This window comes from Lissotriton helveticus, chromosome 6 (assembly GCF_964261635.1).
Source record: "Lissotriton helveticus chromosome 6, aLisHel1.1, whole genome shotgun sequence".
Classification (NCBI taxonomy): Eukaryota; Metazoa; Chordata; class Amphibia; order Caudata; family Salamandridae; genus Lissotriton; species Lissotriton helveticus.
This window is the reverse complement of record NC_136067.1, coordinates 902,126,866-903,280,298: the sequence shown is the minus strand read 5'-3', so window position 1 is coordinate 903,280,298 and position 1,153,433 is coordinate 902,126,866.

The window sequence follows — 1,153,433 nt, the reverse complement described above, 5'->3', positions numbered from 1 at the left end:
CCATTAGGAGGTGGTCTCAAGTGGTGGTCCAAATTAACTCTCTAAACATGGAATTTGGCCTTAGGGCTGTTAACGGAAGGACGAAGTCAGATCCTTCTGGATCCCATACCTATAATAGAGCCAACCATACGTCTAGGATAGACTATATTCTCCTGGACGTAAAGCTTTGGAGCTTCTTGCAGGATATTGAGGTACTCCCTTTAGTTGAGAGTGATCACAATCTCCTCTCTCTTGCCCTCCTTCCCTTGTGGATCGGGAAGCAGTGGGTGCACACGTCTCATTTAGCATCTATCCCACAGGAAGTTCATCCTTCCAACTGCGGCAGACGTTTGAAGTGAAGCAAGCTTAGTTTAGATGAAGAGAAAGTGCTAGCCAATGGGGTACTCTTAGACACAGCCCAGTCTAAATTGGATACGTTGACTCCTCTGTCTGGGGAAGTCACTGTGCTTTTTTGTGATACAACCAAGGCCTTGAGTGACCTTTTTATTCTCCCAAGCAAGGCCTCCCGACCTGGCAAAAGCAAGCAGCCGCCTAAACCGCTAGGCTGGTTTACTAAAAAATGCAGGGAGAAGAAAAATGCCCTGATAGGTGCAGTTAAAAGCAAATCCCAGGTTGCTATTAGGTTGGCTAGGAAAGAGTACTCCCAGACAACTATCGCAGCGAAGAGAGAATGGGAGGATGGGTTCTGGGCGGATCTTATGGAAGCTAGCACAGATAGGGACACTAGAGGCTTTTGGAACCTTAAAAGATCTAGGGACAGGCCAGATAGCACCCCGATGACGTGTAACATCCCAGCCCAGAACTGGTTCAACCATTTTTCGTCCCTCTATACCCCAACTGAGGTGGATTCCCACACCACCTTTTCTTTGGCTGACTGTTCAGGGGATACTGAAGGCGCTCCCTTCACTGCTAGAGAGGTGGAAGGTGTAATTGAAGCATTGGTGCCCCTAAAAGCTGCTGGCCCTGATGAGATACCGGGCGATTTGCTACGTGCAAATCCCAAGGAGTGGGGGAAGTTGATTTGGTCATTGCTTAATGCTATCAACAGCGGTGCGCCTGTACCCCATTCGTGGAAGGGGGCGGAGGTTGTCCCTATATTCAAAAAGGGGTGTCGGGATAACCCCGCCAATTATAGGCCAATAAGTCTTATCGACTCATCACAAAAAGTGGCAGGGAAGGTGATTTTGGGAAGGGTGCTCCAGTGGGTGGACGACAATAACATCTTGTCAGACTTCCAAGCTGGATTTCGCTCTGGAACTGGGACCATTGAGCAAGCCTTCAGATTGGCTCTTTTGTATTGGAAAGTGGTGGTGCTGGGCAAAGGCAGTCTGTATTTGGCCTTTATAGACCTTAAGACTGCCTTTGACCTGGTACCAAGGGAGGAGCTGTGGAAGGTTTTGTCAGAACTGGGGTTGCCTCCGTATATCCTATCCCTCCTCGTGAGACTACACGCTGGCAATTTTGCGCAGGTGCGATGGGGCACGTATGGTGAAAAAAACGATAGGATTCCTGTGGGAAGGGGCGTCCGTCAGGGATGTGTGCTAGCTCCCACTCTGTTCTCTCTTTATGTGAACGGAGTGGTTGAGCATTTGCTAAGAAAACCCTCGGACGCTCCCTCCCTGGCGGGCAAACGGATTCCAACACTGCTCTTTGCAGACGACACCCTTCTTATCTCAAAGACCCCCATGGGTCTCAAGAGCCTCCTGAATAGTTTTCAGGAGTTTTGCTCATTGAGGGGATTGGTAATCAATACTGACAAAACCAAGTATTTGATTATGAACCCGCCTAAAAAACCTGGGCATCCTCCGGCTTTGTATTCTGTCCCATTGGAGAGGGTATCCGAGTTTGACTATTTGGGTATCCGCCTTAACTTCCACTATTGCTACTGCCATGAGATTACTTTTTACACTTGCTACCTCGGATATCTGTTTTTTTACTGCAACTTTTAGTTTAAAATCAGTGTCCATTAGAAAAAGCCTGGAATTTGAACATTGTCTTTGTATAACTTGTTGCTGCTAGCCCCATAATTTTGTATCTACTCGAGTTGTCCTTATTGTCTGTTTCATACTGTAATTCTTTTAACTTGTTACAATTTTAATATGACCTTTTTTGATTCTGTGTGCTTTTATGATTGTTTATTGAATAATCGAATAAAGCTTATGAAACTAAACGAAACGACTCATTTAGCTGGAACCCACACATCCAAAAAATGCTCCTTAGTCATAAAAGGGTGGGTGGAGTATTACTTAAGGAACAACGCTCCTCCACAAGCAAACCTATTACCCCAGTTGTGGTGATATACAAAGCCAGAGGGGTTAGTGCTGCCTTGTACGGGGCGGAGTTGTGGGGTACATGCAACCTGGACGTACTAGCAAAATCGGAGAGCAAATTTCTAAAAGATCTGATGGCTCTCCCGTTGAGTACACCTACAGTCCCTGTGTTATTGGATCTAGGCTGCAGATTGATCAAAGACCAAGCACAACTCCGCCACCTGCTTCTTTGGGCTCGGTTGTGACGGGTGCCCGAATTAGCCTCCTATGCAGAGGCGCTATTAGAGGTCATGGCCATGGAAGGCTGGTCCAGGATCAAAAGGTTGAGGGACGTAAAAAGGCTATTAGTGGAGCTAGGGCTTGGTGACGCGTGGGCATCAAGAACTGCCCCACCTAAATCCATGATTAAGAAACTGTATTGTAATTGGGTCTCTTCCAAACTATCTTCAGACCCACGTCATTGTAATTCCACTGTAGCCTTTGTGAGGATTAAAGATGTGGTGGCTTATGAACCTTACTTAGATATGATCTCCATCCCTTTCGATCGGGCCCTGTATTTTAAATTCAGAGTGGGGACAACACCCTTAGGCGAACTAGTTACCCGATGGAAATCCTCCCACCAGTCCTCCACCTTTTGTGCTTGTTGCCCCACACGAGTAGAGTCGGTAGCCCACATTCTTTTTGAATGTCCGGATTACTGTGCACCTAGGAGCCGCTGGCTTAAACCCTTATGTAGACTCCTAGGCACCCGCCAGCATAAAGTAGCGCTACGTATTTTAATGTCTGACACATCCACATTGGTTGTTTGTGCTGTTTCAAAATTTTTAAAGTGGTCATGGTTGATTCGTGTAAAAAGGCTGTCTTTATCAATTTAATTCTTGTTTTAACTGTTTTTAAACATTTTCATTCTCGTTTTTCCCTTTTTGTGTAAATAGGAAGTGATTGCTATAAATGTTGTGTTTTATATGTGTTGTACAAGCTTTTATGATATTTTTATATCGAAATAAAGCTTATCAATCAATCAATCAACAAACTCTTAATCAGTTTTGTATATTCAAAATCAAGTTTTTCATATATGGCTGTCACAGATAAAAAACAAATGAGACATGACTGTACAGCAGTGTTACATATACAATACACTACAATAAATAGACAAAATATATAGATAACTGTCCTTTCATCAAATGGTTCAACATCCACCCTTAAGCAACCTTAGTTCAATTTCAGGATGGTTTGACCTAGAACATTTCAAGATATCATCTTCGTTTCGACCCTCGGTGTATGTGTTAATGTATTCACATCACACCTGGTCTTCCTCAAGACTGGTGAAAGTAAGGGGGATAGCCTAGCAGGCCCCTCTGTTTGCAGATAAACTCAAACGTATCCAGAAGCTTTTGAAGCCACATATGTTGGTTTTTTTTAGATCAGGAGTGAATCATCTGCAAACAGAAGGGCCAGTACACTGGCGTGAGCTTATCTTGGGGTATCATACTCACACTGTGGTAGGTGGATTACCAATTCATTGATGAATAAATAAATAAAGTCGGGATGAGCACATACCCTTTAGTACACCCCTTTTTATGGGAACGAGGTCTGTCAACTTGCCCTGAGACCCACATCTGACCTGTGCAGTTATTCATATGCAGTCTTGTAATGATGTCCAGGAGATACTTCGGGACCCCAATATCAGCTAATACTTTTCACGAGGTCTCCCTGAGAACTAAATCAAATGCAGACCAAAGGTCTTTGAATGTCACATAAAGATGACCTCCCCCCAGGGTAACATATTTCCAATAGAGCAGCTGAACACAGAACACCTGGTCCATGGTACTTGTGTATTCCCTGAAGCCAGCGTGTAATGGTGACCGTATTTCGGTATCAATTAACCATTCACAAAGCCTATCCAGGATAATTCTTCTGAATAATCTTTGGGTACTTTCAATAAGGGTAATGGGCCTATAGTTTGATGAAAGTGCCCCAGAGCCCTTTTTAAAGAGTGAAATGATCTCAGTCCCAGCCCATGTGGGGGACATGGGAGCTCCTCTCAATGTGACATTAAAGTAAAGGACATAGTATGGATACCTTTTTTTAATTCATTTTCTGCCCCAAATAAATCCCCAGGGATCATGATCAACTCTAGTGCTTTGCTTCGAGCGATCCAGTTTATGGCTTTTTCCAAACTCACAGTTGGAAATATAACTGAAAGCTTTGGCTTGATTAGATTGTACAATTATGCCAGATTGAAGATCTACTGACCCAATATTTCCTACACTGCAGCCAGGGTCTGTGTCCACTGGCTCACTGGGCTCACTCTGGAGAGGTTCTCACCCTTTGGAGGAGGAGTACATCTCAGAACAAGGGTTGAACCAATCAGCTTCAGAGATAATAATATTGATAGAGGAATAATCATCAGTACCAGCGTTGGCAAGAATACGCCAGAAGGAATGATAGTTTTTCTCCTTGGTGGTGCATAACATGGTGGCCCACTATGTATATTACCATTCTCTTTTGGCATGTAGTATTGTGGCTTTGTAGGACTGCCTAGCTTCCTTGATCAAGCTCTTATTACGGGCTTGTATGCCAAGGAAGGAGATCTACTTCCTGAATGAGTGAATCAATAACACTAATAGAGCAATTCATCACTTTACCACACACACCAGCTCTCTTCTTATTATTTCCCACAGGAAGCAGTTCATGTGCCTTACATTTCCCTATCAGGCCATTTTAAAATGTTCCTAAAGATACAAATAGAAAAAGGATGCCAAAATGTGAAGGGCACAAATCAATGAGATGCAGTCACCAATTTTGTGGATGCTGGCTCCAATAGAGGTGTAAACTGCCAGCAGGTCTAAGAGCGAAGATCACTATCCAGCGCCCAAAACCATTATGCGTTGTAAAGGTATTCGTTGTAAATACCGCGTTGTAAAGGCATGCGATGTAAAAGCATGCGTTGTAATGTCATACATCCTATCATAGGTTTTCTCCACACTTTGGTTAACTAAGCATTAGGAAATGGGGAGAGGATGTGACCCAACTGCTAGGGCAGGTGATCCCAAATCTCGGGAACGGGGTTCGAGTCTCTGCAATGACACTCAGCATCCTGTGATTCAGGGCAAATCACGTAATCTCCCTGTGCCTAAACAAAAGGAATGCGTTCTTGTGTAACGCAACTAGGGCTCATGTAAAGCGATCCGATACCTTTGGGTCAAGTTTACGCTATATAAAACTCCCCAAGAAAACTATGGTGAACAAATAATTAATTTGGATGATTCAAAGAAGTGTGCTGAATAATTTTAAAATGAATACCTTAATTACCGATTTTACTGCCATGCAAATTTCTATTTCTGATTACCCTTTCACTTGCACTGCCATTATTTCCCACCATGGAGAATCAACTGTTTCAAGATGCTGTACAATATATTTAAAAAGCTAGACAGGATACCAAAAAAATAGCAAAACTCTTACAAACTGATTCTAACTCCTGAATTCGATTTACAAGATAGCTACTTTCAACAAATGTACAACAGCTATACAACTGGTTATGTGATATAAACCAGTAGATATGTCATTATGAGGCCTTGAATGCTGGTTGGCCTCAAAAGAAATTTACAGATTTAGGTAAGAACATGTGGTGAATACAATGTATTATGATATTTGTGTTAGAGAAACAAACAGTTGAACAATCACAGCATTCATAGGGTTTTTTTTCACAAACCATCTGATGTTTGTTTTTACCCAGTGTTTCATGATGACTACAAACTATGCTCATCTTCACCTCATTATGTGCTAAGTGATGGGTCTGTGTCTTTATTGCTACTGCTGTCTAAGTAACTCTAAGGAAAATTAAGATAAATTGTTTAACATTTATGAAAATAGATGTTTACAGTAATATGGTATGAATTTGTTTGTCAATGTTTAGAACCATCCAACTCTTCAAGCATCTATAGAAAACACGTGTACATCCTCCTTCGTACCTCTGTTATAAAACTTACCTTGCACTTACCTGCCTATTGTATTCTCAGAATGTGTATATAGTAGCCCTTTCAGATTTTGTTTTGTATAGCAACCAGCACTTTAATGTTATGAATAAGGAGTTAGTTCTGAAAATAATTTTTTTTCTTCTTTTTTTAATTTTATATATTTTTCCTGTAAATGTTTTTTTACAGGTGGAGTGAACTTCCACAACATGCTGCTCTTGACCCACTGCAGACCCAGGTGGTGGGATGGACAGTGCAGTAGTGCCAGAAGATGACCCTGGTACAAGACAAACCAAGTCTGATGTTGACAGTCCAGCAGTTTTGCCAGGTGACTCTTTTGCTGTGGTGTTGCTCTGCCAACTTCAACTCTGGCTTCCTTTCCGCATGTGCCAACTGGGTGGAGCAAACTGTCTGCAGATATCTCCTTCTTAGAATGCCGGCACACAATGAAGCAAGTTATGCACTCTTGCTCCCAAACCACACCCAAACACAACAGAAATACCAAGAATAGCATTGCTCCTTCCCTTTTGTCAAATGGTAAAAGCATTGTAGCCAATCAGAATCTTTTTTACACTCGATGAGCACAGTGGTCCTACGAGGTAGGCCTGTGGTACAGACAATGTAATTTTTTTTTTTTTAAATCAACAAAACCAAAAAATCTAAGACTCCAGTTTTCCTATAGCCACCCATCCACACCTCCACATATGTTTTAGGAGTCATATTCATGCTTAAAAGTTAGCACATTAATATATCTATCATAACATTTCCATTTGGGCTATAATATCACAGCCCAATAATATCAAAATACAGCACAATATTTTTGTTCACACACATACGCACAACCAGAGGCATTGGTTGGGCCTTCTCCTACATTGCTCCTAAGCGTAGAAAATCTTGTTTTTTAAACATCAGAGTCTCCTCCTTGACTCTTGAGTTCCACAAGATGCTGAAGACCTAGCTTTTCGATTAGCCAAAGCCAGGCCTTCACGTGCTTAGTACTAAGTTACTCTCTCTAGTGATAGTGTGTTTTACAACATTACATAATTCAGTTTCCCTTCAATTACTTTCCTTGATTTATTATCTCATTATCTTGTCACTTAAATATCTCCGTTGTTAAGGATACATCATGTTTCCAACACAGTACTGTAAGAAAATAAATCACTTCCAAAAACATAAGTGGGACTTAAAATACAGATTCTTTGTGGAAAGTCATGGAATTGTTGCAGTGAAAACCTTCATAAGCAAAGTCAACAACAGATATCTCCTCACTGACTTACTTTGTGAGCAAAACTCACCTTCATAATAGGATGCCTCTGTCATATGATTGTCTAAAATCAGGCTTTAATATCTTATAACAGTTTTAATTATTTGTTGCGCATAAATGACTGTTTGAACTTAGCCTAACCTTAATATTTTAATATCTTTAATAATAAAAAGGCCATGTCCGCTGTACACCAGCTACCATATCAGAGCATGTTTCTAGTTAGGCCAATAGTTTGTCTTATCACCTTACCTATGGTCTGCTTCAAAGACCTGTACCCAATCCATGGTGCCATAACTGGAGGCGTGGATCCAGGAATATACCAACATAGGTCCATGAACATTGTCCCAGTTTTAAAGCTTGCTGGTGCTGTGGACTTCAGGGGAGGTCCACGGCACTAAGGGTTGATGCTGGGCACCACCACTGATCCCACAATGTTTTTTTAAACTACATGAGCCTAGAGGTAAGGGTCTACTTACCATGCAACCTTATGAGCCCTTTTACATGTACGTTTAGGATGCTGGAACTGAGTACCTCATACGGTTATGGAAGCTGATACATTTCCTGCACTGCCCTCACATGTCGCTGCCAGCCAGTCAGATTCTTCCTGTAGGGATGTAGTGCAAATCTGTCTTTAGATCTATGGTACCAAAATTGATGTTTTTCCTTGTTTTTGGAGCCATAGATGTCCATAGTGCCATGGTGCTCTAAAAATTAACTGTCCATAGAGTTCTCAAATGTACCCTCTCCCATATCTAACCAAGCACCTTCTTAAATGTCAATTCCTTGAAACTTAATGAATGAGGAAGGAAATTATAAGATTATATAATCATTTGTCCCCAAGCAGGGCCCTAATCGCTTCACAGATACCTACTGGATGTCTTTTGAGGTGGACAATATGATCTTAAAAGTCGCGGAGAATCAGTTTTCTGACATACTGCAGATATGACCCATTACATTGTAATTTTTTTTTTGTCTGAGCTTCCACATGCATAACAGAAAACTTGAAACCACAAACAATAGGTTGCTTAACGTTGCTTCTGAGAATCCTGAGTACTACTCTATAGTCCCTTATTCCTGAATTGTGACAGAATCTAATTCCTTCCATAGTATATTCATCTTTGAATTCAAGAAAAGAGGCTGTGAGGGTGCCTACCCTAGATTATCCGAAAAGGGAATCATGTAAGTACTGCAAGTATGTACCTTTTATCATTGCTTTGGATACCCCAATGGCTTTCGGGGGTGGTCTAAAGGTTCCCACATCCAATCGCAAAAAGGTGTTATTTGATAAAGGGCACCTATTTCACAATGAGAATAGACAATGAATGCAAGACAAAGAGGCCCCTAGAATACCACCCGTGAACCTACCTCCAGACTGTCAGCATTATGTTGCCATCCTTACTAATGTACCACCTCTCAAGGCTGACCAGCAAGAATCCTACCAAATGCTACAAAATAAAACCATGCATTGGTTAAGGACAAACAGGCCTCTCCCTAGGGAACTACATGGCCAGATCCTAGTTGTCAGAAGGGTAGGGTGGGTAGGCTACGGGCATAAGCATTTTGAGGGAGACTGTGTGGTGATACATTTTAAGGATGTTAGGGTTGCTCAAACAATCTGCAACCAGAACTTTGGGGATTGGTGGTACAGGTTTTGGTGTAGTAGATTTGACTTACTTTTACCCTAGATCAGTAGGAAACCAATACGGTACCAACTGGGGTGGCGGATGGAGGCACAATTCTAGCCCTCTAGAGAATTACTTCAACCCCTTGTCACACCAGCAAGCTCCATGGCCTGGGCATTACGGGAGGATACCAGGATACTGAAATGATATTTGTCCTGGGGTGGCCCCCATGCTCCCGGGCTCGGGACTTGTGTTAGAGTCTTATGTTCTAGGCCCTAGTAATGTTAGCCCACCATCTCCATCAGTTGCACGCAGCCCCTTAGGTCAGGATCCTAACCTGACTGTCGGGACTCAACAAGAAGATAGTGCACCATGGACATCACCTGAGAGGGAGGGGGTATCCAGCCCCGAACCCCGCAGGGAGCCTGCTGTGGCGGATCCAGATTTAAGGATTCTCAGCTGGAACGTTGCGGGTATTTCGAGGAAGCTGGCTCTACCCGATTGGAACACCCTTGTGGAAGGTTACTCTATTTGTATCTTCCAAGAAACCTGGAGCAGGGAGCCTTGTCACAAGGTAGGCTACTCATCCTTCTTTGTTCCAGCAGTGTCTCCTCTTTTGGGGAAGGGCCGCCCCTCAGGAGGCCTCCTTATTTGGGTTGCTATCTCGCTTGGTTGTCAAGTTACACAGCATGTGACAAATTCACCCAATTTACTGAGTATATAAATTAAGGGACCGCGGGGAGGGCTGACCCTGAATATTTTTAATATTTACGCCAGGGGCATGAAGGGAGGCTCGCAATCCCCATAGTATCAGGGTTGGAATCTTTGCTTAGGCAGTGTCCCAATAGATCTCATGTCCTGGTCGCGGGTGACTTAAACTGCATGTTTGAGCCCCTTGGGTTGGAGGATACTCTGGGAACTGCCGATGAAGATTCCAGGAGAGGGATACCAGTCCTAACTATTCCGCCCATTAGGAGGTGGTCTCAAGTGGTGGTCCAAATTAACTCTCTAAACATGGAATTTGGCCTTAGGGCTGTTAACGGAAGGACGAAGTCAGATCCTTCTGGAGCCCATACCTATAATAGAGCCAACCATACGTCTAGGATAGACTATATTCTCCTGGACGTAAAGCTTTGGAGCTTCTTGCAGGATATTGAGGTACTCCCTTTAGTTGAGAGTGATCACAATCTCCTCTCTCTTGCCCTCCTTCCCTTGTGGATCGGGAAGCAGGGGGTGCACACGTCTCATTTAGCATCTATCCCACAGGAAGTTCATCCTTCCAACTGCGGCAGATGTTTGAAGTGAAGCAAGCTTAGTTTAGATGAAGAGAAAGTGCTAGCCATTGGGGTACTCTTAGACACAGCCCAGTCTAAATTGGATACGTTGACTCCTCTGTCTGGGGAAGTCACTGTGCTTTTTTGTGATACAACCAAGGCCTTGAGTTACCTTTTTATTCTCCCAAGCAAGGCCTCCCGACCTGGCAAAAGCAAGCAGCCGCCTAAACCGCCAGGCTGGTTTACTAAAAAATGCAGGGAGAAGAAAAATGCCCTGATAGGTGCAGTTAAAAGCAAATCCCAGGTTGCTATTAGGTTGGCTAGGAAAGAGTACTCCCAGACAACTATCGCAGCGAAGAGAGAATGGGAGGATGGGTTCTGGGCGGATCTTATGGAAGCTAGCACAGATAGGGACGCTAGAGGCTTTTGGAACCTTATAAGATCTAGGGGCAGGCCAGATAGCACCCTGATGACGTGTAACATCCCAGCCCAGAACTGGTTCAACCATTTTTCGTCCCTCTATACCCCAACTGAGGTGGATTCCCACACCACCTTTTCTTTGGCTGAGTGTTCAGGGGATACTGAAGGCGCTCCCTTCACTGCTAGAGAGGTGGAAGGTGTAATTGAAGCATTGGTGCCCCTAAAAGCTGCTGGCCCCGATGGGATACCGGGCGATTTGCTACGTGCAAATCCCAAGGAGTGGGGGAAGTTGATTTCGTCATTGCTTAATGCTATCAACAGCGGTGCGCCTGTACCCCATTCGTGGAAGGGGGCGGAGGTTGTCCCGATATTCAAAAAGGGGTGTTGAGATAACCCCGCCAATTATAGGCCAATAAGTCTTATCGACTCATCACAAAAAGTGGCAGGGAAGGTGATTTTGGGAAGGGTGCTCCAGTGGGTGGACGACAATAACATCTTGTCGGACTTCCAAGCTGGATTTCGCTCTGGAACTGGGACCATTGAGCAGGCCTTCAGATTGGCTCTTTTGTATTGGAAAGTGGTGGTGCTGGGCAAAGGCAGTCTGTATTTGGCCTCTATAGACCCTTGTGGATCGGGAAGCAGGGGGTGCACACGTCTCATTTAGCATCTATCCCACAGGAAGTTCATCCTTCCAACTGCGGCAGATGTTTGAAGTGAAGCAAGCTTAGTTTAGATGAAGAGAAAGTGCTAGCCATTGGGGTACTCTTAGACACAGCCCAGTCTAAATTGGATACGTTGACTCCTCTGTCTGGGGAAGTCACTGTGCTTTTTTGTGATACAACCAAGGCCTTGAGTTACCTTTTTATTCTCCCAAGCAAGGCCTCCCGACCTGGCAAAAGCAAGCAGCCGCCTAAACCGCCAGGCTGGTTTACTAAAAAATGCAGGGAGAAGAAAAATGCCCTGATAGGTGCAGTTAAAAGCAAATCCCAGGTTGCTATTAGGTTGGCTAGGAAAGAGTACTCCCAGACAACTATCGCAGCGAAGAGAGAATGGGAGGATGGGTTCTGGGCGGATCTTATGGAAGCTAGCACAGATAGGGACGCTAGAGGCTTTTGGAACCTTATAAGATCTAGGGGCAGGCCAGATAGCACCCTGATGACGTGTAACATCCCAGCCCAGAACTGGTTCAACCATTTTTCGTCCCTCTATACCCCAACTGAGGTGGATTCCCACACCACCTTTTCTTTGGCTGACTGTTCAGGGGATACTGAAGGCGCTCCCTTCACTGCTAGAGAGGTGGAAGGTGTAATTGAAGCATTGGTGCCCCTAAAAGCTGCTGGCCCTGATGGGATACCGGGCGATTTGCTACGTGCAAATCCCAAGGAGTGGGGGAAGTTGATTTCGTCATTGCTTAATGCTATCAACAGCGGTGCGCCTGTACCCCATTCGTGGAAGGGGGCGGAGGTTGTCCCGATATTCAAAAAGGGGTGTTGAGATAACCCCGCCAATTATAGGCCAATAAGTCTTATCGACTCATCACAAAAAGTGGCAGGGAAGGTGATTTTGGGAAGGGTGCTCCAGTGGGTGGACGACAATAACATCTTGTCGGACTTCCAAGCTGGATTTCGCTCTGGAACTGGGACCATTGAGCAGGCCTTCAGATTGGCTCTTTTGTATTGGAAAGTGGTGGTGCTGGGCAAAGGCAGTCTGTATTTGGCCTTTATAGACCTTAAGACTGCCTTTGACCTGGTACCAAGGGAGGAGCTGTGGAAGGTTTTGTCAGAACTGGGGTTGCCTCCGTATATCCTATCCCTCCTCGTGAGACTACACGCTGACAATTTTGCGCAGGTGCGATGGGGCACGTATGGTGAAAAAAACGATAGGATTCCTGTGGGAAGGGGCGTCAGTCAGGGATGTGTGCTAGCTCCCACTCTGTTCTCTCTTTATGTGAACGGAGTGTTTGAGCATTTGCTAAGAAAACCCTCGGACGCTCCCTCCCTGGCGGGCAAACGGATTCCAACACTGCTCTTTGCAGACGACACCCTTCTTATCTCAAAGACCCCCATGGGTCTCCAGAGCCTCCTGAATAGTTTTCAGGAGTTTTGCTCATTGAGGGGATTGGTAATCAATACTGACAAAACCAAGTATTTGATTATGAACCGGCCTAAAAAATCTGGGCGTCCTCCGGCTTTGTATTCTGTCCCATTGGAGAGGGTATCCGAGTTTGACTATTTGGGTATCCGCCTTAACTTCCACTATTGCTACTGCCATGAGATTACTTTTTACACTTGCTACCTCGGATATCTGTTTTTTTACTGCAACTTTTATTTTAAAATCAGTGTCCATTAGAAAAAGCCTGGAATTTTAACATTGTCTTTGTATAACTTGTTGCTGCTAGCCCCATTATTTTGTATCTACTCGAGTTGTCCTTATTGTCTGTTTCATACTGAAATTCTTTTAACTTGTAACAATTTTAATATGACCTTTTTTGATTCTGTGTGCTTTTATGATTGTTTATTGAATAATCGAATAAAGCTTATGAAACGAAACAAAACGACTCATTTAGCTGGAACCCACACATCCAAAAAATGCTCCTTAGTCATAAAAGGGTGGGTGGAGTATTACTTAAGGAACAACGCTCCTCCAAAAGCAAACCTATTACCCCAGTTGTGGAGATATACAAAGCCAGAGGGGTTAGTGCTGCCTTGTACGGGGCGGAGTTGTGGGGTACATGCAACCTGGACGTACTAGCAAAATCGGAGAGCAAATTTCTAAAAGATCTAATGGCTCTCCCGTTGAGTACAACTACAGTCCCTGTGTTATTGGATCTAGGCTGCAGATTGATCAAAGATCAAGCACAACTCCGCCCCCTGCTTCTTTGGGCTCGGTTGTGGCGGGTGCCCGAATTAGCCTCCTATGCAGAGGCGCTATTAGAGGTCATGGCCATGGAAGGCTGGTCCAGGATCAAATGGTTGAGGGACGTAAAAAGGCTATTAGTGGAGCTAGGGCTTGGGGACGCGTGGGCATCAAGAACTGCCCCACCTAAATCCATGATTAAGAAACTGTATTGGAATTGGGTCTCTTCCAAACTATCTTCAGACCCACGTCGTTGTAATTCCACTGTAGCCTTTGTGAGGATTAAAGATGTGGTGGCTTATGAACCTTACTTAGATATGATCTCCATCCCTTTCGATCGGGCCCTGTATTTTGAATTCAGAGTGGGGACCCTACCCTTAGGCGAACTAGTTACCCGATGGAAATCCTCCCACCAGTCCTCCACCTTTTGTGCTTGTTGCCCCACACGAGTAGAGTCGGTAGCCCACATTCTTTTTGAATGTCCGGATTACTGTGCACCTAGGAGCCGCTGGCTTAAACCCTTATGTAGACTCCTAGGCACCCGCCAGCATAAAGTAGCGCTACGTATTTTAATGTCTGACACATCCACATTGGTTGTTTGTGCTGTTTCAAAATTTTTAAAGTGGTCATGGTTGATTCGTGTAAAAAGGCTGTCTTCATCAATTTAATTCTTGTTTTAACTGTTTTTAAACATTTTCATTCTCGTTTTTCCTTTTTTGTGTAAATAGGAAGTGATTGCTATAAATGTTGTGTTTTATATGTGTTGTACAAGCTTTTATGATATTTTTCTATCGAAATAAAGCTTATCAATCAATCAATCAACAAACTCTTAATCAGTTTTGTATATTCAAAATCACGTTTTTCATATATGGCTGTCACAGATAAAAAACAAATGAGACATGACTGTACAGCAGTGTTACATATACAATACACTACAATAAATAGACAAAATATATAGATAACTGTCCTTTCATCAAATGGTTCAACATCCACCCTTAAGCAACCTTAGTTCAATTTCAGGATGGTTTGACCTAGAACATTTCAAGATATCATCTTCGTTTCGACCCTCGGTGTATGTGTTAATGTATTCACATCACACCTGGTCTTCCTCAAGACTGGTGAAAGTAAGGGGGGTAGCCAAGCAGGCCCCTCCGTTTGCAGATAAACTCAAACTTATCCAGAAGCTTTTGAAGCCACATATGTTGGTTTTTTTAGATCAGGAGTGAATTATCTGCAAACAGAAGGGCCAGTACACTGGCGTGATCTTATCTTGGGGTATCGTACTCACACTGTGGTAGGTGGATTACCAATTCATTGATGAATAAATAAATAAAGTCGGGATGAGCACATACCCTTTAGTACACCCCTTTTTATGGGAACGAGGTCTGTCAACTTGCCCTGAGACCCACATCTGACCTGTGCAGTTATTCATATGCAGTCTTGTAATGATGTCCAGGAGATACTTCGGGACCCCAATATCAGCTAATACTTTTCACGAAGTCTCCCTGAGAACTAAATCAAATGCAGACCAAAGGTCTTTGAATGTCACATAAAGATGACCTCCCCCCAGGGTAACATATTTCCAATAGAGCAGCTGAACACAGAACACCTGGTCCATGGTACTTGTGTATTCCCTGAAGCCAGCGTGTAATGGTGACCGTATTTCGGTATCAATTAACCATTCACAAAGCCTATCCAGGATAATTCTTCTGAATAATCTTTGGGTACTTTCAATAAGGGTAATGGGCCTATAGTTTGATGAATGTGCCCCAGAGCCCTTCTTAAAGAGTGGAATGATCTCAGTCCTAGCCCATGTGGGGGACATGGGTGCTCCTCTCAACGTGACATTAAAGTAAAGGACATAGTATGGATACCTTTTTTTAATTCATTTTCTGCCCCAAATAAATCCCCAGGGATCAGGATCAACTCTGGTGCTTTGCTTCGAGCGATCCAGTTTATGGCTTTTTCCAAACTCACAGTTGGAAATATAACTGAAATCTTTGGCTTGATTAGATTGTACAATTATGCCAGATTGAAGATCTACTGACCCAATATTTCCTACACTGCAGCCAGGGTCTGTGTCCACTGGCTCACTGGGCTCAACCTGGAGAGGTTCTCACCCTTTGGATGAGGAGTACATCTCAGAACAAGGGTTGAACCAATCAGCTTCAGAGATAATAATATTGATAGAGGAATAATCATCAGTACCAGCGTTAGCAAGAATACGCCAGAAGGAATGATAGTTGTTCTCCTTGGTGGTGCATTACATGGTGGCCCACTATGTATATTACCATTCTCTTTTGGCATGTAGTATTGTGGCTTTGTAGGACTGCCTAGCTTCCTTGATCAAGCTCTTATTACGGGCTTGTATGCCCAGGAAGGAGATCTACTTCCTGAATGAGTGAATCAATAACACTAATAGAGCAATTCATCACTTTACCACACACACCAGCTCTCTTCTTATTATTTCCCACAGGAAGCAGTTCATGTGCCTTACATTTCCCTATCAGGCCATTTTAAAATGTCCCTAAAGATACAAATAGAAAAAGGATGCCAAAATGTGAAGGGCACAAATCAATGAGATGCAGTCACCAATTTTGTGGATGCTGGCTCCAATAGAGGTGTAAACTGCCAGCAGGTCTAAGAGCGAAGATCACTATCAAGCGCCCAAAAACATTATGCGTTGTAAAGGTATTCGTTGTAAATACCGCGTTGTAAAGGCATGCGATGTAAAAGCATGCGTTGTAATGTCATACATCCTATCATAGGTTTTCTCCACACTTTGGTTAACTAAGCTTTAGGAAATGGGGAGAGGATGTGACCCAACTGCTAGGGCAGGTGATCCCAAATCTCGGGAACCGGGTTCGAGTCTCTGCAATGACACTCAGCATCCTGTGATTCAGGGCAAATTACGTAATCGCCCTGTGCCTAAACAAAAGGAATGCGTCCTTGTGTAACGTAACTAGGGCTCATGTAAAGCGATCCGATACCTTTGGGTCAAGTTTACACTATATAAAACTCCCCAAGAAAACTATGGTGAACAAATAATTAATTTGGATGATTCAAAGAAGTGTGCTGAATAATTTTAAAATGAATACCTTAATTACCGATTTTACTGCCATGCAAATTTCTATTTCTGATTACCCTTTCACTTGCACTGCCATTATTTCCCACCATGGAGAATCAACTGTTTCAAGATGCTGTACAATATATTTAAAAAGCTAGACAGGATACCAACAAAATAGCAAAACTCTTACAAACTGATTCTAACTTCTAAATTCGATTTACAAGATAGCTACTTTCAACAAATGTACAACAGCTATACAACTGGTTATGTGATATAAATCAGTAGATATGTCATTATGAGGCCTTGAATGTTGGTTGGCCTCAAAAGAAATTTACAGATTTAGGTAAGAACATGTGGTGAATACAATGTATTATGATATTTGTGTTAGAGAAACAAACAGTTGAACAATCACAGCATTCATAGGGTTTTTTTTTCACAAACCATCTGATGTTTGTTTTTACCCAGTGTTTCATGATGACTACAAACTATGCTCATCTTCACCTCATTATGTGCTAAGTGATGACATGGGTCTGTGTCTTTATTGCTACTGCTGTCTAAGTAACTCTAAGGAAAATTAAGATAAATTGTTTAACATTTATGAAAATAGATGTTTACAGTAATATGGTATGAATTTGTTTGTCAATGTTTAGAACCATCCAACTCTTCAAGCATCTATAGAAAACACGTGTACATCCTCCTTCGTACCTCTGTTATAAAACTTACCTTGCACTTACCTGCCTATTGTATTCTCAGAATGTGTATATAGTAGCCCTTTCAGATTTTGTTTTGTATAGCAACCAGCACTTTAATGTTATGAATAAGGAGTTAGTTCTGAAAATAATTTTTTTTCTTCTTTTTTTAATTTTATATATTTTTCCTGTAAATGTTTTTTTACAGGTGGAGTGAACTTCCACAACATGCTGCTCTTGACCCACTGCAGACCCAGGTGGTGGGATGGACAGTGCAGTAGTGCCAGAAGATGACCCTGGTACAAGACAAACCAAGTCTGATGTTGACAGTCCAGCAGTTTTGCCAGGTGACTCTTTTGCTGTGGTGTTGCTCTGCCAACTTCAACTCTGGCTTCCTTTCCGCATGTGCCAACTGGGTGGAGCAAACTGTCTGCAGATATCTCCTTCTTAGAATGCCGGCACACAATGAAGCAAGTTATGCACTCTTGCTCCCAAACCACACCCAAACACAACAGAAATACCAAGAATAGCATTGCTCCTTCCCTTTTGTCAAATGGCAAAAGCATTGTAGCCAATCAGAATCTTTTTTACACTCGATGAGCACAGTGGTCCTACGAGGTAGGCCTGTGGTACAGACAATGTAAATTTATTTTTTTTTAAATCAACAAAACCAAAAAATCTAAGACTCCAGTTTTCCTATAGCCACCCATCCACACCTCCACATATGTTTTAGGAGTCATATTCATGCTTAAAAGTTAGCACATTAATATATCTATCATAACATTTCCATTTGGGCTATAATATCACAGCCCAATAATATCAAAATACAGCACAATATTTTTGTTCACACACATACGCACAACCAGAGGCATTGGTTGGGCCTTCTCCTACATTGCTCCTAAGCGTAGAAAATCTTGTTTTTTAAACATCAGAGTCTCCTCCTTGACTCTTGAGTTCCACAAGATGCTGAAGACCTAGCTTTTCGATTAGCCAAAGCCAGGCCTTCACGTGCTTAGTACTAAGTTACTCTCTCTAGTGATAGTGTGTTTTACAACATTACATAATTCAGTTTCCCTTCAATTACTTTCCTTGATTTATTATCTCATTATCTTGTCACTTAAATATCTCCGTTGTTAAGGATACATCATGTTTCCAACACAGTACTGTAAGAAAATAAATCACTTCCAAAAACATAAGTGGGACTTAAAATACAGATTCTTTGTGGAAAGTCATGGAATTGTTGCAGTGAAAACCTTCATAAGCAAAGTCAACAACAGATATCTCCTCACTGACTTACTTTGTGAGCAAAACTCACCTTCATAATAGGATGCCTCTGTCATATGATTGTCTAAAATCAGGCTTTAATATCTTATAACAGTTTTAATTATTTGTTGCGCATAAATGACTGTTTGAACTTAGCCTAACCTTAATATTTTAATATCTTTAATAATAAAAAGGCCATGTCCGCTGTACACCAGCTACCATATCAGAGCATGTTTCTAGTTAGGCCAATAGTTTGTCTTTTCACCTTACCTATGGTCTGCTTCAAAGACCTGTACCCAATCCATGGTGCCATAACTGGAGGCGTGGATCCAGGAATATACCAACATAGGTCCATGAACATTGTCCCAGTTTTAAAGCTTGCTGGTGCTGTGGACTTCAGGGGAGGTCCACGGCACTAAGGGTTGATGCTGGGCACCACCACTGATCCCACAATGTTTTTTTAAACTACATGAGCCTAGAGGTAAGGGTCTACTTACCATGCAACCTTATGAGCCCTTTTACATGTACGTTTAGGATGCTGGAACTGAGTACCTCATACGGTTATGGAAGCTGATACATTTCCTGCACTGCCCTCCCATGTCGCTGCCAGCCAGTCAGATTCTTCCTGTAGGGATGTAGTGCAAATCTGTCTTTAGATCTATGGTACCAAAATTGATGTTTTTCCTTGTTTTTGGAGCCATAGATGTCCATAGTGCCATGGTGCTCTGAAAATTAACTGTCCATAGAGTTCTCAAATGTACCCTCTCCCATATCTAACCAAGCACCTTCTTAAATGTCAATTCCTTGAAACTTAATGAATGAGGAAGGAAATTATAAGATGATATAATCATGTGTCCCCAAGCAGGGCCCTAATCGCTTCACAGATACCTACTGGATGTCTTTTGAGGTGGACAAAATGATCTTAAAAGTCACGGAGAATCAGTTTTCCCACATACTGCAGATATGACCCATTACATTGTAATTTTTTTTTGTCTGAGCTTCCACATGCATAACAGAAAACTTGAAACCACAAACAATAGGTTGCTTAACGTTGCTTCTGAGAATCCTGAGTACTACTCTATAGTCCCTTATTCCTGAATTGTGACAGAATCTAATTCCTTCCATAGTATATTCATCTTTGAATTCAAGAAAAGAGGCTGTGAGGGTGCCTACCCTAGATTATCCGAAAAGGGAATCATGTAAGTACTGCAAGTATGTACCTTTTATCATTGCTTTGGATACCCCAATGGCTTCCGGGGGTGGTCTAAAGGTTCCCACATCCAATCGCAAAAAGGTGTTATTTGATAAAGGGCACCTATTTCACAATGAGAATAGACAATGAATGTAAGACAAAGAGGCCCCTAGAATACCACCCGTGAACCTACCTCCAGACTGTCAGCCTTATGTTGCCATCCTTACTAATGTACCACCTCTCAAGGCTGACCAGCAAGAATCCTACCAAATGCTACAAAATAAAACCATGCATTGGTTAAGGACAAACAGGCCTCTCCCTAGGGAACTACATGGCCAGATCCTAGTTGTCAGAAGGGTAGGGTGGGTAGGCTACGGGCATAAGCATTTTGAGGGAGACTTTGTGGTGATAAATTTTAAGGATGTTAGGGTTGCTCAAACAATCTGCAACCAGAACTTTGGGGATTGGTGGTACAGGTATTGGTGTAGTAGATTTGACTTACTTTTACCCTAGATCAGTAGGAGACCAATACGGTACCAACTGGGGTGGCGGATGGAGGCACAATTCTAGCCCTCTAGAGATTCACTTCAACCCCTTGTCACACCAGCAAGCTCCATGGTCTGGGCATTACGGGAGGATACCAGGATACTGAAATGATATTTGTCCTGGGGTGGCCCCCATGCTCCCGGGCTCGGGACTTGTGTTAGAGTCTTATGTTCTAGGCCCTAGTAATGTTAGCCCACCATCTCCATCAGTTGCACGCAGCCCCTTAAGTCAGGATCCTAACCTGACTGTCGGGACTCAACAAGAAGATAGTGCACCATGGACATCACCTGAGAGGGATGGGGTATCCAGCCCCGAACCCCGCAGGGAGCCTGCTGTGGCGGATCCAGATTTAAGGATTCTCAGCTGGAACGTTGCGGGTATTTCGAGGAAGCTGGCTCTACCCGATTGGAACACCCTTGTGGAAGGTTACTCTATTTGTATCTTCCAAGAAACCTGGGCTACTCATCCTTCTTTGTTCCAGCAGTGTCTCCTCTTTTGGGGAAGGGCCGCCCCTCAGGAGGCCTCCCTATTTGGGTTGCTATCTCACTTGGTTGTCAAGTTACACAGCATGTGACAAATTCACCCGATTTACTGAGTATATCAATTAAGGGACCGCGGGGAGGGCTGACCCTGAATATTTGTAATATTTACGCCAGGGGCATGAAGGGAGGCTCGCAATCCCCATAGTATCAGGGTTGGAATCTTTGCTTAGGCAGTGTCCCAATAGATCTCATGTCCTGGTCGCGGGGGACTTAAACTGCATGTTTGAGCCCCTTGGGTTGGAGGATACTCTGGGAACTGCCGATGAAGATTCCAGGAGAGGGATACCAGTCCTAACTATTTCGCCCATTAGGAGGTCGTCTCAAGTGGTGGTCCAAATTAACTCTCTAAACATGGAATTTGGCCTTAGGGCTGTTAACGGAAGGACGAAGTCAGATCCTTCTGGAGCACATACATATAATAGAGCCAACCATACGTCTAGGATAGACTATATTCTCCTGGACGTAAAGCTTTGGAGCTTCTTGCAGGATATTGAGGTACTCCCTTTAGTTGAGAGTGATCACAATCTCCTCTCTCTTGCCCTCCTTCCCTTGTGGATCGGGAAGCAGGGGGTGCACACGTCTCATTTAGCATCTATCCCACAGTAAAGTTCATCCTTCCAACTGCGGCAGACGTTTGAAGTGAAGCAAGCTTAGTTTAGATGAAGAGAAAGTGCTAGCCATTGGGGTACTCTTAGACACAGCCCAGTCTAAATTGGATACGTTGACTCCTCTGTCTGGGGAAGTCACTGTGCTTTTTTGTGATACAACCAAGGCCTTGAGTGACCTTTTTATTCTCCCAAGCAAGGCCTCCCGACCTGGCAAAAGCAAGCAGCCGCCTAAACCGCCAGGCTGGTTTACTAAAAAATGCAGGGAGAAGAAAAATGCCCTGATAGGTGCAGTTAAAAGCAAATCCCAGGTTGCTATTAGGTTGGATAGGAAAGAGTACTCCCAGACAACTATCACAGCGAAGAGAGAATGGGAGGATGGGTTCTGGGCGGATCTTATGGAAGCTAGCACAGATAGGGACGCTAGACACTTTTGGAACCTTATAAGATCTAGGGACAGGCCAGATAGCACCCTGATGACGTGTAACATCCCAGCCCAGAACTGGTTCAACCATTTTTCGTCCATCTATACCCCAACACCACCTTTTCTTTGGCTGACTGTTCAGGGGATACTGAAGGCGCTCCCTTCACTGCTAGAGAGGTGGAAGGTGTAATTGAAGCATTGGTGCCCCTAAAAGCTGCTGGCCCTGATGGGATACCGGGCGATTTGCTACGTGCAAATCCCAAGGAGTGGGGGAAGTTGATTTCGTCATTGCTTAATGCTATCAACAGCGGCGCGCCTGTATCCCATTCGTGGAAGGGGGCGGAGGTTGTCCCGATATTCAAAAAGGGGTGTTGGGATAACCCTGCCAATTATAGGCCAATAAGTCTTATCGACTCATCACAAAAAGTGTCAGGGAAGGTGATTTTGGGAAGGGTGCTCCAGTGGGTGGACGACAATAACATCTTGTCGGACTTCCAAGCTGGATTTCGCTCTGGAACTGGGACCATTGAGCAGGCCTTCAGATTGGCTCTTTTGTATTGAAAAGTGGTGGTGCTGGGCAAAGGCAGTCTGTATTTGGCCTTTATAGACCTTAAGACTGCCTTTGATCTGGTACCAAGGGAGGAGCTGCGGAAGGTTTTGTCAGAACTGGGGTTGCCTCCGTATATCCTATCCCTCCTCGTGAGACTACACGCTGGCAATTTTGCGTAGGTGCGATGGGGCACGTATGGTGAAAAAAACGATAGGATTCCTGGGGGAAGGGGCGTCCGTCAGGGATGTGTGCTAGCTCCCACTCTGTTCTCTCTTTATGTGAACGGAGTGGTTGATCATTTGCTAAGAAAACCCTCGGACGCTCCCTCCCTGGCGGGCAAACGGATTCCAATACTGCTCTTTGCAGACGACACCCTTCTTATCTCACAGAACCCCATGGGTCTCCAGAGCCTCCTGAATAGCTTTCAGGAGTTTTGCTCATTGAGGGGATTGGTAATCAATACTGACAAAACCAAGTATTTGATTATGAACCCGCCTAAAAAACCTGGGCGTCCTCCGGCTTTGTATTCTGTCCCATTGGAGAGGGTATCCGAGTTTGACTATTTGGGTATCCGCCTTAACTTCCACTATTGCTACTGCCATGAGATTACTTTTTACACTTGCTACCTCGGATATCTGTTTTTTTACTGCAACTTTTATTTTAAAATCAGTGTCCATTAGAAAAAGCCTGGAATTTTAACATTGTCTTTGTATAACTTGTTGCTGCTAGCCCCATAATTTTGTATCTACTCGAGTTGTCCTTATTGTCTGTTTCATACTGTAATTCTTTTAACTTGTAACAATTTTAATATGACCTTTTTTGATTCTGTGTGCTTTTATGATTGTTTATTGAATAATCGAATAAAGCTTATGAAACGAAACGAAACGACTCATTTAGCTGGAACCCACACATCCAAAAAATGCTCCTTAGCCATAAAAGGGTGGGTGGAGTATTACTTAAGGAACAACGCTCCTCCACAAGCAAACCTATTACCCCAGTTGTGGAGATATACAAAGCCAGAGGGGTTAGTGCTGCCTTGTACGGGCGGAGTTGTGGGGTACATGCAACCTGGATGTACTAGCAAAATCGGAGAGCAAATTTCTAAAAGATCTGATGGCTCTCCGTTGAGTACACCTACAGTCCCTGTGTTATTGGATCTAGGCTGCAGATTGATCAAACACCAAGCACAACTCTGCCCCCTGCTTCTTTGGGCTCGGTTGTGGCGGGTGCCCGAATTAGCCTCCTATGCAGAGGCGCTATTAGAGGTCATGGCCATGGAAGGCTGGTCCAGGATCAAATGGTTGAGGGACGTAAAAAGGCTATTAGTGGAGCTAGGGCTTGGTGACGTGTGGGCATCAAGAACTGCCCCACCTAAATCCATGATTAAGAAACTGTATTGGAATTGGGTCTCTTCCAAACTATCTTCAGACCCACGTCATTGTAATTCCACTGTAGCCTTTGTGAGGATTAAAGATGTGGTGGCTTATGAACCTTACTTAGATATGATCTCCATCCCTTTCGATCGGGCCCTGTATTTTAAATTCAGAGTGGGGACCCTACCCTTAGGCGAACTAGTTACCCGATGGAAATCCTCCCACCAGTCCTCCACCTTTTGTGCTTGTTGCCCCACACGAGTAGAGTCGGTAGCCCACATTCTTTTTGAATGTCCGGATTACTGTGCACCTAGGAGCCGCTGGCTTAAACCCTTATGTAGACTCCTAGGCACCCGCCAGCATAAAGTAGCGCTACATATTTTAATGTCTGACACATCCACATTGGTTGTTTGTGCTGTTTCAAAATTTTTAAAGTGGTCATGGTTGATTCGTGTAAAAAGGCTGTCTTTATCAATTTAATTCTTGTTTTAACTGTTTTTAAACATTTTCATTCTCGTTTTTCCCTTTTTGTGTAAATAGGAAGTGATTGCTATAAATGTTGTGTTTATATGTGTTGTACAAGCTTTTATGATATTTTTATATCGAAATAAAGCTTATCAATCAATCAATCAACAAACTCTTAATCAGTTTTGTATATTCAAAATCACGTTTTTCATATATGGCTGTCACAGATAAAAAACAAATGAGACATGACTGTACAGCAGTGTTACATATACAATACACTACAATAAATAGACAAAATATATAGATAACTGTCCTTTCATCAAATGGTTCAACATCCACCCTTAAGCAACCTTAGTTCAATTTCAGGATGGTTTGACCTAGAACATTTCAAGATATCATCTTCGTTTCGACCCTCGGTGTATGTGTTAATGTATTCACATCACACCTGGTCTTCCTCAAGACTGGTGAAAGTAAGGGGGATAGCCAAGCAGGCCCCTCTGTTTGCAGATAAACTCAAACTTATCCAGAAGCTTTTGAAGCCACATATGTTGTTTTTTTTTAGATCAGGAGTGAATCATCTGCAAATAGAAGGGCCAGTACACTGGCGTGAGCTTATCTTGGGGTATCGTACTCACACTGTGGTATGTGGATTACCAATTCATTGATGAATAAATAAATAAAGTCGGGATGAGCACATACCCTTTAGTACACCCCTTTTTATGGGAACGAGGTCTGTCAACTTGCCCTGAGACCCACATCTGGCCTGTGCAGTTATTCATATGCAGTCTTGTAATGATGTCCAGGAGATACTTCGGGACCCCAATATCAGCTAATACTTTTCACAAGGTCTCCCTGAGAACTAAATCAAATGCAGACAAAAGGTCTTTGAATGTCACATAAAGATGACCTCCCCCCAGGGTAACATATTTCCAATAGAGCAGCTGAACACAGAACACCTGGTCCATGGTACTTGTGTATTCCCTGAAGCCAGCGTGTAATGGTGACCGTATTTCGGTATCAATTAACCATTCACAAAGCCTATCCAGGATAATTCTTCTGAATAATCCTTGGGTACTTTCAATAAGGGTAATGGGCCTATAGTTTGATGAAAGTGCCCCAAAGCCCTTCTTAAAGAGTGGAATGATCTCAGTCCCAGCCCATGTGGGGGACATGGGAGCTCCTCTCAATGTGACATTAAAGTAAAGGACATAGTATGGATACCTTTTTTTAATTCATTTTCTGCCCCAAATAATTCCCCAGGGATCATGATCAACTCTGGTGCTTTGCTTCGAGCGATCCAGTTTATGGCTTTTTCCAAACTCACAGTTGGAAATATAACTGAAAACTTTGGCTTGATTAGATTGTACAATTATGCCAGATTGAAGATCTACTGACCCAATATTTCCTACACTGCAGCCAGGGTCTGTGTCCACTGGCTCAATGGGCTCACTCTGGAGAGATTCTCACCCTTTGGATGAGGAGTACATCTCAGAACAAGGGTTGAACCAATCAGCTTCAGAGATAATAATATTGATAGAGGAATAATCATCAGTACCAGCGTTGGCAAGAATACGCCAGAAGGAATGATAGTTGTTCACCTTGGTGGTGCATAACATGGTGGCCCACTATGTATATTACCATTCTCTTTTGGCATGTAGTATTGTGGCTTTGTAGGACTGCCTAGCTTCCTTGATCAAGCTCTTATTACGGGCTTGTATGCCCAGGAAGGAGATCTACTTCCTGAATGAGTGAATCAATAACACTAATAGAGCAATTCATCACTTTACCACACACACCAGCTCTCTTCTTATTATTTCCCACAGGAAGCAGTTCATGTGCCTTACATTTCCCTATCAGGCCATTTTAAAATGTTCCTAAAGATACAAATAGAAAAAGGATGCCAAAATGTGATGGGCACAAATCAATGAGATGCAGTCACCAATTTTGTGGATGCTGGCTCCAATAGAGGTGTAAACTGCCAGCAGGTCTAAGAGCGAAGATCACTATCCAGCGCCCAAAACCATTATGCGTTGTAAAGGTATTCGTTGTAAATACCCCGTTGTAAAGGCATGCGATGTAAAAGCATGCGTTGTAATGTCATACATCCTATCATAGGTTTTCTCCACACTTTGGTTAACTAAGCATTAGGAAATGGGGAGAGGATGTGACCCAACTGCTAGAGCAGATGATCCCAAATCTCGGGAACCGGGTTCGAGTCTCTGCAATGACACTCAGCATCCTGTGATTCAGGGCAAATCACGTAATCTCCCTGTGCCTAAACAAAAGGAATGCGTCCTTGTGTAACGCAACTAGGGCTCATGTAAAGCGATCCGATACCTTTGGGTCAAGTTTACGCTATATAAAACTCCCCAAGAAAACTATGGTGAACAAATAATTAATTTGGATGATTCAAAGAAGTGTGCTGAATAATTTTAAAATGAATACCTTAATTACCGATTTTACTGCCATGCAAATTTCTATTTCTGATTACCCTTTCACTTGCACTGCCATTATTTCCCACCATGGAGAATCAACTGTTTCAAGATGCTGTACAATATATTTAAAAAGCTAGACAGGATACCAAAAAAATAGCAAAACTCTTACAAACTGATTCTAACTCCTAAATTCGATTTACAAGATAGCTACTTTCAACAAATGTACAACAGCTATACAACTGGTTATGTGATATAAATCAGTAGATATGTCATTATGAGGCCTTGAATGTTGGTTGGCCTCAAAAGAAATTTACAGATTTAGGTAAGAACATGTGGTGAATACAATGTATTATGATATTTGTGTTAGAGAAACAAACAGTTGAACAATCACAGCATTCATAGGGTTTTTTTTTCACAAACCATCTGATGTTTGTTTTTACCCAGTGTTTCATGATGACTACAAACTATGCTCATCTTCACCTCATTATGTGCTAAGTGATGACATGGGTCTGTGTCTTTATTGCTACTGCTGTCTAAGTAACTCTAAGGAAAATTAAGATAAATTGTTTAACATTTATGAAAATAGATGTTTACAGTAATATGGTATGAATTTGTTTGTCAATGTTTAGAACCATCCAACTCTTCAAGCATCTATAGAAAACACGTGTACATCCTCCTTCGTACCTTTGTTATAAAACTTACCTTGCACTTACCTGCCTATTGTATTCTCAGGATGTGTATATAGTAGCCCTTTCGGATTTTGTTTTGTATAGCAACCAGCACTTTAATGTTATGTATATGGAGTTAGTTCTGAAAATAATTTTTTTTCTTCTTTTTTTAATTTGATATATTTTCCCTGTAAATGTTTTTTTACAGGTGGAGTGAACTTCCACAACATGCTGCTCTTGACCCACTGCAGACCCAGGTGGTGGGATGGACAGTGCAGTAGTGCCAGAAGATGTCCCTGGTACAAGACAAACCAAGTCTGATGTTGACAGTCCAGCAGTTTTGCCAGGTGACTCTTTTGCTGTGGTGTTGCTCTGCCAACTTCAACTCTGGCTTCCTTTCCGCATGTGCCAACTGGGTGGAGCAAACTGTCTGCAGATATCTCCTTCTTAGAATACCGGCACACAATGAAGCAAGTTATGCACTCTTGCTCCCAAACCACACCCAAACACAACAGAAATACCAAGAATAGCATTGCTCCTTCCCTTTTGTCAAATGGTAAAAGCATTGTAGCCAATCAGAATCTTTTTTACACTCGATGAGCACAGTGGTCCTACGAGGTAGGCCTGTGGTACAGACAATGTAAATTTTTTTTTTTTAAATCAACAAAAACAAAAAATCTAAGACTACAGTTTTCCTACAGCCACCCATCCACACCTTCACATATGTTTTAGGAGTCATATTCATGCTTAAAAGTTAGCACATTAATATAGCTATCATAACATTTCCATTTGGGCTATAATATCACAGCCCAATAATATCAAAATACAGCACAATATTTTTGTTTACACACACATACGCACAACCAGAGGCATTGGTTGGGCCTTCTCCTACATTGCTCCTAAGCGTAGAAAATCTTGTTTTTTAAACATCAGAGTCTCCTCCTTGACTCTTGAGTTCCACAAGATGCTGAAGACCTAGCTTTTCGATTAGCCAAAGCCAGGCCTTCACATGCTTAGTACTAAGTTACTCTCTCTAGTGATAGTGTGTTTTACAACATTACATAATTCAGTTTCCCTTCAATTACTTTCCTTGATTTATTATCTCATTATCTTGTCACTTAAATATCTCCGTTGTTAAGGATACATCATGTTTCCAACACAGTACTGTAAGAAAATAAATCACTTCCAAAAACATAAGTGGGACTTAAAATACAGATTCTTTGTGGAAAGTCATGGAATTGTTGCAGTGAAAACCTTCATAAGCAAAGTCAACCACAGATATCTCCTCACTGACTTACTTTGTGAGCAGAACTCACCTTCATAATAGGATGCCTCTGTCATATGATTGTCTAAAATCAGGCTTTAATATCTTATAACAGTTTTAATTATTTGTTGCGCATAAATGACTGTTTGAACTTAGCCTAACCTTAATATTTTAATATCTTTAATAATAAAAAGGCCATGTCCGCTGTACACCAGCTACCATATCAGAGCATGTTTCTAGTTAGGCCAATAGTTTGTCTTATCACCTTACCTATGGTCTGCTTCAAAGACCTGTACCCAATCCATGGTGCCATAACTGGAGGCGTGGATCCAGGAATATACCAACATAGGTCCATGAACATTGTCCCAGTTTTAAAGCTTGCTGGTGCTGTGGACTTCAGGCGAGGTCCACGGCACTAAGGGTTGATGCTGGGCACCACCACTGATCCCACAATGTTTTTTTCAACTACATGAGCCTAGAGGTAAGGGTCTACTTACCATGCAACCTTATGAGCCCTTTTACATGTACGTTTAGGATGCTGGAACTGAGTACTCATACGGTTATGGAAGCTGATACATTTCCTGCACTGCCCTCCCATGTCGCTGCCAGCCAGTCAGATTCTTCCTGTAGGGATGTAGTGCAAATCTGTCTTTAGATCTATGGTACCAAAATTGATGTTTTTCCTTGTTTTTGGAGCCATAGATGTCCATAGTGCCATGGTGCTCTGAAAATTAACTGTCCATAGAGTTCTCAAATGTACCCTCTCCCATATCTAACCAAGCACCTTCTTAAATGTCAATTCCTTGAAACTTAATGAATGAGGCAGGAAATTATAAGATGATATAACCATTTGTCCACAAGCAGGGCCCTAATCGCTTCACAGATACCTACTGGATGTCTTTTGAGGTGGACAATATGATCTTAAAAGTCGCGGAGAATCAGTTTTCTGACATACTGCAGATATGACCCATTACATTATAATTTTTTTTTTGTCTGAGCTTCCACATGCATAACAGAAAACTTGAAACCACAAACAATAGGCTGCTTAACGTTGCTTCTGAGAATCCTGAGTACTACTCTATAGTCCCTTATTCCTGAATTGTGACAGAATCTAATTCCTTCCATAGTATATTCATCTTTGAATTCAAGAAAAGAGGCTGTGAGGGTGCCTACCCTAGATTATCCGAAAAGGGAATCATGTAAGTACTGCAAGTATGTACCTTTTATCATTGCTTTGGATACCCCAATGGCTTCCGGGGGTGGTCTAAAGGTTCCCACATCCAATCGCAAAAAGGTGTTATTTGATAAAGGGCACCTATTTCACAATGAGAATAGACAATGAATGCAAGACAAAGAGGCCCCTAGAATATCACCTGTGAACCTACCTCCAGACTGTCAGCCCTATGTTGCCATCCTTACTAATGTACCACCTCTCAAGGCTGACCAGTAAGAATCCTACCAAATGCTACAAAATAAAACCATGCATTGGTTAAGGACAAACAGGCCTCTCCCTAGGGAACTACATGGCCAGAGCCTAGTTGTCAGAAGGGTAGGGTGGGTAGGCTACGGGCATAAGCATTTTGAGGGAGACTGTGTGGTGATACATTTTAAGGATGTTAGGGTTGCTCAAACAATCTGCAACCAGAACTTTGGGGATTGGTGGTACAGGTATTGGTGTAGTAGATTTGACTTACTTTTACCCTAGATCAGTAGGAAACCAATACGGTACCAACTGGGGTGGCGGATGGAGGCACAATTCTAGCCCTTTAGAGAATCACTTCAACCCCTTGTCACACCAGCAAGCTCCATGGCCTGGGCATTACGGGAGGATACCAGGATACTGAAATGATATTTGTCCTGGGGTGGCCCCCATGCTCCCGGGCTCGGGACTTGTGTTAGAGTCTTATGTTCTAGGCCCTAGTAATGTTAGCCCACCATCTCCATCAGTTGCACGCAGCCCCTTAAGTCAGGATCCTAACCTGACTGTCGGGACTCAACAAGAAGATAGTGCACCATGGACATCACCTGAGAGGGAGGGGGTATCCAGCCCCGAACCCCGCAAGGAGCCTGCTGTGGCGGATCCAGATTTAAGGATTCTCAGCTGTAACGTTGCGGGTATTTCGAGGAAGCTGGCTCTACCCGATTGGAACACCCTTGTGGAAGGTTACTCTATTTGTATCTTCCAAGAAACCTGGAGCAGGGAGCCTTGTCACAAGGTAGGCTACTCATCCTTCTTTGTTGCAGCAGTGTCTCCTCTTTTGGGGAAGGGCCGCCCCTCAGGAGGCCTCCTTATTTGGGTTGCTATCTCGCTTGGTTGTCAAGTTACACAGCATGTGACAAATTCACCCGATTTACTGAGTACATCAATTAAGGGACCGCGGGGAGGGCTGACCCTGAATATTTTTAATATTTACGCCAGGGGCATGAAGGGAGGCTCGCAATCCCCATAGTATCAGGGTTGGAAACTTTGCTTAGGCAGTGTCCCAATAGATCTTATGTCCTGGTCGCGGGGGACTTAAACTGCATGTTTGAGCCCCTTGGGTTGGAGGATACTCTGGGAACTGCCGATGAAGATTCCAGGAGAGGGATACCAGTCCTAACTATTCCGCCCATTAGGAGGTGGTCTCAAGTGGTGGTCCAAATTAACTCTCTAAACATGGAATTTGGCCTTAGGGCTGTTAACGGAAGGACGAAGTCAGATCCTTCTGGAGCCCATACATATAATAGAGCCAACCATACGTCTAGGATAGACTATATTCTCCTGGACGTAAAGCTTTGGAGCTTCTTGCAGGATATTGAGGTACTCCCTTTAGTTGAGAGTGATCACAATCTCCTCTCTCTTGCCCTCCTTCCCTTGTGGATCGGGAAGCAGGGGGTGCACATGTCTCATTTAGCATCTATCCCACAGGAAGTTCATCCTTCCAACTGCGGCAGACATTTGAAGTGAAGCAAGCTTAGTTTAGATGAAGAGAAAGTGCTAGCCATTGGGGTACTCTTAGACACAGCCCAGTCTAAATTGGATACGTTAACTCCTCTGTCTGGGGAAGTCACTGTGCTTTTTTGTGATACAACCAAGGCCTTGAGTGACCTTTTTATTCTCCCAAGCAAGGCCTCCCGACCTGGCAAAAGCAAGCAGCCGCCTAAACCGCCAGGCTGGTTTACTAAAAAATGCAGGGAGAAGAAAAATGCCCTGATAGGTGCAGTTAAAAGCAAATCCCAGGTTGCTATTAGGTTGGCTAGGAAATAGTACTCCCAGACAACTATCGCAGCAAAGAGAGAATGGGAGGATGGGTTCTGGGCGGATCTTATGGAAGCTAGCACAGATAGGGACGCTAGAGACTTTTGGAACCTTATAAGATCTAGGGACAGGCCAGATAGCACCCTGATGACGTGTAACATCCCAGCCAGAACTGGTTCAACCATTTTTTGTCCCTCTATACCCCAACTGAGGTGGATTCCCACACCACCTTTTCTTTGGCTGACTGTTATGGGGATACTGAAGGCGCTCCCTTCACTGCTAGAGAGGTGGAAGGTGTAATTGAAGCATTGGTGCCCCTAAAAGCTGCTGGCCCTGATGGGATACCGGGCGATTTGCTACGTGCAAATCCCAAGGAGTGGGGGAAGTTGATTTCGTCATTGCTTAATGCTATCAACAGCGGTGCGCCTGTACCCCATTCGTGGAAGGGGGCGGAGGTTGTCCCGATATTCAAAAAGGGGTGTCGGGATAACCCCGCCAATTATAGGCCAATAAGTCTTATCGACTCATCACAAAAAGTGGCAGGGAAGGTGATTTTGGGAAGGGTGCTCCAGTGGGTGGACGACAATAACATCTTGTCGGACTTCCAAGCTAGTTTTCGCTCTGGAACTGGGACCATTGAGCAGACCTTCAGATTGGCTCTTCTGTATTGGAAAGTGGTGGTGCTGGGCAAAGGCAGTCTGTATTTGGCCTTTATAGACCTTAAGACTGCCTTTGACCTGGTACCAAGGGAGGAGCTGTGGAAGGTTTTGTCAGAACTGGGGTTGCCTCCGTATATCCTATCCCTCCTCGTGAGACTACACGCTGGCAATTTTGTGCAGGTGCGATGGGGCACGTATGGTGAAAAAAAAGAAAGGTTTCCTGTGGGAAGGGCCATCCGTCAGGGATGTGTGCTAGCTCCCACTCTGTTCTCTCTTTATGTGAACGGAATGGTTGAGCATTTGCTAAGAAAACCCTCGGACGCTCCCTCCCTGGCGGGCCAACGGATTCCAACACTGCTCTTTGCAGACGACACCCTTCTTATCTCAAAGACCCCCATGGGTCTCCAGAGCCTCCTGAATAGTTTTCAGGAGTTTTGCTCATTGAGGGGATTGGTAATCAATACTGACAAAACCAAGTATTTGATTATGAACCCGCCTAAAAAACCTGGGCGTCCTCCGGCTTTGTATTCTGTCCCATTGGAGAGGGTATCCGAGTTTGACTATTTGGGTATCCGCCTTAACTTCCACTATTGCTACTGCCATGAGATTACTTTTTACACTTGCTACCTCGGATATCTGTTTTTTTACTGCAACTTTTATTTTAAAATCAGTGTCCATTAGAAAAAGCCTGGAATTTTAACATTGTCTTTGTATAACTTGTTGCTGCTAGCCCCTTAATTTTGTATCTACTCGAGTTGTCCTTATTGTCTGTTTCATACTGTAATTCTTTTAACTTGTAACAATTTTAATATGACCTTTTTTGATTCTGTGTGCTTTTATGATTGTTTATTGAATAATCGATTAAAGCTTATGAAACGAAACGAAACGACTCATTTAGCTGGAACCCACACATCCAAAAAATGCTCCTTAGTCATAAAAGGGTGGGTGGAGTATTACTTAAGGAACAACGCTCCTCCACAAGCAAACCTATTACCCCAGTTGTGGAGCTATACAAAGCCAGAGGGGTTAGTGCTGCCTTGTACGGGGCGGAGTTGTGGGGTACATGCAACCTGGACGTACTAGCAAAATCGGAGAGCAAATTTCTGAAAGATCTGATGGCTCTCCCGTTGAGTACACCTACAGTCCCTGTGTTATTGGATCTAGGCTGCAGATTGATCAAAGACCAAGCACAACTCCGCCCCCTGCTTCTTTGGGCTCGGTTGTGGCGGGTGCCAGAATTAGCCTCCTATGCAGAGGCGCTATTAGAGGTCATGGCCATGGAAGGCTGGTCCAGGATCAAATGGTTGAGGGACGTAAAAAGGCTATTAGTGGAGCTAGGACTTGGTGACACGTGGGCATCAAGAACTGCCCCACCTAAATCCATGATTAAGAAACTGTATTGGAATTGGGTCTCTTCCAAACTATCTTCAGACCCACGTCATTGTAATTCCACTGTAGCCTTTGTGAGGATTAAAGATGTGGTGGCTTATGAACCTTACTTAGATATGATCTCCATCCCTTTCGATCGGGCCCTGTATTTTAAATTCAGAGTAGTGACCCTACCCTTAGGCGAACTAGTTACCCGATGGAAATCCTCCCACCAGTCCTCCACCTTTTGTGCTTGTTGCCCCACACGAGTAGAGTCGGTAGCCCACATTCTTTTTGAATGTCCGGATTACTGTGCACCTAGGAGCCGCTGGCTTAAACCCTTATGTAGACTCCTAGGCACCCGCCAGCATAAAGTAGCGCTACGTATTTTAATGTCTGACACATCCACATTGGTTGTTTGTGCTGTTTCAAAATTTTTAAAGTGGTCATGGTTGATTCGTGTAAAAAGGCTGTCTTTATCAATTTAATTCTTGTTTTAACTGTTTTTAAACATTTTCATTCTCGTTTTTCCCTTTTTGTGTAAATAGGAAGTGATTGCTATAAATGTTGTGTTTTATATGTGTTGTACAAGCTTTTATGATATTTTTATATCGAAATAAAGCTCATCAATCAATCAATCAACAAACTCTTAATCAGTTTTGTATATTCAAAATCACGTTTTTCATATATGGCTGTCACAGATAAAAAACAAATGAGACATGACTGTACAGCAGTGTTACATATACAATACACTACAATAAATAGACAAAATATATAGATAACTGTCCTTTCATCAAATGGTTCATCATCCACCCTTAAGCAACCTTAGTTCAATTTCAGGATGGTTTGACCTAGAACATTTCAAGATATCATCTTCGTTTCGATCCTCGGTGTATGTGTTAATGTATTCACATCACACCTGGTCTTCCTCAAGACTGGTGAAAGTAAGGGGGATAGCCAAGCAGGCCCCTCTGTTTGCAGATAAACTCAAACTTATCCAGAAGTTTTTGAAGGCACATATGTTGGCTTTTTTTAGATCAGGAGTGAATCATCTGCAAACAGAAGGGCCAGTACACTGGCGTGAGCTTATCTTGGGGTATTGTACTCACACTGTGGTAGGTGGATTACCAATTCATTGATGAATAAATAAATAAAGTCGGGATGAGCACATACCCTTTAGTACACCCCTTTTTATGGGAACGAGGTCTGTCAACTTGCCCTGAGACCCACATCTGGCCTGTGCAGTTATTCATATGCAGTCTTGTAATGATGTCCAGGAGATACTTCGGGACCCCAATATCAGCTAATACTTTTCACGAGGTCTCCCTGAGAACTAAATCAAATGCAGACCAAAGGTCTTTGAATGTCACATAAAGATGACCTCCCCCCAGGGTAACATATTTCCAATAGAGCAGCTGAACACAGAACACCTGGTCCATGGTACTTGTGTATTCCCTGAAGCCAGCGTTTAATGGTGCCCGTATTTCGGTATCAATGAACCATTCACAAAGCCTATCCAGGATAATTCTTCTGAATAATCTTTGGGTACTTTCAATAAGGGTAATGGGCCTATAGTTTGATGAAAGTGCCCCAGAGCCCTTCTTAAAGAGTGGAATGATCTCAGTCCCAGCCCATGTGGGGGACATGGGTGCTCCTCTCAACGTGACATTAAAGTAAAGGACATAGTATGGATACCTTTTTTAAATTCATTTTCTGCCCCAAATAAATCCCCAGGGATCATGATCAACCCTGGTGCTTTGCTTCGAGCGATCCAGTTTATGGCTTTTTCCAAATTCACAGTTGGAAATATAACTGAAAACTTTGGCTTGATTAGATTACAATTATGCCCGATTGAAGATCTACTGACCCAATATTTCCTACACTGCAGCCAGGGTCTGTGTCCACTGGCTCACTGGGCTCACTCTGGAGAGGTTCTCACCCTTTGGAGGAGGAGTACATCTGAGAACAATGGTTGAACCAATCAGCTTCAGAGATAATAATATTGATAGAGGAATAATCATCAGTACCAGCTTTGGCAAGAAAACGCCAGAAGGAATGATAGTTGTTCTCCTTGGTGGTGCATAACATGGTGGCCCACTATGTATATTACCATTCACTTTTGGCATGTAGTATTGTGGCTTTGTAGGACTGCCTAGCTTCCTTGATCAAGCTCTTATTCTGGGCTTGTATGCGCAGAAAGGAGATCTACCTGAATGAGTGAATCAATAACACTAATAGAGCAATTAATCACTTTACCACACACACCAGCTCTCTTCTTATTATTTCCCACAGGAAGCAGTTCATTTACCTTACATATCCCTATCAGGCCACTGGGAAGTTTAAAATGTTCTAAAAGATACAAATAGAAAAAGGATGCCAAAAATGTGAAGGGCACACATCAATGAGATGCAGTCACCAATCTTGTGGATGCTGGCTCCAATAGAGGTGTAAACTGCCAGCAGGTCTAAGAGTGATGATCTGTTGCCCAGCCCAGCCTCATACGGCCGCAGTTAGGCCCACTCTTGACCCAGTCTTCGCTCGGGCACACACCCTGTGCATCCCACTCAGCAGGATGCGTGCACGCTTATCAGTGCCTACTGGCCCCTCCTTGTAACAGGAACCTGCAGCGACCCGCTTCTGCTAGATTCCTGCGCACTTAGCAATGTGTGCTGGCCCCTCCTTAAGTCAGGGGCTGCTGGGGAAAGCAGTGTAACCCCAGCAAGAACAAAATGCCAGGTAAATCAGTGTGGGCAGGTAACAGGAACTTGCAGTGACCCGTTTCTCTGGGATGCTCACATACTTATCAGCGCATGCTGGCCTCTCCTTACCTCAGGTGTTGTTGGGGGATGTAGTCCCACCTCAGCGGGAAATGAAATACCAGGTAAGTCATTGCTGGCAGGGAACAGGAACTTGCAGAGTTCACACTTTTGTGTATGGATCTGCTGTTTATACTTCTGTCGGTTGCGTTTGAATTTTCCCAAAATGTAATTTGGTGGAAGAGACACCCTTTCATGTAGAGGAAAGCAGGACTGGGCGAAATGTAAATTACTTGGTGTAATTTATGTAATCTCAGAAATTTTGTGTTATGCTTGTTTCACAAATTTATTGAAATTAAACTATTATGCCATGTTGCAGAATACGAATAGAGTTCGCTTGTGCTACTTTTTTTAATGCTTTTTTTACTACTAAATGTTTCCTCACATCAAAAATTGACGCAAGGATGCCTTTTGAACTAAAATGTTGAGCTAAATGACGAATTTGCATTTTGATTAATTACGCGAACAGAAATTGAGTGAAGTTTGCACACCCTAGAGAAGCCCTCCTCCATTTTGTGAAGAGTCTTGATTCAGACATGACTGGTGATTTTTCACCGAGTGCAACACAGGTTCAGGTCCATCACAGCCACACAATCAGATACACACTCAGGGATATGAACACTCCGATGGAGTAAAAGGTTTTTACCTAAACTCAATCTGATACACACTTGGAGCTATACTCATGGATATGAACATTCTGATGGAGGCAAAGCTGCAGTGAGGCAGCGAGTGCCCAATGCAGGCACAAGTTTTCTCACCCCACCCCTCTGATGCACACTGAGGTTACATTCATGAATATGAATACTCTGATGGAGGCATAAATGCAGTGACCCAATGGGCGTCCAATGACAGTTTATACACACCTCTACTCACCTCGATATACTCTAGGGCTTTACTTGAGGATATCAACTCTCCAATGGAGGTAATGGTGCGGTGAGACAGTGGGCACCCAATGCTGAACCAAGTTGTTGCTAAGCTGAGATGGTGAACTTCAGGCTTAACGGAGTTCACCGTCCGGTTTGCGGAGTTTTCAGCACTCTGTGTTAAGCGGGGCTCTCTGAGATCCGAAAAACTCCACTCTGTGGAGTGGAGTTTTTTCCTCGCTTACGCTTGTCAACATCAAGTTGGCAAGTGCGAGTAAGGAAAATCCACCTCCCAGCGAGATTTTATCCTTATTCGCACTCATCAACGTCAAGTTGGCGAGCGCATTGAGGGAAATCAACCTCCTAGTGAGATTTCAGTTCATGGGCGGACGTATTTCTCAATGCGAGTGGGCGCATATACTTATAGCTGCTCACATTGAGAAACCATCTGTTCATGCTGAGAAAGCTGCGGCTTGAGTAGAAAATCTACTCGAGCGGCAGAAAGGAAGCAGCACCTGCTTGCGTTGTGCATGGTTCCATTCACAAACATTTCACAGCATTTTTCTAGCGCGCTCCGCCTCTTGCAGAGCTCCACATAGCACAGCAGAGTTTTTTTTCAGCACTTTGCAGAGTTTCACATAGTGGAACTCTGCAAACTCCGTTTTTATACACACCTACTCATGTTGATACATACCTGCAGCTGGATTCAGAGATATGAACACTCTGATGGAGTAAAAGGTGCAGTGAAGCAGTGGATATCAACAAAGGGATAAGTATTTTTTTTTACCTAAACTCAATCTGATACACACTTGGAGCTATACTCATGGATATGAACATTCTGATGGAGACAAAGCTGCAGTGAGGCAGCGAGTGCCCAATGCAGGCACTAGTTTTCTCACTCCACCACTCTGATGCACACTGAGGTTACATTCATGGATATGAATCCTCTGATGGAGGCATAAGTGCAGTGACTCAATGGGCGTCCAATGCAAGTTTACACACACCTCTACTCACTTCGATATACTTTAGAGCTTCACTTGAGGATATAAACTCTCCAATGGAGGTAATGGTGCAGTGAGACAGTGGGCACCCAATGCAGAACCAAGTTGTTGCTAAGCCTGGATGGTGAACTTCAGGCTTAACGGAGTTCACCGTCCGGTTTGCGGAGATTTCAGCACTCTGTGTTAAGCGGGGCTCTCTGAGATCCGAAAAACTCCACTCTGTGGAGTGGAGTTTTTTTCCTCGCTTACGCTTGTCAACATCAAGTTGGCGAGCGCGAGCAAGGAAAATCCACCTCCAAGCGATATTTTTCCTTATTCGCACTCATCAACGTCAAGTTGGCAAGAGCATCGAGGGAAATCTACCTCCCAGTGAGATTTCAGTTTGTGGGCGGACGTATTTCTCAATGCGAGTGGGCGCATATATACTTAGAGCTGCTCGGATTGAGAAACCATCTGTTTGTGCTGAGAAAGCTGCGGCACGAGTAGAAAATCTACTCGAGCGGCAGAAAGGAAGCAGCACCTGCTTGCGTTATGCATGGTTCCATCCACAAACATTTCACAGCATTTTTCTAGCGCGCTCAGCCGCTTCCAGAGCTCCTCATAGCACAGCAGAGTTTTGTTAGCACTTCGCACAATTCCACATAGTGGAACTCTGCAAACTCCGTTTTTGTACACCACTACTCATGCTGATACATACCTGCAGCTGCATTGAGAGATATGAACAATCTGAAGGAGGCAAAGGTGCAGTGAGGCAGTGGTTGCCAAACGCAGGCACAAGTTTAGGTAGCATGTCACTTGCTTCAAATCAAACTGGAACTACACTCACGGAAATGACCACTCCAATGGAGGCAACAGTACAGTGTACACTCACCACTACTTATTGCAATACATACTCAGGGCTACACTCAGGGATACAACCACTCTGATAGAGACCAAGGTAAAGTCAGGAGGGGTCTAACCCAGGCAAGCATTTGTGCGTGTAGCCACTTGCTTAGGCACACACTCAGGGCTACACTCAGGGATATAAACACTCTGATGGGGCAAAGGGACAGTAAGGCAGTTGTCATCCAGGTCTGACACAAGTTTAGGTACCCCATCACTTGTTCAGATATACAAATGGGGTTATACTCCGGAATATGAGCATTCCTGATGAAGGCAAAGATGGAGTGAGGCAGTGGGCTTCCAATGCAGGCACAAGTTTTGCAAACTGTCACTCCGATATACACTCTCAGCTACACTCAGGGGTATGAAAGGAAATTCTTCAGCAAATAATTGACTGGATTGTCAGTGACATGTCTGGGACTACCTCCTGTGACTATATTCAGAGAACTAAAAAGCGAAAACCATCAATGATCAAGATCACCAGAAACCTGCTGACAATTTCAATACAGAGATCTGGGTAGCTTACCTATAACTTTCATAGTACTTGAATAAGGAGTAGGAATATTTACCCCCCTTTATTACCCATAATACTCTAAAGCCTTCTTATGTTCTGCAATCTGTTCACTTTTAACTGTCCTATATTTCTAATAGATAAATCAAAACAAATTCTATGTGTAAGTAATATTCCTGACTAGACTTTGATTTAAATATGTGATTAAAGCGTATCACAACATCTACCAAGGCCAACTAGAGAAGTAAGGGTTGGGCAACTAATTAACCACTGGAGAATTAGGATTATAAAATGGGTACTTGGTCAACCAAATGGGAATAACATTATCTAAGGGTGCAAGCAGCAGGTCAATTCATTGAACTGTCCTCTTACCCCTAACCCCCCCCCCCCCCTCCCCAATCCCACCACCCCCTCCCCCGGTCAAGACGTAAGGACACACTCTGTCAGTAGAGGGTGGTCTTAATAGAATTAGTCCAATAGCTGGTGATTCAGGCCTTATTAAATGAGAGGGGAAAATTCTGTGATTGTGGTTTGATGGCAGCAGAAAACATTTGGCTCCGGTCTCTCAGACAAGGAAAGGTTATCTCTGCCCATTCTTGATACATTATATAGTGTCAATATTGACGCATCCACTCCATTGAATTATATGAAAACGCAAGTGGACATCAACACAGAGGTCAGAAAATCAGCTTAAAGGTGTCTTTATACCATGACACACATTGGGGCTATATAATCGCTTTTATTTTCAGGTCGGGCCTCGAGAAAGACATGACTTCACTGACGTGCCTAATGATCCCAATCAAATCAATGCAAAAGAGGAGGAACAGAGGCATGATGCAAACTATTGATGATCTGTGCCACAGATCTTTAAAATGCAAAACCAAATCACACGCATGTTAATTTGCATTAATCTGGGGTGATCAAACACAAAGTTTGCACTTAGTTCTACATTACACACTACGAAATGTAGATTAATACAGGAATTACATATTATTGTCCATTATGAAGCGTGCAACAGGGGCGGCTCTAGGCTCATGGCAGCCCTAGGCAGGGAGCGTAGGTAGGGGGCCCGGGAGGAACAGGTAAGGGCCCCCGGAGGAACGCAGGCGTGGAGGCCAGTGAAGAGGGGGGGTCAGGGTGTTTGGAAGTGGAACAGAGCCGGAGGCCGCCAAATCCCTGCCAGGGGCCGCCACGCAAATATGTATCCATCCTCAGAGGATTATTAAATTAAGGATATATATTGGCGTGGCGACCCCTGGGGCTTGGAGGCCCTGTGTAGGTGCACAGCTTGCACATGCCTAAGGCTGCCCCAGCGGGCAAGCTGCTCCTGCGATATGCACCCACAATGTAATTCCTTTGTGGCTGCACATCTCCAAAACTCAATTATAAGACTCATACCCATCGAATCTTTTGTGATAAGGTATTTCTAACATTCTGAGGAACAGCTTCCCAACTCCCAGCCCTAACAGTTCTAAGGCCATCCTACAGATATACTAAGGGCCAGATTTAGGAAGATGGCAGCAGTGGCAGCTGGTCGATCTCGAAAATGTTGGGGTGTAAGACCAATAAATGAATTATTGCAAGCGAGCCGGACATTTAGGAGGGGGCTAGGGGGTTACAATGTCATTGGTGAACTAAGGTGCAAGGCAGTAGTCATGTGAACCCTGTACGTGGCTCAGATTCGAATAAATAGAGCAACAGTATAGTCTAGTAAATAAAACACAATAGGTGTATGTGCAATAAGCATTCTGAATTCACGTATTCGAAGCTGCTTTCATATTCGATAGTGAAGAAAAATGAAGATTGATTAAATGAACTATTTGTCTAAGATCACACAATTTGGAATGGGGAAGCCACATTGAATCCAGTTTTTATGGATTTACTTTGTACAATTCAGCCACTAAATGGATATCTGTTTGCCTCTCATTGTTACCTTAATTGTTAACGTGTCCTCCTCTGTGCATGAGAGGGGTAGAGCGAGGGTGCAGGTGGCAGGCAGAGGAAGCCATATGAAAGCGTGGCTCTCCAGGCTTCATAGGGCAGAAAGAGCGAAAGAGAGGCAGAGAGATAATGCCCTGCACAGAACAGTGCTTAGGCTGCACGAATAAATAACTCCTCCCTTTCCCAACTCGTTACAAAGTTAGGTGGAGCCAGTTATGTTTGATGACTCAGTGACAACCACATAAAGGGATAGGGTGTACGTATTTTACGTAACAGCGTTAGAAACATCCAGCACCTGGAAGTACAGGGCTGATACTGTACCCACCCTGAGCTGCTTGAATACACGATGCTGCCTCACTTCATTGGTGGGCCGAGTCGAAGGACCCCTAAACATTGTATGACAGGGCTGACACCATGTGAGCCCGCATTCCCCAATCATCTCTATATCCGCGTGCAATAGCAGCACAACTATTCTATTTGATGGATGCACACTATGGCATGCATCACAGGAAACCTGCCTGACTGCCTGTCTGTCTGACTTCCGTTTCTGAGCATCATCATCCATCAGGCAGGCAGCAGCAGTCCGAATGGAAGCTGAGTGAGGGAACTTGCATCCCATTTCTTATAGAGCATTGCCACTGGTGTTACTTAGCATTCTAAAAGAAATGTCTGAGGATACATGCATAAAAAAAGGATGGGAGGCGCTCCAGCGCTCGCAAGAAGAAACCGCCACTGGATGCCAGACAACTCAGCGCTGTGTTGCATGACAAGGAGAGAGTAGGAGAGCGCCATATGTACGGAGATATGACATTATTCTCCCTTGCACCAGTGCACAATCAGGTGGCCGTGCACCATGCACACACTTTTGTACTTTTGTTCAAGGATGTTTGCGTGAAACGAGCATATATTTTGTACTAGAAGGGTGCCCTTCCAGTACAAAATTCTATGCCGATGTGGAAAAGTAAATTTTGCCATGTTCTGTGTCCCTACGCGTCATCCATCATATGTTATTTGTGCATGATTAATATGCATATGTATTCCCTATGTTCGATTAAAGACGCAATTACAGTTGTGTCCGCCTCTAGTATGCCAGTTTCCAGTTCTCGTGAATACTACGAATATCAGGCCCATGTGAAGTTACGTTGCCACGTTTCTCAGTGTGCACGTTATTCCATTGTAAAGTCCCCGTTTCTAGGCCTCAGAAGGGCCTGGACACCAGATTCAGCTCCTGTCTCCTGTCTCCTGAAGCCTCGCTGAGGAGCGATACAGCCCCCACCTGTATCCTCGACCCTTCACTTACTTCCTGCCTCGCAGTGCCCGGTTCAGCCTGGCTCTGCCTCTGAGTCTGCCAAGAGTATGTTATGATTCGAGTTATCAGTACAGCCCTCCTTCTCTGCATTCCTAAAGCTACTGAATCGCATCAATAGTTTCCGTCATTGTCTAGCCTCTACGTCTCCATGTAAGAGAAATACTGCATTTAATGATCATTTAATATTCTTCATCACGCACTACATGTAGAATAATGCATGCTCCAGTCTTAGAGTCTGTTCGCCTTTACCCCGATAACATTTGGATTCTATCAACATGTTCTCTAAACATCAGATACTAGATACTGCTAGGGTACATGTCGCCCTGACTCTCCAGACTTCAGTCTCTGCTCCTAGCACAGAGTTCGAAGCCCCCAGCTTCTCCTAGTAACACGTCATCGCCAGTTTGCGCGTACCATCAGGTTAGAGGTCCCGGCTCCTTAGGTAGCCCCCTCCATGGTTTCCACCCCATTCATGACATATTCTGTTACGTTTGCATCACATGTCTATGTATACGCCCTGTTACACCTCTTTTCACCCTTATCTTTCGCGACTGCTACGCGTCACGCCTATTGCGATGTAATGCTATGTGTTTGCGTTATGTATATATGCTCATGTACTGTTATTAAAAAGTTATCCTTCCTAGCCTTCTTGTCCAGATCCTGGCAGCGCTGCCAGGGCTTGCCATCCTATTCTTGTGCAGGTTGTCCTGTCCCTGTCTTTATGCTGTATTAAACCTGCAAAACTCCTACTACCTCGAATCTTGACTCTTATTCATTGAGCTATCTGTTATTCATTTATACATTCAAAAAGAGAGGTATTATTTATTTATTTACCACACCGAGACAAATTGATATATTTTCCTAATTAGTATGCATGCTGTACAGTGTAGCACACATGCAAAGTCGGTAAAGAAAGTACGAACAAAAGCATTTCTCCTTTTAACGCCTGCTTTCAAATGGCATAAATTTTTGGCTCAAAACCTATCAACTTTTATTAGTAGATAGGGGTTTGCGTAAAAAACAATGGGTGGTTGCACAGTAACGTCCATGTAGCACCCATGGAACGCCCACTTGACATAGAATAACGCACTCTTTTTTGTTGTTTTTTCTTACAAACCAATGCAAATACCAATTTGCTTTTGTTTGTAAATCCCCCCCAAAATTTAGCATCGTGCCTGCATCAAAAAAGTAACATAAATCCAACACAAAAGCCTGTAAATCCAGGCCTAAAGGCCAGATGTAGGTAATCCTAATTTACCAATTCTAAAATACCGAATTTTACCGATTTGGTATTTTAGAATCGCTAAATGCTATGTAGGAAATATTTCGGTAAGTATTACCGAATCGGTATGATTCGGTATTTACCAAATCGGTATTTACCGATTCGGTTATTCCCATTCATTTCTGTTGGCCTGGAAGGAGTATAATCAATCTTTGAAGCAGGCAAAACACGATTGGGACGAGGCACACTGCGGGGATCTAAAAGATGCATCCAATAGAAGGGACTCCACTTTCTTTTGGGCTCTAATTAAAAAGGGAGAAAGGAGAGACATCATTCCAATGCCGAATCATATTAGCAGCATGGTTTGGCAGGACCATTTTGCTCAATTGTATACGGAGGAAGATGATGGGCCCTCCATGATCCAATCACAGCAAATAAAGGTCCCGTTAGCTTTTGAAGCTACTAATCTCTTCCAACTGAAGGAGATTGAGAGCGCAATTAATTGTATTACTCCTGCAAAGGCAGCAGGACCAGATGACATCCCAGGTGATTTGATTATTTTAGAACCGCGTAAGTGGGCCCATTATATTCTACTTTTAATCAATGCTATATTAAAAGGAGCGTAAGTTCCCAAGTCTTGGAAAGAGGCAGAGGTTATACCTATATATAAAAAGGGAGACTGCCAGGACCCTGCTAACTATAGGCCTATTAGCCTAATCGATGTCATTCAGAAAGTGGTTGGTAGAGCCCTCTTAAACAGGATCCAGAACTGGATGGAGGAGGAGGGTATTATTTCCAACTACCAAGAGGGCTTTAGGAAAGCTATTAGCACAGTGGACCAGGTATTTAGACTACTTCTTTTTCACTGGAAGGTGGTCGTTATTGGTACGGGAAGCCTCTACCTTGCGTTCATCGACCTAAAGATCGCTTTTGATTTAGTCCCACGTGAAAAGCTATGGTCAGTTCTCCAAGAAATTTGTATACCCTCCTATATTTTAAATCTTTTAATACGTCTCCATGATGATAATTATGCCCGAATTAGATAGGGGGAACAGGGCCAAACCACAGAGAGGATACCGGTCTACAGGGGGTCCGCCAGAGTTGTGTGTTGGCTCCTACCCTCTTTTCACTTTATGCGAATGGAGTGGTTAGTTTTCTAAGAGAACATCCAGCAGATGCCCCAACTCTGGTGGGAGAAAAAATACCAACCCTCCTGTTTGCAGACCACACTCTCCTAATTTCAAAAACCCCGATAACACTCCAGAAACTTCTCACCCGCTTGCTTTTTTTTAAATTTTAGTTTTGAGACCAAGCATTGCCAATACAGATTCATTTTTGCACAGCAGAATTGGTTATTAATAAGAATTAATAAACAAAATATTTCGGTACATAGTCCTTCGGTGCTACAAAACATTCCTAGGGATTGAAAATATGAGAATCAAACATGAAAAAAATAAGCAAGAAAATAAGAAATTACAAAACAAAACAGTAATACGTAAGCGAATAGCTGTATTTCCTTTAACCGACCCATTCCATCACCGGCGCCCAAATCCTAGTTGCCAATTGTCGCCTCCTCCCCCCTTTAGACGAGAAAGCAGAAAATTCAAGCCAATGTATAGCTAACAATCTTGCTCGCCACTGCATAAAGGTTGGAGCTTCCGAGGAGAGCCACTGAGATGTTATGCAAAGGCGAACCTGCGACATGGCTATAAATATAAGGGCTGATTGACATAGAGAATTCCTGCCTGTTAAAGTATTACCGACATCAACCCCAAATATCACTAATGCCGGGGTCAATACCACACTAATCTTAAGTATAGAATTAATAAAGCGCTCAATGTCTTCTAAAAACCCGGCAAGGGATGGGCAGGAATGAAACATGTGTATTATATCAGCAGCCAACCGTCCACAACGAGCACAGGCATTGCCCTTTGTAACCCCCCACTTTGCATTCTTAGCGGGGGTGTAATATAAATCTAGCATTGCCATATAGCTTTGAGTCTTGAGTGAACCTGATATCATAACCTGACTGGCAAGTTCTAACACCGGGGTTAAATCAATACCTGTCCTTCCAAGTTTCAATTCCCACTTGACGCTTTGGGCGGTCAGATCGTCCGGCAGGGTGGATAATATATATTGATATAGCGTCCCTATTTTACTTTTTTTCTTAATCAGTTCAATGATTGGTACTTTATCCAGGATGCCTGGTGTTTTCTTCTGATATTTATAAATGTAGCTTTGAATCTGTAAATATTTGAAAAAATCACGTGGAGATAGCTTAAATTTATTCCTAATTTCACTATAGGGTAGAACTTGTCCATCCACCACTATATCGACCAGCCCATGAACACCCAGTCTTTGCCAACTAAACATTATATGATCTTGAAAAATACTAGGAAACACTCGAGAAGCTTTAAAAGACGTATACAGATTTAAGTTTGGAATGGACAGTTTCCTCTTGATTATCCGCCATATAGTAGATGCAGCAATCATAACTTTAAAACGAGTTCGCTTATAATAGCTAGGCTCCAAGACCTCAAGTAGAATGCCCTTTGCATCAGATCCCAGCCCTATCTCAAAAATAGTAGGACGATTACATAATGGTACATTCGCTTTATCACCACAAATCAGCACTCCCATTACTTGTAACAATGCTGCCCAGTAATACATGATCAGACTGGGAACCGACCAGCCCCCCCGATCTCGAGGAAGACACATCCATTTAGCTGCACGACGTGAGCGCCTGTATCCCCACAAAAACCTATAACACACCCTGTATGCCTTAGTGAGACTCTTTTGAGAAAATAAAAGACGGATAGTCCTAAATAAATATAGAAACTTGGGAAGAATTAACATTTTAATAACGTTGCAGCGTCCGTATAAAAATAGATGTAGACTATCAAGTCGCTCTAATTTAGTGTTCACTGCATCTATCGCAGGTAAGATGTTTAGATCCGGAATAGTATCCACTGCGGGGGTTATACGCACTCCTAAATACGTAGCTTCAGAAAAAACTGGGGCATAAGAAATTAACATACCAGGCGTCTGAACCACCTGAGTCTTTGAAACATTGAGCTTATAGCCCGATACTGCCCCAAAATGCCCAGCGAGCACCTTAAGTTCCCTAAATGCAGATAAGATGGCAGATGTTGTAACGACTATATCATCGGCATAGGCTAACAGATTATATGAAGTATTATCGGCACTATATTCTGATTAGCCTCAATTTTAGAAAGAAAGGGGTCAATATACAGGGCAAACAGCAGGGGTGAACAGGGACAGTCAGTCTGCTGTCCAGAGATACGTAGCTGTGCTCTTAGAGAGATATACATTGCACAGAGTGCCTGTACGAATTCAGCCGGGAATCCCTTCCATTTAAGTATGGCCCACAGAAACCCCCAGGAGACCCTGTCGAACGCCTTCTCGGCGTCCAACAGGATCAACCCAAGGGGAGAATTCGTAGCATGAGCCCAATCTAGTAATGCAATGGAGTGCCTGACATGATCCGCTGTATCCCGTCCCGGGATGAAGCCATGCTGATATATAGAAACCAACGGGATGATCACTTGCGCAAGTCTATTTGCCATTGTTTTTGAAAATATTTTCGAATCACTATTGATTAGCGAGATCGGCCTAAATGACGATGGTAATAACTCAGGTTTACCTTTTTTTTTAACAAAACTATAGTTGCATTTCGCCATGACTCAGGTACTATACCCTGCTGGGCGGCTCTTAATACCGCAAGAAAGAACTGTCCAATTTCAGCTAAAAAAACCTTATAAAATTCTAATGGGACTGCGTCTGGGCCACTAGCCTTACCGTTAGCCAAGAATTTTACAGCAAGCTCGACCTCCTCCCATTGAATGGGTGCGGCCAGTAACTCAGCCTGTTCATGAGAGATAGTAGCAGTCTCAATGCCTACTAAAAAGTCTTCCACAGCCCTATCTATATTTGACCTAGAAATATCTTCCCTATAAAGAGAAGAATAAAAATCCAAAAACACCTCGTTAACCTTCTCCTGGGTATCATTTATTATTCCTTGTTCATCTTGTATTTTTACAACCTGGCTCTGAATACTTCGCTGATGAAGTCTCTTAGCAAGGACCATGCCAGAGTTCTCCCCGAACTCATATAGCTCTGTACGGTACTGAAGATACATTAATGCTAGGTCCTGACCAAGAGACTCCAACAACCGGGCTTTCAAAGTTGCTACTTTTTGTTGACTGAGCTCTATGTCACGTCCAGCGATCCTAAAAAGCGGGCCCTGTTCTCTAAAATTGTTAACTCTAGGCGACTGGACATATTATGTATACAGGAGACACATGTACCGTGGGGGAAGCGGGAGAGTCTTAGGCTCTATGGGTGTGAGACTTTAGTCTGTTCTAAGCAGACCTCTATGATTAGAGGAGCAGCCATATTTATAAGGCGTGGTGTAGGCGTATGTAAAAGGACATTGGGGGATAGAATGGGTAGGTGGGCCATAGCTGCATTGTGTATCGGTGGCAAACCTTTAACGATCTGCAATGTCTATGGATCGAATTTAGATGATCCTGACGTGTTCAAATACTTGGATGTAGAGTTGGCAGCATGGCCTAGCCCACTTTTCTTCTGTGGAGACATGAATATTAATATCACAAGTGATTCTGATTTAGTCAGAGGTTATAACTATATCGGGAGAAAGCCAAAAGTATTTAAAGCTCTTCAGGCTCTTCTTCAGGAACATGGCCTTGAGGATTTATGGTTTTTACATAATAAAACGGAAGATGGATTCACGTTTTATTCTATACCTCATAAGAAAAATGTTAGATTAGATAATGTTTTTCTTTCTAAACTGGTGGCAGCTGCCTCTGCCATTTTTTGCCCACCATGGCTTCTTTCGGATCATAATCCTTTGATTGCTGAATGCCCTTGGCCTCGAATCAGGAAACCTCCCAGGGAATGGACGTTCGAAAGGAAGCTTTTATTTAAGGAGGAATATTGTCTACACATTAAAAAATGGGTCGTCCAATTTCTGAATATTAATAGGGGGACAGTAAAGTAATAAGGGGGCAATATTTATCATTTACCCAAGAAGCCAAGCTTAAGTTGTCAATTTTAAAAAGAAGGAGAGTTAGGCTTAAGGCCCGTTTAAAACGCAATAAGGAAGACTCTCTTTGGATACAACTGAGGGAAGCTTCTTATAACGGCCAAGCCAAGATTTTCTGGTCTTTAATTGGCAAGGGTTGTGGGACTAGAGCCAGTGCCACTCCTATTGCCATTGAGGAACAGATGTGGGTCCAATATATCGAGAATTTGTACAGTAACAATAATTCACAATTATACATGGTGGAATCTAATTATGTCTCACGTGTATTTGATTGTCCATCGGAAAAGGAAATTGAATTTGCTATTATGAACATGCGTTCCTCTGGTGCGATGGGTCCAGATAAAGTCCCCATCTCTGTATTAAAACAACAGAGTGAACTTTGGAGCAAAATCCTCTTTCCAGTGTTTAAATTTTGCTTCTCTAGTGGAACAGTCCCCCCCTCTTGGAAAGGAAGTATCATTGTTCCTTTATATAAAAAAGGGGCAAGAGATCTTCCCCAAAATTATCGTCAAATCGCTTTACTTGACGCCATTGGTAAGGTTTTCGCAAAATGTATTCTTACCTTAATGAACCAATGGGTAACTGAGTTTAAAATCCTGCCTATTGAACAAACAGGTTTTAGACAAAATCACGGAACTCTAGATAACTTGACGGCACTACAAGTTATCACGGAAAAATATGTGAAAGTCCGTGGTGGGCAGGTATACGGCGCTTTTATTGATTTCTCCACCGCATTCGATAAAGTGGATAGAATATTGCTGTGGAGAAAGTTATTTGATTTAGGTATGCCCCCCTTTCTTATTAAGTTAATTCGCGCTCTTTACTCAGATACCTGGTGCAGAGTTCTACTGGGAGGTGAACGTGGTTTATCTAAAATAATTTTTACCTCGAATGGGTTAAAGCAAGGTTGCCTTTTGGCTCCTTTGCTGTTTTCCCTTTATACAGTTGATTTACCTTTTGCCCTCTCAGCATGCGCTGGTATTGCCCCGTCTTTGGGTGGAGTTCCAATTGCATGCCTTATGTATGCAGATGATATCTTGATTTTGGATCTTACCCCGAAGGGCTTGAATAATCGCTTGCAAGCGCTTTCTGAATACGCTGAAAACCATTACCTATTGATAAACACGGCAAAAAGTAAAGTGATGTGTTTCTCCGGTAGGAAGAAACCTAAATTCCTTAACTTTCCTTGGGTTGTGGGGGATCAAAAATTGGAAATTGTGAAATCCTACACCTTCCTTGGCAAAATTGTCACAAATAATCTAAGTGACAAAGCACATATAGACAATAACTCCCGGAAGGCTATTTCACAGGGAAAGAGTTTAGTATCCTTGTATAAAGCCACAGGTAGAAGGCATTTTTCTATTCTTCTAGATGTATTTAGAGCGAAAGTTCCTGCCTCCCTGTTATACGGAATAGAGTTAATAGATCTAAAAAAGTGGAGTTTTTTAAACTCCGCGGAAGGAAAATTTTGCGTAGTTTATTATCTGTTAGTACAGCAAATTCGACTGCTTCCCTGAGACAGGAACTTGGTATACGTAGTAGCTGGGTTCAAGGTTTGGCCAGTATCATACGTTGGGTAGTAGGTATAGCAAAAAGTGAGTCTAACACCCTAAGACATCTTATAAAAAATGAATTGCTGGGAAACTTCAATGACTATTCCATGATCGTAAAAAACTTCAGATTTGCCGTGGTACAATTGAAACTGGATAAAGAGACTTTATTTTCTTTATCCTCTTACCAATTAAAAACCATCTTGAAGTCTACCACATGGGAACTGGGGTTTTGTCAGGATAGAGATTCCCGGCTGTTAAAAAAAGGTTGTACTCCTGTTATTGAGTCCTGTATTTTGCGGAAAGCTCAACCTTATATGTACTGGAACATCTCTCATGGCGTTCGACGCTTAGTGTACTTAATAAGACAAAATCTGCTTCCGTTGAAAGTTCTTTGTGCCAGATGGTATGGCCATTCAGCACTTTGTGATCTTTGTCAGATGTATGACCAGGACTTAAATCATGTTATTTTTGTTTGTCCTGCCCTGATGCCTTTCAGGCGTAGATGGTTACGACCAATTTGCCATCAACTCAACATTCTCTCAGCTTCGTCATTTCAGGCGGCCTTGATTAACCCACCTAATGAAATGTTTTGTTTTAAATTGTACAGTTTCTTTAAATGTTTTTTGGACCTGTATTAACATGTTAACTTTTATTTTGTTCTTAGTGTTGAAATGACATTTTATGTGCTTCTTGCTTTGTATGTATATTCTGGTTTTTATGTGGACCTCATAAAGAGTTCCTTTATCATAATAAATAAAACTTGAAACTTAATAGGGGGACAGCCACAGATCAAGTACTTTGGGATACCTTGAAAGCCGGATTACGGGGTGAGACTAAAAGTTTCTCCTCTTATAGGTGGGAGTCAGAGCAAGAACGCATGCGCAATGGCATGAAAGAGCTTAGGGAGGCTGAAATTGATCTTACTCTAAATATCACCCGCTTTCAATTGTTTTGCACATTAAGGGGCCTAACAATAAACATCTCAAAGACAAAGTTTATGGCTTTTAATCCAGGGAAACATTTTAGAAGCAAAATCACCCTCAACGGTTCTCCCTTAGAGAGAGTCCATTCGTTCGATTATCTGGGCATTAGGCTATCCGATAAAATGCAATGGGGGTCTCACCTGGACAAAATGTTACTTAACCATAAGCGGGTGGTGGGTGCTATTGGCAGAGACCAATGTTTATCTTCAACTAGACTGGTAGCCCCAGCCATAGCAGTTTATGAAGGAAAGGCTGTGAGTTCAGCAATGTACGGTGCAGAACTCTGGGGTTTTGAAAAAACTGAAGAGATTGGTAGATCAGAGAATACACTTTTTAGAGATCTGGTATCCCTCCCTATTAGCACACCACTTAAGCCTTTATTCTCTGACATGGGCAGATGCCCCTTTAGTGATACGGCTAGACTTTGTCCCCTTTTATTTTGGGTAAGATTAAGGCGCACCCCAGAACTTCACAACTATGTGATTGGTCTTTCCGAGCTTATTACCTTGGATACCAATAAAAGGGTCAATTGGCTCAGGGATCTAAGGGATATACTGACAAAATTGGGTTTAGATGAATCCTGGGCTACCCAGGTCCCTCCGACTAAGACCGAGATCAAAAAGATTAATTGGAGCTGGGATAACCAACAGAATTTACATAACCCAAAGCTCAGGAGAATAACCGATGAGTTTCTGCAGCACAAACTGGTTGGATCCTTTGAATTATACTTAGATCTTATCAGGACACCTAGAGACAGGGCATTGTACATGCAGTTTAGATTTGGGTCTCTAGTGCTAAACACCACACTGGCCAAATGGGATCCATCAAAACGCACTTTAGCTAACTGCCCTTGCTGCGATGCTCAGCAAGAAACTGTAGCCCATTTATTTTTTGTTTGCCCAGTCTATAAACATATTTACAACAAGGGGTGGTGATGGACAGAGTCTCTGAATTAAGCAGAATACTCTCACCCAGTCAAGAGATCAGGGCTAGATCCAACACCGTTTTTTAGCTCATTGCACCATCCCAGTTTCAGAACCTGGCTGTATGCAAATTAGTCTGTCCCTGGCCCAGTGCATCATGGGAACAGGGCAGACCAGACTACAAAAGCCAATTCTTACACTGGGAAGGAAACAAGCTTCCGGGGACCGGTTTCTGGCATTTCAGCCGTCTTCGGCCCGGCTTGCTTGAATCCTGATGGTGCAATGAGCAAGGGACTCACATCTGAGTATACCCTTCCTCGCTTAGGGTGGACAAAAATATTTACAACAAGGGGTGGTGATGGACAGAGTCTCTGAATTAAGCAGAATACTCTCACCCAGTCAAGAGATCAGGGCTAGATCCAACACCGTTTTTTAGCTCATTGCACCATCCCAGTTTCAGAACCTGGCTGTATGCAAATTAGTCTGTCCCTGGCCCAGTGCATCATGGGAACAGGGCAGACCAGACTACAAAAGCCAATTCTTACACTGGGAAGGAAACAAGCTTCCGGGGACCGGTTTCTGGCATTTCAGCCGTCTTCGGCCCGGCTTGCTTGAATCCTGATGGTGCAATGAGCAAGGGACTCACATCTGAGTATACCCTTCCACGCTTAGGGTGGACAAAAATATTTACAACAAGGGGTGGTGATGGACAGAGTCTCTGAATTAAGCAGAATACTCTCACCCAGTCAAGAGATCAGGGCTAGATCCAACACCGTTTTTTAGCTCATTGCACCATCCCAGTTTCAGAACCTGGCTGTATGCAAATTAGTCTGTCCCTGGCCCAGTGCATCATGGGAACAGGGCAGACCAGACTACAAAAGCCAATTCTTACACTGGGAAGGAAACAAGCTTCCGGGGACCGGTTTCTGGCATTTCAGCCGTCTTTGGCCCGGCTTGCTTGAATCCTGATGGTGCAATGAGCAAGGGACTCACATCTGAGTATACCCTTCCACGCTAGGGTGGACAAAAATATTTACAACAAGGGGAGGTATACTCAGACATGAGTCCCTTGCTCACTGCTCCATCAGGATTCAAGCAAGCCGGGCCGACGACGCCTGAAATGGCAGAAACCGGTCCCCGGAAGCTTGTCTCTTTTCTGGTGAAGAATTGGCTTGGTAGTTTGGTCTGCACTGTTCCCATGATGCACTGGGCCAGGGACAGACTAATTTGCATATAGCCAGGTTCTGAGCTGGGATGGGGCAGTGAGCTAAATAACGGTGATGGATCAAGCCCAGATCTTTGGACTGGGTAAGAGTGGTCTGCTTAATTCAGACACTCTGTTCATCACCACCCCCTTTTCTGAATCATTTTGTCCACCACAAGCGTGGAAGGGTATACTCAGACATGAGTCCCTTGCTCACTGCTCCATCAGGATTCAAGCAAGCCGGGCCGACGACGCCTGAAATGGCAAAAACCGGTCCCCGGAAGCTTGTCTCTTTTCTGGTGGAGAATTGGCTTGGTAGTTTGGTCTGCCCTGTTCCCATGATGCACTGGGCCAGGGACAGACTAATTTGCATATAGCCAGGTTCTGAGCTGGGATGGGGCAGTGAGCTAAATAACGGTGATGGATCAAGCCCAGATCTTTGGACTGGGTAAGAGTGGTCTGCTTAATTCAGACACTCTGTTCATCACCACCCCCTTTTCTGAATCATTTTGTCCACCACAAGCGTGGAAGGGTATACTCAGACATGAGTCCCTTGCTCACTGCTCCATCAGGATTCAAGCAAGCCGGGCCGACGACGCCTGAAATGGCAGAAACCGGTCCCCGGAAGCTTGTCTCTTTTCTGGTGAAGAATTGGCTTGGTAGTTTGGTCTGCCCTGTTCCCATGATGCACTGGGCCAGGGACAGACTAATTTGCATATAGCCAGGTTCTGAGCTGGGATGGGGCAGTGAGCTAAATAACGGTGATGGATCAAGCCCAGATCTTTGGACTGGGTAAGAGTGGTCTGCTTAATTCAGACACTCTGTTCATCACCACCCCCTTTTCTGAATCATTTTGTCCACCACAAGCGTGGAAGGGTATACTCAGACATGAGTCCCTTGCTCACTGCTCCATCAGGATTCAAGCAAGCCGGGCCGATGACGCCTGAAATGGCAGAAACCGGTCCCCGGAAGCTTGTCTCTTTTCTGGTGAAGAATTGGCTTGGTAGTTTGGTCTGCCCTGTTCCCATGATGCACTGGGCCAGGGACAGACTATTTTGCATATAGCCAGGTTCTGAGCTGGGATGGGGCAGTGAGCTAAATATCGGTGATGGATCAAGCCCAGATCTTTGGACTGGGTAAGAGTGGTCTGCTTAATTCAGACACTCTGTTCATCACCACCCCCTTTTCTGAATCAGTCTATAAACAGGCTAGGACCAAATGGCTCAAGCCTGTATGTACTCAACTGGGCCCTAGAAACCATCTTGTTGCTCTACGTATTCTGAGAATGGACTCATCTAGGTCTTTGTTTGTATGTGGTGTTGCCAAGTATCTGGGCTGTGCTTGCATTGTTTGCATAAAAGCACAAAACGAGAAAAAAAGTTTAAACAAGTAGCATCTAACTTAGGGCTAGCGGAGCAAGTTTAGATACAGGATTGAGTTGTAATGCATTGTTGACTAATTAATAAGCGCGAGCTATATGTATTAGCAACCATATATATTTCTAATTGTAATCTCTGTCTAGTAACTAGGAAATGATGTTTAACTTTAGAGTGGTTTGTATAGCAAGATTTTAAATGTTTTAACCATATGAAAATTGCAAATACATACCTTTTTTATTATACAATTGTAGAGTGCTTTTATGATACTTGCTATCGAATAAAGCCAATTTGAATTGGATTGAATTGAATTGAATTGGTGTTGGTTTGTAAATCCCTCCAAAAATGTAGCATTGTGCCTGCATTAAAAAAGTAATACAAATCCAACGCAAAAGCCTGTAAATCCGGGCCTAAGGGCCAGATGTAGGTAAACCTAATTTACCGATTCTAAAATACCGAATTATACCGATTCGGTATTTTAGAATCGGTAAATGCTATGTAGGAAATAATTCGGTAAGTATTACTGAATCGGTACGATTCGGTATTTACCAAATCGGGATTTACCGATTCGGTAAATCCCATTCCTTCCTGTGGGCCTGGAGGCCCATAGGAATGAATGGGATTTACCAAATCGAATACTGATTCCGTAATGGGGGAACACATTCAAGGGTGGCAGGGTGTCACATTGACACCCTGTTGCACCCCTGAATCGTGCATGTGTGCACATGTGGCACACATACATGCCCTATGGGCATGTAGGTCTGCCACATAGCCCTTTTGGAAATGTGCAAAAATGCTTTTCCAAAGGTTTTCGATATTTACCACCAACTTTTAGTTGGTGGTAAATACCGAATCCTTAACTATGCAATTCACTCATTTGAGTGCTCCCTACATTGCAGATTCGGTAATTTACCGATTCGGTATTTTAAGGAATCGGCAATTTACCGATTCCTTAAAATACCGATTCGGTAAATTACCGAATCTGTAAATTGGCCACCTACATCTCAAAAGCCTAATGCCGGTCGGTAACGGCTGAAATTCGGTAATTTCGGCTGTTACCGACCGGTATTAGGCTACCTACATCTGGCCCTTAGTCTTTTGACTTTCTGGGTCCTGGCAGTACCATTAATTAAGAGGTGACGCCCCCACTGAATAATAGGACTTTCCTACTCAGATTGAAAAATCAATGAAGATTAGCAAGCCATCCATTCTGGTTAAATTGTGTTTTTACTTTCTGAACTCACTGTGGTATATTTACTCTATTTTCTTTTTTGCTAATCAACGTTAGGTGCGATCACATTTCCTCAGGGTACATAGCTGCGACAATGATGTTACTCACATTTGGTTCTGATTACATAACCATCCTGTTGTCTATTTAAAACTGCACACGATGGCACCATTTACAAATCATTACGATTCTTCACACGTAAACAAACAAAAGTTGCCAGCACCAATGAAAATGATATGGTTGGAGCTACATATGAGCATTTGCTTCACTGAGCAGAGGCCTCTCTAAATGCATTGGTATGGTAATTAGCTCCCAGCTGTGCAGTTCTGGAACGCAATTAGGAAACTGACATAGAATATCAAATCTGTGATGATTAAAGCTACAATGAAAAAAATGAGAAAGCTCTTATTGCTATCCTTGCGGGAAAAATTTGAGAAAAAAAAATGTACACCTGTTTCCCATCCTAGGTACAGATTTACTATCATTTAAAAAAAAAAAGGATAGATTAACTTTCAAACAGAAAAGGTTGTTTGAGCCGGAAGTTGACATCGGCGCAGTGCTAAAATGCTTTGCGTTGTGTAGAAAGTGTCCGTAACTGGGTTGGAACAACGCAAACAGCCCAGGTGTCCAAGCAAAACCGGTTTACCTACAACCACACAAAGTAGTGTTACATGGCTTTTCGTGGAAAACTAGCACCAAATGAGAACTGGGGCAGTGCGCGGCGTATAGTGCGTGTTGCCCGCAGTGCATAAAGTGAGTTTATTTACCCCATATTTCCCCTTAGAGCTTCTTTTTTAGACAGTTAGCTCGGAAGCAGTGAGCAAGTTTGTATAGTGCACTAACTTAGATGACATCAAGTTAAATAACCGGCTTTACGCACTACAGGTGCACAAAACAGGTGCTCTACTCTGCGTCAGAACATATCCCGTCACAGCCCAAGGTGGGGGCCGATATTGCAGCACAGTGGCAAAATCAGCCCCCAGTAACAAAAACAGCCCCCCCCCTGCTGCAAAACTGCACCCCCACCCTTCCAGTCTCCTGGGGAAATGCCCGATGCCTGGTACGTCCAGTCCGGCCCTGTGTATATATCCGACCCTGTGCAAATTCTGGGCATCCACGCAAAGCAGCAGAATTTCCAAGTGTTTTGTGTAGCGAATATTGGCGGATCTGTATGATCACATGTATGATGTTGAGGTCCTGTGCATAGAAGCAGGCTGCTGACCGTTACATAGCAAAAAACACAGTTGATGGACAGAATGTAGAACAATGTCATGCATTCACTCCAGTACAAGGATCTGGGCCTAAATCCATCGTTTTTTTGCACTCCACACCACCCTGGGTTAGACACTGGCTATATGCAAATCAGCTCTGACCCTGTGCCTCATGGGAATAGTCCAGTCCGAACTACCAAGCCATGTCTTTCCCAGACCGGAATCAAGCATCCAAGGACCGGTTTCTGGCTATCAGCCTTCATCAGCCTGGATAGCTTGACTCCAGTGGTGTGGAGAGCCTGGGACTCACGTCTGAGCATACCCAGCCCACTCGGGGTGAAAATTGCAAAAAACACAGTTGATGGACAGAATGTAGAACAATGTCATACATTCACCCCAGTACAAGGATCTGGGCCTAAATCCATCGTTTTTTTAGCACTCCACACCACCCTTGGTTAGACACTGGCTATATGCAAATCAGCTCTGACCCTGTGCCTCATGGGAACAGTCCAGTCCGAACCACCAAGCCATGTCTTTCCCAGACCGGAATCAAGCATCCAAGGACCGGTTTCTGGCTATCAGCCTTCATCAGCCTGGATAGCTTAACTCCAGTGGTGTCGAGAGCCTGGGACTCACGTCTGAGCATACCCAGCCCACTCGGGGTGAAAATTGCAAAAAACACAGTTGATGGACAGAATGTAGAACAATGTCATACATTCACCCCAGTACAAGGATCTGGGCCTAAATCCATCGTTTTTTGCACTCCACACCACCCTGGGTTAGACACTGGCTATATGCAAATCAGCTCTAACCCTGTGTCTCATGGGAACAGTTCAGTCCGAACTATCAAGCCATGTCTTTCCCAGACCGGAATCAAGCATCCAAGGACCTGTTTCTGGCTATCAGCCTTCATCAGCCTGGATACCTTGACTCCAGTGGTGTGGAGAGCCTGGGACTCACGTCTGAGCATACCCAGCCCACTCGGGGTGAAAATTGCAAAAAACACAGTTGATGGACAGAATGTAGAACAATGTCATACATTCACCCCAGTACAAGGATCTGGGCCTAAATCCATCGTTTTTTTGCACTCCACACCACCCTGGGTTGGACACTGGCTATATGCAAATCAGCTCTGACCCTGTGCCTCATGGGAACAGTCCAGTCCGAACTACCAAGCCATGTCTTTCCCAGACCGGAATCAAGCATCCAAGGACCGGTTTCTGGCTATCAGCCTTCATCAGCCTGGATAGCTTAACTCCAGTGGTGTCGAGAGCCTGGGACTCACGACTGAGCATACCCAGCCCACTCGGGGTGAAAATTGCAAAAAACACGGTTGATGGACAGAATGTAGAACAATGTCATACATTCACCCCAGTACAAGGATCTGGGCCTAAATCCATCGTTTTTTAGCACTCCACACCACCCTGGGTTAGACACTGGCTATATGCAAATCTGCTCTGGCCCTGTGCCTCATGGGAACAGTCCAGTCCGAACTACCAAGCCATGTCTTTCCCAGACCGGAATCAAGCATCCAAGGACCGGTTTCTGGCTATCAGCCTTCATCAGCCTGGATAGCTTGACTCCAGTGGTGTGGAGAGCCTGGGACTCACGTCTGAGCATACCCAGCCCACTCGGGTTGAAAATTGCAAAAAACACAATTGATGGACAGAATGTAGAACAATGTCATACATTCACCCCAGTACAAGGATCTGGGCCTAAATCCATCGTTTTTTTGCACTCCACACCACCCTGGGTTAGACACTGGCTATATGCAAATCAGCTCTGACCCTGTGCCTCATGGGAACAGTCCAGTCCGAACTTCAAGCTATGTCTTTCCCAGACCGGAATTAAGCATCCAAGGACCGGTTTCTGGCTATCAGCCTTCATCAGCCTGGATAGCTTGACTCCAGTGGTGTGGAGAGCCTGGGACTCACGTCTGAGCATACCCAGCCCACTCGGGGTGAAAATTGCAAAAAACACAGTTGATGGACAGAATGTAGAACAATGTCATACATTCACCCCAGTACAAGGATCTGGGCCTAAATCCATCGTTTTTTTGCACTCCACACCACCCTGGGTTAGACACTGGCTATATGCAAATCAGCTCTGACCCTGTGCCTCATGGGAACAGTCCAGTCCGAACTACCAAGCCATGTCTTTCCCAGATCGGAATCAAGCATCCAAGGACCGGTTTCTGGCTATCAGCCTTCATCAGCCTGGATAGCTTGACTCCAGTGGTGTGGAGAGCCTGGGAGTCACGTCTGAGCATACCCAGCCCACTCGGGGTGAAAATTGCAAAAAACACAGTTGACGGAGAGAATGTAGAACAATGTCATACATTCACCCCAGTACAAGGATCTGGGCCTAAATCCATCGTTTTTTTGCACTCCACACCACCCTGGGTTAGACACTGGCTATATGCAAATCAGCTCTGACCCTGTGCCTCATGGGAACAATCCAGTCCGAACTACCAAGCCATGTCTTTCCCAGACCGGAATCAAACATCCAAGGACCGGTATCTGGCTATCAGCCTTCATCAGCCTGGATAGCTTGACTCCAGTGGTGTGGAGAGCCTGGGACTCACGTCTGAGCATACCCAGCCCACTCGGGGTGAAAATTGCAAAAAACACAGTTGATGGACAGAATGTAGAACAATGTCATACATTCACCCCAGTACAAGGATCTGGGCCTAAATCCATCATTTTTTTGCACTCCACACCACCCTGGGTTAGACACTGGCTATATGCAAATCAGCTCTGACCCTGTGCCTCAAGGGAACAGTCCAGTCCGAACTACCAAGCCATGTCTTTCCCAGACCGGAATCAAGCATCCAAGGACCAGTTTCTGGCTATCAGCCTTCATCAGCCTGGATAGCTTGACTCCAGTGGTGTGGACAGCCTGGGACTCACGTCTGAGCATACCCAGCCCACTCGGGGTGCAAATTGCAAAAAACACAGTTGATGGACAGAATGTAGAACAATGTCATACATTCACCCCAGTACAAGGATCTGGGCCTAAATCCATCGTTTTTTTGCACTCCATACCACCCTGGGTTAGACACTGGCTATATGCAAATCAGCTCTGACCCTGTGCCTCATGGGAACAGTCCAGTCCGAACTACCAAGCCATGTCTTTCCCAGACCGGAATCAAGCATCCAAGGACCGGTTTCTGGCTATCAGCCTTCATCAGCCTGGATAGCTTGACTCCAGTGGTGTGGAGAGCCTGGGACTCACGTCTGAGCATACCCAGCCCACTCGGGGTGAAAATTGCAAAAAACACAGTTGATGGACAGAATGTAGAACAATGTCATACATTCACCCCAGTACAAGGATCTGGGCCTAAATCCATCGTTTTTTTTAACTCCACACCACCCTGGGTTAGACACTGGCTATATGCAAATCAGCTCTGACCCTGTGCCTCATGGGAACAGTCCAGTCCGAACTACCAAGCCATGTTTTTCCCAGACCGGAATCAAGCATCCAAGGACCGGTTTCTGGCTATCAGCCTTCATCAGCCTGGATAGCTTGACTCCAGTGGTGTGGAGAGCCTGGGACTCACGTCTGAGCATACCCAGCCCACTCGGGGTGAAAATTGCAAAAAACACAGTTGATGGACAGAATGTAGAACAATGTCATACATTCACCCCAGTACAAGGATCTGGGCCTAAATCCATCATTTTTTTTGCACTCCACACCACCCTGGGTTAGACACTGGCTATATGCAAATCAGCTCTGACCCTGTGCCTCAAGGGAACAGTCCAGTCCGAACTACCAAGCCATGTCTTTCCCAGACCGGAATCAAGCATCCAAGCACCGGTTTCTGGCTATCAGCCTTCATCAGCCTGGATAGCTTGACTCCAGTGGTGTGGAGAGCCTGGGACTCACGTCTGAGCATACCCAGCCCACTCGGGGTGCAAATTGCAAAAAACACAGTTGATGGACAGAATGTAGAACAATGTCATACATTCACCCCAGTACAAGGATCTGGGCCTGAATCCATCGTTTTTTTGCACTCCACACCACCCTGGGTTAGACACTGGCTATATGCAAATCAGCTCTGACCCTGTGCCTCATGGGAACAGTCCAGTCCGAACTACCAAGCCATGTCTTTCCCAGACCGGAATCAAGCATCCAAGGACCAGTTTCTGGCTATCAGCCTTCATCAGCCTGGATAGCTTGACTCCAGTGGTGTGGACAGCCTGGGACTCACGTCTGAGCATACCCAGCCCACTCGGGGTGAAAATTGCAAAAAACACAGTTGATGGACAGAATGTAGAACAATGTCATACATTCACCCCAGTACAAGGATCTGGGCCTAAATCCATCGTTTTTTTGCACTCCATACCACCCTGGGTTAGACACTGGCTATATGCAAATCAGCTCTGACCCTGTGCCTCATGGGAACAGTCCAGTCCGAACTACCAAGCCATGTCTTTCCCAGACCGGAATCAAGCATCCAAGGACCGGTTTCTGGCTATCAGCCTTCATCAGCCTGGATAGCTTGACTCCAGTGGTGTGGAGAGCCTGGGACTCACGTCTGAGCATACCCAGCCCACTCGGGGTGAAAATTGCAAAAAACACAGTTGATGGACAGAATGTAGAACAATGTCATACATTCACCCCAGTACAAGGATCTGGGCCTAAATCCATCGTTTTTTTTAACTCCACACCACCCTGGGTTAGACACTGGCTATATGCAAATCAGCTCTGACCCTGTGCCTCATGGGAACAGTCCAGTCCGAACTACCAAGCCATGTTTTTCCCAGACCGGAATCAAGCATCCAAGGACCGGTTTCTGGCTATCAGCCTTCATCAGCCTGGATAGCTTGACTCCAGTGGTGTGGAGAGCCTGGGACTCACGTCTGAGCATACCCAGCCCACTCGGGGTGAAAATTGCAAAAAACACAGTTGATGGACAAAATGTAGAACAATGTCATACATTCACCCCAGTACAAGGATCTGGGCCTAAAACCATCGTTTTTTGCACTCCACACCACTCTGGGTTAGACACTGGCTATATGCAAATCAGCTCTGACCCTGTGCCTCATGGGAACAGTCCAGTCCGAACTACCAAGCCATGTCTTTCTCAGACCGGAATCAAGCATCCAAGGACCGGTTTCTGGCTATCAGCCTTCATCAGCCTGGATAGCTTGACTCCAGTGGTGTGGAGAGCCTGGGACTCACGTCTGAGCATACCCAGCCCACTCGGGGTGAAAATTGCAAAAAACACAGTTGACTGACAGAATGTAGAACAATGTCATACATTCACCCCAGTACAAGGATCTGGGCCTAAATCCATCGTTTTCTTGCACTCCACACCACCCCGGGTTAGACACTGGCTATATGCAAATCAGCTCTGACCCTGTGCCTCATGGGAACAGTCCAGTCCGAACTACCAAGCCATGTCTTTCCCAGACCGGAATCAAGCATCCAAGGACCGGTTTCTGGCTATCAGCCTTCATCAGCCTGGATTGCTTACCTCCAGTGGTGTGGAGAGCCTGGGACTCACGTCTGAGCATACCCAGCCCACTCGGGGTGAAAATTGCAAAAAACACAGTTGATGGACAGAATGTAGAACAATGTCATACATTCACCCCAGTACAAGGATCTGGGCCTAAATCCATCGTTTTTTTGCACTCCACACCACCCTGGGTTAGACACTGGCTATATGCAAATCAGCTCTGACCCTGTGCCTCATGGGAACAGTCCAGTCCGAACTACCAAGCCATGTCTTTCCCAGACCGGAATCAAGCATCCAAGGACCGGTAGCTGGCTATCAGCCTTCATCAGCCTGGATAGCTTGACTCCAGTGGTGTGGAGAGCCTGGGACTCACGTCTGAGCATACCCAGCCCACTCGGGGTGAAAATTGCAAAAAACACAGTTGATGGACAGAATGTAGAACAATGTCATACATTCACCCCAGTACAAGGATCTGGGCCTAAATCCATCGTTTTTTTGCACTCCACACCACCATGGGTTAGACACTGGCTATATGCAAATCAGCTCTGACTCTGTGCCTCATGGGAACAGTCCAGTCCGAACTACCAAGCCATGTCTTTCCCAGACCGGAATCAAGCATCCAAGGACCGGTATCTGGCTATCAGCCTTCATCAGCCTGGATAGCTTGACTCCAGTGGTGTGGAGAGCCTGGGACTCACGTCTGAGCATACCCAGCCCACTCTGGGTGAAAATTGCAAAAAACACAGTTGATGGACAGAATGTAGAACAATGTCATACATTCACCCCAGTACAAGGATCTGGGCCTAAATCCATCGTTTTTTTGCACTCCACACCACCCTGGGTTAGACACTGGCTATATGCAAATCAGCTCTGACCCTGTGCCTCATGGGAACAGTCCAGTCCGAACTACCAAGCCATGTCTTTTCCAGACCGGAATCAAGCATCCAAGGACCGGTTTCTGGCTATCAGCCTTCATCAGCCTGGATAGCTTGACTCCAGTGGTGTGGAGAGCCTGGGACTCAAGTCTGAGCATACACAGCCCACTCGGGTGAAAATTGCAAAAAACACAGTTGATGGACAGAATGTAGAACAATGTCATACATTCACCCCAGTACAAGGATCTGGGCCTAAATCCATCGTTTTTTTGCACTCCACACCACCCTGGGTTAGACACTGGCTATATGCAAATCAGCTCTGACCCTGTGCCTCATGGGAACAGTCCAGACCGAACTACCAAGCCATGTCTTTCCCAGACCGGAATCAAGCATCCAAGGACCGGTTTCTGGCTATCAGCCTTCATCAGCCTGGATAGCTTGACTCCAGTGGTGTGGGGAGCCTGGGAAATACGTCTGAGCATACCCAGCCCACTCGGGGTGAAAATTGCAAAAAACACAGTTGATGGGCAGAATGTAGAACAATGTCATACATTCACCCCAGTACAAAGATCCGGGCCTAAATCCATCATTTTTTTGCACTCCACACCACCCTGGGTTAGACACTGGCTATATGCAAATGAGCTCTGACCCTGTGCCTCATGGGAACAGTCCAGTCCGAACTACCAAGCCATGTCTTTCCCAGACCGGAATCAAGCATCCAAGGACCGGTATCTGGCTATCAGCCTTCATCAGCCTGGATAGCTTGACTCCAGTGGTGTGGAGAGCCTGGGACTCACGTCTGAGCATACCCAGCCCACTCTGGGTGAAAATTGCAAAAAACACAGTTGATGGACAGAATGTAGAACAATGTCATACATTCACCCCAGTACAAGGATCTGGGCCTAAATCCATCGTTTTTTTGCACTCCACACCACCCTGGGTTAGACACTGGCTATATGCAAATCAGCTCTGACCCTGTGCCTCATGGGAACAGTCCAGACCGAACTACCAAGCCATGTCTTTCCCAGACCGGAATCAAGCATCCAAGGACCGGTTTCTGGCTATCAGCCTTCATCAGCCTGGATAGCTTGACTCCAGTGGTGTGGGGAGCCTGGGAAATACGTCTGAGCATACCCAGCCCACTCGGGGTGAAAATTGCAAAAAACACAGTTGATGGGCAGAATGTAGAACAATGTCATACATTCACCCCAGTACAAAGATCTGGGCCTAAATCCATCATTTTTTTGCACTCCACACCACCCTGGGTTAGACACTGGCTATATGCAAATGAGCTCTGACCCTGTGCCTCATGGGAACAGTCCAGTCCGAACTACCAAGCCATGTCTTTCCCAGACCGGAATCAAGCATCCAAGGACCGGTATCTGGCTATCAGCCTTCATCAGCCTGGATAGCTTGACTCCAGTGGTGTGGAGAGCCTGGGACTCACGTCTGAGCATACCCAGCCCACTCTGGGTGAAAATTGCAAAAAACACAGTTGATGGACAGAATGTAGAACAATGTCATACATTCACCCCAGTACAAGGATCTGGGCCTAAATCCATCGTTTTTTTGCACTCCACACCACCCTGGGTTAGACACTGGCTATATGCAAATCAGCTCTGACCCTGTGCCTCATGGGAACAGTCCAGACCGAACTACCAAGCCATGTCTTTCCCAGACCGGAATCAAGCATCCAAGGACCGGTTTCTGGCTATCAGCCTTCATCAGCCTGGATAGCTTGACTCCAGTGGTGTGTAGAGCCTGGGACTTACATCTGAGCATACCCAGCCCACTCGGGGTGAAAATTGCAAAAAACACAGTTGATGGACAGAATGTAGAACAATGTCATACATTCACCCCAGTACAAGGATCTGGGCCTAAAACCATCGTTTTTTTGCACTCCACACCACCCTGGGTTAGACACTGGCTATATGTAAATCAGCTCTGACCCTGTGCCTCATGGGAACAGTCCAGTCCGAACTACCAAGCCATGTCTTTCCCAGACCGGAATCAAGCATCCAAGGACCGGTTTCTGGCTATCAGCCTTCATCAGCCTGGATAGCTTGACTCCAGTGGTGTGGGGAGCCTGGGAAATACGTCTGAGCATACCCAGCCCACTCGGGTGAAAATTGCAAAAAACACAGTTGATGGGCAGAATGTAGAACAATGTCATACATTCACCCCAGTACAAGGATCTGGGCCTAAATCCATCATTTTTTTGCACTCCACACCACCCTGGGTTAGACACTGGCTATATGCAAATGAGCTCTGACCCTGTGCCTCATGGGAACAGTCCAGTCCGAACTACCAAGCCATGTCTTTCCCAGACCGGAATCAAGCATCCAAGGACCGGTTTCTGGCTATCAGCCTTCATCAGCCTGGATAGCTTGACTCCAGTGGTGTGGAGAGCCTGGGACTCACGTCTGAGCATACCCAGCCCACTCGGGGTGAAAATTGCAAAAAACCCAGTTGATGGACAGAATGTAGAACAATGTCATACATTCACCCCAGTACAAGGATCTGGGCCTAAATCCATCGTTTTTTTGCACTCCACACCACCCTGGGTTAGACACTGTCTATATGTAAATCTGCTCTGACCCTGTGCCTCATGGGAACAGTCCAGTCCGAACTACCAAGCCATGTCTTTCCCAGACCGGAATCAGGCATCCAAGGACCGGTTTATGGCTATCAGCCTTCATCAGCCTGGATAGCTTGACTCCAGTGGTGTGGAGAGCCTGGGACTCACGTCTGAGCATACCCAGCCCACTTGGGGTGAAAATTGCAAAAAACACAGTTGACTGACAGAATGTAGAACAATGTCATACATTCACCCCAGTACAAGGATCTGGGCCTAAATCCATCGTTTTTTTGCATTCCACACCACCCTGGGTTAGACACTGGCTATATGCAAATCAGCTCTGACCCTGTGCCTCATGGGAACAGTCCAGTCCGAACTACCAAGCCATGTCTTTCCCAGACCGGAATCAAGCATCCAAGGACCGGTTTCTGGCTATCAGCCTTCATCAGCCTGGATAGCTTGACTCCAGTGGTGTGGAGAGCCTGGGACTCACGACTGAGCATACCCAGCCCACTCGGTGTGAAAATTGCAAAAAACACAGTTGATGGACAGAATGTAGAACAATGTCATACATTCACCCCAGTACAAGGATCTGGGCCTAAATCCGTCGTTTTTTTGCACTCCACACCACCCTGGGTTAGACACTGGCTATATGCAAATCAGCTCTGACCCTGTGCCTCATGGGAACAGTCCAGTCCGAACTACCAAGCCATGTCTTTCCCAGACCGGAATCAAGCATCCAAGGACCGGTGTCTGGCTATCAGCCTTCATCAGCCTGGATAGCTTGACTCCAGTGGTGTGGAGAGCCTAGGACTCACGTCTGAGCATACCCAGCCCACTCGGGGTGAAAATTGCAAAAAACACAGTTGACGGACAGAATGTAGAACAATGTCATACATTCACCCCAGTACAAGGATCCGGGCCTAAATCCATCGTTTTTTTGCACTCCACTCCACCCTGGGTTAGACACTGGCTATATGCAAATCAGCTCTGACCCTGTGCCTCATGGGAACAGTCCAGTCCGAACTACCAAGCCATGTCTTTCCCAGACCGGAATCAAGCATCCAAGGACCGGTTTCTGGCTATAAGCCTTCATCAGCCTGGATAGCTTGACTCCAGTGGTGTGGAGAGCCTGGGACTCATGTCTGAGCATACCCAGCCCACTCAGGGTGAAAATTGCAAAAAACACAGTTGATGGACAGAATGTAGAACAATGTCATACATTCACCCCAGTACAAGGATCTGGGCCTAAATCCATCGTTTTTTTGCACTCCACACCACCCTGGGTTAGACACTGGCTATATGCAAATCAGCTCTGACCCTGTGCCTCATGGGAACAGTCCAGTCCGAACTACCAAGCCATGTCTTTCCCAGACCGGAATCAAGCATCCAAGGACCGGTTTCTGGCTATCAGCCTTCATCAGCTTGGATAGCTTGACTCCAGTGGTGTGGGGAGCCTGGGACTCACGTCTGAGCATACCCAGCCCACTCGGGGTGAAAATTGCAAAAAACACAGTTGACGGACAGAATGTAGAACAATGTCATACATTCACCCCAGTACAAGGATCTGGGCCTAAATCCATCGTTTTTTTGCACTCTACACCACCCTGGGTTAGACACTGGCTATATGCAAATCAGCTCTGACCCTGTGCCTCATGGGAACAATCCAGTCCGAACTACCAAGCCATGTCTTTCCCAGACCGGAATCAAGCATCCAAGGACCGGTATCTGGCTATCAGCCTTCATCAGCCTGGATAGCTTGACTCCAGTGGTGTGGAGAGCCTGGGACTCACGTCTGAGCATACCCAGCCCACTCGGGGTGAAAATTGCAAAAAACACAGTTGATGGACAGAATGTAGAACAATGTCATACATTCACCCCAGTACAAGGATCTGGGCCTAAATCCATCGTTTTTTGCACTCCACACCACCCTGGGTTAGACACTGGCTATATGCAAATCTGCTCTGGCCCTGTGCCTCATGGGAACAGTCCAGTCCGAACTACCAAGCCATGTCTTTCCCAGACCGGAATCAAGCATCCAAGGACCGGTTTCTGGCTATCAGCCTTCATCAGCCTGGATAGCTTGACTCCAGTGGTGTGGAGAGCCTGGGACTCACGTCTGAGCATACCCAGCCCACTCGGGGTGAAAATTGCAAAAAACACAATTGATGGACAGAATGTAGAACAATGTCATACATTCACCCCAGTACAAAGATCTGGGCCTAAATCCATCGTTTTTTTGCACTCCACACCACCCTGGGTTAGACACTGGCTATATGCAAATCAGCTCTGACCCTGTGCCTCATGGGAACAGTCCAGTCCGAACTTCAAGCTATGTCTTTCCCAGACCGGAATTAAGCATCCAAGGACCGGTTTCTGGCTATCAGCCTTCATCAGCCTGGATAGCTTGACTCCAGTGGTGTGGAGAGCCTGGGACTCACGTCTGAGCATACCCAGCCCACTCGGGGTGAAAATTGCAAAAAACACAGTTGACGGAGAGAATGTAGAACAATGTCATACATTCACCCCAGTACAAGGATCTGGGCCTAAATCCATCGTTTTTTTGCACTCCACACCACCCTGGGTTAGACACTGGCTATATGCAAATCAGCTCTGACCCTGTGCCTCATGGGAACAATCCAGTCCGAACTACCAAGCCATGTCTTTCCCAGACCGGAATCAAACATCCAAGGACCGGTATCTGGCTATCAGCCTTCATCAGCCTGGATAGCTTGACTCCAGTGGTGTGGAGAGCCTGGGACTCACGTCTGAGCATACCCAGCCCACTCGGGGTGAAAATTGCAAAAAACACAGTTGATGGACAGAATGTAGAACAATGTCATACATTCACCCCAGTACAAGGATCTGGGCCTAAATCCATCATTTTTTTGCACTCCACACCACCCTGGGTTAGACACTGGCTATATGCAAATCAGCTCTGACCCTGTGCCTCAAGGGAACAGTCCAGTCCGAACTACCAAGCCATGTCTTTCCCAGACCGGAATCAAGCATCCAAGCACCGGTTTCTGGCTATCAGCCTTCATCAGCCTGGATAGCTTGACTCCAGTGGTGTGGAGAGCCTGGGACTCACGTCTGAGCATACCCAGCCCACTCGGGGTGCAAATTGCAAAAAACACAGTTGATGGACAGAATGTAGAACAATGTCATACATTCACCCCAGTACAAGGATCTGGGCCTGAATCCATCGTTTTTTTGCACTCCACACCACCCTGGGTTAGACACTGGCTATATGCAAATCAGCTCTGACCCTGTGCCTCATGGGAACAGTCCAGTCCGAACTACCAAGCCATGTCTTTCCCAGACCGGAATCAAGCATCCAAGGACCAGTTTCTGGCTATCAGCCTTCATCAGCCTGGATAGCTTGACTCCAGTGGTGTGGACAGCCTGGGACTCACGTCTGAGCATACCCAGCCCACTCGGGGTGAAAATTGCAAAAAACACAGTTGATGGACAGAATGTAGAACAATGTCATACATTCACCCCAGTACAAGGATCTGGGCCTAAATCCATCGTTTTTTTGCACTCCATACCACCCTGGGTTAGACACTGGCTATATGCAAATCAGCTCTGACCCTGTGCCTCATGGGAACAGTCCAGTCCGAACTACCAAGCCATGTCTTTCCCAGACCGGAATCAAGCATCCAAGGACCGGTTTCTGGCTATCAGCCTTCATCAGCCTGGATAGCTTGACTCCAGTGGTGTGGAGAGCCTGGGACTCACGTCTGAGCATACCCAGCCCACTCGGGGTGAAAATTGCAAAAAACACAGTTGATGGACAGAATGTAGAACAATGTCATACATTCACCCCAGTACAAGGATCTGGGCCTAAATCCATCGTTTTTTTGAACTCCACACCACCCTGGGTTAGACACTGGCTATATGCAAATCAGCTCTGACCCTGTGCCTCATGGGAACAGTCCAGTCCGAACTACCAAGTCATGTTTTTCCCAGACCGGAATCAAGCATCCAAGGACCGGTTTCTGGCTATCAGCCTTCATCAGCCTGGATAGCTTGACTCCAGTGGTGTGGAGAGCCTGGGACTCACGTCTGAGCATACCCAGCCCACTCGGGGTGAAAATTGCAAAAAACACAGTTGATGGACAAAATGTAGAACAATGTCATACATTCACCCCAGTACAAGGATCTGGGCCTAAAACCATCGTTTTTTGCACTCCACACCACTCTGGGTTAGACACTGGCTATATGCAAATCAGCTCTGACCCTGTGCCTCATGGGAACAGTCCAGTCCGAACTACCAAGCCATGTCTTTCCCAGACCGGAATCAAGCATCCAAGGACCGGTTTCTGGCTATCAGCCTTCATCAGCCTGGATAGCTTGACTCCAGTGGTGTGGAGAGCCTGGGACTCACGTCTGAGCATACCCAGCCCACTCGGGGTGAAAATTGCAAAAAACACAGTTGACTGACAGAATGTAGAACAATGTCATACATTCACCCCAGTACAAGGATCTGGGCCTAAATCCATCGTTTTCTTGCACTCCACACCACCCTGGGTTAGACACTGGCTATATGCAAATCAGCTCTGACCCTGTGCCTCATGGGAACAGTCCAGTCCGAACTACCAAGCCATGTCTTTCCCAGACCGGAATCAAGCATCCAAGGACCGGTTTCTGGCTATCAGCCTTCATCAGCCTGGATTGCTTACCTCCAGTGGAGTGGAGAGCCTGGGACTCACGTCTGAGCATACCCAGCCCACTCGGGGTGAAAATTGCAAAAAACACAGTTGATGGACAGAATGTAGAACAATGTCATACATTCACCCCAGTACAAGGATCTGGGCCTAAATCCATCGTTTTTTTGCACTCCACACCACCCTGGGTTAGACACTGGCTATATGCAAATCAGCTCTGACCCTGTGCCTCATGGGAACAGTCCAGTCCGAACTACCAAGCCATGTCTTTCCCAGACCGGAATCAAGCATCCAAGGACCGGTAGCTGGCTATCAGCCTTCATCAGCCTGGATAGCTTGACTCCAGTGGTGTGGAGAGCCTGGGACTCACGTCTGAGCATACCCAGCCCACTCGGGGTGAAAATTGCAAAAAACACAGTTGATGGACAGAATGTAGAACAATGTCATACATTCACCCCAGTACAAGGATCTGGGCCTAAATCCATCGTTTTTTTGCACTCCACACCACCATGGGTTAGACACTGGCTATATGCAAATCAGCTCTGACTCTGTGCCTCATGGGAACAGTCCAGTCCGAACTACCAAGCCATGTCTTTCCCAGACCGGAATCAAGCATCCAAGGACCGGTATCTGGCTATCAGCCTTCATCAGCCTGGATAGCTTGACTCCAGTGGTGTGGAGAGCCTGGGACTCACGTCTGAGCATACCCAGCCCACTCTGGGTGAAAATTGCAAAAAACACAGTTGATGGACAGAATGTAGAACAATGTCATACATTCACCCCAGTACAAGGATCTGGGCCTAAATCCATCGTTTTTTTGCACTCCACACCACCCTGGGTTAGACACTGGCTATATGCAAATCAGCTCTGACCCTGTGCCTCATGGGAACAGTCCAGTCCGAACTACCAAGCCATGTCTTTTCCAGACCGGAATCAAGCATCCAAGGACCGGTTTCTGGCTATCAGCCTTCATCAGCCTGGATAGCTTGACTCCAGTGGTGTGGAGAGCCTGGGACTCAAGTCTGAGCATACACAGCCCACTCGGGTGAAAATTGCAAAAAACACAGTTGATGGACAGAATGTAGAACAATGTCATACATTCACCCCAGTACAAGGATCTGGGCCTAAATCCATCGTTTTTTTGCACTCCACACCACCCTGGGTTAGACACTTGCTATATGCAAATCAGCTCTGACCCTGTGCCTCATGGGAACAGTCCAGTCCGAACTACCAAGCCATGTCTTTCCCAGACCGGAATCAAGCATCCAAGGACCGGTAGCTGGCTATCAGCCTTCATCAGCCTGGATAGCTAGACTCCAGTGGTGTGGAGAGCCTGGGACTCACGTCTGAGCATACCCAGCCCACTCGGGGTGAAAATTGCAAAAAACACAGTTGATGGACAGAATGTAGAACAATGTCATACATTCACCCCAGTACAAGGATCTGGGCCTAAATCCATCGTTTTTTTGCACTCCACACCACCATGGGTTAGACACTGGCTATATGCAAATCAGCTCTGACTCTGTGCCTCATGGGAACAGTCCAGTCCGAACTACCAAGCCATGTCTTTCCCAGACCGGAATCAAGCATCCAAGGACCGGTATCTGGCTATCAGCCTTCATCAGCCTGGATAGCTTGACTCCAGTGGTGTGGAGAGCCTGGGACTCACGTCTGAGCATACCCAGCCCACTCTGGGTGAAAATTGCAAAAAACACAGTTGATGGACAGAATGTAGAACAATGTCATACATTCACCCCAGTACAAGGATCTGGGCCTAAATCCATCGTTTTTTGCACTCCACACCACCCTGGGTTAGACACTGGCTATATGCAAATCAGCTCTGACCCTGTGCCTCATGGGAACAGTCCAGTCCGAACTACCAAGCCATGTCTTTTCCAGACCGGAATCAAGCATCCAAGGACCGGTTTCTGGCTATCAGCCTTCATCAGCCTGGATAGCTGGACTCCAGTGGTGTGGAGAGCCTGGGACTCAAGTCTGAGCATACACAGCCCACTCGGGTGAAAATTGCAAAAAACACAGTTGATGGACAGAATGTAGAACAATGTCATACATTCACCCCAGTACAAGGATCTGGGCCTAAATCCATCGTTTTTTTGCACTCCACACCACCCTGGGTTAGACACTGGCTATATGCAAATCAGCTCTGACCCTGTGCCTCATGGGAACAGTCCAGACCGAACTACCAAGCCATGTCTTTCCCAGACCGGAATCAAGCATCCAAGGACCGGTTTCTGGCTATCAGCCTTCATCAGCATGGATAGCTTGACTCCACTGGTGTGTAGAGCCTGGGACTTACATCTGAGCATACCCAGCCCACTCAGGGTGAAAATTGCAAAAAACACAGTTGATGGACAGAATGTAGAACAATGTCATACATTCACCCCAGTACAAGGATCTGGGCCTAAAACCATCGTTTTTTTGCACTCCACACCACCCTGGGTTAGACACTGGCTATATGTAAATCAGCTCTGACCCTGTGCCTCATGGGAACAGTCCAGTCTGAACTACCAAGCCATGTCTTTCCCAGACCGGAATCAAGCATCCAAGGACCGGTTTCTGGCTATCAGCCTTCATCAGCCTGGATAGCTTGACTCCAGTGGTGTGGGGAGCCTGGGAAATACGTCTGAGCATACCCAGCCCACTCGGGGTGAAAATTGCAAAAAACACAGTTGATGGGCACAATGTAGAACAATGTCATACATTCACCCCAGTACAAGGATCTGGGCCTAAATCCATCATTTTTTTGCACTCCACACCACCCTGGGTTAGACACTGGCTATATGCAAATGAGCTCTGACCCTGTGCCTCATGGGAACAGTCCAGTCCGAACTACCAAGCCATGTCTTTCCCAGACCGGAATCAAGCATCCAAGGACCGGTATCTGGCTATCAGCCTTCATCAGCCTGGATAGCTTGACTCCAGTGGTGTGGAGAGCCTGGGACTCACGTCTGAGCATACCCAGCCCACTCTGGGTGAAAATTGCAAAAAACACAGTTGATGGACAGAATGTAGAACAATGTCATACATTCACCCCAGTACAAGGATCTGGGCCTAAATCCATCGTTTTTTTGCACTCCACACCACCCTGGGGTAGACACTGGCTATATGCAAATCAGCTCTGACCCTGTGCCTCATGGGAACAGTCCAGACCGAACTACCAAGCCATGTCTTTCCCAGACCGGAATCAAGCATCCAAGGACCGGTTTCTGGCTATCAGCCTTCATCAGCCTGGATAGCTTGACTCCAGTGGTGTGTAGAGCCTGGGACTTACATCTGAGCATACCCAGCCCACTCGGGGTGAAAATTGCAAAAAACACAGTTGATGGACAGAATGTAGAACAATGTCATACATTCACCCCAGTACAAGGATCTGGGCCTAAAACCATCGTTTTTTTGCACTCCACACCACCCTGGGTTAGACACTGGCTATATGTAAATCAGCTCTGACCCTGTGCCTCATGGGAACAGTCCAGTCCGAACTACCAAGCCATGTCTTTCCCAGACCGGAATCAAGCATCCAAGGACCGGTTTCTGGCTATCAGCCTTCATCAGCCTGGATAGCTTGACTCCAGTGGTGTGGGGAGCCTGGGAAATACGTCTGAGCATACCCAGCCCACTCGGGTGAAAATTGCAAAAAACACAGTTGATGGGCAGAATGTAGAACAATGTCATACATTCACCCCAGTACAAGGATCTGGGCCTAAATCCATCATTTTTTTGCACTCCACACCACCCTGGGTTAGACACTGGCTATATGCAAATGAGCTCTGACCCTGTGCCTTATGGGAACAGTCCAGTCCGAACTACCAAGCCATGTCTTTCCCAGACCGGAATCAAGCATCCAAGGACCGGTTTCTGGCTATCAGCCTTCATCAGCCTGGATAGCTTGACTCCAGTGGTGTGGAGAGCCTGGGACTCACGTCTGAGCATACCCAGCCCACTCGGGGTGAAAATTGCAAAAAACCCAGTTGATGGACAGAATGTAGAACAATGTCATACATTCACCCCAGTACAAGGATCTGGGCCTAAATCCATCGTTTTTTTGCACTCCACACCACCCTGGGTTAGACACTGTCTATATGCAAATCTGCTCTGACCCTGTGCCTCATGGGAACAGTCCAGTCCGAACTACCAAGCCATGTCTTTCCCAGACCGGAATCAGGCATCCAAGGACCGGTTTATGGCTATCAGCCTTCATCAGCCTGGATAGCTTGACTCCAGTGGTGTGGAGAGCCTGGGACTCACGTCTGAGCATACCCAGCCCACTTGGGGTGAAAATTGCAAAAAACACAGTTGACTGACAGAATGTAGAACAATGTCATACATTCACCCCAGTACAAGGATCTGGGCCTAAATCCATCGTTTTTTTGCATTCCACACCACCCTGGGTTAGACACTGGCTATATGCAAATCAGCTCTGACCCTGTGCCTCATGGGAACATTCCAGTCCGAACTACCAAGCCATGTCTTTCCCAGACCGGAATCAAGCATCCAAGGACCGGTTTCTGGCTATCAGCCTTCATCAGCCTGGATAGCTTGACTCCAGTGGTGTGGAGAGCCTGGGACTCACGACTGAGCATACCCAGCCCACTCGGTGTGAAAATTGCAAAAAACACAGTTGATGGACAGAATGTAGAACAATGTCATACAGTCACCCCAGTACAAGGATCTGGGCCTAAATCCGTCGTTTTTTTGCACTCCACACCACCCTGGGTTAGACACTGGCTATATGCAAATCAGCTCTGACCCTGTGCCTCATGGGAACAGTCCAGTCCGAACTACCAAGCCATGTCTTTCCCAGACCGGAATCAAGCATCCAAGGACCGGTGTCTGGCTATCAGCCTTCATCAGCCTGGATAGCTTGACTCCAGTGGTGTGGAGAGCCTAGGACTCACGTCTGAGCATACCCAGCCCACTCGGGGTGAAAATTGCAAAAAACACAGTTGACGGACAGAATGTAGAACAATGTCATACATTCACCCCAGTACAAGGATCCGGGCCTAAATCCATCGTTTTTTTGCACTCCACTCCACCCTGGGTTAGACACTGGCTATATGCAAATCAGCTCTGACCCTGTGCCTCATGGGAACAATCCAGTCCGAACTACCAAGCCATTTCTTTCCCAGACTGGAATCAAGCATCCAAGGACCGGTATCTGTCTATCAGCCTTCATCAGCCTGGATAGCTTGACTCCAGTGTTGTGGAGAGCCTGGGACTCACGTCTGAGCATACCCAGCCCACTCGGGGTGAAAATTGCAAAAAACACAGTTGATGGACAGAATGTAGAACAATGTCATACATTCATCCCAGTACAAGGATCCGGGCCTAAATCCATCATTTTTTTGCACTCCACACCACCCTGGGTTAGACACTGGCTATATGCAAATCAGCTCTGACCCTGTGCCTCATGGGAACAGTCCAGTCCGAACTACCAAGCCATGTCTTTCCCAGACCGGAATCAAGCATCCAAGGACCGGTTTCTGGCTATCAGCCTTCATCAGCCTGGATAGCTTGACTCCAGTGGTGTGGAGAGCCTGGGACTCATGTCTGAGCATACCCAGCCCACTCGGGGTGAAAATTGCAAAAAACACAGTTGACGGACAGAATGTAGAACAATGTCATACATTCACCCCAGTACAAGGATCTGGGCCTAAATCCATCGTTTTTTTGCACTCTACACCACCCTGGGTTAGACACTGGCTATATGCAAATCAGCTCTGACCCTGTGCCTCATGGGAACAATCCAGTCTGAACTACCAAGCCATGTCTTTCCCAGACCGGAATCAAGCATCCAAGGACCGGTATCTGGCTATCAGCCTTCATCAGCCTGGATAGCTTGACTCCAGTGGTGTGGAGAGCCTGGGACTCACGTCTGAGCATACCCAGCCCACTCGGGGTGAAAATTGCAAAAAACACAGTTGATGGACAGAATGTAGAACAATGTCATACATTCACCCCAGTACAAGGATCTGGGCCTAAATCCATCGTTTTTTTGCACTCCACACCACCCTGGGTTAGACACTGGCCATATGCAAATCAGCTCTGACCCTGTGCCTCATGGGAACAGTCCAGTCCGAACTACCAAGCCATGTCCTTCCCAGACCGGAATCAAGCATCCAAGGACCGGTTTCTGGCTATCAGCCTTAACCAGCCTGGATAGCTTGACTCCAGTGGTGTGGAGAGCCTGGGACTCAAGTCTGAGCATACGCAGCCCTCTCGGGGTGAAAATTGCAAAAAACACAGTTGATGGACAGAATGTAGAACAATGTCATACATTCACCCCAGTACAAGGATCTGGGCCTAAATCCATCATTTTTTTGCACTCTACACCACCCTGGGTTAGACACTGGCTATATGCAAATCAGCTCTGACCCTGTGCCTCATGGGAACAATCCAGTCCGAACTACCAAGCCATGTCTTTCCCAGACCGGAATCAAGCATCCAAGGACCGGTTTCTGGCTATCAGCCTTCATCAGCCTGGATAGCTTGACTCCAGTGGTGTGGAGAGCCTGGGACTCATGTCTGAGCATACCCAGCCCACTCGGGGTGAAAATTGCAAAAAACACAGTTGACGGACAGAATGTAGAACAATGTCATACATTCACCCCAGTACAAGGATCTGGGCCTAAATCCATCGTTTTTTTGCACTCTACACCACCCTGGGTTAGACACTGGCTATATGCAAATCAGCTCTGACCCTGTGCCTCATGGGAACAATCCAGTCCGAACTACCAAGCCATGTCTTTCCCAGACCGGAATCAAGCATCCAAGGACCGGTATCTGGCTATCAGCCTTCATCAGCCTGGATAGCTTGACTCCAGTGGTGTGGAGAGCCTGGGACTCACGTCTGAGCATACCCAGCCCACTCGGGGTGAAAATTGCAAAAAACACAGTTGATGGACAGAATGTAGAACAATGTCATACATTCACCCCAGTACAAGGATCTGGGCCTAAATCCATCGTTTTTTTGCACTCCACACCACCCTGGGTTAGACACTGGCCATATGCAAATCAGCTCTGACCCTGTGCCTCATGGGAACAGTCCAGTCCGAACTACCAAGCCATGTCCTTCCCAGACCGGAATCAAGCATCCAAGGACCGGTTTCTGGCTATCAGCCTTAACCAGCCTGGATAGCTTGACTCCAGTGGTGTGGAGAGCCTGGGACTCAAGTCTGAGCATACGCAGCCCTCTCGGGGTGAAAATTGCAAAAAACACAGTTGATGGACAGAATGTAGAACAATGTCATACATTCACCCCAGTACAAGGATCTGGGCCTAAATCCATCATTTTTTTGCACTCCACACCACCCTGGGTTAGACACTGGCTATATGCAAATCAGCTCTGACCCTGTGCCTCATGGGAACAGTCCAGTCCGAACTACCAAGCCATGTCTTTCCCAGACCGGAATCAAGCATCCAAGGACCGGTGTCTGGCTATCAGCCTTCATCAGCCTGGATAGCTTGACTCCAGTGGTGTGGAGAGCCTAGGACTCACGTCTGAGCATACCCAGCCCACTCGGGGTGAAAATTGCAAAAAACACAGTTGACGGACAGAATGTAGAACAATGTCATACATTCACCCCAGTACAAGGATCCGGGCCTAAATCCATCGTTTTTTTGCACTCCACTCCACCCTGGGTTAGACACTGGCTATATGCAAATCAGCTCTGACCCTGTGCCTCATGGGAACAATCCAGTCCGAACTACCAAGCCATTTCTTTCCCAGACTGGAATCAAGCATCCAAGGACCGGTATCTGTCTATCAGCCTTCATCAGCCTGGATAGCTTGACTCCAGTGTTGTGGAGAGCCTGGGACTCACGTCTGAGCATACCCAGCCCACTCGGGGTGAAAATTGCAAAAAACACAGTTGATGGACAGAATGTAGAACAATGTCATACATTCATCCCAGTACAAGGATCCGGGCCTAAATCCATCATTTTTTTGCACTCCACACCACCCTGGGTTAGACACTGGCTATATGCAAATCAGCTCTGACCCTGTGCCTCATGGGAACAGTCCAGTCCGAACTACCAAGCCATGTCTTTCCCAGACCGGAATCAAGCATCCAAGGACCGGTTTCTGGCTATCAGCCTTCATCAGCCTGGATAGCTTGACTCCAGTGGTGTGGAGAGCCTGGGACTCATGTCTGAGCATACCCAGCCCACTCGGGGTGAAAATTGCAAAAAACACAGTTGACGGACAGAATGTAGAACAATGTCATACATTCACCCCAGTACAAGGATCTGGGCCTAAATCCATCGTTTTTTTGCACTCTACACCACCCTGGGTTAGACACTGGCTATATGCAAATCAGCTCTGACCCTGTGCCTCATGGGAACAATCCAGTCCGAACTACCAAGCCATGTCTTTCCCAGACCGGAATCAAGCATCCAAGGACCGGTATCTGGCTATCAGCCTTCATCAGCCTGGATAGCTTGACTCCAGTGGTGTGGAGAGCCTGGGACTCACGTCTGAGCATACCCAGCCCACTCGGGGTGAAAATTGCAAAAAACACAGTTGATGGACAGAATGTAGAACAATGTCATACATTCACCCCAGTACAAGGATCTGGGCCTAAATCCATCGTTTTTTTGCACTCCACACCACCCTGGGTTAGACACTGGCCATATGCAAATCAGCTCTGACCCTGTGCCTCATGGGAACAGTCCAGTCCGAACTACCAAGCCATGTCCTTCCCAGACCGGAATCAAGCATCCAAGGACCGGTTTCTGGCTATCAGCCTTAACCAGCCTGGATAGCTTGACTCCAGTGGTGTGGAGAGCCTGGGACTCAAGTCTGAGCATACGCAGCCCTCTCGGGGTGAAAATTGCAAAAAACACAGTTGATGGACAGAATGTAGAACAATGTCATACATTCACCCCAGTACAAGGATCTGGGCCTAAATCCATCATTTTTTTGCACTCCACACCACCCTGGGTTAGACACTGGCTATATGCAAATCTGCTCTGACCCTGTGCCTCATGGAAACAGTCCAGTCCGAACTACCAAGCCATGTCTTTCCCAGACCGGAATCAAGCATCCAAGGACCGGTTTCTGGCTATCAGCCTTCATCAGCCTGGATAGCTTGACTCCAGTGGTGTGGAGAGCCTGGGAAATACGTCTGAGCATACCCAGCCCACTCGGGGTGAAAATTGCAAAAAACACAGTTGACTGACAGAATGTAGAACAATGTCATACATTCACCCCAGTACAAGGATCTGGGCCTAAATCCATCGTTTTTTTGCACTCCACACCACCCTGGGTTAGACACTGGCTATATGCAAATCAGCTCTGACACTGTGCCTCATGGGAAGCCATCCTTCATCAGCCTGGATAGCTTGACTCCAGTGGTTTGGAGAGCCTGGGACTCACATCTGAGCATACCCAGCCCACTCGGGGTGAAAATTGCAAAAAACACAGTTGATGGACAGAATGTAGAACAATGTCATACATTCACCCCAGTACAAGGATCTGGGCCTAAATCCATCGTTTTTTTGCATTCCACACCACCCTGGGTTAGACACTGGCTATATGCAAATCAGCTTTGACCCTGTGCCTCATGGGAACAGTCCAGTCCGAACTACCAAGCCATGTCTTTCCCAGACCGAAATCAAGCATCCAAGGACCGGTTTCTGGCTATCAGCCTTCATCAGCCTGGATAGCTTGACTCCAGTGGTGTGGAGAGCCTGGGACTCACGTCTGAGCATACCCAGCCCACTCGGGGTGAAAATTGCAAAAAACACAGTTGATGGACAGAATGTAGAACAATGTCATACATTCATCCCAGTACAAGGATTTGGGCCTAAATCCATAGTTTTTTTGCACTCCACACCACCCTGGGTTAGACACTGTCTATATGCAAATCTGCTCTGACCCTGTGCCTCATGGGAACAGTCCAGTCCGAACTACCAAGCCATGTCTTTCCCAGACCGGAATCAAGCATCCAAGGACCGGTTTCTGGCTATCAGCCTTAATCAGCCTGGATAGCTTGACTCCAGTGGTGTGGAGAGCCTGGGACTCACGTCTGAGCATACCCAGCCCACTCGGGGTGAAAATTGCAAAAAACACAGTTGACTGACAGAATGTAGAACAATGTCATACATTCACCCCAGTACAAGGATCTGGGCCTAAATCCATTGTTTTTTTGCATTCCACACCACCCTGGGTTAGACACTGGCTATATGCAAATCAGCTCTGACCCTGTGCCTCATGGGAACAGTCCAGTCCGAACTACCAAGCCATGACTTTCCCAGACCGGAATCAAGCATCCAAGGACCGGTTTCTGGCTATCAGCCTTCATCAGCCTGGATAGCTTGACTCCAGTGGTGTGGAGAGCCTGGGACTCACGTCTGAGCATACCCAGCCCACTCGGGGTGAAAATTGCAAAAAACACAGTTGATGGACAGAATGTAGAACAATGTCATACATTCACCCCAGTATAAGGATCTGGGCCTAAATCCATTGTTTTTTTGCACTCCACACCACCCTGGGTTAGACACTGGCTATATGCAAATCAGCTCTGACCCTGTGCCTCATGGGAACAGTCCAGTCCGAACTACCAAGCCATGTCTTTCCCAGACCGGAATCAAGCATCCAAGGACCGGTTTCTGGCTATCAGCCTTCATCAGCCTGGTTAGCTTGACTCCAGTGGTGTGGAGAGCCTAGGACTCACGTCTGAGCATACCCAGCCCACTCGGGGTGAAAATTGCAAAAAACACAGTTGACGGACAGAATGTAGAACAATGTCATACATTCACCCCAGTACAAGGATCTGGGTCTAAATCCATAATTTTTTTGCACTCCACACCACCCTGGGTTAGACACTGGCTATATGCAAATCAGCTCTGACCCTGTGCCTCATGGGAACAATCCAGTCCGAACTACCAAGCCATGTCTTTCCCAGACCGGAATCAAGCATCCAAGGACCGGTTTCTGGCTATCAGCCTTCATCAGCCTGGATAGCTTGACTCCAGTGGTGTGGAGAGCCTGGGACTCAAGTCTGAGCATACACAGCCCACTCGGGGTGAAAATTGCAAAAAACACAGTTGATGGACAGAATGTAGAACAATGTCATTACATTCACCCCAGTACAAGGATCTGGGCCTAAATCCATCGTTTTTTTGCACTCCACACCACCCTGGGTTAGACACTGGCTATATGCAAATCAGCTCTGACCCTGTGCCTCATGGGAACAGTCCAGTCCGAACTACCAAGCCATGACTTTCCCAGACCGGAATCAAGCATCCAAGGACCGGTTTCTGGCTATCAGCCTTCATCAGCCTGGATAGCTTGACTCCAGTGGTGTGGAGAGCGATAGACTCACGTCTGAGCATACCCAGCCCACTCGGGGTGAAAATTGCAAAAAACACAGTTGATGGACAGAATGTAGAACAATGTCATACATTCACCCCAGTACAAGGATCTGGGCCTAAATCCATTGTTTTTTTGCACTCCACACCACCCTGGGTTAGACACTGGCTATATGCAAATCAGCTCTGACCCTGTGCCTCATGGGAACAGTCCAGTCCGTACTACCAAGCCATGTCTTTCCCAGACCGGAATCAAGCATCCAAGGACCGGTTTCTGGCAATCAGCCTTCATCAGCCTGGTTAGCTTGACTCCAGTGGTGTGGAGAGCCTAGGACTCACGTCTGAGCATACCCAGCCCACTCGGGGTGAAAATTGCAAAAAACACAGTTGACGGACAGAATGTAGAACAATGTCATACATTCACCCCAGTACAAGGATCTGGGTCTAAATCCATCATTTTTTTGCACTCCACACCACCCTGGGTTAGACACTGGCTATATGCAAATCAGCTCTGACCCTGTGCCTCATGGGAACAATCCAGTCCGAACTACCAAGCCATGTCTTTCCCAGACCGGAATCAAGCATCCAAGGACCGGTTTCTGGCTATCAGCCTTCATCAGCCTGGATAGCTTGACTCCAGTGGTGTGGAGAGCCTGGGACTCAAGTCTGAGCATACACAGCCCACTCGGGGTGAAAATTGCAAAAAACCCAGTTGATGGACAGAATGTAGAACAATGTCATTACATTCACCCCAGTACAAGGATCTGGGCCTAAATCCATCGTTTTTTTGCACTCCACACCACCCTGGGTTAGACACTGGCTATATGCAAATCAGCTCTGACCCTGTGCCTCATGGGAACAGTCCAGTCTGAACTACCAAGCCATGTCTTTCCCAGACCGGAATCAAGCATCCAAGGACCGGTTTCTGGCTATCAGCCTTCATCAGCCTGGATAGCTTGACTCCAGTGGTGTGGAGAGCCTGGGACTCACGTCTGAGCATACCCAGCCCACTCGGGGGGAAAATTGCAAAAAACACAGTTGATGGACAGAATGTAGAACAATGTCATACATTCACCCCAGTACAAGGATCTGGGCCTAAATCCATCGTTTTTTTACACTCCACACCACCCTGGGTTAGACACTGGCTATATGCAAATCAGCTCTGACCCTGTGCCTCATGGGAACAGTCCAGTCCGAACTACCAAGCCATGTCTTTCCCAGACCGGAATCAAGCATCCAAGGACCGGTTTTTGGCTGTCAGCCTTCATCAGCCTGGATAGCTTGACTCCAGTGGTGTGGAGAGCCTGGGACTCACATCTGAGCATACCCAGCCCACTCGGGGTGAAAATTGCAAAAAACACAGTTGATGGACAGAATGTATAACAATGTCATACATTCACCCCAGTACAAGGATCTGGGCCTAAATCCATCGTTTTTTTGCACTCCACACCACCCTGGGTTAGACACTGGCTATATGCAAATCAGCTCTGACCCTGTGCCTCATGGGAACAGTCCAGTCCGAACTACCAAGCCATGTCTTTCCCAGACCGGAATCAAGCATCCAAGGACCGGTTTCTGGCTATCAGCCTTCATCAGCCTGGATAGCTTGACTCCAGTGGTGTGGAGAGCCTGGGACTCACGTCTGAGCATACCCAGCCCACTCGGGGTGAAAATTGCAAAAAACACAGTTGACTGACAGAATGTAGAACAATGTCATACATTCACCCCAGTACAAGGATCTGGGCCTAAATCCATTGTTTCTTTGCATTCCACACCACCCTGGGTTAGACACTGGCTATATGCAAATCAGCTCTGACCCTGTGCCTCATGGGAACAGTCCAGTCCGAACTACCAAGCCATGACTTTCCCAGACCGGAATCAAGCATCCAAGGACCGGTTTCTGGCTATCAGCCTTCATCAGCCTGGATAGCTTGACTCCAGTGGTGTGGAGAGCCTGGGACTCACGTCTGAGCATACCCAGCCCACTCGGGGTGAAAATTGCAAAAAACACAGTTGATGGACAGAATGTAGAAGAATGTCATACATTCACCCCAGTACAAGGATCTGGGCCTAAATCCATTGTTTTTTTGCACTCCACACCACCCTGGGTTAGACACTGGCTATATGCAAATCAGCTCTGACCCTGTGCCTCATGGGAACAGTCCAGTCCGAACTACCAAGCCATGTCTTTCCCAGACCGGAATCAAGCATCCAAGGACCGGTTTCTGGCTATCAGCCTTCATCAGCCTGGTTAGCTTGACTCCAGTGGTGTGGAGAGCCTAGGACTCACGTCTGAGCATACCCAACCCACTCGGGGTGAAAATTGCAAAAAACACAGTTGACGGACAGAATGTAGAACAATGTCATACATTCACCCCAGTACAAGGATCTGGGTCTAAATCCATCATTTTTTTGCACTCCACACCACCCTGGGTTAGACACTGGCTATATGCAAATCAGCTCTGACCCTGTGCCTCATGGGAACAATCCAGTCCGAACTACCAAGCCATGTCTTTCCCAGACCGGAATCAAGCATCCAAGGACCGGTTTCTGGGTATCAGCCTTCATCAGCCTGGATAGCTTGACTCCAGTGGTGTGGAGAGCCTGGGACTCAAGTCTGAGCATACACAGCCCACTCGGGGTGAAAATTGCAAAAAACACAGTTGATGGACAGAATGTAGAACAATGTCATTACATTCACCCCAGTACAATGATCTGGGCCTAAATCCATCGTTTTTTTGCACTCCACACCACCCTGGGTTAGACACTGGCTATATGCAAATCAGCTCTGACCCTGTGCCTCATGGGAACAGTCCAGTCCGAACTACCAAGCCATGTCTTTCCCAGACCGGAATCAAGCATCCAAGGACCGGTTTCTGGCTATCAGCCTTAATCAGCCTGGATAGCTTGACTCCAGTGGTGTGGAGAGCCTGGGACTCACGTCTGAGCATACCCAGCCCACTCGGGTGAAAATTGCAAAAAACACAGTTGACTGACAGAATGTAGAACAATGTCATACATTCACCCCAGTACAAGGATCTGGGCCTAAATCCATTGTTTTTTTGCATTCCACACCACCCTGGGTTAGACACTGGCTATATGCAAATCAGCTCTGACCCTGTGCCTCATGGGAACAGTCCAGTCCGAACTACCAAGCCATGTCTTTCCCAGACCGGAATCAAGCATCCAAGGACCGGTAGCTGGCTATCAGCCTTCATCAGCCTGGATAGCTTGACTCCAGTGGTGTGGAGAGCCTGGGACTCACGTCTGAGCATACCCAGCCCACTCGGGGTGAAAATTGCAAAAAACACAGTTGATGGACAGAATGTAGAACAATGTCATACATTCACCCCAGTACAAGGATCTGGGCCTAAATCCATCGTTTTTTTGCACTCCACACCACCATGGGTTAGACACTGGCTATATGCAAATCAGCTCTGACTCTGTGCCTCATGGGAACAGTCCAGTCCGAACTACCAAGCCATGTCTTTCCCAGACCGGAATCAAGCATCCAAGGACCGGTATCTGGCTATCAGCCTTCATCAGCCTGGATAGCTTGACTCCAGTGGTGTGGAGAGCCTGGGACTCACGTCTGAGCATACCCAGCCCACTCTGGGTGAAAATTGCAAAAAACACAGTTGATGGACAGAATGTAGAACAATGTCATACATTCACCCCAGTACAAGGATCTGGGCCTAAATCCATCGTTTTTTTGCACTCCACACCACCCTGGGTTAGACACTGGCTATATGCAAATCAGCTCTGACCCTGTGCCTCATGGGAACAGTCCAGTCCGAACTACCAAGCCATGTCTTTTCCAGACCGGAATCAAGCATCCAAGGACCGGTTTCTGGCTATCAGCCTTCATCAGCCTGGATAGCTTGACTCCAGTGGTGTGGAGAGCCTGGGACTCAAGTCTGAGCATACACAGCCCACTCGGGTGAAAATTGCAAAAAACACAGTTGATGGACAGAATGTAGAACAATGTCATACATTCACCCCAGTACAAGGATCTGGGCCTAAATCCATCGTTTTTTTGCACTCCACACCACCCTGGGTTAGACACTGGCTATATGCAAATCAGCTCTGACCCTGTGCCTCATGGGAACAGTCCAGACCGAACTACCAAGCCATGTCTTTCCCAGACCGGAATCAAGCATCCAAGGACCGGTTTCTGGCTATCAGCCTTCATCAGCCTGGATAGCTTGACTCCAGTGGTGTGGGGAGCCTGGGAAATACGTCTGAGCATACCCAGCCCACTCGGGGTGAAAATTGCAAAAAACACAGTTGATGGGCAGAATGTAGAACAATGTCATACATTCACCCCAGTACAAAGATCCGGGCCTAAATCCATCATTTTTTTGCACTCCACACCACCCTGGGTTAGACACTGGCTATATGCAAATGAGCTCTGACCCTGTGCCTCATGGGAACAGTCCAGTCCGAACTACCAAGCCATGTCTTTCCCAGACCGGAATCAAGCATCCAAGGACCGGTATCTGGCTATCAGCCTTCATCAGCCTGGATAGCTTGACTCCAGTGGTGTGGAGAGCCTGGGACTCACGTCTGAGCATACCCAGCCCACTCTGGGTGAAAATTGCAAAAAACACAGTTGATGGACAGAATGTAGAACAATGTCATACATTCACCCCAGTACAAGGATCTGGGCCTAAATCCATCGTTTTTTTGCACTCCACACCACCCTGGGTTAGACACTGGCTATATGCAAATCAGCTCTGACCCTGTGCCTCATGGGAACAGTCCAGACCGAACTACCAAGCCATGTCTTTCCCAGACCGGAATCAAGCATCCAAGGACCGGTTTCTGGCTATCAGCCTTCATCAGCCTGGATAGCTTGACTCCAGTGGTGTGGGGAGCCTGGGAAATACGTCTGAGCATACCCAGCCCACTCGGGGTGAAAATTGCAAAAAACACAGTTGATGGGCAGAATGTAGAACAATGTCATACATTCACCCCAGTACAAAGATCTGGGCCTAAATCCATCATTTTGTTGCACTCCACACCACCCTGGGTTAGACACTGGCTATATGCAAATGAGCTCTGACCCTGTGCCTCATGGGAACAGTCCAGTCCGAACTACCAAGCCATGTCTTTCCCAGACCGGAATCAAGCATCCAAGGACCGGTATCTGGCTATCAGCCTTCATCAGCCTGGATAGCTTGACTCCAGTGGTGTGGAGAGCCTGGGACTCACGTCTGAGCATACCCAGCCCACTCTGGGTGAAAATTGCAAAAAACACAGTTGATGGACAGAATGTAGAACAATGTCATACATTCACCCCAGTACAAGGATCTGGGCCTAAATCCATCGTTTTTTTGCACTCCACACCACCCTGGGTTAGACACTGGCTATATGCAAATCAGCTCTGACCCTGTGCCTCATGGGAACAGTCCAGACCGAACTACCAAGCCATGTCTTTCCCAGACCGGAATCAAGCATCCAAGGACCGGTTTCTGGCTATCAGCCTTCATCAGCCTGGATAGCTTGACTCCAGTGGTGTGTAGAGCCTGGGACTTACATCTGAGCATACCCAGCCCACTCGGGGTGAAAATTGCAAAAAACACAGTTGATGGACAGAATGTAGAACAATGTCATACATTCACCCCAGTACAAGGATCTGGGCCTAAAACCATCGTTTTTTTGCACTCCACACCACCCTGGGTTAGACACTGGCTATATGTAAATCAGCTCTGACCCTGTGCCTCATGGGAACAGTCCAGTCCGAACTACCAAGCCATGTCTTTCCCAGACCGGAATCAAGCATCCAAGGACCGGTTTCTGGCTATCAGCCTTCATCAGCCTGGATAGCTTGACTCCAGTGGTGTGGGGAGCCTGGGAAATACGTCTGAGCATACCCAGCCCACTCGGGTGAAAATTGCAAAAAACACAGTTGATGGGCAGAATGTAGAACAATGTCATACATTCACCCCAGTACAAGGATCTGGGCCTAAATCCATCATTTTTTTGCACTCCACACCACCCTGGGTTAGACACTGGCTATATGCAAATGAGCTCTGACCCTGTGCCTCATGGGAACAGTCCAGTCCGAACTACCAAGCCATGTCTTTCCCAGACCGGAATCAAGCATCCAAGGACCGGTTTCTGGCTATCAGCCTTCATCAGCCTGGATAGCTTGACTCCAGTGGTGTGGAGAGCCTGGGACTCACGTCTGAGCATACCCAGCCCACTCGGGGTGAAAATTGCAAAAAACCCAGTTGATGGACAGAATGTAGAACAATGTCATACATTCACCCCAGTACAAGGATCTGGGCCTAAATCCATCGTTTTTTTGCACTCCACACCACCCTGGGTTAGACACTGTCTATATGCAAATCTGCTCTGACCCTGTGCCTCATGGGAACAGTCCAGTCCGAACTACCAAGCCATGTCTTTCCCAGACCGGAATCAGGCATCCAAGGACCGGTTTATGGCTATCAGCCTTCATCAGCCTGGATAGCTTGACTCCAGTGGTGTGGAGAGCCTGGGACTCACGTCTGAGCATACCCAGCCCACTTGGGGTGAAAATTGCAAAAAACACAGTTGACTGACAGAATGTAGAACAATGTCATACATTCACCCCAGTACAAGGATCTGGGCCTAAATCCATCGTTTTTTTGCATTCCACACCACCCTGGGTTAGACACTGGCTATATGCAAATCAGCTCTGACCCTGTGCCTCATGGGAACAGTCCAGTCCGAACTACCAAGCCATGTCTTTCCCAGACCGGAATCAAGCATCCAAGGACCGGTTTCTGGCTATCAGCCTTCATCAGCCTGGATAGCTTGACTCCAGTGGTGTGGAGAGCCTGGGACTCACGACTGAGCATACCCAGCCCACTCGGTGTGAAAATTGCAAAAAACACAGTTGATGGACAGAATGTAGAACAATGTCATACATTCACCCCAGTACAAGGATCTGGGCCTAAATCCGTCGTTTTTTTGCACTCCACACCACCCTGGGTTAGACACTGGCTATATGCAAATCAGCTCTGACCCTGTGCCTCATGGGAACAGTCCAGTCCGAACTACCAAGCCATGTCTTTCCCAGACCGGAATCAAGCATCCAAGGACCGGTGTCTGGCTATCAGCCTTCATCAGCCTGGATAGCTTGACTCCAGTGGTGTGGATAGCCTAGGACTCACGTCTGAGCATACCCAGCCCACTCGGGGTGAAAATTGCAAAAAACACAGTTGACGGACAGAATGTAGAACAATGTCATACATTCACCCCAGTACAAGGATCCGGGCCTAAATCCATCGTTTTTTTGCACTCCACTCCACCCTGGGTTAGACACTGGCTATATGCAAATCAGCTCTGACCCTGTGCCTCATGGGAACAGTCCAGTCCGAACTACCAAGCCATGTCTTTCCCAGACCGGAATCAAGCATCCAAGGACCGGTTTCTGGCTATAAGCCTTCATCAGCCTGGATAGCTTGACTCCAGTGGTGTGGAGAGCCTGGGACTCATGTCTGAGCATACCCAGCCCACTCAGGGTGAAAATTGCAAAAAACACAGTTGATGGACAGAATGTAGAACAATGTCATACATTCACCCCAGTACAAGGATCTGGGCCTAAATCCATCGTTTTTTTGCACTCCACACCACCCTGGGTTAGACACTGGCTATATGCAAATCAGCTCTGACCCTGTGCCTCATGGGAACAGTCCAGTCCGAACTACCAAGCCATGTCTTTCCCAGACCGGAATCAAGCATCCAAGGACCGGTTTCTGGCTATCAGCCTTCATCAGCTTGGATAGCTTGACTCCAGTGGTGTGGGGAGCCTGGGACTCACGTCTGAGCATACCCAGCCCACTCGGGGTGAAAATTGCAAAAAACACAGTTGACGGACAGAATGTAGAACAATGTCATACATTCACCCCAGTACAAGGATCTGGGCCTAAATCCATCGTTTTTTTGCACTCTACACCACCCTGGGTTAGACACTGGCTATATGCAAATCAGCTCTGACCCTGTGCCTCATGGGAACAATCCAGTCCGAACTACCAAGCCATGTCTTTCCCAGACCGGAATCAAGCATCCAAGGACCGGTATCTGGCTATCAGCCTTCATCAGCCTGGATAGCTTGACTCCAGTGGTGTGGAGAGCCTGGGACTCACGTCTGAGCATACCCAGCCCACTCGGGGTGAAAATTGCAAAAAACACAGTTGATGGACAGAATGTAGAACAATGTCATACATTCACCCCAGTACAAGGATCTGGGCCTAAATCCATCGTTTTTTGCACTCCACACCACCCTGGGTTAGACACTGGCTATATGCAAATCTGCTCTGGCCCTGTGCCTCATGGGAACAGTCCAGTCCGAACTACCAAGCCATGTCTTTCCCAGACCGGAATCAAGCATCCAAGGACCGGTTTCTGGCTATCAGCCTTCATCAGCCTGGATAGCTTGACTCCAGTGGTGTGGAGAGCCTGGGACTCACGTCTGAGCATACCCAGCCCACTCGGGGTGAAAATTGCAAAAAACACAATTGATGGACAGAATGTAGAACAATGTCATACATTCACCCCAGTACAAAGATCTGGGCCTAAATCCATCGTTTTTTTGCACTCCACACCACCCTGGGTTAGACACTGGCTATATGCAAATCAGCTCTGACCCTGTGCCTCATGGGAACAGTCCAGTCCGAACTTCAAGCTATGTCTTTCCCAGACCGGAATTAAGCATCCAAGGACCGGTTTCTGGCTATCAGCCTTCATCAGCCTGGATAGCTTGACTCCAGTGGTGTGGAGAGCCTGGGACTCACGTCTGAGCATACCCAGCCCACTCGGGGTGAAAATTGCAAAAAACACAGTTGACGGAGAGAATGTAGAACAATGTCATACATTCACCCCAGTACAAGGATCTGGGCCTAAATCCATCGTTTTTTTGCACTCCACACCACCCTGGGTTAGACACTGGCTATATGCAAATCAGCTCTGACCCTGTGCCTCATGGGAACAATCCAGTCCGAACTACCAAGCCATGTCTTTCCCAGACCGGAATCAAACATCCAAGGACCGGTATCTGGCTATCAGCCTTCATCAGCCTGGATAGCTTGACTCCAGTGGTGTGGAGAGCCTGGGACTCACGTCTGAGCATACCCAGCCCACTCGGGGTGAAAATTGCAAAAAACACAGTTGATGGACAGAATGTAGAACAATGTCATACATTCACCCCAGTACAAGGATCTGGGCCTAAATCCATCATTTTTTTGCACTCCACACCACCCTGGGTTAGACACTGGCTATATGCAAATCAGCTCTGACCCTGTGCCTCAAGGGAACAGTCCAGTCCGAACTACCAAGCCATGTCTTTCCCAGACCGGAATCAAGCATCCAAGCACCGGTTTCTGGCTATCAGCCTTCATCAGCCTGGATAGCTTGACTCCAGTGGTGTGGAGAGCCTGGGACTCACGTCTGAGCATACCCAGCCCACTCGGGGTGCAAATTGCAAAAAACACAGTTGATGGACAGAATGTAGAACAATGTCATACATTCACCCCAGTACAAGGATCTGGGCCTGAATCCATCGTTTTTTTGCACTCCACACCACCCTGGGTTAGACACTGGCTATATGCAAATCAGCTCTGACCCTGTGCCTCATGGGAACAGTCCAGTCCGAACTACCAAGCCATGTCTTTCCCAGACCGGAATCAAGCATCCAAGGACCAGTTTCTGGCTATCAGCCTTCATCAGCCTGGATAGCTTGACTCCAGTGGTGTGGACAGCCTGGGACTCACGTCTGAGCATACCCAGCCCACTCGGGGTGAAAATTGCAAAAAACACAGTTGATGGACAGAATGTAGAACAATGTCATACATTCACCCCAGTACAAGGATCTGGGCCTAAATCCATCGTTTTTTTGCACTCCATACCACCCTGGGTTAGACACTGGCTATATGCAAATCAGCTCTGACCCTGTGCCTCATGGGAACAGTCCAGTCCGAACTACCAAGCCATGTCTTTCCCAGACCGGAATCAAGCATCCAAGGACCGGTTTCTGGCTATCAGCCTTCATCAGCCTGGATAGCTTGACTCCAGTGGTGTGGAGAGCCTGGGACTCACGTCTGAGCATACCCAGCCCACTCGGGGTGAAAATTGCAAAAAACACAGTTGATGGACAGAATGTAGAACAATGTCATACATTCACCCCAGTACAAGGATCTGGGCCTAAATCCATCGTTTTTTTGAACTCCACACCACCCTGGGTTAGACACTGGCTATATGCAAATCAGCTCTGACCCTGTGCCTCATGGGAACAGTCCAGTCCGAACTACCAAGTCATGTTTTTCCCAGACCGGAATCAAGCATCCAAGGACCGGTTTCTGGCTATCAGCCTTCATCAGCCTGGATAGCTTGACTCCAGTGGTGTGGAGAGCCTGGGACTCACGTCTGAGCATACCCAGCCCACTCGGGGTGAAAATTGCAAAAAACACAGTTGATGGACAAAATGTAGAACAATGTCATACATTCACCCCAGTACAAGGATCTGGGCCTAAAACCATCGTTTTTTGCACTCCACACCACTCTGGGTTAGACACTGGCTATATGCAAATCAGCTCTGACCCTGTGCCTCATGGGAACAGTCCAGTCCGAACTACCAAGCCATGTCTTTCCCAGACCGGAATCAAGCATCCAAGGACCGGTTTCTGGCTATCAGCCTTCATCAGCCTGGATAGCTTGACTCCAGTGGTGTGGAGAGCCTGGGACTCACGTCTGAGCATACCCAGCCCACTCGGGGTGAAAATTGCAAAAAACACAGTTGACTGACAGAATGTAGAACAATGTCATACATTCACCCCAGTACAAGGATCTGGGCCTAAATCCATCGTTTTCTTGCACTCCACACCACCCTGGGTTAGACACTGGCTATATGCAAATCAGCTCTGACCCTGTGCCTCATGGGAACAGTCCAGTCCGAACTACCAAGCCATGTCTTTCCCAGACCGGAATCAAGCATCCAAGGACCGGTTTCTGGCTATCAGCCTTCATCAGCCTGGATTGCTTACCTCCAGTGGAGTGGAGAGCCTGGGACTCACGTCTGAGCATACCCAGCCCACTCGGGGTGAAAATTGCAAAAAACACAGTTGATGGACAGAATGTAGAACAATGTCATACATTCACCCCAGTACAAGGATCTGGGCCTAAATCCATCGTTTTTTTGCACTCCACACCACCCTGGGTTAGACACTGGCTATATGCAAATCAGCTCTGACCCTGTGCCTCATGGGAACAGTCCAGTCCGAACTACCAAGCCATGTCTTTCCCAGACCGGAATCAAGCATCCAAGGACCGGTAGCTGGCTATCAGCCTTCATCAGCCTGGATAGCTTGACTCCAGTGGTGTGGAGAGCCTGGGACTCACGTCTGAGCATACCCAGCCCACTCGGGGTGAAAATTGCAAAAAACACAGTTGATGGACAGAATGTAGAACAATGTCATACATTCACCCCAGTACAAGGATCTGGGCCTAAATCCATCGTTTTTTTGCACTCCACACCACCATGGGTTAGACACTGGCTATATGCAAATCAGCTCTGACTCTGTGCCTCATGGGAACAGTCCAGTCCGAACTACCAAGCCATGTCTTTCCCAGACCGGAATCAAGCATCCAAGGACCGGTATCTGGCTATCAGCCTTCATCAGCCTGGATAGCTTGACTCCAGTGGTGTGGAGAGCCTGGGACTCACGTCTGAGCATACCCAGCCCACTCTGGGTGAAAATTGCAAAAAACACAGTTGATGGACAGAATGTAGAACAATGTCATACATTCACCCCAGTACAAGGATCTGGGCCTAAATCCATCGTTTTTTTGCACTCCACACCACCCTGGGTTAGACACTGGCTATATGCAAATCAGCTCTGACCCTGTGCCTCATGGGAACAGTCCAGTCCGAACTACCAAGCCATGTCTTTTCCAGACCGGAATCAAGCATCCAAGGACCGGTTTCTGGCTATCAGCCTTCATCAGCCTGGATAGCTTGACTCCAGTGGTGTGGAGAGCCTGGGACTCAAGTCTGAGCATACACAGCCCACTCGGGTGAAAATTGCAAAAAACACAGTTGATGGACAGAATGTAGAACAATGTCATACATTCACCCCAGTACAAGGATCTGGGCCTAAATCCATCGGTTTTTTGCACTCCACACCACCCTGGGTTAGACACTTGCTATATGCAAATCAGCTCTGACCCTGTGCCTCATGGGAACAGTCCAGTCCGAACTACCAAGCCATGTCTTTCCCAGACCGGAATCAAGCATCCAAGGACCGGTAGCTGGCTATCAGCCTTCATCAGCCTGGATAGCTAGACTCCAGTGGTGTGGAGAGCCTGGGACTCACGTCTGAGCATACCCAGCCCACTCGGGGTGAAAATTGCAAAAAACACAGTTGATGGACAGAATGTAGAACAATGTCATACATTCACCCCAGTACAAGGATCTGGGCCTAAATCCATCGTTTTTTTGCACTCCACACCACCATGGGTTAGACACTGGCTATATGCAAATCAGCTCTGACTCTGTGCCTCATGGGAACAGTCCAGTCCGAACTACCAAGCCATGTCTTTCCCAGACCGGAATCAAGCATCCAAGGACCGGTATCTGGCTATCAGCCTTCATCAGCCTGGATAGCTTGACTCCAGTGGTGTGGAGAGCCTGGGACTCACGTCTGAGCATACCCAGCCCACTCTGGGTGAAAATTGCAAAAAACACAGTTGATGGACAGAATGTAGAACAATGTCATACATTCACCCCAGTACAAGGATCTGGGCCTAAATCCATCGTTTTTTGCACTCCACACCACCCTGGGTTAGACACTGGCTATATGCAAATCAGCTCTGACCCTGTGCCTCATGGGAACAGTCCAGTCCGAACTACCAAGCCATGTCTTTTCCAGACCGGAATCAAGCATCCAAGGACCGGTTTCTGGCTATCAGCCTTCATCAGCCTGGATAGCTGGACTCCAGTGGTGTGGAGAGCCTGGGACTCAAGTCTGAGCATACACAGCCCACTCGGGTGAAAATTGCAAAAAACACAGTTGATGGACAGAATGTAGAACAATGTCATACATTCACCCCAGTACAAGGATCTGGGCCTAAATCCATCGTTTTTTTGCACTCCACACCACCCTGGGTTAGACACTGGCTATATGCAAATCAGCTCTGACCCTGTGCCTCATGGGAACAGTCCAGACCGAACTACCAAGCCATGTCTTTCCCAGACCGGAATCAAGCATCCAAGGACCGGTTTCTGGCTATCAGCCTTCATCAGCATGGATAGCTTGACTCCAGTGGTGTGTAGAGCCTGGGACTTACATCTGAGCATACCCAGCCCACTCAGGGTGAAAATTGCAAAAAACACAGTTGATGGACAGAATGTAGAACAATGTCATACATTCACCCCAGTACAAGGATCTGGGCCTAAATCCATCGTTTTTTTGCACTCCACACCACCCTGGGTTAGACACTGGCTATATGCAAATCAGCTCTGACCCTGTGCCTCATGGGAACAGTCCAGTCCGAACTACCAAGCCATGTCTTTCCCAGACCGGAATCAAGCATCCAAGGACCGGTAGCTGGCTATCAGCCTTCATCAGCCTGGATAGCTTGACTCCAGTGGTGTGGAGAGCCTGGGACTCACGTCTGAGCATACCCAGCCCACTCGGGGTGAAAATTGCAAAAAACACAGTTGATGGACAGAATGTAGAACAATGTCATACATTCACCCCAGTACAAGGATCTGGGCCTAAATCCATCGTTTTTTTGCACTCCACACCACCATGGGTTAGACACTGGCTATATGCAAATCAGCTCTGACTCTGTGCCTCATGGGAACAGTCCAGTCCGAACTACCAAGCCATGTCTTTCCCAGACCGGAATCAAGCATCCAAGGACCGGTATCTGGCTATCAGCCTTCATCAGCCTGGATAGCTTGACTCCAGTGGTGTGGAGAGCCTGGGACTCACGTCTGAGCATACCCAGCCCACTCTGGGTGAAAATTGCAAAAAACACAGTTGATGGACAGAATGTAGAACAATGTCATACATTCACCCCAGTACAAGGATCTGGGCCTAAATCCATCGTTTTTTTGCACTCCACACCACCCTGGGTTAGACACTGGCTATATGCAAATCAGCTCTGACCCTGTGCCTCATGGGAACAGTCCAGTCCGAACTACCAAGCCATGTCTTTTCCAGACCGGAATCAAGCATCCAAGGACCGGTTTCTGGCTATCAGCCTTCATCAGCCTGGATAGCTTGACTCCAGTGGTGTGGAGAGCCTGGGACTCAAGTCTGAGCATACACAGCCCACTCGGGTGAAAATTGCAAAAAACACAGTTGATGGACAGAATGTAGAACAATGTCATACATTCACCCCAGTACAAGGATCTGGGCCTAAATCCATCGTTTTTTTGCACTCCACACCACCCTGGGTTAGACACTTGCTATATGCAAATCAGCTCTGACCCTGTGCCTCATGGGAACAGTCCAGTCCGAACTACCAAGCCATGTCTTTCCCAGACCGGAATCAAGCATCCAAGGACCGGTAGCTGGCTATCAGCCTTCATCAGCCTGGATAGCTAGACTCCAGTGGTGTGGAGAGCCTGGGACTCACGTCTGAGCATACCCAGCCCACTCGGGGTGAAAATTGCAAAAAACACAGTTGATGGACAGAATGTAGAACAATGTCATACATTCACCCCAGTACAAGGATCTGGGCCTAAATCCATCGTTTTTTTGCACTCCACACCACCATGGGTTAGACACTGGCTATATGCAAATCAGCTCTGACTCTGTGCCTCATGGGAACAGTCCAGTCCGAACTACCAAGCCATGTCTTTCCCAGACCGGAATCAAGCATCCAAGGACCGGTATCTGGCTATCAGCCTTCATCAGCCTGGATAGCTTGACTCCAGTGGTGTGGAGAGCCTGGGACTCACGTCTGAGCATACCCAGCCCACTCTGGGTGAAAATTGCAAAAAACACAGTTGATGGACAGAATGTAGAACAATGTCATACATTCACCCCAGTACAAGGATCTGGGCCTAAATCCATCGTTTTTTGCACTCCACACCACCCTGGGTTAGACACTGGCTATATGCAAATCAGCTCTGACCCTGTGCCTCATGGGAACAGTCCAGTCCGAACTACCAAGCCATGTCTTTTCCAGACCGGAATCAAGCATCCAAGGACCGGTTTCTGGCTATCAGCCTTCATCAGCCTGGATAGCTGGACTCCAGTGGTGTGGAGAGCCTGGGACTCAAGTCTGAGCATACACAGCCCACTCGGGTGAAAATTGCAAAAAACACAGTTGATGGACAGAATGTAGAACAATGTCATACATTCACCCCAGTACAAGGATCTGGGCCTAAATCCATCGTTTTTTTGCACTCCACACCACCCTGGGTTAGACACTGGCTATATGCAAATCAGCTCTGACCCTGTGCCTCATGGGAACAGTCCAGACCGAACTACCAAGCCATGTCTTTCCCAGACCGGAATCAAGCATCCAAGGACCGGTTTCTGGCTATCAGCCTTCATCAGCATGGATAGCTTGACTCCAGTGGTGTGTAGAGCCTGGGACTTACATCTGAGCATACCCAGCCCACTCAGGGTGAAAATTGCAAAAAACACAGTTGATGGACAGAATGTAGAACAATGTCATACATTCACCCCAGTACAAGGATCTGGGCCTAAAACCATCGTTTTTTTGCACTCCACACCACCCTGGGTTAGACACTGGCTATATGTAAATCAGCTCTGACCCTGTGCCTCATGGGAACAGTCCAGTCTGAACTACCAAGCCATGTCTTTCCCAGACCGGAATCAAGCATCCAAGGACCGGTTTCTGGCTATCAGCCTTCATCAGCCTGGATAGCTTGACTCCAGTGGTGTGGGGAGCCTGGGAAATACGTCTGAGCATACCCAGCCCACTCGGGGTGAAAATTGCAAAAAACACAGTTGATGGGCACAATGTAGAACAATGTCATACATTCACCCCAGTACAAGGATCTGGGCCTAAATCCATCATTTTTTTGCACTCCACACCACCCTGGGTTAGACACTGGCTATATGCAAATGAGCTCTGACCCTGTGCCTCATGGGAACAGTCCAGTCCGAACTACCAAGCCATGTCTTTCCCAGACCGGAATCAAGCATCCAAGGACCGGTATCTGGCTATCAGCCTTCATCAGCCTGGATAGCTTGACTCCAGTGGTGTGGAGAGCCTGGGACTCACGTCTGAGCATACCCAGCCCACTCTGGGTGAAAATTGCAAAAAACACAGTTGATGGACAGAATGTAGAACAATGTCATACATTCACCCCAGTACAAGGATCTGGGCCTAAATCCATCGTTTTTTTGCACTCCACACCACCCTGGGTTAGACACTGGCTATATGCAAATCAGCTCTGACCCTGTGCCTCATGGGAACAGTCCAGACCGAACTACCAAGCCATGTCTTTCCCAGACCGGAATCAAGCATCCAAGGACCGGTTTCTGGCTATCAGCCTTCATCAGCATGGATAGCTTGACTCCAGTGGTGTGTAGAGCCTGGGACTTACATCTGAGCATACCCAGCCCACTCAGGGTAAAAATTGCAAAAAACACAGTTGATGGACAGAATGTAGAACAATGTCATACATTCACCCCAGTACAAGGATCTGGGCCTAAAACCATCGTTTTTTTGCACTCCACACCACCCTGGGTTAGACACTGGCTATATGTAAATCAGCTCTGACCCTGTGCCTCATGGGAACAGTCCAGTCTGAACTACCAAGCCATGTCTTTCCCAGACCGGAATCAAGCATCCAAGGACCGGTTTCTGGCTATCAGCCTTCATCAGCCTGGATAGCTTGACTCCAGTGGTGTGGGGAGCCTGGGAAATACGTCTGAGCATACCCAGCCCACTCGGGGTGAAAATTGCAAAAAACACAGTTGATGGGCACAATGTAGAACAATGTCATACATTCACCCCAGTACAAGGATCTGGGCCTAAATCCATCATTTTTTTGCACTCCACACCACCCTGGGTTAGACACTGGCTATATGCAAATGAGCTCTGACCCTGTGCCTCATGGGAACAGTCCAGTCCGAACTACCAAGCCATGTCTTTCCCAGACCGGAATCAAGCATCCAAGGACCGGTATCTGGCTATCAGCCTTCATCAGCCTGGATAGCTTGACTCCAGTGGTGTGGAGAGCCTGGGACTCACGTCTGAGCATACCCAGCCCACTCTGGGTGAAAATTGCAAAAAACACAGTTGATGGACAGAATGTAGAACAATGTCATACATTCACCCCAGTACAAGGATCTGGGCCTAAATCCATCGTTTTTTTGCACTCCACACCACCCTGGGTTAGACACTGGCTATATGCAAATCAGCTCTGACCCTGTGCCTCATGGGAACAGTCCAGACCGAACTACCAAGCCATGTCTTTCCCAGACCGGAATCAAGCATCCAAGGACCGGTTTCTGGCTATCAGCCTTCATCAGCCTGGATAGCTTGACTCCAGTGGTGTGTAGAGCCTGGGACTTACATCTGAGCATACCCAGCCCACTCGGGGTGAAAATTGCAAAAAACACAGTTGATGGACAGAATGTAGAACAATGTCATACATTCACCCCAGTACAAGGATCTGGGCCTAAAACCATCGTTTTTTTGCACTCCACACCACCCTGGGTTAGACACTGGCTATATGTAAATCAGCTCTGACCCTGTGCCTCATGGGAACAGTCCAGTCCGAACTACCAAGCCATGTCTTTCCCAGACCGGAATCAAGCATCCAAGGACCGGTTTCTGGCTATCAGCCTTCATCAGCCTGGATAGCTTGACTCCAGTGGTGTGGGGAGCCTGGGAAATACGTCTGAGCATACCCAGCCCACTCGGGTGAAAATTGCAAAAAACACAGTTGATGGGCAGAATGTAGAACAATGTCATACATTCACCCCAGTACAAGGATCTGGGCCTAAATCCATCATTTTTTTGCACTCCACACCACCCTGGGTTAGACACTGGCTATATGCAAATGAGCTCTGACCCTGTGCCTCATGGGAACAGTCCAGTCCGAACTACCAAGCCATGTCTTTCCCAGACCGGAATCAAGCATCCAAGGACCGGTTTCTGGCTATCAGCCTTCATCAGCCTGGATAGCTTGACTCCAGTGGTGTGGAGAGCCTGGGACTCACGTCTGAGCATACCCAGCCCACTCGGGGTGAAAATTGCAAAAAACCCAGTTGATGGACAGAATGTAGAACAATGTCATACATTCACCCCAGTACAAGGATCTGGGCCTAAATCCATCGTTTTTTTGCACTCCACACCACCCTGGGTTAGACACTGTCTATATGCAAATCTGCTCTGACCCTGTGCCTCATGGGAACAGTCCAGTCCGAACTACCAAGCCATGTCTTTCCCAGACCGGAATCAAGCATCCAAGGACCGGTTTCTGGCTATCAGCCTTCATCAGCCTGGATAGCTTGACTCCAGTGGTGTGGAGAGCCTGGGACTCACGACTGAGCATACCCAGCCCACTCGGTGTGAAAATTGCAAAAAACACAGTTGATGGACAGAATGTAGAACAATGTCATACATTCACCCCAGTACAAGGATCTGGGCCTAAATCCGTCGTTTTTTTGCACTCCACACCACCCTGGGTTAGACACTGGCTATATGCAAATCAGCTCTGACCCTGTGCCTCATGGGAACAGTCCAGTCCGAACTACCAAGCCATGTCTTTCCCAGACCGGAATCAAGCATCCAAGGACCGGTGTCTGGCTATCAGCCTTCATCAGCCTGGATAGCTTGACTCCAGTGGTGTGGAGAGCCTAGGACTCACGTCTGAGCATACCCAGCCCACTCGGGGTGAAAATTGCAAAAAACACAGTTGACGGACAGAATGTAGAACAATGTCATACATTCACCCCAGTACAAGGATCCGGGCCTAAATCCATCGTTTTTTTGCACTCCACTCCACCCTGGGTTAGACACTGGCTATATGCAAATCAGCTCTGACCCTGTGCCTCATGGGAACAATCCAGTCCGAACTACCAAGCCATTTCTTTCCCAGACTGGAATCAAGCATCCAAGGACCGGTATCTGTCTATCAGCCTTCATCAGCCTGGATAGCTTGACTCCAGTGTTGTGGAGAGCCTGGGACTCACGTCTGAGCATACCCAGCCCACTCGGGGTGAAAATTGCAAAAAACACAGTTGATGGACAGAATGTAGAACAATGTCATACATTCATCCCAGTACAAGGATCCGGGCCTAAATCCATCATTTTTTTGCACTCCACACCACCCTGGGTTAGACACTGGCTATATGCAAATCAGCTCTGACCCTGTGCCTCATGGGAACAGTCCAGTCCGAACTACCAAGCCATGTCTTTCCCAGACCGGAATCAAGCATCCAAGGACCGGTTTCTGGCTATCAGCCTTCATCAGCCTGGATAGCTTGACTCCAGTGGTGTGGAGAGCCTGGGACTCATGTCTGAGCATACCCAGCCCACTCGGGGTGAAAATTGCAAAAAACACAGTTGACGGACAGAATGTAGAACAATGTCATACATTCACCCCAGTACAAGGATCTGGGCCTAAATCCATCGTTTTTTTGCACTCTACACCACCCTGGGTTAGACACTGGCTATATGCAAATCAGCTCTGACCCTGTGCCTCATGGGAACAATCCAGTCCGAACTACCAAGCCATGTCTTTCCCAGACCGGAATCAAGCATCCAAGGACCGGTATCTGGCTATCAGCCTTCATCAGCCTGGATAGCTTGACTCCAGTGGTGTGGAGAGCCTGGGACTCACGTCTGAGCATACCCAGCCCACTCGGGGTGAAAATTGCAAAAAACACAGTTGATGGACAGAATGTAGAACAATGTCATACATTCACCCCAGTACAAGGATCTGGGCCTAAATCCATCGTTTTTTTGCACTCCACACCACCCTGGGTTAGACACTGGCCATATGCAAATCAGCTCTGACCCTGTGCCTCATGGGAACAGTCCAGTCCGAACTACCAAGCCATGTCCTTCCCAGACCGGAATCAAGCATCCAAGGACCGGTTTCTGGCTATCAGCCTTAACCAGCCTGGATAGCTTGACTCCAGTGGTGTGGAGAGCCTGGGACTCAAGTCTGAGCATACGCAGCCCTCTCGGGGTGAAAATTGCAAAAAACACAGTTGATGGACAGAATGTAGAACAATGTCATACATTCACCCCAGTACAAGGATCTGGGCCTAAATCCATCATTTTTTTGCACTCCACACCACCCTGGGTTAGACACTGGCTATATGCAAATCAGCTCTGACCCTGTGCCTCATGGGAACAGTCCAGTCCGAACTACCAAGCCATGTCTTTCCCAGACCGGAATCAAGCATCCAAGGACCGGTGTCTGGCTATCAGCCTTCATCAGCCTGGATAGCTTGACTCCAGTGGTGTGGAGAGCCTAGGACTCACGTCTGAGCATACCCAGCCCACTCGGGGTGAAAATTGCAAAAAACACAGTTGACGGACAGAATGTAGAACAATGTCATACATTCACCCCAGTACAAGGATCCGGGCCTAAATCCATCGTTTTTTTGCACTCCACTCCACCCTGGGTTAGACACTGGCTATATGCAAATCAGCTCTGACCCTGTGCCTCATGGGAACAATCCAGTCCGAACTACCAAGCCATTTCTTTCCCAGACTGGAATCAAGCATCCAAGGACCGGTATCTGTCTATCAGCCTTCATCAGCCTGGATAGCTTGACTCCAGTGTTGTGGAGAGCCTGGGACTCACGTCTGAGCATACCCAGCCCACTCGGGGTGAAAATTGCAAAAAACACAGTTGATGGACAGAATGTAGAACAATGTCATACATTCATCCCAGTACAAGGATCCGGGCCTAAATCCATCATTTTTTTGCACTCCACACCACCCTGGGTTAGACACTGGCTATATGCAAATCAGCTCTGACCCTGTGCCTCATGGGAACAGTCCAGTCCGAACTACCAAGCCATGTCTTTCCCAGACCGGAATCAAGCATCCAAGGACCGGTTTCTGGCTATCAGCCTTCATCAGCCTGGATAGCTTGACTCCAGTGGTGTGGAGAGCCTGGGACTCATGTCTGAGCATACCCAGCCCACTCGGGGTGAAAATTGCAAAAAACACAGTTGACGGACAGAATGTAGAACAATGTCATACATTCACCCCAGTACAAGGATCTGGGCCTAAATCCATCGTTTTTTTGCACTCTACACCACCCTGGGTTAGACACTGGCTATATGCAAATCAGCTCTGACCCTGTGCCTCATGGGAACAATCCAGTCCGAACTACCAAGCCATGTCTTTCCCAGACCGGAATCAAGCATCCAAGGACCGGTATCTGGCTATCAGCCTTCATCAGCCTGGATAGCTTGACTCCAGTGGTGTGGAGAGCCTGGGACTCACGTCTGAGCATACCCAGCCCACTCGGGGTGAAAATTGCAAAAAACACAGTTGATGGACAGAATGTAGAACAATGTCATACATTCACCCCAGTACAAGGATCTGGGCCTAAATCCATCGTTTTTTTGCACTCCACACCACCCTGGGTTAGACACTGGCCATATGCAAATCAGCTCTGACCCTGTGCCTCATGGGAACAGTCCAGTCCGAACTACCAAGCCATGTCCTTCCCAGACCGGAATCAAGCATCCAAGGACCGGTTTCTGGCTATCAGCCTTAACCAGCCTGGATAGCTTGACTCCAGTGGTGTGGAGAGCCTGGGACTCAAGTCTGAGCATACGCAGCCCTCTCGGGGTGAAAATTGCAAAAAACACAGTTGATGGACAGAATGTAGAACAATGTCATACATTCACCCCAGTACAAGGATCTGGGCCTAAATCCATCATTTTTTTGCACTCCACACCACCCTGGGTTAGACACTGGCTATATGCAAATCTGCTCTGACCCTGTGCCTCATGGGAACAGTCCAGTCCGAACTACCAAGCCATGTCTTTCCCAGACCGGAATCAAGCATCCAAGGACCGGTTTCTGGCTATCAGCCTTCATCAGCCTGGATAGCTTGACTCCAGTGGTGTGGAGAGCCTGGGAAATACGTCTGAGCATACCCAGCCCACTCGGGGTGAAAATTGCAAAAAACACAGTTGACTGACAGAATGTAGAACAATGTCATACATTCACCCCAGTACAAGGATCTGGGCCTAAATCCATCGTTTTTTTGCACTCCACACCACCCTGGGTTAGACACTGGCTATATGCAAATCAGCTCTGACACTGTGCCTCATGGGAAGCCATCCTTCATCAGCCTGGATAGCTTGACTCCAGTGGTTTGGAGAGCCTGGGACTCACATCTGAGCATACCCAGCCCACTCGGGGTGAAAATTGCAAAAAACACAGTTGATGGACAGAATGTAGAACAATGTCATACATTCACCCCAGTACAAGGATCTGGGCCTAAATCCATCGTTTTTTTGCATTCCACACCACCCTGGGTTAGACACTGGCTATATGCAAATCAGCTTTGACCCTGTGCCTCATGGGAACAGTCCAGTCCGAACTACCAAGCCATGTCTTTCCCAGACCGGAATCAAGCATCCAAGGACCGGTTTCTGGCTATCAGCCTTCATCAGCCTGGATAGCTTGACTCCAGTGGTGTGGAGAGCCTGGGACTCACGTCTGAGCATACCCAGCCCACTCGGGGTGAAAATTGCAAAAAACACAGTTGATGGACAGAATGTAGAACAATGTCATACATTCATCCCAGTACAAGGATTTGGGCCTAAATCCATAGTTTTTTTGCACTCCACACCACCCTGGGTTAGACACTGTCTATATGCAAATCTGCTCTGACCCTGTGCCTCATGGGAACAGTCCAGTCCGAACTACCAAGCCATGTCTTTCCCAGACCGGAATCAAGCATCCAAGGACCGGTTTCTGGCTATCAGCCTTAATCAGCCTGGATAGCTTGACTCCAGTGGTGTGGAGAGCCTGGGACTCACGTCTGAGCATACCCAGCCCACTCGGGGTGAAAATTGCAAAAAACACAGTTGACTGACAGAATGTAGAACAATGTCATACATTCACCCCAGTACAAGGATCTGGGCCTAAATCCATTGTTTTTTTGCATTCCACACCACCCTGGGTTAGACACTGGCTATATGCAAATCAGCTCTGACCCTGTGCCTCATGGGAACAGTCCAGTCCGAACTACCAAGCCATGACTTTCCCAGACCGGAATCAAGCATCCAAGGACCGGTTTCTGGCTATCAGCCTTCATCAGCCTGGATAGCTTGACTCCAGTGGTGTGGAGAGCCTGGGACTCACGTCTGAGCATACCCAGCCCACTCGGGGTGAAAATTGCAAAAAACACAGTTGATGGACAGAATGTAGAACAATGTCATACATTCACCCCAGTATAAGGATCTGGGCCTAAATCCATTGTTTTTTTGCACTCCACACCACCCTGGGTTAGACACTGGCTATATGCAAATCAGCTCTGACCCTGTGCCTCATGGGAACAGTCCAGTCCGAACTACCAAGCCATGTCTTTCCCAGACCGGAATCAAGCATCCAAGGACCGGTTTTTGGCTATCAGCCTTCATCAGCCTGGTTAGCTTGACTCCAGTGGTGTGGAGAGCCTAGGACTCACGTCTGAGCATACCCAGCCCACTCGGGGTGAAAATTGCAAAAAACACAGTTGACGGACAGAATGTAGAACAATGTCATACATTCACCCCAGTACAAGGATCTGGGTCTAAATCCATAATTTGTTTGCACTCCACACCACCCTGGGTTAGACACTGGCTATATGCAAATCAGCTCTGACCCTGTGCCTCATGGGAACAATCCAGTCCGAACTACCAAGCCATGTCTTTCCCAGACCGGAATCAAGCATCCAAGGACCGGTTTCTGGCTATCAGCCTTCATCAGCCTGGATAGCTTGACTCCAGTGGTGTGGAGAGCCTGGGACTCAAGTCTGAGCATACACAGCCCACTCGGGGTGAAAATTTGCAAAAAACACAGTTGATGGACAGAATGTAGAACAATGTCATTACATTCACCCCAGTACAAGGATCTGGGCCTAAATCCATCGTTTTTTTGCACTCCACACCACCCTGGGTTAGACACTGGCTATATGCAAATCAGCTCTGACCCTGTGCCTCATGGGAACAGTCCAGTCCGAACTACCAAGCCATGACTTTCCCAGACCGGAATCAAGCATCCAAGGACCGGTTTCTGGCTATCAGCCTTCATCAGCCTGGATAGCTTGACTCCAGTGGTGTGGAGAGCGTGAGACTCACGTCTGAGCATACCCAGCCCACTCGGGGTGAAAATTGCAAAAAACACAGTTGATGGACAGAATGTAGAACAATGTCATACATTCACCCCAGTACAAGGATCTGGGCCTAAATCCATTGTTTTTTTGCACTCCACACCACCCTGGGTTAGACACTGGCTATATGCAAATCAGCTCTGACCCTGTGCCTCATGGGAACAGTCCAGTCCGTACTACCAAGCCATGTCTTTCCCAGACCGGAATCAAGCATCCAAGGACCGGTTTCTGGCAATCAGCCTTCATCAGCCTGGTTAGCTTGACTCCAGTGGTGTGGAGAGCCTAGGACTCACGTCTGAGCATACCCAGCCCACTCGGGGTGAAAATTGCAAAAAACACAGTTGACGGACAGAATGTAGAACAATGTCATACATTCACCCCAGTACAAGGATCTGGGTCTAAATCCATCATTTTTTTGCACTCCACACCACCCTGGGTTAGACACTGGCTATATGCAAATCAGCTCTGACCCTGTGCCTCATGGGAACAATCCAGTCCGAACTACCAAGCCATGTCTTTCCCAGACCGGAATCAAGCATCCAAGGACCGGTTTCTGGCTATCAGCCTTCATCAGCCTGGATAGCTTGACTCCAGTGGTGTGGAGAGCCTGGGACTCAAGTCTGAGCATACACAGCCCACTCGGGGTGAAAATTGCAAAAAACCCAGTTGATGGACAGAATGTAGAACAATGTCATTACATTCACCCCAGTACAAGGATCTGGGCCTAAATCCATCGTTTTTTTGCACTCCACACCACCCTGGGTTAGACACTGGCTATATGCAAATCAGCTCTGACCCTGTGCCTCATGGGAACAGTCCAGTCTGAACTACCAAGCCATGTCTTTCCCAGACCGGAATCAAGCATCCAAGGACCGGTTTCTGGCTATCAGCCTTCATCAGCCTGGATAGCTTGACTCCAGTGGTGTGGAGAGCCTGGGACTCACGTCTGAGCATACCCAGCCCACTCGGGGGGAAAATTGCAAAAAACACAGTTGATGGACAGAATGTAGAACAATGTCATACATTCACCCCAGTACAAGGATCTGGGCCTAAATCCATCGTTTTTTTACACTCCACACCACCCTGGGTTAGACACTGGCTATATGCAAATCAGCTCTGACCCTGTGCCTCATGGGAACAGTCCAGTCCGAACTACCAAGCCATGTCTTTCCCAGACCGGAATCAAGCATCCAAGGACCGGTTTTTGGCTGTCAGCCTTCATCAGCCTGGATAGCTTGACTCCAGTGGTGTGGAGAGCCTGGGACTCACATCTGAGCATACCCAGCCCACTCGGGGTGAAAATTGCAAAAAACACAGTTGATGGACAGAATGTATAACAATGTCATACATTCACCCCAGTACAAGGATCTGGGCCTAAATCCATCGTTTTTTTGCACTCCACACCACCCTGGGTTAGACACTGGCTATATGCAAATCAGCTCTGACCCTGTGCCTCATGGGAACAGTCCAGTCCGAACTACCAAGCCATGTCTTTCCCAGACCGGAATCAAGCATCCAAGGACCGGTTTCTGGCTATCAGCCTTCATCAGCCTGGATAGCTTGACTCCAGTGGTGTGGAGAGCCTGGGACTCACGTCTGAGCATACCCAGCCCACTCGGGGTGAAAATTGCAAAAAACACAGTTGACTGACAGAATGTAGAACAATGTCATACATTCACCCCAGTACAAGGATCTGGGCCTAAATCCATTGTTTCTTTGCATTCCACACCACCCTGGGTTAGACACTGGCTATATGCAAATCAGCTCTGACCCTGTGCCTCATGGGAACAGTCCAGTCCGAACTACCAAGCCATGACTTTCCCAGACCGGAATCAAGCATCCAAGGACCGGTTTCTGGCTATCAGCCTTCATCAGCCTGGATAGCTTGACTCCAGTGGTGTGGAGAGCCTGGGACTCACGTCTGAGCATACCCAGCCCACTCAGGGTGAAAATTGCAAAAAACACAGTTGATGGACAGAATGTAGAAGAATGTCATACATTCACCCCAGTACAAGGATCTGGGCCTAAATCCATTGTTTTTTTGCACTCCACACCACCCTGGGTTAGACACTGGCTATATGCAAATCAGCTCTGACCCTGTGCCTCATGGGAACAGTCCAGTCCGAACTACCAAGCCATGTCTTTCCCAGACCGGAATCAAGCATCCAAGGACCGGTTTCTGGCTATCAGCCTTCATCAGCCTGGTTAGCTTGACTCCAGTGGTGTGGAGAGCCTAGGACTCACGTCTGAGCATACCCAACCCACTCGGGGTGAAAATTGCAAAAAACACAGTTGACGGACAGAATGTAGAACAATGTCATACATTCACCCCAGTACAAGGATCTGGGTCTAAATCCATCATTTTTTTGCACTCCACACCACCCTGGGTTAGACACTGGCTATATGCAAATCAGCTCTGACCCTGTGCCTCATGGGAACAATCCAGTCCGAACTACCAAGCCATGTCTTTCCCAGACCGGAATCAAGCATCCAAGGACCGGTTTCTGGGTATCAGCCTTCATCAGCCTGGATAGCTTGACTCCAGTGGTGTGGAGAGCCTGGGACTCAAGTCTGAGCATACACAGCCCACTCGGGGTGAAAATTGCAAAAAACACAGTTGATGGACAGAATGTAGAACAATGTCATTACATTCACCCCAGTACAAGGATCTGGGCCTAAATCCATCGTTTTTTTGCACTCCACACCACCCTGGGTTAGACACTGGCTATATGCAAATCAGCTCTGACCCTGTGCCTCATGGGAACAGTCCAGTCCGAACTACCAAGCCATGTCTTTCCCAGACCGGAATCAAGCATCCAAGGACCGGTTTCTGGCTATCAGCCTTAATCAGCCTGGATAGCTTGACTCCAGTGGTGTGGAGAGCCTGGGACTCACGTCTGAGCATACCCAGCCCACTCGGGGTGAAAATTGCAAAAAACACAGTTGACTGACAGAATGTAGAACAATGTCATACATTCACCCCAGTACAAGTATCTGGGCCTAAATCCATTGTTTTTTTGCATTCCACACCACCCTGGGTTAGACACTGGCTATATGCAAATCAGCTCTGACCCTGTGCCTCATGGGAACAGTCCAGTCCGAACTACCAAGCCATGACTTTCCCAGACCGGAATCAAGCATCCAAGGACCGGTTTCTGGCTATCAGCCTTCATCAGCCTGGTTAGCTTGACTCCAGTGGTGTGGAGAGCCTAGGACTCACGTCTGAGCATACCCAGCCCACTCGGGGTGAAAATTGCAAAAAACACAGTTGACGGACAGAATGTAGAACAATGTCATACATTCACCCCAGTACAAGGATCTGGGTCTAAATCCATCATTTTTTTGCACTCCACACCACCCTGGGTTAGACACTGGCTATATGCAAATCAGCTCTGACCCTGTGCCTCATGGGAACAATCCAGTCCGAACTACCAAGCCATGTCTTTCCCAGACCGGAATCAAGCATCCAAGGACCGGTTTCTGGCTATCAGCCTTCATCAGCCTGGATAGCTTGACTCCAGTGGTGTGGAGAGCCTGGGACTCAAGTCTGAGCATACACAGCCCACTCGGGGTGAAAATTGCAAAAAACACAGTTGATGGACAGAATGTAGAACAATGTCATTACATTCACCCCAGTACAAGGATCTGGGCCTAAATCCATCGTTTTTTTTCCACTCCACACCACCCTGGGTTAGACACTGGCTATATGCAAATCAGCTCTGACCCTGTGCCTCATGGGAACAGTCCAGTCTGAACTACCAAGCCATGTCTTTCCCAGACCGGAATCAAGCATCCAAGGACCGGTTTCTGGCTATCAGCCTTCATCAGCCTGGATAGCTTGACTCCAGTGGTGTGGAGAGCCTGGGACTCACGTCTGAGCATACCCAGCCCACTCGGGGGGAAAATTGCAAAAAACACAGTTGATGGACAGAATGTAGAACAATGTCATACATTCACCCCAGTACAAGGATCTGGGCCTAAATCCATCGTTTTTTTACACTCCACACCACCCTGGGTTAGACACTGGCTATATGCAAATCAGCTCTGACCCTGTGCCTCATGGGAACAGTCAAGTCCGAACTACCAAGCCATGTCTTTCCCAGACCGGAATCAATCATCCAAGGACCGGTTTTTGGCTGTCAGCCTTCATCAGCCTGGATAGCTTGACTCCAGTGGTGTGGAGAGCCTGGGACTCACATCTGAGCATACCCAGCCCACTCGGGGTGAAAATTGCAAAAAACACAGTTGATGGACAGAATGTATAACAATGTCATACATTCACCCCAGTACAAGGATCTGGGCCTAAATCCATCATTTTTTTGCACTCCACACCACCCTGGGTTAGACACTGGCTATATGCAAATCAGCTCTGACCCTGTGCCTCATGGGAACAGTCCAGTCCGAACTACTAAGCCATGTCTTTCCCAGACCGGAATCAAGCATCCAAGGACCGGTTTCTGGCTATCAGCCTTCATCAGCCTGGATAGCTTGACTCCAGTGGTGTGGAGAGCCTGGGACTCACGTCTGAGCATACCCAGCCCACTCGGGGTGAAAATTGCAAAAAACACAGTTGATGGACAGAATGTAGAACAATGTCATACATTCACCCCAGTACAAGGATCTGGGCCTAAATCCATCGTTTTTTTGCACTCCACACCACCCTGGGTTAGACACTGGCTATATGCAAATCAGCTCTGACCCTGTGCCTCATGGGAACAGTCCAGACTGAACTACCAAGCCATGTCTTTCCCAGACCGGAATCAAGCATCCAAGGACCGGTTTCTGGCTATCAGCCTTCATCAGCCTGGATAGCTTGACTCCAGTGGTGTGGAGAGCCTGGGACTCACATCTGAGCATACCCAGCCCACTCGGGGTGAAAATTGCAAAAAACACAGTTGATGGACAGAATGTAGAACAATGTCATACATTCACCCCAGTACAAGGATCTGGGCCTAAATCTATCGTTTTTTTGCACTCCACACCACCCTGGGTTAGACACTGGCTATATGCAAATCAGCTCTGACCCTGTGCCTCATGGGAACAGTCCAGTCCGAACTACCAAGCCATGTCTTTCCCAGACCGGAATCAAGCATCCAAGGACCGGTATCTGGCTATCAGCCTTCATCAGCCTGGATAGCTTGACTCCAGTGGTGTGGAGAGCCTGGGACCACGTCTGAGCATACCCAGCCCACTCGGGGTGAAAATTGCAAAAAACACAGTTGATGGACAGAATGTAGAACAATGTCATACATTCACCCCAGTACAAGGATCTGGGCCTAAATCCATCGTTTTTTTGCACTCCACACCACCCTGGGTTAGACACTGGCTATATGCAAATCAGCTCTGACCCTGTGCCTCATGGGAACAGTCCAGTCCGAACTACCAAGCCATGTCTTTCCCAGACCGGAATCAAGCATCCAAGGACCGGTTTCTGGCTATCAGCCTTCATAAGCCTGGATAGCTTGACTCCAGTGGTGTGGAGAGCCTGGGACTCACATCTGAGCATACCCAGCCCACTCGGGGTGAAAATTGCAAAAAACACTGTTGATGGACAGAGTCTATAACAATGTCATACATTCACCCCAGTACAAGGATCTGGGCCTAAATCCATTGTTTTTTTGCACTCCACACCACCCTGGGTTAGACACTGGCTATATGCAAATCAGCTCTGACCCTGTGCCTCATGGGAACAGTCCAGTCCGAACTACCAAGCCATGTCTTTCCCAGACCGGAATCAAGCATCCAAGGACCGGTTTCTGGCTATCAGCCTTCATCAGCCTGGATAGCTTGACTCTAGTGGTGTGGAGAGCCTGGGACTCACGTCTGACCATACCCAGCCCACTCGGGGTGAAAATTGCAAAAAACACAGTTGATGGACAGAATGTAGAACAATGTCATACATTCACCCCAGTACAAGGATCTGGGCCTAAATCCATCGTTTTTTTGCACTCCACACCACCCTGGGTTAGACACTGGCTATATGCAAATCAGCTCTGACCCTGTGCCTCATGGGAACAGTCCAGACCGAACTACCAAGCCATGTCTTTCCCAGACCGGAATCAAGCATCCAAGGACCGGTTTCTGGCTATCAGCCTTCATCAGCCTGGATAGCTTGACTCCAGTGGTGTGGAGAGCCTGGGACTCACATCTGAGCATACCCAGCCCACTCGGGGTGCAAATTGCAAAAAACACAGTTGATGGACAGAATGTAGAACAATGTCATACATTCACCCCAGTACAAGGATCTGGGCCTAAATCCATCGTTTTTTTGCACTCCACACCACCCTGGGTTAGACTCTGGCTATATGTAAATCAGCTCTGACCCTGTGCCTCATGGGAACAGTCCAGTCCGAACTACCAAGCCATGTCTTTCTCAGACCGGAATCAAGCATCCAAGGACCGGTTTCTGGCTATCAGCCTTCATCAGCCTGGATAGCTTGACTCCAGTGGTGTGGAGAGCCTGGGACTCACGTCTGAGCATACCCAGCCCACTCGGGGTGAAAATTGCAAAAAAACACAGTTGACGGACAGAATGTAGAACAATGTCATACATTCACCCCAGTACAAGGATCTGGGCCTAAATCCATCGTTTTTTTGCACTCCACACCACCCTGGGTTAGACACTGGCTATATGCAAATCAGCTCTGACCCTGTGCCTCATGGGAACAGTCCAGTCCAAACTACCAAGCCATGTCTTTCCCAGACCGGAATCAAGCATCCAAGGACCGGTATCTGGCTATCAGCCTTCATCAGCCTGGATAGCTTGACTCCAGTGGTGTGGAGAGCCTGGGACTCACGTCTGAGCATACCCAGCCCACTCGGGGTGAAAATTGCAAAAAACACAGTTGATGGACAGAATGTAGAACAATGTCATACATTCACCCCAGTACAAGGATCTGGGCCTAAATCCATTGTTTTTTTGCACTCCACACCACCCTGGGTTAGACACTGGCTATATGCAAATCAGCTCTGACCCTGTGCCTCATGGGAACAGTCCAGACCGAACTACCAAGCCATGTCTTTCCCAGACCGGAATCAAGCATCCAAGGACCGGTTTCTGGCTATCAGCCTTCATCAGCCTGGATAGCTTGACTCCAGTGGTGTGGAGAGCCTGGGACTCACATCTGAGCATACCCAGCCCACTCGGGGTGAAAATTGCAAAAAACACAGTTGATGGACAGAATGTAGAACAATGTCATACATTCACCCCAGTACAAGGATCTGGGCCTAAATCCATCGTTTTTTTGCACTCCACACCACCCTGGGTTAGACACTGGCTATATGTAAATCAGCTCTGACCCTGTGCCTCATGGGAACAGTCCAGTCCGAACTACCAAGCCATGTCTTTCCCAGACCGGAATCAAGCATCCAAGGACCGGTTTCTGGCTATCAGCCTTCATCAGCCTGGATAGCTTGACTCCAGTGGTGTGGAGAGCCTGGGACTCACGTCTGAGCATACCCAGCCCACTCGGGGTGAAAATTGCAAAAAAACACAGTTGACGGACAGAATGTAGAACAATGTCATACATTCACCCCAGTACAAGGATCTGGGCCTAAATCCATCGTTTTTTTGCACTCCACACCACCCTGGGTTAGACACTGGCTATATGCAAATCAGCTCTGACCCTGTGCCTCATGGGAACAGTCCAGTCCAAACTACCAAGCCATGTCTTTCCCAGACCGGAATCAAGCATCCAAGGACCGGTATCTGGCTATCAGCCTTCATCAGCCTGGATAGCTTGACCCCAGTGGTGTGGAGAGCCTGGGACTCACGTCTGAGCATACCCAGCCCACTCGGGGTGAAAATTGCAAAAAACACAGTTGATGGACAGAATGTAGAACAATGTCATACATTCACCCCAGTACAAGGATCTGGGCCTAAATCCATTGTTTTTTTGCACTCCACACCACCCTGGGTTAGACACTGGCTATATGCAAATCAGCTCTGACCCTGTGCCTCATGGGAACAGTCCAGTCCGAACTACCAAGCCATGTCTTTCCCAGACCGGAATCAAGCATCCAAGGACCGGTTTCTGGCTATCAGCCTTCATCAGCCTGGATAGCTTGACTCTAGTGGTGTGGAGAGCCTGGGACTCACGTCTGAGCATACCCAGCCCACTCGGGGTGAAAATTGCAAAAAACACAGTTGATGGACAGAATGTAGAACAATGTCATACATTCACCCCAGTACAAGGATCTGGGCCTAAATCCATCGTTTTTTTGCACTCCACACCACCCTGGGTTAGACACTGGCTATATGCAAATCAGCTCTGACCCTGTGCCTCATGGGAACAGTCCAGTCCGAACTACCAAGCCATGTCTTTCCCAGACCGGAATCAAGCATCCAAGGACCGGTTTCTGGCTATCAGCCTTCATCAGCTTGGATAGCTTGACTCCAGTGGTGTGGAGAGCCTGGGACTCATAAGCAGAGAGGGGGAGGGTCATTGAACCCTCATTGGGGGAAAAATAAACAAGCACTGTCTTAGCCAACTGGGTTCACCAACTATTGGCTTTGTCAAAGTCTTTTAGTCATGTTGCACAGCAGCGCTGCTGGCAAGCAACAATATAGGACATTTAGAGTCAAACAATGGGATGCAGGGACAAGCAACATCACAGTGAAGGATGGGAGGGTGGGATGGAATAAGCAGCATCACCAAAGGGAGTGAACAAGCTGATAGTTAGGAGAAAAAAAACACCATGATGTGGCCAGCACTGCCAGCTCATGAATTGTTATATTATTAAGAATTCTTATGGAGTGCTGCAACTAAAAGAAAAAAAATAGCTCTGAAAAGGGGAGCAGTGGATGGACACTTGGCAAGCAAGCAGTACTTGGGTCATGCTATGCAAAGGAAGTAAACCCGTCCCATGATGCAGGCCAGAAGAGTAAGGCTGAGGCTGTAGCTGTGCCTTGAGATCCTGGATCTCAAGTGCATCGGGGACCTAGTAAAATACTACATCAGGAACCTGCGGGCCCCTGGGATACACTTAAAGCGCAGCGTAAAACTATCTTCGAAGAGGAAGTTCCCCAAGACACTTACAGCTCGCAATGGCAACCAGTTGCTTGAATATCAAAACCATCAACTTACACAATGAGGACCTACCGTTGTCAACCTGGAAAAACAGTGAATGGGCAGGTTATGAAAACCTCATTTGAATGGGATATCGGACGGCTCCACCACAGAACCATCTTTGCAGCATTGGATGCCTCTTCACCTTGGAGGAGGCTCAGCCATACCTCCTGCAAGCTCTCTCAGCCCAGGCACGAAGGAAAATCACTTTCTTGAGGCTTCTTGTCCTGACAATTGCAGACTGTCCCCCAGCCTGGGAGCAGCGGGAGGAAGCGACATCCTGCCACTATGCAATTACTGCAGAGAATCTTGGTTCCACCTGCTGTGCTGCTGCCCAAAACTTACCTGAGACCGACACTGTCTGTTAGTTCTTTTATGCGGGGCCAATGGTATTAGACAATACAGAGAAGTTTCGAACCTGTGTTTCTCCACCAACTCACCACAGACTCTTGCCACGTTAGGGAAGTTCACAGATGCTATCAGATCCACACTCTTCAATGTACATTCAGGGTGAGAATGGCCCAGACGCTGTAGAAAAGCACCGGATCAGTGCCTCTCTGCCAACTCACCTTAGATTCTTGCCAGGCTGAGGAAACTCACAGACATTATTTGATCCACAGTTCAATACAAGCACTTTGCATTTTCCGTCTATAATTAGTTTCTAGATGGCTTCGCTCAGAAGTAGCAAGGGCACATGAACAGAAGTGTCAGAGTTTACACTGTGTTTTAATATAAGGAATTTGTACGCTGTTTACCAATGCTGCTTCTCTTTTTTCTTTTTCTTTTTTTTACATTTTATGGATCATCATTTTTAATGCAACTTTAAACTCTTCCTCAATGGTGCATAGGAAATCGCTTTGCTCTCATGTTCACATGTAATGTTATTTTAGTAATCGATCATGAAAACAATTTATGTATTAACTTACTAATCTGTATGGAATTCTTATGAACTCTGATGGAGTGCTGCAACTAAAAGAAAAAAATAGCGCTAGAAAAAGGAGCAGTTGATGGACACTGGGCAAGCAAGCAGTACTTGGGTCATGCTCTAGAGGAGGGACAAACACATGCAAAAGAAGTAAACCTAGCACATGCTGACCAAACTGAAGCAAGGAAACAGGGTCGGACTGGGAACCATAACCGGCCCTGACAAAGTGCTCGGCTGGCCCACCAGGGGGTTGGGACGGCCGCCAAGCTGTTTGTCAGGGCCGGTTTTGTCCGATGTTGTCACAGGGGCCGATATTGCAGCTATGCTGCAAAAATGGTCCTGTAACAAAAACGGCCCCCCAGGGGCCCAAAACCGGCCTCACCATGGCAATCCACTGGGGAAATGCCCGGTGTCCGCTATGGCTAGCCTGGCCATGCAAGGAAATGAGAGTGACTATGAAACCAACTTATGGTAAACAAAGAATGGACTATAAGCAAAATATCTCACAAGTGACTGCACATGCTAAAAATGCCCTTTTGTTTCACCGTATGGCACTCTGTGCTGTTTACGCTCCAACCACAAGTTGACAATGTACAGACCTGGGGCGATATGATGAATAACGGGCACCTGTGTAAATATTGGTCGCCATACTTTCATTTGCCCATTTGCTGCAGAATTTCTGTCATACATATTACAAATCATGACTTGTGCATGCGCCCTCATTTGTGATTACGTTTTTCACTAGTTCGTTCACATTTTGTTACATTGCTGAATATCTTTTGGGGAACATTCTCAGTTAGGCTTGGCTTCCTTAAAATGTGTACTTATTGACAAAATAAATCAAGATACACATCATTACCAATCACAAAGAAGGGTGTTGCCCAACTTCATGATTAGGGGTAAAGAGCACATACATGCTGCTGCATCTGTGCCAAAAGCAGGTGAGTGCAGCAATATTTGTTTAGATGCACTGTAATGATTTGACCTCTACTTTTCCATTTCAAAAGTAGCACCTTGGTTGAATGATACTTGCTAGAGCTGAGCTGTGCCACAGCATGGGTGATCACTGCTTAATGATGTGCACTTATAATGCCTGATGCAGTTGAGTAAAACGTGTTTGCCCATTTTTATGCATCTTGTTTAACGAATGTTTTATGAAACGTATTGAGTTTAATAATGCAGTTTTGCAAGAGAAGACAGGCTTTGCTTCCTAGGGTCCACTCATGTCTCCTGGTTAGTAATACAGGTTAGGAAAATCAATGCATTATTATGATTTAGTGTATCAAACGTCAAAGTAACACAGGGCATGGTGCATGGGAAGCTTGCTCCAGAACTTACAGAGTCACAATTCATTGAGGCACATTGTCTGATGAGGATTGCCATGCGAAGGATAGAGGAAGTCCTGCCAAATAATCAATGTGAGTGTTAGAGAGCTCCCTGCAAAGCGTACAGTAGCGCAAGGCATGGAGGAATGCATGCATGAATGAATGAACAGTACCACTTTAAAGAGTACAGTTATAAGCTTGTCATCTTTCAGCGCTGGAGTGTTTTCTCCTAGAATAGTGAACGTAGGAGGTTAAAGATAAGAGAATTATGAAAATACAAGTTTTCTACAGTTATCAGAATTGCTGATACAATGTATCAAGCTACAAGGCATAAGGAGGTTGATTTCAAAGTCTGGGTGTCAAAGTGGAAAAAACTGTTGCCTTCTCCTGCTGGTAATGCGGAAATTCCATAGGCTAAAGAAGAGCTTTGTTGGATGATCTTAAAGATCTTCTAGTCAGTGGAACGCTAATGTTGGGCCGGATTTAGAAACTGATGGCTATGCCTAATCCAAAAATGCTGGTGGGTGTAATAGATCCATCACTGTTAGGATGATCGTTCGCCAAAGTCTAGCTGCCATGTTCTTTTGCTCGAGCTGTCTTAACACGTTTCTAGCAGTTAGGGAACTGTACATTACTACAGAATTCTACGTCAGACTCTTTGTTGTCGAGATACAGAAAGGCTGTTGATTTGTAACAGCTCTTGTGGATCAAACAAATGCACCTGAATGTTATTTCATCCTCCAGTACCAACCGTGAAATATTTGCCCGTCACCTGAGATTGACCTCTTAAGTGCAGGTGTCAGCCAATGGCTGACACCTTCACTCCCTCCCCAGTGCATCTGTCGGCCAATGGCTGGCACTGGGGATGGGTATGAACTGGGGAGGGGTAGAAAGGTCCCTCAGGTTCTTTGCACCAGAGGCATTCCTTTATTTTATTTTTAGCTCAGGCTGCTCAGGAAGAAATTTCCAAGCAGCCTGAGTCTTGTTTTCACCTTACTGCAGTGATGATCAGTAGGCATGGTGTGCTGACTTCATTGTAGTAAAGTGACAGTAAAACAAGCCGATGGGCTCGTTTTATTTTCCCTGCTTCAGTATTCGGGGTGGGGGCATATCTCAAGCCCTCAGCACTGATTGCTTTGCGAGAGGTATCATTGGAAAAGTGAGAATCCCTCCTTTCCAATGGTATCTCTACCCAGTGGTCACCAGCTTGGGGTTTGCCACAGGAGAGCAATCCCTAAGTAACCCCAGGATCATGGAAGCAGAGTGGGATGATTACCTACGATATCCCCCCGGGGGCAGAAAGCCCACTATACAGCAGGGAAAATTATGAATGGTTGGGTGCGGCCCACAATGGGTATGGTCATGCTCCCACCACACAAAATGCTGCAACAGTCTTTCTGCCCCCTGGAGGGCAGATGGGGTGATTACACCCAATTTGCCCTGCTAAGGGGGCAGAAAGCCCACTAGATACCAGGGGAATCTACCTAAAACATTGTAAAGGCAGGGGGTTGCTCACCATGGGCATGGCCATACCCCATCCCAAAAATGCAGCAAAGTCTTTATGCTTCCCCTGGAGGTAGAATGTTGATTACTCCCATGTTACCCACCTGGGGGTGTGGGGTGGGGGAAGCCTGATAGACACCAGGAAACATTTGCAACAGTATTTCTGCCCCCTGGTGGCATATGGGGTAAATTACTCCTGATCTGCCCCCAGCGGGGATAGAATGCGCACTAGACAGGGTATTTTCTAAAACAATATTTGGGTTGGAGCTGCCCATCATTCGCCTGTCCTATTCCAAATCTGCCTGTCCAGGAGAGGGCCAGAAAAGCATTTGAATACCAGGCAAACAATCTTTCTGCCCCCCAGGGGGTGGTTGGAGTAATTATCCTCCAATCTGCCCTCCTGGGTGAGCAGAAAGCCCACTGGACACAAGGGTAATTTATTTTTTAAAAACATGGAGGTGGGGGCTACCTACCAGGGGCATGGCCTTGCCCCCACCCCCATAAAAGACAAATTGTCTATTTGTCACCCTGGGGTGGGGGGGTGATGACCCCCATCTGCCCCCCCCCCCAGTTAGGGCTGAAAGCCCACTAGACAACAGGGAAAAACATAGGGGTGGGGGCTGCTGACCATGGGCATGGGCATGCCCCCACCTAAAAAGGGCACAGAAAGTCTTTCTGTAATTAGCCCCAGTTTGCTTCCTGTGAGTCAGGGACTGTATTTATGCTGTGTTTTTGGAGGGAGCACCCACTGGGCATGCGCATGTGCTCTCCCGCCTCTCCAAGGCCCAATGGACTTCCTGCCTTCCGTGTGTGGATATTCACCCCAATCTGCCCCCCCAGAGGTCAGAGAGCCCACTAAACTCCAGGGGTTTCAAAACAGAACCAAAACAACAAACAAAAGGAGAGGCGGCCTACTGTGGAATTGAGCCATACCTCCTGACCCAGAAGGGGCAATAGTGCTTTTCTACCCCTGAGGGTAGGTAGGAGGTTTGATTCAAAAGGGTAGGTTTCCCCAAATATGTCCCCCAGTATGGCAGTTACCCCTACTGCTTATTTATCAAAGTCGTGATTTATTGCCTTTTTGTGTCATGGTCTCCTGCCCACCTGCACAAGTGGGGTGCTGTTTTTATCAGTGGACATGTGGTAATTCAGGGTAGTATGAAATTTGTGGCTCGCTGCAGATTTCAGAACTTTCTGTCACAGAAATGTGGGTAAAATGTGTGTTCTTTTTACCACAGTTTGATGCTTGCAAGGACTTTTGGGTGCAATAACCTAGTGAGATCCACGTAAGTCATGCACCCCTGGGCTCCCCAAGTTATCTATTTTGTAGAAATGCCAGGTTAGCTAGGCTTTGCTAAGTGCTGGCTGAGTTAGGGCTCAAAATCCACACCTACCCACTTTGCAAAAAATGGGTCGTTTTGAGAGAAAAAATGACATGCATCCATGCTACATTTTGGGCGCTTTGCTGGCACGGGCACTAGGCCTACACAGAAAAACCTATGCCTACACACACAAGTGAAGTACCATTATTATCAAGATACTTTGGGTAATGCTAGGTGGAAGGAAGTTAGGGGCCTATTAGGATGGCGGGCGGACTTGCCAGTGTGGGACCGGCTGCCAGCGGTGCGGCGGTCCCACAACGGCAATTAGGATGCCACCACCACAGTGAGGGTGGCATCCCCCATCCACATCATTGTGGCGTGCGGTGCACACCGCCCACCACAATGCTGTGGCTGCACACTGTGCATTTGCATGCACAACGTGGCAGGCAATGCGCGGTGCCTGCGACATTGTGCATGCAAATGCAGGGGGGTACCATAGGTACCTCCCCATACTCCCCCCCACCCCTCCAACATCCTGGGGGCCTGCAACGGGCCCCCAACTGTGAAATCTGCATGCCTTTCCATGGCGGCAACGCCGCCACGGAAAGGCTGAATTCCGCATGCACAGTAATATGGATGGCGGTGTCTAGCAGACACCGCCACCATATTCAACCCTTTTCCACCTAAAAGACTCATGGACCGGGTGGAAAAGCAGCAGACCGTCTTCCGTCTGCCGCGGTACCCCCTGCCATCATAATATGGAAGGGGGGAGATGGGAGGCGGGCGGGAGTTAATCCGGCGGTGGCGATCCGCCCGACATCGTAATAGACCCCTTAGTGTCTCTCTGCAGATTCCAGAACTTTCCATCACAGAAATGTGAGGAAAGTGTGCTTTTAATAAAAGTTTGAGGGATTCAAAGGATTCTGGTAAAAAAAAAACCTGGTGATAGTCATGCAAGTCACCCCATATTGGATTCCTCCAGCTGTCTAGTTTTCAAAAATGCGCATTTTTAAAATCTTTTCTTCGTTGCCGGCTGAACTAGGGCCCAAAATCCACAGCTGCCCACTATGCAAAATAGGGGTTAGTTTTGAGTGGAAAATTGCTATGTATTCATATTGCGTCTTGGGCTGTTTCCTCCTGTGGGCACTAGGCCTACCCACATAAGAGAGGTACTATTTTTATCGGACAACTTGGAGGAATTTTTGGTTAAAGAATGTTTGTGGATTCCCAAAAATTCCATAAATTTCCATCACACAAATTATAAGAAATTGTGTTTTTTAGTCAAAGTTTGAAGTTTCAAAGGGATTCTGGGTAAACAAATTGTGTCGAGAGCTGAGCAAGTCATACCACCCTGGATTGCCCTAGGTATCTAGTTTTTTTTAATGTTCAGGTGTGCTAAGTTTTCCTAGGTGCTGCCTGAGCTAGGGCCCAAAGCCACAGCTGTCCACTTTGGAAAAAAAGTGTCAGTTTTCAGTAAAAAAATTTAATGCATCCATGTTGTGTTTTTGCCTGTTGGTTTCTTGTTGCGGACACTAAACCTACCAACACAAGTGGGGTACCATTATGTATCGGAAGACATGAGGAAGTGTAGAACATTTGTTATTACCAATTGGGTCTTACTGCATTTGTGCCTTCCATATGTAATCCAGTGTATAAGAAGGAAGACATATTGAGAGAAACACCACAAAATCATATGCAAGTACGGGTACTCGTAATTCATAGATGTACAAATAACATCTGCTCCTAAACTCCATATCTTGTGCACATTTCAGAAATACATAGGTTTTCTTGGTACTCATTTTTCACTCTACATATTTCACCACATGAATTGGTCTTTACTTGGTACACAATGAAAAAACATTGAACAGTGCACCTTTTTAGACATCTATAGCTTTCCCAGATCACCTATGATTTTCACACTGGTTTCCACCACAAACTGGAAGTAGGTTGAAAGTACAAAAAATAGGGTAAATGGGCTACGTCCCAGTAAAATGCCAAAACTGGGCTAAAAATAACGTTTTTTATTCAGCTCTGCATGTTCCTGAAATCTAGGAAGATGGTGACTTTAGAACAGCAAACAGTTTGCAGAGGCAATTTTTAGGGGCAAAAGATTGATACTTTTATCTGCAGCACTTTTTTGCTATTTTTCTCCCAAAACTCAAAATGTAGCTTAATTTTGTCTGTTTTATCCACTACAGGAGAATCCTTTATGTTACCCAGGATGTTAGGAACAAAGGACACAAACTTGGCGTGAATACCTTATGTGGAAAAAAAGTTATGGAGCCCACAGTGCCAACTACTCCAAATAGCCAAATAAGGGTTTAGCACTGCGGGAGAAAAGGCCCGGCAGCTAAGGGGATAACAATACGTCTTATCACTCAAGGTGGTTACCTGGAGTTTAAAGCTTCACTGTGTAACAGTTTCAGAATATTGCTGCTGGTGTACTTAAGCTGAAGGCAGTACATCACACAGGTTCAAGACTCAGGAGGTGATCCAAGCAGAGAGGACAGAGACACACGTTATAGAGACCTAAGTAATGAGAAGGAGCTCTCTGCAGTGCTTACAGTGATAAAAATCATTCAAGCACAAAGTGCAAAAGGGAGTTCTTTGCAGAGCCTGTTGTGACGTGCTCATGCAGGGATGAGCGGGAGCTTCTTACAGCTCGTACAGAGATGCAGGTTATGTAAGACACAGGGGGGTGAATCCGATCCGGGTTGGAAGGGCATCGAACGCGATCCAGCTGGAAAAACTATGAGCCCTACACGTGTTTTCCGGCCGACTCGTACAGCTGTACGAGCGAGCAAGTACGATGCGAGCTACATGAAAATCACCGAACGATTTGTTACCGGGTCGGACCGCTCCGTACGTCTCAGCCCTAAGCTAACCGTGGCGCGCAATGAATGTGATTTATGACTGAGCCAGTGCGATGCATGAGCCGGACAGCCGGTGCAAGGCGGAGTGTCCGGCTCACAAAAACGTCCGGGAAGTTTCCTTTGGGGGTCCGCGTCTGATCCCCTGTCGCCGGCAGCCCTACGACTCGGACACAGGGGGAGACCCAAAGGTCTCCCCAACAAAGTCCTTTACGGTGCAGGTGGCACCGACGCGTACCCACTGTAGGGGGCGCCCTTGTGCGAGAAGTACTCATTCAGTCAATGGGAGCGTCGTACAACCGGCTCCCATTGACTTCTATGGGAGTCCAACAGAACCGAATCCGGCAGCATATGGCCGCATCGTACTTGCTCGGTCGGACTGCAGGACTCCGGCTCGGTCGGAAAACACTCCGGATCCGGCTCGGTTGGAGTGCTTTCCGACCCAGATTCGGGCCCAGGGTGTGAAAAGGAAAAGTAACTGATACTCATCACCCAAGCACCAGTTGTAAACGGAAGCATCTTGCAGAACCCATGGTGACACGTTCTTGCACAGAAATAGGAGGGGGCTTCCCAAAGAGCATACACAGACCATCAACACATGGGCTGTAAAAAGCAAAAGGATCTGATAAGCATCACTCAAGCATGAGTTTGAATGGGAGCGCATTGAAGATCCTTTGCTAAAGCATGTTTGTGCAGGGATGAGAGGGAGCTTCCAACAGAGCTTATATAAAGTGCATAAAGGGTCTATGTGAGGCGCGCTGCAGAGCTTAAAGTATCACCTGATAATACAGGGGCTGCAAACATCAAGATGCCTGCAGCAAAACCTACAGCGGCACAGGTCACTCAAAGGCTGTAAATAGAAACCCTATGCAGATTATGTGGTAACAAGTGATTGTGCTGGGACGAAAGGGGGATTCTCATTAGGTTTATATCAAAACGTGTCATGCAGGATCTATAAGAGGCTCCCTTCAGAGCTTCTAGTAACATATATTACATGCTGTTATTGAAGCAAGCACTAGAGTGAAAGGGAGCTGCAAGTGGGTGGGAGGGATGTCATCGACAAGAGTGCAGAGTAAAATAAATCATGATGGAAACTGCACACTGGGTAACTCTGCCAAGAGCTGAAAGTGATTCAAACCATACAGAAACAAGGGATAGGTGGGTGGCAACCATGTTGTCATCTTACAGAACTCAAGACTTGCAAATCTGTGAAAATATAACAAGAACAGAGACAGTGAGAGGGAAGTTAGGGTAGAGCTCAGAGTTGTTAGAGTGATAAAAGTGAATGGTTTTAAACTGAAAGTGGCACATCCTCACTGACCTACCCAAGGAACTGGCCTATCTGAAAACTTATACAAAATCTGTGAGACCAGTCCACCACAGAACAATACAGCCCTACACCCCACCCCACCCCCCAACCCTCTGGCAACCCAGTCAAAGAGCCTTTTAATGATTAATTGGTTTTTTCTGCAAAGAGAGAGGCCACTAAGAGCATAAGCATGGTTTATGGATAGGCAGATGAGAGGGAGCTGCTATGCTGGAGATGGCCCAACAGTTTCCATCTCTGGGCCTCACAGACATCCCAAATACACAAAAGAGGGGGACTGGGAGCAAATTGGAAAGGGAGGTCCAGTACCCGTGCTCCCTAGAGTCTGCATATCAATCACTAGAGGGTAGCTGTTTCAAAAAGAAGAGTGGACCAGTCCAGTCGCAGGAGGGACTGGTGACCTGAAATCTGTCAAGAAATGTAGGTTTGAAAACTCTTAAAGGGGGAGAATTCCTCCTTGTTAATGAAGTACCCTCACACACCCATGCGGGTGTCATGCTTCATCATCAGGCGTTGCTCCTTGTGGGGGTGGCACGGCAGTCCCCCTGGGCCCGCAAGAGTGCTCTTTGTTGGAGATCTTTTTGAGGAACGCTGCAGTGATGACTGCGAGTGTGTGGGGGTAGTGCTAAGTGTCTTAAAAATATCACACTGGTACCCTGGAGAGACTTTATTCTGTGGTCTGTGTAATATGGTTAAAAACTCAAGAGAAGTACTCTTGACATGGTGGAGAGTAGGGAGTATTCTCCTTCTGCGTATTTGTAGTGCTAGTGGTGATCTAAAATAGTGGTATCAGGTTGACATGTTTCATTCCTCTCTTGGTCCCTAGTGGATCCAGTGGCATTTCTTCAGGACCGTGCAGCAAGTATATAAAGGAAAGAACAAAGGGACTGGGCGGCGACACCCAGTAACCCTCTAATGATACCTAGATTCGGGTGTGGTCAGGGTGACCCTGCACCCAATTGAATATGACCACTTTATTTTCAAAATCCAACCTACAAGGGACGATGGGAGAGAAAAAGACAGTGACAACACTTGTCCATCAGAGACGGAATATAGATCATGCGTCATTCAGATCATATTACGTTCGTGTTCAGGATAATCTAATGCTTAGCTGAGTAAGCTATCTCAGCGTGAGGGTGGTTGTAGTAGCAAGTTAAAAAAAGGTATACACAGTACACATGCCCAGAGCTGGTAGTGAAGTGAAACGGTCTGTTGCTCATCCCTGCCATCATAAGTGGCAAGCAGTCAAATTTGTAAATAACAGCATGTCCTCATACACGGGAAGCCTGCCCGGGTGTGGCGAACGAGTCAGTGGTCAAGATTTGTTAAAAAAGGCATGCGTACCGTAAGTGGGGAAAGTGGAACACATATAGGGGTGAGATCTGCATTTCCCCTACAGTGGAGCTGAGGAAGGAGAGACAAACACTGTGGGAGAAAGAGGGTGAGACGAGGGTAGACCCCACACTGGGTAGCTGAGGATAATGTGCTACAACGTATGGGCCAGTTGCTGGTTTTCATACAGTTTTGACCCAGATACATTGCTGCAACTATGAAGGTGGGCATTGCCTCTGAAGATTATGTTTTTATGTATTTCTGATCCTGAAAATGTTGTGAAGCATAGCTGAGATCTTTTGTAGCCTTACCAAAAAGATGTGTATAATGTCTTAAACTGCTGCATTTTGTTATCAATAAAAACAGTTAAAAAAAAGGCATGCCTGGCGAAGTGGGCCAATATCAGCTCAGGTTGACATATAATACTGGTGTAACGTACACTGTACATTGAACAGACAGACACACAAACATTAATAACCATATCCCACGAGTTGTCAAGGAAGGCTTCTTCTGCTAGGAGCGCGATTTTAGAGAAGTAAACCTACAACAGACAGAGCGTAAAATTTACCACGGTATGGTTGCGGGTTATTAGTATAAGATGGTAGAGGAAGCACCCATAAGGTGAAAGTAGCAGTAAAAGAATACTCACATTGACCTCCCGTAAAGCAAACTAGTTACCTGCCCTCAGATGCTCAATAGCCGGTAAGAGGGAGGAACCTAGCTGCCGTTTTAACCAGATGATTCACCTGCGCTTCCACTTCCTGAAGCAGAGTGAAGTGGGGGACTAGCGCATAACGTGGCATACGTGTATGGTCCGGATTGTGGCCATATTGTATGTAAAGCCCGACGCGCACGCAAGGATATCGCGCGAGTCATGGCTATTGTGTGGATAGAATTTAGCGGCCATGATGGAAGTATAGAGGGAAAACAGAGTGAGTGTGAGCGCTCGTTTGTAGGCATATTTGATGGCCATGTTGGGTAGGTAAGCCATATGGCATGGATTACGTTATTGTGTAAACCCAAATTGACAGTCATGTTGGGTGTGCACCAAAGGAGAATAAAGTCCTAATACTTAACATTGGGGGGTCATAAAGTGGTTTTACTCAGCAGAATAGTACAAAGCTGGTCAGAGAGGTACAGTGGTGTTCTTTATAGAAAAAGCCCCGACTTAGCAAAAAAAGGGCTAGTCAGAGTGATAGAAGAACCCAGACAGTAAGTTTAAAAAATGCCTGACAAGTCAGTACAGGTGGTGCCAAAGAAGAGAAATGTAAGTCTGGAATGGAGTGGCTCCTGAGCAAATTATAGAAAATATTACCACTGCCAATCTCTCCAGTGGGATGGAACAAGCCAAACATGTGTCCCTTGGTTGGGGAGAGTAGGTTATATAACAAGGCCTCTACCAACAGTGGCTAGTGGGGGTGGGGCCGGTCTGCCATCCGCACAGTAACGGCTGAAGCCTGGGCTAGTTTATAAATGCGGCCCATGGTATATCATTGGTCAGCATACTTCAGCAGGCATTTCCAGACCTTGCAGATTGGGACATAGACTTGCAGGTTCAGCGGGCACATCAATTACCTGCTTTTTTCACACAAGGGAATCAGGCTAGGTCAACTCAACCTCAACCAATACTGATTTTCTTAGGTAACTTATTGCTCCATCAAGCAACTTACTTTAAAGCCCGTTCCTCAGACCCTGTTAAACGGGACTCACTCACTATTTTTGTACGGTTGGATCTTTGTAAATCTACAATGCACAGATGGTGTAAGCTTTGCCAGCTAATTGACCCTTTCAAATACGTCTGCTCACAAGTCTCCCTGCGTTTCTCCAAAATAAGAACCCCAGAACGCCTGTTTTTTACGTCTTGCCAAAGATACATAAAGACCCCAAAGAGCCCCCTGGCCGTCCAATAATTTCAGGATGTGAGTCATTAACTGAACCAGTGTCAAAGTATATTGATTATTTTTTGAAACCTCTTGTTATTAATGTCCAAGCACACCTCAAGGATACAACAGCCTTCATCAATCAATTAACATCTATAGAATTTGATACAAATAAGCAACTAATGGTGACCATGGATGTCGTGTCATTATACACACAGATACCGCAAGAGCAGGCATTGGAAACTTTAGAATTCTTTTTGGACCAACGAGAACAACCCTGTCGAGTACCGACAGATTACATCATGCGATTGGCCAAATTCGCACTGCAAAAAAACGATTTTGAATTTGACCCGGAATTTTTCTCTCAAATCAAGGGGGTAGCCATGGGCTGCCCCTTTGCACCTGAGTTAGCTGTCTTATTCATGGGGCTATATGAAAACCGCTTCATTTATAACAACAATCCATACGCAGCGTATATCAAGAAATATATGCGATATATTGACGACGCATTTTTTTATATGGTCGGAGTCACAGGAAAAACTAAATGAATTTGTGACATGGCTCAATGTGAGAACAGAGGATATCAAATTCAGCCATGTTGCTTCCAATACAAGCATTAATTTTTTAGATGTCAAAGTATATGCAACTGATGGAACTCTGGGAACAACCCTATTCCAAAAACCAACGGATAGGAATAAAGCACTGCATTATTCAAGCCACCACCCAAGAAGCCTCAAACAGAATCTGCCCTTCGGGCAGTTTTTGAGAATAAGGAGGAATTGCTCCAATAAAGAGGAATATTTTTCACACGCAAATGCCCTTATGGAACGGCTGCTTGAAAGAGGCTACCCTAAAAAACTTTTAAAACATTCATTAAGAAGAGCCTGGTGGGTACCGAGAGAAACATTGTTGCAAAAGAAAACACGTCAAGACCAAAAAAGGATTGTCTGCGTCACCACTTTCAGTCCAAGTACGCATCAAATGCGCAAGATAGTAATGCAAAATTGGCATCTAGTCAGGGATCTACACTGCGACTTCCATGAACCCCCCCTTTTCGCATATAAAAAGGAGAAAAGTGTGGCAAACCACATTGTAAGGGCAGCTTTGCCCCGCGAACCAAAAGTGACACTAAGAGGCATGATGGGAATACCACCAGTAGTTGGGCACCACAAATGTGGAAATTGTATCTGCTGCTCTTCAACAGAGGAATGATCCCTGTTCAGTTTCGACAGAATACATTGGAAACATCTCACTTTCACTAATTGTCTGACGAAGAACGTAATATATGGGATTTGGTGCCCTTGCCCTAAGCTGTATATCGGCAAAACTACACAGGAAGCAAGACAGCGAATAACTCAACATAAATCCAGAATACGACGCCAGGTTCCCAATGCACCATTGGTCCAGCATTGGTTCTCAAATGAACATAAAGAAGAGGATCTACGGTGGACGATCATTTCAAAGATAGAACACGACCCACGTGGAGGAAACATGGATTTAAGATTGGCACAACGGGAGGCATTCCTTATAATGAAATTCAACACTGCCACCACGGGATTAAATGAGACCTCAGAAATTTTCAAAGGAAACCCGTGATTAAAAACCTATAGAGTCTCTTGTCAAAAAGCCATCACATAGTGCCAGTCCCCATATGACTATAGTGATTATTTAACTAGGAGTTATGAAAAGAAGAACCCCAGGTTGAATTATCCATCTAGTCGCTCTTAGATGTAATTTGGCACTACCGGCACCAGCATGCACTAGCTTTACGACTGATATCGCGATGGGGGTCAACCGATGTTCATTCATAATATTTCCCATAATGGACAATGAGAAATAGAGACAGTGAGCATAATGTTTCTTGGGAAATACACTGCCATGTATTGGCATTTTAAATATCAGCCCATTCGTGTTCGTCTCCTCAACGAATAAAGTTTCCACATTGAAAATGACACTCTTCCCCTTTAAGAACTGACAAGGTCACATGACCTAGCAAAAATCGTACAGAAGGAAGCATTCGACAAGAGCGTCCAGCGCTACACTGACAGCGTTTGTCTAGTAAGTTAGTTGGGCCAAGGAAAGAGTTTTACATGGCATTGAAAAGAAGAAACTACGTGTGTGGGATTTGGAAAACGGTGACTGAACAAGACGCAATTAATTAAATCCGCGGTCTTTTTCAGGAATCAACGTGCATGACGGGATGGCGGCACACTAAAACAATCGTCACGCCTCGAAAGCGAGCCCGGGGAAGCGACTCATATGACTATACCCGGTAAGTGAGCCAGGATATTAAGGGTTACACGCAATTGTTTTTTCAAGCCTGGTCATAAACATATTCCTACAATATATTCTCATCCCCCCCACAGGCACTCCAAGCAAAATAAAGACTTGCGAGGTGAGTGTAAATTTGTACACCTGGCCAAGGGTGGGAGCCTGCATAATGATAGGAACAGCTTGTCACACGTTTTTTTGTTTGTCTCTTTGTGTCCACAGCACTCATACAACAACACCCACACCAGTTCCGATTGATACCTTGCATAGGAGCCTTAAGGTATGGTGGTTTGAGCCGGCTGGCGGCTGGTAGGAAAAGTGATTATGTTCTGGATAAACTAGGGGTTCTAATTAGGTTAATCCATTTTTTTCTTGTAGAAATCGTTTTGATCCTGAGGAGAACACCGCAATTAGGGTGTTCGAAACGCGTCGATCTCTTTGGTCAATGGTCAACAATACAAATAGTCCTTAAAAAACACTGGTTTAGGACATGACATAATTATAATTACTCAGACTATCTGAATGAAAAAATTAGGATACATCATAATTTTTCCAACTTTATGTAAAATAAGTTCCTTTTTTGTTGACACTGACCTATACCTCAGAGGTATTGTGTTCCACTTATGTGTATGAATGTTTTGTGTATGATTGTAGTGAGAAAGGCTTGGTATGGATGTGTTGTTGAGAAAATCAAGACCGTTTTTGTAAATTTTGTATATATTTGTACATTATGTTGTATAGTTGTATATGCACAAGAAATGTTTTTTGAAAAAAAGTGAAAAATACTTCTTTGACATGAAAAAATGATTATAATAAACTAGTGACGTTAGTGATAATAGACTGCCATGTTTTATTCATAGCAGATTCTTGTTCAAAGAAAAAATCAAAGTAGTTCAGTATTGGCAGTTGTGTTGTTTTTCTAGCACAAGTCTCCCTGCAGCAGCCAGCTCGGCTGAAGATGCTCAAAGACGGAAGGTCCTACTTTTTAAATACTGAGAATGACGCTAAACAAGCTCTTTCTAGATGGCAGACTGACTCTACTTAGGGGCCTATTCCGCCAACATCGGGCAGGAGCTGTAACCGACAGACCTGCTGTCGTCGGTTACAGCCCTGCTAGTACGATGCAACCAACAGGATTCAGTCGCATTCGTATACCTTACAATGCAAGCATGGTTTCCGACCGGAAAGCATGCTTGCAATGTAGAAAGCAGGGGTGCAGTTCATCCCTGCACCCTGTGGCCGGCACCCCAAGGTGCCTGCCACTGGGTGCAGGGATCAATGGAGGGGCACCATAGGTGCCCCCAGGCCGCCATCCGGTGGCCTCACATCTATGGGGGCCCTGCTGAGGGCCCCCAGAGACAGCTTCCGAATTCCTTTTCATGACGGACAGACCGGCACAAAAAGGCAGTGAAAAGCTGCCATCGTACTCCCTCGGTTGTACAGAGGCGACCGGGGGAGTACTGGAGGATTTCCGGACTGCCGACAGGCTCCCCGAGCCTGTTGTCCGCAATCCAGAAATTCGAGTCGGATTCCTTTCCGACTGAGCCCATCAGAATGGCATGGTCAGAAAGGAATCTGGCCGGCAGTGACCGATTCGGTCGGAAGGGCTCCGAAAATGGTTAGGAGCCCTTCCGGCCGAAATCGGAATCGGCCCCTGCAAGAAGAATTTCCAAAACTTCATGAGTCGGGACTCAATCTGCTCTTGAATAACTTGTTTCAGTCTTTTTTCTTAAGCTCCCCGACCACCTTAAAAAAAAAGGGGGGAAAAAGAAAGGTTTAAAAAAACCATATATTGGTACACAGTGGCGGAGTGAGGGAGTTGGGGCTCAGGGGGTTGGGGGGTCTGGGAGGATGTCGTCTGCAAGCTGTCAGTTAGCAACAGCAGGGGAAGGGGTGATTCCTTTCTGTAGATATGGTGGGGTTGGTCAAGGAAGATCACAGTGGGGGTCAATATCGAGCGAGAATAGCTCTCCATTAATTCTCTGTTATGTCTGGGTGGGGGAGTAGGGATGGGAGGGTGTTAAGTAGCCAGACGATAGTCGGGAGCTCACATGTAGATGGAATTTTTCAGGATGGTAGAATAAAGGGGAAAATAGTGGGATCTAACTGGTGCAATGGCTGAGAGGAAATACATGTGTTGGAATGTTGCAGGGTTAAATCAAGCCAGAAAGCTGCAATTAATCTGTGAGGAACATCAGGCATCTACACCCCAGATACTAGGGCTAGCTGAGACCCACCTGGCTTATAAGGATAGATCTGCTATGAATCAGCTTGGGGTATGATATGTTAATTTGCACCTGTAAGACAGTTTCCATTCGGGGGTTGCTATATTAAAATCTAGAAATGTAATGGTTACTGTCCTCCGTAAGCTGGCTGACAGTAAAAGGACATGGGTGATAGACCAGCGGATGATTTCAGGCCATACAAATACGATATGCGTAGGGTACGACCCTAATTCTCACAACCCGGACATCTTTCATTATTTAAGCTCAGAATTATTGGGTTGGGACGGGTATCTGGTAATCATGGGGGATTTTACTTGTATTATTGATAAAAAGATCGATACTACAAATAGGAAAAAGCAGGCTAGGATGGTTAGGACCCGAGCACCTTTACTTGAACTTTTGCACATTTATCAGCTAGATGACGCCTGGAGGACACTGTGTATAACAATGCCAGGGTTCACATTCTATTCATCCCCGCATAAAGAATACTCACGTATCAAAATGATTTTTATAAAAGCATCACTCCTAGAAAATGCTCACATAGTCTCTCCTAAAATTACCTCTGATCATAATCCGGTGATGTTAACATTTCAGATACAGACAATAGCTAGGAACGCCCATCGTGCTTTTTCTTTCCCCCGATATCTACTCAACAATCTAGAGTACCGTGCTCATCTTAGATCAGCTATTGGGGAGTATTTAGATAATATCAAGGGCACCGCTCCAACCTCTGTGGTCTAGGATTGCATGAGAGCTTTTGTCAGGGGAACAACTCTTCAATGAAATCTAGCACAAAACAGAGGGATAGCTCAAAAAGCAGAACACAGCAGTACGGAGTACTTACATTTAGAACGTCAACACGCACAGGCAATCATTACGAGGGATTTAGCGGAACAGCTGATATTCTTGAAGCTCCAAGAAACCCGAGCTATCCTAAGTAGAATGCTAAAGGAGAAAGATGCTGCTAACTATCAAAGATACAAAACACTTCAGTATGAATATGGTGAGAGGGCAGTGCGGCTCTTGGCTGCCAAGATTGCAGATAAGAAGGCAAGATATAATATTAAATTTATTAAAGGGGAGGGTGGAGTGTCTTACTCTCGGCCGCAGGATATAGTTGATCAATTTGGTATATTCTATTCCAAAGTATATGGGAATAAACTTCTCAAAACAGCCACTTGCTTTCAGAATACTTACGAGAAAGTCATCTACCTCAGCTCAACGCTATCCAGTCAGCAATATTACAAAAAGATATAGGGGTCGATTCCGATCCGGTAAAAAAATCCGGCGTACGATTCGTATTCGTAGCCGATTCCGTACGAATGGGAAACTACCGTCCGACCAGCGAATTCCGATCCGTTACCGTTGATTTCCGTATGATTTGCTACGATCCGTACGAGTGACATTCGTATACCCGTACGAATAAGCCTCGGGCAGACCACCGTACGATTCGTAATCAGTCCGTACAAACTCACTATTCCGATTCTGAACGACATGCCTGAGCGAGATACGTACGGGCCAAATTATTTACGCTTCAACATTGAGTCGTATGGGACATTCGCCTCACTGCAAGCTCCACCAATACATACTACACGCACACCCCTCGGCCAAGCCTACGCGAACACCCCCACCCGCCAACGGCCCGTACCGCTCACTCGCACGCACAAGTACGACACGCACACCTCCCCAACAAGCCTACGCGAAAACCCCCACCCGCCAAGGGCCGTACCGCTCCCTCGCACGCACAAGTATGACACGCACACCCCTCGGCCAAGCCTACGCGAACACCCCCACCCGCCAACGGCCCGTACCGCTCACTCGCACGCACAAGTACGACACGCACACCCCCCCAACAAGCCTACGCGAACACCCCCACCCGCCAAGGGCCGTACCGCTCCCTCGCACGCACAAGTACGACACGCACACCCCTCGGCCAAGCCTACGCGAACACCCCCACCCGCCAACGGCCCGTACCGCTCACTCGCACGCACAAGTACGACACGCACACCCCCCCCAACAAGCCTACGCGAACACCCCCACCCGCCAAGGGCCGTACCGCTCCCTCGCACGCACAAGTACGACACGCACACCCCTCGGCCAAGCCTACGCGAACACCCCCACCCGCCAATGGCCCGTACCGCTCACTCGCACGCACAAGTACGACACGCACCCCCCCCAACAAGCCTACGCGAACACCCCCACCCGCCAAGGGCCGTACCGCTCCCTCGCACGCACAAGTACGACACGCACACCCCTCGGCCAAGCCTACGCGAACACCCCCACCCGCCAACGGCCCGTACCGCTCACTCGCACGCACAAGTACGACACGCACCCCCCCCCGAACAAGCCTACGCGAACACCCCCACCCGCCAAGGGCCGTACCGCTCCCTCGCACTCACAAGTACGACACGCACACCCCTCGGCCAAGCCTACGCGAACACCCCCACCCGCCAACGGCCCGTACTACTCACTCGCACGCACAAGTACGACACGCACCCCCCCAACAAGCCTACGCGAACACCCCCACCCGCCAACGGCCCATACCGCTCACTCGCACGCACAAGTACGACACGCACACCCCCCCCAACAAGCCTACGCGAACACCCCCACCCGCCAACGGCCCGTACCGCTCACTCGCACGCACAAGTACGACACGCACACCCCCCCCCCAACAAGCCTACGCGAACACCCCCACCCGCCAACGGCCCGTACCGCTCACTCGCACGCACAAGTACGACACGCACACCCCCCCAACAAGCCTACGCGAACACCCCCACCCGCCAACGGCCCGTACCGCTCACTCGCACGCACAAGTACGACACGCACACCCCCCCCAACAAGCCTACGCGAACACCCCCACCCGCCAACGGCCCGTACCGCTCACTCGCACGCACAAGTACGACACGCACACCCCCCCCAACAAGCCTACGCGAACACCCCCACCCGCCAACGGCCCGTACCGCTCACTCGCACGCACAAGTACGACACGCACACACCCCCCCAACAAGCCTACGCGAACACCCCCACCCGCCAACGGCCCGTACCGCTCACTCGCACGCACAAGTACGACACGCACACCCCTCGGCCAAGCCTACGCGAACACCCCCACCCGCCAACGGCCTGTACCGCTCACTCGCACGCACAAGTACGACACGCACACCCCCCCAACAAGCCTACGCTAACACCCCGACCCGCCAAGGGCCGTACCGCTCCCTCGCACGCACAAGTACGACACGCACACCCCTCGGCCAAGCCTACGCGAACACCCCCACCCGCCAACGGCCCGTACCGCTCACTCGCACGCACAAGTATGACACGCACACCCCCCCAACAAGCCTACGCGAACACCCCCACCCGCCAACGGCCCGTACCGCTCACTCGCACGCACAAGTACCGCAAGCACACATAACACCAACACCAAAACAACCACAAGGACCTTGCTAACAAGTCGCACTACCACACTGAACATGTCTCCTGTGTACACACCTTTGACAATCAATGTCCTGGTCACAGCCAAGCAGCCAAACAGAGGACAAAACCAACACCCACCCCATATAACACCCACACCAACAATTCAAATTAAGCCACACCCACCATTTGACCAATAAAAGGGACCACACATACAACCCATCATCCTTTGCAACATACCCATGCTTGCGAGGAAACAGAGAGCACACCAACAATTGCAGCCACATACCTTCACACATACACCCTAACACATCTACACCAACACCACCTCCTTTACTATCACAAACACACACCCTCATCCATACACACCATCACACCCTCAATCACATACACCCCACACCATGAACACACCCAAGAATCCAAAATTCACCAACCCGGAGATGGAGATACTTACTGATGAAGTCATCAGAGTCGACCCGCAGCTGTTTGGCGCATTGGTCAGACAGACCAGCATGGCAGAAAGAACACGCCTGTGGGAGAGGATTGTAGACCGGGTCAATGCTGTTGCATCCATCAGGCGCACCAGGGAAGAATGCCAGGCCAGGTGGTACGATCTGCGGAGGATGGTGAAGAAGAAGATGGCACAGGATTACGCCAATGCACACCACACTGGAGGCGGTGGTCCCCGCAGACCTCCTGTATACCAGCCCTGGGAGGAGAAGGTCATGGTCCTACTGCCAGCGGTGGGAGTACATGGAATAGAAGGAGCCATTGAGTCTGGTGAGTGTACAAAAAACACAACTTACATGGGTAGACTAACAACAGTGCCCAGCAGCATGGGGTGGGTGGCCATGACTCCAAGCAGTACACAACCAAATGGTGGTAGTTGCAAGGGGGGGCACATAGGGTGCAATGTGTAGGGTAAGAGGCTGCTCTCATGCCATATGTCCCAGGGACACACACAAGCATAATGCCCAATGCACAGGGATAGGTAAAGATCACACAAGATACTAGACCACAGCTGCTAAATATTAACATTTTGCTGACACACCTTTCAGAGATGCATCACTTTGTGACAAAGTAAGGCAGTGTAGCAAGAGAGCAAGCATAATCTACCTGTCTCCATCCCTGTCTCGCCCTCTGTCTCTGTCGCCCTCTCCCTCTGTCTCCCTCTGTCGCCCTCTCCCTCTGTCTCCCTCTCCCTCCCTCTCCCTCCCTCTCCCTCTCCCTCTGTCTCCCTCTCCCTCTGTCTCCCTCTGTCTCCCTCTCCCTCTGTCTCCCTCTGTCTCCCTCTGTCGCCCTCTCCCTCTGTCTCCATCAGTCAGTGTTTGTCCCTCGGTCACCTCAACGCACATCCCTGGGGCACACACACAGTTGCACACAAGCACTGCACAGGCCTCACAAACTGCATAGAGCAGAATGTTAAGGGATGTCTCACAAGTACCAGCAAGCATCTGCCATGTGCCTGTAAGACACCCACCATTTGCTGTCAACACTGTACTGTGTCAGGACACACATCTCAGAAAGCTCTATAGTACACAATGGGCACAGGTGTAGGCAGCACAAGTCCCTCCTGTGCTCATTGCCAACACAAACATCAGGACAAGGTCACACATCCTGTGCACCAACACAAATCCAACATAATGGCAGCATGCCACATGAGGGGACAGCCAAAACATGAACAATGGACGCTTGCAATTCGCAAAAAAAGTAATAGCATGGCCTGTTGTACACACCCCTTACAGAAACTCATCCCCGGGGGACAGGCGTTGTATTGCAACACTGTCCCAATTGCCATGTACCACAACAAAACACGTACTCATATGAATATGCATACAACTCTTACATGCACATAACAGAAGCTCCAGTCCATTGTGCCCCTCTAAAAAAGCTAGTGCCCCATCTCATTACCTTTGTGGATGTACATAAGTACCAACATGGACATGGGTATTGACAAGGTGATGCGTCTCAGAGAAGTGCCAAGTTCTAAAGCCATGATCTCCAAGTAGGTGTACAGGTCCAGCGGTGTTGGCATTGTTTGGCCAGCATGGAACAGCAAAAGACATCCAAAGTAGTCGCTGACATGCTAAATAATGATGCTCTGTCTCTTACATCAACATGCTGCATCTAAACTCTGTGCATGCTTGACGCACACATAAGATTTTTCACCACATCCAGGATGTTGCATGAAACTTACAAATGCTTTACACGTGTGGTGCCGGCAACACAAGACACAGCAATGGCTGTGTCAGTCATTGTCAAGAGATTGGAAGAATGTATATACCCCATCGTACTATTGTTTTTTCTACCACTAAATACACAACTGTACAATGTCAACTATGTATAGCTTGTGGAACAGTGATGCTGATAATGGATAACCAAACCACATGTCACTTGATATAGCCCTAACAGTGTCTCTCTCTCTCCCACACACAGGGCAACGTGCGGATCTCCCCCCCAGCCAGGGGGGCCAAGGATCCCAGTCCCAGGCTCAGCAGGACCCAGACCCCACCGCCAGCGCCGTCCCTCAACGCACTGTGGATGACCCCAACCAACCTGGCTCCTCTGGATCCCAAACCCCTGCAGCAACTATACCAGCTACATCTCTGCCAACCACCGGACCTATTCCCACCACATCCCAGCAGACAGGTCAGAGCCCTGCCCATGATTCACAATCGAGCCAGTCTGAAAATGAGGGACACCCTTTGTCGGGCGCCCCTGAGGTTGGTGACAACCTCCACCCTCCCAGCACTCGGGGGGCCCGTCGATCGGATGTGCCCACAAGCGCAGGCCGTGCTCATGTGGGTCAGGGTGGTGGGAATCTGGGCAGTCAGCTGCAGGGACCGGTATGGCTGAACTCGGTAACATCCTTGAGGCATACCGGCGGGACACCAGTGAGGTAAGCCAGCTTGCGGAGACCCTCAACCAGCTCAAAGAACAGCAGGCAGAGCAAATAGCCAGGCAAGACCTGCATTATGGACGGGTGGAGGCACACCAGGCTCAGCTCTTGATGGTGCATATGGACATTGTCCATGTGCTACGTCAGATGGCTGCCAACATGCAGCCCCCTCCCTGTGTCACAAGGCCAGCAACATCACGGCAAAGTGCAACACCAGCCACAGGGAGGGAGGAGAGGGAGGAGGATGAACCCTCTGACGTAGCGTCCCATGCACCGTCCATGCCTGCACATGAGGGTCCCCCAAGGAAGGTGGGTCGTCCACGCCGAAGACGTTGAGGGCCTGTGGCTCATGGACTTCTCCCAGGACACTGGACCTGGCATATAGCCCCTGGGTGCAACAGCATCCCCTATGAGACTCTCCCACATGGACTTGCTGGTCCCAGTCTGCCCAATGATGTCAGGCACTGTGGGCTGGACTCTGTTGACTGAAACAGTAAGGCATCTCATCTCCAGCAGTGAATTTTGGATTCCCCCCCTTTCTGTACAGCACCTATTCACGTTTCATGCACTAGAGCACCCAATAAATAATTTAACCATCATACGCATTTGGTGAGTAATCTTTGAAACAGCATACATGTATATGTGTCAGCAAATGTCATAAATGCAAGGTATACAACAAACAGCAGTCATCCACACACTTGGATCAGAATCTGAGTGAGGACACACATTGGTCAGAAATTTCCACAAACTACATACATGGATGGTAAGACACACCTGTGTGGGACAGTCAATGCTGGAGGGGGGATTGAATCCCAATACAGCTAGCACAGGCAGGCCCAGGAGAGTCACTTTGAGGAGTACATGTCAGTGTCACAAAAGTAGTAGTCCATGTAGGGAGTACCTACAACTGTGTCCTCAGGTATGTGAGCTACCGTCAGCATGATGCATTACTGTGTATGTGATTAATGCCGCACAGGATTACTGTGGCAGGACAGACTGTGGGCAATGGGCTGGAGCACTCTACACAAGCACACCTGATTAGGTGACCTACCCCTATGGAGCTACAAGTACTATACTACTGTAATGGGAGCAACGCATACAGAAAAACGACACACATCAGACAAATACCAACCCCGGAACGGCCAAATCACACCACACCCAAGAGACAGGGTCATGGTGTGTGTCCCATGTGCCAACTTGACTGACTGTGACAGGAATGTTGAAGTGGTGTGAGCATGTTGTGTTCTGGCACGTGACTGTAAGCTAACAGTTTTCGGATCTAGTGGTGTTGACAAGCTAACACTGTACAATATTGTGCCTATGTAAGGTTTGTGTGTGTTGGACACGCCACATGACCTGGTGGTACGTAGACCCAATGTCATGTGAATCTGCATAGTTGTGCCAGTATGTGTTGCACACACACGCATAGCAGCAGCTATGGCTGAGTACACAGCATTTTCATAGCACGAGGGTGAATGTCTGGTGTTGTCTGTGTGTAGGGTGGCCGGAGCATGCTCTATTAATGGATGGAAGGAGGGTCATCCTGTAGGTGTCTGTGTTCCTAGATAGTGTGCGCTGCATGTTGGCAGTGTATGCAGCTGCAGCAATGAGTGAATACATGACGGCAGGAGGGGTGTGACTAATTGCTAAACAAACACATAACACAAGGGCAGCCGAAATGCACAAAGTGACATGTGGATGTGAAGGCAGGAGTGTCAGCCTCACTCAGGATCACTGACAACTAAATGGCACAGTAAACACCACACATCACAGTCAGTGGATCAGGGCCCTTACGGTCAAGTGGGGCACAAGACACACAGCGTCTGCAGGTGTATACAAGAGCTAGTATGTTCAAAGGAAAACTGCACCGACAAAGACATGTACCTCACACACAACATAGTATTCTAGCCTTCACCCACCCCATGCGTGTGGTCAATATACAGTTACACACCTAACAAGCATGAGGTAACTAAGTTCAAAATAGTATATGTGCACATTAGACGGACATGTGTGTAGAGCCACAAGCAGGCACTATATTCTGTAGGAGTCAGACGTCATGCACAACATGATAATCTACATTGTGAGCCCATGGGGCTTTCACAATCATACATGTGCATTGTCAATAAGTCCAATTTACACTAATCATGATGTCACCTGTAATGCCGCTTTACGAATACCTACAAGGCTGTCAACGACTGGCCGTACCTTTCTTCATCAGACTGGTGTGATGCTCTAAGGGTTCCACCTCCAAATAGCCCATTGGTCTGAGTACAAACAACAGACACAAAAGGGTGATCAGGCGAGGGAAGGAGAGGATGGGAACTGCTGGGAGGGAGACCTGAAACAGAGGCAATTAAGCATTAGGACAACATTCTCATGTCACAGACACTTCAAAAACCTCATTAGCTACACTGTACCAGTCACACCTGTGAAGTGTACTGTCTGGTGACAAATAATGATGATTAATCATGCCATCACATCAGATTCGATGCTGTGACACAGACACATAAAAACTGGGACAGTCTGTCATCCATTAGAGTCATGTGTAACGCTCACAAGTGAGCACCCATGCAAAAAGATCTATGTAGTATAAACACATTCCCAGGCACAGATGAGGTAGACCTCAGTAACAAATGGAAACATATGGAAATCCAACTACCGCTAACTCTAATGTCTGTATGTGATATTGGTTAGCCATAAGGGCCCTGTAGGCTAACTTGAGCAAATCCACTACAGCTGTTAGTATCACATATGATGAGGAAGCTAATGATCGACATGCAATGAAGGCACTCTGTAGCCAGTCTTTTGGTGTGTCAAGTATGCATCACAATGCTAAACATGATATGCATGTACAAAAAATATTAAGTGCAAGTGATGTCCATCCAAGCTACATAATCAGACCCTACCATAGCACAGTCATGGTGCCGGCGACCAGAGATTCATGTGAATGACCGCACTCCACTGGTGCTACACAGAAATTCACATATGCATCTTTCACACTTTTTACTTTGTCATGCTAAACATACATGGCATCATGTGCATCTAAACATCACGGCTACTCACTGTGAAGGCTGGCGTAGCAGTATTCTCAACCTGCACTGAGGTAACGACATGACAGTGACATGATATACTGCTGCAAGGGGCAATGCATCCATGTTAACTGATTCACAGGACAGTTGTCTTAAGATGTGGAACATACACTGGGCAACACCAACACCACATGGTTTCATGGTAATCACACTGGACTGGCCCACAAGCTGGAGGTGAGGATCCAGTCACATTCTAATGCACACAGTGAGGCTGCAATCCCCCACAGAGTCCGTGGTTGTGACCTCTGACACAATGTCATGCCATGGTATGTGCAATGTTGCTGTGGCAATGTCTACACACATTGATGCATTCACCAGAGTATCAAAGTACAACAGATGACAGAAGGGGTGACTATCCTGTCATGGGAGTGGCCATACATGTCATGAGGTACATAATGGAGTAGCATGTATGCAAGATGACACCACATGCACATGAACATGTATCACACATTTCTACACATACCAATGCTAAACAGCCTCATATGAGTCCTTACCCAAATTGACTTCTCCACATGTTCAAGCATGCTCCGTTGATGTGGCTGACGTTGCAATCATAATGAGCAGTAGCAGGATGACCACGATGTACCCCAACGGACAACAGGCAGGGCGAGCTGTGGATGAGAGTGGCACACAAGGGGTCACGGTCGGTATAATGTCATTTTGTCAATGTCTGTTGAATAGCCAGATGTAGTATGACACCTGTACATTCCGAGTGCACTCATAGCACGTATGTGTGTAGCATTCCAACTGAACATGTGACACAGCACAACACACATCCAATTGATCTTGCTTACAGTCTGTTGCATACATAGCATGCTACCCATGCTACTCTATAGTCCATCTTTTACTGAAAAGATGAAAGGACTCACCATCATGAAAAGAAGTTGCGGATGAGGTGACCGCGGATATCATCTTCACCCTCCTCATCACTGGCATCCTGGCCAAGGCCTTCATCCTCAACGGGCGGATGTTCCAGCTCATCAGGATCCAGGTAGAGTGGCACAGCCTTCTCCACTGCCATGTTGTGTAGCATGCAGCACACGGTGAAGATGTCACACACCTTGCGTGGGCTGTTTTGGAGGGCTCCGCCTGTCTTGTCCAGGCACCTGAAGCGGCTCTTCAGGAGTCCAAAGGTCCGTTCGATCACCTGCCTGGTCTTCACATGTGCATTGTTGTAACGCTGGTCTGCAGCTGTCCTGGGGTTGCGTAGCGGAGTCATTAGCCACGGCATGTTTGGATATCCAGCGTCTCCTGCAATTTGACATCATGTACAAGAGTGAATCATATGATGCAGATCATGAAGTTGTGACATACTGACATACAGAGCTCACAGTGTATACTCACCAACTAGACATGCCCGGTGGTTGTGCAGCTGCAGCATCATCTGTGGTACCCTGCTACGCCTCATGATGAAAGCATTGTGGCACGATCCTGGATAACGTGCACAAACATGTGAGATAATCATGTTGGCAAGACACACCACCAGGGCATTTATCGAGTGGTAGTGTTTCCTGTTGCGATACGCTTGCTCCTGAGCCTGTGGTGGGACAAGAGTAACATGTGTACCATCAATTGCACCAATTACATGTGGCATACGGCCCAGGCCATAGAATTCCCCCTTCACATCTGTCAACTCTTCTGGAGTAGGGAATGTAATGAATTCATCAAGGTGGAGCAACATTGCTCCCAAAACATCACCCAATACCCGGCTAAACATGGTCTGAGACATCCCTCCCACATCAGCTATGGTAAATTGGAAGGTACCTGTGGCAAAGAAATGGAGGGCTGCCATCACCTTTACCTTGGGTGTCAGTGCACTTGGATACCTGTGGCGTGGTTGTAGGTGAGCCTCAAGCCTGCCCGTCAGGTCCTTGATCAACTGTCGGCCGAAGCGATATCGACGGATGCAGTTGCGCTCCCTCATGGCTTCCAAGTCAGGCAACGGCCTTTCCAGAGGGGGTGCCCTGCAAGACACAATTTTAAGGAAATGTCTACAACTGTCTGACTAAGACTATAACAATGTACATGGCACAAGCAACACTTCTTCAAATAATGTAGACAATTTGGAGTGTGGTGTGGGATACACACAAATGCCAGCTCCCACACACTCCTCCGTGGCGAAGGAAAATACCTGTAGTGTGTGGAATGGATGTGACATGCATACAAGCCTTCAGATGTAAAGGTCTAAGTGACCATGACAATGTATCATGTCAGTGAGACACGTCATGTCAATGTCAGTAGGAGGTTGTCTGCACACCCAGAGGGCAGACTGCAATACACACACACGCCACATGTGCAATCATTTGCACTGTTCAGCCTTAGTCATGTCGCGGTGTGTACTTTCAGTGACAACTACATGACCATCATCATACAGCATGATAATTACATTTGTCACTGACGGTCTGTGATGCCATCACACATGTGAACGGGTCATTAACACACGTGGCATGGTGTGTGTACATTAGTCACCCTGCCATCACAGCAAGGACACAACATAGATGCTCCTACAGCAGATGCACAGTACTTTCAAGGACTAGTTACTTACCTTTTGTAAACCAATATCTGTAAGGAACAGTAGGCAGTAGCAAAGTGTCACATTTCAATACATACATAGCTTAGGACTAATTAGCCTCCCTGGGTGTCATCGATCTGACCAGTGAGTGGTGGCTATCCAGGCCACACCGGAACAAAACAGTGTTGTTGATTGGCATCCGACAAGGGCGTGGCCACGTTTTGGCCGTACCTACAACGCATACACTGGCAGCTGTTACACAAACATATCCCACAGAGAGTGTGGGTAGCAGGCAAAGATGCATGTCAAGTAGCTAAACATCACTCCCAGAGTCAGGGAGGATGATGACATCTTTGCGTAGTGCCTGTACCTCTTGGATGCCCTCTACAGCGTAGGTAACGGGAATGTGTTCTGTGGTTTTGAGGGCTGCATGCAGATGCTTCCTGGGATGGGGTGGTAGGACAGGGAACATGGTCAGTCCGGGTAGGGCAGTGGGGGTCTGACAACGTGCCTATGTACAGACAAACATGCTGCGTGGCTGTGCATGCTTGCAAATATACATACAGTACTCTCATCAAGATAGGCCTGCAGCGGCTCAGCGTAGCGTTAGTGTAGTTGAAGGACCTCAGTGACAAGTTGGTCCTCACCGCAGCAACGGGGAGATGAAGGGCCATGGTTACAACCGCCCACATAAACACTACACTGAACGTTGCCCAATCATCCAAATACATCTTTTGAGTTGAGACATCACCTGTGTCTGGCTAGGTGTCCACAACACTCGCATCCCCCAGTCCACCTGTCCTGTGGTGTTGGGACTGACACTCACGTGCCAGTGGGTCTTCTTGACCCTCCCAATACTCATTTGCGCCAATTGTAATGAGGTGTGGCCAGCTCATTGATGTTTACATTCCCATGCAGCATTAAGAGCGGTGTTCTGCCACACAGTTACCACGGCGGAGCCATACAGTGTGTGTTATCGGGGCCAGCACCACCCCAGAATGGCGCCACGGCTGACACCTGGGGGAGATCTGGCAGTGAGGTTGTGAGTTGAACCAGCGGGGACCAGGATGAACATTCCGATCATGTCTGTCACAGCGGTTCTGGGACGTATGCACCGCCTGCGTCCGTCACTCAGCGAATGATGGCGTCAGGGGCATATCAACAGAGGCGCAACTGCCCCCTGACGGGTACGGTGGGCCAGAAGCTGATGCGGAGTCAGTGGGCGGGGTGAGGGACATCATGGACATGAGGAAGTGCACTTACTCCTCCTGTGTCACATGCAGGGCTGGGACCGTAGGTCGTGGTGCTGGCTACGATGGCTGCTATTCTGATGGAGCCGTGTGGTCGCCGTCACCCTAATCCCATGCAGCATTGCACTTGCATCGTGGTTATTTGTCAATGCAATTACACATCTCTGACTTTTGTTGTTTACCTGACGAGTTTGGCCTGGGGAATGATGTACTAATGAGGGGCTCACATGTCTCCACACCCACACACATGCACTGGTCCTACATCCCAACCATGAGCTATTGTGCTGCTGTGCCAACTGCTGGAGTCTAAGTGGCTTGTGGGACATATCACACCTGGATTCATATGTCAGCTCCCCGCAATTGGAGCAGCTCTTGTTGTTGTGCCTGACGTGAAAACCGTGGAGACACAGACGGTGAGGGTCACTCACCAACATGAGGCCTTTTCATTCCTCACAGGTTTTGTAAGTGACATCCCTATTGGCACGGTCTTGAGTATGACAATAAAAGGTAAATGTTCTGAAGTGTTAGTACAATGATTTAGGGTACAAAATGTGTAAGCTTTATCTTAGACCGGACCTGCGTTGGTGTTGAGAAACAAACAGAGGACCTGACGTGTGGACGCAGAGGTGACATATGACTACTCAGATAACGTCATCAGGGCAGACACAACCCCAAGGATACTTGCAGAGCCAGAGGACTCACACACCAACACACAAGTGTACGGTATTACGGAAATTGCCATGTCCAGGATGACATGTGGGGATATTCTGAGGTGAGTAATACTTTACTGACCTGTTCATGGCATATGCTAACAGCATGCACAATGTAGCACATGGCACACACATGACGTGGTCACACAGGGTCATGCTGTGCGGCTATGACACCTTTGTGACAGTGGGCATGTTCCTGTCATCATGTGCCAGTTCCCTGTACTGAATTGTGGCCCATTCGAGTGTTCATGTGCCTCGCTACATGTTGCAGACGTTAATCGTGTTGAAATTGTTGAATGCATGTGATGCACATGTGCATCATGAATGATGACATGTTGTGCAAGCTATTTACACATCAACTGAGGCACAGGGTCACAATCCCTGTGCTTCTTCAATGTCTGCCAAACCTGGCACATACTGATGTATGTGTGCCATGCTGATGTATGCATCCACATGGTTGACATGAGTGTAGACTACATCCCTGCTGTGTGATTTCCTAGTGTGACTCTGCCAATGGTGACATGAAGGTGGACAGGGACGCAGCCTACACAATCGTTCACTTGACCATGTCTGACACAATGTACCCCAATGGTACGTGCCTGTGTACGCATCGTTTCCCTATCGCCTTTAGGCTCTACGCGAGCTGAGCGTACCCCAATGGTACGTGCCTGTGTACGCATCGTTTCCCTATCGCCTTTAGGCTCTACGCGAGCTGAGCGTACCCCAATGGTACGTGCCTGTGTACGCATCGTTTCCCTATCGCCTTTAGGCTCTACGCGAGCTGAGCGTACCCCAATGGTACGTGCCTGTGTACGCATCGTTTCCCTATCGCCTTTAGGCTCTACGCGAGCTGAGCGTACCCCAATGGTACGTGCCTGTGTACGCATCGTTTCCCTATCGCCTTTAGGCTCAACGCGAGCTGAGCGTACCCCAATGGTACGTGCCTGTGTACGCATCGTTTCCCTATCGCCTTTAGGCTCTACGCGAGCTGAGCGTACCCCAATGGTACGTGCCAGTGTACGCATCGTTTCCCTATCGCCTTTAGGCTCAACGCGAGCTGAGCGTACCCCAATGGTACGTGCCTGTGTACGCATCGTTTCCCTATCGCCTTTAGGCTCTACGCGAGCTGAGCGTACCCCAATGGTACGTGCCTGTGTACGCATCGTTACACCATTCAATGTGTAGCATTGGCAATGGCAATGTCACCGTACTTGTGTGTGGATTTTAAAATATGCATAGGGAACAACTAGGGGAACAGTGTACTGTTCAAAATGCAACCAGGTTGTCATGGATACGGAGTTTTTTTACACTCCTACAGGTGTCCTGGAAGAATCAGTTAGGAAAAAGTATACAATGTTGCGAAAGTTGTTGTTCAGCTCTGGCTCTATTTTCAAACCATGCATATGTGTGTCATGGGCTTAGGTGTGATGTGATTGGATGGAACATAGGATGCAAATTATGGTGGCCTATCACACACTAATCCTTGGACTCACAGACCCTCTGCAGCACAGATATAAGGCAGCATGTGGCTGTGGGAGGGCACTTGCCTGCACAACATTGGTGTGCTAACCACAGCTGCTGTCTCTGAATCCTCTGGCCCTGATTAGCTGAACATGGAGAGGGCACCTGCATTCACTGATGGTGAGAACAAGGCCCTTCTGGATGCCCTCCTGCCAAACTTCAGCAAGCTGTATGGGAGACCAGAGGATCAGGTGAGTGATGTGTGCAATACCTTGGAGTGTGCACCTGTTGTGTGTGTGACATCATAGCCACTGTGTAGTAATAGTGGATAGATGCAATGTTGTTGTGAGTGAGTGCCAGGGTGCACAGTGTTGTTAGAAGAGAGTTATTTGTTGTAGTGTGGTGTGTGACAGCATGTCACGTGCTGCATTGCACCCAGATATAGCATATCTTGTTCAGTGAATGTCATGCTCAAAGAGTGTTTTACAGCCCTCATGTAATCTGTAGATTTACTATGTCATGCTAAGCAGTTGTGTTAGCACACAGGCCACATACTCCTGGACAATGATGCTAATGTGTGTGCCATACGTTGCCCTATTGTCATCATGTATTTTGTGGACATATGGGTGTCTTGGGAACATGCACCTGGTATACTGATGTTCTGTAACTTTACATTTGTGACAGGTATCTGCCTATGAGAAGGGTGAAATCTGGGTGGACATCGCCAGGGCTGTCCGGAGAGAGGGGGGCCTCGCAGGAGGCTTCGAAACATAAAGAAGAGGTGGCAGGACATCCGGTGCTGGAGCCGCCGCATCGCCCGAGTCCAGCTGAAGCTGGAAGCTCCACGCCGGCATGGCGGCAGCTGCCAACTCACCCCCAACATGCTCCGGGTCCTGGAAGTGGTGTTCCCAGACCTCCATAGGCAGTTGCAGGAGGGACAGCAGCACGAAGGGGGTAGGTACATGTCTGTTTGTAGTCATGTGTGTGAGAAATGGTACCTGAAGATCTCTAAGGCATGGTCACACTCCCATAGTTTGAGTGGTGTAGTCAGACAGGCAGTTCATGCATTGGAATTCGATTGTCCCTCTGTCAGCAGCTGCTTCTTTACATGCCTTGCCCTACTCCACAGTAGAGGTTTGCTTTGGCTAATGCTTGTTTTTGACATGTACTCCTATGGTGCAGTGTCTCAAGTTGCATCTTCCTTAGCACATCTTCATGTTGTAGGGGGGTATGTGACACCTGTTCGTACCTTAAATGTAGCACCACATGTGCACTATGTCTGCCCTTCTTCATATTGTGGCACTGTTCTTGAGTCTCAACAAGTGTTTTATGCACAAGTCAGCCTCAGTGGCCTTTGTCCATGGTACACTTTCTAATTATCTTGTGTTAGCTGCAGGTGCACAATGTACATGTGCTATATTTTGGACTTGTGCATACTCACACTGGGCAGTGCGTGTGTGCATATTCTCAACATCTGTGGCATGTTCTTTGTGCATAGTATTGATGGTTTGCCACACAATGTGACTTTGGATGTACAAAGCGGTGATGGCAGTGTGAGGTGATGGAAGACTTGTTTCAGGTCCAAGGATGGCATCACATGGCAGTTTGCCCAGGACTTTTCTAATGTGGCACAGAGTCAAAGCAAATCAAACATGACCAGGTCTTCATTTGGGTGGCAGGGTTGGCTAATGAACTGTTATGCATCATCAGCTATCCTGTTGTCAGGCAGTGGATCATGATTGTGTCTCTCATACAAGTATTTTCCTTGCCTATACCTTGTCTCCTACCTTACATTGAGCTTTGTGTCTCTGACATTTCTCCACAAGTAGAATTGTCATTATGAAGAGTAATGTGTCATGTGACTCATGATGCATGCCATGTTGACGAAAGAGGCCATATGATTTGCAGCTGATATGTCTGATGTGTACAGGTGACTGATATGTTTTCATTCTTCTCCTTGCTCACAGCATCATCATCTGAATCTGGAGGAGACAGAGGCGCGGACCAGGCGGAGGGACACACCGACAGTGCCACCTGCTGGGAGGTGTCAGAGGGAGGCAGTGGCACAGAGTGGGAGGAGAGTCTACAGGCCGCACGACATGTGACTGACACATCGTACCATGCCGACGAATCCGAGACAGACTCTCAGGAGGGGGGGGAATATGCAGCAATGGTCACTCATACATCTTTGGCTGCCCTCCCCTCCTCCAGTCCCATCTCCAACCTCCCACTCCTTGGTGTGCCTAGGGTCCGTGCTAGCCCCCGTGTCTCCTTTGTTCCCGGCACCGCAGCCCCTGCCCCTGTGTCCCCTGCTGCCCTCAGTGCTGAGACAGTGGACCTACTCCGGCAGATTACAGTAGGTCAGGCTTCCATGCTGTCTGTCCTCCATGGACATACACAACTGATTACACAGGTGGTGTCGTTCATGGAGGGCATGTCATCAGCCATGTCTGATCTGCGTCGGAGTGTGGCTGCCATTGAATCAACACTGACGGCAGCTATGTACACCCAGCAGCATCTGTCCCCCCCCATCCTTCGGAGCCATCCACCTCTGCCTCTCACATACCTACACAGCATACACGCACACGCCACAGGTCAGACACACCCAGCGCACACACACAGCATAAGAAGCTCAAAGCTCCACGCACACAGTCTCAAGGGCAAGTAGGCACACCCACAGGGAGAGGGGAGACACCTCACACAAGCATCCACACACCCAGTAGGACTGACTCACAGCCCTGTACCTCCACCCCCAATGTGTCCCCGGGTTCAGGTGGTAGTTTTTCCGCCCTGGCTGAGGTGTGCAGCCAGGTTTTTCAATCTACTTTCGGCGATGCCCCAACCAGTGTGGATGAATCCACTACACCTGCACCCACTCCACCTGTCCTTCCCTCTCCTGTCCATGCGGTGCCGGAGGATTCCACAGATGGTGCCCCCGTAGTCAGCACAGCTGATTAAACGCCATGTGCAGGCAGGTTTGGGTGAGATGACACCCATGGAGGCACAAGCTATTGCTGAGACTCTATTGGACTGGCCATTGGCCTTTAATGAGCGAGGACTCTCATTTGCTTTTCTTTTGTGATTCCGCTGAATAAAGCTAATTTTTGCTTTTCAGATTTGTAGTTTGTGTGATGATGTCTGTGACTGCTGGGTGCCTGGGAGCTGGTGTGATGTTCACATTTAGGTCTACTAAAATGTGTCTATCTCCTGAGGGTAATGAGGTTGACAATGGTATGTTCATGATGTACGAGCTGGGCAGTGGTGGGCACTCTGATGCTGGGCACTCTGATGCGGGGCACTCTGATGCGGGGCACTCTGATGCTGGGCAGTGGTGGGCACTCTGATGCAGGGCACTCTGATGCTGGGCAGTGGTGGGGACTCTGATGCTGGGCAGTGGTGGGCACTCTGATGCTGGGCACTCTGATGCGGGGCACTCTGATGCGGGGCACTCTGATGCTGGGCAGTGGTGGGCACTCTGATGCAGGGCACTCTGATGCTGGGCAGTGGTGGGGACTCTGATGCTGGGCAGTGGTGGGCACTCTGATGCAGGGCACTCTGATGCTGGGCAGTGGTGGGGACTCTGATGCTGGGCAGTGGTGGGCACTCTGATGCTGGGCACTCTGATGCGGGGCACTCTGATGCGGGGCACTCTGATGCTGGGCAGTGGTGGGCACTCTGATGCAGGGCACTCTGATGCTGGGCAGTGGTGGGGACTCTGATGCTGGGCAGTGGTGGGCACTCTGATGCGGGGCACTCTGATGCGGGGCACTCTGATGCTGGGCAGTGGTGGGCACTCTGATGCGGGGCACTCTGATGCTGGGCACTCTGATGCTGGGCACTCTGATGCGGGGCACTCTGATGCTGGGCAGTGGTGGGCACTCTGATGCAGGGCACTCTGATGCTGGGCAGTGGTGGGGACTCTGATGCTGGGCAGTGGTGGGCACTCTGATGCGGGGCACTCTGATGCGGGGCACTGTGATGCTGGGCAGTGGTGGGCACTCTGATGCTGGGCACTCTGATGCGGGGCACTCTGATGCGGGGCACTCTGATGCTGGGCAGTGGTGGGCACTCTGATGCAGGGCACTCTGATGCTGGGCAGTGGTGGGGACTCTGATGCTGGGCAGTGGTGGGCACTCTGATGCTGGGCACTCTGATGCGGGGCACTCTGATGCGGGGCACTCTGATGCTGGGCAGTGGTGGGCACTCTGATGCAGGGCACTCTGATGCTGGGCAGTGGTGGGGACTCTGATGCTGGGCAGTGGTGGGCACTCTGATGCGGGGCACTCTGATGCGGGGCACTCTGATGCTGGGCAGTGGTGGGCACTCTGATGCGGGGCACTCTGATGCTGGGCACTCTGATGCTGGGCACTCTGATGCGGGGCACTCTGATGCTGGGCAGTGGTGGGCACTCTGATGCAGGGCACTCTGATGCTGGGCAGTGGTGGGGACTCTGATGCTGGGCAGTGGTGGGCACTCTGATGCGGGGCACTCTGATGCGGGGCACTCTGATGCTGGGCACTCTGATGCAGGGCACTCTGATGCGGGGCACTCTGATGCTGGGCAGTGGTGGGCACTCTGATGCAGGGCACTCTGATGCTGGGCAGTGGTGGGGACTCTGATGCTGGGCAGTGGTGGGCACTCTGATGCTGGGCACTCTGATGCGGGGCACTCTGATGCGGGGCACTCTGATGCTGGGCAGTGGTGGGCACTCTGATGCAGGGCACTCTGATGCTGGGCAGTGGTGGGGACTCTGATGCTGGGCAGTGGTGGGCACTCTGATGCTGGGCAGTGGTGGGCACTCTGATGCGGGGCACTCTGATGCTGGGCACTCTGATGCTGGGCAGTGGTGGGGACTCTGATGCTGGGCAGTGGTGGGCACTCTGATGCAGGGCACTCTGATGCTGGGCAGTGGTGGGGACTCTGATGCTGGGCTGTGGTGGGCACTCTGATGCTGGGCAGTGGTGGGCAGTGGGGGGGGGGTTTAGCCATACACACACTCTGATGCTGGGCACAGGTGGCCAGGGGGGGGGGTCTCAGACACACACTCTCATACTTACACATACAATTACTTAGCAGACGTATGTCCCACACGTCTATTGCACTGGTGTTGTGCGGTGAGCTGGATGACGTACATCGAGCTCGATGACGTACATGCGGCACGTATGACACTGGTGTTGTACGGTGACGTACCGTACCCCGAGCTGGATGACGTACATGCGGCACGTATAACACTGGTGGAGTGCAGTGACGTACCGTACCCCGAAGTCGATGACGTAGGTGCGGTACCTCTCCGTATGACACTGGTGTTGTGCGGTGACGTACCGTACCCCGAGCTGGATGACGTACATGCGGCACGTATAACACTGGTGGAGTGCGGTGACGTTCCGTACCCCGAAGTCGATGACGTAGGTGCGGTACGTCTCCGTATTACACTGGTGTTGTGCGGTGACGTACCGTACCCCGGGCTGGATGACGTACATGCGGCACGTATAACACTGGTGGAGTGCGGTGACGTACCGTACCCCGAAGTCGATGACGTAGGTGCGGTACGTCTCCGTATTACACTGGTGTTGTGCGGTGACGTACCGTACCCCGAGCTGGATGACGTACATGCGGCACGTATGACACTGGTGGAGTGCGGTGACGTACCGTACCCCGAAGTCGATGACGTAGGTGCGGTACGTCTCCGTATTACACTGGTGTTGTGCGGTGACGTACCGTACCCCGGGCTGGATGACGTACATGCGGCACGTATAACACTGGTGGAGTGCGGTGACGTTCTGTACCCCGAAGTCGATGACGTAGGTGCGGTACGTCTCCGTATTACACTGGTGTTGTGCGGTGACGTACCGTACCCCGGGCTGGATGACGTACATGCGGCACGTATAACACTGGTGGAGTGCGGTGACGTCCCGTACCCCGAAGTCGATGACGTAGGTGCGGTACGTCTCCGTATTACACTGGTGTTGTGCGGTGACGTTCCGTACCCCGTGGTCGATGACGTAGGTGCGGTACGTCTCCGTATTACACTAGTGATGTGCGGTGACGTAACGTACCCCGTGGTCAATGACGTTGGTGCGGCCTCTATCCGTATTACACTAGTGATGTGCGGGAGTGTGTGGTGCAACGTACCCAGACATGACAGTCGTGCAATGGAGATGTGCCCGAGTGGCAACACGTACAGGTATGTTGGAGTTTGTTGTACTCACCTTCTGCGCCGTCGTCGGTTTCTATATACGAGGTGGTGGGCGTACAGGATAGGGATGACACGGACGATGGCGTTCATGTCTTGCTTGTCGTGTACCAGGTGCCGGGTTTGCCGGAGTGTGGGTTTACGGTAGTTTAGAGCTCTCTTAGCAAAAGAGCCGTACGGTGTGTGTTCGACACGGATCGTACTTCCTGGGTCGGAAGGCGCGGTCTATTTACGTACGGACGCTGCGTGGTGCGTCAGCCGACTGCAATTCGTATGGATTTTCGATTTGTACGGTGTTTTGTACGAGTCGTACGGAGTCACGCATTTATTTGTGATCGTACTTGCTGAATCGTACGGGGACGCCTACGGGTGCGATTCGTACGGGGAAAAACGCTCCGAACTGCAATTCGGAGCGCTTTTTACCAGATCGGAATCGACACCATAGAGATAATGGAGGTAACAGATGCAATTAAATCTCTGTCCTCGGGCAAGGTGGCAGGCGAGAATACTATCCCTCTTGAATTTTATAAAATCTTTCATGATAAATTGGTGCCTGAGTTTAAAGAATTACTTATATTACCAATGGGGGAAGCCCCGGAGTCTTGCGGTGTGATAAATATAGTGGTATTCCCCAAGAGGGGAAAACTACCCGAGGATAAAAGCTCTTACCGTCCGATATCTTTGATTAATGCTGACGCTAAAATCTTTTCTAAAATCTTGGCTGCACGCCTTGCCCCATTTATCCATTGGCTAGTCTCCAATCAACAGCATGGGTTTGTCCCTGGGAGAGCTACTTCAGCTCATATCAACACTGCAATAGCACCTTCGATGTAGCTGGAAAACTTAATAAACATATGGGGGATGATCATGTTAGACACCAAGAAGGTTTTCGACAGAGCAAAGTCATAGACACTCTGGTCAACTTAAAAAGCTTTCTGACTTTGGCACCCGGCTCATCTCTCTGGCGCAAAAGCTTTATAACAACCCGGTTGCTATGGTTAAATTGAACAGCATGTGGTCAACATCTTTCTCTATTCAAAGAGGCACGCGGCAGGGTTGCCCACTCTCTCCCCTGCTATTTGCCCTCTACATTGAGCCTTTTATCAGACCTTTGTTGCAGAATACAGGGATCTCTCTGGTATGTCTTAACGGTATAGAACTAAAGCTTACCACATATGCAGACGGTATTGCTGTGTTCTCGGCAGATCTGGATGTAGCCATAACTTGTAGAACAGATGCAGCAGAGTTATTTGGCTCATTGTCAGGATACAAGTAAAACTTGTCTAAGACCCAGACAATTCTGAATTACCAACCAGATTCTGTAGCAACGTCACATTTACAGCCACATATCTAGGCATCCGACTTTTTAGTCAGATAGAGGATGTGCTTGCTTTGAATTACGAGCCACTATTTAAACAAGTCATAGCCAAGTTGTGTAACTGGCAACAACTTCCTCTTAGCATTCTCTGTAGGTTTAAAGTAATAAAGATGTGCATCTTGCCTAAGTTCTTTTATCTGTATCGGTCAATCCCCTATGAGTTCCTAGGACTTTTTTCAAGCACCTGGAGAGCGCAATAGGTAGCTTCATTTGCGGGTATAGACGTGCTAGAAGGGCCTTAACCTACATTAAACTCTCTTATAAGCAAGAGCGCTTCAAGCACCCAGATTTCAAGTTGTACTATTGGGCCACATTTATCGGGTGGATCCAAACTCTATTAAACGGGCTTGAAGCGGGCCTGTCCTCAGTTGTGTATCAATTAGTTTGTGGACCATTGATCGGATTAACCCTGTATAAGACCTCTGACCCTAACTATTTTAAACAAGTTCGATTTAAGATTATCAAGGATATCACTAATATCTGACAAGAAATCTGTACGGAGTACTCTCGGCCGACACTACATCGATATACTCCTTTATGGAGTAACTCAACATTTCTGAAAAACTTCGGGGATGCTGCTGGTAGAGTATGGCGGTGGAAGGGTATTAACAACCTAGAACACTTTTATAACGGTCAGGGATTTTGCTTGTTTGCTGCATTAAATGAGGAGTTTGGGCTCTCGCATGGCTCCTTTTTTAAATACTTACAAGTAAGGGACTATATACTACATGGACAGGGATATATTTGCCTTCTGGGAAAGGCAATGTATCAGAAGTTTATTACAACAGCGTGTGATGACAGTCTACAGATTTCTACAAAATTATGCCGTCTTCTTAACATTCCTATAACTACAGAACAAATACAGGTAGTACAGGACACTTTAGATAAATCAGTTACTTTTGGTAATCTGAAATTGCAGCAACATAAGACAATATTTATGTTATATTATACGCCCAAGATCATCCCTAGGTGGGCAACCTTTGGATCTTCTACAAAAACATAATGTCCCAAATGTAAGTTGTTTGCGACTTAAAACATATGTGTGTTGATTGTCCAGGGCTGAATCTATTCTGGAATAAAGTATTCACAATGTTTACAGGGCACCTTGGCCACGAGTTTCAGGTCACAGATAAGGAAATTCTCCTTGGGTGAAAATACGGGGCTAACAGCCAAGAGAGTTCACTAAACTCTATCATCATTGTATGTTCTTGCTTGTGCATTGAAAGAGCCTGTATAGATCCTACTAGCCCAAACGCGAATGAAGTCTGGACATTGCTCAGACAGGTGTTCAAGTATGAACTACCTTTAGCTCAGGCCAGAGGCCCTCTCTCCTTGCTTAGATTGAAACCGATATGGGGTAGAATGTAATGGATTTAATCCCGCACCACTATCATTAATGTTTTTATTATTTTATTATTCTGTTTTATGGGCTGTATCAAGTTTGTGTATTAACCAAACACCACGTGCTCCATGTATCGTGTACATTTTTTTCTCATTGCTTTCTTACCCTCGATGTTTGTGGTGCTCTTCTGTACTGGCATTATATTATCATCTTGTCTTTTTTGTCTTTTTGTATTCTGTCAGAAAAATGGCTAATAAAAAAAAGACAACAATCGATAAATAATATAAAAATCCTAAAAATGAAATGTATATTTTAATTTGTTGTAAAAAAATGACAAATGTAGAAAAAATGTACAAAACATTGTAAAATATATATTACATATTATATTATCAAAAAATATATATTAAAATGTATATTTCTTTGATGTACTCACCTTCAACATATAAAATTACAATAAAACGATTGTAAAATATATGATACAAAAAATATATTTGTGAAAACAAATTATAAATTATGTAAAATATTAAAGATTCTTTTTTTTTAAATAATATTATTTAATATACTAAATAATAAATAGAAAATGTACAAACTATAACTTTGTAAACTACATATTATATAATTTTTCAAAAAAAATAAAATTATATAAAATTTATTAAAAATCATGTAACAACAAATGTACCAACATGTTTACTTCTTTTCATAAAAAATGATAAATAATTAAAATCAAAAGGTTTATAATCAAAACATTAAAAATATATTTACTTTATTATTACATGACTATACTTCCTAAAAATGTACGGTTTTTCAAAACTGTTTAAAGAAATACGTATGTTAAAATATATTTTTCATATTGCAAATGGTACATTAAACATATTTTAAAAATATATTATACTTTATAATGTATTCTGAGTAACAGCAACATTTGTGAATCATGTTTTTCAATATATTCAAAGATTGTATAACAAAACCAAATAAAACCAATTTAATTGTGAACGACAAAAATAAATACGTGTTTGCAAATAAAAAACATTAACAATAAAAACTGACATGCGTCTCCTTTCTTATTTTAATTTACATATAAACTCGAAGAAAATACTACATAATAAACCCTAAAAACTTACTATTCCCAACTCCAAAACCAACTAAATTCATGGAAAGTGCTGGATAATAAATCATAAAAAAATGACTATTCAAACTTTAAAACCAACTGAACTCAGTGAAAGTGCTGGATAATAAACCATAAAAAATTACTATTCCGACTCCAAAACCACCTAAACTTAGGGAAAGTGCTGAATAATAAACCATAAAAAAATTACTATCCCAACTCCAAAACCAACTAAACTCAGGGAAAGTGCTGGATAATAAACTTTAAAAAATTACTATTGCACATCCAAAACAAATACACTAAGGGAAAATGCTAAATAATGTATAATATTTAAATATGTAAAAATGTAACAAATTTCAAAACAATGAAAAGAATTCATACAAATATTTAAAAAAAATTCAAAATTTTAAATTTAGCACAAATATTATAAGAATTTGTCTAAAAATTCAAATAGAAAAAATAAATAAATAACATAAATTGCAATATTTAAAAAAAATCTAAATTGTTAATAAAATCTTGATGTACCCCTTCTTACAAAAATAAAAAAAATATATATATTACATTCTAAATTTCAATAACATTTTCAAATAATTTTAAATTCTAAATTTTCAAAGTAAAAGAAACATTTGTACTAATATTTAAAATATTTTAAAAACAAAAACAATAAAAAATAGTATATAAGTAAATATTTTAAAAAATCCTATCACATATTTATTTTACATTTTTTGAAATGTAAAAAAATAATTTGATATATTTATACAATTTAATTTAAAATATTTGCACTAAAAAAGTCAACATTTTTAAAACATTTACATTTCAAATTTTAAATTAATAAAAATTATTTAGATCTTTCAATATTTTTTTAATCAAATTTATTTTAAACCAACTTTCTTAAATTAATCATCACCCTTGTCCCTTATAAACCCAACATCCACCTCCTAAAATTATACATAAAATTAAAAAAATAAATAAAACATAAAATAAATATTTTTAAATTACTCCCCACCCTTATTCCCTATGAACCCAACATCCTAAAAATACATTAAAACACAATGAAAACAATCATTTCATCATTAAAAAATAAATGTAAACATATAAAGTAACTACTACCAAAATAATAAAAAAACACATCAAACAAAAGCAAAAAAATACAGTCAATATTATTTGCAACAATGTTTTTGCCACCAATATTTTCAAAATCGACATTTGTAAATTACACAAAATCGATATTTTTAACAACGAAAAAACATACCTCAACTAAACTCAAGACAGCAGGTTTACCACACCATTCTACCTACTGGAGGTGTCTACAGGAGGACTGCGATATACTACACATTTTATTCCAATGTCCAGTTTTGAAGGAATACTTGTATTCCATAACTGCCTCTCTACACAGAGCAATATATGTGTCCATTCCTTTAACGAAATAATTAGCTATGTTACATATGTTACTCATATTCCAAATCATACAAGACGATTGAAAGCTATCACACTCACTGTAGCAAAATGTGTATATTACGACATTGGAGAACACTATAATGCCCTATACATGAAGAATGGCATATTGAAATGTATAAAATGGCACATGAAAAATGTATTTACAGACTGCAGGATAATGTTGGAATTTTCATCTAAATTTGGAAACCCTTTCTAGCTAGTACACATTCTTTTTCTGGTCATACTTAAGATGTTGCCTCTTAATTAGGAAATAGAATAAGGGAGTGCCTTCCTTTTTGCCTCCTTCTCTGCTTATTAACTCATTATTATTTATCTTTCTGCTGTTATCATTAGGATTGTTGACGTGTTAACCATTAACGCTGTAATTTTAATTAGTACTTATTGTTCACCTTTCTGACATCATTGAATTGGCAGGAATATCTACATTTGAAATGTTATATTTGTGGATTTGTATGATATTATCTCTACTCTCTTCTAACTACTTATAATATATGGTGTAACACATGTTACATAATATCTACATCATCTCCTTCCTTGTCCACCTTCCCTATTTCTTTCTTCCCAGGTCTTTTTTCTAAGATCACAGGGGGTCATTATGGGGCGGCGGTGGCAGTCCTTCCGCCATCACAAAGCTCATTACCCACCGCCAAATTAGGATGGCGGTGGGTATCGCAGCGGACGAGACCATATTGAAGCCTTTTCTGCCTGGTTGACATGTCGACTGGGCGGTAAAACGGCGGGAGGTCTTTCCGTCCGCCGCGGTCCCCTCAGCCATTGTAATATGGCGGGGGGGTCATTTCTGCATGGATGGCGGGCGGATCGCCCCCTGCCGGGCCGGCGGTGACTACCGCCGGCCCGGCAAAGGGCAATCCGCCCGCGATCCTAATGGGGCCCTTAGTTTTTTGGGGGTATAACTCCATTTCCTCCTGGACACGCAGGCTGCTGTGGATTGCAGACACATTAGTATTATCCATCTTTTAATTGATATTTTATTTCCCCTAAACTATACTGCCTGCCATACTCAAAATTACCTACATTTTAAAAGGTTTAATATTTCATTTACTCATGCAGAACACTGAGTGCCACAGGTGTCTCCTTTATGGATGTAAACATCTGTCTATTATGTGTGCTATGCTGATGGGGATTTTCTGGAAACAAAGGTCCTAAGCCTAGAATAATTTTTCAAAACAATGTAATATAGACCACAATCGGACACTATATGCACTTATTCTTATACCCAGCCGGGCAAAGAATTTATTAAAAAAGATATCCAAATTATAATTTACAATTTTACAACAAACATTTGACGTTTGAAGTAGGGCACAAGCCTGTGCCGTACTTAGAGATAGAGGAAAGTTGTGAAAGAGGGTGCAGAGAAGGGGACAGTTTACGTCAGGCAAGGAGAAAGTTTGAGCGAAGCTGGATACTGCATTAGGATTCAGATTGGCAGTATTCCCCAGAGTAGTACATACATATATAGATGTTCATAAATCAACTGTATGTCTGCTAAACAAAGTCGACGGCGTTTCGATCCCGTGCTCAGAATTTATGGGATCATCATCAGGACTTAATAATTGCCTGGTATAACAAGAAAAATGCCCTCGGGGTGGACAATTCAAGGTTCCGTGTAAAATCGTTCCAAGGAGTAGAATCGTGGATGGCTGAATCGTGGCGGCAATTCCGAAATTAGATAATGGCGGAATAAGTAGCAGTGCGAAGCATGCCCTGTTTGGGTGCCCCGTCTGATTGATTTAGAACAGCGTTCGATACAATGTTCGATCCGCGTTTAACCGGAAGCTTGTCCGTGGGTGCGGTCGGTAAAATTACGCGATCCGCTTCAGAGAGGTGGTCGGACAGGGTGCCGATACACAGGAAGCAGCGTTACCTACGAGGAACCTGTGTATCGGCACCCCGTCCGACCACCTCTCTGAAGCGGATCGCGTAATTTTACCGACCGCACCCACGGACAAGCTTCCGGTTAAACGCGGATCGAACATTGGATCGAACGCTGTTCTAAATCAATCAGACGGGGCACCCAAACAGGGCATGCTTCGCACTGCTACTTATTCCGCCATTATGTAATTTCGGAATTGCCTCCACGATTCAGCCATCCACGATTCTACTCCTTGGAACGATTTTACACGGAACCTTGAATTGTCCACCCCGAGGGCATTTTTTCTTGTTATACCAGGCAATTATTAAGTCCTGATGATGATCCCATAAATTCTGAGCACGGGATCGAAACGCCGTCGACTTTGTTTAGCAGACATACAGTTGATTTATGAACATCTATATATGTATGTACTACTCTGGGGAATACTGCCAATCTGAATCCTAATGCAGTATCCAGCTTCGCTCAAACTTTCTCCTTGCCTGACGTAAACTGTCCCCTTCTCTGCACCCTCTTTCACAACTTTCCTCTATCTCTAAGTACGGCACAGGCTTGTGCCCTACTTCAAACGTCAAATGTTTGTTGTAAAATTGTAAATTATAATTTGGATATCTTTTTTAATAAATTATTTGCCCGGCTGGGTATAAGAATAAGTGCATATAGTGTCCGATAGTGGTCTATATTACATTGTTTTGAAAAATTATTCTAGGCTTAGGACCTTTGTTTCCAGAAAATAGCTGATACCCATGGTCCCGAGCCATTTAGTGGGTCCCCCTTGTTTTTTACAAATGCTGATGGGGATAACATTTTATGATATGGTGTCCTAGTTTGACTTTAAAGTGGTTATTATGTATTACCTAAGTAACCAACCACACTAATATTGCCTTTTCTGTACTAATTCAAACTGTAACAATGTCACGTTTCACTAAATGTTTTTCTTGCTTGTTTGCTTTTAGGTACACAAGAGAAGAGAAATCACCTGCAGTTCTGCCAAAGAGAAGTTCTTTACAGTGATGTAACACATTAGTCTTCAAATCTCTTTTTTATTTATTTATTTATTTGTAGGTTTATACCGCGCTGGAATCAAGTATCTCCGCGCCAGACAGCTGTAAGAAAGATAATAAGCAGGAGACAACAGCACTAATATTGAAACAACACTGTTTTTAGACTTTTCCTAAAAATAAGGTGATTGGTGCACTGTCTAAGGAAGAATGGAAGATTGTTCCACAATACAGGGCCCATTACAGAGAGGGCACGACCTCCTTGTCTGACCCTCTTGACTCAGGGAATCTGTAACAACAGCTGATTACTTGATCGAAGATTGCGTGTGGGGAGATGGGGACAAATCTTTCGGCCAAGTTTGAAGGACCTAGATCGTGCAAGCTTTTATGTACCACACAGCAGATTTTGAATTCAATTCGCTGTCGAATTGGTAACCAGTGTAGTATGTCGAGAAGAGGTCGGGATGGTGATCTGGAGGGGGCATTTAACACCAGTCTTGGGGCGGTGTTCTGCACTACCTGGAGCCTATTTAGGATGCCCTCATTTGCTGCTAGCAGTAAACCGTTGCAGTAGTCCAGGCGACTCAGTACAAGAGCCTGGACCAGCGTCTTCCTGGAACTGTCTGGCAAGAGTGGGAACACTTTCCGGAGTAAACTGATTACATGAAAACAGGACCCCACTATGGTGTTGGTATGATGTTGTAATGTGAGGTTCTGGTCCAGGGGTACCCCCAGATTTTTTACCATCTGTCTAGGGAGAGGAGCTACACCCAGACTGGCTGGCCACCAATCTAGGGTCCACGATATTTTGGCTTATCCAAACAGCATGACCTCGGACTTCCCCACATTACATTGGAGGATGTTTTTGGCCATCCAGTTGGAGACAGCTGTCATGCCATCCGAAAAGGCTTGTCTTACAGCTGGAGTAAAGGTTTTAAAAGTAAATAACAACTGAGTATCATCAGCGTAAGATATGGGTACAAAGCCGTAAGTTCTCATAATTCCGGCCAAAGGGGCAACATAAACGTTGAACAACGTGGGGCTGAGACAGGAGCCCTGAGGGACCCCTTTGGTGATTTTTGACGGAGCAGAGCGGAATGCCCCCATATTCACACACTGTGTACGATCCATCAGGAAGCTCGTAAACCAAGCTAGAGCTTAATTTTCCAGACCAATCTCCTCAAGCCTTTTGAGAAGGATGGCATGAGATATGGTGTCGAATGCTGCTGAGAAATCCAACAGCACCAACACCACAGACAGACCCTTATCTACGGACATACGAATATTATCCATGACAGATAATAGAGCGGTTTCGGTGCTGTATTTTGGCCTGAACCCTGATTGAGAATGGTCCAGGCACCCGGCACGCTCTATGAAGCTTGAGAGATGATAATTGACATGCTTCTCAGTTAATTTACCTAGGTAGGGTAGTAAAGATATGGGCCTTAGATTGGACATGTCTGACCAGGGAGCGGAAGAATTTTTCCTAATCGGCCTTACTAGAGCTTTCTTCCACTCTGATGGAACTGTACCCTCTGATAAAGAGAGATTAATCAAGGGCTGGATCGTCAGGCTGAGTGTGTCACCTATTGTGCGCATCACTCGGGCAGGGAATGAAGTCAGTCGGGCATCCTGACTTCACTGTGCTAATAAGGTTGTTAACCTTATCCACCGTGATCCCAGGTATGATGGACATTTTGATAGAACTAGTAACTGCGTTCTCCTGAGAAGTGCCCTGGGGCGGATCACTAATTTGGTCTGTATGTCTTGACTGAGCGATCTTAACATAGATCGAGTCAATTTTGTTGGAAAAGTATCCGGAGATGTCATCACAGAGTTGTTGGGACATAGTCTCTGGGCTTTCACAGGCTATTGGTTTAGTGAAAGTTTGGAGAATCTGATATAATATTTTTGGGTCCTTGCCTGCCACATCTAATTGAGAAGTAATATAATATTTCCGCGCTGCTCTAATATTTTTATGGTAACTTTTTAGGGCAGCATGATAGCGAGTCTTATCTGCTGTTAGATGGGAGGTTCTCCAGGTCTTCTCTAGTTTCCTGCAAACTTTTTTTTCAGACCGCAATTGATCAGAGTACCACAGTTCCTGACGGTGAGTAGACCGCCGATTGCACATTCTTATAGGGGCAATAGAGTTTACTGCGGCCTCTATAGCTGTGTTAAATTTAGAAAGTGCATTCCCAGTGTCATCTGATATAAGGATGCATGGAGGCTCAAAAGTATCTTTAAAGGCCTCCGAAGATACTTTATACCACTGTCTACGCCAGAGTGGTAGAGGAAAAGGTTGGGAACGTTCTTCCATCAGGATGGGTAGGACAAATTCATTCACTGAATGGTCTGTCCACTCTACCTGTTTGGGGGGGAGACATAGCAGAGTTTGGGAGTTAGACAGGATTAAGTCTAAGGTATGTCCGGCTCGGTGAGTGGGTCCTTTGTTACATTGCTTCAGGCCTAAAGTGGCCAAATCTGATAGTAGGGTTTGGGCCTCTACATTGTCTGTAAGTTCGCTATGGATATTAAAATCTCCAAGAAGCAAAAAATTGGTCCCAGCCCCAATATGCGGTGCCAAGGTCTCCAATAAGACCGTGGAAGTGATCGTACAGGGGCCAGGAGGGCGATAGACCAAAGCCCCTTTCCAACTGGACTCCCTAGAGTTACTTATTCTAAAAACCAATATTTCAATATCGTTGGTGCAGCTTTGATCTAAGATGTTAATCATAAAAGTATCCTTGTATACAATGGCCACCCCCCACCCGTCTTCAGGGGCCGATCTAACCTGATTATTTTATACCCCAATGGTATCCCAAGCGTAATAGCTGGGACCAGATGCGGTTTTAGCCATGTCTCAGTACAAAAACAGAAGTCTGGTTGGGCGGAATGAATCAGGTCCCAGACCTCGGTAATGATGTTTGGACAGTGACCTTACATTACAGTGGATGCTGTTACATTTAGGGAGGGGGATTACAGCATTCCCCAACAGTCGCTTATCCAGATACTCTTTACTGAAAAGTGACTGATATTTACAAATATTGCAGGAGAAAGGTCCTTCCGGGAGAGGCCAGGTATGTCCGAACAGCTCAAATGGGAGATGGGCTGTATGTTATATAAATCTTGGGCTGAATAGCTTACTCTCTTAAAAGGGTTAAGATCTTTCTCCGGAAATGAAGGGGTCATGGCCCCTGGTCCCGTCCGGTCGCAGACGGGCTCCTCTCTGGCTCGTCTCAGGTGCGTCCTGAGGCGCTCCGCTGCGCGCTCACTGTGACGAGGGGGCTAAATACCCCTCTGCTTGATGCAGCTAGAGCGCTAACCGCTCGATGTGGGCGGAAGTGACCTGGCTCTGCCTGTCCCGCCCTCCGCTCAACGGCACTGGTTGCCGAGTCGGACCGGGGCGGGCAGGTCGTGTGATCGAGCCCAGGCTTCCCAAAGCTTCCTAATACAGCAGTGAGCCTAAACGCCCCTGACTACACCTCCAGAGCAAGTGAGGCAGATAAAAATAAAATATATAAAAGCGGCGCAAATTAGGATTCAATATCAACAGTTGCTTTCAATTGAAATAAAACCAGCTATGTCCAGCAGCTTGCAACTTACGATTTACAGTGTCAGCGGGTCGGGGAGACACTGCCACCGTCCTCCCTACCGCAAACCGCCGCCTGCTCCTCGCTGCCCAAATACCCCTCTGCGTGATGCAGCTAGAGCGCTAACCGCTCGATGTGGGCGGAAGTGACCTGGCTCTGCCTGTCCCGCCCTCCGCTCAACGGCACTGGTTGCCGAGTCAGACCGGGGCGGGCAGGTCGTGTGATCGAGCCCAGGCTTCTCAAAGCTTCCTAATACAGCAGTGAGCCTAAACGCCCCTGACTACACCTCCAGAGCAAGTGAGGCAGATAAAAATAAAATATATAAAAGCGGCGCAAATTAGGATTCAATATCAACAGTTGCTTTCAATTGAAAATAAAACCAGCTATGTCCAGCATCTTGCAGCTTACGATTTACAGCGTCAGCGGGTCGGGGAGACACTGCCACCGTCCTCCCTACCGCAAACTGCTGCCTGCTCCTCGCTGCCTAAATACCCCTCTGCGTGATGCAGTTAGAGCGCTAACCGCTCGATGTGGGCGGAAGTGACCTGGCTCTGCCTGTCCCGCCCTCCGCTCAACGGCACTGGTTGCCGAGTCGGACCGGGGCGGGCAGGTCGTGTGATCGAGCCCAGGCTTCCCAAAGCTTCCTAATACAGCAGTGAGCCTAAACGCCCCTGACTACACCTCCAGAGCAAGTGAGGCAGATAAAAATAAAATATATAAAAGCGGCGCAAATTAGGATTCAATATCAACAGTTGCTTTCAATTGAAATTAAAACCAGCTATGTCCAGCAGCTTGCAGCTTACGATTTACAGCGTCAGTGGGTCGGGGAGACACTGCCACCATCCTCCCTACGCCTACTTTCACTTGTGCAGCTTAGCGCCACTGTCAACTGAGAGCTTTAAGATGGCCCCAGAGAAGGTTGCTCATAAGAAAGTGGTCGGTGAGAAGAATGAAATTTCCACCGGTGTTGTGTCGGACGAAACCACTTTTTTGGACGATCGATGGTATGTGGCTGCCGCACTAGTCTCTGGGGAGCAAACTTGGAGCAGCACTCCTACATCAACATCACCACCCCAACCTAAGCCCAAGACCATGTCTGTCATTGAGGCAGACACTGTCGTCAGGGAAACACCACCGAGCAGTGACGTTGAATTGGATTTAGCCCTTTCACAAAGTTGTACCCAATTGTTTCAGGAAACAGAACAAAGTGGACAGCAGACACAGCCATTATTAGTAGATGTTCCTGAAGTTGGAGCATAGAGGAGTTTGAGCTTCCTGCTGACCAAGAACCTACTCATTGGCTCCCAGATCTCCAACAGCGAAAAGAACGGCTACTACTCCACCATCTTCTCCAAGCACCACTTTGGATGCAATATTTGCCATGCAATATTTGTCTGGCTCACATTATGAAACTGGAGGCTAAACTACCCATATGAAAAAATATCACAAAATCAAGTGGGAAGAGCACCTTAAAACAATTGCTGAAGGTGGTGAGGGGAGCTGGGGAACATCAGATACAAGTCCAATCACGGGGGAGGTGATGATGAGGAAGAAGAGGGTGACACCATCATGCAAAGCAGCCCTGTCCCCTGTCGTGCACCAGCAGAATCACCCACCTCAGTGACTTCACAATGGCACAAGAAGACTCAGAGTGAGATGGAGACACTATGGCATGAAGTGACTGCCCGACCACGATGCACCACCTACTTTGTGAAAGTTGCCTGTACCAGTGGCCCATGAAAAGAAGAAAATCCAGGCTACTATTACGAGCATGTTTAGGCAGGAGGGGCCTTAAGAGCACACCAACAAAATGGCACTTTTATACAATGGGAAGCTGGCAAAAATGTTAGCGCTGAACCTCCTCCCTTTTGCCTTTTGTGGAAGAAGTGGGATTCTTAGAATTTGTGGCAGCCATCAGCCCAAAATGGAAGGTTCCAAGTCGAACCTATTGTGCCAGAGTTTCTGTTCCAGTGCGGCATCACGATTTGCGATACAAAAGGGGGATGATGGACGGAGCGTTTGAACAAATCAAACACTCACCCCCAGTCAACTGATCTGGGTTTAATCCATCACCATTCTTTAGTTCACTCAGCCACCCCAGTTCAGACATGGCTATATGCAAATCAGTCTGACCCTGTGCCTCATGGGAACAGTCCAGCCCGAACTGCCAAGCCATGTCTTCCCTGGACCGGAAACAAGCATCCTGGGACCGGTTTCGGATTCATAATCCTCATCAGCCAGGCTATCTTGAATCCAGTGGCCAAGTGAACCAGGGACTCACGTCTGAGCATTCCCTGCCACACTTAGGGCGAACAAAGCGATACAAAAGGGGGATGATGGACGGAGCGTTTGAACAAATCAAACACTCACCCCCAGTCAACTGATCTGGGTTTAATCCATCACCATTCTTTAGTTCACTCAGCCACCCCAGTTCAGACATGGCTATATGCAAATCAGTCTGACCCTGTGCCTCATGGGAACAGTCCAGCCCGAACTGCCAAGCCATGTCTTCCCTGGACCGGAAACAAGCATCCTGGGACCGGTTTCGGATTCATAATCCTCATCAGCCAGGCTATCTTGAATCCAGTGGCCAAGTGAACAAGGGACTCACGTCTGAGCATACCCTGCCACACTTAGGGCGAACAAAGCGATACAAAAGGGGGATGATGGACTGAGCGTTTGAACAAATCAAACACTCACCCCCAGTCAACTGATCTGGGTTTAATCCATCACCACTCTTTAGTTTGCTGCAATTGTTTGGACAAGCTTTGCAGCAAAGTACTATTTACATTATCCACCTGAGGACAGACATGTGGACCAGTTGTCAGGTGACGGGTTACATTTGAATCACTGCAAACTTGATCTCTTTTTCGGGGCTAAAGCAAAAGATATCTGCAGGTCTTGGCCCTGTAGAAAGTTTTAAGAGCGTTTGGTGGCATGCAACAGTGGCTATGTTCGCCATGGAGGAATCACATATAGCTGTAAACATCTTGGAGGAATTTAACAGCAAGGTGTATGAATGGCTGTGACCCACATGCCTCAGGATTGGATTTGTTGCCACGGAAAATGGCAGTAACGTAGTCAAGGCCATGTCAGACAGTAGTGTAGTTCCTATATTCCCAATAGGCTTCGCGCATTGGAATAATATATCCTATAGATTTGACGTCAGACTTATGTCGACTAGGTCTCTATCGAATATATTAGACTTAATTTTGAGTGCCAGCCAGCTCAGAGGTCACTAGAAACTTTCTCGAATAAACAAGAAGGGATTCGTTTCTGAAAACCGCATGAACATGACAACTTTGTTTCCCCAAGATAAAACTGATCTTCAGAGTTGTGGAAATAATAGATAGATATTTTACTCAGTCAATCGTGCATGCTTCGTTTCATCAGAGGTGCAGAGAAAATAGAGAGACAGGCGTTTTCAATAAAAAGTATTTATTGAACAGTCTTCTTTCTCTTGCAAGTAAAGTGAACTGCTACAATCGTAATACTGATTGTAAAGTATAATGCGTACAGCAAGAAGAGTATTATAAAATAATACTGTAAAAGCATGGTATGGTTTCTAAGCCATAAAATACATTCATCAATAAATAAAGACTAAAAGTACTGAACTGGTGCTTATAAAATACGCCTACCCCGATGTACCTAACCTAAGTCTAGTACGAGGGAAGAAGTAAGTAAGGTGTAGCATAAGTTTAGTATTCTTTGCCAAGAATCTATCCAAGATTTCTCTTAGGGTCTAATCAGCTCTGTACCTTGGTTTAGTATGAAGGAGGCCTGGTATCCCTCTGTCTCAGGACTCGATTTTCCAACACCCCACAAGGGGAGCTTGGAAACACTGGAGCTGGATTTCTCGGCAAGAGAAAAGACAGCGTCTTTCTCAGTGCGTCTGCTGGAGGGTCGGCTTCCTTCGGCACTTGCTGTAGCTAGATGCGTCGGGCAAGTAGATAGTCGAACTGCTCCAAAGCACAGTGTGTTTGCTAGGGCAAGTGTGGGCATATTTATACCTTGAAGGTGCCGAGTTTGACGTACAGTTGGACATAATAACGTCATCAAAGAGTGTCAGTTCTTTGAAAACTCCATGAGTTCTTGGACAAATCAATATTCAAGGAAGGGGAAGTCCCTAACTGCTGAAGCCGAGTTTTCCAAGAAATCTTTGTGGATTTTAGGAGCTAGAGGAAGTAGCCATGCCGTATTTGGACTGCATGAGCTATGTCTAAATATGGTTATGATTTCTATGCCTATATAAGGATAATGTGATTTATACCACTATAAGGGCATGAATCGTGAAAATTACACTAGGGTCCTAAAATACTATACAACACCCACTCCACTTCATTATGTTCAACATTACTAAATTCTAAGCATTTAAAACATATCTAAAGCATGTGTTTACAATCCCACCCAAAAATACATAAAATGCATTTGAAAATGGTTGTACACATAAAATGAGCATGTGTACAGTACGCATTTAAAAGCAATGATTTCATTGTAAGCATGTAATATGATATTGGCAATGCTAACCGTATGAATCACGAAAATTACATTTATGAAATGGCTCTTAGTTACAGAAGAAAAATTCGAGACCATTCCATAGCATAATATATAAACTGTTTTGGTTTGTGGATAAGGTCAATATTGTTTCTAGGAAGTACTCAAGGAATTTCTTGTTCTCTAAGAATAGTTCTACTTTAAGCAGATTACTTTGTGCCAAAGTTCATTTTAGGAAAAAAAGTCAACTCAAATCGTAGAAAAATAGAGTTAGAAAACTAGAAGTTTTAGTTTTGAAAAGTGAAGGTCGAATTCAGAGTTCACAGAACGCTGTGTGCTAATTTCAAAAGTTATTCTCGGTGTCAGGAGAAAACATTGAGGGCCAGATGTAGGTAATTTTTATTTACCGACCTCTTAAATACCGAGTCACACCGACTCGGTATTTAAGAGGTCGGAAAATAAAAATACCGAGATGTAGGTAATTGCAGATGTGCAATTACCGAATCGGAAACAGTCGGTAATTTCCGATGTGGTAAATACCGACCAGTTAATGCCCATGCATTCCTATGGGCTTTGAAGCCCATAGGATTGATTGGGCATATACCGGTCGGTATTTACCACATCGGAAAATACCGACTGTCACAAGGGTGCAGGGGGTGTCACTTTGACACCCTCTGGCACCCCCAAAAGAGGCTCGGGTGCCATGTGGCAGGCATACCTGCCCTAAGGGCAGGTCTGCCTGTCATATGGCATAGGTGTGCATGCACACATGTGCATGCACACCAGAAACGGTATTTTACCATCAAGTAGTATTTGATGGTAAAATACCGATGTGGTACTGCTTGTGGGACTCAGAAGAGTCCCACCTACATACCAATTGTCCGGAATCAGTAATGATACCGACTCGGTATTTTACATACTCGGTAAATTTACCTACCGGTAAATTTACCGAGTCTGTAAATTACAGGGACCTACATGTCAAATTGCTTTTACCGGGTGGTAACGGCCGAATTCGGCCGTTACCACCCGGTAAAAGCCTACCTACATCTGGCCCTAAATCTACTAAGCTGGCAAAGAAATCGTCTACCATAGTAGGTGAAAGTTGAACCACTTCATTAAGTAGATCAATCGTACACAGATGAGAATCATCGCCATCAGCCTCAGTCGCATTAGCAATGTTTGCAGTTGATGGTACCTGTGTGCCTGTTGGTCAACGTATCTCACCCTCAGCTGGAATTGATGGTGAGACCTAAATGAATGCCGTCATCAGGATTGGTAGCCATTGAGGGCAACAAAATGCATGAGCCGTTACTGAACCAAGCAGAGCGTCAACATCCGTTGGCAGTGCTGATCGAAGTGTCAGACAGATATCTAACACGCATTCCTCTCCAAAAATCAGGCATCATAGAACAGGTAAGATGCAATCTTGCCAGATTGGTCTGAACAAAAGGAACCATGTGGTATTCAGATCTCTCAAACGAGCCAAGCCAAGAATCTGTGTTATGCGCTCACGATACTGCATGGCCAGAAGAGTGTTCTCCATCGTAATCTGGGATTCGCTGGTGACTGGACTTGCCATAACGGAGCAGGAGGAATAAAAATAGTATCCCTGTTACGAGTCCCAAGATGAGAGGCAGGCCGCCGAACACAGAGTGCACGAAGTTTGTAAAAATGCCTAGGACTGCTTCAAAGGGTGCTATCAGTCCCAAAAAAATCATCTTAAATACATGTACAATATCACTGGTATCAGACATGTTTAAGGTACGACCTAACATTTCTGCGAAATGTATGGGGCAGTTTGTTGATAATAAGGCATGTATCTCCGCAGAGTATCTTGCAAATTGTAGATCATACGTCTCTCTGGACGAGGTCAGTGGCACCGTTTTTTGTAAAAGAATGGCTTTCATGTTGCTTAAAGTATCAATTCGTATAGAAGAGATGTTCAGTGAAGGCCACAGCGGCGACTCTCCGTTTGTCTTAGTTTTAGGAAACAATACTTGCATACAACAAGTGACCCTGGCTGACACACTAACGAGATAGACTATTCCTGGCATCATTACACAACAGCTGTGATCATTCAACATTATGTAGCTCCCATTAGAAAGCTTCCTAAAAAATTCGATCTATCACTGCTTCCGGGGCACCCTGCAGGTGGCATGATAAGTTGTTTGAAGAACCATCGCAGGCTCCATGCAAATTAATACCTTGACATAGAAGTGTACCGCTCAGTGTGGTTTTGCAATTTTTACCACTAAGAAATACCTCCTTTTCCCCACTCCAACATTTGTGTGTGTATGATAAAGCCCAGGTCGACTTTATGTACTCTTTACCCAACCTTTCATACAGGCCTGCTGGCATGTGTTTCAAGCAATACTGAAACTCTAAATTCATTACTGGTATCGTGATGGTGCCATGTATTATCCATTCAACAGCTGGTTTCCCAGAAACGGTTAATGGTAATCTTTCCAGTTTTTTTATGCTCAGCACCATATAGTCTGCTCCCCTCTGTGCCAAAGAGATTTGTTTATCTGTAAGGTTAAATCCAGTAAACAATGACATGGTGTTGATTAGACGCCAAGGCACATAGCCTGAAAGAAGGTTTTGTAACATCCAGCCTAGCAGCATTATAGAACGTAATTGGGACTGGCCATGTTGTAACATAAGCAAGTCCTCTTGCATTATGTCTATGGCAGAGGATACAATGCTGTCCAAAGAATAAATCCTGGATGACCGAGTTGTTAAACCATTGTCAACTACAGAGAGAGCTTTCTCTAAATTAATACAATCAATTTCTCGTATTAGTTCTGCAGTTTCCATTCGCGCGATTTTCCATGCTTCATTATAAGCAGTGTATATACCGGCGTATATGAAACGTTTATAACGTGGTTTACGAGGCCCTAGTGAGATGTCTCTCAAATCAACGCCATCTTTAAGTAAAGTTAAGTGTAGTTTTATATCTGGAAGCGTGGATTTCTGTAGCCACTCAAGGCATAGTTTTCCTACTCTGTAAGTTGTTATCATCCCTGGATGTTGTCGCTGGACATATCTTGGATCTGACCTTGTTATTGTAAACCCTTGTTTTTTGTTCAGGAATCTATCTTGACAGTTATTAGTGTCTGTGGACCAGATTAACCATTTTTCCAATCAGGATTAGTTCTGTTCTGTTGTAAAATATAGTTTATGTCTACCTCCTCATCTGTAGTTCCATTACTATCAGGTGTTGGCTTAGGTATGGACGGTTTGTTTAAATCCTTTATCTTAGCAAGGCCAAGACAAGATGTTGTTGAACAGTGTCATTTAAAAAAATCATTTGTTCTGGGATGATGCAGGCTCCGAATAAGGCTTCTAAACCTTGCACCTGCAAGTCTTTTGTGTCCCAGACAGTTTTTGTCTCAATGTTGTCTCTCCAGAAGTCAAAGCCTAATGAAGACAGCTGAGCATAAACGGCCTCAGAATAAATTTGCTTAGTATTAGTCAACATACTTTTCATTCCTGTCTTATTCAAATTTTAAAGTAAAATGTTTCTGGATTTGTGACATTAAAACCTGAGAAGTATGGACATTTTTCATTAAATGTTTTAGAGCTACCCTTTGGTGGTGTCGGACAATGTTCCCATTGATTATATGTAAAAACATTTCTAGGGTTTGCAGATTTGTGCAAAAAATGATAACCAAAATGATTAAAACAATACATTTCTTCATAATCTGATGAACCTTCATGTGTTTTAAATTTTGCTGACATTTCTAAGTCTGCCATCATGTTATTAACAGTCTCAAAGTCCCAATCATCAGAAAATGTGCTGGGTGAAACAAAGTCACTCAAGGAAACCTTAAATTGACATGGAATCTTCAACAGCTCGACCGGACCATAAATTTAATAATCAGGTCTGTCCCATGCTATACCATCAGGTATAGAAACGGCTGTGATGTTCACTGACAACAGGTCTCTTTGTTCACGATGAGATGATTTGTGTGGCTTTAGGAGCAAGTTGATGTTCTTACTTGCTGTGTCCATTTTACTATATTTTCCATATATCAGTCTTCCCAAGCTTAAAACGAGAATGAGCCATAGTAGGAGAAAAAGTACACCTAAAACAATCCAAAATTCAACCCATGGTGAAACCAGATATGTATTTGCAAGCTGGTGAAAAAGTTCTGTGACTTGGTCCTTAAAAGTTTTATTTGTTGGTGTTGTTTCGGGCTCACTGGGTTCCTCAGAAAACGTATCAAAGTTGATGAAATAGCCAGAGGCAGTTCTGTCAATTGTTGGTATTGCATCCGGATTATTTGAAATCGCTGGAGCTGCTTGGTCCCTTGACATATTATTATAGTCAGATGCAACATCATTGTAGACGGGATTTTCTTGACAACCCGTTATTTGGGTTTCAAGAGGCACAAGTTCCAGGGCTTTGTTGCATAGTCCTTCTTTTCCTACTGCAGATTCTTCAAAGGTGATGAGTCTCTCAGTTTGAACCTCTTGGATAGTAGCAAGATTAGGTCGTCTGCTACATCTTTGGAGTCCACTGGGCCTACTACTTATTATCGGCCACATGATGTGGTTTGACCAGGTCAATGGACACGGACCGGTTCTCCTTTCTTCCAGCAAAGGGCGGCAGTAACACTGTTCGTGATCCGTGGATTGCTAACATAGGTACTGGTTTTCTGCAAGAAGGCCCAAATTCCTTCTTATCTGCGATTTTTCTCTGACTAGATCCCCAATCTTTGGAATCCAGACAGATCTTGCTGGGACAGGTGGTTTTTCTTCAATGTGTTGCTTAGACTTCTTCGTGTTTCATTTAAGCCCTGCAAAACAGCCAAACAGTCTTTGATATCAAAGGGTTTTTGTTCTACCACTGAAGTATGACGATCGAGGTCTTCGACAATCATTCTAGTACCAAAAAGTATTTCATATGGACTGATTCCACCCAGAGAATTTCTTGGCAGATTGTTAAGACTATGTTGGACACTTATTAGATGTTTGACCCACCGTCACCCGAGCCTAATGCCATAGCTGTTATAGATTGCTTTGTGTCAGCGTTTTTTCTTTCCACTACAGAATTTCCCTCAGGATGAAATGGACTCGAAAACCGCAATGCAACGCCCAGACTGGCCATGGCCTCCTTGTAAGCTCGAGAGCTAAACGCAGGACCCTGGTCAGAGTGTAGCGTGCCGATTGCGTATGTGCCGATAAAGAATCGCAAATCTTTTATAACAGTTCGCGCGTCAGCCGAACGCTGAGGCCACATCCAAATGAATCTTGAGCATGAATCCACTGTGACCATGATATATTTATAGTTGCCATCCCTCTGTAAGGGACCACAGTGGTCCAGGTAAACGCACGCTAGTGGTTTATCTGAAATTAGATACCTTCATTTTCTGGCAGATTTCACATTCCAAAACATAGTTTCTGGTCTACTTCCTAATGCTCGGCCACCAGTATCTTTGTTTTAATAACGACACTGTGGCAAAAACACCTGCGTGTGCAGAGGCGAGTCTTTCATGTGCTGCTAAGATTAGTCCTAATCTATGTTCCATTTTTGGAACTACTCTATCCCCCACTCCAGGGATTCGAGCAAAAGGAACATTATCTGCATCAGTTATATATGAGTACTTGAGTGAAAAGCCTTTTGGAAGTGTTTTACCACTGTCTTTTACTGAGGCAGTGACAGCTTGCATTATTTCGCTGTCTATTTTTGTTTTGGAACGTGTGATTGCAGCTACGGAAGCCGTTTGCGCAGCTGCTTTAGCGGCTTCATCAGCCAATGAATTCCCTGCAACGTGAACGCCATCACGCTGATGACTCAGTGTATGGATCACGTGAGTCTTTTGTAGTTCTTTCTGTAATAGAACTACTTGTTCCCGAAGCAACGTATGCTTGATTGTGCCACCTTTTGCATCTTTGAAACCATTTTGAACCCAGTTCTGGACGCAGTAATACGAATCGCACACTGTGAGTGTGGGGAATTCACGATCGGTATGGTCCAGCGCCATCTTGTAAGACTGTAGTTCAGCTCGGTGAGCTGTACAGTCTCCTAGTGATTGAGTTTTTGTGACCATTGGTCTGAATTTACCATTGCACCAGCGACCTTTAACAATTGCGCACGCAGCACTATAGGCTTGTTTACCCACAATTGTGGGCTGTGCTGATTCGTCTGTATATATTATACATCCGTAATGTTCTAGAGGCAAAATCTCAGTGGGCAGAGGACATTCTTGTTTGTATTGTACAAATTCTTGTGTTTTCAACTACGGGTCAAAAACGTATTCAACGTCTGTTGCAGCAAGAGAGTTAACCCATTGTATCCATCTCGGATGTAAAGCTTTTGCATTCGGAATGCTCGCTTTTGTCACTGCCTCTAAGGCAGGTACAGGCGTAACGACCTTTATGCATTTTCCCTGCGCGAGGGCTCTCTCTTTTGCTACTGCAGTTTGAACCGCTGTCAACATTTTCTCTGTAGAAGTGAATTTCATTTCAGCTTGTGTGTACAAGTGTGATTTGTATGCTATTGGTACCTTTTCACCTTCCTTAAAGGTTAGGTATGTGAATCCGCATCTTTCTGGGATGATTTGGATTACAAGGTTTCATATACGTTTACGTGTGTCTGTAAATGTGTTGTTGCTAACATGTCTGTTTGCACTGATCGCAAAATTTCTGTGTGTTTTCGAGTCCAATTAGTTGATTTGAAATCAGGTTTGATTAGTTCGTAGAGAGGTTTAACCCTTTCTGCGTAGTTTAGAATGTAAGTTCTTCAGAAATTCAGGAAGCCTACAATTGACTGCAAGTTTTTCAGCGTTTTTGGAGGTTGGAGAAGCGCACATTTTTCTAAAAAGTTTGCTGCCAGGCTTTTGTCTTCACTTGATAACTCGTATCCCAAGAATAGGACTTTGAGGTGGGCAATTCTTGATTTCTTAAAATTCAATTTGTACCCTTCAGAGATGAAACCAAGTATTATTGTGTTCACCCTGTTCAAGTGCCTGTCCAAATCATCGTCTGTAAGATAGATGTCATCGACATAAGATAATGCCTCATCATCATAAGTCTGTTCTTGAATCCCTGGGAGAGACGACAGAAGTGATGCTGCGTCCCCATGATTGAGAAAGCGGTCAAATACCTGCTTTCAGGTGCGATATTTTGACAGAAGAAACCATTTGAAATATCTAATGTGGTTTTATATTTTTTGCGCACAATGTTATTCATCAGTGCTGCACTGTGTGCATTTTGTACTGCAAAGGTTTTGCAACAAGAGTTTAAATGTCTGTAATCCAAAACTAGACGATATGTATTGTCTGATTTGGAGACAGGAAATAAAGGATTGTGGGGCATATTATCAAGGGGGTTTATCTCCGCTTTTTGGCTTTAAAAGCCAAGAAAGCGGAGATAAAATTATCTCCCTATTACCAAGCTGTCGCTAACACCAGTTAGCGACAGCTAATAGGAGATAGCGACCATCTTGGGCCCCGCTTTGAATGTCAGTGATATTTATCACTAATGACATGCAAAGTGGGCGTGCCAAGATGTTAGCGACTGGAAACAGTCGCTAACATCGCTATCTCCTATTACCAACTTTTGGAGATATTCGCGCTAAGCGCGAATATCTCCAAAAGCTAACACCTGCCCTGAGCAGTTCTTAGCCATGTTATCCAATGGGAGGTGGATAACATGGCTAAGAGCATTTGCTCGATAATGCATGAATATCGCTGACTTTTCAGCGATATTCATGCATTGCGGGAGTTTTTTATCGCATTTGCGATAAACCTTGCTAGTAGCAAGGTTTATCTGCGATAAAAATCGCCGATGTGCGGCGATAATTTTTGTCTCTAAACAAGTTAGAGACAAAAATTATCGCTAGTTGTTGGTAATATACCCCTGTTTATTGACAAGGTGCATGTTTCAATCACCCCTTGGTATTCAAGTTGATCTAAGATCTCCCTGACCTGTTTTTTTAGCTTCTTGCTTAACTGGATACTGCCTCTTAGCAGTAGGTTGATTTTTTAACTGGATCTTATGGTGAGGAGAGTCCTCATCCCATCCCACATGATTTTTATATTGTGCTGGAGCCTGGGCGACAGCCCATTTTCTGACATAGGTGTATTTTTTATGAATAGGAATATGATTTGAGAAGGCTGGCATAATGATCTCTTCGCCATGACAAATTCAGGTGGCCAGTCTTTTTCAGCCAGAAGGATGTCATAACCCTTTGATAGTTTTTCCCAAAAGAGTGCTTTTATTTTTCTAGTTATGTCCCCCTCTATCCGGAGTGTTACTTCATATAACTTATGGGGTACGCTAACCCTGGTATCGGCAGTTTCCACGTGAATGGTCCACTGTCTCCAGATGATCCTTCAGGATCCTGCGAGCTATGGTAACTTCTGCTGCGCTGTCCAGCATTGTCTGGGCCCAATCCCCGTTCTTGAGTTGTGTCCTTAAGATCCTCTGCATATCTGATTTTAACCACATCCATGCTGGTGACAGAACCACTCCGTCACCAGCCACGGACGCGCTGTGCTGGTGACGGAAATGAAATGAAATGAAATGAATGAGAACATATATAGCGCTACTTAGCCCTGAGGCATCTAGGCACCTATCAAGAAAAAAATCACAAAAAAGGCAGGGAATGGTTCCGTCACGGCCCAGCCGCCGCGCCTGCGCGGCTTCAATTTCACGCCTGCGCGGTGCGTTCTATTAAGCGGGCGGGGCCGCGACGGAACCACTCCATCACAAGCACAGCGCGCCCATGCCTCGTGATGGAGTAGTTCCGTCACGAGCATGGTGGTCGACGCGCGGCCCCCCTCACCCCAGCGCCGTGGCGGAATTACCGCCGCGGCCAAGGTGTTAAGACTTGCTATCTTCTTTTTGGTGAATTGAGTTTTCTTATTTTTTGGAACTTGTTCATCGTCTTTGGACTACACGCGTTCTTCCTTGTGTTCTGATCGTCCTCTTCTTTTGGATTTCCGCGAGGAAGTCTGAAAGGTACGAGAGGAACGTGTATCAGTATATTGATATCTATCAGGTTTTCTCAAATTATCCCTATTTCTGAGGTTGTATCTCCTTTCAGAGTGCTCCTTTTGAGGAGACCTACCTCTGGATTGAGAACGCTTCTCTTTAGGAAGTGTCTGTCTAGTATTTTCCCACTTCTTTTTAGGAGTAGTGAGTGTGTTTTTGATAAAAACTTTTTCAGGATTTTCTGTCAGTTCAGGTTTTACTGGTTTCCCTCCCAAACTATCTCTACCTAGTTGTTCATAGGATTTTTCTATTATTCTGGCAAGGTCATACGGTTGCTCAGTTACATCAAGTTCTTTTAGTTTTTGGCGGATTGCCACTGATGCTGCTTCACCTTTAATATTAGCTAATATTATAGCTGAGACCTGTTTGAAATCCTTCAGTAACTTCATACCGAGATTTAAAGCAGGCTCTGCCCCGCATTCATTTTGAATCTGTTTCAGGACGTCTGGTATTACCGCCATGTACGGTACACCATTTGTTTTTGTGTAGATTGCAGCAAAGACTGTACCCCAAGTGTCACAGTCCTCCAGGTGTGGTGCGATCCCCATTGGTAAACCGATTGTTAGAATCCTGTGTTTCTCATGAGGTGTACTATCGGGAAATACTGCCTCTATCAGAGTAATTTTTTTAGCCAACCAGAATGGAATTTGTTCCCTTTTTGTGGGTAATTTACCAATGACTGATTGTATAGTCTGTGGTTTAATCTTGTTTGTGTTCCCCTGATGTGGGGTTTGCTGTGGAATTCTTGTAGCAGGTTGGACTGTTAGAGTCCGCATGACATATTGTACCAATTGTCTATGTATTTTAATTAATTGTTTTAGCTGAGCTAACAGTTCTGGACCTGTCATTTGTTCAATGGCAGGATGTGGTGTGTAGCTGGCTAGTGCCGGCCATGTTGCTCCTGGTCTACCTAATGGATCAAGCCTGGTAATGTGATTTTGATGTTGTAGGGTGCCTTTAAAACAGAGCTGATGCTCTTGGTAAGTTAGTGGAATTTCAATGTCCTCAAAAGGAGCGTATTCTGCTGGAGATTTCTCTATCTTGTAGAAGTGGAACACATGTGTTGTTGGATTTGCTTCTGGGAAGATAATCCACGAATAGAATACATCTGTCTGCCGATATTCATGTGCCTCTATGACAAATATAACCGTACCACCTCTTGGTGATAGGCTATTTTCTATAAGCTTTAAAGCTGTTGTTTTGCTTAAGTTTTCCTGGATGGTTATAGCATCTGGATAATTTTGTTGGAGACCTGTAACGTCTAAACCCGTTCGGGCTGTAATTCCTGCAGCTCCACCGTTCTCAGTGTTTTGGTATTCAACATTTTTGTTGAAAATCTTGCAGGGCAAGTTTCAAGGAAACAAAGATAAGGTGCACAATATTTTGGAACACTGTATCCTTCAAAGTTGAACAAACCAAAAACTAATACATAGGATTTTTTGTCCTACTCAGTTATCGCAAATTTTATTCTTTCACCCACTCCAGACGTCTATTGGAGTATTTTACGGGAAAAAACGGTCTTTGTGAAAAGCAAGACTTAGTTACTCTAGTATCTAGTGTTAAATTAGTGCCTTACCAAACGTTGGGCGCCATGTAGTGTAGTTCCTATATTCCCAATAGGCTCTGCGCATTGGAATAATATGTCCTATAGATTTGACGTAGGACTTATTATGACTAGGTCTCTATCGAATATATTAGACTTATTTGTGAGTGCCAGCTAGGTCAGAGGTCACTAGAAACTTTCTCGAATAAACAAGAAGGGATTCGTTTCTGACAACCGCATAAACATGACAACCTTGTTTCCCCCACTTTTCTAATTGTACAGTATGCCTGCTGCTTTTAAGGTAATCATGGAACATGTATTTTATGTGATGTTTTTGTGCGTTCGTTTCTTTGTATGACTTGAAAAAAAGTCGAATAAAGATATTCTGACTGACTGACTGACTGACTGTTTCCCCAAGATAAAACTGATCTTTAGAGTTGTGGAAACAATAGATAGCTATTTTACTCAGTCAATCATGCATGTTTCGTTTCATCAGAGGTGCAGAGAAAATAGAGAGACGCAATAAAAAGTATTTATTGAACAGTCTTCTTTCTCTTGCAAGTAAAGTGAACTGCTACAATCGTAATACTGGTTGCAAAGTATAATGCGCACAGCAAGAAGAGTATTATAAAATAATAATGTAAAAGCATGGTATGGTTTCTAAGCCATAAAATACATACATTAACAAATAAAGACTAAAAGTACTCAACTGGTGCTTCTAAAATACGCCTACCCTGATGTTCCTAACCTAAGTCTAGTACGAGGGAAGAAGTAAGTGAGGTGTAGCATAAGTTTAGTATTCTTTGCCAAGAATCTATCCAAGATTTCTCTTAGGGTCTAATCAGGTCCGCACCTTGGATTAGAATGAAGTAGGTCTGGTATCTCTCTGTCTCAGGGCTCGATTTCCCAACACCCCACAAGGGAAGTTGGAAACACTGGAGCTGGATTTCTCGGCAAGAGAAAAGACTGCGTCTTTCTCAGTGCGTCTGCTGGAGGGTCGGCTTCCTTTGGCACTTGCTCTAGCTGGATGCGTTGGGCAAGTTGATAGTCGAACTGCTCCAAACCACCGTGTGTTTGCTAGGGCAAGTGTGGGCATATTTATACCTTGAAGGTGCCGTGTTTGACGTACAGTTGTACATAATAACGTCATCAAAGAGTCTCAGTTCTTTGAAAACTCCATGAGTTCTTGGATAAATCAATATTCAAGCAAGGGGAAGTCCCTAACTGCTGAAGTCGAGTTTTCCAAGAAATCGTTGTGGATTTTCGGAACTAGTGGAAGTAGCCATGCCGTTTTTGGACTGCATGAGCTATGTCTAAATATGGTTATGATTTCAATGCCTATATAAGGATAAGGTGATTTATACCTATGTAAGGGCATGAATCTGGAAAATTACACTAGGGTCCTAAATGCTATAAAACAAGACAGAAGCTATTTCAGGGTCCTGTGTTTGGCCCATTACATCAACCTGGTGGTGCCATACATTCTCAAAATGAAGACACAGTAACATACTGACCACCTGCAGAAGAATGTGCACTCATTTCAGCCATTGTTTTAAAGCCGGGAAGCAGTTGTGGATTATTCTGTGTACTAATAGAGTACCAGTTAAAGCCCTGATATAGGAGGTGTCAACATGTTGAAACTTGACCATTTACATGTTGCAATGTCTGTTTGAGCCGTACAGATCAATGACTAAGTCATTGAAAGAGGATTGGATGCAGTTGGGAAAGCTATGACCATGGAAGTGGAGAAATGAGGCCTAATCAAATGCCTGGCACAGATGCTACTACCTGTTGAGGTTTTCACATGGGAAGTTAGCAATGAGGACCGTACGATGTAACCAAGCTACCCCATTGTTGCATCTGCTACAGGACAAGCTAAAGAAGGTGTCTGAAAGGTTCACTCCCAAAAGTCTGAATGAACACACAGAAGTGTATGCCTTGGTTGAGAGCTTACTCTTTCAATTGGCTTCCAATGCAAGGTTGAACGACAACATCATCTCGGTCAAACAGTACTTCTGTGCCACACTACTTGATCCACGGTACAAAGAAATTGTGCCCACTATCATTCCTTTTTCTGAAGGGGATGTTTCAAAATACAAGAGGTGGATTTCTGTATGAATCTGGATACCTGGCAGCACAATGGCTGGAGCCTCACCCTGCAGTTCTGTGGTACCACCTTCAACCTAGAGAGAGGATAGTCTTGTCTCACAGCATTCAGCAACAACACCATCAACCAGAACACCTGCAACTACAGCAACAGAAGGACCAGACCCAACCTCTGCATGTATTGGTTTCAATCAGCAGGGCTTAAGTCCAGTGCAGAGGTGATACAAAAAAGGTAGATCAAGGGGCAGCACCAATCCTTCCAGAGGATGTTCCAGGAGCATCTGATGATCCAAAAGTGGCCTATGTGCATCAAAACCCATTGATGTATTGGTATGGAAAGATGCACCAATGCCCAGAGCTCAGTAGGCTGTTATTGAATGATCTGTGTTGACTTTAGCCAGTGTGTCTGCTGAGCATGTGTTCAGTGCAGTTGGTGCAGTTGTTACAAAGAGAAGGACCAGCCTCTCACCTCAAAACATGGAGAGGCTGACTATGGTCAAAATGAACCAACATTTGACTATGGTCAAAATGAACCAACATTTCATACCACTCAATCACACCATTCCAAAAACAGCACAGGAGGAGGAGGATGATTGGTCAGAATCAAGTGTGTTACCAAACCAACTTCTGGGTGGACCACCTGAGTTTGATGATAAACTACTTCCCAGACTGAGTATGCCAGTGCCATCATGGAACTTTTTAATTATTTCTCGTTGAACTTCTTTCTTTTCAAAATGAACAAAAAGCTAGTGAAACATTATATTTGTGTCAGATTTATATGCAGCCTCACAATTTTTTAGTCACATATATTGCCAGATTGACATTGGACCAGTGTGCTTCCAAAATTCCTTTATGATATTGGAGACAATGCCTGCCTCCCTCGCATGCCTATCCTTTTTTGCATGACTTAGCATGACTGCCCCAGAAGATCATTGATTTACAAGAGTGCTGATACCAAATTCCAATGTGTTGCTTACGTCAAAGATGCAATGGTGTACATACTATCTAACATACCGATGCTTGGATTGAAAGAAGTAACTACATTTGCAACGGTGAGTAAGTGCGTGATTGTGAGTAATGATTGATGATTCATGTCGGGAGGGAGGGTGTTCAATTGTAGGTTCGGAACTTGCTTGAGATGATATACAATGTGTGGGGCCGAAATGATGGGTGATAAGTTTTTTTCCTGGAGGTGATTTGCCATTTCACACTTAGCAAGATTTACTTGCAGGTCCACTTATTTTTTTCCGGTTCTTCAGAGAGCAAAACAGTCACTTTAGTTAACAAACAAAAACCTATACAAAATACTGCAACTCTGTTTCTCTACTTGTTCTTCAACAACAATGCACTACATGTCTATCTTGCTCTGGTCATGACAGGGATGGAGTTACTCGAAGTCAGGAGGAGAATGGAAAAACTCAGGTTGGGGCTACCTCATCAACAGCTAGAAGCAAGAAGTTAACACTTCAAAGGGAAACTATGACTCTGAGGCCTAGTATTCAGCTATGTGGAATGGAGATTGGTGTCTTGATTTGTGAAATGCTACTGAGTGTGCGTGTGTTGCACTGGTGGTAAAAGTGAAACTCTCAGTCCTCTAGGTTTTTTTTTTTGCTCTGCCTCTGAGTCATCTTGGTACCCTCCTCTTGAAGCTTACCTTCCTTCTGTCCTTCTTGACTCTAAAAATACAATTTTCAGGCCTTCGGGTCTCCTGCACGAACAAAAGGCAAAAGCTGAACTCAACACTCCTGCTTACCTACTGGACCAGTCCAGACTGGCACCCAAGAATGATGGGCATTCCCAATGCACCACCTAATTTTACAATACAGTATAATTTCTCTTTTAATATGCATATTTGGAGAACTAGGTGGGTGGGTTCACCCCTCTACAATTTTATTTTTTCTAACCTAGAACTTTAGTTTTAATTAAATAGTAGTTCTTAACTGCTCAGAAGTTACTATTGCTATTTTTTATTTTAGCACTATCAGGAATTCTTTGTTGCGTCATGTAGTAGTCTGGTTTCAATTCTTTGAAAAGCTTTGATATAATTTATGACCCACTACCTCATTGTTTTTATATCTATTTAGTTGCCTGCGATGGATAATCCTTACGATTAATCCTACACTTGGCGCTCACCTGGATGGGAGTGGACCCTCGCCTGTGAAGGTGCAATGCCTTTCCTGTTATTGCTTCATCCATATTGAGGTAAGACAACTATGGAATAAAAAGTGAACTAGTTAAATTAGTAAGTAAGTAACTAGCTGCTACTGCAATTAATTGTTACAGAGGTATAACTAACTATACCTAAGCAGTACAAACTCCTACAAGCCGATAAACAGGCTTCGTAAAAACTAAAGGCAGCAGTGAAAAGTAAAAGTAAAACACACTAATCTAATTCAGGCATAAATTTTGAAGAAATATAATAATCTTCCCCTTTATTTTTTTAAAACAAAAACAAGAGGTCCTCCTCTATCTTCGAACAAATGACCCAACCACCAATGTCCAAAGATGTCCAACAAATAAAAACATCCGTTCCCAACTTCCTTTCCATCTTCTCCACTCCCAAGTCCCTCCTACCATAACTAAGAAATTCCAAAAAAGGACTTTAAGAGGACATTTTCCATTTGGGTCCGGAGCTGGTCCAGGCTCTGTTCCATGCTGATGTCCCAGCTCTCCATTGTATCCAGCCGCTGCAGGATGCGCCGCAGCAATGGCATGTCAGAGTGGGAGGGAGCATCAGCAGTTGTTGTTAGGGCCTCTGTCAACTGGCGGCGGCACCAACGACGGTATGGCTGGGAGGCTGGAGGCTGAAGGTGACCGGCTGCACTGGGGCCTGGCTGGGAGGGGGCTGTTCTGCCTCTTCTTCTTCCAGGATCACCAGCCACCAGTATTCTTGCTGGATAAGGTTCAGCCTCTGCCACCGCAGGCTGGCCGCTATCTCCTGCTTGGTGGATGGTACGGGTGGACCAGCAGGAGTAGCTATATTGGGAAAAAGAAAAAAGCAAGTTATAAAAAATGCTCTGTGCAAACTATTGTTTGAAATTAGTGGCTGGCACAGTAGAAGTACATTTCTGGTCACCTAGGGCCATTGGGATTTGATCTGAGTATAGGAGAGTCACAAGGCCAACTATATGTTTTACCCACACATACCTCACATTAAAAGCACTGACTTTGTGGCAGAAAAGTATTAAGGCAGAATAACACCGGATAAAAAAAAACTGTGATTTGAATTTTTTGCTTCTAAAGGCTGTTCAATTAACTAAACAGAAACTTGGAAAAATAAATTACCTTTCATTCATGAGTAAGGCATTGTGCACTATGGAGTACAAGTAGTGTGTTGTGCTAAATTAATGGAGGCATGCTCATTGTTAGCCAGCGTGTCAGCTAATTTTTACTATTGCCTATAGCTGGGGCAGCTGTAGTTGACAATTATCTATTTTTTAATCCAAATACCTTATTCTTTCTACCCTGACTCTAAAGAGGCAGATAAATAATAAATAAGTTACTACGTCACACACCTCTTGTATAAAATGCGCTTATTATCCTGTCTGCCATAAGTAGACATTGGGGAGAATGATGCACTGCACTACAGGGAAAGGAATGGGCTATATAGATTATATTTGACACGTTTGTCATATTGTATCCCATATGCCAAACTTGAAATCAAATAATGCACTTAGTCCCACTTTGCTCACGGGCCTCGCCCACCACCAGGAATTATTTCCAACAAATTCATCCCCTAGACAGTTAGGAAACAAAACTTGACTTATTCTACTGCACGGTAGGGTAGAGGGATTAGGCAGGCAGGGTAGCCTTTTTGATATAGAATAGGGGGGGTCACTCGTCACTATACTGAGCATCAATTTGTCTTGTGACTAATACGTTTTGCCTTTTTTAGTCGCTGTAGTTGAAGGAAGTTGATAGGGAAAAATCTGAACAGGCGTAAAATAAATCTGTTATTAGAAACCATGAAATATATTTTGGAACCACTTTACATGGCTATAAAATGTGGCACATGCCAAGAATGGATTATTTAAGTTTTTGGTAGGCTGGGACAGAAGAACTTAGAAAAGAGTAAAGGAGTGAAGTACTAAGAGCTGACTGAGTGTAGAAGGGAAACACACCTTGGAGCAGATTTGGAAGCCCCTTGCAACACTTTTGTGCCTCTGTTGAGTACCTTTTTGTGACTCAGCGGCAGCCTAAACAATGCACCATGTTTTGGCCCATTCACAATGTGACGCTTCTAGGGAGATGTGTCACCTTGTAAAGCCCTGCGCCACATTATACCTGCATCAGGTATAATGTATGCAGTGTGGGCGTTCCTGCCCTAGAAATCCCCATTGAAGTGCTGCAGAGAAATCTACAAGATTTCACTGAGCCACTTCTAGGACGCCACTGCGTCAAAACCCTACTCCTGCTTTAAGCAGGCTTAAGGAGTGGCTCAGTGTATTAAGAATAGGCCTCCCCATACATTGCTAGATTTGCTTCATGCTTGTGACATGACTCCAGCAATGCATGACTATTGCGCCGACAGATGTGTCAGAATTTCTGATGCATCAGTAAATCCTTTGCAGCCATGGTTGTGCAAGGGTTTCACACTCAGGCACATGGAAACTGACACATTTATGCTGATGCTACAGTTTCTTGTTAATAAGCCCCTTTGTGTGTTCAGTTTGAAATGCATTGCAAACTTTATAAATGCTGCATTAACTGAAGCAGACGCATATTGCACAGTCACAAATTGAACCATACTGCTCTTCAGTCATGGGTGGCAAAATGCCTGGGGAAGGAGAGGGGTGATGAATGATGATGGGTGGGATACATCTGCCTCACTGAACAAATACAGTGAGTCAAGGGAGTAGAACAAAAATAAACAAAATACCCTTCACTTTGAACCATAGCTTTGATAACCATGAAACAAAGTAAGCGAAGTAGGTGAGCAACCTGCCTCTCCCCAGGAGAAGAGCTGCCTTGCATATTCATCTAAGCAATCTAAATATTCATTCATCCTTTCATTCTAATTCACCCAATAGCCACGAAGATTTAAGCTCTACTTTTTTTCCTCCAGTCTTTCACCAAAATGTCCAATCCATTATCCTTCCATTCAATATCCACTGTTTCTTCTAACCATACTTTCACCCATCCATCTCTTTACCCACTGTATATGCCATTTCACTCATCCTTTCTGTTGACGCTCCATTCTTTCCCGTTTCCTTCAAGCCCTCATTTTTAGCACTCATTATGTGAGTTTTTGTTGGGTTGGAAGAACCATATTTCATCCACCGCTGCAGCTGGTAAAGCGCGGGGGGGTGTTCACGGTCATGAGTCCAGAGTCGACAGTGGCCTGGTAGCTAGTGAGCATTACAGTAATTGTCAATAAGCAAGCAATGTAACTTACTAGTGCCCATCCCTGCTGCCACTTCTCCCCCTCCAATGGACTCTTTCCTGTAGCGGCACTTCGAGCTGGCATCACTGGTGGTCTGTGTGGCTAGAATAAAACATGATACATTTTTTAGATGGAAGATATGCCTCCCCTTGATTTTTTCAATAAAAAGAAATGCAACCATAATACATACATCACTACAGTTTGGTTCGCACTGCAGTATCTTCTCGGAAAAATATCACTCTGGGCATTTTTATTTGTTGGTTGACAATGTTAGACAAGCCAGTTAGTGAAGACAGACAAAACTTTTTCATAATAGAGGGCAGAGCTATAACATATGATGATCATGAGGACTCAGAGTCACTGAAGCTCAATGAAGGGCTGCAATAATGGTCAATGAAAGATATATGGTGTTGGCTGGCAAATGCAATGGGACCTCACACTTTCCAGCCATGCTGCACTGTCATGAAAACTGCTGGAATAATGGTCAATGAAAGACATGTGGTGATGACTGGCAAATGTAATGGAACCTCATACTTTCCAGCCATGCTGCCCTGTCATGGAAACTGCTGGTATACCGTATAAATGAATTACCCAGCACAGAAATAGGGAGGGGAACATGACCATGGCCACTCTTTTGTTAACTGTTAGAGCATGAGCAAGAAAAAGAAAGCCTTCTCAACAAACATACATTGTGAATATTATTTATAATACTAGCTTACTTGGGCCTGCAATCTTCACCGTAGACAGTAGACAGTAGACAGTACAGTTTTCTTAGTCTTACAGTACCACAAGATAAATAGGGGAGAGGGAATGATTACCAGAAATGCAGAAGATAGGTGACCTAGGACTGGTAGAGACCAGAAAAAGTCAGCTACCAAAAACAAAACCACATGAAATAAGGAAATCACAAATGAAGGGATACAAGTAATGAAACTAAGATTGAATAGAGGAGTTTGAATTTTTTGTAAGTAACCTAGTGGGCAGAGGAAAAAGTGCTAATCCATTGTGCGTTGCACGCGTGGGTTCGTATCCTATCCTCGTCACCAGGCGAAAGGAAGATGACAGGTAAGGGTGTCTGAGCAACTTTATTTCTTTCCAGCAACGCCAGGCTCCAGGCAGTAACTCCCGTCCTGGAACCCAGCGCCAGCATTCCAATGCCCCAGATTCTATCCAAGCCCACAACTATCCTAAAACCCAACATTAGGGAAATGATAATAATAAATTACAGAACTTACTGGGATTAGCAAGCCTTTGGCAGCAGCACTGATGGTCGGCGCCTCCTCCTGAACAGCTACCCCCGGACCAGCCTCCGCAACTCCCCTCTCTTTGCACTTGGGTGCTAATGTAAGAAATGAAGAAGATAAAAAAATAGATTAGTGTTTCAGTTAATCTCCACAAAATTGTTATGACAGGCAAATGGAGTCACATTGTACTTATCTAAAACAGATCGCCTATAGCACTAGTTTTGAGTCTATCGACTATCGTTAAGTTGGTCATACTAATCCAATCCTAAAATCCCTATTCCAAATTTCATCAACAAAACCAACATTAGGAACTAATGCATTGCAATGAATGATCTTTGATTCTATTCTCATATCTTAAACCCCTTGATGGACCAACTCAGTCTCCCCGTTTTGCAATGCATATATGCATACGACATATTACTGTGAAATAGCTTGGAATAATATGAGCTACTTAAAGAAAGTCGCAGAGAATGCTAACTCACCGATATCACTGATTTACTATGGTGACAGGCGAACAAAAGAGTCTACACTGGCTTTTTAATTAATCAGCCAAAGTGAGCACCGATTATGAGTACGATTAGGTAGTACTGAGCACCTGCCTAGCTGAAACTGGATCACATAAAATATTCTTAAAATAAACTAAACATAACGTACCTCTGAATGTGAGAAACATGCTATTCTGGAAAAAAATGCATAAACACAACAAAAAATTCATAATAGTCACCAAGCCCTGGGATCTTGACACCGAGCAGGTCAAACAGGTCCTGCTCTCGATCAAGAATATCCACCTAGTGGTGCGTACCCTTTCCCAGCACAGCATATACTCCCGCAGGGGGTACAAACTGCCGGGCCTGCTGTCTGCTGCCAGCATGAATGGGAGGTGGAGCTGCACAAAAATACTAGTGCCGCCATCTCCTCCTCGCTGAAGATAGCCTGGGGCTGCACACCTGGGCGGTGGAGCTGCCTCAAAGGTAGGCAGCTGCTACTGACTGTTCGGGGGGACTAGGCACCAATGCTCCCCTAGCCGCCCTGCTCTGCAATAGCACTGGTAGGGGTAAAGAAAATAAACAAGAAAAGGGAGGAATTAAGGAAACTAGAAATAAGGAAGTAAAGGTAAAATAACATAAATACAAAAAGTCACAAAACACAAAAAAATAAAAAAATGTAAAATACACCGTCAAAAAGACACACACTAATACAACAAATAAAAATATGGGGTAGATTAATTAGGAGGGCAGTATTTACAAAGATTAACAAGGGTTTAAAAAACTGTCCCAGTGCCAATAAAAGACTAAGAAAATAAGATGACTGGGACCATGAGAACAGAGTGGTGCCATTCATGTGTGATTTGGAATGCTAGAATGTACTCCTCATTGTGTTTGATGGAAAACGCAACATAAACAGGCATAATGGGAAACCCTGCCCTCCCAGCAGAACTCTGAGTAGCACAATGTTTTTTTTTACCCTTCTGCAGAGTTCTGCGTAGGATGAATCTGCAAACTCTGCCCAGGTCGAGTCTTTTTGGGTCTGTGAGTGAGTGAGAGCAGAAGTGTCTGAGTGGTTGTGTGAGTGAATGCATCAGTGTCTAAGTAGGTCTGTGAATGAGTGCATGAGTTTCTGAGTGGGCCTGTGAGTGGGTGTATCAATGTCTGAGTGGGTCGGTGAGTGGATGTCTGAGTTTCTGACTGGGCCTGTGAGTGGGAGCATGAGTCGTTGAGTGGGTCTGTGAAGGAGTGTGTGAGCGGGTTTCTAAGGGGTGTATGAGTATCTCAGTGGGTCTTTCAGTGGGTTCATGAGTGTGTCATAGCATCTATGATTGGGAGCGTCAGTCTCAGAGTGGGTCTGTGAGTGACCGTGTGAGTCTCTAAGTGAGGCTGAGAGTGGGTGTATAAGCATATTTTTGGGAAAAAAAATCACAGATACTCGTGAATTTGTCGCAACATATATTCGCCAATTTGTCGCAATGTGACATGGTGGCCGCGCTGACAGTCGTGGTGAAATCATGAATATCGCAAGTAGAAAAAAAACCCTGTTCTTTGACATAATATACTCGAAAGGGGTTCCTCAAACACCCCTATATTCCTCTCATAGGGTCAGGGCACATCCAACCTGATCCCTTACATCACTTTCTGCCATTTGGTTTGAGCCCCGGGGACTGTTCCGATGAGGTAAAAGGGCCATCACTACTCTCTGGTTAGGTTGCGGGCAGCCAATTATGGTATTCCTGTTGGCGCGTGCATTCGGGATTAATTGCGAAATTGTTGCGAAGTAGCAGATATATAAAATGGGGTTTTATTACATTTCTCAATGACTACTGAATGGATTTTGACCAAATAACAAAAAGCACAATCTGCATAACCGAATCTACCTTTCTGCCAACTTCAGTGTAATTCCGTCCAGTGGTTCGGCCTGTAGTCGTATTCAAAATTCCTATGGGAATTAATATGGGAAATCACAGTTTTTTTTACCTCTTCTTTTTCTAGGCCCCTGCTTGACGGATCACCCTGAAACTCTACATGTGCAAGAAGAATCATGGGTGGAATTGAAAAAATAATTTTGGGTGAAGAGACCTCAATTGGCTCTAAAGTTATAGGAAAGTCATAAATGCTCTCCCTATGAAAAACACGGTCCTAACTATGACTACCTACTAGCGTCCGTCAGTAGGCAATACGCTATCTATCTATCTATCTATCTATCTATCTATCTATCTATCTATCTATCTATCTATCTATCTATCTATCTATCTATCTATCTATCTATCTATCTATCTATCTATCTATCTATCTGTCTGTCTGTCTGTCTGTCTGTCTGTCTGTCTGTCTGTCTGTCTGTCTGTCTGTCTGTCCAACTGTCTGTCTTTCTGTCTGTCTGTCTATCTATCTGTCTGTCTGTCTGTCTGTCTATCCATCTATATATATATGCATATAAATATACCGTCAGAACCACTGCTTTCGGAAACCGTCGACCAAAGGGAGGTGGACTATTCAAGTCCAGGGTGTCCTACCATTAGAGGGACACCTGCAGAGTTACTGAGAAATCAATCTTGCAGCAGGCGAGTGAGAAGGGCACAGAGGCAGCAAAATGATGATAAACAGGATATATAATTTTGAAAATGAATTGTGGGACATTGATGCCTTTCCTGTTATCTGTATACACCAATGGTTTTACAAAGTGGAACATTTAAAGACTACAAGCTGTGCTCAATTTGAAACTGATTTTAGATTCACTGAAGAAGGCAGATGCCGAAATGCATTTGCATATTAAATCACAGTAATGCTTCCGAGAGTGCTCCGAGTAATCCGTGTTCGTAGTTGTTGTGCTCCAAGAGGCGGATTCATCCCCCGCCTACGGAGACACCCACTCTGTGTTCGACAACCTGGGTGAAGCAAGAAAGTCAATATATAAATATATGTGTATATATATATATATATATATATATATATATATATATATATATATATATATATATATATATATATATATATATTTTATAGGAAATACATACTCTAATAAAGGAAATAGAAGGAAAAATAACATCCAAAAAAGAAAAAAATGACTCAGACAAGCTACGCAAGGAAATGGAAGATCGCCTAGAAAAATATGAGGATGAGATTCAACAGCGAAAACAGCGAAAATTCCTCAGGGACGAATTAGATTATAAAAATGGTCAAATTTTAACCTTTGCAAGGAGATTTGATGCTTTAAAAAGAAACTATGCAAAGGGACTGTCCCAACCTGAATCTGGCAGTGAATCAGATGTGAGTGTAATAGATGGTGATACTGGAAAAAGCCAAAAGGGAGGAACGCCATTTCCAACAGCGTCGTTTTCTTTTTTAGAGGAAATGCATCTGGTCAATTTGGACCAGAGCATGTCACGGAACCGGGGACAAAACAGGGGCAGAGGCAGAGGCAGAGGGTATGGAACAAACGCTACAAAATCTTCAGAAGCCACCGGAAAACCCGACGATCAAACCGCAAAAAGATTTTACCCTCTGAGAAACCGAACCAAGAGCACCTAATGGTGGAGGATCTGGTAATAAATCTATCAGACTATGTACTAACAACAATTGAACATCGAGTACTAAACAAAGGCCTCTCTTTCTGCCCACAAAAACATTTCAACTATGTGGATACCAAAATTGACATTTATAAATATGTTCGTAAATTAAAACATGCCAAAATATTTGCCAATCAAAACAACAATAAAAAAACACTGGCCCATTCTCAAACAGGATGCAGACATGGCCAAGCTGATGGGTCCAAATCCCCAGATCACATTCAGGAAAGCACCATCAATAAAAGACGCAGTAGTTCAAAGCCATTTCAGCCAAAAAAAGCAAAGTGATAAAAATCCGAATTGGCTAGAAAAACAACAGAGTGGCTTCATAAAATGCCATGTCTGTAAGGCATGTAAGATTGGTGTAAATAAAAAGAACATCAGAGATCCAGAGGGAAGACGAATTGTGATTCAGAAGAAGATCACGTGCATGACACAATTTGTGGTATATGCCATCCAATGTAATTGTGGTATGCTCTACATAGGCAGTACAACCTGCAATTTGAAAAAAACGAATCCTGGAGCACATCAGGGCAGTTAAGAACAAAGACATGGCATATGCCACAGCAAAACATCTTCTAACCTGTCAAGAGGGAGATTGGAGAAAAATGACCTATTTTGCAATTGACTCTGTGGAAGAACATGAGAGAATGGGGGATCGGAAAAGGAAACTCCGTCAGTTGGAATCGAAATACATTATAAGGCTAAGAACAAAAATCCCTAGAGGCATGAACTTCGATGAAGAACTTTATGTGCACTTGGAGTAGAGATCAGAGTCATAGGGCCCCAATGACAACTGTACCCGACAAAGAGAAGAAAACCCAATATGGAACTGTAAGATGAAAGAAAACCAGGAGAACATGGGTACTATACAATGAAATGGGACATAAACATTTAAAACAAACTACACAGAACTCTCTTTGTGCATAGCAAATTGTTTTATCTACATGTATAACAATGTGTAAATGTGAAATCGCAATACTCACCGGTAACACTGTAACACTAAGTCTTGAAAACATGTAGCGTCTTCAGACACACAAAAAACTTAAAAAATGCAATTAAGAAATATATGTGTGATAAAAACGTATCCCGAAAAGACTATGTGAACACTGTCTAACAAATAGTGAATTCTTGTATGTAAGTTAGAACTACATATCCCAGAAGTCTATGGGAATAGTAGAAAGCAAAGATGGTATAAACAGTTGCAAGAGAGTAATTTCACTTACCGTGAGCAAGGCCGTCAGGCTGAAATGCGTTGGTGTTAGACTGGGCACTGAAATAAATCTGTGAAAAGAAATTGCTGTGTGCGGCGTCCTTTGTACGAAAAATTACCTTTTGGCCATTGGTCTGGCCCAACGCCGGCACCCGCTGATGAGCGATCCTGTGACAAGACCACTTTGAGCAAAATATATATGTTATGTAGGCGCCTGCCACTGGGCGGCCCACATAAGGTATTAGCGCATGTGACTCACCTGGGGGAGGAGCATCTGAACACCTATCAGGAGGGGGCTGGGTATTCTAAACCCGTGATTTTGCACCTGCATCCTGATCACACTCTGGGCGCTGAAGAAGGCTACGACGCCGAAATGCATTCGCCATTCCGTGTGAACTGCGATTAAAGCTGGCTCCGAAACTTCCCCTGTGTGGCCTCTGCTCTTTCTTCGAGGGAGTTTGCTTTGACATTCATTCGCGCAGTTCCAGTGCTGCGCTCAAGAGGCTCTCGCAGCTTTAAGTGGCCCTGGTTTGCTGGACACTGCTTCGGCGTATCTTTGTTTCTTCCAGGTTACTGGTATTGCCAAGGCCCGCCTTCAGGCACGGGAAGACAGGTGGCGGTGTATGCGGTCATTGACTGCACCGTGGCAAGGTGTACCCACATACTTGCCCACGCTGAATTAATTCCTGATGTCTGGAGGTTGCTTCAGCGTGGGGACCAGAGGAGAAAGCTGAATGCGCACTAACACAGACTTTGGAGTTATGTGCTGAATTATGTTGCTGTTCCACCCTCGCAATACCCACCCGTTAATAACAAAGCATTATGGGATATGTAGGCGCCTGCCACTGGGCGGCCCACATAAGGTATTAGCGCATGTGACTCACCTGGGGGAGGAGCATCTGAACACCTATCAGGAGGGGGCTGGGTATTCTAAACCCGTGATTTTGCACCTGCATCCTGATCACACTCTGGGCGCTGAAGAAGGCTACGACGCCGAAATGCATTCGCCTTTCTGTGTGAACTGCGATTAAAGCTGGCTCCGAAACTTCCCCTGTGTGGCCTCTGCTCTTTCTTCAAGGGAGTTTGCTTTGACATATATATATATATATATATATATATATTCACTGAAAAAACCATAGGTTATAGACCATATATAGTTAGGAATTAGCATTTACAAAACCTTATTTTACTCACACAAAACCATTGAAATTCGCATATATAGTTAGTTGCACTAACTATATATCGCGCACCCGCAATCCACTGCTGATCATGTCACATATTACATCATTCATGACATGGTCAGTGACATCACTGATGACATCTCAAATGACATCACTGATGACATCACTGATGACATCTCAAATGACATCACTGATGACATCACTGATGACATCTCAAATGACATCACTGATGACATCACTGATGACATCACTGATGACATCACTGATGACATCTCAAATGACATCACTGATGACATCACTGATGACATCTCAAATGACATCACTGATGACATTACTGATGACATCTCATTTGACATTACTGATCACATCACTGATGACATCATTCATGTGATAATACGATGAACCTCTTCAGACTCTAATATAACCTTAGATACACTCAGTGTAAACAGACACTCACAGACTGTCACTCATCCATGGAGTTACTCACACACCTAGTCAGTCATGCAAAGAATCAATCACACCTCCATTTCCTCAACTATACAGTTATACACACCTTACTTATTCAAACATATACTAACACATATTTACTCTCTTATACAATCCCTGATACAAGTTCACAATGATCCATACAGCCACTCACACATTCACTGGCTCTTATGCACAGTTATTTATATATGTCAACTCTCACATGTACTGTGTTTTACATATGTACTTACTTTGACATGTAGCACTGAGATATCCATTCTGTGGAAAAGTAAATTTTGCCATGTTCTGTGTCCCTACGCCTCATCCATCATATGTTATGTGTGCATGACCAATATGCATATGTTATTCCCCATGTCCGATTAATGACGCAATTCCAGTTGTGTCCACCTCTGGTATGTCATTTTCCAGTCCTCGTGAATACTACGAATATCAGGCCTAGGTAAAGTTATGTTGCCACGTTTTCCAGTGTGCACGTTATTCCAGTATAAAGTCCCCGTTTCTAGGCCTCAAAAGGGCCCGGACCCTGGATTCAGCTCCTGTCTCCTGAAAGCCTCGTTGAGGAGCGGTACAGCCCCCACCTGTATCCTCGACCCTTCACTTACTTCCTGCCTCGCAGTGCCCGGTGCAGCTTGGCTCTGCCTCTGAGTCTGCCAAGAGTATGTTATGATTCCAGCTATCAGTTCAGTCCTTCTTCTCTGCATTCCTAAGCTACTGAACTGCATCAATAGTTTCCGTCATTGTCTAGCCTTCTCGTCTCCACGTTAGAGAAATACTGTATTAATGGTCATTTAATATTCTTCATCACGCACTACATGTAGAATAATGCATGGTCCAGTCTTAGAATCAAGTTAACTTTTCCCCTCATGACTTCTAGTTTATATCAACATGTTCCCTAAACATCAGATACTAGATAGGGTTTAGGTACGTGTCGCTCCGACCCTCCAGACTCTAGTCTCTGCTCCTAGCACAGAGTTCGTAGCCCCAGCTTCTCCTAGTAACACGTCATTGCCAATTTTCGCGCACCATTAGGTTAGAGGTCCCGGCTCCTTAGGTAGCCCCCTCCAATGTTTCCGCCCATTCATGACATATTCTGTTACGTTTGCACCACATGTCTATGTATACGCCCAGTTACACCTCTTTTTACTGTTATCTTTCGCGACTGCTACGCGTCACGCCTTCTGCTCCACCCACTGTTACGCCTACTGCAATGTAATGCCATGTGTTTGCGCTATGTATATAAGTCAATGTATTGTTATTAAAAGTTAGCGCGCTCATCCCAGACCTAGCCCCAGCAGCTGCTGGGCCTCTTTTCCCCTGCTGGGCCCCAGTTGTCCTGCTGGGCCCTGTCACTCTGTTCCCATGCAGGTTGTCCTGATCCTGTCCTTATGCTGTAATAAACCTGCAGAAACTCCTACTACCTCGAATCTTGACTCTTATTTATTGAGCTATCTGTTATACTATATGCTTAGTCAAAAATAGGGTATTATTTATTTATTTACCACATAATGGCGCCCGAATAGGGACTTGCCCTTTCCCCACGCGTCGGTGAAGCCACGCCGACCCCCTGACCCTCTGCAGCCGTGACGGAACCATACCGGCCACGTGCAGATATTTCTGCTTCAAGTATCCCTCAGGCCCACGGAGGAGACGGAGGAGGCGGTCCAGCATCCAAACGAGACGGTGGAGGAACGCGGCGAGTCCCGACCAGAGCCCAAGCCGAGAGTCCAAGGTCCGAGGTATCCGGAGGCCCACCCGTAACTGAAGTCCGAAGTCCGAAGTCCGTCGTCGTAGCAGTCCAGTCCCGTCCGAGGCTTTCCGTTCCGTGCTGCCCGGTGAGTACCATTGCTGGGGTAGTATCTAGACAGGACCAATCTAAATTGACTCCTGGTCCGTGGGTTGGTGGTGCCCAGACTCACAAACGAAGTGTTCACCTAGGTGGATACGGGTCTTGATGCGTCCCTTTATGGGACCGGTATGTTCCGTACTGTTACAGCAGTGCATCCAGTAATTCTAGTCTGTTCCGTTCTCGAGAAAATTCTTGTATTTCTGTTCTCAGTATTTTCAGGTAATATTCTGTTCGAACTGTTATGTTATGATATTGTTTAATGTATTTCCAATGTCGTGGTATGCCTGAATTGTTTTCCCAAATTGTTATTGTTCTTCGTGTATTGTATTGTGTTCCGATTCAAGTTTACAATGCCGCTCTTTTCAAGATTACGACAGTTAAAAACTAGAAAGGGTCTGTTAGAGGAAGCGGTTCCTGTCCCACCTAGGGACAGTCCAGGTCATTTTATGTATCAGAAACATGGCATAAGCGCCATACTGTATCTAGATTTATGGGTAGAGTATACCAAACAGTTAGAAGAAAAGTATAGATGGCCCGTATCGGGTACATGGGATGCCGAATGTATCATGCGAGTAGAAGAAGCATTATGGAAAAAGAAAGCCAGACAGTCACAGAAAGATGCCATCGAGTTATGGCGTAAAGAAGCGCATAGAAGAACCGAAAAGGAAGTCAGAAAGTCAGAGTTAAGTAGAGAATCCCAAGAACGAGCCCAAGAAAGAGAATTAATCGAGATAGGTGAACAAGTCAAAGCCGAACAGTCAGACAGACAGAGGCATGCCCTCATTAAGGGTATGTATCCTCTTCTTGCCGAGGGCTTGCCAAAAGCGACCCCAGAGGCATCCAGTAATTTCCCGCCACCATTAGTTCCGACCAAGCTACGTCACAAACCGACCGCAGCTGATATTTTTATTTCATCCTATTTGGACGACACAGTCCCCGAATATGCAAATCCTGTTCGCGCTCCGCCAGTCCCTGCAAATCAGGCACTTCCCGCTCCTCCAGACACCGGAGTACCTGTTACGGTACCCCCGGTCCAGCCTACAGTTCCATTTCCCACTCTGCCAGGACGTAGAGCCTCAGTAGACGACTCCAGTCTAGGGGCCGCAGGAGGAGCTACTCCTCAAACCCCGCCGCCACACAAGCGTTTATCAGCACTCGAATTACATGCTCAAGCATCACAGCGTACTCCTAAAAGTAATAAGTCTGTCACAGAAATCAGACAAGCCCTTAACGAATGTGTCTATGATCCAGTTCCAGGCGAATATAATATGGTTTTATATTCCTTACGTGTAAGGAGAGTGACCGAGTATCTAGTCACCTTACCGAATATGAAAGAAGATCTAGACAGAATATACCGTTTCATCCGTACAGGGGATGATCCAGAAAGTATTGGCGAGATTATGTCTCAAAGGAAAGCCGAGATCCAGCTCATGATATTAAAGTTCCTGATCAATTGTCTAATAAGAGAACAAGATTACCCGTCTAAAGATCCCGCCGAAATGAGAATCCTGACAAGGTGGAGTGATAATATAGCCGAGGGTAAGCACAAGACCGTTAGTGCCATGGAGAGTATGTACAAGAAAATCCGTAAAGAAATAATAAAGACACACGAACAACGTAAAGCAGCACAAGTAAGCGAGAAAGAAAGTATCTCTGATCCTGAAGAGGAAGACGAGAATTCCGACAGAATAGCGTATGTAGGAAAATCTAGATTTCCAGATCGCCATTTACGTCTAGAACACAAGTCTATTTTTCATCATCCAGCACCAGAACAAGGTTCTCTAGAGCAAGTATTTCAAGCTACCGATCACATTCTGAAATCACGAATCGGTTATAGCGAATTAAGTACTATGCATGAACAAGAACTAGCCCGATCAGCAGTCCGATGGATTACTGATTCTACCACTTTTCCAGACGAAATAGTGGCACAAATGTTTCTGAAACTGCCCCCAGCCGAGCAACGACTGGTGGGTATGTATATGATCCAGTACCTCATTACTCTGTATGAGGGTCAGCACTCTGATCCAGGCCCGTTACACGATGTCCTGAACGAGTTACTCCAGTATAGATGGAGAGGTCTAGGTACCGATTTAATCAGTATCATTCTAGAACAGCGCCACAAATATAGAACGTTCCTGAATCCGCATTTTGTTCATGTCTCACCCCCAGAAAATAAGCCATTCTACATAGACAGACAGAATCCGTTACGAGAAGTCCACCCAGTCCAAGGGGCGGGTGGCGGAATGCAACGAGTGTTCGTATACACTCCAATATCAAAGATGGAACTTCTTGAAATGAAGAAATTAATTCCCTGTCATGACAAAGATCCAGCAGGGTTCCATAGAGAATTAAAAGACATGCTCCGTATGGGAGAATACACTTACCCAGATATCATTAAAATGTTAAAGGTCCTGTTACCCGCAGGGGTGTATGAAAAGTTAAAGGAAAAAGAATGGGAGGTGGGAGAGAAAAAGATCGATTGGACAGCTCTAGAAGCTGAAGACAAGGCACGAGTACCAGGTACCGGTCTTGGAGATAAATGTAAAGAATTACCAGAATTATTGATTCAAGTTTTACCCAGATTATTGACAACGAGAAAAGAAGACTGGGATGCAATCTCAGCCTGTAAACAGAAACAAGATGAAGATATTAGTGATTATTATTCTAGATTTGAGAAATGTTTCAGTATCAATAGTGGTCTCAAGACAAGTAGTGAGTCATACCCTCACCTTTTCGTTACCAAATTAGTCGAGAATTCAAGTCCACAAATTAAAAACCGAGTTTTGAAAGTCGAAAGCACCTGGCAAGCAAATACTCCGTCCCAGATGCTCCAGATGCTCCAGTATCACCAGAATAGAATCAGGGAAGAGCAAGAACACGAAAGAAAACGTATGAAAGACACGAAAATGAAAGTGCTAGTTGCACAATCTGTTCCTCAAGACAGTCAGAAGAGGGGTCCGAATCAAGCCAGTCATCCTGCAGCTCCCGTTAAAGGGAACTGCAATTATTGTAAACAGCCAGGTCATTTTATAAATGAGTGTGCAGTTCTGAAACATAACATAGCTACTGGTAAGACTAAAGAAAGACCACGTCCGCCTAGACAAGAACAAGTTTCACAGATTCCTCAGTCGCAGAATGCACAACAGACAGTTACAGTACCGCAGCCTATTGCTGCAACACAGCACGTTACATCGCAGATGTACCAGTATGCACAGACAGAGTATCCAGAGTACCAGCCATATTCATGAAACAGCCTAGAGAGGGAGGTAGGCTTGCCTCTCATCGAGATACCTGTAGATCAAGAAGGTCCCTATGTTCACAGTCAAGTATTAGGGAAAGACAGAAAGTTTTTGATTGATACAGGGGCAAGTAGGACCACAATTAGTCACGCCGAAGTTCCAGGGGCTCCGCTCTCAGGCTCAAGAAATGTTTCCCTTGGATTTTCAGGAAAACCAATAGTTAACGAGATATCAAAGCCAGTTACTCTAGAAGTAGGTCCATTGTCCCGTACTACTGATCTGTTACTTACTAAGTCATGTCCAGAAAACCTGTTAGGCATTAAGACACTGAAAGAATTAGGTGCAGTTATTTGCTGTTCCCCAGAGGGAATACGTCTGTTCCTACGTGACTTTAAGGGTCACTATGTATTACGAGATTTTGATTCAAGATTGTCTAATGTTCCGCAGCACTTATGGGCGCAAGGTCCAACTGATGTAGGTTACATGCAAATCACACCCTATCGTGTGACTCTCAAGCCAGGTGTAGTGTTACCCCGAATCAGACAGTACAGATTGCCACCTGAGGCTGTAGCAGCCTTATCCAAAATTATTGACGAGCTCATGGCTCAAGGAGTAGTTGTAGAAACTGACTCCAATGTATGCAATTCTCCGATCATTCCAGTCATGAAACGTACTGATCCAAATGCACCCCCAGTATATCGATTAGTGATTGATTTACGAGAGCTTAATAAATGTATTATTCCTCAGTACCCAGTTGTCCCAGATATTTCTTCCCTGTTAACAGCTATTGATTACGAAGCCATGTTTTTCACTGTCATAGACCTTAAGAATGCATTTTTTAGTGTTCCAATTCATCCAGACAGCCAGTTTCTTTTCGGATTTTGTTCAAATGGAAGGAGCTATATGTTCACACGCGCTCCTCAAGGTTTCACAGAAAGTCCTAGTATTTATAGTCAAGCACTTAAGAGACAACTAGACAACATTCACATGCCAACTGACACTGCCCTGCTCCAGTATGTCGATGATCTACTGATCACAGCCCGTTCTGAACGTGCTTGCGAGCGAGCATCCCTTACAGTTCTGTATTTTCTAGCCGAGATGGGGCACAAGGTGTCACCTTCGAAGCTTCAATTCTGTGTCCAGCAAGTGGTATACTTAGGACACTTGCTGTCCAAGAGGGGTAGGCAGTTGACACCTGACCGTATCCAGTTAATAGCGAGTCTTCCCCAGCCCAGAACCCAGAAGGAGGTACGTGCCTTTATCGGCCTTACTTCTTATTGTAGACATTGGATTCCCCAGTATGCATTTCTAGCCAAGCCACTGATACAGTTAACGACACAGGAGGCAGCCGTATCGACTGTCCTCCCTTGGACATCTGAACATACACTTAGTTTCAACGAGTTAAAGAAAGCCCTATGTCAAGCTCCAGTTCTAGCTACACCGAACTACAGTAAGCCTTTTACACTTTTCGTTACTGAACGGGAAGGTACAGCATTATCTGTTCTCACACAAGATCAAGCAGGACAATACAAGCCCTGTGCTTATTTTTCGAGCACATTAGATCCAGTCGCCCAGGCGTTGCCTGCGTGCCTCAAGTCAGTTGCAGCTACAGCACTAGCTGTCAGACAAAGTGATTCCATAGTTTTAGGACATTCCCTGACAATACAAGTCCCACATTCAGTAGAAGTTCTTTTAAACCGAACACAAACTCAGCACTTGACAATTGCACGTTTAACGGGTTATGAATTGACACTGTTCCAGCCACACATAGAAATTAGACGCTGCAACGTCCTGAATCCTGCTACACTGTTACCATCAGTTAGTTCAAATTCTGACCCACATGACTGTGTGGAAGTAGTTAATATTACGACAAAGCCAAGACAAGACCTGACAGACATTCCGTTAGCAGATCCTGACCTGACACTTTATGTGGATGGTTCATGTATGAGAACTAGTACAGGAGAACTAGTCGCCGCGTATGCAGTGACTACTGACACTGAAGTTATTGAAACACACCGTATTGATACCCTGTCCGCTCAAGCAGCAGAGCTAGTTGCTCTGACACAAGCCTGTATACACGCCAAGAACCTGAAAGTTAATGTTTACACAGATTCACGTTACGCATTCGGAGTTGTACACGACTTCGGAGTGCTCTGGCAGGAGAGAGGTTTTATGACTTCTCATGGAACCAAGATTCAGCATGGTCTCCTTATTCAAGCCCTGTTAGATGCCATACATTTACCGGCATCCATCGCTATCATGAAATGCAAAGCACATACGAAAGTTACTGACATTATTTCTCAAGGTAATGATCTAGCAGACCGCACAGCCAAGCTTACAGCACAGACTCCAGACATTCCAGTTAATCAGACACATACTCCAGATCCGATTAAATGCATGACAGTTAAGGACCCTACACAAGATGTCATAGATATCCAGTTACATGCTACCCCCGATGAAATCAAGAAATGGTCTGAACAAGGAGGGGTCCAGACAGATCAAGGATGGTTAACGAAGGGTAGAGCCATATGGTTTCTCCCCGACTCTATGGTTCAAGTCATTATCAATACCGCACATAGTCCAGCACATTTAGGAGAAAAAGCTATGTTAGACAGTATCCAGAACATTTGGTTCAACAAGCATTTACGAGCTGCAGCCAAGCAGAAAGTCCGTACCTGTATGATATGTTGTCAGTTTAATCCAGGTAAAAGTGTCCCGGTGGAACAAGGTGGTTTCCAGCCCCCTGACCACCCTTTTGAGGTCCTCCAGATGGATTATATTCAGATGGAGCGATGTCGAGGTTTCAAGTATGTCCTTGTAGTTGTATGCGCTTTGTCCAGATGGACAGAAGCATATCCAGTCCCAGATTACACAGCCGCGACCACTGCCAAGCAGTTGGTTCGTGAATTTTTCCCTAGATACGGACTCCCTAGAGTCGTATATTCTGATAACGGTCAGCCATTCTCATCTGAACTCATGAAGCACGTTTCCCTGTTGTTAGGGTACCAGTGGAAGTTCCATTGTGTACGCCATCCTGAAGCAGCCGGTCTCGTAGAGAGACATAATCAGACTCTGAAAATCCGCATTGCAAAAGTCTGTAAAGAAAAAGGTGTGGACTGGCTAGTAGCTCTGCCAGTCGCTTTATTTTATATGCGCATGGTTGCACATTCCAGATCAGGTCTGTCCCCGTATGAGGTCGTATTCGGCCGCCCCCCTAACATGTGGGGTACTCCTAGACCCCGAAGTATTACCGATGTTTCATGTAATATGCTGACAGATTACCTAGCTTCCTTGATGTCTGCCCTCAACTCATGTCGTTCACAGGTTGCCGCCGCATTTCCAGACAATACCGAGGTGGCACCGCACGAGATCGTTCCAGGCTCCTTGGTGATGATCAGAAATTTTGACAGATCAAGTCCGCTGGAACCACGTTGGAAGGAGCCACGTCAGGTCCTCTTGACCACCCGTACTGCCGTCAAGTTGGAAGGCAGAAAAGGATGGGTCCATCTTTCTCATATTAAACTTTTCAATGGATTGAAACCCGTTTCCAAGAACATTTCCCAGGATTCCCAGGATTTTAGAAACTGTCAAGACATTGTTTTAAAGGACTGTCCCGCAAAAGACATTATTACAACCCCTCCCTTGTTAGAGAAAACTCCGCAACAGGAGTATAAGTTAAAGCTCAGGTCTAGAAAAATAAGTCAGTCAGTTTGATTGTATAAGTCCTCCCCTAGGTGAAACGGTTAGACTGTTTCTGACATGTATAAAATAGACCCCCATAGTGAGAGAGTCAGTCAAAATTCAATCAGATGTATCGTTTTTCTGAGTTTCGTATTATTCATCAGTATTATGATTTCCTGCACCAGCTATGCATTCTATCTGTATTTTCCAGTTCCTCATGTAAATATGTCTGCTAATGCTACAGTAGAGCACACGTTTAGTGATCTGCCTCCTCACGAATATTCTTACCGCCTTGCTATGCGCAACAATTCTTTCATCCGTATGTTACATTATTCACACCAGACCAGCAATGCCACTAATTGTTGGGTGTGTGGTCGACTCCCCCCTTTCCAGACACCGAAGGGAGTTCTGCCACTCTTTCCTTATCCTTTTTCACATAATGGTTCGTGTGGAGCATGGTCCACGTTAACGTCATCCTCAACAGATATGTCTTTTCTTAACAGTACATGTTTTCCAGACAAGCAAGGTTTCCCCCACAGAACAGGTTTAGATCTAGAAAACAAAGTATATAATTTAGGTAATTATTCGTCGAATTTCATGGTCCTGAATGTTCAGTCTGATACTACTCCAGACTTACCTGCTATTTCAGTATTACCTGTCAAAGGCGAATTATGTGTCCGTAGTTATGGTTCCATACATGTAGGTCATAGTGACTGTACTACTGTTATCAAGTATAGTAACAGTGGGAAATCTGTTTTCAAAGCTTCACGTCATTCTTATTTTATTTGTGGTCAAACTGCATATGTCCGTCTGCCCCTCGATTGGGAGGGAACCTGTTACATTGCTTTCCTACTGCCACCTGTTTTCCTAGCCCCATCTGATTATCACAGAAACACACATCTAGTACACATTAGACATAGAAGGGAGTCCCCAATTGTCGATTATACTGAAACTACTCTAGAACAGTATACAGATTTCAATAAAGGTTTCTTCTTCTTTGTAGGACCTGTCCAGAATAGTAAACTGATCCGTAGGTTAACAAGAACCCTTGAAGCTGTAGTAAATGAGACTGCCTCTGCTCTAGGTAACCTAACCGAAGAACAATCTGCTATGAGATTTGTCGTTTTGCAAAATCGTCTCGTCCTTGACGTCATACTGGCCGATAGGGGCGGGGCCTGTAGAGTCATCGGATCTAGTTGCTGCATTTTCATTCCAAATAACGCGCCGTCTGTTTATTCAGCTATAACCAGACTCCATAAAATTGCCCATCTGTTACACCAAGATCCAGGCACCTGGACATGGTCCGGTTGGTTCTGGAATATAATTTCCGCCTGGGGATGGAAAGTCCTGTCCTTTCTAAGTATAGCAGTAGCGATCATATTTAGCTGCTGCCTCTGTATACAATGTGGCCCTGCGATTTGCAGCATGTGTGCTACCTCTTGTATTCCTAGTCCCAAGCCCCGTTCTAAATCCCGTTCCAAGACAATTCGAGACGAGCAAATGGTACTGTATGAAATGATAGACGGTATCATGAATATTGATGTTTCCTGATGGAAACGTAGTGACAAGGAGGGAATGTGGAAAAGTAAATTTTGCCATGTTCTGTGTCCCTACGCCTCATCCATCATATGTTATGTGTGCATGACCAATATGCATATGTTATTCCCCATGTCCGATTAATGACGCAATTCCAGTTGTGTCCACCTCTGGTATGTCATTTTCCAGTCCTCGTGAATACTACGAATATCAGGCCTAGGTAAAGTTATGTTGCCACGTTTTCCAGTGTGCACGTTATTCCAGTATAAAGTCCCCGTTTCTAGGCCTCAAAAGGGCCCGGACCCTGGATTCAGCTCCTGTCTCCTGAAAGCCTCGTTGAGGAGCGGTACAGCCCCCACCTGTATCCTCGACCCTTCACTTACTTCCTGCCTCGCAGTGCCCGGTGCAGCTTGGCTCTGCCTCTGAGTCTGCCAAGAGTATGTTATGATTCCAGCTATCAGTTCAGTCCTTCTTCTCTGCATTCCTAAGCTACTGAACTGCATCAATAGTTTCCGTCATTGTCTAGCCTTCTCGTCTCCACGTTAGAGAAATACTGTATTAATGGTCATTTAATATTCTTCATCACGCACTACATGTAGAATAATGCATGGTCCAGTCTTAGAATCAAGTTAACTTTTCCCCTCATGACTTCTAGTTTATATCAACATGTTCCCTAAACATCAGATACTAGATAGGGTTTAGGTACGTGTCGCTCCGACCCTCCAGACTCTAGTCTCTGCTCCTAGCACAGAGTTCGTAGCCCCAGCTTCTCCTAGTAACACGTCATTGCCAATTTTCGCGCACCATTAGGTTAGAGGTCCCGGCTCCTTAGGTAGCCCCCTCCAATGTTTCCGCCCATTCATGACATATTCTGTTACGTTTGCACCACATGTCTATGTATACGCCCAGTTACACCTCTTTTTACTGTTATCTTTCGCGACTGCTACGCGTCACGCCTTCTGCTCCACCCACTGTTACGCCTACTGCAATGTAATGCCATGTGTTTGCGCTATGTATATAAGTCAATGTATTGTTATTAAAAGTTAGCGCGCTCATCCCAGACCTAGCCCCAGCAGCTGCTGGGCCTCTTTTCCCCTGCTGGGCCCCAGTTGTCCTGCTGGGCCCTGTCACTCTGTTCCCATGCAGGTTGTCCTGATCCTGTCCTTATGCTGTAATAAACCTGCAGAAACTCCTACTACCTCGAATCTTGACTCTTATTTATTGAGCTATCTGTTATACTATATGCTTAGTCAAAAATAGGGTATTATTTATTTATTTACCACATTTCACTCACCAATACACTCATGCACGCAGTCAACCGCCCATACAGCTGTTTCCACATGCACTTTTGAACCCATACATCTAGTGAATCAACTGCTCACACATCTATGCACAGAGTCATACACCTCCCAGCCACCCACACACACACTCAGTCTCCCATACAAATACTTGGGCAACCAATCAATAACCCATATAGTTACTCATATAGCTACTGATCAACACATGCAGCAGTTTACAGAACAACAGACATAATGATGCACAAATTAAGACAGTTTAGTCACTAACCCATGCACTCAGTGAGACACATTTAATCACTCACTCATACAGTCAGTCATGCACGTACTAAATCCTTCATCCAGACACTTATACATCCACTCATTCTTCAATATGTAAGACATATTTTAACTTTACAGAAACATACAGTCACTGGATGTTGTCATCAGTGATGTCATCAGTGATGTCATTTGAGATGTCATCAGTGATGTCATCAGTGATGTCACTGACCATGTCATGAATGATGTAATATGTGACATGATCAGCAGTGGATTGCGGGTGCGCGATATATAGTTAGTGCAACTAACTATATATGCGAATTTCAATGGTTTTGTGTGAGTAAAATAAGGTTTTGTAAATGCTAATTCCTAACTATATATGGTCTATAACCTATGGTTTTTCAGTGAATTTTCAAGGTTTTGTAAATGCTAATTCCTAACTATAAATGGTCTATAACCTATGTTTTTTTCAGTGAATTTCAATGGTTTTTTAATAGCAAATATCAAAAGCTGTAAAATGTATTCTTCTTTTAAAGGAAAAATATATTTTATATGTATTTAATATAATTTTTTTATGTATATACATTTTTTGAGGGAACGAATTTATCAACTATCATGCTGAAGAAGAGTGTGGGGAAAAAAACCAAAGAGGAGGACTAAGAGGAAAGAACAATCAGTTCAAAAATACAATTGCTTTAAAGCATGAAGTGCTTTTCCAAACATTTACATTTAAATAACCCATATTAGAACATACAAAATATCTACAGAGGAGACGGTGTACATTGAATTTTAGACTCTTCATTGGTACCTACATGTTGGTACTTACATCACCCACACAACACAACAACCGGGACGCTGTCACAGATATATATATTTTTTTGAACGTTAATTTCCCAAAATCCACTGGAGCACATATCTTGAGACCTAGCAAAGGCACATCGGGCAAACAGTCTCTACAATTTTTGCCAAGTTTCATAGAAATCCATTCAGCCGTTCGAGCTAAAAGTGAGTCCAACCGCCCTATGGAAAACTCAATGTTAAAAACACGTTTTGGGACCCCCCTTTTTTCTCAGCCCCCGCTTGACGAAACCCCCCCAAACTTTCAGGGGACGCTCAGAATCAAAATGTGCCATTTTCCTGAAAATTTCAGCCAATTCCGTCCATCAACGCCAAAGTTATTCAACATAGAATTTTCAGAAATCCCTATTCAAAAAAAATCCTAACTATATATACCTACTGGCGACCGCCAGTAGGTAATATATATATATATTACCTACTGGCGATAGCCAGTAGGTATATATAGTTAGGATTTTTTTCCTATGGGATTTTTGAAAATTCTATGTCGAATAACTTTGGCGTTTGAGGACAGAATTGGCTGACATTTTCAGGAAAATTGAACATTTTGTGTCTGAGCAGCCCCTGAAAATTTGGGGGGGTTTCGTCAAGGGGGGGCCGAGAAAAAAAGGGGGGTCCCAAAATGTGTTTTTCTCATGCAATTTTCCATAGGGCGGTTGGCCTCACTTTTAGCCTGAACGGCTGAATGGATTTACACCAAACTTGGCAAAATTGTAGGGACTGGTAGCCCAATGTGCCTTTGCTATGTCTCAAGATATAGGCTCCAGTGGTTTTTACGAAAATTAACTTTGAAAAATATATATTGGGCTACATTGGGCTATATATATGTTGGAGCCCAAATGTAGCCCAATGTAGCCCAATGTAGCCCAATGTAGCCCAATGTAGCCCAATGTAGCCCAAAGATGGCCACCAGAGACAAAAAAAACAAATGTAGCCCAAATATCAGCCAGATGTAGCCCAACTATAGCCCAATGACAGAATGTCCCAGAGTGTTCTAAAGAACAACTAGAGTGCTAACAGTCCTACTTATTACAAAGGTATGGCACACCTGAAGCCATCTTGATTGGAATAAAGTGGTAACTCTTAAAACATTTAGTTTAAAAAGGAACAAAATGAGGGGGTTCATTTTGCCATAGAAAGTATGATTAGCGAATATATGACGAAATCCCGCATACCATCAGTCCGCAAAAAAAATCCTGCATGTACTATTAGGCCGCAAATTAAAATAACGAAAACTTTTAGAACGAATATGCCTTAAGCATACACTAAACAACTAAACTACCCTAAACCCTAAAACACTACCCCCAGCATGACCCTACACTACGCAAACACTACAACACTACCCTAAACCCTAAAACACTACCCCCAGCATGACCCTACACTACACAAACACTACAACACGACCCTAAACCCTAAAACACTACCCCCAGCATGACCCTACACTACGCAAACACTACAACACTACCCTAAACCCTAAAACACTACCCCCAGCATGACCCTACACTACGCAAACACTACAACACTACCCAAAACCCTAAAACACTACACCCCAGCATGACCCTACACTACGCAAACACTACAACACTACCCTAAACCCTAAAACACTACCCCCAGCATGACCCTACGCTACGCAAACACTACAACACTACCCAAAACCCTAAAACACTACACCCCAGCATGACCCTACACTACGCAAACACTACAACACTACCCTAAACCCTAAAACCCTACCCCCAGCATGACCCTACACTACGCAAACACTACAACACTACCCTAAACCCTAAAACACTACCCCCAGCATGACCCTACACTACGCAAACACTACAACACTACCCTAAACCCTAAAACACTACCCCCAGCATGACCCTACACTACGCAAACACTACAACACTACCTTAAACCCTAAAACACTACCCCCAGCATGACCCTACACTACGCAAACACTACAACACTACCCAAAACCCTAAAACACTACCCCCAGCATGACCCTACACTACGCAAACACTACAACACTACCCAAAACCCTAAAACACTACCCCCCAGCATGACCCTACACTATGCAAACACTACAACACTACCCAAAACCCTAAAACACTACCCCCAGCATGACCCTACACTACGCAAACACTACAACACTACCCAAAACCCTAAAGCACTACCCCCAGCATGACCCTACACTACGCAAACACTACAACACTACCCAAAACCCTAAAACACTACACCCCAGCATGACCCTACACTACGCAAACACTACAACACTACCCAAAACCCTAAAACACTACACCCCAGCATGACCCTACACTACGCAAACACTACAACACTACCCAAAACCCTAAAACACTACCCCCAGCATGACCCTACACTACGCAAACACTACAACACTACCCAAAACCCTAAAACACTACCCCCAGCATGACCCTACACTACGCAAACACTACAACACTACCCTAAACCCTAAAATACTACACCCCAGCATGACCCTACACTACGCAAACACTACAACACTACCCAAAACCCTAAAACACTACCCCCAGCATGACCCTACACTACGCAAACACTACAACACTATCCTAAACCCTAAAACACTACGCCCAGCATGACCCTACACTACGCAAACACTACAACACTACCCTAAACCCTAAAACACTAGCCCCAGCATGACCCTACACTACGCAAACACTACAACACAACCCTAAACCCTAAAACACTACCCCCAGCATGACCCTACACTACGCAAACACTACAACACTACCCTAAACCCTAAAACACTACCCCCAGCATGACCCTACACTACGCAAACACTACAACACAACCCTAAACCCTAAAACACTACCCCCAGCATGACCCTACACTAAACAACCACCACAACTCTACACTACACTAACACAACATTACACTACACAACACTACACTACACTACACAATCACTAACCCACGAAAAAATTAACACAAACCCACTTACCTCTCTCGTCATCGTGGTTTTCACAACGCAAATGCATTTACCATACATGCCTTTAAAACATAATTCTTTGTAAAGGCATGCGCGATAAATGCACATGCGTTTTGAAAAAATGCGGGATAATGGTATGCGAAGTCAATGACCTTGCGGGATAATGGTATGCGGACTGAAAGTCTGCGGGATAAAAAATGCGGGAAAATGGCTGCAAACCATGATTAGCAGCAGACTTCCCTGGTGAGCACTAGCTTTACTACAGTGATCTAATGAGCAACTAGAGTGCTAACATTCAGAATTTATGGCAAATGTGTGACACATCTGAATGCCTTCTTGATAGAACCAAAGTAAACAAGCATTGAAAATGCAATAGATCTCGCCCTCGTTTAAGTTAAAGCCATTCTGTTTGTAATGAGGTGGCTTTTTAGCTTTGCTTTTATTAGTGTTTTTAAAACTTTCATGTAAATAACATGCATATGTATGCATATATGTATATGTATGCATGCATTTATATTTATATAGATATGCAGATTATATATGTTTATATATGTATATTACCTACTGGCGATAGCCAGTGGGTATATATAGTTAGGATTTTTTCTCTATGGGATTTCTGAAAATTCTATGTCTAATAACTTGTCATTTGAGATGTCATCAGTGATGTCATCAGTGATGTCATCAGTGATGTCATCAGTGATGTCACTGACCATGTCATGAATGATGTAATATGTGACATCATCAGCAGTGGATTGCGGGTGCGCGATATATAGTTAGTGCAACTAACTATATATGGAATTTCATTGGTTTTATGTCAATAAAATGTCCAGCTAACTATATATGGTCTCTAACCTATGGTTTTTTCAGTGAATATATATATATATATATATATATATGTCGCTCCAAGGGTGGTGTCCAAGAAATGAGCAGCACGCAAAGTAAGAAGCTTTAACCCCATCAGCCTTTATTGGTACGGTAGTGCGTAGGCAGAGTTAATCTTGAACACCTGACTTTAAAAAGTTCGACGCGTTTCGTTTACTCACTTCCTCATGAACTGTTCAAAGTCAGTAAGGTGCATGGTGGGGATGTTAGTTCCATAGTTTGGCATCAACCGATATGCAGAATTGCAAACACGTCGCCTTTAGGTTTTAACATGCCCTTTTAATCCTGTATGGATGCACCTTGATTTGCGTGTAAAAATTAACTCTGCCTACGCACTACCGTACCAATAAAAGCTGATGGGGTTAAAGCTTCTTACTTTGCGTGCTGCTCATTTCTTGGACACCACCCTTGGAGCGACATGTATAGGCGGCCGTCCTGCCGTCGAGCTGGCACCACCCCCAGGCGGGGGCCATCGAGCTCATTCCGAAGAAGAGCTCGTGAGATGGAGAGTAAGAATGGATTGAGGGCGTGCTGCAGCGGAGGGACTCATTCGGAGCCTTTTTTACACGCAAATCAAGGTGCATCCATACAGGATTAAAAGGGCATGTTAAAACCTAAAGGCGACGTGTTTGCAATTCTGCATATCGGTTGATGCCAAACTATGGAACTAACATCCCCACCATGCACCTTACTGACTTTGAACAGTTCATGAGGAAGTGAGTAAACGAAACGCGTCGAACTTTTTAAAGTCAGGTGTTCAAGATTAACTCTGCCTACGCACTACCGTACCAATAAAAGCTGATGGGGTTAAAGCTTCTTACTTTGCGTGCTGCTCATTTCTTGGACACCACCCTTGGAGCGACATGTATAGGCGGCCGTCCTGCCGTCGAGCTGGCACCACCCCCAGGCGGGGGCCATCGAGCTCATTCCGAAGAAGAGCTCGTGAGATGGAGAGTAAGAATGGATTGAGGGCGTGCTGCAGCGGAGGGGCTCATTCGGAGCCTTTTTTACACGCAAATCAAGGTGCATCCATACAGGATTAAAAGGGCATGTTAAAACCTAAAGGCGACGTGTTTGCAATTCTGCATATCGGTTGATGCCAAACTATGGAACTAACATCCCCACCATGCACCTTACTGACTTTGAACAGTTCATGAGGAAGTGAGTAAACGAAACGCGTCGAACTTTTTAAAGTCAGGTGTTCAAGATTAACTCTGCCTACGCACTACCGTACCAATAAAAGCTGATGGGGTTAAAGCTTCTTACTTTGCGTGCTGCTCATTTCTTGGACACCACCCTTGGAGCGACATATATATATATATATATATATATATATATATATATATATATATATATATATATATATATATATATATATATATATATATATATATATATATATATCTCTAACATTTCTATGGCAAAATGAAACCCCTCATTTTGTTCCTTTTCAAATTAAATGTATTAAGTGTTACCACTTTATTCCAATCAAGATGACTTCAGGTGTGCCATACTTTTGTCATAAATAAGACTGTTAGCGTTCTAGTTGTTCTTTAGAACACTCTGGGACATTCTGTCATTGGGCTATAGTTGGGCTACATCTGGCTGATATTTGGGCTACATTTGTTTTTTTGTCTCTGGTGGCCATCTTTGGGCTACATTGGGCTACATTGGGCTACATTGGGCTACATTGGGCTACATTTGGGCTCTAACATATATATAGCCCAATGTAGCCCAATATATATTTTTCAAAGTTAATTTTCGTAAAAACCACTGGAGCATATATCTTGAGACATAGCAAAGGCACATCGGGCTACCAGTCCCTACAATTTTGCCAAGTTTTGTGGAAATCCATTCAGCCGTTCGAGCTAAAAGTGAGTCCAACCGCCCTATGGAAAACTCAATGTTAAAAACACGTTTTGGGACCCCCCTTTTTTCTCGGCCCCTGCTTGACGAAACACCCCCAAACTTTCAGGGGACGCTCGGAAACAAAATGTGCCATTTTCCTGAAAATTTCAGCCAATTCCGTCCATCAACGCCAAAGTTATTCAACATAGAATTTTCAGAAATCCCTATTCAAAAAAATCCTAACTATATATACCTACGGCGACTGCCAGTAGGTAATATATATATATATATATATATATATATATATATATATATATATATATATATATATATATATATATATATATTACCTACTGGCGGTCGCCAGTAGGTATATATAGTTAGGATTTTTTCTCTATGGGACTTTTGAAAATTCTATGTCTAATAACTTTGGCGTTTGTGGACGGAATTGGCTGAAATTTTCAGGAAAATGGCACATTTTCTTTCAGAGCTGCCCCTGAAAATTTTGGGGGGGTTCGTCAAGGGGGGCCGAGAAAAAAGGGGGGTCCCAAAATGCGTTTTTCCCATGTTAATTTCCATAGGGCGGTTGGCCTCACTTTTAGCCCGAACGGCTGAATGGATTTGCACGAAACTTGGCAAAATTGTAGGGACTGGTAGCCCGATGTGCCTTTTGTAGGTCTCAATATATGTGCTGCAGTGGATTTTGAGAAATTAACGTTTAAAAAAAGATATATATCTGTAACAGCGGACTGGGCAGCGGCCCAGGACGCGGACTTTTCGCGCAACGGAGCTTTGTGAAGCGAAGCTGATTGGTTCTCCGGCGTCTGTCAACATTCCAAACAGTCCGTAGCGGCCGCCATCTTGTCTCTCGGTAGGATCGAGAGACAAGAGGAGGTCAAAACAAAGGGGGAAATAACTATAAGGGGGCATAGTAGATCCTCGCTGACCCTCTAGGTTTGATGTGGAGGTTTTAAAAGGGCCCCGCGGGGCAAAAAAAAATAATAATAATAATAATCGAACGGCTGAATGGATTTGCACGAAACTTGGCAAAATATTAGGGACTGGTAGCCCGATGTGCCTTTGCTAGGTCTCAATATATGTGCTCCAGTGGATTTTGAGAAATTAACGTTCAAAAAAAGATATATATCTGTAACAGCGCTCCGCTTCGCGTAACGGAGGTTTGCGAAGCTGATTGGTCATTCTGTCACTGGGCTATAGTTGGGCTACATCTGGCTGATATTTGGGCTACATTTGTTTTTTTGTGTGTCTGGCGGCCATCTTTGGGCTACATTGGGCTACATTGGGCTTCATTGGGCTACATTCGGCTAATTAGCAAATAGCTCATCGCAAACTAGGAATGGTAAAGAATCGCTATTTATTCCTTAAAGTTCGCTATTTAGGAAATGCAAAAAACTTTGATGATACATATGGCGGTTCATCTCTAACAAGATAAGAAGCATAGGGATACATTTATGATGACTGGCGCATCACCAGGGATGTGTTAGTCATTCTGTGCCGCTGTTCCGTCACCTATGGTGTGCTGCATTTACAATGCGGCGCATCATGGGGCAAAAACAGCACAGATGCGTGATGTATCTGTGCCGTAAAGGTGGCGCATTGCTGGAGTTGTATCGCAAGTGTGATGAAGCTCCAGCAAGGGTCGGGGGTGCCCCTGTCGCAGGGTTTCTGTTCTCACACAGAACTGTGGACAGAGGATTGGAACCTCGGCGAATGCATTGCTGGAGTTGTATCGCAAGTGTGATGAAGCTCCAGCAAGGGTCGGGGGTGCCCCTGTCGCAGGGTTTCTGTTCTCACACAGAACTGTGGACAGAGGATTGGAACCTCGGCGAATTAGGGTGTCCCAAAACTCACGTTAGTAATCAAAAACTCCTTAGCAAGCTAGGTACAGTGTCACATTGGATATAACAAACTCTCAATGTTTAGACAATCCAGAATATGAACTTATAGTACCTCAGGATACGTGGAACTCATGAACAGTCGGTCGTTATAGATTTCTTAGAAACCAGAACATGGAGTTAAGAAGAACAGATGTGTATTTGAAATGTTTATTTACTAATGCCGTCTTCTCAGGCGTAGTACCTTAGATAATAAAAGTACACATATTATCAGTAGCAAAATTACCAGCATAGTTACTAGTACATAAAAAGTGAATGGTGATAGTATGTTAACATGCTGTAAATGAATAAGAGTTAGTAACACTTATAAGCAGCCGCGGGCCGTGGAGGGAGTTACGGTGAGGCAGGGAGGCGGGGAGGGGGAGAAGCAGGGTGGAGAATACAAGTACACATATTATCAGTAGCAAAATTACCAGCATAGTTACTAGTACATAAAAAGCGAATGGTGACAGTATGTTAACATGCTGTAAATGAATAAGAGTTAGCAACACTTATAAGCAGCCGCGGGCCGTGGAGGGAGTTACGGTGGGGCAGGGAGGCGTGGAGGGGGAGGGGCAAGGTAGAGAGGGCTCCACCCTGCTTCTCCCCCTTCCCGCTTCCCTGCCCCATCGTAACTCCCTCCACGGCCCGCGGCTGCTTATATCTCACCCTCCCTAATACACATATTATATTATTTGCTAAGAAGGTCTCTTTGTGTTGGTTTAGGGCGTGCCCATACTTTAGTGTCTTAGATTTGAAGGAATCACATCAGCATACACCAGCTCTCTCTTCATGTGAACCGCATCAACTGTTGTGTATGTGTGTTCGGCAAAGCAATATAAAACCCGCCTCATGCCCAGAATTGGCAGAAGTTGCACTTATGTTATGAGTATGAAGTCGTGGAGATCAGACCTCATAACAATTCTGTATCGTGTTGTTCTTGAAACTTTAGCACTCGCCGTACAGATATAGTTTAACAAGTAAAGCAGATAGTAGACCAATAACATATTATTCTCATGTAAACCACGATGAACTACTAGGTGGAAAGCTAAAGCAACAACTAAGTGTCTTGTGCAGAAGTTGCAAAAAAGGAAAAATGGCGTTTAAACCGGTAATGAGCCCATGCTAACTTAACACGGTGTAAAGATATCCAGGACCTAGATGACACCTCCCCATGATCCGGAAACGAACTGAATAAGATAATAGAAGTGCCATCTCATGAGAGCAGATTGCAAGTTTATATGTGGACGGTCCGCAAGGTAAAGCATTAAAAACTAGGAAAATTTAATGCTAAAGAAAAATAAAACAGCCAAGTACTTTATCGAGTCTTAAGCCAATAGGCAAGGTAAATAATAAAAACTTGACAAATAAGTCAATGAATTGTCAATGAAATGCTAGTACTCAGCATATCAAACATGAAAAAGGTCTATGACATAACTGTGTATGCAAAATAAGCTGCAACAGCCTCCAATAGGAAGTCACCGTCTTCATCCGAAAACAGTTCAGCCATCCAATTTAAAAGCGGAAAAGAACATACGTGCTCTCCCAGCACCGGATCCTCTATCACCATCAGAGGACAGCTCGGTGGGTTTTCAAGAAAGCTCCGTTCCAAGAAAGACTGTGCTGCCGCCAGTAAATTCCAGGGACCAAGTAGTCCATGCATCAATGCCACAGCCATAATCCTTTCGCCAGGACAAACCAACTCGTGAGTAATGATAGGAGTCATCAGCTGATTAAAGTCGACGTCAGGAGAAACCGGTCCGCAGAGACACAAATCAATGGCCCAATCGAAATCACAGGTCAGGCAGTGAAATACAGGCTGGACACAGGTGAAGTAGGAGAATCGAAAAGATAATCCATATGCCGTGCTTAATATCGCCAACGGCATTGTGCCATAATATTCTAGCATGCGATTGCGGAACAGTGTCAGCAGCTGCAGGGTGGGAGGTTGCATAGGAGGGACATCCATATTTAAAAATGTAAAAAAGCACAAGAGCGTCCGCTGGTAATGCAAGTAAAAATGCCAATCCACGAACCAGAGTGGAGAAAATGGAATGAAAGGAAGCAGGGATGACTCCAAAGATTTTCTCAAATGAAGTCACGAGACCACTGGTAACAACTTTAAAAAAGTGCGCCAGAGACTTTGTGGAGGATGCGTTAAAGATAGTCGGAAACATGTTGCTGAAATTGAAAGGCAAATCTTAATTGAAAAGGGTGTGCACCTCTGTACGGGTGTTCGCTATGTGAAGTACGAAAGTTTCACGGGCCGAACTCAAGGCCACCTCTCTCTGAGACAAAAGAGCTCTTATTCTTGCCATGCCGTTGAAACGTGTCCCAAGGTTGGTATTTGTGGCCAGATCGAAAACTCCCTATGTTCATGTGTGGGAGGAAATAGAACATTTCTGCAGCAAATAACCCGTTCACTTACTGTTACGATAAAAGGAATACTTTTAATTAACTCAGAACAATCTTCATTATTGAGCATCAAATAACTACCATTTTCCAACAACTTGAACGTGGGGATGATAGCAGGAACTGGCGTGCCTTGCAACACGCAAGCCATATTTGGTCGGTGTTTGTTGCATGAACCGTGTAACTGTATGTGCCTACACATTAGTGAATGATCTGGCGTCTCAGTGCATTCCTCTCCATTCAGATAAACTTCTTGATCATCTTTGAAACATCTGTATGTGTATGGAAGCGACCAGACCTCATGAAGAAAAGCACTACCTAAAGGTTCATAACGACCTATTGGTATATATTTCATACAATTTGAAAACTTATATAAAGCAAAAGGCAGCGTTATTAAACCGTGGATAAGGCACGTTGCCAAAAAACCCGCAATCCTCTGCTGATGATGTCACTGAGCATGTCATGAATGATGTAATATGTGACATCATCAGCAGTGGATTACGGGTAATAGTATCTCTAGTTTACTCCCCTATAGCTGTCTTTCTTTTAACATAAGTGTCTGTTTCCTTCCCTTATACTTACTGTTTTTGGTTCACTTCCGGTTCCCGTACCGGCGAGCGAACTGGGAAGCGAACTAAGAGAAATAGAGGTTGGCACAGTTCCAAATATTGTACCAATTTTTTAATAACGGGGAGGTAGTTCTGAAAAGAACTTTTTTTTTTATTTTTCTGAACATTTTTTTACTGTTTTTGAATTTTTCTGAACAGTTTTATATTTTTTTGGGTTTTTCTTGGAGGGGGCAATGAAAACGATTCATTGTAAAGGGCTCAACAGGAGCAACAAAACAAAAAAAAGAAGTATTTATTATTTTGGGCGTTTCGTACAAACTTGCATATGATAGTCAATAGCTCTGTTGATCAGAGTGATGCTTTTTTCTCCGTAGGAAATGAATCCATCGCAAAATACGCAGATGTGTTTTACATCACCAAATCTCATTTGTATATTTGGCACCATCTCCCTGCCCTCTGGTCCCGTTACTTCCGGTACAACAGATCTTCTGGCCATAATAGGGAGATTATCTAGGTCGTTCCGAAACTGTGCAGCACTGTAGTTGTTAGGATGCCACCTAGTCATATGGCGATGCATTGTGTAGTTTCCGAAACTGTATTTTTTGTCGGTCCCTCTGGACAGTCTATCTTGACATATAAGGCAAGTTACGTATCTTGCATTTACTTTTTTCTGACCTTTGGGAATTTAAAAAAATTGCCAAATGAAGTTTTCTTTCCGGTGAGACGTCCTGGGCTGCTCAGGCAAAAACTGCCTCTCTTCGTGCTCGTCCTCCTGTTCCTCTTCTTCTTCTTCTTGTTGAATTATAACTTGAGCAGGTGGTCCACTCTTCCTTGGATGTGGTGGAGGTGGTGGGGAAGCACCAGCTGAAGCTACTAAAGAAGCCATTGCTCAGTGATCACAAAGGGTCTTTCTCTCACAATGATGAAAGTCAGAGTGAGGAAAGAAGGAGGGATTTTCATCATTTGGGAAAAACAAGAGTTCTCAACCAATCAAAAGTGTTCATTTTAGATTATATGACCTAGTCTTACATCATTAGGAAACCAAAAGTGAAATGAACCAATGAAAAGTGTTATTACCAAGTCACATGACTTGCTGTGTTTACGTTAAGCGCTTTGCAGGGCCTCCCGGTTTGCTTCCAGAAACCTGCGCTTTGCGACTCGCTTCGCGTACCAGTTCGCTAACGTAGTACGTCATATGACGTATCACGCGACAACGTGAAACGTCATGCGGACGGGAGGCGTCACGATGTTGTTTTGTAACGCGGCACTTGCGGTAAAGAAACGTTTACCGGCTCGCGGTCTATTTCGCGGCATCAAGGTCAGCTAACGGGAAGCTTCCCGATTTGCGAAGCGGGAACGAAGAAAAAAAAATATTTTAAAAAAAAATTATTCATAAACATATAAAATATATTTTTGGATTTAAAGAAGAATACATTTTACAGCTACAGATATTAGCTGTTAAAAAACCAATGAAATTCACAGAAAAAACCATAGGTTATGGACCATATATAGTTAGGAATTAGCATTTACAAAACCTTGAAAATTCACTGAAAAAACCATAGGTTATAGACCATATATAGTTAGGAATTAGCATTTACAAAACCTTGAAAATTCACGGAAAAAAACATAGGTTATAGACCATATATAGTTAGGAATTAGCATTTAAAAAACCTTATTTTACTCACACAAAACCATTGAAATTCCATATATAGTTAGTTGCACTAACTATATATCGCGCACCCGCAATCCACTGCTGATCATGTCACATATTACATCATTCATGACATGGTCAGTGACATCACTGATGACATCACTGATGACATCTCAAATGACATCACTGATGACATCACTGATGACATCTCAAAGGACATCACTGATGACATCACTGATGACATCTCAAATGACATCACTGATGACATCACTGATGACATCTCATTTGACATTACTGATCACATCACTGATGACATCATTCATGTGATAATACGATAAACCTCTTCAGACTCTAATATAACCTCAGATACACTCAGTGTAAACAGACACTCATAGACTGTCACTCATCCATGGAGTTACTCAGACACTTAGTCAGTCATGCAAAGAATCAATCACACCTCCATTTCCTCAACTATACAGTTATACACACCTTACTTATTCAAACATATACTAAAACATATTTACTCACTTATACAATCCTGGATACAAGTTCACAATGATCCATACAGCCACTCACACATTCACTGGCTCTTATGCACAGTTATTTATATATGGTAACTCTCACATGTACTGTGTTTTACATATGTACTTACTTTGACATGTAGCACTGAGATATCCATTCACTCACCAATACACTCATGCACACAGTCAACCGCCCATACAGCTGTTTCCACATGCACTTTTGAACCCATACATCCAGTCAATCAACTGCTCACACATCTATGCAGAGAGTCATACACCTCCCAGCCACCCACACACACACTCAGTCTCCCATACAAATGCTTGGGCAACCAATCAATAACCCATACAGTTAATCATATAGCTAATGATCAACACATGCAGCAGTTTACAGAACAACAGACATAATGATGCACAAATTAAGACAGTTTAGTCACTAACCCATGCACTCAGTGAGACACATTTAATCAGTCACTCATACAGTCAGCCATGCCCCTACTAAATCCTTCATCAAGACACTTATACATCCATTCATTCTTCAATATGTAAGACATATTTTAACTTTACAGAATTATACAGTCACTGGATGACGTCATCAGTGATGTCATCAGTGATGTCATTTGAGATGTCATCAGTGATGTCATCAGTGATGTCACTGACCATGTCATGAATGATGTAATATGTGACATGATCAGCAGTGGATTGCGGGTGCGCGATATATAGTTAGTGCAACTAACTATATATGGAATTTCAATGGTTTTGTGTGAGTAAAATAAGGTTTTTTAAATGCTAATTCCTAACTATATATGGTCTATAACCTATGGTTTTTTCAGTGAATATATATATATATACATATATATATCTATATATATATGAATAAAAGAAAACAGGTTGCCCAAGTGGAGTTGTCACACGTGGAAGGGAAACAGCACACGGCCCCCAGCAGTATCACCACAGCGTTCCCTAATCCATTTCATCTGCAAACTGCCATACGCGTTTCGAGCCCAGTTGGCTCTTGATCACTGGCTTGCATAATGATGAACGAAACAGCAGAGGTGCTATGTGGCCATTTTTATTTCGTCATTGTTACCGCCCATTTGGGCGTTACCCATAGCATGCTAGTTAATGTAGTCCACTTGATAACTGGACTCTAATACAAAACCTTGAATTAAGTGCTGCTGTCCCTCCTTCCCTCCCCCTGTCACACTCCTAATTCCTATATTTATTTTGCTCTTGGAACAAATGTAACTTATAACCTGTAACTCTGATCCTCATGTAAATACTGCTGGTACCTGCCTAAAATGGCGGCCGCAACAAACCCTCGTGCGTATCTTCTGACCTTATCTCCCTCTACCCTCTTTGCTCTACTCTTCTCCACTTTCCTGCTTCTGACCTTTGCCCTCAACTGTCCGGGCCCTTTAGTTCTATCTGTGAATTTTTCCCTCGTCATTTGAGATCTAGCTATTTTGTCCGACGCCCGATGGAGCTACCTGGTTTTGTCATAGGGGAGACAGGCCAGGAATCACTCCCTGGACGTCACCTACCCAGTCGGTCTTTTGACAGACTTCCTTTCATCTCTCTTGTCGTCTCCTCTCGCTTCCTCCCTCTTTTTATTTCTTTCCTTCTCTCCTCTCTCAATGTATTGAGACTGACCTATTCTGTCTGATGCCCAATGGAGCTACATGGTTTAGCTATAGGGGAGATGGGCCGTGGATTACCTCCTTTGGTCGTCACCTACCCAGTTGGTCTTTAGACAGACTTCCTCTCATCTCTACTGTTGTCTCTTCCCTTATCCTCGCTTTCTCACCCCCCTACCCCCACTACCTCTCTCTCTCCTTTCTCTCCTCTCCTATTGTTTTGCTGATTGTTTGATATAATGTGTAATTGTTGATCTTTTTCTGTTATATTGTTGAACCACATTGTTGCACTTCCTTTCGTCTCTCCTGTCGTCTCCTCCCACATCCTCCCTCTATTTATGTCTCTCCTTCTCTTTTCTCTCAATGTATTGAGACTAAACTATTCTGTCTGATGCCCGATGGAGCTACCTGGTTTAGCTATAGGGGAGATGGGCCGTGGATTCCCTCCTTTGGTCGTCACCTACCCAGTCGGGCTTTAAACAGACTTCCTTTCGTCTCTCCCTGTTGTCTCTTCCCTTATTCTATCTCTCTCTCCTCCCTCTATTTATGTCTCTCCTTCTCTTTTCTCTCAATGTATCGAGACTGAACTATCCTGTCTGATGCCCGATGGATCTACCTGGTTTAGCTATAGGGGAGATGGGCCGTGGATTCCCTCCTAGGTCGTCACCTACCCAGTCGGGCTTTAAACAGACTTCCTTTCGTCTCTCCCTGTTGTCTCTTCCCTTATTCTATCTCTCTCACCTCCCTCTATTTATGTCTCTCCTTCTCTTTTCTCTCAATGTATCGAGACTGAACTATTCTGTCTGATGCCCGATGGATCTACCTGGTTTAGCTATAGGGGAGATGGGCCGTGGATTCCCTCCTAGGTCGTCACCTACCCAGTCAGCCTTTAGACAGTCTTCCTTTCGTCTCTTCCCTTATCCTCCCTTCTCACCTCCCCTGCCCCCCTCCACCACTTTTATCTCTCCTTTCCCACCTCTCCTAATTGTATTGCCTATTTTTTGATGTATTGTGTAATTGCTGATCTTTTTCTATTACATTGTTGATTCTCTTGTAAAGCGCTCTGATACCTTCGGGTCTAGCCAGCGCTATATACAACTCTTTAAATAAATAAATAAAAATAAACACCTAATTAGCACATTTAATACACGTATACGTCCCTTGTGCAGTGGTATATCATATCCCCAGGGCCTCTAAATGAAATGCTGTTAGTGGGCCTGAAAGCAAAAGACACACAAGTGATGGACGGAATGCAGAACAAATCAAAACATTCACCCCCAGTCAAGAGATCGGGGTTAAATCCATCATTCTTTTGCTCACCATCCTACCCCAGTGTGGACCTGGCCATATGCAAATCAGTCTTTTTAAAAAAACAATTTTTATAAAGTTTTATTTACATTTTCATAAGAAAACAATGTCAAGAGACATATTCATCAATGATACATTGCAGAGTGCAGAGTACAGAGTTACACATTTGTTCATCCACAAGGTGGCATAGCATTTTACAGAAACATTTTTGCATAGAACATCAGTCACTTTATAGATACATCGTTAATTATGACATAAGCATACATGATACCATCAGTCAGGCGATTGAGCTATGACATATGCAGTAAACGGTCCCCAGATGTCCCTAGGTCTAGAGGCTCTTGGCAGTTCTTCCCAATAACACAAAAGCTGATCACGACAAAGGGCAACATCTTTCAGCCATTGCGGGAATCTGGGCGCAGGCCTTCCATCCTAGTGTAGCGAGACTCTGCGCTTGGCCAACAGTAGCGCCAAGGCTACCAGCCTGCAATTACACGCTTTAAGATGTAGTACATTGCCTAGAAGGCAGATAGGCATGGTACAAAGCACAGGTTCCCCCACCATAGCTGTTAATGCTTCAGTTACTTTTCCCCAGAACCCCGCTACCCCACCACAACTCCATGCCAGATGCTGAAAATCGGCTGCTTCTGCCCCACAACGTCTACAGCTGTCAGAATCCCTTATCCCATATTTAAAAAGTTGCGCCGGCGTATAATATATTTGATGAACGTATTTATTGTGAATCAGGAGTAAATTCCCGTTAGCAGTGAATTGCCCGGTTAGTTTACAACATGTGCCCCCTTTCATCTTCCGTCAGTGCTTGCAGCAAAATAGTGTTCCATTTATCCAACGGTCCCACACTCCCATCCACTTCGTCAGCTTGTGAGGCATTATATAGATGAGTGATCATTTTCGCCCTAGATTGTGCACCATCAATATGCTGCAGTGCCGTAAGAGTGGGGGGCTCAGCAGGATAGCCGGGATATAAGGCTTTAATCGCAGTCCTTAGTCTACTATATATAAAGGTGGCCATAGCCGATCCTGCCCCATCTCTCAAGGCCTGCAATCCAATGAACTCTACACCTGGAAACACATCCCCCATAGTGCACTTATCCACAGCCTGCAAAATTGTTAACGCCCCTGTTTCACATGTCACAGAAATCTGCCCATGGTGGAGCAGCGGCATAGCTGGCGCATACATTGGCAACCGCCCAGCCTGTCTCCCAAGTTCCCTCCATGCGTGTCTTGTGCAGTGTACCGTGTCGATCTCATCTTTCTCAAAGACCGTGGTGTCATTGACCACCATTGCTTTCAAAGGTATCGGTTGTACAGCACCCGCTTCAACCGACACATGTGGCGTGAATGGCGGCGCATTCTGCCAATATGACATATATTGAGCTTGCGCACACAGATAGCACAATTGCATGTCTGGCACACGGAAACCACCCTTTTCGTATGTTAGCGTCAGAACCTCCCACTTGACAGGCAGCTTTTTCCCTCCCCAGACCAAAGTGATCAATATCCCACGCAATGTATTAAAAAAATGCTGCCTCAAAATAATGGGTATGTTGACAAATAAATACAGGAATTTCGGGAGGACAACCATTTTTATCAGTGCCACCCTGTCTGCAAATGTCAATGGGAACTGTATCCACCTAGCAACTTTGTCTTCGAGTTTAACTATTGCAGTCCCATAGTTTTCACATACAACAGTCTGTGGATCTTTGTGCACCCAGACACCTAGGTATTTGACAGGTTCATCACTCCATATCACTGGGTATTCTAATTGCTCTTTTCGTACAATCCGTTAAAGCAAAAACTACTGACTTGTCCCAATTTATTCCGAACCCCGAGTACCATTCAAATCTAATGTATTCCCGTATCAGTTTCTTTAAGTGCACCTCAGGCTCACCGACATATAGAACCATATTGTCAACGTACATTGACACCGCCAAGGGCCGCTGCTGAAAACGGAGCGCCGATTGCACATGCCGTTGCCGCAGGATGCAAGCCAGGGGTTCCAAGATAAGGGCGAAAAGGAGCGGCGATTAAAGGCAGCCCTGCCTCGTCCCGCGCCCAATCAGGAAAGCATACGAGGTTCTACCATTTATGCAGACACGGGCCACCGGCGCCGTGTACAACAGCCTGATCGAATTAGTGAATATAAATGGCAACCCCATATGATGTAGCACCACCAGCATATACTGCCAGGATATGGAATCGAATGCTTTCGTGGTGTCCAGCAGGACTGCTGCTGCAGGCTGTGTGGGCTTCAAAAGGTGTATTACTGCAAAAAGCGTTTGTAAATTGTGCGCCGTGGAGCGGGTTGGGACAAAGCCCGACTGGTCTGGTAGGACCATCACAGGCAATAACAATTGCAATCTAGTAGCAAGGACCTTTGCAAGGATTTTAACATCCGTATTCAATAATGATAACGGCCGGTATGATTCGCACCGATCAGGATCCTTCCCTGGTTTATGGAGAGTCACAATTAGCGCTTCACGGAGCGTGGCACGCAACCTCTGTTGTTCATATGCCTCTTCAAACATAGCTTGAAGATGAGGCGACATTATATCCAAATATTACTTGTAAAACTCTGCAGGGAGTCCATCTGTGCCCGTTGCTTTGCCATTAGGCAGTGCGTTGACAGCATCATGTATCTCATTCAGGGTCAACGGATGCTTTAGAAAATCCTGCTGCCCCTTTGACAACCACACCAGGGCTACGTCAGCTAGATATTCTGCTATCTCAGGCTCCTCAGCAGTTTGCCTACATCTGTACATACCCTCATAGTAAGCGACAAAAGAGGCTAGGATGCCCTCACTGTCACAATGCCTGGTCCCATCCACACAAATTGAGTTGCCTGTATTGTTTTTAGCAGAGCGTTCAGTTATTTTTGCTGCCAACACTCTACCTGGCCGTCCTCCCTCCCCATAATATCTGGCCGACCAGTGTCTTGTCATATCCTTCACTTCCAGGTCCGCCAACTCGTTATACTCAGTGATCTTTGATCTAATGGTCGCTAATGTAGCAACATCTAACTCACTGTCATACTGTCTCTTGAGTTCAAGGAGCTCCATTTCAAGGGCCTTCATAGATCCCCGAAACGACTTAAGTTCCTCAGCCTGGAGTCCTATAGACACCCCGCGGATCGTCACTTTGAACGCCTCCCACAAAGTGTCTAGACCTTCTACCGTGCCTGAGTTGTGTTCAAAGTAGTGGGAGATAGCTTCCCTGACACCCTCACAAAACACCTGATCTTGCAGAGCTGAGGATTGCAAATGCCACTGAAACAGCGGTGGCGTGTACAGAGGTATGATCATAGTGAATAACGAAGGGGAGTGATCAGAAAGTGTCCTAGGGAAATGGGTATTGTTCGTAACCCTTGAGTTTATGTCACTAGTGGTCAGCCAATAGTCCAGGTGGGACCAAGACTGACGTGCATGAGAGTGGCAGGTACCCACCCGTGCCCCAGGGTGTCTCAACCTCCAAATGTCTATGAGGGACAAGTTATGCATCCCAGTCTGAACCGACTGCGTAGCATTCTTAACAGCTGGGTCAGAGTTAGTGTGCCTATCCAGATCCGAATTCAAGATCACAATAAATACACCACCACAGATAATAGCGGTCGGCTGTAGCCTATAGACCTTGTTCCATAACACATCATAAAAGGCAGAGTCATCTACGTTAGGGCCGTAAACATTAATAATGGTGACCATCATTCCACACAATTTCCCCTGCACTATTATGTACCGACCATCAGTATCAACCTCAACATGAGACGTTTCAAACACAAGATTTTTCTTAATTAAAATCATAACCACCCCTCGCATATGAGGAGTAAGACGACACAAATTTGACACCCGCCCATCTACTGGCAACTTTATCTGCCGCTTGTTTGTTTAAGTTAGTTTTCTGTAACAAAGCCACTTGCACATTGTGCCGATCCAAAAATGCAAGTAGCTGCCTGGTTGTCTTTGATTTGTTCAATCCCCTGACATTCCATGTTATGCATGTCACCTTACCACCCTCCAACAGCATCTGTGATGTTCAGAACCGTAATATTAGCTGTACCTTTTGCACCTGTGTCGCATATAATACAACCTACCCACTTCTGCACTCTGCTCTGCAAAAAGCAATCACAAATCAAATCCCCAACGATCCCCCCCACCCACTTAAGCATCCTAATCATGCAAGGTACCCCAATACCTAAAAATGCAGAAACAAAACCCCCCTCCCTACCCGTTGTGAGAAGCTAGTCCACTCACGACCTACACCCCTTCGAAAAAATAAGTGGGTTGTTCCCTTCTGGGGGACACCAGCCTCCCACCGACCCCATAGTGGTACCTAGGGGGTTGGGGCAAGTCTACATTCCCTCCCCAGCACATCCAACATTGATCATACCAACAATAATACACTAGACAGTGACGTGCACATCCACCTCCCTCCACAGATTAACAACAGAGTGCATCACTCAGCGGTCTCTCCCATGCGTGCTATAGGCCAGAGAGATGAGTATATGTCGCAAAATAGGCTTGTATATTAATGTAGAACTGATTGCCCCACCTCCCCCAACCACATCCAATGCCATACCGAACATACTGTAATTATACATAACGGCACGACCAACATCCCCATCAAGATAAAAACATCAGCCAAGCGTTGCATATACAGTTGCATCCCAGAAGGTCCAGTGGTGCCAACACCCCTTTACTCAGCGTTCTTGTCTCATTTTATAACAGTTCACATTCCAGCCCTCGACCATTGTCCCAATTAAGCATCATACTGACTGTGAAAAGAAATTGCATTAACAGCAATTATCAAATGTGCAATTATCCACATCTGTATTGTACAGGAGCAGCATATGACCTGCAATGACATGCTAATCTTAATTGTCCGTATCATCACCAGCCTGTCTGGTCGCAGCACGCTTCTCCAATTGCTTAATGTACTGCATAGCATCTTTCGGGGTCATGCAGATTCGAGGCTTGTTCCCATGCATTATCTTGAGTCGGGATACATCAAGGCATACAGTATTTCCATACCCTGCAACTTATTTTTGACTTGCTGAAACTCCCCCCGGGCCTGCTGCACCGCAAATGTAAAGTCTGGAAACAGGGCCACCTACAGCCCCTGATAGCTAGTGGTGCCCAGCTCTCTGGCACGTCCAAGAGCCACATCCCTGTTGCGTTAATTTAAAGGTCTTGTGATGATCGGACGTGGAGGCGCCCCCCGGACCGGACATGGTGCAAGAGACCCGGTGTGCCCTCTCCACCACCAGTAAATTGAAAAATGCTCTGCTCCCAGCATGGTTTTGGACATGTCCTCCACATAAAGCTCCAACTTGCCTGTGTTGGTGGATTCAGGCACTCCCGTGATGCGCAAGTTATTTCAGCACGATCTCACCTCTAAATCCTCGTTCTTGGCCCTTATGACCTCTAATATCTTTTCCACCTCAGTGCAAGACTTTGTGACACGCTCTACCTTGTCCTCAGCTGTGGAGATACGTTGTTCTGCCTCCGTCAGACGCACACCGTGTTTATCTAACTTCGCTGACCTTGTGTCCATACGCAAATTTAGGTTATCTACCTTGCTATCTATAGTTTGAAGACTCTGCTGTATTGCCAGTAGCATTTTTTCCAGTTTGGAGCTACTTCCAGATTCCATATCCGTTTCCGTGTCAGACGCCGCCTGTTTTTGCGTGTTCTTCAGGTGCTTAGATTCAAAGGAGAGTGTAGATTGCAGGTGTATGTCCAGCTTAACCATCTTGCCACCTGGACAGACCATCTGTATACTCTGCACTTCACCCGCCAACTGATCAGCAAGGCTACGCCGGTCTGCCACACCCCGTCAGGGCCACGCACCCCCCAAATCAGTCGCAATGGGTACAGGTATTCACACTCTATGGAGCAATTCCCAAACAGGCCGTAGATAACAACCCAGAAAAGGAACCTCTGCAGCTCCTGCTCAACACCGGTGCAGTAGTACTCCCACAATCCTCTCCTGAGCTGTTCTTAGCACCAAAAAGGCACAGGTCTAGAGGCAGAGTTGTCAGCCCACCGTCCAGCACCACAGCAGCACCACAGATGAATCCCTCAGCAGGTTTCACTCCAAGCAACTAGGCTCATTGATAGTCACCGTGCCAGCCACTGCCTTCAGCAGCAAAGGTGCACCACGAACCAGCCAACCACAGCGTTATCAGGCACCACCAACCTCCACACGGTTTTTAAAGTGGGTAGTTGAAAGTTCAATGATGGCTCCGCAATCGCTCCGACACAATAGGCGCTGCCATTAACATCAGCAAGAAAAAGGGACTGCCAGTTTCATTGTCAGCAGGGGTGCGCAGTAGCTCTTCAATACAGCCCACGCTGTCTCATGCACCACAGTCCACAGGCCGAATGCACTATGATGGCCCCCCAGTTCACAACATGCTCGCTATGCAGTCCTTGTTCCAGACGTGCTCAAATGCACAAATCTGTAGTCCGCCTTCTACAAGCTCTCCGCTCTGTACAGTCGATCAACTCACTACAGTGCCACTGATGTTGTGCCCGATTCCAGCCAGGGCCGCATTGACTACCCACAGACCCGAGTACCGGCCCCAGACAGAGCCGCCTCCAGTGCCCGCATTGTCAGCAGGACATTGAGCCTCTCTTCGGTACTGGGGCTCACTGTAGCAGCGGCGAGGCCGTGCCACAATGATCCGTCCGGCCTCCGCGCGCCTCCCCGCTGACAATCCACCGCTCACGCTCAGGCCTCCACAGTCGCAGACGCTCACCTTATACAAATTAGCTCCGTGCAGCGCCGTATCGGATCAGCACACCCCCGGTGTCTTTGTCAACTACCGCACCGCAGGCTTCACTCCGCAGATAGAAGAGGCTTCAGCACAGCTAGGCTTTCTCAGCACCCACCTCAGCTCCCAACTGCCGCCATTTTATAAGCCAACCACCAGAGGCTGTATATCAGCTTTTCGCAGAGGCAGCAGTTGCATAAACCACCGTATTCGATGCAGCAAGCAATGCAGATTCCAACGCGCTATCTCTCCAATGCAGATGGCTAGGAGAAGTAGAGGATAATGTACGGATTGTGGCCCGGTCCAGCAGAGATGCACTAATGTGCGGCCATCTTGCTTCGGGCTCACTAGCGCACCCCCATATGCAAATCAGTCTTGAAACTGTGCCTCATGGTCGGAACTGCCAAGCCAGGTCCTCCCTGGACCAGAAACAAGCATCCTACGACTGGTTTCGGGGCTTCACCCCTCATCAGCCAGGATAGCTTGAATCCAGTAGCACAGTGAGACGGGGCCTGAAGCACATATTTCGCCACCCACTTACTTGAATGGCCACTTAAAACTTGTCCCTAACCTGCCAATGCAGCCTGAATGCAGTTTAAAGAGCCAATTCGACTTGGCAAGAAAACCTCCTTGCTAAGCCTTAAAAAACCCTTTTATTGCATATTAGTCACTCCTAAGGTAGGTCCTAGGTAGCTCGTGGGGCAGGGTACCATGTAATTATTAGGTTTGGCAAGTACTTTTAAGTTTTACATGTTCTGGTTGTAAAAAACTCCCAAATTTGTTTTTCACTACTATGAGGCCTACCTGCCCCATAGGATAACATTGAGTTACCTTATTGCATTTAATAAGTGTTAACCTTTGATTGGGAACAGGTCAGCATTTCATGTTTGTTATCTATGAAATTGTAATTACAAATCCTCTTTAGTGTTAAAGGTGGATTTTAAATTACAATTTGAAAATGCTACTTTTAGAAAGTTGGCATTTTCCTACCATTTGCTATTTGGTGCCTACAGCCTGTCCTAGCTCAAATGACTAGTTGTAGTTGGCAGTTGGACTTTGGGAGTTCCTCCCAGATAGTCACACAATAGAGGGATTAGGTGTGCCTGAATGGGCTATCCACCGGTAGGATGGGGGCGGAGGTGGGCACAGCCCCACTTGCAACTGAATAAGATTTGCCTTGCTTTCACACAAAGGGCTTGTCACCAATGCATTGGTCATGCAACCAGCTTGGAGCAAGGGCAGAGGAAGAGGTACTAGATATGACAGTAGAACCCTAAGACCCATTCTTAAGTTCACTTTCAGGACACTGTGGAATGACTCTCAGAGAACTGATTGCTGCTGTGGCCTACCGTGTAATCTACAAGACTACCTTGCTGCCTGAACCCAAGATTAACAGAGTGACTTCAAGGGCAAGTTAGCTGGCTTCCTGCTCAGAGCCACAGGGACATAACATGCTGCCACCATCTTTCACCCCCACTTGCACCCAGCCTGAGTGGGTTCTAACCCCCCCAAGTGATGCTCCTTTAGTCTTGGACTGTTGCTGGTGGTGCCAAATGCGCCCAGTTATTCAAAATCCAAAACTTGGGACTTAGAATTTTTGGGGCTGAAAACTGCTCTGAGAACCAAGACTGTGACCAACTTTCTTGTTTATCCACTCAAGGTGCATCACCATTCACCGTGGCTTTGTAAAGCGGCTCCTCCATAGTGTTCCCTCCTTAAACATGTCCCGTAACCTTGCCCACTTAGCTTTTCCTTCTTAGTTCATTTTCTTCAAAATTTCTACTAAGCCGGAATAGAAAGTAACGACCGAGTCCAATTCACTTTTTGTATCTGTCCCGTGCTGCATTGGGGTAGGCAATATTTTTCGACTTTTACCTGGTCGCTTGCGACTATATATTCGCGGTTGGCACTTTGATTTTGTAGACACTAATTATTTCTAAAAACTTAAAAATTCATAACTTCGGTTCTACTGATTGGATTTTTGTCATTTCAGTGTCAAATAATTTAATAAAATGTACTCTATTTTTGTAAATTGATATGGGAATTTCTTGTGTTATGCTTTCACATTATTACAGTTTGTGTGCTGAATAAACACTTTACACTTTGAATCTAAGTTTTGGCTAACTGCTTTTTGTGCAAAGCTACCCAGGGTTAAGCACATGTTAATTTAGTGACTTTTTGCTGTTTCCACTGACAGGGATTGCAACTGTTGCTCGACAGGGTTAACACCCCAGTTAACCTACCCAATTTCCCACACTTCTGATAAGAAAGTCTTAGAAGAATTTGTTTCCAAATTAAGGAACCTATGGGCTGCATTACGAGTTTTGGCGGTCCTGGTGCTGGCGGCATACCATCACTTCGCTCCATGACTGCTGATACACACCACCGCCCGCCTTCCAGATTACAAGTAAACTCTGGTGAGTGGGCGGCATGGCAGTCCAGCGGTGGTGCTGTTTAGAGGCTCATTATGAGCCTTAAACAGCCCCTCTGCGGGTCCGCCAGTGCACGTTCCTGCATGGGAAGGAATGCACCATGTTGTGCATTCCTTACCGTGAAGGAACTGGGGGTGCAAAACTACAGGGGTGCCCCCTGCATGCACCCCATGCACAGAGGTACAAGGGGGCCGTGTAGGGGCCCCTTTGTTGCTTCAACACCACCCTTTTCATGTTGGTACGACAGCCATGAAAAGAGTGATAGCGAACCATTTTAAACATTTCTAAAGATCCTTTTTAAAAATTGAATTTTACTGTGATTTTGTATGTAGACCTACCTTATTGGGCACTTAAGCACTGCAACCTAGCACACACGCACAGCTGAATAATCGCTGCAGCGGGTGAGTGTTTGTTTGTTTCCGCCGCCATTCCACGACCCACCAGACACGCCCACTCGCGCTGGCCACGCCCCCTGAGCGAGGTTATTTAAACATTGCACTGACTACAAGCGCCAATTGACAGAATTCCCTCCTGAGGCGGAAGCCGGGAGTGGTGATAGCGAACCCTTTTAAGCAATTCTAAAGATCCTTTTTAAAAATTGAATTGTACTGTGATTTTGTATGTAGACCTACCTTATTGGGCACTTAAACACTGCAACCTAGCACACACGCACAGCCGAATAATCGCTGCAGTGGGTGAGTGTTTGTTTGTTTCCGCCGCCATTCCACGACCCACCAGACACGCCCACTCGTGCTGGCCACGCCCCCCCCTAACACCCTTCCTACTCCTATAAAATATGTGTCTCCAGCGGAAGCGCAGCGGACGAGTGCAGCGGGCGCGACGATTGCGTGCCGAAGACGCGCTTAAGACAAGCTCGTCTGCGCTCGTCCGCGCCGAGGCCGGGCCAAGGGCCCCCCCCTCCTGATCGTGGTTCATCTCACACCTTTCACCATTCTAATGATTTCAAATATACCTTTGACCAACTCAGGAAACTGAATACTCTAGCTGATTTGCCACACCCCCTACCGCTTCTGCTATACACGAACCCTATCATAGGCCCCTACAACTGCCCTACCTGTACTGCCCTCACCCTCTCTACTCCCTCCACCCCTCAGGTTTTAGCAGCACTTATTAATGTGCGCTCTGTCCCTAAGCATAAAACGGAAATCTCAGACTTCATTGAGTCACACAACCTAGACCTTCTATTCATCACGGAAACCTGGGGCGATGACTCCTCAGGTCCAGATTTCAAAGCAGCTACCCCAGACAATTATTGTGTATGCAGGCTGGACAGAACCAAAAGAAAGGGTGGGGGAATAGCCATCATTTCTAAGAACCATCTTAAAATCAAAGTTACAGATTCTAAACATAGTGACTGTAAAACTTTCTCCTTCACCATCAGCCTCTCTGGCAATCAATCATTCACAGGCATTCTACTCTACCGCCCCCCAGGATCTAGGTCCAAATTTCTCATAAACCTCAATAACCTAATCGAGGTCTCTGCAGGAGTTCCACATTTCACCATACTGGGAGACTTCAATTTCCATCTTGAAGCCTTATGTGACCCTGATACCGCGGCGCTAATCAACGATCTAGCAGCAGTTGGCCTACAGCAAATTGTTAATCAGTCCACTCACATAGCCGGACACACCCTAGATGGGTTATTTACCAGCAACCCACACATCTCGGTTACTAGGGTGATCCCCCTTATCTGGACTGATCACTCAGCAGTTTGTTTTTCTATAAAACTTAACTCCCTCCCATCCTCCTCCTCATCCTCGTCCTCCATCACTTTTAGAGACTGGAAAAATATTAACCCTCCCCACCTCACTGCTCTGCTGCTCGACAGCATTATCACCACCCAACAGGATCCCTCACTAGCTTCCATCAACTATCTTAACAGTCTAAATATGGTCTGCCATAAGCTAGCTCCCCTCAAAACCTCCCATCGCACTAGAAAACTTCCCCCGGCCCCTTGGTTCACGGAATCCCTTCGACTGCAGAGACAACATTGCAGAAATTTGGAAAGGCACTGGCGCCGTTATTATAACCCTACGGACAAAATTGTGTACAGAAGTGCCCTTTCCAAATACAAAGATCTTATTACTGCAGAAAAAACATCTTATTTCACTTGCCAAATCAACCAGGCAAAAAATTCATCAAGAGAATTGTTTCAGGTGGTCACTCACCTCTCCAACCCCCCTGCCCCTCGCTTTGACGGAACACAATCCCTCTGCGACTCTCTGGCCAATTTCTTCAAAGACAAAGTCACGGCAATTTTTTCAGCCTTCACGCATGCCCCCGTACTACCATATTGAATCCCTCACCTCACAACAATACTCCTAGTTTCGCGGCCTTCGAAGCTGTCACGGAGGAACAAGTCCATCGACTTGTCTCGTGCACTAAATCAGGATCACCTTCAGACCCTTGTCCTCCTGCTATTCTCAATCTTATCCCTGAGGCTATTTCCCCTGCTTTGACAACCATCTGTAATGCTATGTTTACAACGGGTATCTACCCTTCAGTCTGGAAGGAGGCTATCATTAAGCCTCTTCTAAAAAAATCGAATCTTGATCCCCTCCTTCCGGCCAGTTACCGTCCCCTTGCTTGTCTTTCTTTCCCAGCAAAAATTTTCCAGAAAACAATGAATATACAACTATCGAAATTCATTGATAACAACAACTTGCTGGATGATACCCAATTTGGGTTTAGACAGGGTCATGGAACGGAAACTGCGCTACTAAAATTAGCTGATGAAATAAGGATGACTATGGACAAGGGTGGAGCAGCGGTAATAATATTACTAGACCTCTCTGCAGCCTTCGACACGGTCGATCATGTCATCTTGATCGACCGTGTCTCAGCCTTAGGAATTCAAAATAAAGCGAAAGACCTTCTTGCATCCTTCTTAGCTGATCGTCCACAAACAGTAAAAATGGGTCATTACACCTCCCACACCTTCTCTCTCCCCTGTGGCGTCCCACAGGGCTCCTCGCTAAGTCCGACACTGTTTAACATTTATGTTTCGGACTTAGCGAGGGTAATAAAATCTTACGGAATTGCCCTAACAACTTACGCGGACGATACACAACTGGTGCTATCTGTACAGACTGATGGTACATCAGTTGCGGCAAATTTTAAAGAGGGAATGCGGGCTATCAGCTCCTGGATGTCATCAAACTGTCTTAAATTAAACTCTGATAAGACAGAGGTGATGACATTCGGGAAACTGGAGCCTACTTGGTCCCCTCAATGGTGGCCACCTGAGATGGGAGCTCCACCACAACCGGTCACTAAGGTTCGCAACCTTGGAGTTGTATTTGATGATAAAATGACCTTTCACCATCACGTCAACTCAGTGGTCTCCTCATCCTTTTTTGTCCTGAAAAGGATCAAGAAACTGCTGCCATACCTCCCCTCGTCAGCTGGCAAAACTCTAATTAGCACTTTTGTATTCTCCAAAACTGATTATTGCAATGCCCTTCTTTTGAATGCCCAGGAAAAAGTCATCAACCGATTGCAGCTAGTCCAGAACGCCTCGGCCATAATCCTTCTGGGCGTTCCTAAGTTCTCATCCATCTCCCTCACATCCGGCAACTGCACTGGCTCCCAGTCAGGAGCCGGACAAAATTTAAGGCACTATGCATTGCATATAAAGCAGTCAACAACATGGGCCCACAGTTCCTCAGAACGGCTCTTTGTCCGCTTGAGCACTCAAGAGTACTTCACTCCTCCTCTGCTCATTTGCTCAAAGTCCCGCGAACAAAAAGGGCCAACTGGGGTGACAGGTGTTTCACAATTTCCACAGCCAAACTCTGGAATACACTGCCCCTGCACATTAAAACTGCCCCCACTCTCATCAGTTTTAGAAAAAAACTAAAAAGATGGTTCTTCTCATCATAATTTTTCTGTCGCCGCTACGGGTCTGTATTCTGAGCGCCGAGACACCTCAGGGTATTTGCGCGCTATAAAAATTGCATAAACATAAACAGTGGGTGTGAGGCAACTCAAAATATGCTCAGGGGTATTGTTGCAGCACCACCAACATATTTTGGCCTCAAACCACAGCCAGACCTCCGCAGGATCCTTGATCCATGGCGAGCAGCGGTTCAGTGGCAGTCCGACCAACACACTTATAATAGTGTGGGCGGTCCCGCAGTGTGGCAGTGGTCGGACTGCCATTCGCCCACACAACATAGCAATTTTTGCAGCTTCTCAGAAGAGGGAATAAACAGGGAACATACACTCTCTCAGTAATAATGGCCCTGGTCGTTGGTTTCTACCGCTAAGTAAGCCATGATATCTGGTAAGGGACAATAAGCTAATTTAGAGGTGCATTTAGAGGGATCTGCACAGGACCATTTAATGTGACTACCATTTACTTGTGAAGCCTCCACATTTCCTAAACAATATGTAATTTTATTCACCCCCATTCTAGGCATTATTTGACTGTTTTAAGATTATGGTCACTTAAACATAAGGGAATTACTTTATAATCCTTTACAAAGGAAGTCAAATTATCCAAAAATAAAATAAAATCAACAATTCTTGTAAGCCGCCTGCCAGTAAATGTAGGTAAGAATCACAAGGTAGTCTGACATAAATTGTTGACAAAGAGCAAATTAAACCTTAGAAAGAGAGTGTTCACTGCTTCCCCATATGCCGTATGGACAAAGTGTTCCTCGCTATCCCTCCAATTATCCTCAAGGCCACAAACCTCCTTTGATGGAACAGTACATAATTGGCAGTTAAAATCACTCGCCCAAACACCATAGCAATTTTTGCAGCTTCTCAAAAGATGGCATAAACAGGGAAAGTACACCCTTTCAGTAATAATGGCCCTGGTTGTTGGTTTCTTCCGCTAAGTAAAACATGATATGTGGTAGGGAACAAGAAGCTTATTTAGAGGTACATTGAGAGGGATTTGCACCAGACCATTGAATGCGAACACCATTTAATTTTGAAGCCTCCACATTCCCTACACAATATGTAATTTTATTCATAACCAACCCCATGCATCATTTGACTGTAATAAGATTATAGTCACTTAAACATAAGGAAATTACTTTAGAATTCTTTATAAAAGAAGTCAAATTATCCAATACTAAAATAAAATCAATCAACAACACTTACAAACAGCCTGCCAGTAAATGCAGGTAAGAAAACATGAGGTAGTGTGACATAAATCGTTGACAAAGAGCAAATTAAACCTTAGAAAGAGAGTGTTCAGAGCTTTCTCGTATGCGGTATGGACAAAGTGTTCCTGGCTATCCCTCCAATTATCCTCAAGGCCGCAAATCTCCTTTGACGGAACAGTACATCCAAGGCAATTAAAATCACCCGCCCAAACAACATAGCATTTTTTTGTAACTTCTCAGAAGATGGTGTTCCAGATCACACTGGAATCCAATTTACTCTTCTGCCTGATGAGCACAAAAAAAGATTGTTACTAACCGATGATTGATAAATTTTGCATACTGTAAATACTGCATACGTTAAATAAATCAAGCGCTATTTAGCATATGTGTTCTTTAAGGCATGAGTTAATTAGCGCATGTGTATTTGAAAAAAACTGGTATCTTATACTCAGTTTCAAAAACATTTGGCAGCATATAGTAAAGTTTGTCGAAATTATTGGGGCATTTATTTAGCCACCTCAGGGCTGGCCCTCAAAACAGTAATATATTCTTCCATAGGCTTTCATAAGGAAAGAGTAATTTCCGCTTTTGCCTATTTCTTTTTTGTAAGAATCTCATTCAATCCATTGTCATTCAACACTTTCCCGACTGTGAATTCCCACATCCTTATATCACATCACGGTTGCCATTAGAATAAGAAGATTTAAAGTTTACTCACTCTGAATTAGAGGTTTTAACAGAAATGGTAGTAAAACACCATGGCCAGTTAATGGGTCATTTAATGATGAAACACCTCATAAAACTAGGAATCAACAGTGGGAAGAAAGATTTCATGACATGAAGCAGAAGGTGTGTGAAATAATTACTAAGAGCCACAAGGATTCTCTAGCTACAGGGGGTTCCTGCTCCACAATTGTGGTTGGAGGAGAAGGTATGGAGAATCCTGGACCTATTGGGTGTTGAGGGGATTTCGAGATGATTGGATTAAGGAAGAACCCGGGAGGAATCAGGTAAGTGCCCATATCCCAACCATTAATAAATCAGTCGTATGTAGTGCAATTTTTGATCTAACATGCTTGAAAATTAAAATGTATGTATAATATTCCTAGAAGTCATTTTACACAGCCTGCTTCATCCACTGTCTTTCAATAGTATCACTCACAATTCTTTGACTTATTACCTACAGTAAAGTGCCACCAGTACTGCCCCAATTTGAAAAGAATGAGTTTCAAATTTGTTAACCACCAACTCCAGCTTCGTGACTGCCTTCCTCAAGACTGCCAACAAATGAAAAGAAGTGGCCCGATCCCCTTGTTGGTGTTTGAAAACCACCACATCAAGACTCCCGCTTGTGTCCTGAGCTGCATGTCCCATGCCGCCAGGCAATCCCCTTCCTCTTGAACCTGCAAAAGTACTGTTGGTCCCTTTAACCGCTGGTCAGTCTTTTACCTAAGCAAGTGGATTTCAAGACCATTCTGCCCATTTCAAACCTTGCTCACCCGACCTCCCAATATCTCTGATACCCTAAAAAACCCCAAAACATCCATTTGAATAATGTGGAGGTGAACAATTTCAACCTGGGAAAACATACCTCTGGTAAACTATGAATCATGGTGCAAAAACCCTGACAAGAAAGAAGCATCTTTTATGACCCATCTTACCTTGTTACCTACCCCAATTTTCTAACTCTCTTTTGCCCAGTTCCCCCACTGATGGTGCATAATCCGACAATAATTATTTCATAAATGCAATGCCAATCAACTTCTCTGCAATTGTTACTCTGGATAAACCTTTTTCCATCAGCCCGTAAGATGAACTGCACCACAACCTCAACTCTGTCCCATTCATTCAAGCGGCGACAAGCTCTTGAACTCAGAAACTCGCCTCAAGCCTGGTAATATGCCTTATGCACATTCGCCACCAGGGATACAACTACCAACTGACACATCTTCTGTCTCCCAATGTCCATAACACCGGTAGCATCCGAGTTCTGTCACCGTCTCCCTCCGTGGCCAGCCCATGGAACCTTTCCCACTGAGAACAAAACAAATCATCTGCGATGTCATTGCCCACTCTTGATACATGCCTGGCTTTAAATTGGATGTCTTGTCACAAACATTCAAGCAAAAAAAACCTCAACATCTTGACCTGTGTTTCTTGTCAACTGCCTGTTAACTACCTGAACCATAGCCATGTTGTCTATTTTAAAGAGTACCTTCTTGTGCTGCAACCCTGTTCCCTACAGTATGACATCTACCACCAGTGGAAAAATTCAAGAAATGCTATGCTATGTACCTCCTGTTTCCAACAGTCTGGCTATTCCTCCACACACTAGTGTCCCTGCCAGTACAGTCTAAATCCTATACCACCTCATGCATCTGAAAAAATCCAGTTGCACTGCAATCAGAATGCCGTGATCATCAAAAAGTCATTATGATAGTGTATCACCTTCATGTGACCCCTTGCTTACGTGAAAAGGCATCGCGGGAAAGTGCTGAAGCGTTCAAAGTGCGCACATAAAATCAAGCATCTCATAGGGAGTGTTTTGTCCACAAACTATGCCCCCATTGAATACCCAGCAATTGAAAATCATCCTGGAGCACGGACAGTAACCAAAATGCTGATTTTATGTCGCATTTTGCCATATAAGCTGCCAGTCCTTCCTGCCCCACCATGGCCACAGCCACATCCATGGAGGAATAAGACACCAACACTAGATCTTCCCTAATAAGGTCATTGACCCATTGGCCTTCCGGCCATGACAGATTTTGAATGAGCATAGACTGTTCTGCCTCCTTCTTGGTCATCACCCCTATCAGGGGAATGATCAATTCTTCCAGTGGTCACCTGCCAAATGGCACTGCCATCCTTCCTTCCTGCACCTCTTTGCATAACTTGTCTCACACCACTTGTGAATGTATTTTAACTGACTTCAAAGGCATCAGAGCTTTTTCTCTGTGCTGTACTCCCCCGAAAACCTCCTGTGATAGCTGCACCTGCTAAACTCTATTGCCATTGTGAATTGTGTCCTCCTTGCTGGGTCCCTGACACCCCCGGCGTTTCCATAGCAGTTAACAAGGGGGTGCCTCCCCGAGCACTTGGAGCATTCGTGCCTGAATCTACAATACTCCTTCGTGCCCATCCCCTTGTACAAATTCCAACAAGCACTTGGTGCTCTTATTGGAATTTCCCATCCCATCCTGTGTGCGGCAGGACTGAATGAGGTAATATGATATGGGCAATCCACTTGCTTTATATACAGTCTCTCCAAATTTGGGTGAGCCCATTGTTTGCTTCCATGGTTCGATATCAAACTCCTCCCATTTTGCTTCAGGATCCCATGCCATATGCCCTCTAAACACCTTGACATACTTAGGCCAAGCATTACCTTCAAAGGAAATGCATGCCTTACGTATAATATCCTCATACTTAAAATAAAGCCACACTTCTCTATGTATATTTCTCACAGTAGATGCTGGCACATATATAATGAACGCCGCCGTCCAATTCTCAATGGTCATGGGTCAGCTCATATTCCTCCTCTTTTGAGTTTTCTTTTGCCCTAAGTTCTCTTTGAAGGATTTTAAACATCTCTACATACTCACCTTTCCAAATTTTTTCTTTAGTAGCACAACATCAAATGTGCCCCCAGCGGCTTAGTAACCCCCATTTATGAGGGTTTATGTATCTTGAGCTCTTACTCTTTCCCTTCTGCATCATCAACCTTCCTCTTTTCCCCTTGTTTGACTTCTTGCCCTAAGCCTGTAGCTGTATCCTTAGCCTTCGCTATGCTTGCGGGGGTCCCTTTATCCTTCTGTTCACCCTCTTGTCAACACCCAGCTTTTTCAGAGCCTCTGCCTTCACGTCTTCCATACCTACCACATTGTCACTAACATACCTCCTGTTCCCACTCATACCCCACATCTACCTCCATTGACAACAAGACCAGACTTGATACCTTAGACACATTTGAACTCTTACCTGGCCTTTAAGGTAGGTGCCCGCTCCGAAGCCTGCTGCCTTGCCAGTGTCTGTTGCTGCCATGCCCCTTGCGTAGCCATTGACTGCCCTTGCTCCCTGAGTGGAACCTGAAAAACAGCACTAGAGGCAGGATCCCCCTCCCACATGTTGCCCCATGTTCCTTTGGTGGCACTGAGAGGTCCTGTATCATTATGTGCACAATCTCTCCTTCTATGAGACTGTCATCTCCATAATCTAAAACCTCATCATGCCATATGAGCTCTTCAGGGCCACAACCCATCGCAGCTACACCTCATGGCTCCTGTTGCCCTACACTAGAGCTACCTGGCACCATCTCCTGAGGAGCTATACCATATTCTATCGGGAATTCCACAGATGTGGGCTGTCTTGACCCATGTTGGTCCAATGTGATAGATGCTCCATTCCGCTCCTGCGAACACCAAGGTAAAGCCTCCCAAGACCTTCTTGTTTTACAAACAGCTGGGTCCCAAGAAGCATGCCGGGTAACCATTCTGGGCCACCCCTTCTCTTCTCCCTGGGGCATGCAAGCTGCACTGTGCTCTCCCATATCTGGTACCTGAGGAAGTCTGGACACCTGCCATGAAGAAGAATGGCCAAGTGTGCAGTGCCCTGAAACATCTGCTGACTGATTCTGTTCTCTGCTCTCCCCGAAACTCTATCCTGGTCTATCTCTTTACTCACCCTTCTGAACCCATCTAGCCTGCCTGGCGTAAATTTTGTGGGGTTTCTGAGAACAGAGCCCCAACTCAAACTCTGCCTCCTCCCCATCACTCCACTCGATCATGGCTGCCACAATTGCTGATGCCATGCCGCATTATGCCGCCTGTGTGGCGTCAACATCCGCTGTTGGCCCCTGTTGGTCATTTTGCCTACCAGACCAACTATCCGTTGTATTGTTGTGAGCCATTGGCCAGCAACTCCACAACTTCTCTTCCGGGGCTTGCGCTACCCAATTCCCACCCCACCTGCATCCCCTGCCTGAGCGACCCCCAAGATATAGTCCTCAAAATCCAGGTCATGTCTAGTTCCACCTGATACTTCCACATGCCTTACTGTGCTCAAAAGTAACTCCTCTCCATTGCTTGCCTGCAACTGCCTCCTTAAGGGCAACACCAAGTTTACATAACATACAAAGTCCAGTTCCTACTGTAAATCCATGCCCCCAGCTTGTCCTGCCTCCCCCCTCCCTGTGACGGGCCTGCAATCTGATGCACACTAATCACTGTGCCCCCCTTCCCCTCCTGACCGAACTTCACAGGCAGGATTATACTTAATGCCTTGACCCCGGGGGGCCTTTAATAGCAGCTCTTGTGTGGCCTTCCCAGTCCCTGACATTTTCCAATGCTGCTCCTCCCCATGGCCTCTCTCTTGCTCCTCATATCACCAGGGCTGCTCCGCGTGTTCACATGCAGTGCCACACACTTATCTGGGACATGGCAGGGCCCCTAGGAGGCGAGGACACCAATATGGTGGCCTCCACCCCACTGGAGGCACTCCTCACAGGCCACTCAGTCTCCCGACAACTAGGAGATCCAAGCGCTCGGCATCTGTCAACAGCCAGAGAGCTTCCAAAACCCTTTGGAGAATAACTAGCCTCCAGGTTGGGTGAAGTGAACTTCGGTCTCTCGCGTGACAGGTGGGGATACTGACCACTATACTAACGAGTAAAGAAAATGACTTCGCTCCAGGGAACTATTTGTGTGTAACTACCAACAAAATGTTGGGTGGCAGCCCAAAATGGCACAATATATATATCTCTTGGGCTACATCCTTTACCGGATGTAGCCCAACAAGCCCTGTCATCTAGACTGGACCTGATTCCTTCAATACCCCTAGAGGACAGAACTCCCTTCGGTCAGCTGTCCCCCAAAGCCCTATTTTGAGCTTTAATTGTCAAGGTGAGTTAACTAATGAATCGCATATTGAAAACATCAAGCCAAACCTGCAAAAGCAGATATGAACTGAAGTGATAAGTTCAAGCGGTCGAGAGTGCACAAACATAGTGCTAATTAAATAAGGTGAGTAAAAGAAAAGTGAATCACATATTGAAAACACTGAACCAAACCTATATAGGCCAATGCGTAGCGGTGAGTATGAGCGGCCAGGGAGGAGGGGGGGCCAGCTACAGGCCTCCAAAGTCCTTTTCCACCTGCCTTTTCATGGTGGGTTAACCGCCATGAAAAGGCAGGCGGAAAGGGACATCATAATCCCAATAGTAGTGCCTAAAAGGCACCGCCACCATTGTAGGGATTGGATGTCCCTCCGGCGCACCGGCCAGCTCAAGGAGCCCATCGGATGTGTGACGGTCGGTCTTTCTAACCGCCAAGTATCCACCCGCCATGGTAATATGGCAGGCGGAATACATGTTCTGATGGCGGTGGGAGTGCCACCGACGGGTTGCCGGTGGCTGTCCCACCATCATCATAATCAGCCCCTATGTTTGTGCACCCTCGAAAACGTGGACTTACCGCTTCATAAATGCTTTCGGTAGGTTCCGCTAAGAGTTTTTATGCGATTCTTTTGTTAACTCACCTTGACGATTTGTTGTCAATGACAGATGCTGATAAATAGTTGCCTGTAAAAGATTAGGCATGTAACCATATGGTATTGTAGAGCTTAATGTATATGCATTTTTAAAGATCTTTCTGAAAACATCGTATTTCTTCGAATATAGGTGACATATATGTAGCGCTTTTGATATTCATCATTTCTTCGTTAGAATGGACTCTCTTTTAGTTATTTTGTTTGCAGTGGTGATGGTTGTATTGATTTGTGATTTTTTCCAGGAATTATCCTCTGATGAGGGGCCCACGGGTCGGAATTGCGTTGGGATTGATGAATCAATATGGGATATCACCGTATTTGATGAGATTGAAGCAACTAAAATAAATAAAATAAAATAAAGGTATCTAAAAATAATTCATGTGAAGCATATCAAATTTATTTTTTCCACATGATTGATTGCTTTAGTAGAAGCAGCAATGATGGTTTTAATTGGGTTTAATAGAATTTGAATTTGGATGAGTCCCTTTTGTGGGTGAAAGTGAGGAGATGACGAACAGTGCAGATGATGATTTAGTTCACACCTACGATCAGGAGATGATACCTTGCTGCACACTCAATTTTTGACAGAATTCAGACTATTTGCTTTAAGTCAGGAGTGCAATGGCATTCATGATAATTTTGTCCATCCTTAAAATGCCATGGTCTTGATGGGCAGCCCATCCAAGCAATAACAAACCAGGAAAAACACATAAAAGGCAATGGCTCAAGAGGGCTGACCCAAAGCCCTCTTTCTGTCTATAGCTCTTTATACTGTTTTGGTGTACTGATGACAAGAGCTCTCAAAACAGAAAGCTAGAGGTATTTGTAATTAAAACTAAAACGGTAGAGAGAAATTAGAAGCAGGTGGGATAAAAGGGGCAGAATAAAATAGATATAATAAACCATGAAAATCAATGCCACTAGTTTTTAAAAGTCCATTTTCCCAGCACAGCACACATGTGCACTGCTCCACAAGGTAAGTGGTAGCAGAGATGGCCTGACCCTTAACGTAAGAAGGCAAATGGACAGCTGGCTAGCTGAATCACCCTTTAGGGCTGCTCCAGGGCTACATCATTACACGGTTTCCCCAAACCTTGCTGTGGTCTCCCATTATGCCACAGGCCCCATCAGCAAACACAACATCTAATAACTCTTTCAACACTAGCATTTAAGTAAATGTAGTGTATAAACCAAGTTGCTAATTACCACTAATGTGCTGGAGGGTTCGCAAAGTCACCAGTGTCAGGAAATATCTGGTACACAGTGGTACAGGGGAATATTTTATCCATTTCACAATTTGTTTGCAACTGTATCCTCCTAAGACTGCTGATGTCATCTCTGTTTGCCCCTAGGTGTCAGTGATTATTCCGCAGAGTAGAGGTGGCATGTAAAGAGCCACTAAGACAAATAATAGCAATATGTGAGAAAGAGTCTTTCCCAAAACACCGGTCCTATACCAGTAGAGTTCTGCCAAGATTCTACAAATCAATCCTGGATGGTGGGCTCTAGGTGGAACTTCTATTGTGGTAAGGACTCTGTGGCACAAGTAGCAGACAAACTAGCAAGAAGCTCAGTTGATGCCGGCATGGCTAGTGGGTGGGCGGGGCGGGCGCGGGGGCAGGTGTCATGGGAGAGGGTCGCGGAGGGTCATAATAAAAAAAACATACCTTTAGGCCGGGTCCCGCATCTTCTCTGTTTCTGCTTTCCTGCTTCCGACAGGAACAGGAAGCAGACATCCAGGCTCCCTCCCCACATCGCTCAGCCGGGGGCTGGAGGGGTGGGCATGTCCTCTATGCAGGCTGCAATCAGCCTGCATGGAGAAGGGGATAGTGCGCATGAATGGTTTGGTCAGTCCAACAGGGCAGACCAAACAGTCATTGTGTACTCAGGAGTGGGCAAACCACACCTCCCCTGCCCTCCTCTGTAAGCAGAGCAGAGCAGCCCCATCCACCCGCCTGCAAAAGAACTATAAAATGATAATAACTAAAAGTTGCCCAATGTTTATCGAAGACAGCATAAAGTCAGTCAAACTCCCTTAGTATTGGATGTAGCTACACACCTCCAAGCAGTCAAACCACAGATTAACAGACAGACACAAACACAAAAGCAAGAAACGGATTCAGGACCTTTAGTGGATGGCAACATCTCTTGCCGACCAGCTAAATTACACCCCGTCTTCCTAAATGAATTCTACATTGATTTGCAATTTTGTGAAGATCATTGTAAAGTGGAAAAATGCCCTTTAAATACCTTGGCCTCACGTGCAGAATAAATGTTAACTATGTGATTACTCATCAAGTATCATCTCTGTTGTAAAACTATAAATTATTTCTTTTTAATGCCAGCAACTAAAATCTGTTTTACAATAGGAATGGGCTATTATGAATCAGAATACACATGCAGAGTGCAGCTGACATTTATTCTTTTCATGACCACTTAAGGTGAGCAATTTCAAAATGTTATGCTTCATGACTCATACAACACAAATCCCGAATCGAATCGTACATACATGCTGTGAAGTAAATATGTGTGGTTTTCCAATCTGTAAATATGAGTGAAAAAATAATTGTGGTGTTTGTTACTGTCTTAATTACTTACACTAGAGACATCCTAGCTGGTATAGTCAGCTTTACCCACACATTCACTGCTGTTAACTTAAATGTACAGAACCTCAGGTTTTAGATGCTTCTTCTGCAATAAAAATGTCCTCTATAAAGCGATTCACTGCTCTTAGGACCGCTTTTTGCCAGATAGCTAACACTTACAATAAATACAATTAAATAATCGGATGTGATTACATTTGCATTGAATAAGTGTTGGTTGGGTTTTACCTCAAAATATCACGTTTTTTAAATTGATCTTCCCTCTAGAGTATTAACTACATCATGTAAGTGCACATTAATAAGTATAAATGTATTATTCTTAACACATGTGTGAACCGTGACTATATATACATTCAAGGTAAGTTGACGTTGAGATCAGAAAAGTAAAGTGTAGCAAACCTGAATTTCTGTTAGATCACCCCAGACTTTTTGCCTTTTTCTGGACTCTATTTTTGCTTGCTTTAAGTGCAGTTTATTACTGCAGAATAGTGGCTAACTGCATTTGCTTCTGCTGTAAAACAAGTGTTGTGCTTTGCAAATCTCTACGTGCCCTATTTATCATCCCTAGACGTCCATTGTAAATGGTGCCTAAATTGCACCTGTACCATTAAATAAAGTGTGTTTGGGTCATTATAATCGAACGATGTTAGACCAGTCTAAAACACACAGGGTCAAAGCTTCGGGGTAGGGAGGCGTATTGGGTGTGACAGCCTCCAAATAAATGCAGTCTTGGTAGTTGGGTCTGGCCTACGTGAGGTCTGATCTCTCTTTCTGTAGGTTTTTCTCTCTGTGAGCCAAAAAGGAAAAATAAAACCGTGACCTTTGATGTAAATGGGAGAAAGATAAAGAGATACTCATCTAGTGGCTGGGTTTCAAAATGTGAAACCAGAGAACCTGTAACCAATACTGGCTTCTCTGCTTGTCCAAATTGTGTGGCCCTAAGCAAAATATTAATTCCTCAGAGACTCCTTTTTCATTACTATCATATATGAGTGCACTTTAAATATTTCCGTACCAAATGTGCGCTATAGAAGCACCTCTTATATCTGATTTAATAGACTGTAATGTTGCTCCATCTATACGCATAATCTAGGCCACATATAGAGTTTGCATGTATACTGACTTGCCTCCTAATGGTGTCTGGGGTGGGGCCTGCCATTTTCTAAAAACTATCAGTTTTAATAAATGTCTGTCTATGCAGTGATACAATCTAATGTACTATGGTGAAAAGAGTCCGCATATTGAAGAAATATACCTTTTTTGAATTTTGAAGAGGTTTTATCAGATTTTTACATTATTTTTACAAAATTTCCTTGAAATCCTCCTGCCTTATATTGATGGTTGTGTATCGGCCTCCTAGATCTATCCCGGACTTCAATGAACTTTTTCTGGAGCTTACTACTGATTCATGTTCCAGATATAAACGCCTCCTAGTAGTGGGGGATTTCAATTATCACTGGGACAAGACAATAAGAGAGCCCGTAGCGGGTCTATTTGAGACTGATATAATCTCAATGGATTTGCAGCAACTAGTTAACAGTCCTACCCACGTAAAAGGTCACACTTTAGACCTTATTTGGTCTTCACAACCGCGGGCACAGATAACTGATATCAGTCCCTGTGCCTGGTTGGATCATTCACTGTTAAGATGTTGGGTCCCAAGTGATAGTCCACTTTTGCAGCCCCCACCTTTGTGGAGGAAGGTTAGAATGTGGACAAATTTTGAGGCAGATCTTTTATTATCTACACTACACTCAATTCCTTCCCCTGAGGGGAGAGAGGACAATTTGGACCACAAAAATGAAGCCTTATCCTCTCGGCTACAGCAGGCCATTAACATAGTGGCACCAGAATGGAAAGAGAGGGTTGGAGGCAAAGGTAAGGGGGCTCCATGGTTTGATGATACATTAAGGGGAAAAAGCAACTCCTCCGCCAAGCCGAGAGGCGGTGGAGATATAACTATGAGCCAGCAGAGTTAAAAACCTATAAGGCCCTCTTAGCTACGTATAAATCTGCTATCCTAGTTAGGAAAGCAGCATTCTACGAAGAGAGGATTGCTTTGGCAGGAAATAAACAAAAAGAGACTTTTGCCATTCTGAAGGAGCTAAGTCAAAAAGGGGAAAAAAAGTCTGCAATCGCTTCTCCAAACTGCGATAGTTTCCAGGATTTCTTTCTTCAGAAAGTTATGGATATTATTTTGGAAATTACCACAACCCCCATTGACTCTAGTTCCCTGGATCAGATTAGCCCCCCTGTCCTAGCAGCCAGCTGTCTAAATTCCCAAGTTTCGATTCTGCCACTCTGGTTGCACTACCAAAGCAGATCAAATCAGGGTCTTGAATGGACCCTTGTCCTCCGAGGCTCATCCAAATGGCTCTGCCTGGATTGGAAAGGCAGGTCCTGGGATTACTTAATGAGTCTCTTGACCTGGGCTATCTACCAACTAATCTGAAGGAAGCAAGGGTCATCCCACCAATTGAAGAAACCAGGGGCGGATATTGCAGCCTTAAAAAACTATAGGCCTTTCTCGCAGCTCCCCTTTCTAGCAAAAATGTTGGCGCAACATGTTTTGAAAACTCTTGCACAATACTTAGAAGATCATCAATTGCTCCACACTAGACAGGCGGGCTTCAGAGCTCACCATAGTACAGAGCTAGTGATGGTGTCCGTTCTGGACGAGCTCAGAGCAAGAGCCGATAGTAAACAGCCGAGTGCTCTGATTTTATTAGATCTGTCAGCAGCATTCAACACGGTCAGCCATAACATTCTGCTGAACCGTTTGTCGAATCTGGGTATAAAGGGGCAAGCACATCAATGGCTAAGATCCTTCTTGTCTGATCGCACTCTGAGAGTTCAATTGGAAGAGCAGCTGTCGGACCTGGGCTTCCTGACCTGTGGAGTCCCCAGGGTTCTGCACTGTCTCCGCTCCTTTTTAATATCTATCTGCAGCCCTTGGTGGAGGCTCTGACACATAGGGACTGCCAGGTCTTTAACTACGCCGATGACACTCAACTTCTGGTCCGGCTTGACAAGTCTGGGCAGGCTCAGGAGTCAGTAAAAAATCTTCTTAGGTTTATTGTCAATTGGATGGCAGCCAACTCCTTGAAGATCAATCCGGACACAACCGAGGTGCTTATTATTCCAACTGAAAATAACCCTTGGTGTGATCTTTTTTGGCACCCAGAATTAGGAGTGATCCCAGTGGTAAAAAGCCTGGGACTGAAAATTGATTCAGAATTGTCAGGTTTCCTCGGTTGTGGGAATCTGTACGGGCTTACGCAGGCAGCTAAGGAGACTTGTTCCCCTCCTCTCCATATTTGCATTGCAATCAATTGTTTCCGTCACTGTCATCTCTCGGCTGGATTATGGGAACGCCCTTTATATGGGCCTTCCCCAGAAGCTCCTTGGGAGACTACAAGTTGTACAAAATGATGCGGCTAGGCTCATTTTCAGACTCCCCAGGGGAATACAAGCTACCACTTTGCTACATAAACTGCACTGGCTGTCCATTGCACAGCGTGTGCAATTCAAGAGTCTCTGCATAGCACATAAGGCTATTTATGGTGAGGCACCTAAATATATAAAAGATAGGATGAAGAAGTATGTTCTCGATCAGGTTCTACGATCATCCGAGGCCTGTATGCTAGCCTCATCCAGGTACAGCCTTAAAACCAAAGGGGGCAGAGCGTTCTCGGACCTCCTCCCACAGATCTGGAATGATCTACCAGAGAATCTACGAAAGGAACCGGTTTTGCTTACCTTTAGGAAGCTCTTAAAGACCTATCTTTTTAGAGAGGCATTGACATTGGCTTAGGCTTTGCTTCCGCTGTCGCTAGTTTTTCTACTCTAGCGACTTGTTCACTTTCTCTAGAAGCACTTAGAGACCAGTGGGTGATTTGCGCTGTATAAAAATAATATAACATAACATAACATAACATAACATGTTTGCTGGCCTATATGCATGCGAAATATTTTTATGGCTCAGGTCGTGCATGGACTCTTACAGCCAAGCCAGACCCATGGCTCATCTCTGGCTTGGACTGCTCTACTAATTTGCCTGCGCACCCTCATCTATTTGCGACTCGGGCTTAGTTCATGGGGCTTTCAGTCACTTGATAAAATAGTTTGTAAAAGGCGAGGACTAGAAACATGGAGCGCTCACCACATGCAGGGCTCCATGTTTCTAATTGTTGCAATAAGTTATCACAGAGCCGGGGCACCAGGCTGTTGTGTTGTTTTACCCTAGTTATGAGTTACCTTGAAGAAATGCCAAGAGCAGGATGGACAGGCATAGACGTAGCTTCAGCGGGGGTCTTTGGGGGTATGACACCTGCATGCATTCTTGATTTGGTAATTGGGTCAGGTGTCCATGAGTCAGGTCTGTTATGTCTGTGTGGGTTTTTCTCATCGTTCTCATTTCACTAAGAGTTTTTAACTTTTTCATTTGGATTGGAATCTTAAATATATCTTGTGACTGGTTTACTAGAAAAGTAGTAAATCTGCATCTATAGAAATACTACTTGAATCCGGCAAGTCGCACTGCTCATGCTGACTTTTAGCACCGAGAGCTTGTTCTGCGTGAACTGCATGCTGCTTCTTCAAGCTGCTTCAGTAGATTTTCTACTCAAGCAGCAGCTTTCTCAACGTGAACGGTTGTGATCTGACAAGATTGCCCACGTTGAGAAATCTCAACAGGGGACGATTTAGCATCTGAAAATCACGCTAGGGGATGCAAATTCCCCCTCAATAACTTAGAGTAATACAGTAATTGTAATAGTAACTGTACAAATCAAATGTCACTGTGTTTCAATTTTGCCAGATGGCTCTGTCAAACATGACAGAGCTGTACGTCAGTTAAATTTCTCTATTTTCAAAAAGAAAATCCCAAAGCGGGATGGCGAATGGGGCATTGAGCACTTTTCACTGATCCTTAAAGTCAATGTTTTCCTGGTTGTGACGGGTATTGGAAAACATCTATATGTCTACCCATCCAAATTAGGTGAGCTGGCATATAGCCAAACCTCTAACACCCCTTACTTAATGAGATTGATCACAGCAGAGATGGAGTAATCTCCGCTGTCAATAAACTATGGTCCACCAGAATTTATACTGGGCGGGCGGACCATAGTGTTGGCAGGAAGGTAATTACATCACTGTGGAGATGGAGTTCCCTCTCCATCAAGATATGAATAAGGCCCTTAGTTTCTAAGCCCTTCTGAGAAAGAGGTGGAATGCATCAGGAGTTCTGTTTCTCTTCCATTTTCTATCCTGTCTGTGGATGGAGCATTTATTGTCACTGCAATCACTAGGGTACCAGGGTTCTGAAGAGATAAGTAACACAATTCCAGCAAGTCAATCTACAGTTCTCACTCTTTAAACAATGTTAATCAGTTCCTGTACTGTGCTTTACCACAATAGCTATTAAGAGTCCAATCTTCCATAAAAAAATAAGATGTCAGAAATCTGAGCACTCCAGTATCTGCAGTCTGGTCAACTACCCTTACTAAAGATCAATGAAGCTCTCATGTGCCTTCCCTTCCCTACTGGAAATGGCTTCATCATTCTGAGAATGGACCAATTGATGAAGGTGACTAAGGGGGCTATTTAGAGTTTAGCATAGCAGAGACCCTGCCATAAATTGGTGGGAATCCTGCCCTGTCAAATCTGTGACTACCTTTCTAATTTACAAGTGAGCCAACAGGTGCCACCTCTGCTGACAGTGCTGGTGCACAGCCATTGGTTGTGGTTGCCAACTTTAGAGAATCAGGAGATTCTACATATTTACTTTGGCCCTCTTGGTGCACATCCAGAGAGGCAGATCTGGGCAGGAAAAATCAACAATACCCCCCTGCCCCCCCCCCCACCCACCCACGTGGAGAAATGGCCCTGGACAGCTGGGTTCTTTTCTTTTTTCTATTTCTGAAGTAAAACCCCATTTGGAGGAAATAGGAACAGATGCTGAGTGGTCCCCAAAATCAACATTGCTGCCCACCTGATATTCAATTTAGAGTCAATATGGCAAGTGAAGGACCCATTACGGTATTTAGAGATCCATGACTGCCTGACCGGGATCATTTTAACGATAGTGGTCAGCTGGTGCAGCTTTCGATAAAACTGAACAGGGCGGCTCCTCCATTAAGGCGGACGAGCGTCTCTCCACTAAAATGCTGCCCTCAGAGATGGAATAATAAAATCGTAATAAAGTTCATTTATTACCATTTTATTTTTCAAAACCCCATCCCGAGCCAAGTCTTTGGACGGAGGGTGAGGCTTTCTGATTTCTGCAGCTGCCAATCAGGCAGCAGCAGTAAGCAGTGATGTGCAGGGCAGTTTTAGTTTAAAGAGCACGCCTTTTTGGCCGGCCATCTTGTGACGGCCAGGCGACATGTGCATTTTAAACCTCTCTAACATAGCTGTCTCAGACAGCTGGGTTAGGAACAGCTTAGGGCTCCAATATTGTCATGAGCACCGAAGTAGGCCTCTCCCTCCAATCCTGGTGCTGCTTTCATGCTGCACGAAAGCAGCACCAGGATTGGTTACTGCAGTTTCCTGGGTCCCTCATTGGAGCCTGCCTGGCGAATACCGGAGCAAGGAGGACTTCAGCCAGGAAGGTAAGTGGAACTATTCTATTTAACTTATTTTAACTTTTATTTTTGTCCCCTCCTCGTCCCACTATCCTCCTTACATGCCAGCCACCACTGAAACTGAATGCAGGGTTTGCCACGTAAATACTTTTTGAAGTTATTAGTATTTACAAAAACGAAATAAGACCTAACATGTAGTAAACCCCGAAGCTGACAAAACCTAAATCGGTACTCCTGTGTCCAGTGTAAAGATTGATAACACAACTAGTAAGAAACATCTCATGAAGGCATTATAATGTGTTATATTTTATACATTTTACATCATACATCATATTGCTGCGGAGCAAAGGGCTAGAATAAAACACTCACACTTCTTTCACCTGTTTCCCTTTGTAGAATTGTCAGTTTTAATTAATAAACCAGTACTTAAGCTCAACTGATTCTCCTTTCACGGCGGATTAGAAAGAACAGGTGCCACCTCCCTCAATCTGAGGCCATCTAGAAGGCGGTATTTTTTAATTGCTTGGTAAAACTATACAGAGTGTTGAAGTAATTTATATTTAGTAACCCAGCAACCACCTCAAGTTAGCAGCTGTAACCATGAATTAACAGCAGGGTTTCATGAAGGTGGTGGCGAATGCCATACGGGTTCACAGGTTTAGCTTCAAGTTCAGAAAAGCGTTGACTTTTCAGAACACAGAGTCCCATATGAGAGTGTAAATAGTTTCCTTTAAGCTTCCTTCCCTTATTACCTACTGTACATCATGAATAGCTTTTTTCAACGGTCGCAATTCTTACTTACAATTTGTAGCACTATATGAACAGAGCTGTGCAAGCAGATTCTTGTATCCGTTGTATTATTCAGTAGCATATGCCAGGCCCTGGTTCTTCGTTTTTGTTCACTGGGCATTTCCCCAGTGGGCTGGGGCCTTTGGAGGCCGCTTTCCAGTGCAGGGGAGTGCTGCTGGCACCTCTGTTGCTTTCTCCAGCTTCCCCAGTTAATAACAGCAGGTGGAGGTGGTGATGGGGGGCTGAGAGAGAGAGAGGAAAGAGCAGGCCCCTCTCCAGGAATTTTTATTTGGGTGGGCCAAGGGTGCATTTGGGTGGGCCACTGCTGGATCGATTTGTCGCATATATGTCTGGGCAGGCCTGCTTCAGGGCCTTCCTTTATCTCTTCTTAGTCTTACAAGGCCCAGTAAAACACACTATTTTCAAAATCTCTTACTAAATATTATCACTCTCAAAAAGTGTTTTTTCCATGTAATGTTCCTTTGATGGGAAGAGGAGGTTTCTGAGGTGGGAGTATCAGGCAAGTGACACTTCTCGGCCTCCCTCTGTGCGAGCCTTCAGGGAGAATCCCTCTTCATTACTACTTCCACCTGACCCCAGACTCCGCAATGCACTCCCTTACAGGCTTGATTATCCACTTTTCTACCGCCTCTCTCCAGTGCACCTTATTTCACCGCTGACCTTGGGCCCCAGCCTCATATCAGGCACCATTGGGCTCCACTTTCATTTTTCCCAGTAAAAACATCAGTAAAACACCTTCCCCCACATGCATCAATCTAGGATTTTGCATTTCTTAAATAGTGAAAATTAAGGAATCGCTATTTAGGAAATGCAAAATCCTATGCATCAAGAAATCCTAAAAGTTTTTAGGATTTCTTAATTTTCGGAAATTGCGATTCCTTAATTGCGAATCGCAATTAAGGAATGGCATTACATTGATTCCTATGGGCCTAGAGGCCCATAGGAATCAATGCCGTTTTGCATTTTTTTTCTTTTTGCACTCGCAATTTTTTGATGCATTGCAAGGGTGCAGAGGGGGGTCCAAAGGACCCCCCCCTGCACCCCTGAAATGTATTTTCAAGTGCATGTTTCACACACACATGTCCTAAGGACATGTGTGTCTGTAACATGCAAGTTTAAGAAATGCATTTTTTTGCTTTTTTAAACATTTTCGCAAATTAACACGAGGGTCAACCTCGTGTTAATTTGCACTTCCAATTTCAAAATTCGCTATTTTTTTACAAATTGATGCATTGCATTTAAGGAATCGCACAAATGCGATTCCTTAATTGCATTTGCATTTTTAAGAAATGCAAAAAATAGCGAATTGTTTCATGCATCCCAAAAACGTATTTAGGAAGTGCAAACGGCCGAATTTACTGATTCGCACCGTTTGCACTTCCTAAATAGGTTGATGCATGGCGGGGCTTGAAACTTAAAACATTGAATCTAGCAGTAAATATAATTAGCACTTTAATGTATGTTCCACTGAAGCCCTTATGATCCTACTGCTAATTAAATAAACAAAAACAGAAAGGCCATGACAGGGTCGGCTTTAGCGCTGGTGAGAAAGTCCTTTTTGGCGCCCCACCACTGACCTCTTTCTCCATAAATACCTTTACTACCACCTTCCAACAGTGCCCCTCATCCCTCCATGGGCCCCCTATTGACCTCCTCCTCGGATTCCCTCACTGCCACCCTCCTCTCTCTGTATCCCCTCCCCCTCATGACCTCCTCCTCAGACTCCCTCACTACCACCCTCCACCAGTGCCCCTATCTCTCTGTAGCCCTTCCCCCTTATGACTTCCTCCTCAGACTCCCTCACTACCACCCTCCACAAGTGCCCCTCATGTCTCCCTAGCTCCCTCTCCACCCCATTACCTCTTCCTCAGATTCCCTCACTGCTACCCTCCAACAGTGCCCCTCATTGCTCCGCAGCCTCTCCCACTACCTCTGCCTCGGATTCCCTCACTGCCACCCTCCAACAGTGCCCCTCATCTTTACGTAGCCCTTCTCTCATATGCATTTCCTTTTTGTATAGCACTACTCATATCAGTGTAGTGTGTGTCAGTACTTTACACCACGCACACATTATACAGAGATAATTAATCATACAACTATGTAAATCAGTCTACAGGGAATGTCACATAAGCCAATGAGGATTACAAGGTGTAGGAATCACGTGTCATCCATACTGGTGGGCAGTATATTTTAAGAGGGTTTGGTCTGGGGAAACACAACCTAAGAGGAGTTGAGAGGAGTTGGCCTAACGGCTAGGGCGCTCGACCTCGGACCTGGGGATCTGGGTTCGAGTCTCGGTAACGACGCCAAAACCTCCTGTGATTCTGGGCAAATCACTTAATCTCCCCTTGCCTAAAATGAATGTATGTCCGTCCTCATGTAACGTAACTGGTGCTATGTAAAGCGCTCTGATACCTGATTTGGTTCGGGTCTAGTTTGCGCTATATAAAAAAAAAAATTCTACAACCTTAGGATTTAAAGAGTATTCCATGGGGGTCAGCTTTACTGATAAAAATGTATATATACCCAAACATACTCATTTTACCAATATTAGAATATTGAGAGACTGGGGAAATTCTAACTATATCACAAAACAAAAAAAGCGAAGTTCTAACTATACTATTTGTTTGTATGCAGCTCTTTGGTGAGAGTTCATTGGTCGCTGTCCTATGTTAGGATTGTAACTTCTGAACTGCAGGTGACACAAGGATCTCTGTGACAAAGGCAGTAACCCACTGAGCTTCCACATAACATACAGTTTATCTGCATTTAAAAACCACTAACAGACAAATGGTGCTCTCCAGCAGGATCATTAATCCCCAGCATTATCAGGGCACTTTGTTTTGTCTTATTGTTGTCCTGCATCAGCCATTTTATTTGAAAAGTTTTATATAGCGCTGGCTAAACCCGGAGGTATCAGAGCGCTTTACATGGGGAGGTACAAATGCATCAAAACATAGTTACATAATTACAACAGTTTCAGGTACGTAGTTACTGGAGATACAAGAGTTACAAAGGGATGGCTCAAGTATGAGGAGGGAAAGGCTGGCAGGGGAGAGAGATTCGGTGACAAGAGGGAGGGAATAGAAGAGGAAGATAAGGAGGGAGGGAGGACAGAGGAGAGGGCGGGAGTAGAAAAACACAAGGGGCGACAAGAGAAGGACCCGTGTCTGACGATCGGATGGGTAGGTGATGGCCAAGGGGGGAACCAGAGCCAACTCCTCAGTAGCTGCATAGGGCAACTCCACCGGTTATCAGCTCAAGGTTGCTCGGTCGCCGAAGTACATCAGAGAGTTGAGGTATCAGCTTAGAGGAGATTATCAAAAGGTTTCAAGGAGAGCGCCTTTCACGATGTGAGGTGCTGGGTTCCCAGCGATAATGGGAACATTCCCAAACCTTTGCTATGTGAAGAATCCCTTAACACTATGGACTCTCTCAGAGGGGTGTCTGAGACTCCAGGGCATGAATGCTAGGATCCCTCCCCAACAAGGGGAGAAGGAGTGCTTTGGTAAGGGGCACATTCAAGGAGGCCAATTAAGGCCTTTTTTAGCTTTGTGGGAAACTCTTAACACTGTGGAATCTCTCAGAGGGGAATCTGAGACTCCAGGGCAAAAATGCTGGATCCCTCCCCAACAAGGGGCGAGTGAGTGCTTTGGCAAGGGGCACAAACATGGAGGCTGTTTAGGGACAGTTGGGTGGTAGGGGAGGACTAATACAGCAGACGGGGAAATGAGAGTAGGTACACATGTACAGACGCCTTCTGCCCTAGATCAGCTAACGATGGAGGTAGAAGGGAAAAACCATGAAAATAAAACAAGTAGTCTGCCAAACTGAACGTAGCTTAATCAAAGTCAATAACCCTCCTGGTCTAAAATGGGAGGGCTAGCAGAAAGAAGTGAGTTAAGGGTGAAAGAGCTTAGGCAGAATAAGGAGATCGTAGAAACATTGCAAACAAATGATAGTAGAGGGGAAGGGAAGATGTGGCCCAGGGGGAAGTTTGGCCACCGTTTTAATGTCAAGCCGGTACTGGCAGTCTTTACAGGGATGGTCACCGGGGGTGCTGGAAAGACCTGGAGGATTTAGCGTGTTAACAAGGGAATTAGTAAGATACAAAGTTACAGAGAGTAAACAAAGGACAGATGCAGTGTTGCACATTACGTACCATGGTGTTAAAACAAGCGAATAAACGGGGATGTAGAATATGACATAAAAAGAGTGGGTGAACAGTGGTATCAGCAATATTCTTAGATGATGCCTGGATCAGTGGAGAGGAGAGAAGATCAAAGGTAGTCCATGTTAGAGTCTCAGGAACGTTCTGAGTCGATCTCAGTATCAGAAAGTGCCTGTGTGGGCCTGGGCGTGCGACGTGTATCGAATGGTAGTTTGGGCTGTTGTTTGTCAAGTTTGCCCATGTTGCTTGATGAGTCTATATTTTGCACCCTGGGGAGAATGAGTATGGGAGTTAATCTTTGTATATTGGGCTAATTAAGGGTCCCGATGAGTGCTGCCCTGGTGCCACCCTTCAGATCCAACCAGTCTGTTTTACAGGGGTTGCAGTGGTATAATGGGGGTAGTCATTAGCCATGCGTAGCAATGAGGAAATTACTGGGGGCTGGCTCCGTCTGTGAGATCTGGTCATTAGGTATTTTGTTTTTGGGCTCATATGGGTACTTTGCTTCTCCTCAGTGGTGCAGTGCCCTGATGTTTGCCCACGTATTGTGCAGGTATTATTCGTCTTTTCAGGCAGCCTCTTGGGATCATGGTTGTGCAGGTTGTGCATTGGAGCAGACGGCTGTTACGGTGGGGACTCAGTAGGATGCCACGAGGTATTAGCACTATTTCAAATAGATGCCACAGCAGCGCAGGTGTTCTGTGGGTGTGGTTGCGCATCGTCCCACGTATTTTTACAATATTGTGCCCCACTCTCAGTCTATGTGGTGTCCATAGCATGTCGCGGGGTATGGAAGTTATTGCCAATTCGCGGCAGCATACTCACGGCCCTGCAGGGGTTCAACGGCTCTCAGTGCGGCTGTGATGGGCAGCGTCTCAATAAAGTTTTACTTATCTCCGCACAGCCATTTGCTTTTGCCCGGGGTCGCGCCACAGGGGTACACACGATAATCGCAATGTGGCACAAAGGTGAATCACCGCAGTTATCTTTTGTGAAAGCTCTGCTTTCCTTGGTGCATATTCACTTCTCGCATAAATAGCAGTCAGGATCGTGCCTGCGAGTATAGATCCTGTTGGACAACTTGCTGGTCTAGAATTTGTACAGGCCTTGGAGTAGAGTTGAAATTGGCTCTGAGGCATTAATACTGAATGTCCTAATCGTCAATGGCAAACTAAGGTATTATCAATGTTCGTCAATCTTCATGGCAAAATGAAAAAAGGCATTTTGGCCATCTGCAGAACTAGAAAACACACGCCAAGCGTAACACTAAGTGATAGAAGTGACAGTCACAAATAATATAGGCAACATGGTGACCTACATTGAAACTAACAATCTTCTGCAAAGTGTTTTGTCAGTCTTCTTTGTGGAGAGAGTGCCGAGGTCCCTTCCCCCAAGCCAATCCCTGGGGTGCTCCTGTGGCAGATTATACCACATATCATGAACTATTGTGAGAGTGATATGTTGCGGAGACTGCCACATAAGATCGGAGAGGGAACATACGTTGTCCTTTTACTCTCATTTTTCCATTCAGGTGCAGGAGGCTAGATTCTCATTTCTACAGACCAAGAAAAACAACTACAAGTAATCAAAATACCCGATGCCATGCTATATCCAGTCAGGGTTCATGAAAAAGAGGAGCAATCTCCGAGGGGCAATTAGAGTACTGCACAAAATGAGCTAAGTGGCAATGACTGAACAAAGCTACTGTGAAGTGACTGGGGTTCATTATAACAACCTAAACTATCAGAGGAGTAGTAGTAAAATGTTACATGCTTTTGCATGAGAGTATAAATAGCTTGTAATATGTGGATGTTCATTCGTGAAAATATCATATTTAAGCTTTTCCAAGACAAGTTAAAGGAGGCCTCTATGTACCATCAAAATTGTAATGACAAACATGAGTATGCTGGGTTGGCCCCCTTGCACAGTTGGCATTTCTCGTACTTTGGTTGGTATTCGATTGTGCTGTGAGCGATTTTATTTTAGAGTGGATATGTTTAGATTATCAAGCAATGACACCTCTAGTGTAGAGGTCAGGAAAGGTGAATAGGAATAAACAAACTTCTTTTCTACTGCGCTGCAAAGAAATCTCCACACATCAGAACAGTAGGCAAAGGTTACCCTTAACAAAGAAAGGATTTGGCGCCTTTACTATGTGGAGATGAAGGGGTGAAAAAATAAACAAAGCTTCATTAACATGTTAATGGTCTTTTAAAGACGCGTGAAGTACTCGGGTGCGGCTGCGATAATCTCTAAAACTGTGTTTGTGTATTCACCCGGGAAGCTGTCTGGCCCGGGCAGGCGCACACGACCTGAGCGTTGCACGCCTGCCTTCAAGCCCTCACTGCGAGGGCCAAGGCTCCTGTTTGGCCCGCTAGAACCGGGCCTGGGAAAGAGACAAAAGAATTAGGAGGAAGGAGGGGGGCTGGTATGAACATTTTTGACCGGGCTGCTTTTGGTTCCCAGTCTCGCCTTGTTATCTGCACATATTCCAAGAACAAATGTAGGATGGCATTCTGCATGCATTTAGCGCGCATGCCTTCTGAACGATGTCATTTCCGGAAATGAGTCTTTAGCACGCATTCGTTCAGCACACAAGTCGTTATAACTTCTTATCCTAGGGGAGCTGGATTTTGGAATAGTTTAATTTACTATTCCAACTCCAGTCTGTGCAACAGTAGAGAAGGTGTTGGACTTTTAATCCAACAACATTATACCAATGTGCCCCCCTGGATCTAATCATTGTAACGACTTGCATGATGAACAAATGCGTCCTAAAGATGCGTTCGCTCTTTTGCCGGTGCTGTGACGGCACAGCATGATTCCGGCTTCATCCTAATAGACGTTTCCTGCCAGGGACATGCATTATCAGAATCACAATAGGCAAATGCAATGGAAGTAACCATTCTCCTAAAAAATCTCTTTTATGTTGTCAAAGTTCTTCGGCAAAGATATGGCAGGTTGTGTGACCATTCAGTTTGGTAGATGCATTCTCCATTATGGATCCTGGGCTCCCTGTTGTCCAAATTCACTTGTGGAGCAGCACAAAATTGGTCCGAACTGACATTACATACTTGATGCTGGGTCTCATTCTGTAACTTCCGTAACTTTGCTCAGTACCTTTAGAAATGATTAACCTTGAGGCACATGATGATATCATAAGGTGCCGTTCAGGCCATATTTAGAAGGGTTCTTGATGGGCTGTCTTCTTGCCTGATAATTTTTTTCAATTTGTGATGCATGTAAGTGATGTTTCAGGCTGTGATCCCAGGCATAATGGTGTGTTTTAGGGATCAGTCCTATCCCTAAGTTATTTAGTATATTCTATTGAGCCATTGTGTGGAGGTCTGATTATGGTCTTGTGCGACAATAGTGGCCTTTGTTGACCCTTATCTTCTGCATGTCTGCTTGCTGCAAGCCTGTGCGCCTCAAGCAGTTGTGGGTCATTAGCGAGCAATGAGTGCTGGAAGTTCAACTATTGATAGTTAAGACAAATGTTCCTTCGGCTGACGTGATATAAGATATCTTTTATATCACGTACTAGTGAATTGTTATGCTTGCAAACAAAATAGCATGTTTGATACCTGATGATCTTCTGAGCTTCACTGCAATATGTGATCACTGGTGATTAGGCAAATAGCACAAGGAAAGGATTTCAAGGCAGAGATCTAGAGAAAGGGTTCCAACTGTGACTTTTAGCGCCAGGCAGCCCAATCCTGATATAGGAACTGCAGCTAGAGGGGAGGTTTAGTCCTGTTGATAAGGAATGTTAGTCAGCAACCAAGCAATGTGGCTGCTCTCCAGAAGGCCATCACACAACACAATCAGGAGAATCTGGTTGTATGGGAGCAGTTAAATCGTAAAGAGCATATTCTAGCCCAGATTGTGCTGGAGTTAATTGAGCAGGGCAAGCTAAGTACTGTGTATACTCCTGCTTTTCTGGGGACATTCAAGAGCCACTGTAAGTTAGTGGAAGGCCGAGTTACCAAAGGAGGGGTTCGTCTTCTAGAGGAGGTACTCTCTGGGTAGTGATTTCTCTATGCGGTAGCCCAATGTAGCTGTGAGTCCTCTTGCTACATTGTACTGGATTTCGGCCAGAAGATTTCCACTACTTAATTCAGTATAGTTTCTGATGAGTTACTCATTGGATTTGTTGCCTGTGCACATGCCAGTTTTGTTGCATGGTCTGTTGCATGACTGGAGAGTCCTCTGCCCATGATCATCATATATTCATGTTTACTTTGTGTGCTGGTGCATGTCAATAGGCATTGTTCGATTTAAACGCAGCATTGTGAACTTTTCCTCATGACGGATCAGAGGCAAGTATACTGGGAAAGCTTGATCAATGTTTCTTGTCTTTTTTCATGTTTGACAAAAATGCTTTGTGCAGCACACATAGAAGTTGCAACTCGTCATTTTTAAAATGATTGTTTCTGTGCAGAAAGGGACTCCTTCCTGCACATAAACAATTATTCATGTACACATAGAAACAGCAAAATTGAGAAGAAATAAAGCATTTCTCCTCGTGCTTTGTGGTTTTCTTTGGTTTTAAATTTGGGCTAATCATTTAGGGACCGATTACGATGCAGTCGGAAACGGCTCTGACCATGGGTTAGAGCTGTTCTCACGGCATCATAATCTGCCGGTCAGATTTCTTTCCGACCGACCCATTACGATTGAGTCGGTCAGAGAGGGCACCTCTCAAAAGTGGTGTCATTTGAGATGCCACCAATGATGTCTTCAGTGATGTCACTGACAAGTGATGTAATATGTGTGGCCATAAGCAGTGTATTGAGATGGCGTAAATTATAGTAGCTCAGGTAACTATAATTGCTGAATCTCACTGGTTTTGTATGAGTGAAATCTGAGCCTAACTATAACCTCCCTGTAACCTTTGTTTTTTCAGTGAATTTCTAAGGATTTTTAATTTTACTTCCTACCAATACCGTCCCTGTAAACTTTGTTTTTTTCATTCAATTTCTATGTTGTTTAAGATCTATTTCCTAACAATACCATCCCTTTAACCTTTGTTTTTTCAAGTGAATTTCTGTATGTTTAAATGTTACTTCCTAACTGTAACCTGCAACTTTGATAGTGAGTGTGTGAGCGAGTGCATGAGTGTCTCAGTGAGTATGTGAGTAAGTCTGTGAGTGTCTCACTGGTTGTGTGAGTTAGTGCATGAGTATCTCAGTAGGTCTGTGGGTGGTGGTGTTAGTATCTGAGAGGGTGTGTGAGTCTCTGAGTGGGTCTGTCAGTAGGCGAGAGAGTATGATTGATTCTGTAAGTGGGTGCATGAGTGTATGATTGGATATGTGAGTGGATGTACCTGACTAAGTTTGTCTGTGAGTGGCTGGATGAAGGTCTGAATGGATCTTTGAGTGGCTGTTAGAGTGTCTGAAATGTTCTATGAGTGGGTGAGTGCATAAGTACCTGAGTGGGTTTGGCTTGTTTTCTGCAGATTTTCTTCTTTTTTTCTGCTCACTCCTGACTTTTTATCTTTCCTCTTCTTGTTCATTTCTGACCTATATTTGACCTCTTTCTGCTCATTTCTGACCTTTATTTTGCCTCTTTCTGCTCGATTCTGATCACTATTTTGTCTTGTTCTGCTCGTTTCTCACCTTTAGTTTACCTCTTTCTGCTCTTTTCTGACTTCTATTTTGCCTAATTCTGCTAGTTTCTGACCGTTATTTTGGACTCTTTTGGCTCATTTCTGACCTTTATATTGCCTCTTTCTTCTCATTTCTGATCTCTATTTTGCCTCTTTTTACTCATTTCTGAACTTTATTTTGCTTCTTTCTGCTAGTTTCTGACCATTATTTTGCCTCTTTCTCCTTGTTTCTAACCCCTTATTTTGCCTCTTGCTGTTCATTTCTGATCTCTATTTTGCCTCTTTCTGATCCTTGATGTTCTTTATTTTGCTTCTTTCGGCTCCTTTTTTACCTTTATTTTCCCTCTTGCTGCTCCTCTCTTACTTCTATTTTGCTTCTTTCTTCTCTGTGCTGTTCTTTATTTTATCTCTTTCTACTCCTTTCTGACCTTTATTTTCTCCCTTGCTGCTTGTTTCTGACCTCTATTTTGCCTCTGTCTGCTCATTTCTGACCGTTATTTTCCCTGTGTCTGCTTCTTTATGATGTCTATTTTGCCTCTTTCTGCTTGTTTCTGACTTTTATTTTACTTCTTTCTGCTCGTTTCTTAACTTTATTTTGCCTCGTTCTCCTCGTTTCTGTCCTTTATTTCCCTCTTTCTGCTTGTTTTTTCCCTCTATTCTGCCTCTTTATGCTCTTTTCCTACCTTTATTCTGCCTCTCTCTGCTAGTTTCTGACCTTTATTCGGACTCTTTCTGACCTTTATTTTGCCTCTTTATGCTCATTTCTGACCTTTGTTCTGACTCTTTCGACTTGTTTCTGACCTTTATTTTGCCTCTTTATGCTAGTTGAATGAATGAATGAATGAATGGATGAATATATTTTATTGTATCAATTAACAAAAATTGTTACAGAAAGTGTCCTATAAAATATCCACAAAACTTGCTTGCTTGCTACAAATTTGGATGCACTAAATCCTGTAAAGCAAATCCTAAAAATACAGATCATAGATAATAAAAACATTAAAACCCATGTGTCAATTATAAATTCAAGGCATTCAAAGGCCTATTTTGGAATAGAGATTCCAACAAAGTGCAAAATAGATACAGCTTCTCGCAGCGTGCAAATCAAAGTCTGGGCATGCCCAAAGTCCAGTCTTGAAGTTCTAAAGTGCAAGGTGCGTTACTTAAACGTTCTTTAACTTTATGTGCAAATTTGGCAAACCTTGCCAATTCCATCGGTGTCTCCAGGCTAAACAAGAGTTTCATGGCATCCTTGCAATTAGGGTGTCCCATATTTTAAAAACAATGGCCTTAGTAAAGTGCGACGTGCTTGTATTAGGCAATGGCATATGCAGACCAAATGGACCATGGATTCTTCATGCTGGTGGCAAAGTCTGCAGGTGGTAATCGCCTCTAGGGATTTCCAGCGCCTGCTGATATCTTTTATCGGCAATGCCATAAGCCTCACTGTTAAAATTTGCTTTAAAATTATCTTGTTTAATGCAGAATCGAGGTATGGTTGCCATAACCGATCTTCATAGGAGCTTACAAGTATCCCAATGTTACTTTTGGAACGATTCAGCTCCTTCATATCTTCTCTCTTTATGCTAGTTTCTGAGCTTTGTTCTGACTCTTTCGATTCGTTTATCACCTTTTACTTGCCTCTTTATGCTCATTTCTGACCTCTATTTTGCCTCTTTCTGCTTGTTTCTGACTTCTATTCCACCTCTTTCTGCTCTTTTCTCACCTTGACCTTGCCTCTTTCTGTTCATTGTTGACCTTTATTGTGCCTCTTTATGCTTGATTGTCACGTTTATGTTGCCTCTTTCTGCTAATTCCTGACCTTTATTCTGCCTCTTGCTGCTCGTTTCTCACCTTTATATTGCCTCTCTCTGCTTGTTTCTGACCTCAATTTTGCCTCTTTCTGCTCGTCTCTGACCTCTAGTCTGCTTCTTCCTGCTCATTACTCACCCTTATCTTGCCTCTTTCTATTCAATGCTGACCTTTATTCTGCCTCTTTCTACTTGTTACTGACCTTTATTCTGCCTCTTTCTGACCTTTGGTAAGCCTCTTTCTGCTTGCTTCCGACCTTTCTTCTGCCTCTTTCTGCTCGTTACTGGCCTTTATTCAGCCTCTTTCAGCTAGTTTCTGACCTTTATTCTGCCTCCTGTTGCTCGTTTCTCACCTTCATGTTGCCTCTTTGTGCTAGTTTTTCACCTCTATTTCACCCACTAGCTATTCGTTTTTAACCTTTATTCTGACTCTTCCTACTCGTTTCTGACCTTTATTCTGCCTCTTTCTGCTCGATTCTGACCTTTCTTCTGCCTCTTTCTGCTCATTCCTGACCTTTATTCTGCCTCTTTCTGTTCTTTTCTGACCTTTATTCTGCCTCTTTCTTAACTTTATTTTGCCTCTTTCTCCTCACCTGGGGACCGTGGAGTGAGTCTAAAGGCCTCCGCGGTCCTAGCCAGATAGCTGCCTCCTGCGAGAGCTGGCATTGCTCTTGCACGAAGGGAGCTGCTGGAAATGCAGCTCCCTGTGTGTGAGAGCTATCTTTCATATCTTTTCCTGCCCACATGTCTGAAGGCATGGAAAGAGATGAATCTTCCGCTTCCAATGGGTGCAAGCACTTTCAATGCTCCCGTCCACTGGAACCAGAGTGTTCGCTTTGGTTTGGTGGAAACTGTCCCAGCTCCCACAAAGTACAAGCAAACAACTATGTCTCACCCTCACATAGCAGGAGCAATCCCTGGGGTGGCAGTCCCCAGGGTCCCCTCCTTTCATCTGCATGGGCCAGTCCCCGGGAGGTGGTGGTCTCTTGGGCTGTATACCACCTTGGGTTAGGGGGGTACGCGCAGGCCCCATTAATATTACCAGTTACCCTGGGGAGCTGGTGGTACCTGGGGTGTCCCTGCTGGCTCCACCACTACATTTTATCAATAGCCCTGGGGAGGTGGTGGTCCCCAGGGCCCAGGGGATCTGTGCACAGCCCTTTTTAAATTTATCAATAACCCTCAGGAGGTAGTGGTTCCTGGGGCCCCGGGTGTCCGTTCCAGCCCTTCTAAATATAAAGATTAGTCCAGGAATGGTGATGGTCCCAGGGAAAAATAAGCCCTTGGAGGGGGGCCCGCTACATTCCCACAGCAATTTCTTTTTTTAAGTGCTTTTTGGCCACTGCTGAGGATGTCACATATTACATTATTCATGACATGGTCAGTGACATCACTGATGACATCTCAAATGACCTCACTGCTGAAATCATCCAGTGAATGTGGTTTTGTTCGATATTTAAATAAGTATTATATATATAGCAATCTGCATTGAAGACTGAGTGGATGTATAAGTGTCTGGATGGAGGATTTAGTAGCACTGTGATTGCCTGTCTAAATGACTAATTTAAAGTGTCTCACTAAATATATGGGATAGTGATTAAACTGTGTGAATATGTGTATCACTCTGTCTCTTGTGTAAACTTCTACATAAATTGGTTACTAGCTATGTGAAAGTCTATATTAATATTAATTAGTTAAGTGAGTATTTGTAAGGGGTAGTGAATGTGTGTGTGGTTGGGTGGGAGGTGTGTGACTGTCCAAAGATGTGTAAATAGTTGATTTCGTAGGTATATGAGGTTAAGACTGCACGTGGAAACAGTTATTTGGGTGAGTGAATCTCTATGGGTGTGGTGATGAGTAAATATATTTCTCAATGATACATGTCCAACAAAGTAGAAATATAAAAGGCAGTGTATTTGACAGTTGTTGTATAAGTGACTTATCGAAAACTGTATACTTGTAATAGTGATTTTATAACACACTAGTATGAGTTACTATCTATATGAATAAATAAAGTGGTGTTTGTATAAGTGTGTAGCTTAGTAAATGTAAGTATGATCAATTGTTTGCATAAGTGAGTAGGATGACTGCATAAGTGAATGGGATGTGTGCTGGTGTGTAATGTCGAGGTAGGTCTAATATTTAACCCCTTCCGTGCTCATGACGAGCTCAGCTCTACATGAGGTACACCTCTCGTGTGCTCATGACGAGCTGAGCTCATCATGAACACACCCATTTCCATTATGGCCCAGCGCAGGAGGAAAATAACTCTAGCAGCGATGGTGTTAATAGTGTTCTATTGATCTTTGTTAGCATGTATGAGTGAATCTATAGGGAAGTGTTTAGATGCGTGTGTAGATGTAGGAATTACTGAGTGGGTTTTTAGAAACTTGTATTGGTGTGTCAATGGTTTCAAATATGGTACTCCATATTTTATAATGAGTGTTGAAAGTTTATACTAGTGTATGATGAGATCTATCAGATTGTCACGTGGATGATGTCATCAGTGATGTCATTTGAGATGTCATCAGTGATGTCACTGACCATGTCATGAATGATGTAATATGTGACATCATCAGCAGTGGATTGAAGGCGCGCGAGTTATAGTTAGTACAACTAACTATAACGGAGGAATTTCAGTGGTTTTGTATGAGTGAAATGTCCAGCTAACTATAACACTTATGGTTTTTTCAGTGAATTTCAAAGGTTTTTTAAATGCTAATTCCTAACTATAACATGTCTGAAACCTATGGTTTTTACAGTGAATTTCAAGGGTTTTGTAAATGACAATTTTTAAATGCATTAATTGTTATATTTATATGTTTTTATACTAATTTACTACATTTTTTAAGCTATTTATTTTTTAATATTTTATTTTTTAAATTACATTACATATTTGTAATATGAATTGAAAAAAATGTTTCTAAAAATATTGAACTTCTAATATTGTTTTTTTTATTTTATATTTTTTAAAATATATATATATATATATTTTATATTGCAGGCAAAGATATCCTATGGAAGGAAATTCAAGTTACTAGTAAGCATGGTCAGAATTACTTTTCAGGATCAGTACTAGGCTCAAAGATGCAGCACTGAGGTCTCTCCTGATAACAGGTGAGTGAATCGGAATTCGTAGTTCGCCTGATTTCAGAGGAATATTTGTAAGTTTCAAAAATCGACACTTCGAAGAATTTCCAAGTGAAACAAGTCAATGTTAGCCTATGGAAGGAAATTCAAGTTACTGGTAAGTACAGATAGAGTTACTCTTCAGGATCAGTACTGGACTCAAAGATGCAGCACTGAGGTCTCTCCTGATAACAGGTGAGTAAATCTGAATTCATAGTTCGGCTGATTTTAGAGGAATATTTTAAAGTTCCAAAACCCCACACTTAGAAGAATGGCGCATCCTGGAGGTTCCTGGTGGGCTACTTGACCCCCAGGGACCCCCAGTATTCAAAGGGAATATGTTCCCCATCTGCAAATGCGCCTGAAGGCGCATTTGCAGAGTGATGAAAGGAGGGGGCGTGGACTCCGGCGCGATGCCGGTGTAGCCCCCCGTCTTTTTCTATTTTTTGGGCCCTGGGGACCCCATCCCCCAGGGCCTGCCCCCTAATTATTTTTTTTAATATTTGAAAAAGTAGAAGGGGGCCGCGTGGCCCCTCTCCCAAGGCCTTAATAGGCCCCAGCAACGCCATCCCCCGGGGCATGGCCTTTTCCTTTTTTTTTTAACTGTTGGGGATGGTGGCGGCGTGGCCCCCTCCCGAGCCATTTATGGCCCCGGGGACCCCATTCCCCGGGCCGCCTTTCTATTTTTTTTTTTTTACGTTTAGGGGAGGGTGACCGCGTGGCCCCCTCCTGGGCCACTTGTAGCCCTGAGAACCCCATCCCCGGGGCTAGTCCTTTTCGTTGGGGACCTTGGGGGAGTCCCCAATTCCCTCACGGTCCCAGCCGGCTCCCCACCTCCCAGAGCCGGCACTGCTTTTCCACATGGGGAGCAGCTAACATGTGGAAAAGCAATCTGCTTTGCTTCATTGAAGCGAGAGCAGGTTTCTCTGCTCTCGTTTCAATGAAATAAAGCACTTTGCAATGACAGTGTGGGAGCCCTGTAATTGCAAACAGCAGTCTTCCGGTGGTGGGCACCCCGGGACACTGTAGGAGCCAGCCCTGGGGGGTGGTGGTCCCCAGGGCCATCAACGGCTCCAGGAGGGGGGCCGCGCCAGCCCTGCTAAATATAAACATTAGTCCAGGGGTGGTGATGGTCCCCAGGGAAAAATAAGCCCTTGGAGGGGTGCACCCCTCCTTTTTTAAAAAATACCAACATGCACCAAGGACCTGGCCCACCCTGGGGCTATAATGTAAAAAAGCGCAGGAAACCGCACCTGTTTTTTTTTTTATTATTAATTTGCCGTGGATTCGCGGCTCCATCACATTCCCACAGCAATTTCTTTTTTTAAGTGCTTTTGGCCCTGTTGGGGTCACAGTGGGACCACAGTAAGGGGGTTTGGATATTGCTACCCTGCCCCCTTTTCTTTTTTTTAAATGTTTTTTTTGGGACTCGGCTGAAGCCAAGTGCCTAGGTAGCTGCCAAACCTTCCTGGTTGAAGGAGGATTCACGTCCCTATAATCCGAATTTGGATTTCTTTTAATATCTTTAAAACTACCGAATGCATTTACACCAATTCATGAAAAGGTCCCACTGTGAGCCATCAGCAACATTTCTGTCATATTTGATGTAATTCTGTTCAGCAGTTCAGGCTGCAACTGTGTCTAAAATCCTTATGGGAATTTTCATGGTGAAGACTAATAGTTTTGTGACCCCTCTTTTTCTCAGTCCCTGCTTGACATATCACCCTAAAACTTTCAAGACAGCAGCTGATGCGCGTGTCATACCAATTTTGAAAATGTTGCAAGGATTCATGAAACAGAACCAAAGTTATTGGCAACGCTTTTCCTCTGGAAACAAGGTCCTAACTATAACTACCTATAGTTAGGGCCTGAGTTCTATTAAAAAGCTGTTTTTGATTTGCCAATAACTTTGGCATCATTTGCGAATCTTCACGAAATTTTCAAAATGTATTTTGACACTGACTTCAGCTCCTGTCTGTGAAAAGGGGGGTTCCAAAATGCTTTTTCTCCATGTTAATTTCCATAGGAAAGTTTAGACACGGCTACATCCTGAACTGCTAAACAGAATTACACCAAATTTGGCAAAAAGGCAGCTCTTGTTCCAGACAGCACTCTTTTTGTTAAATGGTGTAATCCGCTCAGTTGCTCCTGAGAAATTCAAATATTTCTCAGATATACAACTGTGACCACGGTGGATCCGTAAATTCTCCCGATCTCGTGCCTGAGATCTGATCGTCTGCATACACTTCAAACCAGGAAGGGTGTGCTGCCATCTTGTGATTCGGATCAATGAAGCAAAGCAGTTTACAATGACAGGGTTAGAGCCCTGTAATTGCAAACAGCAGTGTCCTGGTGGTGGGCACCCCTGGACACTGTAGGAAATGGCCCTGGGGGTGGTGGTCCCCAGGGCCATCAACGGCTCCAGGAGGGGGGCCGCGTGGCCCCCCTCCTCACATTTTCAAAGCCCTGGGGGGTGGGGGCTGGGGGGTCCGTCACGGACCCCCAATTTAAATATTTAAAGCACCGGGGAGGTGGCGGTCCCCGGGGCGTGAGGGGGGGCTTGAGCCCCCACACAGGGTATTTTTTTTAAAAAGGCCCGGGTGGCAGTCCCCGGGGCTGCGGGGGGACAGTGTGCCCCCCAATCCAAATTAAATCGAGCCCCAAGGGGTGGTGGTCCCCAAGGCTGCGGGGTGTGCGTGAGACCCCCGCCATTGTTTTCTTTAAGCCCCGGGGGTGGCGGCCCCCGGGGCTGCGGGGGGGGCATTGTGCCCCCGCAATGGTAATTAAATCGAGCCCCAGGGGGTGGCGGTCCCGGGGCTCCTAAGGCCCCCCAACATTAAATTATTAAGTCCCGGGGGTGGCGGTCCCCGGGGCTGCGGAGGGCCGTGTGCCCCCCGCAATTATTCATACTTTGCCCCGGGGGTGGCGGTCCCTAGGGCAGTGTGGGGGGGATCGGACCCCCCACACTTTTTTTCCACATGCCCCCAGAATTTGCCCCCTGGGGGCTAATTAGCATTGAAGCGCTGGAGCCCGTGCGTCGTTTTTTTTTTTTATCGTTAGGATCCGCGCACGGATTTTGCTGACTTAAAAAAATAAAAAAAGTTTTTGGGGCCCTGGTGGTCCTTGTGGGACCCCCCTCAACCAGGCCTAGGGGGTCAGGATGTTTCTACTCTCCCCCCTTTTTGCGTTTTGTGCGTTTTCTTATTAGGTTTCTTGTGCCTTGGTTCTACCGAGGCACAAGATGGCTGCCAACACTTCCTGATTTGGAGTGTTGGCAGCCAATTAGAATACAGCTCGTGCTCGGCAGGGTGCGTTTAGGGTGCGCGGATCCACCGATCTATATTTGATTTTGATTTTCTCAAGAACTACTGAATGGATTTACACCATTTAACCAAAAGGCACGACTCTGAACCAAGGTGTTCCTTTCTGACAAATTTGGTGTAATTCCGTTCAGCAGTTCGGGCTGTAGCTGCGATTAAAAATCCCTTTGGAAATATGCATGGGGAAAACACGTTTTGGGACCCCCTCTTATTTCTCGGCCCCTGCTTGACGAATCACCCCGAGACTTTCAGGATAGGAGCGGACCGTAGCAGGCCACCAGTTTTGAAAGTTTCGCGAAGATTAGTCAACCGGCGCAAACGCTATTCCAAATAGAATGTTGCGGATTTCCTATGGAAAATAGGTCCTAACTATAACTACCTACTGGCGTCCGCCAGTAGGTAATATATATTGCCAAGGTACATATATGTGGAGTTAGGTATAGAAAATCTAGTCCTAATTTGCAGTTGATATTTTATTTTTGCTATTTTCTCTTCGATATTGCGTCCCATCCATAGTTAGGTGTCAACATTAAGGGTGCACATCATCAAATAATCATCCTGGCAAAGGTTAGATTTACTCTAGTAATGTTTCATCACACATCCCTAATCAATTTATCTAATTCTCACCTACGTTTTCAAATACTGTCTAAAGCATAGGTGTATTGTTTAATGATTATATGCCAAGTTGTGTAAATTTTACCAGAGCAGGTTATTGTGCCATCAGGCTTGAATTTTAAACTTTGTTATTCAGTCTCTTTACAGCAACCAGTCTATGTGTCTCACCCTGTGCAGAACACTGTTATTTAATATATTTTTCTTATAGATAGTGCTCTATTGAGTGAGGGGGTGCCATTTCTTTTCAGCTCCTCCTTTGCTACACAGGCCAAACAGAAACATGCTCTTGTTCAAGTTATGGGAAGTAAACAGAAGCTTAATTCTACTATATATCCCCTTCTTCCTTTAAGATGAAACTTGAATGATCAATCCTCCCTGTGGCCACATTTTTGCAACCACATTAAATAAAGAGCTTCAGAGAAGGGACATTTTCCTTTCTCTTGACTGTGTGAGCCACACACAGCATGCCTTTCAAGCATATGTTACAACAAATATTAAAAGACACGGTTAACGTCAGCAGTATAAGGAAAAATACATTGGGGCAGATTTACAACAATCTGAAGCATCTCTGCATTATAGCAGCGATGCGTCAGTTTCCTTGCGCCATGCAAAAAAACCCTTGCACCACCATGGATGCATCGCATTTACAATGCGGCGCACCATGGCGCAAGGATTGACAGATGCGTCACGCATCTGTTGACACAAAGGTCACGCATTGCTGGAGTTGTGTCGCAAGTACGACGCAATTCCAACAATGCTCAGGAAGGCCTATACCTATTGTGCTGCGTCACTCCTTACGCCTGATTCAAACAGGTGTAAGGGTTTGATGCAGTGGCATCGTAGAAGTAGCGCAGTGAAATCTTGTAGATTTCACTGTGTCACTTTTACGAGACTTTCTTATGTCAGAACGCCCATCCTGCATACATTATACCTGAAACAGGTATAATGTGGCTCAGGGCTTTACAACGTGACGCGTCTCCCTAGATGCATCACGTTGTAAATGTGTCGCAATATTGTTTACGCTGCTGCTGCATCCCAAAAGTGACACAACACCGACGCAAAAGTGTTACAAGGGGCTCGTAAATCTGCCCCATTGTACTTTAGAGAACATTTACAAAATATTGCCACCCATGATGTATTTACGAAGTAAAAGAAGGAATCTTTTGAAGTACAGAAAGCTGGATTTGGAAAAAACACCTTAAAATACACAATTAGAACACCCATTAAAATACTGTGCTGAAAACGGGATAAAAGTTCAAATTAAATGTGACAAACATTATGCCAATTTTTAGCCATTTTTAATATCATAAGCATAAGCATATAAAATGTCATACTACAACATAAAAATACATATACAAATAGATAGCTAATTCCATATTCATGACACCAAATAACAACATTGTAAGTCTGCCGCAGTATGCACCTATAAAGTGGAAAAATAAAATGCATGCACACAGTATGCTCCGTCTATTGGTGATTTTTAATTGCGACATTGTAATCCCGCGAGACCATGTTGCCATAAAGTGCTTAAGCTAAATACAGCATGTAAATGCATCAACGAAGAGGCAGGGTGCTGTGCAAATTTAAATTGCTACATCGTAAACTACCCTACAATGTGCTCCCATAGTATGCCAATAATAGCTGAATGGAAGCAGTAGGAGAAAACAATCGGGGAGAATGGAATACAAGTAATGTATACAGAAGCAGACAAAGTCCTATGTGCGTTAGTGACTAGACATTGCAACCTTGTAAACTTGCTACAGTATGTCCCCAAAAAGTGCCAGAAGAAAATACAAAAATGATTCCAAATTGCAATATTGTAATCCGCCTACAGCATAGGGCTAATAACAAAGCCTGCATCATTTATTGTAAATTAAAAAAACTTGGTGTCGTATTTTTGCCATTGCACCAAGCTTTGGGGCACAGGGGCGACACAACTACTAATTATGATTTATAAAGCCATGCAAATCCACCTTGCCTGCCCTGAATGGCTTAATGAATCTGGAGTAACACAGCAGAACTAACTGTGCTGCGTTACTCTGAATCAAGGAGGCGTTCCATGGGTGGAGAGTAGATGTTCCCAGATTTACCATTACTGGTAGACCTGGGAATGCCTCAAAATGCTACGCCTTCCCAGGTGAGGCATAACAAGGAGAAATATCTTTATTTCTCTTCGTTTTTTCCTCTTTCTATATGTGCTGCAATCTGCAACACACATATAAAAATGAACATGCTTATTTTTGTGCAGGAAGGTGTCCCTTCCTGCACAAACACAATACTGCTTTGGCGCTAGTCAGCACATTGTGCACCAGCACAGGGAAGAGACAGTATTGGGCTGTGTATTTTAAAATACGGTGCATTCCTGCCCTTTCTTTATCATACAGAGCAGCAAGGTGGCTTTCTGAGCTGCCTCATTTTTTAATGAATATGCCCCATAATTGCTTTCTGCCTGGAAAACGTGTGAGAAACAGGATTGAATCAGGGCCAAATTGGAAACTAAGATCAACTCTGGCAAAAGCTAGCAGCCGCTAAATGAAGACCATGACTGGAATTAAACCATGGGGGAACGGCTGGGCAACAGCAATCTGTCTAGGTCTGAAAACAGCATATGAAATGCCAGAGTGGCTTAACTGCCTCTCTGTCCATATGGGAGCATAGCGGAATGATAAACCAAACAGCGAATAGCAGGTGGTGGGAGGAGAATGGCTGATCTTAAGCCACATTACATTTCGGGTTATGCAGTGACATAAGGTCTGGCGGCTGGAAAATCAGGCAGGGAATGCGGCCACATACAATGATTTATGATGAGGTGGCAAAGCTAATTTATCTGGTTTTGATATGTTATGATTTAGAGTATTGTACAACAACAAAAAACTTAAATTAAAATTATAATATTGTCTGTAATCGCCTTGTAATATCTTACAATTCATCGTACACATTGAAAGCATAATTAAAAAATAAATAAATTAAAAAATAAATAAAAATAATTACAGTTTAAAAAAAATAAGACAAGAGAAGAATGCAGACTTAAAAAGGAGAGTAGCAGTGGTGCTGGGGAGGTGGCTTGAGGTGTTAATGGGCAAAGATTCCCCACTGTCATGCTGAGTTCCATTTAATTAGCGCCCTGCTTTATTTAACTTGGCCAGGTTTTTTCTTTGCAAAGCTGTCAAAGTTAATTTTTTTTAAATTTAAGTGAAGTTGTGCAACACTTGACGTCAGAACTGTGCGCATACCTGATGTGTATGCCACTCCAGCCTCATTTCCAAAGTGTAGTTGTTCAAGGACTTTTTTTTAAAGCCATGTCCTAGTTCATCGACACATGTTGCTAAAGAAACGGAAAACTCGCCTTCTTTGATTTTCAGGGCAATTGACCTGCTCGCTGCATTAGGTCTAACAAGGTAAGTTGCTGATTTGTTTAGCCTTCTCATGGGCATTGGGTTGGAGCAATTGGGAGACACAGAGGAGTGAAGATTCAGAAAAGAGTTCTATATGTGGCTTTGAGACTATGGTAGAGATTTATGCTCTGCTAATAAATAATTGTCATCTCTGCTAGAGTGAATAGTCGAGACAGTTTAGTCATTTTTATTAGGACACTAAACCGGGTGCAGGCTTTGAATCGTAATCTTTATTTAATGTTTAACATTTCTAATTTGAAATGCCAGTTCATTGATGTGCTAAGCCAATTTAATGATTTGATATTTAAGAGTCATCCTAAACTAGGCCCTGTTTTTAATTTACATTGCTATGAATCTACACAGAACCTACCCCAACTATTTTAAATATTGCGGTCAAATGGAACATATTGTGGGTGCTCTTGTACAATTGTAGCATTAAGTCAATGTGTGAGAGTCTCTACTATCTCCTTTAGCATATTCCCTCCACTATACTGATTGGAAGTGAGAGAGCAAGTTTTACTTTTATATGTTCCTAAATGCAAATCCCCATATGAGCCTTAATACGTGCTGTCACATTTAACCATCAATTGCTATTTTGTTTATGTGCCTGCTTGAATCTTTTAAGCATTACATGCTCCAACTGATGTGGGGTGACGCTCTGGTCTGTTTAATATAATTTACTCTGCAATGATTCTTCTGTTGGATTTGTGTGCTTCCATGTAAAATGTAGTTCTTGTTATTCTGCTTTTGTTTGGAAAAATGATATTTATTTGCTACTGTGGAATAACATGAACCTTTTTATCCCCAAGGAAGATCTAGCCATATAGGACTGAGAGGGGTATGCACAAGGAAGTGGAGGAGAGAGGCGTTAGCCTACCTGGCTTAACACCTCTCTCCTTCACTTCTGGAAAGCAAGGCTACACCATATTTACAAGAATGTGGTGCATCCTTGCGTTTCTCCCAGTAATGGCGCTAGGTTTAGCAACTTAGCGCCAACGAAAGCACCCTTGCACCAGAGTGCAAGGGTGTCTGCGTGCAGTGGAGCATTGTTTATGTGTAGGAAGGTGTCCCTTCCTGCACATAAACAATCCTAGAAATGCCATTCTGTCACTTTCATGCTTGCTGCTTCATGCAGCACATTTGAAAGTGACAAAATGGCATTTAAAAAAAGATTTGTTTATGTACAGGAAGGGATACCTTCCTGTACATAAACAAACAATGGCATTTTGCTTTTTTCATGTGTGCTGCACACATGCAAAAAGCAAAAACAAGGAGAAATAATGCATTTCTCCTCGTGTTGCCATCTTAAGACCAGTTTTTACCTGGTCTTATTTTTTGCGCTGCCTTCTATGTACGCCACTCTTGTACATAGTGGGCAGCGTCAAAATGAATGGGTGTTGCGGTGGAACGCCCACCGCAACACCCACTGCCCACCCCTCTCACACTAACTATAGCGTGAAAGGGGGTCTTATGTCAGCTTTAAGCCACGTTAAGTGGCTTAACGCCGTTGTTTTTGCATTTGTCACCCCGAGTGGGACGGGTATGCTCAGACGTGAGTCCTGTGCTCTCCACACCACTGGAGTCAAGCTATCCTAGCTGATGATGGCTGATAGCCAGAAACCGGTCCTATGATTCTTGATTCCGGTCCAGGGAAGACATGGCTTGGCAGTTCGGGCTGGACTGTTCCCATGAGGCACTGGGTCAAGGCTGATTTGCATATGGCCATGTCAGAACTGGAGTGGTGTGGAGTGCAAAAAAACAATGGATTTAGGTCCAGATCTCTGTACTGGGCTGAATGTATGACATTGTTCTGCATTCTGTCCATCAATTGTTGTTTTTGCATTTGTCACCCCGAGTGGGACTGGTATGCTCAGACGTGAGTCCGGTGCTCTGCACACCACTGGAGTCAACCTATCCTGGCTGATGACGGCTGATAGCCAGAAACCGGTCCTAGGATGCTTGATTCCGGTCCAGGGAAGACATGGCTTGGCAGTTCAGGCTGGACTGTTCCCATGAGGCACAGTGTCAAGGCTGATTTGCATGTGGCCATGTCTGAACTGGGGTGGTGTGGAGTGCAAAAAAAACCGATGGATTTAGGCCCAGATCTCTGTACTGGGGTGAATGTATGACATTGTTCTGCATTCTGTCTATCAATTGTTGTTTTTGCATTTGTCACCCCAATTGGGACGGGTATGCTCAGACGTGAGTCCTGTGCTCTCCACACCACTGGAGTCAAGCTATCCTAGCTGATGATGGCTGATAGCCAGAAACCGGTCCTATGATGCTTGATTCCGGTCCAGGGAAGAAATGGCTTGGCAGTTCGGGCTGGACTGTTCCCATGAGGCACTGGGTCAAGGCTGATTTGCATATGGCCATGTCAGAACTGGAGTGGTGTGGAGTGCAAAAAAACAATGGATTTAGGTCCAGATCTCTGTACTGGGCTGAATGTATGACATTGTTCTGCATTCTGTCCATCAATTGTTGTTTTTGCATTTGTCACCCCGAGTGGGACTGGTATGCTCAGACGTGAGTCCGGTGCTCTGCACACCACTGGAGTCAACCTATCCTGGCTGATGACGGCTGATAGCCAGAAACCGGTCCTAGGATGCTTGATTCCGGTCCAGGGAAGACATGGCTTGGCAGTTCAGGCTGGACTGTTCCCATGAGGCACAGTGTCAAGGCTGATTTGCATGTGGCCATGTCTGAACTGGGGTGGTGTGGAGTGCAAAAAAAACCGATGGATTTAGGCCCAGATCTCTGTACTGGGGTGAATGTATGACATTGTTCTGCATTCTGTCTATCAATTGTTGTTTTTGCATTTGTCACCCCAATTGGGACGGGTATGCTCAGACGTGAGTCCCGTGCTCTCCACACCACTTGAGTCAAGCTATCCTGGCTGATGACGGCTGATAGCCAGAAACCGGTCCTAGGATGCTTGATTCCGGTCCAGGGAAGACATGGCTTGGCAGTTCGGGCTGGACTGTTCCCATGAGGCACAGGGTCAAGGCTGATTTGCATATGGCCATGTCTGAACTGGAGTGCAAAAAAACGATGGATTTAGGCCCAGATCTCTGTACTGGGGTGAATGTATGACATTGTTCTGCATTCTGTGCATCAATTGTTGTTTTTGCCTTGCACATAAGGCGCAGCCCGTATTGCCACCACAACGTAACTATAAGTGACGTTGTGGTGGCATTGCAATAGGGGCTTGTACATATGCCCCCTGGTTCTTTAAAGTATGGAATAGGGGTATGCTCTACTAACTGGGCCACCACTGATTCACATTCCATTCCTAAAGGTCGTTCAAGTCCCAGCTTTATATTGAGCACTATTCAGTTGGATGATATAACCCTCCTTTAATATTTTTCCAGAGATGGTTTCCACTGAAATCCCATAGCATCTTCAAAACAGCAGGAAATACTCACAAAAATGTATATTTGCCTAATTATCCCAGAAGAAAAAAATCAAAGGATCAAATACGAATCTTAAAAATAAAATTATTTCAGAAACGTTCTCTCTAAATCAGCCTTTCTCTTGAAATGGCTGAATTTCTTAACCACATATCACTCATTCTACGCTAATATTTCATACAGACAATGTAGGAAAACGCATTTGTGTGTTGTTTCATTTGTATCTACCTGGGCTGCTAGTATTTGTTATTTTTGTGCAGTAAGAGGTTTGTGAGCCTCCACTCAGTGCACACACTTTTCCCCTAAAACATGGTGATTGATTGGCAAATCCTAATTGGCATTTTTTGGCTGTTTTGTAAATCCACACTAAATTTGCGCCAGGACTTCACACATGGCATAAAATTCAAATGCGTAATTGGGACGACTCATTAGCTTTCCACCACACGCATGTGGGTTTTATAAGCATGGCAAATTAGCTAATAGGCAGCTCTTTAACACGGGAAACACACTTGAAGTTTTAATTTGTCAGAAGAACCTTTTTGTGATGTTTAAGCCTACTACTGACAATTAAGAAGTCATGTGGGAGTGCATTTTGACGCCTACTAGGCCGAGGTACTTAATGGTTAGATTTATCATATGCAGGTTTTGCTAACTTTAATGTTCCAATGGTAACAGAGACACAAAAGTCATATTTCTACCAAGGCCTGTACCTTTGTAGAAGGCACACTTTCAAACCAGTAGCGGCTGGCAGGGAACAGTGGAGGAAGGGCGGGGGCGCAGAGGTGGAGAGAAAAAAAATACCACTTACCTTTCGCTGGTAGCCACCTCTCCTCCATCTTATGTACCTTCCTTCTTCCTACAGTCCCAGAAAGCAGGAAGCACCTGGCTCCCGTGCTCCCCTGACCCAATCACAACACTGCAAGGAAGCGCTGTGATTAGTCTGAGCGCCGTGGTTCGACGCTCAGACGGGGACAGGGAAGCTTTGCATGTTCGTCACCAGGCGTTGCTGAGGTATTTTCCTCTGTTTCCCCGCTCTTCGTGAGGAAGCGGCACAATGGAGAAACGAAGACGCGATTTAACTTGAGAAAAGAGATTGAGCCGCGATGAGGCTACATCGTTTTAAAAGGAACCCGTAGGTGGAATAATAAGGTTGGTGAACACAAACTTATCCGATAGAATGATATAACACTGTAAAGGCAAACATAGTAAACGGAGCAAAGGTACACAATCATAATATACAACCCATATCATAGACAGTAAAATCATGATTACTTCGATGGCGATAAGCATAAATGCGCACACGCTCGGGAAGGGAAAGGAAAGAGGAAATCTCTGTGAATTGGAGATTGGTAGAGATAAGGGGTGTGGGTGGGGTGGGGAGTGCCACACCGAAAACACACCCTGAAAGGCTGAGGGTTAAGATAAAACAGATATAATAAAGCATGAGAAGTAAAGACAACTTATCTGCTTGGAGCCACATTTAAAAGAGGCAGATTGTTGCTGTCTCATGCCTTTTAAGTGTTGCCTTTATTCTTCTTTGGAATTTTACTATTGTGATTTATGCGGCTGCTTGGACTGCATTAAAGGAATAATGCATAATGTAGCCTCCGGTCTAGTAATGAAATCTGGAGAACAGTATCTATCTGTTTTCAAAAGTCCCATTTGGAATTATATAAACCTAGGAGCTAACATTTCACTGTGGGAGCATAGGTTGTTTATAAAAATATAAACAATCTGGAGGCCCAATTACTTGTTGCATAGTGCAGGGCCACGAAATTAGGGGTCCCATTTAGCTGGTTCCTGATGATAATGCCACTAAATAAAAAACAGGATGCAATTCCAATACAAGTATTTTTCCTTTAGTTAGTTTGCGAAGAATAAAAGCCCACATGGTACAATAGAAAAGACAGCAGGTTCTGTCTCACCAGCTGTCACTGTATGGATTAGAACACTAAAACACATTCCAATTCTGTTCAAGAATACATAGCGTGGAACACCCTTAACCAAAGGAAAGCGACACAATAATACACGTCAATAATGTATTAATGAATGATTGAAAAAAAAACTTTATTAAGTTAATTAAAGCTATAAAGGGGTGTAAACACACCAGGACGCAACAGAAAACATTCAAAATTGAAATGTTAAATTAAAATGTTCTTAGGAGACCTCCTAAACATTGATGGCAAAAATACAAACGCTGAGGGCAGCAATACCATAAAGGTAAAATGTCAGGGTAAATATCAACCTTAAAATGACTGTTAAAATACTCCATTGTATTGGTCCATACTTCATTATAGTAATAAAGCCTCTGTATTCACCCACAGATAGTAATTGAGTTATGAGCAGGCCATTAAGTGTAGAAACTCTCTAAAAGGAGGGGGGCTGTAGTTTGGGTAGGGATTGGTTGTAATTAATTTCCTTCCTCTTCTGCAGTTACCAGCTTTGTTGCCTGTATTTAACTAGGCATATGACATTTGCAAGTTAATCCCCGTTTAGGGAATACTGCACAGCCTCATTCTCCCTGCGGTAGCCGACTTTCAGAAAGCCCAGTCTTAAATATTTAATTTGCTCACGTGGCAGCTGGGGACATATACATACAATGTGTGTCAAAGACCCGGACTTCTATCCGCATAGGCGGCAACTAATGTTGCGATGAATGTGGGTAGACCACGCTTGACGGATTTCTAGGAGGGCAACTAAAAAGAGCGGTAGACATAGAGTACAATGTCTAACAGGCAGTGTTAGCAGTGGGCGGGATCGGAAGGGCAGGGCGTGCCCCTACTTTTTAAATTTAACTAAGTCCGTTCCCCTACTTCTTTATTTTTAAAATGTGTCCCAGGACGGCAGGAGTACTCCGAACTTGAAAAATATTAGAGCCCTGCTTGGTGCACATTTAGGACGGCCTCTGCAGCTGCGGGACCTCCTCCCTCTTCCCCTCTGTATCTGTGGAAAGGGGCCTGCCCAGGAACACTGTAGGAGCTGTTTGCATTGTAGGAGAAATCCAGCAGCAACAGATAGTGGCTTCCAAGGATTCCCCTGCTGCTGCAACGATTTACATCTCATTTAGACGATGCTACCTGCCTGCACCCCACTGTGACTAATGCAATTTGTCACCTCAGGATGCATTGGCGGCCCCGCCCTCACCCAGACTGCGACGCCACAAGAAAAGGAAGAGGACTCCAGGGTGGAATTTGTGGCAGACTGTTCCATAACCTTGGTGCTTTAATTTTTTTTTTTTTAAAGCTGTAAAAAACGTTTCATGTCTTCCTTATTTTCATTTATAGATTGTGTACTGCTGCTCTGTCTGTGTTTAGGGATGTGGTAATTTTAAAAATAATGTTTACCATTTTTAAGGATACAACTTAAAAGGGATATATGACGGTAAAACGCGTACCGTCACAACGCATACCTTTACAACGCGGCCGTGACAACGCAAGTCGTTACCACGACTTGCGTTGGGGGGGCGCGGATTTCGAATAGTTTAATTTACTATTCTAACACCAGTCCCCGTGGACCCTAGGGAAGGTGTTAGGATAGTAAATTAACTATTTTTAGACCTTGAGCGCCCTCCAGTGCAAGTCGTGGTAACGACTTGCGTTGTCACAGCCGCGGTGTAAAGGTACCGCGTTGTGAAAACATCGTTGTAAACGATGTTTACCACTTAAAAGCAGCCTGAGGTGTCCAGTTCTGAGATACCCAACCACCAGAGCCCCTTGTGGACCCCATCCAGGGCAAGACTGTGAAAACAAATAGGGCCAGGCACCAAGGCCTGACTGGCTTAATGGGCAGCGGGATGGAGGCTGGAGGAGTGGGAGGCTTGTTTTGTTACTCGGGGCTGCAAAATTGTTCCCCGGTAACAAGACCAGCAGGGCTGTCCAGCACACTAAGGGGGAGATTTACTAAGATTTTGCACTGTGTTTGCGTCACAAAAGTGACGCAAATCAGCGCAAAATAACGGAAAAGTAATGCGTATCAAGGGTGGAGCATGGGTGTTCACAGGCCCCCACCCAGGGTTTCTCGCGCTACACCCAATTTACTAAATGATGTAGATTGGGTTTAGCGTGAGAAAACTTCGCCTTTTTCAAGTAGGCGTACAAAAGGAGAAATGCTTTAATTTCTACTTCCTTTCCTGACTTTGTATGCGTGCTGCACTGTGCAGCACTCATACAAAGTGGGAAAATGTTGCATGTGTCTGGGCATCATATTTTGTACAGGTAGGGGACTCTTCCTGTACAAAACCTATGCTGGACTCACTCACACACCCTAGCGCTATGGCGCTAAGGTGTGTGTGTGGTGCACGGCAGCTGTAATGAGCGCCGGCGCAAGGAAAAGGGGAGGAGTGAGCCATATCTCTGAAAATATGGCGTTCTCCTGCTCCCTCCCTGTCACGCAAAGCTACACTGTTATGAGAGGCGCTACATAACACAAATTAAATACATGTAGAGGGGCTATGGAGAGATGAGGGGCCGTGTTGGAGGGGGTTAGTGAGGGAAACGTTGAAGAGCCCCAAAAAGATTGGCGTATCCTGGTGCACTGTAAGGTCATTATTTACTGTGCTCTAAATGCCAATACAATTGAATATATAATAAAATGTGCTGTAGAATGCACACTTTGTGTAATTTTTTCTCAATTTACTTGGATAGAGAACACCCTCTTCCCATGTCCCCTCTGTAGGGATCAGCCTCGCTTACTGCGTTGGCTTGCAACACACTGTACAGGGGATGGACAAAGTGCCTGGGCTGGTTTAGGTTCCCAGTTCAGCCTTGTGTGGCACCAAATTAAAAGTGCCCTAATTAGCAAATGAGATATAAAAACAAGCAGTGGCAAAGCCAATAGGTCTTGTCGTTGGGACCTCTTTGTTAGGACTGTTTTGGGTTCCCAGTTCAGCCCTGTCTGGCACCAAACTAAAAGTGCCCCATTTAGCAAATGAGATATCTATACAAGCATTAGCAAAGCTAATGGGTCTTTCTTTCGGACCTCTTAGGTTTGTGAATTGTTTTACCGACGCTTTTCAGCATCACTAACATACTATAGTGTCACCCCAAAAAAAATTATTTGGATTTATCCTTCAGTTTCCAAATGAAAATAAAATTTTTGCCTTTTACTCTCAAGAACTCAAGTTTTTTGTGGGAAGGAGAGTTAGCCAAGCTGGACACTTCAAAAGGTATCACTTGCAGGACACTTGAATACATAATGTCGATGTTTGAGCAGCTAGCTGGCTGGCATGAATGTGGAGTAGCCCTTGTGGGTTTCTGTGAGTAAGATCAGATTTTCCTGTAGAGTCCCTTTCTCTTCTGAGCCCTACTTAACCCCTTCCTTGCTGTCCACGAGTGGAACATAGGCACTGCTGTGTACAGGAGGAGCCCTGTATTTGTGTCCTCAATGTTTTTGGCAAAAAACACTCATTGATTTCTGAACAGTGAGTGTTAAAGCATTAAGGTAACCATGTTGTTCATGCTTATATTTTGCATGCTTTACAAAATCTTGTATTCCCTATGAGTGTGTTCTTTTTCCAGGATGTTATTATTTTTTCTAGGCAGTGCATAATTTGAATTGAGTCAAATCTAGGCGTTTATAACAGGGCACAATTGGGTTGCAGCTGAAGGCAGTGCATGTTTCCCTCAGTGGGGCAGAAAGGTGTTCAGGGGAGAGAATGTGGCACTGTGACCAGTGCTACCAAATTTGGAACTGGGAAACCAGGATCAGGCATCATGACCAGTCACCCAGACCACTATCCTGAGTGAGCACATTTCCCCACTGGACCGTAGATCATAGAAGCCCTGGTCTCTTAGCACCAGCAGGTGGACCCTATCGGAGGCCAGAGTGGTTTAACGTTGAAGGCCTCTCCACCCCAATCCACATTGAGGTTCACCTTCAGTCTTGCAGACAGGCCTACAAAGCAGCATAACCTAGATGAACAGAGACATTGTCATTGAGGTTACAGGACACCTGAGGGAGGACTGACTGCCTTCAACAAAGGATATCCTGTGAACAGCAACTCTGTTCAAAAGAATCCCCAAAGAAAGAATCTGAGGCTGCTGAAGACAAAGAAACCTGATGCCTGGAACCACCACTCCACCCGTCGCCTACGGCCCAAGTCCAAATGGCCCACCAGTCCCAGCGAGGTCCCCAAGCTCTCCAGAGTCCAAATCCTCCATGGGTTGACCCTTCCAGGACTTCCTGACATTGCCTGCAGCCTTTGTACGGAGACCTCCCCCAACCTTGAGTGGCCTGGTAAGGTGAAATCCGACCTCAAACGGTAGCCCTGCACCTGGCCGCCCTGCACCCTGGAGAAGAGAACCTGAGGTGGACCTACATCTCTGAGCCCACAAACTTACCTGCCCAGCTGTTGGTTTCTCCTGTAAGACTTCTTGGACCGAGCCTGCAGCTAAAAAACAAAACAGGCACTCTCCATAGGATTGCATTGGGCTCCCGACTCATCCTAATCACTCTGTACTCGGCCGCCCCGGCACCGCTCGTGTTGTGGACTTAGTGCTGACCTGGGACGCCCTTAGCCCTGACCTTAACCCTAGGAGCTTGGCTCCCAAAAACTAGTAGCCTGCCCGTGAGCAGCCACCAACCAAAGGCCCCCCTAGCACCATAGGCTAATATTGGGCATCAGCACTCTGCACCCAGCTGCCCGCGTGCCGCTGAGGGTGCTTTTTCAGTTCAGTCTTGACCCTGGAGGATTCCTTGTTCTAACCCTTGAAACTCAACCCTCAAGACCGATTACTTACCTGCAAACCGATAACCACATTATCCTCCATAGGATTGCATAGACTGTTTTTCTCTGAAAATGTTCTGTTTAGTTGTGTTTGTATGGAAACCTAAGTAACTGTGTTTTTAATGTAAAAGTGTTTTACTTACCTTTGTCTAGGAAATGTCCCAGTGTGATATCTACGCATATCACAGAAAGTAGAAAAAGTAACCTAAAAAGTAACCACAAAGTAATCCAAAAGTAAGTACAACTGTTTTTAAGCATAGTACCAACCTGTAACAAAGTCAAATTCATTCAGCTTGCATTTCCTTATCAACATGTCTGTGAAATTACAATTTTACTTTCCATTACCAAGTCCTGCTTAAGCCTTTGGGGATCCAATGGACTCTGTATATACTGTACCAAAGTAAGGTATAGTGTACACAGAGCCAGCTTCCTACACTCGTAATTCCAGAGTTGATACATTTACAATTCTCAATGCTACTACCTTGAGTAGTAATTACACAAACTACTAATATAATAGTTGTATCTCATTCATCTGATACTGCTTAAAGCATCTGCAAAACCTACATGTATGGGTTGTATTAGGTGTATATATTCACTTTTGTGTGCTATGTCTAGATACATTAACTGTAAATAAAAGGCATCTAATGCTGGCTTCATGACATGTTGCGTGACGCACATAAAAAATGTAGGACTACAATTTTGCATTGACCGTGGTGAACAGAATGATATAATAATTAGTGATCCCCAAAACGTGGGGTCTCCTGTCATAGAATTTAAACCCAAATTTTATGTTCAGAAATGGTTTGAAAAAGGGAAGAGAAGTGCTGATGAAAGAAACTGCATGGCTCGGAGACAAATGGCTTATGTTTCCACATATAAGTGTATTTGATATATTCTGTGATTGAAAAAATACCCCACATTGTAAATATATTTAATGTCAATAACTCATAAATTAAACCCCAAATAAACGTGTATCTATTGGTTGCATTAAATAACGTTCTAAGCTGTAACTGGTCAGTGAAATACCAAACATACTAAAAATTGGTATGTTTTGCTCCTTTTAGCCACACCTCTGACTCCGCCCACTGACCCAATCATCTGGTTATTCCCGCCCCTGATGCTCCGCCCACAGTTCTCCTAATTTTTCCCCACCACTTCGACCACTGCCAACAGGTTTAGAAATGCTGGATATCAGATAAGCCTGCATCACATTATCTATGTAGGAAGTGGCTGTGCTAAAGGAGGTCGTTTTAAATTTTAAGGCATCCAATTCTGCTGAGTTTGAGATAACTTTAACTTGCTTCTTTAGTAGCTTCTTGAACTGTACCGCTGATGTAGGTAGGATCCAAAGGGTATCAACCTGCAGAGTATGTATTGGGATTGAAGGTAATTTCTCCAGGGGTTATGGCTGGCAGAATCTAATGACGTGGCCGATGAAGGATCACTAGAGGCTTACAGCTTATGGCAAATATCAAGAAACTGTACATTTAGTGTTAATGGTGGCTGTGTCTGGTTCAATTCTATCCTTACGTGATTCTGGCTAGTAAAATTAGGTAGTTGAGAAACATAGTTAAAGGGCTCTGCGCAGGTTCCAGAACTTTCTGTCGCAGAAATGTGAGGAAAATATGTTTCTTTTACAAAGTTTGAGGTTTGCAAGGGATTGTGGGTAACATACCCTGGTGAGAGCCACACAAGTCACCCCATCCTGGATTCCCCTGGGTGCAAGGGTTTTTGAGTAACATACCCTGGTGAGAGCCACACAAGTCACCCCATCCTGAATTCCCCTGGGTGACTAGTTTTAAAAACTGTGCAGGTATGCTAGCTTGCCCTAAGTACTGGCTGTGCTAGGGTCCAAAATCCACAGCTAGTGACATTACGAAAAAATGGTCAGTTTGCACTGGAAAAACGTGATGTGTCCACGTTGTGGGCCATTTCCTGACGCACACACTAGGCCTACCCGCAAAAGTGAGGTAGCATATTTACTGGCAGACTTGGGGGGACCCACAATAGTATACTTCCTTAAACTATATAAAGTAAGTGCTTCTTTTTTTGGTGGTGATGTCCTCGTATTTTTTGTCTTCATGAACGCATCGCCAAAATCGGCGGGAAATGGGCTGGGCGGCATTTTGTTAAGCTGTCCATCATCCTGGAAAAAGGAAGCAAGACAATTGCTCACGACTAAGGTGGATGGGGTAGTGCCAAGCGGGCAGAGCTTTAAGGTGATTTTGCACATTTGCGTACTTGTAATTTAAAAGGAGAACCATGGACTCTGCTCTCACCAAGAGAAGACAAGAATGAGCCCACTCATCAAAGTAACTTCAGATTGCACTCCAAAAGATCAATGATGAATTCACCTCCACTACGGATTTCAGGTAGTCTTTCATTGTGGAATTACTGATAAAACACACTTTGTTTGCCTTTGCCAAGCCCAAAAAGTTAGGATAATCTGTCCTTTACAAAAGGGGGGCATGCGGTACACTTACCCTTTTGGCCCCAGGGACCCCATTCTGCAGGACCTGGCCACTTAGTGGAAGGGTAGGGGGCCATGTAACCCCTCTCCCTGGGCCAATTTTGACACAGGGGAGACCCCTTCCCCCCAGGCATGGACATAAGATGCAGGGTACCCTGAAGCTCTTCCGGGGCACCCAATGTGCACTGTTGGGGACCACAAGGGGAGCCTCATTGCTCCTGCTGGCTCCCCCTCTCCAGCAGGAGTCGGCATTGCTCCTACAAACAGGGAGTAGTAAAAAATGTTGGTTCCTGCGTGTGAGAGCATGTCTTTCATCTATTTTTCTGCCCACTTGAAAGCTATACAGAAATGACATACTGGCGGTCGCCAGTAGGTTCTTGTTAGGACCTAATTTCCATAGGAAAAGTCTTATTTGTTTTACTAATGAATTTGACACCGTTTGAGAATCTACATGACATTTTCAAAACAAATTTGCTACCCACCTCAATTCCTGTGTGGAAAGTGTCAAAGTGATCAGTCAAGCGGGGGCTGAGAAAAAGGGGTGGTCCCAAAAGGCAATGCAGTTTCCCAAAGGGATTTTAGACACAACTACAGCCCAAACTGCTGAATGGAATTACACCAAATTTGGCAGAAAACTAGATCTTGGTCCAGAAAGAGTGCTTTTTGTAATTTGATGTAAATCAGCTTAGTAGTTTTGGGGTTATTAAAGAAAATAAATGTATGTATATCTAGAGATGCGGATACACCACGGAGGATCCATGGATTCACGTGCCAACAGCAGTGCCTTGATTGGCTGACCGCAACCTGAGAGATAAGTAGCGGCAGCTATTCTGTGAATCGTGACACGTTCCCAGGTGGGGAATAGAGTAGAAATCAGAAACAAGGGATCAGGTTAGCGGTATCAGGAACCCCCCCTCTGTTCTTGGACCCCCTCCATCAAATTGATTGGAGAGACCTCACAAGTCCAGGCCCACTGTGCCTTGACCAGAACGTTCACACAATGGGCTTAAATGATCTACATCAATCTTCTTGACGTTTTGCAAAACTGGAACATCAAGATCGCCTAGTGGACAAACATCTATTAAAGATTGGTATTTGACCAGGGAGGGGGAATTGTACCCCCCCTGACGCAACGCTCTTTTCCTCCTAAGGTGTGCTACTCCTCCACTCTAATGGCACTATAATCAACATTTTCAACAGCAACATCAATTTTACTTTTGCTTTTAACCACCTTTCTCTCCTTCTCATTCAGACCAAGTTTTATTTTTGGACTTCTTCTATCAAAGTGTTTAGTAACAAAGCCTTGTAGGAAAGATGGTAGATGAGCAACTGGCCTAACAGCATTCTGCCTTTTTGTTAGAATCTGAGTCTTCTTTGTTTCTGAAGAGAGAATACCAAAAATAGTATTAGACATGGTAGGCCCAGGTACAGATGAGGGAGTACTTGCTGATGAACCCAGAATCAATTGCAACCCCGGATCCATCACAGAAGCTGATGACCTGTCCAGACGGTCTTGGGTTATCTAAGGAGAAGAATTATTGTGTAACTCCTATAGGGGAGGTTAACTGAGACACAACAGCATGAGCAACCAGTCCCTCCTGATGACCTCCAACAACAACCTCACTTGGTACGCAGCATTTCAAAGTACCACCACTATTAATTGAGCTAAATTGAAGACATAGACTAGAAACATTCACGTCTCCAGCATCTCCAGCACCTTCCTTAAGACAGTCCAACTTTAAAGGCCTCTTTGGCCAAAAATGGAAGCAGAAGAAGGTTTGATGACACCAGGTTCTCTTGAACCGAGTGGAGATGTTCACTCAGCTTCTATACACTCTTTAGCTGTGCCTATTTTCCCTTTATCAGAACCATCTGCGCTGCTTCTACTTTCATTTCATCTTCCTTTGCCTCTAGACCTCAGCACATGCTCCGCAATCATATAACTGCTTTTTCCCACAGATTTTGTTGAGAATTTTTTGGAAAAAAGTCACGTTCACCTCTGTTTTCCTCTGACTCTCTCGTAGCCCAGTTGAGACACTGGTCACAAATGATTTGTTCATACAGCAGGAAATACTGACTGGTCCTAATGTATGACACAGGTGGGCATGGGCAGGTGTGGGAAGACACAGGGAGGGGGGAATTCAGGCACAGTCACAGGGAGCAAGCCGCACCAACTCACTTGAATGGCTGCCTCCGCACTCAGAGCTACCTACACACCACTCACCTAGTGTGCTCCCCTTTCCACTTTAGGATCAGCTGCCACTATATTCAGTGATTCTCATCACATCACACCACCTCTATGTCCATGTTGTGTTCTTTAGGAAGGGGTGAGGTGATTCTAGGACCCACTCTCAGCTTAGTTTAGTTTAGACTCCTTGAGGCTCGAGGTGATTGCTGTTTTCTTTTACTTTGACCACTTGCCACTTTTGCTTTCTGTTTAATTGCCACTTTTTTATGTCTTTTTTTAGGGCACAGTGGGCGAAGGGCAGTGGGGCCAAGGAAAAACAAACCTTCCTCATCCCGTCTTCCCGCTTATGCCAAACTCCGGCCAGACCTTTCTCTGCAATCGGCTCTTATGAGCCTGCCAAATCTACTCAGGGGCTCTTCAGGGCTTGCAGATGTTGCTGCAACCCGGATTTGTAAATCGATCAGTTGCAGCCCCCTAACCTGTCCTGGCCCTCCTGCTCTGGCCACCCTGACTGCTCCAATTGACCCACTCAGGCAAGCGTAATGTCCTCCTGCAACGCACTATTGTGGTAAACAGCATCCTCCCCTCAGTGAGTAGCATCCTCGCTCAGCACACAATGTTTCCAACTTCGTCTCCTCCTCGCTCAGCATGCAGTGTTTCCAGCTAATCACTTGTTATTAGTATGGTATATAATGGTATGCAATGCAAAGTTATATGTATTCTATATTTGCTTTTCAGATATCTTCTTGTGTTTTTAGTGCAACTGGCATATAGAATTTTTCACAATGAGTCAGTATGTCTTGCAGTTTTGGTGAACAAGGGGGTGGTTACCATCTGGTCAGGTGGTAAGGTGTCTTGAATCCCCTGCAAAAGTGCAGAATTATTGAATTATAAAACCCACTCCTGTCCCATGCAACCAGCACGACCAGATGTATGTGTAATGTACTGAATGGTATTGCACTTGACTGTATTCGTATATTTATGTGTGTATTATGTCAAATGTCAACACTGTACTTGTAGGTATAAGACTCTTATTGTGTACTTTCATTTGTAAATGAGCGTAATCTTTTATTTAAGTGATTTTGGTGTTCAAATTGTATTTAGATGAATTCATGAAGGACTGTAGATTAATTTCATGAAGGGCTGAAAATTCGCAAATGTAGCAATTGAGCATGGACCGAAGCGCATTAGTGTCCGTGTAGTGGCTGGAGCCTACAAGAAGGAAAAGTCGCAAGGAACGCCGCATGCCTTGTCACGCAGAGCGTGCGTCAGCGTGGCGGCCATCTTGGGTTTGGCAATACTATTAATTGCCACACCCAACTTCTGGAAGGTGCTTAGCCTTCCAACGGATGCCAGGATACGTACCGGTTTCCACGGACGCTTCTCTGGACTTCTTTGTGGTTCATCTTTGGCTCCGTTTTTCTTCTTGGCAGTCGTCTTGACGATAAGGCCACAATCAGGTCACCTTCCAACGTAGAACCTGTAAAAAATTTTAAAAAGAAGTTAAGTGCATGATTTATTTGATTTGGCACCCATCGCATAGAGAGAGAACTGCTAAAGCGAATATACGAATCTAAAGACAATTTTTTGAACGTTTTTTCTCATTCACGAAAAACAAAATCAAACGTATTTAAACTTGTTTTGTGAAAAGAAGGACAATATTAACCAAGCAAAGGAGTCTTCATTGCAAACAGTAAATAATCTGTGGCTCTATAATATGCAGAATATGTTGTTTTTTATTTATCTTATTTATTTATTCCAGTGATGGATCACACCTGGGGATCATAATTGCAAGTAAGTGATTATAGAAAAGGAAAAGACTAGAGTCAGCACATTTAAGAAATAGCCAAACAACAATTAATAATAGAGAATTAACATAATATTGATCTCCGAGGAAAAAGAAGACTGAAGAAACACTTCACTCCAATATTCTCCTCTTCTTGTACGTTAAACAACACGGTGTCATCTCCAGCCATCACAACATTACTGGGATGCAAAGTCTAGTGCTTCAAAGTCGCAGGTAGGGACATTTTTCAGCTTCACAATTTACCAAAAAAAAGGAAGAGAGTAGTGATGTGTTAAAATACGACCAGTATAAAAAATGGATAGAATCTTGTTGCCTCGCAAGTCGACAACAAGATTTCAACAGCATCCAGTATCCGGCTCTCCTCCCTGGACCCTATTGTGTAGCCCTAGTAATAATAAAAACACTGGTTATAAGGTAGGGGGGCTGGAAGGTTGGTTCATAACGTGTATGTGAAACTCACCAGTGGACAGAAAAAAGGTAAAAGTGCATGGTTGGTTTGGCATAAGAGTCCCACAGATAATGTAGCTGCTGATGGTGATGCACCACATCCCTCTCTCATTATCCTGTGATACTTCATTGTATGTATGGTTTTCAGGTGTTTCCACATAGAGAATCTGCGTTATGAATATTTCTTCTACATATCTCTCAGAGATTTTATGCTGCCTATATTGCATTGGACAATTTTTTGAACAACTTTCTTTTCTCCTGAAGGTCTGGAGAAATATTTCCACACATTGGAGGACTTCTTTGGAATTGCTAAGTCTTCTTCTTCTTCACCCTTCTCTTCTATCTTAAGTAGAAGACATGCTGACTTTAAAACTCTGTACTTTCCAAGGAAAGCTAAAAACAGGATGTGGTGTTCAGTTTGTCTTCAGAAGGCTGTGAATCTCAAATAACTGATTTAGGGTGTGGTTTGCAACAGGCATGGTTGAACACTTACAGTATCCAATAATGAGTTGAGGTTTGGGTGTATTGAGGTGGGTCTGCAGATCAATAAATGAATATAAAAATGGAAACGAGTTGGTGTATTGCATTTATGGAAAGACTACATACGTTAAGTTACCTTCAGTTGTTAATTGTTACTTTAAAAATGTATAATAAGAAAAAATATGTGAATAAAATGTATTTATAAACTTGTAAAAATATAAATTACTATATTGAACTTATAGGTGAAATTGTAGTACAATTTAATTGAAAAACAAATGGTAAAATTCACTAAAAACCAGAGGTTAGAGAGACGTTATAGTTTGGAAATAGCATTAAAAAAGTAGAAATTCACTGAAATAACCAAAGGCTACAGGGCTGTTATAGTAAGGAAACAGGATTAAAAAAAACTTTAAAATTCACTGAAAATTTCAAAGGATACAGGGACGTTATATTTAGGCTCTGATTATACCTACACAATACAGCAGTTACAGTTACTTGAGCTAACTATAACTTACTACCCCACAATGCACTGCTTATGACCTCACATATTACATCAATCATGACATTGTCAGTGACATCACTGATGACATCTTATAAAACATCACTGATGCCATCATCCAGCATAGTAAACTGTAATATACGTCATAAAATACCATTTAATTTTGTTTTAATTATTAGGAAGACACAGATGAGAGAGGTACATCACAGAGCTCACTGTAACCTTATCAACTATTACATTCACTTATCACCTAAGAGACATTTCTCAGCGGATGGTCCTTTCTTTTCTGAACCACTGCTCTAAACACTAATGACCAAAAGTAAAATGCTAACTGTATAGGCTAGTCTATTGGAATCCACAACAATACTATTTGTGAACCTGGAAAGAAATTTTAGTGCAAATGTTATAAGGACTCTATGCACAGTGTGCTTCTTTTTAGTACACTATACAGAGAGCCAGCTCCATACACTCACTCATAGAGCCACTCATACGACTACTCACTCACCCTAATAGCTACTCATACAACTGGTCACTCACCCATACAGCTACTCACACAGCCACATGCCCACCCATACACCTACTCATACACTTAGTTATTTGCTCATACAGCCTCTCAACACAGCCACTCACTTACCCATACAATACTCACACACTCACTCAGACACCCAAACAGCTACTTACATACCCATTTACACATTCATACCAGCACACACACATCCACTCACACACACAGCCATTCACACAGTAACTTACTTAACAAAACACCCACTCACCCATACAACCACTTACACACCAAGTCACTCACTCATGCAGCTATCCGGACACTCATTCAGTCACTCATAAGGTCATTCACACACACACACAACCACACACACACACACTCACCCACCCATACAGACGCTCACCCACCCATACAGCCACTAACACACCCACTCACTCATCCATAGAGCCACTCAAACACACACTGGCCCACCCATACAGCCCCTCACACACCCACTCACACACAGATACACAGTCACAAAGTCATCACATAATATATGTTAGAAGTAGTATCACTCATTAGTAGTACAACTAGTATACTAATTGAACATTTCAACTAGCTTAGTGTATGTTTAACAATCATAAGCTCTTAAAAACACTTACACTCACTAGATGATGACATCAGTGATTCCATCTGTAATGTCATTTGAGATATCATCAGTGATGTCACTGACCATACCATGAGGGATGTAATATATAAGGACATAAGCAATGCTTTTCGGGGTCGAAATTATAGTTAGGTTAGGTAACTATAACTGCTGAATTTCTATGGTTTTCTATGTGCGAAATCAGAGTCTAACTGTAACATCCCTGTAACCTTTGTTTTTTTCAGTAAATTTCCAAGGTTTTTTAAATTCTATTTCCTAACTATGAAGTCCCTGTACCCTTTGTTTTTTCAGTGAATTTCTAAAGTTTTTTATTATTGTATTTCCAAAGTTTAACCCCTTCGCCGAGGCGCAAATTTTGCCGCGGCGCAGGGGGGGTAGGGGGTGAGCACAGCGCTGCTGTGCTTGTGACGGAACCACGCCGTAATCAGTCATGGGCAGCATGTGCTCATGACAGCGTGGATCTGTCACAGCCCTGCCCACTCATTAATTCGCCCACACAGGCAGGGAATTAATGCCACTTTGGCGGAGCGACAGGCGCAAGACGGAACCACTCCGTCATGAGCACATGCTGCCCATGGCTCATGACAGCGTGGTTCCGTCACGCGCACACAAGGGGTTAAAGAATTTCTATGGTTTATTAGAGTGCTTGTGACGTGTCTTCAATAGTGTGTTACTTATTTAATTTTTTTTTTTTTTGGATTCGCAGGTGATCGCAACTGGATCCATGTAGGGTCGCGACTCCGGCATAATTTTTTTTTCCAGTAGTAAAAGAGACACAAATCATTTTTATGTTTTGTTTAAAATAAATGATTTTCAAATAAAGTAATAAAAGTAGTATACATATGGAAAAAATGTATTTTGTGAAGTCTCGAGCCCGTTGCCACCGGTCCTGGCAGGTGTTTCCAGAACCGCAGTGTGGACACAACTCCAGTGTATTTTTGGTTCTAGTAAAGTCATAGTTACACACTTTATAGATTGTGGTCAAAGTAAGAAATTTACTAATAAAGTCACAAAAGTAGTAACATTTTTGAGAAGAAACATTTTAAGGGTCATCTTAACACATTTTGGGGAGTCGTGATGCAGTCGTGATCTGGAGCCTTGGCAGGGATGTGACTCCGGCATATTTTTGGCAGTACTAAAGATATACTTACACATGTTAAAGGATTTTTTCAAAGTAAGAGGATTGTTAAAAAAAAAAGTGGTGTAATTGTTGAGAAAAACATTTTAAGAGTGGGTTTAATACATTTTTCAGAGACACAGCTCATTGTTATGTCACCACAACATGAGCACAACAGCGTTGCAACACCCATGTGACATAGAAACCAATGGATTTGATTGGTTGAACACCTTTCTAATAATAATATTAGAGGGAGGTCTCACCCCTTTTCCTTCATCTTTTTGGTGTGTATCTGGATTTTGCCATGTATTTACTGTCTCTGGCAAATTTGTTTTTTTGCTGTTTCTCTTCTTAATTTTTCGAGTAGAAGGCGGTATCTGGTGGTGCTCAGAGTCTGGAAGATCATGGCAACTCATTCCAGGATGAAGAACTGCCAAAGGCCAAGAAAGAGAGTATCGTATAGACACTTTTTTACGATGTCAGCTGGGGAGAAAATGGTAAATGCCAAAAAGGTGACATGCACTCTTTATAATAAAAACCCCTCTAGAGGATAAAGACAAAAAGTACTCCTGTAGCACTTCATCGATGATGAAACATTTTCGGAGTATGCAGTTAACACAACTTATGAGAGCTGAGGCAGAGAGGGAAAGCAGGGAGCAAACTTCAGGGGCCATATTATTGAATTACCCCAGAGGAGCAACAAGCGTTTGCACCTGCTTTGCGGGCCCCCAGGGCACTTTGGTATTACATAAGGGACCACAGACTCTTATGTGTCCACTTTCCTAATACTAAAAGTGATGGTGCCCATACAGCACCAGTGCTTCATCAAGAGGGTGTTCCCTCATTTGCATGGGGTCGTGGTCCCATGCAAATGAGGGATTTTTTTTGCCTCTACATGCGTGCTGTATTACAGATGCCGCGATACCAAAGGGGATGATGGACGGAGCGTTTGAGCAAATCAAACACTCACCCCCAGTCAACTGATCTGGGTTTAATCCATCACCATTCTTTAGCTCACTCCACCACCCCAGTTCAGACATGGACATATGCAAATCAGTCTGACCCTGTGCCTTCAGTGAATTCTGAATAATTTTTGATACTTTTGATGTATGAATCTTTTTAAAAAAATCATGAAAAAGGAAAATACTAGTAATTTAAAGAATAAAAATAATGAAAAAATAAAATAAATGTGTTGTATTGCAATGATTATGCCTGTATAATTGGAGTACTTACCCTGAAAAATGAATAGGTCACGAGGGAGCTTTTTCCACTGTATTTGTTCATGTTTCCCCTTTTCTCCCTGACCTAAAAGAAATTGCCTTAGAGGGGGTCCCCCAATTCCTTACTTGGTGAGTGAGTGGCTGTATGGGTGACTGAGTGAGTGTCTGTATGGGTGAGTGAATGACTGTGTAGGTGGCTGTATAGGGGAGTGAGTGGCTTAGAAATGTTAGAAGCAAGGTGGATTACCCCAACATTTAATAGATTTGCTCCATTAGGTTCTTGTGGTGAAATAGATTGACAGGAAATGGAAATTGTAGGACTGCAATTAGATGTGCAGAAACCCTATTCCAAACAAAATAAGATACTTTTAGAAAAAGAAGCTGGGATGTTAGTTGAACAGGATTGTGCTAGAAAGTTACCCCTGGAACAAAGGCAATTGATATGTGAGAGGAAAGTGATGGGCACTAAACAAGCGGATGATGGATATCAAATGCCCCAAGAGAATTTGAGTATAATGTCTTGGAATGTGGCAGGCGTAAAAGCAAAATTAAATGATGAGGAATGGTTAAAAAATATTGAACCCCATGCGTTAATTCTACTCCAAGAAAAGTGGCATACTGAACCCTTTTTTATAAATGGTTACCGAATTATATGCACACATGCCACGCCATCTAGAATGGGACGTGCAAAAGGTGGTTAAGCGGTCGCATTTCCAGTATGTTCTCCCCTCAATTAAAAAAAATCGTATATTCTATCGCAATTTTATCAATTTATTTGTTTTAAGGTTGAGGGGAAACAGCCGATTGTTGTAATACATTTCTACAACAACCTTTTTGATAACACAAGATCCACCCCCTAGTCTTGAATTTGAAAATTGATTCAACCAGGATTAAAAATGGGAAGGAGGCGGGGGTAAATATTGTGACCAAGGGTAAAAATGGAGTTTCATTGAAATGGTCAGGAATAAATCCCATTTCACTTATGGAAAACTTAAAGAGAAAAAAGCAACCCGATGATGACATCTGCCTAGTTAGCTCTTCAACTAGTTCGGATATTATTGGTGCTTTCTCCAATGTTATTACTGAAAGAGCGGAAGAGCTAAAAATAAAAACAAAAAAATAAAAACCCCAACCCAGGACCCAGATGGTTTAATCAGGAATGTTCAGGTTTGAATAGGGAGCTGAAAAATATTCTGAAAACTAAACCTAGGAACAATCCTGAATTAAGAAACCTCAGGAGGAAGTATAATTTAGCCTTGAAATCAAGGAAAGGTGAGATTCGGGAAGGTGCCTGGGGAAAATTATTGCAGGCTGCAGCAACTCGGGATACTACTTTATTTTGGAAAACAATTAATTATCCCTTTTTAGGTCTCGCTCGAGACCTATTGCTGTGGAGTTGGCTCTCAAGGGTGACAGACCTGGGCACGCGCGTCGATTTCACATCGTGGACGCGCATGCCCAGCCTCCCGGAGCCGTGCACATCTCTTGCTCCACATTCCACATTCACAGCATCAGCCTCTCACAATCACGTGCACACACAGCCACACTCACGGAAGCACACACACACACGCGCGCGTGCACACACACACCCTGGCACACACACACACACCCTGGCACACACACACATACCCTCGCACACACACACACACCCCTCCTCCTCCTTACCTCACCGGGCTCTTGTTGTTGATTTGGCGGCCCCCTCCCAGGGCCGCACAGCACTCCTCAAGGACAGCGACGAAGACCGCAGGCGCCGCCACTGGGCACGAGCCGCAGGATACGCTGATGTGCACGCTCACGGTGTGCCTACAACGTGCATATTGCGTTTTTTCGCTTTCCCTCACTTTCCCTCCCCTGCGGAGACAGTTTGTTTGCTGACTCGCTGTTTAGCAAAACTACAGGCTGCAGAGTGCAGTGAATCAATTACGGCTGTCTCAGCAGACCAGCGTGCCCTCTCGTCCTGCTGTCCACCCTGACAACAGGTCCAGTGCTACCGACGAGGGTCAGGCCACAGAGGCACCTCCCGCACAGCAAAGCAACATTCAGCGCCTCAGTGTCCAGACTAACGTAGTAGCTCCCAGCGCTTCGGGTCGTACTCACCGTTCCACTAGTCTCCCAGGCCTGCAGCACTGCACGTGCCATGTTCCAGCACCATGCTGCTACAGGGACTCGCCGCAACACTACCACTAATGTCTCACCGCTTGCTCCCTTGCTCGGGGGTGTGCTTGGCCCCAGCTGGATGTTGGCTGCTGCAGGAGTCCTTAGCAGCTCACAGGTCCCTCAGTGTTCGTGCTGTATGCTTTTCTTCCCAGCGGGGGCTCGGATCTCTCATCTTGCGCCCTCCTCCTCGCTTACTTCTGTCTGGCTCTCTCCGCTTCACAAGGCCTTACAGGCTGCGGACCTACACAGCTCAGCACCGCATGCACATCCTACTGTCTCAAGCAGAGTTCTTCTCCAATCCTGAGCTGGGGAGACTTTCAAAGCACTCCGCAACATCTCTCCAGTGCCCTGATACAGATGCTGGGCTGATTTCTGTAAAGTAGACAGCAGATGCCATGATTATTAGCGGATTATTAAACCTGACTGGCAGAGCTGCATTACAGTGCGGCCACCTTGCTGTGGGCCCTCTAGCCCCTCAATAGTGTGTTACTTTATGTAAAAAAATAAAAAAAACTGTAGAATTTCACTGAAACACAAAGGTAGGAGGGACGTCATACTTAGGTTCACTTTTTACCCATTCAAAATCATAGAAATTTGGCAGTTATGGTTATATAGATATATTTATCTGAAGAAACTCTAACTCGTGCCGTTAAGTAACTCTAGGCCACGAGTCACAGTTTCTTAACCTAAGTATAGCTAATATATATGTCTACCCTCCCCAAATAACATTTTGCAAAACAAAAATTAAAGCTAAAAGGCTTGGCAGTTAATTAACGTTGTATCTATTGGCTTTGCCTCTGCTTGTTTTAGCTGCAGCTGTTGCCAGAATCTTTCTGACATGGAGGGTAGCGTGAAGATAGAGCCTGTATGTTGCCATCTGTTGACTCTTGAGAAAGCTGTTTTGCTTGAATCTCGGACTGCCCTGGCTCATTTAGTCAGGTGATTCAGATTAATTTTTCTCTAAATGTTTGCTCTGTGCAGCTCCTGTTTTTCTGGGCCCCTGCCTTTGATCTGAGCATGTGCAGCGCGGGCTGTTTATCTCCAGAGATAGCAGCCCACAGTCCAAGGAGATAAGGCGGGCGGCATCGAAAATGCGCGCAACTTTCATTCAGATTAATTACGTTTACAGGTAACGGGAGCGCATAATACTTTCTATAGACGCGTTGGGTGCTTTCACATGTATAAGTGTCATTCAAACCAAAAAAAAAGTGTGAAAAGTTTTCCGTTTCGACATGGGAAGTTTAGTGTGGTGCGGATGACGTGGGATTGCCGTTCTTGGCTGCAACACGTGTACGTCTCTCCACCGACCAACATATGTTGCACAATTTTGATTGTTGTGCAGATCCGTGGGGGGACCTTGGTATATTTTTTTGAAGGGCTACGGAAAGAAATGTTAATACTTCATTTCCCACTACATTTCTCCCAATAATCCTCTCACAAAACCCCCATTTATCATGATGAAAATGCTTCTACAGCTCATGCCAAACCGCATTCTGTCACATCCCTATCATTTAGAAATCAGTGGGTGAGCCCTGCCGTCAGGGTGGCCCTGGGCGCTGTCAGGAGGCGTCACAGGGTCAGTCCATGGGGTCTGAGGGCAGTAGAGGACCTGAGAGAATCCTGAGGGGTTCTCAGGGGCCCTTCGCGCCCTCACTCTATCTATCTATCGCCCTCACTCCATCTATCTATCGCCCTCACTCCATCTATCTATCGCCCTCACTCTATCTATCGCCCTCACTCTATCGATCTATCGCCCTCACTCTATCGATCTATCACCCTCACTCTATCTATCTATTGCCCTCACTCACTCTTATCTATCTATCACCCTCACACTATCTATCTATCGCCCTCCCTCTATCTATCACCCTCCCTCTATCTAACTATCGCCCTCCCTCTATCTATCGCCCTCCCTCCCTCTATCTATCTATCGCCCTTCCGCCCTCTATCTATCTATCGCCCTTCCTCTATCTGTCTATTGCCCTCACTCTATCTAGCTACCGCACTCACTCTGTCTATCGCATCACCACAGCATCACGCACCACCACCACAGCATCACTCAGGGGCACCACAACATCACTATGCGCTACTACAGCATCTCTGAACACCAAAGTATCACTCGTCGCCACCACAACATCACTCAGCGCCACCACAGCATCAATCTGTGCAACCATTCAACAACAACTGGTTCAAATATGTTCTCTCAATGTTTCAAGCTTTTTTTCAAATGTCACAAAAAGATGTTAATATTTCACTTCTGTTCTAGGATTTTCATCACAATAAAATACACTGAACATAATCTTCACAAAAGTTGTTTACAAAAGTTTACGCTATTGCCATTATAAATTACAATAACTTTTATTTAAGTATTAATTATTTAAAAAAATGTAAAGCCATTGTTATTTGTAATATCAATACATCTAAGTCACATAAATACAACACATATTGCATTAAAAATGCTATAGGTGTCATATTTGCGAAAGTTAAAACTATTGGCATTGTAAATGACAAAGCTATTATTTTCGCTATTTTCAAAACCAACACTTAAATAAAACATTTGTCATTTACAATACCAGTAGCTCAAACTTTCCTAATGCGAGACCTATTGCATTGCAAATGTCGCAGCGGTAAAAATAGATGTCGTAGTCCCAATGGAGGATAGGATAACCCACTTTGAAAGCATTTTTAATCCAGGAGGAGTGATCATCCCACAAAGGGAGAAAAATATTTTCATAACATTTGATCCTGTAGGGACACCTCAGATAACTCTCGATGAAATTAAGGGAGCACTTAATAAAAGTGCTAGTGGTAAAGCGGCTGGTCCCGATGGGGTTCCAATCGATGTGTTTAAGCATGACATTGAATTTTGGTCTCCTATCCTAATGAATTTTTTTAACGCCCCCCTAGATGGAAAATTGCCCACTTCATGGACTGAAAGTGTTATAGTCCCTATATTTAAACAAGCATTTGCAATGCAATAGGTCTCACATTAGGCAAAGTTTGAGCTTTTAGTATTGTAAATGGCATTGGCTAATTTTTTTTGCAGTAGTTACGTTTTGTTTTTATAAAAAGGGACATATAAAATATGTTGCATATTGACATATAATGATGCAGCCCACCTATGACTTATGCAGCAGCAAAATGGAGCAGCATTGAGATCAGAGTGCAGCTCTGGAGGCCACATGTCCACCCACATAAGAAATGTTAGAGGTTGTCCATTGACAAGTTCAAGCAAAATGATGGGGGAACATACATGTACTGTATGCAGCCTATGCAGTAAAATTAGAAACATTGACCGTAGTAATTCCCACTAATTCCCCCACAGCAAGTTATCAGATGCTTCCATTACAAATCCAGATTGCACTTTAACTTCATTTTAAAACACATCAGCACTGCAATATGGTGGCTTGTGAACAGGTAGGTGTACAGTAGCCATAGCTGCCAAAGTTTGAGATTGCTATGTGTGACATTTTCATAATTTCAGTGTAATTATGAGTGACATTTCAACATCTATGAGTGACATTTTCTCATCAGCAAAATCAAGCAATGAAGACGAGGGGAACATATTAATATCATCACAGTATCCACGTCACAATATCAACTGCTTATTAAAAAATTGTCTTACCATCATCTAAGTGAGGCATACGTCAAGTGCATTATGACGATCCCCTGGACAACTTCAGAGGTAGCAGATTGGTTGTCGGGCTCTCATAACATTGTTAACTAAATCTGTCCTCGCACTTTTTGGCGCTCCATAAACTGCAGGCATGCTCGGGCCGCCAGCCACCGCGGGAGGCCAGCCACCGCGGGAGGCCGTAGCAATTAGAGTTTGACCCCCGGCCCTCCTCCAGTGATAGTCGCGCAGGCCTTGGCACTGTCCTCCCACTGTGCATGAAGACGACCCCCTGGACAACTTCAGAGTTTGAGGTAGCAGATTGGTTGTCGGGCTCTCATAACACTGTTTACCAAATCTGCCCTTGAACTTTATGGTGCTCCACAAATTGCAGGCAGGCGGGGGCCGTGGGAATTAGAGTTTGCCCCCACGGCCTTCCTCCAGTGATGGTCGCCCAGGCCTGGGCACTGTCTTGTTACTGACTCTTGCCGATCCCCACCCAGTGCCATGCTGCAGAAATGAGACAGTCCTGGGGGCCCTGATTAACTCGCCAGCAGCCCCACTGTGTGAGGGACTTGGACGATGCCCACACTTTTTCAAAACAGAGGCCACAGGTTATATTACAACTCCAAGGGAGGCGTGCAGCCGCATATTTAGATGGCTGCAACCGCAGGCGATGAAGACTCGGGGGAAAGATAGACCTGCCACTGATCCGAAGAGCTGGCTGAGATGAGGTGGGAGCACGGAATAGGAGAGGACCAACTTCTAGAGTTCGTGAGCCGGAGAGCCCCTTTCTGAGATCTTGCTTGAAAGGGGGAGGATCAGACTGGCAGGCTAGGACCTCGCAGTGGTGAGGGGACAGACGGCGGCAGCTGAGGACGGCACCTTTGACACTGAGAGGTGGGAAGGAGAACAGGCCCAAACTGCACTAATGCATCACCAGTGCATATCAGACTGCGATGGAGGAACGGCCCGGAGAACGCGTCGGCCCTGCTGAAGGTGGGAACAGTCACGGGCGCGGGCCGAGACACAGGCTGAGCGTTCTGTTGCTAATAGTGCATTGAGGGTTGGATTGACCCCTACTGCACTGCTGTTTTGCCTGAGCGGGTTGCCTCGGGGACAGAGAGACGATCCTGGCACGAAGGGCTTTGGCCTGGCCAGAGAGTTCCGGGCGGGGCCGCCCACTAACAGACTGTCTGTCCTGGCGGCTCCTGTGTCACCGACTCCCTTCCGTCGGCCGCAGAAAAATATTGAATTTTCTCCTCAATAACAGCTAAGAAGCACGTGGCAGACCGGGTCGGAAAGAGCCCGCGGCTGATGGCGCCATGATTATATTAAAGCTCCCTCCGGCCAATATTATATGCCTGCTACGCCTGGAGTGCCCACAAAATTGCCTGCTCCCTTCAGCTCGAAAAACATACTCCTCGCGCTCGGCGGCACTGAGACGTGCGCACGCAATTACAACAAGCAAACATCTAAAATGGCAGAGCAAAACGGTAATCATGATGTGCCCCAGCCCACCACTGAAGAACATAAACCCAAAGCTAAGAGAACAGGACTTACTCTGGCCGCATACTGTAGTAATGTAATGCGTGGACAGGGCAACGAATGAAGAGTAAAACGGTTCATACTGTTTATCGTGGTGTAGTATCTCCGACTCACTAGTAAAAGAAACAAGAAGCCGTGAGCGTGCACACTCCCGAACTTCCGGTTTTGGGATGTGCATGCTCACGGCTGTCGTGGGGCGGGACTTCTGTCTTTACGAGAAGCCCGCGCCCACGGAGTGGATGGCCAGAGGACCGGTGGCAGCTGAGGCCGCTGATGCGGTAAGTGGGCCATAGTGGGGGGCGCGGTGTGTGTCTTTGTGACTGTGTGTGTGTGTGCGTGTGTGTGTGTGCGTGCGTCTGTCTGCGCGCGTCTGTCTGTGTGTATGCCTGTGCCTGCAAGGCATTATGGGCTGCGCCGCATATTAAATGAGCGGCTCTCCCGCTGCTCCGGGGAGAGCCACGCTGGCGCTTCGCTGCTTCCTGGGCCATAGATGGGGGGTCTCTGTGTGTAGGTGCGGCGGCGACGGGGGTGTGTGTGCCCGTGTATGGATGTGTATGTGCGCATGCGTGAGTGGCGGTGTGGCTGTGTGTGTGCGCATGCGTGAATGGCGGTGCGCGTGCAGGCAGTGAAATCCAAGACAAGCAAAGCTCGTACACCTTCTCGTCCGTCCTTCCCTCGAGACAGCTGACTATACGTCTCCGTCCCTGGAAGCATCCTTTGGATGCTCATTCCAGGGCGAGACCTAAAAAGGGGATAGAGGAATTGCAAAGTGTTACCGTCCCATATCACTCCTTGATTCTACCTCGAAATTGATGGGGAGGGTCTTGTTGGGAAGGCTGGAAACCTGGGCCTCTGAAAATAACATTCTTTCAGAGGGCCAGTACGGTTTCAGGAGAGGTATAGGGACAATAGAACAATGTGTAAACTTGGACCTTTTGGTGGGTAAATATACACAAGCAAAAGAGGGGTCTTTACACCTCTGTTCTGTGGACCTCACCAGTGTCTTTGATCTAGTAAACCACGAAAAACTGTGGCAAACACTGGTTGAGTTAGGTGCCCCCAAAGACATTATTGTTTATTTAGCCCAGATTTACACTGCTTTGTCATCTAGGGTTCGTTGTGGTTTAAAGGGAGATTGCACGCCTGACTTCAGGGTAACTCGTGGGATAAGACAGGGGTGCGTTTTAGCACCCCTTCTATTATCACTCTATATAAACAATGTCGACTGTTGTCTGCAGAACCTTAAGGCTGATGCTCCAAAAGTAGGACCACGCGTTACACCAGTGCTCCTTTATGCTGACGATGCCGTCCTTATTTCAAGGACGGCAAACGGTCTACAATGCCTGATTGAAAATTTTACCCACTTCATGACGGAAAAAGATTTAAAACTGAACCTAACCAAACCTTTCGTCATGAATTGTGGTAAAAAAGGAATAAAAAGCATTCTGTGGATGAGAGAGTATCAAGCTTCACCTACTTGGGTTTACTTTTTAATGAAAATGGTACATGGGGCTCACATATTAAATTATCAAATTTAAAATGTATACGTAGTATTGAAAGTATTTTTAGATTTGCTGAAAAGATAGGAAATAAACCAATAAGGGAAATGCTCACCCTATATAGAAGTAAAGCAATCCCGACTGTATGCTATGGTGCAGCCTTATGGGGGAGAGCTAATACTGTAATCCTTCAAACACAAGAGAATAAGTTTTTAAAACGACTGCTAGCAGTCCCAAATTCTACATCTAACTGGCTAGCTCATAAAGAGTTGTCTGTTCCCTATATTAGTGATTTTATAAAAACAGCTGATTTAATATTGTGGCATGGGATTTGGACACAGGAAGAAGCCAGGTTTACAAAGAGTATAATACTCGATTGCCTGGCTCTAGACAATAGCAGGAAAATTCTGTGGCTTGAATATATTCAAACTTTAATAAGTAGCTGAGGAATAACCCTAGACTCTAAAGAACCTATGTCTATCCAAGATTATAGTAGGAAAGAATTGAAAACAAATGTAATTGCTGCCATGGACTTAGTAAGGGAGGTTGAATCCAATGTAAAACAAAGTATCATTTCTTATCAAGAGCGTCCGCTCTTTATGGGCATACAGCCCTATCTTATCATAGTAAGAAATGTACATCATAGATTCCTTCTGACTAGATTAAGATTTGGTACCCTACATTATCTGGTCGCATTTCCTAAGATTAGGAGAAGGTACCATGTCTTACCAAACTGTCCTTGTGATGGGAAAATCTCCCCAAACCACCCTGCACTTTGTACTTTTTTGTGAATTTTATAGAGATATTCGTAAGTTTGCCTTGAAACCCTTATTTTTGGCAAACAAATTTTATTATTATAAAGAAGCTTTTAATTATATATGTAGTTTGAACGATGAAAAGATTATGAATGCTGCATGTACTTTTATCCAATTGTCTATTAAGAAAAGAAAGACTTTTTCCCATTTGGAGGTCCTAACCTATGGAAATCATGAGATTTGATGTTGGACAATATAACACACAATATTTTAAATATGTGATATAAAAAAGACCCATGTATTTTAATCGCTCGTGATGATAAATGGATTTATAAGATTTTATTGAAATCATATTAAATCGCCCCTCTGGACTTTTTTGTCAAATATGTACTGTATTTGTAAATAGATGTGACTGTGTAAATATTGTATTTTTAATTGACTTTTTTAGTATGATTTTATGGTCATGTGAAATGTACCGAATAAAGCCTTTTTGATTTGATTTGATTTTAGTGGGTGTCTGAGTGGTTGTATGAGTGAGTGAAAGGGGCACGAAGGAATGTATAGGTGAGTTAGTGGGTATATGAATGGCTCTATGGGTGAGTGCATCAGTGGATGAGTGGTTGAGTGAGTTTCTCACTGGATCTATCGGTAGCTGTATCGGTTATGAGTGGTTGCTTAGGTGAATGAGTGGTTGCGTCAGTAACTGTAGGCAAATGAGGGCATGTCTTAGTAAGCATGTATGAGTAAGTGAGTGGGTGTCTGAGTATTGGTGACTGAGTGAGTGTGTGAGTAGCTGTATGAGTGAGTGAGAGGGTGTGTGACTGGCTGTATGTGTGAGTTAGTAGGTATCTGAGTATATGTATGTGTGTGTGAGTGGGTATGTGAGTGGATGTATGGGTGAGTGAGTATCATTGTTTGGGTGAGTGAGGTATGTGAGTAGATGTATGAGTGAGTGAGTGAGTGAGTAACTGGATGGGTAAGTGTGTGAGTGGGTTAGTGGGTCTGTCACTAGATATATGAGTGGGCATCTGAGTGGTTGCATGGGTGAAGGAGTAGTTGTGTAAGTGATTGTATAGGTGAATGAGTACGTGTTTGAATCTCTGTATGAGTAAGTGAGTGGGTGTCTGGGTATCTCTATGGGTGAGTGAATGGGTGTGTGAGTTGCTCTATGGGTATGTGAGTGGCTGTATAAGTGGCTGGATGCATGAGTGGCTATATGGGTGAGTGAGTGTGTGTGTGCTCTTATGGTTGAGGGAGTGGCTGCATGAGTTGTAATATGAGTGAATGAGAGGGTGTATGAGCAGCTGTATGGCTGTGTGGGTAGAGATATGGGGGAGGGAGTAGTTGTTTGGGTGAGTGACAGGGTACATGACTAGCTGTACTGGTGAGTGAGTGGGTGTCTGAGCATCTGTATTGCGGACTGAGTGGGTATGTCAGTGGCTGTATGAGTGAGTAAGTGGGGGTGCGAGTAGCTATATGGGTGAGTGCATAAGTGGATGAGTGGGTCTACCACTTGATGTATGAGTGGTTGCATGGGTGAATGAGTGGTTGGGTCAGTGACTATATCGATGAATGAGTGCATGTATTTAAATCTATATAAGAGTAAGTGAGTGGGTATCTGAGTATCTCTGTGGCTGTTTGACTTGCTCAATGGGTAAGTGAATACCTGTATACATGGCTGGATGGGTGACTGAGTGGATGCATGATTGGCTATATCGGTGAGTGTGTGTGTGTATACTCTTATGGGTAAGTGAGTGACTGCATGAGTTGCAATATGAGTAAGCAAGTGGGTGTGTGAGTGGCTGTATGGGTGAATGCGTCAGTAGATGAGTGGGTCTGTCACTGGATGCATCAGAAGCTGTATGGGTGAATGAGTGAATGAGTGGTTGCATAGGTGAATGAGTGGTTGTGTCAGTAACTGTATAGGAGAACGAGTGCATGTCTTAGTATCTGTATGAGTAAGAGAGCAGTTATCTGAGTATCTGTATGGGTGACCATGTGGGTGTGTGAGTAGCTGTATGAGTGAGTGAGAGGGTGCATGACTGGCTGTATGGATGAGTTATTGGGTATCTGAGTATATGTGTGGGTGTGAGAGGCTGTGTGAGCAGATGTATGGGTGAGTGAGATGGAGCGGGAATGGTTGTTTGGGTGAGTGAGAGGGTCTGTGACTAGCTGTATGGGTAAGAGAGTAGGTGTCTGAGCATCTGTATTGATGACAGAGTGGGTATGCAATTGGCTATATGAATGAGTGAGTGGGTGTGTGAGTAACTGTAATAGGTGGGTGGATGAGTGATTGAGTGGGTCTGTCACTGGATGTATGAGTGGGCATATGAGTGGATCCATGGGTAAATGAGTAGTTGTGTCAGTGACTGTATAGGTGAATGAGTACATGTGTTTGAATCTATGTGTGAGTAAGGGAGTGGGTGTCTGAGTATCTCTATGGGTATGTGAGTTGCTCTATGGGTACGTGAGTTGCATGTATAAGTGGCTTGCTGTGAGACTAAGTGGATGCATGAGTTGCTATATGAGTAACTGAGTGGGTATGTGAGTGGCTGTATGGGTGAGTGCATCAGTGGATGAGTAGTTAAGTGGGTCTGTCACTGGATGTGTCAGATGCTGTATGGGTGAGTGAGTGCATGAGTGGTTACATACGTGAATGAGTGGTTGTATCAATAACTGCATAGGTGAATGTTTGCATGTCTTAGCATCTGTATGAGTAAGTGAGTGGGTGTCTGAGTATCTGTATGGGTGACTGAGTAGGTGTGTGAGTAGCTGAATGAGTGAGTGAGAGGGTGTGTTACTGGCTGTAAGGTTGAGTCAGTGGGTGTCTGTGTATGTGTATGGGTGTGTGAGTAGTTGTGTGGCCAGATATATGGGTGAGTGGGAGTGGTTTTTTTGGGTGAGTGAGAGCGTACGTTACTAGCTGTATGGGTGAATTAACGGGTGTCTGGGCATCTTTATTAGTGATTGAGTGGGTATGTGAGTGGCTGTATGAGGAGTGAGTAGGTATGTGAGTAGCTATATGGGTGAGTGCATGAGCAGTTAAGTGGGTCTGTCACTGGATATATGAGTGGGCATATGCGTGGTTGCATGGGTGAATGAGTGGTTGCATCAGTGACTGTATAGGTGAATAAGTGCATGGGTTTGAATCTCTGTATGAATAAATTAGTTGGTGACTGAGTATCTCTTTGGGTGAGTGAATGGGTGTGTGATTTGCTCTATAGGTAAGTGAATGGCTGTATAAGTGGCTGAATGGGTGACTAGGTAGATTTGTGAGTGCCTATATGGGTGAGTGAGTGTGTGTGAGTGCTCTTATGGATGCATGAGTTGCTATATGAGTAAGGGAAAGGGTGTATGAGTGGCTGCATGGGTGAATGGGGTATGTGTGAATGGCTGTGTGAGTGAGTGAGTGGCTATGTAACTGACTGTATAGGGAAGTGAGTGGGTGTCTGCATGACTGTGTGAGTGAGTGAAAGGGTACATACATGGCTGTATGGGTGAGGAGGTGTATGAATGGCTGTATGGAAAAGTCAGTATATTTATGAATAGCTGTATGAGTGAGTTAGGAATAGTTGCCAGAGCTCAGGAAAGGAGGAACAAATTGCATGGGAGTTTTCCAGCATCCCCTCTGGTACAAAAACAAGAAACTGGTTGCAAAGGATATAATGTACTCTTTAGACATGAAGACCATCTGCATGAGTGTGTCAAAGACATTTTTCTGTCACACTAGAAGTATCTTGATACATCTAAACATGTATAACTCCAAAACCTGTTGTAAAAGAAAAAGAATTGAAATATAAGTTAGTATTTGATTTCCAAAATTCCAGAAAGATAACAGTACACATTGCTCATGCTGTTACAGTATATCACAATATTAAGCATAACATTTCATTTTTCCCTTTTCTACTATTTTCAGTTTTCATACTTTAACACAATACATAATGTACTTCATGAAGCTTCATCATTGAACAGTAGGGAATAACAATTGTATGGATTGTATATAAAAAAATGCACATTGTTAACAAGGGACATTATGCATTACACTCACTACAATTCATTATACAGTTGTTTTGCCAACACTTACTACACTAATGTAAACAAAGGAAACTGAATTTTTTTTTATTATTATACCTGGCACACTGCTACTACTACTCATAACAAGTGAATCAGCAAGATGGAAGGTAAAAAACATTGCCAGGTCTAACATGCGAGCAATAAAAAAACATTCTCCTACAGTTGAAGTTCCAGCAGCTCCAGTATTAATTTCCTCACTATAATATAACAGAGACATCAGTAACATAGCAGGGATAATACTTGCCCAGTCCTCAAGAAACTTGGCTACTAATGCTGCGCAAGGCTGCTTTGCCTGAAGAATACTTGCCATTGCCCAGCCCTCAAGCAGTTTGGCTCATAATGTATGCTGCACATGGCTGCTTTGTCTGGAGAACATTCACCATTACCACACTTATAGTTCTACAAAAATAAAAGAGCACAACTGTAGCCCTAACCTACTACATTACCTCATACTGCACGTGCCTCCTTCCACAATAATTCAGACGGCACATGGCTCCATTTCTGGAAAGAGTGGCTTATAGTGTGGCATTCTTGTATTAAGAGTTCTTTGAGGACATTGCCTTTCCTCCACCCCACTGTTGTCTGCCTCCTAGTCTAACAGGGATTTCAGTCTGGTTTGAGGGAGCTCACAGGTTGCCCACCCAGATGGATGCACCTGCCCCAGTCTGTAAGGGATGTTACCTGAGGCCTTCTGGGTATGGCTATATATGGGCAGACAAAAGAGTACCAGGAGCCAATCCTGCTCTCCCTCACCGGTGCCTTGAACATCAAATCAGCTGGAATGTGATAATCTGGTACCCCCACATCCCCAAGATAATGCAGATGCTATATTACATGCCAGTGAGACCTCACAGATGTCTATTAAGTCCCGTATGGAGGAAATCAGAGTGGAGTTTGGACTCCTTCACGAAGACCAGCGTAAATTAGTCTCAAGGGTCACTGATGCTGAGAGCTGTCTCTCAGAGATGACGACGTGTTTGGCAGATCATGACAAGTCCACATAGGATCCCTGCAAACAAATGCAAAAGCTGGAATTTCGCATGGAGGATGTTGAGGGGAGGGCCCAGCGAAACAACATTTGAGTAGTAGGTTTTCCCAGTGGGTGCCAAGGGATCCGGAATGTTGAATTTCTGGAGGAGTGAGTGAAGACCACCACACCAACCCAATCACTCTCACCATGCTTCTCAATGGAAAGAGCACATCAGGTACCCTCTTGCAGACTTCTACCTGTGACACCCCCCGTCCAGTGGTGGTAAAGATGCTTTATTACAAAGACAAAGATTCTATCCTGCAAGTGGCTAGACACACAGCCCCACTGGAACACTAAAACTGTCGCATATTGACATTCCCAGACTGCAAGGTGCTGATTCAACGGCAATGCTCCTCCTTTCTAGCAGTGAAGCGCTGCCTCTGGGACTTAAATATTCAATACTCTCTACTGATTCCAGCAAAGTTGAAAGTAATACACGTCCAACAAGCCCACTTCTTCACTTAACCGAACTCAGCCTGGGACTGGCTGGAAGCCAATTTTGAGAGCAGCCATTACCCTCCCACACATCCCATCCCGGCAGAGAGGCTCGAGAAGCAGACCTTGAAATTGGCCTGGGGGAGCTCCTAGAGTGCCCTCAACTCATACACTTTGCCAGAATTAACAATCGGCAAAAGATGCAGCATTTGCCTTCGGACAACAATCATTGCAGACCCTGCATACTGACTCCAGTGACACCTTGAGCAGGGATGATTTGGTTCGGCATGAGGGGCTACTGTCAGGCCCGGTAATAGTGCCACGATCAGTGGACGATCTGCTATAAAGGTGCTCCTCCCTTCCTCCTCACAATGACTGAACATAGACCCTGACCACCTGGGGCCCCCTTAACGTCCTTCCTCTACCATGACTTGGATTGCACACCTATAGCCTCTTTTGGTCTATGTTTACCTTTGTGAATACTAAAAAGAAGTAAAATTAGACTTTTGGTCTAGGATTACCATTGTGAAAACCAAAAAGTAGTACATTTATTCAAAAGTGTAAGATTACCTTTGTGAATCTCACCCATAGTCATTGATAAGGAAGGCAGATATGTTTTTGTGAAGGGCTGGTTGAACAGCAATCTTGTCCTTCTAGGTTGTATCTTTGCACCAATTTCAGAGCAAATGCCATTCTGAATAACTCTATCAAGGACCTAGCTCAATGGGTTGGTAGCCCATGCATACTAGGTGGTGATTATAGCAACATACTGGATGTCTCTCGTGACCATTTCCACCCTCCCCTCCTTCAAGCCCAGCTCACAAACACTCCAGGCCGTTCTCTGGATGGCCTTAACAATGGTCTCCTCTCGAAGCATGGAGAGCCCATAATCTACACCTATGCCTTCACTCCCATTACTCGACCCCACACAATCTTTAAGTCTGCTTAGACCAGTTTATCTGTTCTCAGGACTTGGTTCCACGTCTTCTCCACTCAAACTTCCTGGGCTGTGTGATATTAGACCATGCTGCACATATAGTAGACATAAAGTGGGGTACTCCTCACCCACCAGTTCCTACCTGGAGATTTTTCCAAAGATCCACTAGATGGCCTGTTACTTTGCAATACCCATGTAACTCACATAGCTAGTACTTTGAAAAAAATCATGGCACACCAGCCGTGCTGCAAATGGGATTCCTAATAAGTTGTCACTTGGGTCGCTGCATTCAAAACATAGCTGGGGTTCGCAGGATGAAGCAGTGACGCATTGGATAAATTCCCTCTTCTTGATGACACGACACACCACACCTTGATAGACGTCAAGAATCAAGCTGCCTTAGTAGAACGCCTCCGCTGTTATCATTTCACAGAATACACAGCCCACATTAAAGCTGTGGGTGGCAAACCCGGCTGCCTACTGGCATGGTTGGCCTGACAGGAAACCCTATCTTCCTCATTCACGGAAATCGCTCCTGCCACGGGCCCAATTTTGAGATCCCAATCAGCTATACTACAAGCATTTAGCTTATACTATCCCTAGCTGTGCAGAGCACCTCCCGACCCACCCCCTGGCAGAATCAGATGTTTCCCAACAACCCTCACCCTGTCCACCATCAACGATTTGCCACAAGAGGACTTAGATGAACTCATTTCTGTAGCTGAGGTAAATAAAGTAATACATGACCTAGCTCTCAATAAGACCCTATGGTTAGATGGGTTTCCAACTGAATATTGTGATCGGTTCTCAGTTATCCTGGCTCCATGTTTATTTGTGGTGTACAATGAAGCTCCTACCACCGGCGTGCTCTCTGCTTCCCTTTAGGAGTCTCTTCTAGTATCACTGCTAAAGCCTGATAGGGAGTTCACTTGCCTCTCCTCAAACGCCCAGTGGCCATATTGGGCGTCAGCTTTAAAATTCTCAGCAAAGTCCTTGTGGATTGGTACTTGAGTGAACTTCCTGTCCTCATTCACCCTGACCAAAAAGGATTTGTTCCAGGACGCAAGGCGTGTAATAACATTAGACGGCTCTTCCATGTGATGGATCAGGCCTCGCTATGATTCCCGCAGGCAGCATGCCTCATATTGGACCTCGAGAAGACCTTTGATTCTTTATATTGGGAGTACATTTTTTACTTTCTACTGGCAACAGGCCTGGGCCAATGCCCACTGACCTACATGAAGCTGAGGTACACAAACCCGTCTTTGAGGGCGAGCATTGGTCACTTGATTTACCCCCCTTTCCAATGGGTCATGGCATGCGTCAGGGCTTCCCCCGCTCCCCTATACTATTCACAATCGCCATAGAGCCCCTGGCTCATCGCCTTCACTTGGAGGGCCAGCGGCGAAGGATCCCTCTAGATGGAACCATACACACTGTTTTGCTCTGTGCGAATGATTTGTTATTATATATCCAAGATGCTTCAGCAGACATGTCCTGAATAATGTCTTCTTTCTAGGACTTTAAGGAAGCTGTTGGCCTCCAATTGAACTGGAAGAAATCATGCACTTTTCCATTTTGCAGCAATGCCCACCTACAGGTAAACCAAATGGGTGACACTCCACTAGCCAGGAGGACGATTGCGGTCCGTTATCCAGAGGTTTGTCTACACCACCCCCAAAATAACCTGTTGAAGGTAGCCTGAAATGTGTCTATATTACCCTTAGATCCCAAATCCACATTTGGCAATGGCTCCTCCTCGCACTGACAGGCAGGATAGAACTTTCTAAAATGATCATGCTTCACCGCGTCCTTTATTATTTTGTAAATGTTCTGGTGTTTCCACAACATCACTTTTTCCATGATTTAGATCAATTGTTGGGGACCTGTTGTGGCACGATAGGAGGCAACGTATGGCTCTTCAAATACTTCAGCTGTCAATGGGTAAAAGTGGGCTTAGGGCGCCATTCTTTGAAACTTATTAGCTAGTGGTACAGCTCCAAAGGGTATCCTGATGGTTGGCAGGAACAAACCTCTATCAGATAAGCACAGGAGATGGTCCTCTGCCCTCTTATATAATACACCCGCCCACTATCAAAATACATCACCTCTGGTCCCTACATGGGTGAATCGCCGAAAATGTCTAACTAGGGTTCTCCAGCTCACGAGTAAATTTGCCCAATACTTCCCCAAAATACCCCTGCACTGCCTACCAGTCGATTATGGGGAGTACTGGATGAAGAACCGTCTACTCATTCGGTGATACATACATTATACATTATTGGGAGAGGTCAATATCCCATGTCATGGTTATACAATGCTATTAAGGAACACATGAACATCTCTTTGGTTCACCATCAACACCTCTGGGAGGAAGACTTTACAAGTCCTCTTCATGACACCGAGTGGTCTAGAGCTCTGGAGTCCCCTAAGACTGTTTTGAGGAAAGCTTGATTAAAAACATCCAGTATATGATCCTTCACAGGGCTTATCTTTCATTCTCTCGACTAAATTGTATGGTCCCCACAGCCAATTTCACTTGTCCTAGATGTCTAACCCAGGTTGTTGATCCCCGGCACATGCTTTGGTATTGGCCAAGCATAGCATGTTTTTGGCACACAGTACATGCTTCATTAACCATGGTCACAGAACTCACAACGTTACATTCAAGGGAGGCTACTGCCTTAGGAATTGACCACAGACAAAAATAATCACGGGGTACGGGTGCATTTTGCAAATCTCACCCTCCTGTTGTCCAAGCATCTACTAACCATCCACTGGACGGCCCAACAGCCCCCGGCTCTTTCCTAATGGTGTAACACATTTCTTAGATGGGGAGGGTCAGAAAGAGCTGCACTGCACTGGAAGGAGGCCCGTGATGTACGCCGGTGCCCTATAGCTGCTGCCTGGGACCCTATGCTTATACAGTACAAGGAACTGGCTGAAGAGGATCTCACTCACTGTGTCAAATTTAAAGACCTTAAAGGTCCCTGGCTCCCCTCCCCTCCATCACAATACGCTAGAGTTCACACCTGCTTCGCAAACCCCCTAAACCCCCAAAATTCTGTTTCACAGCATTACATTGTCATCAATCATGCTCCCCATGGTTTCTTTTTTCAAATTCTACAACTCATCCCTATTATTCATTGGGTCCCCCCATCCGTTTTGGAAGCATAGGGAGATAATTTTACACAGCAGCACATAGCTGGAAGATTCTGACATTTTACATCATTACCAGCCAGTGCAATTCAGTCCTAACCTATTGTTTGTGCAGGTACTAAAGCTTTGGTTCTTTCATGTACTGAAAATTAACAGCCTGATTCATGTACGGGCCGTTTTGCGTGTCCCTAATAGCGAGTAATAGCGACTCGCTATTGAGGAAACGCAAAACGGCATTCATGTACTTTTCGGGGAAAAAATAGCGACTCGCACGCGGGCGCTAAATCCGTTAGCGACCAACTAAAAACGCAGAAAAATCGCTATTCCCGGCTACCTGCGTCGGGATAGCGACTCGCAATCCCGTGCGATCGGGAATGCGACTCGCAATCCCGTGCGATCGGGAATGCGACTCGCAATCCCGTGCGATCGGGAATGCGACTCGCATTCTCGCGCGATCGGGAAAACGGGAAGTCGCTTTCCGAGCACAGTGATGACATCACAACCAGGAAGCAGGCAGTTCCCACCCCCAAACACCACAGCGAGGCAAACCTCCGAGGGAGCAAGTCGGAAAGCAGACGCCAAACCAGCGATAGCGACTTCTCTACCGACTGAAATAGCGACATATCTGCTGCCATGGCTGAGGAACCTGTCCCTGGCCCCAGCAACAGCGCAGGACGAAAGCGAAAGCTCAAGTTCTCAGAGCAGGAGCTCGAGAACCTCATTGAAGGGGTGGTGGCCAACCATGACCGGCTCTTCGGGACCAACTCCAGAAAGGTCCCAGAGCAAGACAAGCGGAGGATCTGGCTGGGTATAGCCGCCAGCATGAACTCGGTGGGTGTGGCCGATAGGTCATTGGAGGAGCTAAAGAAGCGCTGGTATGACCTCCGAGGTCGTGCCAAGGAGAGGGTGGCGGAGCGCCTTGGAGAGGCATCGGGCACTGGAGGTGGCGGACCGACAGTCCCACCCAACACACCCCTGGAGGACCAGGTCGAGGACACCCTTGAGAGGGAGGCGTGCGTTGGCGTGACCCCTCTGGACTCCTCCCGCCCCACCCAAGACACCCAAGGTAAGTGGCATGCGACTGCGACCCTGTCCCCTATGACCGTCCCTGACCAAATAGGCTCACTTATTGGCCCTTAGTCATGCCTTTGTTGCGCATCAGGGAATGCCCTGAAGCATTGTGGGAGATGTAGTATGTCCACAATGTAGTAGTACCCCAATGCAGCCAGACAGGTCCCAAAGTACGCAAATCCACAGCCATCCAGGGAATGTCACCCAGCATGCATGTAACATCAGCACGTCTGACAGTCACATGCAACTAATGAGTATCCACTTACCCTCACAGGTGGCGCAGACAGCAGTGACAGCGAGAGGCTGCTGATAGATGAGGAGGCCCAGGAGGAGGAATCACAACCAGAAACCCAGGCACCAGCCCCTGCCGCTGCAACAACACCAGCAGCCAGGCCCCCCACCGTTGTGGCCCCTGCATCTAGCATCCCACCCGCAGCCAAGGCCAGACCCCCCACCGTTGCTGCATCTGGATCTGCCGCCCCACCCGCAGCCAAGGCGAGGCCCCCCACCGTAGCTGCATCTGGATCTGCCGCCCCACCCGCAGCCAAGGCCAGGCCCCCCACCGTAGCTGCATCTGGATCTGCCGCCCCACCCGCAGCCAGAGCCAGGCACCCAACTAATGTGCCCCCAGTCCCTGCCGCACCAGCAACGCCTGCTGCAACACCACCTGCAGCTGGTGCCAATAGATCTGGGCCTGCGACAGCGGCAACACCGCGGGCAATCAGCAGGAGGGGCAATGGACATCGCTATGCCTGCATGAGCGTTGAGAGACGCATGCTCCGTATCCACCAGCGCCAGTCACAGCAGCAAGGTGCCATCCAGCTCCAGCTGCACAAAATTGGGCGCAATGTGGCGGGAGTTGGAGAGCGCATGGACCGCATGACGGCGGCCATGGGCCGCATGACTGCAGCCATGGAGGAGAACACTGCTGCGCTGCTCAAGCACCGCAGTGTAGCGAGCCGGCGCCACCACCAGCTGATGAGCTGGCTGTCGGCCTATAGCAGGTCGAATTATGTGGCAGCAAATGCCACCACCCAGTTGTCGCGGCGCTCTCTCACCCAGCAGCACCAACTAGTGCAGTGCTGTGAGGACATCACCAGGGTCCTGGAGCACCTAACCACCGCGGTAACGGCATTACACACACCTGCGCTACCGGCCACTGTAGGGGGCGACGATGCCAGTGAGGGTGCCTCCAGCGTGAGCAGCCAATCGGCCACACTGGTCCCGCCACCTAGGCGCAGCACCAGGGCAACGCCTGGTACAGGTGCCCAGGAAGAGGAAGAGCCTCAGAGGCGCTTGGGCATTACGCGCAGGAGGCGCCATTGACACTGTCTGCATGACACTGGCACAGGCTGACGCTAAGCCTGCCAAGTACATGCACACTGCAGTATGACGCAATACTGGTATTTGTAAATAGTTGGACTGATTACCTTTTTGTTGTGAATGAAACAAATATATTTATTTTGCTGCACACATTAGCCTTGTGTAATCATTACATTTTGCATGCAATTGTGATATGTGGGGTGGGGGAAGAGGGTGGGCTAGAAATTGTTCACTGTGATGTGGTTGCGACGTCTGTGGCCTTCAGCTGGGTTCTCCCCGCGTGCATGGTGCACATGTGCTGGTGGCCGGTCGTCCCCTTCAGATTCACTGCCTGAGATGTCAACAGGTATCCGGCGCTTGGTTGCAATGTTATGGAGCATTGCACAGACAGCCACAATGCGGCAGCACGCAGCAGGACTGTAATACATGGCCCCACCTGTCTTGTGCAGTATACGGAACCTGCTCTTGAGCAGGCCAAATGTCCTTTCTATACAGTTCCTTGTCCGGATGTGCGCAACATTGTAGCACCGTTGCTGAGGTGTGGCAGGGTTGAGGTAAGGGGTCAGGAGGTATTCCCGTAGGGCGTAGCCACTGTCACCTGAATGAGAGGAGCAGATGTTGATTGCCTGTGCAGCGCAGTGACTTCATTGCAATGTGACATTGTCGACAAAGTGTACTTACCAAGTAGGTGTCCTTCCCCAAACTCTTCTCTGAGCAGTCGTGTGTGGAGTCCACTGTGCCTGAAGATAAAGGAATCATGGGTACTCCCTGGGTACTGTGCGACAATGTCAGTGATGATGGTCTTGGCATTGCAGACCATCTGTATGTTGAGGGAGTGGTAGGACTTCTGGTTGCGGTACATATACTCCGTGGCAGCTGGTGGGCAGATGGCGACGTGGGTACAGTCGATGCAGCCGAGGACATGGGGAAAATGGGCTACATTGTAAAATTGTACTTTTGTCAGGTCCAATTCCTGTTGGCTCGTGGGAAATGTGATGTGGCGGTGGAGCTGGGTGAGCATGGCGTCAACAAAAGTGTGGAGGCAGCGTGACATGGTGGGCTGGAATATCCCCCCAGCAGCCGCTACTATGCCCTGGAAACTGCCGGAGGCCAGGAGGTGCAGGCTGCACAATACCTGCACATGTGTAGGCACAGAATTGTTTCGCCTTGTTGGGTGCTGCATGAGGGGGTCAAGTTCTTGTATCAGCCAGGTGATCATTTCCCCATTCAGCCTGTATTTGGCATAAATCTGTTCTCTGGTTTGGCCCAGCAAGGTGACCCGCTGCCGGTAAATCCTTTCCTGCCTCATGCGTCTCCTCCGTGCTGCTCGCTGTAGCCTTCGCCGCCTCACCACCATGTACATTCCTGGCATTGTGGAACGCCTAATGCTGCTGCTGAATGTCCTTATGTGTGATTGGTCAGGCCTGGACCTGTTGGTGATTGGCCAACTGTTTTTCAAATTTTACTTAATCATGGCTTTTATGGTTACCACCTGCTTTGAGTTGTCCTTAATTTGCGCAGCGCAAAAATGCGATTTTGGGGTTTTCCGCTATTGTTTATTTTTCATGAATGCCGATTGAGAATAAATTGCGCTTCGCTATTCATTTCGCAGATTCCGTGGTTGGTCGCTATTTCCGTATCGCTAATGCGCGACTACCGGGACTCTGCGACTATTATAGCGTAATCGCTATTTTAATCGCTATTCTGTGTTTGCGAAATCGCTATTTTGTACTTGAATGCCGATTCCGTGTTTTGCACCCGCAATTGCATTTTCGCAGCCATTGCGGGCGCAATTTCGCTTCATGAATCAGGCTGTAAGTGTATCTATTTTTTGTTCTTATCCTGCTGCAATTGCTAATGTCTAAATATGAATGGCACCCATTCTTGTTCTCATTCTGCTTCAACTGCTAATGTCTATAGTTGATAAAACCGAATAAAATGTTTTAATTATGATGTAATGCCTTAATTACTTACTGGTAAAAATCATTACTCCTAGTCCTACTTGTGTTTCTGCCAGTCTTTACACAACCATCCAGCCCAGGCTTGGCCAACCCATCCTGTATTATTTGGCTTCTAATGTATTGCTTGGTGTTGGACTTTGCAATTTCTGCAGGGTCATCCCAAAACCTTTTACTTGCACCCTCTTGTTCTCTGAACCCGTTTTTGTTAGCTTGTATGACTCTGTGCACTTTACCACTGCTAGCCTGTGCTAAAGTGCTTGTACTTTCTCCTTTAACCGTGATAGAATTGGTATACACCCAATTGACTCACTTAATTTACTTGTAAATCCCTAGAAAAATTGTCTACCTGTACGCAAGGCTTGTAAAATTGTCTACCTGTACGTAAGGCCTGTAAATTAAATGCTACTAGTGCTTTTGTTGCACTAAGTTGGAAGGGTATGCCCAGACGTGGGTCCCATGCTTACTGTGCCACTGGATTCAGACTAGCCTGGCTGATGGGGGCGATGCCCTGAAACCGGTCCCAGGATGCTTGTTTCTGCTCCAAGGAGGACCTGGCTTGACAGTTCAGGCTGGACTGTTTGCAGACTGATTTTAATATGGCTGGATTCAAACTGGGGTGGTGTGGTGAGCAAAATAACGATGGATTAAACCCAGATCCTTGTGAATGGGGGTGAATGTTTACATTGTTCAGCATTCGTCCATCATGTGCTCCTTTTACTAGTGGACCTGCAGCACTGACTGTGCCACCCAAGTAGCCTTTTAAACATGTCTTAAGCCTGCTATTCGCAGCCTGTGTGTGTAGTATTAAACTGCCATTTTTGACCTGGAAAAATAAAGCTTTTGCTAGGCCAAAACCTTCTTTTTTAATACATATAAGTAACCCTTGGCAGGCCGTAGGCAGCCCATAGGGAAGGGTGTGGTGTATTTAAAATTTTGGACATGTACTTTTTACTTGTCCTGGTAGTGAAAAACTCATACATTCATTTCTCACTACTGCACAACCTGCCTCTCCCCGTGGATAACATTGGGTTAACTTATTACATTTAATAATTGATAACATTCAATTGGGAACAGGGGAGAATGTTGAGTTCATGTCAAGGGAATTTTATTGTAAAGCCCACTTCAATGATATAGTCATATTTTAAGTCACAGTTCTGAAAATGCTTTTTATAGGAAGTTAATATTTTTGCCCTGCAAGGACTGCTGATCTGTTGCCCTGCTGCCTGAGTGAAAGGACTGGACCTGCGTCTTGAACTTAGGACCACCAGAGTGACTCCACAGGCTAGTTCCTGATCAGAGCCCCTGGGACAGCAAAGGCTACAACCATCCTGAACCAACCACCTGGACTCAGTCTACTGTGAGTTTTGTCCCCCCCCCCCCCCCCCCCCAGTGGTGCCACCCCAGTTCTATACTCTTGGAAGTGGGCCTAAAGGAGTTTTGCTAGCCCCGATGTGGTCCTGTTGGCAGAAGCGATGCAGTGTGATGCATCTCCATGCAGCACCACTTTTGAACCACTGCTGTGCTGCGTATCCCCGATGCATGACCTTGCATCGCTACCCACAGTCTACTCAGAACTGCTTCAGCGCAATGCATCCTCAACACAAGCGTTTGTATTGGAAGTCCCTCTCCGATGGCACCCTCGACGTCAATATAGGACTCCACATCGCTGCCCTGCAGCTTCTTCAGAAGCACCCGTGAATGACACAGACTTTGCATCGCAAGCCCCCATCAACGGTATCCTAAGCGACGATGCAGGATCTATCATCGCAGTCCCGTAGCTCCTCTGAACTGCTGCTGCGTGACCCATCCTTGACGTGGGATCTCGCAACGCTCAGTAATCAGGATTAAAGTACTTTGTTCATCCATCTTAACTTAGTCCCTGTATCAGGCCAGTGCGCCATCGTGGTTGGTCTGAACTTGTGACTTTGTCCTGGTCGTACGTGACCAGATAACCTCAATAGGCGCTTTGTGCTTCTAGGCTCTATTTATACCTAAAGCTTTCAAATTTCATATCTCCAGTTTTACTATTTGCATTTTTTGTTGTTTTGGTCTATTACATTTTACTCTAATTTTATAAATTGGTGTGGGATTTTTCTTATGTTGCTTTTTTACACATTGACTCTAAGTTAAGCCTGGCAGCTTTTGTTCCAAGCTACCACAGAGTTGAGAAGAGGTTAATGTGGGCTTTGCTTGTGTCTCTCCCTGACTGGCATTGTTGTTCCTGCTTGAGTAGGGTTTCCCCTCCCTCAACCAGTAACCCAATTTTCCACACTTGGCATTCCAGAAGGCTGCTGGGAATCAAGCACCTTCTTATGGCTTCCTGATAGGGATGTGTGGGGCTGAATTTCAAGCATATTTGCTGTGTTTTCATGTCTCGAACAAGTGAGGTCGCCATCTGACATGGGAATGTATAGGACTTAGAGTAACAAAGATTGCCAGTAAGAAATCAATGTATTTCCTCGCTGCAATTTACCGCCTTGTTCAAGCAATCAGAGATTCTGCTCGATCCCACCCCCATTGGTGTCCACTAACCAAAATCTGCCTCACTTATAATGTGCCCTTTAACGGTATATTCATAACCTACCTAGGAATGGGACAAAGCACTTGAGACTTGAATTTCACCGGTATTTGTTCACAAGCAAAACGTGCATTTAAAAAACACTTATGTTTGTAAGTTCTTCTGAGCAATCGACATGCGCTCACGTGTACGTGCCTACGTAATATATGTTCAGAAGGCTCCTTCCATTGATTGCAATTTCTGAACCACGCCACATGAATTATAGGCCTGTCGACTGCTTAACATAATTGCTTTGTTAAAGGTAAGCGTGACTGAGTCGCCGCTTCAGGCTTCCCGACACCAGGAATCATTTCAGTGTTCCTGGAAATGGCCCTTTGCTTATCAAGCCACCATGCATCATGTCATATTAGGATTTTACACTCTGAGCCACAGGCGAAAACATTAGCCCTTTAGAAATATATTGACTTGTAGAGTGTGGGGAACTACACTGTACATTTCTGATGCATGGGGTGGCGTGCTTGGCTCAAATAAATTGATTACATTAATTTTTAATAGGAAAGTCCCAAAGTGGTTTTTAGACGCGTTGTAAGTTGCTGAGTGAAGTTGTGTGTCTGCGGTGTGAATTAAAATATTCAGCTGTGCAGTTTCTGGGTTTATAACGCTAATATAACTCTGATGGTTAATGCTCTTGGAACAATCTGTGTTCCTTCTGGTCACAGTAGGTATTACTCATCACAAAATAACATCAAGGGTTAAAGTGCGTGCTACAACCTGCAACACGCAGGTCACAGATCTGTATTTTATCTACAATTCTCAGTTGGTTTTTCTGCAGAAATCCTTGTATTAACTATGCAGTTCACAAGGTACAACGCTTGGAATGAGTTATGAACTGACATGCCTTCAAAATATAGGACATTTCTTAATCTTTAGTTATTCTATTGTTTTTTAAAAGAGATCCTTTGGGTAGTAATAAAGACAGGGCCTGATTTAGAGTTCGGTGGACAGGTTACTATGTCACAAACGTGATATCCCATCCACCAAATCGCAAGCGCATTACACCCTATGGCACTTGTAATATGGCAGATGGGATATCCGTCACATTTGTGATAAAGTAACCCCTCCATCAAAATCTAAGTCAGTCCCTTATTAGTAATTGCTTTAAAATGAATATTATTGCAATTACTGACAAAGACAGATATGGCTCAACCTCTGAAAGTGCATACATATCCCTTACATACAGAGATTGGAAAACTCAAAAAACCTGTCTACAAATTTTACTCCAGCTAGCACTCATCCTGGAAGAGACTTTAACAAAAGGAGTGCTGATGACCTTTAAGTGAGGTATTTGTGTGGAGCCAAGGTGGAACAGAAATGAAGGGACCTCCTCTCCTCCTGCAGGCTGCTGCTCAGAACGGATGTACGTCAGTACAACGCGATCTTTTAGATCGTAGTACTTTACAATGCTGCCATTACAACGCAAGTCGTTACAACGACTTGCGTTGTTGTGCGCGGATTGAGGATTATTATAATTTTATATTCCAACACCCGCCCACGTAACAGTAGGGAAGGTGTTGGAATATAAAATTACAATATTCCTTATCCAACAGCGCCATCCAGCACAAGTCGTAGTAACGACTTGCGTTGTAACGGCATCGGTGTAAAGGTAGTTCGATGTAAACACTGCGTTGTAACAATGTTTCCCCTCAGAACACAAAACAGGCAAGGTATGGGTATTAGTGAATGTGTCTGGATGTTGGAAAATAGCACTGGAACCAAGTCAGCACATTTCAGAGAGGCCATATCCGGCTCATTGTTAGCTGCTGGATCTGGGAGGCTCTCGCTCATTTCCAGTTCTAATTGGATCAAAAGATGGCCCGTTCTTCAGTCTTTCTTTGTTGGGATAACTTAATATGTGTATTAGTACAGTGCACATTCACCAGAAGGGTAACAAAGGGTGCTGTTACCCACCTTATTTTCATTTGCGATTTACATTTCTGGTAGTATGCTGAACCACCCAGGCATTTACAATGCCTGCCTTAAAAACGTGGTCCGAACCACAAATGTGTTTGTACAACACATTCCTTTCCCACGCAAGTCATTAGCAACGACTTGCCTTAAGAAAAATGCTAGACTTTGGAATAGTATCATTTACTTTGCCAAATCCAGTCTGTGCAACAGTAGGGAAAGTGTTGGACTTAAAGTCCAACGTCAGTCCAACAACACTTCCCTTAAAGCAAGTCGTTGTAACAAATTGCATGAAAAGGAATGAGTTGTAAAGATGCATTTGTGGTTCAGACCGGGTTGTTAAGACACAGCTTGGTTTGCGCTACAATGTAAAGGCTGCTTCCCAAAATTGCTTCAACAAGCACATCGATGGCAACATCTATTTGGTATACATTTGATAGTTAGGGTTATACATCAAACACTCTTAGACTTATGATTCAAAAACTCCACAAAATATGATCTTGAAGGGCCCCATATATCTTTGAGTCTAGTTGTGAGAAGTAGTAGTAAATGTAAATGTAGAGGTACTTGTATAGCGCACGCCTACCCGGAGGCATCTTGGCGCTTGTACGAACACCGCTGAGGAACCCTTCCTGGCCTTTCCCTGTGAAGTGCCCACTCCTGGGCAACCCCAAGGTGAAGCCAGGCATCCTAGCATTGTTGGGGCCGTTGTGGAGATTAAGCAAGCTATTGCCCAGAGTTGCAGAGTGGGACCAAGAATAGGCACCAAGGCGAGAATTAACTGGTCCGAGGAAATTGAGCCCAAGACCCATCGAGGCGGAAATTGAACCCTGGTCCCGGACCAGACTTCTGCATCAGGGTCTGCAGCTCTAACCATTGAGCCACACTTCACCTCACCCATTTTCAATTGATTGTTTCATAAAGTGGGATCCTTTATTCAGTCTAGGAACATTTTACCTGGAACCTTTACCCCACCTCATGGCCATTCTTTTTTTAGCAAGCAATATTGTCAACCCAATGACATTCTTATATTGTGTTGAGATTTTTTAACGAAGCCCAGCAAAGCTTCTAGCGAGGTACGTTTTTGAGTGTCTAACATGTGTGTTATCACTTAGGAGATGGCTGGGCTCCTCCAAATAACAGTAGCTTAATTAGGTTAGAGCAGCTGCTCAATATACGGAAAAGCAAAGAATCAGCATAGAGCTCAACCGTTTTTAAATGGTGTCAACCCTTTATTTCTTTGTTTTCACAACTAATAGGGTTACCTAACATTAACCTACATGTTTCATCTTGAAATTATCTCAGTATTGATATAAATCTGCAATCCAGCACATCATTTCCACTATAAAACTCATCAGCAGGAACTCTTTATCAATATTGCCGAATTATAGAACACAGCTACATTTTAGCAGTGTAAGCTTGAAAGAAGATCTTTCAGCATTTGCATTGGTCACAGGGAGCACAAACGGTGACCCATCCTTTTGTGATCATCTCCGTAAATGAGAGAGAGTGAAAAAGTGAACATGTGTGAGAAATAAGAGGTGAGGCAGAAAGATTTAAAAAGAGAGTGGGGAGAGTATAAGGGAGGTTAAATGAGAATGGCCATTAACAGTAGTTTGAGAGGGACTGGAAAATATGAGGGAGGGCTATAGGTGTACATGTTGTAGAGTCTTACAATATTTTAGAATGGAACCCTTTTTGCTTCTAGATGACTCTGTAGAGCTGTGACATAGATGTCCGAGCACAATGCCATGACATCATGTTTTAAAATGGTGAATTCCCAGTTACACACAGCAGAATAAATATGTGTAATACTAAGCTCCTTTGGTGGCGTGGTTACTGGCGTACCCAGGCTGGAAAGACAGTACAAATGGTAACAAGATAGGGGATAATTAATCAGAAGAATGACCATGCTCTAACAGAGAGTTTGCAGTGGTCCAAGCAAACTGCTTGTGCATGTCACATGTGTCTCTGTTGAAGATTGAAGTCAATGCACTGGGATGTATAGATGCCACAAGAGTCTAAGCGCAATTCCAGCTGCTGTAAAGCACGTGAAGACAACGGAAGTGTTGCACAGAATTTACAAGTTGATGGTCGAGAACCTGATGGTCAAGCCATACAAAAAGTTACCACTCTGCCACACAAGATAAATTTGTACCTTATACTAAGCAATACTGCAAATGATGATTGCGTACTGATACAGGCAGCAGTGCGGGCTGACAGAATAATCAAGAAAGAAGTATATTGTCATTGCAATTACCAGAGCCTCGATTAGCGGAGCTTTACTACCTCAGGACGGGGCGAGGAGAACCAAGACAAAGCACAAGGGTTGTGCTTACTGAGCTGTCCAATAACTCAAGATGCCCACCACAAAAACTGCCAGGTGACTGCTCAGACTAACTTCAGAGGTCTCCAGCAAGTGAAGGGTTCTGATGGAGACCGGGCAGAAGCTCACTGTTTCCCTGATTGTCCATGACGACCCTGAAGCTGGTCCACTGCCAGGCCTCAGCAATTGTATGAGTGGCGCTGGTTCAAATGAACAGTCGACAGGAGCAGAAAGAGCTCCACCCTCAAGGTCAGCCACTCCTATAATTACTTACCATCCTGCCGTCTTTTTGAAACCACCACCCCCTTTCAATACTGCCAAATCACAAAATACTGGCAACAGATGGTCTGCATGGTTAGATACATTTGATGATTTGATTTGATGCACTACAAGAGGCTGATAACAAAAAGAATATCAAATATATAAAACATCTGGCTGATGATGGCGTAAAAGAAGTCATAAAGAAAATGCTGTGAAATGATGAAGAAACTACATATTGTCAGATTAAATTAAAGAAATACTGAATCTAAAATTCATTCTAGTACCAAACATTGTTTACAAAAGATATATTTTCAGTCAAGAATGCCAAAGAATTGGTGAAACCATTGATGAATTTATGGAGAGACTTGATATGTTCATCAAACTCTGTAAGTTTAATTTACTTAATGATGAGGAAGCTATGTGACTTAGAGTTAGTGATGGATGCGTGTCAGGTTAATTCAGACAACAAATTCTGAGAGAAACTCTTAGTCTGGAGCAAGTGTTGATGGCTGCTATAGCTGAGGAACATCCTGACACCACTGACATGGAGGCCAGAGGTGCACAAAGTGAATCAGTCATGAACATAAAAAGTAAGTCAAAACAAAAGACTGGAAGATACAAAGTGCTATCTTCAAGTAATCAGAAGCTATATTTTATGTGTGAATTTTCATTTCCACATGAAGGTAAATATCCCACCATTGAACAGATATGTAAAGGATATGGCAAAGAGAACCATTTTGTGAGTGGTTGTGAAGCGTAGGAAAAAGCAAGTATGCCACAGTGTGCAGTCAAAATGGCCATCAAAATATTCCAGAGGCATTGTTTGATGCAACCCCACAATGCCAAGCGGTGACATCAATTGAGACAAATTGACACTGAACAAATTCAGTTGTCATCTAAATCATCGTTAAACAGTTAGTCTGCCTCAGTATCAGTGAAAGTGAGGAAGACGGTTGAGCCATGCCATTGTTTATCTCAGAGAAAACAGTGCATGTCAGACTGGCCGCATGTGAGGAAAAATGTCAGGCAAAGAAAAGTCAACATGACAAAGCATGAAAGTCATACAATTTTTCTCTCAAAATAAAATAAAAAATAAATGACTGCTCAATACCTTTCTTCATCAATAGTGGAGCATCTGTAAATATAATGCCCGAGGAGAAATATCATGAATTGTCTCACTTACCTCGACTTATGCCATCGAAAACCAAAGTGCACACTCGGGCTGCATTGATGCCCATAAAAAGTCAAGGTTCACTTGTAGCGACATTGAAACACAAGAAAACGAAGGTGCATGCACCCATCCATTTAATCCAATTTATAGCAGCAAGTGCCTGCCTGCTCAGTTGAAATACTGCTGCAGATATGGGACCGAGTTCTGTGAATTACAACATGAATGCCAATGAACAATGTGGACAAGTCCTTTAGATGGTTTAGGTTTGTGGTTCTTGACCTAAACTCTTGTGTAAAGGAGCGCAAACATCACAGAGTTGTTTTTAGGAAACCCCTCTCCACCTACCTAGTAGGTGGCATGCTTCATCATTGGGGCCCAGCTGGACCACCTAATGCAATCCAGCTGTGTTTCGACGCCTGAATTACAGCAGAGTTGGTAATGTGACAAAAGTGAAGTGCTATGTGAAGTGCAATTGTATGGTAAAAATGTCTCTAGGAATAGCCCTTAGAAAAGTTTTAATGGAAGGGTCCTAGGACATGGGTAAAAACATCATCAGGATCAACGTGAGGTTTAAAATGTACCTCTGTATCCCTTGTGGTTTTAGGTCTACTAGCTTCAGCCTTCTGGTTTGGTAAAGAGGCTTTCGTCAAGACCAAAGTGAGTGGCTATTCCTAGAGACATTTTGTAACATATAATTGCACTTCACATAGCACTTCACTAGGTGGTCCAACTGGGCCCCGATGATGAAGCATGCCACCTACTTGGTAGGTGGGTGAGGGGTTTCCTAAAAACAACTCTGTGTTGTTTGGGCTCCTTTACACAAGAGTTTAGGTCAAGAACCACAAACCTAAACTAGCTAAAGGAGTTGTCCACATTGTTCATTGGCTTATTACCCAGGGAAAAGGACAAGTAAACTCTTTCCTTACTCTCTAGTTGTTCTTATTTACAACATGAATGCTCACCACAAAAAATTCGGTCAATTTCCTTAATTGTTTGGGAAAGCTAAAGATTATGGGCCCAATTCATAACGGCAATCTGAGACTTTTGGCATTCACTGAGATCTTTTATGAGTTGTATCTTTACATTCGCAGTCGGGCTGGAATCTCCGGCTTGGGCCGTACTCTCCGCACACAGGCCATACTCTCCAGCTCGGGCCTTACTCTCTGGCTCGGGACGGATGAAGTGTAATCAGTGGGCCAAAATGCAATTTTTACAAGAAGGAACGTGCAATACATGGTAGAGGAGGTCATGAAAATTAGTTTGGGCAGGGAAAAGGGTGTGGCCAGGCAGTAAATCATATCGCAGAAAAGTTTTCTCCTTTGCATCATGGTACATGCAGATCACAATTTGAGCTCCCCTCAGCATTGACTGTAGTGTTGACTGTAGCCTGCCCTCTGTGCCCTCATTTTTTTTGGTGCACTCAGAAGTTTACTCTGGCCTATTTTGAATACATTCAGGTCTTTCTTCGTTGGATGTTGAAGAATAGAATTGCATTGGGTGGTGCTGTTAACAAATACCATAAGCACGGCATCTGATTCCTGAATCAAATTGTTGTTGCTTTTTAAATGCTGTGCAACCAACCTTCTTCTCGAGTTCTTGAAATAATTTCTTTGTTCTTGGCATTTTACACAGACAATGAGGACCGGAAAGAGAAAACTGCTGACTGTAAAAAGAAGAGCAGTGACAGGTCTAGGTAAACTCTTGACTGAGATGTGAATCTACATTTCCAGTTATAATATGCTAAGTGGGGGTGGCAGATGTCAATGAACTTTCAACATCTAAGCAGACTCCACTATTAAGTGTTCTGAGGAGATATCCCTTTTGCTTCTTCTGCTTTTACAAACCATTTCGAAGATGTGGCTGGAGCAGGAGATGGTTGCCTGCTTGCTAATGAGACAACCGAGGGCAGCGGAAAAAAAAACACAGCACTTTCGCCAAAGGTGGGCTTCACTGTTGGGGTGCACTGTTCGACAAGGAAGTTTACGTAGTTATGTAATTCTTATCCCTATATAGATGTCAAATTGGCAACAAATATGATGTTGTTTCCATTTTTTCCGGCTTACTAATATATTCCTCTTTCTAAATGAAAACGTTCTTCCTGCGTGTTTTTAAACTGTTATAATTCACAGTAGGGTGCGCTAGGTTTACCTTACTGTGTACCTTTATCATGTTCTGTGGCATTTCTACCTAAGAAGGTTTATCCATTGTTCGTATGTGCACCAGGGGTGCATGGGTCATGTGGTCTCAATCATGATGATGGTCCAAACCTAGGGGGGTGCTCTTTCTTACACTATTTGTTTTCTTTTCTTTTCACCCCAGTTCTCATTGAATGCCACAAATGAGAGTGCTCCTTCCTACCCACTACACCAGTGGCTCTATCACAAGCAAAAATGACATAGGGGAAATTGTGCTTTCCTGTCTGTACAGTGGTCTTGAAGGAACTCTTGTCATAGTGTACCATTTACCCATACTCAGGCCATCAGGCGTGCATAAAGCAGTTGGATCCAGCCTCAAAATTCCAGGCTGAAACCATTTTCTGTAAAACGGCCATCAGATAGGGACATTCAAGGGAACTGAATGCCTTCTCAGTATTGAAGGACAAGAGAACCATAGCTTCTTGTGTCAGCTCTCTCCTAGCCAGTACTCCATAGAGGTGTCTATGGCCATGCCGGCAGATCTTTGTTGCGTAGAGCCAGACTGATCCAGAGCAAACAATTTTTCAACAGCCCGTACTAATCTGTTGTACAACGCCAGGAGTTTGGCCTTTAAATTAAGGAATAAAATGGGTCTGTTAGAGGTGCACTCCTCTGCAGTCTTATCCACTTATGTACAAGACAACATTTGCTGTTCTAATTAAACTTGGAAGGCATCCTTCGCTCTTGGAATCCAAAAACATTCTCAGATTTTTGCCCCAGTGCTCCTTTTCCTGGAATAGATAGTTGTTCTAGGTGGCAGTTGCAATATCTGGTGCGCATTCAACCATTTCCCCAGTGTGGGCTCTGACTCTTAGAACACATCTTTGGCCTTCGTCCTGTGAGCCAACCAGGTCATTAGCTTAATCGCCTTGTTACCCATACAATTTTGCATGACAGAGTATCCTAGCTTCATCTTCTAGTATCTGTTGATACTTTTCTCTAGCCAACAGTATTTGGTGTGCCAACTTTGCATCTGGAGTAACCATGTATTCACTCTCCGATTGGGTTAAGTGAGCTACCAATTCCCTAATGGTCCTAAATTTGTCACTGCATTTTCTGGCATCACTGGAATTACTGTTTTTTACCCTTTCCAGACAGTTACACCTGATTGTACTGTTCCCCCGTTCTTAGCAAAGTGTCTCTTAGTTGCCTCTCTTAGTTATTTTTTGGTGTGCCAGTCTTTCATGTCCCTTGGATCTAACCTCCATTTCACCCGCTGCCATATTGTGCATAATGGGGAGAGATTGGAGATCCCCTGAGTGAAAACCTTGTGTCATGATATCTACCCCCTTGATCCAATGGAACTCAGAAGTAATCAAGTGTTGACATTGTCTGCATGCTGATGGACATATAAGCATAATGTTTCATGTTGTAGTGCCCTCCTTTCCAGAGATCTGTTAACCTCAACGTAGTTACAAAATCCCTCAATCTATTATCTGTCCTCCCTTCTTGAATGCACTTGAGAATTCTGTCTACAACCAATAATCAGTAGCACGCCTAGAGCATGTAAGAGACACCCCCCACCCTTTCCAAGGCTCATGTATGGAGCCCTGGTGGAACATACTATATTGCTACTATCATTCTGCTTCAGTTTCAGTCCACCAGTATGGCTGCATAGCATCTCTCTGGGTCACTCAAATCTGGTTTGTGGTCTGTGGGAGTTATCTGTGCATTAGAGTCCAAAGTGAATCTGAAGTGGATCAGTACTTTATACCTAGCCCTTCCCCAGGAAGTCACATTTGTTACCCATTAAAAGGAGTTCTTGTAGTAATATTAAATTTACATGGAAGTTTCGGGTGAATCGCGTAGCAAAAGCTGAGAAAAAAGGAGTTACAAAAGGCAAAATCCGCATGCATTTTCCACAGACTTCTTTAAGAAGCGCTATTGAAAAACTGCTGAATGGAATTACACCAAATTTGACAGGAAGTTAGATCTTGGTCCACAGATTGTGTTTTTTGTGTGATTTGGCATCAATCTATTCAATACTTTTTGAGAAATAAAGGTTACAAAATAATTGTATATCTGGACAGTTGTCCCACGAGAATATCTTCGGAGTCTCACAGGCATGCAAATCAAAATATGTGGCTCTCTGATTGGCTCAGAGAGCTTTTTTCCCTTGGGACAATGAGCTTTTGGTTGAGTCAGACTCCTGCGTGAGTGAGCGCTTTGACTGACTGCCAGTAATGTGAGAAAAATGTTGCTGGCAGCCATTACAGGACTTGTGGACTTAGCCCCCTGTCCTTAAGTTTAAACAAAATCATGATATAAGGGATCAGGGTAGGGATACCCTGCCCACCGAAGGACTCATGGGGGGAGACACAGAGGGACCCTCCGTGGGGCCAGAATAAAAACAAATCAACAGATTTTGTGTGGGAAAACCAAAAATGGCTGTTGCCATTTTGTAATATATATATGGGAAGGGAGCATCTGTATGGCCTCTCTCCTCAGCCCCTTCAGGGCCCCGGGGTCCCCATCCCCCAATGCCTAATTTTTATATGAAGGGGAGGGGGCATGTGGCTCCTCTCCATGAGCCATTTTTGTAGGAGGATCCCATCCCCGAGGCACAAAGTATTTTTAAGGGGAGGGGGGGCTGAACAGCTCCCTCACCAAAACTTTAAACGGTCCTAGGACCCCATCCCCTAGGGTTGACAGTTTCATTAAATGGAGGGGGCTGTGCGGCACCCCCTGAATCTTTAATGGCTCCGGGGACGCCATCTCCGGGTCCTACTCACTAACCGTGTCCCAGAGAGCCCACACCCGGAAACCACTTGTTTCCCTGCCTTAACTACAGCAGAGAGGAAACAAGTGATTTCTCCCATCTAGCAGGAGCTTTTTCAAATCTCCGGCCAAATGGGAGCAAACGCTATGGACCCAATTCACAAAGGTAACTTAGAGTTTAAGTCTGAGTTTCGACCTGAAGTATAAGGGCCCAATTCGCAAAGGTACATTTTTACCTATGTTCTGAGTTTATCTTCATGAATTTGGCCCTTAGACTTCAGGTCTTATCTTATACATCAGGTCTGAAGTTAGACTTCATGTCTCGGTTTATCTATCTGAATTGGGCCTTATTTCTGTTCCCAGCTGACGGGAACTTTAAAAATGCTCTTGCCGCCTCGGAGCAAACTTGTGTTCTGCTTCCCTGCCCACACTGATGCGGGCAGGGAAAAGGAACACATATTGCTCCTGCACCATGTGGGGAGCTGGCAGGGGCCATGGTGGCCCTGGGGCTCCCCTTGTGGCACTCCACGTTGTGCTTGATGGGTGTCCCTATAAATGATGGAGGATCCCAGGGGATGGGGTCCCTGGGGCCAAAATAGTCCTTGTGAGGGGTGCCTTGCGGCCCCCTCCCCTGTATAATGCATGCAGTCCCCGGGGATGGGGTTGCCAGTATCTAATAAGGCTTATGGAGGGGGTCCATGTGTCCCTCCTCCCTTTTAAAAAATGGACAGCCGAGGGGAATGGAGTCCCCAGGTCCAAAAAGGTACTTAGGTGGGGGACCTCGCAGCCACACTGCCTTTTTTAAAATGGATGGCCCTGGGTGATAGGATGACCATTATCTGAGAAGGCTGGGGAGAAAGCCAGGTGGCCCCCCTCCCCTTAAAATACATAGCCCTGGGGGATGGATTATCCTGTGGCCTAATAAGCCTCAGGGAGGAGGTCCATGTGTACTCTCACCCCTTTTCTATTCCATTTGGCCCTGTGGGATGGGGTCCCTAAGGCCTATAGGGTTGGTGAGGTGGGCTGCACAACCCGTCCCCTTAGATTTTGGCCCTGGGTGATGGGGTCCCTGGGCACCAAAAAGGCTTAGGAAGAGGGGACGAGAAGGCACCCTCCCCTTATTTTACCCTATTGGGCCTTGGGGATGGGGTTCCAGGGACCTATTAAAGCTCAGGCAGGGGACACCACGCCCCTTCCCTTTCTATTTTGGTACCCGGGACCAGGAAGGCTCAGGAGGGGTGCCACATTAACATTTAGACCTAAAAAAATACAGAAATTCACCTGTTATAGTTAGCAGAGCTAACTATAACATGCACCCCTACCATGCACTGCTCATGACCTCACATATGACATCACTCATGACAGATTCTATGAGCTCATTTATAAAATCACTGATGGCATGTCAAAGGACATCATTGATGACATTATTGATGAAATCACTGATGACATTACCCAAGCTTCTTTTGCACACATTGCCCTATGAATGAGTATGGCATAGAGCTTTGAACGTAAGTGCAAAATAGTTCCGAATAATATGAGGCATCAATACTGCCATACAACCCCCCAGGTATGTGAGTTATGTGCCTACCATGACCCCATACCATTCACTCCATGAGTAGCTGAGTTCATATTGATTATAAATCGCAGATAAAAGAGTAACCCTTTACGGCTCATGATGTTCAATTTGTATACAACTTTTCAGGGAAAGCCAAGCTCCCCTAGATACTCAAGCCCTGTTACACAATTGCCATACTACAGAGAGTATGTACCTGTATCAAACCCCTCACATTCACTGAGCCCACATAATAGAATTGGATTGGAGTAGAAAAATAGGTACAGTGTTTACTCTATGAAGAGAGTTAACTCTGTACCAGACTGTTTGCAGACAGTGAAACTCTCATGAGAAATACACAACTGAGTTTTAAAAAGTATCTACTAAGAACAGTGGACACTCAATGCAAAACGTGTCTAAAGAGAGACTATTCACTTAAAATAACCAAGGTCTGAAGGTACTAAAGATTACACTACTTGTAGACTTTATACTTTGGTAGAGATAACCCATCTTCTGAAGCAAAACATGCATATATACATAGATCCATACCGGTTACACTCAGTATTCTATGTTATGTAGAAGTTGTCATGATGAGACGATTCTGTCTAATAACTCAAGGCTGCTTACAATTCTCAGTATGTGAAATGTAGGCTGTTTGCCTAGTTGGAAACTTTTTCTGCAGAGCCAAAAAACTTGTGCGGAACATGGTGAACGCAAGTCATCAACTGTCACTTGCACACAGAGTTGCCCTTCAATACAAAGATTTATGTGTTCAATACCTCTCCACACCTATAAGGCATTAGGAGCAAATGCATTTTGTAAATACTTGCACCCATTATCTTGACACAGGCTGCACAAAATAGGTAGAAAAGTAATATGGTAGTTATCTGCCCCTATGTAAACTATCAAACAAACCAGCACACTCATTGGATGATGTAATCAGTTATGTCAGCAATGATGTAATTTGAGATGTATTCTGTTATTTCATAGAACATGTCATGAGTGATGTAATATGTGAGGTCATAAGCAGTTCATGGCGGGGATGCAAGTTACAGTTTGCTCTGCTAACTATAACGGGTGAATTTCTGTGTTTTTTTTTGTTCAAAATGTTAATGTTAATGTTATCACTGACATATTTACTTAGCTATATTGTCACTTTAATGTTTGTTATTTCCATTAATACATATAGTCACTAAAAAACCAAAGGTTAAAGTAATGTTATACTTAGGTATGGTAAGAATATCTTACTTTACATTTAAACAGCATAGAAATTGACTGAAAAAACAAAGGGTAAAGAGATGTTATAGTTAGGTGAAAATGTCAGTTAAAGTGTTTTAAATTAAAAGAAAAACGGAAATTCACCAGTTTTAGTTCACTGATATAGTCATGTCCTTGCCATGTATAGTGTTATCATCAATGATGTGATTTCAGATGTCATCAGTGACGTTATTAATCATGCCAAAGAACATTTTATGAGTGATGTAATATGTAAGGTCATTGGGGTATGAGTTATAGTTCCCAGGTAGCTATATCTAGTTAATTTCAGTGTTTTTTTGTTTAAAATGTAATATTTAAAAAGAATTATTTTGTTGATGGGTACCATGGAACCAAAACAGTTGGCACTGCAGTAACCAGCACGGAGCCTATTGTGGTACGGCAAATACTTAAAAAAAAGTATTCACTAGATATTCTCCGAACCAGGTAGCACTCTTTCATCAAGCAAAATAAATAACTTCTTTAGAGTGGGCACTAGATGCAAAACTGTGGAATATAAAGGCAAATTTCCATTCGAGCACAGATGCTCAATTCGCAGAAATTAAATCTCAATGGTAAGCAGTAACAAATATAAACGTAGCAGTTGCCTGGTTGAAGCACCACTTCTGTAAATGTCAACGATCCTAAATCCTTGTGCTTGACTGAGGCACGATCCAATTTGTTCTCGCTATACTTCCATACAGAGAAACAATATGAAATCCCTTATTGCACTGGATGCATTGAATTGATGTATTGGAGCTCAATCTCTTCTGGAGTGGTGTCCAAGGCACAAATGGAGGGCAAGCAGGAGGGGCAGTATATGGAGGAGGGTTGGGGAGGATGCAGCAAGCCTGCCACGAAGGGTATACGGGAAGGTCTGTGGCAGGACAACTGACTATTGAGAAAAGAATGGATAGGCAGTGGTGACAAAAAGCACCGCACAGCATTGAACGGAGAGGCCAGAGGAATGGGCTCATACAATGGAGGGCGGGGGGAGTGAGGGACAGCAAGATAAGCACAGGGGCCAGTGGAGAGGCAGTGGCAGCAAACCAACAATATATGGCAGGCAGGAGGGGGTGTAGCAGCACAGTGGACCATGGAGTGCCTAAGGGAGGAGCCGAGGCATTCACATTGATACTGGAGGGCAGGGATCAGGGGGTAGTAAGCTCACCACACAGACCTGGTGGGAGGGGAATTTGCAGCTCAACAGACCGTGGAGGGCAGGAAGGAGGGAGCAGGGTCATGCACATGGACCACAGAGTGTAGGTTGGAGAGAAGCGGGGGAAGGGGCAGTAAGCTGACCTTGCTGGGCAGGTGGGATGGGCTGTGGCAGCATATCAAATAGAGGAGGAAGGGGATAGGGGCACACACATTGACAGCACAGGGCAGGAAGAGGGAGGGCATGGAGAGGGGCAGCAAGCCGACCAGTAAGGGCTGGCAGCAGGAGCAGTGGCAGGAGCAGTGGCTGACAAGAGCAGGATGGAAGGGGCATTCACACTGACAACAGAGGATGGCGGGAGGGGGTTAGATGCAACAAGCTTACCAGGCAGCAGGGGCAGTGCCAGCACAACAGACTACCAAGGGCAGGAGAGAGGGAATAGGGACACTGACTCAGAAAAAGGATCAAGCAGCATTGAAGTGAGGTGGCAAGGGCATGGACTCGAAGAATGGAGGGCAGGGGATAGGGAGCCCGGGACAGCAAGCTAAGCACAGAGGGCAAGCAGGAGAGGCAGTGGCAGCACAACAGGCCATACATTGTAGGGAAGGAGAGAAAGGACAGAGGGAAAGACTCAAACAATGGAGGGCAGTAGGAGCGGGGCAGGGCAGGGCAAGGAAGCAAGCTAACCTCTGAGCTAAGCACAGATGGCAAGTGGGAGGGCAATGGGGACACAGCGGAACATGCAGGGTAAGAGGAAAGAGTAAGGGGAATAGATTTAGACAACAGTGAGTAGGGGGGAGAGTGGCAGGGGCAGCAAGCTAATAATGGAGGCCAAGCGGCAAAGGCAGGGACTGCACAATGGACCACTCAGGGCAGGAGGTAGGGGAAAGGAGTGGACTCATTGAACACAAGGCAAGAGGTCACCAAATTCCTTCTTTTTGCATTATTCACAGATTCTGTGCCAGATATGGAATCATAAAAGCTAAGAATGTTCACTGGACACTGGGAGGGTCTAGAATTTGCAAATTCCATATAGAATTTGTAAATTCAGAGATGAAAATAATTCTTTATACAGAAATAAGCGGACAGTACCCGCGCCCCACCCAGTCCTTTTTGTTTTTTATTTATCATCACAATGTTCAGTATATTGTGTATAGTGTGCTCAGGATGTCTGAGAGAGCCAGCAGATCAGAGAGATATGGATTTGTGAACCGCAGCCAGATTTTCAAATCTGCAATGAACGATGGGAGAGAAAAGTTCCCTTGTTGAATTATATGCTTTTATTATTTTTTTATTGGATTTGCAAATCATCCATCTAAAATGTAACCATTTCATGCCAAGACTAGAATACTTCTTCAATGCTAATTTCTCAAAAACGACTACATGGATTTACACCAACCCAAGCAAAGAGACTACCTTGAGGTAAAGTTCTAATTCCATGCCATGTTAGTCTAATTGTGTTTAGTCATCTTTTTTGTATCATGGAAGATAAAATGTCAAATTTCACTTTTGGGCCCTGTCACTCACTCCCCTCCCTGTTTTGTGGACCCCACTTGATGGGTCTGCAAGAGCCCCTACTTAGGAAAGCATCTTGCAGATTTATCGAATGGTGCCAGAATCATTAAGAAAATTCAAAACAGAAAATACCTTTCCTAGGGAAACTCTAGCAATAACTGAACAGCAGGGCTGGACAGGGAACCCAAAGCAGCCCTTGCAGTTTGTTCGGACCAGCCCCTGGGGGTGAGGAGGGGACAAGTATGAAGCACTGCTGCTTTTGTAACTGGGGCCCGATATTGCAGCACTGTTGCAAAACCGGCACCCAGTAACAAGCCTGGCCCCACCACTGTAAAACCGACCCCCACCCTTCCAGCCTCCAGGGGAAACACCCAATGCCCGCTATGGCCAGTCCAGCCCTGCTGAACAGCTACTATCACTTGCTGTGTAATAGGTACATATATATGTATATTGAGTTGCTTATAACTTTAGTGCTGACATCCGAATATGCTTGAAATTTGGGATACATTTAACATATTCATCTCACTCTAGGCATGTCCAATTTTATGCTGATTCATTAAAGGGGGTAATGCTAAAAGCGGAGTCAACATTTTTTCATTTAGTAATAACTGTGATATCGTCTCACAAATCCGCAGAATTTTGACAAAACATTAGCAAGTTTCGATTTCTGTTGGAATAGCAAGTTGTATGTAGATCAATAAGGGATGAAAATTTACAGAGAGTTCTAAAAATCTTTCATTTGCTAATAACTTTGATACCTTATCACAGATCTGCAGGAATTTGACAGACCCTTATCATATTTATCTTCCTGTTGCTATACAGACTTTGATGTGAATGCCAAGGAGTGGTCAAGATAAAAGAGGTATGCCCAACAAATTTATTTTGCTAATACTTTGAGACAGGTTAATAAAGCAACATGGTATTTGACAGGCTGTCAGCAGTTTAGGCACAGAGCAGGTACCTCAGGTTTCAGGCAGAGCTCTCAAAAGAGGAAAAGTTAGGGGTGAATCATTGCTAAAATATTTGAAACATATCACAGATCTGTATGGAATTTGGCAGACTCCTTTGTATGTTCAGCATAATCCTAGCTTAGTCCATCAAGAGTGGGCACAGTTTCGGGGGGAAGGGAATTGTTCATTTCCTAATAACGTTGGCACTGGTTAACGAACCAGCAAGGCATCTGAAAGGCTAAAAGGCTTCAAGACAGTTACGCCTGATACATGGATCTCAGGTTTCAACAAGATTAGACCGGGGACAAAGATAAAAGGGTGGGCAAAGGGAAATGAGCTGTTTGGAGCAGTGCTTGGCAAGGCTCTTTGGGATATCTGCAGGGTGAAGTCTGTGCACAGCGGGTGTTAGCCACACCCTGTGCCCTTTGGGGCTGAAGACTGTTCACAATGGGGGTTGGTGCCGGGTTTTGCCTTGGGCTAGGCCATGTGTCCAACCTCCTGCATACTGCCTACCCCTTCTGTGCAGAGCCCTTGGCTGTGTGGAGCACAGGTTGTCAATGAGGCCGGAATTGTGGCCTGACCCAGTATTTTTTTTTATATTTGTAAGGATTTGCGGATCCTGTTGCAAGGGACTGCTGATCCAACTTCGGGTCCATGGACCTGAAATGGGTGATAGAGCTAAAAGCCTACTTGCCCAATGGAGGGGTCTCATATTTTAATCTAGTTCTGCAAACCTGTATTTGAGATCTGTCCCAGTCTAATCGCCAAGATATATCTAACTATTAACCCTATCAAGCTTACTGATACATTTTGGAATGCTAATTTTATGAGTACTACTGAACTGATTTACACCACACCACGTGGAGGCAATTCCCTCTGTAAAATTCTAGTCTCATGCAAAGATTAGGGTAACTCAGTTCATGGCTTTTTCTGAAGTGGAGAGCAATGATTCCTATGGAAGTTAACATGGGGAAATGCTGCTTATTATGACAACCAGGTTAAGTGTTTTCAATTTCAGGGATCTGCATGAAACTCGAAAAATAAAGCACAAGTGCTGTATGGATCCATAAAATTGTCAACATTCATTAGCAAATTCTACTTGTCCACTCCCTTGAAGGAGCTGTGTCAAACCTGATATTTCTGCACTGGGCTTTACGTGCAAACAGGCTGCCAAATTCCATGCAGATTGTTTAAAGAAAACCAAAGTATTATCACATGAAATTGCTTTTACCATCCCTTGTATCGTGCCCCACTTGAAGAATCTGCATGCACTTGCCGAGTCCATAGAACACTAAACATGATAAATATCTGACAAATGTCATGTAGATTCATCAAATGATGTCAGGGATATTAGGAAATAATCACTTCTGTGACCCCCTGTCCGCCGTTGAAGAATCAGCTCAAATTTGAAAATACAGAGATTAAGCAATGGCTGCTGAGCATTTTCCAAATGTTGTGCAAACAGCACAGACTAGTCAAAAATACACATTTTCAACTATCAAGATATCTCCAAAATGTACCTTCTTCATGCTCAGCTCAAAAACATGTAAATACTATTTCTTTTTAAAATATTAGTGGATTGATTTTTACTAGTAAATTATTTTGGTGTGTAGAATTTGCCATTGTGTACAAAATACCTGAACATAATTCAGACTAATAAAATAAATAATTTATATTGTTCAAATCAACACCCTAAACAGCAGAAACAAAAAAGATGCCAGAAGAAGCAGTCAATATTAATAAAATAAGCCTGTCTGTGTCTAGCTACTAAAAGGCATTCAGTAGAGTACTTACAATATATTCAACTTCCCTTACAGGCCGACTAAGTAAAATTATGTAATTTGAGACTGACATTATTATTCATAAAATAGGACTGTCTTTCTCCAGCTTCTAAAGTGAATACATGAAGTATGTTCAAATTCCCTTACAGAACCATAATTTAATATCTTTTCGTTCGAGACTTGCATACCTTATGTTCAATAATTTTAATAGCTTCCCTCTAAAAGCTTTTCGGTGTGTCATAAAACAAGCTAGAAGTAACTGTTAAAATTCATAAAATAAGTGTCTTTCTCCAGCTACTAAAGTGGTTTAATAAAGTATATAAAATATGTTCAACTCCTTTACAGGCCCTTTATTTCATATATTTTAATTTAAGGCTTGCATACATTATATCCATAAACTTTATGAGTTTCCCTATAAATGCATTTGATTGAGTCTTAATACAAGCTAGAGTTGCCTCTTTTACAGGGCGCAAAGACAGCTTCCTGAAGGAAGGGAGTAAATATGTGGTGCACATATCACTCATCTCTGGACAAAGACAGATAATACGATTCAAAGACTTCTTGCAGGGATTACAAAGCCTACCATTTGTGGCACTTAATGTAGAAGGCCTTGAAACGCTTTCAAATGCATATATAGTAGACAGAATATCATACCTTTTTGTTTTGTTGGCGCCTCTAAATTAGAATCTATATACTGCTGCTTTGACTGGAACTAAGTAAGATTCCATGAGAATTTTGAGGGTATGTATGTGAAGCTTTGAATAAATCCCTTATATAAAAGGACTTCTGAAGTTTTTCTCTAATAACTCTCTTATCAGTTGATAATGACAGTTGCAGTAGATCCTGTATATTTGAAAGAGTATGACCTCTGAGAAAAATATTGATTCCTCGCAAGAGATATATATATCAAAAATATATGCCATGTTGGAACTGTGAGTGCATGCAGACAGCAGGGAACACCATGTGCCACCTGCATGCATCTCTAAGCCTTGAGGGAACAGGGGGCCCTTAGGGCCCCCTACGTTTCCCCACGGCCACCATTTTCATTGTGTGAGAACCACCATGAGACTGCTGGTGGGGAGGAAAATTGTAATATGCTTGGCGGTGAGGCAGCAGCATCAGCACACATATTGTAGCCTCAAGACTGCCGCACCAATGCCAGTATCATGGATTCCTGTCAGTTACGGCAGTCCCAGGAGGTTCGACTACCGTATTCGTTATATGGCGATCAGACCGCTAGTGTGGCGGTCCTCGACCGCCACTGTGCCTCCACCACGAGCCTGGCGGTCCTACGGACCACCAAACTCGAAATTAGGCCCTTAGAGTCATTGCTTGCAGTCATGACTTAAGAGACATTTCCCAGGTATCTGATGGGAAATCATAATCCATTATTAGTCTGTAAGAGGAAGATCCTGTCCCCACTAAATACCAAAATGTTTTGGAATCATTTGTTGTAATTATTGAATTATTGTATATAATTTAGCCCATTTTTATTGGCTTCTTCAATGCTTTCCTCCTTTACAGATTTCCTATAAATTGCCTTTAATTCCTTAATTGCATTGGATTGGTCAATACTTTGTCAGATTGTAAGCAGATGACGCAAGGATCTCCTATATTTCTGTTTTATAATTCATATTTTGTTGAACGATCTGAAAAACTGTAAAATTGTAGTAATGTTTTGTGATGTGAAGTCAAATGATCGATAATGATATTTGTAACTTTAGCCCACATTTCTTTTTTCAAGCAATCCCTCCAATTAACATTTCTGAGTTCATTCAGCACTTCCCCAAGCATTGGATTTCTTGCTAGAGAGACCATCTTATCTGACAGGTTTACATTCCAAACTATTGTTTTGTTATGAAGGGCCCTTGGAGAAGATGGCATAGCTGGCATAGATGGTGGTGACTGGAATTCAGACAAGCCTTTGCAATGCAATAGGTCTCGCATTTGCGAGAGTTTAAGCTCCTGGCATTGAAAACGACAATGCATTTTATTTATGTTTTTAAATAAAAGATACTGTCATTTACAATGGCAATAGATCAAACTCTCGCAAATGCGAGAACTATTGCTTTGCAAATGCTTGTTACATCATACTAGCTGCCTTGTGGCAAGTACTGTGTTAGATAGACATACATTTTCTATTCCCTAATGGATATTCTTCACTTTTACCACCAGCTAAAGTTGATCTTGTCATTCTACTCCTAATTAAGCATGAGCGCAAAATCCGCTATGCTCGCGGATTTTGCGAATTTTCGGTAAATCCGCGATCCGCGAACTCTCGCGAATTTACCGAAAATTCGCAATCCGCGAGCGGCGGATTCCGAGGCCAAAAGTTCAAGCCTTCCTGGCCTGTTGTTGTAACTAATTTACGATGGCGCCGGCAAGCTGCCAGCGCCATCGTAAAATAGTTACTAAATTAGCTTCAACAGGAAGCACTAATAGATAAAATCAAGCAGGAGCTCGTGCATCTGCTTTATTTTATCTATTCGAGCTTCCTGTTGAAGCTAATTTAGTAACTATTTTAGGATGGCGCTGGCAGCTTGCCGGCGCCATCGTAAAATAGTTAACGGGCCAGGCAGCTGTGCCCTCTTCCCAAATATACCATCGAAAATCGGCTGTGATGCTGGACAGAGGCCTTTGCATCCTTGACTGTCACGAGCGCAATCCTCGTGCTGTTCCTGGGGACAGGAGCTTTTATAGCTCACTCAATGGACCCCTGCGCCCTTCGGCGCTATTGCATAGTAACACACACCTGGTCGCTGTAGACAACTCTCTGGCACTTTAGGCAGCTGTAGTGTAGTGTAGTGAAAGCACTATACATTTAGCCAACGAGGTATGGCACAAAACGGTGGCGTCTTCTTGAATAAATATGAAGGGCAGGGTTCATTCTGGTACGATGGTCCTGGCACAAAAATTAAACCTCAACCGGAAGCACTTACAGATATCATTTAAGCATGTGCCCTAGTTGAAGCTTAAATTCAGTGACTAATTCATCGGCCCAAAAAACAATCGTGAGCGTTGTCAAGGCTGGGCAGCTGTGCCCTCTTCCCAAATATACCATCGAAAATCGGCTGTGATGTTGGACAGAGGCCTTTGCATCCTTGACTTTCACAAGCGCAATCCTCGTGCTGTTCCTGTGGCCAGCAGCTTCTGTATCTTCTTCATCCGCTGCTCTGATCGGTCTCTGACCTTTTATACACACAAGAGGCATGTGCACTCGCATGGAAGCCCCGCCCCAAATCCGCAAATCCGCTAATCCGCAAATACGCGGATTTTGCGGATCCACGATCCGTGAATACGCAAATCTGTGAATCGTTGATCCGCAAAATCCGCCCATGCTTACTCCTAATATGGCCAGAGTGCAACTGTATTAGCACTGTGTTAGACAGTTGTACATTATCTATACCCTGATGGATATTCTGCTCTTTTACTACCAGCTAAAGTTTTTCCTGTCATTCCACTCCTAATATGTTCAGAGTGCAACTGTAATATGAATTACGCTGTTAACTGAAGCAGCTCCATGTGCTGCACCTGCTCAATATGTCCAAGGTCAATCCGGACGCGATGCATCAGCTAGGACAAACTGAGAGTGTGCGTGAGGGAGGTGAGTCCGAGCGAGAGTGTTAAGCAGTGTCTGTGAGAGAAAGCATGTGTGAGAGAGAAATATGTGAGAGAAATATGTGCATGAGAGAACCTGGGTGCGTGTGTTTGAGAGAACGTGTGTGAGAATGGGTGTGATAGACAACTTGAGAAAAAGTTTAAAATGTGTGTGTGTGTGTGTGTGTGTGCGTGTGCTTTTAGAGGTTGAGAGGTGAAATTGGTAGTAGTGCAGCCGGATATTTTAAAAGTGTAACCAGAAGTTTGCAGCCGATGCAGAAGCCAAGGAAACGCCCCACCACGAGCATGTACCCCAACATGGTACAAAGTCAAACACACACCACCCGCCACCACACAAGGGAGTTGTAAACTCTGCTCCTTGCATTACAATGGGTGGCAGAAACTGGTCGTTGGCGCCGCCACTCGGGTTTTAGCCGAGGTCCCAAGTCTTTCATATGAAAGTAATGCCACCCCTATGGGGCAGATTCTGAGCACCCCCTGTAGGTCGCCTCATCAGCACTTCCCGAGATGGGGTGCAGATGCAGGCAGCAAAGACTGATGTGCACAGACAGTACAGCAAAGGAGCCTTGTGCTTGAAGGGAACTTAGTATTATCACGGGAAGAAAAGAAACATGGATGAACACTGATAGCTATTAACAACAAGTAGAAACCTTAGGGTTTTGAAGTGAAAAATAGAGGAAAGACATTGAAAAAAGAAAGAAACAATTAGAGATCTGAAGAAACGGCGAGAAAGAAAAAAATGTAAAATAAACAAGCACATGCTGGGCACTCAGAAGTAACCGTGTTTTACACACATGGAGTGAGGGGGAGCTGAGAGGGTTGAAAGGGTGCCCCACAGACAAAGCTTGTGGCGTGCCACCACATGCGAAGAAGCACCCTCCCATGGGCACCCTAATGTGCACTAATGGGTGTGCCCTCCTCCATTTGTCATGCCACACGAAGAGCAAAGACGGGGGAGAGGGAACAAAGGAGGTAGTCTGCTTCCAAGCAGATTCCTTCAATTAAGACAGCGCGGGCTTTGCGGGCGTCAGAGCAGCGGGGGAGAGAAGGCACGTAATGGAGCATATTTAACAGATAGAGCGCAACAATAAACAATCATGTAAACAGAAAACAGATCAACAGCACAAGATGAATCATTGTGTACGAGCAAGAAATGTGGAGAGCATACCATTAGGTGGGGACCATGGGGAATCACAAGCAGCAAATAAACCAAGTAGTCCCTAAGGGAAGAACAAACCAGGTACAGCGTAAGTAAGCTGTAGTTGGGTGGTGCTGCTTGGCAAAACCGGAAATGATGTATCGGGACAAGTAACCAATATGGAACCAGGAATGAAGAGTAGCGGAGGAGTGAACCAATCCCAAGCAGCAGGCAGGATTACACTCAGTATAGTGTTTACTCTAGGTCTTGCGATAGTACATGAGCTGTCTAGGCTCGACCTAAAAAAGCAGATTTTAGAGGTATTGTTTTTGGATTATGGTCGCTTTCCTCCCTTGGGATATCTTCATAGTTTTTACACTAGTGAAAGTGTGAAAGATGAATTATGGTGAAATAGAGGAGACAATTTATTTTCTCGCGGGATGATGTTTCTGAAAACGTCCGTTGAGACAACAAACCCCCAGTTCTACAATAAAGGTTTGCAGAAGTTTAAATTTCCTGGAATAACTAGTATTTTTCTCTGAACCATCAGCGGGAGAATTAAGGAAGCTTCATCAGGTCCTACTTTGGAAACGTTTAGATTGGGAAATGCTTTGAGAAGGTCTTCATTAAAGTCACCATTAAAGATGCACAGGGAATCTTTGCAATACTCAATAAGATGTTCTAATTCATCCAATAATATTGTGATGTTTGTGAAATCAAGAAGAAGGTAATTAGATAATTATATTTTATAATATTTTCTTTATGACATTGATCATCTGTACAGCCACAATTTGATTGGAGAGAGTTGAGATGTCAATGCAATTAAGTTAAGATTGTGTGCTAATTAGAGTAAGTAGACCACCTGATGGACAGACAAATCTGGCCTTCATGGCCTTTATCTCAAAAGTTATAAAATATTTGGGGAGAATAAAGGACTCATTTTTCCAAGATCACTTGAAAACCATTTAAAAAAGAATTAAGATGGTATTTAGGGGGTTTTGAGTGACGAACAATACATGCAATGTTCCATGAGCAAATCTGTAAGAGTTGTTGTTCATCGTTGATATGAGCAGTACTAATGATGGAGCGGTAATTTCTTCTGGTAATTTCTCAATGTAAAACCTTCATGCTACCTCTAATTTACCGCTCAAAAGGTGTTGGGCCCTTCACACCATGTATTACCTTCAGGAGACTTTAAATAAACCTGAACAGTCAAAAATACAATTTATTATTTCAAGGCAATAAAGAGAGTTGTTGATTATTTTAAAGGGTTTTATTTTCTAGTCAAAAGTTAATTTTTTCTCTGACCCTTTATTCATTAGTAAAATATCAATCAGGTTACAGAATTTGGAAAACAGGAAAAATAGCATTAATACAGAACACATTGCAGTCTGCATATAAGCATTACATGTAGTAAAGAAAATGTGGCACAAAATTCTTAAAGAGTTTGTAAGAAAAATAGTCTTGTAAGGCTAATCAATAATTAAATAGTTGGCAAAAATCTCCCATAAAGAGAAATAAATGCATAAGACAAATAAATCTTTTCAGACCTAATTATTTAGTCAAAGCATAAACTTAAAGTTTAGCATCTAATTCTATCCTGATCCACTGCACTCTCTGTCTGTCTGTGTCTAAAGAGGAAAACAGCCCGCCCTTCACAGGCCTCAAAGGAATGTGGCCTGCAGTGCCAAAATATGACGTGGAAGCAAGAAACCTCCCCCTGACTCTCCTCGGACGCAACCACCCTTCAGCAATCTCCCGGGACGTTTCTCGTACCTAACCCATAGGATGTCTGTTCTAATCTGTTCCTTCTCTCAAGAGCTCAAACACCCCCCTAATGAGCCTAGAAGCCAGCTGAGCTGAGAAAGCCAGCCCCTCCTCCGGAGAGGAAATTATTTATACTCTAATTTTTGGCAGACTACACAAAGATGTAGCATCTTCAGGAAAACTTGTACGTGATTGGTCAGTCATGATGGCATGAGTTCTCACTACCCTGACTCATTCTAAAAACCTGACTTTACCAGTTTTAACAAAAGAAGCGCAAATGATTTAATACATTTTATATGTTTGCAACTTTTACTAGGAAAAATGTTTCATTCTAATTCATCCTTCCTTCCTTCCACAGTGCAGTCAGATGGATATTTTTAACTAACTGGTACATTGGCACAGTCACAAGAATGTACAGTTTAAGATGTCCTTGACTTCTGGTCATGAGGAAAGCGGGCTCAATCTGCGCATGCACCCTTCTCTTTACAAGTCATAGCCTTGATGGATTCACAGGCAGCCATGTTTTGTGTAGGCCCCAAAAATAAAACAGACACAAAAGAATATTAATTTCATGTAAATCAGCCCATTATGTTTCCCAACTCCATACTAATACCCCTTATAAATGTTTACCTAGCCAAGCTATTAGTTGCAAGCAGCTTTTCTATTATTTATGACAACATGCAAAATAAATGTGTAATGTACAACATTGCATTTTTATGCTTTAGTGTAAATTTTAAAAGCACACACAGTTACTACAGCGCACACAACAACATGCTTTAATGTTTTAGATAGCTTTTCATGCAAAAAAGCATTTAGTCCCCTGTGTAGTGTTTGATGCATTATTAATTCACACACATTATAAAAAGAGGTGTTATTAACTGAAAATATTTATCAAAATATGCAACAAGTCAAAGTCTTTTAAGACAGAAATAGTGAATTTAGATTACAAGGGATGAGCTTGGAAGAGAGAAACACATTCTATTAATCTTCAAAGGTAAAAAGGCCACTTTTCTCTAGACTGCAAAAACACATTTTAATTCAGCAAAAGCATTTCTGACTGAATAGGCCTCACTTTCATATTTTTCATGTGCTATGTTTTTAACTTGCACCAAAATGTGCGTGGCAATTTAAATGCAGTCTGTCTGTAGCACAAAAATAAAACAATGCCTGACTGCAGATGGAATCTGTTCCATCACTAACATTAGGAGTACTGAGCTCTTGTATCTATTCTTTTGAGAATGGGGCTGCTCCTGGATGAGTAAATTTTTTTGGCTGAACAGAAGAGGATATTTCACTTTGTCCACTTGAGTTAAATAGATGTCTAATTACCCTGCTTTTCTTTCCTGGTGCAGATTTTATGCACAATCTTCTCTGCAGACAATTGATTCCGCATACCTGTTTTCATAAGCAAAGAAACAGACCGAAAAGAGGTTAGCTGAAGTAACTGTATTGAGATCTGGAAAAGATCTTGTTATTTTTAACAGATTCTGCTTGTTAACATATTGACAAAGAGGAGTGAAAACCAGTTCTTGATTGACTAACTCTGGTTTGCACTTCTCTTTTTGAATGTAGGCTATAGTGACCTGGGGTCAGGGGCACTAGGATCATGCACTCAGATGACCTAAGGGAGCGGACAGAGACCGGACACCACTTCTGGTCAGGGAGTGGGGCGGGCACTTCCAGGGGACTAGGGGCAAGGGATTAGACATGCGTGTGGGCATGGGGCTAGGGACAAGAAATAAAGAAACAAAGAGATCACCTACCGGTTTATACGTGTTCATTGGCAGAACACGACAATTGGCGATGAGGGTGTGATCAGGAGCCAGCATCGAAGCGTGTTTTGCTCACACATCATGGCCACTCAGAGCCAGGAGTCCACCCTTGTCCATTGAGTGAAGGAGACGACGTCAGGAATACGCCCAACAAAGAGAAGACGAAACCAAGAGCCTACCCTGGTCCGTCGGCCCCAAAGGAAAAGGAAGCAAAATAGGGAGCCCACCTCAATCGAAAAAGGAAACGGAGCCAGGAGCCCACCCATGTCCGTGTGCAGCATCTGCAGTGACATCGGGAGTCCACCCCTGCCGCATCCAGGAAAGCGAGGTGAGGGAAACAGCAATAAAGGCACCCGATTGTGGTGAAACTGGGCAATGACTAAAAGAGAGTCCGAGCCTCCCGTGTTGAGATTTGACCTGAAATCTTGTGAGACCCGGCGGCCATCTTAGAGTCAGGCGGGACAGCCAATGAAGAGAAGAGGAAGGCCCGACTGCCATTTTGAAGTCAGGTAATTCAATATATAGCATATCGCCTACTGAAGTCCCAGTGGCCATCTTAGAGACAGGCAGGACAGCCAATAAGAAACTGGAGAAGGTCAGGAGGCCATTTTAGAGTCAGGCATCAACTAAAATCAATCGGGAAATGAGAATATAGAGGTCTAAAGGGACTTTACAACAGGAAAAAGAAACAGAAGCAAAGAAATAACAAAAGAAGACAGAAAAGAACAAAGACACAAGGAAGATGAGCATCGAAAGTGACAAAAATGGCGGACAGGCGATATTTCGCAGATCACTACCATTTAGCCTATCGGAACCACAGACAGGCATCAGGTGGGAACGCTGGATTCGGAAATTCAAACTAAACATGCGTGCCACAGACGTCGTAGATGCGAAACACAATGACCTCTTCTTAAATCTCGTAAGTGATGAAGTGGAAGATCTGCTCGCCAGATTCCCCAGCGAAAAAATGGCAACGTACAAGGGACTGATACAGTGCTTCACGGAGAAGTTCGACCCACAAAGAAACATCAACTTTGAGAGGTACACATTCAACACAGCGTATCAATGAAATGAGGAGTCCTTTGACGATTTCGTGACAAGACTGCGTAAGCTAGTAACATATTGGGAGTTCAAAGTTCGACAATGAACAAGCGGTATGACTGCCCATCATTGAAGGCTGCCAGTCTGTGGAGTTCCGCGAGCGCATCTTAAAGGAACCAACGACGCAGGAGAGGATACTGCAGGAGAAGATACTGGCACTGGCCTGAGCAGAAGCAAGAACAACGGCACATGCCAAAGAGATGGAGCTGGGCAAAGACAGAAGGGCGGAACAAGCAAACTGTGTAATAGGAAGCAACAAAAAGAAAGAGACACCGCCAAAGCCATCGAAAAAACAGGAAAAAACGGATGCAGCCTTGATTTCCCTTGATTTCCCACACGTCGGTGCATGCCTAGCAATGGGACAGAGGTGCAGGAAGTGTAACAGGGACAATCATTTTGCGAGCGCTTGCATGAGCAGACACTTCAAAAGTGAGCAAGGAAGACCGGCAAGAACACAAGCAGTAATGAGCAGGTATGCCAGGCACACGGAGACGGCAAATCGCAGCTCATCAGATGAACCGGATGAAACAGTCACATCGGAAAACGCAGAAAACTGAATCTGATGTCAGATGCACCGACAGAAGAACACAGGGCAGAGCACATTAACTGTGTGGAGAAGCATCAGATAAAAAAATACAGCGACAGTGGAGATTGAGGAAGAAGGCCACAGTACACGGTTCGTGCTTGATAGTGGGGCCACATGCAGCATCATGTGCACGTCGGAGTACGAAAAGATGAAGATAATACCACCACTGTTACCATCTACCATCGACGTGTTCACCTGCGGATCGAAGAAGCCGATGGAAAACAGGGGGATCTTCACAGAAACACTGACATACCAGGACAGGTCTTACAGAGAGGAGATACATGTGCTACGGGAAGACATCCCAGCACAATGCCTGCTGAGTAATGTCACGGCGCAGATAATGGGCCTACTGGCAATGACTTACCACATGTCAGAGAAAACATGTCTACAAGAGCATCCAGCCATACTAAAAGGATTAGGGAAACTAAAAGGGAACCAAATAACATTACACATTAACGAGGCAGTCAAACCGGTGGCACAGCATCACCAAGAAAATGCCTATACATCTGTAGCCTCAGGTCGACAAAGAGATACAGAGTCTATTGGCACAAGAAATCATTGAGCCCGCGGAAGGACCGACACCCTGGGTGTGTCCGATAGTGCCAGTTCCAAATAAAAGAATATGTCAAAGATCCGCATATTCGTGGGTACCGAACACAGCCACTGAGAGAGAACGACACCCTGGGCCACACCTGAATGACATGATAAGCTGTTTCACTGGGGCATGCCGATTTTCGAAGTTGGGCCTGTGCAAAGAGTACCACCAAATGGAGCTCTACGAGCAGTCAAGGTACATTACCACGTTCTCCACGCACATGGGCCTCTCCCGCTACAAGCGTTTGAGTTTCGACATCTCATCTGCCGCGAAGATATTTCAAGAAACGATAAGACAAGTGATAAGGCCGGTAAAAAACAGTCTAAACTACAGGCTAAAGACACCCCAAGAAAAATTGTTGCGTACGCAAGCAAAAGTCTGTCTGATGTTGAAAGAGCAAACTCCCAACCTGAAAAGGAGAGCGTAGCAGTAGTATGGGCGCGCGAGCACTATCACATGTTCATTTAAGGCAAACCCTTCACTATCGTAACTGATCATCAGGCCCTGGTGACAATATATGGCAATCCAAATGCAAAGATGCCACGCCGCATTAAACGCTGGGGCATAAGACTGATGGACTACGTCTTCAAAATAGTGCAAAAGCCAGGCAAAGAGCACAACCCGGCTAACTACATGTCTGGGCACCCCTTACTACTGGTACCAGAAAAGACCTCCATGGCAGAAGAATACCTTAACTTCGTTCTAAGACAGAACACACCAGCACAAATAACACTGGCGGAACCGGAGCAAGAGACAACAAAGGAAAACATGATGCAAGCGGCAAACGTAACATCATGACAGCAGAGATAGAGACACATCAACAACAACTGCACAATGGGAGACGGAGTCAAAAAGGAGGAAATGATAACATTAAAGAAGATACACAATGAACTATCAGAGACTGAGAATGGCATACCAATGCGAGGAACACTGATAGTGATACCAAAAGGGCTGCGCCGACAGACTGTTAGCTTAGCACATGAGTCACACCAAGGCATAGTTGCAACAAAGAAGATGCTGCGGGAAAAGGTGTGGTTCCTTGGCCGAGACCGAATGGTGGAAGACACCATCATGAGATGCCACATCTGTCAAACAACAGACAAAGCAGCAAGACCAGAACCACTACAAATGTCAGAAGTTCCAAACACAGTATGGACAACGTTAGCAGCAGACTTCTATGGGCCGCTAGACACAGGCAACTATCCGCTCATGATCATAGATGAATATTCGAGGTTTCCCATCATACGCCACATCTCCTCCACATCAGCAACTGTGACCCTACCAATATTGGACAATGTATTTGCAGCCTGAGGAGGGGAGGAGTTCAAAAAGTTCATGGTGTATCTAGGCATTCATCACAGGAAGATAACGCCTCTGTGGCCAGAGGCAAATGGTATAGTGGAACAGTTCATGGGCAACATAAAAAAGGAAGTACAATGAGCAAAGCTAACACAGATCTCCATAGGACAGGCGCTCTGTCAAGTGTTACGGGACTACAGAAACACCCCCCTTAGCTCCACAGGACGATGCCCTGCTGAATTAGTGCTGGGAAAGTCAAGCAAAACAAGGCTACCTCAGCTAGAAGCGAAGACGTCACCAGAACACAGCAGCATTGCTCTCAAGGACCATGAGGCCAGGGAGAAGGTGAAAGTGATAGAGCAAGATTTTGCATATTACGCGACTTGCTTGAGTCATGAACCTCGAATCTGTTATAACCCGGTAACAAAATTGTATGTTGTACTAATTTTCCTTTATTTTTGAATGCGCGTGTATCTTAGTGATGCTTGCCTATGTGTTTTACTAATACGATTAATCTGTGTCCTTAAAATGGCCACCGTTAAGAATATTGCTTCTACGCATGCGTTAGTCACACTCACGTGACGTGACGTAGTTGTAATTCTGGAGGGAAAGGGTGCGCATGCGTAATAGCCACAAGATGGCTGCTTAGGTATTAACGTGGTGAAGCTCGTGCAGATGCTCTCGTGTTATTGTGTATTGCACTAATATAAACCTGCATAGTATATTTTTATAGTGATAAACCATAAGTATAAAATCATGATGTGTAGTATATTCATTTATTTCTATGTTTAATTTGTTTTCGCTTACTTTTCATGTACCACGGTAACTGGGGGGTCTGACTATGACGAGAACCATCTTGAAGGTCCCTTCTGCGCATGTCGCGCAGCCAGGGAGAAATGTCCTTGAGCAGTGGAACTCAGCCAGCTGGCAGCCACAGTCAAGATGCTCCTGCGAAAGCCACCTCTGAGCTAGGAGGATGGAGCAGAATTTGTTCCTCGTTTGTAACAATTGTAATTCTTCATTGTATTCTGTGAAACTTTACGTGGGAACCCCAATCCTGCTAGGCGGATCCCTAGAATGTAAATTTGGGCTTACAATAGTCTGTTCTGATTGGTGTGTTAACCTAGCCTACTTTGGGACCAATCGAAATTGTGGATTCTGACACTTTGCAACATTGGGGGGTGGTACACTGACCCCAAAACAGTATATCTAGCCTAGGTTCAGCTAGAGAAATTGTCCGACTTGTCTGAATAGCTGACCTGTCACTGACCCAACGCACTCAATAGATGACTGAATTTACAGAGCGCTGCGGAGCACTCTGTCCGAAATTGACCATAGACTTTAAGGGTTTTACTAAACCTTAAGTGCTGGCGGAGCACTTTGCTGGGGAGTTCGCTAACCCAATCGGGGTTCTGACTGATAGCTGCAGAGAGGGTGGAGCGCAGGCGTTGCTTCCAAACTGCGGGTGCTGGTCGTGCCTTGGTGGTCCTGTCCTGATCCTAATCTGGGTTTCCTGTCCTGTCCTGGGGTGTCCATTCTGCACCTGCTGTCCCCATGATGACTGCTATTCCTTGGGGTATTTCCTGTCCTTGACTGATCCGTGGCCAGGGTTGGTTTTCACACCATTCTAGGTAAATATATAGATAGGGCTGAGAACTCTATACTGCACCTTTCTATTTTCTGTCTTTGCTTCAATAAAGACATACCTTTGCACATGTTATAATTTCCATGTTTTCGCAATCTACTATATGAATGACCAATTGCATTTTTCATAGCATGTTCCTATGTTACCCTACCTTTTAGAGCACAATTTTCTCCATACTGTTTATGAATTTAGATGTGGTTCATAGTTTCTCCTGAATTCTATTCTTGAAATAATAATATTAGAATTATAGTGTGTTCCACTTCTCACCCTTCTGATAGATGTATAGGATTCCAAATTTTCCACTCGTTTCCATGAAGTACGTCCTAATAGTATAATTCTAGTACATGCAATAAGATTGCTCTTTAATTGATGTCTATTCTTGAGTTTCAGTTTAAGTCTACTTAGCGTGTTCCCTGTCGCACTATTTACAAAAATCTAAATGACTGCCCTTACACTTTTCTTGTATGGTTATGTTCTTTTTGTTATCTTGATTATCGATTGCCTTTTAACTGTAAGCCTAATACTCTCAGAAACTGATTTCTAGATAAAACCTTTAAAACTTCTCAGTTGTCCGTGGTCATTTTATGAATATCAAAGGTATTTTAAAGTTGGGTTTTGTATTTTGTCTATCTTTTCTTCACAGCTAGTTCCCTGATCCATTGTGGTCATAGGTACCCGTAACGGTGGATTGGTAAGTCTGGTACACTAGAATAAGGAAAAAGGAATCAGGGTTGCTGATGGTAGATTTGTGAGGTCGCCTGATTAATGTATATGGTGATTTAAAATCTATGGGCCCGAAGTCTATATAGTGAAATTGTTGGTCGGGTGACCCACGATCTCTATCAGTAATTTTCTGGTAGCAGAGGTAATGGTTAGGGACTAGTTAAAGTTAGGTAGGACTAGTTAAGCTAGATAGGTTGGATGCTGCTAATTTTTTTATAACATTTTATTGCTGCTAAAAATAAACGTTTTCGTGGATTGATCACCCACGTGAAATGTTTGCTTTGAAAAATTATGAAATGTTTTTAATTGTTTTTCTTATTATTGTACTGATATATGTATTAACCCACTCGTAAAGTTACTGTTACATGTTTGTTGGGAATCCCCGGGGAATTCAAATAGCGAGTGGTGAAGAGAATCCACTTGCTTTGAGGTCACTTACTCCAGGAAGGTTAGTGCAGGTTAGGTAGAACTGGAAGCATTAACTAGGGTTTTTCTGAATATATGTTTGAATAAATGATTGCTACGAGATCATTGGCAAAACTTCTCTCGTGATCCAACCTAGTAAGAGTCACAGTGGAAGGAGTAGCAGGTTCGTCGGAGCTTGAGTGATAGCAAAGGGGTTCGCTGGTGAAACGTTGGACTTAGAATATATCCCAGAAAAGTGGATGAGTCTAAGGAAGTAACGGGTTCCCTAATGCTTGAGTGAAGGGTAGGCAGAAGAGATCTATCCGTAGTGTGTGAAAAGTAAATGGAAGAAGTTTACTTGCAGTGAAACAAATCTTTTCTGTCTAGACACTTGAGTACAGTGGCGAATGTGTATTTGTTGTTAAATAACCAAGCACTAGCACTTTAGAAAGAAATAAAGTTTCCGTTAAGGAGGGAGTCAGTTGCGAGGCTGCTCTGACATCACTCCGTGCCGCGCTGGGATTGGTAGACGCAGCGGGTGTGTAGCGGAGCTGGAATTGTAAAGGAGGGGTGAGTGCCGAAGCGTGAGAACCTGTCTCACGAAAGGCCGCGCACCCATTGGTCGAAATTATTTGAATTTGTGTGTTTCATTGGTCGCACGAAAATAAGAGACGCACTTGGATTGGGGGTGATTTTGTAAACAGAGTCACTCGAAGAAATCGTATGTGGCATTCGTACAGACCGCATACGAGACCTGATCCGCGACATTTAGGGTTTGAAAACGATCAGTGGAAAGGTCATAAAACTGACATTATGTACGGAAACAAGAGAAAACTATCTCTTGTAAACAAAGTAAATAGTTATTTCAAAAAGGACAAACCGATTAGAACCAGAGAAGGTGTTGTCATTCCGCCACCGAATACTCCTGCATCTTTCATGATGTTTGATAAAGGGTACCACTCGTGTGTATGGTTGGAAAATTGGGTGGAGTACACGAAAGATGACGGAGTATTGGCTTTTCCATTAGAAGGTACATTTAATGGCAGAATTCTATTTAATTTGAGAACCCGAATGAATGACTTACATCCCAGACCTAGACTAACACAATACGAAGCACTAGAGGAATGGGAAATCGAAGCTTTTGAAAGGGATAAGCCACGGATGGATAAAGGGTTGACTAAATTTTATCCGAAACTAAAACAAGAGAACCGTGACAAAAAGATGACACAGTGGAGACAGAATATGATAGTAGAAGGACTGTTTCCAATGATGCCAGTGGGTGGTCCTCCTGGGGGGGGAAAGAAGACAGAAAAGTGCAAACACTGGGTGCCTATTGGAGAGTCGGATGATGAATTATTAGATGACCTGTTTATGAGAAGTCCGCCTCCTTACAATGAAAGAAATAGACCTTCCAGTGAGGGGGATAATTCTCGAAGACCTCCTCTCCAGGAGGAGGCCAGATCTGCCAGTGTGGGAGGGGGTTGCTTCCTACCTCCCTATACCGAGAGTTTAGGTCCCGTAGATGCAAGGAATATTTATCCAAGAATGCCAGCTAGTGGGGACGTAAGATACTCCTGAGAAAGAGACTTTTGCTCTAGATCTCCCTATGAAGGTGAGGCAAGACCATCCAGTTCAGGAATGCCGTTCCTAAACCCTCCATATGAAGAAGAACCAAGATCCCTAGGCACAGGTACTTTGCCCCCAAGACCTAGTTATGGTGACGGTCCCAGAGAGACACCTCCCACTGCCCCGAGTTGTGCTCCAACTTTAACCCCACAAGTATTACATGACAATTCAGTCGAAAGGATATTGGAGGACAGAGAACGAGAGGCACTAGTTAAGCAGAGAGCTGAAATAATTCAGAGGATTTCTCAGTTAAATGCAGTTAAATGCAAGTCCTGAGTCTTTAACAATCCCGGTTACTATTGGACCAGTGGTTCCATTGTATGGGGATCGACAGGGAAGTCCAAGAACTCCAGTTATTACCCCAGTTGTAGCCCAACCGAGATCAGAGCCCTTAATTGTAGATGACTTAACAAGTGAATGTGAGTCTGAAGTTTCACTAATGGATCTGCCCATTAGGGAACCAGGAAAAAGGATGCAGAAAAGACATAATCCTTTTAATGCGAGGGAGATTCAAATGGAATCAACTTCGGGTACTAAGAGTGTCACGGTAGTAACTCCTGAAGAAATTGAGAGATGGAGTCGAGAATTAGAAAAACAAACTCTTCAGTCAAAACCTCTAGATCTCTACAAACTGAGAGTAGAAATAGAAGAACTTATGGCAGGAAATGTAGGATTAGATCGATTAAATACCTACACAGAAGAAGAGCTGTTGTTTATTTGCAAGAGCCTTACTCGAAATGCCAGGGTACTCCATGAAAAACTAACTGACACTGCAGCTAGTATGGGAATAGATATCTCGAAATTAAAACCTTTGCAAAAACCATACAGAGCAGATTTCTCAGACAAGGATCTGGAAAACCCGAACATGTCAGGGAAGAAGGCACAGGTCAAAGAGTTATTGACAGTATTACAGAAATGGGGAGATGTGGACAGGTGGAAAGCCAGGTGGGCCAAGAAGAAAGAGGAGGCTAGATCTAAACAAGTGACTCCTCATTTCATTCTAAAGGAAGCTGATAAACCAGAACAGTTATGTCCTATGCGTGAAGTGCCAGGTGGAAAATATGTACATGTTCCATGGTCCAGACAGGATATTGTGTCCTTTACAAATGATTTCCCAAAATTACGAGAGAAGCCTGTGGACTGGTACAGGCAGGTGGAAAGGTTTGTAAAGGTTCAAAAATGCCTGTGGAAAGATTTGGATGGGTTCTTTGATATTGTGGTTCCGGTTGACTTATGGACCGAGTGTAAAATAGCCATAGCTTGGCCTAGTGAGGAGTACCCGAGGGACTCTAGAACAGGGGAACCCTCTAAAGAAGTGATGAGAAAATATGAACAAGTAATTCAACATTTGAAGCTAAAAGTGCCCGCAAAGGAAACTGATTGGACAAAAATAGATAGAACCACACAGGAAAGGGACGAGACTGTGCACTCCTTTTATGAAAGACTGTTACAGGTGTTTAAAACATACAGCGGCATAGATAACATTGAGATGAAGGATATGACACACTTCATTTACAGGTTTGTAAACGGTTTAAGACCCGAAATTTGTCAGTGGATTAAAGATAATAAAATATGTTGGCAGTCCAAGAAGATAGATGAGGTCCTACGGTATGCCAAATACTGTGAGGACGAGATGGCAGATAAGAAAAAGGCACTTAAGGAAAAGGTGATGTGGGCACAAGTAAAGCTCGCAGAACAGCAGGAAAAGCAATTAAGTAAATTGAGTAAGAGTACCCAAAATCAAGGCCCTGGGGGTGGGGGAAAGCCCAAAGTAAAAATGAGCAGAGAAGAAGCTAAAAAGAAATTTCCCTGCCACCAGTGCGGGGAAATTGGACATTGGCGAGACGAGTGTCCATATTTACAGCATGATAATACCCAAACCCCTGATTTAATTCCACAGACGCAGAATGAAAAACCAAGAAAGACCCAGCAGCAGGTAAAAACAATCCAAGTGCCCAAAGCGCCAAAACCGAATATTAGGGGAAAATCACCGCAGGGTGACGACATAGAAATCTGGGGAGGCAATGAGAACAGAAATGCAGCAACTTCGCAGTATTTATTAAATGACACTTTTCTCTGTGATGACCAGTACTGACGGGGCCTGAGAGGGGAGGACGAGGAGTGTGTACTTGGCGCCTCCTTGCCGGTAGACCAATCAGGGCCATACATTGAAGGAAAGGTTGATGGAAATGATGTCACCTTTCTGTTGGACACTGGTGCTACCCGTTCTACTGTGAGAACAGCGGACGTTCCAAACCTACCCCTCTCGGGAGAAGCAATCCAGGTAGTAGGTGTATCTAATCAATTGATTAGTACCCCAGTTACTGAGCCCATGGAGATTACAATAGGGAACTTTAAAGAAATGCATAGATTTGTCGTTTGTGACACTAGTCCAGTAAACTTACTGGGACGTGATTTGTTGTGCAAAATGAACTGTACTATCTTTTGCACACCAAAGGGCGTCGAAATTCAGACCCCAGACGAAGATGGCATCTACAATTTAATATTAATCAGACCTGACTCAGAAATTAAACGAATGACTATACAAGACTTACCTGAAGAACTTCAACAGACAGTGAAACCAGAAGTATGGGACTTTACTGGAAAGGATGTAGGATGAATGGCAAATGTAGATCCCATACACATAGCCATGAAAGAAAATGCAGTTTACCCCAATACCAAGCCTTACAGAATGAGTGTCGAAGTGAGAGCAGGAGTTGCCATTGAAATACAGAAATTGCTAGAAGCAAACATCATACAAGAAGTGATGAGCAGCCCGTGTAATTCCCCCATAATTGGAATCAAGAAACCTAGTGGCAAGTACAGAGTAGTACAGCACCTGAGAAAGGTAAACAAGATCGTTGTTCCTTGCTGTCCTATTGTCCCGAACCCCGCAGTGATCCTGTATCAGATTCCTTGGGATGCTGAGTGGTTCACTGTGATAGACCTATGTCATGCATTCGTTTCGATCCCATTGCATCCAGACAGCAAATTTCTTTTCTCATTTGCTTTCAATAGTCACCTGTACGTTTGGAATAGGGTCCCCCAAGGGTACACCGAAAGTCCCTCTATCTTTAATCAGATCCTGAAAAAGTGTCTTGAATCCTTAGTTTTACCTGGAAACTCTGTTTTGGTGCAGTATATTGACGACCTTTTGGTGGCGTCTAAAAGTCATAGAAATGAAATGAAATGATGAAATGAAATGAAATGATTACGCTCTTGTATAGCGCACGACTACCCGTAGGCATCTCGGCGCTTGCTTAGGGAACCCGTCCTGGTATTCCCCTGTGAGATACCCCGGCAGGGTGTCCACAAGGTGAAAGCCAGGCATCCCGCCGCGAGGGGCCGTAGAGAGTGTGTGATTGACACCATTGCTTTGCTGAATCACCTAGGTGAAAAGGGACATAAAGTGGCCCCTGAAAAATTGCAGTTCTGTTCAAAATCAGTGAAATATCTGGGGCACCAGATAGAAAAAGGCATCAGAAAAGTCACTTGAGAGAGAGTCAGAAAAATTCAAAAGATGCAGTTACCCCGTACTCAGAAAGAGATCAGAATGTTCCTTGGGGTTGTAGGGTACTGCAGGCAATGGATTGTGGGATTTGCAGTCCTAGCAAAGCCTTTGATAAAAATGACAAAGAAAGGAGCAAAGGACCCAGTTGAATGGGATGATGAAAGCTTAACAGCATTTACCAAATTACGAGATTGTCTGTGTACAGCCCCTGCTTTAGGAATGCCTGACTATTCTAAGGAGTTTGCCCTGTTCTGTGACACCGAGACAATTGTGCATTATCAGTCTTAACCCAGGAGCATGGGTTGATTAGGCGCCGAGTGGCATATTTTTCTGCCACTTTGGATCCAGTGGCTGCTGGATTACCTGGGTGTCTGAAAGCGGTAGCTGCCACTTGCACGAGCTTAGAGCAGAGTGAATCCATTGTAATGGGACATCCTGTAACTGTGTATGTTCCACATGCAGTTGTAATTTTACTGACCCGAACCAAGACTCAGTATCTCACCCCTAGTCGGCTGACTAAATACGAGAGGATTCTCGTGGGTGCTGCAAATGTAGTTATTACTCGGTGTAATATCCTGAACCCAGCCACCCTACTCCCTGACTCAATGATTGTAGAAGATGAAGGAGAGAACGAGCATGACTGCATTGACCTGACAGAATTCAGTACTAAACCCCGCCCAAACATTAAGGAAACACCTTTGCCTGTACATGATGAGGAGTACTTTGTGGATGGCTCATGTATGAGACACGAACTTGTAGGCCTAAGCGCTGCTTATGCTGTAGTCTCTTTAGACAGCATTAAAGAAGCATCATGTTTATTTGGAGTAAAGTCTGCACAAGTAGCCGAATTGATAGCATTGATAAGAGCTTGCAAATTGGGAAAAGACAAAAGAATAACAGTGTATACTGACAGTCAGTACTGTTATGGGGTTGTGCATGACTTTGGCCAATTATGGCTACAAAGAGAATTCCTGACTTCATCAGGTACCCCCATTCGGAATGGAAGGGTTGTACAAAATTTACTGGAAGCAATCCAATTACCAAAAGAATTAGCAGTGGTCAAATGTGTTGCCCATAAAAAAGGCCTTGACGCTGTATCTTTGGGAAATGATTTTGCTGATCAAGTGGCAAAACAGTGTGCTAAAGATCGCATGTCCATAAATATCAAACTGGGAGGGACTGGAAACAGCTGCCAACTTATGGTGTTTGAAGAAGTGCCTACCTGGGATGAGGTGAGAGATTGGCAGCATGCTACGCCATTGAAAGAGCAAGAAAGGTGGAGAAAACTTGGTTGTCGACCAAGAAGTGAGGATGGTGTCATTGTAGGCCCAAATGGTATGCCTGTGTCACCTAGACACCTGCTTGCCTCTATGGCCAGATTGATACATGGAAATTCACACACTGGTAGGGATGCCATGGTTCTGGTGTTTCAGCACACCTGGTATAATCCGAAGTTCAGGAAGGTAGCAGAATCACTCTGCCAGAGGTGCTTAACATGTCAGCTGTTCAACGCTGGTAAAAGAACAGTAGTTGAGCTGGGGAAAATTGGAAAATCAGGGGGTCCCTTTGTGAGAATAGAGATTGACTTCATCACCATGCCTCGTTGTGAGGGAAAAAGATATGTCCTTGTCATTGTCTGCCTGTTTTCTAAATGGGTGGAAGCTTACCCTGCCACACAGAATGATGCCATAACCGTAGCCAAAATGTTACTACGAGAACTAATACCTAGGTTCGGGGTTCCAGTCACTATTGAATCAGATAGAGGAAAACATTTTCAGAATGAGGTAATCGAACAGCTCTGTAAAGCATTTGGAATCACACAAAAGCTGCACTGTGCATATCGTCCAGAGGCTTCTGGAGTAGTAGAGCAAATAAATGGCACTATAAAATCGAGATTAGCAAAAATGTGTGACTCTACTGGCATGAACTGGATAACTGCCTTGCCTCTTGTACTGATGGGACTAAGAAGTATTCCAGACCGAAAAACAGGCCTAAGCCCCCATGAGATCCTGATGGGAAGAGTGATGAGACAAGCATGGGTACCAGGATACAAACTGTTAAGCATTACTGATGATTTGGTACTTGAGTACTGCAAGCAACTGGGTGACCCAGTGTGTTCTATCTCTCGCCAGATTGGCGAAGACGCCGTCGCCAACCCGACAACTCCAGTTCACAAGTTGGTTCCTGGTGACTGGGTTAGAATCAAGAAGCATACTCGTTCAAGTTGCCTTGCACCGAGGTGGGGAGAAAAGCGCCAGATAATACTGGTGACCACGACAGCAGTGAAGTGTGCCGGCGTTCCCAAGTGGATCCATGCCAGCCATACACAGAAAGTAGTTCCAGACGAGGAACCTGGAGCTGAAGGTTGTCCAGCTGAGGGGTCTGCAGACGCCGGTCCTGAAGTAGCTGATGACGAACAGCCGAGCACCAGCCAAGATGATTGGATACCCATAATCGACCTAACTGAAGACCCAATCAGAACAAGAGAGCGAACCCAAGAGGATAGAGAGTGGAATAGAGAGGAAGAGATAGGCACAGGCGAAGACCCTCAGATCATTGAGATTCACGTCAAATCTGAGGAAGAAGAGGAAGGTCAGACAGGGACAGAACAAGTGATCGATACTCCTCCACTAACTCCTGAAATTGAAAAGGGACAGACTAGAACTAGTACAAAAGTTCGAGCAGAAGAAAATCAAGAGATCGAAGTGCTTGAACAGGATCAGATAGAATTAGAAGAACGTGTTCAGGACACCGAAACAGAGACACTCGAAAGCCAAAACCAAAATTCACCTGAACCAGGCCAGCTTAGTAACCAGGCAGAAGAAATAGATACAAGACCTGGGACTAGTCAGACAGAAAGGGAAGAGACAGAAGCGGAAGTGCCACAGACAAACGAGAATAAAAGAGCGTTAGAAGAAAGCCAAATCACAGTGCCAACTAAAAGACTCAAGAAAAAGAAACATATCGAACCAAGATACATTAAAATACTGAGACTGAGAATAAAAACAGTAGAAGAAAAACTTGCAGAAAGAAGGAAAAGTCCTCGAATTGCAGAACAAACTGGAGAAAGCTCCAAAAGAAGGAGTGATCGAATAAAAAGACTGAAGGAAAAATACCAAGATCCTGAATGGACATTTTTAATTTTGGAGGATTTTGAGGAGCTTGATATAACTGACGAAAGTGACGGAGAACCGATTGCTGATCAGTCTACAGAAGAGGAAGACGAATTAACCTGAAGTTGCGCAGAGTAAGCTAACTGTGCAAAGTTACAAAGAGGGGTTGAGAAATCTTCTTCTGAACGAAATTGTCTGATTCAAACGTGAATGGAAGGCCTAGACGCAGTTGTTGCAAAACATGCTGCCGAGTATGTATATGTAGCATAGTTATAGTAATAATAATTTGGATAGGACTAACAGTTTTCATTCCTTATATGGTAAGCAAAAATACTAATATTGACCGTACTCAGACCGTGACTACTGACACTGAAGAACTGACAACACTAAGTGTAGAAAGACGTGAAAAGGCACTCAGACAAACAAAACGAGACTTAGAAGCATCAGATGAGGAAGGACTACATTATCATGGAGTTAGAAACCAGACACAGTTAAATGTTTTCGCTAATCTTTTAGTGCACTATGTAGAAACTATGGAAATAGGAGACTGCTATGTCTGCATGAAACTACCTACTTCTGTAGCTGAAGGCGTGACTTATCATCACCTACCTTTGACCTATGGAATTTCCTGTAGCATTTTAGCTAGTTTATTTTACAAAAGAGGACCGTTACAGTACTATTATTCTAACTCCGACGTGATATTTTCTGAACTTCCCATACGTGGAAATTTGAATCCTGTACATACTAAAAGTGACGTTACACGTTATATGGGAGAATACTTTCTGACAATAGGTACTATAGACTTAAATGAAGCACACAGAGATAACTTGACCTGTTCATTACATGAACAAGAAAAAATATTTTTAAACATGGCAGAGAAAAGAAGGGAGAGTTTCCAAAGAAAAGCTAATGACAAAAGACAGAAAACTCCTAAATGGGCTGAAAACATTGAAGGCACCTCAAATGGTGGGAGTTTTCCTGCTTTGTTGCTGGATTTCGAAAGGAAAGGGAAACTTTGTCTTCATCGCAAGAAGACTAGTTATTATAATAACATTTTCATTGGTTCCAGTCAATGTGAACACAATTACAAGGTAATTGGAGGTTGGGGTTTCAAAAATGGGTCAGAACCTGTGTTTCCCGGAATCTATTATATATGTGGGAACAAGGCTTATTTCAAATTGCCGGATCATTGGTATGGAAGCTGCTACTTTGGCATTGTTTTCCTGAAAATATACCATGTGAAAGAAATTGCTGGAAGCAATGAAAACACTAATGGCTTAGTGCGTAGTAGAAGAGAAAGCGTAGGTGAAATAATGGGTAGTATTTTTAGTGCACTGATACCTGGAATGGGAGTGGTTCTGAACACACACAGAATTTGCAAATTGTCCACAATAGTGGATGTGCTGTCTACTGACACAGCTCATGGATTCTTGCTGGTCAATACTGAAATGGTTGCGATCAGATCAATGGTTTTGCAGAACAGACTTGCGCTAGAAACCTTATTAGCAAAAGAGGGCGGAGTCTGCCGAATGCTGAAGGCCCAACATTGTTGCACTTACATACCGGATAAAAGTGTACAGATTAAAAGATATGTGAAAAACATTACTAATTTGGAAAAGGAACTCAAACCAATGGAGGTTGACAGTGCCTGGAAGAGACTTGTTGATGGTCTCTCCAATGTAGGTCATTGGTTTGCTAATTTAGGTAGAAGTTTATTGTTCAAGGTACTGATGCCAATTGGAGTGATAGGTCTCATCATTTTCCTCATATTCGTCTGTTGCAAATGTCGCAAACACACAAAGAAATACACTGTGAATAGGAGAGGTGTGAAACGGAGTGTGGATGAGCTTGAATTGGAAGAAATGAATAATCAGATTTACAAAAAGGTGAAAAATTCTCACCCTGATAAAGATGTGAAAGAGAAATTGAATCGCTTGTTGGAAGAGATGGAGATGCATAAAGTGTGAGAAAAGTTGGCATCTGGTTCCATTTTTGTTTGTGATGATAGTAAATATCATCAAAGAGGGGATTGATAGAGCAAGATTTCGCATATTACGCGACTTGCTTGAGTCATGAACCTCGAATCTGTTATAACCCGGTAACAAAATTGTATGTTGTACTAATTTTCCTTTATTTTTGAATGCGCGTGTATCTTAGTGATGCTTGCCTATGTGTTTTACTAATACGATTAATCTGTGTCCTTAAAATGGCCGCCGTTTGGAATATTGCTTCTGCGCATGCGTTAGTCACACTCACGTGACGTGACGTAGTTGTAATTCTGGAGGGAAAGGGTGCGCATGCGTAATAGTCACAAGATGGCTGCTTAGGTATTAACGTGGTGAAGCTCGTGCAGATGCTCTCGTGTTATTGTGTATTGCACTAATATAAACCCGCATAGTATATTTTTATAGTGATAAACCATAAGTATAAAATCATGATGTGTAGTATATTAATTTATTTCTATGTTTTAATTTGTTTTCGCTTACTTTTCATGTACCACGGTAACTGGGGGGTCTGACTATGACGAGAACCATCTTGAAGGTCCCTCCTGCGCATGTCGCGCAGCCAGGGAGAAATGTCCTTGAGCAGTGGAACTCAGCCAGCTGGCAGCCACAGTCAAGATGCTCCTGCGAAAGCCACCTCTGACCTAGGAGGATGGAGCAGAATTTGTTCCTCGTTTGTAACAATTGTAATTCTTCATTGTATTCTGTGAAACTTTACGTGGGAACCCCAATCCTGCTAGGCGGATCCCTAGAATGTAAATTTGGGCTTACAATAGTCTGTTCTGATTGGTGTGTTAACCTAGCCTACTTTGGGACCAATCGAAATTGTGGATTCTGACACTTTGCAACATTGGGGGGTGGTACACTGACCCCAAAACAGTATATCTAGCCTAGGTTCAGCTAGAGAAATTGTCCGACTTGTCTGAATAGCTGACCTGTCACTGACCCAACGCACTCAATAGATGACTGAATTTACAGAGCGCTGCGGAGCACTCTGTCCGAAATTGACCATAGACTTTAAGGGTTTTACTAAACCTTAAGTGCTGGCGGAGCACTTTGCTGGGGAGTTCGCTAACCCAATCGGGGTTCTGACTGATAGCTGCAGAGAGGGTGGAGCGCAGGCGTTGCTTCCAAACTGCGGGTGCTGGTCGTGCCTTGGTGGTCCTGTCCTGATCCTAATCTGGGTTTCCTGTCCTGTCCTGGGGTGTCCATTCTGCACCTGCTGTCCCCATGATGACTGCTATTCCTTGGGGTATTTCCTGTCCTTGACTGATCCGTGGCCAGGGTTGGTTTTCACACCATTCTAGGTAAATATATAGATAGGGCTGAGAACTCTATACTGCACCTTTCTATTTTCTGTCTTTGCTTCAATAAAGACATACCTTTGCACATGTTATAATTTCCATGTTTTCGCAATCTACTATATGAATGACCAATTGCATTTTTCATAGCATGTTCCTATGTTACCCTACCTTTTAGAGCACAATTTTCTCCATACTGTTTATGAATTTAGATGCGGTTCATAGTTTCTCCTGAATTCTATTCTTGAAATAATAATATTAGAATTATAGTGTGTTCCACTTCTCACCCTTCTGATAGATGTATAGGATTCCAAATTTTCCACTCGTTTCCATGAAGTACGTCCTAATAGTATAATTCTAGTACATGCAATAAGATTGCTCTTTAATTGATGTCTATTCTTGAGTTTCAGTTTAAGTCTACTTAGCGTGTTCCCTGTCGCACTATTTACAAAAATCTAAATGACTGCCCTTACACTTTTCTTGTATGGTTATGTTCTTTTTGTTATCTTGATTATCGATTGCCTTTTAACTGTAAGCCTAATACTCTCAGAAACTGATTTCTAGATAAAACCTTTAAAACTTCTCAGTTGTCCGTGGTCATTTTATGAATATCAAAGGTATTTTAAAGTTGGGTTTTGTATTTTGTCTATCTTTTCTTCACAGCTAGTTCCCTGATCCATTGTGGTCATAGGTACCCGTAACGGTGGATTGGTAAGTCGGGTACACTAGAATAAGGAAAAAGGAATCAGGGTTGCTGATGGTAGATTTGTGAGGTCGCCTGATTAATGTATATGGTGATTTAAAATCTATGGGCCCGAAGTCTATATAGTGAAATTGTTGGTCGGGTGACCCACGATCTCTATCAGTAATTTTCTGGTAGCAGAGGTAATGGTTAGGGACTAGTTAAAGTTAGGTAGGACTAGTTAAGCTAGATAGGTTGGATGCTGCTAATTTTTTATAACATTTTATTGCTGCTAAAAATAAACGTTTTCGTGGATTGATCACCCACGTGAAATGTTTGCTTTGAAAAATTATGAAATGTTTTTAATTGTTTTTCTTATTATTGTACTGATATATGTATTAACCCACTCGTAAAGTTACTGTTACATGTTTGTTGGGAATCCCCGGGGAATTTAAATAGCGAGTGGTAAAGAGAATCCACTTGCTTTGAGGTCACTTACTCCAGGAAGGTTAGTGCAGGTTAGGTAGAACTGGAAGCACTAACTAGGGTTTTTCTGAATATATGTTTGAATAAATGATTGCTACGAGATCATTGGCAAAACTTCTCTCGTGATCCAACCTAGTAAGAGTCACAGTGGAAGGCGTAGCAGGTTCGTCGGAGCTTGAGTGATAGCAAAGGGGTTCGCTGGTGAAACGTTGGACTTAGAATATATCCCAGAAAAGTGGATGAGTCTAAAGAAGTAACGGGTTCCCTAATGCTTGAGTGAAGGGTAGGCAGAAGAGATCTATCCGTAGTGTGTGAAAAGTAAATGGAAGAAGTTTACTTGCAGTGAAACAAATCTTTTCTGTCTAGACACTTGAGTACAGTGGCGAATGTGTATTTGTTGTTAAATAACCAAGCACTAGCACTTTAGAAAGAAATAAAGTTTCCGTTAAGGAGGGAGTCAGTTGCGAGGCTGCTCTGACATCACTCCGTGCCGCGCTGGGATTGGTAGACGCAGCGGGTGTGTAGCGGAGCTGGAATTGTAAAGGAGGGGTGAGTGCCGAAGCGTGAGAACCTGTCTCACGAAAGGCCGCGCACCCATTGGTCGAAATTATTTGAATTTGTGTGTTTCATTGGTCGCACGAAAATAAGAGACGCACTTGGATTGGGGGTGATTTTGTAAACAGAGTCACTCGAAGAAATCGTATGTGGCATTCGTACAGACCGCATACGAGACCTGATCCGCGACATTTAGGGTTTGAAAACGATCAGTGGAAAGGTCATAAAACTGACATTATGTACGGAAACAAGAGAAAACTATCTCTTGTAAACAAAGTAAATAATTATTTCAAAAAGGACAAACCGATTAGAACCAGAGAAGGTGTTGTCATTCCGCCACCGAATACTCCTGCATCTTTCATGATGTTTGATAAAGGGTACCACTCGTGTGTATGGTTGGAAAATTGGGTGGAGTACACGAAAGATGACGGAGTATTGGCTTTTCCATTAGAAGGTACATTTAATGGCAGAATTCTATTTAATTTGAGAACCCGAATGAATGACTTACATCCCAGACCTAGACTAACACAATACGAAGCACTAGAGGAATGGGAAATCGAAGCTTTTGAAAGGGATAAGCCACGGATGGATAAAGGGTTGACTAAATTTTATCCGAAACTAAAACAAGAGAACCGTGACAAAAAGATGACACAGTGGAGACAGAATATGATAGTAGAAGGACTGTTTCCAATGATGCCAGTGGGTGGTCCTCCTGGGGGGGAAAAGAAGACAGAAAAGTGCAAACACTGGGTGCCTATTGGAGAGTCGGATGATGAATTATTAGATGACCTGTTTATGAGAAGTCCGCCTCCTTACAATGAAAGAAATAGACCTTCCAGTGAGGGGGATAATTCTCGAAGACCTCCTCTCCAGGAGGAGGCCAGATCTGCCAGTGTGGGAGGGGGTTGCTTCCTACCTCCCTATACCGAGAGTTTAGGTCCCGTAGATGCAAGGAATATTTATCCAAGAATGCCAGCTAGTGGGGACGTAAGATACTCCTGTGAAAGAGACTTTTGCTCTAGATCTCCCTATGAAGGTGAGGCAAGACCATCCAGTTCAGGAATGCCGTTCCTAAACCCTCCATATGAAGAAGAACCAAGATCCCTAGGCACAGGTACTTTGCCCCCAAGACCTAGTTATGGTGACGGTCCCAGAGAGACACCTCCCACTGCCCCGAGTTGTGCTCCAACTTTAACCCCACAAGTATTACATGACAATTCAGTCGAAAGGATATTGGAGGACAGAGAACGAGAGGCACTAGTTAAGCAGAGAGCTGAAATAATTCAGAGGATTTCTCAGTTAAATGCAAGTCCTGAGTCTTTAACAATCCCGGTTACTATTGGACCAGTGGTTCCATTGTATGGGGATCGACAGGGAAGTCCAAGAACTCCAGTTATTACCCCAGTTGTAGCCCAACCGAGATCAGAGCCCTTAATTGTAGATGACTTAACAAGTGAATGTGAGTCTGAAGTTTCACTAATGGATCTGCCCATTAGGGAACCAGGAAAAAGGATGCAGAAAAGACATAATCCTTTTAATGCGAGGGAGATTCAAATGGAATCAACTTCGGGTACTAAGAGTGTCACGGTAGTAACTCCTGAAGAAATTGAGAGATGGAGTCGAGAATTAGAAAAACAAACTCTTCAGTCAAAACCTCTAGATCTCTACAAACTGAGAGTAGAAATAGAAGAACTTATGGCAGGAAATGTAGGATTAGATCGATTAAATACCTACACAGAAGAAGAGCTGTTGTTTATTTGCAAGAGCCTTACTCGAAATGCCAGGGTACTCCATGAAAAACTAACTGACACTGCAGCTAGTATGGGAATAGATATCTCGAAATTAAAACCTTTGCAAAAACCATACAGAGCAGATTTCTCAGACAAGGATCTGGAAAACCCGAACATGTCAGGGAAGAAGGCACAGGTCAAAGAGTTATTGACAGTATTACAGAAATGGGGAGATGTGGACAGGTGGAAAGCCAGGTGGGCCAAGAAGAAAGAGGAGGCTAGATCTAAACAAGTGACTCCTCATTTCATTCTAAAGGAAGCTGATAAACCAGAACAGTTATGTCCTATGCGTGAAGTGCCAGGTGGAAAATACGTACATGTTCCATGGTCCAGACAGGATATTGTGTCCTTTACAAATGATTTCCCAAAATTACGAGAGAAGCCTGTGGACTGGTACAGGCAGGTGGAAAGGTTTGTAAAGGTTCAAAAATGCCTGTGGAAAGATTTGGATGGGTTCTTTGATATTGTGGTTCCGGTAGACTTATGGACCGAGTGTAAAATAGCCATAGCTTGGCCTAGTGAGGAGTACCCGAGGGACTCTAGAACAGGGGAACCCTCTAAAGAAGTGATGAGAAAATATGAACAAGTAATTCAACATTTGAAGCTAAAAGTGCCCGCAAAGGAAACTGATTGGACAAAAATAGATAGAACCACGCAGGAAAGGGATGAGACTGTGCACTCCTTTTATGAAAGACTGTTACAGGTGTTTAAAACATACAGCGGCATAGATAACATTGAGATGAAGGATATGACACACTTCATTTACAGGTTTGTAAACGGTTTAAGACCCGAAATTTGTCAGTGGAACCCTTACCTTGGAGATTGCACGCAGCAAGGGAAAGTCTGCACATCAAGCGGATTCCAGCGGATTTTAGAGCCTTCACGAGCCTTTAGGATTTTAGAGCCTTCACGTCGCCACCTTTAACCTCGCGGTACCCGCTTCGCGGGTCCCGCAGCGCCTCGCACACAGGAGGCAGCAGACCGTGGACATTGGATTACCTGAGGACAGGAGGCGCGGGCAGGTGAGCAAGCCGGCGGGGCTGCGAGCACGCAGGCAGGGACTCCGATGACCAGGAGCCCCTGCGCGCCCATTTAACACACCTGGGCTGCTCTCCCCGCTGGCCACGCCCCCGCCCTCGGTCCAGAAAAAGCGGTGGTTTGCAATTCTAGTCGGAACCCTTACCTTGGAGATTGCACGCAGCAAGGGAAAGTCTGCACATCAAGCGGATTCCAGCGGATTTTAGAGCCTTCACGAGCCTTTAGGATTTTAGAGCCTTCACGTCGCCACCTTTAACCTCGCGGGACCCGCTTCGCGGGTCCCGCAGCGCCTCGCACACAGGAGGCAGCAGACCGTGGACATTGGATTACCTGAGGACAGGAGGCGCGGGCAGGTGAGCAAGCCGGCGGGGCTGCGAGCACGCAGGCAGGGACTCCGATGACCAGGAGCCCCTGCGCGCCCATTTAACACACCTGGGCTGCTCTCCCCGCTGGCCACGCCCCCCGCCCTCGGTCCAGAAAAAGCGGTGGTTTGCAATTCTAGTCGGAACCCTTACCTTGGAGATTGCACGCAGCAAGGGAAAGTCTGCACATCAAGCGGATTCCAGCGGATTTTAGAGCCTTCACGAGCCTTTAGGATTTTAGAGCCTTCACGTCGCCACCTTTAACCTCGCGGTACCCGCTTCGCGGGTCCCGCAGCGCCTCGCACACAGGAGGCAGCAGACCGTGGACATTGGATTACCTGAGGACAGGAGGCGCGGGCAGGTGAGCAAGCCGGCGGGGCTGCGAGCACGCAGGCAGGGACTCCGATGACCAGGAGCCCCTGCGCGCCCATTTAACACACCTGGGCTGCTCTCCCCGCTGGCCACACCCCCCTGAACGCCAACCAATAGGCAAGCGCCCATTGAATATACATTGAAGCATTGTTCCCGCCTCGCGGGAGCGCGCGGGAGGGCGCCGGGAGAAGCCCGGGACAAGGGCGGGACCGTCTGTGGCCGTCCGGGGCCGCAGGAGGCCGGGCTGGGCCAGGGTATTGTCATCTCTGTTTTAAGGCTGATGTTATTTATATTTTAATTATTTAGTCTATTCTTGGTTGCCCATTGCTTCGCCCCTGCTAATATCGTTACAAGTTATAAATAACGGTTAGACAATATATCTTGTTTTTCCCCTTTAGACATGAGTCACTCAGCCCCCCCTGGTGTGGGCACCTTTCCACTTGGCCCTCTTGACAAATTTTTTTAAAAAACCATCAAGGAAGTAGATAGGGATCTCCTCCTTGCTGAGAGAAGAGCTGTGCGACGACGCTCTATAGAGCAAATAAAGAGAAGCCAACTGCCCTTCCCCTCAGACTCAAATCTTACTCAGGCCACGGACGTCAGAGGGCTAAGTTCGATTGAGGATGATGGTACAGATATAAACCAAACGCCCAGTATATTTAGGTTTCCTATTATTTCGCCGCCCTGTGTTAGTGCAGCTAGTGGTGACCAGCTATGTTGCATTCCCATTGATCACTCGAGCTTTGTTGATGTAAATATACCAGATAGCCAACCTAAGGACCTCGGGCTTTGTCCCACATTACCCAGCTCTTCACTGGTTTGTGTTGAACCTGGTGAGAACACCCCCTTGAGGAGTGTGGGTGACGTTGCTACTAAGTCTGATGATGTAAAGAGGGTGGTGCGTTCCCCACCGAGAAAACGAAGGAGAAAGGGTGGGGTAAAAAGGAAAGGTCAACATCGCCAGATTGTATTATCTCCTACACCAATTGTTATCCCTGATCAACTTATCCCTCCTCACACAGAGCTACGGAAGCCAGAAACACCAAACTTGCCTACTCCTGACTTAGCTACTGAAGGGCTTGGTGAGGCCTCTTATGTCATCCTAGAGAAGCTCATCAAATCATATATGTTACCTTTGTTGGAGCGCGTTAGGATTGTGAGTGACAAATTGGATCGCCTTCTGGTGTCCGCTGAGTCAACACAACCCTCCACCTTAGTTAAGGGCAAGGGTGTTTCGACTAACCCACAAAGTACTTTACACATGGCAGGTAATATAAATACTAATATCAGCCAAAATCCTAAAAGTGTAACCATTGCAGCCACTATCCCAATTAAAGTGAAGGATGTGGCTGTTAAACCCCCAAGACCAGCTAGTACGGCTAAGACGAATCAAAGGGCGGTCGTTAACAAACCCCCCCCACAGGGAATTGTTCAACAACCAAAGAATGGGGAGGGTAAATTAGCTCCCCCTACTGGTAAATCCCACAAACACCCACCAAGGAGCCATAATGTGGACTTGCCACCAGATTCCCTGAATTTTGTTATTGTAATGACGGGTGTGCCACCCGTCTTGGAAGGGGATCGGGAAAACAACGAAAGCCTAAAAAATAAAGTCATCTTTTGGCTTAAGACTAATAGACCCCTTCCTGCACATCTTAATGGGGACATTGTCTCGGTCAGAAGATGTCAATGGGTGGGGGTTCGCCCAAAGGATATTGAGGGAGATATTGTTATCATTAACTTTAGGGACAACAGAGTAGTATCCTATATCTCAGATTGGTTTGTGGGAAAACATGAGGGAGGGGTCTCCACTAGGAATCTTAGTTACTTTTATCCTGAGACCCTGATTAATCCAACTGAACAACCCCACATCAAAAACACCAAAAGCCTCCTCAAGTGGTCCAATTTTACATCTAGCTTCCATGGACCCCAAATTAACCCTGAGGAATGGTATCGATCCTACATCCAATCTAGTTATAATTGTCCCCCGTTTACACCTGGTTGGGCTAAAATTAAACCTCAACCTCTTGGCCCACCGGCAAAATCGAACTATCCTGCTCCAAACAATCCTCTGTATCCCATAGTTCCTCTCACTCATGTCTTTCCCCAGGTCCAACAGCTCCCTAACATGTACCCAGCATTATACTATCCAACCAGCCTAAACCCCAAAGACCACTGGAATATACCATTGAGGAATCTTTATGACCCCTTATCAGGGTTATCGACAAATGATTGACCAGTAGTGTCGATAAGGGATGTTGAATCCAACCTGGATTATATGGGAGGGGGGGTTGTTTTGTTTAATTCATTAAACACTACTGGAAGTTTTGTTGAGCATCCCTGTAATTGTATGGAGGGGGGCTTGACTAACAGAGTGGAGTTAGACACACAGGATATGGCTTTAACCCCTTTGCCCTCAATGTGCGTTACAAAAGTGGATGCAAACCCAGAGCCATGCCATCAGGCTGGGCCGGTGGGTTTAATGATGCCAGGTACGAGTTTAGGTGCCTCTGTGTTTGAAGCCTCCCTTCCCAAGCTTCACGACCTTCACCCTATGGAGACTATTAACCTGTGTGAGCAAATGTACAACAAGGGTACTGTTATGGGTTGTTGGAACATCGCAGGTTTAGAATCTCGTACATGTATTCCTGATTGTGTAAAGTTCATCTCTCTTGGTGATATTTGGTGTTTTCAGGAGACCTGGGCAATTCTTCCTGTGTATTTTCAAGGCTTCCTGAATTTTTACAAACCCGCGATCAAAGGTTTAAGAGGTCGGGCTATGGGTGGCCTCACAATTTGGGTTCGCCAAGCTGCAGGTGTAACTGTCAAAGAAATTTTTATTGACTGTCCTGATTTATTGATAGTTAGCATTCGAACATGCAGTGGGCTGGATATAATGTTGATTAATGTTTATGCTAGGGGAATGACGGGTGGCAGAGTTTCACACACCCTTACCTGCTTAGATGATTTTTTAAGTTCTAATGTAAATTCCGGACACGTAATGGTGATGGGCGACCTTAACACCTGCTTCGAACCATCAAGTAATGATGATGGTTTACTAACCGAAGCAGAGGACCAGACCTGGGGGATCCCACAACTTGAAATACCCCCGATAATTAAATGGTCTCAAGCAGCTACTTATATTAAAGGTCTTTGTTTGAACTGGGGGCTCCGAGCTCTTAATGGTCGTACCAGCTCGGACAAGATGGGTAATCACACCTTTTATAATGGTAGATATAGTAGTCGTATTGACTATATTTTAGTTGACATGGAAATGTGGCCCGTGGTTTTAGACATGTCTGTTAAACCGCGCCAAGAAAGTGATCATGAACCCTTGGTGGCAGAATTGAAGGATTTTAGTTTTGTAGGGATGGTTGATCTAAGGCCTAACCCTGTTCAGGAGGCGGTAGTACTTACGAACGATATGAGGAGGGTGCACTGGCCGAAAGTTTCGGTCGACGTGGAAGCACGCAAAAAGATAAGAGCTCTGGTCTCAAACTCCCTGGTAGAAACTGAAAAGTGTGATGTACAGTACTTGGATATCACAGCCATTCATGCCAGCCTGTTTCTGTCCTTAAAATCTTTGTTCGTTAAGTATGTTGCAAATAACGGGAGAGGGAAGGGCAAGAAACCACTAAATTGGTTTAACGAAGCCTGCAGAAAGTCCCACGTAGATTTGTTTAAGGCCTTAAAATCAAAGAACCCTGCTCTAATCAAAGCAAGCAGGAAGGCTTTTAATGTAGCAAAACGCCATGCCAAAGCCGCTTGGGATGATGAGCGATGGACATCTCTAGCCGAGGCATGTGGTTCAAGGAACTTACAACAGTTCTGGCACTTGCTTAGGTGGGGTAGCTCACAGGATGATCGCCCAAGCCCTGCTTCTGTGGAACCACAAAAATGGGTGTCCTATTTTGTGGAACAATTTAGATGTTGCAACACAGCGCATGTTTCTATTAGCTGGCCATTATCTTTTGACACTCTTGTGTTCTCGGCTAATGAAGTCGAGGCAGTTCTGAAGGCCATTCCTAGGGGAAAAGCGCCAGGTCCAGACTGTATCCCAGCGGATATATTTCTGGAGGATCACGACCTCTGGGTTCCATACCTGGTGCGTTTGGTAAATGCATTAGCAGCGGACGCCAGAGTACCCGAATCCTGGGCTGGTGCGGAAATTTTGCCTATCTTTAAGAAGGGCGATCGGTCGGTTCCATCCAACTACCGGCCGATCAGTCTAATAGACGCGGTACAAAAGATCATAACCCGTCTTGTGCTCACTAGGATCCAGGCATGGGTAGAGGAGCATGATATTCTTACCCCTCTACAAGCTGGGTTTCGACCCTATGTGAGCACACTGGATCAGGCATTCCAATTTATGCTTTTGCACTGGAAGACAGTTACCCTTGGTAAAGGCAACCTGTATGCGGCCTTCGTGGACCTTAGGTCAGCGTTTGACCTGGTCCCGAGGGCAGGCTTATGGAAATCCTTACTGGATATGGGTATGCCCCCCATATTGGTACGCCTGATAGTGAACCTTCATGCCCAGACCTTTGCCTATGTGCGCTGGGGAAAACCGGGTGAGGTGACGGAGAATTTTCCAGTGGCCAAAGGTGTCAGACAAGGCTGTGTCTTGGCACCTACCTTGTTTTCCCTATATATCAATGGGGTCACTAAATATTATGACAACTTTTCCACGGACGCCCCAAATTTGGCTGGTATGCGAATCCCCCTGCTCATGTTCGTTGACGATACTCTCTTGATTTCACGAACCAGACAGGGTCTGCAAAAGGCACTGTCGAGGTTCGAGAGTTTCTGCAGCGAGCATGAGCTGGAGGTGAACGTGTCCAAGACCAAATTTATGGTCTTAAGGGGGCACAAGCAAATAAATGCCAGGGTTTCCATGGGGGATATCCCCCTGGAGCAAACAAAGCACTTCACCTACCTGGGTGTTACCTTCAGTGACACTTTGAGCTGGACCCACCAGATCGAGCTCATGACTTGGAAACATCAACAGCTGGGCGGGGCACTGATCAAGGAACACAAAGGGTCATTTACGAGGCCGATGTCCCCGCTTATTAAGATCTATGGGGGTAAGGTTCTATCAGCAGTCTTGTATGGTGCGGAACTATGGGGTGGCAGTAATTTGGATACATTAAAACATGCCCAAAATAAATTTTTAAGGATGTCCATAGGCTTGCCCCAGTCGACCCCATTAATCCCCCTACTTTATGACCTAGGGTGCCACTCGGTGGAGGACCAAGCAAGACTCCGTCCATTAACATTCTGGCGCCGTCTGTGGACAACACCCGAACTTCATTATTATGCTGAAGCATGCTTGGAGGTTAAAAACAGCCCTGGTGCCATAAAGATTGGATGGTTCAGAGACCTCAAGGCTATTTTATTAGCTTTGGGTCATGGCGATCTGTGGTTCGCGCCTGAGTCCGCCAATTTCCCCTCAAAAAAGGAACTAAAAAAATGCTATTGGGACTGGGTGACTCACAACATGTACTTGAAATCAAGCTCAAGCAGCCTCACTGGACTGTTTATTGTACACAAGGATGCGCCCAAGCTAGAATGGTACTGGGATACCATAACGAAACCCCTGGACCGCAAACTATTTTTTCAATTCAGATGCGGTTCGCTTCCCATAGGGGAGTTTACCAAAAAGTGGGGAACTGAAAGGTCGGGGTTCTGTCCCAAGTGTCAAGGTACTGGGGAAAGCCTGAATCACTTTTTGTATGTGTGCCCTTTATACTTTGCCCCTAGAGCCAAATGGCTAAGACCGGTTGGTAGACATCTAGGTACCAGATCGGCTGTAGAAGCAACTAGATTGTTAAAAACCAACCTGGATTCCCTTATTGTTGTCGGGGTTGCTAAATTCCTTGGGTGGGCTTGGGTCCTTAGAAGCAGGTTTATTAAAAACTCCCAAATGGTGACTGTTTAGTTTTTGTTAACATGCAGACCTAAGGTTGTATTAGAGTTCCTCTGTAGAGTTTTGCTTATTTGTACATTTGTTTAAGAAGCTGATTAGTTATAAATGATTTACTACGTGTTTTAACTGTTTTTATGTATGTATTGTATTTTATGTCTTTTATGATGAACTAATCGAATAAAGACTTCTTGAACTTGAACTTGAACATTGAGATGAAGGATATGACACACTTCATTTACAGGTTTGTAAACGGTTTAAGACCCGAAATTTGTCAGTGGATTAAAGATAATAAAATATGTTGGCAGTCCAAGAAGATAGATGAGGTCCTACGGTATGCCAAATACTGTGAGGACGAGATGGCAGATAAGAAAAAGGCACTTAAGGAAAAGGTGATGTGGGCACAAGTAAAGCTCGCAGAACAGCAGGAAAAGCAATTAAGTAAATTGAGTAAGAGTACCCAAAATCAAGGCCCTGGGGGTGGGGGAAAGCCCAAAGTAAAAATGAGCAGAGAAGAAGCTAAAAAGAAATTTCCCTGCCACCAGTGCGGGGAAATTGGACATTGGCGAGACGAGTGTCCATATTTACAGCATGATAATACCCAAACCCCTGATTTAATTCCACAGACGCAGAATGAAAAACCAAGAAAGACCCAGCAGCAGGTAAAAACAATCCAAGTGCCCAGAGCGCCAAAACCGAATATTAGGGGAAAATCACCGCAGGGTGACGACATAGAAATCTGGGGAGGCAATGAGAACAGAAATGCAGCAACTTCGCAGTATTTATTAAATGACACTTTTCTCTGTGATGACCAGTACTGACGGGGCCTGAGAGGGGAGGACGAGGAGTGTGTACTTGGCGCCTCCTTGCCGGTAGACCAATCAGGGCCATACATTGAAGGAAAGGTTGATGGAAATGATGTCACCTTTCTGTTGGACACTGGTGCTACCCGTTCTACTGTGAGAACAGCGGACGTTCCAAACCTACCCCTCTCGGGAGAAGCAATCCAGGTAGTAGGTGTATCTAATCAATTGATTAGTACCCCAGTTACTGAGCCCATGGAGATTACAATAGGGAACTTTAAAGAAATGCATAGATTTGTCGTTTGTGACACTAGTCCAGTAAACTTACTGGGACGTGATTTGTTGTGCAAAATGAACTGTACTATCTTTTGCACACCAAAGGGCGTCGAAATTCAGACCCCAGACGAAGATGGCATCTACAAGTTAATGTTAATCAGACCTGACTCAGAAATTAAACGAATGACTATACAAGACTTACCTGAAGAACTTCAACAGACAGTGAAACCAGAAGTATGGGACTTTACTGGAAAGGATGTAGGATGAATGGCAAATGTAGATCCCATACACATAGCCATGAAAGAAAATGCAGTTTACCCCAATACCAAGCCTTACAGAATGAGTGTCGAAGTGAGAGCAGGAGTTGCCATTGAAATACAGAAATTGCTAGAAGCAAACATCATACAAGAAGTGATGAGCAGCCCGTGTAATTCCCCCATAATTGGAATCAAGAAACCTAGTGGCAAGTACAGAGTAGTACAGCACCTGAGAAAGGTAAACAAGATCGTTGTTCCTTGCTGTCCTATTGTCCCGAACCCCGCAGTGATCCTGTATCAGATTCCTTGGGATGCTGAGTGGTTCACTGTGATAGACCTATGTCATGCATTCGTTTCGATCCCATTGCATCCAGACAGCAAATTTCTTTTCTCATTTGCTTTCAATAGTCACCTGTACGTTTGGAATAGGGTCCCCCAAGGGTACACCGAAAGTCCCTCTATCTTTAATCAGATCCTGAAAAAGTGTCTTGAATCCTTAGTTTTACCTGGAAACTCTGTTTTGGTGCAGTATATTGACGACCTCTTGGTGGCGTCTAAAAGTCATAGAGAGTGTGTGATTGACACCATTGCTTTGCTGAATCACCTAGGTGAAAAGGGACATAAAGTGGCCCCTGAAAAATTGCAGTTCTGTTCAAAATCAGTGAAATATCTGGGGCACCAGATAGAAAAAGGCATCAGAAAAGTCACTTGAGAGAGAGTCAGAAAAATTCAAAAGATGCAGTTACCCCGTACTCAGAAAGAGATCAGAATGTTCCTTGGGGTTGTAGGGTACTGCAGGCAATGGATTGTGGGATTTGCAGTCCTAGCAAAGCCTTTGATAAAAATGACAAAGAAAGGAGCAAAGGACCCAGTTGAATGGGATGATGAAAGCTTAACAGCATTTACCAAATTACGAGATTGTCTGTGTACAGCCCCTGCTTTAGGAATGCCTGACTATTCTAAGGAGTTTGCCCTGTTCTGTGACACCGAGACAATTGTGCATTATCAGTCTTAACCCAGGAGCATGGGTTGATTAGGCGCCGAGTGGCATATTTTTCTGCCACTTTGGATCCAGTGGCTGCTGGATTACCTGGGTGTCTGAAAGCGGTAGCTGCCACTTGCACGAGCTTAGAGCAGAGTGAATCCATTGTAATGGGACATCCTGTAACTGTGTATGTTCCACATGCAGTTGTAATTTTACTGACCCGAACCAAGACTCAGTATCTCACCCCTAGTCGGCTGACTAAATACGAGAGGATTCTCGTGGGTGCTGCAAATGTAGTTATTACTCGGTGTAATATCCTGAACCCAGCCACCCTACTCCCTGACTCAATGATTGTAGAAGATGAAGGAGAGAACGAGCATGACTGCATTGACCTGACAGAATTCAGTACTAAACCCCGCCCAAACATTAAGGAAACACCTTTGCCTGTACATTATGAGGAGTACTTTGTGGATGGCTCATGTATGAGACACGAACTTGTAGGTCTAAGCGCTGCTTATGCTGTAGTCTCTTTAGACAGCATTAAAGAAGCATCATGTTTATTTGGAGTAAAGTCTGCACAAGTAGCCGAATTGATAGCATTGATAAGAGCTTGCAAATTGGGAAAAGACAAAAGAATAACAGTGTATACTGACAGTCAGTACTGTTATGGGGTTGTGCATGACTTTGGCCAATTATGGCTACAAAGAGAATTCCTGACTTCATCAGGTACCCCCATTCGGAATGGAAGGGTTGTACAAAATTTACTGGAAGCAATCCAATTACCAAAAGAATTAGCAGTGGTCAAATGTGTTGCCCATAAAAAAGGCCTTGACGCTGTATCTTTGGGAAATGATTTTGCTGATCAAGTGGCAAAACAGTGTGCTAAAGATCGCATGTCCATAAATATCAAACTGGGAGGGACTGGAAACAGCTGCCAACTTATGGTGTTTGAAGAAGTGCCTACCTGGGATGAGGTGAGAGATTGGCAGCATGCTACGCCATTGAAAGAGCAAGAAAGGTGGAGAAAACTTGGTTGTCGACCAAGAAGTGAGGATGGTGTCATTGTAGGCCCAAATGGTATGCCTGTGTTACCTAGACACCTGCTTGCCTCTATGGCCAGATTGATACATGGAAATTCACACACTGGTAGGGATGCCATGGTTCTGGTGTTTCAGCACACCTGGTATAATCCGAAGTTCAGGAAGGTAGCAGAATCACTCTGCCAGAGGTGCTTAACATGTCAGCTGTTCAACGCTGGTAAAAGAACAGTAGTTGAGCTGGGGAAAATTGGAAAATCAGGGGGTCCCTTTGTGAGAATAGAGATTGACTTCATCACCATGCCTCGTTGTGAGGGAAAAAGATATGTCCTTGTCATTGTCTGCCTGTTTTCTAAATGGGTGGAAGCTTACCCTGCCACACAGAATGATGCCATAACCGTAGCCAAAATGTTACTACGAGAACTAATACCTAGGTTCGGGGTTCCAGTCACTATTGAATCAGATAGAGGAAAACATTTTCAGAATGAGGTAATCGAACAGCTCTGTAAAGCATTTGGAATCACACAAAAGCTGCACTGTGCATATCGTCCAGAGGCTTCTGGAGTAGTAGAGCAAATAAATGGCACTATAAAATCGAGATTAGCAAAAATGTGTGACTCTACTGGCATGAACTGGATAACTGCCTTGCCTCTTGTACTGATGGGACTAAGAAGTATTCCAGACCGAAAAACAGGCCTAAGCCCCCATGAGATCCTGATGGGAAGAGTGATGAGACAAGCATGGGTACCAGGATACAAACTGTTAAGCATTACTGATGATTTGGTACTTGAGTACTGCAAGCAACTGGGTGACCAAGTGTGTTCTATCTCTCGCCAGATTGGCGAAGACGCCGTCGCCAACCCGACAACTCCAGTTCACAAGTTGGTTCCTGGTGACTGGGTTAGAATCAAGAAGCATACTCGTTCAAGTTGCCTTGCACCGAGGTGGGGAGAAAAGCGCCAGATAATACTGGTGACCACGACAGCAGTGAAGTGTGCCGGCGTTCCCAAGTGGATCCATGCCAGCCATACACAGAAAGTAGTTCCAGACGAGGAACCTGGAGCTGAAGGTTGTCCAGCTGAGGGGTCTGCAGACGCCGGTCCTGAAGTAGCTGATGACGAACAGCCGAGCACCAGCCAAGATGATTGGATACCCATAATCGACCTAACTGAAGACCCAATCAGAACAAGAGAGCGAACCCAAGAGGATAGAGAGTGGAATAGAGAGGAAGAGATAGGCACAGGCGAAGACCCTCGGATCATTGAGATTCACGTCAAATCTGAGGAAGAAGAGGAAGGTCAGACAGGGACAGAACAAGTGATCGATACTCCTCCACTAACTCCTGAAATTGAAAAGGGACAGACTAGAACTAGTACAAAAGTTCGAGCAGAAGAAAATCAAGAGATCGAAGTGCTTGAACAGGATCAGATAGAATTAGAAGAACGTGTTCAGGACACCGAAACAGAGACACTCGAAAGCCAAAACCAAAATTCACCTGAACCAGGCCAGCTTAGTAACCAGGCAGAAGAAATAGATACAAGACCTGGGACTAGTCAGACAGGAAGGGAAGAGACAGAAGCGGAAGTGCCACAGACAAACGAGAATAAAAGAGCGTTAGAAGAAAGCCAAATCACAGTGCCAACTAAAAGACTCAAGAAAAAGAAACATATCGAACCAAGATACATTAAAATACTGAGACTGAGAATAAAAACAGTAGAAGAAAAACTTGCAGAAAGAAGGAAAAGTCCTCGAATTGCAGAACAAACTGGAGAAAGCTCCAAAAGAAGGAGTGATCGAATAAAAAGACTGAAGGAAAAATACCAAGATCCTGAATGGACATTTTTAATTTTGGAGGATTTTGAGGATCTTGATATAACTGACGAAAGTGACGGAGAACCGATTGCTGATCAGTCTACAGAAGAGGAAGACGAATTAACCTGAAGTTGCGCAGAGTAAGCTAACTGTGCAAAGTTACAAAGAGGGGTTGAGAAATCTTCTTCTGAACGAAATTGTCTGATTCAAACGTGAATGGAAGGCCTAGACGCAGTTGTTGCAAAACATGCTGCCGAGTATGTATATGTAGCATAGTTATAGTAATAATAATTTGGATAGGACTAACAGTTTTCATTCCTTATATGGTAAGCAAAAATACTAATATTGACCGTACTCAGACCGTGACTACTGACACTGAAGAACTGACAACACTAAGTGTAGAAAGACGTGAAAAGGCACTCAGACAAACAAAACGAGACTTAGAAGCATCAGATGAGGAAGGACTACATTATCATGGAGTTAGAAACCAGACACAGTTAAATGTTTTCGCTAATCTTTTAGTGCACTATGTAGAAACTATGGAAATAGGAGACTGCTATGTCTGCATGAAACTACCTACTTCTGTAGCTGAAGGCGTGACTTATCATCACCTACCTTTGACCTATGGAATTTCCTGTAGCATTTTAGCTAGTTTATTTTACAAAAGAGGACCGTTACAGTACTATTATTCTAACTCCGACGTGATATTTTCTGAACTTCCCATACGTGGAAATTTGAATCCTGTACATACTAAAAGTGACGTTACACGTTATATGGGAGAATACTTTCTGACAATAGGTACTATAGACTTAAATGAAGCACACAGAGATAACTTGACCTGTTCATTACATGAACAAGAAAAAATATTTTTAAACATGGCAGAGAAAAGAAGGGAGAGTTTCCAAAGAAAAGCTAATGACAAAAGACAGAAAACTCCTAAATGGGCTGAAAACATTGAAGGCACCTCAAATGGTGGGAGTTTTCCTGCTTTGTTGCTGGATTTCGAAAGGAAAGGGAAACTTTGTCTTCATCGCAAGAAGACTAGTTATTATAATAACATTTTCATTGGTTCCAGTCAATGTGAACACAATTACAAGGTAATTGGAGGTTGGGGTTTCAAAAATGGGTCAGAACCTGTGTTTCCCGGAATCTATTATATATGTGGGAACAAGGCTTATTTCAAATTGCCGGATCATTGGTATGGAAGCTGCTACTTTGGCATTGTTTTCCTGAAAATATACCATGTGAAAGAAATTGCTGGAAGCAATGAAAACACTAATGGCTTAGTGCGTAGTAGAAGAGAAAGCGTAGGTGAAATAATGGGTAGTATTTTTAGTGCACTGATACCTGGAATGGGAGTGGTTCTGAACACACACAGAATTTGCAAATTGTCCACAATAGTGGATGTGCTGTCTACTGACACAGCTCATGGATTCTTGCTGGTCAATACTGAAATGGTTGCGATCAGATCAATGGTTTTGCAGAACAGACTTGCGCTAGAAACCTTATTAGCAAAAGAGGGCGGAGTCTGCCGAATGCTGAAGGCCCAACATTGTTGCACTTACATACCGGATAAAAGTGTACAGATTAAAAGATATGTGAAAAACATTACTAATTTGGAAAAGGAACTCAAACCAATGGAGGTTGACAGTGCCTGGAAGAGACTTGTTGATGGTCTCTCCAATGTAGGTCATTGGTTTGCTAATTTAGGTAGAAGTTTATTGTTCAAGGTACTGATGCCAATTGGAGTGATAGGTCTCATAATTTTCCTCATATTCGTCTGTTGCAAATGTCGCAAACACACAAAGAAATACACTGTGAATAGGAGAGGTGTGAAACGGAGTGTGGATGAGCTTGAATTGGAAGAAATGAATAATCAGATTTACAAAAAGGTGAAAAATTCTCACCCTGATAAAGATGTGAAAGAGAAATTGAATCGCTTGTTGGAAGAGATGGAGATGCATAAAGTGTGAGAAAAGTTGGCATCTGGTTCCATTTTTGTTTGTGATGATAGTAAATATCATCAAAGAGGGGATTGATAGAGCAAGATTTCGCATATTACGCGACTTGCTTGAGTCATGAACCTCGAATCTGTTATAACCCGGTAACAAAATTGTATGTTGTACTAATTTTCCTTTATTTTTGAATGCGCGTGTATCTTAGTGATGCTTGCCTATGTGTTTTACTAATACGAATAATCTGTGTCCTTAAAATGGCCGCCGTTTGGAATATTGCTTCTGCGCATGCGTTAGTCACACTCACGTGACGTGACGTAGTTGTAATTCTGGAGGGAAAGGGTGCGCATGCGTAATAGTCACAAGATGGCTGCTTAGGTATTAACGTGGTGAAGCTCGTGCAGATGCTCTCGTGTTATTGTGTATTGCACTAATATAAACCCGCATAGTATATTTTTATAGTGATAAACCATAAGTATAAAATCATGATGTGTAGTATATTCATTTATTTCTATGTTTTAATTTGTTTTCGCTTACTTTTCATGTACCACGGTAACTGGGGGGTCTGACTATGACGAGAACCATCTTGAAGGTCCCTCCTGCGCATGTCGCGCAGCCAGGGAGAAATGTCCTTGAGCAGTGGAACTCAGCCAGCTGGCAGCCATAGTCAAGATGCTCCTGCGAAAGCCACCTCTGACCTAGGAGGATGGAGCAGAATTTGTTCCTCGTTTGTAACAATTGTAATTCTTCATTGTATTCTGTGAAACTTTACGTGGGAACCCCAATCCTGCTAGGCGGATCCCTAGAATGTAAATTTGGGCTTACAATAGTCTGTTCTGATTGGTGTGTTAACCTAGCCTACTTTGGGACCAATCGAAATTGTGGATTCTGACACTTTGCAACATTGGGGGGTGGTACACTGACCCCAAAACAGTATATCTAGCCTAGGTTCAGCTAGAGAAATTGTCCGACTTGTCTGAATAGCTGACCTGTCACTGACCCAACGCACTCAATAGATGACTGAATTTACAGAGCGCTGCGGAGCACTCTGTCCGAAATTGACCATAGACTTTAAGGGTTTTACTAAACCTTAAGTGCTGGCGGAGCACTTTGCTGGGGAGTTCGCTAACCCAATCGGGGTTCTGACTGATAGCTGCAGAGAGGGTGGAGCGCAGGCGTTGCTTCCAAACTGCGGGTGCTGGTCATGCCTTGGTGGTCCTGTCCTGATCCTAATCTGGGTTTCCTGTCCTGTCCTGGGGTGTCCATTCTGCACCTGCTGTCCCATTGATGACTGCTACTCCTTGGGGTATTTCCTGTCCTTGACTGATCCGTGGCCAGGGTTGGTTTTCACACCATTTTAGGTAAATATATAGATAGGGCTGAGAACTCTATACTGCACCTTTCTATTTTCTGTCTTTGCTTCAATAAAGACATACCTTTGCACATGTTATAATTTCCATCTTTTCGCAATCTACTATATGAATGACCAATTGCATTTTTCATAGCATGTTCCTATGTTACCCTACCTTTTAGAGCACAATTTTCTCCATACTGTTTATGAATTTAGATGTGGTTCATAGTTTCTCCTGAATTCTATTCTTGAAATAATAATATTAGAATTATAGCGTGTTCCACTTCTCACCCTTCTGATAGATGTATAGGATTCCAAATTTTCCACTCGTTTCCATGAAGTGCGTCCTAATAGTATATTTCTAGTACATGCAATAAGATTGCTCATTTATTGATGTCTATTCTTGAGTTTCAGTTTAAGTCTACTTAGCGTGTTCCCTGTCGCACTATTTACAAAAATCTAAATGACTGCCCTTACACTTTTCTTGTATGGTTATGTTCTTTTTCTTATCTTGATTATCGATTGCCTTTTAACTGTAAGCCTAATACTCTCAGAAACTGATTTCTAGATAAAACCTTTAAAACTTCTCAGTTGTCCGTGGTCATTTTATGAATATCAAAGGTATTTTAAAGTTGGGTTTTGTATTTTGTCTATCTTTTCTTCACAGCTAGCTCCCTGATCCATTGTGGTCATAGGTACCCGTAACGGTGGATTGGTAAGTCGGGTACACTAGATTAAGGAAAAAGGAATCAGGGTTGCTGATGGTAGATTTGTGAGGTCGCCTGATTAATGTATATGGTGATTTGAAATCTATGGGCCCGAAGTCTATATAGTGAAATTGTTGGTCGGGTGACCCACGATCTCTATCAAAAGCATACGCGGACGTCAGGCGACATACCACTCCGAGTCACCTGAAGCAAGGAGACAAAGTAGTGGTGCATCAGCGGCAGAGGAGAAAGTCTGCCAGACCTTTCGCAAAGGACCAAATGACAACAACAGAAGTCACGGCGGAATTGTGCCCCTATCAAGTAATACGGAACAGTTCTCACTTCAAAGGAATGAAGACAATTGATGAAAAAAGAAAGGACACTGTGGCAGAGAACATCAGCACCCAGGAGAGAAGCAAAGCAGTAGACAATGGAGGAAAAAGCACAGACAAGACGAGGAGTCACAAGAAGGGAAAAGAGTGAGAAAAAAGACAAAAAGACTGATTGAAGAAATCCAATGATGAGGAGGATAGCATGTCTCTTCCCATTTCCATTTTCTATCACTCTCTCTCTTTCTCTCTCTCTCTCTCTTGTTCTCTCCCTCTATCACTAGTTCTTTCTTGACATACAATGGGATCTAACACCATCTCCCTGCATTCTTTCATGACAAAGGGGGAGATGTAGTAACCTGGGGTCAGGGGCACTAGGACCCTGCACTCGGACGACCTAAAGGAGGGAACAGAGACCGGACACCACTTTCGGTCAGGGAGTGGGGCGGGCACTTCCAGGGGACTAGGGGCAAGGGATTAGACGTGCATGTGGACACAGGGCTAGGGACAAGAAATAAAAAAACAAAGAGATCACCTACCGATCTATGTGTGGTTATTGGCAGAACACAACACAGGCAAATTGATTTTGACTGCCTTGGTTTAAACGGTAGTGAGGCTTATTTACTGTGATGATATCAGAAACTCCATAATTTGTCGGAGTCTTACCAGCGATTTGGATTGGTGGCTGGTCCTTCGTCCAAGACTTACATGAAGAAAATATTCTGGGCCTCATTTATGTGGCCGCTTGCGCCATTGGAATTCACTTTTTGTGACTTTCCTTGGCGCAGGAGCCTGCTCCATATTTACGGGGCAGCACTAAGCCACTTATTTTTGCTTAATGCGGCCTCACAAATAATGTCCCCTTTAATGGCGTTTTCTATGTTAAAGGGGCATGCAATGGGTGTTGCTGGGGGCGCTCCCAGCAACATCCATGGCATTTTGACACTGCCTCAGATTTACGAGAAATCGTAAATCTGAGGCAGCGCCAAAACGTATGCCTAAGGGAGGCACAACGAGGAGAAATATCTTTATTTTGCTAGTTTTTCCTTTTTGCTATGTGTGCCGTATAATGCAGCACACATAGAAAAAGGAAAAAGCCTCTAATGATTTGACTCTTTTTGTCAATGGGGTGGTAGAATTTTTAGACCGAGATTAGTGTGACACTCCAAAAATAGGCGTAAGAAGAGCTCCTGCCCTTCTTTTCATGATGGTACCCTACTTATTACCAAATCCCCGCATGGTCTCCAACAACTTCTGAATGACCTTACTCAATTCTGCGATGAGCGGGGCCTGGTACTAACTGAGGCCAAAACAAAATATATGGTTTTCACAAGAGGGACTGCTAAACCATCCAAGAGACGTCTGTATGTAGGTAGTAGTCACTGGAGCAATTAGATGTTATTGATTATCTGGGTATCCACCTGACCGCTAACCTACACTGGGCTCCCCACATTGAGAAAGTGAAATTGTCACTAATTCAGCAGACCGCCCTCATTAGCAAAATCCATAAAAAATGCGCTGTCTAGGAAAGTGGCCCCAGCCCTGAAAATTTATAATATCAAGGCTCTGGGGGGGGCCTTTATGGAGCTGAACTCTGGAGTATTGGTAATACAAATTGTTTGACCACTATGGAAAACTGTTTTCTAAGATCTCTTCTACATTGACCTCCCAGTACCCCTCTAGCTCCTATTTATCTGGACCTTGCCTACAGACAGATGGCCCATAAGATAGACTGGAAATTATTTGTGTTTTAGTATCACCCGCGGTCTGTAGAAGAGCTCACCTCCTACCTAGAGGCTATGCCTGGTCTCTTGAAACTGCCACAGGTAATCTCAATCTCATGGTTTAGCTCTTTGAAAGATCTACTTAAGAGGCTAGGGATGGAGGCGTTCTGCTTAAAGCCGGAAACTCTGTCTCTTATACCAAGGGCCAGGGTCAAATGTTCTGGGAAGCTATAGTTGTGAAGGAGATGGCAAAAAGGGTAGTTGGACCCAGGATTTCCTAAATTTTAAATTTGTCTCCTGTTATGAGGATACCATCGATGACATTGTTCGACCCCTTGCACGTAAACCTTTTTTACAATTCCGTTTTAAGACTCTGCCCACTAAATTGTTTTGTAACAAGTAGCGCTGTAATGCTTTTACTGATGATCTCTGTCCATGTGCAAAGCCAGTCCAGAATCCATTGTGCATTTACTATTTCTTGTTCCAAATTACATAACCTTGAGGAAAAAGTGGACAACTCTACTATGTAGATTGGTTGGCCCTGGTCATTACCTCGAGCTGTTGAGAATTTTGTTTACTGACACACGAAGGCTAAAAGTATTTGACTTGGCCAAATATTTTCATGCCTAATGGATTAAGCATTCTAGATGTATTGTATAACCCTTTTCCCCATTTTTACTATTTTTATTTTTTAAACTCTATTTATGGCAGTCATGTGTTTTGAAAAAAAGTAGGCTTTTTATATATTGTTCTTAACTTGTCTTGTGCTGTGTACTTTTTAAGATCTTCGTGATCGAAATAAAGTTATATGATGATGATGGAGAATTTGACGTTATTAGCATTTTATTTGTTCCTGCTGTGGCATCGTGGGGGCTGGTGGGGGGGATCTGCTCTGCTTTCAGAGAAAAGGGTAGGAGTGTGAGTGGACAATGACTGATTTGCCGGCACTCTGGCCGGCCAAACAGTCATGTGTACTTTTCATGTTCTCCACCCAGGCTGCATTACAGCCTGGGTGGAGGACATACCCAGGCTCCCATTCCCTGGCTGAGCGCCCAACTACGGCACTCATACCAATCACAATGCTGCATTGCAGCGTAGTGATTGGCTATGGGGAGCCTGAGTGTCAGGATGCCTTCTGCGTCCTGCATCATGTTTGCACAGAAGAAGCAAGGAAGAGGATGGAGGAGAGGTGGCTGGCAGGCAGGTAAGTGATTTATTTTTAATCCCATTGTCCTCCCTCCTGCCACACTGCTGTTTCCCGGGAGCAGCCATCACTGTAAAATGGGAGATGTCCCTTTTAAGACCTTCATGTTTTTTTGAACCCCAAATGATGGAGCTGAAAGAAACTTGCCAATTAGAACACAACCTGGATGCATTTTTATTTTGAAAAGTTTTAGTTAGATTTATCAAATATTGCAAAAGATATTAAGAAAACAAGCTTTTCCTGTAGTAGTTCTGACCTGACCATAACTACACAGATAATATAGATGCCAGAATAATATCTAACTATCTATCTATCTATCTATCTATCTATCTATCTATCTATCTATCTATCTATCTATCTATCTATCTATCTATCTATCTATCTATCTATCTATCTATCTATCTATCTATCTATCTATCTATCTATCTATCTATCTATCTATCTATCTATCTATCTATCTATCTATCTATCTATCTATCTATCTATCTATCTATCTATCTATCTATCTATCTATCTATCTATCTATCTATCTATCTATCTATCTATCTATCTATCTATCCATCTATCTATCTATCCCAGTGGTGGTGGCCACTATGTAGTTATAGATACGTAAGAGTTTCCATAGACTGATGTTTTTTGGTTTTGCTAAACACTTTGGTGGCGCTTGAGGAAGCTTCATGAAACTTTCCCCCCAAAAATGTCATCCATCTCAGCTCCTTCCTGGAAAGCTTTGGGTTTATCCATCAAGTAGGAGGCAAGAACGAGGGTGCCCCAAAATGCTTTTCATCATGCTATTCCCTATAGGAAGGTTAAGAAGTATTTTAGAAAAAATGTCTTAAAATAATTACACCAAATTTGGCAGAAATCTGGGGTGTGTGGCTTGCCCGATCAAGATGGCTGACACAGTTTGAATGCACTCTCTGCCATCCCTGCCATCCTTTATAATCCAATTCACTGACTACTGCAAGACCGCTAGGAGGTCAGATCGAAGGCCCTGCAAAGCCAACTGATGACAGCGGAGCCACTCTTGTTCTGCGCTAGGGTCGCAGCTACATTCCTGATGACCTACTGGCCTAGCAGTGCCCCGGCCAGCAGCCCCACAGGTGACCTCCGAATGAGCGGTGACATGCTCAGCAACTAAGGAGCCATGGTGATGGGCGGTCTTCATTTGCTTTGACCTAGAGGCTGTGGAGGACCCACCCCTTGGGCTGGGCGTGGCAGGGCCCTGCTGATTTCCACAAGACTGCTGTCATCCACAAAGCTGAAGATATACACAGCAGCCATTTTCGCCCCATCCTGGAGACAACAGTGAGGAGGACAGGGGAGACAGACTGACTGTAGCGGAAAGCTCCGAGAGGAGAGGACTAGGATGCATGCAATTGGGCAGCACTCTATTGATTACATTGTGGGCCCTGCTCTGCAGCAGAGACTGTAACTTTGGCTCCATAGAAGCCCATCTTCGATGAGGGGCTCACTCAGGGCTTCCCTCTCCTTTGGCCAACCTGTGTACACCTAATTCCCAGGTGGGTAGTACAGTGAAGGCACAGAACATCGTCACCCTGAGTCTGCTCAGCAGCTGGTTAATTTCTTGCTGATCAGGAGGCTCCATTTCGCTGCAACACTGAAGACCATCCTCAGCTGCTCGTGCTGGCCCCACTGCCAACAGGTAAGTGGGCCATGCAGACATGTGTCTTTGGTCTTCTTGGTGGTCTTCGCGGTCTCACACACACACACAGCCATGAGGTTAGATGAATGCCAGTGACAAATGCCTAAACCAAGATGGTTAGATTTACTACTAGCCTGTCCACGAATAGGAGACTATAAGGAGCAGTCCCCCAGAACCCAGGTTCGACAGAACCCACCGATCTTGCCACCGTGCTGCAAGCCATTCAAGTGTCTCGAGAGGTGGTTGAAACCAAAATGGGAGATGTTAAAGTGAGTATCATGCTTGTCTGTCAAGACCCTTCCAACATGGTCCACAGAGTCACAGAAGCAGAGGAGAGAATTTCCACAGTGGAAGACGATGTTCCTTCCCTCAAGACCAAAGTGGCGAGACTAGTTTCCCTCTTGAACGGTGCACTGAAGATGCTGAAGATAGATTGCGTCGCAACAATCATTGAATGGTCAGCAACCTCTGATCTCATGGTTTTTCGATGTGAATAGCTGCAGCCATGGCTACCAACAGACACCCTCTCGCAAAATGGTTTGTGATTGAAAGGGTGCACCGTTTCCCAGTCGGGCGGCCACCACCTTGTGCACCTCCGCGTCCACCAATAACCAAGATACTTTAACACCATGCCAGAGATTCCATCCTCTGTGAGGCCTGGAAGCTTGGGTCATTAACTTTTCATGCATCTCACATCATGGTTTTCACACTACTCCTGAGAAACACAATTCTATCCTTTGACAGAGTTAAACAAAATCTCAGGACTCTCAACTTCTGAAACATGCTCCTCCTTCCTGGCAAAGCTCAAGGTGGTCCAAGAAGGCCACTCCTCTTTCTTAGATAGCCCAGACACATCTTGGGAATGGGCATCCGAACAACGAATTTTGAAGGCAGGATAACTCAGACAATGCCATGACCTCACCAGCATAATTCTTGGCCATTCAGCAAACTACCCCACTTAACCACTACTGTCATATGTAGACATGCAGTGCCAGTGGCATACGCAAATCTAGCTAAAATAGGGAAGACAGTGAAAGTGACAGCCCAGAAACTTGTAAAACTCTCTTTTTCTTCCTTGCTTATTTTGAGGTAAAATAGAGTTTTTATTGTTTTAAGGCTACAGATGCTTTGAGGAAGGAAGTACGGGGTGTAGAGGTGTTTGTTATTCATGGAGGTTTTCATTCTGTTTGGATATCCAAATTGCTATGTACCACACACACAACGCCTGCAAAAGAACAGCCTAAGATGTTCCCTACAGAGGGCCCGATTCCGATTTCCTTCGGAAAGAATACTGAACAACTCAGGTCCGAAATGCTTTTGGTACGTCTTGGATCGGGGGAATCTGACCGAACGAGTATGATGCATATGAATGCATCCGGATATGATTTGGTCGGACTCGCATTGACTTCAATGGGAGCATGTGTACTGAACACGTACACAGGCTTGCATTGACAAAAGGGTTGGTTGGGGAAAACTGTGCACCTTGTGGCGGACATCCCTTGGTGCCTGCAATACTGTGCATGGGGGCAAGCTACAGGCTCCCAATGACCGATTCCGGCAGCCTTTATGTTCCAAGCAAAATGAATCGGAAAGGCTGTCCAAATTGTTCATCGTATTTGCTTGCTCGGAAAACATAGTCCATAGAGCTGTACGAATTGGGTCCGGCAGGCTCTATCTCTCCATATACCTCCTGGAACTGATTTGGTCAGCACTAAGGGTTTCCAGACATCGTACCTGGTCGTTTAGAACTGTGAACGATTTGGTCGGAAAAATTGGCTCCGGATCGGTTTAGGCGATTCCGTATCTGACTCGAAGCCCTTGTACTGACTCGAAGCCCTGTACTAGATAAGAATCGGGCCCCTCCCCATCTCCACTAGTCCTCTGCCTGTGGGAGACTAATGCACATCAATTACACTGAAAACTCATGGTGGTTCACATTGCCCTAACCTTGAACATTAACATGCTCCAAGACTGCATTAAAATAGCTGTGCTCTTCACCACATCAAGCGCCTCTGACCAGCCATTTTGCTGCTCCAGGGAATGCACCTCTTGGGTTCAAACAACCCTTTTCTGAAACGCTTTGGTATGACAGGGTCTACCATGCAGGGTTCGCCAGAAGTTTCAGAGAGTGTGGCTATAATCTTGTACAAATCCTTTGCTCTCTCAGTCATACACATGACTACAGACCCCTTAGGTAGGTACGTTGGGGTAGAAGGTCTTCTTGAGGGACTCCCATAAAATATCCTAAGTGTATGTGTTACCCTGCACTTGCTGACCCAAAACTTTGTGGCCCTTACAGATGTACTCCCGGCCCTTCCCACAGGCATAGCAATTATAGCGGGAGGCTTTAATGCTGCACCAGAGCCTGACATAAAAACAACCGGAATTCCCACGTCACATCACTTATAATGGAAGAAGCAACTTACAGGGTAGCTAGACTCATTAGGCCTCTGCGACATACAAAAATTTGGCACACTTATGACAAAGACACACTCACATGTCAGTGGCACCCAAGACACTTTCCTGCATTGATCTCTTCCTATACTCGTGACTGACACCCATCAAGCCAAGTAGGCTGACATCTTTCCCAGTGGAATCTCCAATCACTCCCCTGTCGAACTTCGATTTGGGGGACAGATTTAAGAGCTGGTTCCTACAAGATTGTTGCATGGAGTTTCTTGCGACTGAGCTATAGGTCTATTTTGAGGGCAATGCTGGATCCGTAGACTCCACAAGCATACTGTGGGCTGCTGGATATGCCACCACATGTGGGGTTGCCAACGGCTACATACGACAGATCGGAAAAAAACACTAGAGTGCTAACAGATCTCTAACCTTTCTGGGAACATCAGACCCCTGTTGGAGCTGACTTGGTCCGCTCATAGATAGACAGCTCTTAATAAGGACCAACAATGTTGGAGGGCCTCTAACAAATTGGCCAATGAGGCCAGAGACAAATTCAATAAACTCCTCTACTGGATAGCCACTAAAGACACTGCCACTAGGGTAATCCACAAAACTTGGCTGGAGTTCTTCAATCCAATTCTGCAATATGCAGATCGACCTGCCCCTCCCCCCCTCCCCCCCCCCCCCTCAGCATGAGTGACAACAGTCGCTTTTGGCAGATATTCCCAAGCCAAAGATCAAATCTGGACAAACCCTTCCCAGTGGAAGAAATTCAGGAGGCAATTTATGGACTACAGTCAGGGAAACCCTTAGATCAGATGGCTACCCCCTGGAATATTCAGAGACATCCTACTCCCACCTCCTCAACCTCTACATGGAGACAACCCTAAGTGGATGCTTCCTGCCTGAACTCCGCGCAACCACGATTGTGGTGATTCTGGAGTCAGGCCATTCACCACCTCGCTACAGATCATACAGGCCTAGGTCATTCATAAACACTGAGATGAAGATCTTTGCGAAGATCATCACTACTAGAATCAGACAAACTATCCATAGCCTGGTCCACCCTGAAAGCTCACTGACAAAATATCAAGTCAAAAAACATCTACATACAAAAATATAGAGACAAAAAGATCACATTTAAAAATATGGACTCCCTATACCTATAATAAAAATGACAAAAATATACCCCCAAACTATTTTCAGTAATATAGTTGTCTGAAATATCGTACTAATACTAATTTAATGAAAATAAAATATATTTAATAATTGTTTTGAAAAATATAACAAATATAATTATTTTTTAAAATAAAAACAAACATATATCAATATACATATTTTATTTACATATATCTTATTTAAAAATATAACTACATCAATATTTCTAATGTATATTATTTGTAATTCTTTTTAAAATACAATAACAAAAAATATATAAATTCATATATTGAATAACATAACATATTTAAAAAACAAATCATTTTAATTACAAATGAAAAACACAAACAAAATATAAAGCGTATATTTACAAAAAATAAATGAAATATGAAAAAAAATATTTATACATATTACAATGTAATATCCTAAAACATATTAATATAAATTTAAACAATATAAATTAAACTACAGCATTTTAAAATGAATACATATACTTTACCCACAGCAACTTATAAATAGTATAGAAAGTCCCTAATTACGATGCCAGTCGGATGAGCGTCCGACCGGCATTGTTGCGATAAAGGGACTGGCTGACAGGTAGTCGGCAGTACAGACCGCCAAATTAGGATCTGACTGCCATCGAGGAGTTCCGAAACATGCCTTTTGCATTGAAGCTTGTGCTGCGGCCCGGAAAAGGGCCACATAACAAGCCCCAATGGCAATAGGCATGTTTTTAAACCTCCCTGCATCCTGTGGCAGACACCTTATGGTGCCTGCCACATGGGGTATGGATGTTTGTGGTGCCCCCTGGCATCATATATGTAGGCAATCTTTGTATGTTGGAGGATCTCCAAATGTACTCTCGAGCCTTACAACTATTGGCGATCAATAACTTGATTACCCTTTGGTTGGGCGACCCCATGCACCAAGCTGAACTAGCTCTACTACACTTGGATAGAGTAATGGGACTACTTTATAGAGCTCTCATCCCTATACACCTCTCTGAAGTAACCCGGGTGGTCTACCTGAATTTACGGGTGGCAGTGAAGGCCATGAGGTGGCATGATGCACTTGTTCAACATATCCCACTATGGCATGGTCATCTCCCTAGGCACACCTCCAGCCTTCAGGGCTTTCAGGCATGGGACAACATTGGCAACTCTCTGCGACATCTGGAAAGGAAACCATATTAGTTATTTCCAGGATCTTTGAACACAATACACTCTCTCCAAGGCCCAATTCCACAAATATCAGCTAGTTAGACATGCCCTAGCTGTGAACAAAAAAGACCTGTATGCACTGCCTGAATACAACCCACTGGAGGCCCAGCTACTGATGGGTAAACTAGAGAAGGGTGGAGTATTGTGCAGTTACTGTACCATTATGTACAATGCCTCTGATGCTGGACTTTCCTTGAAGAGGAAATAGGAAGCCTGGAACGCCCCTTGGAGGACACTAACTGGCAAGTAGCCAATATGGCACCACGTGAGATGGCCATTTCCTCCCGCTCAAGGCAGATTCAGCTGAACAACCTTCATTGTACATATATCACCCCCATGAAACTATGAAGAGCAGGGAAGGTACAGTCCCCAACCTGCTCCCATAGCTCTGGTCCAGACATAGGCTTCTCCTACATGACATGGCTATGTCCCCTAAACCTTGACTACTGAAAGCGAGTCATGTCCTCCCTCTCTCATGTCCTGGGATACACACTCACATTGTCACCCAAAGAGGCCCTATTGGTTGCTTTAGATTACCTCAGTAATGCTAGGAGTAAACAACACTTAACCGGGATGGCTACTGTTGTGGCAAAAAGAGACATAGTCCATAGATGGAGGATGACAACCACACCGAGGATCGCTGAATTGAGAAAAGGAATAAACTGGTGTGCCACACAGGTGGAACCCATCAACTCGGCACAAGTCTACCCTTATAAACATAAACAAGTATGGGAGAAATGGCTTGATCACTATGGAGTGTGGGCTTTTAAATAGCTTACCTTGCATGTATTCCTCCTGCAGGATGTCACAGTGGGGACATGGGAATTGGCGTTATAATCATTATTGTTTTTGATTTTTTATATGCACTTTTGAAATCAATAAAATTGGTTATCAAAGGGAAAATTCGGCAGAAAGCTGTTTTTTAAAACTTTTTTGAGAAATTAGGCTTCAAAAAATAGGATATGCCAGATGGCTAGTACAGTGGGGAGCCCCATGATCGAACATTTTGTTTGGCAATTGACCACTTCCGTACTGCAGGACTTGTCCTAAGGTGCAAAGCAATCTGGTTTGTTGGCAGCAAAATTAACAGAAATGTTGCTGCCACCATTACAGGACACTAGTACCCAATCTCCATGTCCCGAGATTAAGAAAAAATAAGCCTTGCAGGAGAAGAATATGGATACCTTGACACCCTGGCTCTAGTTGGAGACCCAGAGTGAGCCATGCTTTAGGCAAATTCTTTTCTTTGGTGCCTCTGGTCCCATTGCACTTCTCCTGGTCGAAACGAGTCCCAGCAAGGAACCACAGAGCTCATGCAGGACCCAGAGTGGCCCTCCTGTGTGGTCCTATTGGACAAGTAGGGGTGGTCAACAATGGGGCATTGGCCATACAAGGGCAGTTGAGCACCTTTGGAGGTTTGATCACAGGGCCTGGTCGCAAGCTGAACAAGGCTGTAGGCTATATGTGAGAGGCACCTGATGGGGTTTGAATGCAGGGCCTGGCAAGCCAAAATCCTGCATGCCTAAAGGCTGTGAGTGGTGGGGTTAGCAACTTGAGGCAGTTTGTTGTAGTGCCAGCCCCTGCGTCCATCAGTCTACTAAAGATGGTCAAAAGGTATGCCCAGTTATGAATATAATCGAAAACCTGAGAAATTCACTGAAAAAACAGAGGTTCATGTTACATTATAGGTAGCTATGGTAATAATATAAAAACTATTTTAAAACAAAAACACCCTGCAAAGTACCCGTTATAGTTTACTGAGATCACTAGAACTCACACCCACCATGCTCTGCTTATGACCTCACATATTACATCACCAATAACATGTTAAATGACATCATTGTTGACATGACTGGTCAAATTATACAATCATTATGACACCGTTCAATACTGTTTAGGCCTTGAAATAATTTTACACACTATAGGTGTGGACAATTTTCTATTCACTTTTATGCAAATACCCACTTAACTACTTCATGTGATCCGCAAGTGAAGAGGTCCAAGGACCGCCAGACTTGTGGGGGCGCAGCGGTTGTGGTCCAGCCACCGCCACACCAGCAGTTCGACCACCCTATTAAGACTTTTGTGGTTGGACTGCTACTGCACCACCACAGCCACCCGGGAACCGCATTCCCTAGTGGTCCAGCGGTGGTCTGAAGGCTACAATATGCTTGGTGGTGCCCTAAGACACCACCAAGAATATTACAACTTTCCTGACCGCCAGCAGTGTCATGGAGGTTCTTCCTCCATGTAACTGCTGGCGGTGAGGAAAAAAAGAGGGCTCTCCATGGCGTCCTCTAGCCCCTGTTCGTGTGAATACATGCATGGCGGCAAATGTTGGGCCCCTGTAGATTTGCATCCCCAATTCCTGCAGGGGAATGAATGCATGACATGTTGCTTTCCTTCCAGTGCAGGACCCTGCACTGGTGGTTCCCTGGCTGTGCTGTTTAAGGCTCACAAAGAGCCCTTAAACAGCACCCCGCTCGATCACCATGCCGCCCGCCCACCAGACTGCAAAATTACTTGTAATCCGGCGGGCGAGCGGAAGTGAGTTTTAGCTGCCCCCGAACGGGGCAGTGGCATACTTCCCACTCCAGGACCGCTGAAACTCGTAATCAGGCCCTTAATGTATTTATAATTCAATACCATTTAGTTTCCTTAACAACAACAAAAATAAAATGATATTTATTATAACTTTGTGATATTGTACCCAAAATTCAGTTGCAGAGGTGATGGTTTCAAATGAGGTCCATCTCAAATGGAAATGAGGTACAGCTGCACAGCATATGGTAAAGCAAGTCTGGAAATGAGGTCCCTCTGCAAAGCGAAAGTGCAGCCTAAGGTCCTGTGGGATTTCAAATTGCGTCTTGCTGCAGAACAGGGCAAATGAGGTCAGATAGGCCTGCAAATTATGGCTGGCTAGACTAAGAATTCATTCAGGACTGTAAAAGAGATCTGAGTGCAGCAAAGGTAATGCAATATGAGGTTATTCAAGACCCAAATGTAGGTCAAGGAGCAGCAAACTTTTGGTACTTGAGACTAGATAAATTATATTGTGCGAAGGTTAGCTATAAATGAAGACAGAAAAAGGACTGGAAATGAGTTTCATCTTTCAAGGGGACAGAACAGCATGAGGGCCGGCTGCACAAAAGGTATTGCAAGGAGAGCTCAAGTAGGACCACAAATGACGTTCAATGGCAATAGGGTAAGGCATTTTAAAGTCAATAAGATCTGAAAGAAATCCTGGCTGTACACGGAGTAGTTCAACATTAAATAATGCCATACTGCAAATAAAGCATAGCTGCACCAAACAGTGAATAACCAACAGTGGGTAATGGATCTTAACAGAGATTCCAGCCACTGCTCATGAACGTAGTGTCCACTGGTGCAGCTGGTGTAGTGGCACTGGGGCCCAGCGACCTGAGATGTTCACTGAACCCTGATTATTACTGTATTTTTGTAATTCAAACAGCAGCTCGGCGGCAGTGCTTCCCTTGCACTGGAGACCATGACACACAGTCCACCCTACTTCTACTGCTGCCGACCCAATTGCACTAGAATGCTACTACCCTTTTACAGTGGCGGCTGGTGCTATTTGAAAGTGGTGAGAGTGTAAAAGTCGTGGATGGATGTTACATCACCACCATCATAAGGGAGGGTCGGGATTTATTATTTTTTTAAATAGAGGGGGCAAATCATTGCTTCATAATATTATGCTTAGAACCGCATGAATGTGAAAATGTAATTCCCATTTCACTCATCGGCCCATTTTATCTATGGCTGCAGTCATGTTTCATATTTGGCAGTATGTTGCGACCAAAAGGAGTTTTCTAACGTCCACATACACATCTGACATGTGCAGAATGATTTCACTCTCATACACCTTGTGACAGCTTCTAGTTAAATATTTTGTAATCATAAAACATATACATCGACGGTGGGAAAAGAGAAACTCAGGGGCAGATTTACAAGAAAGTGATGCATCTGTAGAGATGCTTAACTTTACCTGCACCACCCTGAGAAACCCTTGCACCACCATGGATGCGCCTTATTTACAATACGTTGCACCATGGCGTGAGGATTGACAGATGCGTCTGAAATTCTGACGCATCTGTTGGGGCAAAGTCACATATTGTTGGAGTTGTGTCGCAAGCACGACGTAACTCCAGCAATGCATTTTGAGGCCTATTCCCACTACTCTGCATCACTCCTTACGCCTACTTCAAGCATGGGTTAGGTTGTGACGCAGTGGCTTTCTAGAAGTGACGCAGTGTAATCTTGTAGATTTAAGTGTGTCTCTTTTACGAGGCTCACCTGCGTGGGAATGCCCACCCTGCATACATAATGCCTGATGCAGAGCTTTTCAAGTAGGCGCTTCTTCCTAGATGAGTCACATTGTAAATTTGCTGCATTTTTTATGCCACCGCTGTGTCACAAAAATGACGCAACGGCGGCGCAAAAGTGTCGAAAGGGGCTTGTAAATCTGCTCCAAGATATTTACATCACAAAAATGTAGCTTACTGGAGCAGAGCAGATTAGAAGCTGACGGCATGTGCCTTTGTAGGATGAATAAATGCATCCATGGGAAAGAAGGCTCCTTCAGCGTCAAGAGTAGTGGACTAGTGAGTCCTTTGAAAAACACATTCTCATGTCCATTAACAAGCGTTTATTTCTCTCACTAACACTGGGCAAAAGTGCCCCTCATCTCTTCAATCATAAGATAATGCTAAAAACAGCGCCCCCCTGAGTTCAGTGCTCCCCTCCACAGGTCAGTGCTTGGTGAGGCTGTACCAGTCACACTGATCTAAAGCCGGCCCTGCTCAGATTTGACTGTGGGATGGAGAAAGTATGCAGGTTGCAGCGTTGTTTCCCACAGTGCAAGAGCTACACAAAACTAAAGTCAGATTTATGAAGCCACGCAAGGCCCCTTTGATTGACGAGTGGCACCATAAAGCTGGAGTAAGGCAACAGAGCCCAAATCACTGAGCTGCTTTACTCTGCATGGGAAGGCACTTCATTGGCATTGCATAGGTGTTCCCATGCAACTCCCATGGTTTTCGACACATTCCCATATTTACCAGAACTGATAAACCTGGGAATGCGCCAAAAAGATGCACCTTCCCAGGAGAGGCATAATGAGGAGAAATATATGTATTTCACCTCTTTCTATGTGTGCTGCAGGATGCAGCACACATAGAAAGAGGAAAATGCCTCCCAGGATTTTTTTCTGCAGGAAGGTGTCCCTTCCTGCACAAAAACAATCCTGCCTGCAATGCAGACAACCTTGCACTATGGTGCAAATGTGCCTGTGTTGCGTTAGGCTGCCAAAAGTACACAAGCGCAGAGGAACAGGCAGGAATGAGCTGCATTGTCGGAAACAGGGTGCATTCCTGCCCTTTCCCTGTCATGCAGTGCAGTACGGTGACTTGCTGCACTGTGGGGCTTTTTCATAAATAGGCCCCTTGTTGGCCCTAATGTTTCGTAAAGGTGCTTCACATTTTTTTAATCACATGAATCCATTACCACTTAACAGCTGTAATCACGGATATAGAGGAGACAGCATCCACAAAGGTTTTCTGCGAATTGTATTTAATATCCAATTATCAAATACAATTTTAGTACATGCCCGTTGTTCTTTCATTAATCATGTTTATTAGGAGGCCCAAACAAAATGTCTGCTACACGGGTGTAATCCAGCATAATTTTGTGATTGGTGCTTTATGCTTGTTATGCGAAAAATTATGCAACATTTTAGCATGGGAGCACGTGAACAATGAAAATGACCAATTGGCTGCTATTCATTGCACTTGTGTTTTTGTACTTTTTGGGGAAACCGTGTCCTTGCGCACAAAATGGACGCAAGGACACATTTCAAGCTAAAATGTAAAGCTAAATGCCGCATTTATATTTCATGCAATGTTGCATAATTTCTTATAGTTTTTGCAGTTGTTTGTGTAACTGAGCAAAAGCAGATAATGCAAATTTCACACACTCCTATTTATTATAAATGGTTTGAGTACTATTTTATATGGACATGCATTCTGTTTTGCAATTATACAAACAATGCTGGTTATTTTACACTAGAATGATCAGAACACCTAAATGTTCAAATACAATCACTGTGGAGACTACAGCTTCAAACCTGATTCATGTACTGGAGAATTAGGCCAGTATATGAGCAGCTATATAATGTAAGAATACAAAGATGTCCTTGTTGCCAGGGCCAGCGCTAGGCATGGGCAGTGTGGGCAGCTGTCCAGGGCCCCATAGTCAGCACTCTAACTTGGGGCCCGCACCAATGCGGACAGAGTCAGACCACGGCATGATAGGTGCCACCTTGTAAGTGTGCCTCACTGCTATGGTGTAGCAAGGTGAACCTGAGGGGTGGGGGGCCCCCATTCCCAGTTGCAAGAAGACACATTCCTCAAGTTTGTCCTGCAATTAGGCCTCCACCCCCCACCCAGAGGCACACAGGGATGGCTATGGCTGTTTAGCTCACTGTCAGTATTAACCCTCTCTGGAGATAAGCAACCCTCACAACTTCAGCCCTTGCTGAGCTGTTAAGAGGTGCTTGTAGGTGACCAATAGGGAGGCATGCAGCTTAAGTAGCTGGCCTTAAATGTTTTACTAGTAACTGATGTAACCTGTAACTGATGAAATTGTGTAACATTGTGGAACCTCATGTAAATCGCTCTGATACCTCCGGGTCTAGCCAGTGCTATATAAAACTCATCAATTAAAAAAAAGAATAATAAATAAATATTTAGATGCAAACAGCCCTGAATGTGTCACATCTATACAATTTAGAGGAGCCTCGCTTATTCCGTTTCTGCCCAGGGCCTCAAAAATCCTAGAACCAGCTCTGCCTGTTGCCCCTCTTTGAAAAGATTATACAAGTGACATTATGAAGTGAGGAAAACAGCAAGGAAGTACAAATAATTCAGAAAAAAACACCTATGATCTCACAAGTAAAATAGTGTGGGACAAAAAAAAAGACTTGCAGGCGTGATACTGAACATGGACCAGCCCAAAAGCCAAACAAAAGAATGCGGTCCATGCCCTGTGAAACATTGACACATGGTTTCTGGCAAGCCCAAGAGCTCAATTTCTGCTACTGAAAGTATGCATACACATCAAGTCACAATTGTGTATGTGACCTGAGATTTGTTTTCTCCCAATATGCTTCTTGTGATGTGAAGAGAATGCGCATGTGCAAACAGCCATATAGGGACAGTGGCCAAAAATAAACTGAAAGATACTGTTTAAAATTGCCAAAGATATTGCTGTTGAATTTAGCTGTTATACCAGAGAGTAGAGGGGATCTAGATTTGATAAGTTCCTGTATGCCTATGACGTCATTATCCTACAGGAAACCTAGACAGGTGAAATATGGGAAACAAATAGTTAAGGATTACCATTCATTGAATGGAGCGAGGGATCATTATATTCTACAACTTGAGGCGAAATGGAATATAAAAATGGATGGCTCTGGAGAGTCCTTTGAACAGTTCATCACACACATTGTCAAACGAATTGGCACTGAACCCCAATATCAAAGATTTGTCCAAAACCTTAAAATGTCCACTGACTCAATGAGGCCAAGGAATGATAGTCTGGCTGCAGGGCTTTCAGCTGATGGCTGCTTAATGGAGTCCATGTACTGAGAGTATATGGGAATAACAACAGTTCAAAAATGACACCCACAAAAATCCATCTTGATTGTGAATGTGTAGGAATTAAAAGAGAGTTTAAACCTTTTTGTCAGTGACTCCATGAATGACATCAAAACATTTTGGAAATGCTCACTGGTGTAGAAATTGTTCACTTGGCCCTGGTACAAGTGAGGTAAATTGGCCCTCATGCACTCGTAAGAGTACAGACATAGGGGTCTATTAGGATGGCTGTCGGGAAATCAGCCAGACCTCCATGGTAGCGGGAAAAGACCACCCGCCAGGCCCGCAGCATTACCGCTGGTCCAATTAGTATGCTCCCCAGTCAAAATCCGACGACGGTGGTACGATTGCGGGCTTTAACATTGCGGGGGTTGCTGCTGCCAGCAGCACTGCCGCAATGTCAAAAGGATTCAGAAAAGGGGGTGGTGATGAACAGAGTGCCTGAATTAAGCAGACCACTCTTACCCAGTCCAAAGATCAGGGCTTGATCCATCACCGTTTTTTAACTCACTGCACCATCCCAGCTCAGAACTTGGCTATATGCAAATTAGTCTGTTCCTGTCCCAGTGCATGATGGGAACAGGGCAAACCAAACTACCAAGCCAATTCTTGTACTGGGAAGGAAACAAACTTCCGGGGACCGGTTTCTGCCATTTCAGGCGTCGTCGGCCCGGCTTGCTTGAATCCTGATGGTGCAATGAGCAAGGGACTCACATCTGAGTATACCCTTCCACGCTTATGGTGGACAAAATGATTCAGAAAAGGGGGTGGTGATGAACAGAGTGCCTGAATTAAGCAGACATGAGTCCCTTGCTCACTGCTCCATCAGGATTCAAGCAAGCAGGGCCGACGACGCCTGAAATGCCAGAAACCGGTCCCTGGAAGCTTGTCTCCTTTCTGGTGAAGAATTGGCTTGGTAGTTTGGTTTGCCCTGTTCCCATGATGCACTGGGCCAGGGACAGACTAATTTGCATATAGCCAGGTTCTGAGCTGGGATGGGGCAGTGAGCTAAATAACGGTGATGGATCAAGCCCTGATCTTTGGACTGGGTAAGAGTGGTCTGCTTAATTCAGACACTCTGTTCATCACCACCCCCTTTTCTGAATCATTTTGTCCACCATAAGCGTGGAAGGGTATACTCAGACATGAGTCCCTTGCTCACTGCTCCATCAGGATTCAAGCAAGCCGGGCCGACGACGCCTGAAATGGCAGAAACCGGTCCCCGGAAGCTTGTCTCCTTTCTGGTGAAGAATTGGCTTGGTAGTTTGGTCTGCCCTGTTCCCATGATGCACTGGGCCAGGGACAGACTAATTTGCATATAGCCAGGTTCTGAGCTGGGATGGGGCAGTGAGCTAAATAACGGTGATGGATCAAGCCCTGATCTTTGGACTGGGTAAGAGTGGTCTGCTTAATTCAGACACTCTGTTCATCACAACCCCCTTTTCTGAATCATTTTGTCCACCATAAGCGTGGAAGGGTATACTCAGACATGAGTCCCTTGCTCACTGCTCCATCAGGATTCAAGCAAGCCGGGCCGACGACGCCTGAAATGGCAGAAACCGGTCCCCGGAAGCTTGTCTCCTTTCTGGTGAAGAATTGGCTTAGTAGTTTGGTCTGCCCTGTTCCCATGATGCACTGGGCCAGGGACAGACTAATTTGCATATAGCCAGGTTCTGAGCTGGGATGGGGCAGTGAGCTAAATAACGGTGATGGATCAAGCCCTGATATTTGGACTGGGTAAGAGTGGTCTGCTTAATTCAGACACTCTGTTCATCACACCCCCTTTTCTGAATCGCAATGTCAAAAGGAGCATGTTCAGCATATCCCTGCACTGTGTGGCAGGCACTGCACAGTGCCTGCCACCAGGTACAGGGACATGTAGGGGTTCACCATGGGTACCCCCCCAGTGCACCCATACCCCCGAACACATTGGGGGTCTACAATGGGCCCCCGGAGACATTCTCCGCATGCCTTTCCATGGCGATCCCACCGCCGCGGATAGGCTGGCTACCGCCGGCATCATAATCTTGCTGACGGAGCCTGGCCCTGCACTGGCACTATTGTAGCAGTCCAGTGGCGGGCAGAAAATCTCACCGCTGCGGTTGTCACCGCCATACTAATGGGACCAGTGGTTTTCCAGGTTGCGATCGCGGGCGGATGTCCGCTGCCGGTCCAACAGTTGCCACGCAGGCCCGGCAGCGCCCGTCCATCCGCCATCCTAATAGACCCCTTAGTTTGGGTGTAATGTTCCCCTAACACTCCCTGGCCTGGTGTCACTGCACCTGCTGCACTATTAATAGCTACACTCTTGGAAATGTTACAGAATTATAGTTAATGAAAGAGTTTTCAATAGAACATATTGAACATACCGTAAACAACAGCACAAAATGAAGGTCCCTCATTTTTCTGGAGCGCTGTTGGCTTTTGAAAAGGGGATCAAGCAATACACAGATCATAACATATAGCAGAGAAATCTCAGCAGAAAGAAATCAAAAATGGCTATCACCAAATTGTCTGCTGGCAATGCTCCAGTAGCAAATGGCATTTGACTGGAAACTTCAAATTCCTGATTGTTACCTATTTTGGCAGCTGGCTTTTCAGATTGTTTACATAAACACACATCTAGAGACTTGGAGGTAGAGTGACATTACCCTATTCTATAGGGACAGCCCAACAAAGGAAGTACTGCTTTGTTGCCTAATCAGTTTAATCTGGCCCCCCAGCGAAGAAGTCGGGGAGCACTGTTGCACTCCCTGTGAAGGGGCACTGAAGGAAAGCCAGGGAGCACCATTGCAGCCCCAGCGTAGATTCCTGGGGGCCCAGGATCCCCATCCTAGGCCCCAAAGAAGTTGCGGAATAAGGGGAGTGCCGTCGCGCTCCCTGTGAAACTGGTGGAGGACCCAGGATCTCATTTCTGGGCCCCGCAGAAGCAAAGTTAAGTCGGGGAGCACCATCCCTGTGTAGGTGCCCCTGGGCACCAGGAACCAATTCCTAGGCAACGATAAAGATGAAGTCAGGGTGCGCCGTCACACCCCATTGAAGCTGGAAAGTCTTTAGGTGGGTAAGGTAACTGACCCTGCGGAGATCTGAGAGGGGGTGGTGGGCTCCCTAGATTCAAGGAGGAGGGTTAGTTGTAGACCCTGAGGTGTCAGGGTACAGTTGGTGGTTCCTCATGGAAGCAACAGGATGTCATCCTGGAGCTAGTGCTGTGAAACTGAGGTGGTGGCCATGTGACAAATCAGGTAGGTACTCTGGGGTCAGCCCACGGGACCAGGAGCCCTGGGGTGTACCTCTGGTGCCCGTAAGGTGTCAGTTGGGGTGTGCGCCCCCCCAGCTAGGAGCAGAAGGTGGTGCGGCCCGCAGTGGTCTAACCAGCTGGTAGCCACTTCTGCCCCAGGCTGTCACTTTGAGCTGTCGATCAGGCAGACTGCAGTGGACGGAGCTGGGGGGACTTCTGAATGGTAATATCACCCTCAAGACTTGTGGAGCCCATCTTAAGTGGAGGGACCCTGTGTTTCTGACTGGGGTGGTGCAGGCCAAGTCAAGATCTTGAGGGCCCCTTGCTGAGTATAGTAGTACTACCCTGAAGACAGGTGGGGCCCATCTTAAGTGAAGGGGCCCTGTTCTTCTGACTGGGGTGATGCAGGCCAAGCCGCAATCTTGAGGGTCTGTGGCTGAGTATGGTAGTACCGCCCTGAAGACAGGTGGGGCCCATCTTAAGGGAAGGGACCGTGTGCTTTTGACTGGGGTGGTGCAGGCCAAGCTGGGATCTTGAGGGGCCCTGACTGAGTATGGTAGTACCCCCTGAAGACAAGTGGGACCCTTGTTGAGTGAAGGGACCCAGTGCTTCTGATTTGGGTGGTGCAGGCCAACTAGGGACCAGAAGGGTCCCTGGATGGTCTCCCAGAGCGCTGTGGGGAGATCAGGAGAGCCCTTATGAGTGGACCTGCGAGAAGCTGACCCAGGGCTCATGGGCTCTCCAAGGGTACTCCAAGAGGGGAGCACGACTCTCGGAGCAGAGGAGAGGGTCTAGTTTCCCAGGGTGGTTTCCGTGGGGAGCTACCAACAGGGGGAATGAGCTGCAGGATGTATGACAAGGCCTCTTCAGTGGCCCTCCCTGGCACTGCCAGTGTGGTGGTGAGGCAGGTCTGAGGTCCTGTCACGGAGCCAAGTCAGAGGCCAAAGGTGCTTCTCCATAAGAGAGATGCACAAGTGGGCTGTTCTTTCTTTAGGGAAGACAGTCGTCCCAAGAGGGTGGTGGCAGCTAAGGAACCCAGTGACAGGCTAGGGGTGAGGGTCCAATGAGGGCATCTTTAGGATGCAGGGACCCAGAAGAAGGAGGATACTGGGTGGAATTATCTCCACAAGGGGGGCCAGCTAGTGATCCAGGGGATAGGTTGTGGACTTGTTCAATGCAAAAGCATCAGTGCTGAGGCACTGTATCCTTGTCCAGAGGAGTGGTAGACATAGTGTTGTGTTACCAAGGGCAAGGGTAGGTCTTGTTTGGCTCAGTCCATGTAGAAAGTTAGTGACCTAGGTGCATCTAACCTAGAACCAGGAGGGTTCCTAGGGCAGGCTGGGATCCCTGTTGTGGGAGGAGGTCTTATAGCTGGTCTTAGCGGACATCTGGTGAGTACAGTGTCTGGTCACGAGGTGAAATGGCATTGACTGCTAAAAGGTAATGGGCTCACTGAATAATTCATTTGTGAAATTATTAGATGAGATAAGCAAGGACCAAATGAATAATGTGACTAGACAATTGAAATGTATGAATGTTCCTTTTTAAACCAGTAGCCTTCCATTTACATGAGCATTCCATACTCCCATTTGAAAATAATGTTTATCCTGAAGAAGGTACAATATAAAGGGTGTGTGGCACTGAAACCCGCATCGACTAGATCCGACAGTGGCCAGATTTATGAACTCAAAGTAGAGCGTTGTCTTGAAATTGTATCATCTGTAGTAATAGGGATATGAATATTCTATATTGACTGTTTAACAATTGCATTCTGTCAGACTGTAAGGCTTTAATTAATTTGAATGTCCGTTTATGTGTTTTCTTACTCTTTTGGATGATTTGAACATAAATGTATCGGATAATCAATATGTGTAAGTAAAATAAATAAATTGATTGAAGTATATGAAGAACTTTCTAATAAAAGTAAAAATGTGAACACAAATATAAGGTTATCCACGTTTATCTTGAATCATATTGGTCAAGCTGATATTTTCCTTTCTTAAATGCCTTTACCCCATGCTCCTTTATCCATAAATTAACTGAAGTAAATGTGCAGAAATACCCCTTTCTTTCTTTAATAAATATTTTGGGGGCTTTACCATTAGGTGAGAACATCAACTGCAGTTGTTCAGAGTTTGTATAGTGTTACACTGGAAAATATATTTGATATATATAGAAATCAGAGAGCAGGGTAGAAATTGGCCGTTCCATTAGCACAATTAAACTTCTGTCATTTTAAATAAGCATGCTGGAAAAAACAATGACTTGTGCAATATGCCTGTGGAAAAAAACAATTTAACAGTCATAAACATTTGGGCTCAAACTCCATCTTGCCTTCCCACAATCCAGTATATTTCTACAGAATCCTTGCCATGTTTCCGGAAAGTGTCATCATTCTGGTCCGACTCACCTCTAATTCTCTCCCAGTGCGTTTTTCTTTACCTCCCCCATTCAAGCAACTACCAATGTTTAGGTCACCTTCACATACCAAGGTGCTCGCTAAGAGATAGATAAACTATCTAACACTCAACTACAGTTCAAGGTCTAATCAGTGGCCACGAATACCTTAGATCCGCCGAGAGATATGAATAAATCCTGCTCTACCACCAACTACCACTGAAACGTGATGCATGCAGCCAGCAGCCCTGCTGTATCTTATGTGCCCGTTTCCTGTATGAATGTGGAAGCTCTAGAATGTGCGTGACATCACCCTGTGATACTTGTATTTCTTTATTTGAGAGTTTGTATATGTTCCAGTTATACCATTTTCGTAGAAGCCTATGACCTGGGGCCCGGCGTGTACCACACAGGCTCAAAAGGGGCGCATCCGAATAACCTGATACTTGAAGTAAAGTGTAGAATTTTACAAACATTTTTTCGTGACTCTGGTGCTACCATCTATAGTCTCCATACAAGAAGATCGCTCTTTGTATGCTTCAATCTTATTATGTTTTCGCTATTTGTGGTAGGAGTTGCAATAGCCCAAGAAACAAGGCCAAAGATGGACACCACAGCATGCAAAAGCTAATAAATGTCATTCTATACAGCGCTCTGAAGTAACCATGAGCCAACAGGCATTGCTGTATAAAACTATTAAAGCAGCTGAACATTCACAATGGTCTTCAATGCAAAGATAATAAGGATCAGGGATGTTATTACAGCAAGATGATTTCCAGGATAATCTCAAATACGCCACATGGCATTCAAGGTGCAGGATTTTGCAAGGTACTGGAAAATTTAATATTCCTTTTCGTCTGAATATTGACAAATTATGGACTGTATCACAGCAAGTGAGCAGTGGTAGTACTACGTTAAGAAAGGGCTTGATTCACAAAGGTAAACGCACACTTTTGTGTACATTTACAGTAGGTTGCTATTCACAAAAGGTATTTTTACTGGTAGTATATTTGTGACTGTGGAGTATTGGGACAAGAAAAATAGAACTTTCCTCCAAAAGTATTTTGAGTTCATGACATATTTAAATGTACTCCTGTCCCAGGTCATAAATGTGGGTACATAATTATCAATTTCATTCATACATTTGAGTTTGTTCATAAAGCCATCTATATTGTGCAAGTTTGACTTAGACATGCAACCATTTTCATTTAACATTACAAACATACTTAAGGGTATATTCACAAGAACGTGTGATAACTATCGCAAGCGTAGTGTAATGCAACTTTCAACATTGCAGCCTATCGCGGGAAAATAATCTTGTGTCAACGTGGATTTCACGATGCAGCAGTCGCATGCGTAGACACCAGATACTGCGTCAGATGTCCGTGTGAAAATCTACGCCACACCACAAAAATGCGATACGCGAATGCAAAAAAAATGCGATGAGGCCAACTGCGGTACAAGAAGTAGCGAAAACCAGCCACAGGCCCGAAAATCCCACGTGCCTGGCGGGACAATGCACCATAAAAACCACGGAAAAAACACACCAGAAAGAAGCCAAAGCATGTAGCAACATGGATGCACCCTGACCCAGCGCAGAGGCCAATTCAAACCCCAAACCCCCACAGACTACCAGTAAGGAACAACGGGGTAGGGGAAGGCCACGGAGAAAAGGGAGAGGAAGACGAGGTGCAGACTACAGGAAAACAAGACCAGCGTCACAGAGGTGACAGAACACTACCAGCAACTGACCCACTAGGAGACCACCTGGATTGCAGTCGGAGTGCCGAGGAGGCAAATAGGCGCCGGCATGACGTGACAACCCAAACCAGGCACCAACCTGCTGCCAACAGGAAGGCAGCAACGGTGACAGGAGCTGGCAGTCCAGCACCACCGGAGGAGCTGGAGGAAACCCAGGCCGCAGTCATCAGTGTGGGGATGGTGCAAGGAGTAGAGAGTCCGGACACAGCTTAAGAGGACCTGACACAACATCCACAGGGAGTGGAACAAACAGGGACAGGGGGAGATGGGCACAATAGCATACATGCAGGAAGTGAGGCACACTGCAAACCCACAATCACCCAGGATCATGTCCCAGACACCCTTGTCACACTGCAGCACACACACATAGCAAGAGCAACGCACCCACATTGACGACAACGTGGTACAATGCGCATAGCCGATGCTGCAGAACAGGGGACACAACTGGTTCTTCATATGCACAGAAACATGCCTACTGCATCTGACAGCTGAAAACTGTGAAATGGAAATGTATGCGTACAACCACACATCCGTCATGTAGTCCAAATGTACACTGTCCCTCAGAAGAATCCAGCACCCCCAAACAGTCACAATGTACATTGCCATACAGTCTACATGCAAACCAGCACAATGCGCCAACATACATGTCAACACAAAGTCAACATGCATCTCCCCTTCACTTCGCATAGGGGCACACAACACCTTCAGCAGACCACGGAATACAACACATCTGTGATGCCAGGGAAGACCACCACATCGTCGACACCGATGATCTACAACAGCCCATAGAGATCACACGCAACCCCCCTCCAGGACACGGCCAGCCAAGCAACTCAGAGGAAACACTGGGCCTGCAACAGACCACACAGCAGGAAGCACCCACAAGCACAACTGGCTCACGACACTCCACCCACCCACACATGGCACCCCAATGCAATGTGTCAGCACGCCAAAAGGAGGTGGCCCAACAGGTGTTGGTGGGGGCCGAACCCATGGAATGCGAACCAGGACACATACGTAGGTGCCTATCACCCTTCAGGGCCCACCCACACCCCACTGAGTAGACCCACAGTGCCATTGAGACACATGCAGATGCACATTCACAGTACATAACTACCCCCAGGGGGCTCAAATAACAGTCACACACCCATGTTGGTTCTGTGTACGACGGCCCTGGCCACTCCCCTTACGAATTAAGTGGGTGACAACAAAGCTACATGTACAAGCTCCAACCTGCTGCCTGTGGTGCCAATTCTGCATCCGGTGTACACAGCACAATGTAATGTCATAGGGCCCAGGGCCCTCATGCGTACAACAAGACCACAGGGACACATGCATATATCATGTGCCTGGCCCCTTTATTGGCAGGGCCACATGTACAGGGACGCATGTACTGGATGTATGTGGGGTGAGTGTAAGCCATTCCACATGGAATGTCTGGTGCTGGCAACCACTTGAACATTGAACACCAGTGCAACGGAAAAAGTAAACACATGCATCACAGAGTCAACTGCTGATCAACCTGGAGTGAGCCGGAGAAAGTCCAGAGGACAGCCAACATGCAAACAGAAGTGTCCGTGAGTAGCAGTGCACTGGGGTTGTGATGTGTGCGCTCATGTGAAGAAAAGGCTTCAGCTTATGTCCCTTTGATACATTCCAGAAGCAGATGCAGTGGGGTGTGTTAGACCTGCATCATCTTCCCCATCAGTGTCTCAGGGCCCCCACACTGTTTGAGGTGCTGTGCAACCACTCCACAGCACAAAACACAATCAGCAATGGACAATGGCCTGCAGTGCACAGACTCACTGGCACCTGGAGTGCTGAGCAGGGTATCAGGCCGATGATGGCATCCGCAACAGGTCTGAGCAACTCCGCAAGTCTGTCAGGACCACCTTTTCGACTCTGGCAGACGGCGGTTGGAGGTGGTCCTTGCGGTGGTGGTGTGTGTCCCCTGCGGTGATGCGACATCAGGGCTGGTTCTGTACTCGCTTTTGTGTGTGAGCCCTGGTGGGAAGCATTTGGGCCCGGAGGCTGCGTACAGTGCAAGGCCACAGAGAAATGGTATTGATGACCCCAAGGCCAATGCTTCAGGGGCCATCCAATATCTCAGGAGAAGGGGTCCCTGCCCGGACAAGCATAGAGTTAGTGGCTCGGATGCACTGCGGCTGGCACAGGCACCCAGCCACGGGACGGTGACTTGCAGTGCAGTCAAATAGGCCATGCGACCTGATTGGGTCCTCAACAATGTCCGAGGTGTATGTTGCGGAGGGTTGCGGGGGACAGTGGAAGGTGTCCTTCAGGGCATGATGAAGAAGGTTTGATTTTATCCAGAAGCAGCAAATGGAGGAGTGGAATGCTACAGCCTCGTTGCCACCACCAATTCGGTATCAGCTACATTGAGGATGAAAACTTCCCCCCTAGTCCATAGACTCAGATGCCACCAAAGTCCGACCAGAGAGTGTCCATGAATGTCAGGAAACAGACTTAGTGCCAACGGGGCTGAGAGGGGACGCAGTCTCTGATGATGCCGGTACACTGATATTGACTCCGCCATTGCACAATCAAGACCCTGTGACATACTGGAGGCAGCGGTCAGCACAGTCCATTCAACTAGTGTCGCCGGCATAGGTTGGTGGCCCCACCGGCCTGCGTAGTTCAGGTTCAGTGGCACCACATGTTCGGCCCCCTCCGTGACTGTGACCCGGCTTTCGTCCGGACCGAGGCGCATTTGCCTCTTACTCCTCTCCTTGCGACCACTGGTGTGGAATCCGCCATTCGTGATTTGCGACTAAGTGCTGGATGTGAGACCTACTGGTCCACAGGGTAGTCCTGGTCCCTCATCCACGTGTCGCTGGCTGGCGTTGAACAGGGTTTGGGGCAGCACTTGTCGCCGGCTGGCATTGAACAGGGTTTGTGGCAGCACGTGTAGCCGGCTGGCTTTGAACAGGGTTTGTGCCGCAACGTGTCGCAAGATGCCCATATGGAACTATGCCTCACAGATCGGGCGGTCTGGTGCTGTAGCCGCTGGCCCGGATTTTGGGTCACTGCCATTCAGGAGCCAGGACACAGTTTCACATATGGGAGCTATTGGGGAAACAACCTTTACAACGCAACTTTTACAACGCACTACCATTACAACGAAACTTTTACAACCCAACATCCATTACATAGCATGCCATTATAACGCAACCATTACAACACATGACACTACAACACATACCATTACAACGCATGTCATTACAACGCAGTCATTACAACGCATAACATTACAATGCATACCATTACCATCCAACACTTACCCTACTGTTGCACCCCCTGGAGTTAGAATAGTAATTTTTACCCCTACACTATCCAACACTTACCCTACTGTTGCACCCCATGGAGTTAGAATAGTAAATTTTACCTCTACACTATCCAACACTTACCCTACTGTTGCACCCCCTGGAGTTAGAATAGTAATTTTTACCCCTACACTATCCAATACTTACCATACATGCAATGTAATGTTATGCGTTGTAATGGTATGCGTTGTAAAGGTATTATGCGTTGTAATGGAATGTGTTGTAAAGGTAGTTTTTAAAAATTCGTTGTAATGGCATGCGTTGTAATGGAATGCGTTGTAATAGATGTTGCGTTGTAAGAAATGTGTTGTAAAGGTGTGCATTGTAAAGTATGCGTTGTAGTGACATACATCCAGCTACTGGGCCGCAGAGAACGCGAACAAAGCGATACTAAAGGGGATGATGGACGGAGCGTTTGAGCAAATCAAACACTCACCCCCAGTCAACTGATCTGGGTTTAATCCATCACCATTCTTTAGCCCACTCAGCCACCCCATTTCAGACATGGCAATATGCAAATCAGTCTGACCCTGTGCCTCATGGGAACAGTCCAGCCCGAACTGCCAAACCATGTCTTCCATGGACCGGAAACAAGCATCCTGGGACCGGTTTCGGATTCATAATCCTCATCAGCCAGGCTATCTTGAATCTAGTGGCCAAGTGAGCAAGGGACTCACATCTGAGAATACCCTGCCACACTTAGGGCGAACAAAGCGATACAAAAGGGGATGATGGACGGAGCGTTTGAGCAAATCAAACACTCACCCCCAGTCAACTGATCTGGGTTTAATCCATCACCATTCTTTAGCCCACTCAGCCACCCCATTTCAGACATGGCTATATGCAAATCAGTCTGACCCTGTGCCTCATGGGAACAGTCCAGCCCGAACTGCCAAACCATGTCTTCCATGGACCAGAAACAAGCATCCTGGGACCGGTTTCGGATTCATAATCCTCATCAGCCAGGCTATCTTGAATCCAGTGGCCAAGTGAGCAAGGGACTCACGTCTGAGCATACCCTGCCACACTTAGGGCGAACAAAGCGATACAAAAGGGGATGCTGGACGGAGCGTTTGAGCAAATCAAACACTCACCCCCAGTCAACTGATCTGGGTTTAATCCATCACCATTCTTTATCCTACTCAGCCACCCCATTTCAGACATGGCTATATGCAAATCAGTCTGACCCTGTGCCTCATGGGAACAGTCCAGCCCGAACTGCCAGACCATGTCCTCCATGGACCGAAAACAAGCATCCTCAGACCGGTTTCGGATTCATAATCCTCATCAGCCAGGCTATCTTGAATCCAGTGGCCAAGTGAGCAAGGGACTCACGTCTGAGCATACCCTGCCACACTTAGGGCGAACAAAGCGATACAAAATGGGATGATGGACGGAGCGTTTGAGCAAATCAAACAGTCACCCCCAGTCAACTGATCTGGGTTTAATCCATCACCATTCTTTAGCCCACTCAGCCACCCCATTTCAGACATGGCTATATGCAAATCAGTCTGACCCTGTGCCTCATGGGAACAGTCCAGCCCGAACTGCCAAACCATGTCTTCCATGGACCGGAAACAAGCATCCTGGGACCGGTTTCGGATTCATAATCCTCATCAGCCAGGCTATCTTGAATCCAGTGGCCAAGTGAGCAAGGGACTCACGTCAGAGCATACCCTGCCACACTTAGGGCGAACAAAGCGATACAAAATGGGATGATGGACGGAGCGTTTGAGCAAATCAATTACTCACCCCCAGTCAACTGATCTGGGTTTAATCCATCACCATTCTTTAGCCCACTCAGCCACACCATTTTAGACATGGCTATATGCAAATCAGTCTGACCCTGTGCCTCATGGGAACAGTCCAGCCCGAACTGCCAAACCATGTCTTCCAAGGACCGGAAAGAAGCATCCTGGGACCGGTTTCGGATTCATAATCCTCATCAGCCAGGCTATCTTGAATCCAGTGGCCAAGTGAGCAAGGGACTCACGTCTGAACATACCCTGCCACACTTAGGGCGAACAAAGCGATACAAAAGGGGATGATGGACGGAGCGTTTGAGCAAATCAAACACTCACCCCCAGTCAACTGATCTGGGTTTAATCCATCACCATTCTTTAGCCCACTCAGCCACCCCATTTCAGACATGGCTATATGCAAATCAGTCTGACCCTGTGCCTCATGGGAACAGTCCAGCCCGAACTGCCAAACTATGTCTTTCATGGACCGGAAACAAGCATCCTGGGACCGGTTTCGGATTCATAATTCTCATCAGCCAGGCTATCTTGAATCCAGTGGCCAAGTGAGCAAGGGACTCACATCTGAGCATACCCTGCCACACTTAGGGTGAACAAAGCGATACAAAAGGGGATGATGGACGGAGCGTTTGAGCAAATCAAACACTCACCCCCAGTCAACTGATCTGGGTTTAATCCATCACCATTCTTTAGCCCACTCAGCCACCCCATTAAGTTGGCAGGGTATGCTCAGACGTGAGTCCCTTGCTCACTTTGCCACTGGATTCAAGCAAGCCCGGCTGAAAACGGCTGCAATGCCAGAAACCGGTCCTGGGAAGCTTGTTTCCGGTCCAGGGAAGGCATGGCTTGGCAGTTCGGGCTGGACTGTTCCCATGAGGCACAGGGTCAGACTGATTTGCATATGGCCATGTCTGAACTGGGGTGGCAGAGTGGGCTAAAGAATGGTGTTGGATTAAACCCAGATCAGTTGTCAGGGGGTGAGTGCTTGTATTGTCAACGCTCCGTCCATCATTTCCTTTGGTTTTGCTTTGTTCGCCATAAGTTGGCAGGGTATGCTCAGACGTGAGTCCCTTGCTCACTTTGCCACTGGATTCAAGCAAGCCCGGCTGAAGACGGCTGCAATGCCAGAAACTGGTCCTGGGAAGCTTGTTTCCGGTCCAGGGAAGGCATGGCTTGGCAGTTCGGGCTGGACTGTTCCCATGAGGCACAGGGTCAGACTGATTTGCATATGGCCATGTCTGAACTGGGGTGACAGAGTGGGCTAAAGAATGGTGATTGATTAAACCCAGATCAGTTGACTGGGGGTGAGTGCTTGTATAGTCAACGCTCCGTCCATCATTTCCTTTGGTTTTGCCTCCAAATGCACAGCCAGTGTGCATGATCCCTTCACTCTCCGACAGTCCATCAGCTACCAGTATTCCCAGGATGGCACCAAGGGAAATGCACAGCCCCTTGGCAAGTCCCAAATTAACACCCCACTCATCTCAAATCCACAACCATGCAATCCACAACTCTGGCAATGCACACATCACAAAATCACAACCAACAGGCACAACAACATGCCCACCCACCAGACACGACAGAACAACTTACAATGGTAACCTGGGCAAGCTGTGAACATGACCAATCAACGGCATGGCACCTCAGCCACACAATAGCCGAATGTGGGGATAGGTGGCAACCAGGCATGTGTGAAGGATGCAGTTGAACCATGATTAGGAAAGTACACAATGCCAAGAGTGGCGGCGATGTGCTGGACAGACCGCATCATGCAGAACACACCCATATCCACGGCAACATAAACCTCTGGTGTATGGAGTGCAGTGGAAAGTGAAAGCAACCATGTCACCCCAGCCAGTGGGGATCCTCGAGGAAATGTTGCCTGTTAAGCCCTCTGTAAGCGTGAGCAGAGTGGGATGGCCTGCCAGGCCAGCGTAGGGGTGTGAATAAAAAGCACGTAGCCCTGGGCGTGGTCCCCTTCCGGAAAGTCCAACGTCTCTGCCAGGGCGGCGCCTCTCACCCCGCCACGAGGCCGAAGCCTTCCTCAGCGGAGTTGCCTGTGATCCTGTGTGCCTGCCGTACCCTGGCCCGCTGGACCACGAACCCGTCATTCCCGACCCTTCACAGACAGGCCACACTGATCACCTGCTGACACTGGCGTGTGTCACGGAGGGCCCACCAGGTGCCTGTGTAAGCTCCAAGCCCGAGGCCTGCGCACCAGCCGGCCTCTCAGTCCAGCGCTTGCCCACATTACTCCTTCCTCATTTACATACTCCTGGACTGTTCCCATGAGGCACAGGGTCAGACTGATTTGCATATTGCCATGTCTGAAATGGGGTGGCTGAGTGGGCTAAAGAATGGTGATGGATTAAACCCAGATCAGTTGACTGGGGGTGAGTGTTTGATTTGCTCAAACGCTCCGTTCATCATCCCCTTTTGTATCGCTTTGTTCGCCCTAAGTGTGGCAGGGTATGCTCAGACGTGAGTCCCTTGCTCACTTGGCCACTGGATTCAAGATAGCCTGGCTGATGAGGATTATGAATCCGAAACCGGTCCCAGGATGCTTGTTTCCGGTCCATGGAAGACATGGTTTGGCAGTTCGGGCTGGATGTTCCCATGAGGCACAGGGTCAGACTGATTTGCATATAGCCATGTCTGAAATGGGGTTGCTGAGTGGGCTAAAGAATGGTGATGGATTAAACCCAGATCAGTTGACTGGGGGTGAGTGTTTGATTTGCTCAAACGCTCCGTCCATCATCCCCTTTTGTATCGCTGTGCATTTGGAGGTGACATTGATGAAGGTTCCACAGTGTTCTGATGTTGCCTGCACATTGATGTGTGACGTGTGCTTCCTGTTGAGGTGATTGTGTGCTGTGTCACCAAGGGGCACAGGTGGGACATGTGTGCAGTGGATTGCCCCCAACACCTGCGTGCTTCCGGCTATGGTCCTTGCTTTGTCTCCAGCGGTTCCTGCGCATTGTGTTGGACGTATGGGGACTGGGGTGCCAGGGTGATGGTGATGTCCAGGACAGGTGTGACTCTGTCGGTTGTTGGTTGGGGTATGCCAGGGGCCAACAGGTGCAGCACAGCCAGCAGCTTGGTGTTGGGTGGGACATTGGTTATCCGCACTGTTGGTGCTGTAGGCCTGTTAGGCGATGATGGTCAGGATGCGTAGGATGGTTGTCCCTTTCAGCCTGTAGTGGACAGTGACATTGTCAGATGTGGGCCTGTGTGGCAGGTGCGTTTCCTGGGGGGCCGCTGTCTTTGTCTGCGCTCTCTCTGTGGTGGTCCGGGGGGGTGCTGAGTGGGTGTTGTGGCCCTCTTGGGTGTCCGGGCTCCATGATATGTGGCTCCATGGCACCTGTTGCCCTTCCGATGACGCCCTGGGCTCCCTTCTGTGGTGCAGGCTGCCGTCTGACTTCACACCAGGTCAGAGCAGGTGTTAATTTCTTGCTGCTAACGCGCGCTATTGCATGTTTTGTGTTCTTATTGCAGATCAGGCTGGTCGTTGTGAATGTTGAGGTGTCGTCTTTTTGCGGCTTTTTGCGCGGGAACGCCTACTCTGCATCTCATTAGCGATACTTGCGGAGGTCCTCTGTGGCAATGTTTTTTGCGGCTGCTATCGCTGGTTAACTGGTGCTGTCAGATGTTAACACCAGCTTGTGAATGGGGAGGTAAATTTGTCCGACTTTGGCTGCGATAAAGTGCCGTTAATTCGGTGATAGCTCCTTGTGAATATGCCCCTCAGTCAATTAACAAAACTGTATTTCCCTGTTGCTCTGGAAGTTTGAGACTCTGGGGAACGTTTTTGTTCTTCACAAACTCCTCTCAGGTTCAGAAAAGATTGGAGATCTGGTCCTGACAAGAGGCATATGAAACCGACTTTCCAAGGCTGGAAGGGACAAAGGAACAGGCTCTAAAACTGGTGGGGATGTAGGGAAAGGATGTTGTTGTCATATAGAAAAAAACTTAGCAAGCCCATTTACACTACTACTGTTCATTTTTCACCAGTGATAATATATGTATTAATGAATATGTCAGGAAGCTGTAAATGTTTTGTGAATTCCAAATAGTTGTAAACCTGTACACATGCAAGGTCAAAAGGAATCAGTTCCCTGGCCTTTTCACGCCTGATTGTTAAAACTGCTTATGCGAACTGGCGTATAAATAGCTTAATTTCCCAGAGAACACACATTTTGAATACAGAATTACTGCTTTTGCAAATGTAAACGTCTTACTTGTACAAGCGAGTGTTTTAGGTGTAAATCTGTGAACTTCAAGACAATATCCAGGTGAAATAGTACCTCAGTGTTGCCTCTGTAAGCTCGTCCCCAGCCCTCCTTCAATTTCTTTATGTCAAAGGGGTTGAAGTAGAAGCGAGATTTAACCTGCTTTGCAGCCCAAGTCCTTCCTCTTGTTTTCTCCTACCAACAATGTCGTCTGAGTTGTAGGGAGATCCATTCCTCATTCCTTCTTATAAAGGTCTCGACTAAACGAATTTATGGCTGTCTGTTAGCCAAAGTAATTTTTTCCAACATGCATGAAATGGGATTTGAGTCAACCTCTTGCACATGACTTGAGGCCTTCCTTGTTTAACTCATTACCCTGCCCTTGTTCTGATTGGTTAATTGTTTCCATTGCTAATGTTGCTTGCATTCAGGGAATTTTTTGTTGTTTGTATTCAGAACTCCATGGTAGTGCACGTTTATACTTGTGCTCTTCCCCATGCTGCTGCTGTCTCTCATTCCCCCACACTTCCGCCCCAAGTACATACTTTTGCTCTCCCAGCTTTTTTAAACTTTTTAATAGAATATAGCTCTGCCCCCTCTTGTTCTTGTGCTCTGCGACATTTACTCCCTCGTGGCCCCACCTGTTCTAACATTCCTCCCCTGTCTCTCCCTGTTGGAACCGTTTTCTAAAATATATTTATTTATGTATTTATTTTGAGGGTCAGACTACTTCTTTCTCAAAAAGCACCTTAGTGCACATTTAGCGCTTGTAAAAAAATGTATTGCTCCAAATGGGCGTCCACCATCTTGGAACAACATATTTATAAAAAATCTAAATGATGGCTGCACCATGATAAATGTGACCCATGTCACACATTCACTATAAAACATTGACCTGGATCCTGTGTGATCCTGAAATAACAGATCATTATTCAGCATCCTGTATCCTTCCACAATTTAGATCAACAGTTGAAGAGCTCTTGAGTTAAATAATATTCTCAAATCCACATAAGATGCTTTTCAACTGATCATCAAGGTTAGAATTGGTTAGAATTGTCCAAAGCTAAATATGAGAATGTACTAGTTTGTTCTGCCTATCTACTGTAATATAAACATTTTCACACTGCGCCTATTCTTTTTGAGGAGCTGTTATTGTGTTATAGTATTATGGAAAGATCTAGAGTAGATGGGTTTGAACTTTAATCTTATTTTAAGAACATAAGCCTAGGATTGTATATTTTGGGGGAATGAGTTCCATATCTTGGTGCCAATGTGGCCTACTTGAAATCCCCTAGTATCAAAACAGGTATGCAGAAAGTGTTTGTCATTGGATCATAAGATTCTACAGTAGAAAATGCAGAAATGTTATCTTGCAAATATAATGGAAGGAAGGACAACAAGCCATGGTGGCACATGAAAACAAGGCAAAATGCTTAAATGTGTCTCTGCCTGGGACACCAAAGTGAAACATAAATCTGATTAACCTATTTGGAACTTTCGCTTGTCCCAAAAATAAATTTGGTAAGTAAACCAGCTAGTCACTCACTCATCTTCTGGACATTCCTATGTATAATAATTGTGAATATTTCTTTACAACTAGCATTCTAAGCATATCGAAATTACCTCTACCTGGGCCTCTTAAAATAATTCATGCAAATTCCATAGAGACTTCAGAATACCGCAGCCTGCTTTGTACTAAATCTCTGTACTTAAAACACACCTGACTCCAAAATGTCATACTTTGCGCTGGGTTCCAGTACCAAAAAGGCGATCGGCAATGTTCATTCTATATCTTCCGAGAAAGTGGTCCTCAGTTTTCTGGAAATAATTTGTACTTCATTGTAAACAAGATGGACCTCCATGGGCCCCAAATACTATTCTTCTTTTTCCAAATTATGATGGATGAGAAAAGACAGGAGGCAGATTCTTCTCTGCCCAATATACACCAGTGTGTTAAAGTTACTCATAGAAATCAGAGGGAGCGAGGGTAAAGCCATATTTTAACATCTCCAAGGGTGGGCTCCTCCTTGACTAATCCATAATGATTCTTAACTTTGAAGGCTGGAAGAACAGCAGTGAAAAGCTTATCACATGGTGTATGTGCCCTGATCAAGTTATATATGTAAAAATAGGGATGGAGGCCTTACAAAAGGTACTATTTCAGGGGTTGGAACATGAGAAGGAATCTATGTTAGTTCCTGGTCTTGAGCACTTAAACGGGGAGAAAGTTACCAATTCTGAACAGGGTCCTTGCAATTCCCAAACGATTGGGTACTTTGTAACCTCTAAACACCAAATATACATCGGAAGCCTTAACAAGTGCCCTATGGTCCTGACTGTGAGTATCTAGGAATGAGTATTTACCTCACCCGAGGAATACTATCACTGTAGAATGAGACATTTGCTAGGTGCTGAGAATACTTCCCATTCTGAGTATTACCCAGAAAAATAGAAACTAAGGGTAAGCTGTACAACGTGTTATAGTTTTTACAAACACTTTGACTCAGTAAATTATAGGGTCTGCAGCCACTAAAACGCTTTTTTAAATATAATAAGCTTGTTTAACAGTTTGGAAAAAGTTGAGACTAGGAAGCCATAGCGAATTGATATTTGGAAGGGGCATGTTTAGGGCATTTCTGCCAAATACTGATTCCTTGTATCGCAATTCTTTACTTGTTTTCTTAAATTACACGTCTTTCACCAACCCTAGGGGCAGATTTATTAAACTTTCACGCAGCATAGCAAGCCACTTTGCTGCACTGCATAAAAGAGAAAGAGCAGGAATGCACCGTATTTAACCCCTTCCCCACAGGGCTAATTCCCCTGTGGTGCCGGGGGGGGGGGGGAGGGGGCGCGCGGCGCCGCGGTACTCTTGACTCATGCTGCACAGCGGAGCCCACTACTGTAGAAACGCCCACACAGGAGGTGTGGCTCACTGGTTAGAGGCGGCAGACCCATAAGCAGAGAACGGCCCGGGACCAGGGTTCAATTCCCGACGCGGCAGGGTCGTGGACCAGGGTCAAAACGGACTCGATAATTCTTGCCTCGGTGCCTACTCTAACCAGGGAACACACTCAGCAACTCTGGGCATTAAGCTTGCCTCATCTCTACAACGGCCCCCCACAGACGCCGGGGATGCCTGGTTTCATCTTGGAGATACCCAAAAAAGGGACCATCTCACAGGGAAAACCAGGACGGGTTCCCAAGCGGTCTTCAGCGCCAGGATACTCCATGGAGTCGCAGTGCGCTTTACAAGTACACCCACATTTACATTTACATTTACAGGAGGGGAATTCGCCCTGCATGGGCATTCCGCGGCAGTTATGACGAACTCAGCTCGTGATGAGCACAGCTCCACTGTGCCTCATGACGAGCTGAGCTCGTCATAAGCGCCGAAGGGGTTAACATAACATAAATCCTGTCCGTTACTTGCACTGGTGCTCTTTTGGTTGCCTAGTGCCAATGCAGGCACCCTTGCACCGTGGTGCAAGGATGCCAACGTTGCACACAGGATTGTTTTTGTGCAGGAAGGGACACTCATCTGGGGTGTTTTCCTCTTCCTATGTATGCTGCACAATTCAGCACACACTGAAAGAGGAAAAAACAGGAAAAAATAAAGATATTGCTCCTCACAGAGCATTTTGACGCATTCCCAAGTTTATCAGTAATGGTAAATCTGGGAAGGCACCAAAATCCATAAGTGGATGCACATGAACACCCACACTATACCCATGGAATGGCTCCCTGGGGCAGAGTAATGCAACACAGAGATTTGGCTATGTTGCGTTACTCTGGATTTATCAAGCGACCATGCAAGGTGGCCTTGTGTTGCTTGATAAATCCGACTTAGGTTTTGTGTCGCCCATGTGCCCTCTTGCGTGGCGCAAGGGCAATGGACAATATTCATAAATATTCCTCCTAGTACACAGCGCCATATTAAGAATAAGGAATCTTCCAGCAAAGAAAGCGAAAGGGAATATCAGCAGGAATAAATTGAACAAGGATCCTCACCAAGGAAAACAACTTTTTTTATGACCCCATCCGGCCACCATCACTGTGATGGCAGTGATTCATACTAGGTAGCTATTTGCAAAGTTCCTCATTGTTATTCATGAGGTAGGTCAAATTGCTCAGTGTTTTGTGAACTGACTTATTAGTACAAAGGTCAGTTTGCATAATGCCAATGCACTCAGTAAAAGTCAGTGTGCAAATTGCATTCACTTTGACCACTTTTACCGAATGCACTCCTAATACGTATGGTGCCAGACGCAGAATTAATGTTTTCTGCACTAAATCCTAACTACCCAGTATTTTCCAACCAGTAACTCTCAACAGACTGGACCTGTCAAAAGTTACCTGTGAAAAATTGCTGAGAGGGCAGTCTTTGTGGTCTTTTCTATGACATAGAATTCTGAACTGCAGAATTAATATGATCTGCACTAAATTCCTCATGAATCAGAATTAACCCAGCATTTTTCTCCCAGTAAATCTCAAGAGACTGACCAATCAAAATTTACCTGTGAAAAATTGATGGGGGTGTGGTCTTTATGGTCTTTTCTTGTGACACAGAATTCTGATATGTGCATTAACTGGAATAACCACACGTATCTGAATTCAGTCTTATTCTCGTATTTAGAGTCTAGGAGCCTGATTATGAGTTTGTCAGTCCTCCAGTAGGACCACCACCACTGCGCCCACAGGAGGACCGCCAAGTCTGTGGTGCACCCACCTACCGGATTCCATGTAAAATCCAGGGCAGGTGGGTGGTGCTGCAGCAGTCTCATGAGAGCAGCTATTTTAGGCTCATAAGGGAGCCTTAACAGCAGACCTCGGCCGTGAGAGTGCCTACAGCACATTCCTGCATGGTGTGGCATGCACCATGTTGTGCATCCCACACCATGCAGGAAAAAGGGTTAATTTCCAGGAGGGCACATGTGTTCCCCTGCATGCACCCCTAGGCCCAGAATCGGCAGGGGGTCTGTCAGGACCCTCTTACCTGCATCTCCGCCACTCTTTTCCTGGTGAGCTTCCTGCCATGAAATGGATGGTGGATATGCAAGTATAAATATGCTCGGCAGTGCTGCATCGACACCACCAGTGTATTCCTGCCCCTTCACACACCGCCACTGCCACAGGATCCTGGATCCAAGAGGAGTCCGCAGTCCTGTGACAGTCTGACTGCCACATTCGGAATATGGCAGGCAGACCTGCAGGGGTGGCCGGACTGCCACAGCGAGTACGGCAGTCCTAGGACTGCTGTACTCATAAAAAGGCACTAAGAATGGATATTCCCTCTTTAGTAGTTGTAGTAGTAGATTGGTTTCCAGAATCACATTTCTTATTAAGGTAAGCACCAACATTTGTGATGTGGGGCGCTTAGTTGTGGACCTAAAAAAGTTGGTTTTTTTTTGCAATAACTGAGCAAATTTGCAGAAGACTAAGGCACATGTTTACGTTGTGTTTTCTTGGCGAGATCAAGAAGAACTGCAAGATTACTCTGACATTGGAGGACTAATTTTAGAACATATCCTGCTTTAAAGTTATAAATATCAGCACCAGATGTGATTTGTCTCAGAGCTCATAAGAATTTGAATACTCATTCACAATGAAAACTGAATTTAAGAATGCACATATTGGCAATGCTAGCAGGCCCTGCCATTACGTATCTTTTTAAACAGATGTGAACTGAAGTCTTTCTGCATATAAAATGAGGACTGTCACACTAATCTACTAATCTAGAATTGCTAATGCTTGCAAGAGCAAAATGAAGGTCTTTAAGAAAACAACATGCTGCATTGTTTAATATCAAAATTGCATTTATTTTAACTTTCTTCTGTACCCACATTTTACTTGTAAAGATTTGATTGAAAGTTTTCTGGTCACAGTCAAATATACCTTTTTTTCTAGCATTTATTTAATTAGACACATAATATTTTAGACGGAAAGGCATTAAGGCAGTTTATCCCATTTGGTGACATGACGACTGAGTATTCCACTATTTTTTTAAAGATCTGGCTACTGCATTAACTCCAAAATCATACACAGGTTAAAGTATTTGGTCAGCCCCTTCAGCCAATAGAAAGCTGCTTTTAGCCTTTGTTTGAAAAAAAAAATTCTTCACATTTGGACCACTCTCACTGTTTTCTGTTGGCCATTAGGTGTGATGGGGAGCAGGGCTCTAGTTAAATAATTCGGTTTACAGTATCAATCTTACCAACTCTTCAGGAGGAAAAAGTCTCCGTTCCTACTGGGCCCTTCGGTCGATTAGACCTTTTTCATAGGTGAGATTAATCAGAAGCTGAAAATCAAAAGAAATCTTTTCATTATAGTGTCAATTTATTTTATGGGCATCACTGATGAGATTTGGTGTGAGTTTTTAAAGCTTTATTAAAGTCTCAAATCTTTTGCAGCCACATGCATCAAACCAAATACCGGTCGCAAACGGTCAGATTCTCAGAATCCGCCCCTTTGCCACTGGTATTTTTGCATTTGGGATGCATCATCCCAAATGTAAAAATCGCAATTTAAGGAATTTCTAAATTGCGATTCCTTAAATTGCGATTGCATTTAAGGAATCTCAAATTGAGATTCCTTAAATGCAATGCATGAAAGTTAAAAAATTAGCGATTTCGCTAATAGGAGTAGCAAATTATCATGAAGTTGAAGGTTGTATGACGTTATAACGCATACTTTCACAACGCATACCTTTACAACGCATTTTTTCCAATGCAACATCCATTACAAAGCATTCCATTACAACGCATGCCATTACAACAAATTTTTAAAAACAACCTTTACAACGCATTCCATTACAATGCATAACATTACATTGCATGTATGGTAAGTATTGGATAGTGTAGGGGTAAAAATTACTATTTTAACTCCAGGGGGTGCAACAGTAGGGTAAGTGTTGGATAGTGTAGGGGTAAAAATTACTATTCTAACTCCAGGGGGTGCAACAGTAGGGTGAGTGTTGGATGGTAATGGTATGCGTTGTAATGGTATGCTTTGTAATGACTGCGTTGTAATGACATGCATTGTAATGGTATGCGTTGTAGAGTCATGCGTTGTAATGGTTGCATTGTAATGGCATGCTATGTAATGGATGTTGCGTTGTAAAAGTTTCGTTGTAATGGTAGTGCGTTGTAAAAGTTGCGTTGTAAAGGTTGTTTACCAAGTTGAACTTCATGGTAGTTTGCTAAAACTTTGAAAAATGCACTTTTGTGCATTTTTCAAAGTTTCATGTTGCGCACACACATGCCCTTATGGCATGTGTGTGTGCAACATATGTGCAGAGGTCAATTTCAGGGGTGCAACAGGGTGTCATTTTGACACCCTTGCACCCTTGAAATTGTATGAGCAATTTGCGAGTACCTACTGGTACTCGCAAATTGCTCATGCAATCTCCAATTCATTTCTATGGGCCTGTAGGCCCATAGGAATGAATGGGACAGCATTCCTTAATTGCGACTAGCAATTTGCGAGTAACAATTAAGGAATGTTTAGGAATCGCTATTTTTATAGCAATTCCCACATGCATAGGCTTTTGCGATTCCTAAATAGCGATTACTTAAAAATCGCTATTTAGGAATCGCAAAAGCCTACGTTGATGCATGTGCCAGTTCATCTTTTATTAGAATTTCAATATATATCATCAATAGTAATCAGTGTCAATAAAGCAATCACAGATAATTAATATACAGCATAATGGAATTCAGTGTGTTCCATAAAGGAAAAGTCCCTATTCCAAGATTGAGTAATAAGAGGAAAGTGTCCGAGAGAACCCATAAAGAGCTCAAAATCTAGAGGTGAAAGCACAAAGCCTTCAGCATCAAATCTCAGTGAAAGTAGAACTTCCCATTAAGAGAAATTTGAAAAGCTCAGTAGAATCTCAAAGCATCATAAATTCAGGCAAGTTAATAAAATGTGTCTCTCGTGTGAATCTGAGAGGCGTCAGCAAAGGGCTCTGCAGAGAAGTCAGAAAATCTCAAAAGAGGATATCTGAGTCTCCCTAGGAACACACATTTATATAGCATTGTCAATCAATTGAATCAGTTGTTGCAGTCCTTTAGTCGTCTAATCCAATCATTGCACGCTGTTGTCATTGGAACAGGAAAGCTTCCTTTGAATGGTTTCAGGACAAAAGATTTACAGATATTTAGTGAGAAACGAAACAAACATTTTATTAACACTCAAAAGTCCAGGTTTGATTCCCACTGCTTACGCACTACAATACAAGACACTTCATGGCTAGGTCTCTTGTTGCACAAATGAAATAATGCCTTCCTTACATATACTAACTTGTGAATTTTATTCATGAAGAAACATTAAATAGAAATTAAACTACATAATTTAATACATTATTGTATTCTATGAAAGTGTCTGCATGAGAAGGTCGAAATCTAACATTTTCTATAAGGTCTTGTTCAGCTCAACATATTAGTATTATTGACCTTTTTATTTTTACAATACTCACAATATTGACCTTAGGTCAGTGGAAAAGATAAGAAAATTGTATTCAGAAGCCCTTCAACTTAAGCCTTTTAAAATGTGACTTTTTGCTTCAGGCCTGAAAGTTATTTCTACAAGTTTATTGCATTAATCTATCATTTGTTAAAAATGCTCCATCAGTTGTGCTAGTCTGCTAGCTGAAGTGCTTGCATCTGCACAGCTTTGATAGTGAAGTGAAGTGGCCATTCATAGCTATGGAAGCACATTTGGACTCCTATAGATGTTTTCGCACGCCTGTGAATACAGCAGTAAGCATGGGCGTAAAATCTGTTCCGCTCGCGGAATTTGCGGATTTTCGACAAATTCGCAATCCGCGAACTCTAGCAAATTTGCCGAAAATCCGTAAATTCGCACTCGGCTGATTTTTTTTCTTGGTGATACGATTTTGCGGCGAGCGGCGTTCACTTACCGTCATTCAGCGTTTGCGGAGTTGTTTTTCTCGATATTTTGCGAGTGCTGCGCCATTTTGGATCTTGCTGCGGGATCCCGCGGGAGTTTGTCGACCGCGATTACGTCATCGCGCCTTGCCACCTTGCACAGCACGCATCGCGAGAGTTCGCAATTGCGAACACGTAGGTGCGGCGGGCAGCAACAATCTTGCACTCGCGAAATACAGATTTTGCAATTCTGCACAAGAAATCCACCAGCAAACAGCATAAACCTTCAGAAAATGATGATTTTTTATCAGAATTACTCCTCAGGTTGACATTTGCCTGCACTTTTTTTAGCAAGGAGTCCATTTTAGAAGGAAGTGCCCCACAATCTCCAACTTCCTGTTCCTGTCCAGCAGGCTCCTCCCAGTGCTTTCTTCATGTGCTGGCCACTTTCATTTGGACCTTGACCTGGAAGGATTACTCTTTGTGGATGCTGCTGGATATTTGGATTTAAGGCCTTTTTGACTTTCTTTGGATCACTTTTGGATTAGAAATCAACTTTCACAAGTAAGTTTGTTTGGGGCATTACAGTTGCTGCAACTACAATTTTGGAACTTTTTCAGAACATTAAATAAAATATATTGTGGGTAGCCACAGTATCCAGTAGGACCAGGGTTAGTTCTGGGTGCATGGCACAACTGTTTTGTTGAATTTAAACATCATTGAGACCATGGATGGGCTGGGATTGTGCTGAATTTTGTGTTTTTTGTCGATTTTTTTGGGGCTGCTGTTGTGACCTTTTGCCCAGGGGTAGTGAGTGGTGCGTGGACTGAGTCTGCCTGTGGGGTCTCTTTAATGTAAACATCCTGGATGGCATTGGATTGCGGTGATTTTTGTGTGTTTTTCGTTTTTTTGGGGTCTACTGTTGATGGGCACTGGCCATGTGGGTGGTGGCCATTTTGAGTGCTGGTACAGGCAGGCCCTCCACATGTGCTTGGGGTGAAAGGGGCCATTTTGAAGACAGGCAGTGTCTGAGGCCTGAACCCATTTTGCCTAGCTTTCATCCATTATGCCCAGGGGTAGTGAGTGGTGCATTGGCCTAGTCTTTCTGTGGGGTGTCTTCTTGAATTTAAACATCATTGAGGCCATGGGTGGGCTGGGATTGTGCTGAATTTTGTGGATTTTGTCGATTTTTTGGGGGCTGCTGGTGGGGCCTTTTGCCCAGGGGTAGTGAGTGGTGCATGGACTGAGTCTGCCTGTGGGCTCTCACTCTCTTTAATGTAAACATCCTGGATGGCATTGGATTGTGGTGATTTTTGTGTGTTTTTTTTGTTTTTTTTGGGGTGTACTGTTGATGTGGACTGGCCATGTGGGTGGTGGTGGCCATCTTGAGTGCTGGTACAGGCAACATGTGCTTGGGGTGCACCCATTTTGCATAACTTTCGTCCATTATGCCCAGGGGTAGTGAGTGGTGCATGGGCCTAGTCTTTCTGTGGGGTGTCTTCTTGAATTTAAACATCATTGAGGGCATGGGGGGGCCGGGATTGTGCTGAATTTTGTGTTTTTTGTCGATTTTTTTGGGGCTGCTGTTGTGACCTTCTGCCCAGGGGTAGTGAGTGGTGCATGGACTGAGTCTGTCTGCGGGGTCTCTTTAATGTAAACATCCTGGATGGCATTGGATTGTGGTGATTTTTGTGTGTTTTTCGTTTTTTTTAGGGCTACTGTTGATGGGGACTGGCCATGTGGGTGGTGGTGGCCATTTTGAGTGCTTGTACAGGCAACATGTGCTTGGGGTGCACCCATTTTGCATAGCTTTCATCCATTATGCCCAGGGGTTGTGAGTGGTGCATGGGCCTAGTCTTTCTGTGGGGTGTCTTCTTGAATTTAAACATCATTGAGGGCATGGGTGGGCTGGGATTGTGCTGAATTTGGTGTTTTTTGTCAATTTTTTGGGGTGTATAACTGATGTTCCTCTGTCTTCCATTGCTTTTAGGTGCACAAGAGAACCACCAGTGCCAGGAAGAAGTCCTGCTGCGGTGTGTGCAGCACAACGTCACGTGTGGCCACAGACAACTCTGCAACTTGTGCAACTGCGGCCTGCTGTTCTGAGTGACATCTGAAGAATATGGCCCCAAAAAAAGTTCCCCGTAGCTCCTCTAGCAAGAAAGATGCCAGAAAGGAGCAGAAGAAGCAAGTTACCAAGCAAACTGTTGTGCCGCCCGCCACATTTTGTGGGAATAAAAAAAAAAGTACGCCTGCAGCAGCAGCGGGATCTGCTGGGGACCAAGCTGGGAGCAGCACCCCCGCTCTATTGAGCTCAGTGCCACCACCCCCACGCCAACTTAAGTCCTAGCCCTTGAGTGCTGCAGAGGCAGCCAGTCTACTTGTTCCATCACCATCGACCAGTGATGTTGGCTCATCGCAAGAAAGTAGCAGCAATGTCCCTCAATCAACACAGGTTGTTGTAACTCATCTGACGAGTGTTGAACAACCACAGCCGCAACAACAACCACATGTGCAAGTACAAGCCCAAGTACATGTGGAAGGAGAGGCGGCGCAAGGAGAGGAGCAAGCAGAGGTGCATGGAGGGGCACAACAAGTGCCCACAGTAGTTGTTCCTCCAGAAGTAGGGGCACATCTGGAAATCGACAATCAAGCCGAGGTATCATTCGAGGAAGCCACTCCTCCTGATGATCATTCATTGTCTTCCAGATCCCTAGCAAGGAAAAGATCAAGGGTGGTGTCTACATCTTCTTCAAGCCCACCTCTTTCTGATGATATGGATCTTACTTGGGAACCAGCACCACTGCCGTCTGAGAGTGAGGCTGAGGCACACCATGATCTGACAAAGGTAGCTAAGCGTAAAAGGAAGGTCGTCGAAACTCTCACAGTTATGGAGTGTGATGACGCTCAACAAGAAGTGGCGTATACTCCTGCTGCTGAAGACTCTCACGACGATGACGCAGTCATCACTAACGTCACTGAAGCCCCAGCGGGCATGCAGCAAACAGACATTTTGACCCTAGCCCGACAAGCTGCTGAGCGTGATGATGAAGTCGACGAGGAGGCAATGGGAACACCACAATCATTGAAGTTAACTAGTACACCACCACCTACCGCTTCCATATTTCTTCCTCGCCAGAAGGGACCTCCATCCACCTCGACCTCAATTAGTGGTGGGCAAAGTGCACAACGTAGTAAAGTTCATCAATACGCATCCTCCACTTCATCTGGCATTAGCAGTATCCCTGGGCGAAGCACTACGCTACGCTCGCGGAGTTTGCGAAGTTTTCGCAACTTCGCACTACGCGAGCTGCACGTAGCACAGTGCGAACATGCGTAGTGCAGCGTAGCGTAGTGCAGCGGTCATTTTTTGCTTGTTCGCGGTCCTGAACGTCGTGTTCGCGACCGCGAGCAAGCAAAATGACATCCCGGCGAGATTCTCAACGCGAGGAGGTCAGGTTTCTCATTGTGAGTGGTTGCGCATGCTCGCGACCGCTCTCAATGAGAAACTACCTGTTCGCGTTGAGAAAGCTGCCGCTCGAGTAATAATCTACTCGAGCAGCAGAAAACTACAGCTCGCACTGTGCAAGATGCCGTTTTCAATGCTTGCACAGTGCCGGATGCTTGTCCGCACTGTGCAATCATTGAAAACGCATCTTGCACAGTGCGAACATGCTACTACGCAGCTCGCGTAGTGCTACGTGAAGTTCGCGTAGTGTGAAGTGCACTTCGCGTAGCTTCGCGTAGCGCTACTTCGCGAACTACGCCCACCCTTAATTAGCAGCATGACCACCACCAGTATCGCCTCCTCCGGCCCCCCCAGACATTTCAAGTCCGCAGTTTGGGACTTCTTTAGTATTTGCCCAAAAAAGGAAAACCGAGCCATTTGTAGCATTTGTAAGCTTGCAGTTAGTCGTGGTAAGCTTGGTACCAACTATGGGACTGGAGGCCAGAGAGGTCATCTTGAGAGACAGCACACTGTCCAATGGTTTGCGCACCTAGAGGAGATCAAGGAAGCCCGAATTGCAAGTCGAGCAAACGTTGATGTTCCATCTGATGATGACGAGGAGGAAGAAGCGTCACACACTTCATTTACACCCAGTACCCCTGTCAGCACACCCCCTGTGAGCCACACTAAGAGTGTGGGACAGAGTGAGACACCAAGGCGAAAAAGTTCATCAGCGAGCGTAACTGGGTCGAAGAAGTCATCATCATCATCCCGTAAAATGGTCCAGGGCAACATTAAAACCATGTTGTTTTCAGACGCGCCATATGAACGCAACCACCCAACGGCGCGTCTGTATAACACTAAGCTGGCTAAAATGCTAGCGCTGGATCTTCTCCCTTTTTCTTTTGTAGAAGGTGTTGGTTTTCTAGAATTAGTGGCAGCGCTCTGTCCTAAATGGAAGGTTCCTAGCCGGTACTATTTTGCCAGAGTTGCGGTTCCAGCACTACATCAAGATGTGCTGGAGGTGATTGGGGCAGCTTTGCAGAAGAGTGCTGTTCACACTATACATCTGACAACAGACATGTGGACCAGTGGCGCAGGCACTGATTACATGTGCATCACTGCACACTGGGTCTCTTTTTCAGGGGTTAAAGCAAAGCTAAACGCAGGTGCTGACCTGGACCAAGTTTTTAAAGCTTCTCGGAAACATGCAACACTAGCCATGTTTGGCTTGGAGAAACGTCATACAGCAGAAAACATTTTGAATGAGTTTAACGCAAAGGTCTTTCACTGGCTGTCCCCAAAAAAACGCGAGATTGGTTATGTTTCCACGGATAATGGCGCCAATGTAGTTAAGGCCATGGATCTGGGTAACTATTTCAGAGTGCCGTGTTTGGCGCACTGTATAAACCTGGTGGTAAAAAAATTCTTGGATAAAGACAGTCCAGCATGCGAGTTAGTGGTCACCTGCCGAAAAATGTGCAACCATTTCAGCCATTCTTTTAAGGCCCGGAAGCATCTGAGGCGCCTGCTACATGAACGTCGAATGCCAGTGAAAGCACTCATCCAGGAGGTGCCAACACGTTGGAACTCAACCTTCTACATGCTTGAGCGTCTGTATGAGCAGGTTACGGTACTCGATCAGTATTTCCTTACACTGGGTACAGCTGTGAAGGACCTGAGGTTACATGCGGAGCAATTGAAGCTAGTTAAAAGCCTGACAGACATGCTTCGTCCTTTTGAGGTCTTCACGCGTGCAGTCAGCAGGGAGGACTGTAATTTGGGAAAAGCTTTCCCATTGTTGCGCATGCTGGAGCACAAACTGAAGGCGGTGTCTTCTAAGTTTCAAAAAGATGAAGAAAAGCAAGAAGCTTTTGTTTTGGCGGAGAAATTATTAGAGCGCCTACTTGGCGATGAACGTCTTCAAAAGATCCACTCAGAACAGCATTACATTTGTGCTACTATTCTGCATCCACGCTACAAAAAGGCGCTGGCAGGCAGTGCATTATTTCCTTTTGGTGATGAAGATGTTACAAAGTACAAACATTGGCTAGCCTTGTCAGCCATGAGGTTTGAAAGAGAACGGCAGAAAATTGAAGGAAAAGGCAGTACATCAGCATCAGTATGCCATCCCCAGTCAAAAGACTCCACTTCTGCACCTGTGGCTGTGGCAGAAGTGACCTCTCAGCCGTTAAAGACACCGGCAACCGGATCATCTGCACCAGACACAACAGAAATATTGGGGGATGATAGTGAAGAGGATTGGCTAGCTGAGCTTGGGTTTGGTTCTCCAAAGGTCCGAGCAAAAAGTAAGCAAAGTGGAGGAACCATGGAGAACCTTGAGTCGATGGTGCAGGACTATCTGAATGACTCAACAGAGGTCTATGTTAATGCTGACCCATTGGCGTATTGGCATGGGAAAAAAGAATTGTGGCCAGAGATCACCAACCTGGCTATAAATTACTTGTCTTGCCCACTCGCAAGCGTGTCTTCTGAACGCGTTTTCAGTGCCGCTGGTGGCATTGTAACTTGCAAACGGACCCGCCTCTCGCCCAAAAATGTGGAGAGGTTAACAATGATCAAGATGAATGAGCACCTCATACCACCAGATTACAAAGTACCAGATTACACGACGGAAGAAGACGAGCAGGACAGCAACTTAAATGAGGGAGTTTCTTCTGTGTTAGGTGACACTGACCTACTCCTGCCTGAATTCGCAGAGTATGAGGACGAACTCTTCTTCCCTGACACCGAGCCCTGAAAATGAGCCAATGAATCAAGAACTTTCTTTTTCGTACCTATTCACTTTTATTCCTGTGTTTCTGTCTTTCTTTGTTTTGCACAGTTAATATAATTAAAACTTTAATCACCTGTATTTTTGCTTTTTGGCTGTTTGGGGGTCTTCTACTTGTTTTCGCCTGGGTTGACGGCTCTGGCGCCATTGCTGGGAAGGTCTAATACCGGATAAAACTGGTTTGGACAACATCCATGAGGAAAAAGTTTTCGCATTTCCTGACATTTCGCTCCATGTAGCGTTTGCGGGGGCCTGTTTGGGGGGCTTCCTGGTGTTTGTGGGTGGGTTTCGGGGTCTGGGAGCAACGCTGGGTATGGATAGTTTTGATAGCAAGAGGTTTGAAGGGAATCCATGGAGGCAGAGGGGAGTTAGGGCCTAGCTGCAGAGCGCGCACTGAGTGATTTTGCAAATTTTCAGGAAAGTGACAAAGTCCACATTTTTGTACTTTTGCTTTTTGGCTGTTTGGGGGTCTTCTACTTGTTTTCGCTTGGGTTGACGGCTCTGGGGCCATTGCTGGGAAGGTCTAATACCAGATAAAACTGGTTTGGACAACATCCATGAGGAAAAAGTGTTTGCATTTTCTGACATTTCGCTCCATGTAGCGATTTCGGGGGCCTGTTTGGGGGGCTTCCTGGTGTTTGTGGGTGGGTTTCGGGGTCTGCGAGCAACGCTGGGTATGGATAGTTTTGATAGCAAGAGGTTTGAAGGGAATCCATGGAGGCAGAGGGGAGTTAGGGCCTAGCTGCAGAGCGCGCACTGAGTGATTTTGCAAATTTTCAGGAAAGTGACAAAGTCCATATTTTTGTACTTTTGCTTTTTGGCTGTTTGGGGGTCTTCTACTTGTTTTTGCCTGGGTTGACGGCTCTGGGGCCATTGCTGGGAAGGTCTAATACCGGATAAAACTGGTTTGGACCACATCCATGAGGAAAAAGTTTTTGCATTTTCTGACATTTCGCTCCATGTAGCGTTTTCGAGGGCCTGTTTGGGGGGCTTCCTGGTGTTTGTGGGTGGGTTTTGGGGTCTGGGAGCAACGCTGGGTATGGATAGTTTTGATAGCAAGAGGTTTGAAGGGAATCCATGGAGGCAGAGGGGAGTTAGGGCCTAGCTGCAGAGCGCGCACTGAGTGATTTTGCAAATTTTCAGGAAAGTGACAAAGTCCACATTTTAGTACTTTTGCTTTTTGGCTGTGTGGGGGTCTTCTACTTGTTTTCGCCAGGGTTGACGGCTCTGGGGCCATTGCTGGGAAGGTCTAATACCGGATAGAACTGGTTTGGACAACATCCATGAGGATAAAGTTTTTGCATTTTCTGACATTTCGCTCCATGTAGCGTTTTCGGGGGCCTGTTTGGGGGGCTTCCTGGTGTTTGTGGGTGGGTTTCGGGGTCTGGGAGCAACGCTGGGTATGGATAGTTTTGATAGCAAGAGGTTTGAAGGGAATCCATGGAGGCAGAGGGGAGTTAGGGCCTAGCTGCAGAGCGCGCACTGAGTGATTTTGCAAATTTTCATGAAAGTGACAAAGTCCACATTTTAGTACTTTTGCTTTTTGGCTGTTTGGGGGTCTTCTACTTGTTTTCGCCTGGGCTGACGGCTCTGGGGCCATTGCTGGGAAGGTCTCATACCGGATAAAACTGGTTTGGACAACATCCATGAGGAAAAAGTTTTTGCATTTTCTGACATTTCGCTCCATGTAGCGTTTTCGGGGGCCTGTTTGGGGGGCTTCCTGGTGTTTGTGGGTGGGTTTCGGGGTCTGGGAGCAACGCTGGGTATGGATAGTTTTGATAGCAAGAGGTTTGAAGGGAATCCATGGAGGCAGAGGGGAGTTAGGGCCTAGCTGCAGAGCGCGCACTGAGTGATTTTGCACATTTTCAGGAAAGTGACAAAGTCCACATTTTTGTACTTTTGCTTTTTGGCTGTTTGGGGGTCTTCTACTTGTTTTCGCCTGGGTTGACGGCTCTGGGGCCATTGCTGGGAAGGTCTAATACCGGATAAAACTGGTTTGGAAAACATCCATGAGGAAAAGCCTTTTGGCACTCTTTGTAACTTAGGGTTCGTTAGGGTTAGCCCTAGCAGCAGGATTGCATGTGTTTCGGGGTGTTCTTGATTTTTGCAACTGAGTTCTGGGGTCTTAGAGCACTCGTGGGAATGTGTAATTTTGGTTGCAAGTGATTTGAAGAAAATCCATGGTGGGAAAGGGGGATCACTTACTCTGTGAGAGGCACTTAGTGTTGAAAACATTTAGCCATTGACATTTAAAGGAATAAAATGACACAGACTTAAGTTTCATTAAAACAAACTCACTGTTAAACCCCCACCCACCAGACTCAAAAGCAGTAAAAAACAGGTATGCTCAGATAAAGTTTCAAAAAGTATATTTCTGTAGCCCTAACAAAATCTCCCACACGACCCTCCCTAACCCCAAAGATTGTCCTTCAAAAGTCCCAAAAAGTACCCAACTCCCAATTCCCACCCCCCAAAAGTTTCTAAAAAAGGGGCAAGGGACACTACGGCAGGATGATGTTCACTGTAGCGGCCAGGGCATCATACTCCTTGCGGAGGGTGGCATGGTCGGAGCGGAGGCCCTCCACCAAGTTCCTATAAGTTAAGACCTCCTGCTCCAGGTAGGACACTCTGAGGCATAAGCGGCGCTGGCGTGCCTTGCAACTCCTGTGGGGGGCAACTGATGTCTTTGCTGCTCGGCGGTGGCGGTTGGTTTTGGTAGCCTGGCTCCGTACCGCTGGAGGACTGCGCTGGCTGGCTGCCCGTATGGGCCCGGAGGAGGATGCAGCTGTCGCAGTAGATGTACTAGTAGACTGCGTGTCCTCCTCCTCCAGGGCCAGCAGCTGCCGATATTCTGCGACAGTGGCATCCAGCCTCCGTTGCCGGGCCATTCGAGCCTGCTCCTTCCTTGATGGTTTGTTGGATTTGGAAGGAGCAACTATATAAAGAAAGATAGACATAGTCTGTAACCAATGCTCTTAAGATTAACACAAAATGATTGAGCAGAAAGTTGTGTCACAGTACAACTAGCAACTTGAAAGCACAGTACATAACTATTGAGGCCAGTATCTATCTAACCTCCCACTTCTTCATCCTTGCTCTAACATTAGTGGGAGTTTAAGGAACAAATTCTACGAGCACTATGGACTTCCATTACAGTCGACTATGACAGTACACCAGTCTTATTCTTCTTCTTCTCTCTTGTTTAGGAAAATTGGTACGTTATCTTCTGCAAGCCGGCATAATGCCAGCGCAGTGAACTTGCACCCGAGAAAAACAGACGCACACCATGATGAGTGAGACAGACTTGCGTTACTGTACCGGTACAGTACATGCAGGTGGTGAAGCTCATATTTTTCTATTACAGGTGGCACTGAGAATACTCTGTTAAAAGGGCTACTGCTTAATTAATTTAACTTTCACCCTACAATGCAAATAAGTACTAGAGAAGGAAAAAGAAGAAACGAAATAATCTGATTATCTATCACTTCACACGGGATGTATTTGATTACATATGACTTTAGATGCTTTGCTTTTTATTGAGTGAACAGTGATACACCCACACATGAATGACGTACTACTACTAAACTAAAATTATTAAGAGAGGTAGGGAGTGTCCACCGTAATAACCGGATATATGTTGTGCTTGCAGTTGCAATACAAACTACTGCTACTATTCATGGTAGTATTTGGACAAAATTACAACTTCTTTTCCTTGCCTTTCCTACACTGGAATGGACGTGCGGGTGCGGTGTTACATGCTCTTCAAAGTAACACTTAGTTCATCCAGTGACCATCTACTCTCTCTAGATACACATATGCTATCTAAGAGTCAGATAGTACCATGATCCAGGCATCCATCCATTCAAAGTATATGCACACATACAGTTTCTGTTTCACCCACCAAGGCTGTTCTCCTTCCACCCATCCTTGCTTCATCATTCACCCAGCCATGTACCATACCATATTCTTTCCTTCACAGCCACCTCGGGGACCAAGCAAACACATACCATTCTTCTTTGCCAGTCATCATTAAATTTCTCGTCCTTCCACACTTACTTACACCCTTCTTTCGCTTTTCGTTCATCCCATCCATCAAGTTCATCTCAGATCTGATTGGGATTCTTCTCGCCAAAAACTTCACAGCTAAGTCGAAGTACATTTAGAGGAGGCTACTACCTGGTTGATTTATAATACACCCGTGCAGAAAGCACACTCTGCAGTCTTCAATCTCAATAAGTAAGGAATATATGGCTTACCTCTGCCCGCCACCACCGTGTGAACCCTCACAGGCACATTGGTGTCGTCCGGCACTTGCACCGCCTCCTCCCCAGAAGTGTCTTCATCCAGTACCACCACCTCCGCGCTGGCCCCGCCACCAGATGTTCCACCTACAAAGTACATTTAAGATTGTTAGAATACACCACTCACTACTATATAATATTTGGTCTAGGAATAAAGAAATGTGAAAAAAAACAGAAAACAATGTAATAATTTGTGACTGTCTAATCTAAAGTAAAAATTTTCCTTTTTCCAGGGAAGGCTCAGTGCATAGAGCTATTGCTGACTAGAATGGGAGTCCAATGGAATTGCCAAATGTGCAATCTTAGTTAGCTACATAGACAGACTAATAAGAATATTCTAGTAATACCACAGAGAGTCATAGTCGAGGCAGGATAAGAATTTAGATACAGTCTACAAGAAGATCAAAGATGATTTAGAAAAAATCGAATGAGGAACGCTAGGAAAAAATAGGTACTCTATATTAAAATGAAAACTTACTGGGGCCAGCAAAGGGGCCCTCGCCTGGCCGATCCTGGCCTTCTACAGCAGCAGCAGCAACCACCTCCTCCTCTGTCCTCTTGCCCCTGGGGGGAGCTGATGTACAACATGAAAGAAAGAAAGACACGAAAACATGGATGATTGTTGTCAACCAAATCAAACATTTCAAAAGAACAATAACAAAATATTTTGGCGAAATAGCAAATAGACAACTATTCCACGGGATATATTGACCGATCCCATGTGGTCTACTACGTTATTAGTATTGCTTGATTTGCGGACCGTCGACTTGGAAAGTTCTTATGTAACTCACTAAACAAACTACTAAAAAGGTTCGCCTAGGACTGGCAGGCAGCAGTCCGCAGCACGCAAAGTGACAGACAAAGTCCATCGTGATTGCAGATCAGCGACAACACTAAAAAGTTTCCTACTACATTAACCAGTCATTAAAATACTCAAACTATCAATCCTCCACCACTATTTCTTCTTATCGCCATGTGTACAAAGGAAGGACTGGACTTGAGTCTGTAGGGGCTGATTTAGAAGCCCCTTGCGGCTCTTTTGCTCTATTGTTGCGTGACTTTTGTGACGCAGCGGCAGGACAAAAGAGGCGCCATGGTGCGGCGTATATTAACAACGTGACGCATATGGGAGATGCATCACGTTGTAAAGCCCTGCGCCATCAGGGGTCGTTCCGGCGCAAGGGAGGGCGTTCCTGTGCAGGAACGCATCCTAAAAGTGGCTGAGTGACATCTACAAGATTTTAATTGGTCACTTTGAGGACAATGATGCGTGACTCAAACCCTGCGCCTGCTTGAAGCAGACGTACTGCTTGACACAGCATTGGGGAGATAGAGCACCCCAGAGCATTGCTGGAGCTGCACCATCGTTGCGACGCAACTCCAGCAATGCGCCGCCTTTACGGCACAGAAGCGTAACGCTTCGGTGACGTTTTGGGCACATAGTGCGCCGCATTGTAAATACGGTGCACCATGGGTGGTGGTGGCGTGGCGCACAATTACTGGCGCATCCCTGCTACTTTGCAGGGATGCGCCGGTAATTAAATATCTGACCCTTAGTGTCTAGCATTACACAGTTCTTTAAACTACACTCATGCATAATTTCACAGGCCAATGAAATGAACACAAAATCGAAAACAAATAAGCATAGTAGCAGCGCTACTGAGAAGGAGAGCAGTGCACCTGAAATGCACAGAAGATTTTGAAATATAATTTACCTACAATGTAATCAGCAGCATTATTGCTCTTAGTAAAAAACTAAAATTTGCAAGATAATAACACACAGAGCAGGAGAAAACAGAGTAGTAAAGAAATAGCTACTACTACTCACCAAGCTCGGGGATCTCAAGGCCGAGCAGGTCCAGCAGATCGCGTTCCCGGTCCAGGATATCCGTCCAACGGTGGGTGACTTGGTTGTAGGTGCGCCGGACCCGAGATTGTTGGTACATGGACCGGCACACCTTCTCCCACCGCTTCCGGCGCTCCCGGATCCCGTAACCGCTAGCGATCTTGCCGCCTGCCATGATGGTCCTGGGGAGGCGGCGCTGAACATAAAAAACTAGTGCGGCCACCTCCTCCGCGCTGAAGATCTCCCGGGGCGCGACATTCTCCCCCCTCAAACGCCCGCACGGGAGCCGGGCACGGGGTGCGGGACCCTTCCCCTTCGCGGGCTGCTTCCCGACTCCCTTTACCATGGTCTGGGCAGAAAGGAAGCTAAATAATAAAGAAGAAATAGAATAGGGAAGAAGAAAAGAAAAGAGTTTAAAAAAGTAGTTTAAAATTAACAAAAAGTAGCAGAAAACACAAAAATATAGAGCTAGAAAAATAGAGGGATAGATAATAAGTAAAATAGATTAAAAAAAACTTCAAACAAGCAAAGGATGGCAGAGATTCAGAGAGGATACAGAAAGCATGCCCAGAACCATAGCAATGAAAGAGAAACAAGATGGCCGCGCCCGTTCACGACCGCGTGGGTAAGTTTGCGCGAGATTTTCCTCGCGATCACACGCAAAATTTTACTAGCAAGCCGCACACTTTGCGAGATTACACATAGCGCCCGGAAACAGAATTACGTCACGCAAACAAGATGGCCGCGCCCATGTACGACCGCTAGGGTAACTTCGCAAACCTGTGATGATGAACCAGACATAGAAACAACATAGTCGCGGCTGTTGCGAGCCGACAAGTAAGTTCGCAATTGCGAACTGGTACACAAACCTCGCGAACTGGCAGAAACCCTTGCGAACACAAAAAAAAAAAAAATCCGCAAATTCGCTGGAGTTCGTGGATTTTGCGGATTGCGAATCCGTAAATACGCAAGTTCGCGGATTGCCAATCCGCAAAATCCACCCATACTTATACAGCAGCAGCTGTCATTATGCATATAAGGTGTTTATGCAGCTAATGTTATTTGTGCTTCTAAATGTCTTTACACTTTCCTCGTGACGTGGCTCCAAAGGTGATTTTGCATCTTAATATGATTCTGCACCTACATCTGATTTTAATCCCAAATGTAATACAACATTGCTGCTTATTTTGCAGCATGGATGATATCTTACCTAATAATATTTTTTCATCAAAAATGAAATTACACCTAAAGTGATTCATGCTTTTAAACGTGTCCATGTTTATTCTTGTGTTACACTGGAGGATATTCTTCACCTGATGTGCTGTCTATTAAATATGTTAAATATGATGTAATTCTGATGAGCACCATTTACTGCTAATGTCGTATATTACTATCACATTTTCTCTCTGAGCTGAGTGATTTTGCAAATAAATGTGGTACCACGGCCTTATGACTTTGCACAAACGGTTATGTTTCACCTTAATATATTTGTTCAATGTAACGTTGATTTTTATCAATCCTAAATGTGTGTTTTTATTCCCGAAATTGCCCAAATGATTTTATACCTAAATGTATTTTATTCCTTAATGTGTGTTTGTGCACTTGAAGTGTTGTGATTTTCCCGCTAATTCAATTTTACACCTAAATGTGATATTGCATCTAAATGTGTATTCCCTCTAAATGTTTTTTGTAAGTCTAAAAGTGTTCCACACTCATACTGAGGTTGTACCACATTTAATTTTACACCTAAGTGTGATTTGTGAACTTAAAAACTTTCCACACTCATATAATACAAAACCCAGCACTGACTTTCAACAAAAGTGTACGAGCATTTAAAAAATTATTTTTGCAGATAAATATTTTTTGCACCAAAATTGCCCCCTCTCCTGTTGATGTTGCATCAAGAATGTTTTTAAACTAAATGTGACTTTCCACCTAAATATATTTTGCACTCAAATCTTTGTGATATGATCTAGTGTTTTCACAACCATTCTGATGTTGCACCAAAAATTATTTTGCCCCTCAATGTTTTTAGCACCTAAATGTGATTTATGTTTTTAAAAGCGCTGCTATACTTATGTGAATGTTGCACCAAGGGTGATTTTACTTTACAGGAAGTAGAGAGTCTGGAACTGTTCTGTGGGTGAAACACCGGGGATAGTGCTATGGGCCAGGTTACTCACCAAACAAACGTCTAATACGTGCCTATCAGTTCACAAGGTTCCATGGGAATGCAGTGAATTTTATTGCTCAGATTAAACATTCCGGCATAGTCCAGTACGATATTACTGACCACGTTTAATTTTCTTGTCTGCCAATTTTGTAAAGAAAATTTGTCTGTGACCAAGGAAATTTTGTTGTCTGCAAGCAGTCTGTCCTAAAAAAATTACCCTTTTCTGGTCTGGGAAAGAGCTAAGGAGCACTAACTATGCCTCCTACTCTCCAGTGCAAAAAGTCTGGCTCTGCATCTTAACTGATTAACTCATTCATTCCTCTCAATAACTCTTGTATCACTCCTGGACATTCTTCATGTGTTATCTATCATGATCCCTGCAACAAGTGCCTATGCGTCCTTCCTTTTTCATTCTGGGTCAAACCCTATAAAGAGGGATCAATTTACCTTGAACACAGTCCACCATTGTATGTCATTTAATTAACTTTCAGGACTGATTGTTAAAGAGCTCATTCTATTTCTGCATCTCTCCTACGCCTGTCTGAAGTGTAACATTGAATTATTACCAAGTAGACCTTATACCCCACATGCCTGTTATCCCCTGGGGAACTACATTGATTTCCTGAACTACTCTCTGTTTCTGTGCTGGCTGTCTTCAGCTCATGTACTAACTCTGAGAAACTGTGAGTTAAATATATGCAGTTTAGATGGTGGCATTGCATAAGAATCATTTGCAATGCAATCGGTTTCGCCTTTGGGACCTTATATGTATTTAGCTATGCAGCACCTTAGCCTGGGTGCGGAAACATCTACTGTTCTTTAACATGGAGGGAAAGTGAGCGCCAAACTGCGTGACCCACCAGGTATGGGAACACGTGGAGGGGAATTTTGCCTTTCAGAGGAAAATTGTATAGTTCAAAGCTCTGGTCATATCACTGAAAATACAAGATTTGAAAAATAAATTATTGTCTACGGGTGCTCGTGGATGACAATTTCTATGGACTGGAATCTAGAGAATGCTAAAGTGATTCTAGTATTTTACTGGCCTCTGCTGGACATTTTCTATCAAGAAAGTTAAATAGAGGCAGTTGCCAGATAAATAAAAAAAAAAATAGTCCCTCAGCAGAAAGCGATTTTGGTGTTTTACTGACCTCTCCTGGTCCTTTTCTATCAAGACAGTTAAATAGAGGCAGTTGAGCAGAAAAAAGTCCCTTAGTGGAAGTGATGGAGCAAGGTGGAGAAACAAAATTTTGTGTACCCCTTGCAAAATCACACTTCAATGACCATAACTTGAACTAATGGAGTGATATGTGTAATTAATCAACTTAGAATAAGAAATGCACCTATACGAATACACATGGAAACTCATTTTGCTTATGTTGCAATCATAATTAACTAATTATGTGATTCTGTCATGTCATAAACTAATAAGCAGCTTTTGAGATAACGGAATGCGGAATAAATGTGCTTTTGTTTAAGTATTTTGATGCAAAACGTGGGAATAGGTGAGTATATTACGCCTAAATGTTGCTTATTTGCTAGGTAACTACTGATAGGGAAAACCTTAGTAAGGGGGGAGGTAAACGGAAAGGTTACATTTCTAAAATTAACGTTAGTTTGTGTTTGTTTCTATGAAAGTTCCCATTCTGGCCTGTGAGGCCTAGCGAAAAGATGGCTGACTTGTTGAACTGTGAATAGAAAATGAACTGAGCATGCGCAAGCCCAAGTCCGAGTTCGAATGCGAGCTGCTTGTGCCTGGAGTGAATGCGGTTCAATAACGATGTGGCCTGGAAGTCTAGATTGACTGCCAAAAGGATGAGCACAATGGTTCTGAACGTGAGAAAATCTTGAGAAGTTGCTAGTTGAGTACAGGACTAGGCCGGACATAACCCAAAACAATGACCCATTAAAAAATTTAGCTGACGGAAGAGGAACAAATATTGTAATGATGAGGTGATGCTCATCCACCTCAAATTGTCCAATCAGAACTCGAATTTATGCTGAAGGTTACTTTTTTAGAAAGATAGAGCTAGTGAAAAGGTATGAAAAGTGCTGGGTAAAGTGAAGAAAAAACTCCTTTTCGATTTACTCCAGAGATGCTGTCTGTATGCAGATTTTTCCTGAGATGTAAGACTTTTATTAATTTTTCTATTTCTTCTGCATGAGATCCGAACTTTAGGTGAGTTTATTAGTCAGGGAAGTTAGGAGAAAGGATGCATTTTGGGAACTATCTGTCTTTTGCTAATACTTGCATTTCTGAAATCTAAATAAAATGTCTATTTCTGAATTTTCTAAAAATAAATGAAAGTAACTGTTTTGAAATAAAATCCTTACTTTCCTTTTAAAATGTCGTTTTGAATAAAGAAATATACAGCCAGATTCATCAAGGGAAATTGCGCTTGCAAAGGGCCAGATTCTGAGAATCTGGCCCTTTGCGAGCGCAATTTTTGCATTTGGGATTCATCATCACAAATGCAAAAATCGCTAATAAAGAATTCGCAATTTTGCGAGGAATTGCATTTAAGGAATCTCTAATTGAGATTCCTTAAATGCAATTCATGAAACATTTAAAAATTGCGAATTCACACTTTTGGGCCGCTATTTACCGCGAAGTCAAACCTCGTGGTAAATAGCGGAAACTTAAGTGCATTTTTCTAAGTTGTATGTCACACACACACATGTCCTTGAGACATATGTGTGCGTAACACCAGCGTCCAATATCATTTCAGGGGTGCAACAGGGTGTCCTTTGGACACCCCTGCACCCTTGAAATCGCAAACTCAAAATGCGAATCGCACATTGATATGTGTTCCCATTCATTGCTATGGGCCTTTAGGCCCATAGGAATGAATGGGGAGTTATTCCTTATTTGCGATTAGCAATTAGCTAATCGCAAATAAGGAAGCTGTAGGAATCGCAATAAATATTGCGATTTCTGCTTGAATCCCGTTTTGCGAGTCTGTAATAGCGATTCCTTAATAATCGCTATTACAGACTCGCAAAACATGCCGATGATGAATCTAGGTGTCTGTGAATAAATTTTAGACATGCAAAATTTGCTTTTAATAAAAATAAGATAAATAAAGAATTAAGCTGGTTTTGAGTTTTCCTACGCCTAATTTTTTACTAGCAGATTCGTCGACCACAGTGGTGGCGTGTCTAAATAAATGTTTTTGTTAATGAAAACCATGGTAAAACTTGTTTAAACTGCAGGTGTAAATAGTATAAATATTCAGTTATAGTGTAGACACTCCACTATGATATAGCAGCTCTCCTTTGAATCTCACCGATCCATGAAGTAGGGTGTAAGTGTATTGTGAGTGACTCGCAGTGTATGGGCCCCACTGTTGAGTATTTGTATGATTTTGTACTTCAGGGAAAGGTGTCAAGATTTCAGAAATTATTTCCGGAGAACTGCTGCAACAGAAGCAGACAAGTCCTGGGGCTGATCTCCAGAGCCCACAAAGTAAATACACATATAAGTATATACTAAAGTATATACAAAAGGTCTCGAATGCTCGACCTTAAAAAAAGTTGCAAAACTGTGCCATGAGCAAGCACCCATGTTGATGGTATGGCCCCAGAACAGAAATAAAAGGAAACAAGTCGACATACAAGGTCAGAAACAGCAACCGCAAGGCAAATGTAAAGGGCATTACTTGGCGGGACTGCTGGACTACAAGGCTGTTCTCAAGCACCCAGATCTGTGTGTGGCTCTCTTTAGACACCTGGCCCTTCGGCAGTCCCTCCCCAGGCCCTACTTGCTCAGCTCAACGTGCTGCTCTCGAAACCGCCGTCACTGAGCTCAATCTCTCGAATAGGCGAGTGAGTTAGAGGCATGCAGAAGGATGGGCGCCAGTGTTCCGATGAATTGTGGGGTCTGAAGCTGATTGGTGCTGAGGCCAGGTTGCCTGAGGAAAAGGCTTTAAATGGGGCCCTCACTTACGCTTCTTTCCCTTACCACACTGGGCATGGAGGTGGTCCCGGTTCGGACACCGTGGGTCAATCACTGCCTGCCATCACATTGAGTGCCCTTAATAATTGCCCTGGAATATCGCTGCTCTGGAGTAACTGCAAGTGGGCCAGGGAACGCAGTAAATATCGCTGTGCTGCCGTTGTGGGTCACTGCGTGTGGCTCTGGCCTATGGGTGGTGGCAGTGGTTTTATTCTATCAGCTTCGGGTGGGAGATGGAGGTAAGTGATTACGTGATCATGCTACTACTGCACATACGTTTACAGTGAAGCAGCAATACAGAAACATACCCAGTAGTAACCGATAACCAGTACTAACGAGTAACCTGAAGGGATTGTTTTGGAGTTGTTTCAACCCCATGACTCTTGCTCAAGGCATGTGAACTCTTTTGAAGTATTGCCTCTTTGAACTGCTGTGTGGCCTCTTGGATGACTGTCACTGCCTTGTACTGACTTACATTTCTCAGATTTCAGTCCCAGAGGAAGCGGGTTTATGTAGCTCCCTACACTACTGTGCATAGAGGATATAGAATGTAGTGCTACTACATCTTCTGTGGTGCCTGGGAAAAGTTGGGCTGACCCCTTTAGCACTACCTGTTTGTGGACTGCTAGAGGTGTCTGATAGCTGCAATTGCAGCCCTACAAACTTGTTATTTTTATCCTCCTGGAGTTCTTTATTTTTTGGCAGCACTCGTACTATGGTGAAACAAAGGCTGCCCCTGCCAAATACCAGTCCGCCCTGGCACCTGCTTGAATCACAACTATTGATTGTGTTGGGTCCCGGGAAGTGGGGTAGTGTCCAAGGAGACACAGCTAGCTGAGTGCAGACTGTACTTAAGGTGGGAAGCCACCCCCCCATTGTGCAGAATGAGCACTGTCCCCCTGTCTGATTGTGATTACTCGCTGCCTGTAGCCCAGCCTGGCCCTGCGATACCCCCTCTGATGCATGCCCTGAACCTTGCTTGACTGCAGCCCATCAGCCATTGGCCGATCTGTCACACCTGTTAGTGATATACTCCAAATACCTAGTGTTTCATCATAAGGTCTGAGACCAGCATCTAAACGCAGGAGGAGGTCAGCCAACATTAGGGGAAACCTACCTAGTCCAAACTTGATCCTTGCCCACTTAGTGCAGGGGGCTTAGTCAACTCACTCAAAGTTGAATCTGAGGATATCCTGACTGCTAAATTAGAACCTGTTTTTGCCCCCAGTTGTAGTCCATCAAGTCAAATCTGCTGTGCCTCACCGAAACTAAGGATGTGCAAGAAGTGGGGAACAAACGGGATGCCACCCTGGGTCACGGGATAGAGGCTAGTACCTCTCCTCATGCTGCAGTCACATGCAGCACCAGTACTCCTCTCAATCTTGTCCTGGGTGAGTGTTCTATGGCATCAAGAGGCCCAAGACCCATGGTCCAACCTGAAGTTGCTGAAGTTGGATCTTGAAGGGACAAAGTATGTGTACCAATGGGCAGCATCCAACACCCATGTTGGAGAACCACTGCAGTATCAGATAGTGACGGGCCCTCTACATTACATCCTCCGCCATCTGAAGAAACAATGGCTGAACTAAGAAAAAAGGTTTCTCACTAGATGAACACTAATTTGAACATACCAACACGCTCTATTTGTCCTGTTAATGATATGTTGAGGGTCCGTAAGGTTGGGTGGGTGGGGCCATGGCAAAAATGTTTTGATGGAGATTGTGTTGTTGTTAACTTTACGTGCAGTCGACTAGTGGATGTCTTGCTATCCCAGCCCTGCAGGTGGCCTTTTCAGGCAAAATCGATTCAGCTTTTCCCAATCCCTTACTTTTATAGCACAACAGCCTTGCTGCCGAGGCCCGAGCTACCTTTATGGAAGGCTGCCAATGGATCTCACAAGCTTTAATCACTTTTCACCGCCATCCTCTCCAGCTGATGTAAATTGACTTCTTGTTGCAGGCTCCAGCGGCCTCCCAGAGCTAACTACCCTTCATGACTTGGATAATTTCCAGTTGAGACCAACATAGTTTAGTGCCCAATTGTTAGTTGAGTTTGTCAACACCTGTCCACCTACTTCCCCTGACCCTGACATAAGGATAGGCTTAGACAAGTGTGGTAGTTATGCGCCTGCCCCATCTTCTAGTATCCCACCACCAATATTAACACCTCCACAAAGTGACCAGACTGACCAGGCTGAAGTCAGTCCCCTAGGGTCTGCTAACCTAGCAAAAATGACATGGAACATAGTAGCTTGAGAGGTAAATTGGCCCACAATGACTGTGGGGACTGCATCAATAAGCTAGATGTTATCATGTTCCAAGAGACCTAAGATCTAGTGCCATATGAGCAGCATGGTTTCAAAGTTTTCCATATACCAGTATTGGGATCAATTGTAGGCAGACCCTCCAGGGGCTTGGCTACATGGATTATCTCCACACTATGTTGCAAGGCAAAACAACTAAATATTAACTCCCAAGACATTATAGGGGTTGAACTTCGTTCCTGGAATGGTAAAAAACTTTTGCTGTACAACACCTACAGTAGGAAAACCCCACAAAGTGAAGAATCAGTGGTTTTGGCACAGCTGAGAGAATGCTTCGTAACTGCCAAGAGAACCACAGCTATTATGGTTGGAGGTGACTTCAGAACATGCTTTGAGCCCTCATCTTTAACTATGGGCACAGCAAATGAGGAAGATCAGCAATGGGGTATTTCCCAGCAATTATCCCCCGCACAACAAGTAACTCTAAAGCCATACTACAAATCATTGCTCATTCCCTGTCATGCTGTTTGTGAGAGCCTGTAATGGCTGTACCCTGTCAGATATACCCGGTAAACCCACATTTAAGAGGGATGAGTAGAGGAACAATATTGATTACACCCTTCTAGATCTCTACTCATGGTCAGCACTCATTGACATGGAAGTTCAGCCTAAGTATGAGAGCCGCCATTTCCCTTTCCTACTAACCCTTCTGAGTAGCCTAGGCTCTACTGCCTTTGGCACTTGTCTGCCCAATGAGGAACTGACCAACAGCAATATTAGGATGAATATATAATGGGCTACAATTTTTCATAATAATGCCATGCATGGACACTTGTCTCATAGCTTAAACCCTGTTTTAACTGCACTAAGTAATCCTGATCTTCCTCCCCTAGCTGTTATGAGATTACATGATAATTTTTTTGAGACATTAAGAGAAAATTGGTTTATTAAATCTAGCCCAGATGCAATTCTCGAACCAGAGACAACCCTTCTTGGTATGACAGCCAATGCAGAGCAGCTAAATCTGCTTTGATCAAAACCATCAAAAATGGTTCTCAAACCTATATACAAGCAGCTATGGCTTGTTAAAAGAAACCATAAAACAAGCTAAGATTTCCTGGAATTCTACTATTTTGGGGGACATACTAAACACAATCCGGAATAAGAGCCTGGGGCCTCATTTATGATGCCTTGCGTCAGTTTTGCGCTTCCGATGCGTCACTTTTTGTGACGCATCGGCGGCGTAAAACATGCCTCCTGTTGTGCACTATTTACAAAGTGACGCATCTAAGCAGATGCGTCACTTTGTAAACCCCTGCGCTACATTATACCTGCATCAGGTATAATGTATGCAGAGGGGGCGTTCCCCCGCAAAAAGCCTCGTAATAGTGACGCAGTGAAATCTATGAGATTTCACTGCGTCACTTTTAGGACGCTGTTGCGTCAAAATCTTGCGCCTGCCTCACAGCAGGCGTAAGACTGACGCAAGCCCTTTCACATGGGGCTTTCCCCATGTGAAAGGACGCATTGCTGGAGTTGCGTCACTTTTGTGACACACCCCAGCAATGCGTGACTTTTGCGCTTACAGATGCGTCAGAAATACTGACGTATCTGTAACTCCTTGCGACATGATGTGTCATACTGTAAATATGACGCATCATTGGTGTCGCAAGGAGGACGCAGTGAAAAGTGACGCATCGCTGTTTTCACGCAGCGATGCGTCACTTTTCATAAATGAGGCCCCCGATATCCTTCTGGCATATACTTAGTCATGGAGATAAAACCATCTTGATGTGTCCAGAACAAATATCCTACCCAAGGACTGGGTATCTCACTTTCAGTCTCTTTATGGTGATGTGAGTGCCACTAATGCTGGCCCTGTTTGAACCGATTGGGAAAAGCTGACTGTAGACCTAAACTCTCAATCAGATGATCTTCATGTAAATCCATACTGTCCTTCACCCTAGAGGAAACATGGGGAGCCATCTGCGAGTTGAAAACTGGCAAGGCCACACACAAGATTACTGGGGACCTGTACAAATTTGAGTCAAACATCTGGGTGCCACATCTAAATGGAGTTTTTAATGCCATCTTGGCTGGTGCACTGATTCCCCACTCATGGATGGTTGCAGAAATACTCATAGTCCACAAGAAATGTTTGAAAATCAACCCAGCCAATTACCAGCCCATAAGCTTGATCAATAAGACCCAAACAATCTTTACCGAACAGATTCTGGCCCACCTAAAGTATTGGATAGAAGACAATAACATCTTGCCCCAAGTTCTTGTGGGTTTTCACCCAAAAATGAGTACTGTGACCAAGTCTTCAGATTACTAATGCTAAAATGGAAAATTGGAGAGATTAATGGAGGCAGCCTTTATGTTGCCTCTGTGAACCTTAAGGTGACATTGGATCTGGTCCCCAGAAACTGACTTTGGATAGTCCTGAGGGACGTGGGCCTTACCCTACATTACTAAACTGTATTGTGCTACACCACACTAGAAACGACACCCAAATTAGATTGGGCCCTAATTGAGAAACAACGGATCGCATACCTTTTGACAACGGTGTCAGGCAGGGATGCGTCTTAGCCTCAATTCTTTTTCTGCTATTCATAACCAACTGCGTAGAGTTCCTGATGGACTGTAAAAATTATTCCTCAGTCCTTGGTGGCATACAGATCTCAGCACTGTTGTTTGCAGACGACACCCTCCTGGTGTTGAAAACCCACAAGGGTCTAGAAGCCCTGCTCCAAAGATTTAGGTCTGATTATGACTTTAGCAGTCTGGAAGCGGGTTGCCAACGCCACCATCTCACTCCCACCCCGCCAAATCTGCCCACCCACCAGATTATGAGTTTTCTTGTGGTCTGGTGGTCGGGGGTGAGGCGGCCCCACAGCAGTGTCTATATGAAAGGCACTGCAATGGGAGTGTCAAAGGCCGTTCCGGCCTTGGAACAAACATATAAATAGGTAAGAATATATTTACTATACTTACCTCCATGTCTATTATACCTTGATAGTATGTATCATTAAGATGCATAGATGTGGGTAAAGAATAATTGAGCTATGATTACATTCACAATATTTTGTTGCCCACATTAATGTTGGCATATTTTTATAGCCCAATAGTTTTTAGGTCAATATTTTGGCCTTCAATTATATATCTTCAAGAACTGATAATGATATTTGGGCTACCCATTGCTGTAGGCTCTATAAACAACAGGTTTGCCTTCTGTCATTAGCACAGTGGGCAAGAGCATGTCAGAAACAGTGGCTTGGTATTGAGAGGACAGACTCACATGGACAGACACCACTGTCCAGTTAGTTGATGACTGCATGTGACTACTCTCCAGGACACTTTCAGGGCCGAGTTTAATTGTTTTTCCTTGCCTCTGTCTTCTATTCCCTCCTATGACTGCACATCAGAACTCCTGTGCCACCATACAGTGGTTTGGTTTGATCTGAGAGATGCATGCTCTGATCCATTAAAGGATATTGAAGACTGTTGCACACTTAATGTTTGGGTAAGAAAGAGTCAGGCTTTCATGCTGAACAGATCTATGGTCTGACTCTCCGATAAGATCAAACACATTTTCCTCTAATCTATCTGGCCCTCTCTCTGCTACAGTTTAGTAGGTTGTCAAGCAAATATTAACTCCTTGTAGAATGTTGATGTGCAGACCATTATTGCTCTTTATGGGAGGTATCCTTAAGGCCAAGGGTCCAGAGTTTGATGGTTAAGGCTTGTTTGGGCCAGACGATGTAGGGTATTGTGCCTTGTTGGTTATTTGTTCATTTCAAGGTTGGTTCAGTGTACAAATGCCATGATAATACAAATTAAAAATGGTGTTGTTTGAACTGTAGCGCATTTAGAGATCAGTAGTTAGCTTCCATTTGCTTTTTGGGCACCCAGATTGACCTCTGTGTGATTGATAGTTTGGATTACCATTCACTCTATTAGTAAACAAATTGACCCCATTGAAATGACTAGCTGAGCCCCTTTCTTCTTATGATAGTAGAAAAAGTCATCAGTCAATTCTGTTCTACATTATGGAACCTACTCACTGCTGGCTCTCTTGGTATATATCTAGTTGGTCTTTGTCTTCGTCAATAGAGATGATGTGAGTATACTCCCAGGTTATACTGGTCACACCATTTGTCAAATCTTCTCTTTGATCTTGGGGCTGTACTCCCGCTATCCCTGAGATTTCTGTAATGGCGACAATTCACATAGGATTTGTAAAGTGAACCAAAGTTCCTCTTATGGTAAACACAGATATCTTTACTGCATAGCTGCTGGGATCCACACATTAGTAGGTGCTCAATGGAATGCTATCTGTCATCCTACCAGAGATCCCCTGTAGACCAGAATATGAACCCTTTAATCTTAAATTGAGAAACAATGTCCAACAGTGTGATTCAGAGTGAAGGAACCACCAGAGTCCACTTATGTTCCATCATACTTTACATCTGAAATTCTCCCAATTACTTTCTGGTACTCTTTGAATAGTCAGCAGAGCAAACTGTGGTGGTTCCCAATGGAAAGTCTTGTGCTCATGCATAGGTTCTGTTCTGAGCTTCCAATTTGAAAAGCAATGCTACTCTCTCTTTGTGGTGACCCAATATCCTTCAATATTCCATTATCCACAGCTTTGATGATGTACAGGATAATTTTGAAACCCAGGAGTGGGAGGGGATTGATACAGAGTAACTTCCTTCTACTGATGCTTTGATCCTCCACAGCTTTCAATCCATGAAGGATCAGGTCAGTTTCCAGTTGCTCTTCTCGCCGAATGACACTCTAGTGACTTAGGAATTATTTCCTAGGCAAGGATTCAGGAAATGGGATTCAGGTTTTAACCGGTTTGCAGGATAGTATCTTCGGATGTTCAGTAATCAGGGCTGCCTTTTTTAGGTTGTCAGTTAGGGGAGTTACCTTAGTTTGGCATCTACAAGTAATGTGGGGTCTCTTCACTAATAACTTCTTTAGGGTCTTATAAAATAATGCTATGTTTATTCTCTTGTCTAGATCTGTGAAGTATAATTTAGTCTACAGCTTTCCAGCTTCGGAATTAAGAAATATTAGACCCATATATGAATTCTTATACCCTGTTACTGGCTTATCATATTTCTAAACACATCTGGACATTAACTCCTCCTCACTTCCTAATCTCAGTCTTTACAGCATGAGGTATGCCCACATCCTGAAGGCAGGCACTCAAGGGCATTCTTTTATTCTTCATTTTACCTTGCCTAATCCTCTGGGTTATGTCTTCCTCTTCTGTGCATGTGCATTGGACGGTGACCTGCTGCTTTGTTGGTGACTGCTGGCAGTGAGTCTTGTCTCCCTTTGGGTTTCCTTTGGTGCATTGCTTGAGCTGGTGTACACTTTTCCCCTGCTTTGGGTGTGGTGTAGTGCCTCTTTGTGGCTCTAACTCTGCAAACTCAAAGGTGCTTTGTCTAGGTTTATTGGTGGTGCCCACTGACGTTTGGGCATCTTGTTCTTGTTGACTTGTTTGGCACTGCCACTACAGGTTTTGCTGACCTCCTAGGTTGGGTTCTTCCACCTTTGTGCCTAGACATTGCGTTATCTGTCTGGCTACCTTGGAGAACGATCAATGCATGTCCTGCCTGCTTTGGTATAGCCTCATAACATCATGCTTTGATTACTCATTGGTAAACCCATTACTCATATTTTTTGTCCCTTTTCCTACAAAACTCCTACACTCTCCGCTTTCTGCTAAGTGCTTTTAGCAGTTGACTCCAGAAATGTCTGGGTAGGGTTGGGCTATTACAGGCACACCTAGTGAATGAAGAGGATACCGTTTTTCTTTTAGATAGGTAGAATGGTTTCTGTTTCAAGGGAGCTTACATACCTCATGACGCAATCACTGAGACAATATAGAATTGGAGTAATACGTTTATTGATAAGCAAGACATTACCTCAGGCAACATCAATTTTAGGTAGAAATAAAAAATAAAAATAAATCATTAGTTGCTAAAGTTAATTTATTCCAAAAGGTATAGATGAACACATCCATTAAATGTCACAATCAGCATATATTACAAACATATTTAAACAAACTAGTATAGTCTTGTTTAGAACAGACTGCAGAGCGCACATTTTAAAAAATGTCTCAAATTTAGATTTGGAATCCAAAGTAATGACTTCATTATCTATTTGTGCCTCCCCATCTGTGATAACTGACTCATGAAATGTGTTTGTTAGGTGGTCCATGCCCTTGCAGTGGTGTGTTTTTGGGGTGGAATTCTGCTTTTTTCTACTTTTGTTTCTCTTCAGTTATTAACCAGAGTGACATGAAAAAAAGATCACATCATAATGATATTTTAATCTATTGACAATCTTCAATAATCCAAGTTCAGTTCTAACAACTTTGCATTCTATCTCCCTAATCCCTATAGCTCGTTTAACAAAGGTTTGACTTCATGAATGACACCATGAGATGCTAGAGTTATGGCAGCCTCAAAATATTTTAGTGCCATAAGCCTGATGTTTTTTTGCACCCCACACCCACTTTTTTCTAAGCAAGCATATGTCCATATATTAAAACTGTCTGTAAACATCAAATAAAATATTTTCATCTGATCTGAAGCAAGACATCCACAAGTGGGTGAGCCACCAGGTAATTCGACATGTTGTGTACTTTAAAAGCAGTCAATATATTTATTTAATGTGATGTCACTTCCATTTTTTGTGGACAGATGCTGCTGGTTTTCTGACTCTGTGGATTGGGACAGTGCTAACGAGGCCCCAGTGCATGTGCACTGCCTCCTGAAACATGTTGAAATTGGCTTACTCCTATTTGGCATATTTAACTTTCCTATAAGTCTACGGTATCCCAAAATGTATCCATGGTATGGAAAATTAAATCTCACCTATGGACTACAGCACAGCCTGGCTACTGCAGTTTTAAAAACTTCAGCCCAACCTGTCAATATGACCCTTTTTGACTGCGGGAAACCCTTAAATGTTGATATGTCACCTTTAAGAAGGAAGTGAAGACAACGTGACAGGGTGCTTGGTATTTAAAATTAGGACATGTAGAAAATTAAAATTAAGATCCTCACAGTGAGAAAGGCTATTTTCAGTGTCAGAAGGTTGGCTTGCCAAAGAGAAACACTGTGATACGATAGTAAATATTAACTATTCTATCTCAGACTGGCTAGGAACATTATTAAACAACTATTTTTGTAATTAGAAGCCCAATTTAATGGTAGTTGGATTTCTAATAAATATTAAGTGAAAGGTACTTTTAAAAAGTTACCCTTTCCCAGGCTGAAGCCCCTGGAGGGTAATTTTTATTAGCCCTCCAACTGTTACCCAGCTGGTGAATAACCCTCATCAGGTATGACACCTGCTCCCAGATCAGAGATAATGGCTTAGGTGATGTCAAGTGACACCTGAACAGGCCCCTTCCATTGCCCTCCCATTAACACTGCACCAAACCCAGTGGGGGGACAACTGCCCTCAGTACTGTTTTGGAGTGACCACAGAGGAAGGGCTACTCATTAACCTGACCACTCCTCTCAGTGAGCATTACAGGCTCTGAAGGGGGAGAAGAGTTTAGTCATATTGGATTTAGTGAGCCTGGGGCACTGTGGGACTGTTTTGAACTGCTGCATCTGTTGGTAGTGTTACCCCTGAGAACCTTTATCTTATTGGTTAGGAAGGGGCCATGAGTCACCCCCAACCACAAGCTAGTACGAGGCATAAATGTGGCATCCTAACACACCTGCTTTAGAACACTTAGGACCTATGGACAAACAGAAGACAGACTGTGGCTGTTCCCATGAGACCAATGAGGAGACATGAAAGATTGAACCTGATTCTATGTATACCCAGGACAAAGACATAGACTGTAAGGGGCAGTTGGCTGGCCCCCAGGGGCACAAAAAGCTGCAAAATACTTTTTTATGGAAGTGCCTAGCTGCCCACTACCAACTAGACCTCACCTGGACCCTTCTGGTGGCCTCTGCTAGAGTGAATTGTGGTGTTCCTGAGGTACTGAGACCATTGACTGTTCCTATCAGGACTTCTTCTAAGACCTCTTAAAACCTGAGACATAGAAACATTTTGGACTTCCAGACCTCTGGAAGACCGGGACAAACCTACCAAGCTAATCCACCCAAGGGCGACCTCGTAAGGCTGAAGAAACTGTTTTTTCTCACTGAGAGTTTCCCCACAGCAGCAAATATGATTCAGTGGGACCTCAGCGAGAAGGTATCCAGCCTCGCCGGAAGATTCTGAGCAATGAATTAGGGACTAAGGTCCAGATTTAGAGTTTGGTCAGAGAGGGTACTCCAGAGCCATTCCAGCACCAAGCTGAAGTTCAGCCTATCTCGTATAGAGACGGGTGAAACTTAAGAAGCTAGCAACAGGAACTACTTCATCTCCATCACTGACATACTCCTCCAGCGGCCTGACAGTGTAAGGGTTGACAGAGGTTTATCCATTTATCTGTCTGCCCTGTTTAGAGTGGGCAGACAAATGGACAGTGACCCCCACACCATAAGAAAACTCCCATGAGGGGAGGGCCGTTGATTTTTTTTGTTTTGAAAAAGAAAATCCTGGTTTGGTATTTTGTTTCTATCGATATCGAAAGTGTGCCATATGGGACCATCATGCTGACGGAGGCCCATGGCACACTTTCCTGCCTAGTTAAGAGATGCCCGCTTGGGTGGTAGACATCTATAAATTCAGAGGGCAGTTACTCTACCAGGGCGATGGAATATAATCTGTATTCGAATATCTAAATCAACTCCTGTGTCCGAACGTAAAAATCTTGAAAGGGCTAAGGAACCAAATGTGCGTTGCAGGCAAGAGGATATCCCTGAGTGCAAAATTCAAATGTTCCTACTCTGGTCCTTTCTTGCAAAACCATAGGTTTCACTTGGATTTTGTACAATGCATATACATCTTCCTGGAGGCACCCTCAGATATAGCCTGCTGACCTGACCCACGGAAGGATTTTGACTTCCTTTTTTGAGACTTTGGGCCTGATTCTGAGTTTGACGGTGTGAGAGTGAGGCCGCATTCCGTATCGCCAAAGCTCTCCGCCGGCCCCCTGCCAAGATTTTGAGTTTTCTCGCTGTCTGTCAAGCAGTTCTTTTGTATTTCTACGTCAATGGGAGTGCCAGAGCCTGTTCCTCCATGTCATGGACTCTGAAGTCCATGCCATGGAGGAAAGGGGGTGCCTGCACACAAGGGGGCACAACATGTGTCCCCCTGCATGCATCCTCCTGGCCCGAGGAACCTCTGGGCCCCCTTAGTTTTCTCACCAACATGGCTCACTGCCATGAAAAGTCTACCAGTGAGGCAACTCGTAATATGCTTGGTGGTGCCGCAACAGTACCGCCAGCATCTTGCTGCCTCACATAGCTGCAACACTGCTGGGCAATGGCAGTTTCCCGACGGATGCAGAGGGCCCGGGGCAGGCTGTCCACCAAATTAAGAATAGGGTAGTCGGACCGCTGGTGAGGTTGTAGGCACCATGCCGCCACGGGTTTGGCGGTCCAAGGGACCGCCAAACTCGTAATCACCCCCTTAGTCCTCAAGGAGTTAAATCCTCCAATCAGGTAAACCTGATTGGTTTATCCAATCAATGCTCTGTTGTGGTCAGCCTCAAATCACACCTAGGTCTCAGTCTACTGCGACCAGTATACCCACATTGGTGTGTAGTGTGTTTTGGCACTATTTATACCTAAATATTTTAACATTGATATCTCTGGCTCCCCTTATTGGAAGTTTGTTATTTTGGTGTCATTCTGTCCATTAACTTGTTCTCTATTTATGAAAAATGTTGTAAGTTTATATTGTGTTGTGATTTTGATTGTTTATTTGTTTTGGGGCTTCTAACTGGCAGATGCATCAAAGTTATGTTTTGCGAGTCCTTAATAGCGAATTTTAAGGAATCGCTATTAAAGACTCGCAAAACGGGATGCATGTAGGAATCGCAATGTTATTAGCGATTCCTACAGATTCCTTATTAGCGATTCGGTAATAGCTAATCGCTAATAAGGAATGGCTTTCCCATTCATTCCTATGGGCCTAAAGGCCCATAGGAATGAATGGGAAAGCCATTCCTTATTAGTGATTAGCTATTACCGAATCGCTAATGTTCCGCTATTTCAAGGGTGCCAGGGTGTCCAAAGGACACCCTGTTACACCCCTGAAATGGACCTGTGCACAAATGTTACACACACACATGCCCTAAGGGCATGTGTGTGCGCAACATGTAACTTTGAAAAATGCACAAAAGTGCTTTTTTCAAAGTTTTAGCAAATTACCACGAAGTTCAACTTCATGGTAATTTGCTCCCCCTATTAGCGAATTCGCTATTTTTTAGGGTTTCATGCATTGCATTTAAGGAATCTCATTTTGGGATTCCTTAAATGCAAGAGCAATTTGAGGAATCGCTATTTAGAGATTCCTTAAATTGCGATTTCTGCATTTGGGATGATGCATCCCAAATGCAAAAATACCGGGAGCAAACGGCCAGATTCTGAGAATCTGCCCGTTTGCTCCCGGTATTTTCTTTGATGCATCTGCCTGTAAATGCTTTACACATTTTCTCAAGGCTAAACCTCCTTGATCTGTGCCATAGTTACTAGGGGCTGAGCTCAGTTTTAAATTACTGAAATCTTTAACTGGACCAAACAAGATAGTAATTGTATTACTTGTCGTGGACCACCTTCCTCCCCAATTCATAATTCACTTTCTTGCAGCATAATAATAAGTTGAGTGGAGAAAGGGTGATGGATTATGATACAAAAATTATGGCATGTTGCGGAGAAAAAGTGGATGAGGTGTGGCGAGATGACATCATTACACAACACATTTTCCATTTTTTCCAAAATAGGGAAACAGGAATATCTTCCAAAGAGAAGTGAGACCACTTTTATTAAACACCATCTTTGTAGTGGCAGGTCTATGTGGAAAAGGTATACAGTAAAAAGGGAAATGTTTGAAAAGTCTTTTTGCTCAAAATGGTAATATCTGTACCTGGTTACTAAAGCGATAAAGTGCAGAAAAGAGACAGGCTTTTACCCACAGGATGTTAGGTCAGCAAAATAAGTGTGGCTTTAAATAGCAAACCAGATGGCTAAGAAAGTGGCCCCCTTTCTACAAATTGAGGCAGTTCTAAACTTGCAAAGACACACTGTATAGGCCAGTCTAACCCGGCAACCAATTGATAATTCACGCGACTTGGGACTCAAGAACCCAGGCAGCAGTATTAAAGGGACAAGCCAACAGAAAAAAAACTAATTTGCCACTTGATTCAAGCTCACCTTAATGATGAGGAGTGATACCCCAAAACCAGTCCCAAGATGCTTGTTTCCGGTCTAAGGAGGACCAGGACTCGCAGTTCAGGCTGGACTGTTCCCATGGGGAGCAGGGTCAAGACGGATTTGCATATGGTTGGGAACAAACTGGGGGGATGTGAAGAGCAAAAAAACAATGGATTAAACCCAGATCTGTGACTTGGTGTGAATGTTTAATTTGTTCAGCATTCCATCCATCATCTGTTCTTCCTGCAGACCCACTTGTAGCATGTAATTTACAGGCCCAGGGTATATGGTACACCACTTTACTAGGGACTTATGAGTAAATTAAATATGCTAGTCAGGAGTAAGCCAGTTTCACCATGTTTTAGTGAGTGAGCACAAGCAGTTTAGCATTAGTTAGGAGTGATAAAGTGCACAGAGTCCTCAGGCCAGCAAAAAGGATTTCAGAACAATAAGAGTGGGAAGGCATACCGTTTGCAGGAAGACCACCTTAAGTCTGACAGATCTAACACTCCTTCCTCTTGACTTTCTCAAGTAACAGCCAAGTAAACTACATCAACCCATTTGTTGAGGTGACATTCTGAGGCCTGGTGTTTGCTGAGAACATTTCTACTACTGAAGGCAATCCTATTATATTTTATGCGCATTTTTAAGAATTACAAATCATGTTGGCCAATGTTCTGATGCAGGTTGGGCTATTCAACCTAGTGCTAACTCACCCAGACTCCTGGAGCCACCCCAGCCCATGTCACTCTCAAACCAGTCAATACGCAAACAGGCAGAGGCACACAGAAAGGTTGAACAAGAAAATAGCCACTTTCTAAAAGTGCTATTTTCAAACACAGAATTAAAAAAACATCTTTACTAAAATTATTAAATTCTGAGATCAGGGATACCAGACTCAAATTTGCTATCTCACTCCTATGGGAAGATATGCAGGTAAACATGTTACACAGCATTCCCCATTCTGTCCTATGGGCAAGATAGCCTTTCAATAGTGAAAAACGAAATTGGCAGTATTTCACTATCAGGACTTGGTACACACAACAGTACATGTCCTACCTTTTACTTACACTGCACCCTGCCCAGGGGGGTACCTTGGGCCTATCATGAGGGTGTCCTATGTGTAAGAGAAGGGAAGGGTAAGACCTGGCAAGTGGGTACACTGGCCAGGTCAAAATGGCAATTATCAAACTGCGCCCAGGCACTGTGGTGGCAGGCCTGAGACCTCTTTTCAGTGCTACTCATGTGGGTGGAACAATCAGTGCTGCAAGCCCACTAGTAGCATTTGAATTACCAGCCCTGGCACACTCAGTGTACTTTAATAGTGACCTACTGGTAAAACAAATGAGCCAATCATGGATAACCAATCACAATAACAATTTACACAGCGAGCATATGCACTTTAGCACTTATCAGCAGTGGTACAGTGCCCAGAGTCCTATAGTCAACAACCACAGGTCAGGAAAAACAAAGGAGGAAGACCCTGCAAAAAGGGCCATTTCACTTGGATGTTGTACAATGCATATCCATCTTCCTGGAGGCCTCCTCAGATATAGCCTACTGACCTGACCCACTGAAGGATTTTGACTTCCTTTTTTGAGAGCCATTTCCAACAGTAATAAATGCAAAAAGAACAATTGATGGAAAGGAATTATAAACAATGTCAAACCCTCTCTCTCAGTACAGAGATCGGGACCTAAATCCATTGTTTTTTTGCACACCACCCTAGTTTGGACCTAGCCATATGCAAATCAGTCTTGACCTTGCTCCCCATGGAAACAGTCCAGGCCGAACTGTCAAGCCAAGTCCTGCCGGGGAACGGAAAGAAGCATCCTAGGACCGGTTTCCAGGCATCTCCGTCCTATTTGATACATGCAAAAAGAATAATTGATGGATGGAATACTGAACAATGTCAAACACTCCCCCCTAGTACAGATATCTGTTTTTTGCTCACCACACCACCGCACACCACCCTAGATATATGCAAATCCGTCTTGACCCTGCTCCCCATGGGAATAGTCCAGCCTGAACTGCAACTGGAAAAAAGCATCCTAGGACCAGGTTCAGGTTATCACCCCTCATCAGCCAGAATAGCTTGAATCTAGTGGCATGAGGGCATTGGACCCACGTGTGGGCATGTCCATCCCTCTTAGAGTGAAAAATGCAAAAAGAACAATTGATGGACGAAATGCTGAACAATGTCAAGCACTCAACCCAGAACAGAGATTTGGGCCAAAGCCAATCCAGTAATACATTGCATCAATGGTTTGTGACAACAGTTGTAAATCATTGAAAAGGTACTTCTCCTATGTTGGGGTGGGAATGGTTTTGCAGAGAGAAGTATGCCCCAAGGTGACCACTACATACTTTGGCTCAGGGCCGGTCTGACCATAGTGGGCATCGGGCAGTTCCCCAGTGGGTCCGATTTTGCAACGAAGGGGTCTTTCTTGTGACTGAGGTCCAGTTTTGCAGCTGTGTTGCTATATCTACACCCAGTAACAAAAGCAGAAGGGGGGCTGGTCCGTCAACATTGGCATGGCTGCTTTGGGTTCTTAGTCTGGGTCTGCTTTCCTTGCATCTTCTGAAATAAGAAGTGTTTCTTTTAAAGCAGAATCTGATCCTTTAATCAACACAGGTAGCTTTAAAAAATCTCCCTAGTTGAGGAATGCAAATGCAGAGAAAGAGATCTGTTGTCCTTGGCAGGCCACCATCACTGCATTTGCAGCAAATCACAAATGGTTAAAAGTAAAGACATAATTAATTATCTTTAGGCTGCAGGTTTTGACAACCTCTCGAGAATGGGCAATTCACGGTCTGACCTCTTTGTCCAAAGTTCACATTGTGAATTGCATACCTGGTCACAAACTAGTCAGTCTGCAAGTAGGTTGTCAGGCCATAAATGTTTTAATTTAGATTTAAACATATTAGAAATCAAATTAGTCTAGGTGAGTGGATCCCCCTTTCAGATTGTGGATGACATTATGTAATGTAGCATTGTCGCCTGTGTGTGCAGTTCTAAGATGCCATTTCGGCTTGGCAAAATAACCCTTTTGGAAGGCACAAGCGGTCCTTTTTAATATATATATAAGACATCCCTAGGGTAGGCCTTGGATAGCCCAGAGGGCAGGGTGCAGTGTAATTAAAATAGGACATGTGGTTATATATTTCCTGTTAGTGAAAAACACTTACATTTGGTTTTCTCTACTGCATGACCTATCACTCCCATTGGCTAGCATTGGAGTTACTTTACTACATTTAATAAGATGTCATTTTCAAATGACAGCAGGTAACTAGTTTATGTTTGGTGTCTTTGAAATTGTAATGAAAGATCCTAGCTTATGGTGAAGTCAGATTTTAAGTTACATTTACGGAAATGCCACTTTTAGAAAGTTAACAATAATAGCCCAGGTAAGTATCCAGGAACTCAAAGTGCAATACTGCTAGGTCACTTAATCCAAAGTGTACAATAAGGTACCAATAATGCTTAAGTGATAGAAACAATCTCTAAACAAGTGAACAATGAATCATTTTCCTTCAACTTATGTTCTCAAAATATTCCCGAAATATTACAAACAAAGAGGACGTCCAGAATCTACTTTTAACGAATCCATGGCAGATTTCCTTAAAAAAAAACGCAATGATGCTTAGCTCAGCTTAATCCGTCTGGTAACAAATGTATTTTTCTTTCCCAGTTCATTGCAATCCAAAGAGCTTAAAAGTACACCTGACTTTTAGAAAGTTGGCATTTCCTTGTCTTAATCATTTAGTACCTGTAGGCTGTCCCTGGGTCATTTGACTGGGTGTCACAGACAGTTGAGCTTTGTGTATCCATCCAAGACAGCCACACACAATAGAGAGCTTAGGTGTACCTGGACGGGCCATCACTGGCAGGATAGGAGGCTGGAGATGAACCCAACCCTACTCACACTTGAATAGGCTGTGTCCTGCCTCCAAACAACAAAGGGCTACATACCCCTTGTAGTTTGTCTGAAGCCAGGACAGAGAGGCCAGGATGCCTGGGGACCTCAAAAGGAAACCTCCAAACTTCTCCTATACCTCAAAAGCAGAACTGGGCATACATCCTGGACGTTAGAACCCAAATCTCCAGTACACTTCAGGATCTGTGGATACTCTGAAAGGAAGAAGGACTGCTGTGCTGCTGAAAGGGCTGCCACTGTGCTGGACTGCTGGCCTGAATGACTGCTGATGTGCTGTGCTGATCTGCTGCTTGTTGCCTTCTTGCTTGGGTGAGAAGGACTGGACCTGCATCTCCTAAACCCAGAACCCTGGAATGACTCCAGGGCTAGTTGGCTGGCCTCCAGACCTGAAACCTGAGGGACAAAACAAGCTTCCAACAACCTTGCACCTGGAGTCTGCCATCTGTGGGACTAACCTGCGAAATGGTGCCTCCCTGTCCTGGACCCCTAGAAGTGGGCCTAAGGTGCTCTACCAGCCTCTGTGACTCCAACAGAACCAATATATCGCCTCTTCCTACTGCTGCATGGATCTGATCCATCACAAAACTCGCCATCATCTCTACAGCTTCTTCGGAACCGCTGCTGCATGGCGCATCCTTGGTGCAGGACCTTGAATTCCTTATTGACGGCAACCGTGACAACTACGCCTGACTCCGCATCGCAACCTCGCATCACCTCAGAACCAATGGATTGCCCGAACTGCTCAATGCATCCTCAATGCTGAACTTTGCATCGCAAGCCCTTGTCAACGGAATCATCAACAATGATGCAGGACCTTGCATTGTAGTCTTGTGGCACCTTGGAACCCATGCACCCCCCCCCCCTTCAAGCGCCTTGAGACCCTCTGGGTATGTAGTGCGCTATATAAATTTCTTGACTTGACTTGACATGCATCGTTTTGGCTGTGCGATGCATTTTCGATATGGATCCTTGAAACACTACGTAAACCAGGATTTAAGGAACTTAGTTTAGTATGCCTAAATGGGTTCCTGTCCCTGGCCCACACTCCATCGAGGTCAGTCTAAACTTGTGAATTTCTCCTGGTCGAGCGCAACCAGGTTTCCACAGTTGGCGCTTTGTGCTTTTCTCTCTATATTCCCTAAAAGTTAAAAAAATTAATATATTTGGTTCCACTGATTGGATTCTTGGCATTTCGGTCTTGCTTTATTTAGTAAACTCTTTCCTATTTCTCTAATCTGGTGTGGGACCCTTGTGGTGGTTCCACTCTGTTATTATTTCAAGTGTTGCACAAATACTTTACATATTGCCTCTGAGTTAAGCTTGACTGCTCGGTGCCAAACTTCCAGACGGTTGAGCACAGGTAAATTGACGGTTTGCTTATGACTTCACCTTGAGAAGAATTGTGGTTGCTGCTTGAGAAGGGCTTCACCCTACTCAACCAGTAACCCAATTTCTTACAAGCGACCTTTGACCCTGTCCTCAGGCAGGTCGCCCCACAGCAGCCATGCGGTCCTCCCGTGAGGCTACCCCCGCTGCTGCTGTTTGCCGCTGTTTGCCGCCGTTTCTGCTCCTGCCGCTGACTAAGGTCTCGTGAGTGCCCTCTGCCCCCTCTAACCTCTACCCCTCGCTCTTCTGCTGCCCTTGACTCTGCATTGTGTACTTCTGTTTTGTAGTTTATTCGTTGGACCGTTGTGCCCTTTGTGCCCTCTGCTTTCTGTGCCCCTTCCCCCGCATTGCCACTGTGTCCTTTCCCCCCCTTTTTCTTTGTGTGCCACTCCTTCCCGACGCTGCGTCCCTGCGGCCCCACCCCCGCCTTGTCAGTCGCCGCCCCGGTCCTCCCTCCCACTTCCCCCTCATATGGAGGTTGCGCAGCGTGCAGAAGCCGCGCCAAAGGCAAGCCCGCCTGTGCCTGTCTGCGCCTGGACCACGCCCAGCGCCAGAACCCCTTCCCCCAGCCGTTGTCAGGGCACCCGACTGAGATACGACACCGCCACCCTCGTCGCACTCAACACCGGATGACCTGCCGCCTGCCACCGAGCCACCCCGAGGCACACCCATGGACCCTTCACCTGCCAAGCCTGCAAATTCACCTGCCTCCGAACCTACATCCCGCCCACTAAACACAGCAACGACAACAACAACCACCTCAAGTGCATCCTCCTCAACACCTGCACCGTCCACAAACACGCCGTCAAACTCTGGGAACTCCTTGACACTACAGCACCAGACATCGCCTTCCTCACGGAAACCTGGATGAAGGCCTCCTCGGCCCCTGACATCGCCATAGCCATCCCGGATGGCTACAAAACCACCCGGAAGGACCGCGTCAACAAACCTGGAGGAGGAATCGCCATCATCTACAGGATCACGACCAACACGGAAGACACACTCACCGCTGCCGAACACCTACACTTCCAGATCCACACCGACCCCCAGACCACCCTCAGAGGAACCCTCATCTACATACCCCGGGCCCACGGACACAATTTAGCGAAACCATCGCTGACTTCATCAGCCCACATGCCTTAGCCTCACCAGAGTACATCCTCCTAGGGGACCTGAGCTGGTGGACACGCGCAACCACCTCGACCCCATCGCGGCCACACGCTCGACCCCATCTTCTCCGCCAGCAACCACGACTCCTTCAGCCACTCCACCAGACCACACTGGACCGACCACAGCTGCATCCACTTCACCTTCAGGAAGACCACCTCCCACCACCAGGCGCTACAGATCCCCCGCAGATGCTGGAGCAAAGTCACCACTGACCAGCTGACCACATCGCTGAGCCAGAACCCACCTGTCAACACCCCCGACACCAACGACGCAGCACACAATCTCGCACAGTGGACCACCAACTGCGCCGACGACCTTGCTCCTCTGAAGAAACCCCCAGGCAAGACAAGTAACAGGAAAACCTCATGGTTCACAGACACCCTCAAAATCGCCAAGAAATAATGCTGAACCCTAGAAAAAGCTTGGCGCCACAAACGGACATCAGAAAACATGACAGCCCTCAAGAACGCCACCCGCGAATACCATCAGATGATCCACACCACCAAAAGGATATCATTCAAAGAGCGGCTGGACAAAAACGCCCACATCAGCAAGGAACTCTTCAGCATCGTCAAAGAGCTCTCCAACCCCAGCGCCAGCAACAACGACATCACACTGTCGCAAGACCTCTGCAACTCCCTCGCCACTTTCTTCCACCACAAGATCGCAGATATACACGACAGCTTCGGACCCCAGACACCGCCTCCAACCACCAAACCAACGACCCCCACCACCAGCCTCAGCGCATGGACCCCCGTCTGCACTGAAGACACCACCCGCGTCATGAACACCATCCACTCCGGCTCCCCCTCCGACCCATGCCCTCATCATATCTTCAACACAGCCCACACCATCATCGCACCATACCTCCGGAACGTCATTAACAGCTCCTTCACGTCAGCCACCTTTCCGGGAAGCTGGAAACACGCAGAAATCAACGCCCTCCTGAAGAAACCAACAGCGGACCCCAAAGACCTCAAGAACTTCCGCCCCATCCTTCTTCTCCCCTTCCCGGCTAAAGTCATCGAGAAGACCGTCAATAAACAGTTGACTGCATTCCTCGAAGAAAACAACTCGCTCGACCCATCCCTGTCCGGATTTCAGGCCAACCACAGCACCGACACCGCCCTCATCGCAGCCACCGATGACATCAGGACCCTGATGGACAACGGAGAGACAGCCGCCCTCATCCTCCTGGACCTCTCGGCAGCCTTTGATACCATCTGCCACCGCACCCTACTAACCCACCTCTACATTACTGGGATCCAAGGAAAGGCCCTGGACTGGATCACATCGTTCCTCTCCGACAGAACCCAGAGAGTCCGCCTCCCTCCCTTCCGCTCCGAGGCCACCAAGATCATCTGCGGCGTACCCCAAGGCTCCTCACTCAGCCCAACCCTTTTCAATATCTACATGAGCCCCCTCGCCACCATCGCACGCAAACACAGCATCAACATCATCTCCTATGCCGACGACACCCAACTGATATTCTCCCTCACCAAAGACCCTCTCACCACCAAAGCCAACTTCCAGGACGGAATGAAAGATGTCGCAGAATGGATGAAGCACAGTCGTCTGAAGCTCAACTCGGACAAGACGGAGGTCCTCATCCTCGGACAATCCCCATCCGCCTGTGATGACTCCTGGTGGCCCACGACACTAGGCACCACACCGACACCCACGGACCACGCACGCAACCTGGGATTCATCCTGGACTCCTCCCTCACGATGACCAAGCAAGTCAACGCAGTCTCGTCCTCATGTTTCAACATCCTGCGCATGCTCCGAAAGATCTTCCCGTGGATCCCCACCGAAACCAGAAAGGCGGTCACCCAGGCCCTCGTCACCAGCCGACTGGACTACGGGAACGCCCTATACGCAGGAACCACAGCCAAACTCCAGAAATGTCTCCAACGCATACAGAACGCCTCCGCACGACTCATCCTCGACATCCCTCGCCACAGCCATATATCCGCCCACCTGAGAAACCTGCACTGGCTTCCCGTCAGCAAGAGGATCACGTTCAGGCTGCTCACCCACACACACAAAGCGCTCCACAATATTGGCCCCGAATACCTCAACAGCCGCCTCTCGCTCTACACCCCCACCCACCAGCTCCGCTCCACAAGCCTCGCCCTCGCCACCGTCCCACGGATTCGCAAAACCACCACCGGAGGAAGATCGTTCTCCTACCTGGCGGCCAAGACATGGCACTCCCTCCCCGCACACCTACGACTGGCCCAAGACCATCTCACCTTCAGGAAACGCCTCAAGACCTTGCTATTCGAGCAATAGCGGCGCCCCCCCGACTCCCCCTCCCTTCAGCGCCTTGAGACCCTCACGGGTGAGTAGCGCGCTCTACAAATGTATTGATTGGTTGATTGATTGACAATGTGCCACACATATTTTTTTAAACAGTCCAGCCCGAACTGCCAAGCCATGTCTTCCCTGGACCGGAAACAAGCTTCCGAGGACCGGTTTCTGGCATTTCAGCCGTCTTCAGCCCCCTTTTGTACCACTTTGTTCGCCATAAGTTGGCAGGGTATGCTCAGACATGAGTCCCTTGCTCACTTTGCCACTGGATTCAAGCAAGCTGGGCTGAAGACGGCTGAAATGCATGGCTTGGCAGTTCGGGCTGGACTGTTCCCATGAGGCACAGGGTCAGACTGATTTGCATATGGCTGTTTCTGAACTGGGGTGGCAGAGTGGGCTAAAGAACGGTGATGGATTAAACCCAGATCTGTTGACTGGGTGTGAGTGTTTGATTGGTTCAAATGCTCCGTCCATCACCACCCCCTTTTGTACCACTCTCTAAAAGTGGCAGCTCTACAATAGAAATGTAAAATCCAACTACACCAGTATGCAGGATGTATTACTACCATTCTAAACATAACAATCATGGCAGCGCTACTCCTTTCAGATCAGGCATTACCATTTGGAAATATATAAGGGAATTCATAATACGAGCCTATGAGAGGAGTAGGTCTCACAGGAGTGAGAAACAAAATGTGCCCTTAAGCACTACCGGGACATGCCAGACAATAAAGGCACATGTCCTATTTTTTACGTAAATAGCACCTTCCCCCTAGGGCTACATAAGGCCTGTCTCAGGGGTCACCTATGGGTAATACAAGGGGAGTTAAAACCTTGGCAAGTAGTTTTAAATGCAAAGTTAATGTGGCAGTAAATTGTTCATGCAGGCCTTGCAGTGGCAGGCCTGAGACAGGTTTGAAAGGCTGCATCAGTGGGTGGTAAAAGCAGTGTAGCAGGCCCACTAGTAGCATTTAATTTAGACGCCCTGGCTATATGGTATACCACTTTACAAGGGAGTTCAAAGTAAATTAAATATGCCAAACCAATCAGAACATGTTTTTGGGAAGAAAGCACATGCACTTTAGCACCGGTTAGCAGTGGTAAAGTACCCTAGAGTCCTAAAACCAACAAAAAGAAGGTCAGAAAAATAGGCAGAGAAAGGCAAAACATGTTATGATATCCCTGCATAAAGGACCAGGTGCAACAGATAGGCAAGCGAACAATATTTAGCATGGTATGTGTACTTGAAGTAAACATTTCAGCGCACATTCTGGCTTGAAAGCATGTGCACCATGGTAAGTCTAATAAGATCTGTGATATTGCATAAATCACATGTTACCTATAAATATATCACATAATATACCACATGTCCCTTTTACTGTTTGGCACATTTCACATGGTGTAAGGATCTGTCACAGAGCTTGGTCAGACTAAATTAGTTGCACCATCTGCATGTCACATTAAAAGGGAATTTACACTTGTCTGCTCCAGTTGAGCCCTTTTGAAAGAATTAACAAGAGCTGGCATTTCAAGGCACAAAAATATTTACAACAAGGGGTGGTGAGGGACAGAGTCTCTGAATTAAGCAGAATACTCTCACCCAGTCAAGAGATCAGGGCTAGATCCAACACCGTTTTTTAGCTCACTGCACCATCCCAGTTTCAGAACCTGGCTGTATGCAAATTAGTCTGTTCCTGTCCCAGTGCATGATGGGAACAGGGCAAACCAAACTACAAAAGCCAATTCTTACACTGGGAAGGAAACAAGCTTCCGGGACCGGTTTCTGGCATTACAGCCGTCTTCGGCCCGGCTTGCTTGAATCCTGATGGTGCAATGAGCAAGGGACTCATTTCTGAGTATACCCTTCCACGCTTAGGGTGGACAAAAATATTTACAACAAGGGGTGGTGAGGGACAGAGTCTCTGAATTAAGCAGAATACTCTCACCCAGTCAAGAGATCAGGGCTAGATCCAACACCGTTTTTTAGCTCACTGCACCATCCCAGTTTCAGAACCTGGCTGTATGCAAATTAGTCTGTTCCTGTCCCAGTGCATGATGGGAACAGGGCAAACCAAACTACAAAAGCCAATTCTTACACTGGGAAGGAAACAAGCTTCCGGGGACTGGTTTCTGGCATTACAGCCGTCTTCAGCCCGGCTTGCTTGAATCCTGATGGTGCAATGAGCAAGGGACTCATGTCTGAGTATACCCTTCCACGCTTAGGGTGGACAAACATATTTACAACAAGGGGTGGTGAGGGACAGAGTCTCTGAATTAAGCAGAATACTCTCACCCAGTCAAGAGATCAGGGCTAGATCCAACACCATTCTTTAGCTCACTGCACCATCCCAGTTTCAGAACCTGGCTGTATGCAAATTAGTCTGTTCCTGTCCCAGTGCATGATGGGAACAGGGCAAACCAAACTACAAAAGCCAATTCTTACACTGGGAAGGAAACAAGCTTCCGGGGACCGGTTTCTGGCATTACAGCCGTCTTCTGCCCGGCTTGCTTGAATCCTGATGGTGCAATGAGCAAGGGACTCATGTCTGAGTATACCCTACCACGCTTAGGGTGGACAAAAATATTTACAACAAGGGGTGGTGAGGGACAGAGTCTCTGAATTAAGCAGAATACTCTCACCCAGTCAAGAGATCAGGGCTAGATCCAACACCGTTTTTTAGCTCACTGCACCATCCCAGTTTCAGAACCTGGCTGTATGCAAATTAGTCTGTTCCTGTCCCAGTGCATGATGGGAACAGGGCAAACCAAACTACAAAAGCCAATTCTTACACTGGGAAGGAAACAAGCTTCCGGGGACCGGTTTCTGGCATTACAGCCGTCTTCGGCCCGGCTTGCTTGAATCCTGATGGTGCAATGAGCAAGGGACTCATGTCTGAGTATACCCTTCCACGCTTAGGGTGGACAAAAATATTTACAACAAGGGGTGGTGAGGGACAGAGTCTCTGAATTAAGCAGAATACTCTCACCCAGTCAAGAGATCAGGGCTAGATCCAACACCGTTTTTTAGCTCACTGCACCATCCCAGTTTCAGAACCTGGCTGTATGCAAATTAGTCTGTTCCTGTCCCAGTGCATGATGGGAACAGGGCAAACCAAACTACAAAAGCCAATTCTTACACTGGGAAGGAAACAAGCTTCCGGGGACCGGTTTCTGGCATTACAGCCGTCTTCGGCCCGGCTTGCTTGAATCCTGATGGTGCAATGAGCAAGGCACTCATGTCTGAGTATACCCTTCCACGCTTAGGGTGGACAAAAATATTTACAACAAGGGGTGGTGAGGGACAGAGTCTCTGAATTAAGCAGAATACTCTCACCCAGTCAAGAGATCAGGGCTAGATCCAACACCGTTTTTTAGCTCACTGCACCATCCCAGTTTCAGAACCTGGCTGTATGCAAATTAGTCTGTTCCTGTCCCAGTGCATGATGGGAACAGGGCAAACCAAACTACAAAAGCCAATTCTTACACTGGGAAGGAAACAAGCTTCCGGGACCGGTTTCTGGCATTACAGCCGTCTTCGGCCCGGCTTGCTTGAATCCTGATGGTGCAATGAGCAAGGGACTCATTTCTGAGTATACCCTTCCACGCTTAGGGTGGACAAAAATATTTACAACAAGGGGTGGTGAGGGACAGAGTCTCTGAATTAAGCAGAATACTCTCACCCAGTCAAGAGATCAGGGCTAGATCCAACACCGTTTTTTAGCTCACTGCACCATCCCAGTTTCAGAACCTGGCTGTATGCAAATTAGTCTGTTCCTGTCCCAGTGCATGATGGGAACAGGGCAAACCAAACTACAAAAGCCAATTCTTACACTGGGAAGGAAACAAGCTTCCGGGGACCGGTTTCTGGCATTACAGCCGTCTTCAGCCCGGCTTGCTTGAATCCTGATGGTGCAATGAGCAAGGGACTCATGTCTGAGTATACCCTTCCACGCTTAGGGTGGACAAACATATTTACAACAAGGGGTGGTGAGGGACAGAGTCTCTGAATTAAGCAGAATACTCTCACCCAGTCAAGAGATCAGGGCTAGATCCAACACCATTTTTTAGCTCACTGCACCATCCCAGTTTCAGAACCTGGCTGTATGCAAATTAGTCTGTTCCTGTCCCAGTGCATGATGGGAACAGGGCAAACCAAACTACAAAAGCCAATTCTTACACTGGGAAGGAAACAAGCTTCCGGGGACCGGTTTCTGGCATTACAGCCGTCTTCTGCCTGGCTTGCTTGAATCCTGATGGTGCAATGAGCAAGGGACTCATGTCTGAGTATACCCTACCACGCTTAGGGTGGACAAAAATATTTACAACAAGGGGTGGTGAGGGACAGAGTCTCTGAATTAAGCAGAATACTCTCACCCAGTCAAGAGATCAGGGCTAGATCCAACACCGTTTTTTAGCTCACTGCACCATCCCAGTTTCAGAACCTGGCTGTATGCAAATTAGTCTGTTCCTGTCCCAGTGCATGATGGGAACAGGGCAAACCAAACTACAAAAGCCAATTCTTACACTGGGAAGGAAACAAGCTTCCGGGGACCGGTTTCTGGCATTACAGCCGTCTTCGGCCCGGCTTACTTGAATCCTGATGGTGCAATGAGCAAGGGACTCATGTCTGAGTATACCCTTCCACGCTTAGGGTGGACAAAAATATTTACAACAAGGGGTGGTGAGGGACAGAGTCTCTGAATTAAGCAGAATACTCTCACCCAGTCAAGAGATCAGGGCTAGATCCAACACCGTTTTTTAGCTCACTGCACCATCCCAGTTTCAGAACCTGGCTGTATGCAAATTAGTCTGTTCCTGTCCCAGTGCATGATGGGAACAGGGCAAACCAAACTACAAAAGCCAATTCTTACACTGGGAAGGAAACAAGCTTCCGGGGACCGGTTTCTGGCATTACAGCCGTCTTCGGCCCGGCTTGCTTGAATCCTGATGGTGCAATGAGCAAGGCACTCATGTCTGAGTATACCCTTCCACGCTTAGGGTGGACAAAAATATTTACAACAAGGGGTGGTGAGGGACAGAGTCTCTGAATTAAGCAGAATACTCTCACCCAGTCAAGAGATCAGGGCTAGATCCAACACCGTTTTTTAGCTCACTGCACCATCCCAGTTTCAGAACCTGGCTGTATGCAAATTAGTCTGTTCCTGTCCCAGTGCATGATGGGAACAGGGCAAACCAAACTACAAAAGCCAATTCTTACACTGGGAAGGAAACAAGCTTCCGGGGACCGGTTTCTGGCATTACAGCCGTCTTCGGCCCGGCTTGCTTGAATCCTGATGGTGCAATGAGCAAGGGACTCATGTCTGAGTATACCCTTCCACGCTTAGGGTGGACAAAAATATTTACAACAAGGGGTGGTGAGGGACAGAGTCTCTGAATTAAGCAGAATACTCTCACTCAGTCAAGAGATCAGGGCTAGATCCAACACCGTTTTTTAGCTCACTGCACCATCCCAGTTTCAGAACCTGTCTGTATGCAAATTAGTCTGTTCCTGTCCCAGTGCATGATGGGAACAGGGCAAACCAAACTACAAAAGCCAATTCTTACACTGGGAAGGAAACAAGCTTCCGGGGACCGGTTTCTGGCATTACAGCCGTCTTCGGCCCGGCTTGCTTGAATCCTGATGGTGCAATGAGCAAGGGACTCATGTCTGAGTATACCCTTCCACGCTTAGGGTGGACAAAAATATTTACAACAAGGGGTGGTGAGGGACAGAGTCTCTGAATTAAGCAGAATACTCTCACCCAGTCAAGAGATCAGGGCTAGATCCAACACCGTTTTTTAGCTCACTGCACCATCCCAGTTTCAGAACCTGGCTGTATGCAAATTAGTCTGTTCCTGTCCCAGTGCATGATGGGAACAGGGCAAACCAAACTACAAAAGCCAATTCTTACACTGGGAAGGAAACAAGCTTCCGGGGACCGGTTTCTGGCATTGCAGCCGTCTTCGGCCCGGCTTGCTTGAATCCTGATGGTGCAATGAGCAAGGGACTCATGTCTGAGTATACCCTTCCACGCTTAGGGTGGACAAAAATATTTACAACAAGGGGTGGTGAGGGACAGAGTCTCTGAATTAAGCAGAATACTCTCACCCAGTCAAGAGATCAGGGCTAGATCCAACACCGTTTTTTAGCTCACTGCACCATCCCAGTTTCAGAACCTGGCTGTATGCAAATTAGTCTGTTCCTGTCCCAGTGCATGATGGGAACAGGGCAAACCAAACTACAAAAGCCAATTCTTACACTGGGAAGGAAACAAGCTTCCGGGGACCGGTTTCTGGCATTACAGCCGTCTTCGGCCCGGCTTGCTTGAATCCTGATGGTGCAATGAGCAAGGGACTCATGTCTGAGTATACCCTTCCACGCTTAGGGTGGACAAAAATATTTACAACAAGGGGTGGTGAGGGACAGAGTCTCTGAATTAAGCAGAATACTCTCACCCAGTCAAGAGATCAGGGCTAGATCCAACACCGTTTTTTAGCTCACTGCACCATCCCAGTTTCAGAACCTGGCTGTATGCAAATTAGTCTGTTCCTGTCCCAGTGCATGATGGGAACAGGGCAAACCAAACTACAAAAGCCAATTCTTATACTGGGAAGGAAACAAGCTTCCGGGGACCGGTTTCTGGCATTACAGCCGTCTTCGGCCCGGCTTGCTTGAATCCTGATGGTGCAATGAGCAAGGGACTCATGTCTGAGTATACCCTTCCACGCTTAGGGTGGACAAAAATATTTACAACAAGGGGTGGTGAGGGACAGAGTCTCTGAATTAAGCAGAATACTCTCACCCAGTCAAGAGATCAGGGCTAGATCCAACACCGTTTTTTAGCTCACTGCACCATCCCAGTTTCAGAACCTGGCTGTATGCAAATTAGTCTGTTCCTGTCGCAGTGCATGATGGGAACAGGGCAAACTAAACTACAAAAGCCAATTCTTACACTGGGAAGGAAACAAGCTTCCGGGGACCGGTGTCTGGCATTACAGCCGTGTTCGGCCCGGCTTGCTTGAATCCTGATGGTGCAATGAGCAAGGGACTCATGTCTGAGTATACCCTTCCACGCTTAGGGTGGACAAAAATATTTACAACAAGGGGTGGTGAGGGACAGAGTCTCTGAATTAAGCAGAATACTCTCACCCAGTCAAGAGATCAGGGCTAGATCCAACACCGTTATTTAGCTCACTGCACCATCCCAGTTTCAGAACCTGTCTGTATGCAAATTAGTCTGTTCCTGTCCCAGTGCATGATGGGAACAGGGCAAACCAAACTACAAAAGCCAATTCTTACACTGGGAAGGAAACAAGCTTCCGGGGACCGGTTTCTGGCATTACAGCCGTCTTCGGCCCGCTTGCTTGAATCCTGATGGTGCAATGAGCAAGGGACTCATGTCTGAGTATACCCTTCCACGCTTAGGGTGGACAAAAATATTTACAACAAGGGGTGGTGAGGGACAGAGTCTCTGAAATAAGCAGAATACTCTCACCCAGTCAAGAGATCAGGGCTAGATCCAACACCGTTTTTTAGCTCACTGCACCATCCCAGTTTTAGAACCTGGCTGTATGCAAATTAGACTGTTCCTGTCCCAGTGCATGATGGGAACAGGGCAAACCAAACTACAAAAGCCAATTCTTACACTGGGAAGGAAACAAGCTTCCGTGGACCGGTTTCTGGCATTACAGCCGTCTTCGGCCCAGCTTGCTTGAATCCTGATGGTGCAATGAGCAAGGGACTCATGTCTGAGTATACCCTTCCACGCTTAGGGTGGACAAAAATATTTACAACAAGGGGTGGTGAGGGACAGAGTCTCTGAATTAAGCAGAATACTCTCACCCAGTCAAGAGATCAGGGCTAGATCCAACACCGTTTTTTAGCTCACTGCACCATCCCAGTTTCAGAACCTGGCTGTATGCAAATTAGTCTGTTCCTGTCCCAGTGCATGATGGGAACAGGGCAAACCAAACTACAAAAGCCAATTCTTACACTGGGAAGGAAACAAGCTTCCGGGGACCGGTTTCTGGCATTACAGCCGTCTTCGGCCCGGCTTGCTTGAATCCTGATGGTGCAATGAGCAAGGGACTCATGTCTGAGTATACCCTTCCACGCTTAGGGTGGACAAAAATATTTACAACAAGGGGTGGTGAGGGACAGAGTCTCTGAATTAAGCAGAATACTCTCACCCAGTCAAGAGATCAGGGCTAGATCCAACACCGTTTTTTAGCTCACTGCACCATCCCAGTTTCAGAACCTGGCTGTATGCAAATTAGTCTGTTCCTGTCCCAGTGCATGATGGGAACAGGGCAAACCAAACTACAAAAGCCAATTCTTACACTGGGAAGGAAACAAGCTTCCGGGGACCGGTTTCTGGCATTACAGCCGTCTTCGGCCCGGCTTGCTTGAATCCTGATGGTGCAATGAGCAAGGGACTCATGTCTGAGTATACCCTTCCACGCTTAGGGTGGACAAAAATATTTACAACAAGGGGTGGTGAGGGACAGAGTCTCTGAATTAAGCAGAATACTCTCACCCAGTCAAGAGATCAGGGCTAGATCCAACACCGTTTTTTAGCTCACTGCACCATCCCAGTTTCAGAACCTGTCTGTATGCAAATTAGTCTGTTCCTGTCCCAGTGCATGATGGGAACAGGGCAAACCAAACTACAAAAGCCAATTCTTACACTGGGAAGGAAACAAGCTTCCGGGGACCGGTTTCTGGCATTACAGCCGTCTTCGGCCCGGCTTGCTTGAATCCTGATGGTGCAATGAGCAAGGGACTCATGTCTGAGTATACCCTTCCACGCTTAGGGTGGACAAAAATATTTACAACAAGGGGTGGTGAGGGACAGAGTCTCTGAATTAAGCAGAATACTCTCACCCAGTCAAGAGATCAGGGCTAGATCCAACACCGTTTTTTAGCTCACTGCACCATCCCAGTTTCAGAACCTGGCTGTATGCAAATTAGTCTGTTCCTGTCGCAGTGCATGATGGGAACAGGGCAAACTAAACTACAAAAGCCAATTCTTACACTGGGAAGGAAACAAGCTTCCGGGGACCGGTGTCTGGCATTACAGCCGTGTTCGGCCCGGCTTGCTTGAATCCTGATGGTGCAATGAGCAAGGGACTCATGTCTGAGTATACCCTTCCACGCTTAGGGTGGACAAAAATATTTACAACAAGGGGTGGTGAGGGACAAAGTCTCTGAATTAAGCAGAATACTCTCACCCAGTCAAGAGATCAGGGCTAGATCCAACACCGTTATTTAGCTCACTGCACCATCCCAGTTTCAGAACCTGTCTGTATGCAAATTAGTCTGTTCCTGTCCCAGTGCATGATGGGAACAGGGCAAACCAAACTACAAAAGCCAATTCTTACACTGGGAAGGAAACAAGCTTCCGGGGACCGGTTTCTGGCATTACAGCCGTCTTCGGCCCGCTTGCTTGAATCCTGATGGTGCAATGAGCAAGGGACTCATGTCTGAGTATACCCTTCCACGCTTAGGGTGGACAAAAATATTTACAACAAGGGGTGGTGAGGGACAGAGTCTCTGAAATAAGCAGAATACTCTCACCCAGTCAAGAGATCAGGGCTAGATCCAACACCGTTTTTTAGCTCACTGCACCATCCCAGTTTTAGAACCTGGCTGTATGCAAATTAGTCTGTTCCTGTCCCAGTGCATGATGGGAACAGGGCAAACCAAACTACAAAAGCCAATTCTTACACTGGGAAGGAAACAAGCTTCCGTGGACCGGTTTCTGGCATTACAGCCGTCTTCGGCCCAGCTTGCTTGAATCCTGATGGTGCAATGAGCAAGGGACTCATGTCTGAGTATACCCTTCCACACTTAGGGTGGACAAAAATATTTACAACAAGGGGTGGTGAGGGACAGAGTCTCTGAATTAAGCAGAATACTCTCACCCAGTCAAGAGATCAGGGCTAGATCCAACACCGTTTTTTAGCTCACTGCACCATCCCAGTTTCAGAACCTGGCTGTATGCAAATTAGTCTGTTCCTGTCCCAGTGCATGATGGGAACAGGGCAAACCAAACTACAAAAGCCAATTCTTACACTGGGAAGGAAACAAGCTTCCGGGGACCGGTTTCTGGCATTACAGCCGTCTTCGGCCCGGCTTGCTTGAATCCTGATGGTGCAATGAGCAAGGGACTCATGTCTGAGTATACCCTTCCACGCTTAGGGTGGACAAAAATATTTACAACAAGGGGTGGTGAGGGACAGAGTCTCTGAATTAAGCAGAATACTCTCACCCAGTCAAGAGATCAGGGCTAGATCCAACACCGTTTTTTAGCTCACTGCACCATCCCAGTTTCAGAACCTGGCTGTATGCAAATTAGTCTGTTCCTGTCCCAGTGCATGATGGGAACAGGGCAAACCAAACTACAAAAGCCAATTCTTACACTGGGAAGGAAACAAGCTTCCGGGGACCGGTTTCTGGCATTACAGCCGTCTTCGGCCCGGCTTGCTTGAATCCTGATGGTGCAATGAGCAAGGGACTCATGTCTGAGTATACCCTTCCACGCTTAGGGTGGACAAAAATATTTACAACAAGGGGTGGTGAGGGACAGAGTCTCTGAATTAAGCAGAATACTCTCACCCAGTCAAGAGATCAGGGCTAGATCCAACACCGTTTTTTAGCTCACTGCACCATCCCAGTTTCAGAACCTGGCTGTATGCAAATTAGTCTGTTCCTGTCCCAGTGCATGATGGGAACAGGGCAAACCAAACTACAAAAGCCAATTCTTACACTGGGAAGGAAACAAGCTTCCGGGGACCGGTTTCTGGCATTACAGCCGTCTTCGGCCCGGCTTGCTTGAATCCTGATGGTGCAATGAGCAAGGGACTCATGTCTGAGTATACCCTTCCACGCTTAGGGTGGACAAAAATATTTACAACAAGGGGTGGTGAGGGACAGAGTCTCTGAAGTAAGCAGAATACTCTCACCCAGTCAAGAGATCAGGGCTAGATCCAACACCGTTTTTTAGCTCACTGCACCATCCCAGTTTCAGAACCTGGCTGTATGCAAATTAGTCTGTTCCTGTCCCAGTGCATGATGAGAACAGGGCAAACCAAACTACAAAAGCCAATTCTTACACTGGGAAGGAAACAAGCTTCCGGGGACCGGTTTCTGGCATTACAGCCGTCTTCAGCCCGGCTTGCTTGAATCCTGATGGTGCAATGAGCAAGGGACTCATGTCTGAGTATACCCTTCCACGCTTAGGGTGGACAAAAATATTTACAACAAGGGGTGGTGAGGGACAGAGTCTCTGAATTAAGCAGAATACTCTCACCCAGTCAAGAGATCAGGGCTAGATCCAACACCGTTTTTTAGCTCACTGCACCATCCCAGTTTCAGAACCTGGCTGTATGCAAATTAGTCTGTTCCTGTCCCAGTGCATGATGGGAACAGGGCAAACCAAACTACAAAAGCCAATTCTTACACTGGGAAGGAAACAAGCTTCCGGGGACCGGTTTCTGGCATTACAGCCGTCTTCGGCCCGGCTTGCTTGAATCCTGATGGTGCAATGAGCAAGGGACTCATGTCTGAGTATACCCTTCCACGCTTAGGGTGGACAAAAATATTTACAACAAGGGGTGGTGAGGGACAGAGTCTCTGAATTAAGCAGAATACTCTCACCCAGTCAAGAGATCAGGGCTAGATCCAACACCGTTTTTTAGCTCACTGCACCATCCCAGTTTCAGAACCTGGCTGTATGCAAATTGGTCTGTTCCTGTCCCAGTGCATGATGGGAACAGGGCAAACCAAACTACAAAAGCCAATTCTTACACTGGGAAGGAAACAAGCTTCCGGGGACCGGTTTCTGGCATTACAGCCGTCTTCGGCCCGGCTTGCTTGAATCCTGATGGTGCAATGAGCAAGGGACTCATGTCTGAGTATACCCTTTCACGCTTAGGGTGGACAAAAATATTTACAACAAGGGGTGGTGAGGGACAGAGTCTCTGAATTAAACAGAATACTCTCACCCAGTCAAGAGATCAGGGCTAGATCCAACAACGGTGTTGGATCTAGCCCTGATCTCTTGACTGGGTGAGAGTATTCTGCTTAATTCAGAGACTCTGTTCATCACCACCCCTTGTTGTAAATATTTTTGTCCACCCTTAGCGTGGAAGGGTAAACTCAGATGTGAGTCCCTTGCTCATTGCACCATCAGGATTCAAGCAAGCCGGGCCGAAGACGGCTGAAATGCCAGAAACCGGTCCCCGGAAGCTTGTTTCCTTCCCAGTGTAAGAATTGGCTTTTGTAGTCTGGTCTGCCCTGTTCCCATGATGCACTGGGCCAGGGACAGACTAATTTGCATACAGCCAGGTTCTGAAACTGGGATGGTGCAATGAGCTAAAAAACGGTGTTGGATCTAGCCCTGATCTCTTGACTGGGTGAGAGTATTCTGCTTAATTCAGAGACTCTGTCCATCACCACCCCTTGTTGTAAATATTTTTGTCCACCCTAAGCGTGGAATGGTATACTCAGATGTGAGTCCCTTGCTCATTGCACCATCAGGAGTCAAGCAAGCCGGGCCGGTGATGGCTGAAATGCCAGAAACCGGTCCCCGGAAGCTTGTTTCCTTCCCAGTGTAAGAATTGGCTTTTGTAGTCTGGTCTGCCCTGTTCCCATGATGCACTGGGCCAGGGACAGACTAATTTGCATACAGCCAGGTTCTGAAACTGGGATGGTGCAATGAGCTAAAAAACGGTGTTGGATCTAGCCCTGATCTCTTGACTGGGTGAGAGTATTCTGCTTAATTCAGAGACTCTGTCCATCACCACCCCTTGTTGTAAATATTTTTGTCCAACCTTAGCGTGGAAGGGTATACTCAGATGTGAGTCCCTTGCTCATTGCACCATCAGGATTCAAGCAAGCCGGGCCGAAGACGGCTGAAATGCCAGAAACCGGTCCCCGGAAGCTTGTTTCCTTCCCAGTGTAAGAATTGGCTTTTGTAGTCTGGTCTGCCCTGTTCCCATGATGCACTGGGCCAGGGACAGACTAATTTGCATACAGCCAGGTTCTGAAACTGGGATGGTGCAATGAGCTAAAAAACGGTGTTGTATCTAGCCCTGATCTCTTGACTGGGTGAGAGTATTCTGCTTAATTCAGAGACTCTGTCCATCACCACCCCTTGTTGTAATTATTTTTGTCCACCCTTAGCGTGGAAGGGTATACTCAGATGTGAGTCCCTTGCTCATTGCACCATCAGGATTCAATCAAGCCGGGCCGAAGACGGCTGAAATGCCAGAAACCGGTCCCCGGAAGCTTGTTTCCTTCCCAGTGTAAGAATTAGCTTTTGTAGTCTGGTCTGCCCTGTTCCCATGATGCACTGGGCCAGGGACAGACTAATTTGCATACAGCCAGGTTCTGAAACTGGGATGGTGCAATGAGCTAAAAAACGGTGTTGGATCTAGCCCTGATCTCTTGACTGGGTGAGAGTATTCTGCTTAATTCAGAGACTCTGTCCATCACCACCCCTTGTTGTAAATATTTTTGTTCACCCTAAGCGTGGAAGGGTATACTCAGATGTGAGTCCCTTGCTCATTGCACCATCAGGATTCAAGCAAGCCGGGCCGAAGACGGCTGAAATGCCAGAAACGGGTCCCCGGAAGCTTGTTTCCTTCCCAGTGTAAGAATTGGCTTTTGTAGTCTGGTCTGCCCTGTTCCCATGATGCACTGGGCCAGGGACAGACTAATTTGCATACAGCCAGGTTCTGAAACTGGGATGGTGCAATGAGCTAAAAAACGGTGTTGGATCTAGCCCTGATCTCTTGACTGGGTGAGAGTATTCTGCTTAATTCAGAGACTCTGTCCATCACCACCCCTTGTTGTAAATATTTTTGTCCACCCTAAGCGTGGAAGGGTATACTCAGATGTGAGTCCCTTGCTCATTGCACCATCAGGATTCAAGCAAGCCGGGCCGAAGACGGCTGAAATGCCAGAAACGGGTCCCCGGAAGCTTGTTTCCTTCCCAGTGTAAGAATTGGCTTTTGTAGTCTGGTCTGCCCTGTTCCCATGATGCACTGGGCCAGGGACAGACTAATTTGCATACAGCCAGGTTCTGAAACTGGGATGGTGCAATGAGCTAAAAAACGGTGTTGGATCTAGCCCTGATCTCTTGACTGGGTGAGAGTATTCTGCTTAATTCAGAGACTCTGTCCATCACCACCCCTTGTTGTAAATATTTTTGTCCACCCTAAGCGTGGAAGGGTATACTCAGATGTGAGTCCCTTGCTCATTGCACCATCAGGATTCAAGCAAGCCGGGCCGAAGACGGCTGAAATGCCAGAAACCGGTCCCCGGAAGCTTGTTTCCTTCCCAGTGTAAGAATTGGCTTTTGTAGTCTGGTCTGCCCTGTTCCCATGATGCACTGGGCCAGGGACAGACTAATTTGCATACAGCCAGGTTCTGAAACTGGGATGGTGCAATGAGCTAAAAAACGGTGTTGGATCTAGCCCTGATCTCTTGACTGGGTGAGAGTATTCTGCTTAATTCAGAGACTCTGTCCATCACCACCCCTTGTTGTAAATATTTTTGTCCACCCTAAGCGTGGAAGGGTATACTCAGATGTGAGTCCCTTGCTCATTGCACCATCAGGATTCAAGCAAGCCGGGCCGAAGACGGCTGAAATGCCAGAAACCGGTCCCCGGAAGCTTGTTTCCTTCCCAGTGTAAGAATTGGCTTTTGTAGTCTGGTCTGCCCTGTTCCCATGATGCACTGGGCCAGGGACAGACTAATTTGCATACAGCCAGGTTCTGAAACTGGGATGGTGCAATGAGCTAAAAAACGGTGTTGGATCTAGCCCTGATCTCTTGACTGGGTGAGAGTATTCTGCTTAATTCAGAGACTCTGTCCATCACCACCCCTTGTTGTAAATATTTTTGTCCACCCTAAGCGTGGAAGGGTATACTCAGATGTGAGTCCCTTGCTCATTGCACCATCAGGATTCAAGCAAGCCGGGCCGAAGACGGCTGAAATGCCAGAAACCGGTCCCCGGAAGCTTGTTTCCTTCCCAGTGTAAGAATTGGCTTTTGTAGTCTGGTCTGCCCTGTTCCCATGATGCACTGGGCCAGGGACAGACTAATTTGCATACAGCCAGGTTCTGAAACTGGGATGGTGCAATGAGCTAAAAAACGGTGTTGGATCTAGCCCTGATCTCTTGACTGGGTGAGAGTATTCTGCTTAATTCAGAGACTCTGTCCATCACCACCCCTTGTTGTAAATATTTCAAGGCACAAACCAATGTTGACTAAGTTTGATGGTAAAACATTAGCAGTAAAAAGTTAATTGATGCAGCCATTTGCAGTGCTTTGCAACCCAAAAGGCTCCTCAGTTTCCCATGAGTGGCCATTCATACCTTGCATAAATCTGGCAAAGTACATCCTTTGAAAGGTGTGGTGAACACTCACGCTTTCATTACGAGTAGTCTGTAGTTGAGATGGTGACATACCAGGGCAAGAATTAGAAATTCTGTCTAAAATCTCTCTCTCCTCCACAAACTTTGGGCATTCAAATTGTTTGTCCCTGGAATGGGAGAGAAACATACAGACCTTGGATTACAGGATCCATTTTCAAAGATTATTTGCAATTCTGAGGAATTTTCCTCTCAAATTTGTCACCTGCTCTGAGCAGGTGGTAAATCTGAGCTGGGGCAATTGTTGCTCACAAGTGTTTGCCCTCTGTGCTTTGGGAGGAGGCTGTTTAAGGGCTGGGATAAGCTTCTCTTCCCTCTGCCTGGCCTGCAGCTCTAGTGATTGTAGCGTCATGTGCTCATGTGCAGTAGGACCATTGTGGTCCTCGGCGGACTCCTTGCAAAGTTAAGTGATTAGGTGGAAGGTATTTGGGTGTGTCTGGGTATGGTCAATAATGTTTATCACATAGTGCGTTCACTTAACAGTTGCATGCTGAAGAATAAAGATGTGTAACAGAGCTCTGTGTGTGGCATGTTTATTTACTTGCTCCAAAGCTGGGGGCGTCATAACAACTGACAACAAGTAGAGGATTCGTGCCCCTACAAAAACAAGACTGCTCTCCCTGAGAGTTTGCCAAGGTCCAGAAAACTGCTATGTGTGCCTCTGGTGCACCAAGAAGCAGGTTATGGTTGGCATATGTGGAGTCAAAGCGCTGCTCTAGCTTGTACAAGGCCCTCGAAGAGGTGAAGGCCCTACAGAGGAGCACAGTCAGAGTTTGCAGATGCCTGCTAATAAGGTCGAAAGAAGATATACTGCACCACAGAGTAACACAGAGGTATCATCAAGACAAAGAAATGCTAAAGGCAGCGACAGCCAGGTGTAAGAAAGCTCCAAAGGCAGAGACATCCTGGTGCAAAGAAACACTGAAGGCAGTGGCAATCAGGTACAAGAAATTAAGTCTAGTCACTGGCGAAAAACCAGACAAAGCACCCTACAACCTAAAAATTCAGCAAGGCGATCCAAGTGCAAACACAGGGGTTGTGCTTACGAAGCCATTGGTCCCTGCAGAACAACCAAAGAGGCAGCTGGTGGCATTCATCACAACTCAAAATGTCTTCAAGAAATTGAAGTTCTTCAATGGCTGCCAAAAGAAGGTTGAAGTACGGTGCAGCTAAGTTCCTGAAACCACCATCGCCATTCGATACCGCCAAAAAGCAGAATATTGACACCAGTTGGACTGCATGGTTTGAAAAGTTTGATGATTTCATAGATACTCTAGATGAAGTAGTTACCAAAAATACAATCATATGCTTAAAGAACCTTGCAAGTGATGGAGTGAAATAAGTGATGAAGAAAGTATATGCTGATTTCATATTGTACCATCAAATCAAAGAAACGTTAGAAGTCAAGTTCAATCAAATTCCGAATGACTACTATGAAAGGTACATTTTCGACAAGGCAAGACAGCAAGCTGGTGAAACGATGGATGAATTTATTGAAAGACTAGATACCCTTATTAAGCACTGCAAATTCAGTGAATTCAATGATGAAGAAGCCATGCGTCTTCGAGTCATCGATGTTTGCCTCCCTCATTTGTTCAGATGACGCATGCTAAGAGACACACTCAGTTTAGAAAAGCTACTCCTGGCTGCGAGAGCTAAAAGAATGTGCAAATTGACAGACTGCTGATATGGAAGCTGCAACAGTCCAGAATGTATCATCAGTGATCATGAAAAGTAAGCAGAAACACAAAGTGGAAGTCTACAAAATGATCTCTCTGAAGAAATAGGAATTGTGTTTCTGATGTGGATTCTCATTTCCACGCAAAGGTAAATGTCCCGCCACATGTCTACTTAGTGTCAGCACTGCTGCTGACATGGGACTGAGACCCATCAACTACAACTTCAATGCTCATTCTGAAATAGTAAGTCAATTCCTGTTGTTATATCACACACTAGGAAAACTTAAGACAGTGGAGGTACAACTTCACAATAATGAGGACATTAGTCCTGTTGCTCAGGGAAATCGTCAGATTGCTTTTCATATACAGAAGGCCGTTGAGAAAGAACTAGAAATATTATTAATGTATGACATCATCGTGCGCTCTAGTGGTCTGATGCCATGGGTTTCACACAGAGTGGTAGTGCTAAAAAAAGGACAGTGGAGATGCAGTGCACATTTGTGTTGATATGTACCAGACCAACAGAGCAATCGAGAGAGAAAAATATCCAGGTCCAAACATAGCAGAAATGATTACACAGCTGAATGATGCCAAAGTCTTCTACAGTCTGTAGGTATATTACTACTTTGTTTAATGCACTTTAGTTTGCTCAGATACAAAGGACTCCGTTATGGTGGGTCATTGGCTGCAGAAATCCTGCAGGATGCCATTTGCCAAGTAATTCAACCAGTGACAAATGCATGTAACTACAGTGATGATATACTAGTATTTAGGGCCCCACAAAAGGAGCATGACAAAGCTCTTACACAAGTATGCTGTCTGCTCCCTCCTGCAGGTTTCACTTTGAATGCATAAAAGTGTGAGTTTCACAAATCCAAACTCAAATTCTTTAGGAATATTTTCTCTGAAGGGGGAATGACTCCTGATCCTGAAAAAATACAAGTGTTGTCATCTACTTGTCCCCCTCAAGATGAGACCATGTGGCAATCCTTCTTAGGCATGGACAGCTATTGCTCCATATACATTTGTGACTTTGCCATGGTGAGTGTTCCATTAGAGAAATTTAACAAAAAAGAATGTTCCCTTCCAACAGTCATCTGAATGTGACTGAAGCTTCAAGAAAATCAATCACAAAACTGAGAATGCAGCTGGAATAGCCTACTTTGATCGAAAGATAAATACTGAGATAATAGTAGATTCACGCCCCGTGGAGTTGGCCGTAATCCTTGCTCCACACAATGGATATCCAAATGCTCAGAGACACATTGTTGCCTATGCTAGCAGAAGTCTATCTGAGACTGAAAGTGCCTTTTCTCAGCCTGAAACAGAGACCCTGGCTGTAGTTTGGGCTTGTGAACATGTTCATGTGTTTCTGTACGGAAAGCATTTCTCCTTTGTCACTGACCACCAGGCGTTGCTCACCATTTTTGGAAACCGAAAGTCAAGATGCTTCCTCACATTGAGAGGTGAGGTTTGAGATTTCAATAGTATGATTACACTATTGAGCAGAAGTGGAGGAAGAATAAAAACCCAACTGACTAGTTCTCATAATTGCCGATACAGCGTCCCAGTGCAATGTCTAAAGCAGATGAAGCATATATCAACTTCATAGCAAAGTCCAGCTCCACTGCAGCTCTAACCATTGAGCAGATCATTGCTGCTACCAACACAGACAGAGACATGCTCACGCTCAAGGATATCATTGCAATGCAATCATGGAGAAAGCATACTCAAGTAAGGTAATATACTAAGAGCTTCGATAATTTTCATACCTTAGAGCTTGATGCAATAAGTCATTGAACTGGCACACAAAGGACATCGTGGCGTTGGAGCAATCAAGAGAGCTCTCAGAGAGTGTGTTTTTGTCGCCTTGACAAACAAGTTGAGAAGGAATTGAAAGCATGTCACCTGTGTAACTGCTTATCTCCCAAGACAACACAGCACCTGCTAAATATGTCTGACCTTCCTAAACAAACATGGGAGAAAATTGCAGTTGATTTATATAATATGTAATTTATATTGTTAAGTTTTCCCCTAAGTGGAAGATTTATCATCGACCACCAATGACAAATTCATTGTGAGGCTGAACGATATTTTCGTAGCATTGGGTATCCCCTCCATCCTCAAATCTGACAAGGGTCCACCCTTCAATAGCAGAGAGTGTAAAGGACTTTCTTAGCCGCTTGAACGTCAAGCATCAGAAAAGCACTTCTCTCTAGCCACAGGCAGATGGCATTGTTAAATGATTTTTGGGCACCCTAAAGAAAGTTGATCAGCGTGCTGTGCCCGAAAAAATCGATCTTAAGTCAGCCTTACATCCAGCCCTTCGTTCCTATCGGTCAACACTCCATTTTACAACAGGTGTAAGCTCTGCCACCTTGCTCTTTGGGAGAGCCATTGGAACAAAGCTCCCACACTGGACCACGAGCCAAGTAATAGACACTGATGAGATTTGTGTCACAGGAATGGTGGCCTCCTTGCCTTGGCCCTACACCTATCCCTGGCAAGGAGGCTAAAAACCTGGGGGTCTGGGTGGATCCCAAACTCTCTTTTGAGAGTCACGTTAACAAAGTAGTAGGGAAATGTTTTGGGGTAATGAAGACCTTAAACCGTACGTTGGACCTTCTGCCTCTGGAGGCCAGACGCACCATGACCCAAGCATTAGTCACCTCCCGCATAGACTATGCTAACGTATTGCTACTAGGGACAACTGGAAAGAACATAAGACGGCTCCAGGTGCTACAAAACACGGCAGCACGGCTAGTTCTCAGACTCCCCAAAAGAACGGCATCTAAACCCACTCTGGCTGCCCTTCATTGGCTTCCTATAAAAAAAAGGATCCTATTTAAAGCACTCTCAATCTGCTATAGGATAACCGCTCTGAAAGCCCCTGAATATCTGAAGGACCTAGCCATCCCTTACCAGCCCAACAGAGCACTTCGCTCGATGGGCATGGGTCTTCTTAAAGTACCTCGCATAAAGAAGGCCAAAATGGGTGGCCGCTCCTTCCGAGTGTTAGCAGCCAACCAATGGAACACTCTTCCTGCCGAAATTAGGCTAGCCAAGACTGAAACTAGTTTTAGGAAGCTTTTAAAAACACATCTGTTCACCCTTTAGGGCTGTCAATGCCCCTTCTGCTACTCTCTCCACAGCGCGGGGATACGCCGGGATGGCGTCACCAAGCGCTTTACAAGCCACTTTATTATTATTATTATTAGACACTACTCGCAAAAGCAAGTTGTAGACCTAAGCAGATAAGCTCGGGACAAGATTTTTGAGGAAGGAAACCCGGTCCTAGTGAAACATAAATGGAAATGCATGTCCGACTTTCCGTTTGATGCTGGTCCTTTGAGAGTCGTGACAAGTAAAGTCAGCGTCCCCAAAAGCCCATTACGAGAGACTCATCATATTTCAAGCATCTTCCTCGATGTTCATTGGCTCCAGACCTTCCGGGTGAAACAAGTCCCTCTGAGTGCCCAAGTCAAGAATCTGAGTCTACATCTATGGTGCAAGTTCTTCACCTCGTACGACTCGATCTGGAAGGTTGGTGCAAAGACCCCAACAACTTGTTGAGGAACTCAAATGTATATATGTTGTTTGTACTTTTTATTTAACAAAGGAGGAGGTGTAGTGTCAAGTGATCATGTGCAATAGGATGCTTCTGGACCTCGGCGGACTCCTTGCAAAGTTATGTAAGAAGTTGGGAGGTATTTGGGTGTGTCTGGGTGGTCAATAAAGTTTATGAGGTAGTGTGTTCAGTTAACAGTTGCATGCAGAAGAATAAAAATGTGTCACAGGGCTCTGTGTGTGGTGTAGTAATTTATGTGCTCCAGAGCTGGAGTAGACGCAACAGTGACAATCACACATTTGTTTCTGAACCTCAGAAAACTGGGCCCAGTGTTCCCATATTCAGTGGTTCCAGCTGAGGGAAAACAACACAACTCAAATTCTGCCAGGGCTCTTTCCATCCTGGGAAGATTGCTCCAGTGTACTATCTACAATTTAAATGTTGGGACTTTTTATTGACTTAACCACTCAGAAACCAATAAGCTTTGGAAAAATATAAATGTATTCTTGTTTCAAACAAACTTTTAAACCATAATTTGATGCAAAAGTAGCCTAATACTAGAGAAATGTGATTTATTTGTGCTTACACATCTTCTAATACATTTGACACAAACAGAAACATTTTAATTGAGATCGGCAAATGTCAGTGATATTAACAGTAAAGACATTACATATTTTTGTAGCATGCCATTCAGCAGTGCTCACGGTAATACCTAGAACCAATTTCCCTAAAGAACGGCGTCCCACATCTGAAATTAGTTAAGAGGTTTCTGCAGGTTAGGGTGACCCTTTTAGCAGTTACATCTTGAAAAAGCTTCCAAACACACATTAATGATAGTAGATTATTCAAGCAGACATCCCTGAGCAAAGCTCATACATTTTAACACAATTTTCACTTCATGCGATTTTAATAAACATATTTATGAAACATACATTTGAAAAAAATGCGCTACCACAAAATATGTTGTTTGTGGAAGTTTATCGAACAAACGCATTATGGTCTGATACATAAATGTTTGTCATAACCATTGTCTTCGTCTGCAGCCAGTTTGATGCCATATAGAAAGGTGGGAAGAGGACCGCGAGACTCATTTGCCATTGCCATGATGCGATCCATGATGCGATGTCACTACTAATACTTTAATACATTTAAAATGTTCAAATCCAACAGATGGAAACATATGCAAAATTTTAGAAGCAGTACAATTGCAAGTATTTTTAGGCACACGTCAAGGAATATGTTGGTGCCTCCTCTTTGGAACAACTTTAAAAGCATGACCCAAAGAGGTGTGGCGCAGCGGCCAGGGCACCTGACCCAAGAACTGCAGGTTCGCGGTTCGATTCCAGGCGCCCGGGACAGATCAGCCGTGTGACTCTGGGCAGTAGCTCGTTTAATCTCACCAACGGCCCCCAGCCCCTTGACACCCTCGGGTAATTGTTGGCGCTTTACAAGTACTGCACATTTACAATGTGATGGGGAAGAACTTTGGTTTATAATTTAAACTTTCATATACGAGGGCATCGAAGAACTATTGCGACAAAAATTGGCTTGCACATGCATCCATAAAGCCATACTTATACACTTGAGTCTAGATTATTTTTTGTCTTACAACAACAACCTTTTGTGGGGAATTCAGCGTGTAAAAAGCCTGTTGCTCTCATCTTGAAAATATATGGTACGGGTTGCTTGATGGATGTTTAGCGGATGATTGTGTAGTATTAAAATAAGACATTTAGGGCCATATGTATCAACATCCTGATTTGCAATTCTCAAATAGCAATTTTTTGCAATTTGCAATTCTATTTGAGAATTGTAAATAGGGATGTATGTAAAAAAATCGCAATTTTTTAGCGATTTCTTAATATTCCTTAATTGCGATTAGCAAATTGCGAATCACAATTAAGGAATACTTTCCCATTAATTTCTAGGGGCCAGGAGGCCCATAGGAATTAATGGGAAGTTATTCTCAATTTGCGATTCGCAATTTGAGAATCGCAAATTGAGAATAATTTCAAGGGTGCAGGGGTGTCAAAAGGACACCCTGATGCACCCCTGAAATAAGCATGGGCGCACATGTGGCACACATACATGCCCTAAGGGCATGTATGTGCTTCACATTGCACTTAGAAAAATGCAATAAAGTGCTTTCTTCAAAGAAATAGCAAATTACCAACAACTTGAAGTTTGTGGTAATTTGCGATTCCTTAAGGCCAAATTGCACTTTTTTGGTGCTTCTTACATAAATGCAATCGCAAAATAAGGAATCGCAAATGTTGCGATTCCTTATTTTGCCTTAAGACATACCACTTGGCAAAATTGCATTCGCAAACGCTGAAATTCTGCGAATTTCAGCGTTTGCGAATGCAATTATGCTTAATACATATGGCCCATAGATCTAGTACTTGAACTTGCAGCTTTAGCTGATGAATAGTCGTAATGACCAGACCAGCAATCAGAACCATACAGCAAGAGAGGTGAAGTAGAAGAAGAGAGATAGAGAAGAAGGACTGAAATAGTTTAAGGTGGGGACAGATGGAAATAGAAAGATATAAGTAAGGGTTTACTGTGAGGTAGAAGGAGTTAGGTAAAATAAAATGCAGGAAGAGGCAGGGGTCGGGGCCACACAGGAGTGAGGTGTTAAGACAGGTATGGTAGAAATAAAAATGGCTTAAAAAGAGGTCAAGGTAGAGAGATAGAGATAGACATGTAAAGATGGGTGAGAGAAGTACATAGAGGTGGATGGTAAAGGGAGGGTGGTGAGTTAGAGAGAGGGGCACAATGAGTAGAACCACAGATAAACATGTCCTGTAGCAAGAGTAATATGCAGCGAGAATTGTAGAGAGGGGGAGTGACTTGCAGACATGAGATGAGGAGTAGAAAGAAACGAAGTAGAGAGAGATGAGGTAGAAAAACGAGCAGTTAATACAGACAGGGTGAGTTAGAAAGAGAGAGTTAGAGACAGAGAGGTGAGGTAGAGAGGAGTATAAAGATAGAGGGTTGGCACTAGAGAAATGCACCATACAAATGGAAAAAATAAATAAATAAATAAGGTATAGAGTGAGAGAAAAAAGGTAGAGGAAGAGAAAGTGAGGTGGCGACAATGGAGTAAAGTAGTGAGAAAGGTGAGGCAGAGGAAACAGAGGTATAAAATGAAGAAGTGAAGTAGTAAGCAAAGGATGAGGTAAATTGGGTATGTAGGTAGAGAACGTGAGAGAGGTGTGGTAGAGAGTTGAGGCAGTGAGTAATATACGAGGTTGAGAAATTAGCTAGACAGAGGTAAGGAATAGAGTGATGGCTGAGAGAAATGTAAAAATATATGTGGTAGGTAAGTACAGAGAAACTGAGAGAGAGCGAGAGAGAGAGAGAAGGAGAGATTGAGAGAGAGGTGTGGTAAATAGGGAATTGTAAGGTGACATACATGGAAGAGGGATATAGGAAGGAGAGACGGAAACAGCTGTGAGCTGCAGAGAGAGGGGTGAGGTAGAGAGAGAGAGAGTTGACCCAGGTAGAGAGAGTAGAGAGGTAGAGGTTTAGAGTAGTAGATTGAAAAAGAGGTCATGAGAAAGAGGTGAGACAGTGAGAGATGTAGTAATAGAGTGGTAAAGAAGACATGCATGAGTTGGAGATAATTGAGAGGATCAAAAGCTAGTTACATAGAGATGTAGAGATAAATAGCGAGAGAGAAAAAATGAAAGGGGTGATGTAGAGGATGTGACGAAGTAATGAGAACGAAATGAGACAGAAAGATTATTTTTCATGTAATTGCTACCAATTGCCTGGGAGTGCAATAGTTATGATTGGGCAGAGAAGGCATGTACCCTAAGTTTGTGGGAAACGTGTACACCCAGTGGTCAAATGTAAAAGAAATTCTGTTTGTATGCACCTTGTGATAACAGGGGGCTTGTTATTGTTGTTATCACTTTATAGGGGGGACTGCTGTAAGGTAAGGGCTCGGGAAATTGCACAACTTGCCATGCCATATAACACCTCGGGTTATTATGTCTCAAAAGGCTAGGAGAGAGATATTTATGTCTCACACACTCTATTGAGGCGATTCACAATTGATGTTTTTAGTATTCCACGGAAATCTCGGCTTTTGGAGGGATGAGAAACACCAAACACGTATGAAAGCAACACCCAAAATATTAACAATTTTAACACTGCGTTTAAAAGTACACGTTTTAAAATTAAAGTAAATGTTTCATAAACATCTGCAAACGTGCATTTAAAGACAAAAGAGAATGGCTGATAAAATCAACTGAAATGCATGGTAACGCTTGACAGATCTATAGACAACAAAATAGAGCTCTGCCAGTAGTTGGCGTGGCCTTCTTTTATAACAGCTTCAACTACAGTCTTAAAAAACACATCAGGCTTCAGGACTTCATTTCATAACACTGCGGCTGTGTGTGTGCATGCCTATAAGTAGATGTTTTTTCATGTGTTTTCATAGCTCAATTTAGAGAATTAATTCTTCATATAGGTGCTGAAAATAATTGAACATTCCAAAGAAGAAGAACAGATTGTGTGTTTTTTAAAATTGTGCTCGAACACTCAAATCCGGTATGCAGACAATTCCAATTTGCACTTCAGAATTAGAGGTACTGACAATGTACAAAAAGTAGCTGAATGTCTCAATTGTAAATAACAGCTATTAGTAAATCCCATATCTTTGTGTTTATTCTGACAATGCATACAAACACAGATGTGCAGAAATTAATTTTCCTGGTGATACCACATTAAAGCCAGACCTGTTGATTTTGACACTGCTTGTTAGGGATGGAGGGGGTAATCATACATGCCAACGTTTTAGAAGAAGTAAGTGGGAGATTAAAAAAAAAAACGAATCACGAGAATGTATTTCCCTCATTGACTTCTATTGAAGCAGAGGCAATTTCATGCGGGAGACAGCTAAACTAAACCCATTTTTATCTGGAGTCTCCCGCATGAATCTGGTCTATGAAATGTATGGTGGTGATGGTGCTGTTGTAATGGTGGTGTTGGATTTGCTGGCAGAATAGATACTGTTAGCAGAAGCACTGGTGTTAGTTGTATTGGTTATGATGGTATTGATAATGGTGGTGTTGTAATGATGGTGGCATTGTTAATGGTATTGGTATTGTGGTGGTGATATGTTACCACCACAGGTCATCTGGTCTTCCATCTTTCCCCGGACAGGATTTTGTAGGGGAGTTGACAGATAACTCAAGTGTGCCAAGGTCGGAGTGAAGCCACAGGGAAGGCTTACTGGAGCAGGACGGTTGGTGCACACTCATTTGGACTGCTGGATGAGAAGGTTGCCTGGATGAAGCTTGCAACAGACACACCCGGGAGTGTGGCAATCAGTATAAAAAAGTTTGGAACAAAGACGGAGAAGTCAGCAAAGGTACCCAAGGTAAACAACAACTCCAAGGAGGACAAGAAAGTGCTGTGAAGTGGTGGTTGAGTCCAGTTGGGAACCAGGAGAAGGCAATTCAGCCATTCCCATGGTTGAAGGAAGGACCACGGCCAGGCAAGTGCACGGTGTGGGAGGAAATGTTTCCAAGATTAGGCCAGAAGTGGCTGAGTTGGATGTTGGGTTAAATTATCGCAGTTGTCTGTCTGTTTGATTTAGAGTCCTTGAATAAGGAAGATAACAGACAAAAAAACATGTTAAAGTGATAGGAGCAGGGGTATTGGAAAACATGAAAAGTGACAGGAAAGAAAAAAATGATTAATATACTAGAGTATAGACCGTTAATCTAAGATGCAAGAAAGGAAGTCAAAGAAGGGAAAAACAAATATGCTAGGTTATATGCAAAGCACATAAAATGCCAGAAAGGTAGAGATAAGTAGATGGCTGAAAAAGCATAGATAGGAAAAGGAAGACAAGAAAGGAAAGATAGTAAATAAAAACTTCTCTCTCATAACATTTGACTATTCAGTTGAAGGCAACGTCACTCCTGGAAACTGGCCTGCCCACCTACTGAAGAGAAGGCCAGCAAGACAACTGCAGCCCTGGGGAATATCATGAAAGTGAGCTACACTATGAACCGTATAATAGATTGGCAATTCTAATTGACTGTGAAACCACCCAAAAAATTCAAATTGGCAAAACTCATCCAGAAAGACTGGATTAATTTTATCACTGCTTACGTAGTATTAGTATTTTTGATATTAGTGGTGGAGTAATTCAATTCAAAAATAGGTTTATTATGACAAATTGGTCTTTAAACTACACATACCATCATAACACAGCTAAAAGTACAATTATTTAAATGTTTTAAGACAACCTAAAACCAAAATTCATTATTTCTCATTAACCTTGTTTTTGTAATATCATGCTGAACTCCAACCAAGAAGCCTAAAAATTCAATATTTAAAAACAATACATATTATAATTCCAATCATTCAATTTGACTCTGATTGTCCCTCCATGGGCCCTTTTTACCATTTCCTTAGTTCATGAGAAATCTTTTGACTTCTTGGACAAACTTCGCCAAGGCAATTGCAAAGTCCAAGTACTGCATGTCTGTAAGAAGCTCAATTGCTTGTATCCTTGACCTTAATCCATATTTTAAAAAGATTGGCCTTAAAATCAATCGTCGCACAGATAACAATTTTTGGCAATCCATTAAAATATGAACACATGTACATTTTGAACCAATCCTGCATGTACATTGACCAGTATTATACATTAATATATTTTTTATTTTCTCATTTGACCCTGCAGGATTAATGCCTATTCTCACCTTTAGTAATTCCAATCTCAACCAGTGATTCGGTGCGGTAGCTAAATACGGATACCAATTATCATTCCTCCAGCTATTTAACATAAAATGCACAGACTCTTTTTGTTTCAGGTAATTCATGTCGATTTGTTTAGATTTTTAATTTCCCAAGATTTTTAGAACACTCTTCCGTTCTTCAATACACAGTGACAAATGGAGAGGAGTTTCTTTCTGGAAGCTTTTGCCCAATTTAATTCACTCTGTTGGATCTCCCTCCTGCACCAGAAAGACACTTTCTCCTCCTCTCCTGATCCTCCTGATCCTACCCATTTCCAAAATCTACATAGATTTACCTGGACTTGTATGTTCCATGCTGGCCAATCTAGTTCTACCCTAATGGCCTGTATCATTGATGAGTTGGGTAGAGAGAGAAAGGTTTTTAACCCGTTCCGTGCTCATGACGGAACCACTCCGTCACGAGCCACGGGCGCGCTGTGCTAATGATGGAGTGGTTCCGTCACGGCGCGGCCGCCCCGCCCACACTGCAGCAATTCGGTGCCTGCATGGCGGAATTAATGAACGGGCGGTTCCGTGACGGAACCACTCCGTCATGAGCACATCGCGCCCGTGGCTCGTGACGGAGTGGTTCCGTCACGAGCATGGCGCCGCCGCACGACCCCCCTACCCCCCAGCACCACGGCGGGATTACCCCCACGGCCAAGGGGTTAAACATTTCCCTTCCTCCTTATCCCATGAACATTTCCCCCCCAAAACACAACATTTCTGACCCATATTGCATCTGCCGGGGGATCATAGCCTTAAATGCTTTCAACACTGGTCTGTGTGACATTTCTTCGTAAATACTATTACATTTTTTCAAACCACAAATTCCTGCTAGGCCTTTGGTTTTCTGGGCCTGTGAGTGCATGCCACAGTTCAACGCTCTATCAAACCATATTCCCAGATATTTATATTCATTAACGACTTCCAATTTTGTCTGACCCAGGAACCAGCTATATTTATGGTTTTGCTTTCCGAAACACAATATTTTAGTTTTTTCCATATTTACTGTTAATGTTTGGATAAACAGTATGCCTCAAATGCATTTAGCTTTCTTTGCAGTCCTAGTTCCGTTTGATCAAAAATAACTAGGTCATCTGCATATAATAGGCAAGACAGATGCTTTTCATTTACCTTTGGACTTGCTCCTCTTACAGAATTTAATACATTTGGTAAATCAGCAAGAAAATTAGAAAATAGGTGTGGGGCCAATACGCAGCCCTGTCTTAACCCATTATTGGTTTCTATCTCTTGGGTTAAACCTCCTACTGTGTCTTTAATAACGTGTGCCCAATTTCCACTGTGCAGCCCTTGAATAACTTCTAAGAGGTCCTCAGGGATATTATATCTTTTTAGTGTCTCCCATAAACATTCTCTATCAACTAGATCAAATGCTGCCCGGAAGTCAACAAAGCAGCAGTATAATCGTCGCTGCTGTTCCATCAACTTCCGAGCCACAGCCCACAATGCAAAGCAATGATCGAGTGTTGAGTGCCCCTCTTTGAACCCTCCTTGTTCTACCGGGACAATCGCATTTAATTCAACCCATCCCTTCAATTTCCCCAGAATTATGTTGGAGAACACTTTCACTCCGATATCTAATAGATTAATTAATCTATAATTCTTTGGGTCCTTCCTGTCCCCTTTTTTATGCATTGGCCTAATTACGGCTCCCCTCCATGATTTTGGAATTATATCCGAGGTTAATACTGCTGTAAACATCTTTGAGAAGAATTGGGCACACCACTTTAACTCGGTTTTAATTATTACTGCAGGTAAATTATCAGGCCCTGCCGCACAAGTTAAGTTTAACCTCTTAATGGTATTCTTTACATTTTCTAATGAATTTAAAGGAATTAGATTTTTTACTACATGTTGCCTCCATGTTTTCTCCCCACTAATTTCTAGCCCGTTTCTAGATTTATATAATTAATTCAGGTGCTCCTCCCAGGAAGCCTCATCCACTTCACAACTCATAGTCCCCGGATATCGACCCGCTGTGTCTTGAATCAACCTCCAGAAACCTTTAATATTTTTGTTTTCTATGGTTCTAGTAGGGAGACCCAACATTTTTCTTTAAAACATCTTTTCTTGGAGGAGTAGCGGTGGTGGTGGTATTGGGTTTTGTTGTACTTGTCATGGCATTGGTGGTGGAAGTCGTATTAGTAGTCATTTTGGTAGTGGTGGTGTTACATTTGTGGTGGTGTAGTTGTAATGGTATTAATGGTTTTGATAGTGATCGTGGTGGTTTAGTGGTGGTGGCGGTATTAGTATTGATTAGTATTGATGATCATTTTTGTGTTGTTAGTGAGTTTTGCACTACTAGTAGCTGTACTGGTAGTACTGATGTGGTATTGTGGTGGTATGGATGTTTTGGTGGTGTCATTGAGATACTGATGGTATTATTTGCGGTGGTGGTATTGGGACTAGTGGTATTTGTGGTGATTGTATAGGAAATGCTAGACAAATTGGTTGGATGTGGTGATGATAGTGTTGGTGGTATTCAGAGTCTCACCATACGGAGTCTCACCACCATACATGTACTACACAACCACCAGACATACAGGCACTCAACACACACAAACTGTCAGTGCAAGGATATAGGGCTCAGACTTTACATCAGTGGTGTCAGTAGTCTGCTCTTTAATCTGACACAGAAGAAAGTCTGGTCATAAAACTTGGTACACTGCCACCATACTTTTCTTGACCTAACCCAGGACATGGACAGCAACACTTGTTTCAATGCCACCACTGCTTTATATGACTAACTTAAGGCTTGGCCAGTAGTCCTATTTCAGATATGATGGTATGTTTCAATGGACTGGCCTAAGCCTCTGCGCACACACCATAGCTGCATGGTTACAGGGCAACATAAAAAGGCAGAATTCCACTTTCTCAGTCAGAAACTGAGAGCAGGAGTCCATGCCTGTGAACCAAGAAGGAAACATTCCCATCGTAATAAACTTTATTTAAAATTCTGCATGCATTGTTCTACCAGTAGAATGACCGCATAGTCTCCAACCGGATTACCGCCATCCCAATTTTTCCCAATTATGTCAACCTCTTCCCATTTATTTAGTTCTGTTACTCAGTTTCTCTCATCACCAGTTTACCAGTAACTGCATTCTTACCTATCAGTGTCATATTAATATTTCCCTGCTTTTTTTAATAACCTCAAATTACTATTTCTGACACACCTTTAATCCTACCCCTTGGTATGGGGATTCTTTCTTTCCCTCTTTCTTTTATTCATGTGATTCTTGTCCCCTTTTTCTCTTCCTTTTTCTCTTCTTTTTATTCTCGTCTTCCTCTTCTCTCATTCAATTCTTTACTTTTTCCCTTCTTGTTTCTTCTACTCTTTATATTTCATTTTAATTATCATATTTCAATTTTTTTTCTCAATTTCAGTTTATTTTCTTTCTTTTCATTTGGCTTCTACTTTTACTTCCTTCTTTGATTGTTCCCTCTTTCCCCTCTATTTCTCATTCTTCTCCTTTGTGTTCTTACTTTCCATTCCCCTCATTTTCTCAGTTTTTTCGGCCCCTTTTCCTTTTTATGTCTTTTATTCTTCTACTTTTTTGTATGCTTCTTTTTCTTTCTCCCTCTTTTTTGTTTCCTTATTTATTATTTCTTTTCTTTCTTTCTTTCTTTCTTTCTTTCTTTCTTTCTTTCTTTCTTTCTTTCTTTCTTTCTTTCTTCCTTTCTTCCTTTCCTTTCCTTCTTTCTTTCTCCTTCAGATTTTAATAACTTTCTCTTTTTTTATCCTACGATTTTTCATTTGTTTCTCACACTCTCTATTTTATCTCTCTTTAAAATTCTTCCCGATTTTCAAAACGTCTTCATCGCTGTAATCGGCCTTTGTCACTCAGCAGCCTCAATGAGCCCTTTGGGTTTAGTTGCAACTTCCACTGTAGCTGCTAGAGCAGGGGCTCACATCGTGAATTGCATGGTGTGTTGTTCCCTTGGCCAAGCATAAACCCCCGCTTTAGGATTCAGAGTCCTTCAACTTTCTTCGTCATAAATGCAACTACACCAGGTTAATGCACTAGTGCAAGTATGCCATGCTATATCAATTTCAGTATATTCAGTTCCACCCTCAAAGGCCACGCACATACCCATGCCCTGAGACCTTAAAAGACTTGGTAAGCAGTGAGGTCACTTTACCTTCATGCCCCTAATGCAAGTAAGTAAAATAGACCCCTCCACTCCAGTTGGTAATACAAAACAGATATGCAAACATAGGGGCCTATTATGATTGCGGTTTTCCCGCATCCTCTGGGCCGGCGAAAGCCACCGCAGGCCCGGAGGATGCGGGAAAACCGCTGCGGAGCCTAGAAAGACCCACCGCCATATTAGGATGGCTGGTGGGTCTTGCATTCAGTCCGCAGCTTTTCCGCCGCGGTCGCCTTCCGACCGCGGCGGAAAAGCTTTAACATGGCTGGCGGTGTCTATCAGACACTGCCAGCCATATTAGGATGGTGTAAAATTTATGCTTTTCCCCGGCGGCTTTTCCGCCGTGGAAAAGCATACGAACCTTCACTTCGGGGGCTCGTTGCAGGCCCCCTGGGTGAAGGGGGGGTGGGGGGTGCACATGGGGGGTACCTATGGTACCCCCCTGCATTTGCTTGAACAAAGCAGCAGGCACCACGCAGTGCCTGCCGCTTTGTGCACGCAAATGCGGTGCATGCATTTTTAACATTGCGGCGGGTGCAGCTTGAAGCTGCACCCGCCGCAATGTTAAAGATAGAGGATGTGACCGCCACCCTGGCGGTCACATCCTAATCTGCACGGAGGGAACGCCGCAGCCCATGCGGACGTTCCCTCCTACTCTGGGGTCGCGGACAGACTCAAGTCCGTCCGCGATCCTATTCGACCCCATAGTTGGGGAGCATTTGGACCCCCACACCGTGGACTCCAGTGTTGCTGCAACTGATGCACTAATGATTACTGGACTCCTGCTTATAGTTTCACAAGTTATTTACTATGCCCATCTTTCATTCTCTTCTCTTTCTTTTAGGCCCTCTCTCTACTAAACTCCTTTCTTCCTTTCAATCTCTCTCTTCTTGGTATCCTACCCCCCTCTTTTCCTCTATTCTGCCTATCATTGGTCCTTTTCTCCTTTCTCCCTATCCCCCTCTCTTCCCTTGCCTCTTTTGCTCAAAGTTATTGTGTGTCTCTTTCTTTCTCACTAGCCCCTTGTAGCCCATTATTCAATATTCTCCTCTTCTTTTGATGTTTCACCCTCTTCTTTCACCCATTTACTTGCACTGTTCCAGTTGTGCATTATTGGCTTCTAGCTGGTACCCCAAATCAAATTCCACAAAGAGTAAACAGATCCAGGACCAAGGCTGTCTATGCATTTTACTGCAAACCAGCAGAAAAACTATAGTTACACGCCTAAGTAAGTACTCCCCTGTGAGCCCACACCTTGTACCTGCTTGCACATGTTCCTGTTTTCACGTCCTGTAAGATTTCAATTGCATTTTCTGGTTCTTTCAGATCACACAACCATGTGAGTAGGGTGGTGGCAGCTCCCTATAACCTCTGCTGAGCGTGTGGCCCATAACTCGAGCTCTACTTTATTAGCTGCTCATTTTAGAAAGAACAACGCCGATTTTCCGAAAATTTTAAAAATTGTATTTTCACTTGGATTAACCTTTTTTGTTGTGCAGGTACATTGCGGGGGTGCTTTGACTCACCCACTTTGCTCCTAGTGTCTTTTCTGGCCCCTTACATCGTGCAGGCTGTTTACAGTCGAGTGGAGGGCGGGCGGCCATCTTAGGGGTAGTCCTTCTCCCCAGCAGAACTGGTGGCAGCGTTCTAGCTGGTGGAGAGAGGACTAGCTATAAATTTAGCATGCCTCCGGTAGCGCGCAGCGGTCGCGCATGGCGGGCGCGCCTTAGGCGCGCCGAAGGTAAGCCAAAGGTTAGCCCGTCTGTGCCCGTCCGTGCCCCGGACGGGCCCAGGGCTAGCCCTCCTATATGTTGCTCTGTCCCCCTCAGACGCCTGGGAGGCGCCATTAGATATTCAAGAAATGCACTTCTGAGGCTGAATTCCACCCCCTGTGATGCTCGATGCGGCCTAGCTGGGCCGGATTGTGAGGTGCAGAAGTGCACGAACTGCGGTTTCGCCCCTGTGCTAACAGCCATTCGAGCAGATATCAGGCTTGGTCCCACTTTGGTTAGGGCTGGCCTGATTAACGCCAGATCCATGTCTAAACATACTGATGACATCTTTGATATTATGGGCGACGGCGAGCTGGAGCTCCTTTTTATCACGGAGACATGGCTTAATGGCTCGTGCGCCCCTAGCATTGAACTTGCTGTTCCTAGAGGGTTTAAAATTGTTAGGGTGGACCGCCCGACGGGCAGGGGAGGTGGCTTAGCCATTATTCACAGAGAGGGATGGAGCCTTTCCACTGAACAGGCTGGTGGTTTGGCGGATGGAGAGGTGCTCCACTTCTCCCTGGTGATTAATCCTCATTTTACCCTGGGGAGGTCTCTGGTCTATAGACCACCAGGATATGCTGGTCCCTTTATTGAGTCATTGGAGGAGTGTATAGTGCCCAGAGTCTTGAGTTTTTCAAAGTACCTTTTACTGGGGGACCTTAACATCCACATGGAGGCCAATGATTCATATATGGCCAGCCGCCTAGCAGAGATCTTGGAACTGGCCCAACTCAAACAATGGGTGGAAGGTCCGACTCATGTGGGGGGTCACTTACTCGACTTGGTCTGTTCCAACTTTCCCATTGTGGCACTTAGGTCGGATAGAGTGACGTGGTCCGACCACAAGTTGGTCAGTTTTGCCTGGCAGGTGGATGGACTCGATAGAGTGAGCACGGGTCCGGTCCTGGACCTCCCTTCAAAGATCAACATTGCCTCCTTTGAGCGAGCCTTAATTAAGTCCCGACCAATAATCAGCGGGGAGCTGGTAGAGGCGGTTAGTAGCTTTAATGGGTGGATGGAATTTGCAGTCAAAGAATCCACAAAGCCTAATGCCCCGTCCCGACCTCGCTGCATCCCTTCTCAGCCATGGTTTTCGCCCGATTTAAGGGATTTGAAACGTGGCTGTAAGAAATTAGAGCGGGCTTGGAGGCGAGACTATCAGCCAGAGGCTAAAGCAATCCTGAGGACTGCCCAGAGGGAATATTATGCCGCCATCAGATTAGCTAAGGGTGGTTATTATGCTGGGAGGATTGCTGTAGCTAGTAACAATAGCCGTGAGATCTTTTCTATTGTTAAAAGCTTTTTATCCCCTGTGGCAGACTCACCATTGCTTCCTTCTTCCTCTCAATGGTGTGAGGAGCTATCGTGTTTTTTCAGTGAAAAAATTGAAAAAATTCAAAGGGATTTGCTCGCTGCCTTGCCCACAGGCAATATTCTGATGACTACTGTCTCTCAAATAGTCCACTGCTCCTCACAGCAGTTTCTGGATTTTTCAGTGGCAGAGGAGCCTGATGTCCAGGCTCTCCTTCAGTCCCTGAAATCGGGCTCACCTTCTGACCCTTGCCCTGCCCGGTTTCTCTCTGGAGTGGCGTCTACTGTATGTACTGAGGTCACCCAGATTGTGAACCTTTCACTGTCTTCTGCCACGGTCCCGGGATGCTGGAAGCAAGCTATGCTGCTCCCTTTACTGAAGAAGTCAGGGCTTGAGGCTACGGTACCGGGAAATTATCGCCCTATATCTTTGCTACCTGCCCTGGCGAAGATCTGTGAGAAGGTGGCTTTTCGCCAACTGGACAGCTTCATCGAGAGATCCAATGCCCTGCACCCGGCGCAGTCAGGGTTCAGGGCGGCCTTTAGCACAGAGACAGCTTTGGTGGAGGTGACGGAGGCCATTCGAGAGTGCTTGGATGGTGGCGGCAGAGCGGTCCTGATTCTTTTAGACCTCTCTGCCGCGTTCGATACCGTCCCCCATAATCTCCTCCTTGCTCGACTGTCTGAGACTGGCATTGACGGCAGGGTACTGGCTTGGTTGTCATCTTTCCTTTCTGATAGGACGCAGCAAGTATGGATGCCGCCGTATGCCTCAAAGGCCAAACCACTCTGCACGGGGGTCCCTCAGGGCTCCACTTTGAGCCCGTTGATGTTCAACGCCTACATCACCCCTGTGATATACCTGGCCGAACAGCTTGGGGCCAAGGTCATCGGATATGCCAATGACACCCAGCTGCTCTTTACCTGGCCGGATGACCAGCTGGATACAACGGCTGTTCACCTCTGTCTTTCCCCGGTGTTTCATTGGCTGGCGATGGCCCAGCTTAAATGCAACGAGGACAAGTCAGAGGTTCTCTTCTATGGGTCCTTCCCCTCCAACTTTAAGAATGATTTGTGGCCCCCGGATTTTCCTAGTCCCAAGGTGATGGGAGGCCCGGCTAAGAACCTCGGAATTTGGTTCGGAGAAGACCTCAGATTTGAGGACCATATCAAGAAGCTGTCAGGGACCTGTTTTGCTACGCTGAGGGCTTTAAGAAAATTCTTCCCTCTGCTGCCCAGAGAAGCTAGGGAAACGGTTGCGCGTGCCCTCATCTTGTCCAGATTGGATTATGCTAATGCATTGTTTAGTGGTATCCCGGCGTATCTGGTCAAACGACTGCAGGTTGTCCAGAACGCCGCGGTCCGCCTTTTGTTTAGCATTCCGAAATGGCAGAGCGCTCGGTCACATATGCGCGCGCTCCACTGGCTCCCTGTAGCTCAGAGAATTATGTTCAAATCTCTTGTGCTGTCATTTAGAGCTGTCCATGACCTAGGCCCCGGCTACCTGAGGAAACGCTTCTCTTTCTACACTCCTTCTCGCTGTCTCAGGTCAGCCTCGATGGCCAAACTGACTCTTCCCCGCTATAAGCGGGTTAGGCTAGGCGGCCAATCTATTTCTGTGATAACTGCGAAGGCTTGGAATGCTCTCCCTCTTCATTTGCGTACCGCCCAGTGTTTACCCAAGTTTAAAAAGGATCTCAAGACCCATCTGTTTGTTTGTCAGGCCTAGGCTGTCTCTCTGTGTTATGTTTGGTCACCTCCGCAACGCGCCAGGATACTCCCCAGTAGCAGAGCGCGCTACAAAACTACCTATAACATAACAATAACATATTGGGTACAGTTCTATATAAATCACATCTAAATGAAATCGATCGCTTTCCTTTCCTAGGTTCAAGAGAAAGGAAGCACTGCATAGGTGCAAGCCCCAGATTTGTTCCTACTTACCTGTTTCTGTATTCTGAGCATACAATAGGTTGCTCTATCTGCAGTAAAGATGACAACCTTCAAAGAGGTTAATGCAGTGGTTCTTCACCTGTGGTCCAGAAAAGAAAATTAAAATATTATCAGCTCAATAAATTATCTACACACAAAAAAGGGAAATGTAAAACTGAAAATTTCAAAACACCCTCTAAATGTGTTAGCTTGGTTCGTGTGAGCACCACACATACAGAAAACATTAGTATGAACATCTCAGGTCACCAGCTGATGGAAATCGGCAGGCGGGGCTCTCCTCTGAGGTCGCCGGCGGGGCCAGCAAAACCTGACACAAGGTTTGGACCTGTATCTGACCCACGCTCCATCGCATTCCTCCTGATTTTTTGGGTTTGACGTGGTCTAGCATGCTTCTAAGCAACTACATTTCAGTTTAATTGTTAGAAATTCATAACTCTGATTGTACTTATTGAGGTTTTGTGGTTATGGCCTTGTTTTGTTCATTAAATTAACCTCTATTTGTGTTATGTTTAACTGTTTTAATTTCAAAGCTTTGCATAAATACTTTACACATTGCCTCTTATTTTAAGCCTGACTGCTCTGCGCCAAGCTACCAGAGGGTGAGCACAGGTTAATTTATGGTGTGTATCTGACTTACCCTGAATGGGATTGTGGTTCCTGCTTGGACAGGGTGCATACATCTAACAACCAGAAACCAAATTTCTAACAGTTGTGTTTTTATTTGAAGTTTAATTCACAGAAATTGCGATGGGTGGGTTCTGTGGCGTCCACTAGTGAACCAGTGGAGTTCCACAAAAGCCAAAAGGTTAAGAACCCCTTGGTTAATGCATTAACTCTACAGCACTCCAAAGACATTGCTAGGATACTAACCCCTTTGGCTGAACACCAAAATGAATTGATACAGCAGACATCATTCTATTTCGATTACAAAATGTGTATTGTCTGTTGTAAGCATTCAAAGCAGCAAGAACATCTTAAACTGCTGCTGGGCAAGCTGTGAAGGAAAACAGTTGACAATTAAGAATAGACCCCTAAAAAGAGCCCTAAAAAGATTGTGGTGTGAAATTACTTACTGCTCAGTGGGTTAAGAGTGATTGAACTTGTTTGCCTGCATTAAAACATTATAATTGTAATAAAAGTAAAGATACCACTCTTCTAGGAGTTTGAGATTTAGATAACACATATTTCTGGTTGCTGACTTTGACATTGTGGTATTGTTCTATACAAAGCTAGAATTGGAAAGACTTTGCTCCAGGAATTAAAACATTGAGGTTCAAAGGGTGAAACAAAAAGACGGTGGAGTCATGAGGGACGTGGTCATGAAAAGCAGTTTGACACTCAACTTATACATTAAGGCCCATATTTAACATCTTTTCATGCAGCGCAATGCAGCAATCCATCTTGGTGCGCTGCATGAAAGGGCAGGAATGTGCCATGCATCACATTTCTGCCCTTTGCTTGCGCTGACGTACTTTTGGCTGCCTAGTGCCAATACAGGCACCCTTGAGTCATGGTGAAAGGCTGCCTGCATAAAATGCAGAAATGTTTTTGTGTAGAAGCATTTTCCTCTTACTATGTGTGCGACACCTGGGGAGCTTAGCATTTTGATGCACTCCCAGTTCTACCACTAATTGTAAATCTGGGAATGAGCCAAAATCCATGTTTTGGATGTGTGGGAACCCTCACGTCCACCCATGGAACACCTACCTGGAGCAGAGTAACACAGATATCAAGCCATGCAGGTTCATGCAAAGTGGCCTTGCATGGCTCGATAAACCTCACTTAGGTTTTGCATCACCCTTGCACTCCCTTGTGTGGCAGAAGGGCGACACAAAACCTTGATTAATCTGGACCCTATTTTTTTAACAATTCTGACACAAAGAAATGAGCATCAGGGAGAAACATGACAGTAAATCAGTTCTGGCGTAATTTGTTGCAAAGGCTACATGTTAAAATATCTTATGGTGTTAAGTCACCTGTGTGAAAAGTATATATCAGGGAATAATAATAATGATAAAAGAACTCAGGTGGGTAATGTCCTTGATGGAGAGATATGTGTTTGTCTAGTCACAGTTTTGACTCATAAAGTCACACAGGGGGTTAATGAGTCTCCTGCAAAGCACATTGTGTTACATGCAGACTACATAATTTATTTTATGTAGATAGGTAAGTGGGGTAGTACTTTTGACACAGAAATCCTTTTATTAGTTGCACTTCATACATTAGCATCCTTCTAATATAGCACATTGAGCTATGAACCTGCATCGAGGACCTGCATGGAAACTGCCAGGCATGGGCTTAGAACATGATTGTTTTACTCAATGTGTTATTATTATATGGCTGCTAAAAAGGGTTTCTTTAATAAAGTCTTATTAGTCCAGACAACCCCAAGCACTGTGTTATAGTAGCCTTGGAAAAACCAGAAAACTGGGTGTTTAGTGGCCCCCCAGAGTAAGGAGGAGTATAGCTTCTCCAGGGTGTCCATTTAGAGAAGCATCCAATAGGAGATGGAGTGGGCAGCTTAGGGTGCTTAAAGCTGCCTGCAACGTCCTGCCACTGTGGCAGTCTCCAACCCCAAAGTCATGCAGTTCCATCTCTTGCTCACCTGCAAATTCGGCTTTAGACACCCACAAACATTGAGCCAAGGTCAGCTTGGCTAATGAGTCCAACCAGCTGTGTTCAGGACTTGGGGAATTGAGAGCCCGTAAAACATTCCAGCAGCTTAACCCAGGTCAAGGAGGGGCTATTAATGCACCATGGTACAAACGCCCCCAGTTCTCCCTGTGGTGCAGGAGCTGCCAGGGTGCATACCTGGACTAAGACTGGGCAAAGAGCGGGACTGTCCGCACCCGACCATGGCCGACTCAGACTGGACTAGACCACCCCTCTTTCTCCTGCTTTAGGCATCTTGGGCAATAGGTAAGCGGAAGGTAGCCGTGTCACAGGTTTCCCCTAGTTCTTCCCAGAGCAAGGCTTACAAAAGTGGCCATGGTATATACACTCTTTTGTCTTACCTCTCTTAGTCCATCGGAGCCCTTAACGAACAGATTACCAATGTTGTAGAGGAGCTGGGGTTATACATAAATTTGGCTGCACTTGTTCTGATGGATAACCTACTGTCTGCTTCGGTTTGAATTAGTATTATGCCTTTGGATCAAGGGTAAATGCCTGCTGTTACTACTTGGGACAGACTATCTAGAGATAGCAGTTATATGACCAGCTGGCTCGAATAAGTCTTTTGACCAACTTTATGACAAAGTTAGTCACTGGACAGGGAGGCACGTGGTTGATGGACCAAGAACTTATCAATGTATTAACATGGTCAGAAGTGTTGGTTGTATTTGGGGGGACAGGAAATGTTTTGATGACAATTGTGTCATTTTTAATTTCAACTCAATTGGAGTGGTAGGTCATTTGTTGGGTGTGACATCTTCTTTTAAACCGTGTCCTTTCTCCTGTATAATGGCCATCCCAGTATGCCTTTTTTTAATAAACCACCAATAGTGACCCACAATGTTGGGGGCATACTTGAACCCGAGAGAAGCAGGCACAGGTGGGCCCCTGGTAAATTCACAGTGTTCTTTTTTACTGAGTTTGAACTTTTGAGCTCTTTTGTGCGATATCTCCCACACCTGGCAGAGAGGTAACCAATCTGTCCTGAGGACAGTTTCAAGCCTCAGAGCCATTAGTTAGAATGTGGCAGGGCTTTCTAGTAAAGTGAAAGATAAGCTTTTGATTTCTTTTATCAAACAATTTAACTTAGTTTGAAAGCAAGAAACATGAGACACTTCATGTAACTTTTCTTGGAAGGATAAAAATCTTACTTCACACACAATGCTTTATACTCAAATTCCCCTGCATATCTTGAACAGAAACTTGTGGTATCCAGATGAATCAGGAACTCACGGTCCGCCAGTGACCCCTTACTCCATCCTGTACGTTTTCGGGAAAAGAAAACCCTACAATCGGATTTTCGCTGGGGCACGCCAAGAACATGGAACTCTCTCCCACCCGCCATCAGAAGAATCCCCTCGCTTGCACGCTTCAAAAAGGAGGCCAAAACCTTCCTTATGGGAAAATTCCTGGTTGAAAGTTTTACCTTCAACTGCCACAGAGACCCTTATCTATTTCCAGCTATTGCCTCCCTCTGATGACCTAGTGACTCCATCAAGAAACCTGGGGCCTTGTCTTGAGTAACTGTAATGTAAACTGTACTTTTGTATCCCTCCATCCCTTATGTATCCAGCACCCTACCAATCAATTGTATTCTCTTATGATTTCATGCCTTTTGTACAACTCTATGATTCTGTAAAGCGCTCTGATACCCTAACAGGTCAAGTTTGCACTCTATAAAACACAAAAATAAAATAAAATAAAAAAATAAAAATACTTTATCCCTGCAATGGTTTCTAATTCTGGCTGCGCTAGAGGTGGCCTTATGGTCTTAACTTCCTTACTGTTGAAATGCAGTTTTAAAGAGCTAGCAACTGGTTCCACTAACCTTTAAGCCATCAAGATCACTTGCCCCAAATCATTAAATGTCTTATTGTTGAACTTAAACATTGCTAATCCATCCTCACTTAATATGGTTAACCTACACTTCTTGAAATCTTATATTGAAAAGACAGTAGGTAGTACCACTTTGCCAACTGGAGTTCTATTGTTAGGAGATTTTAATACGTATTTATGAAGGAATAAGGAATGGTGCCACAGGTTTCCCCATTTATGTGGCACAACTTCTGGATTACATTTCGAACATACTATGCCAGGGGATTTTTAAATGATCTTTTTGGCAAGTTTAAACTTGTTTTTTCTCTTGATAAGTTTACTTCTCTTAACCCCTCAGGTCCTATTTCATTCACTTTCACTTGTCAGGGGCGTTTTTCGACTATTGACTTTGTTCTTGTCTCAAACACTTTTATAGACCTACTGGAGAATGTGACTATAGCCTCCAAGTAACTTTAGTGATCACAATCCAATATGTTTATCCTTGGGACTGAATGGACCCACGTGCTCATAATGAGGGCTATTTATAAAAATCTGGCTCTTTGTTACCAAGGCCGAAAATAAAATTAAAGCGGTCACAAATAGAGCCTGATAACTTGAATGAACAACTATTTTCTGGTTGTGCTCAGGATTTTCAAACTTGCTTAGATGAAGATGGGGTCCTGACCATGTTTGAGAAGCGGAAGTGAGGTCTTGGCTTAAGTGTGACTACAGACCCATTCCACCCCGGTAGGATCCATGGGGCTGTAATGTCCTACTTCAAATAAATGTGTATGTTCTTACAGACAACACTGAGAGTAAGAACCGTAAGTTTGCGGTCCTAACTGTCACAAGAGAGGGTGTACCTTAGTGCATACATACCAATGTGGGAGTATCTGTCCTGAAGAAAGCCTCACTACCTTGCAACCGGAGGCTGAAACATGTAGACCGACCACCCTTTCACTGTTTTTATTGAGGGATGTCACCGGTCTTTCAATACCAGCAGGATATCCCCTTCTTCGTTTTAACCTTACCTTACTTTTCCAGCATACGTTTTTTTTTAGGTCAAGTAAAGGTATTTTTATCTAGTACTTATCACTTTGCACCTTCCCAAAAAATACCTGCTCCGCTGTAAACAGGCATTGTAGTACACCTGAGTGTCTCTCGGCCGCTCGGGTGGGAACTCCATGATGAAGCATGTCACCAACCAGGTTGGTGAGTGAGGGTTCTTTTTAAAGCAATTGTGCTTTGTGTATAGACAATTGATTCAGAATTACTCTCTTTTTGTTTATTAGATTAAATGAAGACTCCCCATCTTTTGAAATCATAAACGCATTTGGGAATATTGCCAGTAGCGTCAGGTCTCTCTTAACCATTTTCCATCAACAGTCATTTATTCAACCGCATAGGTGGCTGGATAAAGATTCTTCGATTGCACACAATAATTTAATGCTTGCCCTGAGGACTAGTCCTAATAATAACAACTTGGCAGTAGCATGTCAGACTAGATACAAGGTGGCAATAAAAGGAAGGAATTTTTTTTAATGTTATTAAAAGATGAGGCCTGGGAGTGTCTCCCTCCAAGCCAGCTCTTTGAAGAACAGTGCCATATTTTGGGCGATTTTTAATTGCCCTCTCTCTGCTCTTCATGTCAATGGTTCCCTTTGTCATCATATCACGCCAGAAAGGTGGGTGCCACATTTTGTGAGATTTATAGAAGTCAGGCGTCTGACATCCACCCAAGTGAATGGCTCTTTGTATACGTGGGGTCAAAACTAGTCTTTACCCTTGAGTAAGTGGAATGGGGGATTTTGGGACTTGCTAGGAACCAGGCACCAGGCCCGGATGTGATCCCGCCAAAGTTATCTATTACAGAACCTGTGGTATGGGCTCCATTGCTACTCAGATCCTTAATGCCGCTGTCAAGTCAGGGTCTTTGTGCTCATGGTTCTCCTCTATCATAGTGTCGGGCATAGACTGGTTTCTGAGGCAGAAGTACCCGTTCGCGAGGAGCGAAGCTGGAACCCCTCCCTTTCCCATAGATACAGCCTTCCCAGTGCCACAACAGAACACACTAGAGAAATGCAAATATCTTCAGAAAATGAAGAGACCGAGGAGGATCATCAGAAAAGTTCCCAAGCAGCCCAAAAGGAGAAGGTCTAGTCAGTTAGAGGTGAGATCTTCATAGTAAAAATGACAAGAAATAACCAAACAAAATTACTTCTGTTACCTACGCATAGAAAATATACAGCACCCTCCAGACTCAAACTAATAACCTTCAGTTGTGTGCTATCCCACACACTTGTTTTCAGGACTGGGTGAAGATTCATTAGATGATCCATGAATATCTTCAGTAGCAGGTCTCTTGTTAAAATAAAAAATAATGCTGCTGAGGGTTGTCGTTCCTTAATCCAACTTACTAATACAAAAAATACAATTATAGAGTACTCGTTCTTCCAGAGGCAGTCCATGTAAATAAAAGTACTTCTTGTAGTTGCTTGTATGCAAGAGAAAAATGGGATAACAGTGTCAATAGGCTCTTAACGAGCTTCTTGGGGAAAACGCGTCCTTGCGTTATAATAAAATAGGAAAGGAACAGCTGGTTGTTAGGCAATTGAAGGAAGACAGTGAGCCATAAATCAACCTGTCCTCGCGTTGAACAAGGCAAATCAGGAATCAAGATGAAAAAGGAACCAGCAGCGAGGATGAAAGGCTACGCGTCCTCGCGTTGAAATAACAAATGCAAGATAGTTTGTGAGCGGCCAAGCAAAAGTGAAAGGATTGCTTTGTTCGCCCTAAGTTGGCAGGGTATGCCCAGACGTAGGTCCCTTGCTCACTTTGCAACTGGATTCAAGATAGCCTTGCTGATGAGGGTTATGAACCCAAAACCGGTCCCAGGATGCTTGTTTCCGGTCCAGGGAAGACATGGCTTGGCAGTTCTGGCTGGACTGTTCCCATGAGGCACAGGGTCAGACTGATTTGCATATGGCCATGTCTGAACTGGGGTGGTGGAGTGAGCTAAAGAATGGTGATGGATTAAACCCAGATCGGTTGACTGGGGGTGAGTGTTTGATTTGCTCAAATGCTCCGTCCATCATCCCCTTCGAAATCGCTTTGTTCCCCCTAAGTTGGCAGGGTATGCCCAGATGTGGGTCCCTTGCTCACTTTGCCACTGGATTCAAGATAGCCTGGCTGATGAAGGTTATGAACCCGAAACCGGTCCCAGGATGCTTGTTTCCGGTCCAGGGAAGACATGGCTTGGCAGTTCGGGCTGGACAGCTCCCATGAGGCACAGAGTCAAACTGATTTGCATATAGTCATGTCTGAACTGGGGTGGTGGAGTGAGCTAAAGAATGGTGATGGATTAAACCCAGATCAGTTGACTGGGGGTGAGTGTTTGATTTGCTCAAACGCTCTGTCCATCATCCCCTTTGGTATCGCTTTGTTCCCCCTAAGTTGTCAGGGTATGTCCAGACGTGGGTCCCTTGCTTACTTTGCCACTGGATTCAAGATAGCCTTGCTGATGAGAGTTATGAACCCAAAACCGGTCCCAGGAATCTTGTTTCCGGTCCAGGGAAGACATGGCTTGGCAGTTCCGGCTGGACTGTTCCCATGAGGCACAGGGTCAGACTGATTTGCATATGGCCATGTCTGAACTGGGGTGGTGGAGTGAGCTAAAGAATGGTGATGGATTAAACCCAGATCAGTTGACTGGGGTGAGTGTTTGATTTGCTCAAACGCTCCGTCCATCATCCCCTTTGTTATCGCTTTGTTCGCCCTAAGTTGGCAGGGTATGCCCAGACATGGGTCCTTTGCTCACTGTGCCACTGGATTCAAGATAACCTGGCTGATGAGGGTTATAAACCTGAAACCGGTCCCAGGATGCTTGTTTCCGGTCCAGAGAAGACATGGCTTGACAGTTCGGTCTGGACTGTTCCCATGAGGCACAGGGTCAGACTGATTTGCATATGGCCATGTCTGAACTGGGGTGGTGGAGTAAGCTAAAGAATGGTGATGGATTAAACCCAAATCAGTTGACTGGGGTTGAGTGTTTAATTCGCTCAAACGCTCCGTCCTTCATTCCCTTTGGTAAGATTAAAGTTGCAGCGCATCCTCGCGCTGATGACTTGAAAAGACAAATGCAAAGTCAGCAGGCAGGACGAAAACCCACCCTATGATTAAAGTTACAGAGCGTCCACGTGCTGAATGATTGAAAGGAAAAAGCAGAGTCAGCAGGCAGGAAGAAAACCATGTCTAGACTTGTAGCTCTACTTCACACTCAAAAGTAAAAAACAATAAATCAAGGACTAGGGAGATTCCCAAGGCAGCAGGATACAACAGAGTCAATGTACAAAAATGCAGGGACAGACTGTAACAGAGGTAATCCAAACCATGGAACAGGATATGATTGGGTGAAAGTGACATTTTTGACTTGGCTGAAAGCTGAAAGGGAAAAAAAAATTTCAAGTCTCAATCCAGGGGTACTTCCTCCTGAAAAAATTTCCTTTTATGGAGCCGTACCTCACTGCAGTAACTAACACTCATCATTACTTTCTGCTTACAAGGTTGAGGATGAACTTAGTACACTTGTTATTAACTGTTCCAAAACCATGGGGTTAAGTGTGAAATGTAGGTATTCGTGGCTGCGACTTTGTGTCTTCTCAAAATACCTTACATTATATGATGTTTTGCAAATATTATGAGAAAACAAGGAGACATTTGATCATCCCTATCCTAAAAGGTTGTAACTTTTATCAAATTCAACATGTGTTGCTATTTTCGCTTTGTGTTTCTCCCGGCTATGCACTCTTAACACATAATCCATTAGAGCAAATATTTCCTTCGCCAGCTATCACTGGAATATATCACCACTCTAACGCTGTATTAGCAACAATTAGCGCCATGGTTATATATTTTCCAGTGATAGCGGGAGAAAAGGGCCAACATTGCGGGAAAACCAGCGATGTTGCATGGGGAAGGTGGAAAACCTTGCTGATACTACCCTGTGGTCGTATCAGCATAATCCATCCTCCCATGTTAGGTATTGCTAACTCCTGATATTAGCAGGTGTTAAAAAACCGGCGATGACCCCGGTTAGCGCGACTTTTTACATCGCTAACCGGGGCCAGGGCCTCCTTGCTAATAGGCGATAGGCCTGTTAGCTGCTGTTTTTCAGGTCTGTTGGTTGGGAACGCCTACTTTGCATGTCATTAGCGATAAATATCGCTGACATGCATAGCGGCACCCAAACCGGTCGCTTTCGTCAGAAAGCTGTCGCTAACTGCTGTTAGCAAATGCTTGCTGATAGGGCGACAGAAATATCGCCACTTTATCTGCAAAAAGTTCTGCTAAAGCGGCGATAAGGTACTTGGTAATATGCCCCAATGTGTGCATGAAGTCCTCATTGTGTTATGAAAAATCCTGTAAATAGATGTACACACTTGTATGACTTATTGTCAGTGTATAATGTGTTAGTCTGATGTACAGCGCTCTGACACCCTGAGTGAGATAAGAAGCACTATAAAAAATTGGATAAAAAAATGAGTAGGTGCTATTTAAATTGTTTTTTATAAGTACTCATACAATGAAAAAGCAGCCCATGTGCAACTTCAAAATCACATTAATGATAACTATCTCCTGCACAACTGCCAGTCTAGCTTTACCTCATGCTGCAGCATAGACTGCTATCCTATATATCATATATGATGCCCTCCTGCCCAGAGATGTAGATGACCAGACCTGCTGATATTGATAAGCTTCTCAGGTGCCTTCATAACAGCGACCAAAACTCCCTCAAACCCACCCTAGAGTCTGAAATGGGATTCACTGGCAATGTCATTTATGGGATCTCCTCCTATCTTTCCTACCAACATCAGTTTCATAATATAGGCACCTCCGGGTCCCAAAAGATCCCTATCACATGTGGAATACCCCACGGCTCCATACTGTCCCCTGTGATCATGAATCTCTACAGAAAACCACTTGGTGCTATATGACAGATAACAGCATTAAGATTCATCAATATGATTATGATACTCAACTCTACCAGAAAGTGTCCTCTGTTTCAGACATCCAACACCTGAAACACTGCCTGCATCTCATCAAGACCTGGATGTTCAACACCTACTTGAATTTCAACCCATCCAAAACAGACTTCCTGTTACTTGCCAAGAACAACAAATATGAAACAGTACAAACCAGGTTCAATAACATGAACCTTAACAGATTCAAACCCCAACTTTCACTGAATGACACGACACTTGGATTTAACCAGGACACCACCCTCACACGCAAGGAACATATTGGCAAAAAAGATGGCATGTTACCAGCTTCATATTCCAAAGAAAGTGAAACAGTGTTTTCAGAAAGCTGTTTCAGCTCTGCTGTTCAATCCCTCGTATTCTGCATCTGGATGTTAGTAGTGTCCTACTCCAGGGCCTCCAAGCTCCACACTGTCTCTGCTTAACAGCATTCTGCACACAGCAGCAGGTCTCATCATGAAGGGCTTGAAGGAATGTCATCACTTCATTCAAATATGCTGGAAATCCTTTCACTTCAAACTGCTGCCCCCCCATGTCAAAACCAGCTGTACCATTTGCAAAGTCATTACAACCAGTATGCCATATTCTCTAGCAAACAATCTCACCATCTCTGCTGGTTGTTGGCACACTGGCAGCCAAGACACCATCTGACTGCAGACCGAGAAGTGGTATAAAAAAGAAAAACCAAGACTAGAGCTGAATTCCATTTCTGCACCCAAGATCTGGAACAACATCCCTGTGTCCATTAGGACCACCCCAACACTGCTCCAATGTAGGACAGAGTTGAAGATGCACCTCTTGAAATAATACTACATCACAATGCAATACCAGTCCACAAAACAGCCACCACTCCTATCAATTCCTGACTTAATGCTGGACTTTGACCATGTGCAGTGCTTCACTGCCCTTTCTCAGGTTCATGCTATAGAAAAATAATATGCATACATACCTACATCAGTACATGCTATAAAAGAGGGAAGACATATATCTTGCTAGTGTGGCAGACCTTCAAAAGCTGGACCTCCATATTCCACCACTGTAAAGATTAAAATGTATGATGGAAGGTTCTGGCTCCAGTAATCTCTTAGGGAAATAGTGACATCAATGAGACCCAGAGGTACAAGCTCCCTTGAGATATGGGAGATAGGGATGAATAATCTTGCACAGCCATTTGCTCGGCCTTACACAAGCATGAACCATCCAAAGCCAAAATTACTGAGTAGACACTTACACTCTTGAAGAATTTTAGTTTAAAGCCACATCACAATATTGAACAAATCTATAAGAATGCAAAGATTTGCCAAAGCAGACCAATGTGGATTACATGTCATTACATTACACTGTCAAAAGCGGATTTCAAATTCACAAACACTAAGCAAAGGGATTCTTTATTTGTGTTACACACTTTTCAGTTAGGAGGTACAGCCTAAAAACTTAGAGGCATATTTATGAGAGGGTTGCATCATGTTTGCACGGCGCAACATGGTACATGTGTGACGCGAACCTGTAAGTCAGATTTTTTAAGCCAAGCAAAGCCACTTTGCGTGGCTCCAAAAATCTGGAGTAATGCAACGGAGAGCAACTCGCTGCATTGCATTAATCTGCCCTGGGCAGGCATTCCTTGGGTATTGCGTAGGTGTTGTCACACAACGCCCATGGTTTTTGTTGCATTCCCAGATTTAAAAGACCTTGCAAACCTGGGAATGCACCAAAAAGATATGTCTGCCTCCCCAGGAGAGTTGTAACAAGGAAAATATCTTTGATTCTCATCATTACTTCCTTTTTCTATGTGTACTACATTTTTCAGCACACATAGAAAGAGGAAAAAGCCTCTCGGTATTGTTTTTTGTGCAGGAAGGTTCTCCTTTTTGTGCACATGAGATGTAATTTGTTTTAAACAGGGTGTAGTTTAATCACGAAAGATATGTTTATCTGCTGTCAATGTTGTATGGCTGACTGTGGTTTAATTGCAGCTCGGTATCTTCACTGGCCCAGGTGTGGTGTAGTTGGCCCTTATCTTCTAGACTTTACTTGGGCGCTTGTGCAGTACAAGGCAGTTTTGAATTGTTTGCCTGGCTCTTTAAAATGTTAGAGCTACTTTTTGTGTCACCAGCAAGCACCCATACAAAAACATCAGCATTAGGGCTGTAATGACAAAGGGTCTCTACTTTTCATGCCGCTTCTGGTATTTAGAAAATGTGTGCCAAATTTAGGGCCAGATGTAGTAACATTTCTTATAAAACAATGCAGCAAAGCTACTTGCTGTGCTGAGTTGCGTGAAAGAGCAGAAGTTATCCATATCTACTAAGACCTAACAAAGCAAACTCAAGGATATGATGGACGGAGTGCTGAAACTTTTCAGACACTCACCCCCAGTCACAGATCTGGGTTGAATCCATCATCATTCTTTAGCTCATTTCGCCACCTCAGTTCAGACCCAGCTATATGCAAATCAGTCTTGACCATGTGCTGCATGGGAACAGTCCAGCCTGAACTGCCAAGCCAGGTCTTCACTGAACCGGCACACTTCTACTCTGTCATAGCGCTGGAGCTCTTCAAGCACCGACACGGTCATCCTTGCACTATGGTACAATGGTGCCTGCATTACAAGCAGGCTTGTTTATATGCAGGAAGGCACATATAGAAAGAGGTCCCCAAACCCAGCCTCAGCCAGCCTTTCCATGGCAGTTCCACCGCCATGGAAAGGCTAGCTGACGCAAGCATTGTAATCTGGCAGGCGTTGCCTGCTAGGCACCGCCGCCATTTTACCCATGCTGACAGCTCAGCCAGGCAATCGTGATGACTGCCTGTGGTGGAAGCGTGGAGGGTGGTCTTTGTGACTGCTGCGGTCACAAAGCGATTCCCCCGCCATCCTAATGTGGTCGGGTGAAATGGAGTCAGATGGCGAAGGGACCGCCACTGCCAGCCCTACGGGTGAGGTCCTTCTGCCATTAAATTAGCCCCTTAGAGTCCCAAAATTACACTTTGTGGACTAGTTTTGTATCCAATTCACCTCAATTTATATTTTCCCTGTAGGTATGGTCCTATCAGTAAAATGTGCATTTAATGCTTTACATTATGTACTTTGAAAAGTTTAACTTGCATTAAGTAAAATGATTCTTTGTTCTGTTTATTAGCCCTGAATGATCGCCACCGCATGGTTTACGAGAGTTATAAAACATTGTATATATTTGCTGTGCCAACAATTGGAAATCAGAGCTTTATGAGAATACTTAATTACAAAAATAATACATCTTGACAGTATTACAAGGAGAGTTCACTTTCATTGCATTCTACCCCGAAATAGAAGTCTTCAAATTGTCTGTTTATTAAACGGATATGTTCTGTTGGGGCTATAAATGCCAGCACACTTATTAATTCCTTGCTGAATATTGATCGCAAAGTCTCCAGTAAAATTTTCAAAGCCGCCCAATGGAGATTTGCACCATGTTGTGTGACTTTGTATTACGTTTAATTTCAACGTTGGGAGGTGTTCCAAAGCTGGAGCATAGGCGTTCCCAGGCATCCACCAATGGATTTTGGCGCATTCCCAGATTTGCTAAAACCAGTAAATGTCATTACACCTTCCCCAGTGAGGAGAGTGAGGAGTAATGAGGAGAAATATCTTCTCATTAAGAATTGCTTTTGTTCAGAAAGGTTATATAGATGCCTGCGTTGGCGCTTGGAACCATACAGTGTGCAGCGCAAGTAGAGAGAGCAAATGCTCCATATCTTTGCAAATGTGGAGCATTTCTTCTCTGTCCCTTTCATGCAACACAGTGCACCGCAGCAACTGTGCTTGCTGGCCTGCGTTGCGTGAAAGATTAGTAAATTTGCCCCTCAATGTCTGTTGAGCCTTATGTGTAAAAGGAAGGGGTCAAAAATCAGATTCATTTCACAGCAACCAATGATTCCTTTTTACTGTATCAGTCTTATTTTTCTCTTACAGTGCATGTGCGCAGCTGAGGCACAGCAACAATTAGTGCTGTAGGTGCAGTGGCAATTGGCCCCATTGATCGATGACAATGCTGTATCTTGCTACCCCAATAGCAGTCAAAGGTGCCATTTCCCTTACTTGTAGCAGGGTCAACAGCATCCTTCCTGCACTACTGGTGCAAAGGAACGCTGCCCGGGTGCGGGTAATCTGTCCTGGGCAGTGATGTAGGAACACCCCCCCCCCAGCTTTGGAAACTTACATGTGGGTCGCCACTGCAACCCATGGCACAGTAATCTGTGTTCCAGTGAAAGTTGATTTGTTTTGTCTTTGGCTAATTATGTCTGCAGGCCTGCAGACAATGGGGCTTATTGACAAGCCACTTGGGCAGCCCGTGTGTCATTTTTGCTATGGGGAAAAGTGGCGGACCGGCAGCGCAAGGGGCTTGTAAATAAGCCCCAATGTGGCCAAAGTAAGTGCTGGGCAGGGCTTAGGGGTGGGGATCAGGTGGTGTTATGTGAGCCCTAGGAAAGGGAAATGAAATGATGAACAGATTTAAAAAGAACAGCTATAGCAGCAAATAGAGTGAGAGGGTGAGGAAAGATAATGTGAGAAAAAATATGAGAAATAAAAAAATTATGGTAGATAGAATTAGAAAACCAAATGGAAAGGAAGAAGGTTGAAAACAATAAAGGAAGGGTGCAAGGGTGGAGGGTTGGTAGGGTGAAGGTTTGGATGCAAAGGTGAAATAATCAATAATGAAAGGTTGGAAGGAAGGGTGGGTGAAAAGGTGGTAGGACAAATGAATGGAAGTGTGAAATGATGGATCGATGTGACAAGAATATGGTCATTGGATGGAGTTAATGAAAAAATGATGTATGGATAGATGATGGAAAGGTGAATAGGTTATCAGTGAAACGATGTGTAGTAAAGAACCACTACATTTAGGGGTTTCCAAGTATGACTTTATTTCATCATAAGTAATAGGTGCTCCCAGCTTGGCGGCAGTCACGACTCTCACCAACGTTCTAACACACACTCCAGGAAGCAGAGTGGGCAGTACCAAGAGGGAGAGGAGGAGAGGGGTGTGAGAGGGGCAGGGAGGGAGAAGTTACAACACACCTTCCCCCCTAAAGGAAACAGAGGAGAGGAAGCTGAGAAGCTCCAGACGTGGGAGAGGGAATGACAGCGGGGGTGCAAGGAGGAGGGGTGAAAGTAGGAGAGGTGGGAGCAGAGTGGGGAGGAGGCGGGTAGGAGGGAGAAGGACAAAGAAAGCAGGATCTAATAACAGCAACCAGAAGACAAATAACTGTGACACTAACACTAAACTAAGTGTGGAACTGACAGGAAACAGTCTAGAGCGTGTGGACCCTTTGGTCCGCAAGGATCCATAACGGGTCCTGACCTTGCCCCCCTCCCCTTAGGATGAACACCTTTTATACTACGGTAGGTGTAGCCGGTGGGGCCGGTCCCTTAAAGTCCACTTCTGCCACCCCGCCTCAGCGCCCCTATAGATAGCGGGATGAGTCTGGAGGCAGGGGTGGGAGGCAGGAAAGAGTGCAACCTCCATGTTTCCCTTAGACTCCTCTGAGTGTGAACATAATGTGCGGAAAATTCCAACTTGTAATTTTGTGCCCCTCCACAGGTCTTCATGTATCCGTCAGGAAGGGTGCCTAGGCGGTACCACTGTATTAGTCCTTGGAAGTAACTGGGGCACCGACACACCCCGCCTGAACACTCAGACCTGGTAGAGCTCTCTCTCTCTCTCAATGTCATCCGCGTTGACTGGTCTGGTCCCTCTCCTACCCTCCTTACCTTTGCCGTAGGCAGAGTCCAGACCTTTTCTTACTCCGTTTCAAACAATTCCAGATCATTGTCATCAGCGTCAGCTGACCTCAGTCTCTCATCCTGCTCACTTCCTTGACTCCCCTGGAAGAACTCTGTTGTATTTCCTGGGCCACGGCATTCCCTCTTGCTGTGATTGTTATCGAGTGGACCCTTCTTCCCTGACATGCCTTTTAGTGAGATACCTTTTAGCATTTCCTGCCTTTTCCCACTCTCACCCTCCATCTCACTGCCATGATGCCATGGAAAATATTTAGCTTTATCCTCATCCTTTTCCTCCAGCCAACTTAAATCCATTACTCTTTTCTGTCCACCATAGTCCACAATTTCATCCCTTGTTTCAATAATGAACTCATCCAATGTGGAACTCTGCCTCATCTCATTGCAAATAAAGTGGTTACTCCTACATTTTATTTTCCCTCGATCGAAAGTTTCATTTTCTGTGGACTCTCCCTTTCTCTCGACTTCTCCGTTTTTCGCAAATTCACTTCCTCCGCCTTTCCTCTCGCCTTTCTTTCGTATTTCTCTTTCATCCACCCAGCTTTGGTCCGTCTCTATTTTTCTTTTTAGTACATCCTCTACTACTACTTTTCTACAACCTTTATTGCCTGCCGTGTGGGCGATCCATGTTTCACCATTGGTTGTAACCATGCCGGCCACTCTCCCTTTAACTGTTTTAATTCGCCCCTGTCTGTGGAGGTCAATAACTCTTTCTTGTTCACATTTGTGTTCATATTCCTCCCTCATTTTGTTCCTGGACTCTGACGATGTGATTCTTAGCCACGTCCCTTTGTGCTTGAATAGGTTACCCTTACATTCTATCCTTTGCCGTTCATTAGTTTTAGTGATTACACTTTCTCCTTTTCTTTTGAGATCTCCTTTTTCCCCACCTATTCCTTCTCTGTCATTGTTCTCATGTCTCTCAACTTCTTTTCCATACTTTTTATTATATGCAGCTTCCTCCATGTCACACGAACCCTTAGATGTCGGCGCATGAGTCTTCTGTGCTTCACTTTTAGTTCCTTGTACTCTTTGGATAAGCGCCCGTTCAATCTCATGTTCTTTTCTTCTTCCATTATCTTTTATTTTCAATTTCTTTTGATCCTTCCACCCTGGTATGGTGGATCCTCTTTCCGTTATATGTAGGGCACTCCAAGTATCCTTTCCCTCGTGCATTAAATCCTTTACTGTGTAACCTATTACGTTGAAGTTCTTCTCAGAGTATGTTTTTACGGATATGTTGGTCTCCTTAAATTCTTCCCCATTTCCTTTTGCTAATTCCCTATTCCATTCTGTCTTGTTAACCAACTTATATTGCTTTCCTGGAACTGAGACCTTTTCTGTCTTCACTCCACCTAGGGAGGTGGTACACTCCGGGTTTATTTTCCTAGTGTTAACTTCTTCTTGGCTATCCTTGATCACTTCAACCCTTTGTGCCTTTACCCACGAGACTTGTTTTCCATAACCATCCCATGCGCACGAGATGTCTTTATACACATTTCTGTGTGGCCCCTTCGTAAGCATTTTCCTCGTTTCGCAGTACTTCTTCCGTCCTTCGGTTCCTAAACTGTGAAATGCTGGTTCAGCCCTTTCCTCTGGTATGAGCGCTACATCCTCTTTCTCAACAACTGATATGTGCATCTCAACATACCCTTTCCACTCACCCCATTCTGCCATGTTCCTTTTGTTTCCCTCCATACACGGCGCTGAGGGCGGAAAATTATACCTTAGGGCTCTCTCCATGTTATTTTCTACACTATATCTGGGGATTCACGTGGAGATATGATGTCCACCTTGAGCAGATAGGTGACGGTAGAAATGCACCTTGACGAGTTCTCTGTCGCCCTGAACCAATTAATAGTAATGCATTGGCTATGTGCGCTGGGGGTTGTAAAATGTGAAGGTCAAGTTACCTACCCCACCTTCTGTTGCCCTTCTAGTTCCCCTTCTCTGGAGTCACTGAAAAAGTGTTGAACGCGCCGTCAGTAGATCTGTGGCTCTTGAGAATTCACTGTCACATATACAAGGAGTTAGGGTGTCCCTGGGAGGACGTGCCGCCTCTAGTCAGTATTGATTCTGCCACAGAGGTTCCTTGCACAACCCTCATACAGCTCCATGCACAGCTGCTGTCCAGCTTCTTATGACTACCACTTAATGTGATACGTTCCCCGCTCCTCCCAACGTTTCCAAAGCTTTATGCGACTGTGAAGTAAAGCTACTGACCCGTGGCGATCCCTTTTCTCCGAGGTTTCTCACAAGTGTACTCTCCTCATTACTCCAATAATTGCTAGAGTACTTTCGTAGTCTTAAATTTCCAGGAAGAGTGGACTAGCTCACCCAGATTTCATCTTCATAACACCTTTATTTTCTAGTCTCAAATTTTTCTCACAAAGTCTTACCTCAACCGACAGGCTCCTTCCATGGAATAGATTCTGTCTGAGAACACTTCTCGGAGAGGTGCCGAGCACACCGTCTCCTCAGCACAGCTCACAGCAGAGGCCGTGTTCCAACCTTTTCCATTCCTCTGAAGAATTCCCCCGAATCTCAGCTGGCCCTCGTCGTCCGCTGGGCTAGGAACTGCCCTGGCTTGACCTACATGGCTATCCGCATGTCGCCTCTAACCTCTTTATCCCACGGCGGCGTGCCTCCTTTGAGAGGTTAGGTACACACCCCGGATATTCCGCCCCCTTCCGCAGCCTAAACTCCGCTGCTACACACTCAGGGACGTTTACACTTGTCCTCTTTCTTTGTCTTCGTCCTGCTTCGTGCTGTAGGGAAGTGACGCGATGCTTGGAAGAATGGCTACGATGTTCTCGGGCAGGAGTTTCTATCCTCAGGTGAGGACTTTGGCGTTTTCCTGAGCTCAATGTACTTTTTTTTTTTTCTACTGTCACCAATGTCGTCCACCGCTGAGCCCAGCTCTTCACATGCGCTTGGACGGCTCACCACACAGGCTTCCGCCGCATACTTGGGTCTCACTCCTTCCCCTTACACTCGGACCTTCACCTTATCCTGTGCTCCGCTCAGCTTTTATCCTTAGTACCAACTGCTCTCCTCACGATGTTTCGCCAATTTCAAAGCTCCGCATATCGGGTCTTACTCCTCTTCACCGCCTCACTCTCATTGGGACGCCCAACCTAGATCGTCACTTCATTCGCCTCAGTTGCTCAACGTAACGTACTTTCACCTACCACCTCCTAACCAAGGCTCATATTTTCACTTCAATACGCGGTGAGAACGATATCAGCAATTTCGTCTCCCGCTCCTTTCAGCTTTCCACAAAAGCTTCAGCTGCTCACCTGACGAACTTTCTTTCCTTTCATAGTTCATCCACTCGGGTCTTACTCCTTTTCAGCTTCAGAGTCTCCTTTGAACGCCCGACGCAGCTTGTTCACTCATTTCATCATCTTATTTTCTCCAGAAACTGGTTGTACGAACCAGAAATACCAGCAGACATCAAATCAGGAAGAAACAGTTATTCCTTCACCACACAGCACCAGTTCGTTTACCCCAAACTTCACACCCGACTTCCATTTGCTTTACGGAATCGAGAATCTGACGTCCCCCGAACGGGAACACTTTAGTGGGTACAGTCTGGTTTACCGGTCTGCTCTCCAGTGAACTTCAAATTTAATCGATGAGTCCTTCATTTCAATTAACCACTCCGCTCAAGCTTAAAATTTGTCCAGGGGGAATAGACACCCAGCTGACCCTGGCTCAGCATCCCGTCCTCGTCGCCAGAAAATGTAGTAAAGAACCACTACATTTAGGGGTTTCCAAGTATGACTTTATTTCATCATAAGTAATAGGTGCTCCCAGCTTGGCGGCAGTCACGACTCTCACCAACGTTCTAACACACACTCCAGGAAGCAGAGTGGGCAGTACCAAGAGGGAGAGGAGGAGAGGGGTGTGAGAGGGGCAGGGAGGGAGAAGTTACAACACGATGTTTGGATGAATCGGTGAACTGATGGATAGAATACCAATGAATCGTTAGAATAACAAAAGGATGGGGTGAAGGACCAAAGAATGGATGAATGGAAGGGTGGGACAGCGAAAGGATAAATAGGAGAATGTACAGGTGAAGAGAACAGTTCCTGAAAGTGTTGGGCTTACTTGCTTCACGCACTTTGTCATGAGTTATTTGTTTCAAAGTGGGGGGTATTTAATTTTCTGGCTACCCCCTTGATCTTGGGTGTTCCTTGGGTGCATTCTGGCTTTGGATCGTTGATCCCGTGATATGCAGTCATTGTACACACTGCAGCATTGCCGCCTGTTGCATAAGACTGCTGCTAGCAGGGCCTGCCCTGTGAATTTGCATGCTGCCTTCATTAGCGCGCCGCGCGCTGCCTTGCTGATTCACTCATTAGCTCGGCTCCTCAGCTGAAGGGCTCTGCTTGGCGCGAGACCTGGAGGAGGCTGCAAATTAAATAAGAGTGCGAGGGGGCACGTGTACGAGCAGGTGTTCTTGGAACAGGCTACGCGGACTTGTTTTAGTTGACAAATTGATCAATCTCGTGTCATATCTTCTAAGAGGTGCCCAGCATCTGGAAATGTTATTTTACCTCTTTAGTGTCCCCATGTCGCCTGCGCTCGGAAGTAAATCTATACAGAGTGGTTCACACAGGGGCGCACACATATACAGACGTTTGATCCACCCCCATAGGCTGCTTCCACCCAGAGGGGTAGTTATCATAGGTGCAGCAGGTGCAGTGGCACCGGGCCCCAGGAATGCGAGTGACCCATGTCACACCAATTAGGAGCTATTTTTTTCTTTGCCATATTACAAGGGGATGTAGGGGCCTAATGTGTCTGTTTCCATTCAGGTCGTAGTGCCGCACGCATCTGACCCCCGCCTTGGACAGGTTTACGGACTCTGGGACTGAAGAACCATGGGTGGGCTGTAGATGCAAAGGGGTGGACGGAGTCACATCAACACTGTTTGTGTTGAATCATCAACTGTTGCAGACACCAAGAAAATCCGTGTAGTTTTGAGCAAATATGATGCCTGCATGTTAATCACGAAAAGTCTAATCCCCATTATTTCCTCCGCCCCAGAATTACCAAGATGTTCCAGCGCAGGTAAATAACATGAATTATTCCCGCACACTCGTAATGAGGGCCTAGTCCACTATTGTAGGTGTAAAAGGCCTCTTACAGACAGGCATGTTCATTGGTTGGCTACCAAGTTTTGTTTCCATTCTACTTGTCCTGTTGTTAGTTTAGCAAGACCATTTTCAATACTCTAAGGGATATATTTATGAGCCCCTTGTGCCGCTGTTGTGTCACTTTTTGTAACTCTCGGACGGGGGAAACTACAAAATCATATTTATGAGGCTATGCAAAGACACTTTGTATGGTTTTGAATGCCTCATAGATATGAAGTAAGGCAACCCAGCACAGATGACTGCATTGTGCTAGTGAGGTCTTCCATGGGTGTGGCAGTGAGTGTTCCCATGCAGCACCCATGGATTTTGACGCTTCCCAGATTTACAAAACCATATAAACCGGGCCATTTGCCAAAACCTTACGCCTCCCCACGGGAGGAACAACGAGGAGAAATAACTTTATTTTTCCTTGTTTTTTCCTCTTTCCATGTGTGTTGCATTCTGCAGCACACAATCAAAGAGCACAATGACTCCCAGGGCTGTTTTTGTGTAGGAATGTGCCTCTTACTGCATAAAAATAATCCTGCCAACAACACCTGCACCTTTGCACCATGGTGCACCCATGGTGCAAGGGTGTCTGCGTTGGAGCTAGGCTGCCGAAATGACACAAGTGCAGGGGGAAAGAATGCACCATATTAGATAAATATGGTACATTCCTACCCTTTCACTTTGATGTAGGGCAGTGCAGCAAGGTGACTTGCTGTGCTGCCCTAAGCCAATTCCCCATAAATGAGGCGCTGAAATTCAGATATCACAGAAAGGTTTGGTTCCCTTTTTGACCACACTGATTCACTGTTTAACTTCTATTCACTGGAGATTCCGGTGAGAGAGGAGTCTTGGCAAGACTGAAACTCATCCACCAGCTGGTACCAGGAAGCGCCACAGCGGTAGAAAACGACTGTCAACCACAGTACTCTCGTCCTCCGTCTTTGCAGGTTGGCCATCCATGGAGACAGGGCGTTTTCAAAGATGTCTCTGTCGTGGACTCCACCACTGATCTGGATGCACCATCCAAGTGAACTGTGTAAATAGACTCCAACACCGTGAGACAAGGCGGGACAGAGCAGCAGCACTTACGCGAACTGTCTGAAGAGACTCGGTTTCGTTTTGTCGTTTGTTCTTTCCCACAGGTTGGACTTTCTGCAATTTTAATAAAGAAAACTGAATAAAAGAATGAACTAAAGAGAAGACTTTTCGTCCGCTGTTTCTTTGGGAAAGACTGTGAGCATTTATTCATGGTAAACGATAAAAACCATTAAAATGTAAGCCACAAGGTGGGCAAAGTATCACTAAAGAGGCTGTACATTCTGTCTTCCTTTAGTGAACTTTAAAAAATGATGGGGGAGGAACAGTCAAGCTAATAGGTTTTTCCTCTTTCTCAGAATTCATTGCAGCAGATGAAAGGCATTTAGGAAATTTGTCTCTCAGAGGCTCTCTGGAAGAGTGGCTTTCAGGTGTACAGGGAGTAATCCATTACTGTTCTAAGAAAAGTTCTTGACACAACCGTCCCTGCTTGAAGTGCTCACGGCTGACATGCAACTGCGGTCAAAAGCCAGTTTTGATGGCAACAATGTGAACATTTTGATTTAAACCTTATGATAGAAATTATCATTGACGTGTTTACGTTTATCCTCTCTCATTGTTACTAACGATCCAAATTTTTCATCTTTTTATGTTTGTTTTTCATTTTACTATGTTATGTTTACAGTTGTTGATGAATTCTATATTTTGAATTCATAAATTGTGTATTCAACCACGAAAATCACCAGTAATATTACAATGACTCCACTACTTGTACTGGGGGACCAAAGGTTTGTGAAATGTGCTGTATCCTGTTTGCAACTAATGTTTCTTTAAGTGGAGCCAGAGGCAAGGGCACAAGGAACACCATAGTAGTCCCACAGTTCTGGCCAGCAGGCACAGCGTACTGGTATTGAGAAGCTTTGGAGTGAGTTGAGAGGACATTTCAGAGGTACTGGGGATATTCCCTACGGGGAGGGGGGTTTATGGAGGTGCATTGATTTCGTCTTGTGGGACAAGAACAGTTTGCAGGGCTAGAAGGATCTCTCATAATGTAACTTCTCAGACACTCCTAGCCAAACTAAGCACCGTCGTTCACGGTGACTTCACAGTTGTGATCTCTGTGTAGGCCAATATCGTTGTGGAGAAAAACTGAGGAACCATAAATGAGGAGGCCCTTATTCACAAAGAAATCAGCAATCTACAGCCTCTGGTTAACGACATAACATTGGTGCAGATTCACAACTTTTTAGCAATTGGCAATTTTTTTTAGCATACTCTTGGAAAACCTGTGTGACTTTCTATTTACATTTCTGGCAAGGGCTTTCCACATGTGAAATTGCATATGGTGTACAACGGTGCATGCACAAATGTCTTTGCTTGTGAGCAATTGTGCTTTTTTACTTTCAAGGGAAATATATTTTCTCATGGAGAATCCCCTGCCCCACACCTTGATCAATGCTGGAAGTGCTTCTTCTCAAGGATACAAGTTGCTCCTGCTGTTGTGAGGAGTAAATCTCCAACCGTCTATAGGGAAAGAATTATTCAAAAAGAAGTTTGTAAATACACACTCACTGGTGGGTATTTGATAATGTTTTAAGGCTTCCTTACCGCGGAACCTACACACAGCATTCACCATTGTGAGGTAGTGTTACACATGTGTAAATCCCTTTGAGAGGGTAAAACATAAGTGTTACACCTGACAGCCTTAGGATTGTGTTCCCCTAACTTTTGGCCCACCTCCTCCACTTTTCTGACCTCGTTTTTGCTAGTATTGGGACTTTGTGCATTTTAGCACAGCTTGCTCACCATTGCTAAAGTGCTTGTGTTCTCTCTTCTAAACATGGTAACATTAGTTCATCCCCAATTGGCATATTTAATTTTCTTATACGTCCCTAATAAAGTGGTACCACTTGTAATCAAGGCCTGTAAATACAATTCTACTACTGGGCCTGCAGCACTGATTGTGCCACCCACTTAACTAGCCTTTTAACCTAGTCTCAGGCCTGCCCCTGCAGAGATTGTGTTTGCAGTTTACACTCCCATGTCAATCCGGCAAAATAAACATTTTGCTGGGCAAAACTTTCCCATTTAATACATATAAGTTGCCCCTAAGGTAGGCTCCGGACAAACAAGAGGGCAGGTTGCACTCTATTTAAAGGACAGGACATGTACGTTTAGGTTTTACATGTCCTGGTCGTGAAAAACTATTAAACTCGTTTTTCACTACCTCCAGGCCTATATCTCCCTTAGGAAAACATTAGGATTACCTTATTAAATTTTATAAGCATGATTTCCAAATGAGAAGATGTAACTACATTAAATTGGGTGTCTCTGGTATCCTAATTTAAAATCCTAACTCATGGTGAAGTTCCATATTAAGTTGCAATTCTGAAAATGCCACTTATAGAAAGTTGGCATTTACTTACTTTAGCAACACAAAAAGATGATGGACGGAATGCTAAACATTGTCAAACATTCACCGCCAGTACAAACATCTGTGCCAAAATCGATCGGTTTATTGCTCACCATGCCATTCAAGTTTGGACCCAGTCATATGCAAATCAGTCTTGATCCTGCTCCTCATGGGAACTGTCCAGCCGGAACCGCCAGGTCAGGTCCAACCTGGACCAGAAAACAAGCATTGTGGGACCGGTTCCAATCACCTCTCATCAGCCAAGCTAGCTTGAATCCAATGGCATAGTGAGAACGGGACACATGTTTGGGCATACCCTTCCCACTTGGGGTGACTAAATCCACACAAAAAGATGATGGATGGAATGCAGAACATTGCCACACATTCACCCCAGTACAGAGATCTGGGCCTAAATCCACTGTTTTCTTACTCACTGTGAGAAGTTGGCCTGATGTGCAGTGCTCACTATTCTAGTGATCACTATATATCAGTCCAAACAACCCTTATTGATGATTGGTTGTAAGTCAACCTTATAGACCAGCTATCCTAGTAGCATGGATACGAGCAGTCTAAGGCTAAGACTCTAGAGGGCGTGTTAAGCCAGCTGTTTTACCATCACATTACCCCTTGAACACCCAGTGAAAGGACACCACACAAGTTGTTATGAAAATAAACAGTGTATTTATTTATAACAAGACTACCCTGGCTCTTTATGAGACAGGGAGCTAAGCACACAACAAAACTCTTATAAAAATACTTAAATTAGCACAGTATACACAAATGCCCGAGGGGCACGAAAAACCATATACTCTGAAAGTGGAATGCGAAATTACTAGCAGGTAAGTACAGTACTAATAGGCTTTGGAATCGCTAGGACTTGACTATGGAATCGTTAGATTACTTCTAGGAGGCCCAGGGGACTCGGGTGCAGAGTGTGCACTCTCACGCGGGATGCGGGACAAAGTCTATGATAGCTAGTAAAGTTAAAGTTAGTGTTCACGGGCGAACCCGACCTGGTAGGGAGAAAACGAAGGTGGATCCTGACCCTTGGATAGTGAGGCTATGCTGGGGCACCAAAATGCCGAAGTTACCTAGCCCAGGGGCTGCAGCTGCATATGTCTCAAAAGACGTCGGGAATCCTCGTAGACGAACCAGGAGCCTGGAAGAAAGATGCTGGCAGGCGACCAGTGAAGAGAGTTCGAAGGGATCCAAGCCTGGATCTCGAAGATGGATGATACCTGAAAGCAGAGGGGACCAAGTTCGTGACTACTAGCCAGTAGTCAGGGGGCACCAGGAGGGCACCGGATGGTAGTCACCTCGGCTAGGTGAGTGGGCGACGCTGTGCTCTGCAGATCTCACGGACCAGGAGGCGTTGTCGGCGACCAGGATGGAGGGGCGAGCTGTCCCACGATGGATGAAGCTGTCGGCGTCGAAGAACCCAGGATTGGGCAACAAAGCCTTGGCTAATTCAAGCCCACGCGGTGGACTCAAAATGGCGTCTTGAGTGGACCAGGAGGGTCCGGGGTGCTCCTCTTCTGGAAGGGAGCAAGAGCCAGTCTGGAGCAACCAGACCAGCAGCAGTGATGTCGTCGGGCGTCGTTCAGAAGGCCACAAGCCAGCGGGCTAGTAGCCAAACAACGCGGTGAGCAGCAAAAAGCAGAAGGGCCCCACGCCGATCGTGGAGATGCTGGGGGGCTGCTCTTCGGTGCTGGAGCTGCTCAGGGTTGGGGCTTCTCGGACCCCAAAGCACTCGCCAGGAGATTACTCGGCGGGCTTGCTGTGAAGAAGTCGTGCAGTCTTGGCAATAGTCGGTCCCTTGAGGTCTCGTCGCACTCACGGTTCTCAGCTTGGCTGTAGAGGTGAGTAGAGGTCGGAGGTGCCAGGGAAGCTGGGTCTTGTCGAGCTGGGCAGTCGGATTCCGGAGGAAGGACTTGCAGCAGACCGCAGTGTTCTTAAGATGGTGCCTGCGGATGCAGGGTGACTACTCCTTAGTCACAAGGGAGAATCTTGAAGAAGAAATCTTGAAGTCCTTTCGCAGAAAGTCGTGTCTTGATTCCAAAGATGATCTAATTTGGAAGGGGGCCTGCTCCTACCTTTATCTGGGAAAAGGGGGCTGGCACGCGACTAAGTCCTGCCCTATGGGTGGGACCAGGAGGGGGGTGGTTACACCCCTCTCCTTTGGCGGGCTTTCCCCAGGCCAGGGGCTGGAGTGCCCCTGGAACTGGTTTCAGCCGGCCTATGCACAGTGAGCACCGGGGTGCCACTTGCAGTCACCTTCCTCTGTAGCCCTGCCTACCTGGAATACACAAAACCCTGTCTGGGACGGTGCTGGCACCGCCCCTGGCAGGAAACCCTTTGTCCTTGCCTCCTGCTCTGGGAGGACTCCCAGCAGCAGGAGGGCAGACTTGTGTCTCGGTGGCAGCATCCATTTTGTGGATGCTAAGGCTCTGTCTGACTTTAACCGGGGTTACAGGTTACATACATGTCGTGTCCCTCTAGAAGGGTGGAATGCTAACCCCGTCGCCAGAATTGGCGAGGGGTTAGTATTCCAATTCGTATGACACCTTACTCGACATGTTTTGATAAAGCGATACCAGAGTTGGCATATAACCGCGAGGATTATAATGCACTTAAGAGTATATGGTATGCGATATCATGGAAACGGCTACGGGATGGATCCCGAAAGCCGCAGACAGGCTCAGCTCATGCCAGAGCACCATCTCACACGATTCCAAGCACTCTGCCTTCAGGATTGTTAAGGCCTGCCATAGGAGTGACTGATAGGAGATCTGTGTGTCCATTTTAGGGTTAGATATAGGTATACTATATCTAAAGCAAAGGGTGATTACACCACCTTGCCCCAGCTGTCGTGCAGCCAGTTGTGTCAGTTTAGTTAGTCAGCCCAGGGGTGGCATAATACATGCTTCAGCCCCTGGGAGACTTCTGGGTGCACCTCAGCCCTGGGTACAGGGACTTAGAGAGGGCCCAGTGCCAATTCAGTACCTGAGTACAATTTGGATAGAGAGAACAGCTAGGCTGTGGGTCTGATTAGCAGGCCCACAGCCAGGGAAAGTCGTAAACCAGTGCAGCAAAAAGCAAAAATCTGGGTGATCATAGGATTGCAGACCCTACTCTCCTACATGACCCCCCCCCCCAAACTTTGGGACAATAAACTAACCTTGACCAGGTGAGTCTTCTTGCTCTAAGTGGAAATACCTGGAGAGCCCATCAGCATTGCTGTGATCAGTACCAGGTCTATGCTCCACTGTAAAATCCATCCCCTGTAGGGAAATGGACCACCTAAGCAGTTTGGGGTTTTCACCCTTCATCTGATTTAGCCACAAGAGGGGCTTATGGTCGGTCTGAATGGTGAAGTGAGTGCCAAACAAGTAGGCCCTCAGCTTCTTCAGGGCCCAAACCACAGCAAAGGCCTCCCTCTCAATAGCTGACCAATTTTTCTCTCTGGGGGTCAGCCTCCTACTAATGAAAGCAATAGGCTGATCATTACCATCAAAATTCAGCTGAGACAGAACAGCTCCCACACCCAACTCAGAAGCATCTGTTTGGACAATGAATGGCTTGGAGTAATCTGGACTCTTTAGGATAGGTGCTGTGCACATGGCCTGCTTTAGGTCATTGAATGCTTTCTGACAGCTTGCTGTCCACTGAACTTTCTTTGGCATCTTTTTGCTTGTCAGGTCATTAAGAGGGGTCACTATGGACCCATAATTTCTGACAAACTTCCTATAGTACCCAGTCAGGCCCAAGAAAGCTCGAACCTGAGTCTGGGTGATTGGAGGAGCCCAGTCCTGGATGGCCTGTATTTTACTCTCCAATGGCTGAACCTGGCCTCCACCTACAAGGTGGCCCAGGTATACAACCTGTGTCTGCCCTATCTGGCACTTAGTGGCCTTGATAGTGAGGCCTGCCTTTTGCAGAGCCTCTAACACTTTCCTCAGGTGGACCAGGTGATCCTCCCAGGTGGAGCTAAAGACAGCAATATCGTCAAGATATGCTGCACAGAAGTCATCCAGCCCAGTGAGGACTTGATTCACCAACCTTTGGAAGGTGGCAGGTGCATTTTTCAAACCAAAGGGCATTACCACAAATTGATAATGCCCACCAGGGGTAGAAAATGCTGTCTTGGGTTTGGCCTCCTCAGCTAACCTGATTTGCCAATACCCAGCTGTCAAATCAAATGTACTTAAGAATTTGGCAGAAGCCAATTTATCTATAAGTTCATCTGCTCTTGGTATTGGGTGGGCATCAGTCTTAGTGACTGCATTGAGACCTCTGTAGTCTACGCAAAACCTCATCTCTTTCTTACCACCCTGGGTGTGAGGCTTTGTCACTAGAACTACTGGGCTAGCCCAAGGGCTATCTGAGGGCTCAATGACTCCCAGCTCCAACATTTTCTGCACTTCTGTTTTGATGCAGTCTCTAACATGATCAGGCTGTCTGTAGATTTTACTCTTGACAGGCAGACTGTCTCCAGTGTCAACATCATGGGTACACCAATCAGTTTGGCTGGGTGTCAGAGAGAACATATGTCTGAAGGATTGCAGAACTTGCCTGCAATCCTGTTGCTGATGTTCAGTGAGGCTGCCACAAAAGACAACACCATCTACTGATCCATCATCAGGATTCTGAGTGAGCAGGTCTGGGAGAGGGTCACTCTCTTCCTCCTGTCCCTCATCTGTGGCCATGAGCAAGCTCATGTCCTTCCTGTCAACATATGCCTTGAGCCTGTTTACATGGAGCACTCTGAGAGGGCTCCTGCAAGTTCCAAGGTCCACCAAGTAGGTAACCTCTCCCTTTTGCTCAATGATGGTGTGGGGCCCAGACCATTTGTCTTTCAGAGCTGTTGGGGCCACTGGCTCCAGCACCCACACCTTCTGTCCTGGCTGGTACACAGTCAGGACAGCCTTTTGGTCATGCCAAGCTTTTTGAAGTTCTTGGCTGGCCTCCAGGTTTTTAGATGCCTTTTCCATATACTCAGCCATCCTGGAGCGGAGACCAAGTACATAGTCCACTATGTTGGTTGCAGGCTTTTTGAGAGGTCTCTCCCATCCTTCCTTCACCAAACACAGGGGTCCTCTTACAGGATGCCCATACAGAAGCTCAAAAGGGCTGTAGCCAACCCCCTTCTGTGGGACCTCTCTGTAAGCAAACAAGAGGCAGGGGATCAGGACATCCCATCTTCTCCTAAGAGTTTCAGGTAGCCCATGAATCATCCCTTTGAGGGTCCTGTTGAATCTCTCAACAAGCCCATTGCATTGTGGGTGATAGGGTGTGGTGAACTTGTAGTTCACACCACACTCCTTCCACATTGCAGTCAGATATCCTGACATGAAGTTTGTACCTCTGTCAGAAACAACCTCCTTAGGGAAGCCCACTCTGGAGAATACTCCAACTAGGGCCCTTGCCACTACAGGTGCTGTAGTGGACCTAAGTGAAATAGCTTCAGGATACCTGGTGGCATGATCCACCACCACCAGTATAAACTTGTGCCCTGATGCTGTCTGGGGTTCCATTGGACCAACAATGTCAATCCCCACTCTTTCAAAGGGGACCCCCACCACAGGTAGTGGTATGAGGGGGGCCTTTGTTGTGCCACCTGACTTACCACTGGCTTGGCAAGTGACACAGGAGCGACAAAACTCCTTGGTATTCTCATTCATGTGGGGCTAGTGAAAATGTGAGACAAGCCTGTCCCACGTCTTTGTCTGACCTAAATGACCTGCAAGGGGAATCTCATGGGCCAAGGTGAGAAGGAAACCTCTCAGAGACAAGGGGATGACCAGCCTCCTGGTTGCACCAGGCTTGGGGTCTCTTGACTCAGAGTACAGGAGTCCATCTTCCCAGTATACCCTGTGGGCACCTGTGGCATTCCCTGCAGCCTCAGCAGCAGCCTGCTGTCTGAGGGGTTCAAGGGAAGGGCAGTCTAACTGTGCCTTCCCCAGGTCTGCTCTGGAGGGTCCCCCTGAGCCCAGAAACTCAACTTGATCAAGTTCAAGCTCTTTAGGCTCAGTTTCCCTCAGTTCTCTCAAATCAGCCTCCTCAGAGACTTGATCCTCAACCTGGGGCAAGGGGGAAGGCAAAGCCTTAACCCTACTGCTCTTCTTCTTGGAAGGTGTCTGGTCCATACTTCCAGGATCCAGCACCTGTTCAGTGGGGCATCTTCTGGCCTGTGACCTAGTCACAGCAAGCACATGTGCTGGCAAGCCTAACATCTCCATGTGAGTCCTCTGCTCCACTTCTGACCATAATGATGACTCCAAATCATTGCCCAACAAACAATCAACTGGGAGGTCTGAACTGACTACAACTTTCTTTTGACCCTTCACTCCACCCCAGGAGAAAGCCACAATCGCCATACTATGACTGGTAGTGACGTTGCTGGCATTGGTCACCAGGAAATCTGTACCTGGCATGATCTGTCCAGGGTCCACAAAGTTAGGTGTCACCATGGTGACACTGGCACAAGTGTCCCTATAGGCCTGACCCATCTCGCCATTAATCAAAGGTGTCTGCCTGTATTTGCCCAAAGTATTGGGACTTATATCAGGGGACATATCCATATCCCCTGGACAGACAAGGACAGCCTGAGTGAGTGTGCCAACTAAGTTGTCAGACCCCTCAGTTCCCAAGGTTAACCCAACTAATGCCTTGGGAGGTACACTACCACTACTGACTGGACTAGGGGGTGCAGTTGCCTTAGGGGCTCTAGTGGCAGGAGTTTGTCCTCCTCTTTGGGTGCACTTACTAAACCAGTGAGACTTACTTTTACAGTACTGGCACCACCTCTTTGACTGGCCTTCTTGAGTCTTCTTCTTCTGGGAAGCCTGACCCCCACCCTCTTTGGTTTGTTGGGGACCTGGTGAAGACTTCTGGTCATTTTGTTCACTCTTAACATTACCCTTCTGGTCTGCTTTCTTCTGACCACCCTGGTTCTGGGTCTGGTTCTGCTTGATCCTTGTCCTGACCCATTTGTCTGCCTTCTTTCCCAATTCTTGGGGAGAGGTCAGATCTGAATCAACAAGGTGCTGGTGCAACAACTGGTTCTGACAATTATTTAAAATCTGTTCTCTCATCATGAGATTGTACAATCCTGTTTAATCAGTAACCTTGCTACCCAGCAACCAGCCCTCCAAAGCCTTAGTGGCACAATCCACAAAGTCAGACCAGTCCTGAGACTGAGTTTTCTGGGTGTCTCTGAACAGCAACCTGTACTGCTCAGTGGTTAAACCAAACCCATCAACCAGTGCATTTTTCAGGACCTGGTAATCATTAGCATCCTCCACTCTTGTAGTGAGGAGCTTATCTCAACCTTTACCATCAAAGGAGAGCCACAGTATAGCTGCCCACTGACTTCGGGGAATGCACTGCACAGTGCAGGCCCTCTCCAAAGCAGCCATCCATTTCTGGATGTCATCCCCTTGCTTAAAGGGGGGCACTATCTTAGTCAGGTGTTTAGTATCTAAACCCTTCTCTCTATCTCTTGGGAGATTGCTGCCACCAGTGGGAGCTAACCCACTCATCTGCTGCTCTCTAGCAAAGGCAAGCTTTTCTTTGGCCAGGGCAAGTTCTTCCCTTTCAATCCTCAGAGTAGCCTGTCTCATCCTAGCTTCATGCTCCAGTCTCTGAGGGGAAGTCAATCTCCTCTGGGGAGAGTTCCTTCTCCTCTGAGAAGAGGCATTAGAGTGCAGAGATCTATTGGAGTCCCTAGAAAGAGATCTATCTCTCCTAACTCCAAGGTTAGGCCTACTTAGGGTCAGTACTGGGGGTCCCCCAGATCCTAGCCCAAGCAAGTCTAAGTTGGCCCTAGTTAGCCTTCTGACTACCTCAAGACCTTTGTCTACCTCGTCCCCAGAGAGCTCCTCTTGATCCTCCTCCTCCTCCACTGCATTGGCAGTGTTGGGGAGGTCTGGATCACCAAGGTGCCCTTCTAAGGCTGGCATACTCCCTTCTCCCTGAGATGCTTTCCTAGCATCATAAGTCTTTAAGAGACCCAAGAGAAAGGGAGTGGTGGGGTTAGACCCCTGTTTCAATTTCCTGGAGGTACACAAGTGTCTCAGCTCCTGGAAATTGAGAGCTGCATATCTTGAGTTGACCTGTGGAGGGTCAATAACCACAAGGGGAGTCTCTGAAGACTCTCCATGGTTAGACATGCTTTTCTAGTGAGGTGTAAGTGGTGCACTTACCTACACTATATGTTTACCTACTGATCCCTTGCTAGAGTTGTAGTTTAGGGTGTGCTAGGCCCTAGGAGCGACAACAGCTGGTTCAGTAGAACTCAGAGTATTCTAAGCTAAGTTATATGTACTTTTAGTAGTTATGTGATCTTTCACAAGATATTCTTAGGATATGTGTGGTAAAACAACAGCAAGCTCAAATCCCAACCGCTGCTCACCAATGTGAGAAGTTGGCCTGATGTGCAGGGCTCACTATTCTAGTGATCACTATATGTCAGTCCAAACAACCCTTATTGATGATTGGTTGTAAGTCAACCTTATAGACCAGCTATCCTAGTAGCATGGATACGAGCAGTCTAAGGCTAAGACTCTAGAGGGCGTGTTAAGCCAGCTGTTTTACCATCACATTACCCCTTGAACACCCAGTGAAAGGACACCACACAAGTTGTTATGAAAATAAACAGTGTATTTATTTATAACAAGACTACCCTGGCTCTTTATGAGACAGGGAGCTAAGCACACAACAAAACTCTTATAAAAATACTTAAGTTAGCACAGTATACACAAATGCCCGAGGGGCACGAAAAACCATATACTCTGAAAGTGGAATGCGAAATTACTAGCAGGTAAGTACAGTACTAATAGGCTTTGGAATCGCTAGGACTTGACTATGGAATCGTTAGATTACTTCTAGGAGGCCCAGGGGACTCGGGTGCAGAGTGTGCACTCTCACGCGGGATGCGGGACAAAGTCTATGATAGCTAGTAAAGTTAAAGTTAGTGTTCACGGGCGAACCCGACCTGGTAGGGAGAAAACGACAGTGGATCCTGACCCTTGGATAGTGAGGCTATGCTGGGGCACCGAAATGCCGAAGTTACCTAGCCCAGGGGCTGCAGCTGCATATGTCTCAAAAGACGTCGGGAATCCTCGTAGACGAACCAGGAGCCTGGAAGAAAGATGCTGGCAGGCGACCAGTGAAGAGAGTTCGAAGGGATCCAAGCCTGGATCTCGAAGATGGATGATACCTGAAAGCAGAGGGGACCAAGTTCGTGACTACTAGCCAGTAGTCAGGGGGCACCAGGAGGGCACCGGATGGTAGTCACCTCGGCTAGGTGAGTGGGCGACGCTGTGCTCTGCAGATCTCACGGACCAGGAGGCGTTGTCGGCGACCAGGATGGAGGGGCGAGCTGTCCCACGATGGATGAAGCTGTCGGCGTCGAAGAACCCAGGATTGGGCAACAAAGCCTTGGCTAATTCAAGCCCACGCGGTGGACTCAAAATGGCGTCTTGAGTGGACCAGGAGGGTCCGGGGTGCTCCTCTTCTGGAAGGGAGCAAGAGCCAGTCTGGAGCAACCAGACCAGCAGCAGTGATGTCGTCGGGCGTCGTTCAGAAGGCCACAAGCCAGCGGGCTAGTAGCCAAACAACGCGGTGAGCAGCAAAAAGCAGAAGGGCCCCACGCCGATCGTGGAGATGCTGGGGGGCTGCTCTTCGGTGCTGGAGCTGCTCAGGGTTGGGGCTTCTCGGACCCCAAAGCACTCGCCAGGAGATTACTCGGCGGGCTTGCTGTGAAGAAGTCGTGCAGTCTTGGCAATAGTCGGTCCCTTGAGGTCTCGTCGCACTCACGGTTCTCAGCTTGGCTGTAGAGGTGAGTAGAGGTCGGAGGTGCCAGGGAAGCCGGGTCTTGTTGAGCTGGGCAGTCGGATTCCGGAGGAAGGACTTGCAGCAGACCGCAGTGTTCTTAAGATGGTGCCTGCGGATGCAGGGTGACTACTCCTTAGTCACAAGGGAGAATCTTGAAGAAGAAATCTTGAAGTCCTTTCGCAGAAAGTCGTGTCTTGATTCCAAAGATGATCTAATTTGGAAGGGGGCCTGCTCCTACCTTTATCTGGGAAAAGGGGGCTGGCACGCGACTAAGTCCTGCCCTATGGGTGGGACCAGGAGGGGGGTGGTTACACCCCTCTCCTTTGGCGGGCTTTCCCCAGGCCAGGGGCTGGAGTGCCCCTGGAACTGGTTTCAGCCGGCCTATGCACAGTGAGCACCGGGGTGCCACTTGCAGTCACCTTCCTCTGTAGCCCTGCCTACCTGGAATACACAAAACCCTGTCTGGGACGGTGCTGGCACCGCCCCTGGCAGGAAACCCTTTGTCCTTGCCTCCTGCTCTGGGAGGACTCCCAGCAGCAGGAGGGCAGACTTGTGTCTCGGTGGCAGCATCCATTTTGTGGATGCTAAGGCTCTGTCTGACTTTAACCGGGGTTACAGGTTACATACATGTCGTGTCCCTCTAGAAGGGTGGAATGCTAACCCCGTCGCCAGAATTGGCGAGGGGTTAGTATTCCAATTCGTATGACACCTTACTCGACATGTTTTGATAAAGCGATACCAGAGTTGGCATATAACCGCGAGGATTATAATGCACTTAAGAGTATATGGTATGCGATATCATGGAAACGGCTACGGGATGGATCCCGAAAGCCGCAGACAGGCTCAGCTCATGCCAGAGCACCATCTCACACGATTCCAAGCACTCTGCCTTCAGGATTGTTAAGGCCTGCCATAGGAGTGACTGATAGGCGATCTGTGTGTCCATTTTAGGGTTAGATATAGGTATACTATATCTAAAGCAAAGGGTGATTACACCACCTTGCCCCAGCTGTCGTGCAGCCAGTTGTGTCAGTTTAGTTAGTCAGCCCAGGGGTGGCATAATACATGCTTCAGCCCCTGGGAGACTTCTGGGTGCACCTCAGCCCTGGGTACAGGGACTTAGAGAGGGCCCAGTGCCAATTCAGTACCTGAGTATAATTTGGATAGAGAGAACAGCTAGGCTGTGGGTCTGATTAGCAGGCCCACAGCCAGGGAAAGTCGTAAACCAGTGCAGCAAAAAGCAAAAATCTGGGTGATCATAGGATTGCAGACCCTACTCTCCTACACCCACCATGCCATTCCAGTCTGGAGCAGTGTTAGAAATCGGGTTGGTGGTTGACTGGGGTATGGACTCTATGCAAGCAACAACAACAATCCTAGCCATGCAAACCCTAAATTAACCTGTGCTCACCCTCTGGTAGCTCGGCACAGACAAGTCAGACTTAACTTAAGATGCAATTTGTAAAGTATGGGTGCAACAATTCAAACAGTAAAACTGTGAAAACACCTCCCACAAAGATTCTACACTAAACACTAAGGGGCCGATTACGATGCTGATGGAGAAGGCTCTGACCATCGGTTGACCCCTTTCCGACAGCATCATAATTTTCCAGTCTGATTCCTTTCTGCCTGCCTAATGACAATAGAGGCAGTCGGGAAGGACTACGACGGGTCATTCCGACTGGCTTTCGACAGGTACAGAGAGCCCGTCTCCCAGTCGGAATGCTGTCAGTGATCTTAAGAGCGGCTCTTCCCACCCTTGGGATTACTATGTTGGATTTCGGTAGCCTTTCTGTGCCGGTCTTTCCGACACAGAAAGGCTGTCAGAACTCGACTTTGGGGGCCCCCAGCAGGTCCGCCATGGTTGCATGGAGACAGCGGGGGCCCCTATGGTACACACCTTGAGGTGCCTGCCAAAGGGTGCGGGATGAACTGCATCTCCTGTTTTACAATGGGAGCATATATTCTGGCCAGAATACATGCTCCCATTGTAAAGTATAGGCATGTGACTGAACAGTGATGGAGCGCGAGCCAGATACAGGGAGAACCTTTGAGGCCCGCTGAACAAAAGTACCTTGATCATGATTGTGACAATGAAGATGTGGGGTGGTGCTGAGCGATGCATTGGTATTGATCCCACAGTTGAGGTAATGCATCGATTTTCTCCAAGTAACGATGGAGATGGGCAGGTTCCAAAGACGATACACCAATTCTGAGATACAGTGGTTCCGTAAATGATGCACCAGATTTCTCCACCAGTAGAGAGGATGTGTCGATCTTTTTCCATCAATGGCGGTGATGCATTGGTTGAGAAGCGGCTGTGTTGGTCCAATTCTTGTAACAGTATTTATGCCTTGATTCTGCTCTTGTAGCAGAGGATGCATCAGTTCTGCCATAGCAAGCACATTTGGCCCACTTCCAATGGTCCAGGTACAGAAGCTGGGAGGGGTGAAGTCCGTTATATCCCTAAGACTTCAAATCAGGAAGCCAGTCAGATAGCCCTTGGATTCGCTCTGGGTTCAAGTGATGGAGGTCCAGTCTTTACCACGTTAGAGAGAGCAGCAGACAGCAGGGCAACAGTTCTTCCAGAGCAGCAGCCCAACAGAACGGCAGTCCTTCAGCACATCGGTTCTTCTTCCTAGAAAAGTGGTTTAAGGCCCAGAAGTGAACTGAGTTGGTGAAGTCAGAGGTCCAGTACTTATACCCAGTCGTGCCTTTGAAATTGTGAAGTCTTCGAAGAAGGGTCTTTGAAGAGCACAGAAGTCATCCCTTCCTGCCCTGGCTCCAGGCTCACTAGAGGGGGTATGCAGCCCTCTGCGTGTGCACTGGATACAGCCTATTCAGGTGTAAGTGTGAGACTGTGCCCAGCTCCTTCCTCTCATCCTCCCAGGAAGACCAATCAATTCACATCTAAGTTCCCTTTGGGTGTGGCTGCCTAGAGGGAATACACAAAGATGTTTCCCAACCCAGAAGTGATCAGAGACAGGCAGCAGGGAGCAAATAGCTAAAGTAAGAAACTTCGAACTTTCTAAAAGTGACATTTTCAGAATTGCAATTTACAATTCGATTTCACCATAAGTTGTGATTGTAAATTATGATTGCAGAGAAATCAGATTTGGAGGTCTATTAGCTGCGAGGAAGCAAGATGGCGGCTGCTACTGCAGCCGTGTGAGGAGCTGTGGCGTTTTCCGCCTGAAGTCCGACCTGGACTCGACCTGGAGTTAACCGGTGTTTGCTCCGACGCTGCGGGCTAGAAATCTTATCCAAAGTATTCGGGATAAGCTGGGTTAAGCTGCGACGCTGCGACGCTGTTTGCGGTTACCTTGCCATTCTCTGACGACGAAATCTGGCGTTTCTAGAGAGTGAGACCCCGCGGTCGGCATTTCCACACTGCTGCCGCTTGGCTGCCGCTTGGCGGGTGCGGCGGTTTGACGCTGTTAATTCCCCCTTGTCACCGGTGAAGGCAGGGATCCGTGGCATTTCATTTGGGGATCATTGCTGCTGCGGAGGTTGGTGTGGTGCGGTGGCTGGAGTCTAGCTGTCCCGGGCAGAGACACGGAGACGCGATTCATGGCGTTTCTGTAGGAGCGGTGGGGGCATCGGCAAGGACAGGCCCTGGGAGCTGAGCGGAGAGCTCTTTTGTCTATCACCGCAACATTGTAGCAGTGTTCAAGGGACTGCCAAAATTGCCGAGTACTACGTCTGGGGTCTCATCCAATTCAAAGGGTGAGCTGTTTCATTCAGTGCTGAGTCTGGATACACTGTGGCGTTTTTTTCTTCAAGCTACAGGTGACGGCTGCAATATTTGATAAAGGCTGGAGAGCAGAAAGAAAAAGAAAAAAAGAGAAAAAGGGGAGCCAAAGTGAAAGGAGAGTAAAGACTCTGTGTTTGACTCAATACGGCTGAAATTCTGAGTTTTTGTTCCGAAGGCTTTTTGAGGTTTTTTGGGATTCATAAACTATTATAAACTACTATAAACTGATACAGAGATTTCTCCAACTAGCTATAGAAGGGTTGTAACCTGTTAATATCAACATAACAACTGAAGGTTCAGCTATGGCCCCTAAAGGTAGAGGCACAAAAAAAAAAATGCTACTAATGTAGTTAACCCTGTAAATATCACGCCAAGAGCTACAGAAAAAACGACAACACCAGCGATGACAATAACAGAGTCCGAAAATCGGAATCTCCAAGTAAATGGGACTACTAAAGAGCCCATAATACCTGAACTATTTAGGGAAAAAAACACACCTAATCCCTCTAAAAACAACACTAATGCGCAGACCTCCTTCAAAGCTTTATTTGGTGCCATTCCGAAAAATCCTGATGCAACTCATTTAGCTAAATCTCCTGTAAATTTAGCAATGATAAAATCTGAATTGGAAGCTGGAGCGGGAGCAGGAGTGAGTGATGATGTACTATCCGAACTTTCTCATGCTGTAGAGGAAGACAGAGCTTTGTCTAGGATGAATGAACAGCATGATGCAGACTCCATTGAATCAGGGGGTCAATTTTTTTCTATGTCCGATGTGTCGATAACATCTGAAGGAGACCTTGATGAGGAGCTACTTAGCGAGGGTAATTTGCTTGTAAAAGACTGGGCCGATGACTGTAATCAAGCTTCAGAAGGAGATTTGTTTGGATTTGATTTGGTTTTGAACGAAGGAGTCTCAAATACTGTCCGTAGGGTCATAGAGGCCAAAACAGGTGAAAATATAGGCTCTATAAGTCAACCGCAATGGGAAGGGCCTGGTATGGATGTAGAAACTGATCCCGAATCTCCAGAGTTATTGGAGGGGGATGAAGAGGTAACATTGAAGTCAATATATAAATTACAGACGTCAATGTACAGAATCATTATGACACACAGAGAAGAAACGAAAGCAGAGGGGCTTCGCACACAAGGAGCTGTCCGCAAGCTTCAGAATGTTGTTCGCCGGTTGGCTAAGTCGAGTACAGATACTAATCTGAGAGTACAGGAGACTGAGATCCGCATATCTGCGGTAGAAGATGAATTAACTTTACAAAAAACCTCAATCAAAGATCTCGATAGTATTAGACAAGATGTCGATTGGAAATTAACCGATTTGGAAAATCGCGCATGGCGTAACAACCTACGTATATTGGGAGTAGCAGAAAAATCAGAAGGAAAGGATGTACAACGCTTTGTTGTAGAGATGCTTTCAGATGCCTTCCAGGATCTCAAAGGATGGGACTGGGATAAAGAAGTTATAAGAGCTCATCGCTTCCCTTTCAATCAAAAACATGATCAGGAGAGGGGAAACAAAAATCCAAGAGCTATTCTTATAAGTTTGCAGAATTATTTACTTCGTGAGATTCTATATGATTTGGCAAGACCATCTAAAACTAGAAAGGGTCTGGGGCATGAATTTTTTGTCCGACCAGATTTTTGCTCTGCAACGGTGCAACAACGCTGGAGACTTAAACAACTAATGGCACCAATACAATCTAAAGGAGGACAAGTCTTCCTTTTAAATCCAGCTAAGCTTAAAGTTGTGCATAAGGGGAAAACTATCTTCTTTGTATCAGAGATTAAAGCACAACAATTTCTAGAGACCATGTAATAATGAGTTATAGGTCAAAGGTCAAGGATAAGATGTATTTGTGGATTGAGTGGGCGGCCCCTCTTTAGATGTGCTTTATCTTTATATCTTTTCTTTTCTCCTTTTCTCTCTCTGTGCCAGAGGTATATTATGTTTCAGGTCGGGATGGCACGGGCGGAACAAACAGCTCACACTCACTTACCATCAATGAGGGCATTAGCCCTTATGCTTCCGGTGGGGGGGGTGTTGGGAAAGGGTGGGTTGGGGCGATGACTTGGGGGGTTGTAGGGGGGACATTTTTTTTTGGGGTGCAAGGGCATACAGCTGAAAGATTTTTTCATTCTAAGTTCATTTTAAGTTCAGGATCCATTTACGGCAGGTGTCGATTGTTGGAACTCTCTGTTATTATGTTTAACTGTAATAAGTTAATTCCCAATGTTATCCTAGGGGAGACATAGGCCCTGCAGTAGTGAAAAACAAGTTTAAGAGTTTTTCACTACAAGGACATGTAAACTTTTAAAGTACAACAAAATGGGGGTGTTAATTCACACAGGAGTGACGGCGCCTGGTAAATAATGTAGTGTAGCCAAACACATGTAATTATTGTGGTGCAGCAGGTGAGGGAAACCCCCTAAATCCCTCCAATATGGGACCCCAGAGTTGAAAGTAAATAATGTCAATTCCTGTGCACACGCTTTCGTGTAGAGTGAAAGTTCATCCAATTTAGGTAAGTAAGCAAGTACTGTCTCACGGCGTATTTTCTTAACTGTATTCAAGAGAACACCACAAAGTCCAGCCAACACGCGATTACAGGTTTCTGAAGTATCCTCTTTCATCCATAGAATTTGGTATTACGTTTTAGAGTGTAACACTTTAGGTCGGAAACCATCTTGGATATAAGAATATTAGTGCAAGACTGGACTCTCTGTTTTACTGACATGTTATTGATGAATGTACTTTTATGGTTATGAGTTCAGTAACTGAATAAAGTTTGAAATAATTGAGTATTAATATTAAAGTTGTCTAATATTCTGGCATCTATTCATGATTTCTCCATGGTGAACTTTGTGACTGGTGCATTCCTGACGAGTGCCCCGAATAGCTATTCAGCAGTGAGACCAGAAGTTAGCAGCTGCTTCGCTTCTTTGAAGCAGATCCAGTGTGCACTAATACACATGTAATCAGTTGATTGAAAACGAATCCACATGTCCATCTTGAAGTGGATGGGCTGAAAAGTGCTCTTCTTCAAAGCACCTCCAACCCATTGCAGTATCTGATGGTGCAGCACTGGCACAGCAACAGTGGAAATATAGCTCCAGCTGGGAGCTTTAATTTTGGACTAGGGTTCTACACAAATTCTAGCAACCCCTCTCCTTCCATAAAAGAAAAGGTGGTCATGCAATAACATTTTGTCCGGCTTCCCATTGTATAAATGGTCTTTTTCAGAAGTGCGGCAGTACGGCGACACCTTGGTGAACATAGCCCTGATAGTTGGTTGTGGTGACTGGTTTCCTCATGATACAGAAACAAGTGACCTATTTTGTCCCTTGTGCTATTCTGAGGTGTTCGCAGGTGATGACTGAACACTACGAGAGACATTCATAAGGTTGCTTACAAAGACCCAGACATCTTCTTCTTATTCCTCACACCACCTTTATCTATCAGCTGAACCACACCACCACCAGCTATATTTTTGAGATGCTTTTCCTACACGATTACATGTTGCTTTTGCAGATGGGCCAGTTGGCCCCCGGTATCGTAATGTCCACCTGGTTTACCATAACAAACTTGTTATGGCAAATTGAGCATTCTACGATATGTTCCTCATGCGGGCTAATCAAGAAAAAGTCCCAAACTGAGGAGGAGCGCTTTCCTATCAAGCCAGTGCCTGGAGTACTTTTTGAGGTGGAGCTTTTGAGTTGTGTTGACCTTTTTCTAGGGTGGGCTGTGACTGCTGCATGCTATGAAGGGAAGTGGTTGCTGCAGGTTTTTGGGGTCCTCTTGAAAAGGCAGAAGCAAGTGGTGCAGGTGAACTACATGACTCAGAGCAGATTGAATAGAGTTGAGCTGTGCATCCTCTGTGCTCTTACCACACTAACAATCACTGGCTCATCATTACCTCCCTCAGTTCCAAGGCCTGCAGAAACCTGTCTTTTCTCTTGCCTCTTGCCCCGGTTCTCGGTAGGGATTCAGTCCTTATTAAAAACATCAAAAGGGGAATGTGAAGAAGATGGAGGAGTGCCCTTTGTTTTCCTTGGAGGAGATCATGATGTTGATGTGTCCATTGGAAGAGTAGCCACAACATTATCTTGCCCAGCAGCAAGCCTATTTTCCTTCACTGCTCCTACTTCAGGAAGATCATATGTTACTGACTGTGGTTTTTGTTGTTGACCTTCCTGTGAATATTTGGTTTGCTGCTAGGAAACATCAGTTTCAGATTCACTGCTAGTCTCAGTCACTGTGGAGCTGGGAGACATAAACGTTGATGGTTTTGATGGCACCACTGATCCAGGAGTTAGACCCCTCCCAACCTCTTCTTGCCCAGAGGATGGTGCAGCACCTGTGTTGTATTTCTAGAAAAATGAGGAGGGCTAGTTGCCATTAGTTGCTGTGGTAACATACGTCTTCTCTTCACAAACAGTTTTCTTGGCAGGAACCCCCTTCTTTGAGGCACCCTTCTTTACTTTTGGTATAAGATAGCACTTAGCAAATGCAACATCACTTATCAGAGAAATCTGGTATTGCTGTCACCTGATCCACAGACTTATGTCCATCAAAGTACTGCATGTGGCATCTTGTGCACCTGCAGGTAATAAAAAGAAGCACCAAGTCAATGAGACTTGGAAAATCTAGTAAATGTGATGCAAGTCAAAATCATCACAAATGCTTAACGATAGTGTACCCATGCAATAATTAACATGTACTTTTCTCTAGACATTATACTGGAGTGTTGGGCTGTTTGCTTGCAACCAGCACAAGCAATATTATTTAGATACAAATCAATAGGGGCACTCAGTAAGGGTCAGCACACGTAGCTGCTACAGTGTAGCTTTAATGAAAATAATAGTACAATCAGGTATATTGGCAAGCTGGATAAGCAACAGCAGAACATTACAGATAAATATACATTGCAATGCTAGCTAAACTAAAACAGTCTCAAATCAAATGCAATGCAATGCAGTAAGTCAAAACCATAAGGATAATAAATCAAGATAAAGCAGGGGAAATAGGACCTATGTTCCTAGATGACTTGGCTTTAGCAGCTAGCACTGGGAAAGCCGGCTCCAAACTCTCTCTCTCTGGGAATGGCGGGACGGGGACAGCAGCTATGGGCAACGGCAAATCTACACTACTCCATATGTAGGCTTCTCCCAATGGATCTGACACCACATATTTTACGCAATAAAAGCTGGCTTACATAATATCATGGTCCTTTTCTGTCCCAATTGTTCTCGCTGTGTTTTCAGTGTTTTGCCTAACCCAGGACCCTCCCAACTCCTACCAGCTGCATCTCTCACCTTCCCCTCACTGGTACCAATTAATCATTCTCCCGGGGCCTTCACGCTAATCCCAGGCTCCTTTTTGTCATCATAACCTCAGTGGTTTGTCTCCCCTGATTAACATGCCTGGGCCTGGTACAGTAAATTCAACAGCATGGCAGCACATACTGATGAAGCAAAGCTTCGCATTTGCGACGTGCTTTACTCATGAACCTCGCCCGTGTGTAATCCAGTAATAAGTTGTACGTCTTACTAACGTTTATTCTATGTTTAAACGAGGTTCCCCGACGCTTGCCTATGTGTTTTACTAAAATAATTAACTTGAGTCTTTTAAAATGGCCGCTGCTTGAAAGTAAGTGTCTGCGCATGCGTCAGTCACACTCACGTGTCCTGATGTGTTTGCAGAATTGGAGGGAAATAGTTGCGCATGCGTAATGCATAGCTTTGCCAATAACGTGGTACTGCTCGTGCCACTGCTCTTGTATCTGTTTATATGTAGCTAACATTTAGACTGCATAAGTATATTTCTTAGTGATGAGTTGAAAGTGCAAACCCTGTGATGTGCTTTCATAATGTTATTTCTATGTATTAATTTGTTCTCGCTTACTTTTCATGTACTGCGGGGAAAGGGGGTCTGACTGAACTGAAAGCCATCTTGGAGGGTATTTGTGCGCAGACTCGCCGAAAGTCATCTCGGCATTGAATAGCTGCCAAAGAAGGTTGATACCAGAAGCAAGCCTGGGAAACAGCACCTTCGCCCCGCAACGTCATGATATTGTTCTATTATGTTGCAAAAATGTATTCTTTGCCTGTATTCTGCGCAACTTTCTCATGGGAACCCCAATCTTGCTAGGCGGTCTCCTGAGATGTAAATAAGGCCTCCAAATAGTGTATTCTGATTGGTGTGTTACCCAAATCCTATCTTAGGACCAATCCAAATTGAGGGATTCTGACACTTTGCAACATTGGGGGGTGGTACACCGTCCCCAAACTGTATATCTACCCTGGGTTCGCCTAGGGAATTGTCCGACTTGTCTGGTTTAGCTGACCTGTCACTGACCCATCATACTCAATAGGTGACTGAAGATACAGAGCGCTGCGGAGCACTCTGTCCGAAATTGACCATAGACTAAGGTTCTACCGAACCTTAAAGTGCTGGCGAAGCACTTTGCTGGGAGTTCGCTGACCCAATCGGGGTCTTGATCGATAGCTGCAGAGAGGGTGGAGCGCAGGCGTTGCTTCCAAACTGCGGGTGCGGTCCTGTCCTGAGCGGTCCTGTCTTGAGGGTTTGCTGTCCTGTCCTGATTCCTAATCCGAGGGTATCCTGTCCTATCCTGGGTGTCCATTCTGCACCTGCTGTCCTTTGAGGGGTATCTTTCCTTGAGGGTTTCCTGTCCTTAACTGACCCGTGGCCAGGGTTTGGTTTCCACACCAGTCTAGGTAAATATTGCTCTAAACTCTTTGAACTTGCACCTTTCTATTTTTCTGTCTTTTGCTTCAATAAAGACACACCTTTGCATATGTTGATTTTCCATGCTTTTGCCGCAACTATTGAAACGTAAAATCAATTGCATATTTTCATAACCTTTTCCCATGTTACCCTACTTTTTAGAAATCATATTTTGCATTGCAGTTTGTCATTTTCTGATATGGTCTAGAACGGCCTTACTTAAACTGTCTAAAGAATTTTTGCCTCAAATTCATAGCGTTTCCTGTTGCATCTCATATTAGCATTTCCATGATTACCCTGACTTTATTTCTCTATAGTTATGTACTCTTCATTATTTTGATTATTGATTGTCTTATTCTTGTAAACCTAATGCTCAACGAAAACGAACTTTAGATAAAGCTTTTAAAACTTCCAGTTGTCCGTGGTCATTTTACAACAGTATTGAATGTCATTTGAGTTGGTATTTTGCTGCCTTTCCTTTTACAGCTAGCTCCCTGATCCTTTGAGGTCATAGGTACCCGTGTCGGTGGATGGTAAGTCGGGTACACTGAGTAATAACAGTAGGGAATTCACACAAATTGGTAGCAGCCCGTGAAGTCACCCTGTCAATGAATATTGTGAATTGAAAGTATATGGGCCCGAAGCCGGAAACGGCGAAATTATTGGCTGGGTGACCTCGCGCGCTCTATCAGTTTTTCTGGGTAGCAGAGGATGGTTAGGGACTAGTTGAAGGTTAGGCAGGATTAGTTAGGCTAGCTAAGTCGGTAGCTGCTAGTATATTAATGCTGCTATAAGAGCGGTCGTTCCGAGAGACCTGATCAATCTCTTGTGAATACGCATGAATAATCTCTTGTGAAAACAATTCATGAATTGTTTTATCATTGTTATTCTTGTTCTTATATTGTTATATGTATTAATCCATGCGTTTGTAAACCGTGTCGTTCATTGTTGTCCGAACTCCCCGGGGAATTGAAAAGGAAAGTGGTGAATAGAATTCATTTGCCTTGAGGTCGCAGGCTTAAGGAAAAGTTAGGTGCAGGTTAGGATAACCGGGAAGCACTAACTAGGGTTTTTCTGAATACGTGTGTGAATAAATGTCAGTAACGAGGTTCATTGGCAAAATTCCCATAGTGGCGTAACCTAGTAAGGGTCACATCGGAAGAGTAGCAGGTTCCTCGGAGCTTGGGTGAAAGCAGAGGGGTCCGCTGGGAAACCTTAGACTCGGATATATCCCGGAGAAGTGGATGAGTTTAGGGGAATAACAGGTTCACCGATGCTAGAGTGAAGGGTGGACAGAAGAGATCTACCCGCAGCGTGTGAAAAGTAAATGGAAGTAGTTTACTTGCAGTAAAAGAAATCTTTCCTGTCTAGACACTTGAGCACTGTGGCGAATGTGTATTTGTTGTATAATAACCAAGCACTAGCACTTTAGAAAGAAAGAAAGTTTCCGTTACCTTGTGAAGGGAGGGAGTCAGTCGCGAAGCGTCTCTGACGTCACTCCGTGCCGCGCTGGGATTGGTAGAAGCAGCGGGCGGGTAGCGGGGCTGGAATTGTAAAGGAGGGGTGAAGCGCCGGAGCGTGAGGACAGTCTCACGAAGGGGCCGCGCACCCATTGGCCGAAATTATTTGAACGCGTGCACCTCATTGGTCGCACGGAATTGCAAGACGCGTTCTGATTGGAGGTGACTTTGTAAACAGAGTTAAGCGTAGAAATCGTATGTGGCACTCGTATTGTCCAGAGACTAGACCCGATCCAAGAAACCAGGGGTTTGAGAGGGATCAGTGGAAAGCCAAGAGATACGATATCATGTACGGAACTAAGAGAAAAATGTCCCTTGTAAATAGGGTAAAGAATTATTTCAAAACGGACAAACCAATTAAGTCCAGAGAGGGCGTTATTGTCCCGCCACCAAATACTCCCGCCTCGTTCATGATGTTTGACCGAGGGTACAATACCTGTGTGTGGTTGGAAAATTGGGTGAAGTACACAAAAGATGACGGAATATTGGCTTTTCCGTTAGACGGTACTTTCAATGGCAGGATTTTATTTAATTTGAGAACCCGCATGAATGAATTGCATCCCAGACCGAGACTAACGCAGTATGAGGCATTAGAGGAATGGGAGATTGAGGTTTTTGAAAGAGAGAAACCCCGGTTGGACAAAGGTCTGACCAAGTGGTACCCAAGGCTGAAACAAGAGACTAGGGACAAGAGGATGAAACAGTGGAGACAGAGCATGATTGTTGAGGGTCTGTTTCCCATGATGCCAGCGGGTACCCCTTCTGCGGGAGAGAAAAAGACAGAAAAGAGTAAGCATTGGGGAGCGCTTGGGGAGTCAGACGATGAATTGTTAGATGACATCTTTACGCGAAGCCCGCCCCCTTATAATGAGGGAGCCCGACCTTCCAGTGTAGGAGAGAATCCCCAGCGTCCATCTATTAAGGAGGAGGACAGATCCCTAAGTAGGGGGGGAGGTGGCCAGGTACTGCCCTATTTTGAAAATCCCGGACTCGCGGAGGTACGAAATATATATCCTAGTATGCCCGTGAGCCCGGAAGAAAAATATTCCCGTGAAAGAGCCTTCTTCCCCAGACCTCTTTATGAAAACGAAGAAAAGCCATTAAGTTCAGGAATGCCCTTTTTGCAGCCTCCGTATGGGGAAGAGCGCAGGTCATTTGGCACAGGAACTTTGTTCCCTAAACCAAATTATGGTGGAGGACCAAGTGAAACGCATCCTACTGCCCCGAGTTTTACCCCTCACCTGACCCCACAGATAATACCTGACCGAACCTTAGGAAGAGTACTAGATGAAAGGGAGCAAGAGGCCATAGCTAGACAGAGGACAGAAATAATTCAGAAGATCTCCCAATTAAATGCCAGTCCTGAAGCTTTGACTATTCCGGTAACAATCGGACCAGTGGTTCCGTTGTATGGGAATAATCAAGGAGGTCCAAACCCTCCAGTTATGAACCCTATCATGGCCCCGCCGAGGCAGGAGCCCCTACTGATAGACGATCAGTCCAGTGAGTGCGAGTCCGAAGTCGTGTTCTTGGACCTGCCAAACAAACAGACCGGGAAGGGAGTGCAGAAGAGGCATAATTCTTTTAATGCGAAAGAAATTAAATTAGAACCAACGTCAGGTACTAGGAGTGTTTCTTTGGTAACTCCGGAAGAAATTGAAAATTGGAGTCGTGAATTAGAAAAACAGGCTCCGCAAACGAGACCTTTAGACCTCTACAAGCTGCGGGTAGAAATAGAGGAATTGATGGCAGGAAATGTGGGATTAGACAGATTAAACACCTATTCTGAAGAAGAGTTGCTGTTTATGTGTAAAAGCCTTACCAGAAGTACCAGAGTGCTACACGAAAAACTGACAGACACCGCAGCTAGTATGGGGGTAGATATTTCCCGATCCAAGCACTTGCAAAAGCCTTACAGAGCTGAATTCTCAGACAAGGATATAGAGAACTTGAATGTGTCAGGGAAAAAGTTGCAGATTAAAGAGTTGCTTGCAGTTTTGCAAAAATGGGGAGACGTGGAAAAATGGAGAAGCAGGTGGGCACGAAAGAAAGATGAGGCTCGATCCAGACAAGCCACCCCTGAGTTCCCTTTGAGAGAAGTAGACAAGCCCGAAACGTTATGCCCCATGCGTGAAGTACCAGGTGGGAGGTATGTGCACGTTCCATGGTCCAGACAGGATATTGTGTCCTTTACTAACGATTTCCCGAAATTACGCGAGAAGCCAGTTGACTGGTACCGGCAAGTGGAAAGGTTCGTAAAGGTGCAAAAATGCCTGTGGAAAGACCTGGATGGATTTTTCGACATTGTGGTTCCGGTAGATCTATGGACCGAGTGTAAAATTGCCATAGGCTGGCCTAGTGAGGAGTACCCGAGGGACTCTAGCACAGGGGAGCCGTCGATTGAAGTGATGAAAAAATACGAACAAGTAATGCTGCATTTGAAAAATAAGGTGCCAGCAAAGGAAACTGATTGGACCAGGATAGATAGAACAACGCAGGAGAGAGACGAGACAGTGCACTCCTATTATGAAAGGCTGTTGCAGGTGTTTAAAACTTACAGTGGTATAGATAACATCGAGATGAAGGATATGACGCATTTCATTTACAGGTTTGTAAACGGTTTAAGGCCTGAAATTTGTCAGTGGATAAAAGATAACAAAATCTGTTGGCACTCCAAAAAGATAGACGAGGTCCTGCGGTACGCAAAGTACTGCGAGGACGAGATGGCAGAAAAGAAAAAGGCTCTCAAGGAAAAGGTCATGTGGGCTCAAGTGAAGCTCGCAGAACAGCAGGAAAAACAGTTGAGTAACATGGTCAAAAACACCCAGAACCAAAGTCCTGGGGGTGGGGGAGGAGGTAAGCCCCGGCCCAAAATGAGCAGGGAGGAGGCTATGAAGAAATTTCCCTGTCACCAGTGCGGAGAAATTGGACACTGGCGTAACGAGTGTCCTTATTTGCCTGACGATAACCCCAAAACACCTGATTTAACTCCACAGACGCAGAAAGAAAGACCAAGAAAGACTCAACCACAGGTAAAAACGGTTCAGGTGCCCCGAGCTCCTAAGCAAGTACATAAGGGAAAAGGCGCAGAGGGTGATGAGATAGAAGTCTGGGAAAGCAATGAGAACAGAAATGCAGCAACTTCGCAGTATTTATTAAACGATACCTTCCTCTGTGATGACCAGTACTGACGGGGCCTGAGAGGGGAGGACGAGGAGTGCGTACTTGGCGCCTCCTTGCCGGTAGACCAGTCCGGACCATACATTGAAGGAAAGGTTGACGGAAATGATGTCACTTTTCTGTTGGACACTGGTGCTACCCGTTCTACTGTGAGAACAGTGGACGTTCCAAACCTACCCCTCTCGGGAGAAGCCATCCAAGTAGTAGGTGTATCTAATCAATTGATTAGTACTCCTGTTACCAAGCCCATGGAGATCTCAATTGGAAACTTTAAGGAGATGCATAGATTTGTCGTTTGCGACACCAGTCCAGTGAACTTACTGGGACGTGATTTGCTGTGCAAAATGAACTGTACCATCTTTTGCACACCAAAGGGTGTTGAAATTCAGACCCCAGATGAAGACGGCATTTATAAATTAATGTTAATCAGACCTGACTCAGAAATTAAACGAATGACCATGCAGGATTTGCCCAAAGAACTCCAAGAAGCAGTGAAGCCAGAGGTATGGGACTTTACTGGGAAAGATGTAGGGTTAATGAAAAACGTGGACCCCATACAGATAGCAATCAAGGACATTGCAGTATACCCCAATACAAAACCCTACAGGATGAATGCAGAAGTGAAAGCAGGTGTCACTTTGGAAATACAGAAATTGCTAGAAGGAAACATCATACAGGAAGTAATGAGTAGCCCATGTAACTCACCGATTATGGGTATCAAGAAGCCTAGTGGCAAGTACAGAGTAGTGCAGGACCTACGAAAAGTCAACAAGATAGTAGTCCCCTGCTGTCCTATTGTCCCGAACCCAGCAGTGATTCTGTATCAGATTCCCTGGGATGCTGAGTGGTTCACTGTGATAGACCTATGTCATGCATTCTTTTCCATTCCCTTGCATCCAGATAGCAAATTTCTTTTCTCATTTGCCTTCAATGGTCACGTGTATGTCTGGAACCGGGTCCCTCAAGGGTACACAGAGAGCCCCTCTATCTTTAATCAGATCTTGAAAAAATGTTTGGAAACTTTGGTTTTACCTGGAAACTCTGTCCTAGTGCAGTACATAGACGACCTCTTGGTGGCGTCTAAAAGTCATAGGGATTGTGTGATTGACACCATTGCCCTCTTGAATCACCTGAGTGAGAAGGGACATAAAGTGGCCCCTGACAAATTACAGTTCTGTGCAAAATCAGTGAAATATCTGGGGCACCAGATAGAGAAAGGGGTCAGGAAAGTGACATCAGAAAGAGTGAGAATAATACAAAAGATGCAGTTACCCCGTACTCAGAAAGAGATCAGAATGTTCCTGGGAGTGATAGGATACTGCAGGCAGTGGATTCTGGGATTTGCAGTCCTAGCTAGGCCCTTGATAAAAATGACCAAGAGAGGAACACCAGATATTGTAGAATGGAATGATGAAAGCTTAACAGCCTTCACCAAACTGCGAAATTGTCTGTGCACAGCACCTGCGTTGGGAATGCCAGACTATACTAAGGAATTTGCCCTTTTCTGTGACACTCGCGATAATTGCGCATTGTCAGTTCTGACACAAGATCATGGCACAACGAGAAGGCCTGTGGCATATTTTTCTGCCACCCTGGATCCAGTGGCTGCTGGATTACCAGGTTGTCTGAAAGCGGTAGCTGCTACCTGCGCAAGTTTAGAGCAGAGTGAGTCCATTGTCATGGGACATCCGGTAACTGTGTATGTCCCACATGGAGTGGTAATTTTACTGACCAGAACAAAGACTCAGTATCTCACCCCTAGTCGGCTGACGAAATACGAGAGGATTCTTGTGGGTGCTGCAAATGTAAACATTGTTAGGTGCAGTATTTTGAACCCTGCCACTTTACTCCCCGACCCAACGGATATGGAAGGTGGAGTGGATGATGAGCATGATTGCATTGATTTAACAGAATTCAATACCAAGCCACGCCCAGATATAAAAGAAACACCATTGCCTGAGCATGACAAAGAATTATTTGTAGATGGTTCATGTCTAAGACATGAACAGGGAGGCCTGAGTGCAGCCTATGCGGTAGTCTCCTTAACCAAAATTGAAGAAGCAGGTTATCTATTTGACATAAAGTCTGCACAAGTAGCCGAATTGATTGCTATGATAAAAGCTTGCAAAATTGGGAAAAACCTACGCATAACAGTGTATACTGACAGTCAGTACTGTTATGGGGTTGTGCATGACTTTGGCCAGTTGTGGCTACAGAGGGAGTTCCTGACTTCATCAGGTACCCCTATTCGAAATGGAAAAGTTGTTCAAGACCTTTTAGAGGCAATCCAGTTACCAAAGGAACTGGCAGTAGTGAAGTGTGTTGCTCATAAGAAGAGCATGGACACTGTATCACTGGGAAATGATTTTGCTGATCGAGTGGCCCAATGGTGCGCCAGAGATCGGTATATCGTAAATCCAAAACGAGGGGGCCCAGGAACCAGCTGCCAACTTCAGGTGTTTGAAGAAGTGCCTACATGGGATGAAGTGAAAGAGTGGCAGCAGGCGGCACCTTGGCAAGAGAGAGAGAAGTGGAAGGAGGATGGGTGTAGACCAAGACGTGTGGATGGTGTCATCTTAGGTCCAACTGGTATGCCTGTGTTACCTAGACACTTACTTAGCACAATGGCAAGGTTGATACATGAAGGATCACACATTGGTAGGGACGCCATGATTCTAGTGTTCCAACAGACTTGGTACAGTAAAAAGTTCAGGAAAGTAGCAGAGTCCCTCTGCCAGAGGTGCCTGTCATGTCAAAAGATGAACCCAGGGAAGAAAACTGTGGTGGAACTGGGAAAAATTGGGAGGTCCGGGGGTCCCTTTGTGAGAATACAGGTTGATTTCATCACCATGCCCCGTTGTGAAGGGAAGCGATATGTCCTTGTCATGGTCTGTTTATTTTCGAAGTGGGTGGAAGCTTTCCCTATTCCCCAAAATGACGCAAAAACAGTAGCTAAGTGTTTACTAAAGGAACTGATACCTAGGTTCGGGGTTCCAGTCACTATTGAATCAGATCAAGGCTCACATTTTCAGAATTAGGTGATCGCCGAACTCTGTAAGGCCTTTGGAATATCACAAAAGCTTCACTGTGCATACCGTCCAGAGGCTTCTGGAATAGTGGAACAAATAAATGGAACTATCAAAAACAGACTAGCAAAACTGTGTGATGCATCTAAAATGACCTGGGTGAAGGCCCTGCCCCTGGTCCTGATGGGACTCAGAAGTGTTCCTGACCGCAAGACAGGCCTAAGTCCCCATGAAATCATTATGGGAAGAGTGATGAGACAAGCATGGGTACCAGGAAGCAAACTGTTGAGTATTACTGATGATTTGGTGCTTGAATACTGCAAGAGATTAGGTGACCAAGTGCGTTCTATCTCTCGCCAGATCGGAGAAGACGCCATCCTCAATCCAACGACTCCTCTCCACAAACTGGTTCCCAGAGACTGGGTAAAAATAAAGAAGCATACTCGGAAGAACTGTCTGGAGCCAAGGTGGGGAGAGAAGCGTCAGGTGATCCTGGTAACTACCACAGCAGTAAAGTGTGCAGGGGTTCCACGCTGGGTACACGCCAGCCACACCCAGAAGGTATTACCAGACGAGGAGCCTGAAGAAGAAGGGCGTCCAGCGGAGGACTCTGCAGGAGCCAGACCAGAAATAGCTGACGATGTACAGCCCAGTACCAGTCGAGCTGCAGAATCAGCAGATGTTGGCCCAAGAATAGTTGATAACGAACTACCAAGAGCCCAGCCTGCTGAAGGGGTCCAAGAAGCTGAGCCAGAAGTAGCTGAAGACGAGCTGCCGAGCATATGGCCAGAGGAGTGGATTCCCTTGATTGATCTCACTGAAGACCCCATTCGAACGAGTGAGAGACTTTGGGAAGGTAGAGAGTGGACTAGTGAGGAAAAGCAAGGCACAGGCGAAGAACCTCAGAATCTTGAGATTCACATCAAAACTGAGGAAGGAGAAGGTCAGACAGGGACAGAACAAGTGATTGATACAGAACAAGTGAATGATACAGAACAAGTGCCCGATACTGAACAAGTGAAGGATACAGAGCAAGTGCTTGATACTCCTCCACTGACTCCTGATGTCGGGAAGGGACAGACTAGACATAGCGTAATAGTTCGAGCAGAAGAAAGTCCAGAGATCGAAGTGCTTGAACAGGATCAGATAGGATTAGAAGAACGTGTTCAGGAAACAGAAACAGAGACTTTTGAAAAACAAACGCAAAACTGTCCTGAACAAGGCCAGATTAGTAACCAGGCAGAAGAAATAGATGCTAGCCCTGGAATTAGTCAGATAGAAGGGGAAGAAACTGAAACAGAATTGCCACAAACTAATGAAAATAAAAGGGCAAGAGAAGAGAACGAGGTCTCGGTACCCACTAAAAGACTTAAGAAAAGAAAGCACATTGAGCCTGGATACATAAAGAAATTGAGACTGAGAATAAAAACAGTAGAAGAAAACCGTGCAAAAGAAAGAAGAAGTGCTCGCATAGCAGAACAACCAGAAGATACTTCCAAGAGAAGGAGTGATCGAATAAAAAGACAAAACAAAAAGTACAAGTCTCCTGAATGGACGCTCGTTTTGGAGGAATTTGAAGATCTTGATCTAACTGACAAAAGCGACGGAGAACCCGTCCCTGAGTACTCTGCCGAAGAAGAAGACGAGCCACCGTGAATTTGCACAAAGTAAGCTACTGGTGTAAAGACACAAAGAGGGGTCGAGAAACTTCTTCTGAGCCAAAATGTCTGATTCAAACGTGAATGGTAGACCTAGTCGCAGCTGTTGCAAAACTTGCTGCAAGGTATGTGTATGTAGTATAGTTGCCCTGATATTAGTTTGGATAGGACTAACAATTTTCATTCCCTTTGCTGTAAGCAAAAATACTAATATTGTCCCTACTGAAATTGTAAATACTGACAGTGAGGAGCTGACAACACAGAGTGTAGCAAGACATGAGAGAGCACTGAGACAGACAAAACAAGACTTAGAAGCATCAGATGAGGGAGGACTACATTTTCATGGAGTTAAGAACAGGACACACTTAAATGTTTTCGCAAACTTGTTAATACACTATGTAGAGACTATGGAAATTGAAGATTGCTATGTCTGCATGAAGCTACCTACCTCTGTAGCTGAAGGCGTGACATACCACCACTTGCCGCTGACATATGGAATCTCCTGTAGCATTTTAGCTAGTTTATTTTACAAAAGAGGACCGTTACAGTACTATTACTCTAACAATGACGTGATCTTTTCTGAACTTCCCATACGTGGGAACTTGAATCCTGTACATACCAAAAGTGACGTAATACGATATATGGGAGACTACTTTCTGACTATAGGTAATACCGACATAGCTGACGCACACAGAGATAACTTGACTTGTTCTTTGCGTGAGCAGGAAAAGATGTTCCTGAACATGGCAGAGAAAAGGAGAATTAAAATACAAAAGAAGGCAAATGACGAAAGTCAGAAAAGACCAAGGTGGGCAGAGAACATGGAAGGCACCTCAAATGGTGGGGCGGGTCCTGCTCTGTTGCTGGATTTTGAAAAGAAAGGCAAGCTATGTCTTCACCGCGGGAAGACTAGCTATTATAATAACATTTTCATTGGTTCCAGTGAATGCGAACATAATTACAAGGTAATTGGAGGTTGGGGTTTCAAAAATGGGTCAGAGCCTGTGTTTCCTTGAATTTATTATATTTGTGGGGACAAGGCTTATTTCAAATTGCCGGATCACTGGTATGGAAGCTGCTACTTTGGCATTGTCTTCCCGAAAATATACCATGTGAATGGAGTTGCTGGAAGCAGTGAAAATACTAATGGCTTAGTGCGTAGTAAAAGAGAAAGCGTAGGTGAAATAATGGGTAGTATTTTCAGTGCACTGATACCTGGAGTGGGAGTGGTTCTGAACACTCACAGAATTTGCAAATTGTCCACTATAGTGGATGTGTTGTCTACTGACACAGCTCATGGATTTCTGCTGGTCAATACCGAAATGGTTGTGATCAGATCAATGGTTTTGCAGAATCGACTTGCTCTTGATACCTTATTAGCGAAAGAGGGCGGAGTCTGCCTGATGTTGAAGGCGCAACATTGTTGCACTTATATTCCGGATAAAAGTGTACAGCTCAAAAGGTACGTGAAAAACATTACTAATTTGGCAAAGGAACTCAAACCACTCGAGGTTGACAGTGCCTGGAAGAGACTGGTAGATGGTCTCTCAAATGTAGGTCATTGGCTTGCTAGCGTAGGTAAAGGCCTATTGTTCAAGGTACTGATGCCAATTGGAATTATAGGTCTCATCCTATTCTTCATATTTGTCTGTTGCAAATGTCGTAAGCATACCAGAAAGCATGAAGTGAATGTGAGAGGAGTGAAACGAAGTGTGGATGAACTTGAATTGGAAGAAATGAATAATCAGATATACAAAAGGGTGAAGAATTCTCACCCTACCAAAGATGAAAAAGAGAAATTGAATCGTTTGCTGGAAGAGATAGAGATGTATAAGGTGTGATAAGTTGGCATCTGGTTCCATTTATTTTTGTGATGATAGTAAATATCATCAAAGAAGGGATTGATGAAGCAAAGCTTCGCATTTGCGACGTGCTTTACTCATGAACCTCGCCCGTGTGTAATCCAGTAATAAGTTGTACGTCTTACTAACGTTTATTCTATGTTTAAACGAGGTTCCCCGACGCTTGCCTATGTGTTTTACTAAAATAATTAACTCGAGTCTTTTAAAATGGCCGCTGCTTGAAAGTAAGTGTCTGCGCATGCGTCAGTCACACTCACGTGTCCTGATGTGTTTGCAGAATTGGAGGGAAATAGTTGCGCATGCGTAATGCATAGCTTTGCCAATAACGTGGTACTGCTCGTGCCACTGCTCTTGTATCTGTTTATATGTAGCTAACATTTAGACTGCATAAGTATATTTCTTAGTGATGAGTTGAAAGTGCAAACCCTGTGATGTGCTTTCATAATGTTATTTCTATGTATTAATTTGTTCTCGCTTACTTTTCATGTACTGCGGGGAATGGGGGTCTGACTGAACTGAAAGCCATCTTGGAGGGTATTTGTGCGCAGACTCGCCGAAAGTCATCTCGGCATTGAATAGCTGCCAAAGAAGGTTGATACCAGAAGCAAGCCTGGGAAACAGCACCTTCGCCCCGCAACGTCATGATATTGTTCTATTATGTTGCAAAAATGTATTCTTTGCCTGTATTCTGCGCAACTTTCTCATGGGAACCCCAATCTTGCTAGGCGGTCCCCTGAGATGTAAATAAGGCCTCCAAATAGTGTATTCTGATTGGTGTGTTACCCAAATCCTATCTTAGGACCAATCCAAATTGAGGGATTCTGACACTTTGCAACATTGGGGGGTGGTACACCGTCCCCAAACTGTATATCTACCCTGGGTTCGCCTAGGGAATTGTCCGACTTGTCTGGTTTAGCTGACCTGTCACTGACCCATCATACTCAATAGGTGACTGAAGATACAGAGCGCTGCGGAGCACTCTGTCCGAAATTGACCATAGACTAAGGTTCTACCGAACCTTAAAGTGCTGGCGAAGCACTTTGCTGGGAGTTCGCTGACCCAATCGGGGTCTTGATCGATAGCTGCAGAGAGGGTGGAGCGCAGGCGTTGCTTCCAAACTGCGGGTGCGGTCCTGTCCTGAGCGGTCCTGTCTTGAGGGTTTGCTGTCCTGTCCTGAGGTCCTGTCCTGATTCCTAATCCGAGGGTATCCTGTCCTGTCCTGGGTGTCCATTCTGCACCTGCTGTCCTTTGAGGGGTATCTTTCCTTGAGGGTTTCCTGTCCTTAACTGACCCGTGGCCAGGGTTTGGTTTCCACACCAGTCTAGGTAAATATTGCTCTAAACTCTTTGAACTTGCACCTTTCTATTTTTCTGTCTTTTGCTTCAATAAAGACACACCTTTGCATATGTTGATTTTCCATGCTTTTGCCGCAACTATTGAAACGTAAAATCAATTGCATATTTTCATAACCTTTTCCCATGTTACCCTACTTTTTAGAAATCATATTTTGCATTGCAGTTTGTCATTTTCTGATATGGTCTAGAACGGCCTTACTTAAACTGTCTAAAGAATTTTTGCCTTAAATTCATAGCGTTTCCTGTTGCATCTCATATTAGCATTTCCATGATTACCCTGACTTTATTTCTCTATAGTTATGTACTCTTCATTATTTTGATTATTGATTGTCTTATTCTTGTAAACCTAATGCTCAACGAAAACGAACTTTAGATAAAGCTTTTAAAACTTCCAGTTGTCCGTGGTCATTTTACAACAGTATTGAATGTCATTTGAGTTGGTATTTTGCTGCCTTTCCTTTTACAGCTAGCTCCCTGATCCGTTGAGGTCATAGGTACCCGTGTCGGTGGATGGTAAGTTGGGTACACTGAGTAATAACAGTAGGGAATTCACACAAATTGGTAGCAGCCCGTGAAGTCACCCTGTCAATGAATATTGTGAATTGAAAGTATATGGGCCCGAAGCCGGAAACGGCGAAATTATTGGCTGGATGACCTCGCGCGCTCTATCAATACAGTTTAGTATATTATGGATAGTAAAAATAAGCATCACACGATCATCTGCTGTCTCAGCCTGGTACATGGGTTTTCTCCATGTATTTTCACTCAACACTGCCTAAGCTGGTTAACCATTTTGCGTCACAATGTCTTCCGCATAGAGTTCCCTAAGTACTGCACAGTTGGTGCCCCTTCAAAGCCCATGGGACTCCTTTGAGAAGCAAAGGGTAGAAGGCAAACATTGAATACATTATTTAAATAAGTGTTGGTGTCCCTGCGGTGCCCATGGAGACCCAATGGGAGGAAGGGGAGGCAGATACAAATCAAATAATATCTCTGTTCAGGGTCAGTGGAGACTTTATGGGAGGAAGGGAGGGCAGACAAAAATCGAATACATTATTTAAATAATTGCTGGTGCCCCTCCATGGTCCATAGGGACCTTATGAGAGGCAGGCAAAAATTGAATAACTGAAATGAATATTATCTGGTGTCCCCCCTGGGCCAATGGGACCCCTTTAGGAAGCAAACAAATATTTTATATATTAATTAAACAATACCTGGTTTCCTTTCCTTCCAGGGCACATAGGGGGCTGGCAAAATCAAACAAATTATTCAAAAACAATAAATATGTACTACAGACCATTACAATCACCCACAAACACAAATAAATATATCAGGAAAAACACACAAAAAAGAAAAAAATGGGCTCTCAAAAATGCCTTTTAAACTTAAAAGAAAAGATTGAACCTCTCTCTCTCTCTCTCTCTCTCTCTCTCTCTCTCTCTCGCTCTCTCTCTCTCTCTCTCTCTCTCTCTCTCTGGCTCAACAACATGTTGATCAATGCATGGCCAGCAAAGAAGGAGACTTGCAGAACAAAGATGAAATGGGCACTCCACACAGATTCACTAGCTCGAAACAAGGTGGTCACTGCATGCAAAAAAGAAAACAAGAACCATGGTTGCTTTACCCTGCCTGGGGCTCCCAATCCCCTCCAAACAAAAATAATTTACAAAATTATGTAGCATTACAGGAAAAGGTTTGCACAATTATCTGTACCTCAAAAGTGTGTTGGTGCACCAATGGGACGGACATGGGCCTTACCTATCACCAGTATATCAGATAAGAAAAAACACTTAAAAAATGCCCCACTCACAAACAGCCCAATGCAACATCAATTAGCACTACAAAGTTTCAGACAAAAATACAGTAATTAACAATCTCACTCATATACAAACTCACAGAAAATGGTGGGCAAGCACATGGTAAAGAATATAGCATTAACATTAAAAAGAAACTCTAGCACAGTAGCAGAGAAAATGTAAAAATGCATTAAACTAACACCCAAGGTCTAATGCATGGCAAACCAGTCAAACACAGAAAAATAATTAGCAAATCTGTGAAAAATTCATGAAGAATACAAAAGGAAATGGTAAAAATGTAAATTATAACCCTAAGCCTCCACCATCCAAAAATTGTTTAAATAGCATTCCTTAAAAAAATCCCAGACTATCTGATAACAAATAAACAAAAAGAGTAAACGACAAAAAAAGGAACAAAAATAATGGCGTCTGTCCGCCCTTAAACAACAACGTTTTGGGTCAGTACTGAAATTACATGATTTTTCCCAGAAAGTGAACATTCCACAGATATAGATATAGCGGAGATTGCATACAAAAAGGGAGTGATGGCTAATACCCAAAATCCAAATCCAAAATTACCACGTGCTAAAGAAAGCACAGGGGAAATTCTTCAGGAAGAGGAAGTGGCTACTGTTTTTACAGTTGCCTCCCTGTCTCTATGGCACTTTTCTCCTATTAAAAAAAGTATTTTGCTTAAAAAATGTATCTGAACAGTCTGTTAGGGTAACAATCCAACCTGAAAATGCATGCTCAAGTTGCTTTTTACATGTCCACATTAAAGGATCTGCCATTTGCGTTTCGGACTGCAGTTGTGCACTTCAAAAATTATCGGAACAAACTGCTTGGGTAAGAAATCAACCTGAAATGCATGTTAATCTACCACATTAAAGAAGTGCTATATGCAGTACTCAGAAAGCAATGAAGTGAAAACATACCACTAGAATAATACCACACCAATTTATAAACAACGAGTAAACTTTAATAAATCATCACCATGCCCTGCCAATGCTTTAGCAGGAAGTGCCCCAAACTTCAGAATTTTACCTTTTCTTCTAGGGGAGCTCAACTGAAGACACACCAATCGCTCCGTATCTTGGAGGCAGCTCTGGAAACAATGAACTCACTCCAGAAGAGGCCAGCGGGGCTCAGGCAGGTCCAGGCAGGTCCAGTACAGGAGATAAGCTGGGAAGTTACGGAGAGGCCTAGGTAGCTTGTTGTGCCCCTGTAGCTCAGAACAGGCAGTCAGTCAGCTGATCCTTGGAGTCCCTTCAGTCTGGAATGAAGGGTGAAGGCCCAGTCTTCCTTATCAGTTAGCAGGGAAGGCCATCGAGCAGCAAGGTAGTCATCTGGCAGCAGGGCAGTCCTTCTTCTATAGTATCCAGAGATCCAGTGTACTGAAGAGTGGGTCTGAGGATTCTAGTTTTATACCTGGTGCTAGCTTTGGAATGGGAGAAGCTTCTGGTGTTTTCACCGACACAGAGGTATTTAGAATTTCCTGCCCCATTGTCCTGGCCTAAGTCGGTCTTCTGTCACAGCAGACTAATGGGAAGTTCTTTGAGTCAGCTGGGGCAGTGTCTTTGAAGTGCAAGTCTTACAGGTGACAACTCCGCCCCGCCCCCTTCTGCCAAAACATAGTCCCTCTATTGTGTGGCTGTCTGGTAGGAATACATAAAGGCCAACTACACCTAGTCATGTGACCAATGAAACAGTCTTTAGATGCCAAATGGTTAGGGCAAGGACATTTTCACTTTTCAATAATGTAATTTTTCAGAATTTGGACTTAAAATCCAAATGTACCATTAAAGAGGGTTTTTTAAACTACAATTCCTTACAGCCAATCATCACATTGCCAACTGCTCCCAAACAGAGTTTATCAGTTTAAATGTAATAAGGTAACATGAGGTTATCCTATAGAAGAAGTACTCCTCACGGTTCCATGTTTAAATATCGATTACCAAAATATAGATGAAAAAAATATTGATGTAAAAATATCGATTACAAAAAATATCGAATCCCTAAACTTAAACAGATAAGTACAGTAATATCGACTCAAAAATATCGATGTAAAAAATATAGATGTAAAAAATATCGACTTTAAAAAATAACATAACTTAAAATAAATTAATTAAATAATATTAATATTATTAACAAAATAAATTACATTTAATATATATTTTAACTAATTGTATCAAACTTAATTTAATAAATATAAACACAAAAACAATATGTACATATACATATATTTACTTAAATACATTTTATTAACTATTATCTTTATTTAATTCATAAACTATTTTAATTATATACAAATAAAATAACACAGATATAAATACTTTTAAATAAAATATTCTATATTTAATTAACACATTAAACTATTTGAAAAAAAATACATACATTTAATAACAAAATAAAAACATTAGTAGTTAAAATGTTGGATAGCGAAGGGGTAAAAATTACTATTCCCACTCCAGTGAGTGCAACAGTAGGGAAAGCGCTGGATAGCGTAGGTGTAAAAATTACCCTTCCCACTCCAATGAGTGCAACTGTAGGGAAAGCGCTGGATAGCGTAGGGGTAAAAATTACTATTTCCACTCCAGTGAGTGCAACAGTAGGGAAATCGCTGGATAGCGGAGGGGTAAAATTTACTATTCCCACTCCAGTGAGTGCAACAGTAGGGAACGCGCTGGATAGCGGAGGGGTACAAATTACTATTCCCACTCCAGTGAGTGCAACAGTAGGGAAAGCACTGGATGGCGGAGGGGTATTAAATTACTATTCCCACTCCAGCGAGTGCAACAGTAGGTAGAGCGCTGGATAGCGAGGGGTAAAAATTACTCTTCCCACTCCAGTCAGTGCAATAGTAAGGCAAGCGCTGGATAGCGGAGGGGTAACAATTACTATTCCCACTCCAGTGAGTGCAACAGTAGGGAAAGCGCTGGATAGCGTAGGGATAAAAATTACTATTCCCACTCCAGTGAGTGCAACAGTAGGGAAAGAGCTGGATCCCAAAACAATAAAAAACAAAACTATCAACCTTTTTATTACATTTAATTTCTAATATTAACATAATTAATATATAAATTTCAATATATTATTATTAATAAAGATAATACAAAAAAATATTATACAATATTTAACACTATAAAATCCACAACACACCCCGACAATTAATTACACAATTAAATTGAATAATTACTAATTAATTAATGGTAAGTAATTTAAAAATATTTAATAATTAATCAATAAAAATGTAATTACTTACCTCCTTTCAGACCATTTACACATATCAACACGAAAACACACACCTAAAATGAATGACACAATTACAATTAATAGTTACTAATTAATTAATGGTAATTAATTTAAAAATATTTCATAATTAATCAATAAAACATTTTTACTTACCACCCTTCACACAATGTACACATATAAACACCACAACACACACCTAAATTTTAATTAAACAATTAACCTAATTATTTATTAATTTACTAATTGAAATTAATTAACAACTAATTATCAAATTATTATTAATTAATCAATCAACACATTAATGATTCAATAAATGTTATTAAATTAAATTACTTCCCACCCTATTGCCCTATAAACCCACAACCCAATATGGAACTAAAACTCAGAATTAAATTTAAAATAAATTAATAACTAGTAAAACTCTAAAACATATCATAAAATGATAAACAATTCTCATTAAAAACACTAAAATACATACAATTATTAAAAAATCGATACTTTTGTAAACTATATTTTGGTAAACAATATTTATTACAAAGATATTTATGTAATCGATATTACTTACCGGTCAGTCGATATTCTTGTTAACTATATTTTTGATGGCGATATTTCTTCCCCATGATATTTTTGCGGCGATATTTCTGTTCCACAACATTTTTGCAGCAATATTTCTACTCTGCACCCTCCTCACAGTAGTAAAAAAACGAATTTGCATGTTTTACCTACCAGGCCAGGCAAAACTTAAAAACTCATGTCCAACTTTTTCAATACAATGCACGCAGCCCTATGGGCTGCTTAGGGCCTACACTATGGGTGAATTATGTGTAATAAAACAAAGGATTAGACCTGGCAAATAGTTTATTTTGCCAGGTCAAAATGCCAGTTTAAAACTACACACACAGGCTGCATTGACATGCCTGATACATGTGTTAAAGGGCTACTTAAGTGGGAGGAACATATGTGCTGCAGGCCCACTTGTAGCAATTAATTTACAGGCTCTGGCTACCTGTAGTACCATTTTACTAGACACGTACAACAAAATGAAATTTGCCAATTGAGTGTAAGCCAGTTTTACCATGGTTAAAGGAAAGGACACAATTGCCTTAGCATTACTTAACAGTGGTAAAGTGGCCAGAGTCCTAAAAGCCAACAAAAATAGGTTCACAAAACACGAAGGGGGAAGGCAAAAGTGTGGGGTGTCCCAGCAGAGAGAGCCAGGTCCAACAATGTTTTAGTTCACTACCTCAATTCTTCCTTGGCATATTTTATCACTATATAAGAAGTGCTAGTTTCTGGAAATTGTTGTGTTGTTCTGCTGTGCTGTGTCAATGGCTGCATGGAGGATACCCAGGGTTTTGACAATGGAGTTGTTTCCAAACCACTTCACTACATGTACTTTCAGGCATCATTTGAAATAGTCTCTGAAAACACCATTGATGAGTGGTCAATCAGCTCTCAATGCCCAGCATGCATCATGTATTGCTGACAACTGTGTTGTAGAAAGAGTCTTAAGAACCTGTTCATTAATAATAAGGGTGCATAGCTGTGCAAGTACTTCCCAGTGAGGAGAGGATTCTGAAAAATAGGCGGTGTATACAACTAAACTAGCATTGGCAAAACCAATAGGTCTGATGTTGTTCACCAGCCTTTTGGCAATTCTTGTTTTGCCATTGTTTTTGTAAATTTCTATTGTGCAAAAAGCTGTTGGGCCCTCATCAATTTACCAAAAGAAAAAAAGGCTAGGGTAAAATGTTTCTTTCATTACCATAGAACTCTCTCACTCTGAAGGGAACTCATTTGAGTGTGGTTGTGCTCCGTATGAAAGGGCAACATGCCATAAGTCAGAGTGAAGTCAGCCAATGACTAAAGTGGGGTGATGTATTTCTCTTTCTTGATAAATTGGTTGCCTGCCTCTTGCATTTGAGAAGAAAGGCAAGAAATAAAGAAGGCAAGAAAGAATGAAAGCAAAGAAAAAGGAAAGCAAGAAAGTACTCCAGAAAGAAAGAAAAAAGCCAAGAAACAAGGAAACAAAAAAGAAAGAAAGAAAGAATGAAAGCTTATATTTAAAATGTGTGTGAGCTGATGTGAAACACTCCAAAAGGAACTTACAGCAGCTTTATCATAAGGTGGGATCTGATAAGGCAAGACTGTACTTTCTGTTCCCATCAAAAGTGTGCTGCTTTCACATTAGTCTTTAAACACGAAGACAACAGTAGTGTATTGAAAAGTAAAAACAATAAACACTGGCACTGAATAGAACTGCCTTGTGTGGGGGATGTGTTCCTTGTCAAAATGTATTCACTCAAAGTGACGCTAAGCAGTGACTTACGTAGACTGACCCATGGCCCAATGCTGTATGCTGTAGTGGGAGGAAGCAACATGTGATTTGCACAACAATGGACCAATGGATGAAGAGAGGTAGCAGAAAGCCCCTTTAAGTAAGTATTTTATACATATCTATTTTAGTAAAATCAAAAGGTCTGGGCTATGTCAAACCTAAAAACGATTAGAATTTTTTACGTCATTCTTCAGCACTTATCCTAGTGATACTTAGTGAAGAGAAAGGCGGGCCGGCATCGGCCACGCCACAAGTATGGCAGGCGTACCAGCCCCTCTCCCTCTATCGTGGAGGCAAGCCTGTCATGCTATAATGATGAGACAGGCGCGCCTCAAAGCAGGCTGGTCCCCGGGCCTCCCAGTGACCCGGAAGTGATAGAATCACTTCCGGGTCACCAGAGGGGCAAAGGCCAGGCCGGTTAGGGGTTAAAATGCTGGGGAGCGCAAGAGTCTGCCTCTTTGACTCCGCGCACCACAGCCTGCCACACCAGCCTCTAGAGAGGCTGTAATTGTTTTCCTTATTCTTTCTCGTTTTAGATGGATGGCTTGAGGGACTGTGGTGCCGGAATTCAAAGAACATCGCGGCTACAGGAAAAGCGGTGCAGAGCCGCAGGGGAGATCGGCTGCGCCTCTTGTGTTGTTTCTTTTCTCTTTTTCCTGCAGGTTCACGGTGTGGGCAGAGTTCGGGTGGCGTTTACAGGTGAGGGCAGCGCTGCGGTTGCAAGGAAACCCAGGCCCGCCCCCACTTCACGCCGGGAGTGAGAAGGAGTCGGGTGTATTGAGAAGCGCACACAGCGCTTCTCTGAGGTACCGGGGGCAGGCAGAGGCCCGCACTGTGCTCCGTTGCTACAGAGCTTTCTCCCGCTCTCCCGATTTAAGTAAGCAAACATATTTGCCACCTAAGGAGAACAGTATACGCTCTAATTTAACCGGGGATCGCAGCACTTTCCTTCTATTTAATCCCCCCTACAGAGTTTTCCTCCCGCTTTCCCGCCGTTTAAATGCTCCAGCTACTTTAGAGGTAGCACTGGGGGAGTGTTGGGGCCCATGTGCATCGGGGGTTTTGAACAGTGAGTGTCGTTAGGATCACTGTTTATAAAAACGGTTTAGTGGTTTGCTACAACCAGAGCACATTTAGAGACCAGTGGGTAATCTTGATCTAAGTCCTGTTTTTAAGGGGACAAGCGCATTGAGCCAAGAAAAGGGTGATATTGTGCGCTGCTTGGGGGCCAAGTGTGCATTGGTGGCGTAGCTAGTATCAGCACACCCACAGCAAGGACCTTAGACATACTGTATGGAACTGAATTTAATGCATTTTGTGACTTTTCAAGACTATACAGAAAGACACTGATGGATGTTTTGTCAGTGAACTAATCTTCTGCTTCTCATTATAGAGTGCACACAAGGTAACCGGAGCAGCACAAGGACTATCGCTTGAAGAGGACACAGACAGGCCTGCATTTCACTGCTTCTGTGGGCCGCACGGGCTTCAGATAACTCGCCTACCCCCAGGTTAGCTGGTGTGGCGCGGCTCTAGTTGTGTGGTGCTTATGGCCAGTTTGTGTGCCTCCAACAGGGCTAAGGTAAGGACCTGGACAAAGTACCAGGCCTGTGGAATATTGTGGGGTCTCTCTCAACAGGAGTGATTACTTAAGTGTGAATAGCATTGTGTACGCTGAGTTATTGTTTAGCATTTTATAAATAACCCTGCGAGAGTGATCAGGGGTTATGGCCAGCAAGGCAAAACGTGGTGAGAAGCGCTCCCGCATGGAGCACATGATGGAAACGATGATGCGCAAGATGGTGACCATTGATAGACGATGGATAATGGTTGATAAGATAGGGCAGAGCTTGGCAGACCTTAGAGAGAGAGTCGAGGGTCAGGGTGGGGCGGTTGAGAGACCTAAGCGCACCATAGTGCCTTCCAAACCCAGGGGGGAATTAGACCCACTCCCCAGGTGGGCTAGGCCCAAGAAAGGGAAGACTCTGCCAAAAGCTCCTGTGCCATTGAGTACGGTTCCTTTGGGGGAGGGTCTGGAGTCCCGGTCCTAGTGGCCCTGTACACAAGGGGGGGTGTCACCTGTCCTGGCAGTCCCTATGCTTGTCCCGGTGGTCCCCACACCTGTACCAGGGGTCCCTACACCTATCCCAGTGGTCCCTAAACCTGTCCCAGTGGTCCCTACACCTGTCCCAGTGGCCCCTATACCTGTCCCAGTGGCCCCTACACCTGACCCAGGGGTCCCTACACCGGTCCCAATGGTCCCTGTAGGGGTGGCCCCGCAGGGTGTGGTCACATTAGGTGCCCCTGCAGCCACCAATCAGGTCCCACAGGAATTAGTGGCACAGCTAGCGGCGGTTCTCCCTTGGTTAGGGAGGGCAGGGATCTTGCCAACTTCAGTGGGGGTAAAAGAGGTAGGGGAAGACCCTTTGGCTGAGGCACATATTATTGCAACACCAGGTGGGACGCCAGGCGAAGGGCCTAGTACTCCATTTCTTCCCCAACCAACTGGGGGGGTTCCTTCATTAGGAATCAACAAAGATGTGCCAGTGAGCTGCCCGGGGAAGGACAAAGCTGACGGAGCCAGCTGGTGTGGTTTCAATAGGTAAGGAAGTGACATTACCATTACTGGGTGTGGGTGAGTCTCGCACCGGGAGGGAACATTTGGCCAAGCATGTAACACGGGAAGTGAAAGAACTTGTATGGGCTGGTACTTATGTTAATATGTTCTCTCTGCTTGTGGACGAAAGGGAAATGGAGTATTCAAGGAAACAGAAAGATTGAATACTGCCTAGTGAATGGCGTAGTGAATTTTTTTAATTCAGGGTGGAGCAGAATTTGAGCAACTGGATTAGGGCTTTCTCAGTATTTATGGCAATAACAGCTGAGCATTCTCCTAACATTCAAGCAGAAATGGCTTGTTACCAGAGTAGGATTACTATGTCTCATGACAAATATGGGCGCATAGGGTGGAAGGAATATGACAGAAATTTCAGGAAGGCAAGGGCAGCTGACCCATCCCTTTCCTGGGACCGAGTCAACACGATTGCATGGTTGGATCAGTTTGGGCCAGGGCAGCCTGCTAACCCTGTGCAAAACTACAACAGGGGTCAGACATTTCAATCTTCTCAGCCCTTTCGGCCACCCCAAACCACGGGCACCGCCCCTAGTCCAGGTAGCGGGGGGACGGAAGGGGACATGTTGGGATTTTAATAGGCGGATATGCACCAGGACCCCAGGCACCTGTAAGTTTTGGCATGCATGCTCTATCTGCGCCAACCCTTCTCACCCAGAATCCAAATGCCTAAAAAAATGAGGATATGGGGGGATGAAGAAACAGGCGTGAGGAGAGAACACAATTTATAACACACTCATCAATTGAAGTAACAGCTATAACTCCTTGGTTAAACAAATACCAAGATCATGCTATGGCTAGGACATTGCAGGAGGGTTTTCTGTATGGCTTTAGGATTCCTGCATTTGATCACATAGGGACACCGGATTGCAAAAATCAGCTTTCAGTGAGGACCAACCCTGGGGTGGCAGCAACAAAAATTGCAAAAGAATTACGCTTGGGCGGAATAGCTGGGCCTTTTGATCACATCACTGTACACAATTTTGTTTGCTCACCCCTGGGAGTTGTCCCCAAGAAAGACGAAAGGGAGTTCAGGTTGATTCATAATCTTTCAGCCCCTAGAGGCAGTTCATTGAATGAAGCCATCAGTGAGGATATCTGCAGTGTTAAATATGCTACCTTTGACCAGGCAGTTGAAAAGCTAAGGGGTTTGGGCCCCAGGGCCTTGCTAGCCAAATCTGATATTGAGTCTGCTTTCCGTTTGCAGCCAGTCCAGCCACTGAATTACTACCTTCTGGGTTTTAAATTTCAAGACGAATTCTAAATGGATGTGTGCAGGCCCATGGGGTGCTCCGTCTCCTGCGCCTACTTTGAAAAATTCAGGTCATTTTTGGAATGGGTTTTTATACAGGCGACGGGGCACCAATATGTCATGCATTATGTGGATAATTTTCTTTTTCTGGGTTCGGCGGGCTCCCGGGAGTGTGCTTGGGCATTGCAGGAATTTTGCGTGCTCATGCTGGCTTTCAGGATTCCCCTGGCACCTGGCAAGATAGTGGGTCCATCGACTACAACTGAATTCCTGGGCATCGAATTAGACTCAGTACAGGGGTGCTTCCGGTTACCTATAAAAAAAAGTAAGAAATTAAAGACAGCATTACAACAATGCCTGGCAAGGGATAAGGTAACCTTACATCATCTGCAACATACCTATGGCACGACCATTCTCCCGCTCCATCTCACAGGCCATGGCAGGTCTCCAAGAAAAACACCATCGCACATGACTGCCTTCTGAGGTTTGCCAGGAGTTGCGTATTTGCGAAATCTTATGAAGGGGCGCTTTGGGCTTACTGCGCTTTTTTGGGGAAGATTGGGTTGAAAGCTGGCATGGCACAAGGGCATTCCTGCGGTATTTAGATACTTTTAATAAAGAAGGGCGCTCAGCGGCGGCAGCCAGGCAACATGTGGCGGCAATCTCCTTCTTTGCGCAAATTAAGGGCAGGGGGGATCCTACTAATAGTTTCATTGAAAGGCCCTGAAAGGGTAGCGACGCCTCCAGGGACCAGCACCAGACACAAGACGCCCAATTGGGATAGAACTGCTAACATTTCTACTAGCAGCTCTGGATGGCATTTGCAGCTCTACAGGTGAGACGTTGTTATTCAGATCCCCCTTTTCATTGGCCTTTTATGGAGCCTTTTGGATAGGGGAGTTGGTGGTGCAGAATAAACAGGATGTGCAAGGGGGGGCTGCAGCTTGAACATGCAAAAGTGCAGGGCGACACTTTATTAATATCTGCTAAAAAATCCAAAACAGATCAGTAAGCCCGTGGCGAAGGGATAGTACTCCACTGCGCACATGATAATTCTTGCTGCCCCCTGACTCAGCTAGAAACATTCCTGCGACAGAGGAAGAGTACAATGGGGGGAGCTTTTCATAATTCTTGCGGATGGGACCCTGCTCACCAGGTTCCAGTTTAAAAGGGTCATGGACATGGCAATAAACAGGGGAGGTTTGGATCCTAGGTGTTTTGGAATGCACTCATTCAGAATAGGGGCTGCCACTGAAGCAACAGCTAGAGGTTTGCACAGCAACAGTGTAAAAAGGATTGGGAGGTGGTCCTCCAATTGTTATAAGCGCTATGTGCGGCTACACATGCTGTGAGGAGTGGGGCAATTCACACTTGTACTGATGCATGTTCCCTCTCTGCTTGCATTTCAGTTTCTCAAACCTGTCACGCAGGCAGGAAACTGGCAGCGGCGCACCAGCAGCAAGATCCAATACAAGGACGGGCACATCCACAGGAAGAAAGACCACATGTTGTTTGGGTCATTGGCCACTCATATGTAAGACGTTTGAATGCAGTTTTTCTTTCTGGAAATTACAAACACAGAGTTGAACAGGACGGTTTTAGGGTGTCATTTCATGGAAAAGGGGGGCTTTGCCTTAGTCAGTTCAGGGGTTTCGTTACGGATCTTTTGGGTACACATGGGGCTCTACCCAGCATAGTTATCCTACACTTCGGTGCGAATGATCTGGTAAACCTGGGTAGACCTGATGGAAGCCATAATTTCAGAAGTGGGTTGGTTAGCTAAGACATGCCTGGGGTGCACCATAGTATGGTCTCAGATGGTACCCAGATTTAAATGGAGGGGGGGGATTCTGTAAAAGCGTTGAATCACTCAGTAAGGAGGATCAACAATAAAATAGGGAAATTGTTCAGGTCTCCTCAACTACAGATGATCGCAAACCGGGGGAATCAAGGAAGAGCTGTGCTTCTTAAAAGACGGGGTCCACCTGACTAGGGTAGGGAATGAAATCCTGTTAGAAAATATAGTGGCTTGGCTGGGGAGTTTTTAAGGACAGGGCATGACTTTTCAGTGAGGAAGTGTAGGGGGGGGCAGATAGTCGGTCAACTACGCTGGCCTGTGGTGGTAAGGTCATGATTGGTGAGCAATAAATTTAAGGTCCTTAGAGTGCGGCGCCATTCTTGAATGGGGTCGCCCAAGGGGAGGGGCAAGTGGTCTCTCCTAGAACTCCAGGGGCAGTTACAGCCGGTTGGCTAGATGGGTGCGGGGGAGGGGGGGAGTCACGCTTTCTCTAGGCTGGTTGGCCACCCTGTACGTGCACAATAACGTCAGTAAACGGCGCAGAGATGCAAGGGCCTCCTTTAATGGAGTTAATAGAGCGTACGGGGGTAACCGGGGCGGGGATGTACCCTCAAGGTAAACAGGCCCTCTGCGCATGCGCACTCCGACTGGAGGGCGTAGTTAATTGATAAGGATCTGACACCAGTTAATGGCCTTGCCCTAGGCCCAAATAGGATACACAGAAAAGTAAATGCTGTATGATTATGGATAATATGTTAGATTTGGTTAGGAAATACCTTGTACTAGAATTATGTAAAAGTTAGCCATCTGACATCTGTATTTATCGATTGTAATCAATGTCATGCAAAATGTTTTCTGCGTACTCATGTAAATTTTTGTTTATTTCAATTTTTTTTACATTTTATGTTTAATAAATACGGCCGGGGGTCGTACGATCCCACTTCCAAAGAAATTCCTCTCATGTCATTTAATAAGGTTTGATAAGGGAGGGGGGGTTTAGGTAGTCCCTGGCCATAGAGAAAGGCAGGGCTGGCATCGGCCACCCCACAAGTTGCGGGCGCACCGGCCCCCCTCCCTCTATCGTGGAGGCAAGCCTGTCGCGCTATAATGACGCGACAGGCGCGCCTCAAAGCCGGTTGGTCCCCGGGCCTCCCAGTGACCCAGAAGTGATAGGATCACTTCCGGGTCACTAGAGGAACAAAGGACAGGCCGGTTAGAACCGATCTGGCAGGTAAGGGTTTAAAAGGCTGGGGAGCACGAGAGTCTGCCTCTTTGACTTCGCGCACCACAGCCTGCTTCACCGGCCTCTAGAGAGGCTGTAATTTTTTTCCCCATCCACCGTCCCCTAAAGGAGATTATTGGTGTGGTGATTTATGAAGGTTTTTTCACAGGTTTGTTGCTTATGTAATGGATTACAGGTGTGTCGTACTAATATGTTTTGTTCCTTAGAACTTTATCCCGTTTACAGGTCATCAATCGTCATATTTTGTTCTATTCCTTGGTCAGGCGGTAAGGTCATGATTGGTGAGCAGTAAATTTAAGGTCCTTAGAGGGCGCCGTCATTCTTGAATGGGGTCGCCCAAGGGGAGGGACAAGTGGTGTCCCCTAGAACTCCAGGGGCAGTTACAGCTGGTTGGCCTTGATGGGTGCGGGGGAGGGGGGAATCATACTTTCTCTAGGCTGGGTGGCCACCCCGCACGTGCACAATGACGCCAGTAAACGGCACAGAGTTGCAAGGGCGGAAGTATCCTCACGGTAAACGGGCCCTCTGCGCTTGCTCATTCCGAATGGAGGGCGTGGTTAATTGATAAGGATCTGACACCAGTTAGTGACCTTGCCGTAGGCCCAAATAGGATACGCAGAAAAGTAAATGCTGTATGATTATGGATAATACGTTAGATTCGGATAGGAAATACCTTGTACTATAATTATGTTAAGGTTAGCCATCTGACATCTGTATTTATCAATTGTAATCAATGTCATGCAAATTGTTTTCCGCGTACTCATGTAAATATTTGTTCATTTCAATTTTGTTTTAATTTTATGTTTAATAAATACGGCCGGGGGTTGTACGACCCCCGCTTCTAAAGAATTCCTCTCATGTCATTTAATAAGTTTTAATAAGGGAGGGGGTAGGTAGTCCCTGACCATATGAAAAGGACACAAAGGGGCCTCGTTACAAGATCCTTGTTAGTCCTGGATGACCTACCAACTAGAGTTACTGGCAAAAGAGGGAGAAAAGGATATGCAATAATTCTGTAAATCTTCTGATTTTGTCCTGAAATGGAGTCTCAGAATGAAATATTAGGTAAAATATGGAGGTACTGGGGAAACTGGTACTAGAATTACCCATTTCCCTGGTATTTCCTCATTTCTAAAGTGCCTCTCATGGTCCTATGTAAAATCCCTGGTAAAGCCACCCTCTCAGAGTTACCAATATTTCTAGTATCATCGGTGGCACAATTACCCGGGAAGATAATGGGGACCTGGTGATTAGGTCATGAGTGCACTTAGTCAACTTCCTAATTTAGTGCATCCCAGGGTAACCCACAATAAATTCAAGATGTATGAGATGCCTTGTCCTATAAATGATGCTGGTAGTCTTTAATGCCAATGTGGAGTTTCTTCAAAGTACTCAGCACATTTTTTAAATTTAGTGTGTTCCATTGCCAACATGAAGAATGAAACATAAGGATCATTTAAGTAGTGCACTATGTTTCACATATTTTAGCAAATTAATTTGCGGAAAATGCTGGCATCGGAGTCCATGGTGGGGGTCACAATGTATGCCTACTTTGAATCCACTCATTATTTGATTTTGGCCTACGTCATGCATACATTGAAGGCAATAATACTTCCTGTTGGCGAAACGGAAGTACTTTAACTGCAAACGACATAAAACCTATTACCAGTGTCTTAGTATTCCTGATGGGGCTAGTAACGGGGGAAGCACCCTACCGGAATTTATAAAGAGCATGGGAATGACACAGAAGCCTCCTGTAACAGAATGAGGAATAACTCGAGGAATTAGACTCAGGATTACCTAGTCCCCCAATAATTCAACATTCCATATGTAATTCTCAGGGGTCAACCCACAATTACCATGAGTTCAGCACTACCGGGCAATGGAATGTTTGGGTATCGTTAACTCTGGAGGTGCAGAGGTGGGACCCCCCCCCCCCCCCTCCCATGCACATGCACTAGAACACTGGTAACGAGGCTGTACATTACCTCACAGTGGCATACACCTGCAAGTGTACCGAGGGAGAGGGATCAAACTGTGTAAAGAGTTCCAATATTCCTGCAAACTCACAATTATGTACCCGTATACCTTTCTTAAAGTCTTGAAATGGCAAACCGCATATTGCTATCGATCTGACTTGTTTCTTCATGTCCCTTCTTATACCGCATATCCCCTTCCTAGTGCCTGTCTGCCTGCCTGCTCCTGGCCATGACCACTTTCAAGGAAGTAGTGCCTCGTGTTCAATCGATTTCTCGTGGCTTTAGACACATATTATAGCATTTTGCAGTCATTGAGAGACTTCCATAATGGAGTGCGGTTTGCTACAAACAAATGGCCAGGCACACAAAACACACATCCCTCCTCCAGGGGACAGAGCAACAATAATTTAGCTTTTACCTTTCTACATCTGAGCTGTCTCTCGCAGAGGTCGCTGGAAGGGTGCGTGTGTTTATTGTCACTGAAGCTTTATTTTGAACTGCTCTAAGAATCACCATGTCTGACATCAAAACTTCCTGTTTCCCTGAATATACGAAGGTCTCTTAGGCAAAAATACATTAATTTTCTGCACCTCCTACTCCTCTTGAAGTACAGAAAAATGACAAGGTAGGTCATTCTGTAAGAATCATTCAAATATTCAGCACCCTTTCCTTGTGCAATTTTCTGTTCTGAGGGACTAATTTATGGGGTTTTTGCTGTAGGGCAGCACAGCTGGTCGTGCTGCTGCGCTATCCTACACCAAAAGAAAAGGGTAGGATTCCTGTCCTTTTCCCTTGTGCCGGCGCACAAACGGTTACTGTGGGGCAAAGTAGGCACCTGAGCATCATGGTGCAAGGGTGCATGCGTTGCAGGGAGGATTATTTTTGTGCAGGAAGAGAAACCTTCCTGCACAAAACAATCAAACAAGGCCTTTCCTCTGTGTGTGCTGCAGAATGCAGGCCACATAGAAAGAGGAACAAAAGAGGAGAAATGAGAATATTTCTCCTTGTTGTGCCTTCCTTACGCCTTCCCTGGGGAGGCGAATGTTTTGGCCCTGCCTTAGATTTACGATTTCTTGTTGATCTGGGATGGTATCAAAAAGCCATGGATGTTGATGAAAGTGCTCTCAGCAACACCCATGGAAAGCCTCTGCACGAAAGGGTCAAATATTTTTATGGCTTTGAAAAGCCATATGAAGTGGCTTTCCCTGGCCTTATAAATATGTCAGTGGCACAACATAGTGGTGTTCTGGTGGTGCAAAAGGGCCGGTAGGGCCTCCCTGAGGGCCTCATTTATGGGGTTTTGCCATAGGGCAACTCAGCAGCAGGCCTTCCTGCTGCACTGCCCTATGGCAAACGAAAAGGGCAGGAATTTGCTGTGTCTATGAGATACGGTGCATTCCTGTCCTTTCCCCTGCTCCGGCACACAGTAGGCTGCTGTGCAACAATGCAGGCTCCTTTGCACCATGGTGCAAGGGTGCCTGAGTTGAGGGGATGATTGATTTTGTGCAGGAAGGAAAACCTTCCTGCACAAAAACAATCACTGAATGCTTTTCCTTTTTCTGTGTGTGCAGTATAATGCAGCACACATAGAAAAAGGAAAAACGTGGAGAAATAAAGATATTTCTCCTCGTTGTACCTCCCTTACACCTCCCCTGGGGAGGCGTAAGTTTTTGGCGCTGCCTCAGATTAACGATTTGTCGTAAATCTGGGGCAGTGTCAAAGTGCCATGGATGTTGCTGGGAAGGCCCCCATCAACACCCATTGCACACCACTTTAACACAATAAACTGTGTTAGAGGGGACAATATTTACGAGGCAGCATTAAGCCAAAAAAAAGTGGCTTAGTGCTGTCTCATAAACATGGAGCAGGTCCCTGCACCACGGAACGTCACAAAAAGCGATAATCCAGCGCCGCAAGGGGTTTCATAAATGCGGACCTAAGTTTTATAAACCCCTTCTTTCATCATATGATGTACATTTCAAATGCCATCATTGCCGTTATCTTTGAAACACTCATTTCAACTTTTGCCTCTGCTAGTTCCTCTGAAACCTAAGTTTTAAGTTGCTCCTGTTTTAAGTTGTTCATGTTCATTATGTTGTACCTTCATTTTTACATCTGGCTTGACATTTCATGTGATCATCAGAAAAAGAGCTTTAAGATGCACTGTTTAGGAGCGTTGGCTCCACCCATCTCCTGATTACCTTGAATACAGCATTTAGGGGCAGATGTATCAAAATACCTATTTGAGATTCTCAAGTAGCGTTTTTTTGAGAATCGCTATTTGAGAATTGCAAAATGGTATGTATATAAAAAAAATCGCATTTTTTTTGCGATTTCTTAAAATTCCTTAATTGCGATTAGCAAATTGCTAATCGCAATTAAGGAATAATTTCCCATTCATTTCTATGGGCCAGGAGGTCCAAAGGAATGAATGTGAAGTTATTCTCAATTTGCGATTCGCAATTTGAGAATTGCAAATTGAGAATAATTTCAAGGGTGCAAGGGTGTCATAAGGACACCCTGATGCACCCCCGAAATTTACATGTGTGCGCATATGGCGCACATACATGTGCACCAAATGGCACCTAAACAAAAGTCAAAAAGTGCATTTGTAAAAGAAAACGCAAATTACCACCAAATTGAAGTTGGTGGTAATTTGCGATTTCTTAAGGAGAAATCGCAATAATTGAATAATTGAATAGCATTTAAGGAATCGCAATTTGCGATTCCTTAAATGCTTACGCAAAATTAAGGAATCGCAAATTTAGCGATTCCTTAATTTTGCTATGCAATTTCCTTCATACATACCGTTAGCAAATTTTTAGTCGCAGACGTTGCTTTTTTGCGAATCGCAGCGTTTGCGACTAAAAATTGCTTTGATACATCTGCCCCTAAATTCGACAGAGGATGTGCTAGTAGGCTCTCAAAGTAGTTCCATTGCCTCCACTGTATCGGGCTGTGTGTCACGTTGTTCTTCCCAGACCCGTTATTGCAGCAGAGGGTATTTTTTTTTTTCCTTCTATGGTGGCAAGATAGTGTGTTAAAGGTGGTCATGTTTGTGCAAAAAATAATGTATTTATAGGACATTTCTAGAAAATAGAGAAATAAAGAGCATATCTAACCTTTGTTGTTGCATTTCTCTGCTCTTTACAGTCTTAATCATCCCAAACCATATGAAAACGGAAGAGAAAAGCAGCTTTACAAGTCTGCAGGAAAACACTCATGGATTTTCCTAAACCAAAGCAAAAACGTTGTTGCTTTAGCCTCTTTCCTACCCAGCTATGAAATCATCAAAATGAGAATTGAAAAGAAAACTCCACACATGCTATGAGGTGGTAAAATAGTGTTTGTGTGTGCGCGTGTACTTTATGGGCAGTGAGGCGCTATTATCAGCCCTCTGTGGTAGTGAGGTAGCGGTCTAAATGTGTATTGTACACCAGCATGGAATCAAACATACATGCTTCCCACATTCGACTCATGTGGTTGTGCTCTGCTCCCCTACCAGGCTATCCCTCAATGGGTCTTATTTGGCATGTCTGTGTGACTCCATACAGATGGATATGTAACACCAGAAAAACTGTAACACCAGTACCACCATTATCCCCAGTATTTTCATTATCACCTGTACCAACCACTATTCTTACCAGTACCACCACCACATGTACCGCAGTATCGACCACCAGTACCAGCATTAGTACGACCAGTTTCTCTACCACTATACCATCAGTACCACTACAACCATCAGTGCCAGCACCTATATCACCTTTACCACAAAAGACAATACCACTATTACCAACAATACCATCCCCAACATTAAGGCCAGCACCTGTACTACCAGTAACCCCACAACCTGTATCACCACCAGTAGTACCAGTACTACCAGCATCAGTACCAGCCCCCACCAGTACCGTTACCGACAGGTCCAAAACCTCCGCCAATAGATGGCAGAACCACTATCACCAGTACCATGAGTAACCAACACATCTGTATGTACCATCAGTGTCACCGTGGGTACCAGTAGCACTGTTACGAGTACAGCTACCACCAGTACCACTGTTACCAGTACCATCAATAAATTCAGTAGAACCGGCGCTATCAGTTTTAAACATTTAAGTGAAAACAATGCTTAGAAGCACAAAGCACCAACTGTGGTTATGGGGTCATGCCACACCGGGACAAAGACACAAGTTCAGGTTCACCACGAAGGAGTGCAGACCGAATACTAGGACCAAGTTAGGCCTGCTGAACAAAGTACCTTACATCCTGGATGCGGAGCCACACGCTATCCCGCATTGAGAATACATCACAATGAGGAGCAGGCAGCGATGCAAGGTCCTGTGTCGAGAATGCGTTACAATGCAGCGATTCTGATGAAGCTTTTGATGAAGCTTGTGATGCATGGTCCTGCTTCATAGTCAAGGAAGCCCTGCATTGGTGGTGCGTTGTGCAGCAGCGGTTCTGATGAGCTGTGATGCCAGGTTTTGTATTGCAGATGCGTCACACAGTAACGATTCCAATGTGGAGCTGCGAAGAGATGTGTCATGATGCGTTGGTTCTGCCCAAGAGACTACAGCTAGACTGACAGAGCAATCACAGGCACACTTCCAAGGTTCCAGGACTGAGATGGCACCACTTAGGATGGCAAGACTCACAGCGGGCAGAGCTCAGCTGCTAGGTTCAAGATGGTTGGAGCCCTTTTGTCCCTGGGGCTCTGATCTCCTGGATGAAGAGAGGTGGCTAAAAGCCCCTTTAAGTAAGCATTTTATACATATAAGCCCTTGGAGTCACTCTGGTGGTCCTGCGTACAGGATGCAGGCCAGTCCTTCTCACTCGGGCCAGGTATCTGGGCAGCAGAGCAGCAGAGTTCTTGAAGAGCAGCACAGCAGTCTTTCCAAGTCTTCTGCAGGTCCGGATGCATACTGAATAGTTGGATCTGAGGGTCCTATATTTATACCTTGTGCCAGATTTGAAGTAGGAGAAGGTTCTTGAGGTTTCCACCCTGAGTGGTATTTGGAATTGCCACCCTACCTGCCCTGGCCTCAGCTCAGCTGGGGGTAGGAAAGACTAGTGTCAAACCCTTTGTGAGCTTGCCGAGACAGAGGCTTTGTGATGTGCAAATATGGTAGGTGATAGCTTCCCCCCCCCAATCAAGTCAGAGATGGCCTATCCAGCCAACACATACTCCCTCTATGTCTCACTCTCTGGGAGCAATACACAAAGACAAATTGCCAAGTACATGTAGTCATGTCACCCAGGATACAGGTCGCGGGCACCAAATGGTTAGGACCAAAAAATGTCAACTCTCTTAAAGGGACATTTTCAAAATGGTAGCTGAAAATACGACATTACTATTATTGAGGAATTTTTATCACAATTTCTCAGACACCAAACATGAAATGTTTACCTATTCATAATCAAAAGTTAAAACTTATTAAATGTAATAAGTTAAGCCAATGTTATCCTATGGGGAGGTAGGCCTTGCAGTAGTGAAAAATGAATCTAACAGTTTTTCAATATCCAAACATGTAAAAGATAAAGTACATGTCCAACTTTTTAAATTCACTGAACCCTGCTCTATGGACTATGAAGGACCTTACCAAGGAGTGACTTACAAGTATTAGAAAGGAAGATATAGGCCTGGCAGGAGGTTTTCCTCATCATGTTGAAATGGCACTTTACAATGGCACACATTGGCTGCAATGGCAGGTCTGAGACACGCTTGACAGATTACTTAAGGGTGTGGCACAATTAGTGTTACGGGCATAATAGTATCATTTAATTTACAGGCCCTGGGTACACGTAATATCACTTTATTTGGGGCTTATAAGTACATTAAATTTGCCAATTGTGTGTGGGGCAATATCAGCAGATTTTAGAGAGTAAGCACACACTCTTTAGCACTGGTTAGCAGTTCTAAGGCCAACATAAAGAAGTCAGCAGAAATGGAGGAGTAAGACACAAGGTTTGGGGGAAGATCAGCCTAAGGCTTACAGGTCTAACACAGTGGCACCAGGCTCAAGACATAAAGAGCACAATGCACCCCTATTATGGGTTTCTTTGTTGCCTAATTCAGCAATATGGTGGCACATTTCCTTGCTTGATTTAGGTCAATTTACACCCATACAACGCAAGTGTGGCTATTAAAACCAATCTGCCTGTGGAAATTTCTTGGGCCGGCACCTAGGGTAGTGTTGTTTAATAATTTTAAATAGTGTTTTACTTACTGCTTTTGGACCTGAGAATGAGAGAATATATATGTATCCATCTGATGCTTTTTGGATCTTTGATTTCTTTGTGGCACTTTTCATCACTGCTTGACAGTGCTCTCTCGATGAACGTACATGCCAACCAAGTATCTGGTACTTGTTACGGAATACTTAAACAACTGCGCAAAATTTTGAAATGGCTTCCTTTAGAGGCAAGAAAGCCTCTGGTTCAGGGGCTTATTATAAGCCGTCTAGATTATGGAAATGCTATGTTTGTGTCCATCAATGAGTGTGTGCTTACCAAACTTCAAATACTACAGAATGCGGCCGCCCGATTGGTACTGGGACTACCGCCGAGGTCTGCTTCTGCACCTAGTCTAAAAGAATTGCACTTGCTCCCTGTGCGCCAAAGATGTCAATTTAAAATCCTAAGTCTTACTCATAAACTCCTCTATGGTACAGGCTCTTCTTACCTGGCAAAAAAACTAGTCTGGTATAGACCGTCCAGAACTCTGCGTTCTAGCTCGAAGTCCCTTCTTTCCCAGCCAAAGGCGCGTACCTCCAGAAATGGATGTAGGGCTTTCTCCTACCTGGCACCACAACTTTGGAACAAGCTGCCTTCTCATCTGTTGTCTCTCTCCAACCACCAAGCTTGGCTCTTCCCTAAGTAATTCCCCTCACAGCCATTTTCTCTCCTCTCAAGGCTGTTGTCTTCTTTTTGCCAAGCGCCCTGAGACCTCTTTTGGTGAATTGTTGCGCTATACAAAAGCCTTTGACATTTGACATTTGACATTTGAATATAGGCATCACAGGAATACATGCCCCCTTTGTCTTCAAGTAATAAGGTGGTGATGAGAGGGTGCAAGATTTTTCTGTGGTTGTGCTTACTTTGCTACTTAAGTGTCAAAGAAACCACTATAGACATTTTTATGAAAATGTCTCTTTTCTTTCTTTGTTCACTTCATCCATTGTTTGAGATTCGTTCTGATTCTATTATTAGTTTTTCCAAGTATAAACATTGCACGCATTTCCTTCTGGCCATTTCCATGTATCACAACACTTGTGATTTATGAGACCACTATTTGTGGATGTGTGTAGAGGATGTATCTTCTCAAATTATTATACAAATCAGCAGGATGTTCAATAAGTATTGTGTCTGTGAAGGTAGGACATGAACTAGCAAGGTTTCCCACGGAATTCTAAATTATTGTATTGTTTTTATACAGTGCTTGCTCTACCCCAAAATTTCTTCTGAGCACTGTAAAGGAGGAAGGAAGATACATAGCCTCTGAAACAAACAAGGCAAGGGCCTGGGTAGACTTTAACCTTAATGTCCACCTGAAGATAATGGCCTTTAGCTCCTTTCTGTATTTCCTAAAATCTCACTCTAATGGATAGGGAAGTAAGAGAGGATGCTGTGGGCCACAAGGTGTCTCAAGTAGCAAAATACAGCTGTTGGAGGTTAACCTTGGGTGATATTGTCCAAAAAGACAATATAGTACTTTGGCTTTAGATGGAAAAAGAAGGAAGCATGTAATGTGCAAAAACAGTAATGGTGTAAAAACTGACTTCTCCTTTCCTTCTTAAATTTCACAAATATTAGGGATGGCTTTGTGCATGAAACACAGACAAGTACAAAAGCACTCTGCCTTCAGTAGCACACTAAAGACAGACCTAAGCCAATCCTTGTTCTTCTTTGCGAGTCCCTCACTTTCTTTTTGACCACTTCAATTGTCATCTTTGTTGAGGGTAACAAATGTCTGGATCACGTACTGTTATAAATATTATGTTTTCCACTTTTAGGTATCCCCCTTCTTGAATTAGATTTTTTTGGTTCCTTAGATATAAATGTTCAAATATACAATTGACATTTATTCATACCATTATTCGTTGCAATGTTATAATCAAGTTGCTTGAATATATTCATGTTATTTGGTATAAAGTGAAATCGCAGCTCTTGTAATTGTTAAGTAATGAACAGAGTTTCATGGAACTTCTCTTCTCATTTATTGTTTTTAAACAAAAGGCAAGGTTCTGTAGAATGTAAGTAAGTGAAAGGGTGCCAAGGCCTTTTCGGCCAACTGTTTATTCTAAAAGGTCTGACAATTATCAGATATTTTATAAAAGCTAAGAAGAAAGCGTGAAAGATAGTGAGAAAAAGCATATCAGAAATTTCAGAAAGTGGCCATACAGAACTGTACCACCTTCCTTTCCTGAGAGCTACCTGGAGCCGCATTTAGCATTCTCTCAACCAACTTTTCTGCCTGTTGATGTAGATGAGAAAAGGAGCTGCTTCTTTTTTACTGAACATTGGTTCTTTGTTCAGATATGGTATGTAGATATAAACAATCTTTGAAACTCGTTTTAGGCCTTTTCATTGGTGTAAATGTGTGAGGGGGATTGTAAATATTGATTTATAGAAAGCGTTATGATTTTTTATCATTATGGCAACAATATTATTTGCTATTCACGTTTCAAGTGAATTGTGTTGCTATTATATATTAATATACTAAATTATGTATATTCATAATTGTTACTATTCCTTTTGCGTGCACTGGGATAGGGTTTTAATTTTTAAAAAAATCTTTAAAATATATACTTGGTTACCTAAGTTTTGAGTGTGTTTTTCCATAATGGAATGGTTTGAATTCCATTATGTATCCCTGTAAATACGGTTCAGTGACTAAATATGGAGGGACATAAGATAGAATGCCCAAAATATCGACTCCAAAATATAGAAGTACAGAATATAGAATCCCTATCTACAAACAGGTAAGTACTAAAATATTAAATCCAAAATATAGAATGCTAAAATATAGTTAACTAAAATATCGATTTTTTTAAATGTATTCAAAATAATATAAAAATAATTAAATATTAAAAACAATTAAATAAAACATACTTAAAATAATGTAAAAAAGCTTAAAATGTAAAAATAATGAATGTAATATAAAAAAAAGTAGAGATTTTGTTGGACAGTGAGGGTGTAAAAATTACTATTCCCACTCCAGTGAGTGCAACAGTAGTGAAAGCGTTGGATAGCATAGGGGTAACAATTACTATTCCCACTCCAGTGAGTGCAACAGTAGGAAAAACGTTGGATAGCATAGGGATAAAAATTACTATTCCCACTCCAAAGAGTGCAACAGTAGGGAAGGCGTTGGATAGCGGGAGGGTAAAAAATACTATTCCCACTCCAGAGAGGGCAACAGTAGGGAAAGCGTTGGATGGCGTAGGGGCAAAATTACTATTCCCACTCCAGTGAATACAACAGTAGGGAAAGCGTTTGGAGAGCGTAGGGGTAAAAATTACTATTCCCATTCCAGTGAGTGCAACAGTAGGGAAAACGTTGGATAGCGTAGGGGTAAAAATTACTATTCCCACTCCAAAGAGTGCAACAATAGGGAAAGCGTTGGATAGCGGGAGGGTAAAAATTACTATTCCCACTCCAGTGAGTGCAACAGTAGGGAAAACGTTGGATAGCGTAGGGGTAAAAATTACTATTCCAACTCCAGTGAGTGCAACAGTAGGGAATACGTTGGATAGCGTAGGGGTAAAAATTACTATTCCCACTCCAAATAGTGTAACAGTAGGGAAAGCGTTGGATAGCGGGAGGGTAAAAATTACTATTCCCACTCCTGAGAGTGCAACAGTAGGGAAAGTAATGATTTAATATTAAAAGAAGATTAAAATAATTATCAATGCCAATAAAAAATAAGCCAATTAATAAAAATGAATTACCAATTAATAAAAATGAAGTACCAATTAAAAAAAATTATTACCAATTAATTCGAATTTATTACCAATGAATACAAATGAATTACCAATGAATAATTAATATTCAAGCAAATAATTATCAATACATATAAATAAAAATAAATATTAACTTTATTAGAATTAAATTACTTCTCACCCTATACCCCTATAAACCCACAACCGGCTCAAAATAAATAATACAATTAACATAATTATCAATTAATTAATCAATAAAAATTAATTACAATTAATAATTTTTTTTACCAATTAATAAAAATGTATCATCAATTAATGAAAAATCATTACCAATTAATAATGAATTATCAATCAATTAATTATCAATGCATATAAATAAAAATTACTATATAATTTACTATAATTAAATTACTTTTCACCCTATTCTCCCATAAACCAACAACGCGCTACGAAATTAAATTACGCAAAAATTAAATTACATAACATTAATTACTTTAAAAAAATGAAACATACATTACAAAATCAATGCATAATTTTAACACATATACTACCATACATAACACTAAAAAAATTCGATATTATGGAAATCGATATTTTAAATTCGATATTATGGAAATCAATATTTTGGAGTCGATATTCAGTCCTGTCTATTTTTTGGATTCTATAATTTGGTCGTTCACCCCCTGTAATATCTCTCAAAATAGAAAGTTCCCTAAAACTCATCTCACTCAGATACTGATCACTGGGTTGTGGAGTGGTTGCAGGCCAGTTGGCTTTCTATCCCGGATGGCAGATTGACAATGTGCTTAGAGCCAGGGGGGCTTAAAAATCCAATTCCCGGGTCACGCTCAAGGGAAAAATCCAGAAAATCTATTAGTACTACAATCAAGGTCTACTGTTGGTGCTTTGCAAATTAGGAGAACTGCATTCTCTCAAATTAAACCAGTGCTGGTATGATAGAGATGTATAGATCAGAATAAACATGGGGAAAATCAGAAAGACAGATTAGCCTCAGTACTGCAGAATAGTAGCTATTCAGAATCACAGCCTACCTTCTAGAATCACGTTCCAACTCACTGTACTTCAGTATAAGAATCCTGTTATTTACATTCATAAAGCACTCATTCATCAAAGATTTCATGATGCTACGGTGCAACTCTTAAAAAATGTGCCACCAAAGGAATTAATATTATTTTTAGAAAAAAACATGATTTCGAAGTTTTCCTAACGCTACTTTAAGAAATAGTGCTCAATATCATCTGCATCAAAATCCAATTTTTGGATGCTAAAACATAATACCTACAGCCTCAGATACGCACATTACCAAACTGCAGTGCAACCGTCAGATGTAGTGAGGATTGATCTGTTAGATAGCTAAATCTACACATGTTTGTGGATTAATGCGAAGTCATTACTGTAGAGGACCAGCAGCACAATACCATGAGCTTTAAAAAAATGTATCCCCTTCTTCGTATCCAATGAAGGGAATACAATATTGGCTATACATGACTTAGGACTTGATCTAGAGTTTAGCGGATGGAATATGGTCTGTGATAGAGGATGTCACATCCGCCACCTTGCAAGCCAACCGTCTACCAAATTTAGAGATTACCATCTTTGTGCTCAAAAGGAACCTCTGTTATGGTAAGAGTTTGGTGGACGGCTGCCCCTGGTGTTTGTCATTGAAAAATGAATTACTAGTTACCCACATCGAGGGAGGTTTCCAGGGGTTTGATGGTGTCGCTATTTATTTTTATCTGTTCCCCACCACCAGGTTTGAGTTGGTGGTGATGGAGAGAAGAAATAGGACATCAGACTGGCCACTCTCAATAGGGTGAGTGTTGTAAAGCCTTCCTCCAGTGACCCTGAAACCCCTAGGCCGTTGGTGAAAAGGTTTCCATTGAGGGAGCAAATGGGGTTCTTTTGATGCAAAGCTGGGAGTCCCCCTGACCCAAAATAGTGCGGTCGGATCATCGTTTTGGCAGACAGTGCACTCTGTCAAATTTGTGAAGGAGTCCCCTGTCTGCCAAACTCTAAACTGACCCTTAAATCTGCTGGTACCAGTTACCATGCAAGCTGCCTGGTTCTGCAGAACTTGGGCATGGCACAGCGGATAATTCAAAAGGCTGAGATGATCCAAGACAAGCAAGATAATCCAACCATGATGGCAGGGAGAGCTTACTTCTTGCCCTCATCGCAGGAAAAACATACATTTCTGCACATGCAACTTGTATGTATGTATGTATAAAATGTATAAAGCGCAAGAATCACCTCCGAAGGGGTTTCTCCGCGCTAACTTACATACAGAGGCTAAAGTAGTCATCTGAGTGGAATAGGAATTACGATTAAATGTATAGTTACGCTGTTCTTGAATCGTCATCTGGCCATCTATGCCTGACGTCACTCAAGGCTTTGCGGATGCTGCATCAATGCATCAAATAAAATATATTTGTTGTCTTCTGGGGAATCAAATGTGTGGCATTTCTATTTTTTATTTGAAAGAGTCTTTAAGTGATGTACTTATCAAACCTAGATTTTGATTCCTAAAGAGGAATAGCCCACAGTAGCAAGAATCAACCTAGCAGTAATCACTGGTCTGCCCACAGAAGCAGAAATGGGCTCCTAACTGCATTTAAGCATTCTTCTTGCCCCTTTGTGCCCCTCACAAAAAAACACTATCTGCCCTATTGCCACCACTCTGGCCCTCAGCAATCAGTGATCGTAACTCAGTCTCTCCCTAGTGCACCTTTCCATGCCCAGATGCAGGTTTTAGATGCTGTGTCTGCTCCTGCCATCCAGAGTGGTGTGTGCAGCTCTTTTTGTGGCCTGACACGGCAGGTGGAGAACCTGAACTCCCTCTTAGTCTTACTGTTCTCCATGAGTCATAATGTGAGCAATAGAAGCAATTTAATCACCAAATAATTGTAATGCTGACGCCAAAGCTCTCCAGGGCCAGAGGTATTGCCTTGCCATGTCATGCTGTCATTTATGTAGACATGGAATTGTACCTTAAAAAGGAATACAAATACAATACCTCCCACTCTGAATTATGTGGCTAAAACTCAATAAGTGAGTGAAGTAAGCGATTTCAACCATTTCAAGGAAGATCCCTAGGAATTGCCTCTTGAGGGAAGTTTGCTTTCTTCCTTTTCTACTGTTTGGTCTACTTCGTTCTTCTTTAATTTTTTCTGAAATCCTTCTTTTCATCCTGCTTTTTCCTTCCTTCCATCCTTCCTTTCTTCATTGCAGTCTTCTTCCCTCCCTTCTTTCACACTCTTACTACATTTGCCTCTCACATTTTCATTGCAATTTTTTGGTAAATGGCTTGAACAACGCGAGCAGAGCCACATGTGCCGTTCCAACACAAGCGCAATGGTGTGGTTAAGGCAGATAGCGGCCTAGTGTTCAGAATGGGCCAGGAGAAGAGGAGGAAGTGTTAGAAGAGGAAGCTCCGGACGCGGACAGGTAAGGATTCAGGTCGGGAGTCAGGAAAGTTTTAATGGCTGTGGCTGGGTTTGGGGGGAGTTTTTAGGAGTGTGGGGCTGTTGTAGGGCTCAGGGTGAGGGTTGGGTACTTTTTTTTAATTCGGGGCTGGGTTTTAGGCCACATGGCCGTGAAAGGGGTTGGGGTAGTTTTATGGACAGCGCAGGGCAACTTTTAGGGCTACGGGGCGCTAGCGTCAGGGTAGTTTATGGTGGGGGAGGCAGGGTTTTATTCCTCAGGGCAGGGGAAGGGGTAGTTTTGAGGGCAGGTTTTAGGCCTCAGGGCAGGGGTGAGGTAAGGGGATAGAATTTTAGTGCTTAGGGTGGGGTTGGGGGTCCAGGTAGTGGCGATCTTAACCACGCATACCCCCTTACAAATCATGCCTTTATAACGAAATTGTGTGGTAAAGTCATGCGTGGCAAAGGAATGTGTGGTTAAGACCAAATTGTGGTTCAGGCTGCGTGGTAGAGGCACACATGGTTTAGCCATGCTTGCCTCTGTCATACACCCCAGTATTTTTATTCCTCTTTCTCTCTGCACCCATGTTTGGTTCTTTTGCCATCCTTTGACACCCACCTTCAACTGTGCCATGATATCTTCTTTCTTTGATGTATTGGCGTCTACTTCGGTCTTGCAGCTTATGCAGGGCTGTTCAAAGTTAAGAGCCATAAAAAACAATTCAATCTGCCCACTGACTACCCCGCTCAGGCTGGTATAGTGGGTGCTTCATTACTCCTTTACCCCTTATATAACAGTAGGGGAAGATGGGTACACCCTGAGGCACACACCAGGGGGCCCATTAGGATGTCGGTCAGATCACCACCGCCACGGGGCGGTGGCGATCTGCCCGACATCCTTGCCCGCCCGCCACCCATTTCCCCCCGCCATATTACTATCGCGGGGACCGCGGCGTACGGAAACACCGTCCACCGCTTTTCCGCCCCGTCGCCTTGTGACCGGGGCGAAAAAGGGTTTATATGGTGACGGTGCCTAATAGACACCGCCAGCCATATTAGGATGGGCTTTTGAAAATGCCTTTCCGTGGCGTCAATGCCGCCACGGAAAGGCATGCGGAGTCTGCTATGGGGGCCCGTTGCGGGCCCCCAAGGACTCCGGGGGGTGGGGGTGCACTGGGGGGTACCTATGGTACCCCCCAGCAGTTCCATGCACAGAATGTCTTCCTGCCATTGTAGCGGGCAGTGCTGAGCGCACCGTCCGCCACAATTGTTGGATGCTGGATGCGTCCGCCACTGTGGCGGGCGCATCCTAATGCTGGCCACGGGACCCCCGCCCTTATGGCGGGCGGTCCAGATCACCGGTAGGATGACGGGCGGACAAAGTCCGCCCGCCATCCTAATGGCCCCCCAGGTTTTGTCATAACGTATGCCTCTCGTGCCAAATTTAAAATCCAGCACTTTTCAACCCCCTTTGTTGGCTAGGACACACTGCTTATAACGGTTCCTTAGTAATGCTTCTCACTTAGGAAAAGTCGAGAAATTAGTTTGGAGCCAGCAGCACACTAAGGAGGGAGTAAAATGATGGGAGGGAGTGGGACGAGTGGCACGTTGTGCGCGTACTATAGGACACACCGCCTAAATAACTGTTTTTTGTGACACTTTAAGGCCCTGCCTAGTTTATAGTCCAAATTAAACCCACATAGTACCTCTTTATTTCCATTTTATTTCCAAGTTCAACTTTTCAACAGCAGACGCACTTGGTTTAGTGACCTATTTCATTGGCTCTGATGTCACCGTGTTTTCATTGCGCTAATTTAATCAAAACGTCTGTGTTCCAGCAGGGATGAGAGGGCGGCTGCCACTAGAGCAAGAGACTTGGTCACAGTGTTGTTTCCTTTTGACAATAAGCCCCGATCTGATAATTAAACTTTCAGTTTGGAGGAAGTAGCAAGATGGAGGCACAGCAGGGACAAGCTGGTACGAAGCCTGGAAGTGTAGAACAAGTGTTTACCGTGACGCAAACAAACTGTATCTGTTTACTGAACTACAACAGAAGAGGAGGGAAGATAATGACTGGAAAATTTTGCAGCTGTATTTAAATACCGTGGGCTGCCCTCTACTGTGTTTTTTTGGGCGACACGTGAAAAGACTGCAGAAGTCGCAGCCGCGGCCATCAGCAATCCATGAAAGAACACAATGTACAAGTCGATGCCACCCGACCCATCATTTAATCAATTTTTTAAAAGCACCTGCTTTGCCTCTTAAATTAGTCAACGCGGTACGTGAGAAACGAACTCGACGGTAAAAACATTGTCATTCGTGCTATAAACTGGGAGTTTTCGCTGCTGCTGCGCAGTTCTGTTCTACCCAGATCTCTAATTACATTACTTTATTGATACAACGCCACATCCATGTGGTGCTTGAACACGTTTTGTATTAATTTCCCGTAACTACGGTTTCTTTTCGCGTTTCCTGTGGGAAAAATAGTTTGTGATTTTGACAATAGAGGAAATAATTACCTTTCCCCCAACTCTCGTTTTGGAGAAGGCAAGTTAAAATGTCTTTATTTATTCAGAGTCTTTATACATAGATGCATGCATGGACCTCAATTCAACAAAATGTTAGGGGTAGCGGAAGTGACAGCACACGGCATTCGACCTTTACTTTCACTCAAACACACATGCTTACTCATACACACACCTTCACTCATACATACACTCCCTCTTGCAGACCAACACTCTCACCTCCAAGTACGCACACAAAAATGCATTTAAAAACATGTTTACTTACCTCAGCTGCCAGGTAGGGTCATATTGTAGCTAACTGTACTCCATTTTTTTTACTACACTAATAGTGAATAATACGATATTATTCACAATTAGTGTAATTAAAAAAACGGACTGAAAATAAGGAAAGCGGTGGCCCAATCAACATCCATAATTACGAGTTGCCCCTGTGTTCCTGCCACCGACTTTGCCAACTCTGAGGTCAGAGGTCGCAAAGGCAGTGCCAGGGGTCCCATAAGGCACACCAGGGGTCGCAGCTGAAACCCCTAGCAACCCCTAAATGACATCCTTTGCTGCATGTCTCCTCCCATTTATTTCAGAGTGCTAGATGGAGTACAGAATATTAGGGTCATGACCTCCCAGTCTGATGCCCTTCAAATGCGGCTTCTCAGGTTTGAGGGTTATTGGAAGCCATGCTGCAACAGCTTCATTTTCAGGCTTTTCTTCAAAAGAGGTCATTTGGTTTCACCTCAGTGAGTTCCACTTTCTGGGCCTAGGAATAGAAAGGGGTCTACCTCCATGATATATGTTCGTTTGAAAACCCACTCAATCAATCGTAGCATTTATAAAGCGCATTACATACCCGTGAGGGTCTCAAGGCGCTGGGGGGACAGGTCGTCTTCTGAAGGTCAATAGGTCTTGGGTCTGCCGTAGGAGGATGGGGAGGGTGTTCCATGTCTTGGTGGCGAGGTGGGAGAATGATCTGCCGCCGGCGGTCACTCTTCGGATGCGGGAGACAGTGGCGAGGGCACGGTCTGCAGAGCGGAGCTGGCGGCGGGGGTGTAGAAACTGAGTCAGCTGTTGAGGTACGCTGGTCCGGTGTTGTGGAGCGCCTTGTGTGCGTGGTTGAGGAGCTTGAAGATTATCTTCTTGTTGACCCAGAGCCAGTGCAGGTCTCTCAGGTGTGGTGTGATGTGGCTGCGGCAAGGGATGTCAAAGATCAGGCATGGGGAGGCGTTCTGGATGCGTTGGACCCGTTTCAGGAGTTTGGCCGAGGCTCCTGCGTAGATGGCATTTCCGTAGTCCAGTCTGCTGCTGACGATGGCCTGGGAGACCGTACTTCTAGTTTCGGTGGGGATCCACTTGTAGACCCTGCGGAGCATGCGGAGGGTGTTGAAGCAGGAGGAGGAGACGGCGTTGCCCTGCTTCGTCATGGAGAGGGACGAGTCGAGGATGAACCCTAGGTTGCGTGCGTGGTTGGTGGTTGTTGGAGCTGTTCCTAGTGCAGTTGGCCACAAGGAGTCATCCCAGGCCAAGGGGGTGGCTCAGAGGATGAGGACCTCCGTCTTGTCCAAGTTCAGCTTCAGTCGGCTGTTCCTCATCCATTCTGCGATGGCCTTTATTCCTTCGTGGAGATTCGTTTTGGCTGTGTGGGGTTCTTTGGTAAGGGAGAGGATCAACTGGGTGTCGTCGGTGTAGGAGATGATGTTGAGGTCGTGCAGTCGGGCAACGTGGGCTAGCGGTGCTCTGTAGTTGTTGAACAGCGTTGGGCTGAGGGATGAGCCCTAGGGTACGCCGCAGATGATCTCGGTGGCTTCCGAGCGGAAGGGGGGTAGGCCGACACTCTGTGTTCTGCCAGAGAGGAAGGAGGTGGTCCAGTCGAGTGCTTTCACTTGGATCCCGGCGTCGTGGAGGCGTGTGCATAAGGTGCGGTGGCAGACCGTGTCGAAGGCGGCTGACAGGTCCAGGAGGATGAGGGCCGTGGTTTCTCCGTTCTCCAGCAGGGTTCTGATGTCATCAGTGGTGGCGAAGAGGGCGGTTTCGGTGCTGTGATTGCTGCGGAATCCAGACTGGGACAGGTCTAAGATGCTGCTCTCCTCGAGGAAGCTGGTCAGTTGTTTGTTGACGGTCTTCTTAATAACCTTCACCGGGTATGTGAGCAGGAAGATCGGTCTAAAGTTCTTGAGGTCCCTGGGGTCCGCCTTGGGTTTCTTGAGTAACGCGTTGATCTCGGTGTTTTTCCAGCTGTCCGGGTAGGTCGCTGTCTCAAAGGAGACATTGATGACTTTCCGGAGGTGGGGTGCGATGATGGTGCTGGCTTTGTAGAAGAAGTGGTGTGGGCAGGGGTCTGACGGGGATCCGGAGCGGATGGTGTTCATGATCTTGATGGTGTCATCGTCGTTGATGTTGGTCCAGGAGAGCAGGCGGTTGGTGCGGATGGCGGTCATGGGGGTCGGGGTCTCGGTGGCTGCTGGTGTGGTTGCTGCATTGAAGCTGTCGTGGATGTCTGTGATCTTGCGGTGGAAGAAGGTGGCCAGCGAGTCCCACAGGTCCTGTGACGGTGGGATGTCGTTGGTGTTGGAGCTGGGGTGGGAGAGTTCCTTCACAATGTTAAAGAGCTCTTTGCTGTTGTGTGCGTTGTTGTCTAGGCGGTCTTTGAAGGAGGCCCTTTTGGCAGATCTGATGAGGTGGTGGTGTCTGCGGGTGGTGTTCTTGTGGGCTGCATAGCTTTCTGGTGTTCGTTCCCGGATCCATTTCTTCTCCAGCTTTCAGCAGGTTTGCTTAGAGGCCTGGAGGTCTTCGGAGAACCAGCTGGCTTTCTTTCTGGTGTGGCTGTTGGGGGGCATCTTGAGCGGGGCGAGGGTGTCAGCGCAGTCATTGATCCACTGTCTGAGGTTGCGGGCAGCGGCGGCGGGGTCGGTCGGGTGTGTCGGTGGGATCCGGGCGAGGGTGGTGGATAACTGGTCTTCGTGACTTTGCTCCAGCAGCGGCGTGGCATCTGTTGGGTGCGTGGTGCGTGGTGGGTTTCCGGAAGGTGAAGTTGATGCACCGGTGGTCGGTCCAGTGGAGCTCGGTGGTGTGGTTGAAGGAGACGTGGGAGCTTGCGGAGAAGATGGGGTCAAGCGTGTGGCCGGCGGATTGGGTGGGTATTGTGACGAGTTGTCTGAGTCCGAGGTTGGCCCAGCTTGTCAATCAGGACAGAGGAGTTGGAGTTGTTGTTGTTTTCGAGGTATAAGTTCAGGTCCCCGAGAAGGAGGTAGTCTGTGGAGGCGAGGGTGTGTGTGCTGACAAAGTCGGCGATGTAGTCGCTGAACTGTGGGCGGGGTCCGGGGAGTCTGTTGACGAGGGTTCCTCTGAGTGTGGTGTTGGGGTCGGTGTGGATCTGGAAGTGCAGGTGTTCGGCGGTGCTGAGTGTGTCGTCGGTGTAGGTCGAGACTTTGAGAGTGTTCTTGTGGACGATGGTGATTCCTCCTCCTACTCCATTGGTTTGGTCATTGCGGGTGATCTTATAGCCTTCCGGGATGGCTATAGCGATGTCGGGTGCTGAGGAGGGGTTCAGCCAGGTCTTCGTCAGGAAGGCGACGTCCGGGATGTTGGAGTCGAATAGGTCCCAGAGTTCAACGGCGTGTTTGCAGGGGGAGCGGGTGTTGAGCAGGATGCATAGGAGGGTTCTTGAGAAGGTGAGATGGTGGTCCGGATGCTGGTGAAGCTGCAATTATGGCAGGAGAAGGCGCCTTGGGTGCGCTTTGGGGCAGCTAGGCAGCAGGTGCATGATCATCCGGCGTTGAGTACGTGGAGGGTGCTGGAGTCGTAGTGGGGATGGGCGTCAAGGCGTTCGCGCAAGCCAGGGGTTCTGGTGCTGGGCGCGGTCCAGGCGCAGACAGGCTGGCCTTAGGCGCGCCTTTAGCGCTGGGAGGTGGGAGCGGGGCGGGATGGGAAGAGACGGAAATGGCGGGAAGTAGGCAAGGAATGCGATTAAAAAACAAAAGGTATACACAGAGTCTAATTCACGGGCACACAAACAGATCACACAGCTGACACAGGCAGGAGCGGGCACAATAACAGAGCAGAATACCCAAAAGCAGCGGACACAGGCAGGCGCGGGCTGAGGGGCGGCTCGAACCCTGACACGGAGGGCTGGCTGGTGGGAAGGCAGCGCAGATCGCCACAGAGCTGTAGGGAGAGTGACGTCCAGAGACCAAGGTCTGAGGACTCACCCACGTTCCCCAGCAGGGGCCGGCATATGTAGGGTAGGGGGGAGGTATATATATATATATATATATATATATATGAACACCAAATCTTCAATCCTTTGCATAAAGAAGACACGGACCCCAGGCTGCAGTAAGGGAGATTTTATTCACCTCTCAGGCGACGCGTTTCGAGCAACTCGTGCTCTTGATCACACACCATGCACCTGGTCAGCATTCATTTAAATACGTTTTTTTACTTTGCAGTGCTCCACCCCCTGAGTGAATCACATGGTGCATAGACATGGAAAACACATTTCTCTATGCTATTAAATTCAGCACCCACCATCACTGCACTTAATTAAAAAGGCTGGGAAAATAATATATCTGCATGAATGCAAAAACCCCCCATTGATCTTTTGACGCATTCCTCACTAAAGCTAATATATGCCGAAATTTGAGGATGTCCTACTATAACTAAATCTCCAAATTATTCATAATAGTGCTTACTCAAACAATGTATATACACATACAAAAATATATATTTATCTATATAAAAATATATACGTGTTCTTTTATATTCACATAATTACACCGCTGTACAAATATACTTTGGACAGTCCACCATTCCTGACATGAATGCCTAAATGTTCACAACCGTAAATCGAACAAGTTATGAAAGTGTATACACATAAGATCAAAGATTCAAGGTTTCCTTACAATAACATATCCCCCAGTGCCCATCTTTATACTCTTAGTGACAACAAAATACTATGTGATGTTAAAATAATTAGATAAACCAACAAAGTGCCAATAGGCACCCTTTGTGATTGCAAATAACTAAAAAAGTGGATATACTATATACAATAATTTTTAGTTTTACATGATTGTTGGGAGTTTCGACAATCACTTAGCTCGTTATCAGATTCATTTTCATAGTCGATGTAATCTCACACCCAATCCCCCCACGGTGCCGTTTGATGCAAAATAGTATTCATAATTATCATACACGATGTATATATTCTCTGAGAGCCCTAAGAGACTGAGACATAAAAGAAATACACAGATTCACATAAAGATATAATTCCTATTACCTCAAGTTATTTACATGAGCTTCTGCCCTTAATGAGCTAATGTGAAAAATTATAGCATATGGTGTAGATCTTCAGTCGTATTCAATCCATTTGGATATTTACTGTCCAGTTCTATAATAAACTCAGTTTCTCTTTTTCTGAGAAGTCCCTCTCTGTCACCTCCCCGTACTGAAAGAGCCACCACATCTATGACAAAATACGTCAACTGAGATAAATCATTGTTGTGGGTTGATTTAAAGTGGCATGCTACCGGGTAGGTGTTGTCGTTATTGACTATTGCCCGTAAGTGTTGCAGTATTCTGACATGCACCTGCAACTTAGTGCTGCCAACATACCTCAGCCCGCAGGTACAGGTCAGAACATATATCGCAAACTCACTGTGGCAGTTGTAATTGCCACGGATAATCTTTCTGGTGGTGCAAAAGGGTGTGCTATAGTGAGTGGTGTTTACACCAAACTTGCACGCCCTGCATGAGGAACACTTATAGAATCCTTTGTATTTGAGCCAAGTACTGCCACTACTTGACTCAGGACTAGTTTTGACCAAACTGTTATGCATGCTGAACGATTTCTTGTATGTAATAGTAGGAGAACCCTGCAGTATCTCACTATAGAAACCATCTGTCATCAAAACAGGCCAATGTTTTCTTACAATTGACCTGATCTGTTTTTCCTGCTTACTATGAGTCAGGATCAAGCGGGGAGTATTATTCTCTGAAGTTACTAACGATGTTTCAGACCTGAACAGTGACTCCCTGGGTTTTTCACGGCAGCGTCTCAGTGCACTGTTCAGAATCTTATCGTTGTACCCTCGGGCTTTAAGTCTGCCAATTGTATTTTTAGCCTCTTGTTCGAATAGTTCAGGGGTACTACTTATTCGTTTCACCCGCACCAGTTCTCCATATGGAACATTATTGATGACATGCTGTGGATGGCTACTACTAGCATGGAGTATGCTGTTACCGGCAGTCGGTTTACGAAAAAGCGATGTGTTTATATTGTTGTCTTCAATATTTATATGTACATCAAGAAAGTCCGCATGTACTGTACTGATTTGAGAGGTGAAAAAAAGATTCTCACTGTTGGTATTAAGTGCATCAACAAATATCTGCGCACTCACCTCATCACCCTCCCAAATACAAAAGACATCATCTATAAACCGCTTCCAATATCTCACATGCCTGAATCCTGGTGTGGCCACTAGACCACGCTCCTCCCACCAGCCCACGTGAAGACACGCGTAGCTGGGGGAGAAGCATGATCCCATCGCCACACCACGGACTTGTCTCCATATATTCTTAGCAAACATAAAATAGTTGTTATGCAAACACCAATGTATCAATTCACACAACATTTTGTTGTGAGCATAGTATTCACAGGTTCGTAGATCCAAGTAATGTTTGACAGCCTCTAAACCCTTAATGTGATCTATAGATGTATATAAAGACTCTATATCTAGAGTAATTAAACACCAATTTTCTTGCCACGTAATAGTAGACAATTTTTTCAAAAAATCGCCAGTGTCCTTGATGTAACTCGGCAAACTTTGCACACTGTCTTGTAGGAAAAAGTAAATGTAACTTGAAATATTTTCTCCTACACTTTTGATGGCTGCAATGATCGGTCGACCAGGCGTAGGGACTTTCTGCTTGTGTATTTTTGGAATCAGATATAAGATAGGTATAACCGGATGTTCAACATGTAAAAAATCAAATTCAACCTGTGAAATCAAATTGTTCCTTTTGTATGACATTAGAAGCTTTTTTACGCCATCTTTCGCTCGTTTGTATGTCATCCCATTTGATCTCTCATAACAGGTGGTATCATTTAGTTGTCGCATGGCTTCCACAACATATTCAGTTTTATTCCACAACACAATATTACCACCTTTGTCTGATTTGTTGATCACCACATCTTGGTTCTGATTCAGTTTTTTCATTAGTGCATTATATTCACGCACCATAGCATTATCCCTATGCGAATGTGCCTGTGTTTTGCGGTTTAATCTTTTAAGATCTTCTATTACACATTCATGATATATATCAACCGCATCTTTCGGCATTACAGGCAAAAATGTGCTTACCGGTTTGAATGGACTTTCGCCAGCTCCTTTCTGTTGAATGTCAATGTTTTGTAGTTCACATTGCGTAGATGGAGCGGCGTCATCATTCGTGGTAGAGTTATCAGGGTTACCCAGATCACAAAGGGTAAGAAGCAGTCTTGCATATAAGGTTTGCCACACGAAACAGAAGTTTTTGTTGGGCATGTAGCGGAAGTCTAATGTTTGTAGGTATTCTGAGACTTTGCTCCAGCAAACCTTATGAATGGTGCAAATGGCTTTGAATTTAATTTTTGCATCTACTAGGGCCCTCTAGTGGAGAGTTTTCAACCAATACTGGTTTTATAAGTTTGAGCTGTTGGAAGTTTGGGCACATTTTGGTTATTTGCACTGGAGACTTTAAAGCCCGCTCTGAACTTTCTATCGGAGGTCAGTGTAAACAATGTTGCAATAGCTCAGATGGGCTTACCTCTGCTCCAACCAGTGATGAAAAAGGGTTCAGGCAGATCAGGTCGTTTACCCCTTTTTCTAGGTTTGCCCGGCGTTAGCCGCTTCTCACCCAACTCACGGTTACCCAAATAAAGAGGCAGGCGCTGGAGACTGGAAGGCAGGAAACAGGAGTTTATTTCCGACGGAACAGAACACGTCAAATCAGACAACAGGGTATCTTCTCGAGGTGCTCTCTCGAGTTTCTCTACGGCTCCGTCTTTTATACACAGGTTTATGATGTACAAACATTCCTTATTGCAATAAAGACACTTTGAAGTACAAAAAGGGCATGTTTGGGACCCCAGCTCCAGGCCCATTCCCATACTGGCCGCTCTGATGTTGTCTTCCCCTCCCAAATGTGACATGTGATTGTAATCTGCAGCCGGACATTCCAACAGGGCACGAGGGCAGGAGGGGATGGTCAGATCTAAGGTTGGGCGGGCGCTAAGATCATGTTTCGCTATGCGGGGCCGGAGGGGTACATCCACGAGACCTAGTTTTATGATGTGAGACTGGGTCGAGAGGCCAGGTGTAGCCGGGGGGGGGGCATCAGAAGAGAGGAAGGGTGCTCCTGGGAGGGATGCGGGGGTGTCGGTCAGGTCTAGGGGTGTGAAGGCCTTGATTAATCACCGCTCCTCTGATGTGAGGCGAGGTCCTACTGTAGGAAGCAATAAACTGCATCTGTTGGGCTAGGTGATGGCCTGGGATCAGGCCGGGCAATCGGGCAGGGAGGAAGAGGTTACCAACAGGGCCCGTTCTATGAGTAGAATGAAAGAGCGAGGGGGCAGGGGTCCAGAGTGGTGACAAGGTCGTGTTTAGCGGTGCGTTTATGGCCCGAACAGGAGAGACCGGGGGCTGTCGGGGCACGGGGTGCTTGCGGGGCTGGAGAGAGAGAGAGAGAGAGAGCGAGAGAGAGAGAGAGATGATGGCTATCGGCAATGGGCAGAGAGGTCATGACACAAAGATGGCTACTATCTATGTCCGTGATGGAGCCTAAAAGGGAACAAGATGGCGGGGCCACTGTTTCATGACTTTCTTTACCTTCAACAGTGGCGAGGGTGAACACAAATGAACGCCGCTTATGTACATATACATTTTGTCATTTTCCACAGTCGCCGCTTTTTACATAAGATAGATCATTTCCGTGTTTATCATACATATAGTCGTGTTTAGTCAATGAAATAGCGTTTGTCAATATTGGAAGACTTACATATAACCGTGTGTAGTTGATGCAACATACGAGGTGGAATACATATAAATTTACATTTGTCGTACTTAAAAGTGACCGATGAAACATTTTACAGGCAAAAGTGATTGAGGGAGGAATTTAGTCCAATACAAGCAATTAGTCAAGGGGTGTAGAAAGTTCCGAAAAAGGGGGGTCTTCGCCACAGTGTCTTTATTAGTAGCGAGTCATCACTGGTAGGTTCTGGTAGTTCGTTTTCTTCCGTTGGCGCTGTTGAGCACCGGCGGTAGAGCTATAGGTCCAGCTCGGGTCCTTCTTTACACGTCGCAGGGTGTGATCTGTCCTTTGCCGTTAGGCCACAGTCCTGTTTCCTAGCTAATCTCTCTTAAGGGTGCCTTATGCTGGGCACCCGCATTTCTTTCTCGGAGTCAGAATCCACGTGGAAAGGATAGAAGGGGTTTTGTCGGATAATCGAGGGAGGAGAGGGCGGAGTGGGACCGGATCTTTGAGACGGACCAGGGGAGCAAAAGGGTGATGCGCAGACAGGTCCATCAATCGGGCTCAAAGGGGCGGGGACTTCTGGCACGCGTGGGTCAACAAGTAGAGGGCTTCAAGGCAGCCCCCCATTCCTTCGTTTTCTGCGTTTGAGAGTGGTGCATCGTCCCGCGTCCCGTTGCTCTGCGGCTCCATCTTAGGTCGAGGTCACACGCGCCTCACGATCTGTGGCCAGGCTGTGCGTCACGTCCAGCCCCTCTCCTCCGGTGGCTGTGTATCCTTGAATGGGTACCAAACAGGTTTTAGCGAACTGGCAAGAGAAGGCACGGTCAGAAGTTATCACTGTGGAGTATGTATACAGGCGTGTCTACTGATTTTGAACTAGGTCTATTTGGCGTTCATTCATGTCGCATGTGGCTTTCTGACCCTAGCCCTGGCAGTCTTTTATCATCATGAGAGAGGGGTAGAGGCTAAACACTCTTTTCTCGGGGAGCAACAGTTAAGCAGGGTCATCAGTTATACCTCGAGTTTACGTACTTGGGTGCGGAGGGGTGGGGCAATCTGGGCCTAGGAGATTGTGTTTCTAACGAGCTGAGAGCAGAAGGCCACTGACGTATAGTCCTCCTATAAAAAGGGCCAGATTAGGGGGACATCAGTCGTCTTACCTGTCCTTTCCTTATAGCCAATTCGAGTTCTGTCGTTTTTACAGAAAAGGAGAGGTAGTAACATGGCAAATTACAATTGTTTTAGTTTCTGGCAATTATGTCGATCACCTTTGTGTTCGAAAAACCAATTAGGCTCGTGCCGGCGGGGCACAACATTACCACACAGAGGAAGAGGGAGCAGGGGTCGTTCGCATTTTAAATGAACTATTCGGTACACATACAACATGAAGGGAAAGGACGAGAGAGAGAAACGTGTACAATAATAGGCCATTTTGATGCGCACAAAACACAAAACAGTAGGGGTCATATTATATAGAAACACAGACTGAGGGACAACGTAAATCCATATACCACGTACACATGAATTCAGGCGAGGGGGGGGGTACATGCATTTACATACAGAATTCAAGACAAAACATAGAACAGTACTTGGCCAAAGACATTTCCTCCTGCATGCTGCGCATCCTTAGTTTCCTATTTAATTCGCCTGGCTGTCTTTTGCTGTTCGTCTCTGTTGCAAATACTTATACTTTCGTCAATTGTTCGGGAACTATCCTGGTCGGGCAAGTACTTACGGTGGGATCTTTGAATCATTTTTAGCGGACGGGTATCCAGGCCAAGGCAACGGAGGGTGTTAGTTGGGGGAACAATGGGCAACTTCGAGTTTCATGGCGTAAGAATCTACTCGTAGGTGCACGTAATTCTTGGTTGCATTATTAGAGAGATGGTCGTTTCTAAGTAAGGGTGCGTTATATCTATATCTGTTCATCGTGAATAGGTGCTATGTTCAGACCCCCTTTTTCCCCATTCCATCGGCCGTCCAATCATCACTCAAGTCGTACAAAGACATCTCTCTTATCAGGTCAACGCGTGCAACGTATATCCAGTCGAGTTACACACATTCGGTCATACACACATGCATTCATATCACCCAAATCCGCGTTGCTTAGGTCTTCTCCACACTTTAGTCGATGTTCTGATGCGACCTGCAGAAAGAAGGGGAAGAAGAAGGGGTGGGGGCGGCGTTTAAAGACACATTCACGCGCATAAACCTAAAAGGCTTTTTACTTACTACGTATTTCGACCTATCTCCGCGGGGTGCAGTCCCTTCCATCTCGGCGTTTTAAGCCCCGTGGGACTGGTGGTGCGGGAGGCATAATCATTTATGGACTGCACATTGCATAGATCGCCCACGTGTGGTATTGCGGATCTTGTGTGGGGGGGGTCGAAACAAAAGGGCAATCAGGGTAAAGTGGGTGAACTCGTGTTCTTCTTCGAGGAGTCGGGGTGGTCTACAGTGGTACCGGGTCTGGTTTAGGGGCATCTGAAACAATTTCCCTGAGATATGTGGCATACAAAGTAAAACAGAACATCGGGACCTTTATCGATTGCCTTAGGTTGCACAAAAGTAAAAAACACACGCAACAACTTGGATCGTTCACATTTTCAATATTCCTAGGTACTTTGCTTTTTAACCTTTCAGTAATCGACTTGCTTTATTTCGCCTATATTTTACGTAGATCGGAAACAAGGGCTATGTATTCAAAACTTACCAATCCAAAAGCTACGACTGTATTTGTTGTCACAAAATCTTTATTTAAAAAATGTTGACGTACAAATGCAGGCCTACAACCACGTGGGCCAGCCACGGAGCAGACTGGAACTGTACATGAGGGCATATTTATCTGCGGAAAACATAACGAGTCGGTGGTTGTTTTATTTCATCAAGGTACGATAAGTGCAATAAAATCATATCGAAAATTCATTGTGGGTAAGTACCATCAGTGTCAAAAAGATTCGAACTTTCAATAATACTGTAATCAATGATGCGTCAGAACTTAATGTCAAATTCACTGTTCGAATGTTCGAGCAATACTCATCCCCTCCCGCCATGTGCTTCAAAACTGCATACATATCTCACGATATCAAGTCTGAGCATCCGGAACACAACGGGGAATTGTGAATTTCGTTTGTACCGGCGCCATTTTGGGTGGGGTCGGGCGGGTCCAAGTATAGTCAAACTGTCTCTACCAACTCGTGGTTGGACCAGAACTTCTTTTCGGCAGTCCAGAAGTTGCGTTAAGGGGCAACAGAAGGGACCGGTGACATGAACCATCAATCAAAGAAAAGGGAGGGGCAACAATCTTTCCTATCGGGTCATACTGATGTTCCACCGGAACTGATCAAATCGGTAGTCTGCAGTATCTTGGGTCATTCAAAACTGAGGCTGGCGCCAGCATGAGGGCGCCGACGTCCCGTGGCTTCGTCTTGGTCGTTCTGCGGGCAATCATGGCAGTAATTTCCCATCGGGGAGCGGTCGGGGCCCGCGGAGGTCGAGGGCCCTCCGCAACTCTCGTAGAATCTTCAAAGCTGAGGAGAACGTTTCTGAACGGAGGACTCGTTTTTCTAGCTGGCCAGCGACCAGGCCATCCTTGCACGTCAGGTTCGTTCCTGCAAGGTCGACCGCCATTTTTAGGAGTTCTGCAGCTACCGGCAGTCACTGGGTCAAATGAGCAGACGGACTCCAGCCTGTTGGGTGAGGCGTCGTAGCACCGCCACAGTGGACGAGACCCTGCTGGGTGTGTGGAGCGTCCCTATACTGCAAGAGTGGACGAACCCTTTGCCGGGTGCGTGGAGCGTCCCTGCACCACAAGAGTGGACGAACCCTTTGCCGGGTGCGTGGAGCGTTGGGGGTGCAGCTGAGGGGCCTCCACCTGGGGAGGCGGGAGAGGCTCGTCCGCGCCGCCTCTCCCTCCCAGTGCACCCCACGGCGTCTCGCTGACATTTGTTATGGCCGGACCAGGCGATGAAGAAGAGGGGGGGGGTCGGAGGCATATGCAAGACATTCCCCCCCGTGGCCTGCAAGGCGTCAGGAGAAGAAGGGAATGGGAGGACGAGTTCATTCCGGGCCGGGCCATTCACCCCACGACCTCTCCGGCTGAGGGGTGGCCAGCCGCTTCTCCACCCCAGGCCACAGGAGCGGGTCCCTTGGTTCATCCTGGGGACAGGCCTTGGCGCGTGGTGTCGCCTCCGGACTATTCGCGTAATGGTTCTCCACCCCAGGCCTCCGCTGATGGCTTTTGTAGACTTTCTGACGCCCAAAAACCTACTAGAAAGTAGCCCAAAGTAGCCCGACATTGCTACTTTGGGGAAGGAGGGACAGGAACGGCGTCAAGCAGACGGCGAAATGCATTGTGGGTTTGTTGTTGCAGCCGTTTGCCGTGTAAATAGTTGTTTAATATATTTTTGTTCAAAATAAAAACGTTTTAACCTGTTACTTTGCTATAGTGTTGTATATTTCTAATATTTGCCTAGGGTTTGTCGTTAATTGGGCGGGGTGGTCGGTGGAGCCGAGCTGTCTGGCAGTCATCATGGCGTTGAGTTCGGCTTTCCTCACTAGTTTCATACTTCCTGAGGGGTTGTTCCTAATGTTTCCATTTCAGTAAGGTTGAAAAGAGATCTCATCAGTGGCCTACTGACTTTACTCGATTCCTTTTGTTTTTCCTAATGATTCTTATGTTCTTTTATTTGCTAGCACGATACCGCGGCTAATCCGCATTTTCTTTATATATGTCCTTTTTATTAGAGGTGTCCTCCTGTGGAGCCAGATGGTCTACCTTTAATAAATGGTCCGGGCTGAACCAACTACTGAGCAATGGGGGGGAGATAGGCATGACGGGTTACAACGGGGACAAAAGTCAGCACTACCTATCCTTCACTACTTTGCGGAGACTAGGTAGAATATTTCTATTCTACAGTATTCGCAAATAGGGAATACCCAAAGAGAGAACCAATTCCAAACAGTCAAGTTCGGACAAACAATCAATCAATCAAATGAGGAATAAAATAGGCGCGACGGGTTACAACGGGGGCAAAAGCCTGCGCTACCTACCCTTCACTATCTGCAAAGAGAGAGATCTTCCTGTTCCTCTCTGTTTGTAGGCAGAGAAGATCCTTTCCAAGAACCAATTCCGAACGATCAAGGTCCGGTCAAACAATCAACCAGTGGGGGATAAAAATAGGCACGACGGATTACAACGGGGGCAAAAGCCTGCATTACCTATCCTTCACTATCTGCAAAGACTAAACAGAGTATGGCGGCCCTGTGCTTGTTTGCAAATAGAGAATGATCCAAAAAGAACCAATTCCAAAACAATAAATGCTTGGATAACAATCAATCAAATGGAGAGGGAAGTAGGCGCGACGGGTTACAACGGGGGCAAAAGCCTGCGTTACCCACCCTTCACTATCTGCAAAGGGAGAATACTCCTATCCTTCCCCGTTTGTAGACAGAGAATCTCTCAGGACAAAACAATCAAAATGCGTAATACTAGTATTTTCCAATGACAATCAAACAATCAATCCGCAATTTGTCGTGTTTCCACGACCTTACCCGGACCGTATGGACGGTTTCTCGTCTTCCGTTTCCAGCGCCCGATCGTCCTCTATTCTCTGTAATTGCTGTGGCACTCCTGATGGTTCCCAGTCAGGACCGTAGATCACTCGAGAGAGGTCTGTTCGGAACCGGTGAAGTTCGGATGATCGGCTGCCAGACAAGGGTCTATCGGGCAGGAGCTCTTCCCGATCGTTGCAGTCGTTCACTCTGTCGTTGGGACCTCTCTCACTGGATCCACGTGTCGCTGATGGGCCCCACGCTTGGGACGCCAATTGATGAAAAAGGGTTCAGGCAGATCAGGTCGTTTACCCCTTTTTCTAGGTTTGCCCGGCGTTAGCCGCTTCTCACCCAACTCACGATTACCCAAATAAAGAGGCAGGCGCTGGAGACTGGAAGGCAGGAAACAGGAGTTTATTTCCGACGGAACAGAACACGTCAAATCAGACAACAGGGTATCTTCTCGAGGTGCTCTCTCGAGTTTCTCTACGGCTCCGTCTTTTATACACAGGTTTATGATGTACAAACATTCCTTATTGCAATAAAGACACTTTGAAGTACAAAAAGGGCATGTTTGGGACCCCAGCTCCAGGCCCATTCCCATACTGGCCGCTCTGATGTTGTCTTCCCCTCCCAAATGTGACATGTGATTGTAATCTGCAGCCGGACATTCCAACAGGGCACGAGGGCAGGAGGGGGTGGTCAGATCTAAGGCCGAAGACGGCTGTAATGCCAGAAACCGGTCCCCGGAAGCTTGTTTCCTTTCCAGTGAAGAATTGGCTTGGTAGTTTGGTCTGCCCTGTTCCCATGATGCACTGGGCCAGGGACAGACTAATTTGCATATAGCCAGGTTCTGAACTGGGATGGTGCAGTGAGCTAAAAAACGGTGATGGATCAAGCCCTGATCTGTTGACTGGGTAGGAGTGTTCTGATTAACTCAGATACTCTGCCCATCACCACCCCCTTTTTGAAATATTTTGGCCACCACAAGTGTGGAAGGGTATACTCAGATGTGAGTCCCTTGCTCACTGCACCATCAGGATTCAAGCAAGCCGGGCCGAAGACGGCTGTAATGCCAGAAACCGGTCCCCGGAAGCTTGTTTCCTTTCCAGTGAAGAATTGGCTTGGTAGTTTGGTCTGCCCTGTTCCCATGATGCACTGGGCCAGGGACAGACTAATTTGCATATAGCCAGGTTCTGAACTGGGATGGTGCAGTGAGCTAAAAAACGGTGATGGATCAAGCCCTGATCTGTTGACTGGGTAGGAGTGTTCTGATTAACTCAGATACTCTGTCCATCACCACCCCCTTTTTGAAATATTTTGGCCACCACAAGTGTGGAAGGGTATACTCAGATGTGAGTCCCTTGCTCACTGCACCATCAGGATTCAAGCAAGCCGGGCCGAAGACGGCTGTAATGCCAGAAACCGGTCCCCGGAAGCTTGTTTCCTTTCCAGTGAAGAATTGGCTTGGTAGTTTGGTCTGCCCTGTTCCCATGATGCACTGGGCCAGGGACAGACTCATTTGCATATAGCCAGGTTCTGAAGTGGGATGGTGCAGTGAGCTAAAAAACGGTGATGGATCAAGCCCTGATCTGTTGACTGGGTAGGAGTGTTCTGATTAACTCAGATACTCTGTCCATCACCACCCCCTTTTTGAAATATTTAGGCCACCACAAGTGTGGAAGGGTATACTCAGATGTGAGTCCCTTGCTCACTGCACCATCAGGATTCAAGCAAGCCGGGCCGAAGACGGCTGTAATGCCAGAAACCGGCCCCCGGAAGCTTGTTTCCTTTCCAGTGAAGAATTGGCTTGGTAGTTTGGTCTGCCCTGTTCCCATGATGCACTGGGCCAGGGACAGACTCATTTGCATATAGCCAGGTTCTGAACTGGGATGGTGCAGTGAGCTAAAAAACGGTGATGGATCAAGCCCTGATCTGTTGACTGGGTAGGAGTGTTCTGATTAACTCAGATACTCTGTCCATCACCACCCCCTTTTTGAAATATTTTGGCCACCACAAGTGTGGAAGGGTATACTCAGATGTGAGTCCCTTGCTCACTGCACCATCAGGATTCAAGCAAGCCGGGCCGAAGACGGCTGTAATGCCAGAAACCGGTCCCCGGAAGCTTGTTTCCTTTCCAGTGAAGAATTGGCTTGGTAGTTTGGTCTGCCCTGTTCCCATGATGCACTGGGCCAGGGACAGACTCATTATATATAGCCAGGTTCTGAACTGGGATGGTGCAGTGAGCCAAAAAACGGTGATGGATCAAGCCCTGATCTGTTGACTGGGTAGGAGTGTTCTGATTAACTCAGATACTCTGTCCATCACCACCCCCTTTTTGAAATATTTTGGCCACCACAAGTGTGGAAGGGTATACTCAGATGTGAGTCCCTTGCTCACTGCACCATCAGGATTCAAGCAAGCCGGGCCGAAGACGGCTGTAATGCCAGAAACCGGTCCCCGGAAGCTTGTTTCCTTTCCAGTGAAGAATTGGCTTGTTAGTTTGGTCTGCCCTGTTCCCATGATGCACTGGGCCAGGGACAGACTAATTTGCATATAGCCAGGTTCTGAACTGGGATGGTGCAGTGAGCTAAAAAACGGTGATGGATCAAGCCCTGATCTGTTGACTGGGTAGGAGTGTTCTGATTAACTCAGATACTCTGTCCATCACCACCCCCTTTTTGAAATATTTTGGCCACCACAAGTGTGGAAGGGTATACTCAGATGTGAGTCCCTTGCTCACTGCACCATCAGGATTCAAGCAAGCCGGGCCGAAGACGGCTGTAATGCCAGAAACCGGTCCCCGGAAGCTTGTTTCCTTTCCAGTGAAGAATTGGCTTGGTAGTTTGGTCTGCCCTGTTCCCATGATGCACTGGGCCAGGGACAGACTAATTTGCATATAGCCAGGTTCTGAACTGGGATGGTGCAGTGAGCTAAAAAACGGTGATGGATCAAGCCCTGATCTGTTGACTGGGTAGGAGTGTTCTGATTAACTCAGATACTCTGTCCATCACCACCCCCTTTTTGAAATATTTTGGCCACCACAAGTGTGGAAGGGTATACTCAGATGTGAGTCCCTTGCTCACTGCACCATCAGGATTCAAGCAAGCCGGGCCGAAGACGGCTGTAATGCCAGAAACCGGTCCCCGGAAGCTTGTTTCCTTTCCAGTGAAGAATTGGCTTGGTAGTTTGGTCTGCCCTGTTCCCATGATGCACTGGGCCAGGGGCAGACTAATTTGCATATAGCCAGGTTCTGAACTGGGATGGTGCAGTGAGCTAAAAAACGGTGATGGATCAAGCCCTGATCTGTTGACTGGGTAGGAGTGTTCTGATTAACTCAGGTACTCTGTCCATCACCACCCCCTTTTTGAAATATTTTGGCCACCACAAGTGTGGAAGGGTATACTCAGATGTGAGTCCCTTGCTCACTGCACCATCAGGATTTAAGCAAGCCGGGCCGAAGACGGCTGTAATGCCAGAAACCGGTCCCCGGAAGCTTGTTTCCTTTCCAGTGAAGAATTGGCTTGGTAGTTTGGTCTGCCCTGTTCCCATGATGCACTGGGCCAGGGACAGACTAATTTGCATATAGCCAGGTTCTGTACTGGGATGGTGCAGTGAGCTAAAAAACGGTGATGGATCAAGCCCTGATCTGTTGACTGGGTAGGAGTGTTCTGATTAACTCAGATACTCTGTCCATCACCACCCCCTTTTTGAAATATTTTGGCCACCACAAGTGTGGAAGGGTATACTCAGATGTGAGTCCCTTGCTCACTGCACCATCAGGATTCAAGCAAGCCGGGCCGAAGACGGCTGTAATGCCAGAAACCGATCCCCGGAAGCTTGTTTCCTTTCCAGTGAAGAATTGGCTTGGTAGTTTGGTCTGCCCTGTTCCCATGATGCACTGGGCCAGGGACAGACTAATTTGCATATAGCCAGGTTCTGAACTGGGATGGTGCAGTGAGCTAAAAAACGGTGATGGATCAAGCCCTGATCTGTTGACTGGGTAGGAGTGTTCTGATTAACTCAGATACTCTGTCCATCACCACCCCCTTTTTGAAATATTTTGGCCACCACAAGTGTGGAAGGGTATACTCAGATGTGAGTCCCTTGCTCACTGCACCATCAGGATTCAAGCAAGCCGGGCCGAAGACGGCTGTAATGCCAGAAACCGGTCCCCGGAAGCTTGTTTCCTTTCCAGTGAAGAATTGGCTTGGTAGTTTGGTCTGCCCTGTTCCCATGATGCACTGGGCCAGGGACAGACTAATTTGCATATAGTCAGGTTCTGAACTGGGATGGTGCAGTGAGCTAAAAAACGGTGATGGATCAAGCCCTGATCTGTTGACTGGGTAGGAGTGTTCTGATTAACTCAGATACTCTGTCCATCACCACCCCCTTTTTGAAATATTTTGGCCACCACAAGTGTGGAAGGGTATACTCAGATGTGAGTCCCTTGCTCACTGCACCATCAGGATTCAAGCAAGCGGGGCCGAAGACGGCTGTAATGCCAGAAACCAGTCCCCGGAAGCTTGTTTCCTTTCCAGTGAAGAATTGGCTTGGTAGTTTGGTCTACCCTGTTCCCATGATGCACTGGGCCAGGGACAGACTAATTTGCATATAGCCAGGTTCTGAAGTGGGATGGTGCAGTGAGCTAAAAAACGGTGATGGATCAAGCCCTGATCTGTTGACTGGGTAGGAGTGTTCTGATTAACTCAGATACTCTGTCCATCACCACCCCCTTTTTGAAATATTTTGGCCACCACAAGTGTGGAAGGGTATACTCAGATGTGAGTCCCTTGCTCACTGCACCATCAGGATTCAAGCAAGCCGGGCCGAAGACGGCTGTAATGCCAGAAACCGGTCCCCGGAAGCTTGTTTCCTTTCCAGTGAAGAATTGGCTTGGTAGTTTGGTCTGCCCTGTTCCCATGATGCACTGGGCCAGGGACAGACTAATTTGCATATAGCCAGGTTCTGAAGTGGGATGGTGCAGTGAGCTAAAAAACGGTGATGGATCAAGCCCTGATCTGTTGACTGGGTAGGAGTGTTCTGATTAACTCAGATACTCTGTCCATCACCACCCCCTTTTTGAAATATTTTGGCCACCACAAGTGTGGAAGGGTATACTCAGATGTGAGTCCCTTGCTCACTGCTCCATCAGGATTCAAGCAAGCCGGGCCGAAGACGGCTGTAATGCCAGAAACCGGTCCCCGGAAGCTTGTTTCCTTTCCAGTGAAGAATTGGCTTGGTAGTTTGGTCTGCCCTGTTCCCATGATGCACTGGGCCAGGGACAGACTAATTTGCATATAGCCAGGTTCTGAAGTGGGATGGTGCAGTGAGCTAAAAAACGGTGATGGATCAAGCCCTGATCTGTTGACTGGGTAGGAGTGTTCTGATTAACTCAGATACTCTGTCCATCACCACCCCCTTTTTGAAATATTTTGGCCACCACAAGTGTGGAAGGGTATACTCAGATGTGAGTCCCTTGCTCACTGCACCATCAGGATTCAAGCAAGCCGGGCCGAAGACGGCTGTAATGCCAGAAACCGGTCCCCGGAAGCTTGTTTCCTTTCCAGTGAAGAATTGGCTTGGTAGTTTGGTCTGCCCTGTTCCCATGATGCACTGGGCCAGGGACAGACTAATTTGCATATAGCCAGGTTCTGAAGTGGGATGGTGCAGTGAGCTAAAAAACGGTGATGGATCAAGCCCTGATCTGTTGACTGGGTAGGAGTGTTCTGATTAACTCAGATACTCTGTCCATCACCACCCCCTTTTTGAAATATTTTGGCCACCACAAGTGTGGAAGGGTATACTCAGATGTGAGTCCCTTGCTCACTGCACCATCAGGATTCAAGCAAGCCGGGCCGAAGACGGCTGTAATGCCAGAAACCGGTCCCCGGAAGCTTGTTTCCTTTCCAGTGAAGAATTGGCTTGGTAGTTTGGTCTGCCCTGTTCCCATGATGCACTGGGCCAGGGACAGACTAATTTGCATATAGCCAGGTTCTGAACTGGGATGGTGCAGTGAGCTAAAAAACGGTGATGGATCAAGCCCTGATCTGTTGACTGGGTAGGAGTGTTCTGATTAACTCAGATACTCTGTCCATCACCACCCCCTTTTTGAAATATTCAGATCTAAGGTTGGGCGGGCGATAAGATCATGTTTCGCTATGCGGGGCCGGAGGGGTACATCCACGAGACCTAGTTTTATGATGTGAGACTGGGTCGAGAGGCCAGGTGTAGCCGGGGGGGGGGCATCAGAAGAGAGGAAGGGTGTTCCTGGGAGGGATGCGGGGGTGTCGGTCAGGTCTAGGGGTGTGAAGGCCTTGATTAATCACCGCTCCTCTGATGTGAGGCGAGGTCCTCCTGTAGGAAGCAATAAACTGCATCTGTTGGGCTAGGTGATGGCCTGGGATCAGGCCGGGCAATCGGGCAGGGAGGAAGAGGTTACCAAAAGGGCCCGTTCTATGAGTAGAATGAAAGAGCGAGGGGGCAGGGGTCCAGAGTGGTGACAAGGTCGTGTTTAGCGGTGCGTTTATGGCCCGAACAGGAGAGACCGGGGGCTGTCGGGGCGCGGGGTGCTTGCGGGTCTGGAGAGAGAGAGAGAGAGAGAGAGCGAGAGAGAGAGAGAGATGATGGCTATCGGCAATGGGCAGAGAGGTCATGACACAAAGATGGCTACTATCTATGTCCGTGATGGAGCCTAAAAGGGAACAAGATGGCGGGGCCACTGTTTCGTGACTTTCTTTACCTTCAACAGTGGCGAGGGTGAACACAAATGAACGCCGCTTATGTACATATACATTTTGTCATTTTCCACACCAGTGGCTAGTTCTAAGGACTGTAAGGATTCTTCGCAGGAGAGCTAGCTGACGACCCACTATTTGGATCTCTGTGTTGGCGCCTACCAGGGAATGAAACTTTCTTGTATCCAAAAGAATGCATAGTCCTGGCAGGTGGAGAAGGTTGCCTGAATCTAGCGATGAATAGCTTTTTGTTGAAGGCTCAAAGCTGATCCCGGTGGAACATGCTGATATATTTAAACCTAAGCTGTTAGATTTACTTGAGCGGAATTATATTGATCTATGTGTTCTTACAGAAACATGACTTAAATAACATAATGCCCCTCTTGTAGATTAAACAGTTTTGAATGGATTTAGCAGTTTTCATGCAGATCATATAAATACGAAAGGAGTGTGGATGGTTGTCATAGCCTTAAAGCATTTCTATGTACCATTTGAGCCATTTGACACTGACCATAGTTTTTATGCTATTACATCTTTCTGTAAAATAGATGATATCTCATACTTCTCCTAAATTTATGTGTCTCCGAACACAGCTACTACCATTTTATACTCATTAATGGAAGATATCAGACAGAAAATATTGCACATGGGAAACATGTTATTCTCTTAGGCAGCCTAAATTTGTGACTTGATTTCATGGCAGGATTCCCACTCCAGTTTAAGCAAACAATGGAAACATAAAGTTTAATTTAATCAGCAATCGCCCTACTCCTTGAATACAACATCTGCTCGATCCTATATTTACTTCTACAAGTGTAGGAGAAGCAAAAGGACACATCCTGCCAATGTGGAGAGATCACTTTGGCATACAGTTTGATAGTCTATTGTCAGATCTTTCTAAACATATTCCAATAATGAGATGCCTGTAGTCTGCAAGTGGACTGCTTGCCCTCCTGATTCAATACTTGATCAACTTACTGATCAATTGCATTGTCCTCAGAGATCCCTTATCAGTCAACATAGCCTAATACCCGCTGCTGAGCGCCATACCAGTTGCTAAAGGACTTGAATGGCATATAACAAGGGAGAGGGCCTTTAACAACTGGTATAACCAGAGGCAGAAGTGCTATGAGGCTATTACTCAGGGTAAAATGTTCTTAATTAAAAGGGGAGAAACAGAAAGGTAAATATTGGAATGTTGGAGCAGAAGGCTTATACCAGCCGTTATAAGCCCGGAGCTACTCAATTGTCTTCAATGAAGCTCTCAACATTCAATGTTCTAATGTATATGAACCGCATCCGCGCTAAGCGTTTTACCACTGTGTGCTAAAGGCTCTGAATTACCGCGTTACATGACGAGCTCAGCTCGTCATGAGCGTACGAGAGGCGTACCTCATGACGAGCTGAGCTCGTCATGAGCGTTGCAGGAGTTAAACTGTTTGAAAGCATCCTTGGGGGATTTAACATAGCATACTTCCAATTACCAAACAAAAGGTTAAAAATAAACCTCAACAAGCATGGTATACTGAAGCACTACATAATTTAAAATTGCAAGCCAGACAACTTTGATAGAAATTGCGAAGAAACTGCAAAACTGTCTCTCAACATGAATTTATATGTTTTATTGCCATTTATCAGGAAGGGCAATTTCTGCATATTACATAGTATTGTGAAAGTACCAGATTTGTCTAAAGTTTCATGGTTACAACCTAAGGTTGTCTCGCAAATTATGTGAAAACTGTTCTGCTTTCTTTTAAAATTAGATTTATAAAATCAGAGTGGAGGTTATGAAGGGAAATATTCCTAAACCCACTTTTATTTAACAAATTCAGACGAAATAAGAACAGGATTGTGCATTTGACCAATTTCAGCCAATCAGGGAACAAACCCTAGCTACATTATGGAAATATGTGTATGCGTCAGGTTCTCCTGATCACTTCTGCCCAACTAGTTGGATAAAAGAAATGCATACTAACCCATCCTAATTTGTTTCTTCATATTTTTAAGAGCTCATTACAAACTGGGTTATTATCCACCACCTAAAAGTCAGAAATAGTGAAACCACTTCACATGCTTTATTGTACAAGCCTAAAAATGATATGAAATAAAGAACGAAGAAAGAGGGAATGACAACAATATTCTAGTGAAGTAAAAAGACAGTAATAGTTGCACTAAAGAAAAGTAAACGTAGACCTTGTATGAGTAACCAGACACCGGTTTGAAAAGGCCATTTATAGAAAACATTATCAGCTACAACAGAGAGGATAAAGGTATTCAAGCTGGTTTATAATAATTTTTTTACCATTTCTTAGATGGAAGGCTCAATTTGGGGAGAAAATTCCGGATAGGTATCCACAATATTGTTCCTTTTAATAGACATTGACACTGGAGTGGTGCAGGACGTATCTAGCCTATGATAATGACATACAGAACACCACCAAGCCTTAGAGGAGAGTTTTGAGTACGTTTTCAGATTGTGGTATCTTGTTGGAGATCAATTAAATGGTTAGCATATACAGATTGAGACCATATCTCAGCCAATCCATCGGTAAATAAATAAATGGTCTAAAAGGTATGATTAATCTGGAAATGATAATAATTTGTTGCAAGACTTGTCTTCAAAATACATTGGCATCTGAACAGACCTGGGTAAAGCACTGTCATACACTTTTGAAAGTGATTTTGGTGTGAGGAGTAAACAATTATAAATAAAATATAAGGTTTATGTTAGATTCGCCGCTCTCGAAACCTTATGTAATCTTAGCACATTAAGAAATTTATATAAGATCGATGCCTTGGTCCTAGCATTTAGTAAGGGTATGAGATTTGTGCCAGTGGGTGATGTAAGGGAAGATGTATGCAAAGACAGACCATCTACAATTGCCTTTGAAATAGAGATAAAATTACTTCTGAAGGACGAAGGGCAAATCATTTGAGATTGAAGTTCATTAGATGATAAAGGGGAGGAGTTTTTAAAGAATTGACAAATGCAACAAATGTCTATCCAGGAGTGCCAATGTAAAGATTTTTTTATTGTAATATATTTATTATACTAGATAGACAAGGAGAGAATAATTTCCTGTTGTAAGTTACCATGCGTTAACAAAACGTCAAGAAGCTTACACGTGAATTTAAAAATAGGAGTTGATGGGGGCATGGCCTGGGCAGCCAAGATGGCATTGAGTTCCAGTGGTGTTCCTGCCGCCTGAGGAAGATCCATAGTCTTCCTACCTGATAAGCATGTCCTTCCTCTCCCTAAGGTGCTTTAGTGCTCCCTGCGGTGCTTACATGCCAACTGAGCCCTTCTTAGCCTGGTGTTGGGCGGCTGGACCGCGGAGTGGAGGCCTGCTGTGTTGCAGAGTGTTGGCGGGAGCGTGCATGGGCCGGTGCCCGGAATGGAGTGTGCTCCCGGGTATGGGGTACTGGGGCCCCCAACAAGGAGTGACAGGCCTGCAAAGCAGGCCCTGTTGAGTGGGCAGGGCCCCTCACTTATTTTCTTGCTGTGGACATAGGCTGGCCGAGTTTGATGAGCAACGGTTGATGGCGGACTACGCCAGCCTTGTGGTGTGAAGCCTCCCTGGTGATTGCTGCCCGGCTCCAAGGTGATCACTCCCACACATCTGTGGATGCGAGGTGGCTCCTAGGAGTTACAGAGCTGATTGAGGTGATGGCCTGCTGTGCCCAATTGGAGGGCAGTAGCGGTGTAGTAGAGGTCACTCCAGGGCAGAGGTAGGGGACAGTGCTAGCCACCAGGCAGTGGATGCGGGTCCTCCTTCTCTACCCCTGTCCGTCTTGACTCCGACTGTGTGTGTGGTTGCGGGGCATGGGGGGGGACTGGTACCACAGGGACCGCGTATCAGAGGTAGTGAGGACCCAGGGTGGAGACTGCATTACGGACTGTTGCATCTGGCCCTGGGGCCTTCTGTTGGGTCCTGTGCTGAGGCGTCTGGGCTCTGCCAGGCCTAGCTGCGGTGTCTGCATCGTGTGACAGTGGACTGCCTATACGCTAGGGCTGAAGGAACTAACGCTGAGGACAGATACTGCTGGGCGGGGCCTTGTGCGACTGAGCGTGCTCCCCCTTCTAGGACATTTGGTGCCCTTCTCGAGCCAGGTGACAACATAGGCCCCATTTAAATTGCTCTCTTTGTCTTAGTGGGGCTGTGTGATCCCTTTGCTGGTGACTGAACTGGGACCCTCCCATTGGGCTGAGGTCACGAGTGAACTGCCTACGGCCTGCTGCTCCCAGGGGTTGGAGAGGGGCACCGGTGTGTGCTGCGGTACTTGAGGTGAGAGCAGGGACTGTTGGCCTCAGTGGGGGCCCTCATATATAGCTTGCCCAGCCGCAGTTATTGTGGACAGTTCTCACCCCTGGCCTTGCCTGGTTGAGCGGGAGTCGACCTCTCTGGTGGCCTAGGTGGTTTTCAGACCTGCTACTCCTGATGATCTGGACATTGCTCTGGAGGGGACCCTGTTTGTGCTCGCCTGATCTCTAGGCCATGGCGCTAGGGAATGGGGCAGGGGAAATTACACTGCAGCCACCGGAACAAACGTGGATGGATCAATACACCATTCCCCCAACTGCCCTTTATGACCAGGGAGATGGTTTGATAGGTCAGAGGTCTGGTGCAGTGCAGCAAGGGACAGTGGACCTGTCCATGGTCCTCAAGGCCATACAGGACTTGTGGAGTGCTGTGGAGTCCAAACTGGACGGCCTCCATGTGGATTAATCTTTGTTGCATCAGGACCTGCGCAATGTGGTGGACAGGACCACAGAGGTTGAAAGCCTAGTCTCCTCGGCCAAGGACAAACTTTCTTCCCTCAAGAGCGAGATGTCCAAGTTGTCTGCTTCAGTGTCAGCCCTGAGTGAGAGGGCAGAGGACACAGAAAACAGATCACGGTGTAACGACCTTAGACTGATTGGCCTACCTGAATCCCTGGAGCATGGGGGTCTAACTGGAGTGCTGGTTTAAACCTTGGGTGCTCAATAACAATCTGTCTCCCATCGTTTGCTATTGAGAGGGCGCACTGCTCTCTGGTACAGAGGCTTCCACCTGAGGATCCCATAAGGGCTATAATCCTGAGGCTGCTCAACTTTAAGGACCGGGATGTGATACTGCGGGAGGCCCGGGCTCATCCTGATCTGCAGTTCGACAACACAAAGATACTCTTGTTTCCAGACTATACTAAGGTCGGTACAGCAGCAGAGGCACTCCTTTGCTGAGGTGAAACAGAAGCTCCGTGCCTTGGATCTGCTCTACATGCTCATGTTTCCTACTCACATTACGGTCTTCTTCCAGTTCCATTCTCTTATTCTTTGATATAGCAGATCAGGCCTGGGAATTGGCAACTAAGCACCAGCTGTTGCAGCACCCCCTCTCCCCAAGCTGTGCCAGTCTGCAAGCACCAAGGCGCGTACAGGGTCGCGTTCCCACTGTCCGTACAGAGGGGTTCCGGGAGGCCTTGGGTCGAATGGGAGGCCGTCGGGGAGTGCCCTACCTAGCCGCGGGAAGACCTGGATCTAGACTTGGCCATGCAGGGGGAGACTGAGAAGGTGCCAGCTACTCCAATGGTCTTTATGTCTGCAGAGGGGAACTTGGGTTCATTGTCCCAGCTGTCTGGGTCACCATGATCTGGTTGCTACTTCTCTGCTTCTTCGAACTTAGTACGGGTGCAGAGGGTTGAGGGGGTTTGACCAAGGGGAGGGACGGGCTTGCCTCCTTTAGCTCCAAAGGGGGTCTGACTCTAGCGGCGCATCTCTTGCCTTGGTTATTGTCTCTGCTAGGCACAGAGTGAGCACATTTCGTTTGCACAGTTTGTTGTCAGGTGCTGGATCCCATTGTATGGTCACCTATGGATCACAGAAGCTTTCTACCCCATAGTTAGAGGATCAGTGTTCCTTAGTTAGGGCAACAGATGCTTCTTCAGGTAAAGTGTGGGAAGGGAGGGCGTTGTGGGGGTGGGCTATTCAGTTGGGATGTTAAGCCTGGTTTCTTTTAAAACATGTTTTGTTTTAATGCTGTTTTCCTCCTCTAGGTTAGTAAAAGCAATCACACAGACAATGATGGCTAGCGTTTAGTGGCAAGGCACAGTGGCCTTTCTGGATATCACACCCTCCTCGGGTTGGGGGTGGTTTGGTCTCTTCTTTTGGCTGTGCCATGACTTCCCCTAAGATAAGGGTGCTCTCCTGGAATGTGAATGGACTCATGGATCGCATTAAGCTTTTTGCTGTGCTGCGATACATTAAACGTCGTAGGCCAGCGGTCGTTCGACTGCAGGAGACCCACTGACTGGGTATGAATTGGCCCCTTCTAGGTCGCTTTGACTACTATACCCAGCATCACAGAGGTGAGGGGATAGCTCCTGAGCCTACCCTTTGCTGTAAGAGCTGTTGAACTGTCATGGAGCTAACAGAAGCTAGCCTGCCTTCTGAGAGGGAATTAGCGTGCCAGCCCTGCAGGAAGCGTGAACTCAGTCAAGACATACAAAGACAAAACCAAAGCATGACATGGGCCACTTTCTGTGAAGAGTTAAGCCTTTGCTTTGACTTGCCATCTGACAGAGACCGGTCGGTGCCTAACAACACCATCACAAGGCCGGCGCAGCACAAGTGGGGCTTCATCAAACTGTGAGCACCTGCTTTACCTGCCTGTTTGTTATTCAGAGTGTTCAGAGGACGCAGAGCAGCTATCTCATCAGAGATGTGTCTGCCTGAAGAGACCCTGACATGATCTGTTGGCTCTCGCTCTCTCGGAAGAGGGAGAGCGGACAAGTGGAGGGGGAGCTAGTCAGCAGCCCAAGAGTGCTGGCCCGAACACAGACTGAGAAACTAAGCTTGGTGGGATAAAGGCAATTGTGAGACAGACTTTTTGCACTGAGAGAGCAATCTGCACCTCAGCCTACTCACACTTGACCATGGCCCCAAGAGGGAACTGCCTTGGCTATAAGTGAGTGACAGGGTCCAATAGCGTGAACTGGTTCAGAGAAACTCAAACGCCTAGGACCCAGGGTCTCTTGCTCATGTTCTATTAAACCCTAAAGACCTGGCGTTTCTCACAGACCTCGGTATGAGCATGTTTCTCTGTCTGCACCCGCATGTTCCGCGTATAGCGCCTTGACGCCCTTGGGCTAAGTTCACGATCTACAAGTCCAATATTCATTCATTCATTCATTCATTCATTCTATTTGCAGTATTTAAATCTAGCATGTAATGAAGTACTTTTTCTTCTTTTCCCTGAAAGTTAGACATTGAGATGTACAATAATTTGCTATGCGAAAGTGAGTTTTTGGAGTGTTGAGCTCGGGCAGCCCCCACTCCCTCCATGAGAAGCCTGTGACTGCTCGCCATCGCTACCAATGAGAGCCAAGGCCTAGTATGTAGAACGAGTGCAGGATTGACCCCGGCACATTAGAGGCAAACGACTGCCCCAAGGTAGAGGTCCACCTCTAAGGTTGAAGCCCAGTTACCCCTTCTTGCCCCCAGGTGCTGTGGAGGTGGGGCAGACAGTTCACCATAACTAGAGAGCTCCACCTGTGGAGTTTTGATCTGTCAGCATTTAGCGCTTCTGCTGCTGTAGTAAATATACTAATATAGCACTACAGTTAGAAGAAGGGTCCGAGGGCGAGTTTAAAGACCAGCACAGTCACATTCCCCATAAGAACCATATATAATACCAAGAGTAACTGTGGGTCTACAAGTCCAGTCTGCCGTCTTGTGTCTCGTACTCAAGTCTTACAACAAGGAAAAGTAAACTAAAGTAACTAAAGTACCATAGGATAACTTCACATTCGTGAAAATCAGTCATCGGTCTGTTCCGCCCTTTACATCATTTGGGCCTCCTCACACAGAGGGAAACAATCCTGTAACCACTTTAAATCTGTAAAGTAGATGCCTCAGTGTGTTTGGAGGTGTGTGGCAGATACTCATGAGACCAATGACTGAATAAAGCAGTGCGTGCAAAACTAGAAAGTGTGATGTGAAAAAGAAATATAAAATTGGAGAACTAGGAGAGGAAAATGTTTTATTCAGTATCTCCTATGTTTCCAAAGTTAAAAAACCAGTGCGGAAATATAGTAGGTGATAACAAATAACTACTATGGTTTAGATGGTCGACATGTTTCTGCAGACTCCGAACCCGGGAGAACCCGGGGGAACCCGGGAGGATGTCCAGCTGCTTTCTTCAGGACCAATTTCGCTACTGCTTAATCTCAAAATGAAAAGTGAGAATAAAATAAAAATGAATGGAAACCTTACTTTAAATGTATTTGTAGTAAGCCAGGTAGTCCTTTAACAGGTACTCGTCCTCCTTGTAACTTGTAACGTCTCGGAGATGGCCCTGAGGGACGCCCGCAGTACCGACGGACAGCGCGGTGCTCCCTTCTACCTGAGCCGTGGCCAGGTGAGGCGTAGTGCTTACCTCCTATTTACAAGTCAGATAACTGATGGGTATTTTCACGAATGTTGAGTTATCCTGTGGTACTTCAGTTACTTTAGTTTACTTTTCCTTGTTGTAAGAGTTGAGTACGAGACACAGTACGGCAGACTGGTATTGTAGACCCATATTTACTCTTGGTATTATATGTAAATATACTAATGACAGTATCATGTTTTGGCCCACTTGGGAAAGTCTTTTGTTTTACTGAAACAAGTACCACCACTGGAGTCTGATCAGAAAAGCAAACATCTTGGTAGGAGCTTTTACCCCGAGAGACATGGTCATTGTTTGCAATGCTACGCAGGGAGGGTCCAGGCAGGAAACACTAGTGGGGCAACCCCAATAAAATAGTGTTTGTGATACCTACTCTGACAAGCGCCCTATGACAGATGGTGATCAAGGGAAAAGTGAGCGACCCAGTTAAACCCTTGAGGGCTTGGGTGATTAGGTGAAAGGGTAGAGATGCCTTCAAGGGATGTGATTTAATTAAAAGTCAATTATTTAATATAACTTAGTTAGGAGGAGAAATCAATTAACCTCATGTGTAAATCATACATTAATATACAAAAAATCTATTTGTTTGAATCATATTTAACAAAAACAGACACATTAGAACATATAAACAACAAAACACAAAGGTGTATGTAAAAAGGAATTTTATCAAAAGGTTCTTAGATCAGCAATAAATCAGAAAAGCAGGTCAGGAAATGCTGGTACAAATAGCGTATTGATAAATTAATAAACAACACAGCAAAACCTAAAAAGAGCATCTATCCCGAAAACAAAGTGAATCAAACACTGCAGGGATAAGACGAATGTCGACGTTTCGGTCTCTTAGAACAAAGTTATCGAGACCATCCTCAGGACTGTTGTCAGTTAAACACTGCTGAAAGCTGTAATGTAATCTGCAACATAAATGTTTACAATTACATATCTGTCATAGTTAAAGCAAATTAATCCATACACCCATGTGACAAACCTAACTACAGAAATACATGACTTACTAAAATTGACATAACAGACAGATTTGATGTTCACAAAGAAAAATGCACATGTATAACGACACCAATTTAAGAAAGCAGTAGCATTGCTCATACTTTGTAACCTATAGGACTAAATTATGTCTTCAAGAGGGTAGAATTGGTCATGCACGTGTTCATGGTACTTGTGTCATTTTCAAACAAAAAATAGAGAACATGGCGAAAATGATGTCTGCATGTGATAGGGCCAGCCAAATAGATATAGTTAAAACACCTATCCATGTTAACTCAACCATTTAGGCAACCTCATACAACAATGTAACCGTGTGTACAAGTCACATGTCCGCGAATAAGGCATCTATTTTACCAAGGACCCATGTGGTCGCGCCACAGCAAAGTGTCTAACAGAATGATTTTTACATAATACAGTTTAATAAAGATAATGCGGATGTTTCACAAACATACCGAGGTGGAATAAAATACCACAATGCTGGTCGCTGCGAGGGATTTTTGGGCCAAGGAAGGTGCCTAGATAAAAACCAGAGGCTTAGTTCACAAAAAATAGCATGTAAATGACAACTATGTAGAGATTTCCAGCAAATCACATAGAAAATAGTACCTATTACTGGGGCACACCTATGCCTCAAGTTGAGCACCAGGAAAAAGATGGTCCGTCACTTTAGGGTGGTTGGTGACTAGGGGTTAAAAACGCTAGAAAAAATAAGGAGGACCGTAAATATAATGTACCTCTGGAGCACTTGAGTATAAATTAAAACCTAAGTTTTACACACCTCTGTTCGTGGCAATAGGGACCTGAAATCCTCGTGGCGTCTGGTAAGTGTGTCCACAGAGTATTAGAATCTGAAGAAATAATATATAGAACCAATCATAAACGGAGTTTTTCAAAAACTTCTAGGGAAAAATCACTAAAGGAAAATAGCTACCTTTTTAGATGCAGCAATAGCAAAACTCGGAACCATGAGACGCTTGAATCTTTAATTTCTGAGGTTACTAAAAATAAAACGATATATGACAGCCAGTCAGCGTCAATGTCAGGGATTTAATCTCACAGCGCTGTAGAGAGAGCCCAATCTAGCGCATGTTGCTTACCTGGAGTATGAAGCAAGGTCGAAATCAATTTGACCGGGAGCACGGCAAGCACCGAGTAAACAGAGGTCTGCCGGCATCCCATTTAAAGCATGGTTTGGAGCGCGAAAGAGGACTACGCGCATGACTGTTTACACCAAGAAGTACGAGCGCTATCTTGGAGTGGACAAAAAGCGGCTTAGGTCTAAACATAGACCAATACAGTTGCCGTCAGAGATGTAACACTATACATAGCACGAAGACGTTTTAAAATTGCACTTACTTTTGAATGCAGTGAAAAAAATGCGCATTCAAAAAGGAAGATATTCTGCAAGTTAAAATGAGTTGGTGAAACATCCGCATTTACAATATTTATCATAGAAGCCTATCAATTGAGAGACAGCGAATTGAAGAGTTTAGACACCCTATAGATACAAACTGCACAAAGTTAGCATACATGCTATTATCTGCACGTTCAAAGCGTCTTACAACAGTACACACATCTGTCAGGAAGGCTAATGTCTAGGGTAGGCATGCAAGGGCATGCCATTCTGTGGCAGAGTTGAGACCCCTTCTGACTGTATCAGTTAGGCAGATTAATTTACCTTCTCTTAATGAGAGAATTCTGTCAACATTATTTTGGCGTACACTAGGTCGAATGACTTCAAGCACCCACCAGAGCATGTCGGTCTCTTTATGACCCAGTTGTAGATAGTGTTCAACTAATGGGGCATTGTCCTTCTTGCAACGAATTCGCGACTGATGCTGCAAGATACGCTTTTTGATGGGCTGTATGGTTTTGCCCAGGTAATGGAGTAAACAGGGGCATTGGATGCAATACACCACATTGGTGGTATTACAGTTGGAGAAATTCTTAGCTGTAAACTTGATACCATTAATCATACATGTTTTCATAGTCGTAGTAGTGGCGCAAGCCACACAGTTGTTACATTTATGATGGCCAGTCAATGGAGCAAGTTGCCTCATATTATCTACAATATTTTCTTGTGGGGTGTTATCGTATGCATGAATAAGTCTATCCTGCAGATTCGTGCCACGTTTAAACGAAAACAGTGGTTTCTGTGTAAATTCCGGTAGAGAACGGAGCAGACTCCATTGTTTAGAAACAATTTTTTTGATTGCATTTGAATGCGTACCGAATGTTGAAACACAGACAATGTTGGCTTTGTTTTGGCGTTTGTTGACTGTTAACAAAGCCTGGCGGTCATTATACCACGCACTTTTCATTGATTTTCTTAGCAACCTTGACGGATAACCTCTTATTTGCAGTTTATCCTTCAATTTGCGAGCTTCACAGAAATAATCATCCTTGTATGTACAGTTCCGTCGTAGACGGAGGAACTGTCCAAAGGGTAACCCGTCTTTCAACGCCTGAGGATGATGGCTAGTGTAGCGCAACAGAGTGTTTCTGGCTGTCTTTTTAGTGAATAGGGTGGTATACAAATGATTATTCGAATCCACTTTAATCGTAATGTCTAAGAAAGGCATTTCAGCTGTGTTTTGTTCCAAAGTGAACTGTAGATTGATGTTCCTGGAATTGAGCCATAAATGGAAATCATGGAGTTGTTCAACCGATCCTGCCCAAACCATGAACACGTCATCTATATAACGCAACCACTTCAATATATTTGTAGAATATGGATTAGAACAATGCCAAATATATTGATCTTCGAAATCAGCGACATAGATGTTCGCTATGTCAGGAGCAAAAATTGCGCCCATGGCCACTCCTTTTTGTTGTAGATAAACGTATTTTGGTATAGAAAGAAATTTTCACACAAAGGGATTCTAATACATTCCATGATAAAGGATGACGGAACAGAATGGGGTCTCGGCCTTGATTCTAATAGAGTGTTCAATATATCCAATATTTCAATTTGGGGAATGTTTGTGTACAAACTTTCTATATCCATAGATACAAGTATGTTGGTTTTGGGATCAAAAGGAAAATTCTCAACTTCAGTAATAACAGCTGTTGTATCTCTGATGTAAGATGGCCGCTCAATAGCAAACGGTCTAATGAAGAAATCTGAATATGTTGCGAGTGGCTTTAAGATGGAATTACAACCTGAAACAATCGGTCGACCAGGTGGATTATTAAGGTCTTTATGCACCTTGGGGAGCATATATATCACAGGTACTGTTGGTGTTTTATTAACCAGAAAGGACGCCTCCTTTTCATTCAGCCAGCCCCCGTCAAGTCCCAATTTACTTAGGGCTTGAATTTCTGATGTCAATCTCTTAGTCGGGTTACTTGCAAGTTTCTGGTAGTGGGTGGGGATAGAGAGTTGTCTCATCATTTCTAGATTATATTTGGACTTTTCCCACAGGACTATACCACCGCCCTTGTCTGCTGGTTTTAGCAGAGCTTGTGGTAACTTCTGAAGGTTTTGAAGTGCTAATTGATGTTCCTTAGGTAGATTGGACTTATATCTACAAGAATTTTGAAATAAAGATTCTATTTCAATGAGTGTGGCATTCTCAAAAGTAATTATGTCCTTATGTACCATCGTATTAGATGGATAGAAAGTAGATGGATTCCTCAATCCCGTAAATCCTCTTTTAGGATCTGAGGGGAAACTCGCAAAAAAGTTTTTCAACCGGACTGTACGAAAAAAACGGTACAATTCCAGTTTAGTTTGGAACAAATCATTCCTATATGTAGGAACAAAACTCAACCCGTTAGATAGAACTGCCACTTCTTGTTCAGATAGATTGTGCAGTGACAAATTGAAAATGGGTATTGTCAGGTCCTCATCTACCACTCGTAATACTGGTTCCGGGTCCGACGGAACCCCGGAGTGTATTGTCTGCGGAACCATCCTCGTCTCGATTGTTGTGGTCTCCCCGGTGGTCTGGAGCCTCGCTGGTCCTGTGCTAAAAAAGGCTGGTGAGATGTGGAGGGTTGTTGGTCCTGCTGACGGTAGTTAGTGTTAAATGATCTATCGCTACCAGAATCAGAGCCGGTGTCAGAGAAGTTGACCCGTTTAGTTGGTTGTTGGTTAGTACCTTGAGAGGTGTAAAAATCCTTTCTCAAGTAGGGATACGTTATTTCTTTATTGTATCTCCTAATATCGTTTTGAAGTTTGTCACACTTTTTTTGAGAATTGAACTCCTCAAACTCTTTAATTGTTTGATGGATTTTATCCAGGAGAAGTTTACTATTAGTGATTGAACTATCACCTGTGATTTTATTTTCCAGGGATTGGATTTCTTTTGTCAGGATTTGTATTTGTCGAAGTGCAGTTTCTATGCTCAGAACCATCCAGGTTCGTGAGCACCTATTTGCAGAAAAACTAAAGCCAATTTTAAACTCTTCGTCGTCTACAAATATAATTGGTACATTACGTATTTGTAGACCCGCCGGTATAATATTGGCGTTCAAGCAGTCTGTCAAGAATTTCGCATGTAATTCTGTGCGAACAAGCTTCTTTTTCAACCTTTCAAGTTGATTAAGATCTGATCAACTGGGTCGCTCACTTTTCCCTTGATCATTATTTCGCGCAGGCGGTTGCCTGTTGTGAGTCACTTTAACCAGTGGTTGTTCTTGCAAAACTTTTTAGTTAAGTCCATGTCTGAGGCAGAAACTTTGGTGTACTCAGATGAATATATCCTAAAGATTGCATCTGGCCCTTCCCTTCTAGGGAACAAAGGGCCGAGTACCAATCTACCGCTTGATTCAGATCTTAATCAACTTGAAAGGTTGAAAAAGAAGCTTGTTCGCACAGAATTACATGCGAAATTCTTGACAGACTGCTTGAACGCCAATATTATACCGGCGGGTCTACAAATACGTAATGTACCAATTATATTTGTAGACGACGAAGAGTTTAAAATTGGCTTTAGTTTTTCTGCAAATAGGTGCTCACGAACCTGGATGGTTCTGAGCATAGAAACTGCACTTCGACAAATACAAATCCTGACAAAAGAAATCCAATCCCTGGAAAATAAAATCTCAGGTGATAGTTCAATCACTAATAGTAAACTTCTCCTGGATAAAATCCATCAAACAATTAAAGAGTTTGAGGAGTTCAATTCTCAAAAAAAGTGTGACAAACTTCAAAACGATATTAGGAGATACAATAAAGAAAGAACAGATCCCTACTTGAGAAAGGATTTTTACACCTCTCAAGGTACTAACCAACAACCAACTAAACGGGTCAACTTCTCTGACACCGGCTCTGATTCTGGTAGCGATAGATCATTTAACACTAACTACCGTCAGCAGGACCAACAACCCTCCACATCTCACCAGCCTTTTTTAGCACAGGACCAGCGAGGCTCCAGACCACCGGGGAGACCACAACAATCGAGACGAGGATGGTTCCGCAGACAATACACTCCGGGGTTCCGTCGGACCCGGAACCAGTATTACGAGTGGTAGATGAGGACCTGACAATACCCATTTTCAATTTGTCACTGCACAATCTATCTGAACAAGAAGTGGCAGTTCTATCTAACGGGTTGAGTTTTGTTCCTACATATAGGAATGATTTGTTCCAAACTAAACTGAAATTGTACCGTTTTTTTCGTACAGTCCGGTTGAAAAACTTTTTTGCGAGTTTCCCCTCAGATCCTAAAAGAGGATTTACGGGATTGAGGAATCCATCTACTTTCTATCCATCTAATACGATGGTACATAAGGACATAATTACTTTTGAGAATGCCACACTCATTGAAATAGAATCTTTATTTCAAAATTCTTGTAGATATAAGTCCAATCTACCTAAGGAACATCAATTAGCACTTCAAAACCTTCAGAAGTTACCACAAGCTCTGCTAAAACCAGCAGACAAGGGCGGTGGTATAGTCCTGTGGGAAAAGTCCAAATATAATCTAGAAATGATGAGACAACTCTCTATCCCCACCCACTACCAGAAACTTGCAAGTAACCCGACTAAGAGATTGACATCAGAAATTCAAGCCCTAAGTAAATTGGGACTTGACGGGGGCTGGCTGAATGAAAAGGAGGCGTCCTTTCTGGTTAATAAAACACCAACAGTACCTGTGATATATATGCTCCCCAAGGTGCATAAAGACCTTAATAATCCACCTGGTCGACCGATTGTTTCAGGTTGTAATTCCATCTTAAAGCCACTCGCAACATATTCAGATTTCTTCATTAGACCGTTTGCTATTGAGCGGCCATCTTACATCAGAGATACAACAGCTGTTATTACTGAAGTTGAGAATTTTCCTTTTGATCCCAAAACCAACATACTTGTATCTATGGATATAGAAAGTTTGTACACAAACATTCCCCAAATTGAAATATTGGATATATTGAACACTCTATTAGAATCAAGGCCGAGACCCCATTCTGTTCCGTCATCCTTTATCATGGAATGTATTAGAATCCCTTTGTGTGAAAATTTCTTTCTATACCAAAATACGTTTTATCTACAACAAAAAGGAGTGGCCATGGGCGCAATTTTTGCTCCTGACATAGCGAACATCTATGTCGCTGATTTCGAAGATCAATATATTTGGCATTGTTCTAATCCATATTCTACAAATATATTGAAGTGGTTGCGTTATATAGATGACGTGTTCATGGTTTGGGCAGGATCGGTTGAACAACTCCATGATTTCCATTTATGGCTCAATTCCAGGAACATCAATCTACAGTTCACTTTGGAACAAAACACAGCTGAAATGCCTTTCTTAGACATTACGATTAAAGTGGATTCGAATAATCATTTGTATACCACCCTATTCACTAAAAAGACAGCCAGAAACACTCTGTTGCGCTACACTAGCCATCATCCTCAGGCGTTGAAAGACGGGTTACCCTTTGGACAGTTCCTCCGTCTACGACGGAACTGTACATACAAGGATGATTATTTCTGTGAAGCTCGCAAATTGAAGGATAAACTGCAAATAAGAGGTTATCCGTCAAGGTTGCTAAGAAAATCAATGAAAAGGGCGTGGTATAATGACCGCCAGGCTTTGTTAACAGTCAACAAACGCCAAAACAAAGCCAACATTGTCTGTGTTTCAACATTCGGTACGCATTCAAATGCAATCAAAAAAATTGTTTCTAAACAATGGAGTCTGCTCCGTTCTCTACCGGAATTTACACAGAAACCACTGTTTTCGTTTAAACGTGGCACGAATCTGCAGGATAGACTTATTCATGCATACGATAACACCCCACAAGAAAATATTGTAGATAATATGAGGCAACTTGCTCCATTGACTGGCCATCATAAATGTAACAACTGTGTGGCTTGCGCCACTACTACGACTATGAAAACATGTATGATTAATGGTATCAAGTTTACAGCTAAGAATTTCTCCAACTGTAATACCACCAATGTGGTGTATTGCATCCAATGCCCCTGTTTACTCCATTACCTGGGCAAAACCATACAGCCCATCAAAAAGCGTATCTTGCAGCATCAGTCGCGAATTCGTTGCAAGAAGGACAATGCCCCATTAGTTGAACACTATCTACAACTGGGTCATAAAGAGACCGACATGCTCTGGTGGGTGCTTGAAGTCATTCGACCTAGTGTACGCCAAAATAATGTTGACAGAATTCTCTCATTAAGAGAAGGTAAATTAATCTGCCTAACTGATACAGTCAGAAGGGGTCTCAACTCTGCCACAGAATGGCATGCCCTTGCATGCCTATCCTAGACATTAGCCTTCCTGACAGATGTGTGTACTGTTGTAAGACGCTTTGAACGTGCAGATAATAGCATGTATGCTAACTTTGTGCAGTTTGTATCTATAGGGTGTCTAAACTCTTCAATTCGCTGTCTCTCAATTGATAGGCTTCTATGATAAATATTGTAAATGCGGATGTTTCACCAACTCATTTTAACTTGCAGAATATCTTCCTTTTTGAATGCGCATTTTTTTCACTGCATTCAAAAGTAAGTGCAATTTTAAAACGTCTTCGTGCTATGTATATTGTTACATCTCTGACGGCAACTGTATTGGTCTATGTTTAGACCTAAGCCGCTTTTTGTCCACTCCAAGATGGCGCTCGTACTTCTTGGTGTAAACAGTCATGCGCGTAGTCCTCTTTCGCGCTCCAAACCATGCTTTAAATGGGATGCCGGCAGACCTCTGTTTACTCGGTGCTTGCCGTGCTCCCGGTCAAATTGATTTCGACCTTGCTTCATACTCCAGGTAAGCAACATGCGCTAGATTGGGCTCTCTCTACAGCGCTGTGAGATTAAATCCCTGACATTGACGCTGACTGGCTGTCATATATCGTTTTATTTTTAGTAACCTCAGAAATTAAAGATTCAAGCGTCTCATGGTTCCGAGTTTTGCTATTGCTGCATCTAAAAAGGTAGCTATTTTCCTTTAGTGATTTTTCCCTAGAAGTTTTTGAAAAACTCCGTTTATGATTGGTTCTATATATTATTTCTTCAGATTCTAATACTCTGTGGACACACTTACCAGACGCCACGAGGATTTCAGGTCCCTATTGCCACGAACAGAGGTGTGTAAAACTTAGGTTTTAATTTATACTCAAGTGCTCCAGAGGTACATTATATTTACGGTCCTCCTTATTTTTTCTAGCGTTTTTAACCCCTAGTCACCAACCACCCTAAAGTGACGGACCATCTTTTTCCTGGTGCTCAACTTGAGGCATAGGTGTGCCCCAGTAATAGGTACTATTTTCAATGTGATTTGCTGGAAATCTCTACATAGTTGTCATTTACATGCTATTTTTTTGTGAACTAAGCCTCTGGTTTTTATCTAGGCACCTTCCTTGGCCCAAAAATCCCTCGCAGCGACCAGCATTGTGGTATTTTATTCCACCTCGGTATGTTTGTGAAACATCCGCATTATCTTTATTAAACTCTATTATGTAAAAATCATTCTGTTAGACACTTTGCTGTGGCGCGACCACATGGGTCCGTGGTAAAATAGATGCCTTATTCGCGGACATGTGACTTGTACACACGGTTACATTGTTGTATGAGGTTGCCTAAATGGTTGAGTTAACATGGATAGGTGTTTTAACTATATCTATTTGGCTGGCCCTATCACATGCAGACATAATTTTCGCCATGTTCTCTATTTTTTGTTTGAAAATGACACAAGTACCATGAACACGTGCATGACCAATTCTACCCTCTTGAAGACATAATTTAGTCCTATAGGTTACAAAGTATGAGCAATGCTACTGCTTTCTTAAATTGGTGTCGTTATACATGTGCATTTTTCTTTGTGAACATCAAATCTGTCTGTTATGTCAATTTTAGTAAGTCATGTATTTCTGTAGTTAGGTTTGTCACATGGGTGTATGGATTAATTTGCTTTAACTATGACAGATATGTAATTGTAAACATTTATGTTGCAGATTACATTACAGCTTTCAGCAGTGTTTAACTGACAACAGTCCTGAGGATGGTCTCGATAACTTTGTTCTAAGAGACCGAAACGTCGACATTCGTCTTATCCCTACAGTGTTTGATTCACTTTGTTTTCGGGATAGATGCTCTTTTTAGGTTTTGCTGTGTTGTTTATTAATTTATCAATACGCTATTTGTACCAGCATTTCCTGACCTGCTTTTCTGATTTATTGCTGATCTAAGAACCTTTTGATAAAATTCCTTTTTACATACACCTTTGTGTTTTGTTGTTTATATGTTCTAATGTGTCTGTTTTTGTTAAATATGATTCAAACAAATAGATTTTTTGTATATTAATGTATGATTTACACATGAGGTTAATTGATTTCTCCTCCTAACTAAGTTATATTAAATAATTGACTTTTAATTAAATCACATCCCTTGAAGGCATATCTACCCTTTCACCTATGACAGATGGGCCACTCGGTCAAAGGTTTTCAATGCCGAGCCAGCAGAGGCTCTGGCATCAGAAAACTGCCATATCAAACATCAGTGCTACTTTCCCCCATGCCATTCAGCAACAGTGCCAAGATCGCCATCTGTGAGTAAATTATTGCATTTTAGAATCTTCTAAACATATAACACTATGGGGCATGTTCATGACTTTTGTGATGTAGGGCAACACAGTGCAGGGGCACCTTCCTGCATAAAAGGAATACTTAGAGGTTTTTTCCACTTTCTATGTGTGCCAAAGAATGCAGCACACACAGAAAGAGATAAAAAACAAGGGGAGAAAATCTTACAGCCCATTTGCAATTAGGCCTTTAGGCTATACTAATGTACATAAATTACATGCTGACTTCTTGCCTAGGGAAAAACAAGCTAAGATGTGCTGCACACTTAGGTGTTTCTGGTATAGATGTTATATTAAGTTGGCTAACAAGGTAATACACGGTGTCTAATGTTCTCAATTTTCTGAGTGATCTTGCAAGGCAGAATATCATTCTGTGTTTCGAGAACCTGGGATGCACTATCTGTCATTATTCACAGCAGATGATCGCATAATTGATGTTTTTTGGAGTCCGTGATGCAGCCTTAATTATTTTAGTGTGCCTCTCCAATTGAAGCATCTGTACATCTGTCGATGGCCAGCCCCACTTGTGATTACCCTGGATGTCTCTTTAGAAGTCATTTCAGGACGGCGCACGTGCATCCTTTCCTGCCTTCACCCACAGGCTTGTTATAATTTTTTTTTTTTTACTTCCAAACCAGGTGTGGGCTGGGGGTATTCCCTTTGGAGGATGAAGCAGTCGTTTTTGTCTTCTCTCCTTTGAGTTTAATACTAAAGCAGGCCATTCAGCCCTAGCTAGAAAAGTCGGCTTTTAACAAATTATTTGTGTTGAGGGAGGCTGCAAAGCTGTGAAATAGGAATAAGAAATAAATCAGTAACTATAATTTAAGAACGATATTCAAATGAAATAGTTTTAGTTGATCGTAAAAATGGTATTTAGACAGAAGAGGAGATGGAGCTTTTCTTACTCCCCAACTCTGCTGCCTGTGATGTGTTCAAACATTGAAAGATAAATCCAACATCCTATTCTCAAAGGGGGTACCCGCACAACCTCACCTTCCCCCACCCACTTAGAATCATTTATTCGACTTGGTGAATGTAGCTTATTTTTCAACACTTTTATTTAACGAACAGTCTTTGGAAATGCACTTTAATCGCTGTGTAAAAAGGGTAACTAGATTGCAATTCAAATATAGAGTAGAGACTTCCCCCAGACCCACAGCATTGATAGTCATTTAGGTGCCGGGTGCTTCATAACTGAAAAAACCTATTATTTGGGCAGTGTCCTTGGTCCCCTCAGACAGGGGTGTAAACTAGGTCTCTGCAACCCCTACGGCACGTGGGGTTGGCTAGACTTCTGGGGGTCCAACTCTTCAAAGGCTCCCATTCAGCCCAATGCCAGTGAATATCTGTGATATGGGAGATTTAGGGGGTATCTCATCAGACTATGTAGGAGGACACATCATTTTGCATTACTTCACTGTCCTCAGAGACAACCATCTGTTTTCTACAAGCCACGGTACCAGGCTCCCAGTTGGAGAATACGGATTTGGAGTAAAGGTGGCACAGCACAAGGCCTAACAAGTTTGTCCACTGCTGGTGCATGTGTAAGTCCTTCAGGGCCTTATTTATGAAGGCCTGCGTTACTTTTGCGCTACCCTTGCGTCACTTTTAGTGATGCAGCAGCAGCATAAATAATGCGCATTGTTGCGCCATATTTATGAAGTGGAGCATCTAAGTAGATGTGTTAGTTCGTTAACCCCTGCACGACATTATACCTCTGTCAGGTATAATGTATGCAAGGTGGGCATTCCCCCTCAATTAAGGGTCGTAGGAGTGGCGCAGTGAAATCTATGAGATTGCGCTGTGCCACTTCATGGACAACAATGCGCCAAAACCGTACAACTGCCTCATGGCAGGTGTAAGGGTGATGCAGGCCCTTTCACAAGGGGCGTGCCCCATGTGAATGAACATTGCTGGAGTTGCGACACCATTCCGACATAACTTCAGCAATGCGCTAATTTTGCAGCAACAGAAACTTCAGTATTACTGACGTATCTGTAATTCCTTGTGACATGATGCATCATACAGTAAATATGACGCATCATTTGTGTGACAATGAGGGCACACTGAGAAGTGTTGCATCACTGCTTTCACTCAGCGATGCAACACTTCTCATAAATGATGCCCTCAGTTTCCTGGCATTGCTCCATTGCTTGAGCAAGATGTGTTGGTACTGATGGTGAAGCAAATGTTCTCTCTATGCAATGCTCATATATTTTTTTTCTTCATCCATACTGGACGTTTCAAGCTGTACTTCTTTCTGGTGATACCAGTAGTGGGCACATAAACTCAAATTCGGGGACCAAGATTTTTTTTGCATCGGGTTTTGACAGACAGCAAGACACAGAAATGCAGAAAGGGGAAATGAGGAAGAGAAACATGAAAACTGTAATCAAAGGGAAAAACAGGAATGAAAAAGAGCCCACAAAAGTGGGACAAATTCACAGGAAGTGAAGAATGGTTGAAGAAAAAGGCATGAGACTGAATGAAGTACTCTGCAAACCTCGCACTCAGCAGCATTAGTGAAAAGCTCCTAAGAAAAACCTCTACCCCTTGCATTTATATTTTTTACAAATTAATATTTGACTTTAATGGGGACACAGTAACTTCTGCCAGGAACAGGTTGGATTCATCCAGTAAGCAAATGTCATGGGTTGTGGACAGGTTGCAACAACCTTTGGTGCAAATCACTGATATTAGATTAGAGACTTGTTAGGAGAGTCCTGAGAGATTGGGCATTATTTCCATACTCCTGGAATTACTCATATCTAGTTAGCAGAGGATTTCACCCTGTCCAATAAGGGGCCGTAATCCTAGTCAGGGAGCCCAACCATATGCAAATCAGCAGTAAGAATCCTAGGACCGATTTCAGGGTTTTTGGGTTCCCCTCTTCAGCCAGGATAGCTTGACTTCAGTGGAATGGAGAGCACAGGACCCACATCTGGGCATACCCTCCCACTTAGGTTGACAAATGCAAAAGAAACAATTGATAGACGGACTGCCGAACAATGCAAATATTCACTACCAGTACAGAGATCTGGTCCTAAATCCTTCTAAGACAGATTTTCATATGGCTGGGTCCAAACTGGGGTGGAGTGGTGAGCAAAAGAACGATGGATTAAACCCCGATCTTTGTGACAAGGCCTTGTTCCACACAGGTATGGTCGTAGCTTCTTTAGTGCCCATACCACAGCACAAGATTCCCTTTCAATTGCTCTCCCACTCTGTTTCCCGGGAAGTAGCTTCCTACTGATGAAGACTACAGGCTGATCCAGGCCCTCTATATTTAGCTGTGAGAGCACGGTCCCTATGCCATGTTCTGAGGCGTCTGTATGCAAAAAAAACCTCCTGGGCGGAATCAGGGACCTTGAACACAGGTACTGTGCACATGACTTCCTTCAGGGTGTCAAAGGCTTTCTGGCACACCTCTGTCTAGATCACCCAATATGTCTGCTTCTTGGAAGACAGCTCTGTTAAGGGGGCAGCAATGGTGCCATATCCCTTGATGAATCTCCTGTACTATCCAGTGAGGCCTAAGAAGGCTCTGAACTCTGCCTGGTCTTGGGGGGGTTCCCAAGCCAGAACAATGTCAACTTTGGGCTCCATGGTCTGCACCGTGGCACCCCATACTTGGTACCTAAAGTAGAGAACAGATCCCTGCCTTTTCTGGCACTTACTGGCCTTATAGTCAGGGCATGAAGCACTTCCTGGAGGTGGTTCAAGTGGTCATCCCAATTAGACCTGAAGCCCGCAATGTCGTCTAGGTAGGTGGCACTGAAGTTCGACAACTCAGCCAGGTCCTGGTTGACCAACCTTTTGAAGGTGGCAAGGGCGTTCTTCAAATCAAAAGGCATTACCAGAACTGGAAGTGCCCTTCTGCTGTTGAGAAAACTGACTTCTCTTTAGTCACCTCGGTCAAGGTTATCTGCAAATACCCTGACGTTAAGGCAAATGTGCTGAGGAACTTGGCAGCTCAAGCCAGTCAATGAACTCACCAGCTTTGGGATGCAGTGTGTGTAAGTCCTGGTGACTACATTGAGTCCACATAGTCCACACAGAACCTGAGTTCATGTGTGACACCTAGAGGGGTAGCCTTGAGACCAACACCACTGGGGTGGAGCAAGCTTTATTTAAGGGGTCCATAGCCACTAATACTAGCATCTTGGAGACCTCCTCCTTGATGCTAGCCTCACCTCATGAGACAACCAGTAAAGTTTGTTCTCCACAGGTGTGTTGTCCCCAGTATCAATTTCATGGGTACATCATGTAGTGAGACCTAGGGTAAGGGAGAACAAAGTGCCTCAAAAGTGCCCATGCAAATGGCAGCAGTCTCTCTGTTGATCTAGGGTCAATGTGGAGGAGAGACTGACACCGTCCACTGACCCATCCTGCTCCTTGGAAGATAGGAGGTCAGGGAGAAGTTCACACTCCCCTTCCACCCCATCATCAATGACCAAGAGCATGGTAATCTCAGACCTCTCAAAGTGGGGCTTTTGGCGATTCACATTCAGGACCCTCAAAGGGTTCCTAGGACTCTTGAGGTCCACCAAGTAGGTGACATCACTCTTGTGCTCCTTCACCTCATAAGGGCCAGACCAGCAGTCTTGCAGGGCCTGGGGCTCCACTGACCACATTACCCACACTTTTTGACCAGGTTGAAACTCAACCAGAGTGGTATTCTAGTCATTCCTGTGTTTCATGTACTCCAGGCTCTCTTCTAGGCTATCCTATGTGAATTCCCTATCTGCTGTCTGGTTACAGAATTCCAGCACATAGCTAACTACATCCTGATGTGGTTTCTGGGGAGTTTGTTCCCAGCCTTCCTTAACCAAACTGAGAGGTACTGTCACAAGGTGCCCATACAGAAGTTTAAAAGGGCTGAAGCCGCCCACCTTCTGCAATACCTCCCTGTAGACATACAAAACACACAGTAGGATGACGTCCACATATGCCTCACGGGTACAGGTAGATATTCATGCCTATAAGGGTGTATTTGAAACTGTCAAGGACCAAAATCCTAGTCGGGGAAAGTCAGATAGACAACCTAAATTAACCTGTGCTCACCCTCTGATAGCTTGGCACGGAGCAGTCAGGCTTAATTTAGGAGGCCATTTGTAAGGATTTGTGCACACTTTAATTATAGTAACACAGTGAAAACACCACATAAAAGACTTCCCACCTATTTAGAAAAGTAGAGAATTTTTCTCTGTGTAAATCAAGACCAAAATGACAAAAATCCAATATGTACAACTTGAGATATAAATTTTGCTGAGAAGTCAATTGCGCTTAGGGTCGCAGTGGACCAGGGTAGATCCAAAGTTCAGGCCAACCGCGATGGAGGGCAAGCCGCTACAGGATCCATGCAGGGCCCACTGAAAAAGTATCTCTGATGTAGCCAGCATTTGCATCGAAGTCTTAATGCGTTGACTCCGTATCACGCAGTTGGGCCTATGCGTCGTCGTCTATCCTCGCAGTCTGCTCCTGTTTCATCGTTGAACTCTCTACAATGCAGGTGCTGCATCGTTGTCGAGCAGAGCAGAAATGTCGTTGGATTGGTGCTGCATCATTGCCGAGCTGCGCAAGGATGCCCTCAGATTGGAGTCGAAGGGCACCAAATCAAGTCTGATCAGCGCAAAGTCATTACTGCATAGCCTTTTGCAGGAAAACAGCAGCAGAACCCACTTTCAAGGCCCAGAACGTAGGTGAAATGGTTTTAGATTACTGGTATTCTATATATTTGTTTTTCTATGAAATCACACACAAGTATATAACCCACATACCTTTTGGGCCTTAACCTTACAACATATATAGACAAGACAAAATGCCTTTGCAAGTTTTATCTAACTCTCTCCTAGTTTATTACAAATGAAATAACTTTTAAAGTATGTACACCAACTTACATATCTATTTACATATATCAGTCAAGAAAGTTATCCTTCATATGACAAACAACTATGAAGAAATGGGTTCTGGTCTGCTTAATCACCTCTGGAGTTTTGGATTTGGGCCTCTGGTAGTAGGACCTCTGCTGAGATTGTGTCTCACTAGTTCAATCTCACCCAGTGCATGCTTTTGCTAATGTGGGCTCTGCTGCTAACTGCCAATGACCGCCTTTGGAATAAGGCCCACTGCTTTGCAGATGTTAAGAAAGTCTTTGAGCAGGCTACATTTGAACCTGAGTGCACGCATGAGTACACACATTTGCAGGCTGAGTCATGAACTACTGTCTGCCTCAGCCTGGTATTTGCACACAGGTACCTTTCTCTGGTGCAACATTCACAAAATTTGTTATGGCCTGGGCAGACCTTATAATTTCATTGGGCATTCAACAAGAAAGGTTCCATTTTTGACTAGGGTCTAAGTCTGTTGTGCTTTACTGTAAGTCTGTGGTACTTTAAGGTAGTCACATTTGTAGGTGAAATCTATGCCAAATATTAAGTTTGCAGTGGCCCAATATATGAAGATGTTTGTCATACATTTTTCTATATTTAGCGAAGGACTTGAGTGAAAATAAAATATTAATTTGCACTTCTTCATTTGCTTTGGGATTTCCCTTAGCCAGCCCTTAATTATATTCTGCTTTGAAATATTCTGTCGGCCTAAGTTACTTTGCCAGCTGGTGGATCACAGCCCCCGGACTATTAGCCCTGCTTGGATGGGAACAACCTTTTCCTGGAACAGGTAAGGGCAGAAATCCCCATAGGGTACTTTTCTGACAACTCACTGACAAGTGTGAGCTTACCCCCCTCCCAAGGACAAATTGATAAAGAGGCCCACCTCTTGCACCAGTCACACCAGAGGTTCCTTTAGACTTCTAAAGGAAAGGAACCAGTTTAGAAGTGTGTATTAAGAGTGGAGCTCAGACTTTGGTAGACCTTTTGAAGACAACTTGGTTCTGCTATTTTAAAAATTGCTAAGATATTGTGTAGGGGGTTGGGCTTGCCTGTGGGCTGCTCCGATATATTGTGTGTGAGGGATAGAGAAATGTGGCATCTATGGATGGGACAGAGATGTCCATCTTCTATAACTCTCTAACTCCACTTTTAAATCAATGCACAAGTCCAGAGAAGAGTAAACTATGGAAAAAGAAGCCTGGACCTATTATTTGGACAAAGCCCGGATTCAAGAGAACTCCAGGCATGTACTTTTAGGGACTCTGTTGGGCCCTGTCCTCAGAGATGGGGCACTGTCCTCCTCACTTTCTCTAGGGGACTTGCTGGGGTGCCTGGAGAAGAAGTTCTTCTGTATATCAGTTCTGGCTGTAGGTGCCAAGACTGCTGCATGACACAAAGGTGCCTCACAAGTGGGCCAAGGGACTATAAGAGCTGGAGATTGCAGGTAAGCTCGGAGACACAGGATGTTACCTCTAAGAGACCCTAGGTCCAGGAGCTACAGTGAACTGTAGTGGAGGATTGCAGGTACTTGAGGCTTTCGCTTAATGGAGACAGAACAGTTGCAAACAAGAGACCGAACAGCTTAAGAGGCCAGGAGGCATGATTTCAGTTTGGCATATGCTCCCAGCAGATGAATGGAACAAACCCCATAAAAAAAGAACAACTGGGACAGACATATCCTATTTCTACCCTGTCACTCATGTGCAAAACCTTCCAGAGACACCAGGCTTAGAAACTCTATTCTGCACTCAGTGATTACTTTGATATTCTCACTGAGAATGTCAGTGCCTTGGAGGTCCAGTTTGTGATGGGTGCAACATGCTCCAACTTATCAAATGCACCCAGTGAGGGTCAATGCCACAGGAACTAGCTGAGCTGTTTCTCCCCATCAAACATAATTCATATCATCCCTTGAAGACTCATGTGCCCAAAAAAAAATACTTGTTGCTTAGGGAGTCCCTGCACCTTAACCAGCCAGCTCTTTGCAGAGTGAACCTATCTCATTCACTGTATTCCCACATAGGGAAGGACTTTACATCTCCATTCCAGCCACTGAAAAAGAGTGCCAGGCCAGCTGGTGAATGAGTCTCCCAAGCGTGCTGAATGTGCTGTCACCCAGTAAACAGATGGTGCCTAAGAGGGAAAGAATGCTGCATAGGTCCCTATCTCTACTGAATGGGTGCTTCACGTAAGGAGCACCAAAAACAAATACAAACATTGAAATTAAATATTTCCCAGGCCCAGCCATAGCTGTTTCAAACGTAAATGAAAGTAATCTGCCTTGGGGGAAAAGTCATTCCCATGAAGCCTTGAAGGACTTCTAGATATTTTGCATATTTTTCAGAATTTGTGCCACAAAATCGCATGGGGTTTGAAAAGTGGTATCCCAGAATATTTAAGAGCTCCACATAGAGTGGCAGGCCCCCAACTAAAGTCCCTGTATTTATCAATGTGGATCCACCCTAAGTTTCCTGAGCTTGGGAGAGTGGGACTCCAGCAGAGGTTCCTTTTGTGTTCGGGCCCTCGTGATACAGAAACCTTTGTTTAGAGCCTCTGTGGGCATGGTTATTAGTTCTTTTTTAGCTTGGCATAGTGTTGGAGTAACACTAAGATGCTGAAAAGTTAGATCATTCTAAGTTGTAGTAGCATATTCATACTGAAAGTTTATGTAAGTTATAGGTGGTACAGTCTTAAATGTTTTCAATGTTGTATAAAGCAAAGATGGGCGCGACACTGCTGGCTTCTCCACCGGATCGCCCCTCAGCATTCTGGCGTTAGTAGTGCGGGTAGCACAGGAAACCGGAAAGTTCAAAGTGTATCACCTTGGTTGGTGCAATTCAGCTCTAGAAAGTTTGGTAATCTCTAGACCCGAGACATGGCCCGGGTTTCGGGATTTTTATCCCTCATAAGTAGAGATAAAGTTCAGGGGTGGTGAAGAAAGCTGCCGTAGATCCGTCAAGGGCTTCGTTGCCTGCTCGGCACGCAGGTGCGTATCCCAAAAAGCCCGTCGGCTTTGGAGGCTCGCAAAAGCCCTTAAGTAAAATGCAAGGATGGGCGCGGCACTGCTGGCCTCTCCACCGGATCGCCCCTCAGCATTCTGGGATTAGTAGTGCGGGTAGCACAGGAAACCGGAAAGGTCAAAGTGTATCACCTTGGTTGGTGCAATTCAGCTCTAGAAAGTTCGGTAATCTCTAGACCCGAGACATGGCCCGGGTTTCGGGATTTATATCCCTCATCAGTAGAGATAAAGTTCAGGGGTGGTGAAGAAAGCCGCCATAGATCCATCAAGGGCTTCATTGCCTGCTCGGCACGCAGGTTCGTATCCCAAAAAGCCCGTCGGCTTTGGAGGCTCGCAAAAGCCCTTAAGTAAAAAGCAAAGATGGGCGCGACACTGCTGGCCTCTCCACCGGATCGCCCCTCAGCATTCTGGGATTAGTAGTGCGGGTAGCACAGGAAACCGGAACGTTCAAAGTGTATCACCTTGGTTGGTGCAATTCAGCTCTAGAAAGTTCAGTAATCTCTAGACCCGAGACATGGCCCGGGTTTCGGGATTTATATCCCTCATCAGTAGAGATAAAGTTCAGGGGTGGTGAAGAAAGCCGCCGTAGATCCGTCAAGGGCTTCGTTGCCTGCTCGGCACGCAGGTGCGTATCCCAAAATGCCCGTCGGCTTTGGAGGCTCGCAAAAGCCCTTAAGTAAAAAGCAAAGATGGGCGCGACACTGCTAGCCTCTCCACCGGATCGCCCCTCAGCATTCTGGGATTAGTAGTGCGGGTAGCACAGGAAACCGGAAAGTTCAAAGTGTATCACCTTGGTTGGTGCAATTCAGCTCTTGAAAGTTCGGTAATCTCTAGACCCGAGACATGGCCCTGGTTTCGGGATTTATATCCCTCATAAGTAGAGATAAAGTTCAGGGGTGGTGAAGAAAGCTGCCGTAGATCCGTCAAGGGCTTCGTTGCCTGCTCGGCACGCAGGTGCGTATCCCAAAAAGCCCGTCGGCTTTGGAGGCTCGCAAAAGCCCTTAAGTAAAATGCAAGGATGGGCGCGGCACTGCTGGCCTCTCCACCGGATCGCCCCTCAGCATTCTGGGATTAGTAGTGCGGGTAGCACAGGAAACCGGAAAGGTCAAAGTGTATCACCTTGGTTGGTGCAATTCAGCTCTAGAAAGTTCGGTAATCTCTAGACCCGAGACATGGCCCGGGTTTCGGGATTTATATCCCTCATCAGTAGAGATAAAGTTCAGGGGTGGTGAAGAAAGCCGCCATAGATCCATCAAGGGCTTCATTGCCTGCTCGGCACGCAGGTTCGTATCCCAAAAAGCCCGTCGGCTTTGGAGGCTCGCAAAAGCCCTTAAGTAAAAAGCAAAGATGGGCGCGACACTGCTGGCCAATGGTAAACCCTCCATATATATAAGGACGTAGGCCATAACATATGATCGTGGCTACATTTGAAATGTGTATAATAAGGTGCAAGATGCAGTGTCTTGTGTCCCGTGGATTGAACTAACTCGGTTCTTTGTTGTCCTGGAATTGCCTTTTCTTGAGCCGATTGCTACCATGCATGGAGCATTTCCTGTGGCTTTACTGCTCCAGCACACTGCCCAATGAAAAGACAGCAGAGTTAAAGCTAGATGATTATACTATTGGGATTCTTGCCATCTTGTATGACCTGTTAATTTTGGGTTGCTTCTATCCCAGCTGCTACACCACTCATCTAGTAATTCTCGTTTGGGACTCACCACCGCAAAATATAAATCAGTCATTATTCTTGGACATGATATCACCACCGAGTTTATATGCTAAGGTTCTGGTCAAGTGTGTGAGAGGCTTTCAGTTTTCCAAGATACAAACCAGTCAAAGAAGGAAAAAATGCCCTGAGGTATGCATGGATCACAGCATTTATGTGGGCTTAAGAAAGCCTTCAACCCAGAAGGAGATGGAGAGGGTGATAGTCTGAACCACTGAGCCATCTCTTCACCGCAGACAATGTTGAACATGCAAGAAATTTGAAGCAATACTTTGTCCTCAATCAAGAAGTTTCTCAAATATCACAACATTATACGTAGAAAGTGAGAGGGAGTCTAAGTGATTGTCACAAATATTTATTCAGATAAATATGTGATAAGAGATCAGCCAGCAACTGAATGGTCTTACTATAACTAATCCGCCAGCCATTTTTCTGCATCGAGCTGCATCATTTTTGAAAGCACAGAGATGTGTCATATTAACAACAATACAACACACCGGTGTGCTTTCCCCAGTGCTGGTGCACGATTGGCTGCCATGCGCTTGCGCAGGAACCCTTGCGTCATGTTGCAAGGGTGCCTGTGTTATGGGGATGATTGTTTTTGTACAGGAAGGGACACCTTCCTGCACAAAACCAATCATTGATGGCATTTTCCTCTTTCTATGCACAGAAAGAAAAAATATGAGGAAAAATAAAAGTATTTCTCCTCGTTGCGCCACTCCTACGCCTCCCAGAAGGATGCATTGGATTCTGACACATTCCCAGCTTTACGAAACTTTGCAAACCTGGAATGTGCCAGGCTCAATGGATGTTGTCTGGGAACACCCACAGAAACACCCAAGGAAAACCTCTTTCATGCACTGTAATGCATAAAAGGGGCCCATATTTGCAGGGCCATGAAAAGTTATGCAGGGTCACTTTATGTGGCCATGTAAATATGGGCAGGTACACTGCACTGTCGGTGCGTTTATAAAATGTGACGCGCAGGGGGCGCAATGGCCTTGTAAATGATGCCCTATGTTTTGCAGGAGGGCAGTGTGTCCATCTTTGTCAAAAAACACTAGTGCATCGCTCTCTAAACATGACAAACTGGGTGTGTCTGATGGGCCAAACATGGACCACAGGCTCATCATACATGCACAGTGTATTTCCATATCTCTCCAAAGGTCTTGAACTGTCTGACGTCACATCTAAAAGGGGGTCCTGTATATGTTTAATGTTTGAAGTGATAAGTAAATAAATGCAAAAGGGACAACACCCACATGGACAAACCACGACTAGCAAGTGTATATGAAATACTAACAAGATGCACCAGAACATGAATACCTCCTGGCAATTTTAAGTACTTGGATGTGTTCGAACAGTATCCTTCAGTTATAGAGCTCACCGGAGTGCCAACTTGTGTGGTCTGCATTAAATGCTTTAATTTGAAGAAATTCAGAGTTTGGGGCCGGATGTAAAAAGCTTCTTTGAGGTCACAAACAGCCCGATACGCAGAATCAGGCAGTTTGCAACCGCAAAAAAATATGTTTTAATGTACAAAGCCGTATTTGCAATTCAGTATCCTTTTACCGAATTGTAAATTGGGTTTGCAATTCGGTATTCGGATTGAGCGTGTTTAAGGCATTCCTTTCTAATACCGAATCGCAGTGGTATGTGTGAATGTTTTGCAACCGAAATCCAGTCACAAAACATTAGCATTGTACCACCTACTTCAAGTAGGTGATAACCCGTGTGTAAATGGGAAGGACTCCCCATGGGAACCTTTTCTCTTTGAGACTTTTTGTAAACGCAGTTTTTTAAGAGCAGGCTGTGGTCCCACAGACCATTGCCAAAATTTGGGGAGAGGATGTAACCTTATGGCTAGAGTGGTCGACCTTGAAGCTAGGGAAACGGATTTGAGTCTCGACAACAACGCTCAACATTCTGTGATTCTGGGCAAATCACTTAATTTCCCTGTGCCTAACTAACAAAAAAAATTAATGTGTCCATCTGTAATGAAACCGGTGCTCATGTGAAGTGCTCTGATACCTGATATCCTTGGGTCAAGTTCGCGCTATATAAAACTCTAAAAAAGACTAAAAAAATCTTTAAAAATGAACAGAAAACTTTTCATTTTTCTTTTTGAAACACATCCCATTTTGCTTTAAGAGAAATAGGCTGCATTTAAACAAAAAAGATTGCTATACTGAAAAGCAATCACAGACAGGTGGTCTGGTGACTCTAACAAGCTATCATCCCTGTGATTTTTGCCATTCCCACTGAGTTGCAAACCGAGACCTACTGCATGAATATTACCGAGGTGGGTCCATTTGCGACCCACTGGGAATCGCAAAATGTGTACACCTGGCCCGATATGTATTACCTGTAGACACTTCAAAAGCGAAAAACACAGGCACTTGTGTTTAACCCAGATCTTTTGACTGCAGGAGAATGTTTGCATTGTCAGCATTCCGTCCATCATTTGTTTGCTGTAACAAATATTGTCACAAACACAGTTCATACAGGCGCAGCTTGAACATGTAACTGGCTTTAGAATACCGGCAAGCAATCAGTCATCTACACAACCATAGACTAAAGCTTTAATTTCTGAATACATAAGTTAAATCAAAGCTCTGTTACATAACCTGTCACAGGCAACCACAAAGTATAATACTATCTTTTTTGTGTGCAGTTTTCTCCAACAATCAATTTGACAGGCGAATATTTCAGAGATAAGGTTATTTTCTCTCATCACAAAATGCCTCTGAACCATTGCTGAGTATGCGTCAAGCACTGGTGTTGTCCTCATGTAACATACCCGACCCCTTCAAATGGTAGCCTGAAGCCATGAAAATATTTGAACTACAACCCTGGATCTGAATCATCAGACTAGGATGTGTTAACCTCAGTGTTGATGCACTCACTGTAGTTGAAGCACCCCAGTCACTCAAACCTTTATGTAGTAGCAGTAGAAGGAGGGCTGCAGAATGCATTATATAACCCATAAATATCAGGATGTCTATAGATCTTCAATAATAAACTGGGGTTTGTACAAAATGCAAATTCTGTACTTGGAAACGAAAACCTTTGCATTTCTGAAATAATGTTACAAGAAGAACCCTTTTTTCAAGCTGTCCTCGGCTCAGCGTTGTCTGCTTAAAAAAGCACAAAACTGAATGTAGACTTGCCTCATTCAAATAAAAACCAACAGGGAAAGAAGTGTATACCTGCGTCCCCTGTCCTAATTGACTAGCTAGAACTCCCAGCATTCCTGCAGTTTTTTCCAGCGAGGCCTTAAGAAATGGAGGTCTTGGGTCACAGCCTATCTTGGTACTCCATCACAGGGTTGTAGCTTCGGGGAGTGTTATTGGTGTGCCTCCCCCAAATAAATACATTCCTGCCTTGGTAGTTGGGTCGGGAAGCTAATATTCGGGTCTGCTATTTCTATGGATGGGGGAGATATCTCTCTCTCTCTCTCTCTCTCTCGCTCTCTCTCTCTCTCTCGGGTGGATGACAGTCAAAATGTGAAAACAGATAATCTGGAATCAGTACTGGCTTCTACCCTTGTCCAAATTGTGTGATCCAGGCAAACATTTTATTTCAGAACCTCTTTTTAGGTCGAGCCTACACCGCTTGCGCAGCAAGATGATCTGTTCTGAGATCGCTGCTTGTATTGTAGGTGAGTTGCCCAAAATCACAGGATGTTGGGTGTCATACCCCAAACATCCCAGCTGAAGTTATGCCCCTGCATGTCCCACCTGGACCCAGTAGTTCTCCCAGGTAACTCATGTTATGGAAATATACAACACAACAGCCTGGAGTCCCTGCCTGGGGGTAACTTATTTTAAGTGCATTTTCACTGCACAAACTCTTCTTTCTCTCTGCTACAAGAAGCCTTGACCGTAATGTTGTAAAATTGGTGCATGGGGCCAGGGCTCCATAGTTATGTTCCTCACCTTCTACAAATTATTTTTATGATTTCATCAACAGGTCCAGCAGCATTGATATGGCTCCTCATTGTAATGTTCTTTTCGCCAGCTCTCAAGAAGTCCTCCACCACTGTCTGCTGGGAAACATTTGAACCAGAAGTTTTCAGGCCATTTTGACACTAAGAACAAGTTCAGCTGACCAGTGGGAAATCAAATTCAGGCAAAGAAGTGAGCAATGTCAAAAACTATTTAGACTCAAGCGGCCAAAATTGCAGTGGTTTCAGTTCCTTTGTCAGAGCAGGGAAATTGGTTTAGTCCATTGTATATCTTGTGCCCATTGTGACTGAAGCTTTTGGTGGATCATTGACTTTGATAATCGTCAAACTTTAAATTCAATACATCCTCTTCGAGGTGGAGACTGTGCAGCATAATGTTTCTCTGACTGTGGAAAGTTCCTTTGTGGTGACAATCAATCTTATGGAGGATCACCTGCATATCCTTTCGGCTATCTGCCATCAGAAACTCCTATATTTCTATATTGAAAGGATTCATGATGAGTTCTAGGTCTTTCCCATTGGATTCCTGTCTGCCCCTCAAGTATTCCCCAAGGCGTATTACATAAAATAGTAGTACCCATTGTGGCATTTCTTCATCTTCAGGAGTGGACTCTGTTCTGTTACTAAGATAACTCAATGCTGCATGCTTCTCCATACATGGCTTTGAGGGGTCTGGACATCCTCATCTACTGATTGAATCAGCAAGAAATACTAAAGAATCTAACAAGGTGTCAGCTGCTTCCTTTCTAGGGCACGATAATCATCTTTATCCACTTTCAGATGGACAGACTTCTGAAGCAAACAGATTCAGAGTGCCGGTGATGTTGTACGGTGCGCCATTTAAAGGAGCTGCTCACCACCTAAACTTAGGAACAACCCAAAGCTCCCTGCTTTCTTTTTTGAATAATGTATGCGGCACTCAAATCCTGAAAGGGTGTTGTCTTAAGATATATATATATATATAAAGATATAGGCGGGAGCCTTCGAAACGCGTCAGGAATTCCACGGCGAAATGGGACTGAATCACTTTCTCTTGATCTCCTCAGCTATTCAAGCACGCTGTGGCAAGAAAGGCGAGTTCAAGTTTCTCCCCGCGAGTGTGACCGTGTCCTTACACGTGAGCGCACATATGTGGATGGAACCATCACCATCCTTTTACCGCACCCGCCAGAAGAGTGCAGCAGCGCCATGATGGTAACGAGCGAGCAGAGCCCCTGCATACACGCTGAGCACCGCCAAGCGGCCTCCAGGTAGGAGCCGACTAGGGCAAGCATCCAGCTTGCTAGTTTGACGGGCATACATCCGTCTGCTACTCCGATATCGTGAGGTCGCTTGGTTGGCGAGGGGAGACCACTCGTCCGCCTCGATCCACACATGGGGCGCCAAGACTAAACAGGACTACCAGTCCCAGCAGGCACTGGGACATTTGGACTGCCCATCAGGGGCATGCCATGATCAGTATCAGGGCTGGTACCTGCATTCCCATCATCAGTTCGCCAAATCCTCTGAAGAGAAGGCGGGAGCCTTCAAAACGCGTCAGGAATTCCACGGCGAAATGGGACTGAATCACTTTCTCTTGAGCTCCTCAGCTATTCAAGCACGCTGTGGCAAGAAAGGCGAGTTCAAGTTTCTCCCCGCGAGTGTGACCGTGTCCTTACACGTGAGCGCACATATAAAGATATATATCAAGATATATATATGTCCTTAAACTTGGGAACCACCCAGAGCTCTTTGCTACTTTTTTGCACAATTTATGGGGTACTCTAATGCTGAAAGGGTGTTGTTTTGACTTGTACTGGGTGCTTCCTTGTGTCTGGGCAAAGCTAAGCCTCTCTGAAGACCTATAATGACAGCAAAACATGTGTCAGGGGTTGCCTTTATGCATTCCAGGTTGTCTTTGGTGGTATTTTACCAATTCAAAGCTTTATTACTGTGCCTGGACTGGTAAAAGACTTGCCATTTTATAGCTCAGCGTGGATGGCACTATGCTAATCCTACACTTAAAGACTTTGCTGTAGAAATGGCGAAGCACTTTGTCTATTTCTAGTGTGGTGTGGATAGAACTGGCTAATGCTATGCTTAAAAACTTTGATAAAAAAACAGGTTTTTGAAGTGAGCAGATTCAAAGTGTCACCTGTGTTGTAGGATGCTCTATCCAGGAGCTGCTCTCCACCTAAACTTGGAAACTACACTGCTTCTTTTTTGCATAATGTATGTGGCACTCTAACCCTGAAAGGTTATTGTTAAATATATGTATATATATAAATATTACCGTCTGGCTATAGCCAATAGGTAGTTATAGTTAGGAACAACTTTCCTATAGACTAGGTGTTTTTCTTATGCTAATAATTATAGCACTGTTTGACAAATCTTTGTAAAACTTTCCAAAAGACAGTGCCTTACTTTGCCTGCTTCTGCATATAAAGATGCAAGATGGTCTGACAAGCGGGGCTGAGAAGCAGGGGGACGTCCCAATACGCCTTTCGCCCTTGCAGTGTCTATGGGAATTTTGCATTTTTTTAACACAACTACAACCCGAACTCCTAAACGGAATTTCATCAAATTTTGCAGAACGGTAGATATTGGTCTAGAAAGAGTCATTGTTGCAATTTTGTGTAAAGCTGTTCAGTAGTTTGGGATTTATTAAAGAAAGGCTACCCTCCCCATATTCAATAATTTCTACCCTCAGTGGGTGGGCTCCAGGGGGCCTGTAAAAGCTAAGAGGGCCTGCATGCCCCCTCCCAAAGTTAAAACAAAGCAGCTCTGGCAGCCATCTTGTTTCTTTTTTTTATTTACGATCCCGCAGGATTCGCGTGGAAGTCCCGCTGGATCATGGCAATTTTTGCCAATTTATTTTGTGTTTGGCCCGGGGGTCCCTCAGGGTCCCCCTGTTGGGCCTAGAAGATCAAGGTATCCTACCCTGTTCCCTCATATATTTTTTGTTACATGTTCACAACAGGGCACTAAATCCCCTATTCCTGCAATGGCTGCCAGCAACGTTTTTCTCATATTGCTCTCAGCCAATGAGAGTGATCGGTTGAGCAGGATTCTGACTCCCGTGGGAGAAAATTGGCCCAAGGGGAAAAGAAATTCCCTGTACCAATCAGAATGCTCTAATATCTATATTTTCGTAGCATTAATATCTCATAAATCTTCTGAACGGATTTCACAAAAAGCACAAACTGCATACCAAGATTTAGCTTCCTGACAAATTTGGGGTCAATCCGTTGAGCAGTTTTTGCTGTAGCATTGTCTAAAGAAGTCAATGGAAAATACATTGGGATTTTGTGTTTTAGGATCCCCCTTTTTTCTCAGCCCCCACTTGATGGAACAACCCAAAATGTTTGATGCATTAACTAGTCAAAAAGTAGCACCATTCTGTGGAGATTTGTCAAACTAGACCAAAGTTATTAGCAATGCAAAAAATGCATTACCTACGGACAGCCACTGGGTACTCTGTCTATCTATCTATCTATCTATCTATCTATCTATCTATCTATCTATCTATCTATCTATCTATCTATCTATCTATCTATCTATCTATCTATCTATCTATCTATCTATCTATCTATCTATCTATCTATCTATCTATCTATCTATCTATCTATCTATCTATCTATCTATCTATCTATCTATCTATCTATCTATCTATCTATCTATCCATCTATCTATCTATCTACTTCTTCTCCTTCTGGTCCTAGGATTCAATAGTAGTTCCAGAGATTTTTACCATTTCCAATGGCCAGCTGACCATTTGTCAACGTGGATGTTCGTCTTTGTGCATTGTCCTGCTAGGCTAACAATTGAGAGACTTAAACGTACTACATAGTTCTATATAAGTGAAAGCAGCAGTAAGGATCTGGAACTGGAAAATGAGGTATGTGTAGTTTGTTTTAGGTTTTATTGGAATTTTAGACTGCTTAATCAATATTTTTATGCAGGACGTTGTATATTTTTTGCATCTGATAAGTTAAAATCCTGTGGCTTCTACAATTTGTTTTGAAAAATGTATTGATATAATTTTGCATACAGTAATAATAGTACCAGTTCATACAGTGTGATGCATAAGTAACAAGAAGCATAAGCATTCGATTTGATAAACACTCCATTACAAGCAATATGGCCATTGTCGAGCATTGATTCCACTTATCTCTCCTCACTGAGCCCGCATTTCAACATCCAGGTGGGTATCCTAGAAAGAAGGTCATCAGGAGCACAAAAGTAGGAACAATGTGTACAATATTAATCATAGCAACAGTGTATGGTTCTTCCACCAACCAGTACCCACCACAGGAGTAAACCCCCGATAGAATACATCAACAATTGTCATATACAGCAATCTTATCACATTTATAACTACGGGCTAGAAGTTCAGAACGATTCATTTAAATCTTCAGTCCCCCTTCCTCCTTGAATTACAGGCTCAGCAGACTCTTCCCCCTCCTTGTTTAGCGAGTAGCTCTGCAAGGGCCCCCATATATCCTTCGGTCTAGAGGACAGCGGCACCAACTCTGCATATACAGAAGCTTGCTCCTGGCGAAAAACAAGATCACATATCCATTCTTTAAACTTTGGAGCCCTCCCCCGCCCCCATCGGCAAGCTACTCTACGTTTTTCTTAGAATTAAGCAATATTCAAAAACTTTCTACTGTGTTTGGGTATGTGTGCTGTGTAGCCCAGTAACATCATCAAGGGGTCCCTGTCCATTGTGATGCCCAACATTTGCTCCAATGCCTCATTTATCTGCATCCAGTACTCCCCAATAGCCAGACAGTCCCACGCCAGATGTAGGAAGCCTGCCCCTTCTCTCTGACACCTCTCACATCTATCATTATCCGAGAGTTGAAATCGAAATTTTCTGGCTGGTGTGTAATACAAATGCTGCAGAAATTTGTAATGTATTACCTTAAATCTACAGCTTGATGACACATTGCCCGTAACACTACAACAGTATTGCCATTGATCATCCGATATATCTTGACCCAAGTCTTCCACCCAATGTGTACGAGCCACGCTAGCTACCCCCATCCTCTCTGCCCATATGCTGCGGTACAGGCCCGACACTAAGGGTTTCCTATCAGGGGAGCTAAGAATGAAGTGCAAGGGAGCAAATATTTCCGGCTCATGTGGAAAGTCCGTAAGTAACTTCCTCATTCCTTGTCGCAATCTGACATATAAAAAATGCTCCAATGGTGTGGGTGGGGTATCCTGAAAGAACTGTTCCAACGTTTTAAACCTACCATCTCGAAACATATCCCCCATGTTGTGACCCCCAACCTCGTACACATAGTACAGAAGCCCGCTTCCTGTAGAAGTACCACTTCTGGATGGTATGTAAGCAGAAGTCGTGGCGAATATAGAAAATGTGTTCCCAGCAATCGTGCTATACGCCTCCAAGCAACAATCGTACAAGTGACCATTGTAAAGGGCATCTCCACAGCGTTGGGAGGCCCATGGATAATGCCATTCAGGGGGAATAGGTATAGCCACCCAATCTTCAACAGCTATTTGTGGCATGCCTGGCATAGGCGCCACCCAATGATAAGCGTAGTGAGCTTGAGCACTAAGATAATAGATCTCTAAATCAGGAATGTAAAAGCCCCCCTTATCATAGGGCTGCACAAGGACTGACCATTTGGGTTGAGGTTGTTTTCCACCCCACACCAATCTCATCAGCTCAGTGCGTAACTTCTTGAAGAAAAAGGCACCAGGGTAATATGGGATATTAAGAAATAAGTATAAAAATTGGAGAAGCACTACCATCTTCACAAGAGATGCTCTTCCTGCCAGCGACAGCGGCAAAGATATCCACCGGGTAACCTTAGTCATCAGCTTCGTTATTGCTACGCCACACTACTCTGGCACGATGTATCTGATGCAATCTGGACACTAATGGCTCTATTGTGATTGCAAAAAGCAATGGGGAAAGCGGGCAGCCCTGGCGGGTACCGCTCGATATTTCTATGGCCGATGACATGTGTCCATTTATCAATACTTTAGCAGTCGGTGTACAGTGCAACAATTTAATCCAAGAGGCAAATATCTGCGGGAAGCCCATTCGCTGCAGCACTTTGAACAAATAACTCCACTCCACAGAGTCAAACGCCTTAGAGGCATCTAAAAAAACCTGGTGCAATCGGAAAGTCTGGCGCCACTGTCTGTATCATGGAAAACAATGTGCGCAGGTTGTGGATGGTGGCCCTACCCGGGACAAATACCGATTGATCAGGAAGGACAATCTTATCCATAAGGAGCGATAGACGGGTAGCCAGGACCTTCACCAGTATTTTAGTGTCGCAGTTAATTAGCGACAGGGGTCTGTAGGACTCAGGCTTCTAGTTTTTTTTCTGGTTTTAACAAGGATGTAATGACCACTTCCCGCATCGTGGAATTTCAAAGGATTCCTCAAATATTTCCTGCAGAACCAGCGCCATAATATCAATATAACATTTATAAAATTCTGCTGGCAACCCATCAGACCCCGATGCCTTCCCATTCTGTAGTGACATTATGGCATCCCTGATCTCATCAAGTTCTAGCGGAGCACTTAGGTATTGTCTATGGACATCACTTAGCCAACAGAGTGCCACATCACCTAAGAAGTCATCTAGTTCCACTTCACCTGTTCTCTGTGTAGTATACAAAGCAGTGTAGTGTGCCTTAAATGTGTCCAGGATGCCATCCATATCATGTTGAAGCGTTCCTTGCTGTGTTTCTATCTCCGAAACAGTGTTAGTGAATCTCTGACATCATGTGATCTCCGCCCATGCTCTCCCCGGACTCTCCCCTTCTCCATGCCTACGCGCCACCCAGTGTTGCCCTCTAAATTTGCCTTCCCTTGCAGCTTCTTCCTCAAATGCTGATAATTTAAGCCTAAACTCCCTCTGCGCCGTCCCAATCTCTCCCTCCACCATTCTTTCTTCGAGACGCTTCATATCCTGTTCCAGAGTTTTTAGTGTACTTTGAATATCTCTCAGAACCCTGAAGCTCTTGGATATGCAGTAGCCGCGTATTGTGACCTTGAAGGCCTCCCATATATTCTCTATGCTATTCACTGACCCCTTATTCCTTATGAAAAAGTCTTTTATTTCCTCCTCTAATTCCGTCCTAAACACTAGGTCAAGCAAGGCGTTCGGCTGCAGCCTCCACGGCGGTCTCAGCCTATCATACCCAGGCATGGTGTCACGATATTCACTGAGCAATGGTCGGAATATGTTCGCGGGAGATGCGCAGCATGCCGAAGACCCGTGCCTAATCCTTTAGACAATAAACAATAGTCTAATCTGGCCCACGTTCCCGTGTGTGAGGTATAGTGCGTCCCTTCCTTCTGCCCCGCGTGTAGTCTCCGCCATCCATCCACCAGGTTCCCATCTTCCATTATGCCAGTTATCATCTCCTGTGACTTGTTGTGATATATCATTGTACCATCCGTCCTATCTAGTGCAGGGACCAGCGCCACATTAAAGTCACCCCCCCATATGACATGCATAGAGCCTATATTTACTATACGTCCCCATAGGTTGGCAAAAAAATCAGGGGTATCCATATTAGGAGCGTAACAATTTGCGAATGTTACCGTGTCCGTGCCCATCCTGCCCCATAATATAACATAGCGTCCTTGAGGGTCTAATATGATGCCCAGACCGTGCAAATGGGACCTGTTCTTTGATTAAGATGGCAGTCCCCCTTGCGTATGAGGAGTAAGAAGAGAATGCTCGGACGGACGCCCATTTAGCAGCAAATGTGTTATGGGTCTGTCGCTGTATATGTGTCTCCTGCAGCATTGCCACCTGAGCCTGCTGTCTGTTCAAATACGCCAGTACCTGCCTATATTTGCGGGCATCATTTAAACCCCTGATGTTCCAAGACAAAATTCTCAAATCTGAATAATCACCCTCCCCCGTCATATTGTCTCCAGCCTCCATATCGATATTCGAGCCTCCTAGTAGGATACATCTCACATCGAATCCGCACATACAATATCTTCACTACATAAAAACCTATATTGGCATCAACATTACAACCCCTTATCCCCCATTCTCCCCCCATCCACTGAAGCATCCCAAACATGCCAGCAGCCCTCTTGCCACCCACCCCAACAATAATGAAACACAACTAAGTGGGGGCACACCCATGTAGGGAAACCCTCCAGGTGGCTCACGTGTTCCTCGCTCCGGTACAGGAGACTGATGGAATCTCTGCCTATTCCTTCTAGGTAGCGAGGAGGTCCGGCTTGTCTCTGCTATTGTGTCCTGCTCAGTAACAGTTCAATCAAGTATCCACAACAGTCACGGAGCAATACAAAAAGAGGTTTCATCAATTTCCTCGGTTCTACAGACTTTCTCTTGTAGTACAGCAATCCAGCATTTTGCGCCATCGGGGCTATATTATTCTACATCCGAGAGATGTGCTTCACAGTCATCATCTTGCTTCGTAGCTGCCTCCTTCTGCCTTTTCAGTTTCTTCAGGAAATCTTCCACTTGCTGCGGCTTTGTATAGATCGTTTGCTTTCCTTGATAGGTAGTCCGCAATCGCGCCGGGTACAATAGGGCATAGTCCACCGCATTAAACTTACGTTTTTCTTCCTGCACAAGTGGTGTGAAGTCCGGATAAATAGTAAAGGCCACACCATCATAATGTAGTTGACGTTTCTCCCTGGCCACTCGCAATACCGCATCCCTATCCCTATAGTTAAGGAGGCGTGCTATGATGGGCCTAGGTGTGCTACCAGGCGGAGGCCGCGGGCCAAGGGATCGGTGCGCCCTTTCAACAACAAATTGGGGGGATAATACATCCTTGCCAAGCACTGCTTCTAACATCTTCTCTACATACCCCTCCAACCTGCCAGTATTTGTACTCTCCGGCACGCCCAAAATACGTATGTCATTTCTTCGGCTGCGGGCTTCTATGTCCTTATTTTTTGCATTAATTATTTTGATCAGTTTGTCCATTTGCGACATTGCGTTTTTTAACTGTGTAGTGACATCTTCCGTATCCGAAATCCGTTGCTCCGCTTCTTTCAGACGCACATCATGTCCTTCCAACTTGTGAGCAATGGCGTCCATGCGTGTCGTGATGGTATCCATTTTGCCCATCATTGTCGCAAACCCCTGGCGCATCTCAGAGAGGAGTGTGTGCATGTCACCGGATATGTCAGCATCTGTCTCGGTGGAAGTTTCCCCTGCATTATGCTCCGATTCCACAGGGGGCGTGCGCCCGACCTTCTTGGTTTCAAATGTAAGGCGTGGTTGACGTGGATCAGTCCGTCCCATCTTGCACAGTTCAGCCGCACTACCCTTTCGTATTGCCTTTGTGTGCCAAAGTTTTAATATATGCAAGCAGAGCTTTAAGTGGGCCAGGTCTTGTCGGTGCCCAGAACCGGCAGGTCTGAAAACCAGGTGTTGAGATAGGTCCTTATCGTTCTCTCCATTTCTGCCCTCACCATGAGAAAAATTAATCTTAACTCTGCAGCAGTACCTTCCTTCACTCCCTTTGATGTAACTTCAAAGAGACTCGTTATAGTTCTTTCACAGTCCCACCATTTCAGAACTGAAGCATTTTCAATTAATATACAACAAAGCCATAGTTGTAGCTTATTTATCTTATGCAACGAACAACCATTGACAAAGCTAATAGTACTGGCTTGCTGTAAGTGTAATGTTTATTTATTTATTTATTGAAAGAGTTTTATATAGCGCTGGCTAGACCCGAAGGTATCAGAGCGCTTTACATGAGGTACAACAATGTAACAGAAAAAGATCAACAATTACAATGTTACTTGCTGTATTATATATCTGGATGTGATGACAGAAGTAGCAAAATACCAATGGGGCGGCACACTAAGCTAAGCACAGACTTTCAGCGTACATGCTTCTAAGTCACGCCCTTAATTACATTTACCACCCCTCTTTAAGAGACCCTCCAGTTTTTTAATCCTACTTAAAGCCCTGTATGCAAGGTAGGCGTCCCATTGGAATATCCCCCATAATACCGGCGCAGTGGCATTTATTACATGACAGCTGTTCTGGATGAGGTCTGTGCACTAGCGATGCGCTAAAATTCCTATGACTCAAAAACCCAGGCATAGGAATGACCTATTGGCTGTGGAAGAGGAATCTGACCAGCTGAAGTCACTTCCAGTGATGGAATCTGCAAAGAAATCACGTCCCCCAAAGAAGTAAGTGAACACATAAGTTAGGTAACACTGTACATGTCACACTACACTACATCAATGCCTTATGTTACACATATGTGGGCATAGTGGTACACATAAGTACACTATGTCCTCTTGTAGGCGTGACATACAGGACCAATGTAATAGAGTGCAAGGTGAGTTTTTCACCTTTTAACACTCTATGACATTGGTCCACATACAGTAAACTACTTGCATCAGTCAAAACTCACCTCTCTTTGTTGAGTGTTGATGTAGTTGAGTCAGTGATATGACCAATTACAGCAATGCTCCACTTTTTGGTCGGATGCCTTGTGGCATCCTTCCCACAGATACGTCAGAATTTCTGACGCATCCTTGGGACTTTGCACCATGAAGCCCTGTATTGTAAATACGGTGCATACATGGCATTGTAAGGAATTTTAGCAGAGGTGCAGGAAATGTTGACGCATCGCTGCTTTGGCGCAACGATGCATCATTTCTTTAAATGAAGCCCTGGTTGTTTTTGTGCAGGAAACACAAACACAACACGATTTCAACTCTGGCACCCTTGCACGATGGTGCTAGGGTGCCTGCATTGGCGCATGGCAGATGTTTGTGCTCCAGCACTGTGAAAGAGGACACGAATGTGCTGTATCTCATAGATACGGCGCATTCGTGCCATTTTCTTTTGACTCAGGGCAGCCCAGCAAGAAGCCTTGAGGTGCTGCCCTGCGCCAAAATATTGTAAATGAGGCGCCTGGTTCGAATCCTCATGATCTCACTCAGACTTTAGCATTCTCGTGTCAGTCAGAGATTTGATAATCTTGGGGTGTCTTAGCAACTGCTGTATAAAATGACTACAATATAGTCTTGTCTTTTTAGGAGTAAAGTAACCAGTAATTACATAAACCGTTTTTTTCTTTCATTATGGATATTAGGAAAAACAGTCAGGCCTTTTCTCTTATCTCCACGGTCGATCAGGGAAAACCTTGCGAGCTTGTGAATGATGTTGTCATGGTAACACCAGTCTCAGTTTCTTAGCGCCAGAAAATTACTGCATATCAATGTTTTTATAAATGTTGAATATTTATTTAACAAGAATGCAGATTGATTGAAGAGGAACCTACTATAAAACATCGATCAAATTTGCAGGTGGAATAAATCCACGTCGACATTGCATCAGAAAGCTAATAAAAGCTGTTTCTGAAGGACCATATTTTCACCTCGTTTTTCGTAGAAAAAGAGTTTGTAGACTTGCCACGTCGCCTTTTCCCCTCCAAATGTCTCCCGCCCATGTGAGGGGAATTGTTTTTTTTTCAACTTGTGTGCAGTCCATGTCTGATTGATGACTAACGGGAGTCAGTGGCATGGGTACCAACTAGCCTTGCACCTCTTCTGAGGCACACACTCCTACTGCTGTACCAAAGCAGATCATGCCATTTGTTCTTGGAAACGTAACAGTATTTGCAGGGCTAGGTCTTCTGTTCATTTTAAAAAGGATGGCGTTGTTGGCTTTCTCTGGGATTTCTTCTTGGTATGATGTTTCCTTTTAGTTGTCCAAAATGGGAATTGTGGTATTTTGAAACTATGAATGACATGCCAACCCTCATTTGGTTGCACGAACAATCCTTAGAACTATAGAAGCGGAGAAGCTTGTTCTAGTCTTCCTTCCCCAGCTTGCCCAACTTGTGCAAATCCCTCTGTCCATCATTGCCCCAGTTTCCTTTCTGTCACACTGACTGCTTAGAGCAGTCTAAAATCAAGACTTGCATGTTTATATGTTTACACTTCTTATAATAAGATACTAAGGGCCTCATTTTCAAGAGAATGACACAGGGCGGCGCTGCTAGCTATTTGGCTGTGCCCAGCTGCGTCATTTTCAAAGCACAAGCATGCCTCGTATTAACAACAATACAACATATCCGTGTGCTTTCCCCTGCACTGGCACACAATTGGCTGCCATGAGCCAGCACAGGCAGCCTTGCGTCATGTTTCAAGAGTGCCTGCGTTGTGGGGATGATCTTTTTTTGTGCAAGAAGGGACACCTTCTTGCACAAAAACAATCATTGATGGCATTTTCCTCTCTCTTTCAGTGCTGCAGAATGCAGCAATCATAGAGAGAGGAAAATAACTTGGACATATACCAGTATTTCTCCTCATTGCGGCACTCCTACACCTCCCCTAGGGAGGCATAGGATTCTGATGCATTCCCAGCTTTACAAAACGTTGTAAATCTAGGACTATGTCAGGGTCCACACCATTACTTGGTGAGTTGGCGATACGGCGAGTGCAAGAAAAATTGTTTAATTATTTATTTACTTTACTCCTGGACGTCATATGTCCGACCCCACTACCCCCCCACCCTGCCCCTCTCCCTCCCCGCAGCACTCCCTCTGCGAGCCGCCACTGGTTGTATGTTTATAACATTTGCTTTGTATGATCATGTTCTATACAGGTTATTTAAGGAAATTGGCTATTTATCTGACCACCGATCAAAATGTGCACAAATCTGCTAGTTACCCAAGAAGGCAGCAAAAAAGTACATAATCTCTGATAGACAGCAGTTAAATATCTGAACCTTGACTTGTTACCTGGCTGCAGGCTAAATAGCAGAGATTATGTACTGCTGTCTAGATAAATAGTGTGTAGGATGTCTTTAGCCGAACATGAACGTACAAGCGATTCCAGGCAACGGCAGGAATATGGCCATCTTGTAATAGGGTGAAGGAAAGTGTGTGAAGAAGTATAAACACGTGTGTACATTAAACAAAGCTGTTTACAGGCAAAACACAATACAACTAATTTGTAAAAAGTACATTCATGCTGGCATAAAACTAAAATAGGAGAAGTAGAAATGCAATGTTTGCTTCAAAAGTTTCTAGTTATAGCACAAATATGTTTTGTGCTTTAATATAGACATATTTTGCTCTTTGAATATGACTCCTTATAATTATGTCTGCAAAGCATAATGAGCGTGTTTTTAATTCATGTCAAATAAATGCTTTCTTCACTCATGAGAAAACTTTTTTTAATGTAGTGGCATAATCCTCCTTTTGATGATGTTTAGGGCGGAACTCATTAAAGGCTTCTTATGAAAAGTCTTGTGCGTGTTTTGGGCTTCATTGTAAGGATGGCTGTGCTTGTAGCCAAGCATAGGCGGCATTCAAGGAAATCAAAAACACAGTGCTTACAGACCCCACAAGGGCATATTTCAATCATGACAAAATCACTGAATTCATTGGAGATGCTTGCCTGGTAGGCCTAGGAGCTGTGCTGATGCATGAACAGGAACATGGTGTGTGAAGGCCTAATGCGTATGCAATCAGGGCTCTGAACCGAGGATTGCTATGCACAAATAGAGTGGGAAGTCCTGGCTATCAAGTGGGGCTGTCTCAATTTTCACCGCTATCTTTATGGGCAGGAGTTTTGAGTGATGACACACCATAAGCCGTTGATCCCAGTGTTTGCAGGCTCTTCCCAACACATGCCCCCCGCCAATACAGAAATTGGCAGCTCAACTTCTTACGATTTATTTTTTATTTTTCTTTCAATCACCTTTATTGGTTTTTCAAACAAAAAACAAATAAAAAGACACATAGCAAAGGAATAAAAATACAGCAACTCATCAAATATCACATTGGATAAAGCTAATAGGTGAGATCGTTTTACAAGTGATACAGTGACGATGAATGAAGTGGCCAACCAGACTGGAGAAAATACATATGTTTAGTTGATACACTAGCCAAAATACAAATATCTCACAAGAGCTAACAATTATAGACAAATATAGACAGTCCTGCGTACTCATATTGGTTTACCAGTTGCAGACTAGTGAACATGGATGTATGTCGTTACAACGTATGCTTTTTCCACGCATGCCTTTACAACGCAGGTTTTACAACGCAAGTTGTTACAACGACTTGCGTTGGGGAGCGCTGGATAGTGAATAGTTTAATTTACTATTCCAACTCCAGTCCCCGTGGATAGTAGGGAAGGTTTTGGATAGTAAATTAAACTATTCCCTATCCTACAGCGCCCTCCAGCGCAAGTCGTCGTAACGACTTGCGTTGTAATACCTGCGTTGTAAAGGTACTGCGTGGAAAAAGTTTCGTTGTAAAGGATGTTTCCCGTGTACATTCGGTCCATTACAGGGGTCTAAGTAGTGATCGATGGGACTGAGGTTCAAAGGTATCCAATGTATCATTAATAAGAGCATGTATCATAGTATTACCAGTCCTGGCGGATATCCTTTATCCTCCTTACAGCGTGAGGAGAATCAAGAAAGAAAACTTTGAAAGTAATTAGATAAATACTAAATACCAACTAATGAAATTAAGTAAAGTAAAGGAAGAGACTAAGATAAGCTCGAGGTCAAGGGGCACACCTATAAACTAGTGTTGGATAGTTCATCGATCTAACCTTATTCTGATAGATAATCATCGCTCAGTCCATGTTGGGGTGCTGATATTTTGCTGATGGTTCTGCAATTTAGTACAGTAGTAATCACTTTTGGGACTGATATTTCAAGGGGGTTTTAAAACTATATAATGAGAGTCAAGCGATTTCCATTTTTTCCTGCGTTTAGGTTTCCAACGGGAGGTATTTAAGGCAATGTTGTCCCCTCCTCTTCGGAAGGTTAGCCATTCTTGCCATTTTTTAATGAAATTTTCCCAAAAGTTTTCCAGTTGCACAGGACTATTTTACAGCCAAAGTTAGCATTAAGTCAAGCAGAAAGCAGTCATCCTCTCCCGTTAGGTCTGGGTCCAGAAAGCCTGCTAAAATATATGGTAACTCTTTACCTTGTGAGATGTTGAATGTGTGGGGTATTTGAAGATATATTCCAAATGTTTTGTAGAATTGGACACAATGGGAGCATGTGTGATAAGTCACCTGTTTGAGAGTTGCAGTTCCAGCATTGTGGGGACTGGACTAATTTTACCGTAAATAGTCTGGCAGGGGTCCAGTAGTTCCTATTTATGATCATGAATTTTGTTTGCGAGAGAATAGGGGAGATTTTGTGTTTGAAAGGCATCATATGTATTGGTGTTCAATCTAGTGTAATTGCTTTGCTTTTCGGTTCTGTCTCCCACTTTGCAACGTTACTCAATTGATGCTTACACTGTACGGGGAGGAATAACTTATAGATCCTTCAGACCGTGTGACCAGCTTTGACCAATTGGGATAGCTTGGAAGGGAGCGAGTGGGTGCGTGAAGTAAAGTTTAGTTTGGAGATCTGTATCTTAAGTTTCAGGAAGTCGTAAAATTCTAATTCAGTTAAACCTTTCTCATTTTTAAGGGCAAAAAAGGGGATGGGTGAGTTATTATTATAAAGGTCCTTGACAAAGTTAATGCCTTTACGGGACCACTCTTTCCAGAATATTGTTTTCTTATTTATTTTGATCGAAGGATTGTGCCAGAAGGCCAATGTATTTGAAGCACCCATTTTTATATTGTATAATGCACCCAGCCATGCAAAGGATTTTTTAGTATTTAAAATTATATATATAGAGTGCTCCAATGTAGAGACCTGCATTGTCATAATCGCCAGAAGGGGGATTTCCTTGATCAGATTTAGTTCTACATCTAGCCATAGGGACCTGTAATCAAGTTTGTCCATAAACCAAGCTGTCCCTTGTTTGGAAAGGTATGCTATTTGGTAGTTCCTGAAGTTTGGTAAGCCTACCCCTCCATTGTTATTGGCGAGTCTAAGCTTACTTAAAGAAATCCTCTTTTTTTCCCTTGTCATGAAAATGTACTGATAACTTTATCTATCGTCTTTAAGAAATTATCTGAGAGCATCATAGAGAGCATACCAACAAGATAGTTTATGACAGGCGATATCATCCTTTTGACCATTTCTTTTCTCCACCACCATGATAGAAATTTGGGTGACTATCCCTTTAAGAGTTCCGAGATTTTTTATGGATAAGCGTTTCGTTTTCCCCAAGTGTGGAGATAAGATCGCTTGAGAATTTTGAGTCTAGGTATTTAATTGTACCTGGCTGCCATGTCAGTCCTGACTCTCCTAGGATCTCCCTGGAGCCACATACGTTAAGTAATTTAACCTCTGTCTTATCCTTATTGAGTCTGTAGCCTGATACTTCTACAAAGTCATGAATTGATTTCATAAGGGCCGGGATAGCTGGGGCCACATTTTTGGATACCACCAGTATATCATCTGCATAGGCTGCAACCTTGAATTGATTTTTGGCAAAAACTATGACATGAATATCTTGATTTGCCCGTACATGTTGGAGGAATGGTTCAATGGCCATTAGGAAGAGAGATAGGGGTAGCGGGCAACCATGTCTCATACCTTGTTTTAACAGGAAGGAAGCAGAGAGTGTTTCCACTGCCATCACTCTAGCCCACGGTCTATGGAATAGTGCCATGATCATCTGGCTCAAATTATCTTCTAGATTGAATTTCCTGAGTGATGCGTTTAGGAATGACCAATCAACCTTATCAGATGCTTTTTCTGCGTCAAGCATTATGGCAACAGTAGGGGAGCTAAGTAATTTAGCTTTTTTGATTGTGTGGCAAAAAATTCTGCTGTTGTCACTGGACAACCTATGCTTTACGAATCTTGCTTGTGACATAAGAATACGTTTAGCAATGTGTTTTTGAATTCAATTGGATAAAATCAAGGCATATATTTTGCAGTGCAGGTTTATGAGTGAAATTGGTCTATAATTTGTAGTCAGTAATGCGTCTTTGCCCTCTTTTGGGATAACAGTAATTATTGCTTCCGCTGGGGTACCAGTTATTTGTCCAGAAGATGTGAATTGGTGATAGAGGAGTAGCAGTGGATCACACACATGCTCTTCAAATGTTTTATAAAAGGATGCGTTATACCTGTCAGGGTCCTGTGTTTTGCTTGTTTTAAGTTTCCTAATAGCGGCCTTAACTTCTTCCATTGTAATTGTACCATTGATAGAATCCCTTTCCTGACCACTCAGATAGTTAATTGAAGCCTCCCCAAGATATTTCTGTATCTTGTGGAGTTTCACATCTGGGTTTGGGCTATATATTTTTTGATAAAATTCTTGAAATGTGTTTGCAATTTTGTTTGGGTTTGTATGGACATTTCCTTTTTCATCCTTGATTTCATTGATTGCGTATCTCTGGCATTTGAACTTTAAATAAGAGGCCAGCAACTTGCCGGCTTTATTAGCTTCACAAAGGAGAAGATTTTTTTTGTTTATTTATCCAGATACCTGCTCTCATGCTAATTATCTTATTTTATTCGTACTTTCTATTGAAGATCTCCGTCAGATTCCCTGGATCATTATTATAGACATGTGTTTTTTCCAGTCTTGAGATATCCTTCTCTAGTTTCTGTAATTGTAAGTTCGCCTCTTTATTCAAGTTGGCCTTGATTTTTATAATTACTTCTCTAACAGTGGTTTTAATGCCTTCCATTTTGTAAGGTGAGAGGTATCATTCTCTTTGTTATCAATTAGGTAGTTTTTGATTGCATCTTCAATTACTTTTTTGTTTTCAGGTGAGGCTAATACGGCATCATTGAATCTCTAAAGTGGTTTCTTGTTGTGTGTGGTTGGGTCTGTGAGAGTTAGCGTGATACAGGAATGGTCCGATACCACTCTTGGTTCAATGGTTGATTGGTCAACCCTACTTTTGTCGTTCCCTGAAATTAAAAAGTAATCTATACGTGAGTATGAGTTGTGTGGAAAAGAGTAAAATGTATAGTCCCTTTCAGTCGGGTTCTGTAACCTCCAAGCATCTAAAATATTGAATCTATTACAGAGGTGTATGAGCGCTTTGTGTGTTTGTTCAATTGGAATTTACAGGAAGAGGTTCTGTCTAAACACAGATCCAGTGGGAGGTTGAAGTCACCTGCAATAATTGTCGGGGCACAGCCTGGAATCATGTTAATATTCTCCTTTAGGTCCTCCCAGAAATCACTGTCGTCATTCGTAGGAGCATAAATATTAGTTACAAAAAGGACTGAGTTCTCTTTCTGTAGCTTAGAGATAATCCTTCTCCCTTGTTTATCTATTGAGTGTGAAATTAAGTCTATTTGAGATCTTTTTGAGATCATAATTATCACCCCATTTTTTTCCCAATGGCACTAGAACATAGAACCTCAGTGTATTGACTGCCTTTCAGCGATTCTGAGAGTTTATTGTCAAGTTTTGTCTCCTGCAGGAGAATGATATCTGCCTTCTGCTTATAAATATAATTATTTTTTTCCTTTTGACCGGGTGGTTCAAGCCCTTAACGTTTAAAGAGACAATTTTAATATGTTGGAGTAAAGAATTCATTATTATTTTTATAAAATGTTGCCTGACTCATGAGTATTCACAGCAGAGCACAGAGGGGCATGGTTTAGTCTCGGATTACGTCTCGGACTAAGTCTCGGTCTACAGGGTCCAGAAGCAGCAACCGTGATTTCTAAAATATTTCAAGCCTTAGGAGAGCTATGGTCGAGAAAATGCGTGAGAACCCCATTGGTGGGATTGGGCTTTGAGGGCATGTAGGAACCTTGTGCCCCTTTGGCCACCGAGCAGAAAAAGGAAGAAGAAAATGAAGGAGAAAATGAGAATGAAAACGTAAGAAACATATACTGTAAAAGAACATAAGTTTGCAAAAACAATTATAAACATCAACAAACCCCACCCTCCCCACCCTCTTCCACTCCCAACCGTCCCCCAAAAAGACTAGCAAAAGACATGGTGATTGCAAGGAAATGACAACTCCCTCACCGGAACAGATATAACATTATACTGATTATCAAACCCTTTTACATTATAGTCAAGATCAAGATCATGTGTGATTATGCGGGAAGCAAGACTGGGATGTAGGCTGGAACAAAATAGTATCTAAACAAAATGACACCTTTCAGTTGATCTGGGGTGAGTGAGTGAGTCTTGTACATCCCTGCTGGGATATGTTCACCCTGCCATAATGGATTTCAATTCTCCTTAAATGGTATGATTAACGGGTCACGGTTGTCTAAATAGAGACCCAGATACAGGTTCGAGACATTCTAGTTTCAGGTGTTATTTGGTAATTTGGTAAATTTCCTCTAACTGGTGCTGGCTAATGTAGTGTATATAGTATGTAGTGGATAATCTCAATTGACAGATCCTGGCATATTCTGTAACCCCAGGAAAAAACTCTCATCTGTAAATTGCTGTGATATAGAGTATATAGCCTACAGTAGTCAGTCTCAGCTGGTGAATATTGTATTGTATGATGGATATATTATATAATAGAAACTATAAAAATGTATTATGTTGGACCGCATGTCTGCGGGTCCTAGATAGTGAGACGGCTATCAGGAAATCAGGCTGACTATTTGGTGAATGTTTGGTGAGCCATAGACTTGTGTACTTTTTGAACAGCAACAACTAGTAAACGTTCTAGAGCTAGCATATTGTGTATCACAGTGAATCTTGGAAGCATAAATAAAATGTGTTAAAAACTTTTATAACCTTTGTGATTTAGCTCACATACATTTACTTCACTTATAAGGCTAACAGAGTATATACAACATGGGTGTATGCAACTGTAATTCATGCACCAACGTTGATTCTTAGACCCAGGGTCCAGTTATGTTATGTTATGTTAAACTTTATTTGTAGAGCGCACGTACACCAGGTTGGTTTCTTGGCACTGCTCTAAGGAAATTGTACTAAGGTGTTACTAGTATGCCAGTTTGAATAGCCAAGTTTTCAGGAGTCTGCGGAAACTCATGAGGTCAGTGCAGGATCTGATCTCCAGAGGCAGGGAGTTCCAGAATTTGAGGCCTATGGTGGCAAACGTTTTAACCTGAAGGGGGGTATGAGCAGGAGATGCAGGTGGGCAGATCGCAGGTTACGGGCAGGTCCAGTATATTAGATGTGTCCATTGAGAGTACATCAAAGCTGTCCAGAAAACTTTTTGAGGGCTGCACTGTCATTAAAAAGGTGAGGGGAGCCATGATCCACCCCCCGATACCTTGCTGGGCCGTCAAAGGAATATTGGAAGCCCATCTCTTTCATTCTGAGTCGAAGAGCTAGGAAACGTTTCCTTTTATCAACTGCGACCTTGGAGTAGTCTTGTGTGATGTAAATTTTGTTCTAGTTCCAACACAAGTGATTTTGTTTCCTCATGAATGCTAGTATGAGTTCCACGTGTTGGAATCATAACGGTCTACACACAACGGGTCTGGGTTGAGATTGGTTTGGGTTCTTCTTGGGAGGAACTCTGTGAGCCCTGTCGAACTCCAGCAGTTTGTCAAATTTAAGCTTCATCATCAATGGTATCCACTTTTTTAGAAACACGATGCAAGAACCTGCTTCATCCTCACTTCCTTTAGGAAGTCCAAAAATACTGTGATTCCCCATTCTATTTCTGTCTTCCAATTCTGCAACCTGCTTGCCAAATAATTGCGATTTTAGACGTAGGTTTGTGACTTCTTTCTTCGTTGTGACTGTTGTATCCTCCAACTGGCTGATTGTATTTTCCGCTTTGGCAATTTTACTATTAGCTTCTCAGTTTTCTTTGGTGGATTTAGCTAGCGCATGCACATTGCTACTTTAGCTAGAATGGTCTCCATGGTCGTGTTTATATCCTGCCTAGGTTTGAGTCCAGGGTCTGAGGATCTGCTTTAACTCTCTTCCGGATTGTTTTGGCTAATTTCTCTGCCATTTTAAGATGTATACCTTTCTTTTTAATGAGGTTTCTCATGCGCTGGAGAGATAAGGTTAGTGCAGCTTGGTGTGAAGTTGTGGACAGTTATTCCCAGTGGTCACTGAGCACTGGTTACCAAAATTAGTGATGACGCCACAGATCTAAAAGTTTGCCAAACAGCTTTTGGTAGCAAGAATTGGCAGTTGGTCTGATGGGTAGTGTGGTAGAACATCTGTTGTCACTTAGACCACATTGAGTTACCTTATCGAACCACAGAGATTCAGCGATTCCCAGAGATCCTGCATTGTTATTGGGTGTCAGCCCTGTCAGCCATGTCAGGGTCAGGCATTGTACTTCTGCATTTCCTTTTGTAGCTCTTTATATTCAGTGTTAAGTTGACTGGTGGAGCAACTTGTTATGATGTCCTCTGTGGTGAGGCCACACGCCTCTTTATAATGTTATTCTCACATCGTTCTATTGTTACGCAGTGTTCCTCGCGACGTCGGCGGTTATGTCAGTTACTGCTGACTGAGGCGTGAGAGATGCTGCGATTATGTGCTGTGGTGAATAAACCTTATGAATCTTCTTCTGCCTCCATGTTTTGGTATATATTCACAACATTTTATTGGCGACGTTCTACAGCCAGCGCAGCATGTAATCAGCAGCAGAGAAGCTACGTGTGCCGTGGCATAATTTTAGTGGACCTGCCATCAGAGCGGCTATGCTGAGGGATAGAAGTGTGTCAGACGTGACCCCCAATGTGCAGCAGTACCAGCGGAGTTCTGATGTGTGCTGTCCACAGAGTTGGGAACAAATTAGTGGTAAGAGCGGGTGAAAATGTTCCCTATGCGCCGCTTTTGTTGCCAGCTCATGAAAGAGAGCGCAGTTCCACGCAGTTAAATTTGGAGCATCGTTGCGGATGTGGCTGGTTGAGGGGTGTGAAGATTGATTGTGCAATCCCCTACGTGACACTCCTGTGGGTGCTTGAAGGCTCGGAGCGTGAGCTGGTGCTGCTACGGTTTGGTGCTGGCAATTAGCGCTTCCAGTGTCGGACCCAGCGAGCATTCAGGCAACAGCTAACACAGTGCGCAGCTGCTTGAGGATCTCCCTCGCAATCGACATGAAGAGCAGCTGCTGTTGACGCGCTCACTTGGGTGTAGCCACATGTCTTAAAGACACAGACGCCCATTGCCTGTTCCCCGGGCCGTCTTCATTTTTGTTTCACCCCAAATCACACGTGAAATGGATGTGCTCAGAGGTATTTCCTTGTAATCGACCTGCAGAGCAGTTGCCATTGACGCGCTCACTTGGGTGGAGCTATATTTCACTGACGCCCATTACATGTTCGCCGAGCTGTGTTCATTATTGTTTCACCTCAAGCTACGCTGGGTGTATGTTGACACATTCTTCTGCCTGTGAGAGCAGCATCACAGTGGTTTTCTACACTACCTTCTCCTGCTAGCCCATAAGCAGTACATTATTAATATTATTTTTTTTCCTTCCTGCCAGAGAGTGCACCCCTTCTTATTTTGCGTTTATTTCCTTTTCACATCCTGTATTACAACATGGATGTCACAGCTTTGGACGTAACAGCAGTCTCTTCTCCCCCACATTTTCTTTCTCAACCTGGTAGTCCTGGCATCAAGTGGGATGAGTGGATCGACATGTTTGATAATTATCTCGAGGTGGTGGATGCTCAGGATTTTAGCTCAAGCAGGAAAAAAGCGATCTTACTCACCAATCTAGGTAAAGAGGGGAAACGCAATTTCAAATACCTCCCAGGTATCACTGACGAAAGGGGCTAACCTATTGAAGACATCTACCAAGAAGCACGTAAAAGGAGAAAAGGTTTGCACAGGAAACAAACATGGTAATGAGGAGGCACACATTCTATATTCAGCCACAGAGAGTTAGAGACTGCGTGAACTCTCCCTCAAATGCAAATTTGGTCCCATGGCTGAGAAGATGATACGTGATCAACTGATAGTGCAATGCAAAAGCAGAAAGACTCAAGAACGGTTGTGGGCCGCAAAGAACCCCACCCTAAAAGATGCCATTGATATAGCCAAGATAGTAGAAGAATCAGAATTTCGTATGAAGGAGATGGATCGCAGAGACTCTAAATTGAATAGTAATGGTGAAGGCGAAACATCTGTTATGGAGGGAGGTGAAGGGGAAGTCGCTGCGTCCACCAGATTTAGTGGCAAAGGAAGCAAAAACTTTTCTGGCAGCAGACTATATCCCAGCAAGTTTGGCAGTAGGATGTGTGGCAAGTGTGGTAGCACTTATCACACATCCGATTCTCAAAACTACTGGGCCATGGGCAAAGAGTGCAGAAAGTGTGGCCGCAGAGGTCATTTTGCTAAAATGTGTCGAGATGCCAACAAAGAAAAGGTAGCCATGTTGACTGAAGAATCACGCTATAGTGAATGTTTATCTATGCCTGACAGAATTCTTTGCGTTGAACCTTCCCAAATTGAGATGAGTGACAATGAGGAAGTCCTTACTACTAACACTTCAGTTGTAGATAACAAGAGAAGACTCAGACCCAAGGCTGAGTTTGTCATCGCTAACAAAAAAGTTGATCTCATGGTAGATTCGGGGTCGTTGTACACCATCGTACCCAAGTGGATATATAAACAAGAATGGCCCAATGTAAGTTTGTTACCCAAAGATATAAACCCAGGCGGCTACCAAGGAGAGCAGATAGACATTCTGGGTTATATTTTTACAGATATTTGCTTCAGAAATAGGTCTATTAAGGACAAAATTTACGTTGCTGAGTCTGGGCCTTATATTTTAGGTTGGTACCCTCAGTATGACCTACATATTAAAATTGACCCCATGGTGTAGAGCAAGTTATGGTGGTGGATGATTTCACTGTTGAGGACATCTTGGAGTGTGCCAAGGAAGTGTTCAGAGATCAACTAGGTAACCTTGAAGGCTATGTTCATGAAATAAAACTTAAGACTGGAGTCATGGGGGGTGTGGGGGGCGTGGCTAGGCGCCGGCTAGGATGGCCGCCTAACCCGAGGGCTCCGTTACACCGAGTCCTCCATCCGCCGGAATCCAGTAGAAAATCCGGCAGATTCTGCGTCCTGAGCGCAGCGCAGCACAGTCCAAATGAAGCCGCGCCTGGCGGTCTGACCCCGGTCGGGCTACGCCGCTCCATTGCGGTGCTGCAGCTCCGGACCTCGGCGCCCGACAACAGGCCTGGATCGAGGGTCCCCCGCGGTCGGCCACTACTGCAGGCGAGCCCCCGGCTTTGAGGCCTAGCCGGGGGGCGGGGGAAAGAAATTCGGCGCGAAATGCGCCAAGAGTACAGGTCACACTACCGCTGCCTCTGTGCTTTGGAGCCTGGGCTTGGGAGCTCGACTGTGACGGCGTGAGCCTCAAGGAGCCTCAACAAGGGGAGGAGAAGAAAGAAAGGGTTTAAAAAAAAGACACATCTCAAAACTGCGGCAACTGGGTCAAGGTCATATCCTGCGGCTGCGGGGCCCCCAGCCTGCTCCCCCGTGAACACCTGTATGGACTGGAGACACTAAGGCGGGGTTGTTTCTGCACCTTCACCGCCAGGCGTGGGGCACAACGGCCTGCAGGGACGATCTCTGGCCCACTAACACCGGGGGGGCACCACAAAGCGGGCACAGCAACGGGCGGTGACGCCCTGCAGGGCATTGCACGGTACTGTCTGGGAGGCCCACTGCATACAAGGAGGCAGAAGCCAATAGCCTGCCTGGATGGGGAGACGCGCCACTGGGAAGTGGGGTAATCGGGGGGAGCCAAAGATTTCCTTGGTGAGAGCTCATGATTCGCGGGTGAGAACGACTGAAGGGGACCGGGCGACGACGCTGCACTGAGTCAGACAACAGACACAGGTGCCATGTGCTGCGGTGCCGCCGGACGGCCGAGGCTGTGGATTAAGGAGGCTGAGGGGGCCCTGGAGGTGGAGGGGAGGGAGCGGCCCGACACCCTACGGCATATTGATACGGACCCCATAGTCCCCCCCTATGAGAGGGAGGGGCTGTGAACAGATACCGACTCGCACCAGCGCATCGGTCACCGTTTGGTCTCCCAGCCGAGACTGGAAGCACCGCTGACCAGGGCAAGAGATCTAGCCGTGGGAACAATGAGGCCCAAGCAGGGTGGGGCCACCCAGTCCAACAAGCTTGATAAATATACAGTGCAAAAGGGCACACCGCTGAGTGAGGGCCCGACCGGGGAACCCTCTACCCACAAGGAGCCGTCACTATCCAGCATCATGGCGGCTATACAGACACTGGGCCCACCCTAGAAATGAAAATTGACAAGGTCTTCATAGACGTCAACCTCCTACGTGCAGATCTAAATAAAACTTTGGAGAAGACCAAGGCCAATGAGGCGGGCATTGCGGAGCTACGGACCTCTACCAAGAAACTGGAACAGCGAGTAGAAGTGTTAATATATCAACACCGTCAAAAGGCCCTCCGGCTGGAGGACCAGGAAGGGAGGGCGCGAAGGAGCAGCATCCGCCTTGTAGGGGTGCCGGAAGGTTTGGAGGGGCCCAGCGTGGAACTCTTTGTCGAGGATTTGATCCTTCAACATCTCAAACCTAAGCGTCTGTCCACAATCTTCACTGTAGAACGTGCACAACGTGCACTCATTCCAAAGCCAAAACCTGGTGCGCCACCAAGGACAATCATCGCAAAAATCCTTAACTACAGAGACAGGGACGCTATTTTACAGACGGCCAGACAAACTGGTGACCTGCAATACGAGAATGCCACCATCCGCTTTTTCCCGGACTTTACTCTCCAGGTTCAGCGTGACAGGCGGTCCTTTGCGGGTGTGAAGGCGGCATTGAGAGAAAAAGGCGTCAAGTACATTATGTTTTTCCCCGCCAAACTCAAGGTCCTGTCGGGGGGCAAATCCATATTTTCCACTTCGCCAGCGGAGGTGCAAGACTGGCTCGACAGGGAATCATCTACCACGGGTGAAGGAGCGGGGGCTCAGAACTGGAGAGACACACAGGTTGAATCCCCGGGGTCGGCGGCGGGGAGATCGGAGTTGGACGGACAGAGTCAGCGCTCCTGGAGATCCCGGTCTGCATGCCCCAGATGGGACTCCCTGCGCGGGGCGGCTGGCCATGGAGAGTGACGAACCTGCATGAGACTGTCGACATAAACTGTAAAGTACTCTACTGAGGGGGGCTGATTCCGGGGGAGGGGAGGGGGTTTCACTCGCCCACCCACCGTTCTTGGGGGGAGGGGGGGACACAATTTCAGACGGGCGCTGGGAAATAGTCAACCTGTTGATTGACTTTGCTAAAATAATCCCCATCCCGTACAACATCCCCTTCTTTGCCCTGTTCTTTCTCCTCCCCCCCCTTTTTTCTTTCTCTCTTTCCTCTTTTTTTTTCTCTCTCTTCCTTCTCATTCCCCCTCTGCCTCTCCTTGATGGCCTGGATCCATGCAGGGGCCGTCGCTCTGACCGGAGGGGCGAGCTACAGGTCAACAACGCTCGAATCCCGTACTTGGCTGTGCGCGTAATGTGCGGGCGCAGTGTTTCTTTGTTGTATTTGGGTGAGGGAGAACCTCTGGTGGCGGGTTGGGCCGGGGCCAGTGCACGCTCCAGACAACAGGTCCACAAGGAAGGGAAGACAGGTTACATAGAGTTGCTGTTTCTCCCTCTTCCGGGGTGAGTACTGGGCGAAAGGCACTCTGCTAATTGGGGATGTGGGTAGTTCAAGGCCTGCGGAGCAGAGGAGCAGGGAGGGGGGAGGGAACCGAGGGAGTTGGGAGGGGGAGGTGGGGGAGGACTGGGACAGTTGGGGACACACAAAGAAAACTGATCAGGTCACGCAGTGAATCTACTGTTGCCGTTGCAATTTGTACTACTAAGCACAAGGGGTCAACTCAAAACCGTTTGGATACACATGTGCACAACACTGGGAGTCACGGTGCGGATGTATTGAAAGGAATAGCGCATTGCTATGAAGTGGGATAAGAGTTTGAAGATGATGAGCTGGAACGTCAACGGGCTGGGGGACAAGCTTAAGAGAACTATTGTATTACAGTTTATCAAGAGACACCTTCCGGATGTGATACTCCTGCAGGAGACGCACCTACTGGGCAACACCTGCCACATGCTAAACAGATTGGGATACATCCTAGTGGCTCACGCCGGATTCACCTCAGGATCCCATGGGGTGGGAATTTAGCTTCGTCGCAACCTTCCCCTAATCATTGATCACACAGACTTAGATCCTTTAGGGCGCTATGTAACAATTTTGGGTAGATGGGAGGGCCGTAGGCTTAACTTGGTTTCGGTCTACATTCCGCCTGGTCTTCAAACCCAGTCATACCAGGACCTGGGCAAGCTGCTTCTTTCCCTCCCAGAAGGGATCCTCCTAGTAGGAGGTGACTTTAACGCCATAGTGTCAGGGACCCTTGACCGTAACCCTCCCAGGGACATGCCACCGGGGCAAAGGTGGTTATCGGATTTCCTTGAGGCCTTTGGCCTCACTGATCTTTGGTGCCTCCGACACCCGAGAGACACTCAATTCACATTTTTCTCCGGCCCACATAGATCATTCTCCCGCATTGACTATATACTGTCACCCCTGCAGCGCGACACAACGATTAGTGAAATTACACACCTCGCAAGGGGAATCTTGGACCACTCACCATTAGTAGCCCACCTCACATTCGGGGACAGACAGGAGGGCAGCATTGCGCCCATAAACGCCTGGTACCTACGTAGTGAAGAGATAAAGACTAAGCTTACGCTCTCGATTGACCGCTACTTTGAGGATAATAATGGCACTGTGGACTCGTCTTCGGTGTTGTGGGAGGCCTTTAAAACAGTCCTTAGAGGGGAAGCCCTGTCCGCTATCACCGGACGCCGCAGGGAGTGGGAAAGGCAAATGGCTACTATGGAGGGAGACCTCCTTGTATTGGAGACGGCGGCTAAGGAAGGAGGTGCACCGAGAACACTGCACCTTATGGAGCTCAAAGCGGCGGAATATAGGGCATTAGCCACTGACAAAGCCAAAACCATGGCCAGAGATAGGGAGGGTAGACTCTACGATCAGGGAGACAAAGCAGGCAAACTAATAGCCTGGCTGGATACAGAGAGTCGTGGCGGAGCTTGAGACTGAGTCTGGTGAGGTCATCACAGAACTACGAGAGATAGTCAAGGAATTTGCGCGGCACTACAAAAAGGTCTATAGCAAGGGCTCTGACAGGCCTGAAGAAGATTCGGTCTCCTTGTTGACTGACATCCGACTCCCCGCCCTCTCGGACTCGGAATGTGAAGTCCTAGAGGTACGCTTGCTGTAGACGAACTGAGCCGAGCGATTAGGGACCTCAAGCCAGGAAAAGCCCTCGGGCCTAACGGCTGGCCGATAGAGCTGTATAAGTTGACGCCTGGCAGCCTGAGTCCATACCTCAAACAAATGTTTGAAGAAAGCAAAGAAAGGGGCACCTTACCACGTGACCAGCGTATCGCCACCATAGTAACTATCCCGAAAGAGGGAAAATTAAGGAACTCCTGTGCCTCCTATAGGCCCAATTATTTGCTAAACGCGGAACCAAAAATCCTGGCCAAAGTGCTCGTGAACCGGCTCAAACCTGTCCTTCCCGCCCTGGTCCACCCGGACCAGTCTGGTTTCATGCCTCACCGCAACACAGCGCTCAATCTCCGACGGCTACACAGGGGTGCTGGGACGCTGTCACACCCTCCGGGAGGATGTGGTTGTGGTATCCCTAGACGCCGCAATGGCGTTCGACACGCTAGAATGGCCATATATGATGGCTGTCCTTCGAAAACTGGGCTTTGGCCCTAACTTCATAGGATGGGTGCGTCTACTTTACTCTCAGCCCTTGGCTCGGGTCTCTGTCAATAATAAAACCTCGGCAGTATTTGCGCTTGGAAGAGGGACGCGGCAGGGATGCCCTCTCTCACCCCTGCTGTTTGCGCTCTCGTTGGAACCACTTGCTGCCTGGATTAGGCAGGACTTATCCCTGAAAGGAATACGCTGGACCGACGGGTGGGAAGACAGGATCTCGTTATACGCGGATGATATACTTCTCTACCTCACAAGGCCACGTAAGTCCCTTATAGTAGCCATGGATATCTTTGCCAGCTTCGGGAAGAACTCTGGATACAGGATTAACTGGGATGAATCCATACTATACACCCTACAGGGTAACACCCCGGTCGCACCGCCGCACTGCCCAATCGCAGTGGCCACTGAAGGGTTTCGATACCTTGGGATCTTTATCTCCAAGGAACAGACCACCAGATATGAAAGGAATCTCCTGCGGCCCCTGCAAAGATTCAAAAGAGACTCTGCCTCCTGGCGACGGCTCCCATTGTCCCTCCTCGGGAGGGCGGCGCTCTTCAAAATGATGGCGTTGCCAAGATTGCTGTACGCATTACAGAACCATCCGGACCTGGTCCCGCACACATATTTTAAGGCTATCGAAACCACACAGAGAGAGTTGCTGTGGTCTGGAACACCCTGCATATCCCTTCAAAAATTGACCCTGGGTTGGTATGAAGGAGGCATAGCACTCCCGGACATACGTAAGTTCTACTGGGCTGCGCACCTTGCAGCCATCAACCAAGGTACCTATTGCGCTGGTGACGACCCTCGTTATGGCATGGACCGCTGGCTCCTGCCCGGGGGAAACTTGGAGGCGGCGCTTTATTCTAGACCTGGTAGATACCAACTCACTGGTCCCACGCAGCACTCGGTGCAGCTGTGGCACATTGTACAATGGCAGTTGGGATGGGCTGACACCCTTACGAAGGCTACTCCCTTATGGGTCTCGGAGAAGTTAGGAACGTTGAATCGCACTAAGGGGTTCTGAGGCTGGGACCTCATAGGCATCTCCCAAATTCGGGACCTGTGGGGCCCGGAGGGAGTAGTGTCCTTTGCCTCACTCCAGGACACTTACGAGCTGGCGCATACAGAATACTTTAGATATTTGCAGATCAGACACTCTCTCCAAAAGAACATCCCTGCGGGTATGCAACTCCCTGATCACTCCCCCCTGGAGGACAGACTCCTGGATGGACACCTCCCTGAAAATGCCATCTCACTTACATATAAAAAAATAATTAACAACTCCCCTGACCTCCTGCTCCCCCTTAAAGGGAAATGGGAAGCACACCGCCTGGACATAGACGAGAAAGAATGGGGGAATGCGCTGGCCTCCCCTAAGGAGGTGGCCATATCAGCAAGGCTCCGGTTGATTGAACTGAAAATCTTGCATCGTGCAGACCTCTCAATAACCAGACTGCAGCGCATGGGGAGGTGTGAGGACGGGCTTTGCCGGAGGGGCTGTGGTGAGGGGGGGACATACTTCCATATGCTGTGGGAATGCCCGCTGATTAGGAACTACTTGGTGAGAGTGACCCGCTGTATGCAGGAGGTGTGGGGAGTGGAGCTCCGAGTGGAAGCTAAGAGGTGCCTCTTAAACATTTGGGAACCCACAGATCTGCCGCCCCGGGGGAAGCTCTGGGCAACACTGGGATTTGCCATTGCCAAACGTAACATTGCTAGGCTATGGGGGGCGACCAGTGCTCCTAGATTGGGTCCTTGGAAGACTGATATTGATTGATGCATGCTTCAGGAAAAAACGATGTATGTGGCCCGTGGATGCCCACGGAAATGGATAGAAGTGTGGTCTAGATGGAATGAATACAGGGGCAACATTTGCTAACCCCCCCTAATTGCCCCAAATGACGAACCGCTCGCACCTTGAAAAAACTGTGATGCATTATTCTGAATGTTTATCTATAAAAAGCACTGTATGTACTGTGATCCCCTCAGATGCACATGTGATTGATCCCTATGTACACTGTGATGACTGCCACTTATATTTGTTTTTCTTTTAACAAAATAAAAAGAGTTTAAAAAAAAAAAGACTGGAGTCATACCCGTCCAACATAAGCTCAGAAGAGTTCCCATTATGGTGAGAGGGGAAGTCAAAAAAATGTTAGATGAAATGTTATCCAATGGTATTATTGATCCTGTTGAGTGCTCTCGATGGGTTTCTCCTGTTGTCATCACAGAGAAGGCAGATGGTAATTTGCATTTCTGTGTTGACCTGAGAAGTTTGAACCAGAATATCATTTCTGACACCTTTCCCCTGCCCAACATTAATGAGCTTATCCTGTTGTTACAAACTGCCAATTTTTTTTCAAATTTGGACCTTCGTCACGCCTATCAGCAAATACGGTTACATGACTCCTCTAAACACTTGACCACTTTTATCACTATGGAAGGCACCTTCCAATTCACCAGGATGCTTTTTGGCCTGTCTTCTGCCGCTAGTGTTTTTCAGAGGATGGTGTCAGAAGTGTTTAGAGGCATGAAGAATATCATCTACTTCCCGGATGATATCCTAGTTTTTGGTGATAGCGAGAAAAGTCACAACTTGGCGTTAAAAGAAGCCCTTGCAAGACTTCTAGAGTCTGGTTTAATGATACGCAGAGACAAATGTCACGGAAGTGGAGTACTTGGGACACTCATTTTCTGCTCAAGGTGTTAAACCCAAACGGGATTTGCTAGCTTCCATAAGGTTGGCTCCCACTCCCTGTAAAAAGGACCAATTGCGCTCCTTTCTTGGGTTAATTGAATATTATTCCAAGTTTGTCAGAAATTTCGTGAGCATAACAGAACCTTTGAAAGTACTTATGAGAAAGGGTGTAAACTTTGCTTGGGGAGCAGACCAACATACCTGTTTTGAAAACATCAAACTTGAAATTTGTGATGCAGGCATTCTAGTGCAATGTAATGTTAATGTGAAAACAATTGTCACAGTTGATGCAAGTGACACCGGTATTGGTGCTGTCCTGTCACAGAATGATGGTACTTTTGAAAAGACTGAAGCCTTTGCTTCGCGCACCTTGACAACCGCTGAACATTACTACTCTCTGATAGAAAAGGAAACTTTAGCTGCCACCTGCGGAGTAGAATATTTTAGAACATATGTGTGGGGACAAAAGATTCTTCTCCACACCGACCACAAGCCCCGCCTAAAAATGTTGTCACCAGGTGGGGCTGGAAAAGGATCAGCCAGACTAGCTCCTCTAGCCTCCAGATTGCAAGAGTACAACTTCTAAACTGAGTTCATTTCAGGTTGGCAAAATGTTCAGGCTGACAGCTTGTCCCGATTGCCTTTGGAATGGGAGAAGGTGGATAAGATAGGGATGACAAAATTTGCAAGAGAAGGGGCCAGTTCCTATGTAGAAGATGTAGTTCAATGGAGTAGTGGTGTGGTCAACAAAAAAGAGTGGGTGGATGCTATGTCACAAGATGAGGTACTCAAAGCCATTCTCAAACTCATACTCAAAGGAGGGCGTAGAGACAGCACCTTGCCTTGCAATGTGAGATCTTTCAGTTCCATTATCAACAAATTATCTATTGTTGCAGACCAGATAGTCATGCGAGGTGATAAGATTGTCCCTCCGTTTGGTATTCGCAAACGGTTATTTGACATAGCTCACGAAGGACACATGGGGCAGACCATTACCAAGAAAAGGTTGAGGAGCGGGTTTTGGTGGCCGGGTATGGATGGTGAGGTTGTTGATTGGGTTGAAAGGTGCAGCGAATGCAAAGAGTGTGAGAAGAGGTTGACGGTTGGACCACAGTCTGTCCCAAGTTCCATCCATGATCCAGGTGTGAGTTGGCATAGTATTTGCCTAGATTTCATTGGACCCATGCCAGAAGTTCATCCCAATAAGAGGGTTGGTATGATGGTCATGGGTGTTCACTCTAGATGGCTTATTGTGCACCTCCTTCCCGAAATTACCACTAGTGTTACCCAGCATCTTTAAAGAAGAAGGCTATCCCACTGTCCTTATAACAGACAATGGCACACAGTAGCCATCAAGGGAAATGTGTGAATTTTTACGCCATTGAAGGATTAAACATTCTCTCAATGCACTTTTTAATCCCCAGTCACATGGTATCGTGAAGAGAGCCAACCGTATGATTAAGAGTGCCATTGGTCTTGCTCTTACCAACAACCTCGATGTTGATGAGACCTTGAACGAAGTAGTGTGGGCTTGCGGCACCACTGAAAATACCACTACCGGTGTTGTTCATTTTGTCCCCATGTATGGAAGGAAACCGACGACCAAGCTAGTACCCTCTTGGGTCAGAGAATTATTAGAAGGGAAGAGTGGGTCCATTGGTAACTCATCTAAGTCCACTTCTGTCCCCACTCTCAGTCAATGTCCCACAACAATCTTCAGGTGGGAGATTCGGTTAAAGTCAGGTCTGGACATTGGATCAAAGGTGTGTGGGTGCACCAGTGGCATGTTGTGTTGTCTAATGGAGAGAAGTGGAATCTATGTAGAGTAGCCAAGTACTGCTCACGAGACAATCCACCCAGGTCTAGTGTGGGAAGAAATTCTTGTTCAGGTTATATGTTGGCGTATGATGATCAATTGTTGAACAGTTCTCACTCTGGCATAGAAATGATAGCACCTGGTCCCAGTGGTGACAACTTGGGTGTTCACCAGGGTCACAGTGACGAAAGCCAGGTTTCTCATCCTTCCCAAACCACTCAAAGTTTTCAAATACCCTTACGGGTCAAAGGGCCTCCTCACCACTTACAGGATTTCCAGGTGGGTTAGCCCTCTCCTTTCCTTGCCAGTATTACCTCTCCACCTCTCCTGGCTCCCTGCCCCTCTCTCTCTCTCTCCCTCTCTTGCTTGCCCATCCTTGCCCATTGCTCTTTTGTGTTGCATTCTACCTGCGTGTAGAAGAAAGGGGGATATGTTATGATTTCCTCTGTGGTGAGGCCACGCGCCTCTGTAGAATGTTAATGTCACATCGTTCTATTGTTACGTGGTGTTCCTCGCGACCTCGGCAGTTATGTCAGTTACTGCTGGCTGAGGCAGGCCTGAGGGACGCTGCGATTATGTTCTGTGGTGAATAAACCTTATGAATCTTCTTCTGCCTCCATGTTTTGGCATATATTCACAACACAACTCCTAGTTATACTAAGCCTGCATCCCTTCCTTTTGATATATTTTCTGGAAGACTGGTCTTAAAAACATCTTTTGTAGCCAGTTAGAGTGCCTCCATCTTAAGGTCAGGCATGTGGATGTAGGCCATTCATTCATCAAAGCTGTTTTTACCCAACAAGATAAAAAATGTCTTTACCCAGTTCATTCAGCAATTGCCCACCTGTGGAAACGTTGGCCTCATGGGTTGTGTTCTCTGCGAGTAGCGGGTCACTCCGATCTATCTTACCAACTCAGGCCATGAAACTCCTGGAATGGCCACCGCCCTCCTTGTGGTAGAGATCTGGGGAAATCCGATCCACTTATGGTGACCACGTTTCAGTATGTAGATGGAGCTAGTACCAGGTAAGATTCTTTAGATTGTGTGCTGGCTGATTTCAGGGCTCGCCGAGTCAGGTCAACAGATTGAGATTGGGGACCCTCGGCGACCGCCACATGTCACGCGGAAGAGCCACAGCGAACCTTAGTATCTCAGAGATGGGCGCGTGCAGCCACGCTCAACCAGACAGACAGGTCTGGAGTCAATCAATTGGCTGCCTGCACTGTTGGTGAGTCGGCCGTGTCTGAAGACAAGCAGTCGGAAGCCCGCGTTGTTGGTAAATCCAAATGCGGATTATCAGATACTGTGTAGGCAGCTGCGGTCGGTAGGGGAGTACCTGCCGGGCGGTGACGTGGGGAGGGGGAGGGGCAGGGTTGGGGTGAGTAATGTATGGATAATGGAGGTTTGCAGGTAAGTAAACATAAATAAATCAAACGAATTTTGTTGCGTGCACTGCATCCCCAAATGCAATGCAGTGCGCGCAACGAAATTCGTTTGATATATTTAAATGTTTACTTACCTGCAAACCTTCATTATCCATACATTACTAACCCCCTCCCCCTCCCCACGTGACCGCCCGGCAGGTACTCCCCTACTGACCGCGGCTGTGTGTAGGTTAGATCTTACGCATGTGGAGGTCTCACAAGATGGTGCCAGGGAGTCAGGCTCTCCCACTCTGTTCACGTCTTCCAAATAGCAGCAATGATTAGCACGGTGGCATTATACGCCTTGCACATTTGTGGTCATTTGAGTTGCCTACCATATTCCCGATTGTTGTGGAGTCCGGTGCTCACGGTATTAATATGCATAAACCGTCGGAACCCAAATTCACTTGTTCACCACGCCATGCGGACTGGGACGCTCCGATCATGTAACATCGGAAGAATGTAGGTTAGGGCCCAACCACACGTGTGGAGGACTGCCTGATGGTCAATTCCACAGTCCTGATAAGGTGGTGCTTAGGGATGTCCTTTAAAGCAGGTTTTTTATCCCGTATGTGTTCCATAAGGACAGAGCTGAAGGCTTACGCCACCATTTTCTCTGCTCTCCAAGCCACTCCCCCCTTAAGAAAAAATGTAATGACCACAGACCAGGGTTGGTAACCCAGCACATTACCTAACCAGATGCTGTGCAGAGTGAGATAACAGTCATAATCAAACAGCTTGCACGAATACACAAATGTGTGCACGTGTTTATGCACAACCTGTGCAAGCCAGTTGCCCCAGCTGCACACGCAATATCTGACCTTATATTCTAAGTGGCAGGCAGTTGGGAGGTGAGGAGAACTTTGCTAAGAGGAAAATTAATTCCACCAGCAGGTAATGGTAAAGCATGAGGGAACACTGACTAATCATTGTGGAGGCTTGGTCCTGGGGCCATATCATATTTTTCAAGTCAGATATCCAGGAATTCAATTTAATTACAAGGGGGGACTAATGTGACAAAGTAGTCTTCGACAAATGCTGTTTATTTTTCAAATAGACGTGGGGACGAAATTAATGCTTTCGAAGTATTTGCATTCGATTGAATAAGGTGGATGGAGTGAGGCGCTTTCAGGGAATAAAAAAAGTCCAGTGAAGCGTTTATTTCTTTTTTATTAGAAATGAGCTGTTTGAAAAGTCGTGGTAAATTGATTGAATTTCTAAGTCTAAGTTGGTGCCCCTGGATTCCAGGAACGCTCTGGAGCTTTTTGCTGAGACCGTTTAGAAGATTCTCAGACTCTGACCAGAAGGAAGGCTTGTTTCCCTCTGACCTGAGATATTTAGAGGACATCCTTTGGTGTTGCAGTAGAAGGACAGTGCATGAGGGTCGTCACTCTATGCAGGGCCTCTGAACGATTAATTTGCAAACACCAACTTCAGAAATCTAGGCATAGGCATTATTGAAGGTGAGTTCACTTTAATTAGGAAGCAGATAAAACATGTTTAAGTTTAAAAATGAGGGTTCCCATTGCAAAATAAAAGCCATTGGTTTCACCAGTAATAAACATTTCTCGTTGCCCACTTACCAAGTTTTACCAAAATATGCGTATGGATTATGCGATTTACAAAGGCTCAGCTGTACACATTACTCCGTTTATCTAGAAACACAGGGCCTTATTTACGAGAAGGTACGCATCTCTGCATGAAAGCAGCGATGCATCACTTCTCAGTGCGCCCTCCTTGCAACATGATTGATGCGTCATATTTACTGTATGATGCATCATGTCGCAAGGAGTTACAGATACGTCAGTATTTCTGACGTATCCGTATGGCGCAAAAGTGGCGCATTGCTGCACTGTGTCACAAAAGTGACGCAACTCCAGCAATGTGTCCTTTCACATTGGCAAGCCCCATGTGAAAGGGCTTGCGTCAGTCATACGCCTGCTGTAAGGCAGGCGTAAGATATTGACGCATTTGCACCGTAGAAGTGGCGCAGTGAAATCTGGTAGATTTTACTGCTTCACTTCTATTAGGCTTACTGATGTGGGAACGCCCAAACTGCATAGATTATACCTGACGCAGGTATAATGTAGCGCAGGGGTTTACAAAGTGACGCATCTGCTTAGATGTGTCACTTTGTAAATCGGGTGCAACAGGAGGCTTGTTTTATGCTGCTGATGCGTCACAAAAAGTGACGCAACGGAAGCGCAAAACTGTCGCAAGGCATCATAAATAAGGCCCTGGAGACTGTACACTCCCGAGGTGGCACGGTTTGGACTGCTTAAGGGTAATTTTTACACCTCGAAGACTGCCTTCATAAACATTACTTTCTCTCATACTAACTGCGGTAAGGAGAAAGGACTCCAAATGATTTGAGGATCTACTTAATAGCCACTTTACTTTTGCATAAATCAAAAACAGGACCAGCACACTGATTATGCAAGACAGAAAAACCACGCGCTGCCTCCATGACATTCAAACATTAGTATTCACCGCAATACATGGTTATGTTTTTTATTTGTCAAGCGACAGGTTTTCTCTAATTTTGTTCGCAACCTCTGTCTGTTTCTCAGTAAATTACCTGGTGTGAGCTGACACTCTGTTTTTTGCTGAGTATGGCTCACAGTTTACACGTTTCCCAGGTTACCTTTAATAATTAGTACCATAATGATTTAGTTTCCAGCATTTTTGTATTCTGCGAACAGGCGATGATGCCTCACTTGTGCATGTGACATTTAGGGAAATTTACTTTTTTCCTCACCTCTGTCTGATGTTTGATGATGTGAGCAACAAAACAAGAACAATGAACACGGCAAGTTAGGTTGTCTCTTTGATAAAACTTAGTATATTTAAAAAATGAGAACTAACATGCTCAATTGTTCAACTATTAAATAGCTTTAAAAGTAAATGTGTGTGCACACACACACACAGTGCTTAATTTGAGCAGGTGGTTGCAGGTGGGGGCCACCGGCACTCATTTTTGAGTTGGCACACTTATTTTTCCTCATCATATATTTCCAGAGAACCTAAACAGGAAAAATACGTAAAGGGAAAAGAAAAAAGGAGGAAGAGAAATATGGATATCTTGCCACAAAGGAGAAGGCAGGAACCCACAAGAGTGAGATAAAAGGGCAGGGAGTGCCTGGCAGTGGGTCAAAGAGAACTGAGGTGGATTCAAGACTATGCATCCTTAGTATTCTGTGCACGGCATTTAATAACACCGGCCGAGGCTTTTGAGCATAGTGCACAGACACATGCACATACGTTTGGGTCCTAAACACATACTGCTCACCAACCTTTCTTATAATTGTAGCATCCTCCCCAGCCTGGGTACTCGCCAATGACCGCCACACATGGAGATTTGTATAACACGTCTTTATTCTTCTGTGTGTAACCACAAACCCAACATTCTAAATCTGCATTCACTTCACTTCACTCTAACGGTAATGTCACAGTTCAACGGAGTCCCCCAGGAGTCACAAGGGTTCCGTCATTGCAAACTCACACAACACTACAATATTCTCTCACAGATTAACAAATGAATTGGTGTTTGTGTGTCCTCCTCTCTAATAAAGAACAAGAGAAAGAAGAAAGGCAATGAAAACCCACTGGATAGATCCTCATACTGCACCTACTTCTAAGTTCATTGACCCAGGATCTGGCTTTTGAAATCTACACGCTTCTTATTCATGCTACCAGCAGTACCACTAGAGGTGCCCCCTCATATATAATCAATGGGACAGCAGCTTTGTAACTAACCAACTTTATAAAATGGATTAAAGATATATAAATCCATGTGACTTAGCTTGGTGAGGGTGGCTGAAACATGTAGACCGTGAAAGATTTTAGATGTAAGGGATCAATGATTTACCCCGAATGTACATCTCCCCTGGATTTTATTCTTAGCCTCATTCCAGCAAAAAGAAATAAATTAAATGAGGAGTTGAAGGTAATGTTAAACAACACTGTGCACAGATCCCACGAAACCTCACACTTAGAAATGCTGCCTCCTTTTGGAGGTAGAGCCCACTTAAACACGTTAGGTATCGGGAGTTTCGACCCAATGATGAACCATGCCGCTATTTAATTCTAGTGATGAAGGCCTCTTAAAAAACGTTGTTAGATTTTAGGTTCATATTGGCCAGTCTGGGTTCCACTCTGTAATAATTAGCTATTTTCCATTAGAAGATGAATAGGTTCATCCCTGGTTATTTCTTTCTCCTCCATTTTATGATAATTAGTGTAAAGTACGTAACCTATGGTAGGATAGGCACCGTAGCTATGAAAGGTTTTGTATGTAAGGTACAGTAGTTTGCATACGATCGGCTAGTTATTCTAAGTTTGTGAGGTATATATAAGTCATATAATATAAGTTATGTATGGTAGGGTAGGTATGGAAAAGAGGTGGGTAAGGTATGATAGGTTAAGTCTGACAAGTAGGTATAGCATGTAGGGTTGACGTAGCAAGTTGTGGTAGGCTTGGTATGGTAAGTAGGTAGGTATGTTAGGTGCTGTATGCTATATGTAGAAAGTAGGTATATGCTAGGTATGGAAGGTTAATTATGATAGGCTTGGTAGGGTAGGTATTGTACATTAGGTATGCATGTGTGGTAGATGAAGAATGCTACGTAGGTATGGTAATCATCAACACAATAGGAGCCACAAGGGGATAAAAAGGACAGGCCGCCCCCCAATCAACACATTATAAACCACAATAAGGTCTGACTCAATATGGTCACACCAAATTCTCTACTTCCAACACAGGAGGGATCTCATAATTTTTTGTAACTCCCTCTCATACTTATTTTATCCAAGTGTTGTGGTGTGTCTCAATTTAAAATAAAATAACATACCATCTAAGACCCACCCATAAACTGAAAAAAGTGTGGGAAAGAGAGAAAGCACCTCACGGTCGAAACACCAAGGGGGCTGCTGGCTGGTACTCACCAGCAAGCCCGCTTATCATCATCAGTTACGTTCTCTCAAAAAGAAATAAATGTGTGTGTTGTCATAAAGAAATCTCAACCCAAGAAATCAAGGAGAACAGAATAGAAAAACCTACATGTGAATAAACTATCTGTGCACGCTATTATGAATAGTGCCCATTGAACCCCCGTGAGAATATAAGCGGATAATTCTCACCGTTAAAAAATAGGTGAAGCTTACTGGCTCAAAGTAACTTTATTAAGTGCTGTAAGCTTCCCGAAATAAAAAAACGTTCCAATAAACCATAATCAATCCTCATAAGCCAACATGTTTCGTTGCAAAAAACAATTCAAGCAACTTCTTCAGGGCTAGTGGGGTTCCAAACTGAACTTCATGGGAGGTTCCACATCAAAACCTGTGATGGTATGATATTTAGAAGAAAAAGAGCGCCACTTGTAAAAGCCTTGTGAACCAGTGACAAAATAAAAACTCCATTCAAAGGAATACACTTGCCATACCAGTTGATTGCGTCTGCACTGCATACCTGCAACCATCTCTACAGGGAAAACGCGTCAGCTGATCGCGTGCCCTAGCAATGACTGCTCAAAGTCCGTCACCTGCAGGGGATGATTAAAACAACAGTGCCTCAAGTTCCTACACATTTACCATTTCACCAACATCATGCATTGACTTCTACTCTCTGCACATCACGCTGTGTTTTTTGATAGGCATAAAAAGATGTAAATGCAGCTTTTCTTGTCTTTCAGACACTCCAATGAAATACACTGTACCGTGTCAATTAATTAAACGCCTCCACCCGATGTCCATGCATCAGGGCTCGGTCTTCATTAAGCCTCAGTAAAGCGATATACACTGCTACTTTCTATTGACCTTGTACAAAGTCTAACCCAAGTTACCCCCGCTCAGAATTCTGGACCCAGTGATACACTCATATCGCAACGTGAGCCAGTCAGAATGTCACGCTGACTCTCAGTTGCCCCACAGACAAACAACCGCTTCCCTCTACCGCGTCCCTCCGGCGACTGGAAACATCCAGCTCGGAGTGTGCCGGTGCCGGTCAAGCATAAATAGTCCTTTGCAGCCACCGATCACGTGATTCTCAATTTTCAAGCCTCGCAGCGGCGGCCATCTTAAAACGGGTCCAAGGATACAGGTTTCGTTGTTAAAAACCACCATACTCCTTATTATACATGAAGGTCGTTTGCGGTGGGACCTGATCAATTGTATAGCCCTCTAAACATTAAACCGGAAAACATCTGGGCAATTTACACCATGAAACACGACCTATACACGGGGTCCAAAATTCAATACTCCCCTTAAGACACACAAGAATACTGCCTTGTGCACTCGATAGAGGCCCCCTGCAGCCCAGATCACGTGATCAACGTGAATCTCACGTTTCAAGGCTCGCAGCAGCGGCAATCTTAAAACAGGTCTGGAATGCAGACTTTGCTATTAAAAACCAACCATATTCCTTCTTGTAAATAGTGCTCGTCCGCGGTGGACCCGGGCTCAATAATACATCCCCCTCCAAAAATGCAACTGGGACATATCTGCACAATCTACACCACGAAACACGAACTATATCTGGGGTTCAGACTTCAATGCTCCCCTGAAGGGCACATAAATATGCTGCCTTGTGCAACCAATTGGGCCCCCCTACAAGTAATGGCATGCAAGGAACTCACAAGGTACCAACCTATGCTACTGTGCAACAGGTCCAGCCCCAAGCCAGGATGACATTGGGTGTAATAGAATGCAGTGTATGAATCAAGAGTGGGGGGGTTAACTTTACAGAGTGTCTAGAATGGACTGATTTGATTCCACTCGATAGAATCATTAAGTCCCATTTTATCTGCCTTCTCCAAAATTATCCATTTTGCTTCTTTTCTTGCCAGAATTGATTTGATGTTATGGATATCACCCATCGCCCTTTCAAGGACCGTCGATCCCAAGTCCTTAGGGTCATGCTGTCTTTCTTGAAATTTCGGGACCAATCGTGTGGTTAGTTTTTTTGCTTTGAGTGTGCTGAGGTGTTCTTGTATTCGAATTTTATATTGCACTATATTGGTCAAGCCAATATAGTGCAACCCACAGTTGCACGTTAATCTGTAGATGACATTGGTGGTATTACAGTTACTAAAAATATTTAAGAACCACTCTCTCCCTCCCTCCAAGATCACACTTTTCATCGCTTTAGTCAGCCCACAAACGGTGCACCCCACACACGGGTAATGACCAGATGGAAGATTGGATACCAGTGGCGCTGTCAATGTATGGGTGTGCACTAGCTTATCTTTAAGGCTTGGAGCCCTCTCGAAGGCAAACCAGGGTGGGGGCATCTTGTTGGTAGCAGTGTTTCCTCACTATCTGCCTCACTCTTAGGGGTAGGGGGTCAAAAATAGTAACAACAGGGAGGCATTCAGTTTTTTGTTTAATATTCCTCTCCAGAAGGGCATCACGGGGAGTGTTTCATGCCCATTTGCGTGCTTGTTTAATGATTTTAAACAGATATCCTCTTTCCTTAAGCTTGTTCACTTATTCCTCTGCTTGTTCCACAAATTTTCCAGTGGTCGAACAGTTGCGTCAGTAACGCAAAAACTGCCCAACCGGGAGATTATCCCTGAGGGATCTAGGGTGGAAGGAACGGTAGTGTAATAAAGAGTTCCTATCACTTGTTTTTTTATGAACATTGGTTCTCAAGCCCTGGTCAGTAGCTGTAATGTCAACGTCCAAATATACAGCAGAGGTGCTGCTGTATGACTCCAGGTGAACCGCAAACAGTTATCAGCCTGGTTCAGCCACTCAAAGAATGTCGTCAAAAGGTCCTCTGATCCAGTCCAGATGCAGAGGACATCATCAATATACCACCTCAAAAGAGAAATATTCTCTTTGAAGGGGTTAGAGGCATGATATATCACATTTTCCTCGAACTGGCCTACATAAATGCAGGCCAGACTCGGAGCAAATGTAGCTCCCATTAAAGTTCCAGATATCTGGAGATACAGTTGACTCTTGTATTTGAAAAACTTTCTTGTCAGAACTAACTCAATACATTGCAAGACAAAAGACTGAGGGGTGTCATAAAACCCCAAGTGCCCGCGCGGCTACTACCAGCGTGGCGTCTTCGGGTATACTGGTGTATAGGGATTCGATGTCAATAGTTACCAGAAACTGATTAGTTGGATCGAATTCCAATGTTTTCAAGATGTTCAATATACCAGTAGTGTCTTGCACAAATGAGGGCTGTGTAATGACTGATTCCCTCAAAAAGAAACCAGAAAATTGGGACAAAGGATCCAATACTGACTGGATGCCTGAAACAATCGGGCGGCCTGGTGGTGGGCGTTGGAATTTATGAATCTTCGGCAGAATGTAGAATGTCGGTATCCTGGGTTTCTGGTTGATTAGGAACTCCACCTCCTTATTGGTGATCCATTTTTTCTCTAGCGCATCCACCACCGTGGCCTTGATGGCACATTGTAGTTCAGGTGTAGGATCCCGCATCAATGGATGGTAATTAGTGCGGGACCCCAACAGCCTGAGTACTGCTGCCTCGTAGTCACTGGTGTTAAGTACTACTACAGCACCACCCTCATCGGCTCGCTTGATTGTAATTAATTTGTTCTCTTGTAAGGATTTTACAGCTGCCCAATTACTTTTACTCAAATTATTAGGGTGTGTCCGATGTTGAGACTGTTCCAAAGCTACGATATCACGTAGTATTCGCTGTTCAAATACAGCTACCTCTGGTCCTATTGAGGTGGTCGGGAGACAAAAACCTGAAGGACGGCATAAATTAGTAGCAAAAATAGACTGGGGTTCCCTTTCCTTACCAATAAAAAGTTTGTGGACTTTGATTTTCCTCATCATTTCAAAGATCTCTGTCCGACAGTTGAATGTGTCATGGCGCAGGGTAGGGACGAAGCCCAAGCCTTTATTCAGGACTTTGGATTCCTCTTGAGATAGTGTATAGCTGGACAAATTGACCACAATATCATTTTTACAGGGCTGGACCTGCTGCATATCAACACCCGGATGCACTACTGGTGTGTTCTGCCTCGACTGTGCATGATACGGGGAGAGTATGCTTGCCATATTGGTAAATGGTTGGGCCTGCCCCAGCCTCTACCCCTCTGGGAAGGACCCCCTCCTCCCCGGTTGCCCCTGTGGGCTTGTCCTAAATAAGACCTCAACAAAGCTCCAAGGTCTTCGTTGGTTCTAGTTTCAGGTGTGAATCTAACCCTGTTTTGATTATATGTAGAAGGTTGTTGTTCACCTGCCTCGTCCTCCTCGCTACTAGTGTTTTCGAACGTTCAACTGGCAGGAGTTCGTCTTACTTGTCTACGGTGCCCCTCTGTTGATTCCGATAGTGAGGCTGTTCTAACGGTGTCTCATAATATTTATCCTCAACATAGGATATGCCTATTTTTTAACGGTGAGAATTATCTGCTTTTATTCTCACGGGGGTTCAATGGGCACTATTCATAATAGCGTGCACAGATAGTTTATTCACATGTAGGTTTTTCTATTCTGATTTCCTTCATTTCATGGGTTGAGATTTCTTTATGACAACACACACACATTTATTTCTTTTTAAGAGAAAGTAACCGATGATGATAAGCGGGCTTGCTGGTGAGTACCAGCCAGCAGCCCCCTTGGTGTTTCGACCGTGAGGTGCTTTCTCTCTTTCCCACACTTTTTTCAGTTTATGGGTGGGTCTTTGATGGTATGTTATTTTATTTTATTTTAAATTGAGACACACCACAACACTTGGATAAAATAAGTATGAGAGGGAGTTACAAAGATTGTAGAGACCCCTCCTGTGTTGGAAGTAGAGAATTTGGTGTGACCATACTGGGTCAGGCCTTTTTGTGGTTTATAACGTAGGTATGGTAGCCAAATATTGTAGTTTAGATATGGTAAGTAAGGTAACCCAGTATTGTAGGTAGGTATTAGTTATTGTAGTAATAGTAGTTTATTTATTTTGCGGAAATACTCATAAACATAGATCATATTATACAATAAATCAATAAAACAGCTTTTATAATTACATTAAAACCGACATCAAATACTGTAAAAAAAAAAGAACGATGGGCCATTTAGCCACTCAGTATTCTACAGGATGCTTCACTAACACATAAAGTGCAATGCATCATGCAAAATAATTTTTTAAACACATGCAATGACCATGCCCAGAAAAGAAACGTCGATAGACGAAATACAGCCAGTTCTGAAGTGTCAGACTTAACAATCCTCAATGCATGCTGTAAATGCCTCAAACCCAATCTCGGACATAAGGGAATAATCAATTTCTTCCTAGGAAAGCTATAAACAGGGCACACAATCAAAAAGTGTTTTTCTGATTTCAGTATTGTGAGACAAGCAGGGCAACACTCACTTTCCATTCCTTTGGACCATTTAGCAATTAAGAATGTTAATGGTAAAATACCGAGCTGAATGGAACATAAAGATTCTTAGTTTTAGAAGGCGATATTTAATCCATAAAATGCTCAGATTTAGGGATACGTTTATGGAGAAGAAAATTAACAATTAATCATTCACTCCTGTGCTCTGAACACAATTTTATTTGACATGTCGCGAACAAATTTCCTTTAATCTAGGTCTTGATTTAGCATTAATACGTTCTGGACTATTAAAAAATACCTCTATGTGTAGTCTCAGAAGCCAAGACGTAAATGATTAAGCCATGACATAGAGCAAAATGCATTCAAACCAACAAAAGTGTATATTATCAAGAACTTACTTTAACATTATCGCTGCTCTAGCAGCAGGAAACTGCCTCTAAAGCGGGGATAATGGGCTTGATGATATGCCCTTGTGAATTGCCGTAGAAGCCCAGGATCACACCAGAACTTGGGCTTCTATTGGAATTCACAAGGGTGTATTATCAAGCCCATTATCGCCGCTTTAGCAGCAGTTTCCTGCCGCTAATGCGGCGATAATGTTATCGCCGGCCTTGATGATATGGCCCTAAAGCCTTCAAAGAGTACCAATACTGCTCCAATTCTTGCACAGGCCAGATTCTTAACTAGTAGAGCAATGGTCTGAGATTCACTATATGATGCAACCAATTTAATGCTAAATCAAGACGCAAAGGAATTATTGGAGCACTACTGGGTAACGTGAACAATTATGTTATAAATGCGTTTTAATATGTTCTCAATGGGACAGTGTTCTCACAACCCTAAATTTCAGCTCATTATAAACATCCCCCAAAATCTTTAGCCCAATAAACTTCTGAGGCTGGAGATGTTTACATGCAGGGGGTATCCCTGTACTTTCTCGTTCGCTATTGCTTTTCCATGTTGTAATATCAACTGACTTTTATGTATTTGGGGGACCGAAGATAGAGTGTATGACAATTTAACTCCCAAATAATCAAAGCTCTTCACTCTTTCTATCACAGTTACTACTATCCTTCCTCTAAATGAGCAATGAGAGTGTAGGGCCATTTATTACATCTTATCTGAGTTGATCATAACACAAAAACGTGGACAAAAATGAAAAAACGGATTCAGAAGTGCTTGTAAACCCATATCCATATTGAAGACCAAAAACGAATTGCCAACAAACACTAAAGTGTGGATAATGACTCCTCCTGACTTTGGTGCATCATTTGGACATTTTCCCATGTAATCTGTTACCCTGTTAATGTATAAACCAAACAGGGTGGGAGCTAAAATGCAATCCTGTTTTACGTCTCTAAAATGTGGATTTTCTTTAGTAAGCTCCCCCAAATCCCATCTTCCATGAGTGTAGTTATAATTATAATAAATATTAAATTATAATTATAAAATATTTTCCACTATGGAGTTTCATCAATATTGATCAAAGTGATTCAGGAATGCCTTATCTTTTCAAAACATTCCATACTAGGACAAAACCAACCCTCATATCAACGAAAGCAATATAGAGGATGATTTTAATTTGAGCAAACTGTACTTCCAACACAATGTTTGGAAGCGAAAGATTTGTTCTATAGTTATTGTCCTTGCTCTAAAACCAGCTTGCAAATCTGTTAAAATATGATGCTCTTTCACCCAGCCCAGTAATCAAATAACACTGGTTTACAGAAGTTCTTCTGTGGATTAATAATCAAACTTGTAGGCCTGTAATTATCAGGATCTGCTTTGTACCCTTTTTTATGAATGGAAATGATCTCTCACCCTTCCAGGATTCAGGGATTCCATCTCCTGCAATTATGCCACTGGAAAAAATATTACTGTAGGGACCCAGATTGAGATTTTAAAGGGATGTAAGTCACCAGGGATCCTATCAATTCCAGGAGCCTTTTCTCTTTTTAATGGTCCTAGAGCTTCCTCTTTATTCTGTAATGAAAATGGCAGGGTATTCTGGGATTGTGATGGATACTGGATTAGATAAGGAAGTCCCCTGCAGCCTACTTTCTTATAATATCTTCACATTATATTCAGCATATAAACCACAAAAATGGTTCTCCCCTACTTCTGGCTGGACACGAACATCAGTACGAACGTTGGTTTGTAAACTGCTTTTTTGCAACAATGTGCCAGAGGAACTGTAGATTAGGTATGGTAGAAAAGGTACCATGAGCCATTAAGAACACCAGAAGCAGTGAAAGTAAACAAAGAAAAAAAGATCAAGTGGCTACCCCGAGGCAAGATTTTCTAAAATATGGACAAAGCACTAAGGGCCTTATTTATGGACTTTTGGCGTAGAGCAGCGGTGCAGGCCTTCCTGTGGCGCTGCCTTCTGGCAAAAGGAAAGGGCAGGAATGCACTGTATCTATATGATACAGCACATTCCTGTCCTTTTTCCCTGCGCCGGCATCCAAATGGCTGCTGTGCACCAAAGCAGGCACCTTTGCACCATGGTGCAAGGCTGCCTGCGTTGCGGGAATGATTGATTCTGTGCAGGAAGGGACCCTTCCTGCACAAAATCAATTCATCAAGGTGCTTTCCTTTTTCTATGTGTGCTGCAGAATGCAGCACACATAGAAAAACTTAAATCAAGAGGAGAAATGTTTTAATTTCTCTTCGTTGCGCCTCCCTAACGCCACCCCTAGGGTGGCGTTAGGTTCTGGCGCATTCCCAGCTTTACGATACCTCGTAAATCTGGGAATGTGTCAGGTTCCATTGGTGTTGCGTGGGAACAGCTACAGCAACACCCATGGAAACGCCCCTTTCACGCTGTTTACTGCGTGAAAGAGGCACATATTTATTAGGCCATGAAAAGCCACGTCAAGTGGCTTTACATGGCCTTATAAATATGCAGTGGCACATTGCGCCACTGGAATGTCAAAAATGTGATGTTCCGGATTCGCAAAAGTGCCAATAGAAGTATCAACGCACACTATGTAAACTGGATCAAATCAAACAGTGTGTTCTCGAACCTTCTCCCTAATTTAAGGACGAAAATCTGCACCATAGAACAGGCCTTTCGCTACCACCTTATCACACAAAATTAAGTTGACTTGGTACTATAATGTCTATCATTGTGTTTGTTGACTTGAAGTCAGAATTTGACAAAGTTCAATGAAAACTATGCTTATCAATGCTTTGTCCTGCCCCAAAAATATCCTCCCTGTATATTAAGTATTGTTAATCTTGTAGTCAACTGTGCCATAACTGCTGTGGTGCTTTGTGGAAGCAAGATTTTGCTTTACTATTTGCTTATGATACCTAACATTTATTAAACAGTTTCTCCATTTTTGTTCCCTTAAGGGTCTTAATATTATCACCAACAAAATAATTTAAGAGGGGCCTTCAATGACAGAGTGGATCCCTTGTAGTCACTAGAGAGCTGGAGAGTTGGGGAGTTGCCTGGCTCCTGACTGTAGCTGCCATTTTGGGAAGGCAGACCTTTGATTGTTTTTATGTGTTTCATGTTCACACAGTTAGTTTAAGTCACTTTTATTTAACAGTAGCTACGCCTCACAAGGGAGCTTGTGAGCGTAGCCAGGGTAGCTGGACCCCAGTTTAATCTTTTACTTTCCCTCATCATTTGCTTGCTCTTTCTCTTGCCCTTGCGTGTAGCAGTTCCTGTGGCCATGCCGCCTCATGCCCCTAACCCACCCTGAGATGCCAGGCTATAAAGCGGGAGCACAAGCTCGTCCGCGCAGCCTTCAATGAAAGTGTTGGCCACACCCACCTGTGTTTGATTTTTTTCCTTGTAGGCACTAGAGTGCCGGAGAGTTGCATGGCTCCTGACTGTAGCCGCCATCTTGGAAAGGTGGACTTTTGATTGTTTTGATGTGTTTCATGTTCACACAGTTATTTTACCGTGCTTTTATTTCACAGTAGCTTGAGAGAGTAGCTGGGGTAGCTGGACCCCAGTTTAATCTTTTATTCGCCTTCAGCATTTGCTTACTCGTTCTCCTGCCCTTCCAGGTAGCAGCGCCTGCGGCCACACCCCTTCATGCCCCTAACCCACCCTCAGATGCTGGGCTATAATGCTGAAGCACAAGCCCATCCGCTCAGCTTTCAATGACAGCGTGGACCCCATGCAACTGTGTTTGCTTTCTTTTCCTTGTAGGCACTAGAGTGCCAGGGAGTTGCCTGGCTCCTGACTGTAGTCGTCATCTTTGAAAAGTGGACTTTTGATAGTTTTTATGAGTTTCATGTTCACACAGTTATTTTGACCTGCTTTTATTTTACATTAGCTACACCTCACAAGGAAGCTTGTGAGCATCGCAGGGATAGCTGGACCCCAATATAATCCCTTATTTGCCCTCACCATTTGCTTGTTCTTTCTCTTGCCTTCGTATGTATCAGCGCCTGTGTCCACCCCCTTAAGACGGCCCTTACCCACACTGAGATGCCGAGCTATAAAGCTGGAGCACAAGCACGTTCATGCCACTGGCGTGCCAAAGGCAAGCCCTCCTGCGGCCGACCGCGCTCAACGCCAGACACTCTGCCGGCTGGATCCAGACATGCTACAGTCAAAGCCCAAACTTCATTACTCCAGATGCACTGGCCCATGCTATAATCCTCAATCGGTTAACAATATGTTGTGCTGTCCCCAATGCGAACATATTTACTTTGGACAACACAAAGTCCTACTCCTCTACATCAACAGCACATGGGGCAACAAGATTTTTGACCCCCCTGTGTGTTGATAAACGTGAGATCTTTGGTATAAAAAGCTTTTGCATTTCGTAAATTCATAGAAACCTATGTTTATGTTTATGTTTATGTTTATTGGATTTGTAATGTGCAACAAATACCCGGAGGTGTCTCGGCCCAAAGGATTTATACAGTGACAGAAAATGAAGAATGGTACTATTGGTCAAAGAGCCATGTTTTCAGCTGTTTTCGAAAAATATAGAGGGTAGGACTGGTCTTAATAGTAAGAGGGAGAGTATTCCAAAGTCTCGCCGTGGCTACCAAAAAGCGTCTGTCTCCCCAAGCAACTGTTCTGGTGCGAGGAAGAGGAAGAAGGTAGTTGGAAGCCGAACGGAGAGACCTCGTGGGGGTATAGATCCTGAAGGCATTTATCAGAAATTGAGGGCCTGAATTGTGAATAGCCTTATACGCAATGCAGAGGGCCTTGAATTTTATGCGGCTCCTGACTCTGAGCCAGTGCAATTGACGTATGGCCGCAGAAACAGATTGATATTTGGGAATAGCAAGAAGTGCTCTAGCAGCAGCATTTTGGACTAATTGCAGTTTGTCCACAACCTGTTGTTGGGCGTTTATCAGGAGGGCATTGCAATAGTCCAATTTTGAGAATATTAGTGCAGTTATCAATGTTCTTCCTGCAGCTGGAGGTAGGTAGGGGAGTAGTTTTTTAATTTTCCTAAGGGTGAAGAAGGAGGATGAAGTCACTGTATTAACATGATGGATAAATGTTAATTTTGTATCAAATGTGACTCCAAGGTTCTTCACCTTGGCAACCGGAACGGGAGGGGGGCCAAAATCAGTGGGCCACCAAATGTCAGACCATACCGGAGACAGATTGCCAAAGGTCATAACCTCTGTTTTATTAGAATTTAGTTTTAGGCAGTTCATCATCATCCAGGAGCCTATGGCTAGCATAGCCTCCTGGAATCTAGATGCCACTGCCAACCCATTTTTATGGACCGCCAACACCAGTTGGGTGTCGTCTGCGTAGGTGGTCAGATTCAGCCCATAAGTTTTAATGACCCTCGCCAAGTCCGACACATAGATGTTGAATAGTGTCGGACTTAGCGATGATCCCTGGGGCACTCCACAAGGTAGTGAGGATGTGGGCGAATAGAACGAACCAAGTTTCACAGATTGGGAGCGGTTAGCCAGGAAGGAAGCTATGAGATCTCTGGCTAGATGGTTAACCCCCAGTGCTGAGACACGGTCGATCAAGATGGTATGATCGACCGTGTCAAAGGCAGCGGAGAGATCAAGCAATATAAGGGCAGCTGCCCCATTCTGATCTAAAATTGTTCTGATCTCATCAGCCGCCTTTATCAGTGCTGTCTCTGTCCCATGGCCTTTTCTAAACCCAAATTGGGTGTCGTCCAGCAAATGATGTTGATCAATGAATTCTGAAAGTTGACGGTTCATGAGGGCTTCAAAGATTTTTGCTGGGAAAGGGAGACAGGCAATGGGTCTATAACTGGCTAGTTCCAATGGGTCCAGTGAAGGTTTTTTTAACAGAGGTTTGATTATCGTTTTCTTCCATATCTGTGGGTACTCACCTGTAAGAAACATGGAGTTGCAAATCTCAGTGAGGGGGGGTGTGATAATTTCACTGAGTAGATTGAGTACCGATGGAGGACATGGGTCAAGAGGGGAGCCTGAAGTAATAGTTGTTGTATATTTAATAATTGTCTCAGTGAGGACAGGCTGAAACAAAGAAAACGATGGGCCAGTAATTGGTGAAGAAATGGGTCGAGGGTCCGGGTCTTTGGAATGAACTAATGATGAAAAAGTATCATAGATGGTCGTAACTTTGCTGGAAAAATAAACAGCTAAAGAGTTACAAAGATCTTGGGATGGCTCAATTGCAGGGACCGACGGAGGGGTGGATAAGGTGTCAACTATTTGAAACAGTTTTCTGGAAGAGTTGTGTGCGAGCTCTATTTGAGATAGGTAATAGGCTCTTTTGTGGGCGATTATGGCACGCTTGTAGATAGCTATGGCAGCTTTATAGCTTTGTTTATCATAAAGGTTGTAATGCTTTCGCCAATGTCTCTCAAGGTTCCTGCAGTGCTGCCTCTGCAGTCTAAGTTCCTCTGAAAACCATCTGGCAGATTTAGTAGAGCGGTTAGGGAAAACTAACTTGGTGGGCACCACCTTATTGAGTGCCTCTAGAAGCCAATCATGATATCTAATCGCCGCCTGATTGGGATTGACAGAAGTATCAATAAAGGGAGACGTGAGTGCTTGAACAAGCAGAGAAGAATCTAAATTTTTCCAGTCGCGGATACTCTGTGCAGCTTGTGATTTAGATTGTGCTGGATTAGGGTTATGTGCTTTAATACAGAAAATGACCGCGTCATGATCTGACCAGGTTAAAGGTAGCACTTTGATGAATGATAAAGCAGAGTTGTTAGTAAACAACCCGTCCAGGGTGTGGCCAGCTTGATGGGTCGGGGCTGTGACTAGTTGATGTAATCCTATTGCTTCCAAGTCGGCAATAAGTTGAATCGTATCTTTGTCCACGGGAGATTCAAGATGAAAATTAAAATCTCCCAGGATTGTGTAATTCGACGAATCTGTGCACAGTTGTAATATGTCACCAAGATTAGAGAGAAAAAGAGTGCGTGGGCCTGGAGGTCGATAAAAAAGACTACCATTGAAAACTTGATTGTCATTAAGTGTGAGAGAGAATTTGAGAACCTCACTGGACAAAGCGGGCATAGGTTCAGTTTTTAGATGAAACTTTGTTTTATGGATTATAGCAAGTCCCCCACCTCTGCCTAAAGGTCTGTCCAATTTGGAAACTAGAAAGCCCTCAGGAGTGGCAGAACAGAAGTCTAGTCCTGAGGCCGCATCGCCCCACGTTTCTGTAATAAACAGAATATCCAGGTCTAAGTTACTGATCAGTTCCCGGATTTCTAAGTTGTGCCTAGGTACGGATCGGGCATTAACAAGGGCGGCTAACACATAGAACTTGCCTTTGTCACAGAAACGTGGGCCGATGCCTCATCCTACCTGCTTCTGGCCCACCAGGTGGATTAAAATCCATAGAGTAGACATATTAGGGATGAAAGGTGGAGGAATAGCCCTACTTGGAACTGGCCTCAAATCTTGTGTCAAACCTCTCCCTGATATAAAAGATTGTGAGGCTCTGGTTTTAAAGACTAAACTAGACAGTCAGTATTATTTTAATGGCATACTGCTCTAGCGCCCTCCCAGAACTAAATCCTCATTTATTGACAATATCACTCATCTTTTAGAATGCAAAGCCGATTTTACCAATTTCTCCATTTTAGATTCCAACTTTCATATGGAGAACATCACTAATCATGACTCAGAAGCAATCCTTGATCAAATGGCTAGTGCAGGACCAAACGAAATAGTCAGTGGTCAAACACATATCGCAGGACAACCTCTGGATGGCATCTTTTAGGATAATCCCAAATTAAAGTGGACCGGATCTCTTCCCCTAACATGGTAAGATCACAATATAATTCTGTTTGAAAAATAACTGACAAAATAACTAGCTGGTAAACACCCAGAGAAGCTAATCACCAGTCGCCCATGGAACAAGATAGAAGTTAAAGAACTAAGGGCCAGATGTAGGTAAAATCAAATTGCGAATCCTTAATAGCGAATTTTACCGATTCGCTATTAAAGACTCGGAAAATTGAATGTATGAAGGAATTCACTATTTGCGATTTGCTATTAAAGAATCGGAAATAGTAGGAGCTATTTCAAGGGTGCCAGGGTGTCAATAGGACACCCTGTTGCACCCTTGAAATGTGCATGTGTGCACATGCGGTGCACATACATGCCCTAAGTGCATGAATGTGTGCCACATGGCACTTTAAAAAGCAAAAAAGAGCTTTTTTAAAGAAAAATCGCTAATCACCACCAACTCGAAGTTGGTGGTAGTTAGTGATTCCTTAAAGCTAAAGTGCAATTTCTTTTGTGCTACTTACATTGCATTTAAGGAATTGCAATTACCGATTCCTTAAATGCAAGAGCAAAATAAGGAATTGCAACCATATAGCAATCGCTGAAATTCAGCGAATTTCAGCGTTAACGCTTGGTATTTGGCCACCTACATCTGGCCCCGAAAGCCCTACTCACTCAATCCTTGCAGGACACACCCCTTGGTCTGGACATAGCAGCAGCGAACTTCCACTCTTGGCTTGCTTCTGCAACATTGCAACTGGCCCCTCTCCATAGCAGACAGCGAATCAGGCTCTCACTCTCAGAACCCTGGTTCAGCGACACACTGAAAGCTCAGAAACAAGTATGCCATAGCCTAGAAAGAAAATGGAGACTAGATAATAATATATGCACAAAAACAGTATATAAAATGTGCTTTCAAGTGTACAAGAGCCTAATACTGAAGGAACAGGCTTCCTATTATACAGAACAAATCAAAGAAACTAATGGTTTCTTAAAAGTATTATTGCTATGGTTAAAAATCTTTCCAAAATGCCAGAACCACAAGATCCTACAGCTATTCGGCATTTTTGTAACTCATTAGATGCATCCGTTCAGCATAAGGTAAAAGCTGTATATGATACCTTTATGCTCGAGGACAAGTGCATGGCCTAGACATCGATCCAACTTTCTACAACACCCACCATCTTCTGACCATGGTCAGGTAATGCTGATGCTCTCGCCATTTACCACTCTTATGGTAGATCAGATGCAAAAAATGATCTCCTCATTTAAATCCGGATCTCCCTCTGACCCATGTCCACCGAGAATCGTACATCTGTCCCCAGAGATCATAGCCACTTCCCTCACACCTATATACAATATGATGTTTTTATCAGGGCATTTTCCTACAGAATGGAGAAAGACATCCATAGATTTTCCACTTTGAGATGTACCTTCCTCAACCCGAACGGATGGTTTCTTAATATGAGCGGTCGTGATTATTCACGGCTGCCCGTGTTGAGAAATCTTATTGAGAGGTGGATTTTCCCCACTCACGCTTGCCAACCTAATGTTGGTGTGGTGAGCGAGGAAAAAAATCTGCTCCACTTTGCGGTGAGGAGTTTTTTGGAACGTTGCGTGCTCTGCTGAGTGCGGAAAACTTGGCAAACTCCACGAGCAGAGTTCATCACCCAGGATAGAGTTTACCCCAATCTGCCCACCTGTAGGTCAGAAAGGCCACTAGACACCAGGGATTTTATGCCCCCGCATTGCTCCTGTTACCCCAGCCATAAAAGCCCAACAGCCTAGCTGCCTCGCTAGGTTCTAGAGCATCCCCATCAACATAGCAAGTGAGCAAAAATGTGGATTCTTGTGGGTGTAGTTTTGGCACAGAGACAAGGTAAATCCCAATTTCCTCTCACTCCTATTCCGGTCCTGAGTCAATTGACACCCATGGAATCATAAAAACCTGGGTATGTCTGATAAGTAAAAACCCATACAAATCGAGTGCGGTGTGACTTCCATGGATTACACTATATATTCTTAACTAAAATGTCCTGCAAATCTTGAACTGTCACTAGAATCAGTCATTTTCCCCACATTTCTGTGAGGGAAAGTTTTTTTTTTAAACACACTTTATTGATTTTACATTTTGTCGAGCCTTGTGCACGCATCGGTACAGTTTGTACATAGATAGGTTAAGCAAAACATTTTGACATGAATGATTGAATACCAACAAGTTACAGCCGATAGGTGGTTATTATCTTTACATAAGTTGATAAGTTATCAGCCTTTGTTTTTCCTTCCATTGGTACTGGCTTAATATATCTAGGAATAAGGTCCAAGTGACAATAGAACAGTTCCACCCCTCCCTCCCCCCACCCTCTGATCTGCCCCCCCCCCAGTTTGGATGATACTGTCTTGGGGTTCAGCCTCGATTGCCTGTGTGCGACATGTAGGGGCCCGTAAGTGGGAGAGTTTGGTGTTGTACATCGGTCTGAGTGCTAGACAGGTATGCTCTGTTTATTGTTATGCGGGGAGACCTCTCTTATGTGCTGGGTGTTGTAAGGGGGGGTTCAATGGCTTTAAATGCTTCCATCATGAGGTCCCATTCCATGGAGATCGTGTTTTTTGTAACCCCGGTACTCCTCCTGCCTTATGACTGTGTTTTCTGCTTCACGCCAGCGAGCCACCTCCTCATGCCAGGTGTGAACCTTTGGGGTGCGGGCCGATTTCCATTGCATTGTGATGCAAAGTGAAGCTGCACTTTCTGCCATGTAGGACGCCGATCCAATCCTGGTATGCAGATTTCGGCTGTGTCCCATATGGTGAGTCCTGTAATGTTTCCTATGATTTGTGTGACTTCTGACCAGAACCCTAGGAGGTGTGGGCATGACCAAAGCATGTGCAATATGTCTGCCTCTTCAGCCGGACATCTGGGGCAGCAGAATTGTGTATTTGGGTACATGCGTTGTAACCGATTTGGGGTGAGGTAGGATCTGTGGAGGATTATGTATTGTATTAATTTAAATTTAACATTGCGTGAAACCTTTTTGGGATGTTCCGAGAGGGTGGCCCATTCCTTATCTGTCAACCCCTTCTCCAGGTCTCTGGACCACTTGTCACGCAGTCCAGTGAGGGAGGTTCCTGTGTGTGCCAGAGTTCCCTTGTATGACCATTTTATGAGGTGGCACCCTTTGCCCATTAAGTGCACCGCCTAAATGAGATCTTGTGATGGGGGTTCTTCCTCATCTGGTTCCCAGTGCCTGCTCGCGAACTGGGCCATGGTGGCATGTAACATAAAATGGTTGTGCTGGACTCCATGTTCACGAGCAAAGTTCTTGTGATCCATCAGACCACCATTAGCTGACAGCGCCCCTACTGTGGTGACCCCCTCCCCAGACCAGCTGAGAATACTTCAGTGGGTGTGGGGATTCCTAATAGGGGAGTGTTATTGGCGTAGGGGGACACTGCCGTGTGTATTGCAATACCCTTTTCCAGTATGAGAGTGCTAGATGTAGATGTAATGGGGCTCTGGAGGGGATCATTTCTGGGTTAGAAGTAGGGTGTGCCGGGCACCTCGGTTGATGGCTTGCATTGTGTAACTTAGTTTGTGCAGGTTGCGCCCTGCAAGCCAGTACAATAGCCATTGCAGTTGGCTTGTGAAACAATAAGTGCGAAAGTCTGGTGCTCCCAGCCCCCCTTTGTCCGGCTCCAGCTGTAGTTTGAAAAGTCCAACACTTCTGCAGCCAGTAGCCCAGATGATATCCAATAGGAGTGTATCTAGAGTTTTGAAAAGGGAGACAGGAATCAACCCTGACAGGTTTGTAAAGAAGTATAGCAGGCATGGGAGTACAACCATCTTGAATATGGCTCTACGGCCCATTACAGAGAGCGGTAAAGAGGTCCAGAAGACCGTCTGGGAGCGTAATGTCCTCAGTGCTCTAGTCATATTGTCCTCTAGTAGATCCTGCGGGCCCTATGGATTTGAATGTCTAAGTATTTGAATGTGTCTTTGGCCACTGAGAGAGAGAGCTGCCCACACTTGATCGTTTCCGGAAGCTCTCCAGGGTGAAAGAAGAACGCCTGAGATTTTGTCTCATTTATGGTGAGGCCTGAGATATATTCAAATTGCTGAAAAATGCTTGGCATCGGCTCTAGGTCACTAGTCAGGTCATGGGTATATACTATGAGGTTGTCTGCAAATGCTGACAACACATGCATAGCGTTCCCCACCCGGATTCCTATAAGCTCAGCTTCTCTCCTCAGTTTGATAGCAAGGGGTACAAGCACCGGCACAAAGAGCAGTGGTGACAGGGGCAGCCCTGGCATGTGCCGCTACCCACCGGGCACGAGCACGATATATGGACTCCGGTGGGAATGTATGTCGTGGAGGCCGTGTGTAGGAGTTTAATCCATTTCAGGTACCCGGGTGGGATGCCAAACTTTTGCATGGCCTTTTACCATGTATTCCCATTTGAGGGTATCGAAGGTCTGTTGCAGGTCTAGGGAAATGCACCCGGCATTTGAGTATTCTCGTGGAGTGGCCTCCATGACATGGTACATGAGTTTAATGTTCAGGGATGTACTGTGGGCCAGGATATAGCCGCATTGGTTTGTGTGGATCAATTTGGTAGATAGGGGAGTATCAATATTATACTTAGGATCTTGTTTTCTGTGGTGAGGAGCGACAGTGGGTGGTACCCAGAGATATCAGTGGGTGCTCTCCGCTGTTTAGGGAGGGAGACAACCAGGGCCTGCATGGTAGAGAGAGGGAGGTTTTCTGTGTCGAGGGCTGTTTGATATAACCATTCCAGATGGCAGGTCAGCTTGTCTGAGAATGTGTCGAAGAACTCCATTTGTAGGATATCAAGGCCTGGGGCCTTATTGTGTGGTAATTCGTAGATAACTTCTTTAATCTCAAATCAAGTGATAGGGCCTGACAAGTTGACCTGGGCCTCTCGTGTGAGTTGGGGGTAGGTTAGATCACCCAGGAAGACTTACATTAATTCGCTTGTTGTTCCTGGTGGGGCTTGGTATAGTGTCACATAGTATACACAGAATGCGTAATTTATTTCCTGCTGTTTGTTCGCTGTACTTCCATCAGGTGTAGTTATTTTGTGCAGGTGGGGTGCATCTCATAGTAACTGTGCCAGGAGCTCTTCTGACCTGTCTGCTTTGGTGTGCTTTATCTGTGTGTAGGATCTGTAGTCCATTACTCGTAGACGCTCCAACAGTTCAGCATGTTGGATGTGTACCTCCTGCAGCGGTTCTTTCTTAGAAGGGTCTCCTGCTGCTTCCTGCTCTAACTTGTTCATGCTGTCTTCAACAGCTTTAAGGTTTGTGTGTACTTCTTTTCTCGCCCCTGCTGTGGTGCTGATAGCATGTACCGCTTATCACTGACTTGAACGCGTCCTATTTTATGAGGCACGAGGAGGCCGTATTAGTGTTCTCTGTGAAGTAGTTGGGGATGGTCGAAGCCATAGTGTCGCGGAAGACAGCATCTTACAGTGACTGGGGGCACAGTTTCCAGGTGGGGACCGGGGTGAGGATTCTTCCCCAAGATAGGGTGACCTCTAGTAGATTGTGATCGGAGAAAGTCTTCTCCAGGTAAGTGGTGTGAGTCACTTGTGTAGTTAGCAAGAGGGAGCAGAGTATTCTGTCTATCCGGGTATGGAGTTGGCGGGTCAAGGAATAGAAAGAGTATTCTCAGCTGTCTGGGTTCTTTAGATGCCAAACGTCTCCCAGCGTCCAACCTCCCATCCATCTGCGCAGGGCCTCCGTTTGCCGAAAGGAGGCTGCTCCTGGAAGTGGGGGTGGGGGGTGGGAACGGTCCAGCAGGGTGTCTAGCACTGTGTCGTAATCTCCACCCAACACCCATAGGTAGGCCATCCAGTTGGTTAATGTTGTATTGAGGCTTGTAAGGAGTTTGCCCTGGTCATCGTTCGGGCGTATATGCTGCCTATTATTACGTCTGTGCCATTTAGCGTGCCGTGAACCAGGATGTATCTGCCCTGTGGGTCGATGAGCTGTTCCAAAGCCATAAATGAGACCCCGTTTCTGATCCATAGTGTTACACTTCTAGCAAAGGCAGAATATGACGTAGTTAACACTTGGCCTCTCCACTTTTTGCGGAGGTTGGCCGCTTTGGAGACTGTGATGTGGGATTCCTGCAGCATTGCTATCTGTGCCCACGCCTATTTAGTTGCGCATGGATCCTATGGTGCTTGTGGAATGATCCAAGACCCCTGACATTCCAGGTTAATATGTTGTACGTGCCCAGCATGAGCTTGTGAATATGTGTGTGGTCCCTAGGCTTGTCTTAGGCCGCGAGTCTGTTGGTGTGGTCGTGGTAGTGGGAGGTGAGCCAGTATTCCCAGGTTCCCTTGTAACGCTCAATTCTAGGTCCAGCTCCGGAACTATGCTGGCCCAAATAAAAAAAAACACATCTGTGTTAACCATTACCAGTTCATGGTATGCTTTCGCAATGAGGGATGTGCTTCCTGTGCCTAGCATTAGATATTAGGCAATATATTAGACACTATGGGCTAGATGTAGGTAATTCCCATTTACAGGCTCTTAAATACAGAATTTTACCGATTCGGTATTTAAGAGTCTGTAAATGGGAAGGGGGCAGATATAGGTAATTTTAAAATCTGAATTACCGAATCTGTAAAATTCGGTATTTACAGATTCTGTAAATACAGAATCGGTATTTCCCATTGATTCCTATGGGCTTCAAAGCCCATAGGAATCAATGGGAAATACCGATTCTGTATTTACAAAATCGGTAAATACCGAATCCTGCAAGGGTGCAGGGGGTGTCACTTTGACACCCTCTAGCACCCCAAGTACAGGCTTGTGTGCCATGTGGCACACATACATGCCCTAAGGGCATGTCTGTGTGTCACATTGCACAGGTGTGCATGCACAGATGTGCATGCACACCTGAATTCGGTATTTTACCACACAATAGGATTGTGTTGTAAAATACCGACTTTTAAGGGCCTGTGGCACTGTAAAGTGTGCCACCTACATTTGTAATTACAGAATCGGTATATTTACCGATTCGGTAATTTTCCGAATCGGTAATTTTACCGAATCGGTAAATATACCGATTCTGTAATTTTAAGCCCCCTACATCTGAAAACCCTAATACCGATCGGAAACGGCCGAAATCGGCCGTTTCCGACCGGTATTAGGGCTCCTACATCTGGCCCTAAGTGTCCGGACCATGGTCTTTTGCTAGGGATTTGGTGAAGCTGGGGGGGATGTGAGTGTCTATGCCATCAGGTACCTCCACTGCAGGATTTGTATACAGCTCTGTCAAGGTAGGGCATCCCGGGCCGGGGGCCACATTAGTCCAGGAAATCGTCTGCTGTTTGTGGGGTAACAGAATGAAATAAGGCAATATTGTTCTCAGAGTCCGAGTGCATAGTGTTTTCTTTTGATGATTACGACTTGGAAGGAAGGTTGCAGTCCCAGAAGGTGGCGCCGTGGTGAGTGCTGATTCTCTGCATTTTAGGTCCTGCTCCGGTGTTGTGTTCTTTGCATTAGTTTGCGGTTTGTTTTGGAGTGGCGTGTTCTTCTTCCTGTCGTACTCTTAAAGTTTAGGTGTGTGCTTTGCAACGAGTTTTCTGATGCTACAGGGGGAACGTGATTTCTAGCCACTCGTCCGCTTCTTCTGGGCTGTCAAAGAGGTGTGTCTTTTGGTCATAGATGACCTTCAGATGGGCAGGGTACAGCAGAGCATATTTGAGGTCTAGGATTCTTTTTAGTCGCTTGATACGAGGATCTGGTTGGACTAATTTTTGTAGAGTCTGGTTACAGTGAGATCCGGTTGTTCTCTTATTGAATTGGGGATCCCTCCCTGGCCGTCTGTAACAGCGTATCTTGATCCTTGTAGTTTAGTATATGGGCGATCATAAGGCGTGGCGGGGCACCCGCAGCCTGCCTCCCAGTGGGGATCCTGGGTGCCAATTCAACACAGTAGAGTTCAGATAGGCCCTCAGGGGCCATGTGCTCTTGTAACCACTGCTCCATGCATCGCGTGGCATTGGGGCGCTCGCAGCGCACTGAGATGCCTATGAAGCATACATTGTTCCTCCTTGTTCTTCCTTAGGTGCCTTTGACCCTGTTCTGTAGTCTGGTTACTTGCCGCCGTAGCTATGCTATTTTCTCTGCATGTTCCTTGTGTTGTGCCAGCATTTCTGACAAGGTCAACAGGTTTGACTTTACTGTAGTTGCCAGTTTGTCATGGTCCGCTTTTAGGAGTGTAAAGCTGGTGGTCAATGAGCACATTTATTGCTCTTTTTGCTTTTCATGAGTCTCCTGCCTCCTGTAGGATTAAGTCTAGTTTACCAGTGGTTGTCTACATGTTAGTTAGTGGGATGCAGCTCAGCAGGGGGGTTTGGGTGGTGTTGTCTGTGTCCTGTTGTTGCGTGGTCATGGTGATCACATCTGGTATCTTTTCTTTAGGGCGTCCCATGATGCGGTAGTAGCCGGGCCGGCACTGATCAGGCATGTCTGAATTTAGAGACAGCCGTTTCTGCAGGTAAGTGGGGCCCCAGAGTTCAGTGTATGACAAGGTCTGGGCCTGGATGAGGGTCATGCTGCTCCAACTGTGCTATAACCTGGGCTCGTTGTCCAGGGTTATCCTTCCCAATAGTGGGTGCGGTGGGGGGAAGCCGGGAGGCGTTCTTACAGCCGTGTTCCCTGGGGTCACGCACATACCGTGATCTAGCCTACAGTATTGTACCAGTTGCTGCGCAGGTGTTCCACCTATTAAAGCAGTGTGTGGCCAGCCAGGTCCCCCCCAGCAGGTTTGTCCTCAGTGGGTGATATCCCTCGGTGTGGTACCACGCAGCACTGGCCTGGTCGCGCAACTCTCCCAGCAGCTTATGGGGAGCAGCTTAGTTGGGGATGCTTGTCTACTTTGCAGGACTAAGGCCCATAGAGTGCTTATGTTCATTCACCTCGCTCCCCTCTGCACGCTTGCATGCGACTCACTACCAGTGAGGACCAGGTCTCTGGGTTCATTTCTTCTGAGGTATCCCAGGGCAGTGCTGCGATAGTCAGTGCAGTTTCAACCGCTGCCACTAAATTGTGGGCAACCAGGGTAAGAGTGGGTGCCCTGACTCGCAAGCCGGGGCCTGGTGTGAGCTGGGAGGCTGCTCTAATATTGCGGTGTGCTGCGCTGATTCTCGGCTGGTTATTTAGGCCTCTGTTGCTGTCCGCTTTGAACGATTGCAGCTCAGTGGTCCCTTCATGCTAGAGGACGTGCTTCTCCTGGAATGGCGGGGGTGTAGGGCCTCAGTGAGAGACCACAGTCACAGGGGCTGCTGTCTCACTAGGCCTCACTGCACGTCGGGCCGCAGGATCCCGGACATCTGTTTGTAGGTGAGGTACGTTGTAATCCCTTCTGTCCATTGGACTCACTGACTTTCAGCATGTATTCGCCGGCTCCGGATCGCTGTGGGTTGTCTCTGGATGGGGTGGAGAGGAGGTCTGTGCTGACCCGGCTTCCGGTGGTTCCTTCGAGCGAGGTCCGGCCTGGGATGGGAAGGTGTCCCAGTGTCATGGCTCATAGCTACAGTCGTCGGTGAAAACCCTGGGGACTCTGCCATTAGGGACACCTTAGGCCACAGGCCAATGAACAGGAGACCCCAGGCCAGCCTCTCTAGAAGCATCGGAGGGGCCTCCGCCCGATCACCTCGTCTTCTGGTTAGGTGGGTGGCCTCCCAGTCCAGCAGCGGTGCCTTCGCAGAAATGGCCCCCGATCCACGCAGGTAAGCGCTCTCAGCTCCGGTATGCTGTTTCTGATTCTTTTCCGAGAGCATTAGCTCCGAGGCATGTGGTTGGGAATCCCCATCATGGTCCGGGATCGGTAAGCTGCAAGAGACTTTCTTGCTGATCCTTCAGTGTCTCTTCGTTTCTGCTTCTGTTGGCGGGTGTTGTTTCAGTAGATGACCCCCAGCTTCGCTGATGTTTGCTGGATTTTTGGTCCAGGGAGGGAGCTCAAATATAGTGCGCCCACCATGCTTTGTGGTTAGCTATGCCCTCTCTGTGAGGGAAAGTTCTGGAAGATGAGGAGATCCACAAAATTTCTACTACCCAGCATTCCCGCACTTTTCCATATAAAATTGTTAACTCACTTCTGTGGATTGGCCCAGCACCCGCAACAAGAACTGACTAAACCAAGAACTTTAACAAGACCACATTGACTTCATATGATCACAGTTTTCATACCTTCTTCAGCAGGCCCGGCAAATTCTGAAGTGTATAAATAAACACCATTCCAAACCTCAATATATTGTGCCTATTTCAAAAGTACATTTGATTCCTTCATTGGATTTTACCAAATAATTTGCTCTATGGTCAGTACACAATGAAAAATCCCTATAAGCTACAGGTTCGTTTTTGGTACACAACAAACACTATATATCCCTGCAAACAGAATAGTTTGATAAATGTAATGACATACGACTGTTGTAATTTGGTCACTAGGGCACTTTTTTAAAAAAGAAACACATTATCACCAATTTCTTTTTTCCAACTTATTTTCATTCTTTTTTTATTTTAATAAATTGCTTCCTTGGGAAAAACCGTTGGCAATCTACACAAATGACCTTGCTGACTGCTAATTTTGTCTAGTTTTCAGAACTCTTCAGCATTATGGGTTTACTCATGGTTTTACACCTGTTTGTCCCACAAATTGCAAATAGGTTTAAACCACACAAAACAGGAAAAAAGGACTACCAGTTAGAAAATTGACAAAATAGTTTTTCCTTTATAACTCTGCTCGTTCTTTGACGATGGTAATCATAGCACATTAATCCTTTTGCTGGTGCCATTTTTAGAAAAACAAAATACACTTTATTGCAAAGCACGTTTCCCTCATTTTCCCAAAAAGAATAAACGTTGCTATATTTTGTCTATTTACTCCAATGAAATTCACAAGCACTGGGTACCTTTTCAATCCACAAGATGTGGGGGAAGAAGGATACACATTTTACATGTAAACCTTTTGTGGGAAAAAGATATGAACGCGTAAGTGTGAAGTCATCCAAAAATCAAAAAAGGGTTCAGCACTGGGGAAGAAAAAGTCTCTTCAGCTAAGTGGGTAAGGGAAAATTCTTATTGTTTTCCGTTCATGTTTAAACTGGTGGACTGCCAGGAGATAATGACTGCTATCTTTATTTATGATTTTTATTAAGAACTACCAAGGGGGCTTGTTGGAAATTTGCTCATTCTGCAGGATCACCCCAAATTATTTTTGCTAACCCCTATTTTTGCTGCTTGTAGTACTCTGTGTACCGCTGCTAACCAGTATTTAGGTGCTTGTGCTCCTCCTTTCAACCTGATGAAATTGGTATACTCCTGAATAGGAACATAAGGCAAATGTTACAAATGGACTGCAGCGCACATTGTGCTATCCAGTACAGTCGCAATGTAAACATGACTGCAGGCTTGCCATCATTAGTCTGGTTGTGCAGGTTTCAACTCCAAATTTGATTTGTCAAATTTACCCTTTTTAAAAAGCCTAGACCGTCCTTTTGAATATTTTGAAGTCACCTCTACCTAGGCCTTATTACCCATAAGGCAGGGTGAATGGTATTAAAAAGTAGAATATGTAAAAGTCTAACATTAGCAATGTCCTAACAGTAAAAACGCCCTAAAAGCTGTTTTCAGTGTTGAGGGTTGCCTGTTTCATAGGAAAGCATTGGGATACAATAGAAAGTTTAGTAAATGTCATCTCTGTCTAGGAAACACATATACATTTATTTTGTGTGCTTTTTTAATTGTTTGCTATAAGCCCAATTCACTGGTGCAGTCAGATTGATAAAATATATTTTGGAATGAGGAATTTTAAAAAGTTACTTTTACCCTGCCCAAGGTCCCCAGAAGCTCTACATTTTGTTCTGCCACTTCTGTAATCCAGTAATTACCATTTCAATGACCATGAATGAGGTGTGAACTTGCCCCCCCGGACAGGCACAAAAGGCCTTGGATGTGGGGAGGTCATTTTTATGCTCTTGACAGGATGTTCTGTGGGCTGGGCTGGACGACTTGGTTAACTTCAAAGAGGCCTATCCTGTCACAAGTAGATGCAGTTAACACAAAAACCTGCATCCCTGTTTTATCCCCATAGCCAAACTGGCCTCTATAACACTTGGCCTCTTACTACTATCACAGTTTTAGATCCTGTTGGAGTGTCAAGACCTGCTTGTCAGGTCTGCGGGGTTTGCATATAACATTTAGGGCTTACTTCAAAAGATAGAAACAGAATGCCAAAACAAGTTGTGTGTGTATACTGTCTGATTGCTAAAAACCCTGATTTGTTGTAACAGATTTCTTCACTCAGAGGCACTGACCCCCAAGACTAGAGTGCCATTCAGCCCATCCACCATATCCAAACCACCTATACAAAGGGCCACATTACAGAAGAGCAGAGCATACCTCTCTAATTTCTACTCCCCCATATGCCAACACAACTAAGTGTGGCGTGAGCCATATGCGTATGTCCAACACCTCAGTTAGTCGTGAACCTACCTTCTCTCAGTATTTCAGAATCAACAAGCATTTCAACGGTGTATGGAGCATCATACCTCTCTGGAAACACCCCTCTGAGTCACACCTCTCCAATTCGTACAGGCGCTCCCTCACAAAGTATACCCTGTGGAGGAGCTTCAGATGGACAAGAAAAAAACAGCCCTGATCACCACCTCACGCAGATATCGGCAGGCCACACCCCATGCCTCACCCTCCAATACCCTCAGGTCTCTTTCCCAGCGATCCCTGAGGAGGATGAAATCAGGGAGGCTATGTGCCAAAAGATTAGTGTACACTAGATAGACGGCTTTCACAAGCAGTGGGGCCAAAAGTACCCTGCACTCTAGTGGCTCCCTCCAACAGCGGATTGCTGCATTTTAGAATATGTTCCATCTGTAAATACTTGAGATATTGGCTACCTGACAACTTGCATTCGGCCTGCACTACAGGAAAGGTAAGCAATTTGCCATCTCTTCAGACATCTCCCACCACTGTGAAACCCAGCACATTCCACTTCTTGTAGCCTTCAATTTTCCAGTCTTTTCAGGTTCTCAACCTCCCACAGTGGAGTCACCGGTGTGACCTGCCCCTTCTAACCTAAGAGTTTCTCTTGGCTCAACCAAATGTAAATCACCAAGGCTGTTAGTGACAGAAGCCACTTTGACCCCCCCATACAGGTTATACAGGTACCCCGCAGAGTACATCACCCTCCTACCTGCCAGGAGTGATGCTTCATTCTGGTTGGAAAAGACCCAGTCAATTGCCACAACCTAGTGGGCCATCCAGTAATACTGCCTGAGTTTCGGGAAAGCTATTTCCCCATCCTAGGTCTGTCTTGTCAATGTTGACAGGGCTATAGGGGAGTGGGGGGGCCGCCATTCCGCAACAGGGTTCTCATGACGTCAGCTATCTTCCTGAAAAACCTGTCCGGCATGGCGTAGGAGGTGTCCTGGAGAATGTACAGGACCTTGGGAAGATATATAATTTTGAACAATGCTGCCCTGACTAGCAAGTACAGAAGGAGGTTGCGCCAGTGACTCACGTCCTGCTTGTAGTTCTTCAGGATTCTCCCAAATTTAGCCCTAAAAAAACACTTCAGGACGGCTGTCACAAATATGCCCAGATAATTGAAACCCTTCATCTCCCATTGGACTGAGGAGAAATTCTTCGGAGGACTTTACTCTGTTGGCGGATATGCTACCCACTTATTCCAATGAATGCGCAGCCCTGTGTACTCCTCATATATACACAATATCTCCAGGACTCGTTACAATAACTGGTTGAGCTCCACCAGAAATAGTAGAATGTCATTCGTGTGGAGCGATACTACATCCTCACAGGCTGAGTCCCAGGGCAAGACTCTGATTTGGGCATCTCTCCGGATCGAGCTCACTTTTTGCTTCTTGGCACTATTATTAAATTGTACTCTTTTCTTCTTATTCATTTTGAGATTTTTATTGTTTTGCATTTTTACTTGTTACTATTTGGTACAGTATAAATACAATAGCTACCAAGGGGTTGAACTCATCCTAATTTGGTGACTTTAAGGGTTTAACTTGACTCAAATTATTATTTGAGGGGTGTACTTACCCCCTCAACTAATCACCCAATTTCTTACATGCTTTCTGACTTTGTGAAGTCAGCACATTTATGCACCCCAAAATTATTAGGACTTTCCCTCGTGCAATGTAATTCTATATTTTTCGAGTCAACAAGCCAACTTTACCTGAAGTATCAATAAAATACCCTGGATAAAGTAATTTTTTGGTGGTTATCATACTACTTCCTAGTGCTGCCAAACTTGCCACATATGGCTTGAGTGCTTTTCCATCATGGTCATACACAAGGAAATTGAATGAAACATATCCATTGCAAGTTTAGTAAGTATCAAGTACATGGCTCACATCTTGGGAACTTGGGTCCATATGTAGGTAGCCTAATACCGGTCGGTAATGGCTGAAAATCGGTAAATTACCGACCGGTATTTATCTTATTCTAATGTAGGTGGCTGGATTTAAGGATTCGGTAATTTACCGAATCGGTAATTTGAGAATCTGTAAATTACCAAATTCTTAAAATACTGAATCAGTAACTTACTGAATCCTTAAATACTATGTAGAGAGCACTCAAGTGAGTGCATTTTGGATTTAAGAATTCGTTATTTACCACCAACTACAAGTTGGTGGAAAATATCGAATACCTTTAAAAAAGCAATGTTGTGCTTTTTTAAAAGTGCCATGTGGCAGACAGGGCATGTATGTGCGCCACATGTGCACAAATGCACAATTCAGGGGTGCAACAGGGTGTCAATGTGACACCCTGCCATCCTTGAATATGCTCCTCCTATTACCGATTCGGTATTTACCGAATCTGTAATAGTGAATGGCTTCCCAATGGGGATTACCGAATTGGTAAAAAACGCATTGGTAATACTGAATATTACCGATTTGGTAAAATGTACCGAAGTTTTACCTACATACTATTTACCGATTCTTAAACACCGAATCGGTAAAATTCGATATTTAAGAATCGGTAAATAGAGATTGGCCCAAAATTTGATATTCTCTCGAAAATATTCACAAATAACCTCATGTGAAATCATTTGTATGCACATTATCAATGTAATTTTGAATGTTGGATTTTAAAAATGTTTCCACATTTTGGTCTAATCCAACTATTACAGCTTTTTACAAATTGCTTAACTATAATTTTGTCTCTTTTTAGATATTATGTTTTTGCACAGGATGTATAATCTTACTGAAATAAAATATTAATGTTGTTATATGATATCATGTGCAAATTATTCTCTTTCAATAAGGGATGCCTCGCAGGGAATGCATCAGGATTTTAACACATTCTGTATTACAGAAGAAATCTTTCTTGAGACTCCTTTTCTGTTCTGGTAGTGCAAAACAGGTAAGTAGTAACAATTGTTCTGCAAGTTCACTATTTAGGCACAAAAAGCGGAAAACATGATATAACGAGCAAAAATCCAAACAGTACAAATTATGCTCAGCCAGGTTAATAAACGCAAAATATGTTCCTATTTCTAGCATAGTTTGAGTGTGAATAGCTGCTACTGAGCACCTCACTCTTAACAAGATGTCAAGGAGGGATATGTCAATGGGAAATATACCATTGATCAAACTGGATCCGGTGTTATACAACTTGCTGCAAGGGGATGGCTATTGGCTGACTGCCAAATTAATTTTGAGGTCTTTGCCTAATGCCAACAGTACTCTCTGATGATGAAGCCACATCCTCAAGACCGAGTAAATATTCATAGATATAAGCCATATTTTGTAATGGTGGAGGTGAATTGCAATCGAATGTGTTTTTACTGACTCCGAATGATCCTCACGAACCATGAGGTTCTTGTTAGGGCGATGTCAAATACATTTCTGATCCCACTGGAATCCAACATGATTGGGAGAGCATTTTGCAATTGAATAGAGATTATTAGTGTGAATGGCAAAAGTCTTAGCAACCTATTTTTTAAAAAATCTAAAACATCTTTATTCGATTCATTGAATCATAAAAGAACAAATGATGCAATACTGTGATTACGTCATTTCGAGCTAATACATTAATCCTCTAAAAAAGCCCTGGTAAAATTTACAGATCATTACAATTGTGCAAATAGGCAGTTCTTGACTAAAGTGCAAAATGCGTAGGACGTATTCATCAAATTCAGGACACTGTACACAGTTAAGATGATAAAGTGCAAAGGTGCCATATTGCAAATTCACAGAAATACTTATTCCCCTTTTACATTAATCAGAAAATGAGTTAAAAAGATGGGAATCTACTTTTGGCCAAAATTTAGGTATAAAATGCCGAATGCTATGTACAGTAAAATATTCGGCAAATTGATCCTACAATACACAATTAATGTGCTAATGTGCTCTAGTCAAAGTCATGAATAAAATTTCAAACCTTTCTTCAATCTCATTAAATTGATAGCCAATAAAAATCTGCTAACACCAAATACAATAAGCTGGGTATTGTCTGTTTTTAGGACACGTAGCTTGTCATTGTACTTCCTAACGCCCAACGGTTTTATCCATTTCCTTATAACGTTAAGGTAAGTGGGGCAGAAAAATAGGACCTGTTTCCCCAGCTGGCACATTTTACATTCACTGTCCTCCCCCCCATTCTGTGACTTTTCCCATTTGATTGTAAAAAATGTAACTCGGAGAATACCGTACCTGAATTTCAGGTAGAGTATCTTCACGAGTTGAGGTTCTATTTGGTCTAAAAATGATTCAAAACGGAGAGTGGGCTTAAAAAATAAGAATTCGGTTGTAAGTGAACCAGATTCACAATTTAGGGTAACTTAATGCGCAATAAAATTTCAATAAACTTGTTTATTTTCCCTTTTTGATTCGGCAGTCAGCCTATCAGGGTATTTCCAAAATTTGCTTAGGCCTAGATCTAAAAGCCATCTGCGGATATTTGCCAACCAGGGAAATGTAACATGGGTGTCTAGTGCAATTCATTCTCTGAGTGGCTGCCTATAGGTGGAAAGTTTGTCAGTAACCCATATCCTAACCAATATGACAAAGTCATCCAGACTGCCATATGCTCAATGCGTTTTAACCCTAAATCATACATGTAAGGGATCACCTGTGTATTTTGGGGGAGGGGGACCATTGTCCTTAAGGCCTTATTTTCCCCACCCCACAGCTCAGAGCCATACAGAGCGGCAGTTTGGGTCCCGGTTTTGTACACCTCCAGTGCAGGTGTAATAGACTTTGTTCCAGTAGCATGGAGTTTTTTCAGGATGGGTACTGAATTCTGCGTTAAAATAGTTCTAGATTATCTTATGTGCGGGTACCATGAAAGTTTGGAATCTATAGTTACCCCCAAATAAACAAAAGTATGGACCCTCTCTAAAACTGCACCATTCAACATTATGTTGTTCTCAAAACTTTTATGAGGCCTAAAAGACATGTATTTTGTTTTCACAGGATTTATTTCCAAACCTTTTAATTTGCAGTACACATCAAGTTTGTTCAAAAGGTTTTGAAGTCCCTTACGTGTCTGTGAGAGCAGGATGGTATCATCTGCGAATGTCAAGGTGTATACATGGGTACCACCTAGCTTTGGGGAGTCGTGATTTGCATTTAGTAGGAAGTAAACCATGTCATTGACATAGAGAAGAAACAGTGTAGGCGCCAGGACACAGCCCTGGTGCATCCCTCTCTTCACTGGTATTTCTTCTGTCAGCTCCCCACCTTTTCCCCAGCGCACTTTTGCGAAGTTATCTTTGTGTAGTCTAATGAATTAGCAACATTTTGTAAGCTTCCCTGTCTAGAGGCACCTGAAGTCTGGACCTCGTTCCTCTCTAAGCTTTTCATTTTTTCACCTCCGGAAGGGGGATATTGGTAATCATCACTTCTGGGATTCATGAGTTTGATGGAGTATTAACAAGGCAAAATGCCTGGCCTTTTCACAGTGAAGGAAGAGGCTTAATGTTCACATTTTGTCCTTCTCTTCCTTAGAAAGGGGGCCCGAGTTTCTCCAATCTGCATTGGTTCACCTACACAAGATAATAGGACCTCAGCTTCTTTCTCTTCCCTTTGTATTATCATAACTTTTGAATTGAACCAGATTTTTATCCCTTAAGCTCCCAAATTTGGTGGTCCAACTTAACTATTAGGCCAGTGAATCCTGCACACTCCTCAGGGGGATCTATTATCTGTGCAAGAACGTCTTTTTAAGTCATCCTTCAGGCCCTGGTAGAACAAGGAGGTTAATTATTCCTTTACCCATTTGTTTCCAGTACCAATAGGTTACATTTTGTTATATTGTGTGGTTCTCTGATAGAATATCGACACCCAAAATATACCAATGCACAAATATCGAGTCATAAATATTGATGTCAAAAATATCGACATTCTATATTTATAATGGTAAGTATGAAAATATTGAGGGGGGAATATTGATGTAAAAAATATAGATTACACAATATTGTTTTTTTTTACTTATATAAACATTAATGGTAAATATGTTCAATATTGAAATTAACTTAAAAAAATATTTTGATTTAATATACATTTTAACAAATAGAAATAGATCATAAATTGTCTTCAATCATTCTGTGTTGGTTGGTAGGGGGACCCTCATCACCACCAGCTTCGTCATCAATTATTTCTTGTGGTAATCTTCTCCACATTGCTATATTATGCAATATTGCACACAAAGCTAATATTTCAAATGCAGTCTCTCAAGTATGCTCCAAAGCACCCTCACCTCGATGAAGGCATTGAAATCTGACCTTGAAATTCTCACAGGTTCTTTCAATCACCTTCCTGGGTTTTGTGTGCTCAGCATTATAACACAAATCCCTGGCGGACCTCACCTGCAAATAAGGAGTCAAGAACCTAGGATGAATGCCAAAAGTACTGTTAACTATAGCAAAAATAAAGTGTTAAAATAAAATTGTGGTGTTTATCTTCTATGACATGATATATACATTAAGTTCAGTTACCTAGCAGATACCGGTCTCCCATTTCTCCACGGGTTAGTCAACTGTTGGGTGCACAGTTGGGAAAGATGTAAGAGTTGTGAGTGCTCCCATGATAACGAGCAATAATGTTTGTTATAGTCTGAACAGAACACCACTTAAATGTTGAGTGAGGGCTGATGCTTCCTGTTTCTGTAGAGGAACTCAGTTTCTGGGGGATGAATTATAAGGATTTGTGTATCATCCACACATCATATGAAGTTCGAAAATTGTGCAGTTTGTTAAAAATGTAATTTAGTAGAGTGCACAACAGCATGGCTATTTGGAAAACAAATCTGCACATTGATTGTGGAGAGCATTGCATCCAAATATTTTCGAAAAACCATGGACAATGCACTCCAGGATATACCACAGAAAATGCAACAGTAAAGTGGTAACTACCTGACACAAGCAGAAATAGGGAAAATAAAACCTGAACATGCATTGGGATGGCGTGACTGCATCCAGGGGGCCTTGCAAGCATTGGATCCAATTGATATATGAAATCCATAATGATGGTCTTGCTGAGTCTGTATGTCTCATACATCTCCTCCTCAGTTTGATCAAATAAAGTTATGTGCTGTCTGTAAATGTGCTCCTGTCTCCTTCTCTTCCAATATAGAGCTCCCAATACATGCCTCCTTACCACCATCATATAGAGTGCAGCAAATGAGGATGTTAGGCCTGGAAATCAGCTGCCCTTTTATACCTGTCGCCTGGTTACCAGCTGCTTTCACTTGGTGGTAATTTACACATGCTTTTGGACTTTTTTAGAGGAACCGCAATTTGCAAATGTTTGGTACATAGAAATAACGATTTGCAAATTACAATTTCTATTCAAGGAATCTCTAAATAGTTATCTATTTAGCAATTCCTTATTTACCTTATTTTACCTTTTGGTACATAAGGATTCCCTATTTTAACCAGTTTGCGAGCAATTTTGCATTCTCAAAACCTTTGAACACGAGCCCCTAAGTTGCTAGAATAGGAGACCTAAGGCAACCAAACAGCACATCCACAAAACTTTTGTTTGAATCACCTGAGCTTTTTAACTTTACTATTGAGAAAACCCTCGGTTTATCCTCACTGCCAAAAGAGTGTTTTAGCAAGGAACGATTGCCTTCTATCAGTACTTAAAGGCCATTAGCAAATAATGTGTGTGGAGTCCAATGTTTGAACAACTCAGTAACACATATCTTGTTGAATACACTGAGTGGTAAAGTAATGGGGCAACCCAGTGTCCCTCAGAACCTGGGAGTTCGTATTTAAAGTAAAAAATGGTTCTGTCTGGGTTTTCAATTACTTAGGGCAAGTAGCAACAGCTACGTTATAACACATATCATTGCAAAGAAAAAATAAAGATATAACACACACCAACATTAGAATTCAATGATGTATTCGGAGAAAATCAAATAATCATGTCTGTCGCAATTTACAATTTCAATTGCAATATGAAATATGTTACTGTGGTGAAAAAGTGACATGTGGTGATTGGTGATAAAGAGAGTACACTATATAAAGAAACAATTAAGCGTGCAATAAAAAAGGGGGGAGAAATATTTTATCAACATGTGCGTCCTTAGTATTTTAGCACATATGCTTCAGGATCCAATTACAAATGGGACTGTGATCAAAGTGTTATTTAGACATATACCATACGCCGCCGATCTTCCACTGCCCTAAAGATGGAATTTAATCCATCCATAGTTATGGTATTATAGAGGAAGGATAAATAGTGGCTTGCTTTGCAAGCTGGTATTCTTAATGTCACGGCTTCAAAGTTTGTTCACATGTTCTTGAGGGACAACCTCAACTTCTGACATCGGTTGGCAGTCTAATAAACATTGTGGATTGGCAAGCCCATCTATGTTGCAACTTGGTATTGTAGCTGATGTATGCTGAGGCATTTGGAGATTCTGGTGGTCGACAGTCCCCATCATCTGTAAAGTGACTTGAGAAGGGAATCTTTTTAATAATATTTATGTCTAGTATTATCACCAACATAATTAAATAATCATTAATAAATAGACAAAAATACTTCTCACATAAACAATTACTTCAAATACAACCTAAACTAGTTATACAGATATTTAAATTAAATAAAAATATATTAAATCAACAAAATATTTACCATTTGCCCCAAAAATTATAGATATGAAATATGAACAATAAACCCTAATAAAATAGTATTAACCACAAACATTTAAATCCCAACCTGAAAAAAATATATATGTATAGATAGATATATATATTTACTGAAAAAAGAGGTTACAGGGACGTTGTTGTTAGGCTCAGATTTCACTCAAACAAATCTGGTGAAATTCGGCAGTTATAGTTAGCTGAGCAAACTATAAATAACAGCCCTGCAATGCACGGCTTATGACTTCACATATTACATCACGCATGACATGATCAGTGACATCACTGATAACATCACTGATGACATCTCAAATTACATCATCCGCAGGACCATCCAAACACCTACTCACACCCCTATACAACTTCTTGTACCCTCACTCAAACACCCGCACAACAACTCACATGCGCATTCACAGACCTATACTGGTGCTAACACACCCACTCACTCCTTTACGTAGCCACTCAAGCACCCACTCACTTTCGTACAGCCACTCACACAACCATTCACTCACCCATACAGCCACTTACATAACCATTCACACATCCATACAAGCAGTCACACAACTGCACAATTGTTGAAACCAGTACCTGAACTTGTGCCTCTAGATGAGCAGAGGACTGAATTTCTGTAGGGATGACATTTTCCCAGAAAGGAGAAAGGAGGAGGAAAGGGGAATGGGAAGACAGAGGGACTGCTACAGCGGTGCCAACCGGAGCTCCTCCTCTAATTGTCCCCCAGCACCTGCAATTACAAGCATATAATTACTACGTACGTAACCAATGCTAATACAAGTCAGTATATATATATATATATATAATACATATATTCCATTCCATTCCAAAAACTTTATTCGACAATTAAGTCATAAAAGCATCACAATACATAGTTTTGCAATAAAACATTTTTTTTTAAACCATTACAATAAATATTTAAAAAACATAAGAATTAATTAAACTAGACAAGACTAATGTCGAATATTTAAAATTAGGAAATATAAGATACATTTATAATGGATATTAGCATCATATTTTTGCCCTAGTCATTTACTCAAGACAAACTCAGTCTCAATCCCACCATCAATTTGTTAACGTCTGCCCATTCAAGTTAGCAATTCAGTTTGAGGCGAATTACCCATGCCCATTTTAAATATTTTGCCATAGCAATGGCAATAGGAATGCTGGGGTCAGTACATAGTATTCTCAAAGCCTCTTCATATTTCCGTGAGCCAATTAGTCAGCATATTGGTATTACCCATTTGGCCCGGGGAGCATTGTATAAGGGACAGAAGAACAAAAAATGACTTATCGATTCTTCTTTGTCCCTACATTTGGGGCACTTGTCATCATTCTTATCTGCCCACCTTATGGTAAAAGACCTAATAGGGAGGGTACCTGCCCTAAATTGAAAATAAAGTTTGCGGTCCAGTGGATTCTTGACTGCGCCCCAGTAGGGTTCCAACGCTGGATATGTTTTAAACTCTAAAAATCGCCCTGTCAAATGTGAAGACAAACTCACTGAATACTTCTCTGCATTAACCATATTCCAATATAGCTTCTTCATTTCCATCTTAGATGGGAATACAGCGTTTTTTGGGTCGTTCCACAATGCAATCAAGCCCAATTTCCCTAGCAGAGATCTTATTGCTTTCAACCAGGTAATTTTGTGAAAGCGATCTTTCTCAATGATTTCCAAAAAGCCCTGAGCATAGTGAACTAGTTCCTCTGTTGTCCACAGCCTGCGCCAATACAATAATGGACGCAGCATGGCCAGGTCTTGGAGTGATCTTTTCCCAAGGTCCCAGAACAGGGGAATTAAGGGGGTGCTTTGTGGGACACACGTAGCTTTCCTTAGGAATTCATTTTCTAGGGATGTCAAGTGTTTTAGATTTGCAAATCCCCATAGTTCAGCCCCGTTTAATGGGCTTCGTGAAAGAGGATTTGAATCTCTTGAGAAGAATGCCTGCTAGCTGCTTATGCCTTAATGTGGTCATGTCCAGCTGGCTATTCCAGCACATGTTGCTCTGAAGGTTTACCCCCAAATAAGTAAAGGCATTAACTTGTTCTAGCGGGGAATTATCCAAGTATATATTTCCCTTGAACCGCATATTTGATTTCGGGCATTTGGATCTGAAAGGACCATAAATTTAGTTTTAGTAGTATTTATTTCAAGCCCACGCCGCCGGCAGAAGTCCGTGAATCGCTGAAGGGCCAGTTGAAGGCCACTTGGTGTTTTAGACAATATAAGAGTATCGTCCGCGAACATTAGGATCGGGACGCATTCTCCAACCATCACAGGGGCATCAGTATGAACCAGGGAAAGGTAGTCGGCCGCCCCATTCACGAAGAGTGAGAACAGGGTAGGCGCCAAAACGCAACCCTGTCTCACTCCCCGCTCAACGGGGAAGGCTTCCGTAACTTCACCCAGGTGCCCCATCTAACCCTGGCGTAAGTATCCTTGTGCAGACGGACAACCAGGGTCAACAATTCCGGGGCCATTCCCAGCTCCTCCAACACTTGCCACAGCTTCTCTTGCGGGACAAGGTCGAACGCCGCCCTAAGGTCGACAAATACCGCGTATAATAACCCCTTTTCCAGGATAACAGTTCGCCAATATAAGACGGCAAATCGAAAAACCTTATCTATCGTACTGGTTCTTGAGCGGAAACCTGCCTGCAGTGGGCTCAGGACACCTTCTTTGTCCATCCAGGTCTGTATCTTGCCCAGAACCAGACAACCCATTATTTTTTTAATGGAATCGATCAGGCTAATGGGCCTGTAATTGCCTGCCAGGGACTTATCACCTTTTTTATAGACAGGGACAATCTCTGCTCCCTTCCAAGAGCACGGGACAGCCATCCCCTGAGCAATAGCATTAGATAATTGGGCGATGTAAAGTCGCCACCTCTTGTCACTTAGGAATAGATCCGTGGGAACGCAGTCCATCCCTGGGGCACGCCCCTCCGTTACTGAACTCAGGGCTGTATCCACATCCTCTATACTAAAAATAATACCCTCGTAGAATTTGAAGCCAGGAGCCACATCCCTTAAATTGCCCTCAGTTTTTGCATACTGGGGCTTGAAGTACACTATCCAGGAATTTTGGGGGACATTATTTTGCGGAATGGCCGCACGGCCTCCTCCTTCCCATTTATAAGTGTCCCAGAATAACTTCTGATTTTTGGACTGACATGCTTCTTTTAGGTCTCGCCATAATTGATCTTTCCATTGTCTTTTAGCCTCATAGATCGTGTTTTTATAGTAGGACCTAGCTACTTTTATTGTCTCACGGTTCCTAGCTTTAAGCGCTAGGCCCAACCCGGCCCTGGCTTCCCTACATGCCTTGTTGTACCACCTCTCTGGAGTTCTCTTAACTTTTGTTTTATATATATATATATATATATACATATATATATATATATATGTATATATACATATATATATATATATATTACCTACTGGCAGTCGCTGTAGGTAGTTATAGTTAGGACCTAGTTACCATAGGAGAATCGCAACAATCTGTTCCCAATAACTTTGGCACCAAAGGACGAATCTTCACGAAATTTTCAAAACTTATGGTCCGCTTCGGTCCGCTCCTATCTTGAAAGTTTCTGGGTGGTTTAGCAAGTCGGACCGAGAAAAGGGGGTGTCCCCAACATGTTTTCTCCATGCAATTTTCTATAGGAAACTTTAGACGCGGCTACAGCCCGAACTGCTGAACGGAATTACACCAAATTTGGCGAAAAGGTAGCCCTTGGTTGAGAAAGAGCCCTTTCTGTTAAATGGTGTAAATCCGTTCAGTAGTTTTTAAAATATTAATGGAAAAAGAAATATATATATATGGGCGAAGCCTAACCACACAACTCATTGTGAGATCTGATTGGCTGTCAGCACTTCATCCAAGAAGTGTTGGCAGCCATCTTGGGACCAATATACATGATAGCACCTCATTAAAAAGCATTGCAGTTGCAGAAGGTTTTAAGAAGGTTTTAAGACTTTAGTTACATTATAAATCATTTGTTGATGGGCCATACTCATTTTAGGAATTGTGGTGATTTTACCATGTGAAAAAGCCTTCTGCTGGGATATCATGAATCATGTTTGAGAGAAAACTATTTTCTCATGCTTTTCCCACAGAGGTTTGGAAGGTGATCTATAAGCTAAACTGAGAGCATATTTTCTGTAAATTAACATTATCTTTCTCAGTCATATGAGAATGAAGTCTGACATTCTCAGTAAAACATGTTCGTCCAACAAGGGCAGAGACTGTCAGTTGATTCCTTTGTGTTCTACTGAAGCTTCCCAGAGTGTTCTAAAGAACAACTAGAGCTCTTACTGTCTTACTTATGACAAAAGTATGGCACGCCTGAAGCCATCTTGATTGGAATAAACTGGTAACATCTAAAACATTTAATTTAAAAAGGAACACAATGAGGGGGTTTATTTTGCCATAGAGAATATGATTAGTGCTGAAAAAAGGAAAAATGAGGGCACATTTTGGGTGACTTCTCAGATCCTCTTCTATTTCATTAAAAAATTCTGACATGCAGACTGAAACATGAACTTTTAATACCAGCGGCAGACTTCCGTGGTGAGCAGTAGCTTTACTAGAGTGACCTAATGAGCAACTAGAGTGCTAACATTCAGAATTTATGGCCAATGTGTGACATATCTGAATACCTTCTTGAAGGAATCAAAGTAAAAAACTGAAAGCATTTCCTACTGAGGAGACTGCAGTAAATGAGGAAATTAGGAAACTTCATAACAAGTAAATCTCCCAAGATGGCCACCAGAGACAAAAGAGAGCAAATTTAGCACAATAATCACCCAGATGTAGCCCAATGACAGAAGTGTGCAAAACACTTTTTATTTTTTGTGTTTTTGCAGTTTTATATAGTGCAGACTTGTCAGGTATTGGAGTGCTTTACATGAGCATTGGTTACATCACACAAGAACAAATTCATTTTGGTTTTAGACATGGAGAGATTAAGTGATTTGACGAGAATCACAGAATGTCGAGCTGAAACAGAAACTCCAATCTGGTTCCCCAGTTGCAAAGTCTGCAGGTCTGGAATTAACACCACACCCTCTCACCTAAGTGCAACATGTAATCTGGTGGTCAACTGGATAAAAAAATAAAGATAACAAATAATTTAAAAGTCGTTTGTCGCTATTTGAAAACTCAGAAAATATGTCCTATATAATGTTAGCAATCTAGTTGTTCATTAGGATAATGTTGAGAGGCAGAGGCCAGGGGCACAGACTCTGAACATTGAAGGCAGGTAGGAGGGTGCAGAGGCAACAATTTGACCACACTGGGCATGCAGGAAGGACATTGGCAGCACAACAGACTATGGAGAGCAGTGGAAAGGGGGGCAGGGGAAACAAACCAACAATACAGGACTGGCAAGAGAGGAAGTGGAAATATAATACACCATTGTGGGCAGAAGGAAGAGGCCGTGGTTGTACAACCATACATGCCACCAGACCCGATTCAGCCAGGAAACGTCCAATGTTTTAAGCCCAAATTGGCTTTATTTGACCTGTCTCCTGTCTACAATTTCCTCTTTTTCAATGTACGTAAAAGGGGAAAATCAATACCCCAGTGTTTTTTTTAATAAATCTCCCTCTTACCAGGTTCAAAATGTTAGCAAATATGGTACATTGGATCATGGAAGGCAGGAGGACATGGGGTAGGGACATGGACTCGGATAACAGAGGACAGGAGGGACATGGAGAGGTGCACCAAACTGACCCCACAGGGCAGGCATCAGGGTTTGCATCAGCACAATACACCACGCAGGGCATGCAGGACGGGAGTGCAGCACAACAATCCATAGAAAGTAATAGGGAGGGGACAGGACCATGCACATGGACAACAGAGAACAGAGGGGAAAGAGGCAATGGTAGCTAGCAGACCTTAATGGACAGACAGGAGAGAAAGCTGCAGCATAACGGACCATAAAGGGCAGGAGGTACGGATCAGGGGCATTACAATGGAACAGACAAGCCAGGATGCAGGGAATAGGGGTCTGCACGGGGAAACAGAGGGCTGGGGCAAGGGGGCAGGGCAGGAGCAGTAAGATGACCATGGTGGTCAGGCAAGATGGGCATTAGAAGCAAGACACACCATGGAGAGCAACAGTGAGACTATAATGGCATACACACAGACCATGGAGGGAAGGTGGGAGGGGGTCAGGGGCAGCTAGCTGACCACACAGGGAAGGTGGAAGGGGCCATGGCAGGACAGAAGACCATGCCTGGCAAGTGAGAGGGTTAGTGACAGCACAATGGCTATGACGGGCAAGAATGAGGGTGCAGGGGCATGCACAAAGGATCATTGAGGATAGAAGGGAGGGTCAGGACCTTGGCACAGACAAGAGAGTTCAGGGGAAGGGGCTTCACGACAGACCACGCAGGGCAGACAGGAAGAGTAGTTGTAGCACAACAGACTAGGGAGGGCAGAAGGGTATGGCAATAAAATGGACCATAGGGACAGGAGGAAGGGGACAGGGGCATGGAATGTGGACAGGCAGGGTGGAGGTGGCAGGGACAGGTTAGAGTCATCTGACAATGCTAGGCAGGTAGGAGGGGAGTGGCAGCTCAACAGAACACCCAGAGTAGATAGGAGTGGCAGATCCATGGAACATGGTGGGCAAAAAGGATGGAGCAGGGGGATGCACACATACATCGGAGGGAAGGGGGAAGGAGAATAGGGGCAGCAAGCTAAGCACAGAGGCTAAGCAGGAGGTCAATGATGGGGCATAGAATTGGGCAATGGAGGGCAGGAGGAGTGGACTGGTACATCATGCTAAATGGAGGGCAGTGGCAGCACATCAGACCATGCATGGCAGGAGGGAGGAGGCTAGTCCATGCATTCAGACAACAGAGGATAGGGAGGAGGTGGATGGGGCAGCAAGCTAACTGTTCAGAGAAGGTGGGAAGGCCAGTGGCAGAATAATGGCCACACAAGGCTGTAATAAGGGAGCAGGGACATGGACTTGGACAATGGATGGCTAGGAGGAGGGAAGGCAGGAGCAGCAAGCTTGGGTGGGGGCAGCACAATCCCAGGCCGAGCTTCCAACCCCCACCATTCATTGTGATATGCATCTTACTAACCTGAAAAAAAACAAAGATTATAGGGACAGTATAGTTAGACTCAGATTTCACTCATACACAACCATTGGAATTCAGCAGTTATAGTTACCTGAGATAACTATACCTTACGCCCCGCAATGTACTGCTAATGACCTCAGACATTACATCATTCATGACATGGTTAGTTACATCACTCATTACATCATTTATGACATCTCAAATCAGCTGTGAATGGTATGGAACTATAATCGCTAGACATTATTTAGGGATAGTGTGTGTATATCAACACCCCTTTTTTTTCTTTTCTTTAGCGTAAGAACCATTATAATACGCAACATCCCCAGATTAATATGGCCGATAGCATTTCACGTTACAGTAACGTGTAGTCCATTGTTTATGTTGTTGTTTGCAATCCTAATAGTGTCTATTATGAATAAGGCACATTAACAAACATACAGGTATGGCGGTCAAGGGGCAAGATATGCTGAAATGACATTGTGTGCATATTAACACTTGTTTTCTTTTTGTTATTGTATCAATTCCTGAATTTTCACATCGTGACCAGGCCAATATGGCCACCAGCTTTTTGGATTAAAGTAATATGTAGTCTTTAGTTAATGTTGGCAACTTTAGGCATTTGTACAGTTTCAGTTTCAGTTTGAAAAGCTTTATTCGATCATTAAAAACAATCATAAAAGCACATGAAAACACATTGAGTTTTGCATGACAATTTAATAAGAGAGCATCAATCGTGGACATTAACCATTAGTTAATTAAAAGAAAAGACCATGCTTTTCCTAGCAGCCACAGATTTCAAGATAAATATAGCTTTAAAAAAGCACACATCAGGTTTGTCAAGTGCAAATAGAAGCCTCATAGCGGAATTAACAGACGACACAGAATATTTTATAAAAAGTGGCTTAAGATAAGCAATACGAAGGTACAAGTACAAAGGGCAAATAAACAAAAAGTGCACAGTACTCTGCTTCGTGCTCCCATCGCATGGACAGAAGACAGACGGTTGTTTTTTTATACAGGGGAAGGCCACCAAATCGTGTACAATACCTAATCTTAATCTGGTGAGGACGTACCGATGAGAGGGCCAAGTGACCACCTTTAAGTACTTTGGAAAGCCAGAACTAACCAAGTTGTTACCATAATAAAATTGATGGGTTAAGAGCTGGCTTGAGGCGTCACTACGCCGTTTGGCTTTTTCCCCCAGATATGTAAGTTTAAGCTCCTTCTCGGTGATATCAATAGCACTAGCTGGGTTTTCTAAAACGTTCAGGTCAAATACATCTTTAAAGGATGTTACCACGTAGTTAAGCCAGGGGATCGAGGAGCATTTATCCAAACGGAGACAGTTAAATAAGGATTCTACAATGACGTCTTGTATCGTTATCGAGGTTCGGATGAGCTGAAACCCGTGGATCACGTCCTTTACAGATTAAATACTTCCAAACTACAACCTGAGTGCTGATTCCTTCCTTGTAAGAGTGAGAGGATATTAAATACATATATATATATATATATATATATATATATATATATATATATATATATATGTAAAATTCACTGAAAAAAACAAAAGTTTCAGGGACATTATAGTTAGAAATTAGCATTTAAAAAACCTCAGAAATTCACCGAAGAAACCACAGGTTTCATGGACGTCATAGTTAGTTGGACATTTCACTTGTACAAAACAAGAGAAATTCGGCTGTTATAGTTAGTTGTGCTGCTGATGACGTCACATATTACATCACTCATGACATGGTCAGTGACATTACTGATGACATCACTGATGACATCTCAAATGACATCACTGATGACATCATTCACGTGATCATCTGATGCACCTCCTCACACCCTACAATACAGAATACTATTCTCGAAACCATAGACACACCAATACTAGTACAGCTACAATATTCTGTGCACTATGCATGCAGACCTCTAACCAGCTACATACTATTGATAAGCTCTTCTAAATACCCAGTTAGTACCTATGCAGTCTAGGAAACCTTCTGTCTCTTCCATGCACTTCTCCATTCACCCATCCAGCCCTGTCTAAGTATCCTTTCACTCCACCAATACCTAAGCACTTATACATTCAGCACCACTTTCTTTGCAACACTGAAATTACTTCAGGTATTAGTTGTATACTTAAGGAATGGCATAGTCACTAACACAAGTGCAGGTACAATATATTGTACACTATGCATGCATACCTCTAACCAGCTACAAACTATTGATACGCTCTTCTACATACCCAGTTAGTACCTATGCAGTGTAGAAATCCTCCTGTCTGTACCATGCATTTCTCCAATCTCCCATCTAGCCATATCTACTCTTCCTATTACTCCACCAATACCCAAGCACTTATAAATTCACTATACACTCTGATTGTAATACTGTAATTGTTCTAGTTACTAGTCATGAACTTATGGAATGGCCTAGCTACTAACACAAGTACAGCTATAATATTTTGTGCACTATCCAAGCAGACCTCTAACTAGCTACATACTAGTGATAAACTCTTCTAAATGCCCAGTTAGTACTCATGCAGTGTAGGAATCATCCAGTGTGTCTCATGCACTTCTTTAATCACTTATCTACCACTATCTACTTATCCTATCATTCCACCAATAGGTAAGCACTTATAAATTAAGTGTTTACTCTGTTTGCAGCCTTGTCATCATTCCAGTTACTAGTGGTATTCTTATAAAATGACATAAGCACCAACACATGTACACATAAAATATTGTGTGCATAATCCCCACAAATCTCTAAGCAGATACATACTATTGGTACACTCCATTAAATACTGAAGTAGTATCCATGCAGTGTAGGATACCTCCAGTCAGTCTCATGCAATTCTTCAATCACCCAACCAGCACTGTGTTCTTATTGTATCAGTCTGCCAATACCGAAGCACTAATGGGGCAGATTTACAAGCACCCTGCACCACCAGTATGTCACTTTTTGTAACGTAGGGATGGTGCCAGGCACTCCTTCATATTTACAAGGAGAGGAAACGCCACCCTGCATGGTTTTTCCTCTCCTTGTAAATACGACCCCTTCATACACAGAACTTTGCGTTGAAGGGGCGTTCCATAGGTGTTGCTGTGGGTGTTCCCACGCAACACCCATAGAACAAAACACATCTCCAGACACATCTCCAGATTTATAAGAAATCGTAAATCTGGAGATGTGTGTGAATGCTGCGCCATCCTAGAGTTGGTGTTGCAAGGGGCAACAAGGAGAATTGTTTTCATTTCTCCTCATTTTTTCCTCTTTCAATGCATACTGCATTCCACAGCATATATTGAAAGAGGAAAATGCCTTTACTGATTGTTTTTGTGCAGGAAGGTGTCCCTCCTTCACAAAAACAATCTCCGCACAACACACACATCCTTGCACCATGGTGCAAGGGTGCCTGTGTCACAGCATGGCTGCAGTTTATGCAGCTGTGCAGAGGGAAGCACTGAGTTGCAACATATTCATGTACATATGTCACATCCCTGTGCTTCGGAAGTGCCACAGTGCAGTGCAGCTAAAGAGCTTGCAATGTCACGCTGCAGTACTTCCTCATAAATCTTCACCTATAAATTCACCATACACTACTAATGCATTCTTTCAATCAATCATGCTGTATACATATATTCAACCAAACTTTCACACATTACCTTGCAATTATTGTTCTTTATTTAACCAGATAAGGTAGTTCTGATAACAATTTTTTTTTTCATTTTTCTTTTGTATTTTATTTTTTGTGAAAAATTGTGTATTTTTTTGGTGTTTTTCTAAAAAATGAATAAAAAAAGAACGAATAATACAGGAAAGTTTTGGAATTACTTATCATTCCAAAAACAAAAAATTAACAACGATGGTTGCGTTGCGCAGCACAAACTGCATCCACCGACTGCTCACCGAAGCATATACGTTTCTTACACTTCACGCAGTGTTGCTCGAGAAAGGCGAATTCTGGCATAATGTCCATTGCAGGTGTTCCTGAGGACGCTCCAGACTCCAGACATGCCACAGCATGTGAGGGGTCAGAGCAGCTCGCCTCATTTCCTCCTGAGCAAGATTGAGAGGATGTGTGGTCCGGAGATGCTTGTACATAGAAGCAGTGCCACAAGAGTATTTTTTTTACTGCCTCTTGACAGGACTCGGTCATACATTTTGCACGTCACCTTTCTTGCATTTAATGTTTTTCTCTCCAGGTGGAAAAGTGAAGAATTTCTATACAACAGATTCTGGCATCTGTGGACGTGGTGCCTCCTCCAAGAATTCTTCTTCAGAAGATACTTCCTCCTACTGCGGCTGCTGTCTAGATGCCATTTTGTTTGATATTTTTGAAAAGCACCAAAAAAAACAAGCAAAAAGGGTTCTTGTAGGAAAAGAGATGTCTCTCTAAAGATGCTCCAACAAGAATAATTCAAATGGGTGGCGTCCTTCAATAGTTACAGTGGTAAATGTTATGAACCAATGAAATCTTTTTGTTTAGGTCACATGGGTTCCGCGCACTTTGCGCTCACGAAGCACACACCCGACGCGACTTCGCGAAAATAGATTTCAAAATAATATAAGTTTATAATAAGTACAAATATATTATTTTATGAATAATCTCTTGCCCTAATATGTATATTAAAGACACATACATATCATTTTAGAACATACATTTTTTTTGCAGGAGTCACGCACCCAGCGCGCCCCAGCATGTATATGACATCACAGGTAATATTAAATGTATATGACGTAACTAAAAAACACGCAACCGTCGCACACCGTAAGCGGATCCTTCATGACTTTTCTAAAATGGCGGCTAGAATCTGCACACCCACCGTAATGTGTACGCTTTGGGTGCGCGACTCCGAAAAAATATGGTAAAAAGAGAAAATAATATAAATATATTAAAATAAAAAAATAAAACAAAAAAATAGATTTCAGTTTTAATTTTTTTAATTTTTTTTGTTGCAATTTTCAGAAAAATATATAACATTATTTAATTAATAAAATATTTATAATTAAAGTTAAAAAACTGTAGAAAATCAGTACAAAAAAAGTTCTAGCTACTAGCACTCTTAAAAATTAGCATTTTAAAAAACCTTTGCGGTGCGTCATAAGACGCATCTCGCGGCTACGCGATACGTGTCTTATGACGCAAGGCGTGGCGGCTACGCGATACGTCACGATGTTGTTTTCATTCGCGGCAATAGCGCTATCGGGACGCTCACCTGTACGCGCCCCGGGGCGCGCCGTAACATTGCGCTTACCCGTGCGTTCACCGGTACGCACCCCGGGGTGTAAAATAAAAAAAAATAAAAAAATGACATAATTATACAATATAAAATTCGCTTTAAAATTTATTCTTTTTTATAACTATAAAGATTTGCTATTAAAAAACCATTGAAATTCACTGAAAAAACCATAGGTTTCACACCAGTTATAGTTAGGAATTAGCATTTAAAAAACCTATGAAATTCACTGAAAAAACCATAGGTTTCACACCAGTTATAGTTAGGAATTAGCATTTAAAAAACCTATTAAATTCACTGAAAAAACCATAGGTTTTACACCAGTTATAGTTAGCTGGAAATTTTACTCGCATAAAACCATTGAAATTCCCACGTTATAGTTAGTTGGACTCACTATAACTTGCGCGTGCAATGCACTGCTGATGACGTCACATATTACATCACTCATGACATGGTCAGTGACATCACTCATGACATCACTGTCAAATTTCTACACGGACCCTTGTGTGCGAGTCATTTTGTGGTTCCTGTGAGACGTACTTGCTGTGGGAGCCCTATCACATATATATATATATTTATATATATATATATATATATATATATATATATATATATATATATATATATATATATATATATATATATATATATATATATATATATATATATATATATATATATATATATATATATATATATATTACCTACTGGCGGTCGCCAGTAGGTATATATAGTTAAGATTTTTTCTCTATGGGTTTTTTGAAAATTCTATGTCTAATAACTTTGGCGTTTGTGGACGGAATTGGCTGAAATTTTCAGGAAAATGGCACATTTTGTTTCTGAGCAGCCCCTGAAAATTGGGGGTGGGTTCGTCCAGGGGGGGTCGAGAAAAAAGGGGGGTCCCAAAACGTGTTTTTAACATTGAGTTTTCCATAGGGCGGTTGGCCTCACTTTTAGCCCGAACGGCTGAATGGATTTGCACGAAACTTGGCAAAATTGTAGGGACTGGTAGCCCGATGTGCCTTTTGCAGGTCTCAATATATGTGCTCCAGTGGATTTTGAGAAATTAACGTTTAAAAAAAGATATATATCTGTAACAGCGGACCGGGCATTGCTCCAGTTCGCGTACTTTTCGCGCAACGGAGCTTTGTGAAGCGAAGCTGATTGGTTCTCCGGCGTCTGTCAACATTCCAAACAGTCCGTAGCGGCCGCCATCTTGTCTCTCGGTAGGATCGAGAGACAAGAGGAGGCGAAAGGGAAGGGGCAAATGACGATAAGGGGGCATAGTAGATCCTCCCTGACCTCTTAGGTTTGATGTACCATTTTGCCAAGTTTGGTGTAATTCCGTTCAGCCATTCAGGCTGTAGACGTATCTAAATGTCAATAATCGAACGGCTGAATGGATTTGCATGAAACTTGGCAAAATATTAGGGACTGGTAGCCCGATGTGCCTTTGCTAGGTCTCAATATATGTGCTCCAGTGGATTTTGAGAAATTAACGTTCAAAAAAAGATATATATCTGTAACAGCGCTCCGCTTCGCGTACTTTTCACGTTACGGAGCTTTGCGAAGCTGATTGGTTCTCCGGCGTCTGTCAACATTCCAAACAGTCCGTAGCGGCCGCCATCTTGTCTCTCGGTAGGATTGAGAGACAAGAGGAGGCCAAAGCGAAGGGGGAAATGACCATAAGGGGGCATAGTTGATCCTTCCTGACCTCTTAGGTTTGATGTACCATTTTGCCAAGTTTGGTGTAATTCCGTTCAGCCATTCAGGCTGTAGACGTATGTAAATGTCCTATGGAAAATTGCATGGGGAAAACACATTTGAAAGTGTTGAAATTTAGAACCAATTAAAATGTTACTTTGGTTTTGTATTTGTGTGTGATGAAAGTTAATTGGTTATGTATATATGTCAAATGAGAGGAAACCACAGCCATTTTGTGATACTACTGTCTGAGGTACATTTGTGAGGAATTTTTGGTGGTGAATTTCTGGTGTTTGATTTACACAGTACTAACACTTCTCCTACTTTTAAAAAGGTGAGTTGTTAATTTGTAAGGGGAACTATGTTGTACACTTGAAGATAATTTGAAAAATGTTTTCTGTTATTTATTTGCAGTCCTTCTGTTATACTAAATACTTGATAAAGTTAGTTTTATATTATGTATTACTAAAAACGATAAATGAAAGTGATTATTTTTTTCTGCAATTTACAGCAAGCAATTTCAAAATAAAATGGCTCACAATGAAGAGACCGTGGCAATTTCTTTGTAAGGGGAACTATGTTGTACACTTGAAGATAATTTGAAAAATGTTTTCTGTTATTTATTTGCAGTCCTTCTGTTATACTAAATACTTGATAAAGTTTGTTTTATATTATGTATTACTAAAAACGATAAATGAAAGTGATTATTTTTTTCTGCAATTTACAGCAAGCAATTTCAAAATAAAATTGCTCACAATGAAGAGACCGTGGCAATTTCTTTTGAATTGTCCACTACATTGATTGAAATTGAGAGCACCAATAATGAAATATTGTCACAAGGAGGAGATGACTTGTATGATTCCATTAGATTGATTGAAATGGACAGCACCAATAATGAAATATTGTCACAAGGAGATGACTTGAATGATTCCACTACATTGATTGAAATTGAGAGCACCAATAATGAAATATTGTCACAAGGAGGAGATGACTTGTATGATTCCATTAGATTGATTGAAATGGACAGCACCAATAATGAAATATTGTCACAAGGAGGAGATGACTTGAATGATTCCACTACATTGATTGAAATTGAGAGCACCAATAATGAAATATTGTCACGAGGAGATGACTTGAATGATTCCACTACATTGATTGAAATTGACAGCACCAATAATGAAATATTGTCACAAGGAGGAGATGACTTGAATGATTCTACTACATTGATTGAAATTGACAGCACCAATAATGAAATATTGTCACAAGGAGGAGATGACTTGAATGATTTTTTTGATCAATCTGTTGATGGAGAATTTATCGAATGTTTGGAGACCATAGAGTTACAAGAATCATCATTGCAGACTTTTCATGAGGAAATTGCTGATGAGGACATGTTACTAGTTCTTTCAAATTTAGAAAATTCTGAAGAATAAATTTATATTTAGAAATCAAAAATTGTTTGAGACATTATTCATTTTTATTTTTAATTTATGAGGTTGTAGCGAAGTGATTGTAGTATAAAATGAGACTTATAGTATAGAGTGCAACATTTTTATGTTACATGGTAAGTTTACTCATATTTACTTCCCTTCTGCCACTATATTATCTCCAATGTGTATTTGACATCTCTTCTTCATCTCCGGCCTCCTTTCTCTCACTGTGTGTCTCCGATGCATCTTATCGCTGCTATTTTGTGTAATTACAGAAGAGAGTAAAATAAAATAGTTCGGAACGTGAAAAGGGGGCAAAGTAGAGTACCCCTCACCCCCTAGGCCTTTTCAGGCGGTCCCAAAAGGATCAGTTTCTGCTTTCCTGAGAGATTATGGTATGAGTTCCATATACCACAATAATTTGCATTACAACATGCAAGATATCTATCTCCTATTACCAACTTTTGGAGATATTCGCGCTAAGCGCGAATATCTCCAAAAAGTAACACCTGCCCTGAGCAGTTCTTAGCCATGTTATCCAATGGGAGGTGGATAACATGGCTAAGAGCATTAGCTCGGTAATGCATGAATATCGCTGACTTTTTAGCGATATTCATGCATTGCGGCCGTTTAATATCACGTTTGCGATAAACCTTGATAATAGCAAGGTTTATCTTCGATAATTTCTGACGATGCTTAGCGGTAAAAAATTCGTTGGTAAGCATCGTTAGCGATAAATATCGCTTAACTTTGGTAATATGCACCAACGTCTGTTAACGTTCGATTCGAAGGAAATGAGGAAGTGTTGAAAAACATTGTCTGCGCCATCTTGCCTTTTTTGAAATGCCACACTTTTGTCGTGCACGGCAGCCATTTTAGATGCCTTGACCAGACCCACTCTCTGCACGCTGTCGATTCGTAGCATGGCTCCCCACCCTCGCAAGCATCTTCCCCAGGCACTGGTCACCCCCGCTCTCTGTCTTATGCATCGGCAATAAACCTCCCCCCATCTGCGCTGCTCTTCCCTGAAAATCACACTCTGTGCCCGCCCGACACCTCCCTTTCGCCCTATTCACTACCGCACCCTCTGACACTCCTCTTCCTCTGTGTCCGATTGTCCAGGCTATCACCTAGCCCTGCAGATGTAGTTTATGGCCCCAGCTGTAAAGAATCACCCCTCTTCAAAGGAGTTATAGTAGATCAAGGCCCACACCCGATGAGATCCGTCACACCACACGTGTTCCTACTATCTGAAAACCATCCTGTATTGTGATTGGGGAGGGGACCGAGCCTGAAGCGGAAGATTCCAGGAATGACTCTTTGTACATCAAAGTTTTTACAATTATGTGTCACATTAAAAATATATAGCACTCCAACAAAGTAGTAGGAATATAAAACTTTAATAACATATAAATATATACAACAAAACAAAAACAGTAAAAACATTTAAACAACGAAGAGACCGTGGCAATTTCTTTTGAATTCCTGATGAGGACATGTTACTAGTTCTTTCAAATTATGAAAATTCAGAAGATGTTGCCTGGGGGTGGGTCGTCAGTAGCAGTCTGTTGTGCGAATAGTTCCAAGGCAGCAGAACGCGCTGAAATCTAGATGGCACGAAAGTGATGTCTAGTAAGTTGCCGCCCAGCAAATAACGGCGTGGGGCGCCGCGGGGGTGAGTGAGTCCAGTAGGCACCACAGCTATTCTTACCGGCATTGCAGAATTACTGCTGGGGACAATGCCTGTGCTGTAGCAGGGTCACAGCAGAAACAAAAAGGATTCTGTTGAAGATGTTGTTGGTTTTCAATTTGAAAACAGTTCTGGTGTCAACTGCTATGCTAATGTAGTGGTTAATGTTTTGTTTTCTCTAGAAAATGTAAAAGAGGGGGAGGCAGTCCAAAGTTCCGTTAAAAGGGCAAAGGAAAGGATCGGTGGTTTGAACTATCAGTCAAAAAGGGGAGGGGGTGCAACAATTTTTCCTACCGGGTCACACTGTGCTTTCACCGGAACTGAGGTCTGCAGGATTCTAGTAATTCAAAGTGAGGCTGGCGCCAGCATGGGAGCGCCGACGTCCCGCGGATACAGTTTCGTCACTCCACGGGCGATCATGGCAGTCATTCCCCATCGGGGGTCGGAGACTCCCGCGGCTCCTCTAGAATCTTCAAGGTCGTGGAGGACTACGGTGGTGGAGTCAACCAGTGACCGGGCCATTTCTTTATGCTGGGCCCGCTCTTGCCAGGTCGACCGCCATTTTGAGAGTTCGGTAGCTACTGGCGATCGCGGGGTCAAATGAGCGTACGGGCTCCACCCTGCCGGGCGAGACGTTGCAGCATGGCCACAGTGGAAGAACCCTTTTCCGGGCGCCTGGAGCGCTGAGGGTGCAGCTGGGAAGCCTCCACCTGGGGAGGCGGGAGAGGCCTGTTCGCACCGTCTCTCCCTCCCAGTGCACCCCACGGCGTCTCGCTTGAGATTTGTTATGGCCGGACCAGGCGATGAGGACGAGGGGGGGGGGTCGGAGGCATGTGCAAGACATCCCCCCCCAGTGTTGTCGCAGCCATTATTCAAGAAAGAAGAAGTGTCCCGTCCGTCTTCGGGCCGGGCTTCCGGTGGATGTCGGCCGGACGCCCCTGGCTCTGGCCCCATGAACGGGTTCCTTGGTTTATCGGCTGCAGCCGGATCCCGTCGGCCTCGGCCCCCCGACCGTTGGTGGCCGGACCGGAAGAGCATGTGGCGGGACTACCTGAAACTGTCAAGGGCCACCGCGGCCGGACTGGGAGAGAGAGGGGAGGGTCGAGGAGATATTCCCCCCCCTGCAACTCTTCAGCGTTGTAAAGGCAATCCCCTGGCCGGGTCCCGCTGGCCTCGGCCTCTCCTCCGGCTACACCCTACGTTAGGATCTCCTGGCCGAGGCGTGGCAGCAGGACCCGCCTTATATGGGCTGCTCCCGGCTGGGCGTAGCCGCAACCCTGCCCCACCTTGGAAGTTTCCAGAGTGGGGGCGGATGTTCTACTGACTTGCATTTTCCCTAGTCTATCGATTATTTTGGCGTGGCAGGCGGTGGGACAGCGAGGGGTGATTTGGTTTCTCTTACTGTTTTTCTGGTCTCTCACCACTGGCATATTTTAACGTTTTCTTGTTTCTAGGACATTAATAGGTTTTATCATTACGTTATGTTATCGTTTCTTTGTTCGTTGTTTAATAAAAGTTCATGTTCATCAGTGGCCTACTGATTTTCGTTTTCCTATTCTTTTCTTTCCAGGTTGTTTCATGCTAAAGTTTCTGTTAACAGGATACAGTGATCACTTCGTTAATATTGCATATGTCCTTTTCACTAGGGTTGCTCTCTGGTCGGGCCAGATGACGTATCTCTAGTAAATGGTCCGGGTGAAACAGGTGCATCAATCAGTGGGGAGTAGATAGGCATGACAGATTACAACGGGGGAGAAAGGTTCGCATTACGTACCCTTTCACTATTTGCAAAGATTTTCCTACGTATATTTGCAAACAGGGAATACCTCCAAAAAGAACCAATTCCCAAACAGTCAATGTTTGGGGAAACAATCAATCAATGAGGAACGAAATAGGCACGACGTGTTAAAGGTTTGCGTTACCTACCCTTCACTATCTGCAAAGGGAGAGAGAATATTCCTATTCTTCCTCGTTTGCAGGCAGAGAAGATTCTTAAGAGAACCAACTTCGAACAATTCAATGCTCGATTCAAACAATCAACAAGGGGTACTGTGAACACAAATGAACGCCGCTTATGTACATACACATTGGTATTATCAACAGGTTGTTCCTAATGTTTCTATTTTAGGGAGGTCAAAAAGAGATCCCATTAGTGGCCTACTGATTTTGCTCGATTCCTTTTGTTTTTTTACACGATTTTTCGCTATCTGCAAAGACTAAACAGAGTATTGCGACTCTGTGCTTGTTTGTAAATAGAGAATGAACCAAAGAGAACAATCAATCAAATGGAGAGAGAAGCAGGCACGACGGATTACAACGGGGGCAAAGGCCTGCGTTAACTACCCTTCACTATCTGCAAAGAGAGAGTACTCCTAATAGAAATGAGGGGTGGGGGGCAGCATTCAAAGCAGATCAGTGTGCATAAACACGAAAATGTTTTTACTTACCACGTACTTGACATTCGACAGCTTATGATATTTGCTATTAAAAAACCATTGAAATTCACTGAAAAAACCATAGGTTATAGACCATATATAGTTAGGAATTAGCATTTAAAAAACCTTATTTTACTCACACAAAACCATTGAAATTCCATATATAGTTAGTTGCACTAACTATATATCGCGCACCCGCAATCCACTGCTGATCATGTCACATATTACATCATTCATGACATGGTCAGTGACATCACTGATGACATCACTGATGACATCTCAAATGACATCACTGATGACATCACTGATGACAACATCCAGTGACTGTATGTTTCTGTAAAGTTAAAATATGTCTTACATATTGAAGAATGAGTGGATGTATAAGTGTCTGGATGAAGGATTTAGTAGGTGCGTGACTGACTGTATGAGTGAGTGATTAAATGTGTCTATGTGGCACGCAAAGGAATACAAGCGAATATTGACAAAACCCAGAGGGGAGGTGAATCTGGAGAAGAAGTGGTGGAAAGTGATGTCTCTGTGAAGGAACAAACATCAGCAACCACTGATAATGTATCAAAGAATCCAACAAAGCTGACAAATTTTTGGGAGGAATTCAAGCGCATGAATCAAACGCAACAGCAGCAAAACTGGTAAATAGACCGAGGTCGGGGAAGGGGTCGAGGATTCAGAGGAAGAGGCAAAGGCAGAGGAAAGCAAGGAGAAGAAGCCAACAAGTCCAGTCCGAAGACAGGCGGGGCGGAAGCTACAAAAAGAAATTTAACCCCAATGGGAGTGGAAACACGGGGTCAAAAAAGAAGAGGACAATGAATCAACAAAATGTGATTAACCTGTCATCTCGCGCTTTATCCCAAAGCGAATACGAGGTACTCTAATTTGGCCTTTCTTTTTGCCTTACAACTAACTTTTGCTATTCACAGGAACGCATAGACCTTTTTAAATTCACTCGTAAATTAAGGTTACACAAATGGAACAAACTTAAGGTAAAAAACAGTGCATCCGTTCCATCTAGTATCAAGCCAGCAAGTGAAAGCATTATTGAAGTGGAATCCTTGATCACACTTAAATGTTTAGAAGTTGGAACTCCGGCGAATGAATCGATTAATGCAAAAACTTTAGGTTTTACCACTAACTTGAATTGTCCCAATTCATTTAAATCAAAGTCTACATTCAATCCCTCCCTACCGTCTTGTGGTATTGATACTTTTGAGTCCCTTATGATTGATGATTTTAAATGTCTGGCTAAACAAAAACATTGGTCAGGAGACAATCTGACTAAATGTGAGAGAATTGCCATAAAGTCACTACGAGAAGACCCCTCAATTGTCATAAGACAATCGGACAAGGGGGGCAAGGGGGGCAATGTGGTTTTAATGGATATAAAAGATTACATTGTCGAAGGTATGCGACAACTGAATTGTGCAGATTGTTACGAAATCTCCTCACTGGAAAGCATTGAGAAAACGAACAACGTTTATTTCGAAATGTTGAAATGTTGGAAAGATCAGGGGTTGATCGAATGGAACGAATACTCGTTCCTCCTTAACCGCAATCCAACTATAGCTGTCCTTTATCTTTTGCCAAAACTGCACAAGGACGCTAGGAACCCGCCAGGAAGACCGATTGTTTCTTCAATCGGTTCTTTACTGGAAAACACATCGAGATATATCGATTACTTCCTGCGCCCTTTTGTAGAGGAGACTCCATCCTATTTAAAGGACAGTAGAGACTTTATGAACCAACTAAGAGACTTTGTATGGAAGGATAATTATCTTTTCATTACATTAGACGTGTGCAGTTTATACACGTCTATAAGACATAGCAATGGTGTTGAGGCGTGTCGTGTGTTCCTGAAGAGAAGATCCATCTCTTATCTCGAACACACCGAAATGATCATCACAATGATGCAGTTCTGCCTGGAACACAATTACTTTGTGTTCAATGATGTATACTATCGCCAACGCCAAGGGACCGCGATGGGGACCTGTTTTGCTCCCAGCGTTGCCAATTTATTCATGGCGAGCTGGGAGCAGCAGGTGGCCAGGACCAACATGTTGAATCGCAGCCATGTGAAAATATGGTTGCGATACATAGATGATTTATTCATCATTTGGGAGGGTCCAAACAACGTGGCAGAGCTCTTCATTAAGGAACTCAATAAAAATGACCTTAATTTAACCCTGGAGGGCAAGATTAGTGACTCGAAGGCAGTTTTCCTTGATCTTTCTGTAGAGGCCTCAGCAGGGAAACTTTCTATGAAACTATTCCGCAAGGAAACTGCTGGGAATACTCTGCTCCATGCAGAAAGTAGCCACCCCAAAACACTGATTGAAAGTATCCCGTTTGGGGAATTCTTCCGGGCTCGGAGGAACTGTAGTATGGATTCAGATTTTGCTAAAGAGAGTGAGTGCATGAAAGCGCGCTTTAGGGAGAGAGGTTACAAACAAAGCGTCGTTGATTGTGCATTTGACAAAGCGAGTAAGATTAGTCATCAATCCCTACTTACTCCTAAAGAGAAAAGTGTAGAAGAAAATAAAGAAACTATCAGATTTATCTCTACCTTCCATTCTAAGTCATGGAGGGTACAGAAAAGTCTACAAAAACATTGGAAAGTACTGAGAACAGAACCCACCCTTGATGATATTCTTAAAGAGAGGCCGAGCACCACCTACCGTAGAGCAGAGACACTGAGGAGTAAGGTAAGCCGAAATGAGGTCAGCATGATCAGATCACCAACCTCTAAAATTCAAGGTTTCTTCACCTGTATGAAGTGTAAAGCGTGCAAGTTTAGCACAAATGTTAAGAAGGTACACTTCCCGGTAGAAGAGAAAGACAAAATAATAGAAAAACACCTGACATGCCTATCGGAGTATTGTGTATATGTATTAACATGTCCCTGCCCTAAGAAATATGTGGGGAGTACTATGTTCCCTGCTAAGATGAGAGTCCTGCAGCATATGAGGGCAATACAAAACAAGGAACAAAACTCACCTGTAGCTCGACATTTCGAGGAACTACATGGAGGGAACCGCAATCTCCTTAAATTCTTTGTGGTAGACAAACTACCACAAATGAAAAGAGGGGGGGACAAGATCCGGAAGCTACGGCAGCTAGAGAACAGGTACATTATAAATCTCGATACCTTAACTCCGAGGAAGAAATGGCTTGGCATCTGGGAGAGTAAAAGACACTACCAATCTACATTTCTCTTGAAATACACATATAATAATCTGCAATTTTATTTTATAAAGTCTGAATCTTTAACCTTAATTCCAATGGGATTCAATAAGCTGAGGATATGCTGGATCTGTTTTGGGAGCTTTTTAATGCTGTTTTTGTAAATGCTGTTTTTGGAAATGTTGAAATGATTGAATTGGAATAATTACTTTGTTGCCCCTTCTCCTGCGAGGAAACTACTGTTTTATTTGTTTTTAGCACACTAGTATTAGTAAGGCATAGGACGTCATGTTATCTGCTGTGGAAGTGGTTAGTTGCGAATTTGTCGCATGTATACAATGACCATACCTGACAGGCTATATTTCTTCTCTTATTTTTTCCTGCTACCATACAGGTTAAGAAGATGTGCCATCTGAAGAGACAATTATAGAAATTCTTTATATCGATATGCACGTAACTACTTGGAATACGATATGTTGGGCCCAAAATAGCCATCATGACAATTTGATATATGGACTAGTCACTTGACGGAGTATGAATTATAATTTTGATATGTGATGGAAAGCTATGACCACGTGGTCTGAATGTGCTGATTAACCATGGTCACTAGACGACATGTAGCTATATGGACCCCCCATGACGATTTGAATATGACAACAATATTCAGATTGGGTATGGCAGGTATGAACCATAGTTAGGTATGATATGAATACGCTATAACCATGGAGCTTTGGCTGTCAGTCACTTGACTTTGAAAAATATGTGGTGAATGGGGGTTGAATTCACTAACAAATTGTAATTATGTGAGTAAATCTAAACATGATTGTATATTTATATTATATATTCCTATGTAATGGGAGTGATCCACCCCTTCTACTAAAAGTGTAAAGACTAGCCTAAGATGGCCGCCACGTTCACAAGCCACTAGTCCTTTGTCTATATCGTTTCACCTATCACATGTGCACTTTAAACTTTATTTAAAAGCTTCATTTTTGTATACAAGTTACCCGTGAGCAAGGCGAGACTAAATCGCCGAAACGCGTTGGGTTTTTTGGTTCCATGTTTTCCATATATGCTGGAATTGAAATGAAGGAATAAACCACATTTGAACACTCACGCTATCTCGTTTGAAATTTGTCCGAGAGGAACTGGTTTGGAGTGCATTGACACAGCGGCCGCTGTGTTTGGTGAGAGAAATTGATTACAGGGCGACCTCCGCCCCTGGCTTGCACCGCAGTAAAAAGGTCCCGGTGAAACGGAGGTAGAGGACTTGTATATATATATATTCACTGAAAAAACCATAGGTTATAGACCATATATAGTTAGGAATTAGCATTTACAAAACCTTAAAAATTCACTGAAAAAACCATAGGTTATAGACCATATATAGTTAGGGATTAGCATTTAAAAAACCTTATTTTACTCACACAAAACCATTGAAATTCCATATATAGTTAGTTGTACTAACTATATATCACGCACCCGCAATCCACTGCTGATGATGTCACATATTACATCATTCATGACATGGTCAGTGACATCACTGATGACATCACTGATGACATCTCAAATGACATCACTGATGACATCACTGATGACATCTCAAATGACATCACTGATGACATCACTGATGACATCTCAAATGACATTACTGATGACATCACTGTTGTGATAATACGATGAACCTCTTCAGACTCTAATATAACCTTAGATACACTCAGTGTAAACACAGACTCACAGATTGTCACTCATCCATGAAGTTACACACACACCTAGACAGTCATGCAAACAATCAATCACACCTCCATTTCCTTAACTATACAGTTAAACACACCTTACTTACTTATTCAAACAAATACTAAAACATATTTACTCACTTATACAATCCTGGATACAAGTTCACAATGATCCATACAGCCACTCACACATTCACTGGCTCTTATGCACAGTTATTTATATATGTCAACTCTCACATGTACTGTATTTTACATATGTACTTAATTTGACATGTAGCACTGAGATATCTATTCACTCACCAATACAGTCATGCACACAGTCAACCGCCCATACAGCTGTTTCCAACATGCACTTTTGAACCCATACATCTATGCACAGAGTCATACACTTCCCAGCCACTCACACACACACTCAGTCTCCCATACAAATGCTTGGGCAACCAATCAATAACCTATATAGTTACTCATATAGCTACTGATCAACACATGCAGCAGTTTACAGAACAACAGACATAATGATGCACAAATTAAGACAGTTTAGTCACTAACCCATGCACTCAGTGAGACACATTTAATCACTCACTCATACAGTCAGTCACGCACCTACTAAATCCTTCATCCAGACACTTCTACATCTACTCATTCTTCAATATGTAAAACATATTTAAACTTTACAGAAACACACAGTCACTGGATGATGTCATCAGTGATGTCATCAGTGATGTCATTTGAGATGTCATCAGTGATGTCATCAGTGATGTCACTGACCATGTCATGAATGATGTAATATGTGACATCATCAGCAGTGGATTGCGGGTGCGTGATATATAGTTAGTACAACTAACTATATATGGAATTTCAATGGTTTTGTGTGAGTAAAATAAGGTTTTTTAAATGCTAATCCCTAACTATATATGGTCTATAACCTATGGTTTTTTCAGTGAATTTTTAAGGTTTTGTAAATGCTAATTCCTAACTATATATGGTCTATAACCTATGGTTTTTTCAGTGAATTTCATTGGTTTTTTAATAGCTAATATCAAAACCTTTACAATGTATTATTCTTTAAAAAGAAAAATATTTTTTACATGTTTTTTATACAATTTATTTTTTATTTTTTTTTGTTTCGCTCCCAGTACGCGTACCGGTTAGCTTCCCGTTAGCTCAATCCGGAGGCGCGACCCGGTACGCGAACTGGTAAACGTTCCTTTAGCGCACCTCTCGCGTTACAAAACAACATCGCGACGCTTCGCGTCAGCATGACGTTTCGCGTTCTCGCGTAATACGTCATATTACGTGCTACGTTCGCGTACCCGGAAGCGCAGCGGTACGCGAACCGGAAGCGATCCGCGGCGCGGCGCCGACCGCGTAATGTAAACATAGCAGGTCATGTGACTCGATAATAACACTTTTCATTGGTTCATTTCACTTTTGGTTTCCTAATGATGTAATACAAGGTCATGTGATCTAAAATGGACACTTTTCATTGGTTTAGAACTTTTGTTTTTCCCAAATGATGAAAACCCCTCCTTCTTTCATCACTCTGACTTTCATCTTGGTGAGAGAAAGACCCTTTATTGAGACTTTGTGATGGCTTCATTAGTAGCTTCAGCTGGTGCTAGCCCACCACCTCCACCAAATCCAAGAAAGAGAGGACCACCTGCAGAAGTAATTCTGCAAGAAGAGGAAGAACAGGAAGAGGAGGAAGAGGAGGAAGAGCATGAGTTTTTGCCAGAGGAGCCCAGGAGGTACAATCGACAGGAGAATTATATCTGGCAATTCTACAGAATTCCTGAGGGGCAAAAGAAAGTGAATGCTCGTTACGTGTTTTGCCGCATATGCGGTGACAGATTGTCAAGGGGCACTGATAAAAAATATAGTTATGGCAATCATACTATGCATCGGCATATGAGTAGGTGGCACCCAAATAACTATAGTGCTGCCCAGCTACGTGACCAACAACAAAATCCCCTCCAAATGGCAAGAAGATCGGTGGTTCCAGAGGTGTCGGGACCAGAGGCGAGGGAGGTGATTGCAAACATCCAAATGTTGTTTGGGCACGTAAAACAAGTGTGCGTGGAATGTGGCGCTTTCATCTGCTACAGAGAAAGTAGCATCACTTTGATTTTGCGAGCAATTCAAAATCATATTAATGTTTGCACAAGACGCACCAAAAAATAAATTCTTTTTTTTTTTTTGCTCCTGTTGAGCCCTTTATAATGGATCGTTTTTGTTTCCCCCCCCCCAAAAAAACCAAAAAAATTTTAAAAACGTTCAGAAAATACAAAAAAAGTAAAAAAATGTTCAAAAAATACTAAAAAAAATATAAAACAACAAAAACATTAAAAAAAAAGTTCTTTTCAGAACTAACTCCCCATTATAAAAAAATTGGTAGAATATTTGGAACTCTGCCAACCTGTATTTCTCTTAGTTCGCTCCCGGAGCGCTACCCGGTACGCGTACCGGAAGCTAACCAAAAAAATATTTTTTAAAAAAGAACAGTAACTATAAGGGAAGGAAATACACAGTTATGTTAAAAGAAAGACAGCTCTAGGGAGTAAACTAAGGATACTGTTACCTACAATCCACTGTTGATGATTTCACATATTACATCATTCATGACATGGTCAGTAACATCAACAGCAGTGGATTGTAGGTAACAGTATCGTTAGTTTACTCCCTATAGCTGTCTTTCTTTTAACATAACTGTCTATTTCCTTCCCTTATAGTTACTGTTCTTTTTTAAAAAACATTTTTTTGATCAGTCATAAACAGTGACATTAATAGAAACAGAGAGAGTGAACAAGAGTGAAGAACTATGGTCCTCCTCAGCCACCCTCAGAAAACCAAGGGGGTCAAGATACATCTACCGTGCCCCCTTCTACCTATTCTGAACATTATTTGCCCTCCATCTTGTATCTTGATTCGAACGAAACACAAAATGGTGGACTGCCATAACGCTGCTGGTTTGCGAACCGGGCAACTTCCCAGGAAGCGGTCCCAAAAAAAAAAAAGTTGGGAAAGTAATTCACAGACACTAAGAGTAATAGAGATGGAGTGAGTGAACAAGACTGAGGAACTATGAGAACAGAGGGACTGAGAAAAAGAGTGGAAGGAGTTGAGTAAATAGGTAATAGAGAAAGGAATGAGGAAAGTAGCAAAGGCAGGAAACTGAGGATTAAAGAAGTGAAGCAGTGGATCTAATAGTAGGTGAATGTGATAGAAATGTAACGAAAAGAGTACAACTATTTACCTTGTAATTGCCGTTAAATTAATCACATTTTATTTCTATACTTTCAATCTGTGAAAGAGAGAACCAACATTTGAAAAAAAATTAAAATATGTATTTAAAAATTACAAAAGACAAGGGAAAATATTGAAGGACAAATAGTTTTTCAACAACTTTGACACTGACAGAAGCTTCTGCTTCTCCAGGTCCTCTACACAATGCTAAAGATATACATTTTAAACTAACAGTATCTTGATGCAGATGAAGTGAGGCCTATCTTAAAACATGGTGCATCTTTTGCATTGCTCTTGTTTCAGAAAAGTGTCGCTTCAGTATGCCAATAACATGTCTCCTATCCAGAGATTTGTTTGAGGTGAGGCCTACTCAGAGTTCAAGATGAGATTTACACTTGTTGAAGTGTACAGAGGAGATAATATCTGTGAAAGTCTACTAATGAAGTGAGTCATGTCCACTGCACTCTTCAACAAAGTAGAAACCTCCTATGTTTCCCTGGACAGACCTAAACTTGATCTGCACAATGTGATTCGTAATGATAGGAAACTCAAGTGATGTAATTGAAATATGTGCAATTTATTTTGCTCATTTCACAATCACATCACTTGTGTTTCCTTTGCTTAGGTATCTCATTGTGCAGATGTAGTCCAGCATATGAAAGAATACGTAGAAGTGCAGCACTGCATACAATAAATTTAACACTTACAGAAAACTCACCTTCTCCATGCCTCCTACACAGTTCTACATATACATCATAAATGCAAACAGTACAGAATTAATTATACATGTTAAATGGTTTATTTTTGCTGTTCTCAGAATGTATCAAAATTCACTAAAAACAGTGACTTGAAGGTATTCATCATGTAACAGCGGGGAAAAAAAAACACAATCAAAATGATTGTGTTTAAAAAACCCATACAACATCAGAAAATAAAATTCAGAACTCCTTAAAGTTAACTTACTTTCCATGACGTCCAAGGATGTCCTATGAACAGCTTACACTCTTTTGTGCTGTTATTACTTTCAGCCCGCCACTTTCTGAAAGAAAACCTCCATCGTTTTTAAAAACACGTTACATGCAATAAATGACTTCTTGCTCTCTACCACTATTTTCCACAAGGCCAAATCTAGTCAGAGATATTTATAACTCTTGGATTTCTTGTAAGCCAATCCCATCATTTGGCATTTCCGCAACTTTCAGAATTAAAATGTTGAAGATCATTTTCACAATCCTGGAATAGTAATATCTTCCCCTTCTTGGTCAGTCATGTTCTACATTTCCTATGACACTGATACTGCTTAATATGAAGCAGACTTACACTACCTCTATGAGTACTACAATTATTTAATTCTCTACATCACTTTTAATCACAAAGCAATGTAAAACAGTAGACAGCATTGCAGACTTACATTCCCTCTACTCCATGTTTTGATTGGCTGCTTCAATTAGCTTATGAAAAGAAACAGTTTTTCTGAACTCATTTAAAGTGCACATACATCTCCATGATGTCCAATCCTTTGATTAGAAGTTATGTCTCTGAACTACACTTATCCTCAAGGCCAAATTGTGTAGGAGCCATTAGAACTTCTTGAAATTCCACAGATCATATCCCGAGATTATTTTCCTAAAATTTTGGTTTTAAAAACACCAGGTAAGAGTTTTTAAGGTCATACGGCAATTTTTTTTTGAAAATTAAAACAGAATCATTGCAGAATGACCAGCCATTTCTAGACTTTAAATAAGCTGTGTAATGTCCTGATGATATTGAAGGGCCGTCATGATATATAATTGCTGTAGTTACAAAAGTCCTTCCTGATATTGACAACTGCGAAGCTACAAAATTTTTTATTAAAGTTGTCAATTTTGTTCCATCAGGCCTACATCGTTGGAACATTAAAATGACGTACTGGCCATATGTTCGTATAAATAATGTGGACATCATTTCAGATTTACATTGGCTACACTCCATGCTGTGATTAGCAGCTTTTACTAGCTTATTAAAGGAGACTGATTTACTGTCTGGCAAAGTTAAATATATAAATCTTTCTGAGTCTACACTAGTAGTACTTGATACCATACAGTTCTCGCAGTCATGCTGCCATTGATAAGAAAGCCCAAACAGCTGATCTACATCTACACCTTCAGCATGTAATACATCAAGCATATACATTAAAAACTCCTGACAATCTTGCTGAATATTTTGAGAGAATTGTGTTTGCCCTGAACATCTGTCTAACAGGTTTCGAATTTCAGACACACTTTCTATTTTTGTTCTATCTGTGCTACATTTCTCTAACACAGAATTCAACAAACTGCAAAATCTTTGATCAGAATTGACCACAATCTCTTCTTTTACATTTTTTAGAGAAAACAAAACATTCATTACTACATTAGCATAGCAGTTGACACCAGAACTGTTTTCAAACTGAAAACCAACAACATCTTCAACAGAATCCTCTTTGTTTCTGCTTGTAATTTTAGGTTCATTCACTTTTTGTCTTTTTGCTACAACCTCCCCAGTATTGTTCTCATTTCTTCGTTTCCGGCCTACCAGACGTTTCTCAAACAAAGGAAACTGAGGCAAATGTGGCGCATACTCTCTTCTTAACCTATTGTATTCCTTAACACAATCTAGATCTGCACAAATGTTTCTGACATCACACTCAATCAAGTACAATCCCGATAAAGTTCTAACTCGTGACAATGCCACATATGCCATACCCTCCTTGAACACAGAACTGCCAATATTCACCAATGCAGTGTCTACACTTAAACCTTGCGATTTATGAATTGTCACCGCATATGCCAAGCAAACAGGGAACTGCTTACGGCGAACATATAAGTCTTTTACAAGCAAAAATCTAGCAGAACAACGAGCAATTAGCTGTACTTCCTCAATGCCATCAAATTTAATTTTTAAAAATTCAATTCCATCTCTATTTCTGTATTTCACAAAATCAACAACATTACCCATTGATCCATTTACCAGACCTCTTTCAACATGTAAATTCCTTCTTAAAATTATACGGCAGTTCAAGCACACATTCAGAGTCTTTTCAAAACCTGCAGTTTTAGATATAGTCTTCTCTAATGAATCCAATTTTGATTTCAGATTCTCAGACAAAATAATTGTTGATCCCATATGCTCTACTCTATCAATAGCTTCCACTTTCACAATCTCTTGCTTTTCTAAATGCAACATTTTGTTGTTAAATTTGGCACATTCTGCAAGAGTTGGCATCAAACATATTCCAGATTTCTTATCAGTAATTTTCTGAAAAATATTCTCAGGCACAACATCTTGTTCTGGATATAAATTTGACAGTAATCGTGCATGTAAAGCTTCTTTCCCATGCTCGGTCACTTTTCCAATTCTAACATCTTGTAGAATAGTCTTGTAAACTTCATCCTTTGCCTGACGCATATTTTCATGCAGTTCAGCATAATTGAAGTTTAACCATATATTGACGTTGCCAATGCTGCCTAGGCACTTCCTGGTATCTTCATGCGTGAGCATTTTGAACACAGGTTGCCCTTTCACTGGTGTCAGCTGCAGAAGATCTCCGAAAACAATGATGTGTTTGCCACCAAATAACACATCATACTCTGTTTTGAGAACTTCTTGCATCCTCAAATGCACAAAGGCAAGCATGACATTGGAAACCATGCTTACTTCGTCAATGATAAGAAGTTTCATTTTCCTCAAGATTCTTGAAACTTCAAAACAAGCATCTCCAGATAGCTTGTGATATTCTAATTTGTTGTCATGCTCCACTGGCAGCATCAGTAAACGATGTAAAGTAATCCCTTTAATATTATGTGCTGCCAGTCCAGTTGGAGCAGTGACAACACAAGACAGCGATGACTCTGTCCTTTCCTGCAAATAGCATGAAATTGCTTTAATGAGGAAACTTTTTCCAGTTCCCGCTTCTCCACTCACGTACAGTCGGACAGGCTTCAACGACGTACATGAGCACTCTTTCTTATCATGACTTAATCCATGATCAATTTGCATGGTAACTTCGTCATATATTTTCCTCTGCTCAACGTTGAGTTGCCTTTCCAACTCTTCTAAGTTAACCGCATCCTCTTGAGCATGTGCCATGGCTCTTTCCACCTCATTCATAGCAGTGGCAGCTTCATTTTCAATAAGAGGTCCTCCTAGTGGATCCTGACTCAATGAAGCAGAACTCTGACTGTCCTGAGAACTGTCTCTGGCAATCTCGGCTGCAATCGTTGCTTCCTGCTCAATTTCCGCATTCAACATTTCTACATATTTGGGAAAAGCAGGACATTCTATGGTCTCCTTGGCGGCATTGAAAGAGTCTTCATAACAGAGGAAATCTCCAAGCAGTTCCTCTTCTGCACGCCAAGGCTTGAAAAGTTGCAAAAGTGCTAAATAGAAAAACTCCTTTTTTTCAGGAGATTCGCCACTCAATTTTCGATGGTTTATCAAGTGGCATTTTCTTTGCTTCACCAGACATCCCTCACTTCCTATTACAGCATACACTCCTTTCTCAGTATCTTCTTTGATGTTCCTCTTGAACATGTAATTTTGCAGAACCTCATACAGACAAACATTCTCTAGGTGACTGCTTCGATTTGGATAATATGTATCCAACATGTTTGTCTTCAAAATGTCGGTACTGTTTGGCTCCTTTTCCGCCAAATACTCAATTTCCCGCACAGGTTTGAGAACTCGATTACGCGTTGCAGCAAGACCAAGACTCGCCCAAACGATACTCCTGGACTTGGCATAGAGACTTGCTGAAGACAACAGGTCAGAACATTCGTACGCTCCGATTTCTCGATGCGACAACATCTTCAGACTGAAACTGTACAACTTCTTGCTGAGGCTCTTTTCATGGGAAATGTCCTCCCACATATCCTTCAATTCTGTCTTCTCTTTTTTGGTGATGTAAGACGTCACATACCGAGCCACAGCCATACAGTTATCAGCCACAAACTGTATATCCATGTTAGCATTCCACATGGACAAAATCACCGGGTTGTAGTCGTTGATGTACTTGGACTCTTCGTTCCTCTTCAAATTGTAAGTGTTTTTAGGTGATTTCTTCATGACATTGTGTCGCAGCGAAGACATCAAACTGTTTACTCTTCCTTTAGAAATCACCGGTCGTGGAAAGCCGAAACGACATTTAGTGTAGAACTTGTCCTTGTTTCGGAATTTACGACGGCAGTACTTTCCACATCGATGGCTTTGGAAACGCAGAACTTTTTCTCTTAGGCTTTTCTTCTCCTTTGCGTTTGGAACAGCACACGTAGAATACTGTTGGATGAAACTCATCACTGAGTCATCTGGATCCGTTCCAAATTTAGGTGCATCCTTGATCCACAGCAACATATGTATATGAGGAGCACCTCTTGCTTGGTACTCCTTTCTCCAGAAGAAATCCAACACCTCTCCAAGAGGTGGATTCTTCTTATTCATGATGAAAGACATCATAGCTTCAAATCTATGATTGAAGTACCTACATACATTGACTGGATCCAAAGAGCACAGTTCTCCGGGTGTCTTGAATTCGATGTTTTCTACGTTAGCATTTGCCTCTCGTAGAAATTCAAGTAAGTCTTCCCAGCCATACTCGGCACAGCTCAGAGTGAGGAACCATGTGGGAGTACCTAAGTTCCTCAGCATACATTTTAAATCACCATGACGACGGTACCAGTACTCATTAGTACCACGCTGACACGCCATGAGATTAATCAGGTGAGAATCCAAAATACTATCTTGGACATTCACTTTATCCATAAAATCACTTGCCGAGATGTTTTGCATGTGTATACCACTTTTCAAGATGTGGTTCACTGCATATGACAGTCCAGACAGATCGCTTTCAAACAGGAGATGAAACAAATAAGGAATGCATTGTCGAAACCTAGCATCTCCTGCATACAATCGCAAAGTCCGGTATTCAGAAGCAGGAATTTGATGAGGTCGCTCATCATATCTTCCTCCCTGACCTGTTGGAAAAAGCTGTGGGAAACACCGAGCTTCCAAACTTTCCTCCCAAACACTAATGGGACTCCCTTTGGCTTGTTTCATTTGAAACAACTCAATAGCATTCCCCATGACTTCCTTTGAATGCAAAGGATGAACACTATAATGTTCATATATTTTCTCACTAGTAGAGGGTTCTACTTTCTCAATTTGACCAGCACACAAATCGCTATCCTCTTCCTCACTTACTTCCTCTTCTTCAACATATACATTCTTATAGTATTTATTATTTTTTTTCAAATACAATGTTGCCTTTTTAACTTTCCTAACATCTACTAAATCTTGCCATATTTTCTTATTCTTTGTCGGAACCCCATTAACTAAGATAACCAGAGGTTCCTCTTCCACTTTTTCTACTCCAATTGTGTTAATGTTTTTCTTCAAATCTAGAGGCAAATAAACAACTCTTCCCTTTAATCCTCTCTGTAAATCTGATGGAGGCAATTTCCCTGTCTTTGGCTCCATTCTTACAATAGCCTGAAAGGGATGGATACTTTGAATCAAAATAGATTCATAAGTATTTAAATCCTTCAATTCAGAAGGAATCTCAACCAATTCCAGATTATTATGAACTGCTCTAGCAGGCATCTGGTTTTGTTTTAATTTGTTACAACAATAAGTACACACACGTTGATCCAATCCCAAATCAAAACAATTTTCTACCATCAAGTATGTTGCAAAATCCTTCCATTCACTATTATTTTCCCTTTCACTTTTTGCATATAAATCCACTAACTTAGTCTGATTCTTATAATAAGTGCGTCGACAACACACACAAGTGAAATTAGGCCTCTCACTTGATTTCATGTCAAACGTCGCAATTTCCCTCTGGAAATTATCTGTACTGGAAACATGTACAGTATCTTCCAAATGACCCTCTATTTCTTGCTCAATTTCAACATTCTCCTCTTTACTTCCAAAGTAACAAAACTCAATTTCTTCACATATATTCCTCACATCTATTTCAGAACCATGCAAAAGAGCAGCGCATAATTGTTTCAGCATAATTGCTGGACTCTTAGCATAATACAACAGTCTAACTAACTTCCTCACTTTGTTATGATGCACTGCTAGCATCCTGAAATGATGAAAAACACTCTGGCATACTCTCCTGGAAAGACAAGCCAGTGAATGACCATGCAAACCTGTCACTTCTCTCACTCTGCAAGGATCTAATTCTTGCAACAACCTCATTTTCTGCTTCAAACTTTTCTTGTTAAATGACCGTACAAAATCACAAAGCAAATTGATGGAATCCTGTCGCACACTGCAAATACTACTACACTTCCAGGTGTACACAGGACCCTTAGCACGTCTTCCTAAAACCTCATTACCTAACAACTCTTCTGCCTCTGTTGTCACAAGTTTTTCTTTTTCAACTGGACAACCATCTTTCACTTCATAAGCACGACCACTGATGTCAACTGCATGCACCAAATCATTATCCTGGAAATAACTCTCTTCATTAAAAAATGCCTCACAGCTTGAACTATGTATCCATTCTCCAGAAAAAACTTCACAAAAATTACTACGATTAACTATTCTCTTCCATCTACTATTTCTTTTGAAATCAAAAATTGCCTTGTTTAGCTTCCTAATTCTATTGATTATCAAAATAAATAACTTACGTTTAATTTCAAAAGCCTGATCAATAACTTTCTCAACTTTTTTTTTTCTCCTATAAAAAACTAATTTCTGTTGACCTTTCTTAATATTTTTTAACAAATTGCCAATTATCCTGTTACGGAACATTCGTTTACGAATCTCCGTAAACTGTTGTTTCCTTCTACTATCATGCACAGATTTATCTCTTGCTCTAGCAGTAACATTTTCATTTGTCCTTTTCTTTCCATTTGATTTACTTGTGTTGTTATGGATTGAAACATTTTCTGTACTAATATTTTTTTTATTAGAAATATTTTTTATGAAATATTTAGAGCTCTTACCCGGTGCTTTCTTCATCGCTTGAGAAATCTTTTTGTTAGAGGACTGCTGCATTTTTTTTTTCTCCTGCTGTCTTTGACGTTTTGCAGCCTTCATCTCTCTTATTTTTGTAGGCATAGTTGAATCTGAGGAAAAATATAATAAAAATGTTAATAAAAAAATATTATCAAACAGTAAATCAGTAATAGTGATCAAAAACATAACACACTACTTGACATTTTAAATAGAAGATTTTTTAGTCCTTGCAAATTTACAATACAGAAATAGCAGAAAAGAAATGAGATTTATATTTATGTTACCTATGCTATTTTATATGTGAATCTGATCTAATTTTATGAGCATATTTTAATATTTTATTGAAGACACTACACATAACCTGTTTTTGAAGGTGTCTTTATTTTTAAATTAAACGGTTTACCTTTTTACTTTTTATTGATTATAAATTTTAAAAATAAATGTTTATAATTCCAAAGGCTCAAGCAGGTCAGCTTCCCATCCTATATCATATAATTCGGACAAATCTGCATCCTCATCACGCTCTTCTTCATCCTCAGGATTTAAATCATCCAATGGATCAACATCCACTGATGTTTCAATTACAAGTTCAATGATGAGGTCAAAATCAACTGATTGCAGATTGTCGCTCATGTTGAGGTTGTCTTTATCTTTAAAGAAAGACAACAACAATGAGATGTTGCAGAGTAAGAGACAAATCTCACAGATTATAATAGTAAAATTATTTAACAAGAGTAACATTTTGCAGCTATTATTTAGCCATGTCCAGCGATGCTGAGCAGGTGAAGCCTATGTCTAATTTTTCACTGAACAGGACTCATCTGTTCTTAACCTTGGATAAGCCTCAACGACTCTGTGTCCCCTGCACATACTCAAATGTTAAAGTGCAGATTTATATTAAATGGCACATCCCCAGGCATGCACCAGTTAATGTGCACCACTGCTTTACCACCCATGGTGTGCCGCATTTACAATCAGATAGGAGAAAGCTGCTTCAAAACCCTGCGCCTGCTTGAAGCTGGCATAGGTCTTGACGCAGCATTGTATAGATGGGGCACCCCTGATCCTTGCTGGAGCTGCATCGCACTTACGATACAACTCCAGCAATGCGCCACCTTTACAGCACAGATGCGTCACGCATCTGTGCCTTTTTTGCCCCATGCTGCGCCGCATTGTAAATGCAGCACACCATGGGTGGCGGAACAGTGGCGCAGGATGACTGTCACATCCCTGGGGATGCGCCACTCATCATAAATCTATCCCTAAGCTTCTTATCTTGTTACAGATGAACTGCCATATGTATCATCAAAATATTTTACATATTATAAATAGCAAATTTTAAGGAATAAATAGCGATTCTTTACTATTCCTAATTTGCAATGAGCAAATTGCTAATTGCAAATTACCCATTCATTTCCATAGGCTAGGAGGCTCATAGGAATTAATGTTGCAAGTTGTGATTAGCAATTAGCTCATCACAAAATAGGATTTTTTTCAAGCGTGCAGGGGTATCTCAAGAACACCCTGCTGCACCCCTGAAAAAGAAATTTGGGAGCACATGGCACACCTACATGCCCTAATGGCATGTATGGGCGTCATATGGGACCTTTTTTTTTTTTTAAAAAAAATTCTTTTTGAAAAGAATTCGCAAATTACCACAAACTACAAGTTGGTGGTAGTTTCCAAATCCTTAATATCATTTTTTACATATTTTTTTTTTATACATTGCATTTAAGGAATCACAAATTTTGAATTATTGACATTTTAAGTAATTTCCACATGTGCACTGTTTTCTAAATATAATTTGAAAATCGTTTTTGGGGAAAAGTAATGGTTTGCAAATTTATGACAAGGACATAATGGTGTATGCTTCTCTATAAGGCATTTCAGTATCTCTAATGTCATTTTTCCCATATTACATTATAAGACCTTTCCCCATGAAGCACATTCCTTGTAAATATGCTCCCACCAGTGCATTGCAAATTTAGATTTTGACTGTTTCAGACACATAGCCATGTTGAAAGTGACCCAAAAAAATTGCAAACGTTTAAAAAAAAAACATTCATGTGTCTTAATGACATTTTAAGTCATTTCCCCATGGACAATGTTTTCTAAGTGGCACAAAAGAGGTATACACCTATCATAAATCTGTCCCTAGAATTATACATGATTAAATCAGGATGACAATAAGATGTGGCCTATCCAGAGGTTTGTTTAAGGTGAGGCCTACTCAGGATTGCAGATTAAAGTTATGCTTGATGAAGAATACAGAGGAGATAATTTATTGTAAAGGCCTACCAATGAAGTAAGTGATTTCTACTTCATTGCACCAGTCATCATAAATGTATCCATAAGCTTCTTATCTTGTTAGACATCAACCGCCATATGTATCATATAACTATTTTGCATTTCCAAAAAAGCGAATTTTAAGGAATAAATAGCGATTCTTTACCATTCCAAATTTGCGATGAGAAAATTGCTAATTGCAAATTACCCATTCATTTCCATGGGCTAGGAGGCTCATATAAATGAAGGTGCAATTTGCGATTAACAATTTGCTCATCACAAATTAGGAATTTATTCCAAAAGTGCAGGGGTGTCTCAAGAACACCCTGCTGCAACCCTGAGAAAGAAATTTGGGGGCATATGGCGAACATAAATTTTAACAACATTCCTTTACCTCAAAAACGATTTTCAAATCATAACTTCAAAACACTACACATGGGAAAATTACTTAAATTGTCCTTAAGACACATAAAAGCGTATTTTGATTGGCTTTCCTGCATGGTAGGGTCACTTTTAACATGGCTATGTAACATAAACATTCAAAATCAAAATTTTCAATGTACAGGTGGGAGCATATTTACAAGCAATTTGCGCCACAAAGAAAGGTCTGACATTAAAATGGGAAAAATAACATCAGGGACAGTCAATTGCCTTATAAAGAACCATACACCATTATGTCCTTCTCATGAATTTAAAAACAATTCCTTTTTCCCAAAAACGATTTTCAGATCATAATTTCAAAAAACTGCACATGAGAAAATGACTTAAAATGTCATTGAAACACATGAAAGCGTTTTTTTATTGGCTTTCCTGCATGGTTGGTTCACTTTTATCATGGCTATGTAACACAAACATTGATAATTAAAATTTTCATGCACATGTAAGAGCATATTTACAAGCAATTTGCGCCACAGAGAAAGGTCTTACACTAAAATGAGAAAAATAACATCAAGGACAGTCAATTGCCTTATAAATAACCATACACCATTATATCCTTGTCATGATTTTAAAAACAATTCCTTTTCCACAAAAACGATTTTCAAATCATAATTTCTAAACACTGCACATCAGAAAATGACTTAAAATGTCATTAAAACACATGAAAGCATTTTTTGATTGGCTTTCCAGCATGGTTGCGTCACTTTTAACATGGCTATATAACAAAAACATTCAAAATCAAAAATTTCCATGCACATGTGAGAGCATATTTACTAGCAAATTGCGCCACATAAATCATAATTTTCTCCTTAAAGCACACTATTCTCTATCTAAAGTAAAGAAATATTTTCTCACCTTAGCAAATACTTTGAGTTTGAAAACAGTCTCAGAAACACACCAATTTGTCTTCAGCAGAGCAAAAGGTATGCACTCCAGAGTCTGCAGCTATCAAAAGCACAGAAATGGTGTAATTCTTCACACATATTTCTCATGTCACCCAATCAAAACTCTTCCCTCACTTTTTTTCAAATGAAAACCCTTCCCCCTCTGCCCTTTCTGCCTATTTTCCATAGCAACCACCTCTTGGAGAAACTCTGGTGTTTGCAAATTCACACAACAATGTTGCAATTGAACTCTGAACTCTCAGTGCACCTGCATATCCAGTGCTTTCTTTCATTTAATGATTTTTTATTGACCACTCAAAATACATCTTTCAAAGAACACATCTCTACACCCTAACTTTCTGTTTTCATCAATCAAAATCCACCAATCACTGTTACTACTTCATGAACACAGAAACTCCACAGTTTTTTTCATTTCAAACTCACATTTTTTCAACTGCCATTTCATTGCCACACTTCATCTGACTGCAGGAGAACCTTCTCTCACCATGTTTTCTGTCTGGATTGTTGGTCATAGTTATATTCACTGGGCTCAAAGGTACGTTGAAAGCAGGAATTTACCTAACCTCAATTTACAAGATGTGGAAATTAAGTGGTTTGGCCAGAGAGGATTAAAATGTCACCAATTGATACCATTGGTGAAAACCTTTATGCATTTGCCAAAACCTGACCTGTTAATTGTGCACTGTGGAGGTAATGACTTGGGCACTTTGACTGGTGTAGGTCTGGAAATGCTTTTAAAGGACACCTTTGAGCAATTAATGGCACTTTTTCCTCAGACTGCCTTGGTATATTCAAATATATGCCAAAGACAGAAATGGAGGTGGTCAAACCAATTTTGTCCACAAATTGAGAAGTCGAGGAAGCATGTAAACAAATCTGTTTCAGCTTACATGAGAGACCATGGAATGGGCTCCCTGTACAACAATAACTTGCGTTACTACATGCAAGATATCTACAGAGGAGATGGAGTTCACTTCTCAGATGAGGGCAACAGAGTTTTCACTCTGAATTTAAAAATGTGCATTGGTACCTACTTATAAGTACCTAAATGTACCATAAACCCAAAAGCTCTTCTCAGAGCTACCCTACATCTAATCACTCACAATTATTTTTTTACTCTAACTATTTTCACTAATTTTCAACAAAATACGCTCCCTGGTGCGCTACCCGGTACGCGTACCGGGAGCTAACCTCGCGAAATTTTTAAAAAAAATGTTTTTTTTTCCGCACATATGGGCCTCCTCAGCCACCCTCACAAAACCTAGGGGGTCAAGATAAGTCTACCGTGCCCCCTTCTACCCATTCTGAACATTATTTGCCCTCCATCTTGTATCATAATTCGACCGAAACACAAAATGGTGAACTCCCGTTACGCTTAAGGTTCGCGTACCAGGGCGCTCACCGGTTCGCGTACCGGGTCGCTTCCTGGGAAGCGCACCATCAAAAAAGATGGGAAAGTAGTTAACAGAAAAGCCACTGGAGACAATTTCACCAAATATAGAATAGCTCATACTACATACCAATCCCTACCATTTTCACAAATTTGATTGGAATTCCATTTAGCCATTTAGCCTGTAGTCCTCTCTAAATACCGTGAGGTAAATTACTTCACAAAACACATCTGAAGTGTTGGAATTGACAACCAATTAAAATGTTACTTTCATTTTCTACTTTTTTTACATGATATTTGATTGGTTATGTACCCGAATATATATAAAGGAAGAGAAGGAAACACAGCCATTTTGACTACTACTTCCTGGTGTACATTTCATTTGGATTTTCATTAATAACTTCAACTTCTTTTTAAAGGTAAGTTGTTATTTTTAAAACTGAAGTATATTGTGCACTTTAAGTTAATATGGCAAACTTTTTCTGTTAGTTATATACTATCCCTCTGTAGTACTTATAAATTTAGATACACTTTTTTATATTCCTACTTCCACTCTGATACTATACACTGCCCAAAGATAAATTCTCTGATAAAAACTGCCTATCTAAAATTAATCCCAACAGTGCCCTACCTCTACTAATATATATTTTTTTTATGCAAATTTCAGGAAAAATGGAAAGTGAACAAAACATTTCATTTGAAATTGTCCTTCCAGAGTCCAACACAGAAATCATTGATCCAAATGAGATTGAATTTATGGATGAAACATGGGACCAAGAACTACTGCAATGTGTGCAAGCAGTAGATAACCTCCTTGCAAATGAGGACATTTTACAACCTCAGAGACTACAATCTATATTCCATGATTATGAAATTTCTGACAATGAAATGTTAGAAAGTTTAATAAATTATGAAACACAATAAAAAAAGTTAAAAAAAAAAAAAAATAATCAACAAAACCAACAATCAATTAACATACAGCATTTGAAAAGTCTATCATTCATTTTTTATTGTGATACGCTCCCCAGTACGCTTCCCGGTTCGCGTACCGGGCGCTAACCACGAAAAAAAACAAAAAAAAATTTTTTTTTTTTTTGCTTAGCGGGGCCCCTTTAAAGCCTCCACATCAAACCTAGGGGGTCAGGGAGTATCTACTATGCCCCCTTAAGGTCATTTGCCCCTTCGCTTTTGACCTCCTCTTGTCTCTCGATCCTACCGAGAGACAAGATGGCGGCCGCTCCGGACTGTTTAGAATGTTGACAGACACCGGAGAGCCAATCAACTTCGCTACGCGAAGTTCCGTTACGCGTCAAGTACGCGTACCGGGGCGCTGCCTGGTCCGCGCTTACAGATATATATCTTTTTTTGAACGTTATTTTCTCAAAATCCACTGCAGCACATATATTAAGACCTACAAAAGGCACATCGGGCTACCAGTCCCTACAATTTTGCCAAGTTTCGTGCAAATCCATTCAGCCGTTCGGGCTAAAAGTGAGGCTAACCGCCCTATGGAAAACTCAATGTTAAAAACACGTTTTGGGACCCCCCTTTTTTCTCGGCCCCCCTGGACCAACTCCCCCCAAATTTCCAGTGGCTGCTCAGAAACAAAATGTTCCATTTTCCAGAAAATTTCAGCCAATTCCGTCCACAAACGCCAAAGTTATTAGACATAGAATTTTCAAAAATCCCATAGGGAAAAAATCCTAACTATATATACCTACTGGCGACCGCCAGTAGGTAATATATATATCAAACACATTTGTATCCCTTCCGACGGTAAAAAAGAAAGCAATGCTGCACAATTCGGAGGACGGCGCTCGTCTTTTTCCAAGTCAAATTGGAGGTGGTGCGAGGTGAAGGGATGCGGTCGCCAGTAGGTATATATAGTTAGGATTTTTTTCCTATGGGATTTTTGAAAATTCTATGTTGAATAACTTTGGCGTTTGAGGACGGAATTGGCTGAAATTTTCAGGAAAATTGAACATTTTGTTTCTGAGCAGCCCCTGAAAATGTGGGGGGGTTTCGTCAAGGTGGGGCCGAGAAAAAAGGGGGGTCCCAAAACACGTTTTTCCCATGCAATTTTCCATAGGGCGGTTGGACTCACTTTTAGCTCGAACGGCTGAATGGATTTACACGAAACTTGTCAAAATTGTAGATATTGTTTGCCCGATGTGCCTTTGCTAGGTCTCAATATATGTGCTCCAGTGGATTTTGATAAATTAACGTTCAAAAAAATATATATATCTGTAACAGCGCTCCGGTTAGCGCCCCGGTACGCGTAACTGACGCGTAACGGAACTTCGCGAAGCGAAGCTGATTGGCTCTCCGGTGTCTGTCAACATTCTAAACAGTCCGGAGCGGCCGCCATCTTGTCTCTCGGTAGGATCGAGAGACAAGAGGTGAAGAAAAACGAAGGGGGAAATTAATGAAAGGGGGCAAGGTAGACCCCTCCTGACCCCCTAGGATTAATGAGGGGGCTATTAAAGGGTCCCGCGGGGCAAAAAATAAAAATTAAAAAATTCCGTTTTATCGCGGTAGAGGCGCTACCCGGTACGCGAACCGGGTAGCTAACCGGTAGCGTAACGGGAGTCCGCCATCTTGTGTTTCGGTGAAATTTAATCACAAGATGGAGGAAAAACAATGTGGGAAATGGGTATAAGGGGGCACGGGAGACGTATCCTGACCCCCTAGGTTTTCTGAGGGTGGCTGAGGAGGCCCATATGTGCGGAAAAAAACCCACATTTTAAAAAAAAAATTAGCGCGGTTAGCGTCCGGTGCGCAAACCAGGTAGCGTTCCGGAAAGCATAAATCGTGAAAATTAGTAAAAAAAAAAGTTACATTTAAAATTTGTTTAGAGTGATCATAGTTAGGGTAGCTCTGAGAAGAGCGTTTGGGTATGTGGTAGATTTAGGAACTTATAAGTAGGTACCAATACATAGTCCTAAATTCAGGATGAAAACTCTGTTCCCCTCATCTGAGAAGTGAACTCCATCTCCTCTGTAGATATCTTGCATCTAGTAACGCAAGTTATTGTTGTAGATGGAGCCCATTCCATGGTCTCTCATGTAAGCTGAAACAGACTTATTTACATGCTTCCTCGATTTCTCAATTTGTGGACAAAATTGGTAGGACCACCTCCATTTCTGTCTTTGGCATATATTTGAATATACCAAGGCAGTTTGAGGAAAAAGTGCCATCAATTGCTCAAAGGTGTCCTTTAAAAGCATTTCCAGACCTACCCCAGTCAAAGTGCCCAAGTCATTTCCTCCACAGTGCACAATTAACAGGTCAGGTTTTGGCAAATGCAAAAAGGTTTTCACCAATGGTATCAATTGGTGACATCTTAATCCTCTGTGCCCAATCCAGTTGATTTCCACATTTTGTAAATTGAGGTTGTGTAAATTTCTGTTATCAGCATACCTTTGAGCCCAGTGGATGTAACTATGTCCAACAATCCAGACAGAAAACATGGTGAGAGGAGGTTATGCTGCAGTCAGATGAAGTGTGGGTATGAAATGGCAGTTGAAACAGTAGGAGTTTATAATGAAAAAAACTGTGGAGTTTCTGTGCTAATGATTCAGTAGCAGTGATTGGTGGATTTTGATTGCTGAAAACAGAAAGTTAGGGTGCATGGATGAGTTCTTTGAAAGATGTAATTTGAATGGTCAAGAAAAAATAATTTTATGAAAGATTGCACTGGATACGCAGGTGTACTGAGAGTTCAGAGTTCAATTGAAACATTGTTGTGTGAACTTGTAAACATGAGAGGTCTTTCAGGAGGTGGTTGCTATGGAAAAAAGGCAGAAAGGGCAGAGGGGGGAAGGGTGTTGATTTGAAAAAAGTGAGGGAAGAGTTTTGATTGAGTGACATGAGAGATATGTGTGATGAATTACAGCATTTCTGTGCCATTGTTGGTTGCAGCCTCTGGAGTGCATACCCTTTGCTCTGCTAAAGAAAAATTGGTGTGTGTCTGAGACTGTTTTGAAACTCAAAAAGTATTTGCTAAGGTGAGAAAAGATTCATTTAATTTAAATAGAGAATAGTATGCTTTAGGGAGAAAATTATGAAGAAAGTTGTGTATTTAAAATGTTGCTTTGTGTCAAGTGTTTTACAAGTAGATTTTGTTTCTTTGAGTTACATAGCCATGTTAAAAGTGACGCAACAATGGTGCAAGGGCCTTAAAAATACGCTTTCATGTGTGTTAGGGCATTTTAAGTCACTTCCCCATGAATGTGGGTGAATAATTGGTTTACTTGATGTGTTTAAAAAAGTTTCTTGAAGTCAATTAGGTTTCTTGATATGTACTGCTAGAGTTTCATAGGCTGCTTGGGGCATATTTACAAGGCCTTTGAGTCACTTTGATGTTATTTTCCCCATTTTAATTTAAGTCATTTCCCCGTGGTGCAAGGTCCTTGTAAATACGCCCCCATGTGTGCTTGGCAAATTTAGATTTTGTTTCTTTGAGTTGCATAGCCATGTTAAAAGTGACGCAAAAATGGTGCAAGGGCCTTAAAAATACGCTTTCATGTGTGTTAGGGCATTTTAAGTCACTTCCCCATGAATGTGGGTGAATAATTGGTTTACTTGATGTGTTTAAAAACGTTTCTTGAAGTCAATTAGGTTTCTTGATATGTACTGCTAGAGTTTCATAGGCTGCTTGGGGCATATTTACAAGGCCTTTGAGTCACTTTGATGTTATTTTCCCCATTTTAATTTAAGTCATTTCCCCGTGGTGCAAGGTCCTTGTAAATACGCCCCCATGTGTGCTTGGCAAATTTAGATTTTGTTTCTTTGAGTTACATAGCCATGTTAAAAGTGACGCAAAAATGGTGCAAGGCCCTTAAAAATACGCTTTCATGTGTGTTAGGGCATTTTAAGTCACTTCCCCATGAATGTGGGTGAATAATTGGTTTACTTGATGTGTTTAAAAACGTTTCTTGAAGTCAATTAGGTTTCTTGATATGTACTGCTAGAGTTTCATAGGCTACTTGGGGCATATTTACAAGGCCTTTGAGTCACTTTGACGTTATTTTTCCCATTTTAATTTAAGTCATTTCCCCGTGGTGCAAGGTCCTTGTAAATACGCCCCCATGTGTGCTTGGCAAATTTAGATTTTGTTTCTTTGAGTTACATAGCCATGTTAAAAGTGACGCAAAAATGGTGCAACGGCCTTAAAAATACGCTTTCATGTGTGTTAGGGCATTTTAATTCACTTCCCCATGAATGTGGGTGAATAATTGGTTTACTTGATGTGTTTAAAAACGTATCTTGAAGTCAATTAGGTTTCTTGATATGTACTGCTAGAATTTCATAGGCTGCTTGGGGCATATTTACAAGGCCTTTGAGTCACTTTGATGTTATTTTCCCCATTTTAATTTAAGTCATTTCCCCGTGGTGCAAGGTCCTTGTAAATACGCCCCCATGTGTGCTTGGCAAATTTAAGTACTGACAGGGTGTGCTTCTACATAGGAGCTGTGTTGTGTTTTCAAATTATGACCAGAAAATCGTTTTTTTTTTTAAATGCTTTTCACATTTATGAGAAGGTCATAATGGTGTCTGCTTCTTTAAATAAATATTTCACTTTCCACCATGAATATGTGAGAATAATTTTCCTTGTTTGCCGGTTTAAAAACACGTTTCTTGAAGTCATTAAGGTTTCACAATATGTTCTGCAAGAGTTTCATAGTCACTATGATGATAATGATATACATTTAGAACTGTGTAGGAGGCATGGAGAAACTGAGGCTTCTGTAAGTGTCAAGGGAGGTGAGTAATGTACATTGCTCTGTTGCATACAGTCCTCATCTTCTGCGTACTCTTGGATATGCTAGACTACATCTGCACAATGAGATACCTAAGCAAAGGAAACACAAGTGATGTGATTGTGAAATGAGCAAAATATGTGCACGTTTTTCAATTATATCACCTGTGTTTCCTAACATTATGAATCACATTGTGCAGATAAGGTTTAGGCCTGTCCAGGGAGATAGAGGAGGTCTGGCCTTTGTTCAAGAGTGCAGTGGACATGACTCACTTCATTGGTAGGCCTGCACATGTACTATCTCCTCTGTACTCTTCAACAAGCCTAAATTTCATCTGTAACCCTGAGTAGGCCTCACCTCAAACAAACCTCTGGATAGGCCACACCTTATCGGCATCCTGAATCATTCATTTAAATTGTTAGGGGCAGATTTATGATGGCCGTGCATCTCTTTTGCGCCGCTGTTGCGTCACTTTTGTGACGCAGCAGTGGTGCAAAAGATGCACCATGTTGCAAGATAGGCCTCACTTCATCTGCAACAAGATACCGTCAGTTTAAACTGTATACATTTAGGACTGTGTAGGGGGCATGGAGAAGCTGAGGTTTCTGTAAGTGTCAAAGTTGTTGCATACAGTGCTCACCTTCTACGTACTCTTTCATATGCTAGACTACATCTGCACAATGAGATACCTAAGCAAAGGAAACACAAGTGATGTGATTGTGAAATGAGCAAAAAAAATTGCACGTTTTTCAATTACATCACCTGTGTTTCCTAACTTTACAAATCACATTGTGCAGATCAGGTTTAGGCCTGTCCAGGGAGACAAAGGAGGTCTGGCCTTTGTTCAAGAGTGCAGTGGACATGACTCACTTCATTGGTAGGCCTGCACATGTATTATCTCCTCTGTACTCTTCAACAAGCCTAAATTTCATCTGTAACCCCGAGTAGGCCTCACCTCAAACAAACCCCTGGATAGGCCACACCTTATCGGCATCCTGAACCAATCATTTAAAATGTTAGGGGCAGATTTATGATGGCCGTGCGCCTCTTTTGCGCCACTGTGCGTCACTTTTGTGACGCAGCGGCGGCGCAAAAGATGCGCTATGTTGCGACATATTTACAACTTGATGCATCTAGGCAGATGTGTCACGGTGTAAAGTCCTGTGCCACATGAAACCTGCGTCAGGTTTCATGTGGGCGTTTTGTTGCAGGGTGGGCATTCATTTGCATGAAAGCCCTGTAAAACTAACACAGTGAAATTTAGAAGATTTTTAAAATAAATTTAAGTTACTGGAAATGAAAAGTAACCATGTTAACTGTTTTATTTAAAATTAAATACAACTTCAAAAACAGCTTGTGTGAAGTGTCTTTAATAAAATAGTGAAATATGCTAATAAAATTAGTTCAGATTCACATATAAAAGAGCACAGTTCAAATGTAGAAGCATTCCATTTCTTTGCTACTATTTGTGAGTTTTAAATTTGCCAATGCACTAAAAATTATTGTATGTAGAATTGACAAGTAGTGTGTTAATTGTTTGACGACTGTTATTGATTTACTGTTTGGTAATAGTGGTTAATAACATTTTTTATTATATTTTACCACAGATTCAACTGCAGATCATTTCAAAATTACACAATGCCTTCGAAGCAAAGAAGGAGAAAGGCTACAAAACGTCAAACACAGCAGCTTACTAAATGCTTGCAGCAGTCCTCTACAATAAAAACTTGTCAAGTCACCAGAAAAACTCCGGGTAAGACAACAAAATCTTTTTTAAGAAACATTTGCAGACGAAAAAGTATCACTACAGAACATGTTTTAGTCCAGAAAAAGAGAGCCAATTTAAACGGAAAGGAAAGGCCACTCAAAAATGTTACTGCTAGAGCAGGAGATAACTCTGTGCATGGTAGTAGAAGGAAAAATCAGTTTAGGGACATTCGTAGACGAATGTTCCGCAACAGGATAATTGGCAATTTGTTAAAAAATATTAAAAAACGTCAACAGAAAGTGGCTTTTTATAAGAGAAAGAGAAACATTGAGAAAATTATTGATCAGGCATTCGAAATTAAGCTAAAGTTAATTATTTTGATAATCAATAGAATTAGGAAACTAAACAAGGTAATTTATGATTTCAAAACAAATAGTAGATGGAAGAGAACAGTTAATCGTAGTAATTTTTGTGAAGTTTTTTCAGGAGAATGGATGCATAGTTCAAGTTGTGAGGCATTTTTTAATGAGGAGAGTTATTTCCAGGATAATGATTTGGTGCATGCAGATGACACCAGTGGTTGAGCATATGAGGTGAAAGATGGTTGTCCGGTTGAAAAAGAAAAACTTGTGTCAACAGAGGCAGAAGAGGTGTTAGGTAATGAGGTTTTAGGAAGATGTCCTAAGGGACCAGTGTACACCTGGAAGTGTAGTAGTATTTGCAGTGAGCGACAGGATTCCATCAATTTGCCTTGTGATTTTGTACGGACATTTAATAAGAAAAGTTTAAAACAGAAAATGAAGTTGTTGCAAGAATTAGATCCTTGCAGAGTGAGAGAAGTGACAGGTTTGCATGGTCATTCACTGGCTTGTCTTTCCAGGAGAGTATGCCAGAGTGTTTTTCATCATTTCAGGATGCTATCAGTGCATCATAATAAAGTGAGGAAATTAGTTAGAATGTTGTATTATGCTAAGAGTCCAGCAATTATGCTTAAACAATTATGCACTGCTCTTTTGCATGGTTCTGAAGTAGATGTGAAGAATATTTGTGAAGAAATTTAGTTTTGTTACTTTGCAAGTAAAGAGAAGAATGTTGAAATTGACCCAGAAGAAGAAGGTAATGTGGAAGAGAGTGTACAGGTTTCCAGTACAGATAATTTTCAGAAGGAAATTGCCACGTTTCAGGTGAAATTAAGTGAGAGGCCTAATTTCACTTGTGTGTGTTGTCGACGCACTTATTATAAGAATCAGACTAAGTTAGTGGATTTATATGCAAAAAGTGAAAGGGAAAATAATAGTGAATGGAAGGATTTCGCAACATACTTGATGGTAGAAAATTGTTTTGATTTGGGATCGGATCAACGTGTGTGTACTTATTGTTGTAACAAATTAAATCAAAACCAGATGCCTGCTAGAGCGGTTCATAATAATCTGGAATTGGTTGACATTCCTTCTGAATTGAAGGATTTAAATACTTATGAATCTATTTTGATTCAAAGCGTCCATCCCTTTCAGGCTATTGTACGAATGGAGCCAAAGACAGAAAAATTGCCTCCATCAGATTTACAGAGAGGATTAAAGGGAAGAGTTGTTTATTTGCCTCTAGATTTGAAGAAAAACATTAATACAATTGGAGTAGAGAAAGTGGAAGAGGAACCTCTGGTTATCTTAGTTAATGGGGTTCCGACAAAGAGTAAGAAAATCTGGCAAGATTTAGTGGATGTTAGGAAAATCAAAAAGGCAACATTGTATTTGATGAAAAACAATAAGTACTACAAGAATGTATATGTTGCAGAAGAGGAAGTAAGTGAAGAAGAGGACAGCGATTTGTGTGCTGGACAAATTGAGAAAGTAGAAGCCTCTAAAAATGAAGAAATATATGATAATTATAGTGTTCATCCTTTGCATTCCAAGGAAGTCATGGGGAATGCTATTGAGTTGTTTCAAATGAAACAAGCCAAAGGGAGTCCCATTAGTGTTTGGGAGGAAAGTTTGGAAGCTCGGTGTTTCCCACAACTATTTCCAACAGGTCAAGGAGGAAGATATGATGAGCGACCTGATCAAATTCCTGCTTCTGAATACCGGACTTTACGATTGTATGCAGAAGATCCTAGGTTCCGTCAATGCATTCCCTATTTGTTTCATCTACTGTTTGAAAGCGATCTGTCTGGACTGTCATATGCAGTGAACCACATCTTGAAAAGTGGTATACAGATGCAAAATATCTCAGCAAGGGACTTTATGGATAAAGTCAATGTGCAAGACAGTATTTTGGATTCTCACCTGATTAATCTCATGGCATGTCAGCGTGGTACTAATGAGTACTGGTACCGTCGACATGGAGATTTAAAATGTATGCTGAGGAACTTAGGAACTCCCACATGGTTCCTCACTCTCAGCTGTGCCGAGTATGGCTGGGAAGACTTACTTGAATTTCTACGAGAGGCAAATGGAAACATTGAAAATATCGAGTTCAAGACACCCGGAGAACTGTGCTCTTTGGATCCAGTGAATGTATGCAGGTACTTCAATCATAGATTTGAAGCTATGATGTCTTTCATCATGAACAAGAAAAATCCACCTCTTGGAGAGGTGTTGGATTTCTTCTGGAGAAAGGAGTATCAAGCAAGAGGTGCTCCTCATATACATATGCTGCTATGGATCAAAGATGCACCCAAATTTGGAACAGATCCGGATGACTTAGTGATGAGTTTCATAGAACAGTATTCTACATGTGCTGTTCCAAAGTCAAAGGAAGACAAAAGCCTAAGAGAACAAGTTTTACGCTTTCAAAGCCATCGTTGTGGAAAGTACTGTCGTCGTAAATTCAGAAACAAGGACAAGTTTTACACAAAATGTCGTTTCAGCTTTCCACGACCAGTGATTTCTAAAGGAAGAGTGAACAGTTTGATGTCTTCGCTGCGACATAATGTGACGAGGAAATCACCCAAAAATACATACAATTTGAAACGAAACGAAGAGTCCAAGTACATCAACGACTACAACCCAGTGATTTTGTCCATGTGGAATGCTAGCATGGATATACAGTTTGTGGCTGATAACTGTATGGCTGTGGCTCGGTATGTGACATCTTACATCACAAAAAAAGAAAAGACAGAATTGAAGGATATGTGGGAGGACATTTCCCATGAAAAGAGCCTCAGTAAGAAGTTGTACAGTTTCAGTCTGAAGATGTTGTCGCATCGAGAAATCGGAGCTTACGAATGTTCTGACCGGTTATCTTCAGCAAGTCTCTATGCCAAATCTAGGAGTATCATTTGGGCGAGTCTTGGTCTTGCTGCAACACGTAATCGAGTTCTGAAACCTGTACGGGAAATTGAGTATTTGGCGGAAAAGGAGCCAAACAGTACAGATATTTTGAAGACCAACATGTTGGATACATATTATCCAAATAGAAGCAGTCACCTCGAGAATGTTTGTCTGTATGAGGTTCTACAAAATTACATATTCAAGAGGAACATCAAAGAAGATATTGATAAAGGAGTGTATGCTGTAATTGGAAGTGAGGGATGTCTGGTCAAGCAAAGAAAATGCCAATTGGTAAATCATCGAAAATTGAGTGGCGAATCTCCTGAAAGAAAAGAGTTTTTCTATTTAGCTCTTTTGCAACTTTTCAAGCCTTGGCGTGCAGAAGAAGAACTGCTTGGAGATTTCCTCTGTTACGAAGACTCTTTCAATGCAGCCAAGGACACCATAGAATGTCCTGTTTTTCCAAAATATCTAGAAATGTTGAATGTGGAAATCGAGCAGGAAGCAACAATTGCAGCTGAGATTGCTAGAGACAGTTCTCAGGACAGTCAGAGTTCTGTTTCATTGAGTCAGGATCCACTAGGAGGACCAGTTATCGAAAATGAAGCTGCCACTGCCATGATTGAAGTGGAAAGAGCCATGGCACATGCTCAGGAGGATGCGGTTAACTTAGAAGATTTGGAAAGACAACTCAACGTTGAGCAGAGGAAAATATATGACGAAGTTACCAACCAAATTGATCATGGATTAAGTCATGAGAAGAAAGAGTGCTCATGTACGTCGTTGAAGCCTGTTCGACTGTACGTGAGTGGAGAAGCAGGAACTGGAAAAAGTTTCCTCATTAAAGCAATTTCATGTTATTTGCAGAAAAGGACTGAGTCATCGCTGTCTTGTGTTGTCACCGCTCCAACTGGACTGGCAGCACATAACATTAAAGGTATTACTTTGCATCGTCTACTGATGCTGCCAGTGGAGCATGATAACAAATTACAATACCACAAGTTATCTGGAGATGCTTGTTGTGAAGTTTCAAGAGTCTTGAGGAAAATGAAACTTCTTATCATTGACGAAGTAAGCATGGTTTCCAATGTCATGCTTGCCTTTGTGCATTTGAGAATGCAAGAAGTTCTTAAAACAGAGTATGATGTGTTATTTGGTGGCAAACACATCATTGTTTTCGGTGATCTTCTGCAGCTGACACCAGTGAAAGGACAACCAGTGTTTAAACTACTTACACATGAAGATACCAGGAAATGCCTAGGGTGCATTGGCAACGTTAATATATGGTTAAACTTCAATTATGCTGAACTGCGTGAAAATATGCGTCAAGCAAAGGATGAAGATTATAAGAATATTCTACAAGATGTTAAAATCGGAAAAGTGACCGAGCATGGGAAAGAAGCTTTACATGCACGATTACTGTCAAATTTGTATCCAGAAGAAGACGTTGTGCCAGAGAATATTTTTCGGAAAATCACTGAGAAGAAATCTGGAATATGTTTGATGCCAACTCTTGCAGAATGTGCCCTCTTCAACAACAAAATGTTGAATTTAGAAAACCAAGAGATTGTGAAACTGGAAGCTATTGACAGAATAGAGCATATGGGAGCAACAATTATTTTGTCTGAGAATTTGAAATCAAAATTGGATTCATTAGAGAAGACTATATCTAAAACTGCTGGTTTTGAAAAGACTCTGAATGTGTGCTTAAATTGCCGTATCATTTTCAGAAGGAATTTACATGTTGAAAGAGGTTTGGTAAATGGATCAATGGGTAATGTTGTTGATTTTGAGAAATACAGAAATAGAGATGGAATTGAATTTTTAAAAATTAAATTTGATGGCATTGAGGAAGTACAGTAAATTGGTCGTTGCTCTGCTAGATTTTTGCTTGTAAAAGACTTATATGTTCGCCGTAAGCAGTTTCCTGTTTGCTTGGCATATGCGGTGACAATCCATAAATCGCAAGGTTTAAGTGTAGACAGTGCATTGGTGAATATTGGCAGTTCTGTGTTCAAGGAGGGAATGGCATATGTGGCATTGTCACGAGTCAGAACTTTATCGGGATTATACTTGATTGAGTGTGATGTCACAAACATTTGTGCGGATCTAGATTGTGTTAAGGAATACAATAGGTTAAGAAGAGAGTATGCGCCACATTTGCCTCAATATCCTTTGTTTGAGAAACGTGTGGTAGGCCGGAAACGAAGAAATGTGACCAATAGTAGGGAGGTTGTAGCAAAAAGACGAAAAGTCGATCAACCCGAAATTATAAGCAGAAAGAAAATGGATTCTGTTGAAGATGTTGTTGGTTTTCAATTTGAAAATAGTTCTGGTGTCAACTGCTATGCTAATGTAGTGGTTAATGTTGTCTTTTCTCTAGAAACTTTAAAAGAACAGATTGTGATCAATTCAGGTCAAAGTTTTTGCTGTTTACTGAACTCTGTGTTAGAGAAATGTAGCACTGATAGAACAAAAATAGAAAGTGTGACTGAAATTCAAAATCTGTTAGACAAATGTTCAGGTCAAACGCAATTCTCTCAAAATATTCAGCAAGATTGTCAGGAGTTTTCAATGTATATGCTTGATGTATTGCAAGATGAAGGTGTAGATGTAGATCATCTGTTTGGCCTTTCTTATCAATGGCAGCATGACTGCGAGAACTGTAGGGTATCAAGTACTACTAGTGTAGACTCAGAAAGATTTATATATTTAACTTTGCCAGACAGTAAATCAGTGTCCTTTAATAAGCTAGTAAAAGCAGCCGATCACAACATGGAGTGTAGCCAATGTAAGTCTGCAATGCTGTCCACATTATTTATACGAACATATGGCCAGTATGTCATTTTAATGTTCCAACGATGTAGGCCTGATGGAACAAAAGTGACAACTTTAATAAAAAATGTTGTGGCTTCGCAGTTGTCAATATTAGGAAGGACTTTTGTAACTACAGCAATTATATATCATGACGGTCCTTCAACAACATCAGGACATTACACAGCTTATTTGAAGTCTAGAAACGGCTGGTCATTCTGCAATGATTCTGTTTTAACTTTCAAAAAAAAATTGCCTTTTGACCTTAAAAATTCTTACCTGGTGTTTTTACAACCAAAATTTTAGGGAAAGAATCTCGGAATTTGCTCTGAGGAATTTCAAGAGGTTCTAATGACTCCTACACTATTTGGCCTTGAGGATAAGTGTAGTACAGAGTAAAAAGTTATTTTTGAGTTTTAAGTAGTTCCTGAAAAAAAGAAGGTTTTCTTACAGAAAGTGGTGGGCACGGATTAGTTAAAGGACAACAGAGTATTTCCCAAAGCAAACGGTGTTCTTACCATAACACTTGACATCATGGAAAAATAACTGCACTTTGAATGAGTTCAGAAAAACTGTTTCTTTTAATAAGCTAATTCAAGCAGCCAATCAAAACATGGAGTAGAGGTAATGTAAGTCTGCAATGCTGTCCACATTATTTGTACAAACTTTTGGTTATAATGTCATTTTAAAATTCCAACTATATAAACTTGATGAAAGTAAGTTTTCAACTTTAATTACAAATGTTGTGGCTACACAGTCGTTGATTTTAGGAAGAACATTTGTAATTGCAGCTATTATATGACATAATGGTCCTTTGACAACATCCGCTTATTACACAGCTTATTTAAAATGTAAAAAAAGCTGATGTTTCGGAAATGATTCACTTTTGACTATGAAACAATGTTGCCTTTTGACTTAAAAATATTCTTACTTTCTGTTTTCAGAAGAGAGAATTTTGGGTAGGTAACTGGCCTATAATGATTCTAGGAGTTGATATAATTTTATGTACTGTTTTAAATTGCTTTGTGATTAAAAGTGATGCAGAGAATTAAATAATTGTAGTAGTCATAGAGGTAGTGTAAGTGTGCCTCATACTAAGCAGTATCAGTGTCATAGGAAATGTGGAACATGAGTGAGCAAGAAGGGTGAGATATTACTAGTACAGGATTGTGAAAGTGATCTTGAACGTTTTCTTTCTGAAAGTTGCCGGGGAAAAAAAATGACGGGATTTGCTTAGAAGAATTCCAAGAGTTATAAATGGCTCTTACACGATTTGGCCTTGAGGAGAAGTGCGGTAGAGAGCGAGAAGTCATTTATTGTATGTAACATATTTGTCAAAACGATGGAGCTTTTCTTTCAGAAAGTGGCGGGCTGAAAATAATAACAGCACAACAGAGTATAAGCTGTTCATAGGACATCCTTCGACGTCATGGAAAGTAAGTTACTTTTAAGGAGTTCTGATTTCTGATTGGTTATTTTATATGGGTTTTTTAAACACAATCATTTTGATTGTGTTTTTTTTCCCCGCTGTTATATGATGAATACCTTCAACTCACTGTTTTTAGTGAAATTTTATATATTCTGAGAACAGCAAAAATAAACCATTTAACATGTATAATTAATTCTGTACTTTGTATAGTGAATTTTAATTTGTACTCGTCTTATCTCATGCTCACTCATCTTTTACTACCTTCTATCAATCCTCCTTACATACTCACATTGCCTTTTGTTTTATTCTCTTTCACCCTTGCTCTCTTACTCCACTTATCTTTCAACCTTTGTTTCCCTAATCCAACTCTGCTTTTTTCTTTTCTCCCTTGCACCATTTTTCAACTTTTAGACGTTCTGCTTCGCTTGTCTTTTCCATTCCATCTTTCCTCCCTTTGTTTTCTAAATTAAATATTTTTTGGTTCTCCTTTTTTGGTTAGATCAGTTAGTATAACTCACCCTCACTCATTTATCTTGCTTTGTTGCCTCACTCAGTCTGTATCTGACACTCTTTCCTTCACTTCCTCTGTCTCCTCTCTCCCTCACTCTCTTTTCCTTATTCATCCTTTTCTTATATAGTTTACCTTACTCACTTTCTTTTAGTAGCTTACACAACTTCAATTTAGTTTTCTCTTTTATCCTTCTTTTCTGTCACTGAAAGTATCTTCCTTTTTTTCTCTTAGTAATTTACTCTATTATAATTTCTTTTTGTCTCTGACTGTCTATCACCGTTTCTTTCTTTTTTTTTCTGCATGTTTATCTCTAACTTTATTTCTTTGTAAAATTGGATGATTTTCAATCTTTTCCCTTGTCTTTTATAATTTTTAAATACATGTTTTAATATTTTTCAAATTTTTGTTCTTTCTTTCACAGATTGAAAGTATAAAAATAACAAGTGACTATGTTAACGACAATTATAAGGTACGTGTTTTGTACTCTTTTCGTTACATTTCTATCACATTTAACTTCTATTAGTTCCACTGCTTCACTTCTTTAACCCTCAGTTTCCTGCCTTTGCTACTTCCCTCATTCCTTTCTCTATTACTTACTTACTCTACTCCTTCCACTCCTTTTCTCAGTCCCTCTGTTCTCATAGTTCCTCACTCCTGTTCACTCACTCCGTCTCTATTACTCTTACTGTCTCTGACTGATCACTCTTTCACTACTTGTTCATTATGCTTTCTCCCTGTAGTTCAAGCACACTATGTTATTTACATTTCTTTGCTGTTTCAATTATTCCTTTTCTGTCACTTCTTCTTTTCTGCTTTCTGTTTTTTCTCTCTGTTATTCCACATGTTTTAACCTTAGTCACTGTCATACATCTTGTTTTATTCCTATTTACTTTCACTTACTCTTTTCTTAACACTTTCCCTCAGGGTTGTTCTTTTAGTCCGGTTCTATCCCTACCTCTCATTCCACATCCTTTACTGTTTTTCTTCTTAATTTGAACATTCACTCATATTCTCCAAGAAACTCTTGTTTATTGTTCTTCTACTCTCCTTTTTTTCTTTCTCTTCCTTATCTATTTTGTGTTTCTCAATTATACCCTCTTACATCTTTTCTTTGGTAAATAGATGTATTAAACAGTATCTCTGTGTTACTCCCTCTAGCTGTCTTTCTTTTAACATTACTCTCTGTTTCCTTCCCTTATACTCACTCTTCCTTTAAAAAAAAAATTTTTTTTGTTTCGCTTCCGGTTCGCGTACCGGCGCGCGAACCGGGAAGCGAATCAAAAGAAATAGAGGTTGCCAGAGTGCTAAACATTCTAGCAATTTTTTATAAAGGGAAGGTGGTTCTGAAAAGAACTTTTTTTATTGTTTTTGTTGTTTTATAATTGTTTTAATATTTTTCTGAACAATTTTTTACTTTTTTTGTATTTTTTGAACGGTTTTATATTTTTTTTGTTTTTTGGGGGGGGAAACGAAAATCATTGATTATAACGGGCTCAACAGGAGCAACAAAAAAAAGATAATTTACTTTCTGGGGCGTTTTGGACATTTATGATTTTCAATTGCTACGTTGATCAAATTTATGCTACTCGCCCTGCAGCAAATTAATTTGCCGTAATAAATGCACACTTGCTTCACTTCCCCAAACTTCAACTGGATGTTGGGGGCCGTCTCCCTCGCCTCTGGTCCCGTCACTGCCTCTCCAGATGATATACTGGCCACAGGAGGGGGGTTTTCCTTCAGGTCACGTACCTGCGCAGCACTATAATTTATAGGGTGCCACCTCTCCATATGCCGATGCATGGTATAATTGCCATAGCTGTACTTCTTATCAGTCCCTCTGGACAGATCTTTTTTACAGATGAGACAGGTAACGTAGAGGGCATTAACTTTTTTTTGGCCCCGGGGAAATGAGTAAAATTGCCAGATGTAATTTTCTTTTACATGGGACCTCCTTGGTTCTTCAGGCAAAAACTGCTCCGTCTCTTGCTCCTCTTCCTCTTCTTCCTCTTCTTCCTCCTCTTGATTGAGGATTACCTGAGGAGGTGGTCCTCTCTTCCTAGGAGGTGGTGGTGGTGGTGGGGGTGCACCAGCTGCAGCTACTAATGAAGCCATTGCTTATTAGTCAAAATAGGTCTTTCTCTCACAAAGTTGAAAGTCAGATTGAGAAACAAGGTGGGGGCTTTCATCATTTGGGAAAAAAAATGTTCTAAACCAATGAAAAGTGTTATTTTTTGGTCACATGACCTAGCCTTACATCATTAGGAAACCAAAAGTGAAATGAACCAATGAAAAGTTTTATTAACAAGTCACATGACCTGTTACGCTTACGTTACGCGCTGCACACCGCGCCCCGGATCGCTTCCGGGGAGCTGCGCTTCGCGCCTCGGTTCGTGCTCCGGAGCACTTCCGGGTGCGATAACGCGGCGCGTCATAAGACGCATTACGCGAGAACGCCATACGTCGCGCTTACGCGATGCGTCACGATGTTGTTTTCTAACGTGGCAGTTGCGCAAACGGAACGTTTACCGGTTCGCGGACCGGGTCGCGGCACCAAATTGAGCTAACGGGAAGCTACCTGGTTCGCGGACCGGGAGCGAAATAAAAAAAAATAATAAAAAAAAATACATAAAAAAATTGTATTAAAAACATATAAAATATATTTTTCGATTTAAAGAAGAATACATTTTAAAGCTTTTGATATTTGCTATTAAAAAACCATTGAAATTCACTGAAAAAACCATAGGTTATAGACCATATATAGTTAGGAATTAGCATTTACAAAACCTTGAAAATTCACTGAAAAAACCATAGGTTATAGACCATATATAGTTAGGAATTAGCATTTACAAAACCTTATTTTACTCACACAAAACCATTGAAATTCGCATATATAGTTAGTTGTACTAACTATATATCGCGCACCCGCAATCCACTGCTGATCATGTCACATATTACATCATTCATGACATGGTCAGTGACATCACTGATGACATCACTGATGACATCTCAAATGACATCACTGATGACATCACTGATGACATCTCAAATGACATCACTGATGACATCACTGATGACAACATCCAGTGACTGTGTATTTCTGTAAAGTTAAAATATGTCTTACATATTGAAGAATGAGTGGATGTATAAGTGCCTGGATGAAGGATTTAGTAGGTGCATGACTGACTGTATGAGTGAGTGATTAAATGTGTCTCACTGAGTGCATGGGTTAGTGACTAAACTGTCTTAATTTGTGCATCATTATGTCTGTTGTTCTGTAAACTGCTGCATGTGTTGATCAGTAGCTATATGAGTAACTATATGGGTTATTGATTGGTTACCCAAGTATTTGTATGGGAGACTGAGTGTGTGTGTGGGTGGCTGGGAGGTGTATGACTCTGTGCATAGATGTGTGAGCAGTTGATTCACTAGATGTATGGGTTCAAAAGTGCATGTGGAAACAGCTGTATGGGCGGTTGACTGTGTGCATGAGTGTATTGGTGAGTGAATGGATATCTCAGTGCTACATGTCAAAGTAACTACATATGTAAAACACAGTACATGTGAGAGTTGACATATATAAATAACTGTGCATAAGAGCCAGTGAATGTGTGAGTGGCTGTATGGATCATTGTGAACTTGTATCAGGGATTGTATAAGAGAGTAAATATGTGTTAGTATATGTTTGAATAAGTAAGGTGTGTATAACTGTATAGTTGAGAAAATGGAGGTGTGATTGATTCTTTGCTTGACTGAGTAGGTGTGTGAGTAACTCCATGGATGAGTGACAGTCTGTGAGTGTCTGTTTACACTGAGTGTATCTAAGGTTATATTAGAGTCTGAAGAGGTTCATCATATTATCACATGAATAATGTCATCAGTGATGTCATCAGTGATGTCATTTGAGATGTCATCAGTGATGTCATCAGTGATGTCATTTGAGATGTCATCAGTGATGTCATCAGTGATGTCACTGACCATGTCATGAATGATGTAATATGTGACATGATCAGCAGTGGATTGCGGGTGCGCGATATATAGTTAGTACAACTAACTATATATGCGAATTTCAATGGTTTTGTGTGAGTAAAATAAGGTTTTGTAAATGCTAATTCCTAACTATATATGGTCTATAACCTATGGTTTTTTCAGTGAATTTTCAAGGTTTTGTAAATGCTAATTCCTAACTATATATGGTCTATAACCTATGGTTTTTTCAGTGAATATATATATATATATATATATATATATATATATATATATATATATATATATATATCACGACGTAGTTTTGGCAAAACCAAGCCACATTCACGGCGGGCAAACACGGCAGGGATGCCACTCCCCAAATCTTCCAACATAACCCAGTTATTGAAGAAATAATTCACTGGTGCCGCGGCCCCATTTTTTCAACGGTATTTATTTAGGCTTTCGGGCAAACCTGACGCGTTTCGCAGTTAACCTCACTGCTTTGTCAAGGGTGATTAGTTAAAGTGCAACTCACATATTTAAAGGTGCAGGGTTCAAATTACGTCAATTTCATAAACATGGTAAAAATACTTTTGTTTTTTACTTCCATGCAATTCGACAAACTTTCAAAATCATAACAGTCTTAGAAATAATAAATTTCTGAGTTGCCCATAATAAATTGAAAACCATTAGTGTCCACAGCAATTCACAATCATCATGCCCAAGTGGGCTGATCTTATTCCATCTATTGATATCTAATTAAAGACATAATAAATAATAACACCTTGGTAACACATTTCATAATTATATCCTTTGGGCACAAAAATATAGTCTTTCTGTGATCTTGCTCTAGTGAGCATATACTCCCGTTTTCTTGGCAATCATCTTTGGAAGTTTCGTCTTTTGTCTGCAATGGAACAAACGAAGAACTATCTTTAAAAACTGTTTGAACCCTGTAGTGTCCAAAAGAAATACAAAACTAGAACTTTAAAAATCTAAAAAGATATACAGTAAGAAAAGGGGGTGAGGATACAGAAAAATACTTCATCTCAGGTGTATAGAAATTTCATCATCAAAATTCAAACCATACGGGATCACGGTGTTGTATTTAATGATCACCTTAGACTCAAGCTTTCTTAATTCTAGTGTGCCGTTCCCTCCTCTCTCTCTCAAGGGTATTGTATCAAGCACACAGAATTTGAGCAGGCTTTGGTTTTGGTTGTGTTTTTCAAAAAAGTGTCGAGCAACCGGGTATTGCTTATCATGTTTGGCAATGGCACGCAGATGTTCCAAGATGCGTAATTTTGCTTTTTTAATGGTGCTGCCTATGTAAAATAAATCACATGGGCACCTCAAGGCATAAACTGCAAACTCTGTGTCACAGGATAAATGTTTCATTATTTTAAAGGCAGGTAAATCTCTATTCAATCTCACCGTTTTACAATTCTGACTAGAACGACAAGCTTTACTTTTAGAGCATGTAAAGAATCCTTGAATTGGATTCAATTTCTTGATTTCTTTAATCTCACTTGTCACTAGCACATCTTTGAGCGATTTGTTCCGTCTGAATGTTATAGACGGCTGGTCTGATAGATTTCCCTTCAGATCTTCATCAGTTTTAAGAACATCCCAAAACTTTCTTAAACTTCTACGTACCTCCCATGCCTGGTTGTGGTATGTAGTGATAAATCTCATTTTATTGTCAGTGGTCTGTTCCAACTCTTTGTTAATGAGCAAATCTTCTCTTTTTATTAGGGCAACTTTATCAACTGCTGATTGAATAGTAGAAAAGCTATAGCCTCGGTCCTTGAATCTAGTTATCATTACTTGCTCTTCTTTTTCAAAATCTTCTTGTGAGCTGCAGTTGCGTTTAGCCCGCAACAGTTCCCCATAGGGGATACTGTTAATGAGATTTTTTGGATGACAACTCTGGGCTAACAGTAAACTATTGCCAGCCGTCTTTTTCCTATATAATTTACTGCAAATTGTATTATTGGCAATACTGAGTTCTAGATCAAGGAATTCAATTTTCTTCTTGCTCATTTCACAGGTAAATTGTAAATTACACTCATTCTGATTCAAATTTTTAACAAATTCTTCTGCCTGTTTTTGGTCACCATCCCAGACACAGAATATATCGTCAATATATCTTGCCCAGAGGACGACATGATTTTGATATTGATCGATCTTCCGGGCATCCTGCTCCTCCCACCAGCCGAGGTAAAGACCTGCAAAGCTGGGGGCGAAGCAGGTTCCCATTGCCGTCCCCTGGGTCTGTTTGTACAAAACTTTATTGAAAAAGAAGAAGTTATTTTTCAGACATAGTGCAATAATTTCCAATACCATGTCTGTATGCAACAGAAATGATAGTGACCTTTCGCTTAGAAAGTATCTGCATGCGTCTACACCAGCTACCTGAGGGATGCTGGTGTAGAGACTACACACATCCATACTCATAAGGAGATAACTTTCTTTCCATTCAATTCCATTGATTTTTTTCAGAAAATCTCCCGTATCTTTTACATACGCCGGTAGGCCCTGTACAAAAGGTTGAAGAAAACGATCCACGTACTTTGATACATTCTCCAATGCACTACCCCTTGAAGATACTATAGGTCTCCCTGGCGGTATAGTGGCATTTTTATGGATTTTAGGCAAGAGATAAAGAATTGGAATTTTTGGATCTTTACATTTCAAAAATAGGTATTCATTTTGTTCTAAAATACCGTCATCTCTCCACCCCATCAATCTTTTGAACACCTCATCAATAGTGATATCATATTCTCTTCTGGTCACCACACTATATTTGGTACAATCTGATAGTTGTTTTAAACCTTTGTTTTGCGTGGGGAGTGCCCGGTACGCGCACCGGGAAGCGGTCCGGGGAGCGTACTATGAGGAAAAAAGAATGATAGACTTTTCAAATATTGTATGTTTATTGATTGTTCATTTTGTTGTTTTTTTTGGTTGTTTTTTATTTGATTATTAAATATAAATTTATTTTTGTGATTGTTTTTCAAAATTTAATAGAACGTCTAACATTTGACTGTCCGAAATGTCGTCATTTTCAGTGAACATAACTTCCAACATTTGAGTGTCCGAAATGTCCTTTTTTTGAGTGAACATAACTTGCAACATATGAGTGTCTGAAATGTCCTCATTTTGAAGGAGGAAATCTACAGATTGTACACATTGTAGTAGTTCATGGTCCCGTGATTCATCCATGAATTCAATGTCATTTGGTTCAATGTTTTCTTGATTGGTCTCTGCAAGGACAATTTCAAATGACACTTTTTGTTCTCCTTCCATTTTGCCTGAAATTTGCATAAAAAAATATATATATCAGTAGAGATAGGGCACTGTTGGGATTAATTTTAGATAGGTAGTTTTTAACAGTGAATTTATCTTTGGCCAGTGTATGGTATCAGACTGGATGTAGAAATATAAAAAAGTGTATGTGATGAAAACTAAGTAAATTCATAATTATACAAGACAAGCCTAAATCCATCCATAACTATAACAGAGAAGTCTATCTAAATCTATAACTATTACAGAGGGATAGTATATAACTATCAGAAAAAGTTTTCCATATTAACTTAAAGTGCACAATATACTTCAGTTTTCAAAATAACATCTTACCTTTTAAAAACAAGTTTAAGTTGTCAGTGAAAATGCTCTTGCAATGTACTTCAGGAAGTAGTAGTCAAACTGGCTGTGTTTCTCTCTCTTTCTTTATATATATTCAGGTACATAACCAATCAAATGTCAGGTAAAAAAAGTAGAAAATGAAAGTAACATTTTAATTGGTTGTCAATTCCAACACTTCAGATGTGTTTTGTGAAGTAATTTACCTCAGGGTATTTAGAGAGGTCTACAGGCTAAATGGCTAAATGGAATTCCAATCAAATTTGTGAAAATTGTAGGGATTGGTATGTAGTATGAGCTAATCTATATTTGGTGAAAATGTCTCCAGTGGTTTTTCTGTGAATTATTTTCCCACCTTTTTTAAGCGAGCGCTTCCCGGTGCGCGTCCCGGTACGCGAACCGGCAGCGTTACGGGAGTCCTCCATTTTGTGTTTCGGTAGAATTGAGATACAAGATGGAGGGCAAATAATGTTCAGAATGGGTAGAAGGGGGCACGGTAGACGTATCCTGACCCCCTAGGTTTTCGGAGGGTTTGCTGAGGAGGCCCATGTGTGCGAAAAAACCCCATTTTTTTTTCAAATTTTCGCGCGGTTAGCGTCCGGTGCGCGTACCGGGTAGCGCTCCGGAAAGCGTAAATCGTGAAAATTAGTAAAAAAAAATTTACATTTAAAATTTGTTTAGAGTGATCATAGTTAGGGTAGCTCTGAGAAGAGCTTTTGGGTATGTGGTAGATTTAGGTACTTATAAGTAGGTACCAATACATAGTCTTAAATTCTGGATGAAAACTCTGTTCCCCTCATCTGAGAAGTGAACTCCATCTCCTCTGTAGATATCTTGCATGTAGTAAGGCAAGTTACTGTTGTAGATGGAGCCCATTCCATGGTCTCTCATATAAGCTGAAACAGACTTATTTACATGCTTCCTCGATTTCTCAATTTGTGGACAAAATTGGTTGGACCACCTCCATTTCTGTCTTTGGCATATATTTGAATATACCAAGGCAGTTTGAGGAAAAAGTGCCATCAATTGCTCAAAGGTGTCCTTTAAAAGCATTTCCAGACCTACCCCAGTCAAAGTACCCAAGTCATTTCCTCCACAGTGCACAATGAACAGGTCAGGGTTTGGCAAATGCAAAAAGGTTTTCACCAATGGTATCAATTGGTGACATCTTAATCCTCTGTGACCAATCCAGTTGATTTCCACATTTTGTAAATTGAGGTTGTGTAAATTTCTGTTATCAGCATACCTTTGAGCCCAGTGGATGTAACTATGTCCAACAATCCAGACAGAAAACATGGTGAGAGGATGTTCTGCTGCAGTCAGAGAAGTGTGGGAATGAAATGGCAGTTGAAACAGTAGGAGTATGTAATGAAAAAAACTGTGGAGTTTCTGTGCTAATGATTCAGTAGCAGTGATTAGTGGATTTTGATTGCTGAAAACAGAAAGTTAGGGTGCATGGATGAGTTATTTGAAAGATGTAATTTGAATGGTCAAGAAAAAATCATTTTATGAAAGATTGCACTGGATACGCAGGTGTACTGAGAGTTCAGAGTTCAATTGAAACATTGTTGTGTGAACTTGTAAACATGACAGGTCATTCAGGAGGTGGTTGCTATGGAAAAAAGGCAGAAAGGGCAGAGGGGGGAAGGGTGTTGATTTGAAAAAAGTGAGGGAAGAGTTTTGATTGGGTGACATGAGAGATATGTGTGATGAATTACAGCATTTCTGTGCCTTTGTTGGTTGCAGCCTCTGGAGTGCATACCCTTTGCTCTGCTAAAGAAAAATTGGTGTGTGTCTGAGACTGTTTTGAAACTCAAAAAGTATTTGCTAAGGTGAGAAAAGATTCATTTAATTTAGATAGAGAATAGTATGCTTTAGGGATAAATTTATGAAGAAAGTTGTGTATTTAAAATGTTGCTTTGTGTCAAGTGTTTTACAAATAGATTTAGTTTCTTTGAGTTTCATAGCCATGTTAAAAGTGACGCAAGAGTGGTGGAAGGGCCTTAAAAATACGCTTTCATGTGTGTTAGGGCATTTTAAGTCACTTCCCCATCAATGTGGGTAAATAAGTGATTTACTTGATGTGTTTAAAAACGTTTTTTGAAATCAATTAGGTTTCTTGATATGTACTGCTAGAGTTTCATAGGCTGCTTGAGGCATATTTACAAGGCCTTTGAGTCACTTTGATGTTATTTTCCCCATTTTAATTTAAGACATTTCCCCGTGGTGCAAAGTCCTTGTAAATACGCCCCCATGTGTGCTTGGCAAATTTAGACTTTGTTTCTTTGAGTTACATAGCCATGTTAAAAGTGACGCAAAAATGGTGCAAGGGCCTTAAAAATACGCTTCCATGTGTGTTAGGGCATTTTAAGTCACTTCCTCATGAATGTGGGAAAATAATTGGTTTATTTGATGTGTTTAAAAACATTTTTTGAAGTCAATTAGGTTTCTTGATATGTACTGCTAGAGTTTCATAGGCTGTTTGGGGCATATTTACAAGGCCTTTGAGTCACTTTGATGTTATTTTCCCCATTTTAATTTAAGTCATTTTCCCGTCGTGCAAGGTCCTTGTAAATACGCCCCCATGTGTCATTGGCAAATTTAGATTTTGTTTCTTTGAGTTACATAGCCATGTTAAAAGTGACGCAAAAATGGTGCAAGGCCTTTAAAAATACGCTTTCATGTGTGTTAGGGCATTTTAAGTCACTTCCCCATGAATGTGGGTGAATAAATAGTTTACTTCATGTGTTTAAAAACGTTTCTTGAAGTCAATTAGGTTTCTTGAAATGTACTGCTAGAGTTTCATAGGCTGCTTTGGGGCATATTTACAAGGCCTTTGAGTCACTTTGATGTTATTTTCCCCATTTTAATTTAAGACATTTCCCCGTGGTGCAAAGTCCTTGTAAATACGCCCCCATGTGTGCTTGGCAAATTTAGACTTTGTTTCTTTGAGTTACATAGCCATGTTAAAAGTGACGCAAAAATGGTGCAAGGGCCTTAAAAATACGCTTCCATGTGTGTTAGGGCATTTTAAGTCACTTCCTCATGAATGTGGGAAAATAATTGGTTTATTTGATGTGTTTAAAAACATTTTTTGAAGTCAATTAGGTTTCTTGATATGTACTGCTAGAGTTTCATAGGCTGTTTGGGGCATATTTACAAGGCCTTTGAGTCACTTTGATGTTATTTTCCCCATTTTAATTTAAGTCATTTTCCCGTCGTGCAAGGTCCTTGTAAATACGCCCCCATGTGTCATTGGCAAATTTAGATTTTGTTTCTTTGAGTTACATAGCCATGTTAAAAGTGACGCAAAAATGGTGCAAGGCCTTTAAAAATACGCTTTCATGTGTGTTAGGGCATTTTAAGTCACTTCCCCATGAATGTGGGTGAATAAATAGTTTACTTCATGTGTTTAAAAACGTTTCTTGAAGTCAATTAGGTTTCTTGAAATGTACTGCTAGAGTTTCATAGGCTGCTTTGGGGCATATTTACAAGGCCTTTGAGTCACTTTGACGTTATTTTCCCCATTTTAATTTAAGTCATTTTCCCGTGGTGCAAGGTCCTTGTAAATACGCCCCCATGTGTGCTTGGCAAATTTAGATTTTGTTTCTTTGAGTTACATAGCCATGTTAAAAATGACGCAAAAATGGTGCAAGGCCCTTAAAAATACGCTTTTATGTGTGTTAGGGCATTTTAAGTCACTTCCCCATGAATGTGGGTGAATAAATAGTTTACTTCATGTGTTTAAAAACGTTTCTTGAAGTCAATTAGGTTTCTTGAAATGTACTGCTAGAGTTTCATAGGCTGCTTTGGGGCATATTTACAAGGCCTTTGAGTCACTTTGACGTTATTTTCCCCATTTTAATTTAAGTCATTTTCCCGTGGTGCAAGGTCCTTGTAAATACGCCCCCATGTGTGCTTGGCAAATTTAGATTTTGTTTCTTTGAGTTACATAGCCATGTTAAAAATGACGCAAAAATGGTGCAAGGCCCTTAAAAATACGCTTTTATGTGTGTTAGGGCATTTTAAGTCACTTCCCCATGAATGTGGGTGAATAATTAGTTTACTTGATGTGTTTAAAAACGTTTCTTGAAGTCAATTAGGTTTCTTGATATATACTGCTTGAGTTTCATAGGCTGCTTAGGGCATATTTACAAGGCCTTTGAGTCACTTTGACGTTATTTTCCCCATTTTCCTTTAAGTAATTTCCCCGTGGTGCAAGGTCCTTGTAAAAACGCACCCATGTGTGCTTGGCAAATTTGAGTACTGACAGGGTGTGTTTCTACATAGGAGCTGTGTTGTGTTTTCAAATTATGACCAGAAAATCGTTTTTTGAAAAAAAGAAATGCTTTATTGTGAGTAATGTACAATGCTCTGTTGCATACAGTCCTCATCTTCTGCGTACTCTTGGATATGCTAGACTACATCTGCACAATGAGATACCTAAGCTGAGGAAACACAGGTGATGTGATTGTGAATTGAGCATAAATATTTGCACGTTTTTCAATTACATCACCTGTGTTTTCTAATATTACGAATCACATTGTGCAGATGAGGTTTAGGTCTGTTCAGGGAGACAGAGGAGGTCTGGCCTTTGTTCAAGAGTGCAGTGGACATGACTCACTTCATTGGTAGGCCTGCACATGTATTATCTCCTCTGTACTCTTCAACAAGCCTAAATTTCATCTGCAACCCTGAGTAGGCCTCACCTTAAACAAACCTCTGGATAGGCCACACCTTATCGTCATCCTGAATCAATCATTTAAAATGTTAGGGGCAAATTTAAGATGGCCGTGCGCCTCTTTTGCGCCGCTGTTGCGTCACTTTTGTGACGCAGCAGTGGTGCAAAAGATGCACCATGTTGCACGATAGGCCTCACTTCAACTGCAACAAGATACCGTCACTTTAAACTGTATACATTTAGGACTGTGTAGGGGGCATGGAGAAGCTGAATCTTCTGTAAGTGTCAAAATTGTTGCATACAGTGCTCACCTTCTGCGTACTCTTTGATATGCTAGACTACATCTGCACAATGAGATACCTAAGCAAAGGAAACACAAGTGATGTGATTGTGAAATGAGCAAAACAAATTGCACGTTTTTCAATTACATCACCTGTGTTTTCTAACATTACGAATCACATTGTGCAGATCAGGTTTAGGCCTGTCCAGGGAGACAGAGGAGGTCTGGCCTTTGTTAAAGAGTGCAGTGGACATGACTCACTTCATTGGTAGGCATGCACATGTATTATCTCCTCTGTACTCTTCAACAAGCCTAAATTTCGTCTGTAACCCTGAGTAGGCCTCACGTCAAACAAACCCCTGGATAGGCCACACCTTATCGGCATCCTGAACCAATCATTTAAAATGTTAGGGGCAGATTTATGATGGCCATGTACACTTCTTGAAGTCAATTAGGTTTCTTGATATGTACTGCTAGAGTTTCATAGGCTGCTTGGGGCATATTTACAAGGCCTTTGAGTCACTTTGATGTTATTTTCCCCATTTTAATTTAAGTCATTTCCCCGTGGTGCAAGGTCCTTGTAAATACGCACCCATGTGTGCTTGGCAAATTTAAGTACTGACAGGGTGTGCTTCTACATAGGAGCTGTGTTGTGTTTTGAAATTATGACCAGAAAATCGTTTAAAAAAAAAAAGAAATGCTTTATTGTGAGTAATGTACATTGCTCTGTTGCATACAGTCCTCATCTTCTGCGTACTCTTGGATATGCTAGACTACATCTGCACAATGAGATACCTAAGCTGAGGAAACACAGGTGATGGGATTGTGAATTGTTACACACAAGGGGTTAAACCCAGTAAAGTCAAGGGACCTGGGTGATTAAGTAGTATATAAGGAAGGGGTCCCAGACAAAACAACAAATTTTTCAATTTTACAATTTCAAATAAATCTATACAAAAAACGATAAATCCATGCAAAAAGATTTATTTCAAATTTGCATTTTCACCACTTATTGGTTGCATTTCATCATTATCACAGTACAAAAAATTCTTATATATGTGCCCACATACACAACAGGGAGGGGGGTGAAGTGAGGGAAAGTGCCAAAGTTTGTAAAAAGGAATATAGAAATGATCAGATTCGTTCGTGATATGATTAAATCCAAGCTCAAAAAACGAATGTCCATGTGGTTCCTTGAACCAAGGTCCACACTACTGTGCTCATATAGAGTCCATAATAGAATTGGTGTAGACCACCTAGCTCGCCTTCAGCTGCTTTAGTCTAGCTTGGGGGTAGGAGCTGGTGAAGATACTGGTGTCTACGTTTCGACCCACAAGACACGTAGGATATTGGTCCTTACAACGGGGTCTTCTTCAGGACGGGACGGTTGTGGGTGGGCAACCTCCTAAAAAACAGTTAAAAAGTCATTTAGTACGCCGCTACCTTGTTGTAGCATACAAGGCAGGGGATATATTTAAACGAAGGGGGGGGAAGGAGATTAGGACATGGTGTCTGCTATCCACTGTATAAATCGAGTGTGGAACACTGCGATCGAAGTGGACATCCATGATCATTTAAGGTGTAACTCACCTAACATACACAGGAAGGTAAACCATATGTGAGTCTTGATCCTGATGGTTCCCAGCCCTTAGGAATGGGTTCCTAAGTGAAAGTCATATACAAAAACCAATTAACATTAGTGGGTCCTGCATAGGTCACCCAAAAGTTTCTCACAAAACCCCGTCGGGGTTTACTCTAACGTATCAGCTGACACTAGGTCGTTGCCGAATGGATTAAAACAACCTACCCATTGGTAAAATGATGATGGTACCCAGGGAGTGCTCCTGCCTGGAGCTATCTCAAAGCGAGGTATGATTTCGACCGTAGGGGCATCCGCGTGTCGTCAGACCATCTGTTATAAAGTCTGGTTCAAAGAAATTGTAAAAAAATCATACTATCCCCGAATGGCCATATATACCGTGCGTTACAAAAATGCTAGTGTTGTCCAGGCTACACATACCTCAAATCACTACTTCATTGGTTGGATGACTTCACTACATTAATACTGCAGACCATGAAGCTCTCGGTGCAGTGGAAATGTAAATGGGCGATTTACTAAATTGCCTGATGGTCCAAAGAGAAACCACATTGCCATTATTACCATGAATATTTTTAAACAAGGGGACACTATTTAGGCAAGAGCTGCATTCTACAATTATACCGCACCTCGAAATCAGGAGAAAATCAGGAGGATGGAAGGATACTGCTACACCGTTTTTCATATAGCCATACTGCAAAAGCGGGGACAGAGTTAAACACAACCCAACTGTAAATTGAAAAAATAGTGCAACCGGAGATACAGAAATTCTCACCTGGATGCCAATTGATATTATCTTTGCGTGTACCGATAGAACAGGGGGGTCACAGGAAAACCACGAGAGATTAATCTAGAAATTCGAGGGATACACAGTTAGGCTAATGGTCCAGGGGCTTAGTACATTGGCCCTAGCGTGCTAAAGGGGAAAACAAGATGGGCTGCTCACCTTCCCTTAGGTCTCAAAAAATTGAAGGCTGACGACGGTGACCATCTGTGAAAAAATTAAGATGCAGCCTAAATTAGATTACCGCGATCAATCGCGTTGTGTTCGATTATTCACCACAACCTTGGTGCCGCCTCTCACCTGACACCGCCGGCGTGTTTCTCTGACCGGTCCACTAACTACACCGCGCTATCATTCGCCTCAGCTCACAGTGCCGACTGACTTCCTGGTTGGAACGCAGTGGGCGGGGCATTCTCTCAGGTTCTTAAAGGAAATGGAAAAAAGATTGTCCCTGACTCAGAGCGCAACTACCCCAGCGTTAACTGGAACTTGAGCCCAAAATTAAACCCTTCGGCTAACATACACCATGGATTGATGAATAATGAAGCATAAAAATTAAAAATTAAAATGATAAAGTTAATATATTGGTCGAGTGTTTGACCAAATTACTCGCCATTCGTATATATATTTAGCAATTGGAACCTTAAGCAAAACGCCACCTAAATATCATTGTTCATACCCGAAACAGTGGGAATTCAAAATGCAAATTCATTGCTGGATGTACAATTTACATGTGATCCCAAAAAAACGGTATGATGCATCAATTAATCATCAATATAAACAAAGTCCAGTTCACATTGGCCCTGAACAGCATCCTAACACTGTCTAATGTATCAAATAATTGCACAGCACTGAGAGCACAAAGATACCCCATAAAATGGTAACAATTCATATATAAATATACCGAGATATATATGTGGTCAATGTAGAAACCTTAGAATCTTGAAATGCAAATTAATGGGTCCCACCACTTGAATGGTTGCGTTATTTTACCAGCAGTGGATGCAATAGTCGGTTCTCAGTATACAAGGACTACATCCCAGCGTAGTGTAATGCATAAGTACATTCATAGAAATTGATGCACAAGGTTAGCCATTAAGGCGGTACTGGCCATTGGGGAGAAAGTAGAAAAATTCATATACGCAGGATCACATGTATGCATAGCACAGAACTGTCATAGAATCCTTGTCATTACAGTGCTTGTACAGAAGCAGCCTTCGAGTAATGCGCACAATGCTCGCAGGTTAGTGAAAGGCACTACTCGACATGGTTGCGGAAAAATTGATGGGTCATGGCAATTCGTGCCCATGGTAAGCCAAGGAAAACGATACTGGACATTTAGAAAAGGTGGAAACATTCAAATATGCAGGATCATATGTATGCATAGCACAGAAATGTTGTAAGGTTCTTGTCATTACAGTGCTTATACAGAAGCAGCCATCGAGTAATGCGCACAATGCTCGCAGGTTAGTGAAAGGCACTACTCGACATGGTTGCGGAAAAACATATTCAAACTAGAGCTGAAAAAGAACTTATCATTTCATAGGTTAGCCAACTGTACAAAACTGCTTTCAGATTCATTTAAACCCTCGGATACAGAATTGAAAATATGAATCCACTTCAGTTCTCTAATGTTCAGTACAGCTGATACATCACCACCCCTGGGGCCTAGTGTCACATGCTCAAGGACCGCCCATTTGAGAGTTTCCGGGAGATGGTTAGCTTTCTGACAATGTTCCACTAATGGTGCTCCCTGTGTTTTGCATCTTATGCGGCTGCAATGTGTAAGGAATCTCACTTTCACCCGTTGCTGGGTTTGACCAACATATATTAAATTGCACGGGCAAATGATCCCGTAAATAACATTGGTGGTGTTGCAATTAGTGTGGGTCTTGTACGTGTGATGGTGGTTCTTGAATGTAAAGTCCTTCGATTGGATGGTTGAGGGACAAGCTTTACAGCTACCACATCTAAAGTGCCCCACTACAGGGGGTTGTTTCCAAAAGGAAGCCAGGGTAGGAGCTTTAGGACACTCCAAAAAGGATGAAACCACATAGTCCTTGAGGCATCTGGCTTTCTTGAAGGCATGCATGGGTACCTCGGGAATTTCTAACTCCTTGCTAACTATGCCCCAGTGTTTGTTGATGGTTTTTCTTATTTCTTGACTTTTAGTGGAGAAAGTGGTGACACATATCATGCGTTTCCCTTTTTGGTCTGCACGTGTGGAGGGTTCCAGAAGTGTATCGCGATGGCTAAACCATGCCCTCTTCCGTGATTGTTTGATCAACCGCTTGGGATAACCTCTTTCAATTAGACGGGTCATCAATATATCCGACTGAGCCATGTAATCTTCCTTCCTGCTACAATTCCTCCTGACACGAAGGAACTGCCCATGGGGTAAATTATCACGTAAACTACGTGGATGGTGGCTTGAATATAGTAACAAGGAATTGCGTTCCGCCGGCTTCCTAAAAAGTGTGGTATACAATTTGCCCCCTTCCGCTATTATGCTAATATCCAAGAAGTCGATCCTGATGTTACTAGCATGTATTGTAAATTGGATATCGGGGGATTGTTGGTTAAGCCATAAATGGAAATGGTTCAAATCTTCCTTGTTTCCGTTCCAAATGAACACCACGTCGTCAATATATCGCATCCACATGCGTATCTGCTGTTGGAATGGATTACTGACGTTCGTGACAAAGGTGTTTTCGTAAAAGGACATGAATAAAATTGCCAGGTCCGGGGCAAAGGCTGCCCCCATTGCCACGCCTTTTATCTGCAGGTAGAATACGTTCTGGAAGGTGAAGAAATTCCTCATCATTGCTACTTTTAGCAGAAGGATCAATCAATCAATCAATCAATGACATTTATATAGCGCGCTACATACCCGTAGGGTCTCAAGGCGCTGGGGGAGGGGGGGTGCCGCTACTGCTCGAACAGCCAGGTCTTCAGCTTCTTCCTGAAGGAGAGGTGGTCTCGGGTCAGGCGCAGGTCGGACGGGAGGGAGTGCCAGGTCTTGGCGGCCAGGTAGGAGAAGGACCTTCCTCCTGTAGTCGCTCTTCGGATGCGGGGGACGGCGGCGAGGGCGTGGTTGGCTGATCGGAGGTGGCGTTTGGGAGCGTAGAAGTTGATCCGGTTGTTGAGGTAGCTCGGGCCTTGGTCGTGTAGGGCTTTGTGTGCGTGGGTGAGGAGGCGGAAGGTGATTCTTTTGTTGACGGGGAGCCAGTGAAGGTCTCTCAGGTGTCCGGAGATGTGGCTGGTTCGTGGGATGTCGAGGATGAATCTGGCTGAGGCGTTCTGGATCCGCTGGAGTCTCTTCTGGAGCTTGGCGGTGGTACCGGCGTAGAGGGCGTTGCCGTAGTCCAGTCGGCTGGTGACGAGGGCCTGGGTGACGGTCTTCCTGGTCTCGGTGGGGATCCACCAGAAGATCTTCCGTAGTATGCGTAGGATGTTGAAGCAAGCCGAGGAGACGTTGTTGACTTGTCTGGTCATGGAGAGGGAGGAGTCCAGGATGAAGCCCAGGTTGCGTGCATGGTCTGTCGGTTTGGGTGCGGTGCCCAGGGCGGGAGGCCACCAGGAGTCGTCCCAGGCGGAGGGTGAAGAGCCCAGGATGAGGACCTCCGTCTTGTCAGAGTTCAGTTTCAGGCGGCTGGTCGTCATCCACTCGGCTACTTCTTTCATCCCTTCGTGCAGGTTGGCTCTGGCGGCGGCGGGGTCGTTGGTCAGGGAGAGGATCAGCTTGGTGTCGTCGGCGTAGGAGATTATGCTGAGGTTGTGTTGGCGTGCGATGGCCGCGAGGGGGCTCATGTAGACGTTGAAGAGGGTGGGGCTCAGCGAGGATCCTTGGGGGACGCCGCAGATGACTTCGGAGGCCTCTGACTTGTACGGTGGTAGGCGGACTCTCTGTGTTCTTCCAGCGAGGAAGGAGATGATCCATTCCAGTGCCTTCTCCTGGATTCCGACGTTCCTGAGGCGTTGCACTAGGGTGCGGTGGCAGACAGTGTCGAATGCTGCGGAGAGGTCTAGGAGGATGAGGGCCGCTGTTTCTCCGTTGTCCATCAGGGCTCGGATGTCGTCGGTGGCGGCGAGGAGGGCGGTCTCGGTGCTGTGATTGGCTCGGACGCCGGACTGTGAGGGGTCGAGGGATCCATTCGTCTCGAGGAAGGCGGTCATCTGCTTGTTGACGGTCTTCTCGATGACTTTGGCGGGAAACGGGAGGAGCGAGATGGGGCGGTAGTTCTTGAGTTCGGTGAGGTCCGCTGTGGGTTTCTTGAGTAGAGCGGTGAGTTCGGCGTGCTTCCAGCTCTCGGGGAAGGTGGCGGTGTCGAAGGATGTGTTGATGATGTCTCGCAGGTGGGGTGCGATGACGGCGTCGGCCTTGTTGAAGACGTGGTGAGGGCAGGGGTCGGTCGGTGATCCGGAGTGGATGGAGTTCATCGTGCGGATGGTGTCTTCGGTGCTGATCGGGGTCCAGGCGAGAAGGGTGGTGGTGGGGGGTGGTTGATCGGTCTTGGTGTGCGTTGTTTGGGTGTTGAAGCTGTTGTGTATGTCCTTGATCTTGTTGTGGAAGTATGAAGCGAGGGAGTTGCAGAGGTCTTGCGATGGGGTGATGTCGTTGTTTCCTGCGCTGGGGTTGGATAGCTCTTTCACGATGTTGAAGAGTTCCTTGTAGTTGTGTGCGTTGTTGTCCAGCCGGTCCTTGAATGCAGTTTTCTTGGCGGCGCGGATCAGCTGGTGGTGCTTCCGGGTGGCCAGCTTGAAGGTGGTCCTGTTGTCTGGTGTAGGATCCCTTTTCCAGACTTTCTCGAGGGCTCGGCAGTTGTTCTTGGAGCTCCTGAGTTCGTCGGTGAACCACGGGGCTTTCTTGCTGCCGGGTCTGCTGGGCGGGGTCCTCATCGGGGCGAGCTCGTCCGCGCAGATGCTGATCCACTTCGTGAGGTTGGGGAGGTCGTGAGAAGGATGATAAAACTGGTCGGTACTTGTACAGGGGCAGGACGGCTGTCAAGAGCTAAAGTTGCCACAAAAAGTGCCTCCTCTTGAGGAATGCTTGTGTACAACGACACAATGTCGCAAGTGACCAATAATTCCTCTTCAGGGTTAAAAGGTTCAGCATCTACCAAATTGATGACATGTGTAGTGTCTCTAAGATATGTCGCAGTGCCTTCAGCTAGAGGTTTAAGGAAGAAATCAACATAACGACAGAGTGGCTCTAGGATAGAGCCGCACCCGGAGACAATAGGTCGCCCTGGGGGATTATTGATGTCTTTATGCACCTTAGGTAAGGTGTAGATGGTCGGGGTGCGTGGATGTTGCAGATTGAGGTATTGGTATTCCTGATCTGTAAGGAACCCTTGTTGCAAACCCTCTTGTGTTATCCGTCGAATTTCGGCCGCCAAATCTTTAGTGGGATCGGAGGTCAGCTTACGGTAACTAATACCATCATTTAATTGGCGCCAGATTTCTTCTTTATATTTGGTGGTGTCTTGAATGATGATAGCACCGCCCTTATCCGCTGGCTTCACAACGATATCGCTGTTGGATTTCAGAGTCTCAAGGGCTGTTCTTTCTGTCTTCTTGATGTTATATTTCACATATGTCCTTTCACTCAAGATACCCTTGACCTCATCGGTCACAATGTTCTCATAAGCCAATATTTGATGGCTCATGGTATTGGCCGCGGGCACAAAAGTCGACGGTGGACGGAGACCGGTGGCAGATTTCGTCTGGAAAGGTGGTCGATTCTTAAAGAAATAATGGAGTCGGATCTTCCTGAAGAATTTCGCAAGTTCCATCAGTGTGTTGAAACAATTGGGTGTGGTCGTCGGAACGAAAGATAAGCCGCGTCCCAGAACCTTCAACTCTTCATCCGTGAATTGTTGAGATGATATATTAATCACGGGTGTCTCGCTGTTGTTTACCACCTGTAGTTCTTGCGTCTGGTTGACCGTTCCCCGTGTTCCTCCGGAGGAAAGTGAACTTGTTTCGTCCCACGGCCTCTGGCATTGTCGTTGTCCCATGTCTGTTGCCCCTGCTGACCCCGTCCGGAGACGCGATTCCAGTTGTTGCCTCGGCCGCGAGGGGGTCTCCATGTGCCTCGGTCTAAAAAAGGACTCGGTTGGTATTGTTGTTGGTAATTCTCCTGATACCCGTATGATCCACTGGTGCCAGCCTGATCGGAGTCTTCCCCAGAGCTGTAGGATGAGTCGGAGAAATTTGTGAAACGTCCTCTGTATCTGCCACCTCTGTAGCCACGGTTCATAAACCGACCCTGTTGGTCCTGTCGATAGTCATCGTCGGAAAGATACGGATAAGTCTTCTTTTTGTCATAGAACTTCAAATCTTTGGCTAGCTTTTCTAGCTTTTTCTTAATGGTAGTGGTCTCAAAGTCCTGTAATGTAGCTACCAACTTCGATAAAGCTTCTTTAGAATTGGTAAGAGTACTGTCCCCCGCAATAGTGGCCTTCAATTCTGCAATCTGTTTGGTTAATGACGTAACCTGTTCAGCAGCAGTTTCTATGCCAAGCACCATCCAATGGCGCGAACCATTGTTGGCGACAAAGCTAAAACCCTCCCGAAACTTGGGGATATCGACAAAGATAGCAGGCTCTACTCGTACTTGCAAACCTGCAGGGATGATATTGGACTGGAGGCACTGTGCAAGGAAGTGGCCATGTAGCTTAGTTCGTATTAATTTCTTTTCTAGCCTCTCGAGCTGAGAAATTTTATGATTGTGAATTGAGCATAAATATTTGCACGTTTTTCAATTACATCACCTGTGTTTTCTAACATTACGAATCACATTGTGCAGATGAGGTTTAGGTCTGTCCAGGGAGACAGAGGAGGTCTGGCCTTTGTTCAAGAGTGCAGTGGACATGACTCACTTCATAGGTAGGCCTGCACATGTATTATCTCCTCTGTACTCTTCAACAAGCCTAAATTTCATCTGCAACCCTGAGTAGGCCTCACCTCAAACAAAACCTCTGGATAGGCCACACCTTATCGTCATCCTGAACCAATCATTTAAAATGTTAGGGGCAGATTTATGATGGCCGTGTGCCTCTTTTGCGCCGCTATTGCGTCACTTTTGTGACATATTTACAACTTGATGCATCTAGGCAGATGTGTCACGGTGAAAAGTCCTGTGCCACATGAAACCTGCGTCAGGTTTCATGTGGGCGTTTTGTTGCAGGGTGGGCATTCATTTGCATGAAAGCCCTGTAAAACTAACACGGTGAAATTTAGAAGATTTCACTGAGTCAGCTTTATGTCATTGCTGAATCAAATCCTTATGCCTGTTTGAAACAGGCATAAGGAGTGATGCACCATGCAATGTGTGGATTGCCCCTGTGCATTGCAGTAGACATGTCGCGCTTACGACGTGATTCCTGCAATGCGCCGCTTTTGCGGCACAGATGCGTGACGCATCTGTGCTATTTTTGCTCAATGGTGCTCCACATTGTAAATGCGGCACATCATGGGTGGCAGAGCAGCGGCGCACGTTAACTGTTGCATCCCTGGGGATGCGCCAGTTAACATAAATCTGCCCCTTTACATTTAAGTATGAGCAGGGGACACAGAGTTGGTGAGGCTTATCCAAGGTTAAGAAGAGATGAGTCCTGTTCACTGAAAACTTGGACATAGGCCTCACCTCCTCAGCATTGCTGGACATGGTTAAATAATATCTCCAAAATGTTACTCTTGTTAAACAATTTTACTATTATAGTCTCTGAGATTTGTCTCTTACTCTGCAACATCTCATTGTTGTTCTCTTTTTTAAAGATAACGACAACATCAAGCATGAGTGATAATGAGCAAACTGTTGATCTCGATCTTATCATTGAACTTGTCATTGAAACATCAGTGGAAGTAGATCCCTTGGATGATTTAAATCCTGTGGATGAAGAATATGATGAGGATGCCGATTTGTCAGAATTGTATGCCATAGGGTGGGAAGCTGACCTGCTTGAGCCTATGGAACTATAAAGAATTATTTTTAAAAGTTACTGGAAATGAAAAGTAACCATGTTAACCGTTTCATTTAAAATTAAACACAACTTCAAAAACAGCTTGTGTGAAGTGTCTTTAATAAAATAGTGAAATATGCTAATAAAATTAGTTCAGATTCACATATAAAAGAGCACAGGTCAAATGTAGAAGCATTCCATTTCTTTGCTACTATTTGTGAGTTTTAAATTTGCCAATGCACTAAAAATTATTGTATGTAGAATTGACAAGTAGTGTGTTAATTTTTTGACGACTGTTATTGATTTACTGTTTGGTAATAGTGGTTAATGAATTTTTTTATTATATTTTACCACAGATTCAAATGCAGATCATTTCAAAATTACAAAATGCCTTCGAAGCAAAGAAGGAGAAAGGCTACAAAACGTCAAACACAGCAGCTTACTACATGCTTGCAGCAGTCCTCTACAATAAAAACTTGTCAAGTCACCAAAAAAGGTCCGGGTAAGAGAACGAAATCTTTCCTAAGAAACATTTCCAGAAAAAAAGTATCACTACAGAACATGTTTTAGTCCAGAAAAAGAGAGCCAATTTAAACGGAAAGGAAAGGCCACTCAAAAATGTTACTGCTAGAGCAGGAAATAACTCTGTGGATGGTAGTAGAAGGAAAAATCAGTTTAGGGACATTCGTAGACGAATGTTCCGCAACAGGATAATTGGCAATTTGTTAAAAAATGTTGAGAAACGTCAACAGAAAGTGGCTTTTTTTAAGAGAAAGAGAAACATTGAGAAAATTATTGATCAGGCATTCGAAATTAAGCGAAAGTTATTTATTTTGATAATCAATAGAATTAGGAAACTAAACAAGGTAATTTATGATTTCAAAACAAATAGTAGATGGAAGAGAACAGTTAATCGTAGTAATTTTTGTGAAGTTTTTTCAGGAGAATGGATGCATAGTTCAAGTTTTGAGGCATTTTTTAATGAGGAGAGTTATTTCCAGGATAATGATTTGGTGCATGCAGTTGACACCAGTGGTCGAGCATATGAGGTGAAAGATGGTTGTCCGGTTGAAAAAGAAAAACATGTGTCAACAGAGGCAGAAGAGGTGTTAGGTAATGAGGTTTTAGGTAGAGGTCCTAAGGGACCAGTGTACACCTGGAAGTGTAGTAGTATTTGCAGTGTGCGACAGGATTCCATCAATTTGCTTTGTGATTTTGTACGGACATTTAATAAGAAAACTTTAAAACAGAAAATGAAGTTGTTGCAAGAATTAGATCCTTGCAGAGTGAGAGAAGTAACAGGTTTGCATGGTCATTTACTGGCTTGTCTTTCCAGGAGAGTATGCCAGAGTGTTTTTCATAATTTCAGGATGCTAGCAGTGCATCATAATAAAGTGAGGAAATTAGTTAGAATGTTGTATTATGCTAAGAGTCCAGCAATTATGCTTAAACAATTATGCACTGCTCTTTTGCATGGTTCTGAAGTAGATGTGAAGAATATTTGTGAAGAAATTGAGTTTTGTTACTTTGCAAGTAAAGAGAAGAATGTTGAAATTGACCCAGAAGAAGAAGGTAATGTGGAAGAGAGTGTACAGGTTTCCAGTACAGATAATTTTCAGAAGGAAATTGCCACGTTTCAGGTGAAATCAAGTGAGAGGCCTAATTTCACTTGTGTGTGTTGTCGACGCACTTATTATAAGAATCAGACTAAGTTAGTGGATTTATATGCAAAAAGTGAAAGGGAAAATAATAGTGAATGGAAGGATTTCGCAACATACTTGATGGTAGAAAATTGTTTTGATTTGGGATCGGATCAACGTGTGTGTACTTATTGTTGTAACAAATTAAATCAAAACCAGATGCCTGCTAGAGCGGTTCATAATAATTTGGAATTGGTTGAGATTCCTTCTGAATTGAAGGATTTAAATACTTATGAATCTATTTTGATTCAAAGTGTCCATTCCTTTCAGGCTATTGTACGAATGGAGCCAAAGACAGGGAAATTGCCTCCATCAGATTTACAGAGAGGATTAAAGGGAAGAGTTGTTTATTTGCCTCTAGATTTGAAGAAAAACATTAATACAATTGGAGTAGAGAAAGTGGAAGAGGAACCTCTGGTTATCTTAGTTAATGGGGTTCCAACAAAGAGTAAGAAAATCTGGCAAGATTTAGTGGATGTTAGGAAAGTCAAAAAGGCAACATTGTATTTGAAGAAAAACAATAAGTACTACAAGAATGTATATGTTGCAGAAGAGAAAGTAAGTGAAGAAGAGGACAGCGATTTGTGTGCTGGACAAATTGAGAAAGTAGAAGCCTCTAAAAATGAAGAAATATATGAACATTATAGTGTTCATCCTTTGCATTCCAAGGAAGTCATGGGGAATGCTATTGAGTTGTTTCAAATGAAACAAGTCAAAGGGAGTCCCATTAGTGTTTGGGAGGAAAGTTTGGAAGCTCGGTGTTTCCCACAACTATTTCCAACAGGTCAAGGAGGAAGATATGATGAGCGACCTGATCAAATTCCTGCTTCTGAATACCGGACTTTACGATTGTATGCAGAAGATCCTAGGTTTCGTCAATGTATTCCCTATTTGTTTCATCTACTGTTTGAAAGCGATCTGTCTGGACTGTCATATGCAGTGAACCACATCTTGAAAAGTGGTATACAGATGCAAAATATCTCAGCAAGGGACTTTATGGATAAAGTCAATGTGCAAGACAGTATTTTGGATTCTCACCTGATTAATCTCATGGCATGTCAGCGTGGTACTAATGAGTACTGGTACCGTCGACATGGAGATTTAAAATGTATGCTGAGGAACTTAGGAACTCCCACATGGTTCCTCACTCTCAGCTGTGCCGAATATGGCTGGGAAGACTTACTTGAATTTCTACGAGAGGCAAATGGAAACATTGAAAATATCGAATTCAAGACACCCGGAGAACTGTGCTCTTTGGATCCAGTGAATGTATGCAGGTACTTCAATCATAGATTAGAAGCTATGATGTCTTTCATCATGAACAAGAAAAATCCACCTCTTGGAGAGGTATTGGATTTCTTCTGGAGAAAGGAGTATCAAGCAAGAGGTGCTCCTCATATACATATGCTACTATGGATCAAAGATGCACCCACATTTGGAACAGATCCGGATGACTTAGTGATGAGTTTCATAGAACAGTATTCTACATGTGCTGTTCCAAAGACAAAGGAAGACAAAAGCCTAAAGAGAACAAGTTTTACGCTTTCAAAGCCATCGTTGTGGAAAGTACTGTCGTCGTAAATTCAGAAACAAGGACAAGTTCTACACAAAATGTCGTTTCGCCTTTCCACGACCGGTGATTTCTAAAGGAAGAGTGAACAGTTTGATGTCTTCGCTGCGACATAATGTGACAAGGAAATCACCCAAAAATACATACAATTTGAAAAGAAACGAAGAGTTCAAGTACATCAACGACTACAACCCAGTGATTTTGTCCATGTGGAATGCTAACATGGATATACAGTTTGTGGCTGATAACTGTATGGCTGTGGCTCGGTATGTGACATCTTACATCACAAAAAAAGAAAAGACAGAATTGAAGGATATGTGGGAGGACATTTCCCATGAAAAGAGCCTCAGTAAGAAGTTGTACAGTTTCAGTCTGAAGATGTTGTCGCATCGAGAAATCGGAGCTTACGAATGTTCTGACCGGTTATCTTCAGCAAGTCTCTATGCCAAATCTAGGAGTATCATTTGGGCGAGTCTTGGTCTTGCTGCAACACGTAATCGAGTTCTGAAACCTGTACGGGAAATTGAGTATTTGGCGGAGAAGGAGCCAAACAGTACAGATATTTTGAAGACCAACATGTTGGATACATATTATCCAAATAGAAGCAGTCACCTCGAGAATGTTTGTCTGTATGAGGTTCTACAAAATTACATATTAAAGAGGAACATCAAAGAAGATATTGGTAAAGGAGTGTATGCTGTAATTGGAAGTGAGGGATGTCTGGTCTAGCAAAGAAAATGCCAATTGGTAAATCATCGAAAATTGAGTGGCGAATCTCCTGAAAGAAAAGAGTTTTTCTATTTAGCTCTTTTGCAACTTTTCAAGCCTTGGCGTGCAGAAGAGGAACTGCTTGGAGATTTCCTCTGTTACGAAGACTCTTTCAATGCAGCCAAGGAGACTATAGAATGTCCTGTTTTTCCAAAATATCTAGAAATGTTGAATGCGGAAATCGAGCAGGAAGCAACAATTGCAGCCGAGATTGCTAGAGACAGTTCTCAGGACAGTCAGAGTTCTGTTTCATTGAGTCAGGATCCACTAGGAGGACCAGTTATCGAAAATGAAGCTGCAACTGCCATGATTGAAGTGGAAAGAGCCAGGGCACATGCTCAGGAGGATGCGGTTAACTTAGAAGATTTGGAAAGACAACTCAACGTTGAGCAGAGGAAAATATATGACGAAGTTACCAACCAAATTGATCATGGATTAAGTCATGAGAAGAAAGAGTGCTCATGTACGTCGTTGAAGCTTGTCCGACTGTACGTGAGTGGAGAAGCAGGAACTGGAAAAAGTTTTCTCATTAAAGCAATTTCATGTTATTTGCAGAAAAGGACTGAGTCATCGCTGTCTTGTGTTGTCACTGCTCCAACTGGACTGGCAGCACATAACATTAAAGGTATTACTTTGCATCGTCTACTGATGCTGCCAGTGGAGCATGATAACAAATTACAATACCACAAGTTATCTGGAGATGCTTGTTGTGAAGTTTCAAGAGTCTTGAGGAAAATGAAACTTCTTATCATTGATGAAGTAAGCATGGTTTCCAATGTCATGCTTGCCTTTGTGCATTTGAGAATGCAGGAAGTTCTTAAAACAGAGTATGATGTGGTATTTGGTGGCAAACACATCATTGTTTTCGGTGATCTTCTGCAGCTGACACCAGTGAAAGGACAACCAGTGTTTAAACTACTTACACATGAAGATACCAGGAAGTGCCTAGGGAGCATTGGCAACGTTAATATATGGTTAAACTTTAATTATGCTGAACTGCGTGAAAATATGCGTCAAGTGAAGGATGAAGATTATAAGAATATTCTACAAGATGTTAGAGTCGGAAAAGTGACCGAGCATGGGAAAGAAGCTTTACATGCACGATTACTGTCAAATTTGTATCCAGAAGAAGACGTTCTGCCAGAGAATATTTTTCGGAAAATTACTGAGAAGAAATCTGGAATATGTTTGATGCCAACTCTTGCAGAATGTGCCATCTTCAACAACAAAATGTTGAATTTAGAAAACCAAGAGATTGTGAAACTGGAAGCTATTGACAGAATAGAGCATATGGGAGCAACAATTATTTTGTCTGAGAATTTGAAATCTAAATTGGATTCATTAGAGAAGACTATATCTAAAACTGCTGGTTTTGAAAAGACTCTGAATGTGTGCTTAAATTGCCGTATCATTTTGAGAAGGAATTTACATGTTGAAAGAGGTCTGGTAAATGGATCAATGGGTAATGTTGTTGATTTTGAGAAATACAGAAATAGAGATGGAATTGAATTTTTCAAAATTAAATTTGATGGCATTGAGGAAGTACAGTTAATTGGTCGTTGCTGTGCTAGATTTTTGCTTGTAAAAGACTTATATGTTCGCCGTAAGCAGTTTCCTGTTTGCTTGGCATATGTGGTGACAATCCATAAATCACAAGGTTTAAGTGTAGACAGTGCATTGGTGAATATTGGCAGTTCTGTGTTCAAGGAGGGAATGGCATATGTGGCATTGTCACGAGTCAGAACTTTATCGGGATTATACTTGATTGAGTGTGATGTCACAAACATTTGTGCGGATCTAGATTGTGTTAAGGAATACAATAGGTTAAGAAGGGAGTATGCGCCACATTTGCCTCAATATCCTTTGTTTGAGAAACGTGTGGTAGGCTGGAAACGAAGAAATGTGACCAATATTAGGGAGGTTGTAGCAAAAAGACGAAAAGTCGATGAACCCGAAATTATAAGCAGAAAGAAAATGGATTCTGTTGAAGATGTTGTTGGTTTTCAATTTGAAAATAGTTCTGGTGTCAACTGCTATGCTAATGTAGTGGTTAATGTTGTGTTTTCTCTAGAAACTTTAAAAGAAAAGATTGTGATCAATTCGGATCAAAGTTTTTGCTGTTTACTGAACTCTGTGTTAGAGAAATGTAGCACTGATAGAACAAAAATAGAAAGTGTGTCTGAAATTCGAAATCTGTTAGACAAATGTTCAGGTCAAACGCAATTCTCTCAAAATATTCAGCAAGATTGTCAGGAGTTTTTAATATATATTCTTGATGTATTGCAAGATGAAGGTGTAGATGTAGATCATCTGTTTGGCCTTTCTTATCAATGGCAGCATGACTGTGAGAACTGTAGGGTATCAAGTACTACTAGTGTAGACTCAGAAAGATTTATATATTTAACTTTGCCAGACAGTAAATCAGTGTCCTTTAATAAGCTAGTAAAAGCAGCCGATCACAACATGGAGTGTAGCCAATGTAAGTCTGCAATGATGTCCACATTATTTATACGAACATATGGCCAGTATGTCATTTTAATGCTCCAACGATGTAGGCCTGATGGAACAAAATTGACAACTTTAATTAAAAAATGTGTGGCTTCGCAGTTGTCAATATCAGGAAGGACCTTTGTAACTACAGCAATTATATATCATGACGGTCCTTCAACAACATCAGGACATTACACAGCTTATTTGAAGTCTAGAAACGGCTGGTCATTCTGCAATGATTCTGTTTTAACTTAAAAAAAAATTTGCCTTTTGACCTTAAAAATTCTTACCTGGTGTTTTTACAACCAAAATTTTAGGGAAAGAATCTCGGGATTTGCTCTGAGGAATTTCAAGAGGTTCTAATGGCTCCTACACTATTTGGCCTTGAGGATAAGTGTAGTACAGAGTAAAAAGTTATTTTTGAGTTTTAAGTAGTTCCTGAAAAAAAAGAAGGTTTTCTTACAGAAAGTGGTGGGCACGGATTAGTTAAAGGACAACAGAGTATTTCCCAAAGCAAACAGTGTTCTTACCATAACACTTGATGTCATGGAAAAATAACTGCACTTTGAATGAGTTCAGAAAAACTGTTTCTTTTAATAAGCTAATTCAAGCAGCCAATCAAAACATGGAGTAGAGGTAATGTAAGTCTGCAATGCTGTATACATTATTTGTAAACACTTTTGGTTATAATGTCATTTTAAAATTTCAACTATATAAACCTGATGAAAGTAAGTTTTCAACTTTAATTACAAATGTTGTGGCTACACAGTCGTTGATTTTAGGAAGAACATTTGTAACTGAAGCTATTATATGACATAATGGTCCTTTGACAACATCCGCTTATTACACAGCTTATTTAAAATGTAAAAAAAGCTGATGTTTCGGAAATGATTCACATTTGACTATGAAACAATGTTGCCTTTTGACTTAAAAATATTCTTACTTTCTGTTTTCAGAAGAGAGAATTTTGGGTAGGTAACTGGCTTATAATGATTCTAGGAGTTGATATAATTTTATGTACTGTTTTAAATTGCTTTGTGATTAAAAGTGATGTAGAGAATTAAATAATTGTAGTAGTCATAGAGGTAGTGTAAGTGTGCCTCATAGTAAGCAGTATCAGTGTCATAGGAAATGTGGAACATGAGTGAGCAAGAAGGGTGAGATATTACTAGTACAGGATTGATAAAGTGATCTTGAACGTTTTCTTTCTAAAAGTTGCGGAAAAAGAAAATGACGGGATTTGCTTAGAAGAATTCCAAGAGTTATAAATGGCTCTTACACGATTTGGCCTTGAGGAGAAGTGCGGTAGAGAGCGAGAAGTCATTTATTGTATGTAACATATTTGTCAAAACGATGGAGCTTTTCTTTCAGAAAGTGGCGGGCTGAAAATAATACCAGCACAACAGAGTATAAGCTGTTCATAGGACATCCTTCGACGTCATGGAAAGTAAGTTACTTTTAAGGAGTTCTGATTTCTGATTGGTTATGTTATATGGGTTTTTTAAACACAATCATTTTGATTGTGTTTTTTTTTCCCCGCTGTTATATGATGAATACCTTCAACTCACTGTTTTTAGTGAAATTTGATATATTCTGAGAACAGCAAAAATAAACCATTTAACATGTATAATTAATTCTGTACTTTGTATAGTGAATTTTAATTTGTACTCGTCTTATCTCATGCTCACTCATCTTTTACTACCTTCTATCAATCCTCCTTACATACTCACATTGCCTTTTGTTTTATTCTCTTTCACCCTTGCTATCTAACTCCACTTATCTTTCAACCTTTGTTTCCCTAATCCAACCCTGCTTTTTTCTTTTCTCCCATGCACCATTTTTTAGCTTTTAGACCTTGTGCTTCGCTTGTCTTTTCCATCTTTCCTCCCTTTGTTTTCTAAATTAAATATTTTTGGGTTCTCCTTTTTTGGTGCAATCAGTTAGTATAACTCACCCTCACTCATTTATCTTTCTTTGTTGCCTCACTCAGTCTGTATCTGACACTCTTTCCTTCACTTCCTCTGTCTCCTCTCTCCCTCACTCTCTTTTCCTTATTCACCCTTTCCTTATATAGTTTACCTTACTCACTTTCTTTTAGTATCTTACACAACTTCAATTTAGTTTTCTCTTTTATCCTTCTTTTCTGTCACTGAAAGTATCTTCCTTTTTTTTCTCTTAGTAATTTACTCTATTACAATTTCTTTTTGTCTCTGACTGTCTATCACCGTTTCTTTCTCTTTTTTTCTGCATGTTTATCTCTAACTTTATTTCTTTGTAAAATTGGATGATTTTCAATCTTTTCCCTTGTCTTTTTTAATTTTTAAATACATGTTTTAATATTTTTCAAATTTTTGTTCTTTCTTTCACAGATTGAAAATATAAAAATAACAAGTGACTAAGTTAACGACAATTATAAGGTAAGTGTTTTGTACTCTTTTCGTTACATTTCTATCACATTTAACTTCTATTAGTTCCACTGCTTCATTCCTTTAACCCTCAGTTTCCTGCCTTTGCTACTTCCCTCATTCCTTTCTCTATTACTTACTTACTCTACTCCTTCCACTCCTTTTCTCAGTCCCTCTGTTCTCATAGTTCCTCACTCCTGTTCACTCACTCCGTCTCTATTACTCTTACTGTCTCTGACTGATCACTCTTTCACTACTTGTTCATTATGCCTTCTCCCTGTAGTTCAAGCACACTATGTTATTTACATTTCTTTGCTGTTTCAATTATTCCTTTTCTCTCACTTCTGCTTTTCTGCTTTCTGTTTTTTCTCTCTGTTATTCCACATGTTTTAACCTTAGTCACTGTCATACATCTTGTTTTATTCCTATTTACTCTCTCTCACTCTTTTCTTAACACTTTCCCTCAGGGTTGTTCTTTTAGTCCGGTTCTATCCCTACCTCTCATTCCACATCCTTTACTGTTTTTCTTCTTAATTTGAACATTCACTCATATTCTCCAAGAAACTCTTGTTTATTAATCTTCTACTCTCCTTTTTTTCTTTCACTTCCTTATCTATTTTGTGTTTCTAAATTATACCCTCTTACATCTTTTCTTTGGTAAATAGATGTATTAAACAGTATCTCTGTGTTACTCCCTCTAGCTGTCTTTCTTTTAACATTACTCTCTGTTTCCTTCCCTTATACTCACTCTTCCTTTTTTGAAATTTTTATTTTTATTTCGCTTCCGGTTCGCGTACCGGCGCGCGAACCGGGAAGCGAATCAAAAGAAATAGAGGTTGCCAGAGTGCTAAACATTCTAGCAATTTTTTATAAAGGGGAGGTAGTTCTGAAAAGAACTTTTTTTTAAAATTATTTTTGTTGTTTTATATTTTTTTATTATTTTTCTGAACATTTTTTTACTTTTTTTGTATTTTTTGAACGGTTTTATATTTTTTTTGTTTTTTTGGGGGGGGAAATGAAAATGATTCATTATAAAGGGCTCAACAGGAGCAACAAAAAAAAAGATAATTTATTTTCTGGGGCGTTTTGGACAATTATGATTGTCAATAGCAACATTGATTACATTTATGCTACTTTCTCTGTAGCAAATTAATTGGCCGCAATAAACGCACACTTGTTTCACATTCCCAAACTTCAGCTGGATATTTGAGACCGTCTCCCTCGCCTCTGGTCCCGTCACTGCCTCTTCATTTGATGTTCTGGCCACAGGAGGGGGGTTATCCTGCAGGTGACGTACCTGCGCAGCACTATAATTAATAGGGTGCCACCTCTCCATGTGGCGATGCATGGTGAAATTGCCATAACTATATTTCTTATCAGTCCCTCTGGACAAATCTTTTTTGCAGATAAGACAAGTAACATAGCGGGCATTTACTTTCTTTTGGCCCCGGGGAAATGAATAAAATTGCCAGATGTAATCCTCTTTTACATGGGACCTCCTTGGTTCTTCAGGCAAAAAGTGCCTCTCCACTTGATCCTCTTCCTCTTCTTCCTCTTCTTCCTCCTCTTGCTGAAGGATAACCTGAGGAGGTGGTCCTCTCTTCCTAGGAGGTGGTGGTGGTGGTGGGGGTGCACCAGCTGCAGCTACTACTGAAGCCATTTTTGTTAGTAAATAAAATGGGTCTTCCTCTCACAAAGTTGAAAGTCAGAGTGAGTAAAAAGGTGTAGGCTTTTATTATTTTGGAGAAAAAATAGTTCTAAACCAATGAAAAGTGTTATTTTTAGGTCACATGACCTAGCCTTACATCATTAGGAAACCAAAAGTGAAATGAACCAATGAAAAGTTTTGATAACAAGTTACATGACCTGTTACGCTTACGTTACGTGCTGCGTGCCGCACCCCGGATCGCTTCCGGGGCGCTGCGCTTCGCGCCTCGGTTCCCGCTCCGGAGCACTTCCGGGTGCGCTAACGCGGCGCGTCATAAGACGCATTACGCGAGAACGCCATACGTCGCGATTACGCGACGCGTCGCGATGTTGTTTTCTAACGCGGCAGTTGCGCAAATGGAACGTTTACCGGTTCGCGGACCGGGTCGCGGCACCAAATTGAGCTAACGGGAAGCTACCCGGTTCGCGGACCGGGAGCGAAACAAAAATAATAATAAAAAAAATACATTAAAAAATTGTATTAAAAACATATAAAATATATTTTTCGAATTAAAGAAGAATACATTTTAAAGCTTTTGATATTTGCTATTAAAAAACCATTGAAATTCACTGAAAAAACCATAGGTTATAGATCATATATAGTTAGGAATTAGCATTTACAAAACCTTGAAAATTCACTGAAAAAACCATAGGTTATAGACCATATATAGTTAGGAATAAGCATTTACAAAACCTTATTTTACGCACACAAAACCATTGAAATTCGCATATATAGTTAGTTGTACTAACTATATATCGCGCACCCGCAATCCACTGCTGATCATGTCACATATTACATCATTCATGACATGGTCAGTGACATCACTGATGACATCACTGATGACATCTCAAATGACATCACTGATGACATCACTGATGACATCTCAAATGACATCACTGATGACATCACTGATGACATTACTGAGCACATTACTGATGACATTATTCATGTGATAATACGATGAACCTCTTCAGACTCTAATATAACCTTAGATAAACTCAGTGTAAACAGACACTCACAGACTGTCACTCATCCATGGAGTTACTCACACACCTATTCAGTCATGCAAAGAATCAATCACACCTCCATTTTCTCAACTATACAGTTATACACACCTTACTTATTCAAACATATACTAACACATATTTACTCTCTTATACAATCCCTGATACAAGTTCACAATGATCCATACAGCCACTCACACATTCACTAGCTCTTATGCACAGTTATTTATATATGTCAACTCTCACATGTACTGTGTTTTGCATATGTACTTACTTTGACATGTAGCACTGAGATATCCATTCACTCAACAATACACTCATGCACACAGTCAACCGCCCATACAGCTGTTTCCACATGCACTTTTGAACCCATACATCTAGTGAATCAACTGCTCACACATCTATGCACAGAGTCATACACCTCCCAGCCACCCACACACACACTCAGTCTCCCATACAAATACTTGGGCAACCAATCAATAACCCATATAGTTACTCATATAGCTACTGATCAACACATGCAGCATTTTACAGAACAACAGACATAATGATGCACAAATTAAGACACTTTAGTCACTAACCCATGCACTCAGTGAGACACATTTAATCACTCACTCATACAGTCAGTCATGCACCTACTAAATCCTTCATCCAGACACTTATACATCCACTCATTCTTCAATATGTAAGACATATTTTAACTTTACAGAAATACACAGTCACTGGATGTTGTCATCAGTGATGTCATTTGAGATGTCATCAGTTATGTCATCAGTGATGTCATTTGAGATGTCATCAGTGATGTCATCAGTGATGTCACTGACCAATTCATGAATGATGTAATATGTGACATGATCAACAGTGGATTGCGGGTGCGCGATATATAGTTAGTACAACTAACTATATATGCGAATTCCAATGCTTTTGTGTGAGTAAAATAAGGTTTTGTAAATGCTAATTCCTAACTATATATGGTCTATAACCTATGGTTTTTTCAGTGAATTTTCAAGGTTTTGTAAATGCTAATTCCTAACTATATATGATCTATAACCTATGGTTTTTTCAGTGAATATATATATAAATATATATATATATATATATATATATATATATATATATATATATATATATATATGTACATTCACTGAAAAAACATAGGTTTCAGCCACGTTATAGTTAGGAATTAGCATTTAAAAAACCTTAGAAATTCACTTTAAAAAGCCATAGGTTTCACAGATGTTATAGTTAGCTGGACATTTCACTCATACAAAATCATAGAAATTCCCCCATTATAGTTAGTTCAGCTAACTATAACTAGTGCGTCCACAATGCACTGCTGATGATGTCACATATTACATCACTCATGACATGGTCAGTGACATCACTCATGACATCACTGATGACATCTCAAATGACATCACTGATGACATTATCCTTGTGAAAGAGTGGCAGAATTCCTCTCACCCTAATATAACCTTTGATACACACATTCAAATATAGAAACTATCATTTGTTTTAAAATGGAGATACCAATACCAGTTACTACAACCTATTAGGTAATTCCAACATCTACATACACATCCACTCATTCACCAACAGTTCTATATAGTCACTCATGCATGTACTCACTCATCATATGTACTCATACACCTATACATCCTGTTACACACCGATACTCATCCATAGAGTTACTTACACACATGCAAATAAACTATCAAACATCCATTTACTTGCATATATAGCTATACACACACTACTACACTTACTTCTACAGAAACGTACACATACTTACTCACTTAAACAATCACTTATAGAAACACATACTTATTTATACAGGATCTCTTCCAAACTCTCACTCTCACATATACTCACTTATATACATCATATACTAGTTTAAAACATATGTAGTTACTCATATAGACACTATTGAGACAGTCATTCACTCACTAACACACCCATTCACACACTCATCCACCCATAGAGTTCTGTCTTCAAAACACATACAAACAGTGAGTCAATCATTCATGCATCTATACACTAATTAATATACCTGACCGAGCTATACAGACACTCAAACTGATTCTCAAAAAACAACTAATAACCCATATACACACTCATGTAGCTACTCACCAACCCATAGGTAAACACCTTATAGATGTATCCTGTAGCACTTCCTTATAGTTCTGCACTTTCACATTCACCATACACTACAAATGTTTTCTTTCATTCATTTAAGAACAACACATTCATTCTGACAAACTTTTATACACTAACATAGAAATATAGTTCTTTCTTTGACCAGTGACGGTAGTTCTAAAAAGAACTGGTTTTTTTGTGTTTTTAGTTTTTTTTTGTGTTTTGTCAACAAGTTTTTTTTAAAACCAAAAAAAATGGAACTGGAACCCAAAAAGTGTCCAACTGGAACAAAAGAATGAAAAAAAAAACTAATGTCGAGGACAGTGATGCAGATCAATAGACTATTCCCTATAACACAAAAGTTTATCGCAATGAATGCATACAATTTTAACGTCAGCAAAATCAGGATCAATTTGTGGGTGTGGACTGCTTGCTGAAAATTCTGCTGCAATAGTTGATGTGCTTGGTGCAGAAGCAGGTGGGTTCTCCTGCAACCTCTGTGTTGCAGCTTGAGCAAAGTTATTGGGGTGCAAGTTCTTCACGTGTCGCACCATATTTGCTGTGCCAAAGGAGTATTTTTTAGATGGATCACCCCTTGAAAGACTTGTTTGGCAAATTTTACAGGTTACTTTTGGAGCATTAACCTTTTTTAGCCCTTCTGGAAAAGTAAAAAATTGCTGTTATTATGGTGATCTTCCTTCTATTTGACAGGATTCTCAGAAACGATGCTTCTTCTTAGAAAGACAAAGTAGAATGATTAAAATGGGATGGAACTTTCAACAATTGGAATAGAAACTGATTATGAACCAATCAAATCCCATCTTTTAAAGTCACATGGCTTTGCGTCCGCTTATGCTGAGCTTACGGTGCTCTTACGATCCGAGTACACATAACATTCCACAGCGATTTGTGTAATTGCTTTTAAAAGTAATATACGATTGTTTAAAGTTTAAAAAAACAATTTTCATAACTATTCTACATAATGTATTCTGTTAGTATGTTCAGTAAATACATAAATATATGTTTTTAAACAATTAAAATCATTCGCGCCTTTCACGTTCGGGGCGCCGTACATGACGTTACACAGAAGCTTTGATGTGACGTGTAACATCGAAGCGTATTCGTATCGCATGCGCGAGTACGTGCTGAGAATGATTAGCAATACAAACTATGGTGCAATCACTCTTGCATGTCAAATCAGACGACAGGGTGGGCTACGAGAATAGTTACAAGTGGTCATTCATTGGAGATCGGATTCTGGGTCTGCCTCTATGCACATGAAAACCCCGCCCGTGTCTCTCTGTTGTTAATTATTGGTGTGCACACTCACACTTGCGCACTGCACGCCCGCCCACACTTTCCCACATATCACCACGTACCTTTCTTGCTATTACTAAGCCTGGAACTCAATACATTAGCCAATGGGAGGTCCCCCAGGTCCTTCATTCTTCTAGATTGTGAAAACACTACCAATAACAACCCTGGACCTACTTTGGTCAGCCCCCGTGGTTCCCATATAAAACGGATAGTGACCTAACCACGCTCGCTTTTGCCTCCGCTGCGGTGACAGACAGACTCTCATCATCGTCGATTGTACTACGAACTGTTTGCTCGAACGGAGGAGGACTCGTGACACTCGACGTGGTGTTACTGCTGCTGCCTTCCAGCCAGGCCATCATAGCCACAGTGCCGGTGTTGCCCGCATCCACCCACCCAGGCCCAGCCAAAGCCCCAGCCTTTGAAGATAAGACAAGAGACGACAAAAGCAAAGGTAGGAGAAGCCGCTGTAAATTGTCACGTGGCCCTCGAAGCTCTGGTTTGCTTTATTTTTGTGCGACACATACTTTGCACTTCATTGTATTTGCTCCCTCCTAATCCTCCCGTGACTTTTAATATTTATTGCTACCTCACGTGGCCTTCCCAGTCCTCTATTATTATTTATCATATATAATTGAACATAATATTTCCTTCTGCGTCAAGGAGCCCTCCTTAGCCTTTTCTAAATAGATTTTATCTGCATGAATTTCTGTTTCGTATTTTTGAAGTGACCCGTGCTTTAGCCTGTATTCTTATGAATTGTGCATTCATAATAGTATTATTTTTTTACTACATCATGTGGCCCTCCCAACTCTGTTTTGCTCTATTATTTTGCTCCATGTGCTTTGTACTTCATCGTATTTCTTCCCTCCTAATCGTCCTGTAACTTTTAATAATTATTGCTACCTCATGTGGCCTTCCTGGGCCTCTATTGTTATTGATTGTATATGGTGGATCGTAATATTTCCTTCTGCATCAAGCGGCCCTATTAGGCCTTTCCTAAATAAATTGTGCGTCCATAAATTTCTGTGTACTATTTTTGAACTGTGCCCCGTGCTTTAGCCTGTATTGGTCCAATTTGTGCATTCATATTAGTATTATTTTTTCTACTGCGTCACTTGCCCCTCCCAGTCGTTATGCTTTACTTTTCTGCGGTACATGCTCTGTGCTTCATCGTATTTGCTCCCTCCTAAACCTCCCGTGACTTTTAATGTTTATTGGTACCTAACGTGCCCTTCCCAGGCCTCTATTCTTACTGATCGTATATAGTTGATCGTAATATTACCTTCTGCCTCACGGGGCACTACTAGGCCTTTTCTAAATAAATTGTACATGCATGAATTTCTGTGTCGTATTTTTGAAGTGTCACATGCTTTAGCCTGTATTCTTATAAATTTTGCGTTCATAATAGTATTATTTTTTGACTGCGTCATGTGGCCCTCCCAGCTCTGTTTTGCTTTATTTTTTTGCTCCATGTGCTTTGTACTTCATTGTATTTCTTCCCTCCTAATCGTCCTGTAACTTTTAATAATTATTGCTACCTCACGTGGCTTTCCCAGGCCTCTATTCTTACTGATCGTATATATTTGATCATAATATTACCTTCGGCATCACAGGGCACAACTAGACCTTTTCAAATAAATTGTATGTGCATGAATTTCTGTGTCGTATTTTTTAAGTGTCACGTGCTTTAGCCTGTATTCTTATAAATTGTGCGTTCATAATAGTATTATTTTTTTACTGCGTCACGTGGCCCTCCCAGCTCTGTTTTGCTTTATTTTTTTGCTCCACGTGCTTTGTACTTCATTGTATTTCTTCCCTCCTAATCATCCTGTAACTTTTAATAATTATTGCTACCTCACCATGCCTTCCCGGACCTCTATTCTTACTGATCATATATAGTTGATCGTAATATTACCTTCTGCGTCACGGGGCACTACTAGGCCTTTTCTAATTAAATTGTATGTGCATGAATTTCTGTGTCGTATTTTTGAAGTGTCACGTGCTTTAGCCTGTATTCTTAAAATTTGTGCGTTCATAATACTATTATTTTTTGACTCCGTCATGTGGCCCTCTCATCTCTGTTTTGCTTTATTTTTTTGCTCCATGTGCTTTGAACTTCATCGTATTTCTTCCCTCCTAAGCGTCCTGTAACTTGTATTAATTATTGCTACCTCATGTGGCCTTCCCGGGCCTCTATTCTTATTGATCGTATATGGTTGATCGTAAAATTTCCTTCTGCGTCATTGGCCCTATTAGGCCTTTTCTAAATAAATTGTGCGTCCATGAATTTCTGTGTCGTGTTTTTGAACTGTGCCCCGTGCTTTAGCCTGTATTGGTCCAATTTGTGCATTCATATTAGTATTAATTTTTTACTACGTCACGTGTCCCTTCCAGCTCTATTTTCCTTTTTTTTTCTCCCATGAATTTTAATATTTATTACTGCCTCACATGGCCTTCCCAGGCCTGTCTTCCTACATATTGTGCTTTCATAAATATATATCTTGCATTTTTGTGCTACACCACGTGCTTTGTGTTTCAAAATACGTACACTCTCGTAATCATCATATTTGCTCCCTTTTAATTCTCCACTGACTTAACATTTCTTGCTTTCTCTCGTGACCTATAGTTGTTTTTTCCGTGCTCTAGTTGGCCTACGAAAGTCTTGCCTCCTCAGATTACCATAGATTTAATTCATAATAATTGTTGGATTTATAACTTTGACACTACAGTGTTGTACTGGCCCTTTATTTGGCTTAGGTTACCTAACAATTTTTCCCTCTCTAGTACAAATTTTTATAACATGCTTTCGGCATAATACATGTTTTCGACACTTCACCACTTCATGATCAGTCTTTAAGTGCAATTGCTGCCGTTTCTGAAAGTGTAATGGTAATTGTTTGTACAATGTTACTCTTGATAGTTATGTTTACCAAGACTGCTCATTAACATGCTACTACTGGGCCTACAACAGTAACTGTGCAACCCACACAAGAAAAATCAAGCCTATCACTGCAGGGCCTGAGCGCCCTTTGTTAAACTGTCATGTTTTCAAAGTGCATCCATTTGACAGGCCTTATCTCTGTATTTGTATAGACTGTACTCTATATCCCTCGCTTAAACTTTCTACACACAACATATTTTTCAATTTACATTAATATAAGAAAGTTATTTTGGATCAACTGTGTTTAAGAAACTTTTCTGTTAGGTTGTTAAACTCATTTCTTCTTTAAGAAATTTTACTTTTTCAAAATTAATTTGCAGGAAGCATAACTAGTGATAATTCACCAGCACATGATCAATCTCCACAACGTGATCAATCTTCACAACGTGATCAATCTTCACAACCTGCACCAGGTACACCACGTTCTGCTACATGTAAATTGTGTATACTATACCTAATAGCGTATGATGTACATGTTGGTTCCTCTTTAGAAGCTTGTGTGCTTTCATATATTTTTACAACTAATCGATACCTTCCTCTCAAACATGTCTCTCAACACCAAATATATGTATATTTTCATTCCTATTACAGTTACTTATCTTTAAGTAACAATTTCCCAGCAATGTGTGTACTGAAATTCTCTACTCTGAAACCTATGATTGGTATGACATTCAGGTTCGACTTTTGCTCAACATATACATTTGTTATTATTTTTTCAGTTTGCAGAATACTACCCAACTCAGCATCCAGTAGCCCAGATTTTTACTAATGTAATATTTCTTAAGAATTATGGACTGACAATTGCAATGAACCTAATGCAGTCATCACTTTTGACTTTAAACAACAATATGACACAAGTTGTGGCTCTGCCGTATGGTCTCCACATCTTGGAACATTCTAAGTCTATATATCCAGTGTATAATCCTATTGGTTGGAGGTGCTCAAAAGATGGTGTTTACGTACCCACCCACCAGGGTAACGATAATATTCAATAGCAAAGAACTCCCAGAACAAAAAATCTATGTTTACCATGTAAATACATATAATGTTTTCATTTCAAAAAGCTATTGACCTTTAAACTAGGCAATCTTAATAACAAGTTACTTTTCACTATCTTCCCAACAGGCCCAATGTTTGGAATACAGCAGATGACTCCACCTTCACTTTCTAAAACCAAATGTAAATCTTACTTACCTTTTACTGCGTAAATATGTAAAAAAATGTATCTTTTTATGTAACATGATCGCATGCAACATGTCTAAGTAGACATTTGCACACTCCTGCAATCTAGTGTTGTGTCTGAATTATGTTAAAAAGTAATGTTGAGACAAACTTCTTTCAGCTATCACGATTTGCGCACTCCTTTTAAAGTTGGACCAGACTTCCTCTAACATTCCTACTTAATTTTCTTTTTGAAATTCAACAATTATTTTGTTTAGGTGTTGAAATATAAATTTAAATCTTCCGCCTCTTTGAAAGTCAAGAAGCAATACCTCCTCTCTACATATGATTGTTCAATTGTACTCTAAAAAGTAGTGGTAATTCCACTATCACTATGGTAGAGATCTGACAATAGAATCTATGATATAGTTACACCACTATTCCATGGTCCTAATCAAAAAGGTGTGTTTACACTCAACAAAAAGAACAATTGAGCACTTTTTAAGCTGGACAGTATTGTTTCTAAACACCCTTTCACTGCTTTCTTCCATACCTTCAAAAAATGTCATGCATTGACATGCATATTCTTTCAAGTCTGATTATCTCTAATGTAAAACAAGTGTACTTGTTTTTCTTTTCTCACTGACATATATATAAACTCATCAGTCACTCCTATTGCAAGCTTTTACAATCCTGAATACTGAGTACTATGGTTTGTGTGAGAGGGTGCCCATGCATAACCATGCTAAGTTTTCTTTACCTGCATGGACACATGTAGTGTAACCTGTCAAACACTTTAAAATGCTACCCTCCCACTACTCCTAAAGGCGATGTAGAATTCAACCGTTCATCATAAAATAGAATTGGATATCACTAAGTACAAAGTATTTCTATATTATGTAAGCCCTAATCTGTCTCTTAAAGATTCCAGTGAAGTCCAGACACATACTAACTGAAACACACCAACCACTAGTAACCTGTAAAATTTGCCAAACAAATCTTTGAAGGTGTGATCCATCCAAAAATTAATCCTTTGCCACTGCAAATATAGTGCAACACATAAACAACTTACACCCCAACAACTATCCTTGAGCTCCAACACAGAGATTGCAGGACAACCCACTTGCTGCTGCACCAAGCACATCAAATGCTTCAACAGCATCCACAGCAAACAGTCCCTACTCACATATTGATCTTGAATTTGGTAAACTTAAATTTCTATGCATTTATTGCGATCAACTTTTGTGTTACGTGAAACAGTTTATCAACCTCATCAAAAAAAATAAACGGGACCATCGCTGTCTTCAACATTAGTCATCAGACATTTATCAAGCTTTTTTGTTGTAAGAACTACCCCGTCCAAAGGCAGTAAGAAATTTGCACACTTGCTAACTTTCTTGCGTCCTTTCTATCACACAGTGTGTGTACTTTGTCCACTTGCATTGGTTGCTTAGATGTGCTACCCATTTCTCAAGTTCCCACTGCAGAATCCGATGCACAGTCTGTGTAATGGACTGGAAATCCAAACATCCACTTACCTCACAAGGCAGTGGGTATTTTTCACCTTTTTTATCTTCCACTCAATCAACACATAATCTACACGGAGACACACCTACTTGCTGCCTTCCTTGGCTGGGGTTATTATTCTTGAATTTCATGTTCTAATTCAAAGTCATGGCCCTTTATAGAGCCTTTTTGTTGTAACTACTTCCCTGCTAAACGCAGTGGTTAATTTACACACTTGCAGCCTTACTTATTTTTTATATTTTTCATCTTCCACTCAATCAACATATCATCTACACACACCTAGTTGCTGCCTTTCTTGACTATGGTTATCAACTATTCTTCTATTTCATATTCATATTCAAAGTGCAGGCCCTTTATCAAGCCTTTGTTGTAACAACTACCCGGACTGAAGACAGTAAGACATTTGCACACTTGCTGCCTTTCCTGGCGGGGGTTAACAATTATTCTTGAATGTCATGTTCTGATTAAAAGTCAAGGCCGTTTATCAAGCCTTACTGTTGTAGCTACTACCCCGGCCAAAGGCAGTGGGAAATTGGCACACTTCCTAGCTTTCTTGGCTGAGGTTATCAATTCTTGAATTTCATATTTTGATTAAAATTCAAAGCCCATTATCGAGCCTTTTTGTTGTATTTAATACACCGGCCGAAGGCAGTAGGACATTTTCGCACTTGCTGCTTTTCTTGGCTGAGGTTATCCATTATTCTTCAAGTAATTCAAAGTTCAGACCCTTTATTAAACCTTCTTGGTAACTACTACCCGTGAATGGCAGTGGGTATTTTAAACACTTGCGTCCTTTCCACTGCACAGTATATGCACTTTGTGCACTTGCTTAACTCCTTAGAAGAGATGCCCGTTTCTCAGGCTCCCACTGCGGAATCCGACTCACAGTCTGTAATGCACTAGAAAACCAAACACCCATTTCCTTTACAAGACAGTGGGTTCTTTCTGCATCTGCTACCTTTCTTCCTTTTCACCTTATTCTGCATTCACTACCTCAAACACACCTACCTGCTAACTTTCTTGCAGCCTTTGCCAAGTATTATTCTAATTCAAACTACAGTCCCAAAAATGGGCCTGGTGTTGTAATTTCTTAGCATTCCACTGCAAAATTCGACGCTCTATCCGTATAATGAGGTGGAAATCCAAAGATCCACTTCCCTGACAAGTCAGTGGATAGTTTGCACGTCTGCAGCCTTTCTAATTTTTCACCTTTTTTATCTTCTACTCAATTAACACATCATCTACACATAACACACACCAACTTGCTACCGTTTTTGTCTGGGGTTATCAATTATTCTTGAATTTCATATACTGATTCAAACTCATGGCCCTTTATTGAACCTTTTTCTTGTACCTACGACCCCGGCCGAAGGCAGTGGGAAATGTGCACACTAACTGGCTTTCTTGGTTGGGGTTACCAATTATTGTTCAATTTCATTTTCTGATTCAAAGTCAAGGTCCTTTATCGAGCCTTTTTGTTGTAGCTAATACCCTGGCCGAAGGCAGTAGGATATTTTCACACTTGCTGCTTTTCTTCACTGTACTTCTCAATTATTTTAAAAGTAGCTACCAGCTTAGGAAGAATATTTTCTTTTGGAAACAAATTTCAAAGTAATCGTCTCTGTAAAACTTCTTTGCCATGTTCCGTAATTCCTCAAATTTTCATTTCTTGTAGAATAGTTCCATATTCAACATCATTTCCTTGTTGCACATTTGCAATAAGTTCCTTATATTCAAAATATGACCAAATGTTAACATTTTCAATGCTACATTACATCGTTTACTTATACTACCTGTGGAACATGACAACAAAGTGGAATACCACAAGCTATCTGGAGAAGCTTGTTGTGAAGACACTTGAAGAAAATGAAACTTCTCATTGTTCATGACCTAAGCATTGTATCAAGCTTAATGCTTCCCTTTGTGCATTTAAGAATGCAGCAAATTCTTAAAACAGAGTATGACATATTACTCTCGATTTATTTAAAGCAGAAACAATTGTACTATGTCCTCAGATTCTTTTAACGGCACAAAATAGCATTCATCGATATTTGTGTCGAGTAGTACCTTCAATCTACATCGCAGACAGCAGGGTTCACAACTTCAAATCAGCTTTGGATGTAAATTTCTCTTCAGTTTCTGTGCTGACAACGGCTTTCAATCATTTCAGCACTGAGTACAGTTAACAACTAAATACCAAGACCGCCAGCACTACAGAAAACATTCAATAAAATCTTGATTTATTTCAAACAGAGACAATTGCACAATGACCTCAGATTTTCTTAAAGTTTGAACAGAAGGAAATTCAGCCTTCATTTAATGCAGAGGGAATTCTATTATATGTCTTCACATTTTCTTTAAATAACTGACAAAAACCATTCGTCTATCTCTGTGTCAACAACTGCCTTCAATCTAAATTGTGCAAGGAACGTACAAGCTCAGCGCCAAAGATACTACTTACTCACTCCACCATAAATAATCACCGAGAAGAGTGAACACTTTTATGTTATAGTGAAACATACTATTCCTTTTAAATGAAATTGATGCAGAATTGAATCGACAAAAGACATTACTTCAATTACTGTTCCTCCCCTCCAATCATGTATCATCAGAGGGTACATTCAACCTCAGCGCCAAAGGTATTACTAACTCAGTGCACCAGAAATCATCAACACAGGACCATATTGAATAACATGACTTATTTACAAAAAAAATCCTCTTTTTGGAGATATAGTTCAACTTACTTCTGTGAATGAACAACCAACATTGATAAAAAAAACTTGATTTTAAAGACTTTGTTACGAATGCGTCCTGCTTGGACCACGCACAATCACAGACTTCACAGAACTTTGTTCCTTCAGGTGCCACTAACTCATTTCACCACTTATCAACGCTGCATTCACACACACTAAATTACCAATATTGTGCATCTGTAATCAATGACACGTAGTCATGAAGTCTTGGTAACCGCTACCTCCTACCATCACCACAAGTCCATATTCAGCCAGAATTTAACTGATTCTTCATTCATTACGTATAAAGTACAGTACCAAGTAAAGTAATCTACCTCAAACCTACACAAAATCGGCAATTGCCCTTACTAAGCCAGTATTCACAAGACCAATAAAAATAATATTAGTACATCCTGCCCGGACCACATATCTTCGCAAGCTAAACAAACCTTGTTGTTTCAGGTACCACTAACTCAGTGGAAACTAAACTAAGTATGACACCTATTTCATATTCTGATTCAAACTCAACACCATTTATCGAGCCTTTTTGGTGTAGCTACTACCCCAGCCGAAGGCAATGGCAAATTTGCACACTCCTGACTTTCTTGGCTCTGGTAATCAATTACTCCTCAATTTCATATTCTAATTCAAAATCATGTCCCTTTATCAAACCTTTTTCATGTAGATACTGCACTGGCAGAAAGCAGTGGGAAATCTGCGCACTTCCTTCATTTCTTCACAGGGGTTATGAACTCTTGTTCAATTTCATATTCCTATTCAAAGTGCAGGCCCTTTATCAAGCCCTTTTTGTTCTATCAACTACCGTGACCGTAGGCAGTGACACATTTGCATACTTGCTGCCTTTCAGAGACAATTTCACAATGTCATCAGATTTTCTTACATTTTGAACAGTAGGAAATTCAGCCTTCATGTCTTTAATTTACAGATGCTTTTACTGCATGTCTACTGCATGTCTCTCAGCTACTGAATTTGATCCACACTACGGACAGCAGGGTTCAAAACTTGAATTCAGCTTTCCATCTACACTATCCACAGCATTCAAATTAGCCTTCATTTATGTAAGGCAGAGACAATTTTATTAATGGATGGCACAATAAACATTCCTCAATGTCTATACTAAGTACTACCTTCAAATGTACACTACGAACAACAGAGTTTACCTCTTCATACCAGGAGCACATCATTACCACAGAAAACATTGAATCCAGCCTTCCTTTATTTAAGGTAGAGACTAATGGATTCTATATCTTCCGATTTTGTAAAAGAATGTGACAAATATTATTCATCTATAACTGTGCTCACTAAACCCTTCAATCTACACTGTGGACAGTAGGGTTCACAACTTGTATTCACCTTTCCATCTACACTAAGGACAGCATTGAATCTAGCCTTGCTTTATTTAAGACAGACAATTGTACTGTGTCCTCAGTTTCTGTTAACTGTGACAAAATAGCACTCATCGATCTTTGTGTCAACAACTGCCTTTAATCTACACAATGCGGACAGCTGGGTTCGCAACTTGAATTCAGCTTTAGAACTAAATTTGTCTTCAATATCTGTGTTGACAACTACCTTCAATATATTCTGTGGGCAGTAAAAATCAAAACTTGACAGCAGGACCTCCACTACTACAGAAAATATTCAATTCAACTATGCTTTATTTGAGGTAGAGACTAATGGATTTTATGTCTTCCGATTTTGTAAAACAATCTCACAAATAGCATTCATCTATAACTGTGCTCGCTAGAGCCTTCAATCTAAACTGCGGACAGTAGGGTTCACAACTTGAATTCACCTTTCCATCTACACTAAGGACAACATTGAATCAAGCCTTGCTTTATTTAAGACAGAAAATTGTACTGTGTCCTCAGATTCTGTTAACTGTCACAAAATAGCACTCATCGATCTTTGTGTCAACAACTGCCTTCAATCTACACTGCGGACAGCTGGGTTCACAACTTGAAGTCAGCTTTGGAACTAAATTTGTCTTCAATATCTGTGCTGACAACTACCTTCAATATATTCTGCGGCCAGTAAAAATCAAACCTTGACAGCAAGAGCTCCACTGCTACAGAAAATATTCAATTCAACCTTGCTTTATTTAAGGTAGAAACTAATGGATTTTATGTCTTCCGATTTTGTAAAACAATCTCACAAATAGCATTCATCTATAACTGTGCTCACTAGAGCCTTCAATCTACACTGCGGACAGTAGGGTTCACAACTTGAATTCACCTTTCCATCTACACTAAGGACAACATTGAATCTAGCCGTGCTTTATTTAAGACAGACAATTGTACTGTGTCCTCAGATTCTGTTAACTGTGACAAAACAGCATTCATCAATCTTTGTGCCAACAACTGCCTTCAATCTACACTGCGGACAGCTGGGTTCACAACTTGAATTCAGCTTTGGAACTAAATGTGTCTTCAATAACTGTGCTGAGAATTGCCTTCAATATATTCTGCGGCCATTAAAAATCAAAACTTGATAGCAGGAGCTCCACTACTACAGAAAACATTCAATTCAGCCTTGCTTTGTTTAAGGTAGAGACTAATGGATTTTATGTCTTCTGATTTTGTAAAAGAATCTCACAAATAGCATTCATCTATAACTGTGCTCACTAGAGCCTTCAATCTACACTGCGAATAGTAGGGTTCACACCTTGAATTCACCTTTCCATCTACACTAAGGACAACATTGAATATAGCCTTGCTTTATTTAAGACAGACAATTGTACTGTGTCTTCACATTCTGTTAACTGTGACAAAACAGCATTCATCAATCTTTGTGTCAACAACTGCCTTCAATCTACTCTGCGGACTGCTGGGTTCACAACTTGAATTTAGCTTTGGAACTAAATTTGTCTTCAATAACTGTGCAGACAACTGCCTTCAATATATTCTGTGGCCAGTAAAAATCAAAATTTGATAGCAGGAGCTCCACTACTACAGAAAACATTCAATTCAGCCTTGTTTTATTTAAGGTAGAGATTAATGGATTTTATGTCTTCCAATTTTGTAAAAGAATCTCACAAATAGCATTCAGACAATTGTACACTCTGTCCTCAGATTCTGTTAACTGTGACAAAATAGCACTCATCGATCTTTGTGTCAACAACTGCCTTCAATCTAAACTGCGGACAGCTGGGTTCACAACTTGAATTGAACTTTCTTTCTACATTAAGTACATCATTGTATTCAGCCTTGCTCTCCTTGAGGCAGAGCCAATTATACTGTGTCCTCACATTCTGTTAACTGTACAAAATAGCATTCATCGATGTTTGTGTCAATTAGTACCTTCGATGTACATTACGGACAGCAGGGTTCACAACTTCAATTGAGTTTTGCATGTAAATTTCTCTTCATTATGTGTGCTTAGAAGTGCCTTCAATCAATTCTGCACTCAGAAGAACTCACAACTACATACCAAGAGTGCCAGCACTACAGAAAACATTCAATACAATCTTGATTTACTTAAGACAGAGACAATTGCATAATGTCCTCAGATTTTCTTAAAGTTTGAACACTAGGAAATTCAGCCTTCATTTATTTAAGGCAGACACAATTCTACTAAATGTGCTCACATTTTGTTTAAATAAGTCACAAAAACCATTTGTCTATGTCTGTTAACAACTGCCTTCAGTCTACACTGCACAGGAAACATACAAGCTCAACGTCAAAGACACTACTTACTCAGTGTACCATAAATCATCACAAAGAAGAGTAAACAGTTTTATGTCACAGTAAGACATACTGTCTTTTTAAATGGAATTGATACAGAATTCAATCAACAAAAGACATTACTTAAATTACTGTACCCCCCCCGACCACACATCATCACAAGGTACATTCAAGGTCAGCGCCAAAGGTATTACTAACCCAGTGCACCACAACTCATCACCACGTGACCGTATTGAATGAGATGACTTATTTAGAAAAAAATATATCATACTTTTTAAAGATCTACTTCAACTTCTGTGAATGGACAACAAATATTTATTAGAAAACTTGAATTTAAAGACTTTGCTACCAATGCGTCGTGCTTGGACCACGCATCAACACACTCCATAGAACTTTGTTGCTTTAGATACACACTTGCTGCCATTCTTGGCTGGGATTATCAATTACTCCTCAATTTCATATTCTAATAGAACATCAAGGCCCTTTATCGAACCTTTTTGTCATAGCTACTACCCCAGCCAAAGGTTAATACTCCAAAAATAATCTGTAGAATTTGCCAAACAACTCTTTCAAAGGGTGATCGAAACAAAAAATACTTCTTTAGCACAGCAAATATAGTGTGACACATGAAGAACTTGCACCCCAACAACTTTGCTTGAGCTGCAACACAATGATTGAAGGGCAACCCACCTACTGCTCCAAAAAGCACATCAACTGCTGCAACAGCATCTTCGGCAACCAGTCCATAGTCGCATATTAATCTTGATTGTGGTAAACTTAAATTATTGTTCAATTTGATATTAAGTCAAGGACCTTTATCAAGCCTTTTTCATATACTTACTACCCCGGTAGAAGGCTGTGCGAAATTTGCGCATTTACTGCCTTTCTTCGCAGACGTCATGAACTATTGTTCAATTTGAAATTCTGATTCAAAGTCAAGGCCCTTTATCTAGCCTTTTTCTTGTAACTACGTCCCCACCTAAAGATACTGATTAATTTGCACACTTGCAGCCTTTCTTATTTTTGACATAATTCATCTTCCACTCAATGAACACATCATCTACATATACACACACCTACTTGTTACCTTTCTTAGCTACGGTTATCAACTATTTTTCTATTTCATACCCGTATTCAAAGTACACGCCCTTTAGCAAGACTTTTTTAGTGTAACAACTACCCCAGCTGAACGCAGTATAAAATTTGTACACTGACTGCCTCTCTTGGATAGGGTTATCAATAATTTTTGTATTTTATAATACAGTTGTGACAAATTTAATTAAGAAAGTGATTTATTTTCCAAAAATCGCATTTACAAGAAAAAGAAAACTAGAAAATCTACTTGACAAGGTTTTCAAATTGATCTTTTTTTTATTTGTTATAGTAATCAATACAATTGGATCGCTAGATAAACCAATCCCTTTAATGAAGGGCAAAAGTAAGTGGAAAAGAGTAACTAACCAAAGTAATTTTTCAGAGGTTTTTCTGGGTGAATGGAACCATAGTTCAAGTTCTGAGCCAATTTTTAATAATGACAGCTATCTTCAGAGTAATGATTTCTTACATGCAGATGACACCAGTGGTCGTGCCTGTGACCTTAGAAATGGTTGTGCTATTGTGAAAGACAACATTGTTCCTAGAAATGCAAAACAGGTGTTAGCTGAGGACGTTTTAGGGAAACGTCCTAAAGCTCCAGTGAACACTTGCAATTGTAGTAGTATTTATACTGTAACTCAAGAATCTATTGATTTTTTATGCAATTTCTAACATAACTTTATTAAGAAAAGTGTTAAATAAAAGATTTAGATGTTGCAAAGACTACAGTCTTGCAGAGTTAGAGAAAATACTACTTTGCAAGGTCATTCTCTAGCTTGTCTTTCTAAAAAAGTATAGAGAAGTGTTTTTCACCAATTCAGAATGTTACCAGTTCATCAAACTCAAATGAGGAAATTATTCAGAACATTGTATTACGCAAAAATTCCACCACTAATGTTAAAAAAAGGTAAATAGTACTCTTTTCCGTGCATCTGTATCAGATGAAACGAATGTCTCTCATGAAATTCACCTTACTTACTTTGGTCCTCAGGAAGACAGTGCAGAAACATTAATAGAAGAAAATGTGAAAAAGAATGTACAATGTTCTACTGTAGAACATTTTGAGCAAGATATTACAAAGTTTAAGGTGATTTCACTTCAAACGCCAAATTATTTTTCTATTTGTTTTCAACAAACTCATTATAAAAATTAAACCAGGAATGTTCATCTGTATTTAAAAAGGAAAACAATAATGAATGAAAGCATTACGCAACTTATTTGTTGGTAGAGAATTCTTTTGATTTGGGTTCTGATTAGCGTATTTGTAAATATTGTTATAACAAATTAGATGAGAACAAAATGCCTGCTAGAGCTGTGCATAATAATCTTGAGTTGGTAATTATTCCTTCTGAACTAATGGATTTAAATACCTATGAGTCTATTCTTATTCAATGTGTGCAACCATTTCAGGCTATTGTTTGTTTGGAGCCTAAGGCAGGAAAATTGCCTCCTTCAGATTTACAAACAGGATTAAAGGGAAGAGTTGTATATTTGCCTGTTGATTTTTTTTATAAAAAATCGAAACAATTGGTGTAGAAAATATAGAAGATCAACCTTTAATTATTCTTGTTAATAGCATTCCTACTAGGAGTATGAAAATGTGGCAAGAATTAGTGAATGTTAGGAAAGTGTAAAAGGCAACGTATCTTCTAAAAAAAACTAATCAATATTATAAAAATGTGTATGTGAGCTGTGCTGAGTACACTTGTGATGATTTACTTCAATTTCTTCGAGACACAAATCCAAAGATACTAAATATTGAATACAAGACACCTGGAGAAATGTGCTCTTTGGATCCAGTTAATGTATATGGGTATTTCAATCATAGATTCGTAGCTATAATATCTTTTATCACCAATAAAAAAAATTCTCCTCTTGGAAAGGTTTTGGATTTCTTTTGGAGAAAAGAGTATCAACCAAAAGATGCTCCTCACATACATATGCTAATATGGATCAAAGATGCTCCCAAACTTGCAACTGAGTCAGATGACACTGTGCTGTCTTTTATTAGAAAATATGCCACATGTAATATACCCAAAAGTACACAAGATAAAGACTTAAAACAACATGTCTTACAATGACAAAGTGAATATTTAACTGAGAAAAAGCCAGAAAGTATACATATTATAGTGTATTAGTTCATAACACTTCCTATTCCAACTGTTCAAAGATCCCTCCCTTTTTATTCATTATACTTTGAGTTCCTAAGAAGGACCATCTCTTCTGAGAATCCTGTCAAATAGAAAGAAAATCACCATAATAACAACAAAGCACTCATCTTCCACCATTTCTTCAAAAAGAGATTTAATTCCTGAACACCCTCCAAAGAAGAAGAAAAAAACTCAAATTTGGAACTTATTTATTATCCCTGAAGGGCAAACAAAAAGGGTAAAGCTCTGTAAGTAACCTGTAAAATTTCCCAAACAACTCTTTAAAGGAGTGATACATCCAAAAAATACTCCTTTGGCACATCAAGTATGATACGATATATCAAGAACTTGCACCCCAATAACTTTGCTAGAACTCCAACACGGACGTTACAGGAAAACCCACCTGATGTTGCACCAAACACATCGATTGCTGCAGCAGCATATTCAGCAGGCAATCCACACCCACAAATGGATCCTCATTTCGGTGAAATTAACATTGTATGCATTTATTGTGATGAACTTTTGTGTTACGGGGAACAGTCTATCGACCTAATAAAATGCAGGGAGCAGGAGCATCGCTATGTTCAACATTACTTTTTTTTAATTCAAAATCTGTTTTTATTTCACCCCCCAAGAGGGAGTACGCATAAAAAAAAAGGTGACATGTACACAGCGATAAGCCTACAACCCCCAAGGGGCAGGCCGCGTCAGAAGAAATGCAATAACATACTGCGCCTACATGGCCTAAGTTCTCATCAATCTTATACACAGCGTTCCGCCTACAACCCAATAGGGCCGGCCGCGTCAGAGAGCAGAGATAGCTTTCCACCATGTCTAATAGTCACCGCCAATGGAGCCGAGCCCTTGGGGCCGGGCGTAAACCAAGGGTCAGAACCAAGAAAACTACCGGACCATAGCGGTCCAACTTACAACCAGGAGCCTAGAGAGAGGCATCAGAACAACAAGGATAGTGGAAGGAAAGAATAGAGAAAGAGTCAGAGAAGAAAGAATCAGGAAAGGGGGAGAGGAAGGACCCAGAGAGTAGAACCAGCAGGGGTAACCGTCACTAGTCACAGTGTGGGCTCTAGATCTATCACACTACGAGCCTGCGGGAAGTGAAGGGGAGCACAGCATCATCTACTAAACCCAGCGCCCTCAGTCTAGGGGGCATGTTTCTCGCATGTTCGGTTTTGCACAGATAGGTCACCAGGGGAGGCCACACCTCTTTAAAGCGTGTATTGCGAGACTGCAGTCTTGCGGAGAGCAACTCCATAGTGATGACATGCCAGAGTCTCCCAAACCATGCAGCAATAGGGGGCGTCTCCGTCTTCTTCCAATACAGGGCCATAAGTTGTCTGGCAGCGCCCAGCATTTGTAGCGATATAGTCCAATCACTTCGGGTCAGAGCTAGCAGATTCGCAGGTTTGATTTCCAGCAGCAATGTACTAGCGGCATCAGGCAAAGGAAACCCCAGGACTCCTCTTATGTGGCTCAGGACCTCCTTCCAGAAGACGGTGATCAAGGGGCAGGTCCACCAAATGTGTAGGAAATCCCCAGGCGCATCTTGGCACCTCCAGCAATCGGGAGAGGAGGTTGGAAACATTTTATGTAAGCGCTGAGGCGTGTAATACCACTGGGTCCTCACTTTATACGCGTTTTCTTGTTGTGATATACAGCGATACACTTTAGGGATATCTCTCCACAAACTAAGCCACTGCATCGGTGTGACATCGGCCCACAACATCGCATGCCACCGTTGCTGATATGTCTGCGAAGGTGGCGCCTAAGGGTGTTGCAGTATCTGGTATATCTTGGAAATCAAGCCCTTCGTGTCGGCACAAGAACGGACCAGGCGTTCGAACGGGGTAAAGTCTCGGGTAGCCCCAGGGTATGTTGCATCCGTCAAGACCCAGTGGCGCAGCTGGAGATATTGCAGCTCAGCCTCAGGCGGAAGCCGAAATTCCTCCCTACAGTGGGCAAAAGATTTAAGGGTGCCCCCATCGAAGAGATCCGTAAGGACTCTGCAGTCGCCCTGAGACCATCTACGGAAGGCTCTAGTGCAATAAGCCGGCGGAAACCACGGATTGCCCTCAATAGGGGTGTGCGGGGAGGGAAAAGTCGTGAGACCTCTACGTACTGCTATTCTGTCCCATATTTCCAATACTGTCTTTGTGGGCACCGCCAGATAGGCGCTCGGGGACCGCCCTGCTTTATGATTCCATGCCAGGTCCCAGACGGTGTGACCAGTTACAGCTCTGTCCATGTGTAGCCACCCCTTTTCACTCTCTCTGGTGCCCCACTCAACCACAAATCGCAGATGAGCAGCCCAATAATAGTCCACCAAATTAGGACACGCTAGCCCTCCACGATCTCTCGGAGCCATAAGGAGTGCTTGGGAGAAGCGGGGCCTCTTTCCCCCCCAGATGAAGTTGGTGCAGTCCTTCTGCAAGGCTCGAATATTTTGTAAGGGGATAGGCGTAGGAAGACACTGAAACAGGTAAAGGAGTTTGGGTAGGATAGACATTTTTATTGCGTTGAGTCTTCCCAACCATGAAGGAATAAGTGACTTCCATCGCCGTAGATCGTCAAGGACCGATCTGCGACAATCTTTCCAATTGAGTGGCGACCAGCCATCTAGCGAGGGGGTCAGGTGTAGGCCAAGGTATCGAATGTGGCGATCAGTCCACTGGTATGGACATAACGGTTCCAGTGGGGGAACATCAGCTGGAGGGATGGTAAGGTTGAGTACCCAGGACTTACTCTGGTTAATTTTCAGACCAGAGACGCTTTCGAAGGTGCAGAGCGTGGTGTGGAGCGCTGGCAAAGACTTCGGGGCTCACTGAGGTGAGGATGAGATCGTCTGCGTAGAGCGCCACTTTATGGTCCTGCCCACCCATCGGGATGCCATGAATGGCCGGATCACGACGAATCATATCCACCAGAGGCTCTATCGCTAGGGCAAACAGTAAGGGCGAGAGAGGGCAGCCCTGCCTAGTCCCTCTCCCTATGTTGATCGGGTCCGTTAACTGTCCATTCACGCGGACCCTGGCCCTTGGTGTAACGTAAGGCGCCATGATTCTGGTGATCATCTTTGGACCAAGCCCCATCTTGCAGAGGACCGCCCGGAGGAATGACCAGTCAACCCGGTCAAACGCTTTTTCAATGTCTAACGATAGGAGGCAGGCCGGGATCTGCCAGTGATGTACCTTCTCCCACCAGGTGTGCAATCCTTCGCACGTTATCAGCCCCTTGGCGGCCGCGGATAAAGCCCACCTGGTTCGGGTCGACCAGGTCAGCCATATGGGGGTCCAATCGCTTCGCCAGCACCTTGGTGTAAATTTTAAAGTCGGTATTCAGTAGCGCTATTGGGCGGTACGACGAGCAAAGTGTGGGGTCTTTCCCAGGCTTTGGAATTACGGCTATTTACGCCACTCCCATATCCGGAGAGGGGCCTTGGTCGCCAGTGAAAGAATTAAAAAGCCAAAGAAGGTAAGGACCCAGCTGAGTTTGAAACAGGCGATAGAAGGAGAGCGGCAGTCCATCGGGACCCGGCGTCTTTCCCAGACTGAGCTCACTAAGAGCCGAGGCTATCTCTTCTTGCATTATCGACTCCTCCAGGAGCCCAGCCGAGTGGGGGCTCAATGTCGTCCCACTGTACTGCTCTAGGACTTCCTCCACCAGGTCAGGAGTCGGCGGCTCCACAGTGTAGAGCGAAGCATAGTAATCCCGGAACGCCTGTAGTTTATCCCTAGCAGCCGCCGCCTTGGACCCATTAGGGAGCACCACATTCGCTATATGGGACTTGGCTGCTCTGACCCTCAGTCTCCTCGCTAAGAGCTTCCCAACCTTATCCCCTCCATCAAAATGTAGCTGTTTCAAAGCCAAAAGGGAGCCTTCAGCCCTATTCGTACGCAGTAGCCGTAATTGGCCCCGAAGATTCGCCAGGTGGCGTCTCGTCTTTAAGGTAGAGCCGTCTCGATCCTGTGCCTCCGCTGCCTTCAGGTCCCTCACCAGGCCGTCCTCCACCGCTCTCCCTTCTCGTGCCCTCGCGATCACAAGAGACGTAATATGACCCCGTATTGTGTCCCTAAAGGCATCCCAGACCACCGGAAAAGACCTCTCGGGCATGTCGTTGTTCTCAAAGTAGGAGGTAATGGCCTCACGATTTCAATTTCAATCTTTATTATGTTTTGGAACTCCTTGGAGGTCCACATAAGAAAAAGTACAACACAAAAGTATCATTGAGAATGAAAGTAGACAAATCATAGCCATTGCTAGAACACAAAGTGACACATTAATAGGCATGCCGGTATTCAAAACATTTCTAAAAAACATTTTAAAAAGTTATATATATGAAAGCAAAATCTCTCATTAGGGGGATTATGTAAGGCATTCAAAAAAGAGTTCACATCTACAATACCCATTTGCAGACATATTTGTCTTAACCATTTGCTGCGATAAGAACGCAGCGCTGGGCATATAAAAAGTACATGTGTACGATCTTGAATAGATTGATGACAGAAATTGCAAATTGCAGATACACCATACCATTTAAACAAAAGGTTATTCAGGGGTAACAGATCTTGTCTCAATAAAAACCAAAATCTCCGAATACCATGAGGTAGGTTCCAAGTAACATAGGGTTGTATGGATTTTCTTGCGAATGTATTAGTAAGGAAATTGACACCCTTTTTAGCAAAAATTGAAGTAAAGTCTAGCCTAAAGCTAAGATCCCAAGTAGCTTCTTTCAGGACAGACTTTAGCTGGGATGCAGGAAGAGAAAAGAGAGTACTCTCTTCCAACTGCAAAAGGGATACAGCTTTTCTAAAGTTGTTAACAATTAGAGAGTGTTCCCCTAGACTTCCCAGTAGTTCAGACTTTAAGAGGAACCTCATAGTCCCCTCTTCTCCTCTGGCTATGCTTGCGACCCAACGTACCACAGCTGCCAGGCCCTGCACCCAGCTGCTGCGCAAACCAAACTCAAGTCGGCAGGCTGCCACGGAGCAGGCAGAACTAACGGTGGATATGCCTCTTAGCAATTTACCCTCCACCTTATTTAGAAAATCCCAGTACTTAATATCAATTAGTTCTAAACCATATAAAAGGGTGGAAGGGACTTTTGCCTTAAAGACTTCCAATAAGTGTGAAAAATGCCTTATTCCCAATGCCGAATACAGTGCACTTAAGCTTCTCCCTTGGGCTAAAGCCTTCCGGGCACTGTTATCGGTATGGGGTTTAGCGCTTAGGTTATCACAAATTAATTTTCAGAGGAAAATATAACTCTTTACTACCTCCAATTTGTCTTCTCCCACAGACCAGGTAAAATTCCTAAATTTATGTTTTTTCCGGCCTGTGATGCACATAATTTTGCTCTTAGATGCATTGATTTTTAAGTAATGAGCAACTGCATACTGATGTAGAGCAAGGAGGCGTTTGGCAAGACCTTTGGGCATAAGATCCATTATTATGATGTCATCCGCATATAACATACATGAAATGTGTTTTCCGCCCAAGATTGGAGCAATACCATCACAGGAGGAGAGGGAAGCTGGTAGGTCTGCAATATACAGCGAAAAAAGTAATGGAGCAAGGAGACAGCCTTGCTTAAGGCCATTACATGAGGGGATAATCTTAGAGAGGCCCCTATCTCCTCCTTGCAGGACCTGGCACCAGGTGTCTGTATGTAGCAACTGAATCATATCTAGTAGATAAGGTGGCAATCCCATAGCAGAGAGCTTTCTCCACAGCAGTGGACGATCAACCTTGTCAAATGCTGTGGAGAAGTCTATAAAGGCCACATAAACTCTTCCGCCACGTACCCCTATATATTTATCGATAATTGTCTGAAGGGCGGAGAGGTTATCCAGCGTTCCGTGACCCTTACGAAAGCCTACTTGTTCTAAGGGTAAGATTTGTTTTTGCACCACCCAATCATTAACTAGGGATAATAAACATTTACAGAACACTTTCCCAATAGCGTCTAGGAGAGCTATTTGTCGATAGTTAATGGGTAAGTTTCTGTCGACCTTTTTAAACATCGGAACCAAAATACTCCCCTTCCAGGATACTGGAATAAATTTTTTAATATAGCAAGTCCTAAAAAGAGGAAAAAGGATTTTACTCCAGGATACTGGATTTTGTTTCAAGACAGATATCGGGAGTTCATCAGGACCCATGGCGCCTGATGGGCGCATGTCCCTTATAGCCAATTCTATAGATAATTCTGAGGGGTTTTCAGATATAGAAATAGTATCTTCCTCAATACCCCTAAGTTTCACATGCTGATCATTCTTAGCATACAGACTTGAGATGTAATTAACCCAGGTTTGTTCGGAAATGGGGATTGGAGATGGACGCACTCTAGAACCACATCCCTCCCCAATAAGGGTCCAGAATTGTCTAGAGTTCCCATGAACTGCGGCTTCCCGCAATCCAATCCATAGCAGGTCCTCTTTTTCTCTTTTCATTTTTTTCCTTATCCTGCTTCTCCTCCTTTTAAGGAGAGATATTTTCTGAGATCTTTCTACTGCACCACATATGTATTGTTCCCTCACCAGTTTATTTATCTCCTTATTAAGGGAAACAACTGCTTTAGGGAGGTTGTTTTTTTTTTTCCTAATTAAATTCAATTTTTTTACAGTAGAAATAATCTCCTTTATAAAAGCATCGAAAGAGGACTGTTCCACCCCCTTCCAATTGCTTAAATTGGATAGTGTTTTTTCAAGAAGAGGTTCCACGCCCTTCATAGCTTTATAGTCCCAGAAACATCTTCCTGTTTTTTGGAAGGTGACCACATCCCTATCCAACGCCCAGGAGTCAGAGTTGGGAAGCTCCAGAGAAAGCGTTAGGATGATAACATTATGGTCACTAAGAGTAGTGTCCATAACAACCAAATCCCTTAAAAGACAGAAAGTAGGGTGGTCAACAATTATGTAGTCTAGGATTGATTTGCTATTGGAGGAACTATGAGTGTAGTTTGCAGGAACATCAGATGGGAGCCTACCGTTGACTATAAGTCCCTCCGTGCTATGTAGTTCTTCCAGCAGCAGTTTACCCCGTTTATTTGTTTTTATGTTATCTGGAAAGAGGGCTTGGGGTATCAGTGAAACCTCCTCTTTTTCTTTATTCCTGAATAGTTCCAGACTATAATTGGACACTTTACAGTTTAAGTCACCAACTAACAAAAAATTAGAGAGAGGAGCTATTTTTTTAATTTGTCTAATAAAGATGAAAATTTTCTTCATCAAAGTATTAAAAAGATCACCTGGTGGAATATAGGCATTTATTATAACAAGGGGGTATCTCTCCCCAGTTTTATCTAAGTTGGAGAGGGTCACAGCCTGAAAAAGGTTGCTGGGATCTATATGGTGGGAGAAACTCCACTTTATTGTATTGGATAATAGGCAAGCAATTCCCCCTTTTGCATGTCCTCTAGTAGAGGGGGTTGCCGCTACTTCCAATACATAATAGTCCTTCGCTATATCTAGTTTATCGGTACACCAAGTTTCCTGGATGCAGATTATATTGGCATTCAAAGAAAAAAGATATGATAATTTTTCAGGATTGTTATTGATGCCAGCTGCATTCCAGGAGATAATGGAAAAGATACTGCTAAAGGTGAGAGAACAGTCTGGGGTTGTCCGTCACCTTAGTCACTAGGGCACCAGGTAGCCAGTTCCATTGCTGTTCGTTTTCAATTATACCCCTATTTATTGTTATTGGGGGAGGAATAACATGTGTTACTAACCTTTTTGATTTTGAGACATGGATTTTTAAATCATCAAAAGGTTGAGAGAGACCAACCTGACCCAATCCCCTATGGTGGCCATTGACAATATGATTATCAACACCTGTGGCAGTGAACGGCACCACATCGATCCCCCGACTCTGGAAAATTTCTGCTTTATTTAATATAAGATTCACTATCAAATTTGAGTAGAACCTTACCCTAGTAAATGACATAGAACCTGATCCCAGTATTGTTACTAGGTCAATGTCGCTTGATTTAATTAATTTTAATCCCTCAATATCTTTGCAGCAATTCAGCAAAAAGGATCTATTTAGGCTTAAATCAATATCAAATAGTGGGATGAAGTCTAAAAGCAGAGAGTCAGTACGGGTCTCCATAGGTTTATAAACAGAGTTATGACATACGGCTGCCCCCTCTGCCCATGAATGGAAAGAAGGGGCTGAAGGATTTAAGTCAATGGAAACCACGGGGACAGAGCTTCTTTCATCTACTGCTAAGCAGTGAATCGTGGGTTTTTCTTTTTCTACGCCCTGTCCTATTAGATTTAATTTAGAACAATTCGTTATAATTTCATCAGAATTAACGGGAGGCCCCAAAAGTTCAGAAGATGACCTAATTGAGTCATGCCTCAGGGATCTGTTATCGTTAACACTCTCGGCCTCCATAAAGGAGGATTTAGAGGAAACATGGGGATTGTCAAAGAGGATTTGTCTCTGCTTCCTCTTCTTGAATCTACGGAGAGACTTCCTCTTTTTTTTCCCCTTCTGATTTCCATGTTTTCCCACTTTTTCCTCCAATTCCGGTCCCTTAGATTCTAAATCAAAAATAGGATATAATGCCTTTTCGGCATTAGCATTTGGCAGTACAATATTATTTTCCTCAGACACAATATCTAGAATGGAATCACTTATACAGTTATAAGCAGATGATTTCAAAATCGCATTTGGCAGTACAATATTATTGCCCTCAGAAACAATATCTGGAGTGGAGTCACCTATACAATTATAAGCAGATGTTTTCAGAATAGGATGTAAGTCCATCACTGTTGGTGCAGCCAGTATATTCTCAGTTAACAAACCAGGTGAATTAGCCAAAAGATTTTTTGGGGGTATTATATGGGGAGGGTCTGAGCCACCACCCCTTTCACAGGATTTTGATACTAATGCTTTTAAAATTTGTGTAACAGAGTCCAATACACAATCCGAGCTACCCACAAATTTATTCAGTAGCGTCAGAATTGAAGATAGCAGATGTTCCAAGGAAAGCAGAAATTCAGATATGGGTTTCTCTGATAGTTTCAGGCAAGGATCATTAATAGCCTCAATCCCTGTTATATTGAGCATTGGACTTTTAGACATATTTGACTGAAGGGAGAGATCTTGTGAGTTGGAAGAAGGGGTACTGCTAAAAAGATGGAGACCAGAGGGTGTTGCACCCAATGGGGTCTTTACAGCTTCTAGTAATGCCCTAGGTACATCAACCAAATAACGTTCACATAGCACTGGGTCAATATCTAGGGGCAGTGAGTCTTCGTTTATATCCTCCCTCAACTTAGAGAGGGAAAGTATCCCATTGTGCAAGACATTTACAGATGCTAATGGAGTCTTGATATTTTTGGGATTATCTGGGCTGAGATTTAAACATTTATCATTCTCCAAAGGTAGAGAAGTAGTAGATGGTATACCCTTAGTAATACATGGGCTTAGATCAAGAGTTCCCGATTCCACCTCCTTCGAATGATGATTAAACGCTGGATTAGGTGGTGAAATCAGAGAGACACTCTTATTAGAAGCAGTTTTTTCCTGGGGTACCCTATCGACCGCTTTCTCCCACAACTGGAAAATTTGGTTTTGGCCTTTCAACTGAATTGTTGAAACATTCTTATTTCGGAGAGGGTTAGATCTAGTCTTAGCTGTTGATCTTCCCCCCAACAATCTTCCAGATCTTAGCTTTTTAGCAGTCATATTACAACTTATATCAGGTTATGTAAAATAGGGATATATATAATGCCAGCAAACAAGTTAAAAAATATATAAAATGAATACTATCTAGTCATGAAGTCAATCAATCAGAGGCAGAAATTAAATCACTGTATAAGCAGCAATGGCCAATCGTGTACAAACAGTCAATGGGTTAAAAGACTAGGATTGTCTCTATATAATCAAATATAAATAAGTGGGCCCAGCCCAGCCTACTTCAGCCACTGAGGGCCACAGAGGGCCCGCTCTTTGTCCGGTCTTCGTCCGCGCGCGTCCCGCGTTCGCGTTAGGCTGCAAGGCTAAGTAGTAGGAAGAGGGGGCGGGAAGAGGCACCAGGTGCGCGCAATCAGCAAGCGCTAACACCTCTGGGCCTCGCAGTCCCGCTTCCACTGATGTTATGAAGGGCTCTCTCCCTCCGCTGGCACTGAAAATCCGGTGTGGAGCACACGAGCTCCCAGGTCCCAAGAGATAGCGCCTCGAGGCGGAGCAGCCTTCAGCTTCCAGACACGGAGCACAAATCTTTCTTGAAGGGCACAGAGTCAGGCAAGGAATACGAGCGGCGCCCGCGGAGCGGGGGCCGCGAGAAGTGAAGAAGCCTTCAGAGAGGGGGCGGGAAGAGGCACCAGGTGCGCGCAATCAGCAAGCGCTAACACCTCTGGGCCTCGCAGTCCCGCTTCCACTGATGTTATGAAGGGCTCTCTCCCTCCGCTGGCACTGAAAATCCGGTGTGGAGCACACGAGCTCCCAGGTCCCAAGAGATAGCGCCTCGAGGCGGAGCAGCCTTCAGCTTCCAGACACGGAGCACAAATCTTTCTTGAAGGGCACAGAGTCAGGCAAGGAATACGAGCGGCTCCCGCGGAGCGGGGGCCGCGAGAAGTGAAGAAGCCTTCAGAGAGGGGGCGGGAAGAGGCACCAGGTGCGCGCAATCAGCAAGCGCTAACACCTCTGGGCCTCGCAGTCCCGCTTCCACTGATGGTATGAAGGGCTCTCTCCCTCCGCTGGCACTGAAAATCCGGTGTGGAGCACACGAGCTCCCAGGTCCCAAGAGATAGCGCCTCGAGGCGGAGCAGCCTTCAGCTTCCAGACACGGAGCACAAATCTTTCTTGAAGGGCACAGAGTCAGGCAAGGAATACGAGCGGCACCCGTCCACAACATTCGCTGCATCTCAAAGGATGTGCGGCGGTAGATACCATTTCCGCTCCCGGGGGGGGCAGTCCCGCGGGTCCCGAAGGAGCAGTTCTACATGAGCATGGTCCGAGATTGATATGTCGGACATCTCCACTTCCACTATATCCCGGAGAAGGTCATGCAACAGGAACATATAATCGATGCAAGAATAGGAGCGGTGAGCGCTCGAATAAAAGGAGTACTCCTGTTTGTCCGGGGAAAAATACCGCCACGCATCAAACAGTCCTAGCTCGCCGATCTGTTTGCGAAGCGCCAGGGACATTGCCCCAGCCCCATTAAAGGAGCCCTCGCTCCGGTCTATCTTTGGACACCATACCATATTCAAATCACCCCCAAGAATTAGCGAGGGGCTACCCTGAGGTATCTGATCCCGCAAGAGGTCACGGAGAAAGTGATCCTGTGTCTGATTGGGGGCATACACATTGCACAATGTTAAACGGCGACGTCCCACCTCAACAGTCACCTTGAGAAAGCGGCCATCACCACTCCGGAAGGGCCTACCTTCCCCCCGCCTGATGCCAGCCTTGCACATAATCGCCACCCCTGCAGTTTTCGTATCTGCCGCCGCCCAGTACTGAAGAGGGTATCTAGGGAGAACCATGTGCCCGGTGTCAGCCTGTAGAAGGTGGGTCTCCTGCATGAAAACAATGTCTGGGTTATGTCACAGAAGGTAGTGCCAGATCTGCCTGCACTTATTGGGCGAGTTAAGGCCCTTAACATTAAGGGACAGAATCTTTAGGGGGCCATTCATACTACTAGCCATGGCAGGGACCATCAGAAGTCGCTATCGGAACCATCCTCGCTAATCTACACACCATTCACACACCCCAGACAAAAATCCAATCTCCACCTCTCCTACCCGCCACCCTCCGCTCCCTCCCAGGTCCCACATAGAAGAAAAGAGAAGCAAGAAGGAAGAAAGAAAGGAAGAGAGGAATAGCGAAGAACAGAAAACAAAAACCAGTCAGCCGGATTGGCTGGATGTATGAACCAAATAAACACGGCCAACCGGGCCAGAGTTCTCTGTCCCCAGGATAGAGCATCCTACACCCGCAGGTTCGAACGCTCTTCGGGATGTCAGTCCCCAGGGGGCAGTTCAAGGGGGACATGGCGATCAGAACACACCAGGAAGCACGGAGCTCCCACCGCCCCAAGCCCAGTGTACAGGATCTAGGGGCACGGTAGACTACCCCCCCGCCACCCGACCCCGGGTCAGTAAAAGGAGACGTGGGAACAGTACATCAGGAGGAATGCAGCATGGTTAGATCCGTCATCAGGGCGCATGAAGGCATGCCGTGGGAGAATGCCCTCCGGATTCAGTCTTGTCCTCCTCAAGAGCTCGAATGTGGGCAATAACGTCCTGTTTAGCCTGACTGTGAGTGGGCTCCGCAGCAGGAGGAGTGCGCCGTCGTCTCGGTACCGTGGTCCAGTCAGGTCCAGTCGGTGTCCTCTTACGGGAAGGAGGTCGAGAAGGGCTCTCCGGGGGAGAAGTCGAAATGCGGAGAAGCCGCGCTGCCTCATTGTAGGATCTCAAAGCTCTGCGTTTACACTCCCACTGGAAAATGAGCGCGAAGGGGTGACCCCACTGGTAGGGAATGTTCATGCTCCGCAGCTTTTCCGTCACCAGGCGGAATGCGCGTCTGCGTTTCAACGTGTTAGGCGCCAAATCCTGGAAGATTTGAATTTTGTGGCCCTTGTATTGGAGGTCAGGCTTGTCTCGCGCACGTTTCCAAATCTCCTCTTTCTCCACAAAAAAGTGCACCCTAGTTAGGATGTCCGGTAAAAGGCCCGACTTCCCCGCAGGGGCCGCCACTCGGTGCGCCCGATCAAGAGTGGGGGGCGACACGTCCTCATCTCCTCGGACCTCATGAAGGAGCTGCGCCACGTAATCATCACGTCTTCCCCCTCTTCTCCGAGCGGCACGCCACGGATACGGAGGTTGTTGCGCCGACCTCTGTTCTCCAAATCTTCCTGCTTGATCTGGAGCTCAATGTTCTGTTCCTCAAGGGCTATCAGGCGCTGCCACAGATGTTCCTGATCTTCCGTGCGTGTGTCCATGGTTCTCTCCAGGCCATCAACCTGGTCCCCTAACTCCGTAACCTCCTTCTTGAGCTCAGTGACGCAGGAGTGCACCTCAGATCTCAGGGATCCTATCTCTGCCTTAAGGTCAGTCATAAAGGCGGCCATAAATGCCAGGGTAACCGGCAGGGAGTCCGCAGCCACCCGTGATGGGCCCTCCCCGGCCGCCGGCGCCCCGTCTTGCCCCACATGGCTACTACAGTGTTGTCTTTAGGGGCGCCGCCGGGTCGGCCCTGGCGCCTTTATTAGTGCGCGTCATCATCTCTCGTGACCGGAGGGACCACCTGCAGGCCAAGGTACGCCGCTCCTCTGTGTTCACACAGCGTCAAACGGCAAGCAATAGCAATAACAGGGGGGGGGCAGGCCCACCGGGATAGCGCACTAGCTAGTAGTATAGGGAGCAGGCCTACACCCCGGCCACCTGAGGGCCCAGAGTCCAGATCACCCGGCTCCCGCAGCAGCAGGACAACAGTGGGCCCCCACACCCCCTCCAAAGCAGTCCGGGTAGCTCACCTTAGGTATGCAGTCTAGACCCACTGAGCAAGGGCACCCGGAGACGGTCTGTCCAGTTACAGGGCGCCCCCTCCTCACCGTTCTCGTAGACAGCGCTCACTTCGAGGGCCCCCTCTTCAATATCACCACATACCGCAGTTTCACCTCATCAGCAGAGCAGTGGACGCCTCTCACCGCCGGGTCTCAGCACTCCGCCGCCGCACTCTCGCCGTGTTCGCCGTCGGGAGACTCCCGCTAAGGCCAGGTCAGCGTCGATGCAGGCAGTCATCCACCGCCAGTGCAACAGAGGGGCACCAAGGGGGAACAGCACCAGGTTTCAGCCAGGACGATCCGCAAGCAGCCACTCACTGCACTCTCACCAGGATGCCAAGATGGCGGGCGCCGTCCGCTCACACCAGCGCCCCCAGGGCACCGCACACAGCAGGTCACCGTCGGACACCCAGCCACGGCGTGTCCACCTCTCACCAGCACACAGCGGAGCGGGGGTGGGATCACCCGGCTTTCGGCCCACCGCTCGGTCGGTAATCAGCGAACCTCCGCTTCAGGGCTGCAAGTTGTCGGGCTCCGGTCTCGCTGGGCACCCGTCCGGTCAGGAAAGCACGGCCAGGACTCCTCCGCCTCAGGCTGACCCACGGGCACACAATCAAGGTATGTCCACCTCTTTGCGGGGGTCAGGGGAGCGGGCAGATGTCCGTCGGCACCCGCCGCACCTCTCTCTCAGCAGTTAGCGAGCCGCCGCTGCAGGGCATCAAAATGGCGGAATGGCGGGCTCTGTTCGCGCCGAATCGTCCGCCCGCACTGAATGTCTCTCAGGGCACCACTGCTCCGACTCAGCCTGCGGACCCACGATCTCAGCTGTCGACCTCTCAGGGGCACGGAGGGGAGAGGTCAGGCACCCCAGGAACCGCAATATTAGCGTATGAATAGGCCAGCAGCAGCGGGAGCTCCGCAAGAGCACGTCCGCTCACATCGCCGCTCAAGCCACGCCCCAACATTACTTTTTTGACATCATCTTGTAATTGGTACCAACTACCCCAGCCGAAAGCAGTGCTTAATTTGCACACTTTCTGCCTTTCTTGACTGGAATTATCAATCATTCTTCAATTTCATATTCTGATTGAACATCAAAGCCCTTTATTGAACCTTTTTGTCATAGCTAATACTCCAGGCGAAGGTTAATGCTCCAAAAGTAATCTGGAAAATTTACCAAACAACTCTTTCAAAGGGTAATCCATCCAAAAAAGAATTCTTTCACACAGCAAATATAGTGCGACACGTGAAGAACTTGCACCACAACAACTTTGCTTGAGCTGAAACACAAAAATTGCAGGGCAACTCACCTGCTGCTGCACCAAGCACATAAACTGCTACAACCGCATCTTCAGCCGCCGCCGAGCACCTGCACTTCCAGATACACACCGACCCCAAAACCACCCTCCGAGGCACCCTCATCTACAGACCACCGGGACCACGCACGCAGTTCAGCGAAGACATCGCAGACTTCATCAGCCCGCACGCCCTTCCCTCCGCCGACTACATCCTCCTAGGGGACCTCAACTTCCACCTGGAGAACAACAACGACAGAAACACCACCGCCCTGCTGGACAACCTCGCCAACCTCGGACTCAAACAACTGGTGGAGACCCCCACCCACTACGCCGGACACACGCTGGACCGGGTCTTCACATCCAGCAAGCACGTCTCCTTCAGCCACGCCACCGGACTCCACTGGACAGACCACAGCTGCGTCCACTTCAGCTTCAGTAGAACTATGACCCACCTCCATCCGCAACGGGTCCCCCGCCGCAGCTGGAACAAGATCACCGCCGAGCAACTCACCACCTCCCTCAACCAGAACACTCCCACCAGCACAACGGACCCCAACGTAGCAGCCAGCAACCTCAACAAGTGGCTGACCGCCTGCGCCGATGACCTCGCACCACTCAGAAACCTCCCAGTGGACCCGGCAGCAAGAAAACCCCCTGGTTCACCGACGAACTCAAGGAATCCAAGAAGAACTGCCGCAACCTCGAGAAAGCCTGGCGGCTCAACCGCACCACAGACAACTGGACTGCCCTCAAGCACGCCACCCGCAAACACCATCAACTGATCCGCGCCACCAAGAAGACGGCACTCAAAGAACAACTGGACAACAACGACCACGACAGCAAAGAACTCTTCAGCATCGTCAAAGAGTTCTCCAACCCCAGCGCCGGAACCAGCGACATCACTCCCACGCAAGACCTTTGCGACTCCCTCGCCTCGTTCTTCCACCGCAAGTTCGCCGACATACACAACAGCTTTGACCCACAGACCACGCACCCTACCACCGAACCAACGCCCGCCACCACCACCCTCTGCAACTGGACCCCGATCAGCACCGAAGACACCACCCGCACGATGAACTCCATCCACTCCGGATCACCAACCGACCCCTGCCCACACCACGTCTTCAACAAAGTCGCCGCCACCATCGCACCCCATCTCCGAGACACCATCAACGCCTCCTTCCACACCGCCACCTTCCCGGAGAGCTGGAAGCACGTCGAGCTGACCGCCCTCCTGAAGAAACCAACAGCGGACCCCACCGACCTCAAGAACTACCGTCCCATCTCTCTCCTTCCTTTCCCGGCCAAAGTCATCGAGAAGACCGTCAACATACAGCTTGCCACCTTCCTCGAGACGAACGGATCCCTCGACCACTCGCAGTCCGGATTTTGGGCCAACCACAGCACCGAGACCGCCCTGATCGCAGCCACTGACGACATCAGAACCCTGATCGACAACGGGGAAACAGCAGCCCTCATCCTCCTGGATCTCTCCGCAGCGTTCGACACCGTCTGCCACCGAACCCTAGTGAAGCGCCTCAGCAACATCGGAATCCGAGAGAAAGCACTGGAATGGATCATCTCGTTCCTCACCGGAAGAACCAAGAGAGTCCGCCTCCCTCCGTTCAGATCCGAGGCCACCGAAGTCATCTGCGGCGTACCACAAGGATCTTTTCTCAGCCCGACCCTCTTCAACGTCTACATGAGCCCCCTCGCAGCCATCGCACCCCAACACAACCTCAACATCATCTCCTACGCCGACGACACCCAGCTGATCCTCTCCCTCACCAACGATCCCACCACCGCCAGAGCCAACCTACATGAAGGGATGAATGATGTCGCCGACTGGATGAGAAACAGCCGTCTCAAACTGAACTCAGACAAGACGGAAGTCCTCATCCTGGGATCATCACCCTCCGCCTGGGACGACTCCTGGTGGCCCCCGGCCCTGGGCACCGCCCCCAAACCTACAGACCACGCACGCAACCTGGGCTTCATCCTGGACTCCTCCCTCTCCATGACCAGACAAGTCAACGCCGTCTCCTCGTCGTGCTTCAACACCCTGCGCATGCTCCGTAAGATCTTCAGATGGATCCCCACTGAAACCAGGAAGACCGTCACCCAGGCACTCGTCACCAGCCGACTGGACTACGGGAACGCCCTCTACGCCGGAACTACAGCCAAACTCCAGAGAAGACTCCAACGAATCCAGAACGCCTCCGCACGACTCATCCTGGACATCCCCCGACACAGCCACATCACCGGACACCTGAGAGAACTGCACTGGCTCCCCGTCAGCAAGAGAATCACGTTCAGACTCCTCACCCATGCACACAAGGCCCTACATGACCTGGGACCCAAGTACCTCAACGACCGAATGACCTTCTACACGCCCACGCGCCAGCTACGATCTACCAGCCACGCACTCGCCACCGTACCTCGCATCCGCAGAACCACCGCCGGAGGAAGATCCTTCTCCTACCTGGCAGCCAAGACTTGGAACTCCCTCCCCACTCACCTTCGACACACCCAAGACCATCTCTCCTTCAGGAAGCAACTCAAGACCTGGCTGTTCGAGCAGTAACACACTCCTTCCCCCAGCGCCTTGAGACCCTCCCGGGTGAGTAGCGCGCTATATAAATGCAGTGATTGATTGATTGATTCAGCAAGCAGTCCATACTCACATATTAATCTTGATTTTAGTAAACTTACATTTCTATACATTTATTGCGATGAACTTTTCTGTTACATGAAACAGTCTATCAACTTCATAAAAAACAGAAACATATCTGTCCTCAACATTACTCATTAGACATTTATCAACCTTTTTTATTGTAACTACTCCCACCAAAAGCAGTTGGAAATATATGCACACTTGCTGCCTTTCTTGACTGGGTTTATAAATTATTCCTCTTCTAATACAAATTCAAAGTGGACACCCTTTATTCAACCTTCTTCTTAACTACTTCCCGTAAATTGCAGTGCATAATTTCCACACTTGCATCCTTTCTTCCGACGCACAGTCTGTAATGAGCTCGGTATCCAAATATCTACTTCCATGATAAGACAATGCTTACTTTGCGCATCTTCAACATTTCTAACTTTTTACATTATTCATCTTCCAATCAATGAACCCATCATCCAGATGTACACACACTTACTTGCTGCCTTTCTTGGCTGGGGTTATCAATTATTCTTAAATTTCATATTCTGATTCAAACTCATGACCCTTTATCAAGCCTTTTTGTTATAGCTACTACCCCGACCAAAGGCAGTGGGAAATGTGCACACTTGCTGCCTTTCTCGGCTGCGGTTATCAATTCTTCTTCTTGTAATACAAATTCAAAGTACAGGCCCTTTATTGAGCCTCCTTGGTAACTATTACTCGTGAATGGCAGTGGGTAATTTTCACACTTGCGTCCTTTCTTGCATCCTTTCTACCGCACAGTGTGTGTACTTTGTGCACTTCCATTGCTTGCTTAGATATGGTACCCATTTGTCAGGCTCCCACTACGGAATCCAACGCACAGTCTGTGTAATGGACTTGGAATCCAAACATCCACTTCTCTGACAAGACAGTGGGTACTTTGCGAATCTGCAGCGTTTCTTATTTTTTAGCTTTTTTATAACCCCAGAAAGGGGCCAATATTGTTATTTTTCACCACTACCACCCAGTGTCGGGAGTGTGTACTTTATGCACGTCCTTGCTTACTTACTTGTGGAAGCAGTTTCTCAAGACTCTGACTGCGGAATGCAACTCCCACTCTAGGTAAGGACTGGAAATCCAAACATCCACTTCCCTGACAAGGCAGTAGGTATTGTGCGGGTCTGCTGCCTTTGTTATTTTTCACCTTATTCATCTTCCACTCAATCAACACATCATCCACACATATACACACCTACTTACTGCCTTTTTGAGAGGGGTTATCAATTATTGTTCAATTTCATATTCCTATTTAAAGTGCAGGCCCTTTATCAAGCCTTTTTGTTGTAGCTACTACCCCAGCCGAAGGCACTGAGAAATTTGCACACTTGCTGCCTTTCTTGGTTGGGGTTATCAATTATTCTTCTTGTAATACAAATTCAAATTACAGGCCCTTTATTGAGCCTTCTTGGTAACTATTACTCGTGAATGGCAGTGGGTAATTCGCACACTTCCTGCCGTTCATGTATAATAAAAAACTTTTAAAAAGTCTGCCAATATAAAAAAAAAAAGCCAGTATAGTCTATGGTTATCAAATCTTCAGTTTTTTATTCTAATTCAAAGTACAGGCCTTTTATTGAGCCTTCTTGGTACCTACTACCCGTGAATGGCAGTGGGTAATTTTCACACTTGCAGCTTTTCTTATTTTTTACATTATTCATCTTCCACTCAATCAATACACCATCTACACGTACACACACACCTACTTCCTGCCGAAGGCAGTAAGAAATTTGCACACTTACTGCCTTTCTAGAAGTGTATTAGTGTTTCCTGGAAGTGAAAGGAAACAGACTGGGCAATTAAACGTATAAAAGACAAATTTGACAGGGCATGAAAAACTGCATACATAGTCTATAGGGGTTTCAAACATCCATGCCCTAAGGCCCACTTTGCAACATGAGTACTTCAGTACTAGCTGAATGATTACAATTCTGCAACAAGAATGTCTCAAACCACTTTAATAAATGTATTCTTATAACATCTCATAACTTAATATAGCTTCTGAAATAATTTCATCATGTATTTCATATTCCTGATTATCAATTTCAAAACTCATATGATCATACTCGATGTCAACTAATGCTTCCAGAAAATCAACATCTCAGGTTTAGTCTAGGAAATCACAGCTAATATCTGCAGCATTTATATTGTCCTCTTCATTCTTGCTACTTGTAAAAAGTATGTTCAGCTCTTCTATGACACTGTTACTAATTTCGAAACTGTCTTCCAAATTGTTTTGTTGATTTTCCATACTGAATTTCTTATGTTGTAGGTCCTTGTACAAAAACATAAGCACTTCATTTTATCTTTACTGTAATAACAGCATATGTGGTGATTCATATAAATTATAATAAATATTTATCTTACAAATAAAGCAGCAATATGTTTTACATGACTGTAACTGTATTCCAAATTGTTTGTTGATTTTCCATACTAAATTTCTTATGTTGTAGGTCCTTGCACAAAAACATAAACACTTCATTTTATCTTTACTCTAATATCAGCATATGTGGTGATTGATATGAATTATATTAAATATTTATCTTGCAAATAAAGCAACAATATATTGCACATGAGAGTAACTGTCTTCCAAATTGTTTTGTTAATTTTCAATACTGAATTTCTCGTGTTGTAGCTCCTTGTACACAAACATAAACACTTCATCTTATCTTTACTGTAATATCAGCATATGTGGTGATTCATATGAATTATATTAGATATTTATCTTGCAAATAAAGCAACAATATTTTGTACAAGAGTGTATTTTATTTTGAAAACATTTGAAAATTAAATACAATAAATAGTGTCACTCTGCATTGTGTCAAGTGCTTTATTTATTTATCCTACCTACTGTGTTGCAAACTTAAAATAGTGACGAGCGCCATGCTTTGACTCACCCCATTACGTTGTCAATTAGGGTGGAGGGAAGCAAAGAAAAGGAGTAAAGTACATGTCTATAGATGTACTGCTATATTCAGAACACTGGATGAAGCACTGAATTAAAAAACTCAGATAAAAAATATACACAAAAGAAGGCTGCACAAAAGATACACAAAGGAAAGCTACACAAATAGGACACCGAATCTTGAACAGAAACTGGTAAGTAAGCAAAAGAACGAAAAAGCTGAAAACACTGCAACGGACGCAACGCTGTGGAACTCATTCTTAAGAGAGGTAGAAACATATTGTAAATAAAACGGAAATCAAATAAAGAAAAAGTAAAAAACATGCATGAATGACAAAGTCACTAGAGGAATACTCTGTTCCCCAACATAAAAAAAAGGATTTTACATAAATTAAATTTATGAATGTTTAAGGAGCTGCAAAGGAACCCATTCCACGGGACTCAAAAAATATCATTAGGGACCGTGTGGGGAACACCAATACCCCCACGGTCCCAGCCAGCTCCCCGCATCCTTCGAGAGCCGGCATTGCTTTGTCAGAGAGAGCAGTTTATATGCTGCTCTCTCTAACAAAAAGCAATTTGCTTTCCTTCTTGAAAGACACAGCAGCTTAACTTGTTCTCCCTTTCAAATAGGAAACCGGTTTCCTGTGCTAAAGTGGGAGCCGCGACGCTCCCGCCCTACCATACTAAAAAGCAGTGTCCCGGGGGTAGACACCCCCGGGACACTGCAGGAGCCGACCCTGAGAGATGGTGGTCCCCAGAGCCATCAAGAGCTCCAGGACGGAGACCACGCAACCCCCTCCCAACATTAAAAAGCCCCGAAAAGTGTAATCCCCGTGGCTGGGAGGTCCGTGCCGTCACTGACCCCCCCCCTTTTTAAATATTACTGCCCCAGGAAGGTCGCGGTCCCCGGGCATGTATGAGGGCCATGACCCCCCCCGCATACTTCATTAAAAGATGGCAGCCAACACTTCCTAGTTTGGAGCGTTGGCAGCCAATCAGCATGCAGCTCGTGCGCGTAATTGTACGTATTTCCTAACGTGTGCGCCGTGATTTCTATTTTAATTTTTTTTTTAATAAATAGCCTAAAAATCATTGAACGACCCCCTGAGCAACCCTAGAGGTTCAGGATGTTTCTACCCTGCCCCCTTTCCTTATTTCTCAACTTTGTTTTCCTATTTCCTTATGACTCAGTTCTTGCGACCAACAACATGGCCTGCCAACACTTCCTGGTTTGCAGTGTTGACAGACAGTTGACAGCCAATCAGCATGCAGCTCGTGCTCGTAATTGTACGGATTTCCATACTCGTGCCGTACTCCGTCTCTAGATATCGCTATGATTTTACTTGTAATTTTCTCAGAAACTACTGAATGGATTTACACTATTGAACAAAAAGCACAATCTGCGAACCAAACTCTACCTCTTTGCCAAAAGTGGTGTAATTCAGTTCAGCCGTTCGGGCTGTAGCCCTGGCTATAGGTCCCTAAGGAAAATTGCATGGGGAAAACATGTTTTGGGACCCCCCTTTTTTCTCAGCCCCCACTCGACGAATCACCCCCAAACTTTCAGGGAAGGGGTGGAACCAAGCAGGCCATTTTCTTGGAGAAATTCGGGAAGATTCGTCCACCAGCGCCAAAGTTATTCCAAATAGAATGTTGTGGATTTCCTATGGAAAGTAGGTCCTAACTATAATATATATATATATATATATATATATATATATATATATATATATATATATATCCAGCCATAACAGGAACCAACTTGTGAACGGAGACCACAGGAGGTTTAAAATGAAGCGCTCTTTATTAGGAGGCAGCAGCTTGCTAGCGAAACCTTGTCCTAGAAGCACAACCTGGAGTAAAACGCCAGACGCGTTTCAAGAGTCAATCTTTTCTTCAGCACGTGGCAGCCACGCCTACCTGGGCGGGGATATGTGAATACCGAGTGCCAGGTGAAATTATGCCTGTTATTCTCCATTGGAACTCACGCCGCTGAAGAAAAGATTGACTCTTGAAACGCGTCCGGCGTTTTACTCCAGGTTGTGCTTCTAGGACAAGGTTTCGCTAGCAAGCTGCTGCCTCCTAATAAAGAGCGCTTCATTTTAAACCTCCTGTGGTCTCCGTTCACAAGTTGGTTCCTGTTATGGCTGGATATGTGGCGGCTTGCCTAAGTCGCGAACGGAGAACATCAGCTACAGCAGGTCCGTTCTGACACTCACCGTGTTCGAACTTGTCAGGAGGTGCAAATCCGGCGCTTTTACAGGGAGGTGCCCGTTTGCAGCTCGAGGCGGCAGCTACAGAGCGGAGCGGATTCCCCTACTGGATTGCACACCAGCCCACAGGGGTTTTAATTTCCTTACGAATTGGAGACGGCATCGGCCCACTTGGGATGGACATCCTGGCACTACACATCCCAGAAGGCACGTGGCAGCCACGCCTACCTGGGCGGGGATATGTGAATACCGAGTGCCAGGTGAAATTATGCCTGTTATTCTCCATTGGAACTCACGCCGCTGAAGAAAAGATTGACTCTTGAAACGCGTCCGGCGTTTTACTCCAGGTTGTGCTTCTAGGACAAGGTTTCGCTAGCAAGCTGCTGCCTCCTAATAAAGAGCGCTTCATTTTAAACCTCCTGTGGTCTCCGTTCACAAGTTGGTTCCTGTTATGGCTGGATATATATATATATATATATATATATATTTTTTTTTTTATTTATTTTTTTTTACTGAAAAAAACATAGGTTTCAGGGATGACAACAGTGATGTCATCAGTGATGTCATTGTCCATGTCATGAATGATGTAATATGTGACGTCATCAGCAGTGCATTGCGAAGGCGTGAATTTTAGTTAGCTCAACTAACTATAAATTGTGGAATTTATATCGTTTTGTATGAGTGAAATGTCGAACTAACTATAACGTCCCTGAAACCCATGTTTTTTTTAGTGAATTTCTAAGGTTTTTTAAATGCTACTTTCTAACTATAACTATAACATGCCTGAAACCTATGTTTTTTCAGTGAATTTCTAAGGTTTTTTAAATGCTACTTTCTAACTATAACGTGCCTGAAACCTATTTTTTTTCAGTGAATTTCTAATGCTTTTCAAATGCTAATTTCTAACTATAACATCTGGAAAATCTATGTTTTTTTTCAGTGAATTTCAAAGGTTTTTAAATATCAAACTACTACCGTGTATTGGTCATTAGTACTGTTTTTGTAACTTTTCAACTACATAAAATAAACTGCAAACGTGCTATGTAATGTAATACATTTCACAAATTACAATGACTTTTTAAATAATACAAAATAATTTAACACTCAGATAACAATTTTTCTGCCTTTTTTGCTGTCATCAGCTACTACTTAAATTCACTATTTTACTATTCACAGTGATGTCAGAATAGTTTCATCATAAACAGCAGGGGGAAAAACAATCAACTAGCTTGACAAATCCCTAATTCTCACAAATATAATACAAAATCAACATGAATAACACATCCAATACTATTTTTAATCTTCAAATCTTACCTTTACTTCATAGTTTCTGTGCACATATTCCGAATACGCCAAATAATATATGACAATTTTCGCTTTGAAAGCATCCAGTATGAATTCCTTAAAGTTTCTTTACACCTTCCTGAATGGTGTAACTAAAATCTTTCGTTCAGAAATATCAAGTATGAGTTGGGTAATTCATAAGGCAATCTCGGTTTCATTCACAAGTGTATTTCGTTGCAGTGACTCCATCCATTATTACACTTTAAATAAACAGTATAAGATCCACTTGTAGTAGTGCTTCCAGCATGGAAAACAATAGCAACTGTTGCAAAAGTTCTTCCAGAAATAGTAACTTGACTAGCAACAACATTTTTAATTTTGGTTTCCACTTTCCTTCCATTTGGTCTACAGCGTTGCAGCATTATAATCAAACATTTTCCATATCTTTGTAGGCATAATGTAGATAGCATTGTTGATTTACAACGAGAACACATCATTTCATGATCAGCTTCTTTCCTAATTTGGAAAATGGTACAGATTTGCAGTCAGGTTATGTTAAATATAGAAATCGTTCTCTGTCAACTATAGTGCTTAAAGTTAATGAACACACTTTACATTTATGTTCCCATTTGTAACGAAGTCCAAATAAATTCTCAATCTGAATTCATTCATCTTCTTATACTCCAAGCATAACCATCAGAAATTCTTTTGCATCTTGTTGTATATTAGCACTGAACGTTAAAGTTCCAGTACATGTATCCAACAGTTGGCGAATAGCAGAAGTTGAATGGATCTTACTTCTATCAGTTCTAAATTCTTGAAATAAAGTATGAATTGCTGAACATAATCTTTTTTCTTGACCTTCCATATTTTCACCATAAATATCTTCAGGATAAAATATAATGTTTAGAATAACATTACCATAGCAGTTGACACCAGAAGCATTTTCTATTTGGTATCCAACAACACCATCACTCGTTTGTATTTTCTGCTTCTTTACATTTTTTCTTTTCTCTTGATTTTTTTCTGCTTTTCAACCATAGTTGATTCTTCAAAATGTTTGCGTTTTGAACACCCAACATGTTCTTCATAAATAGGATATTCACCTAATCTTGGAGCATAAAGCCGTCTCAAACAATTATCCTCTCTTACATTATTAACATCAGCACTGACCTTGTTCTCATCAAAATCAATTAAATACAAACCAAACAACGTTCTAACATGAGATATGCAGTTAATCAATATTGAAAAACTGGAAGAGCAAATATGAATTGAAAGGTATTTATACAAATATTTATATATTTCTATAGATGTATATTTGCAGATATTTATTATCATCGCATTTATATAATGGTTTTATAATGGTTAAACATTGATTTTAGACACTGTCTGTTATTTAAATCAGAATTTTTCCTTTGTAAATATTTCTTCAGTTTTTATTGATCTACTGCATTGAGGATGGCCGTTATTCCCCGCCATTTTAAACTATAAGTACCCTCTTTAGTGTTTGCAACACGTCATGTGATCAAGCCTCTGGAGAGAGACGAAACGCGTCATGGCGGACATGCTGGGCGTTCTATGAAATTTGCACTAATAAAGCACTGAATATCTAGCACCAGAATCACGGTCACTCTTTGTCATTTACCTAGCCAAAAGTCGGGTACGTGGTTACGTGTGGCGAGAACTACTCATTTTCGATGCACCAAGAAGCTTCGGTGGTGTGAGTGAAACCCCTCCCCTGTGTAAGGAATCGGCGTCAGGAAGCTGTTGGTTCCGTAACCCGGAACTAATTTTACACGATTCCGGCATGGAGTAAGCTGTGAGGAGCCCCTGGATACTGCGAGAGAACCTGCTTGGGCAAAAGGAGTCGGCACCTACCGAGTCACCAGATCGAACGGAAGCCTGATAACCCAGTCCAGGTAGGGAACAGACGTTCCAGTGGGGAGTGTGCCCGGATTGTAGCGTGGATATTTTTTGTGTTTCACAAGTTAAAACGCTGACATCCGTTATTCAGTGCAGCATCAAAACTTGCCATATCGTAAAAAACAGCAATTATGTCCGCGGATGTGTTGCAGAACAGGGAGGAAGCGGCCGAGACATTGTTTGTAGATTCCCCGGCGGGGGGGTCGATGACTCCGAGACAGGCTACAATAACTGAAAGTAACCCCACAGCGAGGGACATGTACAGGAAATTGGAAAAACTGATGAGAAAAGAACAGGCCAAATGGTGGGAGAACAAGTCTCTATCCCGATATTTACAAGTAGACCAAGTGCCAAGGGGTCTGCACATAACTTTGGCACCCAGCTATGAAACCCTGGATCCAGCCATGTTAACCAAATGGGCAGAAACCAATCTAGAGTCCTCGAGCAAACTCATGGCCATTCTAGTGAAGTATGCGGAAAGTGACCGCATCAAAATCTAATCGGAAATTGAACAGCTGGAAATAGAAATTGCCAAAATTTAAAGGAGCGAACAAACGGATAAGATGAGAGCAGACATGATGACTAGGCTGGGTAAAGATGAGGACATTATCAAAAAACGCAAAGCCTTTAAATTCGAGCGAGACCGGATCGACTATCTTAATGGGCAGATATTCACCTTTGCGAAAAGGTATGATAATGTAAAGGCGCGGGCAAGGAAAACACGCCAAGACCCGACAGAGGAAATCTCAATCTCAGCGTCATCAACGGATCTAAGCTCTGCAGAAGAAAGTCAGCCTGAAGGTGAGACAGCAGGGGTTCAAAAGTCGGGGTTTACAAAACTTTCCTTGGCACAAGAAGTGAGCTGTCTGTGCCAAGACCGCCGGGACAAACTAAGACGTCGGATTCTAACAAGTGGCAGGTTCAACAACAAAGGGCCAATCGCAAACAAAACAAAAGGTGCAAATGCCACAAAAGGAAAACAAAACAATGAGAAAAACCCACCAAGGGGAAGATGGAACAAACAAAATCGTACCCAAGCACAAACATCCACCCCAGCTCAATAATCAATCTCACGGACACAAAACTCACAAAAAATGATGAGACAATCCTAGGCTTAGGATTGAAGCATTGCCCGCCATGCAATTTCAACTACGCTGACACCAGGATGGATGCATATAGGTTTGTGAGAAAACTGATTTAAATAAGTTCTTTTTGCTGCAACCGAATAGAAAAAATCGAGTTGAAACACCTAGCAGTCCATCACTATTAAGTGCAGGAGACCATTCAGATTTTGAAGACATCTGGTCATTACAAAATGAATCTGACATGTTAACATGCATGTCAATGACAACTTCAAGAGAGGATCAGGGAACATCTAGAACTCCTTTCAAACCCAAATCTGTCTTCCAGCCGGTCATGACCCATGACAATTTGGATGTCTATCAGGAATTGATTACTATAGACTTGAAGAACTTATACATTGCCACCAATAAGAAACATGCTGTAATAACCAAGAAAAATCAAAGTTACAATAATCTGATCAAGAAACTTGAATCAAAAAATCATTGTTAGACAAGCAGGTAAAGGCGGGAACATCGTCCTATGGCCACGCCAAATGTACATAAGTGAAGCAGAAACACAACTACAGGATCCCTTATGTTACAGAAAGAGCAATTCTCTAGCCATGAAATCAGCATGGCAAGATCAGAACGTGAAACTGATGGCATGGAGGAGTGGCAATCTCATTACCAATGAAGAATTTTGTTTCCTCAAGAAAGATCATCCTGTAATCCCAACATTCTATCTGATACCCAAATTTCATAAAAATACGGATATGCCCACTGGTCGACCGATTATCTCCGCCATCAACAGTTCCACTGAGAATATTTCGAAGTATATAGACTACTTCTTGCAGGACTGGGTCAAAGGACTATGTTCTTATGTACAAGATACCTCAGATTTTATTCGCAAACTGGACAATGTTGTTTGGAATTCAGAATGTCTGTTGATGACACTGGATGTGTCATCATTATATACTTCTATAAAACACTGTGATGGTGTAAAAGCAGTACAGCATTATCTAAACAAACGTCCGATGAATTTTTCATCCCATAACAAAATGCTGTTATCAATGATACAGATCTATCTAGAACATAATGTTTTCTTGTTTAATAACCAAGTATACCAGCAAATTAGGGGGGTAGCTATGGGGAGCTCCTAAACGCCGGTGGGACGCGGCAGCGAATCCCAGCAGTACGGTGGGATTCGCAGGGAAACGTGATCAGCTGACACGAATACCCTGACATGAGGTGTGTGGGTATGTTGCAACTACGCCACCTCGAGGTGTTGAACTGAAAAACACCATGGAATGAGTGAAAGGATGAACCCCTGTAAGCCCTGATGAATTTGCGACACAAGACAGCAACGAAACATGGTGGCAAAGTAATATTAGGTTTGGTACAATAGAAACCAATTTTAGTTTGAAAGGTTTGCAGCCCAGAATAAAAGTCAGAGTGGCCAGCAAGCTTCTCGATTTTAGGGGTGAAAACTACACTTTTGATTTTTTCACTAAGGGTGTTTGTGTTAATTTGTGTACGAGGGGGAGTTATTATTTGTGTCCCCCTGAGCAGTGAAATTATCTGTTGATTTCACTTTCTTTTCTTTTCTCTTCCTTTCACGAGTTAGAGAGAGTTACCAATGATGATAAGTGGGTAAACTGGTAATTACTAGCCAGTAATCCCTTGTGGCGGTTCTTCCGTGAGGTGCTCTCTCTCTCTCTCCTCACATTTTTTCATTGTATGGAAAGTGGGGTTTGGTGGTGGCAGTTGACGTGTGGTCTTTTATTCGTGAATTTGACACTGTGACATATATGAATAAACAAAATTCATATAAATAGGGAATGATTTGTGAATTTGACACTGTGACATATATGAATAAACGAAATTCATATAAATAGGGAATGAAAGTAAATTAACTTTCCCAAGATGCCAGGTTTACAATGAAAGTTGTGTCTTGAAGGAGGAGTCACTTGTTGTTTATATAGGTCTTTGAGTGGGGGGCAGCCTCCTCCTTCTTTCCCCCTGTGCTCCAAGTAGAGTGAGGGTAGCTATGGGGGCCTGCTTCTCCCCCAGTTTTGCATGTTTACACATGGGACTGTGGGAGGAGCAGGTCCTCATGGTTCGACATCAGGCTACTGTGCGAGACCAAGTACCCATTTACCTGAGATACATAGACGATCTATTTATGATTTGGCAGGGATCTATAAATGACGCACGCCAATTTGTGGAGGAATTAAATGACAACAACTTAAATTTACAATTTACCTCTACTATAGAGTCTGGCTACAAAATTACATAGGGAGCCAACTGCAGGTAATACCATACTGCATGTGGCTAGCCAACATCCACACCACCTGATAAGCAGTATTCCCTTCAGGGACATGCTGCGTATTAGGAGGATATGTAGTTCAGATTTAGAGTGTTTTAAGGCACAGGATAAGAGCAGACTGCGATTCTTGGCGAGGGGATACTCGGAGGAGGTTCTAACAAAAGCCAGAGACCGTTCAAGAGCCTTGTCAAGAGAAGAAGCTTTAACTTCTAAATCTAAAGTAGCAAGTAGTGAGTTGAATGAGTCAAAAATTCAGCCAAGAATCATACTAACATTTAACAGACAGCACAATGATATCAGAAAGATTTTATACAAGAACTGGAACCTGGTGGCAGGGGACCTTGTCATAGGGGGGTTGGTAACTAAAAAAACAGAGCTAATCTTTAGAAAATCTCCATCTATGGCAAGTAAATTAGTAAGCAATTGCCCAGTGGTATCGGTACCTAGCACATGGATGGCACTTAGTAAAGGATTTAAGTAATGCTTTACCTGCAAAGCATACCGTTATGGTTGCAATAAAACACACTTTACAGTTCCATTCAAGTATAAACCTGTGCCGATTAGAAAGAGATTGACCTGCAAGACAGACTATGCAGTCTATGTGCTGCATTGTCCGTGTGGGTTGCGGTATGCCGAACATAATCTTTTTTCTTGACCTTCCATATTTTCACCATAAATATCTTCAAGATAAAATATAATGTTTAGAATAACATTACCATAGCAGTTGACACCAGAAGCATTTTCTAATTGGTATCCAACATCATCACTTGTTTGTATTTTCTGCTTCTTTACATTTTTCTTTTCTCTTGATTTTTTTCTGCTTTTCAACCATAGTTGATTCTTCAACATGTTTGCGTTTTGAACACCCAACATGTTCCTCATAAATAGGATATTCACCTAAACTTGGAGCATAAAGCCTTCTCAAACGATTATACTCTCTTACACAATTAACATCAGCACTGACCTTGTTCTCATCAAAATCAATTAAATACAAACCAGACAACGTTCTAACAAGAGATATTGCAACATATACCATTCCCTCTTTAAACACACTTCTTCCTACATTTACCAAAGCATTTATCTACACTTAAACCACCTTGAGATTTATAAATAGTTATTGCATATGCTAAACAAAAGGGAAACTTTTTTCTACAAACATTCAAGTCTTTTACAAGCATAAAATGTGCAGCAGAACGCGCAATCTGTTTTACCTCTTTAATCTCATCAAATTTAACTTTCAAGAATTCAATTCCATTTCTATTTTGAAATTTCACAAAATCAATAACTTTTCCCATTGCTCCATTCACTAAACCTTCTTCTACATTCAGATTACGCTTCAAAATTACCCGAAAGTTTAAACATACATCTACATTTTTTCTAAGCCAGCAGTTTTTGATACAGACGTTTCCAAAGAATCCAATCTAGTCTGTAGTTTTTCTGAAAGAACAATTTGTCATTCCTTGATGCTCAATTTTATCAATAGCTTCAATGTGAACTATTTCTTGATTTTCCAATTTCATAAACTCTCTATTAAATGTATAACACTCTTCCACTGTAGGCAATAAGCAAACTATAGACTTTTTTTCTTTTATTTTCTTGTACATTACTTCTGCTGGTGTATTTTCATTCGTAAACAAGTTCTTTAGTAGATGACTTTGAAAAGCGGGTTTACCATGTTTGCTTAGAACACCAGTTCTTACATCTTTTAGAATATTTGCATATTTGCATAATCTTCATCTCTTGCTTGTCGCATATTCTGAGTGAGTTCTTTCTATTCAAAATATAAACACAGAATCACATTTCCAATACTCCCAAAGATTTCTTAGTGTCTTAATGTAGAAGAGTTTTAAACACTGGTTCTCCTCTTACAGGGGTTATTTGTAGCAGATCTCCAAATACAATTATATGTTTTCCCCCAAAGAGAACGTCATAATCTGTTTTTAATACCTGTTGCATTCTTAAGTGTACAAAAGCAAGCATTACGTTTGAGACCATGCTCACCTCATTAATAATTAAAAGTTTCATTTTCTTCAGCACTCTTGACAATTCATAAGAAGCTTCTCTGGACAACTTCTGATATTCTCATTTTTTATCATGCTCAACTGGTAACATCAATAATATATGCAAAGTAACTCATTTAACATTGTGTGCACCTAATCCAGTTGGAGCTGTTTCCACACAACATACATGTGAACCGGAAGTCTTTTTAAGATAACTGGTCAAAACTTTAATTAAAAAACTTTTACCTGTCCCAGGTTGACCACTGATGTACATCAGAAGGGGTTTAAAAGCTGAACACACATATTCTTTTTTTTCATGCAACAAACCATGTTCTATCCGTTCTCGCACTTTTCTTTGTGTTCAACATTTACTTGTTCTTCTAAGTTTTCCAATGTAATATTCTCCTTGTGTGCTTGTTGCATTGCAATTTCGACTTCATGCATAGCAATCGCTGCTTCATTTTCCAGCATCGGTTGTCCAAGAGGATCCTGACTACATGGACCACTACTTTGACTATCTTGAGAACTTTCATGAGTTATTTCAGCTGTAATAGTCTTTCCCTGTTCAACTTCATCATTCAACATTTTTAAATATGTAGGGAAAATTTTACATCCAATGCTATCTTTACATGCATTAAAAGAATCTTCGTAGCAGTCAAACTCTCGAAGTAATTCACTTTCGCTATGCCATGGTTTAAACAGTTGCAGATGTGCTAAATAGTAAAATTCTCGCCTATGTGGAGTTTCACAACTAAGTTTCTTGTGGTTTAAAAGATTACCCTTTGCATGTTTTACTAAACAACCATGACATCCAACTACTGCAAACTTTCCTTCTTTTAAATTCTGTTTAACATTTCTTTTGAAGATATAATGTTGAAGTAATTCATACAGACATAGCTGTTCCAGATGTCGACTCTTTTTTGGATAGTATGTGTCCAACATATTAGTTTTAAGAATGTCTGTACTGTCTGGCTCATTGGCTGCTAATTGTTCAATTTCTTTCAATGATTTCAACACTCTATTTTGTTTGCAGGCAAGACCTAAACTTACCCAAATGATTCCTCGTGACTTTAAATATAAACATGAAGAGCACCAGCTGTCTGAACATTCATAGGATCCAATTTCTCGGTGGGAAAGCATTTTCAAAGTAAAGCTGTACAATTGTTTGCTAAGGCTTTTCTCTTGTGCAATTTCTTCCCACATTTGTTTCATCTCTGTTTTTTCTGATTTTGTTATGTACAATGTAACATAACATGCAACAGCAATTGAATTATCTGCAACATACTGGATGTCCATGTTCGCAATCCACATTTTTAAAATGATTGGATTGTAGTCTTTGATATACTTTGACACTTCTGTTCTTTTTAAGTTGTATGTATTCTTTGGAAATTTCCGAGTTATTGTGTGCCTTACAGAAGAACAACCCGGATGCCGATGGTAACGCCTGCACGGACCCCTGCTACCCGTTTCATATATCTAAGTTGGAGATCTACCCACCTCCATTTGTACCCTGGAGGCGCTTGCGATTACCGCGCACGCCATTGACTCCTCCTTTCGCACACATGTGCATTTGAGCCCTGATGAGTCACAGCCGCTTCACGCTGTGACGAAACACGTGTCGGCTTCATCTAATTTTGTCTACTACTTGCTACTTGGATGTACTGAACATTCATTCCACGATTAAATACCACATTTTCACCAGACGAATCGTGTGTATCTTTTCGTTAACATTGCTCAATTTCAAGTCCCCACCTGGAGACTACTCGAATTTTTCGTGTGCACAGGATTTTGTTCACTTTAGAAATAACTGGACCGGGAAAACCAAACCGACATTTGGTGTGACAGTTTTCTTTAGACTTGTATTTTCTTCTGCAATACTTTCCACAATGATGACTTTGGAAACATAAAACTTGCTGTCTCAAGCTTCTATCTCCTCCTTCTCTTGCAATCTCACATGTCACATAATGTTCGATGAAAGACAATACTATTTCATCAGAATCATTTCCAAATTTAGGTGCATCCTTGACCCATAGTAGCATATGTATATGAGGTGCAACTCTTGCTTGATACTCCTTTGTCCAAAAGAAATCGGTAACTTCTCCAAGAGGTAGATTCTTTTTATTGCAGATAAAAGATGTTAGAACTGGGGGTCTCTAGTTGGCAGAGGTAGGTACCACTGTCCAAATAGGGACTCTTGCTTCTAGTCAGGGTAGAATGGAAACCGTCTTAGATAACCCCTGCTCACCCTCTAGGTAGCTTGGCACGAGCAGTCAAGGCTAATCAAAAGCAATGTGTAAAGTATTTGTACCAACACTCACAGTAACACAGTGAAAACACCACAAACTGGCTCCACAACAGTTTAGAAAAATAAAGGTATTTGATCTAAACTACACAAGACCAAAACGACAGAAATTCAACATACACAGTTCAAGAATATGGTTGCAAAAGAATTCTTAATGTTAGCGATAACTTTATCCACAGTTGGGTCACGTTTTAGCCACAGTACCTCTGTTAACGATAAAAAGTTCCAAGCACAGAAGCTGTAGTGGTGAAAAACAAGCGATGCGTTGCTCCTGAGACCATGGGGAGGCGTTAGAGACAGCCCCGCTGCAGCAGCGGGCGTGTTGCGACAAATCCGATCTGTATGGGGAGGAAGGCCACTTGTATGGATTGCGGTGCTTAGGTTCTGTAGGAAGTTTTGTCCCGCAAAGGCAAGATGCGACGATTCTTGGGTGTTGCGACGATCTCCGGGGCGACGATGCGTGGTCCAGCATCAATCTTTCTCTCCCGGCTCCTTGTTGCGGTGGCTCTGCGATCATTCTCGCAGTGACGTGATGCGATGGTTTCACCCAGCAGTAGCAAGCTCTGCGACGATGTTCGCAGCGGTGGAAATCTACCCGCTAACGAAGGAAGCGGCGTCTTTGGGTAGCGCGGCAGGTGCTGTGACAATCTCGATCTTCGTAGCGGTGGGAATTTACATGCTCGGCCGGGTTTGAAATAGATTTTCTGTAGCAAAGTCTTTAAAAGGGTGATTTCCAGCTCCCCTCCACAGTTACAACTTCCAGAGGCGCCACACATGGGCCAAGCACTCCAGGAAGGACAGAGCTCTCTCAGCAGAGCTCAGGGAAGCTGGGGGTGAAGTCCTTTTGTTCCTGGGACTTCAAAAACAGGGAGCCAACTCTTCTCAGGCCCTTGGAGATTCCTTCAGGACAGGGGACACAGCACAACAGCAAAGTCCTTCCCCTCTCCTTGGCAGCAAAGCAACAGCAGGTCAGTCCAGCAGAGCAACAGCAGGACAGTCTTCTTTCTTCAGATACAGCTTTGTCCTTGTCAGGGGTCCTGTACTTATACCCATAAAAGTCTTTGTTCCCTTTGTGCAAGAGGGCTCTGAGCCCGGTCTGAACCAGTTCTGGGTGTGCCTGGAGCACTTTGTTTTCCTGGCTTCTCCTTTCCTTTCAGAGTGAGGGGAAGGGTCATCAGCCACTCAGCAGGAGGTGGAGCCAACATTGTGGAAGGCAGGCACAGCCCTATTCAGGCCCAGGTGCTATCTCCTCCCACCACTCAAGTTGCAAATGTAGTCATTCAGCCTAGGTCTGACTCAGTTAGCCTCCTGGGGAATCCCCAGCCCCTGTCACCCTCAAACCAGACAGTCAATCCACAAACAGGCCAAGGCACACAGAAAGGTCAGACAAGAGAACAGCAACTTTCTAAAAGTGCTATTCTCAAACACAGGAGTTAAAAACCACCTTTCCTAAAAGATGTGTTATTAAATTCTGAGTTCAGGGATACTAGACTTTTATGTCCTATCTTGCCCCTATGGGAAGATATGCTGGTAGCCACTGTAGCCAGCATCCCCCATGATAGCCTGTGGAGCAAGCTAGCCTTGCAGCAGTGAAAAACGAAAATTGCTGTAATTCACTACCAGAGCATGTCACCTGCACAAGTACATGCTCTACCTTTCACATACACTGCACCCTGCCCAAGGGGGTACCTTGGGCCTTCCATAGGGGTGACCAATGTGCACAGAAAGGGAAGGGTTAGGCCTGGTCAGTAGGGATACTGACCAGAAGGACATGGCAGTTCACAGACTGCACACAGGCACTGTGGTGGCAGGCCTGAGACACCATTTTAGGGCTACTCATGTGGGTGGCACAATCAGTGGTGCAGGCCCACTAGTAGCATTTGTCATCACCAGCCCTGGCACACCCAGTGCACCTTACTAGGGACTTCATGGTGATACAAATATGCCAATCATGTATATCCAATCACAATAACAATTTACACAGGGAGCACTTACACTCTGACACTGATCAGCAGTGGCAGAGTGTCCAAAGCATCTAAACCAGCAAAAACGAAATCCAGCACAGGATCAAAAATACAGGAGGTAGAGGCCAAAAAGACAGGGGAAACCACGCCAAAGATGCCAAGTCTAACAAAAGACATCATAGCTTGAAACCTATGATTAAAATATCTGCACACATTTACAGGATCCAATGAACACAGTTCACCAGGAGTCTTTATTTCAACATTTTTTATATTGAAATTCGCTTCTCTTAGAAACTCAAGCAAATCTTCCCATGCATACTCTGCACAGCTAAGTGTGACAAACCATGTTGGTGTACCTAAGTTCCGTAACATACACTTGAGTTCTCCATGACGACGATACCAATACTCATTTGTTCCACGTTGACATGCCATCAAATTGATTAACTGGGCTTCTAAATTTTCATCTGTTTCTTGAATTTTCTCCACAAATTCTTTCGCAGAAAGAAGTGATTGATGAAGTCCAGTTTTAAGTATGTGGTTCGCTGCATACGACAGAGAAGACAAATCACTTTCAAACAAAAGGTGAAATATGTATGGAATGCACTGTCGAAATCTAGGATCTTCAGAATATAATCTTGTTCACCGATATTCTGAAGCTGGAATCCGTACAGGTTGGTCATCATATTGTCCACCTTCTACAGTAGGAAACAGCTGTGGAGAACTATGAGCTTCCAAGCTTTTCTCCTATACACTCATTGGAGTTCCCTGTGCTTTTTTCATTTGAAATAACGCAATGCTACTTCCTATTACTGCTTTTGAATGCAAAGGACATATTGTGTAATGTTCATAAAACTCTTCAGTCCTAGACTTGCCCACTTTCTCTATTTGACCACTTGAAATTTCAGATTCATCTTCTAAACTTATTACCTGTTCATCCACATTTACATTTGTGCAATAAATATTGTTCCCTATAAGATATAAGGTAGCCTTTTCAACTTTATTAACATCCAGAAATTCTTGCCATATTTTCCGACTCTTTGTTGGTACACCATTTACTAAAATAACTACTGCCTCATTTTCCTCTTTCTCTCCTGCAATACTTTCAATATTGTTCTAAAAATCCAAAGGTTAGTACACCACTCTTCCTTTCAGCCCTCTTTGAAAGTCTGTTGGTGGCAGTTTACCTGTTTTAGGCTCCATCCGAATTATAGTTTGAAAAGGATGAACAGATTGAATTAGAACAGACTCATTTGTATTCAATTCTGCCAGTTCCTCAGGAATAGCTACTAATTCTAACTTATTATGTACTGCTCTAGCAGGCATTTTGTTCTCTTTTAATTTGTTGTAACAATATTTACATATACGTTGATCACTACCTAACTCAAAATGACCTTCCACCAACAAGTAAGTTGCAAATTCTACCCACTTACCATTGTTCTCCTTTTCACTTTTTAAATACAAATCAACATTCCTACTTTGACTTTTATGATGAGTACGTCGACAACAAACACAAACATAGTTTGTTATTTCAGAACACACTACATTAAACTTTCCAATTTCTTCTTCAAACTGCTTAGTGCTAATCACTTTTCCATCTCCTCCAACATCTGTAATTGTCAAACTTTCACTTTCTATGGACTGCTCGTATGAACCAAAATATCGCATTTCAATATCATCACATTTTTTTTGAACATCTGATAAAGTCAAGTCAAGTCAAATTATCTTTATTCAGACATATAAAACATCCATAAAAGTACAGGGTAACACACAATCCAATAATAAATTATTAAAAACAGTATAGAACAGTTAAAATAACAATTGATTGTGAAAGTGCAAGGTGCAAAAATATTGAAATGCATATGCAAGCCACTGCCAAATCATCACAAGGAAAGAAAGAATCAAATTTCAAGGCATGTTCATAGTTGTGCGGGAACGAGTGGCTGATAACAGGAAGCAACTTGTTCTAAAAATAATTTCATCACAATTTAAAAGTAATATTTCCTTAAATGCTAGGTTGAAGTCCATTATTGCATGTTTTTTAAAATAAGGGATTAAATAGAATTTTGAATATCTAGCATAGAAACCACAAAAGAACAAAAAATGCAACAAATATTGCTTACTACCATGGCTACAGGGGCATTGCATAGACTCTAGATTTTTATTAAAGCCCAGTGGAAAAGGTAAGAAAAATCTGATGCTACCATCCCTAAGACGGAAAAGCAAACGTCTGTTCCATCTCCCCAAGTTCTTTGTCAGGTATCTCTGCGGCAAGTTGTTAGGCCTTCTATCCTGGACCAGGAGAGGAATATATCTTATGATGGTAGGTTTGTTTAACTCAGATATTTCTCGCTCTTTCCGGTATAGATTAAACAGCGCCCCTCTTACCGATTTATGTTGCATTTTTTCAGTGGCCTGACAGGAAGTAAATAGGTGCCCCATACCCACACTTAATAAACAGTTTTTTACCGCCCTGAGCCAGGGTATGTCATGTGCCCTATCGCACTTTAGGCAATCTAGGATTATTTCTTGGGTCAAAGAGGCGGCCTGGTTCCGCCATATTTTTTGCCAGAATAATGCTGGTCTCGACCTGATGAAGTCCTCCACATAAAAAAGGTTCAGCTCCCTATGACATATATAAGTTGGTGCTGAGATAGAAGCCCCCAGGATCTTCCGGCAAAATCTATTTTCTTCAATCTGAATATTGGCGCTATTAGAGTATCCCCATACCTCTGCGCCATAAGTTGCCGTAGGGAGGCATTGGGTTCTATAGATTTGCAGTAAGGGGCTTACTACCTCAGCACGTTGGGGTTGCTGGAGGCTAATTATGGAGTTGATTGCCTTAGCTAGTTTGTTCTTCCCGTGAACCACATGAGGCTGCCAGGAACATGTGTTGGAAAACATTAACCCGAGGTAAGGAAAAGTGCAAGTGCTTTTTAGGGCATCGTTCCCTGTGACGATACGCTGGATGTTATGTCTCTTAGGCCCACACGACATTATATAAGATTTATTAAAATTAGTGCAGAGCCCGAGGTCCGCCATGTGGGAAACAAAACCAGTTATTAGAGTGCGCAGTGCTTTTGGGGTGCGGCCCATAAGAACCGCATCGTCTGCGTATAAGAGGCAAGGAAGTAAAGTGCCATTAATGCTGGGTACATCGCTGGTTAACTTGGACAGAGAACTACTTAATTCATTTATGTACAAAATAAAAAGCAGGGGGGCCAAGACACAACCTTGTCTGACCCCCTACCAATTAAAATGTTCTCAGAAACTTCTCCTTCACTGTTTACTCTCACTCGGGCTTTTAAATCGCTGTGCAAATGAGCAAGAAAATGTACGAGAGCTTTATCCAGCACATAATTCAACAGGGCCACCCATAATTTGGAGCGATTAACAAAATCAAATGCTGAACTTAAATCCATAAAGCCCAAATTACAGAGGGGCTTTTTTGGCTATGATGTATTTGCCCATAATGAGATTCAAGTTCAGACATTGCTCCACAGTCCCCACGTTGCTTCTAAAACCTAGCTGACAAGGATGTAAAATCCTATTCTCCTCACCCCAGACCCTTATCTTGTTAAAGATGACTCTGCCCAGAATCTTTAAGGTATTGTCAATTAAAGATATCGGACGATTGCAACTAGGGTTAAGTCTGTCACCCTTCTTAAAGATGGGGACAATGATGCTATTAGACCAAGTCTCCGGGGTGGGGGAGTCAGACAGGTTATTAAAAACATTACACAATAGTGGAGACCAGAATTCGGGCTCTGATTTAATTTGATCGATAGATAGCCCATCAGGGCCGGGGGCCTTGTTGCCAGCACTCTGATTTATCGTATCTTCCACCTCCATTATTGAAAAATTAAGACCCATAACTGGATAAATATCGACTGGTGTACAAGGTGCTGCGTAGATACTAGAGAAGTGATCTTCCCAGGTTTTGCTCGATATATTGCAATTAATTGGGGTGATATTTGATCCTATAGACCTCAAAGATTTAACCTCACCCCAAAAACCGGCAACATCTTTTAAGGTTGCTGTTCGGGCAAGAGAATCCCACTTATCCTTCAGAATTTCTTCTGTCCGAGTTTTGGTGGCTTGTTTATAACATGCTCTTAATGATCTTATTAGGGGATGGTTTCTAGGTTTTGCTAAAAGTGCCTCCCTTAATTCCTGATTTGCTTTCGAGCAAGTACTGTCAAACCACCGAGGTTCTTTAGCGGATCGTCTGACTGGTTTGGAGATCTCCTCTTTGAAAGCTACGCACAGGTGGGAAAAAGCCACTATAATTCCCGGGCTAGGGACATCAATAGACAAACAAGTGTCGATCAATTGGGGGTGTTTTTTCGAAATACATACTAAAAGCCCCTTGTTATCAATTCCCTTCCAAACTCTAAGTTTGTCAGTTGATACCATTAGATTTGTTGCCCCTATTTCTTGTCGCTTGTCCAGTTTTTTACAGAGTTAAAAGTAGTCAAAATTGGATTGTGATCACTATATATGGTTCTGGGAACGTCTGCACTAGCTAAACAATCCACAAGTAGAGAGGAAACAAAAACATAATCTATGGTAGAAGAGCTCCCACGTCCTATATATGTTGGCAGGGGCCGTTCACCCATAGTACTGCAAGCTATCTCCATGACATCAACTAAGTCACGGGTAGCTATATGATTAAGCAATTCCTCCCCTCTCTTACAAGATGGCACCCGTCTAAAAGGGTCAACTGAATTAGAATTGCACTTGTGGATGTGAGCGTTGAAGTCGCCACCCAGTAAGATCCCATCAATTTTGCCATAAATTTGTCCTTCCACAATTTTGTCAATAAAATCAAATAACCTTATAAAATTATTATTGGGTTGGGATAAGAAATCATTATTATAAAAATTAATTAAACATAGCTTAATTCGACCTTGATAGATGATAGCCTGGAAATTATCATCATGAGTGTCCACATCTTGGTGTGTCCACCTGCGGTGATTTTTACCCATAAAGATAAGCCCCCACTGGGTTGGCCCACCGCCGGGCATGGTACAATTTGATTATGGCAAGTGTACCCATCAAAAAGAAGACTACTAGTACACCAAGTTTCCTGAAACATTAAAATGTCAAAAGTTTTTATCCAATCAGACCAATCGGAAGATGCCATCTTTGTTTTTAACCCAGCAATATTCCAACTTAATACAGTGAAACCAGCGTCTAGAATGACGGGAGAGGGAATAGGTTCATCTGTGTTTAAACTCCCAGGTGGTGTAACCTCCACGTGAAGCTTCGGTGTGATGGATGTGGTACTAGCATTATTAATGGGCTGGGGAACACTAACTAGGGCCGTAAGGCTTCCAGTGGCAAGTGGGTCATCTGTTGGTGGTCAACCCTGGTACTGCAGATTCGATAAAGCACTGAATGTATTAGATAAGGGAAAGATTGGTGTGGATGGTCTTAATGGGGGTCTATAGAAATGTCTCAAGGGTAGAGGGGTCACAGCAGTAGATGGACTGAAGTGGATATTATTTCTATTTAACAGATAGTTAGCTGTAGCTGGATGTCTAAAGTTCAGGACAATACAGTCGCCAGTGATATTCGTTGGCAAGGGACCCACCCAGTCTACCCATCTTGCTGTTATGATTTCATTGGAGATTTGCGGCCCTATGCCTTTATGCCTAGACAACCAGTCAATAGACTTATTTTTCAGCTGGACCCAAGACTCCCTTTGATGCTCTTGCAGGGGAGGAGCTCCTGCTAAGACTAAAACATAAGGGCAGGCTTCAGGGGGCAAGTGGAGAACCGTCCCTGTCTGTTTTTTGGGCTGTGAGACATCAGTGCGCCCAGTTTTAGGGGCGATCCTATCTAATTTCCCCGCTTTGTCAGGGTCAGACACCAGTGCAGCTCCGGACACCCCGCCGATAGGACAGGGCTGACTAACTAGAGCTCGTGGCCCAGGTTGAGATGATTTGGCCAGGGTGATACATTCCGATGGCAGGGATTTGTCACTCCTTGCAGGACTGTCCCTGCTCACACTCTCTGTGTCTAATAAGACATGGGAGATGCTTTCACCCATAGGACCCATAGGACCCCTATTGACTAACTCCATATCTTTCAGAAATCGATCTCCCCTTAATTTACCAATAGTGATAGAGCCTTTCCTTTTTGCATCTTCCCTTTTCACCAGGCTCTCTAATCTATCCGTTCTTTTAAAAATCCTATTAAATTGCTTATCCATTTGACTTTTCATTTGGTTAAAAATTGAATCAACAATAGTTTCGATGAAATTCCCGTTGGGTTTGTCCAGTAAGGCGTTTCCCATAGTACACTCAGTTTGTGTAGAAATAGAATTATGTTCACACCGTACAGGGTCGATGACAGTAACAGCGTTAGTAACAACCAAAGGGGCAGTGGACGTGTCAGAGCCATCACTAGATGTTGTTTTTCCGCGGGACCACATACTCTGTGGTGTTGGTTGACCTTTGTTACATGTAGGTTGTTTCCTCTTGTTATACGTAGGTTTGGCTTTGCCTCGCTTCCTTTTCTCCCCTGCAGTCTTATCACTAGGAACCATGGAAAGGACAGCGGTGAGGTCCAAGGGGTCTTGTTGAGAGCCAGTTATGGTGATAATATTGCTATCTATCGTTGAGACATGAGTTAATGGAGCCGACAAGGCAGTTTTGGAGATTATGACCGCTGGGGAAAGAGGCATAGTAGAGTGATTACTGGCAAACTGGGTTTCGGCCACTTCCAAGTGTGAGCTAGAATGACTCATGGACAGGCTACGTTCAATGTTTGTTGTTTCAATGGAGACCAGATTAAATGCGTCTTCCAACATGCTTCAATTGAAGCGGGTATCACAGGGGGGATTATGAAGGACTGACTCGAGGTAGTGGTGGTACCTTTCCCCATAATGATAAATGGATCGCTCACCTTTATCTCTGCTTAGAGGGATGGCCCGCCCGACCACTGCCGACCCCAGACGGCCACAGACGGCCCGCCCTCTGCCCGGGCTCCGCCCGCCGCCGTCCGCGCGCCTCCCGCGGGGCGGGAGTCACCCCTCACGCTTGTAGCGCCTCTGGGCGCAGGGATGGCATCACAGGTATTGCGTGGGCGGCCGGGGCAGCTGGGGGATGTAGTTCCCACTGCGCCCCTGCCGTCCGCAGTGTAGCCAGCAGCCATTGCCCTCACGGCGCGGGAAGGTAAGGGCGATGTCGTTATCCCCACTTTTATTTTCAGTAAGCCGTTCCCCTCACGGCGCGTGTCATCTGATAAAGAACCATATAAGAGACATGTGTTGAGTTCACTTAAACATAATGCAGGACTTTTTACATAGTACAGTTTCCTTCAAAACGTCCGCATTTCTGAATGGTGTATTGCTAACATCTTCAAGTGATGAAAAACACTTTTACAAACTTCTCTTGAAAGACAAGCCAGAGAATGCCCATACTTCTCAATATATTTTCTTACATTACATGGATCTAGTCCTTGTAACAACTTAATCTTCTGTTTAATACTTTTCTGTGTATATTCTTGTAGCAAATTTCGCATTATGTCAATGGATTCTTCTCGAATACTACAAATACTACTACAACCCCACTTATACACAGGAGCTTGTGGACGTTTCCCTTGCACTTCTTCAGCTATTAACTCTTGTGCATTTTTACCAACCATTTCCTCCTTTGGAAGAGGACAACCATCCTGAACTTCGTAGCAACGACCTCCAGCATCGACTGCAAATGGTAAACTATTTTCCTGGAAGTAACTTTCCTCATTAAAAAAAAGGCTCACTAGTAGAAGTATGTCTCCACTGTCCACTAAAGATTTAGCAAAAGTTGGTTCTGTTCACAAGTCTCTTTTTTCTACTTTTGTCTTTCAACAATTTGACTATTTTATCCAATTGTTGATTCTGTTCAAAATCAGAATTAATAACTTCTGTTTTAAATTGAAAGCAGTATCCAATATACTTTCAATACGCTGCTTCTCTTTGAATTGCAACACTTTCCTTTTATATTTGCAGAATGTTTTCATTAAATTCCAAATCACTCTAGATCGAAAAAAGTCTCTGACGAATTTCTTGAAATTGCTTTTGTCTCCGATTAACAGATACTATTTCTTTATCATGTTTCCTTTTACTGGTATTTGAGATTTAACTCTGCTTCACCTTACTTGAAAAATTCTTTTTTTTGCTTTGTACGATGTTTTTCTCATTAAATGTTTACAATATTTTTTTCAGAAATTGTCTTCTGCTTTTAGGAGAACAAACTGTTTCTGTACTACTCACATTTTTTTCTCATTCCAGATCTTTCCTTTTGGTCAAATATATATTTTTCTTCTCTTTTCTTTTTTTCACTTCTTCTAGGCATTTCCACATTTTAATCCGAACAATATAATTTTCTGAAAAACTAAAAATAGATTCAATTATTTTTTACATTTGTTCACTATGTTAAAATAAATACATACAATTACAAAACTTCAACTAATGACTTCCAGACCCAGTGCTGCAATGTGATGGAGCACAACAGAGGAGCACTAGGATGACAAGTAGTGCCATAGAACATACAGCAAGTATTTATTTAATTATTCACATACACCTTTACAATTTATATGTAACTGCACTACCTCGTACTTTTCACCTCTCCGCCGCACCCCACCAGCCCACAGCCCTCCCCCTGCAACCCACCGCAGACAACTTTATAGATAGTATTTTTAAAAATTGTAATCTATGTACTTAAGATGATATTATCAACTAAATGACACACACAAATTACCATTATTAGCCTAACAATTTTATCTACTACTTTGCAAACATAACACTGCACCCAGGGCTTTAAGTGGGGGGTGTCTGTGGGGGTCTGAGCACCAGCATTTTATTTTTGGGGGCCTCAAAGCGGGTCTTCATGGGGCTCTATTTTCGGGCCTCGCAAAGCTAATCCAGTTTTTTTATTGCACTGCAGTGAGGCTGTCAGAGCATGCACATTGCTCACTAATGAGAAGTGCAGACATCATGCCAGGTGACTCGCATTGTAGGACAAGGGAAATCCTTTAAAGAGAGCCATTTTCTCTCAGGATTTCCCTTCTCTTTTTGCAACGCAGGAGCAACATCAGCTTGGGGTGATTAGCAGACAGACCACCAGGCGTGCAACGCCCATTGTCCCGGACTCTCTGAGACAGCTTCCCGGGCGCATGCACAGATCCGCACCCGAGTACTTCACAGGTCTTCAAAAGACCATTTTTTTGTAAATGAGATTCTGTTCTTTTTCACCCCTTTTACAGCCCCTACATCCCAAATCTTTCGCTCTGGTTGTGCCTCTGGAAACGACCACAAGCAGGCAACTCCAGCACGACCTTACACTAAGCCTGGGCAGTAAATGACGTTCCGCTCCTGGAATTTGCAGAATTTGGGTAATTTCGCGAAACGCGAAATTGCCCAAAATTCTGCATTCTGCAGCTTTGCGAAATTTTTTGCTTGTTCGAGTTCTCAAAATGCATGTGCACAAGATATTTCCCCCTGAGCCAGCAAACAGCGATTGCGAACAGGAAAAAAGCATCGCGAACAAGCAATTCCCCATGTTTGCGCAATTTCAAATGTGTTTGCGGAGATTTTTTACCGTTTCGCGGAGATTTGCTTAACGCGATTATGCAAATTCCGCCCACCCCTCCCTTACACACTGTCTTGTTTTTGTGTGATGAAAGCACACGCTTTGCCTGGCTCACTTAGTTCTCACACCCCCTCTTTAATATGAAGATAAAAGCTTTGCAATTACTTTGATATTCCTATTCTGTACTTCACATGGAAATATAGAACTGCAGGTTCTCACCACCCCAAATTAGCTCTCTGGTATACTTTCTCAAATGTAAGAAGTACAGATATTCAGTATCTGGCAGTCACGGCCACTTTAAAGCAGTGTTCCTATATACAACTCGACAAAATGTTATGTTTCTAAATTTACATTTTACACTAAAAAGCACCTTTACATTTCTTTAGCTAGATTGACCTTTGTTTAAAACACCACCAGAGAAGGGTGGTGAAGTATGCTCCACAAAGATCAACTCAAAGCTTTGTTGTTCTTTATAAGAAACATCTGCCTGTCAATGCTTATTGCCAGCCTTTTCGACCGCTTAAGAGGCTAGGTAGATGAGTATAATACATTGTATTTAGGATCGGGGTGGAGGGTGCACAGAAATAAGAATGTATAATTGAATAAAGAGCGAGTGGATGCATGGACACATGGATGAATGGATAGGTAAATATATGGATGTATCAATGTATGGATGGATGGAAGGATAGATGAATGCATGGACCAGTACTTTAGGATAGACGGGTGGTCTGATAGATGCTTAGGATTGGTTCTGGGACAGATGTATCTATGGATATATAGGCGTATGGCTGCATGAATGGCACAGTGCTTACCATAGGTGAGTGGGCTCATAGATGCTTAAGATAAGTGCAGGAACAGATGCATGTGAGTATATAAGTAGGAATGTATGCATCAATTAAAATATGGTTGGATGGCACAGTGCTTAAGATGGATGGATGCTGGGCTGTAAATGGGCCGGGTCTGAGTACCGGCACTTATTTTCAGGGCACCTCCAAATCCGTCTCTATCGGGCTCTATTTTCGGCCCTCGCAAAGATAGTCAATGTTTTTTTTTTATTGCACTGCAGTGAGAGCATGCACATCGATGTACGCATGCTCATTTTGCTCACTACAGAAAACTGGAGACATCATGCCAAGTGAGCCATGTTGTAAAAGGAAGGCAAATCCTTTAAAGAATGTTTTTTTCCGAAAGTAGGATAATTGGAGGGGATTTTCTAAAGCACACAATGCTACTTATCTTGATTTAGACCAAGCCCCTACTTGCATAGCCCACACCCCTTTAAGAGGTTTGCCCCCTTTTTAGAGCACCCCCAGTTTTTTTCCCACTTAAAACCCTGACTACACCATAGTAACAAAGAAATAGTCTAAGCTTCCATTGAAATCTACAATGGCACCAAGTTTCAAAATTTGCCATCAACGCTGGCAGCCTTCTACCACAGTGCAAGACTGTCTATCAGCACAAAGCTTTGTTATCCACAGAAATGTTGTGTAATTTGTGTAGCTTTCTGCTGGAACACTCATCACCAAAAGGTATTAAAACATGGGATTTTGCCAGAAAAACATATACCATACCATAAAGCGATTCATAAATGGGCACACTGCCACCACACCACCCTCTTCCCCATCCTTCCTTAACCTTACAAAATCAAAGAAAGAGCCCCAGCAAACCTAGTAGAGCCAGTATAGCAATACAGGAACTTAATTTCAACAACTGTCTGCCGGAACGCTCATCAGCAAAGCGTGTTACAACATGCAAATTTGCGAGTAAAACATATACCATGCCATAGAGCGCTTTATAAGTCCTCCCAGTGGTACTACATCACCTTCAGTAGATCGACATCTGCACATTACTAAATTCTGTGTTTCAATGACCAACATACCCACCTCCCCCACACCCATCACCACCCTTGCTTAACTGTACGAAATCAAACAGAAACCCCCACCATTCCTAATAGTGCCACTATACCTATACACAGGGTTCATTTTAACAGGTGTGTGCCACAACACTTATCAACACAAAGTATTCAAACATGCAAATTGGCGGGTAAAACATAAACCATCCCATAGCACGCTTTATAAACAGGCCCAGTGGCACTAGATTACCTTTACTAGCTACACATGTTCACGTTACAAATATCCGTGTTATATTCAGCACCTTACCCACCTCCCCCACACCTACCCCTACCCTTGCTTAACCTTACGAAATCAAACAACAAACCCAGCACTCCGGTTAGCACCACTATAACCATACATAAACTTAATGTCAACAGGTGTCTGCCGGAACGCTCATCAGCAAAAGCTATTAAAACCTGCAATTTTGAAACTAAAACATACACCATACCATAAGACGGTTTATAAATAGTCGCAGTACAACTACACCACCTCCACACCCGGCCTTGCTTAACTTTACGCAATAAAAGAAAGAGCCCCAGCAAACGTAGAAGAGCCACTATAGCCATACAGAGTCTTAATTTCAACAGATGTCTCCCAAAACGCTCATCAGCAAAACGTATTAAAACATGCTAATTTGTGGGTAAAACATATATCATGCCATAGAGAGCTTTATAAGTGCTCCCAGTGGTACAACATCACCTTTAGAAGCTCGACATCTGCACGTTACTAAATTCTGTGTTTTAATCACCAACATACCCACCTACCCCCACACCCAATCCCCGCCCTTGGTTAACCGTATGAAATCAAAAAGAAACCCCCACCATTCCTAGTAGCGCCACTATACCCATACACAGGGTGAATTTTAACTGGTGTCTGCCGGAACACGTATTAGCAAAAAGTATTCAAACATGCAAATTGGCGGGTAAAACATAACCTTCCCATAGCATGGTTTATAATTGGGCCCAAACTTTTGATATACCGTCCCTTTACTGTATCTATATTAAAGACATTAAATGGAATGAAAAAATTGATGAGTGTCTCAAAAGGGATAGTAAAGCTGAGCACCGGTAAAATCAGGCCCACTTCAACACCTATGTATATCCAGCACAGGGACACAGCCTAACAAATACTATCACTTATAATCACATGAAGTTCTCTAATGTCAACGAAGTCATACAGAAAATATACCACACATTTTCATTTCTTTTTTATCTCTCACACATTTGTAAAACATATCTTCTAAAGAAACACTCCCCAACCACTTCTATTCCATAAGAACAGACAATCATTAATACATTTACTACCATATATTTTAGTATATCTACCTTTTCATTATTTACTAGTCAGAAACTAAGAAAGCTATTAATTATACCCAAATGCAAACCAGAAACTATGTTCATATTATATCTCAACCTATGATCGAATGTTTCAAACTATACGTACATATAAAAGGAACGTATCACTTGTACTATCTCCATCTCCTCTCCATGTAATCTCCAAACACTGTAGATGGCCTTACAGTACAACAACCTTCCTTGACTTACATTAAAATCTACCTCTCAGTGTCAAAAATGAGAGCCCAACCTGCCCACAAACATTTCTAGGTTTTGTTTTTAACTTAATAACACATACATCTCCTACCACCACCCCCCACCCCCCACCCCACTATTTTCACAAAAAGCATAATTTGCAAATGTGCAACATTTTGTTTATCTCGCCCGAATACATTACAAACCCAAATTAATGCTTTACCTCATTTTCAAAAGCATACAGTCCTTTAGAGATGACACACAACACTTCTTCTTTGTGAAAAATTCTTAAGCATATATAAAGTACTTATTTATGAACAGGTCCAACTTTATGCATATTTTATAACCATTATCAAACACCACACTTTACCAACACTATATTATTTTGAAATAAAAAATACTTTCCAACTTTAAAACATCACCTCAAACACTTAATCAGTACTACAGAACACATAAAACACCTTGTTCATTTCTAACTCACCTTTGTAGTTGGTACGCAGATTTCAAATGTCACATGCATACAATTCTTTCTTTGTCACATAGTACATGTAAAGCACCGATTTCATCAAGAATGGAACCACTAATGGCACAATTTCTCTGTCAATCCACACATAAATGCATGTAAAGAACAAATCAGAATACCTCATCCCTTTAACGACATTCCAAAACGTATCTCCATTGGTTAATTTTGAAATTTCCATACGAAAAGCTACTTAATATTCCGCGCCACATACAGGTCACGAGTTCAACCTATTTTATCACCACACTTTCTGAAACATTCTACGACACCTACAGGTTAAAAGTTCATCAAATTTATTTTTAACCTAACAATATAGTTTTGCAACATTTTATTGAACATTTAATGGCACGTGCAGGTTAAAAGTTCACAATAGGGGTGAGTCATTCATCAGCTTTATCCTCAACTCCAGCAGCACCTCAACTTACGCCCCCAGCACCATTAGACCCATAGTAGTCAGTGCTTTCCACTTCAGAAATACCGAATTCATTTGATACGCGCAAATTTACCATAGCACTTCCTATATAACACACCCCAAGCACCATACACAAGTTACACTGTTCGAAGCAAAAGTTACTCTGAGTAGGTATAACTACATGCTGACTCTACTTGGACAGATATGGCACAGCGGCCAGAGCACATGACTTCACAGCATATGACACAGTTTGGGCTCACGGTTTAATCCCGAGTCCGGCAGCAGCTAAGCTTAGCCCCATGAGAATCTAGACAATACTAACCCTGGGCGAAGGACTTCGCTACGCCCACGAAGTGGGCTAGGGTTGCCTACTTCGCCCTTTGCAAAGTAGGCGAAGCAGGCAACACTACGCCCACTCCTTGGACGTAGCGAAGTTGCCCGCCACCCACCTCCCTCCCGCCCTCCCGAACATACCTAATTTTATTAAATGGACATTGAAAATAAAAATAAAAGGCACTTACCTTGTCCGCGGCGTCCCGGGGCTCCCTCTGCTCGTTCACGCCGCCGTCTGCTAACCAATGCGAATGCGCGGCCGCCCGCGTATGTAGGGGAGGGGGCATGCGGCACGTAGTGGGGCTACGCGAAGTGCGCAGGTGGGTGTAGTTTCTCACCCACTTTGCTTAGCTTCGCGTAGCCCCACTATGCACACTACGCCCAGGGTTAGACAATACCTCACATATTTCCATAATCAGAGAGCTTTCAGCCCAGTAGGGGTCAGTAGTTTGTCCTAGTAGGAATAAACACATGCAGCGGCCACGGCACATAACTTCACAGCATAAGACACAGCTTGGGCTCATGCTTTAATCCCCAAATCCCGCACCACCTCACTTTACCAGCATCAAACTCTACGCAGTCCCTCACTAAATTTCCGTAACCCAGCACTTTCACACCAGTATGGGTGAATACTTTGCTTCGCACCCCCTCTATACAGCACCCTAAACACACCACGGAGGTTACAGTGCTCCTACCCTACTCTTTCCCACTTTTTTTGCCCTTTTTTCCCCTTACTCGCTTCAACCGAAATCACAAAATGGCGGACAACCTAGTTGCATGAGACTCTAGACAATACCTCACATATTTTCCGTACCCCAGGACTTTCAGACCAGTACGGGTCAGTAGTTTGTCCTAGTAGGTAATACATGCTGACACTACTTCCACAGGTGTAGTGCAGCGGCCACGGCACATGACTTCACAGCATAGGACACACAGTTTGGACAATTTAATCCCCAAGTGCTGCACCACCTCTCCTTACCAGCATCAGACTCCACGCAATACCTCACTAAATTTCCGTAGCCTAATGCTTTCACACCGGTAGGAGTGAATACTTTGCTTCACATACCCTCTATACAACACCCTAAACATGCCACAGAGGTTACAGTGCTCCTACCCTCCTCTTTCCCACTTTTTTCACCCTTTTATCCCCTTACTCGCTTCAACGGAATCACAAAATGGCGGCCAACACTTCCTAGTTGCAACATCTTGCAGCGCTTGCAGCCAATCAGCAGCAAGCTCATGCTTGTAACGCCTCAGCCAATCAGATGGCAGAATTCCCAAATATCGATATCTGTAAATTTCAATATTTCTCAAAAACTACTTAACGGCTTTACACCAAATAAACAAAAGTGTGCTTTCTTGACCAATACTCTTCTCCTGCCAAATTTGGGGTAATTCCATTCACCAGTCCGACCTATAGCCTTGTCTAAAGTTTCTCATGGAAATTAACATGGAGAAAATATGTTTTGGGACCCCCCTTTTTTCTTGGTCCCCCTTGACAAATCAACCCCAAACTTTCTACATATGAGCTGATATCAACAAAGATTTTGTTTTGCGAATTTCATGAAGAGAAACTTGGTCCTAAATATAACTACCTACTGGCGATTGCCAGTAGGTAATACATATATATATATATAGATATTTAGATATATTTATAGATATATTCACTGAAAAAAAACATAGGTTTCACACCAGTTATAGTTAGCTGAACATTTTACTCACACAAAACCATTGAAATTCCCACGTTATAGTTAGTTGTACTCACTATAACTCGCGCGCCCGCAATCCACTGCTGATGATGTCACATATTACATCATTCATGACATGGTAAGTGACATCACTGATGACATCTCAAATGACATCACTGATGACATCACTGATGACATCTCAAATAGCTATTAATTATTATATTTTTTTCAAATTTTTCCAATATTCTATATTTTTATAATTTTCTTTTTGGAATGTATTTTTCCTGTTTTTTTTTATATTTAAACCCTTGAGCGCTCAGGGAGGGCCTACCGGTAAGCGCAGCCGTACACGTAGAGTGAGCGCTATTCCCAAGATCGAAAAAAAATATATGTATGTATTTAAAGTAAATAATAATGCAAAACATTCAGTGGCATACTCACAAAAGAAGTATTTTTGATTTTTAATCACCGTATTTTGACTTTTAAACCGAAAATCGAGCAAAACGTCATTCATTCGCGCCATGTAAGCGCCCCCGGAAGCGCCTTCGTAAGCGCCTATGTATGTGCCGCGTAAGCGCCCCCGGAAGCGCCCCGGAAGCGCCTGGAACGCGTAGCGTAAGCGCGCGTCAAGCCATGTGACCTTAAAACAACACTTTTGATTGGTTAATAACAGTTTTTTACACCCATTTCCCTCACTACCTCTTTGCAATTGCTGAGAGAACACCTCTTCTCCATTCTTCTCGAGAATACTTCTTTTTTTGGAAAAATGTCTGGTTCCAGGGAGCCCTCTTCAGACTCTGATCTGGAATTCCTACCTGAGGACACCCCCCAGAGAAAAGTGAAAGAGCACTTCATTTGAAAGTTCTTTAGTTTCCCAGAGGGGCAAAAAATATTGAATGCAGCAAAAGTGACCTGCAAGATATGTGACACAACTTTGTCACGTGGGGACCCCACCCGCAAATATAGTTTTGGGAACACCAACTTGATCCGGCATGTACAGAGGAGGCACCCAAATAATTTTGCAAGGGAGAGCACCAGAGACCTGGCACGCAATCCCCCAAGAGATGGCGCCAGCACCTCCACCAGAGCAGCAACACCTTAGGGAAGAGAAGCAGCACATTTAATCCTGAACTTCCAGCCGGTGTTTGCAGATTTAAAAATAAAATGCAAACATTGTGATGAACTGCTCTGCTACGGGGAGCAGAGCATTGAATTAATTGTTCGAAGTTAACTGTTGAGCAGTTTGGCATTCCCTAGTTTTGTTTTTGTTCTGAAAAAAATACTATTTTTTTTTAAAACGTTCGGAAAAAGTAATAAAAAAAACTAAAATAGAAGAAAAAAACAGTTCTTTTTAGAACTACCTCCAATTCTCCAAAAAGAGCTATATTTCTTACATATTCTCAAGGAGTGAGTGAAGTGGAGCACAGTGAGAGAGGAAAGGAAAATGAGTGAGGGAGCGAAGGAAGGGACGAGAGGGGAAGGGAAGTGAAGCAGGGGGACTGAAAGAAGGTGAGTGTGGGAGGTGAGTGAGGGGAAGGGGAGTGAACATGGGGAATGAGGATAAGTGAGGAAAGCAGAGTAAGGGAACGGGGGTGAGGAAGGGTAAGAGAAGGGCAGTGAGGTTGAGGAAAGAGTGGTGATAGAGGGTGGATAAAGGCAAGTGAGCATGAGGCAGGGGAGTGAGGAAGTGAGGAGACAGAGGGAGTGAAGGAAAGAGTGAGAGAAGGGGACTGAGTGAGGGTACATAGAAAGGTAAGTGAGGGAGTGTGGGTGAGTTAAAGGGAGTGAGCGTGAGGGAAGGGGACTGAGAGTGAGGGGACAGAGGTAGTGAAGCTAAATGAGAGGGAGTGAGGGAAGGAGAATGAGGATGTTACAGGACAGAGGGAGTGAGAGAAGGACTGAGTGAAGTGGAGTAAGGTAAGTGAGCGAAGGAAGGGATATAGAGGGGAAGAGGACTGAAGCATAGGTACTGAGAGAAGGTCAGTGGGGGATGAAAGTAAAGGGAAGGGGAGAGAAGGATGGTAAATGAGGGGTAGTGAGGGAACTGGAGTAAGGGAACGGGGTGAGGGAAGGTATGAGAAGGGCAGAGAGCGTGAGTAAAGGTGGGTGAAAGAGCGTGGATAAACGTGAGTGAGGGTAAGACAAGGGGACTGAGGGAGTGAGGACAGAGAGGTAGTGAAGGAAAGAGTGACAGAAAGGGACTGAGTGAGGGAGCAATGAAAGGTAAGTGAGGGAGTGTGGGTGAGTTTTAGGGAGTGAGTGTGATGGAAGAGGAGTGAGAGAGTGAAGGGACGGAGAGAGTGAGGCTAAGAGAGAGGGAGTAAGGGAAGGGGAGTGAGGAAGTAAGAGGACAGAGGGAGTGAGAGAAGGAGTGAGTGAAGTGGAATAAGGTGAGTAAGGGAAGGGGAATGAGTGAAGAAGCGAAGGAAGGGAAGAGAGGGGAAGGGAAGTAAAGCAGGGGGGTCTGAAAGAAGGTGAGTCTGGGAGGGGAGTGAGGGAAAGGGGAGTAAACATGGGGAATGAGAATAAGTGAGGGAAGTGGAGTAAGGGAACGGGGATGAGGGTGGTTGAGAAAAGATTGGTGAGGTTAAGGAAATGAGTGATGAGAAAGTAAATTTTGTTTGTCAAACTTACCTTATAAGTAATGTAAACTTGATGACATATTTTTATTAAATTTAATATCTGTGGAAGAGGAAAAAAAATTACTTATAATTTTATTTATATTTATTTCAAAATACAAGAGACGAGGCAGGAGATTAAAAGTCATAAAAGGGTACTAAGAGATAAAGTAGGAGTGAAGGACACAGAAAGAGAAACAAAAGAATAGTGAAGGACAGAGAGAGTGAAAAAGAAATAGAGGGAGAACAAATTACTAAGAGGATAATGAGGTGGATAGGAAAGGGGAGTAAGGAAAGGGGAGTGAGTAACAGGGAAGGGGGAGTGAGTGAGGGTGGATTCACGACAATGAGGGATGGAAGGTGAGTGAGGGTGAGTGTAGGGGCATAGGAGAGTGAGAGGACAATGGGAGTGAGGGTAACAGAAAGGGAGTGAGGGAAGAGGAGTGAGGAAGTGAGAGGACATAGGGAGTGAGAGAAGGAGTGAGTAAAGGGGAGTAAGGTGAGTGAGGGAAGGAGAATGACTGAGGAGCAAAAGAAGGAAAGAAGGGGAAGGAGAGTGAAGCAGAGGGACTGGGAAAAGGAGAGTGCGTGAGGAGAGAAAGGGAAAGGGGAGTTAAGGATGGGGAATGAGGATAAGTGAGGGAACCGGAGTAAGGGAACAGGGGTGAGGGAGGGTGAGAGAAGGGCAGTGAGGTTGAGGAAAGAGGGATGATAGAGGGTAGATAAAGGCGAGTGAGTGTAAGACAAGGGGACTGAGGGAGTGAGGACATAGAGGTAGTGAAGGAAAGAGTGACAGAAAGGGACTGAGTGAGGGAGCAAAGAAAGGTAAGTGAGGGAGTGTGGGTGCGTTAATGGGAGTGAGTGTGACGGAAGAGGAGTGAGAGAGTGAAGGGACGGAGAGAGTAAGGCTAAGAGAGAGGGAGTGAGGGAAGGGGAGTTAGGAAGTGAGAGGACAGAGGGAGTGACAGAAGGAGTGAGAGAATTGGAGTAAGGTGAGTAAGGAAGGGGAATGAGTGATGGAGCGAAGGAAGGAAAGAGAGGGGAAGGGAAGTGAAGAAGGGGGACTGAAAGAAGTTGAGTGTGGGAGGGGAGTGAGGGAAAGGGGAGTAAACATGGGGAATTAGAATAAGTGAGGGAAGTGGAGTAAGGGAAAGGGGGTGAGGGAGGGTAAGAGAAGAGTAGTGAGGTTAAGGAAAAGAGTGATGAGAAACTAAATTTTGTTTGTCAAACTTACCTTATAAGTAATGTAAACTAAATTACATGTTTTTACTAAATTTAATATCTGTGGAAGAGGGAAAAAAAATAAGTTATAATTTTTATAATATATATTTCAAAATACAATAAAACAAGGCAGGAGATTAAAAGTCAAAAAAGGGTACTAAAAGATAAAGTAGGAGTGAAGGACACAGAAAGGGAAACAAAGGAATGGTGAAGGATAAAGAGAGCGAAAATGAAATTGAGGGAAGTGGAGTGAGGAAGTGAGGGGACAGAGGGAGTGAGAGAAGGAGTGAGTAAAGTGGAGTAAGTTGAGTAAGGGAAAGAGAATGATTGAGGGAGCAAAGGAAGGAAAGAAGGTAAGAGGAGTGAAGCAGAGGGGCTGTGAAAAGGTGACTGCAGGAGCAGAGTGAGAGGAAGGGCAGTTAAGGATGGGGAATGACGATAAGTGAGGGAAGTGGAGTAAGGGAACGGGGGTGAGGGAGGGTGAGAGAAGGGCAGTGAGGTTGAGGAAAGAGGAGTGATAGAGGGTGGATAAAGGCGAGTGATTGTAAGACAAGGGGACTGAGGGAGTGAGGACATAGAGGTAGTGAAGGAAAGAGTGAGAGAAAAGGACTGAGTAAGGGAGCAAAGAAAGGTCAGTGAGGGACTGTGAGTGAGTTATAGGGAGTGAGTGTGACAGAAGAGGAGTGAGAGAGTGAAGGGACGGAGAGAGTAAGGCTAAGAGAGAGGGAGTGAGGGAAGGGGAGTGAGGAAGTGAGAGGACAGAGGGAGTGACATAAGGAGTGAGAGAATAGGAGTAAGGTGAGTAAGGGAAGGGGAATTACTGAGGAACAAAGAAAGGAAAGAAGGGGAAGGGTAGTGAAGTAGAGTGACTGACAGCTGGAAAGTGATGGATGGGAGAGAGGGAAAGGGCAGTGAAGAAATGGGAAATGAGGATAAGTGACGGAAGTGGAATAAGGGAAGGGAGGTGAGGGAGGGTGAGAGATGGGCAGTGAGATTGAGTTAAGAGGAGTGATAGAGGGTGGAAAAAGGTGAGTGAGCATGAGACAAGGGGAGTATAATATATATTTCATAATACAAAATATAATTTAACTTGTACAACATGTTATATGGTTTATTTTTGCTGTTTTCAGAATATATTGAATTTCACTTAAAACAGTGAGTTCAATACTACTCATCATATGACAGCGGGCAAAAAAAAACCAATCAAAAAGATTGTGTTTAAAAAAACCCATACAACGTTTCAATAAATAATGTAAAATTTAGAAATACCATATCATAACTCACTTTTGATCCACGTACTTTTCCACAAGGCCAAATAGTATATGGAAAGTCCTTTTCTTTGGAAATTACTCAATAGTATTCTTAAACTTCCATTTACCCGAGTTTCTGAAAGAAAAGCTCCAACATCTTTTACATCATGAAACAATAGTTATATTTCCACCTCTGGCATACTCATGATTAACATTTCCTATAATACTCATATCAATCACTATGTGATACACTTACACTACCTCTATGGCAACTACAAGTTTTTTATTATCTTGATCACTCTCACTCACAAAGTAATTTTGAACAGCAGACTAAGTTTTATTAACTGCTCCAATCTTCATAGGCCAGTTACCTTTCCTAAAATTTCGGTTGTAAGAACACTAGGTAAGAATTTGGTAAGTCAAAAGGCAAACGTTGTTTGAAAGTCAATTGAGTATCATTACAATTAGTCCAACCTTTTTGACATTTTAAATAAGCTGTGTAATGTCTTGATGTTGTTGAAGGACCATCATGGTAAATAATTGCTGCAGTTGCAAAGGTTCTTCCTGAAATTGATAATTGAGAAGCCACAAAATTTTGAATTAAAGTTGTCAATTTAGTTCCATCAGGTCTACATCATTGGAACATTAAAATTACATACTGTCCATATCTTTGTATAAATAATGTTGATAGCTTGCAGATTTACATTGAGTACAGACCATGTTTTGATTTGCTGCTCTAACTAGATTTGCAGTCTGGTAAAGTCAAATATATAAATCTTTCAGTGTCTATTGTAGTAGTACTTGAAAAGGAACAATTGTCGCAGTTATGCTGCCATTAATAAGAAAGGCCAAAAGGATTTTCTACATCAATACCTTCATCTTGCAATACAACAAGCATATACATTAGAAATTCCTGACAATCTTGCTGAATATTCTGTGAAAATTGATTTAGACCAGAACATATGCCTAAAACATTTCGAATTTCAGAAACACTTTCTATTTTTGTTCTATCACTGCTACATTTCTCAAATACAGAATTCAACAAGCATCAAAATCTTTGATCCCGATTTTCAACAATCTGTCCTTGTAAAGTTTGGGGAAAAAAAAACAACATTAACCACTACATTAGCATAGCAGTTGACACCAGAACTGTTTTCAAACTGAAATCCAACAACATCTTTAACTGACTCATTTTCCTTTGTGCTTACAATTACTGGTTCATCTACTTTTTTTCTTTTTTGCTACAACTTCACTACAATTTTTCTCATTTCTTCTTTTTCGTCCTACCACACGCTTTTCAAATAGAGGATATTGAGGTAAATTTGGAGCATACTCTCTTCTTAACCTATTATATTCTTTTACACAATTTAGATCTGCACTAATCTTTGTCTCATCAAAATCAATCAAGTACAATCCAGATAAAGTTCTGACTCGAGATTAAGCAACATATGCCATACCCTCCTTGAACACAGAACTTCCAATATTCACCAAAGAACTATCTACACTTAAACCTTGAGATTTATGAATAGTCACTGCATATGCCAAAGAAATAGGAAACTGTTTTCGGCGGACATATAAATCTTTCACAAGCAAAAATCGAGCAGAACAACGACTGATTTGTTGTACTTCTTCAATACCATCAAATTTAATTTTTATAAATTCAATTCCATCTCTATTTCGGTAATTCACAAAATCAACAACATGACCCATTGCTCCATTTACTAACCCTCTTTCCACATGTAAATTCAGTCGTAAAATTATACGACAATTTAAAGATGTATACAGAGTCTTTTCCAAACCAGCAGTTTTAGATATTGTCTTCTCTAAAGAATCCAATTTTGATTTCAACTTTTCTGACAAAATAATAGTTGCTCCTTCATGCTCGATTTTATCAATAGCTTCCAGTTTCACAATCTCTTGATTTTCTAACTTTAACATTTTGTTGTTGAAGATTGAACATTCTTGCAGAGTTGGCATCAAGCATATGACAGATTTGTTTTCAGGAATTTTCTTAAATATATTCTCTGGGAGAATATTTTCATTTGGAAACAAATTTGAAATTAATCGTGCATGTAAAGCTTCTTTGCCATGCTGACTTACTTTTCCAATTCTTACATCTTGTAGAATATTTTTATAATCTTCATCCTTTGCCTGTTGCATATTTTGAAGCATTTCTGCATATTTGAAATTTAACCATATGTTAACATTTCCAATGCTTACTAAGCACTTCCTGGTATCTTCATGTGTAAGCATTTTAAACACTGGTTGTCCTTTCACTGGAGTTAGCTGCAGTAGATCTCCAAAAACAATGATGTGTTTGCCTCCAAATAACATTTCTTGCATTCTTAAATGCACAAAAGCAAGCATTACATTTGATACCATGCTTACCTCATTGATGATAAGAAGTTTCATTTTCTTTAGGACTCTTGAAACTTCACAACAAGCTTCTCCAGATAGCTTGTGGTATTGTAATTTATTATCATGCTCTACTGGCAGCATCAATAAACGATGTAAAATAATCCCTTTAATGTTATGTGCTGCCAACCCAGTTGGAGCGGTAACAACACAAGACAGGAATGACTCCGTTCTTTTCTGCAGATAAGTTGCACTTGCTTAAATCAGAAAACTTTTTCCAGTTCCAGCTTCTCCACTCACGTACAGTCGGACAGGTATAAATGATGTACATGAGCACTCTTTTTTGTCATGACATAAACCATGCTCAATCTGTTCTGTGACTTCGTCATATATTTGTCTCTGCTCAACGTTTAGTTCTTTTTCCAAATCTTCTAAGTTAACTAAATCCTCCTGAGCTTGTTCCATGGTTCTTTCCACTTCATCCATGGCAGTGGCAGCTTCATTTTGGATAATCGGTCCTCCTAGTGGATCCTGACTGAATGAAGCAGAACTCTGACTGTCTCGAGAACTGACTCTAGCAATCTCTGCTGCAATTGTAGCTTCTTGCTGTATTTCCTTGTTCAACATTTGCAGATAATTTGAAAAAACAGGACATTCTATGGTATCCTTGGTTGCATTGAACGAATCTTCATAACTGAGAAAATATCCAAGTAGTTCCTCTTCTGTACGCCATGGCTTAAAGAGTTGCAAAAGAGCTAAATAGTAAAATTCCCTTTTGTCAGGAGATTCACAACTCAATTTTCGATGAATAATCAAATGGCCTTTTCTTTGTATAACCAGACATCCTTCACATCCAATTACAGCATATACACCTTTATTGATATCTTCTGTGATGTTCCTCTTAAAAGTATAGGTTTGCAGAACTTCATAGAGACAAACGTTCTCAAGATGACTACTTCTATTTGGATAGTATGTGTCCAACATGTTTGTCTTCAAAATATCTGTAGTGTTTGGTTCTTTCTCCGCCAAATACTCTATTTCTTGTACAGATTTCAAAACTTGGTTTCGTGTTGCAGCAAGACCTAGACTCACCCAAATGATAGTTCTAGATTTGGCATATAGACTTGCTGATGATAACCAATCAGAACATTCATATGCTCCAATATCTCGATGCGACAACATCTTCAGACCAACTGTATAATTTCTTACTTAGACTCTTTTCATGTGAAATTTCCTCCCACATTTCCTTCAGTTCCGTCTTTTCAGATTTTGTGATGTAAGACGTCACATATCGAGCCACAGCAATAGAGTTGTCAGCAACATATTGAATATCCATGTTAGCATTCCACATGGACAAAATGACTGGGTTGTAGTCATTTATGTATTTAGACTTTTTATTTCTTCTTAGGTTGTATGTATATTTCGGTGATTTTCTTGTCACAGTATGTCGCAGAGAAGACATAAAATTGTTCACTCTTCCTTTTGATGTTACTGGACGTGGAAATGCAAAACGACATTTTGTATAGAACTTGTACTTGAATTTGTATTGTCGACAACAGTATTTTCCACAACGATGGGTTTGAAAGCGTAAAACTTGATGTATTAAATTGTTTTCTTCTGTACTTTTCGGAACAGCACATGTAGAATACTGTTCAATCAAACTCATCACTGTCTCATCTGAATCTGTTCCAAATTTGGGTGCTTCTTTGATCCATAGCAGCATATGTATGTGAGGAGCACCTCTTGCTTGATACTCCTTTCTCCAAAAGAAATCCAAAACCTCTCCAAGCGGAGGATTTTTTTTGTTTGTGATAAAAGACATCATAGCTTCAAACCTATGATTGAAATACCTGCATACATTAACTGGATCCAAAGAGCACAGTTCTCCAGGCGTCTTGTATTCAATATTATCAATGTTTTTATTTGCCTCTCGTAGAAATTGAAGTAAGTCTTCCCAAGCATACTCAGCACAGCTAAGAGTGAGGAACCATGTAGGAGTTTCTTAGCATACATTTCAATTCCCCATGACGACGGTACCAATACTCATTAGTACCACGCTGACATGCCATGAGATTAATTAGCTGAGATTCCAAAACACTGTCTTGCAGTTTGACTTTATCCATAAAGTCCCTTGCCGAAACATTTTGCAGATGTACTCCACTTTTCAGTATATGGTTCACTGCATAAGAAAGTCCAGACAAGTCACTCTCAAACAGTAGATGAAACAAATATGGAATGCATTGACGAAACCTTGGATCTTCTGCATATAATCTAAAAGTCCTGTATTCAGATGCAGGAATTTGAACAGGTCGGTCATCATATCGTCCACCTTGACCTGTTGGAAATAACTGTGGAAAACAATGAGCTTCCAAACTTTCTTCCCATACACTAATGGGACTTCCTTTTGCTTCTTTCATTTGAAACATGTCAATAGCATTCCCCATTACTTCTTTGGAATGCAATGGATTAATGTTCATAAATTTCTTCACTTCTAGAGACATCAACTTTTTCAATTTGCCCAGCTGAGAAATCACTGTCCTCTTCTACAGTTGTTTCCTCTTCTCCAACATATATATTTTTGTAGTAGTGATTATTTTTTACCAAATACAACGTTGCCTTTTTGACTTTCCTAACATCCACTAATTCTTGCCAGATTTTTTTACTCTTTGTTGGTACACCATTAACTAGAATACCCAGAGGTTCCTCTTCTACTTTTTCTACACCAATTGTATCAATATTTTTTCTTAAAATCTAGAGGCAAATAAACAACTCTTCCCTTTAATCCTCTCTGTAAATCTGAAGGAGGCAATATCCCTGTCTTAGGCTTCATGCGAACAATAGCCTGAAAAGGATGCACACATTGAATCAGAATAGACTCATAGGTATTTAAATCCATCAATTCAGAAGGAATGTCTACCAACTCCAGATTATTATGAACAGCTCTAGCAGGCATTCTGTTTTCATTTGATTTATTATAACAATATTTACAAATACATTGATCAGAACCCAAATCAAAACAATTTTCTACCAACAAATAAGTTGCAAAACCCTTCCACTCATCATTATTATTCTCCATTTCACTTTTTCCATATAAATCAACTAATCTAGTCCGATTCTTATAATGAGTTCATCGACAACACACACAAGAAAAATTAGGCCTTTCACTTGAATTAACCTTAAACTTTGTAATTTCATGTTCACATTTTTCTGTACTTGAAATCTGTACATTCTCTTCCACATTACCTTCTATTACTGTATCAGTTTCTACACTGTCCTCTTTTTCACCAAAGTAACAAAACTCAATTTCTTCACAAATGTTCTTCACATCTAATTCAGTTCCATGCAAAAGAGCACTGTTTAACTGTTTTAGCTTAAGTGCTGGACTTTTTGCATAATACAACCTTCTTACTAATTTCCTCACTTTATTATGATGCACTGCTAACATCCTAAAATTGTGAAAAACACTCTGACATACTTTTCTTGAAAGACAAGCCAGTGAATGTCCATGCAAACCTGTTTTTTCTCTCACTCTACAAGGATCTAACTCTTGCAAAATCTTTATCTTTTGTTTTAGACTTTCTTTAGTATATGTCCGTAAGAAATTGATAAAGAAATCAATTGAATCCTGTCGCACACTACTAATACTACTACATCTCCAAGTATACACTGGAGCCTTAGGACATCTCCCTAAAACTTCATCAGCTAACACCTCTTCTGCATTTCTAGGCACAATTTCTTCTTTTTCAACCTGACAACCATCCTTCACCTCATATGCTCGACCACTGGTGTCAACTGCATGCACCAAATCATTATCCTGAAAGTAACTTTCTTCATTAAAAAATGGCTCACAACTTGAACTATACTTCCATTTTCCAGAAAAAACATCACAAAAATTAGTCCGATTAATTACTCTTTTCCACTTACATTTTGATTTGAACACATTGATTACCTTATCTAGTGTACGAATTCTATTGATTACTAAACCATATAATTTATTTTTCACTTTAAATGCCTGAGCCACAATCTTCACTATGCTTTATTTTGCTTGTAAAAAGCACTCTTCTTTTGATACATCTTTACATTTTTTAATAAATTTGAAACTATTCTGTTATAAAACATTCGTCTACGAATGTCAATAAATTGATTTCTCCTTCTATTGCTATAGAGAATATCATCTCCTTCTACAGATCTAACATTTTTTGAGGGGCACAGTTTTTTCTTTGTATTTAAAGATTTTTTTTTCTTTGAAAGAACAGCTTTTTTTTTTTAAACATTTCATTAATTTCCTTAAAAAGTCTTTTGTTTGCTTACCAGGAGCATTCTTTTTTTCACTGAAGATTGTGTTTTGGATGAATCTTCTACTTGTGTTTTCTTGGACCATAAATCATGTTTATATATTTGTTGTCGTCTTTCCTTCGTCGGCATATTCTTTTATCTTTCTATAGATGATTACAATCTGTGGTAAAGAAAAAAGAACATATTATAGACCACTACAAACATACTACATAGCAATTACAATAAGTAAACGATATAAACACTAGTTTACAACATAAGTAAGTTTATACCACAGCAACTATGTCACAGCAATGTGCAGTACAGTTTCATTATTAATCTCACTCTCTGCCTGCACCATCTCACTCTGTGCCTGTGTCTTATGTCCCTCTGTGCCTGTGTCTCATCTCACTCTGTGCCTGTGTGTCATCTCACTCAGTGCCTGTGTGTCATCTCACTCTGTGCCTGCCCCATCTCTCTCTTTGTGTGTGTTATTTGGTAAAATGTATGGCTTTAATATTTTTGACAAGATCACACTGAGTGTCTGTATGAAATAAGGAATTATATTTTCACATTTTTCTATAATGTCACCTGTGTCTGCTCTTTAAGCTAAGAGAGGCAAACTGTCAGCAGGCACAGGTGACATTATTGAAAAATGTGAAAATATAATTCCTTATTTCACACAGACACTCAGTGTGATACTTGATCCAAATTTTAAAGCCAGACATTTTACCAGAAAACATTTACCAGAGTGACATGAGACACACACAAAGAGAGAAATGACACACAGAAAGAGGGAGATTGGGCAGGTACAAAGTGACATGACACAGACACGGAGTACCCTTTAAGCTAAAAGAGGCAAACTGTCAGCAGACACAGGTGACATTATTGAAAAATTTGAAAATATAATTCCTTATTTCACACAGACACTCAGTGTGATCCTTGACCAAAATTTTAAAGCCATACATTTTACCAGAAAACATTTACCAGAGTGACATGAGACACAGGCATAGAGTACCCTTTAAGCTAAGAGAGGCAAACTGTCAGCAGACACAGGTGACATTATTGAAAAATGTGAAAATATAATTCCTTATTTCACACAAACACTCAGTGTGATCCCTGACCAAAATGTTAAAGCCAGACATTTAACCAGAAAACATTTAGCAGAGTGACATGAGACACAGGCACAGAGTACCCTTTAAGCTAAGAGAGGCAAACTGTCAGCAGGCACAGGTGACATTATTGAATTTTTTTTAAATATAATTCCTTTTTTCACACAGACACTCAGTGTGATCCTTGACCAAAATTTTAAAACCAGACCTTTTACCAGAAAACATTTACCAGAGTGTCATGAGACACACACAAAGAGAGAAATGACACACAGAAAGAGAGAGATTGAGCAGGTACAAAGTGACATGACACAGACACAAAGTACCCTTTAAGCTAAAAGAGGCAAACTGTCAGAAGACACAGGTGTCATTATTGAAAAATGTGAAAATATAATTCCTTATTTCACACAGACACTCAGTGTGATCCTTGACCAAAATTTTAAAGCCAGACATTTTACCAGAAAACAATTACCAGAGTGACATGAAACACAGACACAGAGTACCCTTTAAGCTATGAGAGGCAAACTGTCAGCAGACACAGGTGACATTATTGAAAAATGAGAAAATATAATTCCTTATTTCACATAGACACTCAGTGTGATCCTTGACCAAAATTTTAAAGCCAGACATTTTACCAGATAACATTTACCAGAGTGACATGAGACACACACAAAGAGAGAAATGACACACACAAAGAGAGAGATGGGGCAGGTACAAAGTGACATGAGACACAGGCACAAAGTACCCTTTAAGCTAAGAGAGGCAAACTGTCAGCAGACACAGGTAACATTATTGAAAAATGTGGAAATATAATTCCTTATTTCACACAGACACTCAGTGTGATCCTTGACCAAAATTTTAAAACCAGACATTTCAACAGAAAACATTTACCAGAGTGACATGAGACACACGCAAAGAGAGAAATGACACACAGAAAGAGAGAGATTGGGCAGGTGCAAAGTGACATGAGACACAGGCACAGAGTACCCTTTAAGCTAAGAGAGGCAAACTGTCAGCAGACACAGGTGACATTATTGAAAAATGTGAAAATATAATTCCTTATTTCACACTGACACTCAGCGTGATCCTTGACCACAATGTTAAAGCCAGACATTTTACCAGAAAACATTTACCAGAGTGACAGGAGACACAGGCACAGAGTACCCTTTAAGCTAAGAGAGGCAAACTGTCAGCAGACACAGGTAACAGTATTGAAAAATGTGGAAATATAATTCCTTATTTCACACAGACACTCAGTGTGATACTTGATCCAAATTTTAAAGCCAGACATTTTACCAGAAAACATTTACCAGAGTGACATGAGACACACACAAAGAGAGAAATGACACACAGAAAGAGGGAGATTGGGCAGGTACAAAGTGACATGACACAGACACAGAGTACCCTTTAAGCTAAAAGAGGCAAACTGTCAGCAGACACAGGTGACATTATTGAAAAATGTGAAAATATAATTCCTTATTTCACACAGACACTCAGCGTGATCCTTGACCAAAATGTTAATGCCAGACATTTTACCAGAAAACATTTACCAGAGTGACATGAGACACACGCAAACAAAGAAATGACACACACAAAGAGAGAGATTGGGCAGGTACAAAGTGACATGACATTTTACCAGAAAACATTTACCAGAGTGACATGAGACACAGGCACAGAGTACCCTTTAAGCTAAGAGAGGCAAACTGTCAGCAGACACAGATGACATTATTGAAAAATGTGAAAATATAATTCCTTATTTCACACAGACACTCAGTGTGATCCTTGACCAAAATTTTAAAGCCAGACATTTTACCAGAAAACATTTACCAGAGTCACATGAGACACAGGCATAGAGTACCCTTTAAGCTAAGAGAGGCAAACTGTCAGCAGACACAGGTGACATTATTGAAAAATGTGAAAATATAATTCCTTATTTCACACAGACAATCAGTGTGATCCTTGACCAAAATTTTAAAGCCAGACATTTTACCAGAAAACATTTACCAGAGTGACATGAGACACACGCAAAGAGAGAAATGACACACAAAAAAAGAGAGAGATGGGGCAATATGCTCAATTTATTTTTTTGCCAGCATTACAAAAAAACATGACACACAATGCAAGAATAAAGAAGCCCAATATGCTTCTTAATCTTCTCCATAGTGAATACAGCAGTCTATCTATATTAAATGAATCATAACTCGCCTTTAATAATGCTGTAGAAGATTTAGAACAGTGTCAGTCACACACACCAGATTTTCCTAAGCAGAATCTCTGAAATGCACCTCAAACACTGCAACCACAAATGGCCCTGATTCCCAGTAATTCTTCACACATATCCCTGGAGTTAACCAATAAAAATTCTTCCCACACTATTTCAAAAGCAAACTGACATTTTAATTGGTTCTACATTTCAACACTTTCAAACTCACATAATATTCACCCATCCCCCCAGTGCTCACTCAGCCTAACTCCCACCTAACTCAGCACACAGTTGAAAAGTTCATCATACTATGTTGCAAATAAATCCAGCAAGGGTGTTTGACCTCTCAATGTACTAGCTAATCATGTGCAATGTTTCTTTCAATGACTTTTTCTCAACCATTACAATTACTTCTTTCAAAAAACAAAAGCATGCACCCTAATTTTCAGTGGAGAACTTTAAAAATCACCAATCATTTCTTCTCTTTCAAGGGCACTGCATCCCAACCACTTTTTGTTTCATAACTCCTACTTTCAAACTGCCATTTCATTTCCACAACTCATCTGAATACAACTACATCTACCTTGAAGATGCCAAAAGTCTGGATTGTGGGTCATAGCTTTGTTCACTGGAGTGAAAAATATGCAGCTAACCGAGGTATTCCCAACCTTGATTTACCAAATGTGGATATTATGTGGATTGGCCAGAGAGGATTGAGATATCACCAATTGATATCATTGGTAAAATCCTTTATGCATCTACCACACCCTGACCTCATAATTGTGCACTGTGGTGGAAATGACCTGGGCACTTTGACTGGGGTAGGCCTGGAAATGCTTTTAAAGGACATCTTTGGGCAATTGATGTCACTTTTTCCAAAAACTGCCTTGGTATATTCTAATATATGCCAAAGGCAAAAATGGAACTGGTCCAACCAATTTTGTCCACAGATTGAGAAAGCAAGGAAACATGTGAATAAATCTGTTTCTGCTTTCCTCAGAGACTATGGTATGGGTTCCATATACCACAACAACTTGCGTTACAACATGCAAGGCATCTATAGGAGAGATGGTGTACATTTTACAGATGAGGGGAATAGTCTTCCTCTTGAATTTTATACTCTGCATCGGTACCTACTTGTAGGTACAAAAAACACCCACATAACACAACAGCTCTTTTCAGAGCTACCCTACCTCTAAGCATTCTAAATTATTTTTTTACTCTCATTTTTTTCACTGTTTTTCCCCATGGTGCCCTCAGGGCACGCGTACCGTGAAGCACACATGGGAACGCACCCAACGCTTAAATAGTTTTTGGGCCCTTCAGGGTCCTTCTAGGCCCCCCTCAGAAAACCTAGGGGGTCAGGGGGTGTCTACCCTGCCCCCTTTTAATCATTTCCCCATTTTTTTTACACCTCTTGTGTCTCGATTCTACCGAGACACAAGATGGCGGACTCTCCGGACTGTTTAGAATGTTGACAGACACCCGAGAGCCAATCAGCTTTCCGCTCACGCACTCCCATGGCGCGCCGGGTGCGCTCCCCGGTACGCGTACGGGTAAGCGCTCGGAGCGCGCCTATAGATATATAAAAAATGTTTTAAAGTTAATTTTCGTAAAAAACCACTGGAGCAATTTTCACCAAATATAGAAAAGGCACTTCTGCGTACCAGTCCCTACAATTTTGCAAAGTTTGGTGTAAATCCATTCAGTCTATTCGTCCTATGGAAATTAACATGGGCAAAACACGTTTTGGGACCCCCTTTTTTCTCGGCCCCCGCATGACGAATCCCCCCAAAACTTCCAGGGAAGAGACAGAGCGGAGCTGGCCTGAATTTTGGAAATTTACACGCAAATTCCTCCACCGGCGCCAAAGTTTTTCCCAATAGAATGTTGCGGATTTCCTATGGTAGCTAGGTCCTAACTATAACTACCTACTGGCGACCGCCAGTAGGTAATATATACATACATACATATATATATATATATATATATATATATATATATATATATATATATATATATATATATATATATATATATATACATATCCACCAAGTAAGCACTTCTTCCGGAGTGCTGGGACCCGTGAAAGTTGGCGCAAATCCCGGCGAAGCAGTCTGGTATACTCAATCCATCAAATAACCAGTTAGTTTATGATGCGCTCTCAGGCAGTAGAGACAAACGGACCCAAATGTCTGGCTTGCAGTTTATTACACAACGCGTTTCAGCTCTACAGCCTTGTTCGCGTGTAACCAAGCACGCCAAAAACCGGCATTGATAAAGTTTTTTTCGGTCTCTACACAAAGCATGGACATAGAAAGAGAACATGAAAGTAATGTAAATGGCAGACATGTTGGAATGACCAATATGCATAGAAACGAATCTCTTCTCGTATATAAAACATAATGTTAATGTTAAATCAAGAAAACATATATATATGTATATATTTTGCCATTCTAGCTTCTTTCTATGTAGACCAAAGAAAATGACATTCATCTCAAAAAATATATTCAAATCGGAATAGTATCATAATATGGCTATCATATTGGTAACATTATTTGCAAGTGCACTAATGAGTACAGATACTGACATCGTCTACTGGTGGTCATAGTTTTATAAGTAGTTGATGGTATCCTTGGTATAAGTCTGATATACATCATTCTTGTGATTTAAGATGCGTGTCAGATATGGATAGTTCCCAAAGTCAATCATTGTAGGACACATTACCTTTCAACCCGGCATAACCATAAAGTGACAAAAGGGTGGTAAAAAATTACGGAGTGCAAAGGGTAGGTACGCCCGTGAAGATGAGTCTTGGTGAAGGGGCCCTTTCCTTTCCTCCTACAAATATTAAAAGACAAAACAAATACATATAGTTTCAAATCTAATACGTAAATTCTCATATGTTGCAGAAGAAGAAAAACAATTTAGTAAGATTATGTAATATTGCAGACTATTTTTTAGGAATGTTATTTAGAATTGTTTTATGTTATTTAGAAAACCAGGGTAACAGACAGTTGCACATCATACGATTGGGAGATTCGGGGATCATTCTCTAAGATGGCTTGCAAGTTCCTCGTCCATATTATGACCTCCCAGAAATCTGGTCTCGAACTCTATGATATACCTCGATTCTCTCTGTCTGAGGTTAAGTAGTCTATCTCCGCCTCTGGGATGTCTAGGGACGTGTTCCAGAATGAAAAAATTTAAGTCAGCAGTGTTGGAAAAGTGATGTTGCTCGAAATGTCGTGCAACAGGGTACTTGGGGTCATGGTTGGTAATGGCCCTGAGATGTTCTAGGATTCTCTTTTTGGCAGCACAGCTAGTGCTCCCAATATACCATAGTTTGCAAGTGCATTCTATAGCATAGACTACAAACGTGGTGCCACAGGTGAGGAATTGTGTCAGTGTTTTGGTAATTCCTCTGTACTCTAGAAGCCCTCTGTATTTGCTGTGTTTACATGCTTTGCAGTGACCGCATGGGTAGAAACCAACTAAGCCATGCTGTGTGTTATTCGAATATTTAGTGATATCATTTCTGATCACCAAATCGCGTATATTCCTATTTCTTCTATAGGTGATAGTGGGTCTATCTGGTATACTACCTCCTAGATTGGTATCTGTCTTGAGAATGTCCCAGTTTTTTGTCAGGATCTGTTTTTCCTTGTCTGCCTCTGAATTAAATGTAAAAATCATCCTGGTGGGCTCATCCTCTTCTTTGGTGCTCATTGCTGCAGTGTCACGTAGGGTCTGAGCTCTCTCAATCCCCTCTGCTCTCTCTTTGGCTTTCTTCAAGACCCAACTAGGATACCCTCTGCTCTTGAATCTGGCTATGATGTTGTTTTGTTCCTCCGTATAGGAGTCAATGTTGTTGCAGTTTCTTTTGGCCCTCAGCAGCTCACCATAGGGAATACTTCATTTGAGTGCCTCCGGGTGACTGCTGAGGGCATGCAGGATGCTGTTGCCCGCTGTGGCTTTACGGTACAGGGAGGTGCAGATAATGTTGTTTTTGATCTCCAATGCTACATCTAGAAACTCTATTTGTTTACTGCTGATGTTTCCAGTCAAGAGAATATTATACTTGTTGGTATTGAGCTTGGAGATAAAGTTCTCTGCATCTTCCCTAGATCCTCTCCATATGATAAAAAGGTCATCAATGTAGCGAAGCCACATGATGACCTTCTGAAAATCACCTGCTAGGGTGGTACTAGCAAAAATTTCCTGCTCCCAATACCCCATAAACAAATTTGCAAAACTTGGGGCAAAGCAAGACCCCATTGCAGTACCATTAACTTGCCTTTAGAGGGCGCCAGTGAAATACATTTTTTTATTAGTAAGACAGTATTCCATCATTTTCATTATCATTTTAGTATGCTCACGAAATCGCAGTGGTCTATTTTAAAAAAAATATTCACATGCTTCCAAGCCTTGTTGGTGATTGATAATCGTATACAATGGATGCAAATCTAATACAATAAACAGAAAATCAGGATCCCATGTGAGATTCTCAATGTGACAAAGAAAATCTTTCGTGTCTCTAATGTAACTCGGCAGTTCACTAACAAAGTCACGGAGAAAATGCTCAGCATATTTAGAAATGTGTTCACTCACACTGCCTATGGAGGAAACGATGGGTCGACCAGGCGGTTTGGTTTCATCTTTGTGCAATTTAGGAAGTAGGTATAAGATCGGAAGTTTAGGAAAGTCTTTTTTTAAATAGAAATATTCTTCCCAGACAAGGAGCCCCTTAACCTTCCATGTCATCAACTTGTCCCAAATGTCAGTGATACTGTTATTGTATACCTCAATGGTGACAGGTGTATAGAAGTTGGTGTCATTTAATTGTCGTAGTGCCTCATTGATGTAATCTTCCCTGTCAAGTATTACAATATTACCCCACTTGTCGGCTGGACGAATTACGATATCATTGTCTTCGTATAATGATTTAAGGGCTTGTCGTTGGGCAAATGACAAGTTGTTTCTGTAGCCTCTTAGTTTGCGTTTACTTTTATCTCTTAGGTCCATCAACCCCTTAATAGTACAGTTATGAAATGTGTCTATGTTATCATGAGGGAGAATAGGCATAAATGTGGATTTTGCCCAGAAGGCAGTTCTAGCTGCTGCGTCTTGTACCATATCCATGCTTTCAAGTCTTTGAGTATTGGTGGTTAATTGGTCTTCTGTCATGTTGTCACTATTGAGATCAGCCATAACTGGAAGAGTGTCAACATCTCCTATCACCAACTTGTTTGTGTTGGATTTGGTGTTGCTAATGTTTCTACAATTTTGACCCAATCTTTTTAATTTGTGCCATTTTTTTAATTTTAATTTGCGCACAAATTTAAAAATATCTATTCTAGTGTCAGTGTAGTTAAAACCGGTAGTGGGACAAAATGAGAGACCAAGGCATAAAGTTCTTTTCTCAGAATCAGATATGAGTCTTTTCGATAAATTGATCACTGTTCTATTTACCGATTGTGTATCCATTAGTAGTTCTTAATAATAATATTAATAATAATTCCTTTTATTTAGATATAAAACATATCTTTAAAAGATTTCCCAAATCACATTGGATACAGTTTTGTGAATAAAAGATAATTAAAAGAGTGGAAAAAGTACAGTTGAAAATCAATACAAGTTCTATTAAAATACATATTCAATCTAGACAGTAAGCAATGAGGCCTTAGCAGTGTCCATTTTATCTAGATTGCGATATGCTTGCTGAATAAATTTGGCCAATTTTATATTTAAGACAGTGTTGTTTGGAGACAAAGCAGCAATAATGGCGTGCCTACACGTCCGAACTCCCAGCCTGTTCCGTTCTGGCCTAAGCAGACACCTGCGTTGAGAATTGAATGAAGGACAGATACGGAGCACATGCAGGATTGATTCTGTAGCTAAGCCGCATCCTCTACATGTTGTGTCCTCCTTCTTGCGACGCCAGGTGGGAAGGTTTTGAAGGAAGCGCCAATCTCCCATTCTTAGGGCAATCAGGCAGTGCTTTAGATAGAGTGAACATGTCGTAGAAAGGTAGGCGGCGGGGGTTAAACGTTTGTAAGAGTTAACTACTGCCCAGGAATGACTACGTTTCATGACCAGAACTTTATCTGAAGCCAGAGATTTCAGTCCTACACATTTTTTAGTTGTATTTTTAAAGACGGTCTGACTGGGGTTAAGAGCCCAAAGGTCGGCAGCTGACATTTGATGGATATAGTCATTCAAAAGGCAGCCGAATGTTCCCCCTGGATTAATCTCATTGATTTCTTTCCAGACTAGAGATTCCAGTGTACCTGGTTTGGCCTGTCTTAGTTTATGACAAAGCTTGAGATAAGTACCAACATTAGAGGCTTCATAGTTGGTTAATCCCAGCTCTAATCTGATCTGGGCCGGGGAAGCGGTACTCGGCAAATGAAGTGCCTTTTTATAGATTAGTATTGTGAGTTTATTTAGGACAGTGTTCATTTTACCTTTAAAGGTCTCTATACCATATGAAAGTGTAGGTCCGATCTTTGCTCCAAGGACTTCTAATAGAGGAAAAAAGGTTGGACCTGAAAGTTTCTTCGAAAGCGTAGCCAAGGATACCACTAGGGCCGTGGCTTTAGCTGCGATCGCATTACTTTGCTTTGAAAGGCTGCCCCTTGAGTCCAAATATACACCTAGAAGTATTTATGTATGTTGCTACATGGTTGTACCTGTACAAACCGAATAAAGCATTTTGAAACGAAACACCTAGAAGTATTTGTATGATTGGCCAATTGAAAGACCTATTTTATTAATTGACCAGCCACCACCACTGTAACGTTTCTTGCCGAATAGAACTATCAGGGTTTTTTCCATATTAATTTCTAATTGATTGCCAATCGTGTATTGCGATAGTGCATCAAGGAGCCTTTGTAACCCTACTCTAGTGAGGCTAAACAGGGCCAGGTCATCGGCATATAAAAGATTACATAATGCCATACCTCCTATTTTGGGCGGATGACTGTTTACCTTGTCTAGTGTTCTTGACAGGTCGGCTATAAATAGGTTAAAGAGAAGGGGGGCCAGCACGCATCCCTGGTTGGCACCACGTGAGGTCATGATTTTTCGCGAGAGATGCGAGCCGGACCCTAGCTTCACTCGAACCCATGTGTCAGAATAGAGTTGGATGATTGGGTTCAGGATATTATTTGGAATTCCCCACTGGCTCAGTTTTTTCCAGAGAGCCGCCCTAGGCACTCTGTCAAATGCTGCTTTGAAATCGACAAAGCAGCAAAAGGCCATCCTGTGTGTTGATAAAGCTTTATCAATGATAGTGGAAACTGCTAGTAAATTTGTCGTGGTTCCTGAGTTGGCAACAAACCCTGTTTGATTCAGAGGAATCAGATCATGGTCCTTTACCCATTGCCTGAGGTCCTCCAAAATGAGCCCTGCATAATGTTTCGCCTCAATGTCCAGTAGGGCGATTAGTCTATAGTAATTCGGCATGGCTCGTGATCCAGCTTTGTGAATGGGATGAATTATTGCACCCCGCCATGAGTCCGGGATTGTCGATGTCCTCAAGGTGTGGTTAAAGAGATTTAGTAACATCGTGGACCAGAAGGGGATGTCCGATTTAAATAACCTCTGTGGCAGGCCATTCAGGCCTGGTGCTCCGTCTTGTCTCCCTTTTGTCACTGCTTTAACAACTAGGTCTTCAGTTAGTACACATGCTGGGGTAAGCCCCCGTGTTGTGTTGAAGGAAGTATTTGGTGATACGTCAGCGCCAGTGCCGTGAGCCCTGGGTGATCTGGTGCAATCATGGTGATCTTGTTCCTGAAAATGATCTGTTATGTATGATACCCATTCTGCTTCCTGGATATTTGCTGAGCCAAAGTTTGTTAAGTTCAGGTTGGTGCGGTTGATTAGGGACCAGAATTTCCCTGAGTTTTTTTGCTTGCTTTCCCACACCAATTTTACCCAATATTGATTTTCCTGAACCTGTTTCTCTTGGGATTCTGCCCTCCTAAATGCTTTTTGGGCATGGTGATATGTGGCAAAAAAAGCACTGTTCCCCGGAAATTTTGAGAGCAACCTCAGTGCATTGTTCCTCACTCTCTTTAATGATTTTATGACGGTAGAAGTTGCTGCCCCTACTGATGGTGAGTGGTTTGATCTCTGCGCGGTCGCTGGGTATGAGCTGATCAGGTGAAGGCACAACTGCGACCATTTTCATATCGGGTTGACATCTTCATCAAGACTACCTGTTGTAAAAACCTTGCTTGCTTTTAAAATACTGTGACTGTTGGATTCACTCCATTTGAGGCGCTTTAGGTTTTCAGAGTGAATTCCCTTGTAGGTTATAGGAGCCGTTTTGTGGAATTCTGGGTTTGTGATAAAGGTGATGACCTGAGGCCTGTGATCACTTTCAGACCGTGGGTGGATGCAAAAACTGTTCAAATTAAACAGTAATTCTGAATTACAGATAGTAAAATCTAAATAGGAATTTTCTTCCGTTCGACCAGGTCCAGTTTGGAGGTGAGTCACTGGTTGACCTTCCATTCAGTACCAGGTAGCCTGCGTTGTAGAATCTCATCACAGAGAGCTCACCTAATATATTTGGGGCTTGCATCAGAGATTTAGATTGAGTCGTAGCCTCAATGATGTTAGTCAGGTTGGGCCCTTCCATGTCTGCTCCATTCCCCTGAAAAAGATTTGTATTGAAATCTCCCATAACGATACGGTCCGAGTTGGGGTATTCGGTGGCGATGTCATTCATGATATCACAGAGTCGGGCCAGGTGGTCTTTTTTTGTTCAGGTACTGGGGTTAATATACACGTTTACGAGGAAGAGCAGACGCTGCCTCCTCCAGGGGTTAATTTTAACCCCTAGTAGCCAGTCTTCTTCGAAATGAAATTGATTAAATGCACCTTTTAATTTATTTGAGATATATGTGGACAGACCGCCTTTGGGATGGCCAAATCGGCTATCCCTGAGTGCTGATTTACGAAATTCGATGTATCCTTCTATGGGCCGGCCCTCTGTCGCCCAGGTTTCCTGTAGGGCAATTGCTGCGTGTTTGCACAAGAAGGCCATAGTGTCTTCGTTTGAAGTTTTTTAATGGAGACCGCTAATGTTCCATGAACACAGTGAGAAGGTCGACCGCACTTGCTTATTGTCTCTTTTGTGCTGTGTGTCCGCCGCTGAGAGGGGTTTTCTAGAGGGATTGTGTGTTTCTACGAGTGTTTCACCCACAGGCGGTCAGTTTGAGTGTTTTGAGGACAAGATTGCTGGCAGCCACCCCCAGCTATGGTTTGGTTCTGCATTGTCTCCGGTTTTTTCGGGGCCTTTTGGTTCAACATCAGACCCTGAGGCATCTTTTAAGACCGAGTAGGGTCTAGCACGTTCTGTTGTTTTAATTGTTGCCGGATGACTGAGTGAAGTCGATTTGGTTAACAGGGAGGTGGGATACCCAGGCGTGGAATAAGGGTACACTCTGATTCCCTAGGTCCGCAGAATGGACTTCTGTTCAAGAAAAGCTCCTACCCAGCTGGCCGATGAAAAAGTCACCACAGTGACCTCGGAGGGTTGGTTTCCTCGAGGGGAGAGAAATTCGATGGATTCTATATTGTTCGTGGCCAGTCCTGCTAGTCCCGGAATTCCTTCTGCTAGTTTTAACAGATTGGATCTGTTGAGAATGTCGTGCCGCCCTTTGGATTTATATTCAGGGGCCAGTAGAATCTGATGACGCGATGGGTCATTGTTGATTGACTCCGGTACACTTGTGGACTTAATGTTAGAATTTTCGACTATCCTATCTGGTTTGATTTCATGTAACTGTTGTAACAGTCGTTGCGAGGCCATCTTCGAATGTGGACTGTGACTGGTTAGAGTTATAGGATCGTTGCAGATAGTTTTAGAGTAATTGAGTCTTGACATTACATTTTCTTTTCCAGGGGAAATGAGAGCCATCGGTGGCCTGGGTTTTTCTGGTGTCGACTTAGGCCCGGTTTTACTTGCCGGCTCTGAACTCACCCTTGTGTTTTCTGTGTGGGCACTGCCCTCAACTGTTTCTGGGGCCATAGTTTGTTTGCTTTGCTCCTGAGGGCTCCTCACTAGTTCTTGGGTGTATTTTTCTATGGTAACTTCGCTGAGGTTAGTCCATTGGTCTGCAGCACTGATTTTGATGGGGGATTTTTTATTTTCAGCTTTTTTGAAGATAGGAAAAAGTTCCTAATGGGCCACGTTGGAATTTGCCCTAAGTTTATTTCTGGCTTTGCGCTGACGTTTACGCTCTCTCTTGCTACTTGGTAAAAGGGGCCCTGGGGGTGCCGCCACTGTTAGTTTGGTATGAGGAATAGGGCTATTTATTCGCCCGGGCTCAAGTTGATCATGCCTGGTTGTAAGCCCAATTGGTGACAATGGAGGGCTGTTTTCAATCGTCAGGTTTGATTGTAGTTGAGCGCTCTGGGGGTGGCCGGTCAGCTTCGTTAAGCCAGTGATTGTTCCTATGTTTGACGCCTCTCCTTCATTTGTGTTTGTGTTCTGCTTAACAGGAACCTCAGTGGGTTTTTGGTGTCCTTGCTGTGTAGGGGATGGCGATTTAGTAAAGACATTTCCTCCCCTCAACAACTTGACTTCCCTAATGACAGTGGTTAGGCATTCTGGGAGCAGAGAAAGAGAATCTATGATTGGGGAGCAGCAGCAAGTTGATTGGGCGAGCTTCGTGGAGGCTTGCGCCCTTAAAATTAAAGAATTGAGTTTGTCTAATTTGCTGTTGATCCCAGACGTGAATAGTGCCAGGGTGTTTAATAGGTCTACCTGCACCTTCAGTTTTATCGAATGGTAATTAAGTGCATTAACTGTTTGCTGAAGGGTCTGTTGAAGTTGTGGCCAAGCACTGGTCGCAGTATTTTCTTCACTATTTAGTTTTTCATTTGGGATAGAGCTGGGGGAACTTTGAGTAGTCTTGAAAAAAAGAGACAGGTCCGTCATAAGCTGTTCATTCTGGGCAGGCAGTACTGGCTGGGTTTGCAATGTATCGTTTGTATGTCTGGATGGCGAAAATAACATATACGGGGGACTCAAAGCTGGTGGTGCTGTGAGGAGATTATAGTTTGTGGAGTTGAGGATTGTTGACTGCTATTCAATTGCTCAGGGTTGGCATGCCCATGAATTTGCGCCATCGTTGTTTGGTGAAAAGAGGCCGCAAAAGGCTTGATCAGGGTCGCTAAACAAATATCAATGGGTTGTGACGGCATTGAGTGGACCTCTATTGAACACATAGGGTTCTCCGACTGGGTTTGTAGTACGTGAAGAAACCCGTTGTCCTCTGCTGGAGACACAGAGAACTTGTCCAATTTGGGGTGGGCAAATTGAGAATTATTGCTGTTGTTGTTAGTACAAGTAGACCCAAAAATGTAAACCTCTGTTGGCTCAATTGCCATCGTGGTTTCAGGTACCCAATATTGCGCCGGGGCCAAGTTAGTCGACCCTGGTTGAGCCAGGGTAGTAGTGGTGGTTGCCTCCCAAGATTTCGCGTGTGGTTGTGGCAATTCCACGGACTTTGATGAAGTTTTTCTGAAGAAGTCCCGTATGCTCGGAGGTTTTTAATGTTTTAAACTGTGGTTAGCGTTGGTGTTGGCCGAGGCTTCAGCGACGTCAGATTGTATGGCTTTTCTTCTTTTGGGTGCTGTGTACTTCCTTTCTTTCCCTGATCTCATTGTTCCAGAGGGCTTGGGCTTGGACTCTTCTGATTGCTCTCAAGTCCAACGCCACTGATACTTTGTTACAGCTTTATTACAGCAACAAGTTGTTGGGGTTCTGGCTTCAGGGACTGTGTGCAGGGACTGTGTGCAGGCTGTGCGTTGTGTGGCTATATTGATGTATAGCAAGTGGCACCACCCTGCTCGCTCCGTCCCTCCCGCACAGGGCTCCCCAACCCTGACCCCACCCGCCGACACTACCTCACCTCTCCTGATCAGGCCGAAGTCCGAAAGCGACTGGGGCTACGTGCTGCGCAACTCTGAGAGGCGAGTGCAAGCACCTCAAGGCCTGGGGGTGAAATGGAGCCAGTGGGGTCTGGGTGGGCTAGTCCGAACCCGGGCTGGCTCAGGGATGGAGAGCAAGGGGAGCAGTCCCAGAGCTGATGAGCTCCTGTGGCGAGCCAGGCGACGAGCAGCGGGTGAGGGGTAACTGAAGGCCGTGGGCGGTAGGTAGCTAAGGCGCCCGCCGAGAGCTCCAACGGGACCACAGCGAGCCACGCGAGCTACAGGAACTACAGGAGCTTAGCTGATGAGGAGAACTCGGTGAGGAGCTCGCTGAGGAACTCAAGAACTCAAGAGTTCTGAACGCGTAGGGCTGCAGGCGCGAACGCCAGGCAATCAATGCATCAGGGGGGGGGACAAGAGAGGAAGCCGCCCGCCCACCAGAGTATCTTGAGGGAGCGGCGGTGGAGGGAGAGATTGCCTCTCAGATTGCCTCTCAGTCTACCCCAGTCAATCCTTATAACCCCCCTCGCGTGTGCTAAGTGCAGCCTTACCGCGAGTCTCAACCGGTCTCCGACGTTCCCAGCCACGGCTACAGGGCGTCCGTCCATCTCACTGTACCCAGCCCTGCCCTCGCCTGGCTCTCAGCCCGCGCCCCGCTCATCTTCGGCTCGTCTTCGGCTCTCAGCGCGGCAACCCCCGCGTACCGCGCACCCACTGCCGACGGCCTCTCCACTCTCCTACGCTACCACGCCTACCTGACGGGCCTCGGTAGTCACGCTGGTGGGACGTGGCCAATCTCAGTAGCAGCAGCACTTCAAATGTATCAATCCTCATTAGTAGTTCTTGTTTGAGCAAGTCTTTCGATTTCCCACAGCGCCCTTTCCTTTGTCAGTATTCCCAACGTAGTCTGAGTCTTTTTTTGCGGTTACTCCATTTCCCCGTCCTCTGCCTCTTCCTCGTCCTCGTCCTCTCATCTTCGGAGAAGCATACTCTCGCTGGTTCTGTCTGTCTTTTTGGCGATCTTTCTGCATCACACGAAATTCGTCTAAACAATTCATTTTACGAATTCCTTCCTCACTTGAAGTGCTTGCCACTGTGATGTCTGATTCTGTGTCACTGATAACTTGATTTTCCATTCTTGTGCTGCTTATATTGGCAATCGTAGATGGAATACTTTGGGTTTTATATAGATGGTCATATTTTCGGCTGAAAGTTAATATTCTCCCGCATTCATAGTCTGCATAATCTCGATTCATTTTTCGTTGTTTCCGTGCCTTAATTTCATCCTCATACTTCATGAGACGTTCTTTCATAGTCTCCAATACTTTCTTTAGTTTATCATCATCCATTGCCGTGGACAAATCTGAAATTAGATCACCAATTTCCTTTAGTATTGCCTCTCTGTCAATCCATGCAAACTTAATTAAAATTTCCATCATCTTTCTTGAGCTTGCAGACGAATTTTCAGACCATTCTTTAAGCATTACAGGATTCAGCGTTTCGTATGTCGGTGTGATAAATATACGTAGACCTCGTGGTGCCATAGCTTGATCTACATAATTTTGAAGTGAGATGGCTTCCCACCACTTTGATATTTCAGAGCGTTTCATTTTTTCCAGTCTTTTGATTTTATCTTCTAATGGTTGATTTTTGAGATCTGGAACTTTTATGTTCCCAGCATTTGTTATTCCACCTGGTTTTCTACAGAAGAGAGTGAGAGCGGCCGCTCTTCTCTCGGATTCTTCTTCAGACATAATAGTGCTCAAAAAATTGCAATCCTCGGACTTATGCCAAGGATACCATCGACTACTTATAAAACTATGACCACCAGTAGCCGATGTCAGGATCTGTACTCATTAGTGCACTTGCAAATAATGTTACCAATATGATAGCCATATTATGATACTATTCCGGTTTGATTATATTTTTTGAGATGAATGTCATTTTCTTTGGTCTACATAGAAAGCAGCTAGAATGGCAATATATATACATATATATATGTTTTCTTGATTTAACATTAACATTCTGTTTTATATACGAGAAGAGATTCGTTTCTATGCATATTGGTCATTCCAACATGTCTGCCATTTACATTACTTTCATGTCCTCTTTCTATGTCCATGCTTTGTGTAGAGACCGAAAAAAACTTTATCAATGCCGGTTTTTGGCGTGCTTGATTACACGTGAACAAGGCTGTAGAGCTGAAACGCGTTGTGTAATAAATTGCAATCCAGTAATTTGGGTCTGCTTGTCTTTACTGCCTGAGAGCAAATCATAAACTAACTGGTTATTTGATGGATATATATACATATATATATATTACCTACTGGCGGTTGCCAGTAGGTAGTTATAGTTAGGAACTAGGGGCCCAATTTAGGTAAATTAGATTTACGGATTCATAAATACCGAATTTTACCGATTCGGTATTCATGAATCGGTAAATCTAATGTAAGTAATTATTCTGTAAAAAATACCGAATGGTCAGGATTCGGTATTTACCGATTCTGTAATTACCGAATCGGTATTTGTCATTGATTCCTATGGGCCTTGAAGCCCATAGGAATCAATGGCAACTACCGATTCGGTAATTACAGAATCGGTAAAATTACCGATTTGCCAAGGGGGACAGGGTGTCACTTTGACACCCTGTTGCACCCCTGTTTCTGGCTTGTGTGCCATGTGGCACACATACGTGCCACATGGCACAGGTGTACATGCACAGATGTGCATGTACACTAGAATTCGTTATTTACCATGCAATAGTATTACATGGTAAATAACGAATCGGTAATGGCCTGTGGCACTGTTTTCAGTGCCACCTACATCTGTATTTACCGATTCGGTAAATTTACTGAATCTGTATTTTACAGAATCGGTAAGTTTACCGAATTGGTAAATATACCGATTCTGTATATTTTAAGGCCCCTACATCTCCACTAGCAAATACCGGTCGGTAACTGCCAAAATCTGCCGTTACCGACCGGTATTAGCCGACCTACATCTGACCCTAGTTTCCATAGGAAATCCACAACATTCTATTTGGGATAACTTTGGCGCCGGTGGACGAATCTTCATGAATTTCTCTAAGAAAATGGCCTGTTCGGTTCCGCTCCTTTCCTGAAAGTTTGGGGGTGATTCTTTAAGTGAGGGCCGAGAAAAAAAGGGGGGTCCTGAAACATGTTTTCCCCATGCAATTTTCCATAGTTACCTTTAGCCAGGGCTACAGTCCGAACGGCGAAACGGAATTACACCAAATTTGGCAGAGAGGTAGAGTTTGGTTCGCAGATTGTGCTTTTTGTTAAATGTTGTAAATCCGTTCAGTAGTTTCTGAGAAAATTACAAGTAAAATCATAGCAATATCTAGAGACGGAGTACGGCACGCGTACGGAAATCAGTACAATTACGAGCACGAGCTGCATGCTGATTGGTTGTCAACTGTCTGTCAACACTCCAAACCAGGAAGTGTTGGCAGCCGTCTTGTTCGTCGCTAGAACCGAGTCACAAGAAAACAGTAAAAAAAAGTTGAGAAATAAGGAAAGGGGGCAGGGTAGAAACATCCTGATCCTCTAGGCTTGATCAGGGGGTTGTTCATGGATTTGTAGGCTATATATATATCTTTTAAAAATAGAAAAATAGCGGCGTACGCGTACGGAAATCGGTACAATCACAAGCTGCATGCTGATTGGCTGTCAACGCTCCAAACTAGGAAGTGTTGGCAGCGCTCCAAACTAGGAAGTTTTGGCAGCCATCTTTTATTTTGAAGTATGTGGGGGGGCTCATGGCCCTCATACATGCCCCGGGGACCGCCACCTTCCTGGGGCAGTAATATTTAAAATAGGGGGGTCCGTGACGGCACAGTCTTCTTAGCCCCGGGGATTACCACTTTTCGGGGCTTTTTAATGTTGGGAGGGGGTCCGTGGGGGTATTGGTGTTCCCCACACGGTCCCTAATGATATTTTTTGAGTCCCGGGGAATGGGTTCCTTTGCAGCTCCTTAAACATTTGTACATATCATTTTTGCTAAATCCTTTTTTGTGTTGGGGAACAGAGTATTATTCCAGTGACTTTGTCATCCATGTATGTTTTTTTCTTTTTCTTTACTTGAATTCCGTTTTATTTACAGTATGTTTCTACCTCTCTTCAGAATGAGTTCCACAGCGTAGCGTCCGTTGCAGTGTTGTTAGCTTTTTTGTTCTTTTGCCTACTTACCAGTATGTTTTCAAGATTCTGTGTCCTATTTGTGTAGCTTTCCTTTGTGTATCTTTTGTGCAGCCTTCTTTTGTCTATGTTTTTTTGAATCTGACTTTGTTTATTCAGTGCTTCATCCAGTGTTGTGAATATAGCAGTACATCTGTAGACATGTACTTTACTCCTTTTCTTTGCCTCCCTCCACCCTAATTGACAACGTAATGGGGTGAGTCAAACTAAGGCACTGCTGTCGTCACTGTTTTAAGTTTGCAACACAGTAGGTAGGATAAATAAATAAATAAAGCACTTGACAGAGTGACACTATTTATTGTATTTAACTTTCCAATGTTTTTAAAATAAAATACACTCATGTACAAAATATTGTTGTTTTATTTGAAAAATAAATATTTAATATAATTCATATGAATCACCACATATGCTGATATTACAGTAAAGATAAAATGAAGTGCTTATGTTTTTGTACAAGGACCTACAACATAAGAAATTCAGTATGGAAAATCAACAAAACAATTTGGAAGACCGTTACACTTATGTACAAAATATTGTTGCTTTATTTGCAAGATAAATATATAATATTATTCATATGAATGAACACATATGCTGATATTACAGTAAAGATAATATGAAGTGCTTATGTTTTTGTACAAGGACCTACAACATAAGAAATTCAGTATGGAAAATCAACAAAACAATTTGGAAGACCGTTACACTTATGTACAAAATATTGTTGCTTTATTTGCAAGATAAATATATAATATTATTCATATGAATGAACACATATGCTGATATTACAGTAAAGATAATATGAAGTGCTTATGTTTTTGTACAAGGACCTACAACATAAGAAATTCAGTATGGAAAATCAACAAAACAATTTGGAAGACAGTTTCAAAATTAGTAACAGTGTCATGGAAGAGCTGAACATACTTTTTACAAGTAGCGAGAATGAAGAGGAAGATATAAATGCTGCAGATATTAGCTGTGATTTCCTAGACTAAACCTTAGATGTTGATTTTCTGGAAGCATTAGATGACATCGAGTATGATCATATGACTTTTGAAATTGATAATCAGGAATATGAAATACATGATGAAATAATTTTAGAAGCTCTATTAAGTTATGAGATGTTATAAGAATACATTTATTAAAATGGTTTGAGACATTCTAATTTCAGAATTGTAATTATTTAGGTAGTACTGAAGTACTCATGTTGCAAAGTGGGCCTTAGGGCATGGACTGCTTCAAACCCCTATAGACTATGCATGCACTCTTTCATGCACTGGCAAAATTGCCTTTTATACCTTTAATTGCCCAGTCTGTATCCTTAAACTTCCAGGAAACACTAACACACTTCTAGAAAGGCAGCAAGTGTGCAAATTTCTTACTGCCTTCGGCTGGGGTAGTTGTTACAACAAAAAGGCTTGATAAAGGGCCTGCACTTTGAATACGAATGTAAAATAGAATAGTTGATAACCATAGCCAAGAAAGGCAGCAATTAGGTGTGTATGTGTAGATGGTGTGTTGATTGAGTGGAAGATGAATAATGTAAAAAATAAGAAAGGCAGCAAGTGTGCAAATTACCCACTGCCATTCACGGGTAGTAGTTACCAAGAAGGCTCAATAAAAGGCCTATACTTTGAATTAGAATAACAAACAGAAGATTTGATAACCATTGACTATACTGGCTCTTTTTTAATATTGGTAGACTTTTATTAAGCTTTTTATTAAGCATGAACGGCAGGAAGTGTGCAAACTACCCACTGCCATCCACGAGTAATAGTTACCGAGAAGGCTCAATAAAGGGCCTGTAGTTTGAATTTGAATTACAAGAAGAATAATTGATAACTCCAGCCAAGAAAGGCAGCAAGTGTGCAAATTTCTCATTGCCTTCGGCCGGGGTAGTAGCTACAACAAAAAGGCTCAATAAAGAGCCTGCACTTTGAATAGGAATATGAAATTGAACAATAATTGATAACCCTTGTCAAAAAAGGCAGCAAGTATGTGTGTGTATGTGTGGATCATGTGTTGATTGAGTGGAAGATGAATAAGGTGAAAAATAACAAAGGCAGCAGACCCGCACAATACCCACTGCCTTGTCAGGGAAGTGCATGTTTGGATTTCCAGTCCATTACATAGTGTGGGAGTTGCATTCCGCAGTGAGAGTCTTGAGAAACTGCTTCCACATTTAAATAAGCAAGCAAGCGCATAAAGTACACACTCCCGACACTGGGTGGTAGGGTTGAAAAATAATATTGGCCCCTTTCTGGGGATTTTCATTAGAATTTAAAAATTACTCGGCAACCTCAGTAACTCTTGAGTGACTGACACAGATCCGGCAACCGAGACTGTACAAAGTATTCTAACTCTTGGAGTGGGTGACGCGCACCCGGCAACCCAGGTGGCAGATGGTGCACTAACTCTAGGAGTGACTGACATGCTGCAAGCATCCGTCAACTTAGGTGGCACTCTGTGCACTAACTTTAGGAGTGACTGATGCACCCTGCAACCCGGTAGCACTCAGTGTACCAATTTCAGGCTTGAGTGTCACGCACCTGGCAAACTAGGCTGTACTCGGTGAGGGGCCTGTGTTACACCCCTGCTCTCCTCTGCTGCAGTGTCTACTGGCAGATGCTGGGAGGGAGAGCATGGTCGGGGTAGGTGTGTATAAAGGGTCTGCACTTTGAATTACAATATAAAATATTACAATAATTGATAACCCCAGCAAAAAAGGCAGCAAGTAGGTGTGTGTATGTGTAGATGATGTGTTGATTGAGTGGAAGATAAATGAAGGTGAAAAACAAGAAAGGCTGCAGATGCACAAAGTATCAAAAATCAGAGTTCCTTCTCCTGAGTTCACTATGAATCAGATCTATGATCGGTCATGGGGTATTGACTAACGGCGCTAGGGTTTGTAGTGTTACATTAGTTACCAAATTTACACTTTAATGCAAATGGTGCCCACAAGTATCAACAATGACATGAAACAGTAATGTTTTGTATAAAAATATTGATCAATCATTTATTAAGAGACAGAATAAAAACAAATTAAAATAAATTGACAACATATACAGGATTATCAATTTTATCATAAGGTTTTCAAACACAAGAAACATTCATCATATTTAAAAAGGTTACTATCAGATCGTTGTGCTGTCATTTATACAATAATTTTGATTAAAAACAGATTTATCTTAGGAACGAAAAAGTGTCACTTTTTAAATATGATGAATGTTTTTTGTGTTTGAAAACCTTATGATAAAATTGATAATCCTGTATATGTTGTCAATTTATTTTAATTTGTTTTTATTCTGTCTCTTAATAAATGATTGATCAATATTTTTATACAAAACATTACTGTTTCATGTCATTGTTGATACTTGTGGGCACCATTTGCATTAAAGTGTAAATTTGGTAACTAATGTAACACTACAAACCCTAGCGCCGTTAGTCAATACCCCATGACCGATCATAGATCTGATTCATAGTGAACTCAGGAGAAGGAACTCTGATTTTTGATACTATTGACCCAATCCTTTTCCTGACAGAAAGGGTAGCTCCCAGATAACCGTTCTTTGTCTAGATGCACAAAGTACCCACTGCCTTGTCAGGGAAGTGGATGTTTGGATTTCCAGTCCATTACACAGACTGTGCGTCGGATTCTGCAGTGGGAGCCTGAGAAATGGATACCACATCTAAGCAAGCAATGAAAGTGCACAAAGTACACACTATGGGGTCGATTAGGATGGCGGACGGACCTGCGTCCGTCCGCCACCCCAGAGTAGGAGGGACCGTCCGCAGGGGCAGCGGCGGTCCCTCCTGTGCAATTAGGATGTGACGGCCACCCTGGCGGTCACATCCTGTATTTTTAACATTGCGGCGGGTGCTGCTTCAAGCAGCACCCGCCGCAAGGTGAAAAATGAAAGCAGTGCATTTGCATGCACAAAGCGGCAGGCACCCCTAGGTGCCTGCCGCTTTGTGCACGCAAATTCAGGGGGGTACCATAGGTACCCCCCATGTGCACCCCCCACCCCCCCTTCCCCCTGGGGCCCCGCAACGGGCCCCCAAACAAAAGTCCGTATGCCTTTTCACGGCGGAAATGCCGCCGTGGAAAGGCATAGAAATGCTTACATCCTAATATGCCTGGCGGTGTCTGATAGACACCGCCAGACATGTTAGAGCTTTTCCGCCGCGGTCGGAAAGCGACCGCGGCGGAAAAGCTGCGGATGGTCTTCCTGACCCCCCAGCCATCCTAATCTGGCGGGGGGTCTGTGAAGGCTCCGCAGCGGTTTTTCCGCATCCTCCGGGCCGGCGGACTCTTCCGCCGGCCCAGAGGATGCGGAAAAACCGCTATCCTAATGAGGGCCACTGTGTGGTAGAAAGGATGCAAGAAAGGACGCAAGTGTGCAAATTACCCACTGCTATTCATGCGTCGTACTTACCAAGAAGGCTCAATAAAGGGCCTGCACTTTGAATTTGAATTACGTGAAGAATAATTGATAACCCCAGCAAAAAAAGACAGCAAGTAAGTGTGTGTATGTGTGGATGATACGTTCATTGAATGGAAGATGAATAAGGTAAAAAGTAAGAAAGGCTGCAGACGCGCAAAGTAACCACTGCCTTATCAGGGAAGTAGATCTTTGGATACGCAGCTCATTGCACAGACTCTGCGTCACAAGAAAGGATGCAAGTGTGTAAATTATCTTCTACCATTCACGGAAAGTAGTTACCAAGAAGGCTGAATAAAGGGTGTGCACTTTGAATTTGTATTAGAAGAATAATAATTTATAACCCCAGTTAAGAAAGGCAGCAAGTGTGCATATTTCCAACTGCCTTCGGCCGGGGTAGTAGCTACAACAAAAAGGCTCGATAAAGGGCCATAACTTTGAATCAGAATATGAAATTGAAGTGTAATTGATGACCGCAGCCAAGAAAGGCAGCACGTAAGTGTGTGTACATGTGGATGATGTGTTCATTGAATGGAAGATGAATAAGGTAAAAATTTAGAAATGTTGAAGATGCGCAAAGTAACCATTGCCTTATCATGGAAGTAGATATTTGGATACCGAGCTTATTACACAGAGTGTGCGTCGGAAGAAAGGATGGAAGTGTGGAAATTACGCACTGCAATTTACGGGGAAGTAGTTAACAAAAAGGCTGAATGAAGGGTGTGCACTTTGAATTTGTATTAGAAGAAGAATCATTTATAACCACAGTTAAGAAAGGCAGCAAGTGTGCATATTTCCAACTGCCTTCGGTTGGAGTAGTTACAACAAAAAAGGTTGAAAAATGTCTAATGAGTAATGTTGAGGACAGATATGTTTTTTATGAAGTTGATAGACTGTTTCACGTAACAGATAACTTAATCGCAATAAATGTATAGAAATTTAAGTTTACTCAAATAAAGATTAATATGTGAGTATGGACTGCTTGTCGAAGATGCTGTTGTAGCAGTTTATGTGCTTGGTGCAGAAGCAGGTGGGTTGCCCTGCAATTTTTGTGTTACAGCTCAAGCAAAGTTGTTGTGATGCAAGTTCTTCACGAGTCGCACTATATTTGTTGTGTCAAAGAAGTCTTTTTTGGATGGATTACCCTTTGAAAGAGTTGTTTGGTACATTTTACAGATTACTATTGGAGCATTAACCTTCGGCTGGAGTAGTAGCTACGACAAAAAGGTTCAATCAGAATATGAAATTGAAGAATAATTGATAATCCCAGTCAAGAAAGGCAGAAAGTGTGAGAATTAAGCACTGCTTTCAGCTGAGGTAGTTGATACCAATTACAAGACATTGTCAAAAATTTATGTTGAGCATAGTGATGCTCCTGCTCCCTTCATTTTATTAGGTCGATAGACTGTTCCCCGTAAGACAAAAGTTCATCACAATAAATGCATAGAATGTTAATTTCACCAAAATGAGGATCAATTTGTGGGTGTGGATTGCTTGCTGAATATGCTGCTGCAGCAATCAATGTGCTTGGTGCAGCAGCAGGTGGGTTTTCCTGTAAGGTCCGTGTTGGAACTTGAGCAAAGTTATTGGGGTGCAAGTTCTCGATATGTCGCATCATACTTGGTGTGCCAAAGGAGTATTTTTTGGATCCATCAGTCCTTTAAAGAGATGTTTGGCAAATTTTACAGGTTACTAACGGAGCATTAACCTTTTTTTTGCTCTTCAGGGATAGTAAATAAGTTCCAAATTAGAGCTTTTATCTTCTTCTTTGGAGGGTCTTCTGGAATGAAATCTCTTTTTGAAGAAAAGATGGAAGATGAGTCCATTGCTGTTATCATGGTGATCTTCTTTCTATTTGACAGGATTCTCAGAAGAGATGGTCTTTCTTAGGAACTCAAAGTAGAATGAATAAAAAGGGAGGGATCTTTGAACAGTTGGAATAGGAAGTGTTATGAACTAATACACTATAATACGTATACTTTCTGGCTTTTTTTCAGTTAAATATTCGATTTCTTGTACAGATTTAAGTACTCGATTTCGTGTTGCGTGAAGACTTAGACTTACCTAAATGATTCTTCTAGATTTGGAGTAAAGACTTGCAGATGATAAGCGATCTGAACATTCATAAGCTCCATTTTCTCTATGAGATAACATCTTTAAACTGTAACTAAATAATTTTTTACTTAGACACTTCTCGTGGGAAATCTCTTTCCACATATCCTTTAATTCTGTTTTTTCTGATTTTGTTATGTAGGATGTTACATATCGAGCAACAGCAATCTAATTGTCTGCAACATATTGAATGTCCATGATAGCATTCCACATGGATAAAATGATTGGGTTGTAGTCATTTATGTATTTTGACTCTTCATTTCTTTTTAAGTTGTAGACATTTTTTTGGTATGTCGCAAAGATGACATAAAACTGTTCACTCTTCCTTTCGATATTACAGGACGTGGAAATCCAAAACGACATTTGGTATAGAACTTGTCCTTAGGTTTGTATTTTCAATGACAGTATTTCCCACAACGATGGCTTTGGAATCTTAAGACTTGTTGTGTTAAGTCCTTATATTGTGTACTTTTGGGTATATCGCATGTAGCATATTCTTCAATGAAAGACAGTACAGTATCTGACTCAGTTCCAAATGTGGGAGCATATTTGATCTATATTAGAATATGTATGTGAGGAGCACCTTTCGCTTGATACTCCTTTCTCCAAACGAAATCCAAAACCTCTCAAAGAGGAGGATTTTTTTTATTTGTGATAAAATGCATCATAGCTTCAAATCTATGATTGAAATACCTGCACACATTAACTGGATCCAAAGAGCACAATTCTCCAGGTATCTTGTATTCAATATTTAGTATATTTGGATTTGCTTCTCGAAGAAATTGAAGTAAATCATCTCAAGCATATTCAGCACAGCTTAGAGTAAGGAACCATGTAGGAGTTCCTAAGTTCCTTAGCATACATTTAAGTTCTCCATGACGACGGTACCAGTACTCATTAGTACCACGTTGACATGCCATGAGATTAATTAGGTGAGATTCCAAAACATCTTTCTGCTGTACTTTAATCCTCTCTGTAAATCTGAAGGAGGCAATTTTCCTGTCTTAGGCTCCATACGAACAATAGCCTGAAATGGATGCACACATTGAATAAGAATAGACTCATAGGTATTTAAATCCATCAGTTCAGAAGGAATATTTACCAACTCAAAATTATTATGCACAGCTCTAGCAGGCATTTTGTTCTCATCTAATTTGTTATAACAATATTTACAAATACACTGATCAGAACCCAAATCAAAAGAATTATCTACCAACAAATAATTTGCAAAATGCTTGCATTCATTATTATATTCCTTTTTACTTTTTAAATACAGATGAACAGTCCTGGTTTGATTTTTATAATGAGTTCGTTGAAAACAAATAGAAGAATAATTTGGCGTTTCAAGTGAAATCACCTTAAACTTTGTAATATCTTGCTCAAAATTTTCTACAGTACAACATTGTACATTCTCTTCCACATTTTCTTCTATTAATATCTCAGTTTCTGCACTGTCTTCCTGAGGACCAAAGTAACAAAGCTGAATTTCATCAGAGACATTTGTTACATCTGATACAGATGCACGGAAAATAGTACTGTTCAACTTTTTTTAACAATTGTGCTGGAATTTTTTGCGTAATACAATGTTCTGACTAACTTCCTCATTTGACACTTCGCCATACTTTTTTTAGAAAGACAAGCCAGAGAATGACCTTGCAAATCAGTATTTTCTCTCACTCCACAAGAGTCTAGTCCTTGCCAATCTTAATCTTTTGTTTAACACTTTTCTTAATATAGTTATGTAAGAAATTGAATAAAAAAATTAAAAGATTCTTGACTTACAGTATAAATACTACTACAACTGCAAGTGTTCACTGGAGTTTTAGGACGTCTCCCTAAACCTTCCTCAGCTAACACCTCTTTTGCGTTTCTAGGAACAATTTTCTCTTTCACAATAGCGCAACCATTTCTAACCTCATAGGCACGACCACTAGTGTCAACTGCATGTAACAAATTATTACTCTGAAGATAACTCTCATTATTAAAAAAAGGCTCAGAACTTGAACTATGGTTCCATTCACCCAATAAAACCTCTGAAAAATGACTTCTGTTAGTTACTCTTTTCCACTTACTTTTGCCCTTCATTAAAGGGATTGGTTTATCTAGTGATCAAATTGTATTGATTACTTTAACAAATAAAAAAAATTAAATTCGAAAGCCGTCTGAAGTAGATTTTCGACAGTTTTCTCTTTCTTATAAAATGCGTTCTTTAAAAAAAATCTTCACTTTCTTAATTAAATTTGTCACAACTGTATTATAAAATACAAGAATAATTGATAACCCATGCCAAGAGAGGCAGCAGGTGTACAAATTTCTTACTGCGTTCGGCTGGGGTAGTTGTTACAATAAAAAAGGCTTGATAAAGGGCCTGTACTTTGAATACGGATATGAAATAGAAGAATAGTTGAAAACCATAGCCAAGAAAGGTAGCAAGTAGGTGTGTGTACGTGTAGATGATGTGTTGATTGAGTGGAAGATGAATTATGTCAAAAATAAGAAAGGCTGCAAGTGTGCAAACTAATCACTACCTTTAGCTGGGGAAGAAGTTAGAACAAAAAGGTTAGATAAAGGGCCTTGACTTTGAATCAGAATATCAAATTGAACAATAGTTCATAACCTCTGCGGAGAAAGGCAGTAAAGTCGCAAATTTTGCACTGCCCTCTGCCGGGGTAGTACGTATATGAAAAAAGCTTGATAGAAGGCCTTGACTTTGAATCAGAATATCAAATTTAACAATAATTGATAAGTCCAGCCAAGAAAGGCAGAAAGTGTGCAAATTTCCCACTGCCATTTGGACGGGGTAGTTCTTACAACAAAAAAGCTTGATAAATGTGTAGGGACTGATGTTGAGGACAGCGATGCTCCAGTTTATTATTTTTGATGAGGTTGATAGACTATTTCACGTAACACAAAAGTTCATCGCAATAAATGCATATAAATTTAAGTTTACCACAATCAAGATTAATATGCGAGTATGGACTGATTGCCGAAGATGCTGTTGCAGCAGTTGATGTGATTGGGGGAGCAGAAGGTGGGTTGCCCTTCAATCTTTGTGTTGCAGCTCAAGCAAAGTTGTTGGGGTGCAAGTTCTTCATGTGTCGCACTATTTTTGCTGTGCTAAAAAAGTATTTTTTGTATGGATCACCCTTTGAAAGAGTTGTTTGGCAAATTTTACAGATTACTTATGGAGTATTAATCTTCGGCTGGGGTAGTAGTTATGACAAACAGGTTTGATAAAGGGCCTTGACATTCAATCATAATATGAAATTGAGGAATAATTGATAATCCCAGACAAGAAAAGCAGCAGGTGTGCATCTAAAGCAACAAAGTTCTGTGGAGTGTGTGATGATGTGTGGTCCAACCAGGACGCATTGGTAGCAAAGTCTTTAAAATCACGTTTTCTAATAAGTATTGGTTGTCCATTCACAGAAGTTGAAGTATATCTTCAAAAAGTATGATATGTTTTTTTCTAAATAAGTCATCTCATTCAATATGGTCACGTTGTGATGATTTGTGGTGCAGTGAGTTAGTAATACCTTTGGCGTTGAGCTTGAATGTACCCTGTGATGATGTGTGGTCTGGGGGGGAGGTACAGTAACTGAAGTAATGTCTTTTGTTGATTGAATTCTGCATCAATTCCATTTAAAAAGACAGTATGTCTCACTGTGACATAAAACTGTTCACTCTTCATTGTGATGATTTATGGTGCATTGAGTAAATAGTATCTTTGACGTTGAGCTTGTACGTTTCCTGTGCAGTGTAGATTGAAGGCAGTTGTTAACAGACATAGACAAATGGTTTTTGTCAATTATTTAACCACCTGGCTGCGGCCGGAATTCTGCGCCTTTGCGGCATATTCCGATCGCGGGCGTGGTCATGGTGGCTCCCGGCAGTCATCAGCATACACCCACCGTAACTGATGATGACCGGGAGCCATCATCAGCACCAAAGGGGTTATCAAAATGTGAATAGTAGAATTGTGTCTGCATTAAATAAATGAAGGCTGAATTTCCTAGTGTTCAAAGTTTAAGAAAATCTGAGGACATTGTGCAATTGTCTCTGTTTTAAGTAAATCAAGATTGTATTGAATGTTTTCTGTAGTGCTGGCGGTCTTGGTATCTAGTTGTGAACTCTACTGAGTGCAGAATTGATTGAAGGCACTTCTCAGCACACATAATGAAGAGAAATTTACATGAAAAACTGAATTGAAGTTGTGAACCCTCCTGTCCGTAATGTACATCGAAGGTACTAATTGACACAAACATCGATGAATGCTATTTTGTACAGTTAACAGAATGTGAGGACACAGTATAGTTGTCTCTGCCTTAAGGAAAGCAAGGCTGAATACAATTCTGTCCTTAATGTAGAAGGAAAGCTGAATTCAAGTTCTGAACCGAGCTGTCCGCAATGTAGATTGAAGGCAGTTGTTGACACAAAGATCGATGAATGCTTTTTTGTCACAGTTAACAGAATCTGAGGACACAGTATAATTGTCTCTGTCTTAAGGAAAGCAAGGCTGAATACAATGTTGCCCTTAATGTAGAAGGAAAGCTGAATTCAAGTTGTGAACCCAGCTGTCCGCAATGTAGATTAAAGGCAGTTGTTGACACAAAGATCGATGAATGCTACTTTGTCACAGTTAACAGAATCTGAGGACACAGTATAATTGTATCTGCGTTAAGGAAAGCAAGGTTGAATGTAATGCTGTCCTTAATGTAGAAGGAAAACTGAATTGAAGTTGTGAACCCTGCTGTCCGCAGTGCAGATTGAAGGCTCTAGTGAGGACAGTTATAGATGAATGCTATTTGTGACATTCTTTTAAAAAATCGGAAGAGATAGAATGCATTAGTCTCCACCTTAAATAAAGCAAGGCTGGATTGAATGTTTTCTGTAGTAGTGGAGCTCCTGCTATCAAGTTTTGAACTCTACTGACCACAGAATAGATTGAAGGCAGTTGTCAGCATAGATATAGAAGACAAATGTAGTTCCAAAGCTGAATTCAAGTTGTGAACCCTGATGTCCGCAGTGTAGATTGAGGGCAGTTGTTGACACAAAGATCAATGAATGCTATTTTGTCACAGTTAACAGAATCTGAGGACACAGTACAATTGTCTGTCTTAAATAAAGCAAGGCTGGATTCAATGTTGTCCTTGGTGCAGATGAAAAGGTGAATTTAAGTTGTGAAACCTGCTGTCCGCAGTGTAGATTTAAGGGTTTAGTGAGTACAGTTATAAATGAATGCTATTTGTCACATTTTTTTACAAAATCGGAAGATATAGAATCCATTAGTCTCTACCTTAAATAAAGGAAGACTGGATTCAATGTTTTCTGTAGTAGTGATGTGCTTGTGGTATGAAGAGGTAAACTGTTTTCGTAGTGTACATTTGAAGGTAGTATTTAGTACAAAGGGGCACATTACGATCGCGGACAAACTTGCGTCCGTCCGCGAGCCCTGAGTAGGAGGGAACATCCGCATGTGCTGCGGCGTTCCCTCCTGTGCAATTAGGATGTGGCTACCACCCTGGCGGTCACATCATCTATTTTTAACATTGCGGCGGGTGCTGCTTGAAGCAGCACCCGCCGCAATGTTAAAAATGTAAGCAGTGCATTTGCATGCACAAAGCGGCAGGCACCGCGCGGTGCCTGCCGCTTTGTGCACACAAAGGCAGGGGGGTACCATAGGTACCCTCCATGTGCACCCCCAGCCCCCCTTCACCCCTGGGGGCCCGCAATGGGCCCCCAAACAAAAGTCCGTATGCCTTTCCACAGCGGAAATGCCGCCGTGGAAAGGCATAGTACTCCAGACATCCTAATATGCCTGGCGGTGTCTGATAGACACCGCCAGACATGTTAGAGCTTTTCCGTAGCGGTTGTATGCCGACCGCGGCGGAAAAGCTGCGGATTGAAACCAAGACCCACCAGCCATCCTAATTTGGCGGTGGGTCTTTGGTGGGTCCGCAGTGGATTTCCTGCATCCTCCGGGCCGTCGGTGGCTTCCGCCGGCCCGGAGGATCTGGGAAATCCGCGATCCTAATCGACCCCCTAGTACAGACATTGAGGAATGTTTCTTGTGGCATCCATTAACAAATTAATAACATTGTGTCTGCCTTACATAAATGAAGGCTAATTTGAATGTTGTGCATAGTGTAGATGGAAAGCTGAATTCAAGTTGTGAACCCTGCTGTCCGTAGTGTGGATCGAAGGCAGTAGTTGACACAGACATGGAGGAATGCTTTTTGTCACTTATTTAAACAAAATCTGAAGACATAGAGTAGAAATATCTAAAATTAAAAAAATGAAGGCTGAATTTCCTACAGTTCAAACTTCAAGAAAATCTGAGGACATTGTGAAATTGTCTCTGTTTTAAATAAATCGAGATTGTATTGAATGTTTTCTGTAGTGCTGGCGCTGTTGGTATCTAGTTGTCAACTCTACTGAGTGCAGAATTGGTAATTTGCACACTTGCACATTTGCAAAATTTGCACACTGGCTGCATTTCTTGGCTGGGGTAGCCAAGAAATGCAACAAGTGTGCAAATTTTCCACTGCCTTCGGCCGGGGTAGTAGCTACAACAAAAAGGCTCGCTAAAGGGCCTTGACTTTGAATCAAATTATGAAATTGAAGAATAATTGATAACCCCAGGCAAAAAAAGCAGCAGGTAGATGTGTGTATGTGTAGATAATGTGTTGATTGAGTGGAAAATAAAAAAGGTGAAAAATAAGAAAGGCTGCAGACGCGCAAAGTACCCACTGCCTTGTAAGGGAAGTGGGTGTTTGGTTTTCCTGTTCATTATAGAGACAGGGCGTCGGATTCCCCAGTGGGAGCCTGAGAAACGGGTACGTCATCTAAGGAGTTATGCAAGTGCCCAAACTACACACATTGTGTGGTAGAAATGACGCAAGTGTGCAAATTATCCACTGCCATTCAACGGGTAGGAGTTACCAAGAAGTTTCAATAAAGGGCCTGGACTTTGAAGTTGAATTACTTGAAGAATAATTGATAACTCCAGCTAAACAAGGCTGCAAGTGTGCAAATTTCCCACTGCCTTTGGTCGAGGTAGTATCTACAACAAAAAGGCTCCATAAAGGGCCTTGAGTTTGAATCACAATATGAAATTCAAGAATAATTGATAACCCCAGCCAAGAAAGGCAGCAAGAATGCAAATTTGTCACTGCCTTCGGCCGGGGTAGTTGATACAACAAAAAGGGCTCAATAAAGGGCCTGCATTTTGAATAGGAATATGGAATTGAACAATAGTTCATAACCCCTGCAAAAAAATGCAGCAAGTGCGCAAATTTCCCACTGCCTTCTGCCAGTGCAGTATCTACATGACAAAGGCTTGATAAAGGGACATGAGTTTGAATTCGAATATGAAATTCAAGAGTAATTGATAACCACAGCGAAGAAAGGCAGGAAGTGTGCAATTTTCCAATTGCCTTCGGCCGGGGTAGTAGCTACAACAAAAAGGCTCGATAAATGGTCTTGAGTTTGAATCAGGATAGGAAATATGGTGTTATACTTAGTTTAGTTTCCACTGAGTTAGTGGTACCTGAAACAACAAGGTTTGTGGAGCTTGCGAAGATGTGTGGTCCGGGCAGGACGTACTGATAGTAATTTTTTTGGTCTTGTGAATTCTGGCTTAGTAAGGGCAATTGGCGATTTTGGGTAGGTTTGAGGTAGATTACTTTATTTGTACTTTATACGTAATGAATGAAGAATCGGTTAAATTCTGGCTGAATATGGACATGTGGTGATGGTGGGAGGTAGTGGTTACCAAGACTTCATGACTACATGGCATTGATTACAGCTGCACAATATTGGTAATTTAGTGTGTGTGAATGCAGCGATTATAAGTGGGGAATGAGTTAGTGGCACCTGGAGGAACCAAGTTCTGTGGAGTCTGCGATTATGCGTGGTCCAAGCAGGACGCATGGGTAGCAAAGTCTTTAAAATCAAGTTTTTTTATAAATATTGGTTGTCCATTCACAGAAGTTGAACTATATCTCCAAAAAGTAGGCAATTTTTTTTCTAAATAAGTCATGTTATTCAATATGGTCATGTGGTGATGATTTCTGGTGCACTGAGTTAGTAATACCTTTGGCGCTGAGGTTGAACGTACCCTGTGATGATACATGATCGGGGGGGAAGAACAGTAATTGAAGTAATGTCTTTAGTCGATTGAATTCTGCATCAATTCCATTTAAAAGGAACAGTATGTTTCAGTATGACATAAAAGTTTTCACTCTTCTTGGTGATTATTTATGGTGCAGTGAGTAAGTAGTATCTTTGGCGCTGAGCTTGTAAGTTCCTTTCGCAGTGTAGATTGAAGGCAGTTGTTCACACAGAGATAGATGAATGCTTTTTGTCAGTTATTTAAAGAAAATGTAAAGACATATAGTAGAATTTTCTATGAATTAAATAAATGAAGGCTGAATTTCCTAGTGTTCAAAGTTTAAGAAAATCTGAGGACATTGTGCAATTGTCTCTGTTAGAAATAAATCAAGATTGTATTGAATGTTTTCTGTAGTGCTGGCGCTCTTGGTATCTAGTTGTGAAATCTACTGAGCGCAGAATTGATTAAAGGCTGTTCTCAGCACAGATACTGAAGAGAAATTTACATCCAAGCTGAATTGAAGTTGTGAACCCTGCTGTTTGCAATGTAGATTGAAGGTACTACTCGACACAAACATCGATGAATACTATTTTGTACAGTTAACAGAATCTGAGGACACAGTACAATTGTCTCTGCTTTAAATAAATGGAGAGTAATATGTAATACTCTGTTTTAAGAATTTGCTGCATTCTTAAATGCACAAAGTCAAGCATTAAGTTTGATACCATGCTTAGGTCATCAATAATGAGAAGTTTCATTTTCGTCAAGATTCTTTAAACTTCACAACAAGCTTCTCCAGATAGCTTGTGGTATTCTAATTTGTTGTCATGCTCCACAGGTAGTATAAGTAAACGATGTAATGTAGGATTGGATATGTTAACATTTGGTCATATTTAGAATATAAGGAACTTATTGCAAATATGCAACAAGCAAATGATGCTGATTATGGAACTAATAAAACACACTAATCTAAATTTAAAACCTTTGTATAAATTATAACATTTTAAATGGTACAGTGCATTTTTTAATTACTATTAAAAATTAATATATTGATGACAATATTTACTACCATTCATAAACTTTAAACATTAACATTAACAAATAGTCATTTTATAAAATGTATAACCAAACATTTTAAATGTATTCAAATACATAGTATATTAAAAAATCATTTAAAAATAAATTCAATTTAAAAAAAAAAACTTAAGAGAATGTTATACAAATTGAAATATTTGTTTACGTACGTAATTTTTATAAATTTAAACATAAAAGTATTTCCCAATATTCTACTTTTTGAAAAATATTTAAATTTTTTATATTTTATTCTATTTATTTTTTCTAAGTTAAAAATATCTAATACCATTATGTCATAATTACATAATATAAAAAAAATAAACATATTTATTGATTAGAATACATTTTAGAAATCCAAATAATTAATTTGCATATCTTTAAAATTATTACCTTAGAATGTAATTTTAAAATATATATTTTAAGAAAATCTCCCCACCCTTATCCCCTAAAAACCCAATATCCTGCTACCAAATAAAAATATCCATAATAGCATCTGTTAAGTAGGCTGAGGGCCACCTATGGTGCCCCCCTGCTAATCTAACCAAACACAGGACAGATAATCTGTCTTCATGAATGCGATGCAGACAACGAGGGCTGCCCGTCGCTCTAAGGGAAAGGGAGAGTTATTTTCCAAAGGTGAGAGGCTGTTTCTGAATAGCTAATGCCTTTGCGGGACGATCCTCTTGTGTGATCGTCCATCAGAGTTTAATCCTCCACTTCTTTTTATTTTACCCTGCAGTGTCAAAAGGTGATTACTGAGCCTTTGAAGTTGATAGAAGGGCAGTGTGAGTAGGCGCAAGGCCCCTCAGTGTTCTCCTTCTAATTTGCAGGGAAACCCACATGGATCCCCGTGCGCATGACGCCGGAGGTTAGTGGTTTACAAGTAAAATGTATACATACCCCAGTGCAACTGAGTCAACATAGATAGGCTGTAATTATAGCCATCGTTTTTGTTACCATGCAGGAATGGCTTACAAGATTAATCCTTGAAGTGACCAGATCACTGTCAGCACTTGATTAGGACCACAGTGCCTCGAATAGGAGCCCCATTAAGGTGAGCAGGGACATTTGGTCTCTCCACTTCAGATTATTTATCCAAACCACGCATCATAATCAAGTACCCACCCCCAATCTGTTTTCCCAAACAGGCTACACACAGACCTTCCAGTTAGTCCTGAGGAAGACCCCACCAAGACGGTTATAATATCGCATTCTGTTCAGGGGTCGAAACGTCGACACTTTAATTTCAAGTGTTGCTGATCATCCAGGATAACAAACTAATGATTAATCAAAGATTAGAAAAAATGGTTAGGGATTCTGCCCACCTTACCCTCCCGTACCTGAGCAGGAGATATCCAAGGATGAAAAAGTAGAAACAAAAAGGTACTGAAGGGATCAATCTACTTTTAATTCTCAAACAAGAAACAATCAATTATCTTGTGATACGCGAATTATACGCAGCATAGGTATATATTAATTCATATACACATATATGAGCAAACAGCTAGAGAGGCACAATATCAAAAAATGATACAATCTATATACAACACATCACATCTACAATATGAACAAATACACAAAACACTATACAATACCAAACACACTTCTCTGTACCCTTGAGAAAAAAGATATATACACCAATTTACATATGTACCTCCTCTCAATTTGGGGTGGAGTATACAACAAAACGGTAGTCCCAAACACAAAAACCACCAGGGGGTTAATTTATCAACCCAGCCTACATTTGTGTTGGTGTGCCTTGGAAAAAATCAAATCTTCCTTAAATTTTTACAAGGGACTCTGTTCAAAACATAAGGTGTCGACGCAGTCGCGGTCGCGTTTCAGCCAGATGATATAGGCTTCATCAGGACATGGGTACTCTAGTAACAACAAATACATGTATTAACTCTTTCTACATAAACAAAAAAAATTACAGCTGCTAAAATAAATGAACTTTGTCTCCCCCACATGTGTAAATGCAGTGTCAATGGGTGATTCCGTCATGGAAAGAAAAAGACAATAAAACAAGGAAAGAAAAATCACAACCCAAACCAAAAATGGTCCAAGGACAAATAATGATCCAATAAATGAAAATAATAAATGATAAATAATAAAGGAGACTATCAAAGAGACCCCAACCACATCTCCAAGTGAACAATTCAAGCGTGCAACAAGATGTAAACACTAATGCCAATCAAACGAATCACCTTATACCCCAAATTGAAAATGCATATATACGCCAAATACTATCAACACTCAACACGTGTCCAAAGATAAGTACCTATTCTTCGCGGCCCCGGCCAAACCTCGGGCTGGTATCGCCGGCCCCCCCACCACAACCACAAAAGTGGGTGGGGTAGGAACCACCGTCTAGACTCTATTCCAGTGGACTCTACATGAGGGGGACATATAAAGAAGCAATCAATCAATCCCAAGGGAAGGTATAACACGGGGGGGACGTTGCCACACCACCGCCATTACTGACAACAGGGTTTCTAACACACAGCACGGTATACCTACCTTAAATCTTCGTGATGTCCGCCCAGGTAGAAAAAAAACTCTCTGAAGTGGCTCAAGTCTCGCAGTCTTCCTATAATCATGCCAGACCCCAGGAGAAAAGAGAAGAGAGGAACAACACTCCGTCAATCACTCGACCCTCTCTCCTCATTAACCTACACCAATCTCCTAATGGGGCTACATACAATTCATCCTTAGTGGCAGAGTGCCGGTCCAGAGCGGATCATAAACCGAATGACAAAGGCAACTAAAAATACCTATAAAGTACGTGCCCGCCAAACTTGGAAGGTTTCTCACTCAAGGCTACATATTGGCCTAATTCAAAACCCAGACAGTGCCTCTCGAGGTGGGGAAACAGTCGGGGCAAAGCCTGTCTATCACTCCACTGTCATAGCCACCAACCCCCCCTCACAGTATTCTGCTCTAATTTAATTTATAGGGACCTCACTGCCCGTACTGCGCGCTCGCATAATTATGCGGCGAAAAATGACGAAAATACCTTCAGTTTATAGAAAAGGGTAGTGGCACGTTCACTCAATAATCACTCACTGGGTTGATATTTCTTTTTTCTTCTTTCAAAACTTTGCACTGTGTTTAGATATAATTTTTCTACGTAGTATATGTTCATGTATCTTGTGGAATGTGTTGTGACATGTAAATATTTTAATGTTTGTGCACTTTAAAGTCATAAATGTTAGTTCCAAAGAACTGTTCTGTGTGTAAGTAAATATATGTACCAAAATAAGTTTACACTGATTTTTCAAAATACTGATAAATATATCGTGAAAATAAGATAAGAGTTTTGAACTTTTTGGTTTCGACATAAGGTACACTGTACTCTTTCATTTATTGACTGTTCTCATCCATTTGGAGAGACATAATTGCTTTAAAATAATTTTTTGACTTCTAAGAGTGGCAAAACCACTGTTTCGCTTACAGTATTAACCCCCAGGTTCTGCACTAGATTGGGTAATCCCATTGCTTTATAGCCCCTGTAAATCTCTGCACCATGAGGTACCTGCTACACGGTGCAGAGATTTACAGTGACTCCCATTTCTCAATAGGAGGCTGTGCTGTGGCTGGTTTCCAACTGCCTCCCAAGCTCCCATAGGGAAATTGTAATTTTGGTTTCGGACCGCCGACCCGAAGTTGGTCAGTCACAAAACCACGGGGATTTCGGTCAGAGTTTCCACGACCGACACTCCTAATTAGGCCCGACATGTTTACCTTGGATATTCCTGTCCACACTATTTTTGATGTAATGATTACCGAAATTTTTTCATCACAATATTTATTTTGTCTAAACACCTCAGCAAACAATAGAGGTAATGTTCAACTTGTGTTTCTGGATTATAGAGATTTAGACACAACATAGAAACCCATGCAATGCAGCCCAATATTGGCAGTGAGGGGACTGGTCACATCATAAACCAGGCCAAAAGGCTCTAAATTTCATAAAAACTCTGAGATAGCAGTTTATTACTGTGTGATAGTCTTTAATAATTAGGTATTTGTATATTAGATGCTTGTTTAGGGATGGTTGGCTTGTGAAAGTTGTTTTCCATATAGGAAAATGTTTGTTGAAAAAGTAAGTAAAATACTGAACTATACTTGTTGGTTGTTTGCAGTTAAGAACGTTTAGTTTTAGAAAATGAATACCCTTTGTACTTTTAAAAACTACATTCTATCTGTAGATAGGAAATATTGCTGAGGTGTATCTAAAAATAGGCCTTGCATGGAATTAGGTTTAGTTTACCTTCAATGAATTCAATCAATCAATCACACAGCACTTATAAAACACTGCTCATCACCCTAATGGGTAGCCAAGCGCTGTGCTGCGCAGTCAGTGAATTGACTGCCACTAAAATAATGAACAGTGGTTAGGGCCAGCTCGAATGAATCTGAATGAGAATATGCCACATAATTTCACATAATATGACATAACATCACATAATTTGGCATTCCAAACCACATAACTTAGATACCCTGCTGCATAAATAGGCATTCTAATGTCACATTATTCTAGTAGCCCTGTCAATGGCAAAGATCTGCAGAATAGATTGGAGGCTGTCATTAAGTAATTAAGATAATCAAACCCATACTTCACAGGCAGCTATAACATATTTGGCTTTATATAACCAGGGAGAGGGGATCTGCAATTCATGGTCCTCAGCCAGACCCAGTGCATTTTTCTTTTTCTCAGTGCACCATCTTGGGTAATTGCAGCAACACAATATGTTTTTCGGCAAAGACCAGCTAATTAGAGCGTGGCGGATTCAACAATCCACATACAAATTTGCAATGCCGGACAAGAGAAAACTCTCTCTTGTCCAATGGTGTCCATGTGCAAAAGTTTTTTAATGGATTTTGGATATACTCCCTGGACTCAGGAATCTTCAGAGGATACACTAATTAATTATTGATCCAGATATCTCTAAAAGTTAACCTCTTCAAGCTCATTTCAGAACACTTTTTAAATGCTAATTTTTCGAAATCATCTTGAGGAAGTTCTATTTACAGGCCAAGTCTTGTGTAGTTACATTCAGCCTTCTCTGTTGAGTAGCACAGAAGCCTAAACAGTTAAATAAGAAATGCCACTTTTGGGGGGGCAACCCCTATTTTTAGGTTTCTGCTTGATGGATCAGATTCCTATGAAAAACTTAAAGTAGATGTACTGTCTGGTATCAGCCATGCCAAATGTATGGCGGTCGTGTCAGCCCCCGACGAATCCAGGGCGTGACCCGGAAGTAATTGAAAGCACTTTCGGGGCATTGGCCTGGGCGAACACTACCCCAGTTAGAACTGTCCTGACCTGGGACCTCTGGAATAAAAGGCTCGGGAGCGGCAGAGTCTGCCTCTTTGCTCACCGCTCAATCAGCCCGTTATTAGTACTGCCAGCCTCGCTAGGAGGCTGTAATTTAATTTCTTTATGTTTCTTTTCCAGGTGCTTGTAGAGTTAGTGCTCTAGGTTACGCACGTCGCGTGATGACGCGACGTGCCTGCGGCCATCTTGTGATGCGCGCGCAGCGCATTTCAGAAGGCGCGAGTGCCTGAGCTCGGAAAGCCACCGGCTCAGCGCTCTCTGTGAGATACAGTTAAAATAAACAGCGTATCCCCTCACAGCGGTGTCCTGTCATTATTGGGACACTACAACACCTTTACAATGGCGACGAGGTCGGGATGAAGAAAAAATGTCCAACCAAAGGAAAAAAAAAAACTGAAAAGTTGTGGGAACAAGCTAGAAGCCTCGAACCCAGGCAGGAGCAGCAATCAACCAATTTAACAGCCTGCAAGTAGGTGAACGACCACACAGAGGCTGAGGGAAATCAGAGAGCGCGGCAGAGCCCATAGCCCCACGGGGGAACCACACTGAGCACCGGGGAGGAAGTGAAAGGGCACGCTGTGGGGTAGACTGCTAGGCACCCCACAGCACAGCACAACCACGGGCAGAAGCACTGGCGACCTCAGGGAAGAGCGAAGGGTCAGATACAAAAGGCCCCCAGCTACAAATTGAGGAACAGGTGGAAAACGGTGCACCGGGAAGCCCCAGGAGCCACGGTGGGACCCCACCCCCGGTTAGGTGCGAAAATATGTGCGCACAGGCATCGTCTGCGACGGCCCCTGTACAGTTCCTACCCAAGCCAGGGGAACCCCTCATGCGGTGGGAAGATTGGAGAGACTACATTGACAACTTCATTGAGGTACTCGAGGATGAAAATGAGGAAAAGTTTATTAGTAAGAGGAAGAAGCAGATACTGCTGCATAATCTAGGCCCGGAGGGGCTCAGGATCTTCAGAAATCTAGTGCCCAAACAACGAGGGAGCACAGATGACGACGTGTATGCCCACGCAATCGAAGACTTAAATGAACACTACAGACCCGCGGTCTGTGTCTCGATCGATAGATACAACTTCCAACAAAGAAAGAAACAACCGGGAGAGTCAGTGGAAGAGTACGTGACGGCGTTAAGGAAGTTGGCGTCCACATGCAAGTACGACACATTCCAAGATGAATTCATTAAGGATCAAATCATAATGCACACCACCAGTACAGCCGTACAAGACAAGCTGTGGGCCAGCGGGGACGCCACGCTGAAGGAAGTCATGGAAAGCAGAGTTGGCACGACGATGCGCTGAAGCAGCAAAGAGAGAGACATTGCCCAGTCCGATGGTGAACAGGGTAGAAGAAGAGGAGCCCCGAAAGGACAGTAGGAGCAAAGGGCCCACCCCGAAGGGACCGAACAGGTGGCAAGGAAATCCAGGACCACCGGGGAAACAGATGGGAAACAACAAGAAGGCCTGCTAACGTTGTGGAAGCTGGGCACATGAAGCCTATGACAGGAAGTGCCCGGCGTTTCGCGCCAAATGCACGTACTGTAGGATCGTAGGGCACTACGAGAAAGTGTGCCGCAGGAAGTCAGCCAGGAGCATGGTTAAGTACATTGACCAAGGACAATAGGACCTGGAGGAGAATATCCAAGAAGAGGGTGACACCATTCTTTGTATCTACGATCAAGTGTTAAGCATAGACAATAAAAGATCGACCAAGTCAGTGCTAGACATGACGATTGGCGGAGTGCCAATAAGTATAGTGGCAGACACAGGATCGCCCTATACTATAGTCCAGAGGGCAGTGTGGAATGAAACCTTTAAACCACACTTGGGCCCAGAACTTGGGAAACTCGACATAAGGCCAGTCACGTACAACGGAGATCGTATACCCATGGTAGGGTTCCGTCCATTAAAGTTCGAATTCAGAGGACACAGTGCCAACTGCAAATTGTACATATCTGAAAAAGGACCATCGGTGCTGGGATGGTTGGATCAGGGCGACCTCGGCATCCAACTAGACCCGGGAGGTAAAGTCCAGATACTACTCACTGAACCGGAAGGTTGGCCAGACTTGGACAAGTGGAAGAGAGAGTACCCCAAGGTATTCGGAGGCACGGTGGGAAGACTCGAGAAGTTCGCACACAAGATCGTACTCAAGGCAGGTGCAGTACCAGTGTCTCACAAAGTGAGAATTGTACCCCTCGTGGTGAGAGAGGTGGTACAAGAAGAATTACAGGAGTTGGAGAGAAGAGGCATCATCGATCCGATCACATGCGCAGAATGGTTGGCCTCATTGGTCGTGGTCATGAAACCCAGCGGAAAGGTCAGGTTATGCGTGGACCTGCGCGAACTGAATAAAAACATCGTGGTGGAGAAGTTCCCCTTACCGAGGATCGAAGAGATGTTGGCCAAAACAAGAGGAATCAAGTGGTACTCTACCATTGATCTAACCTCGGCATATCATCAGATCGCATTGCACCCGGAGAGCAGGAGGTTGACGTCATTCATTACCCCCTTCGGGTGCTATCAGTTCCGTCGCATGCCGTTCGGACTGGCATCGGAGGCGGCGGTGTTTCAGAAATTGATGCACCAACTGTTCAAGAATATGGATGGCATTCAGTACTTCCAGGATGACATCCTAGTGATGGGGTGAGACAGGTTGGACCATGACGGAAAACTGACCAAAGTACTGAGAGTGCTGGAAGAAAAAGGCTTGACGGCAGAGTGGGAAAAGTGCCACCTGGGTATGGAATCAGTGACCTACCTGGGGCATGAAATTGGAGTGCGAGGTATTACACCCAAAACCGAGAATGTAAAAGCGATTTGTGATGCACCACCACCAGCCAACAAAGAAGATGTCAGGTCCTTTTTAGGAATGGCAGAATATTATAGCAAATATGTGCAGCATTTCGCTACAAAGACACACCACCTGAGACAACTTACAAGAGAGAAGTCAGTGTTCTGCTGGACAGAGGAAGCACAAGGGGAGTTCGAAAGCATAAAGAAAGACGTCGTGGGAGCCATACCCCTGCAAGGATACGATCCCCAAGGAAAGACCGTGCTTACGACAGACGCCAGCGATAAGGGCCTGGGCGCCGTGTTGATGCAGGACCGAGGACAAGGAGTGGCGGAGACACTGAGTTTTGCCTCTCGAACACTGAGTGACACAGAAAAAAAATTGAGTGTCATTGAAAAAGAGATGTTGGCCGTAGTATGGGCAATGACAAGATTCCGATAATTTCTGTGGGGCACATGGTTTCAGTTGAAGACGGATCATAAACCATTGGTGAAGGTACTAACCTCCAGTGGGCACGCCAGTGCCACCCCCCGGATTTCAAAAATGACTTTGAAGCTGCTGGAATTTAGATATGATGTTGAATATATTCCGGGCAGTCGGAACAAAGTAGCAGACTACTTGAGTAGGGCGGCAGCAATGGAACCTGGAGCAGAGGACCAAGCAGGAGGGGAAGAAATGGTAACCCTGATGGATGACCAGGAGAAGGTCATCAGCAACCAGGAGTGGAATGAGGCCTACAGAGAAGATCAGGCCATGCAGGAGGTGAAGGAATGCATAGTAAAGGGCTGGCCAGAAAAGAAACACCTCGGTGAAAACCTAAGGAAGTACTATGAGGTCAGAGAAGAATTGTCAATGGACGATCAGGGAGTGTTCGTTCACAGGGGAGACAAGGTCATTCCCCCAGCGTGCATAGTTCCAAAACTATTGGCGATCCTCCATGAAGGACACTTGGGGATAGGAAGGACGAAATTGCGGAACAAGGAAGGGTACTGGTGGCCAGGCATGGACCTGCAAGCGGAACGGTATGTCAGAGAATGCATACAGTGCCAGGAAGCGGACAAAACGCTCAAGCCACTACGAACGGCGCTGGGAAGATTCGACCTCCCAAAGAACCCTTGGGAAGAATTATCCATTGACATCTTGGGCCCGATCTTGGACGGACAAGGAACCCAAAAGAACGTATGCGTCCTCATCGACAGGTACTCGAAATGGCCTGAAGTGAAAGTGGAAGAAATAATTGACACAGAGACAATCTTAAAGTTTTTGAGTGACACATTTGTAAGAGAGGGCATACCCAAATCCATCTTGAGTGACAATAGCCCCCAATTCACCTCAGACAAATGGACCAAATTCATGGAGAGAAATGACATCCTCTCCAAACACACCTCAATTTATCACCCAGCAGGAAACGGACTAGTAGAACGCTTCAACCGGGTGGTGATGGGGTCCGTACAAGCCGCGATAACAAATAACAAGGACTGGGAGAAGGAAATATGGAACATGACTTGGCCGTACAGAATCACCCCCACAGGAACACACTTCCAAATCTTGAGGGGCCGTGACCCCTTCACAAAGGACAACCGAGTATGGAAGGAGAAAACACTAACTAGCAAATGGTCCCCCGCAGTGGTCCAGGCGAACTTGGAGAAAGCACAGGCCGTCTACGCTAAATACTACAACATGCGTAGGAATGTGAAAGACACTGGATTAGAAGAAGGTGAATGGGTGCAAGTTAAGCTGGCGGTGATGCAAAGGAAGGGGGACAGTAAATACAGTAAACCCCTGCAAGTCAAGGAGGTGTATGACAGAGCTGCCTTGTTGAGTGACGGCAACTTATGGTCCCAGGACCGCATGGCGAGATGCAACAAAGTACTACAGTGGAGCCAAGGTGAGCAGGAACCGGAAGAAACGAGAAAGAAGCCATGGCTACCCCGGTAAGACAGACCCGCAGAGGGAGAGCAGTGGTGAGACCATCCAGATTTAAAGACTTTGATATGAGCAGTGGACTGTAAGTTTTATGTTGTTCCATTGTTTGGAAAAAAGGGAGATATGAAGAGTTAGCGCTCTAGGTTACGCATGTCGCGTGATGACGCGACGTGCCTGCGGCCATCTTGTGATGCGCGCGCAGCGCTTGTCAGAAGGTGCGAGTGCCGGAGCTCGGAAAGCCACCGGCTCGCCGCTCTCTGTGAGATACAGTTAAAATAAACAGCGTATCCCCTCACAGCGGTGTCCTGTCATTATTGGGACGCTACAACACCTTTACAGTGCTTTGCGCTGGACAGCCGGTGTAAGCCCTCTTCACGGAGCTCGAGGTCCCAGGTGAAAGCGGACTGAAGGCAAGGAATTTCGGCCCGGGGAGCGACAAGGCAGAGCGGCGTTCGATGCGTGGAGCAGCGCAAATAGTGGAGAGAGTAGCGGTCCAATTTTTTATCCGATCGTGTTGGACCGGTCACGGGATGCATTACACAGTTCTGTTAAGTGGGGAGCAAACAGCTGTGTGGATTTGGGGCGAGCGCTCAGTTTCATAACAGCGGATTTGAAGAATTGTGTCACCTTTTGTGTGCATGGAGGCTGTGCAGGGTTGCGGCTGTGGGAAGGATCAGCATACACCAAATGTGTACCTTAGTGGCTTAATGGATAAGGCACTGTCCGCCTAAGCCAGGGATTGTGGGCTCAAGTCCCATCTGAGTTGCAAACTAATATCCTCTGTCTTCCTTTTTACAAGCTGTTTCTTCACTGTCGTAGTTTGAGTTTCACCTGTGATTAATGAGAGGGGAATTCTCGAGTTGATCACGCTGGAAGCTATTGTGGTGGCGTGGTTCGATTTCAAACTGGTGCAGTAGGATAGTTTGCAATCCATTAAAAAAACTCAACAAACTTAGGAAATACCATATTACACTCAGTGGATCGGCATGTATGCTTATCATATGCTGTTAATTTTCAAGTGCAGAAAAATGTGAACAAAGGTATTTTAGCTGTAACCAAATGCAGAAGGTGACCTTTGCAACACAGTCATCTGTTTTATTGGTACAGTAGCTCCACATGCCCTTTGTGGTAGAGGAACATTTATTTTCGCAGGCATGGCATACTATGTATACTAGTTATAATTGTTTAGTAACATTAACACAATCCAATCACAGATTGTTGTCCTGATTCAATAACCATTCTTTAAAATGGATTGAGGCATCTTTCTGTTGTATGGACCTAAATACTGATATCCTATTAGAACATTCGATTATGGGTGTTTCAGAAGCTACCATACAATCAACAGGCTTCCTTATTTATGCATAGTGTACTATGTAGTTCCATACAATCAACAGGCTTCCTTATTTATGCATAGTGTACTATGTAGTTCCATACAATCAACAGGCTTCCTTATTTATGCATATTGTACTATGTAGCTCAGGAGCGGGAACTCCAAGAAAGTCATAAACATTACACATGCAGCGTCAAACTATATTGTTATGAAGGAAAGCGAAGGACCAATCTGTTTATTTGTTTTATTTAAATAAGTCGTGTCTCTTGCTGCCCTGAGGCCACCATCAAGGTCTGTTGCCTCAATTACTCATAGCGATGACACAGGAAGCGCTTGCCCTCTCCAGTGAGCCTGCGCCCTGGATGCAGTAAACAGCTCCTTTCTGCTCCAGAGTTCAATGGCAAACTTGTTGTTGATCACGATCTGCCTCGCTGGCAGTCCAACTTCAGTGCACTTTTATTGCTTGTTATATCGCATACGCTTGACCTTTCCGTTAAATTGTGGAAACAACAACATGCTGCCGATGCCCTTTCTGTAATGAGGCTGGGCCTTTGTAGGTGTTTTTAAACTGCTTTGTTTTATATATTCATCGTATAAACACAATGCATTGTTAAAAAGTGTGTCTGTATGCACTAATGACATACACACATGGGTACATTTTAAGCACAAGATAAACTTAATACATTGTTTATGGTGGGTTTATTCGAGTTTCTTTGTGTGTGGTAAGCACATGATAAATGGAGTGTAGAGCTTATAGAGTGTCCTTGAAAAATGTAAGCGCAATATAAACTTAACACATTGTTTACGGTGGGTTTATAGATGGAGCCCACTAAGCACAGGACAAGCACAATTTATAAATTACAGAGTGTCCTTGTGCATGTTTGACACAGAACACACACAACACTTTATACATAGTACGTGGGTGTGTGTGTCGGGCACTAACCACAGGATAAAGACGTGTGAGGTTGACTGAGTGACTTGTATGTTTTAGGCATAGGATAAACATAATACACAGTTTTCTGTCTATGTGTGCACAAAGCACCTGAGAATCATGGGTAAAGTCGATAATTGACCATTTATGTTTTAAACACAGATTATGTATAAATCGTTGTTATAGTGATTTTTACGTGTGTGTGCACTAAGCACAGGATGAACTGTGTCAAGTTTACAGCGGGTATGTGTTGAGTACACTATAAACACACTGCAGAATCTAGTGGTGGGCACTAGTTACGTTATGTTTCTAGTACGTCTGTGTGCACTAAGCACAGTTGGCATGTGCACTAAACACTCAAGGCGGTCACTGCCATGTTTACAGTTTGCGTGTGTGTGCACTAAATACACAATGGCATGTTGCAGTCTGAATGTGTGCAAACAGAAAGTACGAGGAATCACATAGTACTGTATGTATATTTGGACTGGTTAAATCAGGACATGAGGCACATACTAACAATTGTATAGTCTGTTGGGTGCACTGAGGATACAGGAGCATACATAGTCTGTGTGTGCACCAGGCACAATACTAAATTCCATACTTTGTATTTGTTACACTGGGCACGAGGGGAGCACACAGTACCGTGTTTTGTAGTCTAAGTATACACTAGGCACATGATACATACAGACATACCCCCATGTTTATAGTCTGTATGTGCAATAGGTATACAATACACTTTGGGGCTGAATCTGATGCGGGTTGGAAATGCTTCACAACCGAATCACGTTGGAAATGGTTGCCGACCCACTCGGATCGGGAGAATCTGACCGACGGAGTACGATGCATCAGGATGCTTCCCGATGCGATTTGGTTGGACTCCCATTGACTTCAATGGGAGCATATGTTCCTAACTGAACCTATTTGGAAGGAGAAAATGCCATTAGGAGGCCTTTCTAACCGCATCAGAATCAGGCCCTTAGTGTCATATTTAGAGATTGTGCGTGCAAAATGTGTATGACAAGTTCATTGTATGTATAGATCTGAAGGCAATAACATGGTTACACTGGGAGGGCCCCCTCCCTATGCACATGAAGATGGGTTGGATTTTTAATAGGGGCACCGAAAGGGCGCTCATAAAGTAACCCATCATGTGGGCATTCTGCCTTGATTGGAACAAGCATTAGGTAATGCTATGTGTGTTTGGACGCATTCACGTATAAACAGGATTCAGCAATATCAATAGCACCGGCTTGGCAAGAAATGTGCAATTCATGCCATGGCTTCAACATCCCTTAAGTAACCATGAATGCACTATGTCACTCCACTTTATACTCCGTACCATGAAGGCGCTATTACATTCACTGTATACTCCAGGTCCATTCTTTAATTTGTGGGGTGGCGCACAAGGGGAGTTCACCTTAGGGGGACAGGTACATGGAATGCTGTTGAAGAAATTAGCCTGTCCTGTAACAAAAGTAATTGATTGCATTCCCCTCCCGTCAGACACAGTAGGTTAGCCATGGGCATTTCACGTTGTTGGCAACTCTTCACATAAGGGTCCAAGATGGGGGATGGCACTTGCCCTTCTCCTTCAAAGGCTTCATTTTTGGGTCATATCAATGGCATTGACACATGGGATGCTGGGTAAAGCCTTTAATCTCTTGCGGAAATATACGAAGAGGTCCCCTTGTAGGCACCTGGTACTATGCTAGGCACCCTCACTGTAAGCATAATTTTAATGTTCCTCATGTAACACAACTGATGCTATGCTAAAGGCTCTCAGTTGAAAGTCCGATGGTAATGCAACTGGTCCTATCCTAGGCACTCTCATTGAAAGTCTGATTTCAATGGTCTTTATGTAATACAACTGAAGCTGTGCTAGGCTCTCTAAAACGTTTGGGCAAGTACCATTAACAGTTACATTGAATTTTGTCCGGTTCACAAGAAACACAAGGTATATATTCAGCATATTACCGGTTACTCTTGTGGTTGCTTCATGAACTAACCCTTGCTGAAGCGAACACCGCTTTGCTTGCTAAAAGGATTTATGACAGCCGAATTGGCTCGCTCGAGAGACTTACGCTTTATTACAAGGTGAGGTCACTCAAGTTTATTAGCAGCACTTATGATGTCAAAGCAGTACCTTCCAGGCACTTGTTGTCATACTTTCAAGAATATCTCGGCACGCGTGCGCGGTTGCACATATGACTTAGGGGTCTGTGTCAAAAAGCATCTAGGCACTCATTGCAGGTACACATATGCTTTAGAAGTGCATTATGTCACACAGTGACTCTGCACCGGTCTGCATATACACGTAGACGTTGTATGCCGGTGGTTGATGTCCGTTAGGTATCACACGGGACCATTGCACCCTGTGGTTGTACAATGGAGCGTTATATGCCGGTGGTTTGTCACGCGGTATCTCTGCACCCCTGTGCCTGAGCACTTATACAGTGAGATATCCGTCTGGGGTCACACAGTACTGACGTCCTTGGGCCTGTATATTAAGCATGCTATTCCTGTGTTGTGTCGCACTGTACATATTCCCCTTGGGGCTTGTGCACATTGGTGTATTTCGATGCCTATGTTGTCAGACAGTACCTGTGTACCATTGGGCACATACAATTTTTGCACTGGGTACAGGGTAGTATCACGCAGTATAGATGCATCCATTGTCCGGCACATTAGGTGTCAGGGTTGTGTCTCAACATTACCTATGCACCCTAGGCTGGGGATGAGGGTGAAAAGGGGGAGGATACAGCCTCACTAAGTAACGCGGACTTGTAAACCGTATGTTCACCTAAAAGCAAAAAGCACTAATCATTTGTGTTTGATTTTCATTTATGTATGGCTGGATCCATAACTGAGACCTGGGAAGTGCCTCCACATCGCAAAGACTGCAAGATGTGGACAGCAAGGGGGACCGGTAGATCCGGAATGTGAAGTGGCAAGCAACGGCATCAAGAGGGCAATCAATTCAAGGGCTCAAGAGGTGCCAGCATGCATGGGTGAGACTGTGCGGCCCATGGTTGTGAATAGGGTGTCAACCATTGGTTGTTGCCAGCTGTGGTATTTTTAGCAGCACACTGCCTTACAGGTGTATGCCTGGCCAGCTTGACAAAACCCAGGGGTAACGGGCGGATGCAATACCTCAACAGCCCTTGTCATGAAACGGTATTCTGCCATTACGGTGCCTGAGATTGCGGGTGCCATCGTAGTGGACACTGCGCAGGTTGGGATGCTCCTTAGTAGGGGGATAGGCTTAAGCAGAGCCTAGCCCAGAACAAAGTGGTAGGCTCCCAATGGCGCAGTTGCACCGGCAATGAGTATCATTGTCTGGGGTGACGTGTCTCTCTGGCGCATCGAGATCCTATCAATTGGGGTCATTTAGTGGCACCAAGACGGTATGTCAATTTCCTCTGAGTCAGCCAGCCCGGGTATTACTATCCTGCACTTAGGGGGGGGAATGACTAGGAGGGGAGGAGGTAGTGATTCTGTGATGGCATTAAGCCACTCGGTAAAACAACGAGTAACAAATTGGTGAGGCTATCTAGGGCTTCACACCTGCAGACTATAGCCCATGGATGCATCTGGGGGGAGTCGTGCTTCTTATAAAGACAGCGCCCATTTGTCCAAATTAGGGAATTAAATCTGCATGGCGAATCTTCTTGCCTAGTTAGTTGTGTATAGGGACATGACATGACCTTTTGGTGTGCTCTTGGGAGAGGCCTGATAGTCGGTCAACTATGCAGGGCTGTGGCGGTAGGGTCATGATTGGTGAGCAGTATATTTAAGGTCCTTAGGGGCGGCGTCATTCTTGAATGGGGTCGCCTAAGGGGGAGGGACAACTGATCTCTCATAAAACTCATGGGGTAGTTACAGCTGGTTGGCTGGATGGGTGCGGGGGAGTGGGAGTCACGCTTTCCGGTAGGCTGCTTGTCCACCCTGCACATGCACAATGGCGCAAGTAAACGGTGCATAATTGCAAGGGCCCCATTATGGAGATACTCTACAGGGCGTACGGGGGTGACCTGAGGGGGGGAGTACCCTCACGGTGAACGGGTCCCCTTCGCATGTGCACTTCGTTTGGAGTGCGGACATAATTTGATAAGAATCTGGGAGGGGGAGTCACACTTTCCGGTAGGCTGCTTGGCTACCCAGCAGATGCACCATTGCGCAAGTAAATGGCCCTTAACTGCAAGGGCCCTATTATGGAGATAATCTACAGGGCCTATGGGGGTGACCTGGGGGGGGGGGAAGTACCCTCACGGGGAACAGGCACTCTGCGCATGCGCATGTGCACTCCGGTTGGAGGGCGGATTTAAGGGCATACGGGGGTGACCTGGGTGGCAAGTACCCTCACGGTGAACAGGCCCCATGAAAATGCGCAATCGGTTTGGAGTGCGGGCATAATTCGATAAGGATCTGGCGCCAGTTATTGACCTTGCTGTAGGCTCATAATATGATTATTGATTATGGTATGTCTAGATTTGGATAGGAATACCTTTGTATTAGAGATATGGTAAGGTTAGCCGTCTGACAGCTGCACCTATCAAGGTCATCAATGTAATGTAATGGTTTTCTGTGTATTTCGTAAATATTATATACATTTCATTTTAATAATTTTATGTAAATAAATACGGCCGGGGGGTTGACGACTCCCTAATCCAACACCTTCTCATGTTACTCTCTGATATTGACAGGGGAGGAGGGGGTCTAGGTAGTACCTGGCCATAACAAAATATACTTTTTTCACATGAAACCCTACCCTTACCATAACTACATAGGAGCTGTTGCCGCCCTTGTAACACATAATGTTACGACATTGGGTGCAAAAGGATATCTTACATTTACGAGAGGCTTCATTGGAGAGACGTTTCCCATTTGAACACAGTCACTAGTGGGAGCTACCCCTTTAAGTCAGTGACGAACCAAAACCTCATTTGTGAATCGTTCATTGTGCTTAATTTGAGCCGGTGGTTTATGTGTTCGCACCAACACTTTATTGCCCTTACCAGCAGATTATTGCTAGCATCTGCACGTATGACAGCTGCCACGTGGTGGTGCTGTTTTGCCAAGCCCCTTCGCTTCACACACACCTTTCCCACAACTGGAACATGAGCTCGGTTTCTGTCAAGAGCGGGTGCCAATAGGATTCACGTTTGAAGGCCCTGTCTCAAGCTGACTTGGGTGAAGAATGTACTAGTGAGAGTTTCTTCTTGCCTCTTTCCCTGGCAACTTTATCTGCCGAACCGCAAGCAAGAGTTTATGTGAAATTTCCATTGCAAAGGTTTCTTGACAGGAATTTCAGCGTCCCTGTTTTCGAATGAGCTTCATCACGTTATGTAAGAGTAACGTCTAATGTGATGTGGCTGTTACCTTCTCTGGCCTTTGGGTTGTGGATGTTTTGTTGCTTCGCACTGTTCCTTTTCTTTGCCCCAGGGAATCTGATGGCTAGCGATGTGGTATACAATCGCTTTTCATCATAGTTAACAAATAATCCTTTCTACTTTCTCGGTAAAGTGGATAAAAGAAAGGCAGCGTGTACACGGAGAACTTTCTTGCTCTGTTGGAAAGAAGCAAATTCGTTTTGTAATAATTTGCTCGTCGCTTAGTAAAAAAAGCTCCATGTTTGTGGTTTCTGTGTGTTCTTTTTTTTGCATCTGGTTAATTGCTGTTCAGTGAGGCCTGCTGCTCACATAGTGAATAGTAGTAGAACATGAGAAGCCTCGTGCACCCCTTCCTCATTTGCTGAGACGAGGCAAATGGGCACTTGTTCACAAGAATGTGTAAAATAAACAATGTTTTCGTAAATGCTGCTTCTGTTCTTCGAGCATCAAAAAATACATTGTGGGTCCAGTTATAGATGAAACTCCCTCCAGAGCATCAAACCACTGAAGGTGATAACCTCGGAGGGTAGTATGTATATGGCTGACGTTGTGTTGTTAGGAGGAGAGGTCCACATCCAGGTGACCTGGCACTTACCACCGACCGGGAGGCGCAGCCGACCCCAGAGGAAAAGTGGCTAACACCCCCTGTGGGCAGCAGACTCTGGCACAGCAGCAGCAGGGCACTAGAGCTCCCCAGAGGAAAGAGCCAGCAAATGACCAGGGGAGTTTGGGTTCAAAGGACCACCCAATATAGAGGGGCTTAAAGGTGACCAGGACAAGCAATCCCCAGCTTTGTATCCAAAAGAAAATTGATCCCACCCACACCAGAGAATTGGAGAATGCGGGCATTGCAGCCGAGTGAGATGAGGTGAAGGGAAATCACGAGGTTTATCAATAAAGATCTTCATAGAAGGACGTAAAAGCGCAATTGCCTAAGCAAGGTCTTTGGGATGCCTTAACGGCAGGGACTCTTGAAACAAGTGCCTGGACAAGGTCCTTGGGATGCCTCACGGCAGGGATACTTGAGGGAGGGAAAGAAAGTAAGAAATGGTCAGCACTAGGCGGACACTGCACTTGCAGCCCAGGAATGGACACAGGGCCACGAATGCCACACATTTGGTAGCAAGTTGAAGCCTTGAAGCTGCGACCTGCTGTACCAAGTGGCAGAAGTAGAGCTGTGAGAGAAAGGGCGAGGCTGGCATCGGTTCACCAAAAGTATGGCGGTCGTGCCAGCTCCTGACGACCAGAGACAGGCCAGTCACGCTCAATAATGACGCGACAGGCGCACCTCGATAGCGATTGGTTGCGGGTCCCGAATGTGACTGTAAGTGATTATGATCACTTCCGGGTCACACCTGTGGACAACGCCAGGCCAGTTAGAACCGGCCTGGCTGTAGTAGCATAAAAAGATGGGGAGCAGAGGAGTCGTCCTCTTTGCTCCTCGCTCCTTCAGCCTGCCAGACCAACCTCGCTAGGAGGCTGTAATTTGTATTTCTCTTTTATTTTGCAGGCAACGGATCCACAGAAGAGCATTTGTTTTTACCCACTTTGTCTTTCTACAGGAGTTAAGGCGGGAGCAAGAACTGCTGATCGGGGAGCATTTTTCGTGGCGAGATCCGGGTCAGCCCCGGGTCAGCAAGCAGTGCGGCGGATCCATGGAGGAGCATTTGTCTTCTGCTTTGTTTTCGCTGCAGGAGTTAAAGCGGGAGCAGGCGAGGCTGTGACACAGGATCGGGGAACAATTTCACCGGAGTAGCAAGGTCCGGGTCAGCAAGCAAGGATTTCCGGCGGGTGCAAGGCATTTTCACCTGAGCAGCGAGGTCCCGGGGAGTGCAGAAGTCGGGGAGCTGCTGACATCGAGAGGCTTACTGTGTGTGAACTGGGCATGCGACCAGGGAGCTGCTGACATTGTTTGGTGCAGGTAACAGTTGCAATCAGCAGGGGGGCAGTGTGCTCGTATAAACCATTGGGGAGCTTCTGACATTGTGCGGTATTTGTTATGAGGAGCTGCTGACGTTGTGAGGATTTCGGCACAAGGAACTGCAAATGGGGAGCTGCTGACATTGCGTAGCAGTTTGTGATAAGAATACAAGCGGGGAGCTGCTGACAAGGTGTATTGAATTGTTTAAAAACTGCAAGTAGACAAGCAACAGTAGTGCGGGCTCCCTCTTTGTCCTTTCGAGAGTGTGGTAGTGATCAGCAGGGTGCAAGGCTGCTTACAGACGGGGGACCTACTGACACAGGAAGGGCTGTATAAAGGGAGGTGAAAGCAGCACGAGTGCCAGCAGTACAGCAATAAAAGGTAAAGTGGTACCGTGGTTTTTGAAGCATTTAAAGCAATTATACTTAGTCGGGGGGCACGCTGCTTGGTTGGGTGCTAGGCAATTACTGCTAGTACAAGAGTAGGAATTACACCTGTGGTACGGACTGTTGGAAGGGGGGTTTCACTTGATCTGTGTTCTTCTATATGTTGTAGACTATGGGCCCAGATCCTTGCATTGCGAAAACGTGGACAAGATCGGAAAAAGAAACCCAGATCCTTAGACTTGCCGGTGCAGCACAATGAAGTATCTAAGGGGACACTGACGGGCCTGCATTCCAGCGATTCTGGGAGCCATGCGGGCTGGAGAATACTCACCTGACCCACTGGGTTAGCTTGTGTGGCTTGGCTCTAGTTGAGAGGGTGCTTACGGCCGGTCGTGTACCTCCAGCATTGAAAGGTAAGGGTCTGGACAGTGGACCGGGCCTGGAAATACAGGGGTGGCTGTGTGCAAGTAGGTTACTGCCCAATTGACTGTGCTTAAAGCATTGGGTACACTGTTGTAGTATCCAGCACATTTTGAACAACCCCTGCATTTGGTGAAAGCAATGGCCAGTAGGTTAAATTGTGGTGAAAAACGTTCTTGCATGCAGTACATGATGGAGACAATGATGCGCAAAATGGTTACTATAGATAAGAGATAGAAGAAGGTTTATAAATTAGGGCAGAGCCTTGCTGATCTCAGGGAAATGGTGGAAGGACAATGTGATGCTGTGGATAGGCCTTGGCGAACCATAGTGCCCCCCCCCCCAAGCCTAGGGGAGAATAAGCCCCCATTCCCAAGTGGCCTAGGCCCAAGAAAGGAGTCACAAAAGAAAAGAATATGCCAAAAACACCTGTGCCAGTCCCCGAGCCCAGGGGCGAAGAGGAGTTGCCTGGTCCATCGGGTGCAATTCCTCTGGGAGGTATTCCTTTGGGTGCCCTGGTCCCGGTTGTTCCTGCCGGGGTGGTTCCTTTGGGAGGTGTTCCGTCAGGTGCCTCAGCCCTGGTTGTCCCTGCAGAGGTGGTCCCGACAGGAAGCGGCGAACAGGATCAAGTGTCTTTGGCAGATGGGGACCAAGGGATGCTCCTGCGGGCACTAGCCCGGTTCCACAAGATTTAGTGGCACAGTTAGCCGTAGTCCTTCCTTGGTTAGGGAAGGCTGGGATTTTGTCAGCGTCAGTTGGTGCGAAGGTCATGGGGGAGCTCCATTGGCGTAAGCAAGATGGATGGTGGCTCAGTTCGATGCAAAACCTGGGGGTACATCAAGTGGGGGGCTCGGTACACCTTACCCTCTCATCCCAATCAGTGGGGCATCTCCACTTGAAGGAGTGCCAGCGAACAGCCTGGCGAAGGAGAAGTTGACGGAGCCAGTTGGAGCTGATCCGGTAGGTAAGCAGCTAACATTGCCGTTGTTAGATGTGGGTGAATCCTGCACCGGGAGGGAGCACTTGGCAAGACACTTTACGCAAGAGGTGAAAGAAAGAATTTGGTCAGGTAGTTATAGTAGGATGTTCTCATTGCTTCTGGATGAAACAGAAATCGAGGAAGCAAAGAAAAAGTAGGATTGGATGCTCCCTAGAGAGCGGGCAAGTGAACTGTTAAAATCCAGAATTGAGGAGAACTTGAACAACTGGTTTAGAGGTTTCTCAGTATTCATGGCAGTGGTGGTTTAACGTTTTCCTAATATACAGGCAGAGATGGCATGTTGCCAAAACCAGATCACTATGGCTCATGACATGTATGGGGGCATTGGTTGGAAAGAGTATGATACAGATTTTAGGAAGGCCAAAGCAGCGACCCATCCCTCTCCTGGGACCGCATTGACACAATCGCGTGGTTAGATCAGTTTGGGGTGGGGTTACAGTCCAACAACAGGGGCCAGTCATTTCAATCCTTTCAGCCGTCTTTAGGCCACCTCCAATCACAGGCCCTGCCACTAGTTTGGGTAGTGGGGGAGGGCGGAAAGGGACGTGTTGGGACTTTATTAGGCGGACATGTACTAGGGTTCCAGGCACGTGTGGGTTCAAGCACGCCTGCTCTATCTGTGCCAACCCATCGCACCCAGAGTCTAAACGTCTCAAAAAATCAAAAGATAAGGGAAGGAGGAAACAGGAATGAGGGGAGGGTGCAACACATGGCACACTCACCCATCAACGTAATGGCAATGACTTCTTGGCTGAACAAATACCCTAACCATTCCACTTCTAGGACATTGCTAGAAAGTTTCATGTATGGGTTTAGGATTCCTGAACCTGACTACATTGGGGAACCTGAATGCAAGAATTAACTTACTGTCAGGACCAATCCAGGCGTGGCGGCAGCAAAGATTGCAAAAGAACTGCGCATGGGCAGAATAGTTGGGCCATTTGATTGCATCCCGGTGAACAACTTTGTCTGCTTCCCTTTGGGGGTGGTCCCCAAAGAAGAGGGTGGAGAGTTCAGGTTGATAGATGATCTGTCAGCACCTAAGGGCAACTTGTTGAATGACGCTATCAGTGATGAGATTTTCAGTGTAAAATATGCTTCCTTTCACCAGGCGGTGGAGATGCTCAGGGGCCTGGGCCCTGGTGCATTGATGGCAAAATCTGACATTGAGTCTGCCTTTCGCTTGTTGCTAGTTCACCCATCGGGTTTTAAGTTCCAGGATCATTTCTACATGGATATGTGTATGCCCATGGGTTGTTCAGTCTCCTGCGCTTACTTTGAGAAATGTAGTTCATTTTTAGAATGGGTTTTTAGAAAGGCGACAGGACATCAAATTTGTCATGCATTACCTGGGCGACTTTCTTATCCTGGGGTCGGCGGGCTCCCGGGAGTGTGCGTGGGCACTGCAAGAATTTTGCACGCTCATGCAGGCTTTTGGGGTTCCCCTGGCACCGGGAAAGACAGTAGGACCAACGACAACAATAGAGTTCTTAGGCATTGAGTTAGATTCAGTCCAAGGGTGTTTTCGGCTACCAGCAGACAAGATTATCAAATTCAGGACAGCATAACAGCAATGCCAGGAAAAAGATATGTCACCTTGCACCAGTTACAGCAGACGGTAGGGCAGTTGAATTTTGCTCTGAGAGTCATACCGATGGCACAACCATTTTCCCGCTCCATCTCCCAGGCCATGGCCGGTCTCAAAGAAAAACACCACCAGACCAGGCTGTCGGCTGAGGTTAGGCAGGGCATGCGGATTTGGATGGCATTCCTGCAGGACTTCAATGGTAGGGTAGTTTGGCGCAGTCCACCCACTACTTCTGCGGAGTTAGGTTAATGGACTGACGCTGGGGGTAGTGTGGGATTTGGTGCCATACTCGGTAATGAGTGGGTGGCTCAGCATTGGCCGGATTGGTGGGTGGAGAATGGGGTGACAGCTAACATTGGATTCTTGGAACTGTTTCTCATCTGGGTGGCATTAACAGTTTGGCCCGAAAGATTGCGGTATCAATTAGTGGTGTTCTGGTCGGATAACATGATTGTAGTCGAATGCATCAATCAACAGGCATCATGTTGTAAAATGATTCTCTGCCTGTTGAAAGAGATAGTGTTGTTGTGTATGAAATTGAACAAGCAGTTTAAAGCTAAACATGTGCCAGAAGTATTGAGTTATGCTGCTGACGCACTCTCTCGCTTCAAGATGCAGGTTTTAAGGGCACTCCTCCCCTCTGCAGAAGCGACTCCAACATCCTTCCCAGAAGTTCTTTGGCAGATTGGTGCACCCAACTACCGAACCTAGTGGCACCTAGTCTAGCTCCCTGGACCAGGAAAGCTTATGAAGGGGTATTTTGGGCATATTGTACAATCTTGAGAAGGGATTGGGCAGAGAAGTGGCGTGATACAGGGGCACTTCTGCATTATGAGGGTGCCTTAAGCGAAGAGGGGCACTCAGCGACAGCAGCCAGGTGGCATGTGGCAGCAATCTCTTTCTTCACGCAAATTAGAGACAGGGGAGTTCCCACCAACAGCTTCACAGTTAGGAAAGCCTTGAAAGGGTGGCAGCGCATCCAGGGTTCAGCACTGGACACAAGACGTCCAATAGGGGTGGAGTTGCTAACATCTTTACTGGGGGCTCTTGACATTATTTGCAGCACCACAGGGGAAGCTCTGCTTTTCAGAGCTGTCTTTTCATTAGCTTTTTATGGTGCTTTTAGGATAGGGGAATTGGTGGCCCAGAATAAACAGGATGTGCAAGGGGGTCTGCAGTTAGAACATGCAAAAATATGAGGCGACGCCTTATTGATATCCATTAGGAAATCCAACACTGACCAAGAGGCCCGTGGTGAGAGGGTAGTACTACATCGGCACATGGTAACCCTTGCTGCCCCGTAACACAGCTAGAGGCATTCTTACAACATAGACCTAATACAAGGGGGGAGGCATTCTTAATCCATGCTGACGGTACCCCGCTCACATGGTTTCAGTTTAAAAGAGTCATGGATATGGCAGTACAGAAGGCAGGTTTGGATCCTAGTTGCTTTTGGACTCATTCTTTCAGAATAGGGGCTGCCACTGAGGCGACAGCAAGAGGTTTTCACAGCAGCAATGTAAAAAAGATTGGGAGGTGGTCCTCCAATTGTTATAAGCGCTACATGCGGTTCCTTCTCTGCTTACATTCACAGTTTCTCAAGCCTGTCACGCAGGGGGGAAACTGGCGGCGCCACATCCGCAGCTACTATCAACAAAGGGATGTGCACATCCACAGAATCCAGGACCACATGTCATTTGGATTATTGGCCATTCATATGTGAGACGTTTGAATGCATTTTTCTTTTCAGGGAGTTACAAATCCAGAGCTGAACAGGCTGGTTTTAGGGTGTCATTTCATGGGAAAGGGGGTCTCTGCTTTAGTCAGTTTAGAGGTTTTGTAATGGACCTGTTGAGCAAGGGTGGGGCTCTCCCCAGTATCATTATCTTGCACCTGGGAGGTAATGATCTTGTAAATCTGGGTAAAAGAGAGCTAGTGGAAGCCATAATCACGGAAGTAGGGTGGTTAGCTAGGACATGCCAAGGGTGCACCATAGTATGGTCACAGATGGTACCCAGATTTCAATGGAGAGGGGGAGTCTGTGAGGGCACTGAATCACTCAGTAAGGAGAATCAATAATAAGAAAGAGAGGTTGTTTAGGTCTCCTCATTTACAGACGATCACCCATGGGTGTATCGGGGGGAGCCGTGCTTCTTAAAAGACTGTGTCCACTTGTCTAAAGTAGGTAATGAAATCCTTCTAGAGAATCTGCTGGCATGGTTGGGGGCCTTCAAAAGCAGGATATGACCTTCTAGTTAGCAATTTTGGGGGGGCCAGATAGTCGGGTAACTATGCTGGCCTGTGGCGGTAAGGTCATGATTGGTGAGCAGTAAATTTAAGGTCCTTAGACGGCGGCGCAATCCTTGAATGGGGTCGCCCAAGGGATAGGGACAAGTGGTCTCTCCTAGAACTCCAGGGGCAGTTACAGCCGGTTGGCTGGATGGGTGCGGGGGAGTGGGGAGTTATTGACCTTGCAGTAGGCTCAAATAGGTACGCAGAAAAATAACTGCTATTATGATTATTGATGATGATATGTTTAGATTCGGATAGGAACAACTTGTATTAGAGTTATGTTAAGGTTAGCCATCTGACATCTGTACTTATCAATGTAATCAATGTCATTTCTATGTTTTCTGCGTAATTTTGTAAATATTGTAAATATTAATTTTGTTTTAATTTTTTATGTTAATAAATACGGCCGGGGGTTATTCACCACCCCCTTATCCAAAACCCTTGTTATTGATATTTTCTGAGTCTTGACAAGGGAGGAGGGGGTATAGGTAGTACCAGGCCATACAGCAATTGGATGCAATTTATGACAACCTTGCAGAGACAGCAAGGCTGGAAGGTTGGTGCATTGAAGGGTTAGGCAAGTTAGCGTTACTAATATGCAATAGAGTATAAGATGTACAAAATATAACCTGGTATGAAATGCCTTACGGGGAAATCCAAGATAAGCCAGAAATAAGCATGCTGACAACCAATGCCTTCACGACAAGTGTGTGCCAACTTATGATGTGAATAAACTGTGGCTGATCTAACCACAAATGTCTTGGTGTACATAATTCTATTTCTTGGGAAAGGAGGAACGGCGGGAGGGCCAGTGAGATGCTTGCGCAGCTGGTGGGGGTTTGACCCCCCACATGACGTATGTGCTGTTTATGATGCTGTAGCGGCCAGGCCATGCAGGGATACTGAGTTGTTTACACAAGATTGAACATGGAAGGATTAGGGTACATGACAAAGGTAGAGAGGGAAGCATGGTGAGGAAATGGTTAAGACGAATTATGAGGATATGGAAGGATGCCTCCCACTAGTAAAAAAAAAAGTGGAGAAATGAGGAGCATGGGAGAAGGGGAGAAATAGTCTAATTGTAAAAATTATTCGGAGAAGGTGATTCGAAGGGCATGCCCTCAAAAAAATACAAGGGGCTCCGAGAGCAGCAAAAGACCTGAAACAGCCACCCACTTCCGTACTATCAACTCACTTCCGGAATTTCAAGACCTCACTTCAGGTATTCCGAATGGCCCCAATACCTAGCTGTCCTACTAAGCCTCTGTTACCTGCAAGTGCCTGGATTTGAATGATAAGAAGCACTTTATAAATCCTGACTGATTGATTGATTGAGAGAGGAGGACCCCAGGACATCTGCACATTTTTACCTCTTTCGTTATTAGAATGCGAAGGTGAAGCGTAAGCTTATTTATTTCTTCCGATTCTCTGAAAACAGATTGAAGCATATCATGTTTTACCTATAGAGTAGGGACGATTACAGGGTGACTCTTGTACCGCAAAAAATATTATGAAGCTGAGGTACTGGCGAGGCATTCCATTTAGGCAGTACCGATTTACCAGCAGCTGCACTGGTAATACAACGATTCCTGTTTTCTTAGGAAATCTCTAAACATGGCAGCTGAACTTTCACCTGGGCACTGTAGCCCATTGCCTCAGTTGTCATATGAACATATTTGATCTGTGTGGGTATACAGGGGTCTTCTAACCCTGTTACAGGCTTGCCTCAATTACACTTTTATGAAGGGTCACCAAAGTAAAGATTGAGCCTGCAAATGGAAAATTAACACACATAACAGATCGAATAAAAGTTGTGCTCAGGTTTCTACTGACTTAATTTACATCTGGCTGATCTGCCCTCTATTAGAAAGAACTCACATTGTTTTCCACCTAAGCGTGGTACTCTCAGTTCATTTGGTCAGCTTGGACAAAACACCAAGGGTTACTGAGGCAGTAAAACACCTGAAAAGAATAACTCACTTCCTTTTCTAAACCTCAAAACTGATATAAAAAAAACCTTGAAACTTGGCTGGGGTTGGCCCTTACACTGCTGGTGGATTGCATCTATCTGGGTGCAATTGTCACCTCCACCCTAAAGTACACTTTCTAAACAGCAGCGATATATGTGTAAATTAAAGCCACAGGTTAGGGCCGTGAAGCGTTTAACCAGCGATTTGGGTGTTTATATCCTCTAAACCATTGCTGGGGGCCTTTTATGACAAAATATGGTCTATTTTGATGTATTAGTGGTAGAGCACAATGGAGGTGGCAAATAAAAAACAATTTAATTGAATGTACCGCATTGTAGAGAATTTACAGTCTGGGAAAGGCACCTACTGAAGCATTTCTCTCATTAGAACTGGGTAGAATAGCTGCGGGGTATCAGCTAAGAAGTCTGTACTGTTGTTGTTTCGATTTACATATTCGGCGCAAAACATACTCACTGACCAACTGTGGAAAGAATGTATTGGAAGAGAATCTTTAAATGAAGGGCCTTTTGATTATTTCAGCAAATGTCTTAAGAGGTACGACTTTGCAGAGTGGTGAACAGATTACATGGATGTCATTTAGGGGTCGCATGTGCGACCCCTGGCTTGTCCTTTGCTACTCCTAACACTGTCTTTGTGATTTCTGGACTCAGATGTGGCAATTTCAGTGCCAGGAACACAGGGGCAGTGGGGGCTCCACTTTCTTTATTTTCTGTCAATTCTTTGTTACACTAATTGTGAATAAATAAAATATATTATTCACTAATAGTGTAGTAAACATGGAGTACAATAAGCTAGAATATGCCCTTCCCAGTAGGCTGAGGTAACCAAAAGATGCTTTTAACCCCTTCGCCGCGGTGCAAACTGTGCCGCGGTGCAGGGGTGTGAGGGCGTGGTGCTGTGGTGCTCATGACGGCTCCCGGCTATCATGAGTCAGGATAGGCGTGTGCTCATGACGGCCTGGACTCATCAGAACTCCGCCCACTGATTAATTCGCCAGCACAGGCAGGGAATTAATCGCACGTGGGCGGAGCGGCAATGTTCTGACGGCTCTAGGCCGTCATGAGCACGCGACTACCGTGATTCATGACGGCCTGGAGCCGTCATGAGCACCGAAGTGGTTAAATGTATGTTGTGTACGTGCTTGTGGGTGAGAGTGTATTTCTGTGTTTTTTTCCTCTGGAGTTTTATATAACGCAAACTTGACTCGAAGATATCAATGGATGTATGTCATTACAACGCAGTATTTACACCGTGCTACCATTACAACACAGTTATCACAACGCAAGTTGTTACAATGACTTGCCTTGGAGGGCGGTGGATTCTGGATTATTTTAATTTTCTATTCCAACTCCAGCCCACGTAACAGTAGGGAAGGTGTTGGAATAGAACAATAAACTATTCCTTGAGCAAGAGCGCCATCCAGCGCAAATCGTAGTAATGACTTGCGTTTTGATGGCTGCATCGTAAAGGCCAGCGTTGTAAGCACCGCGTTGTAAAGGATGTTTCCCGGTATCAGAGCGCTTTCCATGAGCACCAGTTATGTTACACAAGGACACATTCATATTTGTTAGTCACAGGGAGATTACGTGATTTGCCCAGAATGACAGGATGTTGAGCATCATTGCCGAGACTCGAACTCAGTTCCCCTGATTTGAAATCGACAGCCCTAGCCCAATCGGCTACATCCTCTCCCCAAGTGTGAGAGAGTGTCTATGTTTAAGTATGTGTGTGTGAGTGAAAGTGGAGGTCAAAGGGGGTGTGATGTAACTTCCACTACCCCAGGCATTTTAGTTAATTGACCTCCACAATAGATGATCAAAAATGTGGAAAAATCGTTGATACAAAACAATTAAAAGGAAGGAAATATGATCCTGAATTTTGATGCATTAAATGCTCTGTAAACTCATCATCTCTTTAGTGATTTTTACACCTGCCGGGGCCTGCAAGTCACGAGTTCAAACCCCAACAGATTTAGCGTCCCATCGGTCAGAGGTCTGTAAATTGCTGGTTGTTGCCGCCTCCTGTTTCCTGGTTCATGGGGGACCACTAAGACCAGCCTTGACTTGCCTTTTTGCGGCACTCAGCTGCTAGAGTTAGCAAACCGTGCCAGGAGGCGCTTTATCACCAGTTGCGGGCTCCCGCAGCGCGGGACCGGCATCTTGCCGGTTGTTGCCACTGCCTGTTTCCTGGTCCAGGGGGGACCACAAAGACCAGCCTTGACTTGCCTTTTCGCTGTGCTCGGCTGCTAGAGTTGGCAAACTGCGCCAGGAGGCGCTTTATCACCAGCCGTGGTCTCCTTCAGCACGGGACCCGCTTCTTGACGGTTGTTGCCACTGCCTGTTTCCTGGTCCAGGGGAACCACAAAGACTAGCCTTGACTTGCCTTTCCACAGCGCTCAGCCGCTAGAGTTAACAAACTGTGCCAGGAGGCGCTTTATCACCAGCCGCGGGCTCCTGCAGCTCCGGACCCGCTTCTTGCCGGTTTTTGCCACTGCCTCTTTCCTGTACCAGGGGGACCACAAAAACCATCTTTGACTTGCGGTGCCACTGCTGCCGGCCGCCCTCGTTAGGGGAAAAGAGAGGAGACGAGGAGACTGGGAGCCGGGAGAACTACATCCCCCAGCCTCCCTAGCGGTTCAGCGTTCTGCCGCCGCCAACCTGTCTGCGCTCGTGCTGGGTCAGCGAGGCTGGCTAGGCCCTTTCTCTTTGCCTTTACCCCCAAGCACCCTGGACTGTACTTTTATAGGCAGCCGCATTTTGCAAAACCCACACAGAGGCACAGGAAATACAGCAAGGCTGGGCCATCATCTGCCACATTGAGGCTGCCACCAGGACAATCAGTAAATTCAATCAGATTGGTAATCTCTAGTTGCCTCTCGGTTTTACCTTTATGCTGGATTTTCCTCCCCTGTTATCCCTGAACTAAAACTAGTGGGGCATATAATAGACCCACGATTGGAAACAAGAGTAATCCAATGGGATCCCCGCCAAGCATTTAGTAAATCCAGCTAGAAATGGGGAAGCATACCACAACTGCGTTATGCCACGCACCTCCATGGCTTGTACCTCCCACTACCACAGACATCAATAGACAGGATGCTCCAAAGGGTCATAGGAGTGGTGGCCACTGAGATAGAACTTACTGAACATAGGCTATCACTAACCCTGGACCTTGCACAAATTAGCACCATTACAGATTGGCCTACTACGCAAAGTGGATAGGAACGATTCCCTCAACCTTCCACACAGACTCTGACACCAGATGTGGAGACTGGAGAAATTCCAAAAGTGGTTACAAGGAGGAGGGGAGCCACTAAGGGTACACTCAAGCCTTCTTGTATATGCACGACTGGACCAACTCTCTAACTGATGTACCTGCAACTCTGGGAAAACATCCAATCCTCCAATACCGGCTAGAGAGATCAGAGCGGTGCTTGTAGCCCCCACAGCACCTGGAACTGTTGAGAACAGAGAAAGGCCCAACACACCTCGTGATGCCCCTACTGTTACCCCAAAAGAGCCAAGCACACTGTGTGATATGAGCAACAAAGTCAGAGATAGGGTACCCGTAAAAGTAGGTACATTTGGGAACACTACTGACAATGTGGGGCCGTTGAGAATGAGAGGATGGGAAAGGACTGACCTACCAACAGTTAACCTACCACCAGCCTCAACCCCCTACATTACTGTCCTTACTGGAGTTCCAGTCCTAAAAGAAGGCCAAAAAGAGAGCCAATTTCAGTTAAAAAACATGTGCCTGCACTGGTTTGTTAGACATGGTCAATTTAACTACGCTAATTCTGTCGAAATACTTATGACACGCAGGGTGAGCTGGGTGGGTAATAGACCCAAAGATGCCAGTGGGGACTGTGTTATAGGTAATTTTAGGAACCCACACATCGTACAACATCTTTTGCACTTGAGCCAATGTTACTCATTCATAAGTTCCGGTATCAGACTTCTCCCGCTCACCCATTTTTACACCTCTGTATCCACCTATGACAGCAGGGAAGATCCCATACATAGACACAACGACTGGCATCAGAGATGGCCACTGATAGGACAAGGTGCCCCTCAATTGCGACCCCACATCTTCAATCTGCCCCTAGCAAATAGATTTGGGGCTTTGGAAGAGGTTGACTGACTTTCGACCAAGCAGGTTCTCCCCCCGGAATGTGTGAGTGATTTTATAGAGAAAAGGGCTAAGAACCAGCTAACTAGATCTCTAGACAACAACCTTACCAAGAGCACTGCTAATGAATATCCAGACCCAATTGTCTCACCCAAACGGCCTAAAGTTTTATTAACAACCACCAGGCCTAGAAATACCACTATCACACAGGGAGTACATCTTCTTTCTCCCACACATTTCCATGTTCCCAATTGTTTTAATGGCATCCTGGAAAACCCTGGCAACTTAGACAGTGGGAAAAATATAGCATTGATCATCGATCCTCTGAACATGAGCCAAGTATTGTCATCAGATACTGAAGCTCATCTAGCGAACCATGATCAGGAGGATCCATATGAAAAGGCTATAGAGACTAAGAGTGTTGCTAATGATCAAAATGACTCAAAAAAGCTGGAGGGGATCTCAAGATGTGAGTGTGTGTATTTAATCATAGATCCTAATGGTAGTGAGACAAAATATCGAAATTAAAATATCGATATACAATAATATCGATGTTTTAATTTCGATAGTAAAGAATATCGATGTCCAAAATATCGACAGACAGAATATCGTTTTTTTAAGGTATGTATCTTACTAATATCGAATTTTACTAATATTGAAATTTTGTTTAGTGTTATGTATTTTAATATGTTGTTTATATGTTTGTTAAACATGTTTTGTAATGTATGTTTGAAAATTTGTAAATTTGTTTACATTTTGCGTTTTAGTATCAGAGCGGGTTGTGGGTTTATAGGGGAATAGGGTGGGAAGTAATTTAATAATAATTAATTAATTAATATATGTTTGTAAATATTTTTATTAATAATTAATTGGTAATTAATTAATATTAATTAGTTAATTATTAATAAAATGTTGTACATATTTTTAATTATTAATTAATTGGTAATTAATTAATATTAATTAGTTAATTAATTAATATAATTTTGTACATATTTTTAATTAATAATTAATTGGTAATTAATTAATATTAATTAGTTAATTACATTAATTAGAGTAATTTTTTAATATATATAATTTTTTGTTATTGTTAATTCATTATTTGGGTAAAATTAATATTAATTAGTAAATGAAATTAATTATAGCTAATGTGCTAATATGTTTACTTTATTGTTATTGTTAATTAATAATTAATTGGTAATTAAATAATGTTAATTAATTTTGGGTAAAGGAGTATTTTTAGGGTTCAGGGTCAGTTTTCAGTTCTTGGGTAAAGGGCTATTTTTGGGGTTCAGGGTCAGTTTTCAGTTTTTGGGTAAAGGGGTATTTTTAGGGTTCAGGGTCAGTTTTCAGTTTTTGGGTAAAGGGGTATTTTTAGGGTTCATGGTCAGTTTTCAGTTTTTGGGTAAAGGGGTATTTTTAGGGTTCAGGGTCAGTTTTCAGTTTTTGGGTAAAGGAGTATTTTTAGGGTTCAGGGTCAGTTTTCAGTTTTTGGGTAAAGGGGTATTTTTAGTGTTCAGGGTCAGTTTTCAGTTTTTGGGTAAAGGGGTATTTTTAGGGTTCAGGGTCAGTTTTCAGTTTTTGGGTAAAGGGGTATTTTTAGTGTTCTGGCTCAGTTTTCAGTTTTTGGGTAAAGGGGTATTTTTAGGGTTCAGGCTCAGTTTTCAGTTTTTGGGTAAAGGGGTATTTTTAGGGTTCAGGGTCAGTTTTGGGTTTTTGGTATTTTTAGGGTTCAGGGTCAGTTTTCATTTTTTGGGAAAAGGGGTATTTTTAGGGTTCAGGGTCGGTTTGGGGTTTTTGGGTAAATGGGTTTTTTTTGGGTTCAGGGTCAGTTTTCAGTTTTTGGGTAAAGGGAAATTTTTAGTGTTCAGGGTCAGTTTTGGGTTAAGGGGTATTTTTAGGGTTCAGGGTGAGTTTTGGGTTTTTGGGTAAAGGGGTATTTTTAGGGTTCAGGGTCAGTTTTGGGTTTTTGGGTAAAAGGGTATTTTTAGGGTTCAGGGTCAGTTTTGGGTTTTTGGGTAAAGGGGTATTTTTAGGGTTCAGGGTCAGTTTTGGGTTCTTGGGGTACAGGGGTATTTTTAGGGTTCAGGGTCAGTTTTGGGTTTTTGGGGTACAGCGGTACAGGGTAAAAATCAAATAAAATTAAATTTAAATTAAATCAATTAAATAAAATTTTTTAAAAAATTACATTAAATTATATTAAATTAAATTATATTATTTTCAATTTTTTTAAATTAAAATAAGTAATATATACTTACCAATACTTACGTTGTAATGGTATGCGTTGTAAAGGTACCTGAGTTGTAAAAACATGCGTTGTAAATACATGCGTTTTAATAGTTTTTGTGTTAATTTATATGTAGAGTTTTTAATTTATTTTAAATGTATATGTATTAGTTTTAATTTTTTTATTATGTTTTAATGTATTTATTTAATATTTGTAAAATTATTTGTATTTTAAAATTATTTTTACATTATTATTAATACATTTAAAAAAAGGATATTTTTATTTTCGATATTTTTGTACTACGATATTAATTTTTCGATATTTTTGTACTTACCTTTATGAAGATATGACTCCGATATTTTTGATTTCGATATTTTTGTGTCGATATTTTTGTATGTAGATATTCTGTCTGTCGATATTATGTCATAGATTCAGGATCGAATCTATGACATAATATCGACAGACAGAATATCTACATACAAAAATATCGACACAAAAATATCGAAATCAAAAATATCGGAGTCATATCTTCATAAAGGTAAGTACAAAAATATCGAAAAATTAATATCGTAGTACAAAAATATCGAAAATAAAAATATCGTTTTTTAAATGTATTAATAATAATGTAAAAATAATTTTAAAATACATATAATTTTACAAATATTAAATAAAAACATTAAAACATAATTAAAAAATTAAAACTAATACATATACATTTAAAATAAATTAAAAACACTACATATAAATTAACACAAAAACTATTAAAATGCATGTATTTACAACGCATGTTTTTACAACGCAGGTACCTTTACAACGCATACCATTACAACGTAAGTATTGGTAAGTATATATTACTTATTTTAATTTAAAAAAATTGAAAATAATATAATTTAATTTAATATAATTTAATGTAATTTTTTTAAAAAATTTTATTTAATTGATTTAATTTAAATTTTATTTTATTTGATTTTTACCCTGTACCGCTGTACCCCAAAAACCCAAAACTGACCCTGAACCCTAAAAATACTCCTGTACCCCAAGAACCCAAAACTGACCCTGAACCCTAAAAATACCCCTTTACCCAAAGACCCAAAACTGACCCTGAACCCTAAAAATACCCTTTTACCCAAAAACCCAAAACTGACCCTGAACCCTAAAAATACCCCTTTACCCAAAAACCCAAAACTCACCCTGAACCCTAAAAATACCCCTTAACCCAAAACTGACCGTGAACACTAAAAATTTCCCTTTACCCAAAAACTGAAAACTGACCCTGAACCCAAAAAAAACCCATTTACCCAAAAACCCCAAACTGACCCTGAACCCTAAAAATACCCCTTTTCCCAAAAAATGAAAACTGACCCTGAACCCTAAAAATACCAAAAACCCAAAACTGACCCTGAACCCTAAAAATACCCCTTTAACCAAAAACTGAAAACTGAGCCTGAACCCTAAAAATACCCCTTTACCCAAAAACTGAAAACTGAGCCAGAACACTAAAAATACCCCTTTACCCAAAAACTGAAAACTGACCCTGAACCCTAAAAATACCCCTTTACCCAAAAACTGAAAACTGACCCTGAACACTAAAAATACCCCTTTACCCAAAAACTGAAAACTGACCCTGAACCCTAAAAATACCCCTTTACCCAAAAACTGAAAACTGACCCTGAACCCTAAAAATACCCCTTTACCCAAAAACTGAAAACTGACCCTGAACCCTAAAAATACTCCTTTACCCAAAATTAATTAACATTATTTAATTACCAATTAATTATTAATTAACAATAACAATAAAGTAAATATATTAGCACATTAGCTATAATTAATTTCATTTACTAATTAATATTAATTTTACCCAAATAATTAATTAACAATAACATAAAATTATATATATTAAAACATTACTCTAATTAATGTAATTAACTAATTAATATTAATTAATTACCAATTAATTATTAATTAAAAATATGTACAAAATTATATTAATAAATTAACTAATTAATATTAATTAATTGCCAATTAATTAATAATTAAAAATATGTACAACATTCTATTAAATAATTAACTAATTACTATTAATTAATTACCAATTAATTATTAATAAAAAATATTTACAAACATATATTAATTAATTAATTATTATTAAATTACTTCCCACCCTATTCCCCTATAAACCCACAACCCGCTCTGATACTAAAACGCAAAATGTAAACAAATTTACAAATTTTCAAACATACATTACAAAACATGTTTAACAAACATATAAACAACATATTAAAATACATAACACTAAACAAAATTTCGATATTAGTAAAATTCGATATTAGTAAGATACATACCTTAAAAAAACTATATTCTGTCTGTCGATATTTTGGACATCGATATTCTTTACTATCGAAATTAAAACATCGATATTATTGTATATCGATATTTTAATTTCGATATTTTGTCTCACTACCGCGCCAGGGATGTATACCGGAAAGCACTGGCTACTGCCAAGCCGAATTGGGAAGTAAATAGCTGGTTGGATCTTCTGGAGGCAATAAAACAAATAACCAGGCAGAGTTTTGGAAAATTATAGCATTGGGTGGGAAGGACCAAGTAGGAAGAACAGAGCATTATCTGTACTCTGTGACTTGGACCGACCACTTCACTGATTTGTACTCAAGTTATAGGCCCATTGCAGTGCCAAGCAGAGAAATACGGCCCACTGATATAGAGGGAGACAGTGAGATGATCGTTTTCTCACTGCAAGAAACGGAGTATGCTATAGACTCCATTGAACTGGCAAAAGCACGAGGACTAGATAGACTTCCCGGTGACTTATTTAAACATGATAAAAAGGTATGTGTCCCATACGTTAATGCTCTGAGTAATGCAATATCGGCCGGTGCCCCAATATCGGGAATGTGGAAAGGGCCTGAAATTGTCCCCATCCTCAAAAAGGGCAGCAAACATAAACCCGAGAACTACAGACAAATTAGCCTGATAGACACACTCCCAAAAACATATGCAGGTACTGAACAGGCTCAATGACTAGATAGAGTCGAATAGCATACTATCCCCATACCAGGCAGGGTTTAGATCCAGTACTAGTACAATAGATCAAGTCTTCAGACTCCTGTGGATTATCTGGTAATATGTTAAAATCAGGAAGGGGCACATTTATGTGGCATTGGTTGACCTGAGGGCAGCGTTTGACCTCGTACCCGGATGTTTACTTGGGAGTCACTTGAAAAACAAGGTGCCCTCCTGAATTTGGTTAAGCAGCTAAAAAGGTTACATAATGGGAACTATGCTAGAGTCCGCTGAGGTATGAATAAGGAACTAACAAAGTCAATCCCAATGGAGAGAGGAGTGAGACAGGGTTGTGTATTTGCTCCCACCCTGTTCTCACTCTATATTAATGATGGGGTGGACCACATACACGACCAAGCAAATGATCTTCCAAGGCTAAACGGAAATTTGGTTCTGGCGATGCCCTTCGCAGACGACACCATTCTGATATCACAGACCATGAAGGTGCTACAAAATATGTTTAACAGGTTTAATAGATTCTGCACAGAAAAGGGCTTAGAAATAAACACAAATAAAACTAAGTACATGGCCATAAACCCACAAAAGACCCTTAAAGAGAATCTCATGCTCAGTAATGAGAAAATAGAATATACCACCAATTTTACTTATTTGGGCATATTACTAGACACAAACCTAGCCTGGAACCAGCAAATAAACCACTCAGCCTTAAGGTTAGCCCAAGGGTCAGGGGCAATCCTTAAGAAGTACAGCTCAACTACAAGCAAAGCTGTGACACCAGCACTTGAGATATATAAATGTAAGGTCCAGGCTGCAGCATTGTATGGATCAGAGTTTTGGGGCACAAGCGACATCCGACATCTAACAGCTGGGAAAACAAGTTTGCAAGGAGATTATTAGGATTACCCCAATCAACACCACTTGTTCCAATGTTCCACGATCTAAATTTGAAGCGAATAGGTCATCTTGCAACCCTATGTCTACAGCTCTATTGGATACGGCTATGGACAACGCCGGAATTACTAGCATATAGAGAAGGTGCACACAAATTATTGGATATTGATACATGTCTTACCTTCCCGTGGTTAAGATTTGTCCGGAAATGGCAGATTGAGTTAGGTCTTGAATCATACTGGACTAAATCACATGATTTAACACCAAGTTGTAAAGGCAATCTAAAGGGTATTTATTGGTAATATATATTGAATGCACTCCTCTCTGACCCAAGACTAGGAAGGTTAACATGTGAATTCCTTTCTATTACGCCAAGTCCGAATTGCGAGGATTTCCTTGACCATATACAACCGTTCCTAGCAAGAATTCTGTATCTAAAGCTAAGATATAACACGTTACAGATCAAGAGCTATACTATAAAATGGGGGGGGGATCTTGCCTGTTCTCTATGCACTAGATGCACTTTAGGGCCTACAAACAACATCGAAAACATTGCACATATTTTGTTTTTTTGTCTGCCGTATGATAGGGCAAGGAGCAAATGGATTCGACCACTATGTAACTCGTTGGGATTCAGAAAACATCAAGAGGCGCTGAGGGTAACAAGTACCCTGGCACATGTCACATTGCGCTATCAAGATATTTGTTTATAGTGGGTCTAATAAGGAAGAGAATGGGGCTAAAGTTGTGATATACCAATGACCAAGATATCTGCAACCGTGAAACTTACCTCGCAGTGTATGAATAATTAGACAGTACTCCATGTATATTTTAAAAAGGTTTTATTGAATGAAATTGTTCTACTGCAATTGCCAATTTTATTGAAATTATGTAACATTTGGCTGAAATGTTTTTAGATTATTTTATGGACATGTTTTATAATTAAATCTTTTATGGCCTTTGGCCGAAATAAAGAATTTATAAGAATAAGATTTTTACACTGGACTGCAGACCTGGCGTTATCTTAAAGAGCAAATGTTTGCAAAGGTCAGGCTTCGAGGATGATGATCTGAGAAAGAGGTCATTAGTGTTGTTTTGCGCAATTTGGCTTATTTGGCATGTATGGTAGGTGCTCATACAAAGCTGGCTAAAATGAGGTTTAGTTTTCTATTAAATTATTTCATGGGATATGCACCATATTAGATACAATCAAAATAAAAGAACAACAGCGGCTAAACCAGAGATCTCCAACCTTTCCTGTAATAAGAGCTAGATATGTACAATGAGAATCATCTCAAACCACTAATATTATTTGAATTTTAGTAGTGACCACATCAGACAAGATTACATTAGTGGAAACCATATGCAAGATTACCAGCAGTGATCACCTCAGTGCTGTAGGAATGGTTGCCAACAGTAATGTAAACAATGCTTTGTCAGTGTGGAATGTCTCTACATTGGCACCAAGTTATTTATACTAATAATATGTCTCCCTAATGCCGCCCGATTTATCACTCGAAAAGATTTAAATACTTTTTTTAAATTCTGCAAACAGCTGCTAATGAGTTCTGAAAACACACATTTTCGTCTTGAATACATACTTTTCAGTTTTGGCATAAATATATAAATACAACCAAGTAAAACCTTCTTATTTGGTAGGCTAGGATGCATAGAGGAGAGCTACTTACAGGTAACTGGAGAGCTACCAGTAGCTCACGAGCTACTCGTTTGAGAATCCTAGGCTAGACTAATAAAATCTGCACATGTTCCTTGCAATTGTTTGCATACAACTAAACAGTTAAAGAACTGCTAAACAATTCTTCATTAAAATCGTGTTCTACAGCTCCTGAAAACGACCATTAAACTGAGTTTCTTCAAGCTGGCTGCTGCAGGAGGCCATCATTGGCAGCTCACTACTGTAGCCCCAGTGTTAGATGGGCCTAATAGGTCCTGTATGCTTGCATTTTTCAGCTTCGTGTACTACCTGCACCATTAACAAGTAGTGTGGCTCACAAGTCAATGCAGTCAATAATGAATGTAACTATTCTAGCATGTATTCACCTGCCTTAGAGGTCTGGGGAACTGATTTGTCATTTTGATGTGCTTTTTACTTACTGGCTTGAGTGACATTCTTTGTTCCATTTTTTAAGGTTTTCTGTGGTGCTTCCTTAGTCTCAGCTGCTGCTGGGGTCTTACTGGTCATCAGCATGAGAGGAGTAGGGATGACAAGCTTGCAGTTGTAGTTGATTAGTGGCTTGATGGCCTTCTCATCCCTTTGGTATCTCGTAGTCAGGACTACTGAGGGGCCTGTCAGCCCATGCTCTCATAAGGCCTTGCAACATGGTGTTTGTGGAGGCATTCTCCAGAGCAAAATGCAGCCTCAGACAAAAGGCTGGCTGTGCCTTTTCTCCTCCCCACTCTAGCTCTATTTCATGTTTTCTCCAACTGCCCTCTCAGCCCTCTGTTCTGCAAGGAAAGTATTTGCCAGATGATACTTCTGACGCTAAAAGCAAGAGGAACTCGGTGCTAGGTGTTAGGTTCTCTTCTGAAACACGCTCCTTCCTGCCCTGCAGTGGAGAACCAGCCCATGATTTCTACTGTGGATGGCTAGCAGGATTTGGGTGCTTGTCTCAAGCAATGTGTTATAAATTGGGTTTCTGGTTGGCAGAGGTATGCTCCCTGTCCAAGCAGAAACTGCAATCCTAGTCAGAGTAAGTGTAGTACACACTAAAGGTTCACCTGTGCTCACCCAATGGTAGCTTTGCACAGAGCAGTCAGGCTAAACTAAAGGCACTGTGTAAAGTATTTGTGCCCACAGACAGTAACACAGTGAAAACACCACAAAAGTACTCCACACCAGTTAAAAAAACTAGCCAGTATTTATTTGAGTAAAACAAGACTAAAATATAAAAAATGCAACATCCATAAGTCAAGATATGAATTTTTCAAGATTAAATCAAAATGTAGTGCTTAGAAGTCAATAGGCTAAACTGGGGCTATCTTGTCACTCATGGCTAGGGCAAATCCAAAAGTTCAGTCCAACTGCGATTGAGTGCTTGCTGCATACAGGAGTCATGTAGACTCACTGACAGTACTTTGGATGCTTCGATCCTCAGGAATGTTTGTTTAAATACAGAGGTGGTGCGTTGCTGTTGCAGGCAATGTGTTGGTTCCAAAGACCGGCAAAGTTATTGATGCATCAATGTCAAGAGCGCTGTGCATCAGTTCTGAGGCGTATATGTCGAGCCACGGGGCCAAAGGCGATGCGCTTGTTAGAAGCCATGCTGGGTCAAGAATGCTTCAGTGTTGGGGACGGGGCATCACAGACATCGGCAATGCATTGTCTGGAGCTCATGCAGCAGTGATGACTCAGAAGTGCTGCGTCTGCAAAGTTGGGGCTGTATTGTAAGTCGAGGTCGTTGCATCGCACCCTCGGTGAGTGGTGTCTAATGCTTCAGTGCAGGCAGTGGCAAAGCATTGGTTTTGCATGGAATGTGCTGGTTCCAAACTATGCTTCGGGGTAGATGCTTTGGTTTCTTGAGTTGCAACACTAAACCCTCACTTCCAAGTGCCCAGGACTGGATTTGGGACCATTTGGCAGAGCAGGACACCCAGCAGAGGAGTCTAGGTGCTGGTATCAAGATTGCAGGTGAAGTCTTTGATATACCGGAGAATTCGCTAATAGGAGGCGCACTCAAACAAGCCCTTGGAGAACCTTTAGAGATGTAGTAAGTAGAGAGTACAGTCCAGTCCTCTCCCTCCTAGGCAAGAAGCAGCAGGCAGCATGCCAACACAGCAAAGCAAGCAGAAAACCGTCAGACCCTCCTGGCAGCACACCAACTCTTTGTAGTGCACAAGACCTTGCCCTTTCTTGCCCCTGGCTCCAGACATACTACAGAGGGGTATGCATCTCTGTGTGGGAAAAGGCACATCCCTATTTAGGTGCATGTGTCAGCTCCTCCCTCTCACTTTAGCTCAGGAAGACTCATCATCCTAGTGATGGGCCATCAGGATATGCAGGGCACACCTCAGCTTCCTTTGTGTGTCTAAATGAAATTCAGAAAAAACAGCTGTCATCCAACCCAGATGTGTATTCTAGGGACAGGCATAGCCACAGAATGGATAAAGTAGGAACATTCCAAGTTTCTAAAAGTGGCATTTTCAGACCTGCAATTTAAAAACCAACTTCACTAAATGATGTGTTTTTTAAATTGTCAGTCCGGAGAAACCAATCTTACTCTTCATATCTTTTTCCAATAGGATATTACACTTGCAATGTGTTACAAAGCAAATGCAATGCTAACCTACGGGAGAGATAGGCCTTTCTCTAGTGAAAAACTAATTTAGCAGTTTTTCACTACCAGGACATTTCCTAACTTCTAAAAACACTGCACCCTGCCCATGGGGCTACCTAGGGCCTCCCTAAGGGGTGACCTATATTTAATAAAAGAGAAGGTTTGGACCTGGCAATTCGCCAGGTGGACATGGCAGTTCAAAACTTCACACACAGACTTTGCAGTGGCTGACCTGAGTCAGGTTTAAAGGGCTACTGATGTGAGTTTCAGTGCTGCAGGCCCACTAGTAGCATTTGATTTACAGGCCCAGGGCACATATAGTGCACTGTACTAAGAACATATTATTAAACAAATATGCCAATCATTGAGAAAACAAATGCCATTACATTTTAGACACAGAGCACATACATTTTAGCACTGTCCAGCAGTGAAAACTGCCCAGAGTCCTAAAACTGGCAAGAACAAAGTCAAAACTGAGGAGGAATAAGGCAAAAAGTATATGGTAACCCCGAAAAAGGGCTATTCCCAACACAACCCCTTCCAGCCTAAAGTCAGGGAAGACTAGTCAATACCTGGATGGGTTTACCTGCTCGGAGTGATAGAATGTGGTCAATGACTCCTGTCCCCAACAGAGGGAAAACTCTGCCCACAAGGATAAAAAACAGTGAGGGTACTGACAGCTGTTTGTGTGCAGAGCCAGGCTCCAGACCATCTAGAGGCCTCTGACCTCTGGTTTTTCAAACGAGGGAGGTAGTAGCCTCAGGTGCCTGGCACCTTTTTTCCACTTCACCTTTCTCCAGTTTGGGGGTGGTAACCCTTCAACCCAGGGTCTTTACCCTTAGTCTGAACGGGTGCCTGGCAAGAGAGGACTTCCAGGGGAGTACAACTACCCGCAAGGAAAACACGTATTATAAGTGTTGTACAACAGTCTGCCTGGCACAGGTCTCCAGCCCTCTGTCTAGGTGACAGTGCAGGTAGAAACCCCAGGCCCGAAGTGGCCTCACCAGGGTCAGTCTTTGTGTACTCTGACATCAGAGCTGGCACCCCCTGATCCCCTGACCCACTGGCCTTCTCACTGTGGACTGTATCCAACTCCTCCCCCCACCTCTGGGACTATGTACCCTCTGCCATGAAGTGGCACTCCCAGAAGCCAGAACCAGCAGGGTGCTTGTGGCAGCTGCCACACCCAGCTCCCATATCACTGTGGGACTCTCCCTAGTCAAGCGTCCCATGGTATAGACCAGTTCTCCCTACTTGGGCCCCCCCTGGGAACAACCCAACCCTAGGGGCTGGAAATAGGACACCCTGGGCTTATGCCCACCCCCACCTCTCCTCCTGCTCTTAGAAGGGACATGGAACCCCCACAACACAATACCATCTTCTGGACCCTGGCGCTAGACCAGAGGTCTGCATCCTTAGTAAGCTTTCTGGGGTCAAAAAAGTTATGGTTAATCAAGTGCTGATGCAAGTCTGGAAAACAAATACTAAGGGGTCGATTCCGATCCGGTAAAATGCGCTCCGAATCGTCGTACGGAGCGTTTTTTGCCCGTACGAATCGTACCCGTAAACATCCCGTACGTACGACGAAGTACGATCCGTACCAGGAGGCGAACTCCGTACGAGTCGTACAGGACTCCGTACGAATCAAATCTCCGTACGAGTCTCACTCGGAACCCGCTGTACGCGACATCACTACGGTTCGCGGCTGGTTTTTACGACCCAGCAAGTACGATTCGTGTTGGGTACGCACCGTACAACCCTTTTCCTACGGGAGCTGAAAACAGTCGTACACGCAGAGTTCATGCCGAAAAAGGTACGGAACGCCCCCCCCCCCGGGTACGGCACGTACCCCCCATGATCGCAGGGGTACGCGGCGTACCCCTGTGAGCATGCGGGGTACGTGCCGTACACCCAGCGTACATGGGGTACGCACCGTACCCCATGTACGGTGGGTGTACGGCACGTACCCCATGTACGCTGGGTGTACGGCACGTACCCCGCATGCTCACAGGGGTACGCCGCGTACCCCTGCGATCATGGGGGGTACGCGCCGTACGTTGTGTAGGTGATCGTGCGCTTTTCCGTACGAATCAACGTGTACCATACGAATTGCGTCCTGGTCGACCGATCGGGATCGGAATCGTCCGGTCGTACGGCGTCCGTACGAGTCGTACGGAAACGGCTCCGGATACGATTCGTACGGACGGGGATTTTACCGGATCGGAATCGACACCTAAATGTATGCTCTTGTGTAATAACATTTTACAGCCCCTGATTATAAGTTACCTCAGTGCCCTTCACCCAATCATCCAGTGCCATGCCGAAAGAATCAACACACTCTCCCCATGTCTGAGGGGCAAGCTTCACACTGTCCCTAAACCTTTGCCTGAATCTCTCTAGACTTAGACCATATCTCCTGATCAGAGTCTCCTTCATGGAGGGATACCTTGTCCTGTCCCCTCCCTCTAGGGTCAGTAAGGTGCCCCTCCCCTCACATGAGAAATGCTTCCACAAACCTGCCCTCCAATTCCCTTCAGGAATCTTGTGCATTCGCAAATCTATCTGTGGGCCTCAAACTACCGATCTACATCATCTCCCACTCCATAGTAGCACCAGACTCTTGGTTATGTTTACCATTTTCTCAGAGGACACTGAAGATATGCTGCCACTATTTGTGCTAGACTCAGTCCTCTTGGCTTTCAAATCAGCTCCCCAAAGCTCAGCTCCTGAGCTAAAAGCATTTTCTTCTCTTTCATAGCCAATTTCAAATTTTCCACATCCAAATTGAGTTTTGCCAGCTCCAACAGGAGCTTCCTTTCTTCCCACCTGTCTTTCAATTCTGCTGAAGACATACATTTAGAGGAAACACTGCTGCTAGGTCTAGAGGGATTTTTTTCCACTAGTCAAACTGACCTCCCACCACACAGACAATGCTTGCTCCTCCAGCCATCACAGATCCAGACTTTCTTCCCTATCTTTCACAACATCATTCCCATCTTTTGGGTGTACAGCTGCATCCCTGGCTGCTAACCAAACTCTCAGCGCTGTTTGCAGCTCCTCCTTTTTAGTGAGGCCTTTAAAAGAAAATTTGAGACTCCTGCAGAAACCTTTGACCTGGGCCACCGTATAGGTTTCCAACTTCTCCTGCTCGAACTCCAGTACTGCAGGTGCAGCTGTTGGCTCTCCAGATTGAGACATTGTTGTTGCAAGAACTCAAAAAGGTTGCTAAAGAAAAAAAATAAAATTGTGTATTGATACATAATGATCTTAGATATGGAAGTAGTGTACATCAATCACTGTATGTAATGCACTATTACAAGTCCTATCCCACCACTGCCACCAAATTTAGAAATGGGCCATTTTCAACACTCTGGATAAGTCAAAGAGAGGACCAGCCCATCATTTTCGATCTTTGCACTGAAGGACCTTTCCCCGAGCAGGAATGACCCTCTCCATGTAATCAACTGTGATATTGTCTGTGATATGGATACAAATATGCCTTTTACTATTGATTCTGCTACTGAAATCATCGCTGACTTAAACATTGACTCTGCATTTTCAAATGAAGCAAGACTAAGCTGAGGCAGGATTTTCATTGTGCCAGTGTAATACTGCACAATCTCTGGCATTTGGCATAATGTTTGAAATGGAAAATTCGTAATTACTCAATTGTGCCACATCGCATTGTTTCAAGTCTACTTCGGTACAAAATCTTAGAGAGGGAGCATGTAAATAACAAGAACAAATAGAACATGGACAGCCCTTGTGGTTTTTGTGTTTTGTAAAGCACAAAATATGTCCCAGAGTCTGTTTTTGACCTAAAATGTAGAGCTGAATGCCACATTCGCATTGTGCACAATTTCACACACTGCCTGAAAATTTACATAATTACACCACAGGAAATTATGTCAAGCTGTTTACACTCTTGCAATAAACTAGATCCTTCAGGGTTTGAAGCTTTGCATCAAATTAGTGTCTTTGAATTCTAGTCTTGATTGACACAATTGCCGCCATTAACGTCTGTGGTTGCCTCTCTAATCCAATTGCCTCCTCTCATCTGGCCTTTCACCAGAAGTACGGTGAAGCAGGTGGTAATGGACGGAGCATCTGAACCAATCAAACACTCACACCCAGTCAAAAGATCTGGGTTTAATCCATCACCGTTCTTTAGCCCACTCTGCCACCCCAGTTCAGACATGGTTATATGCAAATCAGTCTGACCCTGTGCCTCATCAGAAGTAGGGCTTTTGTGGGCTCACTCTGAAATGTTCTGTATTTTCTGTCAATAATTATTTTGGCCAACTGAATTGTCAAGCATAAGAGCTTAGCAGTACTTTGACCTAGGGTATCCGAGGGGGACCTTTGGGTGTAAGGGGAGAGGCACTTAGGACTTTGGTCAATAACTTCCTAGCGTTCACCAAATAAAGAATCTTAAGAAAGCCATTCTTTTTGTTCAATCTCAGCTGAAACCCCTTGTTATTATTGTTGCTATCAACTCTATACTGAACCATACAAATGTTTTAGGATTCATAGAATTCCGATCAGGCGGATTTACCACCTATAAAATTATGACAGGAGGTCTGAGGCATTTGATTGCTCCACTTGCTTCTGGTCACTATACATATTCACATCAAAGCTTTGTTTCTGCATTAATACTGCATTAATACTTCATGTAACATTGTGTTTTGATATACTGTTTTGTACCCTATTTTTATGAAAATCGACAGATAAAATTTGTTTTCTCTATCTACACCTGCCTCGATATTCCATTTCTACTTAGAGACTAATAGCTCTTTACTTGGTGACATCTAGCGCAATTTTATTGAAATAATTAACAAACTTGTCCATTTATGTATTGAGACATCCATTGACATTGGGTCTAATAACTAAGAATCTAAATAATCTGTTAAAAATCTTGTTTGATTAAAATCCCTTGACAGTACTTTTACCCTATCATACACTTTTGCCCAAGCCCTCAAGGGTATATTGGGTTGCCCTTTTCTTGTACAACCCTGAGGCGACATTGCAAAAACTACTCTTGAAGGCATTCTGAGAACTTGACACCTCAGATTTTGACAGAGTTTCAGTGGCCAACCATCATTTAACTTAATCCAATACAAAAACAAAGCAGCCAACTCAATCATTATTTATGTAGGGACGTGTTTGGTATTTGAACTGCTACTCATTTTTGGGGCCCAATAATCCTTGAAAGCATGTGTCTCATTCCCTCTTCTCGAGATCTGATGCCTGTGGGTGTTTGCTGAGATATAATGGTTGTTCAAAATTCTTTCAACCACTAAAAGCCATGAATGATAAAGAGTTTCAGCCAGATCCTACAAAATTAAAGGTTCCATTTTTTTTTGGCAGCTGATGCTCAAGGTTTGGTAATGACACTTTTCTGATATGAAGATAAGCCTACAATTCAAGTCAAGCATGGGGGATCAAGGCCTGAAAATCAATCACTGCAATGTTTGGGCTGAAATTAGTCAATTGTAAGAGACATGCCACTCCAGTAATTGCCTGAAATCAAACTCTTCTAAAATTGTGCTATAGTACTCATTGGATCAGTCCTCGTTTGCTTGTTTCTGTCCATGAGTAATGTTTATTTTTTACTGTTTTTTGGATGGTGTTTGACTTATTTATTTAATAATACCTTACTTGTTATTTCTCCATCAGCGGTAAGTTAAGTTTGGGGGTTGTAGAGTAGAGACGTATGTAGAGAGATCACTATTCTCAGAGCTCAGGGTGAATAAAGATCACTATTCACACAGTTCTGGTTGAATAGCTTTTGGGAAATAACTCAGGGAAAATTTTTGGCTAAATGTTATTCAACCAGAGTATTTTAGTTACTGTGTTCTTAACCAACAAAAATTGATGCCGTGTCTTGCTGGCAAATGTTTTTGAGGTACAATTTTGATTCTTGTTTTGTCTTTGGCCATAAGATTGAGGATGAAATTTGAAGTCCCTACCTATGCTGGAAATTGCCTCATGCAGAGACTTCTTACTCTGTATGGGAATTTTGACAATCCCTTCAATCCATTTTGGGATAGGGCATTACTCAACACTCATCACTATGCATAGGCTAGTGTTGTACGGCTTGTACCTTCCCAGTAAAACTGTTCATTTGTTGGACAACATAAATGTCAGGATTGTGCCAGACTGATTCCATGCACACCCTATTGTCCTTCTAGCTCACAGTGCACCATCCGAACCCCTGACCCTACAGGGTAACAAATGTGTGTGCAACCTCAGACCATGACAACCCTGATCCCCCAAGGAAATCATGGTAATAGGTCTATAACCATTTTGTTTGGCTACTCATGCATACCCAAAGAAATACACAAGAAATGCTCAGCCAGGCAATTTCAATATTTATTAAGACGTGATTCTTGTAAATAATATGTGTCCTTTGTTAATCAGTAGAATGCAACTGATTAGCGTGATTAGCATTACTAGAATAGTGAAAAAGATGTACCTTTCCACCATTGTGCTATAACAGTGAATATATGTTGCCACAAAAGTACTGTGTTGTGGTATACTTCTACCCAGCACTGCCTAACCTATTTTCTCTAGGGTGGGTAATCTGCCAAATCCCGTCAGGTGATCTAACTCTCCATTACCTGTAGGTAAGTGTCATTAGGATGTTCATCTCTATTGTAGGCTGGACATCCTTCTTCACAGGGGTAAACAGAAATCAGCAGAACTGGAATTCCATCATGCAGCAACCTCACAGTGTCAGAAAAATGCTCCTCTGCCCAACAATGTGGTGATGCTGTTTATATATTAAATATCGCCCGTGCTGCCATGTCGAAACCCCAGTTTAGACTGGTATTGTTTATTTTATCATGATAGCTCTGTTGCATCATGGACAAGAAGAAGACAACAACATTTGTGCATTCAACTTTATCCCTTGTATGAAATGTTCAAGGTGTCATGTTAGTGTGCCTATGAAGTGGAAATGTAAGCAATGCCGTTTCAGTGAATATTACCCTGCACAGACATGCAAGAAAATGTTTATTAAATGTCACGGTGTACAAAAGAAGTCAACTTAAGAAACCTGATTATTTGAAATGGTGGTGTTCTCTCCAGGCCTATCCTGACCATGTGACACTAGAGAAAGAGCACACAACAGGATTTGTCAGAGCATGCAAACATCTCTTAATCTGATGGATGTCTGGTGATAACATAACAGAAACTGCTAAGCTTTAATTCATTTCTATTCTATGCACTGGGATTTCTACAGCGCATAGCTACCCGGAAGGGCTTCCCAGCACTATGACAGCTAAGGTATAGTTTATTGATGATTGCAAAAGGCTATAAAAGAGCAGTTTTTTCAGTTTCCTGAATATTGGTTCAGATTTTGTTTGCCTTAAGTTCTGTGGGAGAGCATTCAAAATCTTAGGACCAGTAAAGCGAAGGACCATCCTCCACTCCTGGTTCTCCTGATCCTAAGGACTAAAAACAGCTGTTAGTTGGTGAACTGTAGCGTTCTAGCCGGGCTGTGGGGAGTAAGTAGACTTTGAAGAGGTTTGGGACCCTTTTGATGCATTGCTCTGCGGGCCATGCATAGTGCCTTAAAGTGAATCCTTTTAAGCACTGGCAGTCAGTTCAGGCTTGCCTGAGTAGCATTTGGGAATGATGTTTTGGAATATTTAAGATATGCACTGCTGCATTCTGCATGACCTGGAGCCTTTTTATGACTGACTAGAGACTGCCCAAGTATAAGGAGTTCCCATATTCAAATCTTGAAATGACTAGGCCTTGTGCTATTATCCTGCATGGTGGTTCTGGGAGCCATCAAAGCAGCTTTCTCAATGCCCTGAGCATGCCAAACCAAGTTGCTGCCAACTTTTTGGCTTGTTTTCCATTGACGGCTTGTTGTTGAACCAACGGCACAGGCTTTTGACTTCCGATTTCTGAGGGGGTTGACTGCCAAGAGACTCAGGCCAATTCAATTCTATCCACCTGGAGTGGTTGTTTCCCCACAACCAGCACCTCCGTTTTCTCCCTGTTTAGTTTCAAACTGCTTGCCACCATCCACTCCATTATGCATTAGTCTTCTTTGCATACTAATGTTCAATAATTGACTTGTCTGAATTTACTCATGAATTAGCAAATAAAACTATCCTGGAATTGTTTCTAATTGTAATCACTGACCACATTATAATTTCTAACAGACAACTCAATCATACCTGTACTGTTCTACCTTTTATGGATGAATACTGCACAAGTCTTGCTGTCTACTGAATTTATCAAATGACAGTCCTTATTTATTATATATTTTTAGATGCACCTACCATTGCACTGTGCATACAAATTACAATAGGTAAAGTTTATAGCACTTCTTTGTATTCCAATATGTACACTTAGGGCCTGATTCAGATGCGGTTAGGAAAGCATTCCCACCTAGGGCTTGATTCTGATGCGGTTAGGAGTGCCTCCTAACAGCCTTTGCTCTTTCCAAATCAGATCAGGAACGTGTCTTCCCAACTGAGGGCCCAATTATGATGCAGTTAGAAACATATGCTCCCGTTGAAGTTAATGGGAGTCCAATCAAATTGTATTGGGAGGCATCCGGATGCATCGTACTCTGTCGGTCGGACTCTCCCGATCCGAGTGGGTCTTATACCATTTACAAACCGATTCGGTCAGGAAGCTTTCCAACCTGCATCAGAATCGGGCCCATAATGTCATAATTAACTTCATAGTTCACTTTCAGAAAGAAATTACAGAAACCTTACTTTACTTTACTCTTTAAACAGATTCACTAGCACAGAAACACATTCATAAGCCCCAATCATACTGTATGTACTTATAATATATTATAATTCTCTCCGAAATCTAAATTCAAAACACTTTGAAACAAAAACAATTATTTTGAATACTGATATTTTAAGGTGCAACCTAATTATTGTTGCACAGTGGCAACACAATAGGAAATTCTGACATTGACATTGACTTTTACATTTTTGTTTCCTTTATAATATTTGATTTAACTGGAGCAAGGGTCTTATCCATTGTACATTCAATCGAGAACTCTACTTTGACTACCAAGCTCAAAAACACTTTCACATGTCTGAGTCCAAAGTACAGGCACAGTGCTGGTAAAATTGTTTTTTTCTTTAATTAAAACGCAAAACAGTTTATTTATCATTTTTTGTCTTTTACATCATTTCATGTGCCAAGACAATGATTAAGTCTACCACATCTTCTGTGGAAAACTTAATTTTGACACTCAAATTAAAAAAACTGCTTCTTATTTCTTAACAGACAAATTTCAAGCTATAATGAAACTTAAGGGACCCTGATGTGCTTTTTCCTATGATCTCGTACTCCCTTTAGAGGAGACAACTTTTTACTGGATTTCCAAATAAATCCAAGAATGCCTGTAGCCAGAGAGACACAAATGATTCTTTGGACTATCTTTAAGTGGTCACCATTCAACTTACAAAAACAAAAATTGAGTTTACAGCATTCACTTGCACAACGTATGTCTATGTGGGCAATTAATTCTCCTTTACATTCGACTCTCATATTTTTCAGCACTTGTGTCGGTGTCTCTATAAAGACCACACTTTAGCCAGTTTGGTTTTAATGCAAAAATCAACATTAAGGTGAGAAATAACTGAAAATTAAGCCCTATCTTTAAATGGTAGCCTGAAAGATATTTTATTTTCCACCAGACTGTAACCTCTTAAATATGTAAGAGCCACAGTGTCTCTAATATATTTTTTATCGTTCTTCAAATAAATCAACAATATTTTAATTTATAAACCATGAAAGGCAAATGTCTTCTTTAAATCTTAAGGGTCATTCCAGTACTTTTTGTTTTCTTTAGTAGCATAAAGACGGACTGTATGTCATAATGTCCAAACATTTATTAGTATAGGACACAAACCATACTGTGCTGAATCACTACAATAGGCAAACTTTCAAAATGAAGCTACCAAAGTTACATCACCAAATTCAGGCTCTTTATGACCTACTTTGTACATTCATAGTTACACTTGTAATGCAATATAGAGGCGTCTTCCATACCAAGGCAAAAGTAAGGAACAAAACTGAAGAAGATTAAAAAGATATTGCAAATAATGTAACTAAATCTGCCACAGGTATCTCCCTATAACGTGCTATACATTCTTCAACCTTTAGAAATAGGAAGGGGATTGACCTACTCAGATTTTTCTTATATTTCTTGCTGACTAAGGGATTCACTGGTCTTCTACTTGTGCTACACCAAATACCTGATAATTAAAGATGAATTACTTCCTCCTACAATATCTTGTTGTTTAATCCTTTTCCCAGATGTGTAATTGAAAAATCTGATATTAGTCTCTCAGGGTTTAAATCACAAATGTAAACGTACACTTTTGTGTAAGTGAACAATGGTTTCATATTCAAGAAGGTATTTTGCTAGTTGTATATTTATACAACTATCTTTTTATGTGTGGAGAGTGAGAAATGTGGTTGTGGATCGAGGAGGGCGAAACCCTACTCAAGCAAACAATAGCAGAACTGCACTTCAAACAGTGCCTTTTGCAGATGAGACAATATTGCAATTTCAAGAAATGACACCAGGGAAACAAACCATTTGTCACATAAAGATTCTCTCAGGTGTACACAGATGTCCCTCTAAAGTAGACAAAGGTCCTTGCTTTACAATGCTACTATACTTTAGAAAGCTACAAGAGGTCTAATAGATGTACCCAGTTAAAACTTACACCACCTCTCCCTCAATCTCAGAATACTACTGAATTATAACAGAGCCAAACTCCTTAAACTTGTTCTTTAGTTGAAAGAGAAAATGAAACAAAAAACATGACTTTGCTTTTGAGCACACATATCATGGCGAGGGTGTCGCTCCATAAAATACATTGTAAAAGGAAAACAAGGGAACCCCAATAGTAGAACCAGGGGTAACTATATATATATATTACAAAGACAATGGTTCAAGGTGGCCAAAGTGGTCCAATGAAAAAGTGTGTGAGTTGTGAAAAAGGTATTTGTAACTAATATGCCTGTATTTGTGTGGGCATATAGGCAATTCATGCCAGTTTGTATGTTGTAGGAAGTCTTCCTACAACATAGAAACTTCAATTTTTGTAAAAAATTGGTTCTTCGGCGTTTTTTCTTGCCGTTCTCAATGCGATGTACATATCTTATTAGTCACTTTCATTTGTCACCACACGCTTGCTGTCACTTTGTGTGAGCACATGAACTATATGTAATATGTTATTCCAATAAATGTGTTTCATTTAAACTTCTCCTGGTCCCTGCTGAAATACTTACCCTATTGTCTCTCCTGGCATGAATTGCCTATATGCCCACACAAATGCAGGCATATTAGTTCAAAATAACCTTTGCGCAACTTGCACACTCTTTCATTGGACCTCTTTGTCCACCTTGAACCATTATCTTTTTAATATTTATAAAATACATTTGCATATACGGTTAAAAGACATTATACGAGGGCAGGGTGCATGTGAAGGGCTAAGGGGCAGTGGAAGGGGAGAGAAATGCAGATTGGTAGGGGTACTGAGAGAGGGAAAACTATTTTATCAACTTGGCAACATTTTTTAACACTTTCAAAACATAGAAATAAGAGTGTGTTTGGGTTTTTGTCTGTGTGTATGAAAATATTCTTGGTGCAATCCGAAAGACACCTCACCATACCCGACTGAAAGCACCTGTATCCAACTATTTACCAGAAATAAAAATGTATGGGGGGTTGTAATACTCCTAACACCTCCCCTGAAGTGACACCGCTGGGGTTTCATAACTTTTATAAGACAGACCTGAGGCAAAAAATTTCAGGATTTACAAGCCAATGCAAATTGGTATTTGTGTTGGTTTGTAGGAAAAAGTAACACAAACCAATGTGAAATGATGCTTTGTGTTTCTCTGCTTAAGAGGGTCGTTCCATGCAAACTATTTCAGCCATTCCAAACAGCTTCCTTCCACAATCCGAGCAACACATATGTTTCCAACAAAGGTCATTGTTTCACTAAAATTCTATTTTTTTGTTGCAGTTTTATGTAGCGCAAAATCAACCTGAAGGTTTTGGAGCGCTTTACATGAGCATCAGTTACAATGAACAAGGACACATTTGTATTTTCTAGTCACTGGAAGATTGATTTGTTCAGAATCACAAGACGTTGAACAAACGTAAAGACTCAAACCTGGTTCCCTAGTTTCAAAGCCGGCAGCTCTGGTTGTAAGGCAACATTCTCTCCCTTTTTAAGTCTGACTTGACAGTGCAACTGTCACCAGGCTTTATGGGATAAAAAGAGCTTTCAGTGTACTACTGAAAGAGGGACATATGCTTCGCCCACATCTTGGTCCCCCTCAGTAGATGATTGATTGGACTGAAGTAGTGGGCTTATATTGCACTTTTTGGTTTATGGCAAACTGTACACTCAATGCAGAAGGAGCTGGTTATGGGGGCAAGCCAGATGGCTGTAGTCCTGATCTGTTTATCAGGAAATGTTACGAAAAAGTCAATAGGTCTGATTAGTTTATCATGAAAAGTATATGATAAAATCAATTCATTTAAGGAGGGGTTATTATTACTCTGAATGAAAGCCTGCAGAGAAGGATTTTGATAATGAAATCTGACAGATTACTTTATTAGGCATGGGTTTTTAGAGTTGGTTATCCCCCTTGACAAATCCTTGGTGTAATAGATTTGCACAGTAACAATGCTTGCTAGAATCGCTTCAGAATATCTGAATCTGAGAGCCTAAATACATCAATGACACAAAAAAGCACTTTCATTCATAAACCATGCCTATTGGGTATCACTAATGCTTTATTCAAACTTCGGCCACGGGTGCGTATACAAAATGCAAGTCCATCATTTAGTTTCAGGAGTTGTATAAACGCAAAACACAATACAGATTGCATGGGAGAAGGGCATATTGGAACCCTGTGAGTCAACATGCTGAATACACGGACTATAATAGCACACAGAGGGCCATATTATCAAGAACGGCATTAAAATGTTCTGGTGTAAACATGGGCTGCTATTGGAATTCTCAGGGGCATATTATCAAGCCCATTATCGCCGCTTTAGCTGCAGTTTCCTGCAGCTAAATCAGCGATAATTTTAACGCCATTCTTGATAATGTGCCCCAGAGTCTCCTGCGCCTGGCGGAATGCACCAGACTTAGGGGCATATTATCAAGAACGGTGTAAAATTATCGCCAATTTAGTGGCAGGAAACTGCCGCTAAAGCGGCGATAATGGCCTTGATAATATGCCCTTGAGAATTCCAATAGAAGCCCATGTTTACACCAGAACATGGGCTTCTACTGGAATTCTCAAGGGCATATTATCAAGCCCATTATCGCCGCTTTAGAGGCAGTTTCCTGGAGCTAAAGCGGCAATAATTTTAACGTCGTTCTTGATAATATGGCCCTTAAATGTTCACAGACCAAAAGAAACATGGATAAATAGTAATAAGACGAAAACAAATAAAACATGGATACCTTCAAATGGAAATGTAATAGAGAAAACACATCAAACTGAGAGCCCTGCGCACAATCTCAGCTGCCTTGTAAGGGTTATATAACTCAAAGTGCGTGTTATCAAAAAATATAACTTCCCATGTGTCCATGAAATATTTCTTTGCATTAGCAGCTTGAGTGATACCCTGATGACGGTCGTTACTATACCAGTGACGTCTTTCATTGAAGCTGTTTGAATGAATTGCTCTTGTTTGCACCGATCTAATGTAGTTTCACTTTCCCTGTGGCGAGGCCCAAGCCAGGGGCGTGCACTATAATCTGAAAGCGCGTCACTCATGATGTAATAAGAATGAGACATACACCTCTCGGCCCAACTCTGTGCTGCGCCCACACATCTGCATCACTTACGTTAAAGAATTCTACTTGTGACTCAGGTTTGCGTTCATTTTTTGTGATGGCTAGAGGTGATGTATCTGCAAGTGAAACCCTGGTTGACAAATCGCCGTTTCCACAGCACTACCCCGGGCACTACAATTTCCAACTTACACTACGCACACGATCCGTTGAACTCGCAATGAAATGCGAATGCATTTTCCGGGAGCGTCGTCTTATGTTCTAGTACGAAAACATTTCCTTCATTTATATTGTGGTTTTCATCACAGGCTTGGGAATAAGGGACAATATAGCAAAGTAAAGGGATGAATGGATGAAGTAATTTGAAGGCAGGAAAGGAGGCGTAACAGGTTAAAAAGAAGAAACCATTTATTGGAAGGACGATTAACAGGAAGAGCCTGCTCCCATCCAACAGCACAACCTGCAGAGCGCTTTGAAAACAGCGTTCCACAAAAAAAGCAATTCCGGGATAGTACTGAAAATACAACGTATGCTACAATGATTTGTCACAAACAAGTATCTTGACAAAAAGAGAGTAAACACGTAAAATATGCAAAACAGGTCCAGAGAGATGGAATAGCACCAGTGTCTGCAGCGAGGATGCCAAATTCAAATATCTATGAGGAGGCTTTCTTGGCCTTCTCCTGGTGCGAGTTTTCTGTACATCTATATATATTTGAAGAACGAACCCTTTGTCCAAGTCAGAAAGAACAATACTTAGAGTTCTTGGCCAGGCTTCCTATGTTCCACCACTGACTACCTTCAACCCTCACAGCATTGTCCTTAATTTCTCAAATGAGCACTGGTTACCAGTGCTGAATATGAGCTGGTGGTTGCAGGTAGGCACTCATGTTTATGCACCAGTACTTTTTTTTTCATCACCAGACGATGACCGTGATCAAGAGAGAGAAAGACAAGAGTGAGCCAAATATGCAGGAAGTGTTGGGTGGTGGATGAAACGAATGAGACGAAACAAGTCTATGCAGTCTTGTATTCAACAATCTCAATATTTCACAGAGGGTAGATTCTGAGAACAATTTTGGGGGCCAGCACTTTTTGTTTTACAAATGAAGGCCTTCTTTTGTAGAACAGGTTCCTTAATCCCAACCCAATCACCTATTGTTAGTGTTAGAAATTTGCTCTTACAAACAGTCTCTCCTTCAAACATTTTTAACCCAGTTCTCAGCTAATGACTAAATATCATTTACACCAACTGTTAGCATCCAATTGATTGGTAACTCAGAAACAGTTTTTTTCTCCACATTAAGTCAAAAGGGGAGTTATTCATTGAGACATGAGGTGTTGTCCTATAGGCCCCGAGCATGGCATGAATGACTGCTCCCAACGCTAAGCATTCTGGAGGCATTCCACCAGAACTTGATTAAATCTTTCCATCATCCCTTTACTTTGGGGTGGTACACCAAGGTTATTCTCAGGTGTTTCACACAACAGCTATTCAACAACTAACAGAGAATCTGGGCGGTATCTGTAAGAATACTCTCAAGGACTCCCATTTTCATAAACACATCTTACTGAAATCATTCAACACACTCCGAACAAGACTTGACCTCACCCGAATGGGAGCGATGATCATTTACTAGTGTCATGTATCAAAATTTCTTAGGCAAAATATTGAACCGTTCAAAAAAACAAGACCTACTTTTGCCACACCCAGTATGGAGCTAAAACTGATTTTACAGGAGTCAATACAATGATCAACCATTTATTGCTTTCAGTGTACTGTGTATGTTCACCAGTGTACCTCTTATCAGAACCCTTTATCCATAGCCACAATTAATCACCCCTGATTCTCCTTTTGGTGTGAGTGCTCTTTTAGTGCCAGGATGTGCACTCTAGATGCCCCAGACATGTAACATAGTGGGCACTATTAATTTGCCACCTCTAAACAACAATCCACCCACTTACAACAATTCATCGGCCAGTTCCAGACAGGTTGTAATGTTTTGTTTTGTTGCCAATCTTGCCAGCATTACAATGGGAATTTTATTTGAGCATCTGCCAGTATGACGGCAAAGTGAGTTAATTACAATTTGCCTTACCCAGACACAGAACTGAAGCTTTTGGAGTTCCTGCCAACACATGCCTTCTCCTTTTTGATAACTGACTACCTCTGATTGACGAACCTCAGGTTTCCTAGAGTGAATCCCACTGTAACTGCTCTGTGACATTCCTGTGACGAAACTGCCACCAAACCATATGCACTTGCCTCTACAGCTAAGTGAATAATTATTTTCGCATGCATTATCTGATATAAAATTCCCATTTTTCTTTAATAAGGGGTTTGAAACATTCGGTAAGATTGGCAAATCCTTTCAAGAGTCTAGCATAAAATCTACACATCCCAAAAAGTAGTATGTTTCTCCTCATCGCCAGGAGGAGGTGCATTGATGATACCGTCAACCAACCCTAGTTTGGGTTTGACACCAGCACCTGTGAGCATGGTAATCAGATGGGACTGATGCCAACCCAAAAGACAATTGGTAAAACTGTTAGGTACTAGCACTGTGCAAAATCCATGAAATTCTCTTTCTTGTAATTATGCAACATTTCAGCACAATTCTGCGAATTAATATGAAATTATGTGAAATGCAAATCTGTAATTTAGTGCTATATTTCAGCAGGAAATACATTTTTCACAAAAATAGTGCAAAAACATAAGCACCATGAACAAGTCACTTGTATTTTGTTCTTCCCTGCATTTGTGGTACATTTTTACCATGAATTTCACCTTCACTGTACATTTTACCGCAAACGGAGTGTAATGTTGTGAAGTGACCTGATGGGTAAATTTGGGAATTTTATGTAACAAGTGTAACGTGACATTTTCAAAATTACGTGAATTAGGCTCCTCTAATTTAAAGTTCACCCATGTCTAGTAAGTACCAGACGGCATAATACACACTTTATAATTTTTAAATTTAGTATGAAGAATTCTCTTATGATAAGATGCTTTAACGTCAAGCTTCATGACCTGCTTACCCTGGCCAATACACAACACTGTATCCTAAACTCTGTACAGTAGAAATCTTTCTGCACACAAATCCGTATTAAAACTCCTCAGTTCAACACCTACACACAACGCAACAGACTTCTTTTGGGCCAAAATAATTGGCGAGAACCATGACATGAAATTTACAGGCTCAATTACACTTTCTCTCAAAGTTTCTTATGCGGTTATCTGAAGGTAATCATGTACATCAGAAGGCATATTGTGAAGCTTGTGTTTTACTGGTTCACAATCTCTTTTTACTTTGATGATTTCTGTCCATTCCCATGTACCTAACTTATTGCTGAAAACGCTCAAACATTTCTTTTTAAAATTTCATCTTGCCATTTTCCACATCAGACAAAGACACACAACTGCCCTGTCTTAGCACCATTATAAAATCTGCTTGATGCCACCACCTTAAGAGTATTTATCTCTTTCTTTGTGATGTAAACTTTACCAATCATTGAGCGTTCTTTAAATGCAAGTTCAGTCCGGTAATACTCTACAGATCAATTCTACTGTCCCTGAGAGTCATTGTAGAAATATCAGATGACAATAACACCTTACTTGTGCGTTCAATCTTGCTAGTAATGTCTCATAGAAATTATCATTATCTTTGTCCCTGAGTCAACCCAAAAATCCACTGGAACTTTGTCAATAAGAAATTGAACATGGGGAATTTGCTAGTAGCCACCACCACTCCAGTATGGTCCTTATCAATTACCAAAACCAATTATTCCAAACAGTGCACAGAATCAATGCCTACCTCAGGACAATCCTTAATTTGGTCACCACACACTGTACCTCAATTCTCCTACCAACCTGCACACCTTACTAACGTGACCAATTTTACCACACACTTGTGAAAAATTCCCTCAGAGAAGAATAACGATGAAGCTGAGGATGCACAGCTGTAATGATAAGAGGATGATTTTACGCAGGGGTCAGCTTCAACTGTATTGTCCAAGACAGGGAGCAGTGTGTCTTGTTACAGTCTGTCTCCATCAAAGCTGAGGCTTGAAAGTTGGAGCTGACTGACAGAAAGGCTTCGAAGAACTTGAAATCAAAATTGGCCACCTTTCCTTCTAGAGCAGAAAAAGGCTGCATTATCTGCTCAGGAGAAAAATGCTGCCTTGACTACTGAGGGGAATAAAGCTGTCCTGCCTGCTGAGGTTTCCAAGGATGCTTTGTATACTGAGATAAAAGAGGATCCCCTGGCTGCAGAGGTGACAAAGGCAACTACCACCTTGGTGGTAGAAGATACACCAGCATCTGCAGCCTTTGTCCAGAAGGAGAAAAAGTTGTCCTTATTGAAGCCGAAGGGGTATTAGGACAAAATAACAAGCTGTAAATATCGGGAGACAGAAACGTCAGCTAAAAATGTTGTGCTGCAGAAATATCGTTAAAATATTGCTGTTGTATATATTGGTCTTCATAATATAGATGTAAAGAATATCCTTATTGAATGAATTTAATGTGTTTTAGTTTATATATTCATTTTATGTGTTAGTAATGTTTGTATAATTATGACTTTTTTTAAATATAGTTGTTTGTTTATGTTATTGTTAATGGTAATTTATAGTGTTGTAGTGGGTTGTTGGGTTTGTAGGGTTATGGGTGTAAGGTTAATTAACTAATAATTAATTATCAATTAATAACTAATTTGAAAGTAAGTATATGATTGATATTGATTATACAACTTATGGACTACTGAATATTTATTGATTTATAATTAGCTAATATTTAATTAACAATTTATAAATCATTATGAATAATGTAATTGTTATTAATTATGTCAATTGCATAATACTTATATTGTTGTTATATTTTAGATGCGGGTTGCTGGGTTTGTAGAGTATAGGTTGGGAAGTTAATTTAGTTGTAATTGTTAAACAATATTACTTTATTATTAATAAGTTCATTGATCATTAATTGTGTACATTATGTAATCATTATTTTTTGTTATATTTTAGTTGCTGGGTTTGTAGGGGTATAGGTTGGAAAGTTAATTAAGTAATAATTCATTAACATTTATTGATTAATATTTATTTATTCAATTATGTATTATGTAAATTGGGTAGCTACTTTGTTTTAGTTATATTTTAGGTGTGGGCTGGTGGGTTTGTAGGAATACAGGGGGAAGTTAATTTGGTAATAATTCTTTAACAATTATTTATTTATTTATTATTAATTATTTAATTGATAATTAACTATGTACATTATGTAAAACGGACTTATTTTAGCTATATTTTAGTTGGGGGTTTTCAGGTTTGTAAGCATATAGGTTAGGACATTAATTACGCAATATTTAATTAACAAATAATTATTAATTGTTAATTAATTAGTTAATGGAATATCAGTTATGTAAATTGTGTTACATTTATTCATTTTAATTATCTTTAAAGGGTGAGCCGCTGGGTTTGTAGGGGTATAGTGTGGGAAGTTAAATAATAAATAATACATTTTTTAATTGGTAATTATTAAATTGTTTAATAATTATGTAATTTCTTTGTTTTGTATTTCTAAAATATTTAACCGCATCGTTGCTAGAGCGATTCCCCTGCTGTGCTGGACAGCAATAAGAACGGGTGTGGTCATGACGAGCTCAGGTCGTCATGAGCACAGGAGCACAATACTGCATGACGAGCTGAGCTCGTCATGAGCATGGAAGGGGTTAATATTTTGGTTAATTAATATTGTTCATATTAAACAACTTAATTTGTTATAAATTAATTGGGGCATTCAAATATGTGATGTGTTATAAGTGAAGGAGTTTCCCTTCTGCTGCTCAGACTGGAGTGGTAATACCAAATTGTACCCCTACAAAGTCCAATACTTTCTCTACTGTAACACAGACTGTATTGGAAATGGTAAATATAACCCCTACAAAGTCCAACTCTTTCCTTACTGTTGCACAGACTAGAGTGGGAATAGTACATTTAATTCCTCCAATGTTGACTGCTTTCCTTTCTGTTGCATAAACTGGAGTGGAAATAGTAAATCTTACCCCTCCAAAGTCCAACACTTTCACTAATGTTGCACAGACTGGAGCGGGAATAGCAAATCTTACCCCTCTTTCCCTAATGTTGCACAAACTGTAGTGGGAAAAGTATATTGAACCCCTCCCAAGTCCAATACTTTTCCTAGTGTTGACCTGTTGGAGTGGGAATAGTAAACGTAGCCCCTCTGAAAGCCTACTCTTTCACTACTGTTGCATAAACTGGAGTGTTAATAGTACATCTAATATTCCCAGACTGCAATACTTTTCCTAATATTATTTAAATATATCTAGTATTATTACTGCATTATTTGTTTAATTTTATATCATTTGTTAATATATATATTTTTTCAAAACAATGTGTAACATTTTAAGTAAATGCCTTTGTTTAAGTTTTACATTCTTAATATTTTAATATTTTGGGGTTAATTTGTTAATACTTTTCTGTTTCATGTATATGTATATGAATATGCACTGTTAATTATCCTACATGTGTTACATCACTCATGAAATCTTCTGTGATATCATTTATAAAATCACTCTGCATTGCAGGTGTGCGAGTTAGAGTTACTTTACGTCACGTGTTATAATTACTTTTGATAATAATACAGGCAGACGTTTTTGAACATGTCACTGTAATATGATGTTACTTTAACCGTTGTATTTTTCAGTGATATATATATATATCATTAAACCAGTCATAATTTTACAGCAAATGTCTGAAGATTACAAGATGAATTGCCTGTGAACTGTGTGTCGCTATAAACCCCTACAAAGGGTTAATGGGATGTTCCCATGTAAAAAACGACTATCAATGGCATGAGATAACCTTTTAAACCACTTGGAAAGTACTGGTGACCTGAAGTACTGAAAAATGTCAAAAAATGTACTGCAAAACAAACGTTAAAGTTTTCAAGTATAATTGAAAAACTACCTCACCCAGAATGCACCATTATGTGCTTAAATGGACTAGAAGGTATAAAAATTAGAAAGAGACAATGGACTAGTGGCAACACTGTGAACAAGACCTGCGGTCGAAAGGCGTAGGTGAAGGGGGCTATCTGAAGTCTCTGTCTAAATAAATCCAATTTTTCGAATTGAGCGAGTGCGGACAATAATTCTTTTTTTGGTGGATAATTTGCAGTGGGGGAACGTTCATCCCCACTGTCCAGCACCAGCCGTGCAACAGAGTGCACTTCCGAGTGAACGATTTGGTGGAAAATGTACGAAGAGGAAGTTGCACCCGGCGACTCCCAGTGAATCCCTGCATTGAGCTGAAGTGTAATTGGCATTTCATCACGGAGTAACTGCTGCGGAACGGAGTTATCGGAACGGAGCAGTGAACGTGAAGACAAAGGAAACTGGGAATAAATAATTCTACACTGGGAAACCACAAGTGGCATTCCGCTACTGAAGGAGGAAGAGAACACAGCACGCAGCGCCTCACGAGCAAAGACGAAGGTGAGAGCGCTTAGCGTGTGTTTGTTTGCTTGTGTACTCTCACAACACGGAAACGCCCAGTGGAGCCGCGGCGTGCGTTGCAGATAATACAAGCGTACTGGCGAGAGAAACTGAAAGCCTGTAATCGCAACTGCTTGAAATAACGCGCTCAATTCGCTTGGTACAGAGAGACTGTTATATATAAAAAAACGTTCCTCCAGCCACAAGAACAGTTTTTTACGGAAACTATTACCATTTGTACAGCAAGGCAGGAAGTTCTGGCAAACATGGAAGAAAGAAACCTTCTGGTTAAGGTCAAGTCTGGCTCGCCGGCGGACTGTGCTCCTGCCCGTATTCTCAGAACCCTCTACACCAGCTGTCCCACCCCCCCTCTTACCTTTCTTAACTCCTGTCTGGCTTTGGGTTCTGTCCCTTCTTCTTTTAAGTCTGCCATCGTGCTTCCTATCCTGAAGAAAGCCGGCCTGGACCCTTCCCTTCCATCGAACTTCAGGCCGATCTCTCTCCTTCCCTACCTAGGGAAAATACTTGAGAGCCATGTGACTTCTTGTCTCTCCTCCTACATAGAGGAGAATAACATCCTGGCCTCTCACCAGGCTGGCTTTCGACCCGGCCACTCAACCGAGGCCGTGGTCCTGGCGGTCCTGGATGAATTGAAGGGCAAGGCCGACAGTAATCTTCCCCAGGCCTTAGTCCTGCTGGATCTGTCCGCTGCGTTTGACACGGTCGATCATGCCATCCTCCTTGACCGTGTCAGCGCAGTGGGCATACAGGGCTCTGCCCTCTCCTGGATCTCCTCCTTCCTTCAGGGACGGTCACAGGCTGTTCATCTTTCTCACTTTTCGGCGCCCTCCCTTCCCGTCACTTGTGGTGTACCTCAAGGTTCTTCTTTGTCTCCTCTTCTTTTTAATCTTTACATCCGCCCTCTCATTTCCTTGCTTCTTGAGCTGGGGGTCTCGGTGTACAATTACGCGGATGACCTCCAGCTTGTCTTTGACCTTTCTTCCCCCCCTCACTCCCTTTCTAAGCTCAGCTCTACCCTTGTCTTTATTTCTCAGTGGATGAGCTTCAACCATCTGAAGCTCAACCCTGACAAGACTGAGCTTGTTCTCACGGGTGGTCCTTCTAATCCCTGGTCTTCAGTCCACTGGCCCCTTTCCTTTGGTTCCCCTCCTTCTCCTGTTTCCGCTGTCCGGACCTTGGGCATCAAGATCAGCAATGATCTTTCCATGCACGCACACATCAGTTCTGTTGTATCCTCTTGTTTTCTTTCCCTCCGCCTCATTCGCAAAATCTCCCGGTTTTTTTCTGTTGATGCCCTCAAACTCATCATCACTGCCCTCATCACTTCCCGCCTGGATTATGGCAATGGCCTGTATGTCGGCATTCCTGCCTACGAGACTCGCCGTCTCCAGGCCATCCAGAACCAGGCGGCCCGTCTGGTCCTTCGTCTTCCTAAGTTCTCCCACATCACCCCTGCCCTTAAAACCCTCCACTGGCTCCCCGTTCATTTCAGGTCCCACTTCAAACTCGCCTGCTTGGCCTTTCGGGCTCATGCCCGTTCTGCTCCTCACTTCATTACCTCTCTGATTTCTTCTCACGCTCCCACCCGCACTCTTCGGTCCTCATCCCTTTCTCTTCTTCACGTCCCCCGTTTCCGTAAATCCCGCACAGGTGGCACACGCTTCTCTGTCCGGGCTCCTCAGATTTGGAACTCTCTCCCTCTCTCTATCCGCTCTATTCCTATCTTCTCTCATTTTCGCAAAGCCCTTAAAACTTTCTTTTTTCTCCAGGCTTTTCCTGAATAAACCCCTCTTTCTCGTGCACTCTGGTTAGACATCGAGGTGATCCCCAGCGCCAGGAAGCCGCTTGGCCACAGCGCGCTTTAGAAGTCCCTTTTTCATTTCATTTCATTTCATTTCATTTCATTTCAAAGAGCAAACAAACGAGCAATACGAGCTCAAACAATGTACCAAAAAGGGAAAAAAGCCGAAAGTACCACTAACACGGAAAGGGAAAAACCAATAGAAACTGAACCTGGATTAATGACACTGAAACAATTATTTTTGAAATTGGAAAGACTCCTGAAAAAAGAAATCACCAAAAGCTGGGAAATTCTTACATTAGAAAAATATCTTGAATGCAAAATGGTCCCCAGAGGCTTAAGAATTTTCACTCTCCCGAACCATCCGGATACACGTCCAGAAATGCTCATTGATTGGGGAAATAACAACATGCAGTGCTCCATCAATATGATCAGAATCATTGTAAAATATGCCAAAATTGATGTAGATGAATTGCATGAAAAAATAGCGGAGATAGAATCCCATATACTGTCTCATGGAAAAGAGGATGAGGCCAAGAAACACAGGAAAGATATGGAAGCCACACTTGACAAACATGAGACAGAGGTAGAAGAACGCAAAGAACGCAAATACAGAAGAGATGAGCAGGACTATTCATGTGGGAGGATATTGACATTTGCTAAAAGATTTGACCATCTGAAACAACAATTAAAAATACAACCACTTCCAAAAACCCCCAACACAACTTTGAGCGAATCAGATACGGATTGGAGCGAGAGTGAAGATCAAGAGACCCGCGGAACAAGAACACCTTTTTTAGAAGAGGTGAAGTTGGTGTACTTAGACCAACAACAATCAAGAGGAAGGGGACGAGGGAGAGGGAGAGGCCAGAGACAACAAAGAACAAAAGCGAGGGGAAGAGGACAACAAAGCCAGAAAAAAAACAAAGAAAAATCAGAAGAAGCTCCAGAAAAAACAAAGGGGTACCACTTGAGAAATCGAGTAACCAACAAATGATGGAAGAAAAAGAACCAGATCCATATTTAATCATAAATCTATCCAAACATGTGCTGACTAGGGCTGAGGAGAACCTCTTGAATAAAGGCTTAACATTCTGCCCGGAAACCCACTTTGACCCAGTTGAAATGAAAATTGATCTATACAGATATACACGCAAACTTAAATTGGCCAAATTCTTCAAAAGAAGAGGGATACAACCTGAGAATAGCAACCAAAATATCAATACTATTGATGCAAATGAAGCGCAGATTACAATTGCAGAAATACCAGCGATGCGCACTGCATTGGAACTTGCCCATGAGGTGGAGGATTCCACAATAACAGACAGTCAAGCTCTACAACAAATGGGACTGAATATCGAGCAACATCAAAAAACAAAATTCAGGAAACAATCTAGATTTTGTCCAATGTTGTATCCAGGCAACAAAATTGATGCTTTTTTTGAATTGGTCAATGGAGATCTTGAAAAAATGAAAAATAATGTACAAAAAGGTAAAAAAGAAAACATGTCCAACTTGGAACGCAAAGCCTTGAAGTCTCTTATGGAGAATGAGTCACTGGAAATAAAACCCGCCGACAAAGGCGGGAATATAGTCCTAATGGAAAAAACCGATTACATGCAGGAAGCCATGCGTCAACTGGGTGAGACCAAAAATTATGAAAAATTAAAAAAGAATCCAATCAATGAGATGATTGTGGAGCTTAACAGCAAGCTCACCAAATGGCAAAACCAAGGACTACTGACCACCCAGGAAGTGGAATTCTTGACAATGGAGGAACCTATTATGCCAACTATGTACTTTCTGCCGAAAGTGCATAAAACACTCAAAAGACCTCCTGGAAGACCCATTATAGCAAACTGCGGTTCTATATATGAGAACCTTTCCATCTATGTGGATCACTTTCTGGCACCGATAGTCCCCACATTAGCATCCTACATAAAGGACACAGGAGACTTCTTACGTAACCTGATGAACATCGCATGGGTAGATGGCTATCTACTCGCAACCATCGATGTAGTATCCTTGTATACTTCTATAACTCACAATATGGGCCTAACAGCAATGGAATTCTTCTGCAAACAAAAACCCTTGGAAGAACTCCAGCATTGGCGGATGATCAAAGAAATGACAGAACTATGCCTAAACAATAACATCTTTCTTTTCAACAAGACATACTATGCTCAACGATGTGGAACCGCCATGGGAGTTTCATTCTCTCCGAGCTACGCCAACCTAGCAATGGGTTGGTGGGAAAGAACTATAGCTTGGAGAGAAGAGAATGAACACCATACTTCCAAAGTTATACTTTGGCTACGTTTCATCGACGATCTTTTCCTTATCTGGAACGGAACGGAAAAGGAATTCACAGAGTATCTCAATGAACTGAACAACAACGAAATGGGGTTAAAATTCACATCGGCAATTAGTAACAAGGAAATAAGCTTTCTGGATACTAAGGTATATGTAGAAAATGGACAATTGGAAACTACAGTACACCGTAAAAGCACAGCCACGAACAGTGTACTACACGGGGACAGTTTCCATCCTACACACCTAAAAAGAAGCATCCCGTATGGGGAGTTTGTCCGCATGAAAAGAAATTGTTCCAACACAAAGGAAATGAATCGCAAGTACAAAGAAACTACCAACAGATTCCTAAAAAGAGGATACAAGAACAATGATATTAAAAAGGGAGAACTTAAGGCCAGAACACTAAGTAGAACAGAAACTTTGATCTATAAAACAGAAGTTGAGAAAATACAAGGACAACCTGAACCTATAAGGATGATTGTAACGTACAGCAAAGAAAGTCAAAATGTAAGGAGAATACTTAACAAGTATTGGAATGTCATCAAAAAAGATCCAGACATCGGTGGACAACTGGGCGAACACCCGCTTATGACATTTAGAAAACCACCCTCACTACAAGACAAACTTGTAAGGAGTCATTTCCAGCTAAAGAAGAAAAAGGATTGGCTAACATCGAGGCAAAAAGGGTTTAACAAATGCCATCAATGTAAGGCATGCACAATAGGACAATCTTTAAAATCACTGACAGACCCACAAGTGAAGGTCTTCAACATCGAAGATTCCATCACATGCAAAACCACTCATGTGGTATATATGCTGACTTGTGCATGCGGTAAACGCTACATTGGAATGACCACCTGTCCTCTGCAAAAAAGGATATTGGAACACGTCAGGGCCATCCAAAATGGCGATACATCTTACGCCATAGCGAAACACATGCTCCAACACACTGGAAAAACCTGGAAAGATGTACGCTATAGTGGTCTGGCCACTATCCTTCCAGATGAAAGAGGGGGTAACCGAAAACTTAAACTGAGACGTTTGGAGTCACGCCTGATTATCAGATTCAAAACGAAGACACCGAAAGGACTCAATATGGACGAAGAGATGTATGTCCACCTGTGAAACAAATTGTGAGGGACACAAACCGGACTATGACTCGTAACACCATGGACGCCAGACATTGATACAAGATAGGTCACATTATAGTATCTAATGGGCACTGAGCCCATTTAATAGTCAGAGAACACTCCAATTTGTGGTAAAAGTAAATCATCAAATGGGCACTGAGCCCTGAATTAAACCAGTCATAATTTTACAGCAAATGTCTGAAGATTACAAGATGAATTGCCTGTGAACTGTGTGTCGCTATAAACCCCTACAAAGGGTTAATGGGATGTTCCCATGTAAAAAACGACTATCAATGGCATGAGATAACCTTTTAAACCACTTGGAAAGTACTGGTGACCTGAAGTACTGAAAAATGTCAAAAAATGTACTGCAAAACAAACGTTAAAGTTTTCAAGGATAATTGAAAAACTACCTCACGCAGAATGCACCATTATGTGCTTAAATGGACTAGAAGGTATAAAAGTTAGAAAGAGACAATGGACTAGTGGCAACACTGTGAACAAGACCTGCGGTCGAAACGCGTAGGTGAAGGGGGCTATCTGAAGTCTCTGTCTAAATAAATCCAATTTTTCGAATTGAGCGAGTGCGGACAATAATTCTTTTTTTGGTGGATAATATATATATAGGGGTAGGTGGAATAATTCATTCCCCCTGCACAGTTTGCAGAATTCAGGAACCCCGTGCTCCGCATGTAGTGCAGAGTTCCTGCAAAATTCTGCCATCCCGCGTGTGGTAGAAATTTGTATTCCATTGGCTCACACAAGATTTGTTTTGGCATACGTTGGTGAGTGCCATAAAACTTGGCAGCCGCTAGCGAGCACACACGAGATTTGGCAGCCTCAGCCCAGATTCCAACCACGATATCACCTTTTTCGTGATGCTGGCAAACAGAAGTGATCGTGGCTGCCTATGCAGCAGATTGCCGACTTGAAAAGCAATCTTTGCAAACAGGTGTTTTGGTTAATATTCTACTCCAAAGGACCATTCAAGTTGTTTTAAGTGCAAGAAGCCTCTTGTTTTACTTTTATTTTTCAACAAGAAGGAAGTGGCCCAGAGATTCAAACTTCCTGTTCCTATCCAGCGGGCTCCTCCCAGTGCTTCATCCATCTCCTGGTCACTTTTTATTTGGATTTGGAACTGGAAGGATCACGCTCTCTGTCTGCTGCATATATACCATTGGATTGAATGACTTTGTGTTTGTGATATCACAGGTAAGTTTAAACACTGTTGTATAAGAGTCATTCAGGAGTAGTCAGGGGTCGCAGCTGCAACCTCTAGCTTTGTCCCTGCTACTCCTGGTACTTCCTTTGTGACCCTTTACCTCAGAGGAGGCAAAGGCTTTTCTCTTTCTGAGGCCAGGGTTCAGAAAGACAGTGCCAGGAGTAGCAGGGAGCAAGCTATAGGTCACAGCTACGACCCCTGACTACTCCCAAAATGATGTCCGTCTATGATAAGGGTGTTGTATGTTTGATAGAGTGAATGCCCCAGTAGCTAATTGTAATTGTATTCAATTTTTAAAATTTATTGTGGTGGGTGGCCTGCAGTTTCAGTAAGGGCATAGTTATTTTTTGCATTAAATGTTTAATCTCTTTTAAAGGAAAATGTTGCACAGTTCAGTATATTTTCCCCATGTTTGTTAATACATTTGCAATATATTCATGTATTTTACTATGTGGCTTAGTCTGCCAATGGGCCATCCAGCCAGTAGGCCCAGTACTAGTCATGGGTACATGAAACAATAGTTTCTGTAACATATGTTGTTTAAAACTTCATTTAGAGCAGGGATGGCATAGGATTAAATTTAAAACATGGTTTTCAGGGGGTAGTTCATATTATCTTTATCTTTGTACTCCATACCACTTGGCCAGGGGACATCTTGTGAAGTCGTTGTCCATAGGCCTCAATGTGTTATTTGTTTTTCAAGCCTTTTTGCCTGTTGTTCGACCATGTGGCCGGTTACCTTTTTGTGTAGCCAGCTAGTGTGTTTTTGCCATAGGCTTGCATGTGTTCTTTTGTGTACATGCCTACTTGCTGGTTATTATTGTTTGTCCATAAAACTGTTGGCCATTTTGTGTAATCATGCAGTGTGCTTTTGTCATAGACCTGCATGTGTTCCATGTTGTGGCCATTCCTCCTTGCTGGTTGTTGTTTGACCATGTGGCCTGTGGCCATTTTGGGTAAACAACAAAAGGTGAAAGAGGGTCTAAGGGGAAAATAACTTTAAAGACTGACTTGCATCCTGTCCCCAAAACTAACTATCAACAATACACAGGGGATGCTAAGGGTCTGGGACAGACTACGAACTAGCTCTGCACTCAAAATGTAGTGTGAAAGAAATAGTCATCTATCAGGAAAGAGAAACAAACAACAATGAGATCAAAGAGAGAAGTGAAAGTATACCCATCAGCCCGCCCATTGACGGAATCTCATCATCTGGGTTTTAGTTAGAAACTGGTATCTACTAGTTGCCTCTATTGCAGAGGAAACCTAGTATGAGATCCACCAGTGTGAGAGATAGCCAGCAGGATGTATTGGTAGGCTGAAGGGAGAAAAAATGCAGTGCACAAGAGGTGGGTGAGAGTGTAGAAATGTGATATTAAAAATGCCTGTTATGATGCCAAAAGTACAACTTTATTAAGGGGGGTCAACATAACGGCAAGATTAAAAGCAAAGTGATGATAGTATCTGGAACAAATATTACTATCAGTTGTAAAAAGAATTGTGTCAACATGTTTCAGCCTAAAAAGGCTTTCTTCAGGCCCTATATAGTAAATGCTACTGCAACAGTGAAAGAAATGGTGTAGACCTACCAGTCAATGGTGATTGTGTGGTGGTCTTGTATCATTGTGATAAGAACTCTCCTGTGAAGATAAACACACATGAAAACAAATATAAACATTTAAAAACAATTGTACATGTGTGGATCAACATTCAGCCATTTTGGGTAGTCAGCCAGTGTGCTTCGGCCATAGACCTGCTTATGTTCTTTGTTGCACTTTGCTCACTTTGCCACTGGATTCAAGCAAGCCGGGCTGAAGACGGCTGAAATGCCAGAAACCGGTCCTCGGAAGCTTGTTTCCGGTCCAGGGAAGGCATGGCTTGGCAGTTCGGGCTGGACTGTTCCCATGAGGCTCAGGGTCAGACTGATTTGCATATGGCCATGTCTGAACTGGGGTGGCAGAGTGGGCTAAAGAATGGTGATGGATTAAACCCAGATCTGTTGACTGGGTGTGAGTGTTTGATTGGTTCAGATGCTCCGTCCATCTCCACCCCCTTTTGTACCACTTTGTTCGCCATAAGTTGGCAGGGTATGCTCAGACGTGAGTCCCTTGCTCACTTTGCCACTGGATTCAAGCAAGCCGGGCTGAAGACGGCTGAAATGCCAGAAACCGGTCCTCGGAAGCTTGTTTCCGGTCCAGGGAAGGCATGGCTTGGCAGTTCGGGCTGGACTGTTCCCATGAGGCTCAGGGTCAGACTGATTTGCATATGGCCATGTCTGAACTGGGGTGGCAGAGTGGGCTAAAGAATGGTGATGGATTAAACCCAGATCTGTTGACTGGGTGTGAGTGTTTGATTGGTTCAGATGCTCCGTCCATCTCCACCCCCTTTTGTACCACTTTGTTCGCCATAAGTTGGCAGGGTATGCTCAGACGTGAGTCCCTTGCTCACTTTGCCACTGGATTCAAGCAAGCCGGGCTGAAGACGGCTGAAATGCCAGAAACCGGTCCTCGGAAGCTTGTTTCCGGTCCAGGGAAGGCATGGCTTGGCAGTTCGGGCTGGACTGTTCCCATGAGGCTCAGGGTCAGACTGATTTGCATATGGCCATGTCTGAACTGGGGTGGCAGAGTGGGCTAAAGAATGGTGATGGATTAAACCCAGATCTGTTGACTGGGTGTGAGTGTTTGATTGGTTCAGATGCTCCGTCCATCTCCACCCCCTTTTGTACCACTTTGTTCGCCATAAGTTGGCAGGGTATGCTCAGACGTGAGTCCCTTGCTCACTTTGCCACTGGATTCAAGCAAGCCGGGCTGAAGACGGCTGAAATGCCAGAAACCGGTCCTCGGAAGCTTGTTTCCGGTCCAGGGAAGGCATGGCTTGGCAGTTCGGGCTGGACTGTTCCCATGAGGCTCAGGGTCAGACTGATTTGCATATGGCCATGTCTGAACTGGGGTGGCAGAGTGGGCTAAAGAATGGTGATGGATTAAACCCAGATCTGTTGACTGGGTGTGAGTGTTTGATTGGTTCAGATGCTCCGTCCATCTCCACCCCCTTTTGTACCACTTTGTTCGCCATAAGTTGGCAGGGTATGCTCAGACGTGAGTCCCTTGCTCACTTTGCCACTGGATTCAAGCAAGCCGGGCTGAAGACGGCTGAAATGCCAGAAACCGGTCCTCGGAAGCTTGTTTCCGGTCCAGGGAAGGCATGGCTTGGCAGTTCGGGCTGGACTGTTCCCATGAGGCTCAGGGTCAGACTGATTTGCATATGGCCATGTCTGAACTGGGGTGGCAGAGTGGGCTAAAGAATGGTGATGGATTAAACCCAGATCTGTTGACTGGGTGTGAGTGTTTGATTGGTTCAGATGCTCCGTCCATCTCCACCCCCTTTTGTACCACTTTGTTCGCCATAAGTTGGCAGGGTATGCTCAGACGTGAGTCCCTTGCTCACTTTGCCACTGGATTCAAGCAAGCCGGGCTGAAGACGGCTGAAATGCCAGAAACCGGTCCTCGGAAGCTTGTTTCCGGTCCAGGGAAGGCATGGCTTGGCAGTTCGGGCTGGACTGTTCCCATGAGGCTCAGGGTCAGACTGATTTGCATATGGCCATGTCTGAACTGGGGTGGCAGAGTGGGCTAAAGAATGGTGATGGATTAAACCCAGATCTGTTGACTGGGTGTGAGTGTTTGATTGGTTCAGATGCTCCGTCCATCTCCACCCCCTTTTGTACCACTATGTTCTTTGTTGCAGCCATGCCTTCTTGCTGGTTGTTATTGTTTGACCATGTGGACAGTTGCAATTTTGTGCAGCCAGCCAGTGTACTTTTTCCATAAACCTCCATGTGTCCCTTGTAGTGGCCATTCCTCCTTACTGATTGTTGTTATTTTACCATGTGGCCACTTGGCCAATTTGTGTAGCCAAACAGTGTGCTTTTGCCATAGTCCTGCATGTGTTCTTTGTTATGGATATCCCTCCTTACTGGTTGTTGCTTTTTGACCGTGTTCCCAATGGCCATTTTGTGTAGCCAGCCAGTGTATTTTTGCCATAAGCCTGCATGTGTTCATTGTTGTAGCCATGCCTGCTTGCTGATTGTTGTTTTTTGACCATTTGGCCGCTGGACAATTTGTATAGCCAGCCAGTGTGCTTTCATCATAGGCCTGCATGTGTTCTTTGTTATGCCTCCTTGATGGTTTTTGCTGTTTGACCATGTGCCGGGTGACCATTTTGTGATGCCAGTCAGGTTGCTTTGGCCATAGGCCTACATGTGTTTTTTGTTGTGCCCATGCCTCCTTGCTGGTTGTTGTTGTTTCACTATGTGGCCAGTGGTCATTTTGTGTAGCCAACCAGTGTGCTTTGACCTTAGGCCTGCGTGTATTATTTTTGTGGACATATCTCCTTGCTGGTTGTTGTTTTTTGACCATGTGGCCGGTGGCCATTTGGTGTATCCAGATTATGTGATTTAGCCATAGGCCTGCATGTGTTCATTGTTGTGGTCAAGCCTCCCTGCTGGTTGTTGTTGATTTACCATGTGGTTAAGGGCCACAATTTGTGCAGCCACCCTTAGTTTACTTTTTTCAGTTTTCATTCAAAAGCATTTTCTAGGGAGATTGACAGGAAGGGCTATACCTTTAAATTTCTGTCCAATTTTTTACTTTTCTCTAATATCAGTATAATAATGTTTGATGATCATTCTGTTATATGTATGTTTTGATCATTATGAACAGTGTTTTATACTATATGCATGTTTTTTTTCATTTGCACCTTCTAGCCAGAAAGTAGCCAGTGAGAAGAAGCAGCTTTTTACCACTGGTGTTCTGAACGAAACCTTTTTCAACAAACTTGTGCCTGCTACACCAGCCTCCGGGAGCAAGCTGGGAGCAGCACTCAGACACCAACGGCACCACCCCAACCTAAGCCCAAGTCCATGTCTGTCACTCAGGTAGCCACATAATTCATGGCAACGCCGACAAGCAGTGACATTGAATTCAATTTATCTCTTTCGCAAAGTAGTACCCAATCGTTGAAGGAAACTGAACACAGTGGACAACAGCCACAACCTGCAATAGTAGATCTTCATGAAGTAGGAGCAGAACAGGATGTTGAGCTTCATGCTGAGCAAGAAGAACCTCCTCTTTTCGAACCATTGGCTTCCATATCTCTAGGTTGAAAAAGGCAAGGTAATCCACCATTTTCTCCAAGCCCTTTTCTGACGATCTGGACATGGATTGGACCCTGGCTGAGTCCGAGACATGCCAGGAGAGGCTCAGGAAAAGGAAAGTTCCTGAAAGCCTTACAATTATGGAAATGGGTGTGGATGATGATGAGCCAGTCATTGTAGAAGCTGACCCAGAGGAGGCCTACTTGACCCCTTCTATTCAACCTACTCCAAGGGATGTGGAACCACCACCACCACCAGTCCCCATATTTGTAAGACCCCACTGAGACCTGCATCCACTACTGGCTCAGTGGAAGTATGCACTGCAGAGAACCAATCGTCGACATACACGCCTACCTCCAGTTCTTCGGGCATTGGCAGTGACATCGGTGGCCCACTGAAAAAGTTCCCCAAACCAGTTTGGGCCATTTTTACAATTAGCAAGCAGGAGAATATCACTGTAATATGCTCCATTTGCCACACAGGTGCTTGTCAAGGGAAACCTGGTTCACACTATGGTACTGGAGGCCAAGCGATCCATATGAAAAAACACCACACAATTCGGCGGGAGGCCCACCTTAAAAAGTTGCTTTAGATGGTGGTGGTGCTGAGAGAGGGTAATCAGCTCCGCTCACAGTGGGAGGTGAAGGTGATGAGGAAGAAAAGGGTAAAATGCTCATTATGCAAAGCAGCCCTGTCCCACGACTGCACCAGTATTGCCTGCCTCAGCAACCTTGCAATAGCACAAGAGTAATTTGTAGACACCACAGCAACAGCATTCAGTGACTGTCCCAAGATGGACATGGAGTCTACCATCTTCTGGTTCTCTCCGTAAGTTGCCTGGGTTAGTGGCACTGAAAAAGAAAAAAATCCAGGCTTCTATTACGGGTACGTTTAAGCAGGAGGGGTCCTATGAATGCAACCACCCAACGCCACGTTTGTAAAATGGGAAGCTGGCTAAAATATTAATGCTGGACCTCTTCCATTTTTCTTTTGTTGAAGGAGTGGGTTTTGGGGAATTTGTGGCAGCAATGTGCCCGATTGGAAGGTTCCCAGCTAGACATATTTTGCCAGAGTTGCAGTTCCAGTGCTTCATAACAGTGTGCTGCAATTGGTTGGACAAGCTTTGCAGCAGAGTGCTGTTCACACTATCCCCCTGAGGACAGACATGTGGACCATGTACCATGCCACTGATAATATGTGCATCACTGCACATAAAGTCTCTTTTGTGGCGGTTAGGCAACAGGTATCTATAGATCTCAGTGCCAAAGAAAGTTTTAAGGGTGTTCAGAGGCATGCAACAGTAGCCATGTTCGCCATGGAGCAATACAATACTGCTACAGACATCTACGTAGACTTTAAAAGCAAGGTGTTTGAATCGCTGCAACCCAGAGGTCTCTGAATTGGATTTGGTGCAATGGACAATGGCAGTAATATAGTTAAGGCCATGGCAGATGGTAAATATTTCCGGGTCCTGTGTTTGGCGCAGTTCATTAACCTCATTTTGCAGGACTTTCTAAAAAAAGAAGACAGAGTCAGAAAATTACTGACCACCTGCAGAAAAATCTGCACTCATTTCAGGCATTCTTTTAAAGCCAGAAAGCAGTTGAGGATCATTCACTGTGATAATAGAGTACCAGTTAAATCCCTCATACAGGAGGTGTCAACACTTTGAAACTTGACCTATTACATTTTGCAATGTCTGTTTTAGCAGTGCAAATCAATCAATGAGTATGTCATTCAAAGAAGAGGGGATGAAACTGTGAAACAAAATGTTGATTGTGATGGACATATGGGGCCAAGTCAAATGCCTGATAGAGATGCTATTTCCTTTTGAGGTTTTCACATGGGAAGTCAGCAAGGAGGATAGTACGATAGGCCAAGCCATCCTGTTGTTGCATCGGCTACAGGACCAGTTAAAAATGGTTGCTGAAGTCTTTGCAGGAGTAAACGAAGATGTGCATAATTTGGCTGAGAGCGTAATATTTTGCTTGACTGATAATACAAGGCTGCAAAGAGACATTGTGTTGTCCAAAGAGTACATCCGTGCCACAATACTTGACCCACAGTATAAAAAACTGCTGCCCACGTTCATTTCTTTTTCAAAAGGAAATATTTCAGAATGCAAGACGTGGATTATCCAGTGAGCCAGAGACCTGGAAGAAGAACGTCTGGAAATTAGAGTCTCACACCTGGGAACAAGTTCTGAGTGCCGACTTCAACTTCCATAGAGTGCAGTCCTGTTGTCTCACAGCAGCCGACACCAGCAGCAATAACACCGGCAGCAACAACAACAATAACAGTAATACAATACTCGGCCAGAACCTCTGCGTTGGGTTAGTTTCAATTTGCAAGTCTTAAGTCCAGTGCAGAGACAAAGGCAAAAGAGATCGAGCAAGTGGCAGCACCAATCACCATTCAGAGGATGTTCCAGGTCTATCTGGATGACCCAAGCGAGGTATGTGTGTATCAAAACCCATTAGTGTATTGGTATGGGAAGATGCACCAATGGCAGATGTCAGCAGGCTGGCAATAAAGTATCTGGCTTGCCCAGTAGCCAGTGTGTCTGCTGAGCATGTGTTCACTGCATCTGGCCCAGTTTTCACAGCCTTAAAATGTGGAGGGATTAACCATGATCAACATGAACTAACACTTCATACTGCATAATTACACCATTCCTGAAATACCACAGTAGGAGGAGGAGGAGGGTGATTAATCAGACTCAAGTGTGTTAGATCATAATGAACAACTTCTGGGTGAATCACCTGAGTTTGAGTACGAACTCTTCTGACTGAGAGTAGGCCACCACAGACTGTTTTAATTATTTATCGCCAAACTGCTTTGCCCAATTTAAAAAAAATGATTTAGCCTGTGAAACATTATGTTTGTGTCTGACTTATGTGGCCTCAATCCTTTTAGGCACATGTATGACAAGATTGAATTTGGACCAGTATGTAGTGATGAATCCTCCCTATTCTCTTCATGGACATTGGAGATGATGCCTGCTTCCCTCTTATGCCTAGCTTTCCTTTTTCATCCCCTATCAGGGCTGCCCCAGCAAAGACCATTTTATTTACAAGACTGCCAAATCCCAACAATTTAGTTGCATCAACGAGGAGATACAATTGTGTACCTACCCCTGTGCTTGGGTTGGAACAGGTAACTAACCATTGCACCAATAAGTGATATATTATTGAGTGATTGGGGGTGATGATTGATGATTCATGTGGTGGCAGACAGTGAGGGAGGGTGTTCAACTAATAATTTGTAAACTTGATTTGCAATGTTTTGGTCCTGATTGGTGCTCATTTTTCCTATTGGTGACTGGCCCTATCACACTTAGCGAGACTTACTTGCACAGCCCACCCCTTTTTCAAGGTCCTTCGGAGACCAGAACAGTCACTTTAGTTAACAAACACAAATCTACACAAAATATTCAAATTCGGTTTCTATTCTTGTTCTTCAACAGCATTGCACTACAGGTCTCGGAACAGAGTTGGGCTGATTCATTACTGAGAGTGAGGCGGAGGAGTATGGAAGGTCTCGGACGGACGAGTACCTCAACAGCCTGAAGAAGAAAGTTATCAAGTTTATCGACTTCAAAGGGTAACCAACAAAATGATGACTCTGGGGGCCCTGTGGACTGGAGAGAGGTGCGTTGATTTGGGAAGCGCTGCTGAGTGTGTCTGCTGGCATAAATGTGAAACTCATCTTCTGTAGTTGTGGTCAGGAGGGCCTGTTGCTTGTAACTGGAGACAGACTTGTGATGCCACATCATCTCATTGCCTCTCAAATGTTCCCTGCTGAAACCCCAATATTGGTAGTGCACCAACCCATTTTCAAGCCTTTGAGTGACCAGAAACAAACACCCTTCCTATTTGCCCTTCATTTGCATTCTCTCTGCAACCCAGGTGCTTCTGTCACTGTTTAGTCTAAAGTGACCGACTGGATGCACAGTGCTCGGGTATTGAGGCACTTTTCACTCCATACAGACTCTCTCAGCATACACTTCTTTTCACTCCTCCATAATTGGTATTCTGCAGACTTAGATGGCAGAACATTTAGATATATAATAACTTGTGTCTCTGCGGCTGAATTACTATTTGCCATGAATTTGATTGAACTGTGTCATACTCATTTCTTAATCTCCTTCCAAAACACATTGATGTGGACTTGCTGCTCATTGTTGCCATGATGAATAGTGTTGTTGTATAGTGTTTGTGTTTGTTGCACCTTTCCCCAAATCCCCTTTCCCAACCATTCATCAAAGCCCCAACCCTCTTCCCCCAGGCTGTGTAGTTTATTGAGGTGACTTATTTTATACCCTAAATGGATCACACATTTGGTGAGGCGGATGTGGTGAAAGCAACACTAACTCACTGCAGGATCTTCTATTATCTGAGCAATAGCCACAGCAGTCCCACATACCCACCCACTCATTAAAGGGATTTAGATACAGAACATCATTCATCTACATCAATATTAAGACCTTATGTTGTGTCAACACATTTTCTTGTCGACTCCACTCCTGATTATGAGTCCACTTCTCCTCACTCAAGGATTTGGAACTTTAGTTTTAAATAAATAGCTTTTCATTGCTCAGAAGAAGTTACTATTGCTAGTTTTTGTTACAATATCACATATTCTTTTCTTTGTTGTGACTTGGTGGTAGTAGTCTGGTCTCAAAGCTATGATCTAACTATTTAACCTACTAAATCTGTGCTGTTCTTTCAATTTAGTTGTATGTGATTGTTAATCCTTTTGGTTAATCTTACAGTTGGAGCTTCCATAGGTGGGAGTGGGACTTCGCTTGTTGTGATGCCTTCCCTGTTAGCGTACTAGCCTGCTACTACTATCACCACCATTAGGAAGGAATCCTTGCAGTGAGTGGGAAGATAAAGAGAGGTAGCAGCCATCACTTCATCTATTCAGGTAAGCAAACTATCAAGTGAAGGCACCTAATGTAGTCAGTAGCTAACTTCTATTGCTGATTTTACTTTCTTTCTTTACGTAGGATGTTGTAGGGAATACATGCAATGGAAGAATACACTACTCCCCTAATGGTCAGTAATGTAGTTACAGAGGGTAGTATGATATGGATATAACTAACTATAACTAGCAGATACATATACACTTTGATAAGCAAGCAGATTAAAAATCATGCTGCACAAAAACACAGCAGTGTAAAGTAAAAGTAAAACACAAAAAACTACAATAAAGTAGAATAACTTTTCCTTTTACTCATTTTTAACAATAAACACCCACCCTCGCCACCCACAACAGACCCACCCCTCTCAACAAACAAATCACACCATCCCCAACTAATGTCCAATGATAACTTGGAGTCCAAAGTAAGTTAACTCCCTTCTTAATTCCCACCCTCTCCTCCCACAACAAAGTCCCTTTCACCAAAACCAAAAATAAAAAGGGCTAGAATAGGGTGTGCTCCATGTGGGACCCGAGCTCCTCAGCTTTCTCTCTGTGTGTGCATCCTGCTTTCAAGGCATGCCAGATGCTGCAGGACGCAGTGCTGAAAAATGCAGTCTAAGTGGGAAGGGGGCAGCAGTAGTGGTTGAATGGCTAGCTGCCGGCTGCTGGTGGTAATGGTGTTGTTGTTGCCGGGAGGCTGGAGGCATTAGCAGCTGGCTGGAGGAACTGTTATTATTTATTTATTATTATTTATTTATTACCCTTGTATGGCGCAACAGCTACCCTGAGGGTTTCCCGGCGCCTTGGATCCGTACTCTACTAGGAGGAGTGATAATTATTTTTATTGGTTGAAAAGCCATGCCTTAATACCCTTCCGGTATCTTATGTAGCTTGGTTCCAGACGCAGTTTCAGCGGAATCGAGTTCCACAGAACTGGCACCAGATAGGCGACAGAGCGTCCGCCCATTCGTACCCGTTTAAACCTCGGGACAACAAATCTTGCCTGATGTGTTGATCGAAGATTTCGGGAGGGGGTATATTTCTGAACCAGTTTACATAGGTAAGCTGGGGCTTCCCCTGTGTTTATTTTGAACATATAACATAATGCTTTGAATTTAGCTCTATTGCCCATCTTGAGCCAATGTAAATTACGTAAATGTTCAGAAACATGTGACCGCCCAGGCAGATGGAGAAGTACCCTGGCTGCCGCATTTTGGACGACCTGTAGCCGACACATGATCTCTTTGTTGGCACCTAGGAAAAGGATGTTCCCATAATACAATCTTGAGCCAATCAAGGCCTGCACTACAGTTTTTCCCTCCCCTTCAGGGAGTTGCCACAAAATTTTTCTCAGCCACTTAAGAATGGCAAAGCAGATTGATGCTGTTTTAGCAGCTTGCGCGCGCATGGACAATTTGTCGTCGATTATCACTCCTAGATTGCAGGCAGAAGGTACCTCTACCGGGGTAGGGCCGATTTCTGTGGGCCGATGGGCTGGTCCCCACAGCTCTTTTTGTTCTCCAAAAATGAGCAGTTCAGTTTTATCCCCATTTAATTTTAATTTCTTGGTATGCATCCAATTCGCCATACTCTGTAACCTAGAGCGGAGAGAGGAGGTGTTAGCTTTATCTGTTGTTGATAGGGAGAACGCCAGCTGTGTATCATCCGCATACGAGAAAATTGTAAGGCCAAATTCTTCCGCTATTTTCGCCAAAGGGGTTACATAAATATTAAAAAGCAGCGGGCTCAAGATTGACCCCTGGGGGACTCCATATGGGGAGGTAAGAGTATTGGAGGTATTATTTTTGGAGAAAACCTGATAAGATCTGTCTGATAGAAAATGTTCTAGCCATTTCAACACTGTGCCTCTTACCCCTATTCCTTCTAGGGTCTTGATCAGAGTTTCATGGGATATGGTGTCAAAAGCGGCACTCAAATCTAAGAGAATGAGTGCCACTGTGCCACCATTGTCCAGCTTTTGACGGATGGTTTCCGTAACTCCTAACAGGGTGGATTCAGTAGAGTGACCAATTCTGAAACCCGACTGAGAGGGATGTAACAGCTTGTTGGTATTAACAAATTCCGCCAACTGTCTATTAACGTGTTTTTCCAAAATTTTGGAGCATATGGGGAGAAGCGATAACGGTCGGAAATTAGAGAATATCTCTGGATTACTATTCGCTTTTTTCAGTAGAGGTACTACCATGGCGTGCTTCCATTCCACAGGCACTACTGCTTATCTTAATGATGCATTTAGCAGTAATCTAATGACATTTAATATGTCGGGTTCAAGTTGTTTAAAAATACCTGCTGGCATAGGGTCATTAGGAGAACCGGACTTAATGCTGTTTAGAGTTTCTACAAACGTGTTGGGGTCTAATGGCTGCCAGACTGTCAGCAATTTACCTGAAGTATCTACCAGCTCGCTTGGCCCGCTGGGAGTAGGGGCTAGTGTCGGGATTAGGTTAGGATCATCATCTCCACTGAAATCTGAATAAATGTTGGATATTTTCTCATTAAAATAATTCGCAAGGAGATTACATTGCGTTGTGGACAGTGTTGGGGGTTCTGGTTGATGTGTTCTCCCGCTAAGTCCTTTAATACCTTAAATAAGGTTCTGGAATTACTTGTGCCTCTAAAATGGTGTTCTTTGTAAAATCCCCTTTTGTTATTTTACATAAAAGATGGTAGGCCTAAAAGCTTGTTTGTAAGTTTCCTTACTGGCCGCATCATAGTATTTCCTCCACTGTCTCTCCAGCTTCTTACATTTGCTTTTTTCTATTTTTAACCTTTCGGGGAACCACGGGACTGGGGGGTCTACAGGATTTCCACTTACTCCTCGTGAGTGGAATAACTGTCTCTACAGCTTCAGATAACCAGTTATTGATTTTATTCTGATCTATGACTCTAAGGTCATTTAAATTTAGATTGGGCCTTGAGTTTGTTAGCTGGGAGTTAAGGTCATCTATATTAATTTTTATCCAATTTCGAAAGCAGGAAGTCGCGGACCTGTCCATACCTTTAATATCCTGATTACAAATCTCATCAGATGATGGTCGGACCAAGGTATAGGCAATGCAGGCTCGCACATTAGGGGCCAGATGTAGGAGCCATTTACCGACCGGTAACGGCCGATTTCGGCCGTTACCGTCCGGTAAATGGGTTTTTGGGATGTAGGGGCACATTTTTACAGAATCGGTAAATTTACCGATTCGGTAAATTTACCAATTCTGTAAAATACCGAATACCGATTCGGTAAATCTCAGATGTAGGTGGGACTCTTCTGAGTCCCAAAGGCCCTACAAATTCGGTATTTTACCACCCAATCCAATTGGGTGTTAAAATACCGAATTCAGGTGTGCATGCACATGTGTGCATGCACACCTATGCCATGTGACAGACAGACATGCCCTTAGGGCATGTCTGTGTGCCACATGGCGCACATGTCAATTTTTGGGGTGCCTGTGGGTGTCAAAGTGACACACCCTGCACCCTTGCAGAATTCGGTATTTACCGATTCGGTAATTACCGAATCGGTATTTCCCATTGATTCCTATGGGCTTCACAGCCCATAGGAATCAATAGGAAATGCCGATTCGGTATTTATCGAATCGGTAAATACCGAATTTTAGCGATTCGGTAATTCCACATCTGGAATTACCTACATCTCCCCCCCCTCTATTTTACCACTTCTTAAATACCGAATCGGTAAAATTCGGTATTTAAGACGTGGTAAAATAGATTTACCTACATCTAGCCCTAGGTTATTAAAGTTAGAAAAAATCGGGTCTAATTGGTGGCCTGCTTCATGTGTGGGACCTGAATTACATAATTGCACATTAAAGGCTTCTAAGTCAGATAGAAGGTTGAGAACCATAGGGCAATTTCGATCCTCTAAATGCAAATTAAAATCTCTAAAAATAGAGAAAATGGATGCTTCTAACAGGAGTGGGGTGATGAACTCTGGAAGAGCCGCCACCCATTCTCCAGCCGCTCCAGGGGGCCGATAAATCAAAATCCCAGTAAACGTGATTTGAGATGTGAGGGTAAGTTTGAAGAGACCTGCTTCGCAATTGACCAGTGTTAAATCTTCCCATTTGCAATTAAAAATTGTTTTAAAAATGATTCCTATGCCTCCCCCACTTTGATTCATACGATCTCTTCTGACGAGAGTATAATTTGGAGGTAAGGCTGTAGCAATATCTGGGCCCAAACTGGCATTAAGCCATGTTTCTGTCAAGAACAATGCATCCGGTTTAAGATCCGTTAATAAGTTAAAAATATCCTCCCTATGTTTCGGAAGCGATCTGCAGTTTGTGCTAATGAATGTGAAGTGTCTAAATACATCTCCGTTTGACTTGGTTTTTACCTTCTTAAACCATCCGTTCTCCCCAGTTATTCCTGACTCTAAGTGAGAGAAGGAAAATTTACATTCAGGGCAGAGGGACGTTAGGTCCTCAAAGTTCAGTATATTACAGTGCGGGTGACCAGTGGGTCTTAAGCTGTGCAACTCTCTGTGCGAATAAGTATATGACTTTGGGATTTGTGCAGGGGGGGTGGCCCCTGGTCCCGGACGGGCGCGGACGGGCGCAGACGGGCTTACCTATGGCGCGCCTTTGGCGCGCCCGCTGCGCGTCGTGCACATGGCCTGATTATATACTGTTCCCGCAGTGTTCCCACCCCCGACCTCTAACCCGGAAGAATGTCGCTGTCCCGCCTTCACTCCCTCCACATCAAGCGGGAAAACCCGTGGTGGACCAGGGAGCCAGCGGACAGGACTACGGGTGTTTGGAGGGTATGAGCGAGGCAGTAAGTAGTTTAAAATACTGTTAAAAACAATGCCGGTAAAATCACAGTCACATAATAAAAATTAGGCGTTACAACCAAAGTGCAAATAGCAATGTCTAACTCACACCAACTATTCCTGGCACCTGGTAGACGAACAATCCAGCGAGTGATTCCTCTGAACTCACTTTGTACTGTTCCAGCAGTATTCCCGCCCCCGACCTCTAACCCGGAAGAATGTCGCTGGAGCCCTGGGCAGCAGCAGATCCTTCAACCTCCTTGTCCAGAGCTAACAGCCATTTGTATTTTAGGCAGATGGCCTCTAAACTCTGCCACTGCATCCAGGCTGTTATCTCCTGGGGTTGTATGATAGAACAATGCAGACAACTACCAAACATGCCTTTCCCATGCTGTCAGTATAGCACATGCGTCATTACCATGAATGCATTTACAACTAAAATTCTTACGGTGTATATGCTTTTACCGCACAAGCCTTTACCATGAACATTTTGTTGTAACGGCCTGGTTGGTAAAGACATATGCATGGTAAAAATGTAATAGGTAAGTATAATATCAAGATCTGCTTCATACATACCCCCTAATACTAGTCAACACAATTACCAATGCATATGCTTACATCTACACCGATAGACACACCCACAAACATACACACCAGCTTCACATATTAACTTGCATTCCTATTTACACTACCAAACCACAGACACTTCCATTTACACATATATAAATGTACCAACACAACATCCACCAACCCACAAACTCCCATGCATAGTGAATCAAAACACATGCATTTGCCTAATAGCAAACACATCACGCTAATCACAATATTTATATCTTCACACATCCTGTAACATTAACATAAGCACATGCAGTCACTCACAGCTGAACCCACACAACCACGTACTTCAACCCACAAGGTAGCCAGGAGCACAGAGGAATGCGACCACATTTATCACATAGGAACAACCCAGATATGGCACCCTCTTAGTCACACAACAGGACTCTTTCCTTGCACTTACCACCCTCTTAGTGGTCCCTAGATGGAGTGTAGAAAATCTCAGCAGGCAGCCTAAGCACTTGCACCAGGTCTCTGCTGTTACAGTACGGTGCTCAAGTGGGCGGAACGGAGTGGGGTACAGGAAACAACAGTGTCTGATGTAATTGAAGCCGGGTGGCTTTCAGCGATGGACAGCGCCATTGAAGCTGATTATACTCTGTGTATAGATCTGTGTTGTGCGTCGACTCAACTGACAAGCCCTGGTGATTGTATTGTACTTACCTTTAAAACTTTTACCATGCAAATGCCTTTACCATATATGCCTTTAGAACAAAATGTGTTGTAAAGGCATGCATGATAAAGGCATATTATCCATTAATCACTTTGTAAAATATTGGAAAGACGCTGGAGATCTGGGTATTCTGCGGAGAGCAAACTGAAGTATCGCAGCGCTCTTAAAGAATATCGGAAACAGATCATTAAACATAAAAGAGGCTTCCTAGCTGAGAAGAATAATAAAGCTAGCAACACCCCGCGAAAGATCTTCTCAATTGTCAGATCATTTACCGACCCCCAGGCTTTGATCCAACAACAGCCCGCCTCTCAAGAACTCTGTTCCCAGCTGTCTAAATACTTCGAGGATAAGATTGCCCAGATCCATGCCTCGTTCCCCATCAACGAGAATACAGGGTATACAGTGGATCCGACTGACACAAACTACTCTGGCCCAGTCCTCGCTGACTTTACAGTGATATCTGAGGAGTCTTCCTTACAGGAATTACTCAGATGCAGGTCAGGATCCCCAGGGGAGCCCTGGCCAGTAAAACAATATAAAGCCTTGGCATCTTTCCTCAACCCCTACCTCAACCCATTATGGAATTCCTCTTTGAGTACGGGCATTTATCCGGAAGTCTGGAAACAGGCCTTCCTTGTTCCTATTTTAAAAAAGGCTAACTTAGATCCAGGTAATCCCGCTAACTATAGGCCGATATCACACCTTCCTGCCCCTGCCAAGATACTCGAGCGACTTGCCCACCAGCAAATTGCTGGTTTTATCGAGACCCATGGCCTTTTCCATGACTCCCAACATGGCTTTCGTAAAGGCTATAGTACTGGGACACTAGACCAAGGATCAAGGGCAGTGTTGGTGCTGCTGGACCTATCAGCAGCATTCGACACCGTCTCCCATCTCTTCTTTTTAATGTTAATTTTTCCCGCTAGCTGATATGATTTCCAAATCCGGCATTAAAACTACATCCTACGCCGATGACATTCAGCTGCTTTTCACTTTTGAGGACCCATCCACTTTTTCTTTTGATCCCCCCAAATCCTGCATCAGAAACATTGCTCACTGGATGGATCTTAACTCCCTGAGATTGAACGCAACCAAGACTGAAGTGCTTTTCTTTAACCAGCCCTCCCCTCTAGATTTTAACATTTGGTGGCCGGAAGATCTGAGTCAAGCCCCCATCCCTAAGGACTCAGTCAGGAATCTTGGAGTTCCTGGGACCAACAGCTGTCTTTAGGCTGTCAGGTTCAATCAGACTCTGCCGCCTGCTTTTCCAAGATCAAAACCTTAAAAAAACGTATAAATTATCTGCCTTGCGCCAATAGGAAAACAATTGTTCACGCATTGATTATCTCCCACTTGGATTACGCGAATGGACTTTATTTAGGATTACCCTCTGGCCTTTGTCACAAACTCCAAATGGTCCAAAATGCTGCAGCTCGTCTGGTTGGGGGCCTCTCGCGCCGACAGCATATATCTCCATACCTCCGCGAACTGCATTGGCTACCCATGAGCAAACGCATTGAGTTTAAAGCTATGACACTAGCCTATTGCTCCACTCAGGGCAAGGGGTCTGTCCATTTTAGATCCATTCTTCGCCCTTACTGTAACCTTTGATCGCTTCGTTCCAACTCCAAATGCCTATTGGTTACACCTAGATTTTACAAATCTCGCTCTGGTGGCAGAACATTTGAGTTGGGCGCTGCCCAACGATGGAACAAGTTGCCTCTCAACTTGCGCATGAGTAGAACTGAATCAGAATTCCGCCGCGCTTTAAACACCTTCCTTTTCTGCCGGTAACTGCCTGTCTTCAGGTTTCTTTCTTTAGGGATCTCATCACAATCAATTAGTGCCGGGACACCCCGTTGGGGTAGCTGTCCGCTTTATAAAAGACACAAAATAAATAAAATATTAGTGGTAAAGGATTCGTGGTAATGGACATGCATGGTAAAAGCATCTCCATTGTAAAGGATTTGTGGTAATGGTCTTGCGTAGTAATCACTACACTTCAATGGCTGTTTCCCATCTCTTGGCATGGAGGTGGACTAGCAGATGTAGCTATATCAAGAAAGAAAAAAAAGAAAAAAGACAAACTGTAAACAGCAGTATGTGCAAACACTTGTTTAAAATTTTAGTGGCACAGTAGCAGTACATTGCTGGCCCCCTCGGACCATTGGAATTTGATGTGATTACGAGTCACAGGGCCCTGTTTTACCCACCCATGCCTCACATAAAATCACCGACTGTCTGAAAGGAATTAAGGCAGAATAACAGCACACCAGATTGAAAAAAACAAATATTTAGATTTAAAGGATTTTCTAGTCAAAAATACCGCTGGGCAATGAAATCCGCTCTGCTCGCGGAGGCTTCTGCACACCACGTTATGCGGAGCTCGCGATGTTCTGAAAAAAGACTCCGCACAGCAGAGTTTTTTCTTTGCTCGGGTACGTCAACGTCAAGTTGGCGAAGGCAAGCGAGGAAAATCAACCTCCCAGCGATATTTCTCAAAGCGGGGAGGTCAGGTTTCTCATTGCGAGTATTCGTGTATGCTCGTGACAGCTCGCATTGAGAAACTGCCTGTTCGCGTTGAGAAGGATGCCGGTTGAGTAAAAATCTACTCGAGCTCCAGAAAAGGATAGCAGGGACCGCTTGCACTGTGCATGGTGCCATACGCAATGATTGCATAGTGCGGACAAGCATCCAGCACTGTGCAATCACCGCTAGCTGCATTTTTCTATCGTACTAGGCCGCTTGCGGAGCTCAACCGTAGTGCGGCGGAGTTTTTTTTGCACTTCGCATAGTTCTGCGTAGTGCAATTCCGCGAACTTCGTAAAAAACTAAACAGACACTTTGTGTTGAAAAATAAGAATAAATTACCTCTCTTAATGAGTGAGGCATAATGCACTATGGAATGCATGTATTCTTGTGCTAAATTAATAGTGGCATGCTAGCTACCACATTGGGCACTTTCCTACTCTCTGCAGCTGCGGCAGCTGCAATGGACAATTATATTACTTTAACTCTAATGGCCCTGCTCTTTTCCAAAATCCTTTCAATTCTACCCTCACTTCAAAGAGTCATAGGAATAATAATGCTAGTATGTCACACATGTCAAGTATAAAAGGTGAATATCCTGTCTGCTGTAAGTAGACGGTGAGCAAAACAATGCACTGCAGAACAGTGAAAGGAATGGGATATAAAGATTGTGTTTGGCACGTTCGTCACAGAGTATCCCATACGCAAAACTCAAAATCAGGCACGTAGGGCCCCATTACGATGCCAGTCGGTCTTATGTACGACCAGCACATTGGCGGAAGCAGGATCGCCCAACTAGAAGTTGGCATTCCCACTGTCTGCATTACAATGGAACCACCATCAAGGCGGTCACAATGTGTATACTATGCAGCACACGCCACCGTACTCAATATACACATCATACATATCCCTGCGCTACATGGCAGGCACCATGCAGTGCCTGCCACATGGTGCATGGATATATAGGGGCCCAGGGGGTTGGAAGCGGCAGTCTTTCCCCATCAGTCGTGATCCGACTGCTGCATTGTAATGCAGCAGTCGGATCAGATGGGCTGGATGCAGTGGCGTAACGAACCTTGAGGGGGCCCCTCTGTAGGGTACGTGAAGGGGCCCCCTCCTAACTCAATCTAGAGCTCCCCAGCAGAAGTGCGGTGCTGACGGGGCCCCCTGGAGGGTGAGGCCCCCCCGCACCGCAGGGGTGGCAGGGGCCTGAGTTATGCCCCTGGCTGGATGGCGGTAGGACCGCCACCAACGGCCTAATGGTGGTGGTCCCACCGCCATTGTAATGAGGCCCTTAGTCCCACTTTACTCCCTGGCCTCACCGTCCACCACAAATTATTTCCAACAAATACATTCGCTTGGCAGTTGGGAAAGGAAACCTCACTTGCTCTCTATTGCAGGGTTAGTTAGATGGATTAGCCTGGGTATGTAGACGTTTTGCTTTAGAATAGCCCCTCAACAATATTTCAACCTGGGCTATCCAAAAGCACAGAAACTAAAATTCTTAAAGCTATGTCTGGGAGTGATACCATGCATGCAGCATCTGCCACCATGGAAAAGGGTGCAGACGTTTACAGCATGCAGTTTGTGCAAAAATGGCCAGGGCGACATTATCCATATAGTTTGTTCTTGCACAGGAATGCTTCAGGAAAAGAGGCAACTGCTAAAAAAAAACTCCAACCAAAGGGGAATTCGGACAAGGAGACAAGCAGTTCTGGCTTGCTTCGATCCAGCACTTCCACAGTTGAACTCCAGATTAGTCAGATTTCTTGTAGCGGCCAGGGCAAAAATGCCAAATAGTCACTAATGACTTTTTCTTTTTTTTCTGGGGCAAAGAGGCCATTCGACAATCTATTTTAATTTCTTAGTGGGCGTAACATTCGCTAAATTGACTGGGTCCCTTACAGTGGATGCTCTTGGAATGTTTAATTTGTATTTTTTATCCTGTTAGCAATGGAAGTGTTTTATAATTTAATTATGGCGAAATGTTATCATTGCTAATTAACCTTTCATACTTGGTTTTATTCTTTTGCACGTATTGAAATGGTTTCAAGTAACTCTGCAAAAAATAAATAAACTGAAACTGAAACTGAGCTTTAGAATATGGGGTGTCACTGATCATCATCATGTGCCTAGGCTTTGGCTTATTCAGTCACTCTAGTTGACAAATGTCAAAAGGGAAAAATTTGAACGGGGTTTAATCCACTATGGAAGCCATGAAACACATGAATCACTTGGCCAGAAAAATGGGACACATGTCAAGAATGTGTCTTTCAACTTTTGGGGTGGGCTTAGACCGATTTAAGGAAGAACACAGGAGTGAAGTAATATGAGGTGACTGAGTGGGCACTGGGAGGGTAGGGAAACAAACTTGTTTTTGGATTGCAATGCAAAGAAAACATTGTAAATGTTGCATTAACTTAAGCAGACACACATTGCACAAACAACATTGTAGTGCTGAGTTGAACATTGCTGCAGTTAGGTCATGGGTGGTAAATTGTCATGGGCAGGGAGGTGATGAATGATGATGGATGAGATAACTATCTGCCTCACTTAACAAATACAGTGAGTCAAGGGAGTAGACAGAAAATCAAAATATCCCCCACTTTGAAGCAAAGCTTTGATAAAGCCCAGCAAGCGAAGTAATTAAGCTGTGATGTATTCTTATAGGTTCTGTATCGATCCCCCTATTCCTGACCCTGTTCTGGTTAACAAGTTAACTAGCAGCCATCCCATGATGCAGAAACCGTTATCTGATTAAGCCACACTACGGCACAGGAACGTGTTATCTGATTAGGTCATAACGCTTGCCATCTAATTAGACAAGCGATATTCCTCCAGCCCCTGATAAGGCATACGGAGTTCTCAAAACAAATCAAACCTATGACAACCTGGGAAAAACCCTGCGGCCATTGTTTTGATTTCATAGAGAACTTCAGCAAAAGAATGTGCTAACGACCAAGTCGTATGACATCCTTATTGACGTATCTATGTCCATCCTTACGTCAATCTCGGCACCTTACAGGTATAAATATTACCAGTATTGCCTTAAGCAAACACACGCGGTGGTGACGAGATCGGAGCAGCCAGACTTGCCGAAGCCCAGAGCAGAGCAGACCCCGCTGGCGCAGCCCCGCCTTCCTGACGCGCTGAGACCGAGACGCTGCTTTCTCCTGCCGAGAAATCCAGCTCCGGCGCTTCCGGGTAGCCCTCGCAGGCAGCCTGGAATATCGAGACCAGAGACGAGAGATACCATCACTCATTCATCCTAGATTCAAGGTACAGAACTGAATAACCCCTTGCAGAGAATTCTTGAGTCAGTCACTTGGCAAAACAAACTTAACTTAAACTGCTACTTTCTATTCCCGCCCACGTATTAGGCTTAGGTCAGGTACACCGGGGTAGGCGTAGTTAGAAACACCAGTTGAGTACGATTAGTCAAATGTATATGTGTATGTATCTATTTTATCCATTTTAAACCACCTTATGGCTTAGAAACCATATAAATGTTTTTACAGTATTATTTTATACTTCTGCTTTTATTGTATACACTTTACTTAACCATAAGTATTGCGATAATATCGATCCATTTCTCTTGTATGAGAAAAGAGACTGATCAATAAATAACATCTTTTATTGAACACGCCCGTCTCTTCCTTTTCTCTACAATCTGGTGAGACTAAGAATGCACGTACTGACTGAGTAAAATAAGTTGTCTTTTGTTTTCACACGACTCTAGAGATACACTCTTGATTAGGGGAGAGCAAAGTTGTCATGTTCTATGGTTGTCAGAAACTAAATCCCTTCTTGTCTATCCAGGGAGGTTCAACTCCTCCTTGCCTATTCGAGAAAGTTTCTAGTGAACTCTGAGCTAGCTGGCAAACCCAAAACTTTAAGTCTAATATCGACAATAGAAGACCTAGTTAACGTCTGGTCTAGGCCTATACTATTGAAGGTATTATTCCAATGCGCAGAGCCTATTGGGATAATAGGAACTACACTACATGGCGCCCAACGTTTGGAAAGGCGATAAAACTAACGCAAGACATTAGAGTAACTCAGTCGTGCTTTTTCACTCAGACCCCTTTTTTCCCATAATACTCCAAAGACGTCTGGAGTGGGTGAAAGGTCATATCCGCCAAACCTCGCAGGAGGAAACTCCTATGTATGGTTCTTGGTAGAGTCAACATTGAAGGATACACTGTTCCAAAATATTGTGCATCTAATCTTTGTTCCCATAAGAAACCTGATCGGCAAACAAACAAAATAACCTTCCTGACAGTAGAATGTCAGACACTGAAGAAGAAAGAGAGATAGCTAGAGTAGCAGCTGAACTCGTAGCAGCTGATAATACTATGCAAGAAGCAGACCCGGATTTAATACTCATCCCGGTCAACATAAAGAAATCTATAACTTTAAAACTTATAGAAAATGGACTGACACCTAGAGGTGGCACAGTCATATTCGTAATAGAGGCACACAAATATCGGCAGACAGAGGTATTCTATTCATGGATAAACTTTCCAGCAGCAAACGCTGTAACAAAGCACTTCCACCATTACAAAACAGAGGAACCTCCTGAAGAGTACACTCCTTTCGAGGAGGTGGAAGTACCACTTAAATTTCAAGAGCACCTGCTCTTGTTTAATGGCGCCCTAAAACACAACAATCACATCACCAGGCTCGGTCCATTAGGTAGACCAGGAGCAACGTGGCCGGTCCTAGCCAGATACACACCACATCCAGACATCGAAAGAATGTCTGCAGCAGATCTTCTAATACAACTAAAACAATTAATAAAAGTACATAGACAATTAGTCCAATATGTAATGCGGACTTCAACAATCCAACCAGCAATTAAAATTCCACAGCTGACCCCTCATCAGGGGAACACAAATAAAATTACACCACAGAACATACAGTCCTGCCTAGGTAAAGTACCAGCTAAAAGGGAACAAATACCATTCTGGTTAGCACAAAAAATCACCCAAATAGAGGTGGTGTTTCCAGACACCACCCCTGTGGATAAACACAGGATTCTGACTATCTGTCTTCCAATGGGAATCGCACCACACGTGGAGGACTGTGACACTTGGGGTACAGTCTTTGCTTCCATCTACACAAAAACGCATGGTGTTCCATCCATTTCGGTAATACCAGATGTGCTAAAACAAATTCAAGACGAATACGGTCCAGAACCCTCTTTAACTCTTGGTATGAAATTACTGAAAGACTTCAAGCAGGTCTCGGCTATATTACTAGCCAATATAAAGAGAGAAGCAGCAAACGTGGCGATCCGCCAAAGGTTAAAAGAAACAGATATAGCAGACCAACCAGCTGAAATTGCCAGATTTATAGAAAAATCCTATGAAGAACTAGGTAGAGATAGTTTAGGTGGAATACCAGTAAAACCCCAACTGATTGAAAGTCCTGAAAAAATATTTATTAAAAATCATCTAAACAGTCAAAAGAAGAACTGGGATGGAAACAAACAATCCAATCCAAAAGAAAAGAGATTCCAGTGCAGAGGAAGGTCTCCTCGGCGGAGAGAAAGATCTCCGGACCAAGGACCCAAGTCTCCCCAAAGTGAGCCCTCTGTGAAAAAATACAACCTTAGAAATAGGGATAATATAAAGAAACCGGATAGATATCAAGATTTTGATACACGTCCCTCTCAATCTTTTCAGACTTCCTCGCAGAAATCGGAAAGAAGAGGACGATCGGAACCCAGGGAAGGGCACGTCAAGTCCAAAGACAAGGAACCTGCTCATCCAAATAAGAAATTACAATTTCCAAAAAAGAAGGTAGCCAGTATTAAAGTAGTTAACAATGCCGAGAATACTGAGGACACAACTGAAAAACGGAGAATGGGCTCAGACAATGCTAGACAGCGCAGCAGAAGTGAGCATAGCTCGCAAAGTCCTTATTAATCATCTGGAGACAGTGGACACGAATGAATATCTTCAAGTGGAAACTGCAGACACCAGAGTTAGCAAACCTCACAAAATATATGAAATAACTTTACCTATAGAAGGGGATAAGACTAGAAAAATAAGGGGACTATTTTGGGATAATCTCTCCAAGGGCTATGACATCCTTCTAGCTGAAAAAGACTGGCCACCAGAGTTTGTCAGGGACTGCCCTCATGGCGAAGAAATAATTATGCCTGCCTTCTCAAATCATATCCCAATTCATAAAAAATACACACTTGCCAGAAAGTGGGCAGTAGCTCAAGCTCCTGCTTTATATAAAAATCACGTAGGATGGGATGAGGACTCTCCTCCTCACAAAATCCAGTTAAAATCACAACCTACTGCACAAAGACAGTACCCAATTAAGCAAGAAGCTAAAAAACAGGTAAAAGAAATACTAGACCAATTAGAATACCAGGGGGTGATTGAAACTTGCACCTCACAAATGAACAACCCTTTGTTTCCTGTCTCCAAACCAGACAATTCATATCGTCTAGTTTTGGATTACAGACACCTTAACTCATGTTGCAAAACTTTTGCAGTGCAAAACTCGCATAATGCAGCGCTAATGAATAACATAGTGCGCAAAAAATACAAAACAACATTAGACATCTCTAATGGACTCTTTTGTCAAAATATAGCACCAGAGAGCAGATATTTGTCCGTGTTCTCAATAAATGGCGCTCAAAACCAATTCTGTCGGTTACCCCAAGGGTTCAAGAACAGCCCAGGATTATTCTCAGCAAGAGTAACAGAGTTACTACAAACATATGATGACGAAGCATTATCGTATGTCGACGACATATACCTAACAGATGATGACTTGGATACTCACTTGAAGAGAGTGAACACCATAATACTTGGGTTCGCAGCAGAGGGTTACAAATTCAACTTTAAAAAATCTAGAATTGCCCATCTAACAGTCCTGTTCTTAGGATATGAATTATCAAGTGAAGGCAAAAGCCTGGCTGACAATTTCCTAGAGAAATGTGCCGTACTCCAAGCACCTAGAACACTAAAAAACTTACAGTCAATTCTAGGCTTCCTAAATTTCAGAAGAACATACATTGCAAATTACGCAGAAAGGGTCAAGCCCCTTTATGATCTAATAAAACCAGATTTTAAAAGAACAAATTGGACTCAAAAACACACAGAAATTTTGAGATCCTTACAAACAGACATGTTAATTAAAACAAAATTAGAAACACGTGATAACACACGCAATCTTGTGATTCGAGTCATCCCAGGAAGATGCGGATTCACATACCTGACCTCTAACGAGGGAGAAAAGGTACCAATTGCATTCAAATCACACTTGTACACAGAAGCTGAAAAGAAATTCAGCATTAAAGAAAACATTGTTCATGCAGTTCAAACCGCAATAGCTAGAGAAAAAGATAAAGCTGACGGTAGACACATCACAGTCAGAACAGCAGAATCTGCCTTTGAGGCATTAACAACACTGTGTAATTTACCAACAATAGCATTGAATCCGGAATGGATACAATGGGTGAATTCAATTACAACGGACAAAGTAAAATACTACTTTGATCCAGAATTAAAAGAATTGAAAAATCTAGGATATGAAAGAACATTCCCTCTGCCAATCGACATTCTGCCCTTACGACAGTACGCTTGTGTAATCTATACAGACGGACATGCTCAACCCTCCGTTTGGGGAGAACAAGCAAACAACCCCACATGTGAGATTACAAAAGAAGTGTGGCGCGGAGGTAAACTAAGACCTCTATTAACAAAAACACACTCAGTAGAAACTAATTCAGAACAACAGACTGAAATAGTAGCATTGAAAATGGCGCTAGATAATGCGGATCGCGAATTGCCGACACTTATAGTGTCCGATTCATATTACTGCGTCAAATCATATAACAACGATTTGCAGAAATGGATTCAAAACGGTTACAAAGATGACACAGGTGCAACAATAAAGCAAAAACTGCTTTGGGAACAAATAGTTCTGTTACAAAAAGAACTACCAAAGACTCACGTGACACACTCACTGAGTCATCAGCGTGATGGCGTTCACGTTGCAGGGAATTCATTGGCTAAGACAGCCACAGCGGTAGCAACTAAATCGGCTTCCGTAGCTAGAAAAAAGCGTACAATGAAATACATTGACGGTGAAACAGTGCTGGCGGTGAAAACGTCATCAAAAGGCGACTGCTCAGCGCTACCGATCAACTATCCACTCAAGTATACATACATAATCGATGCAAACTCCGTCCCTTTTGCTCGAATCCCTGGAGTGGGGGATAGAGTAATTCCAAACATGGACAGGAGAACTTTGTTAATTGCATACACACATATGGGCGAGGGTCTCAGACACCTCAAACTAAAAGATTCTCTGGAAGTACTACAATCAGTGTACTGGTGGCCAGGCATAAGCCTGCAGCATCAAATTTTTGTAAAAAAATGCCCGGACTGCAACAGAGATCGCAGTGGCGAGAGAAACGGTATACTACCATGGCGTTTCACTCCCGAAAGGATCAACAGTAAAAAGCAAAGCGTCCGATTAACATATACAGGCTAGTTTCCACTTATAATGTAGATCCCCAGCACTCGGCTGACGTCTGGACTGTTATACAAAGATTTGCGAGTCTAAATGGCATATACGCTAGGAGCATGCTACGTTTGACCAATGTTTTCACTTTAGCCCTCAAGCTTGTGGGGAAGCACGGCCAAATGAGCATAGCGATGCGGGATTCTTCTCACTTCCTTCCTGAGGGATACGGGATGGTGTAAAGAAAAAACCAAGGCATAAAGCTATCTATAACAGAAAGGATATTAGGTTCGGGAGCTGGGTGGGTCAAACATCTAATAAGTGTCCAACGTAGTCTAAATAACCTGCCAAGAAATTCTCTGAAGGGATTCAGTCCGTACGAATTATTGTTTGGAACTAGGATGTTAGTCTTAGATCTTGACAGTCAGACTTCAGTGGTGAAGGAAAAATGCTTTGATATCAAAGATCGTTTGGCTATTTTGCAGGACTTAAACAAAACAAGAAAAGACCTGAGCAACATAAAGTTGAAACAGCAGCCAACAACCACTGAAGAACCACCACCTGTCCCAGCAAGACCTGTCTGGATTCCAAAAGTCGGGGATCTAGTCAGAGAAAAGATCGCGGTAAAGAAGGAATTTGGGCCTTCTTACAGAAAAGCAGTTCCTGTCTTGTCTATCAACGGGACAAGATCAGTTGTACTACCGCCGCTTGCTGGTAAACAGGAGAACCGAGTTGTATCCATCGACCTGGTAAAACCACAATCATGTGGCCGATAACAAACAGTAGGCCAAGTGGACTCCCGATAAGTAGTAGAACACCAAGATTTGCTACTAATACAGAGGTCCAAACTAAGAGGCTAATCACATTCGAAACGCCTACAAAAGAACAACAAGGACTATGCAACAATGCATTGGAACTTAAACCTCTGAAAACCCAAATAAAAACATTTAGTAGAGACACACCAACCTACAATGAAGTAACAAACGAATATGCAAGAAACAGTAATCCTGAAGCAATTGGAACAATTGACAGAACTGCATCCGGCTACTTCATAAACTTCGATGATTCCTCTGAAGACCTAAGTGAATCAAAAACACAGCCATCAACAAAAACCTTTAAAGATAAAGCTAAAGAACTTTTGAAACAACTGAAAGAAACCTATCTGATTTCTCCATGGATTGAATTTTGGGTGGGCTTTGGTGCATTTATCCTCATACTTTGGCTCATCATGGTACTAACTTTGGGACGCTTCATTGAGGGAAAATATGCTAAAATGGACACAGCAAGTCAGAAAATCAACTTGATCCTCAAGCCACACACATCTTCACACGTCGAGAAAAGAGAACTTTCTTCAGTCAACTTCACAGCCAATCCTATACCGGGTGGGGTAGCATGGGACAATACTGACTACGAAATTTATGGTCCGGTTGAGATCCTGAAATATCCACACCAGATTAAGATCTCGTTGAGTGACTTTGTAAAACCAAGCTCATTTGCTGATGATTGGGACTTTGAAAGTATAAATAATATGATGTCTGACTTCGTGATGTCTGCTAAATTTACCAAACATGATTATTTGCAGGGTTTGACTAATTATGATAGTATGTACTGTTACAACCACTATGGTAACCATTTTCTACATAAATCTATACAACCTAGAAATGTTTTAAATTATAATCAATGGGAACATTGTGCAACCCCTCCAAAAGGAAGCTCAAGAACCTTTTACGACAAATATTCATACTTTTCAGGGTTCAACACAAGTAATGCTGAAACATTTTATTTCAAATTGTCAAATAAGACAGGGACAAAGACCATGCTAACAAACACGAAATTGATATATTCAGACTCATTTTTTGAACAAATGAATACTTTTGGTTTTGATTATTGGGACAAAAATGTTGAAGTTAAAAGTGTTTGGGGTACAAAAGAATGGCAAGTACAAGGTATGGAATCATTGTTTAGAGCCTGCATGATCCCAGAACAAATTATATTTTTAAATGACACTGTTCAACAAACCACCTGTCTTGGCTTAGCCAAAATCAAAGACTTAAATACACCGTCTATTCCAAAGCCAACAATGGACAGCAATAGCTCTACAGATGAAGAGATAGACGTAAACTATATATTAAACAAAAACAGAACACATCCTGATTGGAAACAGTGGTTGATCTGGCCCAAAGATACTAATAACTGTCAAGACAGATTCCTGAACAAAAAACAGGGGTTCAAATTGACCAGGCCAGACCCTAGATATTCCCAAAGACAACACCCAGGGATAATAACCACCTACAGTGTGGGCAAATTATGCCTTCAATGGCTACAAACTTCCACACTGACAGAAATTGAGCAACACCTAACTTTACTTACTGATGGTGCTGACTTGCGTGATTTCATTATGGGACCGCGCAAACAGCGTCAAAAACGCTTCATAGCAGCCTCTGTATATGCAGCTTACAATGAGGCCTGGAAGGTAACTCAAATTGAGACAGCAGAAAGTATACGGGAAATTGACCGTATTAATTTGGAAAAATCACTTTCTGTAGTGGACAATGGGTTAATGACTCTGTCCTCCAGAATTTTTTCTTTGGACAGCATTGTGTCTCCAGCAATCGACATAATATCGCAAGACTTACTGTTGTTACAATACGGTCAGTCTCAATTGCGTTCTATTGTACAGCTTGGCTGGACGTTACAAAATCTACGTTCAGGCTATGTGCCTTGGCGTTTAATCAACACAACGTCACTATTCAATATCTTTAACCTTACTGATAAACAAATCAGTATGGCACAGAAGGGTGCTGATTATACAATCCTGAGCATTGAGAAACTAGAGAGATTACCAATGACAATGTCAGAACGACCTGTCAGTGAATGGATAATACATGGGATAATTAATATTCCAATATCAACCTTCAGGTTTCAATACTGCCAAAAATATATACAGGCTGGCATGTACGAAAAATTGGGAAAAGGGTACATTAAGACAACATGGAACTTGCCCTATTCACATGCATGTGTCAGTAATAAAGGACAGAAAATGTTTCTTAGTGGCAATAATTGTGCGATGTCACTAAGCGGTACACTTCTGTGTAATGGAATTAGTTTGCATGGAGCCTGTGAAGGGAACTCAAATAACCTTTCATGTCACCAGCTAGGCGCACCTGCAACAGAGATAGAACCATTCCTTAAAAGACTCTATAACGGGAGTTACATTCTAATTGTGGATCGCAGATGTTGTAGTCTTATGCCCGGGACTCCTTATCTCGTAACTACGACTGCAAAGGTCATGTGCTGTGGACACTCATTGTTCCCCAGCTCCTTTCCAGACAGGGAGGCAAGGGCATGGCCTAACTTGAAAATTACTTCTATTCGAATAGATACTTTAAGCAGAATGAAAACAGTGCTTCTTCAGACGCCGACCAGACTCACGTCATCAAAAGAAACGTATGATCTCCTAGTCGCAAGGACGACTGCAGAGATTCACTCATTGTTATCAACTAATTCCCCCATACATTTCGCGGAAATCCTGAATGAAATCTTAAATATTTCTCATACCAGTGGAGTCTCAAAGGTATTTAAGACAGTATTTCCGATGGCATTAACACCATTCAAAGCCATACTGGGTATTTTTCCAGATTTCGTCCATTCGATTTTTGGCGGACTTCCCCTCATTTTGGGACTAATTGCAGGAATCCTATTCCTGGGCCTAATATTTCGTTATGGCAAACCATGTCACAGACAAAACACCTGCGACAAGGGAAGAAACAATCCGAGCCATTGGATACCGGGACCGTATATCAAAAATCCTGGGACTATCCCGGCTTAGAGACCTGAACATGACTTGGTTTCTTTCATTTCGACCAATGTGGCATCGATGTGTTTTACCTGTATTAAGGTGCCTGCTGTGCGGAGAAGAATGCGTGTTGGACACCTGTCTGACGCTACAATCGGATGCGCCTATGGATGCAGAAACATTGTTGGGTCCGATAAAGGCTCATGTTTTGTGCTGCCCTCAACGGCTGCCAATCCTGATGACGGCATTCGTGGAAACTTCACCACTACGATTAAGGGGTAGTGGAGTTCAAGATGAAAGCAGCATCGATCAGGTACGACCTTCTGTCAGCAATACTAATCAAAACGTCAATGGAGACAATCATGCGCACAAATGCATGGTTACACCTTTTTCCGAGTTAGTGGAACTCTCCCAGGAAGCTGTTGACAGCTTTTTCGACAGTCTAAATGATATGATGTTCTCACCAGAGCAGAAATAGAGACTTTTTAGCAAGCTAGCACACGGCGTTCCCAGCACCCTGAATTTGGCCTTCAACTTAATAGCAAAATAACATGAACAATTTTCCCTCCAGTTCACGGACAGCGATTTTTTCAGCAGCCCCAAAATATTTTTACGATTTTTCGGGACACTTACCTTCTGCTTAAAGTAAGAACTATTCTTAGAGAACTAAAATTTCTATTTTTAGAAACTTTATAGACATTAGCTGCCCGCTGGTATGTTCATAATTATTTTTATTCTGTGATGAAATGGTCTCGAACCATTTTTTTCTGTATTAAGAGCCATTTCATGTGTAAATTCTCATATACCAATTAGCAATAATGTATACATATGCGTGATTACTTTAGCATTATTCTACAGCTTGAGTGCATATAGTACATGTGAATATTTTTTTCCGTATATTACATTATTACATTACATTATTCGAAATGCATTATATGTATTTTGGGGTGGTAAGGTATACACGATACTCTACAGTATGTTTTACTATGCCTAGATTCGTAAACATGGCCATAGTTAGCGTGGAGTGGGTGTGATGTATTCTTATAGGTTCTGTATCGATCCCCCTATTCCTGACCCTGTTCTGGTTAACAAGTTAACTAGCAGCCATCCCATGATGCAGAAACCGTTATCTGATTAAGCCACACTACGGCACAGGATCGTGTTATCTGATTAGGTCATAACGCTTGCCATCTAATTAGACAAGCGATATTCCTCCAGCCCCTGATAAGGCATACGGAGTTCTCAAAACAAATAAAACCTATGACAACCTGGGAAAAACCCTGCGGCCATTGTTTTGATTTCATAGAGAACTTCAGCAAAAGAATGTGCTAACGACCTAGTCGTATGACATCCTTATTGACGTATCTATGTCCATCCTTACGTCAATCTCGGCACCTTACAGGTATAAATATTACCGGTATTGCCTTAAGCAAACACACGCGGTGGTGACGAGATCGGAGCAGCCAGACTTGCCGAAGCCCAGAGCAGAGCAGACCCCGCTGGCGCAGCCCCGCCTTCCTGACGCGCTGAGAACGAGACGCTGCTTTCTCCTGCCGAGAAATCCAGCTCCGGCGCTTCCGGGTAGCCCTCGCAGGCAGCCTGGAATATCGAGACCAGAGACGAGAGATACCATCCCTCATTCATCCTAGATTCAAGGTACAGAACTGAATAACCCCTTGCAGAGTATTCTTGAGTCAGTCACTTGGCAAAACAAACTTAACTTAAACTGCTACTTTCTATTCCCGCCCACGTATTAGGCTTAGGTCAGGTACACCGGGGTAGGCGTAGTTAGAAACACCAGTTGAGTACGATTAGTCAAATGTATATGTGTATGTATCTATTTTATCCATTTTAAACCACCTTATGGCTTAGAAACCATATAAATGTTTTTACAGTATTATTTTATACTTCTGCTTTTATTGTATACACTTTACTTAACCATAAGTATTGCGATAATATCGATCCATTTCTCTTGTATGAGAAAAGAGACTGATCAATAAATAACATCTTTTATTGAACACGCCCGTCTCTTCCTTTTCTCTACAATCTGGTGAGACTAAGAATGCACGTACTGACTGAGTAAAATAAGTTGTCTTTTGTTTTCACACGACTCTAGAGATACACTCTTGATTAGGGGAGAGCAAAGTTGTCATGTTCTATGGTTGTCAGAAACTAAATCCCTTCTTGTCTATCCAGGGAGGTTCAACTCCTACTTGCCTATTCGAGAAAGTTTCTAGTGAACTCTGAGCTAGCTGGCAAACCCAAAACTTTAAGTCTAATATCGACAATAGAAGACCTAGTTAACGTCTGGTCTAGGCCTATACTATTGAAGGTATTATTCCAATGCGCAGAGCCTATTGGGATAATAGGAACTACACTACAAAGCATGCCCCACTCCAGAAGTGTTCCCTTGTTTCTTCATCCAAGCAATCATCCATACATTCTTTCATTGTTCTATTCACCCTTGAATACCCAACATTTAAGCTTTACATTCTCTCATCAAGTCTTTCACCATTACAATCCATGCATCCATCCATCCATATAGCCATCCACCCATCAATTCAATTATCCACCCGTTCAACTGTCCTTTCACCCATCCATCCATTTACCCACCTAGGCATCCTTTCACCCATACATTAGCCCACCCAATGATCTGTTCACCCATTCCCCCACCCCTTACCTGTGCATCCCATCACACATCTATGCATCCTTTCTTTCACCCACCCACGCATCTTTACCCTCATATACCATTTCACTCATCCTTTTTTTACCTTTCCATCCTTCCTCTTTCCCTTTTCCATCAACACATCATTTTTAGCATTCATAATAAGCCTTGAACTGCTGAGTTGCAGATGGAAGAGACCATAAGAACTCAATCCCTGCAATTGCTGCTAAAGCAGGGGGGTCACGACTCACCTCTACAGCTTAATAGTAATTGTTAATAAGTAGCAATGTGACTTACCACTTTCCATCCTACCGCCACTGGGACTCCCTCTCCAACTGCATATGCATCTGCCGCTGGCCTCGGCACTGGTGGTCTGTGTGGCTAGAAAAAAATTACATCTTTTTAGGCGCCAGATACACTTCCCCTTATTTTTATTTTTTTAACAAAATCTTACAACCGCAATACATCACTACAATTCGGTTAGCAGTATCTTCTATAAATATTATTGCTTTGGGCATTTTGTTGGTTAACAATTTTAGGAAAACCAGGTAGTCAAGTCAACCGAAGTTGTTCATAATAGAGGGACAAAGCTATGATGACTCTGAGTCAATGAAGCGCAATAAAGGGATGGAATAATTGGTCAGTAAAGTACATATGGTCTTGCTTGTCAAATGCAATGGGACAGTCCCCATACTGCTTTCCAGCCAGGCTGCACTGTCATCCACACTGCTGGTATACTACTGTATAAATGAATGATGATAATACATACAACACAACATTACATGGGGGGGGTGGGGGTCCACCATGGCCACTGTCTCATTTCACTGTATGAACTTGAGCTAGAAAATGAAAGCCTTCTCAAAAAACATGTGTAGAATTGCTTACTTGGGCATACAATCTTCACAGTAGGGTCCACATCCTAAAATCTGTTGTCTTAGTCTTACAGTGCCAGTACACAAGTTATATAAGGGGAGAGGGAAAGCTTACTAACAACACAGAAGAAAGCTACAGACTAGTATAAAGAGAAGCTACAGACACATGAAATATAGAAAATAATAGGATAATGCAGGGACAACAAGAATTTACCAAACATTAGATAGAATGAAGAGGAGTTGAAAAAATAGGACAAAGGCCCAGTAAAAGAAAAAAAAGGAGAGAAGTAGAAAAAGAGGTAAAATAAAAGTAGTATTAACCGGAGGATGTACTGGGGCCAGCAGGTCCGTCAGTCTCTGCACTGGTCTTGGCACCCCCTGCTCCCTGGTCCGCCTCCAAAGCCCTCTTCTTGCCGTTGGGTGTTGATGTAAGAAATAAAGGAGATAAAAAAAAGATTAGTGGTACAGTTAATCTTCCCAAAAATAATTTGACAGACTAATGCACTAACATTGTACTTTTTAAAATCAGATCGCCTATAGTACAAGTATCAACCCAAATTGACCTAATCCTAATTTCTTAAACCTAAGGCCGATTCCAAATTTCACAAACTACATTTGGGACCACTATTCCATTGCAATGGATCATCTTTGCTTCCGCCGTTGGGATTACCATGCTCGGTTTCTGAAAGACTTTCCATACTGGGCTTTCTGACATTGAAAGCCTGTCAGAATGTGAGCTTGGGAGCCCCTAGGATGGCCCCCTCTCTTTGCTGCCTCCAGTTGGGGGCCGAGGGGGCACCTGTGGTGCCCTCCTGTTGATCCCTGCACCATGTGGCAGGCACTGTGAGGTGCCTGCCACACGGTGCAAGGACAAACACAAGCTTCCATTTCCCTATGGGAGCTTGCGCTGTGGCTGGTTTACGGCCATAACACAAGCTCCCATAGGTTAATGTGAGCATGCAACCACACAATGTGTGGTTGCATCATAATTAGGCTGTCGGGACTGCCGACCGAAGGTCAGTCAGTCCCGATTCCCCGATGATGTGCCTCCAACCGACATCATAATTGGGCCCTTAGTGGGGGAGGTGAAGCTTATACTTTGGTTAAAATGGTAATGACAGCCTTGTATGGCTGTGTGGAGGTATATTTTAAGGATATAATGAATCATAGCTTTCTCAAAGTCAATTATTATTTTTGGGAGGTAATTGTTTATTGTTGCTTTACATGGGTTAGCAGTTCTGTGTAGGTTCTGGCTTGTTTATTAGGAAGTAAAGGGGGATAAAAGGGATATTGGTGTTCAGAAAATCACCAAGAAGGAAGGGTTTCTCTCTTTGTGTTATTGTTAGATGTGTTGGTATGTCTATCTCCATGTATGTTTTAGGAGGATGTAGAGTATCATTGGTGTCTTTTTCAGTGCATGTTATTAGGCGTTTCATGGTGTGTATTGGTGATTATTAGCCTATTATGTGTTCAGGGACTTGGAGGTAGTATATTGTTTAGTATTTGTGTTGCGAGTTCTTGAGAACTAGTGCTTGCTTTTCTTATCTATTATAAAGCGTTTGTTTTATCCTCTTATTACATGCATTGAAATAATATTTTGTGCATTTCCAGTTAATATTTTCAGTAGAAACATTTGCTTGGCTGTAGGTGTACCCAATGTAACATAATTACAGTTTTCTTTTTGTGAAGTAAGACATTTGGAGCCTTCTGTCATTATATCTGTGAGTACTGCAATGATATAAATAGAGAACTTAGTTATTTTCTGTATGGTATTTATTAATATACAGTAAAATATGCATTTACTAGTTCTTTTATTTACTTACATGGAGAGGTTTTGTGTGGTTTTAAGTATTTTCTTTCAGCGAGCTTGATTGTGAAATAGGCGTTTCTTTTCTGTTGTAAGAGAAAAAATAAATTATATTAATTGAATGTGGTCTATTTTTTATGTTTAACTACGTTTAGGGGGTTAGCAATTTTTAGAGCTGCTATTCGGGTGAGTTTAAAATTATTATTTAAACATACTTAGGGCCTCATTTATGAGCCTTTCACGCTGCTGTTGCATCACATTTTGTGACGCCGCAGTGGCGTAAAATATGCGCCACACTGTGCCTTATTTACAAAGTGATACAAAAGGGGGTGGTGATGGACGGAGCATCTGAACCAATCAAACACTCACACCCAGTCAACAGATCTGGGTTTAATCCATCACCGTTCTTTAGCCCACTCTGCCACCCCAGTTCAGACATGGCCATATGCAAATCAGTCTGACCCTGTGCCTAATGGGAACAGTCCAGCCTGAACTGCCAAGCCATGCCTTCCCTGGACCGGAAACAAGCTTCCTAAGACTGGTTTCTGGCATTACAGCCGTCTTCAGCCAGGCTTGCTTGAATCCAGTGGCAAAGTGAGCAAGGGACTCACGTCTGAGCATACACTGCCAACTTATGGCGAACAAAGCGGTACAAAAGGGGGTGGTGATGAATGGAGCATCTGAACCACTCAAACACTCACACCCAGTCAACAGATCTGGGTTTAATCCATCACCGTTCTTTAGCCCACTCTGCCACCCCAGTTCAGACATGGCCATTTCCAAATCAGTCTGACCCTGTGCCTCATGGGAACAGTCCAGCCCGAACTGCCAAGCTATGCCTTCCCTGGACCGGAAACAAGCTTCCTAGGACCGGTTTCTGGCATTACAGCCGTCTTCAGCCAGGCTTGCTTGAATCCAGTGGCAAAGTGAGCAAGGGACTCACGTCTGAGCATACCCTCCCAACTTATGGCGAACAACGCTGTACAAAAGGGGGTGGTGATGGACGGAGCATCTGAACCAACCAAACACTCACACCCAGTCAACAGATCTGGGTTTAATCCATCACTGTTCTTTAGCCCAGTCTGCCGCACCAGTTCAGACATGGCCATATGCAAATCAGTGTGACCCTGTGCCTCATGGGAACAGTCCAGCCCGAACTACCAAGCCATGCCTTCCCTGGACCGGAAACAAGATTCCTAGGACCGGTTTCTGGCGTTACAGCCGTCTTCAGCCAGGCTTGCTTGAATCCAGTGGCAAGCTGAGCAAGAGACTGTTGTCTGAGCATACCCTGCCAACATATGGCGAACAAAGCGGTACAAAAACCACCCCCTTTTGTACCGCATTATTTACAAAGTTGTGCATCTAGCCAGATGCATCACTTTGTAAACATCTGCGCTACATTATACCTGCGTCAGGTGTAATGTATGCAGGAAGGGTGTTCCCCCGCAAAAAAGACTCATAGTAGTGGCGCGGTGAAATCTATAAGATTCCACGACACCACTTCTAGGACACCACTGCATCAAATCCTTTAAGGAGTGATGCAGACCTTTTCACATGGGGCTTGCCCCATGTGAAAGGACACATGGCTGGAGTTGCATCTCTTTTCAGACACACTCTAGCAATGTGACAATTTTGCGCCTACAGATACGTCAGCAATAATGACGCATCTGTAAATCCTTGTGACATGGAGCTCCATACAGTAAATACGGCGCATCCATGGTATCGCAAGGATGGCGCTAAGAAAAGTGTCACATCGCTGGTTTCCCCAGCGATGCAACACGTTTCATAGATGAGTCCCTAACTTTATTTTGTAATGTTGGATGTGTTGTTGTAGATGGTATTTAGTAGAAATTTGGAAAATCTTTATAAAAAGAGAAAAATTAAGCAGTGTGTTGTTTATTGTTTGCTGATAGATCTTTTTGCACTTTAGCATTATTCTACTTTTTATTTTAAATATAATTAATACTTACGTGGATATGTAGTTGTATAGTAGTATTTTTTGCAGTCTTCTGTTTTGTAGGGAAAAATGGCAGAGTTTCCGCCTCTTCAAATATCTGTCATTGTATGAGTTATATTTTTGCTTTAATTAGTGTGGCTTCTATATAGTTTTTTTAATTGGTTGAGCAATTTTACTCGTTCAAGTTCTGTATAGTTTTATTTTATTGGTTTCTTTAGTCTAATTCAAATATTTTCTACTGCATAAATGCTAATTTATGTGTTTTTATATTTGTATTATATATCTAATTATTTATTTAATATTGCATTTATTTGTGTTGATAAACAAATTAATATTGTTTGTTTTATTTAAATGTTTATTCTATCTAAATAATTCATATTAAATATGCTTAGTGTATATTTTACTGATGTATTAATAGCATATTGTTTATGTTTAAATTGTTGGTATAAATATGGTATAAATAATTTGTTTTTGGTGATTTTTAAACATAGTTATTAGTTGTTTTAATGATAAATTTGTAGTCGATATTGTGATTGATATTTTCGACAAAGTACATGCCTATTTATAAGTGACAATATTTTTGATTCTGATATTTTTGTACTCAATGAATGTAAAATTAGATATGTTTGTCACCAATGTTTATATGTTCGATATCAATGACTTTTATACTTAGGTATAGGGACTCAGCCAGTAACCTTGTGTCACCAAAGGACAGCCAAGGACCCTTCTCCTGCCAAAACTGCAGCTACATCTTCACCCACCTCATCACGCCGCCCACCTGACCAACAGTGCACCCCACTGGCTCAGCTGCATCCTCCTCAACACGGGCTCCCTCCAAAAAATATGCCACAGAAATCTGGGACCTCCTCAACTCTCTCTCCTGTCATCACCTTCCTCATAGAAATCTGGACCAACCCCAGCTCTGACGCGGACATTGCCAGCAAAACCCCATACGGCTACAAAAGTACCCGCTAGGACCGCACCGACCAAGAGGCGGCATCGACATGGTCCACAAGAATACCCTACGCCTGACCACCCACTTGGACGACCCAACAACAACCATGGACCACCTTCACTTCCAGATCGAGACCAACCCCAACAACACCCTCTGCAGCACCCTCGTCTACAGGCCTTCTGGTCGTCGCCCGCCCTTCACCGACACCATCGTCGACTTCATCGCACCCCAGGCTCTTGCATCCACTGTTTACATCCTTCTCAGTGACCCTAACTTTCACCTGAACAACAGCTGTGACCAGAACACTGCATCCCTTCTGGAGAACCTTGCCAAACATTGGACTTAGGCAGCTAGTCACTGCTCTGACCGATGCAGCAGGACACATACTCAACCCTGTCTTCTCCTTCAGCGGAAACATCACCCACAACCACACCACCAAACTCCTCTGGACCGACCACCACTGCATGCACTTCGCCTTCCCCACACCCACCATACACCACTGCCCTAACCACCCCCACATGTAGCTGGAACAAGGTCACTGTAGAACATATCACTGCCTTTCTGAGCACTACCACACCGCCAACATCAGCAGACACTAACACCTCAGCACGCAAACTCCACCAATGTATCTCCAACTGTGCCGACACTCTGGCACCCCTCAAGAAGGCGCCCAGCAAAGAACACTCCAACAAAGTCAGCTGGTTCAGTCGCCTGCCTCCAAGAGTCCAGATATACATGTAGATGACTCGAGAATTGCCGGTGTCACCTAGAAACTCCTCATGAAACTACAGAATGTTCAGAATGTCACAGCCAGACTAGCTTACACTGGCTCCAAGTCAACAAAATAATCACCTTCAAGTTCCTCACACATGCCTCTAAAGCCTTCCATGATGCAAGACTAGCATACGAGTGAGAAGTGTGGCTCACTGGTTAGAGGAGGCAGACCTGGAAGCAGAGGTCAGCCCGGGACCAGGGTTCAATTCCCGGCTCAGCGGGGTCTTGAGTCCTAAAATGTCCATGGACTCGACAAATCTCGCTCTGGTGCCTACTCGATTCACGGGCTCACACTCTGCGACTCTGGGCAATAGCTTGCTTATTCTCCACAACGGTCCCTCGCGGCGGGATGCCTGGCTTTCACCTTGCGGATACCCTGCTGGGGTTATCTCACAGGGGAATACCAGGACGGGTTCCCTAAGCAAGCGCTTAGAAACCGCTTGGTGATTTGCGCTATATAAATTCCTGTACATTAACATTTACATGTTACATTTACATTTACATACCTGAACCACCGCCTCTCATTCCATATACCCGCCAGACACCTTCGCTCTGCCCAACTGGCCCTGGCCAGCAACCAATGAATCCACAAGACCAGAGCCAGAGGAAGATCCTTCTCCTACCTCACCACCAAGACCTGGAATACCCTGCCTCTCCACCTCAGGCAATGCCTGTCGCTAACCCAATTCAGGCAGGTTCTAAAGACCTGGCTCTTCGACTGAACCCCAGCGCCCAGACAAACAAGCAGCCCCCCTCCCTCCTCAGCTTCTTGAGACCCTTACAGGTGAGTAGCCGTGCTGTATTAAACCCTGATTCATTGATTAATTGACTGAATGTTGTTGTTAGAAATACAACATTTTCTATAATTGTGTGAGTGGATATTTGTTGTTGCAATATTATGTCACTGATCTGTGGGGACAGGACACAGCCTTTACATGTGTAAGTCTCAACTCTTCCCTCCTATCCAGCCCAGGATGACCCATCAGCATGCAGATGGCCACTCAGTCACACCTCCCTTTTATTTGTGTGTGACTGTTTAGTGGAAATGCAGGAAGCCAGCTGTTACCCACCTCAGAAGTGTATTCAGTTACAGTAAGAAAAAGCCAACTTTCTAAAAGTGGTATTTTCAAAATTGCAATTTAAAAGGCAAGTTTCATCATAAGATGTTTCTGAATTGTGATTCCAGAGAAAACAAACTTGGACATTTGCTGGTGTGACTGCAATGCAACAGATACTTGGAAGACTCTGGGTGTTAGAAGCCATATTGAAGGACATATCACAAATGGCAACATTGTAAGAGAGTTAATCGAATGCTGACATAGTTGGAAAGCAGAATATAATGCAGCCTTGCCATGCCTGAATAATGCTGTTAGCATTGATTAACACAGGAATGAAAAGACAGCCAATATACGGATTGGAAAGCAAAACTAACAGTGTTCTCTTCACTCTTTACGAAAACAGTGCTCAACCATTCCGACAATATGCTGGGAAATCATTTTCACCCAGACGTGTGTTCCAGAGACTGGCTGAAAGCACCAAATGATTACAGTAGAAAATGTGAACTTTCTAGGGGCCTTATTATGACTTTTGGTGGTGCGGGGCATGCCACTGCGGTGCCCCGCACCACCAAGTCGCTGCCGCCTGCCAGATAACAACTTAAATGTTGTCTGGCGGGTGGACAGCTTGGTGGTTCCTGTGGCAGTGCCTTTCAAAAAGGCACCATAATAGAAACGCCACATAAGATTTCTGCACAGCATGCACTGTAACGTCCATGCCATGCAGGAGCTGTGGTTTACCCCTGAGTGCATGCACATGACATGATGCACCAGGGGGCCCTGTAGGGCCCTGTTGTTTACTCTCTGTCATGGTTTTCATGGTGGTGGAACCAACATGATAAGCATGGCAGAGAGGAAACTCATAATATGCTTGGCGGGACCACATCACTCCTGCCAACCATATTGTGGCCTCAGAACCGCCACACCACTTCCAAAGAATGCTGTGGACCACCACCGCCACGCCACCACGAGTCTTGAGGCCATCAGACCACCAGACTCGTAAATGGGCCCTAAATGAGGCATTTTCAGAATTGCAATTTAAAAGCCAACTTCACCATAAGTTGTGTTTATAATTTGTGATCTCAGAGACAAAAATTTTGGGTGTCCCATCTCTTCCCAATTGGAAATGACACTTATAAGATGTAAAAAGGCAATCCCAATGTTATCCTATGGGAGAGATAGGCCTTGCAGTAGTGAAACACAAATGTAAGAGGATTTCACTACCAAGACATTTAAAACCTAAAAAGTATATGTCCAGCTTTTTAAATACACTCCACCCTATCCATGGGCTGTCCAGGGCCTACCTTCGGTATGACCAATATGTAATAAACAGGAAGCATTGGGTCCGGAGAGTAAGTTAACTTGCCAGGTCAACATGGCAGTTTAGAACTGCACACACAGGCTATGCAGTGGCAGGCCTGAGACATGTTTAAAGGGGGAAGAGCCATTACATTGAGGCTGTTACCCCGCATGCTTTACAACACATGCATTACCACACATGAGTTGTAACAACGCTTAGTCTATACATGCTTTTACCATGCATGTCTTTACAACGAATTTCGTTGTAAAGGTATGTATGGTAAAAGCACATACGTTGTAAAAAAATATAGGTGATCCACGTCATTGTGAGGAAACAGAGGCTCTTCGGTTTCCTCACAACGACATGTACCGCCCCTCAGACCTGACGTGCACCGAGCCTCAGACCCGACGTGCACTGCCCCTCAGACCACAGGAACCAGGATCCAGGAGGGGAGAGAGGTAAGGGGGATTGAGTCTGGGGTGGGGTTACTATTTTAGGGTAAAAGGGGGTTGGTCGGGGTTGTGCAGGGTAGTGTTTAAGGGTTCAGGGTAGGGTTGGGGCCATGCAGGGTAGTGTTTAAGGGTAGGGAGAGGACTGGAGGTCGGCCCTGCAGGGGTAGTGTTTTAGGGTTTAGGGTAGGGCCAGGGGTTGTGCAGGGTAGTGTTTTAGGATAGAGAGAGGACTGGGGGTCTGGGGAGGGTTGTTCATGGGTAGTGTTTTAGGGTTTATGGTAGGGTCAGGGTGTCATGCAGGGTAGTGTTTTAAGGTAGAGATGGGACTGGCGGTCGGGGGAGGGTCGTGCAGGGGTAGTGTTTTAGGGTTTAGGGTAGGGTCAGGGGTTATGCAGGGTAGTGTTTTAGGGTGGTAGAGGACTGGGGTCAGGGAGGTTTTGCTGGGGTAGTGTTTTAGGGTTTACGGTAGGGTCGAGGGTCATGCAGGTTAGTGCTTTAGGATAGGGAGAGGACTGGTGGTCGGGGTACGGTGGTGCAGGGGTAGTGCTTTAGTGTTTAGGGTAGGGTCGGCAGCCGTGCAGGGTAGTGTTTAGGTCAGGGAGAGGACATGGGGTTGGGGAGGGTCTTACAGGGGTAGTGTTTTAGAGTTTAGGGTAGGGTCAGGGGTCAAGCAAGTTAGTGTATTAGGGTAGGGAGAGGACTGGTGGTCGGGGGTACGGTCATGCAGGGGTAGTGCTTTAGTCTTTAGGATAGGGTCGGCGTTCGTGCAGGATAGTGTTTAGGTCAGGGAGAGGACTGGGGGTCGGGGGAGGGTCGTGCGGGTTTAGTGTTTTAGGGTAGGGTTGGGGGTCAAGCAGGGTAGTGTTTAGGGTAGGGAGAGGACTTGGGGTTGGGGAGGGTCTTGCAGGGGTAGTGTTGTAGGGTTTACGGTAGGATCCGGGTCATGCAGGGTAGTGTTTTAGGGTAGGGAGAGGACTGGGGTCGGGGAGGGTCATGCTGGGGTAGTGTTTTAGGGTTTACGGTAGGGTCGGAGGTCATGCAGGATAGTGCTTTAGGGTAGGGAGAGGACTGGTGGTCAGGATACGGTCGTGCAGGGTAGTGTTTAGGTCAGGGAGAGGTTCGTGCAGGTTTAGTGTTGTAGGGTAGGGTTGGGGTCAAGCAGAGTAGTGTTATGGGTAGAGAGAGGACTTGGGGTTGGGGAGGGTCTTGCAGGGGTAGTGTTTTAGAGTTTAGGGTAGGATCAGAGGTCATGCAAGTTAGTGTATTAGGGTAGGGAGAGGACTGGGGGTCAGAGAGGGTCGTGCAGGGGTAGTGTTTTAGGGTTTAGGGTAGGGTTGGGGGGTTGTGCAGGGTAGTGTTTAGGGTAAGGAGAGGACTTAGGGTTGGGGAGGGTCTTGCAGGGGTAGTGTTTTAGAGTTTAGGGTAGGGTCGGGGTCATGCAGGGTAGTGTTTTAGGGTAGGGAGAGGACTGGGGTCGGGGAGGGTCAAGCAGGGGTGGTGTTTTAGGGTTTAGGGTAGGGTCAGAGTTTAACTTACCGTAGACACTTTTACCTAGTGTATGCCTTTAGCACACATGCCTTTGCATTGTAATGGCATGCGTGCTAAATGCATATGTGTGGTAAAATTATGCATTGTAATGTTATGTCTTTGTAGTGGTACTAGTGTAGTAATACACTCGTTATAATGGCGCGCATGGTATTAGTATGTGTAGTACGGTCATACATTTGTTTAAAGGGATACTTAAGTGGGTGGCACAATCAGTGCTGCATTCCCACTAGTTTCACAGCAAAAGACTTAGGGCCAGACGTAGGTAATCCCCGATTACCGATTCTTAAATACCGAATCATACCGATTCGGTATTTAAGAACTGGCAATCGGGATGTAGGTATTTTAACCAATTCAATTACCAAATCGGTAAGATTCGGTAATTACCGAATCGGTATTTACCAATTCGGTAATTGCCATTCATTTCTATGGGCCTTGAGGCCCATAGGAATCAATGTCAATTACCGAATCGGTAAATACCGATTCGGTAAAATTACCGAATTTACAAAGGGGACAGGGTGTCACTTTTACACCCTGTTGCACCCCTGATTCTGGCTTATGTGCAATGTGACACACATACATGCCCTTAGGGCATGTATGTGTGCCACATGGCACCGGTGTCCATGCATAGATGTGCATGTACACAGAAATTCATTATTTACCACCAAGTATTATTTGGTGGTAAACAACACATTTCTAAGGCCCTGTGGCACTGTTTTCGGTGCCACCTACATCTGGATTTACAGAATCGGTAAATTTACCGATTCGGTATTTTACCAAATCGGTAAATATACCGAATCTGTAACTTTACCGATTCTGTAAATTTAGGCCCCCTACATCTCAAACTCCAAATACCGGTCGGTAACGGCCGAAATCGGCCGTTACCGACCGGTATTTGGCGACCTACATCTGGCCCCAAGCCACCACATTCATTGCTGTACACTATTTAAACATACATAAAGGACACAATCTTGATTAGTTGGTCCTGGTTATTTATTTAACCATTTGCTTCATTTAATTCTATTTTTTCAATGTCATGAATGTCTAATATTGAGAAAAAAATTCTTGTTTTACACACAACTTTACATAAATTAAGCAAAACATAAACAATATAATTAAACAAATATAAACAGATGCAGCAAACTGAATTAGACACCAGTTAATTTTGTAAAAAGCTCTTGCATGCAGCAGACCTAACACATAAACTTTTTAATATTATTTTTGTTAGGATGCTGACCATTAGGAAACAACAATTTTAGAGACAGAGCCCCCTGGGTGAAATGTTGTGGAATAACACTCTCAACTCTGATATTCATGTATTAAAATATCCTCAATGGAAAAAGGGGGATGCTGATGCGTTTCGAGACCCGGTTGTAACCTTGGGACTCTCTTCAGGGCTTTTGACTTGATTAGACTTGGTGTGATTGCGATTTTATCTGAGTGATACTCTGACTTTGATTGGTCAGAATTTCTTCCTCACAGGTGTGCAGAATAATGGGTTTAGGCTATTTTTGTTATTCAAAGGTGATGCCATAGAATCATTCCATCTAGATGCAAGCAAACTGTGCATTGAAGTTGGCTGTGGGACTTCTTGTGAGGCAATGAAATTGTCACTTTCACTGAGCCTTCTCGGGGCTTGTTCCTTGCTAAACGAATACATTTCTCTGCATTTTCTTTGTTCTTTAGCTCACAGCATTACGACTTCTTCTTTCCCTCTTCAGTAAATGGTGGTAAAAGAATGCCTTGTGATGGTAGGTCGGTGTAGGGGTACTAGCGTAGTAATACTTGCGTTATAATGGCACACGTGGTATTAGTATGTGTAGTACCATCATACATTTGTTTAAAGGGAAACTTAAGTGGGTGGCATAATCAATGCTGCATGCCCACTAGTAGCATTTGATTTAAAGGGCCAGGGCACATGTAGTGCATTTTACTAGGTACTTATAAGTAAATCAAATATGCCATGTGTAGATAAACCAATGTTACCATACTTTAAGTAAGCCAGCAAAAGCAAAGTCAGGAAAAACAGTCAAAAACAGGAGGTCATCGAGGGTTTGGGGTAAATGGAATGTATTCCGGGGAAATATATGCAAACCTCCGTAGAACGAATCGATATCTGATGACAGTGATAAATGGATCTGTAATAATAATAATATTACGCTGTGCCTAACTATAATGCTCAGTGATGTGCTGCCAACGAACAGAGCTCCTTAATAATGTATCAATGGCAAATGTGAACATCTCATTATGCAATGTTTGCAATTTTTCTCGCCACTGTGTACTGCAGTTGCATTTAATGTTTGTTGTACATACTACAACTGTAAAATGAAACAGGAGGTCAAAAGGCAAAAAGTCAGGAGAAACCAAGCTGAGGATGCCAGGTCTAACATTTGCAAAAACCTGCATGTCCACAGCACATCAGAATCAACACATTGCTTACGGAACCGATGCATCACCGCCATTTCGTAGAGAAATCCAGCGCATCACCCCATTTATGTGGAGACCACCGACTCACCTCTTTGCTGGCAACCAGGATCAAGGTAATTTTGCTCAGCGGGCCCTCCACTGGTCCTGCATCCAGCCCATGCATCATGTAGGTCGGCCTGAACTCTTAACTTTGTACAAGTCCAGCGTGACTTTAAGCGATTACTGCTTCTAAGTGCTATTTTTGCATTTAATCTTTAAAAATTCACATCTCAACTTCTACTAATTGGACTATTGTTGTCTATTTATAAAATTATTCTCTGGTTTCCTAAACAGATGTGGGGTATTATTTGTATTATTTTCGCTGTGTTAGTGTTTCACAAATACTTTACACATTGCCTCTTAATTTAAACCTGACTGCTCTGTGCAAGCTACCAGAGGGTGAGCTTGGGTTAATGTAGGTATGTTACTGACTTACCCTAACTAGGATTGTGGTTTCCGCTTTTTGTATTCCTCTGCCAACCAGAAACCCAATTTCTAACACTGGTGATCAGCGGTGAGGATAGGACCTGTGTTTGTGCAGTGCCATACAGCAATTGGTGTACATTAGTATCAATATCAAAGACTAATTTGCACCTTTTTCAATATTTCCTGATTGGCATTTTTTATTTTATTTCCAAGGTCATGTTTCTGTCTGAAGAAGCAGGAACTGCACCAGTGAAAGTAGATTTTGAGCTGGCCAAATTTGAAAGTTATACTATGGCCCAGCTCAAGGATTTCTGCAAGGAAGTTGAGGCGAGTTGGGTGTTCAAAGAGGAGGATGAGGAACTGGATTGTGCTAAGGAGCTGGACAGAGATTCTTTGGACAATAAGGGACTGCCCGTGGGGCAGGGGCCAACAGCCTGCAAGGAGAGCAGGGTATCCTCCAGAGGCCTGTCCTCAGAGGAGCCGAGGGAGAGGTGGGATGAGAGAAAATTAAATTTGGAGCTAGCTAAGCTCACATTAGAAGAGAAGGGATTGGCTCAAGAGGTAAGCCTAAGAGACCTGGATGTAAATGCCAGGATGGCTGAGCCTAGCCAAGATGGTGGCAGTATTTCTTCTCTGTAATCTGACAATAAGTACACATACCCAAGGGTCTCGTGCTTGACTATGGAGTGGAAGATGACATAGATAGATGGTTTGAGGCTTATGAAATTGCTTTACAGACGCACAAGATCCTGAAGGAGGGTTGTTTGGGGTAACCTCTGGAGGCAGGCAATACCCTACTAAGGAATCCCTAATCAGGAAATATGGTTTGACCCCAGAGAAGTATAGGCAGAAGTTTACGGACAGTATGAAACTATACCCATAGACCTGGGTGGATTGGGTTGATTCTTTTTGCAAACTGAATATCAGAATTGTGTCATACAAGCAAGACATACTAATTTCCGTGATGCATGTTGACAAAAAAGCAAGGCATATTTTTTTGCTAGTGTCAGTTTGTAGAGTGGGGGGCCTGACCAGCTCTGCTTTGACATATTTTTTAATCATTTGCTATTATGGCTTCTGTCCATGTTTTTAATATGTGCAGTTGTATGTAATGTAATGTATGACGTGTAATTGTGGTGTTATTTATTTGTTGCTTTACTTTACAGCAAGCTCAACAAGGGTGATATGAAAGTGAAGTGTCCTGGAAGACTCTTCTGGCTCCCTACCCTGGCCTTGGATTGGTGGCTGACTGAACTATCGACATTCTAGAGAAGATACGCTGTAGGTAAGCCACCTTGCCCATCAATATTTCTTGGTAATGATTCCCTCACAGGATGCCTATGTAATTTACCTAACTCACATTTCCTTATATCAAGAAGCTATCCTACATGACATCCAAACATTTAAAACGATTAAACTCACTGCAATACAAAGAATGTTTTTGACTCAATGCTCAGAAGCTATGCCTCCACCTATAACCATATATAAATCAGCACTACGATCACAGCCTTCTGAGACTATGCTGACTCTTGATTAAGCGATCACAAAAAACAATGAATGAGTTTTCTCCTCAAGCACCCTCCCATACGACAGTCACATCATGGAAAACCACATTATGGAATACCCATTACTGAATACCCTTACAAAATCCATAAATCCCATATTAATATTTTGATAATATGTTTCCTTTGCTGAGACCGCAAACATCAGCAAAATCATTTTGGTAACAGTTGAAGCGAGTAAAACCTTTTTCTCATTTACTCTTCTTTGACTACTAGTTGAAATGTTTTTAACAAATGAATACATGTTTATATACTTATTGCAGCCTTGAAAAAGTCCCATGCCTTGGTGCTGCCACGGGCAAAACAGGTGTTGGGTGTACTTTACGAAACATTAATTGAAACAAATGAAAGAGAATAAAATAACTTTTCTCTCTCTTATATTGTACTTGTGTTTTCATATACATTTTACATCTAAGTCGAAACAACTAGAGGATTTTATGTATGTATGTATGTATGTATTGCAACTTATATAGCGCACGTATCACCCGAAGGCATCAAGGCGCTTGCCTTGGGAACCCCTCCTGGCTTTTCCCTGTGGGATAACCCCTACTGGGTATCCCCAGGGTGAAAGCCAGGCATCCTGCAGCGGGTGGGCCGCCGTAGTGGAGATTAAGCAACTGTTGCCCAGAGTTGCAGCGTGGGACCCCATGATTAGAATAGGCACTGAGGCGAGAATTATCGAGTCCGTGGACATTTTGGGCTCAGGACCCTGCCGCGACGGGAATTGAACCCTGGTCCCGGCCAGACATCTGCATCAGAGTCTGCCGCTCTAATCAGTGAGCCACACTCCTCCTCCTTATGTATGTATAGTTACATCAGGCATTTCCTAACCTCTGCACAAACGGTGTACCATAGATTGCCTGGTTACCCATTGCACACCTTGTGATAATCACTTCTCTTTACTTGTTATGTTATGTAGATTTGTGAAGCACGTTAATCACTTGTGAGGGTATTCAGCTGCTTGAGCTAGTGTGTAGGCGCTTATCCCCACAGAGTTAGATGAAGACACATGTCTTTAGCTTCTTGCAGAATTAAAGAAGCGAGGAGGCTCTGATGTATTGAGGGAGATCATTCCAGAATTTGGGTAAAATGTAGCAAAATTAGTGACCCCCCTGTTCGGCTTATGGGGATGCTGGGTGAGAGTGCGAGCGATAGTCTGACCTATCGTAGGTGTCTGTTTGGCTGACAAATGTGTATGCAGTTGTTCAGGTATGCTGGTCCAATGCAGTGCTTTGTATGCATGTGTGAGGAGTTTACATTGGTTGTGTTTTTTGTATGGGGAGCAAGTGGTGTTCTCTGACGAAGGTGTGATATGGGTGCCTATGTGGGAGGTTGAGAATGAGTCTTGTTGCAGCATTCTTGATGGTCTGGAGTGTGTGAAGGAGCTGTTTGGTGATCCCAGTGAGGGTGTGTTGCCGTAGTTGAGGCTACTTGTGATGAGTGCTTGTGTGAAAGTCCATCTATTGTTTTGGTGCAACCATTTGAAGATCTTCCATAGCATGTGTAGGATGTGAAAGCAGGAGAAGCTCATTGCGTTGTCTTGTCATTCAGGGATAGGACGAGTTGGGTGCCATCGGCATAGGATATGATGGTTATGCAGTCAGATCTGATTATGTTAGTCAGCAGAGTCATGTAGATGTTGGACAGAGTGGGATTGAGAGATGAGCCCTGAGGGACTCCGCAGATCAGGTCTGACTCACTGTATCCTTCTAGTGAGGAAGGAGCCTATCCAGTTGAAGGCTGGTCACTGGATGCCAATGTCATGGAGTCTCCTGATAAGTGTGTATTGAGAGACCATGTTGAAGGCTGAGGAGAGATCAAGCAGGATGAGTGCTGTGTGTTCTCTCCTTGGTGCAGTAAGATTTTTATGTCAGCTGTGGCAATGATGAGTGCAGTTTGGTGCTATAGTTACTTCTGAATCCTGATTAGGTGTTGTCCAAAATGAGGTGTAGTTCTAGGTGGCTGGTGAGATGTTTTCTGATGGCCTTCTCCATCATTTTGGCTAGGTGGGAGAGCAGTGAGATGGGATGGAAGTTGCTCAGCTTGTTTCGATTGGTCAATGGTTTTTGGAGGAGGGCATTGATTGCTGCATGTTTCCAGTCTTCAGGGAAAGTGGTGGATCTGATGGAGGTGTTGATTATGTGCATGAGGGTGCTGCTGATCATTAATCCTCTCATGCTGTAGGAATGGTGGGGGCGTAGATCTGTTGGAGCCCCGGAGTGGGCAGTCTACATGATTGCTGCTGAGTCTTCTCTGATTGGTGTTTTCCATGTGGTCAAGTGTCCATTTTGGTTAATGATGGGTAGGTTGGAGAGGAGGTCTCTGGGGTGCGGTTGGTTTTAAAAGTTACTGAAGATGTTTACATTTTTGGTGAGGAAGTATCTTGATACATTTTTGCAGGCTTTCTATGAGTGGATGATGCTGTTGACTGCATCTTCATGGGTGTTATGTTATGTGATGTTATGTTTATTTTGTGCTTCTATAGCGCACGGCCACTCCACGGAGCATCCCGGCGCTTTAGCGAAGGTACCCACCAAAAAGGGAGCAACATAACAACTGAAAGGAAACATAAAAACAAGAAACAACACCAGTTAAGGGAAGAGCCATGTTTTGAGGGCCTTTCGGAAGGAAAAAAGGCTGGAAGCCTGTCTTAAAGAAATCGGGAGGTCATTCCAGGCACGGGGAGCTAAATAGCGAAAGGACCGGCCTCCTGCTCTGGCGCGCTTGATAATGGGAACAGTCATTTTGGATAGGGAAGAAGATCTAAGGGACCTAGAAGGCTGGTACCAAGAAAGTCGTTTTGGAATATATTTAGGGGCTATGCCATGTAAGGCCTTAAAGGTCGTGGTCAAGGTTTTGAAAAGGATCCTTTTGGCGATGGGTAGCCAATGTAGAGTTGAAAGAAGATCCGTAGCTCCGGCCCTTCTTGGAAGACCAAAAATGGCTCGGGCCGCTGAATTCTGGGCGATTTGTAGGCGTCTAACCAAATATTTGGGAAGTCCCAGAAATAAAACATTCGCATAGTGCAGCCTAGAACCAACGAGCGCCTGGACGATGATTTTCCTGTGCTGGATGGACACTAGGGGGAGAAATTTACGAAGCATCCGAAGGATGCCAAAGCATTTCCCGGTAAGACAAGAGATGTGTGGTCCGAAAGATAGGTCACTGTCGATAATGACTCCCAGATTTTTGGCCTTCAAGGACACACTGGCAGGGGGGAACATGTCCTGCGGCCACCAGGGTTTCCAGTCAGGCTCGGAGGTGCAGCCAAAGAAAAGCAACTCCGACTTGTCGGAGTTGCACTTCAGTCCATGACATCCAAACCACTCAAAGACCGCACTCAGACATCCCCTAACCTGGGCGTCATCAAACAACCCACCCCTGTCGCTCGCAAACAGGAGTTGGGTGTCATCGGCGTAAGAAACAATCCGAGCGCCAAATGACTCCGCCACCACCGCCAGAGGGGCCATAAAGATGTTAAAAAGGAGGGGGCTCAAGATGGAACCTTGAGGAACCCCCACTTCTAGCGGTGACATCTCGGCGGAGTAGGGAGGCGCCCAGATTGTTTGTCGGCGGTCGGCTAGAAAGGATTTGAGCCAACTCCACACCGTTCCCCGCAGACCAAAGTCCCAGAGTCTAGAAAGGAGAAGCGTGTGGGGAACGGTGTCGAATGCCGCCGACAGGTCAAGCATTACCAACATAGCTTTTCTTCCCGCGTCTAGCTCCTCCCTGATGGCGTCCGTGACTTCAAGGAGGGCAGTCTCCGTGCTAAAATTAGCACGGAAACCAGATTGAGTACTGTGCAACAGGCCATTTTCCTCGATGAAATTAGAAATTGACCTGTGCACAAACCTCTCGGTCACTTTCGCCAGAGCAGGGAGTAGGGAGATAGGTCTATAGTTGGCATGGACCAGAGGGTCGAGTGCTGGTTTTTTCAGGAGTGGCAGGATCATGGCGCTTATCCAAGCCTGAGGAACTACCCCGGATGATAGCGACAGATTCAAAATGGGATTAATCAGGTCATTTAGAACTGGTGCCATATTTGCTAAACACTTGGCAGGACAAGGATCAAGTGGGGATCCAGATCTAAGATTTGCCAAGATCTCTAGTGAACTCTCGCGATCAAATGGAGGGAAGTCACACAAGAGAGGACCATGGTCTAGTAGGGGGCACCCCAAACTCACAGTATGCTGCTGAAAAGTAGACAGGAGAGAGTCTTGAATGGTGGTGATTTTATCTACAAAATAAACAGCCAATTCCCTCAGCCAGGATTCAGAGTGGGCATGGATAGGGGTACAGGCAGATGGAGAAGTAAAGTCTTTCACCACCCTAAAAATTTCTTTACACGAATGCTCCGCCTCATTTATTCTAAGTTCCAGATAAGATTTTTTTCCTTCCCAGATTGATTTATGGTATGCTCGAGTCAATGCCTTAAAATTCTGCCTCTCAGAATGATCATAGGTTTGCCTCCATGCTCTTTCAGCTTTCTTGAGGTCTTGTCGTGATTTTTTTAACTGAGGAGTAAACCATGGGGCTGATGTCCTTCTTTCGGCTGAATTTTGTTTCTTGACCGGAACCAGGCTCTCCAGACAATCTGTGAGCCATTTGTGAAAGAGGGCAATATTATCCTCTAAGTTGTCAGAGATAGGACACGGAGAATTAGTCAAGGCGTTCGATAGCATATCTCTAGTGAGAAGATGGAAGGATTTAGAGACATGTTTCGCCGACCCAGCAGGTTTAGTCCGTGTTGAATCAATGACAGGAAAAGAAAAAGAAATAAGAAAATGGTCCGACCACAATACTGGCAGAGGAGAACATACACAGATAGGAAGAGTGGAAAAAATCTGATCCAGCGTATGGCCTTTATTGTGAGAAGGTCCTACCACATACGGAAATAATCCGAGCACGGAAGTGATATCCAGAAGTTTTTGAGTGTCCGGGTCTAAACAATGAAGAAGATTCCCTTGCAGCTATTGCCTCCATTCATTCAGCCAATGCTCTTTTGTTGGTGCTTCTTACCTGATGGTGGTAGCATCTGAGCACCCTCTTGTATGTGGTTCTGGCAGTGGTTGTGTGGCTAGTTCTCCATTTCCTTTCTAGCTGTTTGCAGTGACGTTTATATTCTCAGAGCTTTTGTGTGTACCAGCTGGCTTGTTTGTTGACTCTTCTTTTTCTGTTGGTTTTGATTCACTTATTGGAGTTGTTAATGTCCTCATTGAGGTTGTTGGTGAAGTTGTGTTGGTCCATGTTGAGGGCGTTGAGCCCGTCTTCTTCTGAGATTTTTCCCCAGCTGAGGCTTGGTAGGTTGATAATGGAGTGGTCTATCCATGTGAACGGTGAGGTGAAGTTGTATATGTTTGTGTCGCTGGTGGTGAAAATCGGGTCAAGTGTGTGTCCTGCTGTGTGCTTTGGTTCTGTGATGATCTTGGTGAGTCTGATGTTTTTCAAGGATGACTGTGGTGTAGAGGTCAGTTCGGTCCTCTAAGTGGAAATTGAGATCACTGAGTTGTAGGAAGTCTCTGGAGTTGATGGTGAAGGTTACGATGAAGCCTATGGTGAGGTTGCTTAAGTTGGTTTACCATCCAGGTGGATGGTAGGTGAGGGTTCCCTTTAGGATGTAGGTGTCACTGATTTTCAGTTTGAATTCCATGTTCATGAAGGGGGTGTTGTTCTCTGTGGATGTAGAGTGTTTGGTGGTGTCCCTGTGGATGATGGTCAGTTTTCCTCTTGGCTTGTGATGGCGGTCCTGTTGTGGATCTTGTAGCCCGTTGGGATAGCCACAGAAATGGTGGGTGTCAATGTGGGGTTGAGCCAGGTTTCCATGAGAAAAAAGAGGTCCGGCGTGTTATTGCTGAGGAAATTTCAAATCTTTGTAGCATGTCTGCTGAGAGATCATGTGTTAAAAATTATGCATGTGAGTGGCTGTTGGGGTTCAGGTTTGGTGTGTTTATCGGTGTTAAGTCAAGGTGTTGCTGGAGTTGCTTATGCTTGAGGGTGTGTGTGTGCTGCTACAGAAGAACCAGCAATGGTTTCAGGTGAAAGCTCCAACCATAGTGTGTGGCACTGCATGGCAGCAGGAGGAGAGGCCCCCTGGTCAAGTGATCGAAAGAGTGTTGAGGAGTTTCGCTTGGGGCTGATCAGACAAGGGTTATTGGTGCTGGGCATGGTCCAAGCATGGATGGGCGAAGGCGGGCTTTCTCCCCAAGACAGCCCAGAAGGACGTCTGGAGTACCGACCGGAAGTGCGGGGCTCCATTTACCTGCGCTGTGGAGTTTTTCTCTCCTACGTATTAGCGAGGAGAATGAAGATCTACTAAATACCCAGGTGATAGTTTTCCTTATTTTCACCTTTTTATTGAACAGTCGCGATCATGGTCCTGAAGAAAGCAGCAGGATACCTTATAGGCTCCACTTTAGTCTGCAGAAACATGTTGACCGCATACAAGAATTAGTGGGTATTTGTTGAAGCCACTATTATCGCATGCATTTTATTGATTTGGGAGTACCAAGGTGTATAATAAAGTTCTTTATCCTTTCTACTACCCAATTTTATCTGTTCACATCACAGTTCACCTTTTCACTCTTTATTTGCACTGCTCTACTGTTGTCTGTTCATACCCAAGCACATGATAAGACTCACTGGGTCCCACTGGTTAGACAAAGTTGTTATCTCTGGCTGTCTACAGTGGATATATAAATCCTACCTTCCCGGTGTGAAGGAACCCAGATGATGAACAGGGCGGCAAGAATCGACAACTGATGGGTATTTTTCCACACAGGAAAGGTACCTATACGTAGATAGCGTCCCTACACTTAGTTTGAGTTTAGGTTCACTATCCTCTGTTGGGTTTCACATTTTTCAGATACATAATTTGAGTCAGCTAGTTAGTGGCCCACTGCTCCTTTTTGTTGTTATAGGGCTTTCTTTGAAGTCACAAATGGGCCACCATTAATTTGGTCTTGGGAAGGGGAAAAGCATGAGGACAGTGGGAAGGGCTGCTCTGCGTGGGGAGAAGAGGTGGAAAAGAGATGAAGCAGGAGGAGCAGGTAAGGAGTGGGGGAGGTGGGGGTAGAAAAATAGACAGTATCTGTTACCGAGACTGCAGGGAGTGAGACAGACTACCTGAATGAGGGAAAGAGGTGCACAAAGCTAAGAAGGCACAAAACCTAATGAAAGAGCAGAGACTCAGAAAGGGGAAAAAGTGGATGAGAGGCAATAGTGAAAAGAGGCTCGGAGGGGGAGAGAGAAAACAGGATCAGGAATTGAATGAGAGGCTAGATGAAAAGAGTGAAAGGAAGCTTGGAGAGGGCAGTGAAAATGGAAACAAAAAGCAGATGCACAGCATGTGTGAAAAGAGTGAAGGGAAGCTGATAAAAACATGTAAAAGGAGCGGATGAGAGGCAAGAATGGAAAAGAGGCTCAAAGGGGCCAAAGCACGAGTGCAAGTGAGAAGAGGCATGAGATTTAGCTGTCACATGAGCGAGTGAAAGAGAGAAAGGAAAAGGAGATTGGCAGAAGTTAAAAGCGGGATTGAAAGTGGAGAAAATGAGCTAAGCTGAGAGGCAGGCAGGAGCCTTAGGCAAAAAGAGCCAGGCCCAAAAGGCAGGTAAGTGGTTGTGGGGCTAGGCCTAGGTACCTGCTCCTTGCTCTCAGTTATCATCCTTTGCAGTTGGCCCGCCATTTTAGTTGATTATGGATATGGCAATGATTGAATTTGCCTGGTGGCCTTGTAGTTGTGGTATGGGTGCTGGATCATGACAGCACAGCTGACACAACCTTTGTGGACAGGATGAAGGATTGCATGTGGTGCAGTGAGCTTCCTCCCTATCCTTGCCTCGTGACATTCATCTTCGTTGTTGATTTGATTGCCATCAATGTTGCCAGCAATGAGTCTGCAATGATGGTGATGATTAGACAAAGTTCTGTGTTCTGCAGATGGATAGTGTGTTCTTAAATTTGCAGTTAAGATCACTTTTCATTTCTCATTTCTGCGATACACCAACCGGATTTTCGACTCTATGCCTACCTCCATCACATGCCAGGTGTAGTGCTCCAGTCCTTCAGAAATGCCTGCTGCAGGATGCTCTGTGCTAGGAATATTTCCCTTCAGCTATTTATTTCTACAAATGATCAATACCCCTCTTGGATTACTAAAAGCAAGTTACACTATCACAGCACACAGTGTCCTGGAGAGTCTTAACAAAAAACACCCTACTGCTTCATAGGCACCCTTATCAGCCGTATTACATCGCAAGAAAAAGGCCTCTAACACATAACAAATTACATAATTTTACTTTCTAGGAAAATTAATTTATCAGTTTACCACACTGAACTGTGACCAGGTGAAACTGACCTTGAAACATTGTACTGAATACCCAGTGTTTTATCATGTTGCAATGTACCAGGCACTTACCCCATCAGTCTACTATACATCCTGGAGACACTAACTCACTGTAACCTATCCTTGGAACTTTAACCATGTGGCCTGCACTAGATCATAAGGCCACTATATCACACCACTGCATTATAACATACGGGTGGTAAACCAGCACACTACACAGCTCCCTAACAGCACTAAACCACCTCACTGCCCCTTATCATAGAATAGCAATCCTACTAAAACCAACAAACATGTTGTACTGCATTCTATGGACACTCACTGACTTCACAACATTATAGGAGCACTAACCACATCTCCCAACTAGCTAACCACCCCACTTCATAATATAGATATCCTATTGAGCACCGTGGGTGGCTCGTCAAGTCATTGAGGTGAAGGTTTCGCCATCCCTGTTAATTCGTTCTATATTCTATCGTTATATATGGATCTCACTAGGAGCCACTATCATGAATGCCAGATTCTAAATCTGACAATTCACTGCTATGATGTAGCAACAGTTGTTGTCAAAAGCTATTACCCATTATTAGAACAGTGGAATGTTGGGAGCTCCATTGCAGACAATGGAGTACTCCCTGCTTCTACGGACCGGTAAAGGCCCGCATAGCAACATTCCAATGTTCTACAAAGGCTTCTCGAAGCTCGAGGGGATTTATATCCCCTCGAGCTTCGAGAACCCTTTGTTTAATTTGTTAGAACATTCTGCCCTCTAGTGGCAGAATGTTCTAATAGCCTTATAGCCCTTCGTAGCAGGGCTATACCGGCTATTAAAGTCCCGCTGTCTTGTTAAAGTCCCTCTCCTTCGGCTCGGGCCTTTAACGATTCAGCGGGCCTTTAATAGCCGGTATAGCCCGCTACGCGGGCTATAAGGCTATATTGCAACCTCATAAAGAAATTCCAGACTGCTCTGCAGGGCTGTCAGCAATTTTGCCATTGCAGCACTGGCAGAGCAGAGTACATCAGGATGGGGGAAGAGGGGCAAGAAAGGCACACAATGGTTTAAGCGAGTGGTAGGAGACCAGTTTTTTGTGACAGGGAGGAGGGGCCATGTTCTGTATGGATACCCCATTACTCCTCAGTACCTATGTAGCAGTTGAACGCAGGGACAGATGATCTTGGGGACCATACATACCATGAACGTATATATGGGTAAAAATGGCATTTCGGGGATGTCTAACATTGGGGTTTTGAGTGACATCGTAGACAACTAAGCTTTGCTCTTGTTATCTATCTGATGTCACTAAGAACTGCTCAGTGATAAACATCAACATCATTTATTGTTACCCTTCTAGAATGCTAAATATTCGTTATACTGAAGCAACACCTTTTTCATAGAAATTTTAGAGTATCAACAGCGGAGGTGCATAACTGATCAGTTTGAGTTTCTTTCAACATAGATGGTGAAGGAACCAATAAATTAGGGTACATTATGCCAGTGTATAAATTAGATTGGCAGAGAGAGACAAGTAAAAGTGTAAACCTGACTAAAGTTCCATTACAATGAAATGGTACATGTCTACATTAGAGCGGAATGAATATCCATTCCATTTTCATTTCTATTTTGGCTTTTCAAAACCATAAAAGTTCAAAAATACAATTAACACACATATGGAAAATTTACAAATTTAAACCCATATAAGAATAATAAAAAGTTACAACGTTTTTAGGAACAAATAAAGCAAAATCAACAAATATAATTGATTACTTCCTCTGTCCATTACACAAAAAGCCACAACCAGATACCTAACAAACAAAAGACCTAGCTTTGGCCACCATAAAACATTGAGGGGCATATTATCAAGAGCGGCGATAATGGGCTTCATAATATGTCCTTGTGAATTCCCATAGCAGCCCAGGTTCAGGTGTTAACCTGGGCTCCTATGGGAATTCACAAGGGCATATTATCAAGGCCATTATCGCCGCATTAGCGGCAGTTTCCTGCCGCTAAAGCGGCGATAATTTTATCGCCTTTCTTAATAATATGCCCCTGAGTTCTAAAACTTTGTGATGTATCCATCTCTTATCTAAAAAACGTTTTCCTTACACAATATATAGAACAGAAGTATCTGGATACTGTGATAACTATCAATATTAAATGGATATCATTTGCATCCTTCCAGTTGGAACAGATGACTTTTCAGTGCAATTGTGAAGTCCTGCAGAGAATGAATGGAAAGGCTCCTGGGTGGACGTGAGTTCTAGTGTGGAGGGCCCAGAAGGTGGAAGACTCGGATTTTGGAAGCACACAAGGGCGGATTTGGTGTCAGTGAAAGGGATGTCATTAGTAGAGAGGGAGCACTCTAAGGAAAATTGCTGAATGAGATCTGATCCGCCAGCCAAGGGTTGCCTTTTCAATGACCCTAGAGTTGCTGAAAGGTTACCCCCGACATCTGTTTGATGCTGATGTTTTGTGATGTATTCCTATAGGTTCTGTATCGATCCCCCTATTCCTGACCCTATTCTGGTTAACGAGTTAACTAGCAGCCATCCCATGATGCAGAAACCGTTATCTGATTATGCCAGACCACGGCACAGGAGCGCGTTATCTGATTAGGTCATAACGCTTGCCATCTAATTAGGCGAGCAATATTCCTCCAGCCCCTGATAAGGCATACGGAGTTCTCAAAACAAATCAAACCTATGACAACCTGGGAAAAACCCTGCGGCCATTGTTTTGATTTCACCGAGAACTTCAGTAAAAGAATGTGCTAACGACCAGCTCGTATGACATCCTTATTGACGTATCTATGTCCATCCTTACGTCAATCTCGGCACCTTACAGGTATAAATATTACCGATATTGCCTTAAGCAAACACACGCGGTGGTGACGAGATCGGAGCAGCGAGACTTGCCGAAGCCCAGCAGAGAGCGAAGCCCACTAGCTGCCCCGCCTTCCTGACGCGCTGAGAACGAGACGCTGCCTTTCTCCTGCCGAGAAATCCAGCTCCGGCGCTTCCGAGCAGCCCTTGCAGGCAGCCTGGAATATCGAGACCAAAGATGAGAGATACCATCCCTCAATCATCCTAGATTCAAGGTACGGAACTGAATAACCCCTTGCAGAGAATTCTTGAATCAGTCACTTGGCAAAACAAACTTAACTTAAACTACTACTTTCTATCCCCGCCCACGTATTAGGCTTAGGTCAGGTACACTGGGGTAGGCGTAGTTAGAAGCACCAGTTGAGTACGATTAGTCAAATGTTTATATGTATGTATCTATTCTGTACATTTTAAATAACGTATGGCTTAGAAACCATATCAATGTTTTTACAGTATTATTTTATACTTCTGCTTTTATTGTATGCACTTTACTTAACCATAAGTATTGCAATAATATCGATTCATTTCTCTTGTACGAGAAAAGAGACTGATCAATAAATAACATCTTTTATTGAACACGCCCGTCTCTTCCTTTTCTCTACAATCTGGTGAAACTAAGAATGCACGTACTGACTGAGTAAAATAAGTTGTCTTTTGTTTTCACACGATTCTAGAGATACACTCTTGATTAGGGGAGAGCAAAGTTGTCATGTTCTATGGTTGTCAGAAACTAAATCCCTTCTTGTCTATCCAGGGAGGTTCAACTCCTCCTTGCCTATTCGAGAAAGTTTCTAGTGAACTCTGAGCTAGCTGGCAAACCCAAAACTTTAAGTCTAATATCGACAGTAGAAGACCAAGTTAACGTCTGGTCTAGGTCTATACTATTGGAGGTATTATTCCAATGTGCAGAGCCTATTGGGATAATAGGAACTACACTACATGGCGCCCAACGTGTTTGGATAGGCGATAAAACTAACGCAAGACTTTAGAGTAACTCAGTCGTGCTTTTTCACTCAGACCCCTTTTTTCCCATAATACTCCAAAGACGTCTGGAGTGGGTGAGAGGTAAAATCCGCCAAACCTCGCAGGAGGGAACTCCTATGTATGGTTCTTGGTTCAATCAACGTTGAAGGATACACTGTTCCAAAATATTGTGCATCTCATCTTTGTTTCCACAAGAATCCCGATCTGCAAACAAACAGAATAACCATCCTGACAGTAAAATGCCAGAAAGTGATGATGAAAGAGAGATAGCTAGAGTAGCAGCTGAAGTAATAGAAGCTGATAATACTATGCAAGAAGCAGACCCGGATATAATACTCATCCCGGTCAACATAAGAAGATCTATAACGTTAAAACTTATAGACAATGGACTGACACCAAGAGATGGTACAGTCATATTCGTAATTGAGGCACACGAATATCGGCAGACAGAGGTATTCTATTCATGGATAAACTTTCCAGCAGCAAATGCTGTAACAAAGGAGTTCCACTGTTATAAAATAGAGGAACCTCCGGATACCTACACTCCTTTCGAGGAAGTGGAAGTACCACTCAAATTCCAAGAGCATCTGCTCTTGTTTAATGGCGCCCTAAAACATAATAATCACATCACCAGGCTCGGTCCACTAGGTAGACCACGAGCAACGTGGCCGGTCCTAGCCGGATACACACCACATCCAGACATCGAAAGAATGTCTGCAGCAGATGTTTTAGTACAACTAAAACAATTAATTAAAATATATAGACAACTAGTCCAATATGTAATGCGGACTTCAACCATCCAACCTGTAGTTAAAATCCCACAGCTGACCCCTCATCAGGGGAACACAAATAAAATTACACCACAGAACATACAGTCCTGCCTAGGTAAAGAACCAGCTAAACGGGAACAAATACCATTCTGGTTAGCACAAAAAATCACCCAAATAGAGGCGGTGTTTCCAGACACCACCCCTGTGGATAAACACAAGATTCTGACTATCTGTCTTCCAATGGGAATCGCACCACACGTGGAGGACTGTGACACTTGGGGTACAGTCTTTGCTTCCATTTACACAAAAACACATGGAGTTCCATCCATGTCAGTAATACCAGATGTGCTAAAACAAATTCAAGACGAATACGGTCCAGAACCCGCTTTAACTCTTGGTATGAAATTACTAAAAGACTTCAAGCAGGTCTCGGCAATATTACTAGCCAACATAAAAGGAGAAGCAGCGAATGTGGCGATCCGCCAGAGGTTAAAAGAGACAGATATAGCAGACCAACCAGCTGAAATTGCCAGAATTATAGAAAAATCCTATGAAGAACTAGGTAGAGATAGTTTGGGTGGTATACCAGTAAAGCCCCAACTAATTGAAAGTCCTGAAAAAATATTTATTAAAAATAATCTAAACAGTCAAAAGAAGAACTGGGATGGAAACAAACAATCCAATCCAAAAGAAAAGAGATTTCAGTCCAGAGGAAGGTCTCCTCGGCGGAGAGAAAGATCTCCGGACCAAGGACCCAAGTCTCCCCAAAGGGAGCCCTCTGTGAAAAAATACAACCTTAGAAATAGGGATAACATAAAGAAACCTGATAGATATCAAGACTTTGATACACGTCCCTCTCAATCTTTTCAGACTTCCTCGCAGAAATCGGAAAGAAGAGGACGATCGGAACCCAGGGAAGGGCACGTCAAGTCCAAAGACAAGGAACCTGCTCATCCAAATAAAAAATTACAGTTTCCAAAAAAGAAGGTAGCCAGTATTAAAGTATTCAACAATGCTGAGAATACTGAGGACACAGCTGAAAAACGGAGAGTGGGCTCAGACAATGCTAGACAGCGCAGCAGAAGTGAGCATAGCACGCAAAGTCCTTATGAATCATCTGGAGACAGTGGACACGAATGAATACATTCAGGTGGAAACTGCAGACACCAGAGTTAGCAAACCTCACAAAATATATGAAATAACTTTACGTATAGAAGGGGATAAGACTAGAAAAATAAGGGGCCTTTTTTGGGATAATCTCTCCAAGGGCTATGACATCCTTCTAGCTGAAAAAGATTGGCCACCAGAGTTCGTCAGGGAGTGCCCACATGGCGAAGAAATAATTATGCCTGCCTTCTCAAATCATATTCCAATTCATAAAAAATATACACTTGCAAGAAAGTGGGCAGTAGCTCAAGCTCCTGCTTTATATAAAAATCATGTAGGATGGGATGAGGACTCTCCTCCTCACAAAATCCAGTTAAAATCACAACCTACTGCACAAAGGCAGTATCCAATCAAGCAAGAAGCTAAAAAACAGGTAAAAGAAATTCTAGATCAACTAGAATACCAGGGGGTGATTGAAACTTGCACCTCACAAATGAACAACCCTTTGTTTCCTGTCTCCAAACCAGACAATTCATATCGTCTAGTTTTGGATTACAGACACCTTAACTCGTGTTGCAAAACTTTTGCAGTACAAAACTCGCATAGTGCTGCACTAATGAATAACATAGTGTGCAAAAAATATAAAACAACATTAGACATCTCTAATGGATTATTTTGTCAAAATATAGCACCAGAGAGCAGATACTTATCAGCGTTCTCAATAAATGGCGCTCAAAAAGAATTCTGTCGGTTACCCCAGGGGTACAAGAACAGCCCAGGATTATTCTCAGCGAGAGTAACAGAGTTACTACAAACATATGATGACGAAGCATTATCGTATGTCGACGACATATACCTAACAGACGATGACTTGGATACTCACTTGAAGAGAGTGAACACCATAATACTTGGGTTCGCAGCAGAGGGTTACAAATTCAACTTTAAAAAAATCTAGAATTGCCCCTCTAACAGTCCTGTTCTTAGGATATGAATTATCAAGTGAAGGCAAAAGCCTGGCTGACAATTTCCTAGAGAAATGTGCCGTACTCCAAGCACCTAGAACACTAAAAAACCTACAGTCAATTCTAGGCTTCCTAAATTTCGGAAGAACATACATTGCAAATTACGCAGAAAGGGTCAAACCCCTTTATGATCTAATAAAACCAGATTTAAAAAAATCAAATTGGACTCAAAAACACACAGAAATTCTGAGATCCTTACAAACAGATATGTTAATTAAAACAAAATTAGAAACACGTGATAACACACGCAACCTTGTGATTCGAGTCATCCCAGGAAGATGCGGATTCACATACCTGACCTCTAATGAGGGAGAAAAGGTACCAATTGCATTCAAATCACACTTGTACACAGAAGCTGAAAAGAAATTCAGCATTAAAGAAAACATTGTTCATGCAGTTCAAACCGCAATAGCTAGAGAAAAAGATAAAGCTGACGGTAGACACATCACAGTCAGAAGAATCAGCCTTTGAGGCATTAACAACCCCGTGTAATTTACCCACAACAGCATTGAATCCGGAATGGATACAATGGGTGAATTCCATTACAATGGACAAAGTAAAATACTACTTTGATCCAGAACTAGAGGAACTAAAATATCTAGAATATGAAAGAATATTCCCTCTGCCAATCGACATTCTGCCATTACGACAGTACGCTTGTGTAATCTATACAGACGGACATGCTCAACCATCCGTTTGGGGGGAAGAAGCATACAACCCCACATGTGAGATTACAAAAGAAGTGTGGCGCGGAGGTATACTAAGACCTCTATTAACAAAAACACACTCAGTAAAAACTAATTCAGAACAACAGACTGAAATAATAGCATTGAAAATGGCGCTAGATAATGCAGATCGCGAATTCCCGACACTCATAGTGTCCGATTCGTATTACTGCGTCAAATCATATAACAGCGATTTACAGAAATGGATTCAAAACGGTTATAAAGATGACACAGGTGCAACAATACAACAAAAACTGCTTTGGGAACAAATAGTTCTGTTAAAAAAAGAACTACCAAAGACTCACGTGATACACTCACTGAGTCATCAGCGTGATGGCGTTCACGTTGCAGGGAATTCATTGGCTGAGAAAGCCACAGCGGTAGCAACTGAATCGGCTTCCGTAGCTAGGAAAAAGCGTGCAGTAAAATACATTGACGGTGAAACAATGCTGGCGGTGAAAACGTCATCAAAAGGCGACTGCTCAGCGTTACCGATCAGTTACCCACTCAAATATACATACATAATCGATGCGAACTCCGTTCCTTTTGCTCGAATCCCTGGAGTGGGGGATAGAGTAATTCCAAACAAGGACAGGAGAACTTTGTTAATAGCAGACGCACATATGGGCGAGGGTCTCAGACACCTCAAACTAAAAGATTCTCTGGAAGAACTACAATCAGTGTACTGGTGGCCAGGCATGAGCCTGCATCATCACATCTTTGTAAAAAAATGCCCGGGCTGCAACAGAGATCGCAGCGGCGAGAGGAACGGGGTAATACCATGGCGTTTCACTCAATAAGGGCTAAACAATATTCAGTGAAACAAGTGTAAATAATGCGTCCCATTAACAAATAAAGACTAGTTTCCACTTATTAATGTAGACCCCAGCACTCTGCTGACGTCGGGACTGTTATACAAAGATTTGCGAGTCTAAAATGGCATATACGCTAGGAGCATGCTACGTTTGACCAATGTTTTCACTTTAGCCCTCAAGCTTGTGGGAAAGCACGGCCAAATGAGCATAGCGAAGCGGGATTCTTCTCACTTCCTTCCTGAGGGATACGGGACGGTGTAAAGAAAAAACCAAGGCATAAAGCAATCTATAACAGCAAAGGTATTAGGTTCGGGAGCTGGGTGGGTCAAACATCTAATAAGTGTCCAACGTAGTCTAAACAACTTGCCAAGAAATTCTCTGAGGGGATTCAGTCCGTACGAATTACTGTTTGGAACTAGGATGCTAGTCTTAGAACTTGACAGTCAGACTTCAGTGGTAAAAGAAAAAAGCTTTGATATCAAAGATCGTTTGGCTATTTTACAGGACTTAAACGAAACAAGAAAAGACCTGAGCAACATAAAGTTGAAACAGCAGCCAACAACCACTGAAGAACCACCACCTGTCCCAGCAAGACCTGTCTGGATTCCAAAAATCGGGGATCTAGTCAGAGAAAAGATCGCGGTAAAGAAGGAATTTGGGCCTTCTTACAGAAAAGCAGTTCCTGTCTTGTCCATCAACGGGACAAGATCAGTTGTACTACCGCCGCTTGCTGGTAAAAAGGAGAACCGAGTTGTATCCATCGACCTGGTAAAACCACAATCATGTGGCCGATAACAAACAGTAGGCCAAGTGGACTCCCGATAAGTAGTAGAACACCGAGGTTTGCTACAAGTACAGAGGTGCTAACTAAAAGGCTAATCACATTCGAAACGCCTACAGAACAACAACAAGGACTATGCAACAATGCAATGGAACTCACACCTCTGAAAACCCAAATAAAAACATTTAGTAGAGACACACCAACCTACAATGAAGTAACAAATGAATATGCTGAAGCTGCAAGAAACAGTAATCCTGAAGCAATTGGAACAATAGACAGAACGGCATCTGGCTACTTCATCAACTTTGAAGATTCTTCTGAAGATCTAAGTGAATCAAAGACACAGCCATCAACAAAAACTTTTAAAGATAAAGCTAAGGAAATATGGAAACAGCTGAAAGAAACCTATCTGATTTCTCCATGGATTGAATTTTGGGTGTCCTTTGGTGTATTTATCCTGATACTTTGGCTCATTATGATACTATGTTTGGGACGCTTCATTGAGGGAAAATATGCTAAAATGGACACAGCAAGCCAGAAAATCAACTTGATCCTCAAGCCACACACGTCTTCACACGTCAAGAAAAGAGAACTTTCTTCAGTCAATTCCACAGCCAATCCTATACCGGGTGGGGTAGCATGGGACAATACTGACTATGAAATTTATGGTCCGGTCGAAATCCTCAAAAATCCACACCAAATCAAGATCTCGTTGAGTGACTTTGTAAAACCAAACTCATTTGCTGATGATTGGGACTTTGAAAGTATTAATAACATGATGTCTGATCTAGTGATGTCTGCTAAATTTACCAAACATGATTATTTGCAGGGTTCATCTAATTATGATAGTATGTACTGCTACAACCACCATGGTAACCATTTTTTACATAAATCAGCACAACCTAGAAATGTTTTAAATTATAATCAATGGGAACATTGTGCAACCCCTCCAAAAGGAAGCTCAAGAACCTTTTATGACAAATATTCATACTTTTCAGGGTTCAACACAAGTAATGCTGAAACATTTTATTTCAAATTGTCAAATAAGACAGGAACAAAAACCATGCTTACAAACACGAAATTGATATATTCGGACTCATTTTTTGAACAAATGAATACATTTGGTTTTGATTATTGGGACAAAAATGTTGAAGTGAAAAGTGTTTGGGGTACAAAAGAATGGCAAGTACAAGGTATAGAATCATTGTTTGGAGCCTGCATGATCCCAGAACAAATTATATTCTTGAATGAAACTATTCAACAAACTACCTGTCTTGGATTAGCCAAAATCAAAGACTTAAATAAACCGTCTATTCCAAAACCAACAATGAACAGCAATAACTCTGCAGATGAAGAGATAGACGTAAACTATGTATTAAACCAAAACAGAACAAATCCTGATTTTAAACAATGGTTGCTCTGGCCCACAGATACTAATAACTGTCAAGACAGATTCCTGAACAAAACACAGGGGTTCAAATTGACCAGGCCAGACCCTAGATATTCCCAAAGACAACACCCAGGGATAATCACCACCTACAGTGTGGGCAAACTCTGCCTTCAATGGCTAAAAACTTCCACACTGACAGAAATTAAGCAACACCTAACTTTACTTACTGATGGTGCTGACTTGCGTGATTTCATTATGGGACCACGCAAACAGTGTCAAAAACGCTTCATAGCAGCCTCTATATATGCAGCTTACAACGAGGCCTGGAAGATAACTCAAATTGAGACAGCAGAAAGTATACGGGAAATTGACCGTATTAATTTGGAAAAATCGCTTTCTGTAGTGGACAATGGGTTAATGACTCTGTCCTCCAGAATCTTTTCATTGGACAGCATTGTGTCATCAGCAATCGACATAATATCGCAAGACTTACTGTTGTTACAACACGGTCAGTCTCAATTGCGTTCTATTGTACAGCTTGGCTGGACGTTACAAAATCTGCGTTCAGGCTATGTGCCTTGGCGTTTAATCAACACAACGTCACTATTCAATATCTGTAACCTTACTGATAAACAGATCAGTATGGCACAGAAGGGTGCTGATTATACAATCCTGAGCATTGAGAAACTCGAGAGATTACCATTGACAATGTCAGAACGACCTGTCATTGAATGGATAATACATGGGATAATTAATATTCCGATATCTACTTTCAGGTTTCAATACTGCCAAAAATATATACAGGCTGGCATGTACGAAAAATTGGGAAAAGGGTACATTAAGACAACATGAAACTTGACCTATTCACATGCATGTGTCAGTAATAAAGGACAGAAAGTGTTTCTTAGTGGCAATAATTGTGCGATGTCACTAAGCGGTACACTTCTGTGTAATGGAATTAGTTTGCATGGAGCCTGTGAAGGGAACTCAAATAACCTTTCATGTCACCAGCTAGGCACACCTGCAACAGAGATAGAACCATTCTTTAAAAGACTCTATAACGGGAGTTACATTCTAATTGTGGATCGCAGATGTTGTAGTCTACTGCCCGGGGTTCCTTATCTCGTTAGTACGACTGTGAAGGTCATGTGCTGTGGACGCTTATTGTTCCCCAGCTCATTTATTTCCAGACAGGGAGGCAAGGGCATGGCCTAACTTGAAAATTACTTCTATTCGAGTTGATACTTTAAGCAGAATGAAAACAGTGCTTCTTCAGACGCCGACCAGGCTCACGTCATCAAAAGAAACGTATGATCTCCTAGTCGCAAGGACGACTGCAGAGATTCACTCATTGTTATCAACTAATTCCCCCATACATTTCGCAGAAATCCTGAATGAAATCTTAAATATTTCTGATACCAGTGGAGTCTCAAATGTATTTAAGACAGTATTTTCGATGGCATTAACACCATTCAAAGCCATACTGGGTATTTTTCCAGACTTCGTCCATTCGATTTTTGGAGGAGTTCCCCTCATTCTGGGACTAATTGCAGGAATCCTATTCTTAGTCCTTATATTTCGTTATGGCAAACCATGTCACAGACAAAACACCTGCGACAAGGGAAGAAACAATCCGAGCCATTGGATACCGGGACCGGATATCAAAAATCTTGGGACTAACCCGGCTTAGAGACCTGAACATGACTTGGTTTCTTTCATTTCGGCCGATATGGCAAAGATGTGTTTTACCTGTATTAAGGTGCATGCTGTGCGGAGAAGAATGTGTGTTGGACACCTGTCTGACGCTACAATCGGATGTGCCAATGGATGCAGAAACATTGTTGGGTCCGGTAAAGGCTCATGCATTGTGCTGCCCTCAGCGGCTGCCAATCCTGATGACGGCATTCGTGGAAACTTCACCACTACGATTAAGGGGTAGTGAAGATCAAGATGAAAGCAGCATCGATCAGGTACAACCTTCTGTCAGCAATACTACTCAAAACGTCAATGGAGACAATCATGCACATGAATGCATGGTTACATCCTTTTCCGAGTTAGTGGAACTCTCACAGGAAGCTGTTGACAGCTTTTTCAGCAGTCTCAACGATATGATGTTCTCACCAGAGCAGAAATAATGACTCTTGAACAAGCTAGCACACGGCGTTCCCGACACCTTGAATTTGGCCTTCAACTTTAATATTAAAGTAGCAAGATCGACTTTTCCTCCAGTTCACGGACAGCAATTTTTTAGCAGCCCCAAAATATTTTTGTTAAATTTTACGGGACACTTTTTCTTCTGCTTAAAGTAAGAACTATTCTTAGAGAACTAATTTCTATTTTTAGAAACTTCATAGACATTAGCTGCCCGCTGGTATGTTTATAAATATTTGTTTTGAACTGTGATGAAGTGGTCTCGAACTTTTCTTCTGTATTAAGAGCCATTTCATGTGTAATTCTAATATTCAATTACTAATAATGTATACATATGCGTGATTATTTTAGCATTATTCTACTGCTTGAGTGCATATAGTACATATGACTATTTTTTTTCCCGTATGTTACATAATTTCAAAATGCATTATGTGTATTTTGGGGTGGTAAGGTATACACGATACTCTACAGTATGTTTTACTATGCCTAGATTCGTAAATATGGCCATAGTTAGCGTGGAGTGGGTGTGATGTATTCCTATAGGTTCTGTATCGATCCCCCTATTCCTGACCCTATTCTGGTTAACAAGTTAACTAGCAGCCATCCCATGATGCAGAAACCGTTATCTGATTACGCCAGACCACGGCACAGGAGCGCGTTATCTGATTAGGTCATAACGCTTGCCATCTAATTAGGCGAGCAATATTCCTCCAGCCCCTGATAAGGCATACGGAGTTCTCAAAACAAATCAAACCTATGACAACCTGGGAAAAACCCTGCGGCCATTGTTTTGATTTCACCGAGAACTTCAGTAAAAGAATGTGCTAACGACCAGCTCGTATGACATCCTTATTGACGTATCTATGTCCATCCTTACGTCAATCTCGGCACCTTACAGGTATAAATATTACCGATATTGCCTTAAGCAAACACACGCGGTGGTGACGAGATCGGAGCAGCGAGACTTGCCGAAGCCCAGCAGAGAGCGAAGCCCACTAGCTGCCCCGCCTTCCTGACGCGCTGAGAACGAGACGCTGCCTTTCTCCTGCCGAGAAATCCAGCTCCGGCGCTTCCGAGCAGCCCTTGCAGGCAGCCTGGAATATCGAGACCAAAGATGAGAGATACCATCCCTCAATCATCCTAGATTCAAGGTACGGAACTGAATAACCCCTTGCAGAGAATTCTTGAATCAGTCACTTGGCAAAACAAACTTAACTTAAACTACTACTTTCTATCCCCGCCCACGTATTAGGCTTAGGTCAGGTACACTGGGGTAGGCGTAGTTAGAAGCACCAGTTGAGTACGATTAGTCAAATGTTTATATGTATGTATCTATTCTGTCCATTTTAAATAACGTATGGCTTAGAAACCATATCAATGTTTTTACAGTATTATTTTATACTTCTGCTTATATTGTATGCACTTTACTTAACCATAAGTATTGCAATAATATCGATTCATTTCTCTTGTACGAGATAAGAGACTGATCAATAAATAACATATTTTATTGAACACGCCCGTCTCTTCCTTTTCTCTACAATCTGGTGAAACTAAGAATGCACGTACTGACTGAGTAAAATAAGTTGTCTTTTGTTTTCACACGACTCTAGAGATACACTCTTGATTAGGGGAGAGCAAAGTTGTCATGTTCTATGGTTGTCAGAAACTAAATCCCTTCTTGTCTATCCAGGGAGGTTCAACTCCTCCTTGCCTATTCGAGAAAGTTTCTAGTGAACTCTGAGCTAGCTGGCAAACCCAAAACTTTAAGTCTAATATCGACAGTAGAAGACCTAGTTAACGTCTGGTCTAGGTCTATACTATTGGAGGTATTATTCCAATGCGCAGAGCCTATTGGGATAATAGGAACTACACTACAGTTTCTTTCCGTTCGGTGGCTACAATGCTGAGCATGTTTTACCGAGGCACAAAAAACACTGTTGGAAGCCCCTCCTCAATGATGTCATTTCTTCTGACACCATACAAAGAGCGTTCCTGCAGCAGCTGACATGCCTCAAACGGGTTTTCAGCAGCTGAAGATCTACCACTGGATACAAAGCAGTTTCTCAGCCTTTGGATGAGGTGGTAGAAGAACAAGGGGGCATATTATAAAGGGATTTATCTCCGCTTTTTTGGCTTTAAAAAGCCAAGAAAGCGGAGATAAAATTATCTCCCTATCAGCAACAGGGTGCTAACACGCAAATTCGCATGTTAGCACCCTTTTTCTCTACGCTTCCCCTTGCATCTCTAATGAGATGCAAAGGGGGCGTTCCAGAGAAAAATAATAGGAGAAATGTTGTTAAGCGACATTTCTTCTATTATCAAGGATTTCGCTAACCCTGTTAGTGATAAAAAAAGCAGTGCTAACCACGGTTAGCGCTGCTTTTTTTACACCTGGTATTTTCCTGACTTAGCCATGATATCCTATGGAAGGTGGATATCATGGCTAAGTTTGTGAGCCCCTATCATCAAGCTAACGCCAAACTTCGAGAGATTACCGTTGGTTTTCCAGCGATAATCTCTCATTTGGCAGTTAGCGCGAGGACTTTTATCACTTCTGAGATAAACCTTGCTAATAGCAAGTTATCTCTGTGATAATTTCCGGCAATGCTTAGCGATAAAAATGTGTTGCTAAGCATCGATTTATCGCTAATCGTTGGTAATATGCCCCAAGGAGCGTTAACAACATATCCACGGATTTCTGGGGGCTGTCCTGGGACTTTACTTCTTCTTATATCTGCTTTATTGCTTTCCTGACCCCTATGTAAAAGTCAGAAATGTACGCCTGTCGAAGAATGCCAGTGGCATAGTTGGATTAAAAATTATAGGTAAAAGTCTTTTTATGTCAGCTAATTCTTGTAAGATAAACACTAATACTAATACATCTGATTATCAGAGTACTTTCCCCTTTGACTGCCAAATGTATCAAATGTACTCACACTAACAGAGGTTAGTTGCCAGTTTGATTGCCTTTTGATATCTGTCTGGATTACTATGAGAAATTACCAAAATCAACTACAAGAATATTAGTTTCCCTGGTAAATGCAATCTCTGTGACAGAACCACTCCAACTTAAAAGGTGGATGTGATTGTGTCAGATGCCCATTGACCCTTAGACTTTGGGTCTGGTGCAATCAACATGTAGGTTGAAGTCTTTAAACGTTTATTGGATGTGTTTAATTTTTATCAGTGCCATGGCTTTCGTATGTAAAACATCAGTGGACCTACCTGGCGCTAGGAGGCTGGTTTGAGAGGCTTCTCCTTAGGCAGGAAAGATAGACTGCAATTGATATTCAGAACTACAAAACAGAGGTACAGTCTTACAAAAACATCTGTCAAAATATTTTTCGGTGGAGATAGTTTCTCATGAACCAACACTGCAGTCTCGTTTTTGCTTTAACAATTTAGGGGGCTATTCCGATCTCGCTCAGAATGGCTCCAAACGTGTTCCAGCCGGAAAAAGTACGAGCCGGATGTGTGTTTTTCGACCGACTCGTACAACTGTACGAGCGAGCAAGTACGATGCGGGAAACGTGAAATCGCAGACCGAGACGTTTCCGGGTCCGGATCACTCTGTACGTATCGGCCTGTACGATGCATGATTCAGACAGCCGGATCGAGACAGAGTTTCCAACTCAAAAAAGCTCTGGGAAGCAGACTTTGGGGGTCCGCGCCGGACCCCCCTTCACCCGTAGCCTTATAAGTCGGTCACATGGGGGGGACCCAAGGGTCCCCCCAACACGTGCATTTATGGTGTGGGTGGCACAGACACGCCTCCACTACAGGGGGCGCCCTTTTGGGAGCCTATGTACATAGCTATACAACAGGCTCCCATTGACTTCAATGGGGCTACGAGCGACCCGTGTCTGTAAGCATGTGTTCGCATCGTACTCAGTCGTTCGGAGCCCCGGAGTGCGAGTCGGTCGGAAAGCACTCCAGCTCCAACTCGTACAGGGGGCTTTCCCAAAGAGATCGGAATCGGCCCCTTAGTCTTTTATGGCTTGCTAGCCAAAGAGAAGACAAGCTGGTTATTTTTCCCAACTTCTTAATCTTTTATAGCTCGTTAGCCACAAAGAAGAAAAGTTGGTTATTTTTTCAAACTTTTTAATCTTTTGTAGCTTGCTATCCACAGAGAAGACAAGGTGGTTATTTTATCTAACTATTTAATCATTTATAGCTTGCTAGCCACTGTGAAGACAAGGTGGTTATTTTTTCCAACGTTTTAACCTTTTATAGCTTGCTAGCCACGAGAAGGCAAAGTGGGTATTTTTTCCAACTATTTAATCCTTTATAGCTTTCTAGCCACAGAGAAGACAAGGTGGTTATTTTGTCCAACTATTTAATCTTTTATAGCTTGCTAGCTACAGAGAAGACAAGGTGGTTAATTTTTTAAACTTTTTAATCTTTTATAGCTTGCTAGCCACTGTGAAGACAAGGTGGTTATTTTTTCCAACGTTTTAACCTTTTATAGCTTGCTAGCCACGAGAAGGCAAAGTGGGTATTTTTTCCAACTATTTAATCCTTTATAGCTTTCTAGCCACAGAGAAGACAAGGTGGTTATTTTGTCCAACTATTTAATCTTTTATAGCTTGCTAGCTACAGAGAAGACAAGGTGGTTAATTTTTCCAACTTTTTAATCTTTTATAGCTTGCTAGCCACAGAGAACACAAGGTGGTTATTTTTTCCAAATATTTAATCTGTTAGGGCTTGCTAGCCACAGAGAATACAAGGTGGTTATTTTTTCCAACTCCTTAATCTTTTATAGCTTGCTAGCCACATAGAAGACAAGGTGGTTATTTTTCCAACGATTTAAACTTTTATGGCTTTCTAACCACAGAGAAGACAAGGTGGTTATTTTTTCCAACTTCCAAACGCATAATTTCATTGGCCTTCTTTGAACTGACCTGGTTGAGCACCAAGCACCCACAATAAAGATGACTAAAGCGATAAGGGGGAATTCACCGTTAGTTGTAGCCTCCTTTAAGGGACTCTAAATAATTACAAGTATAAGGGGGATTCTGTAAATGTCAGAAATATATTCCTAAATTAATATTCAATTTTAATGATGGGTGAGTTCATATTTTGTTGCCTTTTATGAGACTACCGTTTTTATTTGATCCCTTAAATAATTAGATCCCTCACTTGACCACAGGAAACCATTTCCACTCTGTACCCCACACACCAGTATGGAACCCATGAGGATCTAGCAGGAGCATCATTTATCACAGGTTTATCCTAAATTTTGTGAGACCACTCAGTGCTAAGAAGCGCCAATGCAGCAACCTGAGTAGGCGCTATACAAGCCTAAAATATAAGGGGCATATTTATGAGAGGCTTGCATCATGTTTGCACCTCGCAATGTGGTACATGCGTGACACAAGTCTCTAAGTCATATTCATGAAGCCACACGAAGCCACTTTGCAAGGCCTTGAATAGCTTCATAAATCTGGAGTATGGCAATACAGCACAAATCGCTGTGTTGCCTTACTTAAGGGAGGCGTTCCTTGGGCGTTGCGGTGGGTGTTCCCAGGAAACTTCCATGGTTTTTGGTGCATTGCTGGATTGGGAAAGCGCCAAATCTTACGCCTTCCCAGGTGAGGCATAACAAGGAAAAATATCTTTATTTCTCCTCGTCTTTTCCTTTCTACATGTGCTGCATTCTGCTGAACACATGGAAAGAGGAAAAAGTCTCTCAGGACTGTTTTTGTGCAGGAAGGTGGCTCTTCCTGCACAAAACATTCCAGCCTGCTGTTCAGTCGTGGAGGCACCTAAATGACACGAATGATGCTTTATTGTGTATATATATATATAGATATATATATATATATACTAGCAGCCCGTCCCGACGTTGTCCGGGTATGAAATAGAATGTGTGCAATGTGTGTAATAGGCAAGGGAAATTTATTTTAAAATCCTGCGGTAGAGAACATTTTTTGCATGAAGTGTCACAATAGTTAGATATGTGTGTGCAGATACTGTGTGTACCTCGGAGTAAGAAGTATTAGCAGATGTCTCTAGTGTGTATGTACTCCACTTCTGTAGGTAAGCGTGTGTGAAAGTGCATTCAGTTGTAAATTTCGTGTCCCCGCAGGCATGCTGAATCGCGTCATCCCCCACTTGAGGCCCAGCTCCAGTTTTGTTTGATGTTGTGCTTGTGGTGTAAAGTCGTTGATGCAGAGAGTTGAGTGGGTGACAGCGCGCGCTGGAGATGCAGCACGTGTGGGAAAGTGCAGTCAATTCAAAGGTTAGTGTCCCAGCAGGCGCGCTTAGTCGCGTCATCCGCCGCCTGAGCCCGGATCCAGCCCTGGTTGATGTTGTGCGCCTGGAGTCAATTCGTTTATGCAGAGAGTTGAGTGTGTGACAGTGCGCAGGAGACGCTGCAGTTAGTGTCCCCGCAGGCACGGTCCTTTATGCAGAGAGTTGACTGGCTGACAGCGCGCAGGATACTGTGCAGTTATTGCCCCGCAGGCACGATTAGTCGTGTCTGCCCCCGCCTAAGCCCCGGCAATTGCCGCGCCCATTGGCCATGCCCCTTGCTCCCGCGCAATTGCCGCACCCATTGGCCTTGGCCACGCCCCCGCCCAACGCACACGTTTGTTTCCCACACACCCTCAAGGCACTTTTTTTGGGGGGATGTGCCGCGCGATTGTTGGCGGTTGTCGCACCCATTGGCCACACCTCTTGCTGCCGCGCAATTGCCGCGCCCATTGGCCTTGTTTACGCCCCCAGCACACGCCCCCAGCACAACGCACACATTTAAGGAATGCTTTTTTTTTGTTGTCATGCCGCGCCCCGTCCACGCCCACAAGGGACTACTTTGCTGGTAAGGTTCTTTTACCTTTTCAAATATATATGGTGGGCATCTGTATAGCCTATGTCCTTCTGCTGCAACTGCCCTTTCCAATGCTGTATTGCTGTATTGGGTGTTGTGATTGGTGCTGTGGTTCCTGAGATTACCTGCCTCAAAGGTTTGGGCTCTCTCCTTATAATATTAGTATATATATATATATATATATATATATATATATATATATATATATATGAGGTATGTTGAATTCCCAACACCGGCAAGCGCAGCAAGGCAGCCACGCACACAAGCAGGAACCAGCGAGACCCAAGAAGGTGCAAAATTTTCTTTTATTCAAATATAGCCCAGCACCAGTCCACCATGACGCGTTTCGGCTAAGGATAGCCTTGATCACATATATATATATATATATATATATATACATATATATATATATATATATATATATATTCACTGAAAAAACCATAGGTTTCACACCAGTTATAGTCAGCTGGAAATTTTACTCGCATAAAAATATTGAAATTCCCACGTTATAGTTAGTTGGACTCACTATAACATCCGCGTGCAATGCACTGCTGATGACGTCACATATTACATCACTCATGACATGGTCAGTGACATCACTTATGACATCACTTTTATGGCCCCCACATCAAACCTAGGGGGTCAGGGGGGGTCTACCCTGCCCCCTTTTGATCATTTCCACCTTTGTTTTTGCCACCTCTTGTGTCTCGATCCTACCGAGACACAAGATGGCGGCCGCTCCGGACTGTTTGGAATGTTGACAGACACCCGAGAGCCAATCAGCTTTCCGCTCGCGTACTCGCGTAGCGCGCCCGGTGCGCTCCCCGGTGCGCGTACTGGGGCGCGCTTTTAGATATATATATATTTTTGAACCTAAATTACTCAAAATCCACTGGAGCACATATCTTGAGACATAGCAAAGGCACATCGGGCTACCAGTCCCTACAATTTTGCCAAGTTTGGTGGGAATCCATTCAGCCGTTCGGGCTAAAAGTGAGTCCAACCGCCCTATGGAAATTAACATGGGGAAAACATGTTTTGGGACCCCCCTTTTATCTCGGCCCCCGCTTGACGAATCCCCCCCAAACTTTCAGTGTAGGAGCAGAGCGGAGCGGGCCATCTAATTTGAGAAATTCCCAATAGAATGTTGGGGATTTCCTATGGAAACTAGGTCCTAACTATAACTACCTACTGGCGACCGCCAGTAGGTAATATATATATATATATATATGTGCGGCGTATCTGTACAGGTGGAGTCCTGGAGGATGTTTGGAGCCGAATATATATATATATATATATATATTACCTACTGGCGGTCGCCAGTAGGTATATATAGTTAGGATTTTTTCTCTATGGGTTTTTTGAAAATTCTATGTCTAATAACTTTGGCGTTTGTGGACGGAATTGGCTGAAATTTTCAGGAAAATGGCACATTTTGTTTCCGAGCATCCCTTGAAAATTTGGGGGGGGTTCGTCAAGGGGGGGCCGAGAAAAAAGGGGGGTCCCAAAACGTGTTTTTAACATTGAGTTTTCCATAGGGCGGTTGGCCTCACTTTTAGCCCGAACGGCTGAATGGATTTGCACGAAACTTGGCAAAATTGTAGGGACTGGTAGCCCGATGTGCCTTTTGTAGGTCTCAATATATGTGCTCCAGTGGATTTTGAGAAATTAACGTTTAAAAAAAGATATATATCTGTAACAGCGGACCTGGCAGCGTCCCAGGACGCGTACTTTACGCGCAACGGAGCTTTGTGAAGCGAAGCTGATTGGTTCTCCGGCGTCTGTCAACATTCCAAACAGTCCGTAGCGGCCGCCATCTTGTCTCTCGGTAGGATCGAGAGACAAGAGGAGGCCAAAGCGAAGGGGCAAATGACCATAAGGGGGCATAGTACATTGTCGCTCACCCCCTAGGTTTGATGTGGAGGTTTTAAAAGGGCCCCGCGGGGCAAAAAAAAATAAAAATAATAATAATCGAACAGCTGAATGGATTTGCACGAAACTTGGCAAAATTGTAGGGACTGGTAGCCCGATGTGCCTTTGCTAGATCTCAATATATGTGCTCCAGTGGATTGTGAGAAATTAACGTTCAAAAAAAGATATATATCTGTAACAGCGCACCGCTTCGCGTACTTTTCGCGTTACGGAGCTTTGCGAAGCGAAGCTGATTGGCTCTCCGGTGTCTGTAAACATTCCAAACAGTCCGTAGCGGCCGCCATCTTGTCTCTCGGTAGGATCGAACAGCTGAATGGATTTGCACGAAACTTGGCAAAATTGTAGGGACTGGTAGCCCGATGTGCCTTTGCTAGGTCTCAATATATGTGCTTCAGTGCATTTTGAGAAATTAACGTTCAGAAACAAGATATATATCTGTAACAGCGCTCCGCTTCGCAGAGATAAAATTATATGTGTATTACCTAGCTGTTGCTAACACCAGTTAGCGACGGCTAGTAGAAGATAGCGACCATCTTGGGCCCCACTTTGCATGTGAGTGATATTTATCACTAATGACATGCAAAGTGGGCATGCCAAGATGTTAGCGACTGGAAACAGTCGCTAACATCGCTATCTCCTATTATCAACTTTTGGAAATATTCGAGATAAGCGCGAATATCTCCAAAAGCTACCACCTGCCCTGAGCAGTTCTTAGCCATGTTATCCAATGGGAGGTGGATAACATGGCTAAGAGCATTAGCTCGGTAATGCATGAATATCGCTGAGTTTTCAGCGATATTAATGCATTGCGGTCGTTTTTTATCGTATTTCCGATAAACCTTGATAATAGCAAGGTTTATCTGCGATAATTTCTGACGGTAAAAAAATCGTTGCTAAGCATCGTTAGGGATAAATATCGCTTAACTTTGGTAATATGCCCCAACGTCTGTTAACGTTCGATTCGAAGGAAATCAGGAAGTGTTGAAAAACATTGTCTGCGCCATCTTGTCTTTTTTCAAATGCCACACTTTTGTCGTGCACGGCAGCCATTTTAGATGCCTTGACCAGACCCACTCTGTGCACGCTGTCGATCCTTAGCATGGCTCCCCACCCTCGCAAGCATCTCCCCCAGGCAGTGGTCACCCCCGCTCTCTGTCTTATGCATGGGTAATAAACCTCCCCCCATCTGCGCTGCTCTTCCCTGAGAATCACACCCTGTGCCCGCCCAACACCTCCCTTTCGCCCTATTCACTACCGCACCCTCTGATACTCCTTTTCCTCTGTGTCCGATTGTCCAGGCTGGTCCTAGGGTATCAGCTAGCCCTGCAGATGTAGTTTATGGCCACAGCTGTAAAGAATCACCCCTCTTCAAAGGAGTTATAGTAGATCAAGGCCCACACTCGATGAGATCCGTCACAGCAGAAGCGTTGCTATTATCTGAAAACCATCCTGTATTGTGATTGGGGAGGGGACCGAGCCTGAAGCGGAAGATTCCAGGGATGACTCTTTGTACATCAAAGTTTTTACAATTATGTGTCACATTAAAAATATATAGCACTCCGACAAAGTAGTAAGATTATAAAACTTTAATAATTTATAAATATATACAAGAAAACAAAAATAGTAATAACATATAAACATTTTTAGGGAAAAACAACGAAGTAGCGGGTGGCTGTGCGAATAGTCCCAACGCAGCACAACGTCCAGATTTCCGGCGTGGGGCGTCGCGGGGGGTGGGTCATCAGTAGCAAACTGTTGTGCGAATAGTTCCAAGGCAGCAGAACGCGCTGAAATCTAGATGACACTAAAGTGATGTCTAGTAAGTTGCCACCCAGCAAATAACGGCATGGGGCGTCGCGGGGGGTGGGTCATCAGTAGCAAACTGTTGCGCGAATAGTTCCAAGGCAGCAGAACGATGGCACCAAGGTGATGTCCAGTAAGTTGCCGCACTGGTTTTGGTATCCTACAATGCTGCTCCGAATAACGGCGCGGGGCGCCCCGGGGGAGGCGGTGAACGGGCCTGTCCAGGTGGAGTGTCATCTGTTGTAGTGGGGCGCCCCTTTACCGTTTCAGTTGCCATTCTGTCCGTTTTTGGTCCACTGTGTCAAAAGCCGCAATTCAGCTGAGTTGCGCCCACTCTTGCGGTGCAGCGATAGGCGGCTGTCACAGGACTCTCAAAATGGCGGCAGGCTGTTTCCTTTTTGGGCCTGGTCCACTGAAATGGCCCTGGGACACCTTGGAAATCGGACGCTTGTCTGCTAGGTCTTGGACCCCATTCTCGAAAGCGTCCCCTCCGCCTTGAGAATTCATCAAAAGTTTTGGGGGCTCCGACTCCTGCAGGCTTCTGGTGGGGAGCGGCTGCCATGATTGCTCGCGGAATGACCACGACTGAGCTACGAGATGGTGGTGCTCTCATGCTGACGCCAGCTTCAGTCTGAAACATCCAGAAACAAGGTGGGGCTTTCATCGTTTGGGGAAAAAAAAAAGTTTTCATCCAATGAAAAGTGTTGTTTTTAGGTCACATGATCAAGCCTTCCATCATTAGGAAACCAAAAGTAAAATGAACCAATGAAAAGTTTTATAAACAAGTCACATGACCTGTTATGCGGCATAGGGTGTAAAATGCGGAGAAAATACGTTGGCACGTGAGGCGGCGTCAGTAGCGGACCGATGTGCGAATAGGCCGAAGGCAACACAACGCGCCAAGATCCGGATGGCACCGAGGTGGTGTCCAGCAAGTTGCAGCACTGGTGTGGCCATCCTACAATGCTGAAAGTCGGCGTGGGGCGCCCCGTTGGCACGTGAGGCGGCGTCAGTAGCGGACCGATGTGCGAATAGGCCGAAGGCAACACAACGCGCCAAGATCCGGATGGCACCGAGGTGGTGTCCAGCAAGTTGCAGCACTGGTGTGGCCATCCTACAATGCTGAAAGTCGGCGTGGGGCGCCCCGTTGGCATGTGAGGCGGCGTCAGTAGCGGACCGATGTGCGAATAGGCCGAAGGCAACACAACGCGCCAAGATCCGGATGGCACCGAGGTGGTGTCCAGCAAGTTGCAGCACTGGTGTGGCCATCCTACAATGCTGAAAGTCGGCGTGGGGCGCCCCGTTGGCACGTGAGGCGGCGTCAGTAGCGGACCGATGTGCGAATAGGCCGAAGGCAACACAATGCGCCAAGATCCAGATGGCACCGAGGTGGTGTCCAGCAAGTTGCAGCACTGGTGTGGCCATCCTACAATGCTGAAAGTCGGCGTGGGGCGCCCCGTTGGCCTGTGAGTTTGCGTCAGTAGCGGACCGATGTGCGAATAGGCCGAAGGCAGCACAACGCGCCAAGATCCGGATGGCACCGAGGTGGTGTCTAGTAAGTTGCCGCACTGGTGTGGCCATCCAACAATGCTGAAAGTCGGCGTGGGGCGCCCCGTTGGCATGTGAGTTTGCGTCAGTAGCGGACCGATGTGCGAATAGGCCGAAGGCAGCACAACGCGCCAAGATCCGGATGGCACCGAGGTGGTGTCTAGTAAGTTGCCGCACTGGTGTGGCCATCCAACAATGCTGAAAGTCGGCGTGGGGCGCCCCGTTGGCCTGTGAGTTTGCGTCAGTAGCGGACCGATGTGCGAATAGGCCGAAGGCAGCACAACGCGCCAAGATCCGGATGGCACCGAGGTGGTGTCTAGTAAGTTGCCGCACTGGTGTGGCCATCCTACAATGTTGAAAGTCGGCGTGGGGCGCCCCGTTGGCCTGTGAGATGGCGTCAGTAGCGGACCGATGTGCGAATGGGGCCAAAGGCAGCGCAACAATATTTTCTGAATAGAAGACACCACAAGGCGCTGAGATGCCAAGATCCGGATGGCACCGAGGTGGTGTCTAGTAAGTTGTCGCACTTCTGTGGCCATCCTACAATGTTGAAAGTCGGCGTGGGGCGCCCCGTTGGCCTGTGAGATGGCGTCAGTAGCGGACCGATGTGCGAATGGGGCCAAAGGCAGCGCAACAATATTTTCTGATTTGAAGACACCACAAGGCGCTGAGATGCCAAGATCCGGATGGCACCGAGGTGGTGTCTAGCAAGTTGTGGCACTGGTGTGGCCATCGTACAATGGTAAAAGTCGGCGTGGGGCGCCCTGTTGGCCTGTGAGATGGTGTCAGTAGCGGACTGATGTGTGAATGGGGCCAAAGGCAGCGCAACAATATTTTCTACAATATTTTCGGAGTAGAAGACACCACAAGGCGCTGAGATGCCAAGATCCGGATGGCACCGAGGTGATGTCTAAGTTGCGGACCGATGTGCGAATGGGGCCAAAGGTAGCGTAACAAGATTTTCTGTATGGAAGATACCACTAGGCGTTGAGATGCCAAGATTCGGATGGCACCGAGGTGATGTCTAGCAAGTTGTGCCACTGGTGTGGCCATCGTACAATGGTAAAAGTCGGCGTGGGGCGCCCTATTGGCCTGTGAGATGGTGTCAGTAGCGGACTGATGTGCGAATGGGGCCAAAGGCAGCGCAACAATATTTTCTGACTGACACCACAAGGCGCTGAGATGCCAAGATCCGGATGGCACCGAGGTGATGTCTAAGTTGCGGACTGATGTGCGAATGGGGCCAAAGGCAGCGTAACAATATTTTCTGTATGGAAGATACCACTAGGCGTTGAGATGCCAAGATTCGGATGGCACCGAGGTGATGTCTAGCAAGTTGGTGTGGTCATCCTACAATGCTGAAACTCGGCGTGGGTCACCCCATTAGCCTGTGAGATGGCGTCAGTAGCGGACCGATGTGCGAATAGGCCGAAGGCAGCACAACGCGCCAAGATCCGGATGTCACCGTGGTGGTTTCATAGTTGAGAGGCTCTTCATCTGCAGTGGGGCGCCGAGATCCGGATGGCACCGAGGTGATGTCTAGCAAGTTGCTGTACTGGTGTGGTCATCCTACAATGCTGAAATGTAGTGGGGCGCCCATTTACCGTTTCAGTTGCCATTCAGCTGAGTTTCGGCTGCTCTTGATGCTACAGCGACAGGCGGCTGCAAGAGGACTCTCAAAATGGCGGCCTGTTCTTTGGATTTGGGCCTGGTCCACTAAAATGGCCCTGGGACACCTTAGAACTTGGACGCTCGATTTTTTTTTCCTTTCCTGTACATGCAAAAAAAGGTAAATGCCCGGTACGTTACACGCTTCATCTGCCACGATGAACTCTCCAGAGGAACCGAAAAAAAATATAGTTGTGGTAACTATACCATGCATCGTCATATGGAGAGGTGGCACCAATTAATTATAGTGCTGCATAAAAGAGAGATTTGGAGGAGAACCCCTGACCTGCTAGTACATTCATCAAAGAAGTGGCACTGAGAGCTTCAGAGGCAAGGGAAACGGTCCCAAATATTTAGAAGAACTTTGGAAAGATTAAAATGACATGTTTAGATTGTGGTAAATTAATTTCATGTGGACAGATGAGTGTTACTCTAATAAATACAGCATATGAACATCATCATAGTCGATGGTTGGTAGAGACATTTTGACTATATCCTGGACCTGCCCGTCCTCGCCCAAAATGGCGCCAGAATAAATGGGACTCGTAACTCCTTGTTGTGTACTGGTTGCAGAACCTTTAAATCACGAGATACGTATGCAGTTTTGAAGCACATGGCGGGCGGGGACGAGAATTGATTGAATATTTCGACATCCCTATTGATATTAAGTTCTGATGTGTTATTGATTACTGTACTGTTGAAAGTTCGAATTAACGTCACCCATGGTACTTGCCCGCAAATGTATATCTAGATAATTTTATTGTAACTGGCCCTGTCGTATTTTAATTATAAAATGTACGTCCACCGATTCCGTAACTGTTAGACACCTTAGTTCTTGCAACCTAATGGCCCGCCCGTTACGTTCCTCTACAGTGTAAATGTCTATTCATCATATACGATTACAGTTTGCTCCGTGGCAGGCCCACGTGGTTATAGGCTCGTATTTGTATAATGAAATTTTCACAATAAAGGTTTTTAAAAGAAAACATGGTAGTAGTATATACATTGGTAAAGTTTTTAATAATAGTCACTGTTTTAGAATCATTAAAAGGCAAGTGAAATAAAGCAGACCAATTACATGAAGGGTAAAAGGTATAATACGAAGGAACGCAGTAAAGATAAATGGTCAAGGGCTGTTGTGTTTTCTATTCCTGCAACATAAAGTGATCGATAAGAATCTCATATTCAGGCGTATCGGCGACTAAGACAGCAGGTCGACCCTCTTTTGCTCAACGGCTCCGTCATGGGACGAAGAAACGCTCTTTTTCTCGAAAAAAGAATATATTTTACTTGCAGGACAGTTGTAAAATTTCCGGGAAAGTACATTAGCCTGGAACATTATAACATATATTTAAGAAAAAATAATGTTCGGAAGTAATTAAAAGCGTAATTTTTAGGTGATATGACCAAGGCTTTCATCATTAGAATAAGAAAAGTAAAATGAACCAATGAAAAGTTTTATTAACAAGTCACATGACTTGTTATGCTTACGTTACGCGCTGCGCGCCCCGGATGACTTCCGGATGCGCTAACGCGGCGCGTCATATGACGCATTACGCGACAACGCAGGTCCAGAATATAGTCAAAATGTCTCCACCAACCAGCGGTCGAAACACAACCCCTTTCAGCAGGCTAAATAGTTCTGTTAAATGACAACAGAAGGGACAGGCAACAAGAACCATCAGTCAAAGAGGGGAGGGCTAGTTCTTCTCTACCGGGTTACATTGGGGCGCTACCGGAACTGATCGAATTGGTAGTCTACAGTGTTTCTGGATGTTTCAGACTGAAGCTGGGGTTAGCATGAGAGCAGCACCATTTCGTAGCTCCGTCGTGGCCATTCCGCAACCAATCATGGCAGCCGCTCTTTATCGTTATTTTGGGCGGGGTGGGTGGCGGAGCCGAGCTGTTTTGCAGCCATCATTGTGTGGAGTTCAGTTCATCTCACTAGTTTTGTATTTGTCATGAGGGGTTGTTCCTAATGTTTCTATTTTAGCGAGGTCAAAAAGAGATCCCATTAGTGGCCTACTGATTTTGCTCGATTCCTTTTCTTTTTTTTTACACGATTTTTCGTTATCTGCAAAGACTAAACAGAGTATTGCGACTCTGTGTTTGTTTGTAAATAGAGAATGAACCAAAGAGAACTAATTCTAAAATAGTAAATACTTGGATAACAATCAATCAAATGGAGAGAGAAGCAGGCACGACGGATTACAACGGGGGCAAAGGCCTGCGTTAACTACCTTTCACTATCTGCAAAGAGAGAGTACTCCTAATAGAAATGAGGGGGGGGGGCACCATTCAAAGCAGATCAGTGTGCATAAACACGAAAATGTTTTCACTTACCACGTACTTGACATTCGACAGCTTATGATATTTGCTATTAAAAAACCATTGAAATTCACTGAAAAAACCATAGGTTATAGACCATATATAGTTAGGAATTAGCATTTACAAAACCTTGAAAATTCACTGAAAAAACCATAGGTTATAGACCATATATAGTTAGGAATTAGCATTTAAAAAACCTTATTTTACTCACACAAAACCATTGAAATTCCATATATAGTTAGTTGCACTAACTATATATCGCGCACCCGCAATCCACTGCTGATCATGTCACATATTACATCATTCATGACATGGTCAGTGACATCACTGATGACATCACTGATGACATCTCAAATGACATCACTGATGACATCACTGATGACATCTCATTTGACATCATTCTTGTGCTAATACGATAAACCTCTTCAGACTCTAATATAACCTTAGATACACTCAGTGTATACAGACACTCACACACTGCCACTCATCCATGGAGTTACTCACACACCCAGTCAGTCATGCAAAGAAACAATCTCACCTCCATTTCTTCAACTATATAGTTAAACACACCTTACTTATTGAAACATATACTAACACATATTTACTCTCTTATACAATCCCTGATACAAGTTCACAATGATCGATACAACCACTCACTCATTCAGTGGCTCTCATGCACAGTTATTTATATATGCCAACTCTCACATGTACTGTGTTTTACATATGTACTTACTATGACATGTAGCATTGAGATATCCATTCACTCATCAATACACTCATGCACACAGTCAACTGCCCATGTAGCTGTTTCCACATGCACTCTTGAACTCATACACCTAGTGAATAAACTGCTCACACATCTATGCATAGAGTCACACACCTTCCAGCCACCCCCACACAAACTCAATCTCCCATAGAAATACTTGGGCAACCAATTAATAACACATATAGCCTCTCGTATAGCTAATGATCAACACATGCAGCAGTTTACAGAACAACAGACATAATGATGCACAAATTAAGACAGTTTAGTCACTAACCCATGCATTCAGTGAGACACATTTAATCACTCACTCATACAGTCAGTCACGCACCTACTAAATCCTTCATCCAGACACTTATACATCCACTCATTCTTCAATATGTAAGACATATTTTAACTTTACAGAAACATACAGTCACTGGATGTTGTCATCAGTGATGTCATCAGTGATGTCATTTGAGATGTCATCAGTGATGTCACTGACCATGTCATGAATGATGTAATATGTGACATGATCAGCAGTGGATTGCGGGTGCGCGATATATAGTTAGTGCAACTAACTATATATGGAATTTCAATGGTTTTGTGTGAGTAAAATAAGGTTTTTTAAATGCTAATTCCTAACTATATATGGTCTATAACCTATGGTTTTTTCAGTGAATATATATATATATATATATATATATATATATATTCACTGAAAAAACCATAGGTTTCACACCTGTTATAGTTAGCTGGAAGTTTTACTCGCATAAAACCATTGAAATTCCCACGTTATAGTTAGTTGGACTCACTATAACTTGCGCGTGCAATGCACTGCTGATGATGTCACATATTACATCACTCATTACATGGTCAGTGACGAGTGATCCTGCTCAAATCACCTTATCTTCCCTGGCCTTGGGCCCATATTAGCCCTGATTACGAGTTGGCTGGTGTTTTCTGACCCCTGCACAAACTCGTTTGCAGGGGTTGGGATTCAGAAATGGTTAATATTTCCGACACTGGTATGCATTACTGGGTGCAATATGCAAAGTTGAAACGGGGTCCTTTTTTCCCTTAGTTGGATTTTGGTGCAGACATCAAAACGTGCATGATTTTCACCAAAACTGCGAATGGGTATTATTTATCGCAGGGGTGAATTCTAACCCTACAGTGTGGGATTATATAGAGAGGGCTATATAGTACCTACTCCTTCAACCAACTCGAAATCATGATTTTAAAAATGTATGTGCTGTTCAAAAACATAAATTAACCCATGACGCACCACCCGCTTTAAAAACAAACCCCACCGTTTACCATGATTATTGGAGTAATATGGACATTAATGGGTACATCCATTAAAGAATGAACGATCTAGCACAATAAAATATTTCAACTGACAGTTTTCATTCACTTTGCCTCAAATACTAATACCTCCACAAAACATGCACGACTACTTCTTCGAAACTAAGGGAATAAAGACAGGAATTGCGAGGTCTCAGAGAATATAACACCATGGATTAATATATTAGAAATAAATACTATTTAAGTGGTTAAAAAAACGCACTTTCCAGGTTGTGTGATTAAATCTTAAAACATGAAATTTCTTCTCTTTGACTCGATCCAGAAATATATATGGAAAAAGTGCCACCATAATTCATTGCATAAAATTACCTGCAAACCCGAAATTCTTCTTTTTTTAGCAGGGAGCGCGCTGTGGTTACGAGTGTGCTGCCTTGTGGTATCGTCACTAAGCAATGAATGGTCCATAAGATCCCTAGCAGACATGATGGCTGTGTGCCACACAGAACGATGGGTTCACATGCCTGCAGCAGAAATCTGTGTGCAACATTCATGACGCACTTTCTATTCCGTGCTCAGATATCCACCCATACTGGGATAATATAATGAGTACCAACCCTCTTAATTGTAGAAGCAGCTGTTACTTAAGCACATGTTTCTCCACAATCTTCATATTCGAGAGGGGCATATAAAAAGAGAATGAGTTTGGTTTAAGGCGTATCGAGCTCTCCCAGTCACTGACAATCATGGCATTTTTTCTGTAATAGTGTGGAGAAAGCCTTTTTTGGGCTGAACTTCCTGCTGTAGGTCATTAAAAAACAACACTTATAGTCAAAATGACCGGTTTTTAGTGTGACTAAAGAACTAACCCTCACATTAGTGCAATAATTTGTGTTTGAATTTGGATGTTTTCAATCTAAGGAAATGGTTGAATCGAAAATACTTTTATATATTTTTTATAGAAACATCATAGAGACTGTTTTATTCAAAATATACTGCTTGACATTATGTTTACTTTCATTTGAAACAAAAATTTGCGTTTGTTGGTTTGGCATGGGCCACCACGCCACGGCACCGTCACACACTGGCAGCATATTCATGACCACGGTGATGGTGGCATGGCGGCTGCGCTTATGCTACTAGTAGTTACTTTAACTTTTAACTAATTTAACTTCTTCCGTACTGCTTAACTACTGTTACTGTCTTACAGTAACAGTCAAGCTTCACTCCGGTCGGTTAGTTCCACAAATTGACCTCGCACACCAAATAACTGTATAACAAGCACAATTTCAGTACTCAAACAACATTCGTTTTGTATCAAGAAAAAAGTCCAACTGTTCTCCCAAGAAATTAGCTCAAGTCAGTTCTCTTCGTTTTATTCTTTTCTTTATTTGTTCATACACTCGCAGATAAAAATAGCCAACGCGTTTCGTCCGAAACCGGACTTCTTCAGGGCTATATTTAAAAAGATACAAAAATATATATTTCAATATATGAATAAATATGTCAGTACATGCACAACTTGTTGAGTTATATTCTTTTTTGAATTCAAGGAGACAGTTTATAAAACACCAGACTATTTAGATACAAACATTATACAAAAAAAAGGAAAAAGACTTGAGGCCATTCATTTAAATTTTAGGGAGAACATGCGCTGCTACAAAGCATTTGTGTAAACTGAACAGATACTGGTAAGTTATATACAGGGTATTGTTCACCCTACCGAACAAACTAAAGTTACAATAAGTAGTGCCTACTGAGTACGAACAACAATACATAACACAGCCTTTCTAAAGCGACTCAATGGTCATCAATAATTTTCATGTTCTATTCACAATCAAAAGTTTGAGAACATACAATGTCTACCATCTTCCAACCAAAAAGTGCCCGGTGATATCTGCATGATAGTTCGCTAATTAAACGCAATTTTTGTGGCCCAAGCAAAGTCCAGGGGTCAAACAATTCATCATCAAACTCCTGTATGCATATAAACGATGTGGCAGCACTTGAAAAAAAGGGGCCAGCTGGTATTACGACTTAATGTTTAAATAAAGCTCAATTCTTTGCACAAATGTAGCTATTAAATTACAACAGACATTAGTCATGATATGTGCAAATAACGCTTTTCTTATGTCCATATATAAGCATCACAGTGGTGTAATGTACCAGTCACGCAAGGTCTATAAACACATACGTCACATCGACAGATATGTGCAAAATACGCATATATTTATTTCTTGTATTTAGACAGCGTGGTGCCTTCAGATGTCCATATCTAATAAGATATTTGACTGAAATGCACATTATACCGTGTTCATAAGAACTTCAAAGTTATAGCATTTATCAAGATACCTTTGCGCAATGTGTTCTTATGTTGAGCGTCTCATCCGTTCTGGCAGGTGTACACACAGAAGGTTTCTACAAGTAAATATATCAATATTTTAATGATGATGGTTTTATATGAATGACTTTTGTTTTTACAAGAAACAGCTATTGCTATCTGGTAGGCTTGTTTAGCTATTAATGCGACTTATTAGTTGGAATATAAATCGTGTATCTATACAGAATAAATTTGTTTAATAAGCCCGCCACTTTTAGAACCAGCCTATTCAGAGGATTGAAAACCTCCTAAACATCAATATATGATGGAAATATGCACTTACTACGGTAGTTAAATTGTTGGATTTGGTAAATCGTCCTTTCAATTTGAGATCCAGTAAAGTTGGGAAAAGAACAAAGTAAGTGCCTGAAATTGAAGAATTTGGCACAGGTTATATGAAGGAATTTATTTACACCCGAATATGAGTTACCCTAAAGTAATAAGTCATCAAGTAGTACTAATGTCTGTAATTAACCAAAGTCTAGCTTTTATTATTTGTCAGTCGAGAAAATTAGAATTATTTAAAAAGCTAACGTCTCGAAAGGCTAGTCTCATGAAGTTTGCTTGAAAGGAGAAAAATATATTATCAACAATTCACGGCGACAGTGCGGGACCGGAGCCATAGCCTGTTGTTTAGTGACCCCCACATTGATAGTCAGAATGGTATTCAAGCGCGCCCGCCATCTTGACACGGTCATATTACATGGTCATGTACCAAGGTTATAGATACAATAAATATTGCCAAGGTCTTAAAACCAGGCAGAAATGCTAGCTGTTAAAGAGTAGTAAAAAGCTTCATTCTACTCAGTCTTTTGAAGCCCATACAGCATTGGATACCCAGAGCTTACCTTAGATTCGGCGTGATCGTCGCGTACGTATGTGGTCGTCTGGTCTCCCGGTTCCATAATGAAAACGCCGCTAAGGGAGTATATATAGTCCTCAAAATTATATAATTAGTTAATTGAGACTACTAATTGGTAATAGCCAACGGCACGAAGACCTGGCGATCGATGATCACAATGGCCGCCATCTTTGCCTAGTCAAAGCAAACGCGAAAAAATAACGGAAAAAGATAGGGAAGGGTCTATTCATGTCTATAAAGAATGGAAACAGATAATATATTCGTCAAAAATCGATCACAATAAGTATGTTACAGTTTAACAGACAAGCTATCAATTGTAATCGATCTTATTGTGAAGACATGGCAAGTGAACATGCAACGGCCGCCATCTTAAGCTAGTCAAATCAGAGCATGCAGTCAAGTTAAAGTGGAACTTGTAAGTCTAATGCTCCCAGGTCAGAAAATAGAAGTGTCGCAGTGTAGTTAATTGAGACTACTAATTGGTAAAAGCCAACGGCACGAAGACCTGGCGATCGATGATCACAATGGCCGCCATCTTTGCCTAGTCAAAGCGAACGCGAAAAAATAACGGAAAAAGCTAGGGAAGGGTCTATTCGTGTCTATAAGAAATGGAAAAGGATAGTATAATCGTCAAAAATCGATCACAATAAGTGTGTTACAGTTTAACAGACAAGCTATTAATTGTAATCGATCTAGTTGTATGACAAGGCGAGTGAACATGCAACGGCCGCCATCTTAAGCTAGTCAAATCAGAGCATACAGTCAAGTTAAAGTGAAACTTGTAAGTCTAATGCTCCCAAGTCAGAAAACAGAAGTGTCGCAGTATAAGAAAACGTGAAAACAAGAGGACATCTTGTAGGGGTTCAAAGTGGGTCTAGAGAGCAAGGTTTAGCCAAAGAGTAAATTACAAATATCACATGGACTTATCCTAACACAGAGACTCAAGTTGGTTATTCCGGTCGATTAGCCCGGGACACACACTGACTGCATACTGCCATAGGCTGCTGCGCAGCACAGCTTTTCAGTTAAATGATTGGGCCTGCCAGGGACAAGCCTGCTTACCTGGTGCTCTTACTGGTGGCCAGTACTAGTAGTACTCACTGGCAGCGGCGGGCGCCTACTCCTCAACCACAACAACATCGCCCGGCCTGCCTGGCTCTGAGACTTTCAGTTAGTGTCAAGATCTTGAACCACTGAACGGCAGGCGCTCGCTGAACCACGCACCGCACAATGACTCAGTGGTGGTGGGGTGCGGTCTCGCGGGTACGCTGGGGCATGGCTGTGCGTGCCATGCTTCTTGTGTAGTACTATTATCCTCGGTGCAGAATGCATCGAACTGAAGCAGCTCGTATATCTACTTCTCTGGTGTATTTTTACACAGTCATCTTCCCTCTAAGCACCCTCTGCTATGACCTCATATGTATCCTGTCCCCATCTTTCTTTAGTCCATCCAGGGGCTGCTGGCTCTGTCGACTGTGGCAAATGCAATGCAGCCAGAATGCGCGTACAATAAATATGAAAAAATCTGCGCATGCTGCCTGCTGCCGCGCCCTAACCCCACAGATTTTATTGTAGAACGTCGATTACAGAACCAAAATACAGCCCGGGCCAGCGGGCAACATCAAACTAAGGGCTGCAGCCGCCGCACGCCATCAACATATCAGTCGAATGTATCATAATCACACACTGCCTTAGGCTGCTGCGCTGCTTTATTTTAAGTTAACTGATTGGGCCTGCCAGGCCCTGCCTCACCTGGTGCCGTTACTGGCCACTGGTACTCACTGGCTGCGCCTACTCAACGCCAAATTCGCCAATGCAACCACAACAACGTCATCCGGCCGGCCCAATCGCGCTTGCTGGCGCTCAGACTTTCACTTTGTGTGACCCCGAACGGTTCTTGAACCACTGAACGGTCGGAACTACCCACGATGACTCGGTGGTGGTGTACGGTCACATGCGGCTGTGTTGGGGCGTGGCAATGCACCGAATGCGTGCGCAATGACGTGAAAAAATCTGCGCCTGCTGTCGCGCACAACCCCAACCCCCGCAGATCAAAATCCAGCCCAGTGTCGCGCCCACTTGGCTGGCAAGGCGGCAACACTGAACTAAGCCTGGGCCACAGTGCCACTGCATCATTAGCATTTTTAGATTGAGAAGAACTTGAAGAATCAGATTCAAACAGGTTTCACACAGTAACTGTAACACTCTGTGCCACTGCGAAGTCCCGTAGCGGCATAATTAAATAAATCTAATTACGTGCAGTAACGTGTGTAGAGTAGACCCGGCCCCGATAATTAAGTGCCGGTGCTAAGCACCGGCAAGCACCGGCACAAATTAAGCACTGAAAAAGTTTGGGGGGATTCGTCAAGTGGGGGCTGAGATAAAAGGGGGGTCCGAAAACGTGTTTTCCCCATGTTATTTTCCATAGGACGTTTAGACACGGCTACAGCTCGAACGGCTGAATGGATTTATAAGAAATTTGGTAGAAAGGTAGAGTCCGGCTCGCAGATTACGCTTTTCTTTGAATGGTGTAAATCTGTTCAGTAGTTGCTGAGAAAATTACCTTTGAAAAAATATATATTTGGCTACATTGGACTATATATATGTTAGAGCCCAAATGTAGCCCAATGTAGCCCAATGTAGCCCAAAGATGGCCACCATAGACAAAAAAAACAAATGTAGCCCAAATATCAGCCAGATGTAGCCCAACTATAGCCCAATGACAGAATGTCCCAGAGTGTTCTAAAGAACAACTAGAGCGCTAACAGTCTTACTTATGACAAAAGTATGGCACACCTGAAGTCATCTTGATTGGAATAAAGTGTTAACACTTAAAACATTTAATTTGCAAAGGAACAAAATGAGGGGGTTCATTTTGCCATAGAAATTATGATGAGTGCTGAAGATAGAAAAATTAGGGCACATTTTGACTGACTTCTCAAATCCTCTTATAGTTCATTAAATATTTCATTAAAAAAATTCTGATATGCAGTCTCCCAAGATGGCCACCAGAGACAAAAGAGCCCAAATGTAGCCCAAATATCAGCCAGATGTAGCCCAACTTTAGCCCAATGACAGAATGTCCCAGAGTGTTCTAAAGAACAACTAGAACGCTAACAGTCTTACTTATGACAAAAGTATGGCACACCTGAAGTCATCTTGATTGGAATAAAGTGTTAACACTTAATACATTTAATTTGAAAAGGAACAAAATGAGGAGTTTCATTTTGTCATAGAAATTTTATATATATATATTACCTACTGGCGGTCGCCAGTAGGTATATATAGTTAGGATTTTTTGTCTATGGGATTTTTGAAAATTCTATGTCTAATAACTTTGGCGTTTGTGGACGGAATTGGCTGAAATTTTCAGGAAAATGGAACAGTTTGTTTCTGAGCAGCCACTGAAAATTTGGGGGGGTTTCGTCAAGGGGGGGCCGAGAAAAAAGGGGGGTCCCAAAACGCGTTTTTCCCATGTTAATTTCCATAGGGCGGTTGGCCTCACTTTTAGCCCGAACGGCTGAATGGATTTGCACGAAACTTGGCAAAATTGTAGGGACTGTTAGCCTGATGTGCCTTTGCTAGGTCTCAAGATATGTGCTCCAGTGGATTTTGAGAAATTAACATTCAAAAAAAGATATATATCTGTAAGCGCGCTCCGGGCAGCGCTCCGGTTCGCGTACTTGACGCGTAACTAAGCATGGGCGGATTTTGCGAATTGGCAATCCGCGAAATTGCGTATTTACGGATTCGCAATCCGCAAAATCCGCGAACTCTCGCGAATTTGCGGATTTTTAATTTTTTTTTGTGTTCGCAAGGATTTCTGCCAGTTCGCGTGGGATTTTGTACCAGTTCGCAAACGCGAACTTACTTTTCGGGTAGCAACGGTCGCGAACATGTTGTTTCTACATCTGGTTCATCACAGCACCCTCTGTTTCACCACTGCCACCCTCTGTTTCACCACTGCCACCCTCTGGCTCACCCATGCCACCCTCTGGCTCACCCATGCCACCCTCTAGTTCATCACTGTAGATTATGGGTGGAAAAGCACACCTGCCCTGCCTCAACTGACATAAATGAATTAGGGGCTGATTAATGTGTTACTGAATTTGAACTTCCTGGCTGCAACCTGCTTCCTTATCTGTAATTGCTTTCTCTGAGCCTGCTGTGAGGGTCAGAGCAGGGTCATAGAATAGTTGCAAGTAGGCAACTGTACTCTGAAGGGGCCCCTCAGGAAGCACTACAGGGAATGGTTACTAATGATAAGATTGAACTTTTGCACCTGCTGAGTGCTTTCAGTTTTGCAAAAATCCAAATATCCAGCAGCATCCACAAAAAGTAATCCTTCCAGGCAGTACAGGGAATGGTTACTAATGATAAGATTGAACTTTTGCACTTGCTGAGTGCTTCCAGGTCAAGATCCAAATCAAAGTGACCAGCACATGAAGAAAGCACTGAGAGGAGCCTGCTGGACAGGAACAGGAAGTTGGAGACTGTGGGGCACCTCTTTCCTCCCCCCCAAAATGGACTCCTTGCAAAAAAAAGTGCAGGCAAATGTCAACCTGAGGAGTTATTCTGATAAAAATCATAATTTTCAAGGTTTATGCTGCCTGCTGGTGGATTTCTTGTGCGAAATTGCAAATTTTGCAATCTCGCAATTGCGAGATTGTCGCTGCCCGCCGCATCTACGTTTTCGCAAGTATTTACTCCCTCGAAATTGTATAGTATTCTAGTTGGCAAGTGCGACCAAGCAAAAAAATCCGCTTCGCACGGATTTACGAATTTTCGGTAAGTTCGCGAGAGTTCGCGGATTGCGAATTTACCGAAAATCCGCAAAATCCGCGAGCGGAACGGATTTTACGCCCATGCTTACGCGTAACGGAACTTCGTGAAGCGAAGCTGATTGGCTCTCCGGTGTCTGTCAACATTCTAAACAGTCCGGAGCGGCCGCCATCTTGTCTCTCGGTAGGATCGAGAGACAAGAGGAGGCCAAAACAAAGGGGGAAATGACCATAAGGGGGCATAGTAGATCCTCCTTGACCCCCTAGGTTTGATGTGGAGGCTTTAAAAGGGCCCCGCGGGGCAAAAATAAATAAATATTTTTTTGTTTTTTTTTGCGTGGGGAGGCCCGGTACGTGCACCGGGAAGCGGTCTGGGGAGCGTACTATAAGGAAAAAAGAATTATAGACTTTTCAAATATTGTATGTTAATTGATTGTTTGTTTTGTTGATTTTTGTTTAATTTCTTTATTTTTTAAGCAATTATTTATTATTGTGATTGTGTTTCAAAATTTAATAAAATGTCTAACATTTCACTGTCTGAAATGTCGTTATTTTCATTGAACATAGCTTGTAATGTTTGAGTGTGTAAAATGTCCTCATTTTCAAGGAGGACATCTACTGATTGCACACATTGCAGTAGTTCTTCGTCCCAAGTTTCATCCATAAAATCAATGTAATTTGGATCAATGATTTCTTCGTTGGTCTCTGGAAGGACAATTTCAAATGAAATTTTCTGTTCGCCTTCCATTTTGCCTGAAATTTGCATTAAAAAAAAATATATTAGTAGAGATAGGGCACTGTTGGGATTAATTTTAGATAGGCAGTTTTTAACAGTGAATTTATCTTTGGGCAGTGTATAGTATCAGAGTGGAAGTAGGAATATAAAAAAGTGTATGTGATTTAAGGTAAATAAATTCATAATTATACAAGACAAGCCTAACTCCATCCATAACTATAACAGAGAAGTCTATCTAAATGTATAACTACTACAGAGGGATAGTATAAAACTATCAGAAAAAATGTACCACATTAACTTAAAGTGCACAATATACTTCAGTTTTTAAAATAACAACTTACCTTTATAAAGAAGTTGAAGTAATTACTGAAAATCCTATTGAAATGTACACCAGGAAGTAGTAGTCAAAATGGCTGTGTTTCTCTCTCTTTTTTTATATATATTCAGGTACATAACCAATCAAATGTCAGGTAAAAAAAGTAGAAAATGAAAGTAACATTTTAATTGGTTGTCAATTCCAACACTTCAGATGTGTTTTGTGAAGTAATTTACCTCAGGGTATTTAGAGAGGTGTACAGGCTAAATAACTAAATGGAATTCCAACCAAATTAGTGAAAATGGTAGGGATTGGTATGTAGCATGAGCAATTCTATATTTGGTGAAAGTGTCTCCAGGGTTTCTTCTGTAAATTACTTTCCCACCTTTTTTAATGGAGCGCTTCCCGGTGAGCGCCCCGGTACGCGAACCTGCAGCGTTACGGGAGTCCACCATTTTGTGTTTCGGTCGAATTAAAATACAAGATGGAGGGCAAATAATGTTCAGAATGGGTAGAAGGGGGCACGGTAGACGTATCTTGACCCCCTAGGTTTTCTGAGGGTGGCTGAGGAGGCCCATATGTGCGGGAAAAAAAACATTTTTTTTGAAAATTTCGCGCGGTTAGCTTCCGGTTCGCGTACCGGGTAGCGCTCCGGGGAGCGTACTTTGTTGAAAATTTGTGAAAAAAGTTAGAGTAAAATAATAATTGTGAGTGATCAGATGTAGGGTAGCTCTGAGAAGAGCTTTTGGGTTTATGGTACATTTAGGTACTTATAAGTAGGTACCAATGCACAGTCTTAAATTCCAAATGAAAACTCTGTTGCCCTCATCTGAGAAGTGAACTCCATCACCTCTGTAGATATCTTGCATGTAGTAACGCAAGTTATTGTTGTACATGGAGCCCATTCCATGGTCTCTCATGTAAGCTGAAACAGATTTGTTTACATGCTTCCTCGACTTCTCAATTTGTGGACAAAATTGGTTCGACCACCTCCATTTCTTTCTTTGGCATATATTTGAATATACAGTTAATCAACAGGGAGGGATGAGGATTGCGAAGTGTCCGTTTCTATCCCCAAAATAATCAATTGTAAATCAACAAAAAGGACACTAGTTACACTGCTCGACTTTTGGTTCAGTGCAAATTAGGAGACCCTCAGAGAAGTCAAAAAAGTCAAAAAAGGACTTCCCAAAAAAAGGTTAAAAAATGAAAAAATGATGCCCTGAAAATTTTATTATAGGGCAAACTTTCATTTTTAGTTATACAGTGAGTCTCTTACCTGCCGTAAATGGAAACTCTGCTTCCTCGGGGGATGCCTTCATTCGCTGCAGAGCTAGGGTAGAGTAAGGACTTCGATCAGGAAAGGGGAAATTATCCGGCTTACCTAAGAAGAGAACTAACTAAGGAAACTGTTATCTGTACATTCTTTCATAGATCGTAAAGAGTACAATACCCATGCAAATGCCATGAGTTCTGGAATTACCGCACAACTCGTGTGAGTAGCATCATTGTGTATATGTAAATATCGTTTGTCTTAATCTTTTTTGTAAGTCCTGACGAAAGCTCTACAGACCGCCTGGCCCAATAGAGATGAAACATGTCGACAACCTCAATTAAATAATACTACATGGCCTAGTAACTCGGCCAACAATCGAGTATTCAATTATTTTATCCAAATGAAAGTTTGCCCTATAATAAAATTTTCAGGGCATCATTTTTTCATTTTTTAACCTTTTTTTGGGAAGTCCTTTTTTGTCTCTGGACACTGCACTCGAGACTGGAGGTGCCTCTGGATGAGGCTAGCAGTACCCACTAACAGGAATAACCCTATGATAACTGCATGAATGTCAATGTGGGGCGGATGAAACCAATATACCGCAACTTCCAAGCAGACATTGACTTCTCTGAGGGTCTCCTAATTTGCACTGAACCAAAAGTCGAGCAGTGTAACTAGTGTCCTTTTTGTTGATTTACAATTAATATATTTGAATATACCAAGGCAGTTTGAGGAAAAAGTGCCATCAATTGCTCAAAGGTGTCCTTTAAAAGCATTTCCAGACCTACACCAGTCAAAGTGCCCAAGTCATTACCTCCACAGTGCAAAATTAACAGGTCAGGTTAAGGCAAATGCATAAAGGTTTTCACCAATGGTATCAATTGGTGACATTTTAATCCTCTGTGGCCAAACCACTTAATTTCCACATCTTGTAAATTGAGGTTAGGTAAATTTCTGTTATCAGCATACCTCTGAGCCCAGTAGACGTAACTATGTCCAACAATCCAGACAGAAAACATGGTGAGAGAAGGTTCTGCTGCAGTCAGATGAAGTGTGGCAATGAAATGGCAGTTGGAAAAAAAAGAGTTTAAAATGAAAAAAAACTGTGGAGTTTCTGTGTTAAGGAAGCAGTAGCAGTGATTGGTGGATTTTGATTGCTGAAAACAGAAAGTTAGGGTGCATGGATGTGTTCTTTGAAAGATGTAATTTGAATGGTCAAGAAAAAATCATTTAATGAAAGATTGCACTGGATACGCAGGTGCACTGAGAGTTCAGAGTTCAAATGAAACATTGTTGTGTGAACTTGCAAACATCAGAGGTCTTTCAGGAGGTGGTTGCTATGCAAAAAAGGCAGATAGGCCAGAGGGGGGAAGGGTGTTGATTTGAAAAAAGTGAGGGAAGAGTTTTGATTGGGTGACATGAGAGATATGTGTGATGAGTTACAGCATTTCTGTGCTTTTCATAGCTGCAGACTCTGGAGTGCATACCTTTTGCTCTGCTAAAGACAATGTGGTGTGTTTCTGAGACTGTTTTGAAACTCATAAAGTATTTTCTAAGGTGAGAAAAGATTCATTTAATTTAGATAGAGAATAGTATGGTTTTGGGAGAAAATTATGAAGAAAGTTGTGTATTTAAAATGTTGCTTGGTGTCAAGTGTTTTACAAATAGATTGTGTTTCTTTGTGATACATAGCCATGTTAAAAGTGATGCAAAAAAAGTGCAAGGGTCATACAAAAATGCTTTCACGTGTCTTAGGGTATTTTAACTCACTTCCTCATGAATGTATGAATATAATTGCTTTAAAAGATGTGTTTAAAAACGTTTTTTGAAATCAATTAGGTTTCTTGATATGTACTGCTAGAGTTTCATAGGTTGCTTGGGGCATATTTTCAAGGCTTTTGAGTTCCTTTTGATGTAATTTTTCCCATTTTCATTTAAGACCTTTCCCTGTGGTGCAAGGTCCTTGTAAATATGCCCCCATCTGTGCTTGGCAAATTTAGATTTTAATTCTTTGACTAACATAGCCATGTTAAAAGTGACCCAAAAATGTTGCAAGGGCCTTAAAAAAAACGATTTCATGTGTCTTAGGCCATTTTAAGTCATTTCTCCTTGAATGTAGATATATAATTCATTTAGATGATGTGTTTAAAAACGATTTTTTAAAACAATTAGGTTTCTTGATATGTACTGCTAGAGCTTCATAGGTTGCTTGGGGCATATTTATAAGGCCTTTGAGTCTCTCTGATGTTATTTTTTCCATTTTAATTTAAGACCTTTCCCTTTGGTGCAAGGTCCTTGTAAATATGCCCACATCTGTGCTTGGCAAATTTAGATTTTAATTCTTTGACTAACATAGCCATGTCAAAAATGACCCAAAAATGTTGCAAGGGCCTTAAAAAAACGCTTTCATGTGTCTTAGGCCTTTTTAAGTCATTTCCCCTTCAATGTAGGTATATAAATAATTTAGATGATGTGTTTAAAAACGATTTATAAAAAGAATTAGGTTTCTTGATATGTACTGCTAGAGCTTCATAGGTTGCTTGGGGCATATTTATAAGGCCTTTGAGTTTCTCTGATGTTATTTTTCCCATTTTAATTTAAGACCTTTCCCTGTGGTGCAAGGTCCTTGCAAATACGCCCCCATGTGTGCTTGGCAAATTTAGATTTTGATTATTTGACTTACATAGCCATGTTCCATACAGTTCTAACCTTCTGCGTAGTCTTTGATATGCTAGACTCCATCTGCACTATGAGATACCTAAGCAAAGGAAACATAGGTGATGTGATTGTGAAATGAGGAAAAGAAACTTCACATTTTTCAATTACATCACCTGTGTTTCCTAAGTTTCCGAATGAGATTGTGCAGATTAGGTTTAGGTCTGTCCACGGACACAGAAAAGGTCTGGCCTTTGTTCAAGAGTGAAGTGGATATGAGTTACTTCATTGGTAGGCCTTCACATGTACTATCTCCTCTGTACTCTTCAACAAGCGTAAATTTCATCTGCAACCCTGAGTAGGCCTCACCTCAAACAAACCTCTGGATAGGCCACACCTTATCATCATCCTGAATCAATCATTTAAAATGTTAGGGACAGATTTATGATAGGTGTGTGACTCTTTTGCGCCGCTGTGCGTCACTTTTGTGACGCAGCGGTGGTGCAAAAGATTTCCCATGTGGTGACATATTTACAACTTGATGCATCTAGGCAGATGTGTCATGCTGTAAAGTCCCGTGCCACATGAAACCGATGCAGCAGTGATGCAAAACATGCACCATGTTGCAAGACAGGCCTCATTTCATCTCCAACAAGATAAGAAGCTGAATGTTTTGTAAATGTCAAAATTGTTGTATACACTGCTCAACTTCTGTGTACTCTTTGATATGCTAGAGTCCATCTGCACTATGAGATACCTAAGCAAAGGAAACACAGGTGATGTGATTGTGAAATGAGGAAAAGAAACTCCATATTTTTCAATTACATCACCTGTGTTTCCTAAGTTTCCGAATGACATTGTGCAGATGAGGTTTAGGTCTGTCCACGGACACAGAAGAGGTCTGGCCTTTGTTCAAGTGTGAAGTGGATATGACTTACTTCATTGGTAGGCCTGCACATGTATTATCTGCTCTATACTCTTCAACAAGTGTAAATCTCATCTGCAACCCTGAGTAGGCCTCACCTCAAACAAACCTCTGGATAGGTCACACCTTATCGTCATCCTGAATCAATCATTTAAAATGTTAGGGACAGATTTATGATAGGTGTGTGACTCTTTTGCGCCACTGTGCGTCACTTTTGTGACGCAGCGGTGGTGCAAAAGATTTCCTATGTGGTGACATATTTACAACTTGATGCATCTAGGCAGATGTGTCATGCTGTAAAGTCCTGTGCCACATGAAACCGATGCAGCAGTGATGCAAAAGATGCACCATGTTGCAAGACAGGCCTCATTTCATTTCCAACAAGATAAGATGCTGAATCTTCTGTAAATGTCAAAATTGTTGTATACAGTGCTCAACTTATGTGTACTCTTTGATATGCTAGAGTCCATCTGCACTATGAGATACCTAAGCAAAGGAAACACAGGTAATGTGATTGTGAAATGAGGAAAAGAAACTCCATATTTTTCAATTACATCACCTGTGTTTCCAGAATTTACAAATGACATTGTGCAGATGAGGTTTAGGTCTGTCCAAGGACACAGAAGAGGTATGGCCTTTGTTCAAGAGTGAAGTGGATATGACTTACTTCATTGGTAGGTCTTCACATGTATTATCTCCTCTGTACTCTTCAACAAGTGTAAATCTCATCTGCAACCCTGAGTAGGCCTCACCTCAAACAAACCTCTGGATAGGCCACACCTTATCGTCATCCTGAATCAATCATTTAAAATGTAAGGGACAGATTTATGATAGGTGTGTGACTCTTTTGCGCCGCTGTGCGTCACTTTTGTGACGCAGCGGTGGTGCAAAAGATTTCCTATGTGGTGACATATTTACAACTTGATGCATCTAGGCAGATGTGTCATGCTGTAAAGTCCCGTGCCACATGAAATTGATGCAGCAGTGATCCAAACATGCACCATGTTGCAAGACAGGCCTCATTTCATCTCCAACAAGATAAGAAGCTGAATCTTCTGTAAATGTGAAAATTGTTGTATACACTGCTCAACTTATGTGTAGTCTTTGATATGCTAGAGTCCATCTGCACTATGAGATACCTAAGCAAAGGAAACACAGGTGATGTGATTGTGAAATGAGGAAAAGAAACTACATATTTTTCAATTACATCACATGTGTTTCCTAAGTTTACAAATGACATTGTGTAGATGAGGTTTAGGTCTGTCCACAGACACAGAAGAGGTCTGGCCTTTCTTGAAGAGTGAAGTGGACATAACTTACTTCATTGGTAGGCCTTCACATGTATTATCTCCTCTGTACTCTTCAACAAGCGTAAATTTCATCTGCAACCCTGAGTAGGCCTCACCTTAAACAAACCTCTGGATAGGCCACACCTTATCGTCATCCTGAATCAATCATTTAAAATGTTAGGGACAGATTTATGATAGGTGTATGCCTCTTTTGCGTCACTGTGCGTCACTGTTGTGTCGCAGCGGCGGTGCAAAAGATTTGCAATGTGGTGACATATTTACAACTTGAAGCATCTAGGCAGATGTGTTATGCTGTAAAGTCCTGTGCCACAGGAAAGTTGCGTCAGGTTTCATATAGGTGTTTTGTTGCCGGGTGGGCATTCATTTGCATGAAAGCCCTGTAAAACTAACACAGTGAAATTTAGAATATTTCACTGAGTCAGATTTATAGCATTGCTGAATCAAATCCTTACGCCTGTTTGAAACAGGCATAAGGAGTGAAGCACCATGCAATGTGTGGCTTCCTCCTGTGCATTGCAGTAGACATGTCATGTTTACGACGTGATTCGTGCAATGTGCTGCTTTTGCGGCACAGATGCATGACGCATCTGTGCTGTTTTTACTCAATGGTGCTCCACATTGTAAATGCGGCACACCATGGGTGGCAGAGCAGCGGTGCACGTTAACTGGTGCATCCCCGGGGATGCGCCAGTTAACATAAATCTGCCCCTTTACATTTAAGTATGAGCAGGGTAAAAAGAGTCGGTGGACATGGCTAAATAATAGCTGCAAAATGTTACTCTTGTTAAACAATTTTACTATTATAGTCTCTGACATTTGTGCCTTACTCTGCAACATCTCATTGTTGTTCTCTTTTTTTAAAGATAACAACAACATCAAGCATGAGTGATAATGAGGAATCAGTTGATCTTGATCTTATCGTTGAACTTGTGATTGAAACGTCAGTGGAAGTGGATCCCTTAGATGATTTAAATCCTGAGGATGAAGAAGACTATGATGAGGATGCTGATTTGTCAGAATTGTATGACATAGGTTGGGAAGCTGACCTGCTTGAGCCTATGGAACTATAAACATTTATTTTTAAAAGTTAGAAGAAATTAAAAGTAAAAATGTAAACGGTTTCATTTAAAATTAAACACATCTTCAAAAACAGGTTATGTGTAGTGTCTACAATAAAATATTAAAATATGCTCATTAAATTAGATCAGATTCACATACAAAACAGCACAGGTAAAATGAAGAAGAATTCCATTTCTTTTCTGCTATTTGTGTATTCTAAATTTGCCAAAGCACTAAAAAATATTCTATGTAAAAATGTCAAGTAGTGTGTTAAGTTTTTGATGACTGTTATTGATTTACTGTTTGGTAATAGTGGTTAATAACATTGTTTAATATATTTTACCATAGATTCAACTGCAGATCATTTCAAAATTTGAGAATGCCAACCAAAGATAGAATTAAAAAGGCTGCAAAACGTCAAAGACAGCAGGTCCATGAAATAATGCAGCAGTCCTCTACAATAAAAAATTGTCAAGTCACCAAGAAAGCACCGGGTAAGACCACGAAAACATTCATAAGAAACATTTCTAGAAAAAAAAGTAGTACTACAGAAAATGTTTTTGTCCAGAAAAAGAGAAGCAATTTAAACGGAAAGGAAAGGCCAATCAAAAATGTTACTGCTAGAGCAAGAGATAACTCTGTGCATGATAGTAGAAGGAAACAACAGTTTAGGGACATTCGTAAACGAATGTTCCACAACAGGATAATTGGCAATTTGCTAAAAAATATTAAGAAAGGTCAACAGAAAGTGGTTTTTTATAAGAGAAAAAAAAAGTTGAGAAAGTTATTGATCAGGCGTTTGAAATTAAACAAAAGTTATTTATTTTGATAATCAATAGAATTAGGAAGCTAAACAAGGCAATTTATGATTTCAAAAGAAATAGTAGATGGAAGAGAACAGTTAATCGTAGTAATTTTTGTGAAGTTTTTTCCGGAGAATGGATGCATAGTTCAAGTTGTGAGGCATTTTTCAATGAGGAGAGTTATTTCCAGGATAATGATTTGGTGCATGCAGTTGACACCAGCGGTCGAGCTTATGAGGTGAAAGATGGTTGTCCAGTTGAAAAAGAAAAACTTGTGACAACAGAGGCAGAGGATGTGTTAGGTAATGAGGTTTTAGGAAGACGTCCTAAGGGACCTGTGTACACCTGGAAGTGTAGTAGTATTTGCAGTGTGCGACAGGATTCTATCAATTTGCTTTGTGATTTTGTACGGACATTTAATAAGAAAAGTTTGAAGCAGAAAATTAAGTTGTTGCAAGAATTAGACCCTTGCAGAGTGAGAGAAGTGACAGGTTTGCATGGTCATTCACTGGCTTGTCTTTCCAGGAGAGTATGCCAGTGTGTTTTTCATCATTTCAGGATGCTAGCAGTGCATCATAATAAAGTGAGGAAATTAGTTAGAATGTTGTATTATGCTAAGAGTCCAGCAGTTATGCTTAAACAATTATGCGCTGCTCTTTTGCATGGTTCTGAAATAGATGTGAAGAATATGTGTGAAGAAATTGAGTTTTGATACTTTGGAAGTAAAGAGGAGAATGTTGAAATTGACCCAGAAGAAGAGGGTAATGTGGAAGATAGTGTACAGGTTTCCAGTACAGATAATTTTCAGAAGGAAATTGCCACGTTTCAGGTGAAATCAAGTGAGAGGCCTAGTTTCACTTGTGTGTGTTGTCGACGCACTTATTATAAGAATCAGACTCATTTAGTGGATTTATATGCAAAAAGTGAAAGGGAAAATAATAGTGAATGGAAGGATTTCGCTACATACTTGATGGTAGAAAATTGTTTTGATTTGGGATTGGATCAACGTGTGTGTACTTATTGTTGTAATAAATTAAATCAAAACCAGATGCCTGCTAGAGCGGTTCATAATAATCTGGAATTGGTTGAGATTCCTTTTGAATTGAAGGATTTAAATACTTATGAATCTATTTTGATTCAAAGTATCCATCCCTTTCAGGCTATTGTAAGAATGGAGCCAAAGACAGGGAAATTGCCTCCATCAGATTTACAGAGAGGATTAAAGGGAAGAGTTGTTTATTTGCCTCTAGATTTGAAGAAAAACATTAACACAATTGGAGTAGAAAAAGTGGAAGAGGAACCTCTGGTTATCTTAGTTAATGGGGTTCCGACAAAGAATAAGAAAATATGGCAAGATTTAGTGGATGTTAGGAAAGTCAAAAAGGCAACATTGTATTTGAAAAAAAAAAATAAGTACTATAAGAATGTATATGTTGCAGAAGAGGAAGTAAGTGAGGAAGAGGATAGCGATTTGTGTGCTGGTCAAATTGAGAAAGTAGAACCCTCTAAAAGTGAAGAAATATATGAACATTATAGTGTTCATCCTTTGCATTCCAAGGAAGTCATGGGGAATGCTATTGAGTTGTTTCAAATGAAACAAGCCAAAGGGAGTCCCATTAGTGTCTGGGAGGAAAGTTTGGAAGCTCGGTGTTTCCCACAGCTATTTCCAACAGGTCAAGGAGGAAGATATGATGAGCGACCTCATCAAATTCCTGCTTCTGAATACCGGACTTTACGATTGTAAGCAGAAGATGCTAGGTTTCGACAATGCATTCCCTATTTGTTTCATCTCCTGTTTGAAAGCGATCTGTCTGGACTGTCATATGCAGTGAACCACATCTTGAAAAGTGGTACACAGATGCAAAACATCTCGGCAAGTGACTTTATGGATAAAGTCAATGTCCAAGACAGTATTTTGGATTCTCACCTGATTAATCTCATGGCGTGTCAGCGTGGTACTAATGAGTACTGGTACCGTCGTCATGGTGATTTAAAATGTATGCTGAGGAACTTAGGAACTCCCACATGGTTTCTCACTCTGAGCTGTGCCGAGTATGGCTGGGAAGACTTACTTGAATTTCTACGAGAGGCAAATGGAAACATCGAAAAAATCGAATTCAAGACACCCGGAGAACTGTGCTCTTTGGATCCAGTCAATGTATGCAGGTACTTCAATCATAGATTTGAAGCTATGATGTCTTTCATCATGAATAAGAAGAATCCACCTCTTGGAGAGGTGTTGGATTTCTTCTGGAGAAAGGAGTACCAAGCAAGAGGTGCTCCTCATATACATATGCTGCTGTGGATCAAGGATGCACCTAAATTTGGAACAGATCCAGAAGACTCAGTGATGAGTTTCATACAACAGTATTCTACGTGTGCTGTTCCAAACGCAAAGGAGAAGAAAAGCCTAAGAGAAAAAGTTCTACGTTTCCAAAGCCATCGTTGTGGAAAGTACTGTCGTCGTAAATTCAGAAACAAGGACAAGTTCTACACCAAATGTCGTTTTGGCTTTCCACGACCGGTGATTTCTAATGGAAGAGTAAACAGTTTGATGTCTTCGCTGCGACATAATGTGATGAAGAAATCACCTAAAAACACATACAATTTGAAGAGGAACGAAGAGTCCAAGTACATCAACGACTACAACCCAGTGATTTTGTCCATGTGGAATGCTAACATGGATATACAGTTTGTGGCTGATAACTGTATGGCTGTGGCTCGGTATGTGACATCTTACATCACCAAAAAAGAAAAGACAGAATTGAAGGATATGTGGGAGGACATTTCCCATGAAAAGAGCCTCAGTAAGAAGTTGTACAGTTTCAGTCTGAAGATGTTGTCGCATCGAGAAATCGGAGCTTACGAATGTTCTGACCGCTTGTCTTCAGCAAGTCTCTATGCCAAATCTAGGAGTATCATTTGGGCGAGTCTTGGTCTTGCTGCAACGCGTAATCGAGTTCTGAAACCTGTGCGGGAAATTGAGTATTTGGCGGAAAAGGAGCCAAACAGTACCGACATTTTGAAGACCAACATGTTGGATACATATTATCCAAATCGAAGCAGTCACCTCGAGAATGTTTGTCTGTATGAGGTTCTATAAAATTATATATTCAAGAGGAACATCAAAGAAGATATTGATAAAGGAGTGTATGCTGTAATTGGAAGTGAGGGATGTCTGGCAAAGCAAAGAAAATGCCACTTGGTAAACCATCGAAAATTGAGTGGCGAATCTCCTGAAAAAAAGGAGTTTTTCTATTTAGCACTTTTGCAACTTTTCAAGCCTTGGCGTGCAGAAGAGGAACTGCTTGGAGATTTCCTCTGTTACGAAGACTCTTTCACTGCCGCCAAGGAGACCATAGAATGTCCTGCTTTTCCCAAATATGTAGAAATGTTGAATGCGGAAATCGAGCAGGAAGCAACGATTGCAGTCGAGATTGCCAGAGACAGTTCTCAGGACAGTCAGAGTTCTGTTTCATTGAGTCAGGATCCACTAGGAGCCCCTGTTATTGAAAATGAAGCTGCCACTGCCATGAATGAAGTGGAAAGAGCCATGGCACATGCTCAGGAGGATGCGGTTAACTTAGTAGACAACTCAACGTTGAGCAGAGGAAAATATATGACGAAGTTACCAAGCAAATTGATCACGGATTAAGTCATGAGAAGAAAGAGTGCTCATGTACGTCGTTGAAGCCTGTCCGACTGTACGTGAGTGGAGAAGCGGGAACTGGAAAGAGTTTCCTCATTAAAGCAATCTCATGTTATTTGAAGGAAAGGACTGAGTCATCGCTGTCTTGTGTTGTCACCGCTCCAACTGGACTGGCAGCACATAACATTAAAGGTATTACTTTGCATCGTCAACTGATGCTGCCAGTGGAGCATGATAACAAATTACAATACCACAAGTTATCTGGAGATGCTTGTTGTGAAGTTTCAAGAGTCTTGAGGAAAATGAAACTTCTTATCATTGACGAAGTAAGCATGGTTTCCAATGTCATGCTTGCCTTTGTGCATTTGAGAATGCAAGAAGTTCTTAAAACAGAGTATGATGTGTTATTTGGTGGCAAACACATCATTGTTTTTGGAGATCTTCTGCAGCTGACACCAGTGAAAGGACAACCTGTGTTCAAAATGCTCACGCATGAAGATACCAGGAAGTGCCTAGGGAGCATTGGCAACGTCAATATATGGTTAAACTTCAATTATGCTGAACTGCATGAAAATATGCGTCAGGGAAGGATGAAGTTCACAAGAATATTCTACAAGATGTTAGAATTGGAAAAGTGACCGAGCATGGGAAAGAAGCTTTACATGCACGATTACTGTCAAATTTATATCCAGAACAAGACGTTGTGCCTGAGAATATTTTTCTGAAAATTACTGAGAAGAAATCTGGAATATGTTTGATGCCAACTCTTGCAGAATGTGCCATCTTCAACAACAAAATGTTGCATTTAGAAAACCAAGAGATTGTGAAACTGGAAGCTATTGACAGAGTAGAGCATATGGGATCTACAATTATTTTGTCTGAGAATTTGAAAACAAAATTGGATTCATTAGAGAAGACTATATCTAAAACTGCAGGTTTTGAAAAGACTCTGAATGTGTGCTTAAATTGCCGTATAATTTTAAGAAGGAATTTACATGTTGAAAGAGGTCTGGTAAATGGATCAATGGGTAATGTTGTTGATTTTGTGAAATACAGAAATAGAGATGGAATTGAATTTTTAAAAATTAAATTTGATGGCATTGAGGAAGTACAGCTAATTGGTCGTTGCTCTGCTAGGTTTTTGCTTGTAAAAGACTTATATGTTCGCCGTAAACAGTTTCCTGTTTGCTTGGCATATGCGGTGACAATCCATAAATCGCAATGTTTAAGTGTAGACAGTGCATTGGTGAATATTGGCAGTTCTGTGTTCAAGGAGGGTATGGCATATGTGGCATTGTCACGAGTTAGAACTTTATCGGGATTGTACTTGATTGAGTGTGATGTCACAAACATTTGTGCGGATCTAGATTGTGTTAAGGAATACAATAGGTTAAGAAGAGAGTATGCGCCACATTTGCCTCAATATCCTTTGTTTGAGAAACGTGTGGTAGGCCGGAAACGAAGAAATGTAACCAATACTATGGAGGTTGTAGCAAAAAGACGAAAAGTCGATGAACCTGAAATTATAAGCAGAAACAAAAAGGATTCTGTTGAAGATGTTGTTGGTTTTCAATTTGAAAACAGTTCTGGTGTCAACTGCTATGCTAATGTGGTGGTTAATGTTTTGTTTTCTCTAGAAAATGTAAAAGAAGAGATTGTGGTCAATTCTGATCAAAGATTTTGCAGTTTGTTAAATTCTGTGTTAGAGAAATGTAGCACTGATAAAACAAAAATAGAAAGTGTGTCTGAAATTCGAAATCTGTTAGACAGATGTTCAGGTCAAACGCAATTCTCTCAAAATATTCAGCAAGATTGTCAGGAGTTTTTAATGTATATGCTTGATGTATTGCATGCTGAAGGTGTAGATGTAGATCACCTGTTTGGGCTTTCTTATCAATGGCAGCATGACTGCGAGAACTGTAGGGTATCAAGTACTACTAATGTAGACTCAGAAAGATTTATATATTTAACTTTGCCAGACAGTAAATCAGTCTCCTTTAATACGCTAGTAAAAGCAGCTGATCACAACATGGAGTGTAGCCAATGTAAATCTGAAATGATGTCAACATTATTTATACGGCCATATGGCCAGTATGTCATTTTAATGTTCCAACGATGTAGGCCTGATGGAACAAAATTGACAACTTTAATAAAAAATTTTGTAGCTTCGCAGTTGTCAATATCAGGAAGGACTTTTGTAACTGCAGCAATTATATATCATGACGGTCCTTCAATAACATCAGGACATTACACAGCTTATTTAAAGTCTAGAAACGGCTGGTCATTCTGCAACAATTCTGTTTTAACTTTCAAAAAAAAATTGCCGTATGACCTTAAAAATTCTTACCTGGTGTTTTTAAAACCAAAATTTTAGGGAAAGAATCTCGGGATGTGCTCTGAGGAATTTCAAGAGGTTCTAATGGCTCCTACACGATTTGGCCTTGAGGATAAGTGTAGTACAGAGACAATAGTTCCTGGAAAAAAAGAAGATTTTCTTACAGAAAGTGGTGGGCACAGATTAGTTGAAGGACAACAGAGTATTTCCCAAAGCAAACGGTCTTCTTACCATAACACTTGACGTCATGGAAAAATAACTGCACTTTGAATGAGTTCAGAAAAACTGTTTCTTTTTATAAGCTAATTCAAGCAGCCAATCAAAACATGGAGTAGAGGGAATGTAAGTCTGCAATGCTGTCTAAATTATTGGTCCAAACTTTTGATTATAATGTCATTTTAAAAATCCAATTATATAAATCTGATGAAAGTAAGTCTTCAACTTTAATTACAAATGTTGTGGCTACACAGTCGTTGATTTTAGGAAGAACATTTGTAACTGCAGCTATTATATTGCATGATGGTCATTTGACAAGATCCGCTTATTAGACAGGTTATTGAAAATGTAAAAAAATTTGCTGTTTCGGAAATCATTATTGCCATTTGACTACGATACAATGTTGCCTTTTTACTAAAAAATATTCTTACTTTCTGTTTTCAGAAAAGAGAATTTAGGGTAGGTAACTGGCGTATAATGATTCTAGGGGTTGATATAATTTTATCTACTGTTTTATATTGCTTTGTGATTAAAAGTGATGTAGAGAATTAAATAATTGTAGTAGTCATAGAGGTAGTGTAAGTCTGCTTCATAGTAAGCAGTATCAGTGTCATAGGAAATGAAGAACATGAGTGAGCAAAAAGGGTAAGATATTACTAGTCTAGGATTGTGAAAGTGATCTTGAACGTTTTCTTTCTGAAAGTTGCGGAAATACAAAATGACGGGATTTGCTTACAAGAATTCCAAGAGTTATAAATGGCTCTTACACGATTTGGCCTTGAGGAAACATGTGGTAGAGAGCGAGAAGTCATTTATTGTATGTAACATATTTTTCAAAACGATGGAGCTTTTCTTTCAGAAAGTGGGGGGCTGAAAAAACAGCACAACCGAGTGTAAGCTGTTCATAGGACATCCTTCGACGTCATGGAAAGTAAGTTACTTTTGAGGAGTTCTGATTTCTGATTGGTTATGTTATATGGGTTTTTTAAACACAATCATTTTGATTGTGTTTTTTTTCCCCGCTGTTATATGATGAATACCTTCAAGTCACTGTTTTTAGTGAAATTTGATACATTCTGAGAACAGCAAAAATAAACCATTTAACATGTATAGTTAATTCTGTACTGTTTGTATTTATGATGTACATTTAGAACTGTGTAGGAGGCATGGAGAAGGTGAGGCTTCTGTAAGTGTCAAAGTTGTTGCATTCAGTGCGTACTCTTTCATATGCTGGACTACATCTGCACAATGAGATACCTAACCAAAGGAAACACAAGTGATGTGATTGTGAAATGAGCAAAAGAAATTGAATATTTTTCAAATACATTACCTGTGTTTCGTAACATTACGAATCAAATTGTGCAGATGAAGTTTAGGCCTCTCCAGGGAAACAGAGGAAGTCTGAACTTTATTGGTTGCCCTGCACATGTATTATCTCCTCTGTACTCTTCAACAAGGCTAAATTTGATCTGCAACCCTGAGTAGGCCTCACCTGAAACAAACGTCTGGATAGGACACACCTTATTGCCATCCTGAAACAATCATTTAAAATGTTAGGAACAGTTTTATGATGATTGTGCACCTCTTTTGCGCTGCCATTGCGTCACTTTTGTGAGACAACAGCAGTGCAAAAGATGCACCATGTTTCAAGATAGGCCTCAGTTCATCTGCATCAAGATACTGTTAGTTTAAAATGTATATCTTTAGGACTGTGAAGGGGGCCTGGAGAAGCAGAAGCTTCTGTAAGTGTCAAAGTTGTTGGAAAAGTGTTTGTCCTTCAATCTTTTCCCTTGTCTTTTCTAATTTTTAAATACATGTTTTAATATTTTTCAAATGTTTGTTCTCTCTTTCACAGATTGAAAGTATAAAAATAACAAGTGACTAAGTTAACGACAATTATAAGGTAAATGTTTTGTACTCTTTTCGTTACATTTCTATCACATTTAACTACTATTAGTTCCACTGCTTCATTTCTTTAACCCTAACTTTCCTGCCTTTGCTACTTCCCTCATTCCTTTCTCTATTACTTACTTACTTACTCTACTCCTTCCACTCCTTTTCTCAGTCCCTCTCCTCATAGTTCCTCACTCTTGTTCACTCACTCCGTCTCTATTACTCTTAGTGTCTCTGACTGATCACTCTTTCACTACTTGTTCATTATGCTTTCTCTGTGTAGTTGAAGCACACTAAGGGGCATATTATGAACACAGCCAATAAAATTATTGCTGCTTTTATCGGCAGAAAACTGCTGCAAAAGCGGCTTTAGCGGCAGTTTTCTGCTGCAAAAGCAGCTTTAGCGACACATTTCTGCCAATAAAAGCTGCGAAACTTTTATTGCCTATGTTGATAATATGCCCCTATGTTATTTACATTTCTTTGCTGTTTCAATTATTCCTTTTCTGTTACTTCTTCTTTTCTGCTTTCTGTTTTTTCTCTCTGTTATTCCACATGTTTTAATCTTATTTTGAACATTCACTCACATTCTCTAAGAAACTCTTCTTTGTTATTCTTCTACTCTCCTTTTTTTCTTTCACTTCCTTATCTATTTTGTTTTTCACAATTATATCCTCTTCCATCTTTTCTTCGGTAAATAAATCTATTAAACAGTATCTCTGGTTTAGTCCCTATAGCTGTCTTTCTTTTAACATTACTCTCTGTTTACTTCCCTTATACTTACTCTTCTTTTTAAAAGAAATTTTTTTTTTTTGGTTCGCTCCCGGTTCGCGTACCGGGGAGCGAACCGGGAAGCGAACCAAAAGAAATAGATGTTGGCAGATTGCTAAATATTCTACCAATTTTTTTATAAAGGGGAGGTAGTTCTGATAAGAACTTTTTTTTTAATTGTTTTTGTTGTTTTATATTTTTTTTATTATTTTTCTGAACATTTTTTTACTTTTTTTGTATTTTTTGAACGGTTTTATATATTTTTTTGTTTTTTGGGGGGGGGGGGAAAGAAAACGATTCATTATAAAGGGCTCAACAGGAGCAACAAAAAAAAAAGAATTTATTCTCTGGGGCGTTTTGGACAATCATGATTGTCTATAGCTCTGTTGATCAGAGTGATGCTACTTTCTCTGTAGCAAAGTAATTGGTTACAACGCACGCAGACTTGTTTCACTTCCCCGAACCTCATCTGTATATTTGGGACCGTCTCCCTCGCCTCTGGTCCCGTCACTTCCTGTACAACTGATCTTCTGGCCATAGAAGGGGGATTATCTTGCTGGTCACGTAACTGTGCAGCACTGTAGTTGATAGGATGCCACCTCTCCATATGGCGATGCATAGTATAATTCCCGTAACTGTACTTCTTATCTGTCCCTCTGGACAAATCCTTCTTACAGATCAGGCAAGTTACGTACCGTGCATTGACTTTTTTTTGGCCCCGAGGATATTTAAAAAATTGCCAAATAAAGTTTTCTTTCAGATGAGACCTCCTGGGCTCCTCAGGCAAAAAATGCCTCTCTTCCTGCTGTTCCTCTTCTTCTTCTTCTTCCTCCTCTTGCTGAATGATAACTTCAGCAGGTGGTCCTCTCTTCCTTGAAGGTGGTGGAGGTGGTGAGGTGCACCAGCTGAAGCTACTAATGAAGCCATTGCTCAGTGATCACAAAGGGTCTTCCTCTCACAAAGATGAAAGTCAGAGTGAGGAAAGAAGGAGGGGTTTTCAACATTTGGGGAAAAACAATACTTCTAAACCAATGAAAAGTGTTACTTTTAGGTCACATGACCTAGTCTTACATCATTAGGAAACCAAAAGTGAAATGAACCAATCAAAAGTGTTATTAACAAGTCACATGACCGATTGTGTTTACGTTACGCGCTTTGCGCCGCATCCCGGATCGCTTCCGGGAAGCTGCGCTTCGCGCCTCGTTCGCGTACCGGTTCACTTCCGGGTACGCTAACGCGGAGCGTCATATGACGTTTCACGCGACAACGCGATACGTCACGCTGACGCGACGCGACACGATGTTGTTTTCTAACGCGGCAGTTGCGCAAATGGAACGTTTACCGGTTCGCGGACCGGGTCGCGGCACCATTTTGAGCTAACGGGAAGCGACCCGGTTCGCGGACCGGGAGCGAAACAAAAAAAAATAATAAAAATAATTATTAATAAACATATAAAATATATTTTTTGATTTAAAGAAGAATACATTTTACAGCTATAGATATTAGCTTTTAAAAAACCAATGAAATTCACTGAAAAAACCATAGGTTATAGACCATATATAGTTAGGAATTAGCATTTACAAAACCTTGAAAATTCACTGAAAAAACCATAGGTTATAGACCGTATATAGTTAGGAATTAGCATTTACAAAACCTTATTTTACTCACACAAAACCATTGAAATTCCATATAAAGTTAGTTGTACTAACTATATATCGCGCACCCGCAATCCACTGCTGATCATGTCACATATTACATCATTCATGACATGGTCAGTGACATCACTGATGACATCACTGATGACATCTCAAATGACATCACTGATGACATCACTGATGACATCTCAAATGACATCACTGATGACATCACTGATGATTTCTCAAATGACATCACTGATGACATCTCATTTGACATTACTGATCACATCACTGATGACATCATTCATGTGATAATACGATGAACCTCTTCAGACTCTTATATAACCTTAGATACACTCAGTGTAAACAGACAGTCACAGACTGTTACTCATCCATGGAGTTACTCACACACCTAGTCAGTCATGCAAAGAATCAATCACACCTCCATTTCCTCAACTATACAGTTATACACACCTTACTTATTCAAACATATACTAACACATATTTACTCTCTTTTACAATGCCTGATACAAGTTCACAATGATCCATACAGCCACTCACACATTCACTGGCTCTTATGCACAGTTATTTATATATGTCAACTGTCACATGTACTGTGTTTTACATATGTACTTACTTTGACATGTACCACTGAGATATCCATTCACTCACCAATGCACTCAGTCAACCGCCCATACAGGTGTTTCTACATGCACTTTTGAACCCATACATCTAGTGAATCAACTGCTCACACATCTATGCACAAAGTCATACACCTCCCAGCCACCCACACACACACACACTCAGTCTCCCATACAAATACTTGGGCAACCAAACAATAACCCATATACTTACTCATATAGCTACTGATCAACACATGCAGCAGTTTACAGAACAACAGACATAATGATGCACAAATTAAGACAGTTTAGTCACTAACCCATGCACTCAGTGACACACATTTATTCACTCACTCATACAGTCAGTCATGCACCTACTAAATCCTTCATCCAGACACTTATACATCCACTCATTCTTCAATATGTAAGACATATTTTAACTTTACAGAAACATACAGTCACTGGATGTTGTCATCAGTGATGTCATCAGTGATGTCATTTGAGATGTCATCAGTGATGTCATCAGTGATGTCATTTGAGATGTCATCAGTGATGTCATCAGTGATGTCACTGACCATGTCATGAATGATGTAATATGTGACATGATCAGCAGTGAATTGCGGGTGCGAGATATATAGTTAGTACAACTAACTATATATGGAATTTCAATGGTTTTGTGTGAGTAAAATAAGGTTTTGTAAATGCTAATTCCTAACTATATATGGTCTATAACCTATGGTTTTTTCAGTGAATGTTCAAGGTTTTGTAAATGCTAATTCCTAACTATATATGGTCTATAACCTATGGTTTTTTCAGTGAATATATATATATATATATATATATATATCCACTGAAAAAACCATAGGTTTTAAACACGTTATAGTTAGGAAGTAGCATTTAAAAAACCTATGAAATTCACTGAAAAAACCATAGGTTTTACACACGTTATAGTTAGGTAATAGCATTTAGAAAACCTATGAAATTCACTGAAAAAACCATAGGTTTGACACCAGTTATAGTTAGCTGGAAATTTTACTCGCATAAAACCAATGAAATTCCCACGTTATAGTTAGTTGGACTCACTATAACTTGCGCGAGCAATGCACTGCTGATGACGTCACATATTACATCACTCATGACATGGTCAGTGACATCAGTCATGACATCACTGATGACACCATCCTTGTGACAGAGGGACAGACCTCTTTTCACTGTAATGTAACCCTTGAAACACATATTCAAAAATAGAAACTAACATTTTCAAAAAAATGGAGATACCCATACCAGTTACAACAACCAATTCAATAATTCCACCATCTATATACACATCCACTCATTGATCAACAGTTCTATATAGTCACTCGTACATATACTCACTCATGATATGTAGTGATACACCTATACATCCTGTTACACACCGACAGTCATCCAAAAGATACTCTCACACATATTCACACATGCAAATAAACTATTAAACCTCCATTTATTTGCATATACAGCTATACACACACAACCACCTTACTTCTATGGAAACTTACACATACTTACTCTCTTAAACAATCACTTATAGAAGCACATACTTATCTAAACAGGAACTCTTACAATCTCTTTCTCTCACATATACTCACTTATATACATCAATATTCACATATATTAGATTAAAACATATGTAGTTACTGATAAAGACACTAGTGAGACAGTCATTCACTCACTAACACACACATATACACACACTTCCACCCATACAGTCCTGCACATATGCTGTCTTCAAAACACATACAAAGAGAGAGTCAGTCATTCATGCATCTATGTGTTAAGTAATACCCCCACCAAACCATACAAACACTCATACTGATACCAACAAAAACATCGAATAACCCATATACATACACATGTAGCTACTCACCAACCCATGCAACCACTGATACACAAAGTGAAACACTATTATATATATTTAAATATTTAAACATTACTCTCTAATATATGTATTCACTAAGATACACTTAAAAAAACAGTTAACCAATCAATTTTTTCAAAAAACATCCAAGTAAACACTTATTTAAACATTTATTCTTCCATCAACTTTTACATATACATATATAACACATATTTATTTTTTAAAAAGACACACATTCACTGGATGGTGTCATCAGTGATGTCATGACTGATGTCACTGACCATGTCATGAGTGATGTAATATGTGACGTCATCAGCAGTGCATTGCACGCCTAAGTTATAGTGAGTCCAACTAACTATAACATGGGAATTTCATTGGTTTTATGCGAGTAAAATTTCCCCTAACTATAACTGGTGTCAAACCTATGGTTTTTTCAGTGAATTTCATAGGTTTTGTAAATGCTATTTCCTAACTATAACGTATGTAAAAACCTATGGTTTTTTCAGTGAATATATATATATATATATATATATATATATATTACCTACTGGCGGTCGCCAGTAGGTAGTTATAGTTAGGATCGTTTTCCATAGGAAATCCGCAACATTCTATTGGGAATAACTTTGGCGCCGAATGAGGGATCTGCCAATAATTCCATTAACTTTGCCTCGCTGCGCTCCGCTCCTTCCCTGAAAGTTTCCGGGGGATCCGTCAAGCGGGGGCCGAGATAAAAGGGGGTCCCAAAACGTGTTTTCCCCATGTTAATTTCCATAGGGCGGTTGGACACACTTTTAGCCCGAACGGCCAAATGGATTTCCAACAAACTTGCCAAAATTTTAGGGACTGGTACCCCGATGTGCCTTTGCTATGTCTCAAGATATATGCTCCAGTGGTTTTTACAAAAATTAACTTATAAAAAATATATATTGGGCTACATTGGGCTATATATATGTTAGAGCCCAAATGTAGCCCAATGTAGCCCAATGTAGCCCAAAGATGGCCACCAGAGACCAAAAAAAACAAATGTAGCCCAAATATCAGCCCGATGTAGCCCAACTATAGCCCAATGACAGAATGTCCCAGAGTGTTCTAAAGAACAACTAGAACGCTAACAGTCTTACTTATGACAAAAGTATGGCACACCTGAAGTCATCTTGATTGGAATAAAGTGTTAACACTTAAAACATTTAATTTGCAAAGGAACAAAATGAGGGGGTTCATTTTGCCATAGAAATTTTATATATATACACATATATATATATATATATATATATATATATATATATATATATATATATTCACTGAAAAAACCATAGGTTTCACACCAGTTATAGTTAGGAATTAGCATTTAAAAAACCTATTAAATTCACTGAAAAAACCATAGGTTTCACACCAGTTATAGTTAGGTGGAAATTTTACTCGCATAAGACCATTGAAATTCCCACGTTATAGTTAGTTGGACTCACTATAACTTGCGCGTGCAATGCACTGCTGATGACGTCACATATTACATCACTCATGACATGGTCAGTGACATCACTCATGACATCACTGATGACATCTCAAATGACTTCACTGATGACATCATCCAGTGAATGTGTATCTTTCTGAAAAATAAACATTTTTTATATATGTATATCTAAAGGTTGATGGAAGAATAAATGGGTAAATAAATGTCTAAATGGATGTTTTTTTTGTGTAAAATTGATTCGTTAACTGACTTATTAAATGTACCTTAGTGAATACATATATTAGTGAGTAATGTTTAAATATTTAAATATCTGTATCTGTGTCTCACTTTGTGTATAAGTGGCTGCATGGGTTGGTGAGTAGCTACATGAGTGTGTATATGGGTTATTAGTTTTTTTTTTGAGTATCAGTATCAGTGTCTGTATGGTTCGGAGGGGGATATTATTTAGAGCACAGATGCATGAATGAGTGACTCACTATTTGTATGTATTTTGAAGACAGCATGTGTGCAAGACTGTATGGGTGGATGATTGTGTGTATGGGTGGGTTAGTGAGTATGTGTTTTTATAATTGATTGTTTAAGAGAGTAAATATGTTTCCGTTTCTGTAGAAGTATGTGTAGTGGTGTGTATATAGCAGTATAATCAAGTAAATGTTTTTTTGATAGTTTATTTGCATGTGTGAATTTGTGTGTGAGTAAGTATATGGATGAGTATTAGTGTGTAACAGGATGTATAGGTGTATGAGTACATATGATGAGTAAGTACATGCATGAGTGACTATATAGAACTGTTGGTGAATGAGTGGATGTGTATGTAGATGTTGGAATTACCTAATAAGTTGTTGTAATTGGTATTGGTTTCTCCTTTTTTAAGAAAATGTTAGTTTCTATTTTTGAATGTGTGTGTCAAAGGTTATTTTATGCTGATAGGAGGTCTGCCACTTTGTCACAAGGATGTTGTCATCAGTGATGTCATTTGAGATGTCATCAGGGATGTCATGAGTGATGTCACTGACCATGTCATGAGTGATGTAATATGTGACGTCATCAGCAGTGCATTGCACGCGCAAGTTATAGTGAGTCCAACTAACTATAACGTGGGAATTTCAATGGTTTTATGCGAGTAAAATTTCCACCTAGCTATAACTGGTGTGAAACCTATGGTTTTTTCAGTGAATATATATATATATATATATATATATATATATATATATATATATATATATATATATATATATATATATATGTTCACCGGAGCCCAGCATGCTCCTTTCTTTCCTAATCATCACCTAACTCCTCCCTTTCCGGTTCCCTGACGATTTCCCTCACCCAAGGCTCTCTCCTTACATTGTGGTTCGAACTCCCTCATCAATCTACCACAACAACATTACACCTGCAACACAGGCACCTTTGCAACTTGGTGCAAGGGTGCCTGTGTTGGTGTTAGGCTGCCAAAACAGCGCCAGCGCTGGGGGATTCGATAAGAATGTTCTGTATTGGATGATACAATGCATTCCTGCCCTTTCCCTGTGACGCAAAGCAGTGCATCAAGGAGATTTGCTGCGTTGCCCTGTGCCACAATTTTCACAAATAAGGCCCTAAGTGAAATTAAAGAAATTAATCAATATTGCATGACCATACAGGTTTGAAGCGTTTTGAAAATAGACCCATTTGAACCTTTAAAATCGCTGCTGATAACAACATGCTGCCGAAAAAGTGTTTTGAAGCAGTTTCGAATACAACTGGCACATTGCGTCTAAGAACATTTGAACAAATGAACATTGGAATAAATATATAAACCTCGCCCACCAGCATATCGCTTCCTACGCCAATCCAGCTCTGGCAAATAAAGTAGCTGGCTTGTTTCTTAGGGGAGGTATTAAATTAGGTAGGTCCTGGAAGGCTCGATCCATGCCAGATTTTCTTGGTATCTACTGTGTAAATGGGTTGCAATTACATTCTTTGTATTTAAATGTATTAAATATACTGAAATCCTAGCAGGGCTCCATCTACTTGGACACAAATCTCGTGGAGTAAACGCCTGAACATCCAGGCCATTGACCCTTTCTGGCAGCACATATAGCGTGTGATAAGATAAACCTGTGCTATTTTGTCATTTGTTCTGAACATGTGAACTTAAACCAAAGGTTCAAAATCAGCCCTTCGTTCCTGAAACTGTGCATACCTATGGAAAAAAGATGTAATTCTCATTTGTCTTTAAATATGAAACTAATCGCCACTCACTGTTCAAATTAAACCAGCAATTAATAAATCCGTCTGCTAGTGCCAGAACTGCTAATGGCGCGTGGGAGCTGAACTTCTACAGTAGAACATCGTTGGCAATAACATTTTGAAACAAATAAAAAATTGTTCAATGACTCATGTGTTTTTTTCTTGCTATGTGGATAACTAATACAGCATTTGTGAAACGCACGTGTATTTCCAGTTCAGCTGAGAATCAGTGAGCACTAGATGTTTATGTAGCAGTTGTAAATCAAACCTATACTGCTTGGATGTGGGCTGGGACTGGAATATACATAACATTCACACTTGTCCTTGCTGTCCTGTGGCCATACAGATGCGTACTCCTGCTTTCTGCCCTCATGGGACACTTTGATATTACAGAAGGGGCCACAGAGACTTGCGCATGGAATGCCTTCCCAACGCAGAGTAAGGCAGCGCAGTGATTTGCGCTGCCCTTGCCTTACTCCATACCTATGAGGCCATTCAAAGCCCTGCAAAGTCCCTTTGTGTGATCTCATAAATATAATGTTGAGGTTTGCTCTGCTGGGGCGTCAAAAAACGTGACGCTATGTGGTGCAGGGGCTCATATATTGCACCCTAGTGTGTCTCATAAAAAGGCAGCCCCTCACGCCCCAAAGTGCCCATCTGCAGGTGGATCTCTGCCCCCTTTGCCACTTGAAAAGGAAAGACAGACCAGCTGCTTCCAACAGATGGTCTATCATTCACCAATGCAGTGTCCCCCCTGGGCAGCGTTTTCTGTAATATGCCCAGTGCACCGATTTTTCAAGGTACGAATCAGTTCAGACCAGGCCAGGGGGGACCTATATAAAATATGCCCCCTGGTGTTTACAGGCAGCTTCTGTGCGAACAGGTAGTACGTATCTCATTTACTCTGTGTTAGGAACGTTTATTATGTGAAATATTTGCATTTTTCCTATCCTTGGATGCTCGTCATAGCGCAGAGCAGGGTACATGATAGCTTAACTTTATTAAACCGTGTTGCGATTACCAGTTATAAAATAAAGAAACGCTCCTTCTAGATACGATCAAATCAGGCGAAAAAGCAAAAAATCTACATATCAGAGACCATTGTGTTATGATCTTTACATAAAAGCAAACATTCGAATTTTGTTTTACATTTCTTCAATCGGTGAATTTCTTGAATCAGATTGGCATTGTCTGGACAATATTTCTCTTCTAGAATAGGTTGCCTTTGTACCAGGTACCTAAAGGCTGCCAAGTGTATTTTAGACGTACAACCAAAGCTGGTTACAAAAGGATATTATACGTAAAAGTAGTAATTGTTATGGATGGCATAGAATAAGTAATATTAATTGTCAAATGAAACTTAAGATCATAACATGTCTGCCCTTTAGGGCTAATGAATACAGTAATGCAAGTTATCCTATCAGAATAGTCTTTATGTCATAATTGGGATTAAGAGAAAGTATGCGAGGAAAATGCAAAATATTTGATGCTACCGCATGCCTAAAAATGTCACCTGTCCATGTCATATTACTATAAAATGGCAGTAAAAATGATGGTAAAAAATTAAACTTAATATCAAATAACATACCATTAAATAGCATGGTTAGGGCCTCAGGAATTATCCGATTGTGCGGCCATGGAGAATTTCGCATAATTATAGATTTGCCACATTTGCCACAAAATCCATGATCTGCTGCATAATCTGCAGATATTAACAAACATTCAAATATCTGTAGCTTAATTGGTTCAAAAGTTACTAAAAATGCGGCAGCAAGGGTTGCCACACAGATGAAGAAACTTTGCAAAGGTTGACTAGTCACCTTTCTGTTGCTTCTAGCTATGTTTGGGTGTTATACTGGTACTAATGAGGTGCTACCAATGCCCAGGCAGTGTTGGCCAGTGCAAACATTTTTAAATAAAACTATTACTATCACAAAATGTGCCACATTAAGCCTCATAATTTATCATTTCTTGCAGTACAATTTACTTAATCCTTCCACATAATGTGTCCCTTCCCAGCTGCATAATTCCACTGGCCCTAAACATGGTACAAAATGAAAATAGAAAAGGTGTAGACGCCTATAGGCCAGAAAATAAACCTTACGTATCCGTCTGGCCTGCATATTATCCTATTCTTGAGGTCTTATATAGCACATGGCTACCCAAAAGCTTCCCAGAGCTGCCATAGACACTAAAGGGAGCTAGATAGAATTGACAAGGAAGATCAGTCGCAGAAAAGCCAGGTCTCTAAGGCCTTGTGGAATGGAAGTTCACCCTCCAGTAGACACAGTTCAAGTGGTATTGTGTTCCGAAGTCTGGGGGCCAAAAAGAAAGTGGATCAGCCACCCCAGTGGAATCTGAAACAATGGAAACCTTCAGTAGATGGGCTGATGAGGATCTGAGGGCTCTCCGAGGGATATTAGGAGAGGCTAATGATGTTAATAAGGACGGAACCAATCTATGAATTGCCCTGTGCATAATGCCGGGAGTCTTCAACTGCACTCTGCATTCCACAGGAAGCTGGGGTAGACCTCTCAGAGTCTTGGTGGCCGATTGGTGTTTTGGAATGTTTGACAGGAGATGTGCTGCAGCATTCTGCACAATCTGCAGTATCCTGACGACATAGAGGGGTGAGCCCAAAAACACGTCATTACGGTAGTCAAGTTTTTTGGCTTGATATTCTATGGAGAGACAGGAGTCAAGCCAAATCCCATGGCTCCTTATTAAGTTTTTCAGAGTGTACGGTTTGCTCAGACAGTCTGAGAGCAAAGTTGCTGAGATTGTTACCCAGCATCATGACTTCTGTTTTGTCTTTATTGAGTTTCAATTTGCAACCAGCCATCCAGCTGGCTACTTCCTGAAGACAAGGAGTCAGATATAAATGGACTGAGCTAAAGTCAGGGGAGATTTACACAACCAACTGGGTGTCATCGGCATAAGAAACCAACGACAACTCATAGGATTGCATAATGTCAGCAAGGGGGAGTACACAGAGATTAAACAGAGTGGGGCTCAGGGAGGAGACCTGAGGCACTCCACAGCATGGCGGGAGACTGGTTCAGTGGCAGGACTGATCCTGATCTTGAAAGGTCCAATCCTCCAAGGAGGAGGGTCAATTGAATGCTCTGTCCACGATACCAACTTTAGAAATCCTTTGCCAGAGAGTGGGATGGTCCACAGTATCGAACGCAGCACTGAGGTCTAGCAGAATGATGGCTGTGTATCATCCTTGATCCAGGAGCCTCCTGAGTTCTTTTACCACCACCAACAGTGCAGATTCTGTGTTGCGTAGAGGGCAGAAGCCCATATGGGTGGGATGTAGAGTTCCTTATGTTCGAGGAAGGTGGAAAGATGTTTATTGACATGTTTTTCTAGCAGCTTCACTTCTCCAGGTAACAGGGATATAGGAATATAATTACTCAGATTGGAGGGTTAAGGTTTAGTTTTTTTAGGAGTGATCTGACAATCTCATGCTTAGCTGATTAGCTTTTGTATGGTGAACTATTTTCGATCTCTCTGAGGATTACTGCATATGGTCTCACTTCCTGGTGGGAAAGTTCATGCAGTAGCAGGCAGTGTCCAGACTTTCTTTCGAGTGACCTCACTGTTTTCTGTGATCCAGAACAGAGTTGCAAGTTCATCTCTTCACCTGCGTGACATCTGTTTTCCTTTCTCTCTGTTAATCATTTATTTTATTTTATTTATTTTTTTAAGCTTATAAAGCGCGCGGCTACCCCCAACGGGGGTGTCCCGGCGCTACGGACTGAAGAGCAACATGGATATCTTGTATGGCTAGAGGTTGGAAAACAGCCAGGTCTTGAAGCTGCGCCGGAACAAAGATTCAGATTTAGTCATCCGCAGACTTAATGGAAAGTTATTCCAAAGTTTGGAGGTGACAACAGCAAATGCTCTGCCCCCCATTCTGGAAAGGCGGAAACGGGGAGAGAGAAGAAGACGGAGGTGATTGGATATGAGAGCTCGGGCAGAGTGAAATGGCTTTAGCCTACGTCTGAGATAGGCCCGCCCCATGCCATTTAAAGCCCTGAAAGCCAAGGCCAAGGCTTTAAACTGGATGCAATAGGGCACAGGCAACCAGTGAAGTTTCATCAGATGAGGGGTTATTGAGTGGCGGTACGGGATGTTGCATATCAGCCTTGCAGCGGCATTCTGCACAATCTGCAACCAATTGATCAGATAGGCTGAAGCTCCCTCATAAAGGCTATTGGAATAATCCAAGTGAGAAGTAATAAGGGCATGGATGACAGTCCTACGTGAATACAGAGGGAGGAAAGGGAGTATTTTGCTAATCATGCGAAGTTTGCCAAAACATGCGGAGGTGACCTTATTGATTTGAGTCTTAAATGACAGTTCATTGTCGACTTGGAAACCCAGATTTTGGGCTGATTTTACGGGTATCAGGGGAGGGTTGAGCTCAGACGGCCACCACAGAGGAGACGGAAGTGGGGTACTTTGATTAAAGAACAGCACGGTTTTATCTGTATTGAGCTTGAGGGTATTGAGGGTCATCCAAGATACGATATTGGAGAGGTAGCATCTAAAGTTGGCAAGGCCGCTGTCAGAGTGATTTCTAAATGAAAACACAAGCTGAGTGTCATCAGCATAAGAGATCACTCTGACCCTACAAGATTCAACTACCTCAGCCAGAGGTGAAATATAGACATTAAAGAAGAGGGGGCTTAATTCAGAGCCCTGAGGCACTCCGCAGCTGAGTGGTTTTTTCCTTTGAAACAAAAGGCCGGAAAAAGACCTGCTGAGTTCTGCCACTCAGAAACCATCTTATCCAGGCCAGGGGAGTATCCCATATCCCAAGACTATGTAGTCTATCTAACAGAATGGTATGAGAGACGGTATCGAAAGCCGCGGACAGGTCGAGGAGCACCAACATGGCCTCCTCGCCTGCATCCACGCACTCGCGAATGGTCTCAGTAACCTCCAACAACGCGGTCTCCGTACTGTATCCGGGTCTAAATCCGGATTGTGAGTCATGGAGAAGTTGTCTGGACTCCAGATAGTCAGCCAGTTGTTCTTATTAACTGATTGTTTACATGTTGCTATCATCAGGTTACTTAAAAGTTCAGGGTGGTGTGTCAGTTACTGGTCCACCTGTACCTAACTTGTTGAACCATATTACTTTTCTGCTCCACTTACACTGGGAACATAACTTACCGGGTATCCCTAATTATGCTACTGTAAATTGTTCTTCTGTTGAAGACAAAACAGATGGTATAGAAAATGTATGCTCATGCCCTTGATTGTCAAATTACCCATGGATATTTACAGAAAATTTAGCGGTTGGACCCTCATAAGTTATTCAGGAGAAGGTGAGGCATTTACCATGTGTGGTAAATACCACTACCCCAGAGTGTGATATTCTCATATGTTATAAATACCTCTTATTTTCACTTTTTACCTTGCAAGTGAGGCACAACATGCGGAATCGGTATTTAACACACCAAATTCCACATTGTTTGCCTTCTTACAGGCCTTGCCCGTCTTTAAACTCCAGCAGGTTTTACCTGCTGGAATTTATCAGGGGAAATCTGCAAGGATGTAATAAGTATCACCACAACTCGTAATTCTGATCCCTGTGCAGACACGTATTTGCACAAGGATCGGAATCTGGCTCTGCACTTGTAATCCGGGCCTTATACTCAATTCCTTAAACCTTTCCCTCTTCTTTCTATTACCTCCTCCTTTGCAGTTCTTCCTCACATCATACATCCAGGAATCCAATGTCTCAAGAACTTCATAACAACCTCTGTGAACTTTATTGGTCAGGGATCGGACAAAACTCCCTAATCAATGTCCCTTACATTCACTCATACTTCTGTCGGTCAACCACATCACACATTATAACACATACGGTTGAGTGGCAAACAGTTAGGTAAGACTGCTGCTCATTCCTAAAAACGAGTTTGGTAGGTCTCACACACAAGCTGATGTGCAACAGGTCCTTTGGTATGTAGGACAAGGAGTGCATACTCCTTATGTTTTTAATATTCATTCTCCATCTGCAGCTTATCCCTCTGAAACACTCCTTTCCTTCCTCTGCTAAACTGCCATGGCATAGTTGGCAAGTTTCCAAGGTCCATGCATGATGTGCTGCTCCAATTCAGGTTTTTTCTCTTTGAATTCTGGGACTTGTAGTCTTGCTTTATAATGGAGCTATCACGACTACATATCTGAAAATTCAAACACAAACCTGCACTGGAGCAGCTTATCATGCAAGGAGCTGGGAAACTTGGCAGTGCTGCTTTCTCCTGATCAATCTTTGTTTTCTTAATCTGTAAAGAGATGATATCTGGGGAGGAAGGTGCCACAGGACTGGAGCAGAGCTGCTGAGTGGTAGTCATAGATGTTCTAAGCATCAAGGTTGGCTCAGAGGGTTCTACCCTCTATGCCTTGCACTTTAATCGCAAATTATAACAGCACAAACTTGACCTCAGCTAGTTCTAATTGTCTTAACTTCCACTTCTCTTTCAGTACTTCAGCATTGATGGCTCTTAACACGGTCTCTACAGTTTTTCATTTTGTAATTTTCCCTCTAAGAGATATCCTGATTGCAATCATTTGCAATAAAATAACGTGCTCTCGATGACTAAGGCTCAGATTGCACCACAGTTTACCAGTATCATGTTCTTTTCTCCAGCCCACATAGTCACAAGGTCAACCAAGCACTATCCGATGTGCGAGTGCAAGGATTCTCCAATAACCAGGGGCCTCATGTATGAGAAATGACGCATCGCTGCGTGAAAGCAGCAATGCGTCATTTCTCATAAATGACGTATCTGTAAGCGCAAAAGTGACGCATTGCTGGAGTGTGTCACAAAAGTGACGCAACTCCAGCAATGCGTCCTTTCACATGGGGCAAGCCCCATGTGAAAGGGCCTGTGTCAGTCTTACGCCTGCTGTGAGGCAGGCACAAGATTTTGACGCAACGGTGTCCTAATAAAGTGACGCAGTGAAATCTCATAGATTTCACTGCGTCACTTCTACTTCCCTTCCTTGCATCAATACGCCCCCATGCATACATTATACCTGGCGCAGGTATAATGTGGCGTAGGGGTTTACAAAGTGACGCATCTGCCTAGATGCGTCACTTTGTAAATATGGCGCAACAAGGTGCATTTTTTACACCACTGGTGCGTCACAAAAAGTGACGCACAGCCTCATAAATGAGGCCCCAGGACTCTAGGTATGTGTCCTATGATGACATTTGGACCTGTAAGTCTCCTTGGTTCTATTGGTATATATGAATGAGCAGTTAAGGCCTATCTCAAAGGAAATGCTAAGGATGCATCAAAGTATAGTACAACACAACTAACACAACTACCAGAGTAGCGAATGTGCAGAGTTCTGAATATGCAACAGTTTTTGATTATCTCAAAATATATAACTATATCTACATTACTAATGGACATCGAAACAGTAGAACATACACAAACGCAATAAAATTGGATTGCAAAACAATATAGTGGTAATGTTTGCTCCCCGAGCTATGAACACCATAATAGTTTGTCATCACTACATTATTGTGAAAATCAGCATATTCTTTAAAGTGAAAACAAAAAATAATAGCAATTACCAGGGGCCCAGTCTGAGAGCAGGGTGCCCTGCGGCTGCAATAATACGTCTCTGCAGGACACTTTACCTTGTGTAATGTTTTGTGATCATTTTGGTAGGCCCAGAATGCAATTTTTACTACCGCTGCTGAAATCCCTGAACTTTTCACAAGGGCACCCTGGCCTTGCTTATCTTCAGATGCTTCCTAATGAATTAGTATCGTTTACTGGGTTGTGTTTTTTTGGTGCGGTATTGACGTCCAGGAGATCTAGACAGAACTGATTTCCCTGCTCTGTATTTAATTGTTATAGTTTTTTTTATGTGAGATGTATTTTATGTGTATGAGTATTATTGAGATTATTTTATATTATATTTATTGTGTTCTTGTATGGTTGTTTTTGTCAACCGAATAAATAAACCGAATAAAGATTTTTTTACGATGATAATAGCAATTTAATTACTAATATATTGTAATATTTCAACAGTTTTTGAAAACATATGTTGATGGTGATTGCTAATCGTTTGGGATCAGAACATTATAAAATGAAGCATTACAATCCACTTACTAAAACATTGATTATTTGTCACAAGCTCACAAAGCAGAACTTTTTGCAGATTTAATGTTCGTAAACTCAGAACAAATCTGAAACAAATAGGTCATTCTGCAAGTAAGAGACATTTTCTCGGAGTTTGTATTAAGGACTTACTGTAGCTAGGAAGGGAAGGCTATATTGTTGGTCCTTCAAAATGGTGATATCTTGTGACCTTAGGACCACATAGGGTCCAGATAAGAAGTGGGGAACAACAATGATGATTAAGTGGGGCAGACAATTGTCTAAGCCACCTCAATGGGCACAAGCAAGAAATGGGTTGTGCCAGACCACACAGGTCTCTCGATTTGGTTACTTTGCAAAACTTCCAAGGGTGCGACAAACAAAGCAGTAGAGTCTTTTGAAGTAAAAAATAAAACGCAGTTGAGGGAGGATAGTTCCTAGACAGATTCACCATTAAAGTTTCTTGAAGTTGTTTCTTGTGGAAGCCGGCTGTGGTCTCTAATGAGAGGTGGAGGGGACGTTTATGAACTGTACCTGCCTCTATGAAATCCTTGAGCTGGCTGGAGGCTTCCACACAGGCAAGATTGGTCCACAGTTTGTGCAAAGCAGGCCAACAGAGCTTCATAGCCAGGAGAGAATGGGCATCCACGTTCTGAGAGCCCTAACAGCAACAGGATCCTTGTATGTCTATGTTCAAGGGGTGTTCGGTGAGCTGCAGGGAAATGTCAGATTATTTCCCTAGGCCTGGCAGCTGGACAGCAATCCACTTCCAATCAAAGTCAATACATTCTACCAGTGTTCCAAATCCAACCAATCAAACTGGTTTACAGTTTCCCTCACTGGCACTCTTCTGCAAAAGCATTTTGGTGACTCCTCATCACATTGCACAGCATGTGCCCATTTCACCTGATCTGGTGAAAAATGGTAAGTATTTACCCCAGGTGGAAGAATTGGGGAATGAGAGTGCCCTTCTGGTTGCCTATGTGCAACATCCATCCATGATCTTACAATGACCATTCTTACCAATATACGAATGTTTGCAAACTGCTATGGGTGACTGTCATGTCAACAGTACAGTAAATAACCGGTGCCAGGCAGCTACAAATCATTTGACTTCATTTATATGAGGAGGTAGTAAGCATTTACTCTCAGTACAGCTACTACACCTCAAAAACTATTATATTCTGCCACCAGAAGGCATGTGATTGAAGCACCTTCAGGCTACACTCTCAATGGAGGGTCTCTCTATCTAAGGGCACTCTGAGAAGCGTTCTTAATAGGCCCCTCAGTATTAAGGGATCCCATAAACTCTTGTCAAAATGAAAAAAGCACCAGAATTTACAGATATTCAAAATAAAACACAACACATTGGGAAGCCCTAAATTTTAACTATGTTTAATGCAACAGCAAGCAGCATAGCAATAAAATTGAAAGACAAAAGTGATCTCAATTGACCAAGGCTCCTGGTAGTAAATACGTAAAATGTAAGACCGGTTATATACTTTTCTCTTAATACAATTCTCTTGAACCTAATCATGTGTCAGAAGCTTGATACTCTGAGCAGGTGAAAGGATTTTCACTCTGAGAAAGCACAAGATATCCTTGAGGAGAAATATCAATTATGACCTCAATAGTGAGCTCAGTATTCTCTTAAAATCCCACTTCTAAGTGCTAGACTGGAAGACATTCATTAAAAGTAGGTGATTCGAAAGGAATGTTTTTAACTATTAAATCATACTTACTATGTCCAACAAAAACATTAGAGATAGTGGCTCTTCGTTGCCCACGAATAAAACCTTTCTCAGTCATTGCTAGGTGAGTCATGTCTGACATGTTTTGGCTCAAAAGGACTGTTAAACTTTTGAAGGCCTGTGAAAGAAGGGGGGCAACAGCCTGCTCTAGCAGTCTATACCCAAATTGAAAAGATGAACGCAAGTGTCAATATAACTGATGGGCACTCCGATCAAAGAAATACTATATTCCACATTAACAGGCAGCTGGATGCAAACTCAGCAAGAAGATGAATTGTCTGTATTTTTCCAGCCAAAGCATGTAGGAGTTACCCTAATAGGCAGACAGGTGGACCACACAACACAAGGGAAGGTGCAGTACAGTCTGGTCTTGGGATGAATACCATTCTGCTGCAAGAATGTATACTGCCACTAACCAGATGCCCAGAGCAGCACTGAAGATATTGGGCTAGACCCACAGAGAAGTCTGGCATCCAGATGGAGAAGGCTGCTTACCTCGGATGGAGGTAGTAGTGATGAGAGCTGTGGGGCAACATCAGCAGTGGTTTTGGAACAGGCAAGAAAGATGGGCATGAAGACCATGACCCACTAACAGGCAATGGGTTCGCAACAGGAACAGCTTGGGCAAAAGATCGGGCCAGGCACAGGACCTGGCCCTAAAGCAGCAGCAGGAGCATCATTGTCTCAAGGAGGACAAGCTTGCTTACAGTAGGAAAGTGGATAAAAGTCGCCAGACCACAACATTTGACATCACATTTGACATTACATCACATTTGTGTTTATGATAAGCAGGATCTGATAGGGTCCGCACCAGTGAGGCTACACTGTGGTCATACTCTTGTATACTCAAATATAGACCCAATCATTGGACTGGAGAGAGTGGCAGATAATGTTACTTTCACCTGATAACTCTAAAGGAAACTCTCAAGGAAGGCACTGTAGAAGCTTTCTGTGATTTTGTTACTATGCATTATCATTTACCTGTAAAAATAGGTTGGCAGTGGAAACTAGCATATTTTTGTGGGAACTTCCTGGATTGGCCCATGGTTATTTCAAATAGGGCTCAAATTTATCTTCTAGAAAGGAATTGCTCTCAGGGACTATAATACCAATCATAGGGCCATATAAACCGTATCACTGAGCATATCTTTGCAACCCTGTTCTTAGAGGTAACCTTCCTCCTTTCTACTTTGTCTTCTGACTCTAGGTGATAGGCATTATGAAAATGCTGATCTACTCATAGGGCCTTGCAAACTCCCTGCACTACAGTTGACCCAAAAAATGTCCCATGGTCACTACTGATTCTGTTTGGTACCCGGAACTGGGGGATAAAGTCTCTGCTTGGCTTCTGTGATGAAATCTGAATGGGCATGGGGATATACTTTCCCCTATACCGAGAGCATACACATGATCATTGGGACATATGAATAGTTTGTTCTTTTAGGCATCTGGATAAAATTTGTCTGGATGTGAATGATGCGGCTCCAAGGACAAGGGTGAGCATAGGGGGTGGTCTCACCCCTTTTCCGACATTGTGTGACAGGTCCAGGACGGTCAATAACAGTGGACTATGGAAGAAGATAACCAAAGGGTTGCTGTGGCATGTAACATGCTGCCCCTTCCAATATGGGGTGCTTAGGTATACAACCTGGTAAGGCTGGATAGTCGAAATTTCAGAGTGACCACGCACCCAGTGACGTCTTTCCATACCCCTTCAAAGTCTCTTAAATTGCTGTTTGGTCCAGAAATTTTTTACATTTTCAGAGGCCTGCAATTGAGACAAATCATTTAATGTGGATAGAGAAAATAAATCAGCTCTCATAATATGCCTAGCAACCATCTTAATCTTAGACAGTGTGGCATTCTTAGCAGCGGAATCAACTACATTATTTCTCCTTGAAACATCATCACGTGGGAGCTGGTGCCCAGCACACTTCACCACTGCCACCTTTTCTGGTAATTGAAAAACATTAAAAAGATTGTGGACATATTGTCCATTTCCAATATGGGTTCCAATCAAGATTAGGAACCCTGTTTTCATCCACAGGAGCTTAAAATTATATTTCACTCCAAATGCTACTCTGAGTTCCTGTATATAGTTACAATCTTTTTATTAGATAGTATAGAGTCTCGGGTTACATCAATAAGCTCTGCAACTTCAGCTGATTTCACAATTGGTAGATGACAACTCCACAATTTGATACACTGTGCTTACAGCGTAACCAGTAACTAGGACCCCCCCATTGTTTCTGAGACATGATTCATCCACAAAATATGTTTACTCAGAGTCAATAATGGGTACAAAAGTCAACTCAATACGGGGTTTGGTAATATGGGCAGTAGCAAGTACAGAGTCATGAAGATCTCCTTTGTCATTGTTGGGCATTAGCAAAGCGGGGTTCAAAATAGGGCAATGGACCAAGGGGATATGCGACCCAGAGAAACACTATATTTTACATCGAGACAATCAGGCAATGGAGAGGTGCTGGGTTTTCTTGACTGAGGGGAACACAACCACAGAAGGGGGCCCAAGGACAGTTAAAGGGTATTCAACACAATATTTGCAGATGCTTCAATAAGATTTGCATCTGCTGCCAGAGATCGTAAACAGTGGGAGTCCAACTGTGATTGGATCCAAGGTTGAACAATAATAGGCTATGGGATGTTTCTGATCCTCATGACTCTGTACCAACACTCCAAGTGCAAATCCAGCACATCCATGGCAATACAAAGTAAAAGGTTTAGCATAATCAGGAATCCTAGATTAGGCACAGAAGTCAAAGCTTGTTTAATTTTTACATAAACATTTTCAGCTTTATTAGGTCATTTCAAGAGTTCAAGGGTATCTTTCTGAACATATGCTTGAATGGTGTCAACATTTTAGCAGAGCCCTGGATCCACTGTCTATAGTACCAAGCCATTCCCGAAAAAAAAGGTACATACTTTGGAGGCAGTTATAGGGCAGGGCAAATTACGGATGACTTCAACTCATTAAGAGGGCAGGTGGCGCTTGCCAGCAGAAATTTAATGACCAAGGTATCTCACTCAGGGAAGGCAGAGCTGTATTATTACTTTTGAAGACTTGTGCCCATTATTAGTCAATTCAGTGAGGGGATAGACTGAGTCCTCTATGCACTAACCTAGAGTAAAAGATGACAACAATAAGTTAACTACATATTGGAATAAAGTAGGACTCCAGAAGAAAACCAATTTGTTAAAATCCTTCTTCAGGGCCAGGGAAATTATTTAAATGGACAAAAGTTGAAACCCTCAGAATGTGAATGAGAAGAGATAATGACTCTTCTCATGAATATGGATAGAGAATAAAGCAGAACAAAAGTCAATCACAGTGAACCTTTTGGCAATTGCATGGATACAAGAAAGGATGGCAGAGCAGTTGTGGACCACAGGGAAGTTTGGAATATACACATTATTAATGGTCCTAAGGTCCTGTATAAACTTGTGTATGTGTATGTTGGCTTTCCCCGCTTTGCATATCAGGAGAATCCGTTCATTATAAGACAATAGGTACTAATACCACATCTTTAATCTAATTGCTCATGTAGGGTGGATTTCTTCCTCCGCTTCAGGTTTTAGTGGATACTGAGGTATTCTGAATAATATTTTCTCAGGTTGAGCATCATCTTCAAGGGTTACATTGAGGAGATTTAATCCCACATTGTTGGCCCCTGTGTACCACCAAGGTGACGGTACCTGTGAAAGAAACTTGCTTCAATCAGCGGAAATGACAAGCATGCCCACTTCCCCTCAGCACCTTAAGCTCTCACATAGTCTTGCATGTATCTTATTTTCTTATTGTTGAGGTATATTCAACCCCTTCCTTAGTACAAAACACACTAAAAATTGAGGGGCAGATTTACAAAAAAGTACTGCAGCACTGTGCAGCAAGTCATTTTGCTGCACCGTGCTGTGTTACTTTTGGAAAGCACAGAGATGCAACATATTTACAAGAATATGTTGCATCTCTGTGCTTCCCCTGCGCTGGCGCACAAACTGCAGCCATGCGCCAGCACAGGCACCCTTGCACCATGGTGCAAGGATGCCTACGTCGTGGGGAGATTGTTTTTGTGCAGGAAGGGACACCTTCAATCACAAAGGGCTTTTTCCTCTTTCAATGCATGCTGCTGAATGCAGCACGCATTGAAAGAGGAAAAAAACGAGGAGAAATGAAAACATTTCTCCTTGTTGCGCCTCGCTACGCCACCTCTAGGGTGGCGTAGCATTCACACGCATTTGTATTGTTCCATGGGTGTTGCGTGGAAACACCCACAGCAACACCCATGGAACGCCCCATCCATGCACAGTGCTGTGTCCGAAGGGGCCATATTTACGAGGAGAGGAAAAGTCACGCAGGGTGGCTTTTCCTCTCGTTGTAAATATGGAGGAGCCACCAGTACGTCATGAAAAGTGAGGTAGTGGTGGCGCAGGGGGCTTGTAAATCTGCCCCTGAGTTTACACAAAATATCCCTGCCTAATAAGTTTGTTGGGAGGGTGGGCTGAGCAAGGAATACATATCACAAGTATGTTTTACAGAAATATATATGGAATTAATAACATAATGGGGAACTAGCTGGTTGGAAATACCGACTGCATCTATGGACATGCTCGAGAGAGGGAAAGAGGAAAATTCTGAAGTTTTAAAGGAAAACAACTAGCACCCATGTCAATAAGGCAAGTAATGACACAATTTACATAAGAGCCCTTCTGATATAATGGGATTAGGGCAATCTTTCCCATTCTGTGGGTCACAACACACTGGTTGGTTGTGAGCCGATTTTTGGCGGGTCTCCAAGCAATAAATAAATATCCCTTTAAATGCTGAATCTCATTACATTTGCTGCACTTCAAAGACAGAGGTCAAATGTCTAGCTATGTTTTCTGACAAATTGCTGCTTCTTTAATGTGGGAACTGGTATTTACAAACTTCTCTCAATTTGAGACAGAGAAAGAAAAGTGAATTATATGGCACTCTTCCTTGGGTCCTGGTGTGTGAAAGGAAAGGCTGTAGGGTGTAATTTCTTCTAACACTCAATAAAATGTAAATACCTGTAAATTAACTGTACAGATTCAACAAGTAGGAAAGCAAAACTGAAGGAAATATTTTTTTAGTAATTCTGAAGTCTGAAGGAAACAGAGATTTGAGTGGGATCAAAACAATAAATGCACACTCAGAAGGCGGAGAAACAAAATCCCACTACTCTGACCTCCCCAGTCACACCTATGACACACACAGAGGAGTAGCGGATTGCAAACAAAAGGTGGCAAGTGCTCTGTGAGAAAATATTGCCCTCACTCACAAAATTGTGACATGCTTAATCATTGGGCTTGCTTCAGTACACCCCTATGCAGACCAATGCCTGGGGTGGAGCAAAAGGGAGGGGAAGACAATACAAACAGAAAAATATATATAAATAAACATTGTGATCACCGAAAGAAAAGTACAGTGAAGGTTAAAACTAGCTCTGGGGTGTCTCTGCTCAACAATTTATTCCTGGACCCACCGGCTAGGCTTAAAAACATGAAGGATGGTGGTGATAGGAGAAGTTTTAAGAGTTCCTTCATCCCTCCTTACTGCCAAAGTGTCGACATGTTTTTGCCGTCTTGTGAGTGCCCACAATGTTGGGTCACACTGGCATTCCTCAGGACCCTTACGGATCCCAACTTGTGATTACCCTCTGTACCATGGTTCTGTGTCCTAGGAACCAGTCTGTTCTAAGGATAGGGTCCCCTAGGTAGCACACACTCGATATCCGAGTTTCATCAATGTAGTGCTAAAACTGGCAAATTATTGGAAAAGACCCCCTGTAGTCTAATTTTCATCAAGTTGGGTAGCTCTGCCTGGAAATTGTCCAACCCTCACTATGATCAAAACAAAGCAAAACACTTTATTTGACTGCGTACAATGATAAATATTCACTGAAACCCGATTGCCACACATCATCATTTGTGTGCTATGTAGTTTTATCAGTAATACAGTGTGTATGTGCCTATTTAGTGGCTATTTCATTGGAAAATGTCCTGTCTGTAAATCACAGTGTCCTACCACAAGTTGCTTTAGTTACATTAAAATAATCGCTCTCCTCATGGCCATTAAATCTAGGTGGGTTGCGAAAGTTAGTTGTTCTAAAAGTTGGGTTGTGATTAAAAAAAGTTTGGTTATATCCAGACCGGTGGGGGCAGAATTGGAACAGTCTTGGTTCAATGCCCGTGCTGACCACAAGGAAAAAAGAGCCTCGTGCTCCTAAACCCTCTCCCTGGTTCCTTCAGTTTCCTCTCCCATTACCTCTTCTTCCCTGCCCTTCCCTTCTGTCCCTCCTTTGAGGTGCTCATCGCACCATCACCATGATTGTCTTCTGCATGATTGGCATTTTCAAGGACATTACTTTCTATTCAGCATTTTCTTTTACTCTTGTGATGCCACATAGCGGTTGCCAACCAACACCAAGTGAGTTCACTTGATTGGGAAGAAGGGGTATGCCTTCTAGACAGCTGTTCTGCAATCTGTCTAAAGCTTATTATATTTATATCCCAAAAAGGAATGTGTGGGCATTTTAGACTGATCCCTAGTAATGGAATCAGCCTCTGATTTGGTTGCTGCCAGACATTCTCTTTGAAGTGCTCGCTTGCAGATTACCTTCTTGTGCTCCAACTGCTGGCTGTCTCACAGGTACTGCTCCATTTCTGTACACATCAGCAGCTGTACCCCACCTCATCAACCAGCATGGGGAACATATCCAACAAATCCTTCTCCCTTATGTCCTCACTCTATTTTTCCTTCTCTTGTAGTTCTGTGATCCAAGGGAATAGCTACAGAGGAGGCGGAGCAGTCGGAGATTAGGCCCTAACTTGAACCCTAAGGTGTCTAATCTGATATTCTGTTTTCTCCTGGGTATCTCTCATACTCCGGTCTTCAGGTTCAAACTTACGTTTGTGTGCCCCCTGAATAGTGGCCATTGTTCAGCAGCTATCCTGTTTATGGGATCATTCAGTTTTTTCTGTAATTTGCTAATCTATCTATGGCAAATGTATCGTGTTCAGGAATGAACTTCTTTCTGTTATCATTAAAGAGCCCCACCCACTCTTGTAAAAATGTGCATGTGCATTTATCATATTGTTGATACATAGTATGGTAAGCAGTCCCTTTTGTTTGGGGCTCGCTACATTTAGATTGTCTGGCGCACATCAATATTCCTTACAATCCACCCTCACGTGGATAACAGGCAAAGGATCTGCTGGTATTTTTCCTGCAGCTCATCCCATGGATAGGAAGGAATTAAGTTATAAAACACGATAGGGTTAGTTTCGGTTATTTTTTCTGCTAACTAATCTAGTGGAAAGAAGGGGGAACGGTATTGTGCACTCACACCCAAAGAACCATTTGTTTTAGAATGAACCATCAGTCAGAATATGATTCATTACATTGCATTTTAATACAACGTGTGTCATTACAGCGCGGGTATTACTACTAGATGTCAATGACAACGACATACCATTACATCGCAAACTTTTATCACGAGTATACCTTTACCACGCATGCCATTACAATGCAAAGGAATGCGTGGTGAAGGTATACTAATGGTTAAGGTTTGAAAGGTAAGTGACTCTACCCTGCCCTGCCCTAAACCCTAATTTAGTACCCCTGCATGACCCAACCCCGACCCTCAATCCCCTCACTACATTTATACTATCCTGCACAACCCCCAGACACTACCCTAAACCCTAAAACACTGCCCTTCACTACACAAACACCAAAATGCTACCGTAAACCCAAAAACACTACCCCTAGCATGACCCTACCCCTACCCCAGTCTAGTCCCTACACTCAAACACTACTCTGCACGACCCCCAACACTACCCTAAACCCTAAAACACTACCCTACACTACACAAACACCACAACACTACCCTAAACCCTAAATCACTACCCCCAGCACATCCCTCCCCTGCCCCCCAGTCTGGTCCCTACACTCAAACACTAATCTGCACAACCCCGACACCACACTACACCTTAAAACACTACCCTACACTACACAAACACCACAACACTACCCTAAACCCTATAACACTACCCCCTGCACGACCCTCCCCCTACCCAGAGTTCGGTCCCGACACTCAAACACTACCCTTCACGACCCTCCGACACTACACTAAACCCTAAAACACTACCCTACACTACACAAACACCACAACACTAACCTAAACTTTAAAACACTACCTCCTGCACAGCCCTCCCCCTCTCCCTAGTCCGGTCCCTACACTCAAACACTACCCTGCATGACCCCCAACACTACTCTCAACCCTAAAACACTACCCACACTACACAAACACCACAACACTACCCTAAACCCTAAAACACTACCCCCTGCACGACCCTCCCCCTTCCCCCAGTCTGGGCCCTACACTCAAACACTACCCTGCACGACCCCCTGACACTACACTAAACCATAAAACACTACCCTACACTACGCAAACACCACTACACTACCCTAAACCCTAAAACACTACCCCAGCACAACCCTCCCGCCCCCAGTCCGCTCCCTACACTGAAACACTACATCCAGCACGACCGTCCAAGTACCTACACTACGCAAACACCACAACACTACCCTAAACCCTAAAACACTACCCCCAGCATGACCCTACCCCACCCCAGTCCCCTCCCTACACAACACTACAAACAGCACAACCCTCCCCCTACCCCCAATCCCCCTTACCTCTCTCTCCTCGTAGTTCCTCTCTCCTGGTTCCAGCATCGTCTCAGGGGCAGTGCACATCACAACGTCATTGTGAGGAAACGGAAGAGCTTCAGTTTCCTCACAACGATGTTGATAGCCATTACATCGCATGCATTGTAAAAGTGCATGCAATGTAATGGTATGCATAGTAATGATACGCGTTGTTACATTGCATGCATTGTAACGCATGCAATGTAATAACTTGCGGTGAAACAGCCGCGTTGTAATAGTTTTTCACCATCAGTCAACACTTGGAGGGACGTCTGTAGGGGTCAGATGGCTAGATCAGAGTTCCTCTTTCTTTCACATGTTCATCCTTCAACAGTCTGTGCTCCAGATCCTGACACTCTTACCTATCAACATTGCCACACTATTTTTAGAGCTGGCTCACTCTATACCATGGGTTCACACTTATATACAATTTATTTTCTCTGGATTTCTCCCAGTCCTTCCTACCCATCCTCTTTTCCCTTTATATTTCCTACAAACTCCTTCCTGGGCAACGTTTCTGCGCCACAAATTTGATAATACATTAGCCACAAAATAATATAAGTCACGCAAGCAAACAACACACAGACTTTTCCTAAAGTTTGGGTCCAATTCGCTGCTCATACATTTAGCAAATTTACCAGATTCAGGCTGCTCTCCAACCCAGTTCCCCTGGAGAAACATCTCTGTTACCTGGGGTCGCAATGTGGAGCTTGGCCCAGCACTCTCCTGCCTTCTTTCTGTTGAGTCATTCCTGATGCCACATGCGTCATCTGTTAAAAATGAAACACAACACCTCAGAAGCCTAACTTGCGTTTATTGCAAACAAAGAATAAATACAGTAAACAAATTATAAGGCAAGAGTAGCTTCAATGGACCAGTGCTGAGTCACTTAAAGCATAATACTAAAATACATACAATTTAGGGCAGTTGATATAGGTTTTCTGTCAATGCAAATTGCGATTCTCCTATTACCATGACCAGAGAATCTGGATTTCATTAAAGACACGGAGGCTAACATTATGCATTAATCCTTTTAATGCAGCTCTCACACAGCCGCTTACGTCACAAAGAAAGAACAAGAACTAGGTGACATCACAGTGTCCATAAAGGCCAGGTGCCAAGGGAGATCAGCCTCTTATAAATGCCTCGAGAGACAGGAGAAGTTGAAACGGAGGAACGAAGCTTGAACTTGGAAGAGGAACTGGAGACCATCTTGAATTCCAAGTAGATTCATCAGTTAGAATTGTCTGAAATGGAAAGACGAGGTAAATCAAGGAGAAGGAAGGAAGGTGACTTCATGAGAAGCATGAGCAAAACATCACAATAAGAAAGCATTGCAAGACTTAAATGACTGTAAACCAGATTAAATAACATTCCCAATTGCCCTCAGGGAGGGACGGGAGGGATAATGTTAGCCTCCGTGTCTTTAATGAAATCCAGATTCTCTGGTCATGGTAATAGGAGAATCGCAATTTCATTACAAGACAGGAGGCTACATTATGCATGTTGGTAGCCTTGAATAACTGCATCAGAAACGTGTTCAATTGGTTTGCAGTAGTGATGTGCGAAGGTATAGGCGTTAGACCAATCAGCGGATTTAAGGATAGCATCCAACTTACCACCAGACCAGAAAGATTTGCTGGCCATAGCGCTCCTAAGAGAGTGAGCCTGGAACTTAGACAGGTCAATACCAGCAAGGTTCATAGCAATTTTAACCCACCTAGCGATAGAGCAGGATGAGATGGGTTTAAAGGGGCTAACGTAAGAGACTAAAAGTTGATTTGCACCAGGAGGACGAAGGTCGGACATTCTGGAATCGTATTCCTTCATGCAATCAACAACACATAGTTTTGGGTGAGAATCAAAACTAGGGTAGAAGATAAAGTCAGACATGGTTTTAGTCCTTCTAGATATTTCGAATTTAACACCAAACATGTCGTAACATCTATTAGAGATGTCGAGAGCCTTTACATCGGAAACTCTGCGACAAGAGATTAGGCATAAGAGGGAGGCAAGCTTAATAGAGAGACATTTCCTGTTAAGGAGAGAATTATTAGGCCATGAACAAAAAAGATCAAGCAGTAATTTAACATCCCAAACTGATTGATATCTAGGGCGAGGGGGTCTCTTGAGACGAATGCTTTTAAGGACTCTGCAGATAATAACGTTTTTACCTACCGTTTTACCATTGACAAGGGCATGGCCGGCTGAAATTGCGGATCTAAAGCAATTAATTGATCTATAGGAGAGGCCATTATCATAGATTTCAACGAGGAAATTAACAACAGAGACTATAGGAGCCTCCACGGGATCCAGGTTCCTTTCCAGGCACCAACTAGACCATTTCTTCCAGATGTTATTGTATCTGTAATGGGTTCCTGGTGCCCATGACTCTCCGAGGAGAGTGAGAGCAGACGACGAAAGTCCAGACAGTTGGTGAGATTGCCTGACACTTTCCAGGCAAGAAGGTTCAAACTCCCCGAAGCGACCAGGTGATGGTCTTCTCCGTCTGCGTTTAGGAGGAGGCCCGAGTCGCGGGAATCAAGAGGGGAACGTCGCAAGAAAGTTCCAGAGCAGTGGGGAACCAGGCTTGAGACGGCCAAAAGGGGGTTATCAGGACAAGGGAGCATTGTTCTTGTCTCACCTTCTGAAGAACCCTCTGAATCATTGCAAAGGGGGGAAAGGCATAAGGGCAAAGGGGAGCCCAAGGCTGGAGGAAGGCGTTCACAGCTAGAGCACCCGGGTCTGGCATCCAGCTGAAGTACTGGGGAAGTTGGAAGGTCAACCTGCTCGCGAAGAGGTCCACGTCGAAGGGACCCCAGAGAGTGTTCAGGGAATTGAAGATTGCCACATCGAGTTTCCAGTCGCTGAAATCTAGGAGGAACCTCGAGTTCCAGTCCGCTGAGATATTGGATTTCCCGGGGAGGTATTCTGCTCTCAGAGAAATCTTGTGTTCTAGGCAGAACATCCATAGTTTCTTGGCCAGATCCGATAGGTCTGCGGACCTCGTGCCACCGAGACGGTTGATGTAAGAGACCGCAGACACGTTGTCCATTTTCAGAAGGACAGACCTGCCCTGGAGTGAGTGTCTGAAACTCATCAAGGCATAGAGTCCAGCGGTCAGTTCTAAAAAATTTATGTGGTGGGAGGACTCGGAAGGGGTCCAAACTCCGCCGGTGTCCTGGTCGAGGAGGCGAGCGCCCCAGCCATGGAGACTGGCATCTGATTCCAAGACGAAGTCTGGGGTGGAGCCAAAGATAGCCCTTC